Below are 1,153,433 nucleotides of genomic sequence, written 5' to 3' on the forward strand. Positions count from 1 at the left end.
TGCCTGACATTGTGCTAAATGAGCCTATATCCAAGAATAAAGATTGGGCAACAGGTCCATTTGCTATTCCTTCAATTATACCATCCCTGTGTTTCTTGCAGTATGAGTTTGTCACGATATGCTTCTGAGGTTTTGTTTGGTTTTGTTTTTGTTTTTGTTCTGTTTTCTTTATAACATGAACCTTAAATATAAGCCAAGTACTTAAAAGCCACTTCAAATTGACTGACATTATGAAGAGATAATAAATTACTCTCCAGTAGGAATATATATTTGGCCAATGTATATTGTACTTTAATCTAATGGGCTTTCAAAATAATTTTGGTCATATTAATTCATCATATTTGGTCATATTAATTTTTGCCTTATAAAAATTTATCTTAAAAACAGGTCCAATATAAAATAAGACTACGTGGTACACATTTATAAGAGCAAGGTTACAGTTTTCAACATTTTGATGCTACAATGAGCAAAGCCTCAGCTATTATGAATTTTAAGGAGTCAATTCCTGAATTTCAAATTACTGAATTTTACCTACATGTAGGTAAAAATGTATTAGTTTTGTAACCTTTTTAAAAAAGATTTTATTTATTTACTTGACAGAAAGAGAGACAGCGAGAGAGGGGACACAAGCAGGGGGAGTGGGAGAGGGAGAAGCAGGTTTCCTGCCAAGCAGGGAGCCCGATGCGGGGCTCGATCCCAGGACCCTGGGATCATGACCTGGGCTGAAGGCAGACGCTTAACGACTGAGCCACCCGGGCACCCCTAAGTTTTGTAACCTTTAGAATATGAGTCATAAGCAGGTAGAATTATGCTATTGGAATTCTATTTTTCCTTATTCAATATTTATTCAATATTATGGTTTCTTTTTCCTAAAGTTTTATTTTCTAATTTTTCTTGTGGCTGCAAATTTGTGGAAGTGTTTTCTGCCATTTCTCTTTCTCTCTTGATCTATTGACATTTTTTTTAAAAAAATTAGTTTCTGTGTAATTAACATACAGCGTTATATTCATTTCAGGTGTACTATATAGTGATTCAACAATTCTATACATTACTCAGTGCTCATCATGATAAATGTGCTCCTTAATCCCTATCAACTATCTTACTGATCCCCCACCCACCTCCCCTCTGGTAACCATCAGTTTGTTCTCTATAGTTAAGAGTCTTTTTTGGTTTCTCTCTCTCTCAATCTCTCTCTCTTTTCCCTTTGTTCATTTGTTTTGTTTCTTAAATTCCACATATGAGTGAAATCATATGGTACTTGTCTTTATCTAACCTATTTTGCTTACAACTTGTTGCAAATGGCAATATTTTATTCTTTGTTATGGCTGAATAATGTTCCATTATATATAATATTATATACATACAAATATATATACATATATTCACACAAATATATATACACATGTATACATACAGATATATAGATAGAGATTTCACATCTTCTTTATCCATTCGTCTATCAATGGACACTTAGGTTGCTACCATAAGTTGGCTATTGCAAATAATACTGCAATAAACAGAGGAGCACATATCTCTTTGAATTAGTGTTTTTATATTCTTTTGAATGAATACCCAATAGTGCAATTTCTGGGTCATAGGGTAGCTCTATTTTTAACTTTTTGAGGAACCTCCATACTGTTTTCCGGAGTGGCTGCACCAGTTTGCATTCTCACCAAGAGCACATGAGGGTTCCTATTTCTCCATGTCCTTGCCAATAATGTTGTTTCTTATGTTTTTTTGTTTTGTTTTGTTTTGTTTTGTTTTGTTTTTTAGCCATTCTGACAAGCATGAGATAGTATCTCATTGTAGTTTTGATTTGCTTTTCCATGATGTTGAGTGACATTGAACATCCTTTCATGTTTCTATTGGCCATCTGGGTATCTCTTTTGGAGAAATGCCTGTTCATGTCTTCTGCCTAGTTTTTAATTGGATTATTTATTTTGGGGGGTTGACTTGTATAAGTTCTTTATATTTACTAGCCCCTTACTGGATATGTCATTTGTAAATATCTCTCCTATTCTGTAACTTGTCTTGTAGTTTGGTTGGTTGTTTCCTTTGCTGTACAGGAGCTTTTTATTTTGATATAATCCCAATAGTTTATTTTTGCCTTTGTTTCCCTTGCTTCAAGAGACATATCTAGAAAGACTTTGCTATGGCTGATGTCAGAGAAATTATTACTGCCTGTGCTCTCTTCTAGGATTTTGATGTCATCCAGTCTCACATTTAGGTCCTTAATCCATTTCGAGTTTATTTTTGGGTATGGTATAAGAAAGTGGTTCAGTTTGCCAACAACATTTGTTGAAGAGACTGTTTTTTCCGCATTGCATATTCTTGCCTCCTTTGCCAAAAATTAATTGACCATATGACTGTGGGTTTGTTTCTGGACTTTCTATTCTGTTCCATTGATATATGTGTCTATATTTGTGCAAATACCATACTGTTTTGATTACTACAGCTTTGTAATATAACCTGAAATCTGGAACTGTGATGCCTCCAGTTTTGTTTTTCTTTTTCAAGATTGCTTTGGCTATCCAGGGTCTTTTGTGATTCCTTACAAATTTTAGGATTGTTTGTTTTAGTTCTGTGAAAAATGCTGTTGGTATTTTGATCGAGATTCCATTAAATCTGTATATTGCTTTGAGTAGTATGGACATTTTAACAATATTTGTTCTTCCAATCCATGAGCGTAGAATGTCTTTCCATTTCTTCGCATCATCTAATCTACTGTCATTTCTGTCAGTCTCTTTCTCTTTAATCCAATATTTTGTGATCTCAAGTTTTCTTGCAGTATTTTAAAAATGAGTAGACAATTATATACAGATAAGAAAAAGAAGGAAAGACAGAGATACAATCATTACTATAATGTGGGAGTTTGAATAATGTTACATAAGGCTTGATAATGACGATTTATTTCATAAAATTTTTTAAGGATATAATTCCATTTAAACCAATCCAAACAAAATTTATTGAGAACAGATTATGGCCAAGGAAATTACTAGCTTCTGCAGAAAGACACACAAAAACATTTTGAAAAAGTCATTTATCTTGTCCTCTTAAGACTCACTACCCCAAGACAGAAATGTACAGACATGACTGAATTACAAGGCAAACAAAAACCAAACCAGAAAAATACTAAGAAAGGAACTGAAGATAATGAAGGCATTAGTCTGGAAATAGGTATGTGGTAGCTATGTTTACAAATAACAGATGCAGGCAGTAACATATAATGTTTCTCTAAAAGCCAAAGAGAGAAGAAAAAAATGTGCAGATTATTTTTATATAACTAAAATACTTTTATTTATGACTTTTACTATATTGAAATTCATAGTGGGGTGGGTAACTCTACTCTCACAGTTTACATTACAAATGAGAAAAAGTAGTGCCCATCTGTACATTTCTGAAGAGTAGCAAAATTAAAGCAACTTTCAAATTATTTCCTTGAACTAGAAATTAGCCATGTTATAAGGGTAGGGAGGTCTCAATCAGTACTCTAGTCTAGGTACTGAGAAAGGAGAAAATGTTCACAATTAGCAAATTTTTCAGTTGCTTCTACCAAACAGTCCTCCTAATCTCTGCCACCAATTCATAATCTTTGCTGCAAACATTTTTGACTATTGTTCCCCCCAAATTCTGCACGTTTATATTTCTATGATTTACATATGCTGATTTCTTTGTCTAGAATGTTCTTCCTATCTTCCTCCACAGTAATCTGTTTTATTTTTTTTCCCCCGTCCAGCATCTCTTCCTCTCTAAAAACAAACTTTAATTTTCTTTGGGAAATAATGCCTTCTCTTTTCATCCATGTGGTTCAGATGTGGCTATTCTAGTACTCCACTTATGCCCCACACAAATGCTAAGTGAGAACATGTGTTCCAAGCTTTATATTCCTTTCCCCCAGTGAGTGGATGAGAAATGGGTATTCATTGAATTCATACCAACAAGCATCAAGCCCAGGGATTTTGCTCTATGGATTGGGAGAAAACAGTCTTGCCTCTGAGGTTGGTAATCAGCTAGAATGGAAGGTTGGGCTGATGGTGTCCATCTTGCTCCACAGGAGAGAACTTGCCTGAAAATTAAACCAAAGAAAAAGGAGGGAGGGAAGGAAGGGAGGAAGGGGGAGAGAGAGGAAGGGAAGAGAAAACTAAGGGGAAGAAGACAAATGTATGGGAAAAGACAGATTCTTGATATATTATTTAGTTGATAGTGAGTTTTACCCTTGGATTTGTCATTTGTGCAAGCCAACATTGTCCACTTCTTACTTACCCAGGGTTTGTTTTGGGTTTCTGCCACTTGTAACCAATTTACTGGTCTATTCAAACTTTAAATCTCATCATGAGCACAGGCTCTACAAGCTCAGTTTTCCTTAATTCCTCAGTTCAGTTTAAGAGGCTGTACCCATACCGAACCTTCAAGTAGCTTTATCCTTCCTCTCATCACAAGAATCTACGATCATCACTGATGTAATTCTTTGTCTTCCCAGCTATGCTATAATCTCCATGAGGGTGGGGGAATAGTCTTATTTGACTATGTGTCCTTTATCCTAGAATACATATCAGGGTATCAATAAACGTTGGTTGAGTAAGAGACTAAAACAGGTCCGCTAAAAGAAGATCAAGATTTAGGAGAATACAAAGAAATCGTGTAATTTTTAAAAGACTGCAAATGTTAATGAAAAAAACATAGAACGATTTTGTAACTCTCCAACTTACAAAGTTCAGCTTTTATTTGTAATCTGTAACTGATACTCAGATGGGGATCTGGTGGCCAATTGAACTCTTTTTTCCCCTTTCTGCTATTTCAATTACTCAGGGTTGCTTTCCTTCATCCTTCCTTAATTTATCATTTCTCCTGAAAGACTCAAGGACCTTCAGTCTCAAGTTCATACCTGTCTCGGTTGATTTCTTCTGTGGCAGAATTTGTGATAAACAAACAAACAAAAGATCAACCCCCAGGCAACTCTTGTCACCTCTTCATCCTCAGGGTGTCCTGATACCAAATGAAGTTGAGCATGTGCTTAACTATTCATGAGCTGCTCGTATTTTCTTTCCTGTAAAACCCTCAATCATTTATTTTGCCTCTTTTTCTAATTGTTTATGTTTGCTATTGTAATCGATTTACATCATTCTTTAAGTTTCCAAGATAATAAACCTTATTGGATTTGAGTTTTGCAAATATATTCTCTCAGTTTGTGATTTGTAGGTTATCCCCCTCCTCTGACCACCGCCACCACTCTCCTTATGTATCTTTTACTGAAGAGAAGTTCTTAAATTTCATAAAGTTGAATTTATCAATCTTTTATGGTTTATTACTTTTTTCTGTCTTGCTTAAAAAGTCCTTCTCTAGTCTCAAGATCACAGAAATATTTTCCTATGTTGTCTTCTAAGTTTTATGGCTTAGTCTTTCATCTCATTGAACTATGTGTGAGTTGAGTCTTTTTTTTTTTTTTGGTAAAAATAAAAGCTAAATATGGCTAATCAATTGTTCCAGCATCATTTATTGAAATGTCTTCCTTTCTGCAATATCTACAATGCCACCCTTAATATTTATCATGTAGTAAGTTTTCATATGGTAGGTTTTCTATTTAGTTCTCTTTATATATATGTGTTTTCAGGAACTGGTATCATATTTCTTAGTTACTGGAGCTTTATAATAATTTTTGGTATTTGACAAGGCAGTCCCCATCCCACCCAACTTTGTTCTCCACTGGTGTCTTACCTATTCTTGTTCCTTTATTTTTCTATGTAAATGAAGGACTCAACTTGCCAAATTCTAAAAACACATATACAAATAACTAAAACTTTCTGAGATTGTTATGCTTATTGAATTGATGCTATAACTTTGGAAAAATGTGATAACTGCAATATTGAGACTTACAGTTTAAGAACATGGAATCTCTTCTCACTTAGATATCATAACTTTCTTTTTTTTAAGATTTTATTTGGGGGCGCCTGAGTGGCTCAGTCGGTTAAGCCACTGCCTTCTGCTCAGGTCATGATCCTGGGGTCCTGGGATCGAGCCCCACGTCCAGCTCCCTGCTCAGTGGAGAGCCTGCTTCTCCCTGTCCCTCTGCCTGCCACTCTGCCTACTTGTGCTCTCTCTCTATCTCTCTGTCAAATAAATAAATAAAATCTTAAAAAAAAAGATTTTATTTATTTATGTGAGAGAGCTAGAGAGTGAGTGAGTGAGAAAGAGAAAGAGAGAGCATGAGCAGGGGGAGGCAGAGGGAGAAGCAGACTCCCTGCTGAGCAAGCATGGGGCTGGATCCCAGGTCCCTGAGATCAGGCCCCAAGCCAAAGGCAAATGCTTAACCGACTGAGCCACCCAGGCACCCCTAAATATCATAACATTCTATTTTTTTAATTTTATTTTTTTATTATGTCAATCACCATACATCATTAGTTTTTGATGTAGTGTTCCATGATTCATTGTTTGCATATAACACCCAGTGCTCCATTCAATAATGCCTTCTTTAATACCCATCACCAAGCTAACCCATCCCCCCACCCCCCTCCCCTCTAGAACCCTCAGTTTGTTTGTCAGAGTCCATAGTTTCTCATGGTTCGTCTCCCCCTCCGATTTCCCCCCTTCATTTTTCCCTTCCTGCTATCTTCTTCTTCTTTTTTTTTTTTTTAACATATAATGTATTATTTGTCTCAGAGGTACAGGTCTATGACTCAACAGTCTTACACAATTCACAGTGCTCACCATAGCACATACCCTACCCAATGTCTATCACCCAGCCACCCCAGCCCTCCCACCCCCCACCACTCCAGCAACCCTGTTTCCTGAGATTAAGAATTCCTCATATCAGTGAGGTCATATGATACATGCCTTTCTCTGATTGACTTATTTCGCTCAGCATAACACCCTCCAGTTCCATCTACATCGTTGAAGTTGGCAAGATTTCATTCCTTTTGATGGCTGCATAATATTCCATTGTATATATATATATACCACTTCTTCTTTATCCATTCATCTGTCGATGGACGTCTTGGCTCTTTCCACAGTTTGGCTATTGTGGACATTGCTGCTATATACATTGGGGTGCACGTACCCCTTCGGATCCTTACATTTGTATCTTTGGGGTAAATACCCAGTAGTGCCATTGCTTGGTCTTAGGGTAGCTCTATTTTCAACTTTTTGAGGAACCTCCATACTGTTTTCCAGAGTGGCTGCACAAGCTTGCATTCCCACCAACAGTGTAGGAGGGTTCCCCTTTCTCCACATCCCCCCCAACATCTGTGGTTTCCTGACTTGTTAATTTTAGCCATTCTGACTGGAGTGAGGTGGTATCTCATTGAGGTTTTGATTTGGATTTCCCTGATGCAGAGTGATGTTGAGCACTTTTTCATGTGTCTGTTGGCTATTTGGATGTCTTCTTTCGAAAAATGTCTGTTCATGTCTTCTGCCCATTTCTTGATTAGATCATTTGTTCTTTGGGGGTTGAGTTTGATATGTTCTTTATAGATTTTGGATACTAGCGCTTTATCTGATATGACATTTGCAAATATCTTCTCCCATTCTGTCAGTTGTCTTTTGGTTTTGTTGACTGTTTCTTTTGCTGTGCAAAAGCTTCTTATCTCGATGAAACCCCAATAGTTCATTTTTGCCCTTGCTTCCCTTGCCTTCAGCGATGTTTCTACAAAGAAGTTACTGTGGCTGAGGTCGAAGAGGTTGCTGCCGTGTTCTCCTCAAGGATTTTGATGGATTCCTGTTTCACATTAAGGTCTTTCATCCATTTTGAGTCTGTTTTTGGCGGAAAGCTCTCAGTTTTTCCCCATTGAGAATGATATTCGCTGTGGGTTTTTCATAGATGGCTTTTATGATATTGAGGTATGTACCTTCTATCCCTATACTCTGAAGAGTTTTGATTAAGAAAGGATGCTGTACTTTGTCAAATGCTTTTTCTGTATCTATTGAGAGGATCATATGGTTCTTGTTCTTTCTTTTATTAATGTATTGTATCACATTGATTGATTTGCAGATGTTGAACCAACCTTGCAGCCCAGGGATAAATCCCACTTGGTCGTGGTGAATAATCCTTTTAATATACTGCTGGATCCTATTGGCTAGTATTTTGGTGAGAATTTTTGCATCCATGTTCATCAAGGATATTGGTCTGTAATTCTCCTCTTTGATGGGGTCTTTGGTTTTGGGATAAAGGTAATGGTGGCCTCATAAAACGAGTTTGGAAGTTTTCCTTCCATTTCTACTTTTTGGAACAGTTTCAGAAGAATAGGCTTTAATTCTTCTTTAAATGTTCGGTAAAATTCCCCTGGGAAACCATCTGGCCCTGGGCGCTTGTTTTTTGGGAGATTTTTGGTGACTGCTTCAATTTCCTTAGTGGTTATAGGTCTGGTCAGGTTTTCTATTTCTTCCTGGTTCAGTTTTGGTAGTTGATACATCTCTAGGAATGCATCCATTTCTTCCAGATTATCTAATTTGCTGGCATAGAGTTGCTCATAATATGTTCTTATAATTGTTGGTATTTCTTTGGTGTTGGTTGTGATCTCTCCTCTTTCATTCATGATTCTATTTATTTGGGTCATTATTCTTTTCTTTTTGATAAGTCTGGCAAGGGGTTTATCAATCTGTCAATTCTTTCAAAGAACCAGCTCCTAGTTTCATTGATCTGTTCTACTGTTCTTATGGTTTCTATTTCATTGATTTCTGCTCTGCTCTTTATGATTTCTCTTCTCCTGCTGGGTTTAGCTTTATTTGTTGTTCTTTCTCCAGCTCCTTTAGGTGTAGGGTTAGATTGTGTATTTGAGAACTTTTTGTTTCTTGAGAAAGGCTTGTATTGCTATATACTTTCCTCTTAGGACCACCTTTGCTGCATTCCAAAGATTTTGAACAGTTGTGTTTTCATTTTCATTTGTTTCCATGAATTTTTTTAACTCTCCATTAATTTCCTGGTTGACCCATTCATTCTTTAGTAGGATGCTCTTTAGCCTCCATGTATTTGAGTTCTTTCCGACTTTCCTCCTGTGATTGAGTTCTAGTTTCAAAGCATTGTGGTCTGAAAATATGCAGGGAATGATCCCAATCTTATAGTACCAGCTGAGACCTGATTTGTGACCTAGGATATGATCTATTCTGTAAATTTGTTCCATGGGCACTAGAGAAGAATGTGTATTCTGTTGTTTTGGGGTGGAATGTTCTGAATATATCTGTGAAGTCCATTTGGTCCAGTGTGTCATTTAAAGTCTTTATTTCCTTGTTGATCTTTTGCTTAGATGATCTGTCCATTTCAGTGAGGGGGGTGTTAAAGTCCCCCACTATTATTGTATTGTTGTCGATGTGTTTCTTTGCTTTTGTTATTAATTGGCTTATATAATTGTCTGCTCCCATGTTAGGGGCATAGATATTTAGACTTGTTAGATCTTCTTGTTGGATAGACCCTTTAAGTAGGATATAGTGTCCTTCCTCATCTCTTATTACAGTCTTTGGTTTAAAATCTAATTTGTCTGATATAAGGATTGCCACCCCAGCTTTCTTTTGGTGTCCATTAGCATGGTAAATGGTTTTCCACCCCCTCACTTTCATTCTGGGGGTGTCTTTGGGTCTAAGATGAGTCCCTTGCAGACAGCATATTGATGGGTCTTGTTATTTTATCCAATCTGATACCCTGTGTCTTTTGATTGGGGAATTTAGCCCATTTAAATTCAGGGTAACTATTGAAAGATATGAATTTTGTGCCAATGTATTGCCTGTAAGGTGACTGTTACTGTATATTGTCTGTGTTCCTTTCTGGTCTATGTTACTTTTAGCCTCTCTCTTTGCTTAGAGGACCCCTTTCAATATTTCTTTTTTTTTTTTTTTAAGATTTTATTTATTTATTTGAGAGGGAGAGAAGAGAGAGAGCAAGTACATGAGAGGGGGAGGGTCAGAGGCAGAAGCAGACTCCCTGCTGAGCAGGGAGCCCGATGCGGGACTCGATCCAGGGACTCCCGGATCATGACCTGAGCTGAAGGCAGTGGCTTAACCAACTGAGCCACCCAGGCACCCCTACCCTTTCAATATTTCTTGCAGGGCTGGTTTCGTGTTTTCAAATTCCTTTAGTTTTTATTGGTCCTGGAAGCTTTTTATCTCTCCTTCTATTTTCAATGAGAGCCTAGCTGGATATAATATTCTTAGCTGCATATTTTTCTCATTTAGTGCTCTGACTATATCATGCCAGTCCTTTCTGGCCTGTCAGGTCTCTGTGGATAGGTCTGTTGCCATTCTAATGTTTCTACCATTGTAGGCTACACATCTCTTCTCCCGAGCTGCTTTCAGGATTTTCTCTTTGTCTCTGAGACTTGTAAGTTTTACTATTAGATGTCAGGGTGTTGACCTATTTATATCGATTTTGAGGGAGGGTTCTCTGGATTTTGATGCCTGTTTCCTTCCCCAAATTAGGGAAGTTCTCTGCTATAATTTGCTCCAATATATTTTCTGCCCCTCTCTCTCTTTCTTCTTCTTCTGGGATCCCAATTATTCTAATATTGTTTCATCTTATGGTATCACTTATCTCTCAAATTCTGCCCTCATAATCCAGTAGCTGTTTATCTCTCTTTTTCTCAGCTTCTTTATTTTCCATCATTTGGTCTTCTATATCACTGATTCTCTCTTCTGACTCATTTATCCTAGCAGGTAGAACCTCCATTTTTGATTGACCTCATTAATAGCTTTTTTGATTTGGACTTGATTAGATTTTAGTTCTTTTATTTCTCCAGAAAGGGTTTCTCTAATATCTTCCATACTTTTTCCAAGCCCGGCTAGTACCTTTAAAATCATCATTCTGAACTCTAGTTCTGACATCTTACTAATGTCTATATTGATTAGGTCCCTGGCAGTCAGTACTGCTTCTTGTTCTTTTTTTTGAGGTGAGTTTTTCCATCTTGTCATTTTGTCCAGAGGAGAATAGATGAATGAGAGAACAAAATGCTAACAGGGTTAACAATGACCCCAGAAAAATATACACTAAACAAATCAGAAGAGACCTGAAACCAGGGGAAAGAAAGGGAAAGAAAGAAAAAAGAGAAAAAAAAAGGAAAAGGAAAAGGTAAAAAACAAACAAACAAAAAAACAGAATATGATCAAATATGATCAGGCTGGTGCATAGATCAGTGCCACACACTAGATTTTGAGTGTATTTTGGTCTGTTAGAAGAAAGTGCCCCCAAAAATTTTAAAGAAAGAAAAACTTATGTATGTACAAAAATAAGGGTATATACGATGAAGGGATGGAATATGACTGTAAAGATGAAAATTATAAAAGATTTTATAAAAGGAATTGATAAGAAGTTGGTTGAAAAAAGAAAGAAGAGGATTTAAAAAAAAAAGGGAGAGAATGTGATCATGCTGTAGACTAGAACAAAACCATACACTAGAGATTTAGGGTAAATTTTGGTCTGTTAGAAGAAACTATCCCAAAGTTTTAAAGAGAGAAAAACATATATATATATATATGTATATATATACCAAAAATAAGGTTAACTACTATGAAGGGATAGAATATGACTTTACAAATGAAAAATAAAAAAGATTTTTTTTAGAAGATTTTATTTATTTATTTGAGAGAGAGAAAATGGGAGCATGAGAGGGAGGAGGGTCAAAGGGAGAAGCAGACCCCCTGCCGAGCAGGGAGCCTGATGCGGGACTCGATCCTGGGACTCCAGGATCATGACCTGAGCGGAAGGCAGTCGCTTAACCAACTGAGCCACCCAGGCGCCCCAAATAAAAAAGATTTTTAAAAAGGGATTGATAAGGTGTTGGTTGAAAAAGGGAAAAAGAAAAATTAAAAAAAAAAAAGTTAACTTTGAAAGACTAAAGAATCAGGGGGAAAAAGGCCATGAATTCTATGTGCAGTCTTCCCCTAGTGCTGGAGTTCTGCCGTTTTCATTGATCAGTAAACTTGGTCTTGGCAGGCTGTTCTTGCTGATCTTTTGGGGAGGCACCTGTTGCCATGGTTCCCAAATGTCTTTGCTGGAGGCAGAATTGCCCTGCCCTTGCCGGGGGTCGGGCTAAGTAATCTGCTCAGGTTTGCTCTCGGGAGCTTTTGTTCCCTGCAAGCTTTCCGTACAGATTTGGAGGCCAAGAGTGAAATGGCGGCCTCCCAATCTCCGCCCCAGAGGAGCCGAGAACTCAGGGCCCTGCTCCTCAGTGAGCCCCCAGAGAAAAGCAGTCAGTCATTCCCATCTCCCCGGTCTCTGGCCACACTCCACGTTCACCCAGCCTGTGACCGAGCATCTCTATCTCTGGCACCCGACCCTGTGTGGAGTCTCCAAACCCAGCAGATCCCTGCGGTGCACTCCCGCGCGGCTCCTCCCGTGGGAGGAAGGGGAGTCTCCCCAGGTCTGCCGCTTGTTGGGTCCCTGCTGGAGGAGCAGTGGCCCGACTGTGCCGCAGATCACAGTTTATGGCAACCCCGAGCTGAGAGCCCACTCCTCGGCTCCGTCTCTGCAGCCGGCTTCCCCGCTCTGATACCTGAGAGCTCTGCTGCACTCAGGCACCCACAGGTTTCCTGTGACCCCGAGCTCCTGAGACCACACTGTCCCAGCGAGGGTTCCACCCCCCTCTTAGCCACTGGAGTGACGTCCCTCAGCGGAGCCAACTTCTAAAACTTGCGATTTTGTGCTCCACTGCTCTATTACTTGCCAGAAGAGGCCGACAGAGGCCCCCTCCCCCACCGCCTATCTTCCGAATATCGCCTCGGATTCACTTCTCCGCACAACGCACCTTCCAGAAAGTGGTTGCTTTTCTGTTCAGATAGTTGTTGCTATTCTTTTCTTCGATCTCCTGTTGAGTTCGTAGGTGTTCAGAATGGTTTGATCCCTATCTAGCTGAATTCCTGAGAGGAGACGAAATCCAGGTCTCCTACTCCTCCACCATCTTGCTCCTCCCTCCAAATATCATAACTTTCTTTTTTTTTAAGATTTTTTTTAAAGATTTTATTTATTTATTTGAGAGAGAGAGAGAATGAAAGAGAGCACATGAGAGGGGGAGGGTCAGAGGGAGAAGCAGACTCCCTGCCGAGCAGGGAGCCCGATGCGGGACTCGATCCAGGGATTCCAGGATCATGACCTGAGCTGAAGGCAGTCGCTTAACCAACTGAGCCACCCAGGCGCCCAAGATTTTTTTTTTTAAGATTATTTATTTATTTATTTGACAGAGAGAGACACAGCGAGAGAGGGAACACAAGCAGGGGGATGGGGGAGGGAGAAGCAGGCTTCCCGCAGAGCAGGGAGCCCGAAGCAAGGCCCTATCCCAGGACCCTGGGATCATGACCTGAGCTGAAGGCAGACGCTTAATGACTGAGCCACCCAGGCACCTCTAAATAACATAACTTTCAATAAGTTATTATGACTCTTTCCAAAAGGCTTCCATATATTTTTAAAGATTTTATTTATTTATTTGACAGAGAGAAAGCAAGAGAGCACAAGCAGGTGTTGCAGTAGAGGGAGAGGGAGAAGCAGACTCCCCTCTGAGCAAGGAATGTGCTGTGAGGCTCAATCCCAGAACCCTGGGATCATGATCCGAGCCAAAGGCAGACACTTAACCAACTGAGTCACCCAGATTTCCATATTTTTATTAGATTTTTTCCTAAGTTTTCTATTATTTTTGTTGCTATTATCAAGCATTTTAATATTTTATTACCCTTTGTGGTTTATGCATTAAAATAACTTTCTGTTTATTGCTTTGTATATAGCTTTTTAATTGATATTCTTTGAGTTTTTAATATAGACAGTTTTATTTTTACCTATACAATTTTTAAACCTTTAATTTTTCTCATGTTTTCCTAAACTTAGACTTTTATTAAAATGCTAAATCAAAGGGCCAATAGCTGTCATTCTTGTCTTTTTGCCCCTCTAATTCATCTTTTTGCTTGTTACAGATTTTCTTTTGCAGATCCTATCTATGAGGATAAAGACATTTCCTTGTGTTGCTTGTTTGCTAAGTTTCTGTTTTTAATCATAGATGTTCAATTTTATCAAACAACTGATCTTCATTGAGAAAATGTGATTTTTCCCATTTTAAACTGTTGTTATGGAGCATTGTGTTAGGAAATGTTTCTATCTTTAAACCACACTTGTCCCTGGAGTAATTCCACCTTGGTCATAAAATATTATGATTCTTATATAATGCTTGACTCTGAATTTTTATTTGGGATTTTTTATTTGGGATTAAGGGGTGTTTCCATGATCTCTGTAATCTGGAATATTTTGTGTGAGAACAGACTGATTATTGATTATAAGTAGATTTTATTAGCAAAATCATCTGAATGTGTGTTTTTTATGGGAAAGTTTTACTATTGATTTTCTTTAATGGTTGTTGGATTATGCAGGTTTTCTATTTCTATTTCTTCTTCTTTTTTTTTTAGGATTTTATTTATTTATTTGACAGAGAGAGAGATAGCTAGAGCAGGAACACAAGCAGGGGGAGTGGGAGAGGCAGAGGCAGGCTTCCTGCCGAGCAGGGAGCCTGATGTGGGACTCGATCCCAGGACCCCTGGATCATGACCTGAGCCGAAGGCAGACGCTTAATGACTAAGCCACCCAGGCGCCCTATTTCTATTTCTTCTTAAGTGAGTTTTGATAAAATGTATTTTTTCTAAGAGTTTAATGATTTTGTTTTACATTTTATTTGCACAACCCTATTCTAATCATCATCATCTCAGATTATATGTAATAAAATTACAAAATGCCTATACAGCATTTACTATATGCTGTGTTGTTCTTCTTAACATATATTTTGTATTTAATCCAGATGTCATTCATTGAGATAGATTCTATTATTTTCCCCTTTTTTACTGATGGTGAAATTGAAGCAAAGACAATTAATTAACTTGACTGGGATCATACATGAATAAGTTGTGGAGCTTGGATATAAACACACCCAAACCTGTGGCACCTGGGTGGCTCAGTCAGTTAAGCATCTGCCTTCAGCTCAGGTCCTGATCCCGGGATCCTGGGATCGAGTCCCACATCGGGCTCCCTGCTCGGCAGGAAGCCTGCTTCTCCTTCTCACTCTGCCTGTCCCCCGTATCCTCTGGCTTGTGTTCTCTCTCTCTCTCTCTGAAATAAATAAATAAAATCTTTTAAAATAAAAAAGATAAACATACCCAATCTGGCTATGAAATTTGGATTTGTAAGTGTATAAACTACATTGGCTTTTACTCTCTACATCCACAGCTGTGGTCATGTCCTCTTTTCCTTTCCTAAAATCATTTATTTACACATTTATCCTTTATGTCTTGATCACTCTTACCAGAGGTTTGTCTATATTATTAGATTTTTTTAGCATCTACATTTGCTTTTTAGCATCCTTTTCATTGTACATTAGCTTTAATTAATTTAACTAACTTGTTTTATCTTTTTAATTTCTTTCCTCCTCTCCTAGTTGATATAGATTTTATATTCCTGATTCAGAGTTCAACAGTGGAGGGGGGACCAATAGTTTTTCTATCTAATTTCAGGAATACAAGCTCATGATAGGTATGGATAATCCAGTTATTTCTGCTCTATTCCAAGGTTTCTCAATCCTGGCACTATTGACATTTTGCATCAGATAATTGTTGAAGAATTTTCATGCATTACAGGATGTTTAGCATCATCTCTAGTCTCTGCTCACTAGATGTGACTCCCCAACCTGTGACAAGCAATGTCTCCAAACATTGTCAAATGCGAAGGTGGAGGAGGGCAGCAAAATTTCCCCTAGTTGAGAACTGCTGCACAGAAAAAAATACGAAAATTCCCAATTTTGTAAATTAAAATGGAAAATCAACTTAATGTGAACATGTGGAATCATCCCTAAACATAAGGTCTTTTGGATTAGAGCAGTAATTCTTAATTGGGCATTTTAGAAAAAAATAAGGAATGGTTATATCAAATAAATAGTGAGTTTTATTTTTAAATAAAAAATACCAAGATATTTTAAATGCTTTTTAAATTAAAAAAGTTAATGATGTTGCCATTGAATTTTGTATCTGCCAATAGAAATGTTTTAAGGCTCATCTAGAAAACAGAAAATAAGATATAGCAAGAAAGATTTATACCTTATGTATTTTTCCTTGTATACCTCAATCACTATAAAAATCAGAGTAGTTCATAGGTTCTTTGCACATAAATAGTTAAATATTCTTTCCATTTTATAGTACTCTAAAATTGGCACAAAAAGGTATTTTTAAGAATGTGCATCATGCATTTATCAACCAAGTAGAAACCTCAAGAGAAAAAGATATTTGGCAACCCGGTTCTGAAAGGCATTTCATTAATTTTACAAGTTGGGTGGAAGGAAATTAGTGTACTCCCACAAAGGGAGCTGCTAAAGAAAATATAGTTTTTACCAGATTGTATTCTCCCCCTCTGAATCACAGTTAAACAAGTAAGTTCCCATGGAGAATGCGAGGACACATACTGTGATGTTTCACGACCCATTCTTTTTTCTAATAAATATAAAACTGAAGTCCTGCCTCCCTAAAAACTACTGGGTGATTTTACGACATTTTCTTAACTCTTTGAGTATTTTATACGTTAGTAAAAGTTACCCTCACTTGAAGAGAAACCCACAAAATGGCACTGAGAGGGACTAGTGAGGAGCGTTTCAGTATGAATAACGGCGGTTGTGCATTGCAGTGAATTCCTCATGCAAACTCAGTGATTTACTCCGAAAAACTGTTAACTGGATGGGGACTAATAAAGTACTACCTAGCTGATGCCCATCAGCTTTGATAGATGAAAGTATAAAAATCGTTTCTAAATGACAGATTCTGAATATATGAATGACTGGTATTTCTGAAATCCTTAAAATGCTTAAAGATAATATCTTCTTTTACAAAGCTTAAGCATTTTTCTAAAATCTTAGACGCAAAAATGGGGCACGTGGGTGGCTCAGTCATTAAGTGTCTGCCTTCAGCTCAGGTCATGATCCCAGGCTCCTGGGATCAAGCCCCGCATGGAGCCCCGCATGGAGCCCCGCATTGGGCTCCCTGCTCCTCAGGAAGCCTGCTTCTCCCTCTCCCACTCCCTCTTGTGTTCCCTCTCTCTGTCAAATAAATAAATAAATCTTTAAAAAAATAAAATAAAATAAAATCTTAGACACAAACAAATTTGGAAGGATTTATGTACGCAAACACACACGCAAGACATCGTCTTACAAACAAAGGAACTGCCGTCCCTTATTGAGCAGCAGAAATTCTATTATAACATATGTTCTTATTTCCTCATGAGTTGTCTGCCTCACCAGGTCCTCCTTTGTAGTATTCGTGTGCTTGGCAAAAGTTTTGTTTAAATAGAGGAAAAGTATAAATTTCACTGCCATTTCTCTCCACGTTATCTTAAATTCCTTTTTAGTAGTTACTGAAACTAAAATACAGTTTTATTATATGCCCAGATTTGTAAAGGCAAACAAAAAATATATTCAGTATAAGCACATGCTTTCTAAGATTAATAAGCAATTAATGAATAGTCCACAGTTTTCTAAAAGATTGAGCTACCTAAATCTGTTTAAAAAATTTTGACAACTTCTCACACATACGTTGTCGCTTTTTTTTTTTTCCAACTAGCTTTTAAGGCCCACCAATATATAACTGCAATCTACCTTCTCAATGTTATCTCTCAATGCTCACTTTAGACATTCTAGCAAAAGCAAAGTGCTATGTACTTCTTGTATAGTCCCCTTGTCTTTGCTCAGCCATTTCCCCCGGTTGAGATGTCTCTTCCCTGTGTCTGTGTTTCTAACTTCTACTCATTGTTCAAGGCTAAACTCAGATACTATCTCAGTCTTAAAGCTTTTCCCAATCCTTCTAGATAGAAAAAATCCCTTTGTTCATCTTAACTTCCATAATCCTTTATATGCCATCTCATTTTTGCATAGTTATTTACAGATGTTTTTCCTCACTTGCAAGATTATAAGTGTTGAAGGATAGGGGCTGTGTTTAATTAAATTTTCTATCATCTGAAGGGCAAATGATAAGTCTATAACAAATACCCATTACTGATGGAAGAACAGAGAGATAGATGCCTAAGTGGTTTACCTTAATGATAACATGACACAAAACAAAAATCCAGGAGAGATGCTGAGGAGCTACTAATATAGTTTACTGTAACAGGAATCTTTTAGATCCTTAGCAGCAATAATTCCAAATTCAGTAATTTGCAAGACATATGACTTTGAAATCAGAGCTGTTGACTGAAGGTTCACAAACGCAATGATGAGTTTTGCAGTGAGGAGATACTTTTTTTTTTTCCTCCCACATTAAGTGCACCCTTACCAGCTGTTATGCCTGATCCTGCCACCATTTCTGCCAAAAACAACAATTTCCATCAGTCCCCTGCTTCTCAGCTGTGCCACTCCAAGACAGTGTTTGCTCCTCATTAAAAATCTGCAAAACCAACTGAGAGTCAACCCACCACCCAGGCAGCCCAAACCAAACTGGGGAGGAGAGACACGAAATCCGATCTTGGTGCCTCACACCACCGAGAGGGTGTGCTACTGCATTCCACACGAGCTGCAAGCAATGCAGAAGCCCTGCTGGGCGTCCTGTTGGGAGGCCGTGATGGCAATCAGACCATGTGGTCATGAGGGCACGTGCTGCTGTTACAAGGTCGCTGCAAAGCAAATAAACCACAAAATTAATCAGTTGCAGGTTGTGGAGACCACGCTACTGAAGAGGCACTTTTGCCACCTCACCCATGTCAATTGGACCCATGGTTCTGGTCTATATCCAAAGAACAAGCAAGGTTTTATAACCAGATGGGGCTCTAAACAAAGCAATTGGCCACGGATGCTGGGTTACTGGCCTTCCTGGTGGTCTGTGGCGACATGGAAAGACCCAAGACGTGAAGTTAAAGCACTCCAGATTGTGTGAGAAGGGACAATGTTTCGATATTATTAGAGCTCCCGGCGAATTCGCCAGATTTTGTGATTCTGTACCTCTTCTACCCATACCCGAGAGATCCGGTTATCACTGAGGTCCTTTCATGCTCTGAGCTAGCTGCTATTCAAAAAGAGAAGTATCAGCAATCTCAGAGTGCATTGTGATTCTAAAACATCTCTGCCTAAACGATACATTCCCCTCACAGTATATATTCCTTTAACCATATATATCACCTTATGATTTTGGGCTCAGAAATTACCAGTCCCTTCAAGGTTCAAACACTACAGGTGTTTAAAACTACTTACTATAATTACTTCTTCGGTTAAACATGACAGATCTGACTTTCTTCTTTAAAAATACAAGAGAGTAAATCAGAGATTTTCTTTTCTACAAAATACTTTGACTGTGGGAAATTTGCACACATTGGCAAAAACTTTCCATGTAGTTAAATGGCAAAGACAAGAAATTCAATCGCAGATATTTATTTTATGAGATTAGGGGTTACACTGAAGGAAAAAAAAAACTGAATAAGGCCAAGAAAATAATGAAATCTTTTGTCATAACAGCCATCTAAACATTTGTATTATATGTCAGATTGGAAATGTATCTTGGGATCATACACCTGAGTCTGGTTCATGCACAATGTTCTCAGGGATAATTCAGAGCCATCCAAAGGATGCTCAGACTGTTAAGTGTCAAGATCATTTTATCTGGCTGATTAACAGGCTCTAGATGTGCCAGGTTAACCAGCAGTGTGAGAATATAAATGGGAAATAAGGAGACACTCTACCTGTCAGGTCATTCTGGACCATTAGCTCCCCAGGACATGCTCAGGACGGCTCAACTGTCATTTTAGAATTACACCTTCCCATCTATACTATGAAGAGTCTGGAAAGAGCACTACTTACGAGGGTAAAAAGTAAGAAAATAAAAGTTGTATATTTTAAATGAATATATATCCAAAAATGAAGACAACACAGGGGAAGTACAAGTGGAACAAAATATATCCCATATATAACATATTCTAGCAGGAGTTGAAAGTAATGTTATCTGATGGTAACTTTTCTTCAAGAACATATAGAGTGTGAGAGGTTTAACATACATAAAAATAAGTTAAAACCAGCAGGTATCTAACAATTTCATTTAAAATATTGAAAACGGAGAAGTAAGGCAGCTCAAAGGATTTTAGTCATTTGTACACCTAACATATTTATAATTTTAAAAACATATCTGCAGATGGTAATTTCTGAGATGAGTAACTTGCAAATGCTACTAGCTTATTTCTGTGGTTATATGTCATTATTTTTATTAAATAATATCTAAGTAATATCTTAAAATATAAGTAAAATGTATATTTTCCTTTATAATATAGTATAGAAAATTATGATTTATCTTCATGAGACTTGTCCTTTACCTTGAATATTAAACACACATATATAGAATACATATGAACAGAATTATTTAAATTACTTACATAATATGAATTGCCATATTAGAGAAAATAATTTTAATTTGAATTACTAATACTTGTATTAATGTATGAGTTTTGTATAAAGCATACATTAAAATTTTTAAGTAAAATATTAATGTCACATATAAGTTATATAATAACTTAAATAACCAATCATAACCATCAATCTACTTATGCTATCCTGACAAAATAGAACAATGTAAATATTCCTTAATAATCATCTTAACTTGGGGGCGCCTGGGTGGCTCAGTTGGTTAAGCGACTGCCTTCGGCTCAGGTCATGATCCTGGAGTCCTGGGATCGAGTCCCACGTCGGGCTCCCTGCTCGGCAGGGAGTCTGCTTCTCCCTCTGACCCTCCTCCCTCTCATGCTCTCTGTCTCTCATTCTCTCTCGCGCGAATAAGTAAAAACGTAAAAAATAATAATCATCATCATCATCTTAACTTGGTTATAAACAACCTCTCCCAAATGTTGTTTTTAGAGAAACCGTAAGGTTTTTCTACAAATGACCAAATGTTTTAACAAGATTTAGAAACACTTGTGTTTTCTTCCATAAAGAGATTATTGACTCAGGAAGATAAACCAAATAGTAACATATTTATTAATATAAAGAATTAACATTCTGGTTCATTATTTTGTAACAAAGCAAAATGATACATTATTTTGTAATGAAGGGAAAATAAAAATTTTATGACTACAGTCTGTATTTAAAGCAACATTATAGTCACCTCACTCTTAAACATAATATCACAATTTTAAATTGAATTGAGCTAAATTTTCCTGTTAATTAAGAAGACCTTAAGAATTTTTTAAACCAATGAAAAAAAAAAGGGAGTCACTGCCTCTCTCACATGAAAATGAATTATGTAAACATAGATTATATAGTGTGGGGGAAATATAGGAAGGCTATATCTGCCTTTTCTCAGCTTGCCAGGTCTGCATCTTCTCTATCATCAGCTATATGCACAAGGCACCTTACAAATCATAATAAGATAACAGACAAAATGTCATTTATGATTCATAATTATGTGTTTTACTTTTTGTCTGATATCATCCTTTCTCAGTCATATATGTATGTATATATGAATATATACAGGCATATACACTGCAAATATATATTACGTGTATATAGTATCTGTGACAGAAAGCTAGTTGTATCCATCACCAAGCTTATATTAATGTACATTGCCAAAAGTACTGGGGATATGCAAGTGTGTGTGTGTGTGCCTTTTGGGGAAGTAGTAAGCAAGAACATAGATGTTGATTTTCTCTACGTGGTGAAAGGCTTTTGTAGGAAAATTTTTACATATAAAATCACATCTAGCATTTTGGTCTGATGTTGGGTATCATGAATGACAAAACTAAGATTTTTGGCTAGCCATTTAAATCCTATATTCATATACATATACGTACATACATACGTACTTATATACATACAAACACATGTTTGTTAATTTAAGGAAGAAAGAAGTAAAATGAATCTGAACTAGTTCCACCATCTGCAAGTCACTAGTGAGGAACAGAATGTTTTCATCAGTCATTATGGGTCAGATCTCAATGATTAAAAACCCCAGAGCTTCTCAAGGGTATAATTTCCTGGTTCTCCACCTGCACACTTCCCAGTAGACCTCATCACCCTTGACTCTAACCAAATTCTGGAAAAGCAAGTTAATTCTAATTGAGAAGTAGAGTTAAGCAATACATGCAAAAGGAAATTAGTTATGTTGATAACCAGATAAATTACCACAGGATTTTGGCAAAAATATCAGCAAGCAATGTTTTGTTTTGTTTTTTACTTTGTCTTATATCATCTATTATTAGCTGATTGCAAAAAAAAAATGCTATAGTAAAAAAATAGAAATATTTTCTTGGGATTTTACATCAAATATCATCAATAGACCGATAGTCACATTCCAGTGGTCTGACAAGCTCAATTTGACTTTTGAATATTTTAGAGTCAATAAACCCCCAAATGATTTGGACCAATCACACATCCCTAGTTATTTAAACCCTTGAGCATTTCAAAGGAAATTTAATCTATATGGTCTGATTCATTTACGCATTACTTATCAAAATGGTATTTGCAGGAGTTATCTGATGTTACAAAAGACTTCTTTATAAAAATACTTGAACCTGTACTTTTCAGAAAGAATGCCATTTCAAGATTAAGCTACTCCCCTGCACCTCTAAATGTTTACAATTAGTTCAAAACTCAGAATATTTCTAGTTTCTAGGGGTACTGAATTTTCATCAAAGCATTCTATCTTTCTCAATCACGGCCAGATCACAGAGCTTTCTTTCTTGATGCTTGTAATTCCAAGATGCCTCCATAATTACAAACAGTGCACTGTAGTTGTTCTGAGAGAAAACAGCCCTCTCTGATTAAGGAACTTCTAAAACAATGGGTTGAGACAGTCTTCTTAGACTTTATTTCCTCTTCAATAAATAGTGCTAACATCAGAAATAAATGGAATAAAATGTGGTCATGCTGGAAATTTTCAAAACAATTATGGAAAAAGAACTAAACTTTTGCTGAAAACCAATCTGGAAACAAACACCAGCAATTGATTCTACTGAAGATTCTAAGGTACAGCTTTATTTTTTTTGTTATTGTTTAATTAGAATTTGGTATTTTTGTCTATTTTATCTACATTTATAACATTAGGTGATAGATATAAATCTGTAGTTTCCTTGAAAAACTTAATTTAGAACAGTATCTGATTACAAAATAGTATTTTATTTTATGATCATTTGGGAGTGCCAATTTTTACATAGTTTGAGGTTATATAACATTGAGGAATAAATGAGTCATTGGAGGAACCATATGTGGCATGAAAAGAATGGAATTGAGAAGAGAAATATTCTGGAGTTTTTGATATAATACAAATCTCATCTAATTGAGACTCATGATTAGTCTACGTCCTGATACAACTAAGGTAACATTAATATGTGAGAACTGACATAAAATTTCACAGTTAACAATCATCATGCCAGAAAAAGAATAGTGGAGACAGTAAGGCAACAAAATGGTGCCAGACTACTTGGGTTTGAATCCTAGCTCTGCCGCTGAATTGGTGGATGACTTTGCACAAACCATTTAAACTCTCTGTGCATCTGGTTCCATATCTGTAAAAATAGAGATAACAATATTTATGTCTCAGGATTGTTATGAGGACTACTTGAGTCTTTGAAGAACTAGAACTTCAGCAATATAAATGCTAGCTCTTCTAGTATTTATCAGAAAATCAGTTGGACATTTGGGAATTGTTTTTTTTTTTTCCCCTGTGCCTTCTTTCCTGTCCCCCACCCCCCATCCCCCCAGGGCTCGTTGTGTGCATATCCCAAAATAATATAGTAATATGGAATGGCTTTCTTAATTTCAAAAAGATGTATTGTTTGCTTACTGCTCCTTGATAAGGTTTTATCATCTAAAATTGAATATAAAAAATAAATAAATAAAGCCAGTTTTACGGCCTCATCTCCCTAAGTCTTGTTAAATTGGCTGTGGAATGTTGAATTCTATCACTGGCCACAGATCTTCACTTTAAGCCAATGTTTTTTTTCCATTGAGGTGTTCAGCAGTTACTTCCAGTATTGTGTAATCAAATCTTACCTTCATCTTTTCCACCTTTGATCCAACCATACAGTCATCTGAGTTCTCTTCAGATGTTAATATAACTTTTTGTCCTTTGGGCTTATTAATTTCTTCCCTTTGTTTCCTCCAAAATATCTTTGTATTTCTCTTCTTCCCCTATGCTCTAGATCTTCTCTTTACCTGAATTAAATAAATATCTTCTTCATTCTCTCCCTGTCATCTGATTCTCTCTTTCAAATTAGCCTGCCTACCACAACGAGATTCATCTTATAACATTGTCTTCCTTATGCTACCACAATTCTTTCTTGTCTCCAACATTAGGCCCAAAATCTTTTGACTGATTTTCACTTTGCATTTTCTGACTCCAGTGGACTCCGTCTGTTTCTGCCTTTTGCACTGAGGCAGGTTCATCCTGACCATTCCTACAGTGATTTCTGTTTGTTCGATCTTCTCCTATCATGAACCCCTCTCCTTTTCTTCCGCATATTTGTATCTTAAATATCTGCTAAGGTCATTATATCAGGGCACCTGGGTTGCTCAGTTGGTTAACTGACTGCCTTAGGCTCAGGTCATGATCCTGGAGTCCAAGGATCAAGTTTTGCATCGGGCTCCCTGCTCAGCAGGGAGTCTGCTTCTCCCTCTGACCCTCCCCCCTCTCATGTGCTCTCTCTCTCTCTCTCTCAAATAAATAAATAAAATCTTTAAAAAAAAAAAGGTCATTATATCAAGTTTTACTCTCTCCAGAGATTGTGGGTGTCTATTCTGATAGCACAGATCACTCCCTTATAGTAGTTACTATGGAGCTTAACATCAGTACCTAAGAATTTAACATTTCACTTTGTGTTAGTTACTTCACCCACAAATCCCAAACTGATTACATACCTCTTGATGTCTGAGACAATTTATGTATTGTCTATCAAAGCTCTGGCAGGTAACAGACAAGCAAAAAAATATATTATAGAATTAATTGATTAGTAATTAAAATGGTACAGAAATTTAGAAATAACTTTATAAATGCTAGCTCTTAAATTTCACCCCTGTGAACTAAAATCAGTAAACTACCCTCCACACATCCTTTACTCAGTCTTACTGAGTCCCTCTCATCTTCCCATGACTGTCTTTCTTTGTTCCAGTTTATTTTCTCTACCACCAGCGCAGGCTTTCTGAATCAGTGGTTCTGTGTTAGTTCTCCCACATGAGTTCAATGGATTCCTCCCCTTTCTTTTCTTTGATTATCAGAGTAGACACTTAGAAAAGTAATACAAGTTACAGTTGTGAGAATTAAACACCAAATTTGTCTAACTAAGTGGTTATTCTGACATCAAGAAGAGTTCAAAGGTCATCAAAAGGAAAAATCAGTTAGAATGGCTGATTTCAAGGGAAAAATTAATGTTTTGGTGTCCCACTAATAATCAAAATTGTCTATAGTTTTATAGCGTTATATGAGTGTGAGAAAGTTGTTTCATCATTACTTTAGTAGTGGTTGTGCGTATATTTGGTTTATAGATATAAAAAACAATGATCAAAATATTTTTTACAACTCAAAGTAAATTGACTTATGATTGACATATAGGTTTAGATACAATATGCAAATTGTCGATATTCAAAGTTTCCCTGAAACTTCCTTATCCTTCTAAGTTCATCTACCATTTCAGCCTAAACAAGTCTTTTTTTTTATTTTATTTTATTATGTTAGTCACCATACATTACATCATTAGCTTTTGATATAGTGTTCCATGATTCATTGTTTGTGTATAACACCCAGTGCTCCATGCAATATGTGCCCTCCTTAATACCCATCACTGGGCTAACCCATGCCCCCACCCCCACCACTCCAGCAACCCTCAGTTTGTTTCCTGAGATTAAGAGTCTCTTATGGTTTGTCTCCCTCTCTGACTTCATCTTGTTTCATTTTTTCCTCACTTCTCCTATGCTCTTCTGTCTTGCTTCTTAAATTCCTCATATCAGTGAGATCATATGATACTTGTCTTTCTCTGATTGACTTATTTCACTTAGCATAATACCCTCTAGTTCCAGCCACGTCATTGCAAATGGCAAGATTTTGGGGGTTTTTGATGGCTGCATAATATTCCATTGTATATATATACCACATCTTCTTTATCCATTCATCTGTCGATGGACATCTTGGCTCTTTCCATAGTTTGGCTATTGTGGGCATTGCTGCTATAAACATTGGGGTGCACGTACCCCTTCGTATCACTGCATTTGTATCTTTGGGGTAAATACCCAGTAGTGCAATTGCTGGGTCATAGGGTAGCTCTATTTTCAACTTTTTGAGGAACCTCCATACTGTTTTCCAGAATGGCTGCACTAGCTTGCAACAGTGTAGAAGGGTTCCCCTCTCTCTGCATCCCCGTCAACATCTGTCGTTTTCTGACTTGTTAATTGTAGCCATTCTGACTAGTGTGAGGTGGTATCACATTGAGGTTTTGATTTGGATTTCCCTGATAACGAGTGACGTTAAACAAAAGTCTTTTATGCAGTCTGGTCTCCTCACTGCCCTTGAACTTAAGCCTACTATTTCCCCATCTGGAATGCCTTTGCACGAAGGAATATTTATCCCAGTTTAGATTTACATTTCTGTTCTATCCCCCTCTAGTCTCTTCCTAACTATTGACCTTCTCTCTTTAATTTCTGAAAACTTATTATATAAGTTAGAACTAATTGGAAGCCTGCTTCTTAAATGAATGTTTCAAATATATGCCTATTTTATCTGCACCTAGAATGTAAGCATGTAACATTTAGGGACCGTATATTAACTCTTTTTTTTAATTATCATTATTATCAATTCACTCCCAGGTATGAGCACAATATGTAATTGATGCTGAATAACTCCTTTTGAGTAATAAGCTAATGAATAATTTTGCCTATTTTAATAACTACCATAAAGGCAGTTTAGTATTATGTGTGAGATTTATTAAAGACTTATACTCCAAAAGTTGATCATTAGTCCTAGTATATGACAACATAGTATGACAGTCCTATATAATGACAACATAGTTAATAATAATAATAATGGTCATAAATAAGAAGAAGAGGAACTAACATTTAATAAAAGCTTAGTGTGTTCCTGGCACTCTTCTTTAACCCTTTCATGGATTAAATCACAAAAATCCTCATAAGATAGGCATCGCTATTGTCTCGGTTTTACAGATGAAAAAACTAAAGCTAAGAGGACCTAAATAATTTGCTACAGATCCTACAAAATTAGAGATCAACAGTAGAGTCACAATAAACACTAAATATCTGCCATGGACCAGGATTTTTGTTAAGTGACTTACTTTATTTTTCTATGTTACACTCACTAGAGTATTATCACATTTTATTTATATGAGAATTGATAGTTTCTATGACTTGCAAATACTCTTCTGATTAGTATGCCTGCAATACAATATCCAGTATTCTTTACCTGTTTTGTTTGGAACTCAAGTCATATTTATGTTTATTCATATATTTAGCTATATAAAACCAGTTGAAATTAAAATCTTCTAAGTGTGGCAGGGCAGGATAAGCCAAGAGGCAAATTTAGCCCATACTTAGGCCCACCAGAAAAACAAGGGCTTCTGAGAACATTTTTAAGTTTGTTATCTCAAAAGAGCTATGGAGCAGGTATAATGGGTATAATGGAAAATTTTATAAAGAAGATAGCAGGAGGGGAAGAATGAAGGGGGGGAAACCAGAGGGGGAGATGAACCATGAGAGACAATGGACTCTGAAAAACAACTGAGGGTTCTAGAGGGGAGGGGGGGTGGGGGGATGGGTTAGCCTGGTGATGGGTATTAAAGAGGGCACGTTCTGCATGGAGCACTGGGTGTTATATGCAAACAATGAATCATGGAACGCTACATCAAAAACTGATGATGTAATGTATGGTGATTAACATAACCATAAAAAAATTTTTAAAAAATTTGTATAAAACATTCTTATAATTAGTCTATGTTTTAGTATCAACTGCTTCAATCCTCCACTCTAAGCTATAGCCATACTCTTTGCTCTGTGACTTTTCAGATTCTCACTAAAGGGGCAGGATATATTTTCCTGCTTCCTGGCTTCAGGTTGGACTTCAAGATTTGCTTTGGCCAATTGAATAAGACAGAGTTGAAGGTATGCCAGCTGTGTGCCTAGGCCTTAAGTTTTTGCATGCTTCATCTCCCTTTCTGAGACCGCTGCCATCAAAAAAGAATATGCCTGGGCTAGCTTGATGGTTCCTGAAGTATCATAAGACACAGATGGAGCCTAGCCAAACTGCTCATAGCAAGACCAGTCTAGATCATCGAGATCCCGCTGACCCCCAGAGCAAGGCCAGCTGAGATTAGCAGAACCACCCAACTGTGCCAGGCTTAGATCAGCTGACTGCCAACTGTCTGGATAAACACCTAAATAAATGTTGAATACTGTAGATAGCTGAGATTTTGTGATATTTGCTGCACAGCATTATTATGGTCAATAATACTGTTTTTATTGGAAATTACAGATGGGGCATGGATGTAGAGCCATACTTTTTCATTGGTTAGAGCTATGTGATATTGCAATCTGATGCTTTAGGATGGTAAATCAGATTGGTCTCCAGTGTAAAATTGGAAGGCTTTTTTAAATCTGTTTGCTTCCATGTATGTTTTATTTTGTTTATGTTTGTTTTATTTTGAGGAGGAGAAGATAAATATTTTTCTGACACCTCACTGACAAAATTAGATAAGAGGGCATTGAGATAAGGATGACCGTATGCGACAGTCACTATTTTGAGTGTCATATGTCTTTCTATATAGCCTTTAGCTTAAATGTGTTCCTATGAAGGCTTCCTAACTTCTCAAATCTGAGTTAATTGTCCTCTTTTTTTTTTAAGATTTATTTATTTATTTATTTGTGAGAAAGAAAGGGGTGGGTAGGGGCAAAGGGAGAGAGAGAATCTCAAGCAGACTCCCCGCTGAGCACTGAGCCCATGGTGGGGGCGGGACTTGATATCATGATCCTGAGATCATGACCTGAGCCAAATTTAAGAGTCAGTTACTTAACCAACTGAGCCACCCAGGTTCCCCTGAGTTAATTGTCCTCTTAAGTATTTTCAGAGCACACTTTTTTCCCCAATGTCGGCTTTAGCTTTTTCACTTCCTTTACTTGTCTAAACTACTATGTCCATGAGGGAAAGGAACACATTTTCATTGTTTACTATAGTATCTCCAACAGTACGTATAGTTCTGGTCACATAGATAGCTATCAATAATCATTTTTTAATATGAAGCAGCATTGATTTTTATTTTAAAAATACCTTCTCTCATTTGCCTTTTGCTAATAAATATTAACTAATTTTAGAGATTTTAATTTCAGGTCATGACAAAAATTGCTTTTTTCTTTCTCAAGTGGTTATCTTATTATTATAAGAGTAAATAGACTAAGGATAGCAAAGTTCCAGATTTAGACATCTAGACAATGAAAAAGTAAAAGCCTCTCTTTTATACTTTTAGACTTTTCCCTAGACAAAACCATGTTAAATCATTTCTATTTTTTTTCCTCTTTGATGGTTATTTAATTCAAAATTCAAAAAGTATGCTTATACTTTAATTTCAAAAAATATCAATTTAAATATTATCAATAGTTTCATTTCACCTTCATAGAAAAATGAATTTTAATTACCTTAATCACAGTATCTCTTCTCTTAAAAATGTAGAAAAATAATTTTTATTTTTCAATTTTATACATAATATAGTCAAACTTCTATTTCTTGATTTATCACTTCAGATAATATTTATTGACTCTCTAATGTGTAAGATGTAAATGTTAGGTTGCAGCAGGTCTAGAAAGTAAAAGTTTCATTGATATTAATGCAGAAAATCAGAGACTCTGAGATAAAGGTTCTCAGAACAAAGTGGATTTCCATTAGCAACTGGTGTAACTAAGGAGCTCTGTGTTCACATCGATAAGGTATAGCTAAATGCTGCTTGATATAAACAGGATAAGAGAAAAACAATTACAAATACCCGGTGTGGGTGGAGGGAGAACTGTATAATAACATCATAGGCCAAATATAAGCCGAACTAAAATCTCATATGACTTAGCAATCAATTAATTATGTTTCTTATTCAATGGGCCTACTCAAATAAACTTAGTTCTGACATAAATAACATTTTTATACTATTACATTTTAAACTCTAGTTTTAAATATTAGAACCACAGATTTTTTTATTGTGTTCAATTAGCCAAAATATAGTATATCATTAGTTTTTGACATAGTGTTCAATGATTCATTGGTTGCGTATGACACCACAGAAATTTTTTAAGTTTTCATTTAAATTCCAGTTAGTTAACAGACAGGGTAATATTAGTTTCAGGTGTACAATACAGTGATTCAACACTTCCATACATCACCCGGTGCTCATCACAAGTGCGCTCCTTAATCCCCATCACCTATTTCACCCATCCCCCCCACCCACCTCCCCTCTGGTAACCATAGGTTTGTTCTCTTTAGTTAAGAGTCTGTTTCTTGCAGAACCATAGATTTTTGAGGTAAGAAAAGTGATTTTAGTTACAACAAGAGATATAATTACAATAAAAGATAATGCTATGACAAAAAGAGAAGGAGGTGAAAAAGAACGAGGAAAGGTAGAAGAGGGCCAATGATAAAAATAATTATTTTTAATAAAGAGAAGTTTTAGAAGAGTCATTAAATTAAAATTAATGTAATAACTATGTTTAATACTTCTGAGTTAATAAAACTTCCTCAAAAATTGTTTAATTTGATTTTTAACAGATCTGACTTCCATATTTCTAAATTATTTCCACTTGTGAAAACTAGTGATTTTTGCATAACCAGAAGAACTTTCATAGCTTTATGCCATGTCAAGCAAATGAATTTTTTCAGGGAAATTGGATTCCTTTTGTTCCATTAGGAATTCCAACTTAGAGATACCCTACATGTCATTTCACTATACCAGTATCCCTGGTATTATTCATACATTCACTCCATATTTATTCATATATATGTATGCATAAATATCTGTGCAAATATTACCACGTAGTTTCAATTCAATGAAATATAGCACAGAACAAACAACTACTATTTGAAACAAAATGAGGGATTTCTACTCAACCATTATTTTAAAAATAAACTAGGAAAGATCTCATTTTCAACTTGGTAATTATAAAATGTTAATAATTTGCAATAACTGATACAAATGAGATGGATGTAAATAATCAAGGATTTCATAAAACCATCATTGTATGGGGCACCTGGGTGGTTCAGTCATTAAGCGTCTGCCTTTGGCTCAGGTCATGATCCCAGGGTCCTGGGATGGAGCCCCTCATCAGGCTCCCTGCTCAGTGGGAAGCCTGCTTCTCCCTCTCCCTCTCCCTCTGCTTGTGTTCCCTCTCTCGCTGTGTCTCTCTCTCTCTGTCAAAGAAAAAAAAAAAAATCATTGTGCCCTGATGTTCACATTTGTCCTGAGTATCATGAGGCTGGCTGGCTGGGACCACCCAACTACATACTGTGCACATGTGATTTGTAAGACAAGAACAGGTGCCTGTGGACCTGATACGGTTTCAGTGTATTCAAAACTTTGTAAAACCTTTTTTGTAAAAACTTACATTTCCTTAATAGCACTATTTTCCAGAACATACATTCCTTTTGTGAGGATTAATGTTTGGAAATTAATACATGTCATGAGTCATTCCAGAAAAATTAGTTCTAAATTTGGATTTTAAAACAGCACAGTATCCTGCAAAGTCTAATAGCTGATGGGAGAGCCCTAGGTTTCTGTACTTAATGATTTCTAGACTTCAGGAACCTCGTCTCCCAAATAAACCGTTGATTAGATAGTCTCTACGATCTCTTGAAAAATCAAACACTGCATTGTTTTAAAGAATGGGAAGGCAGATCAAGGGTGTCATCTGGTCTTATTTCTTCTTTAATATTTCCTTTATTCCCTTTGACCTTAAAGGAATTAAAAAGTAACTTCTCTCTCAAAAACGTCTGAACATCTTAGTATTAAGTGAATTTCAAACATTGTTTCAAATGATAAATTTTATGATTTGGACTAATAACAGTTAAGAAACTGTAATTTTAGGAACTTATTCCATAAGATACAGATTTTATATATTCTACTTTGCTTTATAGCAGTCACTCATAAATTCATGGTTTCTTTTTGTTTTTGTGGGCACTGTTGACTTTAATATTGGCTCGATCATATTTATGAGTATTTATCATCATTCTTTAGGCAAGTAAATGTAAATTCAAGCAATGTAAATTCAAATAGAGAATTGATAAAAATCAGATAACCTTTTATAAAAAAAAAAATCTTCCCTTGTTGCAGTTTGAAGAACTGAACCTCAAAGGATGTAATGATTTTCAGTCACACAGCATGTAACTAGAATTGTTTTCTTCTGATTCCAACTTTCGTACATGTAATACTAGAAGACACATTGAATCTCCATGATCCCCAAAGAAACTATTTCCAGGAATTCTTTGATGATCTTTTCCTTTTTATGCTGGAAAATAAGAGACATACATCCGGGAAAAAGCTCAAATTTTAAAAGCCCCAATGCAAATGAAATTTTTGTAGATTTTTTTATTTGTGAATATTTTATCTTACAGAAATTGGTTGCTGCAACAAGAATAGACTTGAAACAAGCAGAAAGTCCACTGGTTTTTTTTTTTTTTATAACAGCTTTGTTGGAAGATGTAATTCATATAACATAAAAATCACTGTTTTAAAGTATACAAATCAGTGGTCCAGTAGGAATTTAACAATTACTGGTAAACTGCAAGATTGCACCCAGATTTTAAAATGCTGCAAATATAAACAAAAATAGAAAGGAAAATAGAACTCTGGGTGATGAATATATGCAGTGGGGAGATTCTTAGATATTGATAAAAGTTGTAGAGGAAAATGGGCTGCTTGAGATAAAGGGGTTAAATATCTCAAAGCCATAAAGAAAATAAGAAGATGCTCATGACACAATAGTAGAGACAAGTAACTTTACATAAATAAAAGTCCCAATTTTGCAAATTTATTTTTAAAAACCTGAAACATATGTTTTAATTAAGAAGATCTATCTCTAAGTTCTAAAAATATAAATGGTTTTAGATTTTTCTTTCTTCTTTTCTATATTTTCTATTGATCTAGTGTTTTTTAATAATGAGGGAAAAAAACACTTAAAATGTGCACAGATATCTTCACTCTTTCATAAAAAACAAAACAAAGCAAAAAATAATTGCTCGGCTTTCTTTTTTCCCTTCTACTCTTCAGGGCTACACTTTTCCAAAAAACAGTTACATGGTACATCAAAATTTTGTTTTGCTGAGAAAGGCGGTATGACCACTGTTGCCTTTAGAAAGTAGATTTTTTTAATTTTATTTTATATTTTTATATTATTTTATTTTCTTCAAAAGACACACCCTGCAGAATCTAATGCCACTTTCTGTTTGCAAATTTATCTCCCAATTGTTCTTCCAGTGATTCAGCTGTTGGTTCTAATCAGTTTCATGATCGTCCTCTGAACAAACCAAATACATTCATTAACGTACATGTTTGTTCAGGAAACCCTCCCAAGTACTGTCTCCAAAGCATTTATCCAGGTTCTATCCTCACTTTTGCCTCAAGATCAAATTTCATCGCTTCCCTCCCTCTCTGAGTACATCCATATAACATCCTCTCTTTTCTGAACCTCCGTAGGACTTGTTTCTGTAACTCTTATTTTGGCACTAAACTGTGTATAATTTTACCCTGTTCTAGTCTCCATGTTCAGTGTGTATTTTATTTCTTTCACTAGACTATAAATAATTACAAGGTTGAATTCATCACTAAAAGTTGTATGTTAATGCAGAAATGCCTAATAAGGATTTGTTGATTTAAATAATGAATACATAAAAGAAAGTATGAATTAATAACTTTTAGAAGTATCATAACCGGTACTTGGAGAGAAAAGAAAAAGTCATACTAGGAAAGGAAAGAACTATGTGACCAGAAGACTTGCTTCAGGAGATGAGTAAAGCCTTGGACAATCAAATGTTTCCACCTACCAAACAAACAACAAAAAACAAACAAACAGGGTGCCTGGGTGGCTCAGTCGTTAAGCGTGTGCCTTCAGCTCAGATCATGGTCCCAGGGTCCTGGAATCAAGCCCCACGTCAGGCTCCCTGCTTGGCAGGAAGCCTGCTTCTCTCTCTCCCACTCCCCCTGCTTGTGTTCCCTCTCTAGCTGTGTCTCTCTCTGTCAAATAAATAAAATCGTTAAAAACAAACAAACAAACAAAACACATATTTGACAGTAAGAGCTAGATGTAAAACAAACAAACAAAAAACACATCTGCCAGCAAGAGTCCAAGGACTGAATTTCAAATCATGTTTTTTCCCCCTGTAATAAGGAGGAGTTGAGTGAAGCAGAAGGGGACAGGGGCAGTAAGTACTATTAACCAAAATTGAAGCAGAACTTAGCTCCAGGCTGTCCTTCAAGCAAAAGATAATCAGTTAGTAAAGATCAGCTAAACCATGAATAAAGGTACTATAAGAAGGCTGTGACAGTGAGGGAGGTTGGATAACTATGGTCAGATCCCTAGTCTGGCAGATGTGGGGCTGGAGCTGAAGACTCTACTATGGAGAACTTATACATGATACAGAAATCCAGTTATGGGGACCAAGGCAGCAAGTTCAAAATCCTGAGCAAGACATCTAATAGTTTCCCAAACTAGGGACTAAATTTATTCAAAAGGTTAGGTTGCAGATCAACCTGTGGTTGGGGAACAAGTAGAGCTGGTTGCCATGACGGAAGTAGGCAAATATGAAGCCTATTAGAGGAAGCTTCCATCTGCCAAATTTTAAATGCACAAATCCATCTTGTTTCTGTATTCTGTAGTGAATGTTTTTTTTTTCTTCTTCTTCTCTTTCTCTTTTGCCTCACTCCCTGATAGCTGAATCTTGAGTAGAATGATGCCAGTGACAGAAACAGTTGGAATGGATTCATCCTGAGAGAAGTATAATGAAAGATTTTTCTATAGTCTTTCCCTAGGTCCTGGGATTTTTCCAGATACCTGTTCTTCCTAAGGTAGACTATTTGTTATTGCTGATTCTGAAAGCTATTTATATCCATTTTGTGTGTGTGAGCTGAGAGTATCTAACTTTTTTATTATTATTTTTTGGTTGTATGGTTTTTATTTGACCATGATTGACACCCAACATTACACTACTGTCAGGTATACTGAATAGTGGCTCCATAGTTCTGTATGTTATGCTGTGATCACTACAAGTAGCTGCCATCACCATGCAATGCTACTATAATATCATTGACTACATTCTCTATGCTGTACCTTTCATTCTCATGACTTACTTATTCCATAACTGGAAGCCTGTATCTCCCTCTGCCCATGACCCATTTTCCCCATCCACCCACCTCACCTCCCTCTGGCAACGATCAGTTTGTTCTCTGTATTTGGAAGTCTGATTCAGCTTTTTGTTTATTCATTTGTTGTTTTGTTTTGTTTTAGATTCCACGTATGAGTGAAATCGTATGGTGTTTGTCTTTCTCAGTCTGACTTATTTCACTTAGCATAATAGTCTCTAGGTCCTTCCATGCTGTCACAAATGGTAAAAATTCACCCTTTTTTATGGCTGCATAATATGCTGGTGTGTGGGTGTGGTTGTGTGTGTGTGTGTGGGTGGGTGTGTAACATCTTATTTATCCATTCATCTATTCATATCCTTTTAATGCTTTCCTTTTTGTGAAGGTAACTAGAATTGGACAGATTTGAACCAATATCACAACTCTTGTGTAGTTTTAACACACAATGTCAAATAATGCCCATTTTTTGAGCATTAGTATCAGTGCTTAGAATTGTGTGCACTAAAGCATGTGTGACTAGAAAATACCACTAATTTTTCCAAATACGATGTATAATTTTGTATACAAGGAAATCAGCAAACATCACCTTATGTACCAGTTATTCTTAAACAGTGCTATATTTCTTTCATCATCTAAGCTTTTTTCATATCTGAAAAAAAGTACTTGCCACATAGTGAGACTTTGATAAATGTTTATTGAATGAGTGTGTTTCTTCTACGAATACTTCACTTTTCCATTGAATCCAACTGCAATTTATATTTCTGAGAATGTGAATCCCACAGGTGGCTTTTACTTTACAAGGTACCACCCATCCACTGAGAAGAGTTAAGGACTTATAATCAAAGCAAAATGTTAACCATTTTTTAAAAATTCTTTTTAACAATATATATTTTGATATGGAGATACAACTTCCCAGCTATAGAAAGTATAAGTACGTAAGTGTAATGTACAGCATAGAGAATACAGTAAAGGTTAACCATTTTTTCAAAAGGAAATTTGTAAGTGCTGAAAATATTTAAGAAACAGATTCTTAAAAAGATTGGACTGCCAATTAGAAATGTTGACCCCTGTGTGTGTGTGTGTATGTGTGTGTGTATACACACATCCACAGAAGTTGTATATATATATGTAAGAAGTGTACACCCCGGTGTGGAAGACCCATGTCACGGGTATATATACATATGCGTGCTCACCTGAAAAGTGCTAGAAAGTGTCAGTGACGTGGGTCTTCCCCATTGGGGTGCACACCTCCTGCATACACACTCACTCTCCTGCCTTCCATTCCTCAGTTTAAGAACAGGGAAGTGTTAGTGACAGCACTCTGGATGATATTAATTGCCATGCCCAGGGAAAAAGGCAATTTATCAGATAACTGGGTCCCAAGCCATACAGGGCCTTAGAGATTAAAATGATCACCTTGAATTGCACTCAGAGGCTAAAAGGCAATCAGCCCAGATGGCAGAGCCCAGGTGTAACATGCTTCATGTTGCCAATCTAGTTAAGCAAGCAGACCACAGCATTTTCAGGGTCTGAAGCTTCCGAGGAGTCTCTTAAGTGGTGTTCCACACAAAGCTTGGAGCTTGAATTGAATACAAATTTTTCACGTGTTTGAGGATTTCTCCTGGAAGAAATGATTTTTAAAAAGAAAACAAATGAAAAACCCTATGAAATAGGCTCCAGAGAATTTGTTAAAATCAAAGGATACTGGTAAAATAAAACATGCTGTTAAAATGGTGAGTAAGGGAGAGTTTTCAAGTGGTGTGTCCGACACATCCATAGGTTCTTATAACATTCACACTCCCTTTCCAAACTGGAAAACCACTGGAGACATTAAGCGTGCTGGCTATGTCCACCTGGAGTTCATCCGCACTTTTTAATGTAGGAAATACTATTTACTATCACAATTGAAGTCAGAGCTAAACAAACTCATTTAATAATGGAAGCATGTGGAAAGCCTTCCACGGGGCACAGGGTCCTTCTAATATCCAGGGGTCAGTGTAAGAAGCACATTGGATAAACACAAGAGAATGGCTCGTGGTTTAAGTATCAGGTTCGACATTTTGAGACTCCTTTGGACATTTGGTTTAAATCCCCTCGTGGTTAGTGCAGTCTTTCAGTAGTAGATAAACTCAATTTGTGCAATGAACCATGCTTTTCCTCTTATGATCTGCTGTTACCTGCCTCTCTGTTCTACTTTGGTGGTGCAAGAAAGTCCCCTATGTACATCTGTATCTGTAGGTTAGTAACAGCAGTGGGAGGAGATGTCAGGGTCCTTACCAATCTACCTTCCATTTGAAACCCATAAATAAGAGAAAGTGTGCCACAGGACAGTTTTCTATTTCTAGAAAATAGAAGTAAGATGTTTTATTTCAAGTATTCAAAACCATCAACACAAGGGATCTTATTGAAATACGACACATTTCACAAGTACTGCTTACCTTTAAAGGCAGGTAGATGATAAGGAGAAACTCCTGATCATTTCTAGAAAATTCAAACTTTAATTTAATATATAATTAATGAAAGCAAGAGCAAAGTACCTGTTATTAAAAGGAACTTCATACAGTCCTTAACTGATGAAAAGGGTCATCAAAAGTTGCAAAATGCAAGAGAAAGAAACAAAACAAACAGACTAACACGGAAAGTGCTAGAAGCTTAAGCATGTAAATCTTTGCCAAGATAAATGCTTAAAGTAGTTATTAACGCTCCTGAAAGAAACTGTCATGACATTAGATATAGAGTCACAAATGGGAGCCAAATTATCATCACACATGATAATTTCCAAGTTATTTAGAAATGACTAAGAGTCATTTTTTGAATCATCTTTCTCAGTAACACATTTATGTCACTCTTCATTGTATTCAAATTTTACAAGTTGATTAATTGTACCTAATAATTAGAATCTTGAAGTATAGTTTAAATCAAAACAGTCTTCTCATGCTTGTTCACTTTCTATCATTGCCGTATTAAATTGGTCTTTGATTTCTTACCAGCTTGAGAGCCAAGTGTACTCTTTCCTTAACTTATATTTATCTAGAAGATTTATGTATTTGTCTAGAAGACTTGAACTATTTTATGACACTTTCTCAACAAATGCTTGAAGCTAGAAAAAAACAATTCAGGTAGGCTTTGTCTCATTGACTAATAAAAGACAGCATAAATAAATGAAAATATTATAGTCTCTGACTATAGTCTCTGATCTTTAGCAAGGAAAAAACTACGTACACTGTGAAACTACATTTGTAGTGGGATACATAGTTTTATAGGGTTTGTAGCTACTCAGTCACTTGATGTCAGCTTTTACTGATGTAATGTTATATGGGTTAATACACTAAGGTTGTTAAGAGTGTAAATATTCTTTTTTTAAGATTTTATTTATTTATTAGACAGAGGGAGACACAGCGAGAGAGGGAACACAAGCAAAGGGAGTGGGGGAGGGAGAAGCAGGCTTCCCGCGGAGCAGCGATCCCGATGCGGGCTCGATCCCAGGACCCTGGGATCATGACCTGAGCCGAAGGCAGACACTTAATGACTGAGCCACCCAGGTGCCCCAAGAGTGTAAATATTCCAATACATTGATTCTCAGTATATGAACTTCTTAAAACTTCCTGGTCACATTTTTGCCCTATTTCTTTTGAGAGTTTCAGGAAGATCAAACCCATTCACCTCTTCCTTATCTTCTGATGTCCAGGATAAATAATCAGTGCTATAAAGAAAGTCTAGGGCAGTGCTGTCCGATAGTCCTTGCTGCAATCCCAAAACTGTTCTATAATTTCTGCCATTCAAAGTGGCACTCATAAGCCATGTATGGCTACTGGACACTTGAAATATAGCTAGTGAGATTGAGCAACTGAGCTTTTATTTTCTCTAATTTCAATTTGTTTAAATTTTTAAAGTCTCATCAGACTCACAGCTTGCTTATTATGTAAATAACTTTTTATTAAAACACACTTATTCCCATTTATTTACATACCTGTCTGTAGCTGCATTTTTGCTGTGCATTTAGGTGTGCTAAACAGCAGAGTTAAATAATTTCTACAGAAATTGTATGACCCACAAAATCATAAATATTTATTATCTGGACCTTTACAGAAAAAGTTTTCAGATATTGCTCTAGAGGATTCCTTTTGGTTTTGGACTAGACAGAGACTTCTTGATACCTGATTGAGTTTTACGAGCTTTCTGAAATGGCAGAGAACCTCTAGAACAATCTTACCTGACTTCAGAGTTTAATTACCATTGCTGAGATTTCTTGATGTCTCGTGGATTCTATAGATATATGTTCCAGGCCTATTTTGTCTTTTATAACCTGTGATAACCTTTCCCAAGGGAAAGGCTTGGGTAATTAGGGAGCACTGACTTACTGAGAAAATAAAAGACCTCTTTTATCCATCTATGCATCTCTATTGAGCACCTAGGAGGTGCCACATAACTTATTTGTTGAATGAATGAATGAATGAATGAATAGATAAATGATGTGCATGGATGAATCGAAGAAATGAATCTCACTACACTCAAAAATATTACTAGGTGTTGGGGCGCCTGGGTGGCTCAGTAGGTTGACCATCAGCGTCTTGGTTTTGGCTCAGGTCATGATCTCATGGGTCATGAGATGGAGCCCTGCGTTGGGCTCTGCACTCACAGGAGAGTCTGCTTGAAGATTCTCTCCTGCCCCTCCCCCAAGCCCCTCTCTCTCATGGGCTCTTTCTCTAAAACAAATAAATTAATCTTTTAAAAAAATATTAGTAGGTCTATACTTGTGCTTTATTCTACTACTAAAATATTTCTAGGAGTCATATTTACTACTGAGAGGAAAGAAATCATGAGAAGGCTTATGTGTAACCACTGCGTTGTCAAAACTAGATTCAGATTATTTTATTCTTTAAAATAATTTATAATCAGAAAATGTAAAAGTCTCTTGAAAAAAAAGCTTATATCGCTAACATCTATAATCAAATGTTCTACGTGAAGAAATTATTTTCCTGGTTAAACAAATTTGGGCAACAGATGCCATTATGATGCCTATAAAAGAAAAAAATCTTTTCCTTTTCTTTGCTGAATTTTGATTGGTTGATCCTCCCCTGATCCACACACAACCATTTCATACAGTTTGTTAGCTTTCTTTCTTCCGGAAGTTAGTAAATAGTATACCTGAAATATGATTCTAAATCATACAGGATTTTTTTTTTAAAGTGATACCTACTTGAAAAAAAAAGAGGCCTTGGCAGCTTTGGTAATAATCAGTTTGCTTCTTATATATGCAGACTCCAATCCCAACAATAGGATTCATTGGTAAAAAATGCAAACCAAATGTTCTACTTGACCAAAAGTTCTCGGTCAGGTAAGCTTTTGGTCATCATCATCTGGTAACGAAAAATACATTTTAGGTGGACTTTAATTGTTTTTTTTTTTTTAAAGATTTTATTTATTTGACAGAGAGAGACACAACGAGAGAGGGAGCACAAGCAGGGGGAGTGGGAGAGGGAGAAGCAGGCCTCCCGCCTATCAGGAGCCCGATGCGGGGCTCGATCCCAGGACCCTGAGATCATGACCTGAGCCGAACGCAGACGCTTAACGACTGAGCCACCCAGGTGCCCTGAGGCGGACTTTAATTCTTGCTTCCCTCCACAATATAACCGCTCTGTGCTTTTGAGACCTGACTTATTCTCTCCAACGTATTGGGAAAACTTCCCCTTTCTCCACCTGGCATGTTTTCTTTAAGCAATCTGAGACTTGGCTACACCTTCTAGGCCTCCCACAGCATCCAGCAATGCATTTGTCAGGCACGAAGCTTCCTCACTGCACTGAAGTCATCTTTTAATGGGTCTTTCTCTCTGACTAGATTTCAAGCTTCTAGTAAGGTCCTTGAAGGCAAAGATTTCATTCTAGTGGGTACTTATCAAATATTAAATAGAATCTGTTCAACATATAGACAAAAATTTGTTAAAAATTACTGGTGATGCAAATCAGTTTTCAGTAGGCAGGTCTCTAAATTTGTCCCCATGATAACTGGGATGCATATGAATGGTAATAGAGAGGCAGGTGTGATATATTTCTGAAACTGAAATTGTTAATGAATTTTTCAAAAAAGGCTCTAAAGTCATGATCTAATGTTTTGAAGCACATGTTTCCTGCCACACTGTACCTCTTAAAATCTATTAACTTAGAAAACTTTGGAGGGCGCCTGGGTGGCTCAGTTGGTTAGGCGACTGCCTTCGGCTCAGGTCATGATCCTGGAGTCCCGGGATCGAGTCCCGCATCGGGCTCCCTGCTCAGCGAGGAGTCTGCTTCTCCCTCTCCCACTCCCCGTTTGTGTTCCCTCTCTCGCTGTGTCTTTCTCTGTCAAATAAATAAATAAAATCTTTAAAAAAAAAAAAAAAAAAAAAAAAGGGCGCCTGGGTGGCTCAGTTGGTTAAGCGACTGCCTTCGGCTCAGGTCATGATCCTGGAGTCCCGGGATCGAGTCCCGCATCGGGCTCCCTGCTCGGCAGGGAGTCTGCTTCTCCCTCTGACCCTATCCCCTCTCATGCCTTTTCTCTCTCTCTCTCTCTCTCTTTCTCAAATAAATAAATAAATAAAATCTTTAAAAAAAATTAAAAAAAAAAAAAGAAAACTTTGGAAACTGAGTTTGTAAACTTGATAAGTTAGACTGTAAACTTACTTGACAATGTATTTTGAGTGTATTTCAGTTTTATTCCCCATTTATGAACTTTATGCAACATTTAAGTCTAATGCCTATTTCCTCTTTTACAATTTTCTTTCGCTTTAATTTTGTCACTATTTTTTATATTTATTTATCTTCTTTTAAATTTTTCTTCCTTTTCAATTAATTCTGCCCTTAGACATGTTTTCTGATCACTCTATCAATTTCCTAAAAAAGTCACACTCTATGTAGAGTTTCTCAAATTCGGTCCCAATCACATTTATAATTATTTGCAAGGCATCTCCACTAGGCTGTCCTGCCAATATCAAAATGCAGCAAGACCTAAATCACACTTTTCATCTGCATATCCACCTCCCTCCCCAGCCATACTCTAAAGTTCCTCTGTTCCTAAATTCCATGTTCTGGTTAATCGCACAACTTAAGTTTGAGCTTTGAAATATTTATTGGCACTCTCTCTCATAATAGAACATACACATGACTAAATTTATTGAGCATTTAATATGCAGGAGACAATGTGTTAATAGCTTTACATATACGGTTTTAAGTATCATTCACAACAACCCCGTATAATAAGTATTCATACTGTCCTCGTCTTACACATAAGATAATTGAGGCTTGCTAAGGTCACACAGCAGAGGTAATATCCAGTATTTTGTGCTTTCAACATTTATAGTTCATATCACTGGCTATGCAGAGGTGGTGAGAGAGGCCCCCCACTTCTCTTATATTCACAAATTTGCGACAGGCTGGTGAGGGGGTGAATGGTAACATGGGAAGGAATGATGCAATTCTAAGCTGTGGGGTGTTACCTTTTTAATGGAAGAGAAGCGGGGCAGATCCTGGAAAAGGCTAAGTGCTCAGGGTGCTAACTGGCTACTTTTCCTCTGTGCATGCCTGGGGGAGAAGCTGAGAAAGCCAGGATGCTAGGCCAGCGGCAGCCTAACTGCCTCCTTTAGGTGGTGAGGCCTTTCTGGCTTGCCTCAGGTAGAGAACACCAGAGATATCTCTCAGCCCTCTCAGGCCGCCAGAGTTCCACATCAGGGCCAGAGGCGTGCTCTGCTGGCCCTCCTTTAGGTCAGTGGAGATACCAGGAGGGCTGCTCCCAGTTGCCCTGCCTTCATCAGAGTGGGGGGGCCGCAGAATGGCCACCATTCCAATCACCCCCTCAAGTCACTGCTCTTCGTGCAGCTGACCACTTTTAGGTGGAAGGGAGATGCTGGATTTCACTTTCTTTGTCCTTGCAGATACATACACACATCGTGAGAGGAAAGCGACGCAAGTGGCATGTCCAGCTGACAACTTTTTCCTGAGATATAAGCAAAAGGAAGAAAGACTATGACAGGGGCTTTTCCAAGCAAGCTCTGCAAAGCATGCACATCACACTGATTTAACACCATCTGTCCAGTTGCTAATCATCAAACATGCCCAAGTGTGAATCTCTCTCTCGGGACATCATCTCATTATTTCCCATGTGTAAAGTACCTTTCCTTCCCACATATACCAAGACAAATTCTATGTATTCTTTGAGATTCAGCTCAAAAATCACCTCTTCTTATGACCCTTACTCTACTTTTCATCAATAGCATTTGTGTAACTGTGGCATAACTCAGTCTTTTCTGCCTTTATTTGCTGTTTTTTATGTATCCATGTCTAATCTCCCCTAATAAATCATATGTCCCCTGAGGAAATTTCATATGGTACAAGGGTTCTGAGGAAAAACCACCAGTTAAATTCCACGAAATCACAGCTTTGAAGCAATATACAACTATTACCTTTCTGAGATAGACTAGTTTAGTGCCGTAGTTTGCATTTGATCAAAGTAGCACTTTGGATGTTCTTTGGAAGGACTTTTCCCATTCTGGAAAAACTGAGGCAATATTTTTTGCTGTTTTAGCCCTGCTTTCTTTCCCATACACTGTCCCTGCCTCTGTTTCCCATTGTTTATCCCCTTTCCTCTCAAACCCGGGATGCACAGTGTACAATTTAAAGCTTATTTTTTTAAGATTATTTATTTATTTATTTATTTATTTATTTATTTATTTATTTATTTGAGAGAGAGTGTGCAATAGAGAGAGCATGGGCAGGGGTGAAGGGGCAGAGGGAGGGGAAGAAGCAGACTCCCTGCTGAGCAGAGACCCCGATTGATCCCAGGACCCTGGGATCACAACCTGAGCCAAAAGCAGATGCTTAACCCACTGAGCCACCCAGGCACCCTGTACAATTTAAAGCTTAAAGATAAATTGCAATACAGTTTTAGAGACACACACTACAGAATCAGAAAGGTAGACTTATTTTTTTTAAACATTATATCTTTTTTTTAAAGATTTTATTTATTTATTTGACAGAGAGAGAGAGCACAAGTAGGCAGAGCGTCAGGCAGAGGGAGAGGGAGAAGCAGGCTCCCTGCTGAGCAGGGAGCCCATGTGGGGCTCGATCCCAGGACCCTGGGATCATGACCTGAGCTGAAGGCAGACACTTAACGACTGAGCCACCCAGGCGTCCCAGAAAGGTAAACTTATTAACCATTCCATCATCCAACCATGAAAATGAAATGCTTTTGCTTCAATATGAACATTCAGCCATCATGAATATAAAGTGTTACCTTATAAAAATAGTGAAGGACAAAATTCATCCCATACTTTCAGAGTTCTTATAGAGTCCCTTTGGAAATATGTACTGAGTGCCTCAAATGTATCTTGGATGAATTTAGAGCTAGAGCAGTCTTGCACAGGTTTGACAGGAAGGCTATCATGTTCTATTGAATATGTTGCCAAGCAGCTGTTCTATATAATATAGGAGGACATATCACAAATGTCAAGTTACTTTGAAATTTGCCTCTTATTGGGTGTCATCTATAAGGAATAGCCAGCCTTGGGAATTAATTTTGAAAAAATAATTCCATAAAAAATTCATTGACATTTTCTAACAGAAAAATTCTAGGCTGGTTAGGAAGTCTGGGCACTTTGGCAGTATAAATAAACCACAGTGGTAACAGAAGAAAAATAGAAACTTATATTCAACTACCATATCGATATTTAGAATTTGAGTTTTAAATTTGTATTTTCTTTATGCAGATTATATACAAGAACTGGAGTCAGACAGGCATGGGTTCAAACTCTGACTCAGCCAATTTTTTGCCAGATAATATTAATTTGCTTAAATTCCTTCTGTGTAAAATAAAGATAATAGCCAACATTGAGATGGAATATGAAAATATATGTAAAATGCTTAGTGCAGCATTTGGTGCTAACCATTCCCTCATGAATGGAGATATAATCGCCTTTTCCCTCTTTTCCAATTTTTTTTTTAACACTGCAAATCATTTAGTTGCAAATTCTCTTGGAATATTTGTAGTATATATTACATTTGTGAAGTAATTTGTAATCCTTTAAAATAAAATTTACCATATAATTTCAAAGGGTTTTTATTCCACTGCTTTGCAAAATATTAAACCCAGTTCAGATATAGAGTCAGTTCTATGATTGCCTAGTTAGTGTAGGTATTGCTTGATAGTATGATAACAATTTTATTGAAAGCTAAATAAAATAATATTGACTTAAATAGGTATCTTGTTAAAAAAGACATAGAGCCTATGTCTCTATGTAGAGCACATTATAACACTGGCATGTGTTCTTAGGAAGCAGTTTTTCTGAAGAGAATTATATCAATAGAAAACATCTTATGGTCTTAATTCATTTAAAAGCTAGTTAGAAAGTTAAAACATAGAATATACACAAAAAGCAAACAAATTCGTGAGTGCTGTGAATTGTGCAAGACTGTTGAATTACAGAACTGTACCTCTGAAACAAATAATACATTATATGTTAAAAAGAAGAAGAAGAAGAAGAAGAAGGAGAAAAAGATAGCAGGAGGGGAAGAATGAAAGGGGGGAAATCAGAGGGGGAGATGAACCATGAGAGACAATGGACTCTGAAAAACAAACTGAGGGTTCTAGAGGGGAGGGGGGTGTGGGGAAGGGTTAGCCCAGTGATGGGTATTAAAGAGGGAACGTTCTGCATGGAGCACTGGGTGTTATACGCAAACAATGAATCATGGAACACTACATCAAAAACTAATGATGCAATGTGTGGTGATTAACATAACATCATAATAATAAAAAAAGCAAACAAAAAATGCAGAATCAAGCTGGCTCAAGGAACACATGGACAGGCAAACTGAGGAGAAATTTAAGTAAAATTTTCTGTTAAGGTCAGTTTTGTGTGAAATTTTGATAATTAGTTGAAAAGGACGGGAGGAGAGAATGGAAATGAGTAAAAAAGACCACGTGGGAGATCTCGTCAAGATATTTTCTAGAGAAGAATGTCAACATTTGTGGATTGTAGAAATTCTGTAGCCTGAGCTAAGAGCAAACTTATCCCTCCTGGTATATACTTTTCTCTTAAGAATTTGTGTTAAGCAATGTGGATCAAATCAGAATTTAAGAATTTCAAAGAGAAAATGTTTCTGATATTCACATTTTTTCCAGCTTTTCATGGTAGTATACTTCCGTTTCTACAAAGGAATGATGAAAACAGATCAATGAGGTAAATGCATTAATTAGATATTCATAAATTTTAGGAAGTAGCCTAGTATGACAAAAATACCATAAAGGACTTAATGCTTTAAGCAAAAATTTGTAAGTGAATTCAAGAGAGAGGGGGAGGGAAAGAAAGGAGAGAAAGGAGGAGGAGAAGAGAGAGAATAGCTGATAAATGACTAGGTGGGGAGTGTTTGCTATCACTCATAAATTAAATACCTAAATTTTATACAAGCATTTTAGTTGTATTCCTGAAAGAAATGTTTACATAAGACTGATTTGAAAAACTGTTGATCGCTTTCCTAATAGAATAGATTATTTACATTAAAAAATATATTGCTAAGTTGACTAAGAAAGAGATTTTCATGTAAAATGTTAAGAAAGAGACTATGTATTTCAAGCAGAAACACGTTTTGTTAAATTCTATGTCTTGGTCCAAGAAATAAGCGAACAAAAAGTATTGGGGCTAAGAATATTAAAAGGAAACATTTCCCTCTCCTTTTTCATTATGAGAAAAAAAAAGCTAAAATAATTTGTGTGAAAGTGGACAGATAATTCATTCAGTGAAAATCTGGGAATAGAGGCACTATGTATGTAAACTAACCAGATGTTTATGATTAGTTCCTAGTTAACATCACCCAGCTGGCTAAGGATGATTTTTATGGAGGAGGAGCATTGTAGAATGCCACATGTTTATATAAATCATGAGTACAGCAGTCATGATCCTGGGGCAAAAGAGCTACACATCCCATTTTGGGTAACCTCTTCAAATCACACCATATAACATAAGAACAGCCATTACTCCCCGACACAGTATCTGTTTCCAGTTTCCTCTAACATTTTGATGGGTGTCATTATGTGTCAGCCTGCATTCTGTTTTCTTATGTTATAACACATCCTATGGATTTTGTACCAGGTGAAGTCCATTACAATGTTTTGCATTCATATCACAGGGTTGGGAAAACATATGACCCTTTTTTTACATTAAATATTTTCTTTGGAAATAGGTTGTTGACTTACTGTTCAGATATTTGAATCAATGTCTATATTTCAATTTCGATTAAAAAGCCAATCTTAACTAAATGTGATTCAGTTAGAGCTTTGTTTTTATCCCATTCAAAGATGAATATGTATATTTTTACACCAAATATATAAATATAAAATATATATTCAAGAAAGAAAGAGAGAAAGAGGAAAAAAAGAAAGAAAGAAAGAAAGAAAGAAAGAAAGAAAGAAAGAAAGAAAGAAAGAAAGAAAGAAAGAAAGAAAAGAAAGAAAGGAAGGAAGGAAGAAAGAAAGAAAAAGAAAGGAAGGAAGGAAGAAATGAAGGAAAGAAAGGAAGGAAGGAAGAAAAGGGAAGGGAGGAGTAAAGGGATGAAGGAAGGGAAAGAAGGAGGGAGGAGGAAGAAAGGAGAAAAAGGGAAAACAAAGGAAAAAATGGCCATTTTTTATTGAAAAATAATAAGTTCCATTCAAATCATGGTTTCAGTAATGGTAATAACGGTTAAGTTTTCCCTCAATATTTTATCACAAGCATTTTACTATGTTGTTAAAAACTCTTTAAAATCACTGTAATGGCTATAAAATATTTCATTTCATGAATTAGATAAAAACTAAAAAGATCTGAATAAAGTATAAACTTTAGTTTATTGTCTATTAGTTGTGACAAATGTACCACAGTAATATAAGATATTACCACAAAGGAAAACAGTGTGGGTTATACTGGAACTCTATACTACCTTTGTAGCTTTTCAAAGACAAATTTCCAACTAAAACAATTCTAAAATAAAAACGTTTATCAAAAACTTACTTAGCCATTCTCAAAAAATAAATAAATAAATAAATAAATGTTAATTACTTAACAGTTCTTTTTTAAAAATTTAATGCCAATGTAGTTAACATACAGTGTTATATTAGTTTCAGGTGTACAATACAGTGACTCAACAATTCTATATATTACTCAGTGCTCATCAAGATAAGTGTATGTACTTCACAATTCTTAAAATTAGGCATTTAATATTTTTTTCTATAGCATCACTATGAACATGAAAATTTTTTAGTATTTTTTATCATTTCCTATTCCTTGATGTGTAGTTATATCCAGGTATGAATATTATGAATACATGCACAGACTTTTGCAGAAAAGTTGTTTGCATTTACATTCTAACTAATAGCTTATAAGAATTTCCTTTATACTGTATTTTTCCCCAGCCATTCATTATGAAAATTTTCAAACATACAACAAAGTTAAAAGAATTTTACCTGAACACCCTATATCTACCACCTAGATTCTCCCATTTAATGTATGTATTATGGCCATCCCTCTACCAATCTATTTATACGTCTTATTTGAATGCATTTCAAATAAATTCAGACCTCTGTTCATGTGCCAAAAAATACTTCAGCATGCACATCTTTACTCAGAGTTTAATGTTTAAAATATTTTCACATGAAATTTAAAATGAAATGCACAAATCTTAATTATATATACTTGACAAATGTATATACTTGGGCAACTAAATCCCCTCTCAAGATACAGAGAGTTGTCATCAATCTCAAAATTTTCCTTGTGCTTCTTGCCAGTCAATCCTCACTCCCATTTCAACCTCCACCCTGAGGCAACTACTGTTCTAATTTTTCCACCACAGATTAGTTTTGCTTGTTCTAGATCTTAACATAAATGAATTCATACAATATGTACTCTTATGTAAGATTTCTTTCACTCGGCATAATAATATTTTGGAGCTTGATTTATTCTGTTACATCAGTTTGTTCCTTTTTATTGATGAATACTATTCTATTACAAGAATATACCACAGTGTGTTTATCCATTTTCCCACTGATGAACAGGTAGGCTATTTCCAATTTGGAGTATTATAAATAAAACCACCATTTATAATCATTTCATGATTATAGATTTATAATTATTTTGTGACAAAAAATATAATTATTTTGTGAATATAGGGTTTATCTCTCCTGGGGTAAAATTTCTGGGTCATAAGATACATATAAATTTAGTTTTATAACTGATAGCCAGAGCTTTGTCTAATATGGTTGTATCATTTTACATTCACACCAACAGTGTATATGACTTTTAGTTGTTCTGCATCCTCACAAATATTTCGTACTATCAGATTTTGAAACATAGCCATTCTATGGTGGGCATGCAATGGTATCTCATTGTGGTACTAATTTGCATTTTCCTGATGACTAACAATGTTGACACATTTTCATATCCTTTGTGACCATTGACAAATCTATTTTGTAACTGTATGTTCAACTATTTTGTCCATGTTTAATTGGGGTATATGGAATTTTTATTTTTTAACATTAGGAGCTTGTTATGTCTTGGATACCAGTCTTTTGTCGTATATATAATATTTTCTCTCCATCTAAAGCTAGTCTATTCATTTTCTTCACAGTGACTTTTGATGAGCAAAAGTTCTTAATTTTAGTGAAGTCTAAATTATTGATATTTCCTTTATGTTATTGCTTTCTGTGACCTAAGAAAACGTTGCCTAACAACAGGTAGCAATGATATTCTCCTATATTTTCCTCCAAAAGTTTCACACTTTGAGCTATTACATTTAGATCTATAATCATTCACAAATTTATTTTTGTGTATGTTATAAAGTAAGGATTGAAAGGGTTTTTTTTTTCTATATAGACATTCTTCTCCTCTTTTAATTTTATTTTGCTATTCTTTTTCTATCTACTTAAGGTGAAACCACAGGCCATTTAGACTTTCTTGTCTACTAATAAACAAATATAGAGCTTTATGTTTTCCTTTTAGTACTATTTAGCTGCACAAATTTTGATCTTTTGACTTTTTACTATTACTCATTTTATAATATTTTTGAATTTTCCTTGTGATTTCTTTTTGATCCTTGGATGATTTGGAAGTTTGTGGTTTAATTTCCAAATATTTAGTGTTTCCTAGAGATCTTGATATTGATTTGTAATTTTATTCCATTTTGATTAGATACTATATTCTTTATGATTTTATTGTAAAAACTTATTGAGATTTGTTTTATGGCCCAATGTATGCTCTACCTTGCTAAATATTTCATACACAATTGAAAAGAATATGTGTTCTAAGTATAGTGTCCTATAAATATAAATAGATCTAATTGATTGAAAGTATTTTTCTTATCTTCCAGGTCTTTGTTGAATTACTTTCTACTCTTCTCAATTTCTGAGAGAAAAGTGTTTAAAAAAATCTTCAACTCTGATTGTAGAATTTTCTATTTCTCCTTTTATTTCTGTTGATTTTTAATTCCCATATTTTAAGGTTCTATTATTAGGTAGATATATATTTGTAATTGTGTCTTCCTAATAAAATAATAGAATTATTATTATGAAATATCCTTACTTATCTCTGGCAATACTTTTATTTTGAAGTCTATTTTATCTTATATTAATATAGCCTCTCCAGCCTTTGTTTTTTTAAGATTTATTTATTTATTTATTTATTTATTTATTTATTTATTTATTTTAGAGCAAAAGAGAACATGTGAGCAGGGGGAGAGGTAGAGAGAGAGGGAGAGAATCTCAAGGAGACTCCCCGCTGTGAAGCCCACCAAGGGGCTCAATCTCACGACCCTGAGACTATGACCTAAGTTGAAATCAAGATTTGGTCACTTAACCGACTGAGCCACCCACACACCCCTCTAGTTTCCTGTGCTTACTATTTGTATATCTTTTTCTGTCAATTTTATTTAGATATATATTTGTGTTCTTATATATGAAGTTCATTTCTACAGACAGACCAGAGTTAGGGCTTATTTTTTGAAGTTGTTGTTGTTTTAATCGACTTTAACAATCTTCGTATTTTTACTGGTTTATTTATTCCATTAATATTTAGAATAATTACTGACATAATTGAACTTAGGGTTACCATTGTTTGGGGCTCCCTTTTCTTTTTCTTTTCTGTTTATTACCTGTTTTTTGTTTCTTTGTTTCTCTTTTCAGCCTTTTTTTTTTTTGAGTACTTAAATACATTTTAGATTTTTATTCTAATTTATCTTTAGGCTTTTTAGCTACCTGTCTGCATTACTTTTGTTGTAGTTTTGTTATTATTGATCTGGAGATTTTAATATGCATTCTTAATTTTTCATGGTCTACTTAAAGTTGATATTTTTTTTTAAAGATTTTATTTATTTATTTGAGAGAGAGAGAATGAGAGAGAGCAAGCACATGAGAGGGGGGAGGGTCAGAGGGAGAAGCAGACTCCCTGCTGAGCAGGGAGCCCGATGCGGGACTCGATCCGGAGACTCCAGGATCATGACCTGAGCCGAAGGCAGTAGCTTAACCAACTGAGCCACCCAGGTGCCCTAAAGTTGATATTTTACTATTTATGTAAAATGTAGAATACTTGCAATATGTAAACCCATCCACCTCAATTTAGATGCTAGAGCTTAGTCAAGCTAAGAATTCAAAGATACATAATCCAAATCTTGCTCCTGGGATAATATCCTAAAGAAATGTTCACACAAATTGGTAATGAAGATATTTATATTATAAAGGTGTTTCTCATAGCAAGATTGCTGTAGCAGGGAGATAGATGCAAATTAGATGCCCATGAGTGGAGGTATGGATAAACAAAATTTGGTGAATCACTTTGTTTTGTAGCACTTAGATGCAATGGATGAATTATACATTAAGCAATATCAAAAGATCTATAGTGCATATCATTTATGTCCTTTAAGGTATGTGAAACAAAATAATAACATATTAATAAAAAATACTCTGCAAATGTAATAGAATGTTGCTGACAAAAGAGTGAAGAATAAGGATAAAAGGGAATAAAAAAATAAGTAAAAAGGAGAAAGAAACTTACACAAAAATGAAACATATACAATAAAGTCTAACGTGTTCCTTACTTTCTTTTTTCATTCTATGGATTAAAAAATATTAAGATATGGTTAGAAATTTACATGCATTAATTTCAAAAAAAGAAAAAAAAGTAAAATTTAGTACATGTGTTTGACACATTAGTGTCTGTTCATTGCATAAATAATATCAATTATTTAAGTCTTGCTCTTTTGTAAGGTTTTATTTCAGTTAGATGATATAATTGATGGCCACTTAAGCAAAAAGTAGTCACAATTTCTGTTCCTCAAAGAACACACTTGGTAGAGATTCTAAAATAATTTTATTTTACCAGTACCAAAATGTGGAGTCTTGTTATTATACTGTTTATATCATGAGGCATAATGCAGGTAGCTAGCAATCTAAAGTGAATTCAGCCATAGTTACACTTAATCATTATCATTCTCCTCTTTATTGCAAAGCACACTGAGGAAAAATTTAGAGATGTTATTTTCCAAATACGCTCTTCTTTTCTATTGAAGGAGGTTAAAGCTCTAAAAGGAAGGATTATATAAAATGTTCTTAAATTAGTTGGAAAGAATATTGTATGAAAGAGCAAAAGAAAGTGTTAGTATATTATTTCTTATCTATCTGAATCTCAAACATTTTGGATTATTCTTGCTTTAACATAATTTACTGGGAGTTTACACTTATAACATTACTCAGTAGGGCATCTCCAAAAACATATGTAAATTTCAGAGATATTTGCACAGCTTAGCATTTCTTGTCTTTCAGTGGTATAAGAACACAGTTCTGAAATTAGTAGTCTGTTCTAATTGTGACTCTGAAATACATAGTCTAGTTGAATCATTAACAATGTCTGTTTCCTTTGTGTGAGAATATTCATTTTCCCAAAAATTACAACAAAAGAGGAATTACCAAGCATATTCATATTCTGAGAACTAACTTCTTTGTATTTCTCAGGTCTTAAAGAGAGGAAAAACTACCACAAAGGTTAATCTTAAAGAAAAATATTTTTGGTGGGGCACCTGGGTGGCTCAGTCAATTAAGTGGCTGCCTTGGGCTCGGGTCATGATCCTGGGGTCTGGGATGGAGCCCCACGTCCAGCTCCCTGCTCAGCGGAGAGCCTGCTTCTCCCTCTCCCTCTGCCTGCCACTTTGCCTGCTTGTGCTCTCTATCTATCTGTCGAATAAATAAATAAAATCTTAAAAAAAGAAAAGAAAAATATTTGGGGGCACCTGAGTGGCTCAGTTGGTTAAGCATCTGCCTTTGGTTCAGGTCATGATCCCCTGATGTAGCCCCTCATTGGGCTCCCTGCTCAGTGGGGAGTCTGTTTCTCCCTCTTCCATTGCTCCTCCCCCTGCTCATGTTCTTTCTTGTGCTCTTTCTCTCAAATAAATAAATAAAATCTTAAAAAAAAAAAAAAGAAAAATATTCTGAATCACAAACTATTCAATTTTATCCTTTCAAAAAATCATTATCTTTCATTAGATTTCTAATCTTTCATAGTTGGTATAGGATCTCCATAGTGCATGTTAGTTATTTGTCTTGACTGTTGACAAAATAGAGTATATTTATAAAATTATGTCAGCAAATATTTCCTTCTCATTTTTCAATTTGAAATATATAAACCTTTTCCCAGAATATAAGCAACAATGTATTTGGCGGGAGGCAGGGGATGATCTGCTGGAGGGAATTTAAAAATACATATTTTTTTCAGCGTCAGGGTTAGATATCTATTCTGGGAGAGTATAACTTAGAGGTTTTGAATAGTAAGTGGTGAAATGTCATCCCATTATCCGCCTCATATAAAGAATGGATTTGGTAATGGTGACAGCAGTAGATAGAAAAACCAAATAGAAGAATAATTGGCTTGGATTTCTTTTTTGAGAAATAACCCTAAACTTCTGATACAAATAGTGTCTGAATTCTCAGTAAATGGCCTAAGAAAATTGATTGATATATGGAGCTTCCCAAAAAGCAGGTCTAAAGAGTAATCTCATGAATATACCAATATGTATGTAATGGTTACAAATACTCCCTTTGGAGAAATGTGTTGAGGGGAAGGGGCCAAAAACTTTTAAATACATGTGATAATTTGGGGACATTGAGACAGAGAAAGGACAAAATGGCTTCTCAAGAGTCATTGTAAAGTGAGTAATGTAGCAAGAGTACGCAGAAAAGTATAATGTCAAATCACCAAGTTGTACGTCGGAAACTAATAAAACATTGTATGTTAATTATACTGGAATTCAGAAAGGGAGGGGAAGGGAGGAGAAGGAAGGGAGGGGAGGGGACAGCAGGGGAGGGGAAGGGAGGAAAGGGGTTGTGATGAAAAGCATGGTAACTTCCCAGAGGAAGTGCGGCTGGCAAAAAAACCTTCACATTAACGGAGCTCTCAGAGATATTCCATGGCATTAGAAGTATGAAGGATAGGGATGCCTGGGTGGCTCAGTCGGTTAAGCCAGAAAAGTATAATGTGAGAATAGCATGAAAAGGAAAATCAGAGAGAGCGCCTAGTCACTGGCATGGAGAAGTGTCGTTAAATGCAAAGGAAGCCTAATTCTTAATTGGAGCCCTTTCACATATTTTCCCAGGAAGGAAACCTAACATCCCTATATGGAGCAACTAAGATTTGCAATGCCTCATTATGTTTCTTTTTAGCGGTCTCTAGCATTTGAAAGAAGGAAACTTGCAAAATCAGAGATGTGGTTCTCCCACTAAAAATGAGTTCTTGGAAAATATCAGTAACTCTCAGGGTGAGTGCCAGTGCGCTAGTTTAGATTAATTTCTAACAACGTTCCCTGCCACTACTCTTGGCTCACTTCCTTTCCTACTGCATCAGCCCCATTCTCATTCCTCTGCATAACCTCAGACTCATCCTTCAAACCTAATTATATAGCATAATCCAAACCAGACCCCATGAATCAATAAAGGCCACTTGTCACTTTTTCTAAAGAAAGAACCGAAGGGCTAATTTTACATTAAGTAACTGTCTTTTTTTCCCCTTTGAATTTCAGAAGGGAGAATTCTCTCTAGCAGAAGAGTACGAAAATTAGAGGAACAACATTGACTCAAAATTGAAACTTTTTCCATCAAACTGATTTTTGAAATGTGGGTACATTTCTATATTGTGATACATTAAAAGGGATTGATCTAGTAAAAAAATATTATGCTTTGACACTTCCAGAATTAGAATATAAATGGTCAAAATCTATTTACCTTGCAAACGATTTCTCATATTAATACAAAATATTAATCTCTTGAGTTATAAACGTATTCCTGATTATCATCCAAATAACAAACAAATAAAAGATTTCCTCCAGCTTCATGACTTTAAATACCATATATGCTAGAGGGCGCCTGGGCGGCTCAGTGGGTTAAGCGTCTGCCTTTGGCTAAGGTCATGATCCCAAGGTCCTGGGATGGAGTCCCTTATCGGGCTCCTTGCTCAGCAGGGAGTCTGCTTCTCCCTCTGCCTGCCACTCCCCCTGCTTGTGATTTCCCTCACTCCCTCTCTCTCTCTGACAAATAAATAAATAAAATCATTTTTTAAAAAAAGTATGAAGGATAAAATGTTGGAAGCTGATCCATACTTAGAAAGAAATATGACAGTACACTAATGGATAGAAAAAATGCTCGCTCTGTATTTTAAGTTATATGATAAAAAGTCAGGCAGCGTTTGTGTATTCTTGGCAAGTTTTTTTACAAAGACATAAAACATTTTAAATTTCATGGATTCTAATGTTTTGAATTACAGTGTACTAAATAAATGGTAGGTTTACTTTTTTATTTCCCTATTTTTTATAAATAGCAGTAAGAGAGTTTTTAATGTTTTCATACAAAAATTTCTTAAATATGGGGCAATTTTAATTTTTTCTCACTGATTATTAAAAATCAAAGTTTTAGCATACACAGACACTTTCACAGTCTGAACTACCATACCAAGTGAGGGTTGCTTGTATTTTATATATGCCATTTTATAGTTTTAAAATAAGTTTAATGATACTAATTTAATTTATGCTCTTGAACTATGATTATCTCTATGTCACAGTTAATGCAGCTAGGGCCCTTGAACTCTAGTTATATACCCAATATAAACACACTGGTAAGAACAGAAACAGACCCAATTTCAAGCCCCTACAACCATAAAATTGTTTATTTGTATAATTACTCACACTTATTTGAATATAGACTATGTGTTAGGAGCAGTGCTAGCCACTTAGGACAATTGTAGATAGGGCAAATAAAGCTTTCTTTTCTTCATAAACCTTATTGTCATCTGTACATTTCTGTTCCTTACTTTCCTGTAGAAAAAAATTAAATTCCATAGGGGAAAAAAATTACGGCAAGAAAGTAACATTACACTGGCATTTTGTTTAACACATTCTAATATTTTCTCAATGTAAGCTTTAGGTCAGATTTCTTTTAGGTCAAAAGCTAGTAACTCATTTGAGAATAATATATGCTTGATTAGGGGTACATAACTGTTTTTTAAGGTTTATTTATTTATTTATTTATTTATTCAAGAGTGCGAGAAAGAGCAAGCAGAGGGGAGGAGTAGAAGGAGAGGGACAAGCAGACTCCGAGCTGAGCATGAGCCCAGTGCAGGGCTCAATCTCATGACCCTGAGATCATGACCTGAGCAGAAACCAAGAGTCATATGCTTAAGCATCTGAGCCACCAGGCACCCCAAGAGTACATAACATTTATTATCTTGCTGTTTGGATGTTTCTAAAGTGTAATGTGCCATACACTTTCATTCATATTAAAGATAAATGTATTCTGTACTTGATCTCTAAGTGGAAGGCTCAAGCTTGTTCCAAAATGAATGATAAATCTTTGGAAACCTAAAATATCTGGCACTATATATCGTATTTCAAGGTATTTTTCTAAAGATTTATTTATTTATTTATTTGAGGTGGGAGGGGCAGAGGGAGAGAGAGTCCCAAGCAGACTCCATGCTAAGTGCAGAGGACCCGGGGCTGGATCTCACAACCCTGAGATCATGGACCTGAGCCAAAACCAAGTCCAACAACACTTCACTGACTATACCACCCAGGTGTTTCTCAGTTCAAGCTTTTGATATTGCTAATTAAATGACCTACAAATGCCAATTCTTTTATGTAAGAAATAAGATATTTAACCTAAATTTCAGCCGTGAAGATTAAGCCCATTTTAACAGATTATAAAATGTTAAATTATCATTGGGCTCTATAATAATGATGAATAACTTAGAATAACATATATAATGTTGCAGTAATTTCCCAGTGTCTATTTTCTGCTCAGAGGCACTATTAAAAGCTGACACCACTCAATGGACTCAAAGTCATAACATATATAGTACATATATGCTCAAATATATATATACTATATATACACTATTTATATATATTAGATATGTATACATTTATATATAAAAAGAGATCATACAAATGTTGAAAAAAATCTGAATATAAGATTTAAATACACATGGATATATGTATCTGTGATAGCTAAGCCAAAAATATTGTTACAATAAAAAATTATTTAATTTATGATCATTTTAAATTTTGCCTTATAATGAATTTCTTTGCCATTTATAATAAACCTAGGCAGATAATGATTTTTATTCATATTTTATTTCCAATAATTATAATTTCAAACTATTTAATATCCCCCACTTCATAATATTTGACAAAGTAATACTAAGGTCTACATTTACTTATATTTTTTTATGGATTTGTGTTTATTCTTGTACTCAGTAACTGATCTCCTATATCTCCATTAATTAACCAGATGATAATAACGGGAGAGTCAAATCTTACTTTTCTGTATAATATTTCAGTTTTAGAGAGTACCCGTATGCTTTGATCCTCAATATCAGGAGCATTATGTAGGATAAACATTATACCTGGCTAAGAAAATGAGTTTAAAGCAAAGAAAACATTTTAACTGATTATGAGGTAAAAAACATTACCGAGTTCAGAATCTTTTATTCTTTGTATGTGATCTTGTCATTTTTTATTTCATTATGTAAATCAGGTTTATACTTACCTAATACTTTTGATATAAAAGAAACCTTTAATATCAAACATTTGTCTAAAAGTAGTTCATTTTGAAGGGGGGGAATCGGAGGGGGAGAATAACCATGAGAGACTATGGACTCTGAGAAACAAACTGAGGGTTCTAGAGGGGAGGGGGGTGGGGGATGGGTTAGCCTGATGATGGGTATTAAAGAGAGCACGTTCTGCATGGAGCACTGGGTCTTATACACAAACAATGAATCATGGAACACTACAGCAAAAACTAATGAGGTAATGTATGGTGACTAACATAACATAATAAAAAAATAAATTGAATAAAATAAAATTTTAATGATCTCACCACAAAAAAAATAAAATAAAATTTTTGTCATGCATTTATTTACAAATTCCTATTGTGCTTCAATCACTCTAGCAGATTATGAAAATACAAAAGTGAGGGCGCCTGGGTGGCTCAGTTGGTTAAGCAACTGCCTTCGGCTCAGGTCATGATCCTGGAGTCCAGGGATCGAGTCCCGCATCGGGCTCCCTGCTTGGCGGGGAGTCTGCTTCTCCCTCTGACCTTCCTCCCTTTCGTGCTCTCTGTCTCTCATTCTCTCTCTCTCAAATACATAAATAAAATCCTTAAAAAAAAAAAAAAGAAAGAAAATACAAAAGTGAGTAAAGTTCCTGCCATGTGAATATAATCTATAAGATAAATATCACAATAGAAATTTGTACAAATTCTCATGGAAGTAGACAGGAGGAAAGTTCTCACTGAGTTGAGGAGAGTTCTGAAAGTTCCTTTTGTGATCATGTAAGTTTGTTCCGTTTAGATAAGCAAAGCCAACCTACCTACGTATTGGAGGTTATTCAGTAAGATCACTGTTGTGATTTTCCTTCTTAAAAAGTAGAAGCGGGGCACCTTGGTGGCTCAGTCTGTTAAGCTACCCACTCTTGATTTCAGCTCAGGTCATGATCTCTGGGTACTGAGATGGAGCCCCAAGTCGAGGCTTGTATCAGGCTCTGCGCTCAGTGGGGAGTCTGCTCAAGATTCTCTCCCTCTGCTCCTCTCCGCCGCCCCACCACCATCTCTCCCTCTCTTTCTCGCAAATAAATAATCTTTTTTTTTTTTTTTAAGTAGAAGCATGGAAAGTTTAGGTAGTGAGAAAGTTTTGACAGAAAATGAGTAGGGAAGGAAGATACTGCAGATTACATCTTGCTTTGAGAACAACTTCCCCCTAAGAATAAATCCCAAAAACAAAAGTGGGGAATCAGACTTCCCATGAGTCGCCAGTCTGTGCATTATAGAATTTCCATCATTCCAGAAGATTGCACCAAGTCTGTGCTGGGGCTATTGGAGGATGGCTATTGGGTTAGGCATTTATACTTGCCCCTCTTGTAGCAGTGCTCACGTGTGCGCCTGCGTGTGTGCGTGTATGTGTGTGTGCGTGTCTACCTCTAATTTTAGACAGGATTCATTCACTCCATATAATGCTCATTAAGCTTTAAAAAGTTTTATTCCATCATCACCTCTTCTTTTACTTGTTTTCTATTTTGCCAATATCCTTATTTTATAATTTTGGTTAAATTTTAAAACATTACTACTGTCTACTTCTAAGCCACGTAACATGCCATGAATTACATTTTATTTCTCCCACAATTATTTTTCTGTTTATTTTCTTTTTCTCCATTTACTTGGTTTTCTGGTATAGATACCCACTTTTCCCATATATGTCAATAACTCATCATATTCCTTGCAATAATTTCTTCAATACTCAGTTGCATCAGACAATGCACCAATTTATGTGTGTTTTTAACCCAGAGATCCCCACCCCAACCTCTCTTCCTGCTCCAGTCTAGATGGTTTTCTCTCCAGATCCACTGCTCTGCAGCTTGGGTGAGTGATCCCTCAACCATTCTCCTGATTTCAGGATTTTTTGGCCTCTTTTCTCTTCACTCTGTTCTTCTTCTCCAGAGTTCCTGTTGGTCAGATGAGAGGCCATATAGATTGATCTTTGGAATTTTCTTTTCTTTTTCTTTTTTCTTTTTTTAGATTTTATTTATTTATTTGAGAGAGAGCATGAGCGGGGAGGGGTGGAGGGAAAGGAAGAAGCAGTTTCCCTGCTAAGCTCAGAGCCTGGCATGGGGCTCAATCCAGGGACTCCAGGATCATGAACTGAGCCTAAGGCAGTTGCTTAACCGACTGAGCCACCCAATACCCCCTGATCTTCGGAATTTTCTTTAACAGCTTTTTCCCTAATTTTTATCTCTGTGTCATTTTGTTCTACTTTCTGGGACATTTCCTCTACCTTAGCTTCTGGACATTCTATTTATTTCTTCTTAATTTCAATTCTCATATTTTTAATTTCTAAGATTTCATTTTTGGAAGGAGGTGAGCTTTGTTCTTTTTCTTATAGCTTCCTGGGTTTTTTTTCCCGACTATTAGTACAACTTCCTTTCTTATCTGGTTCATTATTTTAACAATTTAGTTTATTTTATATTATCCTTGATCCAATGTCTCTGCTTGTTTCTGTCTCTCTTTTTCTCTCTCTCTTTCTGTTTGTTTTGGTCTCTTTGTTTTGGAGGCTTTTGTTTAAGTATCTCAAAATGTCCTCTCTCTGTTTATAATTGAGTAAAGACCACTGAACTTCTCTGTAGGGGAAATAGGGGAGTTGGTGATCCTTCTCTATATAATGTCGGTGGTTACATTGGGAGTTCACCTGATGTCTCTGGGACACCTCATTGCTTGAGAGGATATTCTAGTTTCCTGCCTCATGAAATATATGCCTGAATGCTGTCCTGGGAACAAGGCAGGGAGAGAGCAGAAGGGAGACTCAGATCAGTCAACATTCAGGTTTTCATCTAATCCCCTGGTGTCAGCTCTGTGCCTCGCCCTTGCTTTCAGCTATACCTGTGTCCCCAATTTTCAGACAATAAACGTCTGGCTTGTGTGTGGGTGTGCGTGAGTAGGTCGAAATGGGTTGGTAGCAGCTTGCCTGAGCAGGGTGGAGAAGGGGAAGTGAAGGCCGGTTGCATTGTCTATGGATTTGAATCTGATTGCCACTTGTAGTCACAGCCATCAGGCTTCTGCAAACACTTAGATTGGAACTGCCTTTGTTCTTGTGAGTCAATTGCAATTCTCGAACCATCTTTGCAGGTTCCTAAAATTTCTTCAAATTTATGCTATATTCTATTGTTCTATTGTTCTTGAGGGCTAATACATTTTTTTTTCTAATTTGCTGGGGTTTGATGGTGTTTTAGAAAGGAGAGAAGATGAACACATATGCTCAATCCACTATGGTTATGGAGAAATGCCCTTCAATATATTTTGAAGGGGAGAAATCAAGAAGACACATTCCAACAGAGTAAAAATCTCTCCATCCTCAGGCCTGAGAGGAATTGAGAAAATTAGGTCTAAGAATTACCTTTGGGAACATTACATTACAAATCTGAGGCTCCATATACACCCCTGACTTACTTCCCAATATTTCTCTTGTAATTTTCACAATGGACTGAATTGGCTTCACATTAAACTCAGGAAAAGTGGGGATGTCTTGAGCAGTAGCTGATATACAAGAAGAATAAGACAAAATGATACTTTACTAATTATGGGCAAATTAAAGTATGTTTATTTAAATATGCAGTATTTTGAATGACTTTTATTTACTACAATGTTATAGCTATATACAGATAGTTGTTTTCGAAATGATGATAATTGAAATATTTTGCTATCCAGATTTTAAAATGCAGATGACTCTTTATGTTTCAAGAGCTTATAGTCTTAATTTTTAGAATGAATAAAAGTCCATTTTCATATGCTTTGATGCTTCTGAATGAAATAAGCAATTTGCCATTGATATCAAATAATAAATCTGAATATATTGGTCAGATTCACAGGAATCATAAGCGTGGGTCTGTCAAAGACGTAAGGAGGTCATCTGGCATACAGAGCAGATTTCTTTTTATTGAAGTAAAATACGCCCATTTTACAGCTGAGGTAGCTGGTACTCGTGATATAGCCTCTGCCATTACCAGTGGGAGAACCTTGTCTCCTGCTTCCCTAAACCAGTGCTCTTAAGTTTCCAAGGGAAACGCTATTACCATAGAACTAGAGGAAGGACTCCCAACTAAAATAAGTGCAAGCTAGATCGTTAGAGACCCTTAGAACAATAGAATCTGGACCACTGATTGCTCGGTGACTGAATAGCCTTTGGACATCCTCTGCCCTGGTTAAAAATTCCAGTTAATTACTCCTTCCGTATATCTCTGCACACCGCCTCCCAAGAGCCCGTCCGGCGAGAGAACGATCTTCCTTTCCAAGGTGTAACTCATACAGCCGTAGTCAGTGTGTGATATTTCAATTGCTAGTTTTCAAAGATGTGGGCAAATATCAACTGGTTTGGAATTGAGATACCACGATCATTTCATCTTTGATTTAGAGCACACTTTAACCTCAGGTGCCGCGAGGCAAAAGGTTAATGCATCGACCTGCTGCTTCGGGGGACCCCCTTGCCATAACGGTCTTGTTTTTTGCCCCAGCTTGGTACCTATTTCAATATGCTTTACAGCTAGTAGGTAAATATGACATTCAGATTTTATTCCCAAGAGCACTGAAAGCTACTGAGATAGTACTATCTCAAATAATAGATGTTAGGGATATTTTCTTGTTTGAGGTTTATCTTTTAAAAATTCTTTTTTTTTTTTTTTTCCTTATGGAATAAAATCAGAGAGTGTTGCTTTTGGTATATCAAGGTAAGGAGAAACAAATTATGTACCGATTATGTTTAAACTTTCCTTTTATAAAATTACTTAAATATTTACATCTCCTGGAAAACAATATTTTGCTATAATAATAAGTAGGTGTGTGTTTGGGGATGGTGGGGAAGTAACAGAAATAGAATAACCTCAGGAATGGAAATTATACACTTAGCCTTTATGTAATTTTAGTGTATGATTGTGTAATATGCTATCACATGTCCATCTAACATAATTACATATTGTTCATCTTAATCGTCTTGTGCTTTTGTTCTCATACATTCTATTTATTGTATTTTTCTTCTTCAGATACCTATCCTTAATATATTTACTCAGAAATATAAGTGTTGTTATAGCCAGGAATATTCCCATACTTGGAGAACCAAAATAGCAAGAAAATAGTAATTAGCACAAGACCAGTGGAATTTCTGGTGAAAGGACATGAAAATAAAGCAAATAGCGTGACTTCATTTGCTAATTGACTACTTAAATCCACACTCATGGGAGGGGTTTACAAAATGTGTATTTAAACTGGCAGGTGATGTTTCTACCACAATAATGCCATCATCATCATTCTTTCAGGTTGATGGGAAAACTAGGGGCTACTTTTCCTTCCCAGCGTGTGGCAAGCTGTGAAGCTTTAAGCTGATTTAAAAAACAAAGGCATCTCTTTTAAATCTAGAGATCTTGTCTTCAACAAGTATGAAGCTAATGTTTCTCCACAGGGAGACAAACTTGGAAGTGAGAAAACAGGCGACTTTTAACACTGTTATTGCCTTATACTGTTATTAATTGTTGCTCTTTATTGCTAAACTTTAAAAAAATCAATTCCTTCTTAGTTTTCCTTTTTAATTCTTTTTTAAATCAGTACACATAGTGAATGATCCAAATCTTGTATTTGTTCACTCATTTTTTTTCCTTTTAGTTTCAATATTGTGAGGAAATTGAGAGCCCAAAACATCTTAACACTGCATCCATTCCTTGAGAGGATACAGAATCATAGTATTCTGAAAAAGAATGAGGCTAGCTACCTGCGAAAATATTCACTGTGGTTTAAGTTATGAACTTCCCACACAAGTTTTTGTAAACATTTAAAAATACTGAAAGATCATCATGCAATGTGTCAAAAAACAAAGGAAAAATAAAGGAGAACAATTCAGAAGGAAAAAGAAAATTACTTTCATGTGGTATGAATTTTGAGGACACAAATAGACAAAGGTAAGGGGTACAAAAAACTTTTAGGTACAATTTTTCTGCAGTTGAAAGAGAGGAAACTACAATTATGCAAGATGAAAATATTTATTCCTTTAACCATTTATGTATTCCCCACTTTGTTTCACAAATCATTACAGACAGACGTACTCAAAACTGGATATGAAAAATTTTATCCCAAAACATAGGTTTCTGTTTTATTTTTCCTTATCACTGCATGGGATCAGCTATGAATCACCAGTCAATATGTTCAATATCAATGGCAGGATATGTTTCACAAATGTCCTAAATCTCACACCAAGCACCATTACTGAACAGGAAATGAGTGCTTTGGTTGAGCAGCTCCAGAGGAAAATAGTATAAATTATACACTTATCAATTAAGAGCAGTTAGAGGTTATTTGTGTAAATGACTTCCATACCACTAGGTTCTGAATGATGGGGGTTGTTTGGATTTATCAATGATTCTCAATCACCTGCCCCTTAATTACAGATTGCTCTCCAAACCTATAGGTAGGAGTATTAAAGTGAATGTTCCTGTCATTTGAGTCATGGTGTGGAGTTGTATGGGTCTCCACGTTAAAAGAGAATTCATTATGTCGGTTTCAGGGACTAATGTCGGTGATCACTTTCTCTATTTACTACCGTTGTATTGAGTAAATTATGCATAGCACTTCACTGAATGGCTGAAGTTAATTTAAAATAAGTACTCCTATATAATGGTAAAAAGTGAAACCGACCTGATTACTCTTGGCCTTTCCTGAATCACCTCACTGGGTTCATGTTATGGTAGTATATAATCACTTGGGCATCACATCTGGAATAAAACTACTCTATCATGATAACTTTTGAAAGATTCTATTAATCCAAGGACATAGCACATAAAACGGTTCTTACTTTTCAGGAGTTAGAAACATGAAATGCATAGCACTGTTGAGAAAAATTTTGCCCAGGATTTCCAGGACTTATCATCAGAGCTATAACAAGAGAAAATATGTGATAGTGAGTTGATACAGGAATGTGAAATGATTTGGAAAACTTGTCTTGATTTGTAGGAAAATCCAGCTACTGTATAAAATGCAAACTTAAACATCCCCACCTTCTCCTCCATCCTGTGCCTAACCCACCCAAGAGACATTGAACACCATGGATCTCGCTTCTGAAAATAATTGAAAATTAACCAAAGTGTGGCTGTGTGTATTGGGGGGTGGGGGGGCACATGTATATAAATACTTGCAATTTGGTTATGTCGCCTCTTTAACTTAATAATATTTCTTTTAATTCCTGTAATTCTGTGTCTTATGCCAATGAAATCAGTGTGTGCTGTAAATAAACCACTCATCAACCAAATTTAAAAACAGAGCGAATGCATTTATCCAGTCTCATGTCTTTCTCTGTCTCGCCACTACCACGAATGCTTTCGATGTCTATTCGAAAACACAAGAAGATTAAAATCACAGTGTTTCATACGTATATTTTATGAAAATACCAAATTTGATTTTATTCAACAGTTACAGAATTCTATGGATATGCTGCGTGATAATCATTGTTTTAAAATCTGTTTCAAATTACCAATAAGTCTCATGCAACCTGTGCTCCAAAGGACACACCAGGAGTATTGTTGCAGGACAACACTGAGATAGATTTCATGAGGAGAACTAAATAAAACTCTGTGCGGAACAGCAGACATTTTCCAGGGTAGGAGGAGAAAAACAAAAGAACACTTCAACTGCATTCAGTAGTAAGCTCATCTCAAGGAAATCTTTTAGGGGATTATTATACCTTAATTTCAAATTCTAATTCTGAAAATTTAGAACCACTGACTGCAATGGGTTGGTTTTGCCTACTTCCTTTTTTTCATAGTTTACTTGGAAAAAAAAGAGAAGCACAGATAAGACCTAAGCTTTCTAAAAAATGCCAAGCAAAATAACTCTTCAAGGAAAATATGCCATTAGGAAGGACAAAGTAGAAAAATGGAAGTCCCTGGATATGTTGAAAAGTTTTTTTCTCACACTTGACAGCATACCAGATGAAAAAGAATATGTCCATAAAATACTGAAATTAGGGGAAAATACATCATGCAACCTTAATAAATGTTGTACATAATATATATCTCTTTCTTTTCAAGATTGAAAATCTGCTAGATTTCCTCCCTTAAATATTTTCACCTACCTGACATATTTACATGTTAATTACATCCAATTCAACAGTATATTTTTGAGCATAGGGGATATTTCCTACTGGAAACTTCGCTGATAGAAAAGTGAACGGTTGGGGGCGCCTGGGTGGCTCAGTTGGTTAAGCAACTGCCTTCGGCTCAGGTCGTGATCCTGGAGTCCTGGGATCGAGTCCCGCATCGGGCTCCCTGCTCGGCAGGGAGTCTGCTTCTCTCTCTGACCCTACCCCCTCTTGCGCTCTCTCTCACTCTCTCTCTCTCAAATAAATAAATAAAATCTTTAAAAAAAAAAAAAAGAAAAGTGAACGGTTTTCAAAAAGACTCTCTCTTAGGTGTCCCAATTCTTAGTGAACTAGCTTCTTGAACTTTTTATATTACGTGGTTTTTAAGTAATAAAAGCATATTTGCAAATATGTAACAACTTCAGCATCAGAATGGAATAATATACACTTTTCGTAATTTATTATTTCCTTTTTTAAGAGCTATATCTGTGTTAAGTACAATTAATGTCTATTCATATCTCATTTGTAGATTCTATAGGTCCAGCTACAATTTTTTCGAATTTTTCTTCAGATATAAAATACCTTTACATATGGTTCAAGCTTTATGCCCAAATAGGTTTACCATATTGTAATTAAATATTGGTTTTCTCAGACATGCATATTTTATGAACTGAAAGCCATAAATCTTTCTATGAATACTGAATATGGTCACAATGTAGAATTATAAATTTTGTACTCAAAAAACAGGTATATACAATATTTTGATGTTAATTTGGATCTGTAATCAAAGAAAAATAAACTTTAAATTTTCAATTCTATATTATAAATGTTTCCATTTTAAATTATAAATGCTTTTATTTTTAAATAAGCTCTTACAGAAAATATTCAATATTGCTAGATTTCAAACTAAAATATAAGCTTTCATGAGTAAGAAACTATCCATTTCAAATTATCTACTGAACTATAAGGTTATATCAGGGAAAATATGAGCAAGAATATTTCTACCCCTCTTGGTTATAGCTAAATGTTTTCAAAATGCCTCTCAGTCTTGAGTTAAAACATTTATGCCAAGTGAGAGCATAATTTTCTTTAATTTAAATTTAATTCTTAAAATTAAACAAACTGGGAATCTTTGGGAAGAGGTATTTAATATCTTGTGAGCATATTTTTAAAAGTGAAGTGGAATAAAAGGTATGTCCTCTAAAAGTTTGTTACTATTGTAATAATTCTCTTCAACTGGGTGTTGGATTCCTACTCTGACTCTACATTGACTCCACCCATCTATAAAATGTTGAATCCAATTTCTAAACCATAACTCTAACCTGTATTCTCTTTTATTGTTGTTCTTGGCACCCCAACAACTCCACCATACCGCTCTTAACATCCATCCCTTCTTCTACCATCATAAATACTCATAGCTGTTTTTTTCCCTATCGTGGAGATCAAAATAATAGGATTTAATTTAATGTCCTATGGCATTAAGATATTTTCAATATTTATCCTGGAAAGTAGCACTGTATATCCCCTCTTGAATTAGAAAAATTGGATCCAGCATAGAGTGTGGTATTAAGAGAGAGAGACAGAGAGAGGGGGACTGAGACATAGTGATATGATAATAAGTAGTAACTATCGTCTGTGGCATCCTGATTTATCTGGAGTTAAATGGTTGCCAAGGAGAATTCAGGTGAAAACAAAGGCAGCTTGAGCCCACAATCCATTTTAAGGATTATAGGACTTATTAGCACATTTAATAAAGGAGAGAAGTATTAGGCATGTATGAACACATAAAAATTGATTAAAGTATCTCCAATCACTGGTTTAAACAACAACAGCAACAAAATTTGAAGAAAATGAAGAACTTCACAAAGAGTGTGCTAAGAAACTCTGGATCAATGTTCAACTATAAATATTTTGTTTCTGTCTCTGTTTTAAGTGAATAGAACTAAACCAAAAAACAAAAGACCACATTTTAAATAACCATTTTATAATCATGTAGGCAAAACCTGCCAGAAAAGAAATAGGTTTTACAGAGCCTTAAGATTAAAGAAAAATTACCTCAAAGCTTTTTTTTTTTTTTAAGATTTTATTTATTTGACAGAGAGAGACAGGGCGAGAGAGAGGGAACACAAGCAGGGGGAGTGGGAGAGGGAGAAGCAGGCTTCCCGCAGAGCAGGGAGCCCGATGCGGGGCTTGATCCCAGGACCTGGAATCATGACCTGAGCCGAAGGCAGACGCTCAACGACTGAGCCACCCAGGCGCCCGGACCTCAAAGCTTTTTAACTCCATCATTTCAAAATTTCTCCAAATGATCAACATAAAAATAGGGCAAAATTAAGAAAGCCTATTTCTTTACAGTGTAGTTCATAATGTTATTAGTATCTGTTCTATCTCAATTAATGATGTGCTTTGTTGGAAAAAAAAAGAGGAAAAATACACTTCTTATTCTTAGGAATTTAATATTTATTTGGGTGAGTAACTCGTATGCCTATGAAGAAATCTAAAAATTAAAAGAAATATAAATATGTAGAAATTAGCTTCTTCTTATCTAGTGAAGAACAAATATGTAAATGATCTAAGATTTATATGCTACTTATGAGCCTTACTGTTCACAGTAGGTATGTTTTTAAAATACCTGTATAAATTTAATTTATCTAAACTGAATAACATTTTAAAGCAGGAGATGAGATTAACATTTAAAAATATTCAAATCATTTTTTCTAAAATGTGGAAATTCCTTTACAAAGGAAATAATTATCCTGAATTATATGATTTTTAAATTTGGATTTTTTAATCAGTATATTAGTATACATTTAATTAAAAGAGATCTTATATGTTTAATCTACATATGCTTGAAAAATAAAACAATTTTATCACTATAATTTTAAAGTAAGATTATATTTTTTCATTTGATCTCTCAAAAATATGTAATGAATTGTTGAAAAAGAGATTGTCAATTCAATAACATGATTTTGACTCTTAATATTTCAAAGGCCTTATAATGCTTTCTTTAATATGTATCTTTAGTTTTACTGTCACAAAACACAGGCCAATCAGTTTTCATTTGTAAATGTAATTGCCACCACTGCATGCTCAAAAATAATAATAAATAATACTTATAATATTTATTGTGATATTTAATTATTGTGGATTGTGCATTAGTAATTAAACAATATAGTACTTAGCAACTGTTCTAATGCTTACTCTGGGTCATTGGCTATAAAGTTGATTACATTTCAAATTTACCAAGGATTCAAAGTTTTTGTCCCAAAGAGGTTAACTGGAAGCATGAAGCCTAATCAAGGCCCAATAGACTGACTCCAGAATATGTTTTTACTGTTAGCAAGTTTTAACCAAATGAGAGGGAACATGTAATATTTCCTCTTCCTATCTAGATAATGCTAGCTCTCCCATATACATTCCAACTGGTTTCCAGAATTAATTTGCTAATTATGCCAATAATTCTCCATCCTCCACCACTGACATGTATCAGGGCAGATGGGTCAAAACACAAACCTATGCTTCCCATGGGGAAGGATATGAGTTGGCTCTGTAAGTACAGAGTTTGGGAGGTGAGAGATTACCTAAAACAGCAATTCTCAAAATTTAATATGCATACTAATTACCTGGAGAACTTGCAGAAATGTGAATTCTGATTTTAGTAGCTCTTAGGTGGGGCTTAATATTTTGCACTCTTAATAAGCTCACAGGTAACACAGACGCTAAGTCATCCATGACTGTACTTTGCATATAATCATTTCAATTTATAAATGAGAAAAATTGAGAAACCTGAGTCCTGGACAGGCTGTTTTAGAGATGGACATTGGTACTCAGCTGAATATAAGTCCAACATGACCAAAAACTTATACCTTATAGTTAATCTTACTGGAAGATCTTAAAGAACAGTAATCATGTGTTGAACATAATTTCATCAGCCATAGCACCTACCCAGGGTTTGATCTGTGTGAGGTTTATCAAATAAATATTCCCTGAAGGAATTAAACATGAGAAACTTTGCCTTTGTTTTCACCTCACTAAGTAGCTACGATCCAGCTTTAATCCTTGCCCGAGCAGCTTCTCTTCCAGTGTTCTCCGTATCAGTAACAACACCTTATCCGCACAGCTGCACATGACAGAAACTTGGAAGCCATCCATGACAGGGCCCTGTCCCAGACATCTAATATGTGGAAAATACTTATTGATTCCAGAAGAAAGAGATATCTTAAATTTGTTCACATCTGTCCAGTCTCACTGTCACCTTCCCCATCCAAGACTACCATCTCTCTACTAAACAATCAAAGCCTTCTTCATTGCTCCTCAAACTATCAGAGTTTCTTTCATTTTTCCCCCAACCTGAAAACCACCTGACTGTTTGCTCAATTCTGCTTTTGACCTCCCCCATCAATTCTCCTCATAGTATCCAAATAGATATTCTTAAAATACTAATTACATCTTGTCACACCCTTGCTTAAAACTTTTCAAAACTGCTCCATTGGACCTAATCTAAAGTCCAAAACACTAAAGCCCAGAATCGTTAATATTCTTGATTGATTATCTAGCATCTGCACACCTCTTAAGCCTCACGCTGAGCTATTCTCCCCTAACTCAACACTCTGACTCAGGCCTTTTTTGGTACCTCAGTCTTACATGTCCTTCCGGAAGCTCTGTCTGGAAAACTCTCTTGCCTCTTTTATACAATGCAACTTCTACTCATCCTTCAGCTTAAATATTACATGCTCAAAAAGACCTTCTCTGACATCCTATCCTGCAGAGGTCATCCTGTTCTCATGATACCACATGCCTTTTATGAATCATTATAGTCAATGTATTATATGTGTATTTGTGTGATTAGTTGCTTAATTTCAATACTTCTTACTAAACTTCAATATCCATAAGGACAAGAAATGTGCATTGACCACTCTTTTATTCTCAGTCTTCTATTCTAGCTCATGAAAAATGCTTAATAAATACACTAAACAAATGAAATGATCTGTCCACGTCAAGCAGTTGAGAGCTTTCTAGAGCTATTGTAGGAGAAGATGTTCCACACTCTACTCTTTTAGTGATCATGTGAATGGCCAATTAGAAGATGAGGAAAGTCAAAGGTAAAGAAGAAGAGGGAGGAAAGAAGTTTATTACCTCAATCTACACAGTCAGGCATACATAGACTCACACACCACCACCACAACCAACAGCAACAACAACCTTAACTGTAGCCAAACTCTGGGTGCTCTATCTAAAGAAAATCATCTAACTCTCAGGGATTCATTTTCCTCATCCATCAAATAGGAGTTGTATCAAATTATACTCTAACATTTGAAGATTTCTGAGTCTACAGGCTGACGGAGCATATGGCTCTTTTCCATTCAACACTGATTTTACTTCTATAACAGCTTTTTGTCTTAAATCTTAAAACATTTCTACTCATCAGAACCACACTTTCAAGTGGAAATAACTATGAAGTACCATAACCATCATGAGCAAACATTTCATGAATTTCTTACGTGACATCAGAGATAAGAAAGTGTTATACACTAACATAGACCTGGGGAGAAATGATGCACATCTTCCTCTAACTTGTCTGCTACTTAGCAGTTTGAGCCATGCCTTCCTTCTTGAAATTTTCTCCTCCCTTGGCCACCAAGTCTCTGCTGGTTCTTCTATTTATGCAACCACTACTTTTTACAGTTACTTTATGCCAATTGATAAAAGGTACAATGTTGCTTTTAGAAATCATGAGTAGTACAAGGTATGCATTATATTTGTAATAAGTATTAAGAAATTAGCTTATTGACAATTTAATTAAGTTCTGCTTAGCAGGAAAAGAATTTGGCTCATTCTTAAAATGTGGAAAGGTCACCTGAATTTTTTGTGTCAATGTTGTATCACCTAACTTGAGTCCTTAAATGACATATGATCTTTGGTATACATGTGAATAGTGAATAGTCACATATACTATGTCCATGCCTAGAGATCTGGAATCTATACAAACCTGAGTATTCCATCACTAGGCCTGTGAGTCAATTTTAGAGAGGGGGGAAAAACATCACTAAATTCAAACCTGAGAGAGACAAGGTATGGAGTTTTGCATAGAATTAAAAGTGGTCTGGTGGAATGCCTGGGTGGCTCAATTGGTTAAACATCTGACTCTTGGTTTCTGCTGGGGTAATGATCTCAGCGTTGTGAGATTGAGCCCCATATCAGGCTCTGTGCTCAGTGTGGAGTCTGCTTAAGATTCTCTCCCCTCTCCCTCTGGCCCTCTCCCCTGTGCGTGCTCTCTCTCTCTCTTCTTCTCTCTCTCTTCTTTTCTCTCTCTCTCTCTTCTTTTCTCTCTCTCTCTCAAATAAATAAATAAATCTTTAAAAAAAAAGTGGTCTAGTGAGGGAATAAATACAAGGTATAACAACTTCTCAATTTCATTTTTGTCAATCTCTCAGAAGACCTTGACCATCTAAAAAGAAATATGCCCTTGTCTGAACATGTGTCTCAAAGTATTCCAAGGTATTCCAAGGAGGTATAGCCCCCTTTTCAAAGTTAAAGTTATCCTATTACTCTCCTTCCAATATGTCTTATGAAATCAGTTGATGGCATTTTCACTGTCTTGTGCTCCCATTTAGCAGCTGTGTGACTCTATTTCCTGAAGCATCTTCCTTGCCTATGGAAATTTTTGTGACTCACAGATCAATTTTCTTTCAAAGTGTTACCACATGACTGGAATTACAGAGCTTAGCTGGCTACATACTCTGAAACTTAACTACCAAAGTTCAAATTTTGGATTTCTTTCTTTTTTTTTAATGTTTTATTTATTATTCATGAGAATCAGAGAGAGAGAGAGAGAGGCAGAGGCAGAGGGAGAAGCAGGCTCCCCACTGAGCAGGGAGCCCGATGCGGGGTTCGATCCCAGGACCCTGGCATCATGACCTGAGCTGAAGGCAGACGCTTAACCATCTGAGCCACTTAGGCGCCCCGGATTTATTTCTTATTGACCAAATAAATTCGGTCAAGTTTCCCAACCTTTCTGAATATCCACATAGGGTTATTGTAATAATTTAAAAACTGAATACAAATAAAGCACATCAGTTGAAAATATGGTAAGTGTGTGCTCAATAAAAGCTGTTATTATTCCCTTTTAAAAATATTTATATACTGTATATTTATATACTGTATCTCTCACAATTTTCAGAAACTTTAGTAAAATATACTATGGCATGACCCTCCCACTCTATAATTTTAGAAGTTCACATGTGTAAAGATTGAAATTTGATGTCCAATACTCACAAGATTGAACAAGTCACCTCAAAAATTTCACAAGAAATATTTCACAGACAAATGGCCAAAAACAATATTTCCCTATGGAAAAAAATGATATATTTTCTCTCTTCTTTTCTAGATGTCCAGGATTATGGATGTAGGTCCAAAGTGATGGGGTACAACTTTTCAACCCACAACCTGGGTTCAAAATCTGCTCTGCCTCTTTGGAGTAGAGGAGAAGAGAAGCACACAAAATAAAAGTGAAATTTGAGAGGAATTTAAGAATGAAGAAATGGGGAAAACTTATGGCATGACAGACATCATTAATTTAATATTACTTTAAAATTAACTATTTCCAGGGGCCCCTGGGTGGCTCAGTGGTTAAGCATCTGCCTTTGGCTTGGGTCATGATCCCGGGTTCCTGGGATCGAGCCCTGCATCAGGCTCCCTGCTCCGAGGGGAGCCTGCTTCTCCCTCTCCCACTCCCCCTGCTTATGTTCCCTCTCTTGCTGTCTCTCACTGTCAAATAAATAAATAAAATCTTTAAATGAAATAAAATAAATTTTAAAAAATAAAATTAACTATTGTCAGCAATATCCATAAACCTTCAATCAGGTTTGATCTGTTACATCTTTACTAAGTTTGAAATGACTTGGGAAGTTTCAAAAAAGTGGTAGCATTTAAGATATAAAGAATGAGAAGTAAATCCTCACAGAAAAATATTAGGACTATTAATCATTTTATTATTCTTAAAATGGAAAACCTAATTAATTGCTGTCCTGTGTTCCTAGTTGTGCTTATTCTTCAGAATGAGCCCTTCTTAGCTGATATTTCCAATGGGCACATGAAGATTTCTTGAACTAAATAACTAATACACCAGCACTGGCACTTAACATTTCAGAAAAAAACTCCTTAAAATTTCTTTCACTTCTTAGATCCTTTCACTATTTAGTTTTGGTAATAGAAGTTAGATAATACCATCATACTGAATTAGGAGTAAATATTGGCTATTTTTCCCTATCGCCTTATAAGGCTAGATATTATATCATACCCTCTTGATTTATGCTGCAGGAATCCAAGAGTTTTTTTGCCATTTAAGAAAACATTCCAGTAACTTCTGAATAAAAGCAATTATCTTTACAAATATAGGGCACTTGAATCACAAGCTAAAGTTGTTGTTCTCAGTATTTGAGAGGTAAATAATAAATTATGTAATTCCATAACATATATTTTATATCCAAGGAAGGTATAATGATAATAAGAAGAGCAAATAATTTGTTGAGCATTCGTTATATATTAGGCACTGTTTTCATATAATGCTCACGTCAACACTACGAGGGAATACAATTATCCCCATTATCACTGACAGGTAATTAGCTAGTGAATGAAGGAGCAAAATTAAACCCAGATTGTGAAGCCCACAGTAAAAGTTAACCTATACTATGTCAGAGAGTGATTTATTGCATCTGTGGGAGTACACCACTCTATAGCCTCATGATTAGTTGGTTACACACTCTACTTGGGTTGGAGGTGAAAAAGAAGCCCCAAAGTAGAACACAGCCCTAGGTGAGCCATATCTAAGTGAGTACAGCTTTCCTGGGTCTTCATGGTTTTCTCTTTTACTTCTTTTATTCTTTTTTGAATAATCTCCTCTCTTTATACTACCCTGTGACGCATGCAGTGAAAGGAACCTGTGCTGCCCGCCCTTTGAAAAAGGTCCACTCCACATTTTGCTCTCCCTTATCCTCCCCTGCTGCCCTGTTTGTATGGAATTTGGAAGTTTAGGCAAACTTTGCTCCAGAATTTAGATTCGTTTTCTTTCTTTCACTTGTTGCTTTTTCTACCTCAGATTCATTTCTCCTCGTCCTTCTTGAACCCAAGCAAAACTAATGGCATCAATCCTTATTTTAATGCCCAAATTAGGGAGGTTGGGAAATGTGACAAGTCTGCATTTTGTCTAGATATTGAGCTAAAGTGACAAGAGGGATCTTGTGACTCACAGGTGGTCTAGTAAATTTCACTTGGGAATTGCACAGAAGCTGGTATCAAAGCCCAGTCAGAAGTTAAGAAATCTTTGGCTGATTTGCTCAGCACACACATCCCCTGAAGATCATTTTGGAAGGGGTAGCACAGGGCAGAATGTGAGGCAAGGACTCATGGGCAGGCTTGGCCTATTCACTATCTGTCTCTCCTTTTCACCATGTAGTCACCATAAATGGCAATCATGCCTATATAAAATATTTTCTTGGACTAGCTTAATGTATGATCCCATTTTGATATTTTCTGACCACAGTTGTAGATTGAAGCAGCAGAACACACAATCTGTTTTACTGCTTAAAAGTTTTAAGACTCAAATATCCTCAATTACCCAATGTCCCTGTATGCCATAGTTATTTTCAGGTGTGTCTGTTTTGTTTATTTGTTTTTTGCAAGACAACTTTTATGCTCAATTTCACTCTGATAGGGAGCTATCGGTTTATAATCTAACAGTAAAGCAAAAATATACACATTATTTAAAATGTTAAATAGCACAACTATAAGCTATCACTACCGAAATGCTTACATTAGTACACAATGAGCAATCAAATGCCCACTGAGAACCTAAGAGTCTGCCACAGAAGACATTGCCCTGAAGACTTATAGTTGGCTTGGGATGAACAGGATGATTTAATGACAGTCAGGGAGAAATAAAAGCATGGCAGTTCGGAACATAGGCATAATCATCCATTGTTAATACCAGAATAATTAAAGTCAATTATTCGTAATTTGGTTTACTTCATAAACATTCACGTTCTAACATGCCTCAGGACCTTTGCAATCATTCTCTCTGACAACAGTTCTCTTACTTCAGATTTTTCCATGTTTGTTCCTTCTCAGTCTTCATGCCTCAGCTTATCATTTTATTCCCACCAGCTGTCACTTCCTATCACATGAATGTATTTTCTCATGGCGTGCACAAACGTCTAAAATGCACATTTGCTTTCTTCTTGTCTTTCACTCCTACTGGGAGTTTTTCTTTCCCACTGCATCCCCAGTGACTTGACCAGGTAGTAAATACAGATGATCTCTGACTTACAACTGTTTGACTTATGATTTTTTGACTTCATGATGGTGTAGAAGCAATATGCAATCGTACTTCAAATCATACTTCAAATTTTGAAATTTGATCTTTTCCCAGGCTAGTGATACGTGTTTTAATACTCTCCTGTGATGCCGGGCAGGGGCAGCAAGCCACAGCTTCCAGTCAGCCACACAATCACGAGGGTAAACAACCGATACACCTACAGCTATTCTGCACCCGTACAACCATTCAGTTTTTCACTTTCAGTAGAATGTTGGTAAATTACATGAGACATTCAACATTTTATTATGAAACAGGCTTTGTGTTAGATGATTTTGCTCAACTGCAGGCTAATGTAAGTGTTCTGAGTACATTTAATGTAGGCTAGGCTAAGCTATGTTGTTCTGCAGGTTAGGTGTATTAAATGCATTTTTAACTTAGAGTATTTTCAATTTATGATGGGCATATCAGACCTCAATCCCATTGTAAATTGAGGAAAGTATGTAGTCAGTAATTGTGAGGTGAATGAATGAGTCACAAGGACTGTTACATTATATCCCAGTTGGGAAGGAAGAAGTGTTCAAAGGGGAGGGGAGGTAGGAAGGGAGGAACTTTTGCAGAACTAGCACACTATTTGACTCACAGAAGATATTCACAGACTGTCAGTCCAACTGATACTTAGTAAATGTTCGTTGAACCCAGCTGCATTAAAGAAGTTTCAGATGATTGTGGACAGAACCGAGAACTCTAGTAGAGGAATAATGCAGAAAAACAGAAGCTGGAATCAAATTCAAAGGGATCTTAAATGTTAAGCAAAGAAGTTTGTGATAAACTAATGATAATGGGGAATAATGGAAGGTTTTTTTGATCAGTAGGGAGTTAAGGTAAAATAGCTCTAGGAATAAAAAAAGGTTGGAAATTTGAGTCATGTGGTATGGTCCACCTTAGACTAAGAAAAGAAGAGAAAGAAAAGACAAAGTCAGGAAGGGACTTACTGCAATAAACCAAACATATCATGATAGATGCCTATTCTAGAATGACATGATGGAATCAGTACCTATAGAAGAACTGGCAGGATTTTTTACCTAATTCACTGTGGGAAACAGAGAAGACTTAAGAAATGACAGGGGGTTTGAACTTGGATGATAGGGAAACTGAACTTGTAGAAATACAGAATATAAAATAGACCAGGTTTTGAGAGAAAATAATGATATGTAGGTAGAAATGACTATTAGGCAAGTAGAAATACATAACTGGATATATGAGTTTTGAGGCTGGAGTGGGAGACATAGACTAGTATTTTCCAAAATAAGTTCCATGGGATGTCATAAGGTGTTGAATAAGATATACAAAGAAAAGAAAAAGTAGCCATGGCCAGATAAATATAAATTCGAGAAGCGCTGAGTCAAAAAATTTCCTTACTGCAGAATGTCTGAGTCTTTAATATCCCGTGTGCCTTACAAACATCAATACAGTGGGTTTATATCGATAAAGCTTTCCAAATTTGTTCAAGCACCATTTATTTATTATGAAATATCTGTGAGGACTCCTAATCCACAGAAAGATAAAAATGGGAAAGACATAGATCATTGTTTAGTTTGCTAAGGCTACCATAACAAAATACCACAGACTGGGTGGCTTAAACAGAAATTTATATCCTCACAGTTCTTAAAACTGGAAGTTCAAGAACAATGTGTCGACAGGTTTGGTGTCTTCTGAGGCCTTTCTTTGGCTTGCTAATGAGGCTTGCAGATGGGCCTTGCAAATAGCTGCCTTCTCTCTGTGCCCTCATGTGGTCTCTCCTCTGTACATGTATTCTACGGGTCCAAATTTCCTCTTTTTTTATGGACACCAGTCAGATTGGATTAGGGCTATCCTAAAGACCTCATGCTAACTTCATCACCTCTTTGAAGGCCCTATCTCCAAGTCTAGTCACAATCTGGGCTACTAGTGCTTCTGGCTTCAACATATGAATTTTGGCGGCCACAAAGTAGCTCATAATAGTAATCAATACAATGAGCATGGGTGGAAATCTCCAAAAAAGAAAGATTAAAGCCATAAGAAACTGGGTCCACAGACTGACATGGGGAAGACTCACAGGAAAAATAAAGCAAAAAGAGCCATGGAAGAGCTAAAGAAAGGACAGAAAGGTAGGACTGCCAGGATATTAAGCATCAGAGTGATGAAGTTTCCCTAGAAATACCAATGTATTCAAAAGTTATAGAGAGCAAAGAGAAAGAGATTTTAGAAGAGGTAACTTAATTAGGCAATACAGCAGTGTTGGTGACCTTTGGGATCCAAGTGAAGTAGTTTGAGATACAAGATATTAAGAACTGACAATATATTTAATTGTGAGAAACTAAATGCCATATTTGAGAAATCTGGCATTAAAAGAAAGGAAATAGCCTTTCTTTTGGAGTTACCATTTTAGACTGAATCATATGAAACTGTCATTTTTATAGGTCAAAAGAAAGTCAATTATCAGCAATTTCATATGATCCAACCTAAGAAATGATCTGTTTATTTTTAAGGAAGATCTAACATAGATAAGACAAGAGTAAGAAATATTGGGAAAAGTAGTACCGAAGAAGCTAGGAGTTAATAATTGAAAAGTTTGAGGAGAAACTGGGAGAATATTGGCAAAAAAATACTGAAGAAGGATCTTTTAGAAAGAAAATATTTTTTAAATAAGAAGAAAGTTTGAGGGGCGCCTGGGTGGCTCAGTTGGTTAAGCACCTGCCTGCAACTCCGGTCATGATCCTGGTGATCTGGGATCGAGCCTCTGGGATCCAGTCCCCATGTGGTATTCTGGATGGAGGCCCCAGGTTGGGCTTCCTGCTCAGCAGGGAGCCTGCTTCTTCTCCTTCTCCCCCTGCCCCTCCCCCTGCTCATGCTGCCACACTCTCCCTCTCTCTCTCAAATAAATAAGTAAAATCTTAAAAAAAAGAAGAAGAAGAAGAAGAAGAAGAAGAAGAAGAAGAAGAAGAAGAAGAAGAAGAAAGTTTGAAAAATGTAATGAAGAAAGTATGAATAGATGGGCTCAATTTTTGAACTTCCAATAGAAAATTTAAAATGGAAGTCTTGAAGTCTACACATTTCCTAGGTGTTCAACAAATTTCTGCAAATGTTTCTTTAGTTAGACTCTAATTATTATCTTCTATTTTATTATTTTGAGAGGTGGTATTTTTATGGCATTATCTAGTAGAATATGACCTAGAGCTTAAGAAAATTAAAAGGTATAAGATTTTGGGTCTCCTGGGTGGCTCAGTCGTTAAGCGTCTGCCTTCGGCTCAGGTCATAGATCCCAGGGTCCTGGGATCGAGCCCCTCATTGGGCTCCCTGCTCGGTGGGGAGCCTGCTTCTCCCTCTCCCCCTGCTTGTGTTCCTGCTCTCGCTAACTCTCTCTCTGTCAAATAAATAAATAAAATCTTAAAAAAAAAAGGTATAAGATTTCAAGTCTATTACTTTTTCTTATAAAGACAGTGATGATATAATAGAAATACAAGGCATTGTTCAACATTTCACATACTGCAGAGGCTATGCAATTAGCCAATGAACTTTTTCCTACCCGCTTGCACATCTCAGGAGGATTCCACAAGTTCTTACAGTAACTGTGAACTCAAGTATAGAGAAAAAGTTCTGAAAAAATTCTGCTCCAGTTGAGGTAATGGGAAGATAAGACAAATAATTGGGTTGCTATCTAAATTCTCTGCTATCAGTCACTGCACACATACAAAATTCTACTGGCACAGCAAATAAATGGTAGCTACACAAAATTTGAAGTGAGAAGTCAGAGATTTTTACTATCTTTTCCCCAAGACAGGGAGAGAACACTGATATTTGTAATGCATTTTCACTACTTTATTCCCCAACCTGGGTGAGAAATACAAAGCATAGTCACAGGAATAAAAATAGTATGTCCTTAAGCATAAATTTAACTTGACAGTTTTGAAAGGAGAATAATTTTTGAACTTAAAATATAGTATTGGCTATAATACAAAATGTATATAAACTTTAATGAAAAACTTGAAAATACTTATATGCAGCCGACCGCATCTGGCTCCGCCTCCAGAACCCACCTCTATAGAGAGTAGGACAGATTTTTCACATATTTGTTCTCCTCTGTCACTGGACTTGCTTTCTTAGAACAATTTGAGAACTGACAAGTGAAAAAATAAATAAATAAAAGGGTTATTGCCTATCTAAACATCCAACGTACTGTCAAGGAGTGATATTGGCACTAAATGGAACACTGTTCTTCATGTACAAGAAAAGTATGTCATTTAAAAAGTTGTTCATATGAACAGATTGCTAACTTTGGTTTACCTAACACAAAATGTCTATAGCCAGGAATGCATGGACATGGGTTTTACAGAATGAGCGTTAGTGTTTGCAGAATGAACTTCTCAACAAGATACAGTTAATCAAGTCCAGTTATCCAGAAAAAGAATTTTAAATTACAGTACTTGAGGGGTGCCCGGGTGGCTCAGTGGGTTAAGCGTCTGCCTTCAGCTCAGGTCATGATCGCCAGGTCCTGTGCTCACTTCGGCAGCACATATACTAAAATTGGAACGATACAGAGAAGATTAGCATGGCCCCTGCGCAAGGATGACATGATCGCCGGGTCCTGGGATCGAGCCCCACCCACCGCGGGCTCACTACTTGGTGGGGAGTCTGCTTCTCCCACTCACTCTGCCCCTCCCCCCACTCGTGTGCATGCTCTCTCTCTCTCAAATAAATAAAATCTTTAAAAAAATTATAGTACTGGGGCGCCTGGGTGGCTCAGTTGGTTAAGCGACTGCCTTCGGCTCGGGTCATGATCCTGGAGTCCCAGGATCGAGTCCCACATCGGGCTCCCTGCTCAGCGGAGAGTCTGCGTCTCCCTCTGACCCTCTTCCCTCTCATGCTGTCTCTCATTCTCTCTCTTGCAAATAAATAAAAAAATCTTAAAAAAAAAAATTTCCATGGTGACTTTCCACCAAGATATTAAGAGAATACCCTAAATGGAAAATTCTTTTAACATTTTTCAAAAAGGTCCTACAAGTAGAAGGGCACCAAGAACCACCTCTATTTTATAGATGGGGAAATTATATTCATGTGATTAAAAATTAAAATTAGAAGGGTGCCTGAGTGGCTCAGTCAGTTAAGCAACTACCTTCAGTTCAGGTCATGATTCTGAGGTCCTGGGATGGAGCACCACGTTAGGATCCCAGCTCGGCGGGGAGCCTGCTTATCCCTCTCCCCCTACTTGTGCTCTCTCTTGCTCTCTCTTTCTCTCTCAAATAAATGAAATCTTTTTTAAAAAATTTTAAAAATTAAAATTAGATTCCTCTTTCCCAATTAAATGAAGGAAATACTTATTAGGCTTTACACTAAGTTTTCACTAACATGTTGGCAATCATAGAGTTTGCATGTATATCCTAAAGGATAAATTACACGCAGAAATCAGAAATTGAACTATGTTCTCCTATGTATTTATCTGATAAGTACATTTTGGAAAGAATATATATTAGAGACTTCTGATGAAATAGGAGATAGAATCTATGTGTTCAGCAGCGAGCGATAAGTAGATGCTCAACAAACTTATTTTCCTTTCTTCATAGGGATGCAGCCAGACTACATTTCTGAGCCTCTTTTAAATTTAGTCATAGCCGTGTGTGCAAACATGACATGTAACTCCTCAGCCTGCAGGTACCTCCACCCATAGGAAAGAATGTGGGCTATTTTCCCTAATATGCAGAGGGTCCAGTAGGCTGCCAAGGCCCTGTTGGGTGGCGAAGCATCAAACTGAAAGGGGGCTGGATTCCCAAATGACCACATTATGGAAAGTACCCCAGTATACTCAACCACCACCTCCATTAGACTGTGATAAATTTGCCTGTGTGAGAAAGGTAGGAATGAACTGTGTTTTAAGCCTATGAGAATTGGAGTTTATTATTATATTCAATCCACTCCACAGCACAAAATGTGTTTACCTACCACTGCCTCCATAAAATATATTGAGGTAACAGTAAATGAAAAAGAAAAGGCACAAACCAAAAGGACAAAGAAAACGGATTTGCAGTTATCAATAAATACATAAATATCTCATACTCTTTAAGAATGCTCATCAAAATTAACTTAAATGTACAATATAAGTACCTGAAATCCACAGGCCAAAGCTAAAATGTATGCAATTCAACAATCTGGTATTACATTCATCCAGTGAAGGTGAAAGTCTACTACATTAGAATAGATATTCACTTTATATTCACTAAATATAATGCACTGCATGGAATGGTGGGGAATAAATTATTTTATTTTTTGGTCTTAAAACTTCCACTGAACAAGTAGTCCAAATCACCTAATTTTCTCAGGATTCAGATATCCTCTCCATATGGAGTGAAAGAGGAAAAATGGTTCTGGTTACCTAGTCGGAGATGTAAAAATGAATTATTACTTCTGTAAAGTGCATTGGCTTCTTGGAAGAGATTGTTGCAACACGAACAAAAATATATATTTTTTAATTTAATGGAAGACTTTGTGTTGTATGTACTGTGTACAAAGGCCAACCCAGCGCTTCCTTCCCAAAGGGGCCTTTCACCTCTCCTTTTGCGAGCATTAATGCTGTCTTGGATTAAAGAAGCACTAGAGAAATGACTTTTTCTTCTCGGCCACAAATACCAGTTTCATTGTAGCCTGGAGGGCAAGTTATTATAGTCCATCCCTCTCTAAGAAACTGTACCTGGATAGCTAATGTGCGACAACACAACAATTAGGTCCAAGGCATCCCTCAATTTCTTAAACTTTAAAGTGTACAGGAATCACCTAGGGATCTTGTCGCCAGCAGATTCTGGTTACGCAGGCCTGGGATGTGGCCTGAGAGCGCATATCTAACCAGCTTCCAGGAGATGTCAGTCTGGTTGGTCCTCAAACCACATTTTGAGTAGCAAGGATTAAAAGAGAGTGCCACCATGCGAATGTGGTGTGGGCCATGTAAATAAACATTACTCATCGTGCCAAACATTAACCACTTTTCAATGTCCATGCTAAGAATTATAACCATGGTCCCCTGACTTGAAGAAAGCTAGTGCCTTCTGGACTGAAACAACAAGTGGAGAGTGAATTGAAATTGAAAATGCATCATCTGCTTAGGTTATTCAGTGCCTTGCTGAGTTCATTCAGGATTTTTTCATCCTCCATTACCCTCATTAGGCCTCTTGGGTTAGTGCTCAGTGTTGATCTGTATCTTAGTCAAGACAATTGTTGCTGATTAACTATAATTACTGTAATGGGGCCAGCTTTCTTTCAGAGACTAATGCCCTCAGCTCATCCCTGAATTGTTCTGCCATAAAAGGTCCCAATCTGCTAGTCATTTACTTACTTATTCTTTAAACCAACAACAAGTTGCTTCATGTGTGGGCTTTTAAATACTGTCCACTAGGTCTAAATACCTTGAGTATACCTTTTACTTTACCTTTTCTTTTTCTCCCTCCCCTTTCTCTTTTTTTTTAAATTTTAGAACCAGAGAATGATGAGTCATAAAAAAAAAAAAAAACATAGGTAGTGTTTACATACAATTCTAGAAGCAACAAAAACAAAAATTCAAAGGTACATTAAAACATCATTTAATATTTTGGAAAGATTGCAAATTTTTGCACATTAAAGATGGTAAACATAAGTAAAACAATTTACTAATTTTACTAACTTGAGGACCTATAGATATGATTCTTTACTTTTTAAATTTTTTTAAGTTTGCTTATGTAATAAATTTAATGCATAAAGCCCTATATGTACAATGTATTTTGTTATTTTTGTAAGAAAGTTTAAATAATAAGCAAACAACATTTTATCTAAAATGCTCTAGTTTTAATCATTTTCTAACTTTACCTTTTATTGAAACACTGGGCATGGATATTTGTCATTTGCAATAGAAATCCAGTGAATGTTTATTCTTTTGACAGTGATATAATTTGGGAAAATAGTGTGGCAACTCTTTTCATGAAAATATCATGTCCCTAGCAATTGTAGTGGAGTTCAATATAAAACAGGCTAATTTTGGAAAAAATCCAAGATCTATTTATAATATAGTAAAAAGTGCTTAACATAAGGTATTTTCATAATTCCTAAGACGAGCAAAATACAGACATGCTTATACAGTACTAGCGAAAGAACCAGAGACTGGTATTTGAGATGACTACACCACTAAACAAACCTCGTGTATCAATATTTTCATTTACAAAATAAATTAATATAAAAGCCCTATCTACCTCAAATAGTTGTGAGGATTAAATAAAAATGTATGTGATAACACTTGGGAAAGTTTGAGGTATATTGTACGAGTTGGACAATTGAAATTAATTCAAATTAAATCATCTCCTGAAAAATTCTGGTTTGGTTAAAACTGGAATAGAATGCTTTGGGGTTTCATAGGTCCTCAAAACTCTTCGTTACTTCCAGGTTGAGAAGAAGACTATTTTCTTAGCATAACATTTAATAGATGACACTAGCAAATCAGTCTAATCTCATTCTCAATACATATAGTAGTCATCTGGTTCCATACAAATGGGTTATAAAAAAATCGGTTGAAAATCAATTGTCTGAAGTGACAAACTAAGTGAAATGAAATGAACTCTACAATCAAATATTCAAACTTATATTTATTTATTATTTATTTGTAATATTTTGTCCTGTGGTGTAGCCTAGCAATATTGTTGTTTTGTTTTGTTTTGTTTTGTGGGTTTTTTTTTTTTTTTTGGTGTCAGGCTTTATTTTATTTTATTTTAAAGATTTTATTTATTTATTTGACAGAGAGAGACACAGCGAGAGAGGGAACACAAGCAGGGGGAGTAGGAGAGGGAGAAGCAGGCTTCCCGTGGAGCAGGGAGCCCGATGTGGGGCTCGATCCCAGGACCCTGGGATCATGACCTGAGCCGAAGGTAGATGTTTAACAACTGAGCCACCCAGGCACCCCCCAGTCTCAGGCTTTAATATTCTTGATTCACAGGTTTTATTATACATGTTTCAACCCATCATTTTAAAATCCTCCTCTTTTACTACTCCAGGTTTTATAAACTGAATTTTTAGCATTCGGTTTCATTTTTTCTGAGGCTGATTCAAATTTTGCCCCTGAATTTTCTGTGCACTTGTATAAATTTTTTAACAGTACCCCCAATTCTGATTGCCAAAGTTATGTGATATAGTTCTTTCTGTTAGATCTAAAAAGTCCTTAGCATAAGACAGTATTACATATAAATGAATTCTCAAAACAAGCAAAATAGAGACATAACTATACATAGTTAGAGAAAAATACTAGTCAGGAAGAATCTTTTAAAAAGCCAAAAGTTTGTGTGTACATGCACACACACACAAAATCTAAAAACTCTACATGACACTTAAAAGGATATAAAAAATTTCAAACCTACTTCCTAGCACCCAGAAATGCAAAAAACAAAAAAGACAAAAACCCCACAAAATTGCTGGAACATATTCATTATATAGTAAGGTATGACATGATAATGATGATGATGATGGTAACAATGATGAAGATCATGCCACATGCTAATTCTTATAAATTATACTGATAAACTTTATTATTTTTTAATTTGTTTTTTTTACTAATTTACTGATGTACCTTTTTTGGTGATTGAAAACCTACTCATCTTTTACTAAAAGTCAGATGGCACTCCTCTGACAATATATCCTCCTTACTCCTGTAGCACCATGTTAAGTAGCCTATTCAACATCTAACACATTCCACTGTGGTTCTGTTTATTAATCTATTTACTTAACACAGAAACATGTCTTACTAATAGCTGGTAGAAGAGTATGTGGCATACAGCAAGTACTCAATAAGTGTCTGATGAATTAATTAATATAAGCATACATTATTTTTCTTAAAATTACCAGGAATTATTATGTATAAAGAACTAAATTCTCACCATTTCCTTCCTAAGTACTAATGACATATTTATTACATTTCTAAACTACCAAGATATCACCTTTTCTTACTGGCATGACTTTCTCTTCCACCATTCATGTAACATAACATATGAGTAAATATTATTTCTAATAGTATATGTGTTAGCAAATATTATGAGTAACTAATATAAATGTTTGTACCAAGTGCTTACCAATATAAGGTACTAGGAACCAGTCAAATTACATAATTTTGTCATTTGTATTTAGTATGCTCTGAAGTGTCCTTGGTAAAATAGAAATAATTCTGGCTTAGGAATTAGATGACCTGATTTGTAGTCTGAACTGTACAGCTCAGTAAGTGTGAGACCTTGTGGGGATCTTATCCTCTCTGTGCATCAGTTTACTGATCTATAAAACTGTCCTTCCTAACATTACCAAGAATTTACATGGGCTAGGGTCATGTCTTTTTAATCTCTTTACATCATGCCAAGAATACAGGAGAACCCCAAGGAACATTTACTGAAAAGATAAATGAAAAATTATTGAGAATTAGTGAAGTATGTCTATTTGTAGTAGTGTTGGAGAGAGATGGCAAGGGGTTGAGTAGAGAAAATAGACATGTACATCAGTAACAATGATAGCAGATAATTCAAATAATAGAAATATATACAAAGCCACATGAAATATGGCATGGTGCACCTAAAGGATTATAGATACACATGGTTAGTTGAAATGTCTGATCTGAAAGAGGTAGGCTGGCTTCAGAGTTTTAAAGACCTTGAATAATACTCCACAGAGCTTGGGATTCATCCTGTAGGTTTGTGGAAAGTCAGAATTAGGATTCAGGCAGGAGAACAACATGAACAAATATGAGCTTTAAGGGGATTTCTGCATTGGGGAGAATATACGAGAAAACAGAAGCTAGAAAAAAGAAGGAAAGAAAGAAAATTTCTTAGGGGTTTACTCTAGGAGAGTGTTATTTCGTTTAATAATTACTGAATTATATTTAATATAATTATCATAATTATATAAGGAAATCATTATATATATATATATATTTTTTTTTTATTTGAAAAGGCATCATAGCCATTGAGAGGCAGAAGTGGACACTGAACGCAGTCAGCTGACTCCAAGGTCAGCATTTTCCCACACAGCTTATCACCCCCCTCAAGCCAGGGAGACCATCTAGGGGTACTGCATTAATCTCAAGATCAAATAAAAATAAAGTAGTTGAACTGAGGCGGTGGCCATGAAAATAAAGAGGGAAAAGAGATTCAGGAAACATGTAGGAAGTAAGTTGACTGGATTTGGTGACTAGTTAGATATGGGGGTTAGAGAAAGAAGAAATTGAAGGTGTTTTTTTCTCAAACTTAGGGTTACTTGAAAATGTCCCAAAAAAGGATATAGTTGAAATTCTGAATAATAATACAACTTAGAGAAAGAAAAAAAAACTTTTTTTCACACATACATATATAGAACACTATAGTTGTTTTTTTTTCTAAATTGCTATTAACAAAGAAATAATATTGGTACTCCCATAATTGAATTTGTGGTATATATGAGAACAAGTTCAAATATGCATTGTATGTTTTTAATGATTACATTATTAATTGCTATGGACTGAATGCTTGTGTCTCCCCAAAATTCGTATGTTGAAGTCTCAATCCACAATGTGACTGTATTTGGAGATGGGGCCTGGGGAAGTATAAAGGTTTTTAAGTTTTTAAGGTTAAATGAGTTTTTAAGTATTTAAGATTAAATGAGATCATGGGCTGGAGCCTTGATCCAACAGAGCTAGTGCCCTTATAAAAAGAGGAAGGGACACCAGAGCTCTCTCTCTCTCTCTCTCTCAATGAGAAGGCAGCTGTTTGCAAGCTAGGAAGAGAGCCCTCACTAGAAACAAACCATGCTGGCACCTTGATTTCAGACTTCCAGCTTCCAGAACTGTGAGGAAATAAATTTCTGTTGTTTAAGCCATCCAGTCTATGGCATTTTGTTATGGCAAGCCTCAGCTGACTAATACAATGATGTTTTATTAATTAATTTGACTGATATTTATTGAGTACCTTCTATGTGGAGAGGCACTATGATAGATGTTACGAAGTTCAATGTGACATTGTCTCTGCCTTCAAGAAATTTACAAAGCAGCAGAGGAAATTAGAAACATAGGAAAAATCCACAGCCCCAAATCTATAATATAGACATCATAAACAAATGTCAGCGATGTCATTAACTGGTCAAATGATCTGGAAGCAATTCTGGACCTTGTGCAAATTTTTCGTCATCAAGCAATTACTGTATTGCAATCTTACATTTCAGGACTTGATCCAAATTTAAGGAATTTCAAAAGCTAGGCAAAAAATTCAGTTTTTGCCTTTGAAGGTCAAAAGAAACAGTTATGACAAATGTATACATAGGTCATAATATATGAATAGATTATACAAATGACACTTACACAAAGGTGAACTTGTGGAATTAAGAAGTTACTTTGGATAACAAAGGGGGAATTCTAAAGGAGACATCTTTTGAGTTGAGTCTTGAATGAGAGTAATTTAGGAGAAAGCTACCCAGTATGGTAACCTCATGTGAAAGGTTATTAAAAAAAAAATATATATATATATATATATATATATATATATATATCTGTCCTCCATATATATATCAAGCCACTAAATATAAAATAAAAGATGATCCTGAGTTATTTTCGCCATTAGTGGAAATGGATATGATGCAGAAAAGAAAAGGATTTAGGAGATCACATTTCTGAGATTGTCTAAAGTTATGTATCAGTTAACAACTAAGTTAAAACTCAAAATATTTTTCCACTGGAATTTGGCCAACTAACAATTCAGAAAAGCCAACAATTTGTTTTAGTATTGGTTTCAAACTACAGGAAAATATTAATAATAGTCATCATATCATCCTATCAAACATGTAGCAGATTTCATTCCAATTGCTTGCTTAATTGTCTATGAGCTTCTTAGAACTCACTAATAAGCTCTGGGCACAAGGGCTCTGTTTACCTTGTTTACCAATGCATAGTATACAAGCAGGAATGAATATATATATATATTTTCAAGATTTTATTTATTTATTTGACAGAGAGAGAGCACAAAAGCAAGGGGAGCAGCAGAGGGGGAAAGAGAAGCAGGCTTTCTCTAAGCAGGGAGCCCAATGCAGGGCTCGATTCCAGGATCCTGGGATCAGGACCTGAGCAGAAGGCAGACGCCTAACTGACTGAGCCACCCAGGTGTCCCAAGAATGAATATATTTAGTTTATAAATGAATAAATCTACAATTATTTAACTCTACAATGCAAGGCCAGAATTTAATAATATAAATTAATCGGCCTTGCCACTTTGCCTAACTAAGGTTATAATCATATTTTAACATGAACTGTATAGTGACTAACATAACATAATAAAAAAGTGAAAAAAAAAGAATTTCAACACAAATTAATATAAAATTATGTAGTATTGTTAACCATTAAAGACTATTCACATGTTCTTAAAATGACTTAATATGTTGTAAGTGTACCTACAATTACTTAAATTCCTTTTGTAAAGTTGCAAATGATGCAGAGAATCATTGAGGACCCAAAACCACATTTCATGACATGGTAATGAAGGACTAGTCAAATGTTGCAATGATGGGAAGGGCATTAAGTAGTAGTTCAAAAGTAACTATATAATGTAGAAATAGATAGGCAGTGAATGTAGTTTTATTCAATAAATTCTACAAGAGTATTTAGAATAGTGTAATATATTGGGATTGCCGTAATGATTGTTTGCTCTCTTCTCAAGGATGTACAAATTATTAAGGTAATATTTAAATATTACTGACATTTGATTAAGGAAATGTAAGTCATTCTATTAGACACAAAGCATTTTTATATCATTTTCATTTTTTAATGGGCTGGACAACAAGTGATGTTATGTCAATCAGCTTGATTTTGAGATCTGGAAAGATACTGGATCAAGCTAACCAAATTAGAAGCTATGCATAAGGGGTGGAGAAAGATGACAGAGGAGTAGGAGACCTGGATTTCGTCTGGTCTCAGGAATTCAGCTGGATAGGGATCAAACGATTCTGAACACCTACAAACTCAAAAGGAGATCGAAGAAAAGAATAGCAACAACTCTCTGAACAGAAAAGCGACCACTTTCTGGAAGGTGGGACGTGCAGAGAAGTGAATTCGAGGCAATATTCGGGAGGACAGACGGTGGGGGAGGGGCCTCCATCAGCCGCTTCTGGCAAGTGATAGAGTCTCAGAGCACAAAATCAGAACTTTTAGAAGTCGGCTCCGCTGAGGGACGTCACTCCAGTGGCTAAGTGGGGGGTGGAACCCTCACGGGACAGTGTGGTCTCAGGACCCTCGGAGTCACAGAAAGTCTGGGGGTGCCTGAGTGTGGCAGAGCTCCCAGGTATCGGAGCGGGGAAGCCGGCTGCAGAGACAGAGCCGAGGAGAAGGCTCTCAGCTTGGGGTTGCCATAAACCATGATCCACAGCACAGTCGGGCCACTGCTCCTCCAGCAGGGACCCAGCAAGCAGCAGATTCGGGGAGACTCCCCTTCCTCCCCTGGGAGGAGCAGCGTGGGAGCGCACCGCAGGGATCTGCTGGGTTTGGAGACTCCACATGGGGTTGGGTGCCAGAGATAGAAATGCTTGGTCACAGGCTGGGTGAGCGCGGAGTGCGGCCAGAGACTGGGGAGACGGGAGTGACTGACTGCTTTTGTCTGGGGGCGCACTGAGGAGTGGGGCCCTGAGTTCTCTGCTCCTCCGGGGCAGAGATTGGGAGGCTGCCATTTCACTCTCGGCCTCCAAATCTGTACAGAAAGCTTGCAGGGAACAAAAGCTCGGGAGAGCAAACCTGAGCAGATTACTTAGCCCGGAGGGCAAGGGCGGGGCAATTCCGCCTCCAGCAAGGACACTTGGGAACCACGGCAACAGGCCCCTCCCCCAGAAGATCAGCAAGAACAGCCAGCCAAGACCAAGTTGACCGATCAATGAGAACAGCAGAACTCCAGCACGGGGTGAATACTGCACAGAGAATCCATGGCTTTTTTACCATGATTCTTTAGTCTTTCAAAGTTAATTTTTTTTAATTGTCTTTTTTTTTTAATTTTTCTTTTTCCCTTTTTCAACCAACATCTTATCAATCCCTTTTTTAAAAAACATTTTTATTTTTCATTTTTAGAGTCATATGCTATCACTTCATAGTAGTTACCCTTATTTTTGGCATATATATATATAAGTTGTTCTCTCTTTAAAATTTTGAGATACAGATTCTTTTAACAGATCAAAATATACCCTAAATCTCTAGTGTATGGCTTTGTTCTACTCTCCTGCCTGATCACATTCTCTCCCTTTTTTTTCTTTTTCTTTTTTTTTTCTTTTAAATCTTCTTCTTTCTTCTTTCAAACAACTTCTTATCAATTCCTTTTATAAAATTTTTTATAATTTTCATCTTTACAGTTATATTCATCCCTTCATCATATCAACCCTTATTTTTGTACATATATAAGTTCTTCTTTCTTTAAAATTTTGGGAGGTGGGTGCCTGGGTGGCTCAATTGGTTAAGCGACTGCCTTCGGCTCGGGTCATGATCCTGGAGTCCCGGGATCGAGTCCCACATCGGGCTCCCTGCTCAGCGAGGGGTCTGCTTCTCCCTCTGACCCTCCCAACTCTCATGTGCTCTCTCTCATTCTCTCTCTCTCAAATAAATAAATAAAATCTTTAAAAAAAAAAACTGGGGGAGGCACTTTCTGCTAAGACCAAAATACACCCAAAATCTAGTGTGTGGCACTGATCTATGCACCAGCCTGATCATATCTGATCATATTCTGTTTTTTTCTGTTTTGTTGTTTTTGTTTGTTTTTATCTTTTTCTTTTTCTTTTTCTTTTTCTTTTTCTTTTCCTTTTTCTTTTTCTTTCTTTCCCTTTCTTTTCCCCAAGCTACAGGTCTTTTCTGATTTGTTTAGAGTATAGTCTCTGGGGACGTTGTTACCCTGTTAGCATTTTGTTCTCTCATTCACCTATTCTTCTCTGGACAAAATGACAAGATGGAAAAAATCACCTCAACAAAAAGAACAAGAGGTAGTACCGACTGACAGGGACCTACTCAATACGGACATTAGTATGATGTCAGATCTAGAGTTCAAAATCATGACTTTAAAGATACTAGCTAGGCTTGAAGAAAGCATGGAAGTTATTAGAGAAACCCTTTCTGGAAAAATAAAAGACTAAAATCTAACCAAGTCAAAATCAAAAAGGCTATTAATGAGGTGCAATCAAAAATGGGGGCGCTAACTGCTAGGATAAATGAGGCAGAAGACAGAATCAGCGATATAGAAGACCAAATGATGGAAAATAAATAAGCTGAGAAAAAGAGAGATAAACAACTACTGGATCACGAGGGCAGAATTTGAGAGATAAGCGATACCATAAGACGAAACAATATTAGAATAATTGGGATCCTAGAAGAAGAAGAAAGAGAGAGAGGGGCAGAAGGTATATTGGAGCAAATTATATCAAAGAACTTCCCTAATTTGGGGAAGGAAACAAGCATCACAATCCAGGAGGCACAGAGAACCCCTCTCAAAATCAATAAAAATAGGTCAACACCCCAACATCTAATAGTAAAACTTATGAGTCTCAGAGACAAAGAGAAAATCCTGAAAGCAGCTCGGGAGAAGATATCTGTAACCTACAATAGTAGAAACATTAGATTGGCAACAGACCTATCCACAGAGACCTGGCAGGCCAGAAAGGATGGGCAGGATATATTCAGAGCACTAAATGAGAAAAATATGCAGCCAAGAATACTATATCCAGCTAGGCTGTCATTGAAAATAGAAGGAGAGATAAAAATCTTCCAGGACAAACAAAAACTAAAGGAATTTGCAAACACGAAACCAGCCCTACAAGAAATATTGAAAGGGGTCCTCTAAGCAAAGAGAGAGGCTAAAAGTAACATAGACCAGAAAGGAACACAGACAATATACAGTAACAGTCACCTTACAGGCAATACAATGGCACTAAATTCATATCTTGCAATAGTTACCCTGAATGTAAATGGGCTAAATGCCCCAATCAAAAGACACAGGCTATCAGATTGGATTAAAAAACAAGACCCATCGATATGCTGTCTGCAAGGGACTCATCTTAGACCCAAAGACACCCCCAGATTGAAAGTGAGGGGGTGGAAAACCATTTAATATGCTAATGGACATCAAAAGAAAGCTGGGGTGGCAATCCTTATATCAGACAAATTAGATTTTAAACCAAAGACTGTAATAAGAGATGAGGAAGGACACTATATCCTACTTAAAGGGTCTATCCAACAAGAAGATCTAACAAGTCTAAATATCTATGCCCCTAACATGGGAGTAGCCAATTATATAAGGCAATTAATAACAAAAGCAAAGAAACACATCGACAACAATACAATAATAGTGGGGGACTTTAACACCCCCTCACCAAAATGGACAGATCATCTAAGCAAAAGATCAACAAGGAAATAAAGACTTTCAATGATACACTGGACCAAATGGACTTCACAGACATGTTCAGAACATTCTATCCTAAAGCAACAGAATACACATTCTTCTCTAGTGCCCATGGAACATTCTCCAGAATAGATCACATCCTAGGTCACAAATAAGGTCTCAACCGGTACCAAAAGATTGGGATCATTCCCTGCATTTTCGGACCACAATGCTTTGAAACTAGAACTCAATCACAAGAGGAAAGTTGGAAAGAACTCAAATACATGGAGCCTAAAGAGTATCCTAGCAAAGAATGAATGGGTCAACCAGGAAATTAAAGAACTAAAAAAATTCATGGAAACCAATGAAAATGAAAACACAACTGTTCAAAATCTTTGGGATACAGCAAAGGTGGTCCTAAGAGGAAAGTATATAGCAATACAAGCCTTTCTCAAGAAACAAGAAAGGTCTCAAATACACAACCTAACCCTACACCAAAAGGAGCTGGAGAAAGAACAGCAAATAAAGCCTAAACCCAGGAGGAGAAGAGAAATAATAAAGATCAGAACAGAAATCAATGAAACAGAAACCAAAAGAACAGTAGAACAGATCAACAAAAGTAGGAGCTGGTTCTTTGAAAGAATTAACAAGATTGATAAACCCCTGGCCAGACTTATCAAAAAGAAAAGAGAAGTGACCCAAATCAACAAAATCATGAATGAAAGAGGAGAGATCACAACCAACACCAAAGAAATACAAACAAGTATAAGAACATATTATGAGCTACTCTATACCAGCAAATTAGATAACCTGGAAGAAATGGATGCATTCCTAGAGATGTATCAACTACCAAAACTGAACCAGGAAGAAATAGAAAACCTGAACAGACCTATAACCACTAAGGAAATTGAAGCAGTCATCAAAAATCTCCCAACAAACAAAAGCCCAGGGCCAGATGGCTTCCCAGGGGAATTCCACCAAACATTTAAAGAAAAATTAATACCTATTCTTCTGAAACTGCCCCAAAAAATAGAAATGGAAGGAAAAGTTCCAAACTCGTTTTATGAGGCCACCATTACCTTGATCCCCAAACCAGACAAAGACCCCATCAAAAAGGAGAATTACAGACCAGTATCCTTGATGAACATGGATGCAAAAATTCTCACCAAAATGCTAGCCAGTAGGATCCAACAGTACATTAAAAGGATTATTCACCACAACCAAGTGGGATTTATCTCTGGGCTGCAAGGTTGGTTCAACATCTGCAAATCAATCAATGTGATACAATACATTAATAAAAGAAAGAAGAAGAATCATATGATCCTCTCAATAGATGCAGAAAAAGCATTTGACAAAGTACAGCATCCTTTCTTGATCAAAACTCTTCAGAGTATAGGGATAGAGGGTACATACCTCAATATCATAAAAGCCATCTATGAAAAACCTACAGCAAATATCATTCTCAATGGGGAAAAACTGAGAGCTTTCCCCCTAAGGTCAGGAACATGGCAGGGATGTCCACTATCACCACTGCTATTCAACATAGTATTAGAAGTCCTAGCCACAGCAATCAGACAACAAAAAGAAATAAAAGGCATCTGAATCAGCAAAAAAGAGGTCAAACTCTCACTCTTTGCAGATGATATGATACTTTATGTGGAAAACCCAAAAGATTCCACCCCAAAACTGCTAGAACTCATACAGGAATTCAGTAAAGTGGCAGGATATAAAATCAATCCACAGAAATCAGTGGCATTCCTATATACCAACAGCAAGACAGAAGAAAAAGAAATTAAGGAGTCGATCCCATTTACAATTGCACCCAAAACCATAAGATACCTAGGAATAAATCTAACCAAAGAGGCAAAGGATCTGTACTCAGAAAACTATAAAATACTCATGAAAGAAATTGAGGAAGACACAAAGAAATAGAAAAACATTCTATGCTCATGGGTTGGAAGAACAAATATTGTGAAGATGTCAATGCTACCTAGAGCAATCTACACATTCAATGCAATCCCCATCAAAATACCATCCACTTTTTTCAAAGAAATGGAACAAATAATCCTAAAATTTGTATGGAACCAGAAAAGACCCTGAATAGCCAGAGGAATGTTGAAAAAGAAAAGCAAAGCTGGTGGCATCACAATTCCGGATCAAGCTCTATTACAAAGCTGTCATCATCAAGACAGTATGGTACTGGCACAAAAACAGACACATAGATCAATGGAACAGAATAGAGAGCCCAGAAATGGACCCTCAACTCTATGGTCAACTCATCTTTGACAAAGCAGGAAAGAATGTCCAATGGAAAAAAGACAGTCTCTTCAACAAATGGAGTTGGGCAAATTGGACAGCCACATGCAGAAGAATGCTACTGGAGCATTTCCTTACACCACACACAAAAATAGACTCCAAATGGTTGAAAGACCTAAATGTGAGACAGGAGTCCATCAAAATCCCAAAGGAGAACACAGGCAGCAACCTCTTCGACCTCAGCCGCAGCAACTTCTTCCTAGAAACATCGCCAAAGACAAGGGAACCAAGGGCAAAAATGAACTATTGGGACTTCATCAAGATAAAAAGCTTTTGCATAGCAAAAGAAACTGTCAACAAAAGCAAAACACAACCGAGAGAATGGGAGAAGATATTTGCAAATGATACATCAGTTAAAGGGCTAGTATCCAAAATCTATAAAGAACTCATCAAACTCAACACCCAAAGAACAAATAATCCAATCAAGAAATGGGCAGAAGACATGAACAAACATTTTTCCAAAGAAGATATCCAAATGGCCAAAAGACACATGAAAAAGTGCTCAACATCGCTTGGCATCAGGGAAATCCAAATCAAAACCTCAGTGAGATACCACCTCACTCCAGTCAGAATGGCTAAAATTAACAAGTCAGGAAACAACAGATGTTGGCAGGGATGTGGAGAAAGGGGAACCCTCCTACAGTGTTGGTGGGAATGCGAGCTGGTGTAGCCACTCTGGAAAACAGTATGGAGGTTCCTCAAAAAGTTGAAAATAGAGCTACCATACGACCCAGCAATTGCACTACTGGGTATTTACCCCAAAGATACAAATGTAGGGATCCGAAGGGGCACATGCACCCCGATGTTTATAGCAGCAATGTCCACAATAGCCAAACTATGGAAAGAGCCAAGATGTCCATCGACAGATGAATGGATAAAGAAGATGTGGTGTATATATACAATGGAATATTATGCAGCCATCAAAAGGAATGAGATCTTGCCATTTGCAATGACGTGGATGGAACTGGAGGGTGTTATGCTGAGCGAAATAAGTCAATCAGACAAAGACATGTATCATATGACCTCACTGATATGAGGAATTCTTAATCTCAGGAAACAAACTGAGGGTTGCTGGAATGGGGGGTGGGGTGGGAGGGATGGGGTGGCTGGGTGATAGACATTGGGTAGGGTATGTGCTATGGTGAGCGCTGTGAATTGTGCAAGACTGTTGAATCTCAAATCTGTACCTCTGAAATAAATAATGCAATATATGTTAAGAAAAAAAAAAAAGAAGAAGAAGATGGCAGGAGGGGAAGAATGAAGGGGGGGAAATCCGAGGGGGAGACAAACCATGAGAGACTATGGACTCTGAAAAAACAAACTGAGGGTTCTAGAGGGGAGGGGGTGGGAGGATGGGTTAGCCTGGTGATGGGTATTAAAAAGGGCACATTCTGCATGGAGCACTGGGTGTTATGCGCAAACAATGAATCATGGAACACTACATCAAAACCTAATGATGTAATGTATGGTGATTAACATAACAATAAAAAATTTTTTAAAAAGAAGCTATGCATAAAAGATGATAAATGTATATGATAAAGCAACAATACAGAGAACAAGTTATGTTAGCTCAACTTATGTCTATGTAGGAGTACTGGGTATAAAAGTATAGAGAAACAGTATTTGTAATACTGTTCAACTCAGCATTAGAGCTATTTCTGACTTTATCCTAAGTGTCCCTTATTTACTTTAAAACAAACTGATTAAATTTGCTGTAATATCATTTTCAGACAATGGTCATCAGTGGTTAGTTGCCAATATAAGAGAACACAAAGTGGGGCACCTGCGTGGCTCAGTAGGTTAAGCATTTGCCTTCTGCTCAGGTAATGATCCAGAGTCTTGGGATCCAGCCCCAAGTTGGGCTCCCTGCTCAGCGGGGAGTTTCCTTCTCCCTCTCCATCTGCCCCTCTCCCCAACTTGTGTGCTCTCTCTCTCTCTCAAATAAATAAATAAAATCTCTTAAAAAAATAGAGAAAGAGAACACAAAGGGACCACACAGGAAAATTACATAGAGCTTAGATTATGTCCAGGAGTAGTCTCTTGGTATTTTAGTAAGATGACTGGGAAATAGAGTATAAATATGAATACATTTGCTCATGGTACAACAGTGAAGTGTGGCTTGTTTTATAGAAAATAAGAAATTTAAGTAATTCTTATCTGTCTTTTACACAGAGGGGAAGGAAAATATTCTGGGTACCAGAAATACATACAAAGAAAGCTGCTGAGCAAATTTTCTGCATGTATATTTATGATAGTAAACTGAAGACATAAAAGTACCTGAGATATACTGAAACACTGGCAGAGGAGGGGGCACTCTTCATGCTTGTGAAATTTCCTAAAGAAAAAAAAAAAGTGCATGGTCTGTTAGGGAATTGCAATCTTTAAGTATCTGGCCCAGACAACTGAAGATGGCTCTGCTATTCACCCAGGGGATGCAGGTAGGACTGATTCAATGGGAAAGTAATAAGTTTTAATATGTCAATTATGTAAGTAGCCTGCTGGTAAATACACTCAGACAGCTTTTGGGAATATGATTCTAGCTTTCGGGGGTGAAACCAGAATTAGATATATGCATTTGGGAATCATATAAATATAAAAGGGTGGAAGTTGAAACCAGTCAGGGGTAAGAATATCTAAGTAGAATGGGAGGATGAAAAATGAAACAGTGGAACAAACTCTAGATAATTCTAACACTTAATGGGCACTCAGAAGAAGAGGGTAATAGGACTCTCTACATATATCTTAGTCCTATGTTTACCACATCATGTTATATTGAGCAATCCTTCCCACTTTCTCCATTTTGGTCATTGATATGTTCATCTCTGGTTTTTACTCTTCCCTCTATATAACTCCCTAGTCAAATCTTATTGGTTTCTCTTTAGAAATATGTAGGCTCGGGGCGCCTGGGTGACTCAGTCGTTAAGTGTCTGCCTTTGGCTCAGGTCATGATCCTAGGGTCCTGGGATTGAGCCCCACATCGGGCTCCCTGCTCAGCGGGGAGCCTGCTTCTCCCTCTCCCACTCCCCCTGCTTGTGTTCCCTCTCTTGCTGTGTCTCTTTCTGTCAAATAAATAAAATCTTTAAAAAAAAAAGAAGAAGAAGAAATATGTAGGCTCAATCTTTCTCTTATATTCCCACACAATACCCAAATCCAAGGTCTTCATTACTGCACAAAACTCCTATGTAATAATCCTGATAAAGATCCAGTGGCTTTGTCCAGGTCAGATTGGACACTAGACATACCATTTCAAATCCCTCTCTACTAGACTTCACTGTGTAGCAATGAAAGTTCCCTTTAACATTGATTTCTAATGTTCACATCTTCAGGTAGGGGTTACCTGAAGCCTGAAGATGAACTCAAATATTTCAAAGACCAGGAACTTAGTCTTCCATCATAATTTTAATTGTTATTATTTCCTACCATCAGAATGAGGGCCAAAATATGCTTCACCTCCACCAGGCTAGTTTCCTCGGTAGCTTCATCTCCACAAAATATAATCAAACTCATCTTTGAAGGCCTACTTTTTTCAGTTAAAGACACTCAAATCTAAATCATCCTTAAGGGTTGCAATTCCTCTATGAAATCTCCCTAATTTAGATATCATTCTGTTCAATATCTGAACACCTGTAAAAATTATTATTATAATTATAATTCAATTTTCCTCTGATTTATAGGTCTCAAATTTCCATAACTCTTATACATAATACTGTGCCTTCTTCCACTAAATTTCTCAAGGTTAGTGACTATGACTAATACTTTGTTGTTTCAACAGTGCAAAGTATAGTTAGATAAAACCCTCCAAAATAAATATGTACTTCTTTAAGTTGCAAAAGCAGGCAGAAACCTACTCCTTGTTGTCTACTTCTTTGCATTCTATAGAATGACACCAAAATAATTGATTGATATATATATGTATGTATGTATATATACATATATATGAAGAATTTGAAGATTATAAAAGAGAGCCTATAAGTATTTTAGTATTAGTACAGAAGGAAAATGAGCACCTGATTAGTCTGCCCCAATTGATGACCTAAGAGAAGATGACCTATTAAATGAATGAGGATAGGAAATTAAGCATAGAGGCATGATCAAGAATGAATACTTAGAATCTAAGAAATCTTGGGGCACCTGGCTGGCTCAGTCAGTGGAGTGGAGTGTGTGACTCTTGATCTCAGGGTTGTGGGTTCAAGCCACATGTTGGGTATACAGATTACTTAAAAATAAAAAAAAAAATCTTATAAAAAAAGAACCTAAGAGGGGCACCTGGGTGGCTCAGTCGTTAAGCGTCTGCCTTCGGCTCAGGTCATGATCCCAGGGTCCTGGGATCGAGTCCCGCATCGGGCTCCCTGCTCCGCGGGAAGCCTGCTTCTCCCTCTCCCACTCCCCCCGCTTGTGTTCCTGCTCTCACTATGTCTCTCTCTGTCAAATAAATAAAATCTTTAAAAAAAAAAAAAAAGAACCTAAGAAATCTTGTCATCACAAATACAACATACATATGGTACACATGTCCTTATCAATACACTTTTTTAATCTTATACAAAATAATATACCAGACATAGACACTATTTCTGTTGAATGTTTCTGCTGAAACATTTCCCCAACCAGAGAGGTCAAATGTTTCATAGACAGAAATAAAAGAGGTAGTTTAATGAGCAAAATGAAAACATTAATTATGCACACAAATGTATTAAATTTATATCAATAAGATGAATCATAAAAGTTGTTTCAATGGGTTTATACCAGACAGCATTCTCTATTTCTCCTCCATTTGGTATTGGATATTTCATGATAGGCATAGGATTTTAAGAACTTATTGCCCTACTCATTCTGTGTTCTCTCTCATTTTCTCTGTTGCTTCGATTTCATCCTTAATCTTGGTTTATGCATTGTTACTCTCCTGCCCAACATTCATCATGGTTTTTCCCACATTTAGAATTAAATTAAAAGTATGACAGGGCCCAAACGATCTGGCCTCTAGTTACTTCTCCAGTTATCTCCACCATTATCCCTTTACCCAATGTACATCAGCCAAGTTGGCCTCCTTGCTATTCCTCAGTCAAGAGTGCTACTGCCTTAAATACTTTATACTTATTTTACTTCTGCATGAAATGCTCTTCATTACTTCTATACATCTCCATTTAATATTATAACTCAATATTGCATACCAGCAGCCCTACCTTTTCCTAATGATCATGTTCAATTACTGTGCCAGAACAGTGACATCTCTCCTTGTCAGCTCATTTCTTGGTACCAGATGCCTAAAGTTATCGGTGATAGCTATACAGTATAGCCTAAGTTAAATGAGACGCTTACATCCCTGGGTGGAAAACTTCCCTCTCTGAGATTCAATATCTCTAGGCTGGCAAAATCTAAACTTTCAGAACAGGGATTATAAATTCATCAAGTGGGTTACAGGAAGTGGTGATGAAAGACAATTCCTATTTCTTTTTTTAATTTTATTATGTTATGTTAATCACCATACATTACATCATTAGTTTTTGATGTAGTGTTCCATGATTCATTGTTTGCATATAACACCCAGTGCTCCATGCAATATGTGCCCTCTTTAATACCCATTACCAGGCTAACCCTCCCCCCACCCCCTTCCCTCTAGAACCCTCAGTTTGTTTCTCAGAGTCCATAGTCTCTCATGGTTCGTCTCCCCCTCCAATTTCCCCTCCTTCATTTTTCTCTTCCTACTATCTTCTTTTTTTTTTAACATATACTATATTATTTGTTTCAGAGGTACAGGTCTGTGATTCATCAGTCTTCCACAATTCACAGCGCTCACCATAGCACATACCCTCCCCCATGTCTATCACTGAGCCACCCCATTCCTCCCACCCCCCACCACTCAAGCAACCCTTGTTTGTTTCCTGAGATTAATAATTCCTCATATCAGTGAGATCATATGATATTTGTCTTTCTCTGATTGACTTATTTCACTTAGCATAATACCCTCTAGTTCCATCCACGTCATTGCAAATGGCAAGATTTCAGGTTTTTTTGATGGCTGCATAATATTCCATTGTATATATATACCACTTCTTCTTTATCCATTCATCTGTTGATGGACATCTTGGCTCTTTCCATAGTTTGGCTATCGTGGACATCGCTGCTATAAACATTGGGGTGCACATACCCCTTCTGATCACTACATTTGTATCTTAGGGGTAAATACACAGTAGTACAATTGCTGGGTCGTATGGTAGCTCTATTTTCAACTTTTTGAGGAACCTCCATACTGTTTTCCAGAGTGGCTGCACCAGCTTGCATTCCCACCAACAGTATAGAAGGGTTCCCCTTTCTCCGCAACCTCATCAATATCTGTCGTTTCCTGACTTGTTAATTTTAGCCATTCTGACTGGTGTGAGGTGGTATCTCATTGAGGTTTTGATTTGGATTTCCCTGATGCTGAGTGATGTTGAGCACTTTTTCATGTGTCTGGACAACTCCTATTTCTACATGCCTATTTTCTTAGTCCCTGGACTCATGCATTTATCTACTAGGGACACAGTACCATATAAATGCTATGGATCTAGAGTAGGCCATATCCTAGAGGATGGTGCCCCAATCTGGCAACTCAGCTGTGCTCGCCACCCCTCTATAAAGTCAATAGCATTTGAATAAGACTGGTATAACCCAAACTCATATTCCCATCATCTTTACTGAAAGTTGGTTTTTATGGTCTGAGGTGGTCATACATTGAGTCTCAAGTTAGTAGGTCAAACACTATAAATCTTCCACTAATGTTGCTGGCCAATACTTAGGGTCATGAAAACAATCCTATAAACAGAACTGTGTCAGTTTCAGTCAAGATGAGTTGTTACCCCTTCCAAAGCCAGAAGGGTCCAATGTCCACTTGCCAAAAGTGGCTGCATTGGCTTTTTTTTGGGGGGGGGGGAGGGTAGCACCACATCAGGGCCACAGTATTAATCTCTGTTGTTGACAGGTTAGACATTTGACAATGGAAGTAGCTGTATCAGCCTTAGTGGAAGCCCATAATGTAGGCTGTATATATAGTCTCCCTCCTTGCCACCATTAGTACCTCATGCATGTACCCATATTTCAACACTTGGGAGTAATTTACTGATGAAAATTTGCTGAATCATTCTTTCTACTTGGTTGTTCAGTGTCTCTTCTATGGTGGATAATGTCTGGTCGGTAAAACAAAAACCTTCACATATATCATCTATTCCCACAGATGATTTTCATAGACCCTTGAACACAATATTTTAATCTTTTCCCTTCCAGACTTACTAGTCAGCTAGGCTACTCACTCTGGCCTATACTCCATGTATATTTTTATCCCAGTGTAATTTCTCTACCAAACAGTTGACCAGTTGCACAGCCCAAAGTTCTGCCCACTGGGAAATTTCTGCTCACTGCACTCCCTTTGGGAAGTGCCCCTGAGTAGGCTTTCATTGTACCATGGACCACTAACCATGGACATATCAAGTCTAGCCAATTGTGAAGCATGTGAAGCCATTTTCCACTGTCATTCATGATGATCCCAGTTGATAAACTGGAACCAGATTGATAAATTAGGGATATAACAGAGATCACCATCCTGTTTAAATTTGAGATTCTTTAATTTTTAATGTAACATTAATCTTTCCTCCCCACAGAATGTAGTATTATTTTTGATTTATGATCTTGGATGAGTAGCTCTGCTTTCCACTTGGCTTTCATCTCTACAATACCTCTTGCTGGACCCTTCTTTGTAGAAAACTTTCCTTCAGTCAATGAGTTCTGGGTCTGAGAACTAGGTCAAGTAAAGCAACTTATCAAGGCACCTTTTTTGTTGAAGTGACTGTCTTCAGCCTTTTGATCAGCCTCCATTCTTGATTCCTTTTGAGTGAATAAGTTAAGCCAATCCATATTTTGGCTGCCCATGTATCTTGCCTCTAGGAACACTGTGTTCTATTAATCATTTCTATATTTCTCTGGCTACCAAACAAGTCTTCCTACTCATTGAGATAATAGCACTTTTCCTTTTTTTCTGGTGGCTCAGTACCACTACCTCATCCACTGTTATGGATTCCAAGATTTCAGGATATCATTATCCCCATTGCTATCAAGAAACTAGATCCACAACAATATCTCCTATTATCAGCCCTGGCTACAGAGTACAGACTTCACTGAGTTTATCAGTGCTGTTGGTAATGCTCTTATCAGCATATTCTTACACTTACGGGAGAAGAAAATGTTGTCTAGGCTCTTTTGTGCAACATATCCAACCAGCTAGTGGGGAGTTCCAGCCTTACATGGTAGACCCACTATGCCATACCAACTCTAGGAGCCTATCAATCCTCTCTTTCATCACCTGCTAAAGTTGTGCCAACATTTCTACTTAAATTTGTTTGCCCCCCCCCACTCCCAAGCTTCCAAGAGCCACCGTAGCTACTTATTAACACCATACTCAAGGTTCATGCCTAAGTGTTAAATTCTGTTCCATCTGAATATTGATAAGCTCTCCCATATTCAACTTTATATCTCTGCCACCTTGATCCAGCACCCTCAGGATCAAGGCTCATGCATACTCCCTAGATTCCTACTGATACGTGTTAGCCACACATTGCAGCTCCTTTTGCAATTGCCCCACTCCTACCTTACCAGGTTCAGCACAGCCCTAGCTGAGCTATGCTAGAATTGGATTCTTGTTGTTTCCTTGGTTGCCAGGAAGGGAGGGCCAAGTGTTGTCTTATAAGGACCTGCCTCATTTGAGGCCTCTTCACTGGTTTTCAAATAAGGGTTTCTTGCAGAAGGGCCACTTCTGCAAGACCCAGCAAATTTAAGGGGAATTGGGAGTTCAAGGATCTCCCATGCATCTTCCCAGTGTCTCCTGTTCAGGCTCGGAATCCCATTCCCTCCCTATTAGGGCCCTGCCCTTGGCATAGTAGACATGTTGGGACTAAGAATTCAACTTTTTCAGAAGGTCCATTACCCTTAAAAACTAAATCCTGAAACTGTTTCTTCATTTTTTTCTGCTTTTAGCTAGAAGAGATGAAAATTTCCTTCAGTGCTGCCAAGGAGGTCCTCTAGCTTTTACAAATTGGTGATTAATCAGCCCAAGCCTGTCATTATCCCCCCCGTGGTGCTCTGCACCAGCTTTGTAGTTCCATGTTCTTAATAGTAATTACCATTTGTCTCATACCTTACCAGCTAGTGCAATATCCTCCTCGGTATTTCATCCTGGATCACCACCAATGGTGAAGTAAAGTACAAAATGCTTTAAAAAAAAATGGAAATTCCCACCAACCTTGTAATCCCTAGAACTGGAATGAACCTTCAGAGTTGTCCCAACTTGCAGCAAGTGGCCCAGACTTTTTTAGTCTCATATCAGACTGTGAGGGCACAGGCTGAACCCTAGGAGGGGTATCACCTTGGAAGAGGTGCTACCCTGGGACCTTTTGCAATCCCCAAGGGCTATACTCAGTGACAGCAGAAGATATCCCCACTATCAAGAGGGGATTTGGGCAGAGTACTGGTATAGTCTTCACTATAGCTGAAAACAAATTAAGTAAACTAAAGAAAGCCAGAAATGACCATATTTTGTAAGATTTGGAGATGAAAAAGTGAAGTGAAAATGGTGATTATTCAATTCCTTGTTTATTGCAATGTAGAAGTCAAATATAATTCATATCCAATAGTGTATAGTGTTTCTGAGTATCATACAAAAACATATCCATTAACTTAAGGTTTGTTAAGAGTTAAATAATTTGGGTAATTGGTCTATTAAATGTTTATAAATATAATTATGCAGAAGACTGTGAGAGATTGTTATATAAGGAGTTGAGAGTTTTAGGCTTTTAGTGAATTGGTATTCCCCATTTGAAACATGGCATATAGGTTCCCACTCTCTGAACACATTTTCAGGAATAGATTGGGTTTGGATATCTGTATTCTCCAAGAAGAAAAATTCTATTAGTTATTAATATGGAATGCCAATTCATAAAATTAGAACTCATTAACAATAAATGAGAGTTCTGACTGTGGAAAAAAAAAGTAAAATAAGAATAGGTCACTTATAAAGCATGAAACATTTCAACAGAGAGAAATTTCAGCTTTTAGTTAATTTTGAAGCATCAGTGAAAGCCTACTGTGTAACAAATTTTGTGCTATATTCTAAGTATACAAGAATAAATTAAGAGCTTTCCATCCAGTGTGTGTGTGGGAACATAATAAGGTAAACAAATAATTGCAATGTAATTTGTGAGATAGAATAATAGCAGAACTATTACTAACTGTGGTATAAATAAGAAAATAATCAACTATGGTTGATCAGAGAGAAGGAAATCCCTATTGGGGGACTTGAGGTTTTTTGTTTTTTGGGTTTTTTTAAAGATTTTTATTTATTTGTTTAACACAGAGAGAGAGAGAGCACAAGTAGGCAGAGCAGCAGAGAGAGGGAGAGGGAGAAGCAGGCTCTCCACCGAGCAGGGAGCCTGATACGGGGCTCGATCCCAGGACCCTGGGACCAGGACCTGAGCCAAAGGCAGCCGCTTAATGACTGAGCCACCCAGGCGCCCCTGGGGGACTTGAGGTTTGAGATGAGTTTGTAATATATGTGTGTGGGGAGTTAGGAAGCTTGGGGGATATGAAAAAGAGAATTCCAATAAAAATGAAACCCATTTAAAGGGACCAGATGAGAAATAACAAAAGAAGAATATCTTGGAAATTAGGACAGTGAGAGATTGAATAGGCAAATAGTGTGGGCATGGAGTGAATTAGACTTAATTAGGAGTTCTTACTCCATACTCCCAAGTACCCTGTTACTACATCTATTAAAGCAATTACTACATTCTACTGTGACTTTCCTGCATTATATTAAGATTTTTTTTATTAACATATATTATTTGTTTCAGGGGTACAGGTATGTGATTCATCAGTCTTCCACAATTCACAGTGCTCACCATAGCACATACTCTCCCCAGTGTCCATCACCCAGCCACCCCATCCCTCCCACCCCCCCACCACTCCAGGAACCCTCAGTTTTCATAGATGGCTTTTATAATATCGAGGTATGTACCCTCTATCCCTACACTGTGAAGAGTTTTAATCAAGAAAGGAGGCTGGGGGCACCTAGGCGGCTCAGTAGGTTAAGCGTCTGCCTTTGGCTCAGGTCATGATCCCAGGCTCCTGGGATTGAGCCCCGCATTGGGCTCTCTGCTCAGCAGGAAGCCTGCTTCTCCCTCTCCCACTCCCCCTGCTTGTGTTCCCTCTCTCGCTGTATCTCTCTCTGTCAAATAAATAAATAAAATCTTAAAAAAAAAAAAAAAAGGATGCTGTACTTTGTCAAATGCTTTTTCTGCATCTACTGAGATGATCATATGGTTCTTGTTCTTTCTTTTACTAATGTATTGTATCACATTGATTGATTTGCAGATGTTGAACCAACCTTGCAGCCCAGGGATAAATCCCACTTGGTTATGTTGAATAATAATCCTTTTAATGTACTGTTGGATCCTATTGGCTAGTATTTTGGTGAGCATTTTTGTATCCATGTTCATCAGGGATATTGGTCTGTAGTTTTCCTTTTTGATGGGGTATTTGTCTGGTTTGGGGATCAAGGTAATGCTGGCCTCATAAAATGAGTTTGGAAATTTTCCTTCCATTTCTGTTTTTTGGAACAGTTTCAGAAGAATAGGTATTAATTCTTCTTTAAATGTTTGGTAGACCCTAAGATATTTTTGAGGCTAGAGGTTGTGTCTTGGTCTCCTCTGTATCCTCTAACACTGTTGCTGATACATAGTTGAGTGGATATTTTGAATTTCACATAGACAAAATGCAACATGAACAAATAATAGTAATCATAATAATAATAGCTGTTAAGAGTTTTGAAGCATTTGTACCATGCAATGGTAAATTTTATCTAATTTTCAAAACAACTCTGTAACTTAGATACTGTCGTTTTCCACAGTTCATCTTCACATGAGGAAATAGAGATCCAGAGATCCAGGCAGTAATATATCCAATGTCACAGAGCTAGTTAACAGTAGCCCCATTACTCAAACCAGAAAGCATGCTGGGCGTAGGGAAAGTTACGAGAGAGGGCATAGGGCCTAGAAGATGATTCAGAGAAAAGTGTATTTGAGGCTGAGGAGGAACTTTGTTTACAGTATTCCCTGGGTGGCTAGAACTGCTGCTGGGTAGCTAGCCTGCTCTCTGTCTTGTGGCTTCTGTAGCTCTTCGGGCTTCTGCCTGGAATGCAGACTTGTTAGAAGTCTGCCATTGTCACCCCACCCTGATCTCCCCAATCTCTTCCATTTCACCCACGTGAATCAGTTGATACTGTTCCCACCTCTCCTTACTCTCTCCTACTAGTAAAAAGACAAAGAAAGGGAGCTAGGGGAAAAGAATAATAGAAATAATAAAAGATAGAAGCATTTGACCTCACACTGCTGCAGTTTGGGGGGAGCTAAAGAACCTCCTTCCTCCACATGGACTTTCGCAGGTGCTCTTTCACCTCTCTTGCCATCTCTACTTTGGTGACCCTACCCATGAGAGCTTCTATAGTAGCTGTCTGTAAATTTCTTTTTTTTATTTTTTTGATGCTCATACTTTATTTAGGATTCATTTCACAAATACAATTTTAAAACTAGAATATATTAGTTCAGTTCAAAAACAAAAACATTAATTTCATTGATCCCCTATTTTGTGTGAACATCTTGCTAGATGCTGTGTGGAAAAAATGAATAAGAAACGATCTTTGCATTAAAGGTGCTTGTATTCCATTAGGGGGACAAACACAATATGATTTTAATATAATCTGGTGAATAGAATATTAATTAAAATGTAAAAGTAAAACAGGTGAAGAACACCTAAGCCAATCTGTGTAATTTAGTTAGGAAAAGGCATTCAGGAAGAGGTGCCCCCTAATTTGAGTGCTCAAGTTTAAAAAGTCAAGTAAAGAAAGGTAGGTAGAACAGTTGAAGCAGAGGCAAAAATACAGTGTCATACAACAAGGAAATTTGCCAAGTATATTGGTAATTCTGCAGGTGGGAGACAGTTTTAGTCTAATAAAAGCCCAGTAAATAAAACTGCAAAACCCTGCATCTGTATGACATGCAGAACTCAGCCAATTGTAATTAAATCTTTTTTTAATATTATTTTATTATGTTATGTTAATCACCATACATTACATCATTAGTTTTTGATGTAGTGTTCCGTAATTCATTGTTTGCGTATAACACCCAGTGCTCCATTCACTACATGCCCTCTTTAATACCCATCACCAGGCTAACCCCTCCCCTACCCCCTCCCCTCTAGAACCCTCAGTTTGTTTCTCAGAGTCCATAGTCTTTCATGGTTTGTCTCCCCCTCTGATTCCCCTCCCCCATCATTTTTCCCTTCTTATTATCTTCTTTTTTTTTTTAACATATAATATATTATTTGTTTCAGAGGTAAAGGTCTGTGATTCAACAGTCTTCCACAATTCACAGCACTCACCATAGCACATACCCTCCCCCATGTCTATCATCCAGCCACCCCATCCCTCCCACCCCCCACCACTAATCTCTAAGTGTTTGCTGGACTTTTTTACTGCACTTCTTTGACATGGTTTCCTCACTTACTTAGTTTAGAACACCATATCTATTTCTGTTGACATGTTGCCCCATTTCAGAAGATTTTATTTATACACAGAACCCACAATCCTGTGAATCCATCACTCCTATCTCTAGTCCTACCCATTATCTATAAGGAAATGAACGTGCACCATTTCATAGTCTAGAATATTGTTTCAATTTCTGTTCTTTAAGCACCTTCCCCTAAGGAGAGGAAGTTTGAGGGTGAGAATGGGTTATAGCAAAGTTGGAAGGATGCTCTGCTTGATCATTAGTCTCTACCAGATAAAAGCCAGAATTCAAGGGAAATGAATGATTCATGTTAATGATGATTCCTTTAGCTCACCAGCTTCCTTCCTTCTTGACCTTCCCTCGGGAACCTATGTAGTGCCTACAAATCCCCCCTTGATGTCAGCCCAATGAGAGCAGGGATAAAAGAGCCTTTATCTGGCAAGCAGAAAACTTCTCCCACATTTCCCTGGCAATAATCCAGCACAAATCCAAGCCTCAAAGTTGTCCAGACCATACTAAATGGTCTTTGGGGAATAACATCGGAAGGTTTGGGATTTCATTCCATTTTCTCTTTTGCATTGCAGAACTAAAGCTAAAGGCTGACTTCTGCAATATGGCGAACAGTCAGGTGATACTTTTGGTAACCTTTACTTAATGCCCCAGAATACTCAGGATAGGAAGAGAAGACCAGAGTGCTTAACAATAAAACTCAAGGTCACCTCATGTTTCATCCTTCAAGTCTCAGCTTAAATGTGAATTATTTAAGGAAACATTCCCTGACTTATCAGTCTATGAAGACTCTCACAGTACCCTGTGCTTTGCCTCATAGTAGTTACCATAATTGTAATTGTTATTTCTACAATTATGTTAATGCTTTCCCCACTAATTCCTGAACTAATAAAGCTGACCTGACATCTTATTTAATACTGCAGACTGCACTCTTATGCCCATATTCCCAATGCCCCTTTACCATGTCTATTTTCTTTTTTCTCTTAGCTCTTATCACCTAATATCATCCTATATAATTTATTTATTAATCATGTTTATTACTTATTGTTTGTCTTCCACAATTAGAATGAATACTCTACAAAGTCAGTCACCTTTTGTATTTTGTTCATTGCTATATCCTAAGTTCCTAGAAGACTGTATATATAGAATGTTCTTGATAAATATTTATTGAGTGGATAAATGGGGAGGGGGAAAGATTTGTCTGGTATACTTCACAACCTTAATATGTGGTTGATTGTCTTCCCAGGATTTCATACTCAATGCCTACTAATTTGAACATTAATGAAGACAGGAGATGAGCGTGAATGAATAAATAAAAGATGCAAATAACTTGAAATGTTATTTTAACTAGCTTTAACTAAATTCTTCAAACCAGTATCCTACCATAAAACAGTTTTACTGAGTTTATTCTATAAACTGAAAACAGCCCCATCATACAAGATATCAAAATTATGCAGGCCCTATGTAATCCATGTAATTCTCTTCCGGTTTGTGTGAATATGTATGTTTCTGTATATGTGTGTGTACATCAGGCAGTGATATTTTTCTTGTGCCACAGACAGGATGGAGAACTAAGGAAAACAAAAACATAGACGATTTATTGTATAAGAATAATTTTCTTTGGCTTATTTCCAACCTTATTTTTATTTCATCCCTTTATTTAGATGAGGATTTCTGAAAATACATGTTATGTAATATTCCAGTGTGTGTGTGTGTGTGTGTGTGTGTGTGTGTAGTAGGTAGAAATGTAAAATGGTACAGCCATTATGGAAAATAGGATGGTGGCTCCTCAAAAAAATTAAAAATTGAACTACTATATGATCCAGCAATACCACTCATGGGTATATATCACATAAAGTTTATTCCATATCATAGGTGTTTAGATATGACTATATGTTTGGGAAGTCAGCATATATTTATATAGACATGTAATTCCACACAGAAAAATTAAGTAATTTCCATACTAAAATATCTAATAATTTGAGTTTTTCTCAGTTTAGAAATAATAATTTCCCATGAGAAAACTCCCAAAATATGTTTTCCTTAACAATATATTTTTGGAAGATCTTATCCAATATGTAATAATATTCACTTTAGTTGAACCCTTCTATTTCTCTTTTGCTTTTATTTAATTTCATAGCCAAAAAGTATATTTTAAAAAGCTTTATTGAGAAATAATTGGCAAATATATGTATTTAAAGTGTACAACATGATGAATATATATAAATATATATATATGTACTTAGTAGAATGATTACCAAATTAAGATAATTAACACATCTATCACCTTACATATGTAACATAGTTAACTCTTTTATGTGTGTGTATGGTAAGAATGCTTAAGATATATTCTCAGCAACTCTCAAGACATATTATTAACTATAGTTATCATGCCATATACCAGATCCTTAGAATTTATTCTTATTATAAATGAAAATTTGTACCCTTTGACCTACATCATCCCATTCTCCTTCCTCTCAGCCCCTGACAACCACCATTTTATTCTGTTTTTTATGGAATTGGCATTTTTTTTTTAGATTTCACATACAAGTTATACCATACAGCATTTGTCCTTCGTTTTCTGATCTATTTCACTTAGCACAATGCCCTACAAATGGCAGAGTTTCCTTCAGTTTTATAGCTCAGTAATATTCCTGTGTGTGTGTGTGTGTGTGTGTGTAGTTGGTAGAAATGTAAAATGGTACAGCCATTATGGAAAACAGGGTGGTGGCTCCTCAAAAAAATTAAAAATTGAACTACTATATGATCCAGCAATCCCACTCATGGGTATATATCTGAAGGAATTCAAATTAGTGGATTTCAATGGATACTTTTTTTAAGAAATAAGAATCATTTATTAGAATTAATATTTTGGCAGATAGTTTTAGAATAAAGCTGTAGTCCTGGATATTATATGGACCTCTAACATCCTCTTAGGCTACCAGAACACTGCCCATTGCATAATATTACCAAGTGGTTATGAATCCAATAGGCAGTTTCTGAGCTATAACTGAGATCAACAATGGATTGCAATCATAAAATCTTAAGATTACATATTACTAATAAAGAGAATTCAGAATGCATACTGTGTCTTCATCAGTCATGTGCATTTCCATAGCAAGTCTTTGTGTTTGTGTTTCTAGATTACAACTGAGAAAGGATCCATGAGCCATAGAAAATCAAATGGGTGGCTGACCAGGATCCTTGTTAAGTGATTATGTAACTAGCACTTAGAAGTAAGTGAAGAAGCAATACAATCAGGCTGATAATTTTAGTAAAAATAATACTTTAACTTAAATATTCAGATAATTGTAAGATAACAGCTTAAGGCCAGAGTATTAGGATAGCTATATCCATTTTTTTTTTAAGATTTTATTTATTTTTTGGGGGGTGAGGGTAAAGGGAGAGGGAGAGAGACTTTCAAGCAGACTCCATGCTGAGCATGGAGCCCAATGTGGGGTTCAATCTCACAACCCTGGGATCATGACCTGGGCCAAAATCAAGAGTTGGATGCTTAACCACTGAGCCACCCAGGCACCCCTAGTTATATCCATCTAATCAGGTCCTTCCACCTTTAAATCTTTTTTATTTGGTATATAAATTTTTTTACGTGGTTATTTCACTTAGCATAATATCCTTTAGGTCTACCTATGGTGTCACAGATGTCAGAATTTTCTTCTTCCTCATGGTTGAATAATATTCCATTGTGTATATGCCACATCTTCTTTATCCATTCATTTAGAGGTAGATTATGTTGACTACTGTGACTAATGCTGCGGTGAACAGGGAGTATGTATATCTTCTTGAAATCATGGCTTCATTTCCTTTGTACATATACCCAGAAGTGAGATTCCTTGATAATATGATAGTTCTATTTTTAATTTTTTGAGGAACCTCCATTCTGTTTTCCATAGTGGTTGTACCAATTTATAATCCCATCTAGAGTGTACAAGGGTTCCATTTTCTTCATATCCTTGTCAACAATTGTTGTTTCTTGTCTTTTTGACAAGGTGTGAAGTGATATCTCATGGTTTTAATTTTCATTTCCCTCATGATTACTAATGTTGAACATCTCTTCATATACCTGTTGGCTTTGTGTATGTCTTTTTTAGGAAAACGTCTATTCAGTTCCTCTGCTCATTTTTAAATAAGATTGTTTGGGTTTTTTCTTTCTTTGTTTTTGTTTGTTTTGTTTTGTATTGAGTTGCATAAGTTTCTTATATAGTTTGGATATTAGCCCTATATCAGATATATGATTTGCAAATATTTGGTCCCATTCCATTGGTTGCCTTTTCATTTTATTGTTTATTTCTTTTACTGTGCAGAAGCTTTGCTATAATCCACTTGTTTATGTTTGTTTTTGATGTAATCCCACATGTCTATTTCTCCCTTTAAATTTGTTGGTATTTGATTAATATATTTAGTTGTGGGTGTATATATATATATATATATATATATATATATATATATATATACACACACACACATATATACATACATACATATATTTACAATTATTATATCTGATGAATTGACCTCTTTATAGTTTTATAATGACCTTCTTTGTCTCTTGACACAGTTTTGGTTTAAAGTCTATTTTGCCTGATATAAGTATAGTTACCCTTGCTGTGTTTTTTAATTTCCACTTGCAGAGAATAGCTTTTTCCATTCCTTCATTTTGGGCCTATGAGTGTTCTTAAAGCTGGAGTAAGTTTCTTTTAGGCAGCACGTAGTTGGAGCTTGTTTTTACATCCATCAGCCAATTTGTCTTTTGGTTAGAGAATTTAACCCATTTACACTTAGAGTAATTATTGATTGCTATGAATTTACTAATGTCATCTTATAGTTTTCTAGCTGTTTTGTGATTTCCTTTTCTTCCTCCCTTACTGCCTTCCTTTATGAATTGATGACTTTCCATAGTGGTATGCTTTGATTCCCTTCTCTTTGTCCTTTCATGAATATAGTGTAGGTTTTTACCTTGTGGTTACCATGAGGTTTATGTGAAACATAGATATAGCAGTCTATTTTATGTTGATAAAAACTTCAACTGCACACAAAATCTCACTTTTTTATTCACCTTTTTTCATGCTTTTGATGTCAAAATTTACCTCTTTTTATGTTCTGTACTTACCTACAAATTATTGTAGGTATGGTTATTTTTTTTTAAAGATTCTTTTTTTTATTTATTTGAGAGAGAGAGTGAGAGAGAGAAAGAGCACAAGAGGGGGGAGTGGGAGAGGGAGAAGCAGACTCCCTGCTGAGCAGGGAGCCCGATGCGGGACTCAATCCCAGGACTCCAGGATCATGACCTGAGCCGAAGGCAGTCGCTTAACCAACTGAGCCACCCAGGCATCCGGTATGGTTATTTTAAATACTCTTGTCCTTTAACCTTCTTTTTAGAGTTATGTGGTTGACACACCACCATATTACAGTATTAGATTATTCTGAATTTGACTATACTTGCCTTTACCAGAGTGTTGTATGTTTTCATGATAGTAGTTAAAAACCTTTCATTTCAGCTTGAAGAACTGTTAGCATTTCTTATAAGGCAGACCTTTTGTTTCTCTGGGAGTCTATTTCTCCTTCATTTTGAAGGATACATTTGTTGGATAGAGGATTCTTGGTTGGCATTTTTTATCTTTCATCTAACTTTCCCCTGGCCTGTGAAGTTTCTGCTGACAAATCTGCTGATAACCTCCTGGGGGTTCTCTTGTAAATACAAGCTTTTTTTCTTGGTTTTTCAGATTCTCTCTCTGTCTTTAATTTTTGACAGTTTTATTATAATGTATTTTGGAGAGGATCTTTTTGAGTTTGTTTAGTGATCTATGAACTTCAAGAACTTGGATACCCAAATCGCTCTCCAGATTTAGGAATTTATCAGCCATTATTTTTTTTAATAATTTTTCTGCCCTTGTCTCTCTCTTGTCTCCTTCTGGAACTCCAATAATTTGCAAATGGTTCCTTTGTTGTTGTTGTTATCACATAGATCACATAGGCTTTCTTCATTCTTTTTTTTTACTCTTTTTCTTTGTTCTCCTCTGACTGGATAATTTCAAAATTCCAGTCCTCTAAGAATTTTTTTCTTCTGCTTGATCCATTCTACTGTTGATACTCTCTATTGCATTTTCTATTTCATTCATTGTATTCTTCATATACAGAATCTCTGCTTGATTATTTTTTTTGAATTTCTATTTCTTTATTACACTTCTCATTCTGCTTGTTTATTGTTTTCCTGACTTTTGTTGAATTGTTTTTCTGTATTTTCTGTTTTTATTATTTTAGCTTTACTGAGGTATATTTGATATATAAAATTGTAAGATATTTAAAATGTAATTGTGGTGATTTTATATACATTGTGAAAAGATTCTCCCTATCTGGTTATCACATCCATCATCTCACACATTTATCTCTTTTTTCATGATGTTTCTGTCTTTTCTTGTAGCTCATTGAGTTTCTCCGTAATGTTATTTTGAATTCTGTAACAAGTAAATCATAGATCGCTGTGTCTTTGGGACTGGTTACTGAAAAATTATTGTGATCCTTTGGTGGTGTTATGTTTCCTTGATTTTTCATATTCTTTGAAGTTTTGTGTTGCTGTCTTTGGATTTGAAGTAGCAGTCACCTGCACCAGTCTTCACTAACTCTTCTCTCCAGTGCATCCAAACTTGTATTTTTTTGTTTCAGTAGTGTGCTGGCACTTCTCTGGTGGAAACCTGGATTTCCACAGAGGCTCTCTCATCCATGAATAATAACCTAAGACAGTCTTTTCTAGTGGCTTCTGTACCACAGCACAGAGGAGCTGGATTCAGTTCAGGGACTACTGCAGAGACCACAGCTGGGACCAAGATCTGTATGTGTGTTATCCAATACAGGTGACAATATGCCACCAGGTCCCTTGGTATATGCTGCTGGATCCCACAGCTCCCAAAAAGGCACTTTTATCTATGGATGGATGCCAAATTGTTACTGTTGAGAGAAGGGATACAAAGAAGGGACATCTTATTCAGTCATGATCCTATTTTATTTAAATAATATTTACTTAACAATATTGCATTTTGTTACTAATAGTCAAATGCAAATTGGCTATGAAGAACTATATGCTATGCAGTTCCTTTATGCCATGCCTAGTAATAATTTTGAATATTTTACATAATTTTCTAGTTGGTTAGGAAATATCTGTAGTCTTCCATGTTAAAATGCAACTGTATTTTTTAAGGATTCGATGATTATAACTTAGAAGGATTTTTGAGGAAAAAAAATCTAGGTTATGAGTCTTCATTCTCTCCTGTTTGAAAGTTTCATGTCTTCTGAACTATCTGCTTCTCAGGAGAAATTTATTTTTCCAGTACAGAATTTTCAAAGTTATGTTCTACAATATTGTTTTATCATGAATAAATCAAAGCTTATAAACGGATAAAAGAAACATAGGTTCTCTCAACCACCCTCTTCCTCTCTCTCTCTCTAAAATGGTCTTTCTCTTTCCAGTCAAGATTTATCCACATGAAGAAAATATGACCAAAATCCCCAGTCATCCTGCTATGATAACTATACATCTGCTTTAACCCCAGCTTAAATGAAGCAAATATTCCAATGACTTTAATATGCTTGGCAACAGTGGTAAGAATATATTAAATATCATATACTTATAGGAACTAAATTTAGCTCTGCCTATGTATTTAAAAAGATAAATTCAACTAAATTTACTGAACTTCTCTTACAAATGGCCATTTTGGATAAATGAGAATAGGGAAGAATAGAAATAAATATTTTTCTCAGTCACTGGGTCTATGCTAGCAGAAAATGTAATGCAAGCAAATCGGGTCAAAACAGTAAACATTATATTTCAAAATATCCTTCTGTTCTAATTATTTAGATATTTCTAGTAATAACACGTTAAGGTTGAAGTATTCCTATAGCTCCCTTGACTCTTTCTTTATAGACACAAAGAAAATCTATCAAAATCCTGAAACAGTACAATCAAAATTATAATATTGAGCAGGAAATCAGAGATTATTTATTCAAAATAGAGTTGAAATAGGTTTTGCACATATCAACAAAAATGAATACAATTCTTTTCCATTTAATGCGTAAAACTCAATCAAATTCATCTGATACTAAATGTGTTAATTTTATGTGGTATTTTTTAGACCTTAGCCAGTTACATTTAGCGTTTCAGAGCTCTGCGACAGATAATTTTTTGACTCATTGCATCCTCTAGCTTTATTGCTAAATATTTTGCTGTTATGTCTGATTACTTATTTTTTAAAAATATTTTATTGGCAAAATTTATTTCTAAATCTCCAATTTATAAATATCTTATCCATGTTGGCTAACATTTACCAATATAAAGCTCACTTTCCCTATCAATTGGAGCCATTTGTAAAGAATAAACCAAAAAAAAAAAAATACTATTTTCAGATTCACTTTGCTATCTACACTCTTGCTTACACCACTACTACCTGGAAATATGGGCTGTTCTGTATATGCTCTAAGTACAGAACATTCCGGGGCAAACATACTGTTTGGACGCTCCATTATATATTTTTGTCTTCAGTTATTTCATTTTGAATTGATGTTTTATTTCAGGGACATAGAAATGTTTCTACAGTGAAACATCTCTATCTAACTATCGCCTACAATTACTGTGCATTTACTGCAGCACCATCACATGAGAGGCAATAACTCAATCTGCCAAAACAGACCTAAGTCTCTATAGTCACTGGGAAATTAATTACTACATAAAGAAATAAAACTAGTCACATTCCCAGATTATTCCAAAGTGGTCCTTTTATAAGATTGCCTTCTAGGGGATCATTTTGATTGAGGACACCATTTCTACCTGAAATTTCTGCCTCCTGAAAACCAAAAGACATCAGGATAAAACTAATTTCATTCTATTTAGGCCACTCCTATTATCTCTACACCTTGCACCATTTTATTTTCAGCCTAAATCCTGGGAGGTCCTTTTCTTAATTTTCCTACCTTTCTCTCACCAGGAGTCAGACACTACCCAGTTGGCCAGAGCAAAAACGATTGATAAGGAATTACTGCCATCTTGTGGCCACTACAGTTGAAGGCAAATCACCCTACTGCACTGAGCAAAGAAAAAAAACTTTTAAAAAAAGACTCGGTTGTTATACGCTGTCTTTTATCCATTTACCTCCAGTATACATCATTAAAGAGGCACTATAATGCACATTCTTTTTTTTTTCCTGAAGATTTTATTTATTTATTTGACAGAGAGAGACACAGCGAGAGAAGGAACAGAAGCAGGGGGAGTTGGAGAGGGAGAAGCAGGCTTCCCTCCAAGCAGGGAACCCGCTGCGGGGCTGGATCCCAGAGCCCTGGGATCACGACCTGAGCCGAAGGCAGACGCTTAACGACTGAGCCACCCAGGCGCCCCTATAATGCATATTCTTAATGAAAATATGTGCACTGGTATTATAACATTCAAAAAGATGGTATCTTTTCCACACTTGGTCAAAATGTAAATGTAAAGTGATCTAAAATAAAAACTTGAGTCTGCACAGGGTAGAAAATTATGTAGTCAACTAAACAGAGGCATTAATATTACCTACTGCCTACTTCGGTAATTTATCTTCATTCTTTTTAATGTTAAGAATTTGTAAAAGGTCATAATTCAGGAGGTTCAAATATTTCCAACTCTGAGGTGACATGTTTGCCACACATCTCAATAGCCCGTGTCAGCACCGGAAATTGGGCAAAACCTACTAATAACCAGAAACAGATTTGAAACAAATGCTTCTCTCAGATCTGTATGGCACATGTTGTCTTCAATATTCTGTCTCTTGACATGTGACAAATTTGCAAACTCTGTGTTTTTAAAATTCACATGATACAGTCACTAAAACACTGGCAGTTAGATAGAATGAGCACATCTAAGAACACTTTGTTCTGAAAGTAGAAAGCAAAAACTCTACCCTGTCTCTCTATCGAGCTCTATGAAATGCCATATAAAGTTTGATGTTGAGCGGAAATCTCAAGGTGTATTTATCTGCGTGTATTTGATTGAGGGAAACATCTTACTAAAAACTTGTTTTTCAAACAACTAGAGGTTCAAAAGGAACATTTTCTCGCCATAAGATTTGTATTGAGTCTAAAGTGTAAAGCTTTAAATACTTAGTAGAAAACACTCCACCTGGTGGTAGAAGAAAACGGGTAGCCACTTTCTCCAAAAGACCCTCAGAAAAAAAGATGGAATCAATCAACAGAATACACGTCTACTGAGAAACCGTATAAGATACCCCACTGCAGTTGGTGAGCATCTTAAAAGCAAAATCCAGACAGAATCTGTCTCTCTATAAATCTTTCCACCCCTTTCCATTACTAGTTAGGTATTGTTGGCTCTAAGCCATCTGATTTTACTATGATTTATTAACTGCTATGCATTATATATGAGATTCAGGTTTGCTGAAGAGTTACCCTTATGGTCATTGTTGCATACAAATCAGCTACTGTTAGAGAGGTTTATTGCATCATTTTATGCTGCTAGCACTTTTGTTAGGCAGTAGTAGAATATGTAACCGGGAAATTTCCTGTTATATTTTTCCAAATTGTTAGGAGCACACGCAGTGCATGTTAAGAACAATAGGCCTTTGTTCCAGTCTGTTTATAAACAGAAGAAAAAAGATCCAGAACAACGGATGAGAAGAAATAAAAACCTGTTGTCTACATCAGAGGGATTGGTATTCTCCAAATCGTTGCTACAGCATTGAGTCATTTTCTCTGGTAAGACCAACTGAAATGTGAGAAAGAGCAATAATGTGAGCAAAACCAATTTACTCTTGGTAGGAAATTGGAAAAACGGTAGCAGAGATCTAAGCAGATCTGTCTCTGAAATAAGCCCCCACAAAACAGTGCTTCCACACTCTTTTTACATCTAGACATTTGATTAACTAAGTAATTCAACTCAAATTTCCAGTCCAGCCCTCAGCACAATGACTTGAAAGCTTGCCTTTAGCACCTTTCTCACCCGTTTCCTCCCAGCTAGCATAAACAATCAAGACGAAAGCAGTACATTACCTAAATGGCTGTGGTTTACCTATAACAATAACGAAAAAAATAAGAACGGCTATTGTCTTACATACTCAACAGAAAGGGAGAAGATGTGAGTGATCATATTTTTTAAAAGTGGGAAGGAGAGAGGGATGCATTCCTTCCTCTCGGCAAATCTCGTCATGTTCCTTTAACCGCAAGCATCGTGGTCCACTTCAGTGTGACATATGTTATGAAGTGTTTCTGAAGAAAAGTGTCATGGTTCAGGAACAGCAGTATGTCCAAGAAGAATAAGGCAAATATTCTGCAGTCTTAGCTTTTGGTATGACTGCTCAAGGTATACTAGAATCATATCTACTGAGACATATGTAAAAGGGCTTTAGAACCTCCCGTATGCGGATTATTAAAGGTGTATATGCCTTTAAATTTTTGTCGAAGCCATCTGCGAATGCACTTCCTAGTTTTTTTTAATAGCTTGATTTTCTCACAATTAATTGAGTAATAGTAATTATAAGACAGTTTCAACTGGATTCACGTGTAAGAAAATCTGGATGAAAAAGTTTAGTTCAACAAAAAAAGTTTCGCTTTCTTGCATGCCCCCACTATGTGTCTACTGATAACTTTTAGGTATAACGGAGATAAATGGATAGTTAGTTGACATTAGAGATTCTTAATCTCTTCAAGTCTTTGATTTTTAATGTATATTGAGTATTATCCCACAAAAACTGCCAAAGGAAGATGAGGCATTGAGGAGGACAGGTAGAAGGATCCAAGACAACCAGCTGTTCCCAGGCACGGGGAACTTTGCCAAGGACCTATAGGTTACCATACAGATCCATAGTCAATGAATTCATGGATGCCTTGAAACTCTCAAGACTATTCCAGTTCCTAGGATCAATGGTTTGAGAAAATACCTTAAATACAGGGTCACAATTTTGTATCATAATCCCACCCCCAACCTTCTTTGAATGTTCCTCCTCAAAAGGTATATGATTCAGAAAGGTGGAAAATTCAACTCCTATAGAGAAACTATTAATTAGTATACAATATAATTATTAAATGCTTTGTTTCCCTTCAGGGAGGGAAAAACACTGAAAGCACAAAATTCTGTTTTTAAAAGATCTTCAAAGTGGATAGTTGAACAAATTTCAAAATCCAGCCCCAAACCATTCTCCCATGCACTTGGCATATATTTCTTATTCTTTTTTACGATCAGTGTACATGCTGCCTATTTTCCAGGTGCCTAGCATGAATTATAATGAACTACACAACCAGAGAGTGCAGATAATGGGTATGCAATGTTTATTCCTGTTTCTCTTTCTTCCAATGACACTGTTTAAACTGATAAACATCATTTGGCCTTGGCAATCTAGACCCTCAGGTCTGCAGACAAACCCTAATTAAGCTAAGTGGTACCTTTTCCAAGGACATCTGCTACCAGAAGTTTCAAATATCCATAACAAAGCATGATTTCTCAGCCTCCAGAAACATTATGATTAATATAGAAGTATTTTTTTTTCCAAAGGGGTAGAGTTACAGATTGAGACGCTGCTTCCATTTCCTTAGAACTGCAAAACCTTGACTTACTCCACTTATTTCTTTTCTTTTTATTTCTTCAGGTATTGAGACTGTCTCTCCAGTTTGACAAGTTTAATAGTTAAGACAATGTAAACAATCAAACAGCAAAGCATCACAATGAAGCAGAAGCTGGAAGAAAATCTAAGATGGTGTTTGGTTGTTGTACCTCTCAGTCTTCGCAGATTTATGAAAACAGTTTCTTTCAGATGGTGTCTCCACAAGGCAAAGTAAAATAAGCACTTTTCCAGTTGATGTGTTCTAATATGAATGAAGTGGTATAAAATGATGCACAAGTAAAGAAACGACATGCAAGTGACAGTTTTTACTACATCACTCTAAACTATAAATAGTTTTTGTCTGTTAGCGCCAAACTTGTGAATTTGTGTGACAGGTTGGACCAAGATAATTAATTAATATAAACATTTCTTAATGTCTCTAGACGTACAAAAAGTTTGGTTTTGATTTATTTTATTTTTTATATTTTTGGTGATAAGAAAAAATGTAATTAAATGGTTGTTTAGCCTAATTCTATTAAATATACCAAAATGCAAATTCCACATTTTCTGGTAATCAGAGATTTAGGGGGCACAAACTGGTTTTTAAATACACATATAGGTAGAAGTCAATTTGGGGTTGTGTTAAAGTTAAAGGGCGCCTCTCTAAGCAACACTGAACTCACGCAAAAGCTGAATTTTTATTTGGTTCAACCAAGGTTCAGCGGTGCGTTTCAGTGATGATAGTTCTTGAATGTTACACAGGAGAACAGGTATTCCAAATTGGGAGGTAGGAGAGGACTCCACAAGTCTTAGAAGATTTATGACAGAATTTGATCTTTGTTTTCTAAAACTAATTGGATTTAGGTTACACAGATCTCATCCCTTGAGCTACCAGTAAGAATATGGAGCTGCATCCCGCACGCCATATAGCATAATTCGATTTAATGCATTTCATATATGTCATGCTACATTACAATGCAGCTTACACGTATTCAAAACAATTGCCATGCATACTCTTTAAGCTACAGCTTTTGTCACATTGTGCATTATTTACAATCACTTGTAAATCCAGCAAAATATACAGGCAGAAAAATGAGAGCAGGAGGTAGAGCTTGTTTTAATGTGATTATATTGGCATCTGATATGATGGTGCTTTGGACCATATTGACACGAGTGAGGATTCTATGTAGCAACTGTTCAATACCATCCGTTGGACTTCTCTGATAGACCACTTAACTATCTCAGCTTTTCCAGTGATCATCTCATTTATCTAGGATTATTGCACTGAATTTACTGTTTGGTTTTCTTCCAGAACTGAAATGTCAAGTCCAGTGTCATGTATGCTTTGTGCTATGAGAGCTTCACAGATCCCCCAAAAGCTGCTAGCAGTTGATCTTTGGATAGAGCTAGAAATAAATAAATCCTCTTTAGCAGATCAATATTCATCCCATTTAATGCTTGATGTGAAACTTGTGGATTTGTGGTGGTAATGCTGATGTACAGCTAATCGTTGAAAATGGGCATTAGGGCTTTTATAGCATGGCAACATATTGTCAGGCAGGAAGGGAAAGAAGTGGTGAGCACAGCCTGGAAAAAACATGGTAAGTGTGTATAAATTGGCTGCACACTTGGAATTCACTTGCAGTGCTTTACTATGCAATACTACAAACGAATAATATGGACAACAAATGGATCTGCTATGTAAAAAAAAAAAAAAAAAAAAAAGAATCCTGTAACCTTCCCTTGGTTTGCCACTCTTCATGGTACCATCTGTACAAATGAAGTACCTACACTTGTTTTGAGTCCCTGGTGCTAAAGAAATTGATACTGAAATATTTTCCCAATGGCGATTGATGTAATTGCCATTAATGATAGCATGGAAAACAGTTTAGCATAAAAGCCAGACACTTTTGGGAGCGGTGGGGGTTTTATACCAGAAATTCATACTAAAAATGGAGACACTCAAAGAAAGGAGTGTAGTGTCCCGAACAATTAAATCCAACTGAGAAAAAAAAAGACATCCTGCCAGTGAGCAAGATCTGAAACATGGCTCATGTCAATAGTTAAGGTATTTTCTCTAGTCAATGGTGTGAAAGTCCTATATCAGACTTTCCTTTGACTGCAAGGGTTAAATTGATCACTTTTGATTTAACAGTTTTCTTTTTTGCTGTAAATATATGATAATTCATACTGTCATGGTGTTCGGAAAAGCAAGTTGGTGCCGGGCATTCTTTGCATGCAATAGCTTTCAGCCTGACCACATAATCTGTAATATAGACATTTGTGGTTGCCAATGGTATATATATTTTCAACTGTATTTCTCCATTATTAATTTAATATAATGCAAGCAAAATGTGCACATGATCTCTGTGTGAAAACCTCGGCTTGTCAATGTTCTTACAGACTCAGGCTGCCCCCGTTGAATTTTAGCAAGCATCTAAACTTATTTGCACAAAGGGATGCCTTTGTGAATAAAGCATGAGAAATATGCACTTACTGTAAGTATTGAAACTAGAGAACTAGTATTGATTTGTTTTCCCAGGAGAAATGATATTCTTTCTCAAGTAGTAGGTTTTCATTTAGGTTTACTGAGAAATGAAACATTGTAATCTTTACATGGTGGGAGAGGTCAGTAAGTTTAAAACATGCAGAGTAACATCTGCTGGCTTCAGATATTCACTGGACTATTTAGAAGTGTCAGTTTCCCTCGTGCAAGTCCCAAATTTGATATTCCCTCCCCACCACCCCACCCGACCCCCCCCCCCCATAAGGATCTCGGGCACTCATAGTTCCTTTGGTTGGCAAAGGAAGACAGGCTGAGGGCAGGTCATGGTCACAGGATCGTGTTTATCTGGTGAAGAGTAAATCAGTAAACAGGGGAGGAAAGGTATGTTTATGCTTGAGGCCATGAAGGTTGGGAAATAGTAATGTGCAAGGCCAAAGATGACAATTGGGAAAGTGTGTGGGTGTGTCTTTGATAGTGTCTTTGATAGTTATGCCTGTGAATTCGTGCGCATACATGCAGAAATATGTTCAGTTAACCTGGATATGCAAAGAGGCATGCTAATATATGAATATGTCAACACCCGGAGACACGCTCCATCTATATACTATGTTATGTGTGCATGCAAGCGTTGTGTATGTGTGTATAGTACATATGCATGCACTGGGATATCTTAATCCTATCCTAGAGCTTGAAAGGGCTTATGTCTTTGAAAATAACTCTCCTGAAAATGAGAATTTTAGAGCTTATTTGAACTCATGGATAACAGAGTAACGAAAGATTTGTCACAGAAACTAGGGTGTCTTTTCTCTCTCTCAATTTTGAGGTTGTTATCAGGGAAGATAAATAGGCCTTTGCTCTGCATGGCAAACCTTTCACTGGAAGAATGTTGGACTAGTAGATTACTACTATGACGATTCTTTCCTTGATTTAAAGTGACATATGAGTCAGGGATTTTCTGTTTCTTTTTTCTATCCAGAAAACAAATCTTTTTTCCAGGTTCTGAATGCTTAATTTTAAGAAGTTATTGTTAAGAACTTCGCAGCTGGCATATTATTTGACAAACGGGGCCACTAGAAAGCCAAGACTATGGACTCTGAGAAACAAACTGAGGTTCTAGAGGGGAGGAGGGTGGGGGATGGGTTAGCCTGGTGATGGGTATTAAAGAGGGCACGTTCTGCATGGAGCACTGGGTGTTATGTGCAAACAATGAATCATGGAGCACTACATCAACAACTAATGATGTCCTGTATGGTGACTAACATAACATAATAAAATTAAATTAAATTAAAAAAAAAGAAATGGTATTTTTTTTTCCACTTCCCATAATGGCTATATTCACTTGTTTGAATTCAGGAGAGTACTACCTATGCAGCTTCTTAAGAATAAGGAGAAAATGCACCTCCATGTACAAAGTGGGACAACTCACTTCATACTTCTTCCCTCAGCTACCATCCTTCTTATCTAGAGAGAAAAAACTTTGAAAAATAAAAGTCTGATTTTATGAGATTTACCATTTTGTGTTTATGTGTTTTGCTACTAGGAAACCAAGAGACAGGCTGTGCATTTTCACCTCTTAAACTTGTCCTTACGTTTATCATTTCCCTATTCATTCATTTCTTCAACAAAGAATGATCAAGCACATTTTGTGTATTAAGCCAAAACGTAGCCCTTCATCTCCAGGATGTTACACTCTTATTTTCTTTTTTCCTTAGTCCCTGAAACATTGATGTATATTCATATATATTTTCTAGATGTCCATACTGGTAGTCAACCATACCGAGTTATTTTATGGAGCAAGGTCAAATATAAATAACATACAGATAATTGGGTTGGTGTCTGGGTGGACCACAACTGATAGGTATTCTAAAACCATGTTTATAGATATATAGCTAGCCTGTGGATAGTGTGAAGAATCCTATGTGCGTATGTGTTCCTGGTTATACTCATAAACTACAGAGCTATGCTATTCTCATAGAACAGAGTCTATCAGTTGAGCAACAGATTACATTCTTCTTTGGGAAACAAAACCACCCAGGCCAAACTATTCAGCAAAAGAATTCCTGCACGACAGGCTCAGCTTCCTAAGATAGGAAAAATAAGACTTAAATTTCTGCTAGAAATTCGCTGATTTGGGCACCACCCAAATTCAGCTAGAGTGGAAAATTGAAGGAAAAACTCAATGACTCAGAAACTTTCATCAGAGAGGGATCATCTTAGAGTGAGAAACATGTATGTAAAATGAATTTCTTTTATGCAAAATACTTGTGTTTAATACAAAATATTGTGTTATAGTAAAGAGGTAAGTTTTACAGTCTGTCTCTTGGGATGATAGTCTTCGAAGGTAACATATGGCCCTAAAGAATGTATTGGCTGATGATTATCTTCCAGAGGGCTTAAAATTATAAAATAGTGGAGTTACATAATCCTTGAATATTCTTAGCCCAACTTTCTAAAAATTATTTTTATACCAGTAGTGAAATCATGGTGGTCTATGTGAGAATTAGTAATATTAACAGTTAGACTAGATGGGTCCATTGTCTAGAAAGTTTTCCTATTGTGACATGTCTTCTATGGACTCATGCTCACAAGAGAAACTTGGACTCGTGAGTCACTGCCAGACTGATGCTCTATCAGTGCATTCCATCTGTGCAAATATAGTCTGTGATATTTTAACTAAAATTTGCCAGAAAAACTATTTAAATGTGGAAGCTTATCACTTTACCTCCTTTCCTCTAATCCCTGTTAAAATATTATAAATAACACGGAGCTTAGAGTTGCAAAACAGAGACCCAACAAGACTTAATCCAAAATCTTTTTTCTGAAAGATTCAAATAAAACCTTACAAGAGATAAACCAAACCAACCCACTTTGATCCATATGAATTATCTATAGTCCTAATTCCTCTTATCTAAAAAAAAAAAAAGAAGAAGAAGACAGAGAAAAAAAAAACCTTCATATTTGAAGCAGATTATTTTATAGACTTTCCAAAAAAAAAAAATCTGTAAGATTTCATAATATTTTTCTGGGTAACTCTTCTTCCAAGAAGTAAGTGTTTGATTCCTTGTTACAAACCTCCAGTCCCTGCTTATTGCTGGAATATGCAGGGATTACTTGAAACGCTCCCTGAAAAGACCTGGGCCCTCCTTTTTTTCCAAGACAATGAATGAATAGGATTTTACACACAGACAATGATAGAGAGACAGGGAGACACTTTGAAATTAACTAATTTGACAAGAAGTTTTGGGATTCTTAAAAAATACAAGGATCTTTGCTGAATTTTTATTTTGTTTGTGTTCTGCCTTGAGTTCACATAGGCGGGTTCAGGCAGGAAGCACAGCCTGAACAGCTCAGCCAGATCTGGAGGGATTAGTTACAGCAAAGAAGGCTGTTGTGTGAATCTGAGTCATTTTTTTTTTTTTTATGGTAGCAATTTTAAAGAAAAAAATTCATGCACATGTAAGCATGCCAAATCCTACCTTTACAATAAGTGTATCTGGTCAAACATTTTAATATAAAATCACCTAAAAATTCCTTACACCGAAATGGAATGATCTTTCTATGGTAATGCTTTATTGGACTCTACATGAAGACATCAGTTTTCTTATTTCTGAATATAATGTGATTTTAGCCATAATTTTAAATATTTAGTTTGGCATGGGCTTTGTGCTCCCTCAATATGGCGCTGTCAATTGCTTTTAGAGACAAGTAATTGGTAAGGTCAGAAGATAAGAATTAAGCAAAGTGAGAAAGACTTCCATTCAATTTTAAGAACAATGGGGGGGATGTTAAAGCTGAGAGAGTGATCCAAATTTTCCACACTGCTTTGGGACTAAACTATGGGTAAAATAAAAAACAATTATTTTCAATTTTCAAAAATATAATTTCCTAGATAAATATATTCCAAATTGAAAGAATAAAAACCACCCTTTGAAATATACCACAAGCAAAGACCTGTTATAAAATATCATTAAGGGGGCACCTGGGTGGCTCAGTTGGTTAAGCACTAGACTTTGGCTCAGGTCATGATCTCAGGGTCCTGGGATCGAGCCCTATGTCGGGCTGCCCGCTCAGTGGGGAATCAACTTGTCCCTCTCCCTTTGCCCCTCCCCCTGCTTGTGCTCACTCTCTTTCTCTCTCAAATAAATAAATAAAATCTTTAAAAATATATATCATTAAGGATTTGTTACTGCTATAGCAAAAATTGCATCACTTGTTAAAGTTTAGATTTTACCTTCTGCTCTCCAACCAGTCCCCAAACCTGGAACAATCATGTGACAAATGGAATATCTTAACTAAAACGTTGACTCGCCTAATTGTAAGCTTCACCTCCTGTTACATTATGTTCTCATACGGTTTGTTTGGAAATTTTCTCTGACTATGGGCTAATAGATTTATGTGCTTTTAAAAATGAAACAAAAATATTTTAATGATAATGGTTTTGCAATTTTCCCCCAATTCTGGTTCCAAAACCACCACACAAATGTAGGAGTGCCAGTGGTGCAAAGGAATGCCTATACTCAAGATGACAACTTTATGTAGCCAGACAACATTACACATGTTATTCCAAATCCCACAAGAGAACTTCTGCAAAAAATCTATTGGCTTTCTCCCACAAGAACCCCACTGTTGGTAGAGTTTGGAGTAGCCCAACTGACCTGACAGATCTGTTTCCTATTATATTGTATAAGATAATTTCTCTTTTCTGCCTCATCATTTACCCATTTAACTAACATACCATAGATAATGATTATTTATTGTTAACAATTAGAAAGGGCACTTGGCCAATTAGTAGAAAGAGGTCCATTATTACTGTGATATTAAATCATGAATATTCCACTTATTGGGATTCATTACTAAAAAGGAGCTAATGGATTTTGACATTCTAAGAGTTTCCATGATTTTATTTGAAACTGTGGCTTGTGTTTAGCTTGAGGTATAAAAGGCCAAACACAATTTCACTTATCAATACATAAAACTAAAGCAAATCCAGATAGGAAAGTAAAGAATTAGAAGACTTATGGGAAATTAAAATCTGTGTTATTTCACTAATTTGTTCATTGCTTTGCTACAAAAATTAAACAGTATTCAGTATGTAGCAAAATATATAGCAAGCTGAGAAAGACTTCTTTAGCAATTACCCTACTATTTAATTTTAAAGTTATTTTAGAAATAAACAATTATCAACACAATTACCTAAATATGTATCATTTCTGCATGTGCAGAAATACATAACCTCATTTATTTTTATTGTATTAGGTAAGTGGACAAATTAAAAGTTTGCTAAAACCTATTCTCTGGCTTTATATAAAATGAAAATACAAATCAAAAAACTCTAATGAAAACTAACTTGGATCAAAAGTAGCTGCAGAGTCAAGTTGGTAGTGTTTCTTTCCTCTCTACCTCTATTCTCCACCCAGCACACACATACACACATACACAAACACACACACACACACATTTATTCACTCACTGAGACATTTGCCCAGGTATTTTGATGCTTTAACTCATCACGATTAAAATTCAATATCTATGTGCCATTCTCCCCTCTTAGTATATAATATGCAAGTATCTTTGAATTTTTTATTTGCCTACCTAGTCATCTTAGAAAAAAATAACATTTTCAGCAATTATTTACAGAAGTATTTCACTAAGCCTTACTCAACTTGTTTGCTATCTTTTCTTGTAATCCCCTGGATAGTGAAGTTGAATAGATCTGCCACTACAACATCATGCAATAATATTTATAATATAATTGCACAGAATTTGTGAGGTTTTGGATCAATGAATTGACATCTTTCTGGTCTCCCGTCTAAAAGGACAGCAGAGGGAGCCCCTGCATGATTTAAAGAAACCAAAGGCAGGCAGAAGAAAGACTTCTCAGGGTTGAAAGTTACACATGGTGCCCTCTGCTGGAATCACTGGTAAAAGTTCAGGATTTCAAATTGCAAGCACTGAATTCCAAAATTGATCTTAGCATGAATTACCAGTCATCATATGGGGTGCAGCAGAATTTTCAAAATAAAACTAACTTCTGTTCATTTCAATTAAAAAAGTAAATACACACTTTACATGTTTAACATGAATTTTGATGTTGATAAATCAAATTTTGGTGGACAATCTCACTACTCTAAAATGTATATCATCCCTGAGGTGTCCAATAGTTTCTCCATAACTGTACAACTCCTACATGTTCCAGAGTCTTAATATGAAATGTAAAGCTATGACATTCATGTGGCTATAACACAGGTATATCATTTTAATATAAAATAGTTCTACAGTGAGTGGAAGAATCCATTTGGGATTTGGATCAGGATTTGTACCAACTTTGAATGATGTGGTTAAGTTTTCCTTGTAATAGTTTATCAATAATTCCAATTACTGAAAACCATTTCAATGTCTGCTTGCTTTTCAATTCCTTTGAAGAACCCTTTAAATAAGGATATCTTTTAATTCAGATTAATTGGTAATAAAATTATTTTCAATTTTATGGTAAATATGTAAGTTTTAATTATGAATAAAAAATTATTCAGTATAATTTCTACTGAGAAACAACAAATCTTTAGATATTCCATATAATATTTTGTTAGAGGTAATCACTTGCAAATAAGATGCCTATGAAGTCCACTTTACAAACCATTTGTCATTGAACTCTTCCCATTTATTTAAATATTATATAGAAAAACACTACTGCATTTTGATTTAAAAGCAAAGTAAGGTTGAAAAATATTTCCTTCATTAATATTTTGTCATGATCCCATGACTGTTAAAAGGGTCCTTCTTTGGGAAATAAACCAGATATTTGATAGCAAAAAGTTTGGTGTTTTGCTTCCAGTTTAACTGAATGGACTAGTCATTTTGGTATTATGCATTTTTAGTCTATATTTATGACATTACTTTCAAATTACACTTAAAAGATACTTAGAATAGTGAACTGTAATGATGAAATATAAATGTTGTATGTGTACACACAGTACTAACTTGAAAAAAATCATACTTTTTATTCAAGAAAAAGGAGGATGTTAATGTTTTCCACTGCAAAAAAAGAAAGATTTATTTTTCGACGTAAGTGAAAATAAGCAACTTTTCCTTCTTGTCTGCTCTGTAACATGAAATTTAACTTGACTGAGCCCAGCAGGAATGATACAACATAAAAGGAAAGTTTCTTGAGCTTTTTCCTTGTATTTGTGTTTACATAGACTATTAAAAATATTGAGCATTAATCTAACTTTGAAATTAGTCCTATATGTCTGTGTTGGGAGCTGGGAGTTGGGGAGAGAAGAGGTAAACTTGGGCTGAAGATGAACAAGTGTTCATTAATTATTGCATGTTCATACCGCCTTTTCTTGGTGTATAGTTTCTTGTATATATTTATTTATTTTTGTTTTTGTTTTTGAGAAAGAGAGCATGTGTGCGCGCAGGGTTGGGGGGAGGGGCAGAGGGAGAAGAAGAGAGTGAATCTTAAGCAAGCTCCATACCTAGGGAGGAGCCCCACACGAGGCACCATCTCACCACCCTGAGATCACAACCTGAGCCAAAATCAAGAGTCTGTCGCTTAACCGACTGAGCCACCCAGGCATCCCTGTGTTTACTTACTTTGAAGTCAGTAAAATTTTAAAGAATAAAGGCAACTAAAGTATGAAAGCCAGGAAACCCACATTTTTACCTTGAAACCTATATCTACATTAAAAAAAACCTTCAATAATTTAAGAAGAGTAATACTGAAACTCTAAATGTTGGGAAAGTTTAATTTTATGAATATTTATACACACTTCTAGAAGGCAGAATAGGAATTAAACTATATGGACTTTTGATTCAGACTAAACATTCATCTGTTAATCAGACAAATAAATATTCAATAGCTCTTATGAGTTAGACCCAGTGCTAGATCCTGGTGAGGAAGCAGTGAACTACCCTCATCAAACTTATACTTCCATTTCACAACAGATAACACTGTTCTGCCATTTATCATATTCTTTTCTAAAATGCTAATGGAACACACAAATATTCATAAAGCTCAAACACAGTTAATCTATCCAAGGCAGAACAAGATTTTATGGAAAGTGTGGAAATTGTTTATTGTTGAATAATTCACTCTTAAAGGTCTATGGATTTTTAATCTCAATTGTTCTTTTTTCCTTACTGTCAAAAATTTCTGAAGCTTTCCCTCATTTTTCTTTCTAGCTTCTCAGTTTGGGGCTGATGTATTGATCATGTTTTCAAACAAATAACAGTCTTGTTCATTTTTGGAGTAGGGTGATATAAGGTAAGGTTTACTAACTTCAAAGACTAAAGGGACCAAGATTGTAGCAAATATTGGATAATATAAGTGAATGCTAGAAAGTTCAAACTCAGTCTGAAGGAGTTCAATATTCGTTCAATTTCCATCTCTCTCTCTCTTTCTTAAAACAGTGTGTGGAAAGAATAGAACACCTTTTTCATTGAATTAAGCCTATAGTGATTTTGCCAATGATTTCAGGCTCTTCCATTCCCCTCTACCTTCCCAACCTATTTTCCCATAATCTCCTCAATGGCCTTTACGTGGGGACATATTTAACAACAGTGTTTCTATATACCACTGATTTTCAACTGTTTTCCTCTCTAATTTTGTATGTAAACTGTCCTCTGGCAAAAATGATCTTTCTTATTTGAATTGCCATTTCTTTTTTGAAACAGCCCCTGAATTTTTTCACAACTAGAAGCATCTGTGTGTTTTCTCTAAATGCTCATAATATTTTGTTCTAAACTTCTTTTAGGGTTTGATCTATTTATCATATTTTTTTTTCCAGTATAAATCTTAGGTGCTCTAACAGTAAACTCTGAGAATTACCGAGTCTCTGGGTGTGATGAATATGAGTGCTGAATACAATGGAGTTTTTTGAAAACAGGTATTTACACATATAATCATAATATATAACCTGATTATTTTCATTCAAAGCACTTCTTAGTAAGATTATCCCCTGAGGTCTAGAGTGCCCTTAAGGAACATGGTACCCCATGCTTCAGGCTATTTTGGCTTCCAATATGTTGTACAAAGTTAGTTTATCAAATGATGAATTGTGATATTTAGAATTAACATTTGAATTAAAATTAGAAAGTACTTTCATTGCACATCATTTTTTTAAGGAGTGACAATTTTCAAGATTATGTCTTGTATTGAGGAGATGTGTCTTAGGAAATCTGAAGAAAAGTGATTCAGTTTTGTTTAAATTATGTGAAAGAGAAATATATATTTTCACATCCAATAAATCTTTTTCAACCCAAAAATAATAGATAAAAATGAATATATATATATATATAAGTATCTTGTGAAGTAAATATTGCTGATAAAAATGTTTCCGTAAATAATTTTTATGTATTAAAACACCGTTGGTCATGTGTTTATGTCATACATACACAGAAAAAGAAGATTCAGAGTGTGATTATTTATTTTATTGTCACACTTTTTAAATTAATAATACACAGAGATGCGATTATGATATTCATTAAAATATAATATTCATCATTCATTTCTAAATTTCATCATGGAAATTTAGAACTACCCCTGTGTCATAGATAAATACATCCTTTTTTCTTTTTTCTTTTTTTTTTAAAGATTTTATTTATTTATTTGAGAGAGAATGAGAGACAGAGAGCATGAGAGGGGGGAGGGTCAGAGGGAGAAGCAGACCCCCCTTTGAGCAGGGAGCCTGATGCGGGACTCGATCCCGGGACTCCAGGATCATGACCTGAGCCGAAGGCAGTCGCTTAACCAACTGAGCCACCCAGGTGCCCCCTTTTTGCTTTTTTCTCTTGAATACAGCTAGACCACATTTCCAAACCTCCTTTTCATGTTTGGTGGGACCACATGACCAAGTTTTGACTAATAGAATATGGATGGAAGTAATATATGCCACTTCCAGGCCTCGCTAATGAAACCTCTCACCACCAGTCTTTCCTATTCTGTTTTCTTGGAGATGACTCCAAGGCCTTAGGGGGTAGTAGAGCCACACTGTGATAAGACCCTTGATCCCTGAATCACCACTTGGAGGAGAGCCACCAAAAACAACAATGACAACGACACACCAAAACTCAAACAAACAAACAAACAAAAACACAACTTTCTGACTGAGAACATGCAAGTTGGGCTGTTACAGAAGAGAAAAAAAATACATTTTATTATGTGAAGCCACCAAAATTTTGGTATTGTTTGTTATAGCAATTGGCCAATTCTAACATAGACCCTCAGCAAGTCATACTCTTTTTCTTGTGACCTGCAGACATAGGCCACATAGAAGTGTACATAAAAGGATTACATTTCAAAATCTGGATTAGGCTAACCAAAAGGCAGCAAACCTTAGAGCATGATGAACAAATTCTTTTGATGAGATCCAGTTCGGTAAGAATAAAAATGTTCATAAGCTAGATTTTTCTCACAAAAACGTTATATTTGTTGAATTATGTGGGGGGGAATTCTTATCTTTAAAAGCTATGTTACAATTATTAGAAAAGTGTCACTAAGAAAACAGAAATTTAACACTAAAATCTTAGTGCCTGGAATTACTTGAGTAATAAGAGTGTGGAAATAGCTCTTACCTTTCATTCTAATATCTGGTAGCAACTTAGAGTTTGCAAAGGGAATTCACATATATTATCTCATTTTATCATCAAAGGAAAATTTCAAGGTAGAAACTATTGTTAGCTCCATTTTGCTATAAAGAAACTGAGAGCTAAAATGGTACCTCTAGATGGAGACAGCCAGTAGCAACAGAGCTGGGTAAGAATTAATCCATTCCAAACAATGCTACAACTTCTGACGATTTGGGGTCAGAAACTTTGCCAGTGCCAAGCATTATTGTGAAGATACAAAGATGAGTAAGGTCTGGTCCCACCTGGACTACCCTGTCCTAAGATTATGCCATCTCTTCTTTATTTGAGCTAGGCAAGGTAAAGTACATTGCATACCTAAGTAGAATCTGATCTATTATTTTCCAGGAAGGACCCTGTGGCTTTTCAGAAACTTTGGGAGAGTCCTAGCAACCAGAGGCTCTAGTTCATGGCAATTCTCAATACCCTTTTCCTCACCTGCCCTCACCTGCTGTTCTCCCCCTGGAGTAAGCTCTATCCCATCTGTCTCCCAATCACTAGCTTTCCAACAGAAACCCCTGCTCTGGCTTACTGCTTTGGAGAATATCACATCTGAAAAGCTTTACTGCTCTGCCTGAAGTGACTACCTGAAAGGCTGTTCCACTTGTTCTTTCTACCTTGTTTGAGCTGGAAAAGACCTTGGGGAAATCGGGCATTACACTGGCTATCGATAGCCTTAGTTTTTTAAGTTGCTTTCCATGCCTTACAAAAGCATGCCTCAGACCAGTCTGATCTGCCTGTGTGAACCACACACTACCCAGAATATCCTGCTTGTGGTTTATACACAAAGTTTATTTAGTAGGCAAAGATCCAAATCATTATAATATTGAAGAACTTTGTAGGCTTAATAAATAGTATGTTAGTCATGTGTTATGTGCTTTTAAATGCTTTATCCCATGTAGTCCTCACAACAAGCCAATGAGATGGATATTATGAGTGATCCTGAAAATTTAGGCTTAGAGAAGTAGGACGACTAACCAAGGTCACACAGCTGGTCAGTGGAAGGACAGACACTGGAAGCCTCTTCTTTTTTGATGCCAAAGCCCTTGCTTTAAACAGCCCTTGACTTTGTTATATATCTCTTCTTTGAAACAATGGCACTCCAACAAAAGAAATCTTAAGGTTTGAATTTAGGGAAAAAATGAGCAGAAGGATACAAAAGAGCTCCTTACATTTAACATAATCCTTGCGTTATGCACAGCCATTTGTCTGCATGTCTTCCTGAGAGCAAATGGTATGAGCTGGCATTTGCAGTCTGCCATAATTTTATACTGTTTGATACAAACTACTTATATTTTTCTTATTCGGGAAGGTAAGAATACAGAGAGACACATCTGTGCCTGTCTGGGCACTTATGACTGTGCTTTTTGAAATTTATATGAAAAATTCCGTTCATTTTATAAATCCTTTTCAAACTTCATGGTTCTTACCCTATTGTAAATTGTAGGACAGGAATTTAGTCTTACTGCTATACCTTTCTTATTACTCTTAGCTCTTTCTGATAGTTAAGATACCAATAGAAATGCCCATTAAAGTTAACCATGTTAGAAAACACTCAATTTGCTGTCTTGAATATATTAATTGTAGAAAAAGTTCTATCCCTTGAAAGGAGCCTTGCTTTGTGCAACAAAAACAACCATCTCATGAATGAATCTGATACTAAGCATAGAGAAGTAGCACAGAGGTCACACGTGTATAACAAAATATAACAGGTATTAGACAAGTTAATGGGAAAAACTTAAACATAGTCATCATAAATTAAGCAAAAGAAAGGGAGGGGGTTGTTGACTTGAAGTATTTATCTTCATCCAATCTAACATCATCCAAAGGAAATTGAAGTGGACTTTTAAGAGCTAACTTGATTGAATTACATCCTTTGTACTGAGCACTGTTTTAAATGCTTTACTTGTATTAATTCATAGTTCCAAACTATCCTAAAGGTTATTATCCCCCTTTTCCAAAGAAGACAACTGAGATACAAAGCAGTTTTTTAAAAAATGTCCAAGTTCCATAGCCTAAACCAGGATTAAAGCCCAGGTTTGACTCCAGAGTCCCCATTCTTACCATTATGATTTTGTTATCATAATTACTACTCAGAAGTGTTTATTATTGAAGTTTTCTGTCTTAAAAATTCTGCTAAATTTTAAAACACAGTAATATATTTTAAAAGCTAAATTATGATGTAGCATTCCAATATATTATGTCTAAGAAAGCATCTACACTGACTCTACTGAGGCTGTAAGTCAAAAGACTTTCTATCTGACAACATCATAAACTACATCTGGAATCTGAAAAGAAAGCTGCTCTTTGCCTCTTGCATTGTCATTAGTCATATGGATTTTTTGGTTGGAACTTGGCAATAGGACAAGGTGGAAAACTCCACAGTCTACTTGGGAGAGACATCCCTTTAGGGGAAAACCTGATGGCTGCATTCATGTTAACTCTTCCCAAAACTATTTTTAATTTTGGGTAGTATTTCAGCTTTGAGATCTTGCCCTCAGGCTAGTGCCAAGTGGAAGGACCACTAACATCTACGCAAATGACTTCTCCCATACCACCCGTATTTCACTTCCTCCTTACTTCTTCAGTTTCCATCTAGTTTCTGACTGCTCAGATTTGAATCCGGACTCTCCCCCTTATTAGCTCTGTGAAGCAAAGTAGTTAATTTATCTCCATAACAAACTTCTCATCTATAAAATAAAGGTTAAAATCGCACATACCTGATAGGGTTATTATCACGGTCAAGTGAGGTAAAGCATGGAAGATGTTTAGAACAGTTTCCAGAATTTAGCAAGTACGCACTCAATAAATATTCAGGGCATGCTTTAAAATTAAAAAAGCCAAGATTTGAAGTCTGATGATAAACCCCTGTAGATAAATCCTCAATTTTCCAAAGCACTTTTTCAAATATGTGGAGTCTGTTCTTGTTCCGTTACACTAGTGAAGAAACTGAGATTCAGAGCAATAAATTGTCAAGACATAGTCCTTTAGGCACTATGAATACATAGAGTCCCATAAACTACTAAGGACTGGTACAGACCAATTGTGGGTTGTTTCCAAAGTATGATTTTTCTTTCTTCCTTCGATGAAAGATAAGTGCTATATTGCAAGTTGTCATGTTTTGAAGACAATTTGATATTTCTCCTCACTCTGGTAATACTATTCTCTGTAGAGAGGGTTCCCCCTCTTTAGTGGAAGAGAGGAAAAATGGGTTTGGATTGACAAAATAAGTCCCAGAATCATGAGTGTCATCTATCTGTAGAAAAAAATACTAATAGAGGCTTGGGCTTTGCTCTTAAGGTACTAAGAGAGAAATGGCTCCTAGCTACAGTCTGGAGACAGATGAATGCAGTATCTGAATTTGGCTGACCAAAAAGCATAGTTTTCTCAGATTCTTCAATGTAAATTGTGTTATAGGCTCAAATAATCTGGTAGCAATGTAAAGAACAATGCTTACGGAGCCTTACAGGTAGAAGTTCACATCTTGAATTCACCGCTTACTAGGTAGCTATGCATTTTGGGGACAGGTTATTTAACTTCCTTGAACTGTAATTTCTTTTTCAACAACCCATACCTGATAGGAAGATTAAACATGAGCATGTTTCTAAAGCACCTATTACACAGCTCAGCAGATGGTAGCTACTGGAATTTGAGTTGATTTGAGCATTAAATAGCAGGTTGAAGCAGGGGCCTTGAAACATCCCAAATATGAGATTCTTTAAGTCTATGAATCTTCAAATCCTGACAGACAGCTTTTTTCTCTAAACACAAAATGTATGCCTACTTGTGTAATTCAAAATCCCTCCCCTATACATGATAAATAGAATCATCCAGCTGTGGTCAGTAAATTATGAAAAATCACTTAGTATTTTCTGCAGAAAGAGGTAAAGAGGTTATCCCAGATTCCATATTTGCCAAATATTATGCTCATTACCTTATTAGATCTATTCCCTCAAATGCATTCATGCAAGTGAAACAACAAAGTCTGTCATCACGGAAGTGAAAATCAGCAGTATAGTAACCAAACTACATTCTTTATGGAAATACATTTTCTAATATAATGAAATTAATCCAAGGACTTTTGGATATTGTGGAAAATGTACATACATGGGTTAATACAGCTCCCTGATTAATAAATTTAATGAACCAGAATAGGGAGGAAGGGAAAGAGGGAGGAAGAGATAGTATGTCAGGGTGAAGAGAAAATTTCCTGGGATTCTTCTTATAATTTTTAAATACCTAATAGCCAATGGTGTTATATCTTTGATTCAAAACACTTTAAGAAGTATAATCAAACATAGAGAGCCATTGAGCATTCTACAATCTATGAAAATGAAATGTAAGCATTTTCTCCCTACCTTGTTTTCTCTGGAGCTTGAAAAATCATTTCAGCCTAGAGAGCAAAATGGAAAGATGGGCTTTGCTATCCAGGAAAACCATTCACTATTTATCAATTTCTTCTTGAATTATTTTCTGATAATAGCTAATGCTTAATGGACTTACTGCTGACATCATGGAACATCATATGTAAAAGGGAAAAAAATCACTTTCCTGATGTCTTTGTTGACAAGATTAGCATTAAGTTAATAACAATCTGATGCTCCTCATTTGAGCTTAAAAATATTGTTAATTCTCAATAGAAATAACGATTTTAAACTTTCTGTTGTGATCAGCTTCACATCATAAGCATTATGAAAAAGTAAAGAGGAAAGGAAGAGGGGAAGGGGTGAGAAGGGGTGTAAAGGAAGGGAAAGGAAAGAGAGAGAAAGAAAACATCACTATAGATCTGAAGAAATTTGTTTAAAAAAGTACCACTGAACAATACTTTGTTATGAACTTCCTTATATTATCTTGCTTCTCTTATCTTAAAATATTTATTTTGACTTATTATCAAGACCATTTCACATCCATTTTCTTTTTTTTTTTTAAGATTTTATTCATTTATTTGTGAGAGAGAGAATGAGAGACAGAGAGCACGAGAGGGAGGAGGGTCAGAGGGAGAAGCAGACTCCCCGCTGAGCAGGGAGCCCGATGCAGGACTGGATCCCGGAACTCCAGGATCATGACCTGAGCCGAAGGCAGTCGTTTAACCAACTGAGCCACCCAGGCACCCCATTTCACATCCATTTTCAAAAACCATTTTATTCATCCTAAGGTTAAGATACAAAGGTGCTTTGCCCCCTCCTTTCATTCCTTACTTTTATTAATCCTTCCTTTTTCTTTCACATTGTTGTCCCTTAAACTAGTCCTAAGAGTAACTATGTATCTACATACAAAAACTAGTATTCAAGACATGGATTCTGGTTTTGACTCTCTCATGACCCTTTGTGTGAATGGAGGTAGCCCTCTTAAACACAACATTTTCCTTCTCTGTAAATAACGACTGCCAGAAATGATTATGTCTTGGCCACAAGGAAAGAGTCTCATGAGGTGATTGATCTAAAATTCCTTTTAAGAATATAAAGGACTTTATAAATTCAAGAGGTGCATTAAAAAAAATATCCCAACAAAAAACAATTCACCAATGACATAAGCAAAGATCTTGACTTCCCTGATTTTCATTTAGATTCCTAACGTTTGAGTCCATTGAGGCTATATTCAAAGCCTACTCTTCTGGAAGATATCATAGGATTTTTAAAATATGGCTACAAAGAGCAAAAGAAGATTTGAGTCTCTCGAGAAAAGATCTCCAGATTGAATGCTGCATAGAAAACAATTTATTCACCTTATGAACATGAAAGGATGAAAAGACTGAAGGGTAATAAAACTTACCCATTTTGGGGGCCCTCAAGAGGCTGTCTTATCGGCTTGGTAGTTGGAAAAGTATCTGTAATCCCAAAGAAAACCCTAAATAGTGTCCAAGGAAAATGTTTAAATAGATTTTTAAAACTCTACTGTTTTGTATTATGTCTCTACTCCTTTACTTGAGAAAAATCCATTCAGAATTATGATGTCATTAGTTTTATAGATTTATTCTGCATTAAAATAACCCCAAAATCCTAATAATTAATTAAAATATAATTACAACGTACTAAAATCCCTATATCATTCTGTAAAAACAAGATGGCTTTTATATTTGGAATATCTGAGCTTAATTAACTATTTTTTTAAAGATATTTTGTTTATTTTTTGAGAGAGAGAGTGATGAGAGAACAGGAGTGGGGGGGGAGGAGCAGAGGGAGAGGGAAAAGCAGACTCCCTGTTGAGCAGGGAGCCCTAGGCAGGCTCAATCCCCAGGACTCTGATTCCCGGGACTCTGGGATCATGACTGAGCCAAAGGCAGATGCTTAACCGAATGAGACACCCAGGTGCCCCAAGCTTAATTAACTTTAAACCCCTACAGTTCCATTTCAGAAAATCTCTCTCATGAATAGTGCTGATAAATTAACAGGCAACTATTTGGTCACTATGTGTATATAACTTGTTAGATCATGAAATGTAACTAAATCATAAAGATTTAAATGTATAAGAGAACAATATAGCAACTAAAGGGAAAAACAAACCCAGGAAGATAAAGGATAGTTATCAAAGAAGAGAAATGGGGAAATAGTTGGTAAAGACATGAGGAAAGAAAGAAAGCAGACACTGACCAAGAAATAGCCCAAGTAAGTGATTATTTCTGCCCACAGGTATTTGTCATCATAGAATTGAAGTTCTACTGCAATGAGCAATTTTGACCTCCCTGCACATAACTGAACACTCTCCTTGCTGAAATTTACTTCACCTGAGAAAAGAGTGAATGGGACATGGTCTGACAGCCCATGTATACTTTTGTCCACTCCCAGGTCACAAGGTTGACATCCATGAGATGGATGCCATGCATTATGGACTTTCCCAGTAGAAACGAGGTCATAGCAGTATACTGATAGGAAATTTTTGACACCCAAAAAACTTTATTATAAGTGAGACTATTGATTCCCACTAAAGAGCTAGCAGTGGTCAAATTTTGTGACTTTTGAGGGACTTAACACTAAGAAAAAAAAAAAATAAGCTGTATGCTCTATGGCTTTGAAGGGCTGTCCATTGCCCACTGGGCAAAGACCATGCCCATTTAGCTGCTTGAAAGATATTTATTTACATAAAGCTGTATATGGCAGTGTTTTATTGATATTCAGAATTATAATCAGAACCAGCTTAACTTTTGCTAGTCAGTGTCAGAAGCTATGGGATAGGAATGTGGTAGGGAGGGTGTTGGGGGTGGGGTGGGAAACACTAAACAGATATACTCCAAAGTATATTTTGTGGAACACAAAACTAGATAGACACTCTCTCTCCTTGCAAAATAGTTTTTAAATCAAATAAATTCAGGGAACATTGTGTGTGTGTGGGGGGGTATGTGTGTGTGTGTGTGTGTGTGTGTATACACACATATATAAAACCTGCTTGGAGAGTAAAAATTTACATTAGCATATGGTAGGTACATATATACCAATACACATAGTAAAGTCTCTGAAAACTCCCCCAAAGCATAGCATTTCCCAAGCATTTCTGTCCGCTGAGTTCATTGGCATATTTGGAAACACTGCCGTTGAAGAATGTAGTTTGATGTGTGGGAGCCATGTAAAACTTTATGTAAACAAAATGCAGGAAAGGGTACAAACTTTCAGCTACCAGATGAATAAAGTCTGAGATCTAATGTAAAACATATTGACTGTAGTTGATAAGACTGTAATGTATAACTGAAATTTTCTAAGAAAGTAGAACTGATATGTTCTCACACACACACAAAAGATAAATATGTGAGGTGATAGATGTTTAATTAGCTAGATGGCGACCCTTTCACAGTGTATATGTATGACAAATCACCACCATGTACACTTTAAATGTCTTATAATTTTATTGTCCAATTATACCTCAATAGAGCTAGGGGGAAATTGCAGGACAAAATGGAGTACATAGGTAAGAAATCACCTTAATAGAGGAGAGCTCTTCATATATTTCAGCCCTAATAAGACAATCATAATGCCTGGAAAATTGTGCGCCCTGAGAATTTTTGCCTTGCCTTCTGTGTGTCCTCACTGAGTGGTCCTCAATCCTGGCTGCTCATTAGAATTGCCCAAGGATCTTTTTATACACAAAGTGTGATTTAATTGATTTGCACTAAACCTGAGCATCAGCATTTATGGAAATTCTGCATGTGACTCCAATTCTGTCACGTTGAGAGTCACAAATGTAAAAAAAAAAAAAGTGGAATCCATTTTGAGACCAACAAAAAGGTTTAGCTTAAAACTAGAGGCTTTGATCAGCCCAGCAGGCTGTGGCATGGCCTTGTGTAAGAGATATTTGTAATTGAGGCTGGCTTGGAAATCCTCTCATTCAATGCTAGCTCACCATCAGCCTTTCTCTCTTCCCTCCTATTCTGTTCTGTTTTACCTTAATAAGTTAGCCCTCTTGTTATGCTCTCTCCTTCAGTTTCCTCCCCCACGAGGGCCCTCTCCTGCCTCCTCTCCTGGAGTTTTGGTGTTGGCCCCCTCTCCTGGCTGTGAGGAATAACTCACAGATGAAAACAGCTTTGGTGGTCATGCAGCTGACAATAATTGGATTTGGTATCACCAACCATCTAAATGCAGACAGGCCAATATAAGCCCCTTCCTTCTTAGCTACGGTAGGAGGCCAAGAATAGGAGCAATTACCATGAAGAAAATCTCATACTGTTGCCCAAGGAGCAAGCAGCCCCTCCCTCTCTCACAACATGTACTACCTTTTATGGGTAATTTGCTTTCCTCCTAATTGAACATTCAGGTGTGCACAATAGCACCATCTTCTGTTTTTATGTACACAGGTTATTTGTTTTAAATATACATATGAAGTTTGCACCAGCATCCAGCTTTTTTTTTTTATTATTGTTGTCAAAGGGTAGCTTACAGTTTTCTCCATGCAACAATTCTATTTAATGAAACTGTGAGGTGGCTCCGTAGCGCAATGGATAGCGCATTGGACTTCTATTTAATGAAACTGTGGATCCGAGTGTCAACTCCCAACAATAGGAAATGTGGGACAGGGGTTTATCTCTTTCTTTTTTTCTTGGAGGACAGGGGCAGAGTCGGGATACAGGCTGGGCAGGGGGTGTGCTGTGCATGAATGGTATGGAAGGAATCTTAAGAAGATAGTTTTTTGCTTCACCCAAATAGCTCTATAAACATGAAACCCCAAAAATGAAAAAAAAAAAAACCTATCTTTTAAATGTATATGTGAAAAGGAGGAACCAAAGGGAAATGAGGAAGGGGAGAGAGAAGGGGGATGTGGTCTGAAAAAGGAAAAGGGAGAACAAGAGAAGGACAGTACTTAGGATAAATGCTGAGAGCCCGGTGCCTTTACCCAAAATTCTTTTAGTAAATAACTTCGCAAGTGCTCCTTTCTTATTCTTCAAGCCTAGACACTAACAGTTTTGCTCAAATCCCTATGAAGTGATTTATTTAAAAGTGCCTCTTCCCAGAAAAGTCCACAAAATGGAGTCAAATGGTCTCATCCCTACTCCCACCATCAATTTTTGTTATCTGTACCAGCAAGGCAGTGATGTTTATGCTTTTCTTTTTTTTTTCCCCTGTCTCAACTATGGAAAGAAGAAATCTGTTTTTTATCAAACACTCATTGACTTTTTTGAAAATATCATAGTATAAAGCATCAAAATATATAAACTGAGATAATTTCTTCAAATGAGAAAATCATCTCTATATAGGAAAATTAATCATCTCTCCAGACTGAACTGAACCCCTAAAACCAAGAGGTTGAAAGTTTGCAGGGCATACCTTAGAGATATTGCAAGTTCAGTTCCAAACCACTGCAATAAAGTGAATATCTCAATAAAGCAGGTCAAATGAATTTTTGGTTTCCCAATGTGTGAATATGAAAGTTATGTTTATGTCATACCATAGTCTATTAAGTGTGCAATAGCATTATGTCTAAAAAAATGTATATACCTTAATTAAAAAATACTTTATTGCTAAAAAGTCCTGAGCATTACTAAGCTTTCAGTGAGTTTTAATCACTCATCACAGATCACCAAAACAAATACAATAATAATGAAAATTTTGAAATATTGTGAGAATTACCAAAATGTGATACCAAGACACAAAGTGAGCAAATGCTATTATAAAAATGGTGCCAATAGACTCGCTTAACACAGGGCTGCTACAAACCTTCAATTTGTGAGACAAAACAAAACACAGTATTTGCAAAGTACAACAAAGCAAAGCACATAAAATGAGGTATGCCCATAATTTATTCTTACATCTCAGAAGAACTAACAGAACTAACATATTTCAGAAAATATGAGTCTGTTAAATTTCTGAGCCAACATAAAGAGTTCATGATGTTGCCTCCACCTCTTTCACATACTGAAAGGAAATTTTCTCTTTCCATAAATTCACACCCTGTTGCTGCACACCACGTATTTGATCTTTCTTCCATCATTTGGTACTTTGTTCAATTAGCATGCAAAACCACTTTATACATCTAAGGAAATTCTACAGAACATCGTATCATGACAAATCAAATGAGAAGGGGTTCTGAAACCAAACCTCCCTGGTTCCCAATGGACTTGGAAGAATGCAGTCCTTCATAAGAGATATCCTGGGAAAAGCTGTGAAAGGTAACAGCCTTCTCAGGCAGCACTACCCACCTCAGCAACGTACATGAATTAGATGTTTTGCTCTTTCTAAGACTTGGACAATTTAAGTACCTATTTTGCTGAACTGATGTGATGTGGTAAGCTATCACAAGGTAATGATTATAATGCCATTTGGAGCAGAAATAGCCTTTGAAAGAACACCGTAGGAGACCACATCCAAATGGAGACTCAGCCATGATTTTCATTCTCACAATATTCTGTCCGAGAACTCTGTGTGTCAAATAGACTCTATCTTCTTATGCTTTCTCAAAAAAAAAAGAAGAAGAAGAAGAAGAAGAAGAAGAAGAAGAAGAAGAAGAAGAAGAAGAAGAAGAAGAAGAAGAAGAAGAAGAAGAAGAAGAAACATAATATATCCTCCCTTTATTTTCTCCCCTTCTTCTAACTGGCCTTCACCAGGCTGTAAAGAATTCCATAACTCAGTAGCCTCTCATCCATCACTTTCACTGCATTTGAAAAGCATGGCTATGAGAGAAAAGGAATAAACCACATTCCATTTCCCCATTTTTCATTACTCAGAAACTATGTTGACAGCATATCAAATGAAACTCCTATGACACAATCTCCTACTTGAATCAAGCCCAGGTGTCCAGGTATTACCACATCAGCCCCTCATCAGCCTGATACTTGTTGATAGTTCATGCTCCATTACCAGAGAGAGCAATGGACCTGCTGACAACATAGCATCTCCCAAAATATGGAGGTTGAAGTCATGCCTACTGGCCAGGCCACATGAAGCTAGTTATGGAGGCTCCAAGATAGAAACATCAGGAAATTTTAACCCATTAATATTAACCCAAACATGAGGAAACATTAACCCATTAACCCACTGAAACAAGATGAACTTGCTTTTGAGTGAATAACCTGGGAGTCATATGTAAATTATGCCAAAATACAGATTGGTGCAAGAGACAAGACCTGTGGAATTTTTAGTATTGCAGGTATAAATGAAAATCTAGAATGGAGAAAGGAGAAGAGAGGGTGAATTAGGATGACCTTCAAGAGAAATGTACTTTGAGAAATTAGGATCTGATTGGGTCTAAATAATAAAAGACATAAATACTTCTAAATTGACTGCAAAAATAAAGACCTTCAATATTGGGAGAAGTTTGTTGCCAAAAAAAGAGAAGTTTGAAAGGATAGATTGCTAGGAAGATGAATTTGGTTTTAGACATGCTGTTAAAAGTAACTGGGTATTATATAAGACTGATGAATCACAGACCTGTACCTATGAAACCAATAATACATTATATCTAAATTAATTGAATTAAAATCTTTTAAAATGTCTCAAAAAAAAAAGTAAAGGCAAGATATACACGCAAATAAATCCAACAGGTGCCTGGTGATTCCAAAGTGACAGTTTGGTGGGAAGGCAGAACTAGAGCTGGGCATGGAGGAGACAAAATGCAGAGGTGATACATGAAGCCATGAGTGGGTGAGATGTCCCAAAAGCAAGTGTGGAGGGAGTTTCAAAGGGTAGAGATGCCAGAAGAAGAGGAAGGAAGGAATCTGGATGCAAGGAAAGATGCGAGTGCAGAATTCGGCAGATCAGAAGAGAGAGGCAGGGAAAGTAGCATGGCATGTGGGAAGAACACCAGCGTGGTAGTTACAGAGTCCAGATCTGGGTTTGGAGTCTGCTATTACCAACTCTTACAAACCTTTCCTGAGTAGAATTCCTTGTATGTAAAATAAGGGATTAAGATAAGATCAGCATTTCTTATGAGTTGCTCCACATAAGGTTTTAAGTCCTAAACAAAGCAAACAAAGTGTCCAGTGTTCAAATACACTTGGGAAATGTTTGTTTAAAACACTGTTCAACAGATTTTGTTTACTGCAGGATTTATCATAATTTTTATAATACTTACATGCATCGTGAATCCCCAAGATAGGCGACACAGTTCAGAATGTTTCCTAAGTTATTTGACAAAAGAACTTGGGGGATGGGTGTGTGGCATTTCAAAAGACAGCATCCCACAGAACTGTAGAAAATAGTTCTCTGGAAGTTTTCTAATGACCCTTCCAACTCCAGAATTTTGTGAATCTATCAGACATATAACTGATTCTTGAAAATTATACCTATTTTAATAACAACACAGAAATGCCAATGTCATCATTAAATGTTACCTTTAAGTTCAGAAATGTATATTTATTATTTCAAACTCTGTTTCTGATACATATTTATCACTGGTATTCTGCACTGTCAAAAATGACACATTAATATAGTTCTCCAAGGCAATTATGTTCTTATAAATGTATAGTTTATTTCTGTCAAATATAAGATTTTTATCATGTGAGGTAACAGATGTGTTATTGTGGTAGTTTTCCACAATATATAGGTACGCCAATTCATCACGTTGTATACCTTAAACTTACATAGTGCTATATGTCAACCATATCTCAATAAACCTGGGGGAGGAAAAAAAATAAGATTTTTGTGCTTTTCACACTGGATAAAGAATCTACTCAAAAGGTTTCCTCTCAAAAATTGAACGATCCTAAGAACAGTAAGTTATATAGTATTTAAAATTAAGGGGGGAAAAGCATTTATACAGAATTCATGATATATTTATCTTTGGCTCTAATACAGAAGAAAACAAACTCACTCACCAGTCCTGCCTGACTACCACACATAATTCTTTCACCCTGCCCACTCCTGTTCTTACTGATTCCTGACCGATGTTCAATGATGCTGTTGCTCATGGATGGAGCTGAAGGTCTTCTTCATTTTGCCCTGCCCTTTCTGCCAACCAACCCCAACTCCCTGACAACCTGGCCCATGTGACAGTCTCACTGAAGCATTCTCTTCCAACCTTTATTCAGAGACTTATTCACTTGGTGATTTTTTAAACAAATTTTATGTGCATTGCAAAATGATCAAAAAAATATTAAATCAAATGTTAACCATAAAACTATTGATATTTCCTATTTCTACCACTATTATTCTTATTCCTATTATAAACATGCATTTATTTTATAATAAGAAATCTTTTAATGCTTTGTTACATGGCTTTCTAGCACTCAAAAGATTATAACAAACAGATGAAGGTTTGAAGGTGGGAATAGAAATTTGGAGGCAGTTACTGAGACAGCAACGAAGTGACAATTAACAGGCTGACATCAAGAAAGGTGATGGAAAAAGGCACACAGTGGAATCTGTTACTACATGGGGATGGAGGTTCATTCAAAATGATAAACATGGGTGATCAAAAAAAAAAAAAAGGTTAAATATAGCAATACAGCCTGTGGGTTAGTCAGCATGGAAATGCACAATATATTTTATAAAAATTTAATCCAGAATGATAGAAATGGTATGGCACACGAAAGGGTAAGCTTGAGTGACTAGGACAACATCAGTCCATGAGACACCTCTTCCTTTGCTACTGGGTAAAAGGATGTCAATATGGTACCAGATAAATATGTACTAAACCATATTATACATGGTCAGATATTTTCTACTATTTAGTTTTTACCAAAGTGTTATTGTTAAAATTTGCTGGCTTTAATTTGCTTAAGTGAAAATCAGTAAAGACACATTTTTAATTATCTGACTGCATAAATTCCAAACTTTGAAAATGGTGCCCTTGGCCATCATGGTCAAGGTAGGTTATCTGGCTAAGAGGCCTCACCATCCAAGTCATCCCCTTAAAGCAGTATTTCCCAAACTTTTCTGACAAAGATGTAGAAAATAGAAGACATATTTTGTAGGCAATGTGGGGAATCTTATTTTTCTTCATTTTAAATTTAAAATATTTTAATCACTTTGAACTTCAAATGAAACCCTGACTTTTCAAAAGAGTATAATAATTTGCAGCTTTCCTCATCTGGATTAGAAAACCTGAACCACTTTTCAGTTTAAAATTAGCTCTATAAATTTTATTTCAGTAAATAACCCATATACTAATTTTTCCTGATTGGTACAATATGTATTTTTCTTCCCACAATAAGCACCTGACAGAAAACATTGTCAGTTTCTGAGCTGGCCCTTTTAAAAAAGATAGCTTATTTAAGGGCAGTGTATTTTTGAAATTACATATAACAATACAATCTTATTAAAGTGGTTCTATACTCAATTACTCCATCTTTGGAGATATGAACCAGAAACATTAAACCCCATGCACACTTTCCTCATTCCCCTTGTGGTCAAAACATCTGTGGGTATCTTTAGATCTCAATATGGTAACTGCACCATCCAGACAAACAGTAATGTGGAAGGACCCTCATTTCAACACTTCACAAACTAAAGCAAGATTGGAGGCAAATTTTTAAACAAAACTCAAACTATGCTTCTCTCCAGTTTAATTGATCCTGAGAAAATAAAGGGCTCCTACCAGCTTTCCCCCAAATAGGAAAAAGTTTATGATAGAGAGAATGATAAATTACAATCGTCACTTACAGATCTCTTGGTAGGTGGTCTCTCCCTACTTTCTCTAATATAACATGATTGCCATCCTGAATCTGTTTTCTTACGGAGAAATGCCAACTTAGGCCACATTTGTCTTTTTTGGGTGGGAGGTACATGACAGACAATGAAAAGTTTCATATATAAACTGTTTACCTCTGAAAGAAAGCCAAGCAAACATGCCTTACAACAGGAGCATGTAATCATTAGCAGTGTTTTTGTTAGAAGAGAAAAAAACAAAACAAGACTTGAAAATTCGAGTAAAGAGGGGTTACAATTTGAAGTTACACCTTAGAGTTACAAAGGAGAAGTAGCAAAACATTTAAGTACACTAAAAGATCCTAAGACTCATGTAATGTTTAAAATCCAAAAGTAATTACCTCATATCTAAGCCAAGAGACAAAAACACTGTATGTGTAGAAGCCTTTAATGTAGCAGCATCTTCCTGGTTTTCTGAAATTTTGAGATGAGCTTTGTCCTCTATTTTCTTCCTACAAACATTTTAAAGCCATCATGATCTTTCTTTTGCCCTATCATCCTCCACGAGCTGTGCTTTTAGTGCTTAAATAAGTATTCCACTTTGCTATCTAAAGATGGGCTTTTGAGCATGAATGACCTACTCTATTGATAGATTAAGTTCAACATCTCATTCAGAGGAAAATTACACAGCAATCAAGAATTTAACTCAGTGGAAATTGTTTTTAATGCACTCTATTTTTCAAAATGGCACATATAATCCTCATTGTAAAGAGATTACATAAAAAGAGAAATAGTTTCTGAAATCTTTTTCTTTGACCCAGCAAAGAAATGTTTGCACATTCCCATACTATGCTCAACTTTCCTCTAACTTTCGATATTCTGAAACTTAATTTTTGTTATAGCAACAAGAATATTCTATCACTAAAATCAAGTGATTTTATATTTATTTAACTACACTTTACTTAAAGAAAGAGACCAAATATCTGTCTTCCAAGAGCAAAGCTCACAGAGCACACATTTCCTATAAATTAAAGTCGTTGTGCCTGATTATCTACCCAATGGACCAGAATCAAGTCATACAGCTATACAATGGTAAATGACTCCATTAATTTATATCATCTTCACAAGACACATGAGGAAACTTCCCTTTGAAGTGGTTGAGTAGTGCTTATATAGGCCATTGGAATAGTTTTTCTTGGTCTTTGACCTACCATTCTACTGGCCCAAGTCTCTCTTGATTATTATACCCTCATCCTGTTATCCCTTCAAATCCCACCATCAGCCACATATTCCAATATTCCGATTTCATCTTTCTCAATCTGTATTTTCAGTCCTGCAAAAATATGCAGTCTCAGTTCTCTAATATTTTCCTGTATAATGTAATCAATCGATACATAGAAGGTGGAGGAACTAAGCCAGAAACAGAGACAATGCTAATGTGATACAGTGGTCGAGAGTTTTAATTCAAGCCAGAATACCTAGTTTTGCATTCTAGTTCCATTATTTGCTATCTCTGGGGCCATGGATGTGATAATAGTACCTATTTCATGAGATTAATGTGTGAATAAAATGAATGATCTGTAACAAATGCTTGACACTGTGCCTACAGTGCCCAGCAATGCTGTAATTAAAATTAAAAGGCAAAGTTGTCATGTGATAGTAAGGATGGAGCTAATACTAATTCCAAAATTCTACTAGGTTGATATTTTGATTTCTTAAATCCTGAAGCTTTACTGAAAAGGATATATGAGTTGGTTCTCCTATAAGTTTCCTTTAATTCAATTCCACAATAATATAATAACTGAGCATTTACTATTTGCACAGTGATAGGTGATAGAGAACAAAAGGAGAGGGAGAAAGGGGAAAAAAGGCAAGAACTAACATATATTAAGTGTTAAATAGGTGTCAGGCCTTATACTCAGTATTTTCTTTTTTCTTTTTCTTTTTCAAGTTTTTATTTAAATGTTAGTTACTTAACACGTAGCATAATATTGGTTTCAGGAGTAGAATTTAGTGATTCATCACTTACATACAACACCCAGTGCTCATCACAATAAGTGCCCTCCTTAATACCCATCACCCATTCCATCCCCTCCCCATCTCTCCTCCAGGAACACTCAGTATTTTATTTTTTTAATTTTTTAATTTTTTTAAATTTTTAAATTTTTTTTTTTGTGGGGGTATGTGTTGTGTGTATGTATACATGCAGTGTGTTTGCAGTGTATGTGTTACTTGTGAGTTATTTGTGTGCTATGTGCATGGTGTATGTGCAGTGTGTTTTTGTGTGGCGTATGTGTGCTGAGTACGGTACATCTGTGGTGTGTGCATGGGGCCTTTTTTTTTAATTTTATTTTATTATGTTATGTTAATCACCATACATTACATCATTAGTTTTTGATGCAGTGTTCCATGATTCATTGTCTGCGTATAACACCCAGTGCTCCATGCAATATGTGCCCTCCTTAATACCCATCACCAGGCTAACCCATCCCCCCACACCCCTCCCCTCTAGAACCCTCAGTTTGAAAGATTTTATTTATTTATTTGAGAGAGACAGAGAGAGAGCGCACAGAAGCAGGGGTGGCAGGGAAGGGGAAGAGGGAGAGGGAGAAGCAGACTCCTTGCTGAGCAAGGAGCCCAATGAAGGGCTCAATCACAGGACCCTGGAATCACGACTTGAGCCAAAAGCAGACACTTAATCGACTGAGCCACCCAGGCACCCCAACACTCAGTATTTTAAACATTATGTCTTAACCAAGTAGATTGAAAAGTCACCAGATTCACAAGTGATAAAGCTAAGATTTGAACTCAAGTTCTTCAGACTTCAGCCTGTGTTCTTTGATGAAAAAGGCAAAGAAATAAGCAACTATCCATAAAGCAATATAGAATGCATTAAATAGTATGGGAGATTAAGGAGAGAGTGATGACTTTCAATTTGGCAGAATCCAATCAGGCAAAATAGAAGAGGTGGCACTGAATTTATTAAAATGTAAGTAAAAATAGCAATAATTAATAATAAAATATTCAGCATTATTAAATAATTACGTTTTGCACTATTCTAATATTTTATCTATGCAACTGATCGATAAAAGTGAGAGAATATATTGTCGCAGAAAGATCAAACTCTACCCAGAGTTGAGATAGGAGATAGAAGGAGTTTCAGAGTCCTGAATATCCAATGTTTTTGTACACAGGGAAATGATGGTGATAAAATTAGAAATGCGGGTTAATTACGGGTTTTGGAGAACTCTCTGGACGTCATACTAAGAATTTTAGACTGTATCCTAAAGGAAAAAAAGAGAGTTGGGGTAGACTCTTAAAGGAGTCATATAATCATATCTGAATTATTAGAAAAATAACTGTTAGGTAAAAATAGATTGGAATTAGTGACTCCTGAATAAACAGAAATAAAAATAAATTAAACCCAAAAATACAGTGATATTCCTCAAATAGTTCAAATAAGAAATAGAAGAAGTTTGAACTGCTAGACTGAGGAGTATGAATGGATCTAGGAGTGGTAGGTATAAGAGGCCCTCTAGAAGTATAACTGACAGAATTTGGAGGGTAAATGGATATCAGTAGTAATGACAAAAGAGAGAGGTCTTCAAAATATTCGGGTCATACAGCCAGTGGGTATTTAGAAATGTATTTGTAGGGGCACCTGGGTGGCTCAGTCAGTTAGGCGGCTGCCTTCAGCTCAGGTCATGATCCCAGGGTCCTGGGATCGAGTTCCGCATCAGGCTCCCTGCTCAGCAGAGAGCCTGCTTCTGCCTCTCCCTCTGCCTGCCTCTCTGCCTACTTGTGCTTCTATCTCTCTGTCAAATAAATAAATAAATAATCTTTAAAAAAAAAAAAAAGAAAAGAAATGTATCTGTAGTTCCAGAGAGAAAACAGAGCCAGAAACAATGATAGATGATAGAGAGATGATAGATCATTGATAGACAGATGGCTAGAGTTCATAGTACTTCCATAGTTATGATGTATGTTTGTAGGAAGGAAGTACTATGCGCTTCTCCTATACAAAAATAGGTGAAAGTTCAAGTCACAAGAATAAACAAAGGAAAAAACATCCCTCATGGGGATTGAATATGAAGTAACAAGAGAAAGCTAAAGATGAGCCTTTGGGACATTGGCTCCACATAAGGGAAAAACACAAGAAAAGGAAATCCTAAAGGAGATAAGGATTTTCAAACAGAGAAGTCAAGAAGGGGGAGGAGACACAGCAAGAAATTCACAAGATCTGCTGAGGAGAGTGACTTCGAGAAAGCAGAAACATCTATCAGTGCCAAACACTGCAGAGATTAAACAGGATAAGGACCCAGAAGAGCCCATTGATGAGGCAGTTAGAAAATCTCTGCAGCATTATTAGTCTTTTGGACACAGTGGAGTGAGGATCAATGGTAGGTAAAGTTGTGTGGGCAAAAACTTCAAACTTTTATGAAAAAGTTGGCAGTGAAGAAGAATATTGGATTTGCTTGAGCAAAAGAGGATTTTTAAGTTTTTAAAGATAAGGATAGATTTTTTTTTTTTTAATTTCTAAGAGGAAAGAAGCAAAAGGAAGAGGAATGTATTTTAAAATACCCTAGATAGGGAATGACAGACAGAGAAAGATTGGGGGGGGACAAAAAGGGCCTTGATAAAGAGCACAGGAAGAGAGAGCCCAGGAAAGAACATGAACGCTCCTTTGAGGCAGAAAAGAAAAGGCAAGCACAGCGGAGTTTTTTGAGCAATAGGAGAGAGAAATTGAGGAACTTTAACAAGATGTGTGTGTGTGTGTGTGTGTGTGTGTCTAGTATAAGTTTAATCATTTTGCTTTTATAACAAGACTGAGATGAGGTAATCTGCTAAAGGAGAGAGGGAAAATCAAGCTGGGGTAGAGGTTTAAAGGAGGGAATAAAGTTTGCAATTTCTCCTTTGAGAGGTATAGAAATGAGTGGACTAGACATAAGTAAGAGGATTGCTGAACGTCCTAAGGCTCAATTTTAAATTCTGGCATTCTAACCAGCAGCGGTGAATATTTTTCTCCATCAACACCCTCTAATACTGGAGGAAGAGAAGAATTCAATTGTCTTAGAGCTGGGCAATGTCTCATGCCTGGGGTGGAAGAACAAAAGGACAAAAGAACTAAGTAAGAATGGTTTTTAAGACAGTTCTTAAAATAGTTGAGCCAAGAATCTAACTTGAGTATAAGGTCAAAGAGACCAGAAAGAGTGAGGGTGAATAATAGTAATGATGATGGTGTGATGGAAGACACCGTGTAGCTCCGTGTGCTTGGCACTAGTCTACGTATTTTACATACATTAACCTTTTTAATCTATGCAAGGTCATGTCATGCATGCAAAAAATAGGTTTATTTCCTAACCAGCTGTACACCCCACATCACACTCCCACTTTTAATGTGTTTTATTTATAAATGCATTTGTATATATAACACATTATTTCCAGGACACTTGGGTAATTTGTTTCCACTTTTCTAATTCACATTCTAGATGGCTTTGGTTCAGCACTGGAATATTTAGCTCATTTTCCAAACATCACATTAATGCATGATTTAGGAAGTAAACAAGAGTTGAAAATAAAATCCTCTTGGATATTCTGTTGTTTTAAAATCTGAAGGGTTCAGTAATCCTTTAAATCTGTAATCACTAAAAAGACAGCCATTGTCACTAAATCACATGTAGCTCTACAGAAACCACATAATGCAAAGTTCTCCAAAGAATAATTATCATTAAATGTGACTATGAAACAGTAATAGTATGTTACAAGGCCACTTACACACGCATGCTTTTTTATTTGACACTATTGAAGTCTTTATTCTCTTGCTTAGAGTTGAGGTGGTAGCAAATCCAATCATGGTAATAAAATTACCAGAGGTGAAAAAGCAGTTCTCTAGCATTTGAAAAAATGTGAATATTCAGCAAGATGTGTAAACAAGGAGACATATTTGGATTAAAGTTGGCCTACTAGGCCACATCTATCATGAAGAATTTAAACCCTGAAATATCTATAACATATAAATATTTTAATATATGATTTGTTACAACCACAAAACTACATATATAGTCTCGATATGTTTGGTTATTGCATTAACATTAGTAAATATACATTTCTTTTAAAACTTTTATATCTCATTGTAAGAATCACAAAGAAATTTTACTTAGAACAGTATTTTGAATTCTTTTATAGTGATCTTTTCTTCTTTCCTTAAGCATATTTTTTAATTTAAATTCTAAGAAATGGGCCTGCTTTTATTATTATTTTAAGATACCTCCCCCACATTAGTAGACTTTCCTATTCCATCTCTACTTTTTGAGACTTTTTTAACCTCTGCAGCATCTTTAGTTTCTTCTATTTTTGTATATGAAGATATTTAGAAGCCTAATCTTTTGATTTTCAATAACTAAGCTTTTGGATAAGGTTAAATTCAGACTTTTCCTTGTGATGACATCTAATCTTTAAGGAATAATGTTATAGAAAGTTTCCAATGTATTATGATAATCACTATTAATAGTGCTTTAATTTTTGCAGAATTGCTCTCTCCTCTTTAAAAACTGAGAAACTAGAATAAGAACAGGAGATTAAATGACATTCAGAGTCACCAAGTAGAACATTGGGTACTGGGACCAACATTTCCCAACATCAGAACCTTACCCCATGAATCAAACACAGAGGGAAGGCTCTACCCCGAACCTCCCATCTTCATTTTGTCAGGAGCTTGAATAGCCAGCCACCATACAAAAAAAAAAAAAAAAAAAAAAAAATCTGTGTGTAAACATCTCTGAAACAGGCAAATGATAAATAACACAATGGGCATTTCTTTTATCTTCCCAGCTTCAGCCTTTTGCTAGCTTATAAATTTTTAGAGGAGAGCTATAATGCTATTGAATTGATGACAGCAACAGACAAGAATTTAGAGACAGTAAGATTCCTTCAGACAGACATTCCCCAGACAAACTGATAGCACTTAAGAGTTTAAGTGACCCCTCTCTTCTAAAATCCCTAGAACAAAAACCAAAAAGAGCCATCGGATCTCATGGCATCAGGTGTGAACTGAAACACAGTTCATCCCTTGGATTATATCGTATCACCCCATAAGCCTCTGTGTTAACAAATCATATAGAATATGGTTCCACTTCTTTTCCTCTGAAAAGTAATGAGGCAAAATCTCCTCTTTTCATTTATTTTTAGTCGAAAAACAGCTGGCTGCCAGGAGGAATTTCCCATTGCATGTTCAACCTAAGAAAAGTATTTTTACAATCAAAATATTTTTTTCTTTTGAAAATAACTTGGACAGATATATATGTGTTTAATTGAAATATTAATAAATCATGTAACATTAGAGGAAAAGTCATATAAAATTACAGGTGTCTTTGTGTGTTCTTAATAACACTAGTTTTCTAATCTATGCTATATTGGTTTTCAAGGACTGGAGATGAGACTGTGTGCTATGTTGAAAAGTATCCATGACCAGCAACCATGTGGCCTGAATTCCAAATCTGTCATATACCACGTTTAAATACTTGCTCAAGTTGCTTTTGCTCTTAGAGCCATGGTTTCTTCATTTTTAACCCTGACAGAAAAGAGGTAGGTATTTTTTTATGCTCTTTTGAGTCCTATATTGTATGCAGAGAGATAACATATTTCTAAATACTAATATATTTGTGTATTAGCTATGGAAGGTGGAATTACCTCATCACTCAACTGGCCTGGTAGCTGGCCGGACTTTCTACTAAGGCACCTCTGGCCAGATGGGAGTTTTATGTAAAACTGATGCAGTCTTCTTCCTCATTCAAAAGACTCATAGGATTTCTGGAACCTCTTCAAAACAAGTCTTACCAAACCCATTTTGATGAGTTACGTCTACACCGATCAGAAACATATGTACTGAATCTCTCTCTTTTTTATTTTATTTTATTTATTTATTTGAGAGAGAGAGAATGAGAGACAGAGAGCATGAGAGGGGGGAGGGTCAGAGGGAGAAGCAGACTCCCTGCCAAGCAGGGAGCCCGATGCGGGGCTCGATCCCGGGACTCCAGGATCATGACCTGAGCCGAAGGCAGTCGCTTAACCAACTGAGCCACCCAGGTGCCCCGTATTGAATCTTTCTAAGGTTTAAAAATTGAACGAAAAGAATACAACAAAGTGAATTTTGAATTTTGCCAAAGCTAAAAAATTAAATTCTATATGACACTGTGGACAGGAAGCCACTGAGCTCTTTAATGCTGAGTTCCTATTAGTTCAGATGGCTCCTTTTCTACCCATTAGATGTTCTTTCTTTTTCTCCAAGTATAATTAGGAGATTGAGCATTCATCAGTTAGGGTCTCTCTCTCTCTTTCTTCCTTTTCTTTCTTTCTTTCTTCCTTTTCTTTCTTTCTTTCTTCCTTTCTTTCTTTCTTTCTTTTCTTTCTCTCTTTCTCTCTTTCTCTCTCTCTCTTTCTCTCTCTCTCTCTTTCTCTCTCTCTTTCTTTCTCTCTTTCTTTCTTTCTTTCTTTCTTTCTTTCTTTCTTTCTTTCTTCCTTTCTTTCTTCTTTCTTTCTTTCTAAATTTTGGCTAGTGTTCAAGGAAAATCAGACTCAAACTCCTGAGCTCCACATGCCTAGAGAGAGCAGTTATCATGAGCACTCCTTTAGGTCAGATGGCCTCCCTAGCATTTGTCAGTAGCCTTGTAAATATGCACCCTTAACTAAAGAAAGACAAGGCCAAAGAGTATGGATGAATGAGATCTATCACTATCAAAGATGAATGACTCCAGGTATCTCTTCCCAAAAGAGAATGAGGATATGAAGCCTGGTGGGATACAGCGATGCAGGGTTCAAATACTGAATCCTTCAATATGGTAGCTGCCAGACACATACAGGTATTTAAATTTTAATTTAAATTAAATAAAATTTAAAAACCAGTCCACTGGTTGCAAGAGCCACATCTCAAGCGCTCAACAGCCACATGTGTCAGATGACTGCTGTACTGAACAGTGTAGACATGGAATAATATATACACTATGCCAGAAAGATCATTACACTGATCAGTTAATATAATTGAGGTGGTTTCTGACATTAATGATAAAGCATCAATTCAGCTATAGTTTTTCTCAATTATCATTACTACTGCCTTGTAGTTGCATACATTTAATTACATGCGACTTTTTAGCACACAAAAATTTGCATATTTATTTCACATTCACAGAATTCTGAGAACTGAAGATTACCATCTCTGTTTTATAGATATAGAAACATGCCGATAGCATCGAGTGACTTTTTAAGGTTATACAGCTATATTCAAATTTAGGGGAAGTAAGTGATTGTTTACAGCAGCACAATGAATAACAGAATGTATCCAGAGCTAAAGCCTCATTCTTCTGGTTTAAAGTTCAGAGCTCTTGACACTAAACTATGTAACTTCTCAGCAGATCAATCAAAATACAATGTATATACTTAAATGAAGGAATAGCTTTATAGTTTCTATATTATATGTCAGTATAAACAAAGACAAAGACATGAATAATAAAACCACAAGAAAAAATATAGATGCCCAGATGCTGAATTTGTCGTTTAGTCTAAAATGCATGTTTGAAGTCATGGTCTATAAATTTGACTCTACCCCTTAGTCACATTGCACAATGCCGGGGAGCATATTCAGATTGTGGTCCATCTGAATCTCTGGCGGATTTCACTCACATCAACTACAATGTGCACTGATTTCTGAAGTAGGGCAACATCATAGGCCTTCAACTTGAACAAGCTCAACCTTCACATTTGGCATCGTGTCCTTTGCATATCAAATGGAACTAAATCTGTTCAGTTATTTTTAAGCATTTTGGGAATAGTTGTATAAATACTCAGGGATATCACATCTTTTTTTTTAAAAGATTTTATTTATTTATTTGACAGAGACAGAGATAGCGAGAGCAGGAACACAAGCAGCGGGAGTGGGAGAGGGAGAAGCAGGCTCTCCGCTGGGCAGGGAGCCCGATGTGGGGCTCGATCCCAGGACCCTGGGATCATGACCTGAGCTGAAGTCAGACGCTTAACGACTGAGCCACCCAGGCGCCTGATATCACATCATTTTAAATGTTTTCTGACACTTTGTTATTTAGCAGACACTTTGGGGTGTTATATAGATAGGGAGAGGGGTTTGGAATTTTACACTTCTTCTTGAGAACAGTTTTGTACTCACTAGCACAGCCTCTGGAGTAAGATTACTTGGGTTTGAACTACAAGCTATGTGATCTTGAACAAGTTACCTAACCTCTCTGGGCCTCAGTTTTCTCATCTGTAAAACTGGGATAATATTGCTTCCTTCTAGATGTAAACAAATTAACACAAATTAAATATCAGGAATAGTGCCTAGCACCTAAAATGACCTAATAAATGTGTTTTGTTGTTGCTGCTGCAGGGGTGATGTTGATGAGAATAATAATGATTTGAAATCACCCACTGTGATAATTAGTTTCCAGAGACAGCTCCCAATGGGCAACAAGCCTCCCAGGATTTATGTCTTTGTGTAATCTGCTTCCATGTTGACCTTGTGACTGGCTTCAACCAACAGCATGTGGAAGAAGTAACACTACTCTAGTTTTGAACCTAAGCCTTAAAAATATCTTATAGCTTCTTCTAACACAATTTTGGGATCCCTGGAGCCGCCATGTAAGAAGTACAGCTGATCTGGGCGCCTGGGTGGCTCAGTTGGTTAAGCGACTGCCTTCGGCTCAGGTCATGATCCTGGAGTCCCGGGATCGAGTCCCGCATCGGGCTCCCTGCTCAGCAGGGAGTCTGCTTCTCCCTCTGACCCTCCCCCCTCTCATGCTCTCTCTATCTCATTCTCTCTCTCAAATAAATAAATAAAATCTTTAAAAAAAAAAAAAAGAAGTACAGCTGATCTGATAGAGAGAGACCATGTAGGGAAACCATGAGGAAAGGCCACAAAGAAAGAGCAAGGCCTCAGAGAGTACATGAGGAAATAAAGAAGTCTAGTCATCTTACCATCCCAGGTGAACCTAACTTCCCAGCCATCCCTCCCAAGGCACTAGTCCTGGCCGCCATTTTTCCACAGCCACGGGAGTTACCTCAAGTGAGACCATCAGAAGAATCATGCAGCTGAGCCTTAATCAATCAACAGAAACATAAGAATTAAGTGTTGCTATTTTAAGCCATGTGGGGGTGAGATAGTTTGGTATGTATCAACAAATAACCAGATACCTATTATTAGTTATAAAACTACATATTAATGTTCAAAATTATTATAATCATAGATGTTTTTTAAGGCTCTCTACCCATTGCCTTCTATCTGTGATAGTAAGGTTTTGTTTATTGTATCTATCACATTTACCTCATATCTAATTTTTCCTAACAAAGCTTCTTTACTATGTCTAAGCCGATCTACTTGACCTGTCCTTCATATAACCTTCTTCCATTTTTACATCTTGTATCTAAAGGATTTTCACTACCTGTGATACTCCGCTCTTTCTTAGAAGCCAATCTGTTTTCATTTTCTTCTTCCAGGGAGCCTTCCTTAACTCTATTTCTATTCTTCATTGGCTCACAAATACACAGTTTGTACCACATGTACACATATGCACATATTTGCACTGATATACATTTATAATATATGGTTTATTTAGCATAAAGTCTCATGAGTGCCTTAATCTGATTTCCTCTTTGAAGAACAGCAGTCTATTTGTTTTCTATCTCTGCTCAGTGTTCAGTTTACTACACTGTTCTGCATACAGACTGTCTCCCCAAGATAGACTAGTATTACTAAGCCCTAGAAAGAGCTCACTCTTATACTAAGGTTAGTTCATTAATTCATAACAAGAATGGTGATTTCCAAAGTAACTGCACACTAGACAATGGTTTCCTCACATTATGGTATTTTTAACCTATAGGCAATCAACATGGGAATAAAGAGTTTGCTTGATGAGGATGGAATGTCACTTCTGTGATTTGAACATGTAACGGCATCTATCTCAGAAAGTCTCATGCATCCATATGCACAATAAGTTTATACCTATTGCCTGGCTGAGCAAGTCCTCAGACCAGGAATACTGTTTTCTGGACTGTGTTGAATAAACACTCTTCAACTGAATTTTTATTCATTCAAGAGTATTTAGGGGTGCCTGGGTGGCTCAGTTGGTTAAGCGACTGCCTTCGGCTCAGGTCATGATCCTGGAGTCCCGGGATCGAGTCCCACATCAGGCTCCCTGCTCAGTGGGGGGTCTGCTTCCCCCTCTGCCCTCTTCCCTCTCGTGCTCTCTGTCTCTCATTCTCTCTCTCTCTCAAATAAATAAATAAAATCTTAAAAAAAAAAAAGAGTATTTAGTAAGCATCAACCATATGTCAGGCCAAATTAGGGATAAAGCAATGACGTAAAGAGACATAAACTCTCATCCTACTGGAAGTGACATTCTAGGAGAAGTTTCTGGCTTATTGCTAACCCACCTAAACTAAATTCTTAAAAAATAATCATATGTTCATATATATGTGTGTGTGTATATATATATACCTATTGCTTTCTATATTAGAAAATACACATTTTATCTGGAATTTTGAACTTGTAATACCATCAAAATAAGCAAATACCCTTTTGAGCTTGAGACCAAGAACTGCATTTTATTGGATGTATAAACAGTAAAACCATACCTCCTAGTGCATGAGTTGTAAAGCATTAAGCCCTTGTACTAATATAAAAATCATTACAGTTCTTTAAAAAATTCAGAATTTTTAAACACATCCAAAGCAAGCATCTGTGCTGACTATGTTCTCTGATACAAGTTTTAAACCATGATTGTTTCTTAGAAATTTGCCAAAATATCTAGAAAGTGAAAGAAGAATTTTTTTTTTTTGGTGTAATCTAATGTTATCCCACTTCTTGTCAGTATGAGCTGCATCCTCACCGAACAGGAAACAAATATGCTTTGCATTTTACTAACCTAATAAAGTATCCAAGGAGTCATTTATATGCAAGGATTTAAAAAAATATATATTTAACTGGGTTTGATAGAACTCCTTGCCTCTCCACTTCCTACTCTCTAAAAGTATAAGTAATTCAGCCTTCAGCAATACAGCTTGAATGACCTAAAAATGTCTATAAACACATTTTCTTTGCTTATCTAGAGTTCCCCTCCGTTCATTGGGATCAATGTTTAGATTATTTCCAGAGAGGGGACAGCACCTTGTCAATGCCTGTAAAATGTCAAGGGGTCATCTGAGCCCGAATCCACCATTGGAGCCTGGAAGGAATGCATTTACTTTTAACAAGCTGCAGTTTTAGCCTGTGAAAAATTAGTATGTCAAGGAATAACCATTTAAGGAAGGTTAGTGTAAAGTTACTCCACCATTAGGCCTATTGGAGTGAAACTATCAGCACTTTATGGAAACTCCAGAGCGTTAATGGAAAAAAAGAAATGATGACAACAAGGCAAACAGTAAAAACACAACCTGTGGTAATAATTATGCTAATAATAAAATAGGGCTTATAGAATTCAAAGGTTTACAATTTTGAATTACTAGATATGATTCCTAAAAATATTCCTTGTTGTAACTTTATACTGCTTTCCCCTAATAAGAACCTCTGTAATAGAGATACTTTAATCAGCATGTTTTTATTAACATCTCACATTTTCTATTTTGTAAAAGTAAAAGACACATTGCAGCTGTTTTTATTTTTGCCTCATTTAGACATAACTTATCAATGCAAACATGTGACGAATTTCTTTCATGAAAGTTTTTTCTACAAGTCTTAACTATGAAAAAATCAGAGCATTTATGATCAAATTCACCGACTTAGTCAAAGAGAAGTTTGTGTGTGGCTCAGTAATACAGTAGAAAGAGCATAAAGTCAGACGTTTATTAGCTGTTTCTCATTGGACAGATACTTAACTTCTGTTTCTTCATTTACTAAAATAAGTATAATAATACCAGTTCAAAAGGTTGTTATCAGATGGTACGAGGGGGAAATGCTGCTAATGTTGCCAAATCCATAAAGATTGGTTACATATTCATTATAGAACTAAGTGAAAGAACAAGTCATACTAGAAAGAGTGAAACTGAAGGAATTCCTAAACACCCAAAATACTTACTATTAATCATTACCATCATGCAACCCAACCAAACTTCCTCAGAGAGCTAAAAGGGTCATCATTCCATACTAAATCTTTTTCATTAAGTGCACTAGCTTCAGGGGGCTAAAAGTAGTTTAATTTAGCAACTCAGGGGCAAAGGAACTGGATTTCCATAAGGTAATATGGAAACAGGGACTTAAGCCAGGAGCTCCCTAGGCCTTCGGGGCTGGCTCCTGCTCTCTCCAGGGACCCATCGTTTAGATAGACAGCACTTGTGGAATATGACAGTACAGTCTGAGATCGAGCCTTGTGTGGAAGTTCCTGACCATCAGGTTTGTACAGCCAAAGCAGTGTTGACAGAGGAGTTTGCGAACTGTAAAGAAACTGGAAAACAAGGCTAACACCCCTTCTGGCTCCGTTTGAGAGCTGTTCTCTGCAAAATCAAGGCTATGGGTTAAATGGTTTTCAAAGGGCAGAAAGCTGAATGAATTTTATGTTCCTTTCTTTTCTATTATTTTTCTAATATATCATATAAATCCCTACTGTTACAGTCCCTTCCTCATCACTTCAGTGGAAAGAGAACAATTCAGAATTGGGTGAATTATTCCTAAGAAAGCCTGACCTATGCAAAACCTAGTAAGAGGATTAGCACAGACTTCTTGCCCGCTATGCTTTTATTTATGCACGGTTCATAAAAGCATGCTGCTGATTCCCATTTAGCTTATTATCCACTCTAATCCCATTATTTTTCTGCTACTGTTGCTAATACTCTGAAAGGTTCAGTCTGTGTCCTTAGGATAGTTTTCACAGGTGAATTGTTCTTTATTGTCTCTATCAGGCATCATTCAACTTGTGAAAGGCATTTTGAAATTCACTGCTCTTTTCCAGGATCTCACTTGCTAGGTGCAGTCAAATGTCTGTGATGATCTGCATAACTGACAAAATTATCATCAATGCATACTGAAAAAATATTATAAGGTTAAAATATTGTACGGGGCACAGTGGATAATATAAAAAAGCATAACACATTGTCCCCGTCCAAAGAGATCTGAACTGCCTGGGGAGGCCTGACATCCAGAAAAACCACCAGAAATGCAAAGCAGTGCATGGAGTTCAGGAGGTGAGAGCACAGCGAGAAGGAGAGAGCAGGTGGATAACAAACAGCCTTGAAGAAAGGTTAGGATCTTGTTGAACATAAAAGGGGATTCCAATGACAAGGGGAAGGGACACAGTTTCAGCATATGCATAGAGGATTTCTGAGCCTGCTTGAATCATGAGAGCACCAGCATGCCTGAAGTCAAGACTTCACCCAGAAGCTTAGAGAGGGAACACCTAAGGAGATGGGCTAATCCCAAATTATAGAGAACATACCACACCAGGCCAGGCTGTCAAAAATATTCAACAGGACAGTATACGGTATGGTGGTTAAAGTAACAATCTGAAAAGCTAAGTCCAAATATAGGCTTTGCTACTACCTGGTTGTGAGTCCTTAGGGAGTTACTTCCATTTATTTCTCCAGGTGTAGAGTGAGGTTCCGAGTAGTTCCCACGCACAGATTATGTGTGGGTACATAAGATGATACATGTAAGGTGATTGCTAATACGGGACGGGTCCGGGCACTGTGGTGGCACTGAGGATATGGGTGAACAAAACGTATTTGATCCTCATCATCAGGAGTTGATGATAAGGAGAGTAGATTTATTGGATTGGATGAAAAGCAATAATTTTTGTTGTTGTTCATTTTAAACAGAGAACTAGCATGATGAAAACTAACTTGGAGGTAAATAATCTAGTAAATTTGTAGTAGAAGATTTACACAGGGTAACAACAGCTAGAGATAGATACCGGCCAGGATTTTTATAGCAAAAACATTAGAGTAACTTTCTAGTTAAAAGTTATGGAAGATCAAAACTGTGGATTAAAGGGCACCTGGGTGGCTCAGTGGGTTAAGCGTTTGACTCTTGATTTCTGTTCAGGTCATGATCTCAGGGGCATGAGATCAAGCCCCACTTCCAACTCTGTACTGAGCGTGGAACCTACTTAAGAGTCTCTCCCTCCCTTTCCCTCTGCCCCTCCCCCACCTCTCTCTCTCTCCTTCTTGCTCTGTCTCTAAACAACAACAACAAAAACTGTGGATTAAAAGGTATACCATTCATTTGCATGTTTGGCTGAGCTCTGAAGTGGTAAAATAGAAACATCATAGTTATAAGGGCACATAATTCTTTCTGCAGGATTTACTTTAGATTGCACAATCATTTATAGTCACTAAAGAAATGAGGAATCAGTTACTGACTCATGCCTTAGTCCTGAGATTTAACAGTTGATTGTAACAACTGAGCAGCAAACTAGCTCTGTTAAGACCAAGGAAAACCCAGGTAACTCAAGATCATCTCTATGATGAGCTATTAATTCAGAAACAAGAATAAATTAATGGAAAGAACACTGAGCTGAGGCCCAGTAGATGCAGTTTGAGTTTCATTGCTGCCATTGTAACCTTGCAAAAAATTATTCTGTTTTCTGGATCTCAGTCTCTTCAACACGAAGACATGAAACCAGAATCCTTCTAGTTCTCAAGTTCCAGGATTTTATGACATAGCTCAGAGTTGATCATTCCAAACAATCTATTCTTATAGAGAACATTGTTATGTTATTGGTGTAATTTTTAATTAGGGAAGGATTGCACTTAATAACGTAGAAGATATATATGTAACACAGTATTTTTTCTAGTGGAGTGTGGAAGCCAGCCATTGCTAAAGCCAACTGTTAATTTTTTAAAAAATATTAAAAGCCAGTTGACAGAAGGCTGTTAGGTTGGGGTTAATCATGGTAGGAGCATTTATACCCTGGAAATTTGCAAATAATGCAAAGTATGCTTTTTCTTTTTTCTGGAGAGCCAGTTATTAAACATTTATCAGCACATTAAGTGAGATAAGTAAGTCAATATTGTTTAAAACAACAAACGTCTTCTGTTTTTGCAGTTTTTGAATTAGGATTGGCTTCATGCTAAAAATGGTAGGAATTGTTTCAAAAAGTAATTCAAAACAAATTAAGTACATTAAAAACAAAGTGCAGTGAGATGTCATAGAAACAAGAGAAAACTAGTCTTTCATTTCATCTTTTTCCTATTATCTCAAGATAATTTTGACTTGTATAAATGAACGTTACTGAGAAGATGTGGAACCTAATTCTATATCCCACTTGGAAAGCAGAATCAAGACTGCTAACTATTAATAGAATGACTTGTCCGCAGCAGGATGTCCCGGGAAGTGGATTAGTTTTGCATTAAACATCGTCAGGGATAAACAAGAAAAACTCACCCTAAAAGCACTGCCACTGGCCTCACATCAAGCCACAGAAAGAGCTCAGGGCAAGCATCACTCCTCATAAATATCCTGCCATTGAAACGAAGGGACTCTAAATTTGGTTTGCAAGATTGCCAACACATGTTACAATGCTTCCTGGGGCCCAGCACCACCACAGAATCACTCTAAAGAGAGCCAACAGTAGTGGGTGAGAGAAAAGCTTTAAATCTGGATTTAATTTCTCAGAAATGAAATAAATGTGTCTTTTTAAGTCCTTCCGCGTGCCTATTGACAAAAAAAGAAACATCGCAGATTTACAGGACAAGAAGACTAAAGTTCCAGGAGTCTTTGTTTGAGAAGAGTGAAATGTTCGAAGTCAATTCATTACAAAAACCCTGTCAGAACACTCCAGATGTGAATTAGAGTTTGCATTTAAAAAAGCAACCAAGTGTAATAATCTCAGGAAGACTTTTGCCTCTGGATTCTTTTAATTTTCTCACCACTTTTTATCAAAACGTGTTGTGTACAACAGTAAAAATACAAACAAAAATAACTGCCAGGATTACCATTTGGCATCTCATCTGATGGCGAGCAGTACAAGCCATCTCAGATTGGAAGTGTACACCCAGACATGAGTGCAAGTTTTGGAGAGAATTTTTAAAAGAAAAATCGCTTATGGACCTAGAATAGAAATCAAGGCACATATCCTAAAACTTCACTTCTACTAGGAATGAACTTTATATTCTCCAGTTGTGTTCAACCCAGGACTCAGTTTTAATTTCCATTTGTAGGGGTAAGACCCATAAAATGAGCTGATGATTCCTTTAGGGACCTATCACACCAACAACGTTAGAACTATTAATAACAGCAAAACATTTTGAAGTGTTTGGTTTGGAAATCACCAGCATTTACTAACTAGTTCTGTAAGCATTCTTAGGAAATAAAAGGATAAAAAAGATTTTTCCTCAATGGACAAGGGAAAAAAAAAGAATTAGTGAAATCTTTAGCTTGGAAATTAATGTCAATGTCATATGCCTTAGCCTCAAATCTGCTTTCTTCTTCTAATACCTATGTTTGTTGAACCCATAAATAAACATTTCCTGAGGTAAGCTGAAGTACAGAAATAGTCTTAAAAACAAGGAAGGTACCATACTAAGTTTTCCAAGTGTAACCTTATCCACTTGTTGGTGTTGAATTTATTATTATGAATATTATAAATATTATTAAAACAATGCAGTGATGGACCCTTAGAAAAATAAGCAGAGCTTCTCTCATGCTGATGTAAAATTACCATAAAACATGAAATCCCCTCTAACTCTCATGAAAAAGAATTACTGGTTGTGTGTAGTGATTTTCATTTGTGCTGGAATAGTCATAACTGTCAGTTTGCCCCCCCCCCAAAAATAGAATCATATTGTAAAGTAAAAATGTTCACTTTGAAATTTCCGTGCAAATTCAGCAATAAAAAAAAAAAACCTGTAAACAATTTACATCTAATGGAGAGGGTTCCTGCTGTGCTATACAAAACAAAAAGCAACCACACCAAATACATTATAGACATCACACTAACCAAGCCTGACAGTGCTAGGATCAGGAATCAGACATAATCTTATTATTTGGCTGTATTTTGGACAGCTTCTAGGCACGACTTTAAAAACAGAATTCAAAAGATTACTTTCTAAAATGGCATTTTCCCATTCAAGCTTCTGTTTCCAATTTGTATTCTCTCTCACACTCCATTCCTCTCCTCTTTTCTCTTCCTCACTCATCCTCTTCTTCCTCCCTCGGTCACCTCTTTGCTTTCCCTCCTGGTTTCTTGGCTATTGGTGATGGGGCAACATGCTTCTGTGGGATTTCCTGTGTGCAGATTATGAACTGAATGTAAACTGTCTCCACATTAGCTAACTATGAAAGGCTAGGTTAGCAAATGATTCTCACGTGTAAAGTCATTGTGTAGGGAAATGCTGCTGTGAGGCCAGATTTTTCTTAAATGAATTTACCAAAGGCCATTATCAAGGAACTAGATCTTTGGAAACATTTATACAAAACATGGTGATAGTGGGAACCAGATGCTTTAGTTTCTATTACAACACTTTTGAGAGGTGGGTCTTTTTTTTTTTTCCTCCTGTTATAAAGGGCAAGTTTCCACACTTTATCATAGATATATTGCAGTAAACTCTATGAAAGTTTGCCTCCGCTAATCTGGGGCTGTTATTAATATCAGTGAGAAGAGCTATAAATTCCTCCCCGACACGGCTTCAGTGGTGTGAACCCCCAGATCTTTTCTAATCCCAAGATTAGATACAATATTATCACAGCCTATCACTTGGCCCCATTTCAAACTGGAGCATTTATTGACAATACTTTCCAAGCTGTTGCTAAGTTGTAAGCACTCCACCTTATCTGTTGCTCCTTTTACAGCCTTAACAAGCACAACTCTCTCAGAGGAAGTGTCCTGCTAACAGTATCACCAGATACAACCAGCCTGTTTTCACTCCCTTTAATACAAAAGTTTCTCAATAGTCATAAGCACTTATTTACTCTCGGTTACTTTTTAGAGTGGAAGAATCAGTCTCTTTGGATTTTGGTGCGGTGGGGGGAGGGTTGGGGGAACCTAGGCTAATGTCATATTCCTGTCTCTCTCATTGGATTTCTTATTGACCTGAAAACCACATGAGGATATGAGGAAATACTTGCTATTATCTGTGGGTGTTTTTTCTGTAAAAGTTTACTTGCGTGCATCTCTTCAGTATGAATGGGGAATTAAGCACGTTAGGTAATAAAGTAGAAGCCAGTGTCCTTACCTTAGTAGACAATGAAGGCAACAGAAATACTTAGACATATCTGATGGGAAAGCACATCATGTCAGCTAAAAACAGGACTTTCCAAACTGTCTGGATCACTGGAATTTTATAAATATGCAATTACATCCATACACAACACTGGGTAATATTTAATCTACTTGGCATCTCTACTTGGATGCCTAAGTGGGGAAAAAGTATGAAGAATCTCAAACTCAAAAGGAGCAAAAGTGAAATGCAGATCATCCCAGCAAATCTACTCCTTTGGCAATATTCCCCAACCTAGTTTCCAGCAACTCCATCCTTCTGGTTGTTCAGGGCACAATCCCAGCATCTTCATTGACTTTTTTTAACCTCTGCATCCAAACTTGAACAGACCTGTGGACTTAACACTCAAACCCAACCACTCCTCACCTCTATGTCTGGGTCTAAGCCTATATAGCCTTACAATGTATGTTCTTACATGAACTTTTGCAGTAGCATCTTAGTCTTTAGTCTTTCATTCTCTGCCTAACGCTCTTAAATCTTTTCTTACCAGAGCAGGCAGAGTGATTCTTTTTAATCCTATATTCAAAACTTTCCAATGGTATTTCTTCCCAGCAAAGAAAAAAAAAATGAAATCCATACAATAGTCAAAAGGCTCTGCAAAAGCCGGCCATCATCTCCTACTACTCTCCATATTTCCCACTTCACTCCAGAGACAGATCATTCTGCTGTTTCTCCAACACAGTGGCCAAGCTCCCCTGCAGGGCATGTGTACTCAATGTTTGCTGGTATCCGAATGTCTGCATGCATCACCCCCTTGCCTCTTTTAGGTCTCCGCGCAAATGTTACCTTCTCTGTGATGGCTTCTCTGTCTGCCTACTTCATTTTTTAAGCCCCACATCCCTCCATAGCCCCTTTCTCCACTTTCATTTTTGTTCTTAAAACATTTCACAATTAATTATACATTTTATCATTTACTATTGCCCATCTCCCCTCACTAGAATATAAGTTCCATGAGGGTAGATCTGTTTTATTTGTTGCTATTTTATTTGCTGCTTTATTCTCAGTGCTTGGAAAGTGCCTGGGAACATAGAGCTATCCAATATATATTTGTGGAATATTTACATGTCTCTGTATCTATCACATGACATTGAGTGTGTTATCTGTTTGGTTTGTTGACATGATAATTTTTTTGGGGGGGAGAGGCTGGATAGAATTATTAATATTAGAATAAAATTTGGGAAAAAGTAAAATCTGATTTCATTCATTTATTTAATCTCTATTAAAATTAGATAATCTCTTAATTTTATTAAAGAAAAACAACAAAGAATACACATTTTTATCAACACACTATGAATTTCCTTAATGACTGTTATGTAAAATAATACACAAGTCCCATATTTCCAGATGTTAAGATTTCTTTGTATGCTTCATGTGTTTAAGGGAAGGTTGTAAAATCTGAGGAAGACAAAAATTTAAAAATTTGCTACTCAACATATATAATAAATAAGTTGGAAAAATAATATAATGAGCTAAAAATTAACTCCCAACCAATTCATCTTTATAATGATAAGCAGCAAGAGAAGTTACTACTCTAGTAGTCATTAATACAAATAGCATTTAGCTTCTACTTTGCCCAAAAAAGGATTTTATGCAACTTGAAAATACTAAAATCTATTTATATTTATATTTACGTTTAAATACTATAGTACAAATAGAAGTAGTGAGAAAATGTGAGCAAAGAAATATGGTAAAGATAACTAAGATGAAGCCAGGAACGAGAGTAGTATATACAGGTATATCTTACTTTATTAAGGTTCCTTCACCTTACAGTGCTCCACATATAATTGCATTTTTTACAAACTGAAGATTTGTGGCAACCCTTTGTTGAGCAAGTCTAGAGGTGCCATTTCTCCAACAGCATTTGCTCACTTTGTGTCTCTGTGTCACATTTTGGTAATTCTTGCAATATTTTAAACTTTTTCATTATTATTGTATTTGTTTTGGTGCTCTTTGATCAGTGATTAAAACTCACTGAAAGCTCAGGTGATGGTCAACATTTTTTTGCAATAAAATATTTTTAATTAAAATAAGTATGTTGTGTTTTTAGACATAACGCTATTGCACATTTAAGAGACTACAGTACAGTGTAAACCTAATTTTTATATGCATTAAAAAACAAAACAATTCATTTGACTCTCTTTATTGCAATATTCGCTTCATTGCAGCAGTCTGGATCTGAACCTGCAATATCTCCAAGTTATGCCTATAAAATGCCTACCGGGGAATAACCAACAAATTTAGCTTTGGGTTTGTCGATAGCCATTTCAAAGTGGGATCTTAATCAATTCCATGATTCAGTGGCCATAAAGTTAAAAAAGAGAGAGAGAGAGAGATGTTTCTCAGAACTGAACTATCAAAAGCATAGAGACTTGAGAAAATACCTCCTATGTCTTCATCAAAAAGACACTATGTAATGAGGCAAGCAAAGTTCTCAAAAACATCCTTACAACAAATAAAACAAAGAGTGTAAAATAGTAGGCCAAAGGCATAAAAGACAAGGACATTTTAATGAAACTAATTTTTGCCACCTAACTAACATATGGAGTACCAAGGAACGTTCAACATTAATTGAATACAGTTTTCAAAAGTTAAATGAGTTCTTACCTCTCCTTTAGTTCGATGGTTAGTATAATCACTATGTGGTCTTCTATGATCAAGTCAACACAGTATAAATTAATTCTAAAACAGAATGTATTAAAACTACCTTCTTCAATTAATAGCCTAATTTGGGACCTGAATTATTTGATATTTTAAGATTATAACCTTATACCAACTAAATATAAATTGAAGGAAGAAAAGTCATCATAATGCAAATGAAAAACTGATTCTGCCATGATAAAATACAGTATGGCAATGTAAGGCATTACTTTCACTTGGTTTGTATTTTAGTCCAAATATGTATATTTGGAATTGCTTCCTGAAGGTGTATGAAGACATTTGCTAGCTCTTAGGAGAGACAGAATGAAAGAGGAGAAATAAATAGAAGTGTGCAGCATCTAAGAGCTCTGAATTTAATGATTTAAATATAAATAAATCTGAAACATATGTACTCATTTCCCCCTTCAGAAATGCATATTTCTGAAAAGAAACAATGAGCTTCACAACTTATAGTTTATGATGTATTGTCCTCTCTCAGTTTTAGCCATGTCTAAATTGTAATTTCATTAAAGCCACGTTAGTCTAATATTATGGTTCTCCATCAGATATATAGAATTAAAAACTTTAGAGTGGACTAATGTGAAAATAAGATCAAGGGTCAGAAGCTTAGTTTTATAATACTGTCTATAACTTTATGTTGGTTTTTTGGCCTCACACAATGCAAATATGAAGCAGGTGACTGAGAAAGAATGTATAAATTACTCTAAAGCTAAATTAGCATGCCTTTACTGCACTTTCTCCCAAGACTCCCTTACAATAGTAGCAACACAGAAAAAAAAAAAAAGGAATAACCATGTCATTCAGTCTTTTGTCACAGTTGTTTACTACTGATAATAATGTATCAGTATTACAGTAAAATGAGACTCCTTGTCTCATTTTCCCAATGTCATATGGGTTTTAAATATTTTGAATATGAACCCTAAATCAAATTTCTGGTCAGCAGATACGAGTTAAGATATTAACACATATCTATGAAATGAAAAGTATTTGAAATTGTGTTGAAGGACAAAACAGACTAGAGGAAACTTTAACCCATACCACTTGAACAAAGGGCTTGTAGTGGAAGTCTAAGTTATTCTTTCAAGAAGAATCTTGGAAAGTTTCAGAACTACATCTTGGCAATAAAACAAGAAAAAAGAAAAAGAATTAAAGAAAAACATGTGTGTGGATTAGGTGGACCATGGGGCGTAAATGAAGGTCCATTTATGAAATGGTTGTATCAGTTGCTTTCTTTGTACCCACTCCTGCCCTGCAATTTTTATTGACAGACAAAAACTAGAGGTCTTCTCAGTTGAAAAACTGAACCATCTGCCTGAAGATATCAAAGTGTTGATGCCTCAAGAAAACCTGGATAATTCTGCTTTTTTACAGAACCCTCAGCCAACTATTCTGCTCTCCCACCCTATACCACAAAGTGAAGTTTGTCAGTGAACCAATTCCACCAATGTACCCAGAATTCCCTGTAAAACCTCTCATTTTTGAGACAGTCCACCAAGAACATACGTACCTAGACAAAAGAGAGAAAACGCAAAATCCATCTGAAATAATTATCTCTTCTTTCATTTTCAAACATGAGTGGGCAACCAAGACCTCAAGACATATGGGCAAAATCTATTTGAAAATCTGTAGTTGATAGGGGAGGTTAAAGATTCCTGCCCTGAGCTAAGCCATTGAGCTCCCTTCCTGGGTATGGGGCCAAGAAAGTTAGCTTGGTCTGTCCACAGTAATTTAAGACTGAGAGTTGCAAAATCCATAGCTTCTGTACCTATGTTCTTTGCCTACATGAAGAAAACAAATCTATAGTAAGAAGGAAGAATATGGACACCCAAAGAAAAGAAGAAAGACAGAAAGTTTTGTTAGCATCCAAATTATATTGTTATAGTTATTTCTAAAGCTCAAATACATCCATGTTTGGCCAGAAGCTTAGCCAATGTAATTATACTATATTCCTTTTCATTTTAAGGTTAGTTTGAAGTGATTCCTAACAAATATGTCATCTTTATGTATTATCAGAGAAGACATTATATAGTTTTGCAATAATGTATCAAAATTAACTAATTCTTCTGAACATCGGGCATAAACATTAGATCTGACAAGTCATAAGACCAAGCTGAATTTATTTCTTTAACTTATATTTTCCCCTTCACGCTATTAAGATGCTATAAACATATCCCAATAACACTGGTGATTTCAAAGATGCCTTTGGAACTGAGCTTTTAGATTATATTCTCAACATTTTACAGAGAGAATTACAGTGTTTCCAGATTCATGTCATTGTAGGTTTTTAATTTCATATTATTTCAATTTCCATTTTTATAAATTAATTAGTTAGAACGTGAAATCTTCTTGGACACACTGAGTATGGATGGGGAAATGAAGATCAAATGAGCATATTTAACCTGTCACTCAACATCTTAATCTCTCAACTGAGTGCCAAAAGCCACTATGATATTTTGACCATTATGTTATAAATTATTTTTGTCTTTAGTCATAACATAATTATTTATTTTGAATCCATATTGGACCTTTATTTAAATATAATTAAAAAGTAACAAAGAGTTTATATTTGTTTAAATTAGATAAGTTATGCTGTGGCAACGATCCCAAATAAACTAAGACATTTATACCATAAAATACACAGTAAGAACATGATTTAAATAAGATATCAGAGTTGAGATCTTAATATCCAAATAGGCTAGAAAGGAGTATTTAATATTGAGAAAATGAACTGAGGACAAAACAACTTTACTGCAGAATTAATAAAAAATTAGAAGCAGAATGACCAAAATATGCATGATTCTAAAGTTAATTGGCATGAACTAAAGGGTTGAGATAACCAACATAAATGCAGGATGTGCAAAATCTTACAGAAACTAAAGAGACAATAATATACACAAAATATAGATAAAGATGAACAAGATGAGGTAGAAAACCCAACAAGAAGATATGTTTGATATTATATACATGAATCTGAAATACAGAAGAAAAAAATGCATCTGCAATTGAGAACATAGAAAAAAAAATGAGACAGTATGTTGGGCCTAGTTTAGCCATAGAACTTCAAGGATTAAGAAAGAGTGATTCAAGCTTCTAGACAGAGAAAACAAGTCACCTATATGGATGGAAAAATCAAGCCAGCCTTGGACTTCGCCATAGAAATATACAGTACCAGGAAACAGTTGCACAATGTGAACAAATGTGATGCAAAACTATAGTACCCACCCAAGAAGTTATTCAAGTAAAAAGGCAACAGACCAACATATTTAAACATGAAAAAATTCAGGAAGAATAGCAGCCACAATGCATTATTGATTTAAAAAAAGTTTAAACGGCAAAACGCAGTCATTTCAGAGATGAAGTTTAAAATAGACCATCCCTGAATTTATCCCTGAACTTAAATTTAGAATTTCAAAACAATGTTTAATTTTAATTCCAGGTCTTTTTTAATACTGCTTTGAGTCTCCTTAGATTTTCTTACTCTTCCATTGTTGCTGTTAAAACTGCCATCTATGTCTACCTGTTTTCTGGTGCTAAATGTTACTGTAGAAAAATCAAATTAAAGGGCCTCATGAGGGACACCTGGGTGGCCCAATCAGTTAAACGTCTGCCTTCGGCTTGGATCATGGTCCTGTGTTTGAGTCTCGCACTGGCTCCTTGCTCAGCGGGGAGCCTGCTTCCCACTCTGCCTCTGCTCTCCCTGCTTGTGCTCTCTCTCTCTCTGACAAATAAATAAAACTAAAAAAAAAAAAAAAAAAAAAAAAAAAGGCCTTCATGATTTTCTTCTAGAAGTTCTGCTTATTCTTTCTCTCTCTGGATGCTGAGAGCCCTTAAGTGTCCTGGGTGAATTGCCTTTTCTATTTGGAAACTTGCAACAAAGTTAAAATGGCTGCGTGGTATGCTTAGGCAGAGAGCCAGCTTGAGTCACCTTTCAAGTTTCCTTGGCTCTCATATCACATGGAAGGGATTTAGAAGTTTCTGTATGCCCCTTGCTGCAGGACCACCCAATGCAACCTTCTCTAAGAGCTGTCTCTACAGGAAAGCTAAGAGTAAGCTATTACAGTACTTTGTGAGCCGACAAACCCACTACTAATGGAACATTTTGCTGTCTCTGCTCCTGTCAGCAGTTTGATCCCTGCATGCCTTCAGTTCTATGCTAAAACACCAAGAACTCTAATTAGTGCTCTCCTGGTTCCTGGGTAGGAAAAATCTCAGTCACTATTCCCTGCTCTTCTTTTACAGGTAGCAGGTCCTACCAGTTAGGGACCATTCTTCCTCTAACAGTTCATACATATCTCATGGGCCATGTTCTGCCCAAAAGGAGCAGGATTCTGGTCTTGTCTCAAGACATCTGCCACCTCAAGTCACTAACATTTGATACAGTTTAGAGGGAAGCAGAGCCCTGTCCATACTCTCACTTCCCAGATGCTGACATAGAACAAACATATTGCACTCCTCAAGCCCTAGCCCACCTTCTGTCCCACTCAGGAGAGACAGTGACTTTAGTGATGGGGGATAAAAGTCACAGATATGAATTCAGCCTGAGTGGCAGTTATGAAAATACTATATTCGGGCGCCTGGGTGGCTCAGTCGTTAGGCGTCTGCCTTCGGCTCAGGTCGTGATCCCAGGGTCCTGGGATTGAGTCCTGCATCCAGCTCCCTGCTCAGCGGGAAGCCTGCTTCTCCCTCTCCCACTCCCCCTGCTTGTGTTCCTGCTCTCGCTGTCTCTCTCTGTCAAATAAATAAAATCTTTAAAAAAAAAAAAAAGAAAATACTATATTCACAGTGCATATCTCCTGCTGTGTAGATGGCCTTTGCTACTGCATTTGCCTCCAGACCCACCACCATCTTTGCATGGAGGCCACACTTGCCACAGACTATTCCTAGCCAATGACGAAGGATTGTGGGGGAACTAAAGCAGGCCTGTTCCTGTGAAATTCAGTACTCTTGAACATCTTTGGTTCAAGGACTCATCGGCCTGGTCAGTTTGAGACCCTTCCTACCCAATCATTCTCTCTTCTCTCCAATCGTAAGTATCAGACCTGCATCTCTCCCTTAGGGTGGGCAGTGGGAAGGACAGGGTGAAACTCTGAAAAACTGGTTATTTATGAAAATAACAGCAGCAGCAACACTAACAATAACAACAACAACAACAACAAAGCTTATCCAAAACCTATTTTCTACTAAGTCTTATTACTGGAAGATAACATACCTGGAATGGTTAATTTTTTTTCCCCTGGCCATCCCAATTTATAGGTTTGAATATTTTACAAGAGTATAGGCAAAATGCATTAAATTCTGCCTGTGGTTAAATATAAAAGGGTATAATTTTAAGCACTTTATATATTAATTTATTTAAACTTCAGAAAACTTTCAGATATTAAAATATTTTCCCTATTTTACATATGAAAAAAATGAGACACAGAAAAGTGAAGGAATTTTTTTCAAGGCCACACAGCTAGGAAGCAGCAGAGCTGGGATTTAAATCCAGATACTCTGGCTTCTCAAATGATAAGTCGTCATTTTGGCCTACTGCGTTTTCCCATACTTCATGGACTAAAGAGATCTGCAACCTCCCAATTGATGTACAAATTAAGTACAGGCTATTTTCCCTTGAGTTTAAGACTCAACAAGTTGTTCCAGATCTACTATTCCTGCTTCATTTATTACTCTATTTCATGAGTTTTAATTATAGTCAAGGGAAATTGGATATTCTCTGTTTCTAATACCTAAATCTCTTTTATCATATATATATGATATCATCTGTGTTCAGGCTTTCCCAAGTACCCCAAGTACATGTATATGCATTTTATTACACAATAATTATTTATTGAACACCTATCATATTCCCAGTACTTGGTAGACACTAGACATACTATGATAAACATGAGTCAAGTTCTTCATCCTCAATGGAGCTTATATTCTAATGTCAAAGACTAGATGGTTATATAAGATGAATACATATCTCAGACAATGCCAACAATATAAATATTGAGGGGTAAGAGAGAGTAACTGGAGAACAGGCGATGGCATCATAGCGGAAATCTGAAGGATGAGAAGAGATATCTGAGCAAATGGCCCAGGAGAGGCATTCTAAGAGATAAGGGAAGTTATTAAAAGTCTTAAGCAGGAAAGTGATTGGTTGAGCTCTGGAAATGAGATGATGTTGCTATGGATGGATGGTAGCAGTGATGACAAGAACTACAGAAACTCAGTCAGGATTGGACGGGTGATGCTGACACAGGGGGTGAGGGGAAACAAAAAATAAAAAGGATACCTCCTAAATTTGGGACTTGAGCAACTAGAAAAATGCTGGTACCATTTATCATGATGTGAAAAGCTGAATACATGGGAGAAAACTCCAAGACTTCCATTTTAGACATAAATTAGAAATTCCTAATCAACATCCAGGTGAAAATACAGGTGAGATACAGAAGTAGGTACGATATAGAAGTATGTAGATCATAATCTGTCCACAATGTGTTTCTGAGTCTTGCCACCATCGATAAGATGTGATATTTGGATTCTTTGAGCTCTCACCAACTTTGGCTTTTCTTTTGCCATTTATCACATGAAATCTTCTGAAAAATATTCTGGCATGCATGGGAATTTCTGTTTGATTATGCTTAAGATATACAGACAAATAAAAAATGCTGAAGCTTTCCTGTCTAAATCTTACAAGTTAACCTCCATCTATTAGCACCCAGGAGATGTGAGTTGTCCTTAGCCAGTTATTTGTTATATCCCTCTCCTAGATAAAGCTCATTGTTGTTTGTATTTATATTTCTTGCAGCTCCAATGACAATCATTTGTACAAAAATATTGTTTAATAATGTCATTATTGATGTAAATAAGTATCTGTCAAAATTTTTTTAAATACTTTTGCTTATTTTTCTTACAGGGTACATATGTTTAGAAAAACATCATTCATTAATGCTATTCAAGGGCAAGAAATGACTGGCTAACAAGTTCTGAAGAGATATTGTACTCTGGGAACAAAAAATTAATACCATTCCTGCTAAAGAATAAACAGAACAAAAATCCCTTTGTGAAATTATTTGATAATTTATAAGCATCTGTAAAGGATATCAAAAGAAAGAAGCAAATGTTATCAGAGAATTTTGCAAATTCATAAGTAGGCTTAAATTACTGTATGACAGAATTCACTTGATATTTTAAAAACACTTTGTCTTTCTATAGACATACCTTGGGAAATTTTCCATATATTAAGTCCATATATTTCACTTCAGCTGAATAGTAACATCCATTGAAATATTTTATCATCCATATGTAATTATGTAAATAAATAAAAGCATTCTTTTCCTTTCTCTGTTGTCACTTTTCATTTCTTTGCTATTTTTTCTTCCTTCCTTTCTCTCTTTCTTTTCCTTTTTAAAGTGAAAATTTTTTCAAAGTTGTTCTAGAAGTTGTACTGCTTTTAGGATAAATTATATAGTACAGGGCTGAATTTAAAATTGATTTAAAAATCTCTGCCAAAGTATCTCTCTGTATTTTAAATTATTACCCAAGCTCTAGGTTGAAATATTGGAAAGGTGATAAAAGTTACCTACTTACTCTTTAAGATTATTGCTTTTAAAAATTACTAGTGTTGGGGCGCCTGGGTGGCTCAGTTGGTTAAGCGACTGCCTTCGGCTCAGGTCATGATCCTGGAGTCCCTGGATTGAGTCCCGCATCGGGCTCCCTGCTCGGCGGGGAGCCTGCTTCTGCCTCTGACCCTCCCCCCTCTCATGTGCTCTCTCTCTCTCATTCTCTCTGTCTCAAATAAATAAAAATTAAAAAAAAAAATTACTAGTGTTTGACTTCACATGATGTTATATTTTAACACATGACTCCTAAGAAAGATTTATAGTTTTGACATACTCAGCTCAATACTTAAGCTCAATACAGTACTACTGTTTTATATCAGTAACTATTGAGCATATTTATGATCAGTACCCATGGTGTGCTGTACTAAGTCTCATTGGAATATTTAGAACAATTGTTATGGAACTATTAGTACTAATCATAATTTTCAACATGAATTGATAGAATAGAAACAGATTTGTGGTCGTTATGACCTCTCCAACAAGAATGCCTTTTCTTATCTGAACGCATATCCCCCTATCCAGTTTAATCCCTTAAAACAAAAGTCTAAACTTGAGCATCTGTCAATACTATTTCTTCACCCAGCTGTGTATACTAATATATGTGAGGTGACCCTGTGAATATAATAATCTTATATTCCCACTGCATTCCCAGTCCTGTTACACAGCATCCAGCTGGATATTTCCCCACATAATTACGTACATTCACTCTTCTTGAAGACATGAGAAGCCAGTTGGGTTATTACCTGGTTATTGACAATAATAGTGATGATACTTAAAAACATTATATGTAGGGGCACCTGGGTGGCTCAGTCGTTAAGCGTCTGCCTTTGGCTCAGGTCATGATCCCAGGGTCCTGGGATCGAGCCCCACATCGGGCTCCCTGCTCAGCAGGAAGCCTGCTTCTCCCTCTCCCACTCCCCCTGCTTATGCTCTCTCTCTCACTATGTCTCTCTCTGTCAAATAAATAAATAAAATCTTAAAAAATAAAAATTAAAAAAAACATTATATGTAAAGATCACAATATTGCATATATAAAATAATATACATGAATTCTCAACCATCCTCGAATTAGACACTATTACATCTATTTGTGAAGTGAGAAAACTGAAGTTCAGTGGGCCAAATCTTCCTCCCTCAAGTCAAACAACCAAGAAGTGGTAAAGCCAAGACTCCTATCCAGGCTTTTAATTGCACATATTTTCACCACACAATACCCTAATGTTCAGTACAAGCTCAGTTTATGATATTGACCAAGAGAATCAGAAGTTGCATATCAAAAATTTAAAACTTAGCAGTTTGAGGGATTCACGTGATTAATGTCATTTCAAGAAGTAGCAAATTTTTTTGTTGGCAAAAGGATGAATTGAAATAGAATTTTGAAATACTAGAAGTATTTTAAAGAGGTATCTGAAATGATATTTCTACTGCTTTAAAGTCAAAATATTTTTTTTCTTCTGTACCTAAAAACAAGAACAAAGTATTTCAGGAATTTGTATTTTGAGAAAGGACTCTTACAGATATCTTCATGTAAGTACAAATATAGCACAGGTCATGAGATGAAAATTAATCCCATGGGCTGGGGCCAAAGTTTCCAGAGGCAATAAGTTTTCATTTATGTAGGAGGACTGATTTTCTTCCCAACCATATCATACTGCTTTCTTAAAACAAATAGTGCCCAAGTTACGTTGTACTCACTCCTACTTACTTTTAGTAACATCCCTTGAAAGTCTCAGGAGTTTGCAAGAACAAATACCTTATTTAGAAAAGGCATATCATAGCAGAACTTATGATTGCATCTCGGTAAATGTGGAGGGTTTTCCTACCCATTCAGTTCCTTATTCTTAATGTATGTTTCTTCTCTTTATATATTTTACATATATTCTTATTGTATCTCAGCAAATAAAAATGTGATATTAGAACAGCAAAAGCCATATAAACTATTTGTAGAGTTAATGGTACATAATATTAAAGATAAGAGGAAGTTAATTCACAAAAATGCCTTCTCATTTCAATTAGTACTTTCTACTGTGAACAGTGCTGTAAGCAATAAAGGAAAAAAGAATGTGTGGCTAAATCGGCTTCAGCAAAATCTTTGATGATAACTAAACATCAATCCAGTGTGACTAAGCAGACTGACAGTCTTGAGTTTGTAAATAGAAGATAAAACTTAAAAATATGTCTCTTGGTTGGAATCTTATTCAGGAAGAATCAATGCAGCATGAAGACTTAAAAGATAAGATGCAAGAACAATCTCTTTTTCTTGTAAAAGATGAATTCAGCAATTTTAGGAATGTGCTAGACTTAAAAAGTGTTAATGTGATGAAGTTGCCTGAGCTGAGGCTTGGTCAGCCAACTATGTTATAGAAGTTTGGCTTTTCCTGATGAAGGAAAAATATTTACATGTAATATGACTAAACATACATGTATATTTTATATACCCATGCATATATGAATAGTGAGATAATAACAGTGCTTGTTTCAAATTAAGGTGCCAGTATTTGCTACATATATCATATAAAAAATATTTAGAGTAATATACTCTATCCTAAATATCTATATCTATATATTCTATCCTGATATTTATATGTGTGTATGTGTACCTAAATGTATGTGTACATTCATATGTATATATACATACAAAAACACATATATACATATATATGCACACACACAGTGAGAATGATGTATTTAACATAACCCTTAATGTAACTCAAGTACTTCTGTATATGACAACTCCTTGTGACACCCACATTTTGTTACCAGTCATCATCCTCAGAATGAATGTCATTTGGATGTTCTTCCTGAATTCTTTTTCCTATGCTGATATGGTTTATCATATCATTATGAGTTTGATTTTAAACCTTCATCATAGTCATATAATCCATCTCTCTGGGGAAAAAAAAAATTTTTTCACAAAGGTGACTAACCCATTAATTTTAAGAATGTATTTTAAGAATATTCACACAGCAATGACCAAATTGGGGGGGTAAAAAAGTGGCTCACACAGGTAAGATGCCTATTGAGCTATCTCTTCTGAATTTTCTTGTATCTCAAACCTTTTTGGTTTTACATGGGCATCAGACTAGCCATTGTGAGGTGTGATTTCATTTATAGTCATACCACAGAATAAGATTACTTTCGTTGACTGTGAGATTAGAGCCTTCCCCGTAAATGTGTATTTTATAGCTACTGTTAGGTGTCAGCAATCATAGCTTAAAACTGGAAGCAAACACACAGAAATCATCCAGTTGATTCAGGCTAGAGGCTCTTAGGTAAGTCACTCTTCATTTGCCCAAGTCAAGATAAGCAGTGTTAACATTCTCATTATTCATCAATAAAACAAGAAGGATGAAAAGAATGGGAGAGCATTAAATGTGATAAATGCCAAATAAAATGTTTGGAAAAAGTGAATGTAGAAGTCAGATGGAGATTAAAATACAACATATCTTTGGGTCACTCAGTTAAAAGGGTGAGTACATTTATCAGAGAAATTGTATAGCATTTGGCAAACATGTTAATTATAGACCTAAGGGAATCCTGACACAAGTAATATAAACACCCAGTGCTTATCATATATCATCACTAAGTATTATAAACTATCCCCAGGAAAACCATGGGTTTTTATTTCCAGCATAAAAAATGTGAGAAATTTGGGGTCATGGTACCAGCCTGATGTGGAGAATTTTTAACCTAGTGGAACTCTTGTCAAGCACAACTTACAATAAATATTGAGATGAAAAGTTAAATCAAGAAAATATATATTTTATTTATACGCTGCACTACCTAAGGGAAAAAAAAATACAACTGGCATCTCTAATAAACAACAGACCAAGACAATATATCAAGAACATGACATTAGTTCTTTTAGAAAATAGCTAACAAAATATGTTGCATTGTTTTAGATTAAGAGAAACATGAATATAGTGGGGACATGTATGGATGTGCAACATGTGACATATTTAACTTAGTGAATACTAATATAAAAATATGTTGGCTTGGGGCGCCTGGGTGGCTCAGTCATTAAGCGTCTGCCTTCCGCTCAGGTCATGATCCCAGGGTCCTGGGATCGAGCCCCGCATTGTGCTCCCTGCTCTGCAAGAAGCCTGCTTCTCCCTCTCCCACTCCCTGTGCTTGTGTTCCTTCTCTCGCTGTGTCTCTCTCTGTCAAATAAATAAATAAAATCTTTAAAAAAAAATATGTTGGCTTCACTACAGACTCATCAACAATACTCTGTACTGTAGGCAAGCCATCCACCATTTTTGCTTGCACACTGCGAAATAACCCAACCTCAGAAGAACTGAGAAGAGAATAGAAGAAAAAAATAGCCATAGGGTTCCTTCTTGGCACACTTAATAAGGCAAGAAGGAAAAAGTTACTAAAATTTTAAATAAGTTAAAGTAGTATAGCACGGCCATTAACTATCAGAAAATATTAGTAACCAACCAATCACTCCGATGTACAGCAAACTGTGGGTGTCATGTAGACCACGATAAAACAAAACAGAATGAATAAGACCTATAAAGAATGGCCACCCAGTTTAAAATTACAAATGAAATTTGGATTTAAAAATAATCTCTGTCATAAGTGTGATTTTACATTGTTATCCAACAATGTAAAGTCAAGCATTCCAACTTTAGATCTAAAATCTGCATCTTTAAAATGGTAGCACTGCATAGAGGCAGGTTTGCTGTTGCAAAGCACTTGAAACTTCAGCATCCCTCACATTTATAAGCCCCTTCCAGGACCCCAAAGGTTATGTGATTTTGCAAAATATTCTAAAGTTAAATATTTTAGTCGAATTTTGTTAAGAAATCTGTCTCCTTCTCTACTCCAACTTTCTTTTCATTTCCATCCTTTCATTTTGGGTGACAATAGAGTAGCCAAGGACATTTATGAGATCCAGCTAAGGGGAAATTATTTGGAAAAACATTTAATTTAGATTTACTGGAGTACAGTTTTGGGATTTACAGTGATTTCTGTGTATAATTAAGTTATTGCTAGCCATAAATGGCTCCCACAAGTCTTTCTACCAACATATGACAGAGCCAGAGGTGGTACTATGATATGAACATGTCTTTGAAGGCCTAGTTGGAAGTATGTGTGGAGCAGAGAAAGAAAGAGAGAAAGGAAAAAAAGATGAGGGAGGGAAGGAAGGAAGGAAGGAAAGAAAGAAGAAAGAAAGAAAGAAAGAAAGAAAGAAAGAAAGAAAGAAAGAAAGAAAGAAAGAAAGAAAGAAAGAAAAAAAGAAAGAAAGAAAGAAAGAAAGAAAGAAAGAAAGAAAGAAAGAAGAAAGAAAGAAAGAAAGAAAGAAGAAAGAGAGAGAGAGAAGAAAGAAAGAAAGAAAGAAAGAAAGAAAGAAAGAAAGAAAGAAAGAAAGAAAGAAAGAAAGGAAAGAAGGAAGGAAGGAAGGAAGGAAGGAAAGGTGGGGCACCTGGGTGGCTCAGTCGTTAAGCGTTTGCCTTCGGCTCAGGTCATGGTCCCAGGGTCCTGGGATCGAGCCCTGCATCGGGCTCCCTGCTCAGCGAGAAGCCTGCTTCTCCCTCTCCAACTCCCCCTGCTTGTGTTCCCTCTTTCACTGTCTCTCCCTCTGTCAAATAAATAAATAAAATCTTTAAAAAAAAAAAAGAAAGAAAGAAAGGAAAGAGAGGGAGGGAGGAAGGGTGAGAGAGAGAGAAAGAAAAAGGAAGAAAAAAGAAAGAAATGAATAATGAATGACTGGAGCCAGAAACTAACCTTTGGATAGTTTTCCAATCACCAAACATGTAAAGTTATAAGTGAAAAATTTGCTTCTCATCAATGCCTAGACAATATGTAACTTCTCCCTTATCAGGAAAGAAATACACTGAATAATGCAATATATAAACCATAAATGCACCAAATATTTTATTTATTTATGGGAATTACATTAGAATTTTACCAGAAATCCTGTCTCTGTAGAACACAAGCCGAACAGTACTGCTTCAACTAATATGTTTATGAGTAAAATCACTCACTTTTTGCATGTCAACATATTGGGTCATGTCTAAGTGTATAGACTTATCATGGCCTAATGAAGTCTGAAGTTTCCAGATGAAAAGACACCCAAAATTTCTACATAGGCAACAAGCCAATGTGAAGAAACGATTGTTCAGTGACAAAATTCCTCACATATTCATTGATCAAGCAATGCACGCAGTATCACAGTGTTTGGTTACATTACAAGTACCTTGAGACTCCTGATTTTGACACAATTGAAGGGTAATTTGTTTAAGTCACTCTAAATTTAGTAATGAAAACAACTTTGAAAATTCTGATTAAAACTAGTAGAATATGAACTAAAATGATAAAATGAAAAATAAACAAATAAATAAATAAATAAAATGATAAAATGAGCAAGGGAAGCAGCAGAGTTTATTCTGACATTGAGAAGTAAATTACTGCAAAAAATTAGACCACACTAAAAGCAATAATTCATTGAAAGGAAGACACAAATTTTGAAAAGGAGTAACAACTAGACTCTTAGATTATTTGAAAATCCAATTAACGAAGTAGAATAAATCTTATAAATACATTGGTAAAGACAATTTTTGCTAACTTGACACAAAATTTTGACATAAGCAAAATAACACAAAATTTATAATAACTCTTTACAAAAAGGACGTAGTAGAGAAAAAAATTGGTTAATGCAAAGAGTATTTAAGATTACTTATTGCATAAGTAACCTTGAAATACCATGAAATCTTATAGTCCATACATGAAAGAATGTTGATACTTTTCCCAAATTTGAGAATAAGCTTAAAAATTTACTTGACATTGCTAAAATGATTTGTGAAGCTGAAAGTTTTCAGATCCATCAATAAAAAAGTCCCAGAAATTTCCATCAACTATTCCAGAAGTTAGATTGAATTATTGTTCTATGTAAAGAAATTACAAAATCATTGTCATATGAAGAGGCAAAGAGTATGCAGTGTATTTCCTGCAACAAAATTCAGGATAAAAAGTATTATAGAAGTATATCAGGCAGTTAATTATATGGATTTTCAAATGCTATATCTGCTAGCTTTTTAAAATGTTTACTTCTTGCTATTTCTTTCCTTATTCTAAATAATCACATCTAAATCTAAGTTTGTATTTTTAGTGTTATATTATTTTTCATTAGGAGGGCCCCTGAAATTGCATAATTTAGGTTTCACACATCATAAAACCTAGATTCACACCCAGAGTTCCTGGATTTGATATTATAAGAGATGAGTTCAGTTCTTAATTCAGTAATTTCCAGAAAAGGTGATACTAAATTATTACTCGGTATAAGAAGAGTACCGCTGTTACAGAAAGTTGTGAAAATCAAATGAAATATATATATTGTAGCATACTATAATATATAAAGTTCTATAAAGTAAAGATGTTACTTTTACTATCATGCAACTGAATTTCCTTTTAAAATGATGATTGTTCGGGGCGCCTGGGTGGCTCAGTCGGTTAAGCGGCTACCTTCGGCTCAGGTCATGATCCCAGGGTCCTGGGATCAAGCCCCACATCGGGCTCCCTGCTCAGTGGGGAGCCTGCTTCTCCCTCTCCCTCTGCCTGCCTCTCTGCCTACTTGTTCTCTCTCTCTATCTCTCTGTCAAATAAATAAATAAAATCTTAAAAAAAAATAAAATAAAAAAAAATAAAATGATGATTGTTCTTCTTTGAATAGGACATGAAACTTCATCTATATTGAGGGACAATCAAGAAAAATTTGCCAAAACCACATGATTTAACTTAAGTGCATGGAAGACTTTCCCAACAGTGAAAAATTTTAAATGTGTTCATGAACTACTTTGGGAAATTATACAATCTCTTGAAATTAAATCTCTTTGAAGACCCAAAGTCAACGGTTCAAATTCTTCATGATCTAAATGAGCCTGTAATTTCCCTTAAAAAGATAAGTACTTAATTTTTTTATTAATATATAACATATTATTGGTTTCAGGGGTACAGGTCTATGATTCATCAGTCTTACACAATTCACAGCACTCACCATAGCACATACCCTCCCCAATGTCCATCACCCAGCCACTTTATCCTCCCACCCCCCTCCACTCCAGCAACCCTCAGTCTATTTCCTGAGATTAAGAGTCTCTTATTGTTTGTCTCCCTCTCTGGTTTCATCTTGTTTCATTTTTCCCGCCCTTCCCCTATGATCTTCTGTCTTGTTTCTCAAATTACAAAGATGAGGACTTATTTTAAGAGATATCATATATTTTTTCTTACTACTTTACTTACTATAAAATACAAGGCCATTTGGGGAAATTATAGAATAATAAAGGACAAAATCACCATCATTTATAACCTGGTGATTTAAACTTATGTAGGAAATTACATTATGTATATAATATATAATTTATAAAAATATATAATATGTTATATATAATAATATATCATTTATATAATAACTTATATAAAGACACATACACATTAATAACTCTTGACCAAGTGATGGGTATTAAGGAGAGCATGTGTTGGGATGAGCACTGGGTGTTATACTCAACTAATGAATCATTGAACACTGCAACAAGAACTTATGATTTACTATATGTTGGCTAACTGAACATGATGAAAAATAAAAAAAAAATAACTCTTGAAATATAAGTCAAAAATAAACTCACGATCTGACCATGTAAAATCCCAATCCTACACACTTTCTCATTATAGCCAGTGCGCTCTCTCATATCTCTATCTCAATTCTCATGTATCACCCACTTCATGTTTCATTTTTGTCTGATTCTATTCCTTTATTCTAGTGTCTTCATTAGCTCTCCATCATCAACATATTTTCATTTTAGCCTTTAGATCACTTGTTATGAAATTCTCACCTGATGTGTATTTCCTAAAATGTGGAAAACCCGATAGCCTCCACTAATATGTGATAATTTAGTTTTATATTTATACCTGTTGTCACATAATCTGTCAGTTGTCTTATATCTTCTTAAATATGCATATTCATTTTCCAGCTGGACTGTAAACTTATTTCAGATAAAGGTATATAAAACAATATTAGCTTCAACTACAATTAATACTACAATCTAAACTCACAATGGGCATCACAAGAAGTTTGTTCCTCACGTATATGAATTCTGGGGATAAAGGAACTGGTATAATGACTCTACCCCAGGAAGCCCTCAGGGACCCAGCTTCTAAAGCTGCTACATTACCAATTCCAAGGGGTACTATTCATAGGAGCCACGATGTGAATTGCAGCCTTCTGGGGTTTCTCCAGTCACTGCTCTAACACTCCTCAAGGTGGCCTCGTGCTTAGGCTCCAAGATGGCCTATACCCATGCTGTAGGGCAGCAAAATGAGAGAAGAAGACAAAGACTATGTTCATATCTCCAAAAGATATCCTAGAATCCACCATAGAACATGTTAGAGCATATGACCTCCACATGCCCATACTCATCTGGAAAGGGAGCTTGGAACTACATCTTGTGTTCTGGAAAGCCCTCTGTCTCTATAGGGAGAGAGAAGTGGGAGCAAATGAGGAAATAAAAATAAAGTAAGCTGCCATTGTGAGGAAGAAAACAAAGGAAAAGAGATTCTAAGAGTGGGAAAGTTTTGTCCTGTTTTGCTTAGATTATATATACATCAATATAGAGGCTTACTGGAAAATAAACTCTTATGTGAGATATGTAAGTACACAGGAAACAGAAAATATGTATTTGTTTATCTCTTCATAAAGAAAAACAAAACTATTTAAAGGCATTCCTAATTTTTGGGTAATGCCAAGTTACACTTGCAAAGTAGGAGATGATGATTCCAAGGAAAATGTACATTATTTTTAAAGTTTCCACTATGTCAATAATATTCCATTGTGGCCTAAGTGCTCAATACATGCCAGGTACTATTTGTAAACCAAAGACTTCTGAACATGTCATGATTAAAAATGTGTATTTCTACATTATGTAAACTGTGAAAATATCTCTTGGAAGGTGCTGGTGGGAAGGAGAAAAGACAGTAAAGAGTGAAAGAATGAAACTATGAACAGTTTTCATTCAAAGAGATGATTCAAAAAAGTGCTAGAGTATCTCAGACTTTATATATTCCAGCCGGTATGCAAAAAAACCCTCGCTTCAATTTCTTCACTAGGACTGGCATAAACATTAACTTATTGAAATGACATACCAACAAGACACAAAACAAGGTGTGTCCAGAGATGTTTTGAAGTGAACCTTGAACCAGAGTATAAAATAGTCTATCCAAGTTTAAATATTGCAGGGGAAAGAGAAAAGAAAAAATATGAATAAAATTTTCATTGACATTAAGAAATAAAGCATTCTATCCTTTCTATTCTGCTGCTCTCTTCACTACTCTAAAAAGGAACCTGAACCTAAAATTAGAATTGGAAAGGAATTTCAGTGACCCTTTACCACAAGTGGCCCAACATGCACCTGTGAGACCCCTTTCCTGGGGTTGCAGACACGGGGCGGGGCATGTTCATTGCAGCTTAGAACAGATGGAGCCAGTACAAGCAAAAAGTAATTTCTTATATAAGCTCAATGAATCTAAACCTGTCTGATGTTTTCCAAGGGTAATTTGGAATAGATTTAGATAGTTCCAAACCACAGTATTTGGGCTTTAGCGTGATCTTGTCTGGTAATGATTTAAATTTGATAACAAGCCAGAGTTCCAATTTTTTATCCCCTCTTCCCCCCAAATTGATGTAGCGAGCTATGAATTTATCATGCACCAAAATCATTTTTATATTGGTGTCCTACCACTCTACAGATAGATCATATTTTCAATAAAAAGAAAAACTAATTTCATGTTCATATTTTCCATTGGTAGAACCCATAACAAATATTTAACTTTCTGATGGTTAACTTTCTACAAGCTTGTTCCAGTTAGTAGAAAGAAATGTGACTCTGTCTGTGGCTCACAAAAGCCCCATGCATGGCACAACACAATTTTGAGAAGATACAGATGGAAAGAGTTTATTCTCAGTGTGAAAAGCTATAATTTATTCTTCGGTAAATAAATAAATTAAAGATGATTCGCATTTGGATTTGACCAGAAACAAATGTGAAGGGCCTTCTCTAGTATACAATGGTAGCTTTCGCATCCTTTTATGTAAACACAACTTGAGCCAGCCATAGGCATTGGTATTTGGTGAATAATAAACAGTGGAGGGGCCTGATCCCTACTATTAGCCATTGGGAGTCTGTGACAATCTAGTAAATGTACCAGAGCCATGTGCGTGGCTCTGGTAAAATAGTTAATACGACATTCACATTGATAGAAATAGAGGATGACAGACTTTTTACTCTGAATGTCATCATATTATGTGAAAAAGGGAAGAAAGCATTGGTGAATGCAGTCTTCCCAACTTTATTATCAACAATTCTATTTCTCCAATCCTTTCGCCCAATTTTCATGTAGCATGGCTTTAAATCTCCCCACCATCCTGGTCATGGATGTCTCCCTTAAAGTGTAGTGCCTAATACCCCAAACTGAAATTTAAGAGTTGAGCATAATCTGACCATTGCAGAATAGTTGATCTAGTACCAGTCTTTATCGAGATTTTACTTTTTTATTAATGCAGATACTATGGTAACTATCTGTAAAACACTAACAACAACAGTAATAACAATAAAAACAATAATAATCAATAAAAGAGAGAAAAACCCACAATCACACAAACTCACCAGACCTCGAGCTCCACACGAGACAGTAACTATGACTGATTCCACTACTTCGTCAGCACCCACATTCTGCCTGGCCGATGGTCAGTGCTCAATAAACATCTGCTGATTGAATCCTACTGAAGGATAACGGATTTGGATCAAATTATGATTATCAGAACTATCCGTATAACATCATAAGAAAATCAGAATTAGAAGTGATCTGTGGAGAAACATGCTTTCCAAGACAGTGGCAAGCGGAGGGCTGAGAAACTATTCAAAACACCTGTGTATAGAGTCTTATGTCTTCTCAAGGGGGCACATGGCCTTGCTAACACTGAGCCTGTTGGAAAATCCAGTGTTTGTAAATCTTTCCTGAAATAGACACACCCGGTTTGTTAGTGTAAGGTGCTCCAAATGGTGAGTATAAAGAGATAAGAACGGAGTACCTCAGATCTGGCATTCGTAAGTCCCCATCATTGCTCTATGCATCAAGGGAACCTCAGGTGAGATTGATCCCATGAATTCCTGCTCTGTGTGAACTTATTACTTCCAATAAGAATTTACATCTTTATCTAAGTCAAAATCTTCATTTCCCTTATGCCCTGTGTGCATGTGCGCGTGTGCACATGTGCATGTCAGTTGTCTCTTCCTAAACACCTGACACTCACCAGAATTCATGTGGCTATAGATTTAAAAACAGGGACGCCTGGGTGGCTCATCTGTTAAGCGCCTGCCTTCTGCTCAAGTCATGATCCCAGGGTCCTGGGATTGAGCCCCATGTCTGGCTCCCTGTTCAGTGGGGAGCCTGCTTCTCCCTCCGCCTGCCACTCCCCCTGCTTCTCTTCTCTCTCTCTCTCTCTCTGACAAATAAATAAATAAAATCTTTTAAAAAAAGTAAAAGACATATACCTAGTGACATGATACTATTAAAAAAAGATTTAAAGGGGCGCCTGGGTGGCTCAGTCGTTATGCGTCTGCCTTTGGCTCAGGTCATGATCCCAGGGTCCTGGGATCGAGCCCCGCATCGGTCTCCCTGCTCTGCGGGAAGCCTGATTCTCCCTCTCCCACTCCCCCTGCTTGTGTTCCCTCTCTCGCTGTGTCTCTCTCTGTCAAATAAATAAATAAAATCTTTAAAAAAAAAAAAAGATTTAGGGGCGCCTGGGTGGCTCAGTCGTTAAGCATCTGCCTTCGGCTCAGGTCATGATCCCAGGGTCCTGGGATCGAGCCCCACATCGGGCTCCCTGTTCTGCGGGGAGCCTACTTCTCCCTCTCCGACTCCCCCTGCTTGTGTTCCCTCTCTCGCTGTGTCTCTCTCTGTCAAATAAATAAATAAAATCTTTAAAAAAAAAAAAAAAGATTTAAAAACCAATTATATCAATAAGCATCAATATCTCCTGTAAATAAATTCAGGAGTCAAATAAAATTCAGAAACAAAAGTTATGATATTTTACCTTAAAAATGAGATATAGATAGAAAAAATGCTTAAATGTAAATAATGAAGAATAAAATGTGTTCATCTGAAGCCAGAATAAGGAAATCAGGATTTATAGTTGTGCTAACAAAATTCCATAAAATGCAAAAAGGTCTTTTGGTATCTATAAAAACAAAATTCTAACAATTATCAATATAGATGATAGATAGATGATAGATAGATGATAGATAGATAGATAGATAGATAGATAGATAGATGATAGATAGCAGAACATATGCTTTCCAAACTACATAAAGTTAAGTACACAGGGTTTCAGGACCACATATACAAGTAGAGATGGGTTTTCTTGAGTAAGTAAGGATGAGAGCCAACACTGCAGATCTTGTACAAGAAGCCAGAACTTTGAAACCAAAGTGTATCACAAATACAAGAACCAAAAGGAGCTGTCTCATCCAAGAAAAGAGAACTAGAGTTAGTGCACTTGAAAAAACAAATCTGCACATTGGCCCGGAAATGTAACACAGGTGTAGACCACATACTCTGGGCCATGAGTTGAAAAAGAATATCCACCCTTCCCAAAAATTGTGGAACTCAGATTCACACTTATTTATAAGGTACAGAAACCTGTGTAAAGAAGCAAACAACAGCATTGGTCAAAAACCAATTAATCCTGTAGAGATATGACAGAAGAAATCTTGGGTGGGGGTGAGTGGGAAGAGATTGCTGCCTCCACAACCTAGATCATGCACAGGACTCTCACAGGTTAACGATTTTTCACTAAAGAATATACAATTTTAAGGGTGCCTGGGTGGCACAGTCGGTTAAGCATCACCTTTGGCTCAGGTTGTGATCCCAGGGTCATGGGATCAAGCCCCGCATTGGACTCCCTGCTCAGCGGGAAGCCTGCTTCTCCCTCTCCTCCCCTGCTCTTGCCCTCTCTCGCTATCTCTGTCTCTCTCTCAAATAAATAAATAAAATCTTTAAAAAAAAAAAAAGAATATACAATTTTATTTTTCAAGTTTGTTCTAAAAAGTACCTTACTTTTTAAATTTTTGAATTTTAATTTTAATTCCAGTAAACATAAAAAAAGAATACATAATTAAAATTTTTAAATAATAAGGGAAAACATACCATGAAAAGATTCAAAAACAAGAAATCTCATACTCAAAATAGTAGGGCAATCTGAAAATGACTTTAAAATAACTATTATTAAAATGTTTAAGTGAATAAACAAAGTAATAAAATCAGTAGGAAGATCAAGATGTCAGTAAATTTAGACATTGTTCAGTTAAATGTATAAGTAGGTAGAGAATATATAGATACAGGCTGTTTAAGCTTCAAAACCATAAATGGGGTGGAGGAGACCAATTTACAAAAAGAAGGAGAGATAAAAACAAGAAAACAATCATCAGTAAAAGTCCAGGAAAAACATAGTCCAAGATGACAGAATTATAATCAACCACATTAGCAATTACAATCAATGAAAATAAACTTATTGACATAGAGTTTCTTTCTTTTTTTTAATTTTATTTATTTATTTGACAGAGAGAGACACAGTGAGAGAGGGAACACAAGCAGGGGGAGTGGGAGAGGGAGAAGCAGGCTTCCCGTGGAGCAGGGAGCCCAATGCGGGGCTCGATCCCAGGATCCTGGGATCACAACCTGAACCAAAGGCAGACTGTTAACAACTGAGCCACCCAGGCACCCCTTGACATAGAGTTTCTGAGATTGGGTTACCTCACTATATTTACCAAAGACAAATTTAAAACACAATAACACACATACGTTAACATAAAATGGGGGGGGGGGAAGAACAGGCAAGTACTTATCAAAATAATGCTTTGATAAGGATATTAATGAAAGACAAAAAGATTAATAGGGAGAAAATATGACAGTATTCATTAATTAAAGAAAAAAATGGTCTAAGAAGTTATAACAGCCATCAGTATAAATGTATCTAAAAATATAGCCTCAACCTCTTTTAGGCAAAAATCTGACAAAAGAACAAGGAGAAAAATCCGTTAACATCTTAGGAGATTTCCATGTACTTCTCTTTGAAATTGACAGACCAAATACATAGAATATTAGTAAGGATGTAGTTGTAAACAATACAATCAACAATCTTGATCTAATATATATATATATATTAATATATATATATGTATATAACCATGCACCCAACAGTTAGAGAATACACATTCTTTTAAGCATATATGAGTTATTTCAGAAATTGGTCACATAACACCCCAAAAAACAAAGCTCAATTAATTCTAAATATCAATTCTAAAATTCTATTGATAAAAATAGAATCTTGTCGACCTTTTATGGGAAACTATTGGGGGGTTTTAACACAGGAGTGATATGATCCTTCTAAAGTTTTAAGGATCCCTATGGCTGCTGTATTGAAAAGAAATTGTAGGATTGAGGAAGGTTTAAGACAAAAGCAAAGAAACCAGATTTCTTGATGAATGGAAGATTAAAGAAACCAGAAACAAAATTAGTGTAACAAAACAGTGCAAAATCATGAATGAAATATTTACTTCATATCTACTTCAATATTTACTTTATTTGCATCACATAGAAATATGAGGTCAGTGTAGAAGAAAATAATAGTCCTGCTATAGTTAATGTATGAGTCAGAAGGCAATATACACAAGGTTTCTGAACTTTTTTTTTAGTTTTAAGAAAAACACATTTAAGAGAATTGGAATAAAGCCAAGAAACCACACCATTGTGGCAGCCTTGATGGGTCAAACTGCCTGATAGTGTCCTCACCATCTTTGAAATTGATTACTATATGATATTGGGCTCCTTGGGGTCTTGGATATCACAATGGCTTCAAAAGAAAAAAAATGACTCACTGTTTACTTACCAACTTGAGTTAATTTATCAAAAAGTAGATCACTTAACAAGGTAATTTATCATCTTTTACCGTGTATAATGCTCATATTTCAAGTTCTCCAAAGAAAACACTAAAATCTACCATCTCCTAGATAAAAAAAAAAGAAAGAAGAAAGAAAGAAAGAAAGAAAGAAAGAAAGAAAGAAAGAAAGAAAGAAAGAAAGAAAGAAAGAAAGAAAGAAAGAAAGAAAGAAAGAAAGAAAGAAGTGACCAAAGGAGAGGCAGTTAAGAGAAAAAATACCCTTTGTTTAACTACTAGGCTTTATATGAAAGACTGGAATAAAATTTTCTTGTTTGGCTACCTAAAGGGTCTTTACTTATTTTATCACATTTTTCTAATTTTTAAACCTCTCATCCTACTTTTTTCCTTTCTTTGTAAGAAGCTGAGTGTTGGCTGAGCTCAGTAGCACTTAGATTCAATTTACAGCACAATTTTTTTTTTTACTTGTAAAGCAATTAAGACCATTTTTTAAAAAAGATTTTATTTATTTATTTGAGAGAGAGAGAGCCCTCAAGCATGAGTCCGGAGCAGAGGCAGAGGGAGAGGGAAAAGGAGAGGGAGAAGGAGAAGCAGGCTCCCCGCTGAGCAGGGAGCCCGACGCAGGACTCGATCTCAGGACCCTAAGATCATGACCTGAGCTGAAGGCAGATGCTTAACTGACTGAGCCACCCAGGCACCCCAAGACCATTTCCTAATCACCTTTTTTATTTGCTTCTTCTTTGTCCCCCATCAGGGCATATACACACACATTCACACACTACATTTTTTTTTCTAATTTTCTGATTTTAAAAGTACTTTTTTTTCCCACTCTCTGCATAAAGCTTCTCTGTTACTCAATAAAGCTTTTATCTGTACTCTTTTAATATTTCACAATTTCCTTACGGACCCCATAAGAAGGAAAACATAGCTTTTTCCACTATGTAGTCATTTAATATACTTTGCGATTGTGTTGGTCTTTCCCTCAACTGTCCTATGCCATAGCATCACGATGGGAAAACACTACCATCAAACTAAGCATTGTGTATGCTCTTTAAACTATCTTATATTAGCAACTGGAAAGCACACCATAGGAAAAAATTTGGCCAGGACACTGTTGAATAACATGACTATAAAAAGAAAAGGATTAAGATTTAAGCTGATAGATACACAGAGTGAAAGAAATGTTTGAATGTTGTTTGGGATTGTTCATTTCAACAAAGTCTGTCATGCTCAATATGTTCCATATGATAGTGTGGGAACATGTGAAATTGAAATTAGACTGTTGGCGAAATCTAAGAGGAGATACGGAAAATCAGAACATGCTACACACAGCCCCCAACTATTCCTTAGGCTAGCATTTTCACTATCAGTCATTTAAAAGCTTCTTCTCAGGTTATCTACTCCTAAATTGTGTTTTTTTCTCAGAAATTGGTAAACTATCCAATAAACTTAATTATTTTAAGTCAATATGTTTGGAGCTTGAGTATTTATGAAAAGCATTCCATTCATGAAGAAGATAACTAAAGCCTCAAAATGCCTTAAATAATAATATGCATCATTTTCATTTGAATTTCACATACAGAAGAGCCTTTTAAAAAGGAATAATGATCAAATGTATTTAATTAACATTTCATTGCTCATTTATATGTTGATATACCAAGAGGAATACCAAACTATACTTAAATAAATGTATTTATATTCATATATCCAACAATCATTTATTAAAGTTTTACCAAGTACAAGGCACTAAGGATTGTGTAGCAACAGCAAGATAAATAAATTGCCATCTCTTCCCTCAAAAACTGTACAACAAATAGGAGAGCTGTATACACAAATAAATCTTGTTATAGGAAAGCTGTTAAATTTGCCATAGGTGAGATTGACACTGTTATAGCAGTTCATTTTTTTCGTTCAGTCCTTCAAGAAGTAATAAAGGAATTCCTCCTAAGTACCCGACACTCTTCTGGGGATGGTGGATAGAGAGAACAAGACCAACAGTAAGAAAATCAGTAACTTCACCCAATTACCTCAACTATGTACAATCAATAATTTAAAAGGGGGGTTCTAGTAAGAGACAGGACTAGAAGGTGGCTTAGTGTCCAGTGATGGAGATCCATGCAACTGGTGAGGACCCATCGCCTGCTTTGAGAAGAAAAATTGTTTTGGTTTACATTTCATAGGGACTGGCCATTCAAAGCCTTAGCCCCTCTGTGAAATCGCATCTGTTGCATTGTTATCATACAGACTCTAATGCTTCTCTTACCATACATCATGCAATTATTTTACACCAAGGAATATAGCTATAGCCATATATGATCCTTTTCAGTTTCATCTTTTTCTGATCCCTCATAAAATATTGCTGTCTAAATGTGTCCAAATACCAAGATTCCACAACTTCTGACGTTATGGAAGAAGTCCATTTTTCTCTGACCAGAGCATGCACATGTGCAATGTTCACATTTAATTCATTTAAAACAAATAACTTAAAAAAAATGGAGTACTGTTTAGCTGGAACATTCCCAGGTAGATGGTTAAACACTAGTCTATTTGGCAGTAGTTCTGTCCTGAGGCAGACATACCTATAAGGTTCTCACAAAGGCTCTTGCCTCCCAGGACTCATGAAAAGAAAATGAAAGTCATGGCTATTACTTCTGCACAAATAATTCACATAAAGGAAATGCCAGGGCAGCTTCTATTATTAGAATAATTCCACATTCCAGCCAAGTTGCATTTACCACAGTTTTAACTCTCTCAGTGTAGTAGATGCCCTGTTATTGCAATTCCAAACACAACCCCTTATATCTCTATGGCATTTCAAGCTTCACTCAATTATTCTTCCCCGCTAGTTAATAAAGTAAACAGAATGGTAATTATTATCCCCATTTTCTCCAGAAGAGTAAACCGAAACTTAAGCAGGATAACCACAAGTAATTGCAGATGAAGAGCTCTAAACTAGTTTGTTTGTTTTTTTTAATTCTTAGTCCAGTGTTCCTCCCACAATATCATAAAGCCTTCACAATGATAAACTTGAACTGTTGGAAGAATAATTCCTTGCACCTGAATGCAAACTGCAGCTGTACCAAAAATTTAGGCAATTTTTCCATATAAAGAAAAATAGTAAAATGTATAGCCAGATATTTTTGAACTGTGATGTTCGTGCTAAATCCTCCAATTCATACTCCTAAACACTCCATGTTTATTGTTCATGTAAAAGGAAAAATCGGGATGACATTCAAAACTATTTCTTTCAGTGGTAAAATTTCACAAACCACATTCTTTATATTCTAAGGTTTTACAATATAGATTAATAATCTTAAATTAAAACCTCTTTTTATATACTACATAGCATTTGTATTGTTTTTACATTATATCTCACTTGATCTATACAACAACTTTGGGAATTAGAAAATATCATCCCTGTCTTAGAGGTGAACAACTTAGCATAGAAAGATGAAGTGAAGGGCCACTAGACCAGCATTATTTTCACTACACTTTGCACAGGATGAGATTTTCTGGTAGCGTTGAGACCAGGACCTCATCGCATTAATGAAAAAAGTAAGGTCAAAGAGTAGCTATTGGTCAAAGTGAAGTCATACCAAGAAATTCTGAAAATAAAAGAAACTTCTCTGATTTTTGAAACTCCTAGATTGGGTTATGCTCTCATATCAAATGTTTCAATAATGTCTAATATACATTTCGGTCACTAAGTCACTGGCCTTGAGGAAGATACTACTTCCTATTCCCGTGTGTGTTTCTAGGACCAGCTTAAAGTCCGCCAATTATAGGCACTCAGTAAATTCTTGGTAGATGAATGAATAAAACTACTATATAATGTTTTTATTCTTAAAACTTTTAAACAATGAAAAATTTTCAGTTAAAGACATTAATCAACCTGACCAAAGTAATCATGAGATTTAATTTAACTACTTAAGGTACACATACTATATCTTACCCATTCTTAACCTTCATGTTTTCAAAATAAACTAAATAAAGATGATTTTTAGTGTTTGTAATGATTTTTAGATATGCTTTTTATTATGTCATTAAAATACCCCCAAATTCCTGCACTCCACTGAGCCCATATTGATTCCTTAGAGAGAGGAAATTAGAATTTCTGTGATTGTATAAGAGACAAGTAAGTAAAAAATGACTGATTTTCAGTTGGAGTTGTAGAAGAAAGAGTTGCATAAACTGTAAGACCCTCCTTTCAAATGCCATTAAGATGGCCAGTGAGGAGACCTAGACCTACTCATTTTTCCTCTAAGAATCGCTTCATAGGATGAATGTGAAAGAAAAGAAATTTGACACACAACTGATTATATTTGGCTTTCAATTAAGATACACTATGTGTTAAAAGTCACTTTTAAAGCTTAAAGGACAAATGAACCTGTGCTTTGCCTCCCAGGGCTCTCTTCCTAATTTATCACTGATAGTGGAGTACCAGTGACTGAGCTAGGTTTTGAACAATTGCTGAAAGTCTAAGGCATGATTCTCTCAGAATGACAATCACGTTAAAATATCTGCACCAGGCGCGCCTGGGTGGCTCAGTCGTTAAGCGTCTGCCTTCAGCTCAGGTCATGGTCCCAGGGTCCTGGGATCGAGCCCCGCATCGGGCTCCCTGCTTGGTGGGGAGCCTGCTTCTCCCTCTCCCACTCCCCCTGCTTGTGTTCCCTCTCTCGCTGTGTCTCTCTCTCTGTCAAATAAATAAAATTAAAAAATATATGTATATATCTGCACCAACTTTCCCAATCTCCTGCCCAAACTTCTTCAGTTAGAGAGAACACCTTCCGCTGGTTGGTTTAGCGCACCAGCAGAACTCGGCGCACATCCATCAACACATCTGAGCGGGATTGGCAAGCCGGGCACCAACCGACTCGGCAGCTGCGTGGGTTTATGGAATCCGTATGGAGGGGAGTGCAATCTTTCAGGAGAATACACATGTGATTTTGCTAAAAACCAGGATAATATTAGTCAAATAAGCCCCTTCATTGGTTTTCTAAAGAATAAAAAGGCTTAAAGTATTTAAAGAATAATGATGCTACCATTGACTTGTAGTTGCTGAAAGTTTTATGTACTGTTTCTAATGATAACAACTGAATGTGAGATTTATTTTTATAGAAAATTTTAAATAAAAATTTTAATTTTAAATGAAATTTTTAAAAATTTTAAATAAAATTTTAATAGAAAAATATCTTCCAAGTTAAAAGTTGAAAGAAAAAGATGTAAATCTCTCTGAGAGGTATTAATTCCACTCATAATTAGGTAAAGGAAAAAGGCAGAGCAGAGCAAATGTTTTAAATGATTTAACATACCAAAGCAAATAATAAGAATAATGTAAATTACCTAATTCTGGAAACATTTCCTTCAGTATATGTGAGAGTACTAATCAAGGAGGTTAGGAACATGATTTAGGAAAAACAACAGTTTTCAAAGTTTGAGACAACAATCCTAATTATGTCAGTTATCTTGAGGTGATGACATACAATTTATAGGTGAGCTAGTAGGACACAGTGTATGTCGTAAGTGAGATTTTTTAGCTACCTACTGTGATTTATATCATGTTAAGGGTCTAATATTTCAAAGAAGCCATGGCCAAAAAACGGAGATACTAGGAAATACTTAGGCACTCACACATAGCCAGTAGCCATCTAATACACCAATAGAGAATCACCCAGCCATCCATCACTGCTTCTCCCTTCAAATACTAGTCTACTTGAGAACCACCCTTTCCCTCAGATGCTGGAAAGCCAGTTAATGTATAGCTATAATTTAGCATTTCCACATGTTCCCAAGGTCTCATGTTTCCTCTTTTGAATAGAAACATAGATAGCCTGGCAGACTGGCAGTCACACCCTTTCCACAGTTTTGGAAAGAAATTTAGAACAGTGGTTACCAAATGAAACTCAGTAAGTTTTCTTCAGTGTTTAGTGAAATGAGAAAAAAAGAAAAAGAAAAAAGGCAACATAATTTTAAATAAAATAAAATGTACTCTTTTTTTGGTAATTTGTGCTTTTTCATTGTTAAAATGCCCTTTAAATAAACAAAAAATGTTATAAAGGATGATAGTTGTTTAATTTTTTTCTTTATCTTGATAAAATAAAAATGTCATAACTATACTGCCTGATCCCCCAGCTTCACCTTATTCTTACTGGTCTCTTTAAGACAAAAGTATTGAAACAACTGGTTCAGAGTTTCACATGGAAATAAATGTGTTACTCATTTAAAAATATAGTTAATTCCTATCCATTATTCTAGTCAATATACCCTTTTTCTGTCCATAATCTATACATCCTTCTAGTAGTATAAAAGCCCTGCACTGTTTTTATGAGATGGTTTCTGACTGTGTATCCCTTTTTGTTTTTGCCCTGTCTCTAGTTCCCTTTCCCCCTCTATGTCCTCTCTCCTGCATCTGACTTCGCCAAGAATCTTCATGTTTTCATAGACTATTATTACACAACCGTTCAAACTTCTGAATCTGGGCTTTTCTTGCTTAGAACAGCTAAATATACTGAGGGGCCTGGGTGGCTCAGTCGGTTAAGCGCCGAACTCTTGGTTTTGGCTCAGGTCATGATCTCAGGGTCCTGGGATCAAGGCTGAGCTCCGTGCTCAGCAGGGAGTCTACTTGTCTTCCTCTCTCTGCCCTTCTCCTTGCTTGTGCTCTCTCTCTTAAATAAATAAATAAATCTTAAAAAAAAAAAAAAGAACAGTTAAATGTACTGGTGACAAAAGAAGGCACACGTATTTTAAATCAAATGCACTCTAAATAAAGTTCTGGATCACTGACTAATAATTAGAGCTGGGGTCTGAGTTTGAACTGAGACAACAAACTGCATGCAGCAAAAGTGAAAATGAGTTACCACCTCCGTAAATCAGGGCTTCAAGGACTTGAGACCCCATTCATGGTGAGAAATTCATTTCACGGGAGGACCCAGAGAGCACATTAACAGAGACATAACCAGTGGCACCTGGGTGGCTCGGTCGTTAAGCGTCTGCCTTCGGCTTGGGTCATGATCTCGGGGTCCTAGGATCGAGCCCCGAATGGGGCTCCCTGCTCAGCGGGAACCCTGCTTCTCCCTCTCCCTCTGCCTGCCGCTCTGCCTACTTGTGCTATCTCTGTTAAATAAATAAATAAATAAAGTCTTAAAAAAGGAGACATAACCAAACATCCACAATTGAAGATAAAGTCTCCTGAAACAATACTTATCCTTATTTAGAACAATGCACTCTCATGGTTTTTATTCTACCATTTTTTTAAAGCTGACCACATTGCCATATTGATTTCATGACCCACTAATGTATCATGACTCACAGTTTGAAAATTGTTGCCATAAAGCATATGTCATAAGGTTGCTATTAAATTTCACAGCAATATAAAGTTCAAAACAATTAATTTCCCATAAATCAGTATAAAATTAGCAACTTAGCCTTATCAAATAAGTGTGTGGCCTTTGAATTCCTAGAGGAAAGAAACATATTTTTATCTCATCGGTCTCAGCTTCCCTTTCATCTTCTCTGATTGGCTCTATCTCAACAATCCTTGGTTTTTCTCCAGATAAATTTTCTTCCAAACTGGTAGAAAAAGTAGAGGAAGGTAAATAAAAATGTTTTCTTTTTCAAGTAAACTTTGAGGATCCTATTTTATTTTTTTTATTTTTATTTTTTAAAGATTTTATTTATTTATTTGAGAGAGAGAGAATGAGAGAGAACACATGAGAGGGGATAGGGTCAGAGGGCAAAGCAGACTCCCTGCTGAGCAGGGAGCCCGATGCGGGACTCGATCCAGGGACTCCAGGATCATAACCTGAGCCGAAGGCAGTCGCTTAACCAACTGAGCCACCCAGGCGCCCTGAGGATCCTACTTTAAACATTGATGATGATTCAAATATTGGCTTAAGATCCTGAATTATATGGGGCACCTGGGTGGCTCAGATGGTTAAGCGTCTGCCTTCGGCTCAGGTCATAATCCCAGGGTCCTGGGATTGAGTCCCGCATCGAGCTCCCTGCTCCTTGGGAGCCTGCTTCTCCCTCTGCTTCTCTCTGTCTCTCATGAATAAATAAATAAAATCTTAAAAAAAAAAAGATTCTGAATTATATGTATAAACTTCTGGACACATGTTCTTAAAAAAATCACTAAAGAAACGACAGTTATCTTAGGTTGCCTATTTTAAGTTTATTTAATAAATTCTCTGCAATGTTTTCTGATTTCTTTTCAAATAATAAATGGTAGGTAAAGTTTTAAGTTGGCATGTATACACAGATGTGTGTGTGTGTGTGTGTATACAAGGACACTCATACCCTTACTCAGACAAGGAGAGTAGGCTTTGGAATCTATAGATGAGTAGTACTTCAAGTCCTGCCTCCAACTTCTTCACCACGGTGTCATTTTTAGATTTTCTTCTAAGAGTTCCTCCTCTGCAATATGAAGTAACAATCACACCTGCCTCACAAGCTATTGTCAGGAACAAATTAAATAATGTAAGAAAAAAATCAAAGTCCTATTAAATTGTTCATTTTACAATAAATTTCAGGGAATGAAATAAACTAAAGTTAGTGTCGTTGACTATTTGAATTGATTTCCATGCATGATTCTAATCTTATAATTCATTTAATGCATGTTAGTAGAGAAAATGAGCCTCTTTAAGACAAGGAAATTATAGAGAAAATATAATATTTGAGTTTAGAAGAATATCAAATTCTGTGCTTGCTTCCTAAAGTCTTTAGACATTTGAACTTGGCCATCAAGTGATTGCTACTGAGAGAAGCACCCATATTCTGAAAAACTTAGTATTAGCCTCTCCTGAAAAAAGAAACAAACCAAAAAACAGACTCTTAACTACAGAGAGCAAACTGATGGTTACCAGAGGGGAGGTGGGTGAAGTAGTTGAAGGGGAGTAAAAGAATACACATCATGATGAGCATTGTGTATTGTATAGAATTGTTGAATCATTGTATTATATACCTGAAAAGTATAGAATTATTGTCATTATATTGTACACCTGAAACTAATCTAACACTGTATGTTAACTATAATGAAATTAAATATTTTTTTTTAACTAGCTTCTCTTGGCTCCTTTAAATTAATAGCCATATAGAAAATCCAATTGTGGACTATGTTCTGTTGGCTATACCAGATATCAGCAAGCTACGGTTCACAGGTCAAATCCAACCCACTGCCTCTTCATTTATGGCTTGGGAGCTAAGAATGGTTTTTACATTTCTAAATGACTGGGGGTGGGGGGAATTAAAAGAAGAAAAACATTTTGTGACAATGAAAATTAAATGAAATTCAAATTTCAGTGTCCATAAATAAAGTTTAATTTGAACACAGTGTAGGTCATTCATTAATGTATTGTCTATGGCTAATTTCATGCTACACTAGCAGAGTTTAATAGTTGCAATAGAGACCATATGGCCTGCAAAGCCTCAAATAAATATTTATTATTTGGTTCTTTACAGTTTGCCAATCCTGGACTACACAGTGAAAAGAAACGCAGGGATAAAATGTGAATGATACTTACTAGCTCTGTAATTAACCAACATAGTTATTTTAGAATATAGCAAAGATCATTCTTAACCAGAATAAATATTTTATATTTTATATAAGAGTAAGTATCCTTCAACATGAATTACATAACCTGTTTCTGAACAGTGCCATAGTGTTTTGCTTCAAAACCTAGCAAAAAAAAAAATCTATATAGTTTTTATTAACCCAATAGTTTATAGCACACACCCAGGAATGAGATTAAATTGTATTACTGTAATGAAATAGATGCCAGTGTATGATAAAACCCCAAACACTGTCTTCCAAGACCTTACATCTATCATCATAAATGAAAATTTAGCATTTCCCCAAATCAAACTAACTCTGATTAAGGAGCATTTTATTAAATTCCCAGGACTATAAAAACTACCGATTTCAACAATGTAAGCATTAGTATTTGAAAGGGTGAGAGGATTCTATTTATACATTCAACAGTGCCAATTAAATTGAAATGAACAGATAATGACTTCTTATTTATTATTTTCTGACAAGTACCTAAGCAAAACAGTTAAAACACTAGCCAGACCAAAGAATTCTAATGGGCCTATGAGTCAAAAAAGAATGTTGAACAGAAACATTCAGAATTTGCTTCTTCTGAATCTCAACACTTTATAATTTTTATCAAAGAATAGATCATTACTAAATCTTGATTTAATTTTCAAAACTGACAAGGAGAAATTGTCAGGTAAAAGTATAAAGTATTACATAAATTATAACATGCAATATTTGATCTTCATAGTATAGATCAGTATTTTCTGGAATGGAGAACCTCTCCCACCCCTTCTTCCCCCACACCTCTCCCACACCAACACCTCTCTCACACCTACAATACATTGGAGTGTGAAAAGAAAAGATTATAAAAGTCCTATTTCTACTTTTGACTAACTTTCTTTAGTTAATATTTACACTATTACTTGTATGTAGTTTATAAAAGAATAAATATACCTGTAATGAGAGTGTATCATGAGGATGTTTTACTTACAGTTACACATAACCAAAATTAACTGGAAACTATTGAACTAAACTACTCTGCCAATATCTTTGACAAACATAGGTACAAAAATCTTCAACAAAATATTAGCAAACGAAATTCAATGATCCATTTTAAAAAATCATACATGAGGGGCACCTGAGTTGCTCAATCCATTAAGCGTCTGCTTTTGGCTCAGGTCATGATCCCAGGGTTCTGGGATCAAGCCCCACTTTGTCGTCGGGCTCCTTGCTCAGCGGAGAGTCTGCCTCTCCCTCTCCATTGGCCTCTCCCCTAGTTCATGCTCTCTTGCATGCTCTCTCTCTCAAATAAATAAATAAAATCTTTAAAAAAATTAAAAAATCATACATGATCAAGTGGGATTTATTGCAGGATGCAAGCCTGCCTCAACATCTGCAAATCAGTCAGTATGATATGCCACGTTAACAAAATGAGGGATAAAAATCATTCGATCAATTCAATAAATGCATAAAAAGCATTTGACAAAATTCAACATCCATATATGATTTAAAAAAAAACTCCCCACAAAGTGGGTAAGGAGAGAATGTACCTCAGCATAAAAAAAGGCCATATATGAAAAGCCCACAGTTAATATCTTACTCAATGGTGAAAAATTGAAACTTTTCTTCTAAAGAAAAAGGAAAAAGACAAGGATGCTCATTCTCACCACTTTTATTCAACATAATGAAAAGTTGCAGGATACAAAATCACAGTTGCATCAAAAAGAATAAAACACCTAAGAATGAATTTAACCAAGGAGGTAAAAGACCTGTATACTAAAAACTATAAGAGATTCAGGAAAAACTTGAATGGAATAGGATAGAAAGCCCAGAAATAAACCCACAAATATTTACAGTCAATTATTTTACAACAAAAGAGTCAAGAATATACAATAGGGAAAGGACAATCTCTTCAATAAATAAATGGTGCTGGAAAAACTGGACAGCCATATACAAAAGAATGAAACTGGGCCACTATCTGACAGTATTAACAAAAATTAATGGATTACAGGTGCCTGGGTGGCTCAGTCATTAAGCGTCTGCCTTCAGCTCAGGTCATGATCCCAGGGTCCTGGGATTGAGCCCCGCATTGGGCTCCCTGCTTGGCAGGAAGCCTGCTTCTCCCTCTCCCACTCCCCCTGCTTGTGTTCCTGCTCTCGCTATCTCTCTGTTAAATAAATAAATAAAATCTTTAAAAAAAAAATTAATGGATTAAAGATTTGAACACAAAACCTGAAACCATACAACTCCTAAAGGAAAACATTGGTGGTAAGCAACCTGACATAGGTCTTGGTGATGATTTTTTTTTAATCTGACACCAAAAGTAAAGGCAACCAAAGCACAAATAAACAAGAAGGACTACATCAAACTAAAAAGCTTCACAGCAAAGGAAGCCATTAATTTAAAATATATATATATTACACATGAAAAGATGTTCACCATCTTTAATCATCAGGAAAATGCAAATCAAAACCATAATGAGATACCTCCTCACACCTACTAGAATGGCTATTATCAAAAAAACAAGAAATAACAAGTGTTAGCAAGGATGTAAAGAAAAGGGAACATTTGTGCCTGGCCGGGGGATGCAAATTGGTGCAGCCACTGTGGAAAACAGTAAAGACACTCCTCAGAAAATTCAATGTAGAACTTACCACATAATCCAGCAATTCCACTTCTGGGTATTTATCAGAAGGAAATGAAAACACCAACTCAAAAAGATGTATGTAACCCCATTTTTATAGCAGCATTATGTACAATAGCCAAAATATGGAAACAACCTAAATGCCTATCAGTGAATGGATAAAGAAATTGTGGTACACACACACACTCACACAAACACACACACACACATATAAACACACAAGAATATCATTCAGCAATAAAAAAGAATGAAATCTTGCCATTTACAACAACATGAATGGACCTGGACAGCATTATGCTAGTGAAATAAGTCAGACAGAGAAAGACAAATACTGTATGATCTCTCTGATATGCAGAATCTGAGGCAGGAAAAAAAAAACAAACAAACAAGATCATAGATACAGAGAACAGATTGTGGTTGCCATAGGTGAGGGTTGAAGGTGGCAGAAATGGGTGAAAGAGGTCAAAAGGTTAAAAAAGTTAAAAATTAAAGATAAAAAATAAATTATTCTGGTTTGGTACTCAAGTATAATTGTAATAATTCAAATATTTTGATAACAAACTATGCTAAAATATCTTACAGAAAATGTTTGGTTTCTCCAACATTCAACTGTGGTCTCTGAAATATGTTGCTCACTATCAAGAAGCCAGGCTCCTTAAGAAATGGCTAATTCTAACAGCACCCAAAACCATAAGATACCTAGGAATAAACCTAACCAAAGAGGTAAAGGATCTATACTCTAGAAACTGCAGAACACTTATGAAAGAAATTGAGGAAGACACAAGGAGATGGAAAAACTTCCATGCTCATGGATTGGAAGAATAAACATCGTGAAATGTCTATGCTGCCCAGAGCAACCTACACTTTCAATGCAATCCCTATCAAAATACCATCAACATTTTTCACAGAGCTAGAACAAACAATCCTAAAATTTGTATGGAACCAGAAAAGACCCCAAATCACCAGGGGATTGTTGAAAAAGAAAACCAAAGCTGGGGGCATCACAATGCCTGACTTCAAGCTATATTACAAAGCTGTGATCATCAATGGAACAGAATAGAGACCCCAGAAATGGACCCTCAACTCTATGGTCAACTAATCTTCAACAAATCAGAAAAGAATATCCAATGGGAAAAAAAGAAAAAAAGCAGTCTCTTCAGCAAATGGTGTTAGGAAAATTGGACAGCCACATGCAGAAGAATGAACTGGACCATTCTCTTACACCATTCACAAAGATAAACTCAAAATGGGTGAATGAAAGACCTCAATGTGAGACAGGAATCCATCAAACTCCTAGAAGAGAACATAGAGAGTGCCCTCTTCGACATCATCCACAGCAACTTCTTTCAAGACATGTCTCCAAAGGCAAGGGAAACAAAAGCAAAAATGAACTATTGGGACTTCATCAAGATAAAAATCTTTTGCACAGCCAAGGAAACAGTCAACAAAACTAAGAGGCAACCCATGGAATGGGAGAAGATATTTTCAAATGACATTACAGATAAATGGCTGGTATCCAAGCTCTATAAAGAACTTCTCAAACTCAGCACCCAAAAGACAAATAACCCAGTCAATAAAAGGGCAGAAGACATGAACAGACACTTCTCCAAAGAAGACATATAACAGACACATGAAAAAATGTTCAACATCATTAGCCATCAAGGAAATACAAGTCAAAACCACAATGAGATACCACCTTATACCAGTTAGAATGGCAAAAATTAACAAGACAGGAAACAACAAGTGTTGGCGAGGATGTGGAGAAAGGGGAACCCTCTTACACTGTTGGTGGAAATGCAAGCTGGTACAGCCACTCTGGAAAACAGTTTGGAGGCTCTTCAAATGTTAAAAATAGAGGTACCCTATGACCCAGCAATTGCACTACTAGGGATTTACCCCAAAGATACAGACATAGTGAAAAGAGGGGCACATGCACCCTAATGTTCATAGCAGCAATGTCCACAACAGCCAAACTGTGGAAGGAGACCAGATGTCCATCAAAAGATGAGTGGATAAAGAAGATATGTTTCATATATACAATGCAATATTATTCAGCCATCAGAAAGGATGAATACCCACCATTTGCATCGACATGGATGGAACTTGAGGGGATGATGCTAAGTGAAATAAGTCAAGCAGAGAATGACAATTATCATATGGTTTCACTCATATGTGGAACATAAGGAATAGCGTGGAGGACCACAGGGAAAGGGAGGGAAAACTGAATGGGAAGAAGTCAAAGAGGGAGACAAACCATGAGAGACTCTGAACTCCAGGATCCAAACTGAGGGTTACAGAAGGGAGGGGGATGGGAGATGGGGTAACCGGGTGATGGGTATTAAGGAGGGCACGTGTGGTGATGAGCACGGGGTGTTATACACAACTAATGAATCGTTGAACACTACATCAAAAACTAATGATGTACTATATGTTGGCTAATTGAACATAATAAAAATGAATTAATTAGTTAATTAATTAAAGAGTAAGGAAAAAGGTGTATTCAAGTGGAATGGTGATGAGGGAATAAGTTGTTTAAATTTTCCAGAAGAGCCATTCAGAAATGCTTGTGAAACATTTTAACTATCAATATCCCTTTCTCTAGCAATTCCACTTGAAATCTAGATTGGCAGATTTTCAATGATTACAATAAGTCATAATAAGTTCTATAATTGGGATTATAGGTACTATGTTAATGGTACCCCAGAAAGAGAGTATTCAGTTTTATTTTTGGAGACTCAAACAAGGAAAATCATTTATTTGGAAGTAGATAAAAAGCTTGGTATGGGTGCTTTTTGGTATTTACCTAAAGAAATTGAAAACTTATGCCCACACAGAAACCTACACACTGATGTTTATAGCAGTTTTATTCACAATTGCAAAACCTGGAAGCAACCAAGATGCCCTTTAGTAGGTGTATGGATAAACTATGGTGAATCCAGACAATGGAATATTATTTAGTATTAAAAAGAAGTAAGTTATCAAGCCATAAAAAAGACATGGAGGAAATATAACTGCATATCACTAAATGAAAGAAGTCAATCTGAGATGGGTTTACTGTATGATTCCAATAATATGACATCTGCAAAAGGCAAAACTATGGAGACAAGAGCAATTGGTGGTTATCAGGGGTTTGGGAGAGGGTGGGATGCATAGGCAAAGCACAGAGGGTTTTTAGGACAGTGAAATACTCTGATACTGTGTTGGTGGATACATGTCATTATACATTGTTCAAATCTATAAAATGTACAATCAAGTGTAAATATTAATGTAAACTTTGGTCTTTGAGTGATTATGATAAGTTGCTGTAAATTTACCATTTATAACAAATGTGCCACCGTGGTGGCAGATGTTGATAATGGGGGAAGGCTGTGCATGTGTGGAAGTGGGGGCAATCTCTGTACCTTCCTCTCAATTTCTCTATGAACCTAAAAAAAAAAACTGCTCTACAAATAAAATATAATTAAAAAAAAAAGAAAAAGAAATGGCTGATTCTAGTCTTGGAGTTGAAAGTATACAGGGTGAGCTTTGTAAGTGAGTAAGAAGGCAGTCAGAACCCACTGAGGTTATGTCCAAGGCTCAGATGCCAAAAGAGGCCTCCAGTGACCAAAATTAAGACAATATGAGCATCCATAAGGATAATAACTGCAACAAATTGCCTGTTTAAATTCACACACATTGGTCACTTTTTGAGGATGCGAGGGAACTAACTCATTTTGAAAACTGCTAAATTAACAAGAATGAAGTATTTATCCTATCTTTCATTTATGAAAATAATCAAGGCAGGGGCACCTGGGTGGCTCAGATGGTTAAGCGTCTGCCTTCAGCTCAGGGCGTGATCCCAGGGTCCTGGGATGGAGCCGCGCATCCGGCTTCTCGCTCAGCAGGAAGCCTGCTTCTCCCTCTCCCACTCCCCCTGCTGGTGCTCCCTCTCTCGCTGTGTCTCTGTCTGGCAAATAAATAAATAAAAATCTTTAAAAAAAGAAAAAATAATCAAGGCAGATGTGGGGGAAATAAAAGATAGGTGACATTGTGCACTTGAAGTAAAAAACAACAGTTCTTTTCTAACCAACGACATAACTTCTAATCTTATTCTCAGTATAGAAATACTCAACTGAAAGAAATATAGCATTATTTTTTCCAAGGAGTTTAGATTTTGATGCCCTGACTGGTTGATTTTTGTAAAGATGAATGATTCTGCTACCTAATTTAAAACCTCTTGGAATCCATACTTCAAATCAATCCTTTATAGATGGTTAAAGAAATTTTAATAAAATTGTTGTTCTTTTCAATGGTTAATCCTTAAGACCTGAAAAATCCTTCTGAGCTGATAATGTTTCTTTTTTTTTCCTGCCAGTAGAAATGAAGCCAAATAAAATACCCTATTCCACAGTTCCCTTCAAGGATGTAAATGAGACTGAGAGTGTCCTGGTTTGCCTTCTAAGCTGGCTAAAATCCCTATAGCCATTTGCTTATCTCAGAGGGACTGGATAGCTCCTTTAAATTATATTTTATATGGTATGCCCCATGCTTTAAGAACCCTCTGAGCAACAGTAAAAATCTCATTCTTTAAAGTGGTACATCGAAGACGCTTGCTCATTCCCCTTTCATGTGCTTTTCCACACACTCAACATGTGAGTATTTCTCCTGTCACTGTTTGTTTGCCCTTTGAAGTGAGGACAAGATGTTTTAGCCACAGTACAACAGAATCAGGGAAATGAGCTATAAAAGATAACATCATATTAATTTCTAAAAAAAATCACTCTTTTCTTTCTCTTTTTCCATGCTTATCACTCTATACACCACTAAAGAGAAAAATAATCTCAATTACTTAAAATTGGATGTCCTAATTTCATATTTCAATTCTTCTATTTAGCAGTTACAAATGACTTAAAATCTCTGAGGCTCAATTTTCTTATCTATTTACAGGGAATCACCATCATCATCATCATCATCGTCATCATCCCCTTTACCAAACTACAAAATTGAAAATGGGAACCTAAATCTAAATTTGTTTGTGCAATAAATATGTAGTATGAACTGTCAGTAGAATCATCATAAAAGCTTATTTGAAGAATAAAAATGTACTGGCTTTTATATCTTCTGCAGTATTTATATGCCATATACTTAAACACCTTACATATATTACCATATTGGATTGTCACCAGAACAATGAGGTATGTGTTGGTATCTTCAGCTTACTAATCAGGAAACTGAGGCAGAGAAGCTAAGTAACTGGAAAGACATATATAGAACTAGTAGCCCAGGGTTAAATGTGAATCTTGATATCTCATTCCACAATCAAACTCTTAACTCTTATATTATTCTGCATTTCTATACAACCAGAGGGGGGATAATGAGAAAGAGAGACAGAGCAAAAAATAAATTAAAAATAGCGAATGACAACATTTTTAAAAATTGTAAGCAACAGATATGCTGAGACAAATGGTACATCATTCCTTGAAGAAAATATATAAATCAGGCTGCCTTCATAAAGAATTTTTAATATTGCTAAGCAAATACTTTTAGTATAAATATAATAAATTGAACTATATCACATGTGATTCCTTAATAATATCTTTTACTCGATTAAAGTAAAGATACTATTTTCTTGCCTGCTCTGCAGAGATTATTTCAAGTGCCTTAAAATCCCCATATCCCTGAAAGCCTTTCTGATAGAGACACAGTTAATCCTCTTACAGTCAACCTAACCTGAATTTAGAAAAAACGATTTTTAGAGTTTCTCCAAAAATACCATAGGACACTTATAATCCCCCATCATCATCATCAAAGTGCAGAGCTGTTGGCTGCACGTGCATACAATTGAAGGGACAGGCTTTGCTCCTCCAGCTCTCTGCTTCCCCTCTGCTTTGATCTTCCATTGCCCTGTCTCTTGTCTTTTTTTATTTGGACATTGCCCCCAACAACAATCCTTGAATTATTTGTGAAGCTCACTTCATATTTGGACTTTTAGCTCAATTCTTCTATTTCCGCTCCTTGCAAAACAGAAATTTTGAACAAGGCAGAGTTATCCAAATATCACTTCACTGTTAAACACATGATCCATTTCAAGTATACTCTGACAAAGCCGAGAACAGAGACATCATTCTGTGAACTAATAATCCTAAAGTTTGTTTGACATACCCAAAACATAAGTTAATGTTTCTTGTGTTAGTTCCTTTCCTTCTTCAGGACACCAGAGCACTGCCCTCTAAGAGGAAAGAAGAAGAAAACATTGCTTTCTTTGGAATGGTATTTGATGCCAGGGATATGCACCTAAAGTGCTCTATCAAAATCCCAAAACAGGCCAGTTTGTTCTCCGTGTTGTTAGGAAACTCTCCTAGCTTACATTTCTCTGGCATGATAGGCTTATCCCCAGGTGACTGTTGGGGAGCATTCACCTGAAACTGACTGAGCCCATAGTGTAAATGGATTCACTTATTCTGAGGATTAGGAAAAACAAGTCCATTTTTCCAGATCCAGCTGAAATCCCATCTTTGAAGCCTTCTTTAATCACTAAAATCCACAGCAATCCCAGGGAACTTATTGTCTGTATAATTCATAAAGAACCCAGAAATATTTTTAGAATTGGTATTTAACACTTTCTTGGTTATAGAGCAGTTTCCTCTTGTTGGCATTTAGTAAAGAACTGAATAAAGCTAAACACTTAAATATCAACTAATGGTATCAGGAGTCAATAAAACTTAATGTCGATTAAAATGAGCCTCATCACCAAGACAAGATAGTCCTTATTTTAAAAATGCAGAAAAGAATGAGATGCATTTTAGAAGGATTTCCATTGAAATAAGGCATTTTAAAATTAGAATTCTTAGCAAATTATAGGTAACTGACACTCTCTGATGATGACAGAGATGTTGTAGCAAATAATAATAGCTGGGAACATACAGTAGGTGTTTTTCCCTTGCCAGACACTGGGCTAAGTGTTTTACATTCAGCCCTTCCCAAAACACAACAATGAATACACTAGTGTAATTTACATATTATTGATGTTTCTAATTTCTAAAAATTTCAAGTAAGTTGTGGAGTCAGAATTTGGAACCCAGGTAGTTGGACTACAGAACATATGATCTTGAATCTCTAACTAAAATTAATAACTTTGGCTTCATAGCAATTATATTATGTTCCCACTTTACTTGGACAATAGAACTACAGAATTTCATAAGAAATGATTCAATCTGGGATGCCTGGGTGGCTCAGTCAGCTAAGTGTCTGCCTTCAGCTCAGGTCATGATCCTGGGGTCCTGGGATCAAGCCCCACATCGGGCTCCCTGCTCAGAGAGAGCTTCTCTCCCTCCCTCGGCTACTCTCTATCTCTCTGTCAAATAAATAAATAAAATCTTTAAAAAAAGAAAAAAGGAAGAAAGAAATGATGCAACCTGTCCTGCTGATAGATTAGTGTATTCCAACGTAACCCAACATTTAAAACACTGCCTTGTAAAGACATGTAAAAACATGAAGGTAAAACGTGTATTTGGGGGTTTCAGATTAGTAGTAAATGTTATTTTTCCTGAAGAAATGTAATAATAGAGACATATAAACAGTTCCTAGTGAATTATTACAATACAAAAATAATTAATATATTAATGAAAGTTAAGAAAACAAGCCTGAACGCCATTGATTACATTCTCTGCAACACATAAATCCCAAGAACTGAAGGGGTGAATGGAAGGAGCAGTTATAGGAACCTGGAGACAGAGATGGGTCTGGCAAAGTCCCCCTGTAAAGGCAAGCAGTCAGCGCACAGTGACCCAGTGGGGAGAAAGTAAATAGAATAAATAACCTTACTCACTCTCCTCCTGCTACCTGGTCTCTTGCTATGACTGCCTTGGTCTAATTCAACCAAAAGTCAGAGGCAAGGGAACCCATTAATGCAGTCCATTCCAGGCCAGCCAAGTGGAGAGCAGGGTGAAGGGCCAAAGTGTACCTAAGAAGGCAGCAGAAGAAAGATAGCCAGCAGAAGCATCATCTATGCATGTCTTCTCTTTCTTCTTAGAGTTAAAAATATGTAGTTATATTTGTACCATTCTAGAATATTCTCCTTCATATTAAAAATCTAAGTCTAAAGCAAAGGCATTAAAACATGCATAATAAAACCTTTTGCCTGTAGAAACAATTTTCTCTTTGCTTCTTTTATCCACTATTTCTTCATACTTTCATTGAGTAATTTCTGTCTGTCAGGTATGGTGCTGGGCATCAGAGATGACAAGACAAGTAAGTAATATATGGTCTTTGGAGAAAATAGCTAAATAGTTACTTTCCTATGGTGACTTGTTAAGTGAGTTCAGTAGTGTTGGAGGCCCATTGTCTTAGTAGGGCATTCCTGAAAAATACTTTTCTACTTACCTATGTTAGTTTTGAATCTTATAAATAATGAACACAACGCTTAGACAGTGGCATTTGTGGTAAATAATCCTGTACACTCGTTCTATCTAGCCATATTATGAAAACGTGGTGCTCAGGATTCTGAACCCCAGCCTGTGGTATTCTCACTGCTTTGACACCTTTTTTTATCAAGAGGATTTTGCAGGGGGGTTTCACTGTCCTTCCCTTCAATTTGTATTTCTAGAGCTCCCGATGGGGTTTCCTGATCTTTGTAAATTCTTTGATTGAATGCAGTGCAGGAAATGTAGAATGGTTATATAGTAGGACCTTGGTTCTTTTATAATATAGAATGATTAGTCTTGGGATTTGAGCTCCTGCGATTTACTGGCTTAACACATCTCTGTTTTTCTGGACCAGAAATAAATGTACAAACGTACAAAAGAATGGGTTTAATGAAGTGCAGTAAACAAATCCTCACCCACTTGTCTCAGGGGAGAAGGAATACAGAGAGACTGAGTCTGTCTAGGTTGCCTGAGTTCATCTTAGGTATTATTAAGGATTTTTAGAAAAGAATCTCCTATTCATGGGGCCAGTGATATTTTACAATGCATCAGTGCCCTATGTGTGTAATAAAGCTAAATCAAGCCAAGGTCAGAGAGATGCTGGGTAAAGTGACTGGATGAGGCATTCAGAAGAAATATGGAAAGAGTTTTCCTCTCCAGCGAAAGTGAAATGGAAAGAGCAGTTATCTTGAATCAGACAAATCTGTTTTCTAATCCAGGCTCTTCTACTTTGTCCGTGAGGCAAATTTGTTAACTTCTTTCTCAGTTTCAGATCCCTTCTTTGTAAAGGAGAGATGGGTTCTAATGAAACTTAAGTAAAATTATGTCTGTGAAGAATACACTGTGAGCTTTACACAGGCAGCTTCTCTGTATTGTTACGATTGTTGCGATTCCGTGGCGCCCTAAAGAAAAAAAGAGGCTGCAGCCGCCACAAAGGCTTCTATAGTAAGATGACTACAACACAGTCCAGCGTGCTGAGGAGCAGAGAAGCAAATGTACATGTACTTTTTGTACAATTCATAAGAAGCCAGGCTGTGACTTATTTTCATTCCTCTTGGGTATAAAATGTAAATGCGCATCATAATGGAGCCTGAGGAATAATAAATGACCAGTGGCCTACTGAGCTCTTAGGGTTAGCCTACAATCTCATTGTAGAAACTTCTCATTTAGAGATGGAGACTCTGAGGCCATGACCACAGCGTTCCAGCACTGTCCCATCCTACAAACATATGCGATCATACACTCACCTCACATGGGGCCAGGGTGCTCTCTCTGGAGTAGGCTCCAGACCTGTCAGTTTTATTCCTAGTCAGTAAAAAACATTTGGGTGGACACTGCTAATACAAGTACATTTGTTTATTTTTAAAGTATACTCATTGAAAATGGAGCCTTCTTTTATTGCTGGTGGGAATGCAAAATGGTTTTGTCACTATGGAAAACAATTTGGCCCTTCCCCAAGAGTTTAACATAGAGTTACCACATGACCCCACTGTTCTACTCCTAGGTATATGCCCCCAAAGAATTAAAAACAGAGCAGGGCTATTCGTGATAGCCACATGGTGGAAACAGCTCAAATATCTATCACGGATGAAAGGATAAACAAATTGTAATAATACATACAATGGTATATTATTCAGCTACAAAAAGGAACAGGGTACTGACATATGGTACAAACCTCTAAAACATTATATGAAATAAAGGAGCCAGACACAAAAGTTCACATATTATATGATTTCATTTATATGTAATATCCAGAATAAATAAATCTGTAGAGACAGAATGCAGACTGGTGGTTGCCAAGGGCTGGAGGGGGAAAGGAACAATGAGAAACTATTTAATGGGTAAGGGAGTTTTACTTTGCAGTGACAGAAATGCTTTGGACTAGATAGAGGTGGTGTTTGCCCAACACTGAAAATGTATTTAATGCCATCGTATTGTCCACTTTAAAATGGTTAACTTTATGTTAGTTATGTGACTGTAACTCAATAAATTATTAAAAATTTTGAGTGTACTCATTTAAATTAAACAAATACAATGTGCTTGTTTAAACATAAACAAAACAGAAATTAAAATAATAATGAGCTATAACTGAAACAGTATTTTATATATTTATCAACGTTGCTAAAGATTCTTGCTTTCATTAAAATCTTTATTAATGATAATATTTTTAAGTAAAAATATATCATTAAATGTTTCTTTCCAATTAAGTTTAACAGATATTTGATTTTAATGGCAGTCATAGCTGAAAGGGATACCTCACAAAGGTAAGCAGATCTAAATGGAAGGGCATGCACCAAAGTACATTGTCTGCATTTACCAAATCATGAAGCTATTTCTATAATCCCTTAATATAAACCCTAGTTCAACAAAATATATAATATCACATACCACATAATATATAATATCTATTATTACTCTATCATTAGGTCATGTACAACATTGTTCTATAATATATATAATAGTATATATATATTTACATATCAGTTAAAATAGTATTAAAATTTTGCCAGGAAATTTGGGTTGCTCCCGAATCAAGCATTATTCTTATAAGTTACATGAAAAATATTACTTTTTTAAAATATTTTTAACACATCATTCAAAACCTATTGAAACTCTTCATTTGGAAGATTTTAAAGAAGTTTGAAATTTCTACTTCCAAATTTAAAAAATTAAAAAGTGTGTAATTCTGAAGGTTTTTATATGTGATAGACACATTTTTGACAATAAAATTACCCAATGATTAAAATTTTTCCAATTCAAATTTTCAAAATGCTTTCTCCAAAATCACAAGTTTATTTTAAACAGACTTGATCTCCGAAGCACTGCTTAAACTATTCATTTCACCTGCTATACTATTTTGATAATGCCTATTACATAACATGGTATCATCATCTGCTTGGTATCACAAAAAATGTCAGGAAAACTGGAACGCCTTTACTGCAGTTTTAAAAAAGAATGTGTGTAACTCATCTTTGACAATTCTTGAGATAAGCAATGAATTTCTGTGTGGTAAAAAGATTCTCATGGTCATTCCACACAATTCTAATGATACTGGCATTTAAAAGTCTTGCTTTTATCATAACAAAATCAATGGCACCTTGTAACACTACAGTGCCTCACAACAAAACAAAAGTGAACAAACATGTGAGCAGGCTACTGTCAAAACACCTATCCTTCCTTAACACTTCAAGACACATAGCTGAAGATCAGACACAGGGGGACCGGAAGTGTTAGAAGACATACTAAATATTATCAACTTTCATTCTTTTCCCATTCAGATGAAAATCAACATAAGTGGAATTTATAATCTTGCCCTCTCTCACCCCTTGGATCATGGTTCACACTCACAGGGGATGCACACCCACTTCAGAGACCACTGTTCCACTGGACTAGTCAGGTGAGGAGGAAAATGTGCATTTACCTACCACACGGTTGTAAGAGCAAATTGGCTCAACCAAGCAACTGATTTTGATATAAATAATTATACTCTAAATAAAATGTATAACCTATAGCTATTGCCCAGAAGACAAAAATACTTGACAAAAATCTTGCTTCAATTAAATTGTTTTGGAAATAGTTTTCACGTTAAACAATTTTTCTTTCATTTGTAATAGAAATGTTTCTTATTCTAAAGAGTACAGTGATGACAGGCATCATGAAATAAGATTTTTGTTGTAAGCAAATAGGTTACAAAACCAAATAATAAAAGACAAAACAATCCAGCTTTCCAAGCATCTTACGGAACACTTTTTTTCTAAAAGTGCATTATTGTAATCTGACCTTTTGTGATTTCTGAAATTGTATTCAAATATATTAGGATATTAATAATGAAACAAAGTTCATGTGCAGTTACAGATATTGTGTTCTATGAAAAAAAAACTAACTTATGTCAAAAAAACCTCATCCTGAAATGGCCTTTTTCCTGCACCGGCTCATGCATGTAGGTTGCCTACCAATCATCTGAGAGCTCTTGGGTGGACAACCAGTGAGGAGAGAACCCAGACCTTTGTGAGACTTCATGTCACCAAGAATGTCATAAATCATGCCAATTAGATGCCCAACAGCTGGTCAACAATAAACAAATACAGATTTCATTTTTCTAATATGCTTTATCTTTTTCAGATGGTTTGTATCAGTGACAGACCTGGTACTTGAAGATTCTTAATATATAGATAGAATCATGGACTCTGACTTTTCTAAACGATAGCTTCTCCCTAAACTTGAATCGAGGTAAGAGAATAAACTGATAAGCAGTTTGGGCTTTGAAAGGCACTAGCCCTTCATAATTCTATTATTTTTCCTTTAATTAACTTACATATTTTGTTACACAGAACAAGAGCGAGATCAAAAATTGTGTATTGCATTCCTCAAATAAATACTAACTTCTAAAATATTCCTGCCATAGAAAATTTTCAAATATTCTATCCTTCCATCCAGCTGACACTATGCCTACCCTCAAATAAGAATCCCATCTTATCTTCAAACTCTAGTCTTTCTTCCTTGTTCTTTATTACCTGTGATATCTCCATTAGATAAAATATTTCACCATCTATGCCTGTACATGATGATATATTCATATTCTATAGATTTCAATGATTCTGGTTAGTGATGTCTTCCAAAAAGATACAATAAATCAATCTCTTCAAACTGACAATGGTCACAGGAAATCTTTTGTCACCAGAAATATGAAGTTAGTCCTAAGTAGATACAAACATTAAATTATTTCTTTTACTAATAATTATGTCTTTGTTACTTTTTCCCCAAGTTCCTCCCTGACTGATGACTCTACATATTAATCTCACTCCTTCCTGCCGTCATTTAAAATAAAGTGCTTTCTCTGGTTAGTAACATTTTAGTCCTTCACCTAAAAACTAATGGAGTAGTAAATTTATATATATCTCCTCTTCGAGAAAATGAATGGTTTTAATGCACTGTAGCTCAGTTGATCTAGACACAACCATATCTGACAGTGTTAGTGACATAATAACTGTGAAATCACACAATCCCATGCCCCAAAGGCAAATGGCTCTTCATGTCCTCTGATCCTGATGGTTTCTTAGTCACATATCTTATCATGGAATGTGTGAAGACATAGAAGCAAAAAATAGCATGATCACGTGTCAGCTTAGAATTTCAAGATTCCCCCTCACCACCTCCACATATTTGAAAAAGTCATTCTTCATTTCACTTATCTCTACTTTAGTATTCTCCATAGCACTTACCACCAACTGGCATGATTGTTATTTATTATTTATATTCATTAATATTTATTTATTCATACAAACTTCAAGAGGGTGGAGACTATTGTTTGCTATTCTACCTCCAATGCCTAAAATAGTTCCTGGCATAGAGATGATACTCAATAATCATTGCATGAATTCCTTAACAGTTTAATACTGCAAATTAAATTATTTTTCTTCCCTCTATTTAGTACAGTCTAGAGGAGTTTTTGATATTAATGAGTTTTTTCTTCTTCTAGCAGTATTTCTTTCTCTAAATTACTTCCCTTTCGTTTTTTATTGAAAGTCAACTCACACAAAAGATTTGATGAAGTGCTACATTTGTACTTCTTTCACCTAAATTGGTTCTATATTGTTTTTAACCATCATGTAATTTATAACGCTTTTAGAGAGGAGACTAAAATTCAAACCACCTCAAGTTTCCTCCTTACAGTTTCATACATATGGCACTTATCAATAACACCTTTACTGAGACATATAAAGTACTGCACTTCAGTGTCCAGCCCAATCTCATAAAAATGATTTTCAGAGTCATTCTGTCTTTCAGTTTCTAGAGATTTTAAATTACTTTAAAGCTTTTTAAATGTAGTTTTCATAAAACATGAATGACAAATGAATTCAACAATTATGGATTACTCTTGTATTCATCACTTCAAAAGTAGGTGTTATCTTATGTTTACCATTTTCAAATGTGTTGCATTTTAGCTCCATGGAAGAATGACCTAGAATCAGAGATTCTGTGCTTAGTCATGGAAATGCAAGTTTAATACAGTATTTCAGAACACAAAAATTTCCCAATGGATTGGAACAGCAGAACCAATACCTTATTGAATCATTACAACTTCCTACTATTCTCTCTTGTTCAAGTTCTACATTCCGCATTGGTCTAACCAGTAATAACCATTCGTATTTCACAGGAACAAATGGGACACAAATAGAATAAAGAATATGTTTAGGATTATTCAAAAAGCAGAAAAAGGGGCACATGGGTGGCTCAGTCCGTTGAGCATCCAACTCTTGGTTTCAACTCAGGTCATGATCTCGAGGTCGTGAGATGGAGTCCCATGTTGGGCTCCACGCTCAGTAGGAGTCTGTTTCAGATTCTCTCTCCCTCTCCTTCCCCCTCTGCCCTTCCCTACTCTCTCTCTCTCTCTGTTTCTCTCCCCATTAAATAAATAAAATCTTAAAAAAGCAGGAAAAAAATTAGTTTTTAGTCCATCACTTTGGAGTATCTCCTGATAATTACAATAACTAAACTAGCAACAAATAATGTAGCTAATTAGATTTTTAAATAAGTATTTATTATAATATATAATTATTATAATAATTTTGATACAGATTTTTCCTAAAATTTTCTCTCCAGTAGACAAAAGGACATCATAGCTAGTACAAAAATTTTAAGTATTATTATGACTAATACTAATAATGATGCTATAGTTAGAGGTAGAGCTGACTGGATAGAAAATATTTTTATAATATTTAAAATACAAATATTTTCCTAATTGCAATTACAAAGTTGACACATAAGCATAATATATTTATGATTGATTGAAAATATCAACCTCTGTCTGTCACCTGGTAGTCTTCTTCTGCTAATAACAGACCATCTGATAAACCCCTGTCTTGTCTTGCCTTGCTTTGACATGCTAATAAAATCATTTTTGAGAAACTAAACAGGTAAGAGTGGAGAAATGGTATACTGAACTTAATTTACTAAATCCTACCACCAAGAGTGATATTTACACTATTTCATAACAGCACTAAAGAGGCACCAACCAATCAGGTCCTAGTGGCCCTCCAAGCTCCTGCAGTTACTCTGTTAGCTGGATTGTAGGTGCCCTGGATCTGAAGAGAGGTTTGAGCATCCAGTGAACTGGAGAGACACTTGGGTGTCTCAGCAAAGTGGTATTTATCAGTCAGTATTGTAGTACTATAACAACATTACCCATAATGTTGTGTATCTGCGCATATCTGCCTTGCTGATAATTCTCTCCCCCTTAGCCCTTGAAGCTCTTGAATCCATCCCCTATTCTACAACCCATGAACATATCTTTGTTTCTGAGCCTCATTGTCACCTAATCTAAACCACAAGTGTCACCATTTCTATCCCCTCAAAAAACATTCCAACTTTTTCCCAGGCTCTAGAGTCCCTATTTTCTAATCAATCTTGGCTTCTGCTGGCAGATTAAACTTCTGATTGACCTCTCCAGGTCAAAATCTTCAATGTTTCTCCATTAGCAACACAAAAACCCCAAAATTCTTAGCCTAAACACTAGGACATAACTTTTATCCTATTCTAACATCTCTTTGCATATCTGTTTTCTTCTTTCAAGTCACCCTACAATCCAGCCAGATGACAACTTGTTTTTCTCTAAATAGAGGACATATTTTCATGATTCTATTATTTTCTTTTGCTGCTACTTTGAGCTGGAATGCAGTTTCCTTTTTCTTTGTCCAACCTCTTCAAAGCTCACCTCACACAGGACCTTCATCATAGTCTTCAATGATCGCTATGCTCATTACAAGTTTTATAATGCTTTATATATGCTGCTGATGAAAGTAATCATCATGTGGTACAATTTATCAGATTTATTTTTGCATATATCTAATCTCCCTTTGTAGACTGTAAGGTTGTTTGTTTATTTTTTTAGTATGATACGTAGTTGATTTTTTTTTTTTTTTGTATCCTCTTAGCACATACCATACCCATGCAGCACCCAATAGGTATTTGGTGTTTGAAGAAATAAGTATAATAAAGAAGAAGAGAATAAAGTGGAACTGGCAAGAATGTTTGCAAAGAGGAATTTTCATATCAGAACTCAACTAACTCAAAAAAATAAACACTAGCTAGAGTAAATAATGTGCCCTGGTTTCTAACATGACATATCCTTACATTAACTGAAAGGTAGATAAAACTAGAAATCCTAAAACAGTAAATAACCAAGGGCGATGGAAGTCCATAAAAATTATATATGGTATAAAAGCAAACTTTAACCATACCAGAGACAGCTAAAGAAACTAATCTGCATTCACAGGAGTTACTGTGAACAGAAGTTGGAAGGGGACTGCCCTGACTGGAGACTCTTGAATACAAAGAACAGAACAGCTAGAACCCAAACAGAGCTGAGTCTTCTGAAAAATATCAAGGAAAACAAAATAACTGTGGAATGGGGAGTAGGGAGTTCCATGTTTGTTTGTTGTTAGGTTGTTTTCCTTTGGTTTGGTTAATGGATTTGGTATAATTTGCTGTATTCCAAAAAAGGAAAGAAAAAAATAGAGAGGAAGGTAGGCCTACTGCATAAGAAAGGTAGGAAGATAGATAGGTATCAAGTTGCCAAGAAATGTACAAAAATGCTTAGATTAAAATATAATAAGAATGGGAGAAGATATTTGCAAATGCCTTATCAGATAAAGGGCTAGTATCCAAAATCTATGAAGAACTTATCAAACTCAACACCCAAAGAATAAATAATCCAATCAAGAAATGGACAGAAGACATGAACAGACATTTCTCCAAAAAAGACATAAAAATGGCCAACCAGACACATGAAAAAATGTTCCACATCACTCGGCATCAGGGAAATACAAATCAAAACCACAGTGAGATACCACCTCACACCTGTCAGAATGGCTAAAATTAACAAGTCAGGAAACAACAGATACTGGTGAGGATGCCGAGAAAGGGGAATCCTCCCTCTTACACTGTTGGTGGGAGTGCAAGCTGGTGCAGCCACTCTGGAAAACAGTATGGAGGTTCCTCAAAAAGTTGAAAATAGAGCTTCCCTACGGCCCAGCAATTGCATTACTGGGTATTTACCCCAAAGATACAAATGTAGTGATCTGAAGGGGTACCTGCACCCCAATGTTTATAGCAGCAATGTCTACAATAGCCAAACTATGGAAAGAGCCCAGATGTTCATCGACAAATGAATGGCTAAAGAAGATGTGGTATATATATATATACAATGGAATACTACTACTCAGTCATCAAAAAAATGAAATCTTGCCATTTGCATTGACATGGATGGAACTGGAGGGTATTATGCTAAGTGAAATAAGTCAATCAGAGAAAGACAATTATCATATGATCTCACTCATATGTGGAATTTAAGAAACAAAACAGAGGATCATAGGGGGAGAGAAGAAAAAATAAAACAAGACAGAATCAGAGAGGGAGACAAAACATAAGAGACTCTCAATCATAGTAAATAAGCTGAGGGTTGCTGGGGGTGGTTGGGGTAACTGGGTGATGGACATTAAGGAGGGCACGTGATGTAACAAGCACTGGATATTATATAAGACTGATGAATCACTGAACTCTACCTCTGAAAAAATAATATATGTTAATTGAATTTAAATTAAAAAAACAAAATTATATTAAAAATAAATTTTAAAAAAAGATTAAAATAGAATAAAATCCCAATGAAATCATGGAGAAAACATCAAATAAACCCACATTGAAAGGCATTCTACAAGATATCTGACCAGTACTCCTCAGGTATGTCAAGATCATGAAAAATAAGGAAAGAATGAGAAACTGTCTCAGACCAGAAGAGACTAAGGAGACATAATGACTAAATGCTGTGTGGTGTCCTGGACTGGATCCTGGAACAGAATGAGAAAATAGAAAGCAAGTGAAATTCAAATAAAGTGGTCTGGTGTCTGTGGGTTCTATGAAATTTCTATGCTCTGCTGGCTATGTGTGAATTTTCTTACTATTCCTGAGCCAGGGGAAATTATGAAGCAAGTTAAGACATTTGGCCTCCTCCATGCCGTGATTAGGTGAAAGGGAATAAACACAGAAACACAACAACCTCCTCTTGGACTTTTCTTGTTAACCATCTCTCTGGGCTGCTATCTTTCAAGTGAATTTAATGTCACTGGAAATAGGAGTGATCACACCTTCAGGGGTTCGTGGGCCACCTCTATTTTCTAGGTCTTAGCTTCTTCCACCTTTAACACTATGAGTTTCCATCCCCACATTCAAATATTAATGACATTACAATTTTTACTTATCTGACCATTTATTCATTCATTTAACAAGTTTTATTCAGTGTTTACTATGTGCCAATGTATCAGCACTTTTCTAAAAGCTAAAGACTCAAAAGACCAAGAATGTTTCCTTACACTCATGCAGTTTATATGTGGTGTTTATTGAATGCCTGCTTTGTGCCAGAAGTATTATATATATATATATACATATGTGTATATATATATACTTTATTAAATTATGTAGCTATACAATTAAAGCTAAAGACTATTAACTTAACGTATTGATATGAACTCAGAGGGAAGATTTTACATAAGATCCCAATAGGTTGAAACATTTGGACCAATACTAGTGAGATTAATTTTAAAATCCTAGACATAGATTTTTTTAAAAAAAAATTAACAACTCAAATGAAGGGCTATTTAAATAGAAGCATATCTTAATATAGGTTTAAAAAAAAAAAAAAAAAAGAAGCCTTAAGGCTTCTTTGACAATTCTCTACTTGATTATAGATGGGTCAGCTAAGAAATGACTGCCCAAAAAGATAATGTACAATTTAGAGTTCATTAGATACAGATTTTACCGCAAGAGTAAACTACATTATTCTATATATACTACATATTGACTCTGAATGCTGTATTTTAAATGGGATATTAAAATAATGTTGCATGTTCTTAGAGAAATAATTTGTCCAAAGACCATTTCATTTGAGGAACAGTTGAAGAAAATAGGAATTTTCCACAAGTAGAAGACATGCCTTAGAGAAATCGTGATAGGTTTTGAAGAATTACCTTGTCAAAGAAGAACTATACTTTTTTTGGACAGTGCCATGACACCAAACTAGAACAATCGGGCCAAAGTTATATACCCACAGATGTCAAATCAATACTAGTTAGAACTAGATAAGAATAAAGCTATTTAGAAAATCAAAGAGCTTCCTCAGGTGATAATCACATTGTCATGATGGAAAATGTCAGGGATGAAATAGGACTGTAGTAGGTCAGATCATAAGACCTTTATAATTTCTCCCAACTTCAGAATTCTATAGTTCTGAGAAGATAGAGATGTCATTATTTATGATATAAATAAAAAAAGATGAGTTTGCCTTCTGTGGATGATAATGTGCTTGAGTTTTCATCTTTGATGAAAACTGCTTCTCATACTTGCTCCAAATCAGTTCCCAAATATTGATTTGATTAGACTACCTCATTTGTTGCCCTTGGCAATAATTCAAATGAAATAGATTTACCGTATTCCCGCACCCACTCCCAACAACCAACAGCAGATGACATCCAACTATATTTAAGAAAACAAATGCTATTAAATCTTGGTTGGTTTCAGTGATTTTTGGACTCCTGGCCTACCTTCTTTAAGTCTGGATGTGAGAATTTGACAGTATTGATTTGTAAATCTTCTAAAGAAAGGTGAAAATCAGAGAAGGAACAATTCCTAAAGTCTTGATGTTTCACAGATTAGTAGCCTGCCATTAAGAAAGTGTGGGGCATTGGGTGAGTGAGCTGGAGTCATAAACATTATCAGGTAAAAGTGAGGTTTCCTGGGGCTGCAGAAAGAAATGAGCTTGTTACTCCTTCTGGTATTAATCATAATAAGTGTTTTATCTAAGCCTGTCATGTTTAGTTTCTCCATGCAATTTACCTCTCAGGCACACTGTTCACAATATCAGTTGCTCTTATCTTTTAACTTATAGTCTTCAAGTACCTAAATGTATTTCCCCCAAAGTTCCCACAGTTAACATGACAAAAGTCAACATAGTGCTATTTTAGGACAATGCTGCTCCTGCATTATAAAAGACAGTTGCTTATGCCTGGCTACTCCTATCATCTGTTGAAAACTGTAACAGGCAGCACTGATTCTTTGCCTAATTGCAGTTTTACTATGGGATTTGCAAGAGTTTAAACAGGGATCCCAAGTGCTTTAAGATTTTTATTTATTTATTTATTTTAATTTTGCCAGAGAAATAAAATAGAGATGTGCTTATCCAAGAACATCCTCATTTTTTTTATGAACCAACCCTTATTAGCCGATACACTAAGTCCACAAGCAGCTTTCGAGGGATCACATTATGAAGCTCAACTTCTAAGGATCAGAGAACACAGCTAGGAGCAATCCAACCAACGAAATAATCAGACAACAAAAAACTCAAACCAATAGCAATGCAAATACAGACTTTTTGCTAAAAATGTCAGGGAAAAAACCTGGTAGAACTTATAAACCCAGTCCACAGTTCGCACTAAAGAAAGATGTCAACCTCAGAGAAAGATATGACTTGAAGATTAGACAGCTAATAATATTCCACTCTGCATGACCCTATTTAATTGTAGTCCTCTTATGATCTGCTAATAATCCTTTATAATTAAGCTTCCAGCATAATATTAAAATGTAATCCACACGAACACCAATCGCAGTGTATTTCAAAGGCTGAAGTGATTACGGCTTCCAGCCATGCATGACAATTACTGTGCAGCTTTAATTTCATAATTTTTAAATGGTTTGCCCCAAGATTTAAAGAAAAAAATATATGATTCATTTCTATCCATAAGCGCAGGGAAATAGCTCTCATTTAAACTCAAACTGTTAAAAGGATGTCCAAGGTATAGGCCTTATGAATTTGCATTCTTCCCTTTAGAACTAAAACCTCTTGTTAAAACGCCACAGAAGCAAGGTCATCTTTTGAGGAGTATCTTATGAAATGTTTACAGTAAATGAAGCTGGTAGTACCAGAAACTGCAAATGCATGTCACGGGGCAACACACACATTCCACATTATATGTCATAAGATTTTATTAAACACTACTGCCCATATTCAACTGCAGTGCACATAACATTTTCTATTTCTTCTATTTCAGTGCATTGTCTTCATTACATCTTGAAAAAATCAGTTTTTGTCCAATAACTACATAATAATTTGAACCAAATAATAATTATTAGAAGTAACACATCCAAAACATATTTAGTTTAACTGAGGTAGTTTCCTATTCCACTACAGCTGGGTCATAAACATAATCTACTTAGTAAATCTACTTCAGAACACAATTATTCTTAGGATGATGTACGGTTAGTAAGTTTTCATCCAAAGAATGATTAAAAAATTCTTTTGAATCTGAAAGATTCTATAAACTCTTTTCTGATTCTGACTCTCATTTAAACACAAGGGGGTTGGAATGATGTTAACAACTTTCACATTTAAAATGTTGGTTTTGACTGGAATAAAGAAAAAAAGTGTGAAACTTACTGTGTGATCTTTTAAAAGATTTGACTGGATTTGTAATTTACAGCTAACAAAATGGTATTAGTGTAGGTTTGTTCTGAGCTGAGTGTAACGGCAGATTAGGAAAATAACATGCTGTCAGATAGGAAATAATGACTTGCAATCATTATGAGTCTATCTAGACTCATAAGGTGCTCTGAAAAAAAAAAAATACTGCTCCTCAAAGAGTTATTTGGTGAGATTACTATTAGACATTTGACTAAATTTATTTTTTATTCTTTTTTTGCATTTTGATTCATTTATGTAATATTATAATATTCACAATGAATATCACAATATTATCCATAATATTCACAATGATTATTTGAATAACTCATTAAAAATTCCATCAATTTCAAAATGATTATCTGAGCACCTACTCACATTTCAAAAAATTCACTGAAATAACAATGAAAATATAGCAATCCTGAAAAGTACTACACAAGGAACTGAAGCCCCGTAACACTAATACAGGACAAGGCAAAGAGAAGATACCTGTTAATCCCGCCTCATTAGCAGTGGGTGAAATAAGTGAGAATGCTATGTGAAGAGACTTTTGACTGAATTTGAACATTTCTTCTGAGGGGAAATGTTTTCCTTGATTTGTTTTTGTGTTGTTCGACAACAGCAAGTTCTAAGGGAATGACTTGCAAGGCTCATTGAGGCCATTTTAAAATAGTTTATGTCAAGGTTAATGATAATAACGTCCTTTCAAAAATTTCTTGGAAACATTTCATTAGAGCACTGCTATTGTTATAGAAGTTTTATGTAAGCCCAAGCATTGAGAAAAATAAGCCAAGAGATTTTAAAATACATCTTGCATTTAATGCTAAATATATGGCAGACACTGTGGCATATGGCGATGGAAGTAAAGAGATGAAGAAGACATAGGGTCTGACTTCAGAAAGCTTTTAATCTAGTAGTGAGGTTTGGGGACGGGGGTCGGAGGAGGAATGGAAGGCACACCAGGCAAAGGTGAACTAAAATACACAAGCCACAGAACTCAGCTACAAAAGCCTTTGAGAGGACAGGCAGGAAATACAAAATTCAGAAGCTAGTTCATTATAAGACATGAGGAAGTGGTAAGAACTCTAAAAACTTGAGTGCATGCCCCATGCAGAGGCATGCAAAGTAAATTATTTCTACAACACTGTGTCAGTAAATCAAAATAGTCTATAGCCAAGTTCCATCTGCAATTTACAATCCTTGTTTTAAAACTCTAAGACAGACCGAACTGTGGCGTGACACGTTACAGTAAAGGTACAAGTAAAAGTTATGGAGAGCCTAAAGAGCATAGTGAGTAAATTCAGGTAAGGGATTGGAAAAGTCTTCAGAAAGAAGATGAGATTTAGCCAGATCTTGACAAATGAGGAAAATTCAACACATGGTGAATGGTGGATACAGTATGACACACTCACTCAGGGCCTGGGATTTGGAGTTGCACTGCCTGGATTCAAATGCTCGCTTTCCCACTCACCAGTTCTGTGATCCTGGCAAGTTACTTAACCACTCTAAGCCTCATTTTCCTCATCTGTAACATGCGTACCTACCTTGGTGGATTGTTTTAAAGATTAAATAAGACACATGTAAATTCTTGGTTTAGCTATTACATTTACACACACAGCTATACATATTAGCCATTTTCATTAATCATTTCTAGAATTTAACCAATCTTCCTGGGAAAACTGCTCCCAGATTTCACCATTTCTCACCATTTTGTTGCGGTATCACCGTCACGGGCAAACTGAGTGATTAGAACTAGAGCCAGAATAATCAATGAAAAGGCAAAGGAGTTGAAATGGAGCACTGTAATCAACAAAAGAGTAATTGCCAAGAAGTGTCGCGCCATATTTATGACCCTTGAGAATGGCTCACTATTTTAGAATTTGCAAGCTGAGGCAAGACAAACCTTATCTTGTTCAGTGCTGGAATCATTAGTTGAAAATGCACTCAGTCAGCAATAAATGGTGCTGACTGGCACAAAACAATTATGCCAAGCGCTTGCTCATTTCCTGTCATTTGGCTTTCATGTTGATTTAACTATTGTGAGTATATTCCACCTTTCAAACTCAGAACAAGGGGTCACAAAGACATTTTCAATGAAAGAGCATTTCAGCTTTTCCTCTCTGGAGATTTATAGTGAAAAGGCAAAATACTGGATAAGCAAATGGAAAATCATTAAAAACAAAAATAAAGCACTTTTCTCTCCGTGTTTCATTCCTAATTTCCCACAACACCCTCTGAAAGGTTTCGTACACTCCTCGGTGCACACTCCTGAACCTGATTCTAAAAGCCTTTCTTTTTTTTTTTTTAAGATTTTATTTATTTATTTGAGAGAGAGAGCGCTCAAGCAGAGAGGAGGGGCCACAGAGTGAGAGAGAGAAGCAGGCTCCCTGCTGAGCAGGGACCCCCCCCCCCAATGAGGGCCTCGATCCCAGGACCCTGAAATCATGACCTGAGCCGAAGGCAGATGCCCAACTGACTGAGCCAGGTGCCCCCCTCAAGGCCTTTCTTAGTCTGACCTCTCAGGGCTTCCCAACAGCACAGCACACTTTGCTCCCAGCAGGCCAGTAGGATTTGCTCTGCCTTGCAAATGTCTTCAGTAGCTCCAGGCCACTTCACACTCACCCCCCAGCCACTCACCCTATTCTAAATAAATCCTTTCTTTCTCTCAAGCACCAATTCTGGTCCTGATGTGATTTCAACCGCTGCAATCCAAAATGGACTCTCCTTGGCTGGATGGGGGGCAGGGAGTTTACTTAAAAAAAAAAAAAAAAAAAAAACCTTCAAAATGGACTCTCCCTCTGTGAAAGTCCCATTTAATTATAGCCTATTTCTTTATAGCCTATTTGCTTATATCAATCCCATTTATATCAACTATAGTCATTCAAATCTATGATGACTGCAGTTACTTCTAAAATTGGACAGTCCTATGCTTACCCTTTCGCCCCAAAATAAGTTTCATAGTTATTACATTGCATTTGTTTCTAGGTGCTTCCTTATTTTTATTTTTATTTTTTATTTTTTTTAAAGATTTTATTTATTTATTTGAGACAGAGAGAATGAGAGACAGAGAGCATGAGAGGGGGAGGGTCAGAGGGAGAAGCAGACTCCCTGCCGAGCAGGGAGCCCAATGCGGAACTCGATCCCGGGACTGCAGGATCATGACCTGAGCCGAAGGCAGTCGCTTAACCAACTGAGCCACTCAGGCGCCCCCCATGTATATACTTTTTAAAAAAGATTTTATTTATTTATTTGAGAGAGAGAGAGAGAGCGTGCAAGCAGGAGCTGGGGCAGGGGGCAGAGGGAGAAGCAGACTCCCTGCCGAGCAGGGAGCCCGATGCGGGACTCGATCCAGGGACTCCAGGATCATGACCTGAGCCGAAGGCAGTCGCCTAACCAACTGAGCCACCCAGGCGCCCTGCTTCATTATGTTTAAACTATTTGATTTAACATGACTTTTTTATGTAAGATATGAAATGTTAGGGCTTAGATTATCTTTTTTTTCCCCCCTAAACGGCCAGTTAACACTGTTTATCAAATAAGCCTTCCCTTTACAATTCAACTCTAATAACTTCTTGAATCCAAGCAGCCTATTTCAAGGGATCCTAGTGCATTGATCTGCCTATTCTCAACACCACTACTGAAATGCTTAAATTATTCATCTGCATTTTGTTTATCATTGCAATTTTTTATGAACATACATTCATATGATTATTATTCTGGGTAAGTTTTAAAACTGTTTTGTTTCATAAAACAAACCATAGGTTTTCATAAGAATTACTTTAATTTACCTATTGATTTGGCCAGGAGCATATTACTACTATATTTGGTATGGACCATAACCTTTAGAAACATGTTAATCTTTTCATTTATATACATTCAACATTATTTTCTGAACTCCCCTACATTGTCTTTAAGGTCTGAACAAACTGAATTGCTCCCCATTCTCTGAATACAACTGATACATGTTTACCTTTCCAAATCTACCCACTTTCTTCTTCACCCTACAAATATCCTCAACATATCTCTTATGATTGCAACTCACTTCCCAAAGAAACCCATCTCACATGCCAGCATCTCCATGGATCTTCTAACTACACAATGAGAAATAATCTTTTCATTTTCTAAATTCCTTTGTGTGTGGGGGGGTCATTTTGTGGATAACTTTGTCACATCAAAAATTTTGATCTGCTGTTACCCAAATGTCCGCTTTCCCCCTTTTTCTTTGGTTTCCAATATCCATGTAACCATTTCTGTTTTCACTTGGCTCCAGCTTGTATGCAAGTCTCTCTGCTTTTTAGCATTTCCCAAAAAGTCCATTTGACAAATTAATTGATAAGTAATGAAGATTTTTTTTTTTTTACAGAAAATTGTATGACTTGTAGGACAGGTGTTTTACATTACAGATCCTCAACAAACAATGTAAAAATCATTTAAAATCCCTATTAACTATATTATGTCTTCCCCAAATCCCTGTCTCCATGGTTGGCCTCAGGCATTCTTATCTTCTCACACTCAGCCAACCAGAATGGTCACTGCACTGGCCAAATGGCCCTCTGTGAGGCACAGGGCTTTCTCTTCTTTATAAAGTCTGGGCCCCGAATGATAGTAGGACTTTAGAGTCTTAGCCTATGTCTAGATGTGAGTTCATCAAATTATCATCAAAAACATCATTGGGAAGCAGGGGTGGTGGGAGTCTCCTCATAAAATGAAGTTTTTATACCAGTTGCTAAGAAAACAGAAATTTCTCCATATCTGTGTTTACTTAATTATGACTATGTGTTGTCTCTCTACTACAGACAAATTCTGTAAGTGCAAAAACTGTCATATTAACCTTTAAATACCCCCACTGCACTAGGTGTGTGACCTACAATACCTTGTGTCTTGTAGATGAATGCTTTGGGATGAACAAATAAGTTGTTCGATAAACTTTATTCATTGATATGAGGAAAATAATTTTCACCAGTACATAAACCTTGTTTCCCACTTTCCTCCCTATGTTCACAATACCTCATTTTTTTAGCAGAGAGTTATTTTGTTTTTTAAAAAGGAAAAAATCCACCTCTAGTTTCAAATTGCTGTTTTTGTTTCTTTGTTTTATTTTTGTTTCTCATTTACTCCGAACCAGCCCCTCTCAAATTCCCATAGATTATCAAAAAAAGACAAAGAGAAAAAGTAAAATTTGTAGTACCACCTAAATCTAATGCAATAGGATATTAAATAAGATTTTCGATCGTCCTAGAATTTGCAAATGGGACATAAAGATGAAAAAAAAATTAATTAAGCACCCTGTTTTAGAGAGGAAAGGCCCGGAAGTCCAAACAAAAGTTGTCAAAAGTGCAACCAGGGGCACCTGGATGGCTCAGTTGGTTAAGCGCCTGACTCTTGATTTTGGCTCAGGTCATGATCTCAAGGCTGTGAGATGGAGTCTTTGCGCTGGGCCTGGAGCCTGCCTGAGATTCTCTCTTCTTCTGCCCCTCCCCCGTCTAAAAAATGTGCAACCAATTTCTTTAATTACAAGATATACCTTTTAAAATCCCAATTTAAATTTAATTTTACCTTAACATGAAGCAAACTTACTGTTCTGAGATAAGGTAAGAAAAGTGTTATAAATATAATGAGAAATGTCATAAGTGATTATTGTTGGAAATTTTACTATTTCTTTTTTTTTAAGATTTATTTATTTATTTTAGAGAGAAAGAAAGAGCACACACAAGCAGGGGAAGGGGAGAGGGAGAGAGAGAGAGAGAGAATCTCAAGCACACACATATACATACATATATATAAATATATATATATACTAAGAAATATCAATAAATCTCCAACTTCAGAAATTGTATAAGCCCTATCCATATCTGTATCTAACAATACAAAAAAAATGGAAAATTAATAACAAATTCTAAGTGAAAAAGTACCCTCTTGGAATTTTAAAAAGCTTATCTAAATCATTATTCAGTTAAATAATAATTTTTCTTGTCCCCACTTTATTTTTTATTTTTTTATTAACATATAATGTATTATTTGTTTCAGGGGTACATAAATAATAAATTTTAAAAGCCATAGTAAACAACTCAGGAAGTGATAAAATTGAGACCACTACATTTCAACTCTTGCAAGACATAACCAAAGCTTAATGAAGAGAAATATATAGCCTTAAGGGTAATCATTATGGAATAAAAATAAATGAAGAAAGCACTTAACTTAAAACATCAAAATTATTATATAAGCATTAACAATATCAATAGAAGCTTCTGTTTTTTGTTTTACTTTGTTTTGTTTTGTTTTTTAGGGGAGGAAGGACAGAGGGAGAGGGCGAGAGAGAACCTTGCATGGGGCTCAATCTCACAACCCCAAGATCATGACCTAAACCGAAATCAAGAGTCAGACAAAGAAGCTTCTATTCTAAGCAACCACCCTACTACTACGGTCTATTAAATGTTTTAGTTTAACTCTGACTTTCTGAGGTAGATACCATTGTTTGAGTTTTACATGTGGGAAACTGAGGCTCAGAGAGTTTAAGTAACTTGTGCAAAATCACACAGCTAACAAGTGCCAAATTCAGATTCACAGGAGAATGTGTGAGATTCTAATCAGGAGGAATTAATATTGAAAATAACAGATTAGTGAATTTTAAACCAAAATGGTATTAGCAATAGACTAATTAAGACTTATATATCAATAATAAAAGAGACAGATTTCTGGTCAATAAAATAAGGGAAAAGACTATATAAAAATAACCACATATCAGAATGAGAAAGATGCATAACAACAAAGAAATGAGATTTAAAAGATTTTTAGGCAATATTCTGTATATTCCAGTACTAATAAATGTGAAACTTCATATAACTTTAAAATATATGTACACTTCAAAAGTACACTCATAAAATAAAGAACCTGAAGAGAGAAATAAAACGGAAGAAATGGAAAGTATATCAGAGATTATGTCCTCAGTTTCAGACCAAAATAACTTTACCAATGAGTTACTTTGATCTCTTAAGAAAAAGATAATGACAATGTTATGTAATATTATCTAACACACAAAAAAAATTAGTTTCAAATGTACTTTTTTTAAATATTTTTTTCTTTTTATTTTGTTATGTTAATCACCATACATTACATCATTAGTTTTTGATGTAGTGTTCCATGATTCATTGTTTGCATATAACACCCAGTGCTCCATGCAGAACATGCCCTCTTTAATACCCATCACCAGGCTAACCCATCCTCCCACCCCCTCCCCTCTAGAACCCTCAGTTTGTTTCTCAGCGTCCATCGTCTCCCTCTCCGATTTTCCCCCCTTCATTCTTCCCCTCCTGCTATCTTCTTCTTCTTCTTTTTTTTTTTAACATATACTGCATTATTTGTTTCAGAGGTACAGGTCTGTGATTCATCAGTCTTACACAATTCACAGCGCTCCCATAGCACATACCCTCCCCAATGTCTATCACCCAGCCACCCCATCCCTCCCACCCCCCACCACTCCAGCAACCCTCAGTTTGTTTCCTGCGATTAAGAATTCCTCATATCAGTGAGGTCATATGATACATGTCTTTCTCTGATTGACTTATTTTGCTCAGCATAATACCCTCCAGTTTCAAACGCACTTTTTGATGTTACTCTAATCCTCCACATCAAAACCTGACCAAGGGAGCTATCTACAAACCACTAAAACTCTGATTTACTTAAAGAGATATATACAGAAATACTAAACAAATAAAAGAATATCCCTAGATAAATGGCATGGGAGAGTGAAAGTAAAAAGAATTTTCAAAGATCTAGCAAACAATGTGAATAAAAGAATAATTTAAGGAAGAATATTATGTTTGTCTAAGAGGGTTATTTTAAGATAAAAGCAGTACAGTCCATCCTAAATAAAAGTTTAAGTCATAAACTTTCAATAATTAATAACAATTTCAAAATATATAATGCAAATATTGTAAGTCTTTGGAAATTTTTAGACTATAATTGTAGTGGAAGAATTTAATTTACTACTCAATCTCTGTCAGATTGAGTAAATGAAAAGGGAATAAAGTATAGAATATCTGAATAATGTAAGATTAATATCCTGGATTCAATATAACAGAGAACATAGTTTCTTTTCTAAGTACTCATGAAATGTTTATTTAAAAACAATTCTGTATTAGGTCACAAAGAAAACTGCAATAGAATCCACAAAAGCAAAATTTTGAGAGGCCATATTCTCTGATCATAATGCCAAAAAACTAGGAATCAAAAACATTTAACAACTGAAATGTAAAAAGAAGAAATAAACTTGACTATATAGTGAAATTATATTTACTATCTGAATATATCATATATTTATTTTATATATAAGTGAAGTGGAAAATATTTACTATATAAAAAGTTCTCACAGATAAATAAGAAAAATTCACAACTCAGTGGAAAAGTATGCAACAGTAAATAAAGAGAGGAGTCAAAAAGGAATGAAATGGCCAATAAATCTGAAAAGTTGTTCACTTTGTTAGTCAAACAAGTGCAAATTAAAATAATAAAATATATCTCTTTTTCATCTTTCAGATTGAAAAACAATTAAAAAATGAAAGCAATTAGTGTAATGGAATATAGATGCTAATAATCATATGAAGATGATGTTCAAGTATAAATCAATACATCCTTTTAAAAGGTCATATGTGCAATATATATTGAAGTTTTAAAAATAGATACAATCTAATCTATTTATTTCAGCCCTAAGAATTTATCCTAAGGAAATAATAAGTGTGAAACAATGCAAATATATTACACATCTGAATGATCAAAATAGTGAAAACTTGAAGACAGTCTTATCTTTCAAAAGGGAGATAGCTAAATATTTATTGGAACATTATATAAAAGAATAACTCTTAAGTAATAAAAGTAATAATGTTAGGATAAATTCTGAAAGAGTGTTACGTATAAGTACTGTATGATCTCATTTTGAAACGTCAAACTGTGGGGCACCTGGTTGGCTTAGTTGGTTAAGTGGCTGCCTTCAGTTCAGGTCATGATCCCAGGGTCCTGGGATCCAGCACCACGTGGGGCTCCCTGCTCAGCGGGTAGTCTGCCTTTCCCTCTCCCTGTCCCTCTACCTCTGCCCTGTCCCCTCTCTTGTGCTCTCTCTCTCAAATAAACAAATAAAATCTTTTTAAAAAAATAGAAGTCGAACAATATGTATCAAACCTCTGGGGACTGGGGAAGGATGTAGTAATCTGTTCTTTAAAAGCTCACATTAGTTTCATTGGCTCTACTTAATTTAGATTTTTCTTTCTCCTGTTTTTAATTTGTGAGTATTTTTATATTTTTAAATATAAACTTAGAATTCATTCGGTAAAAAGATTTATGTGTGGTCATTGAATAATGTGTGTTCCAAGCATTAGACAAATTTTTGTTCTGAAAGCCCCAAACCACAAAAACATTAAGTTTTTGAGATATTTCATCCCAAATTAAAATCAGCCACATGTTATTCACACCATTCTAGGGTCAATCTATGATCCCTTGGCTGAAAAAGGAGTCAAAATTCTGGCCAAGATTGGTCTCCTCATACTAGTTCTTGCAAATGAGTATCATTCCTCTTTTCTGAAAATTACTGACTTAAAAATTCAAAGTTCAAATTTTATTTTCATCCATAGATTTGAACATTCTTTTTTCTTCAGGTAAATTACACTGTCTCATTTACTTTCTGGGCTGTGATCATTTCAAATTTTACCAGACAGTGAGACTGAGTTAAAGACTTGTTTAAGTGTGATTAGTCTTCTTGTTTTACTGCCATTTAGACCCAGATTTCAAAGGTCAATGAATTAGGCCAGTATTGTTTAGTTTATGTACCAACTACAAACATACCATAATGTGCAGAGCCGATAAGAAACATGATCAATAACCAGATAGCGTCTTCCAACTGGCCCTTTAGAAAGGAAAGACGAACAAAAATGACATAACATTTTTAGCATTTGTTTACAACATATTGATTAATTGTATAGTAGTCAATGTATTCTAAACAGCATAACAGCTCAAGATGAAGTTGCCTTATAACATATAAACCAGGTAGAAACCCATGAAGCTGCTGTTTCTCAGTGTGCCTATTGATTTTTTGTATTTCTATTTAATATATATATACTATATGTAATATATAGTATATAATAATTTATATATACATATATACATATAAATATTTTAAAATATAAATATATATATATATAATATATATCTTTAATGATGCATCCTGGCACTTTTCTTACTATTCTGAAAATAGTGTGTTCTTCACTGAGTAAATAAGTCAAATACAAACAAAGAGTTAAGCCCTGAAAAATCTCAGGTCAAAGTAGTATACGAGGGTTTTTAAATCAATTTACTCAGTATCCCAAAGGATCAGAGCTCTTTTCTAAAGTTCTAAAGCTCTGGAAAAAATTCTGGTATATAGATTCTAAATATTCCATCTAATATAATCCTTAAACAACTCAACATTTTCATTAACAAAATACCAACCTATGATTCCTGACTAAAGAATTCTTACACTGGAAGTTTAAATGAGGTTTGAGTGCATTTGTACTGAGGAATAACTGCTAAATGCATCAAGCTCATTTTCTATGCCAGGCTCCATCTGAAGCACTACATATATTTTATTTCAAACAATTTGAACAGAAACATTACAGAATAGGTATTCTCCATTTTAGAGAAGAGAATGAAGCGTAGAGAATAAGTACCTTCCTGCTTACCGAGCTAGTGGGTGGTGGAGCTGAGTCTCCGTGCCCTAATAAAGTTGTCTTTTAAACGCATTTTTAATAGTGATCAATACAATCTTACGGAAGACTTTGAAGATTTTTACTCCAGTGACTAATTTTTTTCAATTTCATCTTTATTTCTGATTTCAAATTTTATTTCCAAATCTCAGTTGAATAACTGCCTACTCTCAAAAATAAAATAAAATAGGGACGCCTGGGTGGCTCAGTCGTTAAGCGTCTGCCTTCGGCTCAGGTCATGATCCCGGGGTCCTGGGATCGAGCCCCGCATCAGGCTCCCTGCTCGGCGGGAAGCCTGCTTCTCCCTCTCCCACTCCCCCTGCTTGTGTTCCTGCTCTCGCTATCTCTCTCTCTGTCAAATAAAAAAAAAATAAAAAAAAATTAAAAAAAAAATATATATATATATATAACATAAAATAATTGGTTTGTTTTAAAACAAGCTTTATCTTATAGGGTCTGTTCTCACCTTAACTATGAAAGTCAGCTGCTTTGTGATAAATTACTGTCTGACACCCTAGTAAATTTTACCACCAATGAAACAAACAGGAATTTAAAGGTGTAAAAGAAAAGTAAGAATACGTGCCATGGAAAAAGAAAGGTGAAAAGGATGCTAACAAAAACAAACCAAAGAAGTTTGAAAAAAAAAAATTAAAATTCCATTTTCAAATAAATACAAGGATTTATTACCTGTTGAACAGAAAAAAAAATAAAAGATTTGTTTTTAAAAAATTATTGCATATTCAAAAAACAAAATGCTTGTTTTCTACTGCACAGTTTTAACATGTAATTGTTTATACAAAAATACATCCATCATCACAAGGATTAAATAGGAATAAAATTTTTAATTTCAAAACTGGTTAGGTCAGAAACCAACAAGTGAGTGGTGTGTGTTTGTAGTGATTATATGCGTACAAGCGTACTCGATTCATCGAACCATATCTGGGTGTTTGTTTTGTATAACGAACCTTCCTCATCTGTCATCTTCTGCTCTGTGGGAGGGAGTAAGTGGGAAGGGGTCAAACCTTGTCCTTCTTGCTCTTAAAGAAAAGCCTGAGATTAAATGAAGGAAAACTAAAGATTCTCATTAGAATCACAGTGATTCCCACCTCTTTGTGGTAGAGTTCTGTTCTCTCCCCAGGGACTGGTCTATGCTTTCCTCCTCCCTGTTAACCTGGATATCTTACCTTCCCAACACTGAAAGAGCTGAGTGAAGTTCTATTACATTTCTCAGAAGGCTAAACTTAGTGAAACTTGAAAGTGTTTCTTGGAATGCCATGTTCATGGAAGTTTGTTTTTTGGTGTTTGTTTTTTGGTTTTTCATTTTTGGGTTTTTGTGGGGTTTTGGGGGTTTTTTGTTTGTTTTGTTTTCTGCTGTGGATTGTTGATACTGCAGGAGCAGATAGACTGATGTGCCTTGAATTCAAACAAGGAGAAGGTGGTGTATTGTTCTTTTAGAATAAAGAGTGAGTATTTTTAAAAGGCTTTTTACTTCAATGTGCTCCATTTTTATTCTTGATCAATTCTATGTGACTCATTTAAATGTCATGCAACATTAATTTATATTTACTCATTTGAAAACTTTGGTTATTTGCTCATATTGGAAGCATTTGAGACCGATCTGTAAACAATATTCAAATTCACTGTCATGCAATAAGAATTAACGTGTGTGCATATACATGTATTGGGGGAGTCAGGGGATAAAGAGAAAGTAAATTATGGCAAACATTTTAGAAATTAGCAAAGTGTGAGTCTTTATAGATTACTGATTTAGGTGGGGGGTTTTCCTTTTCTTTTTTACCCCTCAATCAGTTTTGACCTTATCCTGACAATTAGGAAGTATTTATAAGCAATGATGTGGTCTAGGGAAATGATGTGTATATTTTCACAGACTACTCTAGAAGATTAAGACCTTTCAGTATATCTGATACATCTGCTTCTCCAGGGCCCACATTTTGGAGGAACTGCCATGTGATTTTACGTAGGGATGTTCATAACCTGAGTTCTTAAAGCTGTGTATGAAACGGATTTTAAAGGATCCAGGACTGATTAAAACAGTTAGCCTGTTCACATCCTCCCTATTTACTGTGGATTACAGGAAGGGAAGTTGGGGTTAAATCAGCAGGTCTTCCTGCTTCCCCAGAGGTTAACCTGGCAGCCGGTTTGGCACCCACAGGAGGGCTGACAGGTAGCAGGATTTGTCTAAGCAGGCTGCCTGAGAGCCAACAAGGAAAACTGAATGCTCTGGATTAGTTCTGGATTATGTTGTCAGAGTGAAGGCTGATGGACAAACTGCAGAGGAATAAAATGCAATCTGTTTGGGGAAAGAGGCAGCGTGCATAGCTTTCATTTTTCAAGAAATGACAAGAAAAATCATTAATAATTTGTAAATCCATGTCCATTAACTTTTCTCTTTGTTATCCCAAGACAGCCTTTTTAACATGAGTTTGCCACTGTCCTATATCTGTTCTGTCTAGTGACAGATGGCAAGATAGCTATGAAATTGGATTCATAAAATAATACCCCCACCTCCAAGAACAACAGAGCCTTCATTCTCCTAACACTACTTTGTCTCCTCCCTATATCCTCCCCCTACCAGGCCCCCAGGATGAAAGGAAACTTTGACATTGATAGCCAAATGACATGTGTTTGCTTTCTTCTCTCTGGAATAAATTTTTAAGACAATGGTATCATTTAATGAAATTTAAAGCCAAAAGGAAGTAAATAATCATGATTGTATTAATACATTTATTATGATGATGAATGCAGTATAGGATTTTTTTTTTTTTCACAAAAGGACTTGAACATCAGTTCCAGAACCATCTGAGAGAGTTAATAGATGTAAATACTTACATACATCTAATAAAAACAACTTTAGATCTCGATTAAAGAGGTTTACATTTTTCCAGGATAGGAGTTACCAAAATTCTTGAGGAGTACTTGGTGAAATAGTTGTAGTGATACAATTTTCACTTACAAATGAATCTAACATTCTAAAGTAACTTAGGTTTTGGGTTTTTTCTTAGAAGTTTCATTACCTACTTCAACATTTCTTACAGTGAAAATTACCTTATCAGGAAAAAAAGCTCTCTGCTTAGACTCAGTTGAAACTAAGAAATATTTTTAACTGTTTCCAAAATATCAAAAATTAGGAAGTTCAAGTATTTGGGCTTATAGCTGAATTATCATTATGACTTCATGATCACTTCAAAAATAGAGTTTTGTGGTCTACAGGAGCTAACAGTCCCTAACAGTAACATGGCAGGACTCTCATTGATCCTCTCCTCTATGATTTCAAAAACAAATTCTCTCTTTCCCTAAGTAGAAGAGCTTGTTTTCTTCTTTATAGGAAACAGTATAAATTAAGGTCTAGTTCCTCAGGATAAACTCAGGCTGTGTACTTTTGCATATAGTAGTACAAAAAGAAGGAATCCACAGTCCCAAATTAACATTGTGAGCTTGAGGAGAATTCCATCTTGAGTTTCCATTGCTCTGACATCTCACTGCATCTGGCCAATGATAGGTAGTCAATAAATATTTTTTTAAATTCTTTATTTAAATTCAATTTAGTTAACATATACTGTATTATTAGTTACTAGGGTAGAATTTAGTGATTCATCAGTTGCATATAACATCCAGTGCTCATTACACCAAGTGCCCTCCTTTATGCCCATCACTCAGTTACCCCTTCCCCCCACCTACCTCCCCTCCAGCAACCCTCAGTTTGTTTCCTAGAGCTCAGTGTCTCTTATTGTCTACCCTGTTTCTATTTTCATCTTATTTTCTTTTTCCTTCCCTTGCCCTATGTTCATCTGTTGTTTCTTAAGTTCCAGGTGGTCAATAAGTATTTGATGAATAAGCCAATAAAACATATTTAATGCAAAAATTATTGAATTCACTTTGATCCTCAAAAAGGGAAAAGTACCTGTCAGAAATTTTATTTTGTATAATATTGCTCTAGTGGTTGTTAATGCATGAAGCATAAAAGAATAATAATGACTAAAAAGCATGGACTCAAACTGGCTATTTCACATTATAATAACCAAAAAAAACCTCTTTGTTGGCTGAAATTATATGATTTTTTTAGAATTAGAATCAATAAGCCAGTCTTTATGTATAAACACACTTTCAAACTTATGTTTACTTACCAGTCAGTTCAACCATAGACCATCATTATGCAATGTATTATTCAAAAAAAAATTGCTTATAAAATTATTCTCACTTTAAAAATGAACATCAAACTACTTGCACATTGAGATATACAGCCTTTTATTACCTGTCAATAACTATCAAAAATAACTTTGATTTCTTGATTTTTAATAAAAAAAATCTTTATTCATTATTCTGTAGTAATGTAGACAGCTGCATAAACAAATAATCAGGATTTTGTTTTTCCCCATAACTGTCCTCAAGCTAAGTTTGGCTTTACTGTAAAGTAGTCAGTCCTTCCTGATTATTTTCATATTGTAGCATACAAAGGAAATGGTAATATTTCTTTGGGCACTGGTTTCACAGAGAAAGCTGCCTTTGGCTGAGAGTCTACCCTGCTTCCTCAGAGCTGAAGACATCAATCTTTCTTCACACCTTTAAACCGTGGGCCAAGAGGACTCAGTGCCACAGCACCCGGGTAGAAAGCTCCACAGTGCTGGATTTTTTTTTAAATCTCAAAATAAATATGTCATGAATTTAATTGTAAAAATAGAGAGACTTTGGCTTCTCCTGTTTCTGAAGAAATAGAAACAATAAACAATAGGAGAAGCTAAAATATATTTCTTCATTTTAAATAGCAAAATAGTAAGAAAAATAACTCCATGAATAATATAACTGTTTGGAAAACATTTTGAAATATAAAAGAAGCTGATGAAAAACATCATCCTCAAAGGATGTTTATAGAATAAGAGAACTTTATTTAACTGCTATTCATATTATGTACATAGACGAGTCAGTATAAAAACAAACAAATGGGCTATGATTTGGAGTTATATAAAAACTCCAAATATTTACAATTTTAAATCTGTTAAAAGATTGGCAGGGGAAGGAAAAATTTTACAGGTATTATATGGGTGGCGATTATTAAGTCATTCCTATGAAGCCACCTACAGCATAGAATGTGGTCCAGCTCCCTAGGCTTTCCTATTTTGTCAAAGGGGAGAAGACCACAAAACATTTCAAGCCAATGAATAGTAGCCTTGTCCATGACTATGATACCTTATATGATATAGGCCTGGATGAATTATAAGCATTCAATGAAAAAAAATGAAGGGGTGGGAAGAGGAACTGAAACCCTACATATTTAAAGAGTCTCTGAGCTCCCTAAGCCAGATCACTGTCTCTTAATGGAATAAAGATACTGCATTACTTCATTACTCTTCTTTTTAAAAATGGCAGTCACTTTCCTAAAATCCTATAAAATCCACGTTATGGTATTTTTCCCAGACTGAGTAGTTTTATTCTTTTTGTTGTGAATGATCTTACTGCTTTGTATCTTTGCAAACCTTGCTTTTTGTACCTTTGCCAACCTAAATGAGAATATCGAATTGAGGCAATATTTAATTTGTTGTGAATTTTCTAGCATAAAATAAAACCTCACTAAAAGTCAAAATAATTTAATAATTTTGTAATATATGTCTTTTTATGTCTAGTGTCCACCCCAGTAATATAACGATGAAAAACAATTATTGGTTTTAGAAAATTTAAGTATATAGATGTAACCTTAGTACAAAAACAGAAAGTTTCAATATGTGGTTAAAAATAAAATCACATTTCAGAGAACTGAAAAATTAAAGTAAAAATTTTCTCTTTTAAAAAGTTTAGATGAGAAAAGGAGAAGAAAAAATGAATAATAACTGTAAGGGCTCAGGGTTTAGAGATATTTTGTTAGAATGGGAAAGATTTAGTCATTCCTATAGGCTTATAAGGAGGATCCTTTTAGAGAGGGTGAGTTTGAAGGTGGGGTTGGGCCCTCAAAAATGGAGTACAGTCCAGCAAAATGGGGATAGAATAGAATCAAAGGATAGGGTGGATAGATGTATCTTCTGAGTTTAGGAAAAAGACTTTAACTTTGGTCTAGATATAAAGAGCTTATAGGTAGAAGAACAAGTTACAATGAGAGTTTGCCTTACAGTTGTGAGGAGCACAATTTTCTCAGTAAATCAAGAGATCATTCACTGACAGGAGGAAAAAGTTAAACATGTTATGAGAAATGTGGCAAATGTACAAATCTTCAAAGTGATTGGATAAAATGCTAAAACAGGGGGCATGTTACGATTGGTCAAATTGGGGCCCGTGGTTTTATAATGGTTGATGTTCAAGTTTATGTGATTAGTCTTTGGTAAGTTCAGCTGCCTGGACATAGGAGCAGAGAAAGTGGATTGTGATGACAATCCAGGATTAGAAGCTTGTAATTAGAAGATGAATTTAAGGATGCTGATGTGAGAGTAATCTGGGAAGCCAGTCAGAGTCCAGCCTGGAGGAAAGAAAGGGAGAAGAGGAGGGACCTAGGGACTGGACAGAAGCCAGATGGATCAAGAAAATGGGCACCATTAGCGCAAATAGTAGGAACATTTAAAAATTTAGATAGCATGTGAGATGGCCCAGGGGATCCCAAGGCTAAGGAAGGCTAAGGACAAAATACTGGGGAATGATGGCATTGAAGAAATAGGGAAGCATCCTTTTGTTCTAATTGGAGGTATTAGAGAAAAAAATTTTAACTTTCAAAACAGTTATAAAATGAAGTCTGATAAATGTTTCCAGAAATACCTTCCAAAATGTTTGCAGTAGAGATCCTAAAACAATTAGATGGAAGAATCTGAGTGACCTCAAGATTATTTTCTGTCCAATTCTATAAATAAAACTATTCAGTCCCTAAATAAACTTTTAAGGGAACATGATTGCATGAAAAAGTTGCCATCAAGACATCTGTTTGTAAAGTGGTTTACTCTCTGACTAGAAGTATTTTCAGAGCTTCCATGGGAACTTCATCCAAAATACAAAAAAATAAAATGCCAAGACCCAACATCTAAATCCACCCTCCCACCCACCTTTGAAAAAGCCTCATGATTCTATCAAGGCAGAATAAGATGACTCTGAAAAACTCCAGAAAGCAGGGGCACCTGAGGCATGCTCCAGAGTAGGTGACAGCTCTGTTCATTAACAATAATAAATGAGCAGGAAGTCAACAGACTTTCCATGAGACATTTCTTTTAGCTTCTCAAACTCCATAGGCTGGCACACTCCAAAAGTACTACCTTGTATAATTATAACAATTCCAAAGGAAGAAAATATGATTAAGATCTCTTAACAATAATAACACAACCATGAGGGCGCCTGGGTGGCTCAGTCGTTAAGCGTCTGCCTTCGGCTCAGGTCATGATCCCATGGTCCTGGGATCGAGTCCCATATCGGTCGCCCTGCTCCGCGGGAGGCCTGCTTCTCCCTCTCCTACTCCCCCTGCTTGTGTTCCTGCTCTCACTATGTCTCTGTCAAATAAATAAATAAAATCTTTAAAAAAATAAATAAATAAAATAACACAACCATGAAATTCTGACCACCGCTAACATGCAAAACTAAACCTTCAAATCATGGATTCAGTTCAATTTGAGAAATATTTACTGCAAAAACACTCTGCTATAGACACTGAAGAAAGTGTTGGGAGGTCTACAAGTTTTTGTTTTTTTTTTAAAAAGGAATATATACTCTAACCACAATAAACTCAGGTGCTAATGGACAACAAAAGGCAATAGCAATAAATAATTCAGGGAGTGAATCTGCTTAGAAAAACATGCACATACACTGTGAGGAAATATTATTTTCCCTCTTGCCAATATTGCTAAAAGAGACTGGGCAGAGCAACACAGAAACAGGTGTAGGAAGTTGAAGTAATGCAATGTGTACACACGAATTGTTATGTAAATTTTTCCACCCTTGCAAAGGCACATCATCAAAGCCATGTTTCCAAAGACCCAAGGAAAGAACTGTGTGTGTGCGTGTGTGTGTGTGTGTGTGTGTGTCAGAGAGAGAGAGACCCCTTAGTAATGTAGTTCTTGTTGAACTTTAGGATGAGTACCATCATCATCGGAAACTACTGCAGCAATACGCAGTGCAGAGACAAGTTAAACAATCATGATTTTTTCCCACCTCTTTCTCTACCACCATCCCATTTTAACAACTCAAGTATGCTTGCACACACATGCACTCCATCACCTTATCCTGCTTTATCTTTCTTCATAGCACTTATTAGTACCTGAGATTATCCCCTAGGTTAGAGATCTCATCTGTCTCATTTGCTGCTGGACCCTCAGAACCTAAAACAGCAGTGGCACATTGAATTGAGTGGATGAATGAATGAAAACACCTAGGCCAGTTCTCCACAGACCCCATACACAAAGACCCTGAACTTCAATTACTGCATTGTTGCCCTTGATTTTTTGTTGTTCATAACTTTGTTTTCCTTTTGTTCCTACTTCTTCCTGCAAGCAAGTTTTAGAACTTAAATTTCTGAAAGATAGAGCAGAAGGAAAGAATTAACAAATTATAATTCAGACCTGGAGATGTAACTTGACAGTCATATGCAGACACCTGACAAGTAGCTATTTATGTGATTTTTAGTATACTTTTAAAAATATTTTTCTAGAGCATTTTTTATTGTGGTAAAATATATATAAACATTAAATTTGCCATTTTACCCATTTGTAAGTGTACATTTCGGTGGTACTGAGCATTCACACTGTGCAACCATCGTCATTATCCACCTCCAGAATTTTCCATCATCGCAAATTGAAACTCTGCACCCATTAAATAATAGCTTCCCACCACTGCCTTCTCCTAAACCTTAGTAGCCACACTTTCTCACTATAATTTGACTGCTCTAGGTCAAATTGATATAAATGGAATCATATAAATGGAATCGTACAATATGTGTCTTTGTATCTGGTTTATTTCACTTAGCATAATGTTTTCAAGGTTCCTTCATGTTGTAGCATGGATCAGAATTTCATTTCTTTTTAGGGCTGAATAATATTCCATTGTTTATGTGTGCAACATTTTGTCTATGCGCCAATGGGCATTTGGCTTGATTCCACCCTTTGACTAAGGTGAATAACTCTGCTGTGAACATTGTTTTACAGGTATCTGCTTGAGCTCTTGCTTTCATTTCTTGTGGGTATACACTTAGAAGTGGACTAAGAGCCTATACCTGTAAATGGTCTTGTTTTTTACTCAAGTGAACTGGTGAAACACTGAAGGTGTTTGAGCAGAGAAAAATAATCTGGCTTATGTTTTACCATCATTATCTTCACTACAGTGTGCAGACTTTAGGGAATTTATAAATCAAGTGGGAAAATATTTAAATAATGGTGAAATAACTTAGAAGTGTATAAAGCATGGTATCCCCTAGTGGGACATCATAATGCAGCAGGGGAGTCTATAAACGCAGAAATAATGCAGAGAATGATGAGATCTTTGCAGATGATGGTAAATTGATGAGAATACCCTGGTACACACTTTTAAGGCCCCTGGAGCTGTGGTAATGAGCAGGTTTTTGAACTCTACTTTAACTCAGAGGGGGGAAAAACATACAAAAGAAGTAAGTGGAACTGACAAATTCTGCTGTGAAAGATCTAAGACCTGAACTACCCATGTAAGCCATTCAGAGCCGGCATACAAATGTCCTAATTACTTTTTATGTTAAAAGTAATAACTGTTATTTGAAAATAATTCAAATTAGAGGTTAAATTCAGTTAGAGATTAGAAAAAGGCCCCCATAATCCCACTCCTCAGAAATAACCAAGGTTAATTTTGGTCCTATTGGCCTAAAATTAATAGTTGAAGTCAAGAGAATAAATAAGCTCACCAAAAAAGAGATGAAAATAAACGTAAAACAGAATAGGTAGGGAAATATAATAACAATAAAAAGAGGATCCAGAAAAGGAAAGGAAACGAAAGAATCATCCAAATATGAGGAGAATTGGGATAATGACATACCAGAAAGCTGAAGAAAAAGAGTTTTGAGAAGGAGATACAAGTCGAGAATCTCAAATTCACGAGCAATTTAAGGAGATGTGGACAGAAAAGTCAATTTGCTTTAGCCCAGTTCTTTGTCTTTATGGTATGTAAGCAGTACAAATGTCATGGAACACTTATCCAATAACTTCTGCTAAATTGAATAATATTAATACTATATAGAAACAATTTTGTCAGAAAAACAGACATTTTCTGTTCTTTGGCACACACTAATTTCATGCTTTTTATACAAGTACAAATTACAACTTTGTGTTTGTCTGCTCTTTTTTTACTATACGCACTAATCATTTTGTGGAAACAATTACACACAACTGACAGAAAGATTACAATCTCTTTTACCCATTATTTTTTTGGACTTGCTGAAAAGCAACAATAGCTAAAAGTCTTTTTATCTGTAAAAACATCTTAAGTATAAGCTGCCATATATGCCACATTCAATGGGTTGAACAGTTTCTATATGTGAAATACAATGAGGACTGGTTCAACATGCTACATATTTGCAGAGATAAAATGGCAGAGACTCCTAAAAGGTTCTGAGTCACTCATGAATAAAAACACTACTGAACAAGGGAAGGAAATGAGTAATGATACAGAAAGAATAGCAGGCAAGAAATTGCTGAAAGAGTAGTCTCGGCAGCCCTCCATTCACAGTAAATCAGAACCCCTGGTAATAAATATTTTTGAAGTATTTTTAGGTACATTTAGACACATATGTCGAACCAGTATAAGCCATTAAATATCAACTAATATAGATAGACTTAATTGATGTTAGGAATTTTTCACTTTTAGGAAAAACCAGTAACAAATGAGTACGAGTTGGCTCATATATCTTATTGCTTCTCATATCCCAAATTAACATACTGCTTTCCACAGAAAACTCTCAAATGCAATAGTATATTTATTTCTTCTTAAAATGTACTTCTAAGAAATACTGACAACGGATTTCTTAGTTTGGTCATAACATGAGTCGAAATTTTCCTCTGGAAATCACCTCTATGTATGGAGAAGCCACAGGGTGTTACAGAACTTGGGAAAAATAATACTATATGTGTGTTCCACGTGAAGATTTTTTGATTGCTGAAACCCAGAAGGAAGCTCAAATGGTAGAAAGATTAAAAGTGGTTCACATTTTATATCATAAAGCCTTGACTTAAAACCCTTCAAAGTCCCTTGTGAACACCATTATTAGAATGTCTCCACATGAGGCTGGCCCAGCCTGAGATGGTCTTCTTTCACATACTCACATACCTCGAGTTTTTACCAACTTATAAGTGGAAAGAATGGGGCTTTCCTTATCAGTATTCCATGCAAATATTTGGTGTAGTTATACAGATAAGGAAAATCAGGATCTAGATAGTTAGAAACTCTATTAAGGGAAGATATGATCCATTCAAGAATATAAGGCTTATTAGTCCGTTTTTATTTTATTCCACTTGATAATTACAGGTTGCGCTAACACTGCTTTTCTTTCTTCCACAATTGTTTTTCTAAAAAAAAAAAAATCATTTTTAATCATCTACATATTTCATCTGTTACGCTGCTTCATCCCTTACTGCCAAGAATAACTGAGCATTAACTATAGATTGTAATTTTATGTATCATACACAGTGAGCCCAATGAGAAAAAGGAGTCAGGCACCATTATCTCTAGCCACACTAAACTGTCGATAAGAATTCTTTATTAATTATCACAAAAAAAGAGAATTAAACAACAGGGAAATTTGTTCTACCTTCATCTTTACATTTAAAAGCAAAATGTCTGACACTTGTAAGCAATTATACGATGTTTATAAATGGCATTTTTGTGCTTAAAATAAAAATATTTTTAATAATTCCAGACAACTTGTTTTACTAGTAAATTAAAACATTTATTTGACAAGCAGAATCTGGACACTTCTAGAATGTCTCTTAATTATGTTTTCCCTTTGCACTGTTCTGAATCAGGGAAACAGCTCAGCTGGCTGAGAAAACAGCATCATGGGGCCTTTTGTACACCAGCCATTGTAGGTCATCTAAACACTGCTCAAGTAGCAGCTCAGAAATGCCCCAATTGAAGAGGCCTTGGGAGGTTAATTCTGTCATTACTGCGTTGACATGAGGCATGTTACAGCCTTCAGCGCAAAATGTTACTCGTAATCTTTTAATCCCAAATTAGGTCAATATTTTATCAAGTTAATCTAGCATGAAGATTAATTGCATTAGTTACACACACATATACGCATGCAGGTTATTTGTTTTAGAGATACTTCTAATCAAAGAGCAAACCTTTGGTTACAATAGGCGATTTTTAAAAACCATCCTTTCTCCAACAGTATTTATCATTATAAAAGAGATTTTTATTCCTTTAATTTACCTTTAGTCAAGACTGATGTAGGAGAAAAGATAATGGTCTTATAATTACTAAAACAATGACCACTTAGAAAAGCTGTTTATGAAGAAATAATGACTTCTGATTGAAATGTTTTTAATAAAGTATCTCATTATTAGCCTCTTATTTCAATTTAATTCTAGTTGTTTTCTTAAAATGTATGATTAGTCTTGCAAGGAAAGTCAATCGTTTTCTGTGTGTCTGCATCTTCGTATCTCTAGGCATGTAAAAAATATTGTAACAAAGAAGAGCAACTAGAGTGGTTTTCTATAAAATTATTATCATACATTTTTTAATTATAAAATTGGGATCAGGCATATTTTTTTTTTCCTTTTCTTTTAATCTAAGAAGTAAGTTTAAGGGGTGGGTAGGAAGGTAGAAACATATTGATCTAAGTGGCATAAATCTGCTAACAGAAGTCAGTAGAGTGGACAAATGCCTCTCTCCCTCAGTTTCTTAGATAAGAACTATCTCATAGTTTAAAATTCCCAGGAGTCATTCTGGGTAGTATTACAGGCCCCCTGGATGGCAGGAGAAGAGTTCATGCCCTGTTTCATCAAATATCCAATGACATTATCCAAGGGTCATGCTAATTATAGAAACTTTACAGCCAATGTTTGAGAATATTGTATCTCAAAAATTTTAGCTCCTAGTCTTCAAATATTGGTTTTCGGGCATTCTTTGTTAGTGAAGCATGATAGGTAAAAAGATACAGAAATATTTTCATATGACTAGAATTTGAATTAATTAACAGATTAATATCAACTCTCTCATGTGAAGAATAAATCAACAACAATCTCAGTGTCAGACACTTTTTCTTTTTAAAGATTTATTTATTTATTTGACAGAGAGAGAGACACAGCGAGAGAGGGAACACAAGCAGGGGGAGTGGGAGAGGGAGAAGCAGTCTCCTCACTGAGCTAGGAGCCAGAAGCGGGGCTCGATCCCAGGACCCTGGGATCATGACCTGAGCCGAAGGCAGACGCTTAACGACCGAGCCACCCAGGCGCCCCGTCAGTGTCAGACACGTTCTAAGAAGAGATTGTTTGATTGAATTTGGAAGTAAAATTCACAATCCTAAGTGTCAACCCTACAGTTATGAAATTCAGACAAGCTATGCTGAAAAACATGCCAAATTCTCTATTTTTTCCACTTACTACAATGTAATATTCTTCTCATAATAAGTATTAAGAAAAATTGACATTCAACTTGCTCAAAATCAGCCAAGTGTATGATTAAAAAAAAAATGAATACTTTCTGGAAAGGATACTATAAAAAAATCCCAAATGAAACCATTAAAAAAAAACTAAGTTCCAAGATTCAATCTTTATTTTTTTTGTTTAAAGAAAACTAAGCCTCTTCTTCCTTCCCTTCAGTCTCACCCGTCATAAGCACCCAATATTAAAAATTCAGTGTATGCCTTCTCACTTCTTTTTTGTTAATTTAAAAATAATTTATAAGTATATACACACTCATTTATAGTCTTCTTTTAATTTCTAATTTTAAAAATGTACAAATGTAGGGGTTCCTGGGTGGCTCAGTCGGTTAAGCATCTGCCTTTGGCTCAGGTCATGATCTCAGGGTCCTGGGATCGAGCCCCATATCGGGCTCTCTGCTCAGTGGAGAGTCTGTTTCTCCCTCTTCCTCTGCCCCTCCCCCTGGCTTGTGCTTGCTCTCTCTGTCCCTCTCTCTCAAATAAATAAAGAAAATCCTTTAAAAAATGTACAAATGTAAACACAGATCGTCAAGTTTTAAAAATATATAAATATACACATTGTTTTATCACAATATTCTATATTTTTAAAATTAATAACTTCTTATGCTCGACTATCTTCATCAAGACATATAGATCTAACACATTTTGAACAACCAAATTAGAAACTGCCCAGCCCTGAGAAAATGCTACCTAATCTCTATTAAGTTAATCACTATTTCTTACCTAGAATTTATGTTATGTGTACATAGCACAGGTCAGGTTTGTGTGGTTTTCAATAAAAATAGATAGAATTCCTGGCAATATAATTTACAAGAGGGAAAAAAACAAAACAGAATCATCATCAATGGTGCGGTCTGGTGGTTAAGAACATAGATTCAGGAGTTGGGCAGATCTGGTTAGGAACTAGGACTCCACCATCTACCAACTCCGTAACCTCTGGAAAATTTCTTATCCTGTCTATGCCTCAGTTTCCTTCTCTGTAAAGCAGGAATAATAACAGGACTTGTTGAATGAATAAACAAGATAAGGAAAAGAAAGCAATGTAGTACCTAATACGTGATAAGTATTTGATGAATGTTAGCTAGTATTATTGTCACCAATACTTAGATGATCCATAAGAAAAAGCTAAATTATGAGATAAATGTGAGAGTTCCAGACGTGTGAACTTCAGTGTATATAAACTGAAAACATCGGGGAAAGTTTCACATAGATTAGCTGTGAGGCCAATCCAACTGGGCACATGTAAGTAATATTTCAGAGGATTAACTTCTCATTGCCCACAAGTTTTGCAATCACTGTTAGGAGACAGGGATGAGAACATGCAGGTCACTTAGGTGAGGAAGGGCTGCAGGGATAGAGGCAGAGACATACAGGTCAAGTTTTGTATAGACTCATCCATAAGACTAGACAGTTCTGTGGGATTTTAGAGTTGGAGGGAACTTTATGACTCCACTAGTTTTATTTTGCCTAGAAGGAAGTGGGGACCAGGAGAAAGACACATCCTAAGGCATCCAGCCAGCAGTGGTCAAGTCAGGACCAGAGTGTAGGCCTCCCGTCTCCCGGCTTATCTCCCTCTGCTCTGTCCTGCCTGCCATATCAAGGGAGTAATGTGATGACAGCAACGTTTTAGGAAGATTGATTTAGCAGTTGAGCGTAGGTTGAATTAAAGGAGGAAAGCCTGGGGAGAGGGGGTGAGGAAAAAGGCTGTAGTGGTAAACCAGTCATGAGGTGATCAGACCTCAATGAGGGACATGGGAATAAGATGGAAAAGGAAAGAACGAACTCAAAATGATGCCAAAATCATGAGATAGAAAAGTTGGCCACTCTTCAATATGGTTCAACCTTATGTAACTGAACATCACCTTCTATAACTTCTTGTCTTAACATAAAGTAAGCAATAGCATCAGGAAATTAAGCAAAGCTTTCTATGACACTGTTGCTTTTCCATATGTATCCACACCCCCGGAACTCATCACCACCCCTCACACCACATATGTAGACTGGTCCATCCCCCCTCCATCCAACATCTCCATCTCCACCTAGCATCTAAATCAATGTGACACTGAAAAGTATGTGATAATTGGAGAACTTTCAGTTCTACAGAATTTTACTTCAATTTCTCCCCTTCTGAATAGGCATGTCAGTTACATGTTGCATTCGGAACTAGGAAGATGTCCTAAGCAAATTATTATTTTTTCCCCACAGAAAGAGAAGTGAAATTTTAACAGCTGACTCAAAAATCATGGAATGAGGTTGCAAAGCACAACTATTGATGCCAGATTAATAAGTGTATTAAAAGGAATTTACAGGAAGTTGACATGGCTCATAATCAAGACAGTTTAAGAATCAAGCTCTGTGGTAGGCAAAATATTAAGAAAAGCCCTCCCCAAGATCCTGTTCTCCCTGGTATACAGAAACCTTCTCCCAATTATTGGAACATCGATCTAGGCACTACTGTGAGGAGATTTTGCAGATGTAATTAAGGTCCCACATCAACTGATCTTAAAACAGGGAAATTATGTGAGTGGGCCTATCGTAATCACATGAGTCTTTTAAAAGCAGAAAGTTTTCTCCAGCTGGTTACAAAAGAGGATATCAGAGATTCATAACACAAGAAGGATCCAATGTACCGTTGCTGTCTGGAAGATGAGGAGAGCATCTGGTGGGGAATGAGGGCAGCCTCTTGGAGCTGAGAGGGGGCCGCAGTTCACAGACAACAAGGAACTGTGGACCTCAATCCTATAAATGTGAGAAACTGAATTCTTCCAACAGCCCCTCAACTTGGAAGATGTCTCTGAAGCCCAGATGAGAACCACAGCCCAGCCAACATTTGATTTGGGCCTGGTGAGACCCTGAGTAAAGAATGCAACCACCCCATACCCAGATATCCAACCTACATAACTGTGAGCTAATAACTGAGTGTGGTTTTAAGTTTCCTAAGTTATTGATAATGTATTACACAGCAATAGAATTCTAATACAGGTTCTAGTCATTTACTTTTAAGCTTTTCCAGGGTGCTGGCACCACATTAAATAGGTAACCAGCCCCAAGAATACCTACTTCCTATTTTGAACAATATATAATTTGAAAAACTACCCCTGATAAATTCATTTCATTCAGAAGCATACAACACTATTCTTAGTGTTTTGTAGAACTAAATTGATCAAGAGACTAGGGAAAATTGATAGATTCAAATTTTAGAATCTCAATGATAAATGAAGCAAAGACCTTTGTTAAAGAGAATCTATTGTTAAAGAGAATATTAGAGACAGAAGGCAGAAAAATAAAGTGGAGAATATACTGAAATAAATTTGTAGTTCTTATGTATGAGAAATATCATCTGTTCAGGAATACATATATAGGTACATACAGGTATGTACCTCAATTATTTGGCCTACTTGAGCTTAAAGAGACCCCCTGCCCTAAATATGGCTACTCTGGTGTTGAAAGGCTACTTACTCTACCTGACACCTGGAGATACTTGCTACTTTGAAAAACTGCATATGTGTTCATATGTGGCCAGTGATTTTGCTGCTAAGATAAGCCCTGACAATTTCCCCATCCCATACAATCCAACAATCCATGGGCTGCCTCAGGAGATGCCGAGCAACTGATGATCAGTAGCGCTCAAGTAGGACAACACCCTCCAGTGATATTGTTGAGGGGGCAAAACTTGGTGGTGAGCTATCACAAAATGTTCATTTGTAAATTAGCATAAGGAAAAGGGTCTTTCATGAAGATAAACTAGTTCAAGTTAAAGATATATTCTAGGTATTAATCTTATCATAGGAGAACTTACTAATGTGTCCATTAAATCTGAAATAAAAAGAACATGTTTTCTCCCTCTCCACAGTCACCTGATGAGATCATTAGTAAAAAAAATATATATATATATATATAACCTTGACCTTCTTTCTTAACAGACTTTAATGATCATTTTTATTATTCATCAACTAACATTAAAACTGCAACATTTAAACTGGATTGTACTATATATTAGTTCTCACATGTAGTTATTATAAAAGTAAAGTTGTTTCATCTGTATTGGCCCCCCAAAATTTAGCTGGACAATTATTGTTAGTAAAATCTATGCTAAGAACATAAACTATCTCCATGTATCAGTTCTATGAAGGACCAGATATAGAAAGAAATGTACCATAATTTAATTTTCTCAACTTAATAAGGCACAATAAGTTGAATTAAAATAGCATTGACTTTTTATAAATTTTATAAAACTTTAGAAGCTGTATACATATTTACAAACACCTGAATTTTGTTATTTTTGTTTTGTTTTGTTTACTTGAGACTAACACATGATTTGTTTTAAATACCTATCAGACTTGGCTATTGCCAAAAATATCTTGGAGATTAAAGCTTAAGTTATTCTCATGACTTAATATAGTCTGTAGAAATTCGACATACTTTTTTGTATGATCCTGTTAGAAAAACAAAATATTATAATAAAGGAGTGTTCTTACTACAACTTTTGGCTTATCACAGCAAAAAAATATGTTGCTTGAATTTATTTTGGGATGAAAATTTGGAGTTTCTTGTGACCTAAAATAATTTTTGTTTTTTTGTTTTGTCCCTTTACCTTCTTTTTATTCCCATTTGCATCGACTTTTCTCTTCCATAAAACTGAAATAACAATTTTTTTTAAAATGCTTCAACACTGTATTCGATAGACAAAGACAAGAATAGATAGAATTATGATAGAATGAATAGTAGCACAGCAATAACAATTTTAATGCATCAAACTTCTGAAGCATTACTGGCCACATTGATTATTTAGTCGGCTCTGTGTTTCTGGGACAACACATGTTGTCTGAGACATGTACAGAATCACTTCTTTAAGCAGAGCATATATCAAACAAGTGAATCATTCCACTACAATGCCACACTCTACCTGTTAATTTAAATTTACCCACTTCCCCTTAGCAAGTTTTCCAAAGTGTTTAATTTTTTTAGCAAGTAAATAAGGTTTCTTGCAAGTGTTTATGAGCATTAAATTACAAAGTAATCAGCTAAGAGAGGCCAGAGCCCCCAGCATCCATAATTTGATTTAACTGTATAGTGTTTAATTTAGTCTAATTAGTGTATAAACACCCAAGTGAGAGACTCAAGGCCATAATCCTTTCTTTTTTATTTTTACCATGGTATATTTATGTATTTAGTAAAAATCAGTTTTGAATGAATATACAACTCTGATGCATTTTTTTCTCTAACATTTTATTTTGGAACATTTCAGGCCTACAGAAAAGTTGCAAGAGTAAAAATAAGCGCACATACACCTTTACGTGGATTTATCAGTTACTAACATTTTGTCACATTTGCAAGCTCTCTTCCATGGCACACACATTTGTGTATGTATACACACATTCACATAGATTTTATACACACATACACACACAGACTCTTTGCAACCATACGTGAGTGTTTATATATGTATATATAATATATATACACATACACATGCATATATGCATATATTTATGTGTGTGTATATATACACATACATATATAAACACATATATACATATACATGCATGCATGCATGCGTGTGTGTGTGTGTGTGTGTATGGGGGTTCATAGTTGAATCATTTTGGAGTAAATTAGATATACATCCATAATCTTATTCCTAAGGCTAGGTCTTATCAAGTGGCATGAGTAAAATAACATTTTTTATTTCTGCCTTAATACTTAAATACACTGTCTTTCTCATGAGAATTTAACAAAGTTAATTCAATATATTTATAAATGAAAGGAAATTTTAGGTCATCTTTTTCCCAATTACCACCAAGTTAAATCACATTTTATTATTTCACTTAAACTAATGTCAGTAATTGGCCTCCTGGCTGCCACTCTCATCTCCCTGCACCCACACCCCTGTCTCAAGTCTATTCTCCAGTCAGCAGCCAAGGATCCTGCAAAACCAGAATCAGATCATGCTATGATCTCCTCAGAGCCCTCTGTGATTTTCCATCTTACTCAGAGTTAAGCCTGATCTGAAATAGCTTACAGGAACCCACACCGTCTCCCAACCCCCCTTTAATCTCGTCTCCTGATGTTCCTGAAGGACCAGGAAAGACTCAGCCTCAGGGTCTCAGCTCCTGCTATTGCCTCTGCCTGGAACATTCTTTCCTCGACATCCTCAAGGCTTGTTACTTTTTAGGTGGTGACTTAAATATTACCTTCGCATGGGGTCCCATCCTAGCCAACGTTTTTACAACTGTAAAACAAAAACAGAAACACAACCTATCTGCAAGCACTCCCTATCCCCTTCCCTGCTCAAATTTTGTCGTTTAAGCACTTAGTGACATCTAATATACCCTATCTTTTATTTATTTACCCACATGTAAGCTTCAAAAAGACAAGGATGTTTAGGGTATTTTGGCTGCTTTATTACCAGTCTCGTAATGGTGTGTGGCGCAAGGAGGAAGAGATACCTCCCCAGACGTCTGTTGTCGCTAATGAATGATACAAATACATATGGAGCAAACAATAAAATAATGTAATTTAATTGCTTTTTTGCATATAAGACTTAGTTTCTTTAAGGCCACTATTAACAATACTAATCCGTCAATTTTATAAGCATGTTGTGTATTTTCAGCACCTTCTACATATGTTAGCTTGTTGACTGTGTTAGTTACCTATTGCTACATGACAAATTACCTCAAAACTTGGTAGTTAAAACAAGAAATGTTTATCATCTCAGTCTCTGTAATGAGGAATGTGGGTGCAGCTTAGCTAGTGCTCTGGTTTCACATCTCTCCTGAGGTCACAGTCAAACAAGTTATCAGCTGGGTCTACAGTTACAGCAGGCTTGTCAGGGGTGGGCATCTACTTTCAGATTCATTCATGTTGTTGTTCACCCTATGTACCACTCCATTAGCTGCCCGAGCGTGTCCTCATGACGTGGTAGCTAGTACGCTGAGAAAGACAGCTAGAAAGGGCCTTCTGAGACAAAAGCCACCACATATTATGACCTGATCTCAGAAGTAGCATCTCAGTCCAGCCCACTTCCAAGGTGAGGGGATCACAAAGGTTGTAAACACCAAAGACTGGGATCATTGGGGCCATCTTAGAGGCTGCCTAAATTTTTGACCATTGTCTAGATACAGAAGTTGAAATCTAGAGATGGCAACTTTTCCCAATTTACACAGTTAGAGTAAGGTAGAGTAATTCTGATTCCCTGCTCGATAGCCTTTGAGGATCACTGATAAATTTAAACATAATAATCATTTTCAAAAAGTCAACAGATACATTTTTGCCTTGCTATGTGCCAACAACTTACATTGTTTTGCATATGTCATCACACTTAATCTACAAGACAACCCTATAAGGAAGGTATCCTTATTACACACATTTCACAGATGAGATAAATGAGGAATAGAGAGTTCAAATAATTTTCTCCAGGTATATAGCTAAAAAGTATCAAGGTTGAAACTCAAACTCAGCATTCTGGATTGAAAGGATGGCATCATAACTGGTACTTTATACCACATTCCTCTTAGACATATAAAAACTAAAGCATTTGACTGTCCTCAATTCATCAAAACTCGTTTTGTAACTCTTGTCTTTTTGAACGTGAAATGAGAGAAGTGTAGTGTTATTTTAAAATTTGCCTGGTGAGGAAACTTCCATACAACTGGCAAAAATACCTCAGATTAAATACCTATCCACTGTGTGTTCTGACCAGCAGGGAGAAGACAATCAGACAAGCACGTGTCTGTGGTTGGATCTGGTCTGGATAGAGTGTCTCATCGCTATCTAGGACAATCGCCGGATGTTCTCAGGTGAATATTGCTCCCCTCTTTCAAAGGACTAAGGAAACCACACACAGAGAATGCCGTGCAGTGCATGGGAAATACTTCTCGTCCTCCTTTTTCTTTCCAGGTTATAAAAGTTCCCCTTCCAGGGCACCTGGGTGGCTCAGTCGTTAAGCGTCTGCCTTCGGCTCCGGTCATGATCCCAGGGTCCTCGGATCGAGCCCCGCATCGGGCTCCCTGCTCAGCGGGAAGCCTGCTTCTCCCTCTCCCACTCCCCCTGCTTGTGTTCCCGCTCTCGCTGTGTCTCCCTCTGTCAAATAAATAAATAAAATCTTTAAAAAAAAAAAAAAAGTTCCCCTTCCAAACGGCAATAAGTCACTTCAGAGAATGCATTTTCTAAAGGATGACTGCCCTTCTTGCATAGTGACACACTTAAGGCAGGCATGCAGTAATCCTCAGAAATGCACCACCTGGAGTGTCTTATTGCTTAATTAGAGCTGGCACTGGGCCATTTCTTCTTAGTCTTGAACCCGTGCAAGAACACTGGAAGGAGGCACGGGTATTAGAAGTGCCATTTCAGGGGGATATAAGGTAATGGCACTGTGCCAGTCTGTAAAAAACAAAGCCAAACACTCCTGCTACCAAGGTAAAATGTCGAAATGCCTGGTTTTACTGTAGTCAGAGATTAAATCCTTCATTGCGCCCGTGGTCAGGTCTTAAATATGATCTCTGTTGTTCTAAAAGACTTTACAATCCTTACTTAGAATAAACATATGACAATAAAAATAACTTCCCCCAAAAGTATCATTGAACAGAGGGAAGAAGCCATCATTATAATTAGATAAATATATTCTCTTACCTCCTTAAATAGCTGCTAATCTTTTTGGGGTTTTTTTTTAGTGGTACCACATCTTATCAAAGAATAAATGGCTAGTCCATACCAGCTGAATGATAAAATTCTGTGGCTTTATCTGATGCCCCCATCAGCTTCCCCATATACTCAAAAGCTTCCAAAGAAGTTTTACAAGCATCAGCATTACTTGACAATGACAGCAAATTTTACTTTTTTATAATTCCTATATTAGTAACTTCCTATTTGGGTATTAAAACAGTTTAACTAGGGGCCACAACACCTTATTAACTAGTTCCTTTGCTCTTTCCTCAATAACTGGTTCCTGCTTTGTCTTCTCTATCTCTTACAGAAGTGAAATTTCCTCCTGATTATTTCAACCCCTCCGGAACTGAATTTCTCGCCCCTGATTCTGTCTTTTCTTGAATTGGTCCTAAACAACTACTATTCATCCTCATTGATGCTGGCTATCACTGAGAACACCATTAATTACCTATCTTGAACTTTCTTGAATAGACATTCGGAGCCTCGGACCAAATTTAATTCTTTTGCTAATGGTACTTCTCACCTCTTCCTGTCTCATGCGATCATCTTTCATTTTTAGATGACTAGTTACAGATTCTTAGACCAACAGTGGCAGCCTGAAAATAATTGACATTTTTTTCCAGTCCCATATTCAGATCCCTGCAGTTTCACCAGATGTATTTGTGTTCTTAACCCTGGCCTTCTCTTGGCTGGTCCTGGCTATCACCACCCAAGGCAAAGTCATGACAAATAGATAGGCAACAACAATAAGATATTCTTGTAGTCTGAAGAGATGATGGTTTCAGGTAGAAAGTACAGGGGAATAAAAAAGCTCTTTAGTTCACAAATACTGAGTAAAAATCTACTGTAAAAGCACAAGTAAGAGAAGACTTCAACTGGAAACTGTGTTTTATGAACTGCTAGGAAGTTAGGTTAAACAAAACCTCAGTAGCCATCCTTAAAAAAAAAAAAAAAAAAAAGTTAATCATATCTTAAATTGTCAGAAGGCAGAGCAGTTGGGGCTTCAAACCTATGTTACTTTTTTACTTTTTATGAAGGCATAATAAATTGCTTTATTTAAAGATCTCAAACTGAAGTATGTGAGGAAAGCTATAGGCAGATCCTAGAACACTGATGAAGGGCAAGGCAAGCTCCTTAATTTAAACTTTCTTCATCAAAGGATTTCAAGTTGTACACTGGCATAATAGTCCATAAGAACAAATCTGTTTTTACAATGAAAGTCAATGGAAAAATGTATATGGTTATTCTTTATAAACAATCTTTCATGATCATTGGACACCTGTATTCTTCTTTCAAGATCAGAGCTCTGTCTAGACCAATTATTTATTGAGTCCCCACTATGTTCTCATGGACAATAAACCAGCTTTCCCTACTAGTAGCAATGTACCTAGAGGCCAAAAAATCTGAAAGAAATTATTACTGGATGTCAAGACCAGGTACATAATTTGTGGGGCCCAGGGAGAAATGAAAATCTTAGGTACCTACTCCATAAATCATTAAGAATCATTAAGAATTGCAAGGCAACAACAACAAGGCATAAATCAAATGGAAGGTCCCACTAAGTGTGAAGTCCTATGGAATTGTGTAAGTGTCACACCCATGAAGCTGGCCTTGCTGAAAGTCTAAAACACAGTATGTGAAGTACAATTAAATATATGTGCTCAACAGCATTGTTACATAGGTCGTTTTTCATGTATCCAGGTAGCCTGTTAATTCAGTCCTTCCTAGTCAATTCAGCACAACAAACAAAAATGTCTTCACTTCCACTGCACTGACCAAAAAACCAATATCTTACAAAAGGAAAATTCATCTTCAGGTGATGCGCTCATGCCCCATTGGCAAGGCTGGTCAATGTTCTCAAACTAAAATAGAAAAAATTTAACATAATCATCCATGTGTTTTAGCCTGTTAAGTAGGAAGAATTTTTAGTGTGCGAAACCTTTTTTCAAAAGGAAGACATGGTAAGTAAAGAAAAAAAGGGTGTGTGTACGGGAGGCATTCATTTAGGTATTACTAGAAGAAATCTGACAGAGACTTGGCATCCAGGTTCCAGCTGAGTCTTCTAGGGCATCATGTTTGGGAAATTAACTTGAAGTTTAGCATTCAGTATTCACAATGCTGATATTCAGAAATACTACAAACCTCCAGAGCCATTTCTGTTTTTCTTTAACCAGTGTATAGTTCTCCACCATCCTGATCTGGGAAAACAATTGACATCAGTCTTGACAGTATTAAAGTGGCAGGTTACAGAAAGTCTCCTGGTGGAGGAAGTAAAGAGCAGATGATGCCATAGGCCAAGTTACCTCATTACTAATATATGCCTAACAAGGATTGGAGTTAGATTTATGTGCTGAGAAATCAAGTAATCATTGATGTTCCAGGCAAGCATCTCCAAAGCTTGGATTTTACTGGATCATATCAAATGAGGGAAAAGAAACAGATGTATCTTCCCAACAGGGGAAAAAAAAGACAGGGTTATAGCTCAGAAAGAAACTATGTGTGACGCGTATGTGTCTGATTACACGACAATGTCTTTCCTTTATACATATATACATCTATCTAGAATATGCAATTTATTTCAATGTTTATGTATTTCTTGATATTCTATCAGCTTGGGGAAAATGATTGTTCCTATAAATGTCATCATGGAATAGAATTATAACTTGTTTGTTTAGATAACTTTTGTTTATCTCTTTGAGTTATTCTGATAATGACAGAGACTCATACCACTCTCTTACCTCTATCCAAACATGTTGTCAGAAAAGACTCTTAGAAAAGTATCTTTTTCTTGTTTAATTAGCACAAAATTCTATTTTCTCCTTTTGGCATCTTTTTTTACAACTAATTTTGTAGTCACTTCATATTTTAAGAGTATTTAAAAGCCTTGGAACAACATCAAAAAATAAGCCTTAGGACATAGTATTTTTCACTGTATAAGGCATGTATGTGTATCATGGGAGAAGCACTATGATTGCTCCTTATTTTTAGGTATAAGTTCAGGATTTATCACTGACTTGCTGAATGAAAAATTTTACCTTTAAAAGCAGAGCCAAAGACACTCAATATAAAATGGGAATATTGTACCCTAGTCCCTGACACAGAGGCTGTAGCTATCTTTAGGTTTCAGGCCAGAGGAGTACTACATAAATGCCCACCCCACCCCTCGCAGCAACTTTTGCATGGAACTTCTCTCTATATTCATTTTTAACCACACAGTCTACAAGTTTGAAGGAAACTGTATATAGGTCTAGGAATTCAGAGTAAAATTTTAAAATCCTTTTCCATAGTACTATAAATTTAATCTGTTCTTACTCTTACTAATCCCATCGCCTAAGTATACACAGAAAATGTCCTTTCACCTTTCTTTCCTTCCTTCCCTTCCTATTCTTCTAATTGTCACTAAGTCCTTGTGCATACAAGCATCTCTAGAGCTCACATGACTTTCTAGGACCATTCTGGCTTATGCTTTGGTATCTAGGAACTTACCGATGAGATAAACAGGAGACTGGATATTATTTGCACTCTTCCTTGATTTATGGGGGTTATTGGGTTGCTTGCCTGCTCTTTACTTACTCAGCATCCAAAAAGTCAACCACTATTAAATGACATATTTCAGTAGATGTCAATGAAGTAAGCTGAATTCACACAGCCATAAATTTAAATTGGCAACTCTAACAGTGGTCCCTTCCACCTTAGATTTCTTAAATGGTTTAGAAACTATGTTGTTCCAGCAGTAATATCTCAGTGCATATTCTGTGTTACAATACTACTTTGAGATGAAAATGAGTATGGGATTTTTTTTTCTAGAGCAGCCATAAATTAATGGGTTTTTTTTTTCTTAAGTCTCAATGTCCTGATTTGTTTGTTACACTCAGTTAAAAAATGATTGCATGTTGCCTTTGTTTTGGTAGTAACACCATATCCTCACTACATTTCTCCAGCTATATTAACAGTTTATGAGATACTTAATCCAAAAGAACATAAATGAAGTACATCTAATTCTTTCTGTCTTCCTTCTTTTATATGTGCTACTGGATTTCTGGATTCCAACTGGAACAACAGAAACAAGTGTGTTGAAATATATTCAGTTTCTGTAAAAGGAAAGAAAAGAACACTCTTTCCATCAATCTTTATTTTTCCCCTATTGACATGAATTTAGCATTTTGCTATTTGCAAAATTGTGACTTTAAACATTCAAGAAACTTAAGTGAGTGCTTTCTAATTATACCTAGAGGTCTCAGTTGTAATTTAACCTTTTGTATACTTCACATTTCATGATGTAATAGGAATTATCATTAGCATTCATTACCTAGCTTTTGTCAGTCTGAGATATTTACCGTTAGTAAAAATAAAGCAGGAATGGCTGCAGTATTAAGAATCTCTAGATGGTTACAGTAGAGCATTAAAGTGCCCAGGTTCAGGGCCCATGTAAGTAGAGAACCAGATGTAGCTGCACAAATCAGATGCCCACGGAGGCAGCCATGAATGGTGGCATATTTCAGCTACTTTTAAATCCTATGCTCTGTCATCACATTTCCTATCAATAAATTTCATGTAAGATGTGCAACCCTCAAAAAGTTTGAAGATTTTATTTCTATTTCCACATATCATAGTGGATATATGTTTTCACAGATTACTTTGCCTAGGAAACAGATTTTTTTATATTCATGAATTTTTAGGTTACATCCAAATTGTTAAAAATCTTAATAATATTCTAAGATGGAAGAATTACAGTATCCCATGTGAATATACTAGGAATGGGGGAAAGGAAAGCCTTCGGATTTAGTATTTAATCATTTCATTAGGAACACTTCCCCCTAAATTTGCCTGATTTGATTTTCGTGAGATACAAATTTTTTGCTGAGAAGACACAAATAAGATTTGTAAAATAATAACCTCAGCTTTCACTAATAAGCCAGACAGTCATGCATTTAGTCACCTAGTCTGGTAGTCATCATTTTTATTCCCCAGGTATCACACCTTCATAAAAAAGATGGTCCAGAAAAGAAAGGGGAGGGGTGCCTGGGTGACTCAGTCGTTAGGCGTCTGCCTTCGGCTCAGGTCATGATCCCCGGGTCCTGGGATCGAGCCCCACATCAGGCTCCCTGCCAAGAAGACTGCTTCTCCCTCTCCCACTCCCCCTGCTTGTGTTCCCTCTCTCAGTGTGTCTCTCTCTGTGTCAAATAAATAAATAAAGATATTAAAAAAAAAAAGAAAGGGGAGATAGTCTGTAAGGCAAATGCTGCCATCTAGGGAGAGAGAGACAAGAACATACTGACAGTGGTAATTTTCCAAATACAATTCAAGCAAAATCGAAAAGCTTCAGACAGAGAATGTGGAGGTTTTCCAGGAAGAGATCATCCCTTAGAAGAAATCAGCATTTCATAAAAAGGAGCCATTGAGTATCCATTTAACTTGAGACGAGAGGTTATTCCGCTAATAATTTTGTATAACAAAACCTATCAAGAGTTGTTTTTGTTTTTGTTTTTAATTTTAAGCATCGACCTTTAAAAATGATTTTCCTAAGTTTCTTTAAAATAACTGCATGAGACCTAATTGTTTAGAGCTAATTGTTGTTTAGAGCTAATTGTTTACAAAGCAAATGAGTATATAGCTTTGGTTCAAATTTATCTTGTTTAAACACATGTAAAAAATCACAGTCTTGTTTTCCTGATGCATACAAAGATACTGTTTACTCTGTGAGTGGCTTTAAAGAAACACAAATTGTAAAACTGAAACAGAAAAACACAGAGGAATAGCTAAAAATAGCTGAAAAACCAAGGGAAAAGGCAGAGATTTGCTTGTCCCTACATATCACAGGTACAGACATTTAAACAATTCACCTTCTAAGAATGAATAGTGTATACTGAGATGGTAATACTCAAATCAATTCACTTAGACACACCCCCAAAACATTTCTAGTAACTCTTATTTAAGTATGCATTATCTAGATTACAAGAAAACAATCAAATTCTCATTTAAGAAATATCCTAAGTCATGTTAAAACCTAATCAGTATGAACTGAAGTAGCTTCTACAGGTCTCTTCTTCAACTGTTCAATATTTGGCTGTGTGGGAAGTTTAACATTTAATATTAGATTGCAAATTTCGAATTTTTCTGAGCTATATATTTACCTAATATATATTTTGATAAGTTATTTATCAAATGATATCTATGATACTTATAGATATAAGTATATTTAAGTACTTATATATGTACATATATATGTAATATATAATTTATACATATATAAATATATTGTATATAGACTAGATATATTTAAAATTGTAAAAATGAACAAACTGAGATTTGCCATTTAAATTTGTTTAAATCGAGAGTACATGCTTTTGCTTATCAAATAATAAGAATAGTCATGATTAATTGAGCAATGTTATAAGCATTATTCATTCATTCAGCAAATACATATTAAGTACCTATGATATCCCAGGCACTGTTATAAGTGCTAGGGATACTATAGAGAACAAATATATGTCCACAGCTCCGTGAAAGCCTCATAATATTCCATAAGCAGTAACCATTTCCTACTTCACAGAATCTTGCCCAAGATCTTACTCCTTGTAAGTGAAGGAGTGGATTTGAATTCAATCTCTGCTTACTTATGAATCATATTTTTTTATGGCACATTGTGTTGCCTCCCATATTGTTGCCCCTTCCTGTTCTGATGGAAGTTTTAAGAAGAAAAGTTTTGATTTTCAATAATTTAAGAAGCTGTGACATGTGAATATCAATGTGGTTCTTGCAAGGTTTATCATAATTTGGTCAAAACACTTAAATCCTTAACAAGCAATATCTCTAGTCATCAGGGAAACGCAAATCAGAACCAGGATGAGAAATTACTTCACACTCACTAGGATGGTTGGTATAAAACAAAACAAAACAAAAACAGGAACAAATGTTGATGAGGAAGTGGCGAAATTGGAACCCTTGTGCATCGCTGGCAGGAATGTAAAATGGTTTAGCTTCTGCGGAAAAGAGTTTTGATGATTTCTCAAAAAGTTATGCATAGAAAGACTATATGATCCAGCAATTCAACTCTTAGGTATATACCCAAAAGAAATTAAAGCAGGGACTCAAATAGATAGGTTTACACCAATGTTCATAGCAGCATTATTCACAATAGCTAAAAATCGAAAGAACCCAAGTATCCATCAAAAGATGAATGGATAAAGAAAATGTGGTATATACATACATTGGAATATTACTTGCCTGGCATATACATACAACAGAATAATATTCACCCTTAAAAAGCAATGAAATCTTAATATATGATACAACATTGAGGAACCTTGAGTTCATCCTTATGCTGAGTGAAATAAGCCAGGCACAAAAGGAAAAACACTGTATGATTCCCCTTATATGAGATACTTAAAATAGGAAATTCATGGAGACAAAAAATAGAATAGAGGTTACTGGGATCTAAGGAAAGGGAAGAGTTGGGGAAGTTTATTGTATATACAGTTTCTGTTTGGGCTGATGAAAAAGTTCTAGAAGTAGTGGTGATGGTTATACAACAATATAAAAGCACTCAGTGCCACTTACATATACACTTCCAAAATAGCTAGAAATGATAAGTTTTATGTTATGTGTATTTAACCCAATTAAAAAAAGAAATCCTTCGCAGGTAGTTATGGAGTTCTAGGCATCCCCAAAACAATGGGGACCAGAAAGGGCAGGCAAATGATGAAAAGAGGAAGGGGAAAATATAGTATGGTGTCTCTCTTAACACTATTTGTAAATAAAGAAGCAAATAAATGTTTGCCTATTTCAAAATTTAAATAAGGTATTCCCCTAAATACATAGTTTAAAACAAACTTCTTATCCTCATTATAATTTATCATCCATAGATGTTGGAAAAAGTTATCTCCACATTTGGCAGTGAAAGACAAGATCAAACAGAATGCATTTGGTGTGATGGTTTATATTAGGGTATTATTCTTCTGAGTTATTTATTTGAAGAATGCAACAATAGTTAACTTTCTTAAAAGATCACCATGTGGGAAATGGGGTTTCACTAAAAAGGAAGTATTCAGGGCTTTTTTTAATCTTCTTTGTTTTCCCAATCCCACATTGAGATACAGATTCTCTCTCACTCATGTGTGTGCTTGTGTGTGCATATTCTAAAAATGACAGAACTAACAAGAATTTTTGTATTCTCAATCTCATCTGAGGGATTTAACACTGAGATCCATGTGTACCAAGCAATCTCTTACAAAAATAATTTTATATCAGAGGACATTTAATAATTTGAGGTGAAAGGTGTTGGTATTCCCTATACAAATAATTATGAAAAGGCAAAATATTATGAAGTATCCATGTCTGAGACTTCAAAAATTGTATATCCATATCATGCTCAATAAAAAGCTGATACATCAACATCTTTATATCTGGCACTTAAATGGCCAACATACACGCCTACTGTTAACATCTACCTGTTTGGTTTTTTGGGGTTTTTTTTTTAAAGATTTTATTTATTTATTTGACAGAGAGAGACACAGTGAGAGAGGGAACACAAGCAAGGGGAGTGGCAGAGGGAGGGGGAGAAGCAGGCTTCCCGCTGAGCAGGGAGCCCGATGCGGGCTCGATGTGGGGCTCGATGCGGGGCTTGATCCCAGGACCCTGGGATCATGACCTGAGCCGAACGCAGACGTTTAACCATCTGAGCCACCCAGGCGCCCCCATCTACCTGGTTTTATATGAACCCAAGGAAAACCGACATTGACTAAATGTTAATATCCTTACATACAATTCACCACTATATTTACATTTTCTTTTTCAACATTTTTCTGTTAACTATTTCTACACATATTAGGGTAGGTCCAGAGTCTGAAAGCCTAAAATAAATTATGCCAAACTGACATAAATTTCAGCTTAAGTGGGAAGGATCTCAATTACTACACATTTTTAAAGTTCACCAGGACCAATATCACATGTTATTATTTTTCATCTAAGTCTAAAGGGCTAAAGAAAATTATGGGAGCAGATAGATTTTTTTTTTGAACCTATATATAAATATGAAGCATCTACTACTTATGGGAGCATCTATCCTAACCCTTACTTTAGGCTCAGAATGCCTCTAATGTAGAGGGATTAAATGATTGAAAATAGATGTACTAAAGTAGCTTTCCTGGATTCAAATCCTGACTCTGCTATTTATTAATTTATTAATTGGACAAGCTACTTTCTTTCTCTTGCTTCAGTTTCCTCATCTGTAAAATGGGAATAATAATATGGTGTCTTCATAATATTATTGTGAAAAGTCAGTAAAGGACTTAAAAACAGCATTTGGCACAGAATAAGCAGTTACTATATATTACACATTACTATTAGTCCTCTGTTCAAAATTAAGGAAATCAAGGCTAAAAACCCAGTACTTTCCTCACAAAAATTATAGTAAGCCATGAGGTCAGATCCTAATTTCCTATTAAATTGTGTATTTTGGAGGGGAAAAAAGGAAACCATCTATAGAACATTTCATCACGGGAAGGTTATGATTATTAAAATTACATCAATGGCATTTAGGCAAGAAACTCAAAAATTATGACACTCATTGCTTCTACTTACCATTATAATCACAAAATTTTGTTGAGGAAAAAGATTAATAAAATTTCAAAGTGAAGCATCTTTCTTCATACAGACAGCCAAAGCACACAAGAACACTTTTTGGCAATTGTTCATATAAAGATTTTTTCTTTTACAACATTCTTTGTAATAACTCAGAGGCTTTAACCAAAGGCTAATTTTAAATGGTAAATAACAATCAACAGATGAAGTTCTAATTTGGTCTGTAAAGTATTTGTTGGGGTAAGTATCAGAGTAAAATCTTAGAAACAGTCTCCCCAGTTATAAGGCACTCAGAGTTTGATGTTAGTAAAGATCCAATGCACTTCCTTGTATTTTGTGAAGTTTAGCCTAAATCAAATACATTTTAAACCTTCAGGAGGTTCTTCTATCTAAATAAATATGTTTCACTTAAATATTACTGATTAAAATGAAAAGTGCTGGGAAAATTTTAGGGTGAATAAATAAAGTTAAGAAGGACCTACTACCATAAACAGGGTGGCCAGTCTTTTCCAAAACAAAGCAAAGCTATCCTTGCTCAGGGCAATTTCATGAAGTTATTTTCTTATGTGATTGACTAATGTTTTGCTTGTTTTTGTGCTATGTGAGTTTAATGTTTGTTTTCTATCTGTCATGATTTTGCCCTCCTCCCAAATGATAAACTCTGCGTTCTACAAATAGTATCAGCTACAAAAAATTAACCAAGCTAACTTTTATTAGCTTGTTTTCTTCAACTACAAACATGATGAGATGAGATGCATCCCTGACCCCCATGACCGTCAAGTCAAGTCATTTGACTGGGGTAACTGGCATCTATGGAAAGATCTGTTGTCAAAGCATTGTTTAAAAACTAAGTGAGGAAACATCTCTCACCTACTATGACAGAATAGTGAGCTGTTCTGTTGTTTAGCATCTAGGCTAATATTTAGTATTTAATTTTTTTAAAGCTTTGTTAAGGTGAATTTTATAAACATCTGAAATTTAAAACTATTTTATAAGTTTTAATAAGGCTTTATTTTCTTCCCCCCCCCCCTTTTTTTTTTTTGTTTACCAAAAGCTCCTTCTAAAGAAAAAGTAATGAACTTTTCTGGATTCAAGTTAAAAAAAAAAAAAAATTGACATCTGGGTTAGAGGCTTGAGAGGAGGAAGGGAAGAAAGCAGATACAATATCCCAACTCCAAAAAACGTCTAAATTGAGATAGAAAGTAGCAGCAGGAAATCAGTACCAGGTTTTGATAAAAAATGCTAATATAATGAAGCAAATGTTGGGCCAGATGCTACATATGAATGAGCCTCTCTCCTAAGAAGCGCTGAGCACATTTATAATATCCAAGTGGCCCATTCAGAAAGTTACCCTTCTTAAAGTTCCAGACTGAAACTCATAGGAACTGGCTTATTCTCAGGATTTGGCTTAAGAAAATGTTAGATTTGAAAAAAAAACTACCATATTACTGTTTTGTATCTGTCACAAGTGAGGCAGTTTCCTCTAACCAATGCTTTTCACTTGGAGAGCCAAGTTTGTCATTTTCCTGTTGTTAGCTTTTGCTCTTGTACAAAAACTCGTGTTATTTTGAAGTCCACAACGAGACGTTATTTCGATATGCTTTTGACTCAAAAACTTAGTTATAACAGTTGGAAATGTGAATAACATTAGCATTGATCTGCCCAGGCATGCAGACACAGACTAAATCAATTCTGGGATACAGTTATTCAGACTGAAGGAAAATGTCAAAATCCACCTTACATACCTATTAATCAACTTACTTTCAAGAGCCATAACTGGCTCCTGAGAATATCTGACAAAAGTACTCTAACTTTGGAGGAGAGAAGCTGACCAGTCTTATGGGAACCCCATTGTTGGAACTGAACGTGTTAACGTTGAGTAAAATGCTTCATAGAAAGTTTGCCAGTCTAGCTAGAAAGTAACAAAGCAATTTCAACAACATTGTTCAATCATTAGCAAATTCCTTTAGTGAACTTTGTGACATGAACTATAAGAGCAGCCTCTTAAGAATTCCCCCGCATGCAAAGCACATGTATCCTTGTACGCCTTCAACCAAGCTTATTAAGATCTACAATCATATGTTTTCAAATATACCATATAAACCCCTAGAGGGCCAAGGCCAAGGCCAGATGTGGTATTTTATCTATATTCTATCCTTGTCTGCCCTTTTGCTAACATTTCACTGAGTGCAGTACACAGTTCAGCACTCAGTGTCAAATAATTGTTGACTAACAGAGCACACGTATCCCTCTACACATCATATATGGTATCACAAAGTGCAGACCTTTCCCATATTAAAAATGTAGATCAACTTTTGATAAAAGAGAACAAGGCAGGGGAAAGTAAAACAAATTTTATGTCCTTTCACTTAATTTTTCTGGTATTGAATGTGCAAAATCAACTATTTCAAGAAGAATCTACATAGAACACAAACTTTTCTAACCATGGAAATGAAGGAAACTTCCAGTTCATGGAAGTGACTGAGGATAGATAACCAAAGACAACTGATCTCCCTTTTTTCACCACTTCATCAAACACAATGCTGAAAATTACTTAAGAAAGCATTGTGGTAATATGTTGCTCTAAAATGTTTCCAGTTAGAAAACACATTTTATCATCTGACAGGCCTTTATTTCCCCAGCCCTCCTTCATCATTAAAAAATACTTCTACAGTTTGATGCATTTTTCCAGAGAGCAATGAATAGGTTAGATCAGCAACTGACTTTATCCACTGACATACAGACTGACTGATGGAAACTTCTAACAGCCTTAAGACTTTAAGCCTTGGTACAAGGGTTTACATCAGACCCTTCACAGAAGAGGAAAGCCATTTAATCCTAGAAACTTGCTAAACTTCCTACAAGACAAACCAGAGATTTTTGTGTATTTTATTAATTCCAAAAAAACCCAGCAAAATAATACTCTTATACCTCTCTGTGTTCATATTTCTTCTTTTCCTGTGTATTTGTGCATTAGAAAAGACAAGTGCTTAAGACCGAGCTTCGGGTGGCAACCCCAATTTCACCCTGTACCATGCATCATGCTTCCTATTAAGTGCTACTGCTTGCTTGGGTCCCTAAAAATAATTGCTACCACTTCATTCTGAAATGACATGCAGGTTTTAAAAAAAAAAAGTTGAAGAAAAGAGAGAGAGAGAATGCCAAGGGACACTGCTTATCCTCCTAAGAGCAAATTCAAAGTTTTCATAATTTAAATGGAAAATGACTCGAGGGCACATTTACCCACGTGCTTTTTATTAAATTATTGAAAGCTTTTTTTATTTCTCTGCATTTTAAAATTCTCAACTCTAATGTATATTTTCTTTGTATTTGTATTGAATAAGAAAAACTCCCAAAAGATTGCATACCAAGGAGCAGAGCCTCCTGTTCCTTGAAATTGATGTATGTTTATGAGGAAATCCAGCATGCGATTTTCAAAACCTGCAGGTTCATTGTAAGTTAAACCATGTGGCCTCCACTCAAATCATTCCTTCCTTTCAAAATCACTCATAAGAATTCCCAATTGCCCTCTTCCCTTGAATCTTTCTGCACTAATCTACTCCCACCAAGCCCCCCCACCCCCCACCCAGCTCTGTGCCAGTGGAGCTAAGGGGGGGTGGGGAGGAGTCCACCAGCCATCTGGGTGACCCCTTCATCACTGAAGCACCACTGTTATGCCCTCAAACACTGAGCTGTATTTGTCTTTTACTCTCTTACTTCAGATAGGAAGTTTTAAATAAAAAAGGAAACTTTCTTCAATAAGACCTACAGAGAATGTTTTCAGTGTGCATCAGAATGACCCAGAGGGCTTGATAAAAATACAGCTTCCTGGCTTCCTTCTAGAAATTTTGAATCAGAACAGTTATGGGTATGTAGGAATTTGCATTTTACATTTTAGAACTTCTTTTGGGGCACTGATAACATGTTTATGTCATTACAAAAGTGAGAAAAATACATTTGAAAGGATACGATTCTTTTCATAACAAAACACAAATATTTTGCAAGTGTGTATTGTTGAATACATAAATTAGAAGCAAGAATATTCAGCCTCAAGCAGTTAAAATCTTAAGCACTATACTGTATGTTATCAGTAAATCAAAAAGGGGGGAAAAAGGAAATTTAGTAAGAAATGCAGGTTTTGTTTCATCACCTGATTTTTCAATTTTGCCACGGAAACCTGTGTAAAGCCTGAGAGTCATACGTCATCGTTGAAGATGACCTATGACCTTAATTCTCAGACAAAAGAATTAAAATACAATTTAGGTAAAGAATTGGCTGTACATTTTAAAATCTTCTGTTGGTTCATTTTTCATTTAGCCTGGGCCTCATTCACCTCGGGATTTGCACAGAATCCCGCTGGAGGGCCTCCTCGGAGTTGTTAAGTGACAATCTAAAAGCCGAGATTTAGGATTAGCCAGTTTAACCAGGTGAGAGGAGAGTTTCACTTTGATTAGGACCGAAAGCCGCAGCCCTGCCCCGAAGTCCGGATTTCGGACTGCGAGGCCAGAAGGGCTTTATCAATCCTGAGGGGAGCGTGTCCGTGGAGGATGAGCTCACACTCAGTGCGGGGATTAACCCCATGGGGCTCAAACAACAGCCTGCCAGTGCCGGCTGCCCCGCCGTCCCTGCGGCCAAGAAGCCAGGGCACCAGAAGTATAAACAGCGCGCAACTCTTCCTTGTGTTAATTAGCACTTTCTAGGGGAGCTTGCTATTGAGCTGTAAGACTTTCACTCCAAAATAATGTTGAAGAAGTGCACACGTTCAGAAGAGTCATAGCAGAAATCAGGATGACTTCTAATCTGCAAAACAAGCCAGGATGTGTTATTTCTCAAATGCCAGAATGATTTGATTTGTTCATCCAGAGGCTGCACTGTTTTCCTTAGCAGAAAAAAGAAAAGGAACACTTACGGTACATTTCTTAATATTTTTATAGGGAGTGTTATTTCTCTTAGCCAAAGACAGTGTTTTCCATCTGCACCCATCCCTTCAGTGATTTAAACTGTCCCTGTGTCGCATGACCACATCCAAAGAGTCTTTCCACGTCCTTGGAATTCTTGACAGTGCAAGGGCTTGGTTCAAAGAAATGTGTTTACTCTGGAAACTGGAGAACAAGGGATTTCCCTTCAAGGGCACTGAGATGTGGTTTTTGAAAGGATATGCTGTGCCTGTGAGAAATTATCACATTCCTTTACATTTCTGTAGATAATATAAAACTCAGAAAAAAGAGGTATACATGAAAGATCATGGACAGGGGCACCTGGGTGGCTCAGTCGGTTGAGCATCTGCCTTTGGCTCAGGTCATGATCCCAGGGTCCTGGGATGGAGTCCTGCATCGGGCTCCCTGCTCAGTGGGGAGTCTGCTTCTCTGTCTCCCTCTGCTCCTCCTCCTGCTCATTCTCTCTCTCTGTGTGTCTCAAATAAATAAATAAAATCTTTTAAAAAAAAAGAAAGAAAAAGAAAGAGCATGGACAAATTCAAGTAGGCAGGAAAGGCAAAGACTGAAAGGGTGTAATGAGCAGAACAAATGGCTGGTTGGCTAACGTAATGAGGCTCTAGAATCTAGATTCTCTCTATTCCACAGTGTGGGTCAAAGGTCAGCATCATCAGCATCACTTGTGAGCTTGTGAGAGCCGCAGTATCTTGGGCCTTACCTGAGACCTACTGCATCAGACTCTGTGTTTTAACTAGATTCCAAGTGGTTCATCTGCACATTAAGGTTTGAGGTGCACTGTTATAGAAAACCACAATAAGAGAGCATGAGAAGTAGAGATATGAGCCTTGAGCCTCAGAAGACATTCCAGATTTTATTTGTAGATGAAAGAAGGCAAAAGAAGAGTTTGAGCAGGGAAGTTACTTTAGGAAGAGTAACATACTATTGTGTATTAGAATTCAGAAATATACACAGACATATCTATCTTTTACCTCTATTTGTAGAGATACAGATATATAACACAATTAGAATCCTAATGAGTAGTTCACTTGACAGCCATGTAGGATAAATGATTTAAGAAATATTTAAATGGGGCGCCTGGGTGACTCAGTCGGTTAAGAGTCTGCCTTCAGTTCAGGCCATGATCCCAAGGTCCTGGGATCGAGTCCCACATCCGGCCCCCTGCTCAGCAGGGAGTCTGCTTCTCCCTCTGCCCCTCCCCCTGCTCATGCTCTCTCTCTCTCTCTCTTGCACTCTCTCTCAAGTAAATAAATAAAATCTTAAAAAAAAAAGAAATATTAAAATGTATTATACTTTAGCCTATATTTACTTTTATACTAATTCCTATCAAGACTCTTTGCTCCTAGTTTCCAAGAAGCTAACTGGTCTCAGGAGTGTCATTCCCAGGTAACATTTTATCAAATAGCAATTCAACAGAGGCTAACTCCACAGATGATAAGTTCACAAAACACACGTCAACTCAGTCACCACCTTTGCAAAGGAACTAATGCAAGGGGCATCTGGGCAGCTCAGTTGGTTAAGTGGCTGCCTTCAGCTCGGGTCATGATCCAAGGGTCCTGGGATCGAGCCCCACATTGGGCTGTCTGTTCAGCGGGAGCCTGCTTCTCCCTCTCCCTCTGTCTGCTGCTTTCCCTGCTTGTGTGCTCTTTCTCTCTCTCTCTCTCTGTCAAATAAATAAATAAAAATATTTTTTTAAAAAAAAGAACTAAGGCAAAATTGTGATAGCATCATGAACAGTAAGAGGGAAAGAAGAAAGATGGAAGGGCTGGAGAGAAATTTGTGTGTGAGAGAGGGATAGGAAACCAGGAAACATACAGGTGTGCCCTGCTATCCAAATTCAAGAACTTGATGAATTCTGTTAACAGAGCATGTGTGTTTTGTCAGAGAACACTAGGTTAGAGAGACCGGTAGAAGCAATATAACCAGCGCCCTTTACTTCGAAGTTCATTGATAGACAATTGATAGACTATCAAGAAAAGATATACCTCAGTCATCCTTCTATTAATGAATCATCATGATTTACTGTTACAGCAGTAAGCATGGTCAATGACTCAAGAGTGTGAAGTTGTGAGCTTTTTATCTGTAGTTTCTTTTCCTCTGTGCCTTTAATGCTTTTCCTATGAGCAAGTCCTTTCTTATTTAGAGGTAAGCAATTGTGGATTCAGTTGGTAGAGAAAACCATCTATGGAGGACTGCTATCTAGGGTGATTATACCTCACTCAGACATCGAATGGAACAGTCTTCCTTCCTCAACCATATGCCACACTAATTCCTGCAACCTGACTAACTCACATGCAAGGCTGGTACTGCCTGTAGACAATGAGCTAATCTAACTTGAAACAAATATCCAGTTAACAACCAACTCCCTACATCTGCTTTCACAGTTCCAGACGTTTCTCTTTAACGGTCCATGCTGTAGAGGTTCCTGAAGACCCATTTCCTTGGAGATGGTATGTACGACAAGAGGCAGTTTAGGAGGCCACTTGAACTATGTTGTCTGGGCAAGCTACTTAACACCTCTTTGGGCCCCAGGTCCCTCATGTGTAATATGGGGAAAATATCACTTTCTACTTTATAGTGTTGTTTTGAGGATTAAATGATAATGTGTATGTGTGTGTGTATGTGTGTGTGTCCACAGTACTTGCACATGCCAAGTGCCATGTAAATTGTTATTATTCTCAAATATTACTGACACAACCTGTTGTTGAGTATTGCTTACCTCATCAAGGAAAAAGAAAACCTTGGCAGAAACTTTGACAGTGTCATGAAGGGGGAAGGAAGCAAGGTCAACGTTTGTTTGGGAATTGGAAGCTTGGTTTATGGTGGATCTTTTAGTTAAAGGGCTTGCTTATAGTTAGGTGAAGGTTAGGATACAATTGCCTGTCCCTAACTGTTTTTTGATGCTTTCCATTGATGATTTGGTGGCTCTTCAGGGAAGTAAAGCCATCTGCTGGGGCCAGAATCTCATCAATAGTGGCCAAGTTAATACAGACAGTAAATTGGTAGTTGTTACTGTTTTGGGCTGGTTTTTGCATCAGGGGGAGGGAAGGTACGGGGACATAACAGGGGTGATAAGTAGTTTCAGTCCTCAGTGTATGTAGGTAGACAGTTCATGTGGTGATTATTATTATTTCTTCTTCTTCTTGGTTCTATTATTGTCATGTTTCTCAGAATAGGTGCAAGTTAGCTAACTACCATATTAACTAGAGTAGTAAGATAATCTGTTTTTCCCATAATCACCCAGGAACCATCAGGACTCTGAGAAATCGGGTAAAACAGAGGGAAGCTCCTGGAAAGTCAGATCTGAGTAAAGCAAAAATGTAGAGGACTGTAAGGGGAGTTGGGAAGGAGTGGAGTAAACACAATGAGCAGTGAGATGATATCAGAAACACATTGCCTATAGCACTTTTTTTTTTTTTTTCTGATGTCAGTCTGTTCGGTTCCAACATTTAAGCACTTACATTGGGTTTGAATCTTGGAGGGCAACAAGAATCAACCACTGTATTGGTTTTCCTTTGTTTTTCTCTCTGAAGCCATTCAGGTATCTGAAAGATCCTTGAGGAAGGCATTGCACACAATATTATTAGAAATAAGAATGCTACTTGAAGATAGATGCTTGTTCCTATATTAAAGGGAGGCAGCGTGACTATGAGTTTATGGCAAGGGCTTTGAACTGGGTGGATGTGCCTTCAAATCCTGTTTCGGCCACATACTAGCTGTGTGGCCTTGGACATGTTATTTAAGCTCACTTCGCTTATTAAACTTCACTTTTCTTAAACTAAGACCACAATATCTACTTGCAGGAAATGTTATAAAGAAATAATTATTAGCACATAATTCTCAATAAATTGCATTTACATTAGAATGGGCAGGTAGGCTTTGTATTTTATAGGTTATATCTATATATGCACTCTGGATATATGAATAGATCACAGATCACTATGTAGTCATGAATTATATACTATATAAGTACAAATTAGTAACTGAAATATATATCATTTCTGCTTTAGATAAAACTAAAATCTTATTAATTACACGTGCACTCAAAATCACAGAATTTAGTTTTAATTGCCAATTATAACTGATTATAATACCTAAAATTTCATCTACCTAACAAGTAATCCTATTCTTGTTTATACTCAAGGCCTCAATTTTATGTCACTTATTGTTATTAATTTCCACAGACAGTAATATTCGCTTTTGAGCTTTCTCCCATTCACTACAACATTTTTAAAAAGAAAACTTATTTGGACTTAAAATCTATTTGTTACAGCAAACAAATGACAAATCCACATGCTTGATGAAAAGAGTCAACTGACAAAATAGGTTTCAAAGGATCTAATAATGTAAAAATTAAAAGGCAAACTGTAAGTCTTCCTCAAAGAGGTTTATAATGAAAAGAGATGAAATCGGCATCATAACAAATGACATTTTTTAACATGTATAATGCATTTCATTCTAATACTATGTTGAAACTGAATAGCAATCATGTCTTTTCTCTTCCTCTTCCTTTTCATGGTGCCAAAAGAGCCCATACATCCAGGTAGCCTTCAGATATAGTGCCAGAGAGCCCCCATTTCTATCACTCCCTGATGATGAATGAGGTTCTTCTTCTAAACAAATAAGCACTCCAGAGGGTTACCCTTGACAGGGCTGTTAATCCAGAGAGCTTGCCTTATCACTGCAGAACTCAAGGGCTGAAGGTTTACAGGATCCCTGCACTGCCTGGCTCTTGGGCAGTTGTCAGGAAGCTGCATGGCACACGGCCACCCTTTTCAAAGAACAGCCAGGCTCTGCCCTTCTCTTCAATGTTCTATTTCCAGATCTGGTCTTCAGCTAACTTGGGGTGTTTCCTCTTAGCAAATTGAAATCATGTATATTATACATGCAGCAATTGGCTAATAGGCTACATTAAGATAGCTTTCATTTTCTCTCCAGAAAAGCAACTTGCCAACATAAATTCCCCTGCATGTAAAACAAATAAAAGACAAGGAGGTTAACTGACCGGGCCCGGTCCACAAAAGCAGACGTAGAACGACCACCTTGGATTCCAGGATATGAAACACAGAGACAATCTTCAACTCTTATCAGCCATGTATAAATTTCTTCCCAAAACTCACTGGCCCTTGACTTTGCTTCCATTGACATCTAGACTAAAGGTCAGCATTTCTTTTACATTCCAGAAGTTATTAGGAATCAACTTCCCTTTATATTCCTGCTAAGAATTGATGAGTTGGCTTTAACTCAATGAGGTTCAACAAATCTCTTAGTAGCCTCTCTGAAAATATGTGTCCAGATGATGATTCGGTGGTCAGGGAAAGGGCTTCTCTAGCTGACATAGACTCCCTTGGTATTTTAAAAAGTATCAACATATATATATATTTTTCAATGAAAGTGAAAAGTTAAAAACCAGTTTTGCCTCTGTAAATGATTAGCAGGCACTTCAGACCTCCTTCTAACCTCCTCTATTCTTCCAATCCCACAATGTAGCACCGCAGGAGATATGTAGAAATAAAGAATGCATATTTTTTATCCCAGTCACAAGCCTTATGTCTTAAAAGGTTTAGGAAAGGCATGTGACATGGCCTGTTTGAAAAGCAGAGCATAATGTGTTTTCAGTTTATAAATTATAAAATATTCAAAAGCACAGACTAACACCAAGGAATTGGTTACTGCTAGATATCTGGAACTGTTTTTTTCTTTCTCTTATCTCCTTGCTTTTTCTTTTTTTTTTTTCCCCATTAAGAACAAAAGGCAAATATAATGCAAATGAAATGCCTTAGGCCTGAGAAGATAAGAAGGAAAACATCTGTGCCAAAAAGAGAAAGAATATGGGGGGTCTCTTGGAATGCTTATCAAACAAATTATTTAATCATGGGATTTTTTTTTTTTATTGACCAATTCCTAGGATGTTATTTTCTAATTTGCATGTTGCTTGAATATTAAATTTTACAACGCTATAGTTAAGCAAAACAGGGATACTATTTTGTATTTTGTTTTCAACTTCCTTCACAAAAAGCCTCAAAATTATAAATACCGCTGTTCAGTGCAGAAAGTTTACTATTTTATTTCAACCCAGAATTGCTGCCTAGCAGATACTACACAAAATGAGGACTCTCAACATCCTATCAGATTATGTCATTGCATTTGTTAAGAAGGAAGAGCTGGGATATGCTCTAGCCCAGTGATAATACTGAGCTTTCCAAATACTCCGAATCTGTGTGGGTAGCAATTTAAGCCTTACACTGGGATCTATAGGCCTTTCTGAAGATTCAATATAAATGAAAGATTAAGCAGGCCATATTAAAATGGCTCAAGAAGATTCCACACTAGGAAAGCCCAGTGTTTTCCCGTTTCATATAAATCTATATACATGCATATCGGACCTAACTGAAAAGGCCAAAATCTAAGGAAGGATCAGTTCTTCTGTAATGCTCACAGGTAGGGTTTTTAGATTCACATAAAACCCTTTCATTCAAATTCCGTGGCTGGTTTTTAAAATTCTCTGTATTTATTATGAACTAGTAAAAGCGAAAACATTATTTAGAGTCTCAGCATAACTGAACCTGGGGCGCCTGGGTGGCTCAGTCATTAGGCATCTGCCTTCGCCTCAGGTCATGATCCTGGGGTCCTGGGATAGAGCCCCCCATCAGGCTCCGTGCTCAGCAGGGAGTCTGCTTCTCCCTCTCCCTCTGCCTCTCCCCTCCCCCAGCTTGTGTTCCCTCTCTCTCTGTCAAATAAATAAAATCTTAAAAATAAATAAATAAATAACTGAACCTTAGTAAATATTACAAGCAGAAAGTTAAGTGTAAGCCCCAACCTCTCCCAGCTCCTACACCCTAGATACTTTATTTTGTGGTTATGTCATACTTTTCTTAGGCCATCTTCAATCTTTATGGCAAGAAAAAATGTTTCCCTTAAGTTGTAAGACTATAGAAGTATGTAGTTATGATAGTTACATTTATCAAAAAAATCTGTTAAATATCTTTTGACCTAACTTGAGACTCAATTCATAACATCACCATGATTTATCTATCATTGTAGTACTTTATATATTTCATGGAGATTTCAACAAATAGATGAAAATATATTATTTCTAATGTCAAGTATATAGAAACTACATTTTAATACAGTAACTATTAAAAGAAGAAAGTACTTAATTTCTAGGTAGACTGCCCCCTGTATCAAGATGGACGGTATTGCTGAAAGATAAATGTAAGTGTAACTAAACCAAATATACAATGGAGACTCTTAAAAGAGATTAGATAAATGAGAAACAACTCAAAAGAAAAGTAAGAAATGAATTAAAGGATTTATTTATCCAGTTTCGAATGTTGTGGCTTCAGAAGATTATGAAAAGAAGTTGAGTATCGGTTAAAAAAAAGAAAGTAAAAGGAGGAAAAATTTATTTGCAGAAATAGATGATTGAAAGTAGGGAAGATGAAAATTAGATGAACAAATCTTTTCTAAGTAATGGAAAAGATTTTGCCTGAAACAAACCCGAGTCACCTTAGAGCTACAAGTTTAGAGCCTTCAAGTTTTGTAATGGAAATAAAAGGATATTTTATAAGAAGCTTATCTTTGCTCTTAAATATCTTTCTAGAGTCTTAGCTTGATTCTGTTGGATAAATTAAATCTTATGAGAAAACCTTACTTGTTTCTTAGAAGAATTGCTATGTCTATCTTAAGTGAGTTTATAGCCCCTTATCTTAGAATAGATACATGATTGGATAGTTGTATTCCAATCAATGACATTTTCCAGAAACATTAACTAAAGAGAAGAGTGTTGCATTTGAGATGTTTGGATAGAGGAGAATCTTTCGGGCCTTTCGTAGGATGTATTCCTCTCCAATAATCAGGCAGATGTACATCTCAATTGCCCTTTATTTTTACATATCTATTGACTAGTACATTCTGCTAAGGAACAAACACAATAGCATCCATGAGAGAGCTATCAAGTGTGATGTAACTGCCCGAGAGAGAGATGTGTCCTTGTTTTCCTCCCTCTGTTATCTCACTAGACAAATCTCTCCAGCCTTTAATTGCACCCTTGACTGTGCAATAATTAACAGTTTGGGTTGCGGGGAGAGAAGGGTCTTTTTAAAGAACTATGTAATAGATTAGCCGTTTTTACCATATACCTCAACTTAGCATGGAATTGATTTGTAAAATAGACATTGCTTGGCAACTGTCATTTAATGTTCTGCTTGGACACTACCGGAAAGCATTTAGATTGATCGAGTGTTCTTTAAGATGAATGTATAAAGTTGATTTAATTGATATCAGAGTTTCTCTTCCCATTTATCGTTAGATACAATCTGTAGTGCATTGCATTATCTTCTTTTTGAAAAAGATCAACAAAAGGGAAAGAGATTCTCCCTTTGTAGTTCCCCTGAAAACAAACATTAACTCCTGCATCCCAGATGAGACGGGAGGGTGAGGCAAGGCTCCCGGTCTCCCAGCGCAGTCTGTAATAATGTATGGGAGGTAGATGGAGGCTGCTCCCCGGAAGCTCAGATTAGAGAATCCCCTTTAAAAATGAAGTCAAATAAACCCCAGGAAAGATCATTCGCTGGGCTTTCATCAGTTAACTCACATGTCATTTTATCACAGGACCAAGTCAAGTAAATGAATTGAACAAAAAAGTTCTCCAGAATGAAATGAGAAACTGACTTCATACTATAGCCAGAGGACTCACTGTTAGGCCTAACTTACATGCTCACAAACCAGAAACTGGCTTGATATTACAAACTATTTTAGCAAGAGTAAGTAAAAACTACTGCTATTCTCAATGAACACTTTCTAATGGTGAGATGATAATATTATAAGACGTTTATTTCAAATGAAGACTTTAAATAGTGGAGACATTTCTGTAAGGAGATGTTAAGAAGTTATGTCCCTTTGTATGTGTGAAAACTTTAGGCTTGATCCAGTTTGTTTTTATATTGTGAAATAAAATTGTGGTTTTTTAAAATAACATGTAGTTTCTATCACTAAACATTCCTAGCTATGGGGATACCTGGGTGGCTCAGTTGATTAAGCGTCTGCCTTTTGCTCGGGTCGTGATCCCAGGGTCCTGGGATAGAGCCCCGCATCGGGCTCCTTGCTCAGCGGGGAGCCTGCTTCTCCCTCTGTCTGCCGCTCCCCCTGCTTGTGCTCTCTCTCTCTCTGTGACAAATAAATAAAATCTTTAAAAAAAAGAAATTCCTAGCTATGTATGTATAAATCTGAAGTGTGTGAGTGTCCAAGTTTAGAGCCTATAACATAGAGTTTCTACTCAAGAACACAATCTAAGAATTAATTTTTTTAAATTCTAGCATAAACATGAGTTGCGACGTGAAAATCTTCCAGATCAGTTTTTCATCACATGTAGCCTTGCTTAAATAAACCCCCTAAGCCTAGAGGAAGTAAAGGTAGGTCAGATGTTAGGTAGGAAAATAGGCTAAGACATCTCTCCTCACTGACCACTGTGATGACCATTTAAACCACCTTGGTTTCAAGGACTGTGTGAACCTATGGTTTCAGAATCGAAAAGTAAAATGTCATGTACTAAAACATAAGAAATACAGGTCCAAAACTTATTAGGCAGGCTCAGGAATGACCGTATCACTTGTGGGACCCAGTGCAAAATGAATATGTGGGAAAACAGCAGAGAGGCAAGGTTAAATGAGAGGCAAGTCCTATGTCGCTCCACAGGATCACGCCATACGCCCATGAAGCCAGCCCTGGTTACAAGTACTGCAACTTGTAAGGAAAGAATAGCTTAATTTGCTTTGAGTAACTTCTCCACGCTTCATATTATTCTCCATCAAATAGTCTCAAAGCACAAATTTACATGTGCATTGACTGGATATGCATTCAGAGACCTTTTACCTGGCCTCTGTTTGTGTGGCTTCATATCTTTATGACATGGAATGAACAGCTTGGCGCCACGTTGCTGTTATCCATTAACCATCCCTGTTTTCCTAATCATCTTTGACTCAATCTTTCTCTGTCCTATCTGTTATTGTCTTCGGAAAAGAGATGTGAGGTTTCCTTAGCCTGTTCTGGTTTACATGACATGATTTGTGTATCTGCCTACAAGAGTTTCTCAAATGAACCCTGTGCATTATCTTCTTCCCCCAGCCCCTCCTCCTCTGAAAAAAGAAGAAAAAGGTCGTACATCTGTAAAATGACAGCACTTATGAAAAATGAGAGTTTGGCCCACATGGCTCTCATCAGACACAGACTCATCTGCTGTACCACAGACACTGCTCATTTCCTTCAGAATCAGACTACAGTTAAAAACAGGAAACACCTAATAAATTGCCAGGTCTATCAAATTAACAAAGCATAAAGAAACCTTCTAGGTAATCAATGAGTACTGCTTGCTTAGAGAAATGCAAGTGTCAAACATAAGGAACCTAGACTTATGACCATATTTTCCTCTATAAAACTACTTTAAGATGTCAACCTTAATTTAAATTTAGAAATAAAGAAACCTACTCAGAGAAAGTGTGGAAAAATTAGACTTTTCATCTAATTTTTGGACACAGATGGACTTAAAGTATTTCAAAAGCAAGAACTTTTATCATATACTCATTGTGCTTGGATTTTTAGGCACACACATTTTATTTTAAAAAAAACAGAATAAATTAAACATACAGCAATCATACAAGTGACAGAATTCTCAAGGCAACCTCCCTTTGTGTGAAATTAAACAATCCCATTTCTTAATGGGAAAAATAGTAGTATTATGAAAAGATTTTATCATAGCAATATCTAATTGTTAAAAGCTGCTTGTTTTCATATATTTTTACCTAGAAGTGAAATCAGTAATAAGCCATGAAACAAGGGGATACTTTCTTGAGCTATATTTTGGATAATAAAAATACAAGTAAATTTAAATTTGGAAAAGAAGATATGCAATGCAATTGCAACCCTTCTCAACCCTGCTCCTAAAAAATCCTTTCTTCTTGAGAAAATAGAGGGTAAAAGTCTGAAAAAAAAACTTTGCCCTCGTTTTCTACAAAGCCTTTTAAAGTCTAATCTCTCTAATGCTTATGTGCTCTGGGTTTTATTCCCATCCTTAAAACAAGTTTCTAAGAAAATGTCATGGAAATAAAAACTTCTCAAAATTGATAAGAAAAATATCCCTTACGTTCCTAAGTTTGAATATACTCATTAGGAAAACAACCTTTATTTCCAGAAAAACTGCTCTGTCTTCAGAAGTCACACAAATGTTTCTACCACCACTCGAAGACATTTTACTATTCAAATCAAGAGTCTATGCCACTGAGAGTATTATTTGTCCTGTGTATGAGTGACCCCTTGAGGTGCTGTATTGAAAAGACTATTTTATGTTCAGAGTGGAAGAGTTCCCCTAACACAATGTATGCATGCTAAGAATTTGCAACAGAGCAATTTATTCAAAAGTTCCCTGAGAATAATAATTATAATTTTAAACAATCTAAGAAAAAATGCTCCTTTTAGCAATGTGTTTCATATAGTATTCATACATATTAACCAAGAAACAAATTTTGAATACTGAATACAAGATTTTATGCTAGAAATAACCATTCTAGTCAGAATACAACATCAGAGCCTATTTCAAATAATCCATGCTCTGATTTTATACGATACCAGATTTTATCAAATCATGTTATCTGGATCATTTCCAAAAATATATGGTGGCTACAACAACAACAGATATAATAACACATAATTCCTGCCCTTTAAAAGTTTAGAACTGAATTGCAAACTGCATGAAAAAAAATAATAATTAAACTAGAATTGTCCAGGAAGACATGATAATTTCATTGTCTTCATTGTCTCAGATAAAATGTCTGAAGCTACCTGAGCAGTAGGCTGGCATGAAAAAGCAAGTATTCAGAACTGCAATACTTCTGAGTCTGTCAAAAGTGAAATGACTTTAGAGGTGGATCCAAGCAGAAATACCAACACTAAACCGAATGCCTAAAGAGCGGGTGATTCATGACCTGGAGTTCCACTCAAATTGACAATACACAAAGTGCATTCTAGAAGGTAGGGTCATAATGACATGAATCTGGAAAGTGGTAATCCCTGTCTGTAGGCAAGTAGTATCTCGAGGTGAGGTAGAAGTAGAAGATAGAATGAGGCAATGCCTCAGCCAGCATGGCTGAGTGTTAAATATAGAATTCAAGTTCTCAGAAATAAAGGGTTAGTGAGGGTAGGGCCCAAATCAGCCTGATATTCAGGGCAAGATTTCATTTTTGGCTGGACTTGGATTATAAACTAATAATTATGGGTTCCACATTTGGATAATAAAAACACAAGTAAATTTAAATTTTAGAAAAAAAGATATGCTATGCAATTGCAATTGATATTCTTCTTACCGATTTTGAAAAGTTTTTATTTCCTTGACATTTTCCTAGAAACTTATTTTAAGGATGGGAATGAAACCCAGAAGTTAGGTAAAAGGCAAGCTAGTGCAATCAGGGCTCATCTACTGAACATCAGATTCTAAGTTGAGAGGAACAGATATATTCCTTATCCCTTCCTCATGGCAAGACTTACAGATCCTTAATAAGTAGTCAGAATTGACTTACATTGCCTCAGCAACTGTGCCAAATACTAGACAAACTTGACAAGCAGGAACAGACCCAGTAGAAGAGATTTGATGAGAACCATTGAGCAAGGGTGAGATTTTGAAAAGGGAGCAGAGAAATGTGGAGTTTGTAGGGGAGGAGTGATATTTACTACTTATTTAGGAAATGAAACCTGTTTATTGAGCATTCTGCCAGACATTAATATCAATAATCAATAATTTTACATATGAATGGTATAACAGTTATTACCATATAAAATGACATGGAGACAATAAAGATCTTCAAAGGCTACCTGAATGATTTTAAATAGTTTTTAAAAATTAAATTCCATGTTAAAAATATAGTTTTTATGTTAAACAGGGATTACTTAAATGTCTTAAATAGATCACAAGTCTATGCCATTATATTCAGTGAATCTTATGGCTTTGTGTACATGGCTTTATCCTGTTAACAATTTTAACAATTATTTTGCTGAACATATAAAGGTATCCTCATCAAAAATTTTGAAGCTAAGCAGATTGTTATACACCTAATGTGTATTATTACACAAATGACAAAAACAAGATTAAAAATTATCTTGATAAGCATAAAAATGAGCCCAACCACAAATATAAAATTGGACAATGCTAGATATAATGTACTTCCTCAATGTTAAAAAATAATTCAATAGTCTTAGATGAGAAACTCAAAACTGTGAAGATTTAATTCGACTATATTTATTTGTATATTTAATACAATTTAAATAAAAATATAGCTTATAGCAAAGGTGATGGAATATGACAGAGATAGAGATTTTCTGAATGAATAAATACATAATTGACAGTTTTAGAAAAGAATGATACTGAGAAATTTGTTCTATCAGCTAGAGAAGTATACTATAAAGCTACAATAAACAAGCTGATATAGTCAAGTCTGTCCATATACCCCTGTTTTGGGATAAATTCTTAGAAGTTAGAAAAATCTATTTGGCTCTGCTCAATAGCTAAACTCTCTTTTTTAAGCAGGGTTTATCAATGAATTATTCTTTGCAATCAAATATTCTCAATAACAGGATAATGTATTAGCTAGATTAGTAAAACTCTATAAAAAATCAACTGGATATTGACCTTTTTGAGTCAGTCATTCTACTGCCACAAACTAATTCTCTATGAGCCTTAAGAAAACATTCAAGGCAATGTTTGCAACTGAAACAATTTACTCTGTAACCTCACATCCCCTTTTTTTCTCCCCATGACTTTTTCCAGAAAAAATAAAAATATTTTTCAGAAAAACCCTGACCTAGTTCCTCCCACCTCTGCCATGAACTCCAGGAGAGAGAAAACAAACTGTGGCTCAAGGAGAGTCATTATTTTCCAGGGTAAAATAGAAGGTGTCCCATAGAGAGCATTTGTCATCAGAGCAAACCTTCTCATGGTCTATAACCTCTGCCTCGATCTGGTAGATAACAGGAAGCACAGAGAAACTTAAAGACAGAACTCTGAACATTTGTAAGAGGAGAAACAACTCCACGATCCATGGTCAAGCCTTACGTAAGAAAACAAACCTTCCAATGCAGTCAATGAAGAAACCATAGGGCCAACTCCATCTGACCAAGTGTTCCAACCATTTTTCGTGAGGAAGGACCATCTTACCACCCTGTGGGGTTTTTTGTATTTTTGAACTATACAATCATAATAAATTGTTACATAACAGTGAATATTTCTCACTCCATTGTACATGTTAAGTTATTCTAGCTAATTTTTATGAGCAATAATAAATTCCCAAGTAAAAATAACTCTTTCTAATGATACCTTGAATGAGGTAGAAGTTATGTTTTTCCAAATCAAGACTATATTTTTTCTTAAAAAACTGCAGAACAAGCAAGTATTACCCCTTATAGGATGTCTCTTAAGAAAAATTATTTCTATCAGCATATGTCATCCAGTGCATAAAAATGCTCTAAAAATGCATTATCTAATCCTGTCATGGATTCTATGTAGTCTGAATTAGTTTTTAAATTGGTGCACAGGGGTTGCCTGGATGGCTGAGTTGGTTCAGCGTCCGACTCTTGATTTCCTCTCCGGTCATGATCTCGGGGTCATGGGATCAGGCCCACATCGCATCGAGCTCTGTGCTCAGTGTGGGGTCTGCTTGTCCTCTCCTTCTGCTCTGCCCCCTGCTTGCTCGCTCTCTCCCAATAAATGAATGAATGAATGAATAAATAAATAGAAATAAACTGGTGCACAGTGTTTATCAGGTCAATGTAATAACATCAACACTTACTAAGGCACTGAATTTAAGTAACTATAGATTCTTTAGGTGCATGAATGTGGGCATGTGTGCATATGCACACACATACACACAGAGCAGACAGATAGGTAGAAGTAACAGGTAAAACTAGAAAAACTATGTTATTAATTTAGTGGGATCCATTACTACTTTTGGATAAAGCAAGCCAACACATGTCATACTGAGATGTTGTCATTGAATAAAAACCTCTCGTTTTCCATTGTAAGTCTAGATAAGTATCAATTTGAAGTAGTAAATCATTTGACTTATAAGACACCCCAATGAGATATAGATTTATTTCTCTGGGTACACATAGTAGCAATACTAAAATGTGTTCTTTTGGGGTTCTTAGGAGTCTAACTTAAATGCACCAAGGATTATGACTTGCTGTGACATATGGATTGCTGGCCTCCCATGGGTATATCCTAAGTCCTTGAAAGCAGGACTCGTTAGCAGGAAGAAAACTAGCCAGCTTTACTAAACATTAAACATCAAATCTGTGCAAGCACTGTTCAAGGGCTTTACCCCACAATTACAGTCAATCCTCTCAAAGACCCTATACAACTGAGGAAAAAAATATACTGACTTACCCAGTATTACACAGATAACATTAAGAAAAGCTGGAACTGAATCTCAGGTATGTCTAGCGTCAGAGCTTAAGTTCATTAAATTTTCATGATGTGGGCTCATGAAAATAGCAACTATCTAACCCACAGAATTTTGTAAATTCTTAATTTTTAAATAAACTGTGTATCTTAAACAATGGATAAATTTAAATTTAGATCTTGTCTCAAATCAGTTGGTCCCACAATATTTTTTTAGCTATATTTTATTGTTCAATGTGGAAAGGAGATTATCACTGAATTGATAATTTCCTTAAACAAAGCATCTATATTGTTTAAAATCATTTGTGGGAAAAGGGGGGATAAAAATAACTACATTTATACATATATATCTAAACCTATACCCATACTTATATCTATCTGTAAAGATAGAGATAAAAATATCTGTAAATATTTTTCTCTGCTACAAATAAAACAAGAAATGGGTAAGCTGTGCTTGGGAGCAATTAAAAGGGAAATTCCAAACCTACACACCAAATGTAGCAGAGAGAAATGTGAAACTACACACCCTAATCTGAACACTCATCCCACTGGAATGCAGGGAATTTTTCCTCGGTTATTATTGAGAGGATTCCCTTTCTCCCTACATGGATCCAGAGGTCCCATGCAATGTCAGTACATCAGGAAGCTCCTCTGCTTTTTTCTCTGAACAGGTTGGTACAGAGATGTCCCTTGTCCAAGTTTAGATGGGGCCATGGTAACCTGTTGCTCTTGTACCATATGTAACACAAGAGAGTCTTGGCTGAGGCTGGAAACCAGAGGCAAGGGACCAACCTCTAAGGCCCATCTTGTCACCATTGCCCTCTGAGGACTTTCCACCTCCCAATTAGGGACCAAATGTCTTCCAGGCCCACCCCAGCCTCAGAGAATGCCTTCGTTCTCATCTCTCCCTCTTCAAAGAGCTCAAGCTTCTAGAAAACAAAATCCAAATCACAGGTTGTGAACAACTTCCACTTTCGCCCTCTAAACAAACTTTCCAAATGCACCAGGGTCTGGCTACATGTTTGGACCCAAGGAATAATAATAGAGAAAAAATAAATTGATTAATATCTTCATAACTTATCTTGCACACAAATAATATGCAAAGGTAAAGAAAACAATAATTTTGCCTCTTTTCTCTCTACCATGCCCTATTTCTCACTTACACGTGCTTTTGTATATTACTCTTTCTCTAACTTTTTCCATTTCTCTCATGCTTTCATCTCTCTTCTCTCTTTCCAGGACCCATATCCCTCAGCGAAAACAGAGATGCTCGGGGGGCTCAGTCAGTTAAGTGTCTGACTTTGGGTCATGATCCCAGGGTCCTGGGATTGAGTCCCACATCAGCCTCTTGCTCAGCGGGGAGTCTGCTTCTCCCTCTGCCTGCCGCTTTCCTCCTCTCTCTCTGACAAATAAATAAAATCTTTTAAAAAAATAAAATAAAATAAAACGCCCCCATGTTGAATATAGCACTAGCTTAGATTAAACTGGTAGGAGAATCTTTAAAAATATTCGCCAATAACTCATTCTAAGTTTCGCATTTTAGAGTCTGTGTGTGTGTGTGTATACTAATTTTTATTTTTTGTTCTCAACAAAGTTTGGCAATAGAGATCTTGATGGTCTTGAGGATATTCTGGTCAAAGCACCCTATCCACCACCCCCACACCCAAGTGATGTTTATAATTTAGATGATAAAATACCACTTTAACTTGCAAAAACTAGTTCCCTGTCTTTTTCAAACTTTCCTCAGACACAGGCACTTTACCTTTTTCACGTTTCCAAGCCCCTTAACTGTTTAACTCATTGAAGTTTTAGAACATTACAAAGTGAAGTTGCACTTAACAGATGTTCATTTCAAGGAGCTTCGGAACATTATAAATTATTGTAAATTAATTGCTCATTTTGGAGTTTGACAAAGCAGCTCTCAGGGCCTTTCCTGATCTGTGCCGCAGGAAAGGAAGAGTGAAAAAAGAAATAGATTGGGATCCCAGGAAAAAGAGTGTCTCCCGTGCTTTAGTAAGTGGCTCTGTCACATAAAACTTATGTTGGCTGTTAAGTGGCCAAGCCAGCTGCATCCCATGTGCCACAAATGCTCTGGCCTCTTATTTCTCCCGTTTAGTTATTGTGTCTATAAATTCAATGGGCCACCTGTGCAATGTGCTCATCCAGAAGAGCCCCAGAGGAAGCATTAATGTATCAAGGCTCATAAAGCACAAATCCTTAAATGTAAAAACCGACACTTTCATCCTCTCTAGGCTACATCTATATAGATTTCTTTTTAATGAAAAAGAAAAAAAGGGTTATTCTTCTGCTTACAGTTAAATGCCTATGAATGGTATTATATAACTAATGATTATATACAGTTTTTAAATTTCTACTATTCTAAAGCGACCTAATTTTATTATCCCATCAGACCACAGTTAGAACACCCATCACTCTCAGTAACTCACCATTTAATCTAATCAGGAAAAGAATCCATGCCAAGCGTCTAACAAGCATCAACTCACAGGACCAAAACAGAACAAAGTACAAACTTTAAAAGTACCTGAACACATCTTTTTCTCCTTTTAATTCTCTTCTATTTTTCCTGAAAATCTGGGGAATCTAATAGAGAATCCATTCCTCTAATTTGCCTTTTCACTTTGACAGTGTTCGCCGAACACTTTAATGTACTTAGCAACGTTTTGAACATGCCCCTCTTAGTGTGTCACCTGGAGGGTTGAATTATTTATTCATCTCATCTCCCCCCTCCATACTGGAAACTTCTAACAACAGTTCTTAATAGTGGTTGGAGAGGAGGTGTGTGGATCATTTAGAGACCTCTTTGTATATATATATTCACCTTCCCAGCACTTTCTACTCTATCCTAAAGACTAACAAAACCCAGGAAGGTAGGGAGTAGAGAATAGAGAAGAAAGGTCATGTGTATTTTGACAAAGTTCCCCACTATAGGGAGGAGATATATTGCATTCATATTTCTGTGCCTATCGGTACCTGGCACAGCACAGGGGATTAATAGACTCTGAATGAATGAGTGAGTGAAACAAAGTAAAGCAAAAACCCAGTTCGAATAACTCAGTACTAATAATTTTGAGTCAAATCATCCACCAAGCCCATTTTGAAAAAAAGTGATTTTGATTATTATTTATATTTGAGTATTATCTTCTAGTTAACATTTGTACAGTGACGAGGAGAGGACACAGGGAGGTGATGGTGTTTAGGGGAAGAAGTGAGTCAGTATCGATTCATAAGAGTAAGGCTAAGTGTAATATATAAAAGACAAAGAGAAGCTCTATGGTTTAATGACTGTGTTAGGCCTCAGGTTCCTGCATTAGAACCAGAACATTTACCTTTGAATGTGTGCTGGAAAGCTGAACCAAACCTGCCACACACTTCCATTATTTCCCTACTGATAAAACGTTGGAAGTTATCACCAAAACATAATAACTACTTAAGAGGAGGCAATAAAACATATTTTGTGACACCTCTCGAGTGATCAGAACCAACTCCTTTCCTTAGCAGGGAGTGAGGGAAAGAGACAAATCAGATAGTCACTTAAGTTAGTTCAACTTCAGAATCAGTAGAAAAAAATTGATCTTACCCAAAAAGAGGTCTGGACTTTACCCTTGTCTCCTGGAAGATGATCTATAGAAAGAGTGTCTTTTTTAAACTGGGGGCTTTGGGACACATGACATTCTAACAATATGACTTATGATGGGGGTTTGGGGCCATGCAGCATCCACTCTGCCTCAGTTGGAGCTGGAGACTAAAGGCATCATCCAGAGGGGCTGGAGATTAAAGATCAAACACTTGGACAGTCATCTCCATAATGGACCCCTAGGTGAATTTCCCTGGTTGGCAGTACTCCGTGTGTATTGTCACACATCATCACCGGAAAAGTAACACTGTCCATGACTGCATGAGAAGAGGATACCGGAAGTTCCTTGTTTAGAACTTTCTTGGATTCTGCTCCATGAATCTCTTCCATTGGCTGATTTTTTAAAAAATCTTTATCCTTTCCCTATAATAAACTGTGACTATGAGTATGACAGCTCTCAGTGAGTGTGATGAATCCTTCTAGGGAACTAGAAAAACTGAGGGTGGTCTTTGGAACCCCCAAATTCTGCAGTTGGTGTCTGAAGTGCGTGGTCTTGTGAACTGTTCTCTAACTTTGTACAGAGCTTTCTGATTTTTTCTTTTTTTTTTTTGAGAGTCACAGACTCTCAGGCCACTGCAACAGAGGAATTAAATGAGCAACAGAATTGTCTGAAGTTAGAAGGGCCCTGTGTATCCTACTCTGGGCTACAAAGGCTGCATGGTTCTCCAGAAATCCTGACTCACTGTCAGCAGTATCTGCAGTGGCGAAGCAAACTATGGCTTCATAACTTTAGAAAAACCATCTCTCTAAACTGTTTTTAATTTATTTGAAAGCTTACATAGTAATTTTCTAATTTCCTGCTGAAGGATAGATGCACTACTTTGTTTTTTAATTCTTTCCTGATTCACTGTAGGGACTCACAGCAGGGCATTACTTTAATATTTAAATAAATAATAACAGATTCGACTATCATAATCATAACCAAAATACATGCATACACAAACAGTGTTTACTCTGTGCAGGGAATATTCTGAGTGCTTTAAATAAATTAATTCTCAATCGTCAACTCTTATTATGATTGATGTTCAGCCACTGATAAACTTTTTACATTAAAAAAAAAAAAAAATGAAGCCATCCAATCAACTAAATAGCCATAAATCAACTAAACTTAGTTGACTGGTTTAACTAATTCAGTGGCATCTGAAAAGGCCACTTTGTTTCAGTTAGGTTGTCCTCTAGCCACCATTTTAGCTCAGAGCTACATCCAGGATTTTTACTGCTGATCTTCTACAAAGAGCATCACAGGATCTGTTGTTTTCCTGGAAATACTATTGCTTATCCTGGCTACAAAAAAAGGACTTATAGGAAATCCAAAAGGGACTGGTAGAGCTGGGACCTTGGGAACTGGAAATGGCAACAATCTTCAAAATGTTGTTGAGAGTTGTTGTGTAGACAGGAAAAGGATGTTCAGAGATGGCAATTTTTCCTTATCTTGTCTAATATATAAGTTTCTGATCAATATTAACCCTTATGAGATCTGGCTTTCAGAAGTATTTCATGTATGTGCAATAAATTCTTTTCTCTTATTGAAATTATATGAAATGCTGTTATAATTTTTTTTTTCTGGAGCATGCACTCTTTTATTTATCTATTGCTATATAACAAACTACCTGAAATACTCATTCTCTCATGAATCTGCAATGGACACAGGGCCCAATGGGGACAGCTCATCTTTAATCCACTTAGCATCAAATGGAGTGGCTTGAAGGCTGGAGACCAGAAATCATAGAAAAACTCATTCACATATTTAGTTGATGTCGGATGTTGGCTGGGAGTTCAGGTAGAGCTGTGGCCTAAACACCTAGATGTGGCTTTTACATGTGGATGCTTGGCTTCCTCCCAACATGGTGTTTAGGTTCCAAGGACAAAAGATCCAAAGGCCAGAAAGCCAGGAGGAAGCTTTACCATTCTTATTTTTTTTTTATTTTATTATGTTATGTTAGTCACAATACAGTACATCATTAGTTTTTGATATAGTGTTCCATGATTCATTGTTTGCGTATAACACCCAGTGCTCCATTCAATACGTGGTCTCTTTAATACCCATCACTGGGCTAACCCCTCCCCCAACCCCCTCCTCTCTAAAACCCTCAATTTGTTTCTCGGAGTCCATAGTCTTTCATGGCTCATCTCCCCTCCAATTTTCCCCCCTTCATTTTTCCCTTCCTTCTCCTGATGTCCTCCATGCTATTCCTTATGTTCCACAAATAAGTGAAACCATATGATAATTGACTTTCTCTGCTTGACTTATTTCACTTAGCATAATCTCCTCCAGTCCCATCCATGTTGATGTAAAAGTTAGGTATTCATCCTTTCTGATGGCTGAGTAGTATTCCATTGTATATATGGACCACATCTTCTTTATCCATTTGTCTGTTGAATGGCATCTCTGCTCTTTCCATGGTTTGGCTATTGTGGACATTGCTGCTATGAACATTGGGGTGCATATGACCCTTCTTTTCACTACATCTGTGTCTTTGGGGTAAATACCCAGTAGTGCAATTGCTGGGTCATAGGGTAGCTCTATTTTTAATTTTTTGAGGCACTTCCACACTGTTTTCCAAAGTGGCTGTACCAACTTTCATTCCCACCAACAGTGTAAGAGGATTCCCCTTTCTCCACAACCTCTCCAACATTTGTTGTTTCTTGCTTTGTCAATTTTGGCCATTCTAACTGGTGTAAGGTGATATCTCAATGTGGTTTTGATTTGAATTTCCCTGATGGCTAATGATGATGAACATTTTTTCATGTCTGTTAGCCATTTGTATGTCTTCTTTGGAGAAGTGTCTGTTCATGTCCTCTGCCCATTTTTTGACTTGATTATTTGTTTTTTTGGGTGTTGAGTTTGAGAAGTTCTTTATAGATCTTGGGTATCAGCCCTTTGTCTATAGTGTCATTTGAAAAAATCTTCTCCCATTCTGTGGGTTTCCTCTTTGTTTTGTTGACTGTTTCCTTTGCTGTGCAGAAGCTTTACAATTCTTATGACCTCACTTCAGAAGCATACACTCTGAAGTCTGTCTATTGCTCAGCTGCATTTTGTTTGTTTTTGTTTTTGTTTTGTTTTGTTTTGTTTCACAAAAGTCCACCTAAATTCAAAACAAGGGGAAATAGACCTTACTTCTTGATGAGGGCTGGCCAAGTTCTGGAAGAGCACATGGGACCAACAATAATGCTTGTGCCATTTTTGGACAATATCATCTACCACAGCAACTCCCTATGAGAAAGGAAAACTGATGACCTGTTTTCATTTTTTCATAAGGAAATGAAAGAAACACTACCACTGTACTTTCATTCTATCTCATAAATAATATGGCATGTATGCACATTAAGAACTTCAAATTAAAGTTGACAAGCTTTTATGTTCTTTGTACTGTGTCATACTTTTCTCTTATTGGCCCATTGGTAGGTAACTGATCTGGGTAATTCTCAAGGCCTGAATAAGAATAAAACTCTTGTATGTGTTTCAGTCTTGAAAGAATCAGGCCAGTAAACAAGGAATGGCTCTTTCCTGTTCTAGCTCACGCTAACCTTTTGTGAAATAACATTTCATGGAATAATTATGTATACTTAAATGCCTTAGGAAAAAAATAAGATATTCCATGTGATATTTTGCTAAAAATGATTCTTTTTTGGGTTATGGAAAGAAGTCTTTTAGAAGTAATCAAAAGATTTCTGATAGACACTAGACATCAGACTTAATGGATTACTGGCAATATTTAATTTGCCAATTCCAATATTGCTAACCCATTTTCCTTAGTTGGGTGTGCCAGGAGCGGTAACCCCCAAAACCACAGCTTACTTAAACAACAGCTTAATTCAACTGATAACACACATTCTTTTCCCTGAAGATAATTTTAAAAAATTGTTTTAATAGCTGTCTCTGGCTTTAGATCAAGTATTCACTGCTGTCAATAAAATGCAAGATTATCTCATATGGTTTTTCCAGTTCTTCTCCATAAGTCAGGCTTTCTAGACTTTTACAATTTTTTTTTTTTTAACTCGGTAATTGAAGATTCTACCAGTATGGGATGGGGCTTACAGTCTTGAACACCAGTAAATCTCTCTGGTCAAACAATGCTATTTCTTCCTATTTGCCAATTATGTGAGAAACACAAACCAGAATCAAAAATATTAAAGATGAAACAAATCTTAGCATTCCCAACTTTTTTGAGTGTGATTTACTCTCTTACAATATTTTATAAATGTAAAGTTACTTTAGAAGCAATTTACTTTGAATAAATGATTATAATTTTCAAAGTACAAGGATTTTGAATGTTAGCAGAGTTATCTACAAAACAGTCACTCTACTTCAAGACAAAATTGAACAAGATACTAAAGTTTTTTGAACTGAGATTATTTTATAATTTTTTGAAAATAAAATGTTATTATAGATATAAAGACATTTACCAGTAAAATTTTCCCATCAGGTAGAGCCCAGAAGCATAGCTTATAATGTCCTTTATGGTAGGCTAAGTATGGTGGAAAGTGAATGGGATTTCAAGACAGAGGGCCCAATTCACTACAGTTTTGAAAATTCATGTCACTCCCCTAAACCCTAGAGTTACAGGATTTCTTTTCCTTTAGTGCCTGCAATTCTTGGTCACATCACTTCAAAGAAAGAAGAGGTAGACCAGATGAGGAGTGGTGGGCAGCAAAGCAAAGTTTATTGTAAGTACAAAGTTCCGGAAGAGGGAGGGAACCAGAGAAGGTTGTCACCAGAGTTTCTAAGTCTAGAGGTTTTTATGGGCTTATTGGCTGGGCTGTTTTAATCTAATTAACCCTCCATGAGCCAGTCACCCAATCAGGTTTTTGTCATCTATCTATAACATGGGAAATGGTGGAGGGCTCCTTCCAGGGTGGTGTAAAATCCTCCTAAGGGTGGTTTCCTCTTGGGGGGGGTGGCCCTTGCCCTGCCTGCCTTTCCTCCAACTATCATATCCGTCATTACTAGTATCTTCACCTATCAAGTAAGACATGATAAAAATTAAATCACACTTTTATTTTATGAATTAAAAATATGTAGATGGGGTTTATTTAAAAATTTAAAAGCACTATATAAATTATATTATAATCACTATTTTTATTATTTTGAATATCACACTGCAAAAAAATGAGCAAATAAGAAATTGTTCTTCTTTTCCAGATTTATTTATTTTTTTAAAAAGATTTTGTTTATTTATTTAAAAGAGAGAGTGAGGGAGAGAGCACAAGCAGGGTGAAGGGCAGAGGGAGAAGAAGACTCCCCGCTGAGCTGGGAGCCTGATGTGGGACTCGATCCTGGGACTCCGGGATCATGACCTGAGCCAAAGGGAGACGCTTAACCGACTGAGCCACCCAGGTGCCCTTTTCTAGATTTATTATGTATTTTTTAAATTAGATTTGAAGTTACAAATTGGGAGATGGAGAAAACTATCTGTTAAAATGCTAACCAAAACCCAGTTTTGAAGCTATAACTTATCCTTAAAATTTAGTATAATTAGTCCTCTGCTTCCATTCCAAAACAACATTTTTCAGAAACTCAGCTATTTCACATTTTAATATATATTATGGAGGCAAAATAGTAAGGGAATAGTGTGTCATATAATGTAGGGTTTTGTTTTTTTTTAAAGATTTTATTTATTTGAAAGAGAGAGAGAGAAAGAGCAGCGGGGGAGGGCAGAGGGAGAGAGAAAGAGAAGCAGACTCCCTGCTAAACAGGGAGCCTGGGCTCAATCCCAGGACCCGGATATCATGACCTGATCTGAAGGCAGACACTTAACCGACTGAACCACCTAGGCGCCCAGGGACAATGTAGGTTTTTTTGAAACACCTTTATGCTACTTGATGTTTTACAAAGAGAGGAACTTGATTATCTTTCTCTTTAGTGTTTAAGGTTTTCTTTCCTTAAAAAAAAAATCAAACAGAAAGAAGAGTTGGGGAAAGAGCAATAAATAGAATTCCTCAGGATTGTTTTTGAAGTGGCATCAGCCAGAAAGTAAAGCATGATCAGTTTTTCCAAATAAATGTTGTATATCATAAATTAAGTCACCTCATTTAACAATTCTGCACTGTGTCTCACTGCCCAGTTTGGGCTCATACTTACAGTAGGGAGACATAAATGCCCCTTACACCATATCATCACAGCAATGAGAAAATCATGGATGTGGCAATAAATCACATGGCCAGTGTGGTGGGCATCTATCTCACTAGAAAACTAGCATGCCCTGTTCGGAGTTTCCAGACCATGACGCGATTCTCTGAATTTGACAGGAATTATAGCTATGCTAAAATTCACATTTCCTGCCTGCCCACTGAAGGGAAGTAAAATAATCTTCCCCCTTTAAGCCAGTTACTCCTAGAGTCGAGACAGCACTCACCATCATGAAGTTGTTTGGCAAGAGCTTGAGTCTGTTCCCCAACTCCGAGTCACCACAGTTTGAGGCGCTTTGACAAGTCCGGATGGCAAGCATGGGATGGAAAGAATGATCAGATTTGGAGCAAAAAGAATGTGATTCAAGTCCAAATTCTGTCACTTAGATTTGCGTGAGCTTGAGCACGTCAATCAACTTCCCTAAACTTTAGATTGCTCTCTAAAACGAACTCAGTGCCCTATCACCTAATACCAAAGTGAGAACCCTGTGAAAAACTCCAAGTCCATTTTTGCCAAGATCTACGGTGCTTCCACATCAGCTGAAGGGCTTGCTGACACACAGATGGCTGGGCCGCACCCCAAGAGTCCCGGATTCAGGAGGGTCACAGGTGGGGCTTGGGAATGTGTATTTTGATAAGTTCCCAGGTGATGCTCCTGCTCCTGGACCAGGTACCATCTTTGGCGCACAACTGCTCTAAAACACTATACAAAACATAAGTGAATAACATTAGTATCTTAGTGGGCACCAAAGTAGCTGTAGTCTGTAGTCTGTAGGCGAAACAAGTCTCCTGAAACAAAATACAGCCCATTGCATAAGGCTGCAGCGAGGCTGAACACAACATGCCACCACAGTAAGCAGAAAACTTCTCAGATCACTGTGAGGATTACCACACCCCGCCATGTACGTGTTGTGGTGAGATTTTTTCCAACCAGGCACTGCTGTGCTCAACAATCTGAGAGAGGAGAGTGCCTCTCGACACCCAGTTCTTTTGCAAGTCTCAAAAGGCTGTCTTTCTAGTAAAGATCAATTCCCCTGTTTGGAAATTTGACTTTCTTCTTGTTTTTGCTTTTTAAATCCTCCTCATCAACTGATTTCTTCGGTCAGGTTTTGACCAACAGCAATCTGGACTCGGCATTTCATAGAAATATTTGCTAAATAGTGGTACACTTTACACAGAACAAATGAAAGCGCATCAAGCTTCGGTAGTGGGGGCAAATGGTAATCCCATTCCCTCTCATCTAGTTTACTGCTAGTATATATAAAAATACAAAAATTATAGTCTTGACACTGCTGTTTGGACAAAATTCAAAAATTTCATTCAAAACTTTCAAGGACTCTGTGGAAACGTATTTCTCTGTGAAACTAACTTCTTTTAAAGAAAGCCAGAAAATATGGTGCTTTAAGAAAGAGAATTATTAGTTGTAGAATTTACACACACACAGTGTTCCAAGGTAATGTTGAAGTTACCACTTCCTCAAAATAACACATTGTTTTTCTAAATGGATCCTGGACAAAGAAATTCTGTGAAAGTGATCTACTTGCGACTGTGTCTCATGTCTTTTTAAAATACCTCAGGGCTCCAGTCTGCATCAAAAAGAATTGCTTTACTCTGCTCAATTTTACCCCAAATTATTACCCTGCAACATGAAAATTGCAAGGCATTTTATTAACCGAACGAAATTACTCTTTTCCTTCATTAAGACTCAGTACTGTATCAATATAGTTTTACTGCAGATCTACTTGTAAAAACCAAGTGGTTAGAACTTGCCCTAGTCCAGAACCTGGTATCAGCTCCTGAGTCAGCTTTCATATTAATTTCTGGCTTATTAGAAAAATGCTATAGGAGATTTGTGCACAGTAAAGTATAAATCAGATAATGTTGAGAACTAAACAGCATTCTTTCTGACATCATCAGCTAACATGATGGAAAATGAAAGTGATACTGTATCATTGTACTGACAATGTGGATGCATATAAGCTTGCTGAAATAGATGTATCTTAAATTACAGGCTAAATTCTTTAAGGACTTTCCCAAATAACTCTTCAATACCTCTCTTGAAAGCTTTCTAGTAAACAGACTTGGAGAAGAGACCTCATTCACTTCTGTTTGATTATCTTACTGCAAAATTAATATTGACCATTGGCATAATTAAGGACAATAAATCAACTTGAGAACCAGTCCTTCCATGGGGAAGGGGCACAGAGGGACTATGAATAGCTCTGAATTACAGAATTGAATTCTTGTTTCCAAAATCCACACAATACTCCCTTCTATACAATATGACTACAATTTGTGTCATATGTAGTATTTAATAAGTCAAGACTTGACATTTCTAGCTGCTATTATATTGAATTCCGGGCCTGAAAACACACCCATGCTTATTGCTCAAATGCAGAAATAATGTACAATTCTAGCAAAAAGCATATGTTGTGGTTCCAACTGTATGCATTCTGGACATTCCACACAACTTATCCCATACCCAGGTAAAATAAGCAACTTGTCACTCTGATGAAGTCTCAAATAAACCATTTGATAATTTAAAATGACCTAATGTGATGTGATAAGAAAAATACATCTTAGGAAATATGTAACAAGTTTGCTTAGGACAAAGGGATCAAAGCAGCTGAAATAGATTTAGTGCCCTAAAAAATGGAGAGTTCTATGCCCTCAAGGTCCATGGCTAGTGAGAAAAGGCAAGTTCTCTGGCCTTTTTCCATCCCATTTTCTCAGGTTCTGAAAGAAACATGCTTAAACATGCTTAACTTTTTTTTTTAGGACCAGGCATCCTGTTAAGGAGCAGGTGTATCCTAGTCAGATCATTTTGCCCTAAATTTTGGGTTATATTTGCATGGGGAAGGGGGGCGGCGCTCATTCAGTTATGCCATGTGTTTAGCTTCCATAAACAACAAAATGTAAGATGGTCCAAGTCTTCTTTTCATATTAAAGTATATAAATGGCTGTAAGTCCCATTCCTCCTTCATGAATAGTGAAGTCATTCTACATGATCCTGTTTGTATTTTTTCCATTTTTTTCAAAATATGGGAGCAACATATGTCCGTAAATAATAAACATTCCAAGAATCACTAAACTAAAATCAGTGGGGTACAAACCTTTTGGCACATTATTACATTTCAGTCTTGCAAACTCTCAAGCTCTTGGACAGTTAATCTTGAATTTATCTTCATTTAATTTTTCAACTAGTCCATTGCACTGAATGTTATTTTATTAGGAACAAAAGCCCAAACCAAAAAGAAAAACACACCAACATCATATATGTATACTATATAAAAAAAATATATAATTACATGAAATTATACATAATATAAGTAAATCCATACACACATACACACTTATTTATTTAGTTTTCAAAGATTCTGTTTGCACTCATTTGTTTTATTGATTTAATTAATAATTATTGAGGATCTACTAAGGTCAGGCAGTAATACTGGATAAAGATAAATTAGATATGTTACCTGACTGTAAACCTCACACACTATTAAGAGGAATAGATTTGGGGCGCCTGGGTGGCTCAGTTGGTTAAGCGACTGCCTTCGGCTCAGGTCATGATCCTGGAGTCCCGGGATCAAGTCCCGCATCGGGCTCCCTGCTCAGCAGGGAGTCTGCTTCTCCCTCTGACCCTCCCCCCTCTCATGTGCTCTCTCTCTCTCATTCTCTCTCTCAGATAAATAAATAAAATCTTTAAAAAAAAAAAAGAGGAATAGATTTGGAAAAATAATAGGAAAATAAACTTCATTCATAAACAGATAATTACAATGTAGCTTGAAAAGTGCCGTATGCGTGTTTCTAATTTTTCATTGTACTACAGACACTAAGCAAGAGATAGTACAATTGAGTTTCCCTAAAAGTTCTTGGTCTAGGTCTTTTTCCTCTGCGTCCAAGAGTTTCCTCATAACTCATTAACTTGTGATACCATCCCTGTCCATCACGCCAAACCACACGCTCCAAGCATTAAATATAAAAGTTCATTAAAGCTTAACTCAGCTGCTCTGCAAACTCCCATTTTTAGCAGCAGTTCATTATTATTATCAAATGATTTCAAAACTGCACCGTGCCACAAACACATCCACCTATCAGCAAGCAAAATCAGTTCTGGGGCTTCTCCAGGCACATCAAAGCAAACGTAAACATTTTAAGTGCGCCACAAAGTGAGAATGGCTTTAGAGCCCAGGACTCAAAAGAGCAAAAGCAGTGGCACAAATGCCTGAGAAGTTTCCTTCTAGGGGCACCTGGGTGGCTCAGTTAAGCGTCTGCCTTCGGCTCAGGTCATGCATGGTCCCAGGGTCCTGGGATCGAGTTCTGCATTGGGCTCCCTACTCAGTAGGGAGTCTGCTTCTCCCTCTCCCTCTGCTACTCTCTGTCTCTCTGTCTTTCTGTCTCTCTCTCTCTTTGTCAAATAAATAAATAAAATCTTAAAAAAAAAAAAAAAGACATTTCCTTCTAAACACAGATTTAATATGCACTCAGTAAGTACCTATGGGACTGGCTCCAGGCTGGGTACTAAGGATTCAGAAAGAAATGAGAGCTGGTGACTGCCGGACAGGATCAGGTAATCTAACAACTGATAATTCAAATAAAGAAACTGGGATTAAGACATCTTGTATTGGTAACAGAATAGTTACCAGCAAATTTGACTACATAATATATTTCTATAAAAATGTGCTCCCTTATTAGGTACTAATTTAAAGTACTGAAGGTATTTTTAACTTCCAAAACTTAACTATCAATTTAGTTACCAAATTACCAGTTTTAAATATCGAAGATGCATTTCAACCGTGGGTGGGGGGTAAAGATGCTCCCTAATTAATTGGGTAAATTTTTTTTCTTTTTTTAGGAAAGTGAGTAGTGCATAGAGCATGTCAGAATGTTAACACATACTGGGGCGCCTGGGTGGTTCAGCTGGTTAAGTGTGGGACTCGTGATTTTGGCTCAGGTCACGATCTTCGGCTTGTGAGATTGAGCCCCAAGTCCAGCTCCGTGCTGAGTGTGGAGCTTACTTAAGCTTCTCTCTCTCTCCCTCTGCCCCTCCGCCCTGCCCACTCGCAGTCAATCTCTCTCTCTCTAAAAAAAAGTGTATTAACACATACTGAAGGAAGTGCTTTCCAACACTGGGCAGAATTCTCTTTGCACTGGCACATGAGCACCATTTTGGTCTATCTACACTTACACACAATCTCTCTGTCCATAAGTATTTTGAATCTGCAATTCCACTTACTGAAATAGTCCCTTTTCCATCTGAACTGGATGCAGTTACCATTTATATAATACATTTAGGTAGCATCATTGCACTTCAGCAGTAGGTCTCTAGCAATTACCCAGTATAGTTTTTAGATTGATGTTTAATTCATTATGAACGAAACTCGAAATTCTGCATAGTCTGCTACTTACAGAAAGGAGACGTCCGTGGCCTAACTGCCATTAATTTACATCAAGTGTCTTTTATTTAACATGGGGGGGGGCAGGGGGAGGGCGGGGAAATTAGTTTAATTTTTTGGCATTTGTGACTTCTTCCCACGCTCCAGATCTTGTCTAAGGCAGGGTCATTTCCCTATTTCTAAAGCCCCATGCTTGTCTTTTGCTTTGGTCATTTGGAAATGTCTCCCAGCCAAGCAATGTGGAGAGTTCTTTGCTATAAGGGATAAGAGAAAAACAACTTTTTTTTTTTCACCACAAATCCTGCCTGTAAACACAGGCCTGCCCCTCCGTGACCCTGGACGCTGCCAGTTCCACACATGCACGGACCATGGGAGTCCTCTCTCGGCAGCCCTCACCTGCCGCTCCCATCATGCTGCAGCCGCAGCTCCGAGCAGGCAGTAAATCTGTCAGTGGGGCCTAGCACCAAATGGCACTGGGTTCCTATCAAGCCTTTTAAGACAAGTCTCCAAACACTTTCTTCCCTTCGGATTGACATAAATGCTTCACTCGGGAAAAGACTGATACCAACATCTTTACTCAAGTTGCTTTTTCTCTTAAAAAATTTTATCAATACGAAACTGATAAGAGCAAATTTCAAAGAATCATCTAAATGTATCCATACTTGAAAAATCAAGGACACTCATTTTGTTTTGATTTGCCCGTAAATACTGCCTAGTGCCTGAAGAGCTGGAGATAAACTGAGGGCTAGGCTGAGAGTGGATCACTTGGCTATCAGGTTTGAAGACTGTACTTGTGAAGCTCCATCAACTACTTCAAATGAAAGGCCTGTGTTTACCCCCCTTTAACTTGGAACACCACACTTCCAGCTTCTCTTTCTCCCATTAGTTCCAGTTCAGTGCTATTATCAATGATGTATTGAAATAGAAAGAGGGTCTCAAAGTAATCTGAGAAGGGGGGAAAAAAAACAGGATTCTGCATTCTAAATATTACAGCCAGTTGGAAAGGATGACTAGCACAGAAATCCTCAAGCCTCACAACCAACTATATAGCTACTTTCCCCCAAATTAATCAATTTCTGGTATTTTAGATATACACTTCATATTTAAAGTAAGTTTAATGGTTTGTTTTCTCCATATATATGTATACGTATATATATACATACACACATACACACACTCACATATATATTAAAAATGACTCTAACACTATATGAGACAAACAAAAGTTTGGAGTTACACCTGAGTTCAAATACTATTTTGGCCACTTATACGTAGGTTTATGAGGATTAAAGGAGATAGCATATATAAGTATCTAGAATGTGACATGTGATAGGAACTATATATTAGTCCTTACTTCTTCCTCATCAGCCATAAAATATTAGGCCTAAAAAAATTTAAATTATGTTTACATAATCAATGTAAACTTGTTGTTTTTAAATCCCCTAATAACTATGACTTGATTTTTTGTTATTTTAGTACTGTTCCTTTTGATTTTCTTTCCCCTGTATGGACTGACATCATTTTATTTCATGAAAGGATAGTCTTTTCAACAAATGGTTTTGGGTAAATAGGATAACCGCATGCAAAAGAATGAAGTTTGACTTTTACCTTACACCATATACAAAAATAAACTCTAATATAGATCTAAATGCAAAACCTAAGCCATAAAACACTTAGAACAAAACAGTGGGAAAACTTCATGAGTTTGATCTGGCAAATATTTCTTGGATATGATACCAAAGCATAGGCAACAAAAGAAAAATAATAAATAAACTGGACTTTACCAAAATTAAAAACTATCTGCATCAAAGGACATTTTCAACAGAGCAAAAAGGCAACACACTGTATGGAAGAAAATATTTGCAAATCATATATCTGACAAAGGGTTAATGCCCAGAATTTATAGCTAACATCTACAACTCAACAACAACCAAAAACAAACAATTCAATTAAAAAGCAAGTCTTGAACAGACATTTCTCCAAAGAAGATATACAAATGATCAATAGGCACATGAAAAGATGCTCAACATCACTACACATTAGGAAGATGCAAATCAAAACCACAATGATACCATTTCACTCATTAGAATGGCTATTATCCAAAAAGCAAACAAACAAACAAACAAACAAGCAAACAAACAAAAAACAGGTGTTGGCAAGGAAGTGGAGAAATGTGCACTGCTGGTGGGAATGTAAAATGGTGCAGCTGCAATGGAAAACAGTATGGTGGTTCCTCAAAGAATTAAAAATAGAATAACCACATGATCCAGCAATTCTACTTCTGGGCATATACCCAAAAGAACTGAAAGCAGCTATTTGATATGTCTCCCGAGGCATGGGAAACAAAAGCAAAAATAAATTATTGGGACTTCATCAAAATAAAAAGCTTCTGCTCAGCAAAGGAAACAGTCAAAACTAAAAGGCAACTTACAGAATGGGAGAAGATATTTGCCAATGACATATCCAATAAAGGGTTAGTATCCAAAATCTATAAAGAACTTATACAACTCAACACCCAGAAACCAAATAATCCAATTGAAAAAATGGACAGAAGACATGAACAGACATTTCTCCAAAGAAGACATACAGATGGCCAACAGACACATTTAAAGATGTTTGCCATCAGGGTGCCTGGGGGGCTCAGTCGATTGAACATCCAACTCTTGATTTCAGCTCAGGTCATGATCTCAGGGTCGTGGGATCAAGCCCGGAATCAGGCTCCATGCTCAGCAGGGAGTCTGCTTATCTCTCTCTCCCCCTGTTCCTCCCCCACTTCTCTCTCTCAAATAAATAAATAAATAAATAAATAAATAAATAAATAAATAAATAAATAAAATCTTTCAAAATAAAAAAGGATGTTTGCCATCACTTACCATCAGGATAATGCAAATCAAAATTACAATGAGATATCACCTCACACCTGTCAGAATGGCCAAAATCAACAACACAAGAAACAACAGGTGTTGGTGAGGATGTGGAGGAAAAGGAGCACTCAGGCACTCTTGGTGGGAATGCAAACTGGTACAGCTACTATGGGAAACAGTATGAAGTTTCCTCAAAAAAGTTAAAAATAGAACTACCTTACCATCCAGGAATTGCACTATTGGCAATTTACTCAAAGACTATAAAAACACTAATTCAAAGGGATACATGCACACTTATATTTATATCTGCATTATATACAATATCCCAGATATGGAAGCAGCCCAAGTGTCTATCAATTGATGAATGGATAAAGATGTAGTATATATACAATGGAATATTATTCAACCATAAAAAAGAATGAAATCTTGCCATTTGTGACAACATGGATGGAGCTGGAGAGTATAATGCTAAGTGAAATAAGTTAGTCAGAGAAAGACAAATACCATATGATTTCACTCATATGTGGAATTTAAGAAATCAAACAAACGAGCAAAGGGAAAAAAGAGAGAGACAGAGAGACAAATCAAGAAACAGACTCTTAATTATAGAGAACAAATTGATGGTTACTAGTGGGAAGGGGGATGGAGAATGGGTGAATTAGGTGATGGGGAGTAAGGAGTACACTTGTCTTGATGAGCACACGGTGATGAACGGAAGTGTTGAATCACTATATTATACACCTGAAACTAATATAACACTGTATGTTAACTAAGTGGAATTAAAATTTAGAAAAAGAAAGAAAGCAGCTACTTGAACAGGTATTTGTAATACCCATGTTCATAACAGCATTATTTACAATAGCTAAAAGATGGAAGCAACCCAAGTGTCAATTGATGGATGAATGGAGAAACAAAATGTGGTATATGCATACAATGGAATATTATGCAAATGCAAAAAGGAAGGAAATTCTGACACATGCTACAAAATGGATAGACCTTGAAGACATAGTTTAAGCCAGTCACAAAAGGGCACATACTCTACGATACCACATAGATGAAGTACCTAGAGCAGTCAAAATTTATAGAGACAGAAATTAGAATGGTGGTTGCCAGAGGTTGGGAGAAGAGAAGTGGGTAAGGAGTTTCATTTTGGGAAGATTAAAAATGTTCTGGAGATGGATGGGGAGATGGTTGCACAACTCTCTGAATGTACTTAAAGCCACTGAACGGTACACTGAAAAATGGTTATGTGGTAGCTTTTATGCTATGTATATTTTACCACAATAAACAAAATCAATTACAAAGATCTAGCTGATTCTACCCGGATTCTACCCAGAAGATAGTTTTAATCAACATACAGGAGCTTGATAAGAAAATCCATTCACGCCTGTAGGATAGCACTCCACTTTAAAAGCTGGTCCCAGGACACTAACAAATTCCCCAACGAATGTTACTAATAGCAAATTTAAATATGAAAAGAGTCTTTCCTCACTTGAAATGCCATAGGTGGCTTATTTTTTTTTTTAAAGATTTTATTTATTTATTTGATAGAGAGAGTGAGAGAGCACAAGCAGGGGGAACAGTAGAGGGAGAGAGAGAAGCAGGCTCCCCGCCAAGCAGGGACCCCGACGCGGGGCTCGATCCCAGGACCCTGGGATCATGACCTGAGCTGAAGGCAGACGCCCAACCATCTGAATAGGTGGCTTATTTTAATGTGGCAATTACTTAAGAGTCAGAAAGAACTAATTCAAATTCTAGTTCTACTATTTAGCTATGGAAAACTATGCAAGTACTTAATCCCTTAGTTTCTTCCATCTGTAAAACTTTTTCCTTTTAGGACCACTATAAAGATTGCTTTAAGATAAAAATAAATAAATAAAATAAATTTTAAAAAGAAAGATTGTTATAAGGCAATATAAATATACATATTTACATGTGTAATACATATACATATTTACATATCTATGTATATCTTTATTAAATATTCGCATAATCTGAATATTACACGCTAGATATATATAGGAATTTACACTATCATTATACCCAAACTGCCTTCCCACATGTTCAGTATAAATATATCCACACATTATTTCAGCTGAAAACAGTTATCACCCAGATATTACTATGTCTGCAACGTCATCTAACTGTTAAGAGCAGTTGTCTCTTGCAAGTATTCAAAGACAGATAGGCAGGTAGAGAGCCAAGTAACTAGTTCAAATTTGTGTCTGTCAACATTTCAGAAGAGGCAGTTTCTTGTCTGGATCTCCAGACCTAAAACATTTGTTTATTTGTTTATTTGTACCATAGAGAAGGATTTATTTTTTTCATTTCACGTTTTATTATTTTGTCTTAGAAAAGAGATTCATGCTAGTGGTTTATAATGAAACAAGCTAAGATGCATGAAGAAAAAATTAATGACTTCCCTCCCTCTTTTTCCACCCCCTACCTTGGGTAATCAATGTTAGCATTTTTCTCCTTGACCATACAAATATATGCAAGCAGACATGTACATAGAATTCTAAAGATTATGTATTTTTACAAAAATGGAATTGCACCAAATACATTGCTTCACTCACTTAACATATTATAAACATTCCTCCAGTTCATAAATTTGAATCTAACTCATTTTAAATTATAGAATTATACTCTCTAGTATGATATACCACAAATGATTCTGTTTGGACATTCATGGGTTTGTTTGTTTTGCTTGTGTATGTGTTTGTAAACTGTTACAAAAAAATGTTGTGATAAATAGCTTTATATAAATATTTTTCCATAATAGTGCTTTTATTTATTATAAGCTAGATTTTCAAAGAACCAATGAATATATTTATTTTTAATTTTGAAATTCACTACTTAATATGCATTGATCTCTTCTCTATTCTATTTGCCTGATCTAGTTGTCTTTTTCTAGGGTAGTAACATACTGTTTTTTGGGGGGTTTTTTGGTTTTTTTTTTAAGATTTTATTTATTTATTTGAGAGAGCGAGAATGAGAGAGAGTACATGAGAGGGGGGAGGGTCAGAGGGAGAAGCAGGCTCCTCGCTGAGCAGGGAGCCCGATGCGGGACTCGATCCCAGGACTCCAGGATCATGACCTGAGCCGAAGGCAGTTGCTTAACCAACTGAGCCACCCAGGTGCCCAGTAACATACTGTTTTGTTTATAGGTTGTGATAGAGATGACAATTGCTCATCAGTATCTGTGTTTTCCTCATCTTCCTGGGTACACCACTGGAATACATTTCTCATTCCTCTTGCATTTAGGTGAAGCCACGTGATTAGTGACTACTCACCGAGGAAGTTTAGGAAAAGTAAGACTTCTCCATCTTTTTGCCAATCACGGGATGAATGAGGAATTTCAGAAGGAAGGAAAAGCCACAAGACATTCAGGTGTGCTGGTCTACAATGCTTTGACTCTCGACGCCAAATCTACCCCTCTTTGCCCTGCTTTGTTACACTGAAGTCAGATCCTATAAACAAACACATATCCTTTGCCAGGTGGCACAAGGCTCAGCTTGTCAGCAGAAGGTGTTAGAGGGACGCTTTAAGAGGAATGGGCTTCTCATCCTGATTCTGGGGTGGTTTTTCCTATTGATTCTTGCAGCACATGGCAACAAACAGTGTGCCGGACACCCATGGCGCTCACCCACCCAGCAAACTTCCCCGGCACCCAAGCGGGCAGCTTCTTACTGAGTCTCAGCAGCACAGCGGGTGGTTTTCTACTTGCCAGCCCTAGCCTGTGGCACCTCAGCAAACCTGCCTACCTTCCAAATGGCCACAGCCACAACCTCTCCAAAGAGCTCTGACTCCCAGCTTTCAGGGGCTAAAGGGGAGATTCTTCCAAGTCTATTCCTTCCTTTAGTACTCTGCCTCGGCCCTAGAGGTAGAAACTGCTTCCCATATCTGCCAATCCCCTATTCTTTAGAGTTCTCTCTATAACTTAGTAGTTAATACCCCTAGTTCATAAATCTCCAATTTACAATTGCCCTGTTCAAATTACTGATAGTTTCTGTCTCCTGACTAATACAGCATAGCCCTGACTGGCTATTGGAAAAGAGCCTCCCACCCCACGCTACCTATTACAAGAATATAAAATAATTGTGTTTGGCCACTAAAATTTGAGGGTTGCTGATTATAGCAATCAGACTACCTTGAACAAGCAATTGAGTTACAGGATTATTATAGTTAATTATTATAGTTTATTTATTATAGATTATTATTACAGTTAATATCCGATAAATCAGTACTTTAGGCCCTTTTTCAAATTGGCATAGCTATTCTCAGACAATAATACTTTGATATGAAATTTGACTTCATTTATCTCATTCTAGTAAATGAAAATTTCACTCCACTGGAATTCCAACTGAAATAACATTTTTATGAAATTTTATATTTTTATAGTATTAACTCTTTCCCCTGGGAAACATAATGTGACTCTGTAGTTGTTTAGACTTTATATAAAGCCCTCCAGTTATGTAATTTTTTTCCATATAAGAATACCTTGCTTATTAAATTTCTTTTATTGTTACTTCAAATAAGATATCTTTCTGTTTCAATTTTTTAACTGTTCTTTCTAATTCAAAGCATTTCTTTTTTTTTTTAAGATTTTATTTATTCATTTGTCAGAGAGAGAGGGAGAGAGAGAGAGAGCACAAGCAGGGGGAGCGGCAGGCAGAGGGAGAAACAGGCTCCCCCGCAAGCAAGGAATACAATGTGGGACTCGATCCCAGGACCCTGGGATCATGACCTGAGCCGAAGGCAGACACTTAACGACTGAGCCACCCAGGCATCCTTAATTCAAAGCATTTCTATAGATTTTTGTATATTAATTTTTTTAATTTAGTGAAATTATAGTCTATAAATTCTATCTGTAGTTACAAGAAACTACTTTGCCTTTGGACTATTACAAATAATTTTTTTTGAATATTCTTGCACATCTCTTCAACTTAATTGAACACAGGTCTAAGGAGTGGAATAGGGATCTATTGAGCCAGGATCTTGTTGGCACAGCCTCATGAACAAGACTTTGGTATTCTTGGAAAAAGTTAATTTTTTTTTTTACATTTATAAGTATATAGCCCAGAGAAATATAACTGATCTAGTAAAATCACATGCTATGGGAGCAAGTGATATGATTGTTGTTAAACAGTTCCCAATATTAAAACAGAAATGTCACTCGACTTGAAAAGGCATTTAACCAGCTATTACAGTTTGATAGGCCTAAATTTTAGAAGGCCCTGACAGTCAGGCTATGATGTTTGCATTAGACAATGGGTAATGGACACTGAACAGCAGAGGGACCTGGTCTAAGGGAGACAGGCACTCTGGCAGAATGGCTGGCCTAGAATGAAATGTAATTTAAGGGAGTGAGCTATTTATAGGCAGCTTGGAAATGATCTCTTTTTGGAGATTTCAGAAAATGGGGGGACTCAAGGAAAGCTTCAGACATCTGTCCCAAAATGGATCCAGAAACTTCTTTCTTTGTAGTAGTTTCATCATATTTGAATGCAACAAGAATGTTAACATTGAACTCTTCACAGGTTAAATTTATCTCACAACTTCAAGCCCAAATAAGTTTGGTTCCAACTCTGTGTGAATATCTAAAAACAAATTGATTGAGTTAAAAAAGAAGAAGAAAAATGTTTTACAATGATGACAATTACCAGAGGGCTTAGGAGAAAAATGTTTACCCTTCAAAAGCACAACAGACACGCACAGAATTGTTGTAATGATTTTAGTTATGCTAATAAAGTCACTGGATTTCTACTTTATGAAGGAGTTTCTCAAATTACTCAAAATCCTGCTTTGGATATTTTTGCTTTTAGAAATGCAGGAGGTACAAGTGGAGGATAATTAATACCTTCCTGCAGAGACAAAAACAGAACCCTCAAGAGAATCGAATGAAAAGCAGAAACAGGGAGCAATCGGTGCAAAGCGCACTGGAAAATCTGCCTGTTGGTGTGATGCCAGTTCAGCCATGACTTATATCCACACCCTCTTTGAAACAGAAACTTTAAAAAATCACTTTTTGTCACAGCCAGGAAAAGGAAGATTTGAAAACTACTGTCATCAGAGAAGGTAGTATCCCATTAGCACAATTTCTCCTACCGCCCGTTCTTGTCATTTTTCCACATGCAGAGACATCATGCAGAAAAGCACATTTACAAGCATCTGCGTGTGGTATTATAGGAAGGGTTTGTGTTTCTATGTGTCATTCTTCACCAATACCCAGATAGCCTTAGGGACCCCTGAAACTGTACCAGAATTTCAAGGTGTCAAGTTAGTGCCCCCAAAAGGTTATCTCACAGTTAGGTTTTTGGACATGCTAACTTCAGGGTCTAGAGGCCCCCTGGGAGCTGTGTCATTCCTGCAGGTGGATGAAGAGACAAACATATAACAAGCTAGGAGACTCCCTGGAGTTCTTTCTGTCAAAAATCACTCAGACATGATGTTTATTTATAGTAGCATTTTTGCCTGGACTAAGGGAAGATGGATGAACCAAAACCTAGATGGACTTGTCATTAATGGCCCAAATCAATCATTACAAAAGCCACTGCATTACCTCAAAAAGAGGACTAAACCAAAAGTATTATGAAAAAAATGAGAGATAACAACTTTACTTTGCTGATGCTTCTATTAATGATAAATAATCTGTTAGTGTATTCTATTAGTGATAGGCAGATTATCGATTTATTTGTCTTCGTGTAACAACATTGAATCAATTAACTTTACAGGAAAATTAGAGAAATTTAACCCTATAAAAAGGTAGTATACAAACAGATGTATTGTGCTTCATGTGGTAATGCAAGGGATCAACAAACCGGAAGTTTACACCAAATTTTCCATAACACTACTTTCAAAGCAGAGGATTAATACCTTTGTGAATTGTATTTAACACACAGATATTCAATTAGACCATGAATTTAAGGTAAAGTGGAACTACGAGACGTTCTTCAAGAGACCACATTTACAGTTCAGAACAGGCTCAACTCAGAATTGCCCTTCATTTATACTAGGAACTAAACAAAAGAAGCTTCATGAATGTAGAATTAGTGGGTGTCATCTCTGTGTTACTTGGTTTCCTAGACTTTGGGGCCCACTGGTAATTGGCATTAGCAAAGACCACAGCCGAAGCAGTGGCTTAAACATTGTTGTGTGCACACTCCCCTCTCGTGCTAAATAAAAGAACTATTCACAATTACACTGAATGCATGTAAAGAATGTAGGCCAAAGAAAGTGATGGATTATTTACCTTTGGGAAAACTTCAACATGCAGAGTATAAACATAATCCTTTCCCCTAGAAGATGCCTACTTTCAACAATGCAGGTAAGCAAACAACAGGGCCTAATTGTTTTCTACACTTTTGACTCCAATATGTTACAACCCAAGATACTGAAGTAACTTGCAAATAAGATAGTAAAATGTCTATCACTGAACACTAGAGATTAAGAAATGTCTCATTTTACAAGAACAAACAAACAAACAAACACAACAGAAGAAAATAAGAAACATGAATTAAAACTTTCCAGCTTTGTATTGATCCTTGTTAAGGGTGTAAAACCAGCCATCAGTGGGGGTTTCTGAGCATTGTAAAGGAGGTGGTCACAAGAAGCCAACTGATTTCAATAAAAGGAATTCATGGTGTCCTCTCATTTCTTTTTCTTTTAGGGTTATAAGAGCAGTTTCTTTTCTTTGGGAAAAGCATCCCCATAAAAATCAAACGTTAATGCTAATTAAGTAAAGAAAACTAAAGGTGATGGTTCTTTGACAGGATATAGAAGTTTGGAATTAGTAAGAGTAAAAAGATAAATTTGATGATATTTGATGACATAAACAAGTTCACCATGTGCTCTAGACAAAAAAATAAAATAAAAAAAAAGAATGATCCTTGATTAGAGATAGTATTTGATACAGTGATATTTGTAAATTTGATTTTTACAAGTCTCAAAACATACTATTATCCAGAACATTAATTATAAATTTAATTTTTCATAGAATCAAAATTTTTAGATCTAAAGTTTTTCTGAATTGGTTTCATTATACAACCAACAGTCTTCAAATTTAGAAAATGTTCCATCTTTATTTGCAGAAAAGGCAAATGAGACCCATGCATTTTAAATGGAAATTAATAAATAAAAGGTGGAACTTAAAAGTCCAGATCGCATACAGATCTATGTGCCACAATGCTAAATATCTAAACATTAGACTTTATTTCTATTTCCATTATGCTTTCTCATGCACTAACTTCAACTGTTTATCTGTCTGCCCCTTACTAAGCTACCTAACAAGGTAAAAATAATGCATAAATTGCAAATTTAAAATTTAGGTAAATATTGCAAATAATAATGATTGGAGGGGGAAAAAAGGAAACATATTAGAATTTGTATATCAATTGCAGAGCCAAAGCTTTAAGATCTTTAAAAATCTCTATAAATTTTTATGCAGTGAATATCTCAGATTTGATTTAAATTTCTGAAATGAAGAAATCATATATATAATATGCCCCTATCTCTATCTTTAGTCATTCTCTATTCACTTACTCTGATGTTTCTTCTCCTCAGCATTTATGATTTTCCAAAATTATACTATTTGTACATTTATTTATTTATTATCTGTTTTCCCATTTGAATATAATTTTGTCTGATTTGTTCACATCTAACAACTATGCAGTATCTGAAGCATAGTAATATTTCAATAATCATTTGCTCAAAGAATCAATTAATTTAAAATATCAAAACAAAAATATATCAAAACATGCACATATAATATGTGATACATATATTTGTTAGGTGAACTGCATTAATTTAACATAGATGCATATTTGCTAAAATCCTAACTAAATATTTTTTAGTATTTCTATTTTCCCTAAGAAGAATTTCTCTATTTTTTTTAAATATTTGACTTTGTGTCTCTAGTCAACCATTCTCTGACTTGCAAGCTCTCTCTGTTTTCTAGAACACCAATAGAGAACCTTACATCTCAAGGTGATAAAATGATGGCCTAGGTAATGTCTGAATATATCAACATTTCTCATGATAATCCTAGAAAAAGCATGCATATTGTTAATAAGTAAACTTGGAAGCAAATATTTATTTAAATATACATCCTGATCATCTTACTGAGGTCCATACGTTAAATTTTAGGACAGTGTGGCTAATTTAGAAAAAAGAGAAACCTTAGCCTTTTAACATGACTAGACCTATAAAAGAAAGTACGATTTGGTGAGAAAACGGGGGCAAATGTAGAGATTTGATGGAAAGAAAACAAATGTAAGTACAAAGACTAAATTGAAGTTCAATAGATTATTGATACAAGAGTAGAATTTAATTTAAAAAATAAAATAAAACCTTAGTAACTTCTTCAGATACTTCCACAGAAGCAAAATGCTCACTTTAGTGTTTGTCTAGTCACTATATATATCATTATCATTTCCAATTAGGTCCACATTAAACATCAAGTCAAACTCATTTTCTGAAAACTAGTTCCAGATTATGGCAGATGTTTGGGGTTGCATATTTTAAAAATAAACTACAAAATACAATAGTAGCCATCTGGTTCAGAATTTTCTGTTTATTGTTTTCTATGGAGTAATGGGCAAAAAATAGAAACAAATAAAAGAAAACAGCTGTCACGGAAAACTTTGAAAGGCCAAAAAATTGTGCTCTTAAACTAGTATTGAAATTAACAGATTGGTCAATTTAAATAACCAGATTTGTTTTTAAAAAATGGTCTTGAATTTTTCAATTAAATTGTCCAGTTACATTGGCATCACTTTGTCTTAAGCCATTAATAGCTGAAGAACATTATAAAATCTTAACATTTATACAAACTGAATATGGCTTCCCACTGACATATATATAATGTACTGACATATATAATGAAGATTTTATTTAAACTTCCATTTAAAATGGCAGTGGGTTGGCAGCTCCATGGATTGACCTCTCACAACTTTACATTTCAAATGTGTTCATATTGACAGAAATGAAATTGCTGGAATTTTGAAGTAATTTCTACAAACAATAAGATTGATTTGACTGGATGGAGAAAAAAAATATTTTCCTATCCAAAAGAGCACAGGAAGAAAATATTTTCTCTTCCACTATATTTCTATGGATTTATAACTGAAAGGAATGTACCTTTGATTCCAGACTATTCCTACTTCCACTCCTGTCATATAAAACCTGCTCTTTAAAATTCATGCAATTTTATTACACTCTCCACTCCATTCTTCTTACCGTCATCAAATGAAATGAAGGTCTTTGTCATCTGGCTCAGTTTTCCCTCCATGTTAAATCCTCTCATCTGCCTGAAAAACTTTGCCATTCCAACAAACCCAGCCCTTCAGTTTCCTGGCCTACTGGTTCCATGTAACCTTCTCTTCCACTTCCAACTAGGATACCCGCAACCAGACTGGTAGCCAGTCCTTGCCACAATCCACAATTGCTTCATCTTCAAAAATATTCAATCAAGTATCCTGCTTTCTCCCCACAACTGCTTCTCCTTCCGCCTCTCCTGTTCAACCTCTTCCCTCAAGCAGTGCTTTGGCTTCGTTAGACTACCAGCCCATTAACGTATCTACCACAGCTCTTCCAATACATAAGTAATCTCCTTTCTTCACTTTCCTATCATCCAAGTATAGCACTCCTTGCAAATTCCAATCATCAGGAACACCTGACTCCAAAACCTAAGATCTAGATTCCAAAAGTAAAACCAAATAACACACCTAACAAGAAAGTTTTATGGAAAGAGAAGAAAAAATGAAAGGTAAATCTTGCCCCTACTCAGGTCTATATTCTGCCCCTCCTTGTGGAGCATCTTCAAGATCCATCCCCACACATGTTTTTTATTTGTTTTTGTTCTGATTCCTCTGATAAATATGAGCCATAGCTTGCAGTGCATCACCTGAAGAGGTAGCAATTCCCTAGAAAGACCATGCTGATGCCGGGCCCTATTGGCTTAGAGGCAAAAAAAAAAAAGTGAAAGCAGTGAAAGATCCTGAGGAGAATAAACATCTTTTTTAAGAAATCTATTTCAGATAAGGTCTTTGCGTCCATGCAGTGGGACATTGCTGTCCTCTAGCAAGAGGGAGATGAGCTAGCCTCCCTCCTGGGGGATTCATGGGAATCTGTGGGTTTTTGGTTCTCAAGAGCGTCTACCCAAATATCTCCATTCCATGTGTTTGTCTTTAAGGAGACATAGACATAGGAGACTAGCTGGGCCTATGAATTCAATCTCTTATAACTCTACCAGTCTCATAATCAAACTTCAGGCCTAATTTTCAGTACAGGTGGCTCTCTTTAAATGCTGCTTGTTATAAGAAACATTGTCCCCCCACCTCATATCTTTTAAGTGCTAAAGCTATCACATAAGCCAGTGCCTCCTCTTTCTTCTGTATTCCATCCTTGTTCCCTAACTGCTACAACAATGTGAAAATTCATTCACATAGTAAGGTGTCCAAAGTGAATATATCAACACATTCTATATGTAAAAAAATAACCAATCAGAAGATCTAATGGGAAAAATATTGCATTTACAATACCAATAAAAGATTTTTTTAATGCTTAGTAAATAAATTACTGTTAAGTTCAGCTACATGCAACACAAAGCCCAAATAAATAGTGGCTTAGATACACAAGTGGTTAGTGTTTCATGTGAGAAGTCCAGTGGTCAGCGGTCCAAGACTAGAAGAGCTGTTCCACAGATCCCTAAGAGTCCTGGGCTCCTTCCTGGTTTCTGCTCTAGCCAGAATGTCCCATTCTCACCACAAGAAAGAGAAAAGAGAACATACCTTCTCCCTTGAACACTCCTCAAAGTTGCATATACCACTTCCACTTATATCCCTTTGTCCCAAACGATGGCTCAATGACTAGGCTTACCTGCAATGCGGGCTGTGAAATGAAGCCTTTATTCTGGGCAGACATGTTCTAGCTGAAATTCAGGGCTTTCACTGCAGAGAAAGAAGGGGAGGAATAATATTAGGGGACACCTAGGAATGTTTAAGAAAAAAAATATAAGATCTACAAAGAAGGATATTCATATTGCCTGAGAGATACAAAAGATCTGAACAAATGAAAAGGCACACCATGTTCTTGGGTAAACAACAAGAAAATTACCTTGATAATCCACAAATACGTTGTAATAGCCATGAATTTTAGTGCCTCAAATACTGTAACAAAAACATGTATAAAACAAGACTGTTAAATAGATGAGTAAATAACAGAAACACAGTTATAGTAACCTTTGGCAGAAAAAATAAATAAAAATAAGGTCATAATTATTTTTAACAATAGAATAAATAATATCCAGATGTCAGTTAAGGTCATCTTTCTGTCAAAAATAAAATTTGTAAACACCCCCATTACATGTCAGGCAAATGTTCAATAGCCCCCCCAACACTTCTGCGAATTCCCATGTCTTCCCTCTAGCCTTAGTCTTGCCCTCTGAACCGCATTAGATTCTTGCCTTCTGTTTCATTCTACCTTATCCACTGTGCATTAGCCCAGACATGGGACACAGATCCTTTTCTTCATTGATCTAACAACAGCTCACAAAGGCCATTTTTGTGTGTAGTCAACTTAAGTTAAAGCTTGGGGCAGTCAAGTAGGTAGAATTACAGCCCTGATAAGTAAACTACTTACATATACTAGGCAACCTGTTCCTAAAAGTCATTAGTGTTTGGCTATCCCACCACTGTGAATTTCACCAATATTTCTAGTAAATCTAGCTTCTTGCCTTGTTACATATCTCTGCTTCCTCCAGGAAAACTGTCCTAACGCTTCCCTGTTGCTCTGTTTTTAGGTCTACTTCATTTTGCCTCATCTCAGAAAAGAATTATTTCTCTCTCTCTCTCTCTTTCTCCCCCCAGAGATAGCTCCAACAAATAGCTGGGTAGAACATATCAGAAGGGTTACAATATCACCATAATTTCCATCAGACTCCGTAGAATCATACCTAATAAACAGTGATGCACAGCAGCCAGCTTGTACTGGCTCACAGACACAATTATGTGGACTTCTTTCCTACTCCTGATTCAGTGACTGAGTCCATAAGTAGGTTTAAATCCACATGGTGAAAGTATTTACACCTTGGAAGTTGGCAAACACTACAAATATCAGTGTTTTTGTTTTGGTTTAGGGAGGGGATTTGGGTATTTTTTTGTGTGGTTTTCTGTTGTTGTTATTTTGGATTTTTGTTTGTTTGTTTGCTTATTTGCAGGACAAGTTTATTAGCACCACACAGCATATACTCTAGAAAGCTCTGTGTTTAATCTGTAAATAAAGATTCAAGTTTTTTGACTCCCTCCCACAAGAACCGGCTTAACCCTCCAGGGCAGAAATAAGAGCAGGGCAAGGACACTAAGCAGCAAGATGATTCCTTTGCTTGGATTCCACACAGACCACAGGAATATGATGTTCTGTCTTATTCTAGTCCATGATTTTCTCCATGCAACAATATTGAGTAGAACTGTTCAGGCAATGTGAGTATGCAACTGTATAATTTATTAATTTAATTTGTTAAGTACACTAACCTTATTAGAGTTCAAACTTGAGGACAAAAATAAGCTATTGTACCATATTCTAAAGAGGTTCAGGGCATCAATATCTCTCGCAAGATCTAATGAAAAGTAGAAGAATCAGCCTACTACTGTCATCCAGGCCCCATCCCCACCACACCCCACCCCAACCACCTATACAAAGAGTTGACTGGAGGGAGAGAAGGACAGGTTGTTGAAGTCAGTGGGCTTGTAGTGTATGCAGTATTCATAGGAAAATGTACTTCCCCAGCCCTCAAGCCAAGATGGCAGGAGGCGATTTTCTCAGAGATTGTTAAATAGAATTTTTTTAGTTCCTCCAGAATGAGACAGGTGGCCTTGCACTGGGGGAATGGCTATCTGCTAAGACTTGATGACTTGTCCCTATGAATTAAAGAGAGATGATGACAGTAAAGCAGCCACGACAGCATTTGCTGTTCCAAGAGGACCAGGGGACACCAGAAAAGGAACTCATCTTGAGATCTTTTTGTGAATACCTCATCCAACAAGGCTACCCTCCAGACTAAGGGACTCCAGCATGGGGAGGCTATGGTATATACCACAGTGGATGGGAACTGAGTAGGAGAAATTAGAAGTGTTTGCAACAGAGAAGATGCCCCATGCTCAAGAAATCAGCCACAGGAAGATCTCACAGGATGGTGCAAAGAACTCACACATGCCCATCCATGAGAGATCAATTCTTTCAATGCCTTTCATATAGAAAGCCTCACCACCATTTACTTGCACAGTAATTTAGCTTTCTAAAAGTCCAAAGATTATATGCTCTGATAAGCAAATGACCCAACAGTTTGAGTTAAATATAGAAGAATTAATAGAAGCCTTGAAAGTTCAATCTTTCCTTTCTCCTCCCATTATAATCTCTTTCCCAATAAAATATATACATCATTCTTGGCTTCTCTCAGAAAGTAAAAGCTGTTACAATTGTTTTGTTTTAAATAAAATTCCCCTTCCCAATAATTAGTCATACTGGAGTATGCAAATGTAGAGACAAGAAACCAAATTAACTCTATAAACATACCTGAGGCTGAGGAATTGTACCAATACTCTCTCTCTCTAAATATATATATATATATATATATTTTTTTTTTTTTTTTAATATTTGACTTTGTATCTCTAGGCCAGGTATGTGCTCTCCCTGCCAACCTCATTGGCCCACTTCCTAATGAATTATATTTGGCTGTTCAGCACATTCATATCACTTACCTGATTTTTAAAGGTGTTTGAATTTACCCGAAACAAATGTTGAATATATGGATGCATGTATGAATGTTTCCCACTAAGAGTGAATATGCCTTCTTTTCAAGCATCCATAAAACATTTGCAAATATTGTTTCAAGAATGGGCAAACAAATCAACAGAATATTAAAGACTATCTTAAAACCAATAAAATAAAAAAGATCATAATAGATGGAAAAGAAGCATTGTAAACTAATGTATATAGATGAATTACCCAAAGTTTTTGGGGAAATAATAGTTTTGAGGAACACATTAAGTTGGATCACAATTTTAAACTATCATCCATTAAAATAAATTTTATTTAAAAATAAAAGCAGAAAACAGATGGGAATAATGACTAACTGATCTCAGAATGGATAAATGCTTTCTAAATTTAGGAACAAATAGATCGTTAGGATATGTTGGTTAAATTTATCTACGTAAAATTTGAAGCTCTCTGAAGAGCAAAACCTCACAAGATTGTAAGACAATCCAAACTGAGAAAATTGTTTATATCAACAATGACACATTTAATAATACTTACTATATTAAAATAATGACAACAGTAACAATATATGAAAACTCACTCAAACTCATAAAAAGGACACCAAAACTTTTATTGAAAATGGTCAAATAATATGAATATAAAAATTACATAAGGTGGCATATAAATGACTAATAAAATATGAAATAAATATTCAAGCTATTAAGAGAAATACCAATTAAAACAGAAAGAACCATTTTTTATGTTGTCTGAGTTGTCCTGTTTTAAAGATAACGCTGCCAAGAGTATGGTGAGAAGGATCTTACACATATATCTACCAAGAAGGAAAAACTGGTATAAACTCTTTGGAAGATAATTCAACAACATGAACAAAGATTAATAAATGTATTGCTGTTTAACCTAAAGGAAATAGTTACAGATGAGAATAAAGATTTATATTGAAGGAAGTTCATGACAGATTATACATAAAAGCAAATATTGGAAACAACACAATTTCCAATAATAGAATAATTAAATAATTTTTAATAATATTAAATAACATGGTAAATATTTTTTTGTTTGTTTTTTTTTTAAAGATTTTATTTATTTATTTGAGAGAGAGAATGAGATAGAGAGAGCATGAGAGGGAGGAGGGTCAGAGGGAGAAGCAGACTCCCTGCTGAGCAGGGAGCCCGATGCGGGACTCGATCCCGGGACTCCAGGATCATGACCTGAGCCGAAGGCAGTCGCTTAACCAACTAAGCCACCCAGGCGCCCATAACATGGTAAATGTTTTAAACATAGCATTAAGTATGAAAGTACATATGTCAACTTATAAAAATTCTAAAGCTTAAAAAAACACAAAGGAAACAAAATACTCATATTTAGATAATATAACTATAAAGTTTTATTTTCTTCTAAAAACTGTTCAGTAGTTTCTGAATTTGGCAATATATGTATATTATAAACATTTTATAAAGTATTGCTTAAGCACTGAGTATGTTTTTTCAATAGTTTCAAAATCTCTAATGAAAATACAGCTTTATATCACAGTGGGTTTGGTAATACTGTCACACCACAGAGTTCAAATCCAAAGCACCTATTACAAATCAAGAGTTAGAGACAGATAGAGAGACAAGGAATTTCCTCGCCCTGAAAAAGTGTCCAGTCTAATGAAGAAACAGACAAGAAAGTCAACTACTAGAACACAATATGCAAAGTGCTGTAACTGAGGCATTCACAGCAGTCTGTTGCAAGGTCAGTTGAAAACCAGTGAATTCAGCCTAGAGGAGGGTGTTGGAAAAACCTCCACAAAGAAGGTGACCTTTGATCTGAAGCATTCTTCTTCCTCACTCTTTTCTTCTTACAGTATATTAAAGACCAAGGAGATACAGTAAAGATAGAGAGCCTTCAAATTTGCCAACAAGGTCACATTATGAGGGGTTCTTAAAATCAGCTGGTGAAAGGGTTATTTATTTTGACTATCTTAAATCTGAAAAATCTAAGGCCTCTTCCTACTAGAGGAGGAAAATATCCCCTTGATGGAAAAAGAAATTGGGGATATTGAGGACTTTGCTGCATCTAGGAAGTGGGACTGGGATCCCACACAGAGCAGGGTGTGGCAAAGAGAGATACTCCTCTTCGAGAAAGGACAGGCTGCTCAGCTGCAAGCTATGGAGTGGGTGACTGACAGCCTCCAGCCATTAACTATATCAGGGTCTGTCTCAGCCTTGCAGCTGAAGTCATTCTTATCTGAGGACAGGGGAAGACAATCTAGCCAATGACTGAACAAGAGAGTGATATAGGAAGCTGGCTATTTTGATCCAATGTGGGACCCTCTAAAGGGCAATTGTTGCTCCAGACTTCTCTGTTGAGCTTCATCAGGTCAGCATCACAGTCTGATGGCTCCTTTCTGCCTCCTTCCTCCTTTCTTTCCCCTTTGGCACTTCTACTGAGTCTCCATATCTGCTTCCCAGAGAATCTAACGGTCATAAGGAAGGTGAGTCAAAAAGGCTCAGGGAAGTGTGGGTAAAGAAGAGAAAAGGAACAGGACCGGAAGGAAAAAGAAATTTGGCCTCCGTGAGTCTAACTGGGCCAAGAGCAATGTAATTTTCTTTCTGGTAATGTCCTCTAGGCTGTTGTAGATATTAAAAAGTATACAAGGAGCACCGTGAGATGACAACATGTGCACCAATTAGGAGGAATTAGAACATTGGGAACTATTGCCAGTTGGTTGGCTTGGATGAATAAAAAAGAAAAAATGTACATTGAGACATGGCAAGAATTAAAACTGGAAAGTTGGGAGCTAGACCATGGAGAATGCTGTACTTTATGTCAAATAAATGAACATCTTTCCTTTCAACTTTCTTAAATATGTTCTTTTTGGACTTCCATTATTTTTGTAGTCATATGAGAAGACAATGGAATTATAACATGAACCCAAAGTGAAATTTATTGATATTATCATGCTTAGAGTGAATGTTGGAAATAAAATCAAATATCAGAGGGGCACCTGGGTGGCCCAGTCAGTTAAGTGTCTGACTCTTGATTTTGTCTCAGGTCATGATCTCAGGGTCGTGGGATTTAGCCCACGATGGGGTCTGTGCTCGGCCGGGAGTCTGCTGGAGATTCTCTCTCTTCCTCTGTTCCTCCCCCACTTGCATGTACTCTCTCTCTCTCTCTCCTCCCTCATATTAAAAAAAGAAAAAAAAAATCAAGTGTGGCTGGATGGCTCAGTCAGTTAAGCATTTGTTTTCATCTCAGGTAATGATCCCAGGGTCCTGGGATCAAGCTCCGCATCAGGCTTCCTGATGGGTGGGGAGCCTGCTTCTCCCTCTCCCCAACTTGTGCTCTCTAATGTGCACTCTCTCTTACTTTCTCTCTGAAATAAATAAATAAAATCTTTAAAAAGATCAAATATCAGAGAAGTATGAACCTTGCCAGGACTTCTAAATATCTACTTACCCTTACATCTGTCATAATATTTCAGAGGCACACAATTAGACTATTAACTCCAGTGATCACAAAAGAAGGTGGCAATTTGAGCACATATAAGATTTAGCTAAGATATGTATTGAAAGGTTTTTATCACCAGTGTATTTTCAGATAATAACAGTTTCTCTGTGATATGGTCTTTTCCAGATCAAAGTTTCCAAATATCTTTACAAAACTACATGTAAACACCTATCCAGAGAGCTGTTCTTTTCTGTGACATAGTTTGCCTTTCAGACATGTTACAATCACTTAATCATGACTCACAACCACTTTTATGGACAGCTACATCAAATTGATTGTGGTTTACAAGGCCTAGGAACTAGGCTAGTTCCTCATGGCATTTACTTCACTGTTATCTATCACACAATGACAAAATAGTTAAGTACATAAATTCATTTTGTTTCAAGTGTTACAAAGAACAGAAGAACTAAAACAGTCCACAAGGTATTCTCCTAAGTGGGTACTTTCCAGTGACCCTCATTGGTTGACACTGCTCAATAAAACATTCTTAATACAAATGTTTGTGTCCATGGTAAGGACTCAAATGGGCTTAAGCTGAGAATCACTTGAAAGCAGGGATTTTGTCTTATGTTATTCTCTATATCTATAGTGCCTAGGGTCCCATAGATAACAATTTCTGACTTTTGCTTTAGTTTTGAAAATCAGAAATAACTTCTCTGAAACTAGAATAGCATGCCTTGTTCCAATGACTATGCTCATGGAAATGGAACTAGAAAGGGGGAAAAAAAAAATAGAAATGGAACTGAAAAAGAAAAAAAAAAATCCAGGAGCTTAGTAAGTTACAATTTTTAGTAAAGTTCATTATGATTAAATGGCCCCCAAAAATCCATCCACAGTGGCTTTCTCTCATCCAGTCATACATGTTTAGCCTCTGCAAAGCCTGGTAGGTCATTGGCCCAGCATGAACTTCATGAAGTGTAGATGGCTATCATTTGTAAATACACTGCACTTCCCCAGAATTAATTTCTCTGATGCTAATGAAAGTTTTGCAACTGTGTATGTTTATTAACAAATAGGTTTAAAATATCAGCCATGATTTATTTTCTACCAAAGTCATTTTATAGCATGTTTTCTGCTTCTATCAGGATTATCATCAGTTCAATCAATAGAAATGACAAAATAAATAAAAGAAAAACTATAGATAAACAAAATTACCAAAGACAATAAAAGGTAAAAATGTAAATGTCACTTGAGTTGCCTTCCTTTTCTGTTTCTCCATCCACTCTTCTCCTTTATCCAAGAATTTTTATGAATTATACTGAACAGATCATTGCACTAATGCCCTGACTCAAGCTCCTTGGGAGCATGAGCATGAATTACAGTTGTACAGATTTTTTAAGGGTTTTATCTGAGAGCTTAGCTAGAGATGCAAAATTTGAAATAACAATAATATTTTTAGAAGGATAAATATAGAACTTAATCACCTTAGTAACTGTTCAATATTTATTTTCATACTCTTTAATTAACCACATGACAGTTTACTATAAATATGCATGCTACTATTGACCAAAATGCATAATAAAAATCTATAGACAGTCTCTAACTTACAGTGGTTTGACTTATAATTTTCTGACTTTGGGATGGTATGAAAGCTATCTGCATATAGTAGAAACCATACTTCCAATTTTGAATTTTGATCTTTTCCCAAGCTAATGATTCACAATACGATACTTTCAAGTGATGCTAAGCAGAAACAGCAAGCCAGAGCTCCCAATCAGCCATGTGATCATGAGGGTAAACAACTGATATACTTAAAATCATTCTGCACCATACAACCATTCTGCTTTTCACTTTAGTATCCAATGAGATATTCAACACTTTATTATAAAATAGGCTTTGTGATAGATGATTTTGTCCAACTGTAGGCAAATGTAAGTATTCTGAGCATGTTTAAAGTAGTCTAGGCTCAGCTGTAATGTTTAGTAGGTTAAGTGTATTAAATGCATTTTCAGGTCATGATATTTTCAACTTCAATGGGTTTATCAGGACATAACCCCATTGTATGTCAGGAAGATACGTAATTATATTTGAAGCAGAGAGGTTAACAAGCAAAACTTTATTTGAGAAATCTTCTTGTTAAATTCATCAAAGTTTAATGAAAATTGTGAAATTAACTAGTTAATTTTGCCTCTGACATTCTTCCCAATTCAAGAAAGAATCATCTCCATCTATCCCTAGCTCCCTTTAAAACAAATTATTATGTTTTTCTACTACTAAAATAATATATGTCAACATTTAACATGAGAAGGTGCTCTGTATCTCTGTTATCACTTAATTATATTAACTATATTGATGCATTTATACAACTCCTTCCCCAGAATATAAATTCTTCTAACCAGAAATAGAAACTTTGAGACTCTGGTGCCTTAAACAGTGAGCAGCACATATTAGAGGCACAACATGCTTTCTATTAAACAAATAATAATTAAAAAAACAAAAACACAAGTTCACTACTAGAGTTATTTACTTATTTTCTTGGCATTTCTTCCCAATTTTTAAATTATATTCTTTCTGGATTATTTTTCTAAGTTGGAAAATAATTCTAAAAATTTTTGATAAGAAAACAAAACATTCAGGGGCGTCTAGGTGGCTCAGTCATTAAACACCTGCCTTCGGCTCAGGTCATGATCCCAGGGTCCTGGGATCGAGCCCCACATCGGGCTCCCTGCTCTGCAGGAAGCCTGCTTCTCCCTCTCCCATCCCCTGCTTGTGTTCCCTCTCTTGCTGTGTCTCTGTCAAATAAATAAATAAAATCTTAAAATACATATATATATATATATATATATATATATATATATATATATATATAAAGAAAATGAAACATTCAGAAAGCCCTCAAGAATCAAATAAGTAAATCTCATTGGGTAGAAATGAAGACACTATAAAAGGAAGATATTTCAGAAAGCCAGAGAACTTACTGTCATTGCTAGGACTGTGACACTCTCTACTCCACTTCCTTATAATGTTACCTCTTGACCGTTAAGAAAGTGAGATCTTTACTATAAGAGGAAAGAGATAAAATAGGTAATTAAAGAAGGCAAAGAAGAGCCATGCAATATTAAATGAGAATTGGTAATATTAGTATGAGCTCAAGATTTTTTATATGCGTTTTCTAACTCTATTCACTGGATGGATATAGGAACAATAACATCTCTATAACAATGAGCGCATTTTATGACCAGATCTTGTATTCTAAACACCATTCTCTACTGAAAGAAAATAGAGAAATTTGGAGAAATGCTTATTGCAGCAATAAGTTGGGAATAATACAGAGTTAACCTAAGAAATCATGTTGCACTAGAAAGAAATAAAAGTGCTCAAAGACTAGTGAGGTTGTATTAGTTATCCATCACTATAAAATAAATTATTCTCAAACTTAGGACCTAAAACAATAAATATTTATTATCTCAGAGTTCTGTGATTCTAAAATAGAGGACAGCTTAGCTGGGTCTTCTGGCTTAAGGTCTCTAAAAAGGCTGCAATGAAGTTGTCAGCCAGGCTGCAGTCCTCCCAGGCTCATATGAGAGGAGATACACTTTTAAACTCGTTCATGTGGCTGTTGACAAGTGACAATATGTGTTTTCTCATTACCTGTTATATTGAAAGCTCAAGTTTCTTGCTGGCTGTTGATCAGAAGGCATTCTCAATTTCTAGCCATGTGGGCGTCCTCATGGGGAAGCTGACAATATTGTGTCTGGCTTCCATTAGCATGAGCAAATAAGAAAGGAAGAGATGAATAACAAGACAGAAACCATGGGCTTTTCATAACCTAATCTCAGACATGATATACCATCACTTTTGCCCTCTCCTGTCTGCTAGAAGTGAATCACTAGATCCAACCCCCCATTCAAGGGGAAGGATTATATAAGGGCATGAATATTGAGGGAGCAGGGATCACTGGGAGACGTTCTAGTGGCTACTGATCACACGGATCATATGTGCAAAGAAACAAACTTGAATGAGCTCCAATTAAATTGGCTATTTAGGACAATTTGGTCATCAATAAAAATAAATATGATAATTGATTAAGATGCAATGAATTTAAAAAAACAGTCTATAGCTATTAGAAAAGGTAGACAAGAAAAAATAATTTTTTAAAGATTTTATTTTATTTAATTTAGAGAGAGAGAGAGAGAAAGAGTGAGTGGGGGAGGGGTAGAGGGAGAGAGACTCTGAAGCAGACTATGCACTGAGCATGGAGCCCCACAGGGGCTTGATCCCATGACTATAAAATCATGACCTCGAGATCACAACCTGAGCCAAAATGGAGAGTCAGATGTTTAACCAACTGAGTCACCCAGGCACGCCCAAAAAAGAATTTTGAGGTGACAGAAATATAGTATTTGAACTCAGATTGTCATTTTAAATAGGAAATTTAGACTTCTTTTTTGAAAACTCACACATTATCTTCAATAATTCTATCTTTCACCCAGTTTCTATGGAAAGTTTACACATATATTTGATCCAGTAAAAATTTTGGTCTATCTCTTAAAAAAAAAAGAAAAAAAGAAAAGGAAAGAAAAGAAGGAAAAGGTGGGAAGTAGAGAGGAAGAACAGTCTTATTTATAAAAGAATGCCAGCTTATAATAGAAGAAATTAGAGATTTAGAAAATTATCATCTTGCAACCCCTCAATGTAATAAATGATTCAGGTAAGGATTATTAAAAAGAGCTAAAGGCATTGCATGAAATGTAGTTGTATAACAGGATAGTTACATAATGCCAAAATATCATCTAATATATTAAATATTAATTAAAAAGATCAAAAAGTATGTTTTTTTCAATACTAATTCTGGTAGTCTGCACCTTAGCCAATCACTAATAGTGAGACAATTTTATTATATGCCTTCTGATAAAATGTAATACAAAATATGGATCATCACCTATGAAATATTCTTGCCATAAAGTTTTGAACTTAATCTAGTGAAGCTTTTAGACCACAAATTCAAATTACAGTAAATACAGGGGATAGAGGGACAAATTAAATGATACTATGAGCAAGCAGACAGACAAATCTAGAATGTATGACATCTACAAGAAAATTACCCTGAGTTCAAAAGTCACTGTCATGGGGTAAAAATAAAAGAGAGGAGTCTTGTTTCAGACAAGACTAAAGAGAGATAAAAACCAAATGTAATGTATGAACACTGACTATATTGTGCATAGGAAAAAATATATTGCTTAAGTCTCTGGGGGATGCCATCCATGGAGGTCACAGACAGATAGTACTAGGTTATACAATAGGGTTTATTGAGTGAAAGGTTTAAAACAGAAAAATTATCAGAGAACCCAGGCAGGATAACCAGCATTGTGGATAATTTTGTGGGATCCCCTACTCTGATCTTACACCCTGGGGATTGTAGGAGAAACTGTAGCACCCAACTACTAGGAATCTGACTGTGACAGAGAAGTGGGGAGGGGATTGCAACAACCAGCAGTGGATCTTGGCAGGCCAAGTTCACACTTGCAGTGCCCACATAGTAATCCCAATCAGCAGCTTTGCTCATCTGCAAAACCAAGTTGGGGTTACTCTGACCAGGAAATTCACTGGGTTACAGATCTGCCTGAACAGATACTCAAGTGGGTTTTGACAGCTCTAGGGTCCAGTTTGCCTGCAGTCAGGCAAGGTGTTGAGTCACAGCCTCACACGCTGTGGCTAGTGCTGTACAACCCCATCTGACTAGAAGGGGTACTGACAACTGAAAGCTATGCAGCCCAGTGATGCTCAAGCTGAGAGGCAGGTGAGCAGAGCTGATTATCCTCAAAGCAAAGTCAGTACTGGGCAGGGAGCCCTCCCATACTATGCACAGGCAGGGGAATTAATTCATTGCCAAGGCTGAGGGTAGCTCCTGGCCCCTCCCAACCAGAGAGTTTGTTTGGGAAATTGACAGTAGCCTGAAGAGGCCCTCCAGCTCCTACAAAAAAAGGGGTGTTGAGACATTGTCCCACCCCCTGTGGAGGGTGTCTTCCAGCCCCATCTAAACAGAAGGGCTAGTGAAAATGCCTGAAAGCTATGCAGCTCAGCAGTACTCAAGCAAAAAGGATAGACAGACCTAATAGTTTGCAGAGCAAAGCCAGTGGCCATCCCCCAGTGAACTGTACAGGCCCTGGGCCCTGTCCTACTCTTCTTTCAGGGCAGGGAAGATAATTCATAGCCCCATCTATTACTGAATATGGTACCTGGACTCAACCATCTAGTAAGGCTGACCAAAGAATTCAGGCAACCACAGAGCTCATCCTATAGCCTCACTTGGTGGGAAACAAAGCCAGTAATCCCATCTAGCAGCCAGTGACACACATTCCATCCCTGTTTTCAGAGCTTGAACAGTTGCCTCGCCCAAAAATAGACCATAATAGGAGGCCCTACTTTCCAAGGACATTACCAGCAGACACACTCAAAAACCCAAACTGAGCAGACTGATGAAGAACTGTCTCTGTCAAAGCAACTTGTAAAGTCTAGAAAAAAAGCCCCATTACTCAAATGTACAGATAGCAATGGAAGGAATTCAGGAAAATTAGGTAAACATGAAGCCACCAAAGGAAACTAATCAAGTTCCAATAACTGACCCTAAGGAAATGGACATCTAATAAACAGTCAGAGAATTTAGAAAAATCCTCTTAAGGAAGTATAGCAAACTACAAGAAAACACAGATAACTGAACAAAATTTTTTTTAAATGCATAAAAAATGAAAAGTTGACAAAACAATAGCAACTATCAAAAAACAAAAACAAACAAAAATAAAACATAAATCTTAGAGTTGAAAAATGCAAAAACTGAACAGAAGAATTCGATAGTTTCAAAAGCAGGCCAGACCATGCAGAAGAAAGAATCAGTGACCCAGAGGATAGAATATTGGAAATTACACAGTCAGAGGAGACAAAGAAAAAAAAAAAAAAAAGAATGAAAACATATGAAGAATACCTACGGGAATTATAAAACACAATGAAAAGAAACAACATATGCATTATGGAAATTCTAGAGAAAAAAAAAAGAGAACAAGGAAGGGACAGAAAGTATATTTAAAGCAATAATGGCGGGCACCTGGGTGGCTCAGTTGGTTGAGCGACTGCCTTCGGCTTGGGTCATGATCCTGGAGTCCCGGGATTGAGTCCTGCATCGGGCTCCCTGCTGGGCAGGGAGTCTGCCTCTCCCTCTGACCCTCCCCCCTCTCATGTGCTCTCTCTCTCTCATTCTCTCTGTCTCAAATAAATAAATAAATCTTAAAAAAAAAAAAAAAAGCAATAATGGCTGAAATCTTCCCAAACCTGAAGAGAGATGAGCATCCAGATCCAGAAAGTCCAAATGATTCCAAATAACTTGAACCCAAATAGGGCTACACTGAGACACATTATAATAATTAAATTGTCAAAAGTCAAAGACAAAACATTTTAAAAGCAGTAAGATAAGAGAGAAGTTACATACAAGGGAATCCCTGCACAACTACAGATAGATTTCTCAACAGAACCTTTTCAGGCCAGAAGAGAAAGGAATGACATATTCAAAATATTGAAAGAAAATAGCTGTCAATCAAGAATTTTATACCTGGCAAAGTGGTCCTTCAGAAACAAAGGAGGAATAATAAAGACTTTCCCAAACAAACAAAAGCTGAGAACGTTCATTACCACTAGACCTGCCTTACAAGAAATGTTAAAGGGAGTTCTTTAAGTTGAAGTAAAATAATGCTAATTAACATCGTCAAAACAGGGGTGCCTGGGTGATTCAGTCAGTTAAGCATCCAATTCTTGATTTTGGCTCAGGTCATGATCCCAGGGTCCTGGAATCGAGTCCCACATAGGGCTCTTTGCTCAGCAGGGAACCTGTTTCCCCTTCTGCCTGCTGTCCCCCCTTTCTTGTGCTCTCTCTTTCCCTCTCTCTGACAAATAAATAAATAAAATCTTTAAAAAAATGTAAATTGTAACAGCAATAACCTAAAATGTGAGAGGAAGAAGTAAAAGTGTAAAGTATGATAATTCTATTGAAGTTAGGTTGTTACCATTTTAAAATAGAGTATTACAAGTGTTTAAGATTTTTTTTTTCAGTTTGAAGATCACAGTTTATCTTTCTATAATTAAATTAGGAGAAAAAAATGAAGAACCCACTGGTATCAGGAAGGAGCAAGAGTCTTCTAGGGTCTGGCATTTGATGAGATAGATAGTCACCTACTGTGCATTTCCATTGTTTTTCCATGGCAGAACATACAGTAGAGACTTGGGAATGCACATGCCTGAAGCCAGGTTACTCTTATTTCCACAACTCTGTTGCTTGCAGGGCTATTGTTGACAGAGTAGTTGGCTGTGCCCCAGACCAATGGGGTGCTAGTTTATTGCCACAGATCTTTATTTCAGTCTTCATCACAAGGAGGGCACTGCCATGTGCTCTCAGCCAGAGTCTCTTGTCCAAGGTTCCTGGTTTGGTTGACAACATCCTGCTCAATACAACTTTCATCATCACAGCTTGAGATATAATGACTGATTTTGGCCCAAGGAAACTGATGGCAAGAATTAAAGGGACAAGTAGCCAATTTGTAACATCAAGATGATTCTTTCTGTACTTGATAAGGTGATAAGGAAACCTGTAGACCCTGATCTGGTGTTTTTTATTATGGGGGCATTGTAATAGCCTTTAGGGTCCAGGGAATTGATATAAGTTTCTTCCATGTTGGAAATGAAGGAGCTGAATCCAAGTGTTCAGTGGAGACATGCTCTCCTCACAGTCACCTTCTCCCCACATCTGCACCCCAGCAATGCTCACGTCCAGCCTAAGATATTTTATATAAGCCTCGTGATAACCACAAGAAAAATCTTTTGATAATTACTCAAAAGACTGCGATAAAGAAGTCAAAGCACACTGATATCAAAATATATTAAAACATATAAAAAAGACAGCAGTATAAGAAGCAAGGAACAATGGATCTACAAAACAAGCAGAAAACAATGAAAAAGGGCAATAGTAAATCTTACCTATCAATAATTACTTTAAATGTAAACAGATCAAATTATCAATTCAAAAGATATAGAATAGCTGAAAGAATTAAAAAAAGCAAGATCTAACAATATTCTGCCTATAAGAGACTCACTTTAGCCGTAAAGACACATAAACTGAAAATGAAGGAATAGAAAAAGAAATTTCAAGCAAATAGTAACCAACAAAATGCAGGAGTAAACTGTATGTGTATCAAACAAAATATACTTTAAACTAAAAATGGTATAAACAGAAAAGGAAGGTGATTATATAATGATAAAGGGATCAATACATCAAGAAGATATAATATTTACAAATATTTATGTGCCCAACATCAGAGCACCTAAATATATAAAGCAAAAACTAAAAGAGCCTAAAGGAGAGTAAATAATGATATAATAATAGTTGGATACTTTAATACCCCACACTCAACAATTATCAAGAGATAATCAACAAGCAAACAACAGATTTGAACAATACCTTAGACCAAATGGACCTAATGGACACATATAGAACATGTTATCTAACAACAGCATAATACACATTTTTTTCAAGCATATATGGAACATTTTCTAGGATAGACCATATGTTAGGCCACAAAACAAATCTTAGATAATTGAAGAAGATTGAAATCATGCCAAGTATCTTCTCTGACCAAAATGGCATGAAACTAAAAATCAATAAGAGGAGGAAAACTGGAAAATGTACAAACTCATGAGAATTAAACAACATTCTCCTGTACAACCAATGGATCAAAAAAGAAATAAAAAAAGTTTCTTGAAACAAACAAATATGGAAACACAACTTGCCACAATTTATGGGATGCAGTAAAAGCAGTTCTAAGGAAGAAGTTTATAATAATAAACTTCTAAACAATCTAGTGATGCCTTAAGAAGCCAGGAAAAGAACAAAGTGAACCCAAATTTAACAGAAGAAAGGAAATAATAAATATTAGGAAAGAATTAAATGAAATAGAGAACAGAAAAACAGTAGAAATGATTGACCAAATAAAGGGTTTGTTCTTTGAGAAGATAAAGAACCCTTAGCTAGACTAACCAAGTAAAACAAAACAAAACAAAACAAAAACAAAGGACCCAAATCAACAAAATTATAAATAAAAAGATCAAAATATACCAACAATCTGGACAGCCTAGAAGAAATGGAAAAATTCTTAGAAACATACTACTTACCATGACTAAATCAGGAAGAAATAGAAAATGTGAATATATATTTATTCCTAGTAAGGAGGTTGAATCAATAATCAAAAATCTCCCAATTAAGAAAAACCAGGACCAAATGGCTTCCCTGGTAAATTTTACAAGTTAAAGAACAATAAACATCAATCCTTCTCAAACCCCTCCAAAAAATAAAAGAGAAAGAACACTTCTAAACTCATTTTACAAGAACTGCATTATTCTGACACCAAAACCAGAAAAGGACACTACTAAAAAAACAAAAACAAAAACAAAAGTAACACCAACAACAAAAATATAAACCTGCAGACCATTTGTTATTCCTGATGCATAAAGATGAAAAAATTCTTAATGAAATATGAACAAATCGAATTCAGCGGGAAATTAAAGGATCATTCACCATGACCAAGTGGGATTTATCCTTGTGATGCAAAGATGGTTCAACATATGCAAACCCATCAATGTGATATTAATAGGATGAAGAAATAATCATATGATTACCTCAAAACACTCAGAAAAAGCATTCAATGAAATTCAACATCCATTCATGATAAAAATTCCTAAAAAACTGGGCATAGAAGGAACATAGTTCAACATAATAAAGGCTATATATGATAAGCTGACAGCATCATACTCAATAGTGAAAGAATAAAAACTTTTCTTTTATGACCAAGGATAAGACAAGGGTTCCCACACTTAGCACTCCTGTTCAACATAGCACTGGAAGTCCTAGCTAGAGCAGTCAGGCAAGTAAAAGAAATAAGAGGTATCAGAATTATAAAGGAAAGTAAAATTGCCTGCATTTGAAGATGGCAGGATTTTTTATACAGAAAATCCTAAAGTCTCAACTCAAAAACTTTTAGATCTGTGAGGGGTGGGAAGGATGGGGTGGCTGGGTGATAGACATTGGGGAGGGTATGTGCTATGGTGAGCGCTGTGAATTGTGTAAGACTGTTGAATCACAGACCTGTACCTCTGAAACAAATAATACATTATATGTTAAAAAAAGAAGAAGAAGAAGATAGGAGGAAGGGAAAAATGGGGGGGGGCAATCAGAGGGGGAGACGAGCCATGAGAGACTATGGACCCTGAGAAACAGAGGGTTCTAGAGGGGAGGGGGGTGGGAGGATGGGTTAACCTGGTGATGGGTATTAAAGAGGGCATGTACTTAATGGAGCACTGGGTGTTACACGCAAACAATGAATCATGGAACACTACATCAAAAATTAATGATGTAATGTATGGTGATTAACATAACATAATAAAATTTTTTAAAAAAGAGAAAAAAACTTTTAGATCTAATCAATAAATTCAGTAAATCTGCAAGATACAAAATTAACACAAAAATCACTGGTATTTCTATACACTAACATTGAAATTTCTGAAAAAGAAATGAAATCAATCCCATCTACAACAGCATCAGAAAGGATAAAATACTGGGGCACCTGGGTGGCTCAGTTGTTAAGCGTCTGCCTTCAGCTCAGGTCATGATCCCAGAGTCCTGGGATCAAGCTCCATGTTGAGCTCCCTTCTCTACGGGAAGCCTGCTTCTCCCTCTCCCACTCCCCCTGCTTGTGTTCCCTCTCTGGCTGTCTCTCTCTCTGTCAAATAAATAAAAGCATTTAAAAAAAGGATAAAATACTTAGGAATAAATTTAAATGAGGAGGTAAAAGATCTCTATGCCGAAAACTATAAGACACTGATGTAAGAAACTGAAGAAGATGCAAATAAATGAAAAGGTGCCCCATGTTCATGAATTGAAAGAATTAATGTTGTTAAAATGTGAATATTTCCAAAAGCCATCTATAGATTCAATGCAATCTCTATCAAGATTCCAATGGCATTTAATTGGATATTCACATGTAAAAGAATGAAGCTGGACCCATACATTACATCACTCACAAAAAAATAACTTGAAATGGATAAAAGGTCTTAAATATAAGACCTGAAACCATTAAACTCCTAGAAGAAACTGCTAGAAGAAAACAGGAACAAAGCTCCCTGGCATGGGTCTTGGTAATAATTTTTTGTATAAAATACCAAAAGCACAAGCAATAAAAAATAAACAAGTGGGATTGCATCAAACTAAAAACTTCTGCACAGCAAAAAATACCATCAAAAAAGTGAAAAGACAATCTACAAAATAAGAAACATTATTTGCAAACCATGTATCTGGTAAGGGTTAATATCCAAAAAATACAATGAACTCATACCAACTCAATACCAAAAAAACAAAACAAAACCATAAAAGCAATTTAAAATACGGGCAAAGGACTCAAAGAAATATTTCTCCAAATAAAATATATGTAAGGCCAGCAGTTATGAAAAGATGCTCAACATCACTAGTCACCAGAGAAACACAAATTAAAACCACAGTGGCTATTAGAATGGTCATCACCAAAAAGACAAGAGATAACAAATGCTGATGTGGATGTGGAGAAAAGGGAACCCTCCAGCACTGCTGGTGGGATTGTAAATTGGTATGGCCACTATGGAAGACAGTATGGAGGATCCTCAAAAAGATTAAATATTAGAACTCCATATGATCCAGCAATTTCATTTTGGGAATATATCCAAAGGTATCAAAAACACTAACTTGAAGAGGTATTATTTACAATAGCCAAGACATGAAAACAACCAATCAAAGTGTTTATCAGTGAATGAATGGATAAAAAAGTTGTGGTATATATATTCAATGGGATATTATCCAGCCATAAGAGATGAGGAAATCCTACCGTTTGTGACAACATAAACAGAACTTGAAGGTATTAGGGTAAGTGAAATAAGTTAGAGAAAGACAAATAACTGTATGATATCACTTCTATGTGGAATCTAAAAAACAAAAACAAATGACAGAAAAAAACCCTGAATTCATAGAAAAAGAGATCGGACTTGTGGTTACCAAAGGCAGGGAGTGGAGGGAGGGAGAATCAGAGAAAGATGATCAAAATGCACAAGCCTGCAGTTGCAAGATAAATAAGTACTGGGATGTAATGTACTACATAATGACTATAGCTAATATCACTGTATAATATACAGGAAAGTTGTTAACAGAGTAAATCATCAGAAGGAGATGAATTATCATCTAAGAATTATCATAAGGAGAATTTTTTCCTTTATTCTTCTCTTCTTTCCTTTCTTTATACTGTATCTGTATAAGAAAATGGATGTTAGCTGAACCCATTGTGATAATCATTTCACAATACCTGCAAATCAATCATCATGTTGTATACATTAAACTTATATGGTGATGTATGTCAGTTATTTCTCAAGAAAACTGGGGCAAAAGGGAAAAATTTTTCTTAAGAGAATAGATGTTGGTATCACAGAGACCTGTTTTGACTATGTCTTTGACATTAACTGTTCAAAGCTGTACATATTATTTAACATCTGCACTTGAGTTTCCTAATCTATAAAACATACAGCATTTTTATTGTGTTTGGGAATAGTAAATGAACATATGTATCTAAAATGTTTGGTACAGAGCAAACCCTCAACAAATGCTCATTTTCTACAAAACAACTCCCCCAAAATAATCTGCCAATACTGTATCTTTCTTTACAAAAACAGTCTCTTAATAGTGGTGGTGAAAATTAATTTTCCAATCACATCTATAACTAAATTTTCTTCCAAAATAGTCTGGCTACAAACATGGGTATGACTCTTCTTTTTAATCATGAAAAAACAAAGAGCTTGATTGAGGTGATCTTTTAGGTCACAAAATTCTAATATTGTTTAATTTTAATATTTTTTCCTAAAGAAGAATCTGTCTTTTCAAATATAATGAGCATTAATATATAGTTCACATAAATCTGGCACAGCATTAATCTGTTTAAAATTTTAGGATTTTTTTGTTATTATTCTTCAAAGAGATAACTGATTAGATTGCAATTAAATGGAAACAGGAACAGGATTATGAAACTCACTAAAATGCATGGTGAGAAAATGAAGAGACTACTAACACAGTCTAATCAAATGAGGGATCCTCCTCACAGATAAGCCAAGCAAAGGGGTGTCAGAGGCACTGTTCCTTCTGTTTGCAACACATTAATTAAGGTTTGAAGTCACTGGGTTTACAACCTTCTTAAATCCTACATCTAAGATTTCTCAATATACATTTGACCCCATTCCTCCAAAAAAAGATTTAAAATAAGTCCCAGCTCCTGAGGTGAAATGCCATTCTTTATTTAATTTCATTACTCTTTGTCAGTTTTGGTTGTTTTTTGTTTGTTTGTTTGTTTCGTTTTGTTTGTTTTGTTTTTGTATGGCTGTGTTTGAACAGTATACCGATACCTCTTGCTACTCATCTTTCTGCGCCCCATGGTATGGAGAGTGTCTTGACATTATGGTTTAAGATTATTTTTCAATATTGTTAAAAAACAGATTTCCATTTAGAGACACTTGAGAGATGCAAAACAAAAAGAATGAAATAAAAAATACACCCTTAAGCGCTCTTTGTCTGATCTTTCTAGACAATCTGGGAGCTGTAATACCTCAACATGGCCTTCTAACCTAAACAAGACAAGTCTATTTGGAGTTCTAACCACCTCACAGCTACCAACCTGAGAAGTGCATGCATAAAGGAAGATAGGAAAGCGGTGCTTTGCAAGCATGCATTTTTCCTTCAAGATACATTCCCTTTTTCATTAGTTTCCACATCCTCTAGAGAAAAAATGGGAGAAAGTCAAACACAATATTTGATTCAAGTTTAAACCCATAAATTTGTCAGTTTGAATTGCTGCTTTCTTTCCAAAGGCATTTAAAACAATTTACTTTTCATATTGGCCACAAGCTAAATATGATCTCAGCTTCCTTAAAAAGGGACTCTGTTAAGGCTGGGAGAATGTGGGTATGTGGCTCCCCCCAGCGGCCACTGGGAATGTCAGCACAGTTCAGAGAGACGGAGAAAGTGATGCTTTGAATTACCGGTGGCCAAAGCCCACTGTCCAATCTTCTTCACCACCTGGTAACAGCTGGTGTGTATGTAAAGATGCCATGAAAAACGGATGGAGGTCAAATCCAGGAGGACTTCCCTTGTATAGAAAGTCAATTTAAAGTAACAAAAGTACCAAGATAAAATTTCCCAAGAACTTCTGAATCTTAAATAACACAGCTAAACTTTAGGGAGAAGAGATGGCCAAGGAGAAGATAGGAGCAAGGCTTTTTTCCACATAGCATTTCATTTAATAGTTTAATAGTTTCAGATTTAGAAAAGTAGAAAGAAAAACTATAACACCACGGGACAAACTAATACCAGAATATTCCCAAGCTGACAAGTGGGTGGAGTGAAAACTGACACAATAAAAAAATTTTAACGTACTGAATGTATTCCAGCTGAGAGCCCACAATATCAGCAACTCCCAGAGGTTCCAGGGAGACACTCAGAGATTCACTGCATCAGAATTTCTGGGCCTTGGCCCAGGTTTCAACCATATCCCACATACAACATTGCCTTGACTCTCTTGAGGGTTCGACCTTCAGAGCAGCCTCTAAATTCAAAGCACAGCTTCTGAGAAGGGAAAATTCTTTGGAATAGAGATGGGAAGATATATCTGCCTTTCAAATTTATAAGCCTCCATATTCGGCAGCGCCGGTGAGCCCCCAAGCACTGCACACAGACAATTCACAACCATGGTGACTGCTCAGATAAGAACTGGGAGGGAGGTTAGGCTAGCCCCTCCTACCAACAAGCCTGACTCACCGATTCTGAGAGCTCATCCCACCTCTTAAATGTGTCTCCTTCACTAATTTATGCATAGAACCCCTCCTTACCTTTGTCCCTTTTCTGGTTTGCTTTCTTCTTCTATTTTTTTGCTTCTACCTGGCCTCCTTAACACAGCCATCTCTACCTCCAAATACTGTTCTTTTCTGGATCCACAGCCTGACTACTCTCTCTTGACTTTTATTTCCCTTAATCTTCATCTAATGAACTTTCGTCAGCCTCCTGTTATTACTAACATGTGAAGCAATCTGTTAAGGGATAAATTACTGAAGAGTTTCTGCTACAGTGCATTACAGAGTCATAGAGCTTAGAGCCCCAAAGGGTCTCAAAATACAACGTGGCAGAGCCTTCAGCTTACAGGCTGTTAAAGTGCCTCTCTGAATTTTTCAGATACTGAAATTGAGGCTTAAAGCAAGTAAGTGTCTTGCCCACTGATAATTACCTGGAATTTGCAGCTTCGTAAGACATAATATTTCCCATTATAAATACCACCTCTTACACATAACAACATGGAAAAAGTTGTGAGAAAAGGGTCAGGTTTTTTTGTACTCGTTGAGCATTGTCACTTGAATAAAAAGCCACCTGACAACACTTACACTTGAATCCCAGTATTAGAAACAATCCACTTTTTAATTATAACGATTTTGTCTTTTACACTCTTCCTTTTTTTTCTTCACTTCAATATGAATAATTAGCCCTTTTTTAGGTAAATGTCTCTTCTCTGGTTATTGCGTATGAACACAAATATGTTCTCATTTTAAGGTATGTTGTTTTCACCCGCCAGGTGTCATTAAAAATTGCATCTGCAAAAAGCCTACCTCGTGGTTTTTTATGTTTTGTTTTGCCCATGAAGGTTAATTGCAGTTCTGCTACCATAGCTTCCTCACTGCTGTGGAGTTAACCATGGGTTTGCTGTGCTGGGAAAGGTTTAGCAAAGGTCTGGAATGCAAAACAATGGTAACAATAAATACCAATTAGACCCAAGTCCTCTGCTCCCGCTGCCTGCACAGGTTGAAGGGGCAGATGCAGCTTTTGACTTCAGTGAGACTGGACTCTCCTAAAGCCACTGAAGAGGCTGGAGACCTGTTTCTAAGACAACTTTTAGATCACAGGTTTTCCTGCCTGATTAATATGATAACGTGGAGGTGCAAGTGAGTAGCATCTCAGCCAGGGCTTTCTCAAAATAGCTTCTCGCCAGGGCTTGCAATTGTACCCGGCCTTAATTAACCAGTTAGGAGTATAAGTGACATGTGCATCTGTCATCTGAAGTTTATTTTGTCACAGGCTAATAATATGAGAAACTGAAATGGGGACTTGGTTGTAGGACAAAGAACATCTAAAGCAAAGTAAAAACATATACTTTCCAATTTTGACAGACTTACGCATTTCTCACCTGTCTTGTATATTTCCCTTTTTTTAATTATTTGTTTTCTAAAATAGAATAAAAAATATAGGTAGAGTTATCTAAGAACATAAATATGGAGAGATATATAAGCTATTCTATCACATCAGGAAGATGGGATTCCCTTTAAAACACTCCGTTATTTAAATTAAACCAAAAATTGCTAGTAATTTAACAAAATCATTGAAATAGTGACACAAATACTAGCTACAAAGACCTCTAGTGTTCTAATGGCTAAACGATCAACAGTTATAATAGGTGCTTGCCCCATTCGTTGTGATTAACAAACATCAAATCAAATTAGTAATTTCTAAAAATAAAAGAGATCTCACCAGTAAGTCTTACTTTACTGGTTACCATCTCCTTGAAAAGAATATAACGATAAAATTTGGGGCACTTGGGTGGCTCAGTCAGTTAAGCGTCTGCCTTCAGTTCAGGTCATGATCCCAGAGTCCTGGGATCGAGCCCCGCATCGGGCTCCCTGCTCAGTGGGAATCCTGTTTCTCCTTCTTCTCTCAGCTCATGCTCGCTCTCTTCCTCTCACTCATTCTCTCTCAAATAAATAAATCTTTTTTAAAAAAAAGAATATAACAGGGGCACCTGGGTGGCTCAGTCATTAAGCGTCTGCCTTCAGCTCAGGTCATGATCCCAGGGTCCTGGGATCGAGCCCCACATCGGGCTCCCTGCTCAGCGGGACGCCTGCTTCTCCCTCTCCCACTCCCCCTGCTTGTGTTCCCTCTCTCGCTGTGTCTCTCTCTGTCAAATAAATAAATAAAATCTTAAAAAAAAAAGAATATAACAATAAAATTAAATAATTTTTAATTAACATCTAGCCATCCTAATGATATCTTTCTCATTGTTGTCTTTATCTTTCCAAGCATTGTTCACATGAATACATATCAATATATTTAACATAATGTATTTTGTCCCGTTTAGTGTGGCTATCAATTTTGTGTAATTTCAGAAAATATTTTAGTTTCTTGACTCTCAACTTGGAAATCAGAAGTTAGAAACAGAGACATCAAAGGATTTCTCACTGGAAAAGTGTGAAGTACTGACATTATACTAAGTGCTTTCAGTGGCTTTAGCTCCATCTTCTAAAACACAGGTCCTACTAGCCAACAAAGGAGATCACTAAACATAAAAATTAGGTAATAGAATTTAGAGAACAAATACCTAAGCTACAGAATGCCTGGAATTCTGCTGTTCAGATTCTAGTCACCTGCAAGAGTGACAAATCTATCTACCGCAGTTTGCCCCAAGATGAACCTGCTATGCAAAACAGGAATTGTTTAGGAGATATACTAGTATGTTAGTTCTGATAACCTGGTAAAAATCTTGCAACTATGATTTTTCAGAAAAAATACGTTTTATCCACTCAGGTCCTACAAACTGATGAGCAAGTGTTCAAAATAAGGAAATAAGCGATTTACATTTCTCTTCTAATGAATCCTATCCTCCACAAAGAAACAGTGACCAAAAATGTCCTCATTTGTGTCTTTCATTTGATCTGATGGCAGGACGGTCCTCTCTTCTCATCTATCCAGTAAAGCAGGAGGCATAGTGATCTCAGAATAAGATGGTTAAGTGATAATGATGTGGGGCTAAGCTCTTGGAAACTATGGAAAGGCCGTACCTCATCTTTTTTTTAAGAGGATACTGAAATCATTAGCTCATATTTCATGAAATATTGCATTTTTCATCCTTTCATCCTTGTCATTTATGCTACTGTTATGAATGGAGACGTATAGACAAGAGAAATGAAAGATTAGGAGTAATTAACTTTAAACTAGGACTGCTTTTCATACATAGTACTTGCAACTATGATTCTCACTTAGCTGTTAAGTCACTGAACCAAGTTTGATTTTTATTATTTAGGTATATTGGGACTTAAAAAAAAAGAGGGGAGAAATATGTATGTGGATAGATGGGGGAGCTTTTGAAAGGTACATAAACTGAAGATGAGTTCAACACTCTCTAAGAAAAAAACATAGAAATTGAGGCATTAAATCAAAAGAAAAATTAAAGTCAAAAGTTGAAGAAAGATTAGCTTTCTTCTTTTCCCCTTTAAGGTTGACAGGTGAAGATCAGAATAATGCAAGAACTAAGCAAAAAATAAAATAAAATAAAAAATGAGGGTTATGGGGACAGTACAGTTACCAGTGATTCCCCAAAAAGCTAACTATGACCTATATAGCCCAGAAAAGTAGATCACTGAACTCATGATGATATCAGAGACTCCAGAAACTGGATCAAAGACATTTCCTTTATATTTAGCAACTCGAGTGTAAATGAGAGCATTCGAAATATTGTAATATGGGGGTCTTTCAGAATTGTCTGTTTCTATATTATCTATTAACTTGATGCTTGTTATATTAAACCTCTTTTTAAAGATTTATTTATTTATTTTAGAGAGAAAGAGAGAGCGCATGTGTAGGGGGAGAGACAGAGGGGGAGAGAGAGAGAGAATTCTCAAGCAGACTCCCCACTGAACACAGAGCCGATGTGTGGCTCAATGCAGGGCTCCATCCCAGGACCCTGTGATCATGACCTGAACTGAAATCAAGACTTGGCCACTTAGGGGAGCCTGGGTGGCTCAGTTGGTTAAGCGACTGCCTTCGGCTCAGGTCATGATCCTGGAGTCCCGGGATCGAGTCCCGCATCAAGCTCCCTGCTCAGCAGGGAGTCTGCTTCTCCCTCTGACCCTCCCCCTTCTCATACTCTCTCTCTCTCTATCTCATTCTCTCTCTCAAATAAATAAATAAAATCTTTAAAAAAAAAAAAAAAAAGACTTGGCCACTTAACCAACTGAGCCACTGAGGTGCCCCTATATTAAACCTCTTTTTAAATAAACTTGTAACAAGAATTCAAAAAATAGAAAGGTAAAAAAAAGTCTGGTCACTTATACTTCAACAAATCTGTGCCAAGAAGATGGTATTTCTTAACTAAGAGACCTTAAAGTCTTCATGGGTCTGGTAAAAGAGTAACAAGTTTACACAATTTTACCTTTTTTTTCCCAAAAGATGAGAAACCCTTAAGTTGTTTTAAGTTAATTTTTAAATTAATTCTATAACCTTGAGATTCCATTTATTGTATAGTCATTTTAGTTGATATTACAAAATATACCCTGAAAATAACAAAGCATTGATGAAAGAAATTAAGCACACAAATAGAAACATATCTCATGTTCATGATTTGGAAGAGTTTAGATTGTTTAAGTGTCCATACTACTCAAAGTAATCTATAGATTCAATGCAGTCCATATCAGAATTCCAGTAGCATTTTTTTTGCAGAAATAGAAATTTTTTTAAAAATTCCACAATTTATATGGAACCACAAAAGACAACAAAGAGCTAAATCAATCCCGAGCAAGAAGAACAAAGCTGGAGGCATTACACTTCCTGATTTCAAAGTATATTATACAGCCACAGTAATCAAAACAGGTAGTACTGGCATAAAGACAGACTGATAGACAAAGAGCCCAGAAATAAATTCATGCATATACCTTTGATTGATCTTGGATAAGAGTGCCAAGAATCAGCAATGGGGAAAGAACAGTGTTTTCAACAAATGATGTTGGGAAACTGGATAGCCATATGCAAAAGAATGAAATTGGACCCTTACCTAACACCAAATACCCACATGGATGTACAAAACTCAAAATGGATTAAAGACTTCAATATTAGACTTGAACACTTCAGTATAAGACTAGCAGAAAACATAAAAGAAAAGCTTCATGACATTGGTCTTCGCAATGATTTCCTGGATATAACAACAAAAATGCAAAATGGTGCAGATGCTGTGGAATAAATTAATAAATAATTTAAAAAATAAAAATAAAAATAAAAATAAAACTACCATATGATCCAGCCATTCCAATTCTGGGTATTTACCCAAACAAATTGAAATCAAGATGTCAAAGAGATATTAAAACTCCCGTGTTCATTGTAGCACTATTCACAATAGCCAAGATGTGGAAACAACCTAAATGTCTATAAATAGATAAAGAAAATGTAGTACATAAATGCAATAGACTACTATTCCATCGTTTTAAAAAAAAAAAGGGAAATTCTGTAATATGCAACAATTTAAATGAACCTTAAAGACATCATGCTAAGTAAAATAAACCATCTACAGAAAGACAAATACTGCATGATTCCACTTACATAAAGTATCTACAATAGTCAAATTCACTGACTCAAAGAGTAGAATGATGGTTGCCAGGGCTGATGGAGCAGAAAATGGAGTTACTAATCAATAGGCATAAAGTTTCAGTTAAGCAAGGTAAATACAGATCTGCTATACAACATTGTACCAATAGTCAACTATAATGTGTTATACACTTAAAGATTTGTTAAGAGGATAAAGCTCATAACTAATTAAGTTTTTACTATAATAAAATAATTTTAAAAAATTATTCTTGAAAACATTAGAAAATATAAAGAATGTGCTAAATCCCTGTCTATAAAAAATATTAGTCAAATTATAATAATAAAAACACTTACATATTTTGCAATAACATTATTCTTATAATCAGACGTGAATGATATTACTGAAGAATATAAATGATTTGTTCAAGGTGTTTCATCAGTCATTTTTCTATTTATATGGAAAATTGGGGAACTCACTAATTTTTGTATGGATATATAATATCAGGCCTTCTGTGCTCCATTTATGTTCCTCAAAAAGTTGAAAATAGAGCTACCCTACGACCCAGCAATTGCACTACTGGGTATTTCCCCTAAAGATTAAACAAATCCTTCTCAAAAATTTATTCCTCCTGAAATATACTCTTTTAAATGAGGCTAATAATACTCACTTCACTGGGATATTTTGATCATTAAACATGACAACAGTCACACAGTACTTGAATAATTCCTAACACAAAATAGGCATATAAGGAATAATATTGATTCCACTTTTCAAAGACAACATGCTTTGACTACAATACTGCCTAGTTTATGGTACATATGACATCTTTTTAAAACTGCCCCAAATTCCTAGTTTCTTAATTAAGGTTTTTCTTTGGGGGGGTTCTCTTTTACCACTGAGTTTTATTTAATTTTTAGTCAACTTTAGTGAGGTATGATTTACATACAAAAAAAGGTCCCCATTTTAAGTGTATATTTTGATGAGTTTTGGCAAACATGCACACCCATGTAGCCACCACTGCAGTCAAGATATGAACATTACGTAGGAGTGGAATTGTGGATCCTACAGTAACTATATATTTAACTTTATATGAAATTGTCAAACTAGTTTCCAAATGATTATATCATGTTATTCACCAGCAATGTATGAGAGTTCTGTGTGCTTTTCATCCTTGCTAACACTTCGTATTGTCAGTCTTTTTATTTAGCCATTTTAATAGGTATAGAGTGGTATCTCATTATGGTTTTATTTTTGTATTTTCCTGTTGACTATTCATGTTGAGCATCTTTTCATGTGTTTATTGGTCCTTCATATATCTTCTTCTTTTTTGAAGTGTCTGTTCCATCTTTTGCCAACCTTTTAAACCCTTAATTAAGGTTTTTAAATGATCTGATTCCTTCTGAATCTCTAGGACAAAACCCAAGAAAGCATCTTCCTTTATGGTGGTTCCAGTGTAAAAAGCTCCTGAGTCAAATTTAACTAAGATTAAATATCTGAGGTGACTGATGGAATAGTGGGGTAAAGAACAACAGCACAAAGAAAATATTGAGAACTGAATCCAAGAAAAGTTTTAGGCAGAAAACAAGAGAAAAAAAACAACATAGTTGGTGGTCAGGAGCATCAGGAAAGAATTAGGCTTTAAAAATGGGCTAAGGAGAAATTTCAGAACAAGACTGAACAGTGAGTGTAAGGCAAAGTTCTTTTATGAGATACTGAGTGTTTTTGTGGAGTCAGGCATAGAAACATAAAGTTAAAGAAGATGAGACAAACATGAAATTATCACCTTCATAATCTTCTGTCTTGTTGTTGTTTTAGGTTTAGTACTTTTAATATGCCAAGTTGATACTGACTCTTTGTTCTAAGAAATCAGCCTCTAGTTAATAGAGCAAGAGCTGGAGCTCAGGAGATATGACTTTTTTGCTGTGATATGTTTGTAATTAATAGCTGTAATCTTGCCAAAATGCTTCATCTTTCTGCATCTCAATTTCCCCCAACCATTATATATAGACAGACACCTTGAATTACAGAAGGCATATCCTTAATCTTTTGTCCAAGTAAGAGCAAACAAACAACAAAACAATTTGTGCTAATACCATTGAGCCCCAGAAATCTTCACAGAAACTCGAATGAATGCTAAAGATTCTTCATAGTGGTGTTGGATGTGTTGCCTTACCACAGAGACTGTGCAAAACAGTTTCTTTATAAAAATTTAATAATATGTATGAAGTGAAAGATGCAATCTTCAAGAATCCCATCCAAACATGCCTGCCTTTGGTACTGCCACATCAGGAAAACAGACGTGGGATCACAATGCGCTAGCTTCTGATTCCTTTTCTTTTTTTCTACATCTTTGGATCCCATTCCTGTTATCCTTCCTTAGTCAAAAAAAAAAAAATCACAATGATTTAGGGAAGGTGGAGGAGATATCCTTAGAGCTTATTTGCACGTGTCTCTCAGCTGCCTTGAAGAAATACGTCAACATTCATCTCTGAAGAAAGGGTTTTCATAGGGTCTCTTTTTCTTTTTTTTTTTTTTTAAAGATTTTATTTATTTATTTGAGAGAGAGAGAGAGCACATGAGACGGGGGGAGGGTCAGAGGGAGAAGCAGACTCCCTGCTGAGCAGGGAGCCTGATGCGGGACTCGATCCCGGGACTCCAGGATCATGACCTGAGCCGAAGGCAGTCTCTTAACCAACTGAGCCACCCAGTCGAATAGGGTCTCTTTTTCAACAAGTGCATGTGGAATGCCCACTCGGGATACTGCTGCAGCAAGCAAGACTTGTCTTGGTTTTCTATCACAGTATTTTCCTTTTAGGGCAAACATGCTAGTACCATTGGCTGGCAGAAGAGTGAAGAGAGAGCAAGATCTCTATAATGTATCTCTCTTGATATTTTCACTTATATTGTGCCTGCAGCAAATTTTTGTACCATAGATATTTCATTACAGGTTAGAGAAAAAGGAAAGAGCTAAATTACTCTTATTTCTATATGAAGTAGACAACAAAAATATGTGTCTTAAAACTTAAGGTTAAAAAATCATTTGCTTAGCTGGTGCAGCCACTCTGGAAAACAGTATGGAGGTTCCTCAAAAAGTTGAAAATAGAGCTACCATATGATCCAGCAATTGCACTACTGGGTATTTACCCCAAAGATACAAATGTAGTGATCCAAAGGAGCACATGCACCCCGATGTTTATAGCAGCAATGTCCACAATAGCCAAACTATGGAAGAGCCTAGATGTCCATCAATAGATGAATGGATGAAGAAGATGTGGTATAGTTATACACAATGAATCATGGAACACTACATCAAAAACTAATGATGTAATGTATGGTGATTAACATAATAATTTTTAAAAATCACACAAAAAAAGAAGATGTGGTATATATATACAATGGAATATTATGCAGCCATCAAGAAAATGATATCTTGCCATTTGCAATGATGTGGATGGAACTAGAGGGTATTATGCCAAGCGAAATAAGTCAATCAGAGAAAGACAAGTATCATATGATCTCACTGATATGAGGAATTTGAGAAACAAGACAGAGGATCATAAAGAAAAGGAGGGAAAAATGAAACAAGATGAAACCAGAGAGGGAGACAAATCACAAGAGACTCTTAATCTCAGGAAACAAACTGAGGGTTGCTGGAGTGGAGGGGGGTCGGAGAGATAGGGTGGCTGGGTGACGGACATTGGGGAGGGTATGTGCTATGGTGAGCACTGTGAATTGTGTAAGACTGATGAGTCACAGACCTGTATCCCTGAAACAAATAATATATGTTAATAAAAAAATTTTTTTAAATCATTTGCTTGTTCAATAAAAAAATAAACTGAAATAAAAGTGAATAAGATGTAATGATAACATTAAAAATTAAAAAACATAAAGGAATTAATTTTTGCTACAGCTAAGTCTTCAAATTTAATCAACTTCACCCTATAGGAAAAGGATAAAGGCAATTTAGAAAAGAGGAATCATAGGCATATCATAGGCATTTAGAAAAGAGGAAACCCAGAAAGTTAACAAGAAAATGAAGAGATGCTCAAGCTCATTATTAATCAGAGAAATGCAAATTAAAACCACAGTGAAATTTCAGTCTATACCCTATGGACTACCAAGAATTATAAAGCAATAGAAAGCCACATGTTGTTGAGAATGTGGTGATATCTGAATAGTGGACACTGTTGATGAAAGCTGTCAGCCATCTTGAAGAAGAGTGCACTGGCAGTATTCAATTGAGTTATGTATTTACCTGTGTATGTAGCCCACTGAAATTTCAACAGATCTACAACTGTAAAAATATGACAATGTTCATTATAGTGTTACTGGTGGTGACAGGAAGCAAAGTCTACTTGGATATCCTTCCTTGGGTAAGTGTTGGAATAGATACAGTATGGTGAACATTACAAAGTACTATGCAATAGTTAAAAGGAACACACCAGATAGAGTGCTGGCGGGGGTGGAGGAGATGGGGGGGGTAGGGAATATACAAAGAAAAATACCATGTATGTAAATTTTTAAAAAATGTACACATTAACAGTATACATTTTAAAAGAATCCATATGTTCAAAAGGATAGATGCTAAATATATTAAAATGATTGCTCATAAGGAACAGGTATGTAAATGGGAAATGAAAATATCAATCAATCAATCAATCGGGGGGCGGGGAATTTATAGGAACAACACTGGTAGATCTCTTAAGACAAAAAAAAAAAAAGATAAAAAAAGAGAGACAGAGAAATAGAGACAAAGTGCCCTTATTAGGAAAGTACCAAAATAATTAAGTACTGCCTCATTTTTGTCTCTGTACTCTTTTCTGTGAAAGTAATAGTCTTCTAGAACACAGATAAACTAGAAATATCTTATGTAGGAAGAAAAGCAAGCTTTCTCTGAAGTATGAACATAGAGAATGGAAGAATTTGGAACATATTACTCCTAGGATTCTTCTTGCCACACTTGTGATGACAAACAGACAGGAATAGAAGCCATGGTGATAGCTGAATTAAGCCACTTTTAAAAAGGGCCCATATGTGACTGTTTCCAAACAAACTTACAAGGAGTAAGGCTAGCCTAGAGCACATAGTAAACACAATACATTTATGTTAATCCTAGTAAAGGATAGCACTTCCAATATCTTAACAACATGCCAATTCTCTTGATCTATCATTAGAAATATATTTTGAAAACTATGAAGACTTACTCTTACCTGTTTCTTTTATTTTATTCTTTTTTATTTTTTAACTTAATTTTATTTTATTATGTTAGTCACCATACAGTACATCATTAGTTTTTGATGTAGTGTTCCATGATTCATTGTTTGTAACACCCAGTGCTCCATGCAATACGTGCCCTCCTTAATACCCATCACCGGGCTAACCCATCCCCCCACCCCCTCAGTTTGTTTCTAGGAGTCCATAATCTCTCATGGTTTGTCTCCCCTTCGATTCCACCCCCTTCATTTTTCCCTTCCTTCTCCTAATGTCCTCCATGCTATTCCTTATGTTCCACAAATAAGTGAAACCATATGATAATTGACTTTCTCTGCTTGACTTATTTCACTTAGCATAATCTCCTCCAGTCCCATCCATGTTGATGTAAAAGTTGGGTATTCATCCTTTCTGATGGCTGAGTAATATTCCATTGTATATATGGACCACATCTTCTTTATCCATTCATCTGTTGAAGGGCATCTTGGCTCTTTCTACAGTTTGGCTATTGTGGACATTGCTGCTATGAACATTGGGGTGCATATGGCCCTTCTTTTCACTACATCTGTGTCTTTGGGGTAAATACCCAGTAGTGCAATTGCTGGGTCATAAGGTAGCTCTATTTTTAATTTTTTGAGGCACCTCTGCACTGTTTTCCAAAGTGGCTGTACTAACTTGCATTCCCACCAACGGTGTAAGAGGGTTCCCCTTTCTCCACAACCTCTCCAACATTTGTTGTTTCTTGCCTTGTCAATTTTGGCCATTCTAACTGGTGTAAGGTGATATCTCAATGTGGTTTTGATTTGAATTTCCCTGATGGCTAATGATGATGAACATTTTTTCATGTGTCTGTTAGCCATTTGTATGTCTTCTTTGGAGAAGTGTCTGTTCATGTCTTCTGTCCATGTTTTGACTTATTTGTTTTTTGGGTGTTGAGTTTGAGAAGTTCTTTATATATCTTGGGTACCAGCCCTTTATCTGTAGTGTCATTTGCAAATAACTTCTCCCATTCTGTGGGTTGCCTCTTTGTTTAGTTGACTGTTTCCTTTGCTGTGCAGAAGCTTTTTATCTTGATGAAGTCCCAGAAGTTCATTTTTGCTTTTGTTTCACTAGCCTTTGGCGATGTTTCTAGCAAGAAGTTGCTGCGGCCAAGGTCAAAGAGGTTACTGCCTATGTTCTCTTCTAGGATTTTGATGTATTCCTGTCTCACATTGAGGTCTTTCATCCATTTTGAGTTTATCTTTGTGTATGGTGTTAGAGAATGGTCGAGTTTCATTCTTCTGCATGTGGCTGTCCAATTTTCCCAGCACTATTTATTGAAGAGACTATCTTTTTTATAAAAAGTAGAAACAATCTCTGGAAATCTTCAAGAAAAATAATACTAATTAAACTTCACCTTAGAGAGTATATAGATGAACTTGGGTTTGGGGGGAGAATTGAAATGCTTCAAAATTTCTGCCCTCTATAAAGAATGGCCTATCTTTTTATTTAAGAACAGCCTGAGGAATTTCAGTTGTCTACCCAAGACAGAAAGTATGAAAGCAGCATGCCAGCACCTACATTTTAAGGGGTGTTAATAGCTGCTGTGAGGGAAATTGGCATTTAATGAATAAGTAATTTGATAAACTACGAGTTAAAGCATCATGTTTCATAAACCACAAGACTTGTTGAAGCCTATACTATGCCAATGTGCCCTGTGAATATTCCAGATGTATAGGGCCCAGCATTTCCTAATCTCATCTAACTGTGGACACTGTTCATTACCGAGAACTTAGGGAGATTAGTGTTCTTTGATAACATACTTCAAGAAATGCTACTCTATTTGTTTCAGGGGTACAGGTCTGTGGTTCATCAGTCTTACACAGTTCACAGCACTCACCATAGCACATACCTTCCCCAATGTCCATCACCCAGCATCCCCATCCCTCCCACCCACCTCCACTCCAGCAACCCTCAGTTTGTTTCCTGAGATTAAGAATTCCTCATATCAGTGAGATCATATGATACATGTCTTTCTCTGATTGACTTATTTCGCTCAGCATAATACCCTCCAGTTCCATACACATCGTTGCAAATGGCAAGATTTCATTCTGTTTGATGGCTGCATAATATTCCACTGTATATATATACCACATCTTCTTTATCCATTCATCTGTCAATGGACATCTTGGCCCTTTCCATAGTTTAGCTATTGTGGACATTGCTGCTATAAACATCAGGGTGCACGTACCCCTTCGGTACGGGTACCCAGTAGTGCAATTGCTGAGTCATATGGTAGATACATTATATGTTAAAAAAAAAAAAAAAAGAAGAAGAAGATGGTAGGAAGGGTAAAATGAAGGGGGGGGATATCGGAGGGGGAGATGAACCATGAGAGACTATGGACTCTGAGAAACAAACTGAAGGTTCTAGAGGGGAGGGGGAGGGGGGATGGGTTAGCCTGGTGATGGGTATTAAAGAGGGCACATACTGAATGGAGCACTGGGTGTTATACGCAAACAATGAATCATGGAACACTACATCAAAAACTAATGATATAATGTATGGTGATTAACATAATAAAATTTAAAAAAAAATGCTACTCTAGGTCAGGTGTGATCATATCCAGTTGATATTTAAAATCATCTAGATTAGATAGATAGAAAGATACACAGATACATAGATAGACAGATAAATAGACAGACATAAATATAGACTGCAGATACCATCCATACTGACAGACTCAATTTCTGATGGAAATTAGGAAATGGCATAGGGATCCCAGAAATCTGTGTTTTTAATAAACCTCAGGTAATTTTGTTAATGAACTTAAGTACCATGCACAGATAAAGACTCAGGTACAGAGGGTATTCCAAAAGTCTTTGTAAAGTTCTAAACTTTAATAATCTCAGAAGTATAACACCACACACACGCACACACACACACACAAAAACTGTTCAAAATGTTATTTAAATTTGTTACATGTTGATACGTTTCTTAAAATTTAACATAACCACTGTCTTGTACTATACATTGTTGTAGCCAATTTTCAAACTTTGTAAACATACACACACATTACAGGGACAGTATTTGTAGTCCTAGCCTTAATATTATTCAAAGAATGAGGTGTTAAAACATACACAAAAGTTTTGGTGTGACCTCATAAGAGTCTAAGGGAGAAAGGTCAGGTTACTGGACAGGGAAAAAGACTTTCTCTGCCAGAATCTATGGCATGAAAAAAGTTAAAATTAAAAATTTACTTTTTATTATTATTTATGTGCACTATTACTTCAACGTGTTATTGTATCTGAATATAGTAATATTAGATGTTTATGATAAATATTGTGAGGAATAAGGGTGCCCGAGTTGCTTTCTAAATTATCAAAGTAAATTTACATTCGATGCAATTGTGATGCACATTATACTCTTAACAAAAGTGGTAATCTGTGAACTAATTGATTATAATTTCTATGTTAACAAGATATTCAATTAACAAAAATATCTAATCCCCATTCATTGTGGGTAAGTGGGAAATTATAATTTTAATTTAGGGCGCCTGGGTGGCTCAGTTGGTTAAGCGACTGCCTTCAGCTCAGGTCATGATCCTGGAGTCCCAGGATCGAGTCCCACATCGGGTTCCCTACTCGGCAGGGAGTCTGCTTCTCCCTCTGACCCTCCTCCCTCTCATGCTCTCTGTCTCTCATTCTCTCTCTCTCAAATAAATAAATAAAATCTTTAAAAAATAATAATAATAATAATAATTTTAATTTAAATAACCTTCCAGGAAGAAATATGTACAGAGAGTTATTTAAAGAAAACTCTTTAAATATGGTAATATAATAATTTTAAATAACTAACTTTCAAATTATGCTTTTTGTAATTTTGTAACATTTATATTTCTCATGTTATATTGCATTTTAATTTTTAATTTTAACTTTGGGACTTTGTATGAATCATATGTATAAAACTCATATAAAAGGCAATATGGATACACAGTTTAAAGTCACTTACTATTCATTCATTCAGTGAGACATCATTATTCAAACAAATGTTTATTGAGCGACAACTCTATGGCTGGTACCATTTTAAACAGAGTTTATTAACTAAAGAAACAGATAAAGTCCATGTCCTTATGCTGTTTATATTCTACTTAGGAGAGCCACATAATAAACAGATAAATAGGTAAAACATACTATATGCTAGATACTGATGAGTAACGTGGAGAACACTAAAGCAGGGGAGAGGAATAGAAAATTTCAAAGGGAGGAGGAGGGAAAAGTTCCTGTCTTATGTAAGGTATTTAAGGAAGGCTTTCTTGTTAAGTGACATTGGAACAGAGGCATGAGGGAAGAGAGGAAGCACATTACATTATTAGCAAGGAAGGACAGTTCAAAACAGAGGAAATAGTAAGTGCAAAGGTCCATAGGGAGTGTGCTTGGCAGAAGGAAGGAACTCCAAGGAGCCAGCATTACTAGAACATAGTAAGGGATGGAGAGACGTGCAGGGGACCCACCAGAGGGTTTTAAGCAGTGGCATGACCTGATTTACAGTTTAAAGGGAGAGACTATTGCAATAATCTCAGCACAAGATGGCAGTAACATGGACTAGTATGGTAATGGTGGCAGTGGTCAGACGTGATGGAACTAAATATGTAGTAGACTGGATTTGGGCTATGAAAGAAAAAAAAACTAGAAAATGGGGCCTGAGCAACTGAAGAAACAGAGTTGTCATTTACAGAAACAGGAAAAATCACTACAGGATTAGATGTAGGGGAGTGGAGGTAAGAATTCAGGAGTTCAGTTTAAATTTGAAATACTTAAGAAACTTTGACATTGATTTGTAGCGTATGCAGCTGAATATCAAGTTTTCAGTTTAGAGTAGAGGGCATAGATAGAGATATAAGATTGGGCATTGTCAGCAAAACTAGAATCATAAGAGATTAGCTAGGGAGTTAGCATATATAAAAAAGGGTAGACCATCAGAGGCATTCCAGTGTTAGAGTCTGGGAAAGGAGGTGAAACCCTCCAAGATGTTTGGAGTGTTTCCAGCGGCCAGTATGACAGACGGGAACTAAGAGGTAGAGACACTCATATTCTCCATGTATATTGGTTTCATAATGCCTTCCTCTAATACCTGACTGAGATACCAAAATTAATTATAAAATAATGACGTGATTCAAATTTTTCCAAAGTCCAAAGGAATATATAAAAATACAATTATATTATTCTCTCTATCTGATGGACAAGGAGGTAAATGAAAAAAAACAAGTTAACATTAATGACTTTTTTTAAAAATCCGGATTGTTCATAAACTCAGTCTTGGTTTCTGTCAGCCTTATCTCTTATACTTTCTATGTCTGAAGAACAATAGTATTTGATGTTCATCATGAGTATCCTGTGGTACAAGAGAACCCAAGAGGGATAAATTATCAAAGCAAATTCGCATTCACTGTAATTGCAACATGCATTATGCTTTTACGAAAAGTAGCAATCTATGAACCATATAATTGTAACTTTTACATTAATAAGCTATTCATTTAACAAAAATGCCCATTCTTCAATCATTATAGGTAAGTCATAAATTACTATTCTCATTTAAATAAACTTACAGACAGTAATATATGTATAGAGGTAGTTGAGTAAAACTGTTTAGTAACAGAAATTGTAGAGATGATTTTTTAAAAAGACCTCCCTACATCTTTACAGTACACATGCATGATTGCCTTCTTATATTATCACTGACTAGTAATGAGTGGAATGTATCAGAGATACATAAAGATTAAAACATATTTCAACCCAAAGTGTATGGATTAAGTATCTACCTACAAGGAAGGACTTGGAGAGCATCAAAATCTGTAGAGGATGCAAGTATAATAGAAAGAGGAGGAATTTAGAAAGACCTGGGTTTAATGGAGACTTATAAGCTGTACTACCACAAACAGGTGGGTTTATCAGAGGCCTTACATGTAAAAGTAAGGTCAGCCTTTCTATCTGAGCTGTTGTAGGATTATATGAGACCACTCATTCATGTATTCATTAAGAACTATGTTTAAATAGTGTTAGATCCTGGTGGCAGTAAGAGGATGAGATAGAGTCATGTGAGAGAGTGATTTTCTGTGTGTGTGTAGATATGGTTGACTAGACAACGAAGCCCAAGGTATGTGAGCTGAAATAATACATGAGAAAGTAGTTGGCATGGGTGCCTGGGTGGCTCAGTTGGTTAAGCGACTGCCTTCGGCTCAGGTCATGATCCTGGAGTCCCTGGATCGAGTCCCGCATCGGGCTCCCTGCTCGGTAGGGAGTCTGCTTTGCCCTCCGACCCTGTTCTCTCTCATTCTCTCTCTCTCAAATAAATAAATAAAATCTTAAAAAAAAAAAAAAAAAGAAAGTAGTTGGCACATATTAGGTACTCAGCGCATTTGTATTTTATCTTCACAAATGTTCCAATTTTGTCACCAAATATTTTTCACAAATAGCTACACATGGTGATAAAAAATCTCATCCAATTTTGTCATGCAGACCTGGTTTCAAAAAAGCCTCATTAAAGTTCAGATGAGAAAATACTGTGAAGGGGAAACTGAAGGAAGGAACCAACAGTTTCAAGAAGCACTATTACTTTTAATACTCAAAAGAATCTACTGAGGTTGATACTGTTAATATTCCCATTTTAGAATTGAGGAAGAAGAAGCCCAAATAAGTTAATGAATTTCCTAAGGTCACATAGCTAGTAATGAAGGTGAAGTTTGGGCATGGATCTGTCTAACTCCAAAGTCTTTTCTTTGCCAACAGTATCACCAGACATGGAGTTACCATGCAGAAATGATGTTTAAAATTAGGGTCCTTGGGCGCCTGGGTGTCTCATTTGGTTAAGCGACTGCCTTCGGCTCAGGTCATGATCCCAGGCTCCTGGGATCGAGTCCCGCATCGGGCTCCCTGCTCGGTGGGAAGCCTGCTTCTCCCTCTCCCGCTCCCCCTGCTTGTGTTCCTGCTCTCACTGTCTCTGTCTCTGTCAAATAAATAAATAAAATCTTTAAAAAAAAATAAAAATAAAATAAAATTAGGGTCCTTAACCACATGAGATTCTCCTAATGCCCCCCATTCAAAAAGATTGGATTGGTCACCGCACAAGAAAATTTCACACATCCGAAGACTTGCTGCTTACTCACGAAAGAAATTTGATAGAGGATTTCTCAAATGTAACAAGAACCTTAAGTACTTATATAAGATTACCAATAAGAAGACTGTGAAGTGGAAACTTTTCTAAACTGTCAATAATAAAAAATTTGAGGGGCGCCTGGGTGGCTCAGTTGTTAAGTGTCTGCCTTCAGCCCAGGTCATGATCCCAGGGTCCTGGGATCGAGCCCCACATCGGGCTCCCTGCTCCGCGGGAAGCCTGCTTCTCCCTCTCCCACTCCCCCTGCTTGTGTTCCCTCTCTTGCTGTGTCTCTCTCTGTCAAATAAATGAATAAAATCTTTAAAAATAATAATAATAATAATAGAAAATTTGATCCATTATACCAAAGAAAAGACAAAATCATCTTTCCATTTTCTCTATAGAAATTGATATTACAGTATTGCTGTAGCATATGAAGAAGTAAAAAATATGCTGCTGAATATGGAAGGAAGAGATTCTTGTATGGTGTCAAGTAAAATAACTGTTATTTTTCTAGCTTTTGTGGTGTTTGCAATATTTGTCAACTTTTGAAATATTAAAATTTGTTAGACTTTTGCCCATTTTAAATAAACGTTTCCCTTTATACCCAATTTTGTATTATTTTTGCAAAAGAATTCCCCCTAGGTTGTATAAACTTCCAGCCCTACAAAACCTGGACCTATTACATCCACAGTTTCCTGACAAAGAATAGGTCCACAGTGAAACAGCCCAGGGAATGGTCAGGTATGTGGCAAAGGGAAAGATGTTCTCATCCTCAGAGATTGCAAACCTGAGAGGAGCTAGGAAATGAACAATTTCCATAAGCCAGAGAAGAGCAGGAGGAAAAAAAAGCCACCTTGGGAAGAAACAGCTACCAGGGGGAAACGGGTCAGTAACCAAATGCAAAAAAACTATACTGCACAGACTTTTTCTATGATACAGTGTCTATTCCATGGTCTTCACTGTTTTGGCCATGTTCCAGAAACGTTAAGTACCTCATGTTTAGCTAAAATACTCCATTTATATACTTTTCAAGAACTGGTTTAGACTAACTTGAGTATTTAATTCGGGGCTGATCACAGAGAATCTAAGAATATGAAAGAATCTTAAGAATGCTAGAGACCTGGCTTCATTTGACAAAGAAGGAACTTGACTTTCTCAAGACCACAGAGATCATTGGAAACAAAGTTTCAATTAATCAATCAAGTTATCAAATATAACTGAGTATCTCTTCTGTCTTTGATAGAATGAGAAAAAATAGGAAGAACCAGTCTCATATGCTTCACATTTGTGTTTAAAATATAGCATTTATGGCCACTAATAATATACACCAACATTAGATATATATTTGTATTTTATATTGTATATATAGGATGTATAGTGTATAGTCAATTATTTCAGAGCAATGAAGTAAAAATGTTATAAAATCATAAGTGAGAAAATTTTACTAAATACCAATATAAGAATATTTTATCGTGCATGAGAGAAGTCTACGGTATTGATATACTCAGTAATTGTTAATATTAGTATTAACAGGAAAAGTAAAAAATATTTTTATTACTGCCTATAAAAAAGGCACAAAATTCAAAAATGATAGAATTGAACAATCTATTACTTGTTCATATTTTCTAGTTTTATAATTTAAAATGTTATACTTCTTTTTAAAATCAAATTATTTTTAAGTAAATGTCAACTAGATTATATATATATATATATATATATATATGAGTCCTCAGAAATATGAGATAAATAAAATATGGATCTTGGCAGTGAGGAAGTCAAAGACAACAAGATTACTTTGTAAATTGCCTCTGTCCTTAAAACAACCCACATTAGTTTTGTCTTTAGCTGGACTCATGAGAGCAATGTTTCATCAAGTTAATCCCTCAAAAACCAAACTTCAAAACTCTAAAGAGATTTGTTCTTTCCTAATCTAAATTAAAACACTGAAAGGGACAGATTAAAACACAAAAGAGGTCATGGAAATTTCAAAATTATTCCATTCCTCACCACCTTCTGTCCCTTACCCCCATCCCACTCCACTCCCCCAAAAAAGCTTAAAAATGAGTCCAGAGTACATTAGCCTTCTAGTAATATCACAGCTGTCTCAAAGCTGGGGGGAAACTCAGAGCAGGATTATGGTTTCTTCCCTTTTTGTTGTTATGTTTCATGCTGTTCACTTGGGGGTTTTTGAAAACCGACGAAAGAATAGGCAGCTGGATGGACAGACAGACAATTGCTTGAAGCCAGATCATTAGTAGCTTAAGTAGTAATCTTTTAAGTGTATTGCCAAACATACCGCAAAGAGGTCTGAACTAGCTCTTGACTGAAAAAAGCTGAGAAGATGTGGTAAGGGCACAGCTCAAACTGTTTTTCTGACTGCCTGAGACTTTAAAATGTTACTTTCATCTCTCACTGATATGAGGAATTCTTAATCGCTGGAAACAAACAGGGGTTGCTGGAGTGGGGGGGGGGGTGGGAGGGATGGGGTGACTGGGTGATAGACACTGGGGAGGGTATGTGCTCTGGTAAGCGTTGTGAATTGTGCAAGACTGTTGAATCTCAGATCTGTACCTCTGAAACAAATAATGCAATATATGTTAAGAAAAAAAAAAGAAGAAGAAGGTAGCGGGAGGGGAAGAATGAAGCGGGGGAAATCGGAGGGGTAGACGAACCATGAGAGATGATGGACTCTGAAAAACAAACTGAGGGTTCTAGAGGGGAGGGGGGTGGGAGGATGGGTTAGCCTGGTGATGGGTATTAAAGAGGGCACGTACTGAATGGAGCGCTGGGTGTCATACGCAAACAATGAATCATGGAACACTACATCAAAAACTAATGATGTAGTGTATGGGGATTAACATAAGAATTAAAAAAATGTAAGTGGTCTGTATAAAAGAAATAAAAAACAGATTCTGGCAAAGTGAATAAAAACATGATCCAATAAAAAAAAAATGTTACTTTCATCTCACTAAAAGGTGCATAAAGTATAGTAAGTTTTGGAGCTCTCCTTTACTGAATGTGTCCCTATTGTTTTGTCCAAGTGTCACTTGTATTACTTGAATTTTTTGGTAATAATGGAAAAATATTACTGCCACAATTCAAGTTGTGTCAACATAAAAAATAGAATAATCCACTGGAATTAGGAAGAAAAGAAAACTATCTCAGCTCTATTTTTCCTTGCTTTACAAACCATAGGACAAACAAACTTGTGACTGTATAAACTATTCCAATTAGGCATATTAGCCCATGCCATTAAGATTTCAGGGCAAGAAACCTTCAACAAAATAAATTTCAGTTCAAAACTGGACTAATAAAAATTTCCACATGAACATCAAAACATTAGTAGAACAAAACAAAAACCTTTGCCAAAATCTCATTTGGGACGTAGACATGATGATTATTTGTATTGGTATAAAAATAGAAACAGCAACTGAAAATAGATGATTTAGATGTTTGAAAGCATAAAAAATGCTCATGTATGTTTCTTTTGACAGATAAGGTGAAATACACAAAATTATTTACATAATGCACTCTCTTATCTTTATTCATTTCATTGCATTTTTTTCTGCATTTAGGGGGCTGAGTGAGGAGAACATTGCAAAAAATGAAACTTGAAAGTACTTAATATATATTTATTGTAAAAAATTCAAACACAAATACATGCTTTAAAAAATAATGGTCCCACTCTGCCCCCTACCCCATTCCCTAAATGTTGACATATAGACTTTTTATTTTCTATGCTTATACAATATATGTGCAATTAGATAATGCATATGTAATTAAACATATATATAGCCTTTCAAGTATTTTTAAACTAACTCAAGAAATTATAAGAAAGCCACAACACCAGAGAGACTAAATATTTTTGGGTTCAAAATAAATACATTTTTGTTAGCTCCAACGCAAGCTATAAAAACTGTATACAAGTATACAAATCTACATTCTTCCAGGCAATTTTTGTAGAAATGAGATTAGAACACCTTGCCAAGTAAAAACAATCATAGTAAAAACCATGGAAACCACTAAACCAGAAAATCTTAAAATAAGAGAATCAAGGAAGATAAAGTACATAAATATCCTAACCCATTAAAAACTCAAATAAGCTAATATTGTAAATTTCCAGAAACAATGCCAGAAATACCTCTATTTTCAGTTTGTCACATAAGTGCATTATCAGTGCCGGCATACATTTTCCTGATTCCTTTCTTTTATTTCTTGTTGTAAAAATGTCTCTCCTTTAAGATCTTAGCAACACTTTAATGTGAAACAAGGTCCTTGAATATTGATGCTTTGTGAACAATAAAGTGTTTTGTCTAATGTTACAAGTGCTAAACTATTTGTGGTTTTGTCTCTATCTATACCTAAAACCTGAGTGTGACACAAATTAACAATTGTCATATTATATGTTATGTATCATCGATGAGGCAACCGCAGTAGCTGGGTTTCCCAGTGTCTTTGAGTGATTCAGATTGGATTTATATCGTATCGGTAGCTAAGTGAGAATTGCTGGAACTCGTCGTCATTGTGTGGTTGTATGTGGTTGAATGAGTCACTGAGATCCTAAATCTCTTACAGCCAGTAGTGTGCTGGTAAATGGTTAACAACCAGCTTTCTGGGGTGGGGAGAAAGCCAGCCCTGATTTGTAGCATTTGCAATTTCCATGGAGTAAATACTCTTACCACGGCCAATTTCTAGATAACTAGAGTCCCTCACTTCAGAGTTAGGAAGAGCTACACACAACCAGCTCTTAAGAGCCTCCTCCAACACACCACACGACTTCACAGCAATCTTGAAAATATAATTTTGGAATTCAGTGACATCACTTTTCATTGCAAATAGCCACGCTCACGATTACCAGGAAATTTAATGGCACCCAGTCCTCACTCTTCCTTTCCCTTTTCCCATCACATCTATTCCGTCTCTGAAAGAGTCTAATTCTCTGCTGAGCTTTTGATATTAAACCTCTTCCCTTGAACCCATGAGAGTAAAGACTCAAATCCTCCCTCGCCACTTTGCACATCTTAACAATACCATGGTCTAAAAAAATAAAATAAAAAGGAAAGGAAAAGACAACTTCCATGGTTATTCTTTAGGTCCGGAGAAGTAACTGCTTTTATTTCCTAGCACCCCAAATAAAGTCAAAAGGAAGGTGAAGAGCTGTAACTCTCCCCTAAGTTACATTTCAACATGCAAGGTTGTGCTGATTTCAGAGCCTCCTACCGAAGCTCGTTCCCACCTCCTTACGTCTAGGGTCACCACGAATGGCTCCACATGGGAAGTGCATACCCAAGTGCCTGGAACAGGGAGGGGATGGACATGTGTTTGCTGAATAAGTAAATGAATATTTATCTCCTCTCTCTATTTTGTGATACCTTTTTTTGGACAGCGCCTTAGAAGAAAATATCCATAATATAGCTGCACCTTTAATAACGTATCATCAGTTATTTTACAGTATATATCACACAAAGGCTATTGATGGAAGGGAATACTATAGAAGCATTTCTGAATTTGGCAGTGGAAGAATTAAAGAGCTAACCTGCAGGTATGGGAAAATGCTATATTCTTAAAATTGTCCAAAATCAAAATCATTGCCCATCTGTACTGTCACAATTGCTCCAAACTTCCTGGCCCAGCTTTACTGAGGATGACCTGCCTATACTACAGGAGGCCAGGGGAGTATCTGAAAAATGGTAATAAATGAAAGCACCTGGCTCAGAATCGAACCTTACAAATACTTTTTCTTAAAATAAGTTTCTGCCCTCCCAATACTTCCCTTTCCTTTTTTCTCTTCACTGACACTATAATCACATGTTACCACTGAAATAATCTCTATCAGGAACCTTGCTCCAAGTGGGACGCTAGGCAACAACCAGCTTCATATTTTCATGTGTTTTGATAAATACAGATCTGTTCTTCCTTGAGCTGATGTGGACAATAAGGATATTTTTGAGGAGGGGGATATTTCATAATTCCGTATGCTTTATTAAAAATGCACAAAAATGGGGTGCCTGGGTGGTTCAGTCGGTTAAGCGTCTACCTTCGGCTCAGGGCACGATCCCAGGGTCCTGGGATTGAGTCCCATGTCAGACTCCCTGCTCAGCAGGGAATCTGCTTCTCCCTCTCCCTCTGCCCCTCGCCACCTCCTCCCCGCTCATGCTCTTTTGCTCTCTCTCAAACAAATAAACTCTTTTTAAAAAATGCACAAAAGTATTCCAAATTGTATTCTTTTATTTTGTAAGCAGCACTATAATTATTTTCTACCACTTTCTTGGGAAATATTATGATTTCATGTACAAGTTAGTGGTGTCTGATTAGCTAATCTGACCTCTGGCTCAGAGATTTATATGATAAATACATGCTAAAGAACACATGCTAAAGAAATTTTGCTGAATTAATGAATAAAGAATGAATGGATGGATTTATAAGATCAAATCACTATTCTGGAATCTAAACACATTTTGATGCCCAATCTATTTGAAAATGTTCCCTTAGAACGTATCTAACTGCCATCTTGGAAATTGACTATATATATATTTTTAAAGATTTTATTTTATTTTATTTTATTTTATTTTTTATGGGAGGGGAAAGGAGAAAGACAAGCAGACTCTGCTGAGCTGGGAGCCTGACACAGGGCTCAGTCTCACGACCCCGAGAGCATGACCTGTGCCGAAACCAAGAGTCAGACATTTAACCTACTGACCCACCCAGGCGCCCTGGAAATTGACTACCTGTGACATAATTTCATTCAACTCTGCATCTTACTAAGGATCAAAAAATATAATGCTGTTTTTCAACCTCCAAACCAAATCTTCATGAACTTTGTGGTTATAGATGTTGCTATAGTAGAATCAAATTTTGTCTTCCCTGATGAGCTTTCCCAAGTAAATTTTAAAAGCTGTGGTTAAATCTGTTTTTATCACTGTGCCTTATTTAATTCAGTAACTTCCTTCAGAATTAAAAGTCTCAAACATATTAGAGAATGCAGAAGCTCCTCTTGTTCCTACAATTGTAAGTTTGCCAAAACCCAAAATAGCCTGTAGAGGTCCTTCCAAACCTACAACTGCAAACAAAAACATCTCATCTTCATTAAGAAGCAGTGGAATCCTTAACAATTTACAAGGATAGAGAAAACTACAGCCCTCCCAGATAACGGCTGTAGTTCAAAAATCTTCCTTTCTATTGGTTCCAGGAATTAGTTTCTCAATTTAAAAAAGACAAATGCCGCTAAAGTCAATTTACTTTTCAAGTGTTTGGTCATATATGAATCTACAGTAGCACCTTCAAGATTCCTTCCTTCCTTCCTTTCCTCACTAGACACTTACTGACCAGCTGTCATAGCCAGCAATTAGAAGTCAAAATCTAGGATAGATAAAATTCTATTTATTAATTTGAAATAACATTTTGTTGTGTTCAAAAATAATACTAACCACAAAAACCTGCATTCTTCAGTAGCAAACACTTATTCAGTATGCAGCACGGAGTTTTTTGGTTTTGTCTTCAATTTTAGATATACTTTAACAGTACTGGTGCTCACAGGAAACTGGTTTGTTTGCAATTCAACCTGCTTGCAAAATCCTCGGTGGAGCTTAAGTCATTTTACTCAACCAGTGTCAGCTATTCCTGATGACGAGAGGGCCAGCACGGTGGGGCAAGCTTACAGTCAGATTAGTAAGAAGTTTAATCCTCCATTTCCCCCATATTAATATAATGCAGCAGTTTCTCTTTCCACAGGGTACAGTTAATAATCAATTCTCATTTAAGCAGCTGGGATTCAACACTACCATTAGGCCGTTTTTCTGCAACAGCTGAGTCATCCCTTTGCATTTGGTGTCAATTAGGCTAATTAGCGGTTAGCAGCCCAGACTGCCCTTCAATCATTTGGAAATAGCTATCCCCACAAGTGTCAGGCACTTGCTGTCAGGTTTTCTCACATACTGATGATACATTTTCTTGGCTGCTCAGACAGAAGCTGTAGGCTAAAAAGACAGAATTTGAGGGCGCCTGGGTGGCTCAGTTGGTTGAGCGACTGCCTTTGGCTCAGGTCATGATCCTGGGGTCCCGGGATCGAGTCCCCGCATTGGGCTCCCTGCTCAGCGAGGAGCTTGCTTCTCCCTCTGACCCTCCCCCCTCTCATGTACTCTCTCTCATTCTCGCTCTCTCAAATGAATAAGTAAATCTTTAAAAAAAAAAAAGACAGAATTTGATTGGCCACGATGCTTGCTTGCCCACCGTCACAAAACTGAGCTTTCGTTGGCTGCCCACCAGCTCTGTGGTTTCTTGTCGGCCGCAGCGGTGGGGGCACAATTTATCGGCCAATGCTACAAACTGAATCCTGTACCTTTTCATCTCACCAGCTAGGTGGTCGGGTGTGCTTCCCCCGGAGGGCATATGTACCTGTTAAAACATTTATTTCTCTTGGCTCTGGTTCTAAACCCAGGCAAAGGGGATTAGAAACCTGGCTTTTAATTGTGCTTGCCTTTTTCTTTCGCGAATGGCAATCATTCTGTAGCACCTTTTTTTTTTTTTTAAAGATTTTATTTATTTATTTGAGATAGAGCATGAGAGGGTCAGAGGGAGAAGCAGACTCCCTGCCGAGCAGGGAGCCCGATGCGGGACTCGATCCAGGGACTCCAGGATCATGACCTGAGCCGAAGGCAGTCGCTTAACCAACTGAGCCACCCAGGCGTCCTCTGTAGCACCTTTTGTGATATGAAAATGAACACTGGATTAAAGCATATTTTTGATTCCTCACCAACCATTCTAGTCAGTCAGGCACCTTGCTTAAACCGGTGAGTGTGCTTATGGGGCAGCTCAGCTTTGTCAGCAGGCAAACGTTGAGCAGTTTCAGAGCAAACCTGGTTTCTGCTCCTAAGGAAGACACCGGGAACACATTAACAGAAATAAGTCAAAGAATTATTTAGGATTGTTCCTTTAGTTATCAAATAAAATCTTGAAAGTTTTGAGAGATTGATTTCCTTCATGAGATTTTAATAGTCATAATACATCCACAAAGAGCCTACATAAGTTGTACAAAAACGTAAGTTAGGTTGTTCTACAAATTAAATCTTCATTTGAAAAATATCTTTTCAAAATTAAGGTTGTGTTATGACTTTTTAAAAATGTGATATATACTGACAGCTTTTAGTATGCCTCATTATATTAAATTTTTTTTAATTTAAGTAATCCCATATATATGTCCTATCCTAATAGTTTAGATGTTTAACAAGTTACCTTATTCTATTAAATTAGTTATGTTATCCACCTTTTGATTCTAAGAAATTGAATTCTAGTAATAAGATTATATATGAATATACTTTTGAATATGGTAACTCAGAAGATTTCCAAGAGTCAATATAAAATTAGAGAATATGTCAGCTAAATATTTATAATGACATAATAAAATATCTAAGTAATGAAACTTATGTCAGAATTTATGTAAAAAATCTTCAAGATACATCACTGGCATGAGAAGTATATAGATAGTTCAAGTTTCTCTGTGATGCAAGTTAAATATAAACTATACTTTCACTTTATAAATGATACACTTTTATTTTATACATGCTTATGCTCTATATAATATGTAAAATGTATTTATATATCATATACTGTCCAGTTACATATGAAGTTTTTAAATATACATTTACATTTACACTACATGAACAAATTTTTTTAAAAAAAAGAATTTAAAGCACTCAGGTATTTAAAAATGTGGCATCAATTATAGCCATAGGGAAATGTGACCAGCAAACCTGATCACTGAAAAGATCCATTTGGCTTAACATTGACTCAGCAAATTAAATAATAATAATCTGAATCATGATATAATTTTGAAACATTTTTAAAAATGTATTTAGGGAAATTTTCATTTTTAAATTAATCATCTGAAAACATAAATATTGCATGATTTTTTTTACATTAGCACTAAAAATACTTTAAAATATTCAAGTGTTAGTGGTCTGTAAGTTGAACTCATATAAAATAGGTATAGGCAGAATAGGTTTATAATTGAATAGGTAGCGCCAGTTGGAAATATCTTTGTATATATAGCAAATTATGAATCAGAAACTTAATAGTTTTCTTTTCATTTGCCTACTTATTGACTACTGGTAAGATTCAATTTTAGATTTTTTTTCCTTAAATATAAAACAATGCTTTGATGAAATTTTTCTTAAGCAGTAAGAATTATATAAAAATCATAGAGCCTGCAGTATCTGGAACAAATTTTTGAAATACATTATATATTGAAAGCAAATTTACTTCTAAAACATGGAAATTAAGGAGAAAAAATAATTCCTAGTACTATGCTTTACTAACAAATTTTAAAGCTGCAACATTTTCTCTTTCACAGTGTTTCAATAGCAGGCAATAAATGCTCCCAAACTGAGGACTTCACCAACAAAAACAATCCAAAACAGTATAATATTGAAAAACAGTCTCTTTTTGATACTTGAAAGATAATCTTTTCCACATTAACTCTTTTAATTACTTATTAAGAAAATAAGTTTTATACCAATAATATTACAATGTACCATCATAAACATCACTGAAAAATGACAGTCTTAAATGCATACTATCCAAATAGTTTTCAAAATATAAACCAATGAGAGCAAACAATGAAATAACATCAGAATCTGAGAGAAGAGATAAAATAGGAAAGTTACAATTTACAAATAAGACCAGGAATTTCAGTCACAGGAAGAGTAATGCTTAAGTAAATATAATTACTTAATATTATACTTAATAATATTAAGTATATATAATAAGGAATATGAATTTTTGGATTAAAAACAAAATCAACCTAGTTCCTTTTTTCAACCATCCATTTATTTCTTCTGTATGAAAAGGTGTAACCTGTACTGTCCAATATGGTAGCCTGGGGCCACATGTGGCTACTAAGCATTTCAAAATGTAGCTAGCCCAAAATGAGATGTGCTTTAAGTGCAAGATACATACTGGATTTCAGAGACGTTTTGTATTGATTACATGTTGAAATGATAGTATGTTAGATAGACTGTGTTAAATAATATATAAGTAGGGGCGCCTGGGTGACTCAGTCGGTTAAGTGTCCGAGGCTTGATTTTGGCTCAGGGCATGATCTCAGGGTTGTAAGATTGAGCCCCATGTCGGGCTCTGCTCTGGGCATGGAGCCTGCTCAAGATTCTCTCCCTCTCCCTCTGTGCCTCCCCCATACTCTCCCTCTCTCTCTAAATATATATAAATATAAATAAAATTTATGTCACTTGTTTCTTTTTACTTTTTTTAATATAGCCACCAGAATATGCAAAATTATATTTCTTGTATTATATTTCTAATGGGAAGCACTTCTACAGACTGAATATACATGGCACTAAATAATCAGTGACTTCGATCAAAATTTTGATATGATTTCTTTGTTCTGACGTGCCTAAGAGATACCATAAGCAAACTAGTTTACCTATTTTGACCAACACGTCCAAAATTAGCCAAAAGAAAAAGAAAAGTAAGCCCAGATGCAGGAAAAAATAAATAAAAATAAAGCTTGGAAAGTTTTATAAAAATAGATAATGATGCCAAGTGAAATAAGTCAGAGAGACGCAAATACCATATTTCACTTATATTATCCTATTTTCTACTGATCGAATCACTCAAATAGCCAGGTCAATCAGATTCATCCAGCTAGGGAATACTTCTCATTCCTGTTACCCTCCCATATATATTGGTCATGTATTATTCTAAGCAATTGCTAGAATATGAAATTCAAAAGCGTAAGAGTGATAATGTACACTAGGCTTCTCCATACAAAATATCTCTACAAAACCTAGAATTTTAATATAAATTAATTATTTTAAAATGTAATATATGCATTCCATCAACAGTAGAATAGCTATCTTACTGGTATGTTTGAGTATAATTCCATCAAAATAGATATTCGAAAGCTGAGGATTTTAACCAATCAACCAGCTGTCTTGTTGTATAATCATAGTCAACAGAGTGGCCATATCCAAAGAATAGACTGAAACTGACTTTGATATTAAATAACATAAGAAGAGAAATGGCAGCTAGAACTGAAAAATCTCACAGCTACATCAGAAATGAAACAAAGTTATACTGCCTCTACTAGGCTTCCATTTTACAGCATGCCTCCTCTCACTGTTTCCAGTAGATTTGTCACTTAAAGTTCTGTTCACATGGAATTTGATGAAATCCCCAGCAGACCACAAGATTGGTAAACCTGTTCTAACTGCTCTTACGATATCATGGAACAGAGCTTGAATTACCAATCCACCAGAGAATGCTAATGCAATTATGAGTGTTTACTTACACCATGTGTTTCTCACTGAGCCTCCCCCGCTGTGTCAGGATAAACCAAAGGGAGCTAATGTTTTATAGATGGTAAGACTCTGTTTGTTTTCAGTAGGGCTAAGTCTCCCAAAGCACTCAGACACACTAATTAAAGTAAACTGCAGAGGCCCATAATAAAATATATGTGTTTGGAGACTGTGAGATGAACCCTACTGGCTTATTAAAAGTCAAAAGAAAAATATACATTATTTATGACTTCAAAGGGACACATTGTGAGCTCCAGTTTATTTAAAGGATTAACAAAGCAGTGGTTATTGGTGACCATCTGAACGGTTCTTCTTTCACAGTTCATTAGTTCTGTCATATATGTGAGAAGTCATCATTTGGGTTCAAATCAAATATTATTAATCAAATAAATTACAGAGGGTGCACCAACATTATTAAATGGAATCTTTGTGAAAATAGCTGCTAATAAATCTGGTACTTACTTTTCAACAGTTGCCTAGTTGCAACAATGTGATTTAGGTTTTCAAAATGTGTTATAAGTATTAAATAATCCATTCTTCATAAATTTGGCCATCCCAGAAATAGGAAGCAGAGGAATGAGCTTCCTAGGTCTATTTTTTGTAATGCTAAATTTAAAAGCTTCTCTGTGCCTTCACAATTCTGAAACTATTTTATGCTTTTCTTTTTCCTTAAAAAGACGCTCTATAGATCTATCCTATACCATTTCAGAAACTATCACATGATGAAGCTGTGAACAAAATTAAACAAAAAGACTATCATTAAAAGAACCTACATCTTCTTTAAAATCCATAGTCTTTTGGGGCACCTGGGTGGCTCAGTCGGTTAAGCGGCTGCCTTCGGCTCAGGTCATGATCCCAGGGTCCTGGGATCGAGCCCCGCGTCGGGCTCCCTGCTCAGTGGGGAGCCTGCTTCTCCCTCTTCCTCTGCCTGCCTCTCTGCCTACTTGTTCTCTCTCTCTATCTCTCTGTCAAATAAATAAATAAAATCTTTAAAAAAATAAAATAAAATAAAATTCATAGTCTTTTGAGCAGTGGCAAGCAATGTGGGTGTAACTTGACCATGTATGTGTAAACTCTTACAGGTGCCTTTGGTTTTATCTCTTTGGCCCAAACTATGCTCTGCTCTTTGGCCCATCTTGACTATCTCGGCTTCACAGAATCAAGGTGTGTTTATTTCAGCATTGGATTGAAAGTATTTACAAGTACAATAAAGGTCCTTCATTTTCAAATTAAATTCTAGTTGAAAAGGTATATAATAGCTACATTTCTTTAGCACTTACTGTGAGGTAGTTTTGTTATTGCTGCCATTTTATAGATAAGAACATTGAGATTTAGAGAGACATGGGGTTTTGGCATCATACTACTAGTAAGCAGTAAAGCCTTGATTTTTTTTAAAGATTTTATTTATTTATTTGAGAGAGAGAAAGTGAGCGAGAGAAGGAGCCCGGGGAGGGGCAGAGAGAGAGGGAGAAGCAGACTCCCGCTGAGCAAGGAGCCCAATGTGGGGCTTGATCCCAAGACTCCCATGACCTCAGCTGAAGGCAGCTTAACCAACTGAGCCACCCAGGTGCCCCAGTAAAGCCTTGATTTTGATACTAGAACAGACCTATTTGAATCTAGAGTTGAAAGTTTAACCAATCTGATAAATTTCCTCTCTAGTAATAGGAAACCAGTCGTCAGTCTGAAGGTGAGATTTCTAGGCCTGTGACTAGTGCGATCAATGGATGATTGTACTCAAAAAATATTAAGTTGAAAATAGTCATAGTAGCTCAAATTATTTCCTTAAAGTACTTCTATTCCCTCTAATAAAAACAGCAACAAAAATAATAACAAATTATCTTAGAAACCAGAGACCTGACACAATGGAATGAATCTCTGGTCATAGCATTCCTTAGAATTTTCACTATTTTCACATTGTGTGGCCCTTAATTCTATCTTCTTAAGAACATTGTTGTTGGAATTTATATGAACTTATATCCATTAAATATCCATGTTCAGATCCAAAATTTTGCCATTATTAATATTTGTTTCTGCTCCCCCCCAAAACTACAGCTTTCAGGTGGGATAAATTGTGCCTGATTCATGCTCAAAGCCCACTACACTATTCTGGTGTGCATTCAACAAATGTTTATTGAACTGACTCATACTATTTTGTAGCATCCATAACTAGTTTCACAGCCTATATATAAATATATATATAGAGAGAGAGAGACAGTATTCAGTAAGTATATTTTAGAAAAATGATGATCTCTTTATGAAATGAAGATGGACATCTTACTCAAAATATAACAATAAAAACAATTACTTTAAGATTGAAACTCTTAAAACACAGGGTGGTCAAAATAAATCTCTTAGACTCCAAATTAAATGCATGGTTTTTATTAATGCACTTAATCCAATATATCTTCTTTTTAACTTTGAAAACAGCGGAATAGAGGAAAATGTCCAATTATTCTCGGGTCTAGGACAATCTCAGAGACCATTTTTAATTTATAACCCCAAATCTAAAAGTTCAAGCATTTCTTTTATTCTATAAATATTTATTCAGAAATGAGTTTATATTGTCAGAGAATTATAAAAACTACTTCTTTTTCAAGTTTACAATTTTGTATAGGAGCTGAGATTCAAACAGTGAAAAGGTAAGTGAAAGTGAAGTAAGACTTTTTCCTTCATATAATTTACTCCAATTTACATAATTATGATTAATAACTGTCTTGCCCATGAGACAGTAAGGTTCATTAGGACAGTGATCATATCCATTTTTCCTCTTATATTATCCCCAGTACTAAAGACAATGACCAGAACACATGCACATTTTTAAAAATGTACTAAATGTTTATTATTGAGCTGTAAGTATATAAGCCTTATAGGATTACAGAGAGGAAAAGATCGCTTCCAGTTTGTGTAATTATAGAAGACTACCTAAAGGAAATAGCTCTCCAGTTCCCAGTTCCCTAGAAAATAAGATAGAATTTCAGGAGGTGGAGTTAAAAATGTGTGCTTGAGTGCCGGGGAGAAGGGGATAGGGTTGGAGAAGAAAAGATAGCATAAGTAAAGATGGGGAGGATAAAATATAAACATATTCAATTATAGCAAACAAGCGGGCTGAAATGTGGGGTTTGGAAGAAGAATTTTGCAGAGAATAAGGAAAAAGGAAGCTAATATCAGGTCAAAATTCAGAAAGCTTTGAAATTCAGACTTGATTTAGAGAATTTTTGAACAGGGAATGAAGTAGCATTTTATGAACCTAAATCTGGCAATGGACTATAGAATAGTTATTGCATTAAAACCATGGTAGCAAGAAAGCCAGTTAAAAGACAATTGCAAAAATCTAAGTAAGATATAAATAAGACTATGAAAATGTATCCCCTCAACAATTTCTGCAAGATGTTTGCTTTAAATCAGCAAATTGTTTAATTTGGGGCCTAAAGTGGCTTTACAGATCATATTGTCCAAAGCCTATATTTTATAATTTGGGAAACTGAAGGCCAAAGAGACTCAATGACCTGCCCAAAATTACAAAGCCAAGAGTGAATATGGATCTCCTCACTTCCAGCCCAATTGTTCTTTCCATTATAAATGTGTATCTCCCTCAAGGTGACTCTTTAAATTAAAAGGAATTAACAAAGCAACAAATGCAGAATTAGGACCTTTATTGCTATTTCACTAACCGAATAGTAACCTTATTTAATAGATCTTCCTTGCACACAGACATCCTACTGAAGCATTGTAATAAATGTAATAAAAGGGGAGATTAGGGCAAACATCAGTGGGAAGACATTAATTAGAGGAGGACCTCACCAATTCTCAGTTGACTAATCCTCAAACCCTGTAATTCTCATAAGAAAACTGGCAGTCTTGCTTTACTTCTTATCAAAGAGAGTTTCCAGCCAAAGAGAGTGGCAGGCTCAAGTAATCAGAATCTCATTAATTTTATTAAATATACTAGAAAGTCCCATAATAAATAATTAAGCCCTATTAAACAGATATTTGATAGTATGTTTTATCCCTTCTTATTTATAGACATAAATAAAATGACAGTGCTTACAATGAAAATCATAAAACATAATTGTTGTTATTGATGATAATAATACCTTGTGTTTGTTTTAGAAATTTTAAAGCTTTCAAGCATGACTGTTGCATCATAATTGGCATACAAAGCATTTATGCCCTAATCTATATAAATAAAATTTTCATCTGCTAGCTATTACAGCATCACTTGAAAATGGTTAGACAGATTTTCATCAAATTTGGCGTGCATGTTTGCGATGACCTGACTTAGGAAAGCAATAATAGTTTAATATGTCCAATGGGGAGGGCCCTGGCAAGGTGCTCTCAAAGGGAGAAGTCATCATTATCCAGAAACTGCCAACAGTATATGAAGTATACTAGGCAATGTCAACTGTAATACATAAATGTAGTATCTTACTAGAGTACAAGCTGAGGCATTTTTCTCCCTACTATTGAAAATGTTAAAGGCTTTTGAAATTATTTTTTCTTCTCCCTATATCACTCAGTTCTGCTCATATGGATAAATGTTTTTCACTGTAATTTTCTTTGTTTTGACTATTTGTAGGTTACAAATGCAACACAGAATTCATCATTTTCAGTTGAATCACAATACTTTGCATATAGCCATTAAATCATTGACATGGTAGGCAGAATAGCCCCCCAAAGATGTCCATGTCCTAATTCCTGAAACCTGTGAATATGCTAACTTGCATGGCAGGAGGAATTTTGCAAATGTAATTAAAATTATGGACCTTAAAATAGAGAGATTATCATGGATTTTCCAAACGGACCCAATCTAATCACATGAGCTGTTATAAGCAGATAACTTTCTCTGACTGTGTTAAGGAGATGCTGCAGAGGAAATCAGAGAGGTTTGAGAGAAAAAGTCAGATGGATTTGAAACATAATAGGGAATCAGCTCCCCACTGTTAAAGGGGGATTCACGGAAGACATAAGAAAGAATGCAGGCAAGTCCCTAAGAGCAAAGACTGGCCCCAGCTGACAGCTAACAAAGGAAATGGGGACCTCAGTCCTACAAACCCAAGGAACTAAATTCAGCCAATAGCCTGAATGAGCTTGGAGGTAGATTCTTCCCCAGAGCCCCCAGTAAGGGTATGCAGGCCAGCCAAAACCTTGATTTCACCCTTCTGAAACCTTACACAAAGAATCCAGTCAAGTCTGTGAGGACTTCTGACCTACATAAATTGAGAAATAATAAATTTGTGTTGTTTAAAGCTGCTAAGTATGTGGTGATTTGTTACAGCATCAATGAAAAACATATGCCTATGCATGCTGGTTGATTTAATTAAGAACATGCCATATGCAAAGTACTGTTAGAGTAAATGCTTCCTTATCTTGCATGACATACAATCTGGTTAAAAAGGTAAGATACATAGATTTCCCATATTTTCTTTTTTGTTGTAATTTGGATATTTTCTATTGACCTATATTATATATGGTTCATTAATCCTGTCTTCTGGTATGACCACTCCCTGGCTAAACCCAATGCATTGTATTCTTAATTTCAGATGTGTTTTTCAGTCTTATTGTTTCCAATTTGTTTCCTCTTCACAATTTATAATTTTTTTAAAGATTTTATTTATTTATTTATTTGACAGAGAGAGAGAGAGAGCACAAGCAGGGAGAGCAGCAGAGGCTCGATAGCCACCATGGAGCCCAACACGGGGCTTGAAACTCACAACCCTGAGATCAAGACCTGAGCTGTGATCAAGAGTCAGATGCTTAACTGACTGAGCCACCCAGAGACCCCTCACAAATTATATTTTTACTTTGAAGTTCTCCTTATTTTCATCTTAGTTGCCTACCTTTTCTTTTTACCCGAACATATGTATAGTAAATTCTTGTCTACCAACTTGAATATCTGGCTCCAGCTATGGTCTCCTTTTAGTATTAACTTACTATCTTTAAGTTATTGGTCATGGACCTGTCTTTTCACATGCCTAGTAATTTTTTAATTAATTCTGGGAATTATATATTAAAAAATGAGGATGTATGTCATGATGCTGTCTTCCATCTTTTGAGATTCAGCCTTTCCTTAGCGAGGCAAATACAATGGGAGGCAGAGTAGAAAGCTAATCATCTAATCCAATCAGGGACTGAGATGGGTTGTCTCTGGTCTTCAATACACTTCTAATTCACTTCTATTCATAGAGCATGACCTTCCAGGACTTTCAGTTGAGAACATGTTTTTGTCCCCTTGACACTAAGAGTTTACTGTAATTTCTGTGCTGCCTTTTCAAAGTCTAGGCTTCAGGAGTCTTGATTCTTTAGCCTTCCATCTTACATAGCTTTAAATTTTGCAGAAGATTTTGAAAGGGGAGACCAGCTATATATTTTAGAACTTTCTAGTTTCCAATCTTGTTGTTCTAGTCCTGTGTAACTGGCACTGGGTGTGAGCATTTGAGCCTAAAGCTTCTGCAAGTCATCTTGCTATAATGCAAAAAGTCTGCCTGAAAATGGAACCAATAGAAAGGAAATGTAGAAATATAAAAATGTAGAAAGACTGAGAATGATGACATTGAATACTTAGACTCAGTGAAGCTTGAAACTAGTATTAACCATCATCATTTCAATTATGTGAGTCAATAAATCTCATTTTTACCAGTTGGAATTCAACTTTCAAACACTTGAAACTGAAATAATCCTGACAGGTATAATCACTAAATTGGCATTGACCATATACCAGTTTTCAGTCCATTTTGTCTTTTGTTGCTGTTGTTATTTTCCCCAAGTGAAAGACTCTATTACCTTTTTTCTCTTCCACAAGTTTGTGTTAAAACATATTTGTATATAGCTGGTCAGTCTCAACAGAAATATATTTATATGAGTCTTACAGACCTTTGAAGGAAAAGTAAATCTATCCAAAAGGAAAGAAAATAAGCAAGCATGGTCCAGAAACAGAATTTCAGAGTTGTAAGAAAGGAGTAATTCTGGGTAATTGACTAGACTATTTCAGGACCTCATGTAGGACACCATTTGGTGATTTTCAGCAATAGCCAATGGTGGAAGATCTGATGTTGGTCAGAACTTATTAGGCAGGAGCAGCTACCAATGAAAGAAAGATGACTATTAATAAAAATGACCTCATTTTGGACCCCAGCCTAGGATACTGGAGGAATCCTAGTTTACTACATGCTACTACTGGATTACTAACAGCGTGTTGCACCAGGAAGATGTATCTTGCAGCATCTTCAGAACCTGATATTATCTTGCACATAACAGGTTTATGAATGTTTTTGGAAAGATGTCCATGTAGAGAGAAAAAGCATTAGATTGGGAATGGGAAGATAAAAATTCTATTCTGAGGTTCACCAAATACATCTTTAGGACTCTGGCCGAGCGACATAACTTCTATTAAGTCTCCATTTTCAATAATATCCACTGTGAGTAGTTGGGTTGCAAGAAAGATCAAATGAAAATGAGCATGACAAAGCACTCTCTTTGTAAACTGTAAAATGCTTCACAAATATAAAGGGTTAATAATATTATTAATGCTGATAATGTTCAAACCTGCACATTTATGTTGTGTAATTTGTAATTTAAAAAGTCAAAAAGTTGATTAAAACTGCAGGTGCATCCAAAGGTTAAAAACCTTATTTATATGATTTTTAAGAACCCATAAAGTATGAATGAATAGTACTTATTTAGTCATATGAATAAGACCATATATTTATTTTTTTAATTTTATCACATTAAGAAATGCACATCACTTCTGATATGTGCACTTTGCAGTTATCCCTTACTTAACAATAATTCATTTAGCACAGAAATTATAATATATTCTAAAAAGAAAATCCCAAAGTACTATATGACCTTGTCCTTACTAATAGTCTAGCTAAAATTTTAGCACCTATACCCATGGCTAAACTGCATTTATCAGCTACTATCTGAAGCAGATTAGTATTGAGAGACTTAATGAAATAAACTATGTGCTGATTTTTTAAATGTATTAATTAGAAGACCAGATTAAGGACAATATAATCAACATAGGTACAGATGTGTTTATTTGCTGATCATTTCTCAGTGTTACCAAATATTCAACAACTGAACTGTATGGATATATAATTTTTATCCATCACATTGATACAAGTTAAATTTAGTATTAGTAAAGGTATGGGGAAATAAATATTCCCATATACTTTAATGTGGTAGGGTAAAATAGTAAAGAATTTTGGGACTCGATTTGCCAGTATCCATCAAAATTTAAAATGCAAATATACTTTAATCCAGTAATTCCTTCTAGGTATATATTCTAGAGATGTATTTACACATGTGCAAAAAAGGCTCTCATAATATTGTTTTCATTAATTGCAGTAGTGAATGTATGAAAACACTCGAAGCATCCACCAATAAGGGAATGGTTTAAATAAATGCTGGTACCCATTTGGTATATACTTATCAGTTAAAAAGAACATGATAGATATTTCCTTGTCAATATCTAAAAGACATACAGCCAAATGAAAATTCAAGCTGCAAATATTGTTTAGAATATGATCCTCATAGATGTTAACAAGAAAAGAGATAAATCCACATGAGTATGTGCAGAAATGGATTTTATAAATGTCTGTATATATTACATATATATGTATTATATACACATATAGTTCTTAAAAATGATTATCTCCTAGAAGAGTATTACTCTGAGGGGCAAATAAGACTCACTATTGTGTTGAAGTCTTTTTTGTTAAATTTGTATAATGAAACTGTATTCATACGTTGCTTGTGTGAGACATACATACCTCTGACAAAGTAATCCTCAGATCCGTTCAACCTCTTCACATTTAGGCAGTGCCTCTTGAAGTCCTGTGAACATAACTTTCCAGGTGGCAGTATGACCTGTCTGGACTCTGCCCATGCAAATGCATCAACAAATCCTGGGGCACCAACAAATTTAAGACACCTGATATCCTGATATCCTGTCCATAGCCTCTGAGACCACCCCACCACCCTCAACCTGCACAGTTAAATTGTTTATTATTTGGATTTGGCACTCACATCCACAATATCTCTTCTCCTACCCACTTCTCTGTCCATTTTCATCCTACCTATATATTCATCCATCTCTGCCTGTCCTATGGAGTTAAATTTGTACTATTTGTGTAGCATTAGGCAAGTTACTTAAATTCTATAAAGTCTAGTTCTTTCAACTGTGACATTATGAAGATAATATCTGCCTTCCAAGATTATTGTTAGGGGTACTGCATGTGAAGCATAGTTCTGGGCTCCTATTTACAGCATAATAAATAATAGCTACTATTATTATCTTCATTTCTCTGATAAGGCAATTTCTTCTCTGGTTCAGGAAACCTGTGATCTGTCATTCCAAATTTCTTAAGCACAGCATACCTACTTCATGCCTACTCTTTAGGAACTCTGCCGACCCCAACTTCTATCAATGGGAAATAATGACAGATACTTTTTACAGGGACCTCATTACTCAGTCATAGCTGCTCAAATTCTGTAGCAGCAGTATCATTATATATAGTGTGTTCCAGAATCTAAAAGATCAAAAAATATTTCCTTATAATCAAAATAACACTGGATCATGAGCATGTCTTGTTTTTATCCTGAGTACCAGGAGAGAGACATGAAGAAAAGTGAGCAGAAAGGTAAACAAAATCTTTCTTACAAGCATAAAAGAAGAAATGATAGTAAGATAAAGAGTGAATAATTATTAAGAGCTACTAAGATGAATCAAGCTTTCACTCTGGATCACTTCATATGAAGGCATATAAAATTCTTTTTGAGAGATTATTTACCTAAAACCACATTATATGTATGGTTACCGCAGTCCATGACATTTTTGGTGACATACAGAAACACATTTAAATTTGATTCTATAAAGCCTGTAATTTAAACATTGGCACAATGCTCTGAGTGGGTCCATAAAATCCATGCTGCAAGATCTAATATATAGGTAAAATCATGTCATAATGGAATTTAATTAATCAGGCAATTTTACCCCAAACCATGCTATGCTTACTATAATATTAAAGTGCTACTATCCAGCAAAGTGCTGTTTCTCATGGCTTTTTGTTATTTTCATTGTAAATAAATTCAAGAGCACAACCACATATAAATCAGTACATTTTAATGCTTTATTTAAAAATCCATGCTTAAAGTACTGTTGACTTTGTTACTGCCACTGTAAAAAATTTTTATAACTACGTAAGTGGCCACATACTTAATAAGAGAGGCATGGTTCATAAATACTTTAAAGCCTTACCAACAACACGGAACCAAACATGAATTCTATGGGCTAAGTGTAGGGGTTTCCAGTCAAAACAGATGCCATCCTTCATAATGCCTGCTCTCTATGCCAGTATTTTTTATAATGCTCTTATGAGAGCTCTTATTAATCAAAGACATCTTCATCTAAAGCTTTCTTCTAGAAAACATATCCTATACAATAAATTAAATGTAAAGCTCTTTAAACTGCTTTCGATTTTATTCATCTTAAATAAATTTTGCATAAAAATCTAAATCAGAAGTATTTTACCCAGGTAAACACATAGAAATAAAATGGTCTTTCTCTCATTTTATGTCTTCATATTTCCCCATACCCCTCCTAGGTATAATAACCTATTTCTGAGGTAATACGTATAATTCTGTGACAAATCCACTTCAGCCTTGGTAATGCCCTTCGTTTTGACTTCAAAACATTCACTGGCTCTCATGGATTTGTACTATTTAACACCCAGATGAAGGTAAGCTGCCTTTTTTAATAACGATGGATTACATTTTCTCGTTACATGTTCTTATTCAATTGGATTTTTTCAATTTAAGCACATCTATTCTAGGGAAAAATGTAATGTCAGTCTGAGAATAATCGTAGTTATTAGAAAAGTAAACATGATGAAACACAAAGTAACAAAAACTGAAATTATCTGATTAAATTGCTATGAAAAAGTAATAGTTCCATGGAAAAAATGAAGTATTTATGTGTTCTGCATGTTACCTCTCCTTTTTTTGTTTTAGAACACCATTATAACTTACATCTTCTCATAAATCAATATATATGGAGGATGTGGGGATATTTTAAATAGAAATGGAAGTTTGGAGCATATGCAATTAGAGATACTATGGCATTATATGTTTAGTTCCTGATCTGACTGTTCGTAGGCTCACAAACGTCTTACTTCTTTTATAGATGTTCTTCCTGAATACCAATTCCAGATTAAGCCTCAAGGTTTTCAAATGTACTAGTCCTTATATTCTAATAATATGGTTATGTCCATTAAACTTATTTTGATTGTATAGAGTTCATGTAAATGTAATTAAAAACTACTTTATTGAGACCTTTGAATTTGAAACTATTAAAAATGTGTTCCCATATCACTGACAGATGAGTATTTTAAGTTGCTTATTTAAAATAATTAATTTTCTTAAAACTGGAATAAATCTGTACCTACAGCAATAGTAAAATTATCTCTGTTTTCAGCATCTATATGACATACATAATACTAATCATTTCACCTAAGTTTTATATAAACCTCACAAGTATTCTGCAGGATAGGTATGCTGACCCATTTTCCAAGGGGAGACTGAGGAAACTAAGACTCTCAGATGTGAAGTATCTTACCTCAAACTGCTCAACCAGCTAGATGTTTCAGTAGTATTTGAGCCATGGTCAACCCAATTCTAAAGCATATCATCAGTCTAGTACACCACTTAGCTTCTCACATTCCTGGTATCCAATTCTGAGACATAAACTCTAGCATTATCCCTGCTCACCACCTAACACAGTGTCTGACATCTAGTGGGTGCTTAGTAAATGTTCACTGAATGAATGCATGAATGAATGAATGAATACATACATGCATAAAATATTAGTCTTGGTAGAGTATAGAATATGAAATGTACCAATTTATCATAGTTTCTTAAAGACAACATGCAAAATTGTGAAAGTATATATCATTGGTATAATTTCATTAAAATTTCATTTACAGCAGCACCTTTCTACAGAAAGAACTGATACATTACCCACACTTTAAAGTATCAGAATATATGATCTTTCATATTTATTATAATCTGAGAAATTAGGAATATCAATGTCTTCCACTGTTTTCACTCAAGTTCAAATTTAATTATGACTTATTAATGAAACATTCTCTTTTTTGATGTGTCAGAATTAAAACAATGCATTTTATCTTCATTCGTTTTTCAGAAATACCAATGTTTAAATTTGATATTTGGGTTTTAAATCATGTTTTTCTGGCCAAAACTCCTTTAAAGAGCAGACTGCAATATTCATTATTTCCTGTTTGGGGGCAGATCCTACAGCAATGAACCTCAAAGTCCAACAGAATGCAAGAGTAAGAGCTAAGAAGAGACAAACCAAGATAGAAAAAGGGGAGAGGGGGAGAAGAAGGTCAGGGATAGGGATGAGGGGGGTGAGAGAGAGAGAGAGAGGTTGGTATTTGTCTTACTGCCTCATGACAACCATATAGAATGACATAATCCTGTTTTTGTAGAACTATTTTGTTAAAATAATAAAAATATTGTATTCATCTTTAAAACATTTCATAACAGTACACCAAAAGAAAGATATGGAGACCCTCCTGTTTCATTTCCTGTCTTCATAGAATGTTGTGTTACTAAAATATTTTTATTAGAGCAGAACCTGAAGCAATATAAAATGTTTGCTTGAGGATTTATTTTAGTCCCTTTAAGCTGAACTTCTGTAATGAAATCTATTTACAGACATTCCACAGTGCCCTTTGGTTACCAGCTTATGCAAATGAAGTGTGACCCTGGGAATAAACCTCTTGCCCCCACATCATCCTCCCTGGCTTCAAAGGTCTCTAGGCAATCACTTTTTTAAGTGAAGAGATTTTTAAGCTGAATTGAAATAGAAAGAGAGGGAACATAACTTGATGTCCAATACTCATACAACCCAACCATTTACTATCTACTATTTTCACATAAATATTTAGACACTAATTTATAAATCCATTTGGGATAAATGTATTAGTGTGTAATGATTTTTTTCAGCCTCTTCTTTTACTTTGAATCCTAGAAACTAGAGACCAATATCAATCAATAGTCATTTAGTCTAACTTCATTTCTTACTTGTTACTTAAACTAAGGGTCACTAGATTGGGACAGAATTGGTTTAGTGATAATAAAACCTTCTCTGCTGATTATACTTTCACTGAAAATACATTTGTGCTGAGAATCAGAATAATCAAAGTGATCAGAAAGATTTATATGATTCTATGAGGACAATAACTACATGTATGTTTAATATGTTACTTGAATATGTTAGTATTAAGATTAGACTATATCGGATTAGAAGCAATTAAGAAGGAAAATAATGGGTCTAATTTTTAGAGAAGAGTAATGAAACTAGATAATTGATTGTATCTTCAGATGTATTAATGAGAAGATCTATCCAAACTTTTTGAATGACAATCATCATAACAAACTCTAATTTTAGGGAGTTCCTTTCTACTGGACAATATCATGAAAAAAAAAGTAATTTTAATGTGAGATAAATTGTTTAAAGGCATGATGGCCAGTGGGTTCAAATCAGCTCTTGGAAGGCTTCAGGGATCTCAAGGTCAAGGTATCACCTCAGGATACTGCCAAAATTTTGAAATAAATCAAGAGGACTCTGGAATTTGTAGGCCAAAGGTCTTCTCTGCACCAATTCAAAAGATGGCAAACCACAGATGGACTAACTATATAACCTGGCCAAATTGCATGGTGAAGACATTAGAAATTCCGTGTGTGTGTGTGTGTGTGTGTGTGTGTGTGTATACTTTAATTCCCTAATAGTCTGCCAAATGTTTATCATTTTTAATGACATATAGAGCTTTATTAAAATTAAATGTTACCATTTAAACTGTTTTTTTAAATATTCTTCTTTTTGTAAAAAATCATCTAATTTATGTCATGGGATATCATTTTAAGTCTTTTTATGATGAATAGTCAGAATTTTGCATAGGTGACTACTGAGGTGTTGCAATATATAAATCTCTGTAAAATCCTTACTTTCAAAGGGGTAGTATGTCAACACCACAGCCATCTGCCTGGAAAGAATCTGAACGGGATCCAGAATGGGACTAACAGTCCTGAATGCCTTGCCAGAAACAAGTGACTGAAAGGCAGAGGGCTAATAAATGACATCCCCAAAACAGGTGCCAGAAGTGGATGCTAAAACTCAGGAGGTCACAGTGAGTGATGAGTCAAAATAAGTTTGTTGCACTTGCAAATACTATTGATATTGAAGAGGAAACATACATGGAGACTAGAAAAAGGGAGAATGGTGTAAGAGAACTAAGAATCAATAATTTAAAAGAAAACAGAGCATATGGGCGCCTGGGTGGCTCAGTTGGTTAAGCGACTGCCTTCGGCTCAGGTCATGATCCTGGAGTCCCGGGATCGAGTCCCGCATCGGGCTCCCTGCTCGGCAGGGAGTCTGCTTCTCCCTCTGACCCTCCTCCCTCTCATGCTCTCTGTCTCTCATTCTCTCTGTCTCAAATAAATAAATAAATAAATCTTTAAAAAAAAGAAAAAGAAAACAGAGCATAGCAAACCAGAATCATAACTAAAATGAACTAACAAATTATAATGCTAGAGAAACTAAAAGCCCAATAGAAAAAAACAAAAAAAACAAAACCAGGAGCCTCAACCTATAAAAAGTAGGAAACCAGTGGAAACATTCCAATTTAAAAAAAAAAAAAAAACACTCCTGAAAAAAATATTTAAAAATATATAATTCCAACTTAATATTCATATAGACCAGATTCTTTTCAGAAGCATTTCCCCCAAACAGATACTTAACTGTTAAGCTTTTAAGCCTCAAGGACTAAGAAAGATTTGAGAATAATTTCAATTGTGAACACTGGTCTTCAGACTAAAAAGGAGGTGGGAGGATGCTCAAATATTAAGAGCTACTCCTATAGGGGCAGCAAAGTAAAGAACAGAATAAGAAATGGCAATATCCTTTGGAAAGATGATAGAAAATCCAAGTTCCATAAAATGGTCATGGTGTCTAACTTTTTAAGGTCCAAGCCATCATCACAGAAAAAAAATCTCGTTTCTCACATAATTTCAGAAGTGCCTGCTCTAAACCAGACTTAGAAGTCAAGTAGCAAAACAGGATCCACAGCAGCAAAGCCTTAGAATGTGTTGGCCTTACCAACTGTGTATACTGCTCATCACCACATTATTCACCAGAAAATAATAACCTCAGCTAGTTTTCTTCAATGGGTTAAAAATCTGAAAGAACAAAGTTAGCGGAAACAGTAAAGTCACAGAAATGTATCATCAATGCAGATGGCTGAAATATAATGGCAGTAAACAGAGGAGGGTATTTGAGAAAAGGGTTTATCTCTTTTGACCAAACTATGTATAGAGAGGCCAGTATGTCTGGGCATTTCAGCCCAATCCCTCTTAGCAAGCCAAGTGTATTCTGATAATTTAGGTCAAGAGGCATCACTTCAAAGACCACACGATACCTAACATTTGCTTCTCTACAAATACATAGATTCAAAATATGACTGCCCTCTGGATAGCTGAGTCCTGGCTAGTTTGGATATGATATAGGATGCAAATATAAAATGAGGCACCTGATGTCCAAGGAGATTGATATAAAAAATAGCTTGTGCTTTTTGACTATTAGTGAAATATGCCCCATTCTTTTATAAGTAGAGCTATTACTAAGAAGATGGTAGATCATTTTTATAGGAAGTCCAGGACCATGGTGGCTCTAATCAGAGTCCAATAGGAGTAAACAGCAATGAGTCCCAAAGTGAAGGGGAAGTCTAGGTGTTAGCTCAATTTGAACAAAAACTGAAAGCATTCCTGAGAGTGATATGTTGGACACTATGTGTGATTGACATAGGAAGACTTTTCAGACTCAGTCACCCTGGCCCAGTGGTTGTGCTATAGTGACAGTGACAGATATACAAGCATATATATATATAGGGACTCATCATTTCAGAGTAGACAGGCATCCAGCAGAAAGTATAAAGCCTGACATGGCAAATATTTGGCCAAGGGAGTCAAAGGCATTAGTGAACTGAAAGAATTTTCATGTTCCCTCTATGCCTAGTACTGGAAGTAAAAGTAGCCTCCCCCTTAGCCTTAATGATTTTCAGGGTTTGGGGGCAGTTAAGAAGAAGGTGTACTTAAAGGGCAGGTAAGTACTTGATTGATTAAAATATATCTTGGGTTTGTGGAACAGGACATACTACTTAAAAAAGTCTCAGACACCTGGGTGACTCAGTCAGTTAAGGGTCCAACTTTTGATTTTGGCCCAGGTCATGATTTCAGGGTTGTGAGATTGGGCCCACTGCTTAAGATTCTCTCTCTCCCTCTCCATCTGCCCCTCTCCCCACCTTTCTCACTCTCTCTCCCTCTCAAATAATAATAATAATAATAATAATAATAGTAATAATAATAATAATATCAGTCTCTCTTCCACTCTTTTATCATATTCATCACAAAATTGTATGCTCATTCTCACATCTTTCTGTTTCCAAGGTTGTGTTATATTCTATTATGTGAAGTATCTTTACTTAATTGTACTCATTTTTTATTATTTCCACACATACTCAAATATCCACTTTCTAATAAGAAACTACTGGTACAAACTTTCATTAACAGTCATCTTACCTGTTTACTATGGTATCTAACTTCAGTTGGTAGATTATTTTTGTTTGGTTACATTTAATTCCAGTTTCCAACCAATAACATCTTTCAAAATCTTGTTTAACCTTCCTACAAAATTAAATTACTTTTACTCTAGCTTGAAACCAGTTGCATTTTCAGAGGATATTAAAACAAAACAGAAATCATATTCGGTTAAGCTATCTCCTTTTTTGGAACAAACTTGTGTTAAAAATTAACTTTAGAAGATATATTTATTTCTTATATTAAGACATTGAGTTGTACTTTGATGTCATTGAAAAAAAGAATTTCCATGTACTTTTATTTCCATCAATTGTCATTTCATTATTAAAATTTTCATCTGTCTTAGTCAGTTTAGGATAAGGCATGCTACAGTAACAAATGATCCCAAGTTATATGGATTAAACAATAAGTTTATTTCTTGCTCACATTTATCCCTATCCTGGATGAGCTGCCTCTCTGCTTAATGTCCTCTTCATTTTGGATGCAAGTCTGAATAAGCAGCCCTTTGTGAAACATGAAGATCTTGTGACAGAGGGAAAAGAAAGATGAGAATGAAGCAATGGCCTTTAACACTTCAGCATGGAAGTAGCATATATCACTTGTACCCTTACTTATTTCATTGTAACTTATTTCATTGTTGAAATAAATAATTTGGCTAAGTTTGACATAGTCAAGGCCCCTAGTGGAAATGAGCCAAGTAACGAAGGGTCCAGCAGAGAAAAGTACCAAATATTTTGACAATCAAATCATCTACCACAAATTTCTTATCTACTATTCAGTGGTTGGTAATTAAATAGGAGCAAAATAGAAGAAAGATTTTTGAATTTTGTAGATTCCATAAAAACAAATGTAAAGATTAGAAATCTATGTCAAGATTATTTTCAATTCTAAGCTTCTTTAATTTTACAGTAACACCATGCCATCCATTTTTTACATTAATATATGAAGCTGTACCTATTAAATGCATTCAGTTCTTTAGAAAAATATCATCTACATTATGATTATTATTCACATGGTTACTAATACATTTAATGTAATTCTTTTTAAATGAAAATCATGGTTTAGTAAATAATTTTTATTTTTGAAAAATAAAGAATAATATGATCTGCACTACTTTTCATCTTTTAGATTTTACTATTTTTATCTGTTTTTATCTATATTTCTTCCCACTCCTTTGACTTTAATTGTTACATTAAAATGTATAACACGCATGGAGTTTATATATGGGAGAGAGAGAAAGAGAAAAATTATTTAATTTACAAGTGGTATTCAGGAAAGATTATTTAAAATGTTCCTATAGACCCTGGAGAAAGAATCTCCAAGACTTTATTTGACATAGCACAGTATCTCTCTATAACATGATTAGAAAATCACCATATTATAACCCATCCACCAAAAAGACAATTTTTCAAAGACTATGGCTCATCTGTAACAAAAATTTATCATGCCTATAAAGGTTTAAATATCCATTGTTCTAAAAACAATTAAGTACATGATCATTAGATATTACAACTAAATATTACATATATTAGATTTATGCCACATACATACCATTATACACAATTCTTTAACATAAAGTAACCTGAGTAAGAAAAAAAAGGATTAATAGAAAAGGAAGCCAATCACAATTCAAGAAACATAATTTAAAGCAGGTCTCCTCAAAAATAAAATAAAGAACAGTAACTACATTACATTCAAAAAGTCCATAATGTTTTAAGTATATTTTATTTATCTTTCCAGTTCTTTGCTAATAGTACTGGTCATCCCCAAAGCAATTATTTTTCATTAGTATGTATGTTGATAAACATATACATACCACATCCATTCTTGATAAAAACCCTCAACAAAATAGGGATAGAGGGAATACACCTCAATATCATAAAGGCCATATGCAAAAGACCGTATGGCTAATATCATCCTCAATGGGGAAAAACTGAGAGAGCTTTTCCTCTATGGTCAGGAATAAGACAGGGATGTCCACTGTCATCATTGTTATTTAACACAGTACTGAAAGTCCTAGCCTCAGCAATCATACAACAAAAAGAAATAAAAGGCATCCAAATCAGCAAAGAAGTCAAACTTTCACTCTTCACAGATGACATGATACTCTATGTAGAAAACCTGAAAGACTCCACCAAAAAATGACTAGAAATGATACATGAATTCAGCAAAGTTGCAGGATATAAAATCAATGTACAGAAATCTGTTGCCTTTTTATACACTAATAATGAAGCAGCAGAAAGAGAAATCAAGGAACTGATCCCATTTACAATTGCACCAGAAACTATAAGATACCTAGGAATAAATCTAACCAAAGAGGTAAAAGATTTGTACTCTGAAACTATAGAATACTTATGAAAGTAATTGAAGATGACACAAAGAAATGGAAAAACATTCCATGCTCATGGATTGGAAGAACAATATTGTTAAAATGTCTTTACTACCCTAAGCAATCTACATATTTAATGCAATCCCTATCAAAATACCACCAGCATTTTTCACAGAGCTAGAACAAACAATCCTAAAATTTTATGGAACAACAAAAGACCCTGCATAGCCAAAGCAATCTTGAAAAAGAAAACCAAAGCTGAAGGCATCAGCAATTCTAGACTTCAAGTTATATTACCAAGCTGTAGTCATCAAGACAGTATGGTACTGGCACAAATGTAGACACATAGATCAATGAAACAAAATAGAAAACCCAGAAATTGTCCCACAACTATATGGTCGACTAATCTTGGAAAAGCAGGAAAGAATATCCAATGGGAAAAAGACAGTCTCTTCAAAAAGTGGTGCTGGGAAAACTGAAAAGCAACATGCAGAAGAATGAAACTGGACCATTTTCTTACACCATACACAAAAATAAGTTCAAAATGGATGAAAGATCTAAATGTAAGATAGGAAACCATCAAAATCCTATAGGAGAACAACCTCTTTGACCTTGGCTGTAGCAACTTCTTACTAGACGTGTTTCTGGAGGCAAGGGAAACAAAAGCAAAAATGAACTATTGGGACTTCATCAAGATAAATAAACTTCTGCTCAACAATGTAAAGAATCAGCAAAACTAAAAGGCAGCCTATGGGTGGGAGAAGATATTTGCAAATGACATATCAAATAAAGCGTTAGTATCCAAAATCTATAAAGAACTTATCAAACTCAACACCCAAAGAACAAATGATCCAATTAAGAAATGGGCAGAAGACAAGAGTAAACATTTTTCCAAAGAAGACATCCATATGGCCAACAGATACATGAAAAGATGTTCAACATCACTCATCATCAGGGAAATAAAAATCAAAACCATGATGAGATATCACCTCACACCTAACAGAATGGCTAAAATTAACAACACAGGAAACAACTGATGTTGGCAAGGATGTGGAGAAAGGGGAACCCTCTTACACTGTTGGTCGGAATGCAAACTGGTGCAGCCACTCTAGAAAACAGTATGGAGGCTCCTCAAAAATTTAAAAATAGAACCACCTTAAGACCCAGCAATTGCACTACTAGTATACAAAATACACAAAGTATACAAAAATACTGATTCGAAGGGACACATGCACTCCAATGCTTATAGCAGCATTATCAACAATAGCCAAATTATAGAAAAAGCCCAAATGTCCATTGACTGATGAATAGATAAAGAAGAGGTGGTGTGTGTGTGTGTGTGTGGAATGGAATGTGTGAATATTATTCAGTAATCAAAAAGAATGAAATCACCATTTGCAATGATGTGGATGGGGCTAGAGTGTATTATACTAAGTGAAATAAGTTAGAGAAAGACTAATATTATATGATTTCACTCATATGTGGAATTTAAGAAATAAAACATATGAACATAGGAGAGGGGAGGAAAAAAAATAGAGGCAAACCAGAAAAGAGACTCTTAACTGTAGAGAACAAACTGAGCTTTACTGGAGGGGAGGCGGGCAAGGGATGGGCTAAAAGGGTGATGGGTATTAAGGAGAGGACTTGTGTTGAGCACTGGGTGTTACATGTAAATGATGAGTCACTAAATTCTACTCCTGCAACCAATATTACACTATATGTTAACTAATTAGTATTTAAATAAAAATTTGAAACAAAAAAAACCCCCACATACATTACAATTAATCTACAAAAATTTACTATTTCTAAGTAATAGGGCATGTTTTAGTCACTTAATTAAATAATATTTTAAAGTAATATTCCCAGTCCTCCTGCATCTGTCTGTAAACTCCAACATATCAATCAAGACCTTCAAGGGTCAAAGTTTCCCAATATCCAAACTCTAGGATTACCTCAAGATTTAACACCAGGTTGAGTTAAATGCGAGTTACATCAATCTCTTCTGTCTTTGAGCATGACCAGAAAGAAATCTTTTAATTTTGATACAAGAGCAACAAGTAAGAATAAAACAATTCCTACATCCTTCTCAATCAACAGACAAATCAACCAACCAAACTTAGGTGAGGAATCATGTGTGACCTAATAGTGTATATTCCATGACTTCGCCATCACTATTACCCAACAATTATTGAACATTATCATGTGTTTAGTGCTGATGATACAATGATAAGCAGAGGAGAGGTTCATGGGAATCTTCCCAAAGGAGTTTGAATTTCAAAGAATGAATTTTAAAGAATGGATGTGATTTTGCCAGATGCGCAATGGAGACTAACAAGAACAAAGAAAGATGGAAAAAGAGAGAGGTATTCCAGGCAGAAGGAATATCATAGGCAAAATCATGGAGGCACAAAACAACATAGTAAATTATTGAAGCTCCAATTAGTATCATACAGATAAATGCATATTGCTAGGGAACAGGCTATAGATGAGATCATCAAAGGGCATGGGCAGAAACCACTTCATGGAGGACTTCATGTGCCTTGCTAAGGTTTTTTTTTTAGATTATCCTGTGGTCAATGGAGAATGAGTGAAGGGTCTTAATGAAAAAAGCCACATAATACATACACATTTTGGAAAAAGAATTCTGGCCACGTTATGAAAGATGCACTGGAGAAGGTCGGGATGGAAGAAAAATATCAGGAGATATTTTTAAAATCCAGGGGAGAGAGATTTTTTTAAAAGGTCCCAACAAGAGCAAAAGTAGTGAGTGTAAAGAGAGAGGCTAAAACAATACATAGAGGTAGAACTAACAGGGCTCAGTTATTTATTGGATTTGGGTTTTGATGGAAAAGTCCAGCCTGATTAAGAGAGACACAGCCTAGGAGGATGGGGGAGAAAGCCAATGAATCCAGTTTGGGATTTGTTATTTATGACGGACCCATTATACATCCAAGCATCTATTGGAAAGAAGCTGGCATTTTTCAGGCTCTAAAACATCTCTGTTTAAAAGTTTATTTTCCCAGGGTGCCTGGATGGCTCAGTCACTTAGTGTCTGATTCTTGGTTTCAGCTCAGGTCATGATCTCGTGGGTTGTGGGATCAAGCCCCATGACAAGCTCCACACTCAGTGGGGAGTCTGCTTGAAGATTCTCTCCCTCTGCCCCTCCCCTAACTCCAGTGCCCACCCTCTCTCTCTTTCTCTCTCTCTCAAATAAACTTTTTTAAAAAATAAAGTAAAAGGTTTTTTCCCCAACAGATACTTTGAAAGGAACTAATCCTCTTACAAGATAAAATACCTTCTTATAAATAACATCTTGAAGCTGTTTTAAAGCCTATGTATAGAATTTGTTTGCTCCTTCAGGAAAATTGCACAAATCTCTAATTCCTTGAACTAGGTAGGGTCCACATGCCAGGTTATGACTTCTATTCTTTTAAGTGACAAATAATTGTACTTCCCCCTTGATATGGCATCTGATTCCTTCTTTCTACTGACAGCATGTGTCTCCTTCATACTTTTGCTTCCCACCAAGATCAGACTTGCCCATGACCTATGAAGTAACCTGAACTGTTTTGTATTTTTAAAGACTAATAGAGGAGACAGCAATGATTGGATGTCCTCAAAATTTTACCCAGTGGTCTGACATCATCATAGATATTCTCTGGACCCATTTCAACATTTGACCAATTCTTCTTCTCATTAAGTCATGCTAAAACAAAATACATTATCTCAATAATTACTATCTTCAACAACCTAAAATTAAGTGTATTATCACAATACTGTGGTACAATGAGAAAGAAATTATCTCCTTTAACAAAGTTGAGGAGGTACAGGTAATAGAGAAGGAGAAGAAATTTTTAGAAAATGCATTTTGCAATTGTAGGAAAAAGGTCTATCATGCCTCATGAAACAACAAAGCCCTCTTTTATTCCTTTCCTTTAAAAGGGGGGGGCAAAACTAAACATAGTTCTAAATACTGCCATTAAAAGTTGTATTTACATTTTAATTTATGCTTAGTTAACAGTGCATTTCATTCCTAAAATACACAAATTGTCACTACTAAAAATACAACATCTCCCTAGAAAGTGATTTCTAACAATGAATAGCTTGTTATAACTAGCTATTGTTGCTTTGTAAACCCAAAACCTTTTAATAAGTTTACATAAAAACACCGATAAGGTCTTCAAAACATCTGTGATTCAGATCCCACAATGCAATAATACTCTAGGAGAATTGTCGACAGTAGCTTCTCACTGTCTGCCAAAGTCTATGACTCTGTTTTAAGATTATGAAAGGCCATTCATTTTGTTTTCATGAACTTAAAGATGACTTAACCAAATCCCCTAACAGTAGTTAATGGTTCTTAATTATATGATTTGATAAAAAAAAAAAAAAAAAGAAGAAAGCCTTATTCACTGAAAGGCAGTATTATTACTAAAATTGTCTAATTTTATATGACAGTAAAATTAAAAGATGACACAGCAAAGATGGAAAAATACCCCATAAAGTGGTTAAACAGCATCCAAGTTTTCACTTCCCTATGCCAAGTTTTACTTCAGAGAATGAGTCTCTGTTGCACACAATTTTAGGGAAACATGAAATTAAGTTTTGGAAGCGGATTCCATAGTTAAAGAATTCCATCCAAAATCAGTTCTTTATTTATTTATGAAGAAGTATATTTTGCATCATTCCTTGAGTTTTCTATCATTTCCATGATTAAAATTTTGACTTCAAAGTTGAATGGCAGTATAGTATATTTTGAGTAATCCTCATTGTTATACCTATATATCCAATAATAGTTTCAATAAAAATAAAAAACAGTCCTTGGCTTTCAAGGATTGTATAGGATTTAGAACATGAATATGATAAGCATACCTAAGATTGCCTAAACCATTTCCTTTGATGTACCTGGTGTATTCCTCTATTTCTTTCAATAAAGACACTGGCTATTCAAGAGTTTCCAGTCCTCATCTGTCTGGTGACCTTATATAATAAAGACTACTATTTATTGAATGTCAAGTATGTGCTCACCTAAGTTTCTTCATTTGATGCTCAAAAACCCTATGAGATTGATTTTTTACCCTCCATATTAACAATGAAGAATTTGAGGCTCATAGAAGTTAAACTATATCCTCAAAACACATAGAATCTAAGAACAGAAACAGGATTCAAATGCAGTTCTAGGTGACTCTAAAACTTGGGCTCTTCCTCTACACAGTGCTTCTTGCCATATCTCCAACTCTCCATTTAACTGTTCCACCTTAAACCAGAGTTTTCATACATCCATCCTGTGTAATTTTTATATGGCTTTAATATTATATGCATTTACAAAAGTGTCCCAGTTGGACAATAGTTTATATGGTCACCCTACCTTTTAGTCAATATACAGCTATAACTAAATGCATACTTTTCCGACCATCTCCCAAAATGTATGTGCTCTTATTGTGATATCCCTTACTACTGTGGGTGGCACCATAACATCTATTCACCTGCAAAAGCCAGAACACAGTAATAGCTCTTAACTCCTTTTTCCTCTTTTCTCATATCCAATATGCTGCCATGTCTTTTCCTGTCTTCTACTTAACTATCTACCAAGTCTAGGTTTTCTCCAGCAATACTTCCACTGTCTTAGTTCTGGCCCTCATAATGTTTTTCCTGGACAATTATAAAAGTTCTCAACTGAGGGCGCCTGGGTGGCTCAGTTGGTTAAGTGACTGCCTTCGGCTCAGGTCATGACCCCGGGGACCTGGGATCGAGCCCTGCATCGGGCTCCCTGCTCAGCAGGAAGTCTGCTTCTTCTCCCGCTCCCCCTTCTTGTGCTCTCTCTCTCACTCTCTCTCTCAAATAAATAAATAAAATCTTTAAAAAAAAGTTCTCAACTGATATTTGTATTTACAGTGTAACCTATCTCTAACCCAATCTCTGTATCACAATTAGAATGAGCTTTCAAGAAGACACATCTTATCATACAATCATCCCAATTTAAAATCCTTAAACAGTTCCTTAGAGCCTTCAGGGTAAATTCCAAAGCCTTCTCAGGACTCTTAAGGCCCTTTGTTAATTGTCCCTTGCTTACCTATCCATCCTAATCTCTCACTACTCTTCTCGTCGCAGATTACATCCAGCCCCACTGAATGTTCTATAGTTACCAAAATATGCTGGCTTGTCTTTTGTCTTTATGCTTTGGCACAGACTACTTCTCTACTTCCTCTCTCCCTACCTCTCCTGTATATCCTCAGGATGCAGTTCTAGCATCCCCTCCTCTGATTATTCCTTGAATAAACTCTTGCTTTGCACAACACTAGACCCAAAACACTCAAGGGATATATTGTCATTATCAAGTTGAGCTTTGAGATCCCTCCAATTCTACCCATTTCTCATCTCTGAAGTGTCATCTCCATGGGTAAAAGATGATGGAGTGACAATTTGCCTCTTCTCTTTTACAATGTTCCCATGTCATTTTCCCCATTGCCTCCAATGTCTCCCCAATTGAAATTAAACTCTTAAAAAAAATCTCTGATTATTTCCCAACTCCTACTCAGTTTGGGTTAGATATTTTTCCTTGTAGCTTCATAATAACCAATGCATAACCACATGATAGTGTAATGTTCTGGTTAACGTCTGCCTCGTTGAGTAGGCTACAGGTCTCTGAGGTAGAGCTTTCATTTTTAATTCCAATATTTGTGACTAGATCTGGCACATAATATATATACAATAGATTTTTATTGCTAATAATAATAGAATATTTATTTATTGAGTAGGATTAAATGAAAGATGATGATGACAGTGCTGAAGAAAGGCAATATGTAAGGTGCAATGTACCTATGACTTTTATAATACACACTGAAAAATCTCTGAGAACTAAAGATATCCTATATAACGAAATTATAGGTTTCCTTTCTTTTTAAAGCCATGATACATAGCCTTGATTTACAATAATATCTACTCAAGGGGCACCTGAGTGACTCAGTTGGTTACGTGTCTGACTTTGGCTCAGGTCATGATCTCAGAGTCCTGGGATTGAACCTCACTTCGAGCTCCCAACTCAGTGGGGACTCTTCTTGTCCCTCTCCCTCCCCTTCTGCTCTTCCCTGCTGTTTGTGTTCTCTCTGTCTCACTGTCACACAAATAAAATCTTTAAAAATTTAAAAAATAAAACTTTTGGGGCGCCTGGGTGGCTCAGTCGTTAAGCGTCTGCCTTCGGCTCGGGTCATGATCCCAGGGTCCTGGGATCGAGCCCTGCATCGGGCTCCCTGCCCAGCGGGGAGCCTGCTTCTCCCTCTCCCACTCCCCCTGCTTGTGTTCCCTCTCTCGCTGTGTCTCTCTCTGTCAAATAAATAAATAAAATCTTTAAAAAAATAAAATAAAATAAAACTTTTAAAAAATAATATGTATTCAAATGATAGTGACATAGAATTTCAGAACATGAAAGAAACATGGAATCTAATCTAGTGATTTTCAATCAACCATTTAGCATTAGATCAAAATCATACTCAGATCCCCAGTACCTAAACAATTTACTCTACAGCTATTGCCTGAGAGTTAAAGGGATGGCAACTGCCAGAATATGAAGGGTCTCTGTTCTTCTACTTCTTTGCTCCTTTCACTGGACCTCTGGAGGTTCTAAGGCCCCAAAAAGCACAGCTGTACAAACTCGAGCCTAGTTCAAAATCTTATCTGACAAAAAGAATGCTGAAACCTTGAGAAGGTTGTGATATTCCCAAGAGCATCAAGTGATGTAAGGCTGGACATGAGTCTCTGGCTCCTAGGCCTACACTCTAAACCTGGTTTCACACTGCTTCTAACAGAAAAACAACTTAGCTCTGGGAGCACCGGAAAAATATTCCTATTGCCTAGGTAAAACAGTACTAGAAACAGTACTAGCAGTACTAGAAAATGTGGACATTAAAGAAGTGTTAGAGTGAATTTGTCTTACAAAGCACATTGCCTGCAATGCTGGTATTTTACCAGACAATGTACATTGCAGGCTGCCAGGTACAATAACTATTTCTTTCTATCAAGTGTTCAGCATAGTTTCTAATGGATTTATTCCCCATAAGAGTCAATAAAACATATTAATTTTATAGAATCCCATAAATGTATGCTCTCTCTGAATCAATGGCATTTTAGAGAAAAACTTACAGTATGAGGCAACAATGGGAGGTATATATGTTAAAACTGACCGTAAAGTGTACTGACTCTTGTTATGGGTTGAATTGTGTGCCCCCATAATTCATATGTTGAAGCCCTAACTCCTAATACCTCAAAATAAGGCCTTATTTGGAAATAGTCATTACAGGTGTCATTAGTTAAGATGAGGTCATACTGGAATAGAGTGAACGTAAACCAATATAACTAGTGTCTTCATGAAAAGGGGAAATTTGGAGATACATGCAGAAAGAATGCTATGTGAAAATTGGTGTTATGCTCCCACAAACCAAGAAACTGACAGACCCTAGAAAAATTCCCAGAAACCATTCTTCCCTAGTGCGTTCAGAGGGAGCATAGCTCTGCTGACATCTCAATCTCAGACTTGCCACCCGAACTAAGACAATAAATTTCTGTTATTTAAGCCACTCCACTTTTGGCACTTTGTTACAGCAGTTCTTACAAGCTAATACAATTCTAAATCTTTAGTTACTCTCAAGGGGAATTTTTCTCAATCATCTATTTAGTAAGTCACATGCCAAAAATTAGATCTCTTTACTTAAATGTTCCAGTTGCTAGAACTTGATCCAGAAAAAATAAGTAAAATAGAATTACAATTAAATAATGTCTGTATACAGAGGATGAAATGAATATAGAATACAGAATCATAAAAACACAGACACTTCAGTGTGCTACAAAAATCAGTTATATCTAGAGCCCAGTCATACTGCTCTATTATGATAAAGCTTCACATAACTAGACACAAAACTTTATGGCCTTCACATATTTTTTCACCCCATTTTATCATGATCTTATTGCCACACTTAAAACCTTTATTTCTACCTATAGACTATAATATTTGAACAAGTGTAAAAAATGTTCCAACATAAGATTTCCTTTATCTCTACTCCCTACTTTATATTATCCTCTGGTCTTGCTTCTTATTTATGATTTTATATAAGAAAATTGGCCTCCACAATAACCCTTGCAAAAACTATGTTAAATATTTTTAAAGGCTTGTTTCAGGTCAAGCAGTGTTCTCAAAGGTAAACATTTTGTCTAATTTCCACAAATTTAGCTGTCTATTAATAGACTACTGTCAAACCAAATGTCAAAACAAAATCAAACTCACATTTTATGGTTTAGCATGTCATAAAATCATACAACTGGATTTTATTAATGTGAAATTAGCTCTCTGAAAACTATTAAATGTATCCTTACCAGTGATTTCTACCTTCTTTTTTAAAATTTTATTTTATTATGTTATGTTAATCACCCTACATTACATCATTAGTTTTTGATCTAGTGTTCCATGATTCATTGTCTGAGTATAATACCCAGTGTTCCATTCAATGCATGCCCTCTTTAATACACATCACCAGGCTAACCCTTCCCCCCACCCCCCTCCCCTCTAGAACCCTCAGTTTGTTTCTCAGAGTCCATATTCTCTCATGGTTCATCTCCCCCTCCGATTTCCCCCCCTTCATTTTTCCCTTCCTACTATCTTCTTTTTTTTTTTTTTAAGATAAAAAAATGTACTATTTGTTTTAGAGGTACAGGTCTGTGATTCATCAGTCTTACACAATTCACAGCGCTCACCATAGCACATACCCTCCCCGATGTCTATCGGCCAGACACACCATCTCTCCCACCCCCCACCACTCCAGCAACCCTCAGTTTGTCTCCTGATATTAAAAATGCCTCATATCAGTGAGATCATATATGTCTTTCTCTGATTGACTTATTTTGCTTAGCATATTACCCTCTAGTTCCATCCACGTCATTGCAAATGGCAAGATCTCATTCCTTTTGATGGCTGCATAATATTCCATTGTCTATATACACCACATCTTCTTTATCCATTCATCTGTCAATGGACATCTTGGCTCTTTCCACAGTTTGGCTATTGTGGACATTACTGCTGTAAACATTGGGGTGCACGTACCCTTTCGGATCCCTACTTTTGTATCCTTGGGGTAAATACCCAGTAGTGCAATTGCTGGGTCGTAGGGTAGCTCTATTTTCAACTTTTTGAGGAACCTCCATACAGTTTTCCAGAGTGGCTGCACCAGCTTGCATTGCCACCAACACTGTAGGAGGGTTCCCCTTTCTCCGCATCCCTGCCAACAACTGTCATTTCCTGACTTGTTAATTTTAGCCATTCTGACTGGTGTGAGGTGGTATATCATTGAGGTTTGGATTTGGATTTCCCTGATGCCAAGTGATGTTGAGCACTTTTTCATGTGTCTGTTGGCCATTTGGATGTCTTCTTTGGAAAAATGTCTGTTCATGTCTTCTGCCCATTTCTTGATTGGATTAGTTGTTCTTTGGGTGTTGAGTTTGATGAGTTCTTTATAGATTTTGGATACTAGCCCTTTATCTGATATGTCATTTGCAAATATCTTCTCCCATTCTGTCGGTTGTCTTTTGGTTTTGTTGACTGTTTCCTTTGCTTTGCAAAAGCTTTTTATCTTGATGTAGTCCCAATAGTTCATTTTTGCCCTTGCTTCCCTTGCCTTTAGCGATGTGTCTAGGAAGAAGTTGCTGCAGCTGAGGTCGAAGAGGTTGCTGCTTGTGTTCTCCTCAAAGATTTTGATGGATTCCTGTCTCACATTTAGGTCTTTCATCCATTTGGAGTCTATTCTTGTGTGTGGTGTAAGGAAATGGTTCAGTTTCATTCTTTGGTATGTGGTTGTCCAATTTTCCCAACACCATTTGTTGAACAGTCTTTTTTCCATTGGATATTCTTTCCTGCTTTGTCAAAGATTAGTTGACCATAGAGTTGAGGGTCCATTTCTGGGCTCTGTATCCTGTTCCATTGATCTATGTATCTGTTTTTGTGCCAGTACCATACTGTCTTGATGATGACAGCTTTGTAATAGAGCTTGAAGTCCAGAACTGTGATGCTACCAGCTTTGCTTTTCTTTTTCAACATTCCTCTGGCTACTCAGGGTCTTTTCTGGTTCCATACAAATTTTAGGATTATTTGTTCCATTTCTTCGAAAAAAAGTGGATGGTATTTTGATAGGGGATCCATTGAATGTGTAGATTGCTCTAAATAGCATTGACATCTTCACAATATTTGTTCTTCCACTCCATGAGCATGGAATGTTTTTCCACTTCTTTGTGTCTCCCTCAATTTCTTTCATGAGTATTTTATAGTTTTCTGAGTTCAGATTCTTTGCCTCTTTGGTTAGATTTATTCCTAGGTATCTTATGTTTTGGGGTGCAATTGTAAATGGGATTCACTGTTTAATTTCTCTTTCTTCTGTCTTGTTGTTGGTGTATAGGAATGCAACTGATTTCTGTGCATTGATTTTATATCCTGCCACTTTACTGAATTCTTGTATGAGTTCTAGGAGTTTTGAAGTGGAGTCTTTTGGGTTTTCCACATAAAGTATCATATCATCTGCAAAGAGTGAGATTTTGACTTCTTCTTTGCCAATTCTGATGCCTTTTATTTCTTTTTGTTGTCTGATTGCTGTGGCTAGGACTTCTAGTACTATGTTAAATAGCAGTGGTGATAGTGGACATCCCTGCTGTGTTCCTGACCTTAGGGGGAAAGCTCTTGGTTTTTTCCCCATTGAGAATGATATTCACTGTGGGTTTTTCATAGATGGCTTTTATGATATTGAGGTACGTACCCTCTATCCCTACACTCAGAGGAGGTTTGATCAAGAAAGGATGCTGCACTTTGTCAAATGCTTTTTCTGCATCTATTGAGAGGATCATATGGTTCTTGTTCTTTCTTTCATTAATGTATTGTATCGCACTGATTGATTTGTGGATGTTGAACCAACCTTGCAGCCCAAGAATTAATACCACTTGGTCATGGTGAATAATCCTTTTAAAGTACTGTTGGATCCTATTGGCTAGTATTTTGGTGAGAATTTTTACATCCATGTTCATCAGAGATATTGATCTGTAATTCTCCTTTTTGATGGGGTCTTCATCTGATTTTGGGAGCAAGGTAATGGTGGCCTCATAAAATGAGTTTGGAAGTTTTCCTTCCATTTCTATTTTTTGGAACAGTTTCAGAAGAATAGGTATTAATTCTTCTTTAAATGTTTGGTAGAATTCCCCTGGGAAGCCATCTGGCCCTGGGCTCTTGTTTTGGGGAGATTTTTGATGACTGCTTCAATTTCCTTAAAGGTTATGGGTCTGTTCAAGTTTTCTATTTCTTCCTGGTTCAGTTTTGGTAGTTGATACATCTCTAGGAATGCATCCATTTCTTCCAGATTATCTAATTTGCTGGCATAGAGTTGCTCATAATATGTTCTTATAATTGTTGGTATTTCTTTGGTGTTGGTTGTGATCTCTCCTCTTTCATTCATGATTTTATTTATTTGGGTGATTATTCTTTGCTTTTTGATAAGTCTGGCCAGGGGTTTATCAATCTTGTTAATTCTTTCAAAGAATCAGCTCCTATTTTCGTTGATCTGTTCTGCTGTTCTTTTGGTTTCTATTTCATTGATTTCTGCTCTGATCTTTATAATTTCTCTTCTCCTGCTGGGTTTAGGCTTTATTTGCTGTTCTTTCTCCAGCTCCTTTAGGTGTAGGGTTAGGTAGTGTATTTGAGACCTTTCTTGTTTCTTGAGAAAGGCTTGTATTGCTATATACTTTCCTCTTAGGACCACCTTTGCTGCATCCCAAAGATTTTGAGCAGTTGTATTTTCATTTTCATTTGTTTCCATGAATTTTTTTAAATTCTTCTTTAATTTCCTGGTTGACCCATTCATTCTTTAGTAGGGTACTCTTTAGCCTCCATGTATTTGAGTTCTTTCCAACTTTCCTCTTGTGATTGAGTTCTAGTTTCAAAACACTGTGGTCTGAAAATATGCAGGAATGATCCCAATCTTTTGGTACAGGTTGAGACCTGATTTGTGACCGAGGATGTGATCTATTCTGGAGAATGTTCCATGGGAACTAGAGAAGAATGTGTATTCTGTTGCTTTGGGATGGAATGTTCTGAATATATCTGTGAAGTCCATTTGGTCCAGTGTGTCATTTATAGTATTTATTTCCTTGTTGATCTTGTGCTTAGATGATCTGTCCATTTCAGTGAGGGGGGTGTTAAAGTCCCCCACTATTATTGTATTGTTGTCGATGTGTTTCTTTGCTTTTGTTATTAATTGCCTTATATCATTGGCTGCTCCCATGTTAGGGGCATAGATATTTACAATTGTTAGATCTTCTTGTTGGATAGACCCTTTAAGTAGGATATAGTGCCCTTCCTCATTTCTTATTACAGTCTTTGGTTTAAAATCTAATTTGTCTGATATAAGGATTGCCACCCCAGCTTTCTTTTGATGTCCATTAGCATATTAAATGGTTTTCCACCTCCTCACTTTCAATCTGGATGTGTCTTTGGGTCTAAAATGAGTCTCTTGCAGACAGCATATCAACGGGTCTTGTTTTTTTTATCCAATCTGATACCCTGTGTCTTTTGACTGGGGCATTTAGCCCATTTACATTCAGGGTAACTATCGAAAGATATGAGTTTAGTGCCATTGTATTGCCTGTAAGGTGACTGTTACTGTATATTGTCTGTGTTCCTTTCTGGTCTATGTTACTTTTAGGCTCTCTCTTTCCTTAGAGGACCCCTTTCAATATTTCTTGTAGGGCAGCTTTGTGTTTGCAAATTCTTTTAGTTTTTGTTTGTCCTGGAAGCTTTTTATCTCTCTTTCTATTTTCAGTGACAGCCTAGCTGGATATAGTATTCTTGGCTGCATATTTTTCTCTTAGTGCTCTGAATATATCCTGCCAGTGCTTTCTGGCCTGCCAGGTCTCTGTGGATAGGTCTGTTGCCAATCTAATATTTCTACCATTGTAGGTTACAGACCTCTCGTTCCGAGCTGCTTTCAGGATTTTCTCTTTGTCTCTGAGATTTGTAAGTTTTACTATTAGATGTCAGGGTGTTGACCTATTTTTATTGATTTTGAGAGGCATTCTCTGTGCCTCCTGGATTGTGATGCCTGTTTCCTTCCCCAAATTAGGGAAGTTCTCTGTTATAATTTGCTCCAATATACTTTCTGCCCCTCTCTCTCTTTCTTCTTCTTCTGGGATCCCAATTATTCTAATATTGTTTCATCTTATGGTATCACTTATCTCTCGAATTCTGCCCTCGTGATCCAGAAGTTATTTATCTCTTTTTCTCAGCTTCTTTATTCTCCATCATTTGGTCTTCTATATCACTAATTCTCTCTTCTGCCTCATTTATCCTAGCAGTTAAAGCCTCCATTTTTGATTGCACCTCATTAATAACCTTTTTGATTTCGACTTGGTTAGATTTTAGTTCTTTTATTTCTCCAGAGAGGGTTTCTCTAGTATCTTCCATGCTTTTTTCAAGCCCACCCAGCTAGTATCTTTATAATCGTCATTCTGAACTCTAGTTCTGACATCTTACTAATGTCCGTATTGATTAAGTCCTGGGCAGTCGGTACTGCCTCTTGTTCTTTTTTTTTGAGGTGAGTTTTTCCATCTTGTCATTTTGTCCAGAGGAGAACAGATTAATGAGAGAACAAAATGCTAACAGGGTAAAAATTACCCCAGAAAAATATAGACTAAACAAATCAGAAGAGACCTGAAACCAGGGGAAAGGAAAGGGAAAGAAAGAAAAAAGAAAAAGAAAAAAAAGGATATGATCAAATATGATCAGGCTGGTGAATAGATTAGTGCCACACACTAGATTTTGGGTGTATTTTTAAATTTTAAAGAAAGAAAAACTTATATATGTACAAAAATAAGGGTAATACAATGAAGGGATGGCATATGACTATAAAGATGAAAATTATAAAAGGAATCAATAAGAAGTTGGTTGAAAAAAGAAAGAAGAGAAATTTAAAAAAAGGGGGGGGAGAGAATGTGATTAGGCAGGAGACTAGAACAAAGCCATACACTAGAGATTTAGGGTATATTTTGGTCTGTTAGAAGAAACTGTATTCCAAAATTTTAAAGCAAGAACAACTTATATGTATACCAAAAATAAGTTAACTACAATGAAGGGATAGAATGTGACTCTAAAAATGAAAAATAAAAAAGATTTTTTAAAAAGGGATTGATAAGATGTTCGCTGAAAAAGGGAAAAAGAGCGGCGCCTGGGTGGCTCAGTCATTAAGCATCTGCCTTCGGCTCAGGTCATGATCCCAGGGTCCTGAGATCGAGCCCCACATTGGGCTCCCTGCTCAGCAGGAAGCCTGCTTCTTCCTTTCCCACTCCCCCTGCTTGTGTTCCCTCTCTTGCTGTCTCTCTGTCAAATAAATAAATACAAAATCTTTTTAAAAAAAGAAAAAGGGAAAAAGAAAAATTTTTAAAAAATAGAAAAAGAAAATTTAAAAAATTAACTTTGAAAGACTAAAGAATCATGGGAAAAAAGCCATGAATTCTATGTGCAGTATTCACCTAGTGCTGGCGTTCTGCCATTCTCATTGATTGGTAAACTTGGTGTTGCTGGCTGTTCTTGCTGATCTTCTGGGGGAGGGGCCTGTTGCCAAGGTTCCCAAATGTCTTCGCCAGAGGCGGAATTGCCCCGCCCTTGCCTGGTCTGGGCTAAGTAATCTGCTCGGGTTTGCTCTCAGGAGCTTTTGTTCCCTGCAAGCTTTCCATACAGTATTGGAGGATGAGAGTGAAAATGGAGGCTTCCCAATCTCAGTCCTGGAGGAGCCAAGAACTCGGATCCCGCTCCTCAGTGCGCCCCAAGAGAAAAGCAGTCAATCACTCCCGTCTCCCCGGTCTCTGGCTGCACTCCGTGCTCACCCAGCCTGTGACTGAGCATTTCTATCTCTGGCACCCAACCCCATGTGAAGTCTCCAAACCCAGCAGATCCCTGTGGTGCACTCCCACGCCGCTCCTCCTGGGGGAGGAAGGGGAGTCTCCCCAGATCTGCTGCTTTTTGGGTCCCTGCTGGAAGAGCAGTGGCCCGACTGTGATGTGGATCATGGTTTATGGCAACCCCAAGCTGAGAGCTCGCTCCTCGGCTCTGTCTCTGCAGCTGGCTTCCCTGCTCTGATCCCTGGGAGCTCTGCCACACTCAGGCACCCCCCGTCTTTTTGTGACCCCAAGGATCCTGAGACCACACTGTCCCAGCGAGGGTTCCACCCCCCACTTAGCCACTGGAGCGACGTCCCTCAGCAGAGCCGATTTCTTAAAAATTCCGATTTTGTGCTCCGTGGCTCTATCACTTGCCAGAAGCAGCCAATGGAGCCCCCTCCCCTGCCGTCTATCCTCCCGAATATCGCCTCGGATTCACTTCTCTGCACGTCCTACTTTCCAGAAAGTGGTCGCTTTTCTGTTCAGAGAGTTGCTGCTATTCTTTTCTTTTCTTTGATCTCCTGTTGAGTTTGTAGGTCGATTTCTACCTTCTTTAAAAATTAGTAAACACTACTTACTTTATAAACTTCACATATACTCTAGAGAAGATATTTATATTTTAATCCATGAAATTAACTGTTTTATAAACAGAAATGATATTTGAGTATTCATTTTTCCTTCTTGTACAAATATATGAACCAGGAAAGAGGACTATTACCCTTCCAAATATCACATGGAAGTTGGCTCTTTGTATTTTTTCAAGAGACATATCAAATGTTTACTTTTGTCCTATATTATAAATATGTCGGCGTCACTGCCTTCATACCCAGAGAAGATGGTCAGCACTGTGGCCCAGGTGATGAGCTTTCCAACTCTTCAAGAATTAGGTTGGTCATTGCTTTCCTACCAAACCCCACCTCAGCAGCACAGGGATTCAGAATCTCCCAATTATTATATAATCAGCTCACAAAGGGAAATGGATGAGTTTAGGCAAATCATTTGATTTAGTTCACTTCAACAAATACATATTTATTGAGAGCCTATTATGTGTCATCATTGTGTTAGGCATGAGGGCAACAGATACAGAAGAAAACTCTTAAGGAACTTAAAGTCTAGAGACAAATAAATAAACAGATATTGTCATAAGGTGGTAAGAAAAGAAATAGCAATCTGCCAAGGTTCTATGAAACCTAGAGATGGGTCTTATGAAACCACCTGGCCTATCTGAGAGTTGTTCACAGATTTCCTGGAAAAGATGAACCTGTGCTAAATTTGGAAAAGATGGATAAGAGTCTGGTCAGCAGGGAAGTTGGGAAGGTTCTCCCAGGCAATGGAGCAAAATGAAGTACAGTATGGAAGTGTGGTCAAAACTGGATTCTCTGAAGTAGACAGTAAGTACAGGATATTATTAGGATCAAGACCTGTGGAAGGGAACAGGAAGAAGCAGGATTAGGCAGAGGGGGAAACTGAACTGTGATACAGGATTTCAAGCCTCTGCCAGTACTATGGGGAACTCTGGAGCCAGACTTTATATCTTTGCCTGGCTCTCTCAAGAGATACAGAATGCCCAGAAGGGTGTGACCTTGGGTGAGGCAGCACTATGAAGCTGAGATAGTCAGAAAAGAAGACTAAGAGCTTGAGGCAACTGGGCAACAGATCCTTCCTAGAAGGGCAGACCATGTCCCCCATTTTCCACAAATGTAAATCTAGCAGATGTCAATATTATTAGACAGTAAATTTTCATGTGGACGGTAGGAGGAAAAGAAGCTGTAAAAGTCGATTTCGAAGACATGTTCTCACAATGATGTGTTACTCGCTGGAGAAAGCTGATTGTGCACCTATTTCCAACTTTGCATTCGGTGACGTCACTTTGGTATCTTGAAATCATCCTTGGTGAAAGTATTACACCACAGAAATCATCAAAAGTTACAAATCAGTGCTATATTTTTCTGAGAACCTGTTTACCAGCATGAAACTTCACTATTTTCCTTCCTATGTCCATAAACACAGGTTTAAATCATAATGAATAAAAGCCATGGGTAAGACAGCATTCTACAACCTGTTCAAAATAAGAGAGGTCATAGGCCAGTAAGTCCCATCTTTTTATACTGAGAGAAATAAAGACTCTTCTCTTTTCCTTTTCTTCCCCTGCCACTAACTTTCATTTTTGCCTTGGTAAATTGCAGTAGTCTCACAGGATAATTCATTCATTATAAGTATTTTGTTTTCATAAGTATTCAAGAATATGTACTGAAGGTTTACTATGTGTCAAAAACTAGGTGTGAGTATTTGGCGGAGAGCAAACAATAGACCTAGTTCCTATTCTTAGAGCTTAGAGTTGAGATACAAATATTAGTTTAAAAACATCATGAAATAAATATATAATCACAAATGGTGATAATTTTATGAAGAAAGAATGGAGAATAAAAGATACTTAAATAGTATCCTGTGATGTGTTAACCTTCTATATCATTTAAATAGTATAAAATAAAACATCCATGTCATTAGGCACTAAGAATCAAAGTAATGATAGTTTCATCAAAAGCCAATTATAATTATTTTTAAGAAATTTTATCTTATTTGTTATTATGAAAAACCCACTAATTAGTGATTTTTTTTTCTAAAAATGTCCATACATGTCCCTTGGCAATCACAGTGTCTCTCTTTTTTCATTTACTATATCATTACATTCATTTGCTGTACCATTGCAAAGATAGAGACACAGAGAAATTTGAATAGTATTGAAAATCAGAATTTTTTTCCTCAGGCCACAGCTACTAACATTGTAAAGAATATCTCACGTAAGAAGCATAAAATTATATTAAACTCTCAGCTATAGCATTCAGTTTTTCTAAATAACTGTCTTGTTGAATGCTAATAAAATTCTCTGGTTAGAACAAAAGTTTTGGCAAAGAAAATTCAGCATTTCACCTTCAAATTTGTATTCCTGGTCTGATTACATGAATTCTATTTGCTAGCATTATTTTAGGGGGAAAATAATAATTTGTTCTTGGAAAAGGCTGAGACTTCTGCCTGATCTATATCTAACAATACATGAAAGAGAAATTTAACATCTGTTCATGATACCACATTTCCTATACGTATTCCTAGCCATAATGTGCATTCAGCTAAAAGCATATATCAAAATCCTGTTTTAGAGGATTTGGAAAGTAACACTTTCTATTTGGGACACCTCAATTATGTGCTTGTGAATTCTGATCAGATAAAAAAAATAATTAATCCATGACAATCTGCCCCTACTTCTTATGGTCAAGATTTAGATTGAACAAGATTTTGTTATTTTTAATATCTATTATCTTCACCCCAAAGTCATTACAAAATACATCTCTAGAATCAGATAAAAATTTATAAGTGTTACCACTGTGGATTGCACCAAAGAGTTAAAGCACCCCAACACATTATACATATATTCATACATAGGGCCAAAGGGATACCATTCTCATTTTTCATCATCAAGGCATTTATAAGACTCCTATCTTCTTTTGCTTTTGTGACCCCTAGTCAGAAAGGCCAAAGTAAATAAAGGTCAAGATAGATGTCAAATCAAGCAATTACTAAACAGGGAACTTGGCTGTGACCCTCAGATTAGAAATGGTGACCTGTCACAGCAACAGGGGAAAACCTTCCTGCAACACCTTCTCCTGTTTTATGAAATACAATCTAGATTTGCAGCCTAGACTGGAAAAAATTGATATCCGTCATTTGCGTTTTAATCTTTTCCACCCTTGGTATTGGGGTTGTCCTCCCATTTTCTCCTTGGTTATATGCTCTGAATTGTAGATATGTGAGAGGAAAAATTAGTTGGAACCTGGAGTGAGGAGGGATGACATACTTATCATAAAAAATGAGAATGAACCAACACAACACAAAAATGTTGTAATATCACTTCCATTCCTTTAACTTTACTTAAAATCACATAAAATTTAGACAATTTGTGTAATAGCAGTGATTTCAATCAACAATGCTCATACTTTTTCTGCAATAGGCCACTTGTAGAAATGAATTTTTCTAATATTCTATGGGAGGTGACTAAGATTTGCAAATTCATTTATATACCTGACCCTCAATTTATCTCATCTCTAGAATCTCACTTTCCTCTCTACACCCAAGAAACTTCCACTCTTCACTCCAGAGGCTATGTTGAAAAATATTGGATTACCTATGTTAACCCTACTACCCACATTTATTCCTGAATTCTCCCATTCCTTAAACTTCCCATCCTTACAAAGACCTATATTAGTCCTTTTGTTGCCAAAAGAGAAAAAGAAAAGATTTACCACCTATGAATTTTGAGTTGAAGCAGAAAAAAAAAAAAAAAGAAGGGAACTGTAAGTTACAGAAATAGTTTTTTTTTTAATCTTTTTTTTTAAGATTTTATTTATTTATTTGACAGAGAAAGACACGGCGAGAGAGGGAACACAGCAGGGGAAGTGGGAGAGGGAGAAGCAGGCCTCCCGCTGAGCAGGGAACCCTATGCGGTGCTCAATCCCAGGACCCTGGGATTATGACCTGAGCCAAACACAGACGCTTAACTACTGAGCCACCCAGGCACCCCCCGCACTAGTTTTGATAATGGAATCTTACAGAGATTTCCTTTTCCTGCTTGGCTTGTCACAGCTCACAAGGGAATATTACCATTTTAAAAAAATCTCAGCCATTTTTCCTAGCAAATTATTATATTTAGTTGAATTAATGGATTTTGGCTGTTAAATATAATTATTTCCAGTAAAATTCATTAAGTCAAAGAACCTCATTTAAAAATCTAACTTTGAAATAAGCTGACAGAAATAATATGAGAACTAAAGACTAATTTGAAAACAGACAAACCAGAAAAATGACATAACCATCATCCTCTTATTGGAAAACAAGCCTGGAGCTCCAATAAGGAAGAACTGACCAGGAGAGGAAAAAAAAACAACCTTTTAAAAATGAAAGGCTTACTTTTCAAAGATCCTTACATTAGCAAACTTTAAATGTTGACCCTAAAGGAAGAAGGTAAATATATCACTTTAAGGTAATTTTCATTTCAAATTCCACTCAAATCCAAATCTTCAGTGAAAAGAAAGAAAGAAAGAAAAAAAAAAAAAGAAAGAAAGGAAGGAAGGAAGGAAGGAAGGAAGGAAGGAAGGAAAGAAAGAAAGAAAGAAAGAAAGAAAGAAAGAAAGAAAGAAAGAAAGAAAGAAAGAAAGAAAGAAAGAAAGAAAGAAAGAAAGAAAGAAAGAAAGAAGAAAGAAAGAAAGAAAGAAAGAAAGAAAGAAAGAAAGAAAGAAAGAAAGAAAGAAAGAAAGAAAGAAAGAAAAGAAAAGAAAGAATTTAAGATTTTCTTAGCTGCATACTTCAGAAAACCAAAACAAAAGAAAATGTTTCCATACAAAGATGACAGCCAGAGTGCTAAAAAATTCTATGTAAATGACATCTTTTAAGTCTAATTATTTTCTGACTTTACGCTGTTTTGCTTCTTTGTTCAAGGATTCTAATCAGAGATCCTAGTGGAAGTTTGGCCTATTAGTATTATTATTGCAACTGGTTCTTCTAAGTCACCAAAGAAGCTAACTTACAATATGTGCTGTCCATGGTCAGTTTGGAAAGCTTTATAGCCTCAAAGGGTTCCTTCATAGATTATATTAATTTTGCAATATCATTTCTTCCAAAAGCATCAACACATGGGGGGAGGGCAGGGAGCAGTGCCAGCAGAGGTAGGAAGGAACTCCTAGAAATTCCAAGTGGTCTCTTTGAAAAAAACCATCTTCACCTTTACCCCATGTATTTTTATTTACAAAATTCCTAGAGGGACGCCTGAGTGGCTCAGTAGGTTAAGCATCTAACTCTTGATTTCTGCTCAGGTCTTGATCTCAGGGCTGTGAGATTGAGCCCCACTTCAGTCCACGCTGGTCTTGGAGACTGCTTAAGATTCTCTCTCTCCTTGGATGCTTGGGTGGCTCAGTTGTTAAGCGTCTGCCTTCAGCTCAGGTCATGAGCCCAGCGTCCTGGAATTGAATCCCACATCAGGCTCCCTGCTCAGTGGGAAGCCTGCTTCTCCCTCTCCCACTCCCCCTTCTTGTGTTCCCTCTCTCGCTGTCTCTCTCTCTGTTGAAAAATAAATAAAATCTTAAAAAAAAAAAAAAAGATTCTCTCTCTCCCTCTCCTTTTGCCCCTCCCCCCCCAAAAAATTTTCCAGAGCTGAAACTAAACAAAAAAACTCAGCTAACACCACTTTGAATTGTACATCTTATTTCTTCATTGAATTTGCAGTTAACAAAACTGTGAATGAGTAAGACTGAAGAAGCAACCTGTGATGGCTTGAGGTGTTTTCTGTTTTCCCAAGAGGTGGCCATATTTGGGAAAAAAAAAAAAAAAGGTGTACTGAAAAATAATTGTCTAGGAGTGAGAACCTGGCATTTAAATAGGAGTCGATTCCCTCTAAATTTTACCCCAGTGGCTCTAAGATATGAATCACGGAAAATGGGCAACTCCCTGTGGCTAGCATTCCTTCTACCCAACTTCAATAATGCCAATTAGTCGGGGTGGGGCCAACACGGAGGTAATCTTACATACTGGACCATTTTAGCAATGATTTTTCCCTTTGGACAGAAGTCTGTGGACTTCAGGCAAACTAAAAATAAAACTAAATGTTTAAGAATAGGGAAAAGTTAGATTTCAAAGTTAGAAAAAAAATTAAACTTTACTAATTAGGTTTATTTTTAATGTCTTTATTCCTTATGAAAACTTTAAAATAAGTCAAGAAAACATAATAATCTTCTCTAGAATTATCACTAAGCACTGAGAATGCCGAAAGTTCGTTAAAAATGCTTGTTTTAAACCCTATCTTTTCTAGAAGTGTAGTTCTCAAGGTCCTAGACAAAAAAAATGATTTCAAAAAAAATTTAGAAGACTGAATTTCTTCATAATGAGTTATTTTAGTATTGTCCTAAAGAAATATATTTGTTAAATAGCACTTATAGTAAGTATAATTTTATATAGCTATTTTCCCAAAGTTCTATAAATGCTATAGAAATCAATGACTAACCTTTACCAAAATATCCTAACAATCATATATACAATAGACTGTTATTCAGCCATAAGAAAGAAGAAAATCCTGCCATTTGCAACAACATAGATGAACCTTGAGGGCATTATCCTAAGTGAAATAAACTAAACAGAGAAAAAAATATCACATGGTATCACTTATATATGGAATCTTAAAAAAAAAAAAAAAGAAGAAGAAGTCAAACTCCTAGAAATAGAGAGTAGAAAAACGGTTGCCAGGGGCTGGGAGGTGGGGGAAATAGGGACAGGGTGGTAAAAGGGTAAAAACTTCTAGCTATACGATAAATAAGGTTTGAGGATCTAATGTATAACATGGTGACTACAGTTGATCCTATATTGTATAATTGCTAAGAGAATTTAAATGTCTTCACACACACACAAAAAGATAAATACCTGAAGTGAATGTATGTGTGAATTAACTAGATGGTGGAGATCCTTTCACAATGCATGCATGTATCAAATCATCACGATGTACATTTTAAATATCTTACAATTTTGTCAATTATGCCTCAATAAAGCTAAAAAAAATTCCAACAATCAATGAATCAATATACAGTAAAAACATGTATATGTAATAATCCAGGACAATTTCTGAGGTAAATGCATTTGGTCCTCTAATAACCTTATAAAGTGGGGAAAAAAATTAGTAATTTCCTCATTTTTAAGATGAGGAAACTGAGATTCAGAATTATTAGGTCTACGGTCTCAAGCTAATTATTGGAAGAATAGGTTAGATTCTAGGCCTTTTGGATCCCCATATACCAGTTCATATTCACCCTCTCCATATGTAATTTAGCCTCCAAATTTTTATGTAATCTTTATGTTCTTTAGAAATTCAGAGAAAGCATAAGTAAGTTGGTTAAGGCTTCATAGGGGTGAGGGCTTTGAGCAGAACCTTAAAAATGGACCAATAAGGCAGAAGGAGGGATAGAAGAAATAAATGTATGCCAGGAGGGAGAAAACAATAGATAAGAGAAATGTAATAACAACACTTATTAAAAGCACATATAATGGGATACTGTACTGAGCACTTAACCTACATTATCTCATTTACTCCTCACAATACAGGATGAATTAAATACTTCCTATAGGGAAATTGAGGCTTAGGAAACTAAGGAATTCACCTGGGTCACAGAGATGGGAATGGACAGAAGAAGGAACTGGATTCCAGCTCGGATCTGTTTGACTCCCAAGGCCAAGCTCTTAACCTTTATTCTTTATTACTTCTGGAACAAAGCATGAGAAGGAGCAGAGTGTGAGTGAAAATAGCTTGACTAGAAAAGAGTCATGTTGAGAGTGGAAGAAAATAAAGTTGAATAAACAGATCAGGATGGAGTTATAGAGTGTCTGAAAATTCAAGAAAAAGTAGATTTGATGTAACAAGCAATGGAAATTCTTTGTAGATTTTTGAACAGGAAGAAAAATAATAAAGGGAAGTATTCAAAGAATGTTTGTCCTATGGCAAGAAGATGGAGGGAGTAAAAGGTGAAGGTAAGGGGCCAGTTAGAAAATTAATCTAATTGTTCAAGTATGAAAAGATGAAGGTCTAATCCAGAGTGGTCAACATGATTGTGAATCAGAAGAAAAGGATATAGAAAACGATTAGAAGGAAGAATCAATATAATTTCATGACTAATTAGATGCAAGGACTGAAGCAGAGAAATGATGAGTCAAAGATGACTGGATGGTTTCAAGCCTAGGGGACTGAGGAGATGGTGCCACATGAATAAAACTGAAGGAGGAAACTGTGGTGGGAGAACATGAGTTTGTGTTTAGGCATGTCGGATCTTAATGACTGATGAGTAGAGACTTGGACATAAGGACTCATTTTCAGATGTTGAAAGGTGATTAGAAGCAAGGGCACAGCACAGTAATGAAAGTTGTAGATTCTGAATTGCTGCTGAAAAACATGGAAAAAGAGATAGTAGGGCTGAGGATTTAAGTGAAGGAGTTTCCATAATAAGGATGCCTAAGAAGAAGGAGGAGGCATTCAAGAAATAAGGAAAACCAATCAGTTTCTTCCTTGTAAGGGGTTTTCAATTTACCTAGGGAGGCATCATTAGCATGCATGAAGCAACATCAGTGGAATTACTTATCTCAACTGGAATATAAGCTCCATGAGGGCAGGAACTAGTACCTAAAACAGGACTTGGCATATTTTAAGAATTCTATAATATTTGTTGAATTAATCAATAAATCATTGTACCCCATATCTCAGCAACTAGCACAATGCCTGGCAAATAGCTGGTGCTCAATAAAAGTTGTTGAACTGGAATTGAATTAATAATTCTATCTTTACTCCAAAGAGATCTCATCTTAAAGTTGTTAATTATAAGATTCCAAACAAGTTCATCAAGAATTCAAAGGAAAGAGTGGGGGGCACCTAGGTGGTTCAGTCAGTTAAGCGGCCCACTCTTAATTTTGGCTCAGGTCATGATCTCAGGATGGTGAGACTGAGCCCTGTAAGGGGCTCCAAGCTCAGCTGGGAGTCTGTTTGAGATTCTCTCCCCCTCCCTCCCTTTCCCCCTCTGTTCCTTCCCCCTCTCTCATACTCCCTTTTTTCTCTCTAAAATAAATAAATAAAATCTGGGGAAAAAAGGATTCAAAGAAAAGATACATTATTGAAGCAAAAACATAGAATAGCATTGAAAATCTAAATAAAAAGAAAAAAAAGACAAGGAAAGAAATAATCACTAAGGCACAGAGGCAGAAATGCATTTGAGATATCTGTACATCAGTTAAAACTTTCGAGGTGAATGAAGAATATGAACTAAAATATCAAGAGAAATATCACTGCTTAGGTTGTGGTGCTAGCAACCAAGAAGTATATAACACACCTTCAGGACTGACTATAGGCAATAAGACAGAAATGAGTTAAAGACCATGCCAAGTCTGCGACCTGAGTGACTGTAAGAACAATGGACAATGGACTCAAGTGGAGAGGAGATGTGTGTTTTAATTCCAATATAGTTAACATACAGTGTTATATTAGTTTCAGGTATACTTCATAATGATTCAACAATTCCATACATCACCCAGTGCTCATATTCATATGATGAATATACTCCTTAATCCCCATCACCTATTTCACTCATCCCCCCACTTACCTCCCCTCTGGTAACCTATAGTTCTCTATAGTTAAGAGTCTGTTTCTTGGCTTGTCTCTCTCTCTCTTTTTTTCTTTGCTCATTTGGTTTCTTAAATTCCACATATGAATGAAAGCATAAGGTATTTACTTAGCATTATACTCTCTAGCTCCATCCATGTCATTGCAAATGACAAGATTCATTCTTTTTTACAACTGAATAATATTTTACTATATATATTCCACATGAGGAAGATATGTTTGATTTGAAACATAGATGCACCAAAATTTCCATTAGAGTTCATTCAAATGAAATTCTCTCTCAAACTAGCTCAAGTGAAAATGAGATTCATTAAAAACAAAATACAAAATTTTGTAGACATCAGAGAAACAAAAAAATGTACAGCCTGGTCACATGAAGGCATGCCACCTGGAAAATCAGAAATAAAGCTGATAGCCCTTTTCTCAGTCATTGCATTGCATGGCCTCTCATGATTCTGTGTCTCTGGTCCATTTTCCAGCTAGCTCTGTTTTTGTAAGGCATTTCTGTCCCTCCAAAACTTTTAGCTTGGACATCACTTTGGCTTTCCATGATGCCAATTCTACATGAACATCCATCTTTTGTGCTTTCATTCTGAAAACAATGTAAAAATCTCTCACATGGTTTCAAAAGAAAAGTCCTATGACTGCTCTACTTTTTTTTTTTTTTACAAAATCATATGAAGTCAATAATAAATTGTGTAAGCAAATTTATGTTTACTACCACTTTAAGTATACATACTGGTTAATTCTCCCTCCAATTTTATTCTCATTCATTTATTGTCTAAAAAGCCTATTTTCTACATCCCATGTCATCTAATATCAAAATCAACAGATATTACTCACTGCCTTTTTGACCACAATGGCCTAAATTTATTAGAGGAATGGGTAGTCAGTGAAATGTACCCCAAAGAGACAAGAAATAGAAGAAAAGTGACAAAACTGGTTAGTTCACAAACCAGAATCTCAGACACTGAATAAGGATATGTCAAGAAGACAATTTTAATTTATTAAGCTACAAACTGTTTGCAAAAGTATTTTTTGGAACAAAAAGTATTTTTGTATTACTCTATAATTTGTGGCACACAATACCATCAGACCCAAAATTTAATCTAAGAGAAAAAAATTCTCCTTTAAAATATATTTTTAAAACTGGGGTACCTGGGTGGCTCAGTCAGTTAAGCATCCAACTCTTGATTTCAACTCAGGTCCTGACCTCAGGGTCGTGAGATTGAGCCCCACGTTGGGCTCCATGCTCAGTGCAGTGTGCTTGTCCCTCTCCCTCTGCTCCTCTCCCCGCCCCCCACTCATGCTCTCTCTCGCTCTCTTAAATAAATAAATAAATAAATAAATAAATAAATAAATAAATAAATAAATAAACCAAATCCTTAAAATATATGTGTTATTAAACTTTATGGAAAGACAGCAGTCACTACTAATGTTTAATCCCCCTCCAAATAGCCTTTTTTCATTCTTCAAATATGTATTCAATAATGCATTTAGGAAAGAAAGCAAAAGACCACATTGATGTTTCCTAAATAGGAAGAAAATCATGGATAATTAAAATCAGTTAAGTCCATTATCAACCATGGACCAAAATATACATATATAATATATATCCCCAGGTAAGACGTACTTTGTTGCTTTATTCCACAAACATAAAAACTCTCAACACTTAGTTTGGTTCATTTATTCTCTTATTTACCTCTTGAAATTTTCTGATAGCCCATCTTTAAAGTGCTAAAATTTTTCTGAAGATAAAATTTTATTTGGTTTAATTTAATCTTTCAAAGTATAGACAATTCTGTTTATTGATTTTTTTCTAATTCCAACACTATGGAACACAGCTATGCATTCCTATTTTTATATAGATAAGTGTGCAAATACGGACCATGATATGATTTTTTTTTTATGTAAGATAGTCATCAAGTTGAAAACACAGATTGGCTCTCCATTTCCCACTAATATTCAGATATTGCTGGCAATTTTAATGTAACTACTCAATGTGAAAATCTCAATTGTATTATGTGAAATTATTTGAATTACAAAGCATTCTGTGAAGTAACTCCATAAGGCAAGTGTGTATTAATTTGATAGATTCATGCCAAGTAAACATTTGACCAAGTTATAAGATTTATATTACCATTTATTACATGTCTTCAATTAGATAAATGTAGCTATGAAAAATCTTATTAATCCTTTCGTGTAGTTGCAGTACCTGAAAATGTCTTGTAATAACTCTGACCCTCTCTTTTCTTATCTGTTCATTGGAGACAGTACATCACAGCATTTTTCTGTAGATTGAATTAAACAAGATATTAAAGTGCCTGGTACATAATAGATTTTTGGTAAATATTTGCCTTTATTATTATAACTAAGAAAGTAAAGTATTTCAGGGGAAGAAGAAAAGCAGCATGATAACACCACTTTTAAATCCAGGCATTGAAATCACATTTATTCTTGGGCTGTCTTCTTTCTTCCTTACCACTATCTAGTGGCCCAGGTAAATCCATCGATTCCTGTTTTCTTAATTATGTATTTGACTTTACAGACAGATACCAAACCAGGAATTTCAGGATTATGCACAAGAGCCATATTGATGACTTTAATTAATTTAAACTCAGAGAATGCAACTTCTGAATGAATTAACTGAGCCAAGTTATTAACTCTTAGGGGTGATTACTTGCTTTTGACATGGGACTGCTAGGAAGAGGATTTGGTCCTATTCCAAGACTAGTCCCCAGCTTGTTTCCCACTTATATGAAGTAATAAATACTTTTTTTCTTTCCAGTCCCCTTCCCCTTCCACTCTGATTTTATCTTCTGATAAGATGGTACATGGGTCCTACCTCTCTAATCCTGCTAGCTATCCACTCACTCCTCCTTTCATACCATACAAGTGACCCTCAAGTATTAATTATGTAACTTGGTCGTCTGTTTCTATATTTCAGTAAATTGAAGACCTCACTTTGAAGGATCCTTCTCTTAAAACTCCTTCCCCTGGATCTTCCCATTGACATGTCCTATGGTTCAAGCCATGACCTGGATGGTATCCACAATAGCAATGCTGACCACTGTAATTCTGGTATTTATGGTCAACCAAGTGAAAATAATAGAGGCTATGATAAACCTTAACAATCCAAAAACTATCTGTAAGCATAATGCAAATGTTCTTAATAATAAAGTTCAGACAAACTGAAAATGAAAACAGTTTTTATCCTTTGTAATTTAACACTAGTTCTAGGCTTCAACCAAAAATGTTTTCTTATTTTATAGCTTGGTAGAACTTTGAAGAAATAAAGGGAAATGCTAAATGTAATGTCCCCATAAGAGCTAATTATCCTCAAAGGTTTTTTCATAGGCCAGAGTATTAACCTAACTAACCCATCTTTCATGAATATGTTGCAGAAATGGGGCCTGTCCAACCACTCCTGAATATGTTCAGTTGCCTGAACATGCTTGCTTTTGTGGTTGAAACTCAAATTCTTCCTCCCACACAATGTAACAGAAAATATTTTCATGTCCTTGAAAAAGTCCTGCAAAGTTCCATATTTATCTGATACAAGTTTTTCTTTATGTAAGACTTATATTTACTTACTTGATAGATTTATTTTCTATCCTAGCAGAATCAGAAGTTTATATTTATGTAATCAGTTTCTCTTAAGTTTGCAGAGTATCTATTACATGTCATTCAAAGCTACTCATTCACTCAAGTTCTCTTGTTTTTGCCAAATTCTGTAAATATTTTATGAAAATAAATAAAATAAACTAAACAAAATCTATATTATATTTTGTGGTTGTAGACTCAGTATAACATATACTTTGAAAAACAGTTCAATTTGGTGAGAGTGTAAGTTTATGTTTCATGCTACATATAAAGAGGCAACATTTTAACATTTGTTTATTTTAAGCCTCAGTATAAAAAAGATTTGAGTAGATTCACAAATATTGAGCAATGTAATGGCATAATAATACACACACACACTTTATTATATGTCAGATAGTGTTAGAATTCCACATGCATTATCTTGTTTATTTCTCATAACAACCTTACGAAGTCAATCTATTGTTACAATTCTCATTTGTTAGAGATGAGAAACTGAGCCTAAGAGAGGCTAATGAATTTGCCCAAAGCTCCAAAATTGAGGAGGACTTGGGATTGGGATTTGAACCCAGGTGATCTGACTCTAGATCCATGTTCTTTCCAGCAAGAATAGAGAAAGAAAAAGAAGCCAGAGTTAAAGTTAGCCCAAGAAATGTGCATTGAAAATTTTGTTCAATACAAAAAGTGAATCATAAGTTTGGCTCTGATTTTCTGGGCACCAAAGAAAGAAAATAACAATCCAAAACAAAACCCACACTGCCCAGAGAATAAAAGGCATACCAACAACTCAAAAAAAGATGATTTTTCCTCTGGTGGACTTTATGAGAAAGAACAAAGAGTAGTCTAAAAGAGCAAAACAAACAAATGCACAACAAAAACATGGCATCTTCTCATATTTCCCTTAAAAGTAAACCCAGGGAATAACACAGAACCTCGCTCAAAAAAAGCACATTCTTGTACTCGCTTTGGCAGCACATATACTAAAAAAAACCACATTCTTAATGCTCCAAAACAATATTATCCATATATGTATGCCCAGTGGTGTGGCTTGATTCCAGAATAAGATAGAAAATATCTCAAGGAATGCAAAGACTATATCTTCTGTGGGCAATATTCCCATATATAACAATGTAATATCTCAGAAATAACTAAACACTTAATGAGAGTCAGGAAGAAAATACTAATATTATATTCACTGGTAGGAAGCTGAGACGTATCTATTTTATCTTGCTGATATTTAAGGTATATATTTATTTAATTCTTCAGTAAGGTAGAAGATAAAAAGGATACAAATCACTTATAATCTAAGCTTCAGTCTCCTCAGCTGTAAAATAGGGATAATAGTAACCCCTCATCTTGCTGCTTTGAAAACCAAGTAAAATAATGCATAGAAAGTTCTTAATGCTTGCTCGTGCTATACACTGATTAAAATGTTGACTGTTAATATTTTTTAAATATTGATAATCCATATTTAGAAACTTTAAGATAGCCCTTCAAAGCTTTGTAGAGCACAGCAAATTGAAAAGAATATTTTGGCTTAAGAAATTAAAAGTGAAATATTCATATTATCCTAGGAATCAATTACTAGTTGAGTCAGGATATGACTGAAAAACTACAGGTTGATTTTGTGATCTTTGCCACTTTTTCAAAACGTTATACATTAGGTTAAGTTTTTGTGAGAAAAAAATTATTTTTTTACTTTAGTTGTCTAAACAAAATTAAGCCCTTGGATCTATCAATAAATGAGGATATATTTCTATCCAAATGATATATTTCCATCTCATTTCATTGAAAATGAAAGGTGGTGCCAAAATAATTAACAGGCATTAACCAATCTACAACAGGTATAAACCAGGATATTCCAGCGCATCCAGGATATAGGCTCACCCTACCTATTCTTCCTTCTCTTTTTCAATAATACAGAGAAAAATTAATCATTATGCACCCTCCTACATGCAATTTTAAAGGCCAACTAGGCCAGTATTTTTTTTTGCAAAACCAAAGTTGCATTTCATTTCAATGTATAAATCTCCAAAACAAATCAAGTATTACCAGTTGTACTCAAACATATTCTAACACTTTCTGCAAAAGTTGGGACCTTATAATAAATTCCAATGGATTATGGTGTTCATTAGTTTGATATCATAACTGGTCATTTAATATTATTCAGACTTATTTTGACATATCTTTTCTTTTTATTTGTAGAATTTATGACAAATAAATACCCAACAAACTCCTTCAGTGACAATGTAAACACATTTAATAGATCAAACTTGTTCCATTTCTTCTTTTTTTGTTTTGTTTCATTTTAGAAAGACATGCAAATGAAGGGGTTAAAAAATGTTTCCAGATTTTTTAAGTCGAATATTTTCCTTCCACAAAGGATTTTTTGTTTGTCTTGACATCCCTCTAGCTTATTCTTCCTAGGGTCCTCAAACTCTCATTATCACCTAAAAAAAAAAAAAAAAAAGAAAGAAAGAAAAATAAAAAAATAACAAATGTTTATCTAACTTTTCAGATTAATGATTTTCTTTAAAAAATCATTATAAAATGAAAATAAATGAAGGGTTAGAGAAGAGGACAATGGAGAAACTAAAAGAAATATATGAAACCACAGGGCATACTGAAATGTCTCTATGCAGAGTTTGAAAATGCAATTCATACTTAAATAGTTGAAAGAATATCTTGTTCAGAGTATCAATAATAAAAAATAATGGAATAAATAAACAATGTTCCAATTGAATGAAATTTTACTATGTGACAATACAAATTGATTGATAAGGGATTTCTGGAAGAAATTGATATTTCTTTTTTTTAACATTTTATTTATTTATTTGACAGAGAGAGAGAACAAGCAGGGGGAGCAGTAGGCAGAGGAAGAAGCAGACTCCCCGCTGAGCAGGGAGACCAGACATGGGGCTCGATCCCAGGACCTTGTGATCATGACCTGAGCTGAAGGCAGATGCTTAACTGGCTGAGCCACCCAGGCACCCCAGAAATTGATATTTCAAGGAGAAAAAAAATGTAGCAAGAAAAGAATTAACAGGGAATTATTCTTGTAAATCATGGATGCTTTTCCCCACTTTACTTCCAATCTTTGAATCAAGTAGCATTAATTCCATGCTCATTCCTTATAGTGTTGCTCTTCTCTGAGAATCTAAGTTCTGTGAGAGAAAGAACTGTTTCTATACCATTGTGTATCCACAGAACATTATGCAGAACCTGCCATTTAATAGGTGCTCAATAAACATTTACTGATTGATGAATTATTTGTGTTCCACACTTCGGTATTTAAAGTCCAGGATTAGAACAACCAATTTAAAAAAACCCTAATAACTTGAATTAGGAGTAGGTTTATTATGACCCAGAAGCGTGAGGTATTTTCAAAGCCTAATGCAATCTTTGGTTATGTTGGTACAGATAAAGTGCAGATCAGGGACTAGTAATTCTGCTTTATTCTGTACTCATCAGATCATAAGTCCTAAGAAAATTTGACAAATGGACTCAATTAGAAGGGAAAAAGAGGGTACTGAAGTCTACAAATTAATCATTCACGCATCATTAAAAGAATTAGGGAAATACAAGGTGGGACACAATCACCCTTTATTTAATTTTTTTTTCAAAGATTTCATTTATTTATTTGACAGAGAGAGACACAGCGAGAGAGGGAACACAAGAAGGGGGAGTGGGAGAGGGAGAAGCAGGTTCCCTGCAGAGCAGGGAGCCCAATGTGGGGCTCGATCCCAGGACCCTGGGATCATAACCTGAGCAGAAGGCAGACGCCTAATGACTGAGCCACCCAAGCGCCCCGCTTTATTTAATTTTTTAATCACCCTTTAAATATGGATTCCAACCCTATGGAAGAGGAATTTGCAAGGCAAATTATAAATCTAAATTAGAATAATTGTTTTAATATTTAGAGATGAGAAAGAGTAGAATGGGTTATCTTCCTTTGAGGTGCTATGCTCTCTACCTGCATTGATAAAGAGTTCTTCTAGAAAGATAGACTTAAGTCCATATTACTTCCAAATTGCTATTATTTTATCATATATCTATATATGTAAAATACAAAATAATTAAATTCCAATGCTTTGTATAGACAGCTTTATATAAGTAGCTTTTAACACATACAAAATGATATTTGGATATATAATGAAATGTTTTTCATTATTCCCATTATAATTTCAGAGATATATACCAACCAAAACAAAAAGAAAAGAATTCTGTGACTGACCTCAAAAAGATGTCTGTACTTCTAGAATGCTTTTCACATGTATTTAGTTGTTAACCTCTGTAAGATAGTGAATAAATAATAATTGGTATAAAGTCAATCTTTCTGAAGTACTTCTCAGAGTTTATTTCTATTTCAATGGAGCAATTAAGAATTTGTGATGAGCATACAGAAAGATGCTCCACATCTTATGTCATCAGATAAATGCAAATTAGAATAATGAGATATCACTACACACCTATTAGAATAGTTAAGATCCAGAACACGGACAACACCAAATGCTGGCAAGGATGTGAAGCAACAGGAACTCTCATTCATTGTTGGTGGAAATACAAAATGGTACAGCCATTTGGGGATATAGTTTGGCAGTTTCTTATAAAAGTAAACATGATCTTACCATGCAATCCATTAATCATATTCCTTGGTATTTACCCAAAGGAGTTGAAAACTTGTGTCCACACAGAAACCTGCACATGAGTGTTTATAACAGCTTTATTCATAATTGCCAAAACTTGGAAGCAACCAAGACAACTTTCAATAGGTGAATGAATAAACAAATTCTGGTACATCCACACAATGGAATGTTACTTAGCACGAAAAAGAAATGAGCTACCAAACCATGAAAAGACACAGAGGAAACTTAAATGCATATTACTAAGTGGAAGAAGTCAATCTGAAAAGGCTATATAGTATATGATTCCAACTATATGACATTCTGGAAAGGGAGAACTACATTTACAGTAAAAAGATCAATGGTTTCTAGGGGCTAGAGGGAAAAGAGGAGGAATAGGTGGAGCACAGAGGATTTTTAGGGTAATGAAAACACTCTGTATCATACTATAATGGTGGATACATGCCATTATAGATTTGTCCAAACCCAAAGAATACAAACACCAAGAGTGAACACTAGTGTAAAGTATGGACTTTGGGTGATAATGATCAAGCTATGTAGGTTTATCAGTTGTAACAAATGTACCATTCTGGTGGGAGATTTTAAGGATGGGGAAGGCTATGCAAGTGTGGGAACAGAGGTATATGAGAAATCACTGCAGCTCCCTCTCAATTTTGTTGTGAACTTAAAACCACTCTTTAAAAATAGTGTTAAGACAAACAAGGATTTGTGTTGCTTTGCCATTATGTCATATTTAGTAGAACTGCCCAACTAAAAGAGCAGAACAAAGACCATGTAGAACAGTTACCAGCAAAGTTTTGTAGTTAAAAAAACAAAGAGTTTCGTAGAAAAGCTTTGAAGAGGTGCTATAACCCAACCGTTCTGGGCTCCACTTTTGCAGCCTCAACTGCCCACTGACCGTGTACTACGGATCCAAGCCAACAAGCCTAACACAGTGCAGATCAGAACATCTTGTAAGGAATTTGCCAGTCCTGAAAGTGGAACTGATGAACCATAAACAAATATTTATTCATATAAATGACCTATTAAATAATAAGAAAGTAACTTAATTGCACACTCCCTTCTCCCACCCTCCATCCATTCAAGGACCAAAGTTGCTCTTGGATCATCCATTTTCTCTTTCCTTCTGCTTCCTTTCTTTTTTTCCTACTGCTTTCTTTCTACCTCTCCAAGATCAGACACACACACACACACTATGCTCATCATTTAATTTCCCTTCACTACTGGCAACTCATGTATATGTTATATGTGTGTGTATATATATGATCTCATATAAGGCATATTTCTTGCCCATCAACATCCAAATTATAAAAATAATTATTGATGATAGCCATACATTGACAAATTAATAATTCAAGAAGTTACCTTTATAAATCAAATACAACTTTTATTTAATCAGATTCTAAATAGACTACCAAAGAAATGTGAAAATATATTTCTGAGGAAGAAAATATGCATTTAAGTTGTCAATAGCTAAATTACCAATAAAAAGCATATATGTATATATTTTTAAGTATACATATTATATATCTGCATATATATCCTTTAAAAGTATATATATTTTAACTTCCACTTCGCTTCTGTTTTCCTATTCTTGTTCAATTACCCCAGGGAAATCAATTTCCCATTTTATTTTAGATTTTCCTTGATTTATAAGTTGTGGGGAAGACTCTAATTCTTGTTGAAAAGTGTTGGTGAACTAATGGAAAATTTCCACAAGGAAAAGCATCTTTAGTATAGAATTTAGATTTTAAAAAAATACTATCAATACCTGAAGTGCTCAAAATTGCTTCAAGTTGCCATCACCATCACATTCCTCTTCCCAAGCTCCCTCTCCTCACACCCTGACATTCAAAATAAAGAACCCAAAGAGTTGTATGATTTCATTGTTTTTCTTTTTTAATTAGTTGTGCTGTTTTTCCTTGGCTAACCACAATCCACTGTGAGTTAACTCTGACTTAGATTATCTTAAAAACCCAACCCTGTTTTCCTGTAAAAATGTGTATAGCCCATTTTAGTAACAAGAGTGTTCACTTAAATTCTAATTATAGCCACTGTTCCCTGAAAACCTTTTTTTCTGCCTAACAATACCCGTCAATCTTTTTCAGTTTGTGTCTTTGTAGTTCATGCTTCGCTGATGATGCTTTCTCCTATGTTACCCTAAATCTTATCAAAATAAAGTAAATTTTGTTTCTAACATTTTTAAAAAAAGAAAATATAGTGTTCAAAGACATCATAGCTTTCTGGGTGTGTGTATGTATATATTATATTATATTATATTATATTATATTATATTATATTATATTATATTATATTATATTATATATTATGTATTATATAGTTTATATTATATATATAATTTTTATTCAAAAAAATTCAATTAAGTGTTATTCTATTCAGTCTAATTTTTCAGCACTGGAAATACCCAGAGAGACTCTTAATCTGCTGGGTTAGTGAGAGATCTATGAATGGTTCTTATTCATCAGTCTCAAACAGGATAATTGACCACAGAACTCAAGACAAAAAAGTTTTGGAAGAGGATGTGGCAAGGTGGTAAAGGAAGTAATTTAAGATGTTCATAGGGCTCTTGAATAGCAGATTTTGAGAGGAGGGGAAAAACACCTTTCTAAGTTCCTCAGATAATCTCTTAAACATGCAAATAAGTGACTAAGAGAAAATAAATGTAGCAATGGATAGGGCATTTTTCTGTGGCATTTGGGATCATGTTAAAGCTGGTGAGAATTAAACCAAAATCTCAAGGGTCTCATCTACAAAGGTAGGAGTAAATGGAGAAGAAACCAAATGACTGAGAAGACTACTGAGCTGGGATTTTAATCACTGGTACCGTGTAAGATTTTCATTTGCTCCATTATACCGTAAGGGGATTAAATGATTTCTGTCTTCTGAATTTCATGGGCTCCAAGTGGATTTTAATGGATTTCAGACGATTTCATTACAGTGCCGAGAAAACAATCCACGTTATTTAAAGCATAAAACCAAAGAGACAGTTTCATAGTATATTTCCATTCATTCATAGACTACTATGGCAATGCCACTCATTGTATCCCTCCAAATCTCATCTAGAAATAATTATTCATGACAATATTACATTAACAAATTAATACACGCTATTTACCTTTTTAAACACTATTTTTTAAATCATATTCTAAAAGGAATATCAAAGAAATGTAAAAATATACCACCATGAAAGAAAGTAAGTATTCATTTTAAGTTGCTAAAAGTCAAATTACTGATAAAAGACTTTCAAACTGATACTATTGCTAGTTTCAGGGGAAAAAAGATTCAAGTTTCTAAATTCACATACATAAATGGGAGTGTATAGAAATGGTAGCTACAAGAATAACTTTCTCATTTGTGGGCTTGTTGTTTTGAAGGAGACTATGTGTATGCAGCCAGATGCTATAAAATCCTAATGTATTCATTAATAATTATCACATGCCAAAATATCTATTTACTGGGTTAATCTTTGTAGTAATATAAGACCTACTCTTGCTCTTAATCTATTAGGGAGAAAGGGAAGAGAGCAATGAATAGGTGATAACAATGTAGTGTTATAAGTGTAATGGAAAAGTTAAGTACAGAGTACTGTGGGAGAAACCGAGGGTGCCTAGTCACGAGTGGCTGGGGATGGGGAGATACTGGAAGTTCAGCAAGGTTTCCTAGAAGGGTTCCTGCTAGAAGGAGAGTGATTACTTATAGAGGTCCACATTTCCTGCCTGTCAACCTCCAAATTAAAGCAAATAGACTCAATCTGGATTTAAAATGTTAATGCCAGGTTAACACATTATGTGAAAGTCAAAGCCATCAGAGTTTGGTACATCTGCATCTTTCTCAAGAAAAGGTGGTTAAGTTGACCTTCCCTAAAGATCCAGCTCAATACAAAGCAAACTATTAATTTGGTGAAGTTTCTATATAATAAAAGACCAGGGCACCTGGGTGGCTCAGTCGGTTAAGCGTCTGCCTTCGGCTCAGGTCATGATCCCAGGGATCGAGTCCCGCATCGGGCTCCCTGCTCTGTGGGGAGCCTGTTTCTCCCTCTCCTCCCCACTTGTGCTCTCTATCTCACTATCTCTGTCTCTCTCAAATAAATAAAATCTAAAAAAAAAAAAAAAAAAAAAAAGACCAATAATTTTTATAGTATTTTAAATGGCTATTCAAAACTCGGTATCAAGCTATAAAAATTCCATATTTAAATTGACTCATTGAGTAACTGTAGCCATTTGTTTTTCATTTACTTAAAAAAAGAAAAAAAAATTAGTTACTACCATTCATGGGTATGTTTAACATTTTTTCATTAAATTTAATCAGACATTCATTGTTCTTTCTTTTCTTTAAGTCATCCCAATATTCTGACCAAACCTCATCCCTAACATATGTATATGTGTATGTGTAGTTAAAAACATAAACAAATATAACAGAGTAATGGTTATTAACTACACCAAAATATGCCACCTGAGATTTGCATACATTTTAGTTTTTGCTTTGAGACAGTAAAGGTTTAGGATTTCAGTTTACAATTAAATGGAGTAAAGGTGATATTTTCCAGTATTTATGCAGTGTTCTTTATAACTTAAATTTAAAAAAAAAAAATGAGCAAGCAGCTTGCTCATAACAAGAAAGGTTGACAAGATTAATTCTTACCACAGCATCTCTGAAGCTTGATTAAACATCTTAATTAAACCATCACATAACAATGAATTAAGGAATAGATATGACACGATATGTCTTATTCACATCGAAGATGATTTCACCGGTGGTTTAGAATGACTTTAAACTTTGTGACCTAAAATTTTAGAATTAAAAATATGATCAGACATGATTATGATTAACTGAGTTATCTCAGGCAATGTTCAGTGGGCAGCTTGACTAAAACACAAGAAAATAGAGAAAATATTGACAACTTTTTTCTCATAAAGAGTTCACTCTGAATCCTAAATAAGAAAGATTTTTAAAAATGAATGTGTCCCTATCAATCCTAAAATATTACATAAATACAAAGCTCCATTCCTAAAATAATCCTAGGGTTATAAAGCATACATGTATAAATGTGAAAAATGAGGAAATATAAAACATCAAAAAGATTTAGCAACTGTACACTAAGAATGACAGTAAATTCCTTTCAATAAATATGTGAAGAGAGAGGTTAAAAGAGGGGATATAGACACTCATTCATTTTAAAAATGAAACTAGATAACAGATTGCTACAGAAAATATTTCCTTTGGATCACAAAATAGTTCTCAAACATTGCTAACATACATCTGAAAGATATGTGGGTTTGTTTTTTTTTTCTGCATATGGTATCTCATATCTGAAAGGAAAATAAATAGGAAAGATAAATATGATAGCCGTGGAAAAAGAGGTATCAAGCACAATTAATGGAGGATGTCCACCATGAACACTGTATAATGAACTATGATCACTATGACCAAAAATGAGGCCATGGAAGAGTTAGAGAAAAATAAAACAAGGACAACTGCTAACGGTTCTTTTAAGATATAAATTAGGCTACCATCTGCAGAAATATGACCCCAAAATCATAACTTTTGCATAATTTTTCCTTAATTCTTTGGCATTTTAAAAACACAGTGTCTAAGCTTATATTTCAAGCGGATTATAAAACAAAGTCTAAGGAAAAAGGTAAGTTTTAAAAGGCTATGAAGAAGCACAAATATCCAGATGCTGGTGTCATACTCTACATGAAAACTTTGCAAAGAGCTCCATCTACAGGCCATTCATAATATGCCATGCTCAGTTATAAAGGTGTCTATTCCCACTTTCCCTTAACAGTTCCTTAGGATTTAAATGTTCTTTTTTGGCACAGAAAATGTTACATTGAATAAATACATTGAATAAGACACAAAGTTTCACAATTTTCCCTCTCACACTATAATATTTCTTCACAGATGAGGGTATTACTCAAATATGTCTATGCATTGAAGACCCACCAGTGGGAGACCATTAGCTCCAGAGTTATTCCTTGGGGTTAATCCTAAAGGAGGGCTAAAGGAGAAAAGATTTTTTACACTTTTTCATTTTCTAATTTTAGAAGCAACTTTATATTTTTTTCATTTTCCAATTTCTCAAACTCCTTATTAGAGTTTAAGTTCTTAAATTTACAATTACAAGCTTGTAACTGAAGCAAATCAGAGATGACTTAAGCCAGATACCCTTTTTCCCTGATAAAAAATTCTTTCTTTCTTTCTCTATTTCTCCTTACTCCACTATTACTAAAGTCAGAGATAGTGAGAATACAAAAGAACCTAGAAGGAATTATGTGGAGCAAACAAATCCAATATATCTCTAAATCCTGACTTTTTAATCTCTAAAGCCCAATGTAAGTCATTCGACATCTTATCTCAAGGAATGAGACACATCCCCAGATAGACCTGATTTCAAATCTCACATGTCTGAAAATTACCACATTTATTCATAAGCCAAGCAACTCCTGGAATTGAGGTGTAAGAGAAAAGGAGACCTCCAAAGCACTACTCTCCATACCAAAGAGAGCAACATAGAGTGATTTAGACAACCAATATTAAATATTTACATACTTAAGCATACAAGTCCACCACTGGCCACAAATTTTGACAATTAAAATCTCAAATGAAGTTTTATGAACACATTGTAATGGCTTCCATGAAGATATTTCCATATAAAGATTACATAAGTAAAAAAAGATAATTTTGATTCTTGACAACAGGACTCATACCTGGCATGAAATATCAAATATCCTCCTCATGTAGACAATTATGGGATTGCTGTATTAAGATGTACAATAAGTGTACAAATTTCTTTAAAAAAAATAAAGGCAACAGCTGTTCCAGACCTCAGCTCTTTAAAACAAATCTGACACAAGGTTAAAACAAATTATAGAATCTCAGGTTTGGAAAGACTATTGAAGGTAATTTAATCCGACCACACCCTTAATGAAAGAGCCACCCCTTGTCAAGGGGTTATCCAGGCTATGCTCAAACCCCTCACTACATCTCAAGTTGTCAATGTTTTTCTTCAAACAGATCTGACCATAGGGAAATTGATCATTATATTTAGACTAACTCCTTCCATTACATAAGTGTCACCTAGTAGTTCTGTGTTCATTTTTAGGTCTATGCAGAACAAATTCAATTCGTTTCCAGGAAAGAGCCCTGAGATAGTTGAAGAGAGCTCCAAACATTCCCCTGAGCCTTTCCTTTTCCTCTTAAGTGGTGACAGTTCTGTTCACTCTTCCTACATGGAATGTTATTTTAAGTATCTTGTCTTCCTGGCCTTTTCCCCCAGAAGAAGTATAATTTGATATATTCTTAAAAGTATGGGGATGTCTGGGTGGCCCAGTCAGTTAAGCATCTACCTTCAGCTCATGTCATGATCCCAGGGTCCTGGGATTGAGTCCCACATCGGGCTCCTTGTTCAGGGGAGAGACTGCTTCTGCCTCTGCCTACCGCCTCCCCCAGCTTGTTCTCTCTCTCTCTCTCTGACAAATAAATAAATAAAATCCTAAAAGAAAGAAGAAAGGAAAGAAAAGAAAGAAAGAAAGAAAGAAAGAAAGAAAGAAAGAAAGAAAGAAAGAAAGAAAGAAAGAAAGAAAGAAAGAAAGAAAGAAAGAAAGAAAAAGAAAGTATGATACCCAGGACCGAGTACAATCCTCTGAAAGTGTCCTTTACAGAGTTGGGTAGAGTCATCTAACACCTTGTGCGTAGTAGGGGAATGTATTTTTATTAATATAAGTTAGTTTAATTAAATTCATTTTAATCAGGGTTGAGGGAAGTGAAAAGAGTAGGACATCAAAAGCTTATTGCTTGCTAACTAAATGTGCCTGTTTTTTATTCTTTCTTCTTTCCATCACTGTTGTTCCCATAAAGAAAACTACAATCATAGGGGCGCCTGGGTGGCTCAGTCGTTAAGCGTCTGCCTTCGGCTCAGGTCATGATCCCAGGGTCCTGGGATCGAGTCCCACGTCGGGCTCCCTGCTCAGCGGGAAGCCTGCTTCTCCCTCTCCCACTCCCGCTGCTTGTGTTCCCGCTCTCTCTATCTCTGTCTCTGTCAAATAAATAAATAAATAAAATCTTAAAAAAAAAAAAAAGATTTAAAAAAAAAAAGAAAACTACAATCATAAATAGACTCCCTAGAAAATTGAGTGTATTGAGACATAAATATGTAACTCAGAAAGACAAATCTATTTTTTATGCTGAGCTCTTAACTTCTATGAGAAGTTTTTATAGGATTTTCTGTAATTTATAGAAAAAATATAATAAAATTCTCATTTCTTTTGTACAAGAAGAGTTATGCTTGCTAAAGATTTGTATGTAAAATGTAATTCCTGAAATAAAAGAAGTTGGCCTAATTTATCACCATATCAAAACTATAAAACTAAGCTGGAAGAACAGGAAATCTCAGCTTCATTACTGAAAAAGAATAATACAACCAAACTGGTCATTTTTTTTTTTTTACTTATCAGTAATAACATAAATTCAACCCAAGTGTAGTCTTATATTCAACCTACAAAGTCAATAAAATCTTGTATATAAATATATATGCATAAACACAGATATGTATTATATAGGTATGGATAGATGGAGATATATACATCAGAATATATACATATAATAACATATGTACATATATATAAAATACTCCTTTGTAATATTTTAGAACTAGGTTATAATGCAAGCAAGGAAAACTCAAAATATAAAAAATTTGGCCCACTTGTGTCTTTACTTTTCCTTTTATACTTTATATTGTAGAACCCCAGAGTATTTTCCCTTACTGCATTTAGATGAGTTTTGCTACTATCAAAACCAATCTCTAGATCTATATTCACATCTACATCTATATCTGTATATAGTCTCTTCAAGATGTAGTAGATGATAATTCAAGGTCTTCTGACACTACGGTCATTTATGAAGCTAGAATTATTTGGGCCCAGAGTTAAAAAGCAGAAAGAACCCCATTACCATCTGTTATTTGTGATATAAACAGATTTCCGGGCCTCCACCTCCAGTAACGCAGGGACTGCATGGAGCGTACTTCATACTCATAAAAAAGGAGAAAGTTAAGGAGTGAAGTGAGCAGCCTAACAGTGTGCTATCTCCTGGGGCAGAGGTCTCTGAATAACCAGTTCTGCAACATGAATGGGGGCTGTGCTGCTAATGATGCTGTTAAGGACTAAAACAGAATAAACAATTATCATCTTCTGTGTAGTCTAATAATGCTGCGTAAATATATATTTTTTGAAATGAGTAGAACCAAGTTGCTATGATTTCTGCATTGGTCATCAGAAACATCTACATCAAAATGAGAAGTCTTGCCCAATTTATGGGACCTGCTTGAGCCAAAGCTGGAAGTCGACCACCTATTTGATCATATTCAATACTACAGGCATTTCAATAAGCTGAGACCTTTTAAAAATCATAAGACAATAAAAAGAGGGAGAAAATAAGGCTTCTCAGTGGAAATGATGATATAATTTGTAATTTTAGTTATCTAAAAAATCCTTTCTCAGTGGAGGCTTACGGTCAACTCTATGTCATTAAATTTAATTTAATCACTCCATTTGTAACTGGGAGAAGAAAATAATTTTTCATAAATTTATGATGAAACAATAAATGATTTTTTGTATACCATATAAGCTAATAGTGTAATGGATGATAATATTTTCAACTACTTGATTAGGCACTAATAGTTAACTGAGAATATCTATAGTTAACCAGAGTAAAATAATTGAATTTAGTCTACACATAGCATAGATATTTCTTTATTCCTATTAAGAAAAATCAAATTTCTGGTAAGCAAAATCTAAAGAAGCAGGAAAAGAAAAATATAAAATAAACCAGAAAAGTACTAGTCTTTTTGTCTACAAAAATATAACTACATGGGCATAAGGCTGCATAGTTATATTTTTAGACAAAAAAGGAAACATCAATTTTAATACAATTCTAAATAAATTGATAAAAACATTAAAAGCTTATTGCACTGTCACTTACAAACAACATGTTTTTCTTTGTATAAAACTCAGACAGAATTATTGATTAGCTGAGAAGTAAATATTAAGAGAAAACAATACTATTATTATGTATCATTATCATCGTAATAAAAGCTATTACCCTTTTTGAGCCCTATGTTCTCAGCATTATACTAGTTGCTTTACAAACATTAGATAAGTTTATCACCACAACAAATGTTATGTGTATTTTATCATGTGCATTTTTCAGATGATAAACTTATAGCTAAGATGCCACATTCTCTGCCCAAGGCCAGTCTGTCTAACCCAAACTGATGATGTCTGGTTTTGCCTCCCTGCCTTTAAAACGCCACATTTAAAAAGCCACACTTTATGCCTTAACAATCATACTGATACATGTGTCCGAAGAATTTGATTTTCATTTTTATACTTCTATATTCTTGTACTCATAACACACACTTAAAACCAGAAATACGTCATATTTTTATTTTTATAGAATATTTTATTAACATTAACAATAGAATTTCATACATACAAAATTCAATCAAACATTTATAGTTTTATTGTATTTTAATGTTATACTGGATCTTTATATTCAGAATCAAATCAGAGTAGTAAATTGCATAATAGGAGCCAAATTTTGAGGACATTAAATTGGTTGTGAAGCATTGAGCAAAAATGGAATAAAAGTTTAATTTTCTAAGTTAAAAAAAAAGAATGTTAAAACAATTTCTAAGAAGTAAAAATATCTTGAATTGTCATTAATTATTGACTAAGACTATATTTTACGTATAAATCTTTAGGAAAAAATATAATGGAAGATAAGGAAGAGTTCCCATAAATCAATACTCTAATTTTCTTAGTTTTCCAAGTAACATAAGTACATGAATGCAAGTGGTTTAAAATGAAATAAATTAATCTAGAACGTTGCATTATTATTCTCTATGTCAAATGAAACAGTAATTTTGAGAGCAAGATGAATTTAACCATGTATTTGCTTTTTCATAATTATTGAAAAGCATACAGTTTTAACTTTTAAGATTAAACTAACTTTACTACTAAAAGTTAAGTTTTCATTCTCGCTCGGCCGAGAACATATAAAATGATACTTGCAGTGAAATTAAGAATTTCTCACTGAAGGTGCACCCAACAAGGTTATATTTTTTGTTAGACTGAAATGTCCCTCCCTAAAGACGCTTCGTCTGAAATGTCCCTCAGCAGAAAAGAATGGCTGACCCATTTGCAGTTGCCACTAGGTGGAAGTCAAGACATTCCCTCAGTGCAAGCCCTTGTAATACAGAAGCTGACCTTGCCAACACTTCACCCAGAACCCTAGTGTGGAAAGGAAGGCCCATGCCTGACTCACTGCCATGTGTAGGCCCCATGCCCTCTCAGATGCCCACAAAGACGCTGACAGCTGTGTATAGCCTTAACCGCCACCTCTCAGAATTTTGAATGTCAGCCAGGAATGTAAAAGAAAAGAGAAAACATCTTATAACCACAGCCAAGCTTGTGATGGCCTGATCACTCCAAAGCCTCTAAATCATGCTGAAGACTATCCACATAATCATTTTTGCAGATAAGTTTTCTTTTTTTAATCTTTTCCGCCAATGTATTCAAACAGCTCAACAGTTCTTGCTGTTACTCCTCATTCTAATCAGCCTTCCTCATACTTCAGACGTCAGTGGTTGGTTCAAGAGCATATGAATTTGTATTTCCACCCAGGTTAAGACACAATGTCCAGGAGCTAGGCACTGTGGAGGGCCACGTACTTCATTGATCTGAGAGAAGCCAATCACTGTGAGTTTCTATGCGGAACACAGACCTAAAATAGCATATCCAAGTGTTATCATGAAAGGGGGCAAGCTTGATGGATTGACCGTAATCACCTCAGAATTTTGACCATGAGCATCAAGGTAGGGTCAGGTCTGCCCAGTCCAGAAGGGCAGCTCAAAGTATCTTTTAATTCAGGCTTCATGAAGAAAATGAAGACAGTTACTGAATAATCACTAAACCTACAGTATTGAATAAAGTATATTTATAATTAACCTAATTATAATTTGGGGAGTCAAAACTTACACGTGGATTTTTGACTGTGCAATGAGGGGTGGGGGTGGTCAGAGCCCCTACTCCCCCTGTTGTTCAAAGGTCCATGGTATGTACCAAAACTACAACTCATCTGCAGTAAGGATCCAATATAAATTCCCAATTATCTCCTCTGTGAAATGTGAAAATTCATAGCAAAATGACCAAGCATATAGTTTCTGTTCTGGTGCACATCAGTCTCCCTTCTCTCTTTGCACTGCCCATTTCTTTGACCTCTCCTATGCACTTCAGTCCTTTTCATGCCATATTAAAGAACCAAAGAAAGTGTTTTTTTATATTAGAGCCATCACCTAAAACTCTGCTAATGAAGTTAGTCAGTGTGTATTTCTAGTACAATCACTATCAGTAGATCCCTGTTCGGGCTTGCTCCCTCCATTCTGCTCTGAAGAAAAAAAAAAAAAAAAAAGAAGCCACCAATGTTCACTCTCTATTTTTTTTTTTTTAAAGATTTTATTTATTTATTTGAGAGAGAGAATGAGAGAGAGCACATGAGGGGGGGGGAGGGTCAGAGGGAGAAGCAGACTCCCTGCTGAGCAGGGAGCCTGATGCGGGACTCGATCCCGGGACTCCAGGATCATGACCCGAGCCAAAGGCAGTCGCTTAACCAACTGAGCCACCCAGGCGCCCCCGTTCACTCTCTATTAATGGCTCCAAGACCTAGGACAAGCCTGTCTGAGGGGTTTGCTGGCTACTCTGCAGCTTGCTTCTTTTATTCGGGACCCAGGATGATTACAATTAGGAACAGATGCTAAAGCCAGGCTCTCTCCATCTGAGTCTTGGCTCTGTCACTAATTAGCTATGAGGCCTTAAGAGACCTAGTGAGTCTTTTTCTGCTTCAGATTCCTCATCTGTACAATGGGGATAATTGGGCTCATTCCTACAGTTCTGTGGGGATTAAATTACTTCACTGACGTAAGGTACTCGAAACTGATCATGTAGTGAGTATTTTATAAATGTTACCTACTTTTATTCTGCCCAGCTGACATCTGCTGCCCAACTAATTTAAGAGCCAATGTCTGAATACCCAAGTGGTGACCCTGATCCCTATAACTGGAAAAGGAGATGTGTCTCATTTAATTAGCTAAGTGTTTTGATCATTAAGAAGGCATAACTAAATTCCAAATCTATGCATAAGCTCACCATAGGGAAGAGATGAGAGAACAGTAAAATCCTCCTTTTTCTTCTGGGAACTATGAGATCTAGGTGCTCATATTTAGGAGAAAGCTGTTGAAGTTTGGATTAAACCTGGGCTTTCTCTGTGTCCTTAAAACTCAACCTGGCCTAGTGTAATGGTTAATTTATGTGTCAACCTCGCTAGGCCACAGCACCAAGATATTTGGTCAAATGTGTCTGTATGATGCCATGGAAGTATTTCTTAGATGAGATTAACATTTCAATCAGTAGACACTGAGTATCCTCAATGTGGATAGGAGTATCCTCCATAATGTGAATAGGCCTTATCCAAAGAGTGGAAGGCCTTTAAAAAATGATTGCTCTCCTCTGAGAAAGAGGGAATTCTACCAGCTGACTACCTTCAGGCTCAAACTGCAACATCAGCTCTTCTGTGGGCATCCAACCTCCTGGCCTACTCTGCCCATTTTGGACTTGTAAGCCTTCACAATCACGTCAGTCAATTTCTTAAAATAGATCTCTTGACAGATGATATAGAGATAGAAATAGAGATAGAGATAGTGATAGAGATAGAGATAGAGATAGAGACAAATACATCCTATTGATTTTGTTTCTCTAGAGAAGTCTGACTATACACCGAGCTTCTAAAAGTAGATTCTTGAATGCTAACAACCTATACTAGGTCCAGAGGGAAGAGTCACTCATGTCTTCTTCAATTTCCCTTGAGTGGATATTAGATGACACATGTTTCGTAATTGCTTTTGTGAGAGGTCAGGACTGCCCAGCTGGTGGGCCTCCATATAGTGAGAACTTACCTAGCCCTGAGAGTCGCTTGGTGAATTTACAAAAACAGCACTGGATTCACAAAAAACAGTGCAAAGATGTATTTTCATTTTGTCTCTTTTCAAAAAACATGAGCTGCAAATCTATGAAATTTTGTAAAAATACAAATTTTCATTCAATTACAAAATACCAAAGAGGTAGCTTCTTAAATTTCAACTGCATAGCATAACACTTTCTCTTTAGATTGCTTCCTGTATCAGTGAACAATGCATTTGACAGCAAGTACCCATCCAATGTGTTATAAATGAATTACAGGTGTGTTGTGACTATTGTTCCTATCAGCTCTTGGATAAGCTGGGGAGAGTCTGGGTGGTCAAGTTCCTGGACCAACCACCTCTAGCCAGGAGTGTCTTTCTCTAGAGCTCCTCAAAGGACTGCTCCAGTAGAACGAAGATTGATTGTGTGCCTCCTGGTCACCATGGGCAGCAAAAACCAAGAGTGACATCCAGCTCTATTCACTGTTCTACCATGACACACTAAATATAAGCCACAGTTGCTATATTACCTGAACATCTACTTCAATAACTAGCTCACCGCTGCCCACCATGGATACAGGGCCCGAGGAGCTACTAAAGGAGTTCATGATCCAAGCACCCATGAAGTATAGCACACAGCCTAAGGTTATAGCTCTAAAGGGCTGGCTGATAAGCTGAAAGGGAGGCTGGCAAGCACACCTCTAGGCAGTGGCTCCGATCTTCACTTCTGTTGGATACTTCTCTTTGATGTTGCTTATATACGGGTAAGTTGCAGGCTGACTGTTCTACCTACCTATGCATTTCTACTGATTATAGCTTTATTATTTGAAATACACTTGATATGAAAAATGATTACCTTCTATATCTCTTTACATTATAAGATATTTTAACAGTACATCTGTCACTCAAAGACAATTTGATTCTTAGATAATAATTTCAACTGGTATAAATTTTTAAATGGTAAAAATATGTTTTAAAAGTATTCTCTGCTGTTGGGGCACTTAGCTGACTCAGTCAGTTAAGTGTCTGACTCTTGATTTTGGCTCAGGTCATGATCTCAGGGTCATGAGATCAAGCCCTGCATCAGGCTCCACGCTGGACATGGAGCCCAAAGATTCTCTCTCCCTCTGCCCCTCCTCGCTCACACACACTCTCTCTCTCTCAGGAAAAAAAAAAAAAAAAGTATTCTCTGCTATTTAAGTAAATAATTTCTCAAGGCGCTTGGGTGGCTCAGGCGTTAAGCATCTGCCTTCGGCTCAGGTCATGATCCCAGGGTCCTGGGATCGAACCCTGCATCGGGCTCGCTGCTCAGCAGGGAGCCTGCTTCTCTCTCTCCCACTCCCCCTGCTTGTGTTCGCTCTCTCGCTATATCTATCTCTGTCAAATAAATAAATTTTAAAAAATCTTTTAAAAAAAAGTAATTTCTCATCAGTGATTATTACCAAGAATTTGAAGAGATCATAATTTAAAAATCTTATAAAATTTTTTCATATTAATTTATCTAGATGTTTATGCAATTAGATACTGAATTTTTAGTAAAATAGTAAATTAAATATTAATTTCCTCTCATACTACTCTGTATTTTATTATTATCATCATAAATTCCCTGCAGATTAACCCTTGCAAACATTGCAAACATTATCATTGCCTATATGTACTGTGATTAGATACAAGATAAGAAACACTGGCTTAAATAGACTATTTTGCAGCATATCCCAATAAATCCCCAGATTTTTGCAGCACTATCTACTCCTTGAAGCCTCATAAAGGTAAGTTTATGCCTACTTTATTATTATATCTTCAATTTCTTGTCTGGTGACTAGCCCAACAAATATACGGTAAAGGAAAGAATAACACAAGTATGGAAAAAGTCACTTTCTTTCAAAATAAAATTTCATAACTTTAGCTATTTAGTTATGAGTAGTAGAAACTTCCAGAATTCCTTAGGGGAAATTCTTTTTTTTCTTCAAAGAAACAACTTAAACTTCGACTAAGAATCCAAACTACTTAGCAAGGAAGAAAGAATTCTAAGTCAGCATTTCAAAACCCACTAATAGGGGCGCCTGGGTGGCTCAGGCCTTAAGCATCTGCCTTCTGCTCAGGTCATGATGCCAGGGTTCTGGGCTCCCTTCTCGGAGCAAAGCCTGCTTCTCCCTCCCCCACCCCCACCCCCACCCCCACTTGTGTCCCCTCTCTCGCTGTGTCTCTCTCTGTCAAATAAATAAATAAAATCTAAAAAAAAAAAAAATAGTAATGAGCAATATCAGCTCTGACCCTGCAGATTCCCTCTGATCTCTTCCCACCATAAAATCCACCCCCAAATTCTCCCTCTTTCCTAGTCTGACTCCTAAAAATGACTAGGTCGAACATCTTAAGTTTTTCTCTCTAAAATAAATAATAATAATAATAATAATTAGAGGGCTTTTGGGTTTTGTTTCTTTGTTTTTAACATGTGAGTCCTTACAATAGTTTTTCTGTAAGTCAGTGACCAGCTCCCAAGAAAGATTTTCCTACTGTTGTTACAATGTTTTTCACAAAGGTTTCCACCCTTCAGTGACATTGCCACTCTGTCAACTTTGCTGAAATTTCACTTTAAGTCAAAATTTGTTCATATATTTATAAATTACCAGTAGGTGAAATAAAAGGAAACAGATATGCAGAAAATATATACAAAGTTCTTATTGCAAGAATAATAGCAAAGCATCATTTAATAAAGTAACACTAGATAAATTTACCAAGCTTCCTGGTATGCCTACCACCTTCACCACAATCAGAGTCAAATGGAAACACCCTTAAATATTTTCCCTTCTAAGAGTAGCATCTACCCAGAAGTAAAAGCTACAGATGAGGAAAATTTGATTTTGACTTCAGATAAAAAAGTTCTTGCAGGAATATACGAAAAACAACAGGCAAACACACAAAGGAATGGCAGATATTTTGGCTGAGGCCAAAGTAATTTACCATTTTACCCACCCACGTGTACCAAATTTGAAAAACTGGAATATGGTTTATTTATTACGTGACTATCACTTTTCCTAAAATCTATGGCCCGCTGTATCTCCCAGTAGTAGAAGCCAAAATGGTATGTCACCTTAGGAAAAACGTAGGTGGGTTTAGCAAAGCAAGATTTACCAAAGTCATCAATTACATATTTCTTTGGACCTGTGTGGTTAATCTGTTTTTAACTGAGCTCTACTGCTGTCATATATTTAGTAAACAAATGGGCGTAAGTGCAAACATCATGATTGTTTATAGCACAAATATCATGCAGCTTGCAGTTTTGGAAGACCCCATTGGCAAACCTTAAAACTAAAAGTGTTTAATGTTCAGAGGTATTCTTTTCTTACACTTGCTCATGATATTCTTATTTTCTGAACCTCACAAACCCAGCTGTTAGCTCAAATGACATGGCAGTTGAATGAACATACCAAAAAGCTCTTATTAAACAGAGATTCTTTCTGGTTCCAGTTTATTTCTCCACTAAACGAAAGGTAATTTCACACTTGCCTGGAAAAAAACACTTTGATTACTTTGTGATGAGGAATTCTTGATTATTTGATCAACAAACAGTAGATTACAATTCTCTTTCATGCACAGTCTATTCTCCCACAATAAAAGGTGTATCACAAGAAAAACAAAAATTTCCTTAACTGGCTTTTGAGGCATTACTAGTGATGAGATTCTTTTTAAATAATAATTCTAAATAGCTGGATGCCTACTGTTCCTTCCAATTCACATCTGAGTTTGATGTCCTTAAGAAAAAAATACTGATTATGTCTAACATTTTCCCCCAAATCTTAGATCCCCTAGAAAAAGAAGAAAATTACAGTACATATAAAAGATAGTTATCCTTTTGTCTGTTGTTCTCAAATAGCTTGGAAATATGACACAAATCAAGAAAGGTCGGTATTACTTGCATTACAAGCCTAATAAATTAAATATTGAAGGTAAAGAAAGCCTAAGACTTAAAAGTGTAGACAAACATACTACTCATCTGAATTTCTCATTCCAGAATAATATGCAGTTACCTGATGACTCCAGCCCAGTAAAAAGTTTGTTAGTTTTCAAAATTCCCCAAGTCCCTCTTCCTTTTGCTAAATTTCACTGACTATATATTTGTGTAACATATACAACAGAACTAGAGGCTTTTAGAGCCAGAAGCCTTTTAGAACTGACTGTTGAACATATGTCACAGGCAAAGCAATGTCTCCAATACTCAATATGCTAGAGGTCTTAAGGGACTTGCTCAAGGTCACACAGCTGGTTAGTGAATAAAGCAAGACTAGACCCAGCCCTCTGGAGTCCTGGTTCGGCGGCAAGTGTTTCTCATTTGCTGCTGCTTGTTTAGCATGGAAGACTTGGAGAAAAGAGGTGTCGATCGTCAGTGCTCTACTACTGAGGACAAATGTAGCATCACTTAATCAGAATTCAGTCCTTCATTGAGCAAAGTCTCAAAGTGACATCTACTGGAATACCCAGTCTCTATGGAGAAATTTAATTAAACTTCAGTACCTTTATTCCAGCACAAATATTGTGAGGGAAAACAACTCAATTCCTCTGACATTTTTGCAAATAGGTTTAGTGGAATCCATTCTGTTTACTTTTACTGACATTTGTTTTTCACTCAATTATCCCACATGGTTATTTTTTTCTTTTCATAATTTATTGCTAGCAACTTAGCCATAAGAATAAATACAAGTAACTCCTTTCTTTGGTACAAGCACCAGAGCTTAGATTCATAATAACTGAAGAAAATAAACACTCACTTTACCCCTCTCCTTTCCTTTTCCTAATAATTTTGGTTTACTTATTAATCAGACTGGTGACAGCACCAGTATCCAACCAGGAAAAATTTAACCTCAAATGCATCAGGGGTTTCCCCTCACATGGCCCTAACACTTCAGAAAATAATACGCTTTACTGGATTAGACATTTGCCACATAACTAAATATGACAAACATTTTTTATCTTGTACACATTTCTGATTTTTGCATACCTTTATTTTGAAATTTCTGTGCAGCCTTACAAATTTCAGAAAGCCTTCAATGCAAAAAGTCCTATTCCTTTTTTTAATCCATGAAGTGTCATTGAGTGGACATGAAACAACTAATTTTTAAGAGGATGACAAATATGTAGTGTAGAGCACTACTGCTCAAACTCTACCATGAACATGAATCCACCTGGAGATCATCATAAAATGCAGATTCAAATTCAGTAGATGTTGAGTGAGGCCTGAGAATCCACATTCTACCAAGTTTTCAGGCTAGACATTAGTCTGCACTTTAAATAGAGTGTAGAGGAAAGGGCATTTATCTTGGAGCTGGGGAGATCTGGATTGAAATCCAACCTCATTGGTTCCTGGCAGTAAGAACCTGAGCGAGCCCACACCCTCCCCCAGAGTACTCCTTTCTCCCCCTACAATACTCACAGCCTCACCATTATCATCAGCCTTGATCCACTGGGACTGACCTCATCATACCCTTTATCCTACTCCGTGTCAGGCCACCCTTAGGCTCCCAGGCTGCCTCTCAACTCCCTCGATTAAATCCCTGTTAGCCTCTGTGAACCTATTTTGTCTCCCTCTCCCATCTCTCCCCAAGTTCTGAAATCCTTCCACTCTATCCTCCAAAACTCAGTCAGCCATCGCAAAATCCCCTGCATTAATTCTCCAACTACTCTCTGAAGGCCTTTTCCCCCTTCATGCTTTAAGAGAAACCCAGCTATCCATTGAGGAAATTACCACCACTGCAGTTCCCTCAGTGGTGTTTCTTTCATCTCTGGTTCTCACAGTACTAGACCTAGAAGTAGAGAACATGTCCTTGGTGCTCCTTATTGCTGCTTTCAGACAATTTTCCAATCTTCCCTCATTCCTAAAAACTGCCCATTCAGGATCTCTGTCCTCATATTATATCACCCATGAGTCCTCATTGCTGTTGTCACAACAACCGAGCCATCCCATGGTCATTACCTCAGACTTCGTTTCTACCAATAACTGCATCTTCTCTTTAGTGCCAGTTGCGTGCATCCTACTTTCTGACATCACCTCCTTTCATTTCATCCTCTTCGGTCTGTTTCTGTACCTCAATTCTTCCATATCATTGATGCTGCGAAGCCATTCATCCTATCATCTTTTCAGTGTTTCTCATCCCTTTAGCGTCCTTATTTCCATCCTTTTCCATTTTACATTTCATTGTCAATGGGTACTGATTCCCTTACCTCTCTACAGTTTTGCTGCTTTGGTTTTCCAAAACTATAATCTTATTTAAATCAAATTTCTGCCTACTCCAAACCTTCTTCTGTGCTAAACCTGGTGGAGAAAAATACAAACCAGGATAACTGGTCTTGCTTTAAATACTTGACTCAAGTGCTCTACCATTCATACCAAATATCTCTAGTCTATACTCTTTATTTTTTTCCAAAGATTTCATTTATTTATTTGACAGAGATAGTGAGAGAGAGAGAAAGCACAAGCAGGGGGAGCAGCAGGCAGAGGGAGAGAGAGAAGCAGGCTCCCCACTGAGCAAGTAGCCCGATGCAGGGCTCGATCCCAGGACCCCAAGATCATGATCTGAGCCGAAGGCAGACACTTAATGACTGAGCCACCCAGGCGCCCCTCTATACACTCTTTTAATCATTATACTCTCTCAAGATCTCAATACCTCTCCTCCCATTGTTATCCTCAGCTAATAACCTTGCTTCGTATTTTACTGAATAAAAAAATTGATGCAATAAAAAAACAATGCCCACATTCTTCCAACAACACATCTACCCACATGCCTACATGAGCAAACATCTTTGCCTTCCTATCTGTCACCATTGTTGAATTGTCCAATGCTCCTATCAAAAAGTCAGTCTTTATGCACTAGATATTTCCTCTCACTAATCCAGCCCAGCCAAGCCTGCAGATAGCTGAAACCCTGGCCAACACCTGAATGTAACCTCCTGAGAGACCCTGATCCAGATTCAAAATTTCTGACCCATAGAAAGTATGAGTTAAAAAAATGCTTATTGTTTTAAACCACTAGATTGTGGGGTGATTTGTTACAGAGCAATAAACATAATAAATGAATGAATGAAATGACCAATCACAAGATCAACATCATATCCACTAGATAATTAGGAAGGATTTACAAACCAGTCAACTGAAGAGCTAATTTTCACATACCAGGAGGGGAGGTACAGCATGTAGTTCTTCTAGATAATAGGGGCTTATAAGGGAAGTTGATAAAGAGTGGAGTCTTTATACAGAACTGTAGAGTATGAGTAAAACATCTTCCATTCTTCTGAACCCCAGTGGAAAAGAAAAACTCTCTAGCCAAAAAGAATATGGATGCCCACTCTCCAGGCAGAGGTAACATCTATTTTCAGTTCAGTAGGGTGGAAGGGAGGTCCTAACATCCATGGGGCCTCAAGAAAGCTGAGTCATTTCTTGCCTCTCCTGAAGATGAACAGCATTTACATCCACTAGTCCTAAAGGGTACAATGAAAGCAATGTGTGTCACTGCTGCCCCTTTCTTCTGGGGCCAGCCAACTTGTACAAATTCTTATTGGAGTGGCCATGCAAACCAGAAGCAGACAGCACCACATTGAGAGCAACCAAGTGTTTAGGGGCCAGGCTGCCCATTCATCATTGATAGCCAAATATTCAGGGCCCAGAGCTCCCAGGTTAAAAATAACCCACCATGCCCTTTAAATCACTATTAAAATATCAATGATACTTTCACATTTGTAGATAATATGGGAGCCTAAATTCAAACTCCTGTTTGATGAAGAATTCCTCAGTTAGTTTTATGTCTAAGCCCATAAGTGTTAACCTTAGGAAAAAGTTTAACTACCAGAGAGGGAAAAGGTCTCATTACAAAGTAGTTTTTTGCTTGCAGGGCTCTAAGCCCCCAGAAATTCCTACCAAGATACTTGAGAGTATCTATCTATTGAAAAATTGATTAATAGATATGTAGATAGACACATACACACATTTAGTTAAATTCATGTAAGTATAATTTTTAAAATGTAGCAATAAAAGGTATTTTGCAAAACATAAGTAGAAAACTATCAAATAATTAGAAAATGTTTCCATTTATTTTAAACTTTTTCCTCTACCAGCAACTTCAAACCAAAAGACACATTTCTCCTAGGCTTTACAAAGCATCCAACAATGAAGGTGGTCAAATCTTACACCTATAGTTTAGATGTTCCAGTAGAGAAGTATAAAATTTTTTAAGCACTTTAATTTGTTTACAGAAAAGATACATTTGAATATCCAGTATTCTAAGTGAAAGATCTTTACTACCATAAAGCAGTTGATGTTTTCATATAATTTGAATGTACCCAATATTAATTATATCTGTGGCCATGATTAGTACAGAGCCTATCAAGTCATTTGTACTAACTCATATAAAACATGCTCTTTGAACTTCATCTTCCCTCTAGCTACACTCACTCCCATGATGATCTCATCCAGTTACTTGGCTTTAAACATCATCTATACACTGATGATTCCCAAATTTATATCTAGAGCCAGACAGCTCCTCTGAACTCCAGACTCATATATCCAGCTGCCTATTTGACATCTCCATTTCGAGGCCTTACATGCATTTTACACTTATCTTGTCCTAAACCAAACTTCTGATCTTCTTTCCCAAACCTTCTCCTCCCACGGTCTTCTCCATCTCAGTAAATAGGAACCTTATCCTCCTAGTTACTCAGGTCAAAAATTTGGGAGTTATCTTTGACTCCTCTCTTTCTTTCACGCCTGACATTGAATCCATCAGCCAATCCTGTCAATTCCACCTTCCATATCACTCAGAATACGACCACACTATCTCCACCTGCTGCTGTGTTGATCCAAGGCACCATCATCTCTCACCTGGATTACTCAGTAGCCTCCTTACTGGCCTCCTACCTCTGCCCTGCTCCCTGTAACCTATTAGATACACAGCATTCAAAGTGATTAACACACAAATGATTAAGAAAAGCAGGTCATCGCTTTGTTTAAAACCCTAAAATTGCATCTCATTTCAGCAAACTAAAAGCCAATTCTATAGGGTCCTATATAATCTCCACATCACACACCGTCTACCTCCTCTACCCTGTTACCTCGCTAATTCATATCCTATTATTATCCCCATTGTTCATTCTACTTAAGTTGTTCTAGCCTCTTTATTGTTCCCCGAACACTCAGGGCCTTGGCAGTAGCCCATCTATTGTCTGGGATGCTTTAGAACCAGTTAGCCACATGGCTCATTACCTTACTTCCTTCAAGTTGTTGCTGTACTATAACCTCCTCAGGGACTCCCCTATTGAAAGTACAATCCCTACCCTATTCAGCAATACTATTCTCCTTTGCTTTATTTTTCTCCATAGCCCTTTTCATCTAACAGTGTAAATAATTGTTTGTTTTCTGTTTATTTCCCTACACAAGAATGTAAACTTCCCCAGGGCAAAAGCTTCTGTCCATTTTGTTTACTACTATACAGCCCACTCTTAGAATATGCTTAGCAAATAGTAGGCACTCAATAAATGTTCACTGGGGCACCTGGGTGACTCAGTCCACTAAGCATCTGCCTTCGGCTCAGGTCATGAGCTCCAGATCCTGGGATTGAGCCCCATATTGGGCTGCCTGCTCAGCGGGGAGTCTGCTTCTCCTTCTCCCACAGCCCCTCTCCCAACTCGTGTTCCCACACATGCACACATGTGCTCTCTCTCTCTCTCAAAAATTAAATAAATAAATATTCATTGAATATATTAATATTAAAGAATTGGAAAACTACTAGCACAAATATTTTATTATCAATATTTCAATAATTAGTCACTATCCTAGCTAGTACAATGAAAACTCAATACAGTAATATTCATTCCTCCTTGCAACAAACAGTCTTTATCATGGAGTTAAATACCTAAGGTCTTTTTCACCTTGGCCTTATGAATTTTTGGAGGAAACCTAAGCTCCAATGTTATGACTCTTTTTCTGAAAACACTGGTTTCTGACTATATCAATATCTTCTCACATCTGAAAAGCCCCTTAGAACTGATGATCATATCACTATTTAAAACTAGATGGACAAAGTATGTGTGGGTTTAAACCCCCTCACCCTTACCAAATGCAACCAGAGAAATATTTTGCAAGAACTGAATGGTTATAGAATAGGGGTCTACAGACTATGGCCTAGAGACCAAAGCCAGCCAGGACTGCCAGATAAAATACAGAATACCTAGTAAAATTTGAATTTCTGATAAGCAATGATTTTTTTTTTAGTATAAATGTATCCTAAATATATACTAAATGCTAAATCTGGAAACCTTAAATCTGGCCCACAACCTGTTTTTGTACAGCCCACAAGTAAAAAATGGTTTTTCAAATCTTTAAGTGGTTGGGAAAAAATTAAAAGAAGAAGAATATTTCATGGCAACTGAAAATTATATGAAATTCTAATTTCATTGTCCATAAATAGTGCTATTGGAACATAGCCATTTGTTTTCTTACTGACTATAGCCACTTTCACATTACAGCAGCACAAGTGAATAGTTGCAACAGAGAACATATAGCTGCAAAACCTAAATATCTACTGTTTGGCCCTTTACAGAAAGTTTACCAACCCCTGTTGTAAAATATTTACTTTTATGCTTCCCCTTACCAAAGACAAAGCAAAGTAACCTCTTTCCCTTTAGAACTCTCTTCCCACAGGAGCACTTCTGGTGCTTTATCATTATACTGGAAAAAGAAGTAGGAAGCAAGCTGAGAAGAGGCAGTGTGATGAAAGGTGTGGGCTGTGGATCCCCACAGAGCTGAGTGTGAATCCTTTCTCCACCCATCACAGCCTGAGTGAGTTACTTACATGGGGGCCATATGAATGCCACCATACAGGATGGCTATGGGGTTAGGAGATAAGGGTTAAAAGCTTGATTTTAAAGGACAAAAAAGGGTCAAGTTTCTAGACTGCAATGGAGGGTATGATTGTCAGAAGGACAGAAAACAGAGGGAGAAGAAAAGTGAAAAGATAAAAATTGGGACTAGGAGGACAGACTTCTTAATCACTCACCAAGAGGTGAGCTTACGTGAAAAATACAGACTTTCCATGGATTCAAGCAAAAATATCATGACCAAAATTAGGGAAGTATGGGTAGATTTATTTGGACTAAGTAAGGCAGCAGTAAAACCCTTTTCAAGGTAAGTAAATTTTGGATTGCACCTACTCAGTACACATAGATGATAAAAACCCCACTTCCAGAGTGGTATTATATTTGAAAGGAAAGCCCTGAATGTGTGTTGCTACTATGAGGGGAAAGGAGAAAAGACAGAGCCACATTTACATGGCTGTGGAATCCCCAGGTTCTCAAAGGGACCAATAAAGAAAGTAGCATCCACAATCTCTTCAGCCATTCTTTCTAGGAAATATTTTCTACTCTGACCTTGGGTTAAAGTTATCAGGTCCATGTTTTTAAGGTCTAGAAAAATACGAAGTGTATAAAATAAAGGGGCAATATATAAGATTCATCAAATGACTATATCTGTGACCCATGACCCTAGGCAGTGGTTCTCAACATGTGAGCCTCACATGTAAGACATATTCCCAAACACAACTTCTGACACTAGATAGAGTGCACTTCACTCCTCCAAAAAGGCATATCAGCATGGAAGAGAGTGAGAGTGATGTTATCACAGAGATAACCTTGAGGCTGTTCTAAATATATTTTCAAATGTACATTATTTGCAAGCTTCAACTGTATCTGGTAACAAATACTTATGACAGCCTCATTTCTGACCTGTGTCACAACACTGTGATTGAGTGGTGCTGTTTCAGGCCACTTCCCAAGAACAAAATTTTCCTGAAATGTAGACGTCATTACTAATATTGATCATGGCAACAATACTAGTAACACTGCTCGTAATCAATCCCCAAGGTTACTTTGAGAACTGCGTTTTTGAAATTGATTTTTGATCACAACATGTTGTTGGGCTTTATAGCCTTATACGCAGAGCTGGCCAAGACGCTCATTAGTCCATTCACTAAGTTCATTTATTCTCAACATACGAGGCTCATGGATGAGAACCACTGACCAAATGTGATAGACTACAAATACAGACATCTGACGCATTTCAATCAATCAATGTGGAATGAGATCTACTCTTTGCCAGGTACAGTTCTGGAAGTTAAGACGAATAGTGAGAGCCCCAGCCCACTGGGATCTCAACGTCTACTGGAGGTGGCAAAACAATTTCAATGTAGGAGGATTAAATAAAATGGTAAATATGAACACAATACATTATGAGCTCAAGGAAAATGAACTGAATCCACAAGGGAATGATTAGAGAAAGCTTTGTGAGAGAGATAGTACATCGAGCAGCTGCCCACTGTCAGTAACTATACTGGGGGCTGTGAGCCAGAGATAGCTGTTAAAAAGTCAGCATGGCGCCTAACATCAGTGAGCTCACAGTTTAATATGAAAGGCAAATCCATTAACTAATCTCAAAGGCAAATGCAAAGTCAATGAACTATGTTGGTGCCCTTGACCTTTCTTCCTTCTAACCAGGCCTCTTACCTTCACCAACCTGTACTCTCTTGCTCCTCTGTGGCAGATACTTCAAGAAATAATTTCTTAGCACAAAATTCTCTCCCCTTTGGGAATGGCCACAAACATGGGTGTAAGATGAGAGGTCACATCTTTATATGACATGGATGCCCTAGAAATAGCTGACTGTTCCAGAAGTCGACATCAGACTGAAACTGGACCATTCCGTGATCTCTCATTAGAATTTGAAATTCTAAACTAAGATGCACAGGCACATGTGAAGCACGTTAATGGCAACACTCTATAAAGAATGATGACAAATTCCTCACACACGGGAGACTCACCCTGCTTCTGCTCTCTGCACATGTTGCTTGTTGGACTCCTTTCAATTCTATAAGAATTCTCCTAATTTCCTTCCAACTGCTTAGGCTGGCCAGAGTCAATTCTTATGCTTATAGACCAAGAAACCTTCATACATGTCCCTCGCCCACAGTCTCCCAACTCTTGTACCCAGTCTAATGGTATTTCCCTGTGATCAAACAATTTGCTGAGAGGTTAATTGCCCGTAAAGCTTAGCATGTTATCTACCCTCCAGAGAGGTCATTGTTTGGGGGTGCTTGTGGAGACACAATGCTGGAATCCAGAGAATTTATGGCAGGGGCATTTCAGGACCTACTGAACCATGATAACCCTATAAAGGAGATATGTGAGCATACAGAGAATTATCATTAACGCCCCTCAAATTTCAACAAATATGATTCCAAATCTTAGTTAGCTCTGTAATTCACATAACCAAGTTTACACAGCTAGTAAATGGCAAAGCCAAAATTTGAAATCAAATTTGGCTATTTTCAAACTTCATATATTTTTGATACCACAGATATATCCGTTAATCCCTATTTTCATTCTTCCTTTAAATCAGTGGTTCTCAACTGGGGGCAATTTTCCACACACATACCCAGAAGACTTTGAGCAATGTCTGAAAACATTTTTGGTTGTTAAAACTCTGAGGTGCAACTGACATCCAGTGGGTAGAATCCAGGGATGCTGCTAAACATCCTATAATGCATGGAACACACCCACAACATTAACTATATGGCCCTAAATGCCAAGAGTGCTGAGGTTGAGAAATTCTGCTTTAAATCAAACAAATAAACAAATTTCTGAAGAATGTACGATTCAAATGTACAAAAGCAAAGAATTAAGCAAAAATTCCATTTTTATGCAAGATATTAGACTAGTATGCAGCCACTAATCATAGATTTACTGATGTAAAAAATATTTATATTTTTAAATGGGAAAGGCATGCTTCATAGCAGTTATATAGAGTATGGTCTTATTTTGTAAAATAAAATATATATATACGAATGAACGTGGGTTCATTTACATGTAGGAAGAAAACTGGAAAGCTATAATACCACTAAGTTAGTAGTGTCTAGCCCTACGGGGGAGGGAGATTAAATGATTTTTTGTTTTTCTCTTTTTTTTCCTTGAGATACATTTCTGCATTAAAAGTTATTAGTTTTCATTTTAAGATATAACTCTACTTGTCAGCCTCATGCTTGACCTCAGCTGGTTCAGACTGGTTCACACTACCACATATTTTGCTTCACCCACCTACATACTCAAGAAAAGAAGCACTGTTTCATTAAAAGAGGCTCAGAAATGGCACGTCTGTTTATGAGGTTCTGGTGCATGTGTGAAAACTTTCATTACATTCACTCAAGGTCTCATATTTCCCCAAACCTCCTTGCTTTGTACTTAGGTGCCTTAGGCCTAATTCATTCTGGTGACATCCCCACACCACTCTTCTTTCTGCTACTGAATCAGTTCTTGTTAAGATCACCTTACTTCTCAGTAAACCTTAGCTAAATGAAACATCTTTCACAACTCCAACTCCCCCCTCCACTAGCATTTAACCGAGGGAATGGAAGAAGAATTTTAGAACTTAAGTTTTTAACCTAAAACTCAAAACAAAATCATTAATTGAAACACATTTTTTTCCCAAATAGTTCTAAGCACCTTAAAATTGACCCTCATATCCTTTCCAGATTTGCTTCTTTCATGAGGCACAGTAGCTGTAGCCGTAGTTGTTGTAGTATATGTCTTCTTTCTATTCCTATCAAAGCCATAAGAAAGACACACTTGATCTTCATTTGGGGTATTAACTGAATAGGATGGGTCAGGTACTAAAAGATGAAGTTCTTTGCTATAGTTACATTTTTTTTTTTAAATATGGACAACTGACTAGGGAAAACCTTCTTTGGGGGGCAAAGGAGCAACTTTTCAGTAACTGAACATTAGCTATCCCAGATTATCAGAAAAGCATTTTCTATAATTTTCCTTCCTTGTTCTCAGTGTTTGTTACTACTGCAAAGACATTTTTATAAAACTCAGAATAAAATAGAATGTCACATCAAATTAAATTATATTCCAAACAGTTACGGCTCTTTTCCACAGAATGAGCATTCAAACCCACTGTACATTCTCAGGACCTTGCCTCTAAACAGGTTCTCTTCTTTTCTCCAGTTACTGCACACAGTAGGACATATGTGGTTGCATGTGTAAAAATGTATATATGAATGTGTGTTTGTATGTGGGTATGAGTTTGTGTGGGTGTGTTTGTTTTATTCCATATGAATGGAGTAAGACATTTACTGAACACCTCAAAACTGAGGCTGGAAAATAATAGCAAAAATATGTGTTAAATGAATGACCAATGAATGAACAAGGTCTATAACATTTTAAATAAAACTTAAGAGTGATATATTGTCCTTCTTCCTGAGAAGTTCATACCTTTGTAAGAGAGAGAACTTGCATCACCAGCAACTATTCCCGAAAATTAATACCATCTTTGTCATTTCAATAAATACATTAATTGCTTGAATTGGTATCATGCCTTTCCATGAAGGTATCAACATATTTGATGTATTTTAGCTCCTGGCAGAATGAATTAAGTTTTCAAAAAATCTGTTTTATTGAGAAATTAGTCTGCTAATACTTCATTTAGATTATAAGTAATTAAGGATTCTATATAATCATGGGAAGATGTTACTTTTAGCTGAACTGAAAATAAAATTATAATGAAACAGAGATGATATATTTCATTTTTAAATGATGAGAATGACTTATTGTTGGATTAAACCCAAGTTACTTTCACATGTAATAAAAGGCAAGCTGTTTAGTTCCCATATATGGCAATTTCTATGATTAAGGCTAATTTCTCTGGCAATTGTAATAACCTCAGGAAATTTCATCCACAAAAAGCAACGGTCAACTGTTCATCATAAATAATAAAAGCTCTTTTTCATGGAAAGATATTTTAAGACAACAAGCAATTAATGAAATTATACAAGTACCCAGAAATTGCAAATGCTAAATTTCAAATGACATGTCCTTTAGCTATCCAACCAGCAAGAGAAGTCGTTTAAAATCTAAAAACTATTGGTAAAAAAAATTACAAGGGAGGCGCCTGGGTGGCTCAGTTGGTTAAGCGACGGCTTTCAGCTCAGGTCATGATCCTGGAGTCCCTGGATCAAGTCCAGCATCAGGCTCCCTGCTCGGCAGGGAGTCTGCTTCTCCCTCTGACCCTCCCCCCTCTCATGTGCTCTCTCTCTCTCATTCTCTCTGTCTCAAATAAATAAATAAAATCTTTAAAAAAAAAAATTACAAGAAAGAAATTAATTACTCATGAATAAAATTCAATATAAATGTTAGAAATGTAAATTAAAATAATAATATAATCACAAAACAAGTAGAGAAAGAATAAATTAATAGAGTGTAATAGAGGTTTATAATGACTATGTTCAGTTTTGTCCCTAAACTCAAAGCAAATAATTTATATATCTCATACTTTATATAATCTCATACTCTATATTTATCTCATATATTTATCAGAAAAAGTTGATATGTAGAAACTGACTTATATTTAAACTGCCTCATGCACTAAAATCAGATTTTTAATTTTGTGAAATCATAATTTCTCAAGTACTGGAAATACTTCCCTATTGTCAAAACTAATTTTTACCTCTGTTAAAGGACTTTCTTAGATTTGGATTACAAACACATGTTTGTATTATACCAGAAACTTTAACTGAATAATTTTTTAAAACAGTGTCACTATCTGGGAAGACAGTGATAGCATTGTGATGGATCTAAATAGAAAACAATTTCTACTGTTCTCTCTGGCTCTTTCTGCGTATCCTGGGTCAAGACCTCCTGTTGATCAATTCTCGCACCAGCTCTACTAGTCAGGTCTAAAGGGTTCCCTTCCAGTTCAATCTCATTAGCAATCCCTAAATTTCAACAAAAATCAAAATTAAGTGGTGATATGTCCCAGAAAATTACTCAACGCATCAGACTTTTATTCAATGATGAATTACTTTCTATGATAGGCAATAATTTGTCTAATACGCTACTCATTGTATCTCTTAAATATTTTTATATCTCTGAGTTGTATCTTATTTAGCTTATTTGGTCCATCCATCTTCACAGATCTGAGTTTAAAGCTGTTTTCCCCCCTATATGAACAAGCATGTCATCTGCAATGAATACTCTGCAGGGTGTTGTCGCAGACATTTTTGTCTGCCACATATCTCATATTAGATATCTATTCTGTAATAGGTCTTTAGGACATTCCTCTGTTGACAGAGCATCAACCCACTGATGAAAATTAGGTTATCACCCCATGGACAAGCATCACTAACTGAAACTCTAGAAACCAAACCATGGAACACTAAGAATAAAAACAGTAAGAATAGTTTCACATGCTGTATGTGACATGCAAAACATAGTATTTGTTCTCACTCTTATTAAAATGGAATATTTTCCTTCACCTGGTCAATGTCAATTAGTTATAGTTAAGCCACAATATTTTGTGACATGTGACATGTCTCTCAATAAAAGGAAAAGTATATCATAAGCCTACTTCTTAGCTGTGACATGCTGTCTAGGCTCTGGTATGCCTCAAGTTGGAAAATATGCCTTTCCCTTCACAAAGAGAAATACCACATGCCACAAAGACTGTGAACCCTGTGGGGTTACTTACTTACGGTTTTCTGAAACTCAAAACTACCTGTTTTTAAGGCATATGTTATTAACATATTTTATTTAATTTTTTAAAAAAGCATTCTTCTAATAGCAATTTATTTAGTGTTAGGATAATCCCAAGCAACTGCAATTCCTTCGACTACTCTATGATATTTTATTTTTAAATCTCAGGTAACATGTCCTTGAGGTGAATGCTACAGCTATCTAGCTATCTTCAAACTTTAGACTGACTATCTAAAGCAGTGATTCTTAGACTTGTCTTCACATTGAAATCATCTAGGAGATTTAAAAACATACCAATGCCTATCTTCTACCCCAGAGACTGCAAATCAACTGGTCCCAGTGTGGCCTGAGCTTGGAGATTTTTAATATATCCTGAGATGATGCCAATGTGCAACCAAATTTGGAAACTACTGGTCTATAGGAATATTGATTAACATACCACCTTAGATATTTACTTTCATCATTGTCTGACAAAGTCAGAGAATGATATTCAGACTAATTAACCTTATTAGTAATTGTTACCACATATTAAAATGCCAAGCATTTTGCCAACATTTTATCTAATCCTCACAACTATTATTATTCTCACTTCGTACATGGAGAACTAAAGGTCAGAAAGTTTAGGTTGTTTTCCCAATGCCATCAACTAATAAATGGCAGGGCTGGTATTTGAATCCATGTCTGTTTGACACTAAAAGACCTATTCTGGGGCATCTAGGTGGCTCAGTCGATTAAGCAGCTGCCTTCAGCTCAGGTCATGATCTCAGGCTCCTGGGATAGAGCCCCATTTCAGGCTCCCTGCTCAGCAGGGAGTCTGCTTCTCCTCTCCCTCTGTGCTCTCTCACCCTCCCTCCCTCTCTCTGTCAAATAAATAAATAAATATCTTTTAAAAAATCAATCAATAAATAAAAAACCTATTCTTTCCACTATGCCATACATTTTCAGTGGAGATAATATCACCTCCAAGGAAATAAAAATTAAAGAAAGTGAAGATCAAAAGATTCTCACATATTACAATGGGTTTTGGCCCTCCAAAGTTCAACTTTGCTGATGAAATCTTATTCTTTAATATTTAATTTCTCTTATTGAAAAAAATTTAAATTTAACTTTATTTTTCTACTTAGGAGGTTAATAATAAAATAAAAGTTTGAGAGACACTGTACTATACCATACTCTGCCTCCAACCATTTTGGCTAATAATTAGTTAACATGTATACTACTCACATACCTCATACATATTATCTACTTATCTACATTATATAGAATGCCTGTAAAGAAAGTGTCTCTCCCCTCAATTTTATAATTCCCAAGTTGTACTTAACAATTAAAAAGAACCACAGTATAAACAAAACTATGTATGTTATAGGTCCCCATGATGCTAATGATAGGAGAGGAAGTAGTAAGTCCAAAGAGCATTATCTAAAAGTCTGTATGAATGTCTATTATATTGTTACTCCAGCATTATAGCAGTAGGTTGTTGGTTCAAAAACTTGGGAATTTCCCGGGTGAAATCTGAAACTGGCCCGGTGCATGGAGGGCAAGGAGAGACCAAAGAAAAAAGGCAGAACACTCCAGATTGGTAGGTGGCAGGTTTAGCAAGGGAACTTACTTATAAGGCTTGTCTTGGGTGGCCACAAGATGAGTACATCTCTACACCCCACCTACCAGAATCTTTACAGTTTATATAGAGGCCTTAACTGGATTCAGTCACAGAATATGGTCTCAACAACACATTACTTTCTCAAGGCTGTGTCCTTGAGGCAGCCTTTAAGTATACGGGAGAGGGTGAGGAGTCTCCAAGTGCCTGGATCCAACTTGAGGGTCAACTGGTGGTCCTGTCCTCTTGATGACCTCCTTCAACATAGGTATATACCAGGGTAAGCTTTCTTTGATGTGACATGGTTATATGTCAGATTATTTAAAAGTTTAAACATCTGGAGGCAAGAATCAAATCATTCAACTTTGTATCTCCTATAGCACTGGGTGTCATATAAACTAGTCAATCAACAAATATGCATGAAATTAAAAAGAAAATGGAATTTCCATTACCATACCATCACATAATCCAATACACACAATAATAAAACAATTTTAAGCAAACTTTAATTAGTATTTATTGATTCAGAAGATGTTTTTTCTACTTTTTTTAGAACCATTAATTTTATTTTTTTAAAGATTTTATTTATTTGACAGAGAGAGATATAGCGAGAGAGGAAACACAAGCAGGGCGAGTGGGAGAGGGAGAAGCAGGCTCCCCGAGGAGCAGGGAGCCGGATGCGGGGCTCGATCCCAGGACCCTGGGATCATGACCTGAGCCAAAGGCAGATGCTTAACCGACTGAGCCATCCAGGCACCCTTAGAATCATTAATTTTAAAACATTTTTTATTCTATAAGAGAGGAAAGTGCAGCACAGAATAAGTATCAAACTTTAATTTAATATCTTCTCTTAAAAACTACTAATTCAGGGGCGCCTGGGTGGCTCAGTCGTTAAGCATCTGCCTTCGGCTCAGGTCATGATCCCAGGGTCCTGGGATCGAGCCCCGCATCAGGCTCCCTGCTCTGCGGGAAGCCTGCTTCTCCCTCTCCCTCTCCCCCTGCCTGTGTTCCCTCTCTCGCTGTGTCTCTCTCTGTCAAATAAATAAATAAAATCTTTAAAAAAAAAAAAAAACCTACTAATTCGATTTACCAAGTTGTCACCATTGCCCTATGAATAACACATAAAGAAGCATTTGAGGATACCAGCAAGTGCTCAACTACTGAACTCAGACTTTGGCTAAAGTCAATGATAGAGGCTACCTTACAGTAACCTGTAGGTGCCCTCTTGGGAAGATGTATCCTAATTTAAGCCAAAGAGTCAACGTGTATATGCTCATATTAAGGAAACATAGAAAGAAATTGAAGTAACAATCAGAAATATGGTGTCATATGCTCATTTGCCCAAGGCAAAAGGGCTTTTAACAATTTCCTCAAAGGAGTTATTACTTTGAAAACTAACAATCCAATAATCAAGGAAGACTTCTTTGTGAGCATTCTAGAAAAATACCCTGAGGCTTCTAGCTAGTGAAACAAAAACTATTTGAGAATGTTCCTGGGGGCCAATGACACCAAAAGAGGAGTCATTATAAGCTATTAGCTGTGAGTTGCTATCCACACCCATGGCCAGTGGGCTGTACAGAAGAACAGAATTGAGGTAGAAGAGAAAATCCAAAAGGAGTTTTCTGTAACCCTTTATGCACCTAGAGCTCCTACCCAGATTGAGTATCTTTTGTTGTTCTTCTCACTAAGGAGAAAATAAAGTCTACCAGAAAAAACCAAACCAAACCAAACCAAACCAAAACAAAAAAAAACTAGCTAAATATGCATTACAGAACTCAAGCCAGTTATTGACTCAGAAGGGTAAAGTAGAATTCAGATCCCTGGCCTAAAGGGAGTCTATCCCATCGAAGGAGATATAATAAAAATAAAAATAATAATAATAATAATAGTAATAATAAAAATTGTCTATAACATTTGTTGACTATTTGCTATATGTAAGTCACCATGTTTGGTGTTTATATTCATTTTTTCATTTAAAACTTTCAAAAATCTCATGAGAATTTTTTCTTCTTATATACAAAGAAAGAAGGCTAGAGAGTTTAGGGTATAAAATGCTGAACAACAGAATTTGCTTTGAGTTTTCTTGTGTTATAAGCTAATACTTGAACTTGCAAGCTTAATCCTCTCACAAAAACCTTCCTTTTCTTACAGCTATGGGTGTTACAGAGAACCTTTGCTTCCTCTGTTAGTGGCAGAAACCTAACTCAAACTAGGCAAAGCATAGATCCTGTTAAAATACAGATTCTGATTCAGAAGCCCTGAGGCAGGGCCTGAGGTCCTATATATCTAGCAAATTCTTAGGTGATGTCATAGACCACACTTTAAGTAGCAAAGCACTAACCTTCTTTCTATGTATTGCCCACATATGTTTAATGTGGTAGATGCTCTAAAGCTTAGGACTCACCAACAGGAATGAATGCAATCTCACATGCTTGTCTGAGTATGATGCCTTCTCAGGACCAGCTGTGTCCCCGTCACAACACTGAAATAGCAGAGGTGTTGCACGTCAAGATCGAGACATATTGGCAGAACTCTGTGATAAAAACACTTTACAATTTCATAGCACCTTTCATTCCAAAGTGTTTCAGAAGCTATATACATTCAGCACCACAGAAAGATGATAGAGGCAGCAGACTCCATGGGGTGAAGGAGGTGTCGAGGGATGGAGTGGGGGTGGAGGAATAAGTAAGCCAAGGACAGTGGGACATTTCTCTATTAAAGGCAACACAACACCAAAAAATTTTCAATGGAAAAAAAAATCTTTAAGGTTCATGTTCAAAGAATGATAATGATAATAGGCTAATGTTCAGAATCATTTTTATAAGATCATCTTCTTTCAATAAATTGCTTATTCATATGTTTTTCTGTGAGCCCAGAGAAAAAGAAAAGAAAATCACAAATGAGCTAAACAAACAAGATTATTAAAGATATCCGGAAATCTACAAGGTCTGAATCCAATAACTACAGCTTATATAGACTATCTCAGACTTCTTAATTAAACAATCAAGTCCTAAAATCTTAGAAGACAGCTTTCCATAACATAGTCCGTGGTATGGGAAGTAGCTTTTTGTTTGCAGAGCATTTAGTAGAAGAAATGACTTTTCTAAGTATTACAAAATGCAAACATCTAACTTAAACTTAATATACCTGATGACAATGTGGGTAGTTTATATATGTTCTGGAGGGGGGAAAAAAAGTCATTAGATGACAGAACTTGAAAATGGAAACTTTTTAATGACTCCTAGAGAGTCTGCCTTTACAAGAAATCCATTTTCTAGCTGCTGTTTCCCATTTGTTACCAGGGACTCTTGGGGGGCTTCCAGTGACTTGGAAAGAGTTCTATTTTCACTTCTGCTGGCTCTTCACTTCTGTGACTACAACCAGATGATAAATGAGGACCCACAAGCTCCCACAAGACAGTTTGAAAGAGTCTGTTCTCCAGGCAGTATGTGGCTACCTGCCAGGGAAGCACATACCAAATTAAAAGGGCGAAGAGAGAAATCCTTTGCTATTTCATATTTCCTGGGGTTTCCAATGAACTCATTGCATTAGTCTTCGTTGTGAAATGTTTCAGTAAATGCGTTTATTTATGAACATTCACAAAAACCTCAAGATAACAAGGAAAAAGAGAACAGGGTTTCTTAGACCAGAAATCCATCTTTCCACTCTTTTTTATTCACTATCCTCCTGTCTTTTCTCCTCCCAATTTCACTTGAGACAAGGTGGTGAAACCTTCCCCCAGCCAGCAGATAACAGTGGTCACTCCATCAGGAGGCAGTAGTCTTGAATCCCAGAGTTATTGTTTTGTCAGAGAAGAAAATCATGCTACTCTTATGCCACAAAGGTATTTTCTTTAGGAAAAATCATTAAAATGACCTGTTACTCTTGTGTCCTCACACTGTAATTCTGGGCCACAGGAAAAGTTCTGCTCAAAGTCCTATTTTTATAAATGATGAAAGTAACTGATGCATCTGGTTATCTCTCAGAATTTTGTCAGTTTCACAACTAGAAATGGTGCTGCCAGGCTCACTCCAAAGGAAGCTGGTGGTGAAGTGTAGCCTTCAGATAAGGATTTACACTGAGTCCAGCTCCAGAAACTGCACAAAAGATTATAGATATGAGACAGGCAAAGAGAAAGGTGCAGTCATAAAATTAGTTATTGCAATCTTGCAGATAAATGATTATGTTCCATTTTGGTTTGCTATACATTTGACAATAACTCAGAAACAAAACTGAATATACACCTTGTGAATTATAATAATCTAAATTGCCAGCTTGGAATAACAATATAAAAAGAAAGGAAAGTTACCAGTTAAATGGCATATTTTAAGCAATGTAGTCTTTGGAATTATATCCTTATTTGACTCATCATTTGACTTAGTGATAGTCCATTTGTTCCTCAAAGATTTAAGTTGCCTAAACGTTTAATTAATGTCAACTACATAAATATCAATTGAAGGCTTACTCCATTCAGGCACAGTTCTAGGAATTGGGGATTCTTAGTAATCAAGACAAGTATGGTTTTGCCTCTCAAAGTTTACTGTCTAACATTTCAGTCTGGTTGGGCATGAAGAATGTAATTGTCCTAGCATGAACTACTGAAACTAGAACAGTACTATTGAGACCTTTATAATCCTTACATCATCCACTACTTTTTGAACACATATTTATTGAGGGTAAGTGTTTATCTTTAACACAAAATTTACCATACTGATCTGTACAATCTATAAAATCTAACAAGTTCTCTTCTGCTGTCTGAGTCCATTCTCATTAGAGACACTTTAACATGGATAATATAACATTTTCAGAGCTCAGATGAACAGTTTAGTGTAACTGAATTTAACTCCAAAAACACCTATTGATTGTTTCTGAAGTATAAAACATATTGTATGCCCACCCCGCCCCTCAAGGAGCACAAAACCAATTAAGACACGGTACCCACTCTTAGGTTGTTTTGGTGGCATTCAGGAAATATTTACATGAAGAACAGGAATAGAAAGTAGAATGAGATGGACACTGTAACATAGGTTTAAACTTATGCTCAAGGTGTATGTGGTATCAAAAGGTTAACTTTAGCTAAGACAAGGGGAGAAGATCTCTACGGAAGCTGTAACTGCAAGAATGCCATGAAGAATGAATTAATCTCATCAAGCAGATTGGGTGAGGGCAGAAGAGTACAACAGTTAAGAATTGGCAACACAATATGATGGTCAGCATTCTGGCACTCTTTCTTACTAGTTGTATGACTTGGTCTAGTTTCTCATTTGTGAACAAGGATAACATAAGAGTACATAATAAGGATGCTATAAATTTTAAATATGATGGTACATGGAAAGTACTTTACACAGTGCCTGTTACCTAGTGCTCAAAAAAATATTAGTTTCTATTATTATTAGAGAGTAAGAGTACAGGAAGAGAAGCAGTGAAGTATAGATTATGTTTAAGGAATAGCTGAAGAGGCATATGCAGAGCCTATTGAAAAAGGGACCTTGAGAGATAGATTATTTTTTTTAACGATTTTATTTATTTATTTGACAGAGAGAGACAGCAAGAGAGGGAACACAAGCAGGGGGAGTGGGAGAGGGAGAAGCAGGCTTCCCGCTGAGCAGGGAGCCCAATGAGGGGCTCAATCCCAGGACCCTGGGATCATGACCTGAGCCGAAGGCAGATGCTTAACGACTGAGCCACCTAGGCACCCCTTGAGAGATAGATTATTGAGGGCCTCAAAATACAAGAAAAGTAAATGGCCTTTATTATATAAGTAATAAAAAACCACCCAAGGGTTTGGTATAAGGGAGTAAGTGACATAACCAAACCATAATTAAATTGTATTTCACCCTTACCAATTTTAAGATATTTCAAAAGTCTTTTTAAAATGAATACTTGTACAACGATCAGGATTTTGAGATAATAATAACTACTGTTCACCAAGCACTTAATATACACAAGCATTGTGCTCAGTACTCTGCATATTTTTTATTTAATCTTTACCCAAAAAAAATCAATAAATCATGTATAATCAGATAAATATAACAGAAGAGAAAACTAAAGGTCAAAGAGGTTAAAAAAAAAAAAAGACCAAGGTCACACAGCTTAACGAAAAGTGAGTATTATGGAACAATAAGTCCTTCAACAAACTTAATAGCATGGTTCTGGTTTGTTCTATCCCAATATATATCACACTCCATTGTATTTGACTGCTTAATTGTCTGCTATCCCCACTAGAGTGAAAGTTCCTTGAATTGAGGATTGTACTTCAGTCACTATTGTGATCTAGGCAGTTAACAACCATGTTGTGAATAAATAAATAAATGGATAAATGTAATTTTATGACAGAATTTTTCTTAAGTGGCATATTTATAAGCTTCATTTGACTTACTACAAGCCAGTTAGAACTGTTTCTAGAATATATGTACAGAGTTTATATTTTCAATTTTTTAAACTTTATAACCCAGAATAGTTTTAGGAATTTTTCTGGTTTGATTAATGTATTAGACCCTTTAAAATATAAACAAAATACTTTCAGTATTTGATTAATGCACCTTGTATTTGTGCCATCAACAAGTTCATGGTTTTTTGTTAAATAACTTACATTATTCTAGACAAGGGAAGCTTCAATTTTCTATTTTTTGAGTAATCTTTTCCATGAAGAGGAAAAAAGTTATTTCTTAAAACTAGACTACATTTAGTGTCCTCTAGAGTCAATTTAACCCAAATTCAGCCCAGTAAAAAAAGAAAAAGTGCATGACAAAGATCGAAATATGAAACACAATAACTCTAAAAATGGGCAATCAATAAGATTAAAAAGAATACAAACACTTCAGATCATTTAAGTATGGGTTTTGTCTGGCTGACTGATGTTGATTCTCTGGCTCCAAACAGAAGTTATACTGTCATTTGTTCAATACATTGAAACCGATATTATTTGTTAAACATTACAATGGATAATCTTAAATGGCTTGCAATTTAAAAGAGGAAAGCCCATAAAACAATTTGATTTTTCCAGAAGATTTATAATCCAAATAGCTTTTTCTCTTTGGTTCAACACACAAAATGTGAGGCTTATGATGATTCATAAAAGCTAAAGTGTAGCTAGAAAAATCAAGTTCTAGGATTTTTAAATTACCAAGAATAATCCAGACAGAAAAAATGTAAATGTATCTAGATTGGGTGATTACCAAAAATTTTAATTTCTGTTTTAGGATTTCTTTATCTTTCATGTTTTCTACAGTTGTAATAAAGAATCTGATTCCATTTATGATGTTTGATTGTTGACAGCTCTTAAGGCCCATCACCACCCTTCCTTTTCTGCCCCTCAAGCTGATAAGAAACACCAGATGCTGCCCTCTTTGGTGCCAGTGGGAAGTTCAAACCACATCATCCCTGGGCCATGCACAGGAACCCACACCCTAGACCCATCCCCTAACTACAGTAAAAGCTAAGCCAGTCTCCTTTCCCTACTCCTTCACACTATCTCTGGACCTGCTTGGGAGCCAACCCTACACTTCACAGAAAGCTCATTTGCAAGTAATAAATCTTTTCATACCCACTTGGTGCATGCGTGGTATCATCAGTCTCAACATCAGAATCAAATTTGGGGTTAGAGTTCATTCACTTCTATAGAGTGGGTGACAAGTGTCAATGTATATTATTTTCATAATTTAAAAAGCACATAAAAATGAACAACGTTTAGGGGTGCCTGGCTGGCTCAGTTGAAAGAGCATCTGACTGTTGATCTCAGGGTTTTGATTCGAGCCCCATATGGAGTGTAGAGATTACTTAAATAAATAAAACTTTAAAAAATGAACAAGGTTTAAGGGTATTGATGAACCTTATCAGCTTACACCATGTCTCTCATGCACACACACATCCGTGACCACACAGACACATACACATACATAGCAAGATAAAATATATGTCACTTTTCAATGCATATTTCCCAGATATTTTGCAAAAATAATTTTACATTAGATCATGGAAGAAATTAAACTACTGTTTTTGAATAACCTGTGGAAATATTATATGGTATGAATAACTGACAAAATGGACAGTGAGGAAATTTTTATCAGAGTATATTGTGAAAATAAAAGTATTACAAGTAAACATTTACCAAGTGCTATTGTGAACTAGGCTCAGTTATAAAAGCTTTATATGTATTTACTACTTTAACCCTCACAACAACCCTGTGCAGTAGATATTTCAAGATCCCATTTTACAGATGGGGAAACTAAAGCCCAAGGAGATTAAGTAACTTGCTTAAGATCACAAAACTAGTAAATGGGAGAGTTGAGATTTGAAAAACCAGAAAACATGCTTCCACAATTACATACCATAAAATAGCTCCTAAACCATCTTCTCTCTAAAACTTAATAAAACTGATTACTAGGGGATGGTTCAAGATGATGGTATAGGAAGATAGTGAACTCACCTCTTCCCACAGATACACTAAATCTACAGTTACATATAGAATAAATTCCCCTTGGGGGCACCTGGGTGGCTCGGTCGTTAAGCATCTGCCTTCAGCTCAGGTCATGATCCCTGGGTCCTGGGATGGAGCCCCACATCAGGCTCCCTGCTCTGCAGGAAGCCTGCTTCTCCCTCCCCCACTCCCTCTGCTTGTGTTTCCTCTCTCACTCTCGCTCTCTCTGTCAAATAAATCAATAAATAAATCCTAAAAAAAAAAGAATAAATTCCCTTTGAAAAAGATCTGAAAACTAGCTGAACACATCCTTCACAACAAATAGTAAAATCAAGATGGTTAGGAGAGACAGAGATGTAGTCTTGCCAAAAACCCCACCCCCAGCACAGCATCCCTCAATCAGAAAGGATCTTACAAACTGGAGCTTCTCTCTGAGGAGTGAGGGGTTTGTGCCCCATAGGCACTCCAACCCAGGACCTATAATGGAGAAATGAGACCCTAAAACATCTGGCTTTGAAAACCAATGGGGCTCACATCCAGGAGACCTAAAGGACAGTAGGGAACTGAGAAACTTCTCTTAAAGGGCTTGAGTACAGACTCAGTCACCCCAGGGACCAGTGCAAAATGAGCAGTTTGAAAAGCACCTAGACTATATGTGAAGATGATTCATTTGGTAATCTTATAGCATCTGCCAGAGGGGAAAGGGCCTATTTGGGACACTCTCCAGAGCTGGAGACACTGGCAGGCACCATTTTTGTGCTCTCCCTCTACCATGATAATTTTGATGGATGTGCCCAGACCAAGTGCTCTTCCACTGCCTCACTAAAGAAAATACGTGCATCTTAACCCTGCATTTTCCTAACTCCCTGTGAAAGCAGGCAGGCCCCAGTGCTGCACTCTTCAGCTGCCTTGCTAAATCCAGGGAGCATGTGCAGTCGAAAGTAAGAGATACCCCTTGATCACTTGGCTCTGGTGGCCAGGGAGAGGCTTGCATTCCTGGGTCCCACAGGACTATAACAATCAGAGAGACCACTTTTACCAGACTAGCACCCCAGGGCACCACACAGACAACAAACTGAAACACACCCCCAGACTTTTTGTGAAAAAGGCATATTTACTTGGACTGGATCTTCAGCCTGAGGGGCAGACTTCAGGTTTGTCACATATCTATAGGCTACAAAAGTGCTCTCATGGAGTGTAGGTGGAGGGACACCATCTTTGTGCTTTCCCTAGACCTCATTACAACTCACTGGTGTCTCCCAGAAAGGAGTTTATACACTTGTCTGAAGCTCCAAGTTTTGCAACTGTCTCCCAGGAGACATCTCTAGATTGGTCTGATCTGGAGGTTGGCAGAGTTTGATTGTGGTACCAATGAACTGTATATATTTGTATACTTTAAAAGTTTCTGCCTGAGGGTCTGGCTTCCAATTAGTCTGAAACTAGGTGTTGACTGAGAGTCCTCTCTTTGGAACACTGACAGGTCTTGGCACACCCTCAACAACTAGGAACTATTAAGAATAAATCAGGCTGCTTAGACAATTACAAGGGTTTAAGAGACAACCAAGAGCTAGGGCAAGGTTGAAAGATAAGTTCCATCTCCTACACAAGGCCATTTCTTAAAGACTGGAAGAGATAGCTGTTTCCTAGTACATAGAAACAAACAGAGTCAAGCAAAATTAGGAAACAGAGGAATATGTTCTAAGCAAAGCAACAAGATAAAACTATAGGGAAAAGCCTTAAGGAAACAGAGATAAATACTTTATCTGATAAAGAATTCAAAGTAATGGTCATAAAGATGCTCATGGAATTTGGGAGAAGAATAGATAAACACAATGAGAACTTCAGCAAAGAGACAGAAAAATATAAGAAAATACCAAACAGAAGTCACAGAGCTGTCTTCAGTTCTTAATAGTGAACTGAAAAATACACTACCAGGGTTCAACGTCAGACTAGATGAAGCAGAAGAAAGGATCAGTGATCTATAAGAGAGGACAGTGGAACTCACACAAACAGAACGACAGAAAAAAAATATTTTAAGTGTGAAGACGCCTTATGTGACCTATGGAAAAATATCAAGCAAAATAACATTTGCATTATAGGGGTCCCAGAAGGAGAAGTGAGAGAGAAAACTTATTTGAAGAAATAATGGCTGAAAATTTCCCTAACCTGGGAAAGGAAAAGACATCCAGATCCAGGAAACCCAGAGAATTCCAAATAAAATGAACCCCAAAAGATCCATACCATGACACATTATAATTAAAATGTCAAAAGTTGAAGATAGAGAAAAAATCTTAAAAGCAGCAAGAGAAAAGCAATTTTTTACATACAAAGTAATCTCCACAAGACTGAGAGGAATTTTCAGCAGAAACTGCAGGCCAGAAGGGAATGAAATTATATATTCAAAGTGCTGAAAGGGAAAAACTTCTAACCAAGAATATTTTACCCAAAAAAGGCTATCATTCAGAATTGAAGGATAGATAGGGTTTCCCAAACAAACAAAAGATAAAGGAATTCATCACTACTAATCCAGCCTTAAAAAAAAAAAAAAAAAAAAAAAAAAGTTTAAAGGACATCTTAAGCTGAAAAGAACATTAATTAATAGCAAGAAAATATATGAAAGTATAAATCTCATTGGTAAAAGTAAATATATATCAAAGGTAGTGAATTAATCAGTTATGAGGCTAGTATAAAGGTTAAAAAACAAAATAGGTAAAAATAACTATAATTACTATAATCGGTTAAGGAATACACAAAATTTTAGAATGTAAAATGTGACATCAAAACATAAACCATGGGGGGGGAGTAAAAGAGTAAAGTTTTAGAATGTACTCAAACTTAAGTTTCTAGCAACTTAAAATAGACTAGTTAAGCTATTACATGTGAGTTCATGATAACCCACAAAGCAAAAACTTATAGGTGATTAAAAAAGAAGAAGGAGAAGGAGGAGGAGGAGGGGAAGGAGAAGATGAAGGAGGAGAAGGGGGTGGAGGAGGGGTAGGAAGAGGAGGACGGAGGAGGAGGGGATGATGGGGGGGAAAGGAGCAGGAGAAGGAAGGAATCTAAGCATAACACTAAAGAAAGTCATCAAACCATAACAGAAAAGAGCAAAATAAGAACAAAGGATCAGAGAGAAACTACAAAATAGTCAGAAAACAATTAACAAAATGGCAATAAGTACATACCTATCAATAATTACTTTAAATGTAAATGGACTAAATTCTCCAATCAAAAGACATAGACCAGCTAAATGGATAAAAAGCAAAAAAATGACAATAACAACAAAAGCCAAGACCATCTATATGTTGCCTACAAGAGACTCACTTCCAATGTAAAGACACACACAAACTGGAAGCAAAGGGATGGAAAAAGATATTTCACACAAATGGAAATCAAAAGAAAGCTGGGGTAGCTATACTTACATCAAGTAAGATTAGACTTCAAAACAAAGACTGTAATAACAGATAAGAGAGAACATTACATAATGATATGGGGTCAATCCCACAAAAAAATAAACATTTGTAAATATTTATGCATCCAAATAGGAGCACCTAATATATAACGTAAATATTAACAGATCTAAAGGAAGAAATTGACAGCAATACAAAAATAGCAGAGGACATTAATGTCCCACTTACACCAATGGATAGATTATCCATACAGAAAATCAATAAGGAAACATCAGCCTTAAACAACACATTAGCCCAGATGGACTTAATAGATATACAGAGAACATTCCTCCCAAAAACAGCAGAAGACACATTCTTCTCAAGTGCACATGGAGCATTCTCCAGGATAAATCATACATTAGGCCACAAAACAAGTCTCAATAAATTTAAGAAATTTGATCATATCAAGTGTCCTTTCTGACCACAATGGTATAAAACTAGAAATCAATTACAAGGAGAATACTGAGAAAAATCACAAATATGTGGAGATTACAACATGCCACTGAACAATCAATGGATCAATGAAGAAATCAAAAAATACCTTGAAACAAATAAAAATGGAAATATAACTTACTAAAATCTATGGGATGCAGTGAAAGTGGCTTTAAAAGGGAAGTTCATAGTGATACAGGCCTATCTCAAGAAACAAGAAAATTTTCAAACAAATTATTTAACTTCACACCTAAAGGAACTAGAAAAAAAAAAAAAAAGAACAAATGAAGCCCAAAATTAACAGAATGAAGTAAATAAGAAAGATCAGAGTAAAAATATATAAAATAGAGACTAAAAAGACAATAGAAAAGATCAATGAAATGTAAAGCTGGTTCTTTGAAAAAAATTTAAAAACGGACAAACACTGTTAGCTAGATTCATCAAGAAAAAATGAGAGAGCGTTCAAACAAATAAAAGCAGAAATGAAAAAGTTACAACTAATACCACAGAAAAACAACGTACTATAAGAGACTACTATGAACAATTATAAACCAACAAATTGGACAAACTAGAAGAAATGTATAAATTCCTAGAAACATACAATCTCCCAAGACTTAATCATGAATAAATAGAAAATCTGAATAGACCACTTACTACTAAGGAGATTAAATCAGTAATCAAAAACTTCCCAACAAACAAAAGTCCAAGACCAGATGGCTTCACTGGCTAATTCTACCAAATATTTAAAGATTTAATATCTAGCTTTCTCAAACTCTTTCAGCACATTGAAGAAGAGAGTATTCTTCTAAATTCATTTTATGAAGCCAGCATTACCCTGATACCAAAATCAGACAAGGACACCACAAAAAAGAAAATTGTAGACCAATATCCCTGATAAGCACAAATAAAAAATCTCAACAAGATATTAACACACTGAATTCAACAATACAGTAAAAGGATCATTTAGTATGATTGAGTGGGATTTATTCCAGGGATGCAAGAATGGTTCTACATCCACAAATCAATCAATGTGATACACCACATTAACAAAATTAAGAAGAAAAATCATATGACCATCTCAATAGATACAGAGAAAGCATTTGACAAAATTCAACAGCCATTTACATAAAATCTCTGAACAAAGTGGGTATAGATGAAATGTACCTCAACATAATAAAGGCCATATACAACAAGCCCACAGCTAATGTCATAGTAGGTGGTATGAAGCTGATATATTTTCTTCTAAGATCAGAAACAAGACAAGGATGCTCAATCTTGACACTTTTATTCAACGTGGTATTAGAAGTCTTAGCCAGAGCTATTAGGCAAGAAGAATAAATAAAAGGCATCCAAACTGGGAAAAAAGTACTAAAATTGTCACTATTTTTGTGGACAACATGATTTTATATTTAGAAAACCATAAGAGACTCTTTAACTATAGAGAACAAACTGAGGGTTGCTGGAGGGGAGGTGAGTTGGGGGGATAGGGTAATTGGGGGATGGGCATTAAGGAGGGCACTTGAGAGAGGGCAGAGCAAGATGGCGGAGGAGTAGGAGACCTGAATTTCGTCTGGTCTCAGGAATTCAGCTGGATAGGGATCAAACCATTCTGAACACCTATGAATTCAACAGGAGATCGAAGAAAAGAAGAGCAACAACTCTCTGAACAGAAAAGCGACCACTTTCTGGAAGGTAGGACGTGCAGAGAAGTGAATCCGAGGCGATATGGGGAGGATAGACGGCGGGGGAGGGGCCTCCGTCGGCCGCTACCGGCAAGTGATAGAGCCGTGGAGCACAAAATCAGAACTTTTAGAGTCGGCTCCGCTGAGGGACGTCACTCCAGTGGCTAAGCGGGGGGTGGAACCCTCGTGGGACAGTGTGGTCTCAGGACCCTCAGGGTCACAGAAAGACCGGGGGTGCCTGAGTGCAGCAGAGCTCCCAGGGATCGGAGCAGGGAAGCCAGCTGCAGAGATGGAGCCCAGTCGCGGGCTCTCAGCTCGGGGTTGCCATAAACCGTGATCCGCGGCATAGTCAGGCCATTGCTCCTCCAGCAGGGACCCGACAAGCAGCAGAGCCAGGGAGACTCACCTTTTTCCCCTGGGAGGAGAGGTGCGGGAGCGCACCGCAGGGATCTGCTGGGTTTGGAGACTCCACACAGGGTCGGGTGCCAGAGATAGAATCGAGCGGTCACAGGCTGGGTGAGCATGGAGTGCGGCCAGAGACCAGGGAGATGGGAGTGACTGATGGCTTTTCTCTGGGGGCTCACTGAAGAGCGGGGCCCCGAGTTCTCGGCTCCTCCGAGGCAGAGATTGGGAGGCCGTCATTGTCACTCTCCGCCTCCAAAGCTGTACGGAAAGCTTGCAGGGAACAAAAGCTCCCGAGGGCAAACCCAAGCAGATTACTTAGTCCGGACCGGGCAAGGGCGGGGCAATTCTGCCTCCGGCAAAGACATTTGGAAACCACGGCAACAGGCCCCTCCCCCAGAAGATCAGCGAGAACAGCCAGCCAAGACCAAGTTTACCGATCAATGAGAATGGCAGAACTCCAGCGCTAGGGGAATACTGCACATAGAATTCATGGCTTTTTTACCATGATTCTTTAGTCTTTCAAAGTTAATTTTTTTTTAACTGTCTTTTCTCTTTTTTTTTTTTTTTGAATTTTTCTTTTTCCCTTTTTCAACCAACATCTTATCAATCCCTTTTTTAAAAAAAATTTTTATTTTTCATTTTTATTTTTCATTTTTATAGTCATATTCTATTCCTTCATAGTAGTTACCTGTATTTTTGGCATATATATATAAGTTGTTCTCTCTTTAAAATTTTGAGATCATTTCTTCTAACAGATCAAAATATACCCTAAATCTCTATTGTATGTTTTCTTTCTACTCCCCTGCCTGACCACATTCTCTCCCTTTTTTTTCTTTTTTTTTTTTAATCCTCTTCTTTCTTTTTTCAAACAACGTCTTATCAATTACTTTTATAAAATTTTTTATAATTTCCATCATTACAGTCATATTCCATCCCTTCATCATATCAACCCTTATTTTTGTACATATATAAGTTTTTCTTTCTTTAAAATTTTGGGAGGCACTTTCTTCTAAAAGACCAAAATACACCCCAAATCTAGTGTGTGGCACTTATCTATATACCAGCCTGATCATATTTGATCACATTCTGGTTTTTTTTTGTTTTGTTCTGTTTTTGTTTGTTTTTAACTTTATCTTTTTCTTTTTTTTTTTCTTATTTTCTTTTTCTTTTTTCTCTCTTTCCCTTTCTTTTCCCACTGCTTCAGGTCTTTTCTGATTTGTTTAGAGTATATTTTCTGGGAACAATGTTACCCTGTTAGCATTTTGTTCTCTCATTAATCTATTCTCCTCTGGGCAAAATGACAAGATGGAAAAAATCACCTCAACAAAAAGAACAAGAGGTAGTACCGACTGCCAGGGACCTACTCAATACGGACATTAGTTCGATATCAGATCTAGAGTTCAGAATCATCACTTTAAAGATACTAGCTGGGCTTGAAAAAAGCATGGAAGTTATTAGAGAAACCCTTTCTGGAGAAGTAAAAGAACTAAAATCTAACCAAGTAGAAATCAAAAAGGCTATTAATGAGGTGCAATCAAATATGGGGGTGCTAACTGCTAGGATAAATGAAGCAGAAGAGAGAATCAGTGATATAGAAGACCAAATGATGGAAAATAAAGAAGTTGAGAAAAAGAGAGATAAACAACTACTGGATCACGAGGGCAGAATTCGAGAGATAAGCGATACCATAAGACGAAACAACATTAGAATAATTGGGATCCCAGAAGAAGAAGAAAGAGAGAGAGGGGCAGAAGGTATAATGGAGCAAATTATAGCAGAGAACTTCCCTAATCTGGGGAAGGAAACAGGCGTCAAAATCCAGGAAGCACAGAGAATCCCTCTCAAAATCAATAAAAATAGGTCAACACCCCAACATCTAATACTAAAACTTATGAGTCTCAGAGACAAAGAGAAAATCCTGAAAGCAGATCAGGAGAAGAGATATGTAACCTACAATGATAGAAACATTAGATTGGCAACAGACCTATCCACAGAGACCTGGCAGGCCAGAAAGCACTGGCAGGATATATTCAGAGCACTAAATGAGAAAAATATGCAGCCAAGAATACTATATCCAACTAGGCTGTCATTGAAAATTGAAGGAGAGATAAAAAGTTTCCAGGACAAACAAAAACTAAAGGAATTTGCAAACACGAAACCAGCCCTACAAGAAATCTTGAAAGGGGTCCTCTAAGCAAAGAGAGACCCTAAAAGCAACATAGACCAGAAAGGAACACAGACAATATACAGTAACAGTCACATTACAGGCAATACAATGGCACTAAATTCCTATCTTTCAATAGTTACCCTGAATGTAAATGGGCTAAATGCCCCAATCAAAAGACACAGGGTATCAGATTGGATTAAAAAACAAGACCCATCAATATGCTGTCTGTAAGAGACTCATTTTAGACCCAAAGACACCCCCAGATTGAAAGTGAGGGGGTGGAAAACCATTTACCATGCTAATGGACACCAAAAGAAAGCTGGGGTGGCAATCCTTATATCAGACAAATTAGATTTTAAACCAAAGACTGTAATAAGAGATGAGGAAGGACACTATATCCTACTTAAAGGGTCTATCCAACAAGAAGATCTAACAATTGTAAATATCCCTAACATGGGAGCAGTCAATTATATAAGCCAATTAATAACAAAAGCAAAGAAACACATTGACAACAATTCAATAATAGTGGGGGACTTTAACACCCCCCTCACTGAAATGGACAGATCGTCTAAGCAAAAGATCAACAAGGAAATAAAGACTTTAAATGACACACTGGAACAAATGGACTTCACAGACATATTCAGAACATTCCATCCCAAAGCAACAGAATACACATTCTTCTCTAGTACCCATGGAACATTCTCCAGAATAGATCACATCCTAGGTCATAAATCAGGTCTCAACCGGTACCAAAAGATTGGGATCATTCCCTGCCTATTTTCAGACCACAATGCTTTGAAACTAGAACTCAATCACAAGAGGAAAGTTAGAAAGAACTCAAATACATGGAGCCTAAAGAGTATCCTAGCAAAGAATGAATGGGTCAACCAGGAAATTAAAGAAGAATTTAAAAAATTCATGGAAACCAATGAAAATGAAAACACAACTATTCAAAATCTTTGGGATGCAGCAAAGGCAGTCCTAAGAGGAAAGTATATAGCAATACAAGCCTTTCTCAAGAAACAAGAAAGGTCTCAAGTACACAACCTAACCCTACACCTAAAGGAGCTGGAGAAAGAACAGCAAATAAAGCCTAAACCCAGCAGGAGAAGAGAAATCATAAAGATCAGAGCAGAAATCAATGAAATAGAAACTAAAAGAACAGTAGAACAGATCAACGAAACTAGGAGCTGGTTCTTTGAAAGAATTAACAAGATTGATAAACCCCTGGCCAGACTTATCAAAAAGAAAAGAGAAATGACCCAAATCAACAAAATCATGAATGAAAGAGGAGAGATCACAACCAACACCAAAGAAATACAAACAATTATAAGAACATATTATGAGCAACTCTATGCCAGCAAATTAGATAACCTGGAAGAAATGGATGCATTCCTAGAGATGTATCAACTACCAAAACTGAACCAGGAAGAAATAGAAAACCTGAACAGACCTATAACCACTAAGGAAATTGAAGCAGTCATCAAAAATCTCCCAACAAACAAAAGCCCAGGGCCAGATGGCTTCCCAGGGGAATTCTACCAAACATTTAAAGAAGAATTAATACCTATTCTTCTGAAACTGTTCCAAAAAATAGAAATGGAAGGAAAACTTCCAAACTCATTTTATGAGGCCAGCATTACCTTGATCCCAAACCCAGACAAAGACCCCATCAAAAAGGAGAATTACAGACCGATATCCCTGATGAACATGGATGTAAAAATTCTCACCAAAATACTAGCCAATAGGATCCAACAGCACGTTAAAAGGATTATTCACCACGACCAAGTGGGATTTATCCCTGGGCTGCAAGGTTGGTTCAACATCCGCAAATCAATCAATGTGATACAATACATTAACAAAAGAAAGAACAAGAATCATATGATCCTCTCAATAGATGCAGAAAAAGCATTTGACAAAGTACAGCATCCTTTCTTGATCAAAACTCTTCAGAGTATAGGGATAGAGGGTACATACCTCAATATCATAAAAGCCATCTATGAAAAACCTACAGCGACTATCATTCTCAATGGGGAAAAACTGAGAGCTTTCCCCCTAAGGTCAGGAACGTGGCAGGGATGTCCACTATCACCACTGCTATTCAACATAGTATTAGAAGTCCTAGCCACAGCAATCAGACAACAAAAAGAAATCAAAGGCATCCAAATCGGCAAAGAAGAAATCAAAATCTCACTCTTTGCAGATGATATGATACTTTATGTGGAAAACCCAAAAGACTCCACCCCAAAACTGCTAGAACTCATACAAGAATTCAGTAAAGTGGTAGGATATAAAATCAATGCACAGAAGTCAGTGGCATTCCTATACACCACCACCAAGACAGAAGAAAGAGAAATTAAGGAGTTGATCCCATTTACAATTGCACCCAAAACCATAAGATACCTAGGAATAAATCTAACCAAAGAAGCAAAGGATCTGTACTCAGAAAACTATAAAATACTCATGAAAGAAATTGAGGAAGACACAAAGAAATGGAAAAACGTTCCATGCTCATGGATTGGAAGAACAAATATTGTGAAGATGTCAATGCTACCTAGAGCAATCTACACATTCAATGCAATCCCCATCAAAATACCATCCACTTTTTTCAAAGAAATGGAACAAATCATCCTAAAATTTGTATGGAACCAGAAAAGACCCCGCACAGCCAGAGGAATGTTGAAAAAGAAAAGCAAAGCTGGTAGCATCACAATTCTGAACTTCAAGCAGTATTACAAAGCTGTCATCATCAAGACAGTATGGTACTGGCACAAAAACAGACACATAGATCAATGGAACAGAATAGAGAGCCCAGAAATGGACCCTCAACTCTATGGTCAACTCATCTTTGACAAAGCAGGAAAGAATGTCCAATGGAAAAAAGACATTCTCTTCAACAAATGGTGTTGGGAAAATTGGACAGCCACATGCAGAAGAATGCAACTGGACCATTTCCTTACACCACACACAAAAATAGACTCCAAATGGTTGAAAGACCTCAATGTGAGACAGGAGTCCATCAAAATCCTAAAGGAGAACACAGGCAGCAACCTCTTCGGCCTCAGCCGCAGCAACTTCTTCCTAGAAACATCGCCAAAGGCAAGGGAAGCAAGGGCAAAAATGAACTATTGGGACTTCATCAAGATGAAAAGCTTTTGCAAAGCAAAGGAAACAGTCAACAAAACCAAAAGACAACTGACAGAATGGGAGAAGATATTTGCAAATGACATATCAGATAAAGGGCTAGTATCCAAAATCTATAAAGAACTCATCAAACTCAACACCCAAAGAACAACTAATCCAATCAAGAAATGGGCAGAAGACATGAACAGACATTTTTCCAAAGAAGACATCCAAATGGGCAACAGACACATGAAAAAGAGCTCAATATCGCTCGGCATCAGGGAAATCCAAATCCAAACCTCAATGAGATACCACCTCACACCAGTCAGAATGGCTAAAATTAACAAGTCAGGAAATGACAGATGTTGGCGGGGATGCAGAGAAAGGGGAAGCCTCCTACAGTGTTGGTGGGAATGCAAGCTGGTGCAGCCACTCTGGAAAACAGTATGGAGGTTCCTCAAAAAGTTGAAAATAGAGCTACCATATGATCCAGCAATTGCACTACTGGGTATTTACCCCAAAGATACAAAAGTAGGGATCCGAAAGGGTACGTGCACCCCGATGTTTATAGCAGCAATGTCCACAATAGCCAAACTGTGGAAAGAGCCAAGATGTCCATCGACAGATGAATGGATAAAGAAGAGGTGGTATATATATACAATGGAATATTATGCAGCCATCAAAAGGAATGAGATCTTGCCATTGCAATGACATGGATGGAACTGGAGGGTATTATGCTGAGCGAAATAAGTCAAACAGAGAAAGACATGTATCATATGACCTCACTGATATGAGGAATTCTTAATCTCAGGAAACAAACTGAGGGTTGCTGGAGTGGGGGTGGGGTGGGAGGGATGGGGTGACTAGGTGATAGACACTGGGGAGGGTATGTGCTCTAGTAAGTGCTGTGAATTGTGCAAGACTGTTGAATCTCAGATCTGTACCTCCGAAACAAATAATGCAATATATGTTAAGAAAAAAAAAAAAAGAAGGAGAAGATAGCAGGAGGGAAAGAATGAAGGGGGGGAAATCAGAGGGGTAGACGAACCACGAGAGATGATGGACTCTGAAAAACAAACTGAGGGTTCTAGAGGGAGGGGGGTAGGAGGATGGGTTAGCCTGGTGATGGGTATTGAGGAGGGCACATTCTGCATGGAGCACTGGCTGTTATGCACAAACAATGAATCATGGAACACTACATCTAAAACTAATGATGTAATGTATGGTGATTAACATAACAATAAAAAAAAAATAATAATAAAAAAAAGATGATGATAAAAAAAAAGGAGGGCACTTGATATAATGAGCACTAGGTGTTATATGCAACTGATGAATCACTAAATTCTACCCCTGAAACTAATAATACACTATATGTTAACTAACTTGAATTTAAATAAACTCTAAAAAAAAAAAAAAGAAAGAAAACCCTAAAGACTCCACCAAAAAAAAACTGTTTAAATAAATGAATTCAGTAAAAATTACAGGGTATAAAATCAACATACAAAAATATGTTGCATTTCTATACACTAAGAATGAACTATAAGAAAAAGAAATTAGGAACACAATCCTATTTAAAATTGCATCAAAAACAATAAAATACCTAGGAATAGATTTAACCAAAAGATGAAAGATCTGTCCACCAAAAATTACAAGACACTGATGAAAGATATCAAAGAAAATACAGTAAATAGAAAGATATTCTGTGCTCACAAATTGGAAGAGTTAATACCGTCAAAATGTCCATATTATTCAAAACAATCTACAGATTCAATGCAATCCTTATCAAAATTCCAATGGCAATTTTCACAGAACTAGAACAAATAATTCTAAAATTTGTGTGGAACCTCAAAAGACCCCACATAGCCAAATCAATCTTGAGAAAGAACAATACTTGGGGCATCTGGGTGACTCAGTCATTAAGCATCTGCCTTTGGCTCAGGTCATGATCCCAGGGTCCTGGGATCGAGCCCCACACCGGGCTCCCTGCTCCGCAGGAAGCCTGCTTCTCCCTCTCCCTCTGCTTGTGTTCCCTCTCTTGCCGTGTCTCTCTCTGTCAAATAAATAAATAAAATCTTAAAAAAAAAAAAAAAAGAACAATACAGGAAGTATAATTCTCCCGATTTCAAACTATACTACAAAGCTAAAGTATTCAAAACATGTTGTTGGCATAAAAGCAGACACAAAGATAATAGAACAGAATAGCAAAACCAGAAATACATAGTCAATTAATCTAAGACAAAAGGGAAAATACTTACAATGAAAAAAGGACAGTCTCGGGGCTCCTGAGTGGCTCAGTCGGTTAAGCGTCTGCCTTCGGCTCAGGTCACGATCCCGTGGTCCTGGGATCAAGTCCCGCATCAGGCTCCTTGCTCCGCGGGAAGCCTGCTTCTCCCTCTCCCACTCCCCCTGCTTGTGTTCCCTCTCTGACTGTGTCTCTCTCTGTCAAAAAAAAAAAAAAAAAAAAAAAATCTTTAAAAGAAAAAAGGACAGTCTCAAAAAAAAAAAAAAAAAAAAGACAGTCTCTTTAATAAATGGTGTTGGAAAAGCAGGACAGCCACATGCAAAAGAATGAAGCTAAACTACTGTCTTACACCATACAGAAAAATTAACTCAAAATGGATTAAAGACTTAAACATAAGACCTGAATCATAAAGCTCCTAGAAAAAAACATAGTTGAAAATCTTAACATTGGTCTTGGTGATGTTTTCTGGAATTTAATTCTACGAGCAAAGGCAACAAAAGCCAAAATAAATAAGTGGGACTGCATCAAATTAAAAGCCTCTGCACAGCAAAGAAAACCATCAATAAAATGAAAAGGCAACCTATTGAGTGGAGAAGATATTTACAAATCATTATCTGTTAAGGGGTTAATATCCAAAATATATAAAGAACTCATAGAGCTGAATAGCGAAAAGATAAGAACAATCTGATTTTTAAAATGGTCAGAAGGTAGTTCTAATTAAAAAAAAATAGAGGATCTGAATAGACATTTTTCTAAAGAAGACATACAGATGGCAAACAGGCACATGAAAAGATGCTCAGCATCACTAATGGTCTGGGAAATGCAAATCAAAACCACACTGAGCTATTACTTCAGACCTATTGGGATGGCTATAATACAAAAGATAAGAGATAAATGCTGGTGAAGATGTTGAGGAGAGGGATCCATCATGCACTGTTGGTGGGAATGTAAATTGGGTCAGCCACTGTGGAAGACAATATACAGGTTCCTCAAAAAATTAAAAATAAAACTACCATATGATCTAGCAATTCTTACTTCTGGGCATTTATTTGGAGAAAATGAAAACATACATTTAAAAAGATTTACACATCCCTATGTTCAGTGCAGTATTACTCAGAAGAGTCAAGATACAGAAACAACCTAAATGGCCATCAATGGATGAATGGGTAAAGAAGATGTAATACATATGTACAATGGGATACAACTCAACCATAAAAAAGAATGAAATCTTGACATTTGCAACAACATGGATGGACCAAGAGGGTATTATGCTAAGTGAAATAAGTCAGACAGAAAAAGGCAAATATTCTATGATCTCACTCATATGTGGACTCTAAAAAACAAAACAAAGCAAACTCATGGATATGGACAATAGAGTGGTGGTTACCAGAGGGTAGGAGGAGTGGGTAAAATGGGTGAGGGGAGTAAGGAGGTACAAACTTCCAGTTGTGAGAAGAATAGGTTATGGGATATGGTGTGCAACAGAGTTACTATAGTCAATGATATTGTGACGCATATTTGAAGGTTACTGGGAGAGTGGATCTTAAAAGCTCCCATCATGGGGTGTACCTGGCTGGCTCAGTGGGTGGAGCATGAGACTCTTGATCTCAGGGTTGTAAGTTTGAGCCCCACGTTGGGTGTAGAGATTACTTAAAATTAAATCTTAAAAAGAAAAACCTAAACAATGGGACACCTGGGTGGCTCAGTCAGTTAAGCGTCTGCCTTCAGCTTAGGTCATGATCCCAGGGTCCCCCTTGGGATCCTGCTCCCCACTGCTTGTGCTTTCTCCCTCTTTCTCTCTCTCTCTCTCTCTGACAAATAAAAAAATAAAATCTTAAAAAAATAAACAAAATAAAATAAGATAAATTTTTAAAGTTCTCATAATAAAAAAAATTGTAACTTTTTATGGTGACAAATGATGACTAGACTTGTTATGGTGATCATTTTGCAATGTATAAAGTGTTAAATAATTACATTGTCCACCTATAACATAATGAATGTCAATTATACCTCAATAAAAGATTTAATAATTCCATTTTTATCACAATTATACTTTATACATGATTTATCTATTCCCTTTATATAAACATTTGTTTTCAGCATTTTTCCAGTGATCAATCCCTAAACTAAACACAAGCTCCAGAATGGCAGTTATCATGGGTTAAATTTATAGAGCATCCATTCACATTTTTCCTTTTCCTAATAACAGCCCAATTTTCCTTCAGGCATTCATCTCTTCCCCCATACAACCCAAATGCATAAAGGGGCAATTACCACATCATGAGCTCCAGGAGTAAACCTGATTGGTTTAAATCACCTCTGCCAAGATGTAATCAGTGAGGGAGACAAACCATAAGAGACTCTTAATCATAAAAAACAAACTGAGGGTTGCTGGAGGGGAGAAGGGTGGGGGCTGGGGGGATGGGGAAATTGGATGATGGACATTAAGGAGGGCATGTGATGTAATGATCACTGGGTATTATATGACTAATGAATCACTGAACTCTACCTCTGAACCTAATAATACATTATATGTTAATTAATTGCATTTAAATTAAAAAATAAATAACAGCGTAGGGCGACATACATACATACATACATAAACGCATACATCACCTCTGCCACAGTGAATTGGGTCGGGAATACAGACATAAACCAATTAGCATGGGTCATTGACATGGCCACAAGAATTAGTTCAGGAATGGACATGTTATCTAATTTAGATCAATGAAATGCAAAGAAATATTTATATAGAACTCCTGAGAAAAAATTTTTCTCACTCTTAATAAAAAAAAAAAAAAACCCGCCAGTAAATAAGTTCTCATTTCCTCCAAAAGTGATGAAACAGAACTATAAAGCTTAAAATAACTGCAGTCATTTTACCTCCATGAAGGAAGCCAGCCTGAAGATGAAGCCAATACACATAGGAGGGTACAGCTGAGCAAACTGGAGAAGCAGCCAGAACTACTGGATTAAGCCAGCCTGAAGCTGGCCTCCTCTGAATTTTTGAGCATGGGAGCTAATATTTATGTTTGTTTAAGCTAGTTTAATTTTGTTTTCTGTTACTTGCAGTCCTAACTCATATATGTAAAGTCAGACTCCCTCTAGTGATTTTATACTACTCTATCCTTTCAACAAACATCTGTACAAAACACCCTCTTGGTACCAGTATAACATTCCTTATTCATGTGAAGTGGGACATTAATAAATTTTCTCTAAGACTTGAGGTTGTAGGTCTGTATTTTTCATTTCCAGAAATGTTGTTAACTCCTTTACTTCACTATTTCTCATCACAGCTACTCCCAGGCTTTTTTATAGTTTGTTCCTGGCTACAATCTCATAAGAGAGATCAGTAGGAGGAAGCTCAAAAGAGCCTCAAGATTGTTTTCAGTGTTTTATTCCTCATACTCCCTGAGTCATCCTTCACATAGGACTCTGATGCAATGACTGAGGGTCACATGGGAAGTCACTGAAGGATGAAGTAACACTGGTCAAATTGAGCACTTACGGCAGTGAATTCTCACACGTTAAAAAATAGGGAGCGTAGGGCTGCCTGAGTGGCTCAGCCGGTTAAACGTCCAACTCTTGATTTCGGCTCAGGTGATGATATCAGGGTCGTGAGATCAAGCCCCAAGCTGGGCTCCCACTGGGCGTGGAGCCTGCTTAAGATTTTCTCTCTCCCTCTCTCTCTGCCCCTCCCCCCCCTCCTCCCTCTCCCTCTCTCTCTCTTTCTCTCTCTCTCTCTCTCTAAAAAAAAAAAAAAAATTAAGCAAAAAAAAGTAGCGAGTATGGAATAATTAGTCAATGGTTGAGGTCTATGCACTTCAAGAAATATACAGTTTTGCAGTTTTTTTAAATTATGATTCTAGAGACTATGGTAAAACATGAAGGACCAACTTAGTTATAATACTAAGTAAAGAAAAAAGATACAAAATTGTATACACAATATTTATTGTTATGTAAGAGTCACAAACAAAAGAGACAAAACAAAACATAATTTTTAAAACTTTGAAGCACATTAAAAGTAAACAAAACAAACACCAAAAATACGCTAACAGTGGTTATCCTGGGGACTCTAGAATTTTTTCTTATTTTTTTCTTTCATGTTTTTTAATGAGCTTAGATGACTCAATGAAGGAAATTTTTAATGTTTTAACATAGGAATGCTAGCGTCATTTTCACTAGCCACATTTTTTAATTGGAAGACTTGTTTGAGATGTACAAAGATAAGAAAGTTAAGAAGGGGACATTCATCATTGCAGAACTTGAGGGTCTCAATGTCCACTTTCCCAAAGAAGTTTTCTAGGCCAAAGGAGATGTACAGTATCCAAAATAAGACCTCACCCTCGATAAAATTTAAATACTGTCCCTCAGGTGCTAAGAAACAAAACACCACCAGTCAGGTCTTCTGGGTCATTTGGCAATCTCTCAGCCTCCTCCAAAGAGTAGTATCATGCAAGAAATAATATAGCTGATAAAGGGACAAAAAAGGAAAGGACAGAGTTGTGAATCAGTCCAACTTCGTCAGACTATGCAAAGGGAAGAAGGAAGAGGCAAGGAATTAGATATCACCAGGCTGTAAATCTGTAAATACCATTATTTCCCAAAAGTGAAGCACAAAGTACAGGGGAGAAGCAAAGGGGAGACAGAGGAAAATGAAGTGGAAGGAGATGGAACTGGGGAGACAGATGCCAGAGATATGTATATAAAAGAACAAACGATAAACCAGAATTGTGGAGAGAGATAAAGGAGTTAAGAGAAAGGACAGAAAGAAAGTGAACAGGCAACCAAACAAGAAAGGATATTCCCAGTGGTGTCAGAACCAATGATGGAAACCTTAGTGAGGCCCTGGGAAGGGAAGGTGGAGGTGAATGACAAATGCGCAGCAACAAAATAAATCATTCTTTCTAGATCTTCTGCAGGAACAAATTTTCCAGAGATTTAGATTTGGTGAACAGACCAACCTGGATCACAGTGAGGAACTTATAGGGGATTTGAGATGTCAAACACACAGAAGCCAAGGTTTTCCTGTAATGTTGAAAATAACACCATGCATGGCCTTTTAGTATCAGGATCATTTCAAATAACTGCAGTTCAGAGAGACTTCCTTAAAAACCGAAGACAATATGTTAGTTTTTCTTTAGTTGTAAGATACAGCACCAATCATTCATATTCGATTTATATAGCCTTGTTAGTTTTCCTCACACTTGAAAACTATGTATTGTGTCCATGTATGTTTTGTATTATTTAACATCCTTACACTTAGTATTTGAAATCAACTCATTATTTATTATAACATGAGAGAATTGTCTGACTGAAAGAAAACACATTTGAAAATAATCTATATTTTCTGATTTTTAAAATTAAAATTCTTAAAGCACAAACTCTTAACTGGGAGTGAATTTTGTGCTTGAAGTTGCTTTATTAATTTATTAACCCAGAAAGACAAGCATAGAGATTAAGAGAATAGGCTTAGAGTGAGAGAGGCCTGCCTGGGTCCAGGCTCCACAGTTTATCACATGTTAAGACTGTTTCCTAAGCTCTCTGACCAGGAATCTCCCCATCTATGAGATGATAATCACAGTAACTGTCTCATATGGCTATTGTGAGGATTCAACAAAATAATACATATGAAGTACTTAGCATAGTACCTGGCACATAATATTTAGTAAATGCTGTCACTAGTTCTAAAAGTCACCATACTGATTGTCAATGTCTTTGCTAATGTTACGGCCAATATTATTGTCAGTGAGAGTGGGAATTTTACTAAGACAGGAAACATCGTTTCTTACTTACTTTGTTGTTCACAGTATCTCAAACACGGTGAGGTCCCTGATCTTGCATATATGATTTCCTCTGCCTGGATCCCAGGCCCTGCCTCCTCCATGCTCCCTCTGCCTGCCTAACTCCCACTCATCGCCCCAGTCTTAACTAAAATATGGCCTCCTTCTAGATCTCAGCCTTCTCTCACTCCGAAGGGTGGGGTTGTTACCTAACAATCTTTTCTTTCCCTGTGCTGTTGTGATCCCATTACAATGTAATGCCATGTTTATTTTATTGATCTGTAATCCCCCTTATATCTCACACACACACACACACACACACACACACGCAATTTTAAGCTCCATGAAAACATAAATCTCTTCTTGGCCTTAATTTCTAACCCAAATTTGTATTCCAAGTGTGCCTGGTACATCTTAAGTTCCAATAAATGTTCTTTTAAATAAATAAGGGACACTTAGCAAATGGATGTTAAGAAGTTTTACAAACCCTATGTGCCAGGCTGAATCATAAAATATCTATTAATCAGAAGCATTCCATAATTTCTAAACTCTTAAGTTCAATGACTACTTGCAAAGAGTATCCTAAATAATTTGATAATAAATAAATAAAGTACCTTGACATATTTATGTAGATCTTTGAAGTAGTAAGCTGAAGAAAGCAATTTAAATAATATGCCCTCAAGCAATTTTTTAAAAATTTAGTCCTTTCCTGAGCCCAGCTATTTTAGTAGCTCTTTGAATAGAAGTTACTTTTATTGGAAGAGTGATGGAAAATAGCCATCAGAACTGAATGAAAAATTCATCTAATAAACTTCTATACCTGCTATGTGTTAGGTGCATAGGTAGATCAAAGAAAGAGATGAAACACAGCCCTTCTCCTCAATAAGTTGACAGTTTAAGTGACATAAATAATAGAGAACTTTTTCTATCCATTGACCTCCCCCCACCAAATTCCTCAATTAATGACATTTATTTGTAGTTTATATACAAATAGTTTTGAACCTAAGAAAGGTCACTATTAGACATAAATATGTACATTTATTTCCTTTGCAAATGATATGTACTGATGTATTTGAGATAAATTAAGTATGCCAGTTTGTATCACAACTTTATGATTAACTTAATCTTTTGAAAATAAACCAATTTCTCCAAGAGCACATGCCCACACATCCATCAAATAGACAAGATGATTTGTATATAGCCTCTAAAATTTTACCCTGCAGCATCTAATTATTTTTCCTTTTGGCAAAAGCTTCTGAACACCTGTTGAAGTCATTACTGTTCAGCCCTTTGGGGACAATAGGAGAGCTCAGCTCCGTCACACACTGCATATTTCTCAAGATCCACCAGGAACTTCATAGACTTGCTGCTGTACAACCTGAGCCATCTAACAGGTGGCTGTCCTGCTTCTACTCCCCACCTTCCCCAAAAATGATATGCTAGATTTCTTTTTTTTTTAATTTCTTTTCTTTACCCTTACGCAAATATCCAAAGTAGTGGAGACATTCTTAGGAGCAGACAGAATTTAACCCAGAAGATTAACTTCATGAACCTATATGGAACTAGAGCTTTGCTTGTGAAATAGGAGATGGATGGGTCTTTTCCTTTCCTCAAAGCTGAGAAAAATGGGGAAGGACTATAAAGATATCAGTCCTTCCATAATATGATAGGTCAATAGAGAAAAAAAAATTCATCTCAACAAAAGATGGATACTAAATGGGTTACTGAACACTGTGACCATTTCCTTTCGAAAGTTAAGAAAATCTTAATTTATAATTATACATTCTGCCTTTCCCTCACCAAGGCAATGCTTGGAACAGCACTTAGGCTGTACGTGTGTATAAGGAAAGCTTTTGTTTTAATGTGCCAAGGGACTAGAATGTAGTGGTTCCCAGCATCTGGCTGTTATGTATTACCATCCTTCCTTCCTGAAATGCAGTTCATTCTCAGTTGGTGACAAAGTCTCATTTCAAATTCTGAGACTGTGGTTCTATTTTCCATAGTACTAAGACCTATTGTGTCCATCAGGATCATGGTAGGAAACAGATTCATTCCAAACCATTCCCATGAAGGGACTCCAATGAAACAAGAATTTACGTAAGTGTTAGGCAGGGTTAAGGTAAGAAGCAGGAATGGTGAGGCACCTAGAGACGTCAGTAGTGGGAAGCCATTACTACCAGTAGTGCTGAAGGAAGGAGGGGAGGCAATAGTGTTCCAGGAGGCCAGGAAGACCTGATACTAAAGAGGAGGGACCACGTGGTAGGAGCTGTAGCACAGGAGACATTACAGGAGATAGAGGAAGTAAATATTCTGACCTTTCTCTCTTCTCATTCTCTCACTGATTTCCTATTGGCCAAATCCAACTGGATGTTGGAAATCAGCTACTAGGAAATCAGAGAATCTAGGTCCAGGGAATAGCCTCCTGAAAGTTTAGCACAGGGTAAAGAAGGGAAACAAATAGACTTGGACTGAAACAAATATAAAGAAAAAAGGTATAGGCATATCCAAATAGAACTTGTTAGCAAGTTAGCAAACTGGTCCCACATCGTTTATCCCCAGTGGTCTAAATAAGAGAACCACTGAGATTTGTCCAGATGAAGACTTTGCAATGCATTTGTGTGTTTAAAAAAAAAAAAATGAAATGAAGGGTCTGACCAAGAGAACTTCTTAAAAAGATTAAAAAGATGATCTCCAGAAGGGCAGCCTGCCTGGCAGTAACCTTGCTGAGGGACAGAAGCTCATAGGTCAACCCTCTACTACTACTGGCACAGAGCAAGAGAGGGTTCTTAGCTCTGTCCTTGGGAGTGTGGGGGCATAGATCCTAATATCTGACTGCATTTGGAGAAATGAGGACAGGCTTCTGGCTGCGGAATATCCATGACAGCTGGGTGAAGACAGAGTAAATTGGTGGGATCATCCTCAGTTTCCATGGACTAGGTTGACACTAAGGAATACATAGGCATAAAACAAGTAGGAAAACATTGCCCAAGATGGCTACTTCTCAGGGCCATGAATATCATAAGATAGAGGCTTTGTGGGTAGACCACAGGATGGAGGTGGGGAGGTAAGAGAGGCAGGCACAGAAGAGGGGTGATCAGTGTCAAGGTCTCTGCAGGGGGAACTAGAAAACACCCAAAAAAGGTGGCCCATAAGGTACCTTCTCTTTCTTCCGCCACCTTGAAGGAATATGAAGAAGGGAGAGAAGAGGCAGAAGCAAAAAAACTGGAACGACAGCTTACGAGATCCCCCTAATCTGCTGCTGGCCACTGAGTCACTCAGCAGGGAAAAGAGATAAGCTTTGTTTTAGATGAGGGATTGAGAAAGATTTTCCTTTGGATTGTAGTGGGCCATTTAATACCTAAAAGTAAGACTGGGTGAGACCAAACACCTGAAACTGACTATGCAGAAGACTGCATACCTCAGAAAGATGCAGAAATTGGAAGAACCAGTTCCCTCTAAAGTATAAGATAAAGATTGGGGCTGAAAACAGGCAGCTGTATTGAAAGTCTCTATAAAAAGCAGTCTAACCCCAGATGCCCTTCATACTTCCTATCCCAGTCATGTGACTATTCCTCCCCAATCCCAGCAGAAGACTAGCGTAATAGTGCTCCCTGGAACCAATGAACCAGAGAGGTTTTTAAGTTCACACAACCGATAGTGGGAGCAAGGCATCATAATGAAAAGATGGAGTTATGACAGTTGACCTACCTAACACTGGAAAATCTTAGCCCTTTTGCCCACCTGGGACCTAGCTTTCACACCTCCCAGCAGGAGACTAAGATTCTTGTAAATGACACTTACCGGTCTAAAAGAGAAGACGTTGGTGTTAGCAAATTGGATGGCAGGTGTCAAGGGAGGAAGGAAGGCCCACTTACCACTGAATATCTTTTTATTGTTGAACAGTTTACCATGCACATGTGTTACTTATTAAAAACAATAAATACACATTTTAAACATAAACATTTAAATATATGAAAATTTAAACTGACAAATGCCTCAAAGAAACATAAAAAGATAGAGTTTGTGAAACAGAAAAGAGATGCTACAACAAAAGATTCTAATATGAAAAAGAAAATATTGGAGATGAAAACATGATCATATGATCACAAAAATAAAATGTCATAGGATACAAGTTTACATAGAGAAAAGGCAAGTTACATTAAAATGCTTGGGAATGAAAGTATCATCTTCTCAGGAATAAGATAGTTTCCATCTCTGGCTGGAGTGCCTTAATTGTGTCTCAAATTGGATACATTCTGGAATATTTAATTTTAACATAACATATGACAGACTTTGGCCCTTCCTTACACATGGAAAGGGCCAGACACCTATTGACTTAACACTTGTACAGAAAATTGAATGCAAAAATCAATGAAGTCTCCACAGCTCTTTTACAAAATATAACTTGGTGATAAAGGGCTTTTAATGTGTTTCCAAAGGTGGAAGCAACTGGGAAGGGCCAGTGTCAAGGTAATCAGAGGCAGAGAAGCAGCTAATCACAACTACAGGGGTGAAACAGTCACTCTTTCCAATGCCTAATTGGAGGGGGTAGAAAAACAACATAAAGATTCCTATTCTTTTGCTACTTATCAGAAATGCCCTAAATCCGCACACTTATGGTCAATTAATTTATGAAAAAGGAGCCAAGAATATACAATTGGGAAAGAAGAGTCTCTTTAATAAATGGTGTTGGAAAAACCAGGCAGCCACACGTAAAAGGATTAAACTGAACCACTCTGTTCCACCATATACAAAAATTAACTCAAAATGGATTAAAGACTTGAATGTAAGACCTGAAACCATAAAAAACTGTACAAGAAAACATAAATGGTAAGCTCCCTGACATCAGTCTTGGCAATATTTTTTTTTAGATTTGACACCAAAAGCAAAAATAAACAAGTGGGACTATATCAAACTAAAAATCTTCTGCACAGCAAAGGAAACAACAAAATGAACGGCTACCTACCAAATGGGAGAAAATATTTGCAAATTATATATCTGATAAGGGATTAATATCCAAAATATATAAAGAACACATACAACTGAATAGTAAAAAAAAAAATCAATTAAAAAATAGGTACAGGACCTGAATAGACATTTTTCCAAAGAAAACATACAAAGGGCCAACAGAAATATGAAAAAGTGTTCAACATCACTAATTATCAGAGAAATGCAAATCAAAACTACAGTAAGATATCACCTCACACCTGTTAGAAAGGCTATTATCAAAAAGATAAGAAATAACAAGTGTTGGTGAGGCTGTGGAGAAAAGGGCACTCTCACACATTGTTGGTGGGAATGTAAATTGATGCAGCCACTACGGAAAACAGTATGAAGTTTCCTCAAAAAATTAAAAATAGAACTACTATATGATCTCACAATTCCAATTAAGGGCATTTATCAGAAGAAAACAAAAACACTCTCTCAAAAAGATATACACACCCCCATGTTCATTGCAGCATGATTTACAATAGCCAATATATGGAAGCAAATAAAGTATCCGTTGATGGATGAATGGATAAAGAAAACATGGTATATACATATACAATGAAATATTATTCAGCCATAAAAAAAGAGTGAAATCTTGCCATTTGCAACAACATGGATGCGCCTAGAGAACATTATGCTAAGTGGAACAGAGAAAAATACTGTATGATCTTACTTATATGTGGAATCTAAAACAAAAAGAAAAACTGAGCTCATAAACACAGAACAGATTGGTGGTTGCTAGAAGTGGGGGTGGGGAATGGGTGAAATGGGTGAGGAGGGTCAAAAGGTACAAACTCCCAGTTATAAAATAGTCATGGGGATGTAATGTACAGCATGGTGACAATAATTAATAACACTATATTGTATATTTGAAAGTTACCAAGAGTAAATTTTTAAAGTTCTTATCACAAGAAAAAAACTATTTTGTAACTATGGATGGTGACAGGGGAGAAATTATAGTTCCTTTCTCCAGAGCCCAACAGTTAAGCCAAATAGTGCAGTTGCCAATGGCAAACTCAGCAAGCTCACAAATAAGCCTCAATGAGGATGGTATATCATAAGGAATGTTCATACCCTGTTTGATAAACTAGGAAAGAACACATTCATCCTCTGAATTAAACAAATGCTTATATTCTAGCAGTAAAATGTCTACATAGAAATACGTCATCAGTGAAAAATGTTTACATGCAGAGATTTTTACCCAAAGAGAATGTACATCAGGCCCAAGCATAGTTCATCTGGTATGTACAAGTGCTGCAGGGAAAACTAGAACACCTGCATGAACATTTGATTACTTAACCAGAACTTTTGTCTAGTCTGTCAAATCCCTCTGTTAGAAATCTCTCTTTCTGACACAATAACAAGAGAACCAGTTTTTCAAATGGATGTTCTTTTACTCCAAAGAGCAAGCCAAGACTCATACTCTGTGTGTGTGTCACCATCTCCTTTCAGGAGACAGTTGGTAATTACTGCAAGGCTTCACTCTGCAGAGGGTTTGCCCCTGCAACTTCCACTGATTTGTTTAACTAGCAGTGAAATGTGATTTACATGCCCTTCTCCCAAGGTGGTCTTCTCTAAAAACCACAGCAAAATGATCATCTGCAAGCTGAGCTCATGGTAAATAAAACCAAGGCTCTTCTTTTCTAAAGTGGAAGGTCTAATCCTGTAGTCTTGATTGCTTTCCTAATTACAGACTCCAATCATTGCCACAGTACCCAGTGGTGGCAAGACCTCTGTAACTGGTTATATATCCCATCCTCATCATGAATCTTCTCATTTAACTGCAGTACAGAACCAACTTAAACCCACAGGTTTCAGGTACTGAAAACTTCACTTACGTGAGGGTTTCATTCCCCTTTTCATTCATTCTTCTTTCTCCCCACTATATTTTTATCTTTCTCACTATTACGTCATTAGGAAAATATGCTTTTTTTCCAATAAAAAAAAACTAGTCCAAAAGACCAGTATCATCTTGTATGAATAAACGACTGAGGAATAACAAAGCAACTCAGGTTCTAAAATCAAAAGGGACTTTGTTTTCTCAGCTCATTTCTCAAATATAGAATGAGTGGAGACAAGGAAGGTATGTATCAAAAATAGATTCCCCCCTCCATCCAGTTTGGCTGCATAGTGGACAGATACAAGTCTACCAAGAATGCAAAAGTTTTATAATAAAATGAGAGATCCAGGCAACTCTGTTCAGGAGAAAATTTCACAGAAAAACATAAGTACCTCCCAGAAGACCTCATATGAAGGAAACACTGGCCTCCATCTGCCCACACTCTTCCACCTGACCATATAAAAAACTCATATTCCCCTGAAGATATGCCTTCGTCCTGGGCACTACTCCAACTCAAATCTGGAAGGAGGAACAGGAAAAATAATTAGCTGAAACTTAGATATAGAGTTTAGTATTTTGCAATTCAGTAGCACTACTTCATATGTCTAAAGTGCTTTGCAAGTGTAAGGTTTTATTAAGCTCCTTTTCATAAAACAAGAAAGCAAATTGAGATAAAAGACCCAAGTCTAAACTCAGCCCACAAAGCAGTAATCAATAGAGGGAGGAGTCCAGAGCCCTTACTATGAACTGGGCCTCTGATGTCTTTAAGATGCTGCCAGTCATCTCAGTTCTGAACCCACCCCAACCGTAAGAAACAAGGTAATACAGCTATTTCTGAAGACGATTAAAAAGGTGACAAGAAAAATCTCATCAGTGAAGAGGTCACTCTGAGGTCACTATCCACCACCCAACCTTGGAGATTAAGGAAGCAGGGAAGGAGAAACCACATCAGTTCTCCCACACCCAGCTGAAGGTCTATTGCTTCACCGAATAGCAATATTATGATGCTAACTTAGCTGGTCCAGACAAAAAAAGTGTGTGAGGCAGAGTTGTGAGGTTTAATTTCTATAATTACTAACCCAGGCAAGAAATTACCCACCTACCCAGTTTTTTTCCACAAAAAGTGAGCACAATAAGGTAAACAGAGTTACATCTTCAGTTTCAATCTCCCCAACTATCTCTACAGTTAGTTTTATACATATAAGTTGTTTTCTGACCATTAAAAATATGTAAACAGGGTGCCTGGGTGGCTCAGATGGTTAAGCGTCTGCCTTCAGCTCAGGTCATGATTCCAGGGTCCTGGGATCAAGTCCCTCATCAGGCTCCCTGCTCAGCTTCTCCCTCTGCCTCTCTCTCTGTCTCTTATGAATAAATAAATAAAATCTTTAATAAATAAAATAAAATAAAAATATGTAAACAAGGGCACTTTATATTTTTTAAGTAGAAAAATTATAAAATTGCTAACATTAATAATTAAGGTATCTCTCTCTTCATTCCAGCAAGCTTCTTCTCACCCTCCTACCCGGCAAAGTGCACTAAGCCAACCAGATCATGATGTCCTAATGAAGGCCACAGAGAAAAAGGAGATCACTAGCATCTACTTTCAGAGAATATATTCACTTATCCCATATCTTTGCCTTGTAGGCAGTAATTCCTTTTTTAGCCAATTTTCTAGAGAAAACCTTTCTTTTTGACCACCAATAATTGGTTAACCTTCCTGGTATCAATCAAGACCAAATTTCATCTGATGGAATATATCAGAAAGATCAGGCCTATTGGATTCATTTATGTTCAAGGTCTTTATTGTCCAAATCATGGCCCACTTTCATACATAAATATACACAGCTTGAACAAGAGACTACAAAGGAGTATATGATTTAACCTCACTATATCTAGAGATTCTAAAACATTCATATTTTACCACTTTATATTCTCTTTTTACCACTTTATAGTCTTAAACACTTTATATTTCTGGGCATCACATACATTCTTTTGAGCTGAGCTACTCCTAATGTGATTTCTAGTTTACAGATAAGGAAACTGAGGCACCAAAACAGATGTCAGATCTATCATTGTTCTTCACTGTTAGGAGGCTACTGTTGACAGTATTAAGAGAGACAACAGAGCAAATCAAATACTGAGCTGGATTAAACCTTCAAGGTTTTCTAGGTTTATGCTTGATCAAGGAACCACCTTGTCATTCCCACATAATCATGGAGGTCGGTAAACATTTTATAATGTCACCAACTTTAAAGGAGTGCTATCTTTTGACCCTTTATCTTGGTCTTTCCTATTTCAGATCAGCTGTCTGCATATTTCCATGTTTTGAGTATACTCAAGAGCAAGATTGTAAAGAACACAAAAATAAATCAGTCCATAAAGATTATCAGCCTGAATGCCACTAGGAGACAAAAGAAGCTGCCACAAGGAACAAGGGAAATTAACATTCTTTCCTATCCACCTGGCAAGAACTGAGATCAAACTGAACTTGTTGGCAAGCTCTGTTAAAAGTTTGTCTAAAATATTCTGGAGCAACTAGTACTGAGGTTTTCAAGGACCTTTTAATCATTTATCATTCTCCCCCCACTAATACCATGTTTTGTGCGATTCTCCTTATCAAAGGGCCTTGAATTCTTTCTGAAAAAGAATAAAAAATGAATTAATGGTTGGGTTAGTAGTAGAATATGTGCAGATTTTATAATTAGACAGAATTTGGCACTGAATACCACCTTTTGCACTGACATTAGGTGACACTGAGCAATTTGCTAGCCTCTCTGAGCCACCTAACCTCTCTGAACCCCAGTGTTCTCATCTGTTGAAAAAAAATGGATAATAATGCTTTCTCTTATGATTGAAAGAGAACATACATAAAGTACTTGGCACAGAGTAGACATTCAGTAATTGGTAGCTATTAATTTTAAGCTCCTAATCAGCCTGAATTGCCAGTAAAACCTTTCTGTATCAATGTAGTTGCAGTTAAAGAGAGAGAGGTGGTATTTGAATTAGATTGTCTACCTTCATCCATGCAAATAAAGCATTCTATCTAGGCATTTTGGAAATAGTTGCAGGTGCCCATTTATGATTTCCAAGATTCAGTGGACATCAGGGACTGCAAATAGATCAAATAAAATGTTAACATTCCTTACCTCTCTGTGCAAAAAAACAATGCATGTCATCAATGCCTTTGGAAAGAAAGAAGTTCAAAATTCCTTAATCTAATTCTCTGAGCCTATTAAATGATTTAATGTAATACTCTATCTTAAATTCCAGTTACTGTAAAGTTTTTTTAAGAAATTAAAAATTCCTCTATTAGAATGTGAGTTCCTAGACTCAGTCAGTTGAAGTCACATGATGTTAAACATAGCTTTTAGTTATGATTTCTCACATGCCCAATGTAAGGGTTGAAGTAGGTTTTTATTTGAAGTGTTTCCTTTTACCACATCATGCATTTTGTGCATTAAAGATGGGCAGTGGTGGGTGAAGAATACTATTGTGGTGGGAGAGGGAAACAGATAAAAACTAGTAAGTTATTGTCCTGCAAAATTAAAAATGGTATCCAGGTCATGCATTCAAGTTCTAAAATTTTATGGTTCTCAGAAGACAAGGATAGTGGCATATATTTTTTTATCTCTTCCCCACCCCATCTCAATATAATACTTTCCCTATAGTAAATATTTAATAATATTTGTCAGTAAGGAAGCAAACAAATGAAAACATAAACTTTGTTTTACATCTAAACACCATAGTCTAATAGCCAAAGAATTATCTAGGATTGTGCTCTTATATACTTTGATTCCAATGCATGAATACACAACAACCATGATTTGTCTCTGGAAACATCTCCAGGGTAATCTCATAAGAATGGAGGACTCTACAGAAAATAGCGGCGATGATAATTGATCACAAAATGGAAGAAATGCTAAAATTTTCTAAAAAGGGAAGCAAATGACATTTTCTGAGTTTCTATTTCAAATGAAAAGGCAGTGGAACAATCAGCAAAATGCCAGGAAAATTAATTCAATATACATGGAAGATAGAACACCAAACAACCAGCTTCAGAAATCTATATAGCCATGTGGTAGGGACTTAACAGTAAAAGACCAAGGACTTCTGTTTTAGTTTTACACTTACTTCGAATAAAGCCACAAACTTTGCAAACCATGTGATGGATACTTTCTGCTGGATATTTTTAATTTGATCAAATTGTTCTCGACAGTTCCTTTTACCACATCATGCATTATGCACATTAAAGATGAGCAGTGTGTAGGGAAAACTATTCAAGTGGGAAAGGGAAACAAAAAAATACATATTATTTTAGGAAACAAAAAATACATATTATTTTCCTTTAAAATTTAAATAAGCTATCCAGATCATGCTAAACTGTATGATTTTACATGCAAAAAAAAGGAAATGAAGTTGGCAAAAATCACATTAGATTCAGTGTTGAGAGTGTTAGCTTAATTACCTTTTGAATAATTCAATAGATTATCACATCTACAGTGAATTTTATCTTTTAAATTATGTTAAATCAGTAGTCAAATTTTACTTAGGAATTAAGGTAGTGCTTTATTGAAGCTTTCATTTAAGTAAGCTGCATTTCACTGTGGGATTGGAATGAGACTTATTAACATGTTTATACTCCTAGACTTTGTCACCTTTTTCACCTCCTCACTCAACACCTCTAACAAAGCATTGGCTTGGCCACTCAACTTCATCTTCTTTCCTACCCTCTAAGGAGAGTTCCATCTTGCCAGTCTAATGCCCCTGCTCATATTTTACTGGAGATCTTCAGGGATACTCTCAGAGTAACCTGGATATCTCCTGGGCACCATTAGTTATAGGTCCTGGGTAATATTGATTTCTTACTAGTTGACCCTAGGATGATAGAGACCAGTGAGTCACATAATAATCAGGCCAGCTGCTTGCATTACTGAATACATCTATTAACTTATCTAATATTCTCTTTTGGATAGGACAGCATGTGTTTTTAAGTGGCCTATCCAAGTCTAAAATATTACCTGCTAAAATAGCTAGGTTATCAAGGCAAGCTAGGATTCCAAACCCAAAAGAGGTTATTGAATTTGACCAGTAAATAATAATAAGAAATAATTAATATTACCATTAAGAAAAGTTTCAGTGGTGGGTTATTAGGAATCAAAAGTTTAAATATAAATAAGAGAACAGAGAGTGAAAAACTAGAGGATGTGGGTGTATTATTCAAACAAATTTGTGGAAAGACATAGGATAAAAGTTGCTAGATGATAAAAAATAAAGTGTGAGCTTAGATCAGCAAACTATGGCCCACTGCCCGCTTTTGTAAATAAAGTTTTATTAAAACACTTCCACATCAATTCATGTGCATATTATATATGGCTGTTTTTGTACTCCAAGCATAAGTTGAGTACTCACAATAGAAACCATATGGCATACAAAGCTTAAAATATTTATTATCTGGCCCTTCATTAAAAAAAAAGTTCAACAAACTATTTTTAAGTTTTAAAAATTTAATGACTACATTGTGAGTCAAAAGACTGATTCAGTTCATATAGTACATTCACACCTCAAATTATTCCACACTTGAGACTATTCGAGTAATCTTAATTTCACTATTTGATTGAAGTGATAAATTTAGATAAATATTTTCTAGATTACTTATATAATTTTTTTATATATAAAGCTACTTAGATAAAGTATATCCTTGTCTAGCAAATTATTGAAGAATAATATTTCTTTGCACATTTGAATTGTAACATTTTTCAATCAAAAACTGGGGTACTGTAATAGAATTTGAGAAGGATGAAGAAAAAGAAAAGGTCTTAGTGATGTTTTAGATAAGGAAAACATTCTGAAGGAAACTAGAGAATGAATAGGTATTGTCAATGACCTTTATAATAAAAATTTTCTAGCAACCCCATGTTCATTTCAACATTAGTTACAATAGCCAACATATGGAAACAATCTAAGTGTCCATCAATGGATGAATGAGTAAAGAAATTGCAGTATATACACACAATGGAATATTATTCAGCCATAAAGAAGAATGAAATCTTGCCATTTGTGAAAATATGGATGGAACTTGAGGGCATTATGCTAAGTAAAATAAGTCAGTCAGAGAAAGACAAATACTGTATGATCTTTCTTACATGTGGAATCTAAAAAAAAAAATTCCTAGATAGAATGGATTGGTGGTTGCAAAAGGCAGGGATTGGGGGGTGGAAGAAATGGAGTTACTGTTTTTGTTTTTTAGTTTAAATAAATTAAATTTTAAAATGTTTAAAAATCTGGTAACCATCTAATTATCAGCTAATTACGACAACCACAACACTTGCTTCTGTTGATTAAGTGGTACAACTGGGCCTTGCCACTCCCAGATCCTGTGATCTTCATTGAATTCAGGAAGCTCATTTTCATCTCCAGCCTAGATAGAACAATTACTATAGTACTTCAGGATGCTGGTATACCCTTTAGCAATGCATTTCTCAATTTTGGGGTGCAAAAGAGTAAACTCTAAACCTTCTTGGATCCCAGGGCTGAAATAGACGAGCAACCCAGTATCATCTGTAAAATTAGGGAGAAAAAAATCTCTAACTCTGACAGACAATTGACTTATATGACCACATTGAAAATCTTGGCTCTTCGCCCAATTATCAGCTCTAATTCAGTTTCCAAATCCACAGCCTCCTGAATGAAAGAGATGTGTATGATAGGTAGAAGGAAGAAAGAAAGAAAGAAACCCATGATAGCATCACCAGGTAGTTCTGTAACTCTCCCCCTCTACCTTCTCCTGAAGGGAATTGGAATCATTTACATAACCCCACCCATCTCAGGACTTGTTTAGTAGCTTAGTGCTAGAACAGGACATTTTCCAAAACTTGATTTCAGCCTCTATTGTGGGGAAATACCTCACAAGGTATGGGATGCTCTAGCATGTGGTGTGCATTCTGAACCAGCACCCAATATACAATACTATTTTTCACATGAGCAATATATGGGTTCAGGGACCAAAAGATAAAAAGAAATGGCAGCCTTCACTCTAAATCCCAGTAATTCATTATCAAACTTTTTGCCTCTCAGTATTAGAGGTCCCTGAGACATGTTCAACAGGTGCACAAAGTCAAACTATTTTCATAATTATGCTATTATTTAACTTTTTCACTGTGTTCATATTTGCACTGATAGTAGATAAACCAGGGCCATAGCACCAAACTGTATTAGTAGCCATGTGTTCTTCACCTCCTTGCAGTCACTATATGTGTGTGTGTGTGTGTGTGTATATTTTCCACATCTTCCATCTTCTTTATCCTTCCACCTAGAGATGGATACTGAGGTTGCTTCCATATCTTGGCTATTGTAAATAATGCTGCAGTGAACATAGGGATGCATATATCTCTTCAAATTGGTATTTTGTTTTCTTCAGATAAATATCCAGAATGGAATCACTGGATCATATAATACTTCTATTTTTAATTTTTGAGGAACCTTCATACTGTCTTCCATAGTGGCTGCACCCATTTACATTCCCATTCAACAGTATGTGAGAGTTCCCTTTTTCCCACATCCTCGCCAACACTATTTTTTGTCTTTTTGATAATAATCAATCTGATCTGGGAAGCCTGGGTGGCTCAGTCACTGGGCGTCTGACTTCGGCTCAGGTCGTGATCCCAGAGTCCTGGGATCGAGCCCCACATCAGGCTCCAGTCCACATCTGGCTCCCTGCTCCGCGGGAAGCCTGCTTCTCCCTTTCCCACTCCCCCTGCTTGTGTTCCCTCTCTCGCTGTCTCTCTCTCTGTCAAATAAATCAATTAAATCTTTAAAAAAAAAAATAACCAATCTGATCTGATAGGTGTGAGATGATATCTCTCTGTCAAATAAATCAATTAAATCTCTCTGTCAAATAAATCAATTAAATCTTTAAAAAAAAATAACCAATCTGATCTGATAGGTGTGAGATGATATCTCATTGTGGTTTTAATTTGCATTTCACTGATGATTAGTGATGTTGAGCATCTTTTCATATGCTTGTTGGCCATATGTATATCTTCTCTGAATAATGTCTATTCAAGTCTTGTGCCCATTTTTAATTGGATTTTTTTATATTAAGTTAAGTTCTTTATATATTTTGAATATTAATTCCTTATTGGATGCATGATTTGCAAATATCTTCTCCCACTCAGTAGGTTGCCTTTTTGTTTTGTTGATGGTAGACCAATGGATTTTAAAGTAAGAGAGTATTAAAAGTTTACTGTTACGGTATCAGATTCCACACTGCCACTAACCTGTAAAAAAACTACAACTTGCCAAGTTTTAGTGGGTATCAAAAGGATATTCACAATTATATGAAAAGACAATTGAAATTCTTTCTTTTTCCCAACTACATATCTGTGTGAGGCTAGGCTTTTTACATATACTTCAACTAAAACAATGCATGCAATATTAAATATAGAAACCCAGCTGTCTTCCATTAAGCCAGACATTAAAGAGACTTGCAAAAATGTAAAACAATGCCATTTTTCTCTCTATAGTTATTTTTCATTAAAAATATGTTCTATATGTTAACATGTAATGAGCTTATCATCATTATTTTTAAAGAAGTTATAACTATGTCAAAACTATTTTCAATTTAATTTCTAATATGGTAAATATCAGTCACAATAACCCATGTAAACAAATGCTCTTTGGGAACTTAAATACTTTTTAAAGTATAAAGGGGTCCTGAGACCTAAAGTTTGAGAACTGTCTTAGAAACTCTTCTCTTTGTTTTTTTAAGCCATAATTAAATACAGTCTGATAATTTCTATCAGTTCCTAGTTGACTAGAATAAGGATTTATAAGATAGCTATAAATTCATATAGGAATTAAATCATAACTTCAAGAAGTTTAAAATCTCATAATCACTTTATAAAAACATTTTTATAGTTACTGCTTTGTCAAAGCTAATATTTCTATGGGAAAAAACTAAGAGGTATTTTTTAATAAGGTCCTTGGAATTTATTTCCCTTGAAAGCCATCTCCTTCTTATGTACAAGCATATTATGATAAATATGTCCTCTCTTCATTTAGACTTCAGAAGTATGAGTAGCATGTTATCAGGGCCCACTTAATCTTCACCTAACGGAACACATTTAGCTGCCTTAATCTCTCCTCATAAATCGGTTCGTCAGTTCTTTATCACTATTATTTCTCATTTCTGGATCTCCTCTAATGTTTCTTTCCTTTTCTTTTTTAGTTTTTATTTTAATTCCAGTTGGTTAATATACAGTGTCATATTAGTTTCAGGTGTACAATATAGTGACTCAACAATTCCATACATCACCTGGTGCTCATCACAAGTGCACTCCTTAATTCCCACCCCCTATTTCACCCATGCCCCTGCCCACCTCCCCTCTAGTAACCACCAGTTTGTTCTCTATAATTAAGAGTCTGTTTCTTTTCTAAAAGTTCACAAAACAGTAAATTGAATTCCAGGTATGATCTCTCCATCACCCTATGGATGGAAGTGATCTATTTCCTGCTCTCCTGATACAAAGCCCAAAATAGTTCTGGATTCTCAGTCATCACCACCAGACCTTATCTAATTCTTTTGTCACCTTGCAATATCTATAGTATTCACTGGCTTCCAGATTGTTCTTTCTTACTGACTTCCTAAATTGCAGATCAATTTTCCACATTTCAAGCAAAGTACCAAAGTACAAAAGACACCCTCAGTACTATAAGACTAAAATGGGCAGTGAGGAAAAGAAAGTTTGGTAAGAACAAGAATAACATTCAACTGCAATAATTGTATGTGTATGTCTGCACAAATGTTTAAGAGCTGTGAAAGATAAATACTTTAGTTGTATAAATTTAGCCATCAAAAATAACATATAAGTTGATTCAAATATTTGATCTTCCTTAACTTCAGGGTACACCAGGCTTTCCAGCATTTTATTATTTTCCTTTTTTATTTATTGCTAGGGGGTTTTTTTAGGAAAGATAGGGATAGCCATATTTTAGAAATTATTCTTTTAAAAGAAAAAGTCACATATTTCTGTGGGTTTTTTCTTTCACATACTAGGACTCAGAATGTCTATATACTTAGCACTTTTCCATCCATCAGTCAGGGAGATTTTAAAATTCTCAGCCTCCATCTAAAACTAATGATGTAATGTATGGGGATTAACATAAGAATAAAAATATATATATAAAAAAAAATTCTCAGCCTCATCAGAGAAATACAAATCAAAACCACAATGAGATATCACCTCACACAGTCAGAATGGCTAAAATTAACAAGTCAGGAAACAACAAATGCTGGTGAGGATGTGGAGAAAGGGGAACCCTCTTATACTGTTGGTGAGAATGCAAGCTGGTACAGCCACTCTAGAGAACAGTACAGAGGTTCCTTAAGAAGTGAGGAACACACACACACACACACACATACACACACACACAAAATGGACTATTACTCAGCCATCAAAAAGGATGCAGTCTTACCATATACAACAACGTGGATGGAACTGGAGGGTATTATGCTAAGCGAAATAAGTCAATCAGAGAAAGGCAATTATCATATTGTTTCACTCATGTGGAATTTAAGAAACAAAACAGAGGGTCATAAGGGAGGGTAGGGAAAAATAAAATAAGATGAAATCAAAGAGGGAGACAAACCAGAAGAAACTCTTAACTATGAGAAACAAACTGAGAGTTGTTGGAGAGGAGCGGGGTGAGGGGATAGAATAAAACTGGGGGATGGGCATTAAGGAGGGCACGTGATGTAATGAACACTGGGTGTTATATGCAACGGATGAATTACTGAACTCTACATCTGAAACTAATGATACACTGTATGTTATCTAACTGAATTTAAATAAGTTAAAAAATAAATACCTAAAATTCTCAGCCTCTTTGGAGAAGCACTATTAAGCAGAAATAAGCGAGCGGTCACCCAAATTCAAAAACAACTGCATAATTAACTGCAAAATTTTGTAGACATTTTCTGATGACACCATAAAAGAAATAATACAGGAGAAAATTAAATGCAAGTATAACTGATATTCCTCTAATTATTTCTAAAATGCATTTTATAAAATGCTTATTTGAGAAATAAACAGAATTAGAAAGGAGAGATTTCAATGAAGCATTTTATTAGATGTTGATGTTCTCAATCAAGAGAAATTACTCCAACTATTACTGACATCTATTTCTGTTTTCCAACATCAGTCAAATACATTGAACTCTCATTATGACCTGCCCACTATTCCAAGCTCCATGAAAAATAGTTTTCAAGAAGCTGATATTTATATATTTACTTTGTAAAGTTAATGTTGTTAGTTAGAAGCTAAGAAAAATAAGAAATTATAATTCTATGTATTCTAAATTCTTTTGGAAAAAAAACTAGGATAATTAAGAAGATTAAAGAGATTCTGATTTAAAATATTCATTATTCATATTAAAAATTCCCAGAAAATATGCTTTTATTATTAAGGGACTACCTTTTAAAAGTTGTAAAAATCCATTCCCTTTAAAATAAAGAAAGAAAGAAAGAATTAATGGATATCAGTTAGTGAAAATTACTGATTCTGCAATTTTTGTGTTTCGAGAAAAAATAAATCTTTCTAACCTTGGTTTTTGAGACAAGTATCACGTATGGAGAAAATTCTCAAATAAACATAATTTAATTCCCTTTAACTTTCAAAATAACAATACATCCTATAGAGCTTTGCAGATATTAGTCAAGCAAATCAGAGTTTATGGTGCATTGTGAAAATCCTGTTTAGAAAATTTATATAACAAAATAATTTCTTTCATCTCAAAAGTTGGTTCTATAATGTCAAACTTCTAATGATCTTTTTCAACATAATAACCAAAAACTATCTCTTAATTATCTTTATAAAATACCTCCATCCAACTCTCCCCCCCATAAGCATTTTTTAACATAGTTAATCATAAATTTTTCTCTAACAAATTTTTGTTTTGTCTGGATCTGAGTCTGAGTCTTATTGTTAAACCCCTACAATTCGATATATTTACTGAGATTTTCAAATATGCAAAGCTTTGGGTTAAGCACTATTAAATCCCAGAATCCTATTGCAAAATCTTGTTTTGCCTACATCAATGAATCCATTTCACAAGGTAAATAATTAAAATAACCTTTTAACTGGTCCCTATGACCTCAAATTACTCCTCTCTAACTCCATCTGAAAACTAGAGCCAGATGAATTGTAAAATAGAAATTTAATAACTTTATTGAAAAAAAGCACAAAGCTTCACTTTTCTAAAGAAAGTTCACATATTTTTTTTAGCTATGGAGCCCTTTGTTTAAAGAAAATATTTGAAAAAGCCCAGTACACAAGATAAATGAAGGCAAAGTTATTTGGGTTAAGGTAGGGAAGGGAGAGCAAAGGATTCATGGGTTCCAAGGATAATGTTTAAACTTCTTGCCTTGCATCGAAGGTGTTCCACAAAATAACCTCTGTACTCTTTAGTCACTATCTTCACCACATTGTCTCCATTCCTGAAACTTCTGGATCATCCAGACATAATTATTTTCTCTCAAATAAACTCTAAACAATGCTACCTCTGTCACCTTTGTTTATGCTATTTATCCTACCTGAAATAACTTTCTTCCCACCACTGAACATTTTCATAATTTCTAACCATCATTTGAGGCCTAGTAAAACTCTGCCTGCTTCCACACCTGCCCTAATGCCACAAGAAATAGTGAAAATTCTCTCCTATGCTTATCACATGGACTGCCATTCAGCATTATGAGGCAATTACATTAAGGAAACTTTTATATAGTTTAAAATAGTTTTCCTAAGATTTCTACATTGATTTATAAATATCCTCCTGGTTAAATCACTTCTAGGCAAACATTCTAAAAGAATCTGTTTCTAAGCTCACATGGATGTCAGTTTTCAGTTCCTTGCAGGTCGTTGGATCAAGAACCCCTATTTCCTGCTGGCTTTCAGCCAAAGGCCACCCTGGTTTCTTGCCATATGACCTTCTTACATAGGCAGCTAACAACATGGCAGCTTGCTTCATCAAAGCCAACAAAGGAGAGAGTGTCTCCTTGCCAGATAGACATTATAATCTTATGTAACATAATCACATACACATAAATCATGTACATACCATCACTTTTGCCATAGTCTACATATCTAGAAGCAAGTCACTGGTCCTACCCACACTCAATGGAAGAGGATTTTACAAAGGCATGACTACCAGGAAACAGGGGTCATGGGAGCCATGAGTCTGTCTGCCGATCTGCTAAAATTACTATATCAGTGAAAGGATGCTTAGATTATATAAGTCAAGAAGACTTTCAAGTTGGTTCCAGATATCTGAAAAATCTGCACACACATTAGTAAAATCTGCACACATATTGCAATATAGTTAAGCAGTTTTATCAATAAGTAGTGTTAGGACATGGAAGGAAATTTTTTTAGCCCATGTATTAAATACCTGGCCAAAATTAAGAAGACTAATCTGACTTTGCTCTTCCAGGAGACTGGTTAAGGAAAGGACCTAAAGCCTTGGAAATGGTGAATTCCATGAATGCTACTTACCAATACACCTGGGTTTGGAAAAGACTAATTGATTTAGGACAGAGTGTAGCATATCACAATCAGTGACTCACAGAGACATAACTCCAGATATCCTCTTCCACAAAATTTGGCCAAAAGCAGAGGACCATGATTTTCCATAAGTGTAGAGAACAGGGTTCAGTGAAAGTCCGTGTCAAACTCAAAGGCTAAAACATCTGATGAGAGAAGATCTGAGGGAAATTCAGAGGAAAAAACAAAGTGGAGAAACTGTCCCTAAAGTGTCAAGTCAAGCTCCACACATAATTCAAAATTCTCAATCAGGAAATCTGTCAAGTAAATTAAGCAGGAAGACAAAGATTGTTTTGGCTAAAATATTACCCAAAAGTGGAACTAGGTATAAAGTCAAGTCCCAATATTTGTTTTCTTTGGCATGTCTCAAGGTTGTGCATGGGAGTCATATCTATTCATTCATCCTTGGGAAGACATACACTAAATATATATCTCAATGGGACACCAGCACCTAGTCAGCTTTTCTTTAACTTCCTTGATAAGAAAAGAGATTTGGAAATTTTCACACGAGAACACTTTGGAAAGGCTACATTAATGTGAGGTCAACAAATTTAGGTAACTATTTTTCTAAAAATGAATTCTAATGGCTTAAATATTTTTATAGTTTCTTGCTACAGTTCCTTGTAGGAATAGATTTATGTCAAAGTTTTAGAACTCCATAACCATTTTCTAGAATTAAATCTACGCAAAGATTATATTGAGAAGACTCATAGAAATTAATCTGTAGGGACACCTGGGTGGCTCAATCGGTTAAGCATCTGTCTTTGGCTCGGGTCATCCCAGGGTCCTGGGATAGAGTCCCATGTTGGGCTCCTTGCTCAGCAGGGAGCCTGCTTCTCCCTCTCCCTCTGCATGCTGCTCCCCCTGCTTGCTTGTGTTCTCTCTCTCTCAAATAAATAAAATCTTAAAAGAAAAAAAAAAAGAAATTGATCTGTGGCTGCTCTTTTCTTTTCTTTTCTTTTCTTTTACAGATGCATCTCAAGTGCCTAAAGCAATACTTGGAATAGTAGATGCTCAACAAATATTAGTTTAGCGAATGAACAAAAAATGATAACTTGGAGCAATTTTAAAGTTCATGTAATCCAGTTCATGTTTCATTCAGTTTAATGCTCCCACAGTTTCCTAATCTTGTAGAGCACTTTAGAGTTGACAGAGTTTATTATTATATAGCTGTATTTTATTTCATTCTTGACAAAATGCTCTATGATCAGTATTAGTACCTTTAACTTAACAGAGGAAAAATAGATTCCAAAAAGTGAAGTGATGTGCCCAAGATAACACAAACAGAAGTGGAGTCACCAACTATTTTGTTCCATTAATTGCAATTTCATGTACTTGGCATCACCTTAGTTACCCATATGATAAAAACCACCTATACTATTTCATGCCAGCCTGAACCCTCTTCTCTTGGATTATACAATCATCCCTTTGAAGGTAAGGGCAGGGTGATCCAAGCAACCTTGAGCAACACCAAGGCCACAATTTTCTGGAAAAGCTGTCAGCACCCTGGCTGTTCTGTGCCAAGCCACTCTGGGTTGGGAAGAATGTCTGCCCTCTGTTCTAAAGATTCTGACAAAGACCTCACTATGGGAGTTCACATTACCCCAGCATCTCATCAGCACACTGCCAACCTAAAAAAGAAAGACTGGGCACCTGGGTGGCTCAGGTGGTTAAGCATCTGCTTTCAGCTTAGGTCATGATCCCAAGGACCTGGGATCGAGTCCCACATCACGCTCCCAGCTCCATAGGGAGTTTGCTTCTCCCTCTGCACCTCCCCCCTGCTCATGATATCTCTCTCTCTCTCTCTCACTCTCTCTCCCAAATAAATAAATAAAATCTTATAAAATATTAAAAATAAATAAAAATGAAAGACTATAGTTGTTTGTCAAGACCTCAAATGTAAGGCAAGAATGAAGAGAAGAAAGAGTTAAAATATTTTCACAATCACTGTAATCTAGTAGACACTCGATGAGTATTATGCTAACTAGTTAAATAATTATCAACTTTGTCAAATATGAGTTTTTTGAAAGCTGCTTTTACTAACACTATTCTTCTTTCACCCCTAGAAATCTAGGTGGGGTTCTTGGGAATACAGATCAAAAACTAACAAAATAAAACAAAACAAAAACCACCTGTGTTCTATTTGCGGCAACAACATGAAACTAAAAAGAACTAAAGTTCATTCAAAGGTAATCCAGATGCCAGCTCCCAGGATGTCCACAAGCCTCCCAGTCTATTAGGTCAGTTTGCCCTTTGTTTGAATCTTTTTTCCATTTATAGTGGAACATCCAGAGTTCAGCCCTCTGTTTCTTCAGAAATTCAGGCTGGAGGGTAGATTAGGTAGATTCTAAACACCTCTGGCTCCCAGTTACTGCTCTGTCATAATTCCCTAACTTTAATGCATGTTGTAACTTTTCCCCATTCTGTTGCTTTTTTGAGACTACCTCACTATTAATCGTAGGGTGCCAACAGAAGTCAAAGTTTTATTAAAGGTTTAAGGCAAAAGAGCACTCTATAGGAACGTCAAAACTTAACATGGATGCATCCTTAAATATTATTTGGGGAGTTCTCTTTGAACTTTATTTAAAAATGTTATCATTTAGGGGCGTCTGGGTGGCTCAGTCGTTAAGCGTCTGCCTTCGGCTCAGGTCATGATCCCAGGGTCCTGGGATCGAGCCCCGTGTCGGGCTCCCTGCTCCACAGGAAGCCTTCTTCTCCCTCTCCCACTCCCCCTGCTTGTGTTCCCTCTCTCTCTGTCTTGCTCTCTCTGTGTCAGATAAATAAATAAAATCTTTAAAAAAAATTAAAATGTTATCATTTAGTATATAATCTTCTGAGACTTGCTTTTCATCATGTTTCTAAAATTTATCCATATAGTTGTTGCTTCAACAGTAATAATGTTCTCATTCTTAAGCTGGATGGTGAGTTCACAAGTGTTTGTCTTATTATTATTTTCAAAAATTAAATATCATTATAGATTATTTCATATGTATCAAATATTACATCTTAAAAACATTTTAATTAAATATTAGCTACTTGGTTCCTAAAATTGCAACAACTATTAACATCTCCAGGAACTTCATCTTCCATCCAACTTCTTCATCGGTCCCGTGGGGCTCAGTAGAAGACCAGGTTACTTGGCTCTGATGTCCCTTCCTTCCTCTTCTCAAGTACTTTCTTCTAATTGCAGCTCTTAATCTTTGGATTCCTGTTACTAATTCTTCTAAATGTATTATTCAGTATTAACCTGGAATAAATAATTCCAAATCCCAATATCACAGTGGTTTAATTCAAAACTCTTGTTCATATAAAATCCAGAGCTGAAGTTCCTGGCCAGAAGATCTCCTGGGCAGCTCTTCCAAGTAGTCAGGTTTCAGCTTTCAAGCTCTTTCCATTGTGTGTTCGACCATATAAAATCTTTCCCTTCCTGCTGTGTGATTGGTGGGGAACGAGAAAAAAAAGATTGCATGGTGACTTTTTATGGTCATGCTTGGAAGTGACATGCATCACTTCCACTCACCGTCCATTCAAAGAGTTCAGTGACACAGTCCACCCAGATTCCAAGGACAGCTGGAAAATATATGTTTTTCTGTGTGTCCAGGAGAAAAATTAAACAATTTGGTAAGATCATTGTATAGTCTCTGCTCTTTTGCTCCTCCACCCTGTTCAAACTACTTTGGAAGACTGGGAGACAGAAGGTAGGAAGTTTAAATGATAGATAGATGATAGGTAGATAGATAGATAGATAGATAGATAGATAGATAGATAGATAGATAGATAGATAGATATTCATATACAAGGAGAATATCAGGCTATTTTCTATACAAAACAGAACTCTTCATGTGACTGAATCTGCTACAACCATATCACAGGGTCAGGGGGCATTCTGAGATAATAACAAAAGTGTTCCTTAGCAACACTTGTTTTGGCACTGACATTCCTTATCATAGGAAAAGAGATCAGAATGAAGAAGTCAACGGAGGTTCTGAACCCATTTATTTATTCAATTTGTTTCAGATTCAGTTGCCTTGAAAACCAAGAGAGGACTCTAAGAGAGAAAAAGGTATCTTGAATTACAAAAACCTTGGTTTTGCATACAAAGAGTCACAGCTTGGAGGACTAATATGGAGTTTGTGTCATAGCCTTAGTGTATGGGAAATTTAATCATGAAGAAAGAGAAGTTATATCAACTCAAAAGGAGGTTATGTCATCCAGTGGATAGGAAAGGAAGAAATGAAGGTGACTTACTAGAGTCTAAATATTGGTAGCTACTTGAGAAAAGATCTATGCTCCATCTCCTTAGGTAAATAACAGTTGGGAAGAATGATAGAAGTGAAGGAGGCATCTCTGGATATACTGACAGAAATCTGAGATAAGTGTGAAGAGATCCCAGAACAGAAGGATCATTGCCTGGCTATCAAGAGTGTAATCCAGGACCTGGGTAACGGAGGCCCCCATCCAACACTGCACTTGAAATAGTAGTGGCTGAAGGGGGTGCCTAGATGGATAGGCTTGTGAGCTTCCTCCTAAGATTTTAAGCACTCCAGAAAGATGTGGATGCAGCAGCCAAGAGTTCCCTAGCAACCTTAGCAGAGTGCAGACAAGACTGAGAGTCAAAAGCCCAAAAAAGGCCTTGCAGTGGGAATAAGAACTGGAGGCCATGATGAGGTGTGAATCTAGTATCAGGGACAGAGGCCAACATCCAAGACCAGGAGAAATGAGTGACACCTCCATGGAAGCCAAAATATAGAAGGTCCAGCAGGCCAGCTGGCCAGCTCCTAATGCCAGAAGGAAACACAAGATAACCACCATCACCACCTCCCAAGAGGGCCAGAATTGCAGAATCATAATTAACCAAGTTGTTACCCAAAAAGAGACTTTTATTAAAAGTTTAACTGAAAGTACTAATTACCTTAAATTGGCAACCGTGAGTTGTTCCTCATTATCAAAAAATGGGGACTTGAGTCAATTTATGTCAATTATAGGAAAACAAAGAATATTGCTTTTTTTTGCACACTTAGGTTGTAAGTTGTAACCATTTACAACTTTATCTCTTCTTTAAACAACCTTTTCTTTTTGACGGTATATTGTGCCTTAGGCCCTGTGTTAAGATGTTAAGTATACAAAGATTAATAAATCTAAGTTCCTTAACTCTTTTTATAGTCCCAGAGTGGAGTGAGTATGTTAGCTAGGCTACAGGACCTGTTGTATCTGAATATTTGTATTAAAATACAAATATCCTTAAACAGGGGCTTAAGCAAAAAAGAAGTTTATCTTGATCACACCATGGCCTAACCTGTAAGCAGTTTGGACTAGATATGGTAGCTCCACAGCATCAGGGACATAGGCCTCTTCTGCCTTGTTGCTCCACCAACCTGGAGTGTTGCCCATATCTGCATAGTCAAAAGTGACTCACCATACCCAGATTCCAGTAAGTGAGGAAGAAAAGAGGGGTAAGGGAAAAGTCTTTAAAGAGCACATCTCAGAAGTTACCCAGGCCATTCTATGCACAAAGCACTGGCAAAGAGCTCAGTCACTTGGCTACACATACTGAAAGTTAAGGCTGGGAAATGTTCTCATGGGCTGCCATATACCTAAGTAAGTCCTTGTACTACATTTGGACAGACCAGACATCAGGAGACAATTGTAGCTTTTACTTCAGTCTGTCTCTCTGACTTCTCAAATATGCCTGATATGTGATCCAACGGGGGAAAGACACTAACTTCTCAGATAAAATAGAGAAAGTACAGTGGGAGGGAACAGCATGCCTAACAGGGAGGCTTTCGGAAAAGAACTGATGCTTGAACTGAGTCTCATAAGGTGAGTAGAAGTTCACTAAGAGAACTGAGCAGAATAAGGGCATTTAGAGTGAAGGAAAATAAGAACATATACAACATCACAGAAGTATGAACTTTGCAGTTACATTTAGGGAATTGCAAATAATTATATGAGGTTAAAAAATAAGGAGGAATCAGTGGAGGTAAGATTGGCTAGATATAAAGAAATCAGATGATAAACAGTCTTCTATGGCCGAGAAGGATTTTGGCCATTGTTCTGCAGGTTAAAGGGAAATGCTGATGAATTTTAAGTAAGGAAGTGACATAATCATATTTATATATTTAAAAGATGGTTCTTAAGACAATGCAGAGAATAAATGAACCTGAAGAATGGGAATAAGATTTAGAAGACAGCTGCAATTGTACAAAAACAAGATTACAAGGGTATAACTTATGGCAATACCCATAAGAAATAAGACCATTAATGATGGATTCTGTACGACTTGGCAAATAACTAGCAGTAGAAGTGAAGAGGCAGGAAGATTATTGGATGCCTGGGTGGACGCAGCTTAGGATAGAGAATTCAAAACGAGATTATGATATCTTGAGTTTGAAGGTACTAAAAATGCTAAGAAACATCTAAGTTAAAGTGACAAATATTCATTTTAAAAAATAAGGATTTGGAGCTCAAAGAGGAGGTCTGAACTGAAAATGTATATTTGGGAGTCATCAGCGTGATATGGTAGTTGAAACATTTGCTATCAATCAATGAAAATATACAGCTTGAGGGCGCCTGGGTGGCTCAGTTGGTTAAGCGACTGCCTTCGGCTCAGGTCATGATCCTGGAGTCCCTGGATCGAGTCCCGCATCGGGCTCCCTGCTCGGCGGGGAGTCTGCTTCTCCCTCTGACCCTCCCCCCTCTCATGTGCTCTCTCTCATTCTCTCTCTCTCAAATAAATAAAATCTTTAAAAAAAAAAAAAAGAAAATATACAACTTGAGAAGAAAAGATATCTAAGAGTGGAAGGTTGCTTAGTATAGTATACAGTGCCGAGTAATATTAGAGACACTGTAAAGCATTTCTGGAAGTCAGGTTCCAAGGTTCTGGTCCACACAGGTAGTATTATATTCAAATACATCAAAAGTCAGCATAATTGGGAGCTGACAGTGAATCAGTAAGGAGAAGAGATTCTGTTGTGTTGTGTTATGTTAGAGGAGAAAGAGAACTTTAAAATAATTGTTAAAATAAAGTGTGAATTAGAAGATCTGGATGCAAATCCCAGGTTCCTTATTGGCAGACTGACCATGGGCACAGAGAAAACAGATTTTCACAGAGAAGGAAGAATCATGTGCAGAAAGAAACAATGACGGGAAGTTGAAAGAAAACACTGTATTTCCAACATGTTCTCAGTTACTGGCTTTCTTCAGAATTCTTTCATTCTTACCTTTGAGTTCCATGAAACACCATTGTACTTTCTAATAGATTTCCCTTTTCCTCTTAGTCCAGAGTAAAATGATTTGTTCCTTGCAACAATAAGAACCTAATACACAGGTACAATAACCTTTTAGAGAAATTTTCTTTTCTCCTACATGGATATGTGGTTTGTCTTAGTCCAAGGCTGTCCTTTTGGATTCAAAGCAGGGGAAAAGGAAATGTGAAGAGGAAAGAGGGTAGGAAAAACTAACCCTAACTGTAGCAAGATGGCTGTAACAAAGATGGTTAGTTATCACCCATATGCATTACTTCCCTCAATAAGAAACACACATTTTAATTGGTAATTGGTTGAAAGCACTTTTGCAGTCTCCCTTGTAGCCAGGCATGACATGTGACAAAGTTCTGGACGATCAGATATAAGTGGAAGATGATGTGGAACTTCCTAGAAGGCTGCAGAAAGAAGACTAACTCAATTAGAAAATGCCCCCTTGTCCTTTTTCCTTTCCTCCTTCCTTCATTCTGGGCAGCTGCCATGAAGGCAGGAGTTCCATCAGCCATCGTGGACCAAGAGGTGACCTTGAGAGCAAAAGCCATCCACTGGATGGTGGAGTAGGATGGCAGAAAGAGCCCAGGTCTCTAATGACCATAGAGCCACCATAAAAGCCTTGCACTCTTTTCTCTGTTTTATTTTTATATGGAGAACAAATAAACTTCTATCTTATTTAAGAAATTTGGGGTTTGCTGTTGTATGCAGTTAGACCTAATTGTAGCAGATACTTTAAAAAAATCAATATACCTTTGTATAATTTATGTAACTCCAATTCCTAATATTTCTACTCTATTTATCACAGTATTTTCTTAAACTAAAACATTATTTAAGAACTCTTCCTCCTTGGGGCACCTGGGTGACTCGGTCGTTGAGCATCTGCCTTTCGGCTCAGGTCATGATCCTGGGGTCCTGGGAAGAGGCCCTACATCAGGCTCCCTGCTCGGCAGGAAGCCTGCTTCTCTCTCTCCCACTCCCCCTGTTTGTGTTCCCTCTCTCGCTGTCTCTCTCTCGCGTGCGCGCGCGCGTGCGCGCGCGCTCTCTGTCAAATAAATAAATAAATAAAATCTTTAAAAAAAAAAAAAAAGAACTCCTCCTCCTTACATTTCTTTGTAAGAGAAATCCAAATGATTTTTGGATCATTTTGGGAATTTGGGAAATTTGGGGAAATTTTGGGAAAAAATCAGCCAGAAAATTAAGAATCCTATATGTAGATACTAGTTATATTACTTTATCAAGTAATAAACTTTAGGCACTTTTTTAAAAAAACTTTAAAATAAGGGATTTGAACTGTAAGATCTTTAAGATCCTTTTCAACTGCAAAAACTTCTCTTATCCTGTATGTTTTTCTTTCATCACAGGGTTGTTGAAAAAATCAAATGTATAATCATTTAGAAAATACATAGCACTCTGCCAGGCACTTTGCAAATATTAATTTAATCAACATAACAAACCTATTAGGTAGGTGCTACCCATTTTATGGATAAGGAAATGGAGGTATAGAAAGGTTAAATAATTTGCCCAAAGTCACACAGCTTGTATTTGTCAGAAACTGGATTCAAACCCAGGAAGTCTGACTAGGTCTCTGATCTGAACCCTACTCTAAATAAACAGAGCAGTAAATAAGTTCTACTTAACCAAGAGACTATAGTTACTCAAGTGCAAACTACTCGAAGAACCTAACAGGACCTGTACATTTTATTTATAAAAGTTTCTTTTGTTTTTAAGATTTTATTTATTTATTTGAGAGACAGTGAGAGTGAGAGAGAGCACAGAGGGAGAGGGAGAAGCAGACTCACTGCTGAGCAGAGTCTGAAGCGGGGCTCAATCCCCAGGACTCTGATCCCCAGGACCCTGGGGTCATGACCTGAGCCGAAGGCAGCTGCTTAACCAACTGAGCCACCCAGGCACCCCTATAAGATGTTTCTAAATGTGATTTCTTCCAACCCTTTCTACTCATTATTGGCAGGAAGCTCTTAGTGCAACAGTGACTTTAGAAGGTTACCTGCAGTGTGCTCTGAACTAGATAGGACGCACTGTTTCCCTGTGAAGCAATTCCCTGGACGAAATTTTCTCAGAATAGCCTGGGGAGGGAAGGTGCTCATTCTTTCTAATATATCAAATTTTTATTTTAAAGAACTAGATAAATGAATAAATAAACCATTGCCTAGCATTGTTTCAAGCTGGGGCTCACCATTGATCTTGCCACGGCCACGCAGCAGATGGGCTGCGCTCTGGCATGCCTGATGCAGAACTTCCATCTATCAGTCGCTCCTGCCACTATTCCTCCTCACTTCCTTCGCATATGAATATTGGGTTTCACATAGAAATGCAAAAAATGCCTTTAAGCTCATTTCTACATGAAATACAATATATTTGCCAGATAAGCTGGACCTTCATATTATTCATAAATCAATTATGTTTATCCTTAGCCAAGAAAGTACTAAAATTTTCTTTCCTCATTTTGAAATCCAATCTGATGTTCACAGTAATTTTGCTGCCTTTCATATGAATCATTGTCTCATACTGTAATCGTTAGTACTATGGCTGATTCATTTTCTGCCTTATAGTATTTGAAATGATCATTTCACTTGTGATAGGATTTGGGGAGTTATTGAAGTAAATCCTTTTATTCACTAGACTTTCCTTATTTTTTTAATCTCATCTTCAGTCTCTTTGTTCAGATTTTACACCAAAGTTTGCTGAAAGCTGTAGCAAGTAGAAGAAGAACAAACCATTAAATCCTACTGAAGCCAGCAAAGCTATGCAAATGAGTAGTGAAGCTTCTCTCTCCACCACTTTTTCTTGATCTTGCCTTTCCTACCAGAGTCACACCATACCAGTCCTCTTATTTTCCCCTATAGTCATCACTCTAAAATATTGCCATGTTAATATTATGTGCTGAAACCCTTTCAAAATACTGAAGTCTTTATTTCTGATCATTATCCAAATATGCACAAATAAATGTGTTATTTCCTAGGTATCATATACATCAGCATTTTGGAAGAGCCCCATTTAAAGACACATGTCTGTTGCCCTGGCACCCACAATAACACATTATTCCATGCATATTGAAAAGGTGTCATGGGATCATCTCTGGTTCAGATCCTCTGGAATGTAAGGCTTGGTCTTGGGATTATGCCCTGCTGCCCTTTCCACATTAAATGCTCAACTGTCAGGATGAATGGAAACAGGTGGAACGAGCGCAAAGAAGAGCATCTGACTTGGACTGCCAACCCCCAGGTGGAATGTAAGGAGATGGAAAAGCAAGAGCCTTTGTCATTAGCTATAAGAAAACATCATTTTAAAAGGGGGGGACTTGCTGCTGCAGATATTAGTGAGGATCACTCCAGGGAGAAACTCCTTTCCATGGCCACAATCACAAGTAGATTCTATTTCACATCCGTGATAGCTTTACTTTAGGAGTTGTTTATATTATACTCCATTTAAGAGCTATCCCTTGCCTAGAAAACTAACTGAAGCTTATCCTCTCTTTGCATTTGAAGTACCAGGTTTTTCATTTTAAAATATTAGATATGAAATTCCATCTTCATAATGAGAGGAGCCATTTATTGAATGTTTACAATGTGTAGGACACTGCTAAGAACTTTATAGTCACAATCCTATTTGAAACTTAAAACAACCTTTTGAGGTAACTATTATCAACCCTTCTATCTACAGAAGAGGAGATAAAACATCACACAAATATTAAAGGGAAGATCCATTTCAAAACCCAGACTTTGGGGACTCCAAAACCCATGTTTTTAACTAACATCTCATGCTGTATTTGCTTTTGCCATCATACATGTATTGCCCAAGAGCTACGCCCAGTTTTTCCCCATGTCATAGCTAGCATGTCTTGTTATAACCAGTTGGTTTTTAGAAACTTCCTTTTTGCTTTCCATTTTCAATGTTCACAGTGCTGTTTTGTCTCTTTTTTAATGGAGTTAGAGTAAGTACAAAATAATGACATTATCCAAAAGCAGAATTTGTTTTAAATGGTTGAATTTCAATCATTTTCTTTATCAACACACACATAAAAAGATCCAAAACTAGCTGGATTTTTATACTGGCTGAAGATGATCCTGCATTTTGTAAAATGGTTTTATAAGACACAGACTGACAACAGAGCAACAGAGCCGCTGGTCTTAAAATGGGTAAGTCAGTTGTCAACCCCTCCCCCGCCCTTGGCTTCTTATACAGAGCTGCCATGACATCTAGTGGCCAAAGATTAGGGGAGCTACTCTTAATCCATAAAACATGTAGGAGTTCTAATTTAGAAACACATTTACAATATTTCATAGCTAGTAAAATTTTAGATTAATACAGTGCTTCACAATTTTCAATTCACTATTGTATCAATTATGGTCTGTGGACTTGAATGCAATGTCTTTCCTATATTTAAATTTTTTAAATACTTATTATAATTATTATACTAAAGCTTATTTATTCTGAGTTTATTTATTCTGAGTACAGGAATGAATCATAGGATTTGATTCTTTGTGTTTTCACTTCCACAAGAGCAATAATTCTTTAGATTAAATATCAATGGTTAACTCAAACTTAAATTTTATTTTATTTTTTTTAAGATTTTATTTATTTGACAGAGAGAGACACAGCGAGAGAGGGAACACAAGCAGAGGGAGTGGGAGATGGAGAAGCAGGCTTCCCGCCAAGCAGGGAGCCTGATGCGGGGCTCGATCCCAGGACCCTGGGATCATGACCTGAGCCGAAGGCAGACGCTTAACGACTGAGCCACCCAGGCGCCCCTCAAACTTAAATTTTAAATGAAGTCTAAGTAAACAAGTAATGCATTTGTATTATCTCAAATAAATTAAATGATTAGCATACAAGTCAATTCTCTACGTCTTTTGCTGAGTTAATCAAAGGGTGATTTTTGTCAAATTAAAATATATTTAATGTCACTATGGGAAGAAATAGAAGACCAGATATAGTTTTTAAAAGAAAACAACTAAAAATGAACGGCCTGTGGCCATTTTTAGCAGATTTTAAACATTTCAAAGTCATATCCTCTAGTAATTAAGTTTTCTGTAGTTTAAGCTAAAATAAAATAATTCATGGAAACCACGATACGCAAATTAAATATTCTTTCTAATGTAATTTCTCATCTAAGAAATGCTGAAAGCAGAGTCTGAGAGAAGTCTGATGCCTGAGTGGTTTATTAAAGATTACAATCCCAGGAGCAGAAGTGAGGGACAAGAAGGGCAAGAAGGGACAAAAGAGCATAGAAATTAGGGATAGTCAATACAGAGTTGCAACATGGAGTCAAACACTACTGGGTAAAACCAGGTGTTAGATCTCTGGGACCTTCTGAAAAGACTTATGGAATGTACTGTATCTCCAAAGCATCTGCTGGAAGGATGAAAGAGTGAAGCATTTTTCTGTCAATACACATCCCACATTGGTCAAGCTTTGCCCCATAAGTCACAAACTCCCACACTTCCAGGTTGCTCATGTGTGTTCAAGCATCCCAGGATATAGATGTCAGAGAAGGTTCATATGGGTTGAGGCAAGGCACTACTGGTTACAAATATATAAAGCAGGGCAAAGTCTATGCAGAACTGTTCCCTGCAATCATGACTGGAATAAAAGATGGGGCTAAGGGGACCTAGAGTGGCACACAAGGGATGTTCAGTACATATATATATGATATCTGTGTTATGTTCATAATAAATAGATCATTCAGATTCATTGATATGGATACTTTTACAATGTATGGACATTATTAAGTATGTTGATTAAATGAGGTAATCATCACTCTGGCCAAGGCAACAGCAGGAGTCAAATTACAAAGAGATCTTGAATTAGCAGTAAAATCCATTCATCTTCACTGGCAATTATTTTAGCAGTGTTAGTCAAAATAATGTTCATAGTAGGAATTGCTATGTGAAAATATTTTAATCTTATAAAAAGCCTACATTTAAAATCAATTTTCTCAATGTGAAACCCTGATATGGTGGGAATAACTGACGCCTGGGAAAAAACTGGGTTAAGCTTTCATAGAAGTCCCAAGAGCAGATGTTTTCCAAAAAGAAGAGAAACATAAAATGAGAATGAGAATAGAAGAAAATTAAAATTCTCCCTCAAATAATGAAAAAGATTTCCCAAAAGATAAAATTAGATCTTGCCTGACAAAGGAAGATTGGTATTTTGTGTGTCCTTGTAGTGGTCAAACTAATCACTTCATCACCCTCAAAAAGTTAAGCTTTTGTTGGATACTTTTCTTCATTACTGCTATCAAATTCAATTCAAGCTAAGTCAGAGACTTAAATGTAAAAATAAATAAAATCATTAAATTCCTCAAAGACAACATTGGTGAATTTTTTAATAATCTTTAGGATGAGGAAGTCTTTTCAGCCAGAAATGTTAAAAGATGAATAAATTTTCTTACTTCAGTGGTAAGGCCTCATACGGTACAAAGAAATGCCAAAGAAAAAAACAAAATACTTGTAGCATGTATGACAGACAAGTAGTGAATATCTGTAATATTAAAAGAGCTCTATCAAATCAATAAATAAAAGATGAACATCATAACAGAGTATACCAAATAACCTGAATATATAATTAAAGAATGGAAAAGTAAAATATTAGATAACATGAAAATATACCAATAATTAACATTTATTAAGAGTAAGTTTACCAAGATATGTTATAAGAACTTTATGTGTATTAATTCATTTAATCCTCAAAACAATCCTACAAGGTTAATATTATTATTATCACCACTTTGCAGATGAGTCACCCAAGACATTGAAAGATTAAATAATTGGCACAAGGTCAAAAAGTGGTTAAGTTATGAACCTGAGATTTGAACTCACATAGTCAGACTCCAGAGCCTGAGATCCTAACCTTCATTATTAATCCAAAATGCAAAAGCAAACAATGATTTACTACTTTCCACCTAGTCAACTGATAACGATCTAAAAGATTTTTCAGCCCTCTGGACACTCATAAATTGGTGATGGGAGTATCAATTGGTACAATCTTTCTGTAAGACTCTCTAGCAATATACATAGATTTAAATGTCATCTGTGTCCCTGACACCCTTCCTCTAATAGTATATATCAAGAAAATAAAGAATAATAAAGATATATAAACAAAAATGTTCTTCAAAGCGTTCTTAATAATAGGAGGAAGAAGGAAATGGAAACAACCACAATGTTCATCAGTGGAATAGTAGTTAAATAAATTAAAAGATAGCCATACAATGAACAAATACACAGCCTTGAAAGGGTGATCTATTTGCTGACATAGAGAGTTCTGAAGAACACTGAGTACAAGTTCTAATAACAAAGCAGGATATAGACAACGCCTTTCATATTTTGCTGTCATACATCATGAGAGATTTTACACAATCCACAATAAAAGTAGCTCACTGAGTCAACAATTCTCAGTTGGTTAGGTAAGAGGAGCATAGTCCCCAGTTATGAACCACTGATGCATAGTATGAGCATATACATAAAGATATATATATATTTATTTATACATATAATTATATCACTCTGTATGTGCATGTTTGCCAAAAATTAAATCTGAATGGTTTGAATTTTCTATGTAATTGAATATTCTCTATCAAATCAAAAAATAAAATGCATTTTTCACCTGGAAAAAGAATTAATGGTTTTGATATGTTATTGTTAAGCTGAGGAAGACACACAATCTTTGTTTCCCCACAGGTCATCTAAGTTTATAGACACCTTATGACCAGATTTCTCTTCTTTCATCTGCTGGGTTACTTCTGGGCCTTTAAATAAGGGCCAATATATGTAAAATGAATGCTTCCTTTATCAATGACACCATAAATATTAAGGTTGAATACTGAAAACACAGAAGGAAGAAAGGTTGACCTGCTTTGTGACTTTCAAAGAGCCAACTTCCTCCTCCCACAAGAGGTAACTCCTTACATTCCTTAAGGCTTTAGCAGATCCTTGCTCCCTGGAGGAAAAGCAGAGTGCACCAAACTTCAGGAACCAATGCCTCCCTAACACATTAAGAAGTCAATAACTCACTTCCACGAGGATTAGATCATTGATTCCAACGTGATCTTCAGAAAAGTGTTTAATGCCAGCTCCCTCCCTGCTAAACCCCTTAGTATAGAATGTTCTTAGGACACAGCCTCCCAAGAGAACAACAGAGTAGATTCAAGTTAAGAAAGTTAAATCAACTCATCGTGGTCAGTAGCTCAGCTACATGGCTTCTGAAAAAAAAAGTCTTTGTTGCAAAATGGGAAATCTTGTACCTTGAACCATCCCCCCCTCCCCCCATTTCTAATGAACCTAATAGAACCTGTAAAGCTCTTGATGTAGGATTAGGAATCAGAAATCATGTACCATATAAAAACAGAGCTACATGAATACATGCTGCAATAAACCCCGTGAAAATCCAGAGCAGAATGTTCTCAAAAGTCAACAATTTGTTCTGTGGAAATATGCATTACAAACACACACACACACACACACACGCACACACAGATGGGATTGGGGGAGAGACAGAGAGAAATTAAAATGGCAAAGGGCGCCTGGGTGGCTCAGTTGGTTAAGCATGGGACTCTTCATTTCAGCTTAGGTCATGATCTCAGGGTTGTGAGATGGAGCCCCCATCAGGATCCACACTGGGCATGGAGCCTGCTTAGGCATGGAGCCTGCCCCATCCCCCATGGGCTCCCTAAATAAATAAATAAATAAATAAATAAATAAATAGAATTTTAAAAATGTAAAATGGCAAATAAATGTGGAAGTAAAACATTCCTAAAATTAAGAACAAACTCCCTTTCAGGAAGCTATACATAATTCAACAGGGTTTAGTAATGACCCTCATTTAGACAAAAATTCGATTGCAATACAATAACTATTTACTAAACATAATTTTATTCTACACGTAAAAAAATCACTTAGTATTTAAAACAAATGATCTGGAAATAGATATGTGGGGGCACCTGGTTGGCTCAGTCAGTGAAGTGTGCAACTCTTGGTCTTGGGGTTGTGGGTTTGAGCTCCACGTTGGGTGTAGAGATTACTTTAAAAAAATTAAATCTTTAAAAAAAAGAAAAGTAAAAGAAAGAAACAGATGCGTGGCTGAAGAGATGTGATTCTAAATCCAGGTCAGAATTTAGCTTGTGATTTCATGATGTACACCTATTCTGAGTAACAAGTATTATTAATAGCAATTTTATAGATGAAGGAACTGATACTAACAAATATTAATTGACTTGCTTAAAGTCAAACAGTAAGTAAGTGGAAGGCCTGGAACTAGTGCTTAGATCCTGACTTTTAAGTCTGATTTTCTTTTTGCTGCATCATGATTCCTCCGAGACACTACAAAGAGAAGTTTATCATTCAGCATGGCTGAGAAAGAGTCATTTATTTGTTTAATTTTAAAATATATAAGAACACACATATAATTTCTTCAAGAGAAAAATAATATTAGTAGGTTGGGAATATTACTCATTACGTAGAAAGCTGTTGATGCCTTTGAGTAAGTTTAATTACTAAAATAGTAAAAACAAAACAAAACAAAACCCACCACTATGGGTTTATTCATCTACATAAATCCTGAGGATAGTAGAGAAGCTACCCTGCTGAGGCTTCACATTGCGGCATTAGCTGACGGTGAGGAGGGACATGGGGCCATCAGTTTTCCCCAGGCAACAGGTCCCAATTTAATTATAAAATAGAATGTGTAAGTCAAATACAAGATTTCCTTTTTTTTTTTTAAGATTTTATTTATTTGACAGAAGGAGACACAGCCAGAGAGGGAACACAAGCAGGGGGAGTGGGAGAGGGAGAATCAGGCTTCCCGCAGAGCAGGGAGACCGATGCGGGGCTCGATCCCAGGACCCTGGGATCATGATCTGAGCTGATGGCATATACTTAATGACTGAGCCACCCAGGTGCCCCCAAATACAAGATTTCTAACAAGTCTGCCCTTTGAGGGAGAGATGAGTGTGAGGATGTCTATTAAAATCATTGGAATCATGTTGGGAAAGGAGCCTTCTTAGCAAACACAGAAATAATGATGCTTGGAAAAGAAATGAGGATTACTCTGCCTTGCAGGAGAGATATCACTGCAATATCCACAGGCTTCAAGGCCATATGAAGTTCCTGTAAATGGGAGGCATGGCAGGACATCAGAACATGCTAGCGCAAAAAGATTGGCTCAGGAAGCTGTAGAGGAACAATTACAACAGCTACGGAGAAGAGTTTGTGAGCCATCCCAAGATCTGCTTAGGAAAGACTTGAACAAATAGGGATTCTAATAATTAAGCTGCTGGTGCTCAGAGCCAAAGGTTAGAATGAAGCTTATGCTGATGTAATAAGTAGGTCTATAATTACAATATGTCAGGTTGACACACGTCTCTAATTCACATGGTCTATGAACCATGCTTCTCCCACCTTGCTACCTCATGATCCCCTAGAGCATTTTCCCCTTTTGCCTAGACTAAGCTGGGTTGCAGACACATCTGTTTTTCAGCTCATTAGAAATGCTATAAGACCCAAACCCAGAAGTGTCACACCTAACCTCTCATATACATGTGGTAAGAATTTAAACACATGGACATGTCTAGCTCTGAGAATAAAAGAATACATAGTATATTTAGCTAGTGTTGTGTAGTCCTTAGTTTACCTTAGCTACAATTCCATTACTAGAGAAGGAGAGAACAAATTTTGGTGGATAATCAATAGTTTATATCAACTAGTAGTCTTTTATTTTCAGTTTTACATTTTTATTCACATGCCAATTATTGTAGCCATGCCCCACCCCAAGAAAATTAGAAGTTTGGAAAAGAGTACATTTAATATATGTACATGATTCCTACAGTCTTTACATATGTAATACATAATCCACAGTGCAAGTTCAGTTTTTCCTCAATAAATTGCTTTGTTATATTCATGAAATTCTAACTTAGGAGAAACTCACAGTATGTTCCTTGGGTGAGATATGTGAACCAATGCCCAGGATATCAAGAAGTACCCCTCACATAAGAGAATCTAAACTTGCACATAAAATATATTGCTGCAGTGCATCTTTATGTCATCTCTGCAGTGCAGAGAGAGACACAGAGAGAGGGAACACAAGCAGGGGGAGTGGGAGAAACAGGCTTCCCGCCAAGCAGGGAGCCCGATGCGGGGCTCGATCCCAGGACCCTGGGATCATGACCTGAGCTGAAGGCAGACGCTTAACGACTGAGCCACCCAGGCACCCTGTTGCAGTGCATCTTTATAAGCTTCTCATCTTTAGTCATTAGCTTTTACACATCAATGAAAATTTGTGGGAAACACTTATTAAAAGAACAGATTACACTGATAACTGAACACTTTTTCTGTAAAAAAGAAGATCCAACACAAACAACCCCCAATTACACAGAATACCTGGCTGAAAAAGTTCCAGTTATATCTAGCATATAGCTGCTCTACTAAGTTCAACCATTGGAGTGTTGATTTTTCTTAAATTCCCTCCAATAAATTATGTGCACAGACTATCCTAGAGACAAAAACAAAATATGTATAGCCCTTTTAAACAGCATCCTTTCAGGGTACCATGTTAAAGGCCAATGAATTGGAATTTTAATACTTAAAAGTTTCAAAATGTGGCTGAGTCTATAAAAATTCATATTGGCTTGACCATTTTAAATGCCTTGACATAACTTTCTTAAAACAGCATTAATTAAATTTAGTGAAATAATTTTAAATTATTACTTAACATCAAAAGGTGCTTCCTTTGGGGCGCCTGGGTGGCTCAGTTGTTAAGCGTCTGCCTTCGGCTCAGGTCATGATCTCAGGGTCCTGGGATCGAGCCCCGTATCGAGCCCCGCATCGAGCCCCGCATCGGGCTCTCTGCTCGGCGGGAGGCCTGCTTCTCCCTCTCCACTCCCCCTGCTTGTGTTCCCTCTCTTGCTGAATCTCTCTCTGTCAAATAAATAAAAATCTTTTTTTTTTTTTAAAAAAAAAGGTGTTTCCTTTTACAACAAGTCAATTTGGTGTCAGAGAGGTATAATTTTAAAATTGCATCCAACATTTAACAGAGTCTTTGGTACAGTCCCATTGTGTTTTAAATTACATTTCAATGAATTATCCTAATGAACGTGATTAAATAACTTTGAGATTGTATTAGGAACGAAAGAGATCTGAACAAACAGGGATTCTAATTATTGAGCTGCAGGTCCTCACTGCCAAAGATGGGTTAGAGTGATTTCCCAGTCTATGTTTTCTCAAGAACAGCAAAACTATGATAGTACAAGAATGTTCATTTCAACCCATGAGCAAAATATAAAGTATACAAAATGGAAAACCAGCCTTAGAAGAGAAATCAATGAAGTATCTACCTGAATAGAATTTAATACGAAGAGTCTGTTCCAACTAGCATTGAATGTAAGGTTTAAAAAATTTGTTTTTGAGAGCTGTGTATTTCTGAAAGGCGTTCCAACACACACACACACACACAAACCAGACCAGTTTGGTGAATTACATGTACCTCTACTTTGCACAGAAAAAGAATCAAGCCAGCAGCAAAGCAGGCTCAAAACACACCGTGCCAGCAACGCCTTGATCTTAAACTTAAAGAGAGAAGAAACAGACTGCAGGACAGTTGTTAAGGAATTCTGGCAGAATCTCTGCAGAGAGAGAGAAGTTAATAGGTGTAATAAATGACCCAGGGCACCAGGGGGAACAAATTATATAAATAAACTTAAGAAGTTATACAAAAACCTGGACCCAAACAAATGGAAACCTGTAAGATACAAATGCAAACTCAGGATGGTACAGCCTAATCATTAAAACCTGTTTGACTAGCCGCTCCTCTCTATTCCTTTGTCAGTTATAGGAGTATCCTCTTAAGTTGTCACTTTTACCAATGTAAGCAAAATAATTTTATAAAGAGATATTTTGTCTTATTAAACACTGTCCCCAGTACATAGTTCATATTTCCCTCTTAGCTTGAAGGAAAAGTGAATGAATATTGGAGCAGAAGGTTTACATTAAAGTTTTTATTTAAATCATCATTACCATGGGGTCTTAAATCATCTAATGATTCGTTTGCTTTGCAAACCTAAAACAGAATTTTTAAGATAAACTTTAAGTTGCTGCAAATCATAAAATTATTTCCATATAAAGTCTGTTTACTAAATGTGTTAAGCTGTTATATGGTCCCTTTAAATTTATGGAAAGCCAAAGAATTGCCTGGCTGGAATACCTGCAAAAGCAATATACATCATTTAAAAAAAAAAAAAAGGAAAGGAAGGGAAAAAAACTTTTATACTATAAGAATAGAGAATACACACAGAATATCTGAAATATCCAAGGCTGGGAATTGAATTACTGTCTAACATGAGCCAAGATGATCTCATTTTATGTGGAGCCATCCTTAAGGCAAAGATTACAGCACTGAAATTTATCTATTAGACTTTCATTATTTTGGCTAATTCTAAGAGGAGGCATTTCAGACTTCTTCATCTCCTGATTACAAGGAATTTAATGACTGATTGGGGTTCAACAGCACATAGCCCTTTCCCCATTTCTGGATGCAAACAAATTTCTGAAAAAGATAATTTTACAAATTACCGTAGCTGCCAGCAAAAGATGATAAGATTAATGTTTTAGCCTCTCTGGGATATACCTGTTTTTTGCAGAGATTTTAACTGTAGACACAATCATAGCCCTTCTACAACGGGAACTATCTATGGCCCGTTTAGCTTTATAACACCTTGCAACTGGCATGTTAAGCCATTACAAAAATTATTAGTGACAAATGCCCTGTTTCTGTCAAACAAAGATTCCCTGAAGTAAAGTTGCACTGTTGCATCAACAACCAGACATTATTTTTTTTCATGGCAACCTCATGAATTAACAACAGCAGAAGCTCTGCAAAGTATCAGAGCTTCAAGGGGACTATATGGCAGATTCTAGAAAGACTCCTTTCTGAATGAGTAGCTATAACCTCTATTTACTCTCTGGTTATTATACAGAAAAACGAGAGAGAGGGAAAGACAGAGAGAGAGAGAGAGATCTCCATGACTTCACTTCATCAGTGCACGTCAGAGTTAGCAGTTGCAAGAATACCACTTCAGAATATTTTACGTCAGGTCTTTAGCCCATAAATCTGTGGTCATTAGACATTGATTTTCTTTCCATATTTTTACAACCACAGTTCAAAATGCAATCATTCCTAACCTCCTGCTACTCACTAAGCCAGATACTACGAACATGCACAACACGGAGAGCAAGTAGTATAGTCATCTAGAATGTTTTCTTATAGATTTGCCACTTTCATTTATTAATTCAATTGCAACAAAGAATATTATATTTTCTGATTAAAATTAAGCACTTGTAAGTCTGTAAAGAATCCTTATCTCTTTGGATACAAAAAGTACCCAACACACGATATATCTCAAATAGCTTCCGTTTGTATCATACAAGTTTCTTAGGAGATAAAGACAACATTACACATGACTGTCTTGAGGCAGTGTCAGGTTTCTTCATTGTCAATGAGAAGTAAAGGAAAAAATGCATGTAACAAGCTTCCATCTGGATATTACAGAACCTGAGATTTAAGTATTACTCTGAACAAAACTGATCTTGGAAGTGGTTAGGTTTTTCTCGTTGCGATCATTTTTTGACAGGTGTGGCATGATACTGCCAAGTAAAATATATATTTAAATAAAGTAGTGCAAGAAAAATGAGGAGTTATGTAGTCTGTAATTTACAAAAACAAATCCATTTGATATGTATGTGCTCTCCTCATCAAGATCTTAAAAGCAGAATAAAATACAATTTAAAGTTTAATTAATATCTAGGATACACTTTGACTTGCCATCTCACTTAATCCTCGGAAATAATCACATGATACAGATATTATTATTATTATCCCCATTTTCCGGTATGTTGACTGAAATTTAAATGCTGAGTAATTTTCCCAAAGTTATAAAGCAAGTAATTGATGGAATCCAATTTTGAAGCGAGGTTTTGGGCTGTCAAATACAATGTTCTTTCTACTACACCATGTTGCATCCTTACACAACACTCAATATTCTTTTCAGCTGAAGGACAATACTGAGAAAGCTCAGCATATGACTCAACAGATGACTCTGGGGTACCTGTGTGCATTTCCAACTTAAGACATTCATTGAAAGATAAAGAAGCAGCCAGGAGAGCAGCAGTAAATCCCTAAGCGTCATTCAACAGAAAATACCCCAAAGCCATTCATCTTAACCTGGCAAAGGTGTACTGACTTTTGGGTTAGTTTCCCTTTTCTGGATTTCATTAAAAGATGGTGCATGTATAAATCAAAAAAAAAAAAAAAAAAACAAGAAGAATGGAAATTGGTGAAAAAAGAAAAACTGGATGGATGAAGGAGACCAGTATTTACTTCACAAATGCAATATTCTTTATAAAACAAATTATTTCTGAAACATCTTATGTAATTTATATAAGTTAAATTTTATTTTAATTTTTTGGAGGAACTAAAGGAATACTCAAAAGAATACTTTGGTGTCGTTTTTTTAGCAAAGATTAATCTTGAACATACCTGTCTGTAGGCTATATAGCACAATGCCTAACAGCAGGGAGATCAGAGCCAGACTTCCTAGGATCTAATTCTGACTCCTTCACTCAGCCATGTAGTCTAGAGCAAGTTACTTAACTTCTCTGTATCTCAATTTCCTCATTTGTAAAATAAGGGGCAGATAAAAGCAGTATTCACCTCAAGGGTTATTGTGAGAGTTAAAATGAATATATATATATATATATATATATATATATATATATATATATATATATATATATATATATATGTACCTGAAACAGCAAGTATTGGCACATATTTAACATGTTAACTAAATTATTATTATATTGCTTAAAACAATGTACACCTCCATTACAAATTGCTGCTTATTTGGAATCTGAATAAAAGCTGTGTAAACATGTAAACATAATGCAAAGTTATCAAAACCAAATTAATACATTATTGACCACTATACTGTACAGTCTTTGGTTATAAGCTAAATCTCTATAACCAAAGACACGGTTAGACCAATTTTCAGACACATGGAAATAAGTATTGAGGAATGCATAAGTAAGCCTATGAACTGAAATAGATGGATAGATAGATGATAGATACATGATAGATAGATAGATAGATAGATAGATAGATAGATAGACAGGGATTATATACTTACAGAGAGAGATATATACACTTTAAGTGCACACACACACACACACACACAAAATATGGCAATGATCTGAAACACACCTGACCACTAAAGTGAAATGATAGTTTGCCTACCTGAGTGTACCAAGAAGATCTTGAGGTCTTAAAAATTGCTCCTGCCCAGATGCCAAGAAGTCCGATGTTCTGCTACTGAAAGACTCGTCTTATTGAATAACCTTCCCTCAATTTGCTTTTTTTTAAACAAAATTGCTCCTAGGAGTAATCACACATAAACTAATTCACAGTAAGGTGTTAGTGACTGATCAGATTCTTTTTTCCTAGGAAAATGGAGGAGCAACAAGGCAGAAGAGTTCATTCTCTTTTTCTTTTTTTAAGATTTTATTTATTTATAAGTCAATCAGAGAAAGACATGTATCATATGACCTCACTGATATGAGGAATTCTTAATCTCAGGAAACAAACTGAGGGTTGATGGAGTGGGGGTTGGGTGGGAGGGATGGAGTGGCTGGGTGATAGACATTGGGGAGCGTATGTGCTATAGTGAGCACTGTGAATTGTGCAAGACTGTTGAATCACAGACCTGTACCTCTGAAACAAATAAAGCAATATATGTTAAGAAAAAAAAAAAGAAGAAGATAGCAAGAGGGGAAGAATGAAGGGGGGGAAATCGGAGGGGGAGACGAACCATGAGAGACGATGGACTCTGAAAAACAAACTGAGGGTTCTAGAGGGGAGGGGGGCGGGAGGTTGGGTTAGCCTGGTGATGGGTGTTAAAGAGGGCACATTCTGCATGGAGCACTGGGTGTTATGCGCAAACAATGAATCATGGAACACTACATCAAAAACTAATGATGTAATGTATGGTGATTAACATAACAATACAAAAATTTTTTTAAAAGATTTTATTTATTTATTTGAGAGAAAGAGTGAGAGAAAGCATGAGCAGGGTGAAGGGCAGAGAGAGAAGCAGACTCCCTGCTGAGCAGGGAGCCTGATGTGAGACTTGATCCGGGATCATGACCTGAGCCAAAAGCAGACACTTAACTGACTGAGCCACCCAGGCTCCCCAGAAGAGTTCATTCTTGTTTAATACTTGTGCTTGAGAGAGGAAAAAGCAAAGGCAGACACTGAAAGGAATAAATTAGTAGGGGGTCCACTAAAAGAGTACAGCACCAGCCCTAGCTCTATTTTCTTCCGTTTTTATCCTCTAAACCAGGCTTGGCAAACTTCTTCTGTAAAGGGTCAGAGAGTAAATATTTTAAGCTCTGCAGGCCATACAGTCTCTGTCGTAACTACTCCCCTCTGCCACGGTAGCACAAAAGCAGCCCTAGATAATACTCAACAAGTGGGAGTGGTTGGTTTCAATAAACCTTTACTACAAATACAGGCTGAGGGCCAAATCTGGCCTGCAAGACATACTCTGCAGACATCCGCTCTGAACTAGTAGCTACTTGAGATTTTCTGATTAAACCCCCTACTATATTGCCCCATTTAAAATTAAGTTAGTGAGAAAACTCTGAAAAAAGTATTTCTGTAAAACATATATATATATATACATATATATATACCATTTTATATACTGTATACTATATATATATAGTAACACGTGTAAACCTTTGATCCTTTAATCCAAGTAAAATGCAGGGTAAACCCAAAGCCCTTTTACACATATCTATATTTCAACTCTATAACAGAGATAGCGCATAAACCTCAACTTGTCTCAAACTGATACTCTGGAATTTGTGAAGGTTGTTCTGACTCGGTGTTTTCTTTTTCTGGACCCACCACCACAAAGATTTCTCCATTTTAACAAATAAGGAAACAAATTTTGCTAAGGAACCCAAAATCAAGCTGGCAAATGGCAGAGTCTGGATTGAAACCTAGGTTGGTCTAACTTCAAAGTCGATGCTAAAAAAAGAACTTTGACTTATCCCACCAATGGAAGAGTTATCTTCACTAGAGCCCATAAGATAACCCTGACAGCACAAGCTGGGGTAAAGCAGGATTATGGCAAAAGGGTTTTCACTCTGAAGGGTTTTGATAAATGCATCTGTAATAGTATCAGGACTCTAACAGTTACTATTGGGTATTTTAAGAAAATGTAGAATATATACACTCAGCCTACATTTTTGTTACTCTGTAAATATTTTGAGCAATTCTTTTATTTTGGAAGCACCCAAAGATAGGTTGAGAGTCATTTTTCAGAGTAAGATATGTTAGTATTTCATTTAAAGCTACATATTTAAAAAGATGTGTCTTGGGAAGGGGGAGAAAAAAAACATCCTTTTCTTTTTTTAACCTCTTTTTAAGTAACTTCCACACCTAACGTGGGGCTTGAACTCAAAACCTGAGATCAAGAGTTGCAGGCTGTACCAACTGAGCCAGCCCGGGGTCCCAAAAAACACCTATTCAAATTTTGCTAAACACCGGGGGGGAAACACAATTGGTAAACCCAATTCAAAACGTTTATTGGTCTCTGACTCAAATAACATTAAACTCATATACAAGTTAAAAGCTTGGGGAAATTTCATAATGTGAATTTTAAAGGAGTAATCAGGAGAGGTAGATGGGGTTTCAAATTAAAGAAGTCCTTCTCACAAAAGATCTCCTTGTGATAATTCACAGTGAGACATGTGACATCTCAGTGTACATTTTATTTATAAGGGATTAGTTGGTTATATCCTGAGAATAAATACAATGCACTTCAGATTTTCACTAGGCTCCAGAGATTATATTATGACATTGATTTCTGTATCTGTCATTAGATTGTAACCTTAAAATATATGTGGACCCAGTATAAACTATCTCAGATCTTTGAGTAGGGCTACTATAGCCCTAAAATTGCAAAAGAATCATGACAAAAATATTGCAATTTATTATTACTGAAACTCTAAAAAACAATTCCAATTTCATATCATTTTTCCTCTGATATTCAGATAGTTTCTAATGACTGAATTAAGTACATTCTATATAAGACTTTTTTAAAAAATGGTTGTAGCAACCCAGGGATGACAAAGTATGTAATTTAGACAAGCACTTAGCTAGAAAACCTGAACAAAATATTTAAAAAAAAGAAAATACTCTCCAAGGCATCAGAAGACCAAAAGACAATGAAGAATCACCAGGCCAGGATCTGAGGAGGATTGAGGACCAAGGAGATGAGCCTGGTATTTGAAACTACTTATTTTCTGGGGGATTTGACAAATTCAGAAGGAGCAATTCAGTAGCTAAGAAGCTGAACAGTACTTCCAACAGTTTTGTAGAGCTAGAAGGAAAGGAGTTAGAGTCTAAGGGTGCTAAACTTTCTTTGGGTTAATGCTTACATGGCATATCTGGATTTAAACTCATACAGGTTAGTATTTACATTAAAGGAAAAATATGTGCTCCTGGGTGGCTCAGTGGGTTAAGCACCTGCCTTCAGCTCAGGTCATGATCTCAGGGTCCTGGGATCGAGCCCCGCATCTGGGATCCCTGCTTCTCCCTCTGCCTGCCACTCTCCCTGCTTGTGCATGTTCTCTCTCTCTCTCTCTCAAATAAATAAATAAAATCTTTAAAAAAAAAAAAAAAAGAAAAGAAAAGAAAAGCTCAATTCCAATTAAGAGAAAACGTTTTTGTCAGATTGAATTTTTTTAATTATGTACTAAAATAGAGACACCTAAAACAAAAAGTACAGAAATTTAAGAGTAAAAGAACAATGTGCCATGTAACTCTAACCAAAAACCACAGTGTGACTGTATTAATACAAAACACAGTAGATTTGAAGGTAAAAAACATTACTAAAGATAAAGCAGCACACTTTATAATGATAAATTATGAAACCTATGTCCAACTGTGTTTTTCCCTGGTGTTTTCCAAAATTTAAATACACTAGTAAAATAAAATAATTCTAAATTTGTATAACCTCATGATATATAAAACCAAAACTGACAGAACTACAAGGAGAACTAGACAAATGTACAGTCATAAATGAAGATTTTAACATATCTCTTAATAAATATTAGAATAAACAGACAAAATATCATTAAGAACTTAGAAAAATTGAACAATATAATTAATAAGCTTGACCTCATTAACAGATACAGAACACTGAACTCAGTAAGTGCAAAGTAGGCATCCTTTCTAAGCACATATAATTCATTCGTAAAAATTGACCCTCTTCTGAGCCATAAAGCAAATTTCAATAAATTTTAATGGGCTGAAATCTACAGTATGGTTTCTGACTAATTAAGGTAAAATACATTTTAAAAATTTTTAGAAAAACTCCCTATGTTAAACATTAATCAGTACACCCCAAACTGTTTATAGATTCACTGCAACTCCGATAAAAATCCTGGCAGGCTTTTGCTTTATTTGGTTTTATTTGGCTTTGTAGCATTTGACAAGCTGATTCTAAAGGTTTATAAAAATAATGAAGGCAAAAATTATCCTGATATCAAGATTTATATAGAACTACACTAATTCAAACAAAGTGGTATTGGCACAAGGATAGATAAAAAGACCCATGAACCAGAACAGAGAGCCAAGAAACACCCACTCATTTATGTACAGTTGGTTTGTAACAAAGATGGCCCTGCAAAGCAGCAAGGAAAGGATGATCTTTTCAACAGTTTGTGCTGAGACAATTGGATGCTCATATGGAGAAAAAAATAAAAATTGACCTTGACCTCATACCATATACAAAAATACAAAAGGCAAATTTTACTAACTTCTGGAAGATAATGTTAAGAATATATTTATGACCATGGGGTAGGGAAATACTTCTAAGATGGAATAGGAAAGTCATGAAAAAAGTTAATAAATTAGACTATATTAAATCTAGTCTAATCATAAAAGATTATGAAAGAAAGGGTTCATAAACTGGACTTCATTAAAGTTCAAAACTTCTGTTTTTCAAAAGACACTATGAAGAGAGTGAAAAGGCAAGGCACAAACTGGGGAAGATAGTTACAATACATATAACCAGCAACAGATGCAGATCCACCACAGATCAATGAAAAAGAGTCGGCACAATAGTAATATGGGCAGGGGATTTAAACAAGTGCTTCACAGAAGAGGATATCTATCAATAGGAAAGGTGTTCAACTTCATAAGTAATCAGAGGAATGGAAATTAGAGGCACCACGAGAAACCACACGACCCAACCAGAATGAAAACATCCAATAATATCTGTATTTGAAAGTATGCGCAACAGTGGGAATTCTAACACCGATGGCAGAAGTAATATTAGTAGAAGTAACACGGAAGACAATTTAGAACTATCTTTTAAATCTAAAGATATGTAGATCCAGGGACCCACCATTTCCTCTCCTAGATATACAGCCAACAATAATACGTGTACACGTGCTTCAAGAGATACGTTCAAGAATGTTCGTGGCAGGGACGCCTGGGTGGCTCAGTCGGTTAAGCGACTGCCTTCGGCTCAGGTCATGATCCTGGAGTCCCGGGATCGAGTCCCGCATCGGGCTCCCTGCTCCGCGGGGAGCCTGCTTCTCCCTCTGCCTCTGCCTCTCTATCTCTCATGAATTAAAAAAAAAAAAAAGTTAAAAAAAAAAAAAAAAAGAATGTTTGTGGCAACACCGTTCGTCATATCAAAAAACTGGAAACAGCACAAATGCCAAACAATGGAAAACGACAAATTACAGTATATCATGCAATGGAATTCTATGCAACAATGAAAATAAACAAACTACACTCAGACAATTACATGAGTGATTCTTACAAACAAATCTATCAAGATGAAATCAGAAACAAAGGCATTTATGTCAACTTAATTTACATAAAGTTTTTCAAATACACAAAACTAAACTATGGGGATTATGGACATGTACTTGAGTTCATCTGTAAAGAATAACAAATGATTATAATATTAGGATATTAATTTTAGGAGGAATAGAGGGAGCATGGATTGAGAGGGGAGGGGATGTACTAGGGGTTTTCTGTGGAAGTGACAACATACTATTTCTTGACCTGAATAGTGTTCACTTTGCAAAAAATCACTAAGCTATATTTTTATTTTGTGCACTATTCTGCCCGTGTGTTACATTTCACAGTTTAAAAGTATTTTTAAAAATTACCTTCTGCATTAGGACTAAAATTAAAATTCAAAATATTATTTTGAGAGCTATTTGATACTGCAGTAATGTGCCTGAAAATGAGTAAAAAATATTGACGTTGCAGGGAATATTCACCAACAATTAAGCCAAGCAAATAATAGTGACAATAGCAATACACTATTAATAACGGCTAAGACATAAAGCACTTACTCCATGCTAGGCACTAAAATCTCACTCACTTCATGTATATGAAACTAATTTAAACTTAGAAGTCCTATTAAACATACAAAACAGAAATACCTGAATGTATATCCTCTCTTCTAATCTGAATCATAGGGATATTATTTGTGAAGAAATACATGGCACAAGAAACACAGCTCAGAATATAATAGCTACCATTCCTCCCAGGGGTGTACCCTTCTGAAAGTCACAGGTCACAACAAACAAAAACACTTGTCAAGGAGCTGATGCCAATAAATCAAGAAGAGATTAGATATTTTAAAGAGATCAAATCTGTCCATCAGCTAAGGGTGGAACCAGTTGGGAAGCATTGTAAATAAATGAGTGAATTTAGCAAAATATTTTTTAATCCAGGTTATCCAATTAATCCACCCATTTTTGGACATCTCTTGCCTTAGACTCTGACTCAATATTTGCATATTCTTTTTTATTTTTAATATCCCAATATAATATCGAAATAACATTTTCTTAAATCAGCTAATATCCCAAATGAAATTAAACTAACCTTGTAAGGTCATAATAAGAAATAGCCATTAATGCTGCATGGATGAAACAATGTGTTCCACCAAGAAAGGCACCATTAAATATGTAAACACTGCGGAGTCTTTGAGTTGCTAGGAAGATATTTGGATCCATTTTAAATTCTGAGATTGAAAGCTCACTGAGAATTGTGTTTTCATTTGTGACAACTTAAATATCCAGTCTACTATTTGGTAAAATCAGTTTCCTTAGACACACAGAATGGCATGATCAACTCACTCAAAATTGGTTGAATATTTCACATTTCAGTTCTACGTTGTGTTTGATATAAACACAGTACCTGTTTGAACACCTTGGCTCTCTCAATATACAAAAAAACTACAGATGTAGAAAACTGTTCCTCCTATAACTCTGATCAAAAAATCAGTGTGGCCCTTTTGCATAGTAACATCACTTGAAAAGGCATGATAATAGATACCATCAACATATAAAAATATTCTGCCAACTTTGACTAAAAGTTCATTAGAGAACAGTTCTGTTGCATCTGGATTTATTGAAAAGTTGACAATAATATTATTAAACTATGGTGTTGAAAACACACACAAGATAAAATTATTTTACCAGTATCTATTTTCTTAGTGAATTAAGTTATTTACATTAAGGAAAACTAATTTCTTTTTTTTTTCTCTTTACAAATAGTAATATAGCCATTTTCACAATAGAAATATTACAATGATATAGTAAAAAATTAATTCTAGTAAGTTATTAAATTTTATCTTTCTCTTTTTTTAATTGTATCTCTTTCACAATCAGGATGCTATATAGCATGATCCAAATTTTTAATAAGTTAACAGACTTAATTTAAGTAGGAAAGCTTAGGATACAATCCTGTGTACATTCATCAGTTCAGCTCTGAGTTATCTTTTGTAAACCCTACTATATGTTTTCAATTAAACTATTATTTTGAGATAATTCTAGATCACATGCAGTTGTAAGAAATAATATAGAGAGATCTCATATACTGCTTACCTCCTGTGTCCCAATGGTAACTTCTTGCAAAACTATAGTACAATCACAACCAGGATAGTGACGTTAATACAGTCAAAATACAGGCCATTTCTATTACCACAAGGATTCCTCATACTGCTTTTTTATAATCACACCCACTTCTGTCCTTCCCTCATGCTAAATCCCTGGCAACTACTAATCTGTTTATTTCTATAATTTTGTCATTTCAATAATGCATATAAATGGAATCATACTGTATATAACCTTTTGGAACTAGTTTCTTTTCCTCAGCATAATTCCCTAAAGATTCAGCTAGCTATTGCATGTATTTTGTTCTTTTTATTGTTGAGTAATATTCCATAGTATGAATATACCACAGTTTGTTTAATCATTCACCTGTTGAAGGACATCTGGGTTTTTGCTAGTTTTTGGCTATTACACCTAAAGCTGCTATAAACATTCATGTACAGGTTTTTGTGTGAGCATAAGTTTTTATTTCTCTGGGATAAATGCCCAGGTATGTAATCACTAAGTCGTATTATAGTTGGATGTTTAGTTTTTTTGGAAACTGCCAAACTCTTTTCCAAAATGGCTGTACCATTTTACATTCCCACCTGCCATGTATGAGTGATCCGGTTTCTGCACATCTTGGCCAGAATTTGTTTATTCCCACCATATTTTTTAATGTCAGCATATTGCCAGGACACAAATATTCACACAATGCATCTGTGTAAGTAATTCCATTTCCTTATAAAATGATTTGTTCAAATATAAATAAATAAAAGATAGCCAGTTATAAAAAATTAAGAATAAAATTGAAACCAATAAATTAGGTGATAACTACATGTCCAGTATTACTTCACATGGTTCTGTAATATAATTTTTATGAGTCAATAATTTATCCCCTGTAAAAAATCATTCAGACTTCACCATCTTCATCAACCACATATTAAGTTCACAGCTTTATATATATATATATACAAAATCCATATACATATATATCCATATTTATCTCTCTCTATATATATACACATATATATACATATATATACATATGTATATATATATATGCCAAAATCCAGTCAGAAGAAATCAACCTATCAGCCAATAGATGGCTAAAAACAGAATATTATCACGTGCACTTTATTTTCTTTTTCTTTCTTTCTTTTCTTGTAGGGGATATTTATTTTCCTTTCAGATTATTCATCTCAGCCAGTTGTTACCTCTCAAATACAATTGTCCACAAAAGTGCAGCTAATCATTTAAAAAGATGCAGGGGAAAAAAAAGTTATATAATCCATCTAGACTCAACTCACTACCTTAAGAAATCCATGGGATTATATGCCTATTCAGTTGTTTAGGGAGTTAAACCCAGGCTTAGATATAATAAAAGCTTGCTAAAATATCTTTTGTCCTTTTACTGGAATACACAGTCTCACATGCAAAACAGAGAAGCAGGAAGCAATCACAGGAAGAGGAAAGATAGCACCACAAACGGAGAATAACCAGAACTTGTTCTCTTGTGTTTTGAGTTAGCCTCTGCTTTCCATACCTTGAGAAGCATCAAATTAAAAGAATGTGACTGGAGACCACAAAAAAAAAAAAAAAAGTAACCACATAGATTTACAGGCATGCTCATAAGTCCATGTAGTTGCACAGCTCCAGGCAGAAGGTTTATGTTCATTTAAGAATGGAAAATTTTCAAGTTCTTCCAGAAGCACCATCTGTTTCTACTGGCTGGTCTTGGTTTGAATTATTTATTACAATAATCTCAGATTTATCAGGTTAACCTTTGGATTGCCTCCTAAAAATAACTGTGGAATATTTAGAATTTTTGAGTAATACAGTAGACAACAAGAATAAAATTTACCATTTTATTCAAAGAACTTTAAGGTCTTTATCATAACAAAAAAGACAGAAAAACATGTATCATTTATCACATTTAATAGGTTTGATCCTGACAGATAGATAACTGGTCCACAAGATGGCGCTAAGGTAATTAAAATTTTTACAAGATTATTGATGCAATTTCAAATAACTAAAAAAAAAGAAAAAAAAAAGAAAATTTCCCACCACAGTTATCACAAGATATCTGCCTTATCAGTCTGTTAATGAGAAATAGAAAAAAAACAGAGTTCCCAAAATCAAAGCCAGGACTTTAAAAGCTGACAAACAGTTTTCTATGAATCTTTATGATCTGGTAAGTCTCAGTATCTTAAGAAAAATATAAGTGACTTCTTACAAGCAAAGTTAAAGATAAACTGCATGCTATGAAGGGATTAAATATAGAAACGTTGGGGGGAAACCATTTCCAAAAAGCAGCAAAGCTTTCTCTAATGCAAAGTTATATGAAAAAAAAAATTATATGAAACTCCATGAGAGTTATTTTTAAGAAATTGAGGGAGAAAATACAATTTTCACATATTTAAGAACTCCACTTACACCTTCTTGGGTTTTGGAGGCTGAGACAACAAATTAGAGTTAAAAATAGACACATTTAGAACAATTGCGTTGATTAGTCAATTGATTAGTCAATTTCCATCTTTTTTAAACTAAGTCACAAAGCTGGGTGCCTGCAGGCATTAACAAAGCCAGTCTAATTCAACTGCATTTTCTCAAGCCCCGATACAGGACAGCTTCTACCTGGCTGATGGCATTAGAGAGCAGTGGAGGTACAGGGCTGCAGTTCCTTCTAAAGGAAGATATCAACTTTTCTTTTTCTATTTCTTCTGGTTCTGTTGAGGCCGTATTTTTCACCTTAAGCCTTTCCCAGGCTCATACCTAATCCTTTTTTTACTGTTTGGGACCAGCAGGAACTGAGAAGCAATTATTTCTCATTTTTGTTTGAAAGCGTCACTTTAGTGAATGTTAGTCATTTATAATAGTGTGGACAAATTTTTAAGTTCATTAGCACAAAGTTACACATAAAAAAATAAAATAAAGTCCGAACAGTGTTTGAAAGCATCAAAAGCAACCGAGAAGAGAAGTTCAAGTCCTATAAGATCAATTTTTCCCTAATGGGAAACATTTCAGAGTATGAGTCATGTGTAACTTAGCTAGCGGTTTTAAATCTTTTAATCTTAATCCTTTGAATCTTTATGGAGGAGCATCCTTAAATGGAAAGCATTCCATACCTAACTCCTAAATGGCCTCTTTCAGATTGAAGTATAGAATCAATTATGCACTCCCATGTTGTAATTACATATTACCAGCAAAATTCTCAGAATTCATCTCTTAATTACCAAATTAATAGTCAATGGAGGAAAAAACATAACCCTTTGTGGGTTCACCTTCAATCTGATGGCTGTTCAATAGTATTTACAGCCAAATGGAAGAGGACATAATTGCATGGTAGCCTCTCTGTCTTTATTTCTTTGCCCAATAAACAGTATTGAATCCCTAGGATATGTTGGTCACAAATAAACTCAGACAGGAAACAGGAGCCCAGAGTCCATTGCCGCAACATCTAAGGCTGAAGAACCCTGCCAGGAGCATTGGCTCAGGAAGATAGAGCATGAGATAGACAAGCACACTCAAACGCAGTTAAATATGACAGATACTGGGAATCTGAGGCATTATATATTCAAGATGAGTAAGATACCACCCATGTCCTCAAAGACTTCATAAGTTAGTTGGGAAATAGACACTTATACAAAGAATTACAACAGCCAATATAATTGTACAGCTCATCACACCACAAGTAGGTCTGAGATGTAGTGGATGTAAGACCCTAACTGCATGTCTACTACACTCAAACCAGAACTGTTTAGAAGTATTTGCCGAACTTACCCAAATACTTTGGGTAACGCCAAAGAAGCATGAGATCTTTACAATGTCCTTGTATTCAAAATGCTATCTTTCTAGCTTAGACAAGAAAATCAATATACAAAGAACATTTGACAGGGTCCCAGCAAAGATGTCAAGCCAACTGATATTGTACTCCAGCAGCTATAAAATCTCTCTCTGTATTTCATTATCAGTATTTCCAACCCTGTAGAGCTAACCCACAATAAAAGATAACCATATTTAGAGCCAAATGGAAGAGGGAATAATTGCATGGTAGCCTCTCCATCTCTATTTCTTTGCCCAATAAACAGTATTGAAGATTAAGATTTAAAGATTTGAAATCCCTAGCTTTTCAGACACACAAACAAAAAGAGAACAGTGAGTGTTAACCTAACACTGACTCTAAATTATAGATGCTCAAAAAAGTGAGAATCTGTTTAAGCAGCAGTAGTAGAAGGAAGATTAAAAGAGAGGCCATTTAGCTTCTATCCTCTCTACAGCTAGTAGAGAGGATAGAATAGCTAGTAGAGGATTCAATAGCTAGTATAGCTATTGAAGCTATACTTTTCCAGGTCAACAGTTTTCTGGAGGGACAGCATGCTTTACCTTTCGTTATGTTATTCTTTCTCCATCTCCCTCACCACACCCAGCCAGATCCAAACCCTGGAGCTACCTCTTCAGTGTCTCTCACATCCATCCCTTCTTTTCCATTCACACTATCTGTATCAGTCAGTTTCCCCCAGAATTACCTGCACACACCTAAAGGATTAAAGGAAGAGAGTGGAAGGAAGGAACTATTTACAGAGACCTAAGGTATGGTGAAGCATCAGGGATTTAGCATACCTAGGAGCCATTAGTACCCCAAAGCATGAAGGAGCAAGAGGAGTTTTGTTCCCCAACTTCTGCGTACTCCTGAGAGAGGGGCCACCTGACAAGAAATGTGGTTGCCAGGGGAAGGAAGGCAGCAGTTGCCAACACGGTAGCCCAGAGATACAGACATGCAGTAAGGATGTGCTGTAAGGAAGAAATACTCGGGCTTTTTTCTCCTTTCACCTTTCAGTCTCCTGCTCTTATCTCCAGTCGGCCACACTCAGTTGGAAGCCAGAGGCAAAGGAGCCAAAGTGATGTAGGCCACAGGACTCGGAAGGGCAGAAAACAGGTTTCCAGGGGCAAAGAAACAATAGCACACTATACTCAGAGAGCTCAGGGCCCCAGAATGCCTCACCTAGATTATTGCAATGACCTGACTGTCCTCTACAGTCAATCCTCCAGCCTATGTATTGCATTTTTTAATTGACGTCACACATCAGAAAGACATTCTTTGACTTCCTCCCAATCTCTCTCCGTCTCTACCTCTTCCATTATTCTCTTAGCACTTACCTCTCTCTAAAATTATTACATTTACTTTTTATGTTTAACTGCTTATCATCGATTCCCTCCAAATGGAGTTAAGCTCCCTAAGAGCACTGGCCTAGCCCCGTACGGAGCGAGCCCTCCGTTATTAATGAATGAATAAGTGCACATGAATGATTACTGTAACATGAATGATTACGGTATGCTGAAAGAAAAGTGGCAGATACAAAATGAATCAGCTATAGAAACTGAACCCAAAGACGTAGAAATTAATTCACCATTTTAGTGCCCAGCATCCAAACCTCCTTCATCTTTGGGGTGAGTTCCCAAGATATGTACTATTGGCAGGATGCAGAGTTGTCACCTTTTATTAGAAGAGCACGAAGGGAGAAATTACCTGTTTCTCTGCCCCATGGCAGCAGAACGTGGGCACATAACTTATGCTCAGCCAATTAAATGCTTTCCACTTTGAACCTTGGAGGAGTGAGAAACAGAAACGTATTTCAATCACATAACTTCTTCTCTCAAGGATTCATCAGTGATGCCTATTAAGGTATTTTCTGTTAAGTATAAATTTCTTGGAGTGATAATTCAGATTTTCCAGATCCTTCTTGTCTATCATTAGGCTAATTAAGTAAGAGCTGAAATTAGAGTTCTGTTCAACAACAACAAAAATGTGTTCTGCCCATATCTCCCTGTCTTTTTGACAAATGTTATGTGTGACATCTAATGGGTGAATCAGTCAAAAAAGAATTAGAGAGGTTGGGCAGATATGTCTTTCTTTTAATCTACAATCCAGAGAACTGATATTATAATCACAAGATGTATCTTTAAAATTTTCTAAACATCCAAAAAAATTTTTTCTGAACATGCTTTTCAAATGAGAATTTACTCTTATTCATTGTGAGGGTGTCATGCCAACTTTTAACATTAAGAAGCCATTTTTTTCATCTCCTATAAATTCAGCAAACAACTAAAAAAATCAACAACAGTAAGTAGTGTACTTCTCTAACCTGTTTCAGGACATTGATTTTAGTATTTTATAAAAGTCTTTAAGTCATGAAGAAATAAGCAGGATATATAAAGGTTCGAGTGATTTAATTTAACTGTTTTACTGATAATTCACCACTAATTCATTAAAAAAGGGGGGAAAGCCTAAAAACAACATTTTAAAAGGGTCTTTAGAAACCAATCATTTCTAATCTAAAACCACAGAATTTCCAGCTCAATTCAATCGGGTGAATATAAAAATATGTATTACTATTGGCTGGTCAACCCTTAACTATACATCTGATCTGATATATTCTTACATTCTTACAATTTTTTTTAAAGATTTTATTTATTTATTTATTTATTTATTTATTTATTTATTTATCAGAGAGAGAGAGCATGCACAAGCAGTGGGAGTAGCAGGCAGAGGGACAATCAGGTTCCCTGCCGAGCAAGGAGCCCGATGTGGGACTTGATCCCAGGACCCTGCAATCATGATCTGAGCCAAAGGCAGATGCTTAACCTACTGAGCCATCCAGGCGTCCCCCATTCTTAGAATTATAGCACAATGAAGCTACAGAAGAAAAGAATTCAGGAGGGGAAGGGTTATATTTAGGTTACATATAGGGTCATATTTTATATTAATAATGATATAAATAGGGGGTGCCTGGGTGGCTCAGTTGTTAAGTGTCTGCCTTCAGCTCAGGTCATGATCCCGGGGTCCTGGGATCGAGCCCCGCATCAGGCTCCCTGCTCCGCAGGAAGCCTGCTTTTCCCTCTCCCACTCCCCCTGCTTGTGTTCCCTCTCTCACTGTGTCTCTCTCTGTCAAATAAATAAATAAAATCTTCAAAAAAAATTTTTTAATAAGTAATGATAAAAATAAAGTAGTATTGTAACTCACCATTTATAGGTCCTGTTAGTCTTATATTAGCCTTTGATTAAGAGCCTGATTCTAAGTTCAACATTAGTAATTAATGAATTAATAATGAATTAATAATTAAGGTGATTTTAGGGATAATATTTTTCATGAAAAAATTCTTCCATTAGTAGAGAGTGATTACAGAGTACTAGAAGATAAATGGATTATAGGTAGAAAGAGATAGATGATGATGATAGATATTCAGATAAATTGAAAGCTTTATGTTATGGTACTGAAAATAACACTAATTTTCCTGGACACAATTTCCAGTATGGTGAAAGTTGAGAAACACTTCAATATGCAATTTCTGCAATTTATCTCAAGGCAACAGGAAACCACTGAATGTTCTCCAGTGTAAAGAGAGTTTAAGTCATGTCATTACTCATTAAGGTTGTATAAAGCACAGGTCAGCAGCATATAATACACCTACAAAAGTAATTACTGGTCTTGGTTTGCAACACTTCAGGGTTCTCTACTTATCTTGAAGAGTGTCATAAAATTATCAAAACAAAATTATCATCCTTGATTTTTAAAAATATGTCCTAAGGCTCTACAAAAGAACTCAGGGAATATAACAAAGTAAGTAATGAGATATTGCCACTCCAAAATTGCAGGAAATCAACAATCTTTGCCTATAATAGCTAAACAAATTGATGGCTAAAAGTCAGGGAAATTATTCCAAAAATCTATGGAGAGATTATTTGCCTGAGGCTACAGCTCCATCCAGTGGCAGCTAATGCTAACCTGGACTACCAGGACTACAGCCAAATATGAGAGCAAGGGAAGGAAGATGTTCACACTGGAAATGAGGTTTCTGCAAATGATCAGGTCCCAATCACACTAGGACTGCCTTGTACCAACATGCATTATACAGAGTATTCGAAGAGTCTCAAAGCTGCAAGACCACTTAAAATGAGGAAACTAAATCGTTCAAGACACCACAGTTATGTCTACAATGTGTAAAGAATCCAGTGGAAAGTGAAAAATTAGGTTAACTGTCCAAATATTTGACTGTATAAGTAAAAACCCTAGACTGGCTTTTCCACTATTTATTCCTGAGTAACATATGTATTTCTGAGATTAGAATCTAAGCCTCTTTCCTTCATTGTTTTCTCTAACTGATTTCCATGACATTTCTTGTAAAATGTTTCTCTCTTTGGTATGTAAGTTCAAATGAAAAAGAATCTGTCTAGTTACAGCTGTATCCCAGCCTCAAAACAGTGACTGTCTCTCATTATATTTTCAATACGTATTTATTGAATTAATGAAGAAATGTGATTCTTCTAAAGATACTTTAGAGATGTGATCATTTACTCTTTATGTTCACAAAAACCTTTGGGAGTCTGATAAAAGCAATAAACTCTTCCTCCCAAAATATGCATATATAATTATACATACAGTTTCAAGAGTTTCTTGGTCTCTGTCATTCATGTTTATGGGCCATAAGTTAAGAAGTTCTGCTCTAAAAAGAACATTAAGATGAACTTCATAATAGGGAAATTGAGATGATCTATTGAATGCATTATTTTTGCCTGCATTAATTGTCTCAGATCCTGGTCTGAGAAGAGTTGGACTTACTGATGATGAAATTAAAATTAATGGGGAGGGGCGCCTGGGTGGCTCAGTCGTTAAGCGTCTGCCTTCGGCTCAGGTCATGATCCCAGGGTGCTGGGATCAAGCTCCGCATCGGGCTCCCTGCTCCACGGGGAGCCTGCTTCTCTCTCTCCCACTCCCCCTGCTTGTGTTCCCTCCCTCACTGTGTCTCTCTTTGTCAAATAAATAAATAAAAATCTTTTATAAATAAATAAATAAATAAATAAATAAATAAATAAATAAATAAATAAATAAAATTAATGGGGAAATGGGGGTGCCTGGGTGACACAGTCAGTTAAGCGACCGACTCTTGGTTTCAGCTCAGGTCGTGATCTCAGTGTCGTGAGATGGAGCCCGGCATCCAGTTCTGCACAGAGCAAGGAATATGCTAAAGTTTCTCTCTCCCTCTCACTCTTTCTCTCTCTCAAATGAATAAATAAATCTTTAAAAACATTAGTGGGGAAAAATTAGTTCTATTTGGAAGTCATACTGAACATCAAAAAAAATAGGAGAACACAGAAAAAAAGATTAATCTGATAGATTAATAGAACATTCATTCTATGGTTGTCCCCCCACACACACACCTGTTCTTCACTGGGATGTGTCCAAAGTGATCTGAATAATCTACAGCCTGAGAAGAATGAGATTCACAAGGTCCAAGGACCCTAAAGAAGACACTCCTGGGATTTTACCCCCATCTTGTCAGAAGGGCTGAGTCAGTGCCCAGACACTTCCCCATAAGGCAATAATTCTGCTGCTCAAAATGCTTTGACACCAAGAGAGTATCCAAGCTCTGGGCCCTGAAATCTTTCCCACACCAGTGCTTGTACAACCTCCCTTTCCTGCGCCCTAGGTTTTTCAACCCTTCCGTACCAGCACCTTTGTTGTAGAACATAAGAATTCTCCAATTATTCTCTCGTAGAGTGTTTCTATGAGCAGAGCTGGTATTGGTTCTCAACCTTGGGAGTTGCCTCAGTGAAATTTGAAACTGGTCCCCATATACAGAAGGCAGGGAGAGACTAAAGGAAGAGGCAGGCCACTCCAGATTGGTGGGTGGCAAGTTGCAGCGAGGGAACTTCAATACAAGGTTTGTTTTCGGTGGCCATGAGACAGCCCTCTGCACCAGTGTGCCAGAATCTTGAAAGTTCATAATAGAAGCCTCAACAGGGTTCAGTCATAAATATAGCCCAGATGGCTTCAACAATACATTACTCTCTCAAGGATGCATCCTTTGAGCTAGTATGGGAATAGTAGACGGAACATACATTCCAAGGACAAGGGAGGGAGTAAGTTGCCTCTGATTGCCTGGGTCCAGCTTGTGGGTCAACTGGCGGTCACAGCCTCTTGATGACCTCCTCCAACACCTAGCCATAGCTCATGACAACATCTACTTTAATTCAGTTGAACCATTATTTATTGATACCTCCTATGTCCCAGACTCTACTAAACATAGTGGAGAAGGGGGAAAAAAAAAAAAAAGCCAGCAATTCTACTCCTATGAAGGTGCCTGAGAGAATTAAAAACACATGCTTACATAAAATTTTGTTTATAGTGTTACTGTTCATAACAGCCAAAAAGTGGAAATAACCCAAATGTCCATCAACTGATGAATGGCCAAACAAAATGTGATGAATGGCTAAACAAATTGTATTTCATACAATGAAATACTTATGCAGCCATAAAAAGGAATAAAGTATTGACACATGCTACAACATGGATAAATCTTGAAAACATTATGCTAGGTGAAAGAAGCCAAACATAGAAGACCAAATATTATTTGATAACATTTGTATGAAATGTACAGAATAGGCAAATCCATAGAGACAGATTGTAGATTAGCAGTTGCCAGAAAAAGTTAAAAAGAAGGAATTGGAGGGGTGCGTGGGTGGCTCAGTTGTTAAGCGTCTGCCTTCGGCTCAGGTCATGATTTCAGGTCCTGGGATCGAGCCCCGCATTGGGCTCCCTCGTCGGCAGGAAGCCTGCTTCTCCCTCTCCCACTCCCCCTGCTTGTATTCCCTCTCTCGCTGTATCTCTCTCTGTCAAATAAATAAATAAAATCTTTAAAAAAAAAAAAAAAAGGAATTGGAACTAACTGCTAATAAGCACAGGATTTGGGGTAGGGGGATGGAGAAGTTCTGGAATTAGATCATGGGGATGGCTGCAAAGCATAGTAAATATACTAAAGATAACTAAAGTGTACACTTTAAAGTGGTGAATTCTATGCTGTGTGAAATGTATCTCAATTTTTAAAATGCTATTTTAAAAAGTCAGGCTAGTAAGCATATTTGGTGAGGATAGTAATTGAAAGGGGCACACAGGGGGGTTGAGGGAGCTGGCTTCATTTTCTTTCTTGATTTGGGTGGTGGTTACACAGATGTTTGCTTTAAAATAGTTTATTAAGCATGCATTTGTTTTATGCATAATTCTGAACGCATGCTGTATTTCACAATGGAATTTCTTAAGAGAAAGAAAGTAGGCGATAGTAAACTAATACCTATATGGTATTATTTCCAAAAAGAAATTAAAGTAACAAAATTAACATGGAATTTTATTTCTTTGGAAGTTAGATAAATGAATATATATTTAAAACAGTGAATTTTTCTGCATACTATATGTATCAGTATCATTACATATTCATATATTTCAAATAGCCCTCTTAGTAGATGTGCATTGTTGAGGAACCTGCTTTCTGGCCTCAATGGTGACCACTCTGTGCCTTTTGATCACTGAGCCTTGGCTCCCAAACCTGCTTCCAGTTCTTTGTATTCAACCATCAATAGGCTGTTTCCCCTGTCTGACGCATTTTTCATCCTACCCCTTTCTATCTCCCATTCTTTCTTGCATGCCTCTTAACTCCTCCTTCAAGTCTCAGTGGAAGTGTCTCTTCCTCGGGAACCAAGTTACATCCTCACATTATTGTCTCACAGCACTCTGTGCTTCTCCTTCATAGCACTCAGCAAAATTGAAGTTGACTATCTGTGCAAGTGTTTATCTAATACTTCTTGCATCTACTAGACTGTAAGCACCATGAAAACAACAAGCATAAATGTCTGAGTTGCTACTGTATCCCAGCATCTAGCCTGGTACATGGTACATAATAAATGAAGGAAGGAATGACTGGAATTATATATACTTATTCCCTTGCATTTCCTTAAGTTAAAACTTAAGAATTTTTATGATGAACGTAGATGCCAAATAAGACAGCTGATATACATACTTAGCCTAGGACAGTGTCAGGCTCCATAAATATTTATTGCTTAATAAATATTGAACAGTATTAAGCCAACACAGCTGTTGTTTCTGTCACTGCCACAAGATGTCACTGTTGATAAACAGCCATAAATTCATAAAACATTTACCGTTAAGACTCTTCTCAATCTCTCCTGAAATATTGAATTTCTATAAATAAGAAGAAAATCTAAATGTAAGTTCTCTGTTTTAATATCTGTGACATTTAATAAAAATTCTAAGCCAATGAAACCAGTATGGCCCATTATCACTGGCTTGGAATGTTATGTTTGGTCACTTCTTGTGTTTTTCACTGAATAGCTCTCTCCACTACCTGCCTTCATTAATGAAGGTCCATTATCTCTCTCTTGAGAACTACCTTTCCCACTTTAAGCCCAGAGGCTTACTCATTCTAAATGCCTGGAGAAAACAAGAAAGCCCCCTTAACCCAACCCAACTGTTGTTTCTGTCACTGCCACAAGATGTCACTGTTGAAAAACAGGTCTTCACAATCTGAAGGCTACATGTCTTCTCTAACCTGCAGCAAAACCCTTTACAATCCTAGGCCTTGCGTAACTCCACACTTGAATGTTAATTCACAGCTCTTTAATATCCTATTCAGATGCTCGGGTTTTTTTCCCAAGGTATGACAATGAAGCCAGAGTGGCTAAGTCTAAGAGGGATTTACAGCCTCAGCTACATAAGATGTCATAACCAGCAGCCTGCTTGTGACCAGCAAATCAGGGGCCTCCTGTTCAAATACGTCTCCTTGATATGTTTTGTTAATCCACATTCTTTGAAAGTTCACAGAAAGTTTTTCACACAAAAGAGCAGGATTTCCAGTGTCTCTTGAATAATATTGCAATACAGAGCTCTTAGCCTGACACAGGGGCAACCTTCTAGAGATGAGTTGCAGGTACCTCCTTCCGACTCCTACATGCTAGATCACACAAGGCAAGCACTTCGCTACAGTCTTACCCACTCCACATTCATTCTGTGATATTGGCTGTTACCAGCCACTGAATTTATGATGCCTGTTCTAGGCCCTGATGATTTTCCAAGGTCAAAAATCCAATTACGCTCTTCTCTTACAAGTTTCCCTATGTGAACCTGTGGGTCCTCACCTGCCATCAGGTGTCAGTCAGTGCCACTTTTGTCCATCAGAGAGGTCTCTGAGGCCTTTCCTCCCACAAGACTCATTGACCACCACCCCCCACCCCCGCCCCGAACATCCAGCAACAAGCTCTGAAGACAAGGCCAGCTACATAATTTGTAAAGCCCAGTGCAAAAGGAAAATGCGGGACTTCTTGTTCAAAAGTCAGGGGGGAAAGTGGCAATAAAAATACTACACTATAAAACATTTTCCTTTCCTCTACTGTCCTTCTCTCAGTGTCACAGTGGTTTTTATTTGCTATTTAATGGCATGTTTCCTCAGACATGGGAATACTTACAGTACAAGTGCTGACCCTCACAGATACCCGAGGACCCCACCCGCAATTCTGTGCATATGGCCCACCAACAGCGGGATTGGTCTCCCTGCCACAGCCTGGGGCATGAAAATCATCTCCCCTTCCCATGGCCCCACTGCCCCAATCCATGGTGGATGGGCAGCCACCAAGGGACCATAGCATCCATGCCAGGATGCATTTGGTACCTGAATGGGAGGTGGGCAACAGGCTCTCCCCCATCAGTTCACCCACCAAATATACCATGGAGTTGCCAGCCCAAGGAAAGGATTACCACCACTTTGCCCTGCTCCTATGAGGCACAAGCTGACCATGAAGCTCCCATGTTTGCTCACATGCCACTACTCGGGCCAAAGAGGGATGTTAGAATGCTACCCACAGCACCCCCCACCCTCCTCCTGGCCAACCCAAGCCGGTTGCCACCTCAAGCAGAGGGCTACAGCAGTCAGGAAATGCAGACAGAGTGCAGAAGGCTGAGCATGGCCAGGCTGTGAGGGACTGGGGAGCAGACAGCCAAGAACCCAGGCTGGGGAAGTGATAGGAGGGACCAGGAGTGAGCTGAGGCTCCAATCCCCCAACACATACTCCTTTGTGCCATCACACTTCACTTACAAATTCTAAGACAAAATTATTAAGAATTTTGTAATAGCTACAGAGCATCAAGCCCCAAGTGTGGAGCACTTCTGAGCAGGGGATTTGTGATTGCACTGGTCGCACACCCGTGAAGCCAGTCCTGCCCGCAGACCATGGAATCTGAAGAGAAGTATCTTTGTCAAGCCACAAAAAGTTTGCTACACTTTTCCTCTAGGGCCACGGGTGCCTACTGTTTATGTTTCATAGCCTAGTAGTGTACCCAAGTGACTCATGTCTCAAGAAAAATCAGTTTCAACGAAGGTGATTTCCTCTATCCACCTAGGCATAGAGGTAGCTGGCAGCTTCCTACCAAAAACAATAATAATAATAATAATAAATAATAATTCTCTATCACCAAGCACTGTAGTTAGGAAAAGCATATGCTCTAAGAAGTTGAAACTTTTTAAGGAAAGCAATTAAATCTTTAGTAAGATAAAATAACAACAATAATGATAAACACATAGACAGCTTCCACATCAATGGTATCTCAATAAAAGAAAGGATTTCACAAGCACATTTGTGTTCATTCAGATGTGATTACCACGCTGCACTTTTAACTGAATTTGGTAGAAAAGAGAACTAATATAAATGCATATTTTTTCAAGTGTCAGAAGAAAAAAAGGTAAACATGGTATGTTTGATCTTCATCCACATTCCCCGCGCCCCAACAGAGCGCCTTAAATCCTTGGAATTTCCTACATGATAAGAATGATAAAGTTGTCTCAATATTCATAACAAACCCCTTTCAACCACACCTGAGTGTATGTTAATGAAGTGACCTTTGGAAAGCGCCTAAGGATGGGGGCTGATCACAAGGAGAACCAACCATGTGATTAGAGGATTGAAACTTTCAGTCCTATCCCCAGATCTCTGGGAAGAGAAGAGAAGCTGGAGATTGAGTTCAATACCAATGGCCAATGATTTAATGAATCGTGCCTATGTAATGAAGGCTCCATTAAAAACCCAAAAGGACAAGGTTCAAAGAGTTTCCAGGTTAATGAACCAGACACTTCCACATGCCACCTTGCTGGGCCCCAGACTCTATGAGGACAGAAGCTCCTTTGTTCGGGGCCTCACCCTATTCAACTCTTTACCTGGCTATTAGTTCATGTCCTTTGATACCCTATGTAATAAACCAGTAATCTAGCAAGTAAACTGGTTTCCTGAGTTCTGTGAGCCACTCTAGCAAGTTAATCAAACCCCAGCAGAGGGTCATGGGAATCCCTGATTTATAGCTAGTGGGTAACAACCTGGGCTTGAAACTGGTATCTGAAGTGGAGCGCAGCCTTATGGAACTGAGCCACTAATCTGTGGGATCGGATGAAATCTCTGGATAGATGGTGTCAGAACTGAGTTGAATTGTCAGACATCCATCTGCTTGGTGGTGTGGGAAATCCCTCACCCACCCCACCATCACACACTGTAACTGGTGACCAGAATCATTACACGGTATGTTTTATTATGAGAAGTTATCAAATCATATTGGCCAAAGTGTTCTTTAAGATTACCAAGAAACAAATATTAAAAGAAACAGGCTACAGCTTAATGAGGAGGCTCAGCTTTACTTCTTAATTAAACAAGAGCTGGTAAGGAGCAGAGAGAATTCACTTTCTTTCTTGGCCTCACCTCCTTTCTCTTTCCATCTACATGCATTACATTTCAAATATCTCTGAACTTCACCACCTTCTCCCTTTTTTCTACATCATTTTAGCATGTTTGACATGAAGCATATCTGACTATGAACTTGATTCATAATTATATATTTGAATTTAATGCTCTGTTAGTGTTGTAATGTCAACATTGAGGTTATTATGGTTTTATTACGTATATATCATGCTATACCATGTGTTGGCCACTGGCTCAGGCTGTAGCAATAAGGATACTGGAGAAACAAAAAAGTATATTAGTTTTATAAGAGATAAATCATTGTGAAAACATTCAGTTTTATTTCATGGTCTGTTTGTCATTTCAAAATTCCCTCCCATTATGTCAATGGTTTTAATTTTAATATATGAATGCATACAATACACAAATGGTTTTGTGACTGTTCCAATAATAAGAAAACTGAAATTAAATGAACATAAAAGGGAAAAATTTGCTCTCTACTACTTTGGAAGATTACCCTATCAATATGCTTAATCTAATTAGTACATGATTATGTGATTCTCTGCCTCTGTGTTGCTTTGTTATCTTTGGGGGGGAAAAATCCTTTTAAAATCCTAGCTTCAAAGAGCTTTGATAGGTCTCCAATTCCAGGGCTTCAGTATACTTTAGTAACTCTGACCTCCTCAATTCCAGTGGCTTCCATACACTTGGGTAAATCTCTCCCACAGCCCCACTTTGAAATTTGTCCTCAACCAACTCTAATGCTTAACCCCAAAATACCTCTGACTACAGGTTTCTATCACGCCAGCTCTCTCATTGCTACCCCACTTTTAGACTTGGACTGCATGCCCCTGACTGGTCCATTAACCCTGGGGCCTCACATCCTTTCCTATCTAAATGGAACACTATGGTTTACCTCTTGATGACCATTTCTCTCCACCAAGTTTAACTCCCTAGATTTTGTGTCCAATTTCATAGGAACTTCAACACAATTTATCAATTTTTTTATCAGTCTTTTGTTTTCTCCTTCATATATGTACTTAGCGTTCACCTGAGCTCCTAAACTCACCCTAACCTCCTCATTCTCGGCAGACGGTCTTGCCTTAAATGCCACTGCATAAGTTAAGTCTCAATCATCTTCCTCCTTTTCTTCATGATCAGAGAAAGAGATATGCCTCTATTCCTTCATGGTTAATTCTTTACCTTTATCATCATCTCATGCCTCCCTAACTTTCCACTTCCTTGTAGACCTCGCTCCAACTATTTCTACCTATCTCTCCTGTAAGTTCAAACTCTCTATCTCTACTAGGTCTTTCTTTTCAGATTATAGTATGCCCAACTTTCATCCATTTTTTAAAACAACACAACAAAAACATCTTCTCCCAATCCCATAGGCACTGACCCCTTTTCCTACCTCATGCATGGGTTTTTGTACCTAATGCATCCTATTTATCTTCACCTCGTTAAATCCACTCATCTTTAAATTACAATGCCTGGATAATTTTCTTAGGAGAAATCATTCTTGCTGCCCAAGTTTGATCACTTCCTTTGTCAAACACTTTCAATAAACTGTATTCCCTTCCTTCAAAGAATTATCCCAATTTGTAATTATCTATAATTCAGCATGATTCATTTATAAATTTTCCTCCTCACCATTCTTAAAACTTTGGGAGAACAGGCACATCTCTGTTTTGATAAATATTGTCCCTCCAATATGTTACACAGAACCTAGAATGTATTTAGTATTCAATAAATGTTTATAAAGAAATGGATACATTTATTGATTATTTCTCATAGATCCCTCTTTTAAAAGCATATTGTAGCTCTTTAATCCAGAAAAACTAATATGAGTCTTCCAGTTAAAACAAAACACTCAGTTTTTTCTTAATTTTGGCAATGCTAAAAAAGAAAGAGCATGTGTAGAGAGGGAAAAAAAAAAAAAAGGCCATTGGCTTGGGAAATGGTAAGCCAATTCTCTGCCACTGCAGAGACCCTGTTCATTGTGGGAAATAGACCTGAATTTCTTGAAACAATTTTCAGATTACTGTCCACTTAAGCAAGTATTAGGCTATTCCTAAAAGGAAACTTTGAAAATTGTTTTATATATTCACAAATATTTTGAAATCTCTCCCATTTATTGAATATCTATGTGACAAATGTTAATTTACCCTATTGACTTGTTTCAAGGCAATATACTATGTAATAGATCATACATCCGCAGTGATCTTCATTCCTGAATATAACTACTTTGATATGCCACAGAAAAAGTTTTCTCAGGGCGCCTGGATGGCTCAGTCAGTTAAGCATCTACCTTTGGCTCAGGTCATGATCCCAGGATCCTGGGATCGAGCCTTACAACGGGCTCCCTGCTCAGCAGGGAGTCTGCTTCCCCCTCTGCACCAGCCCCCCTCCCCGGCCCATGCGCACGCGCACGCTCTCTCTCTCTCTCCTCTCTCTCTGTCAAATAAATATAATCTTAAAAAAAAAAAAGTTTTCTTTGCCAGAAGGAAGCTTAGCCAGCCCAACTTCAATTTCACATTGAAACTAGGACTTTGACACCATTTAAGTCCCCTGATGAAAAGATGATGAATGTGCTGTAAAAAATATGATAATAGAGATAATAGAGTATTTTTAGTAAGAAGTTTTAATAATTAATAATTAATTTTTCATTGATTTTACATGTGCCTTTTTTCCAGAAGATATGATTTTGGTTCTCTCCTACAGAGGTTTAAAAGTTTGTCTTTTCAACACTCTTCTATTCCTATAATGCACAGTCCATCAAAGTGTCTGCCTTGGATTGGCCTAAAATAAAGGGTGAAAAAATAACCCTTTAAAGATAAAAATATTGCATGATGAATTTACCAAAATGAAACTGCCATCAAAGAAAATGTATCCCTCTTCCTCTATTTTTTTCTTTCATGAATACTAAGTAGTAGGCTTGGCTGGTCTTCCAAAAGTTCTACCATAGAATAAATTTAAGTTAAATTCCTGAGATAAGTTTTAGCTGGTATTTCTATTTCTATAGACATTGTCATGTAGAAAGATGCTCTAAACTAATAATAATGTAAACCTTAAGGAAAATATTTAGCTAAACATATGTAGCTGGACTTTAGACCAAGTGTTCAATTATGTTATTGTATTGGAAGTAATGATACTAAGCAAAAAAAGAGCCCTCTTTTTAAGTCCTCCTAAGTAAGTCCTCACTGTGTTAAGTTCTCATTGTGTTAAGTCTTGTGTCCAGAGGACTGATATTTCCTAAGGCTTCCTAATGACATTTAGCAACAATGCTAACTGTAAGGAAGGAGAGATACCTCAGCAAAATATTTAGGTTATGAACATTTAGGAATTAGAGTTTGTGAAGCAAACATCAAAATAAGCTCAAGTCACTGGAACAGACCCTTTCTAGTGATAGCTATACACCACTAACTTACTAACAAAAGTACCACCTCAACTTGCCTTGAAACTCCTAGCCTATGCCAAACAGGATTCTTCGCTGAAGAGTAAAACCAGGCAGTATATGCTGATGCTCAAAACTAATACTGTATGGTGATTCCTCAAGAAAATTAAACATAAAACTACCATATAATTCAGGAATTCCACTCCTAAAATTGGGTATATAGAAAAGAATTGAAAACAAAAACTCAAAGAGATATTTAACACCAATGTACAGCATTATTCAAATGACATTACTCACAATAGCCAAAAGATAGAAAGAACCCAAATATCCATCAACAAATGAATAAACAAAAATGGGCTACATTCATTCAATGGAATATTATTCAGCCTTAAAAAGGAATGAAATTATGACACATGCTACAACATGGATGAACTTTAAAGAAGTAAATGAAATAAGCTGGTTGCAAAAAGACAAAGATTACATGATTCCATTTATATGAGGTACCTAGAGTAGACAAATTCATAGAAACAGAGAATAGAATGGCAGATGCCAGGGATTGGGAGAGGAGCCTGGAGGCAGTTGTTTAATGGATACGAAGTTTCAGTTTGGAAGACAAGAAAGTTCTGGAGATGAATGGCGGTGATGGTAGCATAACAATATGAGTGTACTTAATGTCACTGAATAGTACACTTAAAAATGATAAATGGTAAATTGTATGTTATGTATACTTTGCCATTTTTTAAAATCTTATAAAATAAATGGATGTTAGCCATATACAATTTAGAAAATTCAGATAAGCAAAAAGTTCTTATAATTTTATAAATTTCATATAACTGCTGTTTACATTATGGGGGAAAACCCTAATACCAATCATTATGCTGAATGCGACATGACTATTCATACCCCTTAAGGAAAAAGTAGAACAGTTCAAGCGAAACCAAGTTGAAAGGGATCTTAAAATTCACCTTGTACATATAAAAAACAGAAACAGAGTCCCAGAACATCTAAAGAACTTCCTCCAACTTCATAGAATTCAAAGTACAACTTGACTCTTAGCTAGTGTTCATTAACACAAAATATCTATTGCATAAGTATTTTATGCTACCTGCAAAAAAGCTAATTGAAGAGCACCTGGATAGCTCAGTCGGTTAAGCATCGGACTCTTGACTTCCACTCAGGTCATGATCTCAGGGTCGTGAGATCCAGCCCCATACCACAGCACAGAGTCTGCTTGAGATTCTCTTCCTCTGCCCCTCCCCCGCTTGCATGCGCCCAAGCTCTCTCTCTCTCTCTCTCTCAAAAAATAAATAATTTTTTTTAAAAAAGTTACCTGAGTCCTAAACAAATTAAATCTATCCATATCCATGGTAATCAATGTGTTTCACATTTAAAATCTTGCTGAATATATAGATAGCACAAGGCTATAGCACTTAAGTAATTAGCAGATAGAAAGACTATGGAGAGGATAATTAGGATGACAGCAGAGCTTCTATTAGGTATATGAGTACCAGAAGTTATGTAGATTTGAGTCCAACATGATTGTTACTGCTTTGTGTTGTCATTTCTTTTTTCCCTGTACATATTGATTACTCATTATCAGATGGTTTCTCAAAAGCCTAAAAGGTAATCTTTGGTGTGGAAAGGGAAATTGATTAACACACTGAGTATGAGCCATGGCTCTGACTCAATACTTCATGTGAACTCACTGCAATAAAAGGAAAAATCCACTTGATCTAGAACATAGCCCTGGAAATTCAACACTGCTTGAATTTTAAATAAATATATATGCATGCACCATTCAAAGTTGAGGTTTTAGAGTATGTTTCTATTACCCACATGCTCAAAAGGAGAGTTTGTTAGTTTTTTAAGTATACACACCTGCATTACTTACCTCACAAACTCACCCAACCTGTTTCTTGTTGTGTGGCTAGTCCCATTCACTTTTTTTTGGGGGGGGGGGGAGGGGGAGGGCAGAGGGAGAGGGAGAAGCAGACTCCCTGCTGAGCAGGAAGCCCAATTCAGGGCTCCATCCCAGGACCCTGGGATCATGACCTGAACTGAAGGCAGATGCTTAACCAACTGAGCCACCCAGGCGCCCCCCTTTCACATTTCATATCCCAGAGAAAGGCTAAGTAATTTGTTACTTAAAAAACTCTCTCAAGCCCCTCTCAAAAAAAACAAAAAATCATGGTGACATTTCTTGGTAAGGTCCCAACATTCTTAAGGTATAAGAGAATACCATAGTAACTTATCCAGAAAGAAAACGTGCGCTCTTTTCAGTGATCCTTGACCTCATTTGTGACTGTGTTTCCTCCTTCCCTGATTGCTTATTATCCCCATGACCCCAAAGGAGAAATGATTCATCTCCTCAAAGATGAACTTTTCAGGGGATTTATTATTTGAGATTTGGCTGACTCACACATACAATGGAATGTTTTATTGTTCTTCCTTTGATTTGTTTTATTCAGAGGTTCCTGATCATGATCTTTTTCACCTCCCATGACTTGTACATGCTTTTCCTTAGGAAGAAATGCTCTTCCTCAAACACTACTTTCCTGGTGAGCACCCATTTGTCCTTCAAGTCCAAGTTAATAAGAAACCTCCTCTGAGAAGCTTTTCAGCCTCCTCATTCCCATCTCTCATTGGATTTTTTTTAGCATTTTATTTATTCATTTGAAAGAGACAGAGAGAGCACAAGCAGGGGGAGGGTCTGAGGGAGAGGGAGAAGCAGGCCCCCCGCTGAGCAGGGAGCCCGATGTGGGGCTTGATCCCAGGACCTGGAGATCATGACCTGAGCGGAAGGCTGATGCTTAATCATCTGAGCCACCCAGGCATCCCTCTCATTGGACTGATCACACATACACCCCTGTGCTATCAGGGTTACTTGACTCAGACATCTATTGTCCACTTACTCCACTATATTGCAATGTTCTCACATTCATAGAGGAGAGAAATGTGTGTGCTCTCCTACTTACTACACTCTTGTTCTCCTTTCAGGGAGAAAATTTTTCTCATCTCTGTATTAACTGCACCTAAAACAGTGAATGTCAAGTACTAACAGTTCCCCAATTAGTTTTTCTTCAATGTTGATAATTCTAAATTCTAAAATGTAGTCTATTACCTTACTAGAGGAGCTGAGACTCAAACTAGGTCTGTGTCTCAAGCCTAAGATATTCCCCTTTCAACATGCTATCTATCTATTCACTAAACCTCATTTTTTTTTTTTCTGCTTCCTGACCATACAGCTAGACTTCATTTCCCAATGATATGTAAGTAGAAGTGAAATATGTCACTTTAGGGCCTGGTCCTTAAAAATAAAATTTTCTACCACTTATTTCTTCTCCTGTCTGCTGACTAGATTCAGTAGAGGAATCCAAGACCCTAGAAAATGGCAGAGCCACCAGATAAGTCCCTAAGTCACCATGTGGAGGAGACCAGATATATCCAAGTAAAACTACTGTGAGAGCAAGAAATACTTTTATATGGTTTTAAGCTCCTATTTTAAGCTTTTATTCAGCAGCTTGCCTACTCAGTTAATACACTTCCAGAATTGTAATTTTCATACCTTTTTTTCCTGATTGTTAAAAGCTATATATACACTGTGGAAATTTAGAGATAGAAAAAGAATAAAGAAGAGAAATAATCCTCACCATTCAGAGATAAACACTATTTTATTTTTGTTTACATCTTCACAGTCTTCTTTCTGAGGGGTCGAAGGGGGTGATAGGAGTTGTAGATATAGTAGAGAGAACAAAGAGATATTATTTGAAAGATGGAAGCAGAGGTTTTCTTAGAGAAGAGAACTATTTTTGCTCCTTAATGGATTATTTCATTGTGAAATGACGAGCCCCAGTTCATAGTATGGAAAGCAGAAAAATGAAAAACTCTATTCCTTTGCATAATGAGTAAAAGAATTTTCAGATTCCCTGGGCAATGTAGCAGCCTAAGAGAGGAGTGAAGGAGCCAGGAGCAAGAGAGAATAAAAGGAGACTGGTGAGAAAGGGAAAGTTTCCATTGAGATACGAGAACACTAGGACCTGGAATAACAATGCCCCTGAGAAGTTCCCAGCATTGGGAATTCCTGAGACACATTGAAAAACAAGAATGTCTTGGGGCGCCTGGGTGGCTCAGTTGGTTAAGCGACTGCCTTTCGCTCAGGTCATGATCCTGGAGTCCCTGGATCGAGTCCCACATCGGGCTCCCTGCTCGGCAGGGAGCCTGCTTCTCCCTCTGACCCTCCCCCCTCTCATGTGCTCTCTCTCTCTCTCTCTCTCATTCTCTCTGTCTCAAATGAATAAATAAAATCTTTAAAAAAAAAAAAAGAAAAGAAAAACAAGAATGTCTAATATTCACTCTTACATTGTTGCCATGTTGTGTCCTGCTAGCCTAGAATGCAAACCCCTTTCTACCCCTGAATATAACCCCATTAGACCCCTAAAGTTTAAAAAAGTCTCACCTACATGAATGTATGTATGAGTTGTGTTTTAAGAAAATTAAGGGAAATGGCAAAAAGTGAGATATAATAGAAATTACAATCTCAGAGGAAGCAGGACATCGGAGGAAGAGAGAACTAGGAAAAACATAGGGCCTTTCCCTCCTAAATAACATGTCATGTACATTTGCCCAATCTTTAATGTCCCTGAAAATATGCTCTTTAATGGCTGAATGCCATTCCAGTGTATGACCGCACCATTTACTTAACTTTGCCCCATTTGGTGTACTTAGATTGTTTCCAGTTCTCCACTGTTACACATAGTTCCTCAGCAAACATCTTCTTACATAAAATGTGGGTTCCAATCCATTATTTCCTGGCTTAGTCAAGGCTTCTTTTGTTGTAATGAACAAAAATCCACTCAAATCTGCTTAGGTAGAGAAGTTCAATTTAACATAAGGATCCAGGATTACTGCACAAAACCCATAACCTCATGTAATCAGCCTCATGAGAAACAGGGGAGCTATAAAATCACCAGCAATTAAATCTCAGTTGTTTCTTTCAAAGGACACCCATTTTCACTCATCTCTGTCTCTCTATATATGCATATGACAGAGAGAATTTACTATTAATATTCATATTACATAAACTATAAAAGATACACAGTAGGTTGTACTCCATTCCTTCTAAGAAACTGCTAGATATCTTATAACTAATGACTAGGCTACTTTCCTTAGAAGTCCTATGTCCTACACTTTTTAGGTCTTTTTTTTTTTCCACATATATTCTTATTCCATGTGTTTGCAATGGGAAACTCACTTTGGGACCACGTTCAATCCTACTCATTCAAAGCTTACCAACTCCAAAAATGGCTACTTAATACTTCCACTCCATCTATCTCGCTTGAGTGCTCTGCCCTTAGAATGCTTACTACATTCTGTCTGCAAAAGGAGGCTTCTTCAGTATAAAGAGTGGGGAAGTGACAGGGATCTGCATCTTCTCCATAATCCCTCACCTTTCCTGCCCTTGTAGCCATATTGGGATCTCACATCTGGGAAGCATTTGACTTCATCCTTGTTCACTACTTTGGTTTTTCTATTCTTTTTGTGATCCATGGAGGTGTTTGTTTTTGAGTTGGTCATGTTCTTTCAGAAATCTCCTCATAAAAATTATCTATCATTGCTCTTTGATGCAGAGAAGATGTATTATAGCCTGGAAGTCCCCCCACTTAACTCTTTTCTTCCTTGTACCTATTGACTTTCTCTCCACCTCAAACATTCTGACATGGGTGTCTTCCCCCAGGATCTAGAGAAGCAGGGCATGGGCTGGACAGTACCACAAACTATGTGTCTACACATCCTTAGAACAAATTTCTAGAAGTGGAATTTCTGTCTCAAAGGTATGATAGTTACAGATTTTGATATATATTGCAAAATTGTCCTCCAGAAGGTTTAAATCAAGTTATGCTTCTACTAACAGTATGAGAGAGTAGCCAACACTATGTATTCTCAGGAGCTATGATTAATAATTGGTATTTATTCAACATTACCTCTGGCGAGGTCAAAGTCCTGCATTACCTTCCTCTTTCATCATAGTCATACTTCAGAGAAAGCAATGGCACTTCCTGGATGCCAATCAGAGTTCTCTTCCCATCACTCTGCATCTTTGGACTACTTTCACATTCTTGCATGAATGCAACTGAGCATATGGGATGTGTAATATTGTGATTTATAATAAATATGTATTTGATCTTCATCCCTGTTTCTGGCACAGGACTCCTTTTAAAACCTTTGAAATTCCCAGAATGATAAGAGCCACACAGGTGTGTTGATATTCATAACAAACCCCTTTTAACCACACCTGAGTTTATATTAAGTCAACTGAGGTGACTTTTGGAAGGCACATCAGGAAGAGAGCTGGTTGCCAGGAGAACCAACCATTTGATTAGAGGGTTGGAACTTTTAGTCCTACCTCCAGATCTCTGGGGATCGGAGAGAAGGGCTAGAAGTTGAATCACTTGCCAACAGCTGATGATTTAATCAATCATGCTTGTGCAATAAGGCCTCCATAAAAACCCAAAAGAACTGGGTTCGGAGAGCTTCTGGATTGGTGAACAGGTGGAGATTCTGACAGAGTTGCACACCCAGAGAGTATGGAATCTCCATACCCCTTTTCACATACTTTACCCCATGCATCTCTTCTATCCAGCTGTTCCTGAGTTATATCATATTATAACAAACTGGTTGTAGTAAGTAAAATGTTTCTTTAGTTCTATAGCCTCTCCATCAAATTAATTGAACCCAAGGAAAGTGTCATGGGAACCTCAGATCTATAGCTCGTGAGTCAGAAGCATAGGTGACAACCTGGACTTGTGACTGGCATCTGAAGGGTCAGGGGAGAGGAGGGAGTCTTGTGGGATTGAGTCCTTAACCTGTGGGATCTGATACTATCTCCAGGTAAATAATATCAGAATTGAGTTAATTGCTCAGTAGTGTTGGAATAAACATACACTGTAAGATGTCTAGTTATTATTACATAGAATCTATGGACTAAGCATTTTTGTAATTTAGTGCAAATTTTACCAGGATATCTGATGCTAAATCCAGGTCACATAACTTCCTAAAGGCATATGTGCTTATTTTTATTATTTATTTTTATCATTTATTACTTATTTTTATAAGTATAATAATAAATAATATTTATTTTATTTATTACTTCTAGACTAAGCACTAAGGGCTTAAAAGAAATTTTATTAGAAAAAAAAGAAATGTTATTAGAATATACAATGTCAAATTCAGATGGAATGGCTTTCTAAAAACAATGTTTACAACCATCCAAAACAATTATGCTAGGGTTTAAGAAGATTGTACTCAGAATATAAGGGACTCAGTAGACTCCCACTGTCATTTCCCCTAACCTGGCCAGACCACCTCATGGATGCACATGGCCAAAAACTCACACACTTGCCCATAGAGAACTGGAAAGCAATGCTCACTGAGTGTACCCAGCCAACATCTCCTGATTTGTTTTCTGTTTTGGGGGGGTTTTTTTGGAGAATGTGTTCCTTTCATTTTTCTCAATACATTGTAATTTTATAAGAACTAGGGTCAAAGGACTCACCTCCACGTAGCCCCCTGGAACCATTATAGCACTTGTACACACATTGTGTCACTGAATACTCATAATAACATTTGAGTATATATTATTATTCTGCTCATTTTACAAATGAGAAAACTAAGCTTATAAAAATAACCAATATAAATTGTGCAGTAGAAGTTTGTTGTTTCTGCCCTCAGGTTCAATTTCCCCCTGCTAGTGATGTTAGCATCTGGATTTTGTTTTGTAGCAAGTTTTTCTTGTTAATCCATGGCATGAAGGTAATATGGACTCCATATTTCTTTTGGGGGTGTCTGACTCAACATGGGTCATTCTGCTCTCTTCTGATCACAGAGAATGCTTCAGGGATGGATGCTAGTAGAAAGGAATAACTTCTTCCTCACTCTTGATCTTTCCCTATGTTTTGAGGACATTCAAATATTGTAACCAGCCCTCGTTTCCCCCTTCTGTCACTCCACCTAAGGAGAGGTAGAGAGATTTATCTGATTGTTACAGTTGAGAAAAGAACACAGGGCATGTTCACCTCAACACCTTCAGGGATTCTCTGAAGAGCTAATTCTGTGAGGACATAGGGTCTGCTTTGCTCCCACATGGACAGGTTGAGTGAGCCCTTACAGTGGAAAAAAACAGCTGCAGGAAAGACCTAAGCCACTCTATCATTGCCATGACCTGGTAGCTAATCTGTAATACTCTCAGGTCCAGTTATCAAACCCATTTTGCCCTCATACTAAAATAATCTTCTAAATTATCTTTCCCCACTAATAAGAGTAATGTTATATTTCTCTGCCTTATTAGGCCAAACAGGTACATGGCCCAATCAGAGCTAATCCCCAAGCTTTGAGAAGGTAATGGGGAGGGGGGAAGCGACACTGCTCTTTCCCCCTGGACTTGAATGGGGGAGGATATGAGCCTGTATGTCTATAAGAGGAAGGCAGCCTGAATCGAGGATAGAAGTGAGGTTCTGCTAACATCAGGTGAGTTCCTAAAACCAGTTACTCCTGAAGACCACTCTACAATTTAGGCTTCTAGATTAATAATCCAACACATTTCCTTTATTGCTTAAGCTGAGGTGAGTTGGATTTTCAATCACTTCCAACAGAGAGAGTCCATACACAGGAATTAGCAAAATGATATTAAGAAGACAAGATAATTTTGAGTTGGAGATGGAAGTTCATGCTGGGATGAACTTCCTAGAGAGGCTCTTAATTTGGATCAGTTAAAGACACAATCAATGAATGATCACTATTGTATGCTAAACACAATGATGAATAACACAAAGTCTCTACCCTCAAGGTATTTACTCTAATTTATTGTGGGACGGTGGACACTGAACAGCTGTCTCCATATGGGGTGGCAGGTTCAAGAGCAGGGCCATTCTCACAGTGAGCTGTGAGGACCCAGGAGAGAGCCTTCATCCACGGGGACTGGGGCAGAGATTGTCAGAAGCTGACACCTGAACTGCTTCCTGAAAGGAATAGGAATATGAACTGAACTGTGGTAGTGGAAAGGAAGTGGGAATTAATGACAGAGGTAGAGCTAACTACCAGCATTTGCTCCAATCCTATAATAATTGGCTTAAAAGTAGGTATCATGAAGAAATTTTTCATCTCCACTTGTATGACGGTCATATGTGAATATGTTTTTCATGATACAGTTTGCAAATTCTCGATTTGCAAACGAGGACTATGGCTGGTTCTTTGTGATTCTCTTGGCACATAGTAGCAATTTAAAAAATATAGGCTTTAATTGAATTGTCAAATCCAGTTTAGCTGGTTTTATGATTTTTTTATCTTCTTCAAATATGTGTCTATGTTTAATTGACAAGGTTATGTTGTTTGCATTGTTATAAGAGTAAATAGGAAAATGAGTTCAGTAGGGCACTGGTCCAGGAGAGAGAACACTCGGTGATCCCAGTACTGTTTATGAAAGAACCATAAGAAGATATTTAATCCTATTTACCTAGTCCCCCAAGATAAAAAATGAGAATATTCTTTTACAAGATACATGGAAACTTTACATTAAAAAGACTGAGTGGGAATAAGAAGCAGTCCCTGTTCTCAAAAAAAGCACAAGGGAAAATGAAGACAGCAGTAACTATTACATAGATCATTTTCTTAAACTTAGGATTCAGACACATCATAAACCCAGGGAGTTTTAAGGTTTTTGGAAGAGACCTATAGTTTAATAAATAAATAAATTGCTGCCCTCAAGATTATTTTCTTTTATCTAGCTTTTTTTTTTTTTAATTGGAAAGCCTGATTAAAAGAAAATCAATTTTTTTAAAAGTAAGCTTTGGGGGCACCTGGGTGGCTCAGTCAGTTAAGCATCTGACTTTTGATTTTGGCTCGGATCATGATCTCAGGGTCCTGGGATCGAGCCCTGTGTCAGTCAGCCCACACTCAGCATGCAATCCGCTTAAGGATTCTCTCTCCCTCTGCCCCTCCCCGCTCTTTCTCTCTCAAATAAATAAATAAATCTTTAAAAATAAAAATGAGGCACCTGGGTGGCTCAGTCGTTAAACATCTGCCTTCAGCTCAAGTCATGATCCCAGGGTCCTAGGATGGAGCCCCGCATTGGGCTCCCTGCTCCGCGGGAAGCCTGCTTCTCCCTCTCCTGCTCCCCCTGCTTGTGTTCCCTCTCTCACTGTGTCTCTCTCTCTGTCAAATAAATAAATAAAATCTTTAAAATAAAATAAAGGTAAGCTCTGGTACCACTAGCATTAACTACAACACTGATAACTGAAGCCATCCCCTTGGCCTTGCTTCCGATAAAGTTATGAGTGCTCTCACCTTCTGGCAAATGTCTTGATTAACAGTTTGTGAAGAAATTGCCATTTCAGGTAATGTCTTGAATTTCTGCAATTGAAAAAGCAATGGTTCTCAAATTTTAAAGGACAGAAGAGACTTATCTATAGTATTTGTTTTACTGGCTGCAGACTGTACCCCCAGAGATTCTGATTCAACAGACTTGGTGTGGGAATCTTTCAGTGATCACACACCATTGATGACTCTAGGCGAGAGCTCCATGGACCGTGTTTTGAAAATCATATACTATCTAGGTTTCCTATGTCATGAATATCTGGACTGGGGTATGAATCTGACTATGTAGTATGGGCTCTAATTAAAATATAGTGGCACAGATGAAGGACGGACTAATTTTGCTCAATGAAAAGGGAAGGCAGGAAGAGGGTAAGAGAAACACTCCCTAAAAGCAGGTGATATTTGATTAGAGATTTAAAAGATGAGAAGAAATTTTACAACTGGAAAGGGAGAAGAAGAGAAACAATGATGAAGAAGGAAAATGTATGCAGAATGGCAGGTAGATATGGCAAAACATAAGACTACAGGCATGGGGGCGGGCAGAGCAAGATGGCGGAGGAGTAGGAGACCTGGATTTCGTCTCCTCTCAGGAATTCAGCTGGATAGGGATCAAACCATTCTGAACACCTACAAACCCAACAGGAGATCGAAGAAAGGAATAGCAACAACTCTCTGAACAGAAAAGCGACCACTTTCTGGAAGGTAGGACGTGCGGAGAAGTGAATCCGAGGCGATATTCGGGAGGATAGACGGCGGGGGAGGGGCCTCCGTCGGCTGCTTCTGGCAAGTGATAGAGCCACGGAGCACAAAATCGGAACTTTTAAAAGTCTGCTCCGCCGAGGGACGTCACTCTGGTGGCTGAGCGGGGGGTGGAACCCTCACAAGACAGTGTGGTCTCAGGACCCTCGGGGTCACAGAAAGACCGGGGGTGCCTGAGTGCAGCAGAGCTCCCAGGTATCGGAGCAGGGAAGCCGGCTGCAGAGGCGGAGCCCAGGCGCGGGCTCTCAGCTCGGGGTGGCCATGAACCGTGATCCGCGGCATAGTCAGGCCATTGCTCCTCCAGCAGGGACCCGACAAGCAGCAGAACTGGGGAGACTCACCTTCCTCCCCGGGGAGGAGCCGCGCGGGAGTGCACCGCAGGGATCTGCCGGGTTTGGAGACTCCACCCGGGGTCGGGTGCCAGAGAGAGAAACGCGCGGTCACAGGCCGGGTGAGCACGGAGTGCGGCCGGAGACCGGGGAGACGGGAGTGACTGACGGCTTTTCTCTGGGGGCTCACTGAGGAGCGGGGCCCCGAGTTCTCGGCTCCTCTGGGGCAGAGATTGGGAGGCTGCCATTTTCACTCTCCGCCTCCAAAGCTGTACGGAAAGCTCACAGGGAACAAAAGCCCCGGAGAGCAAACCCGAGCAGATTACTTAGCCGGGAGCCGGGAGGGGGCAAGGGCGGGGCACTTCCGCCTCCGGCAGAGACATTTGGGAACCACGGCAACAGGCCCCTCCCCAGAAGATCAGCGAGAACAGCCGGCCAAGACCAAGTTTACCGATCAATGAGAACGGCAGAACTCCAGCGCTAGGGGAGTAGTGCACATAGAATTCATGGCTTTTTTACCATGATTCTTTAGTCTTTCAAAGTTAATTTTTTTTTAACTGTCTTTTTTTCTTTTTTTTTTTTTTGAATTTTTCTTTTTCCCTTTTTCAACCAACATCTTATCAATCCCTTTTTTTAAAAAACATTTTTATTTTTCATTTTTAGAGTCATATTCTATCCCTTCATAGTAGTTACCCGTATTTTTGGCATATATATATATATATAAGTTGTTCTCTCTTTAAAATTTTGAGATAGTTTCTTCTAACAGATTAAAATATACCCTAAATCTCTAGTATATGGTTTTTTCTACTCCCCTGCCTGATCACATTCTCTCCCTTTTTTTTCTTTTTTCTTTTTTTAAATCCTCTTCTTTCTTTTTTCAAACAACTTCTTATCAATTCCTTTTATAAAATTTTTTATAATTTCCATATTTACAGTCATATTCCATCCCTTCATCATGTCAACCCTTATTTTTGTACATATATAAGTTTTTCTTTCTTTAAAATTTTGGGAGGCACTTTCTTCTAAAAGACCAAAATACACCCCAAATCTAGTGTGTGGCACTGATCTATATACCAGCCTGATCATATTTGATCACATTCTGTTTTTTTGTTGTTGTTGTTGTTTTGTTTTGTTTGTTTTTGTTTGTTTTTATCTTTATCTTTTTCTTTTTTTTCTTTTTCTTTTTTCTCTCTTTCTGTTTCTTTTTCCACTGCTTCAGGTCTTTTCTGATTTGTTTAGAGTATATTTTCTGGGGACGTTGTTACTCTGCTAGCATTTTGTTCTCTCATTCATCTATTCTCCTCTGCACAAAATGACAAGATGGAAAAAATCACCTCAACAAAAAGAACAAGAGGTAGTACCGACTGCCAGGGACCTACTCAATACGGACATTAGTACGATGTCAGATCTAGAGTTCAGAATCATCACTTTAAAGATACTAGCTGGGCTTGAAAAAAGCATGGAAGTTATTAGAGAAACCCTTTCTGGAGAAGTAAAAGAACTAAAATCTAACCAAGTAGAAATCAAAAAGGCTATTAATGAGGTGCAATCAAAAATGGGGGCACTAACTGCTAGGATAAATGAGGCAGAAGAGAGAATCAGTAATATAGAAGACCAAATGATGGAAAATAAAGAAGCTGAGAAAAAGAGAGATAAACAACTACTGGATCACGAGGGCAGAATTCGAGAGATAAGCGATACCATAAGATGAAACAACATTAGAATAATTGGGATCCCAGAAGAAGAAGAAAGAGAGAGAGGGGCAGAAAGTATAATGGAGCAAATTATAGCAGAGAACTTCCCTAATCTGGGGAAGGAAACAGGCATGAAAACCCAGGAAGCACAGAGAACCCCTCTCAAAATCAATAAAAATAGGTCAACACCCCGACATCTAATAGTAAAACTTACGAGTCTCATAGACAAAGAGAAAATCCTGAAAGCAGCTCGGGAGAAGAGATATGTAACCTACAATGGTAGAAACATTAGATTGGCAACAGACCTATCCACAGAGACCTGGCAGGCCAGAAAGCACTGGCAGGATATATTCAGAGCACTAAATGAGAAAAATATGCAGCCAAGAATACTCTATCCAGCTAGGCTGTCATTGAAAATTGAAGGAGAGATAAAAAGCTTCCAGGACAAACAAAAACTAAAGGAATTTGCAAACACAAAACCAGCCCTACAAGAAATCTTGAAAGGGGTCCTCTAAGCAAAGAGAGACCCTAAAAGCAACATAGACCAGAAAGGAAAACAGACAATATATGGTAACAGTCACCTTACAGGCAATACAATGGCACTAAATTCCTATCTTTCACTAGTTACCCTGAATGTAAATGGGCTAAATGCCCCAATCAAATGACACAGGCTTTCAGACTGGATTAAAAAACAAGACCATCGATATACTGTCTGCAAGAGATTCATTTTAGAACCAAAGACACCCCCAGATTGAAAGTGAGGGGGTGGAAAACCATTTACCATGCTAATGGACATCAAAAGAAAGCTGGGGTGGCAATCCTTATATCAGACAAATTAGATTTTAAACCAAAGACTGTAATAAGAGATGAGGAAGGACACTATATCCTACTTAAAGGGTCTATCCAACAAGAAGATCTAACAATTGTAAATATCTATGCCCCTAACATGGGAGCAGCCAATTATATAAGCCAATTAATAACAAAAGCAAAGAAACACATTAACAACAATACAATAATAGTGGGGGACTTTAACACCCTCCTCACTGAAATGGACAGATCATCTAAGCAAAAGATCAACAAGGAAATAAAGACTTTATTTTTTGTTTTGTTTTGTTTTTTTTAAAGATTTATTTATTTATTTGACAGAGAGAGAGATAGCAAGAGCAGTAACACAAGCAGGGGGAATGGGAGAGGGAAAAGCAGGCCTCCTGCAGAGCAGGGAGCCCGATGTGGGACTCGATCCCAGGACCCTGGGATCATGACCTGAGCCGAAGGCAGACGCTTAACAACTGAGCCATCCAGGCGCCCGGAAATAAAGACTTTAAATGACACTGGACCAAATGGACTTCACAGACTATTCAGAACATTCCATCCCAAAGCAACTGTTGGTGGGAATACAAGCTGGTGCAGCCACTCTGGAAAACAGTATGGAGGTTCCTCAAAAAGTTGAAAATAGAGCTACCATATGAGCCAAAAACTGCACTACTGGGTATTTACCCCAAAGATACAAAAGTAGGGATCCGAAGGGGTACATGCACCCCGATGTTTATAGCAGCAATGTCCACAATAGCCAAACTGTGGAAAGAGCCAAGATGTCCATCGACAGATGAATGGATAAAGAAGAGGTGGTATATATATACAATGGAATATTATGCAGCCATCAAAAGGAATGAGATCTTGCCATTTGCAACGACGTGGATAGAACTGGAGGGTATTATGCTGAGCGAAATAAGTCAACAGAGAAAGACATGTATCATATGACCTCACTGATATGAGGAATTCTTAATCTCAGGAAACAAACTGAGGGTTGCTGGAGTGGGGGGTGGGGTGGGAGGGATGGGGTGACTGGGTGATAGACACTGGGGAGGGTATGGGCTCTGGTAAGCGCTGTGAATTGTGCAAGACTGTTGAATCTCAGATCTGTACCTCTGAAACAAATAATGTTGACTACAGGTATATCTTGGTCTTCCTTATACAGAGCCTTGTGTCCTCAGAGGAGCAGTTTACCCTGCTGGTTTGTGGTTCCCAAACACAACAGCTGCACCAGGAATCTCCTAATGTTTTTATCAAAATGTAGATTCCAAGGGCCTCCAGCAGACCCACTGAATCAAATCCCTTGGGGAGAGATCTGGACATCTGGACTTATAAGAAGGGCCCTCAGGCACTCTGATTAGCAGCCAGTAAGGGAACTACTGGTAAACCAAGGGCTTGTCAAAACTGAGACTCTAGGTCCTTAAGAGACTATAGCATTTGAGAATTAATGTCAGGAAACATCCAGCCAGCAAAGCAAAATATAGTCAATAAGAAGTTCCAAAGCCAGAAATAAGGCAGTCAAAAAAATTTCCATAGAGTAAAGGATAGATTATAAAGATGAGAGTTAGATAAATGAGTTGGACTAAAAAAAGCAGAAGATATGGACACAGAAGGCAGTTTCTAGAATAAAAACAATGTGAGACAGAGAAGTGTCCTATGAGAGATGAAGCAGAGGTGGACTTCCTGAACTGTACAACGTACAGTCCGCAGAGATGGTTTAACAGCATCCTTAATTAAGCTGATGATGAAAAGATACACAGCTCAATCAGAAGTTGAAAAGACAAATCTAAGAAAAAAAAATCTGGATTGCGGTTTGGAGATTATGATTCAATAGACACCTGACTTTTAATCAACAGAATAAAGAGGCACTGAATCATCAAAGGAAAAAAGGTAGTGTGTGCTCTCTCTCTTAGTTTTATAAATTACATAGGCTTAGGAGTCAACTCAGTTTCCTTTCAGCTAAATATATAGAACACTTCTGAAAACTACCAGTAGATGGTGCCAGGATTTTGGTAAAGAATAAGGGTAACACCAATGACAGTAAATTCAGTATCTTGTTTAAAAAAAAAAAAACAAACAAACTTGTGTTAAAGAAAGACTAAAACCAAATCAGGAAACTAGGTCAATATCTGAAGGCTTCTTTCTTGTCCAAGACTTATATTACTCTGATTTTTACACTTCACTCTAGTTTTAACTTATGACCAATAAATTGCATACTCTAGCCAGAAATGAAACAGATCATGAAAGCCACAAACATAAAAACTCTGAAGAATGTTGAAAATGGTTTTCACTTAAGAAATGTGCATTTGCTATAAAGCAGCTAGCTACTTTCAGTGTGTGTCATGATTTGTGGGCACTTTTACTTTCATGGGCCCCTTCCTCCATTATATTTGTATTATATATAAAATAAAGACAAATATATTCCAAACTGGATTAATTACTTTTTTTCAAGTAGGCTCCATGCCCAACATGGGGCTTGAACTCACGACCCTGAGGTCGATAGTAGCATGCTCCACCAACTGACACATCCAGGCACCCCCAAACTGGATTAATTATTAAATATTATTATTATATTCACATTTTCCTCCGAATTTAAAACAAAATATTTTTGTAGACCACTAAAAGTGTTAGGGATCCTATACACTGTGTCTATTATGCCTAATGGATAAGTCCACCCTGGCTACTTTAAGGTATCCTAAGAAATGAGAAACTTAGAAAGTAAAACTAGGGGGAAAGAACAAAGGTGAGAAACAAAGTAGCCCACGCTGACCACCGCAAAAGTAAAAGTTTCATGCGTTATCTTAAAATTATATTCAAATATTTCAAGAAATGTTTTAAATTACTCCCCATCAGGGAAAAATAAAAAAACAAAATTTCTTGGTGGATTCATTAGTCAATGCATAAGGTTCAATTACGGTGAATCTAAAACTCAGGAATCCATTGCTGAGGGAAGCACAGTTCAGTGTGCACACAAGACATGGATCAAGTGCAGATGCAACAGGAAGTAGAACCAATTTATGAGAAAGAATATTATTTTGAAAGATTTAGGTTTTCTATTTTGTCAAGCGGGGAAGGATGGAAAAGCAGAAGAGAGCTACTGTTCTTTTGCTCAGGATCTAGTTCTGAAAAAGGAAGTTTATGACTGCAATATTTGAGAGCCTACAGTTTTCAGTAAGGTCCTACATTGTACAATAGTAGCAACTTTAAATATAATTCAAAATCTTAAGAGTCAGCGGCCTGGAGAGAAGGGCCTGTTAACTGGATTCCTGGGCAAGCAAGGAGAGCCATTCTAAGACATTCTGAGAGACAGCACAGCAGGGTGAAGCCTTGTGGGGTGTCCGGGAGCAGGGATCACAGTCAGGAGTGCAGGGCCACTCTCCTACTGGACTGATGCTTTGACCACCAACTGTGCTGTGGACTTTCCTTTAACTGAGCCAATCTCCCATGATTTCTTGCTAGACTTCAAGTACAACTATTTGATGGAGAATGTTTTTGTTTTTAATTTGTCCTTCATACTTTACACACTAAAATAATAGCTCATCAAAAACTTTCTATATTAGCAAACAAAAAAATCTTTCATTCAAATTGGAATGACATGATTTGCTTTTTTTTTTTAACTCTAATTTTCTAATGGTCACACTTCATAAAGATTATGGGGGAAAAAAGTATTCATCTATATAACTAATTCTCCCCGTAACCTTTTTCAAAAAGTTAGAGCTACCAAAAGAAGAAAAATCTTAAAAGTGGAAATAGTGGATTTCTGGATTTCCTGCTATAATAATAACAATCTAACATCAAATTGGAATTAATTCAAATTCCAAAACAAATAATTATTTATACTCAACTTAAAAACTTCCGGCACAGAAGTACCTATGTAGGCGAGGACTTCCCAGAACCTGCTACATACATGATTCAGAGAAAAAAACTTGAAGTATAGCCTTTTATTGAGGGGTGATTCTCAGGGGATTTGAGTCCAGGACAAGGTCCCAGAGAGATGGTGGTGAAACAGTAGCCCAGAGTACCCACTATTTTTCTCAGAGAGCTTGTTACCTGCTCTCCCTGCCACATTACCCCATGAGAGGTAGAGAAGGAGGGAATATTAGTCTGCCCACCAACACCTGCTCTTTCAGAGGCCGGGGGAACAACGCCACAAAATGACTTTAGAGGCAGCCCTCCAGTTCCAACCCACAAGTCTGATCATGAGATCTGGGGAAACTGGGTGGGTGTAGGATTCCTAGTGAGTACTGTACAGAAGAAGAAACAATATGAATTGTTTATGCAACTCCAAACAATCCAGCTCCACTCTCACTCGTGTCAGTCCAATGCAGGTCACACAGCATTCGGCCCTCATCTTCCATTTTGTCCATTAAGCTTGCACTACATCCATCGTGGAGAGCGAATTCCCTGATGACCAGCCATTAAGAGAAGCAAAATAGAGCTTAGAATCAAATTGCCTGGGGTCAGATCTGGTCTCTGCTACTTATTGTTTATTAGCCATCAAATGGAGATGATGATAATAATACATACATCAGAAATATCTACTAAGGTTTCAATGAGATCATTCATATAAAAGCTCTTAGCTCACAGCACCTGGCACAGAATAAGAGTTCAAAGCTAGGTATTAGCCATATTATTTGTTATTCTGGGAAACAACACTTAAGGACATGTCTGTTAAAGATGACTGAGGCCCCGTGTATCACATAGAAAGACCTGGGGCAGACAAGTGTCCCCTAGTGCCTCAGCCAAAAGCAACTTGAAAGTTAGACTTTTGTTTTTGAATTGCAGAGGTTCAACAGCAGTGAACAAGAAATAAAGGTCAGCAGCCATTTCCTCTGGAATCTGGCTAGCAATTTGTCATCTGAGAATTGGCTCAGCTTGTGGGTAGAAATAAATAAATCTTCCTCCCTGCAACCTTATATAACTATGTAGGGTTATTCTCTCTCTCTTCTTTACCTAATCCCCACATCCCAAAAATGTATAAAATAATTTGCCCCATGTGGCACTTTTGAGGTACGATCCTAAATAGCAAGGACACATATTATTCTGTGAATGCTGAATATTTTTTTCCATTATAGAATTTAACAATAATGATGTAGACATGCTGTGTATTGAAATAAGTAACCCCTTAATGTCAAAATTTGGCCTTTATTTCCTTTCACAGACCACTTCTTATTTCATAGTGTATTACTATACTATTATTTATAAAGCACACTTAGTTAATAACTTGATTCAAATCATTGTGAAGAATAGTTACCTCCCATAATTTCAGTTCTACAGGTTTTCCACCATACACAAAACAAAATAGAAAAATCCCTATCTGCATAACATCATTGCTCTTTCTTACAGAGAATAGGTCATTTCATACAGATCCTTGAAGGTCTCTCAGAGATGAAGAATCAAGTAGCATAAGAAATGGAGTCTGTTCCACAATTCATATCCAGCTCATATTCATTGGGACTAGTTGGGAGAATTTTTAAAAATCCCTTGCCTCAAGCCTATGCTTCTATCTTTTAATTTGTGCTATATACCACCTAAATTGAAGTTACCTGGATATCCATTTTCTAAATTATTCATTCTCGCACTCACTATTAGTAGCCTGGTCACAGAAATACTGTTAAAGTTTTAGCATAATCAAGCAAACAACTTGATTTCTTCATTGTGTCAAAAACATATTCATGGAATACCCTCTATCTCAGGCATTGTGCTAGGTGTTGCTTATATAGTGACAAATAAAGTTATTGCCTCACCCTCAGAAAGCTTACGTGGAGGAACCATATATGACACAAATAAAAAAATAAATATATAATTATGAAGAAGAAAGTAAGGAAAGCATATGTCATTAAAACAAGGAGGCACCCAACTGATGCTGAGGGATCAGAGAGGACCTCTCTAAGATAGAATATGTAATTTCAGACCTATGGCATGCCACAGGGGTTAGCTAGGTGAAGATTTGGGGGGTGATTGCTCTAAGCAGAGCACATGCAAAGTCCCTAGGACAACAAAGAACTTGCCATATTAAGAATCTGAGAAAGTCCAATATGGTGGAACTCAGTGAACAATGGGGAGAATCCTATTATAAGGACTTAACCTCATATAACTTCTTGGAATTCAATTTTTTTTATCCAAAAAGTCAATTTAAAAAAACATACTGCTGGGCACCTGGGTGGCTCAGTTGGTTAAGCGACTGCCTTCCGCTCAGGTCATGATCCTGGAGTCCCGGAATCGAGTCCCGCATCGGGCTCCCTGCTCAGCAGGGAGTCTGCTTCTCCCTCTGACCCTCCTCCCTCTCATGCTCTCTGTATCTCATTCTCTCTGTCTCAAATAAATAAATAAAATCTTTAAAAAAAAAAACATACTGCTATATAATTTACAGTGTGAATTTAAATTTCAAGTTCCCATTAAAATTATGTAAATAAGCCTGTATTCCAACCTGTCATATTCCACACTCTCCCATACACCATTCCCATAAGCCCTGCCTCTGCTACACGATGCCTACATCTTTTAAATTATTTATCAAATGGTCTAAAATTAGTGCAGTACAAACATGAAATGATTTTTGTTTTTCTCTTTTTAACCATGCTCTATAAAATCTCTTGTCTATTTTAACATCTTAAAGCAGATTCCAGTCACATCCAGTTTTAATGTCTAACCTCGTCTAATCCAAATTTTAAAACTTCAATTTCAGTCCAGTTCTGTGTTGTTTTCTTTCCCTCCTGGCACCTGCCATATTTGGCCTGAGTGATTTGGGAAGGAGAAGGGCAAGTTCTGCTCATCCACTCCTCCTGTCCCATGCCTGGGTTCCTTTTTCCTCTAGTGTATTGGTGAGAAAGAGGAAGGGACTCAAAAGTTAGCAAGAACTAGATCCTAAAGAATCTTCTATGTCAAACTAAAGAACATGGGCTTTTTCTTTTAAAAGAGGTATAGAAAACATTAAAAGGGAATTACACAAATAGGATTTCATTTTAGAATGGTCCATTTGCCACAATATAAAGGGTAGATTTGAGGAGACAAGGCAAGGATTTGGATTACAAAGAGAACACTGGCCTCTTGAAATCTCACCAACTGCTCCCTTCACAAGTTTCTTCACACAAACTTCTCTCAAAATGCCATGCAACCTCTGTTGGCTTTGAAATAACCCTAAAAATTCTTTCTCTAGACTTGGGCAAGCCTGACCAATCATTTTTAAGATTTATTAAACACCAGTATGGAAGAAGTGGCATTTCTGCTTGACCCATCTTGGCTGTAAGATAGCCAGATATTACAATGGGATTCTTTTGTCTTAAAGTTTCACTAGTGGCCCCAAAGTCTAAGAATAATGTCTAAATTGAGGTGCTAGACCACTAAAGCAATACATCCTAAGGACTATGAAACCAATTCTGCCAACATTGTTCAATCTTCCACCTCCATTTCAGTAAATGTTGAAACTAAAGAAGCCTACAGAGGGAATGCCAGTGGAAAGAGTTCTGGGTGCTATTGTTGTACCAACTATTGTCATGTAACAAATTACTTCCAAATTAGTAGTTTAAGATAAGCATTTTATTATGCTCACTGTATTGGTTAAAAATGGGTCACATGACTACCCAGAGTTTTGAGGAGGAGTTATAGGCCCTATATATCTATTGACAGAAGAAATTCTGATCATTAAAAACAAAACAAAACATGTATCTATTTTAAGGAAATTTACATTATAGGACATATTGTAAAAAACTGCCTGAGAGAAAAACAAGCTTCTCGTCTTGCTTTTGGTAAGAAATAGAAACCAGACTGCATGCAGAAAAGAGAGCTTCAGGTAGGGCTTACTCTGGCTTACTAGTGCCACTTCATCTACTGGTCATGTATGTCTCTCACAACACAGAATAATTTATGCTTTTTAAATTAATTCCATATTGCTTAACATTCCCTGGGCTTCCAGGAATTACCAAAAAAAAAAAAAATTCCAATACGTTTTTAACGGAAAAGTATAAAATAAAGAGGAGCAAGTATAACCCAGTTTTTCTTTCTTCTGTTTTTTGTGACTTGTCCTAATGATTATACTACCTAATTTATTTATTTCATGTAAAGTCCTAACCCCAAGCAGCCTAGAGATTTTAGCTTGCCTCAATATAGTCACCAGATGGCTTTTGCTTTCTATGTAATTCCTGCTTTCTGTTGACTCCATATCTCTTGTTTTATATCTGCTTCAAAAGACATTATAAATTATGTAGTCATTTTATCAAACAAATTAGACTCTGCAGTGTGTGAATTATTTTCTATTCTTTTCTTTCAGATGCTGGGTAGGTCTAACAGGTTTCTGATTCCTTCAATCAGTGAGGAGGAAGTGCCACTACATGACTTCCCAGGCTAGGTCAGAGAGGTAAGATACTAAGATACTAACCTTGGGAGCCCCAACTGCCACACAGATAGGATTGCCCTGAGGTCACCATATTTTGAGGAAGCCCAGGCAATAAGGAAAGGCCTCGTGAAAGTGATCCAATTGACAGCCCTGTTGACGTCACAACTGACAAAGAGCATCAACCACCAAAGGAGAGACGACATCTCCAAATGATTCCAGCCCCCAGCCCTTGAGTCACCCCTAGCCATTATGTCTCCCCAACTGAGGCCCCAGACTATGAGCAGAAACAAGCTAATTGAATTATGCCTTGTCCAAATTCGTGATCCACAGACTCTGTGAGCATAATAAAATGTTTATCTTAAACTACTAATTTGGAAGTAATTTGTTACACAACAGTAGTCAATACAACAACAGATTTTTTGCAGAATATTGGCTGATCTGGCTAATTTCTAGAATTTACAAATTCCACCAGTCTCTTTAGCCTATCAGCGCAATTTTCCCTTAAACATCTATTACGTGTTGAGTTGTGTCCCCCAAAACTTCATATGAAGTCCTAGCTCCAGTACCTCAGAATAGTACCTCAGTATCTTATTTGGTGGTAAAGTTTATACAGAGGTAATCATGTTAATATAAGGTTATTAGGATGGGCCCTAATCCAATATGACTGGTATTTTTATAAAAGGGAGGAAATTGGGAGACAAGCATGCATACAAGGAGAAAACCATGTGAAATTAACGTGGGCATCTATCAGCCAAGGAGGGAATCCTAAAACGGATCCTTCCCTCATAGCCCTCCGAAGGAATAACTCTTCAACACCTTGATTTCTGACTTCAGAACAGTAAAACAATAAATTTCTGTTGTGTAAGCACCTAGTTTGTGGTACTTTATTATGGGATCCCTAGAAAACAAATACAGTATCCAAACTAGTCAGTAGTCAGGGAGAATCCCCTCAGTCCAGGTTAGATGTAAGATTTCACAGAATCACATAATCAATTGTTGGAACTGTCCTGATACAGGAGTATCATCTATAGTAGTCCCATCATACGGTCTGCTGGTTGATGCAATTTGTCAGTTGTGACGTCAACAGAGCAATCCTCTCTGTAGTGGTAAAGATATTACTATGCCCCCAAAGCAGCCATTCCCTCCATAACCAACTCTGTTTATAATTTATTTGGTAAACCAAAGTCACTTGGTATCAGACAGATTGAATTTAATCCACCTTATAGAATAGAATAGTCCTTATAGAATAGTCCTTTACATATTCTCAGACAGCTGCCTATCTCACCTGAGCATATTCTTCAACAAAAAACACATCCCCAGTCTCTTACAGACATTCCTTATGTGATGTGATCCCGTGTTCCTTCACTACCATGATTATTCTCCTCTGAATTTAAGTCCATTTATGCCAAAACAAGAAAGAAATTTTTTATAATAAAAACCATCTGGTAATACCACAGACCACCTTAAATGGCAGTGAGTTTACTGTCACTGACAGAAGAGCTTTGAAGATTCACTCAGAGATATTATAGAAAGATAACTAAATCGGAGAAGATATTAGGCTGGCTATCTTCAAGATTATTTTTCAATTTTATGATTTTATAACATATTAGACACCTAAGATTCTGTTATATTCCCTCAGAAATCATAAAATATCCAGAAAAAATTGAGGAATTCTTTTCTAATCTTGAAAGGGGAATGGCCTTTATAAGCATGGCCCCAAATATCAAAGCCATAAAAGAAAACTGGTAAGTTTAACTTCATAAAATTTTAAAACCCTGAATGGCAATAAGTACCTAAACAAAACAAAACCGAAAATAATTTTGGCAACAGAAAATAATTTTTTACAAAATTTACAAAAATGAATATAAATGACAAACATGAAAAATGCTTACTTTCATTCATAATTTTTAAAATGGAAATGAGGGGTTCCTGGATGGCTCAGTCGGATGAGCACCTGACTCCTGATTTGGTTCAGGTCATGATCTCGGGGTCCTGGGATTAAGCCCCACCTTGGGCTCCGTGCTTGAGGATTCTCTCTCCTTCTCCCTCTGCCCCCACCGCCCCCACTTGCACATGCGCTTTCTAAAATAAAATAAATCTTTTTTTAAAAATGGAAATGAAAGTGAAGAAATTATATATTCTGCCTATCAGATTAGCATTGTTTTTTTATTTTTTAAAACTTATTTATTTCTTCTAGAGAGAGAGAGAGCAAGCATCAGTGGGAGCTGCAGAGGGAGAAGGAGAGAGAAGCTCAAGCCGACTCCATGCCCAATATGGGGCTCAATGAGCAGAGCCCGACATGAGCCAATACCAAGAGTGAGATGTCCAACAAACTGTGCCACCCAGATGCCCCTAGCATTCCTTTTTAAAACAAATTGCAGTGTTGTAATGAGTTAAGGGAAAAAGAACTTCCAGATAAGATCCCAGTCCTGCCAACATCTTATTAGATTCTAAGCAGAGGACCCAGTAGAGCCACACTGCACCCAGACTTCTGACTGTGAGATAAAAAAATGGGTGGGTTTTTTTTTTTTAAGATTTTATTTATTTATCTGACAGAGAGAGACACAGCGAGAGAGGGAACACAAGCAGGGGGAGTGGGAGAGGGAGAAGCAGGCTTCCAGTCCAGCAGGGAGCCCAACGTGGGGCTTGATCCCAGGACCCTGGGATCATGACCTGAGCCAAAGGCAGATTCTTAACGACTGAGCCACCCAGGTGCCCCAAAATGAGTGTTGTTTTAAACCATGAAATTCATGGTGACTTTCAATGGCAACAATAGAAAACTAATACACCTACCAAGTATCAAAAGTCCATAAATAGACCTATACATGTTGCAAAAGTAACCCTGAAGTGCTGAAGGATGTCCTTTTAAACAAATTGTGCAGGGTCCATTTGATTTCTGTATTTTGAAAAAATGTGTCTAGACCAATATCTCACACCATATACAAAATAAGTCCCAGATGGATTGCAGATTTGAAAGTGGGGAGGGCAAAGGTAAGTTTTCAGAGAAAAACATGGGAGAATACCTTTGTAAGCTTTTTTCCGCAGCTTTATTGAGGTATGAGTGACAAAACTTGTATATGTGTAGGTTGCACAATGTGGTTTTTTAAAGGTGTACAATGTGATGATTTAATACACATATACATTATGAACTGACTACCATAATCAAGTTAATTAACACATCCATCACTTCACATAGTTACCATTTGTGTGTGCATATGGTAAGACATTTACGATCTACTCTCGGCAAAATTCAAGTATACAATAGAGTATTATTAACCATAATCACCACACTTATATCCGATCCCCAGAATCTATTCATCTTATAACTGAAAATTCGACCAAGATCTCCCCATTTCTCCACCCCACAGCTCCTGGCATCCACCATTCTATGAATTCAACTTTTTTAGATTCTACATGTAAGTGAAGTCATAGAGTATTTGTCTTTCTCTGTCTGACTTATTTCACTCAGCATAATGTCCTCTAGGCTCATCCATGTTGTTGCAAATGGCAGGATTTCTTCCTTTATGGCTGAATAATATTCCATTGTGTATATATACACCACATCTTCTTTATCCATTCATCTGTAGATGGACACTTTTGTTTCCATATCTTGACCATTATGAATAACGTTGCAGTGAACATGGGAGTGCAGATATCTCTTCAAGATACTAATTTTGATTCCTTCAGGTATATACCAGAAATAGTATATGAATCATATGGAAGTTATATTTTTAATTTTTTAAGAACCTCTGTACTTTTTTCCATAAGTACTATGCCAATTTACATCCCCATCAACAGTGTAACAGGGTTCCCTTCTCTCCACACCCTTGCTAACACTTATCTCCTATCTTTCTCATAATAATCATCCTAACAGGTATGAGTTCATAGTTCATTGTGGTTTTGATTTTCATTTCCCTGATGATTAGTGATATTATATGTTTAAAAAAAGAAGAAGAAGAAAGCAGGAATGGAAAAATGAAGGGGGGAAAATCAGAGGGGGAGATGAACCATGAGAGACTATGGACTTTGAGAAAGAAACTGAGGGTTCTAGAGTGGAGTGGGGTTGGGGGGATGGGTTAGCCTGGTGATGGGTATTAAAGAGGTCACATATTGAATGGAGCACTGGGTGTTATACGCAAACAATGAATCATGGAACACTACATCAAAAAAAAAACCAAAAAACTGAGTCCTATCGCCTAGCCAGGTGGACACATCTAACCATTCCAGACATTTTTCTCCATTTCTTTCTATCCACATAAGGTATATGTCCATCTGTATCAATAGATAAAAATATAAAGATTATTTTAAAAAAAAAAGAAAAAATCTTTTCATGTACCTGTTGACCATTCATGTGTCTTCTTTAGAAAAATGTCTCTTTGGTCCTTTGCCCATTTTTTAATGAGGTTATTTGGGATTTTGATCTTTGTAATCTTGAGGTAGCAAAAGATTCCTAAAATAGGTTTCAAAAAGTACAAACTATAAAGGAAATTTTTGAAAAAATGGGACTATCATAAAATAACTTTTCTCCATCAAAAGATATTAGTAAAAAAACTAAAAAGACAATCCATGGAGTAGGAAAAGATATTAATAATGCATATGTCTGACAAAGGACTAGTATCCCAAATATATCTTTAAAAAACTTCTGCAAATCAATAAGAAAAAAATCAGAAAACCCAATGGAAAAAATAAAAGACCTGAGGAAACATTTTACAAAAGAGAATATCAAAATGGCCAATAAATTTATTAAAATGTGCTGAACTTCATTAGTTGTCAGGGAAATGCAAATAAAACCACAGTGATGCTACTACACACCGACCAGAATGGCTAAAACGATGGCATAGATGTGGGGCAGCTGGAACTTTTGTATACTGCTGGTGAGACAATTAGTTGGTATAATTTTGGACTCTGTTTAGCAGTATCTACTAAAACTGAACATAGGCTTAGTCTGTGACCCAGCAGTTACACTCCTAGATATAAACCCAATAGAAGTATAAACATACATTTACCAAAACACAGGCACTAGAATGTTCACAGCAGCATGACCGGTAATGAAGCCAGCTTCCAAAACCTGGAAATTACATTTGCTGGTTTCCAGCTCCAAAACCACCATTTCTGTACCCTGCTTTGTAATGATGAAACTAGAATTCTGCAAACCACATTTCTACTTTGTCAGATATATCTATGTATAAGTTCTGCCAATGGAGGTACTAAAGAGAGACTTGAGGGCTGGAAGAGGGAGAAGGAACTGGAATCCTTCTTGTTTTGCTTCCTGTTTCTGTCAGCATCATCCCAATAATGATCCTTCATTCTAGAATTAACAATTTTTGCAGTTTTCAGTTTTTTCCACTGGGAAAAAAATCCCCCTCAGAGATGTCAGCACCATCCAGGCCCCTGAAGGGAACCCCCACCCCTCCCCCCGCCAAAGTTCTGATGCATCAGCACCAGTTGACCAGCAATGCCTCTTCAGATGTCTTTTTTCTAAGCTTTTATTTAAATTCCAGTTAATTAACAACAGTGTAATATTAGTTTCAGGCGTACAGGATAGTGATTCAGTACTTCCATACAACACCCAGTGCTCATTACAACAAGTGCACTCCTTAATCCCTATCACCTATTTAACCCATGCCCCCCCCACCCCCTCCCCTCTAGTAACCATCAGATTGTTCTTTATAGTTACCTCTTTGGATGTCTTGATGCCAGCTCTGCAGAACTACTCCTTCAAACTGCTAAGTTCTAATAATCTTAACCTCTCCCCTTTGTCCAAGAGCCTTATAGGTGCTTCCTTCAGTTATCACCTTTGCATTACCTTAATGTTTGTTCCCTTTGATTTTTCAGTCCTCCAATACCTACCTCACTAATTCTTTAAATTAAATTATCTCTTCTGAAATAACTGATATGTTGATAGTCCATCAACAGTAGAAGATAAAGCATAATATATTCTCAAGATGGAATTCTACACAAAAATGAGAATGAATGATCTACTACTATACCTAATGATGCAGATGAATATCATTAACAAGGGTATGTGAAAGAAGCCAAACACAAAAACTGTGTATAATGATTCTATTTAATATAAAATATAAAAACAATGTACAGTGTCTAGAAGTCAGAATAGTAGTTACCTTTGGGAAGATGGTAGGGGTATTGGTTGGTAGCTTTATTTTTTTCATTTTTTTAAAGATTTTATTTATTTGACGGAGAGAAAGAGCACAAGCAGGAGGAGCAGCAGAGGGAGAGGGAGAAGCAGGCTCCCCACTGACCAAGGAGCCTGATGCAGGACTTGATCCCAGAACCCTGGGATCATGACCTGAGCCGAAGACAGACGCTTAACCGACTGAGCCACCCAGGCACATCTGGTTGGTGCTTTAGAACACAAGAAGGGTTTAGTGCCGGTAATGTTCTGCGTCTTGATCTGGGCTTCATGACACAGCAGTGTTCAGTTTGTGAGAATTCATTGAGTCTTACCATTTATAATATGATCACTTTTCTGTGCACTTATCATACATCCATAAAATATTTAAACAATAATGTGGCTATCAGTTGTAAGCTAATGTTTGCAGTCCAGTTGGGACATTGTCAGTAACTTTGTTTATGTTATAAAAATCTCTTTATATATTCAAAAAGGTGGTAGAATTGAGTAATTTATATTTTTTAAAATTAAAATGGTTTAAAATTAAAATAATATACAAAAATAGACACAGTACTTTTTCTTAACCGTCTTTTTGCATAATGCTTTACATTTGTTTTTTTGTAGTCTTGTCTTATTTCTTTTAGAAACTTGTGGAGTACCTTTAGAGTACCCAAGCTTGTTTTATCACCATGGTTTTATAAGGACATAAGAAAACTAGAGATGACTTAATTAATCCCACACATCTTCTTGAAAACCTGCCAACACTTTAGATCTTAGTTCCTATCTTCCCTGTCGGTGTATATGCCCTAATAACTACTAAAAATCTGTAATTGCTTTTTATCTGCTTTAGTTATAGCTATTTTTTATTCCTTTCCCACACTCCAACCTGCTTGATAGTACTTGTTACATCTTCAATCTCTGTGATGCAATTTATACCACTGGACTGGACTCTTTGTTCTCTGCAGTGATGCCTTCTGTATACCATAATCTAATTGTAGGCCAGACTTTCCCATAGCATTCCCTGAAGGATGATCCATTCAATATCTTCTCCATCCACATTTCCAAGTCCTGACTCTTCCTGATCTTCCAGGTCCTGCTCTTGCATAAGAAATATCCAAAAATATAATTTTCACAAACTAAACACACCTGTAAAATGAGAGCCCAGGTAAAGACACAGAACACTACCAGTATGCCTCATGGGGCAGTTCACTCAAAGTCTAGATGAGAATGTTAAATTCATTTATTTATTCTATCAATATTTATAGTGCATCCATAACGCCAGTCCTACTTCCAGATGCTGGTGGTACCCTGGAAATCCATAAATTTTTAGTCCTGGCTCTGCCATGTTCTAGCTATTTGATCTTAATTGGATTATTTAATATTTCTAAGCCTCAATTTCTTTGTAGGTAAACAGTATTAAAACATTTCTAATGTTTCATAATTATCTAAGGATAAGCCTTACTGGGACAATATGAGTTAAGAGGAGAAAGACATAGATGTCCAGTAAAGCATGTTTCTATTCTTTTTCATTAATCCCATAAAAACGAGTAAAAAAAGAGAAGAATTAAAAAGAGATATAAGAAAGGAAATTAAAGGAGTATAAGAAAAAACAAAGAATGGACAACAGCAAATGAGAACTATTTTGACAAATTTACTGGAAAAGTAGAGAAGAGATAACTAATTTAACAATGTAAGCTGTAACCTATCTGCAGAGGGGTATACCAGTAAACTAGTCAATTTGTTCTCTAGAGGCTCAGGGCTAGGATATTTGAGTTCCCATGGAGAGTTGGGGAGGGGACAATGTTTATAGCAGCAATGTCTACAATAGCCAAACTATAGAAAGAGCCTAGATGTCCATCAACAGATGAATGGATAAAGAAGATGTGGTATATATATACAATGGAATATTATGCAGACAACAAAAAATTGAAATCTTGTCATTTGCAACAACGTGGATGGAACTAAGTGAAATAAGTCAATCAGAGAAAGACAATTATCATATGATATCACTGATACGAAGAATTTGAGAAACAAGACAGAGGATCATAGGGGAAGGAAGGGGAAAAATCAAACAAGACGAAACCAGAGAGGGAGACAAACCATAAGAGACTCTTAATCTCAGTAAACAAACTGAGGGTTGCTGGAGTGGAGGGGGGTGGGAGGGATGGGGTGGCCGGGTGATGGATATTGGGGACGGTATGTGCTATGGTGATGCTGTGAATTCTGTAAGACTGATGAATCACAGACCTGAACCCCCAAAACAAATAATACATTATATGTTAATAAAAAAAAAAGAAAATTGGGGAGGGGAAACAGGAGCTCAAGCTAAAACCAGAGCCTAGTCAAGAGTCTGCATGTTTGGGGCGCCTGGGTGGCTCAATTGGTTAAGCAACTGCCTTCGGCTCAGGTCACGATCCTGGGGTTCCGGGATCGAGTCCCGCATCGGGCTCCCTGCTCGGCAGGGAGTCTGCTTCTCCCTCTGACCCTCCTCCCTCTCGTGCTCTCTGTCTCTCATTCTCTCTGTCTCAAATAAATAAATAAAAAATCTTTAAAAAAAAAAAAAAGAGTCTGCATGTTCATATATGAAGCAGAAGTCTAGGTCCCCATCCCACCTCACTCATAAAGGACTAGAAATTGACTCAGAGAAGCACTGGACTCATGAAATCAAAGAACCATGTGGGGAACAGAATTCACTTAAAAGGATTAAGTGAAAATCTGAATACTGAAAGCTGAGACTTTTAGCCACTTTTTTCTACCCTACTTTCAGAATAGCAGCCACACATACACACCAACTCCCTCACATTTAGCCCCACTTCCCAATTCATGTTGCATTTAAATATATTCAAAATGTTGCTGACAGACATATGACAGAGATGTTGTAATATTTGGAAAAATTAACAAAAGGATCTTAGCAAACTTAGTAGATGAAAAGATAGTAACTGCAGGAAAAAGTATTATATGAGAAAGAGGTGTGGTGTAGTATGCAACATGGCTTAATAGTGCATAACATTTGCACAGTCATAGTAATGTTAAAACTGAGTATTGATTTAGCCCAAAATTATCATGCAGCTACATTGAGGGTGAGGGAAGGAGAGTGGTTGGACGTAGGAGTGCGCTAGGTATGATTGGTCTTCAACATACATGTTCACCCTTTCAACATTATTCCTTAATTACGAGGCTGGGAAGCTAAAAATGGCCATATTTTCCAAGTGGCCTTGAAGCTACAGTTGTAGAAACAGTTTAAGTTCTGTCATAAGATGCACTTGCTTGAGATTTCGAAGGCCACAGTGTGGCAAAGGCTATTTCCTTGTGGTTGTGACTACCGGTAAACAAGGTTGAACAGATAAGAGTGTTTGCAGGGGAAAGACTTCACATTCCAATGTTTATTTAGGACTTTAGAATGAATCCAAGAGTCCTGTGGTAGCCTTTGCCTCCCACTCAATTGTTGCCTGCCCCATCCCCCAACAGTTTGGTAATCACCTAGTTCCCTGCTCTGAATGCCTAGAACAGCTGCAGTTTCCAGAACTGAACACTGGTACTGGGAGAAAACTAAACCCCAAATGACATATTGAGAAACAGCAGTATGAGCACATTATTTAGAAGTCTAGAATTTCTTGCCAGGGAAATCAGCTAACAGCATGGGGCTGAGTAGCCTTGGAGATACATAGAAGTGAATATAATTTATAAGTTATACTTCAGGTATCCTAAAAGTCTAAGGCCCCATTCATCTAACATTATTGTAAAATTAAAGATAATATGACTGTAGGGCAGTTTTAAACAGTTTTAAACATATACGTATGCCAATTCTCTTCTGTAAAAGTTTTTCCTATATCGGGTTTATAGCATTCATACAGCCAAGGGAAGAAATATATTCAAGTATTTCACAGTATGTCTCACCATACATCCCTTCATTGACCTCTGAAAACAGAAGAATCATTATGTGTTAATACAGTGTTTCGATGCGTTCTTTTTAACCCATATACAAGGAGTCTTACACCTCGCCTCCCCCAGATCTCTAAGAACTTCAGGAAGCTTATGTTTCCATGATCATTTTTGGTTCTGTTTCTAACTGAATTACCATTTTGCATTTGCTAATTCTTGCAGTTTAAAGGAGCTTAGCTCCTTTTCTTGGTTTTCTTCATCCCATCCATCCCTTCAACCATACACACACACACACACACACACACACACAGTCACTCATTTGCATACTTTCACACATGCTTTTGAGAGGAGCGGACTGTCAAAGTTTGAGGAAAATAAAGGAAATTTACTTTGGAGAAATAGAAGCATCTAAATATTAAAAGTTTTACAGTCTTGTTCCTAAAAGCCCCATGATCTTTTCTACACTTGCCTCCTGCCATGCTGTTCAGGTTTCTAGGTCTTCTCTCCCGGACTTCACCCCTCACAGGAAGAAAAAAGTCATATTTTCTTATATGGAAAAATTGAAGTCGCGCCAAATTTCTCCTTCAAACTTGTCTCAGGGCTTCCCATTACACAGTGTAGAAGTCAACAGAAACTTTAAAATTACAGCTATCAGGTCAGCCATAGCACATTTTCGGAACAGTCAAAACTTTCTCCAGGGTAGGTTTCTAGGAACGGAGGTTTTAATTCACATTGCATGAAAATAGACTTTCTGATTATCAGAAAAATAAAATAATGAAAGGAATGCCAAAAAGAAATGATAATGTGTCATACTTGAAAATACTATGGAAAGATAAATAGTAATCTCTCCTGAATGGTCTATAGAAGGTTTTGATTATCTTTTTGCCACTGTGTGATAAATCTTTATTCATTGCCTCACTTAGGAGTACATAGAATAAGATTAGGTAAAGAAACCGAAAGTTATCCTTGAAAATAAATTCCTTACTCTGGGTGTGTGTGTGTGTGTGTGTGTGTGTGTTTATTTAATCGTGTCTTTATATCATTAAAAATTTTTCTGCTTTGGCAAATGCCATTGGCAATATCTCTCAATCTTTTTTATGATATTTTGATGTCCATATAAGCAGTCACAGGATTACAGTGTAACTCAAAAACATTTTCTTTTGGGGCGCCTGGGTGGCTCAGTTGGTTAGGCGACTGCCTTCGGCTCAGGTCATGATCCTGGAGTCCCAGGATCGAGTCCCGCATCGGGCTCTCTGCTCGGCAGGGAGTCTGCTTCTCCCTCTGACCCTCCTCCCTCTCATGCTCTCTGTCTCTCATTCTCTCTCTCTCAAATAAATAAAATCTTTAAAAAAAAAAAACCATTTTCTTTTGGCAAACTAGTTTATAAAACTGCAGAGGAATGAGTTTCTTTTTCTTTAGAAAACTACACTTATTCAATATTTGTGGACCCACTTTCCTCATTAAAGATTGAAGCCAGCAGATGAAAGAAGCTGAAAACTGAAAAGTCAAATCCCCTGAATATGTATTTATTACCTCCATTTATTAGTAAGAAATATATACATGAATTTGTGATTTTTCAGATGTTTTAAATTACCTTGATTGTTATAATTTACATGTCACAGAATTTGCCTGTTGTAAGTATACAATTATTTTTAGCAAATTTATAGAGCTGTGCAACAACCACCACAATCCAATTTTTAAACATTTCCATCACCCCAAAAAGCTTCCTGATACCCATTTTCAGCCATTCCCATTCCTACTTTCAGCCCCAGGCAACAAATGATTTATTTTTTGTCTCTAGAGATTTATCTTTTCTTAAAATTTCTTATAAATTAAATGATATAATATGTAGTCTTCTGCTTTTGACTTCTTTCATTTAACATAATATTTTAAGGTTCATCTATATTATAGTATGTATCAATAGCTATTCCTTTTTATTGTTAAATAACATCCCAAGGTGTGGATGGATATACCATATTTTATTTATCCATTCAGCAGTTCATGGACTTCTGGGTTGTTTCCACTTTTTTGGTTATTATAAATAATGCTGCTATAAACACTCATGTGCAAATTTTTGTATGGATACAAGTTTCCAATTCTCTAATTGCTGGGTCATATGGCAATTCTGTTTAACTTTTTGATTAGTTCCAAAGCAACTGCACCCTTTTTGTATTCACACCAGCAATGCATAAGATTTCCAATTTCTATACATCCTGACCAAACTTGATATTGTTAGTCTTTTTTTATTATAGCTATTTTAGTGGGTATGTAATAGTATCTCATTGTGGTTTTATGTTGCCCTTTCCTAATTATGAGCATCTCTTCATGAACTTATTAGCCATTTCTATATCTTCTTTGTGAAATGTTTATTCACATCTTTTGCCCATTTTTAATTGAGTAGTTTGTCTTACCATTAGTGGGTTATAAGTGTTCTTTATACAGTCTGGATGCAAATAGTTTACCAGATATATTATTTGCAAATATGTTCTTCCAATCTGTGGCTTGTCTTTTGATTTTCTTCAGACTTTCAGGTTTTGAAATGGGAAAAAATATAATTAAACTCAATATTATGTAAGAAAGATACTTAATCTCCTAATAATTTTATTTTTTTAAATCCTCAAACACAAACATTAGAGCTTCTGGGTAATGATGCAGAATGAATTTAACTGGAATTAAAGTCTACCTCCTAAAGGATAAACTATAAGATGTTTTGATTAAAGACTAGTGGTTTACAGCTAACTGGCCTGCAGGGGGTGGGGGTGGTGGGTGGTGTGTGTGGAGATCCTGATTTGTAAGCATTTCCGATTTCCATGGTGTAAATACTTCCCCTAGACTATTTCAAGGTACTAATGGTTTAACAACCAGCTCACAAAATACCTGAATATTTAGCGATTGTCTCTAGAGACCCAGAAGAAGCTAACTCTAGCACACTGCTGAAAATCTATGATTGGACCGGTAATAAGTCTTGAAGAGAAACTCCTTTTCAAAAAAAGGAAAAAAGCAACTGATTTGGAGGAATTTGCAGATTACCAAGAAAGAAGTCACTGATACTTCACATAAGAATGAAAGAAAGATGAGTTTTTAAGATCCAAGTCGACAGATTATAAAAATTTATAAGTAAATTCTACAAAGGATGAAAATGAAAATAGAAGCATTCTCTGGAGCAGAAAATAGAGAATATTTTATAAGAGTGGTATCGCTGCTATTAATCAGGCAAACCAACTGGAGTGAACTATGAGAGCTGTATGGCACTCATTCCATGTGGTTTGAGTGGTGCTGACCCTTCCCATCTCCCTACAGCTGCAAATACACAACCCTGGCCATCCAGAGTACTTCACCCCCTTATCCTCTGAGATTGGTTCAGGAAAAGCAGATGAACCAAATCCAGAGTCCTCCCTTGAACTTTTGCTGGAAGTAGCAAGAAAGAGGTCTACTTTTTTTGCTGCGGTCACAGGGCATGCGGACAAGAGAAGCCTGGAGTTGTAGCTTTCTCAGATGGTGGTCCACTCTTCTCCTACTATTTAGACATGGGATTTGGGAGGGATTAAAAAACATCAACTGTCCCATCTCAGTACAGTGCAAAGCATTCCCCCTGGCTGCAGTGCTGGTCCAGAAGTAATCCAATTAAAGCCAAGTTCAGGACTTTCAATCAGAGATAGGGAAGTTAAATGCTCTCTTTCCCAGGAAGTGACCTGGTGGCCTCTAGCAGTCTGAGAAAAGTCAGCCTAAGGATAAACCTAACACAAGGAAGATGGCAAAGCTTAGAGATTCTCAGAGAAAGATCCAAAGTCCTAATGAAGCTATTCTTGAAGATAGTATATGAACAAATAAGTCATTTCTTTTTTTTTAAAGTGAGTTTAAAATCAATGTTATTTTACTTACAACAAAAGCTTCCTATCTGGTTCAACATCTTTCTGCCCTGAGTTGTTTTGTTTTGTTTTTCAGCTTTTTAGTATCATTGCTAATGATACCACTGCTAATACCTTTCTGGAATGTTGTCCTCCTGGGCTTCAACCCTTGACTCCTCTTCTGCTCTTTAAAGGTATACAGCATATCCACAGAAACAAGCATGGAAAGACATAAAGACATAAACAGCACAGCACATTGCTGTTGATCCAAGATCGTTTCTTCTTTTTCACCAGCAACCTCTTTTCATGCAGGCTTATGTGACCCAATTTTGGACTGTATGCTCACTCTGACCTTGCACACTATCAGAACAGGGCATCTGCTAATTACCCACTGGATCCCTCTGGAGAACTCCGGTCCCTCAGGTAAGAAACATCCCCAAGCCTTAGCTCCTGAGACTTGAGCCCACAGGATACCCTTGTCAAGAGAGGGAATCACACATCTGTGTCAGCACTTTCTACCAGTTCCCTTCCTGCCTTTTCAACAACTCTATTTCAATTCTTTTCAATAGCTCTACCTGCCATGCCTACTCCCTAAACATTAGCATTTCCCCAGGTTCCAGTGCCACATAGGAATCCCAATTTTTATCATCAAATAAAACTAAATCCAGAAATCGAGTGATATGCGTCCATAGTAACAAAATCAGGCTTGGAATTCAACTTTCTAAACACTTCCCAGGGAAGTGTTTTATTTACTTCTACAGCAGGTGGAAAACTCCATGGAGCACTTTATATTTGATCCCGGGGGTGAAATTTTAAGCAGAATATTGATATTATAAGTCATTCTAAGAAGGAAGGATCCAAAAGCCATTCTCAGGTGAAGAAATTAAAGGGACTAAATGTGTCTCTTGGGAAGAAAATTCATAGGAGAGAGCAGACAGCTGTCTCAAATATCTAAACATCTGGGCTGTGTGAAGAAAACCAGATTTATTTCCTGCTTCTCATGAGGAAGATTAGGAACAATGAACAAAAGGTACAATTAAGTCAATCTGGGTGAAATACATAATAAGAGAATTTTCCAATAATTAGGATTGTTCCCAAATGTCACCTTGTGAAGTGGTGAGCTCCCATCAGTAAAAGATTTCAAGCAGAAGTTAGATGCCAAGAAGTTAGGGATATAGGAGACACACACTCTTGATTTGAATTGATCAGATGGCTTTTAAGATTCCAGATCCTTTTTAAATTCTAGAATGTGTCTCAAGTGAAATACAATTGCTAACTTTTTAATTGATGCTCCTCAAACTTCAGTGTGCATAACAATCACCTGGAGAGCTAGTTAAACCACACACCCAGGGCCCCACTCCCAAAAATTTGGATTCAGTCAGTCTGAGGTTGGGCCCAAGAACTTGCTTTTTTAATAAGCGCCCAAGCGATGCTAATTCTGCTGGTCCAGGGACCATGCTTTGAATAGCTCTACAAATCACAACTATTTATTAGGTATTTCTGAAGAGATGAAAGAAAATTAAGAGGCTTTGGCAAGCAAAAAGGGAACTAAAAAGTAATGTGTACTTGGCATTCATATAGGAAATAAAACAGTGTAATGACTACTTCAAAGGAAAGAATCCTTCCAAAACATAGGCCACATCTACCCGACAGTATAAAAACATTTGGAGAGGAAATTAATTGGTACATATGGTTGTGGGTGTTCGTTTCTAACCATACTAAACATTCCATCAAAGCCTTTCTTTTACTCGTTTGGTTAAGTAATTCCAATGAGATGATGCCCTGTTAAAACTTCCTATTTGGAGTCAGATATCTACTCAGACCCAGGGATCTCTTCTGCTAACACCATCTTCAGCAACTCCACCTGGACCAGTAATAAAACTGAGGGTGAGTTTGTCAGGAGTAAGGGAGAGCTGTTTGGGACAAACAGTATAATTCAATTCGTAAATGTCTTTACCTTTGAAATGGAAATCTGAGACAATCATTTTAAAAATGTAAGCTTCCCAATGGCAAAAGGAAATCCTTATCCATCCTTCAAAGTTCATCTCAAATTGCATTCCCTCATTAATTCTTTACTGATCCTATCAACAGGCTGTGAGCTCCAAATCCTTAGCTCATGTTCAGATCTCTTAAACACTATTTCTATATTCTGAGTTGCAAATATTATCTGTTGCATTAGTGTAGGCCCAATAACACAGTGGGTTAAACAGAGAATGTGTAATGTAGATTATTAAATTCTGATACTTGAGTATATAGGAATACATATAAGGAAACTACGTGGTAGCTTAGGGTCAAGGGAGAGTAGCCAAGGAAGAATAAAGTTGAAAAGGATTCCCTCCCCAAGGCTGGGGTTCAGACCTCATTGGAGAAGATATGGTTTAGCCCATTGGGTAAAAAAAGAGTTCACTGGTTTGCTCTAGCCGGAGCTAAATTGGGGTCATGGAGAGCAGGAGGCATTCCTCTAGAGTATGGGTTGAGGATAGCTGATCAGCAACTAGAGGTGTGGGTATGTACAAAGGATCGGGGCCCTGGTAGCCTGCAGTCCACAGGAGCTAGAAGAAGGAGTGATGGCTCCAGGACTGAAAATCCTCCAAACTCCTGGCAATCCACATGCAGGCCTGCACAGGGAATTAGAACACTGATGTGGGCAGGAAGCCTTCAGGACACCAGTCTCTATGTCAAGGACAGGGCTGCTATGGGACTTTTATTGCCAGGCTAGGCTGAAACTGCAAGATCACCTACTGGTCACACATTCCAGGCATGTTGCTAAAGCAGAGCTCTACCAGATGTCCTCACACACTCCACCAGCTGGAAACAGCAGGAGACACCCTTCAAATAGCCTCTATTGAGAAAGCTTGGCATCATGCTTACTGTAAAAAAGGGTACTTAAATGAATTCTGCCCATTCTGAAGAGCATATACTGAAGAACAAATTTGGAGCTAAGAAGCAATAAGTTGATAATTGACACATTTGTGTAATTCATAGATCATTGGTTCTTTTAAGATTAAGAACTGTATTTCATTTTAGTAGTCTCTGTGGTGCCTAGTTTTTACAATAACCTATGCCTTAGTAAATATTGAGAATTTCCAGCTCCCTTTTTTTTCTTTTTCTTTTTCTTTTTTTACAGAAGTTGACAAGGTGATCCTAAAATTCATATGGAAATGTGAGGGACCCAGAATAGCCAAAACACTCTTGGGGAAAAAAAAAGTTGAAGGACTCATATTTCCTGATTTCACAACTTATCACAAAGCTACAGTAAACAAGACAATGTGGTGCTAGCATAACAAGAGAAATATAGACCAATGGAAATGAATTGAGACCCCAGAAATATACCATGAAATTTGTGATCAATTGATTTTTGACATAGGTACCAAAACCATTCAATGGGGTAAGAATATCTTTTCAATACATGCTACTGTGACAACTGAATATCCACATGCAAAAGAATGAATTTGGGCGCCTGGGTGGCTCAGTCGGTTAAGCGACTGCCTTCGGCTCAGGTCATGATCCTGGAGTCCCGGGATCGAGTCCCACATCGGGCTCCCTGCTCAGCAGGGAGTCTGCTCCTCCCTCTCATGCTCTCTGTCTCTCATTCTCTCTCTTGCAAATAAATAAAATCTTAAAAAAAAAAAAAAAGAATGAATTTGGGTCCTACCTCACATCATATATAAAAATTCACTTTAAATTGGTCATAGATCTAAATGTTAGAACCAAAACTATAAAACTCTTAGAAAAGACAGGAGTAAATCTTCATGACTTTGGATTAAGCAAGCACAAGTGACAAAATAAAAAAAATAGATAAATTGGATTTCATCAAAATTCAAAACTTATGTGTTTCAAGGACATCATTAAGAAAGTAAAAGACAGCTTACCAAATGGGAAAAAGTATTTGCAAATCATGTATCTGATAAGGGACTTGTATCCAGAATATATGAAGAACTTGTACAAATCAACCAATAAAACAAATAATCTATTATTTATACTAGGCATGGACTTGAATAAACATTTCTCCAAAGAAGATACACAAATGGCCAGTAGACATGAAAGAGGCTCAATATCATAATCATTAGGGAAATGCACATCAAAACCACAATGATCTACTACCTCATACCTACTAGGATGGCAATAATTAAAAAAACACTAATAAGTGTTGGGGAATATGTGGAGAAATTGGAACTCTCGTGTATTGTTGGTAGGGCTATAAAATGGGACTAAAAACAGTCTCATAGTTTCTCAAATGTTAAACATAGAGTTACCATATGACCTATGAATTCCATTCCTAGGCATATACAAGAAAAATGAAAACATACATCCACTCAAAAACTTGTACATGAATGTTTATAGCAGCATGTTTACAATAGCCAAAAAGAGAAAACAACTCAAATATCCATTAACTGATGAATGACAACAAAATATGCTATATCCATACAATGGAACACTTATTCTGTAATTAAAAGGAATGAAGAATTGCTACATGGTAAATATGGATGAACCTTAAATACATTATTCTAAGTGAAAGAAGTCACACACAAAAGGAAACATATGATTCTATTTATATTAAATGTTCAGAATAAAAAAATACATAGAGTAGATTAGTCATTGTCAGGGGCTGGGGATGAAAGGAAAATGGGGGATGATAATGGATATGGTGGGGAGAGATGAAAATATTCTAGAATTAGGTAGTAGTAATATATTCACAACATAGTGCACATGCTAAAAACCATTGGATCACACACTTTAGAGGGAATGTTGGTATGTGAATTATATCTCAATAAAGCTATTATTTATTTTGAGAGCTAAGATTTCAATATTTACTTCCATTTTTTTCTTTCCTTTCCGAGTACAGTTACAGTCAAAGAACCTGTATTGAAAACCTAAAATTTCTCTTTCTTTTCTTGGAACAATGAGGATATATAGAAAATTGGAATGTACCAACCAGTCACTTCAAGTTTCAGACATTCTTATTAAGATATCTAATTACAGTTATTAGTCATCATGAATTTTGAAAACTCATGAAAACCACTGAGACAGTGGGGAGACTATGGGGCTAAATAACCAATGGAAGAGAAGACTTGGGCAAGCCACCTAGTTTTTCTCAGAGTTTCCAGTTGCTCACCTGTGAAATAAGGAGGTTGGGATAGATGACCTCCAGCATCTACATGTCTCCCTAGAAAATTAACTTCAGAATCAAGTTTTCAAAGACCTTTAATGTTTATGAATTAAATATTAATAAGGATTATTTCTAACCAAAAAAACTTAATGTAGATAGAATTATATATTATGCTTTTCTTTTTCTCCTGATGAAGCCTGGGTCTCTTTATCACTAGGCTAAAATATATAAATCTAACTCTGTGTGCATACGTATTATATTATTATATTTGAATTTTTATGTATTCTTTGAAGGAATCTTTATCCACTTGACAACTTGGGCCTTCTGATTTCTATATATGCTTATGCATACTTTGATTACATAGATTTCATTTTTCTCTGTGTAAAGTTAAAATACAGGCAGCTAAAAAAAGCATGAGCTATTTCCGCCAGCCCTCTCCTGGGACTTTGTTCCCAAGTTAGGCAGTTATTTAAAACGCAGGATTGTACTGTCTTTTTTTCTAATGGTTATCATTTCAAAAACTCATGGCACTTTAAAAAACAACAACAACAACAGAAACTAAAGCAAACCTCCTTCAACTGGTCAGTGTACTTTCTTGAAACACAGCAGATACTCTCCTATCTATCCATATTTGGATTTAAGTATATATTTAGACTCTTTATCCTAGGGAGCTGAGTGCTTTGCACTCTAAAAGCACATGCTCCTCTATTAGTCATATTAGAAACCATTTTTCCCCTTCCCCCATCAAAAAAAAAAAAAAAAGTATAAAGGCTAAGAAAAAAAAATTGATCAAGAGCAGAAAGGGAGTATAACCAGAAAGAAAAAACCATGGCAAATCAAGTCTCTTGAGTCCTTACGTCCATCTGCTCTCCACAAAAGATCACTGCCTATGCACAAAGTCATCCTTGATCGCTGCATCAAAATTAACCCTGCCTTTCCTCTGCGTACCCACAGCATGTTACTTAAGACTCTTTTTAATGTTTATTTTATACCGCTATGCATTATATTATGTAAATGTCTGTCTCCCCCATCAGAATTGTATTTCCTTGAATAATGTGTCAGAATACCACTAAGTCATATCAAATAGAAACCTACCCATTTTCCAATTTAAATCTCTCCAAATTTTCCTAAAAGGGGGAAGGATATCTACTCTATATTTATATTCCTTGAATAGCTCCTTGTACAATGATTTCATGAAGGGGGTTCTCAATACAGGTGGTTGAATTAAATTCACCTACGAGTTAAACCAAATGAAAAGGCCATTCCTCAGGTCAAAATTTACTAATAATGCTATTACCCTGGCCCAAATGCATTTCAGAAACCCACTGTTCAGTGTTAGCTTTTTCTCTTCCTGTAGATGGGCTCTCCTATCAGGCGCTTCACATTCAAGTGATTTTGTCAACATTTCATGTGGGTCTATTTAATAATTTTCACCAAAAAGTTTTAAATTTATAGAAGTATATTCATTATAAAAGCACTATTTAAAATTAATTTCCTCCTGTCTCTTATAGATTTCATATTTAAAAAATGTAACAGGACAGGGAACCTGGGTGGCATTCAGTATAGAGTCCACTTGGGATTCTCTCTCCCTCTCCCTTGCCCCTCCTGCTCATTCCCTCTCTGTCTCTCTATGTCTCTCTCTCTCTCTCAAATAAACAAATCTTAAAAAAAAGAAAAGAAAAGAAAAGAAAGTGTAACAGGGCAACACGGCCAGTTACTTGTGAATGGAATAAAAGGTGGATTAGTCTTTTGGAGCAATGGTTCTTAGTCAATGGTTCTCACCTTTGAAAATATGGACATACTTCCCAGAAAAATACACACACACACACACAACATTTTGCATATAGTTTCAGCAGGTTAATAGATCTTTTTATCTCCACAAAGCCATCAACTAATAACTCCTCTTCTAGAGAACTCAGAAAATTAAGAAAGTATTGGGTAATTAATCATCCAGTAATTCCAGTCATTTACCAACTTTAGAACCAGAGGAAAAAAGTAATCTGTTTTGGGATCTACCCAGTCCACAGATTACCAGATGGTTGCTACTCTTTGCCTATATAAATACAATTAAAGTGGAAGATCGTGTAATGCATTGTCCAAACTATGCATTAGGACACTTTTGACTGTGAAAGGAGCATTAATAATTACACTAAGACAACAGAATCATGATCTATTAAGAAATATTATCATTAAATATTAAATATATCAGACTTCTATTGTCCAGATGACCATCTCATTTTTTCCATTTTCCACAAAGAACTAATGTCCACCACCATGAAAAAATGACCAAATTTATGGATCTTTCTTCCTTTTATATTTCAATTGGAGTAAATCAGCTAAATCTATAGGACTCAGTCTCCTCACCAGTAAACCCATAGGTGGAATAGATGCTCTCTTAAGGTTTTTAATTGATTAAAAGTCTCTAATAGCTAACCATCTACCAAAATCTAATTTTGAAGCATATATTGTTAAAATGTATTATTATCGATAACCATATGACTAACATGTATATTTACTATATGCCAAGCACTTTGCTAAGCACATCGTGTATTTCTCATATAATTATCACAAAGAGGTACATATCTTAGTCCCACTCTACAGGCGAGGAAAACAGAACTTAGACGCTTGACTGAGGTTACAGTACTAGTATGACAGAATCGAGGTCAAAACCCAGTCTGACTGCCCAGCCTGGGCCCTTTACTCCTAAATTAAAGCTAATGAATTTACCAAGTCATGTCCCTGCTTTGAACTTAGCTGTCATTCTACCAGTAGCCCTGACATAAAAAAATAACATTTCCAAGGTGTCATAAAAGATACCTCTCTTACAATCGCTAACTGCTTATTATCATAGTAAATCATAAAAGCCACTCTCTTGGTTTATATGGGGAGAATATAGTATATTCAATTACTGTTAGTACATATTAAAAATATCAAGCCTGTTGAGACCAATTATCTAAGGAACAAATCATAATGGACTACATTCCTGAATATGAAATAGCTGCAATTGTGAGGGATATGACTCCATCTGAAAGGATTTTTAAAATGACAAACTACAAATTACATTCTATATTTTTACATGTGGTACTTAAAACCGAATCCTATTGAAGTTTTTTTTTTTTTTAAATCTTAAAATATGGTTTAAATGTGAAATTGTCAATTGCTTTCAGTATTGAGAAGCTACATTAGCACAACATATGGTTCCTAATAATGCCATTTTAAAGACCCCACCTTATATTACCTAAATACTACGTTAGAGAAAGTCATGGGCTTTAGTGGATTTTTAAACCTAACGATAGGTTTAAATGTCTTAAAGTGAAACTTATTATTGTAGGTTAACATGCAAGATTATTAATGCAGATTTTCCTGGAGATATATGGAAATGACAAGCAAAATTTGGCAAAGGACATTTCATTAAATAATGAAAATAATGAAAGTGAATCGCTTCACCAACACTTAAATAAAATTACTGAGGACTATGCCATTTTATATGCTCAGGACTATACAGTAACTATACAGTTAACAAACATAAACAACCATAGGGTATCTGCCTGTAATTGCCCTCCTGTCCTTACATGAATCATATGATTTAGGTCTGGGACAAGGCAGAACAAAGTATTTTTTTTCCAGAATAGAAATCTTTGAAGACCCTGGCGTTGTCCCACTAACTCATTCTGACATTTTCTCAGCTCCAAAACATTTATTCTTAGTTGTATAAATGCTTTGTATCCCCTACAAGATTTTAAGCACTCAATAACATGGAAGATCTCTTAAGAAAATGTGTGATGCTAGCAAAATAACAAAAATAACAATAATATCGGAAGATGTAAATATTAAATAAGTCTATATTCTTAGTGATCTTTTAAGAAATTCTTAGAAAAGACGTGTTTTGTGCCTTTCATTTAGCACATAACTTAAGGTCATGTAAATCTTAATACTAACATAAATTATAACCAATTTATTTTCCTCCTACAATTACGCTGAGAGTAGTATAAACTTCCCCTGGGAGGTCATTGAATGTACCAAATTACATAATTAAAGCTAAAAATAGTAAACATTTGTGCAAAATGTATCTAATAGAAATCCAAAGCTGGAGATAAATTGACTTGTAAATTGTATCAAAAAACAGGTCCAAAAATCAAAAGCATCTTTAAACACAGGCCAGAATTCCTATTAAATCAAAGGCAAAACCTGAAGGTTGTTATAGCACTGCTATCCAGAAACTTAAAACCAGCTGGGTACAGGAAAAATAGAGGGAGGTTTCTTCAAAACCACCCACACAGTGGCTGTCTTCCTCCTCCCAGGTCTGCCCATGGAGACCAGCTTCCTGCTCACGCATGAGGAGCACACAGTGCGTATGGAAAACTGTGAAGTCAGCCAAACTCCCACCCACCTCAGTTCCTATCCTCAGCAGCTCCCTGACAACCCACAGAAACCAATCAGTTCAATGTGATGGCAAGATGAAAGCCAGGACCCACTTCTCCTGTAAATGGAAATCTTTAGGTACATTGCAGAGACTCAACAAACCCCCAGAGCAGATGAATGAAACATCAAGTTTTAAAAAGCAAAAGTTGGGGTGCCTGGGTGGCTCAGTCGTTAAGCGTCTGCCTTCGGCTCAGGTCATGATCTCAGGGTCCTGGGATCGAGCTCCGCATCAGGCTCCCTGCTCAGCGGGAAGCCTGCTTCTCCCTCTCCCACTCCCCCTCCTTATGTTCCCTCTCTCACTGTGTCTCTCTGTCAAAAAATAAAATGTTTAAAAAAAATAATAAAATAAAAAGCAAAAGCTAAAAAGGTACATTTTATTAGAAAAGGAGACTTGGGCTATGAAGAACTGGAGTTTTCCTAATTATAAATGGAGGAAGGAGCAAAAGATACTAAGAAATTTAACTTTAGTGGATTTTAACTGCACAGGCCCACTTACACGCAGATTTTTTACAGTAGAGTACGATAAATGTATTATCTCTTAAAATTTTCTTAACCTTTTTTTTTTTCTCTAGGTTACTTTATTGTAAGAACACAAGTATAATACATATAACATACAAAATATGTGTTAATTGACTATATTATCAGTAAGGCCTCTAGGCAACAATAGGCTATTAGTAGTTAAGTTTTGGGGGAGTCAAAAGTCACATGCAGATTTTTGACTCCACAAGGGATTGGCACCCATAATCCCTGCATTGTTCAAGGGTCAACTGTAGTCACACAAAGAAAACTAATATGAGAAATTAAATCCCTTTCAAAGGCATTAGGACAGTAAGAAAATAAATTGAGTGATGTAAACAAAAATGAAAACCCTGTCTTTCCAGAATCATTAGTGAATGAATTAAGGTATGCAGTTGTCGGAGAATTATATCCTTTATACACATGTAAAACCATCTAGGGGTGCCTGGGTGGCTCAGTCAGTTGAATGTCTGACTCTTGATTTCGGCTCAGGTCATGATCTCAGGGTCATAAGATCGAGCCCTCTGTTGGGGCCCAGCGTGGAGCATGCTTAAGATTCTCTCTCCCTATCCCCCTATCCGTACCCAGCCACCCCCGACCCCATGCGTGCACATTCTCTTAAAAAAAAAAATTAACCATCTTGAATGCAAATATCTCTAAAATTTATTGTACATTACTTTGACTTCTTAAATGGGTTTATTCTTAAAGGTTTATGATAAGAAACATTTGTGCAATGATTTACAAACTGCAATCTGAGATCAGTTGGTAGGTTAACTCGTAAGAATCACGTAGGCCACCTCATAGAGGAAAGATTCTCATTTTCTAGGGCAGGAGTCAAGCCCAGAAATATGTGCTTTTTAAAAACTTTCTCAGGTGATTCTAATTCATAGCCAGTTTCATGAACGGAGTGTAAAAGAAAGAACACTTACCTGACTGTTAGTATTCAGGTAGCTTTATTTCTAATAGTTGTTCATGTACTCAATACACATTGATTGGGCATCTAATATGTCCTAATATTGAGCACCTAAAATGGACTTTGGTATATAAAGATGAATAAAACATGGTCTGTCAAAGAGTTCATATTCAAATAGGGGAGCCAAATACATAATTATGGTACAGGGAGTCAATCCGATAACAGGATGCCACAAAAATCAGTCACTGGACAGTGAAAGACCTCTTAGCTTAGCCAGGGCTTCCTAGAGGAGATGGCATCCGAGGTGGAATCCTAAAAGTTGAGATATTAGCCGAGTGAATTTGGAGTGAGAATGAGAAGGGAAAAGGGGGCAATGTGCCAAGTCTGCCGCTAATTATACGTAGTATCAGGAATCGATGGTAGAAAGCAGGGAAGGAGTGGATAGGAGTTGGAAGTCCATCTTGCAGACCGTGGAAAGCTGTTGCAGCATAAAGTCAGAGGGTCACCATCACACTTGCATTTCAGTCAGATGTCTCTGGCTGGATAAGTGGTATATAAATTTAAGAAGAATAAGAAATGGAAGGAGAAAGAGGATCTAGGTAATCGGTGGAAGAATTCCAGGCACGGGATCTCGAAGGCCTGATGTAAGGCAGTGAAAACTGATATGGAAATGGGAATACAAATTTGAGGAAAATGGAGGCAAAAAAGACAAGGTGATTGATTAGATGGGGATGGCAGGTGGCAAGGGTGGAAAACGACTGGGAAAGAGAAAAACGGAGTCAAGGATGACTCCACCCACCAGCAAGATTATAAGGCAAGTAACTAATCCTTTCTAAATGTTATTTAATAAAATGTGGAGCCTAGGGGCACCTGGGTGGCTCAGTTGGTTAGGCAGCTGGCTCTTGATTTTGGCTCAGGTCATGATCTCGGGGTCCTGGATCAAGCCCCATATTGGGCTCCCCTCTAAGTGGGGAGTCTACTGAGACTCTATCTTCTCTCTCTGCCCCACCCCCTGCTAGCTTGCACATGCTCTCTCAAATAAAAAAAAAAAACTTTAAAAAATAAAATAAAACAAAAATATGGAGTCTAGATGGCCTTTAAGAGAACTTCTATTCTAAAAGTCTTTGTATCATTATAATACAGATTTTTGTATTATTCAATGATGTCCTCAAAGCCTCTTAAAGTTGACCTGACACTAAGTGACTCCTGGGCATTTTAAGTTCACATACCTGTTTTCTAGAACACTGCTAAGTTCTCTCTTGGTGTTAATTTATTAGCTATTAATAGTAGCTGCTGACAACATGCCAGCCTGCAACAGTTTTCTATTTCATATGTATATTGTAGGTATGGAAGTTAGGTAACTAAGTAATCTCCCTCTCTTCTGAACTACATAGCACTTCATTTATAATTCCCTATGACATTTCTTCATTCTACACTGATTTGCTCTTAGTTGTATAAATGCTTTATATGCCTTGTTAAGGTTTAAGCAACTGAGAATAAAAAAGATCTCAATAGTCTCTGTGCCCTTTTCCCATAAGTGACCCCTTGCACAATCACACTGCATACAGAACTTAAATAATACATAGGTATCTTTCTGCACCAAGATTGTTAAAATTCTGAATAGATTATGAATAAACAGACTGAGGACCCAAGCAACAATTTTTTTCCTGAGTAGAGGTATTATAATGTTCAAAAGATTTAACAGTTTTTCAGAAGGCCTTTTGCTTAGTTCCTTATTCCTGTGCTCTAGATAGACAACATTATTAAGAGTCAGAGATACAAAACAGCAAAAACATCATTAGCACAGGAAAAACTGAAGATACTCAAGTACAGTTTGAGAAAAGAAGCAACTATCAAAAAAAATAAATAAATAGAGGCAGACCCCAGTTTTGCACATAATGAATTGCTGTAAATCTATGTGAGGGTTAAATGTGTATATTTTAGTTACAAAAATCCATTAGGTCCATACATTTCATTAGTGCAATTTGAGAATATATGTCTAGCAATTTGTATCAACCCTTTACTCTTATCTTCCCTGATAATTGAACCTCACAGATGAACTGAACAAATTAAAGCTAAATAGTGTGTTGTTGATGCCAAAACTGTGCCATTAGGGACATGCCTGATGATTCTGACCTTTGTTCGACTGCAATTAACTTTATGAGGCCTTATATATGTCTCAACAGAACTTTCATTTATCTAGGACACTGCCACTTTTATCTATAAAATGTTATATCAAATTTCAATTAAATAAATTGTCACTTGTTCCAAAAAACACCACAATGGGGCCAAACTGATCTATTGGCCCTCTTCCTCTAATGGCTCAAAAGAATCATTCTCCAGCTGCTGAACACAACAGTACACATTTTATTTAAAAGTGTCAATTAATGATGTGGAAAGTCCAAGTTGGAAAAAGTCTCAGAAATTGTGAGTTAACGACTGCCTGTAATTTGAATAAGAAGGTAAGGAATCACAGAATTTTGATTTTTTTTTTTTTTTTTTTTTTTTTAGTTTTTAATAGATACTATATCTAATGCACTGCAGAAGCAGAAAGGAGCTGGTTAGTATTCACAGAAGGCCTAAAATTTGCTTTTCTAGAGTCTCCCAAGTCTACTCCCTACTTAAATTCTGTCCTACATGAACTCCAAAAAAAGAGTTTAGCTATCAGGGGCTTACTGCTTCTTCTCTGTAATGATCTATAATGATCAAAGTTTGGCAAACATCTTTTTTAGTCTTACCTTACTTGATACAAGATGGGAATTTTCTAAAGATATTTTTAATAGGAAACAAAGTAGAGGAGGAGACCTCAAAATAGGTATGAGATGAGTGTTACAGAGTAAGCCTTTTAACTCAAACCTAATAAAAATTTAGATATGGCTGAATCAGCTCAAACATTGATTATGTACCTACTACATACCTGGCACTTGGTAAAGCACAAAGGATAACAGTGGATCTTCCCTCTAGAAACACATAGTTCAGAGAGAGGAACACATAAACAAAGGAATTACTATAATGTGGCAAATGCTAGAATAGACATATACACCTATTATTGGTTTACTAACAGGCTTGATGGGATATTTCATTTAAATCTACTAATTTTTACTCTCCCCTCAGTTTTAACAGTATTTATTAGAAAGTTGTCAAAGTTACTCCTTATTCCTGAAACTTGCCTTGTCTTTCATACCTAAATCAAGGATGGCAAATACAGGGCACTTGTGTTGTCACTCATATTTCCCTTGCCATGGCAGTCATTCTTCCCCAAAAAGTTCTCACAAGCCATCTTATACAGTATACCAGGCAGTCATTAAGAGTAATTGGCACATGAGATGAAACCCATCTTCTTCCTTTATCTGGATTTACTTCCATTAGTACCATACTGGCAGATGCTATTTGAAACTTTCAGCATGGGGTCTGATTTCTTGCCCAGCAAAAAACACACACTCTTTAATTTCTGTTAAAACTTTTTGTATTCCCTTTTGGGCCAACAACTAATTTATTTCTTATGTGAGAAAACCCAAGGTCCAAGCTCATCGGCAGAGCAGAGATAACTATGGATAGGTTTCCCATATGCAATGAAAATTCACGCACACCTCATGTTATTCTACTCACATAACATTAGCACTAATTAATATGTTTTGAGTATGAACTTGAGTGCCACTAATACCTGTATATTGCAAATATGAAGACTGAGAATTAAAGAGAGTTAGGATTAGCATTCAGGCAAAGACTCTTGAATTGCTAACTTGTACTCTCTACCACCTCCACTCCTCCACTTCTCCAGATCCTTCTAAATCTTCCCAGACAAGGGTAGAATTCCTCTGAGAAGTCCTTAGTTTTTTTTTTAATTTTTTTAAGATTTTATTTATTGGAGAGAAAGAGAGTGTGTGTGTTGAGAGAGAGAGCATGAGCAGGGGGAGGGTCAGAGGGAGAAGCAGACTCCACGCTGAGCAGGGAGCCCAATGTGGGACTTGATCCTGGGACTCCAGGACCCCAGGATCATGACCTGAGCTGAAAGCAGTCGCTTAACCCACTGAGCCACCCAAGTACCCCGTCCTTAGTTTTTTTAAAAAGTCCTTAGTTTTCTTTATATGCTATTATAAGCATACATTGAGAGTAATAGACTTTCTCAGGAAAACACCCACAGGAAAGCAAACATGACAAAACATTAACACCTGGCTAATCTAGGAGAAAGCTCTCTTGGTATTCAATGTACCATTCCTGCAACTTTTTTTGAAGGTTTGAAATCTTTCTAAATAACAAGATGGAGACAAAAGGGTTATAGACCTAATTTTCACTGAGTAAAGGGTCTTAAAATTATAGATCCCTGAGAATATTAATAGAACAATTTATATGTTCATTAAAACATTTTTAAAAATTTGAGGAGGGTGCAGAAAATAACCTTAGGTAATTTAAGTATGAGTGATAAAGGAATATGCAGCATAGGAAAATTGTTTCTATCCTTTTGCTTTTGAGAGCTAACCTCCTAATAAGAACAGCTTGACCAACGGGAATAAATGCAAAGGACAGCAGCCAAGACATGCAGGCTAGATCTGGAGGCAAAGTCATATGGAAATTATAGAATTTTAAAGCAGGAAGAGGTTTTTTAAATTGTCTACTTCAATCTGCTCATCTTACTGATGATGGAATTCAATACTAGGCTTTAAATGAACTGTCCAAATTTCTATAGTCTGATAGCAGCAAAACTGCTCATTTCTTCTGTGTCTCAGTTGGAGCCTGTATCATTCTAATTCGTTTATTAAGTGATGAAGCCATCCCAAGATGGCTTATGAGAAAAGGGGTGGGGGGCCCACAGTGAACATGATGGTGATAGATTCATTGGCCAACATGACTGAAAAAGGCATATAGAGGTAACTTAAATTTTAGAGGAACTGGCTAAAAATGTTCATCTCTCAGTCATGTGTTCCACTAGGCCAACTTCATTATTAGGCTATAAGGTGGTTCTCCTGTAGTCCCAAGCTCATATCATCACACACCAATCCTATAGACAAGATTTTGCTTTTCCTATAATACAAACAAAAGTCCCAAAATTAAATTTGATTGACCCTGATCAGCCTGACTTGGGTCATGTGCCCATCCTTTAACCAATCACTGTGGCTATGGGAAGAAAAGGCCAAATGCATTTGATTTACTTAGTAAAGGTCATATTCCCCAGTCCTGGACTCAAGAAAAAGTCATAGTCACTGAAATCACAGACTGAGAGTGGGAGAGAGTTGGATCAATTACAAAAAGCTGGGATACTGTTAACACAAGAGGTAGGTACAGATAACAAATGGCAAAATCCAAAAATTCTACAACATCTATCCATAAGCAAAAGTTGAAAAAACAAAGGCTAAGAGGGGCGCCTGGGTGGCTCAGTTGGTTAAGCGACTGCCTTCAGCTCAGGTCATGATCCTGGAGTCGCAGGATCGAGTCCCGCATCGGGCTCCCTGCTCGGCGGGGAGTCTGCTTCTCCCTCTGACCCTCCTCCCTCTCATGCTCTCTGTCTCTCATTCTCTCTCTCTCAAATAAATAAATAAAATCTTTAAAAAAAAAAAAAAACAAAGGCTAAGAGAAGACAAAAATTGCCTTTTAAAAAACACCCCCCCAAAAAAAACTATCTTAAGGAGAAAAGAAAGACTAATCCGTTTTCTAATACTTTAGGAAAGAATAAGGACAAATAGGCAGAGGAAAAAAGGATACAGATTCAATTCAGTAGACGTGAAGAACTTTCTAACAATTAAAGATATCCAGTAACTGAACAGGTAGCATCATGAAGTAACGAGTTTCCCATAGTTGGAAGCCTTCAACCAGAAGGAGGGTGACCATCTGTCAGGAATGTTATAGAAGGGATCCCTGTACTGTGTGGGAGGTTGCTCTAAACTGCCTGTTAGATTCCTTCCAACTCTAAGATTCTAAATTATTGAGAACAGCATGAATAAAAGATCTAAACCCATTCAAGAACTAAATTATTCAACAAAAGGTAATAGAACTTTTAGCTATGAAGTTGAATCAACCAGACTTTGGGTGCCAGCTATCCCATTTTATAAGGAAAACAGATACAAATCTTTAAAAATTACTTTTTTAAAATTACAACATTAAAGTTAATTTTACAAGGGAGCACACCACCCTCCCCCCCAAGTTTAAAAATTTTCTTTCAAATTTGATCAATGTTTACATAATTTGACTTCTATCAGACTTATTCCCTAATTGAACAAAGTTAACTTTTATATTACTCTTTTTAATCTTCCCAGCTCCTGGGATATAGGAGAGCTGGATGGCTCTGCTACCATCAAGCTGTACTTTTTCACTCAGCATTACAATAAATATGTTTACTACACCGATACAAAATCTACATTGTTAACATTTTAACACCTTATACATTCAGTTGTGTTGGTGTATCATATTTACTCAGCCATTTCCCTGTTGGCATTTAGGCTTCTTTGAACTCTTCACTGTAGTTCTACCATGAACATCTTTATTCAAACAGCATTTTCCCCTTTTGAATTATTTCCTAGGTCTGGGGTTAGTCAGCCAAAGGGTATGGATAATTTTATGGTTCTGAATATGTATGACCAAAAGAATGTTAGCAGTTTTCTGTGCTACTAGCAATAACTGAGTTTAACAGTTCCTTAAGGCATTGTCCTTATTAGGTTCAATTCAACATTTAAAAAATTTTTGATATATATTTAGTGGTACTTTTTAATTATTTGCTTTGCTTTTTTTTTTTCCCCTCTACTAGTGAGTTGGAATAGCATTCTCAACTTTTTTTTTTTTCTTTTTTTAAGCAAAACACAAGTCTTAATCTGCATTTCTACTGTAGGGAGAGAACTCAGCAGTGCATGTAGCTCTAAAGTCACACCAAAGGAAGAGAATAAAACAGTGTTAAAGTAACCAAATTAGGCCCTAGTTGGAGCCCATTCATGCTAAGCTCCACGTTAGCAAACCAAAACTTAATTAAGTTTGTATGCCAGGCTCTCCCAGGAAACGAAGGCCTAGCTCAACCAGTCAGCACTTGCCTGCACAACACAAGTTACCTAACCCAGCTCCAAACTTCTCTTTGCTCCAATCAGCAAATGCCCAGTATAACTCCCCTGCTCCTCCTCACTTTGGTCTATAAAACCCTCTCGAATCGAACAATTCTTTGGAGCTCGCTTCTACCTGCTATACTGGATGTTGCTCAATTCATGAATCACTGGACAAAACCAATACGATCCTTAAAATCTACTCAATTGAATTTTGTTCTTTAAAAACAACAAGTATAAAAATTAATTCCAAGAAGAAGGGCAAATCAATTTCTCCTCTGAATCAGAGTGGTCTCTCTGGGAAGGCTAGAGAACATTGAGCAAGCATTGGTTCAACATCTCTCTGATACAGCTTCCTGAAACTGAAGGAATGCTAAAGAAAGTGCAGGTTCTCCAATAAATTCCTTTTCCTTTAAATTCACATATGTTAATCCAGAAACCATACTTTTTCCTGGGATTTGAACAGAAAATTTTAATATATATTTAGTGGTACTTTTTAATTATTTACTTTGCTTTTTTTTTTTTTTTCCTCTACAAGTGAGTTGGAATAGCATTCTCGACTTTTTTTTTTTTTTTCTTTTTTTAAGCAAAACACAAGTCTTAATCTGCATTTCTACTGTAGGGAGAGAACTCAGCAGTGCATGTAGATTGAACAGATTCCAAACATCTCAAAAATAATTCCCCATACTAAAGGCTCTGCTAAACAGAAAAGCAGATAAAAAATCATATATGAAGCAAAAATTAAAGCACATGAAACATAATAAATTAACATCATAGTATTATGAAAAAAAGCAAATTTTTTTGATTTGCACTTGTTTTTCTAAGATTCGGTTACTAAATGAGTACAGATTGCTCTGATTTGTTCATTTTCCTCTGGAAAGATGTCCAAATAAGAGTGAAAGAACATTAAAAATAAGCTATTAAAGGTGTGAAAGTGAGAGATTAAAAGTTCTTATTCCCACAGCAACTGCACAAGATACACTTGCACTACATAGGCCACTCCTTAGACAGGCATCTATTTCTTACTACTTAACTAATTCCTATGAAAACACAAGGTAAATACACTAATAAAATCACAACTAAACTACGCACAATTTGAGACCAACATGTCATAGTTGCCTAGGTAATAGCAAATATATTTGCCACAGGTAACTAGCAATAATAGCTTTTTATGTATAATATCCATACTGTGCAGCCCAGTGAAAACAGGCCGCCCCTCCCATAAGATGTGGTTGAAAGTGTGTTATCTGGGATGTAACCTGAATAATGTCTTTTTCACAAAATGCTACTATTAGATTTTTTTTTTTTTTAAGAGGTGATTCCCTAAATCTCCAGGAAAGACCAAAGTCTATGAACAAAAGAATCACAGTTCAAAGAGAAACTCATTCACTAAATGAAAGGTAGACAACACTAAGAAAAGGAAGAAGTTGTGACATCAGTCCTGGCTGAGGACCAGAGGATTCTGGCCACCCTTTGGCGGAAGTTCTTAAATTTTGCCAGATCATCAGATGAGAATTTGAAAGAGAATAAAATGGAAGCTTCTTAAGAGTAGGGACATAGACCTGGGGCTAATGCCTAGTGGTGTTCAATAAATACATGTTAAATGACTGACAACAATTCAGAAGAAGCCTGAATCTCTGAAAGGCCAGAGTATATTCTAGACTAAAGGACTTCTGTAAGACTTGACCACCAAGTTGAACAAAACTAATCTCTATATTACTCTTTTTACCTGCCCTGCTATATATATATTCTGTGCCTTCTGAATCTTCATGTATATAAGCAATTTCTTTTCACTCTGTAGCCTGACTGAAGAGCACGTAACTGCTTGACTTATCAAGTTGTCAGACACAAGCCAAAAGAGGGAGAACTTCAAAATGTGCCTTAAGCTCCATCCAGAGTTGGCAGTAAAAGGCTGATGTTCTCTGTGCCACTATATATAATCATAAAGCTTTTTGTAAAACATTTATAAGGCAACTTTTTATAAGAAACACTATTGAAAGCCAAAGCAAAATTTCAAGAATGAAAATGTTGTCATTAGAGCAAAGCAAAGAGGCCCATCAGGGAATGTTTTTGGCTTCCCATGGTGATATTTGTTTCTGATTATATATATAATATTAAATACTTTCCTCTGGGTTTTAAAAGGCTTTTAAGAAAGGAAATAGGGGCACCTGGGTGGATCAGGTCATTAGGCGTCTGCCTTCAGCTCAGGTCATGATCCCAGGGTCCGGGGATCGAGCCCCACATCGGGCTCCCTGCTCAGCGGGAAGCCTGCTTCTCCCTCTCCCACTCCCCCTGTCCCCTCTCTCGCTGTGTCTCTCTCTGTCAAATAAATCAATAAAATCTTAAAAAAAAAAAAAAAAGGAAATAAACCAGATTAATTTTCTTTCTAATTTGTGATATCCAAAGACGTATCTTCTAGCTTCTATAGTCCTGATTATCAAAAACAGGAAATAGGTCTTTAAAATAAGTCTTTAAGGGGTGCCTGTGTGGCTCAGTCAGTTAAGCATCGGCCTTCAGCTCAGGTCATGATTCCAGGGTCCTGGGATTGAGCCCAGAGCAGGAAGCCTGCTTCCCCCTCTTCCTCTGCCCGCCGCTTCCCCTCCACCAACTGCCCGCCTCCCGCCACCCCCCTGCTTGAGCACTCTCTTTCTCTGTCAAATAAATAAATAAAAATCTCTAAAAAAAAAGATAAAAACAAGTCTTTAAGTTTCTGTCTATTTTAATTCCCTCTCTGGGCCTGAAGACATTTTAATCAAAGAGTCCGAGTAACTCATTCTTCTCCATACACAGGCATATTTATTTTCCATTGACAAATAGCTTGATATTTTCTCTATACAATAGTCTATAATTTTCTCAAAGAACAGATAAAAGATATAAAAAGTTTTTTTGTTTTTTTTTTTTAAACACTGTCCAACTTCCCTTCAACAAAATGGGTAGGGTAGTTTGATGTGTGTTTTCTAACATCACCAAGCAGTTAACTCAGTTCTGACACTATCCCCTGGAGATAAGATCACAGATCTCACACCTTAAGAGCTCAGCGCCACAGACTGCCCTCCTTCTGATGCCAAGTGCAGGTCCAGGTTGTTACCTGTGCTTCTAACCAACTGGTTCTAAATTGGAGGTTTCCATGACCCCATCCTTGGTTCAGTGAATTTGCTGGAACAGCTCACAGACCTCAGAGAAACTTTTACTAGTTTATATATATAAAGGATAATATAAAGGATACAGATGAATAGCCAGATGTAGAGGTACATAGGACAAGATGTATTGGAAGGAGCACTGAGCTTCCATGTTCTCTGTGCAAATCACTCTGCTTACATGTTCTTGTGTTCACTAACCCAGAAGCTCTAGGAACCTCTGTCCTTTTGGGCTTCCATGGGGGCTTCACTGCATAGACATGATTGATTAAATCATTGACCATCACTGATTGATTCAACTTCCAACACCTCTCTACCCTCCTGGAGTTCAGGCGGTGGGACTAAAAGTTCTAACCCTCTAATCACCAGGCTTATTCTCCTGGCAACTAGTCCCTATCCTTAGTTAACTAGAGACTTTCCAAAAGTATCCTCATCAGCATAACAAAAGACATTTATCGCTCTCCTCCAGTAGGAAATTCCAAGATTCTAGGAGCTCTGTTCCCAGAATGGGATGAAAACCAAATATATGATTGACCCTTGAACAACACAGGTTTGAATTGTGCAGGTCCACTTATACTTGGATTTTTTACGGGACTATTAAGTATTTTCTCTTCCCTACTATTTTTTAGTAGCATATTCTTTTCTCTAGTGTAGTTTATTGTAAGAATACAGTATATAATACGTATAACATACAAAATATGCTAATCAACTACATATGTTATAGCGGTAAGGCTTCCAGTCAACACTAGGCTATTAGTAATTAAGTTTTGGAGGAGTCAAACATTATACACGGATTTTTGATTGTGCAGGTCAGTGCCCCTAACCCTGCATCCTTCAAGGGTCAACTGTATATTTCTTATAAATCACAATATCACAGGTAGTAAGGAAAAGATTCATGAATTAGTTGTATCCCCCTTACCATCCACTGAGAGAGAGAGACATATCCTTGCCCATTTATAGAAATATACACAAAGGCAGATAGATACCCTACCAAATGCTCTCAAGGCTCCAACAACCAACACACACCAGAGGAACACTTAACAGAGACAAAGACACAAACCTTCAGAGAGACACCAGACAGAAGACAAAAGGGACAAAAGAGACAGAGAAATGTGTATTACTTGCAAAGGATGGACGGCTACTCAGGCAGGCATCCAGCTGCACACCCAGGCACAGCCCCCGTGCCAGGGAAGAACAGAGGTACCCCGCTGGGGTGTAACTGTGTATCACACACACACCCCAGTACACATGCTCTCCTCTCTCCCTCACAAACACACTTTCTTACATACACACAGTCTCTCTCACACACTCCTTTTCTAACACTTTCACACACACAATCTCTTAAAATCTGTTATGTACATAATCACTCTCACACAACAGTCTCACACACACACACAATCTCATACACACACTCTCCACATACAATCTCACACACATACATACAGTCTCTCAACGTACATTGTCCTACACACAGTCTCACAAACGCGCGCGCACACACACATTCGCTCTTAGGTCTCACACACGCCCCCGTTGGCTCCGCCCCCGCCGTCGCCCCGCCCCCGGGCGGGCTCCGCCCCGGAGGCCGGGGCGGGGCGAGCCAGTGACAGGAGAGGCCGGGCCGGGCTGCTACTTCTGGCACCCTGGCCAGCGGGGCGCGCTCCGGAGGCTCGAGTGTGTGGCAACGCGGCCGATCTCCGGGCGGCCCTCGGGTGGCGGCCGCTGCCTCGCGTTTCACGCTCGGCTCCTCCGGCGGCCGTCCCGGCGGCGGGAGTTGGCGACGGGATGTGCTCGGCCGGGGAGCTGCTTGGCGGCGGCGGCAGCAGCGGTGGGGAGCGCGACGAGGACGGGGACGCGCTGGCGGAGCGGCCGGTGGCGGGGCCAGAGCCGGAGCCCGGGGCGAGCCCGCGCCGGCGCGGGCAGCGGCCGCTGGAGGAGCGCGAGCAGGTGAGCGGGGAGAGGCGGCGCGGCCCGGCCGGTTTCCCGAGCCCCACCCGGCGGCGGAGGGAAGTAGGCGGGCGGGCGGAGCCTGCGCTCTGCTCGGCGTGGGGCGCTGGTCGCTGCGGCGTTCGGGAAGCTGCCCCGAGGAGCGGTTAGACGGCGCGCTCGGGGCCGGGCTGCGGGGCCGTGCGTGCGGCGAGGCGAGTGCCCCGGGGCCGCGTGCCTGGCGGGGTCGGCGCGGCCCGTCCCCTGCCGTCGGGCAGAGGAGGCTCAGGCCGACACCCGGGGCTCTGTGGCAGTACCTTCCGTAACGGTCACTTACCTAGAGCCTTACATGTAAACACTTTTCTTTCAACTTCAAGTCCATACCCCTGTGCTGTGTTTTGGGGGATAGCTGCTCCCTTCCTGCCCTCCATCTTGGCATTTCTGAACCCACACGTAGCGCCTCTGAAAAGGTGTGGGTGTATTTCCCTAGATAAGCAGTCAATGTCTGAAGGCATGTGTAGGAGCGAGTATTACAATGGATATCTCGACAGGGCCTCTCCAAGAGTAGGTTCTTCACATGAACACAGATGAGATCTAAACTTCATTTTAAAAGTGAAAAAGCAAGAAAATTGCTTTCAGTTAGTAGCAAAGGGAAAGAAGTATTAAGAGGCCAGAGGTAATAAGGGAGAGAAGTTGGGTAATTTTGGAAACTCTCTTTCTTTACAACATATCAAATGTCTTCAAGATTAAGCAAGAAATTTAATAAAAGAAATTGAATTATATGTAGGATGGATTTTCACCAGCAAAAACAGTAATTAGACTCTTGAAAATACCTGAGATCAGCCAACCTTCAGAATCACATTAAGGAGCAGAAATTCAAATGATTATTTGCCTTTGCTCCAGCCTATACTGTTGGGACAATCAGCTGATACCTGTCTCCTTTCATTATTCTCTATCTGTCCTTTTTGTCACATTTCACAAACTCCAATATCGTCACTAAATGCATTAATAAAGTATAACTTCTAGTATTTCAACATTTTATTTAGAAAACAGAAATACCATTGCATGGCACACACAAAATATGCCTTAGCATTAGGCTGGCTCACCATGTGGAAGTATAATTTTTGACTGAAGCAAATAATTGGTTGCTAGGAGATCTTTCTGATTCCCTTCCTAGTGCCCCCCCCCCCGGCCCCCAACTATACCATGACTCAGTAGCTAAAGGGCTTAGTTTCCTCTTGGTTTAGTTGTTCAACTGGAAAAGTGAAGAAAACAGCAACAGGAACTCCCTGGATGGTGGTGGTGGTGAGGGGGATACATTTGAACCGAGGTTCTCAAAGTAAATTTTCAAATGTTTTAAGGGAGCATGTAAAATATTACTTCATTTACACTTCTGTGGATTTCACATCATCAGTATCTCTGGTCTTACCAAAATTGCTTATGGTACAAAGAAAAAGGATGAAACAAACAAAAATGAAACATATATCCTAGAAAACATATATCCTATCACTTTGCATACCTGCTTCTTTCATTGCCTGTCATGGAAATTTATTTTCCTGTACTCCTTTGAAATGTTTGAAATTTTTTTTTTATCAGATGATGTATTTATGTACTGTAAGCCTACATAGACAATAATTGAAAATTACACCAGAGATATGCACTTACCCCAAATCCGTACCAAAGAAGAACTTCTTATCAAGAAACCAAAAATGAACAAAAAATTGGGGCAATGCAATCCTTTGGTATAAGAAGCAAGCTTTTGTGATAAATCATTTATTGATAATATTATCACCAAGACTTGTTTTCTTCTTTTTTTTCAAGTCCTGCAAATGAAATTTAAAATTTTTATGCACTCCCTTGCAATGATGGTGACTACAGATATACAAATGCTTGAGGAAGAAGTAAATGAATTTGGTGACTATAAAATACAACCTAAGGATTTGTTTCATCTAGTTTTTCTTTAGGGGATGGTATGTGTTTGTTATTTTAAGAGCGCACCAACTCCAAATTACAAATAGAATATTTTTGAAAACTTGGTTTGCAGACTAGTTATTTAGAATTTAAAGTGAATTTTTTCCACAGAAACAATGACAGAAAGAGAACCAACACTAATTAGCTGGAAATGAGGCAGAGGCTATCTTGCCGGTGTTCTTTCTGCTCAGCACACTCACTTGGTGTTCCACAGTCTTAGCCTTATGGATGTTGAGAGAGAACTGGTGGCATCCATGGGGGCAGCGGCAGCGGCCTCCATAGAGGCTCCTTTATATGTGGATGAAGTTTCTTCAGTTAGCTCACTGGTATGAAACCAGCTCAGAATGTATCTATAGCTTGGTATTTATTTCATGTAAAACTGAAATCGTTATATAGGTATTTTCTTTTCTTTTAAGATTTTATTTATTTATTTGAAAGAGAGAGACACACCAAGAGAGGGAACACAAGCAGGGGAAGTGGGGGAGGGAGAAGCAGGCTTCCCGCTGAGCAGGGAGCCTGGTGCTGGGCTCAATGTGGGGCTCCATGCGGGGCTTGATGCCAGGACCCTGGGATCATGACCTGAGCCGAAGGCAGACACTTAACAACTGAGCCACCCAAGCGCCCCATAGGTATTTTCTTAATAACTAAGATTGTCAGCATCATTTTTTTCTTACTATTTGTTCTTAAATGCTACTCCATCTGAGAGAAAACTAAGGTTCTTTTGTCTCTCCAGGTAGGGTGATTGACAAAGGAGGCCTGGTTAAAATCAAGGATCCTAATAATCTATACCAACAGGAACATTGGGCTGATATGATCCAGATCTATACTCATCTGGGATTATATAGTCCTCCTTGTTTTCATCACTTTGGCCATCTGCATTTTCACTTGTATCTTTGTTGGGATCATCAGCATTCTCAGCAGATTCAGCACCTGGTTCTGTATTTTCCTCATTTTTAATTCCATTTTCCAATGCTGCTTCGTTTTCTTGATCAAGTTCCTCGATCTTGTCCACCTTTTTTAGCTTTTCCTTTGCAGCTGTCGAACTATGTGATACCTAAACCGGGTTTTACTGTAAGCTGTGTTCACTCTTATACAAATGAAGAAGTTGCAAATACTCATTGCAGCAGCCTTCCTCATTATCAGAAATTAAAGAAATTTCTGAATAAATTGGCAGAAGAGTGCAGGCAGAAGAAGGAAGCTTAAGATGTGCAAGAAGCTTAACGATTTCAAAGAAAATAATGGTTCTTTGTTTTTAATGTTAACCTTTTTTAAATACAATACTGATAGAAGAAAACTATTGTACTCTTTTGTTTTAGTGCAAAAATAATAGACGTCTGTTCATGTGTTGAGTTACAGCAAAAAAAATTAAAAAATTTAAAAAATTTAAAAAAAAAGAGTTACAGCAAAAATACATATACGGTTAAGTTAATGAAGAATTGTTTTTGTTAAGTTAATGAAGAATTGTTTTTGTTTTATCAGAATGGTAACAGACCGAAGTACTTTGTAGAGACTGACTCTCTACTTAAGACAACTTGCACTACTAAGAAAAAAGATGTAGAATCATTCAGAGAAATGAAATTTAGTTCCAAGCTTCAAAGAAATGTCAAAACTTTTGATTCCATTCAATAAAGAACAAAACCAAAAAAAAAAAAAAAATCAAGTATCCTAAGAAAGGAGGACTTGAGGGCACCTGGGTGGCTCAGTTGGTTAAGCGACTGCCTTCAGCTCAGGTCATGATCCTGGAGTCCCGGGATCGAGTCCCGCATCGGGCTCCCTGCTAGCAGGGAGTCTGCTTCTCCCTCTGACCCTCCTCCCTCTCATGCTCTCTGTCTCTCATTCTCTCTCTCTCAAATAAATAAAATCTTTAAAAAAAAAAAAAAAGAAAGGAGGACTTGAAAGAATAGAACAGGTCCTTTGGATGAAGGAACTGTGCCAAGTTTGAAGTAGGCATCAGGCATCTAAGAGAGATAAGCAAGGGAAAGAGGCAAAATGCCCAAGGGATTGAAGGGAAAGGGCAAAACTATCTCACGTGTGTGTTGTTCATTGTGTGTATGAGAGATGATTCAATTATGTTCATGACTATGAACGTCAGGTGGCTTTATATAAGAGAGTCTCTGATCTACTGCATAACTGAAAAGGCTAAACATCTCTAGTCCTTTTATTATATGCCTACAATGTGAATAGCATCTGCCTAGATGTGGCGGTTCACAACCTGAATAACCTAAGATGGCCTTTCTTACCTCCTAGAGCATTATCCTCAGATTGACTTTAGAATCATTATCTTTAGCTCTAAGGTCTTTCTTTATGATTATTGAAGTAATGTACTTTGGAAAATGTAGGAATAAAGAAAACTCTAAGGAAGAAAACAAAAGCATTTGAAATCACACTCCAAGTAACATTCTGTTAAAAAATATCAAACATTTAAAAAAATGTATCTCATACATTTGGTATTAGTACATTCATCTCTCTCTCATATATTACTATACCTGTATATATGTATACACAAATATATTTTAACATTTTTTTTAAAGATTTTATTTATTTATTTGACAGAGAGACACAGTGAGAGAGGGAACACAAGCAGGGGGAGAGGGGGAGGGAGAAGTAGGCTCCCCGCTGAGCAGGGAGCCCAACCCTGGGATCATGACCTGAGCCAAAGGCAGACGCTTAATGACTGAGCCACCCATGCACCCCTATTTTTAACATGTTTTAATGTAATATTGAATTTGCTTCCTTGTTTTAACTACTTAGCATGTTGTGTCATTTTCTTGTGTTACGAAAAATTATTTGTAAAAATTATTTTTACGGCTGCCTAATAGTCCATTTTTCTACTACTGTACATTTACGGTGTTTCAAACTTTCTTTTTAAATAATGCTGTAAGATTGCTTGTAAATCTTCACAGTTCTACCTTGCAGTAGATTCCTAGAAATGAAAGAACTAGGTCAATGAGTCAAACTCATTGAAGCCTCTTGGAACATGCTAAAGGATTGCATTCAAGAAAGGTCACACCAATGTACACTTCCAACATTGGTGTGTGAGAGTGCTGATTGGAAACCATCCGTGCCTGTAATGAATGGTATAATTTATAGATTAATCTTTGCCAATTTAGTGGGTCAAAATTATCTTATGTTGTAAAATATTGCTGGAGAGGTTTACTAAACCTTTCATATATTTATTGAGCATTTGCATTTCTTTTTAATCATGTTCTTTGATCTTTTTTGACACTAAGATGTTAATCTCTTACTTCACATTGATTATAGATATTTTCTCTGCTTGCTATTGACTTTATAATTTTGTTAATGATGTTTTTGATTTAGAAATGCTTTAAATTTTTATTAGCTAAAGGAATTTATTTTGGTTATTTCATTCGCACATATCACACATACACGCATAATATATATACAAATCTATATCTGTTTAGAACATTCTTTCTAACCCTTCAATCAGTTAAATATCCTCCAATATTTTCGTGTGTATGTGTGTGTTTATGGTTTTATTATTATTTTTTAAATTCTGTATGTTTAGTCTCTTTAGAATAACTTTATGTATTGTGTGAGGTATGGAACTAATCTGTCTTGTTTTGTTTTGTTTTTTTCCCAATGATTGAATAATCCACTTTCTCCCTGGCTTTACAATCCTTTATAGTAGTTATAAATAGTAAAATCTATATTAAGCTTTTATATTTTTGTTGGTATTGTGAAAGAGATTGTTTCCCCACAAATTATCCTTTTGCTGCTGGTTTCTAGCTACTGGCTTTTATATATTTAGTTTTTAACTAGTTACCTTTCTGAATTGTTTTATTAATTCTAATGCTAGTAACTACCAGCATCTCTTAGACTTGATTCTTATGCATCTTCTTTTGCATCCAGTCTATAGATAAGGTTGACTTTGCTTCCTTTTAAATGGTAATGCTTCATTTCTATTTCTTGCCTTTGTGATACCTAGAACTTTCAGATCAATGCTGGTTCATAGATATGTAGGTGAATAAATGAAGATAGCTTTATAAAAGCATTTGCTTTTGGTCTGGGGTGCCTGGGTGGCTCAGTTGGTCGAGCGTCTGACTCTTGGTTTCACCTCAGGTCTTGATCTCAGAGTCCTGAGATCGAGTTCCCCCTGGCTCTGCACTCAGCGGGGAGTCAGCTGGAGAAATTCTTTCTCTCTCCCTCTCTCTCTGCTCCTCCCACTCATGCATATGCATGCACTCTCTCTTTAAAATAAATAAATTAAAAATAAATAAGCAAAATAAAAGCACTTGCCAGAGTATGTTCCACAGGATTATCTGTTAAAAAAAAAAAAACTGCAGCAAAAGGAAGCCTTAAACTTCCTCTTTGATCTATTAAAAATTTGATCAACAGTATAGATTCTAGATCCAGAACACCTGGGTTTGAGTCCTAACTCTGCACTTACTAACTGTAACTTTGGGCAAGTTAATTAACCTCTCCAGACTTCAGTTTCTTCATCTATATAAAGAGAATAATAATTGTATTACCTTATAGGATTGTTGGGAGGATTACATGAGTGAATAATGTGTGTAAAGTGCTTACAGCAATCCCTCGCACATAATAATCATATAAATGTTAGCTTTGGAGCCTAATTTTCAAACAGAACCGACACTGAAAAGAAATCTAAGAAATACAGTTTTCAGGTTTCCTAGCCTCTGCATTTAGAGAGTCACCATAGGAGGAAGGTGCTCCTCAGTTTTAATGTGCATACAAATCATCTCTTGTTAAGAGCAGATTGTGATTTCCTTGGTCTGGGGTGAGGCCTAAGATTTTGCATCTCTAATAAGCACCCAAGTGATGCTAATCCTATGTCTGTGTACTGTACTTTGAGTGGCAAGGGAATAGAGAGGATAAGGAAGTCAATCCATAGTATCACCATATTTGCCCTTAACATAGTAGATATATGTAGGGAAGTCATTTAACTATTCCCTAGAAGGAGATATTTGAACTCGTGGTGAGGTACAAGAAGCCAACAGTCATTCCTCAAGCCAGTGATTTGTTCTAGGTCCTACAACTAACTAGTCCTGGAGAAAACCAGAACCCAGGTCTCCAAATTCTAGTATATGTGCTGCCGAAGTGAGCACTAGGTCTCCAGATTCTAAAGCCAGTGTTTTTTCATATATGAAAAGAGGCCTCCCACATAATGGGAGAACAGTCCTGACAAAAAGCTGCTGCTCTCCCTTAGACTGTGTAGTTCAAAACTAGATATCTGTTTATACCTACTTCTTTTCACACTTTTATTTATTTTTTATATGTGTATTATTTATCTAATAGAGGAATTCGGTCTGAAGCAATTGTGGGAACTGGTTAAGCAGTCTGTAAATCTGTTGAATTTGGATTTGATTTGAAATCAACCCACTGTTGGAGCTTGAGGTCCACTGGGCAGGCAGTTAGGAGGAAAGATGGATATAAATAATGGGGAGAATCAGGAGCAGCCTGGAACCCATAAGCATGTGCTGAAACTCCATGAAAACTAACTGGAACCTTGACTTTCACTGCTTCCCAGCTTGCCAGTGTGGATGACCTGCTAGAGCCAGGGCCTTTTCTCAAGTAGCTAAACACATACAGCTGGATGAGGAGTTGGAGAAGCTGGAGGAGGATCCGGGGAAAGGGAAAGCAATTGCAGGCCCAGATGCTGCTTTGTGCTGACCAGGTGAGGCAGCAGATCAGCAAGGACACATGAGCTACAGAGTGGTTACTGCTTCCCTTCCATCCTCCAATCTTCCAAGAATGCCATGGCCACCCTAACTTTGTGTTGTGAAAGAGTCCCTCAATCATGAAGATTTAAAGCCAGGTTCACCACCATGTCTTGCTGAATGGTGTGTTCTAGAAAGTGGTTCAGTCAACTGGGGGGGTGGGGTGATGCTGGGGAAAAGGAAGCCCCAAGGTGGGGATTGAAGAAACTGGATGATGTTTGCCCAAGATTTCCAGGGCCATGAGTCAGAAATCATCACCAAAAAAAAAAAAAAAAAAAGTGCCTCTTATTAAAATGCAGGTTCTGATTCAGTAGATCTGGGATGAGGCCTGAGGTGCTTCATTCCTCATAAGCCCCCAGATGATGCTGATGACACTGGTGAAGGGACACCACTTTGAGTAGCAAGATCTGCTCCCTTTCATGTTTTTTTTTTTAGATTTTTATTTATTTATTTATTTGACAGAGAGACAGGGAGAGAGGGAACACAAGCACGGGGAGGGGCAGAGGGAGAGGGAGAAGCAGGCTCCCTGCTGAGCAAGGAGACCTAGGTGGGGCGCGATCCCAGGACCCTAGGATCATGATCTGAGCCTAAGGCAGACACTTAACGACTGAGCCATCCAGGCGCCCCCCCCCTTTCATACTTTTAAAAGCAGTTTCCAAGCAATAACTGTAACAAGTGTTATGAGCTTAGTGAATTCATCCCTAAACTTAACCTCATCTTGTTCCCAAGGACATCCAGTCTTTAGAGTAACTCAGGGAATAATTTTGCATATGGTAGGCATCTTTTGTTTGTTTTTATCGTTATTCAGAGTGAAACCTCTAAATCAGTGGTTCTTTACTGGGGCAGTTTTGTTCACAGGAGACATTGGCAATGGCTAGAGACATTTTTCATTGTGAAAACTAGGGGGATACCACTGGCATCTAATAGAAAGAGTCCAGGGATACTGCTAAACATCCTATAATGCACAGAACAGTCCCTTACAACAAAACATTATTTGGCCCAAATGTCAATAGTGCCAAAGTTGAGAAACCCATCTCAAAATGTATTAGGGTTACAGCAGTTTGAGTTGTCAAGAATAATTACTCTGCTAATAGATATTTCAATGGATAGTAAAAATTGTTTATTTTCTGAAGACTGTGCCAAACAGGTTGTCCCTCAACTGATCATTTCTCTTATCTCTTCTTCCAACAACATCTCTTAAACAATGTTCTCTATTTTGCTCTCTCTCTCACATCCTTTTTCCTCCCTTCTCTCTCACTACCCATCTCCTTTCTCTCTCTTCCTATCGAGTGTCTCATTCTCCCATTGTCTTTTATTCTTCCCTAACCATCTCAGCTACTTTCTCTTTTTCTCCATGCATCTCTCTACTACCTCCTCTCCTCTGTAGAAGCTAAGCATTATGGAGCAATGAAAAGGAGTTTGGAGTATGACAGTTCTAAGTTTGAATTCTGGCTTTTCAATTCTATAGCCATGTCATTCTAATCACTTAATCCCTCAGAGACTCAATTTCCTCATTGTGACAGATATTTTGCTACCTACTTCTTAAAGTTTGTATGAGGATTCGGTGACATTTTGTATTCAAAATACCTAGCATATAATAGACTTTCAATGAATATTAGTTCCTTATTTTATCTTTACCTTTCCTCTCATTTTTCCCTCTGGTTCCCTTCTTTTTATTCCTCTCAACTAATCACATCATAAAACTGTATTTTTAGTATATGTAATATTTAGGTTTATATAATAAATATTACTTATGTATTGAATAAAGTATTAAGATTTACTAATCTAAAAACTGTTTAATATTTCTCTAAAAAAAATTAATTCACCAACCTAAATTATGTTGCATTTTGTGGGGATCTTCAGTTGATTATTTTTTCAGTTGTGAGTCACTGATCCTTCCTAGGAAAAAGAATATCCACTTTTCTGTGTACAAGTTATTCTCAATTTCCTATTCAACAAAAGTGGTAAAGCAAGGTTAAAGGGAAAAAAATAAAAGTACCATGACGTTAGCTTGTCCTGAGAGGCCTAAGTAGAAACTCTTTATCTTTTCCCTACCTTCTTTTTTTTTTTTTAATGCTTTATTTATTTATTTATTCATGAGAGTCAGAGGGAGAGATAGAGAGAGGCAGCGGCAGAGGGAGAAGCAGGCTCCCCGCCTACCAGGGAGCCTGATGCGGGACTCGATCCCAGGACTCTGGGATCGTGACCTGAGCCGAAGGCAGACGCTTAACCATCTGAGCCACCCAGGCGCCCCTATCCCAACCTTCCTTAAGCCTCAGGACAACTATCTTCATTTTCTGCCTTCTTCTCTGGAATTGCAATCTTATCTTGCTGTAGCGGCCTTCAAAAACATTAGGAGTCCCTACTGGTCATGTTTTGGTTCATTAAGTGTGTTGTGTGTTTGTGTGTTATGTGTGGGTATATTTAAGGGAAATGATAAGTCAAGCAAAGACTAGTTTCATTTCAGCAGAGAAACTGAATTTCTAGTTAACTTGATGCAAAAGATATGTTCTGTCTTCTGATCTATTTTTCCCCCATATCCAGTGGGGTTTTTTTTTTTTTTTTTTCCATTTAACCTCTTTGGCAGCTACACCTTATCTTGGCAAAGGAAGAGGAAATTATTGGCTTTATTTGTTGTTGCTGTTTTCTTACAGCATCAACTATAGTTTATCGGTGTTCTGATCAAAGAGAAAGCAGAGTGCAAATGTTTTGAACTTTATGTTCAATATAGGATAAAATTACTATTAATACTTAATATCTAAACACAGTATTAAGAAAAACTTCTATTTGTGGTTTTTACTATATTCTCTTTGATATTTTCTAACATCTCTGAGATTTTTTAATTCTTTTTCAATTAATCTGAAAAAATTGATTTTTTTAATCTGCCTGATCAAAATTTTACTTGAACATATGCAGACCACCTACAGAGGCAGGGAACTTACATTTGATTTCCCATGACCGGCAGATTTCATCAGTCTGATTGAATTCAGAATTCCTTATTTATGGTGCTCAGAAGTAATAACATATAACGGAAGCTATTGTCACTTCCCCAAGTTGAGAGTTAAAAAGGAAAGTCAGGGTGCCTGGGTGGCTCAGTCGGTTAGGCATCCGACTCTTGGTTTTGGCTCAGGTCATGATCTCATGGGTTGTGGCATCAAGCCCCTCATCAGGCTCCATGCTCAGCAGGGGATCTGCTTTGGGATTCTCTCCCTCTGCCCCTCCCCACGGCTCATGCATGCATTGTCTCTCTCTCTTTCAAATAAATAAATCAATCTTTAAAAAAAAAAAAGGAAAGTCATTTTTAAGGAAACATACTTGATTTTGACTACTTTCAATAGATAAGCTATTCCATCTTGTGGTAACATCTAGTGTACCACCCTGCACATGTAAGATACTCAAAGTCACCAGATACTTCATGTCTTAAAAAATATGTAGATTTTAGGAAAAGTACAAAGTGTAGAAATTTTTAACCTACAGTTTGAATTAATCATATTCTTCACTTCATGGCCTAATACTATCTCTCATTAGTTCATGCATAGCCCTTTTTTTTCTTATTTAATTATTTTTTCATTATGTAACAATTCTCTTCCTCTATAATAGGCAACTTTTTTTTTTAAGTAATCTCCACCCTCAAGGAGGGGCTTTAACTCATGATCCTGAGATCAAGAGTCACATGCTCTACTGACTGAGCCAGCCAGGCAGCCCATAGGCAAATTTTAAGCATGTTTAATAGCTTTGGCTGAAATTGTGTTATCTTTTGGAATACTTGATGGTTTCATTTGGGTATGTTTGCACATGTGATTTAACACATTGGATCCTAACTCTTAACTACAGAGAACAAACTGATGGTTACCAGAGGGAAGGTGGGTAGGAGATGGGTAAAATAGGTGATGGGGATTAAAGAGTACACTTATCATGATGAGCACTGGGTAATGTATAGAAATGTTAAACCACTATATTGTACACCTGAAACTAATATAACACTGCATGTTAACTACACTGGAATTAAAGTTTTAAAACTTAATAAAATAAATAAAATAAAATATTGGATCCTATTGGTTAAAATGGAAATGAATACAAATTTTCATATTTTTCAGTTTACAATAATTTGACAGACCAATTCAAGAACTAGCCAATAGTACACCTGAAACTAATGTATCAATTATACTTCAATAATAATTTTTTAAAAACAATTTACAGTACTGTATATTAAAAAGGGTTACTTGAACTATATTTAAATTATACTTTAATAAACCAAACCAACTTAAAATAAAACAAACAAAAAGAACTAGCTGATATTCTCATTGATTTTCTCCTCAAAAAGTTTTTTTTTTCCTTTACTGGTTCTATGTAATTTTAGGAGATAAGTGGAAATAAATAATAAATGCTCTAACTTTGCATCTAGTTAGAAACGGCAAACAAGGAGCACCTGGGTGGCTCTTAATTTCTGCTCTTGATTTCAGCTAAGGTCATGATCTCAGGGTCGTGAGATTGAGCCCCACATTGGGCTCCGCACTCAATGGAGAGTCTGCTTCTCTCCCTCTCTCTTTCTCTCTCCCCCTGCCACTCCCCTGCCTCTAAAATAAATAAATAAATCTTAAATAAGAGGAAATAGCAAACAAATATAAATCTAATAATAAACATAAGTTATAATATACAATGCTGTAGTTAGGTGAAGCTTTATATGGTTAGTAAATTTTTATGTTTAACATATTATTTTTGTACATTTTATAGGAAATGAAAACTGCAATTATATTTAATATCCAATGAACAAGAAAAATGTCCAGCCTCACTAGAAATAAAAGAAATGCAAATTAAAACTATTAGGAATTATTTTTCACCCATCCAGTTGTTAAAGATCAAAAAGATAAGTGGTGAGGGTTTAGAGAAATTATATGACATAAGAATACACTACAGTTAAAAGTATAAACTGGTTCTGTGTTTCTGGAGGGAAATCTGGTATAAGATCTCATGAGTACATACTATTATTGCCCCCACTTTAAAGATGTAAAAAATGTAGCACAGAGAAGTTAAGTAATTTACTGAAAGTATCACAGCTAGTAAGTTGTGAAGTTGAGATTCAAACCCATGCTTAAAGCCTGAGTTTTTAACCACCAAGCTAGTGTTGGGCCATGAAACCAATTTAGTGGATTGTGAACAGGATAATATAGATAAAAAGTGTTAGAATGTATCACACATGGTATTAGTGTCATTTTGTAGAACTTTAGTTTATAGGTACTGAGTCAAGATATAAAATATATTTCTAATGCAGATCATAGTCAAGATCTCAAGTCAAGATCAAGAAAATAGCCAGCTCCTTTCTGTCTCAAGATTTTTGCCTGGACTCTTTTCCCCAGATCTTCCCTTGATGGATCTTATATCATCAACCTAACTGTTACCTCTCTGAGATCCCAGCTCTGCTTACCACGTAGAAAGAGCCTCCAACGCATCCCAACTTCTTCTATTCCACTATTATGTTATATTTTCTTCATAGCTCTTCTCATTATTTGAAATTATCTTAATCATTTGTTTGTTAAAGTATTTATTCTCTGCCACTCTCCACTCCCCCCTCACAGGCTCACAGAAGAACGTGAGAGCAGAGATCACATTTTGTGGCAAATGCTTCAATTATTTTGGCATCTCTGAGGTGCAATATGGAGTCTGTAAAAACTTCTATCCAAAACAACACTGCTGGTAAAAACTCAATTAATGTTTTGGCTGAAGTAATGTGGCTTCCCAGGGGTAATTATGACAAAAATTAGTTTTGAAAGAGAGAGGACTTTGTATATAACAGGAACATTCTCTATTGTCAGAATCAGCAGAAAAGAAACAAGTAGTGTTAGTTGTGAATTGAGCTAAGGATCCTTCTAAGATACTTGTAAGAATGTAGGCAAGGATTGTGTTTCTTGATATGCTGTATTTTAAAACCACCCCATTATCGAGAAGGCGAAAGGCTAATGAACATAGGATCTTGAAATACTAACTGGTATTAACTTATGTAATTGGTCTAAATTTGCAAATTTAATTTTTAATTTTTCTTGAGCTCGACATAGAAAAGATAGTAGATAAAACCAAGAGCTAACATAAATTAAAATTCAGATCAGTCATTTTAATAACAGCATTGTTAAAGGATAATTTTCAAGAAGAGGTAAAAGTATAGTGTCATTAAATATAAAATGATCACATGTTAAGGATTTTACTTAACTCATCATTAATGAGGAAACCAAGCAAATGTTACAACTGATTCACAGGTGAAATCAAAAAATCAAAAATGTATATGGGAAAAAGATATGTTAAAGTAAACTTACAAATGTACTCGAAACTGGCTTTTTCCCATAGGCAGGGGAGGGAAGACAATTGAACTCCACTGGAACAGAATTTATTTGTGTGTCTATAGATAAGAATTATTTTTCATTGCTATTGGTTATCTGTAATTATAGATGTAAAATACCTCAAAAGCTATGAAAGCTAAACAATATCCTCAACAAGGCAGAGTTTCCATAATTTTTTTACTTTTTCTTAATTTCCTTATAGTAATAAAGAAAGTAATTTCTAAAATTTGCTACATGGATAGATTAATTTTTGGATAGTGAGGGTACTTGATCTCTCCTATTATAATGTTTCATGCTGCTAGAAAATATTAATTCTATTCTAATCTTTTCCCATTGTAATATTATATATATATATTCAATGTGCATATAAAAATACATGATTTATATGTATGTGAAAAGCAAGGACTGATTTATATTTGAAGTTCTTTCTGTTGGGTTATATAGCTAAACTTCCCCTGATACTAAGATAACTACTGAAAAATTTTGATGAGAACAGGATTGCTGCTTTCATATCTATGTTGAGTTTTTATTTAGCGCACAAATTCCAATTGCTTGCTTATATCATCCTGGCATGTGTCAAATGGTTATTGGTTTCAAAGACAATTTTGTCAACTCAAGAGTTTCACAGGAATGTAGAGGTACATTAGTTTAAGTTTTTAAATTTAAAGAAGGGTAAGAACAAAGTGATTTCTTCATAGAGAGTTAACCACTTAGTATGACCATCCATGGTATCAAATTACCCAGTGTAATACACTGGAGAATAAATATCTGAAGAAAAAATTAAATACCAAACTTCTTATTTATTCAGTATGTAGGCATAGTCTATTTAACAGTAATATAATTAAAAGGATATAATGATTCTGCTATTTCTGGATAATAATATTTTCCCTTTGGAGTTTAAATGATTAACTATTTGGAAATCTGTCTTTGGACACTTCATACTTAGGCAGTGTTTTAAGACCTCAGTTGCTTTAACAACCTGGCCATAGATTGAAGATATTTTCTTTTTCCATTTGGTTCATACTAAACATGAATTGCTTTAACAACTGATTATCGTTATTGTATTATAGACAGTTTTCTGTATTTGTTTTTCCTTATTTTTCTGTTTAGCATATACTTTCTCGATAGCTTTTTATTCATTCATTCATTCAAAAAATTTATTGAGCTCCTCCTATTTTCCAGGTACTGTTCTATAAACCCAGGATACAAAGAAACAAACAGAAATAGGCCCAAATTGCTTTCCTCATTAAACTTGCATTGTAGTAAGGGGAGAGACAATGAATAAATGAACAAGAAACTGGGTTATAAGTGCTATGGAAAAAAATACAAGGACGGAAGGTGGTAGGGAATGTGGGCATGGCGTAAGGTTGCTGTTGTAAAGAAGGTGATCATGGAAGGCCTCACTAAGGTGATATTTGAGCAGAGAACTAAAGGAAATGAGAATTACGTGGCTGTGCCCCTTCTTTTGCTTTGACTTCCTAGGATGGTAGAATCAAATCTGAGGTTTGGTTTTAGTAATTGTGGTAACTTATCTTTCCCCAATCTAAATTCTCAATCTTTCCCACCCATCCCACCTTCCAGTTCTCTGTTTTTTTAATTACTATTTCATTTATTCCTACTGTAAGTAAATTCAATCCTTTGTGGAAAGAAGAGAGGGAAAAGTAAAGGAAATTAATTATGGACTTACAAATTTCATCTCTTAAAAAATACATTTCTTAAGGAGTATCATATAATCACACCTTATAATGAATTTGTTTAAATATTTGCTTTTTAATGACTGGCTCAGTTCTTTTTTTTTTTTTTTTAAAGATTTTATTTATTTATTTGAGACAGAGAGAATGAGATACAGAGAGCATGAGAGGGAGGAGGGTCAGAGGGAGAAGCAGACTCCCTGCCGAGCAGGGAGCCTGATGCGGGACTCGATCCCGGGACTCCAGGATCATGACCTGAGCCGAAGGCAGTCGCTTAACCAACTGAGCCACCCAGGCGCCCCTGGCTCAGTTCTTTTGCACAAAGGTTTGCATCACAGTTTATTAGAAAGAGCTCAGATTTATATTCAGAAGTCTGCCTTCAAATCCTGGCTGGTTCTCTGATTCTGGGGAAGTCACTTGACCTCTAAAGTCTAACAACACCCACATAATGACGTTTTGGAGGACCAAAGGCTTGGAATGTGTGTGTTTAATAAGATTATTGAACAGAGGGGCCTGGGTGGCTCAGTTGTTGAGCGTCTGTCTTCAGCTCGGGTCATGGTCCCAGGGTCCTGGGATCGAGCCCCACATTGGGCTCCCTGCTCCGCAGGCAGCCTGCTTCTCCTTCTCCCACTCCCCCTGCTTGTGTTCGCTCTCTCACTGTGTCTCCATCAAATAAATAAATAAAATCTTAAAAAAAAAAAAAGCTTATTGAACAAATGGCTAATAAGCAAATAAAAATGGGAGGGGATTCCATTTAAAAATGGGGGAAAATAAAATTAAAACTACAGAGATTTTTTTTTTCCTGGAAAGATTAAAAATATTTTGCTAATAGGTTTCTCTTGGCCAGGGTGTGATCTAAAAAGTGAGAGTCTTTAGCATATAAACCACATAAGCAGTAATAAAATCATTAGAGTGCATGAAATCTTCAACGGGAAAGACTATAGAGTAAGAAGAGAAGATGGCCTACAGATAAGTCCCTGAGGAGTTCTAACATAAACTCAGAGGGAAATGAGCCAGCAAAAGTAGACCAAAAAGGACAAAGGAGGTGAAGATATCTAGAATGACTAACGGGTTTCTTGCTTGCACTTTTGGGTTGTGCCATTCTCTGAGGTAAGAGACCCTGGAGGAAGACCAATTTCAGGGCAGATGATTATGAATTTGGTACAGAGCATGTTGATTTTGGGGTTCCTATAAGCATCTACATGGAAATGTTGAATATGGAGTTGAGCATACAAGTCTAGAAATCTGAAGAGTTGCCTGAGCTGAGAAGTAATGCTCAGAAAAATTAAAAGAAACTATGAACCTTTTATAAAAGTGCAGGTCATTTTAATTAGTAAGGGAGAGTGCAGCAGTGTTTTAATATGGTGATTTGAGTATATATCCTTCCTTATATATTAAAAACAGCTTAATGGGATGGAATATGGATAATTTATTTTGTGTACCCCATAGCACTTACCTTGCTCATAGTAGGCATTCAATTATTATTTCCTGAATTGAACTAAATTGACTAAAGGGATTATTTTGCGAGGCCAGGCTGTTCTGTGAGTCAAGGATTGTGAATTATTGGAGTTGGAGTTAAGTAATGAGAGGTTAGTGGTACTCAGGGAGGACGTGACACACACCAAGAACCAGAGTGTGGTTTCCTGAAGGTAAGCAGCTGTCGGTCTGGCAAATCAGTCAGGTCTGTGCAGATTTGCCACAAGTAGGGCACAATACATCTTGCATAAAATGCAGGTGCAAAACATGCTAAGAGGAGAGGATCATAACTTTAGAACGTAACTACAGACTTTATTACAGTGGGCAGAAAACTTATAGTCATTTTCACTATATCACCATTTACCTAACATTAAAACAACTATTATACTTCATTATAAAATAAGGTGGCTTTATGTAGATATACATTTTTCAAAATATTTCTTCCGGAAGAAACGTAATAGGCCCACATACTTCTCCTTATTTATAAAACTAGATGCCTATAGATTCTTTAGTGCCATAAAAAATAAAGAGCGAACTTTTCCCCCACTTCATCTAAATGGTTGATTAATAATTTAGTAGGCATTTCATTTCAAAAGAATTGCACCATTATGGTTAAATCAGAACTGCAAAGAAAAATATCATCCAAGTCACTGGATTTGACAAAAAGTGCAGTGTATAAAACAAGAAGCTATTATTGTACAAAACACAATAAACAACTCCCAAGCATTGTTATATTAGTGGCATTTTCATAGCTTTTTGAAAAATTGTCATATTCGTAAGTACTGTTAACTTTGCTATGAGACAAAATCTCATTATAGACCTTAGTAAGAAATTAAAGATAAAGAGTTAACTTTATTTTTTTTTTTTAAGATTTGATTTATTTATTTGAGAGAGAATGAGAGAGAGCACATGAGAGGGGGGAGGGTCAGAGGGAGAAGCAGACTCCCTGCCGAGCAGGGAGCCCGGTGCGGGACTCGATCCAGGGACTCCAGGATCATGACCTGAGCCGAAGGCAGTCGCTCAACCAACTGAGCCACCCAGGCGCCCAAGAGTTAACTTTAAAGGCAACTTAATTCCAATAAGGATGTTTCATATATTTGCATAGTTCTGTTAGACACAGCAGTCATGTTTACCTTTAACTCTTCAAATATAATACGGAGAAGATATATAATACCATAAGCAAGTAGAATTTTCAGGTTTTCATAAAGCTATACTTTTGTGGCTTAGGTACACACTTAAACTCCTGTCCTAAAATCTGATTTTCCCCCCTAATGTTTCAAGTTATTTAAATTCTAGTTAGTCAAAATATAGTGTAATACTAGTTTCAGGAGTAGTATTAGTGATTCATCACTTACATATAACACCTAGTGCTCATCACAACAAGTGCCCTCCATAACTGATTTCAGCTCAGGTTATGATCTCAGTGTTGTGGGATTGCCCCGTGTCAGACTCCATGCTCAGCACCGAGGTGGCTTGAGATTCTTTCCGTCTGCCCCTCCCAACCCCCATGTGCGCACGCTCACGTGCGCTCTCTCTCTCTCTCAAATAAGTAAATCTTTAAAAAAAAAAAAAAAAAAAATCTCTGGGCCGAGCAGGGAGCCTGCTTCTCCCTCTGGCCCTCCCCCCTCTCATGTGCTCTCCCTCATTCTCTCTCTCTCAAATAAATAAATAAAATCTTTTAAAAAATAAAAAAAATTAAAATAAAAAAAATCTCTTATGGTTTGCCTCCCTCTCTCCCTTTTTTTTCTTTCCCCTGTGTTCATCTGTTTTCTTCCTTAAATTCCACATATGAGTGAAATCATATGGTATTTATCCTTCCTTGACTGGCTTATTTTGCTTAGCATAATATCCTCTAGCTCCATCCACATTGTTGCAATGGCAAGATTTCATTCTTTTAAAATCTAATTTAAAAGAGGTATTCACAAAGTCATAAATGTTGATAATTCTTTTTTTTAAGTTTTATTTATTTATTTGAGAGAATAAGAGAAAGAGAGCATGGCGGGGGAGGAGTCAGAGGGAGAAGCAGACTCCCTGCTGGGCAGGGAGCCCGATGCGATGCGGGACTCGATCCTGGGAATCCAGGATCATGACCTGAGTTGAAAGCAGTCTTTTAACCAACTGAGCCACCCAGGTGCCCATAAATGTTGATGATTCTTTCAATAGAATCAAGCAACCAGAACAGTGGCCTTCACTAATAGACCTGGTACTTTAAAGAATCCATCTTCATCTAGTTGGTGCTTTAGATTCTGACCAGTGCCTCTAATTTTGTAATATCTTTGCCTTTCTTGGTTTTGTTTTTAAAGGACGTGTGACTTGCCTAATACATAAGTGGTACAATTCCAATCAGTATCTCTACTTTGCTTCTTTTGTTTTAGGAGTAAAAATGTGTGTTACAGTATAAAATCCATTTTTGTACTTAGATGTATGGGTGAGAGCATTTGGAATTATGAATATAGGTTAACCTTAAAAGCAAATAGCAATACCTCTAAGGAAGGAGAAGAGAGAAGAGTGGGAAAGATTTGGAACAATAAATATGAAAAATTGGATTAACAGCAAGAAGTAGCTGCAAGGACTTGAGAGTATGGAAGGAGTACCAGGAACACTGAATCAACATGGTTTTATAACAAGGCATCTGAGCACAATTTTTACCTTAACACTTAGCAGCCTAGAAAAAGGAGCAGGGAAATTGGAGGCTACTGAAAGTTAGGGAGTGGGAGAGAACATGAGACTATGAATTCATAGTTGAAATAGTAGGCAGTGGATTCTAAACTGCAAGGAGAAAGTAAAAGCCAAAAGGGCTAAATCTGTAACTAACCCAGAAGTTTTTTTTGTTTGTTTGTTTTGGGGGCTTTTTTTATAATTTATAATTACTACTTTCTTAATATATGTTTTCATGTATTTGTTTATCATATGATACTGTGTCTTATTGGTGTTTTAGGAATGTGAGACTCCTGCCCTTTTGAAAGAAAGTAACAAGATCTTTTTAAAAAAAAAAGTCTTTCTTTTAGAGGCTAAGTGGGACAGTGGAGTGGATTGAGTGAAAAATAATTACAGTGTTTGGAAGTGAGGGGAGAATTTTCAGTCTAAAATGCCTCTGAAACTGACTCCCAGCTTGTTTCTATCATTGTTCTTCTTCCTTCATTTTTATCTCTCCATAATTATATTTATTCAAAAATTATGTTATTTATAAAGGCAGCCTTCCTATGATAACTGGAGCACATTCTACTATGTTAGGACTGTTGTTTATACTACTAAGGCAAGACAATTGCAAGGGGGGGGGAATAAAAGGTGGTTATTTTCTGTCCAAATAAGATACATTTTTCTTTTTTAACTGAATATAGTTGAAAAAATGAAACCCAAAGAATCTGTAGAGTGAACCCAAGGTAAATACCACAAAACCATTTTTAAATAATTTAACATTCTTGCTGAATATAAATGAATCCAGACAAGTGTGACTGTTTGAACAGCTGTTAAAAACTGATATATTAAAACAAATAGAATGTGAATATTTACAAGATTGATTTTTTTATTTATAAGAAAGCATATAGTGTAGGGCTTTAGAACATGGACTTTAGAGCAGAATGCCTGAATGTATGTCTTCACTCCACCAATTACTAGGTGATCTTGACAAAATTACATAATCTCTCTTCCTCAGTTTCCATTATGTTTTGAAGATCAAAGTACTTAAAACACTGCCCAGCACATAATATTCAGTAAATGTTAAGATTTTTTAAATTAATAAATATGTTGTGAAATTCATTAAAAACTTCACTTAAACATTATTTAGTTGTTGTTTATAAGGCTTATACATCTCTACATAGGGCCAGCCTTTAATATGAAGAGAAATAAAAAACAAAAATGAGTCTTTGCGGGTGATTAAATGCTGAAGTAAAGATATTTTTGATAACCACAGGATCAGTTTATAGTACATCAGCTATAACAACTGTTCTATTATATAACAAGACAAAAGCAGTTAAACACACCATATCATTTTTTTTAACATCATTTAACTAAATATTTAAAAGCATTATGTTAATGATTGTTTTTGGTGGTGGTGGTGGTGGGTTTTTTGCCAACTCTCCTGATTTAATTTTTTGACAAAAGTGACCTTTTTTGAACTAAAGGCCAGGCATTTTGCAACTCTTACACACATATTTAGCCTTAAAATATACTTATTTTTACATAAATATTAACCTCCTTAGTAAATTTTTTTAACTTTTTAAAGTTAAGGATATAGTCTTATTTATCTAATACATTACAGGCACCAGAAAAATGTTTGTTTTTTGTTTGGGGGTGGTTTTTTTTTTAAAGATTTTTTTATTTATTTGAGAGAGAGAGCGCATGCATGTAAGTGGAGGGAAGGAAGATGGGGAGAGGGAAAAAATATCAAGCAGGCTCCATGCTGAGCACAGAACCCATTTCAGGACTCAATCCCACAACCCTGAGATCATGACCTGAGCCGAAACCAAGAATCAGATGCTCAACCAACTGAGCCACCCAGGTGCCCCCAGAAAAATGTTTGTTGAATTGAATTGGTTCTATAAATAAAAGTGTTTTTACAGCAAAATTATAGAGCAATTTTACATACAGCAATTATAAATGTTATATTGAATATGCATGATAACTTAAGGTAGTTTTATTCTTATATGTATTTGGGATATTTTCTTCTTTGCTTATTATTTTCTTTTTGGGCTGCCAGGGATTTAATGTGGGGAGGAGGAAGAAGACAGTGATTTTAATGCTCAAAGCATTTTTTTTTTCTTAGAGAGAGGGGGGGTGGGAGAGGGAGAAGGAAAAAGAGAATCTTAAGCAGGCTCCATGATTAGCAGGGAACCTGATGTGGGGACATGCGCCTGATCTCACAACCCTGAGATCATGACCTTAGCCAAAGTCAAGAGTCAGACACTTAACTGACTGAGCCACTCAGGTGCCCCAATGTTCAGAGAATTCTTGATTTACTCCTGACATTTCTGCACCTTTTAAAAACTTTTTCAGGTGTTATAAATACTAATAAAAAATATTTTAATTATGCTAAAAATTATCTTAGAAAACAGATTTGGGTGTGACATTTAATGTATTGATAGCAACTAAGGGAAAAACAAGACTATTCCGAGATTTTAATTTCTGAATATAATAAGAACAGTCTTTGGGAATTACTTTAGGCTTACTTTAAAAAATTAGTTAAATCAGCTAAAGTACTTGCTAGACTCTGCTGAGCAAAGAAGGAAAATTGCCTCTTTAATGTTGGTGTGAGAGGAACTGAGAAAGGAAGAAAAGAAACACATTGATTTTTATTTGCTTAAACTTTAAGTAAACAAAGACTTTTTTAAGTGTTAGTAGAAGAACCATTTGATTAAATGGATCCTCGAAAGTTGAGTTTTTATACTCAGAATTTGACCATTATAGGACATATGAAAAATAATAAATACTCTTCAAAGGCTTAAGATCCCAGGACTGAATGAAAAAAAACTAGCCGTCAGGTCATGATCTCAGGGTTATGAGATCAAGCCCTGCATCGGGCTTCACGCTGGGCATGGAGCCTGCTGACAATTCTCTCTCTCTCCCCCCCTCTCCTTCACCTCCCCCACCCTGCTCTCTTGCTCTCTCTTTATAAAAAACAAACAAAACAGAACAAAACAAAACAAAAAACCCCCAACCATCCACCATCCAGGATCATCCAATTCACTCTTACAGGAATTGTACCTCAATTCATCATCAAAAACAATTAATGTCCAGAAACAACCAAGGTAGGATTTCCAGAACAATGAAGTAAGGAACTCAGTGGGCTTTTCCCCCAGCAAAACAACAATTTTACTGGTGAAAATTATTTAAAAACAACAATTACTCAGTCTTTGGGAATTATTCTAAGGGCATACAGCAAATCAAGAAACATCCATTAAAGGAAATCTACTAAAGGAAATATCAGAAGGTGAGTTTTTATGGCATTTGAGCCACAACCCATTACTTCTTCCTCATAATGTCCCCCTCACAGGGCTCCAACCCCAGCATGTTAGCCAAGAAGCCAAGAAGATGGGGTTTCTTCTCTCCCTAACCCCAGCTGTCTAGAGCTACAGTTTGACCATAGAGGAGTAGGCATCTGGTGTTTCTCATCTCCCTGGGCCCCCCATCAACTCCATATTACAGGAATTCTATTCCACGTAGGCATGACTGAGAGGACCAACTCTCTCTTCAACCAGCCCCTACTCTCAGCAGAGCAAGCTGAGAACACTGTGGCCGATTACCCTGCCCTAACTCACCACAGGGTAGAGGTTCCACATGAATTGAGACAAGCCAAGACCAGAGCTGCTCCCCGACTTTCAGTGTATACTTGTAGAGTAGGGTTGTCACTGGAAAAAGAGGGTCTCTGTCCCCAACTCCAGTGCATTGGTGCAGATGTTCTGCCCAGGGTTAAAGGCAGATCATACAGGTAAACAGCTCCACAGATCTGACTGACAAGACTGACTTTATTTGTAAGAAAGAGTGTAGAATTCCATGCCTAAGGGTGTACAAAACAAATCTTGTTGGGGAGCCATTAAGAGGAGGCTGGTAGCTCCATAATGCATCAAACCAACAGAGCAGCCAAAAGTTTTAAAGAAAGAACCAGGGAAAGAGTCAGCCAAGAATAGCCCTCCTGGCATCATAATCAACTGTGATGATCAGGAAGGTAATGTGCATGTGCAAGCCTGCACGCACTCAGCAGCAATCAGAGCAGGATGTGGGGCAGACTTGAAAGCATTCCCCAAGCTGCACACAGACCCATCAACACAGGGCAGAAGCCTCACAGGAACAAGGGGCTTCAACACAACCTGTGATCAAACACTTACTGAGCAATAGTAAGTTACTCTGACCCAGAGGTAACTCCTAGGAAGCAAGGCCCACAAATAATATCACAATCACTCCTGGCATTCTGAAAAACTATGCACATGCCCAAGGCTGTGCCCTCTCAGGAGCAGTCAGAGGGAACTTCCAAGCTACTAGTCCCTGGTGAATGTGGGGCAAACAAGTAAAATCACTGAACTAGAATAGCAATGTCTAACCTACAGATACAGCCAATAGTAGAGAGTAAAATTGACTGGCAAAGGAGGCTTGAACACAACCTTTAACCAATGGCTTGTGCTAACTCAGGAGCAACCCCTAAATAATAAGCCTAAAAGATAAAAAATAGTGGGGAAAAATATGAGTAGAAACATCAGAAGCTGCAAGCTGCAGGGAAACAGACTTTGCAGAATTCGTTCAGGCAAGTCACAAAGCAAATAAACAATCAAGCAAACAACAGCAACCACCTCTAGGGTCGGGTAGGAGATCAGTATCTAGTGTTGCTAAAATATATTATCTACAGTGCCCAATTATCAACACAAAATTATGAGACATGGAAAGAAATAGGAAAGTATTACCCATAAACAGGGGGGAAAAAGGAAGTAGAAAATGCCTTTGATGGGTCCCAGATAATGTACTTAGCAGACAAAGACTTTAAAACAGTAATATAAATACATTCAAAGAACTTAAAGGAAACCAAGCTTAAAGAATGAAAGGAAAGTATAATGACCATGTCTCATCAAACAGTGAATTTTTTTTTAATTAAGTGGAAATTGTGGAATTAAAAAATATAGTAAACCAAGTAAAAATTATTTGAGCTGGCAAAAGATAAAAATCCGTGAATTTGAAGATAGATTAATAGAGATTACATGATCGGAAGAACAGAGAAAAACAATGGAAAAAAATGAGTAAAACTTTAGAGAATTGTGGGACATGATTAAGCAAACCAATGTATAAATAATGGGAATAACAAATAGAGGAGAGAAAAGGAGAGAGTAAAAGTATTCTAAGATCTAATAGCTGAAATTATTTTCGAATTTAATGAAAAGCACTAAGTCAGACATCCAGGAAATTCGATAAAGTCCAAATAGAATAAACACAAAGCAGTCCACTTCCAGACACATCATAGTCAAAACGTTGAAAGATAGAGAGAAAAAGAAAATCTTGAAAGCAGTACAGGAAAACAACTCATCACGTACAAGGGAACCCCAGTAAGATTAATAGTTGACTTCTCATCAGAAATACTGGAGAATAGAAGGCAGTAGGGTAACACATTCAAAGTGCTGAAAGTAAAAACGTATCAATGAATGATCTTATATCCAGCAAAATTATCTTTCATAAATGAAGGTGAAACACATTCCCAGATAAACAAAAGCTGAGCATTTTTTGCCAGCAGATCTGTCTTACAAGAACTATCAAAGAAAGTTAGGAGGATGAAAGCATGTAACACCAGAGAGTACTTTGAATCCACACACACAAAAACAAAGAGCACTTGTAAAGGTAATTATGTAGATAATTCCAAAAGAGTATAATTACATATATCTTCTCAACTGATTTAAAAAGCAATTGCATAAAACAATATGTATATAATTGTATTGTTGAGTCTAAAACATATTGAAATGTAGTACACTTGATAATATCAACACAAGAAAGGTAGTGGTATTGTTGTGAGAGCTTGTATTAGAGTGAGGAAATGACACCAAATAGTAACTCAAATCCACAGGAAGAAATGAAGAGAACCAGAAAGGGAGAGATGTTGAAAAGACAGATTTCATACCAGCCAAAGAACAAGAGATATTTAAAAATATATAAATGCTTATTCTTTTATCTTCTTTTGAGACACTTCCTCTTAATTGCTTATGACTAGGAACTGTACCTTTTCCCTACTTATAAAAGTTCACTTACAAAGACAAAGGGCAAGATTTAGAATGAAAGACAATGGGTGTGCCCGTGCACATTTGTGTGTGTGTATATGTGTGTGTGTTGGGGGGAAGGCGCATACAAGCTAAAATAAGCCTCTTGAACCATTATAGTACATAATCTTGCCAGGTGCTCTGGTTAATGCAGTAAGGAAAAACATTATTCTAGGATTTAATCTTTTAATTAATTGGTAAAGTACTATTTATTAGTGTTCTTCATATTGATTTTCCTGGAATGCAGTAATTGGGATCTTCATTATTATTTGTTTGGTTACATCTTGCCTATTTTCAATATTCATGCATTAATCCTCTTGGAGAGGAAGTCTTCTCCATTTAAGAGGCTATCCTTGACCCTGTCCCCAAATTTTCTGTCTTATCTAAAAATTTAGGTTTTGGCTTTATAAATGCTCAGTGCATACTTTATGGCCAAGCTATACAGAAACGTTTACATACTGAGGTTTAAAATGGGAATAGTATTACCTAACTGGTAGAGTGCCATAGTTCTGGAATCAGTCCAAGATTCAATCTTGGTTCTTCCATATACTATTTATATATTATGTATCTCTTTTTGAGTGAGTAGTCTCAGACACATAATACACCTTCCCCATAAGGTTATTTTGGATATTAAATAGAATAACATAGGAAACAGGCATATAGCGGGTATTTAATACAATGTTTGTTACCTTAAGCCATAAATGTGAGTGGGGAGGATGCAGAGAACAGAGGGATGTGACCAGAATAGAATTTATTTTAGGGGACAGTTAGAAAGTAGGCTGAATTAGTAGATTGGTTACATAGAATACTTCGTAAGGTCTTATAATCTAGATGGAAATGTCTAAAATATGGCAGACACTGAGAATAAAAAAGTTAAGAGGGAAAAACATGATTTTTGCTGATTTGCTACTTACAGCCCATTGAGAAAGAAAAACATAAATTAGATAATCACACAAACAAAACACAAAATTCATCTGATGTAAGGATAGCTATGTGGTATGACAAGAGCATTTAACAAGGAGATTTTTCTAGCAGAGGTCAGGACTGACTTTCTTGAGATCTGAAGAATGAATAGGAGTTATTAGATGAAAAGAAGAAGGTAGAACATACCGGGCAGAGGAAATAACTTTTAAAAAGCTTTGGGTCAAGAAAAGCAAGCAAGTATGAGAGATGCAAATTAGGACAGGGAGGGGAAAGTAAAGAAAGTGAAGGAGGGAACAAAGTATAAGATGAGGCTGAGTGAGAAAAGCAAGTAGAATCATGCAGGAAGAATTAGGTAGATTAGGGAGAAATGGATTCAGATGTCAGAATCAACAGGACCTACTGATAAATTGGATGTAGGAAATGAGGAAAAGCATTTTGCAGATCATTCCAAGGGTTCTGGCCTGTAGAAACTAAGGATGGATTTCATTCCTGACAATCTGTTCATTGAATGAAGGCCAGTTTTGAGGAGGGAAATCATGTGGATGTGTTGAATATTGAAGTATATTCAAGATATTCAAGTGTAAATGTCAAGAAGGCAGTTGAATATATGGGTCTAATGTGCAAAAGAAAGGTCTGAGTTGGACATAATATTTAATTGATTTATTGATAGTAAATATAACTAATTTTTAGGGAAAAATGTGGAGTGAAAAGAGATGAGGGCTTGGACCAGAGATTGACGGCAATATTTAATAGCTGTGTTGAGGATGATGAACCCACAAAGGAGACAAAGGCATAACCAGATGGAGTAAAGTAGAACCAGGAGAATGTGATATCATAAAATGCAAAAGAAGAGAAAAAATGGTCATCATAAATGCTACTTAGGAATGGAATAAATGAGAACTGAAAAATGCCTATTTAATTTATTGATATGACAGTTTATTGGCAACCTTTTCAAGAGCTGTTTTGGTGGTGTAATGGGGACAGAGCCAGACTGGAATAGGATGAGATGTGAATGGATAGAGTAATTATCCATGGATCTCTTGACCTAAGAGCTTTTGCTCAGGACTGATTTTTCAAGGGTATTTGTTGTTAAGTGAACAGACTTGGAAGATAGGGACACTGTCTCCTTCTGGAACAGAGAGCCAATTTGTTTGCTGTCCAGTGTAATAAAGATAATGTCTCCCTCTGGGACAAAGGTCCGGCAGGTTTGCCTGTAGCCCATAATAGAAGATTAGAGTCCTCAAAATTCACAGTTCCTCAGCTGTGTACAAACTCGCTGCCTGCAGCATCTACCTGTGCCACTCTGTGTCACCCTGTGGGACTTAGGAGGAAAGGGGAACCAACATCAATATGAAACTCATGCCGCTTCATGTGGCCTGAGTAATAAAGTCCTTTGCCTCTAACCCAAACATCTTATGTCTTCTGCCAGCATCCATGAAACTGTGATAGGCTAATTAGTTAACTTGGAAGTAGGATAAAATATCAGTCTCTTAGAGGTCTTGGTAACCATGAAAAAAAATGGAAACAAGCCAAGTGAATTGTTTCAAACAGTTGGGCTATGAACAAGAAGAAAAGACAAGGCAGAATTAATAGAGGATGTGGCATGGAGGGAGTCTTGTATTAAAGAGTAAAGATCTAAGCATGTAGAAATACTGATGAAGGGCCAGTTGAGAGGGAGAGATTGAATATACATGAGACAGAGGATAATGGTAAAGGGATAATCTAAGGTAGGAAAAGAGCCTACATATAGGTAAGAGGAATTGGGACAAAGAAGGGGAACACTTCCTTGTTTCTTTATGTGTAACAAAAAAGAATACAGAGAAGAGGGACATAAACTGAAGTAGGTTGTTACATTTAGTATCACAAACTTAAGGAAGCTCTTTTCTGACTGCTTTTCTTTTCCCTGAGAAGTAGGCGCTCAGGTAATTTGCTGGAGGAGGGGGATAGAGAAAGAGAGAAGCAGAGGTTTGAAAGAGAGAAGAGGTCTGAAAGTCTGTGAAGGGAGCAGAAAAAATGAGCTGAGCAGAGAAATGAAGTAGGAATGCAGGGTATTTGAAGATCTGTTGGGGGCTAGTGGTCAAAAACTAGTGGTACCAATATACCCAATGTTATGACTTTCTCTAGCACCACCCAGGTGCGGGCAGAGAAAATAGTTACATTCCTCTAAAAGTAAGGTTTTGCCCAATAAGACAATGGAGTTGAAAACTTTATTGAAATTCTGGGCCATAGAACTCAAGCTGAATGAGGATAAAGAAGAAGGGAATGGACTCGGCTAGTGGATGGAGGGAAGTTAGAGATCAGTGGACTACAAGCCCAATGAGGTTGAAAAAATAGTCAGTGGGAGTAGTTGAATAAGCAAGGTAAAAGGAGAAAAGGTTGTAGCGAGAAGATTTAGGAGTTGTTCATTCATTCATTAGTTCTGTCATTCATTCAATAAAAACCTCAATTCACAGACTAGTATGTACTATCTAAAAATTACTTTCCTCTTCCTTGGTATGCATCTTGAGATGTATACTTGAGATGTATAAATTTACCTCCCCAGTTATGATTTCCTTAGGTTTGCTTTATTGTGACTGGCTGTCCTTGATAGCTACGGAAGACCAACCAAAAGTAGCAAGGAAAAATCAGCATTTTAGTTTTTACCCTATATTTTCTTGTGTTGTCTGAATATGTATAATAACCATTTATCCATGTGTTCAAATGTAGTTTTTAAGACAACTTTTAGAAAGTTATATCTAAAAATGCCCACTTGGATAACCCCCATTAATTGCTGTTTTTAATATTATCAATACATTTATCATATTAGTTATTGCTAGTAACAATAAATCCACATTAATGAGGAAGTAGTTGAGCACTATTGTGAAGAACACAGGCTTTGGAATTAACAATACTTACTGTAAAAATGGAGATTAAATGCCATAAAGAATGTAAAGTACTTAACACAATATCCAGTATATAGTACACATTCAGTTAATAATAGCTATTATTTTTATTGTCATCATCATCATCATCATCATCCATAGTTAGAACTCTTGATTCCAAGTGACAAAATTCAACTCCCCTAAATTTTGCAAAATAGGAATTTACTGGCTCATGTAACTAAAGACCAGAGGTAGATGCACTAGCTAGAGTCTGGTGTTGAAACTATATCGACGATATCATTTCTTGGCTTTACTTTATATTGGCTTCATTTATAGCAAGCTTTCCCCTCATGGTAATAAGATGCCCTGCATCTTACCAGCTAACCAACAGGAGTGAAAGAAAAATGTCTCTTTTTTAATAGTTGCAGCAAAAGTCTTGGGTAGAGGTGTTTCGTTGGCCTATCTTGGGTTACATGCTCATGCCTTAACTAATCATATGTCCAAGGAAATGGAATATTCTGATTGGCCAGGCCTCGAACAGGGGAAGTGGAACCTCTTCAACCAAGACACAGGGACTAAGAGCGGATGGGGGATGGTTTCTCCAAAGTTAAATCAAGGGGCTGCTAGCAGGAAAAGGTGGAGTAAATACCAGGCAGGCAAAAACAGCAGATTTCCAATACTGTACATGTAATACTGTGCAGTAATACAAATGTTATACTGCAAACAGGAAAACAGTTGAAAGTGCATTTTCAATTGTCACGCACTCAGCAAAAGCCTGTTTACAGAATGTAGCCTATACTCTTCTTAAAGTGAATAAACAGAGGTCTTGCCATACTCGTGTGCACAGATTGTGCCATAGGAAACATCCCACCTCAACTTCTATATAATTAAATTGTCATAACACTTGAAGAAAAATACAACTGAATTTAATTATCATGAGAAAGATGATCACTAAGGTATTAATTATCTCAAGCAACACAGTACAATAGAAAGAGAAGTAAAAATCACAAGATATAAGGCTACCAAAAATATAGTAGTAATAATAGTTACCATATGTTAATGATTAGTATGTGTATTCTAAAAGCTTTTTACCCATTTCTTCATTTTAGTATCACAACTCTCTTGAGTTAGGTATTACTGTGTTCCTTTTATACATGGGGAAACTGAGGGTCAGTGGTTAAGTAATTTACCTTCTATGTGTGCAGAGCAACATTTGAATCTGTCCTAGTTGCTTCTAAAGCCTGCTGTCATTAATAAGCTGAGTGACTTAACCTCTTACTCCTTATTTCTTAAAGTAGATTTTGTTTTAATTATCTTTAAGGATACTTCTCTCTTAAAAATCCTATGATTATGTAAGGGTTCACCTTTAATTTCTCATCATTAATTTTGTGTGTCTTATAAGAAGGTTTTGAATCAATTATAATGCCTCTTTATTTTTATGTATGTCTTTAATCATGGACGAAAAAATAATATCACTATCTTGGTAAGAACACTTCAGCGTGCATGTCATAGCATTATTGTATGATCATGAAGGAAACTGCGCTTTTGACAAATGTTCTTTCATCAGGACCTCAAATACAAAGAATAAAATCTGGCAAATACACAAAGTGACTGATGTTAGAACAGAGGGAAAAGCACCATCTGAATTTCTGCACTGGTGTACCACTTTCTGTATGAAGTGTTTTGTGTGGTTGGCTTTTTGGGTTTTGTTGTTGTTGTTGCCACATTGCATTTCTGCCAAGTATATCTCCTCATACTTGTTTGGAATCTTTTTTTCCACATTTGAATCTGAATTCTAGTCAATACTGAAAGGGCTATGAAAAATCCACTCAACTGTTGCATGGTTTACATTTTTATATAAGATTAAAATTTGAGTAATTTTTTGCTTGATAAACTCACTTTCAATATACTGTAAACTGTGAGAAAGATGTAAAGCAAAAAAAGATGCCAATGTTCATTTCACTTTGTTAAATGTATTCATTCTGTGAAAAATGAAAACGTGTTTACATAGCGCTTTTTTTGCAGTTCAAATATGTAAAATTTACTCTGAAAACTAAGTAGCATTAGACAGAGGCTAGCTATTAATATAATAATAACTGGAGGGAGTATAGTATAGGGATTAATGGAATGGTCTCTGGAGTAAGAGCTCCTCCATTTACTAAGAATAAGTCAATGGCCAGACATTTAATACCTGTGAAATTTAGTTACCTTATCTGCAAATGAGGGAAAATAATAATGCTTCCACAGCTTGTGGAAAGATCAAACAAGATAAAGTCTGTAAAGCCAGTACCTAGCCCATAGTAGGCACGCAGTTTTAGCTTTTCTACCATATCATTGATAATACCACCACTTATTACTATTACTCTGAAAATTACAAACGTGAGAGTCAAGGACTCAAGATCTCCTCTGTTTATATTACTCTCTACTCTTCAAATACAATGGTTTAGAAATTGAGCTGAGCATGTAAATTTTTTTAATTTTGTTTAATTTTATTATATTATGTTAATCACCATACATTACATCATTAGTTTTGATGTAGTGTTCCATGATTCATCGTTTGCATATAACACCCAGTGCTCCATTCAATATGTGCCCTCTCTAATACCCATCACCGGGCTAACCCATCCCCCCACCCCCCTAATTTTTTTTTTTTTTTTTTAGAGAGAGAGTGGTGGGGGAAGGGGCAGAAGAAGAGGAAGAGATAATCCAAGCAGGCTCCATGCCCAGCATGGATTTAGGGGGCAGGCTCGATCTCGCAACCTGAGATCATGACCTGAGTCAAAACCGAGTCAGATCCTTAACCAAGTGAGCCACCCAGGTGCCCCAAGCATGTACATTTCAGCTAGCAGCTACCATATCTTGTAATCTAGTCTAGAATCTATTTATAAATATTTGAACAAATTCACATCTGTACTCATGGAGAAACAAAATATTTGATGTTACATGTAACTTTTGTTTATTTTTTGTGGGTTTTTTGTTTTGTTTTGTTGCCTAACGTGTTATTATTGTAAAATACTTCTATTGTTCATTCAACAAATACTTATTATGAACCTACAATAGGCCAGGCACAGTGCGATATACTAAGTATTAATGTTAAAATTTATAAGACATGGGGCTCCTGGGTGGCTCAGTCGTTAAGCATCTGCCTTTGGCTCAGGTCATGATCCCAGGGTCCTGGGATCGAGCCCCGCATCGGGCTCCCTGCTCCACAGGAAGCCTGCTTCTCCCTCTCCCACTCCCCCTGCTTGTGCTCCCTCTCTGGCTGTGTCTCTCTCTGTCAAATAAATAAATAAAATCCTTAAAAAAAAAAAATTGTAAGACATGGTTCTAGCCATTAATGGCCTTGCCCTTCCTATCAAAGCTGGTGACAGGAAATAGATATATAAAGAAATAATTTTTATAATAAAATATTGTGGTAGGCAGAATAATGCCTCCCCAGAAATGTCCATATTTTAGTCCTTAGAATTTGTGAATGTGATACCTTAAATGGCAAAAGGGATTTTGCAGATGGGATTAAATTTAAGGACTTTTGAGATGGGGAGATTATCTGGATTATCCCATTAGGCTAGATCTAATCACATGGGTCCTTAACCACCGAGAAAGCAGAGAACCTTTCCCTGCTGTGGTCAGAGAGAAAAGTTAACTAAGAATGGTCAGAAGAGCTGCAACATTGCTGGCTTTGAAGATGGAGGAAGGGGGCCAGGAGCCAAGGAATATGGACAGCCATTAGGAGCTAGTAAAGGTAGGCAAATAGATTCTCTCCTAGAGCCTCTAAAAAGAAATGCAATTCTGCTGACATGACTTCTAACCTACAGAACAATAAGGTGATAATTTTTTGTTGTTCTAAGCCACTAAGTTTATCGTAATTTCTTATATCAGGAGTAGAAAACTGATAAAAAATACAATAAATTGTCTTTACTTAAAGGATTGTATGTGGAGAAATAGAAGAAGATAAGGATCACTTTCCAAAGTTGTGTCAGAAGAGCTAGGAAGACTTTTCCAAGAAGACCTACAAAAGTCATTGTTCCAAAGTGGATCACATGCACTTTCCAAAGCCAGCTTCTGGTAAAGAGAAGTTTATTACTCTTAAGACTTGTCATTTCTGGAGCTGTAGGTGGGGTCTGCCTCACCTGAGGAATGTGGGCTGGAATAGGTTCTAATAAGAAAGAGGAAAGAGGGAATGGATGCTTAATAATTTCCCAAACAGAAATACTGCTAACCTCATTAAAATCTATACATTGCTTTGAAATTACTATAATAAAAATACTTGGAAAAAAAAGATCATCTTTTGTTTGGCAAGAAGTGAGCAAGGTAGAAAACCTATCAAGATATTGCTCCAGTGCTTGCCAGACACATGATAAATTTTCTCCATTTATTCAACAAATATTTATTGAGTTCCTTCTATATGCTGCTATTCCCAACACAGCCCCTGCTACATACTGATACTAGAGGATAAGTGGTCAGCAAAAATAGATATTGTCCGTATCCTCATGTACAGTGAGTGATAGAGACATTCATCAAATAATCACACACACATCTACACTGATTTAGAATACACTGAAAGAGCATTATATGGTGCTATGAGATTGAGTTGAGGCTTAGGCTGAGGCTAAATGAGGAGCAGGCATTAACTGAGCAAGGGAGGGAGGAGAGTGTTGTTAGGCAGAGAAAACAGCATGTGCAAATCTTCGGCAGACAAAAGCATGGACTGTTCAAGAGGTTAGAGATCTGTGTGGCTGAAACACAAAAAGGCAGAGGGAGGCTGATGACAGGAAGAGGCCAGAGACCCAGGGAGAACCCAGACTAAACAGGGCCTCCTAGGTCATGTAAAAATTTTGGCCTTAATCCTAAAAGCAGGGTGGAGTGATTGGATTTGCATTTTAAAGGATCACTTTGGCTGCTGTGTGGTAGTTTATAGGGGAACCAAGGAATATGTGCAAGAGCAGTTAGGAAACTACTAGAATAGTCAAGGCAAGAGATGTTAATAGATTATTTTGGGATTACAGCAGCAGATGGAATAGCAATATACACAATAAGGAAATATTTAGAAGGTAAAATAGAGAGGATATGTTGATGAGCTAGATGTAACGGGGAGGGATGTGGGAGGAGTCATGAAGGCCTCAGGTTTCTGGCCTTTGGATCTGGCATATGGATGGTGGTATCATTCGTGTATCTAGAGAGCATTGAAGGAGCACTACTTCCTCACAAACCATCCAGGCTTTGAAAATTTTATTGTAAATAAGAATTTATAAAAATTATTGAATTGAATGCACTTTTGATATCTGCATGAGGCAGACCAGAAAAAGCAAAATTCTGTTAATTGTGGTAGTTTTGTAGCATTACATGTATTTCATTTTATCTACCCTATCCACTACTCAAATCATAATATATTTTTAATACAACTTTCCTAATTTCAATATACTGTATTGCAGTAGTTCTATTTAGCTATCCCACCTATTAACTTTGTAAACTCAAAAAAAAAAAAGAAAAAAGCCTTAAATGCACTAATTGATCGAAAGAAGGGAGAGATCAAACTAATCAATTATAAGCATGCAGGTCTTTATCTCAACTACTGTACCTACAGTGGAGTACTGATGGCAGCCCCTACCAGAGCTCAAGAGCCAATTGTTAAATTTCCAGGAACCTTGCAAGCTGGTTGTAAGTAGCCTGAAATTGAGCACAGCAGAAGGACTGGCTACAGAAACTGGAAAAAACTATGGAATTGGCAAACAATTCAAATCAGAGATCCACCCACCCCAACTCCCACCCTGGACAAAGCCTACTGCTAAACACTTACCAGCGTACCAATGTTTGTACCTTTTAGAATTATGGTATTTGGGGTGGATGTTATGGATATAGAAAATACTGTAATAAAACTGACTATAATCTCACTGATTTAAAAATATTGCCTATTTTTTTTTTCCATGTGCTTAAATGTCTTTCCTTTAGGATTGTTTGAAACCTATCTAATTCTTTGCTGGATATTTTGGATGTTTCCACAGAACTTCATTTGTATATAGGCCACTTTTAGGCATTCTTCTAATGATTTTTACTTTTTCCTCTCCTTTAGATTGCCCAGATTAAGAAGTGCTGCAGTCAAGTGGCAAAATTTTAGTAATTATTGAATCTGATTATAGGTATATAGGGGATCATTGTATTTATTTTTCTCTAATTTTGTGTGTGCTTGAAGTTTTTCATATTAAAAAACGAAGCAGGCTGGAGCAGCCACATCTTGCCCAGACCAGCCCTTCCTGGGTCTTCCACTTCTAGTCTCAATCCCAGCAGGTATTCTCAGATCTAAGATGATGTGATCCATTGCTGCCTCCTCGCTTGGCCTCTAGGAGTTAACTAATTCCTTGTTTTGATTTAAGTCTTGCAATACCTACTTCTTCCCTGAAAAACCCACAAGCAGTCTGTAGAAAAATTTAAAGTGAATCTTCAGAAGGAACCATATCAGATTAGGGTACTTTCTTTGTACTACAACCACAAAAATACTGAAAGAAAAAAGTCTTAAAATTCTTCAGTAACAACAGAAAACCCCAAAGTACAATGAGTGCATAGATTAAAAGAAATTGGACAAGGAAAAAAGAAAACAAAAAACTTTAATAAAAAGTAAAAAAAAAAAAAGGAGGCCAGAAATGATTATCAACAATACAAGACACTGGAGGAGTAGAGAGAAGTGAGGCACTGGAAGAATTACAAACTAAATCAAGTAGTCTTCAAGTTCTGTCCTGAAGAAGAGAAGGGCTTGATCTCAGGCAAGAACAAGATTTTTTTTTCTTTTATAATGTAGAATATCATCATGGAACACATAAAAGTATGAGAAGCTGAGAAACATAAAATTCACCCAATCACAGCACATCGGTGAGGAATAAACTAGTTTAGAAATGAAACACAAATATTGAGGAAAGGTTAACAAGTAAATTATAATTCAAGAGAAAATTATCATTATCAAAAGGAATCATGTAAATACATTTTATGGATTAGAAAACTGAAGCTCACGAAAGTGATTTGGTCAAGGTCACTCAGTTTAAGTGTTAGAGCCTGGATTTTTAACTCTCTGGATTTCAACTCCCTCTACAGCATTTTGTTTTTTCCACTCTTTTTTTTTCTTTTTTTTTGGTAGAAATGCAAGTTCAAAACTAATTTTAAAATTATATGTAAATATAATTCAAAAATAATTCTGGCTTAAAATATACTTAACAATGATGCCCCAATAAGTTTCATTTTTCTACTACTTCATCAATGACACTCTGTTCTACATAAATTGTTGTTATAAGGGGAAAGATCACTTTAAAGTCCTATTGAAAATCATTTTATCTGCTATTGCAAATAAAAATTAGATTTTTTTCACTCCCTCTTTCCTTAAATATATACTTTAAATTGTATATATTTAGACTAGATAATAAGGCATTTTTAAAATGAAAAAATATTTTTATTTACATATTGATGGCTGAAATGATCAAGCTTTGGTTTCTACTAAAGGAATCTAAGTTTGATTCATGTATTTGAAGAGTGCCTCAAAACTTGCTCCAATTCATTGGCTCTTTTTGGCAGGTGACTTTTGTCTTCTAAGTTTACTTTCCTCTGGTATAGACAGCATACCTAATGGTATTTTACTACTTTTTACTATGTCAAACCCTATACCTAAAAATTTTTTGTTATATGAATAATTCTCCATCTTGCACCTACTAGTAGGTGCACCTAGCTAGTAGGTATTCAGTAAATAATTACTGATTTGAATCATGACTCCTAAATGCAATTAGGTTTAATAAATTACCAGACAATTATGTCACCTACATGACATAGTTTTTCTTTTGTGACTGTATTAGGGTCTAGTGAGGAGAAATTATATCAATGATTTCAACAAAGATAATTTAAAGAATTATTAATTAGGTGTTTAAGAATGGAAAAGGCAGAAACAGAACAGTAAGGCAGTGATTTCTCGAATGATGGTCACCAGGCAGGCATCATAATCATCATCTGGAAACTTATTAGAAACGCAAATTCTGACTCCAACCCCTAGCCCTGGTTTATGAATCAGAAACCCTGGTGATAGGCCCAACAGTCTGTGCTGTAACAAGCCCTCCAGGGGATTACAAAGTATGCTAAAATTTAAAAATCATGTAGGTAACAACAACTGGAAGCAGCCCCCACTCCTAGGCCTGGCCTGGGGCAGCAAAGAAAGGGGTAGAATTACTAAAACCGAGAAGATTGGGGAAAGGCCCTGTGGAGCTGAAACTCAGACTTTCAAGAACCCATCATTGCTCGCCCAGTTCTGGTGTCTCTGTACTCAGAGCGGGGGATCCCACAGAACTAAGAACAAGATAGCTGAGGAATAGGCACCCACAAGTTGGATCTGGTGTCTCAAGAGGCACATTGAGATTGGTTCTGCAAGTGTTGGGAAATCCCCAAATTGAGATCAGTGGCTGCTACTGGAAGAAATTTCTACTACCAGACTGAAGAACTGTTGCTAGAGCAAAACTGACACACCAACAAACCCATCAGGAGCAAATGAGAGCAAATCCCTTTCCTCCTCCAGCTGCGTAATGTCTCATTCACCCCTCTATTGGCAGAGACTAACACGGAGCCAAATATGTTCTAGAATTACAAGGAGTGGTTTCAAGCTGAGAGACAGTAGCTCAATAACTGGCATGAAGGCCTTACTTGTAACAAGAGGTAATAGAAATAGTAAACATTTTTTGATATGCATATTGGGTACACGTGGACGTTTTCTTAGGAGCTGATTTCTAGGTGGACTTTTGGACATATCGTACAAAATTATTCCTATGTGAAAACTCTTTGTCTCTCCTGATGGGATTAATAAGATGCACTTAGGACATTTCTAGAATTTGGACAAGAAACCATGCAAGGGCCTACACGGAGGTCTCCTTAGCCAAAGCTAAGACTGAAAGATCACAGCAATGATGGCTGAGGAATGCTCAATGGTAGCCACAAGATTTGCTCAAGTCAGCTGAGGCTAGGTTTCTTAAAGTCTCAGTGTCAAGGGAATGGACGAAAAAGCTTACTTACACAAGACAGAGCAATCTGGGTCCCTGCCTCAAAACAGGAAGTTGGTAGAAAAGTTATTTTAAAACATGGTAAAGAATAAGGACAATGCAAACATGATTCCTCATTTAAGCAGCTGTCTTTTATAATCCCAAGAAACTAGAAAATAAATGGAAATGAATCAGCTCCTTCCTTAATCTTATAAATCAGTGTTCTGATAGTTGAGAGTCCAGTGTTGATGCTACAGAAATCAATAAATCAGTGCTTTCCATATTCTTGAAAGGTGGGCACAGACATAGTTGTTCTATATGTTAATCAAAAGGAACATTCCCAAATATTTACTGAATGATTATCAGAATTATGCCCCATACTTTGGGAGAATGATGAGATAGTCGTTATTCTTATGGACCTTCCCCTATTTCTCATTTTATGTTTATGTTTTGTTTTCTGTTTCTTTGTTTTTGTTTTTGTTATAAAGGATATTGAAGAATCACAAAACCACACTGGCGAACCTGTTGGAGATGACTACAAAAAGATGGGAACGCTTTTTGGTGAATTGAACAAAAGCCTCATCGACATGGGCTTCACAAGGATGTATTTTGGAGAACAAATTGTGGAACCAGTAATAGTCATTTTCTTTTGGATTATGCTGTGGTTCCTTGGCTTACAAGCCCTTGGACTAGTTTCTGTTCTTTGCCTTGTCATTATTTATGTGCAACAGTAAAATACGGCTGAATAAGCTGTTGTTTCACATTTGGTAGTCATATATGTGATTGGTGAAGTTATATATTTCACTATATGAAAGCCGAAAAGTTTGCCTTGTTTCAAATTGTGTGCTGTTTTGTAATTAAATTTATAAGTGGATGTCGTTTCAAATTAAACTCAACTCTTGATTATAACAGGGTTGAAAATACATTTTGTAGCTTATTCAAAAGTCTTGTTTTACTACTGTGATCTGTGCCCACTTTTAAACACCCCACCCTATACCCAAGCCAAATCTTAACACCACCAAAAAGTGAGCAGGGAAAATAACAGGATATGGAATTCAAACCAGGTTGTAGAGAATTCAAATAAAACATTTTAGAAGAAAAAGGATGAAACGAGCTAAAACAAAGTTTTAATGGGAGAATTGTCCCCATCCATATCCACCAAATAACCCCTTATTATTTGGGAAATAACTTGGATATCTACTGTTCCTGATCAGCCCAAACCAATATAAATGATAATTACTATACACTACCTTAATATTGTGATAAAAATCAGTAAAGCTAGCACATTTTCTAAAGATTGAAAAGGATATATTTATTATGGCTGATGAAAGTTAAATGTAACTTTTTTATAATGTAATATTTGGGCCTGGAATCACTTCAGTATATCATTTGAAGTTTTAGACAATTTTGGTGCTAATTACCTTTTGTGAATTTTTTAAGTCTCATAAGCCACGTCCATTGCTGGCTGCACCCCATGGTAATGCTATATTTTCTTGTATCTAACAAGTTGTGTATTTTTTTTCTAGAGAGACATTTTCCATGTATTTTTTTCCAGAAATTTACATTTTATAGTTCTTTTATAACAATTATTCTAAGATTTTAAAAAATCTATTTCCTATCTTGGCATGGATTTTTTTCCCCCAAAATTGATTTGTATTATGGCTAAAATATTTTACTATGCCTTTAAGGAAAAAAAAAATCAGCTCATTTTCTTTGATATCTGTATAGGAAAGTACAGTATTACAGTATAAAACCAAACGCTTAAGTTCGAAATTTAACAGCCAATTGTAATAATATTCCTCTAAGGCTAAAGCCAAGTCAGTAATTGGCCAGTGATGTTATTAATGTGTTTTAATTCAGCACTTTGGGGTTTTATATTGAAACAAGCATTTCTTTAAATACACTTTGAAAACAGAAAATGGCTTAGTGGTATTTTGGATTTTGTTGAAGAACCTAAAATCTGTACACTTGTGTCTCAGAGACCTTCTATACAGATAAAGGAGGGGTACTAAAGATAATTATCTAGAAATTCAAATTAAATAAGAGGGAAATGGGACAATGGGGTATTTTTATCTTTGGCAGGGTAGTAACTAAAGCGTATAAAGTGTTTAATATTCTGCTTTGTAAAGTTTTTACCCAATCCTGTTTAAAAATTTTATTCTATGAGTTCTCAGTGTCTTCCATGCTGAAGCAGAAAACTGATGAAAAATGTTCAACTTAGATTTCTAAAATCAGATAATCCTGAACAAAAATACCAATCAGAGGGCACTAAAAGGTACTGTGGATTTGTATAAATACAGCCCTTTTAAAGTTTGACAAAAAAGAAAAGACTTTGTACTATATCATTGTGTTTTTATTGGGTTTGAAATATTTTTATAAAAACATTTATGAATTTGGCATAAGGCCAAGTTATTTGAAAAGGTGTCTTCATTTGTACACAGTAGAATTGTGAGGCTTTTAATAGAAGTCATGAGATTTTGTATATCTGCATTAAATATTTAAAAGTACATTCTTTTCTAGTGCTACCAAGAATTTTAATTTTCCTTTGGAATATAAAAAAGATACAGTATGCATAATAATAGCTCTAATTCCACCAGTGCTAATATTGAAAAAAAAAAAACTTAAAGTAAGTTTGAATAGTAATTATTTAAAGTATACTGTCAATACTATGTATCTGCACACTGCTGTTAATAGGGTATATATTAAATCACATAAAGAGATATTTTGCTGCTATTCTTTCTGAATTTTTTATTGGTTACAGCAGTATACCATCAAATTGTTTGCTTTGATAGGGAAAAAACAAACTTTGCTTATTTGATGGAAATAGTATATTTTCTTTTATGAAATATATTAGAATGTAGATTATACTTGTACCCTGAAATGAAAAGAAACTGGTCATTTCTTTGGTTCACAGTATAAGGAATTAAATGGAAAATGGTTCTCAATCATTTCAGTGTCGGATACAAGCCAATTACAGAAACTGTTATTCCTTATGAATAAGGACATAGAAGTTATATTGCTAAGGTTATTAGATTATTAATGTATACATCATTCATACCACAGCTCTCAATTCAAATGGAAAAGGTTAAAACCTACAAATAAACTGGCCAGAGATGAATAAGTCAATTTTCCTCAAAGCGGAAACTAAGTGTCTTGCAGAATTCAGTCCTCTCATATCTTAAGCTGTGATATGCAAGGTACTTTCCCCTTCCTGGTCACCAGTCAAATCATACTTGGTCCAGTACTTGCCAGAGCCAGCTTGCACTGACTTGCAGAAATCAATTGTATACCTTTTTCTCCCAGTCCGCCTTCAGTGGCATCAGTTGGTAGCCTGAAATTGTCTATGAGGGGAGTATTTACACTATCAAAATTGGCAAACACAACAAATCGGGGCTCTTTTCTCCTGGCAAGCCAGTTGTTAAACATATGTCAGCATGCCACCTATTAACCACCCTAGAGGTCACATCCCCATTTCGACTTCCATAGATCGAAAAGGAAGCATATTGAGGCAAATCCCCATCAACCCATCCAAAACTGTATTTGGATCTTTTCCATGTGGCAATTATGAATTATGGTTGTCTTCTGACCAACACATCTCTACATAATCACATGTTTTGATCAGAGAAAATCTCTCTGGGCTATCACTGAGCTGCATATCGATTGATCCAGATGATCAGGAAACAAACAGTTACAGAACTGATGGAAGGCAAATAATAGCATAAGTGAAGATTTGTTGTAAAGTGGAAAGCTCAAAATAGTCAAAGCTAGATATTGAACAATTAAGGGCTGTTTGTATGGTTTGTAGATTATATTTAACCATTATTTTACAAATGTTTACTGATTTCAGGTTATTTTAAATGTTTTTATTGTCAATTCATGGCTTCAAAAGGTCAAAGAAGAGAAAACAATAAGACTTTCATACCTGTTGATACTTCTAGTAATAGACTTGGCCAAGGAGAATATAAGGAGAACACAGCCTACTCTCTCACCACCCTGCACATTGCCTTGGACACGATGTGTCCACTCCCATGGTTTCCGTTACCATTTCATACAAACAACTCTGCAATCGGTATCTCCAGTTCAGAGCACTGTACAGAATATAAAATCCATACATTCAGTTGCTTGCCCAACATTTGTACTTGCTTATCCCTTAGTACCTCAGGTTCGGTATATGCAAAATAAAAAAGAACTCAGCATCCTTCTCCCAAACCTTTTTTTTCTTACGATGTTTCCAATCTCAGCAAATGACAGTTGTCTCCTACACTGCCCACTTATAACCAGTCACTGAGTTCTGTCTAACTTCCTAAAAGATGTCTTTAATCTTTACACTTCTCTTGATTCCCAGTATCACTAACTTAGTTCAAACCACCATCATCTCCCTAGATTGCTATCACGGAATGCTAATTTGTCTCCCCTGCCTTCATTTTTCCCTCTACAGTCAGAATAATCTTTCTAAATCATAACTCTGATCTCGTGGGCCTAAATCTTTTTTTTTTTTTTTCGTGGGCCTAAATCTTTTCAGTGGCTTCCTGTTGCCATTATGATAAAGTGTTTACTCCTTACTATGTTTTACAAGGCCCCTCAAGAACTGGTTCTTGTGTACCTCATCTCTTTGTGCTACTACTGTCCCTTTCCAGCACTCAGCTTTACTGAATTTGTTTTTTCAGTTCCTTGTGAGAGACATGCTTACTCACTTTCAGAACTCTGTACATGCTTTAGCTTCTCTCTTTAGCCCCTTCCCACCAACCCGACCAACACATCCACAGCTTTAAGACCTTTAGACATAATGTTCCCCAGGAAGATGTCTCTGTTAAATCCAGTTTTGACATTTTATGTGCTTTCAGAGAACTCTGCACTTCCCCTATCAGTACTTGTCATGCTATATTGCAATAGCTTATTTGTCAGCTTCTTCCTTTAAAAAAAAAAAAAAAAGATTTATTCATTTATTTGAGAGAGATTGAGAGCGCACAAGCACCCACTCAAGTAGGGAGGGGTAAGGGGAGAGGGAGAGAAAGAATCCCAAGCAGGCTCCGCGCTGAACACAAGCCCGAGGCTGGGCTGGATCCCTCCAACCCAAAATCACTACCCTAGCTGAAACCAAGGGTCCACTGCCCAACCTACCAAAGCCACACAGGCAGCCCTGTCAGCTTCTTCCCTTAGACAATAGGCTTCACAAAGACAGAGAACATATCTATCTGGTTCATACATTGCATTGTCTAACATAATGCCTGGCACATAATATATGCTCAAAATATTTAGCAAATTAATAAATCAACTTCATTTATTCGTGTACTCCCTATAGTGCATTAACAAAGACTTAGCATTGGTTGTATTTTAGAGTTCTTTCACTCCAAAAGTATGCTTATAATGCATAAAGAAAGTGAATTGATGTATACGTTATCATTTATAAAGTTTATTCACTTTTGATGGAAGAATATTGCTATTATTTGTATATACAGTATTACTACCATACACTTGCATATTTTTAGGAGACTGTATATATTTTCAGTGTTGTACTTGATGAAATCACTATTTGTCCAGAAAGGATATTTTAGAACACATGTGGTCATTGATGCTACCTAAATTCCATATTTTTCCAGTATTTTTCAATAGACTTTTATCTACTCAATTTTAATTTTTAAAAAAAAAACTCAGAAGTTATGATCAGGAATTCTCAAGTATCTAAGCTTGGGTATTTCAGGCTACAGAATAAATCCACCACTAGAATGTTCTAGTCACCCAGATCATATATATTAAATAACATGTATATAAAGTACTTTATTTTTTTCCAATAAATAATAGTCTTTCACAACCCTGCATCCTGAGCCTCTCTCCTGACTCTCTATATCATGTTCTATATATCAGTTAATTGCTGCCACACCAAGTTTGGAAATTGCCAAAGCAACACCATACCTGAGAGTGAATCATCCCTAATGCTGCAACAGAAAGCTAAGGCCTGATGTGTGTATGGCTTTCCAGGCGATAGAGAAGTAGGAAAACCTAGCTCAGGATCAACCTCTGCATCCAAACTGTCTTTCTCCTTTGTTGCCTTGACTATTGTGTAAGTTAGAATTATTGAATGAGCTCTGCCGGGACCTGCTAAGATCCAGAACTTAATCATACACATGCTTATTAAATTTGAGTTATCTTTTCAGCAGTTAAAGTCATTTAACCTTTCAGCAACTTAATTATTTGGAAATTTCCTTGATAGCTTTCCAATGCACCACAGAATACAATGAATTTTATCATAAGACCACAGTCCTTTTTTGTTATTGGTTTACTCCTTTATTACAAGAGGCTAGTTGATGGTATATTTTTTCATGTGAGTTTTTTTTTTAACAGAAGAATGAAAATTCTATATACAATACCCTTATTTATACCATAGCTGTTTTAGGTCAAAATCTTAAAAGAGTTATTTTTTGAGGGTAGGGGACAGGATATGTAAAAAACTCTATCAGTATTTGAGTATATATGCCATCTACTGAATGCCCTTCTCTGGTCTGCTACAGTTGCTTCTGTTGTATCGCTTCTTCGTTTTACATATGTAATATGAAAAATATTTTTTTTCATTATTTAATGTATTTTCAGCTTTAACAAGCACATGAGTATGTATGTAAATGCAACATACAAATAAAGGCTAAGAAGAAACAATTACAAAAGGAGAAAACACTGCTTAGTTGTTGGTTTGGAAGGATTAACGTAAATAAATTGGTCTTGCACAAAACTGTAAGGATGATTTTTCATATAAGGTGAAGCATTTGTTTAAACATTAGATCAGTGGCTTTCAAAGATTTTTAGTTTGGTTTGCCCTAAGTGAAATCTTACATGGATAGTCAATATTTATAAACGATAAAAGCAGAGCTGCTTTAATTGATTTTGCTGTAGGTCAGTTCTGGAAACAGACTCAGAAGCAATTAGCATGCAGGAAGTTTATTAGGGAGTGCTCTGGGATCAGCAACTGTGAAGGAAGTAAAAGAAACAGGATTAGACAAAGGGAGGTATGCAATAGAGTCACAGCAAGGCCTCAGCGACTCTATGGGGTGCCCTCAAACAGAAACAGCCCTTAAGCATTGACCTGTGTTGGGACAGGGGAGCTCTTCAGCCAAAAGCAATCCCCAGAGAGAGCTGACAGCTGGGGCTTGTCATCTGGCAGCACTCCCAGCAGTTAACAGAGTAAATCCTTTGGCTCGGAAGAGAGGATCTGAGCTGCCCAAAACAGGACCCACTATCGACCCTTTTGTTCTCACCTTGCCCTCCATGATACCTGAGGCACTTCCAAAAGCCCCACTCTTTAGAGTAAAATATGGAGGTGACTAATTTAAATCAGAAACTCATTGGTCAAAATGGATTTTAAAAAAATAGGGGTAGAGCCTTTAGTCTTTGTGTTGCCTGCTTCTACTGTGAGATTCAGTTCTTCAATTATGATAAAGTTTTAGTTGACTAAACATTATGCCCAGGAGTCAGCAAAGGCTTGAAGCTACTAGGAACAGGTGAAAAAATGATTGACAGAAAAGCCCATTACTTAAAACTAAGAGTAGGAAATCCATGAGATTTTGTATATGTAAACTGCTTACTTAGATCAACTATAAGTTCAGATAGGGCCTCACAAGATATCAGGACAAACCATCTTTGGGTGTGTCTTGGAGGCTGGGTATGTTCAAGCCTAGACATAGGTAAGTCTGCTTTGTGCTTTCTGGCCTCTTTTCTAAGTTCCAAAGCAGTTTTAATTCTCAAATTTTTGGAGCATATTTAAAATAAAATTTTCAACGGCAAAGCAGAACTCATTTGTAAAGAAACCCCGTATCTTCCCCAACCCCAACACACTATTGTGACTGATTTATTATGACTTGGATTTTGGCCCTAATCATGACTTTCCTATTTAATTTTAGCACAGAAGTTCACAGCAACTGGAATTGGTAATTGAGTAGGCACTTGAAAAGAGCTTTCTCCAGTCTTGGCCCAGAATATTTTGGGGGCCCCTAAGTATAATTTTAGCTGCTATTTTTATCCCTGGAATCTTAGGAGGTGGCAAGATCAAGCAAGACAGTGGCCGTCAGTCAGTTACATATTAAAACTATAGCAGTGTTTAGGCATGATTTCCCCCTTTGGTTGTATGAAAATATTAGAACAACATGCAAACCAACTTTCAGATAAAAAGATCTCTTTATGTCAGACCTGAATTCAAGATTTGGTTCTGCTATTGACGGACTGTACAGTTTGTATAAGTCATACCCACATCTCTTTAAACTCCAAGATCCTCATCTGTAAAATGGGGGAACTGTTATGATTAAATAAATTATTGCATATCTTTTTGTTGTGCCTTCACATAGCAAGCTTTCAATAAATACTGGTCATTATTATTAAATATAAACAGTCACATGTAAGCGAGGACATTCTTCACTATCCGTGGAAAGCTCATACATTGAAAGCCATAAAAGGCCTGATCTATTTTATTGTTGGCAAAAGATTGATAAATACAAGGAAATTCTATGCTGTGATCCCAATTCCTCATGATTGAAATCTTTTTGAGTTCTCTTATTAGTGTCAACTATTAGTGCTTCATGAATCAAAATGATCATAAAAAGAAGGAAGACCCTAAAGAGTTGAGGTGAATAGAAATGAAACGTGCTCTGTGCAACCACACCTTCTTTAATGAGATACTATGTTTTCTTTAAACATCTACTTACTACAATACCCTGCATTTTCTATTGCTCCTTTGCCTTAGTAAACTTAGGTGCACAATTACATTCACCAATGCATGAACAATTCTGCTGTGGATTTGAACAATTCACAAAACGAAATCAATTCCAAAAATACTTTCTGTTCTATTCTAATTGCATTAGGCCAAAAGTATTAAGCTATGTTTATAGAATCACAAACATTATCTTGCTTTGATTTCGAGGTGAAATTTCAGACTAATCTGTTGGTCTGTTATGTCATTTTTCAATACACACTAAAAATGTTTCACCACGATAAATGTAATTGTATATTAGTACTCTCACATAAAAAATCCTGTCCCTACAAATACACATGGATACATTCTGTGTATAGCTAGATAGTATAAGCTAGTAAACATTATTAATTTGTAGTGCTTACAAGAATATTAATATGTTCATAAAGTCTTGTCTTTTTAGTCTGTGAAAACATGCTAAAAGCATAGTATGATCTTAACTAATCTTTGTTTTAGCAAGTCTTCAATTACATCGTTCCATCGTGGGTTCCTCTTTCTTATTTCCTTCCCTTTCAAACAATCCTCTCTACCTGAAAAGTGGAAGTTTCTCAAATCAGATGTTTACAGACATGAATGTTTTATAATAAGCTATGGCATATCTTTAGTGCCATCTCCTAATGCATTTCAAAACTGGTTCTCCCACATTTTCCTTAACTGTCAATTTATGCTTTCAGATATTTTTATAAGATGCTCAGATAGAGCTGATGTTGGCCAAATACAGTTGTCCTCAGGCGTTTCTTCCTTTTTCGAGTTGTAAGAAACATTTCTTGAGAGCTCCACGCCTGGCTACCTGATCATCACAATCGCCTCCTGCTGTAATGGAAATATACTGTGCTTTTTCTTCCCTCCCCATATCACTGACACCCAAGTTTGATGGCATGGGTTTTTTTTTTCCCCACTAACTTGGCTTGCAAAGGCCCTAGGCTAACAAAGAAGACATTATTTTTGCAATGCAGAAAGTAAAAAGGCCTGAGCTTTCCTACTTGTTTTAAATTACAGGCACCTTACTGATACCATTTACTAGTGCTAGGTGCTCCTGCTTCATCCCTGCCAAGTCAAGTAAGACAAACTGCTACTAAAACTACCTCGACCAGGTGAGTCACTTCTCTTCATCAGTGACTGTCAGAAATGTTCATACCAGGAGAAATAACAATGCTGATGCCTCACAGTATATCCATATTTGATATCTCATATCTCCGTTGGCATCTAGTCAAAGAACAAGACTGTTGCACCACCTGCCTGCCTCTTCTATTTCCCCTAACGTCTACTGCACTTCCAGTCCGATGAAGCTCTTTCTTCCTAGCAGCACATGCTTTTCAATGCCATCTGATCTTCAGACGGGGCCCAGAGAATGGACAATGATTTTTTGAGTAGATTTGGCACATACAATCAGAGCAAGACTGAAATAAAACTTGCTGTGAGACACCATCTGTTGCCAACTTTTTCCTTTAAATACCGAACAAGGGACATCAGTATGAACTCATGTTCAGTTTAATATAGATACAGATTTTAAAAAGCATGGAAATAAGTATAGACATGTGTATATGTATATAAGGCACTTGTATTGAAGGAGTTCATGACATGCCACCCCAAAATATGCCACTTTGGTACATTGATTATTTTGAACTGAAGACACTTGAAAAATAACAAATGCAGGGAAAGGCTTTTTCTGAACTCCCCTTACCCGCCTAAAGACAGATCCTCCAAAAGGAACTCGATTGTCATAACCTGCTTGGGAGTCTCATCAACCAGGGAACATTAATTCTTATCACAAGAGAGGAGACTAGAAGTTGACATCACACCCAAACAAACTTTGTCGTAAATCATCATACCTCCCTCCTATCTATTCTTCAAAGAGTCCCTGTAAAGATCATGTACTGCCTCCTAAATCCCTACATCCCACTCCCCTTCCCCTATCAGATAGTATATAAGTTCTCAAATCTCACTGATCTGGGGAAGTATTCACTTTTTTTTCCTGTGATACTGCTGTGCATATAATAACAATAAATTTGTGTACCTTTTCTCCTGTTGATCTGCCTACTGTCAGTTTATTTCACAGACCCAGCTAATCAAACCTAGGAGGGTAGATGGTCTTTCTCCCTACAATACACAATCATGTATTTTCAAGTGGAGATCCCTTACAAATAACACACCCCATTAGTACCCAGCACACCAGCACCAGACCTTTCTGTCTAATACCATTATCCAATAAAAGGAACCCAAGGTCCCTGGAAAAATGGCCAATTCTAAAGCTGGGCAGGGAATATACAAGATGAGCTTAGGATAGCTTGTAGTGCCAGAAAGAAAGGCAGGCCTAAAATCACACACACATACACACATACTCATACGCACACACGATATAAGAGCCAACTGAAAGGGTTCCCAATAACCAAAGTTGGAACAATTTGAGCAAGAAAATACATAAAGTAGTATTGGATTATAACCCAAAGTATAAAATACATATCCATGAGTTCATCCTGATATAAATAAATGATTACATCAATAAATTAATGGGAAAGAATAGACAAATCTCCTGTAGAGGAAAAATTCCAAATAATTTATGAGGATAATGCCCCTTCAAGAAAGTGGAGCATGACTCCCCACACCTTAAATATGAGTTTTTATTTTCTAAAGAGTACAGTATGGAACAGAGTAGGAGGAGTAACTTTATATTGAAGAAGCCTGACAAACACTACCTCAACCAGGTCATCAAGCTTAATGCCATCAGTGATAAGTCATGTTGACAGCATATGCCCTTGAGAGGATATGATGAGAATGTCACTTTACATTTGTGGTCTTCCTCTCAAGAAACTATAACTCTGGGCTGCCTGTGAGAATAATATCTGACAAACCCAAACTGAGGATCATCCTACAAAATATCTGACTAGTACTCCTCAAAACTGTCCAGGTCATCAAAAACAAAGAAAGTCTGAAACACTGTCCCAGACAAGTGGAGACTAAGGACACATGATGATTAAATGTAATGTGGTATCTTGGAAAGGATTCTGGAACAGAAAAAAGACATTAGGGAAAACTAAGGAATTTTGAATAAAATACGGGCTTAATTAATAATAGTGTATCAATACTGGCTCAATAGTTGTGCCAAATGTAATATACTGTAAGTATAAATATTAATGTAAGATGTTAACAGTAGGAGAAACATGCTGGATATAGAAGATCCCTACGTATAATTTTTGCAACTTTTCCATAAATCTAAAACTTCTAAAATTAAAAGTTTAGGGGCACCTGGGTGGCTCAGTCAGTTAAGTGTCTGCCTTCGGCTCAGGTCATAATCGCAGGGTCCTGGCCCTGCATCGGGCTCCCTGCTCAGCAGGGAGTCTGCTCCTCCCTCTCCCTCTCCCTCTGTGCTTTCTCTCTCTCAGTCAAATAAATAAAGTCTTTAACAACAACAAAATAATAATAATAAAAGTTTATTTTTTTTAAAAGTAATTTAACAAATTCCAACTGAACTCTTAGTCATGTCAGTAACTACATATTATCCCCTTTACAATAAATATAATTTGTGTTATCAGACAACATGAGTTTCTAATGACTTCTGCTTTTTTTACTTTCCTTTTTATAGATTATTTTATAGCAGCAATATAAAATTCACTTTAACTTACTCTCCTTTGTAAAATCATTGATCTGTAATTTTCCATGTGGCATCTGATCAATGTTTAATAATTTTCCCCCAGGGAGTGGGGTGAGAAATAATAGGAATCTACTTGTTGTAATACAAAAGCAATTAGCTCACACCCGAGAGAGTCTTTGGGTAGGATATATACTCCCATACTTCTAGAGTTTCCTACTAGGTATGGGGTGCGCCTCCAGAACACCCTGGATGTGGGCGGGCCAGAAGAGTGACAGAGTCTATTGGCTTAGAGGGCCTGAAGAGCCTCACCATTGTTGAGTATTCTCTGCTCAGGACAACGCTGTACGGGAACACCAACTCCTTCCCCCTGCAATGCTCCAAGAACAGCCTTAGTCTCAGAGACAGTCTACCCATAAGAGAGTTCAGAGGCCCCAAAATATTTTAAAAAGCCTTTTAGATCAGCTTCCCAGGGTTGATATCAATGTAGCTCTGTGGCCTTACAGGACCCCGGAGAGGAAGCATGTAGGGAGAGGTCCTGTGAGCCTGGCAATCCCATGTGCACTGCTGCCTAGCCATGGGGCATCCTCATTGAGAGGCACTGCATCTCACTGAGAGGCACTCTCAGGAGGAAATAACCAGTACTGGGTACTCTCTGGAGTGTAAGTCTTACAAGATTTGATAACTGCTGCTGACAATAACACCTGTTTTCTTCTTATTAAGAGACTTCTGGCTTATGAGAATTTGAAAACATTTCTGCCTAAATATCTCCAGTATACTCTATCGTATTTTGAAGGTCAGCTACTCTAATTATCCAATGGTGATTATGAAGACTATATGTACACTGAACAGGTTACATGACGGAGAAAAAGAACTGCCCTTACTATGTATTCTTAACTCCTGCCCTCTAGGAATCAGACTGTGTCTTGTCTTTTCTATTTGTAAATGCCAATTTGATCTAACTCTCAAAGAGGCAAAACATTATCAGATTAGGTTTAAAAACCGTCTTGAGTTGGGTTAAATATTAAATTTAAATTAATTTGGTTATAGTTATATATCAAATTTATATATATTTATTATGAATGTTTATTATATTTATTTTATTTTTTAAAAACATTTTCTAGGAATATAGTTAGGTGCTAATAGTGGTGATCTCCGAGTGGTAGGCATGTTTTTATTTAATATTTTTTGTTTAATTTATCTTCTACACTACATGTACGCTAGTAATACACTAATGCAGTACATGTACACTAACAATAAAAAGTTATTGTCTTTAATATATGCTAATTTATGCATTCAGTGCATTAAATTTCTCTATTTTCTACCTGTTCCCTGCCTGGCAGAAAAGTGGTTTTTAAAAGGATAATCTATCTAATGAAATAGAAAAGCTACAAAAATACATACTAAGAATGTTAATACACTGAGTTTCTATTAATAAATAAAATGCTTCTCAAAGTTTTCCATGAGGTGTTGGCCTTCAAGATGGAAATTTCCAAACTATTTTCACTTGCTACTATAAAAATTGCATGAGTGGTCAGGCTTAAACACAGATGGGAGCACTTGGTGATGCCTGGATGACAAAAAGGATAATAAGGGCCAGATGCTGAGCTGTTTTCTTTACACTGCACCCGGTCTACGGGGGCCCAAAGTGCCCCAAAGGTGATGGCATAATTGGTTGTTGAGAAGATGAACTTAATGTCATGGAAAGGTCAGTCGTAACCCTGAAAACTATTTGAACTGCGAACCGATTACTGACAATCACTTTGAACCTAATTTTTATAGTTATTTCTCCAACTGTTGGCATGCCGGGGATCAGTTTAAATTCTGGAACCACTGAAAACATGTTTCATAAACTTCCCTACTTCTGCTGCTTATTCACTCCTACCGTAACAGAATACCAGGAAGGAAAGGAATAATTCCAAACCAAGGCCAAGAGAAGTTCCTTTTGAAGTCCTCTTGGGTCATCTGCTGGTGCAGTCTGGTTTTACCCTCAAGTCAGCAATAATGCCTATTTTAATCTAACTGATCAAAGAAATAGCCGGCGAAACTCTTATTTCTTTCATCTTAATTATTTCCTCTGTGATACTCAAAGTGCCTTGCAGACCTGCTCAACCTGGCTTTCCCATACTCTGAATTGCCTGGGAGTTAGGCATAGCAGCTGGAACCAAATAATGTCGTCCAGCTCACAAGTGATTTGCTTATCTATGGACACTTCATTGTCTATCCACCAAGCCCTACCACTGCTTTCCTCATTTCCTTTCATGTAAAATTATATAGAACTTAAACACTGCAAAGGTAAAAATCAAATCTAAATAGAGATTTTTAAAAGGTTTTATTACTTCTTTCAACATTTTCTCAAAACAATGGTCAAAGTGAAAATTTCCTACCTGTATGTTATCCAGACATTTGCATAGAGAAGAGAACTCTTTGGAATCAGTTTGTAACTCTAGTTGGCATTTGCTTCTGTACTGAGATTTTTGTTCTGTTTTGTTTTGTTTTTTTGCCAAGGTTTTGGAGGTGTGCTTTTTCTTTTGATTCATTCAATCCACAAACACTTACTAAACACCTACAATCTGCAAAGCAATACAGACATTGCATGCTATAAGAAATACAAATTATAAGGCCTACTACTTACTATGACAGAGTTTATAATCTAGCTGAAGAAATCAAAAATAAATGTGAAAGTTTTAATAGCAACAGCAAGAGACAGAAATAGATTATAAATCCAATTCTCTGGTTGAATATGATAAAGTTAGAATACTATTAGGTGGGAGAGTGACATCAGCAAAATGGTGGCAGAGGAATTTCTGGTGCTTTTACAGAGCATACTGTAGGAGTAAACTTTCTTAGGAATACCATTTATAAAAATTCAATACTTATAGTGAATTTGGAACATACACAAAGTGATAATCCTGCAAAATAATAGGTAAAGAATAAGATCAATAGAAATGGAACAAGCAAAAAGTAAAAGAAACTATATTGGACCAGAAAAGAAACCATTGTCTTAAACTATCCATGATTTAGAACTTTCCCCAATACCTTAGAGAGGGGGAATTTAGAACACTTATGTGTGTATGTATTATGTATATGTGTGTAATATCTCTGGAAGATTATACCAGATACTGATAATAGAGGTTGCTTCTCTGTAGAAAAACTGGAACACAGGGTAGAAAGAGAGACTTAACATTTCACTGTGCACCCTATTGAACCTTTTTATTTTGTTCTATGCGTATGCATTAACCAGTTTAAAAAAACAAGCAAACAATTTTTAAATGCATGCATATAACCTCTAAAAGGATTCATACCAACATGTTAATACTGGTTGTTTTTCTTTTCTCTTTTGTATTTTATAGTTTTCAAAGTTTCTACAATAAATGTGTATTTAATTTACAATCACAAAAATATACATTTTTAAAAACATGGAAAAATAGTGAATAGCAAACGAATCAAAATAAATAAAATTAGTAATATCAATATTCCAACTGTATAGTATTCCTAGTTGTTGCATATAATTTCACTTAACAATATAGAAAACTAAACATAGTTCCCATTAAACAATATTCATTTTCAACTAACCCCTTTTGTTTTCTTCACTAATTCTACATCTTAAGGACCCTATCAGGTATTGTTACAGATTCTTGAATTAAGTGGTCCCTGCCCCTGGATATTTAGGTGCCTGGGAAGTACAAAATCGGATAAGCAGCACTCCAAACATGCTTTAACATGGCTAATTCCTATATATTACCTACTCAAGACCTGTCCTAGAGAAGCAGATGCAGCTAACAAAGAGTAATTTATAAATTAAGTGTTCATATATAAAATGTCTTTAAAACTTTTATACCCAGACCTATTCATGTCTTGGATTAATGGGTGACATGAGAAAGTTTTCATTATGACATTTCTCCAAAGAAAATATACAAATGGACAAACAATAAGTTCTGACATGATACTCAACGTCATTAGTCATTAGGAAATAAAAATGAAAACCACAAGATCCTAGTTCATCCACAAGGATGACGGTAACACATGTTGGCAAGGATGCAGAGAAATTGGAACCCTCATACATTGTTGATGGGAATGTAAAATCATGCAGCTGCTTTGGAAAACAGTTTAGTAGTTCCTCAAAAAGTTAAACTTAGAATTTCCATATGACCCACTAGTTCCCCTTCTACATATAAACGCAAGAGAAATGAAAACACATAACCACAAAAAAATTGTACATATTCACAGCAGTATTACTATAAACAAAACGTGGAAACAACCCAAATGTCCATCAGCTGATGAATGGCTAAACAAAATGTATATCCATACAATAGAATATTATTTACCACAAAAAGGAATGAAGTACTAATAAATGCTACAACATGAATGAACCTCAAAAATATTATGCTTAAGTGAAAGAAGCCAAACACAGAAGACCACATGTTATTGCATGATAACATTTATATGAAATGTCCAGAGACAGAAAGTGGATTAGCATTTGCCAGGAGCAGAGGGGAGGAGAGAACTGGGAGTGACCACTGATGGATACAGAGTTTCTTTTAGAGGTGATGAGGATGTTCTGGAATTAGAACAATCTAGTGGTGATGGTGCTAAAAACTATTGTATTGTACATTTTCATGGAGTGAGTTTTATGATACGTGATTTTTTAAAATTTCATTATGAGCTCAATGCCCAAAATCAGGGTATCAACCTGAGTATCAACCTAAGTTTATTGACCCAATGGCATAAGCATCATAAGGGCAGATTCTTTGGGAGACCATAATGATATTATTACTTATTAACCAGCATATTTAAACTAATGCAATACAGACCATATTTAAAATCTCTTCAGGGATAAACTAAGTCTTAAAGTTTACCTTGGAACTGATTGCTAAAAGAAAAGTAATACAACACACAAATAAAAAGCAAATTTGCTTTTTTCCCCACAAACTTTTACTTTAATAACATAGTGGTTCCGCTTGCTTTTTTTTTTTTTAAGATTTTATTTATTTATTTGAGAGAGAGGATGAGAGGAGAGAGAGAGCACATGAGAGGGGGGAGGGTCAGAGGGAGAAGCAGACTCCCTGCCGAGCAGGGAGCCCAATGTGGGACTCGACCCCAGGACTCCAGGATCATGACCTGAGCCGAAGGCAGTCACTTAACCAACTGAGCCACCCAGGTGCCCCGGTTCCACTTGCTTTTAGAGTTCTTATCACCAAGGTTGAACTACCACACAGAGAAAATTGACAACAGTAGGGCCTCAAATATCGAATTGGACTTATTACAGCAAGTGTTTGACAGCATATATGAATATGACCAAAGTCTGACTTCTAATATTCATCAATATATTTCCTTCTATATTATACACAAAGATTATGCAATCTGTGTTTTCATTAACATAAACTAAACATTATTATGACTGATTTTAAAATTAGAATCATTTTCTAATATTGAGAGTATATTATAGTTATTCAACTTATATGTATTTTGACTATTTCAATGAAAACATCTAAATTCTCTTGGTTTGTCTCCTGAGTTATTTGGTAATTTGTTTTTTCTTCTTTTCTTTTTTTTTTTTTTTAAAGATTTATTTATTTGACAGAGAGAACGACAGCGAGAGCAGGAACACAAGCAGGGGGAAGTGGGAGAGGAAGAAGCAGGCTTCCCACGGAGCAGGGAGCCAGATGTAGGGCTTGATCCCAGGACCCCGGGATCATGATCTGAGCCGAAGGCAGATGCCTAACAACTGAGCCACCCAGGCGCCGCTTGGTAATTTGTTAATCTAACATTGTAAGAGGACAAAAAAAAAAAAAAAAATAGCTGAATGACTGTTATCAACCCCTCATTTCCCTCTTCCTCCCCTATACACATGGAGTACTCAAGTTTTACTTAAAAGTGCTACTTAAAACATTTTTATTTAGCATTTCATTAGAAAATTTTTTATAAACCAATAAAGTGGGACTTTATTTTATGATGCTGAATTAGCTATTTACTGCTGCATAACGGATTACCCCAAATCATAGTGACTTAAAACAAAAGCATTTATTACCTCACAATTTTTGTTTTGGAATTTCATAGCATCTCAGTTGGGTGCCTTAGGTTCAGAAGTTCCCATAAAATTGTTGGAGCTACATTCATCCCAAGGCATAACTGAGACTAGAAGATCCACTTCTACAATAGCTCACCTACGTGGCTGTTGGCAAGGACCTCAATTCCTCACTGCATGTACATAGAGCTATTTAATGTATCTTCAAAGCCTGTCAACTGGCTTCCCCCACAGTCAGTGACCCAAAAGAGAGAGCAAGGAAGAAGTCATGATGCTTTTTATGATCTAGTCTTGAAAATTACATATCACCATTTCCACCATATTCTATTAATAAATAAAGTGAGTCCAGCCCACACTCGAAGAGATGAATTAGGCTGCACCTTTAGAAGAGAGGAATGGCAAAGAATTTATGGACATAATTTTAAATCTCCACAAGCCCTTTAAAATCAATTGATTAGCATGAGTATAATTAATACATTGAAAATAAACCTCATATATGTATTAATTTGGCTCCAAATTTCAGTTGACTAATTTTAGAAATTCTACAATAGGACTCTAATTCTTTTGTTTGGAAAAATTTTCCTCTATTTCATATATCACTATTCTCTGAAACAAAAAGTCAAGGAATAACAATAAAAACAATGTGACAGAGATTATTAATTCTCATCAAACATACCTGTGCTTCTGTAAATTTCATAGCCTTCCCTACAGTTTGGTTGGGATCATGTAACGGATTCTGAACAATAAAGTGTAAGTAGAAGTGATGAATGTCACATTCATGCTGAGACAGATAAGGCTGAGTTGCCTTTTTATAAGCCCTTTTTCCCTCCGTTGGCAACCATGAAGAACACATGTTCCAGTTGGTGGATCTACAAGAAGGAAGATGTCCCAATTGCTATTGGACTCGGTTGTGAGTGAAAAGTAATCATTTATTATGTTAAGCCACTAAAATGTGGGGATTAATTTTTTATCCAGCATAGCAGAGCATAGTGACTAATTCATACTGCTAACACTTCAGTTAAATATTTAAAAGTACAATTCTCATATGTCCTAAACAAATGTTCTTATCCTTACTGAAAATTAAGATGTTCCCTTTCAAAAATAAATAAAAACTGTATGGAGGTTCCTCAAAAAGTTGAAAATAGAGCTACCATATGATCCAGCAATTGCACTACTGGGTATTTACCCCAAAGATACAAAAGTAGGGATCCGAAGGGGTACGTGCACCCCAATGTTTATAGCAGCAATGTCCACAATAGCCAAACTGTGGAAAGAGCCAAGATGTCCATCGACAGATGAATGGATAAAGAAGATGTGGTATATATACACAATGGAATATTATGCAGCCCTCAAAAGGAATGAGATCTTGCCATTTGCAACGACGTGGATGGAACTGGAGGGTGTTATGTTGAGTGAAATAAGTCAAACAGAGAAAGACATGTATCATATGATCTCACTGATATGAGGAAATCTTAATCGCAGGAAACAAACTGAGGGTTGCTGGAGTAGGGGGTGGGGTGGGAGGGATGGAGTGACTGGGTGATAGACACTGGGGAGGGTATGTGCTCTGGTAAGCGCCGTGAATTGTGCAAGACTGTTGAATCTCAGATCTGTACCTCTGAAACAAATAATGCAATATATGTTAAGAAAAAAAGAAGAAGAAGAAGGTAGCGGGAGGGGAAGAATGAAGCGGGGGAAATCAGAGGGGTAGACGAACCATGAGAGACGATGGACTCTGAAAAACAAACTGAGGGTTCTAGAGGGGAGGGGGGTGGGAGGATGGGTTAGCCTGGTGGTGGGTATTGAGGAGGGCACATTCTGCATGGAGCACTGGGTGTTATGCACAAACAATGAATCATGGAACACTTCATCTAAAACTAATGATGTAATGTATGGGGATTAACATAAGAATAAAAAAAATAACTTACAGTGGAAATAAATAAATAAATAAATAAATAAATAAAAGCAACTGATACCAGAATATTTAAATCCAGTCAATGGAGCTTCATCCTGAATCCCAGTTAACTATGATCTAATTGTAGACATAAAGAAAAATAGCCTCAAGAACAAAGAAACCTTGAGGAAGAATTAAGAATGGCAATTCAATCTCAGCAAAACAGAGATTAAGAGAAACGATGAAAGTTCATGCTTTTATGTTGAATTCACTCCAATCCTTCTTAAAGCTGAATCTAAGACTTAAAAAATAATTCATGGACAAACGGAGGGGAAAAAAAGTTAAATAAGCATATTCTTAATCTTTGGAGACTAATATCTAAGATAAGTTATTGTTTTACATGTCACAAAACCTAGGGCTATTTTCATAGCTAAATAATCTAAAATTAAATTCTTAAATCCAATCACTATTGTTTAGAAATCTTGTCATAGGTGTCTTTTGGTGTACCAGAAAATAGATTAAGGGAGGTGAAGAGGATGATGTTGTTCAAAAGAACAAGTGAGAATTGGGAATTAAGAAAACTAGCAACAAAGGAAAAGCAGGAAAGACCAGTAAATCAGTGGAAGAAAGAGAGAGCCAGATTATTTTAAATTAAGAAAAACAGGTACTGATAATGAATTCAATTTCATTTAAAAAGAAAAAAGGACTAGTGATTTGTTATTTTATTTTTTGCCTGCAGGTGGCAGCTCCTGCTAAATATATAATAGGAATGTTTCTGAATAGTTTCTACACTATCAAGTCAGGCTCTCACTTTAAAAAGGGGTGGGGGCGGGGGGAGGGATCCAAAATTGTAATTTCAGTTAGTCTCATATAAAACCAAACTAGCAGTTTTTCAAAATAGCTTTAATTCTCAAAAAATATAAAACAAATACCTTCCTGGGGTATATTAGAAACAAAATAACAAATATATGTACATTTCTTCCAATGTAGCAATTCTCAGTTATTTCTTAAGCCTTTGGGATTGTGTCTTGTTTTGTTGTTTTTGTAAATTTTGAATTGTTAGAACTTATTGGTGTACTCTAGCTCAGATCATGAAATGCCAGGATTGGGTGGATGGGACAAGCACTATACATTATACTCACTATATTCATTACATTAAAAAATGATAAATATACACAAAGACCACTGTTTATTTTTTTCAAGGGTACATATATTTCTAAATAAGTATCAGGAGAGTGTATTGGAAGAGCATATATTGCATGCACTAATTCTAGTGTCTAGGGAGGAAAGGGGGTTGGGGACAGAAAATGAAAGGGAAAAGGGTCTCACGGGTGGCTCAGTTGGTTAAGCATCTGCCTTCTGCTCAGGTCATGATCTCAGGGTCCTGGGATCAAGCCCTTTGTTGGGTTCCCTGCTCAGCGTGGAGTCTGCTTCTCCCTCTCCTTCTGCCCCTCCCCCCACAACTCATGCTGTCTCTCTCTCTCTCCCTCAAATAAATAAAATCTTTAGGAAAAAAAAAGAAAAGGAAAGGAAAAAAATTAAGTATATTTAAATTTATTCCTAAGTAGTTCATGGCTTTGTTGCTTTGGTAAATAGCATGTCATTTATTTCATTTTTCCAATCACTTGTTTTTAGTATATATAGAAATATATTTCATTTTTATATATTGATCTTATATCCTGAAATTTTGCTAAATTCACTTATTGGCATTACTATGCTTTTTGTAAATTCATTGGGATTTTCTATGTAGATGATTGTGTCATTTGTGAATAAAAACAAAGAATGCCTATTGCCAATCTGCATTACAATTATTTCTTTTTCTTGCCTTATTTCACTGTCTAGAACTTTCAGGTTAATAGAAATGGTGAGAGCGATATCCTCGCCTGATTCTTGATCTTAGCAAGAAAATATTCCCTCTTTCATCATTAAATATGATAATGGTTGTAGGTATTTAATAGACTCCATTTATCAGATTGAGAAAGTACCCTTGTATTCCTAGTTAGCTGAAAATTTTTATCGTTCATGGATGTTAAATGTTGTCAAATACATTTTTCTGCATCTAGTGAGAAGATCATATGTATTTTTCTTTTTAGTCTATTGATATGTGGAATTACATTAATTACTGAACCTGAACCAAGTTTACATTCTTGGGATAGTCCAATTAGGTTATAATGTATTATCCTTTGTTTATATTACTAAATTTGATTAGCTAATATTTTGCTGAAGATATTTACATCTATGTTTAAAAGAGTTTGTATAAAATTGGTATATTTCTTGAAATGTTTGGTTGAATTCACTAATGAAGCCATCTAAGCCTGGAATTTTCCATGTGGGAAGGAGGTTTTTAACTACTAATTCAATTTCTTTAATAGATATAGGACTACTTGACCTATCTCTTCTTGAGTGAACTTTGGTATTTTGCATATTTCAAGGGATTTTTCCATTTCTTTGAAATTATCAAATTTATTGGCATAAAGTTGTTCACACAGTAGCTTATTTTCCTTTTAATGTTTGTGAGATCTGTAGTGATAGTGTTTATTTCACTTTGAATATTTGTGATTTGTCTTCTCTATTTTTTTATTAGTCAAGCTAGTAGTTTAACATTTTGTTCATCCTTTCAAGAAAACAGCTTTTTATTTTATTGACTTTCTTTGTATTTCTTTATTTCCTATCTCACGAATTTCTGTTCTTATTATTTTCTTCCTTCTGCTTATTTTGCTCATCTTTTCTAGTTTCTTAAGGCAAAAATTGAGGTCATTATTTGTGAATTCCTTCCTTTTTGATATAGACATTTGATGTTATACATTTCTCTCTTAACTGCACCAGATGTCCAACAAGTTTTGATATGCTGTGCTTTCACCTTTATTCAACTCAAAATATTCTCTAATTTTCTTTATAATTTCCTTTTGATCCAAGGAACTCATTTAGAATTGTGTTCTTTCATTTTCCAATATTGCAGAATCTTTCCATATACCTTTCTGCTACTGATTTCTAGTTTACTTCTTTTGTAGTTGAAGAATATAGTTTTATGACTGCAATAATTTTAAATTTGTAGAGATTTCTATATACAGTCTACTTTGGTGAATATTTTATCTGTACTTAAAAAGAATATATTTTGCTGTTATTGAATGGAATACTCTATAAATATCAATTAGATCAGTTGATTGCTTAGGTTTTCTAGATCCATAACTGATTTTTGGTCTACTTTTTCTATCAAATACTAAGATAGGAAATATTGAAATTCCAATTATTTTTGTGGATTTGTCTACTTTCAGTTCTATCAGTTTCTGTTTTTCAAATTGTGTTATTAGGTGTGTAGATATTTAGGATTGTTATATTTTTTGAAACATTGATCTCTTTATCATTATGTAATATTTCTCTTTATCTCAGGTAAAATTTCTTGCCCTAAGGTCTACTTTCTCTGATATGAATACATCCCCTCAAACTTACTTTTATTTAGATAATGCAAGGTTTATTTTTGTGCAACCTTTTTTTCTTTTAGCTAGTCTATGTCTTCAAATTTAAATTACACTTATTTTAGGCAAAATATACTTGGGTCTTGTTTTTATATTCAGTCTAACAAAGCATGCCATCTACCTGGGTGGTTGAAGCATTTATATTTGATGTAATTATTTATATAATTGAATTTAAATCTACCACTTTGCTATTTGTTTCCTTTTTCCCCAGCACTAGACTGTCATTGCTTATTACTTGATGGGCAGCTCACAGGACAGACAGGGTTCTCATTTCTCCTGTCCATCCTCAGCTTTAGGCAGGCCAAGAGTTCCCAGGACCTTGATTATGAGTTTTTTCAGTATTTCTGCCTCTCCTCTGCCCAGGAATCAAACTCTTGGTAGTTGGGCTGGCAGAGAGTTTTCTGCCACTCCTCCAGACCCCCTTTCCTATTTACTCAATGCAAGGCTCATGGTAGCAGAAGGGTTTCCTGTTCTAATTTTAGTGGCAAATGGCTTTTGCTTCTACCCTTCCCTCAGCAGAACTATATCTTTGCCTAGATCCAACACCCCCCACTCCCCCACCCCCACCCCAACACACACACACACACACACACACACACACACACTGAGGCAATAGATCTTGGACTGGGTCCTAGGAGTAGAATGGTTTCATGGCCCTCCCCCAGAGGTTTACAACTTTTGTTTTGCATATGAGAAAAGTCTAGAAAGTAGACAGATTTTGATGTCTGTGTGGCACCAAGGGACATGCTCTCAGATTTCCCTACTCGCACCCAATCTTTCTTGTAAAGACCAAGTAGAGGCAATGGAAAAGCAATAACAAATGAATGAGGACTCTAGAACTCCCAAAGATCCTAACCTGTCATACAATTGTTTCACCTTTGGCAGAGCACAAAAGGAAGAGGTTGCTGCCGTAAGAAAAAGGAAACAGGGGAGCCTGGCTGGCTCAGTTGTTAAGCATCTGCCTTTGGCTCAGGTCATGATCCCAGGGTCCTGGGATCAAGCCCCACATCAGGCTCCCTGCTCGGCAGGAAGCCTGCTTCTCCCTCTCCCACTCCCCCTGCTTGTGTTCACTCTCTCACTGTGTCTCTCTCTGTCAAATAAATAAATAAAATCTTTAAAAAAAAAAAAAAAAGGAAAGGAAACAGTTAACATACAGTGTTATATTAGTTTCAGGTATACAATATAGTAATTTAACAGCTCCATACAACACCCGGTGCTCATCATAAGTGCACCCCCTAATCCTCATCACCTATTTAACCCATCTACCCTCCCAACTCCCCTCTGGTAACCATCAGATTGTTCTCTGTAATTAAAACTCTGTTTCCTTCTTTCTATTTTTTCCCCTTGCTTGTTTGTTTTGTTTCTTAAATTCCACATAGAAGTGAAATCATACAGTATTTGTCTTTCTCTGACTGATTTATTTCACTTAGCTTTATACTATCTAGCTCCATCCATGTCGTTGCAAATGACAAGATTTCATTCTTTTTATGGCTGAATAATATTCCATTGTGTATAAATACCACATCTTTTCTATCCATTAATCTACCGATGGACACTTGGGCTCTCTCCATATCTTGGCTCTTATAAATAATGCCTCTGTAAACATAGAGGTGCATGTATCCCTTTGAATTAGTGTTCTTATATTTTGGGGGTAAATATCCAGTAGTACAATTCCTAGATGGTAAGGTAGTTCAATTTTTAACTTTTTGAGAAACATCCATACTGTTTTCCATAGTGGTTGCACCAGTTTGTATTCCCACCCAAAGTGCATGAATGTTCCTTTTTCTCCACATCCACATCAACACATATTGTCGCTTGGGTTGTTGATCTTAGCTATTCTTACAGGTGTAAGGTGATTTCTTGCTGCAGTTTTTTTTTTTTTTTAATTTTATTTATTTCTTTGACAGAGATAGAGAGTGGCAGGCAGAGGGAGAGTGAGAAGCAGGCTCCCCTCTGAGCAGGGAGCCCGACGTGGAGCTCAATCCCAAGACCCTGGGATCATGACCTGAGCCGAAGGCAGACACTTAACCAACTGAGCCACTCAGGCGCCCCTTCTCGCTGCAGTTTTGATTTGCATTTCCCTGAAGATGAGTGATGATGAATATCTTTTCATGTGTCTATTCACCATCTGGATGTCTTCTTTGGAGAAATGTCTGTTCATGTCTTCTGCTCATTTCTAATTGGATTATTTGTTTTTTGCCTGTTGAGTTTTATAAGTCCTTTATATATTTGGATACTAGCCTTTATTGAATATGTCATCTGCAAATATCTTCTCCCATTCTGTAAGTTGCTTTTTAGTTCTGTTGATTGTTTCCTTTGCTGTGCACAAGCTATTTATTTTGATGTAGTCCCAGTGTTTTATTTTTGCTTTTGTTTCCCTTGCCTCAGGAGACATATCTAGAAAGAAGTTGTTATAGCTGATGTCAGAGAAGTTACTGCCTGTGTTCTCTTCTAGGATTTTTATGGTTTCAGGTCTCACATTTAGGTCTTTTGGAATTTATTTTTGTGTATGGTGTAAGAAAGTGGTTCAGTTTCCTTCTTTTGCATATAGTTGTCCATTTTTCCCAACACCATTTGTTGGTAAGATTGTCTTTTTCCCATTGGATATTCTTGCCTGCTTTGTCGAAAATTAATTGACAATATAATTGTGGGTTTATTTCTAGATTTTCTATTCTGTTTCATTGATCTATGTGTCTATTTTTGTGTCAGTACCATACTGTTTTGATCACTACAAGTCTGTAATATGACATGAGGTCTGGAATTGTGATACCTCTAGCTTTGCTTTTCTTTTTCAAGGTTGCTTTAGTTATTTGGGGTCTTTTGTGGTTTCATACAAATTTTAGGATTATTTGTTTCAGTTCTGTGAAAAATGCTGTTGGTATTTTGATAGCTATTGCATTAAATGTGTAGATTGCTTTGGGTAGTATAGACATTTTGACAACATTTGTCCTTCCAACCCATGAGCATAGAATGTCTTTCCCCTTCTTTGGGTCTTCTTGAATTTCTTACATTAATGTTATAATTTTCAGAGTACAGGTCTTTCACCTCTTTGATTAGGGTTAATCATAGGTATCTTATTTTTGTGCAACTGTAAATGGGATTATTTTTCTTAATTTATCTTTCTGCTGCTTCACTATTAGTATATAGAAATACAACAGATTTCTGTACACTGATTTTGTATCCTAAGACTTTACTGATCTTGTATCCTAAGACTTTCTTGAATTTGTTTTGTATCCTAAGACTTTACTCAGTTCTACCAGTTTTTTGGTAGAGTCTACATATAGTATCCTGCCATCTGAAAATAGTGCAAGTTTTACTTCCTCTTTACTGATTTGGAGTCTTTTTATTTCTTTTTGTTGTCTGATTTCTGTGGCTATGACTTCCAGTACTATGTTCAATAAAAGTAGTGAGAGTGGACATCCTTACCTTGTTCCTGGCCTTAGGAGAAAAGCTCTCAGTTTTTCCCCATTAAGGATGATGTTAGCTATGGGTAATTTTCATAGATAGCCTTTATTATGTTGAGGTATGTTCCCTCTAATCCTATTTTGTTGAGGGTTTTTATCATGAATGAATGTTATACTTTGTCAAATGCTTTTTCTGCATCTATTGAAGTGATTATATGGTTTTTTTATCCTTTCTCTTCTTTATGTGATATATCACATTGATCAATTTGCAAATGTTGAACCACCCTTGCAGCCTGGCAATAAATCCCACCTGATCGTGGTGATTGATTTTTTTAATGGATTGTTGAATTTGGTTTGCTAGTATTGTATTGAGAATTTTTGTGTCTATGCTCATCAGGGAAATTCACCTGTAGGTTTTTTTAGGGTGTCATTATCTGGTTTCAGTATCAGGGTAATGCTGGCCTCATAGAATGAATTTGGAAGTTTTCCTTCTTTTCCTATTTTTTGAAATGGTTTGAGAAGACTAGGTATTAACTCTTCTTTAAATGTTTGGTAGAATTCACCTGTGAAGCTGTTTAGTCCTGAACTGTTTTCCTTTGGCAGTTTTTTGATTACTGATCCAACTTCTTCGCTGATTATTGGTCTGTTCAAATTTTCTATTTCCTCCTGTATCAGTTTTGGTAGTTTTTTATGTTTCTACAGATTTATCCATTTCTTCTAAGTTGTCCAGTTTGTTGGCTTATAGTTTTTCATAATACTCTCTTATAATTGTTTGTATTTCTGTGGTGTTGGTTGTTATTTCTCCTCTCTCATCTGTGATTTAATTTATTTGAGCTCTTTCTCTTTTTTTCTTGTTAAGTCTGGCTAGGGGTTTATCAATTTTATTCTTTTTTTTTCTGAAGAAACAGCTCCTGGTTTCATTGATTTGTTCTATTGCTTTTTTAGTTTCTATATCATTTATTTCTGCTCTAATCTTTATTATTTCCTTCCTTTTGCTGGTTTTTGGTTTTGTTTGTTCTTTTTCTAGCTCCTATAGGTGTAAGGTTAGGTTAAGATTTTTCTTGCTTCTTGAGGTAAGCTTGTATTGCTATATACTTCCCTCTTAGGACCACTTTTGCTGCATCCCAAAGGTTTTAGACCATCGTGTTTTCATTTTCATTTGTTTCCATGTGCTTTATTTCTTCTTTGATTTCCTGGTTGATCCATTCATTATTTAGTAGCATGTTGTTTAACCTCCACGTATTTGTGGTCTTCCCAGATTTTTTCTTGTGGTTGATTTCTAGTTTCATAGTATTGTGGTCAGAAAATATGCATGGTATGATTTCAATCTTCTTAAACTTGTTGAGGATAATATGTGATCTATTCTGGAGAATGTTCTGTGTGCATTTGAAGAGAATGTGTATTCTGCTGTTTTAGGATGAATGCTCTGAGTATATCTGTTAAATTCATCTAAATCAGTGTGTCATTCAAAGCCCCTGTTTCCTTATTCATGTTCTGTTTAGATGAGCTATCCATTGATGTAAATGAGGTGTTAAAGTCCCCTACTATTGGGCGCCTGGGTGGCTCAGGTTGGTTAAGCGACTGCCTTCGGCTCAGGTCATGATCCTGGAGTCCCTGGATCGAGTCCCGCATCGGGCTCCCTGCTCGGCAGGGAGTCTGCTTCTCCCTCTGACCCTCCCCCCATCATGTGCTCTCTCTCTCATTCTCTCTGTCAAATAAATAAAAAAAAAAATCTTAAAAAAAATAAAAATAAAAATAAAAAAAATAAAGTCCCCTACTATTGTTTTTGTTTTTGTTTTTAAGATTTTATTTGACAGAGAGAAAGAGTGAGAGCAGGAACACAAGCAGGGGGAGTGGGAGAGGGAGGAGCAGGCTCCCCACTGAGCAAGGAGCCCAATGTGGGGCTCAATCCCAGGACCCTGGGATCATGACCTGAGCTGAAGGCAGACACTTAATGACTGAGCCAACCAGGCGCCCCATTATTGTGTATTATTATTGATTAGTCCCTTCATGTTTGTTATAAACTGTTTTATGTATTTGAGTGCTCCTATCTCGGGTGCATAAATATTTATAATTGTTATATCTTCTTGTTGGATTGTCCCTTTATTATTATATAGTGCCCTTCCTTGTCTCTTGTTATAGTCTTTGTTTTAAAGTCCATTTTCCCAATCTAAATATTGCTACTCTGGCTTTTTTAAAAATCCATTTGCATGATGGGGTGGATGTTTCTCCATCCTCTAACTTTCAATCTGCAGGTGTCTTTAGGTCTAAAATGGATCTCTTGTAGGCAGCATATAGATGGGTCTTGGTTTTTTATCCATTCTGTCACCTTATGTCTTTTGATAGGAGTATTTAGTCCATACATTCAAAGTAATTATTGATAGATATGTATTTGTTGCCATTTTATTATTTGTTCTGTGCTTGTTTCCGAAGATTTTCTCTGATCCTTTCTTGTCTTTCTCTCTTTCATGTTTTGTTGATTTTCTTCAGTGATATATTCAGATTTCTTTCCTCTTTATTCTTTGCATATTTATTAGTGGTTTTTGATATATGGTTACCATTACATTTGTATATAACCACTCCATGACCTCTGCATTTAGCAATCTTCTTATTTGCTGATGTTGTCAACTTCAGTCAGTGTAGAGAAGTTAATTGTCTTGTCAAGTGAACTTTGAGTGTTTTGCTTTGTTTTCTTTTCCTTATTGCTTGCTTGCTTCCTTGCTTTTTACCAGCCATGGCAAATACTTGTATAGATTTCAATCTTGGAAGGAAGGACCCCAATTATGAAGACATTTTATTAAATAGTCCAGTCCTTAATAAAAGATTCCCCTATTTTTTAAACTTCCCTTGAGGCTTATTTTTCTCTGCATAACTCTAATGTTCCTCAACTGCCCATTCATTCTTAGTAGGGTTAACCATGTGTAAGGTGCACAATATGTGCCAGACACCATGGTAGAAACTTTTATATATATATATATATATTATCTTCTCACCACACAGCCTCTCTTTCTATTTCTTTTTGCCCTCATCTTCTGCTCTGTACTGATTCTCAATTCTAGTGTTTCTAGGCCTGATCTTCGTCCACAGGTTGAGCAGCACATTTCCAACAGATTTCTGGGTTGGTTTTTTTGTTTTGTTTTTTTCATATTGTTCTCACTTGCCCCTCAAACTTGATATGTCTGATGTAGGAAGCATACTTTTATACTTTTTTACATACATTTATGGCATTCCAGCTGCCATTTCATATCATAACAGAAAATATGTGCTAAACAACTACCACAGAAAATATTACAGCATATTTCAAGTCATTCTAAATATTGAAATAATTCTATGTACCTTAAACCCTATAAAATTGTATTTTTTAATGATCTGATATTCCTCACCTATGTTATGGACCATGATAAAAAGAAAATAAAAGGCAGCTGAAAAATCATCACAAAATATATTAAGTACCCTCTTTAATTTGAATGTATGAAAATATAATTCCCAAAAAGGATGAATTTCACAAAATTTAGAAAAAGAGATTAATAAAAATCATTCTCTGAGTCAGCTTTTACAATGTTCCCCCAAATTCCATCAGAAAGACTACAATTCCTCCTTAATTTTATCAAAGAGAATAAACTTTGGGTATTTTTTATTGTTGTCTACAATGGTGTAATGCTAAGTAACTGAAGGGTAATGATCATTATAAAGTCTAAAATAAGAGAGTCAAAGAACAATGATTTCTCAATATTTATCCACTTTATCCACAGCAGAAGGTATCCTGATTGATCAATTCAAGCATCTGGGTCAGACTTACTATATCTTTATAGTAAGAAGCTATTCTAGATTGATAACTACTTTCTACAGGCTCATCTGGCCACTTTTGTTTTTTAGTGTACCAATTTGTTTTTCTTACTGGGAGGAAATACACTCAAAAACCACTCCCAGATAACTGAAAAATTGAATTCCTGTGTCTTGAAGCTAAGACCTGTGCCTTTAATCAGAGGTGACTGACCCATTTACGACAGCCCTTCCCCATAGGCTAAAACAAGCAGAATCTAGTTTCTCATTCCCCCACCACATCTTACAGTCAGCTTCACTTGTGTAAAATTTTGCTGGTATGACCTAACAAAGTGTTCCAGTTTTATTTTTGGCCTAGAATTTTGTTCTTCATTCAAATAGTAAATCCATTTGCTTTTGCCTGAAATACTTGAATGAATTTTTATAAAATTTGTTTTAAGAAAAATTATCAATGTCTTATCTAAATACTTGAAAAAAATAGTAAAAGGAAAGAAAATTCCGTAATTTTATTATTTTAACACAGCTATTTTCATTTTTTGGTCTTTTGTTCTGGTCAGATTGCTTTATAGAAGAGTGATAACAGTTGACAACTCAGCAATGTATGTATACAGTGGCAAGTTTTTGGGTCTTTTTGTTTTGTTTTGTTTTTTGTTTTTGTAAAGGGCCAGACAGTAAATATTTTAGGCTTTCCAGCCCATATAGTCTCTGATGCAACCTATTTAACTCTGCTTTTGTAGCACAAAAGCAACCATAGACTTTATGGAAATGAATGAATATGGCTCTGCTCCAAAAAACCCAAAATTAGAATTTCATGTAACTTTCATGTACCACAAAATATTATTCCGCTTTTGGTTTTTGTTCAGCATTTGGAAAGGTAAAATAAAGTCTTGGCATGTAGGCCATACAAAAGTAGGCAGCAGGTTGGATACCATGGATCATAGTTGGCCCACCCTGTTTAAGACCATATCTCTAGTTTTGACCTATATGTTGAGCTCCACAGCCCTATTTTCAGCTTTTTCCTGTCCATCTTGATATGAACATTCCAAGACACATCAAACCAAAATCATTTAAAACCTAACTCAGAACATATGCCTCATCCAAACTATCTGCTTCTCTGAAATCTCCCACTTCTTTCTGTTCATAGAATACTGCATCTCAGTCATCCAGACCTGAAATTTTTTTTAAGATTTTATTTATTTATTTGACACAGAGAGACACACCAAGAGAGGGAACACAAGCAGAGGGAGTGGGAGAGGGAGAAGCAGGCTTCCTGCTGAGCAGGGGGCCCGACGTAGGGCTCGATCCCAGAACCCTGGGATCATGACCTGAGCCGAAGGCATACGCTTAATGACTGAGCCACCCAGGCACCCCCAGACTTGAAACTTAAAAATCACCCTTGTCTGCCAGGCTTCCTTCTGCAACAGGCGTGGGTCACGCTCTCGCTCGCTCTCTTTCTGCCGCCATCTTGGTTCCACGTTCCCCTCACAAAATGCCTGGTGAAGCCACAGAAACCGTCCCTGCTACAGAGCAGAAGTTGCCACAGCCCCAGGCTGAGACAGGGTCTGGAACAGAATCCGACAGTAATGAATCAGTACCAGAGCCTGAGGAACAGGATTCCACACAGGCAACCACACAACAGGCCCAGCTGGAAGCAGCTGCAGAAATCGATGAAGAACCGGTCAGTAAAGCAGAACAGAGCCAGAGTGAAAAGAAGGCACAGAAGGCTGTGTCCAAACTGGGTCTTCGACAGGTTACAGGGGTTACAAGAGTCACTAACTGAAAATCTAAGAATATCCTCTTCGTCATCACAAAACCAGATGTCTACAAGAGCCCAGCTTCAGATACCTACATAGTTTTGGGGGAAGCCAAGATCAAGGATTTGTCTCAGCAAGCACAACTAGCAGCTGCTGAGAAATTCAAAGTTCAAGGTGAAGCTGTCTCAAACATTCAAGAAAACACATAGACTCCAACTGTACAAGAGGAGAGTGAAGAGGAAGAGGTTGATGAAACCGGTGTAGAGGTTAAGGAGATAGAATTGGTCATGTCACAAGCAAATGTGTCAGGAGCAAAGGCAGTCCAAACCCTGAAGAACAACAGTAATGATATTGAAAATGCTATTATGGAATTAACAACGTAACCATCTGAAAACAAGGGCTTTTTTGGTGTTTCAAAAGAATAACTACATCTTGGTTTGAAATTTGTACTGTTTCTATCATTAATAAAGTTACAGCTTCTTGTTGGATAAAAAAAAAAAATCACGCTTGTCAAGTCTGGTCCTGTCTCAAATATGTCTTCAATTTGCAATTCCCACACCCAGCATCTGAGTTCAGCTCTTCATTACTTAGCCTACCTTGTGGCTATGGCACTATAATTGGTTTCCATGACTCTAGTTTCATGTACTCCAATGTATCTAATATACTGCTGTCAGACTAAGCTTCCTAAAGCTCTGCTCTAATTATGTCACTACAATATTTTAAAACCTTTTATAACTCCATTGCTTGCCAAATTATATACAAACTCTTCAACGAGCATTCAAAGCCAACCAAAACATTATTCCAAATATATTTCTAAACTTGCCTCATTCTAAACCTTCGTTCATTCATTCAACAAATATTAATGAGTATCTATTAGGTACCAAGGCAGTGTGCTGGATACACAATGGGATAAAATGATAAGCACAAACCAACCACATGACCCCTGCCTTCATGGAGATTACAGTCTCTCTGTGGAAAAAGACATTAGTCAAATAATCACATAAAAGCTACAAGAATAAAACTGGCATGCAAAAAGAACATGAAAAAATATTTTCAAAATATTGAAAGAAAGGAACTTTGAATCTAGGATTTTACATGTAACTAACCTATTTATCTAAGTGTGTGGCTGAAATAAAGATACACTCAGGCAGATAAGGCATCAGAATATTCATCACATAAAGACCCTGTGTGGAAACACATATTGGGAGTAAGGGTACTTAAAACTTTGATATGGCCTGATTGTGGTGATACTTTGTATCTGTGTACATATGTCAAAGCTATACAAAATCATATACTTTAAATGTGCAGGTTATCCTATGTTAATATTCGATAACAAAATTTTAAATTTTAAAGAATTTAAATATAAACTTTAATGTAAAAGAATAAAAACCTGGGTGGCTCAGTTGGTTAAGCATCTGCCTTCAGCTCAGGTCATGGTCCCAAGGTCCTGGGATTGAGCCCCACATCAGGCTCCCTACTGGGCGCGGAGTCTGCTTCTCCCTCTGCCCCTCCCCCTGCTAGTGCTCACTCTCCCTCTCCCTCCCTCTCTCCCTCTCTCTCTCTCTCTCTCAACTAAATAAAAATAAAATCTTAAAAAAAAGAATAAAAGAAACACCTGTGTAGCCAATATCTCAGTTATTTTTAAAAAATCACATAAATAAGTGTAAAACTATGACTGTGGTGCTATGAAGAAAGGTACAGGGAGTCTAGAGTGATGGTATTTGACTTATTTGGGAAATGAGGGAAGCCTTCACTGAAAAAAGTGATACCTAATCTAAGTCAACTAACTAAAAGCCAACAATTACATAGTTATGCTATGTGCCAGGTACTGTTTTATGTGTTTCACATGTGTTATTGACCCATTTAACCCTTACAACATTGCTTTAGGTGTTTCTTTTCTTCCCCCATTTTTACAGCTTAGGAAATTAAGGAACATAATAGTTAAGTGTCTTGCCCTGAGGTCACACAGCAGTTACTAGTGAAACTGACATTATAAAACAAAGTAGTCTGGTTCTAAGGTCCACACTCTTAACCACAGAATTAGTGAATGAAGAGAGAGGAGAAAAATTACAGGCAGATGAAACAATACATGAAAAGATCCTGTGGACTTGGTGAATATGAGGGATTTAGAGTAGCCAGTGTGGCTAGGGATGAGAGGGGAGAGAAACATAAAGATGTCTCTGGAGAGGATGTAGAGGCCCATCATGCAGAACCTTCTAAACCAGATTGCAGAATGCTGTCTTTATTTGTAGGGTGATGGAATGCCATTTAAGTATTTTAAGTAGGGGATAATAAAATTTTTGAATATATTGAAGAAACTTTGAAATATTATTCTGGTTTTAATATGGAAAAGAGATTGGATAGAGGGCTAGAGTGGATGTGAATAACTGCAGTTGTACACATGAGATATGTTCATAATTGAACTAAAGGAGTGGCAGTGAAGATGGGGGGAATGGATGTATTCAAGAAATACTCAAGAGAGAAAATCAACAGGATTTGGTGAAGTAATTGAATATGGGACCAACATGGGGATGAAGGAGAAGGGAGGATTTATGAATGGCTCTTAAGTATCTGTGCACTAACTTGATGGTGGTACCATTAATTGAGAAAGGGGTCACTGGAAGAGTAACAGGCATGGTGTGTATGTATCAGCATGAGCAACTGAAACCAATTTTAGCTATGTGCGTTCGTTTGGCTTTCCCTGAAAGCAAGACTTGAGACAAGGACTTGGGTACTATTTATTTGGGGCTTGATTTGAGTATCATTTATCTGGGAGTTGACACCAGAAAGCAGGATTCATGGAGGAGGAAGAGTGTGATAGAAAAGGTGAAAAACCAATTTAAAGGCATGTTTTCAGGTCTCTACCATGGGATAATGCTCACCACTAAGCTGTCCTAAGAAGTATATAGAACACATCCCCACATTACCCGCCTGAAGGTCAAAAAGAAGCATTTATCCATCCGCTATTTCCCTCAATGCATTAATAGTGCAGTTCTGAGCTGTGCTATGTGAGAGTAAATGGACTCCAGCAGCATCAGAGAAGGCCCTTGGGCAGAAGTTGTAAGACGGGTGGCTCCTGCTTGAGGGATGTTGTTAGAGTGAAGAGAGTATGACCTTGCACAGAAATGTTCATGTCAGCTGCAGCTGAAATCAGAAATGGATCAAGGAGATGTAATATAGGGCACCAGGGCAGCATCTATATTAGCTTAAGAAAACAACCAAAGTAAAAGCAAAAGGATTTTACAGAATGGATGTAAGGTTTTAAGACCAGACTTGGAAAACAGATATAAACCAAGGTCATCTCAGAAGGATAAACAGCAAGAAGCAGGGGCACTTGGGCGGCTCAGTTGGTTAAGCATCTGCCTTTGGCTCAGGTCATGATCTCAGGGTCTGGGATGGAGCCCCACATCGGGCTCCCTGCTCTATGGGGAGCCTGCTTCTCGCTCTGCCCTTCCCCCTGCTCATGCTCTCCCTCCTTCCCCCTCTCTCTCTGTCTCTCTCTCTGTCTCTCAAATAATAAAATTTTTTTTTTTTAAAAGAAAAGCAAGCAGCACTACAACTATCTGTTGGTAGAAAAAGTCTGGCAAGTGAGCTACTGTCCCCACAGGATACCACTGCTGCCACTATACTGTAAATGACTTCTCACCATCCCTTCATCTTTGCCTTTAAATCTTGTTCCAGATGTAAAGCCCTGGCAGGAATGTCCCGATGGTGAAGTCTAGGACATATGTCAACGTTTTGATTGGAAGAGGACATAAAGAAGGGAGGAGCTGGCCTCTATGGCTTCTAAGCTTACAAATAGTGGGGGGAAACCTTGCCCCCCAAAGAAAAGATGCTCACAAGGTGGAAGAGCATGTGTTCAGTTATGGATATGTTGAGGTTGAAACATCCAAAGTAAGATGTCAAGTCGGCAGTTATAATTCAGGTCTAGAGAGTATAATCTCCTCAATAGCCTCCTCCAGCTCAGGGACAACTGGTTCACCCATCACCTACACGGTGCCTCTTACATAGTTGACAGTCAATAAATATTTGTTGAGAGAAATGAATAACCCTACCATATCACATTCTGTTCTCTGAGCTTCCCTGTATTTTACATGATATTCCTTCGACCTGGAATGACCTTCCTTCACTCTTTCTGTTCAATTATAATATTAAATTCTATCCAACCCCAAATTGAGGAATGCAGTCTCCTTACCTTAAAGCTACCTCTTCATGAAAGTTTAATGATTCTCCACACAGGTTGTAATTGTCTCTACTTTGAAACTCCCTAGTGGGTTATTTATACATAAAGTACTTATCACATTCTTTCTTTTCATTTTACTCATTATTCTTGAACAAATGCCATTATGTCTTGAAATATACCTTCTTGTTTTGCTTTAAAGTACTTATGAATATGAAAAAAACTAATGAGAACTTACAGCTGTTAATAAAATCTGCTCAGGATATGAATACTTACATATTTACCATCAAAACCTTGCATAAATAAGGTGGTTCATCATGCGATGTCAAAAATTTTAAAAACTGCTGAGTATAGGGGTGCCTGGGTGGCTCAGTCGTTAAGCGTCTGTCTGCCTTTGGCTCAGGTCATGGTCCCGGGGTCCTGGGATTGAGCCCCACATCGGGCTCCCTGCTCCACGGGAAGCCTGCTTCTCCCTCTCCCTCTCCCCTTGCTTGTGTTTCCTCTCTCACTGTCTCTCTCTGTCAAATAAATAAATAAAATCTTAAAAAAAAAAAAAGCAACTGCTGAGTATAAGGTATCACAAGCACCTTCAGGCAAATAATCCAATGATGTTGTGAAATTTTATTTGAAGCAATTATATTATTATTGATAAGATAATTAGCAACTAGAGCACCTAGGTGAACCACTACTACAATAACATCAGAGTCTATTATATTAAAGCTATGATAAAAGTCAGCTTGCATAATAAATAGGATAAAGGAATGATGAAATTAAGACAAATTGGAAATAGAATATTTTACTGCTTAACTCAGAATATTTTTTCTAAATTGTTACAATTAGAAACAGATTGATATTGGGAGGGGATGGTTCTGCTCTGAAGCTCTCAAGGCATAAAACTCCAAAAATGGTAGGTGTCAGGGAAGCCTGGAGAACAACTGCTCGAGTGTCCTGCTCACCCTAATTGGAATTTTAAAGATAGTGTACCTATGTGGAAGAGCAGAGAGCTTTTTCCAACTTTTTCCAGAGTGCTAGAAAAACATAGAATACAGTCCCTAGTGAATAAATATTTTTCAATGTGTACCAACTGAAATTTTTTAATGTACTTGATCTAAACCTTTTCCATAAGAACACATCTCCAGTCCTAGAATGGAAGTCAACAGGAAAATAAATTCCTATAAACATATAATTTGAAAGACATATTAGATATTATCTAGCTATGTTCTTTTTTATAAATGAGGAAACCCAATGCAAAGAGTGAAGTTAATAAATTCACTTAATAAACAATAAAATAACTTGAAAAATACATAGCACCCATTAGTCACTCAATAAGTGGTATTTATTAGTATTATGATGACTAATATTGCTATTTTTGGTAAATACTATTATGTTCATAATAATAATTCAATATATCTTTATTCAGTGAGTTCTGTGTGCCAGATGTTTGTCTCAGCTTGAGATATAAAAATGACTAAAACACAATCCTTGTTTTGAGGTGGAGGTGTTCACATCCTACCAGATGATTAAATAGAATAAGTAAAAGGATAAATTGCAACATGGGGGATAATTGCAACATAGTAAGTATTGTAAAGCTTTATTAAAAAAAGTTTTGTGGGAACCCAGGCCTTGTTATTCACAGCCCCTCTGCTCTTTCCAGTCAATCATTTTGTCTATTCATATGGCCCAACACACACACACACACAGGATCAGAGTCATACTAAAAAAAGAAACATCTACGTTCCAAATTAGAGAAGCACTGAGCTGAAAGTGAATTAAGTCTTGTCACAGGTATTTTTCACAGCATGGATACTGTGAAAATCAGTTTTTAAAGCTGAAAACTTTTGTGGTTCAAAATTTAACAAAACGGCATGTGCCTCATAGATCTTTCCATTTACTTTAAGAACTTTCTAGCTATCAAAGAGGAAATGTAACCCCTGTAATAATAATAATAAGCTATAAATCTAAATTCTATTTGCAGCTTTATCATTAATTATGAGAATCCATCCTTATAAAGATTATTTTTTTAATAGATTTTATTTATTTATTTGAGAGAGAGAGAGCATGAGCAGGGAGGAGGGGTAGAGAGAGGGGGAGAAGCAGACTCCCCCCTGAGCAGGGAGCCTGACGTGGGACTTGGTCCCAGTAATCTGGGATCATGACTTGAGCCAAAGGCAGATGCTTAACCGACTGAGCCACCCAGTTGCCCCATAAAGATTATTTTTATTTAGATTAAGATCTCAGCATCTTCACATTAAGCAAAGTGTTAAATGCATTAAACCCAGAATGCATTCCTGTTATATGTGGTAGAGGACATTTTTTCCTACTCAGCATCCTTTCCTTTGGAGGACCCTCATCCGTTCCGTATTAATATTTTCAGTTCACGTGAAGCAGGTAAGACTGCCATGACTTAAGCAAAACCAACCAAAATATCTCTGAATCATCAGAGATTTCATATGTGGTCACTAGGAGGAAGTGGGATGTTGTCTTTTTCTGGAAAAATAATTTGTAAGATGAAGCAGATCTGAAGCTAACAATAGGTATCTCTCCATTATAATATTCTCTTTCTGAGAATGAGGTCAGGCAGGGAAGGGCAATCTGAGCAACAGACAGATACAGAATCCTAAAGACATCATTTCAACCCTTGTATACAGATGTGTCTTAAAGCTCTAGCTCCTCCTACAGATGTGAGAGAAATTTCCACAGATGTGAGCCAAACCAATATATTTTCTGCTTAAGTTTGTATAAGTTGAGTTTCTGTTGTTTGCAACTAAAATGTCCTGACCCCTACATGCAAGAAGTATGTAACATTTACTGCTATTATTATTTAATAATTATTCAACACCGGCAAAACATTATACAAAGTATTGTATAATATAAAACATATGCTTAACGAAACAATTCCTATCATCTAGGAACTTACCATATAAGTTAGGTGATGACAATGAGAAAGATATTTATTCATTTGCCAGGAAAGAAACTGAGGTCAATAGAAAGGGAAAGATTGTAGTACCACATTGATCTCCCTGAAATGCTTTTCCTCAGACCTTTCCCTTATCAGTTTGGAAGATAATCTGCAGAAATTTTGCTGATTAAATCAAGTGTGAAAAGGTAGATTAATGTCCAACAGGAAGATAGTTAAATTACCATATACTCATAAAACTAGAATATTAACAGCAGTAAAAAAATGAACCATAGCTTCACACATTCATATTGCTGAATCTCAAAAACACAATGCTGAATGATAGGGCAATTTCAGAATACTATAAAACATAAACCCTTAACAATATACATTAGAAACATATACTAATATGTAATATATTATATATTAATATTTATAATAATACTTGTTAATAATATATTAATAGATAAATACTAATGGTATATAATATATATGGTAAAACTATGATGAAAAGTAAGGAAATGATAAAATTAATATTCAGAATAGTTGTTACCTTTGGTAGAAAGGGAGAGAAATGCGACTGGAGAAAGGCATACAGGTATTCTCAGGGGCATGGTTAATGATCTATTGCTTAACCTGGGGTTCTGATACCCAGGCATATTAGTTCTCATTGTCACTGTAACAGATTACCACAAATTTAGTAGTTTAAAACAACACAAATTTACTACCCTACAGATTTCAAGCTCAGAAATTTGAAATGGGTCTTATGGGGCAAAAATCATATTGTAGCCAAAGATCTTTCTAGGATCCAGGGGAGAGTCTATTTTTTGGTTTTTCCATCATCTAGAGTCTATTGCATTGCTTGGTTGCTGCCACATTGCTCCAATCCCCACTTTCATCATCAGATCTCCTCTGATTCTGACCTTCCCTTATGATTACATTAGGCTCACATATCATCCAGGATAATAAACCCATCGCAAAATCTTTAAGTTAATCATATCTACAAAGTCTCTGTTGCCATGTAAGGTAAGATATTCACATGTTCCAGGGATTAGGACATGGACCTTTTGGCAGTTGCATTATTCTTTCCAACATACTGGCTGTTTGCTTTATTCTGAATGTCTCATTCATATGTTATACATACATATATATATTTTAGTAGATCCTGTGGTGTGCTGCCTAGATCTCTGTTCAGACCTAGGGCATTCAAGTAAAATTGGGCAGTTGACAGTTTCCAGTTGAGTTCTCTCCAGGAATTGCCCTTAACCAAAGAGAGTCACCTCACCCAAGGCCTTGCCCTTTCCCTTGAATAAGCCTGCATCCCATGACTGGTAGATATAAGAGTACAAGGCCTGGTCTCCAGAGCTACTTAACTCTTCCGTCTCTTTAGTCTTTTTTTTTTGGTAAAGTCTGTAAGATTTTTTTAAATGATTTTTTTTTAATTTTAGTGTTGTTGACATACAACATTACATTAGATTCAGGTGTAGTTTAAACATTATGTTATGTTCACCACAAGAGAAGCTACCACACACTTTTTTATTCCTGTGACTTATTCATTCCATAACTGGAAACCTGTATTCTCCAACTCCCCTTCACTCATTCTGTCCATCTCCCAACCTCCCCCTCCACTGCCAACCATTAGTTTGTTCTCTATGTTTATACGTGTGATTCTGCTTTTTCCTTTTTTTTTTTTTTTAGATTCCACATATAAGTGAAATCATACAGTATTTGTCTTTCTCACTATGACTTACTTCACTTAGCATAATACCCTCTAGGTCCATCCACATTGTCACAAATGGCCTGATCTCATCCTTTTTTAAGGCTGCTTAATATTCCATTGTGTGTATATATACATATATGTGTGTGATATATATACACACACATATTATATCTTCATTATCCACTCAAAACTGTAGTAATCAAAACAGTATGGTACTGGCACAAACACAGACACATAGATCAATGGAACAGAATAGAAAACCCAGAAATAAATCCAAAATTATACTGTCAATCTGTGACAAAGAAAGCAAGAATATACAATGGGGAAAAGACAGTGTCTTCAACAAATGGTGTTAGGAAAACTGGACAGCTACATGCAAAAGAATGAAACTGGACCACTTTCTCACACTATAGATAAAAATTCAAAATGGATTAAAGATCTAAATGTGAGACCTGAAACCATAAAAATCCTAGAAAAGAACACAGGCAGCGATTTCTCTCACATCAGCCATAGCAATATTTTTCTAGATATGTCTCCTAAGGCAAGGGAAACAAAAGCAAATATAAACTATTGGGACTATATCAAACTAAAAAGCTTTTGCACAGCGGGGGAAACCATCAATTTAAAAAAGGCAACCTACTGAATAGGAGAAGGTATTTGCAAATGATCTATCTGATAAGGGGTTAATATCCAATATATACAAAGAACTTATTCAACTCAACATACACACAAAAACAAACAAGTTAAAAATGCTCAGAGGACCTGAATAGATGTTTTTCCAAAGAAATCCAGATAGCCAACAGACACATGAAAAGATGCTCAACATCACTCACCATCAGAAAAAAGCAAATTAAAACCACAGTGAGATATCACCTTACACCTGTCAGAATGGCTAAAATCAAGACAAGAAATAAAAAGTGTTGGCGAGAATGTGGAGAAAAGGTCATTTTTGTGCACTGTTGGTGGGAATATAAATTGGTGCGACCACTGCAAAAAAGAATTAAGCTTCCTCAAATTTCAAATTTATTGAAAATAAAAATACCAGATGATCCAGTAATCCCATCACTGGGTATTTATCCAAAGAAAATGAAAACACTCATTTGAAGATATATGCACCCCTATATTTACTGCACCATTATTTACAATAGCCAAGATACAGAAGCAACCTAAGAGACCCTGTCCCCAAGACTTTCTTCACCCCCCTTAAAGGTGTTGACCCCAAGAGCATGTCCCAGTAAACTCCTTGAGCATAAGTCTCCCTCCCAGAGTGTATTTCTTTATCTAAGATAATATTATATTATAAAGATAAAATATTTCATAATCATTTTAAAAATTGTTAAAGACTACTTGGCATACTTAGTAGAGAATAAATAAATTCAGAAACAAAAACAAGATGAAGTGGAGTAAAAAGAAACTAGATGCACAAAGTCCAATTTAAAATACTGTAGATATCGGGGTACCTCGGTGGCTCAGTCAGTTAAGCTGCTGACTTTTGATTTTAGCTCAGGTCATGATCTCAGAGTTGTAAGATCAAGCCCTGCATTAGGCTCCCTGCTCTGCAGGAGTCTGCTTAGGTTCTCTCTCTTCCTTTCCCTCTGCCCCTCCCCACACACACTCTCTCTCTCAAATAAATAAATAAATCTATAAATAAATAAATAAAATACCACAGATATCTAGGAGTATTAAATGCTTGGATTGAGAAATTAACAGTGGACTTGGAAAGAATTAGATCAATCCAACATTTCAAAATAGCTTTTTTTTTTTTTTTAAGATTTTATTTATTTATTTGACAGAGCGAGAGAGGGAACACAAGCAAGGGGAATGTGAGAGGGAAAAGCAAGCTTCCCGCTGAGCAGGGAGCCCGATGCGGGGCAGGGGGGGGCTCGATCCCAGGACCCTGGGATCATGACCTGAGCTGACGGCAGACGCTTAACGACTGAGCCACCCAGACGACCCTCAAAATAGTTTTCAATAAGAATTAGCAACTGAATTATTTAAAGAAGTCAGGGTTAGCATTCTTAATTTGGACTTCTGAATTTAGTTCTAACTCTACTTCCTAACTTCTCTGGGTTGTGGTTTCCTTGCTGTGAAATGAGGTGATTGGCTGCTAATTTTTAGTGTAAATAGTTCTAGAAGTCTTTTCTTTTAATTTAAATTCAATTAATTAACATATAATTTATTATTAGTTTCAGAGATAGAGGTCAGTGATTCATCAATCTTATATAATACCCAGTGCTCATTATATCACATGCCCTCCTTAATGTCCATCACCCAGTTACCCCATTCCCCCCCACCTCCAGCAACTCTCAGTATGTTTCCTATGATTAAGAGTCTCTTACAGTTTCTCTCCCTCTCTGATTTTATCTTATTTTATTTGTTCCTCTCTTGCACTATGATCCTCTGTTTTGTTTCTTAAATTTCACATATGAGTGAGATATGATAATTGTCTTTCTCTGATTGACTTATTTCACTTAGCATAATACCCCCTAGTTCCATCCACGTCGTTGCAAATGGCAAGATTTCAATTTTTTGATGGCTGAGTAGTATTCCATTGTATATATACACCACATCTTCTTTATCCTTTCATCTGTCAATGGACATCAACTCCTTCCATAGTTTGGCTATTGTGGACATTGCTGCTATAAACATTGGGGTGCAGGTGCCCCTTTGGATCACTACATTTATATCTTTGAGGCAAATCCCTAGTACTGTAATTGCTGGATCTTAGGGTAGCTCTATTTTTAACTTTTTGAGGAACCTCCATACTGTTTTCCAGAGTGGCTGCACCAGGTTACATTCCCACCAACAGTATAAGAGGGTTCCCCTTTCTCTGCATCCTTGCCAATATCTGTCGTTTCCTGACTTGTTAATTTTAGCCATTCTGACTGGTGTGAGGTGGTATCTCATTGTAGTTTTGATTTGTATTTCCCTGATGAGTTCTAGAAGTCTTTTAGTCACAAGAAATACAATTTATACCAATTGGAAGACCTACAAAAAAAAGAGAACAGAAGTAAACCAAACAATTTGACTTTGGAATAAACACTGTATCTTTTGGTCTGATAGCTATCAGATACTCAGTGGTTCTCAAGATCTGAAAGAAAAAGCATGGAAAAATCCAGCCTTCCATAGAGAGTCAATGATAGTTTAAAATCTGCATTTGAAAATATTTTCCTCTATGGACAAAAATCGGAACAAGCTCTGACTTTCGTATTTTACATTGTGTAAATTTCAAATATAACATAATTAAAGGTTAACTCAATTTATCTCCTATCTAGTACTCCTTTTAGAATATGAATATTGCTTCATAGATCCATGAATGAATGTATATGTTGTTTTAGAATAGTACCTTTCATGTTTATTATGTCATTACAAATAGTAAGTAAAATATTCGGTATTGTATAAGCTACTATCCACAACAGTGAGAATTTATTTTGCTGAGAAAAATACATTATATGTTCCCTGTAATCACTGAGCCACTGGTTTGGAGCCCGCCCTAGAAGCACAGATCTAACCATCATGAGCTCACAGATTAGAAAGAAGTCCATTGTAAACACTTGTTCATTGGCAAGTACAGGCTATGTGACAGACACTGTATGTGTATCTAGAAATCCAGCCCTGCCCGGAAGTCCCAACACAATTTTTAGAATTCACTAAGTACTCTGAACTGAAAATAACAAATCCAAAGCCTAAGAACCAATTGAAAGTCAAACCAAAGAACCTCCTAAAGATCATGAAAAATACTATTTCAGACTTGCTCTTTAGTTTCCTATGCCCAACCTGATGTCAGCCTCCTAGAACTAAAGAAAAAAGTGGTTTTGAAACCCTATTTAGTAAAGTCACAATAGTTTATTTTTGCATTTATTTCCCTTGCCTCAGGAGACATATCTAGTAAGAAGTTGCTACAGCCAATGTCAAAGAGGTCACTGTCTGTGTTCTCCTCTAGGATTTTGATGAGCTCCTGTCTCACATGTAGGTCTTCCACCCATTTTGAATTTATTTTTCTGTATGATATAAAGTATCTTCGGCTTTGTAAACCATATGGTCTTTGTAGCACCTACTCTACTATTGTAGCACAAATGTAGACATAGATGACACGTAATACATGATGGCCATGTTCCAATAAAACTTTTTCTACAAAAATAGGCAGCTGCAGGCTGTATTTGCCAACCTCTGTTGTTGAACAGTGGTTCTCTTTGTTGGTGGCACATTAGTGTTACTGGGGAGCTTTTTTAAAAAATACCCATGCTGAGTACTGAGACTAGAATGATTAAATCAAATTTCAGAAGGTACACCCTGGAACTAGTGGCTCCCCCTCCTTTTCTCAAGAAATTCCAAGATGCTATTAAAAATATTTTACAATTGAAATCATCTAAATTAATATAGAAATCAATATATGGATTCACAGATTAAAAATGTACTTCACTTTGTCCCCTAAATGAACTATATTATAAAACTATGTAAAGCTGCTTGTTTGTAATATAAGTTGCAATGTGCAACATTCATTAAATCATTCTACTAATTTCCTAACTATTTACTGAATTCTAAAGTTGCTATTGCCATCTTTTACTTTATATAGGTGTCCCTAGTTAAATGACACTTGTCTCTTAGTCATAACTTGATACAGGAAACTACATCAAACTGTTTTAATAAATTCCCCCACAAAATTGAAAAAGACTAAGTGACTTGTAATCTCAATACCTAGAGAGGTCTCTTAATAATTTTAATTGTTAAAATACTGGCCTCCCTTAGATTTTTTCCTAATTCTTATATTACTAAGATCTTCACATAGTTACTATCTGTATTATCTCTTACTGAAATGTCATACTTAATTTGATTGAACCTAATCCTACAACCCAGAAAAAGAGCATAACATAGCAATGATTGCAACTGGCTCTGTGTCTAGGCTTTCAAATCCCAACTCTTCAACTCAAGTTTTTAATATCCTCTTTATGTTTTAGTATTGCCATTTGTAAAATGAGAGTGATAGTAGTAATTCTATTATCCAAATGCACTAATATACATTTACAGTGATGCCTGGCACAAATGGTATATAATTTAGTTCCGATTTTTTTTTTAAAGATTTATTTATTTGAAAGAGAGAATGAGAGAGAGAGAGAGAGAGCACATGAGAGGGGGGAAGGTCAGAGGGAGAAGCAGACTCCCCGCTGAGCAGGGAGCCCGGTGCGGGACTCGATCCCGGGACTCCAGGATCATGACCTGAGCCAAAGGCAGTTGCTTAACCAACTGAGCCACCCAGGCGCCCCTTTAGTTCCGATTTTTATTATAAAAACAAATGTGTGCCTGTGAGGCGGGGGGTATAAAACAGGTTTTAGCAAAGTCATCCCATTAAATAAAACTGAAAATCAAGATGATTTAAAGAGCTAACACTGCCTAATAACACAAAGGTTTGCATTGTTGGCAGAGTTGGTTCACTTGGACTTTTTTGGAGAAATATTTGGTTTTTATGTATGAAATTAAGCTATGATGTGCCTGCAAAGTGTTACTTATTCTTATGGAAATATGTTCATCATTGAGCCACTGTTGAGCACTAAGTTGCTGCAGCCAGCCTTAGTGCACCTAAATTTTCACTTTATAATGGACATACATATGTACAAAAGAACTAGGCAATACTGGATCAAGTTAAACCTGGACTGGACTATTGTTCTTTCACATATTACTTAAGATTGACTATATAAGACTTTAGTAACCATAATGATACTGGATTATTATATTATGAAGAGAATGTTCTATTTGTCTTCCCAAGACAAATACTCCTAGTTGGTAGGGGGTGAGGTCTCCCCATAAATCAGTGAATAATCTTACTTTCAATCATCCTGATAAGAGGCAGATCATGGGACAGACAAGGCCTGAGAGATGGAGAATACTTTCCTCCCTGTAGGCCACACTTTCTTAGAGCCTGACTTCAAGCAGTGGTGTCAAGTATGACTGAGTGCATGTCGAAGAGGTAGAATTTTGAAAAACTTAAGCGTTTTTCACAGGATGCTAGAGATACAGTTACAAAGGAAAAAATAACTTGTTGATGAACATCTCCTTCAATCTGAGGACAATAAAAAAACAGCTAATATTTATATTATATTTAGGGTATTATGGGTAATTCTAGTACAGTATACATAGTACATTATAGAAATTATAGTATAATCATATTATACTAAGCACTTGCTTTTTTTTTTTTTTAAGATTTTATTTATTTATTTGACAGAGACACAGCGAGAGAGAGGGAACACAAGCAGGGGGAGTGGGAGAGGGAGAAGCAGGCTTCCTGCCGAGCAGGGAGCCCGATGTGGGGCTCGATCCCAGGACCCTAGGATCAGGACCTGAGCCAAAGGCAGACACTTATTGACTGAGCCACCCAGGCGCCCCTAAGCACTTGCTTTTAATATTATACTAAGTTCTCGATTAAATGCTTAATCATTTATCCTGACAACAAACCCACCAGGTAAATTTTATTATCTCATTATCAATACATTATAGCCATTGTATCTAGTATCCTGCTCCACTGAATTAAAAGAATGAATTTATGTCCACTCTTGGACCACTGTGGTAATGGAGAGCACAGAATTCTTCCCTTACGAGAACCTCCTAACCCCCAGAAAAACATGATTGTAGCAACTGATCTCAAGACAATAAGAAGTGATTAGTAGCCAGTAGAGGAATTCTGGTCAAAAAGAGATTCATATTTGGAACCTCATAATCCAGAAGACAACTAGAGGTACAGACTGCATGCTGACTGACTCCAGACTATCCATGAGAAAAACTCTTCATTTGACTTCAGAATAACCACTAGAGAAAGGAACTTTGCAAGGCATGGGGAAGGAAAAGTCCTGCTACCTGGAAGGTGGGTAGATGGGGTCTCTAGCAAGCTGATATTAAGTGGCCATCACTGTAGATAATCTCTCTCTACTGGTAAATTGAATAGTCTACCTGGCAAACTGCCATATAAATGAATGCTCTCGCTGTGATAATTAACATATAAATCTTACCAGAGTATACTTGACTACTGTCTTTACTGATTCCATAACCATGCCCAAATGTAGGATTAGTGACACAATACTGGGCCATGGCAGAAGCACAACAAGGCTTGTTGTCCAGAGACCTGGGTTTTCTTTATCTTATGCCTTTGATTGAGTGAGTGACTCTGGGCAAATCATGTAATTCCTCTAGGAGTCCTCTTTCTCATCTGTAAAATGAAGGAGTTCCATCTGCTTTACAAACATCCCTTCCAGTTATAGGGTTTCTCCCTGTTAATTCTGCTTAACTAACAGCAGATCATTCAACTGAATGTTTACAAACTTTTAAAGCTACATTGCAATGAAGATAAGATTCCTGATGTCAAATTTGGTGAAAAATTGCATGATAAATTCCAGTAACCACTTATATTAGCTTCATAATTTAATACATTTCTAGAAAAAAATTAAGTAGCTCAATTTACTAGATTCCACCCACATTTATATCCTCATCACTTTCTAAATGTTTGCATTTGTTATAAAATTTAATTAAGCTGGCTATCAATTAATCTTTCCTGCTGATAGGCCAGATTAAAAAAAATTTTTCAGATAATTTTTAAAAATTGAGAAAATACAAAGAAAAAAAATCTCCCCAAATCCACATTTTTGATATAATATTAATATTGTTATTTATCAAATAGCTTTTATTTTCCCCTAGGAATATATGTAAGAATGTATATGCTTTGTTTTAAACATGATTTGGAACACACAATATATATAATTTTCTATCCCGATTTTTTCATACATTACTCAGCAGCATTTTGCCATGCTATTAAAGTTTTTTCAAAACATATTTCAGATGGTTATGTAATAAGACCATACCAGCAAATTTAACCATCTTTCAATTATTGAGCATTAAGTTTGTTTCTGGCTCTTGACAAATATTTCCAAATGATTTTTCAGAATGAGTTTCACTATCTCTAATAGTAGAGAATACTATTCCACTGTCCCTTTGCAAAAACTGAACACTTCATTTATAAATTTTTGTCGACCTGACAAGTGAACAATGACTTCTCTTTGTGTTTTAATCTGCATTGTTTTGATTAGTGAAGTCAATTTTTAAATGTTTTAATCATTTGTACTGATTCTGAGGATCGTTCATATCCTTAATGGAGTTCAGATCTACTTTTATATTTTTTTTAAAGATTTTATTTATTTATTTATTTATTTGAGAGAAAGAGAGAGAGACAGAGAAACAGCGTGAGAGGGGAGAGGGTCAGAGGGAGAAGCAGGCTCCCCACCGAGCCAGGAGCCTGATGTGGGACTCAATCCCAGGACTCTGGGATCATGACCTGAGCCGAAGGCAGTTGCTTAACCAACTGAGCCACTCAGGCGCCCCAGATCTACTTTTAATAGCGGTTTATAAGAATGCCTATAGCAAAAAGTATCCATCAAGTGTCCGTAATTGTGGTGTCACATGCAACTGTGAAAAATACAGAAATCACCACATATACCCTTTACCCAGTTTTCCTCAATGGTAACATCTTGCAAAACTGTAATGTAGTATCACAAACAAGATACTGACATTGACACAACCAAGATACAGGTTTTCCATCACAAGATTCCATTCCCTACTCCCTGACCCCTGGCAACCATGCAATCTGTTCTCTGTTCCTATAATTTTGTCATTTCTAGAATGTTATATAAATGGATTATACAATATGAAAGCTTTTGAGACTGGCTTTTCAATTCCATATAATCTTCTGCAGATTCATTTTATATGTGTGTATCAATAGTATGCTCCTTTTTGTTGCTGAGTAGTATTCCACAGCTTGCTTTATAGCTTTATAGTTGAATTTTAAAGATTATTTCACCAATATATTTGCTTGATTTTAGGGGTTGAAAGAGGGATAGAAAATACAGTTGCTATTTAGGAAGTCATTCAGTCATTCCACTAACATTCACTGATTGCAGACCATTGGGCCAAACATATTGTTAGGCACTTGGTTACAAAAACGACTAGGACCCAAATAAGGTCAAAATTATTTAGGTAGCAGTGCTAAGACTGAAACCCAGTTCGACCTAGATTTCAGGAAACAAGAAAATGAATAGCTCAAGAAGATTTTTTCATTAATAACAATTTTCTAAAATACAATTTTCCTAGATTAAATTAAAATAGGCTATAAAAATAGACACAGTAAAAAAAAAAAAAGGCATTTTATCCAAAGGACTAGGCGCTTGTTAAACCACGCCTTATATCCGATTTTTTTCCCCCTTGTATTCGATTTTAAGGCCAACTACAAAACCCGAGTTTTACAGCATTTGAGGATGCAGCAGACCAAGTCGCGTCTGAGTAGCTATCTCTTCCCATCTGCTACAGTTCCCGGCGGCACGCTTGGGTCGGAAAGGCTGGTGTCCCTGAAAAACCCTAGCCCTCTTACTTCCTCTGGACGACAACTACCCATCCGAAATTGTTTGAAGATTTGATTTTGAACAAAACAAAAAGAGGCCAGTAGATCGCCATTAAAAAGTTTTTCTACAATATTGACAGTACGGAGATAGAAACGCAAACTAGAGACCAGAGGAGAAAAAATTCTTGGTACGTTCAAAACGTCAATCAGTCCCTTGACTCTATTTGCCACTCACGGTGCGGTATTAACAAAACCTAAGCACACACTACACAAAGTGCCCCTTCTCATACCCGGTGACTCCTGGCCTTGGGCTCTAGGTAAGCCGTTCGTAAGGCTTTGGTACAAAGTTCGACGTTCAGCCTGGACCGTTGCGACACAAGGAAATGCTCAGGAGCCAGAAACGGGAAACGCAAGGAGAAAAGGAGATTTCTAGTCAGGTCAAGGTCCAACGAAACAAACACCCACAACCAGCAACTGGACTAGCCGCAAGGTAGAAGCTGAAGACACTGGGGTTTGTGGAAGTGACGTAAGAACCAGTGGCCGGAGGAGGCGGGGCCACAGAGGGAGGGCACCCTATTGGACCCGGGAGAGGCGGGGGTGTGGCAGCGGCGGCAGCGAGGCGGCGGCCGGGGCGCACGGGAGGGCGGGGCCTGGGCGCCCGACGCGCGCCGCCTGGCTTCTTTCAGGGGCTGGGGGCGGTCACTTGTGCTAGGTTGGGGTCCGGAGGCGAGCGGGAGGTCCACGCGGACGGAGAGGGAGTCCAAAGCCCGCAGCCTCACACTCCTCCCCCAAGCGGCGGCGACTAGGTGGCCGGTAGAGTAACCGCTGCCTTTGTTCCGAGCGCCTGTCCCTCCTGTCACCTCAGCCCCTCACGCCGCCGCGCTCCGGCTGGCCCGCCCTTGGTCCCCGAAGCCTCATTCGGCTCGTGCCGCGCGGATGCGGCTGCCGGGCCTGAGTGTGGGCTTTGAGCGGGAGGAGGAGGAGCGGCGGCGCCTGGGCGGCATGCGATGGGGAACTGCTGCTGGACGCAGTGCTTCGGGCTCCTCCGCAAGGAAGCGGGGCGGCTGCAACGTGTAGGAGGCGGTGGAGGGTAAGCCCGCTGGGGGGAAGGGCCGGGCTCCTACTGGCTCCTGCTCTTCGGCCCCTTGCGGGGAACCCTCTTCACTGTCTTGGCTGCGACGGCTTGGAGTAGGCCGGGAGCCCCTCTGCCCTCACCACTTAACGGGCGTCGAGCTGGTGGTCATAGTGGAGGCCCTGGTCGAGAGGGGCCTCCCAGGGAAAGAGGTGGGGAAGGGGGCGGGCGTCGCTCTTGCCGCCTCCAGCAAGACTCCCTCCCTCAGGTCGCGCTGTCACGCGGGGTAAGAGTCATGGAGGGCGTCATCTCTGGGAAGCATGAGGCACCCTCCCACGAAAGGGCAGTAGAACGGGCTCCACAACAACCCGGACACACCCCACGTTGAGTTTGGGCTTGATGCCTAAGGTTGTAGCTCTGTGTTTGACCCTCCCTATGGCTCTGATAGAGCCGCCGAGAATCTGGCTCCAAAAAGTTGATGCCTCAGAGGGAATTTTTAGTACAAGTCATTTGGATGCTGTCGTAAAATAAGTAAGGTTCCAGACATTGAATAACTCTTTGACATGTACGAAGACTTGCCGAATTGCTGGGTTTCCAGTGGGCTTTCGGATTCTTGGTATTGATACTAAAAGAAGCAGTGTGTAGCTTTTCCGTATTAATATTTTGGTTATTTCCGGAGAAATGTTGTACTCTGAGTGCTACCCATAAGCTCTGTAATACGAGAGAAATAACAGCCCTTCTGAACCTTACTTCTCTTGATTAAAACTGGTATATGTAAAACTGACATGCATAGGTTTTTCTACTCAGACCACCCATCGAATAATAGAATTTCGTAATATTCCATTTTTGTGGGGTTTTTTATTTCTTAGGGTATTGAAAAAATTAGAACAAATTCCTTTGAAGTTGGCTTTGTTGTTGTAAAATATTTCCCAGGAAATCAAACTTAGAATAAAAAATCTGAACCAAGCCACTTTATGTACGGAGTAAGACTTTTTGCGCTTTATGGAACAGATTGCAAAGTTTTCGGGATCTCTCTCATTTAACCAGCATTATCAGGTCATAAGGCGTTCTGAATACATAAACTGAAGCCACATGATTTATAATTTGGATCTCTTGGTGATAGAGATCATATATGATTCACTCATTGGTTCATCAGGCAGATTCATTGTGTTCATTGAGTCATCTCTCTGATACAAAGTAGCCAAGATTGTATACTAAGTATCCCTAAATGGAAAAGTAATGAATTAAAGATTTTGTGCCTAGTGTAGTATTTTGATTTCCCTGACTTAAGGGTTATTACTGTCAAAGGGGAACATGATAGCTGTTTTTATCATGTCAGAGAGAGTCATCTAATGTACTTTTAATTTTTCTGTGCAGGTGCACCTATGTAGCCAAGTATGCTTAAATAGGTTTGCCTAAGGACTAGATGCCACAAAGTCTCTGGCTTTGTTAATATTTTATTTGTAGTTGTGTTGTAGCATGTTAAATTCTAATTGTAGAAATCAGGTCTTATACTCTAATTGGGTAAGCAAAAATCACTTGTATTTGATTTTGGACTACACTGTGGTATCTGGGATTTTTGTTTTGTTCTTTCATTGTGATTTAAAAACTAATTATGTTTTCCTTAGAGGGTAGCATTCAAATTGTAGATTTTAGTCCCTGAGCAGGTGAGGTTGGCAGCACAGGGAAGGGGCTCAGAGAAATCAGTGAGTTAGGGTGTTAATTGTCTATAGATATGCCATAAAAACATAATAGTTGAATCTCTTCTTCTGTTACGGGCAAAACTTGAACAAACAAATCTTGTTGAAGCAATGAATGCCTGTGGGTGTGGACACTGTCATCTAAAACCTTGTAATGGTGATATTGATACTGTTTATTTCAGACAATAAACATAGGTTTGGACAGTTCCCTTACTTGAATATTCTGAATAACTTATTGTTTTACATTAATTTTCACATTGTTTTAGGAGCTTCTAGTACGCATGCAGAGACAGGTGGATATAGTTAATTGTTATTTACAGAATAAAGTTAAACTTTGCCTCATTTTAGTTGCTTTTTTTTTTTTTAATCACCTGGTAATTCTGATTTTCTTTTAAGTGTAGGTCTAGATAGTTAACTAATAGTTCATCTAAGGTCAAAAAAATTAGGGGTGATCACAAAGACTTGATCTGATTTATATTTGTCACTGTAGTGGCCACAGGTAGAATAATCCTGGGCTTTCTTAGACTATTTTAAGCTGGACATCACAAGGGTGCTTTATGATCTAGGGCCTTAGCCTGATAGATTTCTCAAGGGCATCTCAAAAGTCAGATCACTCAGTTTTCATTATCCAGTTTCAAAACCAGAATTACTAATGTTTTAGTTTATAAAATATTAGAGAATTCTAGATTTTATATTCTAGAATCTCTGTCAATAGTCAAAATATTAATATCAGTGTTGAGATATGTCAGAAACCTTGCTACTAATAAAGTTATTTGGGGATTAAAGCAGAGGGAGTTAACTATCTTTAAGGAATAAAATTTAGACATCCTAATGAGTCATCCTTTTTTACCATAGGGAGTTTGTTTACCAACACATTCTAGAGGGCTCCACCTGCTGGTGGGTTCTTGGGCAGTACGAGAAATCTTTTGTATAGATAATTTTGGTGTTAGTTTTTTCTCAAACTGAAGACCCATTTATGTTTTGTTGTGTTGTATATTCCCATTTTTATCTTGCCATATAACTCCACACAGTGGTTCCAGTTAAAATGTACTATAGTTTTATATAAAGGTTTGGTCATGTGTTGTATCCTTGATATTTAACATTTGTTGGCTTTTTGGCTCCAGTAGCAAAGTAGTTCACGGTGATTTGCTGTTTTCTTTCCTGGTAAAAAATATTTTAGTAATAGCTGCCAACATTCAATTACTTCCTATATGTGCTGGCTCTAAGTACTTTACATTATCCCACTTATTCCTCACCACAATCCTGTGAGGAAGATAAGTACTATTACATACATTACAGATTGAAAACTGACGCATGGAAAGTTTAACTTGTTCACGATAGCTGAACTGGCATTGAGCCCAGATCCCTCGAATTCAGAGCCTTTACCCTTAACCACTAATGGCTCATGGCTTTTTATTTTGTAGGTAATATATACATACATCTGAAAAACTTGACTCTTTATTCTGTGTGATAAAACTGTTCTTTTCTTGAAACTCTGCATTTGACCTCTGCAACATTACTTTTATTATTATCCTGTTTCTCTTCTGACTAGTTCTTACTCTATCTCCTATTAAATACAAAATTTTTCTCTGTCTTGTCTTTGCTTTATTTAGTTCCCTTCACGTGTATACCCAACCCTGAGGAAATTTCATCCATTCCTATGATTTCAACTACCATGACTTCCAAATCTCATGTCTTCTAAACAGACCTCTTTTCAAAGGTTCAGCACTGTATTTTCAGTTGCCAACTGAAGGGATACACTTGGATATATGAAGGCTCCTCACATCAACCTATCTAAAATACCTAACAAATATCTAGAATAGATATTTCTTTCCCCCAAGATTTCTTCTTCCTCTGCTTCATGTATTCTCTCATTCCCTTAACAGTTGCATTCACAGTTTTCCAAGCTACAAACTCAACTTCATAGTCCTCTACCTCTCTCTCATCAATTTAGTCTCTTCTTAATACATACTGAACCCGTTTCCTTTGTTGGTACTTGTGCCTTGAACTTTGTCTTTCAAATCGCCAAGTCTCCCCTTCTCGACTATTCTCCCCTCTTGTATCTCTCATACTTCAGTCCCATCTTCCCTTTCTGTCACTGGAGTTAGGCTTTCTAAAACCCATACTGGATCATACCATGCCCTTGCTTAACCACTTTCTCTGTGTCCTATTACCTGCAGCTAACTTGCTCAGCCTTTTTTCCCTTCTGTGACAGATGATGAGTTGCATGGCATTCAGAAGTGCAACATAACATCCATTTGTATGCTCAGGATTTTATGCAGTTTCTGCGTTTGGGGGTAAAGAGTGTAATCTTACTCTTTGTTCCCCATTCAGAAAATCATGTCAGAATACAAATCAGTGAGAATAACATTAAAAGGAAAACAATGAATCTATTCTAATTTCAAAAAACTTAACTCATTCATAAACCCCAATATTTTAACTTTTTTGATAAATGATAATCTTCCATTCATTGAGAGTAGTATCAAATTTAAACTCCTGACAAGGGACACCCAGGTGGCTCAGTCAGTTAAGCGTCTGGCTCTTGATTTCAGCTCAGGTCATGATCTCAGGGTCATGGGATCGAACCCCATCTGATTCTTTCTCTCCCTCCAATCTGTCCCCCCACCCCCTGCATGTGTGGTCTAAATAAATAAATAAATAAATAAATAAATAAACAAACAAACAAACAAACAAACTCCCAACAAGATAACCATAATCCATTTTACCAGCCTAATTGTGTTTTCTAATTATATTTTCCTTAGAGTATACCATTAAAATTGTAGATTTTACTTCCTGCTCACATGAGCTTGGCAGCATAGGCAGGGAAGATCAGTGAAAGTATTCTCTGCCATTCTTTCACTTACCACATCCCCAATATGCTGTATGCTAGATGGACTATACACATTCCTGTTTTCCTAAAATACAGTGTTCTCTTATCCTTACCTTTGTGTGTGATATTTCTTCATTTCCTGTTCTTGGTGAGCTTTTACTTATCCTTAAGTATTGTTTTTTTCTGTGAAACCTGCTCCAGCACCCTGAGACAATATTATCTCCTTGAGGAAATAATATTTTCTATAGGCTTAAATCTGCTTTATAACAGGGATTGGCAAGCTTTTTCTGTAATGGGACAGATAATATATATTTTAGGCTTTGCAGGCCATAAGGTTGCAGCTTTGTTGCAACTACTCAACTTTGCTGTATTAGTACAAAAACATAGACAATATGTAAACAAGTGCATGTGACTGTTAAAATAAAACTTTGCCTTTCAGAAACAGGCATTGGGCCAGATTTGGCCCATGGACCACAGTGCACTTTTAGTATCTTCCGTGGTATGGGTTGAGAGCTCCTCAACGGTCAGGGACTATGCTTTATCTTTATCTCTCTCTATTCTCAGTGTCTCATGTTTGTTGAATGAATAGCCAGAGAGTATTATTTTTGAACTTGTAAGATTTAGAAAACAGAGTTTTCTCTTATCCTTCTTTTTCTTTTAGATGATTGTCTAACTTTGGCAAAAACATCACTCATTCACAGAGTTAAACGCATATCCTACTAGTTTTATGTTGATTTACTTTTAAAAAAAAAAAGATCATATAGAGTACCAATGAGCATTTAATATTTTATCATAATGTATGTTGCTGAAATGGTAATCAATAATGTCATTATTGAGAGATTCAGTTTAGTTTTCTGCATGTTTGTCAGCTTTGAAAAATATACAAGTATAAAATGTTTCTCTTGTTTCAGAAATTAGGAAGGAAAACAGTAGTAGATTTTAATGGATATGAATTTCCTGAATATTCTGTATTTTACCTTAAAGACTCCCCAGGGCCATGTTCTGAACCTCACTCTGTTCTTCCTTAATATATTTTTTCTTCTTTAATGTTCTTTTCCTGGGTGATGGCATGAAAACACATGGCTTTACCTATTATGGTTATACTAATGAGCCTGGTCATCTCAGTATTAGCTCTGAAATATCATATTGCCCACTCAGTATTTCCATTTGGGTATCAAACATAACTTCAAAATCAGTTTGCAAAGCCAGCCTCATCTTTCTTTCCTTCTCATAGACCTTTCCTCATTTTTTTTTTCTTTTGTAAAGCCCCAACCATTTCTGCTACTTTGTGCCCTACCTTGTGAGTGGTAAATAATATATAGTCACCTAAGCCACAAACCTGAGAATGATGTTAAACTCCTTCCTTTCAATCACCCTCCAAATCCAGGTTCTCAAGTTCTGTAGATTATACTGCCTGAATGGCCCCTACGTCTTTCCAACTTCTACATCTTCCTTGCCTCAGTACAGACCCTTCCATCTTCTATATATTTGTAGCTCTACCCTCTTGCTGATACCTTTTTGAACTTATGTCTCTCCAATCTGAAAACCAAAAAGAAACACTAAACCTTACTTAGACTCCTGCATCTACCTCTAGCTACTACCCTATTTCCTGTCCTTTTCCTTTAACAACCTAAAGAATTGCCTTGCTATCTCCATTTCCTCACTTCTTACTCAGTCTTCAAGGCAAGCTAACGTTCATTATCCCTGCTACTGCTGCCTTTGTTGCCCCCCACCAGCATAATATCAGAACAGCTGTCATAATCCAGTGGATATTAGTAATCCTTACTCAATCTTTTAGCTGCATTTGATGCTATTGGCTCTCCCTTCACTCCTGTAATTTCATACTTACCATATTTTCTATCTACCTCCCTGGGTAATGGATTTAAATTGACCTATCTTGGGACGCCTGGGTGGCTCAGTCGGTTAAATGTCTGCCTTCAGCTCGGGTCATGATCTCAGGGTCCTGGGATTGAGCCCCGCATCAGGCTCCCTGCTCAGCGGGGAGCCTGCTTCTCCCTCTCCTGCTCCCCCTGCTCTCTTTCTCTCTCTCTCTCTCTCTGTGTCACATAAATAAATAAAATCTTTAAAAAAAAATAAATTGAACTATCTTCCATATCTTCTATGAATGTTCATTTTCATCACTTCAGTCATTAAATGTTGGAGTCCTTCAAAACTGAATTAGACTCTTCTACTGTACTTAAAGCATAGCATGCATGTAGTCACTAATCCAGGAGCATCTTTGACTCTGTTCCCCATCATCCCACATTTCTTAGTCCATCCCCAAAACCAGATTTTTTTGTACCTCCTAGTTTTTCAGCCTACCCATTTCTTTCACCACTGCCACTTTAGTCCAAGCTGTCCTCATTTCTTGCCTAGGTTTCCAATACCCTGTGTTAAAATAACACCCTTCCTCATTCACCATTTTCTGACACTGCTTTATTCCCTCATAGCACTTACCACTTCATGACTTTGTAAACTCTGTTTGTTATCTGTTCCCCTTTAATACAGTATAAATTTCATGAGGCCAGGGACTTTTATTTGTTTATTCCTATATATCCAGTATAGCAACAGTGCTTGCCAGTATTAGGCACTCAATAAATATTTGTTGACTGAGTGGGTAGACTACCAGTGGGTCTACCTACATCTATTCCTGACCTTTTTCAGTTGATCCTGTATTTTGGAGTCAAAGTAATCATAAATGCAAATCTGTGATACAAACACAGCTTAAAATTCTTCAGTGGCTTATTGTACTTTTAGAATAAACACTGAGATCTTTAATGTAGGTTTCAAGGCTTTGCATTATCTCTTCCTTGCCTTCCTTTCTTTGGGGGGGGGGTCTCATCTGTGTCACATTCTTCCTTGAATCCATTTCTTCTCTTTTTACTTACATAACTCCAACTCATCTTTGAGATGCCAGCTCAAGGATTATTTCCCACAGAAGTCTTCCCAAACCACCTCCTACTCTCAGGGTTTAAGTCCTCACACCATTATGGAATCATCTTCCTTTTCTTTTGAGCACTTTTTCAGGTTTTTTATTATACCTGAAATAGTGTGATGATTTGGTTAATATGCGTTTTCTGCTTTCAATGTAAAGGAGGGAGTCCATGCCTGGTTTTGCTGACCATTGAATACTCAGCTCCAAGTTATATGCCTAATATGTAGTATTTAGGCAATAAATACTTGTTCACAGAATTAATGTTTCTTTTTTTTCTTTTTCTTTTTTTTTTTAAAGATTTTATTTATGTATTTGAGAGAGAGCACATGAGAGGGGGGAGGGTCAGAGGGAGAAGCAGACTCCCTGCCGAGCAGGGAGCCCGATGCGGGACTCGATCCCGGGAATCCAGGATCATGACCTGAGCCGAAGGCAGTCGCCCAACCAACTGAGCCACCCAGGTGCCCCAGAATTAATGTTTCTTAAATGTATGTTGCTCTTTCCTTCCCCCTTGCCTTTGGTACCTGCTACTCCCTGAAACATTTTTTCTCACTACTTGGGAACTGGCTAATTCCTCCTCTGTCTGATTTTTGATGCCCCTTATCTGAACATATGGCACTCAGAGCACAGTAGTTGTTAATTTACCTGTGTATCTACCCCATTAGACCCTAAGCCTCTTGGGTACATGAGTCAGTTTTTATTCACTTCTGTATTTTAACTACAAAGCTATATATGTCTGTCATTCGGTAATCCAGGGAACTTCAATTAGAATTAGACTGTTCAATATCATAGATACATAAGTAGCAACCATTTCTAAAAGAAGGTGGTCAACAATTTCAGATGCTGTACACAGATTACAGAGGATGAATGAGAAAGAACCAAAAGACCTCTAAGGTCCCTTCTAGTTATAGTTTCCTCTAAATCAGGCCCCTTTTAAACAACAGTGACCTTCATACCATGCATCTTTTTTGGACACAATGCTGTGAACCTAGAAATCAACCACAAGAAAAAGTCTGGAAAGACCACAAATACATGGAGGTTAAATAACATGGTACTGAACAGTGGATGAGTGAAGCAAGAAATCAAAGACATAAAAAGCTACATGGAAACAAATGAAAATGAAACATTACAGTCCAAAACTTATGAGATGCAGCAAAAGCAGTTCTAAGAGAGAAGTTTATAGAAATACATGCCTACCTCAAGAGCAAGAAAAATCGCAAACAACCTAACCTTGCACCTAAAGAAGCTAGAAAAAGAACAACAAACAAAACCCAAAACCAGCACAAGGAAGGATTAATAAAAATTAGAGCAGAAATAAATGATAGAGAAACTTAAAAAAAATAGAACAGATATCACTGGAACCAGGAGATGGTTCTTTGAAAAAAATCAACAAAATTGATAGGCCTTTAGCTAGACTCATCAAGAAAAAAACAGAAAAGAGGCGCCTGGGTGGCTCAGATGGTGAAGCATCTGCCTTCAGCTCAGGTCATGATCCCAGGGTCCTGGGATCGAGCCCCACATCAGGCTTCCTGCTTGACAGGGAGACTGCTTCTCCCTCCCCCTCTACTGTTCCTCCGCTTGTGCTCTCTCGCTCTCTCTGTCAAATAAATAAAATCTTAAAAAAAAACAAAAAACAGAAAGGACTCAAACAAAATCACAAATGATAGAGGAGAATTAACAGAAGTACAAACAATTGTAAGAGAATATTATGAAAAATTATATGCCAACAAATTGGACAACCCAGAAGAAATGGATAAGTTTCTGGAAACGTATAATTTACCAAAGCTGAAGCAGGAAGATAAAGAGAATTTGAACAGACTAATTATCAGGGAAGAAATTAATCAGTAATAAAATGAAACTCCCAACAAACAAAAGTCCAGACGGCTTCACAGGACAATTCTACCAAACATTTAAAGAAGAGTTAACACCTCTTCTCTAACTAGTCCAAAAAACTAGAAAGGAAGGAAAACTTCCAAATTCATTCTATGAGGCGAGCATTAACCTGATATCAAAACCAGATAAAGGCACCACCAAAAAAGAGAACTATAGGCCAATATCTCTGATGAACATAGATGCAAAAGCCCTCAACAGAATATTAGCAAACTGAATTCAACAATACATTAAAAAAAATCATTCACCACAATCAACTGGGATTTATTCCTGGGTTGCAAGGGTGGTTCAGTAGTCACAAATCAATCATTGTGATACATCATATCAGGAGGAGAAAGGATAAAAACCATATGGTCATTTCAATAGATGCAGAAAAGGCATTTCACAAAGTACAACATCCATTCATGATAAAAACCCTTAACAAAGTAGAGTGAGAAGGAACATACTTCAAAATAGTAAAGGCCATATATGAAAAACCCACAGCAAACAACATACTCATTGGGGAAAAACTGAGCGCTTTTCCCCTATGGTCAGGGACAAGACAAGACCACCTTTATTCAATGTAGTACTGGAAGTCATAGCCACAGAAATCAGACAATAAAAAGAAATAGACTCCAAATTGGTAAGGAAGAAGTAAAACTTTTATTTGCAGATGACATGATACTATATATAGAAAATCTTAAAGACTCCACCAAAAAAACTAAAACTGATAAATGAATTCAGTAAAGTCTTAGGATACAAAATCAATGTACAGAAATCTGTTGCATTTCTATGTACTAAAAACGAAGCAACAGAAAGATAAATTAAGAAAACAATCCCATTTACAATTGCACCAAAAATAATAAAGTGTCTATGAATAAACTTAACCAAAGAGGTGAAAGACCTGTACTCTAAAAACTATAAAACACTGATGAAAGAAATTCAAGAAGAACCAAATAAATGGAAAGATATTCTATGCTTATGGATTGGAAGAACAAATATTGTTAAAATGTCTATACTACCCAAAGCAATCTACACATTTAATGCAATCACTATCAAAATACCAACAGCATTTTTCAAAGAACTGGAGCAAATAATCCTAAACTTTGTATGGAACCACAAAAGACCCTGAATAGCCAAAGCAACCTTGAAAAGCAAAGCTGAGGGCATCACAATTCCAGACCTCATGTCACATTACAAAGCTGTAATCATCAAGACAGTATGGTACTGGCACAGAAACAGACATATAGATCAATGGAACAGAATAGAGAACCCAGAAATGGACCCTCAACTCCAAGGTCAACTAATCTTTGACAAAGTAGGAAAGAATATCCAATGGAAAAAGGACAATCTCTTCAACAAATGATGTTGGGAAAATTAGACAGCCACAAATAGAAAAATGAAGGCCAAAATAAACTGAGACTACAAAAGTACTATGAGATATCACCTCACATGTGTCAGAATGGCTAAAATCAACAACACAAGAAACAACAGGTTGGTGAGGATGTGGGAAAAAAGGAACCCTCATGCACTGTTGGTGGGAATGCAAACTGGTGCAGCCACCGAGAAAAACAGTATGGAAGTTTCTCAAAAAGTTAAAAATAGAACTACCCTACAATCCAGCACTACTGGGTAATTACTCAAAAAATACAAAAACACTAATTCAAAGAGATGCATGTGCCCCTATGTTTATAGCAGCATTATTTACAATAGCCAAATCACAGAAGCAGCCCAAGTGTCCATCTATTGAATGGATAAAGAAGGTGTGGTGTATATATTCAGCTGTATAAAAGAATGAAATTTTTCTATTTACAACGATATGTGTGGGGTTAGAGAGTATAATGCTAAGTGAAATAAGGCAGTCAGAGAAAGACAAATGCCGAAAGATTTCACTCTTGTGGAATTTAAGAAACAAACAAGCGAAGGAAAAAAAAAGAGACAAAGCAAGAAACAGACTCAACTATAGAGAACAAACTAACTGATGGTTACCAGGGGGGAAGTGGTGCGGGGGGGAATGGGTGGCATAGATGATGAGGATTAATAAGGGCACTTGTCCTGATGAGCACTGGGCGATGTATGGAATTGTTGAATCACTATATTGTACACCTGAAATTAATATAACACTGTATGTTAACTGTTCTGCAATTAAAAATTTTTAAAAAAGGGCAGTGACCTTTTTTTAACCCATGTTTTCTCTCTTAAACATGTTTAGCAGAAAGAGTTGTCTTTTTTTAATTTGATTTTATTATGTTATGTTAATCACCATACATTACATCATTAGTTTTTGATGTAATGTTCCATGATTCATTGTTTGCGTATAACACCCAGTGCTCCATTCAATACATGCCCTCTTTAATACCCATCACCAGGCTAACCCATCCCCCCATCCCCCTCCCCTCTGGAACCCTCAGTTTGTTTCTCAGAGTCCAAGGAGTCGTCTTTCTCTTCCAAGGCATAATATAAGTTTTCTGAACATCCATTCTTCCTAAATATGCCTACATTAGTGAGGGACTTAATAAACCATAAATATTACTACTTTATTAAAATCACCTACGTTGGGACGCCTGGGTGGCTCAGTCACTTAAGCTTCTGCCTTTGGCTCAGGTCATGATCCCAGGGTCCTGGGGTTGAATCCCGCATCAGGCTCCCTGCCCAGCAAGGAGCCTGCTTCTCCTTCCCCCTGCTGTGCGCTCTCTCTCTGACAAATACATAAATAAAAATCTTTTTTTTTTTTTAAGATTTTATTTATTTATTTGACAGAGAGAGACACAGCAAGAGAGGAAACACAAGCAGGGGGAGTGGCAGAGGGAGAAGCAGGCTTCTCGTTGAACAGGGAGCCCGATGTGGGGTTTGATCCCAGGACCCTGGGATCATGACCTGAGCCGAAGACCGATGCTTAATGACTGAGCCACCCAGGCACCCCTAAAAATCTTAAATTGTTCCGTACTGATTTACTTCAAATTTTTTAGTGAAATTTGGGGAGGTTTGTACAACATGACCCACTTATATGCTAACAATAGGTCTAAAAAAGTAGGATGGCTATTCTTTATTTTTAGATTCTTAAGAAGTTAATGAAAGTATTACACCAGATTTTCTTATAATTTTAAATGTCATCAGGTTTATTTGCCCCTAATATTTAGTGAAGAACTTTTTATGAGTAATAAAACAAATGCTTTATGAATAATTCTAAAAGGATATATTGTAAGTAGTGTTACATATAAAATCAGCATAATTTTAGATTCTAAGCTGCACGCACAGTATTGGAACATGCCCATAAGTGTTTTCTTTTTTTTTTCCTTTTTTTAAAATTTTATTATGTTAATCACCATACATTACATCATTAGTTTTTGATATAGTGTTCCATGATCCATTGTTTGCGTATAACACCCAGTGCTCCATTTCAGTATGTGCCCTCTTTAATACCTATCACCAGGCTAACCCATCCCCCCACCTCCCTCCCCTCTAGAACCCTCGTTTGTTTCTCAGAGTCCATAGTCTCTCATGGCTCGTCTCCCTCTCCGATTGCCCCCCCTTCATTTTTCCCTTCCTACTATTTTTTTTTAAAACATATAATGTATTGTTTCAGAGGTACAGGTCTGTGATTCAACAGTCTTACACAATTCACAGTGTTCGTCATAGCACATACCCTCCACAATGTCTATCACCCAGCCACCCCATCCCTCCCACCCCCCCCACCACTCCAGCAACCCTCAGTTTATTTCCTGAGATTAAGAATTCCTCATATCAGTGAGATCATATGATATTTGTCTTTCTCTGATTGACTTATTTCGCTCAGCATAATAACCCTCCAGTTCCATCCACGTCATTGCAAATGGCAAGATTTCATTCCTTTTGATGGCTGCATAATATTCCATTGTGTGTGTGTGTCTTCTTTATCCATTCATATGTCGGCCGAAAGTGTTTTCAACTGAAGACCTATGATCAATTGAACTTGGAGGGAGGAGGAATTGAGGAAGATCTAAAAGATATGTATGTTTGATCATGGATATATATTGAAAAGAGCTTAGTTATTAGAGTTAGATCATTTTACTTTTTTTGGTTTTTTTGGTTTGGTCCTGTCTTCAAATCCAGTGTCTATTTGAAATATTCAGACTGAATTCTTAATTGAGACTAGCCACATTTCAAGTACTCAATAGCCACACCTGGCTAGTGGCTATCATATTGAACAGTGCAGATCCATAAGATTATAATACCTCATAGAATTATTGTGGAGAGGAAATGTATATAAAAATACATATAAAAACTAAGTTCATTAAAAAAAAAAAAAACCCTAAGTTCCTATATACATTGTAATACCTGGCCCATTGTAGGTACTCAATAAATGTAAATCTCTCTTTGCTCTCCATTACAGTAATAGCTTGTTATAGTTTGGTTTTTGTAACATCATGTATACTAGGAAGCTTCAAATCAATAAAACATTTTTTTTCAAATTGAAGAAAGCAAAATGTTATTTCTCTAAGAACAAAGTAACAGTAATCAAGGTCAGGCCTTTGGAATAGACATTGCTACTTTTAGTCATTTTGTTTTTTATATTTCCTTCTAAGGTTTAACTTTGATCAAAGGTTGTTGGAAATGTAGTTTAATTAGTTGATACTAAATTTCTGGTTTTAGACTGATCCGGTTTCTTTTTATCTCATTTTCCTTTGTTTGTTTTTAATGGTGCCACTTATACACAACTAAAACTTCATTCTTGAGGAAAATATTCTCAACAGGACCTATGTGCTATAATGAAATATACTGCACAGGACTTGGGAGACCTGAATAAGACAAGTCCTGTGATTTTTTCCTATGGCTAGTTTTGTTGTTCCATTAACATATAATTTTGTTTGAACAATCACATCGGTGGTTTCTCCTTGTCCCAGGCTATTGCCCTCAGCTTTATTGGGTCAAATAGAGAAAACCAGAAGGCATATTTGGTAGTTACAAATGTGAAATATAACTGTCCAGGAACTGCATAGTACTTGTAGCTTCAGTTAAGGACATTCTTTCACTGTGAGTAAAGAATAATGGGGTAGAAGTTCCTTAGTGAGTATAGATTCAGAAAAAGTTAGGCAATTCAAGTAACCCATCACCTGGGAGCACTACCTACCACTGGAGCCAGACACATCAATTCCTTGAACCAGGAACTCTACAGATAGGCTTTGGATTAACTCTGCTAACATTTGCTTCTCTGTTTCCCATACTTCCATTTCCTCTACTTTAACATATTCTTTTAATTTTTTTTAAGATTTTATTTATTTATTTGACAGAGAGAGACATAATGAGAGCAGGAACACAAGCAGGGGGAGTGGGAGAGGGAGAAGCAGGCTTCCCGCCAAGCAGGGAGCCCGATGCGAGGCTCGATCCCAGGACCTGGGATCATGACCTGAGCCGAAGGAAGACACTTAACGACTGAGCCACCCAGGCGCCCCTAACATATTCTTCTTTTAGATGTTAACTAATTCTCTTTACCTTAAGTCTCAAAACCCAGGAGCCATTCTGTTTCTTTAAGGTAATTTAACTTGTCAAGGTAACAGGTGCATTAATGTTATATTGCTTTTATAGTTTTAATTTTTGTTTCTTGTATTTCCACTTTTTGGGAAATAACTCATTCTTCCTCTTTCCCAGGAATAAGCTATACTTCTATTTTTCCATAGTGATTGGAAGTAAAATTCTTAAAAACAATAGCCATGTGTATGTACTAGTAATAACACAAAGCGGATGTATGGGAGAGGAAGAACTAATGACATTGCATCTTTGTTTACAAGAAACCTTCCTTGAGATGGGAAAAGAAAACAAAGATGAATTTCCTGGGTTTGAAGCCAAGAAGAAAAGTGTGGTGGTCTTAAATATCTGGAATTGAGAAGTATCCCCAGCATCAATTATAGAAAGTATAAGGGGGTTTTGGACTCATGTTTATCTTAATGTTCTAGACTTGGAATTTGAATAGAAGATTCTCATCCAGCCTCTTAACTAAGTGTGGATGTCAAGCTTAAGGCATCTAAAAACACCAATCCACTCCTTTCCTAGCCTTTTTCATCTCAGTAAATGGCAACTTCTCATTCTTCTAGTTGTTCAGGACAAAAACTTAGGAGACATCCTTGATTCTTCCTTTTTACATACACTCCTACAACTAATTTATTAGCAAATTCTGTCAATATTTTCTTCAGAACTGTTTCTTATAACTCTAACTTGATGATCCAAGCTACCATCATTTCTCTGTTGTACTATTACAAAAGATTCCTAATTGGCCTCTTAAAACTTAGATTGTCGGGGCGCCTGGGTGGCTCAGTTGTTAAGCGTCTGCCTTTGGCTCAGGTCATGATCCCAGGGTCCTGGGATCGAGCCCCGCATTGGCCTCTCTGTTCAGTGGGGAACCTGCTTCTCCCTCTCCCACTCTGCCTGCTTGTGTTCCCTCTCTCACTGTCTCTCTCTGTCAAATAAATAAATAAAATATTTAAAACAAAACAAACAAACAAAAAAAACTTAGATTGTCTGTTCAGGATCTTCCAGTGAAGTTCTTACACAGCTAATAAATTCTTAAGGAATGGTAGATTTAGAAAATCATAATTGTGTACCTTCTCATGAAATAATGGAACGAAGCAATGATTAACAGTGGATGCTGAAACCATTTGGTAAAAGGTTGATGGGAAGCTTTATAATGGATGAATTGGGCTGACAATACCTGAACCTACAGATCATTCTTAGCGTCAGTAAAGGTAAGGCAGACAAAAATAAAATTCCTCATAATTTAGTTCAATAGCAAGTACCACATATGAAGGTTCTTGCCTTAAAAAAAAAAAACCCATTCATTTAAATCAAATTGTCAATACATAGGAAATACAGAGAATAGAGGAAGAAAACAACACCAAGAGGAAAAAAAGTCAGCCAAACCTAGGAACTGAGAAATTCTACAGGACAAATGACACAATTTCTCCAACAAATCAGGGCATGAAAAAAGGTGATGGCGCAGCAAGGAGGGCTGTTATGGACTAAAAGAGACTTACGGGGCCTAACAAGCAAATGCAGTATATAGACCTTGTTGGAAATCTGATTTGAACAAATCATGTATAAAAAGATAGGGAGATTGAAATATAGACTGACTATTAGATGATATTAAGAAATGATTTTTAATTTTGTTAGGTGGTAATGTGGTTAGGTTGAAAAAAAGTTTCTTTTAACAAATAGAGATATTAACTGAGGTAAGGATAAGATAACATGTCTGGATTTGCTTTAAGATACTCTACCAAAACAAAAGAAGGGAGTTGTAGGAATAAGATTGGGAAAATGGTAACTTTTTAAGTAGGGTGATGGGTACAGGGTTTATGATGCTTTCCTCTCTACCTTGGTGTATATTTGAAATTTTTCATAATAAAAGCTAAAAAAAAAGGTGAATGCCAAAGACTGAAATCTCTTTTGTGAATTCTCAACTATTGAGAATAAACTCCAAAACCCTTCCCATGGCCAACAAAGACTCTAAGACCTTGGTTGTTTCTCAGACCTTCTCTCTTTCTCCTCCACTCCAGCCAGTCAGGTCCCCCACTTACTTAGAGTATGCCAAGCACAATTTTGCCTCAGAGCTTTTGTGTTTGTCTTTCTTCTGCTCAGAATTCTTTTCCTCCAGTTATCTAGCTAGCTGGCTTTGTCATAGCCTTGGGAGCCTTTTTTCCAATTTTGCTTTAACAGAAAGACCTGCCCTGTCCACCCTATATAAAATAACCTCCCTCCCCTGGTCACTATCTTTGCTTACTCTGAGGTATTTATTTTTTCATCGCATTTCCCACCACATGATCATTTATGTACTTGCTTATTGTCATTCATTCCCAAGAATCTAGCTGCAAGGTGGCAGGTCCTTTACCTGTTTTATTGACAATTGTATTGCCAGCACTTGAGAGCTGTACCAGGCACTTAGTTAGGTATTCAATAAATATTTATGAAATTAAAATATAAATACTTGATGCCACATTTAATAAACAAGTACGTTTTTCCCCTCTCCTCCATTGTTCTACTTACCTTTCACTTGTATTCTCATCTATACCTAGGAGTAAGTAGGAGAGGATTGCCAAGAGCCTCATCTCTTACTCTACTCTATAACTGTGAAGTAGAAAATACAAAACATCAGAGCAGTTTATTACAGGAAACACTGAAAAAGTTATATTCCAAATTATTAGGATTTTAAGCATCTAATACTATGAAAAGGTTTTAGTTTTAATTTCTTTCATTTATTGCTTAAGTAATAGAGAGCTCTGTGAAATCTGAAATGCTACTTTCAAACAGCTGGCTTTCTAATTACTTTCAAAATCTGTGTCACAGTATTTCTCAACTTCTTTTCAGATAAATCCCAGGATAAAGCTCTTCTAATAAAAAAATGTTGCCCCTGAGTTTGCCAAATTGAGTATTTACTTTAATCTATTAATATAATCTTGGCATTTATGATAGTAGGAGCCAATATATGCCCTTTGTGAATAATATCAATCTAATCTATCTAAAAAAGGAAAGCTTAAATATTTTTTCGCTTATTTTGCTTTTCTGTTTACCTTCCATTTTAATTGTTTTGGTTTTCGTGGTTTTTTTTTTTTCTATTAATTTGCTTTTTTGCCATTCTATCATATAGACTCATGTTTATTAATCAGGACTTTGGTTGTGGGGACAGAAATCCGATCAAACTATTTTAGGCAAAAGGTAGAGTTTCTTATAAGGATAGTAGGTTTCTCAACTACTAACCAAACTGTGGGCAAAGTAGGATGTAGCTGGTTCTTAGGAATGACTTCAACACTGTCAGAACATTCGTTTGATTGATTTCAATCCTCTCTTAGATTTTTCAGAAGCTTAACTCCTAGCACCACCCTAGAGCGCTCAGGAAAATATTGTCTCTCTCTTTTTCCATATAACCCTGAATCAATCAAATGAGGTCTGGGGGTTGGCTGTAGTCTAATTTGGTCAGATAAGCAGAGAGTCAGAATCATGCAAGAGCATAATTATCCTCACTATGGTTATATGTGAATAAAAGGGACAGAAAAGTAAGACATTTACCACAGCCAACAGCCTCAGGTTAGGCATGTATCTGTGTATAATTGGAATAGAACCCAGTGCTCTGCCATCTAATGTAAGTACAGTGCAATAATTACTTCCCTTGGTTTGGACGGTGTACCACTTGGCTTTAGGTTTTGCTTCAGCAGTGAAATCCCACTGATGGTTTATACTGAGATAGTATTACTGAACTTTATTTCATTATTCATCTACATCACTCAGTAAACCTGGAAGGAGAAATAGATTAATCAGAGACAGATTCTTCATTCAAGGAAGAGAGTGATGGTTACAGGGAGAGAGCATATAGTACTTTAAACGTGAATCCTAATGCCAGAACACAGTGCTATTCGAAGGCTCAACTCATTTCTGTTTTTGTGTGAGAAACTGGGAAAATAAAAGAATGGGACAAAGAGATGCTTAGAGAATTAAGGGTATTTTGTTTGTACTGGATATGTTCCATAAAATACTAGATCTGTGAAATGACAGACTAAGTCCTCTGTTTTTTACTAATGACCTCTTAATGGGCAATAAAACTGCTTTGCATCTGTTAGCAAATAAAGATTGTACTAAAAATGGGACCTATGATTTCATTGTTCTTTTTGTTCTTTATAATAATAAAAACCTAATCATTATGCTGAGCGAAATAAGTCGATCAGAGAAAGACATGTATCATATGACCTCACTGATATGAGGAATTCTTAATCTCAGGAAACAAACTGAGGGTTGCTGGAGTGGTGGAGGGTGGGAGGGATGGGGTGGCTGGGTGATAGATACTGGGGAGGGTATGTGCTATGGTGAGCTCTGTGAATTGTGCAAGACTGTTGAATCACAGATCTGTACCTCTGAAACAAATAATGCAATATATGTTAAGAAAAAAAAAAAAGAAGAAGATAGCAGGAGGGGAAGAATGAAGGGGGGAATCGGAGGGGCAGATGAACCACGAGAGACGATGGACTCTGAAAAACAAACTGAGGGTTCTGGGGGGGGAAGTGGGAGGATGGGTTAGCCTGGTGATGGGTATTAAAGAGGGCATGTTCTGCATGGAGCACTGGGTGTTATGCACAAACAATGAATCATGGAACACTACATCAAAAACGAATGATGTAATGTATGGTGATTAACATAACAATAAAAAATTTTTAAAAAAATTTAATCATGATAATATAGCATTCTCTTTAACTAAACCTGTATGCCCCTCCACACATACATATACACATAATACAAAGCATTCTGAACTCTCCCAACCCCGGGATTCTTCTCATGTCTTAAAGAGGTACTTTCTGTCCAAGGATCCTGACACATCAGGAACCCTCAGTGTGACTTTTGATTTCTGTGGGGGCATGGAAGACCTTTCCTCCATCAATTTAAGCAGCTTATAACAGGAACCACATTATAAGTTAAAGTCTTATAATCTCCTGGCACTTCCAGTAGTAAAGGAGTTTAGGTGCCTCTGCCCTATAACCAACTTTCATACTATAATAGAGGAGATATAGTTAATAGAGTGTGGACATGTCTTTGGAGGAGCTGTAACAAAGGAGATTCCTATTTGATTACATGTAAATTTCACTAATAGGCACAGAAGAGAATGATTAAAATGTGTATAGGCATGGAAAGAATAAAAAGCACCTAGTTTTGTATAAACATGGGCTTCTACCATCTGGAGATAACCACTCTTAACATATTGGCATATATCTTTTCAGATTTTTATTGTTTTGCATATGTTTAAGAAAATTGGAAACATACTCTTACACATTATTTAACATGTCAGTATTTTAACATGATACTTTCCTTGATACAGTAAAAATAATGAGATAATTTTAAAACTTGTATTCTGTTCTATGTAGTAAATTCAATAAATTTATTATTACAGGTTTAGTAAATATTAGTAGAAAAATATTGGTTGAATACTTTTAAACTCATAACTTAGCTTGAAACCCTGGAAAATGTTTTTATGGAAATGTTTTTATGCTACTATATTAGCTCAGTTTTAGTATTAATTGTGATTTTTTAAAAAAGTTTTTCTGTTTTTCTTCCCAGATCCAAGTATTTTAGAACATGCTCAAGAGGTGAGCACTTAACTATAGAGGTGAGTAGAGTCATGAATCTCTTTGGATAAAAGTACCTTCAGGAAGGCAGAAAGGACATTTTTCTTTTCATTAAGTTAGTATGGACTTTTTATATTTCAGTATTATTGATGCTAGTGAAGAGGGAGAGAATTGGGATGATGAGGGGCGGAGTGAACAGGGAAAAGTTTGTAAGTTAAGGTCCTGTTCTTCTAATAGAATTGCTATTTCTACTTAAGAAGTGGTGTTTTTGTTTTCGTCTTTTTTTCACCCCGCACAATTCAGAGGGGGTACGCTTCTAATAGTTATAATGGCTCAGTAGGCAGTGATTCTAGAGATAGATGGTTGGCCTGCACCAATAGAGGGGTGTAGCAAGATCAAAGCAGAAAGCTGATTTTAAACAACTCTACAGTACAAATCACTGAATTGCTTATTCTTTGTATGTAAAATAGATAATAGAATCTATTCAGCTCCTGCTCTGTACCACCTACTTCACCATACAGTTTATAAATGTCATCAACATAATTCTTAATACAGTTGTGTTGAATGGATGGCAGTCATCCCATTTTATGGGTGAGAATCGGAGGCTTAGTTAGACAGGTGATGAAGAAGTTGGGCTTTGTTATACGGCCCCTTAAGTGGTAGAACCTAATTCCAGTCCCAAACTGCCTGGCTTTCAAAGATTGAACACTGTACTTCACTGCCTTCTATATTAAATAAAGATGCATATAAACCAGAAACTAGTTTCTTTAAATCACCAATCAAAAAAAAGTTCAAGATAATAATTTTAAGTCATTTCTTTGAATTCTTATCTTTCTAAACCTTTGAATTCATTGTTTTCTTGATTTTTAAGTAATAAAACAATGTTAACAATAAAACTTTTTTCTTTCAGTGGTTATCAAATTATTTATAGCTAAAATACACATATTTTAGTAATATAATTTAGTAGTAATGGCTTTCATCCAATCATTTTACATAATAGTGTTTATCACATCATCATCAAATTGTTTACATTCCTATCTGTAGAAAGACACTGTGTTTGGGAGTAGTGACTACCATCTGGCAGATTTTCAGTAAATAGTTAAATGAATGAGTAGATGAATAAATATAAAGATTATAAGATAAACTCTTATTTGGGTATTTTTGAAGTCCCTGTTTCTTGAGTAAATTCTCCTTCTTATGACATTAAATTTGTTCTGAACTCAAATGGAAACTGGTAGTGTGGGTTTAAAACACCCATATGAAATAATTCAGGGGAAAGTTTTAGTTTATAAGTTTTAAAAAGTTTCTGATTTATGAAGAAAATTGCTGTAATTCTCCTTTTTTTTCATATAAAATCATAAATAATAGTATATGCTTATCTTAGCTATCTTATCGGATTGTTGGATATATCAAATGAACTAGTGTATAAAGGGACACATGACTCAAATATCTTAAAAATATAAAGGTATGGGGGGGTGGGGGGATGGGTTAGCCTGGTGATGGGTATTAAAGAGGGCACATACTGAATGGAGCACTGGGTATTAGACACAAACAATGAATCATGGAACACTACATCAAAAACTAATGATGTATGGTGATTAACATAACATAGTAAAATAAAAAAAATATAAAGGTATATTATTTTCAAAGTGAAAAAAGTGACAATTTTTTCTGATATATGTACCTTAGGCAAATATCCCTCCTAACACTTACTTTCTTGTTCTTCCAGTTTGAGAATCTAGTAGAAAGTGATGAAGTAAGTATTTCCACCATAGTACAAAACCCATATTTATTCTCATGAGTCATTAATTCTAGCAATTATTTTTAAAATTTTTATTTTATTGTCTTTTATTTTAGAATTTTTATCTTTTGGTTTTTATTTTTACTTTTTAGTTTCTTATACTAATTTGCTTACTTATATTAGCATATAATTCAGAATTTTCTCATATATAATGTATATAATACTGTATATATGGTACATAGTTTTCTATATTAATTTCATGTATTTTATGTATATATACATATATATATGTATCATATTTTAAAGCATGCTGTAGGACTCAAGGAACTTTAAAAAGGGATCTTTCTAACCTCTTGCCATTAGGTAGGTAAAATTCCTCAACAATCCAGGGTAGATCTGTTCTATAACCATAGTTTTCATAGATTTCTCAGGATGGTATTTATACGTGTCCATTCTACAATGACTTTATCTGACATTAGCCATTATCTTTTTTAACAGTTACTCTTTTTGTTGATTTTTTGCATTTCATCTCATCTAAAACTTAAATATAAGATGCATTCCAAGTACAGATATATGAAAATAGGGAAAAAAATACAGTTTAGAATTAGTGAAATGCATATTTCTAATCCACTGGTTGTAGTTAGAAGAGTTTTAGTCTGTGAGCTAAGTTTCAACTTCACTAAACTAATTATATGAGTTTGTACAAGTTACTTAGCCCCCCTTAGGCCTACTTCATACAACTCTAAAATGAGTTCTACTGGAACAACACTGCAAGCTCTGACCTTTTGTAACTTTTTGATTTCCTAAGGAAAGAGGAAAATGTATCAAACAAATTTAAATTATTCTTTAGCCCAACATTTCCCACAGTGTGTACAGAATACTAGTCTCAGAATGTAAATTAGCACATTAAAGCTTCTAAGAAGAACTATTAAAGAAACTTAAGGAACTGTTAAGAAAATTATTTAAACCTATTGAACTTAACATTCCCCAAATTAATTTGGGTATAAATCCTTTTTTAAAACAATAATACATATTTATTATAATCTGATAGAACACATTTGAGAAACTAGCTTAGCCTTTTGTTTCCCAGTAAAATTTCTGCCAAATATTTTAATGTTTCCTAGAACCTAATTTCTTTCCCATTTCAAAGGTCACTTTAATTCCATATATTTTTTAAAACAAGTGTAAGCAAACAATACAATTTTTTTTAAAGATTTTATTTATTTATTTGACAGAGAGAGACACAGCGAGAGAGGGAACACAAGCAGGGGGAATGGGAGAGGGAGAAGCAGGCTTCCTGCCAAGCAGGGAGCCCCACGCAGGGCTCTATCCCAGGACCCCAGGACCATGACCCGAGCCTAAGGCAGATGACCAATGACTTAGCCACCCAGGTGCCCCAGTGTAATATTTTTAAAGTTTCTAAACTGTAGAAGTGCTAAATATAAGAGTTCTTTCAATCTTTATTATGGTTCATCCCAGCATCACACTGCTTTTTAAAAGAATATGGTTCCATGTATTTTCCTAAGGTGTTTTTTGTTGGGTTGAGTTTTTTGTTTGCTTTTGTTTTTACTAACCAGTCTTTTCCTCTTTCGTATCATATTTTGTGTTTGGTTTAGTTGAACATCATCTTGTTTTTTAGTGCTATTTCCTATCATTCTGAGTTTTATTCCTGCTGTTACTTGGCCATATATTTTAACTGTCACACATGAATAGCTTAAGTGTCTAAGAAAGATACGTAAATCCAAATCAGTCTTTAAAGTAGTTATGGTGGGGCGCCTGGGTGGCTCAGTTGGTTAAGCGACTGCCTTCGGCTCAGGTCATGATCCTGGAGTCCCGGGATCGAGTCCCACATCGGGCTCCCTGCTCAGCAGGGGGTCTGCTTCCCCCCCCCCGCCCTCTTCCCTCTCATGCTCTCTGTCTCTCATTCTCTCTCTCTCAAATAAATAAATAAAATCTTAAAAAAATAATAAATAAAGTAGTTATGGTATACTTTGGAGAAAAAATATATATAGGTAATTTCATAACTGTGTGAAAAAAAAAACAAAAACAGTTGATTCTCATTATTTGTGGTAGTTATGTTCTATAAAGTTGCCATAAATGCTGAATTAGTGAATACCAACTGGACCATTACTCTCAGGGGGAATAGAGAATTAGATTCCTGTAAGCTTCTAGTCACAACATTTTCATCAACCAATCAGTAAATTACCTTGTTTTAGGTGTCTGTTTGACAACTAATTTTAATACATATTATTGATTCATTAACTTTGAACAGCACTATAAGTCATGCCTGAACTGAAGCCTGTCCAACACACACATTTTCTCCCTAAGGCTTGCTCCAGCCTCCTTAGGACTAGGAACATTAGACAGCACTTCAACACCACACATGGGAGTCATTTTATTTTTTAAAAATTTTTTTAGGGGCGCCTGGGTGGCTCAGTTGGTTAAGCAACTGCCTTTGGCTCAGGTCATGATCCTGGAGTCCCAGGATCAAGTCCCGCATCGGGCTCCCTGGTCGGCAGGGAGTCTGCTTCTCCCTCTGACCCCCGCCCTCTCATGTGCTCTCTCTCATTGTCTCTCTCTCAAATAAATAAATAAATAAATCTTTAAAAAAAAAATTTTTTTTTTAAGATTTTTTTTTTTAATTTACTTATTTGACACAGAGAGAGAGAGAGCACAAGCAGGGGGAGAGGCAGGCAGAGGGAGAGGAAGAAGCAGGCTCCCTGCTGAGCAAGGAGCCTGATGATCCCAGGAGGCTCGATCCCAGGACCCTGGGACCATGACCCAAGCCGAAGGCAGTCACCCAACTGGCTGAGCGACCCAGGCACCCCAGGAGTCATTTTTTTTTTTTTTAGATTTTATTTATTTGAGAGAGAGAGAATGAGAGAGAGAGCACAAGAGGGGGGAGAGTCAGAGGGAGAAGCAGACTCCCTGCTAAGCAGGGAGCCCGATGTGGGACTCGATCCCGGGACTCCAGGATCATGACCTGAGCCGAAGGCTGTCGCTTAACCAGCTGAGCCACCCAGGTGCCCCCCAGGAGTCATTTTAAACAGTGAAATCACCAACAAAAAAGCACAAACATGCAAAAAAACCTGGTACTCAATAGACTGTAAAGAGGACACTATGAGAACTGAAACAAGAAGGCAGAGCATCACCATGTTCTACCGCCATTGGGAATATGCATTTTGGGTAACTCAAAGTTTTTGCTGTTCTGTGGAAGTCTGTTCATGATTACAAAAGCACAGGAATTATTAGTTTTGATGTTACATAGGTGAATTTACAATTATGGAATCTATAAATAATGAGGATCAACTGTAAATGATGAGGGCATAGAAGATATGTTGTCTAGTACCATCCTGACCCAGAAGTTCATTTGCTGTAGAATATATATTTGTTAAAATAAATTAAGAAATGTCCAATAATTAGTTTATATATAATTAAGCTAGATAATAAATTTTACTTTTGAGAAGTTGTAAAATTTTAAAGCTTTTTGTTTAAGACACTTTAATAATAAAATTTGTTTACTATGATAAAAATAGATAAGCAGAAAATATTTTGATTAAATAAAAATTTTATTGACTTGCCTTGCATAGAATTCAGCTAGTGAAGTTTCTTTAATTGTTTAATTTTTGTACAGGGGGAAAGCCCAGGAAGCAGTCATAGGTAAGGCTTTTTTTTTTTTTAAACAATGTCTGTGTGAACCATGAAAAGCTCTCTAAGAATCAAGGCTCTGTCCTTTGCTTGCTTTGAGGCATTGAATAGTTTACATTTCAGGACCTTAGTTTTCTCTTTCTAGAAGTTTGAGGCAAATAATAACATCTCAAAGTATTGTTTTGAACATTAAGGAATTTAATGTAAAATAGTACCTAGTGCTCTCCTATTGAACCTAAATCATGTATTTTTTAGTTTTTAAAAAACTATTTAATATCAATAAATACACTTCCTTGAATTTTTAAAATATCCCCCTTTTCCTTCCTCATGACATTCTAAAACTTGTTTTACTAACAGGTTAACTAGAACCTTGATACTCTAATTTATTTAAGCAGCCTTTTTAGATTCTTTTGAAATTGTATGAGCTACTTGAAGAAGAACCATCTGTCTTTAACTTGAGAGTTCTTAATATCAAGAGAATATTTTCATACACTTTCATATTTTTAATGCATATTCTTTACCTTTTTTAGTTTAGCAAACATTTATTAGGCAACTCTGTGGCACTGTGCTAGGCACTGGAATTAAAAAATCAAACATGTTTCTCTATATTAGAAGAAAGAATATCCTGGTCTGAGGGGTAGTTTGTGTAAATGACTAATTTCGACATAACATGGAAAAAGAGATTAAATAGCAGTTATAAAATATGCATGGAAAACCTAAAGGAGAGACCATTTGCCCAAAATGTGTGAGAAGAGGTGTGTCCAGGTAGACTTCTTTAAGGAGATGACACTTAAGTTGATCCTGGAAGTGTTGGCTAGTGATAACTATCCAGAGGAGGAGAGCATTTCAGACAGAAGAAATTGCATGAACAAAGTGGGTTGACTGAAAAGAGGCACAAGAGGATTTTTGTGGAGGGATGGATATGTTTGTATTTTGCTTTGTGTGGCAGTTACACAAGTGTATACAATTGTCAAAACTTAATGAACTGAACACTTAAAATTTCTATTTTATTTTATTTAAGTTATACCTCAAAAAAAAAAAAAAAACCTTTAAAAAAAAAAGCCCTAGGTAGAAGTTAGGGCTAGAGGAAGAGAAGTAGGAGACATTACCTTATACTGGTGGTTAAAACCATTTTAATTGTCAAGATCACCTACCTGAGATTGGGAACAGAAGGAAGTGGGGTGCTTGGAGTATGGAGAGAGAACAGTGGTCTAAGGATTGAATAGGCAAATACTGTAAGAGGATTCTGAAGACAACCAAGATTCAGTGAACAAAAAGAAGTAAGAGAGCATAGAAAGCCAAGGGAAGACAGAAAACAGACTGGCAGACAGATGGAATGGAGAGAACAGCCAACACCGTTTCATCAAACTGAAGTGAGAAGATAAAGACTCAAAAGTGTCTACTATATTTGGCAACATAGAAGCCACCTTTGCTAGAGTTATTAGGGATGAAAGCAAAGATAGATTGCTATGAGGTAATGAGAGAATGGGAGGTAAGGACAGAGAAGGTAAGATAAACACAGTAGTTAAGAGCAAGGAGCTAGACTACTTGGATTCAGATCCTAGCTTTATCACATATTATTTGATTTATTTGGACATAATCTGTCTTCATCTCATTTCCCTTATGTGTATTATCTCTTTATCTACCTGATAGTGTTGGTGTGAGGATTAAAATTAGTTAATATATGTAAAGTACATGGAAGAGAGCCTGACACAGTAAGTGCTAGATGCACTATCAGTGTACATTTAGTGTCACGAATTTTAGCGGAAATGGGAAGGAGAGAGGGAGTGGCTAAAGATAAATATAGATCACATGAAGGTTTTTCCTTTTTTTCTCCTTTTTTTCTTTCTTCCCTCCTCCCTTCACATGGAAGAGAGGTGAAGACAGATTTTTAAAAGTAGGCTAAGATGAGGGGCGCCTGGGTGGCTCAGTTGGTTAAGCGACTGCCTTCGGCTCAGGTCATGATCCTGGAGTCCTGGGATCGAGTCCCGCGTCGGGCTCTCTGCTCGGCAGGGACTCTGCTTCTCCCTCTGACCCTCCCCTCTCTCATATGCTCTCTCTCATTGTCTCTCTCTCAAATAAATAAATAAAATCTTAAAAAAAATAAAATAAAATAAAAAGTAGGCTAAGATGAAAGAGAGGTGCTAATTGATAAAGCAATGTCCCAGAGAATTCCCTGGAGTAGGGGAGCAAGGGTGGCATCAGTGGTGAATGAATCAAGAGTATAAGTGTAGCACATGACCTTGAACAAGTTAAGGAATGCCACCTCTTCAGAGGATGGAGGGAAGAATAGAGAAGATAGACTCAAGTAAGAGGAGGAGTGGAAAGAAGTTGAAGGAGTTGCTGGTTGGTGCTTCCCATGTCTCAGAGTGGGGTGGAATTGACTTCTAAGAGAAAAGAGTTTGAATGAGGAACTTAAAGAGTACTTGAAGATTTGAAGTAGTTAAGATGTGAGAGGGAGTTGACCATGCCTAAGAAAAGGGTTATTGCTAATGTTAGATTTTCTCTAGCAGCTCTCAGGAGAAAGGGCTAATCATGGAATTGATCCATGTCAGAAAGTAAGCTGGGTGAATAAGGTGTCATGATAGGAGTGCAAGAAGGTGAGTATGTTGGTAAGAAAGTACTTCAGATTTGCCATGGTGTCCATATTGGTTGTATGTGAAGGTTGGCAAGGTAATTAGGATAGGTAGACAGGAGAAAAGGGAAGAAAGGGAAGAGATCAAGAGCCTGGAGTAGCCAGAGTGATTGAGCAGGATAAATAGGAGGGTAGTGGGTATGTGAGTTAAGAGTTCCAGAATGGTAAGAGGACTATCAGAGCATAGCGTACTGAAGTTTATACTTTATGGTCAACATTTTGGGATATGGTCAGAAGGCTGAAGCAGAGCCAAAGTGAAGGTAAATGGAGTCCACATTTCTTAAAAGTGGTTGTAGTGCTAAAAAACACTCTGATGATATATATCATCCTATTCAGCGTATATACCAGATTATAGCAAGTGTTAAAATATATGCCTTTTTATTCATAACCATTGAAATTATAGCATCAAATTGCTTTAATACTTTGACAGTACAATTTTAGTATTTCTGTGGTTGATGAGTGTTTTATTTTGACTTGTACTCATCAAAAATATTTTTTCTTTTCTTTCTTTTTTCTCCCTCATTTTTCTCTGTAGGCCTCTTACTGAGGAAGAAATTGTCAACCTAAGAGAGAGGCATTATGATTCTATTGCTGAAAAACAGAAAGATCTTGATATGAAAATTCAAAAAGAGGTAAATAGTCTTTATGTTGCTTAAGTATATGTTATCATAAGACCTCTGTTCATACTATAGAGAAAGTTGAGATTAACTAATATGGTGCATATGAATAGTCACTAGATCTATATTTAGATATTATACAGATGAAGATTATTTAAAAGTAAAAAAAATTCTGGTCTATTATAGTTTGTATTATTTCATTTTAATTTATCAGAAATCATATGCTGCCAAAAATGAAGATAATACATTCTTCTAAAAACTAATTTCTTAATTCACAAATAGAGACTCTGGCAAGATACATGTATTTTTGTTTTTAAAACCAACTTTTAAAAAGTCTGTTTCACAATAAATGTTTCTTAAGTCTTTTTGTTTGTTTTGGACTTGTTTATTCTTAGTAAGTGAACCATAAACTATAATCATAAATGTTTTATTTACTTTAATGTGTTTATGGGAATGGCCTATAATTATAGTTTTGCTATTCACTAAATGGAATTAGTCATATTCTATTATAGATTTAAGAATAGTCTTTTAAGTACCAATTAGTGATTTCAACAGCATTAATTTAAGTTATGCAATAGATGCTAATATTAGGCTAAAGAAAAAAAATTGAAATTTTATTTTTAAGTTTGACATGCAATAGATTATTACTAAAGCAGTTTGTATGCTATTATGAATGGCAAGAACTTAAATTTGAAAGTAATTTTTGAATAGCTTGATAGCAAAATTCAGGACACATGTGCATCAATGAGACATGAACTTTGTGAAAGCTTACTTCACTTTGATAGATGGTGATATGATTGGCCTTAGTTTAAAGACCTTGGACTAAGAAAGCCAAAACCATTAAACTAGTCAGGGTGATAGGCATTGGAACAATTGTTGAGAATGAAGATCACTGCATATTCTAAAGGAAGAAACAGCTTTGTATTTCTGCAAATTAAATGCTACTACTTCATAATTCAACTTCTAAAGAGTTCTATAATATGTTTGATATCATTTGAATTATTTTATAAAAGGAGAAATTGAAATGAGAAATCACAAAAATTTCAATTCTACTATGCTTTGTAGAGATCATTTATTTTTTTAATAATTTATTTTTAATTTTACAAACATTTTATTTTTAGAGCAGTTAGACAGGTTCTGATTTTTGTTAATCCTTATTGTTTTGTTCATATACAGTTAGCCTTACAAGAAGAGAAGTTAAGACTAGAAGAAGAAGCTTTATACGCTGCACAGCGTGAAGCAGCCAGGGCAGCAAAGCAGCGAAAGCTCTTGGAGGTGAGGGGAAAAGACCCCAACATATATTAGGGCTGCTTTTCTCCTGATTTTCTCTGACAAATCTTAGTTGAGACTCTTTCCCCACCCTAGAATCAAGGGCTTCTTATTTAACAACGAATGTATTTATGTATATATTCTTAAGAATTTTAAAGGCAAATTAGCTTGTCTTTAACAACTAGAAAGAACATCAAAGTATATGCTTGATATTGAATGTTGTTTAGCTTTAAATTAGCAGAAGCTCATTCTTGTTTATCCCAAAGATGAAATGTAGTTTTCCAAAATCCAGTATTCTTTTGGAAAAAGAAATATACTCTTAGGTGGAAACATTACAAAACTAATCTTTAAATATAATTTCTGCGGCATTTTTTAGTTTATTTTTGTGAGTATTTTTTTAAACAATTCCTTGAACTGCTGGAATTTCTTATACTTCTTTGAATCTGGTAAGCTGGGCAATTTGCCTCATTTTTAAATATTGTAAATTTCTCATCTTTATTCTTGTCTTTGGGAGATTTAGAGTTTGAATCTTGAGAAATCTTTGGCATATTATCAGAGAAGGCAACAGATTTATTCTATCTCGCCACGCTATATGTTAATATGGCATTACTATAAAGGCAGACCGCTATTAATAACAGGCATTTATGGTATTACTGTTTTAATTAGTTTACATGTTTTACTTTGTTTAATCCTCGCAACAATCCTTGGAGATAGGTAGCGTTTTCAATCCTCATTTTATAGATGAGGAAGCCAAGGGACAGAAATGTTAAATAACTTGCTTAATAAAATCCTACAGTTAATAAATGGTAGAGCCAGCATTCAAGCACAGCAGTGCTTAGCCAGTTATCCTACTTAGTATCTTCCTCCATATTTTGCCTACGTGAACTCTCTACTGTAATATTAACTGAAGTAGTACAAAGATCATGTCACATAATTACTGTAACTTAGGGAAACTGAAAAATCATGTGTCATATTGCTATGAGTTTATATGTGACCTGTGTCCTTTTTCTCTCTTTCTCCCCCTGCTCCCCTGTCATTTTGATTAATCTGTTTCAGCAGACTAATTAGATTATATGAGAGAGTGGGGAGGTTTTGTTTTTGTTTTTTCATAAGTTCTAACTAGTGGAAAGTTTAAAAATTAACTCATCTTCTACTAAAGAAATGAAAATATTTTTCTGGCTATAATTTACATAACTCTTTTTACTATAATAAATTCTCTACTGCTCACCTTTTAAAGACAAAAGCATTCCATATGCAGCATCTATTTGGGTTCTCTGAGTTTTTCCAGAGTTCTCGGAGTTTTTTCTTCCCTGACTAAATACTGATACAGGAACACATAGCAGTGTGTACAACACACACTGGGACACGAAGATACACGGATACACGCAAGTTCATCTCATTTTCACAACAGCCCTATGAGTTTGCTAGGGCAGGATTATAGCCATCTATAATTTACAGATGAAAAAAACAGGAAGTAAAGGACATGCCATGGACACAAAGCTAATAACTGTCAGAGCCTTAACTCTCTGACAGGTCTTTTAAATCCTTTGTTTTTATTATTTCTGAGTCAGCTCAGCCAGGTCTTCTAGATCATTTGTTCAATTGCTACTTATTTCAGCCAGAATAGAACTTCATCTACTGTTTTAACTATTTTTTTCTTACCCTTCATCCTTCCAGTTATTAGAAGTTCTTAGGTGTAATAAGAATGTTCAGTACATCAATGTATGTATGTTTTAAAATTTGTATTTAATAACACTGAATATTCTGACCCCTCAAGGATTATACACTGAAAGATTGAGAGAAATTCCAACCATAAATAAGAGGATATAGAAATGAACAGTGATACATTTAAGGAAAAAGACTTCAATAGAATAACTTTTAAAGTTGTTTTTTTTTTTTTAGGAACTAGAAAAAATATCTTTGGGTGTTGTATGAATGATTTTTTAAAGTATAATTTTACAACAGAGTGATTTTGTATTGCATTATGTTTCCAAAGCAAGAAAGGCAGAGAGTTGTGCAGCGATACCATCCTTCAAACAATGGAGAATATCAGAGGTAAATAGTGAAACATACTACTTCCCTTAGTGGTAGAAAATGTAATTTCCAAAGAGCACAGCTCAGCTCTGGGTATTTGTATACATATTATGTATGTGTGTTCCCTAAAGAAGATAGACACTATCTTATAAGAATACTGAGAACATTTGCTTTCTTTACATTGGAAAGTGATCATTATTTATTTGAATTGATTTCATTGCATTTTTAAGAGTGGTCATATCTTCCATATAGAAATGATGCAAAAGAAAAAAAAAGAAACAAAATGATGCAGTAACACACTGAATGCTTTTGGATAAATTGCTTATGTCTTGCCTTGCTTGTTTGTGTTTTCCTTAACACATCTCTTTTTCTTATAATAAAGTTTATGTGTGATCATTTTTTAGAAGACACATTCCAGAATCATATGTTCCACTCATTCAAAGTACCTTTTTCATGACTCATTATTGTAAATTATGAAGATGGACTTATTACTAAGCTTTGACTTCAATATTAACCAAAATCTTATCATTTTCAGTTTATTGCTAGCATTAAGAAAATTAAGACCTATTTTCATTAGGTTACTCTAATTGTATAGTAATTATAAATTTGTGTGGGATAGACCTTCAAACTAAAATGCCATAAATTAACTTAAGCATGCATTATGTTGCATCTATTATGAATATATTTCTTTTACTTTAATTACAGTTCAGGACCAGAAGATGACTTTGAATCTTGTTTGAGAAATATAAAGTCACAGTATGAAGTTTTTCGAAGTAGTAGTAAGTCTTTTAAAAGATATACATGCTTTTTTACTTTATGCCACAGTAAACAGATAATTGGAGATCCTGGCTTTGTTTCTATAGAACTTTCTGCCCTTTAAATTTATATTTTCTAGATAGGTCAGTTAACTAGTCCTTAATTACACAATTTTATCTTTCCTTTTTATTTTTTATTTTATTTATTTATTTTTTAAAGATTTTATTTATTTATTTGACAGAGAGAGAGACAGCGAGAGAGGGAACACAAGCAGGGGGAGCAGGAGAGGGAGAAGCAGGCTTCCTGCCGAGCAGGGAGCCCGATGTGGGGCTCAATCCCAGGACCCTGGGATCATGACCTGAGCTGAAGGCAGACACTTAACCAACTGAGCCACCCAGGCGCCCCATATTTTATTTTTTTAAGTAGGCCCCATACCCAGCGTGGAGCACAATGTGGGGTCTAAATTCATGACCCAAGATCAAGACCTGAGCTGAGATTAAGAGTTGGACGCACAACCGACTGAGCCACCCAATCACCTCTTATCTTTCCTTTTAAAAAGGAGTTGGAGCAAGGTGCCTGGATAACTCAGTCCATTAAGCTTCTGCCTTCTGCTGAGGTCATGATCTGAGGGTCCTGGTATCGAGTCCTGCATCAGGCTCCCTGCTTGGTGGGGAGCCTGATTCTCCCTCTGCCTGCTTCTCCCCTGCTTGTGCTCTCTCTCTCTCTCTCTGACAAATCAGTAAATTTAAAAAAAAAAAAAAAAAGGAGTTGGAGCAAAGAAAAATCTCAGGCTATTACTATAGATCTGGAAGGAGAGTCAAGCACTCGTTTTTCCATTTCTACTGTGGTGTTACCTCTCCCCCCTCCCAGGAAAAGGGAAGGTGGGAAGAAGGAGTACAAAAGTTTACTTATTTTACTTAAATTGATTTATAAGATTAAAGTGTTTTTCTCTAAGTTTCAATAGTCAGGACTCCTGTCCTTCCAATAATGGAAGCATAGTAGTGGTTCCTTTTGAAAACAGACTGCTTTCATTTTTATTTTTTCACTTATTTTTTGTCCCTCTTTGTAATTGAGTATTACCTAGAATTCATTGTATTGGAAAAGTTTATAATTCATTTAAATTTACATGTTTATCATGCTGCATGGCAAAAAAAAAAAAAAAGGAAAGGAAAAGGAAAAAAGCCGTATGTTGTTCCTAACAAAAACTTACCAATGTGTTGATTTCAATAATTGTTTTGTATGATGTTGAAAGGAATAATAATATTTGGAGAAAGATAATATTACAAAATAAATGGTTGTGGTAAAAGAGTACATATGATCACATTATATTTGGTGTATATTCTAGGACTCTCATCAGATGCGACAGTTTTGACACCAAATACAGAAAGCAGTTGTGATTTAATGACCAAAACTAAATCAACAAGTGGAAATGATGACAGCACATCCCTAGATCTAGAGTGGGAAGATGAAGAAGGTATTTTATATTCACAATTTTACCTAAAAGTTTTAATCCATGTTAATCTATAGAAATCTACTTGGTATTTTACTTTAAATTGAAAGGAGTGCAAGGCCTTAAAAAATCAGTATAAAAATTTCTTGTTCTCTTACTGTATTACTGATTATCCCTTGTTGATAAATGGTTTAGAAAGTTGCTTAATTCTTAGTGTTTCTTGAGCTTTAAAAAATAAATTTTAGGGGCGCTTGGGTGGCTCAGTCGTTAAGCGTCTGACTTCGGCTCAGGTCATGATCCCAGGGTCCTGGGATCGAGCCCCTCATTGGGCTCCCTGCTCCGCGGGAAGCCTGTTTCTCCCTTTCCCCCTCCCCCTGCTTGTGTTCCCTCTCTCGCTGTGTCTCTCTCTGTCAAATAAATAAATAAAAGCTCTTTAAAAAAATAAATAAATAAAAAATGTTAGTTTTTCACTTTAAGGTTTCTGTAATCCAGCCCATTTTATATTAGAATTACTGCCCCCTTGTGGTCAACCTAAAGCCAAAATTTTATTATCTTTTGGTTCATTATAAATTAGCCATTTGTTAGGGTTTTTTTGTGTAGCACAGAAGCTTTAACATGGACATAGGTTTGAATTTTAGCTATGTCTTCCTAGCTGTAGTACTTTAGGTAGATTTCTTACTCTCCTTAGGCTGCAGTTTGTTCATCATAAAAAGGGAATAATAAACCTACTTTAAAGGATGATTATTCACCATTGTACACACAGGGTCTAAAAATGCCTGGCACATAATAAGCAGTAAATATTTGAAAAAACAAACATATGAATGTTGTGAGGATGAAATGAAACTTACATAAAACACCCAATACAAGTGTGGCACATAGCAAGGACTCAAAATTGTAGCTACATTGTGGATTTTTTTTTTCAGGCTATTTCACTGAATAAGGCTCAAGTTTTCATTTTCACTTTAAGAACTACATAATCCATGAAAATGAAGAACCAATTACAGAATGTAGGACTTTAATAAAAATAGTAAGCATTAACTATTTCATAGAATTTTGAGATGGAATGGACCTTAGTCCTCTAGTCGAGTAATTTCTTTTATCAATAAAGAAACAAAGATACAGGGGACTTGATTAACTTTACCAAAGATTGCATTAACTTAATTAAGTCATCTTCTCAGCCAAACACTGTTTCCACAATCCTGTACTTACGTTATTTCATATCTGGATCCCAATCAGCAGACTGTAATAAAATCTATTTTTATTGTTAGCATCTTGTTCAGTCTGATCTAAAGCCTTTCAGATCTTTTAACTCCTGATTCTGTCATCCATAATATCTGTATGCTAATCAGATTTGTAGATAACATGACTTTTAAGAGTATTATTTAAGTCATTAACACAATTATTAAACTAGACTAGGTAGAAGACAGAGCCCACCAGAAACCTTCCCTTAACAGCTCCTCCATAGGACTGACTCTTTAAGTAAATTTACAAATCAAGTCTGACTGTTAAACAAAAGCTACATTTTTAAACTGTAAAGTCTTTTAATATAGCCTTTAAAATTTTCACTGAGATTTCTAATAACTCTTTCCAAATAATAGGAATGAATCGCATGCTCCCAATGAGAGAACGTTCCAAAACAGAGGAAGACATTCTCCGAGCAGCACTTAAGTATAGCAGCAAGAAGACTGGAAGTAATCCTACATCAGCCTCTGATGATTCCAATGGGCTGGAGTGGGAGAATGATTTTGTTAGTGCTGAAATGGATGATAATGGCAATTCTGAGTATTCTGGATTTGTGAATCCTATATTAGAACTGTCTGATTCTGGCATAAAGCAATCTGATGCAGATCAACAGAAACGATAGGGTAAAATTGTATGACCCTGTTTTATCTGTTGTGACCAAATGTTAAAAACCAACTAGAATGTATAAATAGTTGTGCTGAGCCTTTTTTTAAGAGGGAGATAAGAAACCATGTTGTAAATGCTTATTAGAAAGGAATAGAAATGATAGGCTATATCTGAGTTGCTTCAGAATTAAGTGCAATTTCATCATCTGCCTTCTGCTTTTCAAAAACAATTTAATGGTTCTATCATGTTATCAGTTAAATTTATTTTAACTCTTCTTTATAGCATTCCTGTTTACTATTTGTAGATTTTCACTTTTAAAAATAGTTTTATTGTTTTACTTTGAATGCTTTCTTAAGCCTATTTCAGTAGTTAACTGTGAAAATATTGCATTTTGTGTTAATTCTCAGCAGATGTGAAGGGAGCATGAGGAGGGACTGCCAGATCAGATTTATAATAGTGTTCCCTTTTCCACCTTTTCCAACATTATTTATTCCTATGACTTACTTAAATTTTATGATCTAATAGTAAGCACAATTGAGGAGATGACCCTAAAGAAATGCTGAAATATCAGTTTTTTTCTACACTTACTGCATATCCTAGTATAATAATGTTGATTCAGTCTGAACAAAGGATATGATGTGTTAAAATAGACTTTCAGAGTTCAGACACCTGAAGCTGGTAATCAAAAGTAATATTTAAGAAAATATATATATTTAGGTTTTTCATTTCCTTTTACATGCTGCCACTATAAATGAATATTGACTTTAAGTTAATTGATAAATTTCTAGGTGTCATTTTTTTAAATTCTATATTTCCAATGCATGGACTTAGAAAGATTTTACACAGAACATACTCTCTGTGCATGATTTAGTAAGAAAGGAAAACCTAAATATGCAATACGGGTATTTCAAAATAAAATCCTTTCTGGTGTGAAAGGATTCATTGATTTTATTAAGCTTTCCTTTGCCTTGTAATACAAGGTGGTTTAATGGGATGGAGCTAAGCATATCAGTATAAATAACTGCATTTGTGATATACAATGAACTCTTCTTTTCCCTAAAGTTTACATTTCACTTTGAAAGGCCAAGGTTATAAAGCACTCCCTAATTGTTTGTCTTAATTTTGCTGAGGATTGAATATGATTTTGGTAAGCAAACTGTTTTCTGATTTTTCCTTGGTGTTTTTTTTTTCTTTTTTTCTTGCAGCAGTGACAGTGCATGTTCTCAAAAATATAGGAAGGTCCAGATATAAATAGTAACTTAAAGTTCTTGCTGTACTTAAGAAAAAAAAAAATCATGTGGCCCTTTCAATATTTGAACTGCTAGGCAATGACATCAATAGTTTCATCTTTTTTTTATCTCATAGAAATAAATGACACTTTAAATATGTAAATATATTAGGTATGCTATTATTTATGACTGTCTTAACATAATTTAAGTTGTAGCTTTGTCACTGGAAATATTTTAAAGGTAATCTATATTCACATTGCCTGTGTTATGCCTTTTAAAGTTTGTATACATCAGATGTATATTTTTGGTTTGGCATAAGCTACTATTGTAATTTTTCTTGGCATTTTGTTCATAAAAAATTTTTTGAAGGAATGATAACCTCAAGGATTGTGAATAAACACATTTTTACATTTAAAAATAAAAAATTATTTGATCATTACTAGTTTTACTCTATAAACATGCAATAATTCTGACTCCTGAGGTATAATTACTTTATTAAATCTGCCTTGAAGACAAAAAGGAGTGAATTAGGAAAGCAGGATGGAACTAAATTTGAAAATGTTTATTTTAACTGCTAAGAAAAGATATTAATTTCTTGTTTTATATGTTTATAAAAAACCCTGGAAATAACATTTTTTTATTCAGCAGATATTAGAGAATCTACTGTGTCTGATAGGGTGTTAGGGACATAGTAAAAAGACATACAATGCTCAAGCTCTTTTGCCTACATTCTGATGAGAGAGACAAGAAAATAACAAGTAAACATATAAATAAGAAAACCACAGATCACAATTAGAAAATATACAAGATGATAGAATGCAGGATAGCTGGGGACTAAGTGACTACTTTGGTAGGTCAAGAGAGCCTTCTCTGAAATGACATTTGAGCTGAGACCTAACTGTTGAGCAGGAACCAGCCAAGTGAAAAGCCTGGTGAAGCATGTTTATAAAGCTCCTGAAGTATAGGAGAACGTTTGGTTATGTTCTGAGAATGAAAAGCACAGGGACTGAAGCATCATGAGGTAGAGTAATATGAGATGATACTGGAGGGGTATTTAAGGGCCAGATCATGTAAGGTTTTGTAGACCATGGTTAAGAATTAATTTTATTTGATGTATAAAGCCACTGACTTTCTGTAAGCCAGAGTAGACAGTGATCAGATTTGCATTTTTTAAAAATTTCTCTAGTTGCTATGTAGAGAATGGGTTATAAGAAGACAAGAGTGTATGTGTGATACTTGCAATGGGACATGGTGTGACTTGGGTTGATAATGATAGGAATGCAAAGCTGATAAACTTCAGATGTAGAATTAACAAGATTTTCTGATGGGTTAGATATGGGGGCAAAAGAAGAGCTGGAATCCAAGATAACGGTAGGATAATGCATCTATCATGGTGCCCTGGCAACCTTGCTCACTGCACATCTATATAGCAACACTGAACCACACTCCAACCCAAATCCTGACAAAGCTCTGTGATCCTCCCTGGAACATGGCAAGATAGGTCCTCAAGGAGATGTGACAAAGCCATTTATCATCTGCTCCCCTATCTTGCAGAAGGCTGCCTTAAGGGGCAATTTCTCATCTAACTCCCTGATTCTAATGAAGCAGGGATTTCCACCTCACTCCCACTCACTACAGATGTAAGCTAATAAAACTGCTTGGCTGGAGTTGAGAGTTGGCTCTTCAACAACAGAGCTGCCCTCCATTTATGTGTCATTTGGCCTCCCTGGTCCAATGTCCAAGGGACATCCCTAGGGACCAGGGATGTGGAACACTGACCCCACACTGATCTTGCTTTTGCTATCTGTGTAAGTAATAAACTAAGTCTATTTGAGCTCATTGTCTCCCCACCGGTTAAATCTATGGAAATGGACAGCCAACCTAGCAGTTACAACTACACTTGACAATAACTTTTTGGTTTCTAACTTGACAAATATAGTGGGAGGAACAGATTTAAGAAGGTGAAGGAAATTAAGAGTTCTGTTTTGGAAGTTAAATTTGAGGTGTTTATGAGAAATTTATATGAAGACATCAAGAAGGTGATGAGATATAGATAGATAGATAGATATAGGCATATCTATCTATATATGTCTGTAGTTCAGAGAAGAGGTCAAGGTACAAGTTTAGAAGTCATTCGTAGGTAAAAGGTATTTTAAGTCATTATACTAGGTAAGATCACCCTGGGGAAGCATATAGGCAGAGAAGCCCAACTAAGTGTTGATATTTAGAGGTCAGGGGTAGAGAAACTGCCAAAAGAAGCAGATTCAAGAGGGACACAGGAAACCAAAGAATGTGGTATCACAGGAAATACTGGTGGCCATGTGCCACCACACAGTGAGGAATATGGAGAACTGGAGCCAATATGCACTGAGGGGCAGGGCTAGAGGAGTCTTAATCCCCAGCCCAGCCTCTCCCTGAGGCCTATGGCACTCCTCCTTTAGAGTAAGCAGTCTACTGATCAGCATGGGAGAGTAAGCAGTCTAAGAACTTTCTTTTCTTCAGAAAGTTCTTTCTTCAGAAAGAGTTTCAAAGAACATGGTTACAGAATTAAACTTTGACTTTATTATATGCATGGAAGCTGTCAAAATTTCGAATTCATGGAATTTAAAAATGTGTGGTACATAAAAGTTAATTTAATATTTGGTAAGAAAACTGAAAAAGAATTCTAAACATAGCAACGGTTCATTAAAATGTCCAAAATACTGGTTTTAGATGCTAAATATACACAAGGAGAACTGTATTTTTGGAAATAAACACTATTATTCTACAGAAAGGAAATCATAGAAAAGGTATTATTGCTCAAATAGGGCTTCCTATATTAAAACCACAATGATGCATTGGCACTATTCCAAAACATATTATGTTAGTACTCTAGTACTGTAAGTACCAACAAGTTACACCACCAGTAACAAGCTGCTCATAACCTTGACCTTGAAAACAAATGGCTGCTTGTGAAATAATATGACCAAACCAAGAGATGGTTCCTTACAAAACAAAACATAGGACTAAAAGCAAGCATAAGAAGAAAATAATATATCCTTATTGAGAACACTATTCCTTCATCACCACGGGTACTTCTTGTACATTAACCCTCACAGATGTACACTTAAACACACTTAATTCTTAATAATACACTTAATAATTCCTAAATACATCTAGGAATGCAACAGATGACTAAATTGATGACTAACACAATTTAAAGACTTCAAAATGATAATAAGAAATCCCAAATTTGACAACAGATGACAGTAATACGCCAATAAACTGTGGAGTATCCATAAAATGTCTAGAGATTTCTTCATCCTTCATGACTCTCCTCTTAGCCCCTCTGTGTTCACAATTCATTTTCATCCATTTCTGTAGGAGAAGTGTTTTGGGTGGAACAGGATGAGTAAACGCCATACTCAGGTATGGGCTTCTGTAGTGGCCAGTTGTTCTCTTGCAAGAGTGATCTTGGAGACAAAATAAATTGAGTCTCAAAAAATTCTAAGGACTCTCCATCTTCCTTCTCTATCAGGAACTGATACTCACCAAATCTGACCATGCACTTGTAAGGCAGGTCTATTTTATTTAGGTAGCACAGCTCCTTGTTGTCCACAAGCAGACTGGTCTTCTTACTCATATTTTTTATTTCAAAAGAGAGAACTGAACTATCAAACTTTTTAAACAGCTGCAGAGAAAACTGAACTCGGGAAACCTGTTTATCCTGAAAGGTATAATGACAGATGTTGGAATTTCGGCCAAATTTCACCACTTCGCTGGAGGGAAGTTTTTCTCGGTTATAAAACCTTATTGATTGGAATATTCTACTTTGCAGCTGGCCAGGATGGTAAACAGTTATCTGGAGACAAGTCATTGTCTCTTCTGTATCAGCATCTTCGAAACTGGTCATGATGTGTCTCAGAATCTGACCTGCCTGCAACAATCAAACCAGCATGTTAGTTCACTCCCATTTTTCAGGCATTGAAATCTTTAATTCTAATATTTTGATGAAAATCTTCTGATAGGTGATTTATTTAGAATTTAAGAAGACAATACATAGAATACTCAATTAACTAGCACATATGTGAAATTTTACGCAAGTCCCATGAGATCTGGTGTATTACTTTTTTCCATCTCTATTTTTCACTTCTAGTTTGACAATAAAACCATATACACAATCTAGACAATAACAAGGAATGCTTGTCGATAATAAAGTGATTTGGCAGGGGCATAAAGAAACTTCAGTTCCTTTCTGATTTAAATAGAGTGACTTGGCCCAGAGAAAATATGACAGCTATATTTTAGAAATCAGGATAAGTAATCCCCTTGGTTTGAATGCCCTCAGAGGATATACACATAAAGAAAACCTGCAGTTTATTAACTAAATTATAATTAGATGTATTATGAATTGTAAAACCTGATTAAAGAAATTTAAAAATTATAAACAAATAATTGCAACATTTATTCTTTACATCCTCACTTAGATTTCTAGTAGGTAAAGGGTTAAATATAATAAATGCTTAGCTACAATAGGAAAGCAAGCTAAGTGTCCATCAATAGATGAACAGGTAAAGATGTGGTACACACACACACACACGAATATTATGCAGCCATAAAAAGGAACGAGATTGTGCCATTTGTAACAACTAGGATGAACCTAGAAGGTATTATGCTAAATGAAATTAAGTCAGACTGAGAAAGACAAATACCATATGATTATACTCATTTGTGGAATCTAAAAACAAATGAATAGACAAATAAAAAGCAGAATATGACCTGCAAATACAGAGAACAAACTGATGATTGCCAGTGAGGATAGTGGATGTTGGGCAAAATGAGTGAAGGGGAGTGGGAGATACAGGCTTCCAGTTACAAAATGAGTAAATCACAGGAGTAAAAGGCACAGCATAGGGAATACAGTCAGCGATACTGTAATAGTGGTATATCGTGACAGATGGTGACTACACTTGTGGTGAGCATTAAGTATAGAGAAGTTGAATCACTATGTTGTATACCTGAAACTAATGTAACAGTGTACATCAACTGTAATAAAGAAAAAAAAATAGTAAGTGCTCTAAAAGTTTTAGACCTGTAAAATTAGACATTACATAAGTCAGTCCTAATTATCATAGTCTGTACTCCTACTGGAATTATTTATCAATTGTTCCTAATGACTGAACAAACTGTCATTAACCACATTCTGTCATTAAGAGTTAATAGCACCCCTCTAGAGCTCTTGGCCCTGTGGTGCCCTCCACCTACACTTGCCTATATGCACCTTTAATAATCAGTGGAGTAAAGTAGTATAACAGGATAGGAGAACTAATTACCAAAATCTTGGAGAGATTATTCTGACACAGAACTGCCATTTTTTAACTAATTTATTTTAAAAGAATTAAGTGCACACAATTTAAAATTTGATACAGCAAATAACGATTTTTAAAAAGAGTATCTTCACTCCACCCTAATCCTTCTAGAGTCAACCACTGTAAAAGCTGTTTTTATCCTTACAGAAATTTTCTTTATACAACAAGCATAACTATGTGTGTGCTCATAGACACAAACACCTATGTTTCTACACATAGAGAAAAATTTTTCTTACACAAACAGGAACTAAACATTATATTTAGTTCTAGGCCTTGCATTCTTAAATTAATAATACAAATGGGTGATTTGTTTCCATATCCACACATATACATATACCTTATATTTGAAAGGCTACACAGAATTCCTTTAATCTAGCATGGTGATAAATTACACCAATAAAGTGAGGCTGAGTGTTCCCTGCATTCCTTAAAAACTGTTTAGGGTTTGGAAATCAAGAATCTTAAGTGAAGTTGAATTGTGGTTTTTGTTTGCTATCTATATTAGATGTTGGTATCAGAATTATTATGCTGGTTTAAAAAAAAAACCAGAATTCTTTCTTTTTCTTTCTACACTTGCTGCTATTTATTTTTAAAATACAATCTTTCCTCCTGTTTTGCAGTTATGGCGCTATTTTTTTTCTTTTATTAAATTCTTTATTTAAATTCAATTTAGTTAACATATACTGTATTATTAGTTTCGGGGATAGAATTTAGTGATTCATCATTTCATATAACAGCCGGTGCTCATTTATATCAAGTGCCCTCCTTAATGCCTATCACCTAATTATCCTTTCCCCCACCAACCTCCCCTCCAGGAACCCTTAGTTTGTTTCCTAGAATTCAGCGTTTCTTATGCCTCTCTATTTTTGCCTCCCTCTCTATTTTCATCTTATTTTATTTTTCCTTCCCTTCCCCTATGTTCATCTGTTTTGCTTCTTAAATTCCACATATGAATGAGTGCTAAAAATCAAACTCTCAATTTATTCAATTTTTCAATAAATGATATGGCTAAGCAAAATTTCTTTTTTATTGATTTGGAAATATATCTTTAATTTTAAATTTACTTGTCATATATTGTTTTTGGACATTATTACATCATATCACATTACCCAAGCAGACAGGACATGCCCAGCTATAAGCAGCAAAGTGAGAGGAACCATCAAAATCATGGGCCAAGGATGGTCAAAATTACTCTGAAACCAACACAGCGAGAATTAACACACAATGGGTAGAATTGTGATTTGAAGACACCTTAATTATGATAATAAAGTCACATTATTCAAGAAGCTGACAGCATTAAAGAGAATAATTATAACAAATCATCAGATGATACAATTAGTGGTTGACAAGAAAAGAATTAGCTGTTAACAAGTAAAGAACCTAAAAAGGAGGGGCAAGAATTTGTCAGTGATCTCAGCCTTGTCTAGGATACACTGCCATCATTCTAGTTCATTCTTGGACTTTGGACAATAACAGTTCCAAAAGGAGAACTGGATTAAAAATCATGGTGTATTCTGGATATAGTCTTTGGGTAACACCCAAATTTTGTTTTGTGTTCTTCCTATAACCAATTAGTTTAGAATTCATTCTTTTGAGCAAATCTACCACCAAGAAAAGTTTGCCCCACACAAGCTCTTATGCTTAATTCTCAGGGTAGATATATTATTCACTGCAAGGGGAAAAAATAGGCATTCTTGTTTATCACTCAGTGGCTACAAGTGTCTTGGTGTGAATCAACTCTCAGGGTTTGACAAACTTTTGGGATCATAATTGTGACTCTCCAAAAACACTGAGGTTGACTGTAATACTGTCAAGTATTCGCTGCCCCTCCCTACCAGGCCTTGCTCCTTTAGAAAGATGATACTTCTTACTCCATTGACAACCATGTCAATGAAACATGAATGGAAGTGACACAGAAGCTTATTTCCAAGCAGAAGCTTTAAAAGCCACCGTGTAGGTCCACCAATCCTCTTGGCCTCTGCTACATCGGCAGTCCCCAGAAGCAACTCAGCCTCCATCCCTGAGGGAAGGGCCAAAGACAGAGTCAAAAAGGACATGTAATATGAGCAAGAAATCAAACCTTTTTTTAAGTCATTTGTTCCTGAGCCCTAACATAGACTGGGCTGACAAGCATCCACCTATCCAACCAAGGTACGAAATGACCTCAACCCTGACAGTTAACAGGGTTACTACTTAACTGTATGCCCTTCACGTGCCAGGTACAGTGTTAGCCATTTACACATACTGTCTCATCTTCAGAATAACCCTATGAATCATCCTTCACAGAGGAGGGAGCTATGTCTCAGAGGGTTTAGCTAAGTAGCCCCAGGTCACAAAGTCAGTATCAAAGGCAGGATTCAAACAGAAAAAAAAAATACACCCTCTCTTACCCACAACAAATAACTGCTCTCTGTTGCCAGTTACTCCACAAGAGATAGCAGTTAATCTGTAGAGAGGAGGGCCATGGAAGTGTACTAAAACCAGCAAGACACCAACCTAGAATCTAGTGTTGGGGTAGGAAATACACTGTTACTCCTGCCTCATAAGAGAAAGAGGCTCTGAAGCAGCAGGTTACTGTGAGTATTAGTTATCCCTAAGTCTGCATGTATGGATATTAGCATGGACCCAGTACTCACTAGTAATTGTGGTAGGTTGTTTGGGGAGCTCCAAAGTTGAATAAATCATGGTCTCTGATCTCAAGGAACTGAGAAAGTAATCTATTTGTTAATTTCTAGAGCTGCAAGTTCCCTCTACAAAGTGGCCTGAATCTCTGCCATTTCTGAGTGTCAGTAGAAAGACAGTAAAGACTGAAACTAACAAAAACCCTAAAATAAACTAAAATTGGTAGGTTTTTTTAAAAAAGATTTTATTTATTTATTTGAGAGAGAGGGAACGAGTGAGAGAGAGAGCACGAGCAGGGGGAGGGGCAGAAGGAGAAAGAGAAGCAGTCGCCCTGCTGAGCAGGGAGACCAATGCGGGACTTGATCCCGTGACCCTGGGATCATGACCTGAGGCGAAGGCAGACGCTTAAACTGCTTAACCGACTGAGCCACCCAGGTGCCCTGGTAGATCTTTAAAAAAAAAAAAAAAAAAAAAATCACTAGTGTGCAAATGCTCAAAAGCAGCTTTTTGAAATGTCTGACATAAGTTATCAAAGATAGAAGAACAATGAGCTTATATAGCAGTAACAGTGGTTACCTCTGGAGAGGAAACCTGGGGTCAGGGGTGGAAAGGAGACTTTTCATTGCACATTCTATACCTTCGAAATTGTATACCATGTGTACTTAATATCTAATCAAACACTTAACAAACATTTTCTTTACAAAATTACAAACCATCTGATTTTTATGGAATTAAATGGAGGTGGAGATTAGCTAAGTATTAAAGGGGTAAACTATGATATCTGACATAAAAAAATTGTAAAACATGGTTCGCCTGGCTGGCTCACTCAGTAGAGCATGCAACTCCTGATCTCAGGGTCGTGAGTTCTAGCTCCACGATGGGTATAGAGCTTACTTAAAGAAAAACACTGTGTAAAACACTGTGGTGATGTCTGATACACAATAGTATCTATATTCACAAATGAACTACAATAAATAGATAAATATATAGAAATGAAAATGAGCAAATGAGCCCTGCTATCAAGAACGTTATCACAGAAAGCATAATACAGAATGTGAGTGCTCCATTCTTGAGTGTCAGAAGAGTAAACCTCTCCTTTGCTGGACACCAGGAAGCAAGTACACACTTACCTGGGAGTCTTAGAGCTGGCAAGAGAAGGGTTAGACTCTGGGGTTGCCTTCTGACTCCTCTCAAAGGAAATAAGGTGCTATGTGCAAAAATATGCTCTCTACACTTGCTCACACTCCCCCCCCCACCCCCCCACACACACACCAGTTACCCCTCCCAAAGTTGGGCAAAGCCAGCAAAGAGACATACTACCCTGACCTTGCAAAAAGGCTGTTTGGACCTCAACTGTCATGAACAAAAAGACGGATATTTTTGCTCAAAGGAGGAGCCAGGTGTCCAAGCAGTTTAACAGAAAGTTTGGTGCCCCTGGGTGGTCATGCATGCCAAGAGGATTCTCATGCTTTAAGTTTGCTTTTTAAGGTAAGATCTAGTGAAATAATGGAGCTTGTTCTGGGCCTTGTGTTAAGGAAGGTATTCTAAAGGTTTACTTTCATCCTCCTCAGCTCCCACCCTATGGATAATCTCAAGAGAAAGTATATGTCTTTGCCTTGCTGCAAGCAGCCTTTTTTCAAAGGCTTTCTCCCTGACCAACACCCAACACTGAGCTAACAGGAGGGAAGAGAAACTTGAAGCCTAGCAAAAGACAGGGTCATCCTCCTGACTAACGCCCCTCGCCGGTCACCACCCCCAGTGTGGCTTCGAAGACATCTGTGAACTCTACTCCTGGTCAGCAGAATCAATTCTTAAATAATAGGTTTCGTAGAAGGAGTCGTGAAAAACAAAAAGAGCAAGAGGAAAACCTTAAGAGAGCTCACTTTTTCTTCCGAGATAGTGTCTTCTTTCTCTCACTCTACCTGATCAACCTGTACCCAATCAGATCTGCACAGTCCAGTTTCTTGGTGGCTGTGGACATCCGCTATGAGGTAGAGCGTGGGTTCTGGCTTCCTTCCGGAGGATGTGGGAAATTCCTTTCAATCTGAAAGCTGGGGAAAGTCCCAGAAAACAGCAGATTACTATATTTTCCTAATATATATAATTTTCCTGAGGCAAGGAGGGCAGGTCCAGAAGAACCCTCAGTAGAGAACCCGGAGCTCCAGGGAGCCCGAGGCCCCGCAGGAAAGTCTCCTGGGGGACGCGGAGGGGGTTCACGCCCAATTGCTTTGTGAGCTACCCTTGATAAATGGAATTCTTTTGTGTTCTCTGATTAGGAAAAAAACTGCAAAGCACGGAAATTGATAAAGAAAACACACCCCATCTCTGGCATTTCCTTTCAGTATTCCCCCCTCGCATTTATAAATATTCCTAAGGTTTACCAAGCTGGGGCCGTGCCCTATGTAATTGCTGGAGCGCGCCGTGGGTGTGACTTTGTACAGAGCATCGCGAAGGACTCCTTGACAAAGCTCCGCTCTCGGCGCGAGGAACAGACAAGACACACTCCCCACTCCACCCCCAGCCCGCCGCCCGCTAGGTACCTCGGCGCCGGGCAGTCGGCGAACTAACTTCCCAGAGCGGCTTCGCTTTCCGGGCTCCGCACGAGACGCTCGAAGGCCACCCCGCGGAGGCTGGAGTCGGGGGACCGGCACCGCCCACCGCGCTCCGCTCCACGAGAAAGCGCCAGCCCGCCCCGCCGCAGCTCCCGGGGAGGGAGAGGGCGCGTGTGCGCCGAGGGGGCGGGGCCGAACTGGGGGGCGGGGGGAGCGCGGACGCGACCGAACCCGGGGAGCGGGCGGCTGCGGAGCGCTGGTCCCCCGGCGCGCGCCACCTCCCCTCCTGCTCCCGGCCGACTGCGGCCCCTCGCCACCCCCAAGGCCTTTATAAAGACCGCACGGAAGCGCCGCGGTTCTCAGGCCCCGCCCGCACGCGCGCCCGCACCCTCCCTCCTCCGCCCGGCGTCTGCGGCTGCGAAGCCCCGGCCCCTGGCCGCCGTGCTGAACTTCCAGGCCACGTTTGAGGCGCAGTAAACTGGTAGGGACCTCACCTCCCCAGACAAGTGGCCCCTCCGAAGGGGATGTGGCTAGTGAGCTAGACTTTGAAAAGGGAACAGAAGTGTTGGCTTGGGACCGGGTAGCGGGTAGGCAGAGAGTTGAACTTACTCCCTAAACAAGCCTTGTGCACGGCTTGTATTGTCTCATTTAATCCTCACAGTGGAGGGAGAGTAGGTCCCCCTTGCAGGTGAGTAAACGGCCGCCCTGAGGGTGGCTAAGTGTCACGTTGAGCGAGAACGGAGACGGGATTTGAACGTGCCCCAGAGCTCCAAATCAGCCTGCGGCTACCCATGCTGCCCTCACCTTACACAGACCAGTCCAGGGGCTTCCTCTCCCGCCCCGTCTGCCTGAAGGGATCCCTCACTCAACATCCAGGGTCTGGGGTTCCACAAATACGGGCTGGTATACATGGTGCACTGAGAAACACTTGACCTCCCAGGAGTCCTTTATAGTCTCCAGTGAAATGAACTAAAGGTGGAGAGAACCTAAAGGCAGGAGGTGTCTAGAGCCGGGTAGGAGTGAGACTCTATAGAAGGAGCAGAAGACAGAGAAGAGAGGGAGGACCAAGCTAGCAGTGACTGAGGTCAAACTGGCCCACTTACTTCAGAGCTTGGAAATCTACCTGCCAGTTCTGGTAGGTGTCAGATGGAAGCCACTTATCTGTCTGCATTCTGACCCTGACTTGCAGGACAGTTGCTCATTTGCAGGTCAGTTTCATTGACAATAAAATGACATTGATACATGCTGCTTTCCCGTCTGATAAAGAGATACTGTGAGGGATTAGATTTTGACCTCTCAGAATTAGTCAGGTATAATCAGGAACCATAAGCCTGGGGAAGGAAGAGTACAACTACATGTGAGGCCGATTCCTGTAAGGCTGCAATTTTGTTTGTTAATCATCAACATTTATCTCTTCTCTGGAGTGGAGATAGTGGGGGTGCATTATTTCTACCTATCACATGTCCTCCAAACCAAATAACTTAATCTTTCCCTTGTTGAATCTAAATTTTATCATATAGTACTTCTCACCAGTGTAATTTTTAGGAATAAAAAATTACTAAATTTCCTATTTTTTTACGAAAAAAGTAAAACAAAACCCAAAAGCCTCCCCCCTCCTTTAATATTTATACTTAAGTATTTACATTGTAGTTGTTAGTGCTTCTTCATTAATTTTTAAAATCCAAGAAATCACTAGCATCCTAACAAATAACATTTTATACTACTAATGAGGGATCAGAAGCTATACATTAATTTATAACACAATAATTTTTTTTCTCATTAAAAAAATAGAAAATATTGCCTTAGAGAAATGCCATACCTGGAGTAAGTTGTCGGTCTATCCTCTATCTCTAGTTTTCTCTTTATGTTTACCATAATTGTGCTGTCAACTAAGTGCATAATTCTGGGGGAAAATTTCCAGAATAACATTCTGGCCATTAACCCCATAGAAATATCACTATTCCTTGCTGTTTGTGGCCCTCAAGTTTATTATATAATTAATTATATGATATAATAAAAGGGTAAAGTTAGTTTTGAGATCATCTTGCTCCAACCCTGAAGTAACTTCAGAAGTATAACCCCTTCTGAACATAGGCTCCATGTGCATATTTTATGTAATCTAGGCTTAGATGGAAAGATTCTCTTTCTACTCTACTTATTTATCTTACTTTTTAGGATTTAAAAATATTCCATCTGCTTTCTGCCAGCACCTCACTGAATTTGTTCTTGTTAAAGCTATCTTTGACCTACTTGCCAAGCCAGTGGACACTTTTCTGTCCTCATCCTTTGTCACTTCTCCGCACCATTAAGTACTGTTGACCACTTCCACTTTGAAATGGAGCCCTAACATGAGTGTGTCTTTTGATAATAGATCAAAAACAATGTTCATTGTTTCTTACTCTTTTTCCTTGGCCCTCAGGGGCCTGACTCTCCATCCTGACTTCATTCAAATAAGGAGTTTCCTTGCACTTTGTTTAAAAGAGGAAACTTCTCTGTAGTAATAAAATTCCCAGACTACCTCTACCAAAGCCATCCCTAAGGGGGTGTGTCTTATGGTGCAAAACTGCTGAAAGTCCCAGAGTTGAATTACACAATCAGATTCTGAATCAGTGACGCTCTGTTTTCTTTTAAATTTCTACTTCCTGAAACCGAGGCTGTTTATGAGAAACAGTGTATTTCAGGGAGACTGTCCTAAAATTAACCTTTTTCAGAGTTAGATTTGCTGGCCTTAAAAGTGTTTATCCTCTTCTTCAAGACAAAGGTGAGTATCAGCCTTTAAATGACAAAACAGTAGATGTGGGTACAAAAGATGGCATAATGTGTAAGAAGGTATTTTTTTTTTTAACTGTGTGACCTTATTTCTACTTCCTGATCTTGTCTACGTTTAAATAACTTTAAAGCTCTAAGAATACTTGCACTTCTAAAAAACGGCACAGAAAGGGAGTGACAGTTGGGAAGGGGAAGGAACAGTGAACTTAGGTTACTGGGGAAAGGAGAAAAGGAACCTGTTTTTTAGAAGGTTTTAGTAACAACGTCCTTCTGTCAGGGAGCTTGCTATTGAACATCTGGCTTTGTCACTGAATTGAGATGTTTGATTAAAGCATTAAAAGAGGTGGGATTGGGGTGGCTGGGTGGCTCAGTGGGTTAAGCATCTGTCTTTAGCTCAGGTCATGATCTCAGGGTCCTGGGATCAAGCCCCACATTGGGATCCTTTCTCAGCGGGGCACCTACTTCTCTCTCTCCCTCTGTTTGCCCCTCCCCCTGCTTGTGCTTGCTCTCTCCCTCTCTCTCTCTCTGTGTCAAATAAATAAATAAAATCTTAAAAAAAAAAAAAAAGAGGTGGTAAATTAAAAAAAAAAAAGAGGTGGGTACTTACATGAAAAATTAACCCTGGGACTTTTGCCCTGGAGTACATAGGTAATCATAACAGAAACCATCACTGGTTCGATGACCTCAGTGATTTTGCCAGGAAAAGGTAAGAGTGGAGAATTACTCTTTTTGTTTGGGAAGAACTGACAGGAATTCTGGGTGTGGTGAAGCATTATGTAGACAGAAAGCATCTAGAAAAATTAAATTCCTTCATGCTTTATTCAAAGAGTCTTTTCACTAACAAATTTTATCATTTGAAATTAGGGCTCTGAACTACTTTGGAAAGCCACAAATTATGAGCTTTAGAATAGTCTGGGACATGCAGGTGGGTGAGAGTGCAGGGGCAGGGTCAGAAAGGAGGGGATTTATGTCACAACATAATGGCACCTCTGAATTATTTGTTTCTTATCTCCCTCTGCCTTTTCTTTTCTTTTTACTTAGTGCAGCTAGTACTCTTATGAGAAGTAATCTCTACTTTTGGCTGATACCTCATTGTTAAGAACATTTTAAATTCCGTACACAAAATCACTGTTGCTGTTCAAGTCTATACATGATACTTTAGCATAATCTCCACGCTCCTTTGTTTCTCCTCTTTCCTCCTTGGCCTCAAATACATTTTGAGTATCGAACTCTATAGAGCATTTGTAATTATACCACAGAAGCTGTACACCCCTGTAGATGGGGTGTCAGCAGATTATATGTATGATGAGCACAATTTTGGGTAGGGCTGGGTATAGGTTCACTTACCACCTGAGAGACACACAAGACCTAAACAAATGCCAAGTCAAGTCTTTATGTCCAGTGACCAGAATAATTTACTTCTTTCTTTCCACCTCCCCTTCCAAACTCTGTCAACCTGCAGCCACAAGAGAAAGAAAACACTTAAAAGTATTCTGGCAATAATTTACTCTCCACTTCAAATACCTTTTGAATCTGAGATGAAGGAATTCTCCAAGTTCTTCCCCAACAAGACACCAGAATTTGATAGTATCCTTCACTGGCATGAGTAATGTTAGGGTGGCTGGTGGGGGGCAGCAAAGAATTGCACAAAGGGTAGAGCAACAGGCAGGAGAGAGTTTATTCACTCTCCAAGGGAGGACAAGGGCCAGACATCAAGAGAGATATCAGCCTGAGTTTCTGTTAGGTTGGGCTTTTTAAGGGGTTTTGAAGGATGTGAGAGGGTTGAAGGTGGGGGGGGGGTGACATGACTCTTGGCCAGGTAGAATGGGAGGTGACAGGTTTCTCCAGGAACTCTCTCCAGGGTTTGTCCAGGATGTGTGTTGTGATCAGGCCAGAGAAGAATATGTTTTGTAGTTGGGGTCTATTTTCTGAGAATAAAGGGTACCATAACCTGGAAAAAGAAAGAGTGAGGGCCAGGTATAAACACCTGTGAGTTTGGTCTGTAAGATTGGCTAGGGAGAGGGCTTTGAATAGATTCCTTTCAAGTAAGGAGCCAATAATTACTTTAAACTTAGGTGTGTGTGTGTTTGTGTGTGTGTGTGTGTATTTTAAAGCCATATGTAAATCATGATGGATGTTATAAAATCTCACATAAAATAATACTGTGTAGTGAGCACACCTGACATATTAAGCTCTAACAATCTCCCCTTAAGTCCTATGTGATCTAAGTTTGGGTTTAGAACCTGGAATTTTCTTTAAGAATAAGTGTTCATTTCAAAATATTTCTGAAACTCCATGGTTCCTCCCATTCCAAAAGAATTTCACTGACCCCTTTCCCTGAACACAGTACACATACTACTTTTACTGTCCCTTAATCCATTTCAGATGATGATGGCTTTTTAGCATAAAATGCTCATTAAAAATGCTTTCCTGAAATTTTAAGCACCTATGTTTTGGAGAATTTTAATGGGAATGTGTATTCAAACTTTTGATATAAACCCATGCCATATTTTTGTTATTGTATCTGTTTCCTCTCTATATGGGGGAGTCTGTTTCTTGTTATTGACAGCGACATGGATTTTCGCAGGATGTTGTGATTTCCTGTGTTTATAGAGTTCTGTGAGATAGACAAGTTTAAAAGTAAGAATATTTTCTTTTGCTATTATTCTTCTGTCTAAGGAACAGAAAAAGATGATCATAGCTTTAATATCAGTTATATATTAATACAGTTTTCTCAAAGTATGGTGTACAAACTACTGATTTTAGGTGGCATGTGTCCAAACTTCGAAAATTTGAGTTTTATCCTTGGTTTAATGTGAATTAAAAATATAATTAGCTTGGGGCACCTAGGTGGCTCAGTCAGTTAAGCATTTGACTCTTGATTTCGGCTCAGGTAATGATCTCAGGGTCATGGGATCAAGCCTGGTGTCAGGCTCTGCGCTCAGGGCAGAGTCTGCTTGCGATTCTCTCTCTCCTTCTCCCTCTGCCCCTCCCCCTGCTTGCACACACTCTCTCTAAATAAGTAAATAAATACATAAATATTTTTTAAGACCAAATAATTAGCTCATAAAATTTATGACTTCATGGATATTATTGCTCAGGAAGATGTTAAGTAAAAAGAAATTGAGGTGTTTACTACTGATTTTAAGGAAACAAGTAAATAAATACTCTTACAGGTAATATGCAGATATGGTAAAAATTGTGAAGGTGGAATGTAACTAGCTAAAGTTTTGGAAATATTGAACTACTGTGTTTGATAAGTGGATATTTTCTGAACCACTGCAGAAATTTGAACCTCACTGGTCCTTGGTTACACAGCTCAATTAATAATACAGTCTGTTAAATTTCTTAATTATAGATGTACAAAATAGCTGATAAAAATGCTTTATCATTTTATCATTTATTCAGTCCTCATGAATTGCCATAAAATTGAAGGGATGTAGAAGGTAACCAATATTTTTTGAAATAAGAATCAGAGAGAGGATAGGGGCTCCTGGGTGGCTCAGTCGGTTGGGCAACCAACTCTTGATTTCAGCTCAGGTCTTAATCTCAGGGTCATAGGATAGGCCCGCAGCAGGCTCTGCACTCAGCATGGAGCCTGCTTAGGATTCTCTCCCTCTCCCTCTGCCCCTTCCCTGACTCTCTCTCTGTCTCTCTCTCTAAAATAAATAAATCTAAAAAAAAAATCATAGAGAGGATGAATCATCCCAGAATAAGCACTACAGTTCTATTCTGCCTGTTTTACCCAGACACTGATATCTTTGAAGGGCAGAGAGGGTTGCTGTGGGCTAAAGGGTAGGAGAGGAGGAGGGGACCATAAGCATCATCTAGGTCAAGGGTCATTAATGTATCATGAAGTGTGCCAATGGCCCTTAAAAAATAATCATATTGGTAATTTCTTTTAGGGACTCCATTCTAGGGAAGATACAATTCTTAATATGGAGAAAACTCACAAAGATGTTTATCAGATAACAACAAATTGTAAGCATTCTAACAAAAGGGGAAGGTTAAGCAAATTATAGTACAGTAGTCCCTCTTTTATCCATGGTTTTGCTTTCCATGGTTTCAGTTATCTGCAGTCAACCACCACCAGAAGCAGATGATCTTCCTTCTGACATTTCGTCACATGCCTGCATCATTCACCTGACTTCATCTCCTCACATAGGTATTTTATCGGCTCACGTCATCACAAGAAGAACGGTGAGTACAATACAGGCATATCTCATTTTATTGTTACCACTTTATTGCACTTTATGGATACTGAGGTTTTTACGAACTGAAGGTTTGCAGCAACCCTGCATGGAGCAAGTCTGTCAGCGCTGTTTTCCCAACAACAGTTGCTCACTTCGTGTCTCAGTGTTACATTTTGGTAATTCTTCAATGTTTCAAACTTTGTCATTATTGTTATGTTTGCTATGGTGATCTGTCATGAGTGATTGCAACTTATTGAAAGCTCAGATGATGATTAGCATTTTCTAGCAATAAAGTATTTTTTCATTAAGGTATGTACATTTTTTAGACATAATGCTATTCCACACTTAATAGACTAAAGCATAGTGTAAACATAATTTTATATGCACTGGGAAACCAAAAAGTTCATTTGACTCGCTTTATTGCAATATTCACTTTATTGTGGTAGTCTAGACTGAACCTGAAATATCTTCCTTTTTTTTTTTTTTAAAGATTTTATTTATTTATTTGAGAAAGAGAGAGAATGAGAGACAGAGAGCATGAGAGGGAGGAGGGTCAGAGGGAGAAGCAGACTCCCTGCCGAGCAGGGAACCCGATGCGGAACTCGATCCCGGGACTCCAGGATCATGACCTGAGCCGAAGGCAGTCACTTAACCAACTGAGCCACCCAGGTGCCCTGAACCTGAAATATCTTCAAAGTATGCCTGTACAGGGGAACAAAAAGGAGTTTTGTTTTGTTTTGAAAAAAGGAAAAAAGGAGGGGAAGAGGAATGGGAACTTTACATGATATGTATGCTAATAGTTTCCTAATTAGTTTCTCATTCTTTTGGATTCCCATAACCTGGATTCATACATTTATGTCTATACGTGTTGTACTTAACATTCATTTTTGCCATTCTTTGCATATACTCCTATTGCACCTCAAAGTATATTGTGTCATCGGCTTGCCCAAAAACTTTGCTTAGAATCTTAACCTTAGCACATCTAGTTACTGTGATACATTCCCCATTAGTGCACTGTAACCACTGAAAAGTATGCAAAATTTTCAATAAAAGTCTTGTCCGTTCATAAGTGTTTTTCTTTTCCATAAAAAAAAATGCTTAGATCCTCATCACATGTCCTTTTATTTGACCACTTCTTCAAAATAACTTAATCTCTGATTATAGTTTGGATGCTGCAGGTCATCATTTTGCAAGATAACCATATTCCTACCCAGACATTTGATTCCCTAAATCCTGCCCCGAGTCATTGTGAGGGATAATAAAATGTGAGTGAATAGCATCTCTTCTGAGATATTACTCAATCAGGTCTGATTCACATCTCCAAAAGTTGCTGGTTCTTTAATAAGAAACATTTGAAGCCCTTTGAGCCCAGATTCCCTGTCACCCCATATCTCCCCCCTTCCCCAGTGGGCAAGAGAAACGGGTAGGAGGACACCAGGAACTAGGTGGAGCTTCTAAAGGCACAGCTTACCACGCAGCTGAGAAGCAGACAGAAACACCCCTACCCAGTTAATTTCAGGCTGCAGGCTCCAGCCTCTTAATGTCGATGTGGCAAAGCATTCATCTTTGTAGCTCTCCTTGGGGACTTCTTGAGACATATTTTTTAAATATATTTCCACTCAATGAAATGACCTCTCATTACTTTATTCAGATCCAAAGGTCACTTTTTATATTTCATTTTTCTTTCTCTTTGCAATTTTGACACTGTTGACTTCTGCAAATGTTCTTTTTTGGTTTCCATATCACTGTGCATTTCTGACTTTTCTCCTACTTCTCTGGCTGCACTTCACTTTTATATTCTCTTTCTCTGCCCGCATCAGATACTACATTGTGCTTTCTGCCTCCTCTCTCTTCTGCTGTGTCTTCACTTTGGATGAATGCCTGTTGCTGCACTTATACCGGTTTATACTAAAGGCCCCGTGGTTCTTCTTCCAGAGTTCTGGAATCTTACATCCAAGTGTAAACCTCTATTACTAAATATCTCTATTCTGCATCCCACAGGCATTTCACATCGAAAATTTTCAACCCTGGGCTCATTTACCACCTCTATCAGTATTTTTTATATTGATATCTGGCACTAAAAGCCATGTACTTGCTCAAGCTAAACATTTGGGCTCTCCTAGACCCCTTATTTCTTTACCAACAATATCTAATCAATTTTGAAGTGAAATTGATTCCATTTCTTAAATACCTTTGGAAACTACCCATATCTACCTATTCTTGGTACAGGCCCTCAAGCTCTCACAGCATGTCCTGATCTCCTTAGCCTCTAGCCTTTGTCCTGTTGGATTAGATATTTCCTAGGACCCAGAGCATTCTTCTACCCCAGAACGTTTTTGCAGTAACCATTTTTTAAAACTAAGACTATATCTTTTATCTCTGAATTCCCATTACCAAGCCCAATGCATGACACGTTGTAGATACCCAATATGGATTTGCTAAGTAAGTAAAATTTAATGGATGCCTACTTCTCTGCCCTATTTCTTTTGTTTAAATGAGACTTACCACAGCGTAAAGCTCCCTGGCTTACAACGACATAATTTTTTCCCAGAGTTAAATAAAAAAATAAATCTATCAACTCAACACTTGAAGAATCACATCCACTTTTCCACACATATATAATGATATCTACTCAACTAGACACAGTAGAAGGTTGAGACATTTGAGAGGTTTTGGACCCTGCCAAATGTGTCTTCTAATTTGGTATTGTTAAAAGAAAATCCAATAATCACTCTTTTGAGTGAGATGACATACTTGCCAAACGAGATTTTCCTCATCTGTGTCTACAGTAGCTGCAGATGTGTCCGCCCTTCGAGGAGGTTCTGGCCCTACTCCAGGCTCTTCCATCCTGCTATATTTGCATCATGCCTATCCTAGACACAATAGAGAGATCTTTTCCTAGGATAAGTTGTGATAAAGATTAACACTCACTGATGAAGGTTGGCTACTGGGATTAGTCATTTTGTGTTAGGTGAGATGTGGAGGGGGAGGCAGAGTGATGAGAATGTCTAGCTCCAAAGTAAGGCTGAAAGAAAAACAGAAGATAATACATGTAGAAAGCATCCCTAAGTTAACCATAAGACATGAGTGAAAGGAAGTGCAACTAAAATATGTACAGTGTCACAATGTTTTGTTAAATCATTTCTGACTACACCTCAATTGAGAGGCAAAAATCAAACTGCTCAATAATCATTGAGGAATACTTAGTTAAATTTTGAAAGCTTATACTTTAAAAAACTTTATTATAAATATGAAAATATATGTACATATAATAAAAAACTTATATAAACATTTAACTTTGCAGAGAAACAATGATATCAATATGTTTATAGTGCTTATTTCTTAGTGGGACTTTGGGTAGTTCTTATTTTCTTTTCTACCATATTTTTTCTCCAAATTTTTAAATAACACCATTTTGCGCTCATTATAATGAAATGTTTCAAAAATCTAGATCTTTAAAAATACTTCAGAGGGCTGCCTGGGTGGCTCAAATGGTTAAAATTACATCAGAGACCACTATGGTACAATCTTCAAGGTTTTCATGACAAATACTTCTTAATGGAGCCTACTAGAAGACATCCAGTAGACTGTTAATACCCTCACTTGCAAGCCAGAAGCCACCGTGTATGAAAAAGCAAGTTATAGTGAAAGAAAAGAAAAGCACTAATTATTATGAACATAGATTTCAGAAGTCTTACAGTATCTCAACACAGTCATTCCCCAAATCACAGTTGTCAAAGAAAAGCTTTTTAGACCACAGCTGTACATGCACAAAGTGTGAAAGGCTGAGTGAACATGAGGGAATTAGGGAGTTCCCCCTGACCAAGTTTTCTCCAAAAGATGTGTCACTTCAGGGAAAAAAAGGGGGGGGAGGAGGAAACAAACCATAAGAGACTCTTAATGGTAGAGAACAAACTGAGGGTTGATGAAAGGAGATGGGTGGGGGGATGGACTAGATGAGTGATGGGTATTAAGGAGGGCACTTGTTACAATGAACACTGAGTATTGTATGTAAGTAATGAATCATTGAATTCTACTCCTGAAACCAATATTACACTGTATGTTAACTAACTAGAATTTATATAAAAATTTGAAAAAAATATATATTCCTTCAGATCACCCTATCTGCTCCCATTCAGCCGCTTCTGAATGCACAGCTCATCTAAGAGCTGGTCTTTCATTTCACTTTCCTGGAAAGGTAGAATCATTAGCTGAGACTGATTTGGAGTTCAAAGTGGACATGTTGAGAATGTGATGCTTACTGGATATCCAAGTACAGATATCCAATAAACAGTTGAAAATATGCATCTGAAAATTTCAAGAGAGAAGTTTGGACTGGAGATACAAAGTTGATGACTATCAGCCAATACATGATATTTACAACTATAAACTGAATGAGATCACCAAAGAGTGGATTTAAATGGGGAAGGGAAGAGGGCCAGAGACTGAGCCTTTGCACATTTCAACATTAAGGTGTCTAGGAGGAGGATGAACCAGCCAAAAAGGCTGAGAAAGAGAGATCAGTGACATAGGAAAACCAAAAGAGTGTAGTCTCATGATGGGCAATAGAGAAGGGAGGGCCTGTGTCACATGCTGTTGATAGGTTAACAAGGAAGAGGAGTGAGAATTGATCATTAGGTGTAGCAAAGTAGAGTTCACCAGTGATGTTGACAAGGGCAGTTTCAGTGGAGTGATGCAGCAGAAGTCTGACTGAAGTGCATTTAAGAGAGAATGGGAAGAGATAGGTTGAAAGCTCAAGTAGGAGCAAATCTTTCAAGGAACTTTGCTGCAAAGGGCAATAGCTATGGATGAAAGTGAAGTCAAGAGACTTCTCTTCTAAGATGGGAGAAATAGTGGCATGTTTGTAAACTGATCAGAATGAGCCCATGGAGAGCAAAAACTCAGAAAGAGAGGAGAAAAATGCAGTATTGAGTTTGAGTAGGAAGAAAGGTGGAATTATTGTTTGAATGGAGTGACTGGTTCTAGGTAAGAGAATGGGTGACTCATCTCTGAAAGCAAATGGGAGGGCAGAATATGGGGTGTAGCTGCTGTTAGGTTGGTAGAGGTAAGTGGAGTCTGTGGAGGTCCTCTCCTGATTGCTGAGAATGAGGGTAGATGAGGAAGGGAGAGAAAATTTGAAACAGGCCCCTAAGAGAGTGGAAGGTGGATGGACCTGGTAATCAAAGTGTGATTGCCTGGCAGCATTAATAGCATCATTGAGTTTCAGAATCAGAAATTTAAAATGCGATCAGGGACCATGGTTATATTTTTTCCCTCAGTGTTGTTCAGCTGTGTAAATGTTGGATTTAATTAGAGTTGTGATTTTGACATGCACATATTGAAAACAAGGGAGTCAAAGGTGTATGCATGTGGTGATTATCATGGTTGACCATGGAAATTAAACTGGGTAAAGGAGGGGAGAGAACCTCAAGGGAGTGTGGGTCCATAGAAAGGTGTTTGGATCAATGGATTATATAGGTCCCAGTGGGATTTTAGGTTTGTTGGATTTGGGAGAATAAAAGGGGACAAGATGGATGGTAGTGGACAGAAAGTGGGATACATGAATTTGAGAGTATGAAAGAGTTGTTGTTTTTGTTAATAACAAAGTCTAGGCAGTATGACCTTGAAAGTGAATGCCTGAGATTGAGTGAAGGACAAGATCTTCAGAAGAAAGGATTTCAAGAAACCAAGAGTCCCCGATCACTAAATAACTATTGAAATCTCCAAGAATAAGGGTTGTTTAGAGAGAGTAACAGGATCTAAATGCAGGATCTAAAATGTCCTAGGAGCTGGCAGTTGACATTAACAATGAGGGGCAGAGGGTGATGACATAAGATTCAAAGATTGGGAAAAGGGTATACAGATTAAACAAGGAAGACAAAAGCAAGGTCCAAAAATGGCAATGATGAGGAGGCTGGTCATTTAGAACAAGTGGTTCTGAGGCTTAGGAGCATAAGTTGCCCCTTGAGAGATTTTTCAAGGTAGTTGAAAATGTAAAGCACTATGAAATGTAATGTATCGCTATTTCTAGCATATGAAAAAGTAGTAGTTATTGCGAACTCTTTTAGCAAAATATTTATATAAATAACCAGGGGGATTTCCTCTCTCTGGCAATCCCCAAAAGCAATAAATAGATTTTTTTTAAGTCACTGAGTGGAAGTTCAGAACTTCGGGACAAGATATCATTCAGAAAAGCTTTTAAGCAAAGTCTCTTTATTTTCTGCATAACAAAACTGTCAGATATTACCACCCCTGATAATTTAGACCTCTGATACTGAGGTTTCTAAAACGTCTAAGGAGAGATTTGAAAACCCTACCTACCTCTATTTAAGGGGATGGGAGGAGAGATTTGTCCCCTGTTAAGCACTTTGGACAGGATCTGGTCTTCCTTGATTGACATTTTCCTCCATGTGTTTCTAAAGTGATGGACAGTGATGACCAATTGTAACTTCTCCACTCTCCTTGGGACTCAGGAACGTGAGTTTCCTCTGTTCTCTTACCTGGATGTTTCAAGTAGCAATCATGCAACAATGCCTATGTATGACATAATGCAGGAAATAAAGGGTAGAGATTATTCCTTATTCTCTTCTCTCTTCTTATAATAAAGTCCTCTGTGTTTAATATTTTTTTAAACTAGAAAGTTCTAAATTAGAAATGGAACAAAATCTATGAACACCAATTTTGGGTGTTTTCACATGAAGCTTTTGAATTAATTTCTTTTCCTAATTATATAGCTACACATAGTCATTATAGAAATGAAAAGAAGGGGGAAAATAATTGAAAAGTATTACTGAGAGCTAAGACTCTTAGTATTTTTGCATATTTTTTTCTGATTATGTTTCAGTCATTTTTAAAAATTGTGGTGAGGTGCACATAAAATTTGCCATCATAATCATTTTAAGTATAAAGTGGTACTAATTTAAATTCACACTGTTGTGCCTCCATCACTCCCATCTATCCATAGAATTCTTTTCATCTTGCAAGACTGAAACTCTGTACCATCAAACAATAACTTCTCATTCCTCCCTTCCCTCTCCCCTTGCAATCACCATTCTACTTTCTGTCCCTACGAATTTGACAACTCGAGGTACCTCATGTAAGTAGAATCATGCAGTATTTGTCTTTTAGTGACTGACTTATTTCACTTTGTATAAAGTCCTCAAATAGCATTTGTCAAAATTCCCTTTTTAAGGCTGAATAATATTGCATTGTATGTTTATACCACATTTTGTTTACTCATCTGTTGATGGATGCCTAAGTTCCTTCCGCTTTTTGGCTACTATAAATAGTGCTGTTATGACCATGGTCTACAAATATCTCTGCAAGTTCTTGCTTACCATTATTTTGGATATTTTCTCAGAAGTGGGATTCCTGGATCATATGATAATTCTATTTTTAATTTTTTGAGGAAATACCACGTGTTCCATAGCAGCTGTACCATTTTATATTCTCACCAACAGTGTGCTAAGATTCCAATTTTTCCACATCCTGGCCAATACTTTTTAATTTTCTGTTTTCTTTTTTTTTTTTTTTCACAGTAGCCATCCTAGTGGGTGTGAAGTGGTTTCTCATTGCGATTTTTTATTTGCATTCCCTAATTATTAGTGATGTTGAGCATCTTTTCATGTGCTTATTGACCATTTGTATATCTTCTTTTGAGAAATGTCTATTCAAGTCCTTTGCTATTTTCTTTTCTCTTATTTTTTTTAAAGATTTATTTATTTATTTGAGAGAGAGAGAGAATGAGAGACAGAGAGCATTAGAGGGAGGAGGGTCAGAGAGAGAAGCAGACTCCCTGCCAAGCAGGGAGCCCGATGTGGGACTCGATCCCGGGACTCCAGGATCATGACCTGAGCCGAAGGCAGTCGCTTAACCAACTGAGCCACCCAGGCGCCCCTTTGCTATTTTCTAAATTATATTGTTTGTATTTTTATTGTTGAGTGGTAGGAATTCTTTATATGTTCTGGATATTAACTCCTTATCAGCTATATGCTTGGCAAATACTTTTTCCATTCCATGGTTTTCCTTTTCACTGTGTTTAATATGACCTTTGATGCACAGAAGTTTTTAAATTTATGTAGTCCAATTTATTTGGGGTTTTTTTGTTTGTTTGTTATCTGTGCCTTTGAGATCATACCCAAGAAATCGCTGCAAAATTCAGTATCCTAAAGATTTTCACCTGTTTTCTTCCAAGACTTTTATAGTTTTAGGCTCTATGTTTTTGAGTTAGTTTTTGCTTATGGTGTAAGGTAAGGGTCCAACTTTATTCTTTTGCACATGGATATCCAGTTTTTCCAATGTCATTTATTGAAAAGATTGTTTTTTCCCCCATTGAATGGTCTTGACATCCTTGTCAAAAATCATTTGACCATATATGTGAAGGTTTATTTCTGGGCTCTCTGTGCGACTTTATTGGTCTGGATGTCTGTCTTTATGCCAGTACCACACTGCTTTGATAAGTGTAGCTTTGTAGAAAGTTTTAGAATTAGGAAGTGCGAGATCTCCAACTTTGTTCTTCTTTTTCAAGATTGCTTAGGCTATTTGGATTTTATGAGATTTCATATGAATTTTAGGATGGATTTTTTTCTATTTCTGGAAAAAACATCATTGATCTTCATTGACTTTTTTTTTTAACATAGCAGTTATCACACTTTGTGAACAACATTATATTCTGCCTTTCTTCCTTAACATTATATTTATCTTATTAAAAATAAACATTACTGCTTGGGGCACCTGGGTGGCTTAGTCAGTTAAGTGACCGACTCTTGATTTCGTCGACTCAGTCATGATCAATCTCAGGGCTGTGAGATCAAGCCCCATGTCTGGCTCTGCACTGGGTGTGGAGTCTGCTTAGGATTCTGTCTCTCCTTCTCCCTCTGCCCCTCCCCCTCCCTCTCTAATAAAATAAAAAAATAAAAATAAATAAACATAACTTCTTTTAATTTAAATACTTCATAAACATACTTTACAATGACTACATAAAGGAAAACGTACAAATGGAAGTATAACTGAAAGATTAGAAATTTTTTTACCTCAAATTATGTGACTTGGGTATACTTTAGATACTATAAACATAAAAATGAGAAAAATTTGATTCAAGATTGTAATTCTTACATTATTTTTGACCAACTACAATTCTGGAATTCATTTATTTACTCAGCAAACATTACTGAGTCTTTATAGTTTTTGAAGCCCTGAAAACCTAGATATAAAGTAGATCTGATCTTCAACCCTCAGGGAAAGGGAACAAATACTAGAATTTAGTGAAAATCTAGTATGTGTCATGAGTTCTCACTTTCTATTTTAATGTTTGCATTAATCTTTTTTTAAAATATTTTTTTAAAGATTTTATTTATTTGTCAGAGAGAGAGAGCACGCACACACAAGTAGGGGGAGCAGCAGAGAGAGAAGCAGGCTCCCCGCTGAGCAAGGAGCCTGACGCCGGGCTCGATCCCAGGACCTGAGCCGAAGGCAGATGCTTAACCAACTGAGCCACCCAGGTGCCCCATTGTTTGCATTAATCTTATGGGGAAGTGATGTTAACCCCATTTAGAAATGGGAAAATAACGTTCCTTTCAGAAAGGCTGAAACCACCTGTCGGAGGTGACACAGAGTGAGTGGGAGGGCTGGGATACAGCTCAGGGCTGACTGCTTCCAAAGCTCCTGCCCTTTTCACTCTCCTGAGTTGCCTGTTGGCACTTGTGACCTAGGACAAGAGACAATACATATAGCTAAGTGTAACATGAGCAAAACACTGTTATAGCAATATTGTGCTGGAAAAGAGTCAACCAAGGCTTTAGAGAATTTAAGACTTGCACACTGAGAATTTCGTTAGCTACAATGGGGAGGGCAGCATTTGTGGATTCATCCATTCACAAACCGGCATTGAGCTTCTACTGTGTGCCAGTCACCCAGCTAGCTCCAGCTGTGCCCTGAAGATCTGAAAGAGAATGAGCGTGACACTGACCACCCTCAGGAGTCAGTCTCTCGGGAGACAGGGAAGTAACTGATGAATGACAGAGCCCTGTGCCAAGCTCCGCCACGGAGTCGAATGCAGAGTGCTGGGGACAGGCTTCCAGTGTACTAAAAGCAAGTGCACAGTGGCAGAGCCTGTGCGGCACGGCAGGTATGCTGAGCACAACAGACTGGACTCTCCATGCCAAGTTCAGATGCTTGCACTTCATCTGATAGGCAACAGCAAGCCAGCAGACATTTTTAAGCAGGGGAGTGACAAGGTTAAGTCTGCTTTTAAGAAGCTACCTGGCAGTGTGTCAAGTACAGAGTGTGGAAACGTGGGAAGAGACAGGGGCCAGGAAAACCAGTCTGGGGTCTAAGGGTGCCAACTAGAGATGGAGAGGGCCCGGTACAGGCAACAACAGAAGAGACTGACAGAGTAGGGACCATATTTACAAGAAGAAGATGGCAGAATTCGTGGACTGTAGGATGTATAGCGAGAATAAGTTAGGAGTCAAGAGAACAGCATAAACAAAAGCTTCAGGTCATACATATGTTCAGAACCACTGCATTGTTTACAAGTGAAGGACTCATTCAGCATTTCATAAGTAGGTAATGAATGCTCTTTGAAGATTTTATTTATTTATTTGAGAGAGAGAGAGACACAGCGAGAGAGGGAACACAAGCAGGGGGAGTGGGAGAGGGAGAAGCAGGCTTCCCGCTGAGCAGGGAGCCCGATGTGGGGCTTGATCCCAGGACCCCGGGATCATGACCTGAGCCAAAGGCAGACGCTTAACGACTGAGCCACCCAGGCGCCCCGGTAATGAATGCTCTTTGAATTATCAGTATTCCTTTTATATATTTAGTCATTCTAAAATACTCTAATAGTGGGGCGCCTGGGTGGCTCAGTCATTAAACATCTGCCTTCGGCTCAGATCATGATCCCAGGGTCCTGGGATCGAGCCCTGCATCAGGGTCCCTACTCAGTGGGAAGCCTGCTTCTCCCTCTCCCACTCCCCCTGCTTGTGTTCCCTCTCTCACTGTGTCTCTCTCTCTCAAATAAATAAATAAAATCTTTAAAAAAAAAGAAAAGTCTTTAAAAAAATAAAATACTCTAATAGTTTAATAGATTTTTTTCTCCCAAGCAGTTTACACATAGCCTGCTACATTATTTATTCTTTTAATTCTGTTAGCAAAGTCTTCTTTGTGAAGAAAATTTCACAAAAAAGTGAAATTTTTGTCGTTGTTATATTGAAACATAGATTTTGAGAAAATGGATTAGTGAATTTTTTTCTATAATGAAATTCAAAAGATTAATGGACTTTTTTTCTGAAATGGGGTTCAGAAAAGGTTATTGGTCAGGTAAATAATATGCAACACTATTTTAATGTTTCACAAAAGTTTTCCATTTTCTTAAGTCATTACTAAGTCTTGTAATTTATTTGGTTCTTTTTTGTTCTGTAGTGCCACATTTATTTTCATTAATAAGCAAAATATACATCTGGTTAAAAGTGGAATCTCTTGTGCCTGTGCGGTTATGTGTGACCAGATGAGGGCGGCAGTGAGGCACTAGAAAGAAGGAACAGGCCCTTAAATTGCAGAGACACTTAAGACCATCCTGTAAATGCCCTAAACATCTGTTTGGGCTGACATCTTAATTAATTGATTCATTTTCTGAGCTAGAGACTATGACGTAAACATTGTCACAGAATTTTCAGAACATCAAATGATGTCCTTATAATGCAATAGAGTAATAAATTTGTGGGAATTTCTTTTAAGATTGATGACCATTAACACAGATGTATTCTGAAAATTTTACATCAGTCTGAAGGGAAAAGATTAGAGGAAGGATTAAAAGTAAACATGTTGTGGGCGCCTGGGTGGCTCAGTTGGTTAAGCGACTGCCTTCGGCTCAGGTCATGGTCCCGGAGTCCTGGGATCGAGTCCCACATCGGGCTCCCGGCTCAGCGGGGAGCCTGCTTCTCCCTCTGACCCTCTCCCCTCTCATGCTGTTTCTCTCTCTCTCTCTCTCAAATAAATAAATAAATAAAATCTTAAAAAAAAAAAAGAAATTTCTTAAAAAAAAAAGTAAACATGTTGTTTCTTGTTAAAGAGTGTAGGCAGGGAATTTAATAGTTTACAAAGACAATAAAAGGAATCTTTTTTTTTTTAAGATTTTATTTATTTATTTGGCAGAGAGAGACACAGTGAGAAAGGGAACACAAGCAAGGGGAGTGGGAGAGGGAGAGGCAGGCTTCCCTCAGAGCAGGAAGGGCTCGATTCCAGAACCCTGAGATTATGACCTGAGCCGAAGGCAGACACTTAACAACTGAGCCACCCAGACACCCCAGAATCTTATTTTCTTTGAACATTGCAGATACTCCTGAAATAAAAAGAAAAATTTCCAATTTATCAAATATATAGTAAGCAAAGCTTAGGATTAAGTAACTAAGAGAGGTTGCCCAGATTCAGTAGATATCTTCTTTTATAAACAACTACTAAAAACAAATATTTTTTGAGTACCTTATATGTGCTAGGAATTATTCCAGGCTATAGAAGGGAACAAAACAGACACATGGCCTGCCCTATTGGAGTATATATTATAGTGGGGAAGATAAACATTAAGCAAAGCCCCAAATTAATTCATAGTTACAACTGAGAAAAAAATGGAGAGTAGTCTACCACAGGGCCCCAGGTAAATTAGTTTAGGTTCATTCTCAAAATTGGAAATTAAATAAAATTGAAAATAGGACTTAAGAACAACTCGTTTCAAGTTCTTAATACCTATTTATATTATGTATTTCCTTTAACAATAAATAAAATGGATAAGGGGGAATTTACATATTAATAAAAATAACATTGCAAAAGAGTATTTGGGTACTTGATATACAACAATAAAACACTGCCAGTTGAAGTGTCATAAAATACCACAGGCCTTCTCTGACTGCCCAAACTTGATTAAACACCATGTCAGTCATCAGGCTGGCCCCAGCTGCAACTGAGAATCTGTCCTCATTTGATCCACTCTAAATCCCAGGTCCCAAACCTGGAAAACACTTGTGTAAATAGAATCCCCTACCTCCTCTTTTTCATTCATCTTCATTGGCATCTCTGACATCCCAGATTCCCAGTTTGCCCAAGCTATGGGCCCACTTGTAGGCTCTCCAGCCTCTCTCTGAGCCTGGACCCCTTGGCTCAAAAGGTTATCTATAGTTTTAAAGGCACTTTCAACTTTTGTTATATTCCTTCCCTCCACTGTATACACTTTCCAGATGTGGATTGACTGAGACAGCCCCTCAGCTGACTCTGGTGGGATCCATTACTGATGAACCACGGCTGGGCCCTCACTGATTCTTCTATTCGTCCTTAATTGGCTGTCTTTCTAATTCTCTACAGCCCCTGTTTCAATTCAGGATCCCCCTTTTCAAGCTGAACTTACTCCTGCCACACTACCTCCTGGAACTCCATCTGTTTGACTTAGGAGACTGGGTTATCCATGGTGAACTCTCAAGTTTTCTCCTTCCCTTCTGCCTCAGAGAGACACTGTTCTACCTTGTATCTAAGCCTACTCCTTCTGACTTCTTAAACCAACCCCTTTTTAACTTCTTTTGTGATTTTTCTCATTCATATTCCCTCTCATCTTTTTTTTCTTTTCTCTTCTTCCCTTTCTTTCTTTCTTTCTTTCTTTCTTTCTTTCTTTCTTTCTTTCTTTCTTTCTTTCTTTCTTTCTTTGCCTTCTGACATCTTCTTGGCCTACACACATGTTCAAGTCTAATGATTCTTATGAAATGTTCATTTCCCCTGAGACTCTATTCCATCTTTCTCCTTCCTTTAACAGCAGTGCTTCTCAAAGTAGTAGTCTGTATTTATGCCTTTCACTTCCTTGTTTAACACTTGTCCATCCATTTCTTCTGGTCTGCCCTTTTCTGAAATGTCTACTTACATGATCAATGAGAACTTTCCAATCACCTGATCTAGCCACCTCTTCCTAGTGGCTACTCTGGGGCTTCCTGTGGAACTTGTTGCCCAGTGTCATGTCTCCACTCTTCTTGGTTCTCACATTTCTAGCTGTTTCTTTGGAGGCCATTATTTCACTATCTGGCTCCCGGGTAGAGGCATTCTCTAGAAGGCCATGTCTCCTTTATATCCTACCTTTGCTTCTTTTAATCTAGTGCAATGGCTTCTATTATTGCCCACCCCCATGTGGATGAACCCCAAATTCCTCTCCAGTCCTAATCTCTCTCCTTAGTTTGACTCACATTTCCCACCTCTTATAGAGAGCTTCATTTCTCTACAAGATTCATGGGTACATCAAACAGAACTGATCTGAACTCATCATCTCTCAGTGGTGCTCCATGCACCCTGGATTACCTACCATGTAGGTAACTCTAATCATGATCTGCAAGGTCCTTCTGTGCCTTTGCTCTTGCTGTGTTCCCATCCCAACCCATCTGTCTGAAATGCATCTCTTTGTACCACTTTCCTTGTTCCCCAGACCCTGCCTCTTCCATTTTCTCCATTTGTTGGAGTCCTACCCAACTCTAATCATGATCTGCAAGGTCCTTCTGTGCCTTTGCTCTTGCTGTGTTCCCATCCCAACCCATCTGTCTGAAATGCATCTCTTTGTACCACTTTCCTTGTTCCCCAGACCCTGCCTCTTCCATTTTCTCCACTTGTTGGAGTCCTACCCATCCTTCAGTTTAGCTCATAGTTGGCCTTCTTAAACAAACACTAACTTAACTCTCCCCTTCCCCATTTTTCATCCATTCTTTGCTTGGAAGTCAACTATACCTGATCCCCCTCACTCTTGTATTTGAGATACACATTTGTGTTTGTCATCCCCATTAAACCCTGAGGCCTAAAAGTTCTGGGACTGTGCCTTATTTATCTTTATATCCCCTGCAGGACCTGACATGTAGCAGAAACCCTAGAAATTTTGGTTAATTTGCATTGTTGGAAGGAAAGTGTCGCAAACCTTAAATTTTTTTTAAGATTTTATTTATTTATTTGACAGAGAGAGAGCACAAGTAGGCAGAATGGCAGGCAGAGGGAGAGGGAGAAGCAGGCTCCCCTCTAAGCAGGGAGCCTGACATGAGGCTTGATCCCAGGACACTGAGATCATGACCTTAGCTGAAGGCAGATGCTTAATTGACTCAGCCACCCAGGTGCCCCACAAATTTTAATTTTTTAAAGAATTGTGAAGAACATGAAATTTGTAATATGCAGGCTACGAATTTGGGAGACTATAGGAAGTAAAAAAAAACAAATTTACATCAAATATGGTTGACATTTTGTCTCTGACCTATTTCAGCTAAGGCAGATTTTTAGGGGATTACATAAAATTTCACTTTGTAAGGGTGTTTTTTAGGAGTGATGAAATTCTTGGAAATTAAGATTAAGTTTCAGGCTCTGGGATTTTATTTTACTCTCTTTAAAGTTAATAAATTGGCCTGCTACAGTTTCATGGATGCTGGCAAAAGACAGGAGACTCTGTCAAAGGCAGAGGACTTTATTATGCAAGAGCACAGCGAGCAGCATGAGCATCACATAGACATCAGTTTCTCATGTCCTCCAAGTTGCAAAGGAGTGATACTGAACAGTCCACGTGGATGTGAGTGGGTTTGTGTTGCAGCCAACAAACATGGATCTTGAGGAAGCCACTGCTTTTATAGCAAACCTGTTCTTGTTCCAGAGGGAGATATTACCTCATTCCTCAAGGTTGCTACAAATACAAACCTGATTAATTGCCCAGGAGAGGAGAAATTTGGTGGGTATTTTTGACACACTCAGCAAGAACTTGCAGAGATGCCCACAGCCCATGATGGATTGCCTCTCCCAAAAACATTCTGTGAGAATAAGACTTGGTTATCCTGGTGCATCAGAGGGACTTAATAAATATTTGTTGAATCAAATTAATTAATTAGTGAGAAGAAGGGGAACCACTGAGGAATTAAAAATGCAAATAGAGTGAATCCCTGAGGGAACAGTTCTAGATTTCAGATCTGATTAGGAGGAAAGGCAGAAGAGGAATGAGAACTAAGACTGCATGGCATTATAACAAATAAAATGTCTAAAACCTTTACCTCATGGGAGGTGAGAAGGCCTCATATACAGAGCAATCAGATTAAGTCCAAACAACCTAAGACAATGCCTGTAGCTTGCTATTAGTATTACAGTAACTACAGTTCTTTGCATCTGTAGTGTTTAGCCACACACTAAACTTCATTAGAAGTTCAGATACTATGCTCATTTGGGAATTATTAGCACACATTTCTTAAAATAGTAAATTGAACTACAAATCATTATGCTAATGATTTTGATCAGAATTAAATACTTCCCTCAAAAGTTGCAATGAAACAAATAAAATATCTTAACCTCTCAAGATTATTTTTTTAAACTGAAGAATAATTAACATTCAGCATTATACTAGTTTCAGGTGTACAACATATTGACTCAACAATTCTGCACATTCCTTAGCGCTCCCCACAATACGTGTAGCCACCATCTGTCACCATACAAAGTGATTACAATATTATTGACTAAATTCCCTATACTGTACTTTTCATCTCTATGACTCGTTTATTTTATAACTGGAAGTTTGTACCTCTTAATTCTATTTATCTATTTTGCTCATCCCCACCACCCGCCTCCCCTCTGGCAACCACCAGTTTTTTCTCTGTATTTAAGAGTTTGTTTTTTGTTTGTTTTTTCATTTGTTTTGTTTTTTCTGGATTACACATATAAGTGAAATCATTGGGTATTTGTCTTTTTTTTTATCTTTTCACTTAGCATAATACCTTCTAGGTCCATCTATGTTGTTGCAATTGGCAAGATCTCATTCTTTTTCATGGCTGAGTAATATTCTGTTATAGACGCCACAACTTCTTTATCCATTCATCTACTGATGGACACTTGGGTGGCTTCTGTATCTTGGCTCCTGTAAATATTGCTGCCAATAGACATAGGGGTACATATATCTTTATGCATTAGTGTTTTCATTTTCTATAGGTAAATACCCAGTAGTGAATTATTGGATCACATGTTATTTCTATTTTTAACTTTTTGAAAAACCGCCATGCTGTTTTCCACAGTAGTTGCACCAATTTACATTCCCACCAACAGTGCCCAAGGGGTCCCTTTTCTCCACATCCTTATCAATACTTGTTATTTCTTGTCCTTTTGATCCTAGCCATTCTGGCTTATATGAGGTGGTATCTCATTGTGGTTTGATTTGCATTTTCCTGATGATTAATGATGTCGAGCATCTTTTCATGTGTCTGTTGGTCAACAGTATGTCTTCTTTGGAAAAATGTCTATTTAGGATCTCTTCCTATTTTTTAACTGAATTGTTTGGGTTTTTTGGTGTTGAGTTATATAGTTCTTTATATATTTTGGATATTAACCCCTTATCAGATATATCATTTACAAATATCTTCTCCCATTCACTAGGTTGTGTTGTGCTAAGATTTTGTCTTTGAACTAAGGATGCTGAGACTGAGTTAGTTTCTGTTGAGGATTTGAATCAGGAGGTCATGTAAAGCCATGGTAAGTGAACCAAATAAGGATGGTCTATAGAGAAGAATAAAAGAGACCTTGTCTGTTCTGTTTGCCTCTATACTCTTACAACCTGGCATGGTACCTGCTACATAGTAGGCTCCCAGTAAGTCTTGGTGGAATGAATAAAACAGACTCTGGACGGGGGGAGAGGGAGAGAGAGAAGGAGAAAGAGAGGGAGATTACTTTTGCTTCCAACAGCTTTCCATTCCTGACTGTAATCCCTCATGAGGACTATCTGCATTTCCTGTCCTTATGTCCATGAGAGATCCCTGTGTGTATCCAATAAATCTCCCTTTATGCTAAAGCTAGTTTAGGTGTGTTATGTTCCTTACAGCTGAATTAAACCTAAGAATCTCTTAATATAAGGTTCCCAATCATTAGACTTTAAAGTCTTCTTGTCCCCAGGGAGCTATGGTTCCTCATGCAAACCAGAAATCTTGATGACTTGTCCAGAAATTACTGAATTCCAGAAATAGGCATGCCTCCACTTTGCTTAAGTGAACCTCACATTTTTGGGACAGGGAAAAGAATAGAAACTCAAATTCACCTGAAAATAAAGAAGTTACCACCAAAAATAAAGCTTTGATGGTCTCCTTAAAAAAAGCAACTTCTCGGGCACCTGGGTGGCTCAGTTGGTTAAGCGACTGCCTTCAGCTCAGGTCATGATCCCAGGGTCCTGGGATCAAGTCCCGCATCGGGCTCCCTGCTCTGCGGGGAGCCTGCTTCTCCCTCTCCCACTCCCCCTGCTTGTGTTCCCTCTCTCGCTGTGTCTCTCTCTGTCAAATAAATAAATAAAATCTTTAAAAAAAAAAAAAAAAGCAACTTCTCAGGGCACCTGGCTGGCTCAGTCAGAGAAGCATGTGACTCTTGATCTTGGGGCCATGGGTTTGAGCCCCATGTTGGGTGTAGAGATTACTAAAAAAGATTATAAAAATTTAAAAAAATTGCAATCTCTGAAGAAAAACTCCAGAAACTCCAACTTGAAGATCCTTTTGGAGAGAGGGCCAGGCCTTGGGCATTGTTGATTGAATGTGACTTATTTAAGGTCCACAGGGAAGATTAGGCGTGATCTGGAGACACTTGCCAACCTAAGCTCCACGAGGAGGAGCAGCAGGTCACAGCTTCACCTCAACTTCTGGAATGCTGTTGGACTAAACTTGGTGATGCAGGAGACTTCTTTGCAATTTCTGGTTGTACTCTTGATTCTTGTGCAGCATGTGGAGAAGAAAGGTCATTCTTTCCTGCTCACTAAAGTAGCAGGGAGACAATGTCTATTTGGGAGTGCACATATAAACCTCTAAAGGGGGAGAGGGGTAGTTGAAAAAAGCCACAGGTAATCATTCAAAGTTTGAAAAATAGAAAAATAAATTACTTGTAAGCAGTATGGTGGTTTTGCCAAGAACATAGGAAGCGAGACAGATCTCCAAAACCACTTATCCAACTTACTAACTCAGCTCTATGCCCTGGGTTAAGCTGTCCAAATGCTTATAACTTCAGATTTCCCATGTACAAGATGAGAATAATAATTCATACATTTGCTATAAATATTAAATTAGATAATGTCTATAAGTTTCTTGGCCAATGGTACCAAGCTAAGTGCTCAGTAAATGGTAGGGATGATTAGGATTGTTAGTGCTTAGTAATTCAAGCATTAGTGAAGAGTGTGTTACTTTTATGTTAACCAAAAGGGAGATTGATATTTTTTAAGCTGAAGAAACATGGTATTAAAACATATGATTAATAGCTCTTCTTCACTATTACTTTTGTAACATAAATCCCTACATGATAGAGAAATGTAAAAGAGACCAGTAAATATCTAACAAGATGGGAGTTGTACAGTAAACAGCCCTTGGTTGTGGTATCAATCCACAGTTAGAAGTATAAACTTCCTTAAAAAAAAAAAAAAAAGGAGAAGAAGAATAAGAAAGTCCCTAAATAGGAGGCACGTGTGAATTCTCACATGCAATCTTCTGACCTTAAAAGCAGTTGCAAACTGGATGACCTGTAGATGGCGAACTTGGATAGGGTGAATACTAAGCAATGACTGCCTAGTGAAGAAAACAATGATTTTTGTTTTGTTAAAGGAAGAACTAAGTAAAATTGATATGTTAATAAAGGCTGTACATGACACCAAACCAAGAGAATTCTTTGCTGACATACTGTTCCTTCCTTTAAAGGGACTGTCCATCTACCTGTCAAAGTGAGTCTACCATCAGTCATACGTGCTGTTGAGGGACAAGACTGCATTAGTTTCTGAAAGAAATGTTTTGGTTCAGCATTTACGCTGGCTACTAGTCACTGATACAAGAGAACAGAGTATCAAGTAGGGAACATATATAGATTTCTTAAAGTCTCTTAAGGAATACAGAAATGTTACCCTCTCAGAATATCCATATGTAACACTAATTATCTGAATCCTTTGTACATGTCCAAAGTATCCACATCTTTTGATCTATATAAATAATTATATCCTTCCTTGCTTCCTTATTGCCACTCTTGAGTATTTGTTCTGTACACTTCCCAAGGCAATCCTTTAGGGACTAATTACCATCCTTTACTGACATCATCTCACGCTGATGGAGATTTCTAGAGTACCACACTGGGCATTCAGGACTACTAAGGGAGCTTTGCGGTACTTTACATGATCTATGTGCCCTGCTTGAGAAACATATTTTCTTACTTAAAATTCTACCTTGGGGGCGCCTGGGTGGCTCAGTTGGTTAAGCGACTGCCTTCGGCTCAGGTCATGATCCTGGAGTCCTGGGATCGAGTCCCGCATCGGGCTCCCTGCTCGGCAGGGAGTCTGCTTCTCCCTCTGACCCTCTCATGCTCTATCTCATTCTCTGTCTCAAATAAATAAATAAAATTTTTTAAAAAAAAAATTCTACTTTGGGGTACTAGTTTTATCATATTTACTAGTTTTACCAGATCACAACTACATATGAGACTTTGTAGGAAAATTCATGTGATTTTCCAAAACTGCGTTTAGTCATGCAGTGGCTTGAAATGTCTTGTTGGTTCTTTCAGTTGTGAAAAAGCCTAGTAACTCACCCAACGTGATAGATTGATGACCTTTTGCTGCATTTTAAAAGGGTCACTGTCCCCAAAACGCCTCTCAGCTTGTGGGTCAGGTGAAGGGACATCTCTAAACTTCTATGGTGCCTCTGTCCTGTCATTTATCATAAGGCTGTAATTATTGCCTACACATTGGCCTCCCCACAATTATGTAATTCTGGAGTCCAGAAACTGTACCATATTCATCTGTTTATCCTTAAGCAGATTGTGTCTGTCACATAGTAGGTACTTAGGAAAAGTTGCAGGTACTCTAAGATATGGTAGATAGAGAAGTTATCAGAAAGTTCAGAAATTGTAAGATCTTATCTAAGAGTAGATTTGGATTTAAAGGTCCCACTGGTGAAAGCCATATCCTGGAAGGTGGGAGTGAGGAACAAACAGAAACAGGCTCTGAAAGACAGTCCAAATAAGAGGAGCCATACATTACCCCAAAATGTTACCATGGAGTTTACCATGGGGCATCTGACAGGAAATAATAGGGATGATGGAGGACATGAAAGCCATACACGGTGATGGAGAGTGTAGGACGGTCATGTCTGCACATGGTGAGCCTTCAATAAAGGCTGATTGAATGAGCAGGCCATGGTGGGCCTGAGCTGCTGCTAAGCGAAGTCATGAATTGCTTTGCGAACCCGCAGCATTTGTTTATTTATTTACTTATGTATTTACTTAGATACATTTAAAAAGGAATTGAAGTGATGTGCACTATTAAAATGTATATAAACCAGAGTAGGAAAAGTTAAAGCAGAAACATTTAGAAGAGAGAAAGAAAGCAATGTCCTGCAAACCTGAGGCGAGAGAATCATTACAACGGAGCTTATCAGAAGCTCTGAGCTTCCTGGCAAAGAGTTCAAAAGAGAAACGTGCTAGATTGTACATTCTCATCAGCCAGTAAAGGGAAGTTTGTAAACTCATCTGGAAATGGAGACTTATTCTTGGAGCTTAATTCTAGAAAGAGTTTATTGCATGGACACTTAAATGAGGAAAGAAGACATTTAATACGTTTTGCAAAAGCTATATACGTTTTATTTATAGACTAAGCTATAAAGGTAACCACCAACAATATACCCTATATAAAATAATAGGTGACAGGGAGAGGAGGGGTTAATATATGAACATATACACTACCACTCATGCAAGAAAATATAAATATTGACCACAGTCCCCATGTTTGCAACTAATTATGAGGCACATCTATAACTTCCTTACTGCCTGCATTCTCAGTAAGGAGGAAGAAGGTAGTATGGAAGGTTCTTCTACTTCTTCCCTACAGTTTCTGGACCCGTGTAATCTGTCCTTGGGTGAAACAACACCATATATTGGTTATTGATTTGGAGCATATAACATTTTCTCTAGACCAGTACACCCACCCCATAGGATGTCCTGCAGCTGGCTCTGTAACTGAGTCTTCAATAGACTATTGCTTTGCTCTAAAAGGCCAGCTGCTCCTGGGTTATGGTAAGGCTAGAGAATCCTGTGGGAAATGGCCCATAGCATCCTGACCACAAGCAATGTTATATGGATTGCTGTTGATGAATTAAGCCTTTAGTAAGTCCACAGAAGATATTGCTAATAGAAGCATAGCAGGAAAGTCAAATCTATATACAGAACAAATATCCATTCTGGTGAGAAAAATTGCTATCAAGTCCACAATGAAAGGGGTTCAATATAATCAGTCAATAGGAGGTTGGCAATGCCACCTGCATCACACATGTTTGAAACTGTGTGCAGGGCTCAGCATGGGTCTCTGCTGCTGGCAATTTAAGCATTCAATAGTGGTGGTAGCCAGATCTGCCTTGTGAGGGGAAGTTCATGAGGTTGAACTCATGAATAATTTCCCTCTCTGTCACCATGGCCACTCTGTTCCTGAACCCACTGAGTAATACTAGTGATGCTGGGGAAAGAGGACAGCTGACATTTGCAGTCCTGGTCTTCTTGCCCGTCTGATTCTGGAGAGTCTTCTCTGCCTGTTGGTGAGCTTTCACATGAGGCACAAGCATTCTCACACCATCAATCTATGTTGAGAGGTCCATGAGTGTACCTCTATCCTAAACCTTCTTGTAATCCGATATTGTTCCTTTCGACTTCCTCCTCATCAAACCAAACCTTTAGGTTCTATGTACAAATCTTCACTATGAGAATCTTCCCTTCTAGGTAAAGTATGCCATTTGATCTACTTCTCAACGTTCTGCTTATTGTGAAGATTAATCTTCCTACTTGTCCTTCGTGGCCCATAGTGAGAAGAGCTCTAATGCTGTATCAGTTTATGGCTGGTGCCAGTATATTATATGTATAATCATTACTAACTCAATCTTGAATCTTTTTTTCCCAGCCTATAGGGAAATCCCATAAGGCTATATTAATGGGTGTAGGGAGAGATGACATTATAGCAGGATTAGGTGCCATGAGAGTTGGAGCCATTTGCTCATGAAACTTTCTTGTGCCTTTAGAACTTTCTTGAGTCTGCTCTTGTATATACATGTATATACATGCCACTTCAAGTTGAGGATGGAGAGCTGCTCTGCACATCCAAATTTGAGAACAGGTCAATCAAATAACATCTAATTTGGAAGGCAGCTCAGGTCTCATAACCAGTTCATTTCCCATGGCCAGATATTCAGTCTCTACCAGAATCCAACAGCAAAAATCAGATGTTTCTCAAGGAAAATAGTTATCTGTCAGAGAAGCATGGCTTTGCTCTCAATTATGGGGCAGTAGTATTATGATTCTCTTATTGGGGAGTTTCATAGGCTCAATGATCTGTTACAGACACTTTGTACACATTAGATTTTCTGAGTCACAAGATCTAAGTAGCTAGAGTGGCTTATTCTTTAAACTGAACTGGCTGAAGACTCTTCTTTTGCTTTTGGCCTTCCTTAAACATAGAGCCTTATGGTTTATTCAATAAATAGGAAGGAACAACACTAGTGTAACATTATTTTGCCTCTATAATGCTAAAAGCCCACTAAATGTGTGTGCCTCTTTCTTCATGGAACTAGATACAAGGTGCAGCAAATTGTCTTTCACTTTGGAGGGGATACCTCTAAATATTCCAGATCTCTGGACTCCCAAAAACATTGGTGAATTAGATCTCTGAACTTTCATGGAATTTATCTCTTATCCTCAGTCAGATATGTGTCTTACCAAGGCATCTGATGTATTTGTTACTTTCTGACCAGAATGTGATAACAAATTCCACCTAGTGCAACTAGCACAATGAATCCAGAATCTCTGGTAAATTTACCCATGTTAATAATTTTGACCCAAAGGAGCTATGTTGCTTTTTTCCTCCTTAGTCTAGTATTTTAGAATTAATTTTCACACATATTCCCCTGACTTCTGCTATATAAATTAGAAAAAAGTCATACAAGTCTTTTGATATATATGCTGTCTCCTCTAGGTATAACCTGGTCAGACTCTCCTGATATTTAGGTATCTCAGCCTTGCAGTTCCAAGAAGACACTGAAGCGCTTTGATTATTTTTTTCCTTTTCATTTTCTTTCTTTTATAGTTTCTACCTTCCTTCCTCCCTTCCTCCCTTCCTCCCTCCCTTCCTTCCTATCTTCCTCCCTTCTTTCCTTCCTTCCTTCCTTCCTTCCTTCTTTCCTTCCTTCCTTCCTTCCTTCCTTCCTTCTTTGGGTAAACAGCATATATTGGCTTTATTTTTATTTTTTAACTTGATATACAGTAAAATTGACCTTTTATTTGGCCTTTATTTTATAATTTTAACATATGTAATAACCAACATCACAATTAGGATACGGAACAAATTTTCCTCTAAGCACTGCTTTAGCTGCTTATCACAGTCCCAAAGGGAAACAGTGTTCCCAGTCCAAACTGCCAACAGTTGAAGCTTTGTCAAGATCGTTGTTAAAATTGGCAAGCATTGAACCGTGATTCAGACAGTGTAAGCTTTGGGGATATTAAGTTTTATAAAGCAATCAGCTTGGTTCTGGATATATAGGAATTTTAGTATATTAGCAGGGGAATATACTCAGAGTGGACTTTCCTCAGTGACTTTCCTCAGAGTGGAAAGTCAGGATAAGGATGAATATTCCTTATTATTTTAAACCAGATAACTCAGAGGCTTTTCTAAGTTTAACCCAAACCCTTGTGCTACAGGCTTCCTTTGGATCTGATTACTCCGCTGTAAGTTGGTTAAGAAAAAATCTTGGGATAATTTGTTTTATAAATCTTTATTTCCTGTATACAGTTCCTGCTAGAACTAGGGAGGCAGACTGGATGATGAAGATCTTTGCATTTGCTTTTGCCAGTCCTGTCACATTCCAGAGAGAGGCAGGGGAGTCTTCATAGTAGTCATAGTAAGAATCAGAAGAAAACAGCCATTTGCTTTGGGGGGTTTATTGTTGTCATCCTAATCATTGAGATGTAGTTTTGTCTGAAAGGAAAAAATAATCCAGATGGTTAAGTTTCTTTTCATTCTTCAAAAGATGGGTGTGAATACTTTTGAGGTATATGGGATGGTTGAGGGGTATTGGCCTCCTGGAATATTGGATGGTTTTAGCCAGAGTGGAAGCTGGTGCCTTCTTGGGTAGAAAGGAGTGAACTCATTGGAGTTCTATTTGAGGCAGGACAGAAGCTAGTATCAGTATGAGGGTGACTCTCAGAATCTCAGCTTTGGGAGAGCTGTGTAGTGAATATAATATATTAAAGCCACATAGTCAAGAGGCAAAAATATAGTTTCTTACATTTTTCAATGACTTAATATAATCTCATTAATATGTCACTTCATCTGGATAAGGGAAAGCTTGACCTAATTAAGTCCAAGCAGATTCTAGTAACAAAGGTTTTTCTCCAACAATTCCAGGTTTTCTTGGACTTCTGAGGGTGATAGATACAAGGCTTTCACAGAGGGTCAGTCAAACATCTTTGATTCATTACATGAGCTCTTGGGATCTTTATTCAACCTGAATAGGTGGGGAAAGTGTTTATTGTTTATAGTTCTTTGCTATGAATTTTTCATGTGGCTTTGCATTTTGGAAAAATAGATAAAAAACAAACAAACAATAAATCCAGGCCCTTGACTTGAGTCTATATCTCAAAACTATTAAGGCTTCTTTTGTTTACTGCTGTATCCTTAGTGCCTAGAATAGTGCCTGGCACATAGTAGATGCTCAGTAAATATTTTCTGAATATATAAATAAAAGTGAGTAAATAGATGAATGAATCAAAAGTCTAGGCTTTGAGGGTGCCTGGGTTGTTCAGTCAGTTAAGCTTTGGACTCTTGGGTTTCTACTCAGTCTCATGGGTAATGAGATCGAGCCCCTACGTGGGGCTCTGCACTCAGCGGTGAGTCTGCTTGAAGATTCTCTCCCTCTGCCGCTCCCCCCACTTGAGCACACACATGCTCTTGTACATGTGCTCTCTCTCTCTAGAATAAATAAATCTTAAAAAAAAAAAAGTCTAGGCTTTCACTTGTTCCTTTTAGGCATAGTTTCTCCAGCAGAAAAGTAATCAAATGAATAGCTACATACAGTAGAGATAGAAAAGGAATTACCCTGGATAATGGAAAGTAGATTCACTAACATAGTGGGTAAAATGAGATTCAGGTAAACGTCTTTCAGTTTTGAATCAGAGACAGGCAGACAGAAACTATATTTGGAGGTATAAATTCTAATGTAAAAAAAAAAAAGCTTTAACTGCAAGCAAGTTACTTAATTATCACCTTGAGTGAGGCTCCTTTGCCTTTTCTATAAATAGGGATGACCAAAAATGAATGAAATTTAGCTAAATTTATAACATCTTTACTGAGATATAATTTATATACCATAAAATAAAATTTAAAAATAAGTTTACCAAGCTGTGCAAATTTCAGAATCCAGTTTTAGAACATTTTAATCACCCAAATATGAGTCCTTATGTTCATTTACACTAAACTCTTGTTTCCATTCCCAACCTTCTATCCCACCCTATAAAATCTACTTTCTATCTCTCTTGATTTGCCTTTTCTTAAATTTTCTAATAAATGAAATCACAAAATACTTGGTCTTTTGTGTCTATCTTCTTTCACTTAGCATGTTTTTGAAGTTCATCCATGTGGTAGCAAGTTCTTTTTATTGCCAAATATTTTATTTAATGGATATTATATTTTTTTTATCCATTCATCAGCTGATGGACCTTGGGTTGTTTCTACTTCTGTCATGTATGGGCAAGTCTTTAGGTGACATATGTTTTCATTTCTTTTAGGTAAATACTTAGGAGTGGAATTACGGGGTTTTATGGTAAATTTATGTTTAACTTTTTAAGAAACTGTCAAACTATTTTTCCAAAGTGGCTATACATTTTGTATTTCCATTCACACAGTATGTGGGCTCCTGTTTCTCCACATCCTTACCAACTTCTGTTATTTTCTGCCTTTTTGACAATAATGCATATAATTTCATGAAGAAAAAGCAATCGCCTGTGTTTATTTATACCAGCTTTATTGCTAGTGATATAATGACAGCTAAGATATGATTGGGATCATTTAAAATATTTGGAATGGAAGTTGTAAAACTTGAAAAGAAGCAAAAACTAACTCTCTGCCATCCTGTTAATTTTCTTAAAGCTCTGTTTTTTTTCTAGTCCCTCTTCTATTAGGAACTCTTCATGACCCCTCTTGGTAGTCTGCTGGGGTTGTCTCATACTTGATAGTCTGCTGGGATTTATGACAGCCAATATTAAACTTTCAGGAATTTTGTGGGCCATTTGTTAAGCACAACCACCAAAGTTAAATATTTAAACTTAAAATTAATAAGTTACTTAAAGACAAAGACAAAACTTATTTCTTAATTATTTTACAGTGTTTTACTATTATCTATGTTTTGAAATTTCCTATGTCTATTGCATTTGCCTGGTGGACACACTACATAGTGGTGTGCTACTGAACATCTCTTCCCAACGCTATTTCCAGTGATCCCACATTGATCACTTGAAATCATTTATGGTAGGAATATTTACACCACAGAAATTGGCAAATGCTACAAACCAGGGCTTTTTTTTTTCTCCCAGAGAAGTGGTTGTTAAATATTTACTAGGTCTATATTTTTCCTGTCGGTATTTTTTATTAAGATTATTAAAGATGTAGATGATTTTGGAGAGAATCACACATTAAAATATTAAGGCAATTATTTGGTTGTTTGTTCTTCTATTCACCTCTGTAAAATTTTCTTTCCACTTATAGCTTGAATCCACTTCTTAGTAATTTTATACTTGGCAATTTCTGTTTTGGAGGTAGAGGTGGGCAACATCTATGTCTACCATAGTTATATTTTTTCATTGTCTTGGTCAAGTATTAATTATAGTGTTATCTCAGCCTTATAAAATGAACTGGGATGTCTTTAATATTTTTCTATCCTCTGTAGTAATACAAGTTTCCTAGAAATTACATATTTCTAAAAGATTTGGTCAAAATTGACTACAACATCATCTGAAACTGGCACCTTTCTTGGAAATACTAGGTAATTTTTTTTACTCATTCTTAGTCTTAATTAAATCTTAGTTTTTTCTTCAGTTTTTTTTTTTAAAGATTTTATTTATTTATTTGACAGAGAGCGAGAGAGGGAACACAAGCAGGGGAAGTGGGAGAGGCAGAAGCAGGCTTCCCGCTGAGCAGGGAGCCCAATGTGGGGCTCGATCCCAGGACCCTGGGATCACGACCTGAGCTGAAGGCAGACGCTTAACAACGGAGCCACCCAGGCACCCCTTCTTCTTCAGTTTTAATGGTATATCAAAATTATCCTAGAAAATATACACTATAAACAAATGTTCACATTTTTAGAAGGATTTGTACATTATAGTCTCTCTCTCTTTAAAGATTTTATTTTTCAGTAATCTCTACACTCAGTGTGGGGCTCGAACTCACAACCTCAAGATCAAGAGCTGAACGCTCCACTGACTGACCCAGACAAGCACCTCATGATAGTTTCTTATACTTCTAAAATCTTAATCATAATGGTGTTTATACCACTTTTCCCATTCTGAAATCATTCTCTCTTCTTTTTTCCCATTAGATTTTCCTGAAAGCCAATTAATTGGCCTTTTTGAATAGCTAGCATTTTGATTTATGTGCTATTTAATAAATCATTATTTTTAAAATTTTTGTTTATTCATTCCTCCTACTTCCCTAAGACTTAATTTGTTACTCCCTTTCCACTTCCTTAATATGAAAGCACAGTTTATACTTCTTCATTTTTATTATAAAAAGTTATCAAGCTATGGATTTTTTTTCTGGGCATAGTTTTGTTTGCATCCTTTAAGTTTGGAAATATATCAGAAAAAGACAGTAAGATGAGTTGCAAGTGCTATTGAAATATCCAAGCAGACCAATTATAAAATTTAATGTTTTGTTAGTAATTTAGAGCTTTTATGCATTGTGGCCAAATAATTTTTCCTTTTGGGGGTTTGTGAAGTTTCTTTTGAGCCAACTATATTACTAATTTTTATAAGTGCTCAATAGTAACACACATTTAAATATATATTTTGGGTAAGAGCTGAAGGGTTTGTATTTTAAATCATTTTGATTAATAAACTATTTTATGTCATTTTTTATTCTTAAGTATAATTATACTTAGTGGGGTTTTTTTTTGGAAGATACTTTTTGAGTAAAAATATAATAAGCAACTTTAAATACACCTAACTCTACTTATTTCCTACCTTGTTTTAATTAGAAGTATGGGAAGAAGGTGATAATAAACAATCAGGAGAAGATGTGAGAGAATAAGAATCACACAAAAGAGAAGCTGTAATAACTTTTAAAGTGGCACAGACATAGGAGAACCACACTACCTAGGAAACATATTTGCTAATATCTAGATGACTGACATAAAATCTTTCAGAGTATGTTTTACCTTGGAAATGACTGAGATATAAAAATAAGCAGATAATTATACTAATTATAAATAAGACTTCAGTCTGAATTTAGTTGGTGCCAGCATTAAAGGGCAAACAACATGACAACTCATAGCTAAGTTTCTACTGTCTGAAAGTGACCAAGGGGCTCACAGTAAGAGAAATAATTGGTCACCTCTCTCATAGCTTAGTTACCTCAGAGAAGCAGGCAAATAATGCCTGCCACGTAATTAGCATGTGGTAAATCCAGGCCTACCTAACTCCAAACCCTGAGTTCTTTCCATTTGCCATAAAACCTTTCTAGCATATGCTTATAAAGAAAACGGCCAAATTAAGTAAGGAACACTGTTGTGAAATATATTTTAACTTGTATGCATGTTCAAAATTATTTGAAATGACCTATTATGAGACACATAGATGTGTCTAGAGCTACTAAACTAAGGGTAAATGTGGAGCAAATAGTAAAGGGCTTGGGCTAGTTGATTCATACAAGCTAATCTAAGTGAAGGATACCCATGGAACTGTTTACAAAATCTGGCTCTGAGTTTCCTGGGAGTAAAGGCAAAAAGGGACAATATGATGAGGTTTAGATCCTCATAATCTAATAAAAAGAAATGCATCCATTTAATATGAAAATCAGAATGTCTTCTGCTTTAATCATAGGAGAATTTATTATGTGAGACTTAAAGTAAAAATAACACTAAGCAGTATAGTGAACATCTTCAATAGCAATTTTTACAAAACAATTATTTTTCAAATTATAATTTATAAACCAATTATATTTTCTGCAAATTATCATAAAATAAGGAAAACAAAATCCGTTTTTTTATAGCACAGCACTTTCCTTTTTTAAAAAAAATTAAGCATTATTAAGGGAATACCATCAGTAGACTAATAGAATTCACTTGTTTTCCACTGCTTTAGATAAAAAATTGCATACATTTTCTGCGATGCTGTACAATTTTTACTGTTTGTTATATTTTACTGAAATTGGAGACTGGATTATCTATCTGCTCTTTAGTTGGGTGTCATCAGCCGAATCATCTTCGTCCGTAGGAGTTACCTACAAATTACTGCATCTAAATGTTCTCCTGTAACATCTAAATGTGGTTCTGTAAAAATAAAGGAAAAAAGACCTGTGACATCGCTGAGTTTCTTTCCCCTGATTACTCAGGATCAGATTCCCTAGACAGAAGATAGTTAGCATTTGATCCTAATCAAAGGACCCCAAATACTTAGATATAGTTCATTTTAATCTTAGTTGAAAAGATTGTGGATAGACACTTAGGAGAAAGTGAAATCAGCATAATATCTCCTCTTCAAGTGCAGTCCAGCTTCCAGAGTGGTGACGTGGATTTCAGCCTCCTCATAATTGTCCTTGACGAAAACAGAAGGATTTCACAACACAGAAAGCAGTGGTTTATGAGGCTGGGTGCAAGACAGACGTACAAGAGAACTCTGTTCATCGTCTTCAAAGTGATGCAGCGACGGCATGGCCGCTGCTGTGGCCACATGTAATATAGCCTGTAGCTCTTTAAAGAGGATTAGCCTCAGCGGCTGGGAGCATTCAATGCTGGATTTCATGTAGAGTAGAATATGCTAATGAAATGTAAATGTCCAAGGCAAACATTGCGTAAGATGGAAAACCCTCAAAACGGAGCTTTGTCTCTTGCACAGTGGGAAAGCAAACTTTATCATCAGAAGATGAAGTAGAAAAGGAACGACCTTACACTCGTCTGCCTTATGTATCTGCTTCTATGAAAAATGAATTTCAATATATATCCGTATATTTATATTTAATTTGATTTTAATGTCAGTGGAAAAACCGAAGTTCAGCCATTCAAAAATACCTTGATAGCTCTATGGCCAGAGATGGATGTGAAATAATTCATATGTGTAGAAAGGGATATATAGGTAACGTGGGTTTTTAAAACACTACTTTTAACACTATTTTTTAAATACCATTTTCGGTTTTCAAAGGGCTTTGCAGAGCAGGGTCCCCCTGCCCCCATTTCACCTTAAAATTTTTTCTGCATAATGTCCTGCTGCTCACTGTTGAAATATACTCTGCCTTTATCATAATTTTCCATTCGGTGTTTCTACTACCTTATAGGAAGCCAGTAGGAGGCTTCATCAGTCTCTTAAAGCTGCACATGCACTCAATTAATATTAAAGTTATTTTCACCATGTTTAGGATTTCAGAGCGTATCTGACATTGGGAAGGTGAATTCATGACAAGGTGCATGATTCGCAATCCATGTACCTGTGAAGCAACTCGGAATCCACACACATGGTTCCCACAGATTGAAAGGCCCCTAAAGAATTTCATTTCAATTGCTGGGAAATAAAGATCCCAGGAAACACATGCAACCGAGTGCCTATGTGCTCTCTCATTCGTTACTAGCATTTCACTACCCTCAAACGAGTCGCTTAGGTTCTCTTGGTTCTGTTGGTCAGTGATGTGTGTGTGTGCGTGCGTGTGCGTGCGTGTTTTATACCTCAGTTTTGAGGGGTCTGTCTCTGTGGACACCAAGGAGGAATGGCAATACATATTCATGAGAGAGTGCTCTTTCCAGGCGCTGCTACCACTGACAAAGCGTTAGCTGTTTCACGCAGCAAGCTGACTGGGATTGTGTGTGGGGGCTGCATGGCCAGATTAGTGCAAACAGCAAGCCCACTCCTCTGCTTGTTAGGCCTTGCCTTCCTGACAATTTCCCCAATTGTCGCTTGTGACAAGGCTGTCATTACGTGATGGCTTCTTTTGGCCATTTTCAGATAAAGATAATTTCCTTAACTTCCATTTTATTTGACAACAAGCAGTTTGGGAGAGAAAGGAAGTGCTTCAGTAGTTTATGGATTAGGGTTTTGTCACTTCAAAGGCATCTTTGATCTAAAAATATGTGCTGTACCAAATTCATTATGTCTTTCCTTAAAGAGCCTTTAAATTTATTGATCTTCTCCTCAATTATTCTCCTTTTACATCCAGTCATGATGTGTGAGATGGTAGTGTTGGGAAAAGCCTAAGGAGGAGTGTGGGGAAAACGCAGCCAACTGGTCACTTCTAAGGCCATTACAAGAACGAAACAACAGGTGCTTTTGTTTAGTGTCGATTCTCTTCTGAATCCCTGTGCAGACAAAGGCCCTTCTGCTGTTTACCGCTCAACACAAAGATATCAGTACCAACAGGATAAGACAAAATTTATTTGGTATTATAACCTAATAAAGATCAAAACTTCACAACTTGTATAAAAACTGTGCCTGCAATTGTTTTCATTCTCACCACCGACTACATGAGTTTCAAAAGCCCGTGTATGAGTAATAGAGACAGAGCAAGTGACTTCTTTCTGGACCAATACTTTGGCTTCCCCTAAAAGCAATCTTACATTGTGCTGTGGCTCAGCTTGCTGAAATTCTTAAAACTGAATCGTTAGTCAGAAAGAGCAGAAAACAAGAGGATAGGAATCCATTTGTGAAAATTTACTTTAAAAACCTAACAAGACGAGCATTTACCGCTTCCAGAGTAGCTTCTCTTGTTTAGAAGTTCTACTTGCCCTTTTTGCCCTCCTTTTGTGGTGGTTGTGGTTCTAAACAATTGCTATGTGGAATTATTGTGTTTTAAACAACACCTAGGACAAAGAAGCAAATAGTTTACATCTGAACTATCATGGTTAACCATTGTCTTCTAACACTTCACATATAATAACTTCAATTTAGGACAGAACAAGCTACTCCCGTTTCTGCAACTAGGAAAAGGACGTTAAAACAAGCAGCTTAATTTCTTTTTTCTTTTTTTGTCTAAATGTAGTATTTTACTAGCCTTTTGGCCGACTATTTTATAATTTAGAGATATCCATATGCTTTTGATAATTAGAAAGTTCCTTTTAGCAAAGCATGACTTTAAAACCTTACACATTAAAAGAAATATGTAATTTAAAAGCATGACCTTAGGTTCCTAAAAGCAATAAAAGTTGTTTCTTTTGGAAAAACTCAGTCTTCCGAGTTTCCAAAGACTAGTAGAACATAATGTTTTCCACTTTGAAGAGCTAGTTTAGAGGTTTGGGACTCTCCCCTTAAGCCCTTAATACTCTTCTCCATAAAGTCAGGGTAAAAATGGCCCTCAAATCAATGTGTTAGGTTATTTCATCCTTATTAAGACATAGATACTATTATTAACTCGATTTTACAGAAAGAAACTGAGGCACAGAGAGGTTAAATAACTTGCCCATTATCTCAAATCCAGTAAGTGATAGACCCAGACTAGTGTATTTTGGATACAAAGCCTCTGTTCTTTTTTTCTTTTTTAAGATTTTATTTATTTATTTGTCGGAGAGAGAGTGTGTGTGTGTGTGTAAAGCAGGGGGAGCTGCAGGCAGAGGGAGAAGTAGGCTCCCCGCTGAGCAAGGAGCCTGACCTGGGACTCGATCCCAGGACCCTGAGATCATGACCTAAGCCGAAGGCAGACGCTTAACCGACTGAGCCACCCAGGCATCCCCAAAGCCTCTGTTCTTAATGCTAGGGTCCAGAAGACATAGAATCTGGACTATCTCCCTGTCCTGAACAAGTCAATGTTAGTTCTGTTCTTCTTCCCATCCTTCAGCTCCCCAATCCTGGTCCCATGCTCCACACAATCCAAGAAAATGGGAAGAGAAAGCAGGAAAGGAGAAGGCAAGGGGGTCGATCCAGGTTTCCTTCTGCCTGCATGTCAAACACAGGGGGACTGACATGCCGAAATCTGATAAATTCAGACAGTGGGGTTCATGGTTCATTGTGCTGTCCTTTCAAGAAACCCTCCACCACTTCATTACAGACCTCTGATGTAATTTCTCTTGACTTCGTTGTAACCAGGAAAACCTTAGTTTTGACTTCCTTGTGAAATCAGTAAAGGCCACTTTGGAGGAGGAAAGGAGTACTTCTTGAGCAAGAATGTTTTAGGGAAAGATTTCTGTTTTGTCTTAGAGTTCACCTGCTTTGTGACACGGGAATGCACCACATAAACTGGCAGGTGGCAACACATCAGCCTGCCTCAGAAGAGAGCGAAGTAAACACCCATTCCAAAGAGATTGCCCTGAAATATGGTATCAGCTGCAAGAGAGGGCCATCTCCTCTGGTCAAATGAGAAAAATCATATTATCCTCACTGTGGTATACAAATAGCTTGTAAGCCACATTCTCCATTTGAATGATAACAATAAAATGCTAACCTCAGTGCTACAGGCCAGGGCCAGCCTGATCTCATCTCCAAACACAAACACTTCTGCCTCCGTCTTGGCTGGGGGCTGTGCAGCGGCCTCCCAACCCCCACCTCTCCTTCCCCCCCTGTTAATTGGCTGAGACCACCAGAATTTGGAGGACACAGATGTCACTGATAGTTTTCCTAGGGAGCACATTCATGCCCATCTGTTGCAGCCTAGAAGGCTGTTCATATATCCACAAGGCCTTCATTTAATTCTTGTCAGAAAGTAATGTAAATCCAGTTTACCTCAGAGGTCGCAGCCGAGATTTATGCCAATGAGCCCCCTGCAATTTACACACACTGTAGTTGTATAGGATGAAAAGAAAGCCTTTCATGTTGGTGCATATTAACAAGAAAGCCTGCCTTCCGAGAGGGGCTTTTTGATTGAGGTTTCTCCTGATTTTAATACAGCCGATGCCAGTTGGTATACCCAGCTTTAGAAAAAGGGGGAAAAAAATCTAATCTTTAAACTAAAGTTTATTCTTTTATAAGATGTAAAAGAGAAAGAAATCCTAGCAAGTGGCACGGCTCTGTCTTTAATTATCTGTTATGAGACAAAACTCCCCTGCACTTGCAGAAGATAGAGTGTGACAGGAGAGCATGTTCTGGCCGGGAGTCTAGGGAGAATTCAGTTGTAAGCAATTGTCTTTCCAATGTGAAAATAGTAGGAGTGACCAGTTGAATTAGTCTCTGACTTTTCAGTTGTCTCTTTGTAGTATGTTTAGAGGAAATTACAGAATTTGTTTAACTTTATTTGGACCAGGCTGGGTAGAAATTGATTCATCAGTACAGTGGAAGAGTGCATATGTGAGATACACATATATATTTATAGAATTATTTTATTGGGAATCTAAGAGTACTGAAAAGGACTTCCATTAATCCTATCTTTCTATACATTTTGAAATATTCAGGACTGTGTCAGTAAGCTGGAAGGCAAACGGTTTTAAAAACACCCATCCTGTCAAAATCTTCTGGAAAGTCTGAATATGCTTTTTATGAAGTATGTGACCTTGGGCAAGTTACTTAACCTCCATGACCTCAACCTTCTCAACCCCAAAGTGGGAATAATAAAGCCTACACTATAAGGCTTTGAGTCTGAGGTATCTCCCATAATACCTAAAGTATAGAAAGTATTCAGCCAATGATAATTTCCCTCTCCATCCTACCTCTTGGCAGTGTCTGTGACAGGGAACTGTATGTTAAAAGTTTTAGTTAACTTAGTTTAAAAACTCTAAGCATTCGTATCATCAGATTACTTTTTCACATTAAAAAAAATTGAAACAGAGGTGAAGTTGGAGATTTTCTTTCTACAGTTCAGAATTTTTGTTTTGAGTTGTTTAACTTTTTAATTCTGTAGAAAATAGAATAATAGAAGTGTGTTACATAGTTTTGTTAAAATCGGGCTTGGCTTCTTTACTCATTCAGGAGTAGCCTGTGATTTCCCAGGGCAGTGTAAATAGGGGGCGTGCTTTTCTTGTTTTTGTAGACAGTGCTCATTTACCCATGCTAATGGCTTTCAAGTATTGGGTATGATTATTTTTACACATACTTAACTTTTTGTTTATATTTTACTTAAGATAATTTTCAAATTGGGTTGTGATTTCTGAGCACATAGTACTAACTGGGAAGTGCAGCAAAGAAGCCTAGATTATATGATGAGGATATAGTGAAACAGACGAGATGAAAAATACATGTTGCTGATTACTCATTAAGCAAACACTTCCAATATGCATAGTCATAGTCTGGACTTAATTACAGAATGAGATGAAGCAGTGGCTTCACTTTACAGAGTAGGGTTCACGTCAGGGAGGCCAAAGCCCAGTTTTGTTTGCTATCTGAACCTGGGTCTAGGCCGATTTAAAATAATTTCCGAATGGTCCTTTTCTGTTTCTCAGAGTTTATCAAGACCATTTCTTTCAGTCCTTGAAAGAGAATCTTTAAAAACTTTTTGATTATTAGAAATTTCAAACATATTAAAGTAGAGGGGGCAGTATAAGAAATCTAATATATTTTTTTCAGCCTCAACATGTAACAATCTGGAGCCAATCTTGCCTAATTTATACCCTCATTTTATCCCCACCTCCATACCCCAAATTATCTTGAACCAAATGTCAAACTTCATGCAATTTCATCTGTAAATATTTAATATTTAATAATGTTAAGATATGATATGAACTTTTTTTTTCCTTTTTTTAAACAAACTTTTTAACATAACCACAGTACTATTATCTCACCTTAAAAATTAACACTAATTCTTTAATATCATTTATTGCAACTTACTGTAATCAGTGAGAAAATGGAGGGCCCCCCTTTTTTAAGGAAGTGGATTATTTGATTTTCGTGTTACAGACTGGCTATCTTATTCCCATGACACAAGAGTTTCATGAGTACCCTTTTGTAACAACTTTTATTGTGGATTTATGTGGTCGGTATGTTTTGTGGTATATGGTAGTATCTTCCTAGAATGAAAATTTGTTTTATTGGAAAATAAAAATTACATCATTATTCCAGTCCTACCCCACCTTCATTGATTCATTTGGATAAGTGTTTTCCAAATTTATTAGCTGCAGATGAAATTATACATGGAAAGCCACTATATAAAACGGATGGAAATGAAATTGCTCTGGGGCCATGCTGCTGACCACTCATTTGGCCCATTCTTTCCCCATGTGGGGTCTTGCAGGTTTTGGTAAGTGAAATGCCTTTTTATAAACATATACCATTTTCCCATTCTGATTTTAGGGCAAGACAAATTGCTGTGTTAAACAGTGTAAAGAATAAGAGAGGGTTGTATACATAGTTGAAATAACTAAAAAATGACTATACGGTACTTAATTTTTAAGCTTCCTACCACTAAAAAGAATGTTTCACTTAAAGTAATTAAAATGTTTATTGTAATGGGAAAAATCCACTGTGCTCATAAATAATGGCCTCACTTCTTAGTTGACTCTACTGGGGCCTCCTGGGAGGAGATGTATTTGCTCCCTGTCAGGATTAATCTATAAATGCAATCACCACTTAGACCTCATCAGTTCTTTCCTTCCCCTTCATTGGTCCCTCTGGAATTATACGGCAGCTTGAATAAGGTCAAAATTAGGATACTTTTTCCTCAGGAAAAACACCGCCGTTGTTACTTTAGTGCTTTAAAATTTGAGAATCCACCCAAGAGTTGTTTCTTTAAACAGCCTGGAATATATATTTGCGTCATAGAATCCATATTCTACCAAAGTAATGCATCCTGTTTTTCAGTGTGTTTATTGGTTTCTTCCCCACAGAAGCCAGGGACACAGAGTGGTCTCACATAAAACCACAGTGGTTTGGATGTTTAAAATCTTGTGTCTAACACCTGCAGATAATCCCAGTGAGTTGCCATTTGAACCTGGACAAACCATTGAACTTCTGACTCTATCTTCAAATGGGGGCCATGTTACTAGCTATCTTCCTCATTGTAATCTTATAAAAGTAAGATAATTCTCCTATTTCCTTTTGTCAAGATTTAATAGGAATGTCTTTGCTTCTGTAATAGTGGAAAGGATAGAATGAATTCTCCAACTTGTCTAAATGTAAGTGAACTCATCCTGATGGGTCAGAATATTGCTTTGGAATTTTTTGTAAGTGAAATTATATACTTCTTTTAATTCCCCAAATAAGGCTGTCTTCGTGAGTTGTCTGTTCAGTTTCTGGGCAACCTTCAGAAGTATCAAGTGCCATATATAATGGATACTCAACATACGCTTAACTACCATTCAGGAGTTTGCAAATGCAGTACCTACTATTTTATAAACCTGTAAGTTAGCTATTAAAGCCAAACCTTAAGGAAACAGGAGGAAACAGATCATTAATTTTTGCCAGTAAAAAACTGTGTAAAAACTAATGTGTTTCACTTGCTTACTTTAATTTACTTATTTTTATTTTTTTTTTCTGTTAGTTCTACACTGGCAAATATTCCTTCATTAGCTAAAAGCAAAGAACAGAATTAACACTAAGTCTCAGATCTCCATCCTCCTCATTAGAGAAAAGAGAAAACGTGAGTTCTTCTGCTTGAGGAACTACCAAAGAAAGTGAGTGGAGTAGTTCAAAAACAATAAAGTTATCCCCCAAATCAGGTGATTGATGCCCTGAGCACATTTGCTCTGTGACTGAGCAACATTTTTCCCAGTAACAGAACTCTTACAGACAGTGGAGAATCCTGAAATTCTAAAACTACTCATTTTCCAAGTCAGCCTGATGAAAGGAGGGCCTCAAACCTCTCTGCAGGTTACAAAGAGAGCAGAAGTAGGTCTGGTGTACTAATAGGGTCTTTCTGGCTCCTAAAATGACCCGTGTTAATTAAGGATTCTGTAATTTGTACATATCATAAGATGCATAGGAGCTGTCAAGAGGTAGGTAAACAAAAAATTAGATGTGCCACCCTTTCTTAATCGACACCTTTCTCCCCCACCTTAAGATCACACAGGAGTGGTAAAATCCTGCTATAAACTGTCCTACAGAGCTTCTTGCTCCTGGGCTGTATTGGTTATCACTGTGTTGCGGTAGTTCGGGGTGCGGATGTCTGCCTCACTCAACGCTACTTTTGCCTCTGTGCCCTCAAAGCATGTGGATGTCCCAGCGGTTGTCCCTCAGTGGTCTCTTGCCACTCGAGAAAATGCAAGTCCTGTTTGTTCCCAGGCCAGTAGGAGGCTCCCTGCCAAGACCCATCGGTTGCTGGTGACATGCACACGCTGTGTGAATCACACGGCCACATGGTGGACTTTTATTATGTCAGCCCAGGAGTGTGGTCTGCCAATCCCCAATCCAGAAGCCCACCCCCCTGGCGCCTTTGACATTTTAAGTAAAAAATAAATAAAGAGCTTTGTGTGAATCTCGGAGTGAAGAAGAAGATGTGGGGTTGGGGGTGTTTCTGTCTGATCTGTAATCCGATGGACGCTCTTTCCCTGAGCCACTTCAGGGCTCACTTGCTTGCCACCTCAGAGGAAAGAAAAGCTGAGCGCGGCAAGCACACAGCTGATTAAACCATGTCGGCTGGGTTTTAAGGGCTTTTTTTTTTTAAGCAAATAAAATTCACATCTTTCTTCCTGAAAATGTCTAACTGGTCATAATATTTCAATTCTCTAATAAATTTTTATTCATTAATTGAGTGTGGATCTGGTGAATTACTTAGGGAAGAATCCCATTATTATAGGACTTGATACTGGGAAAAATATCAAGAATCTGAAACGTTGCATAGTGAAGCAATTTTCTTTCTTAAGAACATAAATGCTAATTAAGTCAACAAGGAAATTGAATCCAAAGAAGATAAAGAAAAATTAGGTGGCCCTTTAAAAAATGAAATTTTATTTCCTGAAAATTTTATTGATAACAATAACTGATAACTATGGAGCACTTATTACATGCTAGGCGATGTTCCTTTTGTTTTATGTATATATTAATTTACATTATTTATACGATATTACAATATAATTCAATTGATCCTTATAAAACTCTTGAGATTGGTCCTATTATTACCCTTTTTTACAGATGAGGAAGCTGAGACCTGATTTGTGTAAGGCTGCTCAGCTAACAAGCCGCAGAACTGAAATTTAAACCCAAGAACCCTAACTGCAAAATGCTTGTGCTTACCTTGGCTACCTATTGATGGCTCAGACAGTGAAAGTACAATTCTTCATTTTCATATCTTCATTTTGCTGTTCCTATAATTTCACAGCCCCTTCATCCCTTTTGTCTTGAGACAGACTGTTCCTTTGTAGGCTACCTCTAACTCAAAATCTGCATGGCTCTTTGCAAAATAACTCTCCTGACTGTAAAAATTATGAATACAGACTTGAAAATATTTTGTTGCCAAAGTAATCTTAGTCCCCACATTTGCTGGCTTCCTCAAGTATGTAATGCTTCATAGCCCTGACAATTTTTATACTTCATGCCATTTCCATATACATACCACACTGTCACCTGGACTTTCCTCCTACTCCACCCCTGGAGACATCCAGCAGGTTTGCCATTCTGACTGTTAAACAGGGCGTTTCGGTTGCCTCGTCCACCAGAGCATACACTACATTAACAATCGAGTCTACACCATTTCTTCTCTTAAAGATGTCTCTTCCAGTGAATTTTTTCTTGCCATGTTTTTCTCTAGAACTCTGGTATCTATTTAATGAAAAGTTAAGTGTGTTTTGAGGACAAGTCAGAACCCCTGAATTCTTATCCTGATCTTTGCTTGGGACTTCGGGTAAGTTACTCAACCTCCTCCGGCCTCAGATTCTTCACCTAGCATTTGGGTGGATGATATCTGCCTCCAAGAGTATACTTGCCAGCTTGAAGGTCCTTCAAAATTTGTAAAATAATTTTTTCCTGCTCTGTGATTGCCCCCAGTGTCATGGCAGCTCTAGATTTGGGGACATATGGAGTCAGTATATGTGGCAGCTCTTCCCTCATTTAGGGTGCAAAAATACAAAGAAAACTCTTCCTGGAAGTCCCATTTGCAAGTACAGAATCCTTGAGTAGGACCAGATGGCAGGTTTGGCTCACCTTGACCTGAGATGTTGCTCTTCTAGCCGTTGGGGCCAGGCTCATAATTCGTCAGATGTCACCACGGCTGATGGAGTGGGTAACTGTAGCTGGAGAGTATGAGCAACAGCCCCCATGATGATGACCTTTTCTTTCCCTCCTCTTTCTTCCTGAGGCCAGCAGGTAACCCATTCATGACCCGGAACACTCTGATTGCACTTTCCTGTGCAGTCACATTTGATAAACACCTTCAGCAGCCAGGAATTGGGGACGGTGGGGCACAAGGGCAAGAGAGACAGACACAACTTGGAGAGAAGGGACAGCTTTGGCCTCCAGTCTCCCATTCTAACAAGGTGTGGCCCTGAGGCTGGAAGTCGATATAAAAGAGCCATTGGAAAGAACTTCTCTTTCATGTATAGTATTCCCTACATTTTTTTTAAATCACAGCACACTCCTTCATTTTCTTTGTAAGTGAAAAGAAAAGGGGAGTCAAATTTCTTGGCAATCTAGTGTTTGTTAAACTAATGGTTCAAACTGCCTGTCTCATCATTATTTCAATAGCCTCTGCTAACTCATGGATCCTTAATACAAGATGAGGATCTCCCCTCAAAGTCTCTTGTCACGTCACTCTCCTACTAGATTTCTTTTCCTTACCTCTCTCTCCAGCTATTCCAAATCCTACCCCCTTGAGAAGTCCCAGTGCAAGTGCCCTTCCCTGCTCAGAAAGGCTCCTTTGCTGTCTCTCAATGGAATCACAACCCTAAGGGCAGAAACTGATTTTTATTACCTATGCAATACTCCTAGACTTGAGTTTCTATTTTCCTCTTTTTAGTTTTTTAGAAGATTTTATTTATTTGAGAGAGAGAGAGCTTGAGAGAGAGAGAGAGAGAGATCACAAGCGGGGAATAGGGGTAGAGGGAGAAGCAGACTCCCTGCTGAGCAGGGAGCCTGATGCAGGACTCGATCCCAGGACTCTGGGAACATGACCTGAGCCAAAGGCAGACACTTAACCAACTGAACCACCCAGGCACCCTCCTCTTTTTAATTTTTTCATTAAATGTCAAATCATTATCAAAAAATTATAAAATAGATGTAATATAGCCAGAACATGATGGGTGCTCACAGATCAATCTAAGTAAAAAACATACCACTTTCTTTGAAGTCTCCTGTGTTCATACACTTCACTCTCCCCTCCATAAATCCACTGTTGTTAATTTTTAGTTTATCATTCCCTTCCTTTTCTTTGTAATTTTACCATATGTATTTGTATCCTCTAATATTGTTTAGTATAAATGTTTTAAATTTTATGCATGTATTCTTCCGTGACTTGCTTTTCTATATCTAAGTTTCATCCATATATTGCTCTATGTAACTGTAATTCATTCATTTACTTCCTTATTCTATTCCAGTGTCTGACTACACTTCAGTTTTTTAATCTATTCTGTTGAGGGACATATGGATTGTTTCCTTTTGTTTGTTTGCTATTACAAACTGTGTCACTGTGAACATGCTTATATTTCCTAGACACAGGTCCAAGATTTTCTCTAGAGTATGTGTCTAAGAGTGGACACTGGGTCATAGTGTACCCACTGTGTGCATTTTTTATTTTACTGAATAATGCCAAACTGTAGTTTCCAACAGTGGTGGGTGGAAGTAACACTGACTGTTCTTGAACAACTGTTAACCAACTTAAATTCTTTTCCCAATCAAGAAGTTGTGAATGGGTATGGTTTGAATTTGTATTTCCTGGTTACTAATGAGGTTGGACATATTTCACATGTTCATTGGCCATTAATGTTTTCTCTTGTGTGAAGTGTCTGTTCAAGTCTTTTGCTCATTCTTTTTCTACTGTGTGATTGGTCCTTTTTTCACTGACTTATAGGAATTCTTTATATATTCAGAATAGAAATCCTTTGTCAGTTATATACATTACAAATACTTTCTTCCAGTTTATGACTTGTCTTTTCATTTTTTTTGTGGTGTCATTTTACTAATCAGAAGTTTCTTTCTCCAATTAAATATCAGTCTTTTGTGATTTGCTTTTTTTACAAATGTTTGAGAAATTCTTCCTGAACCAAAGGATCAAAAGGATATTCTCCCTTAGATATTCTCCTTTAGAAGTTGCGTACTTTTGTCTTTTACATGTAAGTCTTTAATCTAACTAGTATTGATAAAAATAAATAAATAAATAACCAATTAGCTCAATGCCATATTCTAAGCTGGTATAAAATAAACCAAATTTCCATATATACACATGTCTCTTGCTGGGTTCTCTTTTATTTAGAAGGTCAATTTGCCTGCCTTAGTGCCAGTAACTTTTGCATTATTTAATATAATATTATATTAATTATTGGCATCTGTTATGACACTCTCCCTCCTCCCTTGTTATTTTTCATTAGAAGTATTTTTATTATTCTTAAACATTGTCCTTACACATAAATTTTAGAATCATTTGGTCAGGTTGACACACAAACACACATAGAGCTGTAGCAATTTTGATTGGAATTGCATAAAGATATAGATAAATTTGGGAAAAATTGGATATCTAACAATATTGAGTTTTCCAGGCCACTACCATAGAATATCTCCTAATGTATTTAAATTTTCAGTAATGTCTTTTAATGAAGTAATTTTATAATTTCTCTCCAAAAGTCTTGCATATTTATTATTAGAATTATTCTTGGGTTACCGATATACACATATATTATTTTTCATTATGCCTTACATATTTTATGCCATGGAAAATGGTGTATTTTTGTTAAATTATGTTTTCTAGCCACTTGTTGCTGATTTAAAGGATATTTTCATAAGATTGGGTTTATTGGCTTATTGAATGTTTGGTAAAATTTTTCTGGTACAACTGTATGTTCCTGGTGTTTTCCTTGGAGGAAGTTTTTTCAACTACTAGTTACATTTCTTTAAGATTATAAGACCATACAGGTTTTCTGTTTCTTCTTGTTTTTTTTTTTAAGTAAGTTATACTTATTTAGGAATTACCCATTTTATTGTTTTCAAATTTATCGGTAAAAAATATTTCAATATATTAGCTTTTTAAAAATCTCTGTTGCATCTGTAATGCCCCCTCCTAAGATTTTTATTCCTACTTCTATTTGTTTGTTCTTGCTCTCTTGATCAAGTTTGCCAGTAGTTTATCAATTTCAGTGGTCCTTTGAAAGAACTTTATTTTGTTGAGCTTCCTATTGAATATATTTTTTATTTAACCATTAATCTCTATTCTTATTTTTATTTCCTTTCTTCTACTTTTTTCATTTATTTTTTCTATTTATTTCCTTACTTTTGGTTATTCAAGTTTAATTCATTAATTTTCCAACATTCTTTATTTCTAAGTATTTTGGCTGTAAATTTCCTTCTGTGTTCCACTTTGACTGAATTCCACATTTTGACATGTAGTATTTATCATTCCATTGTAAAATTCTCTAAATTTCATAATGATTCTTTCTTTGAACTGCAGGTTATTTAGAAGTATATTTCTTAATTTCCATCTATATGAACACTTTTCTTTTGTTACTGATTAGCAACTTAACTGCCTTTTGGTAATACAATGTCATATGTATACTGTTAATTTTTGAAATTTGTGGAGATTTGTCTCATGGCACAGTAGGCATTAAATTCTTGTAAATGTTCCAGGCATGCTTGAAAGCAGTGTATATTCTGTAATTGTTTGATATGTTGTTTCATAAATATCTATTAGATCAAGTTTGTTAATTGTGTTGATCAAATCAATGATATCATTACCAAGTATTTTGTCTGCTTAATTTATTAGTTTCTAAGAGGGGTGTGTTAAATTTTCCCGCTATGATTATGTATTTGCATATTTTTCTTTATGGTTCTTTCACTTTTTGTTTTATATATATTAAACATTATGCTTCCAGCTGCATACAAGTTTAGAATTACTATACCTTCCTGGTGAACTGAACCATGTATCATTGTAAAGTGGCTTATTTATCTTTATTAGTGCTTTTTTCCTTAAAGTCTGTTTTGTCTGATATTAATATAACTATACTTTCTTTTAGTTAGTATTTTTTAGTATATCTTTTTCTATCTTATTACCTTTAACCTTTTTTTATTCTTATGCTTTAAGTAAATCCATGTAGCTATTTTTTTAATCAAGTCTATCTTTATCTTTTACTGTAGCATTTAGTTCATTTATATTAATTGGAAATACTGATATATTTAAATTTATTTATAACATCATATTTTGTCTTTTATCCTGGGAGACCTGGGTGGCTCAGTTGGTTAAGTGTGTGACTCTTGGTTTTGGCTAGGGTCATGATCTTGCAGTTGTGAGATGAAGGCCTGCATCAGGCTCTGCACTCAGCATGGAGACTGCTTTGGATTCTCCCTCTCCCTCCCACTCTCTCTCTCTTTCTTCCAAATAAATAAATAAATAAAATCTAAAAAAAAAAATTATTGATTGATTGAGAGCGTGTGAGCCGGGGGAGGAATGGAGGGAGAGAGATAGCAGACTCTGCACTGAGCATGGAGCCCAACGTGGGACCCAATCCTAAGACCCCAGGGTCATGACCTGAGGTCAAAATCAAGAGTCAGACACTCAACCAACTGAGCCATCCAGGCACCCCTCTTGCCTTCTTTTGCATTTTTTTGTTTTTTGTTTTTTGTTTTTTTTCATTTTTTACCTTCTACTAGTTTGAAAGTTGTATGTTTTATTTCAGTTTTTAAGGATTATCTTAGAAATTTTTATCACAATCTAAAGTTAATATCTCTCCTCCTCCTACCAATTCCAAAATCTTAAAACATTTTAACATCAATCACTCTCCTCCTGATATATATGCTGTTTGTGTTTGTATGTGTATTTTTTCTATTTTTTTCATCTCATAAGACATTGTTATCATTGTAGCTTTATACAATCCATATTTTTATTTAACCAACAATTCACCACTTTTGTAGCTTATTATTTTTCCTTGAATCTCAGACCCTTCATCTGTGATCACTTTCCTTTTATCTAAAGTACATACTTTAGAGTTTTGTTTAGTCAGAATCTGTTGATGTTTATTTTTAAATATTTTTATTTTTCAAGGCTTTTCCCCCAGCATATTAAAGATATCCTTTCACTGTCTTCTAGTTTCCATTGTTGCTTTTAACTTAGTAGCTATAAATTCATTGTTGTTTCTTTGAAGGTAATCTGTCTTTTCTCTCTGGCTACTTTAAAGATCTTCTGTAGGCCTTTGGTGTTCCCTAGTTTTGCTATGATATTTCTACATATGGATTTTATTTATAAAATCTGCTTGAAGATTGTGGGTATTTTAATTACTGTCTTTCTCCTGTTCTAAAAGTTCTTAGTCATTATCTCTCCAAACATATCTTTGCTTCCCCCTCTTCTTCCCTTCTAGGATTGTGATGAGACATGTTAGAGTTTTTCTATCAATCCTTTCTGTTTCTTAACCTCTTTTGTATTTTCCATCTTTTTGTCTTCTGTTGTTGTATTTTATTTTATTTTTTTTTAAGATTATTTATTTATTTATTTATTTATTTGAGAGAGAGAATGAGAGAGAGAGCATGAGATGGAGGAGGTTCAGAGAGAGAAGCAGACTCCCTGCTGAGCAGGGAGCCTGATGCGGGACTCGATCCAGGGACTCCAGGATCGTGACCTGAGCCGAAGGCAGTTGCTTAACCAACTGAGCCACCCAGGCACCCCTGTTGTTGTATTTTAGATGAAATGTTCTGACTTATCACCCAGTTCAAAAATTCTAACTTCAACCAGAAATAGTATTTTATCAAATCTACCTAATTCATGGAATTTTACATTTTTAATTATTATTTTTTCATTTATAGAAATTCTATTCAATTCTTTTTCAATCTGCCTGTGCCTTTTTATAGTTTCTTGCTCTTAACATACTCTTTCAGATCTTTAAACATGTATACTTTGTAGTCTGTATCTGATAAATCCATTATTTAAATTTTTTGAAGGTCTGATTTAACTATCTGTTCTTTCTTTTTGTATCTGTTGTTTTCTCTTACCTCTTGCATTTTGTGAGCTTTGATCAGGAACTCATATTTCTTGGTATTTCATAGGTAGAAATTCTTTGAAGCTTAGTTTGAAGTCAGATTCCTTTAGAGAAGATTATGTTTCATTCCACCAATTGCCTGAGAAAACTACCAACTGGGGACCTTTTTTTATTTTTCCCCATGAAATTCACATGTAAAATCTATTTGCTGTAGCTGTTTTAAATAGCAAACACAGGGTTAGAATATTATTTATCTCTGGAGATCTTGAAAAACATCGTATAAAAGCTAAAGAAAGAATGAAAAACATGACTAGGTATTTGACATGTTTTCAATAAACACAGTTAATTTCAGAATTTGCATGAGCTCTGCATGATGCCTAGATGGGGATGTCATTATGTGATAAGTTGGAGTTTACAAGGTGTGTCCTCCTGAAGCTTTAGGATCATTTTAAATAACTTATTTTAAAGTAATTATCAGGTAGAGATTTTGTGGATCTTGCAGCTTCAAATTCTCAAGGGCAAAAAATTTCATTCTCCTCCAGGAAGCAGCATGTTTTGCCACAGGCACATTTCCTGGGAGGTGGCAGGAGAGGATGGGGATTTATTTTTAGCTCACCCTTACACTGAAGGTTCAACCTTTTAGGACATCAGTTTTGGGGTTTTTTTGTTGTTGTTGTTTTTATTCTTATGTTAATCCCCATACATTACATCATTAGTTTTAGATGAAGTGTTCCATGATTCATTGTTTGTGCATAACACCCAGTGCTCCATGCAGAATGTGCCCTCCTCAATACCCACCACCAGGACATCAGTTTTATGCAAGGGAGCAGTTTCCTCTTATATGTCCCACCTTGGGTAGGCCTTTGGTTTTATTTCCTATCTTCCCACACTCCTAGATAGTGAAAACCAGTCTCGACTTAGAGTGCTTGCAATTTCACTCAAGGCAAAGGCTAGCTTCTGTGTTGGTTAAATTTCTGGGTTCCAGCTTTTACTTTATGTTTTCTGAGTAGTCTTTCCTTTCTTACCACTTTATTGATACATTTTAGAGATGTTAAAGTGCTTTTCCAACATTTTTACTTGTTTTCAGTGGGAATGTTAGTCAGGGTGTATGGTCTTCCATACAGCTGGAAATAGAAGTCTACTCTTTTGGGTTTTGGTGACTTCGAAGTTGCCTTCTCTTCTCCCCCCCCTTTTTTTTAAGATTTTACTTATTTATTTGACACACAGAGAGAGACAGCTAGAGAGGGAACACAAGCAGGGGGAGCAGGAGAGGGAGAAGCAGGTTCCTGGCTGAGCAGGGAGCCCAATGTGGGGCTTGATCCCAGGACCCTGGGATCATGACCTGAGCCGAAGGCAGATGCCCAACTGACTGAGCCACCCAGGCACCCCTTCTTCTCCCTTTTTATTCAGTTTTAAAATGCTAACAATGGCCATTACCCAGACATATCTATCCAAGCCTCGCAGTTGTTTTACACTCCAATCAGACTTCTCTTTCTCCTTTTGTTTCCCCACTTGCACCAGCTAGTACCAGAGGCACTATGGTCAGAGTTTCTGTGTGGCGGTTGCTCAGGGGAGGGTGAAAAGGTGGAAAAAGCTGGGTTGTCATTGCTAGTGACAGACTGGAGAAATGCATTCTTGTTGTTGTATGTTGGAGACCAGAATACATTTTCTCATAGAAACAATATGATAAATGATTTTGAATGTAGATATAAAAGTATATTTAGCATAGTTATTCATGTACATATGAATTAAATGAGCTCTGTGACTTTGCTTATGAATCTAACCAATCATTAACTGAATTCCAGCAAAGATATTTTAAACTGAGCTTTTGGACTGTAATCATGTTTAGTATGCCTTGTGTAGTTCATTTTAAATGTATTTATGTCTTATTCTTATATTATAAACTACTTGGCAGTATAGGCCATCTCTTCTACTTCTTTATGCTTCCCTACATCTTCTAGCTTAAGGATTATGACTGGTTGGCCAATGGATTATTACAAAGATGTCAGCCAGTAGACCATGGAATACATTTGGAATTCTTTTATTTTCCCTGATTTACCCCCATTTCCTTGGCACTAATTGTCCAAAGAAAAAGACTCACAAATGCCAAAAGAAATGGGGCTTTGAATAATCCACTGATTTGCTTACTTTTAATGATGGCTGATTTGTCAGTTATAACTCAGCCACTCAGTTAAAGTCTAGGTCACCAATAGAAATAAAGTATACATGTATCAAAAGCAAACATGGAATGTATGAACACATGACCATTTGGCTATGTGTATGCATGTGTGTCTTAGATTCTAACTTTGTTGGGTATCTAGTGTTATTCTAGAGGTATCTGTTTGTATGTTCTATTGCTTTTGCTGGCCTCTTTCTATTTAATTTTTAGAGAAAAATATATAGGGGGATGTCAAAATAGAAAAAATAATCCATACATTGCAAAAACTATAGGAACTAACATGATTCAATTTAGAAATAGGTACAGTTCACAGAATGCCACAGTTCAGGGAGCAAAAATTGATACATGTTGAAATTGAAAATGATTCTTTTATAAAGAAGCTGACCAAAATTTCCAGCAGGACTGTTGCCTGAAGGAAAATTTCCTAGGCTCCAGCCTCTGTTATGCTTAACAATGAACCATACAAGTCTGGACAGATGGTTGGATTCCAAAGTGTTTCTCATGTTACAGTATTTTCTTCCTATTGTCTCTCCTGAATTCTACAGGGAAAAGAGAAAATGCTATAACTTTCAAAAAGTATAAAGAATATCTTCAGTACATTTTTGGAAGTCACAAGTACTGAACATTAATTATCTCAAAAATCTTCTTCTTTTTTTTTTTTTTAGAAATACTTTCTTGGTTAAAATCAAATTCATCCCAATAAAATCAAAATTATTCTTGACAGTAGGACTTATCTTTCTACTATCTTTATTGCTAGAAATACAAAATCTAAGATGTATTTATGTCTTGTCCATTCAACTTTGAGCTATGGTGAAGGAGAAACTTGGGACTCATTTTTAAGACATTTCATATCCATCCAATAGCAACACTGCATTTATTCTCTAAACAGCTCCCAAATTTGTCCAATTTTCTATATCTCTATGACTCTGGTCCAAATTGATGATATTTTTTCACCTAGATTGTTGCAATAAATGCCCAACTGATCTACCTGCAATCACCTTCTTCCTCTCTGCCCCCAGTGCACACTACAGCCACAACAGAATGAACTTTTTCCAGATGCAAATCTGGGGTCATGTTCCTCCTGCTACCAGTAGTTTCCTATGACTCTTAGGGTAAACACAAAATTCCTTACCTGCCATACAGAGCCCTGAACAGCCCCTACTTAGCTCTCCAAACTCACCTCATATCAACTTTCTCCTTTTATCCCTAGTTCAACTAATTTGGCCTTCTTTCATTTCCTCTATATTTCTTTCTACATTAGGTCCATTCCTCACCATTTTAACTTCATTAAGCCCTGTTCTTACAGAGTTTAATTCCAGCATCACATCCTCAGGGAATCCCCCATTCACCCGCTCTCGTTTTACCCAAATTATTAGGTCAAGTCCTGTTGTTTGTCCTCACAGAACCACATAGCTTATCTCTCTTTCACAGCACTTAGACAAAAGGAAGAGATTTATGATCCTGTGCATTAGGCATTGGGGTTACAAGTGAGGGAACAAAAGCAGAGTTATATTTATTTAGTAATCAACCTCTAAGATTCAAGCCAACCTTTCTAAACCACAGAGAAAAGTATACATAAAAATAATATACTTAAGTGTTCTCAAAAGAGCCAGGAATTATTCAGTAAATAAGTATCAGATATTCTTCAGCAACAGACAAGCTGTTGAGTATGTAATTTAAGACCTGGAAAGATATTGGCAATTGTTCCCACTTAACCCCCATAAAATACAGATAAGAAAAATGAGTCTCAAAAGTGAATCTCAGAGGTCTCACAAATAGTTAATGATAGAGAATGAAGTAGAACTAGTCATAAATATCCGTTGAACACTATTATGTGTAACAGTTTTCTTATATCCAAGTCCGCTTTTCTATTACATGCTATTTCTGTTTAAACATTTACAGAAACAGAGCAATTAAAATTTATTTCAATTGGTTACTTTCTACCTTAAGAGGATGATATGGTGCCAATAAAATATTACTATAAGCCTTTAGACAAAGGGGTGATGTGCTATTAAAATTCTATTACAGTACATTTTTATTTCTCTGTGCATGAACTCTTCGTATTTTCTTATTATACCCCTCTTTCTACATGAAGTCCTTAAAAACACCCTAGCAAAGAGAATCCCTTACTTGCTTTTATTTGAAGAAAAGTGAATGTGTCTTATTCACGCATAGCTAATTTCAGGCAATGTTTGTTAACTGTCTCAATCATCAGCTGCATTTCTCAATCTCCATACCAAGCTCCCGTTCTAGCTACATCTCCCTTTTTTCAGGAATGCTGGGAATGGAATGCCATTGCTACATGGCCTCTTGCTCATGCTAGTCCACTAATTAGCTCTCTGACCAGCCCTTATTTCTTACTTCCTTTCGTAGAAAGGCAAGCTAATGGCCAGCTCTTACTACACAACATTGACTTAAAAACACTTGAGCTAAAAAAGGGACATTGAAAACCATTTAGTCCAACAATCCAAACCATGCAGGAATACTTTCTGAAACATATTAAACAGAAGAGCGATTTAATTTATAGATATGCTTAAATGCTTCCAGTAACTAATTCCTCACAATCTCACTTTCATGAATACTCTTTCAAGTAACAAGAATTTTGTATCCAAGTACTCTACTTGTGTTCTTCACCAACAATACACAATTATTTTAAAGAAACAAGCCTGTAACATCCAAAAACTTAGCTTTGGCAGTTTATCTGTGTAAAGAATGTGTGTATGTTTTAAAATCCAAAGCATATGGACTATACCAGTCAGGTTAGAATGAAAAATGAAAAGTGTAGGTTACACAATTAGCTCATCTTTCATTCTGTGTTCCTGTTAAGTCTTAGAATAGAAAAAAAAAAGATATAAAAAATATTTTCTTGCTATTTAAAATTCAAAACTAGCTTCTCAAAGTGAGGCTTTTTTATCCCAACACCTACACAGTAATTCACTGCTTTAATATTTTCAATGATTACCTCATTGCGAGAATAAGCTGGGAGACAAAGGACAGGAGCCATCCATTTATCTGTTGCTTTCCTCCCTTTCAGACTCTCTTGCTTTGGCAATAAAATACTATGTGCCCTATAAGAGTGTCTAAACCAGAGGGCAACTCCACAATCTATCCTGGCAAACTCAGTAAGAGTTTCTTTGTTTCATTTGTTCATTGTAAACAAAACAAAAGGAAGTTCGTTTTGTTTACAATGTACATTCTTTAATAAAGGGAAGACAGACAAAAAGATTTGTTAATCTAGTAACTTTCTGGTATTTATTTGCCAGGCATTTTTGTACTGTCAGTAATTTATTTTGTTCTTGAAATTACCTTGACTGTCATAGATCATTACAGTATATTCATATTTACATATGTAATCTCTCTACTGTACATGTTAAATAGCAATGTAAGTGGATTCATCCACCCATATGATAAATTCATCCATATGATAGATCTAGGAAATTGGGTTTTCTGAGATATCATTTCTCTATTTTATTTGGCAAGGTGCCTGGTTGTGAAGAGCTTTAAATTTGGCATCTGTCATTGCCTATCTTGGTCCAAATTATACGATGCTAAATACCATGAAGAATACTTCACAGGGGAAATCAGTAGCAGGTTATGAGAATAGTAAACTTCATATCACCACGTGCTTATAACTGAATATTAGAACTGTTAGCCAGATGCTTCCTGTGGACTTCCAGAGAGACAGAAAAATGTGGTGCCACTGGGATCCAGAGGTACTGATGTGAAGTATGCAGAAGATACATAAATCATAGGGTATGTTCATTTCATTTGGCTTCGTGGGATTCCGCTGACATCACTGCGGGTAACCAAGGTCTGCACCAGGAGCCTCTCCCTTCTGCTCTCTGATGCCTTCGAGGTGCTGCCCATCTAGACCAGGCCCTGCAGTAATTTCACACACTCCCCTAATAAAGTCCTCCGGGGCTGTCATGTATTTTCATGTGTTTGCCCTATTATCCCTCCCTGCTTGAGCCTTACAGATAATTGATGATGCTTCAGTTAATCATCTTTCTCCCGCTTTTGTTCACCAGGTACCTCCGCCTTGAAGGGGCTCTTTTATTGAGAATCGATGTCTTCTTCTGCGTAATTGATCACCATAGACCCAGGGACACTTGACTCATCGTTGAGGAAGAGTGATCATCATGAATAATCAAAAAGCTGTAGCTACACTACTGCAAGAGTGCAAGCAAGTGCTGGACCAGCTCTTGTTGGAGGCGTCAGATGTGTCGAAGGAGGACAAGAGCGAGGACCAGCAGTGCAGAGGTGAGGTCCTGATGGGAGGCACTGGGGGGAGGGAGAAGCCAGCAGGTTCGCTCTCAACTCCCCTGCCTGAACGACATGTTTTCATCTCTGCCCTATTTTTCTTCTCTTGGCAGATGACCACCGAGAGATGAGTGGATTTCTAGGGCATGAATGGGACATGGGCTGCAGGCGGACGGGCAGGGGAGGAAACCCACTTTGTTGCAGTGAATTGCTGTCAGTTCTAATTTTAGGCTTCAGTAAACATGAGGCCACAAGAAAACAGTTTAGTTCAAGAAGAACAAAGGGTGCAAGTCTGCCGGTGCACGTAAATTTCAATTATTAAAAAATTGAAGCAACTTCTGAATAGTGGCACATACTTTTTTTTCAAACGAGGCTTTTGTGCCTCATCGGTTTCCATAGGCTTCTATGGTTTCCATAAATATGTCATTTCATTGGTCCAATCTCTCTTTTTTTGATTATCGATACATTTCTCATGCTGTATTCACATGCTGTTTGTAAAATAAATCCTCTCACACTGATAAATACTGATTGCAACATTATCAGAATTGAATTGACCTTTTGCCCATTTCATAGTTTATGCCATTCACAGTTTTACATAGGTCATTGTTTGGGAAGTTTTGATCACAAAGTCTGGAAAGTTGAAGTATTTCTTATCTCCCCCATAGCCAGTTTTGAAGAGAGAAACTTCTTTCCTTAGATTGCTTTATAGCATTTGAATAAATGTTCCTCCATTTCTATAAGTGTGTCCCTTTTATGTGCTTTTAATATTTTTCTTTGTATTTTTAGTGATTTGCTATTCCTTGCAGAAATAAGATGATCACATAAAATGCACACTCCCCAACTCTTTTGTTGTTGATGATTATGTAATGGGGAAAGGTTCTGGAGAAGCCACACATTTTTTACAGAGGCACTTTTAGGTACCTATAAAGGTCTTAAATTTTTCTAATCTGTCATTTATGCACATTTCAAGATAAAATGCCCTATATCCCATTGTTTCACAACACCTCAGTTTATGTGATTTCCTTATTTACTAACCAGATACACTGCTGTGTGCTTTTGCTTGCTAGTTATATGTGCCCATCAGCCTGAGCACACACTGACAGGTGTTAGCCCCTTGTCAGGGAGCGGCAGGTACTTGGCACCTCCAGAACGTGCTGCAGTTCTCCCCAGGGGCAGTGTGTTGTGTTCTATCTACTGAAGTTTCTCCTCTTGTCCTTTTACTACATGGCATCCTTTGTCTACTCAGCCCAAATTCCTTTAAGCTTTGTGTTCTCCCTCGTGAAAACTCAGAGCGCCCAGTTGGGTAGCATTTTCTTCTTTTTCTTCCCAAGTGCCACAGAATAGGAGAAATAATCAGTTTAGTTCCAGATAAGGCACATCAGGGCCACAAAATCACTCAATTAGCAACGGCTCTTCAGGTAAGCTGCTTGGGGAAGGAAGTGATCAGAGAGGCAGAAGAGGGTATTGCTCCGTCAGGGGCTGACTGATGGGCTTGGCTGAATCTGGTGAGCCAATGGGGGGAGGAAATCTATGCTGAGCCATTGACAATCTCAGCATTAATCCATCCCCGTGGAGGCAAGCTGCAGGGTCCCCCCCACGCGCCATCAGTACAACTGAGTTCAGTCTGAGCACGGAGTTCTTCCCTTAGCAGGTGGTTTCTGTGTGATACTGGTGGGCGGGTTGTGCTGCCACCAAAGTTGTCACTCGTGTGTACTCCAAGGGAAAGACATTAGTACGGGGTCACCTATGGTGACAGGACAAGTCAGAGGACTTGAACGTGATCACTGTGATTTTATTTTTTCCCTTCCTCCTCTCAATCCTAACCTCTTCACTCAGAAATTGTCCTTGTCAGCATGGGAGACTGCCCTTAGCAACTTCCTCAGAAATAGAGAAGGAACCGAAATCTAAACACAGATACATTTTTAAAATGTATTTCAGAGGCATCACTTATTTCGGTATGCCACACTGGACTCTCCATGCTCTGGCATGATCCGCAGGGAGAGGGTGGAATGAGGAAGGCAAAAATGAGTTGTGTAGAACAGATTTTCTCTGTCATCATGAAAAAAATTGAAAATATTTAAACTATTTCGTGCCAATGTATGGTGAAACTCTTTGAATCTAGATATCAGATTCCTGTTGTCATTTGACTATTCATTTGACTCCTGAGCTTGATACTCATGGACAGAATGTCCAAATAATTTGTCAATCAAATGGGACACTTGAGAGCGAGAAGGAGCAATATAAAGAAGTCCACTAGGAACACATAGGACTGTCCTAAGTGAACAAGACTTAATAGTCATCCTATTCCTGACTATTTACAAATATCATTTAAGAAACTTTCTTTAGGGGCACCTGGGTGGCTCAGTCGGTCAAGCAGCCGACTCTTGGTTTCAGCTCAGATCGTGATCACAGAGTCATGGGATCAAGCCCTGCGTCGGCCTCTGCGCTCAGTGTGGAGTCTGCTTCAGATTCTTTCTCCCTCTCCCTCTGCCCCTTCTCTCTTTCAAATAAATAAATACAATCTTAAAAAAAGAGAGAGAAATTTTCTCTACATAAATATATTGGAACACTTTTGACCGTCAGGGGGCCAGGCTTCCTAGCAGATTATGACCACGTAGGTCCCTAATGCCAGGGCTCTGCTTCCTTTGGAGGAGTGCTTCCTCACACAGTCGGTGCTCAGTAGTTCTAGGTTGCTGAATCAGAGAGCAGTGATTTCAGTGTGATATTTATAAATCATCCTCAGTAGTCGGTAAGGATTACTCACTGGTGTGGCCCATTTGATATCTCCTCAGTGCCAAGCAATGTTTCCCCATTAGCAGTCTTCCCTACATTTGCACAGTTGGTGGCAAGGACACAGAAGGGCATCGTGAACTAGGGCAGAGTTAGGTTTTCTTCCTCCTCTTCTTTTTGTTTTTTACTCTCTCTGTCATATCTCTTTTGTCCTGTTTAGCATGTTTCATGTAGATATAAGACTAATCCTTCTTTTAACCATCATGGTGTGATTTGCAACAGTGATAAGACATGATGTCTGTCTTCGGGGAGCTCACAGTAAAATGAGAGGAAAGTGTGATGACAGAGCAGTGGGATGAACACTGAAAGGCCATGCATTTTGGGGTTTGGGAGCACTCAGGAGGCACATTTTAATTCCACGGGGTGGTCATGGCAGGCTGATGAGAAGTAGTCATGTTTGCATTGAAGCCAGGGAGCCTGAGCTTGACCATGAAAGGACTGAGGTAGGGCAATGCAAAAGTGAGGACAGGAGATACAAAACCATTAAAGAATTTTATTCAGGGCAATGACCTGGTCTACCTTGTGTTTTAGCAAGATGGGGATCAACAGTGTGGAAGTTGGAGTGGATGGGGCAAGGTAGGAAACAGTGGTTCAGACAAGAGTTACAGATAATGAAAAGGAGGAAATGGATTTTAGGATCTACAGAATTTGATAACCAGTTAGGTTGACGGGGAAGAAAGAGCAAAAAGTCTAGAGTGACTTCTAGGTTTTGTACTTGGGTGACTCAGTGAATGGTGGTAGCATGCATCAAAATAAAGAATAGAGAAACAGATTTAGAAAAAAGATGGTGAGTTCAGCTTTAGACACTTTCTTTAAAAGATTTTATTTATTCATTATTCATTTGAGAGAGAGAGAGAGCACATGCAGAGGGGAGAGGCGAGGGAGAGAGAAAAGCAGACACCCCACTGAGCAGGGAGCCCAATGTGGGGTCTGATCCCAGGACCTGGATGGAGATCATGACCTGAGGTCAGATACTTAACCATCTGAGCCACCCAGGCACCCCCAGCTTCAGATACTTTTGAGTAGGAAATGTCTGCAAGACAAGCACCTAGAGCTTTATAACTGGCAGTCATGTAATCAAGTCCATCATCCTGAATGCTGGGGCTTCACATGTGCTTCAGCATTCAGAATTTTTCAAATGTTAGGAAGGTAGTATGGTGCAGGGACCATCCATTACATTCATACTCCAGCAGAAGCTGGGGCAGCATCTAGAGTCAAACATTAAAATTTTTGCAACAAAACTTTGGCTAATCTCACTAAATAAGATAAACAAGCGATAAAGTGCCTCTAGTCAATTCAAGTCTGGTTAGGGTGCCAAACTTAAGAAAAAATATTCTAGTTTCCCGAGCTTTTTGGGTTTTCCACGTTTGGATAGGAGATCGTGGACCTCCGTAATTAGGTGTGGTGCCCAGGAAGAGATTGAACGTATCTACTAACATGAAACAGGGCCATTTCACAATAAATTGGTACCATTTCAAATTTCGTTTGGGTTTTTTGTATTAATCACCTATATTCAAATGTAGTCTGTAGTGAAAGTATGCAATGAAGTGAGGTGAGGTCTTGGAGAACTAAAAAGAGGTTGTACAAATTGACTCTCTGCCTTACCCAGCTACCACAAGTCCCAGATGTCATTCCGTCTCAGTCCCTTTCTCATTTTACAGGGAAAATAATATTTCCTTCATTCCTTTCTCTGATTCTTCATGCAGAGATAGTCACTGAAGTGCTTTACTTCCTGCTAAAAACCTTTCTTAATGCCTGACTACCCCAATTTACCTGAAGGGCAAAGTAGACCAGGGCCACCCCTGACAGATAGCTTTGCGCTATTATTCTTTGAGTCAGAACCACCAGCTTTAGACCGGCCAGTAAGATGTAGGAAAAATGTTTTTTTGCCGCCACTGAGGTGCTTCATCATAACATTGGTAACTCAACAGCCTTTTCTTTGACTGCAATTTCCTTACCTGAACTCTGACCTTTTCAGCTTCACTCCCCAGTGAGTTAAGGACCCTGATCCAGGAGGCAAAGGAAATGAAGTGGCCCTTCGTGCCTGAAAAGTGGCAGTACAAACAAGCCGTGGGCCCAGAGGACAAAACAAACCTGCAGGATGTGATTGGCGCCGGGTTGCAGCAGTTACTGGTAGGGAGAGCCCCACCACCTGTTCCTCTGACACCCCCAAGTAAGGCATTTAGCCTCTAAGTGGTCTAATAGATTAAATTTCTTTGAAGCATAAGACAGCCCCTACCCTTATGGTCAGCTCTGCCAGATTGACTAATGTGGGGGAAATGGCTTTTAGAAAGCATCGCCTGCCTGTAAGACCTTCTGTTGGAAAGCCAAGTCAAGTAAAAGTGGAGAAGGGTGGTCAGTGGGTCTAGTGAGAAACCTGTCATCCTGAAATATTTGTTATATCCTTGGTAGGCCAGAAGCAGTAGTTTTCTTTCTGTCATGTCTCATAACATTTTTATTTTGAAATGCTCCTTTTTTAAAGTTTATTCCATCAGTTTACATGAGAATGTGTTTTTGGGTCATCCCAAAATAAATGTATAGATATTGTCTTTGCCTATCAAAACAAAAATCTGGGAAAGGTTCCCTGATCCACATACATATAATGGCATCTTTGGAGGCTTAATAGAATAACAAAACCCCCACTTTTCCCACACCCCTCCCCCCAAAAATAAACAGACTGCGGTTAAGTAGACCGGGGGCTGCAGGCAAAGGAAAGTGAACACTTGGAAAGAATGCAGTGGTGAGCCAGGGATTTTAAATTAGCAGACTTGGCATAGGTGGAAAAGTGGAATGGAATAAAAACTATAATTTGTGTATCACTGTAGGATTTTACAAAGCGCTTGCACATGCATCACCTCATTTAATTCTCAAAATGGCCTTCCAGTGATTATTACCATTATCATCCCCATTTTACAGATGAGGAAATTAAGGTGCAGGGAGATGAATGTGCCCAGGGGAACAGACCAGTGAGTGGTAAAACTACTCTTTCCTCCATCTCACTGCCAATTCGCCCTCAAGAAGCCCCAAGTAAAGAATTCGAAAACACAGGTAAAATCCCTGAGACTTGTTTACCCTAAAGCAAGTTGGAGGTTGTCCAGCAGAGCTTCCTGCAATGTTGGAAATCTTCCATATCTCTGCTGCCCAATACATTAGGCCCTGGCCACCTGTGGCTTTCCAGCACTTGAAATGTGGCAAGTATGATTGAAGAACTGAATTTCTTAGTATTATTAAATTTTTAAAAATCGATTTCTATATAAATAACCACATGTGGATAGGGCTACTATTTTGTTGAACAGGGCAGTTCTTCAGCAGTGATGCTTAAAATGAGACCTCACAGCAGCAGCTCTAGATTACCTGGAAACTTGTGGGATATTCAGATTCTTGGGCCCCACCCTAGTCTTACCAAGTCAAAAACTCTGGGGCTAAAGGTCTAGCAATGAGCATTAGACAAGCCCTCCAGATGATTCTTGTGCATGCTAGAGTTTGAGAACCAGTGTTCTAAAGGAGAGAATAGGATGAAGAGCGAGGGGTATGTCAGAGAGCCTGACCAGGGATGTGAGGGGAGAAGGGGCAAGGTAAGGGGTAAAGGAGACTCCAATGTGAAGGTTGCAGGAGACCAATGATAAAAGCAATCTCCTCCCCATCGATTCCAGGAACTTGTTTAGACTGGGACCAGTTCCTGAAAAGCCAATAGTTGCTTTACCTGCTTGGAAAGCCTTGTGTGATTCGGCTGCCAGTGGTATAGAACTTTCAAGGCTTCCAAGGAAGGTGAGAACAGGATAGCTTCACAGAAGGAGGGACCCCTGCTTTGACCTTTGGGGCTCAGAAAGTTCCTCTGAATTTCAAACATTGGCTGAGAGAGGGAGACACAGCACATCACCATAACCAGGGTTTTACTCCTCTGGGTCCATCCCACAACCACCAGATCCCCCTCCCTGCATGCAAAGCTGATAGTGACTTTGCTGAAAAACTGAAGAAGGTATTTTGAAAATTTGGTCTTGCTGCATTTGGGGGTTAATGTGAGTTGGGAGACAAGCTGCTCATAGTTGTTAGACTGTTTTAAGAGTCCACTTATTATTCCTTCTACTTTCCCTCTCTATACTGCAGGGATGTCACAGTTGGGGGAAATAGACATTGGGAATTTAAGATGTTTATGTCCAGCTCACAAGATCACTGGTGGCAGCTCTAAGAATCAGTCCATTAGGCTTCTTCAGCCCCTGATGTATTTAACCTGGGAGCTTTTTGAACTCTGAGCATCATTTTCTTTAGCTTCCCCAGCAAGCTATAAATTAAGTAACCACACCCCCCGAAGACTGTTAGGATGCTTTCCTATTGTGTCAGACCCCAAGTGCACAATTACTAAACCACTCTGTTTTGTAAATACAGAGAACTATAGCACTCTGTGAACTCACGAGACTTTTGATATCTTAGCTTGTCGAAAGTTTCTCAAGTGAATTCCATGATTTGTTGTTGTTCCATTATCCATTGATTTCAATATATACTCTACTGAAGCTGGATGACTATGTTTTAATAATCAATTAATTATGAGCTCTGTTCTTGCATAAAAAATTAGTCAAAGCCTGCTGACCTTGTCTTTTCAGACAACTTATCTCTTCTTCCAATTTTTTCAAAAACCTAAACTTACCATGGTTTTCTTTGCCTTGAAAGGAATCCTTCCCATAAAAACTTTCCCCTCTATTTTTAAAATTTGCATTACACTTAGAGTGTAAACCCTGTTAAGTTTAATTTAATTAAACTTAATTCCAGAAATAACAGATCAAAGTTAACATAGAATTCTGCTGAGTGCCTGAGTTGGTGAAATTAAGAGTCATTTATAATGTTACTCTCTTGGGCTGAACTTAATCAAGAAAAATTATATGTGTTTTATGCTTTGCTTTCTGTTCTCCACAGCCTCCCCCATTTCCTCCCTCCCTGTGCGTCCCCCTCCTACTCCCCCACCCCCAATCTTTTCTCCTTTGGTGTGTGGCCACAGACAGAAATTTATGGCAGGGGCCAACCTCCTTTACACTCCACACAAAGCTTGCTGACTTGAGAGAGTTTGTTCGCTCTCTCCCAGAAAAAACACCTGCAGTACGCTCCCCAAGAAATCTGGAGAGATGGGAGATTAATGTGGCTGTAATAGCTAGGCAGTGTTTTTGGTATTATGCCCTCTCCCCAGGTAGATGGGTCTTTTCCGAGATGATACCAATTATTTATTGCTGAAACATCTGTTGATAACTGCAGCTGCCCTGTGAAACAAAGCATATCATGGGGTCACAGGCTATAGGGACCTAAAATCCTACCTCATGCTAGTTTGAGACTATTCAGTAACACCCTCAAGTCCATGGGTTACCATCATCTTTAATGTCTCATCATGCCCTAGAAAATACTTTGTAAACACTGCACTGCCCTGCCCTATAGGCTTTGAAGTATTATTTCATCTTCATCGGTAATTTATATTCCAGTGCCATTGTGCTGTGGGAAAAAGAGGGGGAACCTTTTTTGTTTTCCATTTAATTGTATATCTCCTGACACTTTGACCTGTATTATTAGTATTAGTCAGAAAAAGGATTTTCTCCCTCTCTTATTTAAAAATAAAATTTCAAGGGAAAGTAAGCGCTCCTTCAGCTCTTTTCACTAAAAACAATGTTTACACTCTAAGACTCTAAGGAAAGATGAAAAGCACAAGCGATTTTTTTCGAGTGTCGGAGAAGGGCATTTCAGTTTTTGAAAGAGAACAGTAAGGCCGTTATAAATATCATGCAGCAAAACCTTTGATGGATTTTTTTTTTTCCAAAAAGTATTGAAGGCATTTACTGCTAGCCTCTGTTTCACTTGCTTTTAGGCGGGCACAGTAGAGTTCTTACTAGTAAATCTATCCTTGCTTCTGAGATGCTAGGGAATGATGACACCAGCCTCAGGGTAGATGCCACCTTTTGTAATTTTTCCAGTAACTTTTATGCTTCTAAAAAGGATAATTTCTGCACAATTAAAGAAAATATGAAAATAAAACTTTTAAAAAGGAGATAAAGGACATGTTTGGATTTGCATGTCTGTGACAGTTGAGAGCAAGCTGGGTTGCCAGGCTAAGAAAAATTGTTGGATAGGCCCTGGTTTTGAGCATTCCCTGCAGATTTGGGGGTCCTGATCTTGGTGAGGAACTGGCCTCTCCTCAGTGGAGGGAGGGATCCTAAATTTAGTGTGGTGCCTCTGCAAAGAGATATACGGTAATTTTTAGAGGTTGGCTAACGTCAAGTCAAAGGACATGAAACAGTCTCAGAATGAGGATATTTTTTCCATTTTCTTTTCAACTGTATAACCATGAAAATGGTTAATCTGATAAGCTTTATTCCACAAGTATTTTTGGAAATATCTGTGCTACGTTGCAGTAATTTGAAGAAAGACCAAAAAAAAAAAAAAAAAAAAGATTAGTTGTTTTCATATGCTATCTTGGGTAAAAAACCTCTGTGGATGAATAAAGTTTGATATATTTAGCTTCCAGAATATTTTCCTAATATGTCTCTTCAGATAATCTTGGTGCCTTTAACTTGTTGATATTTTTATTTTTAAACTACTTAAATATTAAGGAATCAAAAGTTAAAACACAAATAAGCATGAATAAATATAAGAGTTGGTCAGTACAATATTGTGGGGAGGTGTTTTAAAAATGTCTAGTGTGATTAACCTAAGAGCAGAGAGGGGCAAAAGAGTCTTTACCAAAAGCTAAGTATAAATTTATTAGGAAATGAAAAGTCAAGTTGAAGAAAGATACATGATGTGAGGATTAGGTAAGGTGAGAGTCTATCCCTGGGAGCAATAAAATTCCCCTCCATGAATAAGTTCTGGATTAAAGAGGTTCTTAAAACTAATTTAAGACACATTTATTTCAGGTACCAGTTTTCATATTAAAAATAGAGAATTCAAAAGCAGTAATAGGTGATTTTTAGATTATGACTCTTTCAGCAAGTGATTTTTTCCAAACAAAATTTTCGTCTTAAACTATGTGCTTTGGGGTTTTAATAGCTGAGATCTTTTTCATCAGGATGTAAAAAACAAAATGAATGCAAGCTGCAAATTCATTCATTTATTCAGGAAAACTTTATTGAGTACTAACGTGTGCCAGACATTTGATATATATAGAACACAGAGAGATGCAAAAGAAATAGAAGACCTAGTTCATGTCCTGGAAAAACTACCTGAATGAAAAGATGAGGCAACCAACACTTTGTCAAAAGACCCGCTTGTTGGAAACTTTCCGCCCATTTGTTGACCACCTAATATGTGGCAGGTGCTCAATACATATTCTTCTCTTTTTTTTTTAAATTTTAAAAAGATTTTATTTATTTATTTGAGAGAGAGAGAGTGAGCACTGGGGGGGGGGGGGGGGGTGGCAGAGGGATAGAGAGAAGCAGTCTCCCAGCTGAGCAGGGAGCCTGATACAGGTCTCAATCCCAGGACCCTGGGATCATGACCTGAGCCAAAGCCAGAGAGTTAACTGACTGAGCCACTCAGGTGCCCCCATATTCTTTTAATTCTTACAGAGTTGGCCATATGACCTGTCTTAGCCAATGAAATGTGATTAGAAGTGACATACGCCAGTCCCAAGCAGAAGCTTTATAAGCCATTGTGTAGTTCAGCCATTAGAAGTTTTCCTTTGTCTCATGAACAAGATAGTGGCTATTCCCTCAGCCTGGATCCTGAAAAGGGCAAGATACTTGGAGAACAAAGTCTCAGAGTTAGAGCCAAACTGCAGCCAATGCCAAATATGAACAACAACCAAAATAACTTTGTTATTAAAGGCACTGAAATTTTGAGGTTATCACAGTCTTACCAAGTGATATGGGTTGATTTGTTCCCCTACCAAAATACATTGAAGTCCTAACCCTCGGGTCCTTGCAATATGACTTTTTTTGAAAATAGGGTCGTTGCAGATGTAATTAGTTAAGATGAGTTCGTACTGGAGTAGAGTAAGCCTTTAATCCAATCTGACTGGTGTGCTTATAAGAAGATGGCCATGGGAAGACACGGAGATACAGAGAGAATGCCATGTGAGGATAGAAGCAGAGAGTGGGTTATGCAGCTACAGGCCAAGGAATGCCAAGGATTTCTGGCAACACCAGAAGCTGAGAGAAAGGTGTGCAAACTTAGAGAGAGCATGGTCCTGCTGACAGCCTGATTTTGGACTTTGAGCCTCCAGAACTTTGAAACAATACATCTCCATTGCTTTAAGCCACCCAGTTTGTGGTGCTTTGTTTTGGCAGTAGCAGGAAACCAATACACTAAGGGAAAGCTGGCTGAGGTACATGTGAAAGGTAATGAAGCAAGAAAGCTCTCAAACAACTTCAAGATTCTGGGATGTGGTCCTATGCCTCTATTGGGAAGAAGGCAAAATTAACCACAGTCCACAATCAAGAACAGAATTTGTTCAAAAGAACATTTCAACAAAAGTAGTTTCTAAAAGAAAGTAGGATATAGTATCACTATATTATTTCATCCTTAAACACGACTGGAGAAAATACATTGGGAAAAACGTATCATTCTTCCTACTTCATTCAGTTTGGGGCTATAGTACAGTCAACAGACTACTAACCATCTCCATTTGGTTGTCCCAGATATCTCAAGTCCACTAGGGCCCAAACTGGCTCATCATCTCCCAACCTTTCCTCACTCCATCAACTACATTTTGTCCTCCTCCAGTGATCACAGTATCAGTAAATGGTACCATGAACCTCCCAATTACCCCAGTCAAGACCTAGGAATCATCTTTAATTCTGTCTTCCCCTTCAACCCTCATATCTTATTGATTATCAAGCCCCCCACTTCCTCTTAAATCTCTCTCAAATGCATCTTCCTTTCTCCAACCCTACTGCAATGATACTGCGTCAGACCATAACATCTCCCTCCTAGATTATATCCAACCCCTCTCCCTACCTCTAGGCATGTCCTCTGTATAAATAAAGATAGTAAGGTAATGCTCCAGAGGAAAAAAAAAAAAAAGCCAAAATCTTAGAGATTTGAAGCAATAAAGGTTTGTTTCTTCATCTTGCTGTATGTCCATCTGAGGGGAGGGGGAGGAGAGGAGAGTTCTGCTTCATATCACCCTCCCTCAGGCACCCAGCTTGATGGAATATCTACCATTTAGAGTATTGCTGGCTGCCACGGCAGAAGAAAGGGGAAATGATGAATTGCACAGTGGATCTTAAATACGTGCATGCAGAAATGACCATATGTCACTTTAAGGTGGTTTTGGTGGTGACCATAGGTCAAATTAAGCCATGTAGTCACACCTCACTTCAAGAAGGCGGGGAAACACAATTCTACCACGTGCTCAGAAGGGGGAGACACAGAAATAGATTGGCAGACAGTACGCATTATCACCATGGCTCGCCAGGTTTACTCCACACTGCAAGCAAAACCATCTTTCTAAAAGAGTGATCTGACACTTTTTCTTGCTTAAATCCCTGGGGGAAATCTCAGTTAATTTAAAAATAAAAAAAAAACCCAAACTTGAAAATGTACATCTTACAGGGGCACCTGGGTGGCTCAGTCGTTAAGCGTCTGCCTTCGGCTCAGGTCATGATCTCAGGGTCCTGGGATCGAGCCCCGCGTCGGGCTCCCTGCTCAGCGGGAAGCCTGCTTCTCCCTCTCCCACTCCCCCTGCTTGTGGTCCCTCTCTCGCTGTGTCTCTCTGTCAAATAAATAAATAAATAATCTTTAAAAAAAATTAAAAAAAAAAAAAAAAGAAAATGTACATCTTACAAAAGTACCTAATAGTAATCCTGAACAACAAAATCTAAATAAATTAGGGTGAACATGTTCATTAAAGTGGTGGGATTACTAGATACTTTGATTCTTTACAATAAACATCTCTTACCATTACAAAAAAGGAAGGGGAGAGAGAAAAGAGTATCTGTTGATCAGTCCCCTTTAAATCTAGATGGGGTCAAATGTTCAGAAAAACCTAAGTAAGGGTAGAAAGGCTATGCTGCATCACTTCCTTCAGAGCAAGTACAAATGCCAAATTGCTTCTATCTTAACAGTGAACAAGCTAAAGACTCGGACAAGTCATCTTTCACGATAAAGTAAGGAATATTCTTATTTCGGAATCTTCTCTTCCCATGTGATGGCCTGCTATTAGCTAAGTATCATTCTGCTCCTGCTTTGTTTCCGGAGATCATTTTAAATGCACACAGCTGTGTACCCACACATACGGAATATGGATGTGTATGTATCTAGATAATTGGTATTCACAGATACAGATACAAGTTATTTCTTTATCAAATGATAGAACATCAAAGCTAGAGAGAAATTTAGAGATCATCTATTTCAAGCCCATCATTTGACAGATGGGGGACTGAAACCCAGAGAGAGAAAGCAGTGGCTCACCATAAGGCACAGAGTCAGTCATTGGGAGCCACGGGATATGGCACCCAGGCTTCCTGGTCCTGAGCCTGAGTCTGCACAGCTCCATCCTTCACATGGGCCTGTTGCAGGACTGGGCCAACCTTTCCCTGCTGCCTTCCTATCCTGCCTGCTGCCCTATCATCTGCCCTGTATCCCCTCTGTTCACATGATTGGACTTTTGTACTCAGAGCAGAATCAATTAAGATGAAATTTTATCATTTCCAATTATCAACATTTAAAACTTTAGTTTCTTCTACTGAACCTTGTAGTTCGTCTTTTAAAAAGCAGTCAGACACAATGTTCAGATTTATCAAAAGTAAATTTCATTTAATAATAGTGAAAATTAGGCACCCCAAATGTTCATATTCATCAAAAATAAATTTCATTTAATGAATGAAAATTAGGCGTCCTTGGAAGATAAATATTAGCCGCAAGGCCTATGAAGTTTCAGACTTTAAAATAGAGTATGATTACAATCACCAAGGATTTAAGCCCTGCTCTAAAACTGTGCCAAAAACTGCCTCTTTTAATACAGTACTTTCAAGTTTCAATGGAAGATAAATTAAAACGATGACTTGTTTTTTAAATTCTACCAACGAAACTTTGGTTGCCACAGAATCAGGCATGCAAGTTATCCCTTTGATGAGGACTAACCCTACGGCATGAGTTTCATGTCTCCCCATAATGAGACCCAAAAGCTGAGCCAAGTCTCGGAGGAGTTGATCCGACTAAGATGAGTGGGCAGAGCAGCCCAGTTCAAAATGCAGGAAATGAACAGGTTGCAGTGCTGGGCAGACAGAAGAAAGCAATGTCTTTCAAAAAAGGATAAATCCTCGGGTGTGTTTATTCAGTCCCGTCAGCAAGTAAGAATAACATCACCTAAATTGTATATGTGAAATAAATAAGGAGCTTAAACAATAATATTATCTCTGAAAATACATCTCCATATATCCAGCACTGTTTTTATTAGTTTAAAGGATATGTCCTTATATGTTAACAAATGTCAAAGAGCGGCAATTTCATATGACTCAATCTGAAATGTTCTTCACAACATACACTCGTGATGAAAACCCTGGAAAGTAAATTTGATTATGCCCATTTTGCAGATGAAGTGATTGGCTCAGGGAGCTCAAGAGACTCTCCTAAGCCACACTACAATGTGGCTAGGCTGAGATATAACCCAGACTTCCCCTTTGTGCCACCTCCCTCCACCTGCCATCATCCTGTCATCGTGTGGAATCACCTGCCAGCCTTATTAAACCAACTTGCCTCACTCTCAAGGGCAGGCACTAAAAATTTTTAAGCTCAACAAATTTCACAGGTATTTGGAATTAGCCCTTTCTCTTGTAGGACATATTTGTACAGCACAAAAGATAGACTTGCTTTATCCCACTGATAAATTTATTCTCAATCAGTTGCCTTTAATTTTTTTTATGCTCATCCCATCAGTAAAAACTTTTTAGCAGGCAACTGATATACATTTAATTTTTCATTTAATAAGTTATATGCATATACCATGCTTTACTATATTATATATATTTCTGTAGAATAGAAATTTAAGAACAACACAAAGATTAAATGACTATTTTAGAATAATTTTTAAAATTGCATCATCGGCATGAGAACCTTTCTGTTCATGTTAAAATTATAATCTAATATGTTTAATTAGTTTTTAAAATCTTAGCACTGTGCTTTGAAGATATGACTAGGACAGGTTTTTTCCAACACTTTGTTTTAGTGGCAGTCATAGTTGAAAATAAAATCAGTCTTCTGAGATAGGTAGATTCAAATAAAAAAGGTCAGCTAATTCATGACCCCCAGATTTCAATCCATCCACCAATCCTGAAGAATCATTTGTTGAAGTTCAACTACAAATTTCCACCTTCCTTAGTGTCAATTGTGTCTTTTTGCAAGTTAATCAGAAGATTTTTTTTTTTAACAAAGGATGTAAAACTCTTCATGTGGAAGATTTTTAAACAGATTAAAAGTTTCCCATTTGTGTGAGTTATTTTTATGTGATGCTTTATTTTTGGCATGAAGAGCACAATGATGGAAACCTTTCCAATCCTTATTACCTGAAAAATATTTTTTCAAAATATTGGTTGGATAGCATACGATTGTCAACCACTTACCACAGGAAAGGCAGGAAATTTCGGAGAACTTGTCTGTTTATAAAAGAAAATATCTAAACTCTTTAAATTTGACAATTCTTTAAAGAACTTTGCCTTGAGATGTCCATAGTCTTTCCCCCTCTCCTTATGAATTATTCCAAAGCATCTGTGACTTGTGATAATATAATCTGTCAATCTACTTAACCAAGTATACATAAGCTGCAATACAAGCAACTAAAAACTGAGTTCAGTGTTCTTGTTGCTGGCCTCTCCAAGATGAGGGCTTCCTCAAGCACCATCCATGATGAGTGGCCATCTGACATACAGACAAAGTAAGGAGCTGGGGTCCATCCACCTTTTATTTTATTTTTTTTATTATGTTATGTTAGTCACCATACATTACATCATTAGTTTTTGCTGTAGTGTTCCATGATTCATTGTTTGCATATAACACCCAGTGCTCCATGCAATACGTGCCCTCCTTAATACCCATCACCGGGCTAACCCATTCCCCACCCCCCAGAACCCTCAGTTTGTTTCTCAGAGTCCATAGTCTCTCATGGTTCCTCTCCCCCTCTGATTTCAGTAAAGCTTAATTTCTTTCTTACTGGTAAATTTCTTTGTGAATTTTCGTTTTATTTTGAGATCTGAGAGATTGATTCCATAGATCTACTCCCAATCCACTCTCAAAATAATGAGTTATTATTTATTGAGCACCTACTATTGAGCACTTTACATATATTTTCTTTAATTTCCTCAGTAATCTATATAGTATTATTATCCTTATTTATATATAAGAAAGTTGAAATTAAAAAATTAAACAAATTACCCCAAATCAGGTAGTGCCTCAGTACACTCAAAGCCCGTCCTTTTGCACTTTCCTGAGTATCTCCCTATAGCAACTGAGGTGACTAGCTCCCTCATGAGAACAGCCTCAAAGGGGGCTTCTTTTCTATATATATGTATATATTCTGTCACATTTTGAAAGTATTACCAACTCATTCTGGAACTTTTTCTATTTATTCACCATTAAAGACCAGAAGCAAAATATGTTTCTTTCATGGTTATTGAAAACTTATCATACTAGGTATGAATTATTCCCACTGACACTGTATATGAAAATGAAATCTCTGGGCTTTCTGGAGTCATTGTCAGGTGGAACCCTAAAAGGGCTTGCTTGGAGGTCAGACTGCTAAACTTGTCTCTCTGTAGCTTTCTCATTTTATTACTTTGAGCACAAGACTATGACAGCTTCCCTTCACTCTTTGTGGAAGACCATATCTTTGCCTAATATGCTTAAAATGTATATTACCTATACCTGTTTATGACTTTAATGGCTTATGCCAGAGATTCCAAATACTGCTCAATGAGCTGACTGAATCAAGATTATCTGGGACGTGTGTGTGAGTTGGGGTGGGGTGGGGGAGGTGGGAAAAAGGGCAGCTTCTTCAAAATATACCCGGACATTCTGACTTTAGATCTGTATTGAGCAAGAATCTGTATTAATAAAACATCACTGTTGACTCTAATGTACAACCTGGTTGAAGTGCCACTATTTTACTACCCTTTTTAAGTATCTTATTTGTCATTAATAACGTATTTATAATTGAATCCTATTTTAAATATATTATAGAAGCTCATTATTTGAGATTATTATAGTGAATCATGAAGACTACTTTGTGACATGAATAACCATTCCTTAAGTTGACATTTCCTAATACAGTAATCTGAGATTTTTTTCTTAATGAGATTTTAATAAAGCAAGGCTAACCCTTGCTGATTGAACATTTATTTCTGCTGTGCTTATGTGAATATGATTCTCTTGGACGGTAAGATTCTAAAGTGACAAGTCAGTCCATTTGTTTCTCTAAGTATGCATAGCTGTTAAAATTGCAACTGGCACAAGTCAGCTTTCAATCCTTTCAGTGATAATTAATACTTTAAGAACCAGTAAAAAGCCCTAAGGACAATGAGGTCCAAACAGTTCTCTTTGTACTATATACTGCCACTATTCAAATATATAGTTTTGGTGACAATGACAATGACAGTCTTGATAAAATTAAGATTGTATAGGTATACAATATAGGTAGGGGCTGAGCAAGCTGACTTTGTAGCTAGACTGCTTGGGTTTGAATCCAAGTGCTGCCCCCTTATTAGCTTGGCATCATGGAAGCCTATGTAAACTGCATCTATAATGATAATAATAACAATACCTACTTCATAGATTGGAGGATTAAGTGAGTGGATAACATGGAATGCTTAGAATGGTGCCTGGCACTCAATAAACGGTAGCTATTATTATGGTATAAACTAATTGACAAAAGGACATGGCTTAGGGGGATTTTTATAGTTATGAGGCAAGATAGAAGCTCAAGGGAAAGAAGAGCAAAGATAAACTATTGGGACTACATCAAAATAAAAAGATTTTACACAGCAAAGGAAACCATCAACAAAACAAAAAGGCAACCTACTGAATGAGAAAAGATATTTGCAAATGATATATCCAATAGGGGGTTAATATCCAAAATATATAAAGAACTTCTACAACTCAATACCAGAAAAGCAAGCAACCTGATTAAAAAATGGGCAGAGGACCTGAATAGAATTTTTTTCCAAAGAAGATATATTGCCGCCAACAGACACATGAGAAGATTCTCAACATCACTAATCATCAGAGGCATGCAAATCAAAACCACAATGAGATATTGTCTTACACCTGTCAGAATGGCAAAATCAAAAAGACAAGAAATAACGTGTTGGCAAGGATGTGGAGAAAAAGGAACCCTCATACACTGTTGGTGGGAATGTAAAATGATACAACTACGGTATGGAAGTTTCTCAAAAAGTTAAAAATAGAAATATCATATGATCCAACAATTCCACTGCTGGATATTTATCCAAAGAAATAAAAACAGTGATTCAAAAAGATATATGCACCCTTATGTTTATTGCAGCATTATTTACAATAGCCAAGATATGGAAGCAACCTAAATGTCCATCAGTAGACTAATGGATAAAGAAGATGCAGTATGTGTGTGTATGTGTGTGTGCATGCACACACGCACACAAGCAATTATAGTTATATGTAATGGAATATTATGCAACCATAAAAAGGATGAGCTCATGCTATTTGCAACAACTTAGATGGACCTAGAGGGTATTATGTTAAGTGAAATAAGTCAAACTGAGAAAGACAAATAGCATATGATTTCACTCATATGTGGAATCTTAAAAAAAAAAAAAGTGAGAAAACAAATAAACAGAATCAGACCTATATATACAGAGAACTAATGGTTGCCAGAGGGGAGTGAGAGAATGGAAAAATGGGTGAAGGGGAGAGGGAGATACAAGCTACGAGTTATGGAATGAATAAATCACAAGAATAAAAGTCACAATATTAAAAAAAGGAAGCAAATATAAAATATTCTGTAGATTTTCAAATATTTTGATATTCCAATGTTACCTTTTTATTCATTTATATTTTTAAAGATACCATTTAGTTGTTAATAAACTCAGTTATTACTCAAAAAAAAAAAAAACCCTCTCTGGAAAGTCATATAAGAAATAGACAATGTCAGGGCGCCTGGGTGGCTCAGTCGTTAAGCATCTGCCTTCGGCTCAGGTCATGATCCCAGGGTCCTGGGATCGAGTCCTACATCGGGCTCCCTGCTCGGCAGGAAGCCTGCTTCTCCCTCTCCCACTCCCCCCGCTTGTGTTCCTGCTCTCGCTATCTCTCTCTCTGTCAAATAAATAAACAAAAATCTTTAAAAAAAAAAATAGACAATGTCAATCACCTTCTTGGAGAGGAGGTAGGAACCTGGGCCAGGGTGGCAGACTTTTCATATATCCCTAAATACATTCTGAACTATGCGAATATACTACCTACACAAAAAATAAACAAAATGTGAATTTAAAAAAATAGGCAGAAGCTAAGATCAAATAATCAAGCCTCTAGCTGAATTTTGCTATCAGGGCATCAAAAATGACTGAAACATTTTCAGATTTATTTATTAATATATATAGGCAACCTTTTAAACAATGCAAAGAACTTAACATTCCAAACAGTATGTTAGTGAGTCTGACAAGTGAACTTCTTCATAAGTCCCTCCCCCAGTACCAGCAGACACACACCACCACTATTTAAAAGAGAGAGAGAGAGAGAGAGAAAATTTATCACTAATGTAGCTGTGAGAGAACCCCAGACTGCAAAACTGATTGTCAAGCTGGTCTCTTCCTCTGCAACCATTCATGACAGCCATTGAAATAGAAAAAGCATAAGTGGTGGTGACCCCCTATTCTGGATTTCCTCCTGGAATGCCTTAAGGGCAAAGCCTGAGACTTCTTAGCTATGACCTCTCTCACAAAACCTATTGGTTGTTAAGAGAAATAATATCCACATGAGGTGGACTTGGTTCCCAGGTAACAAATGAACACCCTGTAACATCAGTTACAAGGGTCTTCCAATTCCGTATTAGAGAAGGACTTTTGCCTTTGACCAGACTTGATACTCCCTGGGAAGGAAGGGCAAAGTGGTTAGGACATGGGAGAAGAATGTATCTTCTGCATCAAATAACTCTTCTTCTAGGGACTCATTTTTGGACATGCACTCAATGTGTTGACTCAGATTGTAATGCTAAACTTGTGGCCTAAATGTTAAATTTTTTTTTTAACTCTGATTCATATGTTCTACATTTTCTAAAAGCCACCCAACCCATTTAGCTGGGAATTTGCATCTTCAGAACGTTTACAGATCAGATAACACCGTGTCTGTCTCTGTTATTATTGTATATCCAATGCCTATAAGATGCATCTAGGAGATGCTCAATAAATATTTTGTTGGGTGAATGAATGAATTCTCAGTAAATCAGATGCCAAGAATCATTTGCTACATTATAAAGCTTCGTGTGCAACATTTTCCCCTATTAATGGAGTGTATTGCAATGATGAGTTCCCCCTCATTTTTGAGATTAAGTTCATGGGCCTCAACTCAGTTAAGTTCTGTTCACAGTCAAGTGTTACATCAACTGATACAGACTTTTGATTTTGCTTTTCATTTTATGTTTATTTCCAGTGAAATGGCCCTCTAAGAAAATAGTTTTGCTATGGTTTTATAGACAGTTTCATAGTAAAAAAAAGGAGTAAGGATTCCAATTTCTCAGCCTTCACTAACATTTCTTTGTCACCACATATAACCATGACATTAGCATCAATAATAAATATTGTAGACATTTGTATGTAGTTGAAAGGCACAGCCACAGGATTTGCTGATGGACTGGGCAAGAGAAGAGTCACAAGCTTAGAGTCAAAACTAAGCAAATGAATGGATGGGTTGTCTTTACTGAGCTGGAGGACACAGAGGGAGAAGCAAGTATAGAAGAGAAAATAAAGAGCTCTGTTTTAAATATGCTAATTTTTAGATACCTAATTGACAAGCTGGCTATTGTCTAGGCAATTTCATATACAAGGCTGCATTCCAGGAAGGAGACTCGGGATGGTATTCAAATTTGGGATTCACTAACAGAAGTGATATTTGAGGCTATGGGACAGTCTGAGTGTAGCTAGAGAAGAGAAGCAGTTTCAGGACTGAGTCTTAGGGCATTCAACATTCAGAGGCTGGAAAAGAAGGATACTCCAGCAAAGTAGAGTGAAGAAGAGAAGCCAGTGAAGTAGAAAGAAAACCAGGAGGGTGTGAAATGCCAGAAATCACATGAGTAAAAAGGAGGGATTAATTGGCTCAACCAAACATTTCTAGGAATTTGAAGGAGGATTAATAAATGGTCATTGGATTTGGATGTTTTTGGCAACCTTGAAAAGGTTGGGATCAATGGAGTGTTGGGGATGAAAGATACAGATTTAAGAAAGAATGAGAAATGAGGATGTAAAGACAGTGAGTGTAGACAACTCTTGAGATTGGCTGTAGAGGGGGGTAGAGACAGTGGAATAGGAGCTGGGGAGAGATTGCCATGGACCAAGTATTTGTGTCCCCTCACGCACCCCAAATTCCTATGTTGCAATCCTAACCCTCAAGGTGAAGGTATTAGGAGGTGAGGCCTATAGAAGGTGGCTAAACCATGAAGGAAGAGCCCTTATGAATGGGATCCATGCCCTTATGAAAGATGGCATCTGTGAACTAGGAAGTGGTCTTTCACCAAACACTGAATCTGCCAGCACCTTGCTCTTTGACTTCCCAGCCTCCAGAACAGTGAGAAATAAGTAACAGAGTTTATACCACCCAGTTTATGGCATTTTATGTTATGGCAACTTGAACAGACAAAGACAAAGATGTATATGTAAAGGAAAACTCTTTAAAGATGGAAGATGCTGGGTTTGTATGCTGATGAGAATGATCCAGGAGAGATGAGGAAATTGATGATGCAGCAAGAGAAAGAGGGTGTTTACAGGCAGTGTCCTCAAGCAAAGAGGAAGGGATAGAACTGAGTGGGAGGTTGGCCTTAAACCTGCCAATGGGAGTGTAGGTGGAAACATGGGCTTCACAGCAAGAGGGTTGGTAAATCTGGATAAGACAATGAGGAAGGTCGCTTCTCATTGACTGTTTTCTCAGTGAAATAAGAAGCCAGGTTGTCTGTGGAGAGCATGGCAGCTTGAGAAGAGCAGAAAGTGTGAGCGTAGCTGGATTGTCAGGCCATACTGAGGTCCAACTTAAGGTTATGGCCATAAATTTAAAGTGTCATCGTGTGTTTTTCTCCAGCCACATTCAGTTGCTTGGGTAGAAGCTCGGGTTAGGCAGAGAAGTAGATATAATTTGGGGATTGTAAATAGCAATAAATAATATTCATCATCACCTCCTGTGTTCAGAACCATCTGAAAGATAGATGCAAAAGAGCAACCTTCATTATTCTAAAATGGATAGGAGAATGTAGCTTTAGGTATTCAGACAAGTGGGTTGGTAAATTCTCTATCCCAGACTCATCTTGTTGCTGGCAGTTTCCTTTCCTTATTGTAGAACAGGGAGGAAGTTTTGGAAAGATGGGAGAGGGATGCCTGGGTGGCTCAGATGGTTAAGCATCTGCCTTTGGCTCAGGTCATGATCCCAGGGTCCTGGGATCGAGTCCTGCATCGGGCTCCCTGCTCAGCATGGGAGCCTACTTCTCTCTCTCTCTCTCTCTTTCTATCGTGTGTGTGCCCACTCTCTTTCTCAAATAAATAAATAAAATCTTAAAAAAAAAAAAAAGAAAAGATGGGTGAGGAAGGTCTGAGGCAGGTATGCCCCTCCCATTAGATAATTCATTCCATCTTTAACAGGAAGGAGGAAATGAGGGATGGGGAAAGGCTAACAGGCTAGCTCGGGGGTCTGCAGCTATACCTGCACTTTGGAATCACCTGAGGATATTAAAAGAAATCGATGGGTGGGTACACTTGCAGAGAGTCCGATTTAACTGGTCTGGGGTGCCATCTGAACATCTGAACTTTTTAAAGTCCCCCTAGGTGATTTTAATGTGAGGCCAACATTCTCCCTTAACAATAAATATGATTGGAATTGCCAGACAAACATGACAGAAGCTGAAAGTGACAATGGAGTCAAGAATGCTTTTTTTATAAAGCCACCATATTGATGCACCCTGGGAATTTAAAGAATCAAGCGAGAACATGAGGGGATTGGTAGCATAGCAAAAAATAGTAGGGTCAGTGGATTATGTGGTTGTCCCTATAGGGTGGCAGAATTGTTGGGGTTGAGCTCCTGAGAAAGGCAGCTAGAATACAAGATAAAGAAGAGAGAATCAAGTGGTCCAGTTGAGATTCAGACTGTATTGCCACCAAAATGGCAAGTTCTAGGGTATTTCTGAGCATGGGAGTCATAGGTACCATAGTCATAGAGACTAAGGCTGGATGTAGACCAAGATCATTGGAGGTGTGGAGGCTGTGGCAAGAGAGACCGGTGTGCCGAGTGAACCACTGATGTGGATGTTGAAATGGCCAATGATGACTGGAGTCATGGTGGCCATAGCAACCTGGAAGAGACTAAGCATGCAGGTGCCTGGCTCCCAGGGGCCCTGAGATTCACTAGGATCCCGGGTAGGTGGTTCTCTGTTTTGAAACTGCTTTCTTTTTCTTTTAAAAGACAGCCAACTCCATCTATGGTAGATTTGAGAGAGAGGGGTTGAAAAGCAGGGAGAGATGATTGAAATGTTATCTTTAGGTATATAAAGAAAAAGATACACAATTATTTTCCAAAAGGGCTTGAATCTGCATGTTCCACTGGTAAAACAAAGGAAGGCTGATGAAATGTTAACTGGCCTTGGGCATAAACCTTAGGAAAATTCAAGTTTTTTTCTCTTCCTCCCTCTCCACATTTCAGTGGGTGGATGAATACGGAGCATGACATGCTTGGTCTTCCATTGACCTTGAGTAGTCCAGTTCTATGGCTTCTACTCTTACTCTGCTTTTAATGTTGATGTATAACTATACAGGTATCATCACTTTTCATTTGCTTATTCTGCTAATTCCTCACCTCAGGACATCTTCCCCCACTTTCCCCTGCCTTTTTCCAATCTCCCAATTTGCTATGCGGCAATAATTTCCCTTTACACTGTTCCTGCCAATTGCAATGCCAGATGGCTTCAGTTCTGAGTCCCCTCACCCAGCCCCCCTAGAGAACAGCTGCCATTGTCATTGCTGTGAACGCATCTCGGCTTTGAACCCATAGCTGGGACCCAAACTTGATGCTCAGCATCGGCAGGGGCTAGCACTAATGCAAGGAACCATGAAAACGGCACACACTTTTCCTTGCTGCTCTTCAGCAAAAGCCCTTAGCAAAGGCTCTTTAGCATTTTTTCAATCATCTGTGTATTGAAATCTCATTGTGGAGTTTAATTCCTTTACCACCTGACTCAGCTTTCTAGCCATGAAGTTCCCTTTGTGCCATAAACTCAATTAGAACCCCGTATTTCCATTCTGAAAACAGATGTGAAAAAACAACTGCGGGGTTGTTGCGTTTACACACACACACACACACACATCTGTAAGCTGTCTCTAGAAATCCAGGACACTCTCTACCTACATCCACATATTTGTATCGGAAAATGATCAGTCAATAGGAAAAACACAATTTGGTGGCCATGTGGACAATCTGACAGCCTTTATGTCAGACTGAGGGAAGATAAAGAGATAGAATTCCTGTTCAAGGTTTCTTTTTTTTTTTTTTTTTTTTGAGTTATCCTATGTTGATTCCAACACTAAAATTCTGTTGCTGTGAGATTGTCTAAAAAGATCATATTTTTGAGTCCTCTGTGATGGCAGGTCAGTCATAGGCCTACAACCCCAAACAAAAGAATCCTGAATCAAATTCCATGTAGACCAATATGCATTTCAAAGGCACTGCCCATGTAGGCAGTGGGTTAGGGTTTTTGTGTTGTTTTCTTTTTCTTTCTTTTTTGGGGAGTGGGGATGGGGGAGGGACTCTCTTTCATGTTAATCTAATTGTGCATAACCCAGGCACATTTTACCATGTAGGGAAACTTTTCCTTTTAGTGTCCTTTCCTGCCACACACTCTGGCCTCCTTTCATTCCCCTCCTTCTGAAGTCAGAGTGCTCCCCGGGCGTACATTTGGGGGAGATTCCCAGGATGGTGATGTATTCTGCGTTGCTGCTGAGGAATTTACTATCCCCTCACTTGGCAGCAAATGAAAGTGGGTATTAATTTCTCAGAGTGCTGGTAGAAACACGAGAGAGGGGCCACAAGAACGATACCCACCTAAATCTGTATGTAGTGCACAGCATGCCGCTGTTTCAAAAGAGGGAGAGAAAAGACAATGACAAGAAAGAAAAGATTCTCCTGAGTTGACTTCTCTGCATTTTGCATCGTTAGGTTTTGGAGAGAGATGCGAGAGGTTCGGCCCTGAACGGAGTTAAATTATGCAACTGTGGGGATGCCAGGTCCTCCAGAATAGGATGCTTCGTTTAGATTTTCCACAATGCTATTGAAGTGCTTATTTTCCTCCTGAAGAGACACAAACAGATGCAAACTTCTGTAAACACTTTAGAAATGAATTCAGTGAGTTTGGCCTCTCAGCAGTGCTCAATAGCTGACAGAAAAATGTCTAATTAGTGCAAGTGGAAATAATAGGGCCACTTGGATTCCTTCCATCCTCCTCCAAGTCTACTTTTCCAAGGAACTCAAAGGGCCTTTGTCTGGCAGGTCACCCTCTCTCAGGCTTTTGTGCTCCAATCTATTAAGAGTAGAAGGGGGGAAAAATAGATTAGGCAATGTTCTCTGCTCAAATAGATGGCGTGTTCATGCGGGATGCAGAATAGGGTGTTTGCAGCATCAGTTTACAGGTGCTCGGGGAGGGATTCCTCCATTGGTGACGGCCAAAATCAACTCGCACGTGCTGAGAAGGCCCCCTTTCAGGAACCAGCTTTCCTTCACCAACTGCCACCAAGCCTGCTCATTTTCCTTTTTCTTTCTCTGTTTCTAGTAGCATCACTCAGAAGAAAGAGATTAAAAGAAATTAGAGGCTTAGCCATTTTCTGAAATAAGCCTTATAGATGTTCTACACATGATCTATTATTTCCTCTCTGCTCTATTGAAAACTCCGTGGACATTTATTTCCAGAGCCTGTCTTTTCTTGCTATTTTGTCATGCAGGAGAGTAGGAATGCATGAACTGACTTCTTTTTCCTATTTTTTTTTCCCCACAGAGTTCCCTGTCATTTATTAAGCACCCATCGTATGCCAGGTCCTGTGCTGAGCACTTGACTCACATTTCCTCTAATCCTGTAACAGCACTGCAAATAAATACTATCCATGTTTCACAGATGAAGCCATTGAGACTCGGAGAGTTTCAGTAACTTGCCATGGCAAATAAATGGCAGCTAGGAAACAAACTCAGATATCTGTGCTTTCATTTCAGACATTATATATTTTTTTAATCTCTAGAAGTTTGATTTGGATCATTTTTACATCTCCCTCTCATGTTTGTAATTCCAACTAATTTTTTACTCTACCTTCTGGAACTGATGAAATACAGTTATAGTAACTGTCATTTTGAGGTCAGTTTCTATTGATTTATTTTTCTCTGCAATATGGGCTTTTTTTCATGCCTGGTAATTTTTGACTGGATGCCAGACATTGTAAATTTCAGCACATAGGATAGTGGGTAGTTTGTGAGCCTATAAATATCCTTGAGCTTCGTTTTGGGACTCAATCAAGTTAGGAAATTGATCTTTTTCAAGCTTGCTTCTAAACTTTTAGAGTGGGCCAAGAGCCACCTTATTCTAATTTTGTCTCACTCTTGAAGTGATGCCCTTCTGAATACTCTACCCCATGCCATGTGAACAACAAGATTTTCCTTTCTGGTTGGTGGAAACACAAGTCCTACATGAAGCCTGGGGACTGTCTCCGCTAGTCCTTTCAGGTGGCTCTTTCTCCAGCTTTGGGGTGGTGTCTTTCCATGCATGAGCTTTGCTGAAAACTTGAGGAACCCTCTTCAGATCTCTGGACTTCTTCCTTTGTGCAGCTCTCCCTGTGAACTCTGGCCACCTTGGCCTACCCAGAATCATAGAAGCTCTGTCGTCTCAAGTCAGGAAGACCACCTCACAGAAGTTTCCACTGGATTTGCAAAGTGTCTTTGCAGCTCAGTGTGAAGAATGTCTGCTGGAATAATGTCCAGCTAATCACAAAATCATCATTTGCTCTCATGGTACCAACTTTTACTAGAGAATTTCAAAACACTGAAATTAAAGGCACTGAAATTAAAGGCCATCTCCCATGAACTTTTCTTTCTTTTCCTTTTAAATACAGGACAAGAACACTCTTTTCAATTTTTTTTTTTTTGTCCATTTTAGAATTTGCTCATCATAATAAAGGATATGGTTTCCTTAGAAACTGCTTGGATTCAGTGAGTGACAAGTTTAGCACTAGCTCCAAAGACCCAGCTTCCTATGCCCAGATTAGGCACTGAGCAAAATCACCTTCATCAGACCATAGGGAGAAAGCAGAGGAAAAATTGACCCTTAATACACTTGTGTTCCTCAAGTGTTGGCCAAGGATATGGAGAAATTGGAACTCTGTTCACTGTTGGTGGGCCTGCAAAATGGTGCAACTTCTAAGGAAGACAGTCTGGAACTTCCTCAAAAAATTAAAAATAGAATTACACTATGATCCACATATTCCACTCCGGATATATAGCCACAATAATTAGAAGCAGGATCTTGAAGAGATATTTTCATGTGCACGTTCTTAGCAGCACTATTCACAATAGCCAACAGTTTGAAGCAACCCAAATGTCCATCAACAGATGAATAGATAAACAGAGTTTGGTATATACATATAATGGAATAATTCAGCCTTAAAAAGGAAGGAAATTTCATCACATGCTACAGCATGGATGAACCTTGAGGGCATTATGCTAAGTGAAATAAACCAGTCACAAAAAGACAAATACTGTATGATTCCACTTACTTGAAGTACCTCAAATAATCGAACTCATTGAAATAGAAAGTAAAATGGTGATTACCAGGGGCTGGGTTGTGATGGGGAAAGAGGCGTATAGTCAGTATAGACTTCATATTCACAAGATGGAAAAGTTCTGGAGACCTATTCCACAACAATATACTAAACACTACTGAACTGTACTCTTGAAAATGGTGAAGATGGTAAATTTTATGTTATGCATTGTTTACCACAATAAGAAAATTTATTTTAAAAAGATACAGACTTGGGTTCCTGCCTGACCCTGACCCTTCGGACTTTGTAAATTTGGAAACTTCAATTTCCTTACCTTACTTAGATGTTATAGTTACTATAAATTCAAATGGGATAATGTCTGTGAATGTTTCTCATAAACTAGATGGTGCTACAATGATGGAAACCATTTTTGTCAGAGAGGTAAGGATTGAGAATCATTTCTGGAAAATAGCCTATCACTAAGCGTTGCATCCCAAGTAGATATACGGTTACCTGAAAACTGAAGTGGGGCACCTGTGAGAAGGGAGAGCAGAACTGACCATCAAGCACACACCAGAGGGCAACCTCAAAGAGAGGGAACTCACCATGGCTTGCTGAGGACCCTGCAAGATAAGTGGTCACGAGCAGGGTGACAGCAATAGCGTTGCTCTTTCCAAACACCCGTTTCAGGAAGCCTAGCAGTGGAAGAGGCTGCAAGTTCTGCAAATAACAGCTGAGGTTGCAAACTAAAGGACTGTGTCATGCGTACCTAGCATAGGAAGGACTCTTGACCAGAGACCAGCCTTAGTGAACAGAGCTGGGCATACATAAAACCATAAATTTTCCTTTCCACTTGAATTTACAGTTTATGAATGTCAATTGACTGACTTGTTCTCATTTTAAAATTTGACAGTTCTCAATAGAAGTTTTGAACACTTCAGTTTTAGTTAGGTTTTTGTTTGGTTTTTGGTTGGAAGGAACAGAGGTTCACTCAAGCAAATTCACAAAATGGGGTGTACATTATTATAAAAACATAATGGAACAATCAAGGAGGCCTGGAACTCTAAGAATGGCACTCATGACAAGGTACATTTGGATTCAGAGCCATCACTCTTCCATCTTCAGTCTGCAGTTGCCCATTAAGTGTGACTTAGCTACATTCTATTTTCTGCTTCTTTCTACCCTACCATTCTTTCTATGTTTCTTAGTTCAGATTTGAAAGTTCATTTTTTCAAGCCAGGCCCCAGAGTCATGGGGCCAGGGATCAGATGAGTACTCTTAGGTTAGCTTTGAGCTGGTGGTGGAGTGGGGAAATGGAGTCAAGGAAAGTAGCAAAATGCATGCCCGTTTCAAAAGCAGGAACTGTGGGCAGCACAGTTTTCCTTAGAAAGGATTATGGTATATTAGGCATGATTAACGTTGGGATCTTTGAGAGGCTCCAGGATTCTTTCCCTCCTGGATTCTGAGCAAACAGGAATAAATCAAGAGTTAGGCAGACAAGAGGCTAAACATTACCTCTAATTCTGATAAAGCCTAAATTGAAAGATATAGCTTCATATTAGAGCACAGGGGATCTGCTAGCTGAACCCCAGAATTATGTAGACATCCCATTCAGTCACAGAGATTACGAGGGCAAGCAGAACACCACATATAGGGTGGCTTTCTAGTTAAGACTTGTGATACACAAGAGCAGAGTATCCTGGTTCCCTTAGACAGCTGTTCCCAAGGAAAAAAAGAGAAGAGCTAAGCCAGGCATGCCAGTTTCTTCTTCCCAAATTTACCAGTCATATTAATCGTTCCACCTCCCCTGGGGCAGAGTGGGTAAAGGAGTAGAGAGGCCAGCGGTACTACAGTAAGTCAGCCCCCTTCACATGGAAGGAAACACCAAGAAGAGAGAAGAGAGATCCCCCCTTAATAATTGGCATCTCTATCACAATGAGAACAATACAAATGCAAATGATCACTTTCTAGACTTAATAAACACACTGATAGCTTAAAAACCTTAACGAGTTAAGAAAGCATCAGTATGAAAATAGGTTATTGTGCTGGTTATTGGTAGGCATTACCTGACTGATGAATACCTGTAAATATAAACGTTACGTTCTATGTGCAGTGCTATAGAACAGCACTCCAAAACATACATACCAAAAGTCAAATCATGTGAATAAGCACCATCAGTAGAACTCTGGAATGGGCCAGATCTAAGAGTTTAGGCCAGTTTTACCTAGACATACACAAGTATCAAATTAAAACTCTAAAAGAACAGTTCCAGGCAGACTTTGAAAAGCAGAGGTTACTCTCTCCCCCCAGTTTGAAAGCATTCTCTCTTAGTTTCAATTTGTTAAAGTAAATCATGCTCAGACCAGCAACTGTAACAACACTGATTACATATTTGGTATTTACTGGCATCACTGCAAGTATCAGATAATTGATATCCAACTCCTGTTTTCCTAAAATAAAGTCGGTACAACATGGGACTTGAAAGTGTGAGATTTGGACCTAGACTTTCTCTGTTCAAATCTCCCCTCTTAGTCACAGGTCATGTGACATTGGGCATGTTACTTAACCTCTATGAGTCTCAGGTTTCCCATCTATAAAACGGGGGTATTAATATAATCTGCCTGTTAGGATTGTTGTAAAGAGTGAGTGAATTGTACATGTAATGCACTTAGCACTGTGCCCTGCATCTAGTTTTACCCATCTAGTAAGTGTTAGTACTTAGGATTATGTGGTGAAGAAAGCAGTGCTTTGTGTAGTAACACTGTGCTAGGAAAATGAGCAATGCTGTCTTGGGCTTCATACGTGAGCCAACATGCTCAGAAAACACTGCTTGATTTAGTTTAGCAAATGGAGAAAATACTACTGAGTGGGAAACTCATTTATGCTGTTAGCTACATGACTTTGAATATCTTGAGTATAACACCTTGGAGATCAAAAGATGATGTTTTTCCATACAGGTTTGCCTCACTTATCTCCACTTCTCACTCTTTATGTTACACTTTCATTTCGGGCCTGTTTTCTTCTTTTTGTTGTTTTATTCATTAACTAAGTGTAAGTTAAATTTAAAATGTTACCTAAAATTCTGTATTTCTTCTTAATTAAAATGTAGGCAATAAGTGAAGCAGAGCGTTATGAACTGATGTGGAACGCTCTTCAAGATGCTAAGATGACTGAAAGAACTAACCAACATAACAATATGTATAGTGTAATCTCATTTATGAGAGAGAAAAAGAGGGAGAGGAGAAAGGGGGGAGAGGGCAAGGCAAGACAAGGAATCAATTAATGTCTAAATATACACAATAGGTAGAAGTTTCTAGAAGGATCGCTCTGAAACCAGGATGAGGAAGAATGAGAAAGAGATTGGGGGGGAAGAGGGGAAAACATAAGGTAAAGAGTCAGAAAACTAAGGGGCACTTTTCATTTTTACCTTGTGTTTGAATTTTCTAAGAACAGGAAATATGCATGTATCACTTGTATAATTTTAGAAATGTAGTGGGGAAAAGGAAATGGAAGAAAGGTTTTATCTCACAATTGATTTGGATTTTTCCTTATTATTTATTTATTTATTTATTTTTCAGTTCAGCCGCCCAATAAAGTTTGTTTCTTCCCCTTGTTCTAGGTTTTGTTGTTCTTGTTTTGACGGAAGGGAAGGGAAGGGAAGGGAAGGGAAGGGAAGGGAAGGGAAGGGAAGGGAAGGGAAGGGAAGGGAAGGGAAGGGAAGGGAAGGGAAGGGAAGGGAAGGGAAGGGAAGGGAAGGGAAGGGAAGGGAAGGGAAGGGAAGGGAAGGGAAGGGAAGGGAAGGGAAGGGAAGGGAAGGGAAGGGAAGGGAAGGGAAGGGAAGGGAAGGGAAGGGAAGGGAAGGGAAGGGAAGGGAAGGGAAGGGAAGGGAAGGGAAGGGAAGGGAAGGGAAGGGAAGGGAAGGGAAGGGAAGGGAAGGGAAGGGAAGGGAAGGGAAGGGAAGGGAAGGGAAGGGAAGGGAAGGGAAGGGAAGGGAAGGGAAGGGAAGGGAAGGGAAGGGAAGGGAAGGGAAGGGAAGGGAAGGGAAGGGAAGGGAAGGGAAGGGAAGGGAAGGGAAGGGAAGGGAAGGGAAGGGAAGGGAAGGGAAGGGAAGGGAAGGGAAGGGAAGGGAAGGGAAGGGAAGGGAAGGGAAGGGAAGGGAAGGGAAGGGAAGGGAAGGGAAGGGAAGGGAAGGGAAGGGAAGGGAAGGGAAGGGAAGGGAAGGGAAGGGAAGGGAAGGGAAGGGAAGGGAAGGGAAGGGAAGGGAAGGGAAGGGAAGGGAAGGGAAGGGAAGGGAAGGGAAGGGAAGGGAAGGGAAGGGAAGGGAAGGGAAGGATAACAGACTAAGAAGACTAAGCTTGGTCCCAGGGCGGCGTTCCTTCTCCGCGGGGCGCTGCTCGCGGCTGGTTCATTCTGTCTCCATGTGCCTGCAGGCGTCCTTGAAAGCCTCCATCCGCTCCCGCGACTGCACCACGGCTGCTGCCGTTGTGTTCTTATGCGACCGCTTCCTGTACGGGCTCGACGTCTCCGGCAACCTCCTGCAGGTCGCCAAGGGGCTCCACAAGCTGCAGCCGGCAACGCCCATTGCCCCGCAGGTGGTGATTCGCCAAGCCCGACTCTCGGTCAACTCAGGTAGGCTTCCCCGCGCGGGCCCCTCGCGGTCCTGCGGCCGTGCGGCCGGCCGGGGGCTCGCCTGCGCTCCGGGGCGACTTGACTTCGGCGGGGGGACGGCGGGCACCCGGGCCTGCGGGCCATCTTTTCAAGCGGCGGGCTCTCCCCGCCCCCGGCGCTCCGAGGTGCCCTTCCACCCGCCCTTGCCAGCACAAAGGCCCTGGCATAAAGGGTTTCAGAGCCAGAAGCAGGAGAGAAAATTGTGAAAGGGTGTGGAAAGTACTAATTGGAGCTTTTGTCTTCTAACAAATCTGTCCTGCTCCTTTCAAACAGGGGTGTCTGAATTGCTCTACTTCTGACCAAGAGCCTTTAAAAAGCAGATTAAAATTCGACCATTTTCTCTTAGTTCTCCTGTCTCCTTTCTGTAGGGCCACTTGACTATGCTAACAATAGAGCTGACAAATCCACTGAAGTAATTTGAGGGGGTTTTTCCATCACTGGGAACACCGGTACGGTACCTGATTAGGCCCTAAAGTATCCTTTTTTTTTTTTTTTTTTCCCTTCTGTCACTTTGAATGAAATGAAAAATGAGGCTGACATTCTAACTTAGGATGTACTGTAGAGGGCAGTTGGAGGGAGAAAAGGCCTGCCATGTATTACAATGAAGTTTACTTCTATAGAATTTTGGAATTATTTAAATTACTGATAACCATGAGGTTGAGAAATGTGTAGCCTGCTATCCTCATTTCTAAGAGTGAAAGAATAAAGGACAAAAGCAGAAGGCAAATTTGCCCTTCCGAGAAACAGGACTGGCTCATTTTTTAAATTGATTTTAGCTGTTGTTACTGGTATTAGTAAGTCCGGTCTTCAAGGGGTTAAAATATCTTTACTTCATTTCCTTTGAAAAGGAACTGTACTGACTATACTAAATGGGACAATTGTTGGATGCAGACAGGGACAGAGATAAAAGGACATGAGAGAAATGGGCTTGTGGAGGTTCACTTTTCAAAAGCCCAACTTCATTCACTTTCAAGTTCTTGCAGCTGTGCATAAATTGTGTCGTGTTTATTACTTTCCTAGAGTAACTGCAGGGACAGAGTTGAACTAGGGAAAACTTCCTTCTGATATCCCCGACTTGGGACATTTTACAATGTTTGGATTTATAATGTTTGGGGTATGAGGGAAAGCTGACAACTAATGTTCCTTCGGATGGCATCAGATGGCGATGATGTGTGTGCATAGCATTCTGTGGGGAGAACAGAATGATGAGGCCGGGCATGCACAGGCAGGGTTCTAACATTGGTTCTCCTCACTTAGAACTTGGAAGAGAGTCTATGTGGCCTATTTTATGAGATACGGATTTGGTATAGTGTGACATGAAAATTGAGGTTAAGCGGAAGGCAGGCATGTTGATAGCTTTGTTTTACACAGCCACACTGATCTTTTCACTTGTTTGTTTTGTTGTTTCTCTCATGCTTCTAACCGTGATAACAAGTAAGCCTAGAGAGCATCATGAGCAGTACGCTCCTCTGTTGATACATATCCTATGTCTAAGATAAAATCCTAGATCTTAGTTCCCAACAGTTGGGTTATCTTTTCCTCAAAGATACTACCAGAAGAGCCACAAGAAAACAAACACAGTCTCAGAGTTAAGTGAGTTTTGTGAACTTCTCCCCTCAAACAACTCTTTTTTTTTTTTTTTTAAGATTAACTTAGAGAGAGAGAATGAGAGTGCACCAGTGGGAGTGGAGGGAGAGAAAAACTCAAGCAGACCCCACGCTGAGCTCAGAGCTCAATGCAGGGCTTGATCTCACAACCCTGAGATCACGACCTGAGCCGAAATCAAGTCAGATGCTCAACCGACTGTGCCACTCAGCACCCCCGACCCCAAACAAGTCTTAAGCCTCCCCATACACTGGATGTCTCAGAGAGAGAGGGGCTTAGAGCAGTGGTGGTGTCCTGGTAGAGAAGGTACCATGAGAAGGGGTCTCCATTCTCAGCATTTGGGACTCCTGGGATGGAGAAATGAGAGGACTGTATGATATTCTAAGGAGTAAGGAAGAGGAATAAAGGTAATATGAGGGGACAGCACAATCCTACTGTTATCCCTTTGACTCAGCCCTTCCTGGTATCCACCCAAAACACATGCCAAAGGTCAGGGCATTCAACATGGGATTTCGGAGACAATAGAGAACATCCTGGGCCTGCCTAGCTCACTCTTGCCTAAAATTAAGAGGAAAACCTTTTAAGCCATAATTAGAGATAAAGGTTCAAATCTTCAGTTCTTTCACATGGAGGATTAAGCAAATACAAAATCTTCTCCTATTACATAGATATTGCGAATATTTTTTTAGGTGTGGAAACACAGAAAGTGTTCAAAGTTAAAACAGTAGTCTACTGCTCATGAGCCGGAGGGGTTTACACTTGAATATGGTCCTAGGGGAAGGGACTCTCATTTTAATCCCCATTTAGGGGCAAGAGACAGGTCCATGGGACTATGTGAGAAGTGAAATATTTGCATAAAGTGGGAATTCTCAAAGGTTTGCACAGGTATGAGAGGGGACTGAACAGCTCCACCAGCTCACCCGGAGAAGTGGCAAGGAAACTTACTGTCTACCCAAGCTCTGGGGTAGAGGCCAAAAAAAACCCTCCCCAAATAAATAAAAACCCCAAGACTATGCCAAATGTGTGTGAGGAGTCTGAATTTACCCTACCCACAAGGGAGGGGATCCCCCCAAATAATTAACAAAAAACTAGTTCAGGACTGACATTTTTGGGGCCCAGCAGAATATCAAATACAAAACTATGTTCTAGAGAAACATCCACACTCCGGGGGAATAGGAATCCCACAGGAGAATAATCCTTGCTGAAGATACCCTTGGTTAAACTGTATAAACAACAAAAGGAAATGAAACATGTGAGAGAAGAACAGCATGTACAACAAAACACAGGAAAAATGGCCCTCCAGAACAAAATATAAAAATAGAACAACCTGAAAGACTCACATGGCTTAAAAAAATAGTATGTTTAAAGAACAGAATGCAACAGGAAAAGAAAATGAATTCACTCTTTTGAAAAAGAACTAAAGAGAATTTTCAGAAATTTAAAAATACAGGTGACCCAGTCAGTTAAGCGGCTAACTCTTGGTTCCTGTTCAAGTCATGATCTCAGGGTCCAAGGATGGAGCCCTACGTCGGGCTCCATGCTCCGCAGGATGTCTGTTAGAGAATTCTCTCCCTCTCCCTCTGCCCTACCCCCCAACTCATGGACACATGCACTCTCTCTCTCTCTAAAATAAATAAATCTTCTTAAAAATATGCAGATCCTAATTCAGGGGGTATGTGGCAGGGCCTCAGATTCTGCATTTCTAACCAGCTCCCAGACAACACTGATGCTGCTGTTCTCCAGACTTCCATTGACTAGCAAAGGACTATCCAGGGGCACCTGGGTGGCTCAGTCGGTTAAGTGTCTGACTCTTGATTTCAGCTCAGGTCATGATCTCAGGGTTGTGGGATTGAGCCCCAAGTGGGGCCCCTCCACTCAGCATAGAGTCTGCTTGTCCCTCTACCTCTGCCCCTTCCCCAGCTCATGCATACTCTCTCTCTCTCAAATGAATAAATAAATAAATAAATAAAAACTTGAAAGAAAGAAACAAAGAAAGAAAAGAAAGAAAGAAAGAAAGGGACACCTGGGTGGCTCAGTCGATTGTCTGCCTACTGCTCAGGTCATGATCCCTGGGTCCTGGGATCAAACCCCATGCAAGTCCCTGCTCAGTGGAAAGCCTGCTTCTCCCTCTCACTCTGCCCTTCCCCCTTTGCTCATGCTCTCTCATGTGTGGGCTCACTCTCTCTCTCTCAAATAAATAAAATAAATAAAAATAAATAAATATTTTTTTAATAAAAGGACTATCCAAAGATTCTAAATATGTGCCCACCTGTTACTGGTGAGTGGTAACAACCTTCCAATAAAGATAAATTTCCTGGGCCAGTTTCTCAGGTAGGTATTCCAACCCCCTAACTGACCTACCAGAAATGCATTCCTGTAGCAGATCTAACAGCAGGAGAGAAAGTGATGGAACTGGAAATTATATTTAAGGAAAATACTGAGAATGAAGCATATGGAGTTAGGTAGATGAAAATATGAAAGAGGAATTTTTAAAACTTAGAGAATAGAATGAAAAAAGCACATAAGCATAATAGGACTTCTGAGAGGACTGACTGGAATTAGAGAAAAACACGTCTTTGTGTTGAAGAGGTGGACCCAACCTTGAGCAAACTTCTTTTTAAAAAATCACCTAGACGCAGTGTGGTGAAACTGCAGAAAATCAAACAGTGAGAAAATCTTAAAGGAAACAGAGAGAAAAGACAGATTATGTATATGGGGACTATATTTAGACTGACAAAAAACATCTTATCAGGAACAACAGAGTCCAGAAAGCAATGGGATCTACCAAAAATATTTGAGAGGAAATAGCTTTCAACCTAGAATTGTATACTCAGCAAAGTCACCATTCATAAGTGAGGACAAAAGAGACATTTTCAGACAAAGACTAAAAATATTTATTATTCTCAAGACACTTATCTCCCTCTTTCTCTCTCTCACACACACACATTAAAGAATGTATTTTGTTAAGTAAGAAGTTGAATCTATAAAGATGAAGTAGGAGATTCAAAAAGCAATGGTAGGTGGCGCCTGGGTGCCTCAGTCGTTAAGCATCGTTAAGCATCTACCAAGCAAAAAAAAAAAGCAATGGTAATAGAATTGGTAAATGCACAGGTCAAACTAATTAAGATAAAAATAAAAGGAAATTATATGGTAGTATCACTTACATAATTTATCAGATGCAAAAATTTTATTATCAAATTGACCAGCATTATATTAAATTAATAAAATACATTATAGTCAAGTAAGGCTTATTCCAGATATATAAGGATGGTTAATTTTTTTTTTAAAGATTTTATTTATTTATTTTACAGAGAGAGACACAGCGAGAGAGGGAACACAAGCAGGGGGAGCGGGAGAGGGAGAAGCAGGCTTCCCGTGGAGCAGGGAACCCGATGAGGGGCTCGATCCCAGGACCCTGGGACCATGACCTGAGCCGAAGGCAGACGCTTAACAACTGAGCCACCCAGGTGCCCCAAGGATGGTTAAATATTTAAAAGTGGATTCATTCAGGGGTGCCTGGCTGGCTCAGTTGGTAGAGCATGTGACTCTTGATCTCGGGGTTATGCATTTAAACCCCCTTTTGTGTAGAGCTTACTAAATAATAATAATACTAATGTCATAACTGATTCAGTCAGTTCACCTCGTGGACAGAATAAACAAGAAAACTATGTGTTCACCTAAATGGATGTGAGAAGTGTTTTATAAAATTTTCTACCCATTTAGGTTAAAAATACAAAGTAGGGTTAGAGATGGTCTTGGTCAGGTTCCAGTCAGGAGACAGAAACAACACAGTAATTTGAACAAGGAGAGTTTAATATAAAGAGTTATTAACTATATCAGGGGATTAACGAGGGATTACGAATAAGTAGTAAAGAAAACTCTAAAGAATACAGGATAAGCAGTTATAAAGATCAGCCACTATCCCTTGTACTGAGATAGAGCACATAAGAAAAATTTCCCAACCCCACAGGCAGGCACACCAGGACTGCGATCCAGACCTTGTTGGAGAAGGCACTGCCATGGCTCACGGGATGGCAGAGAAGTCAAGGAGTTTCCATGCCAGCAGAACTTACTGGAAATCCACCTTCTTGGGTGCTGGGGGAAGCCATCCACAGAAAGGTGCCTTGGAACTCACCACAAAGCTGCCTTTGTGGAATGCCAGGAGGATACATTCCTGGGGAAGTCCCTCCCTGGCAGCACTCCACTGCGAAGTCACCTGAGAGGATGCTGCAGGAAGCTGCCGGCCGCTGGGTGCTGCTGACCTCTGCACAATGAGCCAAGTGCTGGGGAAGCCACCTGTGTTGGAGGAGGAAGACACAGGAGAAGCCAGGAACGCTGCAGGAGGCAGGCACTGGAGAAGCTACATGCATTGCAGGAGCCTGGCAAGAATTGCACACTAAATCAGGAAGAGAAGTAGCCTCCCTTGCAGTGTCTCTCCACACCCTCTAATGACAAAGCTGGCAAAGGAGAAATATTTACAAGGTCCATTCCCATTATTGCAAAGCAGGCAATGAAGGGTGAATTTGGAGCTGAAAGGCAATAAGCTGATAGCTGCACAAGAGACTTCTTAACCTGATAAAAGGAAGCAATCGAAAACCTTGGCAAAATTACTGATGAAAAACTAGACATATTCCTTTTAAAATCAAGTAGGGAAAAAAAAATGTATCTTGTTATCACTTCTATTTGATACCGACCTGGAAGTCCTCCCAGTGCAATGAAAAAAGAGAAAGAAATAAGAGATATAAAGATTAGAAATGAATAAACACACACAAACACACAAAAAAAGAAATGAATAAACACAATTATCAGGATTTGTAGATGGTACGATTGCCTGCATATAAAACTTCAAAAAATACACAGATTATTAGAATTAAGACATTCAGCAAGTTTGGTGAATACAAATCAATATATTTTAAAAATACCCATCCTTAGATATCAGCAAAACCTAATTAGAGGGGCGCCTGTGTGGCTCAGTTGGTTAGGCGTCCAACTCTTGATTTCGGCTCAGGTTGTAATCTCAGGGTCCTGGAATCAAGCCCCATGTGAGGGCTCCCCACTCAATGGGAAGTCAGCTGGAGATTCTCTCTCTCCCTCTATGCCTTCCCCTGCTCATGTGCATGCTCTCTCTCTCTCTCAAATAATCTTTTTAAAAAACCTAATTAGAAAATATAACTTTTAAAAAGAAAGAAACCTTTGGTAAAATTCATTTACACAAGTATTTCATGTTATTGCTCTCTTTCTAAACACATTGGTATGAATAAATTTTAATAAGACAATAAGTCATGATTTCAGAATATGCTTTTCTTTTTCTTTCCTTCCCTCATTTCTTTTCTTTTTTTTTTTTTAAAGGTTTTATTTATTTGACAGAGAGACAGCGAGAGAGGGAACACAGGCAGGGGGAGTGGGAGAGAGAGAAGCAGGCTTCCCGCAGAGCAGGGAGCCCGATGCGGGGCTCGATCCCAGGACCCTGGGATCATGACCTGAGCCGAAGGCAGACGCTTAACAACTGAGCCACCCAGGTGCCCCGCCTTCCCTCATCTCTTTCCTTCCCTCATTTCTTTTCTTTCTTTCTTTCCTTTTCTTTTTTCTTTTCTTTCTTTCATAGTCTTGTTCACAGAAAGAAGACATAATGTTTTACAAGGGTTTGCCTTTACTTCTCAAGCCTTATTCTATATGAATGAATGTATATGTGTATGTGTGTAAATCTAATTGCCATTTCAGATACTATACAACTTCCCACCTTACCAATTCCTGGAAATGTCATCTTTTCTGTTCACTTTCGTGGATGCTATAGTTATTGATTTTAAATTTTATTTTTATTTTTTTAAAGCTTTATTTATTTATTTGAGAGAGAGCAGGGGGAGGGGCAGAGGAGAGGGAGAATCTCAAGCAGACTCCCTGCTGAACAGGGAGACTGACACGGGGCTCGATCTCACGACCCTGAGATCGTGACCTGAGCTGAAATCAGGAGTCCATCACTTAACCGACAGCCACCCAGGTGTCCATGACTTTAAATTTTAAAATAGAATGTTTCCAAGAGAGGTTATGTTCCCTGTATAATGTGTTAATCTTAAAGCACAAACATATTAGTAGTATTGAAGGCAAATGCGCAGAACTAATTGTGTAGCATTTGGTTGCTTCTTTTCAGGGAAACTTTTAAAAGCAGAGTATATCCTGAGCAATCTAATAAGCAACAATGGAGCAACAGGTAAGGTGTTTTCATATCTTCACAACAACCTTTACCTGCAGTCCCTACTGGAGTTCTAGTTTAAAAGCGACTGAATGACCTAATAGTTACTGTACACTAGACCTCTCCAGATCTACCTGGAAGTTGGGTAACAAATCATTTAAATCTTCAAATATCTTGTCTGAATTTCTGGGCATTAAAGTCAACAAGTTTCCCAGTAAGTTGAACACAACCTCCAGTAGACTTTTAATCCCAATGTGCTTAGATCCAAGGTTTCCAAGCTCCTTGAACCTTACTGACATTTCCAGTGGGGAGGCAGTTTGGAATACAGATATTGACCATACACCCCTCATTTGTGACCACCATCACTAACCTATGATATGCACACTTCCCATCTTCCACACCACACACACACACACACACGCACACACTGGGATTAAAAGCTGGGGAGAAAACAGAGAAGGTGATGTGACACAGAATCAAGAGGGTGTAATAATGAATTTGACTCTATTTTTGGTGTTTGCTGACAGTTTTAAGGCCCCAGCCTTCCCCCACTCCCCGTTGTCCCACAGCTGGGCAGGCTGGGGGCGGGGGTTGTTTTTTGGTTTGTTTTGAACCTACTCATCAGTAAACCGAGTGTAGCTTGTGGGAGACTTTACCCCAGCCCCACACCCTAATCACAGTAAAAACCAAAGCCACTCACCACTCTTCACTCACGTCAAATGGACCAGCTTGGGTGCCTGCCTGCTCTCCTCAGAAAGGCTCCTTATGTGAGTACTAAATCTTTTCCTGCCTTCCTGGTGTGCGTGTGCAGTCGTCAGTCTCTACTTCCAAACCAGTTTTGGGTTGACTGGAAGGAGGAGCTGATCTCCTCAGGAGCCAGAGGGAAGTGGATCCCAGGCAGAGGTAACAGCAAGTGCAGATGCCATGATAAGGAACGCAAATGAAGTCAGTGTGGCAGGACATAGTCAGTTGAGAGAGGTGGAGACCAGACAGGAATTCATGTCTGTGAAGCCTTGTAGGTTATAGCAAGGAGTTGGAACCTTTCCCTAAATGTAGAGAAAAGATCCTCTCTCTAATCTGGATCACATGTGCTCATGAAGGCATGAAATGGTTTCATTTCACCAGGCTATTTCCTTGATAATTCAAAGCTAAAGCCGCTTTGCTTTTTTCCCCTCTTTTCTTGTAGGTACCTGGCTGTACAGAAATGAAAGCGACAAGATCCTGGTGCAGTCAGTCTGCATACAGATCAGAGGGCAAATTCTGCAAAAGCTAGGTACGGTCATCAAACATTCAGCCTCTCAGGGCTCATTTACAAAGTCTGGCTGTGAGATTTTACCGTAGAATTTTCTAATCGCATCTGGTTACAATTGCTAATCCCCACTTCACTGAGTTTCCTCATCGAAAAAAAAAATGACATTTAAGATCCCAGGAGTGTTATGAACATTAATAGAACAAAATATTTTATGTTGAGTTTTGTTAAAGAAATACACAGTTGTATAGTTTGATGCTAACCTTAGGGTTCTCGGTATTATTTCTGGAGTCTGACTTTCAGTTCTATAGGACTCCATGGGCTAGAGTGACACCTTATTCTACACCACCCTGACACCTTACCCATTCATTCCTCAGAGGGCATTCCTGAGTTTGTCAAACAAAATTTATAGAATGCTAGCTGTGCTTTAAAGTGCATGACCCCACCCCAGCTGTTTATAGCCCAGCAAGCCTGAGTGCTCTGCCAGCAGTCCAGGAGAGGGCTTCTAGCACTGTCCCCACAGACAGGCCAACCTGAACATGGGGTTTGGGAGGGTTGGTCCCAAGGGAGGGGTCCTGAGGAGGGAGAGAAACAGAGCAGAGGCTCTGCTGTAGGCTGGAGGGAGGAGGGAGGGAGATATGCTGGGAGGCGGGAAGGAGCCCCCGGGGCCCCCTGTGGGCTTATTAGCCTATCCCCAAGCCCTTTCCTCACCTGAAGGCAGAAGACTTTAAAAAACAACAAAAAGGAAGTATAGGGCGCCTGGGTGGCTCAGTTGGTTAAGCGACTGCCTTCGGCTCAGGTCATGATCCTGGAGTCCCGGGATCGAGTCCCACATCGGGCTCCCTGCTCAGCAGGGAGTCTGCTTCTCCCTCTGACCCTCCTCCCTCTCGTGCTCTCTGTCTCTCATTCTCTCTCACAAATAAATAAAATCTAAAAAAAAAAAAAAAGGAAGTATAAAAAGGAGCTGCAGGTGCTCAAACAAATAAATAAATAAATATGCAAACTAAAGTGTTTGAATATTTTTAATATAGAATGGTAATTAGTATTCTTGTAAATAATGGAGTTGATTATATATATACACACATATATATAATTGATTATATATACACATATATGTAATTGATTATATATATACACAATTGATTATTTTTATATATATACACACACATACATATAATTCTTACTGTTTCTCTGTGAAAGGGAAGAATTATCTGTATTAAACCAACTGGAAAAATAGGTTGCTGTTTCTCCAGCAGATCCTATCTGCTGATTGCTGTCAATATAATTCAGCCCGAAATTTTCCTAACAGGAGCCAATGAATCTTCTTTCTGTATTAGTTCTCAAAGGTATTTTCTAACACAATACACAGATACTAGCGGTTTGTGCCGTCTCCCCCTCTTTTTCCAGGGATGTGGTATGAAGCAGCAGAGCTAATCTGGACCTCCATCATAGGATATCTGACACTTCCTCAGCCAGACAGAAAGGTGGTGTATCTAGTGCTTTTTTTCTCCTTTCCTACATTTGTCTTTGGATGACTATCTCCTTATGGCACAATTCAGTGTATCATTTATCGAGTTTATTGGTCCTATTTTTATCGATTCTGCGTGCGCATAGGACCAGGAACATTTGGTAACTTCTTCTTGTGTCTTCCCTTTCCCCACTCACAGCTAGACTCCTGGCATGTATTTAGTGTTTCTGCATTCATGTCTAACTATCTATTTATATATATATTTCTATTTATTTACATACTTATTTCTATTTATGTATTTATTTCTAAATATATATTTATTTATATAATATAAATATTATATATTTATTTCCATTCATCTATCTATTTGATTATAGATTTAGCCTTTACCTGATTCCACAGCAAAGTTGAGATGGCCAAGTTGCTTAGTTGTAAGATCATTTTCCTCCAACTAATTGTTTCTGGGGCATCTTTATCCAAGAAATCGAGAGGCAACATCTGCTTTCCTACTTGCTGTTTGCATGCCCTGTGCCTCTGTGGGAATATTCTCCTTGTTGACTGGAACACTGGGTTATCTCATTTCCCTGAACTGTGTCAGCAGTACCATTGCCTACAATCCGTTGGCGACACAGACAGAATGGGACACAAGGACTCTCGCTTGAGCCAATCCTTTATGCGTAGCAGGATGGAGAAGTTAGTGTTGGCAGTCCAGTAAGGCCCAGGTAAGAAATAGTTGTGTTTACAGTAGGTCTGTGTCCTCAGGACGTGATGATCTTTCAAGCCCTGTGGCATCCAGTTTAGAAGTATTTCCACTGTCACAGTAACAATCACAGTAAGAATAAGAAGAGCAGCCGCAGAGATAGTTCATATGGAGGACTGATCTTTGCCTTTAGGCCTTGAGACGAGAGCGGTAATTGACCATGAATTCCTAATCTGTGTTCTGTTTGTTTGTTTCTTACAGGGTATTTCCACATCACTAGGTATACTGGCAGACATCTTTGTTTCCATGAGCAAAAAAGATTATGAAAAGTTTAAAAACAATCCACAAATTCACTTGGTAATTATCACATGTCAAAACCATGGTGCAGGGTGGCATCACCTCACAAAACCGCTGGCGTTTTTGGTGATTGGTGCATCAATCTCATTCTCTCTCCAGGAGTCAGGGAGCACAAGTGTCTCCCCTCTTCGAGTCACATGAACAATCCTGGGGACAATTCCTGTGGTGTCCTATTTAGCTGTATTAATCTTAGCACCTAGCACAGTACCAGACATACAAGGGTACTAAAAAAATGACAGGTGAATGAATGAATGAATATCATCGAGGTGATAAGGGCTTGGAATCCCACTGATTTCCTTTCAAATCATCAAAAATTCCATTTCCACACTTGGGCTACCTCAGAGATAAGGTAAAGGGGTAACAATTTTAAAGATTTTATTTTGTTGGGGCGCCTGGGTGGCTCAGTCGTTAAGGGTCTGCCTTCGGCTCAGGTCATGATCCCGGGATCCTGGGATCGAGCCCCACATCAGGCTCCCTGCTCAGCAGGAAGCCTGCTTCTCCCCCTCCTGCTCCCCCTGCTGTGTTCCCTCTCTTGCTTTCTCTCTCTCTGTCAAATAAATAAATTAAAAATCTTAAAAAAAAAAAAAAAAGATTTTATTTTGTTAAGTAAGCTCTACACCCACTGTGGGGCTGGAAATTACAACCCTGAGATCAAGAGTTACATGCTCTACTGACTGAGCCAGCCAGGTGCCCCAAAGGGGTAACAATTTTAAAATTTAATTACCTCTCTGTTCAAATCAGAGTATCAGTCACTTGTCTAAGTTCTCATTACTAATATTTATGTATTCCTTTACAACGCAATATATAGAAGCCACATAAAACCCTATGAGGCAGGTAGAGCAAAATGTATTGTTCCCATTTAAGAGAAAAATAAACTGAGGTCCAGAGAAACTAAGTGAGCTCTATAGTTTGCACACCCAGTAAGAAAGAATACTAAGAGCAGAACCCAGATCTCTGACCAGTCTAGAGCATTAGCATAGACATCAAACTGCTCTCCTGCACTGCACTGGTATTGAGAGGTTTAATATTATCATGAAGATTGCCATTTTTATTAAATACTGAAGTGACAATGGTAACTGTATTTAATAGTAATTACTGTAGCATAAGAACACATGCAGCTTGCTGCTGGCAATCTGAGTCTTAGCAAAATGTTGCTTTTTGCTGTCCGACCAACACACAAGAAAAGGGTTATATCCCTGTTCAGTGAAATTGTCTTTGATGATTGTTTAAAATTATAAACTGCCAGGGTGCCTGGCTGAGCATGGGACTCTTGATCTCAGGGTCTGAGTTCAAGCCCCACATTGGGTGTAGAGCTTACTTTAAAAAAAAAAAAAAGATTAAATTTTTAAAAATTGCAAATTGAACTGCCTGCCCATCCTGAACCTCCTTGTGACCCCTTCCTGCTTTATTTTTCTCTGGAACACTTAGTGCCATGTCAGATCCTATGCATTTTACTCATTTTGTGTATTGACTGATTCCCTCCCTTCAATAGGAAATAAGCTTATTGCAGGCTCACTGTCTGCTATCTCCTTCATGTCTAGAACAGTATTTCTAGGATGAATGAATGAGTCTTACTTGCTCTGAAATCATACATTAAAAGGCTCTGCCAAGAACAGTGCAGAAATCATCAGCTAATCTGGCTGCAAGTTCACAGAGTTTCTGTGAACAAAGACTTGCATGATCCTCCAGAGAAACTTGTGTCAATTATTTTGTATAGGCAGGCATTGTGAATTTTTGCACACATTAGGCCCTCTCTGGGGAGGGACGGGGCTTGTGACAGGATTGTGTATGGGTGCTGGGGGAAAGGACACTCAACTCCCTAGGGTCTTTTGAGCCACTTAACTCTTTCTTTTTTTTTTTTAAGATTTTATTTATTTATTTGACACACAGAGAGAGATAGAGAGCACAAGCAGGGGGAGCGGCAGGCAGGCAGAGAGAGAGGAAGAAGCAGGCTCTCTGCTGAGCAGGGAGCCCGATGTGTGGCTCGATCCCAGGACCCTGGGATCATGACCAGAGCCGAAGGCAGACGCTTAACCAACTGAGCCACCCAGGCGCTCCCGAGCCACTTAACTCTTTCTTGGCACTGTTCTGAAATAGTTGTGATGAGGGGCAGAAGGTCCCTCAAAATCCTGAAAGACAAGCAAAGGAATTTCATAGCCTGACTTTTGCTAATGGATAAATAATTGTCAATACAACACTTGGCCTCCTGTTTTTTCACAGGGTTTGCTGAGGGAGTTTGACCACCATTTGCTCTCAGCTGCGGAAGCCTGCAAACTGGCAACTGCCTTCAGTCCCTACACGCCCCTCTTTGTGCTCTCGGCTGTGGTAAGCAGGGGGCAGCCGCTCCCTGAACCTCTCTCCCCAATGAGGGAAGTAACCAGTGAGAGGGGAAGGTCTAACCTAAAGTGGGCTTTGTGCACATCATTAGATAATTGTGATCAGGCCTTATGTATGGAAAGGTTTTATAAATCAGAGTAGTGACATCCTGGTGGAAGATAATTAATTCAGCCTGAGGGTATAATGTTGTCCGCCTCAGACCAATGGTCCCCAGGCACATCAGAACTGCCCAAAGAGTCTTTGCAAAATGTACATTCCTGGTCCAACCTAGGTCCACTAAATGCAAATCTCTGGGATAGGTACCCAGAAATCTTTTATTTTGAAATACTGCCCAGGTGCACAGAGGGGTTTGGAAGCCACTACTCTATTGTTTTGACTTCTATTAAATAAATGATGTTTTTGTATATAGCAGCCTTATTTGCACAGAGAAAATTACTATGTCCGTGTCCCATGTATATAGACACTCTTTGCTAAAACTAACAACAGCAGTAACAGCAACAACAAATTTATCATCTTTGATCAAAAAATATCAGGCCTGGGGCCCCTGGCTGGTTTAGTCAGAGGAGCATGCAACTCTTGATTTCAGGGTCATGAGTTTGAACCCCACATTGGGTGTAGAGATTACTAAAAAAATAAATAAACTGAAAAAAAAGTATCAGGCCTACAGCAAGATGGTAGTTAGAGCTAATTTCTAACCCCCTCATGCCAACCAGTCACATACATCCCAGTCCCCTCTCCTAATTCACCAAAAGGACTTTAGGCCCTTGACTCAATACTTGATTGTGTCCTTTTCTTGGAATATCTGTGGCACGTGTTTATTTTCCTATAACACTTCTAACAACTGTCCTCCAGGAATGAAATTTTTCCTGATTCACTTCCAGTTTCGAATTCAGTGTCTGATTTTGTATTTGGTATTTTCCTCAGAATATCCGCGGCACATGCTTGTTGTCCTATAGTAGTTCTAATGACTGTCCTCCAGAAATGAAAAATTCATATCTGTATGAAGCCAAAGAGGCCTTCGAAATTGGCCTCCTCACCAAGAGATATGATGAACCAGCTACTGGAAAACAAGAGCTTCATAGTCTTCTCAAAGCTGCTTTCGGCCTTACCACAGTGCACCAAAGACTCTATGGGGAGACCGAGATGGTCCGTGTAGCAAGTCAGCTCTGTAACGAAGCTATGGGAAAGCTGTACAGTTTCAGTAGTTCCTCTGGAAGTCAGGAGAGAGAAGCTCTCTCTCAGCAGATCTTGTCTATTATCACCCAGGTAAAGGATCATTTACAAATTCAAGGCTTCTCAAATTTAGATGACAAGTCTTATGTTCCGGAGAGTTTCAAGCGTGGTTTGGATAAGCCCATCTTTCATGGGCAAGTGGATTTCCAAAAAATCCTTGAAGCCTATTCACAGCACCATACTTCAGTGTGTGAAGTATTTGAAAGCTCTTGTGGAAACAACAAAAATAAACAGAAAGATACAAAAACAGGAGTCTGTATCACTACTCTAAAAACAGAGACAAAAAACATAGATACTGTGTGTACTACTGAAGACAAATCACATTTTCAAAAAGGCATGGTAATGGCTAAGAATAGTCAGGAGAAACTCAGCAGGATAGGCAGGAAAAACTGGACCCATTCTGATGTATTTCGAGTCTCCTTGGATCAAGATGTAGAGACTGAGGTTGAGTCACCAGACCACAGCCACGGTGAAGAAGCTGTTTTGGACAAGTCTCTGAGTGACAGCCATTGCTCTAGTTCTTGGAGCAAGTTATCAGGGGTTAGTTCTTCTACAAGCTGGGAGGAAGTGAATTATATCGATGATAGGTCAACCAGAAAAGAGCCTTGCAAGGAAGAACATCTTGTGGATACTCAGTGTTCCACTGCCCTGTCTGAAGAGCTAGAGATCAATGAGGAAAGCAGAGCTGTACATCCACTGTCTTCAGAGCTTCATGGTCTCTCTCTCCAAGTATCCAAGGATGACAATTTAGAGTTTTCTCAAAGTCAGCTACACAAACACATGCCCTTAACAACCTCCTGTCCTCATAACACAACAGGCATGTTCTTGGCCTCTGGTGCAGGCCTGTTAGAAGGAGCTCCAGAAGGTGTGCAAAAGGTTAGAAACATGGGATCCAGAAACACTTCTGGTCATTCCAGCCCCTCATTTGGTTCTGCTTCTTTGTCCTCTTCTGATTCTTGTTGGCCCAAGAACATAGCCACATATCCTTCAGTTCAAGAAGAAGAAACCTTTGAACTAAGTGAATTTCCAGAAATCCACTGTGATGCCAAAGACAGGCATGGGGAAGAAATCAAAAGAGGGACAGGCCTTACATTTAAAGATAGTTCCTCCTGGGTTGACCTAGAAGGAGAAACAGAGGAAAAAGAAGAGGATATGCCCTTAGACTCTCACGTAGTCATGGAGGGTTCTCTGGGCAAAAATTCTGTGATGCCATGTAGCTCTTTCACTCTTCATTGGCCTGTTCAAAATCCTGACTCAGGAAAGAGCAGTGGTTCAGTCAAAGAGCAGAACATTGACCCTGATGCCTCTACAGTGGATGAAGAGGGCCAACTTCTCGACAGCACTGATGTTCACCCCACAAATGGGTGTGGCTCTTCGAGCCTGTGTTCCCTGAGGCAGCTGCATGGTTGGGGGGCTGAGACCCCTGACCCATCTGTAAGCAGTAACATTGCCTTCCCTGATCTTGGCAAGGACTGCACTACCACCGAAGAAGGAAACGAACCAGGAAACATGCTAAACTGCAGCCAGAACTCCAGCTCGTCCTCAGCGTGGTGGTTGAAATCACCTGCATTTTCCAATGGTTCTTCTGAGGGGGAAAACCCATGGTCCTTTCTGAATTCCAGTGGAAGTTCTTTTGTTTCATTGCCAGGAATGATAAGGCAAGAGATCCTAGATGCTCGAACCCTGCACCCTGATGACTTTGAAAAACTCTTGGCAGGGGTGAGCCATGATTGGCTGTTACAGAGACTGGAGAATACAGGAGTTTTTAAGCCCAATCAACTCCACCGAGCACACAGTGAGTACAACATTTTCAGTCGGTACAGCTTCAGGAAGCCTCTGTGTATGTTTGGGGTCCTCTGAAGAGCTTGATATGTGAGATCACTTAAAACTCATGAAAGACACAGACCCCTGTTATGCTTTGTGAATATACAGAAAAATATGTACTTTGGGGGTTTCCCTCACTCTTGGTGTGGTGGACTCTAATGGTGGCAAAGACTAGAGGCTTACTCAGGCCACCGCATATATTGGGGACTTGCTATGAAGATACACAAGGCGGTAAGGCAGACAAGAATCTTACAGGACCAAGGAAGAGTCATCAGTCAGGGTTTAAAATAGCTCTGCTTGTCATATCCACTCAGCATCTGTCTTTTCCCTGGATTCTCATTACCAACCAGCTGATTTCTGTTTTTCCCCATTCAGATTCTTGGGGGCAGAGTTTGACCTAGTTAAACATCACTCTTCTGCTGGGCAGGGATTTTCACACCTGCCCACAAGGTTTCTTTTCAGCCAATGGATTGAGCAAGTGCCCCCTACTATTATAGTCAGCAACTACTTCTTGCTTATGGAAGAGCCCAAGGTCACTTACTATAGCAGGGAGCCTGGGTTGGGGCCCACCTGGTAATCAGTGTATCTGTTACAGCTTAGAAGTGGTGGGGAGGCTGGGAAGAAGACAAAAGAAGGTTCTTCTCTTAGCCCAGAAGATTACATCATAACACCCTCCAAGATACTGAAGAATTATTTGAATGAAAAAAAAGAAACAAGCTTTGTGGCTTGTTAAGCACTGGATACTAAAGTAGTAGTTCTCAGGGCACCTGGGTGGCTCAGTTGGTTAAGTGTCCAACTCTTGATTTCAGCCCATGATCTCAGGGTCCTAGGATCCAGCATCCTGTGGAGCACAGCATCAAGCTCTGCACTCAGTGGGAAGTCTGGGATTTTCTCTCTCCCTCTCCCTCTGCCCCTCCCTCTACTCATGCATGCTCTCTCAAGTAAATAAATCAATCTATAAATCTATAAATAAATAAATAAATAAAGTAGTAGTAGTTCTCAATCTTAGCACCATATAAGAATCCCTGGAGGGGGAGGTGCTTTTTAAAATTTCCAGTGCCTCACCCCTGAGATTCCAATCTAATGGTTCTGGGGTTTGGATCCAAGCATCAGTATTTTTTAAGAGCTCTTCAGTGCATTTTTATAAAGACAATGTCAGTAACTTCTGCTTCAAAGTATTCCAGTTTTTTGCCTGCTGCCCTGAAGTCAGACTAAGATACAGATCAGGTTGTCACAAAAAGAAGCAAAACATTCTATAATAGGGTTTCCCTATTCACTATTCCCTTTTTAGAGATTCTGTAGGTTCAGAATCACATTTCTTAGAGTTAGGTAACTGCTTTATTATTATACCTGTGTGCCAATTTGTGGGTGAAAAGCCACATGTACATAATCTCAAACCCATTAGGGGAACATTATTATCCCCAGTGTACAGATAAGAAAAACAGAGAAAGCCCAAAGTTGAGGAAACAAAGCAAGTTGTACATTTCCTCCATCTTTCTTCCCTCAGTTCATTGCCCTTCCTATGAATGTGGGCAAGCAGCTCACCTTCTGTTTCCATCCCCAGCTTCTCTAATTGAATGCCCCAACCCTGGCCACTGTCTTTCCCAGCCTCCAGTCATCTCCCGCCCCGGTCCCAGACCCGTGAGTTTCTTACTTGAAGTATTTTCTCTCCTGAGTCTCCTATACTTTCACCCATTATCACAACCTAGATGCAGGAAGGTCCATGTTCACTTCATTTTAACTTGGATCCCAAAATGTTGCATTTCTTCTCGGAGTTCATGTCTTTCCCCTCAAAGTAGTGCTTTCTTACTAGCCCTATTCTGCCTTTCCTTAAGGTGGAGACAGTTTTTGCTTTTCCTTCTTATCTTTTCCTTTTTCTATTGAGTAGAATCTTTGTACGGTAGCTGTATTTTGTCAAGTAATTCCTGGACTTTCCCAACTTAAACAAAACAAGAGAAAATTAAGGTGCACTTTAATAGGTAACTATGATTTCTGAAGTTGCCAGGAGTCTCCGAGGTAGAGTTATTTCGTTTATTTCTATCTATATGGTCTGGCACCAGTAGTAGGCTCCATTATCCGGACCCCCCAGATAATTAGAAGATGCAAGCATATATCACTCTTCCAAGATGGTCTCTGGGGTTTTGCTGTTTATTTTATTTTTTTTAAGATTTATTAATTAATTTATTTGACGGAGAGAGAGAGGGAATACAAGCAGGGGGAGTGGGAGAGGGAGAAGCAGGCTTCCCGTGGAGCAGGGAGCCCGATGCGGGGCTCGATCCCAGGACCCTGGGATCATGACCTGAGCCGAAGGCAGACCCTTAACTGACTGAGCCACTGAGGTGCCCCAAGATGCAAGCATATATCACTCTTCCAAGATGGTTTCTGGTGTTTGATGTTTAAAAAGCCTTTATTTTCCACCGTTTTCATACAGAAACTCTGGCCTTATCTTAATCCTTGACCATCACAAGCAAAAGATTTTGTGAATCTTCATTACATTTGCAAAGCTTTACTTTATTGTACTTCACTAACTTTGTAGTAGTAGTCATAGAAGAGGCTGAAATTTGAGAAAATGTCTAAAGAAGCTGAAGATTTCAGACAAGCTGGAATAGGATCTGTGTCACTTCAACTTTATTCATAAATTGTAACATCCCTTTGAAAATAACATCCATTTTTATCTTCTCTTTTTCTCCAGATGCTCTTTTATTAAAATACTCTAAAAAATCAGAATTATGGACAGCCCAAGAAACTGTTGTATATTTGGGGGACTACCTGAATGTGAAGAAGAAAGGCAGACAAAGAAATGCTTTTTGGGTTCATCATCTTCATCAAGAAGAAACTCTGGGGAGGTATTTCTTTAAAACAACCTTACCACTAGTGTTAAATGGGCTAATTATGCCTTTCTGTTAATTAATCATTTATGAGATTTTGAAAGAGCTGGAAAAGCTAGCCACAATGTATATTTTCAGATTCCTACTCCTTCCTCCTCCTCATTAATTAACTAACAGTAGTTACCACAGACTGACCAACATGTCAGCCATTTTACATAGATGTACATGATGTCAAACCTCTCAGGAAGGGGCGCCTGGGTGGCTCAGTCGTTAAGCATCTGCCTTCGGCTCAGGTCATGATCCCGGGGTCCTGGGATCGAGCCCCACATCGGGCTTCCTGCTCTGCGGGAGGCCTGCTTCTCCGTCTCCCACTCCCCCCCCACCACGTGTTCCCTCTCCCGCTGTGTCTCTCTCTGTCAAATAAATAAATAAATAGGGTGCCTGGGTGGCTCAGTTGTTGAGCAACTGCCTTCGGCTCAGGTCATGGTCCTGGGGTCCTGGGATCGAGTCCCATATCGGGCTCTCTGCTCCACGGGAGGCCTGCTTCTCCCTCTCCCACTCCCCCTTGCTTGTGTTCCCTCTCTCACTGTGTCTCTCTCTGTCAAATAAATAAATAAAATCTTTAAAAAAATTTAAATAAATAAATAAATAATCTTTAAAAAAAAAAAAAACCTCTCAGAGAGACATTGTTATCCCCATTGTAAAGATAAGAAAAATGGAGTTTCTGACTCTGTGGCAGGACAGAGAGCCTCAAACACTCCCACTATAAATGCTGGCAAGAAGTCTAATTCAACTATGAAAACCACACTTATATGTAAATAAATGAGTCCGCAAAAAAAGGTAGGAAAATCCTTTTAGGCTAGGGATGAAGCAAATCCAGGGATATAAGAGTATACTAAGCCCTTAAGACACTCCCTGTTAGGTTTTGAGTGGGGTGGCATAAGGTGGCAGCTAGTGACCAAAGTTACACATGTAAGGGACTATTTAGAGACCATCCAGTGGGTAGAGACCACCCACCCCCAGCCTCCTGGGTGGCTCAGTTTCTTGATTTTGGCTCAGGTCATGATCTCAGGGTCGTGAGATAGAGCCCCGCGTCAGTCTCCCTGTTCATCAGGAAGTCTGCTTGAGATTCTCCCTCTCCTGCTGCCCGCCCCCCACCCCCGCTCTTTCTCTCTCTCAAATAAATAAATAAATCTTAAAAAAAAAAAAAAAAACACCTCACTGAGGTAAACACCTGTTTGGCCTTAGTTCTGGATGACAACTTCAAGCAAAAACTCACCTGAAAAAATTAGTGACCACAGGTGATCCCCATTGGGTTTGAGACCTAATTTTACATCATCTGTGTATTTAAAAAGACCTATAAGCCAAGAATTTTAAGGTGGACCCTGTTTTTTTATCCAAATCCAAATAATGTAAGAAATAAATAGGAAGACAGGAAATGAGAGAGAGTGAGAAATTGGGTAATTCTTAAGCAGTGGAAGTATATTTCTTGAAAAGGTTGTTGATGATGATGATAATAATAATAATAACAATAGAAACATGTATATATATTTACCAAGTATATATGTGCCAAGCCTTCTTTTAAGTAATTTATGTACTAATTTAATTAATCATCACAAAAATTTATGAGACAGATACTATTATCCTTATTTTACAGATGAGGGAAATGAAGCATAGAGATGTTAAGAAACTTGCCCCACATCACACATCCAAGTGATGAAGCCATGTGTTTTGGGTTTAGTGAGTTTTTTAACAGCTCTGTACCTCCAGCCTCAAATTCATATGTTGAAGTCCTAACCCACAGTACTCAGACTGTGATCTTATTGAAATAGAGGCATTGCAGATATAATTAGTTAAGATGAGGTCATACTGGAATAAGGTGGGCACCTCATCCACTATGACTGGTATTCTTATAAAAAAGAAATTTGGAGATAGACATGCACAAGGAGAATGCATGTAAAATTGTAGTTATGTTTCCACAAAGCAGGAAACCAGAAGCCAGGAGAGAGGACTGAAAAACATCCTTCCCTAGTGGCTTCAGATTGAACATGTCCCTGCTGATATCTTGATCTTGGACTTCTAAGCTCCAGAACTATGAGAGAGTCAATTTCTGTTGTTTAAGTCACTCAATTTGTGGCACTTAGTTATAGTAGCCCTAAGAAACTAATACAGCAAGATGCATCATAGGAGGATCTGAGATGGGAAATAAAAGAGAGAATAAGAAATATGGAAGATGGAGTGAGAGGATCCAACATATATCTGATCAGAAAAAGATAACAGATCAAATAGAAAAGAATTACTATTTAAATAGATAATATCTGATAATTTCCCAGAATGCCAAAACACATTAATCTTCCAATATAGGAATCATAGTGAATCCTAAGTAGGATAGAAAAGGAAGAAGGGGGTGCCTGGGTGGCTCAGTTGGTTAAGCATCTGCCTTCAGCTTGGGTCATGATCCTGGAGTCCTGGGATCGAGTCCAACATCAGGCTCCCTGCTCAGTGGGGAGTCTGCTTCTCCCTCTGACCGTCCTCCCTCTCATGCTCTCTGTCTCTCATTCTCTCTCTCTCAAATAAATTAATAAAGTCTTAAAAAAAAAAAAGAAAAGGAAGAAGGAAAGAAACTAGAAATGAAGGAAGGAAGGAAGAAAGGAAGGAAGGAAGGAAGGAAGGAAGGAAGGAAGGAAGGAAGGAAGGAAGGAAGGAAGGCACTCATAAATCCACTTCTCGCTACATAGTGGTAAAACTTTAGAACACCAAAGATAAAGAAATAATCTTAAAAGCTGTCAAAGAAAAAAGAGTTTACTGCTAGCAAATCCTGACAAAAAATGATCCCAATAAAATGTCATAAGATTCCAGAAAGAATGGGCCTCTGTTCCCAGACTGATGATCCTGAACCTAGGGCTGAAGGTCCTCTGACAGAACGTCTGGGAAATGCTCCAGCCCCAGGGTTTGCTCCAAGTGCTGAACTGATTCAGAGCTACTGCGGGCCCAGAGGTCTGTCCATGGCAGAAATGCTGGAACAGCCGATGATGACAGCCACTCCTCTGCTGGCTGTTTTCTCATGCCATAGAGGTCCCTCCTCGGCAGCCTCCACTGTCAGATTTCTTTTTTTTTTTTTTTTTTGGTAAGATTTTATTCATTTATTTTTGAGAGAGAGAGTGTGAGCAGGGAAAGGGGCAGAAGAAGAGGGAGAGAGAGAATCTCAAGCAGATTCTGCATTGAGTGCAGAGTCCATCACCGGGCTCAATCTCACAACCTGAGATCGTGACCTGAGCCAAAGCCAAGAGTTGGATGCCTAACCCACTGAGCCACCCAGGCGCCCCTCAGATTTCCTTTCGGATCCCCGGGAGTCTGAATGGCCAAAACTGCAGCCAACTTGGATTTCATTATCCTATTGGACTCAGTAATTTCTAGAGAGTGTTTTCTCTAGTTGAGGTCTATAACTCTGACAGTTCTCTTTGATTTTTGGAGGTCACTCTGGACACATGCAAATTACTCATAAATTCACACCAACTTATAGCAAATATAAACTGTAGTAAAGTGTGATAGTTACTGTTTTGCTCCTTTCAACACTTAATCACTTACTGCCTCATATCTTCTGTCTCCAACTATGTGTAAGGCCTTGAAATATACAAATCATATTTCACACTTTCTTCAAAACACTCAGGACTAGCACAGGGCTATGCACATAATAGGTGATGATGGAAACAAGTATTTGTACAGATGAAGTAATCACATAAGGAAGGGATAGAGGAAGGCTTCAGATTGATTAACTGACCTGTTTAAGGCCCCAGTGCAGGTAGTGAAAGATCTAGTTGCAGAGCCTGCACTTTCCAGTGTCCATCCTGGCTCCCTTGGCTCACCAAGGAAGTCTGGCAAACTGCTACATTAACTGGACACTTTCTCTATAATCAGCATCATCCTGAGTCAGTGTATCAGACAGTGTTCTTCAGAAAAACAGAACCAAGAAGATGTATATACATATAGACAAAGAGTTATTGTCAGGAATTGGCTTGCATGATAATAGAGGCCAGAAAATCTGAAGATCTGCAGTTGGCTAGCTGGAGACCCAGGAGAGCTAATGGTGTAGTTCCAGGCCAAAGGCCAGCAGGCTCCAGACCCAGGAAGACATGATGTTTCACTTCAAGTCCAAAGGCAGGACAAAACCAGTGTCCCAGCTCAAAGGCAGTTTGGCAGGAGGAATTCTCTCTAACTTGGGAGAAGATCAGTCTTTTTTGTTCTATTCTTTGTCCTTCAACTGATTAGATTTGGCCCATCCACATGAGAGAGAGCAATCTGCTTTACTCAGTCTATTGATTTAAGTGTGAAATTCATCCCAAAACAACCTCACAAAAACACCCAGAATTATGGTTGATCAAATATTGGGGAACCCTATGGCCAAGTCAAGATGGCACATAACATTAGCCATCACAGTCAGCCAACATGAATTACGTTCTCTTGTTCAGGAGGCTCTTACAAAATTATCTGAGTCATGAGATAAGTCAGGATCATTAATACTGACTGTCCAAGGTAGAGAAAGAATAACATCTTTCAAGCATTTTTGTGTATCTCCTTTGGTCTCCGCTCTCTTCCTCTGTGATAAGATCACTTCTGCGCTTCTTTTGTATGTTTTTTCCTCTGGTCGTAGATATGTTGGGAAAGAATATAAGGAGCAGAAGGGGCTCCGGCACCACTTCACTGATGTGGAACGTCAAATGACCGCACAGCACTACGTGACAGAGTTTAACAAGAGACTTTATGAACAAAAGGTTCCAACACAGATCTTCTATATCCCATCCACAGTAGTACTGGTAAGATTAAAGAGAGCTGGGGTTTGCTTAAACAAGCCTGTAAGTATATACTAGGTTACGTTTTGGGTAAAATCCAGTAAACTCAGTTACCAGACTATTTCATCTCCTTCATCTACGTAGAGAGAAATGTAAGAACTATGACCTTTTAGATCCTGAATATATAATTTGGATCTTCCAAGTCACCCTGTTAATTCTGGTATCTGGTCGCACGTGGTCAAGTTGGCATTTTTAATATCCTTTCTTTGGGTACTGTCTGTATTTTCAAAGAGAGAAGAAGGACCCCAAAGATGATATGTAGTACAAATTATCCCCTCAACCCAATGCATGAATTCCCTGTTTTACATCTGTTAGTCCCCGCCTCTGGCAACCAAGTAATTACCAAGTCATAGCTTAAACACGTTTAGGAAGGAAAAATAATTATTCCCTTTTCACTTTCAAATAATTCTAGTTGTTAGGAAGTTCTTAGATCTGTCTTCCTCTGATTTCTACCTATGAATTGCAGCTCCGCCTTCTGGGGTCATTGAGACCAATCTGTTTTCAATAAGATATCTCTTTAAATATACAAAGGCAACCATCCATCTCCACTGACTTTTCTTTAATTTGGATTAAGAATATCCTGCCTTCCCAAATATGTTGGATCCTTAGCTCATTCATACCTAAAGGACTTTTTTTTTTTTTACTTTGGCCAAAGACATATTTTGACACATATTTTATTACTACCAATAATAGCTATCATCCATTTTTCACTTTCTTTATGTCAAACACTATGCCAGGCATTTAACACATTAACTCTAACCTTTGAAACAACTCGGCAAAATAGAGTATACACACAAATGCTTGAACTGATGTTCCAGCCCAGCATTCCAGGGCATGATTTATCTACATGTCTTGATGAGCTAGCTCCCTAGGGTAGGTCACTTCATGGCCTCATTTTTATGTGAGCATTTTAATAAAAGAATAATAATAATTTTAAGTTCTATTATATGCCACATAAAATGTTAAGCGCTTTACATGCATTTTTCTCATTTAATTTTTTTAACAATGCTATAAGGTAGCTATTATTATAATATCTGCTTTACAAATGAGCAGACCAAAACCTCCAGAAGTAACAGAGCTCCTAAGTGGCAAAGCCTAGGTTCAAAGTGAGGTCTACCCGACCCCAAAGCCTGAGGCCTTCCTCGCCATTATGGTCTCCCGTTTCTATTTTTCAGATTTTGGAAGGCAAGACAATAAAGGGATGTATCAGTGTGGAGCCTTACATACTGGGAGAATTTGTAAAGTTATCAAATAACGCAAAAGTGGTTAAAACAGAATACAAAGCCACAGAATATGGCTTGGCTTTTGGCCATTTTTCCTATGAGTTTTCTAATCATAGGGATGTTGTAGTCGATTTACAAGGTATGTGAAATTGGGACTTATTTTTTTATTTTTAGTGTTATTCACATGTAAATGTGAGGTCTTGTAACTAGCTTTTCTAGTCATTATTTAATAGATTTTTCAGTGCCTGGACTACTATTTGTAATTAAAATAATTGATTTTACTTTATGTAGCAAATGATGTCTGAAAAAAATGTGTAAAGCTTCTACAGGGGTCTACAATGTCACATAATGAGTGAGAAGATCTGGCTCACATTCTGTTGGGCTTAATTCTAGAGCAAATCCACAAGGGCTTTTTTAAATTTCACTTAAGTGTATTTGAATGATGTAGGTTTTTTAATATTGCATGCTTTAATATGTGAAAGTCTTTCCACTCTTTCTTTTCTTCCGCCCTTTACCTTTATTACAAGTGTGATATTAGGTTTCATAATGGGGTCATTAAGGAATGGAAAGTTGTGTGTACTCAAATCTGACCTTTTAAAAATTTTCTGCATTTATATTTTAATTTTATTTCAGTTCATCTAATATTTTATTTACCAGAATTATTAGCCAATACTCTTCACTTCATTTAAATGATAAATGAGGTTTATTATAACTATTTTTAGTAACGATTCTAAGACCATCCCCCAAGATTTTCTCTATCCCCTTCCATAGCATTTATCATCACTCTTTATCATATTATATATTCTTACTTACTTATATTGCTTATTAATCTGTCCCACTTCACCAGAATGTTAGCTCAATGAGTATAGTGATTTTTTACTCACTTGTTCATTGCTAAATCCCAAGTACTCAAAATGGTGTCTTGTATAATGCGTATGCTCAATAAATATTTGTTAAATGAACAGATGAATTAATGGGTTAAGCACTAAAGCGACTTATGAATCGTGAAAGAAATATTCAATATATTGTGATCTTAGTAATTAAACTAAGTGCATTTTATTGCTCTCTAATTCCTTGAGAATTGGCAGCCTAGGTATGTCATATTTGACAAAGTTAATTACCCAATGTTCAGTTTCCCTTCTTAAACCAATAATTGGAATATGCAATACCAAATCCCTTAACAGAAACTTATTAAACATAAACTTCAGTATAACCGAGTTTTTAAAATATCTCTTTAAGTATATACATTTTCTTTTTCTGAAATACACTACTGACATTTATAGAGGATATAATTCTCAGACATGTTTATTTCTCTTTTAGGTTGGGTGACTGGTAATGGAAAAGGGCTCATCTATCTGACAGATCCCCAGATTCACTCTGTTGGTCAGAATGATGTCACTACCAATTTTGGAAAGAAAGGAATTTTTTACTTTTTTAATCACCAGCACGTGGAATGTAATGAAATATGCCATCGTCTTTCTCTGACAAGACCTTCAGTTGAGAAATCAAATAATTCATAGACTCTCTGGCATGGTAATGGAATAGGTTTAGCGCTGCCTACCTGTGTGGGGTCCTGCTCTCCTTCCAGGCAGACACAGTATGGCATAGCCCGGTTCCTTCGGGCTTAGGCAGGGCCATGGGACTAGTTCTAGCCAAAAATTTGTGAGATGAATTGTTGAGTATCAATTTCAGGCCCATATTTAATTGCCAGTGCAAGATGCTGCAGAGCTACTTCCCTCTGCCACAGTTGGCAAGAATATGTCAGGAGATAGCTGCTTATCAGCGTAAGTCCTGCAGAGAGGCCAACCTGGAAAAGGCCCCCATGGACCCATTGTGGACACAAAACAGATGAGAAATAAACTTTTGTGGCTCAAGCCATTGAGATTTTAGAGTTTTTTGTCACTCTCTATCAATGCTGACACTATGGGTGTTTTTCTTATTGACTTAGGAGTTCTCTGTATGTATTAAAGAATTTAGGACATTGTGATATGAGTTCCCGTTTTTTCCTATTTGTCTTCTGACATTTGACTTTGTATGAAACCCTTTTTTTTTCCATGCAGAATTTACTTTATACAGTTGAATTCATTAATCTTTTATTTTACGGCTTCTAGTTTATATGTCATATGTAGATCCTCCCTACCATGGGTTTCTTTATTTTTAAAGTATGTTTCTAGTACATTTACATTTGTGAAAGGTATGAGAGAAGAATGGTGCATTTTAACAGGCACGACAGTCCACTCCTTGCACCACACAGATCTGCTTCTTCACACAGGTGTGGGGAGCAGCTCATCGATGATCTTGTTAAAAGAAACTTAGAGAAGGGATATTGGTGCGGTATTCCCTTACTGAGATTAGTCTTTGAGGATGCAACTGGTTTCCACCCTTTCCCTCCTCCATTAGTCAGTCTAAATTTCCCTCATTCTTAAGTATTACTTCAGCAAGTCTTAATAGCTTATCCGGTGGTGTGACTCAGCCCTACCAACATGAGGTAGATTCTGCATACTTGATAGAGCTTTCTCAGTTTGGGGTTACTGCACAAGTCTGTCCACAACTGCAGTTGGGGCAAGTGAGAACCGTGTGGATCTCCCGCTGTGGGGGGTGTGGTTGACTGACACTCCGGCTTCGGCCCCTCTGGATCACAATGAAGTCATGCTCCCCAGCATGCTCTCAGCCAGTGGCTCAGCAAGGCCTGGGAACCAGGCTCCGAATACTTCAACAGGTGACTGTACACAACGTCTTCCCAGTGGTCTGATAAAAACCTTCTTAACACTACGTTGCCATCTGACACTCCTGCTGCCCAGCCGTCCTCTGCCCTCTCCTTTCACTGGCCCCACACCTGCATATCCCTGTTCCCACCGCTTAGCCTTTAGAGTCATTTCTCCCAATAAATATCTTGTATGTCTAATCCCTTTCTGGCATCTGCTTCCTGAACAACCCAAACCAACACAAGTTTCTTATGAAAATGGAAAAAAACTTCATTCTATTAACGAAGAGGGAAAATCATGTCATCTCCAAAGACACAAAAAAAGGTCATTTAACAAAATGAAAATCAATTCATGGTAAAAAAGCTCTGTGCAAACTAAGCATAAAGGAACGCTTTCTAAATCTGATAAAGGGATTTTTAAAACTTTATTTAAAAAAACAGCAATATCATAATTAACAGTGAGGCACTTAACTTTTTCCATTTGAGAAAAGGAACAAGACAAATTTGCTCACTATCCAAACCCTATTCAACATTTGTGGAAAAAACTTAAAAATACGTATATTGGTGTCTGACCTAGTTTCTGGCACAGAACTCCTAAAAGCCTTGTAATTCCCTAAGTGATAAGAGCATCTCTTGTTCTAATATTTGGTCTCTGACTCCAGTCCTGACAGAGAGCTCCTAAATCCCTTGAAACCTCCTGAGTGATAAGAGAATCTTTTGTTTTAATGAGGCAGCTCTTGATGAGCTCCTAGATAGCTTCTGGATAAGGACTGGTCACCAGAAAGACAAAGCCTTGATTAGAAGTTTGGAACTTTCAGCCTCACCTCACACCCTCCTAGAAGGGGAGAGGGACCAGCAATTGAGTTAATGATTAATCATGTCTACATAATGGAGCCCCCGTAAAAATCCCCGAATTACCAGTTTCAGAGAGCTACCAGGGTGCTGAACGACCTGGAGGTCCCGGGAGGGCAGGAAGCTCCATGTCGGAGCTGCTCCCCCATAACCTGCCTTATGCATCTCTCCCAGCTGAGGTTCATCTCTTTCTTTCATCATATCCTCTTATAATAAACCAGTGAGTAACTATTTCCCTGAGTTCCATGAGCCATTTTAGCATAATATCAAACCTAAGGAGGGGGTCATGAGAACCCCAATGTGCAGCCATTCAGTAAGAAGTACAGGGAACACCTGGGACTGCAATTAGCGTCTGAGGTGGGGGAGTCTTATGAGACTGAGCCCTTAGCCTGTGGGATCTGATGCTAATTCCAGGTAGAGTGTCTTAAACATGAATTGAAAGATAGGACATCCAGCTGGTGTCAGAGAATTAGCTGGTGTGGGAGAAAACCCTCATACCCGGTTTCAGAAGTATTATGAATGCGGTGCTAGTGTATGTGAGTAAAGGAGAAATACAAAGAGGCTTCCCCCCTCTAAAACATTATAGAAGAATTTCAGCTAATACACATAGAAGGAATGATGGAATTAGGAAGTCACCCTATATCCCTTAATGAAATAATGGATCTGGTCAAAAATCATTGATAACTGCTAATACTATCAGGAGAAAATTGATGAGGAACTTTATAATGGAGGAATCAGACTGATGCTACTTACACCTCAATCAATTGTATCACCAAAAATGGGATAATAAATTAATGATAAACTACTTTGGGGACAATTAGGGATTTTTAGTGTTCACTGAGTGTTAGATAAAATTAGTGAAGTAGTATCTTAAAACAATACTAAAGCCAAAAAAAAAAGTGAAGGTGGAAGTGAGAAAAGCTTGGTTCTTTCTTGATAATGTTGAAGCAGGGATAAGCATACATGGGGATTCATTACATTAAGTCTTTCTCCTTTTGTATATATTTTTAAATGTACACAATTTTTTAAATTAGAAGGTCATAGAAAGGAAGAAATACCAAGGATTATCCAAAGAATGGGTAGATAGAGATGATGAAAACTATGATTTGTATCAAATAAGCCAATGAGGAAAGAATGTAAGAAGGAGTGGTCAACAATGTAAAGTCCCACAGAAAAATCAACAATAGAATATGTATTGGGTGAGGGCCTGAGGATAATGAGGAGAGATGGCTGACAGCAAAAACAAGCCAGTGATTGACAGAGTGGCCCTTTGGATGTTGTAGAACAGAGATCAGCAAACCATGGCCCCTGGGTCAAATCCTGCCACCACCATTCCAAGTTTTATTGGAACACAGCCACACTCATTCAGTTACGTATTATCCGTGGCTGATTTTGTGTTACAGTGACAGAGTTGAGCAGTTATGTCAGAGACTGTGTCCCACAAAGTCAAAGATATTCACTATCTGGGGCTTTACAGAAAAGGTTTGTTAACCCTTGTGGTAGAAGATGAAATCAGAAATAAAGGTCAGGATGTTTACATTTACAAAGAAATATGGGTGCCTCTACCAACACAAAGGAAAAAGAGGTAACAACAATGAATGAAGAAGTTTGGAAATTGGAGGTGATAAAGGAGAAAGTTGATGAAAACCATGTGTCAGAGCATCCTTTTCTTTGTGAAGTAAGAAGTCTAGGCTCTCCGTTGAATGAGACGAGGCTAGCAACATCAAGGCTTTGAGAGGAGGGAAGGTTATGAAACAATGAATATCTCTGTATCATAAAGAAGAGAAATAGTACTACTGAGGGGAATTCACAGAAAATTACATTTTAAAAATCTCTTTAAATTGTTATTTACTGGGGCTCCTGGGTGGCTCAGTCATTAAGCGTCTGCCTTCAGCTCAGGTCATGATCCCAGGGTCCTGGGATCAAGCCCCGGATCGGGCTCCCTGCTCGGCGGGAAGCCTGCTTCTCCCTCTCCCACTTCCCATGCTTGTGTTCCCTCTCTCGCTGTGTCTCTCTGTCAAATAAATAAAATCTTTTAAAAAAATTATTTATTTACACCAACACCAATATACCCAACGTCTGGCGTAAGAAATTAAATGTAATACTAATGTTGAAGACTCCAAAGGACCCTTCCCTAATCTTCACCTCCTCTTCTACCCAAGAAGCAATCACTAGCCAGAAAGCGTTGGTTATCATTCCCTTTAATGTTGTTACACATTTACTTTTATTTAATGTTGTTATTCATTTATAATTTGTATAAAAGCAACAATAAAAATCCAGTGTTAGGGTTTTTTTTTTAATATTTTTAAGGTTTGTATAAATACAAAAAAGGCCAGAAGCATTTAAAATGAGCCAGATTGGCTTTATAGAAAATGAAAAATACAGTCATTGATATTTAAAATGTAATAGAAAGGTTAAACAGCAAACTAGGCATCAATGAAGAAAGAATTACTGAAATGCAAGGTAAATGTGAAGAAATTAACTAAAATGCAGCAGAAAGATAAAGGGATGCAAAATACAAAAGAAAGAATATGAGATTTGGAGGAAGGAGGGGTCTACCAACATCTAGTGGGGGGTTCTAGAAGGAGAAAAAGAGAATGAGGGAGAGGGAATCCTCTTAGTCAAGTGAAGAAAATGAATCAAGAAGGGCATGATCAAATGTGTCAAATGCTGCTTATAGATAAGAAGAGTACTGTGAATTAAATTGTTTACTAGTAACCTTGATGTGAGCACATATAGTGGAGTATTGGGGGTGAAGGGCCAAATGGAATGATGCATTCATTTTTTATTGCTACATAACTAATTACCACAAACTTAGCAGCTTAAAACAACACACATTTATTATCTCACAGTTCATGGATCAGAAGTCTGGGCACAGCTTAACTGGTCTTCTGTTCAAAGTCTTCCAAGCCTGCGATCAGGGGGTTGGCCAGACTATATTCTTGTCTGGTGGCTTGACAAGGGAAGAATGAACTTCCAAGTTTACCAGGTTGTTTCAAAACTCATCTCCTTATAGTTGTAGGACTGACATCCCCACTTTTTTGCAAGCTGTTACCTGGAGGCCCATCTTAGCTCCTGGAGGCCACTGTAGCTTCCTGCCAAGTGACCCTCTCACAGGCCATCTCATCAGCTGAACTCCTTCCAGACCAGTGGAAGAGCATCTCCCTTCTTCCCAGGAAGCAAAGAATGAGTTTTATGCAATGTAACTTAATAAAGAGTCTGTTGGATAGAAGCAACTCACAACTTCTACCTACAATCAAGGGGAGGGAATTACAAGCATGTGATTCATTGGGAGTTACCTTAGGGTGCATCCACACAGAAGAGTTTAAGGGAGAAAGGAGGAAAAGAAATGGAGGAAGAGCATATGGAATACTGTGTGAGTTTTGCTTCAGTAGAGAACAAAGACATGGCGTGGTGGATATTGGGGGAAGTAGAATCAAGAGAGATACAGGATATCTTTTATATAGATGGGAGAAGTCACAGCATACCAATGAGAGAGTTACAGAAGAGAATGAGGAAATGATGATACAGGGGAAAGAGAATGGAGAATTGTGGGTGCAGTGCCCTTGAGGAGGCAGGAGGGATGGAATCTAGCACACAAATGGACAGGATGGTATTAGACCAAAGCATGGATCGTGTATCCATGGGGTAACAGGTGATATGGCAGAGTACTGGAGTGCAATATTGTGGGCACGAATAGGTATAGTAGGTAGTACTGTGTGGATATTCTATACTGCATCCTTCTAGTTCTTGAATTCAGTTCTTTCTCTGTTCCCATGACCAGAACATTAATTGAGGTCTGCCCGATCTCTCACTCCAGTGCTGCCCCACATCCTCCTCTGAGACACTGGTGATCTCTCTTAAATACAAATCTTACCATGTCATTAACTTGCTTTAATTCCTACCATGAAACACAAATAAGGGGTAAAAAAATAGAGAAAGGGTATGAACAGAGGATTCGCAAAAAGAAAATACTATTTTCACTTATCAGTGAATATGTTAAAAGGTAATACTCAATTCTGGAAAGGTTGGAAGAAATTCTGTTATAACTGATTATAGGAATGTGCATTACAGTAGTCTTTATGGAAAGGAATTTAACAATATATGGTGTCCATTCTTGGACCCACTAATTCTGTGAATCTCTAATGAGGAAATAATCAGAAATGTGAACAAATACAAGTGTGTCTATCATAACTTTACTCATGATAGTAAAAATATGAAATAATTTAAAATTTCAAGAGTAGGGGAATAGTATTATATATTATAATTCGTCCACAACTGTTATTCATCCATTGAAATTGTATGTATTCAAAAATATTTAATTATTATAAATTTTTTAAGATTTTATTTATTTATTTGCCAGAGAGAGCAAGCACAAGCAGGGGGAGTGGCCAGTAAAGGCAGAGGGAGAAGCAGGCTCCCCGCTGAGCAGGGAGCCCGAAGCAGGGCTCCATCCCAGGGTCCCAGGATCACGACCAGAGCTGACGGCAAGTGACCAACCCACTGAGCCACCCAGGAGCCCATATATAATTTTTAAAGTAAAAAAAAAAAAAAAGTCATTTATAGTATTGATCCCAATATCAGTATGTATGTATATGCAAGTAGAAAAAATAATACAAAATATATGGAAATGGTTATTGTACTTTTCCCTAGCTAGTGAATTTATGGTAGTGGACTTTATGTTCTTCTTTGTCATCTATATTTTCCAAATTTTTAGAGGAAGCATGTACCACTTATATCAAAAGATGTATTTAACATGAAATTTACATGGGTCTCTTTTTTAATAGAAAGTCCACATTATCAGGTGAACATATAGGGCCCATCTTTCTCTTCAGCCCATCACACCTCTTTGTCTTGTAATGACTCTCTAGAAACACTGAACTGCTAATGGTTTCAGTTTGAAGTCAACCTGCTTCCTCCCACCCCACTACAAGCTGCTTTGTCCCTTGATGACTGTTTTTCATGCTTTTCTTATGCCTGCAGGGACAGTCACCCCCTACCTCTTCTCATCCTTAAAGACTCACTCAACCAACACTTTCTAAAAAAATCCTTTATTCCCACTCTCTTTTTCTCCACAACCTAAATAAAGTACCCCTCCGTTGATGTCCCAAAATAATTGTACAGTTCTCACTGCAGAGTTATTGTGGAAGTTAATATACACTTGCGTCATATTATCTAATAATAGTTGAATTATAATTATCTATTATATTATTTTTTATTTTATTTATTTATTTATTTTTATTTTTATTATTATATTATTTCTCTGTTGCTGCTTGACAAATTAACCCAAAACTTGGAGGCTTTGAATAACAAAGGATTATTACATACAGAGGATTATAAAAGGCTATTAGCTTGAAGTTTCCACAGATCAGAAACGGGGGAGTGGCTTTACAGGATAGTGCTGACTCAGAGTCTCCTTAAGGTTCCATCACAATATCAGCTAGGGCTACAGTCATCTGAAGGCTTGACTGGGACTGGAGCGTCCGCCTCCAAGCTCTCTCAGGTGACTGTTAGCAAGAGGCATCTTCCTTGCTGGCTGTTGGCCAGAGGTCTCAGTTCCTCACCACGTGTTCCTGTCCATAGCACAACATGGCAACTGGCTTCAATCAGAGTGAAAAATCCAAGGGAGAGAGAGACAGACAGAAGTCACAATGTCTTTTATATAATGTAACCTCAGAAGTGACATACCACCACTTCTGTATACTATGGGTCACACAGATCACTGTGATATGATGTGGGAGGAGACCAAAAGGGCATGAATATCAGGGATCATTAGAGGCTGGCTTGGAGGTCATTCTGTTTCACCAGCCTAAACGGAGCCCTTTGTACCCCCAGCACTTGCTTATTTACTGTCTGCTTAACAGTTGGTGCTTAGTTCATTTTTGTTTAAATAATTGAATGAATAAGTAAATGCTAATTCTATGCATTTTAAATGCTCAGTAACTGCTTATTAGCTGACTACCTCTTGCTACATAAGGCAAGAGACAATAAGGCTTATGTCTTAATTACAGACAAATGTCTGAGCTCTCCAGACTTTAGGAAGCCATTCTATAACAAGGTAGGACATGGGCAGATAAGTGGATGGACAGAAGGATGGAAAGTTGGAAGGAAAGAAAGACAAATAGAATATAATCAGTTCTACTTCTAATTTATAAAGAAAATTATTTTGCTTCCTATGTTTAAACTTTTCTAATTTCTTCCCCCACTCCTATTCTTTAATGCTTATTTCTCACAGCAACGTGGTCACTGGGATTTCCAAGTAACTTCTAGAAAAACTCCATTATCATGTTTCTAAATTGAATAAATTTTTATTTTAATCTTTTGTGTGTAGAGTCAAATGACAATATATAAAAAGCTAAGTTTCAAGAGTTGGGTTCAAATTAAAGAGACTTAATTTTTCTCCCTTCCGACATCAGAAATAGTAGGCTTTTGTTACTGTCTTTTGGTACTGCTATTGTTTCGGATGATGTTTGTTCTGTGTAGTTTGGTTATACAGACGTCCTCTGCCTGGACCGTTCCGTAGAAACTAGGTGTAAAGTGTAAGAAGCAAGAGTGAGAGAAAAAAAAATAAATCTCTTTATTATGGTGCATAAACCTTTGAGGTTTATGTGAGGGAGCTTTGCAGCTGCACAAGGAGAAAAATGCATTCAAAACGATAATGCCAGTGTGAATAATCCTTTCTCGAATGCTGCTTGCAGACTGCTCCAGCTTTGTCAGGTGAACTTGAACCGGGCCATCAGCTTTGCCCCCATTCCCATTGCACACTCTGTCTATCACCCCAGGGCATTCACCATCTTGACTGTTGTTTAAAGAGAACAAGCAATCCATCATTGAACCAGGGAGTCACTTTCTCATAGAAAAGTAAAATCAGCATGTGACACGACTCAGCCCTAGTGTTTTGCAGATTAAAATGATACATGGCGACTCACGTGTTACTAGGAAGATTAAGTCGGTTATCTTGTTCCACTGCTCAGACAAAAGAATTCCCCTCAAGCAGTAAGGGGGAGCTTTACAGAAGCTGAAAAAGTTGGACCCCACTGTACAGCGGTAAAACAGAATTTAACAAGAAGACAGAAAAAGAATATTATTTACATCTCCACACCTTCCCTGCAGAAGACGGTACAAAGAAGAGTCCGTCCCGAAAGGGGGAGCTGTTAAATCTTTGTAGAAGCCTTTACAGTTTGAGATGCCAATTTTATGACCAGAGACACACACACACACACACACAATTTATTGTCTGACTGCCTCCTCAATTGATTTAAATATAGTGAAATAAATGAGCAGCCGCTGGCCCCAGGGCGTTCGCTTCATAAGAGTAGGTTGCAAATCCGGCAGCTACAGTATCAAGTTATTAACACTGTTATTCCATCGTGTGATCTACACAGGAATAATATTTTAAATGAATCTCAGACAAAAATGAGCTCACAATGGACAGCCTGTAACTTACCAAACCCAGGCAAATATTTATCATATAACAGAAAATAGTATTTTTTAAATAATTGAATCTCTAACTGTTATATTTGTTTTTACAAAGTAATTTTCAAAAGGGGGCAGACGAAAATAAGTATCAGAGTGTTTAATTTTAGAGTAAATAAGTGCATTAATTAAAATGAGTGTACGAAGAATCCATTTCTTTCTCATGAAATAGTTTCTACAACTTAAAATAATTTTAAACTTTAATATGTGTTTTGCCATTTAGACCTTAACACTGTAAGTGACATGGATTAAAGAGAAAGAATTCTGTGTTTTCTTTCAGGTTCTGATGAATTTTAGGAAACAACTGTTGTTGCCAAATGCTTTCTTAAAATACAGACCATTTTTCTAGTTGAAGGGATTTAGATTCAAAGAACGCCCTGTTCTGTTACTTCTAACTAAATTTTCAGACATTGCTCATCTACCACCAGCTATGTATATGTTATATAAGGGCTCTGTAAGAAGAAATGACAGCCCCGGAAACATGTACGTTTTCCCTGCCAAGGACAGACACCAGATTTAACCTTCTTTTCCTAAACAAATCACCAGAAAGGAGAAGGACTGTTTAAACACTTTTGTTAGACATTTGACATGGTCTTTTCCAAATAACAGAAGGACCCACAGCGACTGGCTTTGAGGCGCCGTGTTCCCAATGTGCTTTCAATAGGGAACATTCTCTCTGGGCCGAGCACCTGGATCATGTGCAACGTTCCCTTGGGCGGGACAGCAGTCACTGAGCCACCTGCATCAGAAAGGATGGTAGATGAGGGACAGGAGCCTCTGGCCAGCTGTAGCCTTCCCCAGCCTGCAGGGCATGTTAGAGTAGGAGCCAGGCCTGGCCACACCAGCACCCGGGCATCCATCTGGGTGGCTGTCCTCATTGCCCCACCATAGACAACTTAGCAAGAACCTTCAATGGATATAAAAATAAAGGGAAAGAGCAATGGAGCCCAGGAGCCTTTGAAACATGCCTGTGCAAAGACTCGAAGGCGTAAACTGCTCAGACAAAGGCAGTTTAAAATATCAGAGTCCTAGGACTTTCAGACAAGCACCAAGGAGGACGACTGGGACTCAACAACTACTTCAAAATAGACCTAAGCTCATCCCCTCCCCTTCGTCTCCTCTGGTCCCTCCCCAGCAGCACAGCCTCGGCACTGAGCTGAGCAAGGACAGACACTCAACAAAGATACTTCCTAAGTGTCTGGAGACAGTGTGATCACATATAAAGGTGAATTAAACTTGACATCTCTCACATCTCCGCATTGCCAAGTACTAGCGTGTTTGTTTGTTTGTTTGTTTGTTTACACTGAACTCTTGGTTACCAGAAGGAGGGGAAAAATGCAATCAAAAAAAGAAGACTATTGCTTAAGATTCAGCTTATATAAGCCGATAACAATTTTGTTGTTGTTGTTGTTCAGTGGTTACATGGCAACTGATGACTGGGAGGTAGACAGTTCCCAAATGCCCTGAATGTCAGGAGAATGCCAGACTTTGTCATCAGTAACCTAAAAATGAAGTTAAAATACAGACCAGGATGAATTAAGTGCTTGGTCATTTGGTATATGTCAACTATTTTATCGCCCTGACGGTTTTTGAAAAGGTGCCCAAAATGCTGTGCTTAGAACATCTACCGACCAGAGTGTAGCTCGAGTGTTTTTAAAACATAAACTGAAAAAGGTACTTGAGAAAAGTTAGTGTTTTATAAATGTTGAATATCAAAAAAATATTGTTTTCAGGAAGCATTTTATAGTTTGGTATAGCTGACCCGTGCAATTGCTAGAAGAGAGAAGGGACCCTACTAAGAGGTTTGCATATTTATTTAGTGTTTTCCATTGGAAGGATTAATTATCTATTCCACTCCACTGCAAAATAACCCTACAATGATTTTCTCTTTCAAACCTAACAAAGTCATGTTTCTTATGAAAAGAGGTCAGCCTCAGAGAGGCACCTAAGTCTAAATTCAAACGTGTGATCTTTAAGGAAATACACTTACTTTTTTTTTTTTTTTGGAGAAAACGGTTTAAAAATGCAGACTGTGAATGGCTTCTTCTCAGTTGGAAAGGTCACTCTGAGTGCACTGTCCACAACATTAACTAGAAATGACCCTTGTCATCACTCTCAGCATGTGGGACAGAAGAAACAAATGAAAAGACACACCCAAAAGATGGTTTCTAGAATAGGCCACTTGGATAATAGATGAGATGCTGTACTCATGGGTCGAATGGGCCTCCTGAGGCATTGTTCCCACTGTGCATTGTAGTGCGCTGGGTGGCTTCGAGATGACAAGGCCACAGGGAACCAGAGTCTCAACTGGACCGCCATCCCAAAGTGATGGAAATGCTGTCTAACTTTCGAATCTCCCAGCTGAGAACACTCCTTTTAGTAACAGCCTTCAAGTTTTGGTTTTGCATTTTCCTGACAACGTATTCCCTTCTAGGCACATTTTTTCGGGCAATAAATCAAGAAAAATGTTTTCATCAAATGATGCCCACACAGTTTTCTCCCCCTGCTAGGTAACTGTTGTCAGGAAAGACTTCACTGAGCAGAATGTGCTTTGTTCTTGCCACAGTACACAAAGAGTTAACTTATAGAGCCAGCTGGTTGCTTGCCAGGGAGGCGAGAGAGGAAAAGAGCAAGCAGCCTGCTTTCTCTTTCCTTCCCATACCACCAAGCTACATCCTTTACACTTCCATCCCCATCTCCTGCCTCCTCCTGTCTGCCCCTTTCTAGGACCAAAGAAGTTCAAATTAAAAAGCAAGGACTTCTGGGGCGCCTGGGTGGCTCAGTCGTTAAGCGTCTGCCTTCAGCTCAGGTCATGATCCCAGGGTCCTGGGATCGAGCCCCGCATAGGGCTCCCTGTTCGGCAGGGAGTCTGCTTCTCCCTCTCCCACTGCTGTTTCCCCCACTGCTCTCTCTCTCTATCTCTCTGTCAAATAAATAAATAAAATCTTAAAAAAAAAAAAAAAAAAAAAAAGCAAAGAGTTCTGACACTGAAGTTATTCATGGGGCTACACCCATCGTCTGGTCTTTCCTCTTCTGGGCAATACTTAAACATCAACTAGGGCTCAGTCCCTCCTGGTTCTGCCTGGAGTCACTCTCATGAGGCCTCCTGGAAGGGCAGGGTGCAGTGAAATCACGGGAACGCGCCCTAGCTCTGCTGTGTACCAGAGGAGTGGCACCTCGCCTCTCAGAGCCTCAGAGTTCCCGTATGTAAAATAGGTATAAAAAGACACACCTAGGGATGCGGTGGTAAGGACTAGAGATAAGGCATGTGAAGGACTTAGCACAGTGGCCAGCACATTTTGGTGTTCAGTAAAGGATGGGGCTTTAGTATCATTATATCCACGCTCTTTCCCCAGGGCCGTCCTGCAGAATCCATTTTCCCCAGTCCCACTCTCACCAACTTTGGCGGCCAAGACCACTTCCCTGTGTGTAACCTCAGAATCTCCCCCAGACACGGGAACAGTCCTGGTCCTAAGGACAAGTCATTTCTGATCAGGGTGGGGAGTGGAAAATGCAAATAACAGCACCAGTGACAATAGAATTAGAGTCTGTTCATGTATTTACTGATGCTCATTCATCATTATCGCGTCATCTTGAAATACCATTGAAACCATATCAAATTGCTGTTTTTTAAGTCAAAATAATCTGATATTGGCAAGATCATATGATTTCCACATAAGTAATACCCAAACATGATCCTCTCATTTTCTCTCCCTCCAACCTCTTCCCAGGTGGTCCTACATCCTCCAGCCTCACCTGATAGCAGTTCCCCAAATGTGATGGGCCCTCCCACAACTATGATTCCCAAGGCTCTTCCCCGTGCCTACAATATCTCCCCCTACCTCTCCTTGGAAATTCTTGTCAGTCAAGACCCCGAGTGTGTCACTTCTTCAGGGAGTCCTTCTCTGGCCCTTCTCCTCACACTCACACACACACTCCTGCACACACACACAGAGGCTCCGTTACACCATCACAAACCTTTAAGGTGGGACCTCAGTTGCACAGTAACTTCTCCTTTATGAATCTGCCTCCTGCATCAGATTACGAGCACGTGGAAGCAGAGATGGTGAGTTCATTTCATCAGCCTCAAGGCCTAGCCTAGCACTTGGTTGTTAATCAGGCCTTGTTGAATGAAAGAAGTAAATCATTAAAAATCACAAGATTAATGAGGAGTGTAGTTTTCTGGTTGGCCCATTGTGGCATAACTCTTGGTGTAATACAGTATTTAACACTGTGCCATGCACATAGCACGTGTTCCATAAATGTTTGTGAACTGAATGAATGATGGCAGGTGAAAAATCTCTTAATTAGATCCAGAGGGTCCTCTTTATTTGTACAATCCAAATAAGAAAGGCGTTCTCAGACACTGAAAAAGCTATGCCGACATCTTTGTCTTACAAAAGACTCATCTGAATGATAAAGAGCATGGAAAATGGATTAGCTCTTGGGTGGACAGGGTTTTTTTTGTTTGTTTATTTGTTATTTGTTTTGGGGGGGTTCTTGTCTGCATGCAAAAGTAAAAATGCTTGAGTACTACATCATTTAAGGAGATTCAGTCCCCTCTTATTTTCCAAGATTTTGATTTTAGCACTTATTTAATTAAGAAAATTAAACTATCTGTGGGATGCAAATTAAAATTGGCAAAAAAATAATGGTTCCTTGTATTGTATTAATGTTGATTTTTATTATTATTTTATATATCTGCTAATTAGATAACCCTGGAGAATTGATTACCATCTGTTCTTGGACCCTAATGATAAGGCATAATTATCCTTATGCGTACTCTACTACTGTGTGGCCAAAATGTGTTAGTAATCTAATTTTTTAAGATGACCAATTGGGGAACTTCACTGGCTCAGTCAGTAAAGCATGTGACTCTTGATCTCAGGGTTGTGAGTTCAAGCACCACATGGGGAATAGGAAACTACTTTAAAAAAAATGATCAATAAATATTGCTAACTCACATTATATGAATTTTATGATATGCTTTAGATAAAGCATGAATTATTTTAGAAATACAGAAGGTCTAATTTATTGGTCCTGGCTCAGAAACCATCTGTTTTTTAAGTGAGTTAGGAAGGGTATTTTCAAGGTGCACGAATTAAAAGAGTTTACTTCTCTAGCCAGAGCAAATAAGCACTATTGAGATTAAGGGCACATTATAAAACTATAACGGGCACTTAAACTTGATGTACCAATATGGTGCACTGAAATGCCGCCATTGTTTCCTGGCTTTTCCTGATTAATCTCAGGATCATTCTTCATTACCCCCACGTAAGAGTTAAAAGAAGACTAATATCATCAAGCTCAAACATTTTAAGATTAGAAAAAGCACGGGGTGCCTGGGTGGCTCAGTTGGTTAAGCGTCTGCCTTCGGCTCAGGTCATGATCCCAGGGTCCTGGGATGGAGCCCCGCATCGGGCTCCTTGCTCGGCGGAGAGCCTGCTTCTCCCTCTCCCTCTGCCTCTCTCCCCGCTCCTGCTCTCTCTCTCTCTCTCTCTGTATCTCTGTGTCTCAAATGAATAAAATCTTTTAAAAAAAAAAAAGATTAGAAAAAGCACACGTGAATTACCACAACTGTGTCTGGCACAGAGTAAATATTCCATAAATGGTTGTTGTTGCTGTTGTTTTATCATCATTATTATTTATCCACCATATTTTCATTCTCTAAACCAAAGCAGAGGCACGGTTATGTACCTTAGTTTTGCTTTCCCCTTGAGCTAAGGCTATTCCTACATGAATGGCAGTTGCTCTAATCCTTGTTTGCTGATAGAATCTGTTTTCTGTTCTGTTTTCCCCAGTCATCCAAGTGGTGTTTCATGGTGCTTCCTCCATATTTTCTATGATTCAATCTCTGCTAAAAGTCCATTCAAATCATGAATCTTACATCCTGATTATGAAAACATGTGTTTCCCAAAGCCTCTTCTTCTAGTAACATAGGGTCACAAAACCATTTCTGATCAGGGTGGCAGCACTGCAAAGCCTCAGAGGGTTCCAGTCACCTGAAATCAACATGTATTAGTTTTCTATTGCTATGTAACAAATTACCACAAATGTAGCATCTTAAAACAACACAATGTGCTATCTCACAGTTCTAGGGGTCAGAAACCCAGAATGGTGTCCCTAGGATCTCTGCTCAGGATCTCACAAGGTTAAAATCAATGTGTCAGCTAGCTATGTTCTCATCTGGGGCATAAGTCCCTCTTCCAGCCTCATTCCTGTTACTGGCAGAATTCAGTTCCTTGCAGCTCTAAGAACTGCGGTCCCCATTTCCGTGTTGGCTGTTGGCTAGGGAATACTCCCAGCTACTTGTGGCCACTCTCCAGTCCTTGCACAGAGCCCCTTCCACCTTCAAAGCCAACAACAGTGCACTGAAATCCTTCTCATGCTTCAAATCTCTCTGACTTCTCCTGCTACCAGTTATAGAAAACTTTCTGCTTAAAATGGAGTCACCTGATTGAGTCAAGCTCACCTTGATAATCTTCAGATCTTAAGATCAACTGCCTTGGGATTTTACATCTGCAAAATCTCTTTACAGCAGTACCTAGATAAGTATTTGAATAACCAAGGTATGAGAATCTTGGGAGGCCATCTCTAAAATCCTGCCTACCACACAATGTGTTTTGAGTTCTCCCTATTTTGAGATGTTGAGTTTCATGCATGTTTTAAGGTTTTTAATTGCAAGGAACAGGCACTCTTTACAGTTAATTAATTTGGGTCCACGTGAAATGATAAGGGAAGTAGTTGCATGTGGAAATCCAAGAGCTGGAGCAGACAAGGGACCCACAGCTGGTGTTAGTAAACTTTTGCTCTGGTGATTTTCCAGCAACATAACTTAGCCACTCCCCCTGACTGACTCCTTTCTGTCTTTCAAGTTTAAATTTTTAGAGTTTTCTTCTATTTGGGATGTAGAATATCAGAAGAGAGACATGGTTCCCACCTTAGCAGCCAAAAAAAGCTAGAAAATCTACAAACTGTTCTTGAGCCCATATGAGAGCTGAGGTTACATGGTAATCAAATAAATTAAATCCCCCAAAATTGCAAGCCCCTCCAAGGAGAGATAGGAAACACAAACTCTTTTACCTTTGGCAAAACATAAAAGAAAGAGATGACCACTATATAAGTCAGTAAGGAGAAATTAACTAAAAATTTAATGAAGTCTTAAAGGACAAGTTTATCAGTTTGGAATAGCTGGGAGTCAAAGACACAAGGGAACTTTGCCTTAATTCACAAGTTCTTTTCCACTGGGGTCTCATGAGAAAAACTAGGGACAGAGTAGGCACGGAGGAGGTGATCAGTGATACAGGCATATAGGAAAGTTGGGGCTGTCACTGTGGCAAAAGTAGAAAAACCCACCCAGCCATCTGGGTCATTCTATCATAAAAAGCAAAAAAGCCTGAACCTATTGGAGGAAGGGGCAGACCTATTGATCTAGGGGCTGAATAAAAGCAAAGGCCCTATGCCCATAGGCAAAAGCAGGAAAACTCTTGGACTCAGGATCCTGCACTCGTACAAGGATAGGTGTACTATTGCTGGGAATAGATAAGAAACTTTTTTCTATCCATGACCTACAAATCAGAATTCAGCAGGCAAATACTGATAAAGCCCTGTCCCTGAGAATCAGGCACAGAGAGTCCGCTGAAGACTAAAGCTACAGCAGAAAAATAAAGTTCCCCTGTGAACCTGGCACACAGTAATAAGAAATGGTAGCTTACAGCTGAAGGAGGATAAAGCACATGGAAAGAGAAACAGGCATACAGGGAGCATAGAAAGCTGAGGATGGAGCAGGAGCAATAAGAAAAAAAAAAAAAAACCACCACCACCCTCCACTAGCCTGGCCCATCCAACTCCAAACACAAAGAACAGTAGCCACCACCGCAGAACTTAAAGCTTACACTGCAGGGGTCCTTGAGTGGCTCGGTTGGTCGGTTAAGCTTCTGCCCTTGGCTCAGGTCATGATCCCGGGGTCATCAGGTTCCCTGCTCAGCGGGGAGTCTGCTCCTGCCCCCTGTTCATGCTCTCTCTCTCTCTCACAAATAAGTAAATAAATAAATCTTTTTAAAAAAATAAAAATAAAGCTTACACCACAATGAAGAAAATGAGAGTAAACAACAAAACCCAAACACAGCTGAACTTCTGGCTAAACTAACTCAACTTCTGACATGAGAGCCTGACAAAAGAGGCATGCCCATTTTCAGATTTAAATATTATTTAACTCAGCTTGTATTACTCTTCTACAAATGATGTCAAGACTTCATTGAAATGATATGAAATTTTGAAAAGCAGAAAAAACCCACTGTTAACCGATAAAGCAATCAACAGAACTAGTCATCAGAGATGACCCAAGTGTTGGAAGTTATCAGAGATTTCTAAATCACCATGATTAATATTTAAAAAGATTTAATAACAAAGGTTGATAGCATGTATGAGAACAGAGAGGGAATCTCAGCAGAGACATAGAAACTATTTTTTTCAAGTCAAATGGAAATTTTACACAAACAAAAAGAGAAACACATTATCAGGGATGAGGAATTCCCTAGGTGGGTTTATCAGCAGACTGAGCACAACTAAAAAAAAAGAATCAGTAAATTTGAAGATAGATCAGTATATATTATATAAACTGAAATGAAAAGAGTTAAAAAAGTTAAAAAAAAAAAGAGTAGAGCTACCAAGAGCTGTGTAGAATATCAAAAGAACTAACATACATGTAATTGGATTTCCAGAAAAAGAAGTCATAAAGAATATGGCAGAAGAAATATTGAAGAGGTAATTTCTGAGAACTTCCAAAATTAATAAAAAACAAAATTCTACACATCTAAAAACCCAGAGAATCCCCCAAAATATAAATAACAAAAGAAGCCACACCTAAATACTATAGTCAAACTGCTGAAACCAAAAAATGAAGATAAAATCTTGAAAGCAGCCATTAGTTTGAGTTATGAAGGGGGTATAACATTATAACATACAGAAGAGCAGAGGTAAGAATTATAGAAGATTTCTTGTCAGAAACTATAAAAGTCAGAAGACAATGGAGAAATATATTTGAAGTACTGATGGGAAAAACAGTTAAACAGAATTCTATACCCAGTGAAAATCTCTTTTAAAAATGAAGACAAGAAGGGTCCTTGGGTGGCTCAGTCGGTTGAGCATCTGACTTGGGCTAGGGTCATGATCTGAGGGTCCTGGGATCGATCTCCATGTCTGACTCCCTGCTCAGAGGAGAGTCTGCTTCTCCCTTTCTCTCTGCTCCACCTTCCACTCATTCTCTCTCTTTCTCTCTCACATAAATAAAATCTTTTAAAAATAAATAAATAAAAATAAAAATGAAGAGATAATCTTTCAAATAAACAATAGCTGAAGGATTTCATCACAAGCAAAACTGTGCTACAAAAAGTGTTAGAGGAATTTCCTCATGAAGAAGAAGTATTATATCAGACAGAAAGCTGAATCTATAAAAACTAGAGTGGCAGAAATGTTTACAATCAATTAATTAATTAAGGAGAAACAAATAAATATAAATGTATATGTAAAGGATGATTTTCTTATTTTTCATCACTTAAAAAGATAATTGTGTAGAGCAAAAATTATAGCAATGTATTTCAAGAACACAAAGGGTAGGTAATAGTAAATATAACAAATAATTATTGTAAGTTTCTTATAATATACATGAAATGAAATGATATTATTTGAAGATAGACTGTGATAAGTTCATGGCAGATATTGTAAGCTCTAGAGTAAGCATTATGAAAAAGTCCAAATGGGAATATAGTTACTAGACAATAGCAAAGATAAAATGGAATCATAAAAAATAAATAAAAAAGAAGACAGAAAAAGAAGAAAAAGGAGAACAAATAGAAAACAACTAGAAAGATGGTGGGTTTAAACCCAACCATATCAGTGAAAACATGGGGGTGGAGGGAATTTACCACCAAACACTAATCAAAAGAAAGTTGTAGTAGCTATATTAATATTAAACAAAGTAGACTTGGGGCACCTGGGTAGCTCAGTCAGTTGGGCATCTGCCTTCAGCTTGGGTCATGGTCCCAGGGTCCTGGGTTCGAGCCCCACATCCGGGTCCCTGCTCAGCGGGGAGCCTGCTTCTCCCTCTCTCGCTCCTCTTGTTTGTGCTCCCTTTCTCTCTCTCTCTGTCAAATAAATAAATGAAAATCTTTTTTAAAAAAAAGTAGACTTAGCAAAAAAGATTATTATTAGAAGTAAAGAAGGATTTTGATTGGAATAGTATTGAGTCTATAGATCAAATTGGGAATCTAATAAAGTGACTCCATTTTTAATGTGGTTTTTAAAGATGTATTTATTTATTTGAGAGAGAGAGAGAGAGAGCTGGGGAAGGGGCAGAGGGAGATGGAGAGAGAAAGAAAGAATCTCCAGCAGAGTCCCCACTGAGCGTGGAGCCCGACGCAAGGGGCTTGATTCCATGACCCTTAGATCATGACCAGAGCTAAAATCAAGTAGCTTAACTGACTGAGCCAACCAGATGCCTCTCCATTTTTGATGTTTGATTGTTGACAGCTTGGAAGCCCCACCACTCTTTCTTACCTTTCTGCCCCCCACCTGGACAAGGTGACCAGAAAGCCCGGGTGCTTTCTCCTTTGGCACCAGCAGGAAACTAAAAATATGAAAATTCCAACATATGGAAAGGCTTCTTAACCAGCCCCACCCTCTAAATACCATAAAAACCTAAGCCCATTCTTTCAAGCCATTTTAGACATGTTTGGAAGCCTGCCTTGTTCTCCCCAGAAAGTTGTATTGCGCGAGTGGTACTCTCTTCACACGCTTTTGGTACACTTGCACCATCATCAGTCTGGACATCCAAATTTTGCAGCTGCAGACTGATCGCAATAGGGAAAATTAACTATTGTAACAACACAGAATCTTCTGTTCCATGAGTACCATACATCTCTCCATTTATTTAAGTCCTCTTTAATGTTCCCATAAATGTTTTCTAGTTTGCATCATGCACATCTTGTCCATATTTTGCTATATTTATCTTTGAGTAGTTTTTATGCTATTTTTATGCTATTGCACAAAGTATAATTTTTTTCAAATTCCAATTGTTCATAGAAGTATAATTGAAGTGCCATCAGCAAGACTGCAGAGTAAATGTTCTACCTCCATTCCTCCACAGTGCATCAATTTTGGTGGTCACCCACAGATAAAAGTCCATTCATGGGAGTCCAGGAGTCCAGGAAAGGAGTTGCCCACCATTATAGCAGTAGAATCCAAGAATAGATGCATTGAAGAGAGTAAGAGGAACAGTATCACTTTACCTCCATCACTCTTCCCCCAGGCAGGATGGCTCAGTGCCAGGAGACACCTCTGCAGGCATGATTTCTCCCACAGGGAAAACTAAAAACATGTGACTGAGAGCCCAGCTTCCCTAACCATGCAGTATGCTACCCAAGAGACCCACTTCTTTCTCACCACACCCAGACTACTGAGGTGATCTGTAAGCCTAAGGGGTTGGAAGAAGTTAAGAGTATAGCAACCAGGGCTCTGAACTCACCAAAGAGATCCTACTAACTGCTTCCATAGTTCTTCTATCTACTAACCAATTCACAAACTCCATTAGGAAGCCCACTTACCAAAAACTGTGGATGTCTCAAATGCGGGGCCCCCAACTGCCCCACATCCATTCCTAATGTTCTCCATGCATAACCGTACACTCCTTTCTCCCTGCATGGCCAGCTCCCATGGACAGTGAGAAGGAGACTTTGCAAATGACTAGCAAGCAAGCACAGAAAGCCAGACTAACTCTATGAGATTAAAAGAAGACTCATAAGCATTTCAGAGCACTGCCCCAGGGAAAAACGGGAGACCCTCAGCACCCAGCTTGGTTTTGCAGGATTGAAAGCACACAATCTTAGTTATTTCCCCCAAAAAAACAAAAAGTGTGGAGTGGGCACACCCACAGAGGAGGTCTGAAAGAGCCTCGGAGTCCCTTGTTGGACTACCGCTTCTTCAAAAATGAAAACAGCAATGTAAGACTTCAAGGAACATGAAAAATCAAGGAAATAAAACACAATAAGCTTCCAGCAACCGACCCCAAAGAAATGGAGATCTATGAATTGCCTGACAAAGAATTCAAAATGATTGTTTTAGGAAGCTCAATGAGTGTAACTCAGTGAGTACACATATAATGCTATGAACTCAGTAAAACAATACATGAATAAAAGGAAAAGTTCAACAGAAATATAAACTATCTGAAAGAGAAATTAAGAAAGGAATCTCATTTACAATAGCATCCAAAAATGAAATACTTAGGAATAAATCTAATTAAGGAGGTAAAAAATCTGTACTTTGAAAGCCATAAGACACAGATGAAGAAATTGAAGGCTCAAAAAAATGAGAAGATATCTTGTGTTCTTGGATTGGAAGAATTAGCATTGTTAAAATGTCTATACTATCCAAAGTAATCTATAGATTCTATGCAATCCCTGTGAAAATTCCAATGCCATTTTTCATAGAAATAGAAAAAAATCCTAAATTTTTTCTGGAACCACGAAATATCCCAAACAACCAAAGCAATCTTGAAAAGAAGAACAAAGCTGGAGGCATCACATTTCCTGACTTTAAACTATATTACATAACCATAGAAATCGAGGGTATGGAACCATTTTATGATTTTATGTCAGTACCATACAAACAAACACACAGACCATAGAACAGAATAGAGAGTCCAGAAATAAATACAGTCAACTAATTCTTTAACAGTGGTACCAAGCATACACAATGGAGGAAGGATAGTCTATTCAATAAATGGTTTTGGAAAAACTGGATATCCACATGCATAAGCATGAAACTGGACCCCTATCTTATTCCACTCCCCATAATTAACTTGAAACGGATTTTAAAAGCCTTAAATGTAAGATTTGAAACTATAAAACTCCTAGAAAAAAACATATAGGAAAAGTTCCTTGAAATTGGTCTTGACAATGATTTTTTTGGATAGGAAACCAAAAACACAGGCAACAAAAGCAAAAATAAACAAGTGGGCTACATCAAACTAAAAAGGAAAGGGAAAAAAATCAACAAAATGAAAAAGTAACCTAGTGAATGGGAGAAAATATTCGCAAACCATATATCCAATAAAGGGTTAATATCCAAAATATATAAAGGACGCATACAACTCAATAACAAAAAACAAGTAAATAAATAAAGAATAATACTATTTTCAAATGAGCAAAAGAACTGACTAGACATTTTTCCAAAGAAGATATACAAATGGCCAACAGGTATGTGAAAAGATGCTCAACATTAATACTCATCAGAGAAATGCAAATCAAACCAAAATATCATTTCATACCACTTAGGATGGCTAGAATCAAAAAGACAAGAGATACCAAGTATTGGTGGGGATATGAAGAAAAGGAAAAGCCTTGTACCCTGCTGGTAGAATTGTAAATTGGTGCAGCCATTTAGCCATTACAGAAGAAGTATGGAAGCTCCTCAAAAAAATTTAAAATGGAATTGCTATATGATCAAGCAATCCCACTTCTGGACACATATCCAAAGGAAATAAAACCAGTATTTTGAAGAGATATATGCACTCCCATGTCCATTGCAACATTATTCACAATAGGTAAGATACGGAAACAACCTAAATGTCCGTCTACTGATAAATGAACAAAGTAGATGTGAGACAGAAAATGAAATATTATTCAAGGAAATCCCGCCATTTGGGACAACATAAATGAGACTGGAGGGCATTACACTAAGTAAAATAAACCAGACAAACTCAAATGTTGTATGGTGATAACTTGTATGTGGAATCTAAAAAAAAAAAAAAAAAAAAGGTTAATTTCATAAAAACAGAGTATAGAATGGTGAATGGTGGTTGCCAGGAGCTAAGGGGTAGGAGAAGTGGGGAAATGTTGATAAAAGGGTACAAGTTATAAGATGAGTAGGTTCTGAGGATCTAATGTACAACATAGTGACTATAGTTAATAGTAAAATATGTATATTTGAAATTTGCTAAGAGTAAATCTTAAGTGTTCTCACCACAAAAAGAGAAAAAGAGGGGCACCTGGCTGGTTCAGTCGGTGAAGCATGCAACTCTTGATCTTGGGGTATGAGTTCGAGCCCCACATTGAGTGTAGAGAGTACTAAATATATATATATGCATATATATATATAATAAAAAGAAATTTTAAAAGAAATATAATTGACTTCTGCAGAATGTGCTTATATCATCTGATCTTACTCAATTCTCTTACTTCTAGTAGCTTTTTTGTAAATAGGTAATCATGTCACCAGTGAATAGTGGTATTTTACTTCTTCCTTTCTAATCTTTATGCCTTGAATTTCTGTTTCTGGCCATTAGCACTGACTAGGAACTCCAGTATAATATTGAATAGAAGTGGTGAAGTAAACATCCCTGCTTTGTTTCCAATCTTAAAAGGAAAACATACAGCCTTTCATCATTAACTATAATAACTGTTGGTTTTTTGTTGGGGTCCTTTATTGGGTTGCCAACATAATTTCTATTCCTAGTTTTCTGGGAACATTTCTGATGAATTAATGTTGAATTTTGTCAAATGCTTTTTCTGCATCTATTATTAGTCATAGGAATTTCCTTTTTAGTTTCTTAATATGGTGAATTACATTGGTGAATACTCAAATGTTGAGCCAACTTTGCACTCTTGGGATAAACCCTATTTGATCCTGATGTGTTTTTTATATATATTATTAGGTTCAATTTATTTTTATATATATTATTAGGTTCAATTTATTATTAGGTTCAATTTATTATTAGGTTCAATTTTGAATGTCTTTGTCTATAAAACAGAAGTGATAATAGTGCCTACATCAAAGGGTTATTGTGAGGTTTTTACACAATAATCCATGTAAAAGACTTGGCAATGGCCTTCACATGGGGTAAGCCCAGATGAAATGTAGCTGTTATTTTACCTACTATGTGATAATTTTACACACGTTATTATAATCTGCTCCTTTAAATCTAATGATATATTGGGAGGATACTTCAATGTGAATAAAAAGACACATAATGTCTTATTGCTGTGCACTCTTCCTCTGTAAGAAAATTAATGTCAGTGCATAGTTTAGCTACAAGGCTCTTATTTACTATAGCAATGTGTAAACTAGAGAAAAACTGGAAATAGTCTAAATATCCTGTGATAGGAAATATAGTTTACAGGTGTCAAACGAAGAGTTCAGAAAGGCTAAAAACTTATTCAGAATTACACAAAGATGGGGCACCTGGGTGGTTCAGTCGGTTAAGCATCTGCCTTTGGCTCAGGTCATGGTCCCAGGGTCCCAGGGTCCTGGGATCGAGCCCCGCATCAGGCTCCCTGCTCGGCGGGAAGCCTGCTTCTCCCTCTCCCACTCCCCCTGCTTGTGTTCCCTCTCTCGCTGTGTCTCTCTCTGTCAAATAAATAAATAAAATCTTTTAAAAAAATTACACAGAAAGCTCAAACCCAAAACCAACCCTTTCATTACAAGTGCTGTGCTTTTTCTCTCAATATACTCCTTTTGATTATCAAACCATTAACCATTAGTATAGTAAAGGCAAGAGGGTCTTTTGTTAGACATTGAATTTTTTGAGAGATAGAACTTTTTTTAGCTTGTAGGAATTCTCACTCTCCCCTCTCCCCTTTGTTCCATCAAAAGGCCATTGTTAGAACCTTTTTCCAACATATGCACCTGCCTTATTTTCAAATCATTAACTGATCAAGAGTCTTATGCACACCAGGTATTTTGAATATGTGGTCACCTTATCCTGAGAGACCTTTTGTCAAATTACCCTTCATAGGCCTGAAGTCCCCTTAATACTCAAAATATATTTAATGACTTTTTCCTTATTTTCATAAAAAAATAAAATAACAGGGGCACCTGGGTGGCTCAGTCTGTTAAGTGACCGACTCTTGATTTTGGCTCAGGTCATGATCTCAGGGTCATGAGATAGAGCTCTGCGTGGGGCTCCACGCTCAGCGGAGAGTCTGCTGAGATTCTCTCGCTCCCTCTCCCTCTCCCCCTCCCCCCACACATGTGCGCATGTTCTCTCTCTCTCTCTCTCAAATAAATAAATAAATCTTTAAAAAAAAGAAATAGGGGTGCCTGTGTGGCTCAGTCAGTTAAGCGTCTGCCTTCGGCTCAGGTCAGGATCCCAGGGTCCTAGGAGCCCCGCATCGGGCTCCCTGCTCAGCGGGAAGCCTGCTTCTCCCTCTGCCGCCTCCCCTGCTTGTGTTCCCTCTCTTTTTCTCAAATAAATAAATAAAATCTTTTTAAAAAATGAAATAACACATTATAAACTATTTTCAGGCAAGTCCCACCATGATCACTGTGCATCTTCCTCAGAAAGAAAAAAACTTTACAACACAGCAACAAATAGAATGGAATGTTTGTCAAGTTCCTTTGGGTAATTTTTTCTCCAAAAAATCATACCAGCTTACTATTTAATGTTGCTACCAAAGAAGAACCAAGAGTCACCTTGACTCAAATAGGGAAATGAAGTTAGGATTGGATGTTTCTGTTGCCAATCTTATTTACCAGAGCAGAAGCTTTAAGATGACTGTAAGGTGACTTGGAAGCAGATGCCAGGTTAAGGGCAAACCCTACTGGAGAGTCTAGATTTGCTTAGATAGAGAAGAAAGAAAGAAATTTCCCAAGGAAGGGGCGGAAACTGATTGGATTAATCTGAACAAGCAGGAAATAAAGGGACAGCAAGATTACCCTGTGACGGTCTCCAGGTCTCTTGGTGTCCTGAAATTGCTGCCCCTTTATTTATTGTTCAAGCAAAGTAAAGCCTGGTTTAAAGAAGGGAGTCATACCCCAAACTGGCAAGTACCAAATATACAACTTGACACAACTTTAGGAGGCTTGTCTTGACTATATTTCATGTGTTAATGGGTTACTTTTAATTACCTGGGTGATACAAACTTAGAAATTTTATATCTTATTGTATATAGTACAAAGAAAATGGGCCTCCTTACTCCACCAATCCAATCCCATTCCCCAGTGGCTACTATTATTATTTGGTGTGTATTGTTTCATACAATTTTCCATGTTCATAAGAGGAAGTGGGTATAGATAAAAATAAGTTGATATTTTTATTTAGATTGGATGATTCCATGCCTGCATTGAGCAAGACATTACAGTGGCAAAATCCGCAAAGTTAATTCCACAGCACTTAAGAAAGACCTTGACACTCGAGTCACTCATTCTGCTGTCCCCAGCACACTGGACAGTTCCAGCACTTTCCCCACCCCCACCCCACCCCTCCTGCTCAGCTGGGAAGGAAAGGCAAAGAACTTGAGTTCTCACAGTTGCCCCTCAAAGCTGAGTTCCTGGAGTTCAGTGCCAAGGGTATGAAGAGGGGACGCTGGCCCCACCAACATCCAGGACCTGGAGAAACGGCTGGCTGAAATCGCCTGCGGGGCAGATCCAGAGCACAGGACATGAGTGTGTATGTGTGTGGCTGACAGGTTTGGAAAAGGGTGTGGTAGCCTGGAGTTGATAAAGAAGTGGTACAGAATATAATTAGAAACATTTTCTTGTTCTGGAAACACATTACTGTTGAAAATAACTTGGAATTTTTTTTAAGTTTAGTTCTCTCTCATTGCTTTCTAGTCACCTACTCTACTTGTGTGTCTTCCCTTTGTAAGGTGTTTGTTGTGTCCCTTTTGCATATGCTTGATGTAGGGTCAAGGTCTTTGTGACCATAGCAAGTGGATCCATAGAGAGGATATTATCGTGAGAGTATGGTTATCATCTGAAAAGTTTCTTATCCTCTACTTCGGTGCTGTGGTCTCTTTTCCTGAAAGAAACCTGTCTGTGTATGGAACCAGTTGATTTCCAGTTGCCCTTGACATTCATGGGCAGTACATCATTGAGTCCTTTGTGAATTCTCAGATGTGTGGTGATAGTTACAATGTGGTGTGAAGACAGGTAGAAAATAGCAAGGCTGTCTTAACAGTGGGTCTATTCTTCATCAGCTCGGTGACTTGTCCAAACTCCAGGCTCATAGCACTTAGGTTTCAAAAACATGTCTTGAACCCTTGGACTCGTTCCCAGATGATAAAACTGTAAATGCTAAATCCTCAAATGCCAAGCGTCTAGTTGTGTTCTAGTGGTTTCCCTTAATTGGGGAGTATAAGGAGATTTAGAAACTGTTCTGTTTTTCTGGATGGCCAAGGGCTCCTGAACTATATTCATATGCCATTTGACCAGCCCCAATTTTGTACTCTTAGCTGGAAGGCTGTGGAACACATGTGAATAAAAAAAAGTTATCCATTAAAAAAAAAGATTGGATGATTCCATACATAATATTCTACAACTTGATATTTTCATCTACTAAAATATTATGGACAATTTACTTCTTCCCAGTTTTGCCTAAGGCAGACTTTCCCAGGAATAATCTAAATAGGAAGCGTGACCATAGTTAATTCAAGCCTCTTGCCAAAGAACCCTCCCAAATTATATACACGTAGCTTAACCAAGGCCATCTGGAAATAATCCTTCATATTTGTCTTTATTGTCTCACTCCACGGTTCCTGAATGCCCATCCCAGACTGGTGCCAAACTGGTTGCATCAAAATCATTTGAGTTCTGGGGGGCACGTGGGTGGCTCAGTCTGTTGGGTGTCTACCTTCCACTCGGGTCATGATCCCAGGGTGCTGGGATCAAGCCCCACATCGGGCTCCCTGCTCAGCAGGGGAGTCTGCTTCTCCCTCTCTCTCTGCCCCTTCTCGCGCACTCTCTCTCTATCTCAAATAAATAAAACCTTAAAAAAAAAAAGAATCATTTTAGTTTTTAAAAAAACATAGATTCTGGGCTTTAGCTTCAAACTGTATTATCCAATAAGTCCAGGAAAAGGTCTGGGAATCCATACACTATAACGCGAGTGAGTCTGGTGATCCACCAAGTTTGCAGACAATGAAACCATCTGTGTTTCCTGGAGACCATAATTCCGATATCAGTAGTGGAAGAAGAGCTTGTGATCACCCCAGCAAGTCAGTTCACTTAACAATACTCCATTCTTTTATGATGGTGTATAGTGTTCCAGCACATGAATGCGCCATACCTTATTTAACTTATTGCCTACTAATGAATATTTAAACTGACTCTAAGCTTTATATTTCATAAGCAAGAAACATCCATGTGTGTGTAAAGAGAGACAATGGGAGACTTTCTGTAGATAACTTCCTAAAAATGGAATTTCTGGTTCTAAGAGTATATGCTTTTTGACTTTTGAAACAACCCCTCCAAAACCACATTACACAGAATCCTGTCTTATTCCATGATATATTATCAAAGGATGAAGTATTTTATTTCACCTCTCCAAAGAATTATATTAATTACAGTTATTAACTATAAATAACCTCACTCTAAAGTCAGTGGTTGTGGGGTACCTGGATGACTCAATTTGTTAAGTATCTGACTCTTGATCTTGGCTCAGGTCTCTATCTCAGGGTCATGAGTTCAAGCCCCATGCTGGGCGTGGAGCCTACTTAAAAAAAGAAAAAATAAAGTCAGTGGTAGTTACAATAATTCTAAGTTTTTACTAATAACGGATTTTTCCTTGATATTTCAATAGAACTCATGTTATTTTTGAAGTAACTAAAATTCTAAAGCCTGTATAATTTTTATACTTAAAATATCATGTACATTAGGTACTCATCTATTTCAAGAAAATAAGAGAATAGCAACCATTTATTAGGACTTACTATGTGCCAAACACATGACATGTATTAGCTTATTTTACTCAGTTAGAAATAGGGAACTAAGGAGGCGCCTGGGTGGCTCAGTCGTTAAGCGTCTGCCTTCGGCTCAGGTCATGATCCCAGGGTTCTGGGATCGAGCCCCGCATCGGGCTCCCTGCTCGGCGGGAAGTCTGCTTCTCCCTCTCCCACTCCCCCTGCTTGTGTTCCGTCTCTTGCTGTGTCTCTCTCTGTCAAATAAATAAAATCTTAAAAAAAAAAAAAAAAGAAATAGGGAACTAAGGGGCACCTGGATGGCTCAGGTGGTTAAGTGTCCGACTCTTGGTTTTAGCTCAGGTCAGGATCTCAGGGTCCTGGGATTGAACCCCATGTCGAGCCCCCATGCTCAGCGGAGAGTCTGCTTGAGGATTCTCTCTCTCTCCTCATCTCCACTGCCCCTCCCCTGCTCACTCACTCTCTCTCTCTCAGATAAATAAATAAATCTTCAAAAAGAAATAGGGAACTAAGGTCAAAATTAAGGTGCTTAAGACCACACAGATAGGGGCACCTGGGTGGCTCAGTCATTGAGCGTCTGCCTTCGGCTCAGGTCAGGATCCCAGGGTCCTGGGATAGAGCCCTGCCATCGGGCTCCCGGCTCAGCGGGAAGCCTGCGTCTCCCTCTTCCATTCCCCCTGCTTGTGTTCCTGCTCTCGCTCTCTCTCTCTGTCAAATAAATAAAATATATTTTTTAAAAAAAAGACCACACAGATAATAGGGACGCCTGGGTGGCTCAGTCGGTTAAGCATCTGCCTTCGTCTCAAGTCATGATCCCAGGGTCCTGGGATCGAGTCCCTCATTGGGCTCCTCGTTCATTGGGGAGCCTGCTTCTCCCTCTGTCTGCCTTTCTCTCTGACAAATAAATAAATAAAATCTTAAAAAAAAAAAAAAGACCAAACTCAAACAGATTGATTCCAAACCAAGCATGTAATACTCAGAGTATTCAAATTTAATTTTATTTTATTGTGATAGCAATGTGAATGGACAGGCTCAAGTATGTTACAATGCATGTAGAAAAGCATCACTATTGCCTCTTAATTTTTTCAAGCAATTGTGTTTATATGGAATATATTCTGAACAGGGCACCTGGGTGTCTCAGTCTGTTGAGCACCCAACTCTTGGTTTCAGCTCAGGTGGTGTTCTCAGGGTGGTGAGATCAAGCCCCAAGTCAGTCTCCACACTCAGCAGGGAGTCAGCTTGAAGATTCTCTCCCTCTGACCCTCCCCCAGATCACACATGCACGCTCTCTCACTCTCTCTCTCAAATAAATAAATAAATCTTTTTTTAAAAAAAGAATATATTCTGACCCTCTAACTCACACCTCAACCACTACTTCATGGTATTGTTGCAAGTATGCTTTTCTCAGCTCTGGAAGATTCTAGGTGCAGCTTGAAAAGATGAACTATTGTACAAGGAAGAAAAAATTATTGTTTAGGCAGATCCACTTATGACCACATCTATGACAGAGGTTGGGGGAAAGGTTAATGTTTGAGAAAAACTACTTTCTTCTTATCAAAGAAAAAAAAGGGACACTGAGATGTATCTTCATTGAGTATGCATACAAACAGGAATTTAGAACAGAATGTTCTTGGTCTATAAAAAATTACTTCATCAACATTAACACAACAAATATGCATTGAGCGCCTCCTGTGTGGGAGGCAGTGTTACCGGTGATGGAGATAGCCCTGGACGAAGTACATGCTCACACGGGAGCGCGCATGCACACACACACACACACACACACATACTTGTCCTCCTGGAGCTTGCATTCTAATGAAGGAAGACAATGTAAGCAAAACACAAAATACGTTACTTGGTGGTAAGTGGAATAAAAAATAATGATGGGAGAGTTGGTACTGGGGAACACTAGTTCACAGGAGTGAAGTAAAAATCCCAACTGCCGTGCTTGGGGCTGGCTACTTCCGATTTCACTACGTCTCATCTGTTCTGCACCTCTCTGCTCTGAGGCCCACCTCTTCCCTCTTCAGCAAACCAGACCATCATGTTAATAAGAGTTGATTTGTAAAGAGCGTCTCCCTCACCCCATCTCTACCCCCCTTTGGCCAGGCTCCTACTTTTCTGCTCAATGGCACAGATGCGGCTTTGAGCTGACTGGGACCAGGCAGCTATTAGCAGCAAATCCAGTGAGGGAAATTAATGAAGGGGACAACTAATAAAAGAGAGCTCAGGACAGCCAGACTAACTTGCTCGGAGCAGTAATTAACTTTTTTTTCTTTTTCTTTTTCTTTTTCCTTTTTTTTTTTTCTTAGCTCATGAAGGTAAATATGCCATCAGCACTGGTCCAACTCTTCTTTATTAAAATGGCGAGAGCAGAGCTATTCATGGGGACCTGAGAGTTAATCTGTTTTCCCCGCAAGAAGAATAATTTTAAATTACTTGTGGGATATGTTTATAGATCCATGATGTCCAAATCAAGAGACGCCTTTAAAGATGAGAAATAAAGGAGGCAGATGAAGGAATATGAGTCTCTGAATAAAAGAGATAGTTGTCCTCTGCCTGGAAGCAGCTTAAAAGACAGAAATCTTTTTGAAAGCTTTGCTTTTCCTCCCCACCTAAAATGACTGGCTTCTGTTCAGTACAAGTGCTGAAAAATGAGATCGGATTCAAGGTGCGTGGCAAGTGTTACTTGTTGGTGTTAAATACCAGCCTACCTTGAGGGACTTTGCAATTGTCTCCCTCAAGCCTCCAGTTTCCATTTTTAAAGACACGTTTATTAAAGGCAACTTAAAATTTGGTTCCTCCATCCATATTTGGAAATCAATATGGCTCTTTTTAAAAGTAAATCTTTCTAAAAACATATCAAGATAAAACTGTTAGGGTTTGTTCAAAAGTGTTTCTAAAAGCAGATCTATTGTATCTTACATGATCTTTGAAAATTGGAGCAAGAAGAGACTTTGGACATACTTCGTCTTACCGTAGACAAATCAGGCTAAGGGACTTACTCATGGTCACATAGCCACTCAGTAACAGAAAGAACTCTCACCAGGAATTCAACCTTTTGACTCAATCCAGTGCTCTGGCTTCTCCAAAATGGAAAAGCCTCATCATATATACTCTAAGTTAATAAGTTAATTATAGCACTTCAGTTAAACATGTTGTTTAACCATGTGTCCCCTTATAGGTTTGGGTACAACAGAATAAAATGACATTATCACAGTGAGTTTTACCCATAGTGTCCCAGGAATCTATCTACTCTTCAAAGGAACCTCCAGAACCTATCAAACTACCTCAATCACATTCTGAATAGAATGAGACAAAAACATAATTACCTTCAGGACTTTCTCAAGAATAGGTGGCTTCACTGAAAAAGAGCAGGTACCCTGATAATGGATGCCCTCCTGCAAAATTGCCCTCAATCAGCCAACACTATACAAGGGAGAGTACAGCTCCATATCATTAATTATTTCCCACAACATAGCAGAAAGGGCAAGTGTGGTAAATGATAGAACTTTATACAATGTTCGCTTTTACATCAGGAGTGTGGAGAAATAAAATTAAAGTTTATTAAAATGAGATAGAGAAAAGTGGGGTCAGGGACAACACGTGCTTTAAAAATGAAAACAGCTTTTATTATATAAGGTATGTCGAGTAGTCAAATTCATAGAAACAGAAAGAATAGTAGTTGCCAGGGTAGGGAAAATGGGAAGTTATTATTTGATGGATACAGAGTTTCAGTTTTGCAAGATGAGAATTCTGGAGAGTACTTGTACAACCATATGAATATACTTAAAGCTGTTAGACTGGACACTTACAAAATGGTTAAGGTAATTCTAAAAATCACTTTTGGGATAGCTGTAGATTCCAAGGCATGAAGACTTTTTTGCATGACCAAAAGTAAAACTTAAAATGGCTTTTATATGAGAATCTTCAGGGGCGACTGGGTGGGTCAGTCGGTTAAGCATCTGCCCTCGGCATAGGTCATGATCTCAGGATCCTGGGATCGAGCCCCACGTTGGGCTCCCTGCTCAGCGGGAAGCCTGCTTCTCCCTCTGCAGCTCCCCCTGCTTGTGCTCTCTCTCTCTCAAATAAACAAATAAAATCTTTAAAATAAAAAAAAGAGAATCTCCAAACTTTTCAGAGATGAGCCACCAAATTTTAGTCAATTATAAAGTATTTTTTGTTACAAATAAGTTATACAGTCCTGAAATAAATATATACCCATTTTCATCAGAGTAGGCTGTTATAATGCAACAATAACCCCCAAATCCTAGTGGTATCTATCTATCTATTTATTTATTTATTTATTTGTTTGTTTGTTTGTTTATTTATTTCTATTTATTTGAGAGAAGGAGCATGGTGTGCAGGGGCAGGGGGAGGCAGAGGGAGAGAGAGAGTCTGAAGCAGGCTCCCTGCCCAGCCCGGAGCCCAAGATGGGGCTCCATCTGAGCCCTGAGCTGAAATTAAAAGTCGGACACCCAACTGAGCTACCCTCTCCTAGTGGCTTTTAACTCACAAGTTTTTCCTCCCTCATTCCACATCCACTGTGAGCCTAGGTGACTCATGAGGACCCACTGCTCTTTATATGGTCACTCAAAAGCCCAAACAGCTTCACTATTTTGTCCTCACCATCTCAAAAGAAGAGGAAGATAGAGATGGGAGAGGGGGCCACACCCAGTCATAAAGGGCCTGAGCATGCCCCGTAGGGTTAGAACATCAGATATTGGTGGAGTCTAAGCACATCCTCCACAATGTCCAGCAGCAGGGTTCTGTCAGATGGAATGAAATGAAATGACAGGCTTTAAATAAGAGTTGCAGAGTAGTGTGAAGATAGTACGAAGGCAACTATGTTTCCTGCAACAGGCAGGAATAGTGGCTAGTGAATATGGGAGGCACTGTCAGGGCAAGAAAGAGTTCTCCTCAAACAATGATACATTGCTGAAGGGCATGGCTGTGAATGTTACAGATTCTGTGAGATGCAGTGAGGATACTCTGCGGTATAATTCATAGCTGCCTTGTTTAATGTTGTTTTGAGACTCCTAATCCCTTCAAACATACTATCAGAATTTCAAAAATTAAAAAAAAATCTAAAATTCAAAACTGAATCATGAATACCAAAAAGTTGAGAAGCCTAATGTTTATGAACACTCTCCTTCTAGTCCCTTACCAAAGGTCTTATAATATCACTTAATTTGCTGGGGCAGAAAAAGGGAGCCCTTAAAGAAAACTGAAGTTTGATCTCTTTTAGGTGGAAAGATACAGAAGCAGCATTTACCTGGAGAATTGTAACAACCAGTAGTTGCCACCCTAGAGATTTGCTCCAGCCTGCTTTGTCATGTCTTATCATCATTATCGTCTTACACGTGTTGTTATGGAAGGCATAAGTGTCCAAGAAATTCAGAGCAAAGCAATGTGAAGGTGTGGAGGGCGCCACTAGCCAGGGCCTTCATCAGGTCAGCTTCATCTGCCGTAGTTCAGAACCCTTTGGCTTTGAAAAAGCTCTGGGAAGTCTAGAAATCTCTCTCCAGTATAGGAAAGCAGAATAGCCTAAGATTCTAGAACAGTTTTACTCAAGTAGAACTGAAACCCTTTTAAAACTTGATCACAAAAAAGAAAACTCACTTTTCAATGCACTCTTTCTGAACTTCCCAGAATGAAGATGTTCTCAAGATGGACTCTTTAGGTCTCCTGAAAAGAATAAGAGCTTCTGTTGCAAATGCCAACAAGAGCTCAGGAAAGGCTTGCCTGGGCACATACCCAATGACAGTCATTGGATATGGTGAATCATTTCTTCCAATTCAAGAGAAACACTGGATTTGAACTCAGGACTTCAAGATGCTTTACTGCTCCACCAGCAAAATCATGTTTTCCTCTTTGTCTATTTCCAAGTTTCTGCCATGGCAATTTGAGAGTTAAAGAAAATAAAATTATTTTGGGGTTTGATTAAAAAAATTTTTTGATCATGTTCTAGGCACTGTGATATGAAAAGAAGTATGAATACATTAATACCATACTTCTCTAAAGTTATGGCTAGACTTTCCTCCAGACAGTTTCAAAGGTATGTTCAAGGTTTTAACACCATTTGATTACTTTTCCGAAATTATGTGGAAAGTAAGGCAAGAAAAAAATTAATCATATCCTCCCATTTGATCAGTTTTCTTGTATTTGTTTGCATGTGGTGTTTCAGTAGATATAAAAGGTTGAAAAACACAAAATCAAACTCAAGTTACACCCAGAATCCCTCATTTTTAATTATTCAGTCCGTATCAAGATTTATGTATTACAGAAAGAAAGCAACAGCAAGCCTGTGGGGTTACTCTTTTGTCACACGGGCACTGGTTTGGTTTCTTTCTGCTATTCTTAGACCAAGGAGGCAATAAACCCCCTTGAGAGTCATGGAGCTGCCCGCGGAGCCCTGACAGTGCCGAGAAGCTTTTATGCCAAAATACAATGCACAAAGGGATCATAAACACGTCTGAAAAGGAAGATGACCTCTTTGTCACAAGGAATTAGGCTTTATTGCAAGCTGCTGCCATGGAAACCGGCCCTGAGTTCTCTCTGCTTATGTTGAAGGTTCCAGTTTCCGTTTTACATGGACTTCCGCACTTTTACTTCATTGTTTCTAGATCAAATAAAATAGGTGAAAGTTTTGGTTCTTTACTCCGTTGTTTTACCTCGCCAGGTATGCCTCCAGGCACTGGAGTGAAGAGAAAGGAGAGAAGGTGATGATGGAATCATCAGAAAGAAAGGAGAAATGAAGAAAGACGTTGGTGACCAGTCTGCTCTGCAATTCAGCAAGAGCGGCGGAGAAACACACTCGTTTCTGAACCTTTGAAAGGCCCCGTTACAGTCCAAACAGCCTCCCTTGGAGATGTGTCCTTTGAAATAAATTTAACTTTTTGCATCTTGATTTCCTACATCCCTGGAATTCAATGTACACGACTAACTACAGTGGCTCCCAGGTAACGTGAATCTAAAGCACGGTCCCCGAAGTCCAGCCAAAATTAAAAGTATGCCTCTTTGGGAGGAACCTTAGATCCCAAGTCCTTTTATTTCTTAAGTAATACGATTTTTGTCTTGTGAGAAACTTGGCATGAAAACCTAATGCTTACACAGTTACAGCCTTGACAAGGGAAAGGGAAAAATAAATAAAAAGAGAATTGATAATGAGCTAACCACCACCGAAGCTCTGCGATCCGAAAGCTGGGAGAACACCTGAAGAATGGCGGGGAGTCAGCTCGGTGAGAGGCGGGGGCCAGAGAGGGGGAGGAAAGCTCTGCGGATCCTCCTTCCCCGCCTGCATCTCCCCACCCCCACCCCTGCGGGATTCCAGCGCTCGGATCCCAGGAGGCTGAGCGTCTCTCGCGCAGGTGAGACCCACCCAGGCTGGAGCGCACAGCTGGCGCCTGTGCGGGCGCTCGGGGAGCCCCGGCCTCTCACGGAGTGTTCCTAGTCAATAATCCAAGTTGACTCTCCCCCACCCCCCGCCCTTTGCGCTTTGAGTGGCTGGAGAAGTCGGGTGCCAGCGAAGGCAGACAGGAGCACTCCCGTCGCCCTCCCTCCTCCTCCAACCCTGGCACCAAAGACGGGGGAAAAAAAAGAAAAAAAGTCATTTGTTGTAGTGCACACACCATCAGGGTCCTTTCCCACTCCATCCTCCCAACTCACGCCACCTTGCAGGAAAATAATAGCTTCGGCCACACTGGCTTTCCCGTTCTGCTTTCCGGATGACTGAATTTCTTTGCTCCTCTCTCCCGTCGGGGACTGCCCGAAACTGCCCTCAAGTTGCGTTCCCAGGAGACCCCCCGGATTCGATTCCGGGTCTAAAGAGCAAACTCACTTCAGCGCCCTCCGTAAGAGGAGCTCATCCAGGCTGGATAAACCAAACTGGGAAAAGAAAACCGTGGAGGAGGGGTGATGGGGGTGTGCAAGAAGAACTGCTCCTGCAGTTCTCGCTCCTCCCCGCCCGGGCGGACCTTGCGGGTGCCCACTGCGTGCCACGTGGGGCTGCCCCAAGCAAGGCGCATCCCCCCCCCACACACACACCCAAAGGCTTTGGGGGAAAACTGCCGAGAACAATGAACCCTAAAGGACAGGGAGAAGCAGAGGGGGGTGAGAACCCTCGTTTTTCACCCCCCATTTTTTTTTGACATTCCTTAGGTTTAATCATTAAAATGGATCCTTAAAAAAAAAAAAAAAAAAGGAGCTTAACGCTGCCGTTCCTGACAATCTGCCCCACACACTGGTAGCGAAGTGAAAGATCTGGATCGAGCTTTGTTGCTTCGCTACCAGCAGTAGACTTGGGGAGACCAAGCCTCCGATTTCTGGCCACATCAAAGCAGTGATTATGCAAATACCCCCCCTTTTTTTTTAAAGAATAAAATGGAAGGGGAATTATTTATCACACAATGAACCCCCTGCCAGGGAGGGAAACAATAGATCAGACCAGATAGCCCTTCTAGCCCCAGGCTGGGGGAGCGGGAAGGGGGGTGCTGGAGCCCTCACGTTTTATTGGTCTAACCTAATTTCACTAATTCTCTTTTCACACATTTTCTTTTGCGGATTCGGAGGCCGGGACTTTCACGCTCCCGGGAGCGCCCTGCATCGGTGCGATTCAAGGGCTGCCTGCTTTATTTAATTAATACATTCAAAGCTCGCCTGGGAGCCCTAGAGCCGAGGGGGCGCCGGGGGGGGGGGGGCGGGGGGAGGCCGAGCACGAGGAGGAGGCGCTTTTAACGGGTTCCAGGTGTCGGTGCCCAGAAGTCACAACCTGCCCGAGGCTGTGCAATGCAGGGGGTGCACCCGGCGAACTGCAGGCGGAGGGCGAGGCGGGGGGGGGGGGCTCGCCGCAGCCAGGAGCCCCTGCCCCCCGGAATGGCGGGGGTGCGCGGCTACAGCGGGCCTTGGGCCCAGATGTCCTTCATGCGTAATCGGGCTAAACTCAGGGAAGGACCGACTGGACCCTCGCTCTCTCCGAGACAAGGCCGCCCGGGGCCTTCCGGTGCCCTCGCCTCTGCCCGGCCTGCAAGGCTCGGCCCCGGAGGGCGCCCACCCGACCCCTGCTCGGGTGCGGCCGGACTCCCGGCTCCTCAGCCCTGCTCTCTCCTCGCGCCTCGGCTGAGCCTGGGCCGGGGTCCCGCGGTGGGCCCAGCAGTTGGCAGCCCGTCCCTCTGCTGCTTTTTTCCTCCTTGTGGGCCCTCGGCTGGATTTATTTACAGTCTGGTGAAGGAAAAATTAGTCTGGTAACAAGGCCTGGGCAGTTCAGAACAAATAAATACGACCAGTACCGGAACCCTGACGGCGTCGAAGCGAAGTTTCCAAAGAGGACAGGAGCAACCTTGGCACCTCTCTGCCCTTAGGTAAACACGCGCAGCGCACCCGTTGGCGCTGGAAAGATCTAGCAACTCTGGCGGTGTGGGACTGGCTGGCATTGGAAGAACATCTCCTTGGTCTTGTTTGAAACGTTTGCCATCCGGGAGCTGCCAGAGAAAGAGTGGCTGCTCAGCCGCCCACCAGCCCGCTCGATGCAGACAGACCCAGCTCATCCCGTTGTGGTCGTAACGTGGGGAGGAAATGGGCCAAAGGGAAGGGCGACTATATTCCCTACTGCAGAAGCAGCGGCCTCCACCCTGTAATTCTCATTCTTACAGAGGGGGGTAAAGGACAGGCTATGGAAGTTGCTGCGCGACTTCCCTGCGCGAAGTGGGGCAGAAAGATCATCATCCTTAACCGCGGAAAGAGATTGGACGCCATAAAAATAATTGCACCAATTTAGTGTAAAATAAGGTCTGCTCTAGATGAGGAAGGGATAGCCTGAGTATAGGTTACAAATGGTAGACGGAATTCCAGCCATGGATGACATGCTGCTGACGTGTATGGGGACCTACAAGCTGCAGCTAAACGCGCCGCCGGTCCTGTGTAGGCGCGGCTGCTCGTTCGCCGTATTGCCCTTACTCAAAGCTGTGGTTATTGGACCATCTCGGCATCCATGCCTCTCCAGCTAAACAATTAGAGTCACCTGTCTATGGGATCACCCCACCAATTGAGGAGGTTTCCCATAGTCTTGGGAGACTAACTGCCCTGAGAGTTTGTCTCCACAGACCTATGCCATGAAATGTTTCTTTGGCAAATTTCCAAAAGAAGCACCATATATCTTCATAAGCATCATCACTAGAACAATTATTTGGCATTAAAACTGTGATGTTTTAAAACTACCCTACTAAAATTGTTTTACTCGCGGCTTAGCTTTTTAAACACTAGAAACATAACTGTGAATATTAAAGATAAGCACCGTCTCCTCATATCAGATAATTAAGAGTGGCTAGGAATAGCACAATCTTTAAATTAGAAGGGTTTTCCAACAGGTCTCTTTTCTGTCCAGCTATGAAAACAAAACAAAGCGAACCCCTGGCTTGGTTCTCCCTTTGATTAAAAAAAAAATGGTTATTAAGATACTAAACACTTAATATTTTCCATATGGGTAGAGAGGAGGAGTAGTTTCAGATAGATATCTCAGGAGAAATTATTGTTGCTTAATGCAGAGGAGTGGAAGATTTAGCCCAAACCAGAAGCAGATATGAAGTTCATTGGGGAGGGAGGGGAGCATGAACAACCAACATTTCCTTGCTAAGGTGATTTTTTTTTTCTAGCTTGTGTTGTCCAGTGGCCACCCTCCACCAAGGAAGGGGCTTAACCCTAGAATGTGGTCAACCTTCACTTGGTCATCTTTGACCCATGATGCTATTCACTTCTGCTTTGGAAATTGAAGTGCAAATTACAGAGTTATGTGTTGGGGAGATTAGGAAACCATTTTTGCTTTCTCTCTAAGTTTTGACTATGTAATTATTTTAACAAAAATGGAAAGCTTAGCTATTTGCCTCAGATGCAATTTTATCCCAGCTCACTCTGAATATTTTTTCTCCAGGAATTTACTTTTAAAACCAACAAGTTTGTTAAAATGGCTAATACAAAATCAGCTTCCAATAATGAATTATAAATATATCACAGATGTAAGAGCTGGAAGGGACCTTGGAAATCACTGTCCAGTCCCTACAGTTCACAGGTGATAACTGAAACTCAAAGTGTAAGAAGCATTTCTCTACACATTCTCACAAGAAATTTCAACTCCACTTTTTTTTTTTTTTACATCAAGGTTTCTGAACTTTGGAACTATCATGATTTAATTATCTTTTAACCCTCCCCCCCTTTTTACTGATCTTGTTCACTCAGAAATTGATTTCTTAAAAATCAAGTTTTGTTTGTATGCAGTTACACTCTGATGTCAGTGTTAATGTCTCAAATATGATTCAGCTTCTTGTGATCTCTTAGACTTTATGTGTCAGCGAAATTCTGCACACAAACACTGATGAAAAATACAAGTACTCTAACTCAATTTGCTACAGGGAGAATTTCAGGAAGGCACAACACATTCTTCTAAAAACCACAAAAGCAGGCAAAAGTTAGAATACAACACAGAAAAATTATGAAAATTATATATTTTATTTATAGTTTAATCACAAGAACAATTTTTTGTTCAAGATGTAAATACATACTAGAATAAACTCTGTAAAATATACAAAAAATACATACTTTTCCCATGAAAAATTTCTTTATAATAAATAGAAGGGAACACGTGTGTGGCTGATCCTGATAATGCTCCGTGTCTGCTTAGGTTTTCAGTCTGTTGATTTATTTTTAATCTCTTGAAAGAATGGGGGAGTTCCTTCTCCCCTAAAAGGTCGAGATAAATAATGCATGAAGCAATCCTCCCTCCTGATTTTTCCCTTTTCCTCCACGTTTTTCCTTTTGATAGAGAGTTCAGCCTAAATTTCCACGCTTGCATTCAATCATTACAAAGCCTACAAATTATACAATGACTTCTAACCTGGCCCTCTAACAAAACAACTTTTTTCCCCTTATAAATCATAAGAGACAGATGGCAAAATGGAGAAGAAAAAGGAAAGAGAAGGACGGGACAATAGGCATTGTGACGAATCTGGGAAACAGAACAAAGTGCACATCAGAGAGGGAAAGTTTGGTTTGACAGGTGAAATTCCCACAGCCCGCAGACAGCAATGGGAATAAAACAGATGCCAGCCATTGCAAATCTGTGGATAATATTATTACCGGTAAAATCATTCAGATGCTAAGATACATTTGTTTCTACTCGACATTAACATCTCTATGTAGAAGCAAAGGTGAAGAGATCAGAGGAACCAGTTGCATTTCCCCTGGGAGATTCACACGAACCGCTCCGAGTCCCCCTGGTGTTACAGAGAGGGGGAGGAGCGTCAGTCCACTCTGCAAACTCTTTAGACAGGCCACCTTCATCGCTTCCCAGCATCTTTTTAGCCTTAAGAAACGCCCCCCAAATTCTACCATCCTCTTTGACAATAAGCTCCATTACACCGTCAATAAATTAGAGACCGTCTGAAGGAAGGAAACACTTAGCCAGGGAATGCAGCAAACAACCCAGGATTCAGAACGGCTACATCTGCCCCGTGAAGTGAGATGGTTTCCAGGGCATAGAAGTGGGGACAGGAGAGGGGTGGGAGGAGGGCTTGGTCAGGGACAGGAACGGGAACCCACTAAGGCCTGGCGCGGGTAGCAAGGATGGCAGTTCTAGATACAGTCCCTGACTATGGGGAGGTGAGGTGCGTAGCGGTGCTTGTCGGGAGGTGGGGGCTGCCAATAGTCCATGTCAGACCCCGCCGGGCTGGCAGGAGATAAAGTGCAGCTGTAAGGGGACGTGGAGTTGGAGGACGCCGAGGACGACGGCGCTGGGCTGTTGGTGCAGCTCCAGGTGGAGGCAGGCGACGGGCTGTCTCCGCTGCTGCTCAGGGAGGCGCTAGCGCCTCCCGGGCTCAGCAACACGGTCTCGGAAAAGAGCGCCCCCGGCAGGCCTCCGCCGCCACCCCCGCAATGGTCCGCCAGGCGCAGGGTCTCGGTGAGCGCCCAGATATAATTGTGGGCGAAGCGCAGGGTCTCGATCTTGGTGAGCTTGGCGTCCTCGGGGAACGTGGGGAGTACCTCGCGCAGCGCGTCCAGCGCCGCATTGAGGTTGTGCATGCGGTTGCGCTCACGGTTGTTGGCCTTCAGTCTACGGGTCTTCTTGATGCGCTGCACCGTCTCGGCCGTCTTGGCGCCGCGGGAAACGGCCCGCGCCCTGGAGGGGCGCCGCTTACTGCACTCGTGCACCAGACCCAGCAGCCGCGCAGGCCGGCAGCCCTCGGCTCCCGCCGGCGAGCCGCCCAGCGCCCCCGGCCGCGCCTCGGCCCCGCGCGGCCCGCGCGCCCCGCCCGCCGCGCCCAGCTCCTCCTCTTCCTCCTCGTCCGCGCTGGAAGACAGCGGGGTGAGGGCCGCCGAGGCGGGGGAGGCCGAGCCGAGCAGCACCAGCACGTCCTCTTCCTCCTTCAACTCCAACGTCTCGGATTTGACAAACATCCTACCGAAGAGAGCGGGGAGGGAGAAAGAACCAAACGCGATGTAAATACAGAGGCCGAGGCACGTTCTCGGTGTCCGCGGGCAGTACTCCTGCGCGCACCCGCCAGGACTGGTTCGGAACCGCGCCAAGGAAGAACGTAGTTAGGGAGGAAACCCCGCCAGTGCTCTCCAAGCTCAGGAGAGCCCCTGGTTCTGACCCCGCCGCCAGCCAGCCAACCGGGCCCCGCCCTCGGCGGGCTGACCTCAAGGCTGTGTACCGCGCGGAGAGGGGCTACGGCCCCCGGGACGAAGATTCCACGCGAGCAAAGGGCGTTCGGACGTGGTGCAACGGGGTGCCGGAAACACCCTTGCAAGTTAGAAGCCACAGGGCGGATACTTACGTCGTTGCTCCCTAAATGCGTCTCGGCGTCGCTATTATTTGGGCGTGTGCTGCGATTCTCCGCGCTGCCGGGAGCGCAGCGCTGCGTCCTTCTCGGCGCTTGAAAACAGCGGCTCTGGCGCGGCTCCGCGGGGGACCAATCCGGCGGGCGGGTTTGCCAAGAGCCCCGGCGGCCGCGGCGATCCGCCCGGGTCTCGTGTGTTGTGGTGGTGGTGCGTGTCTGTCTGTCAGTCAGTCCTCGGCCGTGCGGCTCCTGGCACGCGACTCCCGGGCACTCCAGTTAAAGCGAAGCTGCTTGTGGTTCAGTGGCTGCGTGTCTGGCACACGACTCTCCTTAAAACCCCTTATATATCACCAAGAAAACAATCAGATCTGCCCCCGGGGCCCCCACCTCCCCCCCACCCCCGGCCGCCGCCTCCTCCTCCCCCTGTGCCGACCCCCCCTTCTCCCCCGCTCTTCCCTCCCCCCGGCTTATTCTTTTCATTGCATTATCATCATTCATTTCTTTCTCTTTCTTCACCCACCTCCCCCCCTCCCCGGCCCTGCCATCCATCCTCCTCCTCCCATCGCCCCCGCCTCTTTTCCCCCTTTATCTAATCAGCATAAAATGGTTCTAAAGCTCCTGTCGGAGCTCAGGGCTGCGGTCGGAGCGGCTGAAGCCGCGGTGGCGGCTTCAGCTCAAGCTGCGGCTGTTGTCGCCGCCGCTGCCCATTGTGATTGGTGGCTCGCGCTCGGCTGGAGCGTGCCGCTAATTTATTAATGAATGGAGGTCGCGAGGCGCAGCTGGCCAATCAGGGCGCCCCGGACTCCGGGAGGCCTGCGAGCCACGCGCACCGGAGCCCGCTCCCTTTCAGCCGCTCATTAGGGGCCGGGGCGCCGGGGGCCTTTGGGGAGACCGAGGCTACCGCCCCCGCCCCCATCCTTGCGGCCGCACGCCCCCCCCCCCCCCCCGCCCCAGCCCTGGCGCGCGCGCCCGCACAGTACCCGCCGCTGCCCGGCCTCTCAGCTCCCGGACGTCGAGATCCGAGGAATTAGTTAATGGGGGTCAGAATGCCGGCGAAAGCAGCTACGCTCTGGTGCCGCCCGGCGTCTCTTGGCAAAGGCTCTTAGGAGCTGCATCAAATAGTAAATGGTTTTAAAAACGCAGTCATTTGGTTAAGGGAGGAATATGTGGTAGGGGTGGCGCGTTGTGGGCACCTGGTGGGCAAGCGTGTTTAAGTTGCAGAGAGACTGGCGTGCGAGGGTGAAGGAAGAGGACCTTGGCGGGTTCGTCGAGGCGTCTCCTAGAAGGAGAGACAGCGAGGGTGGGAGCGGTTGATGGGCTTTTTGCGGACGTGAGAATAAAAGCGCTCACGTGTTGGAGCTAAAAGGGCTCTCCTCATTTTACCTGTGACAAACTGAATCTCCGGGAACTGACACAGGTTTTGTTTGTTTTGTTTTATTTTTCGGGTTAACCCCAGTTTACCGCGGGGCCAGACAACCAGGTGACTTCCTGCGACGGTGGCAGCGAGCGGAGTGGGAGGAGCGGCCGACGGGCAGCTCCCGCGGGCGCCTGGGCTACGCTGACATTTCCGTGACCTCTGCTCCGCGCTGGGGGGCGTTGTAGGGACAAGGGGCCCGTCCTCCCCATACTCCCGGCTTTTCAACGGGAAAATAGAGCTGAGGGTGACTGGACTTCGGGGGAAGCTTGTTCTGCATTGCTCGTCAGCCCTCCCTCTCCTCCTCCTCCTCACGCTCATGCCCACCCTGTTGTCGACGTGGCTGACTTTTCTTAGAGACAGAAGCAGAGCCCCCAGAAGTGTGTACTGGGCCGAGCATTAGACTATGCATGAGTAGTGGCGGTGGATCTGGACTCCGGTAGATAGGAGAGTCTCCCTTAAGATCCCTTCGGCAAACTAAGTTTCAGCAAGGAGCATTTGGAATGTTGGGAGTTGAAAAGTGGCAAGAGAAAAAGATAATTGTCTGCAGGTCTCTGTCTCATTCAGTTTGTAGGAATTGGGGGAAAAGTTTATTTCAGAGAAGGGCACGATGAAAGTGGTTGTTAGTGTTTTGGCATGGTTTTAATTTCATATTTTCTGCAGAGAGTAAGCAGGATTGGAAGGCACAAAGGAAAGAAAATGGAAACTAGAATCCCACGAAAGAGACTTTTGCCCACTTCAGCTCTCTCCAAACTCCAGACTTCCTTCTGTCTCGAAATGATTTTAAGACTGCCACGATTTTCACTTTGCTCACTGATATTTGTGTTTTGCCTCTCCTCCCTTTTGAAAAACAAGTTCCCTAAATTTAAAAGCATTATTTCCCCAGGTTACCTCCTCCATCTTTTCCGAGCAGCTTGATTTCATTTGTGAGAAGTGCAAAAATTTATAAAGAAAGGAGAGACACTTTCAGTCTCCAAAATACAGTATCTGCCTCTCTCACACTTCTTTGGGTCTCTGGTTCTATATCATGAACCTGCAGAATCAGAACTTCATGAAAGAGTTGGATCAAGCAGAAGATCTATCCATAGTAAAAGTTACCAGAAGTGCTTACCATGGTTGCATGTAAGCATTATTTTCCAGGTGATGATCACTGATACCAAACAAACAAGTAAATACTCTTCACAGTCCCCCTAAAAGAAAGCCTTCAAGTCTTGGCTAGCAGGTGGAGACTGAAGGAACACAGGAACACTGCAGTGGATGCAAGATTTTGGGGTTAATTTGAATGGGACAGGGGATGAGAAAGCTGGGTTCTGAGGGAATGATCAAAGACTGCCAGAAATAAATACTGGAATGATTGGAGGAACCTGGAGTGTCAGTCTGTAGATAGCTACGTCTCACACAGGAGTTGCCTACAAAGACAGACAAGCCAATAGACTAATAGAAAGCAAGAAGGGTTTATTTTAGTATCAGTAGAACGGTACCTCTTCGGACCAGTTGTTTTAAAATTTCAGTTTGGCTAGAAGTGCTGGGTTCATCTGATGATAAAATATATTGGGGGGGAAGAACAGAAGCAGAAACCAGTTAAGAAGAGGCTTTTAAAGGAAAGCCTGATCAGTCTTGTATAACTCTAAACAGACACAGAGATCAAGCTGGGTCTAATGCTTAGTGCTAGTGAAACACACAATGGATTTCTTTAGTTGATTGTTAACAGCATTTGGGTGTCTGACTCCCCAGTTGTTATGTTCTCCCAGGATTTTATGTTTTTATGATGCACCGAAAGGGTACATGCTTTCTCTTGTCAAAATCCAAACTTTCTATACTGTCTGTAAGAAGTGAATAATGCATATTTAGGTGTGTCCTCTGCAGATATTTAGTAAAGGTAAAATATTATTAGGGTAAATTTCACATTTCTGATTCCAGAAATTTTCTTTAAAAGAAAAAATTGTGCCAAGAAACTTCAGGTTGTGTACATGTTCAAACACTGACATCAGTCAACCTCCAATCTATGTAAATATAAAGATATCGTGGGCATTACAGAATTTTATCTTTGAAATAAGGGCTTCTTTGGGTGTATGCAGTGGTGTATGTTAGATTACTGTGCAAAGAACAAGAGTTTTAAAAAATCACCCTTTAGATCATCTTGGAATTCTAAGAATTTTGGTTGTATGTTTGTATTATAGCTTTCGAGAGAAGCATCACTCAGTAGTAGAACACTGCTGGAAATATTTCCCACCATGAAGAATATTATTTTTAAAAAGAAAAGAAAAGAAACAACCCCAAGAACAGTCTAACAACGGTAGTGAAATTCAGAAGCCAAGCATTCACACTCAGTTGCAGAATTCTATTTGTTCAGCATTTTGCTCGGTTTTGCTGAAAGAAAGAAATTTCGATTTGTACTCAGATTTGCGAAGACGTGACCAACGCCAAATATCCTTAGCTGGACTCTTCTAGCACTCTTAACTTAAATAAATTCAAGAGGCACTTGTGTGGTCTAAAAGATTGTCCAGATGAAACGAAGCTGAAATATTATGCAAAGGGGGAGGGGAGCGCGTGAATAGCATCAGTGAGGATGGTGACCGAGGGCCGCTCCTGTCCACTGCGTGAACTGTCCTGAAGGGTCAAACTGTTCATCTTCAGCCCCTCTTTCAGTGTGCAATCCTACTTTAAGAGAACAAAAGCTCAAAGCAGGCAGTTATCAAGAAATGGGAACACAATGATTTAAACTCATCCCTAAGCCTTCGAAAGAAAAGGGGTCGAATGCTTGTAGCCAGAGAAAAGTGAAGTAAGGGGAGGGGTGAAAAGGTGGAGATCTTTAGAAAGTCTTTGTTGCTTCTAAGAAGCTTGAACTTTGAGGCCACCCAAAAGCCCTAAAGTTTAGGGTAGGTGTTGCTGTGGGGCCATAGGCTACATCCCATCCACACTTTGACCTCACAAGTGGCCAAAGAGGACAAATGGTCTCCTCCCCAAACTCTTGCTGCGGCAGGTGAATGGGGTAGTGGGGGGTGGGGAGGCCGCGAAGTGGGGTGCTTTTCCCAGAGAGTGCAAGAGGAAAAGTTTGCCTGCGCAGCGAGCCTGTCCCCCAGTTCCCGGTAAATCACCCTTCTTGCACGGAGAGGGTGCATCTACTCTCTGCTAAAAGGACAGGATGACGTGCCTGCCAAGGGGGTTTTTGTACCCTACGTCCTGATCCTCCGAGGGAGCTCTCAGAAAGGCGGAAAGATGGCGAGAACAAGTTAGCCAATCCTGAACATCCTTAGTTCTTCCCTGGGGGGCTACAAACGCAGTTTCCAGAGCCGGGGGAGCCGGACCGGGAAAGAGTAGCTTTCCCAGCCGAGGACTCCTCGCAATCAATGCCAGAGTTCGTTATTTGTGATGACAAGCGCTGGGAGCTAGTGTGAGCTCGGATTTTTTGGCGGTCCCCTTCCGGGGAGTCAAGGAAGCCCGGAGAAATAGCTATGTAAACTCACGCCCCACTTCGTCCCGGACCCCTGCACGGAATTCTCCGCCTCCCCTGGTTTTCCCCCTCGGATCCCGTCCGGGGAGGTTTCCGCATCAACCTAGTCCGGGAGAGGCGCGAGCTTCACCGCGCCAGCCCTTCCCCCTTTCGTATGCTGGTAGCCGCGGAGACATCCACGAGACGAGATGCAAGGCAAGGAAGATCATCCCCTTGCCCCGAAGCCCCATTGCCGAGATCCTTGCCCCAAGCCCGCACAAAGTGCTTTGGTGTCTCAAACCAAATATTCAGGAAACCGAGCTTGACGCACAAGGTCGTTTTGATGGTGGCGAAATCTGCCCAGCAAGTGCTGGGAGGCTCCCTTTCTTCTGCCCCGACCCTAACCTCTCCCCACCCGCTCTGGAAAGGCAGCGCCCTGCAGGCTTCTCTTCACCCCTGATGCGACCCAAGTGCCCCTCTTCTTTCCCAGGGAGGAAAGAAATCACTGTTAGAAGATTTTGCCAATCCCCGCCAGCTTTCTGATTGTTTTCCTCAGGTAAGGGGAAAAGAACAGCCGGCGCGTGAATGGGGGCCTGGGGGCCCACTAGTGAAAGAAGGCTCCCCCACCCTAGTCCTCTGTGCCTGCAAAAAGGGACATTGGCTATCCAGGGGAAAGTGCAAGAAAGAGAGCACTAATCGCTGAACCAGGAGACAAACACGATTACCAGCTCGGAGCCTTGAGTCAGAAAGTCTCATAGACTTTAAGATGTTAATCCCCAGCATAATCCTTCCTTTGGCGTGTAGGAATAGTGCAGCCACAAGAGTTGTTTTGTTATTTATATTGGCGTTTAATAAAACTCAGCCAGTGGTGAATGGGCTGCCCACTCTCCAATGGTAATTAATTCCCTATTTCAGTGACCCAATTGTCCTGGGACAGAGCGTTGGGCCCGTCCCGGTGCCCCGGTCCCCCTTTGTGCGGATACACGGCCCTCGTGCTTCAACAGCTATGGAAACTCATTCTTTTGATGTCATTCAAGGAGTTTTCCTTGGGCATCTTCTAAACTTCAAGGACCCTTTTCTTTCTCCGTTGCATGAAAAGCAGTGCGAGCTTGACCACCTCTGTAGAATTTAATGATTTGGTGAAAGGGCCCTTTGGGGTTTGTATAAGGAGTTAGACTGAGAGAAAGGAAATTTGGCAGCCTCCTCCCCAGCCCGGACAGTACCGAACCTGGAAAACACAAAACTTATTCAGAGCAATGGATAAAGATCTGAAAGCTGATTTTTTCCCCCTCTAATTTCCCCGCTAAAGAAAAAACAGCCCCCACCCCCAACACCGAATTCTCTTCTGGAAAGAAATGTATTCTTTATTGTTGCTGATAGAGATTAAAAGGGTGAGATTGCGGTAAATATATTTGAATCTTTAGGAGAGACGTTTCTTTAATCGTATCTTTGGGGAATAGGATATCAACTTCCCACTTTAACTCATTCATTCAATCATCCTTCCTTCCTGCGTTCAAAATATACTTAACGGGCACCCAATGTGTGCCAAGCACTGTATCAACCTCTGGGAACAATGCGGCACCCAGGATAGACGCGATTCCTACACCATAAAGCTTGCATTCGAATTAGTAGGTAAAAGAGAAAAAAAATTACATAAATCAGGAAACCGTGTGTTATGTAGAGAGTAAGACAGGGTAATAGGGTCGGGAGAGAGCGAGACTACGTTTTGTCTGTTTTTCAGAGACCCCAAGTATACTTTAGATCCCAAAACATTCGGGCTCGACCCTTGTAGCTGATGTTATTCATGCTTTCATACCCGCAAATATTTCTCGCGCGCCCACCGTGTGCCAGGCGCCGTGCGAGACGCGGAGTATCCACGGCGAGCGAACCAGACAGCTGCGGCAGGCTCGGTGGTTGGTCACGTCGGTGCGATAATGCCACCGCTGACACCGCACTCCGCCGAGCGGCGACGGCCGGGGCTCCAGGCCGGGAGGGGGCGGCCGCGGCGCGCCCGGGCAGCGCTCCCTGCACAAGTAGCTCTTCTATGTCTTTATACGCACTTCCAAAAAAACTTCGCAAGTCACAGAAACAATACAGAATTCAACTAAGAAAATACAGAGTGAACCATATGGCCTGGGTGGCTCGAGTCGGCTGCATTTTCCTCCAAACAAAGAAGGGATTGAGAGTTGAAGGAAAGGAGAAAAAAACCAACTTTCCGGCTGATGAAGCTGTTGTCTGGAGGCAATGATCCCAAATCTGAAGGCTTTATTCCGGCTCCGACGGAGACGTGATATGTCATATGATTAGCATCTTTCATATTTACAAGAGTGGTATGGGCTGCCAGTCTTGAGAGAAAGGCCAGAGAAAGAAGGGGGCATATGCTGAAATGGATTTTGCATTTGAAAGAGAGAAAGGAGATCGGATAAATACACTTAAACGAGGATTTCGTTTTACTCCTGTTGAGTTCTAATGGATTGTTGATTGAGATTTTAGGGGCCTGGAACCGAGGTGTCAGCAGTAATTTAAAGAAGGCATTCAGTCCCCCAGCGCCTCTTTTCTCCATTTCCCCCTCGCACCCCTCCCACCGTCTCTCATTTACGCCTTCAAGCAGTACCCGGACGGAGAAGGCTTTTAAAACAAAACACAAAACAGGATCTCACGCGAGGGCGATATCCGAGGGAACCCGAACGCTGATGGGTTTGGAGGAGGCGCCCCCTACCGCCGGCCGCGCCCCCGGGGGTCATGTTCCCTTCCTGACACACGTAGAGTTAGCAAGTCCCGCAGCTCGTCCGGGAGAGCTGGGTGCGCGGCGAGGTCCTGGCGCCCCCTGGCGGGACCACGGGGGACTACGACGGGGTCCCGGGGTCCGCCGGCGGCAAACAAGACTTTGGGCTGGCCATCACTTAGCAGTTTCTCCCGGCACACCCTCTAGAGCCTTCCATCTGGACTCGTATTACAAACGCATGGTACCGGCTGCTTCTAACCGTCAGACCCAAAAGCGTCAGTGGTGTGGGCCTCTGAGCCGAAATAAACATACAAGACACCACCCCCCCCAGCAGTTCCGATAGCAGCCAAGTTTGAGACCAAGGAGGCCTAGGCCCCAAGACTTTTGTTTTGAGGATTTCTCTATTCAACAGCTAGAAATGATGCCAAGATGCAATAGACTAAGGAAAAGGCTTGGGTTCCAGACTGTTAAAAGGACTTCATATGCACTTACCAGGCATACATTGTGTCTGTATATTATGTAATGTGTGTAGATGAATGTTTCTCCTTACACACACAGAACCACTTGCCAGATTCCTTCTCAGATTGCTTGTCGTTCCTCTGGTATATGTTTTTTTCTTTCCAATTGCTATTCGAAACACATTTTAGCCAGATATCAGACATGTTGGGAGAAGGGGCAATGAGGCACATAGGGCCAGTTGCCTTAAGCCTCATTCTCTGTATTCAGGTGCCCAAATTATTTCTGCTCCCCATTTTTATTTCTTTACCACTAAAATTTACTTGTCCTTAACTTTTTCAGGCAAATTGTACATTCCCAAGTGTCAAAGATACTTTTATACTTTTAGCACTTCACCCGTGAATCTTTTAAGCTTGCCCATACTTACCAATAGGAGTCTAACAATATATTTCACAATAATGAAATATCATGCAGACTTTATAATATTTTTGGCAGATATTTAATCTTTAAAATCATGATGTAATGCTTAGTATGACTCCAATTTGTAGACAATATGTATATCTGGATAATTGCAGGGAAATAATAAACACATACATCCTGGAGAGAAAAATATTTATAGAGCATATTTTTTATTTTTTTTTTTTTTGCCATTGGGTAGTGTTTTCTTCTTTGTGTTTTCCAGGTAAATTTGGGAACACTTATAATCAGAAATTATTATTTACCAGCCACTGGCCTTCTGGAGGCCACCTTTGTCTTTTGTAGTCTTTGTCAAAGATTGAAAATAAATTTCAGATGAGAGCTCTCTGAAGTGGGCTGAAGTGGGGTGAGTTATATCATAGAAGTCCTCCACAGTTAAAGTTAAGGACCAAGCAGATGGACCATTTGGGTTGATATGGGCTTCTGTAACTTGAAAACCGACGTTTAAAACTTGTTCTTGAACTACAATGTAAACATTGTTGTGTCGAACAGAAACATTTAATGCTAATTTCAGTATTTTTGTAAATCACAACTCTTGGGGTTGGACAGAGAAAGGAAATCTCCTTGATGCTATTATTTTCTGTATTCTGGGTAAATAACATCTAATTTTCCCAAAGAGAGGAGATCTCATCATAGATAAGGTTTTGATAGATAGCTAAAGAAAGATATTTTACCCATGTCTCAAATATATCCCCCTTTTAAATAACACTGGTTAACAGAAAATTCTTTGTGTCTAATCTTTCTTAAATGTATTTCTTCTTGACCTGTTCTCAGTAGTGATTAAAAATTTTCTTCCTCTCTCATTCTATGCTTGAAAATACAGCATTTAGTGCTTCTATTTTAAAAATAATCAGGGTCTAGAAATTGTTTAATTCTGAGTTTTGCTTTCCTCTGCTTTTAGGGTTTTGGCTTTCTCTGTTGTCAGAACCCATCTTTACCCTGAAGGAGGCTACTGTGGGTTTCTATTTTACTTTGCATTTTTATAGCACCAATCACCACACTGAAACTATGTTGTGTTATTGTCCAGGCATGAGGCAGCAGGATTGAGAATAAGAGAAAGGAAAGGATTTGCAAGAGGAAAATAGCATTCCTCTCAGCAAATTCTCTTTTTCTCCAAGGTTTTTTTAAGGCTTTGAGAGTTCATTTTTTTCTTGAAGGAAGAAAAAGAATAATGTCACAATTCAATATTGAGCAGAAAAATCAAGAGATACTTTCTAAATTTTTTTTTTATGGTATATGTGTGCTAAGAAATTTCTGAAAAAGAAAATAAAACTTGTTTTTAAGTTTCCCAGCTGCATAGATCTAATATGCCCCTAAAAATTGGAGGAAAATATAGTTTATTATTTGCATGAGTCTGATGACCTCTCTATCCTTATGCTTCAAATTATTTGAGCTATACTGGATTTGAGATCAACACTTTCTCAGAAAATGAGACATTGGAAGGCTTAAAGGAATATGTTTTAGGGCTAACTGCATTGTTCCTTAGGATAAATTGCTAGCTACTCCCAAAGAATCACATAGTGTTTGTTTTCTTCTCTGAATGGCCCCAGGTCTCACGAAATAGGCATCAACAGTGCTTACCTTCCCCCATAGTGATGCTTGGAAACAATTCTTTTGTTCAAAATAAGCTAATTAAGGAGTAGTGTCTTATTAAAATAACAGCTTTTTCCTTCCCTCTTATCCCAAAAGCTCAAAGTGCTTTTTCTTCTTCTCATAAAATAGGAATGGTAAGACATACAGACTTTTGGGGTGCCTGGGTAGCTCAGTCAATTAAGCCTCCAACTCGATTTCAGCTCAGGTCATGATCCAGGGTGTGGGATCAAACCCCATGTTGGGCTCCATGCTGGGTGTGGAGACTGCTTAAGATTGTCTCTCTCCCTCTCCCTCTACCCATCACCTCGTCTCTCCCTCTCTAAAAAAATAAAAATAAAAATTTGGCCAAGAAAGAATACCTAGTGATTTCAATCACAATTTGGCAGTTGGAAATTTATGGAGAAATAAATCTAACTAGAGAACACAGAGTAAATTTAACCATTGTAGAGAATCAAGTCAAAATTTAAGTTAACATAGCATTCACAGAGATGAGGACTGTTAGTCACTTTTTCCTCCTCTTTCTTTTCGTTAATCAATATTGATTACATGGTACATAGCTCATAGCTGTGCCAAGGCTGTGTCAGATCAATATCAGTGATCTTAACAAAAATGTCTTCTAAAGGAATGATTTCTTTTGCAGTTTTTTCTCCATTTTGTCTTTCCCCATATTTTTAGGTTGCAGTGAACAGCCCAAAGAGACAGTGTTTTCTGGTTGATACCTGATGGAAACTGAGAAATTAGAAAATACTTCTTGTAGAAGGGAGGCAGACTTACAATGAACCAGGCACTGTACCAGGTAGCAACTTGCAATCTATTATTTCATTTCACTCTCACACAAATCCCAAGGAGGACATTATTGTTGTGACCATTTTCACAAACAAGGAAACTATTGCCTAAGGGCACATATTAATTAAAGGTCAGGATCCCAGTCACAGAGTAGATCTGTCACACTGTTTATCCATACTTGAGGACTCCAAGCCTATGCCGTTTCCTTGAGAAATGAACAGAAGAAATATTTGAAACAATAATGACTGAAATTTCCCCCCAAATTAATATCAGACACCAAGCCACAGATCCAGAAACCTGAGAGAATACCAAGCAGGATAAATGCTCCACCCCCCCTGCCCCCCAAAAAACCCACATAGGCCTATCATTTTCAAATTACAAGAAATCAAAGAAAAAAATCCTAAAAGAAGCTGGGGTGGGGGGACACCTTACCTATAGAGGAACAAAGGTAAGAATTACAGCTGACTTCTCAGAAACCATGTAGGCAAGAGGGTGGAGTGAAATATTTAAACTGTTGAGATAATTGGGGCACCTGAGTAGCTCAGTCAGTTGAGCTCCCGACTCCTGATTTCTGCTCAGGTCGTGATCTCAGGGTTGTGAGATTGAGCCCGGTATCAGGCTCCATGCTGGGTGTGGAGCCTGCTTAAGATTCTCTCCCTCTGCCACTCCCCGCCCCTGCTCTCTCTCTCTTAAAAAAAAAAAAAAAAAAGTTGACACACAAAAAATCCCCACCCACCCAAAATTCTGTACCCTGAGAAGTTATCCTTCAAAAGTGAAGGAGAAAAAAAGACTTTCTCAGAAAAACAAAAATTGGACGGTTTTTTGCCAGTAGACCTGCCTTACCAGAAATGTTAGAAGAAATTCTTTAGAGGGGCGCCTGGGTGGCTCAGTTGATTAAGTGACTGCCTTCGGCTCAGGTCATGATCCTGGAGTCCTGGGATTGAGTCCCACGTCAGGCTCCCTGCTCAGTGGAGGGGTCTGCTTCTCCCTCTGGCCCTCCCCCCTCTCATGCTCTCTCATCCTCTCTCTCTCAAATAAAATAAATAAAATCTTAAAAAAAAAAAAAAAAAAAAAAAGAAATTCTTTAGAGAGAAGGAAAATTAAAAAAAAAAAAGGCATGTGGCAAAATCCAATACTCATTCAGGATAAAAACCCCCAGTAAATTGGGAATAGAAAGGAACTTCGCCAACTTGATAAATGTTATCTACAAAAAACCTACAGCTAATAGCATATGTAATGGTGAGGAACTCAAAGTTTTCCCACTGAGATCAGGTATAAGGCAGGATATTTCCTCTCATCATTCCTTTTCAGCATCATACTGGAAGTTCTTAGTAATGCAATAAGGTAGGACTAGGAAATAAAAGGGACAGAAGTTAGGAAAGAAGATGTAAAACTATCTTTGTTCATAGATGATATGATTAATCTATGTAGAAAATCCAAAACAGTCCACAAAAATCTCCTAAAACTAATAAGCGATCATAGCAAGGTTGCCATTTACAAGGTTAATAAACAAATATTAATTGTTTTCCTATATAGCAACAATGAACAAGTGGACTCTGGAATTAAAAGCACAATACTATTTACATTTGCACCTGATTGAATGAGATACTTAGGTATGAATCTGTCAAAATAAACAATATATGAGGAAAACTACAAAGCTCTGAAGAACAAAATCAAATAACTAAATAAATATGTATTCCATCTTTATGCATAGGAAGACTCAATATTGTCAAGATGTCCGTTCTTCCCACCTTGACCTACCAATCCAGTGTAACCCCAATCAAAATCCCAACAAATTATTTTATGGATATCGACAAACTGGTTCTAAGGTTTGTATTCAAGGCATAAGACCCAGAACAGCCAACACAATATTGAAGGAGAAGAACAAAATTGAAAGACTGATGCTACCAACTTCAAGGATTACTATAAAGTTTTAGTAATCAAGGCAGCATGGTATTGGTAAAAGAATAGACAAATAGACCAAAGGAACAGTGGGGCGCTTGGGTGGCTCAGTCGTTAAGCATCTGCCTTAGGCTCAGGTCATGATCCCAGGGTCCTGGGATCGAACCCCGCATCGGGGCTCTGCTCTGCGGGAAGCCTGCTTCTCCCTCTCCTACTCCCCCTGCTTGTGTTCCTCTCTCGCTGTGTCTCTCTGTCAAATAAATAAATAAATAAAATCTTTAAAAAAAAAAAAAAAAGACCAAAGGAACAGAATAGAGAGTCCGGAAACAGACCCCTATAAATATAGTCTACTGATCTTTGACAACGGAGCCAAGGATAGTCTCTTGAACAAATGATGCTGGAACAACTGGACATGCACCTGCAAAAAAATGAATCTAGACACAGACCTTACACTCTCCATAAAACACTAAGCAAAGTGGATCATAGACCTAAATGTGAAATGCAAAACTATAAAACTCCTAGGAAAAAACATAGGAGAAAACCTAGAGAACCTTAGGTATGGTGATGCCTTTTTTGATACAACACCAAGGGTACTATCCATAAAAGAAATAGATGATAGGTTATGCTTCATTAAAACTAAAAACTTCTGCACACACAAAAAGAAAAGATCAAGAGAATTAGAAGACAAGCCACAGACTGGGAGAAAGTATTTGCAAAAGACATATCTGATAAAGGACTATTGTCCCAAACATACAAAAATCTTAACACCTTGCCAAAGAGAATATACAGATGGCAAATAAGCATATGAAAAGATGCTCCACACCATATGTCACCAGGGAAATGTGAATTAAAACAACGAGATACCACTACACATCTATAAAATGGCCCAAATCCAGAACATCACCACCACCAAATGCTGGTTGGAATATGGAGCAACAAGGAACTCTCATTCATTGCTGTTGGGAATGCAAATTGGTATAGCTACTTTGGAAGATAGTTTGGTAGGGTTTTTTTTTTTAATATTTTATTTATTTATTTGAGAGAGAGAAAGAACGAGCAGCGGGGAGGGGCGGGGGGGAGAGAGAGAGAAGCAGACTCCCTGCTGAGCAGGAAGCCAGATGCGGGGCTCAATCCCAGAACCCAGAGATCATGACCTGAGCTGAAGGCAAACACTTAACAGACTGAGCCACCCAGGTGCGCTCCAGTTTGGGTAGTTTCTTACAAAACTAAATATAGGGCAGTCTATGTGGCTCAGTTGGTTAAGCATCTGTCTTCCGCTCAAGTCATGATCTCTGGGCCCTGGGATTGAGCCCCACCTCAGGCTCCCTGCTCAGTGGTGAGACTGCTTCTCCCTCTCCCTTTGCCCCCACCCCCCGCTTGTGCTCTCTCATGTTCTTGCTCTCTCAAATAAGTAAAATCTTAAACAACAACAACAACAACAACAATATACTCTTACTATATGATCCAGCAATCACACTGCTGGGTATTTACCCAAAGGAGTTGAAAACATGTTCAAACAAAAAACTGAACATGGATGTTTATAGCAGCTTTACTCATAATTGCTAAAACTTGGAAGTAACCAAGATGTCCTTCAGTAGGTGAAGGACTTGTAGTACATCCAGACAATGGAATATTATTCAATGCTAAAAAGAAATGAGCTATCAAGCCATGAAATGACATGGAGGAACCTTAAATGCATATTACTAAGTGAAAGAAGCCAATATGAAAAGTACATAATTATACGGCTCTAACCCCATGACATTTTGGAAAAGGCAAAACTATAAAAAGATCAGTGGTTACCAGGGGTGGGGAGATGAATAGGTAGAGCACAGAGGATTTTTAGGGCACTGTATATATTCTGTATGATAATGATGAATATATCATTATATTATTTGTCCAAACCCATAGAATTGGAATATACAACACCAAGAGTAAACCCTATGGTAAACTATAAACTTTGGGTGATTATGATATGTCCATGTAGGTTCATCCTTGGTAAAAAAAAAAAAAAATGTACCATCCTGGTGAGTGATATTGACAATGGGGGGAGGCTAGGCATGTGTGGGGCAGGAGGTATCTGGGAAATCTCTATACTACCTTCTCAATTTTGTTGTAAGCCTAACTGATCTAAAAAAATCATTGAAAACAACAAAAGAGGGGTGCCTGACTGGCTCAGTCAGAAAAGCATGTGACTCTTGACCTTGGGGTTGTGGGTTTGAGCCTCACTTTGGGGGTAGAGATAAACAAATTTTTAAATTTTTAAAAAATAAATAAAACAACAAAATATAAATTCTAAGGACTCTCCTTGAGTGTAGGGAGAAAAAAGTCAAAGATATAGACAACATTAAGGATAAAATACTTAGAGGATCAGTCCAGGAGTCCATCATCTAACCAGCAAGTTTCAGAGAAAACAGAGAAAATACAGAAGATGAAATTATCTCAGATGTGAAGGACTGGTGAACAGATTTAAAACAACTACTGTATGTTCATAGAATATTACTCAGAATTAAAAGAGATGAAATGCTGATACACATAATAACATGGATATACCTCAAAAACATGTTGAGTAAAAAGAGTTGAAAGAGTAGATACTGTGTGAGTCGATTTATATGAAGTTTTAAGGCAGGCAAAACTAATCTGTAGTGACAGAGTAGATTAGTGGTAACCTTGAGTGGAGGAGGGATTGACTTCATGGGATTTTTGTATGTTAGGAAAATCATTCTAGTAGAAGAGTGACTGGAGGCAATGAGTTGAAGAGATTAGGGACATGAACTTCTGGGCACATGGAATCTGTGAAATCAGTTATCATAAATGTGTTGTGGCACCCAGCGGCCCAGGTGTGAGAAATGGAAAGGATGTTTGGACTAATCAATCCATGGTTAGAGTTTTATCAGCTAGAAAAGAACTGCAGCAAAGAGTCAATGCACCAAGGCAGTTGAACATGATTAAACACAATGTTGTCTGGGCAGACAGGAAAAGATCAAAGGAGGCCGATAGATTGGCAGAACAGTAAAGAGTCAGGAGATGAGACATCATGATGAAGCCAGGAAGTACATGTTGGGGAAGTGAGGGAGAGGCTGTGGTCCATGGCAGACTGGAGTAATTTAGGTTGATGACAAATCCCAGGCGATTTTTTAAAAAGTATAGACAACATGGAATGAACTCTAAGATAATCTTGTTCAGTGAAAAAGGCAAGGTACAAGAAAGTATGTATAGTAGACTACTGTGTAGAAGGGCAACACCATTGATATTTATTTACTTGTATGTTAGTAAAATATTTCTGGAAAGAAATATAAGAACCTTATAGTATTGGTTGACTCTGGGGAAGAAAACTGGGTAGCTGGGGGATACAAGAGGGAGGTAGTCTTTACACTCTATTCCCTTTTGTTCCTCTTGAATATTGAATCATGTGTATGTTATTACCTATTCAAAAATATATTTAAAAAGTAAACCAAAAAAGGAGAAAACATGATATAATGAATAAAAACAGAATACAAAGTGAGGTATGTATGCTTCAAGTATATAAATTAGGTATGTATATAAAACAAATACCAGAAGGTACGATAAATAAGCTCAGTTCGATCTGTTTAAAAACAGAAGAAAATGTTTAAAAAGAAGGAAAATACATCTCCTGGACATTCCAGATTTTCTATTATTCAATGGTTAAACACTGAGCACCTATTGTTCTGGTGCTGGTCCCAAATTAGAAATGCAAAATATGGTTCTGAAGAGCCACTGGCACTAAAGTTATGAATGTAGTTCCTTTGCAATATGTTCTTTATTCTGTATTTAGTCCCGTATATTCAGTCAGCTTGCTTATAGAGTATGCCTGGCACATGAAAGTAAGTCTCTTACAACAATGTCTAGATTCAGCAATTACCTTCAAATGCTGTTCATTACACTTTGCCTGATGCCTTGATTTTATACTCATGTGATGTCTCCATGTGGGTCTGGAAGGACATCACTATCCATTCAAAACACTGGTAGGGCCTATGATACTTAAAAAGAGTCACAGACCAGTTGGAGATGTCATCTGGTTATACACACATGTGCACACAAACACACACACACCCCATCTGTGCTGAAAGACCTGGAATATTTTCATGCCTCAGAATTTGTCAACCATGGATCTTCCCTACTAGTTCCCTCCCTCCACGCACAACCAGCCCTCTATTTCTCAATGCCTTACCTGGTCTTCAAAGATCTGGCCTCCACCTCACACACCAAAGCCTGACGCTGACTCTAGGGATAAAGAACCTGAGAATATAAGAAACCATGTATCTGAGCTCCCAATGTCATTATGGCCATGGTAGTTCTTGTTTATTTAGAAGCACACCCTCCAAAATAATGGTCAAAAAAGCCTGATTTTCTTACCTCAAGAATTCCGCCAAATTTCTTTATCAGGGAGAACTTTAGCTTTCCCCACATAGGGGCAGGGTGGTACGTATAACTAATTCACCTATACTCCATGCTTGGGCTGACAAATAAAACAAGCTGCACATATGTGTTCCAGAATATTGAACCAGGCTGCTCTCCATTGAATACAGGACCAGCCACAGAGTAGATGCTAAATGAATGCCCTGACTTCGACTGAACCAAAGAATCCTTTCTATTCCCAAAAGCCACAAATCTATCATAATTCAGCCAATAAAATAAATGTACTCAAAATTTTCGTTTTAAAAGAGGTGCCCTAAGACTCTCACTTAGAAAGTCTTCTCTCTACTGGTTCTTTAACCTGAAAGTTGATCACTTCCTGATTTTTCACACACACAAACACACACACACCCTCATTTACTCTAGTATCAGGACCAGATTTGCCTGATTAGAAAGAATAGGAAGAAAAGTCAATAATTAAGAGACTAACAGAAGAGTTAAAAAAATATCAACCTAACTAATATCTCAGGATGAAAAAAACTCAGAGGCTTGCAGAGATATTTGGATTGTATTTTTCCTTTACTTTATAATCAACTCATGCTAATATAAACCAAAAACACAACTTGAGCTAAACACACATTTCACTCATGACTAATTACAAAGCAGGCATTTCAAATCAGCACTGAGCTAATGTTTTTAGAACAATTATTTAATTTTCAAGGTCCAATATCTGTCAAGTAAATCACCAATTTCCATTTCATTTTTATTTAATATAAAAAAATCAAATTAGTATAAAGCTATTTCACAGCTGCCTTTAAATTAAACCATAGTCAAGAGCAGGCAGCATTTGGGGTTCGCACTGGCATTGCCAAATCAAACATTCTTTTTGTTCAAATATTAAAGAACATTACTAAAAGATACACTTTACTGTGAAGGTTTTTTTTTTCTTAATATTTTTATTTATTTATTTAACAGAGAGAGACACAACTACAGAGGGAACACAAGCAAGGGGGGGTGGGAGAAGGAGAAGTAGGCTTCCCGCGGAACGGGGAGTCCGATGCGGGGCTCGATCCCAGGACTCTGGGACCATGACCTGAGCCAAAGGCAGATGCTTAACTGACTGAGCCACCCAGGCGCCCCTTTTACTGTGAAGTTTTAAGCTGGACTTCATAATCTCAGATTTTAACTTGTGATTTTTCACAAGTGACTCAAATACTGAAATGTATATTTCTAAGGACAGGGGTCAGCAGCAGAGCAGAATATGAAACATATACATTCTTTTTAAATCAAGTTTTGAAAATAATTTTTAGAATCACTAGCTCAGCTATTAAATCTTTTTGTTGATAATCAGTTTCTTGCATTAAGTAGCAAACTGGATCCTCTAGTAGCAATGTAGACCTTCAAAGAGAAATCAACAATTTCATTTCTCCACAGTTTGGATGAATGCTTAAAAGTGCAATTGCTGTCACAATCAATAACACATTTGGGACAAGATTTGGAGAATTATGAAACATTTTATTTGTTCACTGGCTCTACTTTTCTCCCAAACAAAGAAGAATAATTTATAGAAGTGGATTGGTCATTTTTTATTGTAAAATAATTCAAATTAGCAATTTTCTTCATCTTTAAAATGAGTATTTAGTGACTTGGGTCACTGACATATTTTTTGAGTTGGTAAAGACAAACACTTCATTGCTGTTAATTATAATCAAGCCCTTGCCATTCTTCCATATAGAATGAATAAATGTTACTTTGTTAATGTCTAAAATCATACAACAAATGGGTTAACTTATTAACATATATACATGATAGCAACGATTATCTCTGGTTAGTGGATCCCTAGGTGCTTTTTGTTTTCTATTGTATACTCTTCTGTATTTTCCAAACGTTCTACAGAGAGAATGTATTCTTTTCATAATAAAAAATTTTTAGGGGTGACATCAACAAGATGGTGATATAGGTTGTTCCTGACTTTGCTCCCCCTCATATAAAGAACCGTTCAAGAATAAAACACCACTGAGAGAATCCTAGAACACAAAGGTAAGGCTGAAAGCACCCCCTGCACCACACAGAGCAAGACAGACTGCACTAGAAGACAAAGAAGTGGCTACATGTTGACCACAATGGCCCCTCCTCCAGGATAGCACAACACCACATGAAGAGGTTTCCTCTGAGCCTCTGGAGCTTCCAGAGGGAAAAAGAGACCTAGGAGGGAAAACCAGTCATCCCCAGCATTGTAGGTCACTTTAAGGGAGCTCCTACTCTGATTTCATACCACGGGGATTGCAGAGGAATCTGCAGGGCCCAGCCACTGGGAATCCGTGACCAAGGGGAGAGGGGCTTACAACAACCAGCACAACAACCAGAAGTGCCCAAGTCGTCATCTCAACCAGGGGTTTTGCTCATCTGTAGAACCAAGACCAGACCACACTCTGACCAGGGAACTCTACAGATTACATATCTGCCTGATTTGGTTCCTCAGATGTGTTCTGCCAGCCCTAAAGCTGGGCTTGCCCCAAGCCCAGGCCAAGGAGCTGAATCACAGCCCCACCTGCTGTACAGTGTCTTCTGGCTCCATCTGACCAGAAGCGCGGACAACTACTCCTAGAATTGTGTGGTCCAGCAGCCAGAGCAGAGAAGTGGACAGGCAGAGCTGATTGCTCCCAGAACAAAGCCAGTGCTGGCAGTGGAGTGTCCCCACACTACACGTAGGCAGAGGGATTAATTCATAGCCAATACTGAGGGTAATTCCTGGCACCTCCCAATGAGAGAAGCTGTTGAGAAAATTCAGAGTAGCCTGAAGTAGCCCCTCCCCCTCCCACCCAGACAAAGGAGCTTCAACATAGCCATATCCCTGTGAACAGTGTGTTTCGACCCCATCTCATTAGCAGGGATGGTGACAACTCCTGGAAACCCCTGGAAACTCTGTGGCCCAGCAACACTCAAACCAAAAAGTATGTAGCAGAGCCAACAGTTTGACAAGAAAACCCAGCGGCCCTGTTCAGTGAGGGAACTTGGGATGTTGGTTGGCTTGAATTAAGACAACAAACAAACAGCTTTAGCAGCTTTAAAGCTGGTTCTCCCACTGCATCTGGGCATCTAATTCTAGCCCCCTCATTGCTGAATACAGCCTTCAGCCCATCTGACCAGAGAACCTAACACACAGGAAACTACATAGTCCATTCAACAGCACTACTTACTCTGGCACTGGAACAGAGAGCACAGCCGAGGCTTCCCCCATCTGCAGAGAAAAACCAGTGGCCTCACCTGACCAGGGAATTCAGTGTACACTCTGGCCCGATTTGAGTCCCTAAACAATGAGCGGTATAGGGCCTGGCTCCTGTCCTGTTGCCCTGCTAGGGCAGGGAAGCTAACTCATAGCCCCATCCAGTAATGAATAGAACACTCAGTCTCAACCATGTAATAAGCCTAACCTAAAAATCCAGGCAACCGCAGAGACCATCCTACAGCCTCACTTGGGTAGGGAACCAAACCAGCAGTTCTATCCAACTGTTCTCAGCCAGTGGCACAATCCCCCACCAAATCCTCAGCACTCAAACACTTACCTCACCCAAAAATAGACAACAGCTTGCCCCACCTGCCCAAAGACAATATCAAGAAATCCAAACAGAGCTGACTGGTGAAGAACTATCTCTGCCAAACTAAATCTGTAAAGACTAGAAAAGGAGTCTGATTACTCAAATGTACAAATACCAACATAAGGAATCAAGGATCATGAAAAAAAAAAAAAAAGATCTTGAAAACTCAGGTAAATATGACACCACCAAAGAAAATTAATAAAGCTCCAATAATTAACTCTAAAGAAATGGAAGTCTATAAATTGTCAAATAATTCAGAATAATCCTCTTAAGAAAGTTTAGTGAACTACAAGAAAACACAGACAACTAAACAGAGTTAGGAAAACAATGCATAAAAAAACCCAAGAAGTTTGACAAGGAAATAGCAACCATCAAACAAATAAACAAAGGCTCCCCCCCACTTTTTTAAAACTTTTAAACTAGGATTAAGTGAATTATGCACCACTATTACTATATTGCAGAATCTAACTATACTATATATTTGCCATTATTGGTGAGATTTACATTACCTGTTTTTATGGTGTTAATTAGCATTCTTTTATTTTTGCTCAAAGATCTCCCTTTAGCATTTCTTGTAAGGCAGGTCTGGTGCTAATAAAGCCCTTCAGCTTTTGTTTGTTCAGGAAACTACTCTTTTGTTTCCTTTTTTTTTTTAGATTTATTTACCTATTTGAGAGAGAGAACAGGGGAGGGGCAGAAAGAGAGAGAATCCAAAGCAGACTCTATGCTTAGCATGGAGCCCAACATGGGGCTTGATCCCGCGATCCTGAGATCACAACCTGAACCCAAATCAAGAGTTGGATGCTTAACCAATTGAGCCTCCCAGGCGTCCCTTTATCCTTTTGTTTCTGAAGGACTTTGCTGGGTATAAAATTCTAGGTTGTCACTTCTTTTCTTTAGATATTTTGAATATGTCATCTAATTTTCTCTTGGCCTAAAAAGTTCTATTGAGAAATTTGTCAATAGTCTTATGGAAATTCCCTGGTATGTAACTTCTCTCTTTTCTCTTGCTGCATTTAAAATTCTTTGTCTTTGACTTTTGACAACTTCATTACAAAGTGTCTCAGCATAGTTCATCTGGGTTCAACCTATTTGGGATCTTTTGGGTCTTGTGGATCTGAATGTCCATTTCTCTCCCTAGGTTCTCTGATTGCTTTAAATATAGTTTCCGTCCTTTTCTCATTCTCTTCTCCATCTGGAATTCCCATAATGTGAATATTGTTTCTTTTCATTGTGTCTCATAATTCCCATAGGCTTTCTTCACTCTTTTTCATTCTTTTTAACTTTTGCTCCTCTGACTGGATAATGTTCAATATCCCTTTCAATGTCCTCTAGGTCACAAATTCTTTCTTCCGCATGGCTAAGTCTACTTTTGAAACTTTCTACTGAATTCTTCAGTTCAGTTGTATTTTTTAACTCTAGATTTCTGCTGTTTTTTGTTTTAGATGGTGCCTACTTTCTTGTTGAACTTATTTATTCATGCATTGTTTTCCTAATTTTTTTTTTTAAGATTTTACTTATTTATTTGAGAGAGAGAGCATGAGAGGGGGGAGGGTCAGAAGGAGAAGCAGATTCCCCACTGAGCAGGGAGCCCAGTGTGGGACTTGATCCCAGGACTCCAGGATCATGACATGAGCCAAAGGCAGTCGCTCAACCAACTGAGTCACCCAGGCGCCCCTTGTTTTCCTAATTTGAATGCACACTAATGCAAGGAGGGTTCAACATATACAAATCAATGTGATACGCCACAATAATAGAATGAAAGAAAAGAATCATATGTAAATCTCAATAGATGCAGAAAAAGCATATGGCAAAATTCAATATCCATTCACAATGAACTCTTAACAAATCAAGCATAGAGGAGCATATCTCAACATAAGAAAGACTATATATGACAAGCCCACAGCTAATATCATACTCTATGATGAAAGGCTTAAAGCTTTCCCTATAAGATCAGGGTCCAGACAAGGATGCCTACTTTTACCACTTCTATTCAACATAGTACTGAAGTCCCACTAGAGCAGTCAGGCAAGACAAAAAAAGAAAGAAAGAAAGAAAAAGTATTGGAGTTGGAAAGAAAGAAGCAAAACTGTCTCTGTTGCATATGACATGATATATAGAAATTCTAAAGACTAAAAAAAAAACCTATTCGATCTAATCAATAAATTTTGTAAAGCTGCAGAGTCCAAAAATCAGTAGTGTTTCTATACACTAATACTGTTTTCTGAAAAAAGCAACAAAGAAATTGATCTGACTTATTATAGTATCAAAAACAATGAAATACTTAGGAATATATTTAACTAAGGAGGTAAAGATCTCTACTCTGAAAAGTATGAGACATTGTTGAAAGAAATCAAAGAATAAATGGAAAGGCATCCCTTGTTCATAGTTTGGAAAAAATTAATATTGTCAAATGTCAAAACTTAGCTAAAGTCATCTATAGATTCAGTGCAACCTCTATCAAGATTCCAATGGCATTTTTTTTATCAAAGTAGAAAAAACACTCCTACAATTTAAATCTTTTTTTTTAAAGATTTTATTTATTTGAGAGAGAGAGAGAATGAGAGAGAAAGCACATGAGAGGGGGGAGGGTCAGAGGGAGAAGCAGACTCCCCGCCGAGCAGGGAGCCTGATGCGGGACTCGATCCAGGGACTCCAGGATCATGACCTGAGCCGAAGGCAGTCACTTAACCAACTGAGCCACCCAGGCGCCCCACTCCTACAATTTATATGGAACCACAACAGACCCCAAATAGCCAAAGAATTCCTGAGAAAGAACCAAGCAGGAGGCATCACACTTCCTAATTTCAAGCTATACTATAAAGCTGTGGTCATCAAAACAGTATGGTACTGGCATAAAAACAGACAAGTAGACCAATGGAACAGAATCAAGAGCCCAGAAATAAACCCAAGCATCTACAGTCAATAAATGACAAGGAAGCAAAGAATACTGATAGAGAAGAGACAATCTCTTCAATAAGTGGCACTGGAATAACTGGATATTCATATATAAAAGAAAGAAACTGGATCCATATCTTACAACACTCATAAAAGTTAATTCAAGATGGATTAAAGACTTAAATGTAAGACCTGAAATCATAAAATCCTAGAAGAAAACATAGAAGTAAAGTCCCCTGACATGGACTTTGGTCATGATTTTTTGGATATGACACCTTAAAGTACAAGCAACAAAATAAAAAACGAGTGGGACTACACCAAACTAAAAAGCTTCTGCACAGCAAAAGGAATCATCAACAAAGTGAAAGGAATACTTACAGAATGGGAAAAAATATTTGCAAGTCATATATCTGATAAAGAGTTAACATTCAAAATGTATAAAGAACTCATACAACTCAGTAGCCACCAAACAAATAACCCAGTTTTAAAAATGGGAAAAAGACCTGAACAGACATTTCTTCAAAGACATATGAAAGGCCAAGAGGTACATGAAAAGATGTTGAACATCACTAGTCATTAGGGAAATGCAAATTAAAACCACAGTGAGATGTCACTTCATGCCTGTTAGAATGGCCATCATCAAAAAGATAAATGCCAGTGCGAATGTGGAGAAAAGAGAACCCTTGTGTACCGTTGTTGGTAGGATTGTAAACTGGTGCAGCCACTATGGAAAACAGTATGGAGTTTCCTCAAAAACTTAAAAAATAGAACTACAATATGATCCAGCAATTACACTTTTGGAAATATATCCAAAGGAAATGAAAACTCTAACTCAAAAAGGTATCTGCACCCCCATGTTCATAGCAGTGTTATTTACAATAGCTTAGACATGGAAACAACCTAAGTGTTACTGATGGATGAATGGATAAGGAAGTTACGGATGTGGAGCTTACTTAAAAAAAGAGAAGTTGTGATTGATCTATATATCTATCTACCTATAGATCTATCTATATACTCAGCCATAAAAAATGAGAAAACCCTACCATTCGTAACAACATGGATGGACCGTGAAGGCATAATGCTAAGTAAAGTAAGTCAGAGAAAGACAAATACTGTATGAGCTCACTTATATGTGGCATATTTTTTAAAGATTTTTTTTTAAAATTGAGAGAGAGAGTGAGAGCACAAGCAGGGGGAGGGGCAGGGGGAGAGGGAGAAGGAGCAGCAGACTCCTTGCTGAGCAGGGAGCCCATCATAGGATTCGATTCCAGGACCCTGGGATCATGACCTGAGCCGAAGGCAGACACTTAACTGGCTGAGCCATCCAGGCACCCCATACATGGCATATTAAAAACCAAAAAAACAGGGGCGCCTGGGTGGCTCAGTTGTTAAGCATTTGCCTTCGGCTCAGGTCATGATCTCAGGGTCCTGGGATTGAGCCCCACATCAGGCTCCCTGCTCGGCGGGAAGCCTGCTTCTCCCTCTCCCACTCCCCCTGCTTGTGTTCCCTCTCTAGCTGTCTCTCTCTCTGTCAAATAAATAAATAAAATCTTTAAAAAAAAAAACAAAAAAAAAAACCCCAAAAAACAATCTCCTAGAAAAAGAGATTGGACTTGTGATTACTAGAGGTGGAAGGTAAAGGGAGAAGGAATCAGAGGAAGGTGATCAAAAGGTACAGAGTTCCAGTGATACCATAAATAAGTACTAGGGATGTAATGTACAACAGGATGACTACAGCTAATACTGCTGTATGATATACAGGAAAGTTAAGATAATAAATCCCAAGAGTTCTCATCACAAGGAAAATGTTTTCCTTTTTTCCCTTTCCTTTTATTGTATCTATATAAGAAGATGGACATTAGCTTAACCTACTGTGGTAATTCATTTCACAATATATGTAAATCAAAGCAACATGCTGTTCCTTAAACTTATGCAGTGATGCATGTCAATTATTTCTCAGTAAAACTGGGGGGCAAAAGAGTAGTATAGATAAGTGAATTGTAGGGTACCTGGGTGCTCAGGCAGTTAAGCACTGCCTTCAGCTCAGGTCGTGATCCTGGGGTCCTGGGATCACGGCCCGCATTTGGCTTCCTGCTCAGTGGAGAGTCTGCTACTCCCTCTGCCCCTTCCCTGGCTGGTGCACTCTCTCCCCAGCCGCCCCCCCCTTGCAAAAACAAATAAAATCTTAAAAAAAAAAGTGAACTGTAGTTATTTTCAGAATGGAATATCAAATGGAAATGAGAATATTAAAAACTACCAATATTCAAGGGCGCCTGGGTGGCTCAGTTGGTTAAGCGACTGCCTTCGGCTCAGGTCATGATCCTGGAGTCCCGGGATCGAGTCCCGCATCGGGCTCCCTGCTCGGCGGGGAGTCTGCCTCACCCTCTGACCCTCCCCCCTCTCATGTGCTCTCTCTCTCTCAAATAAATGAATAAATAAAATCTTAAAAAAAAAAAAAAACTACCAATATTCAAAACATGTGAATGAATCTCACGAGAATATTTAATAAATCAGATGTAAAAGCATAATGTGATTCCATTTATATAAAGTTGAAAAGTCTGCACATGATAACACACATTACAATTTTCTGTTTTCACAAGTTAGGATATCCTGAGGATGACAGTGTAGTAGCAGTGAGGGAACACGAAGGGGCTTCCTCGATGTTGATTATGTTCTACGATCTGAGTGCTGGTTACAAAGATGTAATCACTTTGTAAAAATTCACTTAGCTGTATACTTGTAATTTATGCACTTTTCTATATGTGTGTATTAAAAAATACTTCAAAATTTAAAAATTTAAAATTTATTATATAGTCTATATGTCAATAGCTACCATGTGAATAAATGCACAGGATAAAGACTAGAAGGACATGAGCCAAAGGTAGTCTTTCACTTATTCATTTGTTCATTCATCCAACAGATACTTATTGAGCACCTGCTATACCAGGTACAGTGCTGGGTAGTGGCCATGGCCAGGTACTGGGCACTGCTATCTCCAGGAGTGAATTTCTAGTGTTTTTTTCTTCTTCTTTTTGTATTTCTAAAAAGTTTTATTGTGAATATGTATTTACTTATAAAATAACAGGACATTATATATATTCATTTTTAAAAGATTGATAGAAGGACAAGAACCACATGATCCTCTCAATAGATGCAGAAAAAGCATTTGACAAAGTACAGCATCCTTTCTTGATTACAACTCTTCACAGTGTAGGGATAGAGGGTACATACCTCAATATCATAAAAGCCATCTATGAAAAACCCACAGCGAATATCATTCTCAATAGGGAAACACTGAGAGCTTTTCCCCTAAAGTCAGGAACACGGCAGGGATGTCCACTCTCACCACTGTTGTACAACATAGTACTAGAAGTCCTAGCCTCAGCCATCAGACAACAAAAAGAAATCAAAGTCATCTGAATCGGCAAAGAAGAAGTCAAACTCACTTTTTGCAGATGACATGATATTCTATGTGGAAAACGCAAAAGACCTCACCCTAAAATTGCTAGAACTCATACAGGAATTCAGCAATGTGGCAGACTATAAAATCTATGCACAGAAATCAGTGGCATTTCTATACATCAATGAGACAGAAGAAAGAGAAATTAAGGAGTTGATCCCATTTAAAATTGCACCAAAAACCATAAGATACCTAGGAATAAATCTAAACAAAGAGGCAAAGAATCTATACTCAGAAAACTATAGAATACTCATGAAAGAAATTGAGGAAGATACAAAGAAATGGAAAAACATTCCATGCTCATGGATTGGAAGAACAAATATTGTTAAAATGTCAATGCTACCTAGAACAATCTACACATTCAATGCAATCCCTATCAAAATACCATCAACTTCTTTCCACAGAACTGGAACAAATAATCCTAAAATTTGTATGGAACCAGAAAAGACCCCGAATAGCCAAAGGAATGTTGAAAAAAAACCCAAAACTGGTGGCATCACAATCCCAGACTTCAAGCTCCATTACAAAGCTTTGATCATCAAGACAGTATGGTACTGGCACAAAAACAGACACATAGATCAATGGAACAGAATAGAAAATTCAGAAATGGGCCCTTAACTCTATGGTCAACTAATCTTCGACAAAGCAGGAAAGAATGTCCAATGGAAAAAATTCTCTTCAACAAATGGTGTTGGGAAAATTGGACAGCCACATGCAGAAGAATGAAACTAGACCATTTCCTTACACCATACACAAAAACAGACTCAAAATGGATGAAAGACCTAAATGTGAGACAGGAATCCATCAAAATCCTAGAGGAGAACACAGGCAGCAACCTCTTGCTAGAAACATCACCAAAGGCAAGGGAAGCAAGGGCAAAAATGAACTATTAGGACTTCATCAAGATAAAAAGCTTTTGCACAGCAAAGGAAACAGTCAACAAAACCAAAGGACAACCTACAGAATGGAAGAAGATATTTGCAAATAACATATCAGATAAAGGGCTAGTATCCAAAATCTATAAAGAACCCATCAAACTCAACACCCAAAGAACAAATAATCCAGTCAAGAAATGGGCAGAAGACATGAACAGACATTTCTCCAAAGAAGACATCCAAATGGCCAACAGACACATGAAAAAGTGCTCAACATTAATCGGCATCAGGGGAATACAAATCAAAACCACAGTGAGATACCACCTCACACTGGTCAGAATGGCTAAAATTAACAAGTCAGGAAACAACAGATGTTGGCAAGGATGCGGAGAAAGGGGAACCCTCCTACACTGTTGGTGGGAATGCAAACTGGTGCAGCCATTCTGGAAAACAATATGGAGGTTCCTCAAAAAGTTGAAAATAGAGCTACTCTATGACCCAGCAATTGCACTACTTGGTATTTATCCCAAAGATACAAATGTAGGGATCCAAAGGGGCACCTGCACCCCAATGTTTATAGCAGCGATGTCCACAATAGCCAAACTATGGAAAGAGCCCAGATGTCCATTGACAGGTGAATGGATAAAGAAGATATGGTATATATATATACAACGGAATATTATGCAGCCATCAAAAAAATAAAATCTTGCCATTTGCAGCAACATGGATGGAACTAGAGGGTATTATGCTAAGTGAAATAAGTCAGTCAGAGAAAGACAATTATCATGTGATCTCACTGATATGTAGAATTTAAGAAACAAGGCAGAAGATCATAGGGGAAGAGAGGAAAAATGAAACAAGATGAAACCAGAAAGGGACACAAACCATAAGAGGCTCTTAATCATAGGAAACAAACTGAGGGTTGCTGGACGGGAAGGATGGGGTAACTGGGTGAGGTGATGGACATTGGGGAGGGTGTGTTTTAATGAGCACTGGGTATTATAGAAGACTGATGAATCACAGACCTGTACCCCTGAAACAAAAAATACATTATATATTAAAAAAAATTAAGAAAAAATGAATTAAAAAAAAGATTCTGATAGATCTATGGTTCAGAAAGGAGTGTATTGATATAATTGTGTAGCCATGTTGTAATAGATGAGTTTTTGAGATACTTTTTTTTTTTATCACTTCTTGGCCTTTTGGCTAAGATCAAGTGTTGAGATACTTACTTATTTTTGAAGTAACACTGGTATTCCCCAGAAAGCCTTTTCCATGCCCTTTGTAAAATGTATCCCTTTAGCAAACAGTAGCCATAATTTTTAGAAAAAAATGTATTTTTATTAGTAAGATTTTATATTACCTTCAACATCTGCCTATCTAAATATAAGTATGTATATTTTTTTTGAAGAGCAAATTTTTTATATGTGGTTATTTAATGTTATTTAAATACTTTAAAGGTTTTTTCAATAATAAGGCTTTAGGGTAATTAAAAAATATAAAAAATGTATAGTGTAAAATGAATTTGAATTTATATAAATACAAATTATCTATACCACGTCTTTTTGTGAATGAGATTTATCTTTAGATTTATCCTTTTCATTCTTTTTCTTCTGTTTTTCCTCTGCTTGTTTTTCAAAATAATCTTTAAGAAGATGGTTCAGCTGTGGTTCATACTGGCTTGCATGTTGTAATCCATCTTCCCTTCCTTAAAAAGATACAAAACATGAGACAACAGTATTTCATAGTGATCCCCTACTATTTTAGTCATCTCCCACAGTGGCAAATCCAGAGCTGTTCCTACCTGAACCACTTCAAGCACTAACTCAAAAGTCAGTTTCAATTCAAAATGTTTGAATTAAACATATTTTTACCTTACCTTCACAGTGTTGGATCACACGTCCCCAGAGTCGATTTTTCCGCAAACAGGATAAATTTCCCACGATCAATAAATGCCTCCTTCCTCTGGTCAATGCAACATTCATTCTTTTTTCTGAATCAATAAATCCTACTTGTCTTGTTCTTACACAGGACAGAATAATGATCTCCTTTTCAGCTCCCTGAAAAGCATCTACTGTGGATACATGCACAGCTTTAATATCAGGATGGTCAAAGTCCACGGCACTGAGTAAATGACAAAGCTATGCAGGAAAGAGGAAAGAGATCATACAGGGTAGGGACTATGAAGAACTTAAGACCTGAACCAATTCACAGCAGCCATTTTTATTTAACTGGTAGTGGATAATTTTCATTTTCATTTTCTTTTTTATGACTCACAAAGATTTGGTAGATAGTTTCTAAAATGATACATAAATAACTAGAGGACAATATAAATTAGGAAACAAAATCAAAAGTGATGATTTATCTATTGCTGGAAAATTCATCTGGATATGCTAATTCAGAGTTGATAAATAATAAAACAGATGAAAAATATTTTTTAAAAAAAGCAAAAACTAGTTAGAAGTAATTGGCTTATGCGTACATTAATATCTGGTATCTATCTTTGATTAATAAAATGAAATGATAATGAAAGTACATTTTGGAAAACAAAGATTGAATCCCATCTGTCTCAAAACACAAAGCATACACTGTATTTTCTTCCCTCTAATTTGTTTATTTGCATTTTTGCCCTAACAGCTGTAAACTGAATTTAATTAAACCTTGTTAGGTTTACATTTAATTATACAGAAAAAAAGCCAGACCAGACAAAAATCAGAATTTTTTTAATGTTAACTATACTCCCAAAAGTTTTTTAAGCACCAAACCAAACCACTACAAATGTAATATCAAATATTACAACATAAAATTATAATATTTAAGTATCATAACATGTAATACAAACCTTGTACATCTGGGATTTGTATAATGTTATCACCCCAATCATAGAGCCCGCTATTCCACTTGCAATCAGTGATTGAATCAGCTTGAGTGTAAAAGCAGCTTCTGCCACATTATGAAAGCTGTTATCTCTTTCAATCTGGAATAAGAAACAGATCCTAAATTATATTTCCCAGAAAGGCTATGGAAAAACCAAGAAAACCATATAAACAACAACAATAAAATTAAACCCGGAAACTAAACCATGCTGAGTCTCATTAACATTAATGTCATTTACCTGTTCCAGTCCTTTAACGTTATAGAAACACAGGGTTGGGAGCCATTCCAATAAAGGGCTCCTCTCTGTTTCTGAAATGCCATTCATGAGGTTTCCTTCATAAAACAGATCATTAGAGATAGCACTGATTGCAGGGTGACAACGGTACTGGGTTCTCAACAGAACTGGCTTATGCCCCTAAGAAATTTAAATGCAGAAAAATAAAAAATTAAACCATTTTTTTTCTTAGGGAAAAAAATATTTTAAAATTTGAAAGTATCACCATATTGTGCTCTTAGTAAATGAATTACAACCATGAAATAGATTATAAATAGATTGTAAATGAATTACAAACATGAAATAGACTATAAATAAAATTTTTCTAATTACTAAAAATATTTTCATGGTAAACTATTATTATACCACAAAATTATAAAATATAAAACAGGTCAAATCTTCAAATTATTATCTAATAAGTTTGGCACCTAACATTATGCTTTCAGAATCTATGCAGAGTTGGCTTGACACTAAATTGAAAGGGAATCTTCAAAAAAAATTAGAAAGTGTTGTTGATAACTCATTTATTAATTTTCCCCCTTGGGCACAAGCCATCTTTCATTTTGAATCTTCAAAGAAGTTTCCAATTTTGTTAGTGCATCATAAAATCCACATTCCATCTACTTCAGGGCTTTTCTGGAACATGTTCTTTCTTTGCAAAATGTTCTATAGGACTGTCTGAACATTTTAAATAACTACAAGTTACTCTAATAATAAAAGCACATAGTAAAAGGCAGGATTAATGATCACATAGACAAGGTATTTTTTATGGGAGAAAAACAGTAAGTAAAAAACCAATCCTCAGTACTAATTAGGGCATAAGTTTGTGGATGAGTCTAAGTCAGTGGGCATGTGAAATCTCTGACAAAAATACACAATATGCTCAAAGGCTCTGGGGCACCATGCTGGCTCAGCAGATGGAGCATGTGACTCTTAATCTTGAGGTTGTGAGTTCAAGCCCCAGGTTGGTTGTGGAGCCTACTTTAAAAAAAAAAAAATGCTCAAAGGACCATGATTTAGTACTAGAAAAAATGTTAGAGAAATGACTAAATTATAGTATATCCACATTACGTATTTGGTGATAAAACATATTTATGACAACAGTGATGATTACAAAGCTAGTTAGTAACACAGGGAAATGATTTATTATAATGCAAAGTTTAAAAAAAAAGGCAGGATAGAAACTATATGGTATGATCTCAATTTTGTAAAAAATATATGTATTTTTTCCAGCTTTATTGTGATATTATTGACACATAACATTGTATAAGTTGAAGGTGTACCAGGAGTTGATTTGATACACTTATATATTACAAACTGATTATCACCACAGCATTAGCTAACAGATCTATCACATCACATAGTTACCACATCCTTTTTATAGTAAGAATATTTAACATATACTCTCCTGGCAATTTTCAAATATGTAATATAGTATTATTAACTATAATCACCATGCTGTTAATTAGATCCCCAGAACTTATTCATCCTATAACCAGAAATTTGTACCCTTTGACATCTCCCTTTTCCTACCTCTCTACCTCCCAGTTCCTGGTAACCACAATTCTACTCTTTGTATGAGGTCAGCTTTTTTAGATCCTATATACAAGCGATATATACTATTTGTCTCTCTCGGATTTATTTCACTTAGCGTAATGCTGTCAAGGTACATCCATGTTGTTGCAAATGGCAAGATTTCCCTCTTTTTTATGGCTGCATATTCCAATGTGTGTGTGAGCGCACATGCGTGTGTGCACATATCAAATATACGTATTTTTATAGTTTATATATATACATATATTTGATATAAGCATATACCCCAAAGATAAAAGCTGGAAGGAACAATACTAAAATATTACAAAGGATTTTCTCTTGGGGGCAGTGAAGTTATTATAGATTTTTTATTTTTTTTTTTTTACCTTTTAGTTTTATGTAGTTTCCACACTTTCTATCATGATTAGTAGATATTATTTTTATTTCTTTTAATTAATTCTGAACTAGTTCAAATATACAGAAAAGCAAAGAAAATATAATACTCATGTATGTACCACACAGATCTGACATTAGTATTTAGTCATTGTTGCTTCAGATCTCTCTTTTTTTTTTTTTTAAGATTTTATTTATTTGCGAGAGAGAGAATGAGAGACAGAGAGCATGAGAGGGAGGAGGGTTAGAGGGAGAAGCAGACTCCCTGCTGAGCAGGGAGCCCGATGTGGGACTCGATCCCGGGACTCCAGGATCATGACCTGAGTCGAAGGCAGTTGCTTAACCAACTGAGCCACCCAGGCGCCCCAGATCTCTCTTAAGACATAAAATGTGACATATCCAGATACAGCCCCCACCTCATCTATTTCCTCTGCCACCTTCTCCAGAAATAGCTCCAAACTAAATGTATCTTATGGCATTCCCATGCAAGTTCTATATGTTTACTACAGAGGCATGTATCTATGATTAATACATATTATTTGTTATGCTTTTGAAATTCACATAAATTGTATTTTACACTATGTAACCCTCTGCACCTTGCTTCTCTCAATATCCACTATGTTTATGAGAACTGTCTATATGGATCAAGTGAATTCACCTTAACTGTTTTATATATTCCATTTTGTAAATTCTATTCCATTTTATTCTGTGAATAAATCACTTTTAAGTCCTTTATTTGCCCTTTTAAAATTCCCTCTAAAAATCTACTCATATTTTAAAAGTCATCAACAACAAATAAGTGAAAGAGCAAAGAGCATAACAGCATGCATAGTATGCTAGCATTTGTTAAAAAGGGGGAAAATATTTTATGTATTTGCTTACACTGGCATAAATTATCACTAGAAGGATACAAGAAAAAGATGACAGTTGCTTTGAGGGAGAGAAACTGAGTGGTTGGGGGACAGGAGTGGAAGGTGTCACTCTACTTTTTCGTTCCTCTTAAATTCAAATTCTGAATCATGTGACTATGTTACCTATTGAAAAATGTTTTAAGAACCTAAAGAATTTTTTTAATTAAGATTTTTTAAAAGCCACTGGAAAGGTCTGATTCAAAAGAATCTGGACACTGACATTATGGAAGGGGTAGAAAGTTATGCAATTCAATTCAGTTACAATTAAAAGCTCAAGACAATGAAGCTTGAGTCCTCACAAAATTGAGTACAACTCAACTCAAAACTCAAATCAACTTGAAACTCAGTTTAAGGGGAAACTTCTGAAGAAAGTAGAATAAAACTGCCTTGGAGAATCCATTCTCTAATATCTAAAGGAACAACAAAATACTAAAATAACAAAATATTAAAAACAGCAAAGAAAAAATTCAGTAGCCATGCAACAAAGAAAGGTTTATAGCCAACCCAATGTCATAAACTTTAAAAAAGTACTTGTCACCAAGAAAGAAACAAAATTTTAAGTAGAAGGGAGAAATACAGTACAGATCTTCCTTGACTTATGATGGGGTAGCATCCTGATAAACCCATCATAAGTTGAAAATATCGTAAGTCAAAATGTATTTAATACAATCCTAAAGAAACAAACTAATTTTCTAAATAGTAACATTAAAGAATAAACTAAAAGCAGCAAAGAACAAATAGGATTTCTTCATAAAACTCACTGTAACCTAACTCAAAACTCTATGCAACTTCCAACTCAACGTAAGAGGAACAGACATAGTAGAAAAGGCTTCACAGGTAATGAGGATGAAATTAAAGTAACATAAATGGAAGACAGATGAAGATACCCAATATAAGAATAACTGGGGGACCTCTGTTTTAGACTGAATGTGTCCCCCACCCAATTCCTATGTTGCAGCCCTAAACCCCAAAGTGATGGTATTTGGAGGTGGGGCCTTTGGAAGGTAATTAGTTTTGGTGAGGTCATGAGGATGAGGTCCTCATGATAAGATTAGTCTCCTTATACGAAGAGGAAGAGGCCAGAGTTTTCTCTCCACCATGTGAGGATACAGCCAAGAAGAGAGTTCTTATCAGGAACCAAATCTGAAGGTACCTTGACCTTGGCCTTCCCAGCCTCCAGAACTGTGAGAAATAAATCTGTTGGTTAAGCCATCCAATATGTGGTATTTTGTTATAGCAGGCTGCACAGACAAGCTACTGATAGAGAATTCCACAGGTAGAAAAAAAGCTTTCCTGAAACAAAGAAAGAAAAGAATCTCCACTTTGAGAGAACTTATATTACAGAATAATTAGTTACAGAAAGCTCCACACTGAGATATACTGTAGTAAATTTATCAATTTTAAGGTTATAAAAAGAGTTCTTGCATCCAGGTAGAAAACATAAATCATTACAAGGGGAAAATAATCAGGCTGGCCCTAAAATTCATAGTAATAGCAACAATTCAATAAGCCAAGGGGCCATTTACATTTAAAGGCAATAGACATTTGAAACAAAAGAACTCAGGAAAGTAGGCATCTATGAGCCATTCTTGAAAAAAAATGATGATGAAGTCCAAGGTACCCAGATGAATGAAGTACTGAATCTTTTAAATATGGAACTGATTCTAAATAACTGTACAAATTATGATTGTAGAACAAAAAGAATAATGATGTATCTAACAACAATAGGAATATGGGAAGGGATAAGAAAAGGGGGGAAAGCATGAGAGCACTAATATCTCTACCTTTCAGAGCAAAGAAATCAATCCATCTGTCTAAAATCTGTTAGAGGATCTTTTAGGAAAAAACATTTCTTATGGGTAAAGAAATATTTATTTGAAATTTCATCATTTCTAGTTTCATTTCAGTTTTTCTCCTCTCTTAAGAAAGTACAGATTATTGAAAGTTCAAACAGCAAGATAACCCCTTAAATGCAATTTAAACTAGCAAGAATGGGGGTGCCTGGGAGGCTCAGTTGGTTAAGTGTTTGCCTTCAGCTCAAGTCCCAGGGTCCTGGATCATGTCCCACATCGGGCTCCTTGCTCAGCAAGGGGTCTGCTTTTCCCTCTCCCTCTGCCCCTCCCCCAGCTTGTGCATGTGCTCTTGCTCACTCTCACTCTAATAAATAAATAAAATCTTTAAAAGGAATAAACTAGCACCAATGAAAAAATAAATTAATAATAATAAATAAGCTAGCAACAATGATAAAATTTTTCTTTTGGCAACAGATTTTCTATAATTCTTTTGGCTATAATATTTTAATCTTCTGCTTATAAAAACAGCTTGATTTAGATTATTGCATCAAAACAATAGTAATAATAAAAAGGCAAGCAAATTGTGGTATATATATACAATGAAGTATTATTCAGCCATAAAAAAGTAATTAAATCATATAGACCAATGGAATAGAATGGAGGGCTCAGAAATAAACCTGCACATAGTCAACTGATTTTTGACAAGGGTGCCAAAACCATTCAAGGACAGTTTTTTCAACAAATGGTGCTGGGAAAACAGGGTATCTGCATGGAAAAGAAAAAAGTTGGTCTGTACATTATACCATATACAAAAATTAACTCAAAATGGATCAAGGAATTAAATGTAAGAGCCAAAACTATAAAACCCTTAGAAGAAAACATTGGGGGAAATCTGTATGATACTGGACTGGGCAACAATTTCATGGCTATGACACCAAAAGCAAAAGCAACATAAGAAAAAATAGATAAATTGGACTTCATCAAAATTACAAACTTTTGTGCATCTAAGGATACTGTCAAGGGGCACCTGGGTGGCTCAGTTGGTTAGGCATCCAACTCTTGATTTTGGCTCAGGTTATGATCTCAGGGTCGTGAGACTGTGCCCCATGTCAAGCTCTGCACTGGCCTGGAGCCTGCTTAAGATTCTTTCTCCCTCTGCCCAACCCACCACTTGCTCATGTGAGCACTTATCTCTCTCAAAAAAAGAAAAAAAAAAAAGATACTGTCAAGAAAACAAAAGACTACCTAAGAATGGAAGAAAGTATTTGTAAATGATGTATCTGATAAGGGTTTAATATCCAGAAAATATAAAGAACACATACAACTCAACATCAAAAAACCAAACATCCCAATTCAAAATTGGGCAAAACACTTGAATAAGCATTTTTCCAAAGTGCTTTAAGCACATGAAAAAATGCTCAATGTCATTAGTCATTAGGGAAACCATAATGAGATACCTAATTCACACTCACTAGGAGAGCTATTATTAAAAAAACTCAAAAAATATAAAAAAAAAACCAAATATTGGTGAAGATGTGGAGAAACTGGAATATTTTGTTGACAAATTGCTGTTGGGAATGTAAATGGTGCAGCTGATACGGACAACAGTTTGGTGGTTCCTCAAAAAGTTAAACATAAAATTATCAAGGATGTGGAGAAAAGAGAACCCTCTTGCACTCTTAGTGGGGATGCAAACTGGTGCAGCCACCCTGAAAACCATATGGAGGTTCCTCAGAAAGTTAAAAATAGAACTACCGTATGATGCAGGGTATTTGCACTTCTGAGTCTTTACCCCAAAAATACAAGAACACTAATTCAAAGGCATATATGCACCCCGATGTTTATAGCAGCACTATCTACAATAACCAAATTGTGAAAACGGCCCAAGTGTCCATCAACTGATGAATGGATGAAGAAAATGTGGTATATATACATATATACAATGCAGTATTATTACTCAGCCATAAAAAAAGAATGAAATGTTGCCATTTGCAATGACATGGATGGAGCTAGAGAGTATAGTGCTAAGCAAAATAAGTCAGTCAGAAAAAGATAAATACCATAGGATTTCACTCATATGTGGAATTTAAGAAACAAGACAAGCAAAGGGAAAAAAGAGCGGGGGAGGGAACCAAGAAACAGACTCTTAACTACTGATAACAAACTGATGGCTACTAGAGGGGAGGTTGGTAGGGGGATGAGTTAAATAGGTAATGGGGATTAAGGAGAGCACGTGTTGTGAGAAGCACCCAGTGTTGTATGGAAGTACTGAGTTATTATATTGTACACCTGAATTTTAACAAACTGGAATTTGAATAAAAACTTAAAAACAAAAAAGAGAATGGATTAAAAAAACCCATAAAAGCATTATATAACCCAGTAGTAGCACTTCTGGGTGTATAATCAAAAGAACTGAAAGCAAAGACGTGAACAGGTATTTGTATACCAATGTTCATAGCACCATTATTCACAATAGCTGAAAGATAGAAACAACCCAAATATCCATCCATAGATGAGTGGATAAATAAAATGGGGTATTACACACAATGGAATGTTATTTGGCTTTAACAAGGAATGAAATTCTGACACATACTACAACATGGATGAACCCTGAATGTATTATGCTAAGTAAATAAGCCAAACACAAAAGGACAAATACTGTAGGATTCTACTTATATAAAGCACTTAGAGTAGGCAAATTCATAGAGGAAGAAAGTAGAACAGAGGTTATCAGCTCAGGAAAACATATTAAACAATGGGTACAAAGTTTCTGTTGGGATAATGAAAAAGTTCTAGAAATGAGTAGGGTGATAGCTGCACTACATTGTGAATGTACTTTTAAAAAAACGTAATATAGCACTGACATATGCTACAGTGTGGATGAACCTCAAAAACACTGTGGTAAGTGACAGAAGCCAGGCACAAAAGGTCAATATTGTATAGATTCCAAGTTGTATGATATGAAAGTTGTAAACTGTATGATATAAAATCTCCTGAACAGATAAATCTATACAGACTGAAAACAAACTGGTGGCCAGGGCTGGAGGAAGGAGGGAATGGAGAATAACCGCTCAACAGGTATGGCGTTTTATTTTGGGATGATAAAAATGTTTTGAGGGGCGCCTGGGTGGCTCAGTCGGTTAAGCGACTGCCTTCAGCTCAGGTCATGATCCTGGAGTCCCGGGATCGAGTCCCGCATCGGGCTCCCTGCTCGGCGGAGAGTCTGTTTCTCCCTCTGACCCTCCACCCTCTCATGTGCTCTCTCTCATTCTCTCTCTCTCAAATAAATAAATAAAATCTAAGAGAAAAAAAAAAAATGTTTTGAAACTAGAGAGGGGTCGTTACACAGTACTGTGAATGTACTAAATGCCACTGACTTATTCACTTTAAAATGGTTAATTTTATGGTGAATTAGTTACCTCAACTTAAAAATATATTAATAATTAATTGAAAAAATTCTTTTAAATGTGAAGTAGTACTCTACAACAGCTCTACAATAGGGGACAGGGATAATAGAGACATTATAGAGTTTTTTAAACTTTGGAGCAAAAGCAATGTATTTACTACCCATTACTAAAGTACATGGGGGAAATATTCATTTTATAAAAAGGCATTTAAATTAAATTAATTTAAATTATCTTTAAGAGGGGTACTTTCTAAACAATTCCAGTTAAAATTATTTTAGGGCATAGAGTAGTTCTAATATTTTCATTTTCTATCAATCTACATAGTGTATAATCAATAAATGATAATTCTGTATGAATTTAGCAGTAGTACCATTAAGCAAAGCCGATCAAAAAGAGTTTGTTCCAATCCATTTTCATGAGCTGCATCAGAACCCTGAATAGTAGGAGGAAGCTGTTTGGGATCTCCAACAAGAATCAGCTTTTCACACTCAAACCTAAAAACAGAATTCCAAAAGTTAATCTAAGCAACAACAACAACAAAAAGCATGCATTCACATCACTTGTTGCACTGTTTTGTTTTTTAAAATTTATTTATTTGATAGAGAAAGAGAGAAAAAGCAGGGGTAGGGGAGCAGAGGGAGAGAGTGAGAGAAACTTAAGCAGACTCCTGAGCCCGGAGCCCAATGGGGCTCAAGGGGCTCGACGGGGCTTGATCTCATGACCCTGAAATCATGACCCTGAGCCTAAACCAAGAGTCAGAGGATTAACAAACTGTGCCACCCAGGCACCCCTTAATGCACTATTTTCTAGCATGTATTTCAAAGAACTGGAATACCACAGAGTTCTGGGAACTAGGGCACCTAGCTGGCTCAGTCAGTAGAGCATGCGATTCTTGATCTCTGGGCTGTGAGTTCAAGTCCCACACTGGGTACAGAGATTACTTGAAAATAAAAAATCTTAAAAAAAAAGTTCTGGTAACTAACAAGGCTTAATAATGTTAATAAATGTATTAAAGGGATTTGAAGTTATTCAGTAAAAAATCCTTTACAACTTTTTTCCACATAAAATTTGCTAAATGTCTACCTGCCTCTGCATGGAACTAGCATTTTGCAGAACACATTTTGAGAAACAATGACTTTTAAATTTTGTAAACTCAGAGGCTTTCTTAGAAGTCATTTGGCTTAGGGCGCCTGGGTGGCTCAGTTGGTTAAGCGACTGCCTTCGACTCAGGTCATGATCCCGGAGTCCCGGGATCGAGTCCCACATCGGGCTCCCTGCTCAGCGGGGAGTCTGCTTCTCCCTCTAACCCTTCCCCCTCTTGTGCTCTCTCTCTCACTCTCTCTCTCTAATAAATAAATTAAAAAAAAAAAAAAAAAAGAAGTCATTTGGCTTAAACTCTTATTTTAGAGGTGGAGTAAATTAGGCTCCTGGGGGCTATATGTCTTTCTAAATAGAGGTAGGATATCATGGGAAAATGTCCAGTTTTTGTAGAAAAATCTATAGTGGAACCTTTAATCTAGTTGAGAAATCTGCAAGGTCCTAGGAGAATCCTAGCACTAGAGTTATCAAGGCTTTAAAAATTATGTAATCTGGGGTGCCTGGGTGGCTCAGTCAGAAAAGTGTCTGACTCTTGATTTCGGCTCAGGTCCTCATCTCGGGGTCCCGGGATCAAGCCCTGTGTGGGTCTCCGTGCTCAACAGGGAGTCTGCTCTCTTCCTCTTCTTCCCCTACCCCCACTTGTGTTCTCTCTCTCTCAAATAATCTTTAAAAAAAATTATGTGATCTACCACCAGGGAAATACAAATCAAAACTATAATGAGATACCACCTCATACTCGTTAGAATGGCTAAAATCAACACAAAAAACAACTGGATTGGTGAGGATGTGGAGAAAGAAGAACCCTCATGCACTGTTTGTGGGAATGCAAACTAGTACAGCCACTGTGGAAAACAGTATGGAGGCTCCTCAAAAAATCAAAAATAGAACTACCCTACGATCTAGCAATTGCACTACTGGTTATTCACCCAAAGAATGCAAAAACACTAATTCAAAAGGTGGGGAAATCGGAGGGGGAGATGAACCATGAGAGACTATGGACTCTGAGAAACAAACTGAGGGTTCCGGATGGGAGGGGGGTGGGGGGATGGGTTAGCCTGGTGATGGGTATTAAAGAGGGCACGTTCTGCATGGAGCACTGCGTATTATATGCAAACAATGAATCGTGGAACACTACATCAAAAACTAATGATGTAATGTAGGGTGATTAACATAACATAATAAAAAAAAAAGAAATACTCTTCCAAAAAAAAAACCAAACACTAATTCAAAGGGGTAATGCACCCTTATGTTTGTAGCAGCATTATTTATAATAGCCAAGATATGGAAGCTGCCCAAGTGTCCATTGACTGATGAATGAATAAAGAAGAAGTGGTATATATATACAATGGAATATTATTCAGCCATAAAAAAGAATGAAATCTTGCCATTTGCAATGATATAGATGGAGCTAGAGAGTACAATCCTAAGAAAAGTAAATCAGTCAGAGAAAGACAAATACCATATGATTTCACTCATATGTGGAATTTAAGAAATAAAATACACAAAGGAAAAAATAAGAGACAAATCAAGAAACAGACTTTCAATTAGAGAAAACAAACTAATGGTTACCAGAGGGAGGCTGGGGGGGTGTTAAATAGGTGATGGGGATTAAGGAGGACACTTGTGATGAGCACAGGGTGAAGTATAGAAGCGCTGAATCACTATAATGTACACCTAAAACTAATGTAACACTATGTTAACTAACTGGAATTAAAATTAAAAGTTAAAAAAAAAAATTATGTGATCCAAATATCTCAACTGTGATCTAACAAAATTTTGACACATTAACCAACCCCCCTAAATTTTCCTCTGCATTCTCTTATTTATTTATTTTTTAATTATTATGTTGTTAATCACCATACATTACATCATTAGTTTTTGATGTAGTGCTCCATGATTCATTGTTGGCGTATAACACCCAGTGCTCCATGCAGAACATGCCCTCTTTAATACCCATCACCAGGCTAACCCATCCCCCCCACCCCCTCCCCTCTAGAACCCTTAGTTTGTTTCTCAGAGTCCATAGTCTCTCATGGTTCGTCTCCCCCTCCAATTTTCCCCCCTTCATTTTTCCCCTCCTGCTATCTTCTTCTTCTTTTTCTTCTTTTTTTTTTTTAACATATAATGTATTATTTGTTTCAGAGGTACAGGTCTCTGCATTCTTTTAAATAATCAGTTTAGTATCTAAATTGCTAAGAATACTCACAAAAGTTTGGTAAGAGTTTGAAGTGCGAAATTATTTGAAATAATCGTGATATCTGAGTGCTTTTCAGAAAAGAAATTTTTAGGTTACCTTGCAATAGGAAGGAGAGAGGCCGGTTCAGTTATTTGACTACACTCATCCAGCACTACTACAGGAAATTTAAGATCATTCATGCATGGGAATGGGCAGGCTGCACAGGTAACTCCAACTACTCGCACCTTTAGTACAACAAGAATGTTATTAATTAACAACCTTTTGAGAAAATAAGATAATGTATTTACCAAAGAACTTGTAAATCTAAAATCAGAAATGAGCTGTCCTAATTACTGGCAATCAGGAATAACAGGTCACTTTATCTCCACATTTTTATTATTTCCACGTAGGAAATGGAAATCACAGAACATAGGCTACTTAAGCCACAAGTCCCTTAATAAGAACAAATAAAAGGCACAGTTTGATATTCACAAGGAAGGTATTATATTATCAGGGATTTAAAAAATATTAATGATGACATCAATATTTTATCCTTCTAAACAAAGCTGGATAAACGCAACATGCATTATTATCAACACAGGCCACAATTCTCCACAAAGAACAGTGAATATGCTATAAACTGTATTTTGCTTAACCTTCAATCACACTAGGATTTTGACTTATTTAAGAAAGTAAAGAATACTATTTCTAAACAACAGTAAATTAAAGTGTACTTGTGGCCTGTAAGCCTGTAAGAATCTTATAATTCTCAAATTATTATAGCAGAATACCATTATTCTCAAGGCAAAAAGCCTGATAAAAAAGCTAATATTTAATCTCTGGAACTAAACATAAACAAGAGGAAAATCACTGAATTTTCTAATTAGATGTGTTCAATTGCCCTAGTAGTCTAATAGCTACAGACATACACACACACTCACATATATATACACACATACGCATACACGATTTTTTTTCTCTCCTAACAATCTGAAGTATAATTCCACTTTTTGGTAGCAAGGGCAGTCCACACAAACAGACCATATCTTTTGTCAACAAATGTGACTGACAAAAATATGCTTTACAAATTAAATACTGCCTCCATAGAGCCTGTGAAACAAGAAATATATACATTAATAATAACATTCATCACGTGTAACAGCCCTCTGTCAGTTAGTTTCCTTTTGTTAAAAACAAAAATCACAAAGCCACATTTATATTAGAAACTCCACACTTTTTGAATATTCAGCTCTTTTAAAATGATCCAGCAGAAGACACCACTGTAGTAAAATACACTGCTCATGGTACCACTCTCAAATATCATTCATTATTTAATTTCTGGAATTCTGGAAATTCAGCCATAAAAAAGAATGAAATCTTGCCATTTGCAATGATATAGATGGAGCTAGAGAGTACAATCCTAAGAAAAGTAAATCAGTCAGAGAAAGACAACCTTAGAATGAGAACCCGAAAGTTATGAACCAGGAAGAAGTTTTTTTAAAAGAAATAGCTAGGGGCGGGAGCCTGTGTAGCTCAGTTGGTTAAGCAACTGCCTTCGGCTCAGGTCATGATCCTGGGGTCCTGGGACTGAGCCCCACATCGGGCTCCCTGCTCGGTGGGAAGCCTGCTTCTCCCTCTCCCACTCCCCCTGCTTGTGTTCCCTCTCTCACTCTCTCTCTCTGTCCATTAAAAAAGAAATAGCTAGGAGTGCCTGGGTGGCTCAGTCGTTCAGCGTCTGCCTTTGGCTCGGGTCATGATCCTAGGATGGAGCCCCGCATCGGGCTCCCTGCTCCGCAGGAAGCCAGCTTCTCCCTCTCCCACTCCCCCTGCTTGTGTTCCTGCTCTCACTATCTCTCTCTGTCAAATAAATAAATCTTAAAAAAAAAAAAATATAATAGCTAATACAAAAACATAAAGAACTAAGCTTTCTTTAAAATATTATATGAGTATCTACTAATTTGTCATCATATTGCTAAGATTCTAACCCCAGAAGATATTTTATTATTGATCTAGGAAATAGCAATTAACTATGAAGCATTTTTAAAATTTAATTCTATTGTAAAGACATGTCACTTTAGAAATGTGTTAGCTCTGAATGCCTAATTGGACCTTGGAAATTTGTTAGACAAAACTTTTTAAAAAATGTTCCCTTTAAAAGAGTTTTCATTTGGGGCGCCTGGGCGACTCAGTCAGTTGAGCATCTGACTCTTGGTTTCAGCTCAGGTCATGATCAAGCCCTGATCCAGCTCCAAGCTCTGTGGGGAGGCTGCCTGAAGATTCTCTCCCTCTACCCCTCCCCTCACATGCATGTGCATGCACACACACATTCACTCACTCTCTCTCTTTAAAATAAATAAGTAATTTAAAAAAATAAATAAAAGAGTTTTCATTTGTGAACAGATAATACCAATGAACAATAGATTATGCTATCTGGGCTTTCACTTGGAAAATAATAATAATAAAAAAAGAAAATTATCAAAGAAATCATTAACAATTATTCTTACATATCAATATTATGTTGGATAAGTGAGTAAAATGATAAGTAATTTACATAAATGACTAATTTGCATTAATTGAACACAGTCAAACTAAGCCCTTCTGGATTTAGTTGGGGAGAAGAAAGTAGAGTTAACTCTATAACTCAAAATAATAGAAAGCTAGTCTGAAACCTGAGGACTTCTGTAATCAAAACTTGTAGATTGGTTATTATTTCCAATTTCTCTCTCCCTCCCTGTAAGAGTATTACACATCCACATTCTTTGCCATGTGACTTTGCAGTACTTCTCACCAGAGAAGTAGGGGGAGTGTATTTCCCTCTCCCACTAAATATTAGGCATGGCCATATGACTTTTTGCAGCAAATGGAATATTAGCAGACATGACATGAACAAAAGCTTTAAATGTATTTGTGTGATCTAGGCTTCCTTCTTGCACTTCTGCCATCTGTCAGGAGAAGACCATCATGCCATAAGCAAATGTTCTCAGAGTGAGAGATCTGAACCATAGCCTCAAGCTGGGCCGTGCCAAATGATCTTTAGAGTCATAAGTTTGTTGTCTTAAAGTATTGAGATGTTTGTTAAGCAGCAATATTTCTGAAAATAGCTACATAATATGGGGATCCAAGTATGTTGATTTTTCCAAATCTCTTGCAGAAAGTAACCAATGTCCACATAGTCCAAGAAGTCAAGAACCCTCTTTTCTTCCCTTCCTCTTTCTTTTCCTCAAGCTCTCCTTTCACTGGAGGAAGCTACTGATTGACTTCTTTCTCATCAGCTACCAGCTAAAGGAAGCCGCCCCGGATCAGAAGCTGATAAAGGGGATACTGCTACTTGTTACAGCTTGGGATCCTGTGTGTCCAGTCTTGGCTTCCAATACTTAGAAGCAAGTGTCTGAGCATCCTAGATTCTCAGATATAGACAGACCCTGAAAGGCTTGGCTTTCTAGGGAGGCATTAAAGACAAATTTCACTTGGGTATTTTGTCCAGGGTCAGACCTTCTTTTCCTTCCCCATTGCACCTAAAAAAAAACCAAGTTTCATTTTAACTTTCCAGGAAGTCTATTCCCACCTCTTCTCTTTCCTCTTTAAGCTTATAAAAAGATCTACAAATACGGAAAAGGAGAGAGGATAACTCAGTCATGGTAAGTTGGATCTGTTCACAAATTTGAAGAATGTTTTATAAGATAAAAATATGCACTGGATAGACATACACACACTTTATTTGAATCTAAGCTATCACAGTCATTTGTTTTATTTAAAGGAAATATTCTCCATCAACAGGAATAAAAGAATTTTGAGTAGTATATATAAATTAAGAAACAAACTTACCTGCTTCAGCAGGGTTTTATTGGTCCCCAGTTTATGCTGTTCAATACTTTTTCTGACATAGACCCTTTCCAGAGGAGTCAAGTCTTCTTTCATTAGTGCATGTAGTTCTTTCAGTTGTTCATTTTCATTTTCTGAGGCATGTAAACTAAAAAAGAATTACTTAAAAGAATATCCCTTTTTATCCCATTTTCACATTATAAAAAAGTAAAATACAGATTTTCTAAGTTAACCCAAAAAAATAAAGCTTTTCCACTCTTCTTCAAAAACCAAATTTAAAATTATATAAAATTATTATACTTTTTTTTTTAAAAGATTTTATTTATTTATTTGACAGAGAGACAGCAAGAGAAGGAACAAAAGCAGTGGGAGTGGGAGAGGGAGAAGCAGGCCTCCCGCTGAGCAGGGAGCCCAACAGGGGGCTCGATCCCAGGACCCTGGGATCATGACCTGAGCAGAAGGCAGACACTTAACGACTGAGCCACCCAGGCGTCCCAGAATTATTATACTTCTTTGAGCACTCTGACTTTTGGAATTCAGTGTTCTTACCTATAAGGTAAAATTGGCTTGGCAATCTTCCTGACACTCCCAACTCTGACGAACTTTTCAAATCCAAGACTGAGAAGCCTTTAAAGAAAACAAGGTAAAATAGATTCTGATTATTTAGAAAAACTTATAAAGCAAAGTTTACCTAATATTTATGTTATTAAAATTAATTTTATGTAACAGTGTATTTTATAGTTATAGAATTCAATCTGATATGCCTAAACTCAGTAAATGCAATGTAGCTAAGACTTTTTTATATAATGCATTTTATAGAGAATTTTAAAATTATATTGAAGGTTCATTAAATGTTTATAAAATAGTGATGTCAGTATTTATCACAAATAAAACTGTCTCTAATGACATAATAATATGGAAAACAATAGCTACCATATACGTAGCATCAGGATTTATTAGGAATGCATACCTTATTTTTACATACACTATCTCACTTAATACTCATTTCAGCTCTGCAGGGTAGTATCTAATCTTAGAGATGAGGACTCCAAAAGTGAGGAATTTTGCTGAGGCCACAGAGCTAATAAGTAGAGTCAGCCATGATTCAACCGAAGCAAGTCTGTCTACCTTCAAGGGCTATGATCATTCTTCTACATACATCACCCCCAATTAGGGCTTTGTGAATAAGCAACTCTCATCTACCTTTCCCTCTCATGTATCTTACAGCTCTGGTTCTAGGCTAGAAACAGAGTAGAGAGCTCAATGAATATCCAGTCCTCTACAACATCTGTCACTTCAAATGGGAATTTAAAGAGTTACAACACTAAATAAACTATAGCTTTCCACACATAGTCTTCCTAAATAATTTTGAAGCAGTTTGTTTAATGTCAATGGATGGATAGATTTCAACTTCTGTGTATTTCATAGTCCTCATCCTGGAGACAGTCAGCTACTTTTCAGTCTCAAAACACAGATTACATGTTTTCAATGCAATTTTACGTTAATTTTTTTATAATAGAGGGTGCAGTATCCTCATCATACCACTAAAATAGGGTAAAAAGTATGTTTTGGGGCACCTGGGTGGCTCAGTCAGTTAAGCATCCTCTTGCTTTGGGCTTAGGTCATGATCTCAAGGTCATGAGATGAGCCCCACCGCAGGCTTCACACTTAGCGTGAAGTCTGCTTGTCCCTCTCCCTCTGCTCCTCCCCATGCCTCGAGTGCTCTCTTTCTAAAATAAATAAAATCTTTAAAAAAAAAAAAAAAGTACATTTCATTTCTTCTCAAGAAACTCTTTGTCCCATCCTGTCCATTACAGTCAGAGCACATTGTCGAAAGGCACTGCTAAATGCTATTTTAATGTGAAGAAGTGTGTGAGTCTAGCCTATATGAAGTTGAGGTGTATATCCTAATTATAAATCCATACTTCTCAGGTCCTTATCAGAGGCTTAAACATTGAAGAATTTCTCCTAAATGTTTTAGTATTCAGTACTTACCTTCCTTCTTCATTCTACTTTTGTGATTTTTCTAACTTTTCTAACAGCCTACAGTTAAAATTTTCATCTCAAGCTGAGCAATCTAAACCTTTTCCTGTTTAGCCCCCAAGTAACTCCTCATTGTCTTGAATCAAAAAATATATTCAGTCTCTGTTTTAGATATTTAAGTCCTAATAAGGACTTAAAAAATATTTATATCTTGGGGTGCTTGGCCGGCTTAGGCAATAAGCATGTAACTCTTGATCTCGGGGTTGTGAGTTCAAGCCCCCACTGGGCACAGAGCTTACTTAAAAAAAAAGTTTAGGGGTGCCTGGGTGGCTCAGTCAGTTAAGCACTGACTGTTGATTTAGACTCAAGTCATGATCTCAGGGTAATGGGATTGAGCCCTGCATCTGGCTCCTCATTCCTCGCTCACTGTGCAGCCTGCTTAAGACTTTTTCTCTCCCTCTGCCCCTCCCTTCCCCCCCAACACATGCACACGTGGTGTGCATGCTCTCTCTCACTCTCTCAAATAAATAAATAAATCTTAAAAAAAGTTTCTATCTTTTATTCTAGGCCTAAGACTTTTTCATAAGGAAAGAATCAGAAATGGAGACACATTTATATTTAAGGATTTTTATCACAATATTATTTATAATGGCAAAAATCTGAAAAATGTTTACTGATCAAAATTGCTTAATTAGGAGTGCCTGGCTGGCTTAGTCAGAGAAATGTGGGACTACTGATCTCGGGGTCCTGAGTTCAAGCCCCATATTGGGTGTAGAGATTACTTAACTAATAAAACTTTAAAAAAACAGCTTAATTAAAGTATAAGCAGGGGAGGGGGGAAAGATGGCGGAGGAGTAGGGGACCCTATTTCAGCTGGTCCCCGAAATTGAGCTGGATATCTACCAGACCACTCTGAGCACCCACGAAACCAGCCTGAGATGTAAGAAGATCTGGATCTCCACAAAGAGAATATCGCAGGCGGTTGGTTTTGAGGTACGAAGTGGGGAGCCGTGATTCTGTGGGCAGATATCGGAGGATAAACGGCAGCGGGAGGGTGCCTGGCCGTGGGGATCCTACACCGCCGGTGAGTGACAGCCTCGTGCGCTGAGGACGGGCACAGACTCACAGACCGGTAGCGCCGGGAAAGGACTTTAGGGCAGCCCCCGGGGTGGAAACCCAGAGTGACGGAGTCGCGCGCACGCGAACTGGAGTCGCGCGCACGCGAACTGCAGCCGCCAAGACGGAAACCCGGAGCGGTGGGGTCGTGCCTGCGAACTGCAGCCCCTGGGGCAGAAACCCGGAGCGGCGGAGTTGCGCGGGCACGAACTGGGAGCGGCTGGCGGTTTTAAAAGCACAAAGGGCAGAGACGTGCCCTGACCTGGAGGCAGGACTGGGGGCGCTGCGGAGGGGCGCACAACCCAGGCCGCTGTAGTTTATAGCAGCACAGACAGAAACGGAGATGGTGTGGCCTGGAGGGCTCACTGAAGAACAGACTGCGGTCTCTCTGCTCTGAGGCAGAGGGTTGGAAATGGTCTCTTCTGCTCTGACTCGCGGAAGAGATGCAGAAAGCCGCCAGGGAAAGGCGCCAGAGAACAAAAGCCCCAAAACCTGATTCCCGCTGAGCCCATCCCCTGCCACAGGGGCACAGGGCAACTCCGCCCAAACAGGGTTGCCTGAGTAACAGCGCGGCAGGCCCCTTCCACAGAAGACAGGCTGGGAAAACAAGAGGCCAGCAACCCTAAGGTCCCAAGAAAACAGGTGCATCTTGCTTGGGTTCTGGTCAATAATTTGGACTCTATACATTCCTTCAAACACCCATCAACAGAATGACTAGGAGGAGGAGCCCCCAAAACAGAAAAGACTCAGAGATTATGACTTATGCTGCAGATTTACAAATGGATGCAGATATAACCAAGATGTTGGAGATGGAATTCAGGCTAGCAATTGTGAAGACAATGGCTAGAATGGAGAAATCAATTAATGGCAACATAGAGTCTCTAAGGGCAGAAATAAAAGGTGAATTGGCAGAACTTAAAAATGCTATCAATGAGATCCAATCCAATCTAGATAATCTAACAGCTAGGGTAACTGAGACAGAAGAGAGAATAAGCGACCTGGAAGACAATATAATAGATAAAAAGGGAAAAGAGGAGGCCAGGGAAAAACAACTCAGAATCCATGAAAATAGAATCAGAGAAATAAGTGACACCATGAAGCGTTCCAATGTCAGAATAATTGGAATCCAGGAGGGAGTGGAGAGAGAGAGAGGACTAGAAGATGTATTTGAGCAAATCGTAGCTGATAAGTTCCCTAATCTGGGGAATGAAACAAACATTAGAGTCCTAGAGGCAGAGAGGACCCCTCCTAAGATCAACAAAAACAGGCCAACACTCCGGCACGTAATAGTAAAACTTGCAAATCTTAGAACCAAGGAAACCATCTTAAGGGCAGTTAGGGGGAAGACATTCCTTACGTACAGAGGGAGGAACATCAGAATAACGTCAGACCTATCCACAGAGACCTGGCAAGCCAGAAAGGCCTGGCAAGACATATTCAGGGTACTAAACAAGAAGAACATGCAGCCAAGAATACTTTATCCGGCAAGGCTTTCATTTAGAATGGATGGAGAGATGAGGAGCTTCCACGACCGGCAGAAGCTGAAAGAATATGTGACCACTAAGTCGGCCCTGCAAGAAATATTAAGGGGGGTTCTATAAAAGGAGAAAGACCCCAAGAGTGATATACAACAGAAATTTACAGGGACAATCTATAAAAACAAAGTCTTCATAGGCAACATGATGACAATTAATTCATATTTTTCAATAATCACTCTCAACGTGAATGGCCTAAATGCTCCCATAAAACGGCACAGGGTTGCAGACTGGATAAAAAGACAGGACCCATCCATACGCTGTCTACAAGAGACTCATTTGGAACCTAAAGATACAACCAGACTGAAAGTGAAGGGATGGAGATCCATCTTCCACGCCAGTGGACCTCAAAAGAAAGCTGGGGTAGCAATTCTTATATCAGACAAATTAGATTTTAAACTAAAGTCTGTAATGAGAGACACAGAAGGACACTATATCATTCTTAAAGGTTCTATCCAATAAGAAGATCTAACAATTGTAAATATCTATGCCCCCAACATGGGAGCAGCCATCTATATAAGCCAACTGTTAATCAAAATAAAGAGTCATATTGATAACAATACGTTAATTGTAGGAGACCTCAATACTCCACTCTCAGCAATGGACAGATCATCTAAGCAGAAAATCAACAAGGAAACAAGAGCTTTGAATGATACATTGGACCAGATGGACCTCATAGATATTTACAGAACATTCCACCCTAAAACAACAGAATACTCAGTCTTCTCGAGTGTGCATGGAACTTTCTCCAGAATAGACCACATACTGGGTCACAAATCAGGTCTCAACCGATACCAAAAGATTGAGATTATTCCCTGCATATTCTCAGACCATAATGCTCTAAAACTGGAACTCAATCACAAGAAAAAATTGGCAGAAATTCAAACACTTGGAAGCTAAAGACCACTCTGCTCAAGAATGTTTGGGTCAACCAAGAACTCAAAGAAGAACTTAAACAATTCATGGAAATCAATGAGAACGAAAACACATCAGTCCAAAACCAATGGGATACTGCAAAGGCGGTCCTAAGGGGGAAATACATAGCCATCCAAGCCTCACTCAAAAAAATAGAAAAATCCCGAATTCACCAACTAACTCTACACCTTAAAGAACTAGAGAAAAAGCAACAAACGACGCCTAAGCCACGCATTAGAAGAGAATTAATTAAAATTAGAGCAGAAATCAATGAATTAGAAACCAGAAACACAGTAGATCAGATCAATGAAACTAGAAGTTGGTTCTTTGAAAGAATTAATAAGATCGATAAACCACTGGCCAGACTTATCCAAAAGAAAAGAGAAAGGACCCAAATTAATAAAATTATGAATGAAAGGGGAGAGATCACGACTAACACCAAGGAAATAGAAACAATTATTAGAAATTATTATCAACAACTATATGCCAATAAACTGAGCAATCTGGATGAAATGGAGGCCTTCCTGGAAACCTATAAGCTGCCAAGACTGAAACAGGAAGAAACTGACAACCTGAATAGCCCAATAACCAGTAGCGAGATTGAAGCAGTGATCAAAAACCTGCCAAAAAACAAGAGTCCAGGGCCTGATGGATTCCCTGGGGAATTCTACCAAACATTCAAAGAAGAAATAATACCTATTCTACTGAAGCTGTTTCAAAAAATAGAAACAGAAGGAAAACTTCCAAACTCATTCTATGAGGCCAGCATTACCTTAACCCCCAAACCAGGCAAAGACCCCATCAAAAAGGAGAATTTCAGACCGATATCCCTGATGAATATGGATTCCAAAATCCTCAACAAAATCCTAGCTAACAGGATCCAACAATACATTAAAAGGATCATCCACCACGACCAAGTGGGATTTATCCCCGGGATGCAAGGGTGGTTCAACATTCGCAAATCAATCAATGTGATAGAACACATTAATAAGAGGAGGGAGGAGAACTATATGATCCTCTCAATTGATGCAGAAAAAGCATTTGACAAAATACAACATCCTTTCCTGATTAAAACTCTCCAGAGTATAGGGATAGAGGGAACATTCCTCAAGCTCATAAAAGCCATCTATGAAAAACCCACAGCGAATATCATCCTCAATGGGGAAAAGCTGAGAGCCTTTCCCTTAAGATCAGGAACACGTCAAGGGTGCCCACTCTCACCACTGTTGTTCAACATAGTACTAGAAGTCCTAGCAACAGCAATCAGACAACAAAAAGAAATAAAAGGTATTCAAATTGGCAAAGAAGAAGTCAAACTCTCTCTTTTCGCAGACGACAGGATACTTTATGTGGAAAACCTAAAAGACTCCACCCCCAAATTACTAGAACTCATCCAGCAATTCAGTAATGTGGCAGGATACAAAATCAATGCACAGAAATCAGTTACTTTCTTATACACTAACAACGCAACTGTAGAAAGAGAAATTAGAGAAACAACTCCATTTACAATAGCACCAAAAACCATAAGACACATCGGAATAAACCTAACCAAAGAGGTAAAGGATGTATACTCTAGGAACTACAAAACACTCATGAAAGAAATTGAAGAAGACACAAAAAGATGGAAAAATACTCCATGCTCATGGATCGGAAGAATAAACATTGTTAAAATGTCTATGCTACCCAGAGCAATCTATACCTTCAATGCCATCCCAATCAAAATTCCAATGACATTTTTCAAAGTGCTGGAACAAACAATCCTAAAATTTGTATGGAATCAGAAAAGACCCCGAATCGCCAAGGAAATGTTGAAAAAGAAAAACAAAGCAGGGGGCATCACGTTGCCCGATTTCAAGCTATATTACACAGCTGTGATCACCAAGACAGCATGGTACTGGCACAGAAACAGACATATAGACCAATGGAACAGAATAGAGAACCCAGATATGGACCCTCAACTCTATGGTCAATCTTTGACAAAGCAGGAAAAAACATGCAATGGAAAAAAGACAGTCTCTTCAATAAATGGTGCTGGGAAAATTGGACAACCACATGCAGAAGAATGAAACTCAACCATTCTCTAACACCATTCACAAAGATAAACTCAAAGTGGATGAAAGACCTCAATGTGAGACAGGAATCCATCAAAATCCTAGAGAACATAGGCAGCAACCTCTTTGACATCGCCCACAGCAACTTCTTTCAAGATACATCTCCAAAAACTAGTGAAACAAAAGCAAAAATGAACTTTTGGGACTTCATCAAGATCAAAAGCTTCTGCACAGCAAAGGAAACAGTCAACGAAACAAAGAGGCAACCCACAGAATGGGAGAAGATATTTGCAAATGACACTACAGATAAAGGGCTGGTATCCAAGATCTATAAAGAACTTCTCAAACTCAACACACAAAAAACAAATAATCAAGTAAAAAAGTGGGCAAAAGATATGAAAAGACACTTCTCTGAAGAAGACATACAAATGGCTAACAGACACATGAAAAAATGTTCATCATCATTAGCCATCAGGGAAATCCAAATCAAAACCACACTGAGATACCACCTTACACCAGTTAGAATGGCCAAAATGGACAGGGAAAGAAACAACAAATGTTGGAGAGGTTGTGTAGAAAGGGGAATCCTCTTACACTGTTGGTGGTAATGCAAGTTGGTACAGCCACTTTGGAAAACAGTGTGGAGGTTCCTCAAAAATTTAAAAATAGAGCTACCCTATGACCCAGCAATTGCACTACTGGGTATTTACCCCAAAGACACAGATGTAGTGAAAAGGGCCATATGCACACCAATGTTCATAGCAGCAATGTCTGCAATAGCCAAACTGCGGAAAGAGCCAAGATGCCCTTCAACAGATGAATGGATAAAGAAGATGTGGTCCATATATACAATGGAATATTACTCAGCCATCAGAAAAAATGAATACCCAACTTTTACATCAACATGGACGGGACTGGAGGAGATTATGCTAAGTGAAATGAGTCAAGTAGAGAAAGTCAATTATCATATGGTTTCACTTATTTGTGGAACATAAGGAATAGCATGGAGGACATTAGGAGAAGGAAGGGAAAAATGGGGGGGGGGTGGAATTGGAGGGAGAGATGAACCATGAGAGACTATGGACTCTGAGAAACAAACAGGGTTTAGAGGGGAGGGGGGAGGGGGGATTGGTTAGCCTGGTGATGGGTATTAAGGAGGGCACGTACTGCATGGAGCACAGGGTGTTATATGAAAACAATGGATTGTGGATCACTACATCAAAAACTAATGATGTATTGTATGGTGACTAACATAACATAATAAAATTTAAAAAAAAGTATAAGCAGATCCTTGCATATGACAGAGCTAAGAAAAATTATATTTTCTAAGAGGATTTGATACCATAATCTTTTTTTTAAGATTTTATTTATTGGGGCGCCTGCGTGGCTCAGTCGTTGAGCGTCTGCCTTCGGCTAGGGTCATGATCCCAGGGTCCTGGGATCGAGCCCCGCATCAGGCTCCCTGCTCCGTGGGAAGCCTGCTTCTCCCTCTCCCACTCCCCCTGCTTGTGTTCCCTCTCTTGCTGTGTCTGTCAAATAAATAAATAAAATCTTAAAAAAAAAAAGAGAGATTTTATTTATTTATTTGAGAGAGAGATAAGAGTGTGAGAGCAGAGGAGGGGCAGAGGGAGAGGGAGAAAGAATCTGAAGCAGACTCCACACTGAGCACAGGGCCCCATGCAGGGCTGGATCCCACAACCCTGAGATCATGACCTGAGCTGAAACCAAGAGTCAGACGTTCAACCAACTGCGCCACCCAGGCACTCCAATACTTAATCTTTATGTGAAAAAAACAGGACACAAAATAAATAATACATTATGTTGAATGCTAAGTTTGGAAAATAAATGAGTATGTGTGTATGCACAAAAAATCTCTAAAGAAATATATTATCTGTATAGTCTGCATATTTTCCACCTTAAGCATTCATTTATGTAATTATAAAAGCTAATTTTTAAAAAGCCTACACATTTTGAAATAATGAGTTATTTCTCCTAATCAAACTTTTGTCATTTATGTCAAAATTCAGATAATTAAACATTGAGATATTGGTAAAATATATACTATTTTCTTTGCATTAAAAAAAAATTTTTTTAAGACTGTATTTATTTTATTTTAGAGACAGAGAGAAAGAGAGAGAGAGGGCATGCGAGTGTGGAGAGGGGTAGAGGGAGAGGGAAAGGAACAAGCAGACTCCACAATGAGGGTGGAGCCCAAAGAGGGCTTGATCTCATGACCCTAAGATCATGACCTGAGCCGAATCTAAGAGTCAGATACTTAACTGCTTAATTGACTGAGCCACATAGGTGCCCCTTTCTTTGCATTTTTAATAAAATTTTACACAATCACAAAAATTTTATACCTGCAGGACAGATTGTGATTATCTTCCTTATATCCCTCTTATTAAAATCAAAAACTTAATTTGACTAAACTGATCAGCTATTTTACTATTATATGCTCATACAGACAGGTATATAAGAGAATAACCTATAAGTTGGTTCTGCGATTTTAGCCTACTTCCAAGGTTCCTGAGTCAGAGACAAAGGATTTTTATTCATGGCACAGGAAACAGCATAAGCATCCACAAATATGCACTGGTTTCCCTTGGCCCCCAAGTCCAGTGGAAAGATACAGAAGGTCCAGATGGATGCCTGCACATGCAATGTGCTGAGCTGCAGAAAAGAACACTGAACTTGGAGAGCCACTATTCTTATAACAATCAGCAAGCAAACCTGCTCTTTGTCCTGGAGGGAGATACTACCTTGTCAGTCAAGGTTGCTTGCTGCAAACATAACACTGAGAAATGTCTTGGGTAATAGTGGTCAGGGCCTTGCATCCTTAGCATCCCAGTAGGGATGCTCAGGGTCCCAGAGCAGATCGCCTCCCTCAACAATATACATTTTAGTCTTACATGACTGAACTTTTTAGTGAGTATCTTATCTTTGTGCCAAAATGGTCAGGTTTGGTATTTGATTTTATCCTACTTACAACCTAATAAACTTAATTTATTACTGTTTCATTGATGCTGGCTCTTGAGTCAGAGACTAAGGCCTGGAATTTTTGACATACCCAGCAAAAATGTGCATGGACACTCAGGGCCCATGATGGATTGCCTCTCTCAACAATAACCTAAAATATTAACTACTGGGCACCTGGGTGGCTCAGATGGTTGGTTAAGCGTCTGCCTTCGGCTCAGGTCATGATCCCAGGGTCCTGGGATCGAGTCCCACATCGGGCTCCCTGCTCCTTGGGAGCCTGCTTCTCCCTCTGCTTCTCTCTCTGTCTCTCATGAATAAATAAATAAAATCTTAAAAAATAAAAATAAAAAATAAATAAAATAAAATATTAACTACTTAGGAGTGCCTGGTTGGCTCAGTCGGAGGAGCATGTGACTCTTGGTCTTGGGGTCCTGAGTTCAAGCCCCACATTGGGGGTAGAGACTAAATAAATAAAACTTTTTAAAAAATTAAAAATAAAATAAAATAATAAAATATTAGCTACTTAAATACACTAGTCATACCTACCCAAGAAGTACTCTGTCCACAGCTACATTAGTGGAAGAAGAAATGAGAAGTTTCCATGGTCTTGCATTTCCAACTGTAGGAACTTCACTCTTTTCAAATAGCTGTACAAAAAACAAAATCACCACTGCCAGCAAATAACTCTTTCCTGATCCAAAAACACCTAATTATTTTGAAGGAAGGGGAAAAAATAAAGGCAGTGTCATAAATAAATTTCTGAAAGCACAAGAAACATTTCATCCATCTGCCTTCCTCTCTCCTCTGTTTAAATTAATTTATTCAAAAAATATTCACTGAATGGCCACTATGTGCTAAGCACAGGGGATAAGGAGATAACCAAAGATCTCCACATTCAATGAGACCCTAGTCTAGTTGGGAAAACAGATAAAGTAAAGGAACAATGATAAAATGATAAGGTAAGTAACACTGTTATGGTATTAATTAAAAAAAGAACATTCCTTTCTGCTTTGGTGGAGATGGGAATGTTTCCTAAAAATAAGAAGTAGCAGAACGAAGTCTTTCAGCATAAGATATCCAGACGACTTAAATAAAGGGTCATTCTAGGCAAAGGCATGACAAAGTATGTAGATGTTACCTATTTGTATACAGCCTATAGCAAATAGGCAAGAGACGAGGCTGACAAGATAGGCAAGAGGATAAATCATAAGAGTTCTGCATGGTATGGCTAAAAAGTTTAAATTTTGTCTTGTAGGCCAGGGACAGTCCCTAAAGGATTTTAAGCAACAGAACTGACTTAGGCAGATTGTATTTTGTAAAAACTACTTAAGTGAAAATATTAAGAAAGGTAAAACTACAGGTAGATCAATTAGAAAGTGGTGTGACAGTAACTGTTACAATATTGTTACAATACTCTAATACATGCTAACTTTCCTGAGTGCCTCCCATGTGACAGGCACTGTTCTAAGACCTTTACCAACCAGTTAACTCATTTAATCTTCCAATCCTAAGAGACAGATGCTATTATCAACTCCACGTTACAAGGCAGGAAATTAAAAAGATAAGTAACCTGCCCAAGATCATATAGCTAATAAATAAAAGAGCCAGGATATAAACCCAGGATTCTAGCTTGAGAGCCCACCCTCTCACCAGTAGGCTATATGAAGGTATGGTGAAGGCTGGGATTGAGGTGATGCTAGTGATCTGGAGAGAAGAAAACCGATATGAAAGAAAGGTAGACACTAGAAGGGAAACATCTCAGTGACTGATCTGATGAGGGAAGATAAAAAGAGAGTAGGAGGAGGATTAAGAGAGTCACTTCATCTAGAGAGAAAGAGTAATCAAGGATGACTCCCAGACATCTAGCTTGGTCAACAGGGTGGATGTAATGTAAATCCTCAAAGTAGCACAAAACAGCTCTGGAGTGGAGGTCTGTGAGAGGAAATGAGCTAAAGGGGTGACAGAATCCAAATAGAATAATTAGCTCTAAGAGGGGAAAGTAAAGCTCCCTTACTGGGACAGAACCAAACGGGGTTAAAAAATAGATTCAAACTTAGGTAAATTGGAGGATGGCAGGATATTGAGAGGAGTTTCTGTTATAAGCTCCATTTCCTGTTTTAGAGGCAAGATCAGTTTCAGAGAGAGTGGGGCAGGGGCCAGGAGGGGTTATGAGAATGAAGGTTTGGAATAGCTGCTGGGGAGGATGAAAGAGTAAACTAACTAGGAATTAATAAAAGGCTTTGCTGCTCAGAGTTGAAGTTCACTCTGATAGTGCAACACATGGATATCTAGATCACATCTGGATGCTGTGAATAATGAGTGCATGATGCTACTCATTCATCAGATACGCTGCCTATTCTCCCTTTCAGGGTGGTCAGTTCTGCTCTCATCTAATAGTTTACTAAAGTAGGTTCAGATTCAAAATAATCTATGCAGAGTTTTTCTGGAATCTTGTCTGACTAGGAAATTACAAGCAGGCTAAGTTACAAAAGCTTATATAACAGGATATTTACTAAAACTATTATCTTTCTTACTTCTTACCATGTATGATCGTGATAGGGAGGGTATGGATTTGCAGTTCCTTCACTTCTTCAACATTTCCATGGGATGCCATCATTTGAGCTATCTGAATTAAAGCTGTAGCTTGATCCTTATTTAACTTGTGTGCCTGAATTAATTCACTAGCTAACTGCAACGTTGCTTCTAGGCTGAGAAGTTCAAATTTTGTGTTGATATTTGAGAAGGCTGGTGGGATAAATCTTCTCTTATTGACTTTCTTGTTGTTAACTATAGTTGATGAAGACCTAGTATAAAGGCAGCAAAAAAAAAAAAAATCAAAGAAAAATGAGCGGTTTTTGAAATAGGTAAATAAACCTATTCATAGCTTAACCTTCACTTCATACGCATCCCAGAGAACATTTTTTTAAAGGCATAAATGCATATATGCCCCAATCTGAAGGAGGGGGAAAGAGAAGAGAACTAACGTTTGTTGACCATCAACTATGTGCAAGTACTATGCTGAGCATTTTACATACTATTTGATGTAATCTTAAAAACAACATTAGGAAGTAATTACCCCAAATAAAGATACAGAAATATTAAATTTTTTCCCAAAAAGCACACGGATAATAAGTGGTGCACTGACCTAAAGCCCATGTTCCACTATATAAGGCTGACAGATAATTAATATAGCCTCTATTTCAGGTAATACTGCAATAAATAAATTGGCTTTATTTCTATTTCTATAAAGAAATTCTATATAGAATGAATTCATTTCAAAGATTAAATAACAAAGATAGATAATAATATAATGGAATCAGAAGGATTTTAATTTTTTACCTAGAACTTCCATAAAATTCCAAATTAGAAACTATACTTTTTCTACCATTTTAGTGAATTTAATAGAATATCACTTCCAATATTTTAAAAAGGGGTATGGTACTTGAAAAATTAAAAGTAAGTTATAGGTTATGTCAAGAATAAAGTTAGCATCAATATACATTACTGAATTCAACCTGTAAAAGGATTCTTTTAGATATTAAATCATTTGAGGCATAAAAATACAAATGAATAAAAAAATTAACACTCAAAAAAGTCCTTAAAATATTATTCCTTGACAAATGGAAAAAAATTGCAGTAACATCCTTTTATTTTTAACTAGTGACTAACAGTAATCTCATGGTCTCTGAAAGATAATAAGAATATTGTTGGCAAAAATTTATGTAATGTACTTTGATTTCATTTTCAAATTCACATTTAGTCACATTTTGGAATACCAATGACCCAAGGGTAAAATAATGACTTACATTGTTAACAAGTACTGTGTTAGAGGTAGAGTAGCTGGATTAAAGTTGTCCTGAATGTTTTTCAAAGTGGTCAGCTCTGTGCTAGCATTACAAACCAACAATGCATGGACCACTACTGTAGAGAGAATGCAGAAAATGAACATTTAATATAAAAAAATGGATCATAAAAAAACTATTAAAAATGTTCAGTCGGGTGTCTCAGTTGGTTAAACATCTGACTTGATTTCAGCTCCAGTTGTGATCTCAGGGTTATGGGATCGAGCCCTGTGTTGGGCTCTGTGCTGGGCATGGAGCTTGCTTAGGATTCTCTCTCCCTCTGCCTTCCGCCCCTCCCCAAATGTTCATATAACTCAGAGCTTGGCTACTGAATTAATCACATGACATAAAATAAACTCTTAAGTATATATGGAGGTCCTTTTATCCATTAAACTACAATACTACCCGCTTATTCATACTTTTCATAATGGGTATCCATAAATTGCATAACTTAAATAAAATTTAGACTTCTATACGTCAGCTAATGAGCAAGAACAACTGTTCTGAGTTAGTGCACGGTGACACTGCTTGACAGTTCCAACTAATAAGCAGACCATCTTGTGCTGTACAGTAGTTATTTGTGTAATTTCTGAACATTTTATTTGTGCAACTATTTTATAGGAAAATATGGAAAGCATAAAGTTAGAATGCTGATATGGGGGAAAGAACTGCAATAAATACGAAAATATGCATATGAAAGTGACATATTAAGTAACAAATGTTTAGGTAATTAGGCTTTTACTGGACTCAAGCTAGTTGACTAGCTTTTTCAGTTCCTGAAGAAAAAAATCAAAAGTTAAAAATGTATATGAAATACTTGAAATGGGGACGCCTGTGTGGCTCAGTCGATTAAGCATCTGCCCTCGGCATAGGTCATGATCCCAGGGTCCTGGGATCGAGCCCCGCATCGGGCTCCTTGCTTAGCAGGGAGCCTGCTTCTCCCTCTGCCTGCTTCTCCCTCTGCTTGTGCTTGCTCTCTCTCACAAATAAATAAAGAAAATCTTAAAAAAAAAAAACTTGAAGTGAATCATTAAATGTTGTGTCTCTAATTATAGACCAAATTCAACTATCAGGAATTATTCCAGAGATCAAGAGGCATAAAGTAATCTATAGATTCTTAGAACTGGATAGGGATTCAGGCTACTAAAACTTCCTTTATTAAAAAATAATAAGGATGGGGGTGCCTGGGTGGCTCAGTCATTAAGCGTCTGCCTTCAGCTCAGGCCATGATCCCAGGGTCCTGGGATCGAGCCCCGCATCGGGCTCCCTGCTCCGCGGGAAGCCTGCTTCTCCCTCCCCCACTCCCCCTGCTTGTGTTCCCTCTCTCGCTGTGTCTCTCTCTGTCAAATAAATAAATAAAATCTTTAAAAAAATAAAAAAAATACTAATAAGGATAGTAGCCTACTATCTTATTAAAACTTTCTCAAAATAAAAATCATACCTTCCTGTTCCATTGCTGGCAAAATCCCTGTAAAATCTACAAGACCTTCTCAATGTAAAAAGAAATGATGTGTTTACTAAGTGTACCCTATTAGAAAAATAAACCAAAAGAATTAAAAAAACCAAGAGAATCAGAACTTAATGTAAGAAATGATTTAAGAAAATTCTTCTTTATACTTTTAATGTTTATATTTTTAAAAATCAGTTATATAAAAATCAACTTTAGGGGAGCTTGGGTGGCACAGCCAGTTAAGTGTCCACCTCTTGGTTTCGGCTGAGGGTTGTGGTCTCGGGGTCATGAGATCGAGCCCCGCACTGGGCTCCGTGCTCAGTGTGGAGTCTGCTTGAAATTCTCTCTCCCTCTTCCTATGCCCCCCCACCTCTCTTTATCTCTCTCTCAAATAATAAATGGATGCATTTTTTTTTTTTTAAGATTCTATTTATTTATTAGAGAGAGAGACAGCGAGAGAGGGAACACAAGCAGGGGGAAAGGAAGAGGGAGAAGCAGGCCTCCCACCGAGCAGGAAGCCCGATACGGGGCTCAATCCCAGGACCTTGGGACCATGACCTGAGCCGAAGGCAGATGCTTAACCGACTGAGCCACCCAGGTGCCCCAATAAATAGATGGATCTTAAAAAACAAATCAACTTTAACAAATACTTAAGTGAGGGTTCAAGATTTTATTATATTGTTAGCCCTCTGAGACTTGAACTGCAGAAATATTTATATATTCAACTTTTACACATATTTTCAGGAAATAGAGATGGATGCTTTTTTTTTTTTTTGTGAGAGAGTGTGTGTGAGCCAGGGAGGGGGGCAGAGGGGAGGAACAAAGGGAGACGGAGAGAGAGAATGTTAAGCAGGCTCCAAGCCCAGTGCAGAGCCCCACCCTCACAACCCTAAGAACATGGTCTGAGCTGAAATCAGGAGTCAGACACAGCCGACTGAACCACCCAGGCGCCCCGAGGTGGTTGGCTTTTTGTTGGCCTTAATCAAATAATCCCACACAAAGTTAGCATCCTTGCTCACAATGCATCTTATGTCTATCGTTCTTCTTTTAATATCAATTAATATGGGCATGATAACACTTACCGTTAGTGGGCCAGTTAGAGGGGAAATAACCTTTCAAAGGTAGTAGCTCCACCTCATTGATAGATGATGGTCCAAAGAAAGCACTACATGCAATAAAAGTATCCAATTCAAAGTCCAGGGTTTTTGAAACCACCCAAAGATCATCTGAAAAGACAAACATTTTTTTTTAAAGATTTTATTTATTTATTCATAAGAGACAGAGAGAGAGAGAGGCAGAGGGAGAAGCAGGGAGCCCGATGCAGAACTCGAACCCAGGACCTGGAATCATGACCTGAGCCGAAGGCAGAAGCTTAACCATCTGAGCCACCCAGGCACCCAAGACAAACATTTTTTAAAGAACTCAGAACTATGCTCAATTCAAAACTACTTTGGATTTCTTACATGCCTAGTCATATGTTATTTCTCCAAAACCAAAATTAGTTATTATCTACCAGATTCCACCCAAACTAAGATCTGAATAAGTAACATTTTCATGTTTTAATGCAATTACTTTTATGTTTTTAAAGTTATTTTATGATTATATTAAAAAATATAAATAAAGCAACATAACATCTAACTCATCTTTCTTATAAAACAACTTTATAGCTATATCAGACTTTCCCAAGGTAGAACATTAGTCTAAAAAGATGCTCTGCCATATAATGGTTTTCATGCACAAATAAAGTTGGCAATCTGTGGATAGAATACAAGTTCTCTTAACAGACTTCTACTTAACTGATGCTCTAGATTAATTAATGTTCTTCTTTCTGTATAACATGCCATCTCCACAGCATATTGAGTACTCATAGCTAGTAGGCTATTTCCCAGAATACCTGTACACCGTTTCTACCACCAGTTGAGTTAATACAAAGAGTCAATTGTATTTGTTCTAAAACTTATTTATACCAGTTGGATTAGTTATAATATTATAACTTAATCAGATATTATTTGAACCATTATGAGTATGAAGAAAAATAATTGTTGCTTTAAGAAAATTAAATAATTTAGAAAGACTTAAGATTTGCTTTAAAAATTTTAGCCACAAAACACAAAAAAACTGCCTTTGACTCAAGTATAGATGAGATATATGTAAAAGATTAGAAGAGATTGAAAAAATTTAAATCACTCTACACTTAGATTGGTTCACACGTTCTTGCTCCATGTTTAAGAATTCAGAGTGGTAAATCTTTTTTTTTTTTTTAAAGATTTTATTTATTTATTTGACAGAGAGAGAGTTAGCGAGAGCAGTAACACAAGCAGGGGGAGTGGGAGAGGGAGAAGCAGGCTTCCCGCTGAGCAGGGAGCCCGATGCAGGGCTTGATCCCAGGACCCTGGGATCATGACCCGAGCCGAAGGCAGACGTTTAACAACTGAGCCACCCAGGTGCCCCAGAATGGTAAATCTTTATGGGTGGTGTATTTGTGGGTATGGTATATACAAGATAAAAATGATCACCAATCAAAAAACCCATAGTCTAAGCAAAAGCCTTAATTCTTCATCAAAAGATCATTAAATAAAAATATATTCAAATATTTTAAGTTTAAATGTTCATATGCATTATTTATTATAATCCTTAACTTAAATGAACTTTGAAAATTAACTGACAAATCACGAGTCTCAACTGCATCATAAAAGATCATTTACTGGCTACATTCCCATCTTGGAAAGTCCAATGCATCAGCATATTTAAGGTTCTGAAAAATCTTAGATTAAGGTTATTTGCTTAACACAGCATTTTCCAAATTTATTTAAACACAGAATCTATTTTTTTTACATTGACTTTTATCAATACCCCCATAGAACTATTGTTTTAGAAAATGTTTATACTTTAGAAAAAGCTGATTTATATTATAGTATATTTTATATTTAATTTTTAAAAATATTTGCCGGGCGCCTGGGGCTCAGGCAGTTAAGCATCTGACTCTGGATTTCAGCTCAGGCCATGATCTCAGGGTCGTGAGATCGAGCCCCACCTGGGGCTCTGCGCTGAGCTTGGAGCCTGCTTAAGACTCTCACTCTCCCTCTGCCCCTCCCCTGTTCTCTGTCTCTCTCTCTCAAAAAGAAAAAAAAAATGCCAACTGAGGTAACATATAAACAATTTATTCCTTATTTGCTAATATTTATTTAATCTAACCATCACCACAATTTTTAAAAAGATCTCCAATTCAATATAGTTGACAGAAAAAAATTGTCCACCTTTCCTTTCTCTCTATATCCCACTGATATGGCAGGAAAAATTTAAAATACAAATCTAATATAATGTTAGAAAACAGCCAGTGGGAAAGGGAAAGGCATGCCTACCTCAGAGCAGTGAGATTCTTACAGAAGCCACAAAGAGAATAGTAAAGGATGATGATAAAAATCTTACAAATTTAGGAAACTCCTAATCCTTTATAGATGATAGAAAGGAATTCTGGGATTGGGGGAGAGAGGAAGAGTTTTCCCAGCAGATTCCCAGGATAACCCCAACTTCACCACCAAGGGGACAAGGAGGAATTTTGAGTGTCGAAGGTCAGCTGGGACATTAATTAATGGATGATGGAATAATCCTATCACTCTTGGAACAGCTGACTCCAGGATTTGTTTTGAGGCTAATTTAGTCTTTGGCTAAAACAAAGACTGCCAGGAGGACTTTAAGATAGAGAAACAGGGCAGCAAACTACATAACTACTGCCACCAGAGTTAGACAAATAGATCAGAATCTATTGGCAGGTCATGTATCTATGGGAATATATTTTTTTTTAATAAAATACAATAAGCCTGGTGCACCTGGCTGGCTTGGTGGAGCATGTGACTCAGGGTTGTATGTTTGAACACCACGTTGGGTGCTGAGATGACTTAAAAAAAATAAAATCTTAAAAAAACAATAACAACACTATGGACTCTGAGAAACAAACTGAGGGTTCTAGAGGGGAGGGGGGTGGGGGGATGGGTTAACCTGGTGGTGGGTAGTAAAGAGGGCACGTATTGAATGGAGCACAGGGTGTTATACGCAAACAATGAATCAGGGAACACTACATCAAAAACTAATGATGTAATGTATGGTGATTAACATAACATAATAAAAAAAAATAAAGTAAAAAAAAAAAAAAAACAGTAACAACAAAAAACCCCACACAGTAACACATATTATATTCTGGGTCAACAGACATTTTAAATGTCAGACAGGTGCTATTATTATCACCATTTTATTGATGAAGGAAGACTGAGGCCCAAAGAAGTTAAATAAATTATCCATAGATACAAGGCCAGTAAATGGCAGATCTGGGACTAAACCCAACTCCCTGACCTCACTGGAGCTAACCAGGCTGGGGTCCACCTTCACCCATTTGCATTGCCAGAAACAGCAGCTGATACCACCAGGGGAAAATTCGTTTACAGGCCAAAATAATGAGACATTTAAGAAGAACAAAGACTTCAAAGAAAAACATACTGGATTACAGAGTCCTACAGAAAAGGAAATACCAGAACAGATGGACAAATAATTTAAATTTAGCCTGAAAAGAGATTTTTTTTATGAGATAAGAGATGATAGTAGCAATGCAAAATAAGACCAAGAAAATAAGGAAAAAGAAATGAACAAAAATATTAGGTTGAAAAATATTGTAGTTGAAATAAAGTTATAACTGATGGGATAAACAGCAGAATGGATATATCTGAGGAATAACTAAGCAATTTAGAAGACCATACTGAGGATGTTTCCCAGAAAGAAGAAGGGACAAAAGCCCAGACAATATAAAAGAAATGTTGAGAGTCAAAGATGCTAATATTGGAAAAGTCCTAGAGTGAGAAATAAAAATAAAATGAAGATTATTTGAAGAAATAGTGGAAATCAATTTCCCAGAATTTAAAAAATAGAAAAGATAAAAGACTTTAGTATTTTTTTTAAGACTTTTATTTATTTATTTGAGAGAGAGAGATAGAGAGAGCACAAGCAAGGGGAAGAGGGAGAAGCAGGCTCCCCACTGAGCAGGGAGCCCCACGTAGGGCTCGATCCCAGGACCTGGGACCACGACCTGAGCCGAAGGCAGACACTTATTAACCGACTGAGCCACCCAGGTGCCCTGACTTCAGTATTTAAAAAAAAAAAAAAAAAAAAAAAACAAAACACCCTATGGAGATATAAATGACATACAAAAAGCTATATATATTTAATGCTTATACTGGATGAGTTTGGAGATAGAGGACTTTAGACTTAAAAGGCCAACAGTGTGCCCAAGAGGAGAAAAAGGAAAAACTCTTATTTAGATACATTATAGGGAAATATAAGACTAAAAGTCAGAGAAAAATTAAAATTCTAAAGCTTCCAACCAGAAAGAGCAAATAACATGTAAAGGAGTAAGAATCATAATGCCACCAGATTTTTCAACAGCAAGCACATAACCAAGTATGTTAATATTTACTTAAAACATATAAAATTGCTGCTTCTGTAGGCCCAAAGTATTAAATGAAAAGAACTTAAGGGGCGCCTGGGTGGCTCAGATGGTTAAGCGTCTGCCTTCGGCTCAGGTCAAGATCCCAGCGTCCTGGGATCGAGTCCCGCATCAGGCTCCCTGCTCCCTGGGAGCCTGCTTCTCCCTCTGCCTCTCTCTCTCTCTGTCTCTCATGAATAAATAAATAAAATCTTAAAAAAAAAAAAAAAAAAGAAAAGAAAAGAACTTAAAACCTAGAATTCTAAATGTAGCAGAACTATCATTCAAATATGAATGTACAATAAAAATATTCTCAAGTATTCAAGGCTTAGGAGGTTTACCATTCAAAGACCTACATTCAAAATAGTTTTTGATGAAATATATTAATGAGAAAAATCCAGAAGATGCTAAAAGGGAAACATGAAATAAATGTAATTAAATTACCTTGGACAAGTTTAGAGGCCTCTTTTAAAAGGTAGTTATGTTCAAGGATAGGAAATAAATCCATACTAACCTAAAATTTATGGATTTACATTAGTGCTATTCAAAGTAGTCTATCTTAAATAGTTTTGTTTTTGGTCTGCAACATGAAGTTTGTGCTAGAATGCAATCAACAAATCAATATAATGCTTCCTTCATTCAGAAATTTAAAATACAACTGACTCCTGAACAATATGGAGGTTAGGGGTGCTGAACTCCCGCAGTCAAAAATCTGCATATAACTTTCAACTCCCCCAAACTTAACTAATAATAGACTACTGGCCAGAAACCTTACAGATAGCATAAACAGTTGATTAACACATATTTTGTGTGTTATATGAATTATATGTTATATTCTTATAATAAAGATAGAAAAAAATATTAAGAAAATCATAAGAGAGGGGCGCCTGGGTGGCTCAGTCATTAGGCGTCTGCCTTCGGCTCAGGTCATGATCCCAGGGTCCTGGGATCAAGCCCCGCATCAGGCTCTCTGCTCAGCGGGGAGCCTGTTTCTCCCTCTCCCACTCCGCCTGCTTGTGTTCCCTCTCTCACTGTCTCTCTCTGTCAAATAAATAAATAAAATCTTTAAAAAAAAAAAGATCATAAGAGAAAATATATTTATAGTACTGTACTGAATTTATTAAAAAAGTCATGTATAAGTAGACCTGCACAGTTCAAACCTATGTTGTTCAATAGTCAAGTGTATGCTCTTTAGGAATTCATTTATATAAACCTATAAACAAAGAGAAGCAAGATGCTGATGAACACAGGGATGAAAATGATAATCACTTTAGGAGAGACAGCCAGATGAGTTATTGGGGTTACTCTATATTAAACGTAGGTAGCTATAAAGGTACTTGATTTTGCTTTGGTTTATAGATTCACAGACACATTATTTAAAATAACTAAATAATTAAAGCAAGCTACATGAGGACCAATGATAGGAGTAGGTCATGAAACCAAAGATAATGATTAACCCAATTTAGCGCATCTAAACACCTTAGAAAAAATTCTTTTAAGGATTTTACTTCCAAATATATAAAACTTGTGGTCCATTGTTGTCAAATTGTGCAATGACAGAAATATCAAGAAAATCATTGCATTTTCAGTTTATTTTTGATATTAGGTCAGAGTACAACTGAATTAATATAGTTATTTATATAATGCTGAGAAGCTAGTACAATTTCTTAAACAAAATTAAATAGATTTGAGGATCCTTTAGTAAAGTTTTTTAAAAAACTAAAATTTTAAAATATGCGTTTTGGAAATGGTCCAATTTATTATACAATAATTCACAATATATGCTACTATTAAACAGTATTTTATAAAACCTCTTTAATATAAAGAATTTACAGAGCTGTTATGTAACTGAGATACAAGGCTAGACTCAGTTACCAAAATGATCAATTAACTTACTTTTGCTGTATGTTGAAGAACTTTCCTTCCGACTCAGCTTAAGATAAAGTTTGCTTTTAGGTTCAGTATAAAATTCAGGATTTACAGTAGTAAACTTCTTTAGTTTGCCATACTGCTTTCTTTGAAAATCAATTCCTTTTCTGAAAAATGAGTAAAAAATAAAAATGAATTTAAGTATTAAGGTACAAATTTTTTACTGAGATATAAATGTCATACAACATTATAGTAGTTTCAGATGTACAATAAAATGGTTTGATATATGTATATATTATGAAATGATCACCACAGTAAGTATAGTTAACATCCATCACCACAGGTACAAATTGTTCTCCTTGTGATGAGCATTTTTTAAAAAATTTATTTATGTATTTGGTGGGGGAGGGGCAGAGAGAATCTCAAGCAGACTTACCGCTGAGCACAGAGCCAAATGTGGGGCTCGATCTCATGACCCTGAGATCAGGAACTGAGCCAAAATCAAGAGCTGGACGCTTAACTGATTGAGTCACCCAGGTGCCTAAGAGGAGCACTATTAAGATCTACTCTCTTAGCAACTTTTAAATATATAATACAGTATTATTAACTACAGTTACCATACTGTACATTATAATTCCAGGACTTACTTTATAAGTGGAAGTTTGAAGGTACAAATCTTTTTCTTTTCATCTTTAAAATACAATATTAAAAGGAAAGAACCAGGGTGAATGTATGTTTATGTACTTTCATACATGTACACAAAATAAAAAAGTATTGTGTCAAAGGAAGAAAATAGCAACCATCACAGAATTATTATTAGTTTTAAAAGAGACTGAGATAGGAAAAGTATCCAAGAAGTATATAAAAGAGTATATCTCAGTTTTAATAACTATAATAAATTATCCCCATTATTTCCCTATTTTCTAGGTTATTATGATGATTAAATGAAATAATACATGCAAAGTGCTTAGAAGAGTGCAGAGCATGTATGAACTCCCCATAGATGTTATTAAATTACCATGCAAATGTTCATTATAGCTACATTTTGGATAATCCCACTTTTATAAGACATGTTTCCAAAATGTAGCATTCTGGGGGCACCTGGGTGGCTCAGTCCTTAAGCGTCTGCCTTCGGCTTGGGTCATGGTCCCAGGGTCCTGGGATCGAGCCCCACATTGGGCTTCCCACTCAGTGGGAAGCCTGCTTCTCCCTCTCCCACTCCCCCTGCTTGTGTTCCTGCTCTCACTGTCTCTGTCAAATAAATAAAATCTTTAAAACAAAACAAAACAGGGGCGCCTGGGTGGCTCAGTCGGTTAAGCAACTGCCTTCGGCTCAGGTCATGATCCCAGGATCCCAGGTCCCAGGATCGAATCCCACATCGGGCTCCCTGCTCAGCAGGGAGTCTGCTTCTCCCTCTGACCCTTCCCCCTCTTATGTGCTCTCTCTCACTCTCTCAAATAAATAAATAAATAAATAAAATCTTTAAAAAATAAAAATAAAACAAAACAAAATGTAGTATTCTATTACCCTATAAAACTACCTAGTTCAGGCTTATGAATGACCACTATTATCCTGCACTGATAAAAATTATTCTTATGGTTGATTGTGACTGTATATAAAAATGATTAGAGGGGCACCTGGGTAGCTTAGTCATTAAGCTTCTGCCTTCGGCTCAGGTCATGATCCCAGGGTCCTGGGATTGAGCCCCACGTCGGGCTCCCTGCTCTGCGGGAAGCCTGCTTCTCCCTCTCCCACTCCCCCTGCTTGTGTTCCTCTCTTGCTGTCTCTCTGTCAAATAAATAAATAAATAAATCTTAAAAAAATTTAAAAAATGATAAGAAAAATAGCATGCCTGCCAGTCACCTTCATATTGTTGACACTGCTTGATGTTTAGAGGGGGCCAAATATAGCTTTAGAAAATTATTCCCATTTTACAGTTAGAAAAGCTGAGGCTTTAGATACTTTTAGATATTTTTTCTATCTCAATCTCTTTTAAAACTAATGATAATCAGGGCCCCCTGGTGGCTCAGTTGGTTAAGCATCTGACTCTTGATTTCAGCTCAGGTCCATGCTCAGTGGAGAGTCTGCTTGAGATTCTGCCCCCCCGCGCCTCTGCTCCACCCCCAACTCGCTATCTCTCTCACTCTCTCTCTAAAATAAATAAATAAACCTTTAAAAAAAAACAAATGATGACAATCATGTAAGGTTATTATTTTCTGATATAATTACAGGCATTATTTGGTACCAAGAAACATACCTCACCAAAAGTTGGCATTCCTCAAAGAGCGGAATCTTTTGACTTCTTAAGTATAAGCCAATACTCTTTATATCACTTAAAACCATGCTAGGTAGACAGTCTTCTTGTGTTAAATATTCTGGGGTCATTTCTTCAAGCCACTTGAAAAATTTACATCGGTCAACTTTGGGTCCATCACAGGTATAAAAGAGACGACCCTAAGAGGAAAAAGATACTACAATTTAGTAAGAGAAATTTTATATTTTACTGTTTTTGTATTGTGTTTGTCAAGACTTGTGTCTGGCATTAACGTACTCCAATAAATTATTCATTATACAAGTTAATCTTTTTATTAATATCAATTTAAACACATTAAAATTTAAAACCACCTACCTTTCCATTTATTTTCTCCTTATCAAAAAATTACATTATCCTGAGAATATAAGCTTATTTGAAAAATAAAATTTATTGTTTTCCCCATTTAAAATGTTCACTATAGAAAACCAGAAAGCTACCCAGAAACAACTACAAGAAATACCTTGTGCATTTCTTTTTGGCCTTTTTTGTCATTCACATAAGTGTGTGCACATGCACATGAAAATATACACATGCATACTGTTTTAAAAAAAAATAAAACTCAGATAATGATGTGTTTTCTACTCCATAACCTAACCTTTACACACAACATACTGTACACATGACAACAATGTCATCAAATTATCTTAAAAAGAAAAAAAAGACTTGATGGTTCTATATTTTATTCTATGGTTATATTATATTTAAGAATTGTTGCTTTTTGGGGCCCTGGGCGGCTCAGTCATTAAGCGTCTGCCTTCGGCTCGGGTCATGATCCCAGGGTCCTGGGATCGAGCCCCGCATTGGGCTCCCTGCTCCACAGGAAGCCTGCTTCTCCCTCTCCCACTCCCCCTGCTTGTGTTCCCTCTCTCGCTGTGTCTCTCTCTGTCAAATAAATAAATAAAATCTTTAAAAAAAAAAAAAATTCTTGCTTTTGACAACTGAATTTATATCTAAATTTATATATGAAATACATAAACCTTTTACTAACTTGACTTCTTCTATAATAATACATTATCAGCAATGTAAATTAAATTATTATGTTTTATATTCCTAAGGCCTTATCTTTTACTCATACTGGAGATTACATAATAGACTACTTCAACTTTCACTTCTTTCAGGCTCATCTCTGCATTCTCTAAGACGTCAGGTTGGGAGATAATCTTTTCTCAGTGCTCTAACTGTAACTTGGGCATATCCCTCCTACTGTATCAGTTACACTATTATACAAAATTTCCTTTTATGTTTCTTTCTCCATCCACCACTATGTAATAAGTTCCTAAGCAATCTGAAGGATGATCTTTTTTTTTTTAAAGATTTTATTTATTTATTTGACAGAGAGAGAGAGAGACAGCAAGAGAGGGAACACAAGTAGGGGGGAATGGGAGAGGGAGAAGCAGGCTCCCCACTGAGCGGGGAGCCCAATGCGGGGCTCAATCCCAGGACCCTGGGATCATGACCTGAGCCGAAGGCAGTCGCTTAACCGACTGAGCCACCCAGGCGCCCCTTGAAGGATGATCTTAACTCATACTTTTGTATCCTAGAACACAGATAATCTTTCAATAAAAATTTCCTGGGAGTTTACTGTATGTTAGTTACTAACACCTCAAGTGGCTCCTAATCAAGACTTGATCTTTAACTAAGCTTGTCATAAAGCAACAGGTACCTACACTTTTTACAAGTTTTTGGTGGGGCAACAGGCAAGGAAGGGAACAATACCTTATTTGGACCTTCCTTTTTAACCATGACAAGTTTTGCAGGTTGATGATGATGGCAGGATGGCACATTACTTTCTACATTTTTCAGTTTCTCTCCCTTTAATGATGTGTAAAATGATATGTCAACTTTTGAAAGAGCTTTGTGCAACCTCTGTGCCAACCCAAACAGCAATATATTTAGATGTTCTACAAAAAAAAAAAAAAGATAAGTACAGATGAAAACTAAATACAAAATAATTGTTTGTATCATGTGTATTGTTAGCTAAATTTAAAAAAAGCCTTTTAACAGAGTAATCTATAACCTAATGCTAATATCCACTTTTTTAAAGTTAAGTTTTGTCCTTGTACAACAAAAAGAACTATCAAAACTAATCATGCATCATGTTTAAAATTTCTTAACAAAACCATTTGTAACACTTCTAGTTTAAAAAAAATGAAAAATTATAACTTGAAAAAGGTAATACTGTCATTTCCCACTTATGAAACTCAATTTGACCTGCAATTAGAATATGTTACTGTTGAAAACCGGAGGAAACATGGAAAATAACAAATCTCAAGTAGAGAATTTAATATGAAAAGTCACAGTATATTATGCTTTCTCGCAGCTATACTACTTACACTAAGCAGCAATTAATCATAATAAAATAGAAAGACAACAGTCATACCTATGAGACAAGATGTAAAAATCTGCTTATAATGAGCAGGAGACTGAAAAACAGCTGGTATATGAATTTGCCTTTGGGGAAGACAAGCAGATTTTATTTTCTGCCCACTTGGGAAGCATAGCTCAGAGCCATTTATCTCCTGAAATGGAATAATTCAAGTTATTATAACAACTCCAGAAAAATACTGTTTACTACTGAGTAAATTACTTTCTATAGATATATTTAACACATTTTTCTTTTAATTTTCAGAATTCTTAAAAATCATTTGCTAATTTTAAATGAGACAGTAATATAGCAAGAATGGCTATGCATAGCACTTTTTTTTTTGAGGCATGTGCATTTTTTTATTATGTTAATCACCATACATTACATCATTAATTTTTGATGTAGTGTTCATGATTCATTGTTTGCATATAACACCCAGTGCTCCATTCAGTATGTGCCCTCTTTAATACCCATCACCAGGCTAACCCATACCCCCACCCCCCTCCCCTCTAGAACCCTCAGTTTGTTTCTCTGAGTCCATAGTCTCTCATGGTTCGTCTCCCCTTCCGATTTCCCCCCTTCATTTTTCCCTTCCTGCTATCTTCTTTTTTTTTTTTAACATATAATGTATTATTTGTTTCAGAGGTACAGGTCTGTGATTCAACAGTCTTTACACAATTCAAGTGCTGTGAATTGCATAGCACTTTTAATCATGTAAATAAAACTAAATGTTTTTTGTCTGTCCCTTAATAAGTTTTTAGTTTTTGCTAGGAAAAACTTAGCTGATAAGAACAAGATTATGGGGGCGCCTGGGTGGCTCAGTGGTTAAGGGTCTGCCTTCGGCTTAGGTCACAATCCCAGGGTCCTGGGATCAAGCCCCGCATCAGGCTCCCTGCTCTGCAGGAAGCCTGCTTCTCCCTCCCCCACTCCCCGCTGCTTGTGTTCCCTCTCTCGCTGTGTCTCTGTCAAATAAATAAAATCTTAAAAAAAAATACATATATATGTGTATATATATATGTATATATATATGAATAACATTATGTGCATTATGTGTTTCAATTTATGGTTACAACTACAATAATTGTGCACAACCAATGCATAATAAGATGTAACTTTACCTTAACAATGATCTGATTGGCAAAACTGAACTGATAGTGAAAAATGAGAACAATCACAGTAATAGTAGTAGTGGAAGTGGAAACAGTTGGAGCTATAATTTATTAAGTATTTATTATGTGCCAGACACTGCACCAGACACTTTCAAATATATAATTTCATTTAATGCTCACACTACTAGGAAAGATTTTAAGTCAAAGAAGATATGACTATACCTAGAGTTCTGGAAAACTCAAATAAGGGAAAGAAAAAAAAAAAAAAAAAAAAGCCATCCACTCCAAGAGTAAAATCATTGCTCCTATATGATTTTGGTAATTCTTCTGTTAAAATTCAGACAGTAACTATTGGAAAAAATGCACCAAGATACATTGGTACACTTCCTCACCTGTAAATTTCCTGTTACACTGTAGATGTAGCAGGCAGACTCTCTTAACATGTTTTGAAGTTTTTCAGTCTTGGAAGTCTGCTTTATACTCAAAGAGAGTGCTTTCTTTCTGGGAACCAAATCTTGACTGCTAAAATCCTGCTGCTGTTGATGGAGCATGCCTTTTAACATTTGCAAATGCATAGAGTCTAAAGAGCTTTTATTCACAGCATCATTCTGTTTTTCACCTGTGTCACTAAAATGTGTCCCAGATATAACCTCAGCAGAGAAGCCATCTGTTACTTTCTTATCGACTCTGTTTGAAGTAGTCAAATTGCACTGGGGTATGTTCTGATATTTCAGCCACTTGCTTTGAGTAGATACATTATTGAGAAGTAAAACGTCCCTTGGAGTTATTTCTCTAGATTCTTTACAGAAGGAAGTTTCACTTTGGTCCTCAAGCCCACAGCGAAAAGAAAGAACTCCTGAATCTTCACACAAATTGAGTATGTGGGGGGAACCAGAAGATTCTTGCCTGTCACAGTTGATCACGTATGAACAAGCATCTAAATCAGGTGACCTTTCAGCAGGTGGCAAGGTAATAAGTGGAACTCGGGTTCTACTTACTATTGGAAGCCTTTGAAAGTTCTTATTCTCCAGAGAACTGGATTTTTTGATAACTGGGGAGGAAAAAAAAAGAGCTGATTAAATAAAAAAAAGTATTACAGTCATCACCTAGGCTCTAAAAACCAGTAGCTATCTGTACAAAAAAGAAAAAGTACCAACTTGCCTTGAAAAAATAATAATAATTTTATTTCCTTTTCCATAATAAAAAAATTTTAATGATTTTAGTCTCAAAAAATAAAGATTTCAAAGCTTAAGAGACTCAAACTTTAAGGTTGATGAACTTGCAATCCTTCTCTTTTTCTTTTCCCCCTTAGCTAAGGATTCACCCCCGCCCCCACCAATCACTAGATTATATTTATATAGCACTTAAGTTTTCAAAGTCCTTTACAGGCAAGAAGGGATTTAGTATTCTTATTTTACGGATGAGACTACCAAGACCTAGAGGTAACATGACTACTGACTGGTAGAGTCAGGACAAATACTCAGAACTTGTTTGTGCTCAACCTTACATTCCTACTCCAGAGACTGAAGTTCATGGTTTATTTATCTGACCATGTGACTATAACTTCCTTTATATTTACTACACTCATGAATTAGTATGTTAACATTCAGGGTAAAGAAGGTATTTAGCCTTATTCTGATCTATTGGTATGTGATAAGAGTTCAGTTCTGGTAAACTCATGTTATGGCAGATCTTAGCTGAGTTTTAGAATTCCTTTTTTCAGGTGCGCCAGGGTGGCTCAGTCATTAAGTGTATGCCATCAGCTCAGATCATGATCCCAGGGTCCTGGGTTCGAGCCCCTCATCGGGCTCCCTGCTCTGTGGGAAGCCTGCTTCTCCCTCTCCCACTCCCCCTGCTTGTGTTCCCTCTCTCGCTGTGTCTCTCTGTCAAACAAATAAAAATCTTAAAAAATAAAAAAATAATTTCTTTTTTTAGCAGTGTTAGTAATAGATATATTCCTGAAAATATAAAAAGCAATAATAAATATTTGTTGAATAAATAAATGAATGAATACTACTACATGGAAAGTATATAAGCTTAAAGTTTTTATCTGACAATGCTATGGTTTCCTATTTTATGATAATGTACCTTCTTGACAGACTTATTATTTGTTGGAAATAAACTCTGGAGATCACTTGGGAAGGTAGTAGAGCAGTAGGTGAGCCAAAGATATTCTTCTATAATGTTAGATTATAATTCTAACAAGTCAATCAAGCAACACTGACAGAAAAGTTAAAACCTCATTAAAGAGTAAAAGACTGGCATAAAAACAGACATATATATCAATGAAAGAGAATAATAGAGTCCAGAAATCAGTCCACACTTATATGGTCAATTAATCTATAACAAAGGAGGCAAGAATATACAATGGGGAAAATCTCTTAAACAACTGGTGTTGGGAAAACCAGACAGCTACATGCAAAAGAATAAAACCGGACCACTTTCTTACACCATAAACAAAAATTAACCTGAAATGGATTAAAGACCTAAATGTGAAACCTAAAATCATAAAACTCCTAAAAAACAACATAGGCAGTAATTTCTTTGACATTTGCCATAGAAACATTTTTCTTTTTTCTTTTTTTTTTTTTTAAGATTTTATTTATTTATTTGACAGAGAGAGAGCCAGTGAGAGAGGGAACACAAGCAGGGGGGGGAGGGAGAGGTTGAAGCAGGCTCCCTGCACAGGGCTCGATCCCGGAACCCCGGGATCATGACCTGAGCCGAAGGCAGATGCTTAATGACTGAGCCACCCAGGCTCCCCTAGAAACATTTTTCTACACATGTCTTTTCTGATAAGAGAAACAAAAACAACATTAAAAACTATTGGGACTACACCAAAATAAAAAGCTTTTGGACAGCAAAAGAAACCATCAACAAAAGAAAAAGGCAATGTACAGATTGGAAGAAGGTATTTGCAAATGATATATCAGATAAGGGGTTAATATCCAAAATACATAAAGAACTACAACTCAACACCAAAAAACCACAAGTAACTCCATTAAAGTGGGCAAAGGATATGAAAAGACACTTTTCTTTTTTTTCTTTTAAATTTATCTATTTATCTTAGAGAGAGAGTGAGCACATGCGCAGGGGGAGAAGCAGAGGGAGAATGATAGAATCCTCAAGCAGACTCTCCGCTGAGCATGGAGACTGATGTAGCTTGACATCAGAACCCTAAGATCATGACCTGAGCTGAAATCAAGAGTCGGCCGCTTTACTGACTGAGCCATCCAGGCACCCCTGAATAGACATTTTCCAAAGACATACTTATGATCAACAGACACATGAAAAAATGTTCAACATCACTCATCATCAGGGAAATGCAAATTAAAACCACAATGAAATACCACTTTACACCTGTCAGAATGGCTAAAATAAAAAAAGACAAGAAATAACAAGTGTTGACAAGGATGTGGAGAAAAAGAACCCTATGCACTGTTGGTGAGAATGCAAGTTGGTGTAGCCACTATGGAAAACAGTATGGAGGTTCCTCAAAAAATTCAAAATAGAAGTACCATATGATACAGTAATTCCACTACTGGGTATTTACTGAAAGAAAAGGAAAACACTAATTTGAAAAGATATATACACCCCCATGTCTACGCAGCATTATTTTCAACAGCCAAGATATGGAATCAACCCAACTGTCCATCCTTAGATGAATGGATAAAGAAGATGCAGTACACACACACACACACACACACACACACACACACACACCATGGAATATTAGTCAATAAAAAGAATGAATCCTTGCCATTTGCAACAACATGGATGGACCCAGAGGGTATAATGCTAGGTGAAATAAATCAGAGTAAGACAAACACCATATGATTTCACCCATATGTGGAATTTAAGAAATAAAACAAAGAAAAAAGGAGATAAACAAAATAACAGACTCTTAAATACAGAGAACAAACTGGTGGTTGCCAGAGGGGAGATGGGTGGGGGGAGGAGTGAAATAGATAAAGGGAGTTAAGAGCACACTTATCTCAGTAAGCACTGAGAAATGTATAAAATTGTTGCATCATTGTATTATACACCTGAAACAGAATACTACATGTTAATTATACTTGAATAAAAAATTAAAAATAAATAATTTTAAAAATAAAGAGTGAAAGACTCACGGTCTAACTATGAAAATCATCTATTATTCCATTGTCACTTCACTTGTTAGGTACCAATCCTCCCACAATGACTCTTCCCTACCTTGTTTTCTCTACCAACCACACCCAGTAAACCTTTTCCAACCCAACTACTCATTCACATTACAAAGTTTTTCTTTTTTATATCATCCACCCATGACCAAAAAAATTACGTACAACTTCACCCCTTACCTAATATGGCTTTGGAATCAGGGGAAGATCCGTTGGTGAAATTACAAAAAAAGAAGAAAAATTAGTGGAAAGAATCCTACAGAATGTACTGTACTTACCAAGAAGCAGGAAATTACTCATAGGGAAGAGTCAAAATATATGAAAACATGGAGACCTGGAAATACAACTATGGAAGCAGCAGCTGAAGAGCTCCCTGATATTGCCAGGATCCCAGAGCAAACACAGGGGAAAGTAAGAGGTTAGACCACAGTCAACTAATGGTGTAAATGAAACATTCATAATGAACCGTTCCCCTGGGAGGGGAGTGGGCAATTGAGGGGCCTGGCTCTGGAGTCAGAGCTATGAGAAGAACTGTAATGACAGAAGAGACTTTCAGAGGTCCATGATGAGAAACTGACAGGCAAAATAAGAAGGAACCTGTGAATTAGAAGGAAATACTGTATTTGGAAGTAAGGACCATCTGAAATAGAAAAAGGATGTGGGAAAGCTTGAGGGGTATGACACTGAATCTGGTCCCAAGATTATTTTTAGTTTAGTAACAATTTCTCAAATAAAAAACTTCATTTTACACAGAGAGATATTAGAGGACTATGATAGTAACTAAGTTGAGGAAGTGAAGGTCACCAGGTAAAGTTCTTTCTTTCAGGGACTCCTCAGAGAATTCTAGCACAAAGTCTTCATCTCTTGAGTTCAAAGAAAAAGTAGAAACAGGGTTTAATGTAGAGTTCTTTTGTTCTGGTGATGTCACCTATTCAGAAAGAAAAAACAAAACTACTGACCAAAATGTTATTACATTTTTTCCCTATAGTTTGAATGAATTCTAATAATCTACATTATAAAAATAATGCTTTCAAGCACATTATGAAGAGCTATAGTAGGGCAAAGATTCTTCCCAAAAGGGCAGGATAGAATAAACTCACTAAAGTCAATAATAATAATAAAAAGTAAAATACAGAACATAAAAACTACTGGATTTATGGGGCTCAGTCAGTGGGTGGCTCAGTAGGTTAAGTGTCTTAACTTGGGCTCAGGTCATGATCCCAAGTCCTGAGATCGAGTCCCACATTGGGCTCCCTGCTCAGCAGGGAGCCTGCTTCTCCCTCTGCCCCTCCCCCTGCTTGTGCTCTCTCTCTCTCTCTCTCTCTCTGTCTGTCAAATAAATAAATAAAATCTTTTTAAAAAATAAGTAAAAAGGGGCTCCTGGGTGGCTCAGTCGTTGAGTGTCTGCCTTCAGCTCGGGTCATGATCCCAGGGTCCTGGGATCAAGGCCCGCGTCGGGTTCCCTGCTCAGCGGGAAGCCTGCTTCTCCCTCTCCCACTCCTCCTGCTTGTGTTCCCTCTCTTGCTGTGTCTTTCTGTCAAGTAAATAAATAAAATCTTTTAAAAAATAAATTAAATAAATAAATAAATAAATAATAAAAACTACTGGATTTATTTGAAATGGGTCAGATTCTGATTTAGATTGATCTGGGTTATGGAGATTTGGTTCTGAAGATGAATTTCCAGTCGAAGGGGCTTAAGATGAACTCAGACCTCATGTTTAGAGCTGTGAAAGTAAAACTTCCTGCAGACTCAAGGAATAAACAGCTTTCTCTTAATGTCTTCAGGTCTAGGGTTTATCTACAGTTGACCTAAATCTCAAAATATTGCTCCCAAATGGAGTGAACTTTTTTGATATATTCCAGACCTGAAGTCATATTATTATGTTATTCTCCTTATAACAGTATTTAATTTTCTTGCTGCTTCCAGAAATTAATCACCTTAAAAATCTAATATGATGATCACATTTAATATATATATATTTGTATAACAATAGAATAAAAGAATAAAAGTTTGGAAGAATGCATACCAAACTGTTAAGAATGGTTGGTTTCTAATGGAGGTGGAATTAGGGGAAAAGTGTTCTTGAAACTTTATATACTTCTGAATGATTTAAACTTGTTAGAATGTATCTGTTTATTTTTTTAGTAAATTACAATAAAGATAAAAATTTATATACAAGTTTTAAAACACTTTCTTGATTAGCCACTTGGTTCTAGGTGCTGTGCTAGGAAATAAGGATGTGAAGATGAATACTCATGATCCTCACACCCAAGGAGTTCAATTTAGTAGAAGAAACAAACTAATGAGAAATTACAGTCAATCATCACCATGGTAATAGTCTTACTATATTTACAAATTCTTACTGTGTGCCAGGGAGTATCCTAAGCACCTTATATTTTTAACTTATTTGATCCTTACCACAATCATAGGAGATTGGTACTCCCATTTTTCCTTATTCTACCACTTAGAGAACTGAGAAAGAGTAGTTAAACAATTAAACTTGTTTAAATTCACCCAGCTTATTAGCAGCAGAGTTGGCATTCAAACCTAGGCAGTCTCCATTGTATTACACCTTCAACAAAAGTAACAATAAGAGGCAGTACTTCCTGAGTATTACACACTGAGTATTACATCCACAGTGCATTCTCTACAAACTGGCCACAGAGTTCTTTCTAAACATAAGTTCAACTATTTCCTTCCTCTCATTAAAACTCTAATGGTTCCCAAACTCTCTCAAAGTACAAGAAGGTTCTGAAAATGTCCTGTGCAGCTGCCCTGTAAGATCAGGCCCTTTACTTCCTCTTTGATCTCACTTCCTACCACTCTCCATTCATTCATTCCAGGGCTACCTCCTTGCTGTTCTACAAATTGGCCAGCATTCCCCTGCCTCAAAACCTCTCTACTTACTATTCCTTGTGCCTGGAATGCTCTCCCTCCAGATATCTGCATGGCATGTGTGTGCTCTCCCTTCCTCTCTCTCCTTCTAGATCTTTACTCCAGTGTCATTTTATTAGAGGCCCTATTTTACCTATAAAATAGAACTCTATCCCCTTTACACAGCTTTATTGTTCTCCATAGCACTTAAAACCCTCTGAGGTACTATATACTTGCTTATTGTCTGTTTCCTTTCATTAGAACGCAAGTTCCAGGAAAGCAGATCTTTGCCTGGTTTATTCACAGGCCTATCTCTAGCACGTACAACAGTGTAACACACAATAGTTGCTCAAAAAATATTTGAGGAATGAGTGACTGATTGACTAAATATGCTAATCTTTTTAAGGAGTTTTCTGCATCTATAGTCACTACTTCTCACGTCTCATTTACTATTAAATATACTCTAAACTGGTTTCTACCCTCACTATTTCACTGAAACTGCTCTTACCAAAGTCACCGATGATCTCCAACTTGCCAAATGAACAGTTTCTTTCACTTTACAACAATAACTGACATAACTAGCCCTCTCCACCTCCCAATTCTTGAGAATGGGATATAACATTCTCCTTTCTCTACACACTCTTGAAATGAACCCCTCCATTCTCAGTACTTTAAACTTTGCTATGTGCAAATGACCACACAAACTTCTCTGAGCCAGACCCAGGTACCCAACTTCTAACTTCCTATCTCTACTTGACTGGCTCATGGGCATTCCTTGTCTGTGTCTGTATATTCACCAAACATGCTTCTCCCTGCTGTGGACTGAAATGTGTCCCCCACAAATTCATATGTTGAAGTTTTAACCCCCAATGTAACTGTATTGGGAGATAGGGCCTCTAAAAGATAACAAAGTGTAAATGATAAAGGAGGTCATCATAAGAGTGGGGCCCTGATATGACAGAATTGGTGTCCTTATAAAAAGAGAGCTTGCATTCACTTGCTCTCTTTCTCTCCACATGTACACACCCAGGAAAGGCCCTGTCAGGATATAATGAGAAGGTAACCATCATAAAGAGAGTCCTCATCAGAGACCAAATTAGCCAAAGCCTTGATCTTGGACTTCTAACCTCCAGAACTATGACAAAATAAATTTCTGTTGTTTACGAGACCCATCCCGTGGTATTTTGTTCTGGCAATCTCAGCTCCTCCATCTTACTCCACTCAGTGAAAACCACCGCAGTCTACACAACTGTTAAGTCAGACAGCCAGGAATCTTTCTTCTCCATTTTTCTTCACCCTACTATCTATATTCAATCCAGCAACATCCATGCTTCTAACTCCTTTCACTGCCACAATCCCTACCTGCAAGTCCTTATCATTCAAGGCTCCTCTTAACTGGTTTCCACCAGCAGTGCTCACTAAACCCATCTTCCATAGAGCAGCCAGCAAAACCTTTTAAAAAGGTGAATTAAGTCATGTGGCTTTCTGCTGAAAACACTTCATGGATTTCCCAGTGGAACATAGAGTACTATCAAAATTCTTAACCTCGACTGCAAGACTGTGTATCTGGTCCTGCTCACTTTTCCAATCTCTAAGTACCACTCTCCCTTTCACTCACTACAATCCCGTTACTTTGGTTTTCTTCCACTTTCTCAAGCTCACTCAACTTTTTCCAATCCCGCAGTATTTACACTTGCAGTTTCTTTGCAAGGTATGTTCTTCCCCTCACTGCTGCCATAGCTGGAGAAGCCTTCCTAATTACCCATAAAGTAGATTCCCCTATAATTTCAGAGTACTTTGACAGCTTTCCTACATAGCAATTATTTCAATTTATTTGTTTGCTTGTTCTCTTGATTAACATCTCTCTCCCTCCTTTAAACGTCTCAACCTCTTTCTCCTTGGCCTTTAAAGACAGGGATCAGGGGCACCTGGGTGGCTCAGTCAGTTGAGCATCCAACTCTTAATTTCGGCTCCAATCATGATCTCAGGGTCATGAGATCGAGTCCAGCTCAGCTCTACACTCAGCACGGAGTCTGCTTGACATTCCTCCCTCTCCCTCTGCTCCTCCCTCCACTCACTTGCTCTAAATAAATTAATAAGTAAAATCTTTAAAAAAAAAAAAAAGGGGAGATCATACCTGTTTTGTCCATTACTCTATACCCAAGTCTTACAAGTTCTGACATACACAGGGCATTCAATATTGTTGAATTGCTATTTATACATGAATTTTATATTTCCACAGTAAAATTTCATAGTCTATTTCACACATGTTCCACACATTTCCAATTAAGATTATACCTAGGCATTGTATATCATTTGTTACTACTGTCGGGATTCTTTTTCTGTTATATATTCTAACTGGTATAAGAAGGTATTTAACATTTCAAGTTTATCTTATCTTCAGCTACCTTACAAAATTCTTCTTAAACTTCTCATTTTTAATTGATTCTTCTATTTCTTCCTCTCTAATTATGTATGCCTCTCTTATCATGTCATATTAGAAAATTCACAACACCTTTGAGTAATAAGATAGCAGTCATCCACATTTTATTATTTATTCTAACAAATTACACTGCTGTTTTATCACTAAAATAATGTTGGTTGGTTATTGATAAATTTCTTGATCGTGTTAAAAAAAAAAAATCCAAAGATTTTTATCTTTTTAGTTTTTGCTGGACTCATTTCTTCTAAGATTACCAAGACTTGTTTTTAAAGACTTATTTGACAGAGAGAGAGAGCATGGATAAGCAGGGGGAGAGGTGGTAGGAGGGGAGAGAGAGAGAGAGAGAGAGAGAGAGAATCTCTAGCAGACTCCCTGCTGAGTGCGGAGCCTGACTCAGGCTCGATCCCAGGACCCTGAGATCATGACCTGAGCCAAAATCAAGAGGCAGCCACTTAACTGACTGAGCCACCCAGGCATCCCAAGATTACCAAGATTTTTTACTCTCAACCATTAAAGTTCTCCTTACATTATACCTTATTTGCTTCCCATGAAGTCTTCTCTGCTGATTTACAATTGTAATCCAAATAATGATATGAACATTCTGAATTTTTAGGAGAGAAATCTAAAATAACTGTGGAGAAGGAAAAAAGCATGGATTTTTACACAACAGTTTGTTCAATGTCAAATAACTTTTAATGTTATATTTTACTTAATTTACTTACAGTCATTTTCAATTGAGTCCTTATTACACTCAGCTCTCACTTGAAAATTATCTTCAATATTAAAGCTAATACCTCCTTTTGGAAAGTTTTCTTCATTTGGGAACTAGAAAACAGAGATCCATTTATCAGTTTATTTAGTAAAAAGAAAAAGTGTGTGTACACATCTGTATCTTTATCTACCTCCCTATATACACACACACATAGTCCATGGTATAACTTGAGACACAGAGGAACACAAGCAATATGTTATGAAGCCAATTCTATTCAGGAAAGCAGAGTACATTACGTATCATCAATTCTTATGATTCACATTTCTTATATCTTAACATCATTGAAATAAGGAATGAACCCTAACAGTGATAACATTGTTACATCTCTAGAGCACAGGCAACAGTCTTAACATAGCTGGCATTGCTGCGCAAGTGAAACCATGTGCAAGTTAGTCATACTGTTCATATAATAATCACTTAAGTATGAGTTTGCATTAACATCACACATTATGTAATTTTGCTGTTTAAATGTCTTCAAAAGGATAACATTATCATTTGCCATTGAACAAAAAAGTATTGTGTTCACAGAAGGGCAAGGAAGCAAAGCAGTGTGATATATCATAAAAAATCTACACCCAAATAAATCCAAGGCTTCTTACAACAAATATAACATCAAAAATCTAAGTGAAAGTGAAAAAGCTCTAGAGCTCTGTTTCACAACATTGTAAATATACTTCGCATGACTTAACTGTACACATAAAAATAGGTAAGATTATAAATTTTATGATTTTTTTTTACCACAATAAAAAAGTTTTCTTTGTTTTTGTTTTTTTAAGTAGGCTCCACACCAAGCGCAGAGCCCAACATGAGGCTCAAATGCACAACCCTGAGATCAAGACCTGAGCTGAGACCAAGCATCAGATGCTTAACCAACTGAGCCACCCAGGGGCCCCACCACAATAAGGAAGTTTTTAATAAAAAATCGAAGTGATAAAGCATTGCATAATGTTAACTGCTCTTCTTCTTTAGTGTTATATAATGGTGCTTCTTTTAATCGGATAGTACCTGGGAATTTGATGAAATACAGAATATATTCTAAGCGTCAGAGACTACTATTGAAATCTGCCACACTTATACCAAAAAGCTCTCCTCTCTGTAGGTAAGCCTGGTCATTTTGCCTTAAAATATATTTTATAAACTCATGATATAAAACATGACCATAGTGATGTATGCAATAATAATTAGAAATAAAACAAATGGACACAAATTTTTTTTCAATAGGAGTACTTCTCTAATCTATTCTCTTCAAAAAACCACAGGAAATAGGGGTGCCTGTGTGGCTCACTTGGTTGAACGTCCATCCAACTCTTGGTTTCAGCTTGGGTCAGGATCTCAGGGTTGTGGAACCAAGCCCCGTGACGGGCTGGGTGCTCACCACAGAGTCCACTTGGGATTCTCTCCCTTTCCTTCTCTCCCCCTGTCTGACCCCACCACTACATGCACAGGCTCTCTCTCTCTCATAAATAAAATCTTTTAAAAAAACACACAGGAAATAAGACATAGAAACATCTTTTATCTTTGATGAAACTAAGAAACAATGGTAACGCTTAATTACAATACAATATTAAGAGGATGGGGAAGAATATAGACTTGGTTAAGATGGAAGAAAGTTAAACCAAAGTACCTACTACAGGGGGCCTAATAAGAAGTAAACTGATTTACCCTTATAGCCATGGAAAACACTTAGAAACCATGGCATTCTCAGGGGATCCTCAGCAGAAAAAGTAGGCTATAGTAGGCTGAAAACATTTGATAAAAGTTCTAGAAAGAAAAACCAAGAAAATAGTGGGGAAGAAATTACCAAAAAAAAAAAAATTTTTTTGAGAAAGAATTTTTTAGGGGCACCTGGGTGGCACAATTGCTTAAGTGTCTGACTCTTGGTATTGGCTCAGGTCGTGATCTCAGGGTTGTGAGACTGAGCCACCCTGTTGGGTTCCTTGCTCAGCGCACAGTTTGCTTGAGATTTTCTCTCCCTCTCCCTGCTCCTCCCGCTTGTGCACTCACTCTCTCTAAAATAAATAAATAAATCTTTAAAAAAAAATAAAAAATTTTTGTAAGACTGGTGGACTTATATGTGCAGGATGAAAAGATTCACTGAATGTCCAGTATACAATTTGAGATATAGGGAACCAATCTAGGACATGGGCAAAGGTCATTCTTAAAATGTCAACTATACACGGGGCACCTGGGTGGCTCAGATGGTTAAGCGTCTGCCTTCGGCTCAGGTCATGATCTCGGGGTCCTGGGACCGAGTCCCTCATCGGGCTCCTTGCTCAGCGGGGAGCCTGCTTCTACCTCTGCCTGCCACTCCCCCTGCTTGTGCTCTCCCTCTCTCTCTGGCAAATAAATAAATTAAATCTTAAAAAAAAAAAAAGATGTCAACTATACAGTGCAGATTGGAACAGATGGATGGAGGACCTAGGAAAGAGGTCCTAAGGAAAAAAAAATGGAGTTAACAAAGATTATCTAATAAGTTTGTGTGGATTCCTATATTGAAAAGTACTTTATAAGCTTTTGGAGCATGTGAAAAATCTTTAGCCTAATATTCAAAGAACACTAAGCAAAGTTTAAAAAATGAGACAATTAGAAACAAGAAAATAAAACCAAAATTATAAAAGAAATAAAATGTAACCATAGTATATTAATTGGCTCAGCTGTGAAAAATATTAAAACACTGGGGCACCTGGGTGGCTCAGTCGTTGAGCATCTGCCTTTGGCTCAGGTCATGATCCCAGGGTCCTGGGATCGAGCCCCGCATCGAGCTCCCTGCTCACTGGGAAGCCTGCTTCTCCCTCTCCCATTCCCCCTGCTTGTGTTACTGCTCTCGCTGTCTTTCTCTCTGTCAAATAAATAAAAATCTTTATTAAAAAAATATTAAGGGGCGCCTAGGTGGCTCAGTCGTTAAGTGTCTGCCTTCGGCTCAGGTCATGATCCCAGAGTCCTGGGATTGAGCCCCGCATCAGGCTCCCCACTCGGCGGGAAGCCTGCTTCTCCCTTTCCCCCTCCCCCTGCTTGTGTTCCCTCTCTCACTGTGTCTCTGTCAAATAAATAAATGAAATCTTTAAAAAAAAGTAAAACATTTATAATAATAAAAATGTTGAATACCGCTTTATCTAAAAATTATGACATAGCTGTAATAGGAATCTAAGAGAATATAAAGCAGGAACTCAGAAATAACTTATTTTAATTAATGTAGCCACTATAATCATTAGATCTTACTAAAGATAGTGTAAAACCATGATAATAGTTAATAAAAGCAACAAAATTTATTAATAAGAAGCACAAAATGAAAACTTAAGGATTTTGGCTCCAGAAACCATGAAAGAAAGCCCTGACAGATCTGATTACCTAAACATTAAAACTGTATTTCTGCAAAAAATCTGAGTCAAAACATTAATACATTAGGAAAAATGACAAATGGTTAATTTTCTCAATATAAAAAGAACTCCTACAAATCAAATATATGAACAAAGACCCTGTAATGCCAAAACTGTAAAACATTACTGAGAAAATTTTAAGATCAAAAGATCAAAATAGAAAGATATTTTATTACAATATTGAAACGTATCAATAAAATATTCTAAAAATGTTAATTTTCTCCAAGATTTATATATACAATGAGGGGCGCCTGGCTGGCTCAGTCGGTAGAGCATGTGACTCTTGATCTCACAGTTGTGACTTCAAGCCCCACGCTGGGTGTAGAGATTACTTAAAAATAAGATCTTAAAAAAAAAAAAGATATATACACAATGAAATTCCAGTCAAATTCCTAGCATGGTTATATACATGGTGGAAATTGTTAAGCTTATTCTAAATGTATACGGAAACACAAAAAGCTAAAAAGAACAAGGTGAAAAGATTTAGAGATAAATGAAAACATTCTTTATAAGACATGAAGACTTTTAAAACTACAGACCAATGAATCAGAATAGAAACCAAAACTAGACTCAAAATACATGAATACCTGATTTATGGCAAAGGGGGCAAGGCAAAGGAATGGAGAGAAGACAGCCTTTTCAATAAAGAGTGCTTGGTCAAATGGATGTCCAAATGGGAAAAATATGAAACTTTATCTATACCTCAACACATAAAAATCAATTACTGGTTAATTGTACATCAAGGTGTGAAAGGCAAAATAATAAAGCTTCTACAAGATAATATGAGAGAATATCTTCATGATCTCCAGGTAGAGAAAGATTTCTTAAACAAGACAAAAAAAGTACTGATCATAAAGGACACAATAGATAAACTGTTATTATGTTAAAAATTATAAACTTCTATTCATCAAAAAGCATCATTAAGAGTGAAAGACAGACAAATGTAGGGATCCGAAGGGGTACATGCACCCCAATGTTTATAGCAGAATGTCCACAATAGCCAAACTGTGGAAAGAGCCAAGATATCCATTGACAGATGAATGGATAAAGAAGATGTGGTATACCTCACACCAGTCAGAATGGCTAAAATTAACAAGTCAGGAAACGACAGATGTTGGCGGGGATGCGGAGAAAGGGGAACCCTCCTACACTGTTGGTGGGAATGCAAACTGGTGCAGCCACTCTGGAAAACTGTATGGAGGTTCCTCAAAAAGTTGAAAATAGAGCTACCATATGATCCAGCAATTGCACTACTGGGTATTTACCCCAAAGATACAAAAGTAGGGATCCGAAGGGGTACGTGCACCCCAATGTTTATAGCAGCAATGTCCACAATAGCCAAACTGTGGAAAGAGCCAAGATGTCCATCGACAGATGAATGGATAAAGAAGAGGTGGTATATATATACAATGGAATATTATGCAGCCATCAAAAGGAATGAGATCTTGCCATTTGCAACGACGTGGATGGAACTGGAGGGTATTATGTTGAGTGAAATAAGTCAAAAAGAGAAAGACATGTATCATATGATCTCACTGATATGAGGAATTCTTAATCACAGGAAACAAACTGAGTGTTTTTGGAGTGGGGGGTGGGGTGGGAGGGATGGGGGGACTGGGTGATAGACACTGGGGAGGGTATGTGCTCTGGTAAGCGCTGTGAATTGTGCAAGACTGTTGAATCTCAGATCTGTACCTCTGAAACAAATAATGCAATATATGTTAAGAAAAAAAAAAAAAAAGAAGAAGAAGAAGGTAGCGGGAGGGGAAGAATGAAGTGGGGGAAATCGGAGGGGTAGACGAACCATGAGAGACGATGGACTCTGAAAAACAAACAGGGTTCTAGAGGGGAGGGGGGTGGGAGGATGGGTTAGCCTGGTGGTGGGTATTGAGGAGGGCACATTCTGCATGGAGCACTGGGTGTTGTGCACAAACAATGAATCATGGAACACTTCATCTAAAACTAATGTTGTAATGTATGGGGATTAACATAAGAATAAAAAAAAATGGTAAAAAAAAAAAAGATGTGGTATATATATACAATGGAATATTATGCAGCCATCAAAAGGAATGAAATCTTGCCTTTTGCAACAATGTGGATAGAACTGGAGAGTGTTATGCTGAGCAAAATAAGTCAATCAGAGAAAGACATATATCATATGACCTCACTGATATGAGGAATTCTTAATCTCAGGAAACAAACTGAGGGTTGCTGGAGTGGTGGGGGTGGGAGGGATGGGGCGGCTGGGTGATAGACATTGGGGAGGGTATGTGCTATGGTGAGCGCTGTGAATTGTGCAAGACTGTTGAATCACAGATCTGTACCTCTGAAAGAAATAATACGTTATATGTTAAAAAAAAAAAAAAAGAAGAAGATAGCAGGAGGGAAAGAATGAAGGGGGGGGAAATGGGAGGGGGAGATGAACCATGAGAGATGATGGACTGTGAAAAACAAACTGAGGGTTTCTAGAGGGGAGGGGGTGAGAGGATGGGTTAGCCTGGTGATGGGTATTAAAGAGGGCACGTTCTGCATGGAGCACTGGGTGTTATACGCAAATAATGAATTATGGAACACTACATCAAAACCTAATGATGTAATGTATGGTGATTAACATAACAGTAATTTAAAAAAAACGTTGAAAATAAAAAAAAAGTGAAAGAGAGTCAGGGAAAATATCTGCAAAGTATATAACTGACAATGAGTATATATCCATTATAAGAATTCCAAAAATTAATTAGAAAGATAAACACATCAATGAAAAACTAAGAAGGGGTGGGCGCCTGGGTGGTTCAGCTGGTTAAGTGTCCAACTCTTGATTTTGGCTCAGGTCATGATCTTGGGGTCCTGAAATCGAGCCCCGTCTTGGGCTCCTCCAAGCTAACAAGGGAGTCTGCTTTTCTCCCTCTACCCCTCCCCTATATGCGCACGTGTGTGCGTGCATTCTCTCTCAAATAAATAAATAAATATTTTTTTTAAAAACTGAGGAAGAAACCTGAGCAAATACTTCATCCCCAAAGAGAATACAGAGAAGGCCAATAAGCATACAAAAAGGTCCTAGCCTCATTATTAGGCAGGAAAATGCAAACTAAAACCACAATGAAATACCACTACATATCTACCAGAATAGCTAAAATTCAAATCAAAAACTTTCAGCACCAAGCGTTGATGAAGATATAGAGTAATGGGAACTCATATATACTTCTGACAGAAATGTTAACTATAATAACCATTTTTGGAAAGCAGTTTGGCATTATATACTAAAAGTAAAGATACACATACCTGGTGACTCAATAATCCCACTCCAATGTAGTATAACTGACAGAAACATGTCATGTGTGTACATATTCAGGACAGCACATGAACATTCATATCAGCATTATCGGTAATAGGCCCCAAATGCAAACGACTGAAAAATGGATAATTGGAGCGTATTCATACAGTGGAATAGTACACCAGCAATGAAAATGAATAAACTACAGACACAGGCAACTACATGGATGAATTTCAAAACTGCAGTGTTGAACAAAAAGAACCAGACACAAAAAATACATTGTATATTACTCTATTTACATCAAGTTTTAAAAGCAAAACTAGGGCACATGAGTGGCCCACTCAGTTAAGAGTCTGCCTTCAGCTCAAGTCATGATCTCGGGGACCTGGGAGGGAGCCACGCATCAGGCTCCCTGTTCAGTGGGGAGTCTTCTTCTCCCTCTCCCCCTGCTCATGCTCTCTCTTTCTCACTTGCTCACTCTCTCTCTCTCAAATAAATAAAATCTTAATAAAAGCAAAACTAATATATGGTATTATAAGTCAAGATAGTGGTTATCTTTGGAGGGAATAGAAAGGGATAGTGGCTGAAAGGGGGCCAGGGGACTTCTGGGATGCTGCTAAGGTTCTATTTCTTAAGAGTGGAGGTTACATGAGTGTGTTCACTTTGTGGTAATTACTGAGCTGTGTACTTATGGTCTGTGCACTTATTTTGTATGTGCATTATGCTTTAATAAAAAAGAAAAAAATTGGGGTGCCTGAACCGGTGGCTCAGTCGGTTAAGCGTCTGCCTTCGGCTCAGGTCATGATCCCATGGTCCTGGGATCGAGTCCCACGTTGGGCTCCCTGCCCAGCAGGGAGCCTGCTTCTCCCTCTCCTCCCTGCTCATGCTCTCTCTCACTATCTCTGTCTCTCTCTCAAATAAATAAATAAAATCTTTAGGAAAAAAAAAAGAAAGAAAAAAATGTGCATCTCTTTAACAGACACTGTTTCGAATATATGCATATCATTCTCTTATGACCTCTATTTGGTAACAATTGAGAGGTGCTTGGTGTCATACTTAGAGAAGTGGGGATAGGGATAACTTATATTTGTTCAAGGATTTAAATATAATCTCTTCATAAAATTTAGTATTGACATAAAGAAAATGATTTGGCAAGGTGCAACTATAAAAAATATTTTTACCTGCAAGAAATCAATCTGCATACAAGCGCTAGTCAATTTTGGCGTCAATAAACAAGTGTCTGTCGTGCGGTTTTCATATTCAATACTATCTGGAAACTGACCGCATTCTAGCTGTGAGCTGTGTCCTCTGACCATCACAGCACTAGTAGCTGATCCTTTCACTTGAAACTCAACAGGCTACAAGTAAATTATTAAAAATGAGTATTGCAATAAATACATATTGATATATAGTCACAATGTATATATACACAGGAAATAAATAACAATTTAGCTTTCTATTAACTACTTAATGTAAATAATTATAAGTGACAAATGCTGAAAACCAGAAAAACTAATTATCCTAACACATGCTAATTATAAAACATAAATCGGTTATTGATTTAATTGAATTCAAGTTCAACATTAATAAATATGAATTTTTTATTAGGAGCATAAGAAGTATAGTTATAATGGACTAATTAAACCAGAAAGATATAGTTGTTCCTTTCTCTATGCTTCCCCGTACATTATACAACTTTCCATTATAGACTTATCACATTATACTACAATGAAGTTTCTTTTCATATATACCCTAACTGTACTGTAAGCTCCTTGAGGGAAGAGACCTGTTTGTTTCATCAGGGTATCACGTGCATTTAACACCATGCTTGGCATATGGGAGGCAGTCAATAAACATATGATAATAGGAAGTAAGGGAAGAAATACAGGAAGGATTTTCCTTTGTTCAGGCATTTTGTAAACTATCAGGCTTCACAGAAGAGGGATGGTGGGTTCTCTCCCAGAAGATCTGATCCTATTGCTCTGAGAACAAAGGCCTGAGAATGTGATGCCAATACAGACATGTACTTCAGAGAGGTACTGTGATCTCCTCACAGACCTGATCAGCTTTCAGGCTTCAAAAGGCTTTCTCTGCTGCCCCCTTGAGGGTTCTAGGATTTTTATTCCTCACAGGGTGACAAAGCCTACCCAGAAAGTGGAAAATTAAGATTGCTAATAGAGCCAAAGGAATGTAAAGAATGAATTTATTTCTAACTGATAAATTAACAACAAAATTATGATAGTAAATAATCTGAATATTCTCTTATTTTAGGATGAAGATTCTATATCACACATTTGAAAGGAAAATTAAACCTAAAATGTCCCTTATACTTTTGCTGAAAATATCTAAATTTTAAAACATACACATTTCAATTAAAAAAGTCTCAACGGTTAGACTCTATATTTCTGATTTGTTTGATAGGGAATACACATTTTCTACAAGCAAATAGATGCCCCGTTTTCTATGCTTCCATGTAGATCTCTTCTAAAGATCTGTTGAGTTTTAGGAATAGAATCATTATTTGTAAAACCCAACTATTTATATGCTATTTTCCCTCCAAACTTTTGATATGGAGTAGATGGCACTACTTAGAGCTTGGGTTATATATACTTCTACAGAAGTAGGACTGGTAGAGGAGACTATAATATGTTCAAGGCTATAAAGATCTTCATTTTGTTCTCGGCAGAACATTCATTATTTATACGTTATTTATCTTCCTGTCCAACCTCTAGGGTATGCATCATATATATGCATGATGCATTATTAGCTCACTAGTAAAGAGAAAGGGCTCAAGATCAAACAAGGGGTAGCAGTCATTAGTTTTTCTTGTTCCTAAAACCAGGTTAATTCATTATGCTCATTGACCTTCTGACCATGAAAACTCTGAGAGTGGTATAAAAAACAGCAGGAAAAGACAGTGGATTAGAAAATCAAAGTTGTTCACAAATTTTACCGTAGGGTCACAGGTTTTTCTCTCTAATTGTGTAGTGATAACATCTAGAAAAGCAGTCTCTTCATCTCCCAAGGAAAAGAACTAGAATAAAATACCAATAAGCATGTTAGCTAGAAGAGTTCTGTAGGCAGCTCATGAGTATGATGGGAAAATACTCCCAAAACTTAAAGTATGCCATTTGAAAATCTTACTCCTGTATATACATACATATAATTAGCTACATCTAGCAAAGGAGTTCTCCAGCAGATAAGGTACTATGCTAATTAATTTTATTTTTAATTTTATTTTTTAAAGATTTTATTTATTTATTTGACAGAGAGAGGCATAGCGAGAGAGGGAACACAAGCAGGGGGAGTGGGACAGGGAGAAGTAGGCTTCCAGCCGAGCAGGGAGCCCGATGTGCGGCTCAACTCCAGGACCCTGAGATCATGACCTGAGCAGAAGGCAGACGCCTAAGGACTGAGCCACCCAGGCGCCCCATATGCTAATTAATTTTAAATTCAGCAATAAAAAATTCTAATTCTAAAAATTTTTTTAATTTCTTTATTTTGAGAGAGAGAGAGGGAGGAAACACATGCACACACAGAAGGAAAGGGCAGGGGAAGAGAGAGTATCTTATTTTTTTTAAGATTTTATTTTTTAAAGACAAAGTGCAAGAGTGCACATGAGTGGGGGGAGGGGAAGAGGGAGAAAGACAAGCAGACTCCCCGCTGAGCAGGCAGCCTGCCCCCGGGGCCTGAGATCGTAACCTGAGCCTAAGGCAGATGCTTAACCCACTGAGTCACCCAGGTACCCCAGGAGAGAGAGAGAATCCTGGGCAGAGTCCCCACTAAGCATGGAGCTGGACTTAGGGCTCAATCTCACAACCCTGAGATCATGACCAGAGCTGAAATTAAGAGTCAGATGTTTAACCAACTAAGCCACCCATGCGACACTAATTCTAAAAATTTTAGTTAAATATTTTAACACTAGAAAAAATTGTTGCATACCTAATAATCTCCATCTAATCTAATATTTAATATTAATGCAGATTATTTAATTCAAAAATTAGTATGAAACCAAAGGAGGAAAAATTGTAAACAGTGTTAACAGTTTATTTAAAGAATGAATCAGAGTACCTGGCTGGCTCAGTCAGTAGAGCATGTGACCCTTTTTTTTTTTTTTTAAGATTTATTTATTTTAGAGAGAGAACAAATGCCAAGGGGAGGGGCAGAGGGAGAAAGAGAGAAAGAATCCTCAAGCAGACTCCCCATTGAGCACTGAGCCTAACACAGGGTTTGATCACGACCTAAACCAAAATCCAGAGTTTGCCGCTTAACTGGCTGTCACCCAGGCGCCCGAGTAGAGCATGTGACTCTTAATCTCGGGATCATGAGTTCAAGCCCCATGTTGAGCATGGAGCTTACATTAAAAATAAAAATAAAATAAACCATTTTCTAGCAACCATAAAAACACAAGCTACAGACAACAGCAACTAGTCATGTTTAGTTAATCAAGTAACCATATCAAATAATCATAATTTCTACTATGAATTAGATAGACTTTGAAAAGGAATTTAAACAAGAAAACAATTTTTATGTTTAAAAAATATATAGAAAAAAATTTCCTCAATAGACAGAAGAGGTAAAGTAGCATATTTCTTCAAATAATGATAACCTTCCATTAATAACACAATACATTAGCACATCTGCCAACTACTCTTGAAAACATTCAACTCAAATTTTAGAATTAGGGGCGCCTGGGTGGCTCAGTTGTTAAGCGTCTGCCTTCAGCTCAGGTCATGATCCCAGGGTCCTGGGATCAAGCCCTGCATTGGGCTCCCTGCTCCGTGGGAAGCCTGTTTCTCCTTCTCCCACTCCCCATTTGTGTTCCCTCTCTCACTGTGTCTCTCTCTCTGTCAAACAAATAAATAAAATCTTTAAAAAAAAAAAATTTTAGAATTAGAATTTTCTAATACAGTGAGTTTAAAAACCAATTAGCACAGCACCTTCTCTTCTGCTTTGTTATGTATAGCTAATTGTAGAAATAAAACTAGCAGAAATAAAAAAACAGTGCCATTAAGTATATCCTCAAAGAGCACCCTAACTTTAAATTTTGGAAGTTTTTCTATCATTAATGTACATGAAGAGGTTGTTTCAGAAAGTTTTAATATGAAAGGTATTACAAAAATGCAAATATTCTCCTATATTAATGCTAAAAAGATTTAAATAAATTTTTTTTACAAAAGATAAGACCTTTTTAATTCCTGTGAGATTACAACAGATTTTTAAAATATATACATTTATTTTAAATGGCAACTCATAGGCGCACCGGGGTGGCTCAGTCAGTTAAGTGTCTGCCTTCGGCTCAGGTCATTTTCCCAGGGTCCTGGGATCGAGCCCAGCATTGGGCTCCCTGCTCAGTGGGGAGTCTGCTTCTCCCTCTCCCTCTGCTGCTTCCCCTGCTCATGCTCTCACTCTCTCAAATAAATAAATAAAATCTTAAAAAAATAAAAATAAATGGCAACTCATTCTGGAGAATGATAGTGTTTATTTCCAGTTTATACTTTATGATAACTGTCCATGAAAGAGTTTAAATCATATTTTTTCAAGTGAAAAAAAGAATTAAGAATGTGATCATTTGTAAGCTAAATAATGCAGTTGCTAATTATGATTTTATACATTTGATCTTATTATATAAGGATGAAAAATGATTGAGCCACCACTATGTGAATTTTACTTGTTTTGTTTTGTTCTTTTTTGGCAACAGAGTTGCAGGTACAGCTATAATAGTCAATGTCAATTCTTGGATTAAGTGATGATTGTAAGTTTACAACCTTATTTGTGATAAAAGATTTGTCATTTAACCAAATCCTATTGACCACACAGGCCATTTATACAAGACAGTAGGCTCACCTAAATAAGTATAAAGGGGTAACTAATTACAAATGATATTGAAACTGACAATATAAAATATAAAACTATATGCCATACCTATATATACAACTACAATTTCTGGCTACTTTATATTTTAAAAATTAACTCACCTGCAAAGACTGAAGTGGTTCACTTGCTTCAACTTCTTTTTCTGTTATAATCTTAGGAACAGAATATTAATATAAGAATAACTAAAAGATACTAGTAAGTTATAAATAAAATATAAATTTCTATTAGACATAAATAAAAGAACACTATCACTAATAATCAAAAGAGCAAAAACTAAATGTTAATTAAACACTATTCTGACTTAGCAGGAATTGGAATTTTTTTTTTTTTTTTTAAGATTCATTGGGGCACCTGGGTGGCTCAAATGGTTAAGCTTCTGCCTTTGGCTCGGGTCATGATCCCAGGGTCCTGGGATGGAGCCCCGCGTTGGGCTCCTAGCTCAGCTGGGAGTCTGCTTCTCCCTCTCCCTCTGCTGTTCCCCCTGCTTATGCTCTCTCTCTCTGTCTCTCTCTCTGTCTCAAATGAATAAAATCTTAAAAAAAAAAAAAATTTATTTATTAAAGTGGCAGAGAGAGCGTGAGAGGGAGGGGAGGGGGAGAGGAAAAGAGAGAGAATCTCAAACAGACCTCGCACTGAGCACAGAGCCCAATGCCGGACTTGATCCCACAACCCCAAGATCACAACCCAAGCCGAAATCAAGAGTCAAACGCCCAAGCAACCAAGCCACCCCGGTGCCCCAGAATTGAAAATATCTTAGTACTGGTGATTGTGAAATGAAATAAATATTCATACTGTAAAGCAGTAAGATTTTTAGATTTGACAGTGTAAATCAAGAAAATTGTTCTTAGCCGTTCAAGTTATCAGTTCCACTTGTGGGACTCAAATCTTTTTTTTTTTTTTAAAGATTTTATTTATTTATTTGAGAGAGAGAGACTGAGAGAGAGAGCGCACATGAGAGGGAGGACGGTCAGAGGGAGAAGCAAACTCCCCGCTGAGCAGGGAGCCCGATGCGGGACTCGATCCCGGGACTCCAGGATCATGACCTGAGCCGAAGGCAGTCGCTTAACCAACTGAGCCACCCAGGCGCCCCGTGGGACTCAAATCTAAGGAGATAACTTAAAATGTAAACACTGATTTATGTGCAAAAACATTTGCTAAAGTTTTATTTATCCCAGCAAAATGCTAGAAATAATTTAAATGTTCAAAATAGGGCATTGCTTATCCAAAGCATAGAATATCCACAGGATGGGATGGTAAGTAACCTCTAAAAGATATTTAACTGCTGGTCTGTGGTGAGCCACCAATGTGGTCTCTGTTCCGCAGGATGGCATTTGTTAAAGTTGTCAAGAATAAGTCTTACTTTAAGAGATACCAAGTGAAATTTAGAAGATGATGAGATGGGGCACCTGGGTGTCTCAGTCGTTAAGCGTCTGCCTTCGGCTCAGGTCATGATCCCAGGGTCCTGGGATCGAGCCCTGCATCGGGCTCCCTGCTCAGCGGAAAGCCTGCTTCTCCCTCCCCCACTCCTCCTGCTTGTGTTCCCTCTCTCGCTGTCAAATAAATAAATAAAATTTGGAAAAAAAAAAAAAGATGACGAGAGGACAAAACTGATTACTATGCTCAGAAACACTTGGTAATTCAGGATAAAAATAAATACCAAACACATTAATATTAATACAGGATGACAGTTTGTGTGGCCAACAGAAATATCATTTGTCAGATTACTTATGCCCACATAGAAGGAGATATGATAGTTTGTGCAGCTTAAGCTCATTAACTCCCAGAGTACGGTATGAAGGTTGACCTGACAAATTATGCTGCGGCATATTGTACCAGCCTGCTGCTGACCCACAAGCTTCTCAATAGATTTGACATGGACAAGATCTATGAAGGCCAAGTGGAGGTGACTGGAGATGAATGCAATGTGGAAGCACTGATGGTCAACCTGGTGCCTTCACCTGCTATTTGGATGCAGGGCTTGCCAGAACTACTGGAAATAAAAATTGGGGGAGCTGTGAATGGAGGCTTGTCTATTCCTCACAGTACCAAATGATTCCCTAGTTATGATTCAGAAAGCAAGGAATTCAATGCAGAAGTACATCAGAAGCACATCATGGGTCAGAACGTTGCAGATTATATGCATTACTAATGGAAGAAGATGAAGATGCTTACAAGAAACAATTCTCTCAATACAAAAAGAACATAACTCCAGACATGATGGAGGAGATGTGTAAGAAAGCTCATGCTGCTATATGAGAGAATCCAGTCTATGAGAAGAAGCCTAAGAAAGAAGTTAAAAAGAGGTGGAACCATCCCAAAATGTCCCTTGCCCAAGAAGAAAGACTGGGGAGCTCAGAGGAAGGCAAGCTTCCTTAGAGCTCAGGAGCAGGCTGCTGAGAGCTAATAAACCAACCCACAATTTTCTGTGAAGATTTTTCAGATAAAGACAATAATAAGCTTACTCACCAAGCAGCTAAAAAATTAGCTAAACAAATAAATAAGTAGAAGATATATTTAAGAAGTATCTTAATAATGTGAGAAACATAATATATTAAGGGGAAAAGATATAAAACTATTTGTACACATCAATCTAACCATATTTTTAAAAATAGGCCCCAAACATTAATAATAAATATCTATCAGTGATAGGGTAAGTTTTATTTGTCTTCACTTTTTTTGTATTTAAAAAAGAAAAAAATAGTAACATGGAAAATAGAGTAAGATACAAAATGGGGGCAAATGAAACATTTCACTTTCTTTTATTTCAAACATGTCTTCTAGAAAGAGCAGTGCCATATAATGAATATCCCTCCAAATATGCTAAAAGCATCCCCAAGGGGTGCCTGGGTGGCTCAGTCGTTAAGTGTTTGCCTTCGGCTCAGGTCATGATCCCAGGGTCCTGGGATCCTGCTCACTGGGAAGCCTGCTTCCCCCTCTCCCACTCCCCCTGCTTGTGTTCCTTCTCTCGCTGTGTCTGTCAAATAAATAAATAAAATCTTTAAAAAAAATAAAAAATAAAATAAAATAAAAATAAAAGCATCCCCAAGAAGAAACACTAATTCTAGAATTTCAATGTATTCTAATTAGTACTATAATTTTTATAATATTACCATGGTTCCTAAACTGTTCAACAAGGTACTTTGAGATGCCAGAGTGAACTCAACAGGAGCTGCACAAAATGTTTTAAATTTAAGGGAAGGGGTGTCTGGGTGGCTCAGTGGGTTGAGCATCCAACTCTTGGTTTTGGCTCAGGTCATGACCTCAAGGTTGGGAGATTGAGCCCTGCATTGGGCTTTGCGCTCAGCAGAGCCGCTTAAAAGATTTTCTCCCTCTCCTTCCCTCTCTGCTCCTCCCCTGGCTTGTGTGTGCTCTCTCTCTCTCTCAAATAAATAAATAAAATCTTTCAAAAATTATAAAACTTGGGGCGCCTGGGTGGCTCAGTTGGTTAAGCATCTGCCTTCAGCTCGGGTCATGATCTCAGGGTCCTAAGATCGAGCCCTGCATCAGGCTCCCTGCTTAAAGGGGAGTCTGCTTTTCCCTCTCCCTCTGCCCCTCCACACCATTCATGCTCTCTCTAGCTCTCTCTCTCTCTCTCAAATAAATAAAATCTTTAAAAAACATTACAAAAATTTTAAAATTTAAATAAATTTAAGGGAAATACAGTGTCACTTGACATCTGTTGATCACTGAATGAACTACTAACTCAAGGTAGTTCATTTCAACATCAGATCTTTTTTTTTTAATATTTTATTTATTTGACAGAGAGAGAGAGAGATCGAGAGAGGGAACACAAGCAGGGGCAGAGGGAGAGGGAGAAGCAAGCTTCCCACTGAGCAGGGAGCCCAATGTGGGGCTCGATCCCAGCACCCTGGGATCATGACCTGAGCCGAAGGCAGACGCTTAATGACTGAGCCACCCAGGAGACCCTCAACATCAGATCTTTTATCATCTCTTTCAATGGCATTATATCTTTGTAAAGTTGAGTTTTCAGAAACTGCTATGATAAAAATCAATTACCATGGAAAAATCAATGAGAACAAGAAGACTAATCTATTTCAAGGTTTGAAAAGTTACGTGGTGCCCAACAAGCGCATACATCCCATTAGTAATTGCGTTTAATTAAAAATAAAATGCTTACATTGGGCTCCACACTGGGGGTGGAGCCTACTTTAAAAAAAAAAAAAAGCAGGATGGGGGAGTGCCCCTGGGTGGCTCAGTCAGTTAAGCACCAACCCTTGATCTCAGTTCAGGTCTTGACCTCAGGGTCGTGAGTTCAAGCCCCACACTGGGTTCTGCGCTGGATGAGGAGCCTACTTATAAAGTAAAAAGTAAAGTAAAATAAAATAAAAGGCATATAGTAATCATTTCACAATATATACATGTATCAAATCATTATATTGTAAACCTTAAACTGATGTGTTATATGTCAACTATATCAATAAAACTGGAAAAAATAAAAATAAAAAGCTTACTAAATTAGTAGGACATAATACTTATTAAGTTGTTTAATACTACTAACTACTTAATAAATGAAACTGCTAGGCTCCTTTTTTTTCCCCCAAAGGATGTAATGAAAATAATTACTGAGATACAAGGTCGGGGCGGGGGGGGTCATGAGATAAGATATATTGGGACCCTCTATATTACTGTAATCTCATTACAAAGAACAGAACATTCTATATCAGAATAAAAGAATATAGGAAAAAAATGTACCTGATGAGAATCCTGGTTCAGATGAGGCAACTTTCGTAAAGCTTGTGAAACTCCTGCAGTCAATGGTTTCCTAACTATAGTAGATAAAACAAAATGATTTTATTCATCATACATAGTGTTTTAAACTTTAAAAACTTATTTCTAGGGGAGCCTGGCTGGCTCAGTCAGTGGGGCATGTGACTCTTGATCTCAGGGTTGTAGGCTTGAGCCCCACACTGGGCAGAGGTTACTTAAAAATAATAAAATCTTAAAAAAACACAAAAAACCTTATTTCTAAAACTGAATGAAATGAGGAATACAACTTAAACTTGAAGATGAGGTATTCTTGATAATTGTTGAATCTGGATTTTGGATATTTCAGGATTCACTGACTATTCTGTGTATCTGTGCAGTGTATGTGTAGTCAAACATTTTCAAGATAAAAATTCAAGAAAAAGGGGCGCCTGGGTGGCTCAGTCAGTTAAGCTCTGCCTTTGATTCAGGTCATGATTCCAGGGTCCTGGGATAGAGTCCTGCTTCAGGCTCCCTGCTCAGCGGGGAGCCTGCTTCTCCCTCTGCCTGCAGCTCCCCCTGCTTGTGCTCTGTGTCAAATAAATAAAATCTTAAAAAAAAAAAAAAGTAAGAAATAAGAAAATGTTGATTTTTTTAAAATTCAGGAGAAAAGAATTTTTTGGTTACTTTCTAAGTCAATAGTAGAAATGCTTCCTTTTGTTTTTTCAAACTAATTGAAAAAATAAATACCAAGTCAACAGCCAATAACCTACACTAAAAAATGCTAAAAATGAGATATTAACTGTTAGAATAAAGCCAAGACCATTACACTGCTGCTATGTGCAAACACAGACAACAAAAAAGCACTTAATGCTATTTCTATCCTAACCCTATTTAACTATGGTTTGAGAAAAAAAACTTCAATTATCTTCTAAGTACATTGTGCCAGACACTGGGAAAACAGCAGTTTCTTGAAAAAGGAAGGCCACAGAAGATAAAAAAAAAAAAAAAAAAAAAGATAAATTCAGATTATGATACAAAAGAGCTTTGTAACAAAGGTTGATAGGACAGAGAGTAATGTTAGATAGGATGATGGGAAAGATCTTTTATGGGAAGTGACATTTAAGTTGAGATCTGAATACAAGAAAAAGCTACGAGCTAAGCCAGAGGTAAAGATGTTCAGAAAAAAGTCAGAACACATATAAAGTCTCCCACCAACAGGAGAGTTGGCAAAGCTACAGAATGAAAAAGAAGAGAGGGTGGCCAGGCCATACCACCTAATTGAGTATGTTTAAAAATAGGATTTTGGGGGGCATCTGGATGGCTCAGTTAGTTAATCGTCTGCCTGCGGCTCAGGTCATGATCCCAGAGTCCTGGGATAGAGCCCCACATCAGGCTCTCTGCTTAGCAGGGAGCCTGCTTCTCCCTCTCCCTTTGCCTGCCACTCCCCCTGCTTGTGCTCTCTCTGTCAAATAAATAAAATCCTTAAAAAAAAAAATAGGATTTTTTTTCCTTAAAAAGGTACATATACAATCATTTCAATTTCTTATAAAGTCACCAAGAAGACTATAATTTTAAAGTGATTATTAATAAACAAATAATTATTGTAAAAATGAAAATCAGAGGCACCTGGCTGATTCAGCTGGGGAGCATGCAACTCTTAATCTCAGGGTCATGAGTTCAAGCTTCTTTTTGGGTGTAGAGATTATTTAAATAAAAAAACTTTATTGTAAAAAAAAACATAGCTAAATCTAGTGTAAACTTCAATTTTAGTCAATTGTTACTTCAGGTTTCATTATTTTCCTGTTAAAATTCAGAATACATTAAATGAAATCAAAATAAGTAGATTTTGGAACTTGATGCTATTTCTAAAAAGGGCTTTAAAAAGGCACTGGTGAAAATTGTATTTTTTCCTTCATGCATTCACTCAAGAATAAAACTCTAAATGAACATTTCTAAGATATATTCAGTAATCTCACAAAAACTTTAATCTACTGGAAAAAAAATTTTTTAACACTTTCACACATCCTAAATTGGTGGCAAAACCGATTCTCACTCCATGAAGTCAATTATTATATTCCAATAAATAGATTCAAGTTTCTCAGATTGTCTCAAGAAAACCAACTTATTTCTTTTTAGAGAAATATATCAGAAAACAAATAGTCAATCCTCATTACTCACAGAACCTACCTACTCACTAAAATTTATTTGGAACCCCCAAATCAGTACCCTGTTTTTTTGAGGTCATTTGTAGACATGCAGAGCTACAAAAACTAAGCTGCCTGACATACATTCCCAGCTGAGGTAGAACAAGGTGACACTGCCTCCTTGAGCTCTTACACTATAAACAAGTGCCCTTTTTGTGGTCTTATTTTAGTAGCTTTTTTACACTTTGGGGCTTTTTGTAGGGGACTTTGCTATTTACAATATTCCCTACGCATACTGTCTAGTGTTCCTAAGTGCAAGAAGGCTCTGATGTCCTTTACGGAGAAAACGTGTGTTAAAAGAAGTTTTTTTCAGGAATTACTCATAGCGCAGTTCACCATGAATTCAATGTTAACAGATCAACATTAATTAATATCTTTAAATAGAAACACTCATAAAAACAAGATTTTGATCAATTGATAAAAATGCTCTGACCAGAGGTTTGAAGGAAACTACCCCTAAAAGCAATGACTCATTTTTCACTAATTCAGTGTTTGTGTTGATTCAATAGAACATAACTACCACAAATAATGAGAATCAACTGTAATCCTCTTTCCAACTTGATGAGAAAAAAGATTTCTTTTTTTTTTTTAAAGATTTTATTTATTTATTTGACAGAGAGGGAGAGACAGCGAGAGAGGGAACACAAGCAGGGGGTGTAGGAGAGGGAGAAGCAGGCTTCCCGCTGAGCAGGGAGCCCGATGCTGGGCTCGATCCCAGGACCCCGGGACCATGACCTGAGCCAAAAGCAGACGCTTAACAACTGAGCCACCCAGGCGCGCCGAAGAAAAAAGATTTCTTAAAACTAAATTCTATAATTCCTGTATCTTCATATAGGAATTTATATCCTTATATATTACATAATTATATCTGCCCCTACTTATTTTTCATGAAAATTTTTTTCCTTTTTATTTAGAAAATAAACTATCAATTGCCATCAAACTTAACTACATTTTAAACAAATATTTCAGGAGGTACAATAATTTATTCTTATCTTTCTCAGGAATCCCTTGAGGTATTTAAATAAGAATTCAATTTTAACTTTCGAGTATCCTAAAGTACCCTGTTCATTCACAATTATATGAACCTAATATTTATATTTATTAATATGTCCTACATTGGTTTTCTTTTTTAAAAAATGCTACTGGCAACATACCATAAGCAAAGTCAAAAGACCAATGACATATGAAAGAGAATATCTGCAACACACATCACCAGTAAAGGGTTAGTATACCTAATATATGAAAAAAAAAACCTCGGGGTGCCTGGGTGGCTCAGTTGTTAAGCGTCTGCCCTCAGCTCAGGTCATGATCCCGGGGTCCTGGGATCGAGCCCCGCATAGGGCTCCCTGCTCCGCAGGCCTGCTTCTCCCTCTCCCACTCCCCCTGCTTGTGTTTCCTCTCTCGCTGTGTCTCTCTGTCAAATAAATAAATAAAATCTTTAATAAATAAATAAATAAATAAATAACCTCTTAAAAATCAATGAGAATAAAAAGACTGACAGCCATTAAACATCTGGACAAAAGGGGAGGACAGTTCATGAAAAAAGATGTACAAATGCTGCTTAAACATATGAAAAGATGTTAAATTTCACTTGTAGTAAGAGAAATACAAATTTAAATACACTGAAATGCCATTTCTCATTTATCAGATTAGCAAAAATTCCAAAGCTTGGGAACACACTCTATTGGCAAGACTGTGGAGAAAAAAGCACTCTCATACATTACTGGTGGGGATAAGAAATGGAGGGAATTTTGAAATATCTAATAAAGTCACACATTTACCTAGGAACCCTACTGGCAGGAATTTGTCCTGAAGACACACCTCAAACAATATGCAAACATGCACACACATATATATACATATATACGGCTACTTAATATTACATTATTTGTAATAGCAAAGTATTGGAGACAGGTTGCATAAATGATGGTTCATCCACACAGTGGAATATTACACAGATGTAAACAAAATTAGGATGTGTCCTATGAATTGACATGAAGCAAACTCCAGGATATACGAAGTGAAAAAAAGGTGATGAAGAATATATAGAGTATACTATCTCTTGTTGAATAGGAAGGGAACAAAAACGTAAATTATGGAGGTATTTATTTTTGCAAAAAGAAACATAGGTATGACATATTGGCTATGTCTAGCAGATAGGTAAGAAAAGGATGAAAGGCATAAGGAAGGCATCTGAGTTTATGTTTTTATACAGCTTTGATTCCTGAACTAGGTTAATATTTTACATAATCGGAAATAAAAATAAATCAAGGATGGGCAAAAAAGTCCTCATACCGAATATAAACAGTGAATATAACTATATTTACATCAAATTATAACATAATCACACTGAAGAAAATAACCCAAGTAACTTTTTAAAAATATTTGAGAGAGAAAGAGCACCTGTGTACGCACACCTGAGCAGGGGAAGAGCAGAGAGAGGAAATCTCAAGCAGACTCCCCACCGAGCACAGAAGTGGATGTGGGGCTCAATTCCACAACCCTGAGATCATGATCTGAACTGAAACCAAGAGTCAGACACTCAAAGAACTGAGCCACCCAGATGCCCCACCCAAGTAACTTTTGAACATAATACTCTATGTATTTTCAGTAGGATACGTTGCAAAAACAAACCAAAGAAGGGGTGCCTGGGTGGCTCAGTCGGTTAGGCATCGGCCTTCAGCTCAGGTCATGATCTCGGGATCCTGGGACGGAGCCCCGGGTTGGGCTCCCTGCTCAGTGGGGAGTCTGCTTCTTACTGGGCCCCTCCCCACCGCTTGTGCTTTCTCACTCTTGCTCAAATAAATAAAATCTTAAAAAAAAAAAAATGGATTTGTGAACTTTACAAATTTGTAAAGGTTTTTTGCTAGTAGTGATACCAGTGTAACAATTAGGAAGCCATTTGATATGTATTGTAGAATTGAGAAAGTAAAATACTAATGTTGTTGGGAACCAGGGACCTTTCTCATTTTGGTAGTAAAGTAATATAATCATGAAATTGAGGAAAGACAGAAAGAACCCAGTGGTTAAGAATTGGAATTAGAGATATCAATATGAACTCATGATTTTTTAAAAAAGTATCTTCTAACACATGTCCAGAAATGTATGATAGGAATGGATATTCACATACATATGTGCCTGTATATGCTTATATATGCACAAAATATTTCCAGAAGGATACCCTGGAAGGAAACTGTGGCTAATTCTGAGGAGTGGACTGAAGGACTGTACTAGAAAAGTGACTTTTCACTATATTATCCTCTATTGGAATTGATTTTACCAAGTACACATATTACCCATTTAAATACTATGTAATTCTGAGGTGCCTGGGTGGCTCAGTCGGCTAAACATCTGACTCTTGGTTTTGGTTCAAGTCATGATATTGGGGTCATGAGATCAAGTCCTGCATCACGCTCTGTGCTCGGCATGGAGCCTGCTTAAGATTCTCTCTCTCCTTCTCCTTCTGCCCCTCCCCCAGCTCACAGGCGCACCCTCTCAAAAAAAAAAAAAAAAAATTACTATGTAATTCTTTAATGTAGCCTCCAAAGCAAATACTTTTCAACCTCTGAGCTATACAGAGAACAATCCAAAACAAACATGCCAATCTAACCTTCAGGATTGCTATCTGGCTCATAAGTCCACAGAGTTCCTTGTTGTTTAAAGGTAGCATATTTCTTTTTCAATACTTCCAAGCCTTCTAAAGCCGTACTGTGTTCAGACAATGACTTTAAAAGGGAAATGTTATTTACTAATCCAGAGAGTTCCAAAGGATTTCTAGGACTATTCCAATATTGTTTGCTTTCTCCATTAGTTTCTACTTCAATATGGTCATGGTCTAAACTTCTAATGCTTCGCAAATCTTCAGATTCAGGAATATATGCTTCTGTGTCTTTGGAAATAGGATGCTTTTTTTCCAGAGGGTACAAAGAATTGGAAACTTGGATATTTGATTTATCAAGAGCAATACATTCCTCAGAGTGATTATGATTAACATTTAATGCTTGGATACTGATGTTGCTGCTTGAAGTTGACAGTAAAACCTGTTCATCATTTTTGTCTAAGTTACTTCCCATAATAAAAGTCTGAGGCTCAGTCTGTTCTGAGAATAGGCTATTTTCAGCAGTCTGATTAGTGGCTATGTTTACAAAAGGAGTATGTAAATTCAAGCTTATACCTTTAGATTTATTCTGTAGTGAAGCAATATCATAGTTAATTCTGACTTTTTGAATAGATTTATTAGCATTTTCATTATTATCTATAAATACATTATCAGTTCCCTCTAAAGATGAGTCAAAACTGCTTAATGTGTCACTACACACTTCTATTTCTTTTCTAATGTTTCCAGCTTTCCAAGGTCCTGTGTCAACACCTACACAAGCTTTATCACAAAATTGTGATAGCAGAGTCTCTTTAATAGGAAATGTCTCTGTAGGCTTATCCCTGATAGATGTTAAAAGAGACAAATGTTCACTGCCAACTTTCTTACAGCTTATATCTTCACATCTCTTCTGAACACCTGAACTGCTGTCATTAACCAAAGCTTCTTTTACCCAACCCCCTGAATCCTGGGAAATTTTGTTGTCTTCCTGTGATTCCTCCTCAGTGTCGCTGGTTTCAAAATTGTTCAGATTAAAAGTCACCTCCACAAGTGGCTGTGTTACATTACTCATAGGTTCAGGAATACTATTAAGACTTCCATTATCAGTATTACTTTTAAAAAGCATGTTGGTAAAGTCATCAGAGAGCCTAGAATTGTTGCTTATAGAAGACTCCGTTCGCAGATGTTCAGATTCTGGCAGGACTGACGTCGGCTGTTTATATTTTTTTTCTGGTGTTCCACATAGATTTATCTCCTGAGCATTTTCTCTAATGAGAATTGATCCTTTTAGACACATCTGGTCATTCTGTCTAACAGATATTTTATTATTTTTTTGAATGTCAGATTCTGATAATAAGCCATCACATTCCACACTACTACAGGTAACTGGTAAGCTGTTGCTTTTACAGAATGAGGGAATTTCTAATTTTACTTCCTGATCCAAAGATTGATCATTATCATCTACTGGCTTGTCTTCATTATACTTTTTACCCTTTTCAGCACATGTTTCAAAGAACTGTTTCCTTTCTTGTACCAAAAGGTCTTTCAAATTTAAATTTGTATTATCTCCCTGGACCTTGGGTTTCCTTTCTATATTATTTCCATCTTCAGTAGAAGAATGTACAGGTGAACTCTGTGAGGATAAATACATGGCCCATCGGCTTTTATTTCTCATGATATTTTCGGATTGATGCTGGTGGTGTAAACTCTCTGTACTCTTCTTCACCTCAGCACACTCTTCTTGTTCAGTTATGCACTTTGGTTTAGTAGGAGTGTTTTCATTTCCTTGTAGTTGTATCTGAGGGAGATGTTCTGTAATCCCAGAATTTAGTTCTTTACACACACCAGCTGATTTGGACTTCAGAAGAGCTAATATCTGTGCTTTGCTTCTGATGTTTTGTGAAACTGCTAAACAGTGAGATGTCAAACCATCTTTTTTTATAGTCTCATTGGTCAGTACAGAATCTGAATGCTTATTTACAGAATAGACAGGAGAGCAAAAATAATTTTCTTCACATAGCATTTCTGGGTTATTCTTGAAGGATGGAGTAGAGACAATAGAAGAAAAATGTAAGCCATTTGTCTCTCTGTTCTTGTAAGTGATACTCTTCTCAGGGTCTGTTGGCATATTATTTATATCTTTCTTACCAGCAGTAGAAAACAAAGGAGGTGTGCTGTAGAAGGGAGAGAGAAAAATAGGACCAGGTTTCTTAGCCTCAAGTGATGCAGCTGATTCACCATTTTCTGTAATAATCATTTTCTTTGGCACTTGACGTGGTCCTCGAAAACCCTAAAAATATTAAAACAATTATTAGCTGTTCCATTATCTATAAAGAAACTTTGATATGAACTGGCTAAAAAAAAAAGAAAAAGGAGTGTGTCTGTTTTGTAAGGTAAAGTAATAAAGATATAAAATTTACAAGATTAAAATGTAAACACTCATTTGTATTAAGATTTTTCTAGTTAGGGTTTACTTCCTCTCCACCTAAACATATATTATGAAGTACCATTTTAATGATAGAGTGCAATAGTTTCAAATTCACTACTTCTTGAAACAATATTATAAATACATATTGATTTATTATTTTCAACAGAGAAACTTACAGTAAACTTCCTTTTTAAACCAGCAGGCTGACATCCAAGGGACCGGCCAGAGGATATAAATCTCCTTGGATTTAACTCCGGTGCTTCTTTAATGACATCCTGTTTAATAGCTATGCTCCCAGCAACTTTAACCTCCTCAACTGTGATTAAGTATCGATCACTTTCTAAGTCATCTCCAGGCTTCACCTAAATTTTAAAGAATAAATTTTAAAAAACAAATAAATTTTAAAAAATAAATTTAAAATCATATACATCTAATTATTTAATTATGTGTTCCAATAGGTCATTAGCACTAGCAAGACACAATAGATAATAATTGTTAAATGTATGAATCAATACCTAAATCTTCATTTATTATTATAGACTAGTTGTCAAATAAGCACAAAAAAGGATAATAATATAGCAAAAATTTTTCATTAATTTGTTTATTCAATAACACATATATGAGACCCTTTGTTGCATGCAGGAGGTACAAAGACAAGCAAGACAAATATGCCCCTTCTCAAGGAGTTCACTAAGAACCCATACAACTAAATGTAATTTTTAAAATTAGAGGTATCAGGGCGCCTGGGTGGCTCAGTCGTTAAGCGTCTGCCTTTGGCTCAGGTCATGATCCCAGGGTCCTGGGATCAAGCCCTGCATCGGGCTCCCTGCTCCGCAAGAAGCCTGCTTCTCCCTCTCCGACTCCCCCTCCTCGTGTTCCCTCTCTCTCTGTCAAATAAAAATAATAATAATAAAATTTTTTAAAAGAGTGTCTGCCTTTGGCTCAGGTCATGATCCCAGGGTCCTGGGATCGAGCCCTGCATTAGGCTCTCTGCTCAGCGGGGAGTCTGCTTCTCCCTTTTCCTCTGCCTGCAGCTCCCCCTGCTTGTACTCTCTCTCTCTGTCAAATAAATAAATAAAATCTTAAAAAAAAAAATAAGATCGGGGAGCCTGGGTGGCTCAGCCGTTAAGCATCTGCCTTTGGCTCAGGTCATGATCCCAAGGTCCTGGGATCAAGCCCCACATCGGGCTCCCTGCTCAGCGGGAAACCTGCTTCTCCCTGTCCCACTCCCTCTGCTTCTGTTCCTGCTCTCACTAACTCTCTGTCAAAATAAATAAATAAAATCTTAAAAAATAATAATAATAAAAAAATTAAAAAATTAAAAATAAATAAGATCATCAACCTAGTTGGTGATATACAAAATCTGTGTATTATCACAGACAATATGCTTAGTCTTTCCTAATGAAATGATTTAAGATGAAATAATAACAACAGTAGTTATGCCCAATTAAGCATCTACTAAGATAGTGCTTTTCATAGACCCTTTTGATAAATACAAAAATACCACAACCATTATTAATGCTATTTAACACCATGGCTGGACAGCCTGGGTGGCTCAGTCGTTAAGCGTCTGCCTTCGGCTCAGGTCATGATCCCAGGGTCCTGGGATCGAGCCCCGCATCGGGCTCCCCACTCAGCAGGAAGCCTGCTTCTCCCTCTCCCACTCCCCCTGCTTGTGTTCCCTCTCTCGCTGTCTCTCTCTCTGTCAAATAAATAAAATCTTAAAAAAAAAAAAAATTTAACACCATGGCCAAAATCAACACAATGATAATAAGAATATGCATTTTTTTTTTTAAGATTTTATTTATTTGACAGAGAGAGAGACAGCGAGAGAGGGAACACAAGCAGGGGGAGTGGGAGAGGGAGAAGCAGGCTTCCTGCTGAGTGGGGAGCCCGATGCGGGGCTCGATCCCAGGACCCTGGGATCATGACCTGAGCCGAAGGCAGACGCTTAACGACTGAGCCACCCAGACGCCCCAAGAATATGCATTTTAACACTTTTAGAATCACCATACTAAACTGCACTTTACATAAATTATTTCTAATTTTTACACCAACATAATAAAGTCTGTCTTATGGTCTGTTTTACAGTACAGAATTTAGACACAGAGAGGCTAGGCTAGCTAGGAAGCATTTTAAAGTGGGAAATGAACCCAGACCAAACTTTAATATCCTTATTCTTTACACTAAAATATGCCTTTAGTTCCCTTTCTTTCTCCAAAAGGGGAAAACAGAGAATATTTGAGAAAATATTATATATAGGAATAATTTCCCAAAATATTTCCCACTATAGTTCTCAGCCTATCAAGACCATGTAATACAATTAAGTTAGAGTCAATTTCTGGGGTCAGATCCCAGCCCTACCACTGTAATTCTATGAACATGGGCAAGTTACTGAACCTTTCTGAACTGCACTCCTATTGTAAAAAAAAAATCACAGCGTTGTGTAAAGATTAAATGAAATATCTAAAAGTTTTTAGCAAGGGTGTGGCTAATAATAAATGTTGAAGAAGTATTAACTATAATTAATGCTATTAATACCATGTCTATACTCTTTAACAAAATTCATATAGAAATTTTTTTAACTTAAATACAGAGATTTAAGTAACTTAAAAATAGAGATTTAAGTAACTTAAAAATAGGATAGAAACATTAAAATACCTCCAAGCACTTCAGAAATATACTCTCCAAACATTCTCCTTTGTCATCATATAAAATTGCCTATATTAAAACAAAATAAATGTTAAAAAGAAACAAATTCTGCTTTTCTTAAACATTTTCAATAGCAAATCAAAAATGGTTGTATGAATAAATCCTATAATGAAAGAATTACCCAATTTGTTTTGGATTAGAAAGTACATCTATTTCAAATGTTTCCTAAGCAACTATTCAATCTGTGCAAGACAGCAAAGGTATATGCCTAAGAAATTCATGAACTTAATCTCTGCCAGGAGGATCCTGGAATGGAAATGGGAAGAAAACAGAATTGGAATGCATTAGAGGGCAAAACAGGAGGCAAGATGAGTAAACAGGGGTGCCTGAGTGGCTCAGTTGGTTAAGCATCTGCCTTGGGCTCAGGTCATGATTCCAGGGTCCTGGGATTGAGCCCCAAGCTGGGCTCTCTGCTCAACAGGGAGTCTGCTTCTCCTTCTGTGCTCTCTCTCTCAAATAAATAAAATCTTAAAAAAAAAAAAAAAAAGGATGTGACATGGAGGATTGGGGAGATGATCAGTGCTTGAAATAAGTCATCAGCATTGGGAAAAAAGACTTATATGGGGTATAAGGAATAAAACTTGTTGAATGGAAGCAATAAGGGAGAAAAAGGAAGTTAAGGTAATTATAATTTTCTGGCTTTCTCCTTATGTCTTTAGCCATTTTTTTTTTAAAGATTTTATTTATTTTTATTTGAGAGAGAATGAGAGAGAGGGAGTACATGAGAGGTGGGAGGGTCAGAGGGAGAATCAGACTCCCTGCCAAGGAGGGAGCCCGATGCGAGACTCGATCCAGGGACTCCAGGATCATGACCTGAGCCGAAGGCAGTCGCTTAACCAACTGAGCCACCCAGGCGCCCTGTCTTTAGCCATTTTTTATAGCACTTTCTCCACTAGCCCTTTAAATGTTACTGTTTCCATCACTTTGGAGAATAGTTTGGCATTCTTAAAAGGTTAAAAACAGAGATGCCATGAGATCCAGCAATTCCACTCCACTCTGTACATATACAGAGCAATGAAAACATATGTCTTCACAAAAACTTGCACACAAATGTTCATAGCAGCAAAAATAGCAGCCAAGGGTTGCCTGGGTGGCTCAGTCATTAAGCGTCTGCCTTCGGCTCAGGTCATGATCCCAGGGTCCTGGGATCGAGCCCCACATCGGGCTCCCTGCTCAGTGGGAAAGCCTGCTTCTCCCTCTCCCACTCCCCCTGCTTGTGTTCCCTCTCTCGCTGTGTCTTTCTCTGTCAAATAAATAAATAAAATCTTTAAAAAAAAAAAAATAGCAGCCAAAAAGTGGAAACAACTCAAATCTGTATCAGTTGAAGAATAGATTAAAAAAATGTGATATATCCACACAATAGACTATTACTGAGCAATAAAAAGAATAAAGTATTGAAACATGCTTCAACATGGATGAAACTTGAAAACATGCTAAATGAAAGAAGTCATTCAATGAAAGACTATCTATTGTACCATTCCATTCATGTGAAAGGTCCAGAATAGGCAAATCTATTGAGGCAAATCTACTGAGACAAAGAATAAGAGCAAAAGTTCTTACAATGACCAATAAGGCCTACATAATCCCCTTGATCTCCATTCTCATCCTTGCTCACTCTACTCCTTGTTGTCTGCCTAACCCACTAGACAAACATTCATTTAGTTTACTGGTCTGTCTCCTCCATGTTGTTTCCATGAAGTCAGGGGTTCATGTGTTTTGTTCCCTCTGCATCCTCAAGAACAGTGTGTAACTCATAACAGGTGCTCAAAAAACATCTGTTAAAGAAATAAATGTAGGGGAGCCTGGGTGGCTCAGTTGGTTGGGCATCTGCATTCAGCTCAGGTCATGATTCCAGGTCCTGGGATGGAGCCCCACATTGGGCTCCCTACTCAGCAGGAGTTCTGCTTTGCCCTCCTCCTCTCTCCCTGTGTTGCGTGTGTGCTCTCTCTCTCAAATAAATAAAATCTTCAAAGAAAAAGAAAAAAAGAAAGAAATGTATGAATCCACTCCAGAAGCTTCAAATATCATCTAAATGCCACGTACTCCCAATCAGTATTAGTAGCCGAGAACTTTCCTGAGTTGCAGGTCTCTATAGCCAATTATTTAAATGTTCCTATGACACTGCAAATTCATTAAGTTCAAAATGGAACTCAAAATCTTAATTTTGGGGTGCCTGAGTGGCTCATTCGGCTAGGCATCTGACACTTGATATCGGCTCAGGTCATGATCTCAGGGTCGTGCGATCAGGTTCCAAGTCGGACTCTGCACTCAGTGCAAGGTCTGCCTGAGATGTTCTCTCTCCCTCTGCCCCTCTTCCTGCTTGCATGAGTGCGTGCACTCTCTCTATATATGTATATATAATAAATAAATCTTTAAAAAATTTTTTAATTTTTTCTCCTAAACTTACGCTTTTTCTTTTTGAGATATCCTATCTCAGTACCTCAGTGTATCCTATCACAATACAAAAACCTGAAAGTCATTATGGATTTTTCTCACCTTCCATGTCCAAGACCTTAAGGTTCTATAATAATTTCACAATTTCTCTCTAATCATCCTTTCTCTCCATTGTCATTGCTAATGCCTGCTTGGTCAGACCTCCACCACTTTTTGTCTACATTATTCTTTAGCCTACAGTCTTCTTAAATTCAATCTTTCATCCTACACAGCTTAAATGTTATGTTATACATTGTTGCCAGAATGATATAAAAAAGAAATATGATTATGTCACTCTTCTGCTCATAATTCTTCACTGGCTCCTAAAGCTGAGTATACAATGTCCTCTGTGATAGGACTCCTGACTACCTCTTCAAGCCATATATTCTACAATTTCCCAATATGAGCCCTTCATTCCAGGCATATTTAACTGCTTATAGTTACCCAAATTTTTAATAGTTTCATCCTCTATGTTGTTATAGCTATGACACCATCTTTAGCTCCCCTCCCTCCAACCTATCAATTGTTTACGAAAACAAATATTCAAAAAATACTCTTTATCTGGAAAGACTTCTCTGAACCAGAATCAGACTGATATCACTCCCACAGAACCTTAAGCATATCTCTATACATATTATAATCCTTATGTTCTTAGATAAAAGCTGCTTAAAGACAGAAACTATTAAGTTACCATTTATTGCATTCTTACAATGTGCCAGGTACTTTAAGAGGTTTATACATTTTCTCATTTAATCCTCAAGACAACTGTATTAAAGGGACTGTAGGCCTTGAAAAGCTAAATAACTTGCCAAGATTATACATCTAGTAAGTGAAGAGCCAGGATTCAAACTAAGGTCTATGTGACATTAACTGGTCTTCCACATAGCCTTTATATGTCTTATTTAAATTGTCCCACTGCCTACCAGCAACATATGTTTATTAAATGACTCAATTAATGAAAATAAGTAACCCTGACAGTAAGAATTTGGATAGGTAAAGATAATACTAGCAAGAGAAATGGTGTAAGCAGTGGCTTGGATTTGAGAACAAGGGTGTTACTTAGTATACAGAGAGATTACTAACTTTCCTGATCACAGAAAATCCCTGGAACTAACTTGAATTTATCTTGTTTTCCTATGACTTATCAATGTAAGGGATAAAATAGACATTCAAATACATGCTAGGGGCGCCTGGGTGGCTCAGATGGTTAAGCGTCTGCCTTCGGCTCAGGTCATGATCCCAGAGTCCTGGGATCGAGTCCCGCATCGGGCTCCCTGCTCCTTGGGAGCCTGCTTCTCCCTCTGCTTCTCTCTCTGTCTCTCATGAATAAATAAATAAAATCTTTAAAAATATATATATTAAAAAAAAATACATGCTATACGCTGAAGATAAAATTGGATTACACCACTAGCGTAACCCAATATTACGATTTTGTACCCAAAGACATGAAGGATATGCAGAATCTAACCAGATGCCTTTTTAATATAAGACAAAATCTGTAAGACTTTGAAGACTTAGCCCAACCAAATAGGAAAAATATTTTTTAAAAAATTACATAGGGGGGCGCCTGGGTGGCTCAGTTGGTTAAGCGATTGCCTTCGGCTCAGGTCATGATCCTGGAGTCCCGGGATCGAGTCCCGCATCGGGCTCCCTGCTCGGCGGGGAGTCTGCTTCTCCCTCTGACCCTCCCCCCTCTCATGTGCTCTCTCTCATTCTCTCTCTCTCAAATAAATAAATAAAATCTCTAAAAAAAAATAAAAATAAAAAAAATAAAAAATAAAAAATTACATAGGGGCACCTGGGTGGCTCAGGCGTCAAGCGTCTGCCTTCGGCTCAGGTCATGATCCCAGGGTCCTGGGATCGAGCCCCACATCGGGCTCCCTGCTCGGCGGGAAGCCTGCTTCTCCCTCTTCCACTCCCCCTGCTTGTGTTCCCTCTCTCACTGTGTCTCTCTCTGTCAAATAAATAAATAAAAATCTTTAAAAAATAATAAATAAGATTAAAAATAAAAATAAAAAATTACACAGAATATCATCAACAGTGAATGGATTAGTTTAAGACAAATTATTAAAAAATATGAATGAAGATAGGCATAGACATTCATCTACTCAAATCAAAAGAAATAGATGATATGACTTAAACCCAAGATATCAACTATGAGGGGGCGCCTGGGTGGCTCAGTCGTTGGGCGTCTGCCTTCAGCTCAGGTCATGATCCCAGAGTCCTGGGATCGAGCCCCGCGTCGGGCTCCCTGCTCGGTGGGAAGCCTGCTTCTCCCTCTCCCACTCCCCCTGCTTGTGTTCCCTCTCTCGCTGTCTCTCTCTCTGTCAAATAAATGGGTAGGATCTTTAAAAAAAAAAAAAAAAAGATATCAACTATGAGACCCTTCCTAAAGGGCATGGACTTGGAGATCCCATTGTTACTCCAACTAAACACAAGGTTCAACATGTCCCTTTATGATGCTGGTAAGGTTACAGTGATTATAACCCTAGGTCTCAACTCTCAGGCCGGAATCTAATTTGTAACTTCAGTTCACTGGTATAACTCTAATTTACTTGGGACAGTAACATTTTTATTTAAAGTTAGTTAGTTTGTTTATTTAAAGTACTATTTATTTATTTATTTACTTACTTACTTACTTACTTACTAAAGTACTCTCTACACCCAATGTGGGGTTCGAACTCATGACCCCAAAATCAAGAGTCACATGCTCTTTGGACTGAGCCAGCCAGGGGGCTCTTATGGGAAAGTGCCTTTTAACTCCTGAAACATTTAGAACTGGATAGTGATAAGGCAGTAATTCAAACCAAAAATATCAATGTTTTGAACTAAGATCATGAATAGGTTTTAGTAATTATGCAATTAATGATTTTAAAGTAATTTGTGTTATTTTAATTTTCAAAAAATATTTTTTACTTTTATTTCTTTCTTTATTTTTTAAGATTTTATTTGGGAGCGACTGGGTGGCTCAGTGTTAAGCGTCTGCCTTTGGCTCAGGTCATGATCCCAGGGTCCTGGGATCAAGCCCTGCATCGGGCTCCCTGCTCCACAAGAAGCCTGCTTCTCCCTCTCCGACTCCTCCTCCTTGTGTTCCCTCTCTCTCTGTCAAATAAAAATAATAATAATAAAATTTTTTAAAAGAGTGTCTGCCTTTGGCTCAGGTCATGATCCCAGAGTCCTGGGATTGAGCCCCACATCAGGCTCCCTGCTCAGCAGGAAGCCTGCTTCTCCCTCTCCCACTCCCCTTGCTTGTGCTCCTTCTCTCGCTGTGTCTCTGTCAAATAAATAAAATCTTTAAAACAAACAAAAAAATAAATAAAGATTTTGTTTGTCAGAGAGAGAGAGCGCGCGCACACACAAGCAGGCAGAGTGGCAGGCAGAAGGGGAAGCAGGCTCCACGCTGAGCAAGGAGCCAGACACGGGACTCGATCCGAGGACACAGGACTCCATCCAAGGACCCCGGGATCATGACAGGAGCTGGAGGCAGATGCTTAACCAACTGAGCCACCCAGGCATCCCTATTTTTTACTTTAAAAGGTACTTATAGGGGCGCCTGGGTGGCTCAGTCAGTTAGGTGTCCGACTCTTGATTTTGGCTCAGGTCATGATCTCAGGGTCATCAGATCGAGCCCCACATGAGGCTCCAAGCTGGGCATGGAGTCTGCTTAAGATTTTCTCTCTCCCTCTCCCTCTGCCCCCTCCTCCCCAACCCCGCTCCCTCTCTCTCTCTCTCAAAAAGAAAAGGTACTTTAATGCTTCAATTTACATTTTACATGCATCTAACAGATTAGACAAATTACACATTAATGATTCCAAATGTGTAACTGAGAAATTCATTTTGGATAGGTTACTTTTTAATTGAAAGTTAATTTTACTAAGTTTATAAACAGCATTAGAATACTTATATTTTAAGGGCGCCTGGGTGGCTCAGTCGTTAAGCGTCTGCCTTCGGCTCAGGTCATGATCCCAGGGTCCTGGGATCGAGTCCCACATCGGGCTCCCTGCTCGGCGGGAAGCCTGCTTCTCCCTCTCCCACTCCCCTTGCTTGTGTTCCTGCTCTCGCTATGTCTCTGTCAAAAAAATAAATAAAATCTTTAAAAAAAAAAAAAAAAGAATACTTCTATTTTAAGAATAACTGTTTATGTTTAATTTCTTAGATACACTAGAAGGATTTAATTGGGAGGTTTTTGTTTGTTAGGGCAACTAAAATGCTAAAGAAAGAAACTTAGGGGCAGCTGGCTGGCTCAGTCAATACAGCATTCCACTCTTGACTTTGGAGTTGTGAGTTCAAGCCCCACCTTGGATGTAAAGATTACTTTAAAAAGAGAGGGTGGGGGGCGCCTGGGTGGCTCAGTCGGTTAAGCGACTGCCTTCAGCTCAGGTCATGATCCTGGAGTCCTGGGATCGAGTCCCGCATCGGGCTCCCTGCTGAGTCTGCTTCTCCCTCTGACCCTCCCCCCTCTCATGCTCTCTCTCTCTCTCTCATTCTCTCTCTCTCAAATAAAAATAAATAAAATCTTTAAAAAAAAAAAAAAAAAAAAAGAGAGGGTGGGGTGGTACCTGGCTGGCTTTTTTTTTTTAAGATTTTATTTATTTATTTGAGAGAGAGAGAGAGAAAGAGAGTACGAGAAGGGGGAGGGTCAGAGGGAGAAACAGACTCCCCGCTGAGCAGACAGCCTGATGTGGGACTTGATCCCAGGACTCCAGTATCATGACCTGAGCTGAAGGCAGTTGCTCAACCAACTGAGCCACCCAGGCTCCCCACCTGGCTGGCTTGGTAGGAGCATTTGACTCTTGATCTCAGGTTTGTGTGTTCAAGCCCCATGTTGTGAGTGAAGATTACTTAAAAAAAAAAAATCTTAAAAAAAAAAAATCAAATAAATTTGTAAATTTAAAATATTTAAAATATTTAAAATTTTATGTTTGTTGACAGACGGATTATTAAAAGTATCTAGTTTGGGGCAACTGGATGGCTCAATCGGTTGAACGCCTGACTCTTGGTTTCGGCTGGGGTTGTGATCTCAGAGTCATGATCTCAGGGTCGTGAGATGGGGCCCTGCATCAAGCTCTTCACTGGGTGTGGAGCCTACTTGGGATTCTCTCTCCCTCTCCCTCTGCCCACTAGTGCTCACACACACTCTCTCTTTCAAAAATAATAATAATAAAATAAAATCATTAAAAAAATATACCTAGTAGGGCACATGGGTGGCACAGTCGGTTAAGTGTCTGCCTTCAGCTCAGGTCATGATCCCAGGGTCTTGAGACTGAGCCCCACATCAGCAGGGATCCTGCTTCTCCCTCTCCCTCTGCCCCCCAACTTGTACTCTCTCTTTTGCTCTGCGCTCTCGCTCTCAAATAAAATCTTAAAAAAAAAAGTATTTAGCTTGTGCAACTTAAGTTGACTGAACATTAAACCCACTGAAAGTTAAACTAAAGTTAATAGGATTTGTAAATTGAACTTGAAGGCTTAAAGCAAAACTAGTTTTTCTTTTAATTTTCTGTTTTAATTGTTAATTCACTAATAATAATAAGTAGCCTTTACATTGAGAAGCTTGTCTTACTGATAACTTCACAATGATAGATATGTGGAGTAAGAACAGAATATGGAATAAGTCAATCAGAGAAAGACAATTATATGATTTCACTCATATGTGGAATTTAAGAAACAAAACAGAGGATCAAAGGGCAAGGGAGGGAAAAATAAAATAAGACGAAATCAGAGAGGGAGACAAACCATAAGAGACTTTTTTTTTTAAGATTGTATTCATTTATTTGACAGAGAAAATGAGAGCACAAGCAGGGTGAACAGCAGAGGGAGACTGAGAAGCAGACTGCTGAGCAAGGAGCCCGAAACAGGGCTCAATCCCAGGATGCTGGGATCATGACCTGAGCCGAAGGCAGGTGCCATCCTAAGCCATCCTAGGCCATCCACGCACCCCAAAAGACTCTTAACTATAGGAAACAAACTGAGGGTTGCTGGAGGGGAGGCGGGGGGGGGGATGGGGTAACTGGGTGATGGACATTAAGGAGGGCACGTGATGTAATGAGCACTGGATGTTATATGTAACTGATGAATCACTGAACTCTACCTCTGAAACTAATAATATACTATATGTTAATTAATTGAATTTAAATCAAATAAATTAAAAAAAACAAAACAGGGAGATCTGTAAATGTAATAAAGTTGTTCTTTTAAATTTGTAGTATTTTTTTTTTAAAGATTTTATTTATTTATTTGAGAGAGAGAATGAGAGAGATAGAGCACATGAGAGGGGGGAGGGTCAGAGGGAGAAGCAGACTCCCCGCCGAGCAGGGAGCCCGATGCGGGACCGGATCCCGGGACTCCAGGATCATGACCTGAGCCGAAGGCAGTCGCTTAACCGACTGAGCCACCCAGGTGCCCTAAATTTGTAGTATTAAGAGAGACAATAGACTGCTTAGGATATGGGCTCTGGAGCCAAAAAGCCTAGTGTCGCATATGACTCCTCCACTCTCTAGCTGTGAGATCTGGGGACAAGCTACTTTATCTCTCTGTGTCTCAGTTTCAACCTCAGTAAAATACAGAGAAAAACAGTACTCTAAAAGGGGAGTTATGTAGACTAAGTAACTTGACACATTAAAAGCATGCCTGGCACATGACAATATAAGTTTTTTTAAAAATCCATTTGGGGGAGGGGCAACTGGGTGGCTCAATCAGTTAAGCGTCTGCTTTTGGCTCAGGTCATGATCCCAGGGTCCTGGGATGGAGCCCTGTATCGGGCTCCCTGCTCGGCAGGGAGCCTGCTTCTCCCTCTCCCTGTGCTGCTCCCCCTGCTTGTTCTCTCTCTCTCTCTGTCAAATAAATAAAATCTTTAAAAAAAAAAAATCCATTTGGGGGAGGGTAACAGGGGGGTTGCTAAATGGATGAAGGGAGTCAAGATTCAAAACTCTAGTTATAAAATAATGTACAGCAGGGCGCCTGGGTGGCTCAGTCGTTAAGCATCTGCCTTTGGCTCGGGTCATGATCCCAGTGTCCTGGGATCGAGCCTCACATCGGGCTCTCTGCTCAGCAGGAAGCCTGCTTCTCCCTCTCCCACTCCCTTGCTTGTCTTCCCTCTCTCGCTGTCTCTCTCTCTGTCAAATAAAGAAATAAAATCTTAAAAAAAAAATGACCATTAGGGCGCCTGGGTGGCTCAGTCATTAAGCGTCTGCCTTCGGCTCAGGTCATGATCCCAGGGTCATGGGATCGAGCCCCGCATGGGGCTCCCTGCTCTGCAGGAAGCCTGCTTCTCCCTCTCCCACTCCCCCTGCTTGTGTTCCCTCTCTCGCTGTGTCTTTCTCCGTCAAATAAATAAATAAAATCTTTAAAAAAAAAAAAATGACCATTTTTTTAATTATGATGACCATAATTAATAACACTGTATTGCATATTTAAAAGTTGCTAAGAGTAAATCTTGAAAGTCCTCATCACAAAAAATAAAAGGAAAAAATCATTTTAACTATGGTGACAGATGGTAACTATACTTATTATCATCATTTTGCAATGCATACAAATATCAAATTATTATGCTGTATACTTAAAACTAGTATTATGTTAAATGTCAGTTATACCTCAATAAAAACAATAAGCAAACAGAGCTCTCCCTAACTGGGTGGGCCCTATCCAATCAGTGGAAGGACTGAAGAGAACAGAAAGACTGAGTAAGAGAAAACTCCTCCTGCCTGACTGTCTCTGAGCTGGGACATGAGTGCTCTCCTGCCTTTTGACTCAAACTGAAACACCAGCTCTTCCTGAATCTCAAACCTCCCATCATTTATACTGAAACTATACAATTGGCTTTGTTGAGTCTTCATCTTACCAACTACAGATCTTGGCACTTAACAGCCTCCACAATCACATGATTCAATTCCCTAGAATAAATCACTTCTTTTTCTCTCTCTCCATATACATATATATACATAGACAGAGACTCGGGCATCTGGATGGCTCAGTCAGTTAAGCGTCTGCCTTTGGCTCAGGTCATGATCCCAGGGTCCTGGATGGAGGCCCACATTGGGCTCCTTGCTCAGTTGGGAGCCTGCTTCTCTCTCTCCCTCTACCCCCCAACCTCGTGCTCTCTCTCACTCTCTCAAAATAAATAAAAAAAACTTTTTTTAAAAAAAAGACAGATTAAAGAGAAAGATTTATATATCTTTATATATTTCTGTGTAAGTACATACACAACTGAGTTCTAAGGAAAACTTTAATGTTTGAGAAGAGAATGAGCCCACAGAAAATACTTAGATGTCAATAAGCAACCTCAGGAAAGTGTGGTGTCACAGAAGTCAAACGAAGAGTTGTTATGAAGAATGGAGGAGCCAAGGCTGTTGCATAAGGTCATGAGAACTGGTATGAGAAAATTACAATTCAGCAGATGCAGATACTTGGGGTGAAAAAAGAAACCATAGAGAAGGATCAGCATATCTAGTAAAGTGAAAGATCACCCAGTAAATAATTCTCTCAAGACCGTTAGGATCAGAGGGCCTGGGTGGCTCAGTTGGTCAAGCACCTGACTTTGGTTCGGGTCATGATCTTGGGGTCCTGGGATCAAGTCCCGTGTCGGGTTCTGTGCTCAGCGGGGAGCCTGCTTCTCTCTCTCCCTCTGTCCCTCCCCCAGCTCATGCTCTCTCTCTCTCTCAAATAAATAAAATCTAAAAAAAAAACAAAAAAAACAAAACCCCTTCCCCCCCAAAAAGACAGGATCATATCATAACCAAAGTAAATGATTCAAAGAAAACCTGAAAATAGAAGAACTCTATACATAATTTTAGACATTGGCAGCTTTCCTAAAATGGTGTGTCAACTCTGTATGTACCATTCCACTGTGAGCATTATGGTGTTAGAAATATATTTTAATACAGTTTTTTTGTATCATTAAACTCTCATTGCCTGTAAAGAAAAAATGTGCCAAAATAAAAAGTTTTACAGAAAACCTAATTCAAATTTTAAAAATCAAAACAAATTAAATAATATTTACTGAACTTTTAAAACATACAAATTAATCACTGTAACGTGACAATCATTTGACAACTTTTATAAGCTGACAACTATATCAGCTTAGGAACATATCCAACATTTTATCATCTACAGAGTCTTCTTAATATTCAATCAAAAGGCAAGAATCTAGCTTTTGGACGCCATAGTCAATTTTCTTGTACTTACTTTGTTTCCTAAATGAGTGATCTTCAGAATTCCATCTTGCCACACTTTTGACTTCTTCATCTTTTGATGAGTATACAGTACCTTATTTCCAAAAGTACAAAAGAAATGGTTTCTACTTACATGTATTAAATGTTGCATATTCTTATACCCTTCCTATATAAAAAAATATTTAGACATCTTTTAATAAAATAAAAGATAACATAACAATAACAATAAAATATCAAGGTCCCTGGATGACTCAGTTGGTAGAGCATGTGACTCCTGATCTCAGGGTTTTGAGTTCAAGCTCCATGTTGGGCATAGAGCTTACATTAAATAAATAACAAAACATAAATTTTTAAAAAAGGAACTCAGTAGTAAAAGGCACGGCAGGGGAGAAAGGAGAGGTAAAATCTAAGGAGAAAAGTGAAAACTTAATTGAACAACAAAAATCATTTTGAGCTTCTCAGTCATCAGTGGGAAGGAAAAAATTTGTTGGGTTATATAGAAGTCATCATCTGAGCTCAAAATGTAGTCCAGACTCCTAGAGGTTCCCAAGACTTTTTCAGGAGTCTTGGGGTCAAAACCATTTTCATGATGTTATTTGTCTTTTCACTCTCATTTCTTCCGGCATGCATAGTGGTCTGCCAGGGTTATGTATGTGCAGTGTTGCAAGATTCAATTTCAGACTAAATGCAGAGGCAGATCTGAGAATCTAGTTGTCTATTAAATCAAATGGTAAGGGGATTTGCAAAAAAATGTCTATAGCAATGCTACTTTTTTCAATGTGGTTTTTTCCTGTTGTTGTTTTGGAAAATACAGCTATTTCCATTTTTAAAAAGTAATTTATGTTCAATGTAATGGGTTTTTTAAATGAATTAATAAATATTTTTTAAATTTCTGAAAGACATCAATAAATATAAGCCCCATTATCAGAAATTCTCTGGGCTCCTCAATAATTTCTAAGAGTATAAAAGCATCCTAAAACCAAACAGTTTAAGAATCACTGATCTAGATAGAAGAGGCATGGCAATTCTTCAAAAGAAATTATTTCCTGATCCTAACAAAGAGCTTACAAAGGGTTTGTTCCAAAGGATTTTGTATAACTAACATGAGTAGTAGGCAAGAGATAAAGTTGCCAGAAAAATACAGGGCAGGGCACCTGGGTGGCTCAGTTGGTTGGGCGTCTGCCTTCGGCTCAGGTCATAATCCCAGGGTCCTGGGATCAAGCCCCGCATCGGGCTCCCCGCTTGGCGGGAAGCCTGTTTCTCCCTCTCCCACTCCCTCTGCTTGTGTTCCCTCTCTTGCTGTGTCTCTCACTCTCTCTCTGTCAAATAAATAAATAAAATCTGTAAAAAAAAATACAGGGCAATATTTGAGACATACATACTTATACCAAAAAAATTACTGTTTATCTGATACTCAAATTTACCTAAGTGTCCTGCTTTAGTTTTGGGTTTTTTTTGTTTTTTGTTAAATGTGTCAACCCCAGCAAGATATCTGTGAAATGTAGAAGGAAGAAATAAAAAAGGAAATAATGGGAAGCCTGCCTGGCTGGCTCAGTCAATGGAGTATGTAACTCTTGATCTCAGGGTTGTGAGTTCAAGTCCTACACTGGGTATAGAGATTACTTAAAAATAAAATCTTAAAAAAATTTAAAAATAGAGGATTTAAAAAAAAGAAAAAAGGAAATAGAGAAAACTGTTAGACTCACAATAAATTCCTGGCTTTCCATTATTTCTTCTGAAATTATAAACCAGTCAGGTCCAGAAAATAATGGTGGTTATTCAATTATTTATACAACCTAAAATAAAAATAGACAAAGAATATTCAACCCTGATGAAAAGAATATCAAATACGACTGTTTCCCACAAACTCTTGACAGGATAGAGGAATCTAAGAGTTCTAAGACTATGTGATTACCAAGGGAAACCCAGGTGTAATCAAATTATCTGATACTAAGTACAAAATAAAAGAGGGACCCCACCCGGTGGAAAAAGAGTTTGCCAAGTAAAGAGAAATCTAAATAAAATGTATAAAATAATTAGTAGTGTGCTAAGCTTTTTTCCAAATGCCATAACATGTATCAGAAAACCATCCCTCTTCCCCCAACATTTGAGTTCCTTATGGAAAGAGCTTCTATTTTCCATTTTCTGAATTGCTATGGCCACCACAAGATGGCCCCCTTGCGTTTTGAATTTTTCCTTTTATATCATAGTATCCAGGATCTAATACACAAATTTCCTCTGCAAGGAATAATCTTTTCAATATCACTGCAATGAGTACTGTATTTATCCTATGCTACTGGATAAAATTGTTATTGTGGGCAAATTTGGAAGTCAAAAATTACTGATGGTGAACTGAAGAAGTAAATGGAGATGCCAAAAAAAAAATTTTTTTTTTCTAAAGCAGTGGTCCCAAAGATATGATCCCTGGACCAACAGCATCAACATCAACTGGTAACTAGTTAGAAATTCAAGTTCTTGGGTCCTGCCCCTGACCTTTTAAATCAGAAAGTCTGAGGTTGGACCCAGTACTTCGTTTTAACATGTCCTGCAGGTGATAGTGATACATGCTCAAGTTTGAGAACACAGGGCTAAAAGACCTAGGATGATTCAATAAAACTATAATTTGAAATTCTGGATTCAATTCCCCCTTCATACATACAAGATATACCACATACATATTATTTATAAATTACATGTATTTATTTAGTACTTCCTTTAGCATTTGCCAGACACTGCTAGGTTGAAGTACTAAAATAAACAAATACTATTTTTAATCAGGGACTTTCCAGTATAACAGGCTGATAAACAGTAATTACAATAAAACATGACAGAAATAAGCACAGGAAGGGACCCAACTGGGTCTATGGCATCAAATAAGGCTTCCTGAAGAACATAATGTCTAAGCTGCAAGCTAAAATAACTATAACCGAAAGAAAATGCCAGGAATGTATTTCCAAAAAGGAATCAATATATACAAGGGCCTATGAAAGACAGAGCAAGGCATGACCAAGGAACTCAGTACAATTAAGGGGTCAATGTAAGATAGTGAATAGTGAGAGAGAAGACTGAAAATGAGCAATAATAGGAGTCAGAGGGCTTTCTATGCTATGCTGAGTTCTTTGAACTTTATTCTATAAAGGCAGTACGAACGGTAGGGTTTTAAGAATAAGATTACATAATCTGACTTGGATTTTACAAAGACTGCACTGGCTGCTAAAATAGGAGAGATAAGGGATTAGGCAAATGAGATATGAATACTTGCCCCATACCATAGTTCCCAGACAGGACACAGGCCTACAGAGGCACTGCCTTCCAGCTATAAAACTCCCATATCCCATATCCCTCCCCTCAAGCCCAAAGGAATTGCTAAATGCCTAATGAATGCCAAGAAGATAACAGAGGTCCAGAGAAACACGTCATTCACTACTACTTTGAGAGCAACTTGCTCCCAACACTGAATGTGTCGGACATTTTACATCTGTATGAGACTACATGGTGTAGGCACAGTGTTTACCATGTGGCAGTTATGGATATGAGATCTCTTTAATAACAGCTATCATTTATTCAGTGTAATTTTATGCTAGACACCTAACATGCTTTAAATGCTCACAACCTTATGGTATAGATACTATTTTTTACATTTATTTTACAAAAAAGGAAACTAAGGTACATAATAGTATGTAATCTGCTCAAGATCACAAAACAAATAAATGGCAGATTCAGAATTCAAAACTAAGTAGTCAAGAGGTCCCTAGCTGGCTCAGTCTGTAGAGCATGCAACTCTTGATCTCCCGGTCATGAGTTCAAGCCCCATGTAGGGCATAAAGTTTACTTAAAAAAAAAAAAAGAAGAAATTTTAAAAACTAAGTATCTAAATTCTGGTGCTCATACTCACAAATATGACATGACTATTGAATACCTAGTATGTCAGGCAAATTTTTGGACTACTTTGTATTATATATGTTACTTATATATAATATTTGTCAATCTCAGAATCCTGAAGAGTAGATATTATCACAACATACAGATTACTAATCCAGTATTTACTAATTTAAGATTACTTATATTCTATTTAGGAACTGCAAGATAAATTCCCCATTGTTTTCCTAAATTAGAGATATTACTTGCAGGGCTTACAATTTAAAAGGAATTGTGAAGATCCATATCCTCATAAGTGGTAAATTAGATTATAATAAAACAAAGACTAGCTAAAAAAAAAAGGCTAGCTTTATTTAAAAATATTTAGAAGAGGTCTAAATTCCTACATTCGAAGGAGAGTCAATAGTCCTATTTTACCATTAAATAGGAAAATGGTATTAGCTAACAAATGACATATTTAAGTGAAGTGCAAATATAAAAAAAATTTCTGAAAGTCTTCACCTAGCCACATCAAGTGTTCACCCACCTCTAACGGGCGGAAGTTTAATTTACAAAGTTTTTAAAGCGGTATGGAGACCTCAGATGTGGTAGTTATATAACCACAGACATGCACACATACCCCCCCAACCATATATATTCCCACACGTCCTTACGCTGCTTTATACATTCATATATAAAAATCAGTGTTCTCAACAAAACATGAGCCATTCTTCCTTTTAAGATGTTTTTGGTCTTTTTGTTTTGGAACAAGCAGGACCTTTAGAATCCCTAAATGGTTCACAGATTTAAAAGTTCCAGAATCTCGAACTCAATATTCTGTTAAGAAGCCATTCAGTCCAAATAACCAAGAGAAGCTAACATTTGCCAAAATAATAATTACCATGACTCTGTGTAACCAAATGGCAATGAGACTTGACCCTCTGTCAGTCCTAAATGGAAACACCAAAACCTTCTCTGGTCCTTACACTTATGCGGAAACTGCAAAGCAGAGGCTGGGGAAAGCGGTCAAGACGAGGCACCAATTTTACAGAGATTCGGAGCAAGCGAGTGTAACTGTCCAAACCTGGTTCCATATAGCACCAGCAACGGTCCGCTTCTGGCGGAATAGTCTTTCAACCCTCTGCCCTAAATTGCGACGCCTCCTCTCCTTCAAATCCCTTTGCCTATACATCCCCACGCCGGGGAAACAACAGACCTCACCTGTCCATAAAATCCACTTTCGAATTTCTCCCGCGAAAGACTGTGACGTCATTAAACTGGGACCGCACCAGATCAGGACCCAATACTCAGCCCGCCCACCACAACCGGCGTTTTCAAACCGCCAATCAAACTTTTCATCGTCTGCGAGCCTCCTTGCCCAGCCGGGTAATCCAACGCCCCGCCCCCAGCGCCAGCCCACGCCCGTGACGTAAGCGACGGACGCACCGTCCCGTGCTCGTCTTTTCCAAGGCCTACGGGAGAGCTGTGTCGCTCATCCTATGACGCGGAAACCAGGACTATAAGGATCTGGAGACGAAAAGGTCGGAGGACGCTATCACCGGCCCAGTGTTTTGGGAATTGAACGGAGTAAGTTCCAAGTAGACCGTAGATAGTGTCGCTCAGGTTGACTGAGGTTTCATTTCCTCTGAGTCCTTTTTAACGCAGTCCATTCTATCTTCTGTCGTCCCTTTCACTTCGTCCCCTCCCACAAACCCATCAGTTTGCTTGTCCTAGTTCTCTGTGCGCACGCGCAAAAGTCCTTTGGGCGCCCTTGTAGTTCCAGTTTTCAGAGGTTGGGGGCGCGTATTGTCCGGCTTTGGGAGACTGGGGGCCTGCCCGGCATTTGGCGGCGTACTTGGGAAGGGACGGGTGCCGAGGTGGACCTTAGCCAAGGGTAAAATGCTTTACTTCCTAGATCTGAGCCTTGGCGGCCAAACAGTAGCGAATGTGAGGACTTGTTTTAAAGTTAGTCATTTTCTTTTTCAAGATTCTAGTTTTTCTTATTAAAGAACCGAAAATCCAGTTACGGAAGGGAGCTAACAAATTTTAAGTGTCAAGTGAAGGGTACGGAGCGCCCTAATAGATGTGCTTGAGGGAAAATGGGTAAGGAGACAAATTAGGGGAGACGTGGTAGTAGAAAGCTACATTGAGTAAGAGGCCATTTAACGTGGGCCTTGAAAATTGGATAGGGGTTTATAAGGCAAGTAAGACAAGACTAATTCAAAAAAGCAAAGACACACAGGCAAGGGTGTTCTGGTGCCTTTGAATGGCCAGCCGTGGCTAGAACGATGACTTAACGTTTTTGACACATCATTTCCTCTAAGAACGATGAAGGCTGTGGATGAGCTTCCCAGGAAGATGCATGCACATGGCAAGACATTTTACGTGTAATTTTGTTGGGAAATTGTGAAACACCTTGAAATGGCCAAGAAAAGAAATACTGGATATCTTGTCTAGCTCACTCTTCCAGGTTATCTCTTTCATTGTCATTGAGCTATTTTATTTTACATTTATGGAAGTTGTAGAAAATAATGGAAATTAGTCTTGCAATTAATTTTGCAATTATTGCCCTAACCATTTTTGCATCTATGAACAAATTCCTTTCAGTGTTTCTGATTGTTTATATATTTTAATACTCCTTTGAAGTAGTTTTTTTTTTTAAGATTGATTTATTTGACAGAGAGAGACACAGCGAGATACAGAACGCAAGCATGGGGAGTGGAGAGGGAGAGGCAGGCCTCCCGCGGAGCAGGGAGCCTGATGCAGGCTGGGATCATGACCTGAGCCAAAGGCAGACGCCCAATGACTGAGCCACCCAGGTGCCCCTGAACTAGTTTTTTTTTTTTTAATATAATATTTTTAAATTTATTATTTTAAGTAGTCCTCACATCCAACATGGGCCTTGAACTCATGACCTTGGGATTGAGTCTCCTGTTCTACTGACTGAGCAAGCTAAGCGCACCCTCCCCAAACCAGTTTGTAATACTTAACTAGTTCCTTGATTAATTACTGAAATGTTTGACATATATTCATTTTATATTAATTTATATTTAAATTCCATTGTTTAAAATCTTTTAACAATTTCACAGAATTCACAAGAATGTTTGAAACTCACCCAAAATTCCATGGGCTTTAGGTTAAGAATATCTGAGTCAGAGCATAGAATGCATCGTGACAGGCTAAAAAAGTTGTACTAAAAGGTAGGCAAATATGACAGAGTCAAACTTAACAGAGCTCGTTTGCTTACCCAAGCTTGTTTTTACCCAGCTAGTTTTGACCAATTCACTTAATCTTTAAGTCTCTGTAAAAAAAAAAAAAAAGAAAGTTGGAAGAAACCACCTAATTGTGATTGTGAGGATTTAAAATAATATATGTAAAGTAACTGGCATTGTTACACAGTACTTTATTTGTTTAAAGCCCCTGTTTAGAAGCCAGTTAGATGTCCCTGACTCTAACAATTTTTTAAACTTACATATTATGTTTTAAGAAGGTGCTAAGGAATTTTTAATGTTGAAAGTTTTAACATTAAAATCATAAAATTAGGTCTGTGTTTTAGACAAGTTACACAGCTTATGAGAAGGATAAATGACTTCTAGAACAGTTTATAAACTGTTCCTGTATTATAGTGACACTCGTGGAAAATATTAGAGGAAGATAAAAGCCATTCCAAAAGTTGAATTGGTAGGACTTAGTGACGGATTGATAAATGATAAAATGGTAATAATGTTACATTTTATCAAGTGTGTGAGAAAGACTTAGAAGATCAGACTAACAAAAGTAACTTCCTGATTCCGCCCCCCAGCCTTTGCACTGGGCAGTGAAATTGTACTATATCTTGTTACTTTGTGTTAATCAAATCTTTCCCTTATACATATATGAAAGTATATTTGATTATTTACAGAATATATTTCTTAAGGTCACAGACTGCAGACATATGTTAGGCGCACTAGGCAAGAGTTTTAGAACTTAATTTTCCAAGTCACAAAAATAACCCTTAGGTGAGGGAAGGAAGGAAGGTCTCTGAGATGAGGATGGGAAAAAATCTGATTTCAGGAAAATTTTTACTTTCTGCGCTTCTGTCCTCTATTTCCTTAGATGGTGGCTCTAACAAGGAAAGGAATTGGAGAGCTGGTTGTCTGTCCTTTATAATTTGTGGAGTTTTTGCAAAGGGGAAAGTTAGCATTGGATTCTGCTGTGTTGATAATTTGTAGCTTCCATTTGTATTTTATTTATAAACATCTACCCCCTTTCAAAACTTGAAATGCCTAACACTTTGCAGTATGAGATCCTTTTAAATACATTAATTATTTAACAAACGTTTAGGTTGTGATCAAGCTAAAGTCCCTGCCTTCATAGTTTTTGCATTCTGGTGGGATAGACAGACAATGAAATTATAATTACAGGTAGCAACAAGAGGATACAAAGTGGTAACGGAATGGGTAGTGTTAAGATTGTCAGAGCAGAAATGTTTCAGAGTGAGTGAAAGAAAGGCATCTTTGAGAAAGTGACATTTATAGAGACCTGAATGAACAGAGAAGTAATCCCTACAGATGTGGTGGGGAGGGTAAAGAGAACAGCAAGAGCAAAGGCCTTGAAATGGGAATGGCCTTAGCATGTTTGAGGAATGGTATATCATAGTTGGAATGAGCCTGTTGGAAAGAATTGTAAGAAATTAAGTTAGATATCCCCAGGCCAGATCGAATAGTGCCTAGTAGGCCACAGTAAGGTCTTTGGATTTTTGAGTATGATAAGAAAGAATTGGAGGATTTTGTCTGAGAGATTGACATGCTCTGATTTACATATTTAGATGATTATTCTGGCTACTATCTAGAGAATTGATGATAATGGAAGAAGAGTAGAAACAAGCACAAGTTACAGTGTACTTGCAGTAGTTCAGGCAAGACACAATGATACCATGGACCAAGTGGTTGTGATAAAAGAAGAAGTATCATTCAGAATATGTTTTATAAAGATAGACAGTGCTCCTGGATTTGTTGTGGCGTATGAGGAAAAGAAGAAGGATTTTGGAATTTGGGGCTCTCAGCAATAATGTGATTGGTGTTTTCCAAGATGGGGAAAACAAGGCAAATTTAGGTTTGTTAAAATTTCAGAGTTCAATTTAGCCATTTTACTATAAGAGAAATACTTAAGGTAAATAAGTGGAGATGTCAAATGGACAATTGAGTATTGGAATGGGGGGAGCTAATGGGGGAAGTCAGTGCTGGAAAATACAGATTTGTGAAACATCAGCATGGCACTAGGGAGCTTAAAGTCAGAGACTCTCATAAAGGGTATGTGTGGAGATAAAAAGGGAACCCAGGACAGAATGCAATTCTGGGTAGCATATAAAGGTAGAACAAAGTAGGATGGTCCAGAAAAGGAAATTGAGGAGGAGGAAAACTCTCCTGGAAGCCAAATGAAGAAAATGTTCTCAAGGAGGGAGTTTAACTGCAGATACTGCTGAGGGGTCCAGTAGTCAGTAGAGATCACTGTTTTCAGTTTCACTAGAATGGTGGAAAGGGAAGCCTGACAGGATGGGTTAAAGGGAGAATATGGGGTGAGGAATATGGTTATTTAGCACTAAATGACACCTTATTGTTTTTTTTTGAGTGATTAATTCTGACGAGTAGCTCCCTTTTGTATGTATCTCAATAAATACTTCTTGCATATTTTCAAAATTGGCACTTGGTTAATCAACTGCAGCCTGTTTTAAAAGTGCCAAAATACTCTTCCGTTGATTTTGGTGAGAATGCAAGTTTAGTTGGAGATGTGAAGTGAAATGCATTAATGGCTTTGTACTCTCTTAATGGATGTCACTTTGAAACACATTTTCTATGTGTTACTCTCTGCAGCATTGCAGCTGCAGTAACTGATTCTGGCACAGCCTGAAGGGGTACAAATAGGCTTTGATATTATGTTTAGTGAGTGTTAAAGGATATAAGGCAGGGATGCCTGGGTGGCTCAGTGGGCTCAGTGGGTCCAGCGTCTGCCTTAGGCTCAGGTCATGATCCTAGGGTCCTGGGATCAAGTTCTGCATCAGGCTCTTTGCTCAGCAGGAGCCTGCTTCTCCTTCTGCCTGCTGCTCCTGCTGCTTGTGCTCTCTCACCCTTTCTGTCTGTGACAAATATGACAAATAAGTAAGATCTTAAAAGAAGAAGGATACAAGGCAGAAGAGATAGTAGGGACAGCATCTTCATCTCATCTGGAGTCCCAACCCCAGCATTTACACAAACTCCACAATTAATCCAAATCTACTTTTTCCCCCCTTTACCTACAAAAAACATGTGACACACAGATAAGGGCCAAAGTGGTTTTAGGTCACCTGGATATGTAAAAGCCTTAGCCCCTATTTCCCACAGATCTCAGATGTCATTCTGGTTGCATAGGTTCAAGGCCTGCATGCCAACTAAGAGTGGCTCCCACCGTGGTGCAACAGAGGAGACAGAAAAAACTCTGTCCGTATGTCTTAACTCTCCTGTGTCCATGAAAACCATATTATGGGAGCCTGGGAAATACAGTAGGGGAAAACCATGTTTAGGGGTTTTTCTCAGGGAGGACTGCACCATCCCGGGCCCTATGTTAAGCCTTTGTTCATTTACTTATTTTTGTGTGTGTACCTCTAGCGATTCAATGAAGATGACACAATTAATTCAACAAATTTTTGAGTGACTACTCTGTGCCAGGGAATGGGAATGCATCAGTAAACAGACAAAAACCTGATTTCATTAATATTAAATTCTAGGAAGGAAAAATAAATAAAATTGTACAATAATGTTAGAAGGTAAGTGCAATGGGAAAAAATAAGGGAGATAAAGAATATCTGTCCAGAAATTTGAAGTTTTAAATACGGCTGTGGTAGACTTCATTGAGGTGACATTTGAACAAGACTTACCAAGTAAGAGAACAAGCCATGTTATCTAGACATTAAGTGTTTGAGCACAGCAAATTCAGAAGGCCCTCAGTTGAAGATTTGCCAGCTGAATTTTAGGAAAAGCTAGATGACCAGTATGGTTGGAGCTGAGGGAACAAAGAGGCATGCAAAGTGACTCAAGGAAGGGCTTGGGAATTGCTGTCCAAGAAATAAACACTGGGATGGGAGGTCCCCTGGAAAAGAAAAAGCTTACCATTTGAATTCCGCTTCTAGTGAACGGAAATTAACAGTTAAGGGGCCCCTGGCTGGCTCAGTCAGTAGAAAGCATGGGACTCTTGATCTTGGAGCTGTAAATTAAAGCCACACTTTAGGTACAGAGATTACTTAAAAATAAAATCTTGGGGCACCTGCATGGCTCAGTTGGTTAAGCATCTGCCTTCAGCTCAGGTCTTGATCCTGGGGTCCTGAGATTGAGCCATGCATTGGGCTCCCTGCTAAGCAGGGGACCTGCTTCTCCCTCTGCCCCTCCTCCTGCTCATGCTTTCTCAAATCTTGAAAAAAAAAACACCACACCTATTCAATTACATAAATAAAACCTTTAAAAAATTTAAATAATCAAAAACAAGAATCCACTTATCTCATTGGAGACTGTATATTTAAAAATGTGACACCTTTTTTGAGTTCGTCAAGATGGAGAACGTCTGAATCCCTTAATCTTACACTTTGACTTACTGACTTAAAGTGTAGTTTGGTCAGATGTAAAGATTTTATACTATATGAAGATAATCTGGTCCTACAGTATAAAGTGCATCAAAAAATAAAGCTATGATTTATGATGTAGGAGGTAAATTATTTTAAAACTAAAAACAAGGCAAATGAAAAGTAAACAGGTAAGAAACTTAAAAAGATCAAAAAATTTAAAAACCACAAGGCTAATTGCAAGGGTTACCCGAAAGTTTGTTCTCTGCCAGGCAACTTTGTCTATTAAGCCCTCAGGCAATTTAAAGGCTAATCTGAATATTTTCCTGTATTTTCTTCTTTCAATGAACAGGAATGGAAACTGAAAGTGGAAATCAAGAAAAGACAATGGAAGAAGAAAGCAGTGAAAAGAAAAAAGAAGTAGAAAAAAAGAAACGGTCACGAGTTAAACAAGTGCTTGCAGATATTGCTAAGCAAGTGGACTTCTGGTTTGGAGATGCAAATCTTCACAAGGATAGATTTCTTCGAGAGCAAATAGAAAAGTCCAGAGATGGATGTAAGTGTACTTCACTGTAAAAATGGAACCAGTTTATGGATAAGTTATGTACTAAAATAGTATTCTAGCACAGTGTAATACTACCATGCCATGTACTGAATAGCATACCACATTTTATACATTATGGTTTTTTCCACATGAATATTATAGCTCATTTTGGCCTTAAGGACAGACATTTGTGGGATTATGATGATATTCTAAAGTTTGTGTGGTGGAGCTCCTAGCAAGCTCATGGTTAGGTAGAGTACGTGACAGTTGACCTGGGCTTAGAGGTTACTACTTTTAAAGTGTTGCAGGTGTTTGCAGGTTCACACAAGGCATTTTATTTTGAGTCCAAACTTCTTAGTTTGTGAATGTCATTTTTTTTACCAATGAGTAATAGGTATACCTACTTATACATATTTAGAGAGGCAGATTTAATTACCAAAAACGCATTTGAACTCCAATTTAGCATATATACATTCTGTATTAACTTTTGCATTTGTTAGATGTTGATATATCACTCCTCGTGTCTTTCAACAAAATGAAAAAATTGACCACAGACGGAAAGTTAATAGCCAGAGCACTGAAAAGTTCATCTGTTGTGGAGGTAAGAATTGTTACAATACAATTGTATCACATAATCATATTAGTTTAATAATAAACTAATCCATAAAACATAATCACCTCATGTGCCCATTTCAAAGCTGGACTTAGAAGGCACCAGAATCAGGAGAAAAAAGCCACTGGGTGAACGACCAAAGGATGAGGACGAAAGGACAGTGTATGTGGTAAGTAAGCCATTTAAGAAAAGCTCAGGGCTGGCGATCACAGTCAAAGACAGAAACATTTTTATATTACAAGTAAAAATTTATTGACCTTGAGAAAAGTACTTATATTTAATATTGCTTTTAATTTATTGTAGGAATTACTTCCCAAAAATGTTAATCACAGCTGGATTGAAAGAGTATTTGGGAAATGTGGCAACGTTGTTTATATAAGCATACCACATTATAAATCTACTGGAGATCCAAAGGGATTTGCCTTTGTGGAATTTGAAACAAAAGAACAAGCAGCAAAAGCTATTGAGGTAGGTCCAGAACCTAAAAGGAAAAGCAAAAAAATTAGCAAGTGTGTTTCAAAGAGTAACAAAATTGGTTGGTTTTGCCGATTTTCCAGTTTCTTAACAACCCACCAGAAGAAGCACCAAGAAAACCTGGTATATTTCCTAAGACAGTAAAAAATAAGCCCATTCCTGGGCTTCAAGTATCAGGTAATTAATATTAAATTTAATTTTTAAGTAAATGTAGTTGAAGGAAAATGAAAACTAATGATAGTATTGTTACAGAAGAAAAGAAGAAGAAGAAGAAGAAGAAAGGCCGAATGAAGAAGGAAGACACCAAAGTGTCAAATATGGACACAAGTAAGGAGAGTGTTGGTAAAATGAAAAGATCCAGGACCACGTCTGAGGGATCAGAAGTAGAAACAACTGAACCCCAAAAGCCGCCTTCAAAAAAAAAGAAAAAACGGGAAAGACAGGAAGTATCCAGTTTACCTGCAGTCAGAACAGGGAAGAGGAAGAGAAGTATATCTGAAGAAGCAGAATACCCTACTCTCAGGTCAAAAGTAAAGAAAATAACTCAGAAAGACAACATTAAAAAAGAGGTTTCCAAAGAGAACAAAGGTATCGACAACTTTAAGGTAAATGTTAGACGATAAAAGGTTAGTACATGTAAACTTGTCTTTATTTTTTTATATTTTAAAATTTAAGATTTGGAAGTGTCTACTGAAGAGGAAAAGGATACTGGAGATGTAAAAGATGGATCCCTTTTAAAAGCAAAAAGGAAGCATAAGAAAAAACACAAAGAGAGGCACAAAATGGGAGAAGAGGTTATACCATTAAGAGTCCTTTCAAAGTAAGTAGATACAATCCTGATGAAAACTGATCCTCTCCATCACCATTGCTAAAGTGCAATTCCAATTTGTATTGAACAGAGTTGCATATTAGCAACAGTCATGGCATGTAGGAAGGATCTGCAGATTGTGGGTTTAAGGCAACGGAGAATTAAAAAGGAACCACCACACTAAAACATGGAAGCACTTATTTTCAGCATGTCACAGCAAGTGCCTCCATGTTAAAGTAGAGGGTGTTCCTTAACAGACTTAAAGATAAAGCTTAATTATACCACAGACAGGCAGTTCCGTGAAGGACTCTTGTGAACTTCTAAAATGTAAAAGTAAGACTTACCATCACTAAAACATGGAAGCACTTACTTTTTTAGCTTCAAAGCAAGTACATCCACGTTTAAGTGGTGGGGAGCCCAGTCTTGGAAAAAACGTGAACCACTAACATTCATTAACCTGTAAAGTAAGCTTTGAGATAAAACTGTGTCCATTTGGAGACCCCTCCACTGAAACATGGAAGCACTTACTTTTGTTTTACACAGCAGGTACCCCCATGTTAAAGCAAAGGGGAATCCCCTTGGGCTCTGTAAGGGACTTGCCATATTACATTCCGAGGAAGAATTTGGGTTCACTTCTACTAAAACATGGAAGCACTTACTATTTTAAAAGTCAAAGAAAGTACTTCCATGTTAAAGTTAAAGGGAGTCCAATCCACTCAAAGGGTGGAAGCCAAGGGGAAAAAAAAAAAAGAAAAAAATACCATACCTTTGGGAAGAAAGTTTTTCCTAGCTTTCCTGAATCGTACTCCCCAAGTGTCTGTCCTCCTCTTGAAGGTTAAAAGGCAAGGACTTCAGGCACTTGTATTTATACTATTCTTAACTGCTGAATTCCTTTTGCCTTTTTATCTCAGAGAATCATTACAAGAGGTTTTTGTTATTCTAATGTATCAGCTCTCAGGGAATGTATGATCCTGGGTGGGTCTGGATACTTTTTTTTTTTTTTTGAAGTATACAGATGTCAGTAATAACTGCTAAGACCATTACCACAAGATATCCTCCTCTTTCAAAAAAAAAAAAGCCCCTATCTGCTTGTTTGATGGCATAGATTAGAGTAACAATGAGTGCGCCTGTGGAGCCTGGAGGGGCATTGTGTTTCTATCTGGGGAAGCTCTAGCTGTTTGAAGAAACATCTACATGTTAAATGTATGTAAATAAATAAAATGCTTCCATGGGGTGTTTTTTTCTTCTTAGAAATTCTTTTGATTCAAGTAAATAATAAGGAATGTTCTCTCTCTCAAATTGGAAGCAGTTTAACAAATAATCTTTAAATTATAATTGGCCATTATTCCCCCAAAGATGACTAATTGTTACTAGCTAATTAATTCAAAGCTTTTGTTTTCATAAATAAAAACATTTGAAGCTTATTCAAGAATTGAATTGCCAAGTTTAAAACATTTAATCTGAATGTTGGGTCGGGAAACTAAACTCCCCTTTTCATATTTCCTGGATCACTTAGGACTCAAAAGGTAATTTGAATGTTTGTGTTTAAAGAAGGAAAAGTTAGGAGGAGTGGTTATAAAACACTGAATGTATATATTTAGATATTTTTATTTGCTCATCTGTGTTCACTACTTCAAAAGTACATTCTTTTCATTACAGGGGCGAATGGATGGATTTGAAAAAAGAGTATTTAGCACTGCAAAAGGCCAGCATGGCTTCTTTAAAAAAAACAATATCCCAAATAAAATTGGAGTCAAAAATGGAAACAAACGGAGTACCTACTACGTCTGAGATAAAAAATGAAAAAAGTAAACAGCACTATGATAGTTGTAGCATTATGTTGTATTTAGATACTGACATACTATTTCTCAGTTATTATAGGATAAATCTTAATTTTTAAAAACTTAAATATACAGTGGTAGTTATTAGAACAATTACTGATTTGTCATGGTATCCCAAATGTGCTATTTATGCTTGATACAAGAATATTTGAAATGGTTGTTATAAAATCTCTTTTTTCGTGGCACCTGGCTGGCCCAGAAGAGCATGCGACTCTTGATCTCAGGGTCATGTGTTTGAGACCTACATTGGGTCGTACAGATGACTAAAAAAAAAATAGTAGACTTAAGGTGTCTTTTTTAATGATTTAAGTTTGCATTCTTAATCATATTTAGTAATGAGTACCTAGTTTATGAATTGAGCAAGTTTATAGCAACAAAAATTGTAACTTCTCATCTATAATTTTGTCCTAGTATATTAAGATGTATTTTGAATTCTTATAAGTTGAAAATACAAATTTTCACATTTTTATCATAATGTTTATAGAATATTTTACGTATTATTCTGTTTATTTTTTTATTAAGTAAAGTGCTTTATTATTCGGCTAAGGGAAACAGGGCAGGTATTCTTATTTGTTTAAGGTTTTACAAGTGTTCTTCTAACTGCACTTTGCAATTAAGAGTGATAAAAGTTTTGGTATTTTATTTCATGCTAATCTGCAATAAGCAGTATGGCATCCAGGATAATTTAGTAAATTAATTATTTTACAATGAAATTTAAGTAAATTTGAATTATTTAAATCAGCCTAAGAAATCATTGTTGTTATTCTCAAGTGGGCCTACTAAGTATTAAATTATTAAGTGTAAGAGGCTTATTTCTGGTCTTTCCCTTTCAAATCAACAGCAAACAGTGAAGAGGGTTGTCCCCAGGAAAAGGTTAATGCAGCAGGACCACAGTTTGTGAGTGGCGTGATTGTGAAGATCATTAGCACTGAGCCTCTACCTGGCAGGAAACAAGTCAGGGTAATGCTTTTGTGTGTCAAGGGTAGTTGTTGCTCTTTCCTCTTAGAATTTACCCATCTGAAAATGTTTTGCATTATAGAAAATGAAGAAAATAAAATTAGAATTTATTCCTCTGTGGAAAAATACTTCTAGGATTTGATTCCACAGTAACTCTTGTGTTTGACTTGAAGCAAAATCTGCATTATGAAATTCTTCACTGGATCAGATTTTGCAATGAGTACAGTTGAAACATCCTTCTGTAGAACTGCACTTTGTGCTTATTTTTCTTGGTGCCCTTAATGGTTGACTGTTGTGTAGTTGAATGAACAGGCCTTACTGTGGTCATTATAACTTAAAAGAATAAAAATAGTAAAATGCTGTCATAATATTACTTATTTAGGGGACATTATCTGTTTTCAGAGAAAATGGGTTTTATAAAATACTTAATGTCAAAACTTTTTGACGATTTAATCAACATTACAGTTCATCTGAAATTATTTTGAACTTTTAATCATCTGCTATTGTCTGATTTTTGTAGCAAACTAAAGAGTTTGTCATTTGTTTTCATTAGCTTTCAGTAGATTCTTAAAAGATTTTGTGACCTAAAAAAAGTCAGAACTGTTTTCATATAAAAGGGATAATACGCTTATTCTTAACTTACCATAAACGATTTTGTCTGTTAGTCCTCTTGGAAATTGAAATTTTTTCCTGGGAGAAATGCAGGATATTTTGGAGAAAAGAGCTTTTGTTAATTTTATTTTTTAAATGTTGCATTTTCAGTTTGTGCTGTTTTTAAAATGTCAAACAATTACAGAAAAGTTAAAATATTTTGAAAAGCTACAAAAATTTTGTATGGGTATGCAAAAAGAGTTTTACATAATTTACAGATTACTACATTTACTGCTCTACAGTCTTTTTTTACTTACATATTTTATCTTCGAACAACCTTTTGTATCAACAAAACATACTTAATTCTTATTGACATATTCCTGTGTAAGATGTCCTTTGGCATAGCAAATATATTTAAAATTGTTATACTGACATTCATCATCATGTAGTATGTTTTGGGTTTGCATGGACTCCTACCAGTCACGTTTTTTAACTTGCATAAATGAGGTTGCTCACTGTAATTATCTTGTGAACACTCCTTATCTAAAATCCTGTTTCTATCCTGTAAAATCTTGTAGTTATCACTAACACATAAATTTAGATTCTGTTTATGATATTGATGAGGGATTTGGCGGATCCAAATTGGTATTACCAACTTGAATTTCAGAGTATGGTAGCAATATAGAATTTCAGGTCAGAAGGATTAAAAACTGAGGATGTAAATGATGCTGTGGTTAGTCAAGTTGCAAAAGATTTAAAAGTAAAATTAGGCAAAGTTTGCTCTTTGGAATAATTGTCATAGACTTTAATTATATTCACCAAAGACCTTTTTATTATCTAAATAGTAAGTATATCAATTAAACATTCTTCATTTATCATCATCAAAATCAACAAAAACTGAGTTGTAATGATGGTTTACTGTTGTCTGACTTGCCCTTGTGATTACCAGGCTAATTTGTCTTTTAAAGAAGGGTTTTTAGTCAGGAGATAGCCTAACATTATAATGTCTATCGTAAATACCTTTTGAATTGTAGTAATCTATCTGATAAATCAATTACAGAATTTACTGTTACCACCTAATACATCAGATTTCATCAACTTGATACCAGTTATTTGTCTTGCTTTGTTTCTAAATTTAGTGCTTAAGTAGATAGCGAAATGGGAAGAATTGGCAAGTATATTTCTCTCCAGTTGTCTTATTTTTTCATTGAAGTAGCAATCATTTATTAAGTGCCTACTTTGAGATAGGCAGTATGCTAAGAGTAGGGATGAGTTAAGACTTAGTCCCTGGCTTTGTAGGTTTTTATTGCTTATTCTTTATTATTAACTAATAAACTTTTCTTGTTTTATGATCAAATATTTTCACCTATTGCTTAGTTTTTTCTGTAATCCAGACTTTAAAAATCCAACATCTAAAAGTAATCTAAATTTCTTGTGGCTTGAAATTTGGGTCAAAAAGAAAGGAAGCCAGATGGGTAGGCAAAACTTTTTTTTAAACTGGTAATCTCCAGTAATTTCTTAAGCTTTCTGAATGGAAGTTGATGAATGAAGAATTATGTAACATTCCTGCATAATTGCATTGTTTACACCTAAGAACATGCTGGGAAAAAATAATTAGAAATGCAGGAATGTCGTTAATTTGCCCTCACAGCAGGCATTATAGGTAAAACTTTTCCCTGCTGCCTGACCACTACTTGTTCAGAGGAGATTGTTTAGGTATTTCATCAGAAAGCACGAGCTCTTGGGGCACCTGGGTGGCTCAGTCGTTAAGCGTCTGTCTTGGGCTGAGATCATGATCCCAGGGCCCTGGGATCGAGTCCCGCATAAAAAAGTTGAATGTTTTTTTCATACATTTTAGGTTATAAGTGATTTTGTACAGATGAGTGTAAACACCTTGTCCACCAATCCATTGTGGGTTTTTTGTTTTTTAATCCATTGTAACTGCACTGAGACTTGGAACCCTCTTATTGATCTGGCATTTGGGGGAATTACTTGTACATTCTGCTCTACAAATCTGTTGTCCTTGTGCAGTGTTCCCATTCTAGTTAATATTTTAGGATTGTGCTTGATTAAAAGAAAGTTATGATTAGAGTTCCCAAGTTTGTTCAAGTCAGTTTTCAAGTGTATTTGTGTTTTACCGATGCCTGGCTGGCTCAGTCAGTGGAGTGTACGACTCTTGATCTTGGGGTTTTGAATTCGAGCCCCATGTCAGGAGTAGAGATTAGTTAAAAATAAAAACTCATTAAAAGAAGATATTGGTGTATATTTTAGAAGAAATGTTAATGTAGGATAGTCACTCCTCATTTTAAACTGTATATGGCTGACTTACATAGTACATTCTGTCACAACCATGGGAATAGTTTTAGGATTATTGTGAAACTTTTTTATTATTTATTTAAAGTCTTTCTAAATTCTAATGCAGGATACTTTGGCAGCAATCTCAGAAGTTGTTTATGTTGATCTGCTAGAAGGAGATACAGAGTGCCATGCTAGATTTAAAACTCCTGAGGATGCTCAAGCTGTAATAAACGCATATACAGAAATTAAAAAGAAACACTGCTGGAACCTCGAGATCCTTTCTGGTAAAAATTCATACAATCTTTTTTTTTTAGTAATTCTTATCTAGGGGTGATTGTGTTGTATTTTCTGAGTTTGGCTAGTAAGATTAGTTTAATTTTCATATTCTAACATGCATAAAGTAGTAGTAAATATAATCAGACAACGACAGTAGTTTGTTTATTGAAATGTGATTAATGCCTTGAATACGTTTCTTCATATGTATTAGTGATTGTCGTTTTTGTTTTTAAGGTGACCATGAGCAGAGGTATTGGCAGAAGATTTTGGTAGATAGGCAGGCCAAACTTAATCAGCCTCGTGAAAAGAAAAGAGGCACTGAGAAGGTAATTCGTTTTTTGGTTTTTGTTGTTCAGTAGCCCAAATTCAACATTCGCTTGAATGTTTTCTGAAAGTCAGTAATGTGTAGCCCTAAAATAACCTTGGTTTTGCTAGACACAACAAAGATTTACATGGTATATACTGCATTATAGATTGTGAAAGAATACTTGTTTTTTTAGATTTTGAAATACAATAAATTAGAATTATTTTCCCCATAAGGGTGCATAATTTAGAGTTTTCTTGTTTTGCTTTTTTTACTGTAACTAGTGGTGGCAGTTTAAACAGTATTGATTTCTAGCTGCTGTGTTTTGTAGTTTGGTAGTAAATGATTATTTCAAGATTGTCTTAATGGTAAAACAACATATTTGAGAGTGTAGTTTTTAAAGATAGGAGCCTCCACAGATAATACCGGGAAACTTAATGCATAAAGTTTGCTGTAGAAATGATAAGCTTTATTCCTTTTTCTCTAGAATACTCAACAAGTGAAGGAAACAAGCTTAAATACATGAAATAATTTAAAGCAAGACTCTCAGTAATTTTGTTTTAAATGACACTGAGTAATTTATCATACTTACTGTTGCTTGTGAGCTGTAACGTTTATTCTTTTAAAACAAATTATTATATGTGTAAAAGATTAGTACATCTTTAAGTGCTTAGGACAAATTAGGGCACATAAAAACTAATACTATTATCAAAATTTTAAAATGCTTATTATAAGACAAAAATATGAAAAGTTATGTATTATTCTATGATTCATTAGCACTTAAAATCATACTTTCTGTATTTTAGGTTTGTTGATTTAGGATTCTAATTCTATTTTTGTTTTATTACATAAAAATCTAGTGCTTTTTCATCAGCCTTGCATTGCCTAGGATTCACTGGAATTTAAGATTATTTGGGTGCGGGGGACTGGTCTTTGTTAATTCTGTTTGCATGGATACAGACTGAATTTGCTGAGATGTGGGAAGGCCTCCTTCCTCCCTAAAGACTCATTCAGGTCTATGAGGTGTTAATTTCAAAGCCTGCTTGAGATTATTTAAATGTTAAAATCATTGATCCAGAACTCATGACTAAAATGAAATCACTTTGTTAAATAATTGTTATCCTTCTAATTGGTGTGAAGTTTCATTTAAGTTGTATATGTTTTTAAAAGTAGGAATTAGTCATTTTGTTTTCCAGAAAGATCTGATCTCCATAAATTAAATTTAAAGTGAGGAAATAAACACTGACTAGGGAGTTTTATAAATTGGGTTGGAAAACAATGTGTAGCTCTGTTATTCAGTTGGAAAATTGTTTTCTGATCTCATTTATCTGTTGCACCATCAAGCTTTTTCTTAGCATGATTTGTTTCATAAACAGTATAGGATCCTAGCTGAAACTATGAAAGTAGACGTCTATCACAAAGTGAAAATATGGCACCACACAAAGTAGGTATTGTACAGGCTTTTCAGAGGAGACAATTAGTATGTCAGTCGACTTTTTTGATAATTCATTTAATTAATATTTTTTGAGTGCTCATTTTTGTTGCCCACTGTTCTAGGAACTGGGGATAGAGCCAGGAGTAACAAAGTTCCCTGGTTTCATAAAGTTTACAGATGAACAGTTTAGGACAGGTGATGACAGGTGCTGTGTAGAATAATCAAATTAAAGGATATCATGAGATAGCTTTCCATCAGGTGAGGTTGTCCAGGAAGTTCTTTGAAAGTGACATTAAGACACACCTTAGGAAAGTGAGCAAGCAAGCCCGAGATTTTAAAGGCACAGTTTTCAGGCACAGGCAGCAGAAACTGCAGAAGCCTTGAAGGGAAGGAGGCTATTATAGCTAGAATACTGGGAGTTAAGCACCTTATTAAAGGGAGTTAAATATTTAGAAAAAAATTTAGCAGCCAGAAGTATGACATTAGCACTTTTCTCATACTACAGCTTTACATTTCCACAGTAATGTTATATTACTTGGTCCATAATTGAATTAAAGAAAAGCACTGGTAATAAATCCTGGTTCTTAATTTTCACCTTATGAAGCAGAAGGAGACTGGGGACAGTTTCCTAAGCCCCAGTCAGTTTATACAGAATTAAAAGACAAAAAGGGGAATAGGTGAAGGAAAAAGTTATTCTTTGTGGGTAAAGACCTCTCAGAAAAGATCACTAAGATGAAGGAAATATCTGCCAGATAGGGTCTCACTCATTCTTGCTAGACCAAGCCTTTGTTGTCTTCCCTATCACTCTGAGCACATTGGTAAAATTAGATAACAGCTACTGGAAACAGAGTGAGTCTTTTCTCGTTTGTCTTATCTTTTAAAGCATATTTGAAATGTTTTTATCACCAAGGTCTTTTCTCTACAAATTACCAGTAGTCAGATATTCAGCAGGTAAAGGCAGAATTCACAAAATATGTTAACAGAGTTATAAATAACTTATATTTTGACTCACTTCACTGATGAATAGGCTTTTAGTTTAATCTTAAAGTGACTTCCTAGAAAAACAACAAATACAGGGTCCCCCTATTTTCATTTCCAAAGTAGCCAGACCTTAAATATATCCCATAAACCTTTACTTCCATAGATGCAAGCCCTGACTCTGGCTTTGCTGAAGTCTAGAGACCTTTGAAATGTGGGTGAATGTGAGTGAATGTGGTCCTCGTGTGGCAGTCACTATTTCCTATCATAAACAGACAATTTGGTGACCTGGGCAATTTTTGAATTTTTTCTTTAAATACTTGTTTTTTTAACTTGTCCAGCCAGTCTATCTATAGACTGACTCACACTCTTTAACTTTTAAGTAAACTTTTAATGATTTAGTAAACATTTTAAGAAACTAAAAAATAAATAAAAGTGACTTCCTGCCAATGGCCACAGTCATCAAACACTTTAATGAATGTCTAATGAGTACTTAACTAGAATCTGTATTTTAAGAGAACAAGATTTTCATTTCTTCCAAAGCTACAGAAGATATTTAAAACTTTTACATCTCAAGAAAACTTTTGGAATATTTAGCCATCTTAAATGGTCTTCTACATTCCACATAATTTCATTTGCCTTCTTTAAAAATATTAAAAGGGCATCTAACTGGCTCAGTCAGTGGAATGTGTGACTCTTGATCCTGGAGTTGTGATTTCAAGCCCCATGTTGAGTATAGAGATTACTTAAAAATAAAATCTCTTTTAAAATTTTTAAAAATGAGGGGTGCCTGAGTGGCTCAGTCGTTAAGCTAACGTCTGCCTTCAGCTCAGGCCATGATTCCCAGGTCTTGGGATCCAGCCCCACATCGGGCTCCCTGCTCGGCGGGGAGCCTGCTTCTCCCTCTCCCACTCCCCCTGCTTGTGTTCCCTCTCTAGCTTTCTCTGTCAAATAAATAAAATCTTTAAAAATAATAAAAATAAAATTTAAAAAAATAAAATAAAGGATTTATGTAAGGGTATAATAAATAATAAGTACTCTTAATAGCAGATCCTTAGTTGGAATATTTTAATTTTCAAATTTGTAAGCAAACCTTTATGTAGTACTCAGCCCAAAATATACTGTCTTCATTCAAGTAATGATTAATCAAGTAATTAATACTCAAGCCCAAGGGGGATATGAAACAACTAACAAATACGGGTGCTGAACCTTCCTAAAAGGTTAAAAATTTCCAGCATGGAGTGGTTGGTTTTTTTTTTTAACTTTTTTTTTTTTTTTAAAGATTTTATTTATTCATTTGAGACACAGAGATACAGAGAGAGAGAGCATGAGCAGGGAGAGAGGCAGAGGGAGAGGGAGAAGCAGGCTCCCTGCTGAGCAGGGAGCCCGATGCGGGGCTCTATCCCAGGATGCTGGGATCATGACCTGAGCTGAAGGCAGACGCTTAACCATCTGAGCCACTCAGGCGCCTGGAGTGGTTGTTTTTAATTGAAAAATTCTCAGTGATGTGGAAGGAAAATGGTAGTGTTTTAGTAATTCTAAGATTTAGTATCTATTATACTTAATAAACCATAATCCTAAACAGTTCTCTCTGTAATTGATTTGGCCTAAGCTTAATTTATCTCATTTGTGTACCTTTCTCTCTTTTAAAAAAATTTTATTCAAACTGATAGTTGTGAAATTTTTTACTCATGATTATCTTTTTGTTTTAGGTATACAATACATTATAATTTCTAATTTCTTTCTCCACAGTTAATCACCAAAGCTGAAAAGATTAGACTTGCAAAGACTCAGCAAGCAAGTAAACATATTAGATTTTCTGAATATGATTGAGAAACGGTTTTGGGTCACCTCTTAAGATTTCACTGGACACTTGAACTTTTCTTAGGAAATCCATTTTATTTTGATAGTAATAGTTTTTCTGAAACCTATATTGATTAGAAGAAATACCTTTGTTCTTTAATTTGTAAGTAAGACTTTTTGTTCAGATAAGTACATTGTATACCACAGTTTTTCATTAAAAACATTTTATTTGCTGACATTATCTTATACAAATCAACCTCGAAGTAATTTAGTAAATGTTTTGAACATTATCATTAATTTTGTTTTTATATTACAAAAACAATATTTACAAAAATAATACTACATAGTTTAGAAAAAAATGTTTGACAGTGCACTCACTACTTATTTTGTAATGTTTTTTCCTTTTCAACTACCTTTTCATGTTGATTTATACAGAGACTTATGTGTGATATTTCATTCTGTTTATTGCACTTTGTTTATCTGAGCTTCCACTGAATCGGCCATATGAACTGTTTCCAATTAAAATGTTAAACTTTAAAAGTATTGAGTTTGTTTCTCATAAATGAGGTTAGACAAAATAAAATGTACCAGATGCTGTGAACATGGGGAGAAAAAAATCTTCTAAGAATCAGCCTTAGGCATAACTGAACTCTCTATCATTTTATTCAGAAAAATCTCAGACCTGGCATATTTAAGGCCTTCTTAGAACTGAACCGAACCTATAGGGTCTATTCATGACTAGCATCTTAATCCCTTATAAGAATATCAGAAACATACTCTGGACAGCCAAGGGGTTTATTTCCTTGGGCTACAAACCATTTGTAGTTCCATCAGCTTTGTCCAGAAGTGGGCCTAATTTGGTGCCCATTCTATGCATTGTGGAAGACCCAAAGTTAGGAAACTATTTACTTCTATGGGCCAAGGATTTGAGGAGATTGGCTACCTCAGCAGTAGGGGTGACAGTAGCTTATTACTAGTAAAAATAGGTATCTAGCAAGTTGCCATTGTCTCCTTTTCTCTCCATGAAGGAAATCTAACAAAGATCTGTAAATAGTTGCTAAACCTTATTATGAGGATTATGACCAAATATGCTTCATATGTTCCAGAATAATCAAAACTTAGATGTCTGTTTCAAGGATTCAGTTGATATCAGTGAGGACTCTCTTAAGGTGACTTTGGAAAGGTTATCAAGTAAAATTTCAGAAATTTTCCCCTTGGCAGTTTTTTAAAACAAGATAAGTGCTCATTGAACAACTAGCTTTGGCCACTTTTAGCACTTGGGAGATATTAGTGAAGCACATCAGACAAAGATCCCTCTCTTCTTGGGCCTTATAGTCCAGCAGTAGATAGAGACCGTAAACAAAAATAAGTAAAGTTACATACTTTGTTAGGTAACTCCTTAGGACAAACAAAAAAGGTGGAGGAGACACCCCATTTGTTTGTTTATTCTTCTGTTTATTCTTTAATTCATTTAATTAAAAGAATATTTAGCCCATACTACATATTAGACACTGACACTATAGACTTTAGAGATATGAAGAAGAGGTAAGGTGCTCTGCCCTTGAGTATACAGCCTTGGGGAAGACAGACAAGCCAACATAATTATGATAGAATGTAAATGATGTAAGTACCTCCAGATGATCTGGGATAGTTCCTGAACGCTAAGTCACAATTTTGAATGACCTTCCAAGGTTTCTGTGAACCTTTAATCTTTTGGGTGAGTGAATTTCCTTTTTATCCAACACTTAGCACATATTAACTGCTTAATAGATATTGTTTAGTTGAGTTGAACTGAATATATGTTTCAGGTTGTTCCCCAAGGGCAGATGTTATGATTTACTTACATGAGGGATACTTTCTTTCTGTACTTGATTCTCCTATTCACATTCCTCCCCCCCCCTCTTTTTTTAAGTGCCTGCTTATGTACCTGTCTTTGTGCATTTCAGTGGGATTTGCTTTCTTAACTGCAAAACCAATTTTATTTAAGAACCTTGCATTAGCTCAGTATCTCTCACTCATTGGCCATTGTCTGTTGTTAGTAGTTGTTGAACCTGAAGCACTTACCAAAGGTTATAATAGCTAGTCTAGATTTAAGCTCAGTTTCTCTACTCTAAAGACCACACATAACAACTGTAATACGTCCCCCTTTCCTGCCCTCCCGCCTTCCGTCCGTCCGTCCTTATTTTATTCACTCCAGCCAATGTTTTGCATCTCATGGTAGTGATATACTATAGTTCATATACCCGTGCTTCCATTAAACTTGTAAAGTTGTCTGCTCTTTTTTACTACTAAGAGCAACGCTGCAGTGAACATCATGTCCTCCTTTGTTGATGTGTGTGAGTGTATATGCAGGATAGATTTCTGGAATAGGAATTGTTGGGGCAAAGATACCTTTTAGGGGCACCTGGCTGGCTCAGTTGGTAGAGCACATGACTCTTAATCTCAGAGTCATGAGTTCAAGCTCCACACTGGGCATGGAGCCTACTTAAAATTAAAAAAAAAAAAGTTGCCTAGTGTGGGGCTCAATCCCTGGAACCTGGGATCACTACCCCAGCTGAAGGCTGACACTTAACGAACCATCCAGGCGCCCCAAAAGTTTATATAGTGTGTCTGAAATAGTCCAAAAGTATATAACTTTTCATTACCAACAATTACATTTTCCTTTTTTTTTTTTTTAAAGATTTTATTTATTTGACAGAGACAGAGCAGGAACACAAGCAGGGGGAGTGGGAGAGGGAGAAGCAGGCTTTCCGCCGAGCAGGGAGCCTGATGCGGGGCTCAATCCCAGGACCCCAGGATCATGACCTGAGCCGAAGGCAGACTCTTAACGACTGAGCCACCCAGGCGTCCCTACATTTTCCTTTTTTTGTACTTATTTTTTTTATTTGACAGAGGGCATGAGCAGGGGGAGGAGCGCTAGGGGAAAGGGAGAAGCACTCCCTGCTGAGCAGGGAGCCTGACATGGGACTCCATCCCAGGACACTGGGATCATGACCTGAGCCGAAGGCAGACACTTAAGGACTGAGCCACCCAGGCACCCCAGGGCATGCGACTCTTGATCTCAGGGTTGTGAGTTGGAGCCCCATGTTGGGTGTAGAGTTTACTTTAAAAAGAAAAATACAGGTTCTAATCAGTCTTTTTCTTTCTTTTTTTTTTTTTTTTTAGTCTTTTTCATTTTTGCTGTTCTGAGAGGTGAAAATGTATCTCATTGCTGCCTTCATATGCATTTATCTGATTACTCTGAGATTGAGTACTTTACGCATGCTTCTTTAATATCTATCTATCTATATATCCTCAGCAAAGTGCTTAGATTTTATAGGATGGATAATTTTTTCTTAATTACTGATCTGCAGAACTTTTTAAGTTAACATATCCTTGTAAATATTTTCTCCAATTCAACCACTTGCCTTCCAACTTAGTTTATAAAACAGTTGCTGTTTTTTGTTTGTTTTTAAAGATTTTATTTATTTATTTGTAAGAGACAGCCAAAGAGTACAAGCAGGGGGAGGGGCAGAGGGAGAAGCAGACTGCCTGTGGAGCAGGGAGCCTGATGTGGGACTTGATTCCGGGACCCTGGGATCATGACCTGAGCTGAAGGCAGAAGCCTAATGACTGAGCCACCCAGGCACCCCTATAATACAGTTGCTGTGTAAATATTTTATATTTTTACAGAGCCATGTCTTTTAATCTGCATTTAACAGAAAATTATTTCCCAGTCTGGGGCCTATGAGTCCTGCCTTCATTTCTTATTCTCTGATGTCTAGAAGATTGACATATAAATAGGAATCTTCTTGAGTTAGCATGAGTGAGTTTGTTTGCAGCCAATACAACCTTAATTAAAGTAATACCTTTCTTTAAAAAATAAATAACACATTTTATTTTTTAAATACCTTGGGAAGTTTATAATGAGCAATTAGGAAAAAAAACTAGGAAAGAGTCACACTAGGAAAGAGTCCACACTGTCACTTTTACTTATTCCCCACGTGTCTATTGACTTATTTAAAGATACCACAAACAAGGTTATAGTTCATGTAGCCACACACGTCATGCACCGCTGGTAGCATTTGCATAGACAACACTGTGAAGGTGTTCTTGGAGTTGTGTAGTACACAGTCTGCACACCATACATGACAAAACAAAACAAAAAACTAACATTTCATGTAAATTATCACAGTAGTCCAGGTAGTCCAGGTCTGAGGTGATCCAAACCTGGATACAGTTGGTTAAGCGACTGCCTTCGGCTCCGGTCATGATCCTGGAGTCCCTGGATCGAGTCCCGCATCGGGCTCCCTGCTCGGCAGGGAGTCTGCTTCTCCCTCTCCCACTCCCCGTTTGTGTTCCCTCTCTCGCTGTGTCTTTCTCTGTCAAATAAATAAATAAAATCTTAAAAAAAAAAAAAAAAGTGTCTTAGGGCGCCTGGGTGGCTCGGTTGAGCGTCTGGCTCTTGATTTAAGCTCAGGTCATGATCAGGTTCATGAGATAGAACCCTGTGTTGCGCTCCATGCTCCTCAGAGAGCGTGCTTGAGATTCTCTCTCCTCTCCCTCAGCCCCTACCTCCCATGTAGGCACACACACTCTCTAAAATAAATCTTAAAAAAAAAAACTTGTGTTTTGGGGGCACCTGGCTGGCTTTGTCTGTAGAACATGTGACTCTTGAATTTGGGGTCATGAGGTGAAGCCCACGTTGGGCATAGAGTTTATTTTTAAAGTTTTTATTTATTTATTTGTAAGAGAGCACAAGCAGGGGTGGGGGAGCGGCAGGCAGAGGGAGAAGATGAAGCAGACTCCCTGGGGAGCAGAGAGCCCAATGTGGGGCTCGATCCCAGGACCCTGAGATCATGACCTGAGCTGAAGGCAGATGCTTAACCAACTGAGCCACCCGGGTGTCCCTGGCGTAAAGTAAGGTATATCTTAATAATAATGAATATCTTTTAACTTTTATTTTCTTAAAATTCAACTTAATCTGTATTTCAGGCCTCACATCCCACAAAACTCTTAATCTCAGTCAATTTAGGCTTCTATCCCTTTTTCTTAGAGTTGAATCTGCATTCTAGGTGCTTACGCAGTACCAAGTGAGAGGGGCACGCATTTGTCTCCAGTCATATTATTGAGAAGGCCACTATCCCAGTTAGTTCCAAGTCATTTGTTTATAGGTATCCCTGTTCCTGCATGTACTTAGCCCAGTAGGACTCAAAAATCACTACAGAGTTTTTGTGATGTGCTGTAACTTGCCCAGTTCAGGGAGTAAACACTCGGTGATTGTTGATTCACTTCTCTTCATCTGTCAGAGTAAGGATAGGTCAGTATGGGATCCAACCCATACTGACCTATCCTGCAACATATTTACAGAATAAGTGTGCAAGACAGGAAAAATAAACAGAAAAAAGAGTAAGTGTTCAGAGCATGTGAGAAATTGAATTATTTACTTTTTTTTTCCAAGAAGGCTCTACACCCGGGCGCCTGGGTGGCTCAGTCAGTTAAGCGACTGCCTTCAGCTCAGGTCATGATCCCGGGGTCCTGGGATCGAGTCCCGCATCGGGCTCCCTGCTCGGCAGGGAGTCTGCTTCTCCCTCTGACCCTCCCCCTTCTCATGCTCTCTCTCTCTATCTCATTCTCTCTCTCAAATAAATAAACAAAATCTTTAAAAAAAAAAGAAGGCTCTACACCCAGTATGGGGCTTGAACTCATGACCCTGAGATCAAGAGTCGCATGCTCTACTAACTGAGCTGGTCAGGCACCCTTGCCTCTATTATTTTCTATTCTTTGGTTGCAAGAAATAGAAACTAACTCCACTAGATTAAGCAAAAGAAAAAATTATTGTAAATATGGGGGAGACTTGTGGAATCTGAGTAAGTAGATGAGTAATAAGCCTCATGAAGTCCAGGAGGCCAGGCCGCTGTGGATTTCCTCACAGGAGTTTTTAGAGAGACTACTTTAGATTACTGTTCAGTTGATTCAGCAACTGTGTTCTTCAGGCTCATGGACTCTCAGTTTAAAATTCCCATTTCCCTGGGGAGACAGTCTCTGATGACCAAGCTTGAATCAGGTACATTCTTGCATCAAACAATTATAATAAGTAGATACCCTGATAGTCACACTAGGACTACAGGTTTAGGATTCATTCTTAAAAAGGACAAAGGTTGTTAGCTGACCTTTGTTACCATCTAACCTGCTAATTCTTTTATATCAGAGTTAAGACAACGTGTAAAAATACTAAAGGAGGAACTGGCCTGGTGTGTTTGGGACACAGCAAAAAATCTCAGCAGTTGAAGAAACTTGGTAAAAAAATGGGACGAGATAAAGAATAGGATAGGTCGATAAGGATCTGTCTATAGAAATTTTTTGAATGTCAGGTTCAGGGATTTGCTCTGTAGCAACTTTAGATTTTAAACAAGGGAAAGATAACAAAGTATCAGTCTAGGGGAAAAAAAAAACAATAAAAAAAAAAAAAACCAGCATCAAATATGCCAGCTATTGGAAGGGAAGAAGGAGGAAACAGATATCAGTGAATCAAGGTTAAAAATGACTAGAATACTTCAGTCATGAAGAAATGGAGTTCAGTGAAAATAAAAAAGATGCGATAAATGCATGGCCTGGGTCACAGGAAGAGCTGACAATCCCTGGTGACTGATCAGATAAAAATGTTGGTGGAGGGCACCTGGGTGGTGCAGTCGGTTGAGCATCTGCCTTCGGCTCAGGTCATGATCTCAGGGTCCTGGGATCGAGTCCCGCATCGGGCTCCCTGCTCAGCCGGGAGCCTGCTTCTCCCTCTCCCACTCCCCCTGCTTGTGTTCCCTCTCGCTGTGTCTCTCTCTGTCAAATAAATAAATAAAATCTTAAAAAAATATTTTGTTTGAGAGTGCCTGTGATCAGTGGTGGGGGTTGGGCAGAGCAGAGGGAGAAGGCAAACAGACTCTGCGCTGAACACAGACCCCAGCTCCGGGGCCCCATCCTGGGACCCTGAGATCATGACCCCAGCTGAAACCAAGAGTTAGCCTGTTAACCAACTGAGCCACCCAGGCACCCCTGTTTGCATATTTTAATAAACATGAATTTTTTTCAGTTTTTAAAATACGAGTAGAAAGTTGAATCCTTCAGATACAATCCTCACATTTAATTTGAAAACCCTTGTTGACAACTCTGCAATAAGACATTGGCCCTTGAACTTAAATTACAGTGTTGAAAATGGCCTGAAAATTTTAGGAGTAAGTGGTGACCCACTTAAAATTGTTGATTTAAACTGTTAAAATTGTTGGTTTAAACTTTGAGTCAGGCCATTTTCACAGTCATGATTTTCAAGCTCCCTAGAATAAAATCAGACTGATAATTAGTATGCATATCTATTACTCAGGAAATCCAAACAGTTTTAAAAGAAAGTAATGGAAAAAAAAGAAAAGAAAAGAATGTTTGGGAGCTTTAGCTGCTATTACTAAGGAAACCAACTCTACTTGCCCTGTCACTAGATTTAAAAAGAAAAAAAAAAGCCAAAAAGCCAGCCAGGCACCCCCAATAGCTTTAAATTTTTATATTTTTAAAATTAAAATTTATTTAAGTAATATCTACACCCTACATGGGGCTCGAAATCACAACCTTGAGATCAACAGTGACATGCTCTACTGAATGAGCTAGCCAGGCCTTACACTGGGGTTGTGAGTTAAAGCCCCCAGGTTGGGTGTGGAGCCTACTTAAAAATTGGGCGAGCACCTGAATGTCTCAGTTGGGTATCTGACTTTTAGTCTCAGCTCAGGTCTTGATCTCAGGGTCATGGGTTTGAGCCCCGTGTTGGACCTACTTAAGTTTTTCTAAAAAAAATTCTTCCCCTATTATTATATTTGAGTTACATAAATAACACAAATTCACTAAGGAAAAAAATAGAAAATATATGAGAACAAAAAGGAAAAAGAAGTCACCAAAATTTTATATGTGTTGGGGCACCTGGGTGGCTTAGTCATTAAGCGTCTGCCTTAGGCTCAGGTCAGGATCCCAGGGTCCTGGGATCGAGCCCTGCATCGGGCTCCCTGCTCTGTAGGAAGCCTGCTTCTCCCTCTCCCACTCCCCCTGCTTGTGTTCCCTCTCTCGCTGTGTCTCTCTCTGTCAAATAAATAAGATCTTTAAAAACAAAAATTTATCTGTGTTATTACACTGTGTCATAACTTCCCATGTTTACTGAATAGTATACTGTAAAGATTTTTCTATCAATACTGTCTTGTCTGAGTCAGGTTTTGGGTTTTTTTTATTTTTTTTATTTTTATTTTTTTCTAAGATTTTTATTTTTAAGTAATGTCTACACCCAACAGGGACCTCAGACTTATAACCCCAAGATCAAGAGTTGCATGCTCTTCTGACTGAGCCAGCCCAGTGCCCCTCCAAGGCAGGTTTTTAATCTTTAATATGTAGATACTAGAATTATGTACCATCTAGCACATGCTTGGCATATGGTAGTCGGTCAGTTGTGAATCTTTCAATAATAGCATCATTTTTTTTTTTTAAGACTTTGTTTATTTGACAGAGAGAGACACAGTGAGAGAAGGAACACAAGCAGGGGGAGTGGGAAAGGGAGAAGCCACCTACCCGAGGATCAGGGAGCCCGATGCAGGGCTCGATCCCAGGACCCTGGGATCATGACCTGAGCCAAAGGCAGACTCTTAACCATCTGAGCCACCCAGGTGCCCCAGCATCATTATTTTTAATAGCTACTTGGTACACCATTATGTTATCTACTATAGCTTATAAGATTTATTTTATTTAACATGGGGCTTAAAGTTAGAGCCCTGAGATCAAGAATCACATGCTCTACTGACAAGCCAGCCAGGTGCCCCGTGCTATAACTTATTAATCAACCCATTATTGCTTGACGTTTGGTTTTCTAATTTTTTATTATTATATGTGTGCACTTAGGACAAATTCCTAGAAGTGTTGAGGCACCTGGGTGGCACAGTCGATTGAGTGACCAACTATTGATTTCAGCTCAGGTCATGAACTCAGAGCCTGGGCTTGGGCCCACATTAGGCTCCACACTCAGCATGGAGTCTGCTTGAAATTCTCTCTCCTTCTCCCTCTGCCCCTCCCACTCGTGCTTTCAATCTCTCTAAAATAAATAAATAAATCTTAAAAAAAAATTTCCTAGAAGTGTTCATGACAGGCAAGGGGTGGAATACAAAGGAGGTGGTCCATGAATTCCTATGAGCCTGCTAAGTATTTCTCTTTTTTTTAAGGTTTATTTATTTGAGAGAGAACAGGAGCAGGGAGAGGGGCTGAGGGAGATGGAGAGACTCTCAAGCAGACTCCCTACTGAGCGGAGAGCCCGAGGTGGGGCTCTATCTCACAACCCTAACTCAGATCATGAACTGAGCCAAGTCAGGAGTCAGAGGCTTAACCAGCTGAGTCACCCAGATTCCCCAAGAGCCGGCTAAATCTTTCTAAAAGCATTTTTTTGGCCCTCCTGTAAAGTTGATCTGGTCTTTGCCATGCATGTCAAGAACCTACCTTGCTACCATGACTATGACTGACTAGACCAGAGTCAAAGGCAGATGTGTGGCCTGGCACCTCAGAGAGGCCAAGAATCTCTGGGGAGTCTCGTAATCAAATCCCATCAGGTTGGTTTGCCACTGGACCCAGGATCATCTTCTCTCTTGGGTGGTAGGTCTCTCATGAGCAAGCTGAACTCCTGTGGTGGTACTCCAAGAGGATTGCTTTCATCACGAGGTTGTCTGAATAGCTGAGGTGTTGACATACGTGTCTTACACTAAAGTAATCTGGGCATGTCCCTCTCCTACCACTTTATAGCACCTAATGTTCCATCTTCAAAATGAAATAGAAGAAACTGGAAGAAGGAACACCTTATTAGACATTTTTAAGACAAGTATAAATTTTTCTTTGTTCTGAATACACCTGCAGTGCTTCTGAGCACCAGCTGAACTGTTGCTCTCTCTATCCATGCCAGCATAAAGACTCATACGTGCTGTTTCTTTCCAGTTGCGGGGTTAGTATTTTAGTGAGCTGATTCAAAACACTGCATTTTGGGACAACTGGCTGGCTTGGTTGGTGGAGCATGTGCCTCTTGATCTCAGGGTTGTGAGTTTAAGTCCCACGTTGAGCATAGAGCTTATTTTTAAAAAAATATTAAAAACAAAAAAACCCGACTTTCTAAGAATAAGCTGTCTGTAAACCTCTGATCACATTCCCTGTTGTTTCTATCCAGGATTCAAATCCTCATGACTGTTCTCTGTTTCTGTGGACATATTTTGGTTTGGATAGTGCTGGTATTGGTCTCAGATTTAATATATCATATATCAAATTCTCTTAGATTACTTTTAAAGAAGAAAAGCTGACCTCAATGTCAATGAATAAATAGATTTTTCAGATTAACAATGGACCATATTCTCTATTACACATTTATCCTCTCTAACTAGAAACTACCCACTTTGATTTTCCAGGTGGCCTGAAGTTCATCTCCCTATCCATATTTGATTTTGAGTGTGTGAGAGGAGAGGCCTAATCTATAGTGTATTTTTTATTTTTTATTTATTTTTTTAAGATTTTATTTATTTTATTTGAGAGAGAAGGAGAACATGAGCAGAGGGAGGAGCAGGTTTCCTGCTGATCAGGGAGCCCGATGTGGGGCTTGATCCCAGGACCCTAAGATCATGACCTGAGCTGAAGATAGACACTTAACCGACTGAGCCACCCAGGCACCCCAAGTGTATTTTTTCAAAGATTTTATTTTTAAATAATCTCTACAACCAATGTGGGGCTTGAACTCACAACTCCGAGATCAAGAGTTGCATGTTCCAGCAACTGAGCCAGCCAGGCACCCCCTATAGTGTATTTAATCCTATATAACACATAGTTAATTTCTTTCTGATTATAAAACAAATACAGTTAAGTGAAAAAGCAAGTTGAATAGTAGAATGATTTCGCTTATATAAGACAAGTGTATACATACAGATATAAAATTTATATATGCATACAAAAAATATGGACAAATATAAACCAAAATATTAACTGGTTATATCTGCGGAGTGGAATGGGGTGTGGATTTTCACATTTTACTTTATACATCTCTGTATTAATTAATAGTAAAAGCCAATATAGTTGTTTACTGTGCCAGGCACTATACATTTATTAAGTCATACTTTCTTAAACAATCCTATGAGATAGATACATTTTACATATGAAGAAACTGAGGATCAGAGAGATTAAGAAACTTGTCCAAGGCCACACAGCTAGTAAATGGCAGAATTGAGATTTCTTTTTTTTTTTTTAAGATTTTATTTATTTGAGAAAGAGTACATGAATGGGGGTAGGAGAGGGGCAGAGGGAGCCGGAGAGAAAGAGGGAGAAGCAGACTCTCCACTGAGCAGGGAGCTGGACTCACAGCTCGATCCCAGGACCCTGCAATAATGACCTGAGCCGAAGGCAAATGTTCAACCGACTGAGCCACCCAGGTACCCCAGAATTGGGATTTCAAACCAGGTCTCCCCAGTGCCTAGATAAGTGCCTGGTGCATAGAAAACATCTAAAAGGATATGTTGCTCATCTCAATAAATGCAGAAATATTTGACAATTCAACATCTTTCATGATAACACTCAACAAATTAGGTACAGAAGGAATATATATCAACATAATAAACACTTTATATGACAAGCCCATAGCTAACATCATACTCCGTGAAAAGCTGAAAGTTTTTCCTTAAAGATGACGAATAAGACAAAGGTACCCACCCTTACCACTTCTATTTAACAGTACTGGGAATCCCAGCCAAAGCAATCAGGCAACAAAAAGAACTAAAATGCATCCAAATAGAAAAGGAAGAAATAAAATTATCGAGGCGCCTGGGTGGTCCAGTCAGTTAAGCATCTGTCTTCAGCTCAGGTTGTGGTCTCTGGGTCCTCGGATCGAGCCCCACATCCCCCACATCAGCCTCTCTGCTTAGTGGTGAGTCTGCTTCTTGCTCCCCCTGCTTGTTCTCTCTCTCTCTCTCTCTGTCAAATAAATAAAACCTTTAAAAAAAAAAAACCATCTGTTTGCAGGTGACATGTTTCTATATATAAAAAGCACTACAGGGGCGCCTGGGTGGCTCAGTCGTTAAGCGTCTGCCTTCGGCTCAGGTCATGATCCCAGGGTGCTGGGATGGAGCCCCACATCAGGCTCCCTGCTCCGCGGGAAGCCTGCTTCTCCCTCTCCCACTCCCCCTGCTTGTGTTCCCTCTCTCGCTGTGTCTCCCTCTGTTAAATAAATAAAAATCTTTGAAAAAAAAAGGCACTACAGACTCCACAAAAAGTGTTAAAACTAATAAATGAATTCAGTAAAGTTGAAGGATAAGAAATCACACAAAAATCAGTTCCATTTCTGTTCACTAACAATGAACTATTTATACTTAGCATCAAAAAGAATAAAACATGGGGTTCATGGCTGGCTCAGTCAGAACATGCAACTCTTGATCTCAGGGTTGTGAGTTCAAGCCCCTCATTGGGAATATAATTTACTTTAAAAAAATGAAATAAAATATTTCAGAAGAAATTTAAGCAAGGAGCTGAAAGACTTATATACGGAAAACTAACACATTGATGAAAGAAACCAAAGAAGACACAAATAAATGGAAAGATGCTCTATGTTTATGAATTGGAAGAATTAAAATTGTTAAAATGTCAATACTAGGGGTGCCTGGGTGGCTCAGTCGTTAAGCGTCTGCCTTCGGCTCAGGTCATGATACCAGGGTCCTGGGATCGAGCCCCACATTGGGCTCTCTGCTCCGCAGGAAGCCTGCTTCTCCCTCTCCCACTCCCCCTCCTTGTGTTCCCTCTCTTGCTGTGTCTCTCTCTGTCAAATAAATAAAATCTTTTTTTAAAAAAATGTCAATACTACCCAAAGCAATCTATAGATTCATTGCAATGCCTATCAAAATTCCAATGGCATTTTTCACAGAAATAGAAAAAAAAAAAGCCTTAAATTTGTATGGAACCACAAAAGACCTTAAATAGCCAGAGCAATTCTAAGAAAGAACAAAGCTAGAGGCATTATGCTCCTGATTTCGAACCATATTACAAAGCTATAGTATTAAAAAAAGTATGGTATTGGATTAAAAACAGACACATGGACCAATGGAACAGAATAGATAGCCCAGAAATAAACCCATGCACATACAGTCAACTAATCTCTGACAAGGGCACCAAGAATACACAATGGGTAAAGTATAATTTTTTCAATAAATGGTGTTGGGAAAATTCGACAGAATTTGGAAAATTGGACATACAAAAGAAGGAAATTAGACCCTTACACCGTATACTCATTGCAGTCTGCTTGAGATTCTCTCTCCCTCTGCCCCTCCCCACTGCTCACACATTCTCTCTCTATATAAAATAAATAAATCTTTTAAAAAATAATAATGAGGTATTGTGTACTTGAAATGTAGCATGAAAGTAAATCTTTAGTGTTCTCACCACAAAACAGGGAAGAAAAAAAATTGATAACTGTGAGGTGATGGATGAGTTAATTAACTTGATTGTGGTTGGGTGCCTGGGTGGCTCAGTCAGTTAAACATCTTTCTTCAGCAGGGGTCATGATCTTGGGGTCCTGGGATAGAGTCCTGCTTCGGGCTTCCTGCTCAGCAGGGGGTCTACTTCTCCCACTTCCTCTGCTCCTCCTTCCCTTCCCCCTCCCCACTTGTGCTCTCTGCTCTCTCTCAAGTAAATAAATAAAATCTTAAAAAAAAAAAAAAACTTGATTGTGGTTATTTCGCAGTGTATACATAAACATTGTGTTGTCCACCCTAAAAAAGATGAAAGATTATAGATTTTTATTTTATTTTATTTTTTTAACATTTTTTATTTATTTATTTGACAAAGAGACAGCGAGAAAGAGAACACCAGCAGGGACAGAGGAGAGGGAGAAGAAGGCTTCCCATGGAGCAGGGAGCCCCATGTGGGGCTCATCCCAGGGTCCTGGGATCATGACCTGAACCGAAGGCAGACCACTTAACGACTGAGCCACCCAGGCACCCCTAGATTTTTATTTTAATTATAAGAGAATAAACTATTTTTTACTTAAGAAATATTCATTTACATATAATATTAACTTCAAATTATTCCTATTTAGTGACATTTTCTTGCACTCAGTCCATCTTGGGAGTCCTGCCAAGGAATATATGTCAAAATAGAGAATGTAAGTCTTTTCAGTTATTCTTTAAACACACTTTTAACCATTTTAGACATCTTTGTCCATTTGTCTAATTTGTGAGGCATCTATGAAAGCATATAGAAGTCTATTAAATGTAGACCTAGGTTCTTACTGAATATTCCTCATCGTAGACAGCAATCTTGGTAGAATATTTAGGGAGTATTTCATGATGTTTATGACTCTATCCTACCTAGCTAACTGCTTTTGGTAAGTTACTTTACCTTTTTGTACCTCAGCATGTAGTGCTCCGGCATGTAGCAAGGGCTTTATACATGTTCATTACTATAAGAATCAAAATTGAGTCCCTATCCTTTTCTTTTTAAAGACATTGTATCTGTATTAAAGATACTGTTTTTATATTGCAATTACCAGTAACTTATGGATAGTAATAACTGATATTTATATAAATGATAGAACAATCTTTTAAAAAGGAATATGAGAAAAGTAAGCTTTCTATGCCCTAGTACTTGTGAAATTTATTTTTAAATTTTTTAGGCGGGCGAGGGGCAGAAGGAGAGGGAAAGAGAGAATCTTAAGCAGGCTCCACACCCAGTACAAAGCCTGATGCAAGGCTCTCTCTCATGACCCTAAGATCATGACCAGAGCCGAAATCAGGAGTCAGACACAACTGACTGAGTCACCCAGGCGCCCCTATTTTTTAATTTTTAAAGACTTTTCAGGTCTCAAAGTAATAAATATCATTTTGACATGCACAGTGAAGGAACGACAAGAGATGCTTATGATTGACCTATAAGCAAACATGAGTAATCTTCCCTTTTTTGACACATTTTGCACATTTCTTTGACCTATTTTTACCATTCATTCTTCTTTTCTCATTCTTATGTTTTCAGTCTTCAGTTTATCTAGTTCTTTGTATAAGTTCCTCATTTTTGTTATTTTATTTTCTTATATTTTTCCTTATAAAACAGTTTCCGGGGCGCCTGGGTGGCTCAGTTGTTAACCGTCTGCCTTCAGCTCAGGTCATGATCCCAGGGTCCTGGAATCAAGCCCCACATTGGGCTCCCTGCTCCGCGGGAAGCCTGCTTCTCCCTCTCCCACTCCCCCTGCTTGTGTTCCCTCTCTCGCTGTGTCTCTCTCTGTCAAATAAAATCTTTAAAAAAAAAAAAAAGTTTCCTTTTTTTTTTAGACTTTATTTATTTATTTGGTGGGGGGGAACGGGAGCATGAGCAGGAGGAGGGGCAGAGGGCAAGGGGAAGCAGACTCCTCACTGAGCAGGGAGCCCAACACGGGACTGGATCCCAGGACCCTGGGATCGTGCCCTGAGTGGAAGGCAGATGCTTAACCGACTGAGCCACCCAGGCGCCCCAAAACACAGTTTCCGTTAAGAATAAATAAACACAAGGGGCACCTGGGTGGTTCAGTCAGTTAAGCAACCAACAGACTTTTTGATTTCAGCTCAGGTCATGATCTCAGGGTTATGAGATAGAGCCCGAAGTCAGGCTCCGTGCTCAGTGTGGGGTCTGCTTGACATTCTGTCTCTCCCTCTCCCTTTATCCCTCTCCCCACTCGTTCTCTTTCTGTCTCTCAAATAAATAAATAAATAAATAAAACACAAAAACTCACAGTCTCAAATCTATATAGGTAATTAATTTAGAAAACTTCTTTAATTTTGTAATATAGGAACTAAAAATCCCTTGAACATAGGATTGGCTCAACAGGTTAAACATTTTATTGATGGATCTAAAAGTTCAGATTCTTTCTGAAGCAGGGATACGTAGGTCTGAGAAAGGAGGGCTGTACTTGTAATAATCATAGATGACAGCTCTCATATGCAAAAAAGACACACAAGCTTCATCTGGTAAATATGAGAAACAGAAGCCCTGAGTTATTCAATCACTTACCCAAAGTCACAGGACAAATGGAGTTGTCCCAGATGCTGGAGTTAGGTGCTAAAGCCAATACTAGGAGAAACACCCCTAATAGTCAAATTTATCCTGGGGGAGAAAGAATCCTCCAGGAATATGCCTCATTAGAAAAATCAATTCTTTAAGTTAAACAGAGACAATTTTTCCATTATTAGAAGCAGTCCCTGTTCTTTCCGGTGGACACTGATGTATGTGAAGGCCATGTCATATGACAAGTAAAATTTTTTTTTTTTAAGTAATCTCTACACCCAATGTGGGGCTCAAACTCACAACCCTGAGATCAAGAGTCACATGCTCTACCCACTGAGCCGGCCAGGTGCCCCAAGTGAATCTTTAAGTGCTAAATCACACACAAGTGTAGCTCAATGTTCACACTCACAAAAGAATTTGGAAAATTAAGCCTGGGAAGAGTTTATTCCTATTTCCCAATTAAGACTTTCCCATACTAATTAAATTATTACACTGCCCTTCCTCTTCTCTTCTTCCTTTTCTTTGCTTCTCTCCTTTTTCTCTCTTTCTCCTTCCTCAGTTTGAAGGGTTTGTTATTTAAGGCAAATGCATATATGTCCTGACTCCACCAAGGTTGAAGGGCCCATTGGAATATAAGAGGTACTGAATAGTGGGAACAGAGAGGAAAATATAAGAATGATAAGCATCTGCTATCGAAGAATCTGCCTGGTGATTTTCTTTGGTTTATATCAGGTAGGAAGTATTTACCCTTTTTTTTCCTCACCATTCCAATGACTTACTCTCCCAAACCCCAGACCTCATTTCTCATTACTTAATATAATTTTTGCCAAAAAGTTAGTGCTGCTATTTAAACATTTTGAACTCAACCTATGGGTTCCACTTTTCAATACGTGGCTCTGCCTAGCTTCTCAATGGGTTTGAAAAACTTTCACTTGGAAATCATCCCTCCCGAGGCTATCAAGCCTTGGCAAAATTCCCACACCGATTTGTTATCCATCAGCTCTGCTCTTGATTTAAATTCACCACAGTATCCTGGAGTTATGTGGACCCCAGAGTGAACAATTATGGCTCAATTATAGATTGCTTCTTATATATGTAGAATATTAAAATTTATAAAATAGAACTTCGGATTAGAACTGAACAGCGGAGCATCACATTTTCCCTTTTATTTAATATGCTTGGCATATCTAAACTATTAAGAATTTTTTTTTTAAGATTTTATTTATTTATTTGAGAGAGAGAGAGAATGAGAGACAGAGAGTATGAGAAGGAGGAGGGTCAGAGGGAGAAGCAGACTCCCTGCCGAGCAGGGAGCCCGATGCGGGACTCCATGCGGGACTCCAGGATCATGACCTGAGCCGAAGGCAGTCGCTTAACCAACTGAGCCACCCAGGCGCCCTAAACTATTAAGAATTTTAAGAGCTACTTTCAGCCTTGTTACTACTTCAGTTAAAGGCCATGCAACGTGAGTCAGAGATGCAACTGTGTTAAATGAAGCTGACAGCGTATGCAAAGGGTCAAGGGCTGCCCTGATTTGACTAAGGTTCAACACTGCAGCCTTTACAGCTCAGGGCAGGTGGAGCGGCTTCAGAAATGTATTTCAGAAATACAGTGTTGAGATTGGCTCAGGAAAACTTGAGCTACTTTTGCATGATAGAGTTCAGGGTATCAGTCAAAGGCTATTCTTTCTAGCACAAATTTACAATAGAACTATTTTACGCGGTGATGCTGGAGGAAGTAGGACAGGGAGCTGTGAAAGCACATTAAGTATACAAACAACAGGAGAAAGGCATAATAGTGCCAATTATTAGTATATATCTCATTCACAATAATTCTTGCTTTTTATTTATTTATTTATTTATTTTTAAGATCTTATTTATTTATCTGAGACAGAGAGAATGAGAGAGACAGAGAGCACATGAGAGGGGGGAGGGTCAGAGGGAGAAGCAGGCTCCCTGCCGAGCAGGGAGCCCGGTGCGGGACTCGATCCAGGGACTCCAGGATCATGACCTGAGCCGAAGGCAGTCGCTTAACCAACTGAGCCACCCAGGTGCCCAACATAAATTCTTGCTTTAAATGGCTTATATTGCCAACAATATAACTCATGGATTTTACTTCCATGTCAATCCTCATTTTGGATGTCAACTTTTTAAAAAATTGTTTTTATCACATCACTGCCTCATTTGTGAATCTATCAAGATTCCCTGTTTACTGGTTACCGTATCTCTCTTAGCTTAGCATTCTGGGCTCACTGTCAACTCCCCAACCTCATCTTTTGTTATTCCCTAACATGACCTTCTTCTTGAGCCAAGTTAATTGGCAGATAGCACCCAGCACATGACTTGCTAGTTCCTCTCTGTGGGCCCCTGGAAAGGCTATTCTTTAAACCTGGAATGGCTTTCCCACTCTCTGCCAATCTGTATCCATCACTTCCTCTCAGCACCGATCCAAGATTTAATTTTCTCCAGGAAGCCTTCCCATTCTGATCACTTCTTTACTGCATATTCCCCATTCACTTAAGCTCTGAGGTGCTTCTTACTGTGGTCCTTGTTAATTGCCTTAAATTACTTCATGTGATTGTTGTCTCTACAGAACTGGGACTGAGTCTGTGTCTCTTTGTTCTTTGAGCTCAATTTAGCCCTGGGTAGCACTAACTGCTGTCTTCTGTAGGAGATTCAAATGCTATTGTCACTACTTGTCATAAATGTCAGAGTTAATTGTTTAATATTTGTAAGCCACTGAAAAGGAAACACAAAGAAAGATTATAAAGCATAAAAATAGCAAGCAGGGGTGCCTGGGTGGCTCAATTGTTAAGCATCTGCCTTTGGCTCAGGTCATGGTCCCAGGGTCCTGGGATCAAGCCCCGCATGGGGCTCCCTGCTTTGGCCAGAAGCCTCTCCTACTCCCCCTGCTTGTGCTCTCTCTCTCTCTGATAAATAAATAACATCTTTAAAAAAAAAAGCCTCAAATAATTTAATAAAGCTAAAGCATAAATATACAAAAAATAAAATTAAGATTGTATCACAAAGTAGTATGTATATACTGACTTTGGCTCAGTGAAATATTATGTACATTTATTTCATACAATGTAAATGGTGTTAGAGATTCATTTTTGTTTTGTAAGTTTGAGTATAATAAAACCCAAAAGGTAAGAGATAGTGATGGAAGTTGAGTAGTTCTGCTTCTTCAATTTATGTGACTATGCTCCCCTTCCCTCTTTTCCTGTCCCCCACAAGACCACAAGAATTGATGAAGAACCTGTCCTGTGCAGGGCACTGGCAGTTATGATCTGTGTATCAGCAGATTCCTGACGCTCATTAAATGTTGGAGAATGACTGCACTAGGGCATGAGATCCTGTAGTTCTCAAACTGTAGGGCAGCACCAGCATCACCTGGAGCGCCTTGTTCAACTCTCCACTTGCAGAGTTTCCGATCCAGTAGGGGGTTTGGGGTAGGTCTGAGAATTTGCATCTTAAACCAGTTCCCAGGTGATGCCAATGCTGCTTGTCCAGGAACCACACTTTGAGGACCACTGTTTTCTTTTTTTTTTTTAAGATTATTTATTTATTTGTTTGACAGAGAGAGACACAGCAAGAGAGGGAACACAAGCAGGGGGAGTGGGAGAGGGAGAAGCAGGCTTCCCGCGGAGGAGGGAGCCTGATGTGGGGCTCGATTCCAGTACCCTTGGATCATGACCTGAGTCGAAGGCAGACACTTAATGACTGAGTCACCCAGGCACCCCTTTACTTGAGTTTTACTTTTCTTTCTTTCTTTCTTTCTTTTTTAAAGATTTTATTTATTTGTTTGACAGAGACACAGCAAGAGAGGGAACACAAGCAGGGGGAGTGGGAGAGGGAGAAGCAGGCTTCCCGCTGAGCAGGGAGCCTGATGCGGGGCTTGATCCCAGGACCCTGATGATCATGACCTGAGCCGAAGGCAGACGCTTAATGACTGAGCCACCCAGGCGCCCCATTTGGCTTCTTCTACTTGCTTAAGCCCACATCGTATTCCCTTGTGAGCTAACCTATTGTCTGCTTCCATCCGTCCTACCCCTCTCTGTTTATATTTAATTTTCCTTCCCCAAAGCATCTCTGAAAAAAAGACCGCCATCCTCTAAAATAGAATTTCCCTCCATCACTGCTTCCTGTCCAACTTACCTATGCCAAGAAAGAGAGAGCTATAATTGAAAGTTTCCAGAGTGTGTTTTTGATGACTCTGCTTTAGTTGGCATCCAAAGCTGATGTTTAATCCCAGAGTTGTGAGACTATGTGTGGGCCTGAAGACGTGTTGGGTTTCACCACACCTCTGGCCCCAAAGTGCCTATCACTGAACTGTCGCCTCTTCTGATTATATGCTTCTCTTTGGAATGGCTTGAAAAGGTAGGAGGGGACTTAAGACCTTCCTTATGTTGTTCTGCTCTGAAAGGTTATGGAAAATTGATTTCTCGAAGACACAGAAACTGTAGCAGAGGGCATGGTACTGGTTTGAGGCTGTGCGCGCTCTCAGAAGTGAGAATGCTGTCACCACATGACAAATGTTCTCACAGCAGCTGGGAAGGCACGCAGAGCTTCCAATGTGATACAGTGTATTTTTGCCTGGCGTCACGTAGTCCCTGCTTTTAAATATCCAGGTTACACTTTGAAAGGATGAGCCAAATATCAGATCATTGAAAATTTCTGATTATTATATGCAAAATAGAGAATTGTTAACTTCAGTTTCTTAAACTTTCTAATCTCAAAGTTGAAACCAGGAACAACGTAACGTGTGCCTTCTTGACAGGCTCTTATTTTGGCAGTCTTTAGTTTTTACAGTACAATGTGGCTATATTTAGTCAGTCATTCCCTTCTAGGCTCTTGAAGTAATTTTTTTTTTTTTTTGGTTTAAGTACCTTTAGAGGAAAAAGAGAGATCTGTTAACATAAATGAGAAATGGCCACAAAAGCTTTTTAATAGAGCAGTGGAATTTCTGAAACGAGGGTGGGTTTTCCTCAATCGGTGGGATTAATGCCATCTTGTTTCTGGCCCACTGAAGAGGGTTAGCATTCTGCAAAATGATCACGTAGACAGGTTTATCTTCAGATTCCAAGACTGCCCCATTCTCAGGCCTCCTGGCTGGCTCAGTCAGTGGAGCAGGCAACTCTTGATCTCGGGGTTGTGGGTTTGAGCCCCACATTGGGTGTAGAGATTACTTAAAAATGAGATCTTAAAAAAAAAGAAGGGCTGCCCTTTCCATGCCCTTCACCCCTTTGGGTGGTGTCCATCTGATTCTTATGCCTTCTTTCATGATTGTACTTTTATTAAAATATTTGCTTAGATCTTCCATTACAAATGACAATATATATGATTCATTTATTCATTCAGCAAATATTTGTTGTACAGCTATTATGGGTTAAAGCATCAACAATAAAATAATATATCTGCCCTTGTTGAGCTTATATTCTAGTGGAGGGAAATAGCAAGAAATAGATAGATGATAGATAGATGGATAGATAGATTTATATATAAATGTACACACACACATTACAAGCACACACTATGTTGTGCTTGTAATTATGATACACACTATGGAGAATAAAGCCAGGAAAGGAGATAAGGAGTTCAGGTGGGTGGTGTGTATGCAGATATTGTAGTTTTAAATAGGGAATTCAGGGTTGGTCTCACTGAGAAGATGACATTTGAGCAGAGCCCTAAAAGGTGTAAGATAGGGAGAAATCCAGCTTTTGAGCTCAGGAAGAACAAATGCAAAGACCCTAAGGTGGGAGTGTACCTCAGATATGAAGGTATGACAAGAAGGCCAGCCTGGGTGGTGCAGAATGAATAAGAGGGCGAGTGGCAGGAGATGGAGCTTCAGGTCAGATGATATAGAACCTGGGGGATCACTGCAAAAAACATTCATTTTTATTCTGAGGGAGATGAGAAGCCACTGGAGGGTTTTGAGCAGAATAGTGTGGTCTAAAACATCTTAAAGTACTGTCCCTTACAGGGCTACAAAATTGTAGAGATAAAGTAATGACAATATGTAGTATGTGTATTACAATGACATTAGAAATAGCCAACATATATTGAACAATTAATATGCATAGGCACTATGATAAGCATTTAACAAGGAGATTCTGAAAGAGAATTTCAGAAACAGAAAGATATTTTCAGGCAGGGGGTGTCTTCTTTATGAAAACACCTCATTTTCTCTCTTTCTCTGTCTACAGACAAGACCAGCCATCCAGTGCCCTAAATTTTGCTGGTGGTGTGAGAACAAACCTACTCTTTCAGTGAGAAGAGGTAAAATAGGAAATAAAGAGAAAAGTTTTAGATTACATTGTTCCAGAAATATTATTCGTACTGTAAACCTATCATTAAGGGAAACCCATCGTTGCTAACTCATCATAAAAAAAAAAAAAAAAAAATGCCAACCAACTCTTAGCTCTTCATATTCATTCAATGCTGTATGCATGGCTCTCCCCTTTTGAATCCTTAATTCTTTCTAGGATCTGGCAGAGCAATTATTTCTCTTCTCTTTTCTTTCTAAATTGTCTGCTTGAATCAGATTTATATTGAGAGTCTCTGAAGCTGATGGCTAATGAAAAGTCCTATGTAACTTTGCTGTCGATTCAATAGAGCAGGCCCTATGGCAACATGCTGGAAAATTCCTGGGTGTCCTACTGCCCACTCTTTCAAATTCTCAATCCCTTTCTTTTCTTTGACATGTACCCAAGTAGGCTCCTTAACATTGAAAAAAATAAATGGTAGTGTTGGGCACCATTTTGCAGCACTGAAAGACCAAGGAGTTTTCTCTCTCCCTTGCAAAAATTCTCACATGCCTATGCAGGCAAAGAATTGAACTCATGTTTACTTGTGCTCATCTATTTTCTTGAGTTGCAGCAAATACACGAGACACCATTCTGGCTGTGATAAGAAATAAAGGTTTAAGTAACTCTTTGCCTGGCCATATATTCATCTTTTTGAATATATTATTGCATTTAAGACTTAAATTTTTAGTTAGATATTATTAGCTCCATTTTGTCTAAGGAAATTGAAGCTTGGAGAATTAAAATCATTGGTGAAGTTCTTGCATCTAATAAGTGGCAAAGTCAGGAGAAAGATTTCATGTTTATCTGACATTAAAGTTCATGGTTTTTTTTTAAAGTTCATGTTTTATCAGCACAAATGGGGCTGATAAAATAGAATATCTATTTTATAAAATAGAATAGATAAATATCAAGCATATAGGTCATATATATATTCATTATTCTGTGGAACATTAAACATAATTAAACTATTTAAATTGTGTATTCCTGTGGCAAGAGATTTCTTCTATCTTTTATTGAGGCACCAATGTTACCAAACGAGGAAGTCCCCTAAGGCAATGCCAATCACTAGAACCCCTAAAAAATCACTTAGTACCAGCTGGAATGTCATGGGCATGTGTATTGTACGGTTAGCACAAGAAAGCAGGAGTTTAGGCTTATCATGTCTTAATGCGTGTCTCCTCAAGGGCAGGATGGAGGAGGGAAGTCAAGGGCAGGCACTTGGTGTTCGGCAGGAGGCCAGGTGCAAGATGAGAAGCAACAGCAGCTGAGGATCCAGGGCCTCTGAACCTGTTCTTCTTCTTTGACCTTGACTTATTTTTTCCATTTTCTTTTACATCCAGCATCAACCTTTCCTTACTTTGTGTTTTCTGTTCCCTGAACTGAATAGATAAGGCTTCTGAAATCCCTTTGAGAAAAACATCACAAGAATATGAAACTTCAGTCCAAGGATGCAGCTTTTATTTTTTTTTCCAAGATGAAAAATTGGGTTTTTCTTCATTGTTAATGACAACACAGATAAGTGCAGATGGAGTGCAAGGGGCGTATACACATACATATACATTAAAAAAAAGATGTAGAATGGTATATTCCAGGAGTTAACGTTGTTTCTTGTATTACAGTGTTTGTATCTCCTTTTCCTTTTTTAAATACAATATTCTTTTTTTTATGCGATTAGGTATTGCCTTTTTTTAAAAATTTAGTTTTATTTATTTATTTGACAGAGAGAGACAGCGAGAGAGGGAACACAAGCAGGGGGTGTGGAAGAGGGAGAAGCAGGCTTCCCGAGGAGCAGGGAGCCCCACGTGGTGCTGGATCCCAGGACCCTGGGATCATGACCTGAGCTGAAGACAGACGCTTAATGACTGAGCCACCCAGGCAACCCTAGGTATTGCCTTTTTAATAAAGGAGATGAAGATTACAGTTCATATGCATATCTGATGACTTACCAACATATTAAAAGTGGAAAACTAACAAATAAATTGGAAAACCTATGTAAGGACAAATGCAGCACCAAGATAGAATTAAGGAAACTCAAAATAATGGGTGAATAGTTAAGGAAAATCTAGCATGGAGACTTCTGCAAACATACCACCACTCTTTGGGAAAGTCTCTTCAGTGAATATGGGGTGCTAAGGGAGGACAAAAACAATCACTTAACTTGATAGATTAACCTAATTAAACCCTGATGGATGGGTTAACAATAGTCAAATATAAATCATATTGATATCCAAGTAATTTCCACAGAACATTATTTTCTTTTTTTTTTAAAAAAGATTTTATTTATTTATTTGACAGAGACACAGCAAGAGAGGGAACAGAAGCAGGGGGAGTGGGAGAGGGAGAAGCAGGCTTCCCGCAGAGCAGGGAGCTCGATGTAGGGCTTGATTCCAGGACCCTGGGATTCTGACCTGAGCTGAAGGCAGACGCTTAACGACTGAGCCACCTAGGCACCCCTATTTTCTTTTTTTTTAAAGATATATTTTTTAGGGCGCCTGGGTGGCTCAGATGGTTAGGCATCTGCCTTCGGCTCAGGTCATGATCCCAGGATCCTGGGATCAAGTCCCACATCGGGCTCCCTGCTCCTTGGGAGCCTGCTTCTCTCTCTCTCTCTCTCTGTCTCCCATGAATAAATAAATAAAATCTTTAAAAAATATATTTTTTTAAAGATTCTATTTATCTGAGAGAGAGCGAGTATGAACGGGGATCAGTGCTAGATCCCAGGATGCTGGGATCATGACCTGAACTGAAGGCAGACGCTTAACTGACTGAGCCACCCAGGTGCCCCAGAACATTATTTTCATTAAAAAAAAAAAAGTAATAAATAAATAAATAAATAAAAATTTTTTAAAAAGTATTTTTGTGAAAGCTGGTTGGAAAAATGTCAAATGAATAAGTCAGGATGGGGGCGCCTGGGTGGCTCAGTCTTTAAGCGTCTGCCTTCAGCTCAGGTCATGATCCCAGGGTCCTGGGATTGAGCCCTGCATCGGGCTCCCTGCTCAATGGGAAGCCTGCTTCTCCCTCCCCCACTCCCCTTGCTTGTGTTCCTGCTACTGTGTCTCTCTCCATCAAATAAATAAATAAAATCTAAAAAAAAAAAAAAGTCAGGATGTAAAATTGTATTTATAGTAGTACAAATAAGATTTTTTAAAAAAATAAAAGTAATCTAAGCATTAAAAAAGATTAAAAAAGTAACTGGAAAGAAATCTACCAATAGTCTATCCATGGTGGTTGACTGGAGAGTGGGACAATGAGTAAGCTGTTTTTCCTACTTCTTTCTTTCTGTATTTCTAAAATTTTAAAAATAAGTGTATTACTTTCGATATGAAATATAGTGAAGTCATAGTAATAAAAGTTTTTAAATAACTATCTTTTCATATATCAATCAAATAATTTGAGAAAGATTGTTCTTGTGGGAATTTTCACTGAGAATTTAAGAGCTTTGGCCTCCATAAAAGTTTATGTTCACCAAGTTCAGTTGAATTTTTGTCTTAGTCATACAAATATGGAACAGAGAGACATAATTAAAATAAATTTCAAGGGGGTGCCTGGGTGGCTCAGTCATTAAGTGTCTGCCTTCAGCTCAGGTCATGATCCCAGGGTCCTGGGATCAGCCCCACATCGGGCTCCCTCCTCCATGGCGAGCCTGCTTCTCCCTCTTCCATTCCCCCTGCTTGTGTTCCCTCTCTCGCTGTGTCTCTCTCTGTCAAATAAATAAATAAAATCTTAAAAAAAAAATAAAATAAATTTCAAGGTATTAGACAAAACATTCATTTTTATTTTTAGTAATCTCCACCCTCAACATGGGGCTAGAACTCAATGACCCTGAGACCAAGAGACACACAGTCTACTGACTGAGCCAGCCAGATGCCCCTTAGATCATAATTTTAGATTTGGATTGTTGGATGAAAAGTAACGAATGTTTGCAGGCCCCTGGCTAACTCAGTCAGCAGAGCGTGCAACTCTTGATCTTGGGGTTGTAAGTTCGAGCCCCATGCAGAGATTACTTAAAAATAAAACCTTTTTTTTTTAATATTTTTATTTTTATTTATTTGACAGAGAGAGACACAGCAAGAGAGGGAACACAAGCAGGGGGAGTGGGAGAGGGAGAAGCAGGCTTCCCGCCGAGCAGGGAGCCCGATGCGGGGCTCGATCCCAGAACCCTGGGATCGTGACCTGAGCCAAAGGCAGACGCTCAACAACTGAGCCACCCAGGTGCCCCTAAAAATAAAATTTTAACTAAATAAATAAATAGAATCATGATTTAATACTACAATCCAAAAAAAGGAGCACTCCTTAAATGTCATTCATTCATTCATTCATTCATTCATTCTTCAGTGCTATTTATAATGAGGAAGAATTGGAAGAGGAAGCAAGGGGAATAGTTATTGAAATTGGAATGTAGATACTTTGTATTAGACAAGCATTATCATGCTACTTCTCCCTCTCAAAATATCTTTAGTAAATATTAGTTTTATAATAAGGAAAAAAAGTGATTGAAAAATATGCTTCTAAAATCTGCTAGACAGAAAGGTTTTCTTTCCTTGCCTTTCCAGCATCCACCACATTTATTGGCATTCTATCAGCCTGCAGACATACTGGATAAATAAATCTATAAAAGAATTAACACATGGGGGTGCCTGGGTGGCTCAGTCGGTTAAGCGTCTGCCTTTGGCTCAGGTCATGATCCCAGGGTCCTGGGATCGAGGGCCACATCGGGCTCCCTGCTCGGTGGGGAACCTCCTTCTCCCTCTTCTCCCCACTTGTGCTCTCTGTCTCTCTCTCTGTCAAATAAATAAATTTTAAAATATCTTAAAAAAAAAACACACATAAATAAATGAAATAAGACAAAGCCCTATGTAGTTAGGCCACTTTAACTGCTATCTTGTCTCCATATTTTATACCCAAATCATTCTCAGAATTTGTCAGCCTTACCTGTAGAAACAACCCAAATCTAACCTTTTTTGTCACCTACACTGATACCATCCTAGTCTGAACTACCATACTTGCACAACTGGACAAGTGCAATAACCTCTGAGCTGGCCTCCCTACCTTCATTCTTGCTGCCTACAGTCTAATCTTTATAGAGCAGTAAAAGCGTGACTCAGAATGTGTAACTCCTGAGCTCTAAACCTCCAATGATATTCAGTGTCAATCAAAATGATCAAAAGTGGCCAGTCAGGCCCTTTGCACCTGACCCCTCCCCACTCCCTCTAAGCTCATCTTCTACCTCTTTTCACTCCGTTCTGGCTACTTTAGCTTTTTCCTCCTGCCTGAGGTCCTTTGCACCTGCTTTTCTCTCTGCCTGCGATGCTCTTTCCCAAAATAACTCCAAGGCTTGTTCCATCACTTCATTTAGGTGCCTGGGCAACTGTCAGCATATCAGAGGGGACTCCCAGATCCTCCTATTAAAAATAGCACTATTCCCATCCATTACTCTCCTGGCATTTTCTGTGACTTTGCCCTCCTTTTCTTCTTCAGAGCCCCTTTAACTACCTGAAATAATACCTATTCATTTGCAACATCTTTCTCCCCTTCCATCTCCCTGGTAAGTGTGTTAAGCTCCATTAAAGCAAGAGATTTTCTTATTTTTTCCCTGCTATACACAAAAATAATTTTTTGAACATTACAGCACAATTACTGTCAAAAGATTAATGATAAATTCTTCCCTCTGAATTATCTCAAAGATTAGTAATAAGGGTACCTTAAGTTCATTTCTTCTTTAATTTCAGGTTTGAAAGCTGAAAAGTTCCGGGCAGCTCCTTCTGCCCACAGGTCCTGTCCCCATGCTTTAATAAAACCAAAAAAAAAAAAAAAGGCTGAAAAGTTCCAAAATGTCCTAGTGCTATAAGATAATGTGTTAAGCGGAGTTGTACAATGACAGCTACTAGACATCTGGTATATGAGGTACTATAATGTACCTTGTGTACCAAATTAGGAATATTTTGACTGATTGCATTTAAAAAATATTTTGAAGGGCATCTGACTGACTCAGTTGATAGAGCATGTGATTCTTGATCTTGGAGTCATGAATTCAAGCCCCGTGTTGGGTCTAGAGCTTACTTAAAATATAGATAGATACATAGATACATAGATAGATAGATGGATGGATTAACATTATTCTATACTGAAAATTATATATAGCTTATGACGGAAGAAATATGGTAGTAGTCATTGCTTGGTATTTTTCTGAGGTTGTGTCTCTATGAATATGATGAGTACCTAAAATTTGATTTCAGTCTCCTTGCTGCAGTCTTTTTTTTTTTTTTTAAGATTTTATTTATTTATTTGAGAGAGAAAGAATGAGAGAGAGCACATGAGAGGGGGGAGGGTCAGAGGGAGAAGCAGACTCCCCGCCGAGCAGGGAGCCCGATGCGGGACTCGATCCCGGGACTCCAGGATCATGACCTGAGCCAAAGGCAGTCGCTTAACCAACTGAGCCACCCAGGCGCCCTCCTTGCTGCAGTCTTAATAATTACCTGGAAACACTGGTTCCACAGAGCATGCTCCATATAATTGTTTCAGACAATTTAGGTGGACTGAATATTATGATCCTTATTAATGTACATATTCCAAGATTATTCAGCACTTCACTGGCTTTGTGATCTTGGCCAATGGACTTAACCTCTCCAAACTTCAGTATTCTTGTCTGTAAAATGAGAATGATAATAGCAGGTAACTAGTAGGCTTGTTGTAGACGTTAAATAAGATAGTATCTATTAAAAATAGAACTACCCTATGACCTAGCAATTGCACTACTAGGTATTTGCACCTAATATACATACAAGGATACAAAAATATAGCTTCGAAGGCTTCAAAGGGGTACATGCACCCCAATGTTTATAGCCGCATTATCAACAATAGCCAAACTATGGAAAGAGACCAAGTGTCCATCGACTGATGAATGAATAAAGAAGATGTGGTATATATATATACAATGGAATACTACTCAGCCATCAAAAAAAATGAAATCTTGCCATTTGGAAGGATATGGATGGAACTAGTGTGTTGTGCTAAGTGAAGTCAGTCAGAGAAAGACAAACACTATATGGTTTCATTCATATGTGGAATTTAAGAAACAAAACAGATGAACATATTGGAAGGGGGAAAAAGAGAGAGAGAGAGAGGGAAACAAACCATAAGAGACTCAATGATAGAGAACAAAATAAGGGTTGATGGAGGGAGGTGGGTTGGGGATGGGCTAAATTGGTGATGGGCATTAAGGAGGGCACTTGTTAGGATGAGCACTGGGTGTTATATATAAGTGATGAGTCACTAAATTCTCCTGAAACCAATATTATACTATATGTTAACTAACTAGAATTTAAATAAAAATTTGAAAAGAAAAAAAATCAGTGTCTATAAACTACTCAGCATAATGCCTAAAACACAATATGTGCTCAGCAAATACCAGCTATCGTTCTTTTTTTTTTTTTTTAAAGATTTTATTTATTTATTTGAGAGAGAGAGAGAATGAGAGACAGAGAGCACGAGCGGGAAGAGGGTCAGAGGGAGAAGCAGACCCCCCGCTGTGCAGGGAGCCCGATGCGGGACTCAATCCCGGGACTCCAGGATCATGACCTGAGCCGAAGGCAGTCGCTTAACCAACTGAGCCACCCAGGTGCCCCCAGCTATCGTTCTTATCACAAAGACATATATATATGAGTGAGGAAAACAATTCCTGCCAAGCAAAGGCACGCATGAATATATGAACAACCTCACTAGTCATTAAAAAAAATCAACTAAAACAATATGTAGTATTTCACCTATCAAATTGGCAAAGGTATTTAAAAATCAATGCACACTGTTTATAAATATATGGTGAAAAGGCCACTCATATACTCACCATTCATTTGAGTCCAATTTTGTAAAATCTTCCAAATTTGTATTATGTATTTTAAGCTCCAAAATGGGGGCGCCTGGGTGGCCCCATTGGTTAAGCATCTGCCTTTGGCTTAGGTCATGATCTCAGGGTCCTGGGATTAAGCCCAGAGTTGGGCTCCTTGCTCAGCAGGGAATCTGCTTCTCCCTCTCCCTCCGTGCTCACTCTCTCTCAAAAAAATAAATAAAATCTTTTTTTTTAAGATTTTATTTATTTATTTGAGGGAGAGAGACTGAGAGAGAGAGCACATGAGAGGGGGGAGGGTCGGGAGGGTCTGAGGGAGAAGCAGACTCCCTGCCGAGCAGGGAGCCCGATGAGGGACTCGATCCAGGGACTCCAGGATCATAACCTGAGCCGAAGGCAGTAGCTTAACCAACTGAGCCACCCAGGTGCCCAAATAAAATCTTTTTTAAAAAAAGCTTCAAAATGTATATGTAAAAATCTAATGTATATTTAATAATGTATATTTTTGCATATACATTTTGAAGCACTGAAAATGTATTTGAAGGCCATAATTAATGAAGGGTGAGAATATTCAACTATAAGAGTATTTATAACAGCATAGCTTGCATATGTTACAATGAAATAAAAAATAGAAACAATCTGAATAGTCTAAAAGGAATAATAATTTACTAGTGTAATAGAATTCTATGCAGTCATAAAATAAAAAGAGACAGTAAAATCACATTTATTGGCATAAAAAGATATATTATTAATTTAAATTAAATAAATTAGATGTTGCATTTGTTTGTTTGTTTGTTTGTTTGTTTGTTTAGTACTCTCCACCCTCCACCCCAACGTGAGGCTAGAACTCAGGACCCGGAGATCAAGAGTCACATGCTCCACAGATTGAGCTAAGCAGGTGCCCCAGATGTTGCATTTTTATAAATCCGTAGAAAAATATTTGGAAGAATTAAACAAGATATTACTAGGTCAGAGCCAGTTGGATTGTAAATAGTTTTTATTTTTTCCCCTTGTTATCTGTATTTTTAATTTTTTCAATGATAATCTTATTTATCTGCACAATTAAGGAAGCACACAGAAAGGCATTTATTGAATGAGAGCATAGCAATTAAGAACATTGGCTCTGAGTCAGAAGGCCTGTGTTGCAGTCCAGCTGTTCCAGCAACTGTATAAACTTTGACAAATTATTTAACTTTTCTGAACCTCAATTCTCTCTTACGGGAGTCCTGAGGACTAAATAAGCCAGTGAGCCAAAGTTTAATGATACTTTGTAATAATAATGGCTAACATTTGGGCGCCTGAGTGGCTCAGTCGGTTAAGTGTCTGCCTTCAGCTCAGGTCATGATCCCAGGGTCCTGGGATCGAGCCCCGCATCGGGCTCCCTGCACAGCGGAGAGCCTGCTTCTCCCTCTCCCTCTGCCTGCCACTCTGACTATCTGTGCGCTCTCTCTATCTCTCTGTCAAATAGATAAATAAAATCTTTAAAAAAATAATAATAATGGCTAACATTTATTGACCACTTACTATGTGCCAACACTGTTTTACTCTCTACACATATTAAATCTTTTAATCTCTAAAACAATCTTCTAAGGTAGGTACCATTAGTATCTCTATTTATAGATAAGGACCCAGTTAATGAAGTAATAAATGTAATAATAATTATTATGATTATTTTAATTGTTCAGTTTGGGACTACACACACACATATATATTTTTAAGTAGCTTCCACGCCCAACATGGGGCTTGAACTCACAACCCTGAGATCAAGAGTCACATGCTTTACTGACTGAGTCAACCAGACACCCCAGGACTATATATATTTATCAACTTGAAAACAAAACTGATTACAAACAAAAACGTACACCAAACCATAATTTTAACATACAAAGGCAATTGGTATTTCTAGTCAGCCTATTTCCTAGAGGAGCATCATGGAAGGAGTCATCCCAAAGCCGTTCCCAGCTCTGAGCATATGATGCAATGATTAAGATAATAGCTAGAGGGGCGGCTGGGTGGCTCAGTCATTAAGCATCTGCCTTCAGCCCAGGTCATGATCCCAGGGTCCTGGGATCGAGCCCCACATCGGGCTCCCTGCTCCGCGGGAAGCCTGCTTCTCCCTCTCCCACTCCCCCTGCTTGTGTTCCCTCTCTCGCTGTGTCTCCCTCTGTCAAATAAATAAATAAAATCTTAAAAAAAAAAAAAAGATAATTGCTAGAAAATTCAGGTATTACTTAGGTGTGCCTGGGTGGCTCAGTTGGCTATGTGCCTGACTCTTGATTTCAGCTTAGGTCATGATCTCAGGGTTGTGGGATCAAAGCCTGCGTCGCGCTCCGTGTTCAGCACAGTCTGCTTGGCCCTTTCCCCTGCTCCTTTCCCCACTCACTCTCTCCCCTTCTCTAGCTCTAAAACAAATAAAATCTTTACAGAAGAAAATTCAGATGTAACTTAAACATAATAAATGTTGACCTAATGGCTCAAATCCATCTTCTGTCCATGACTAAAGTAGCCCATTGTATTTAGAAATATATCAAGTTATACAGTAGGCCTATCCTTTCCAGGTTTTTACACATTGTGGCTTAAATAACTGTGTCATCTTAAAACGAATAAAGTAAAAAAAGGATCACTTCAGTACCACGTGGGCTCTCTAAGAGACCGCTATTTTATTTTTAGACTTACTTTACTTAACATGTATTTTAGAAGGAAGCAGAGGTACAGATAGGGAGCATGTTAGTAGTGAACATAGAAGGAAAAAGACCAAAGTATATAAATTCGCTGAATTTGTGGTACTACTATGTGCTGAAGGCATTCAGGGCTTTATGCAGACTCAGAGCACACGGGTAAAGAGTGTATGCCGGGGGTGGGGGGGGGGGGGAGGTTGGGGTGTGTGTGTGTGATGTCAGACCACCTGGTTCTCACTCTGCCTCTGATATTATCAGAGTGATCTTGAGCAAATTGCTTAAACCAGTGCTGTCCCATAAAAGCTTATGAGACACATATTACTCATGAGACACATAAGTAATTTAAAATTTTTATAGTAGCCAAGTTACAGAAAGTTAAAGAAACAAATGTAATTAATTTTGTTAAATATTTTACTTACACCAATATACACAAAATATTATTTCAACATGTAACTAATGTAAACCAATATTAATGATAGAGTTTACATTCTTTTAATTTGAAATCTTTGAAATCCTATGTGTGTTTTATCTGTATATTTCAGTTCAGACAAACCACATTTTTCTTTCTTTTTTTAAAAAATAGGCACCACATCCAACGTAGGACTTAAACTCACAACCCTGAGATCAAGAGCTGCATGCTCTGCCGACCCAGCCGGCCAGGGACCCCAGATATGTTTCAAGTGCGCAATTGTCCCATGTGCTACTGGCTTAGACTATTGAACAACACAGGCTTCAACTTCTGCCTCAGGTTATTTCTCTGTAAAATGTGTGGGAAATCAGTAACTGTCTGAGGGGGTGAGTGGGGGTTGGCAAAGTAGGTAGAGGGTCAAAAGCTACACACTTCAGGGGCACCTGGCCGGCTCAGTTGGTAGAGCATGCTACTCTTGATCTGGGGGTTATAAGTTTGAGCCCCACGTTGGGTGTAGAGGTTACTTAAAAATAAAATCTTAAAAAAAAAAGCTACAAACTTCCAGTTAAAAAATAAGTAAGTCACAGGGATGTAATGTACAGCATGGCAAATATTGTTAGTATTACTGTGTTAGGGGGCGCCTGGGTGGCTCAGTTGTTAGGCGTCTGCCTTTGGCTCAGGTCATGATCCCAGGGTCCTGGGATCGAGCCCCGCATCGGGCTCCCTGCTCTGCGGGAAGCCTGCTTCTCCCTCTCCCACTCCCCCTGCTTGTGTTCCCTCGCTTGCTGTGTCTCTGTCAAGTAAATGAAATCTTTAAAAAAATAATAATAATACTGTGTTAGTATATTTGAAAGTTGCTAAGAGAATAAATTATAAAAAGTTTTCATCATGAGAAAAAAATATGTAACTATATGTGGTGACTAGACCTATTGTGATCATTTTGCAATATATATAAGTATTGAATCATTACATCATACACTGGAAACTAATACAATATTGTCAGTTATACCTCAATAAAAAAATAAAGATAACATAAAAAAACACAAAATAATACTTGTCCCATTAGATTAAATGAATTAATGGATATAAAGTGCTTAGCACAAACTCAGAATTCAAAACAAAACAAAACAAACCAAGAAAACACCTTCTCCAAAAATGGCCTGGTGGTCTATAGGGAAGACCTGAAGCTTGTTGACAATCAAATAGAGTAAAGGAGGGGAGATCTCAGGCCAGCAGGCTGAGCAAGGCTGGAATCAGGTAAGCAGAGGTTACAGGGCTGTTGGAAAGAGGCACCGATAGCATCTGTTTAAAAGGGATTACAAGATTTGCCTGGTAAAACATTAATGATCCACCATTTTGTTGAGGCTTTAGCTTGCTTTCTGTAATTACTGATATATATGCCCATCTTATTTTGGAGGAGTTTGTTTCTGCAAGAGAAAATGCCCAATAAGCCATTGCTGTTCAACTATTATCTTTTAAAAAATTTTTCATTTTGTTGTGGTAAGTCCGCTTCAAATGACAGCTACTCTCTTACAAATTTGTAAACTGACTATTTAAGTCATTATCTCAATCTATTCACAACATAGTAAGAAGAGTGTTTTTGTCTCCATTTTTCAGGGTAAGGATTTTATAGATGAAATGAAGGGAGAATAGCTGTTACCCAAAGGGTGAATAAGGATTTGAGCCTGGGTTATCTTTTTCCAAAGCTCATGCTCTTTTCATTTCACTGTATACTGAGGAGTATCATAGACTGTACCAGATTTTTAAATCAAATCGATTTTACAAGTTGTCTTTTCACAATACCACATCTTTTATTTATTTATTTATTCTTTTTTTTGTTTTTGTTTTTAAGTACTCCAGGGGCGCCTGGGTGGCTCAGTCGTTGGGCGTCTGCCTACGGCTCAGGTCATGACCCCAGAGTCCTGGGATTGAGCCCCACATTGGGCTCCCTGCTCAGCAGGAAGCCTGCTTCTCCCTCTCCCACTCCCCCTGCTTGTGTTCCCGCTCTCGCTGTGTCTCTCTCTGTCAAATAAATAAATAAAATCTTTAAAAAAAAAAATAATAAAGTACACTCCACACCCAACGTGGGGCTTGAACTCACGACCCTGAAATCAGGAGTCACATGCTCTACCGACTGAGCCAGCCAGGTGCCCCCATAATACTGTATCTTAATACTACATTAATTTCTATTTTGGTGGATTCTAGTTTTTAAAATGGCACTAAATTTGGTGCATTAATACCACGGCTATCCAGAACCCAAAGAACCTTGGAGGAAGGGAACTATTCTGAGTAGGCAAAAATAGTTGTCACGAAGTCCAATGCCCTAGAGTTCATGACTGTTTTTTTTTAAAGATTTTATTGATTTATTTGACAGAGAGAGACACAGTGAATGAGGGAACACGAGCAGGGTGAGTGGGAGAGGGAGAAGCAGGCTTCCCGCAGAGCAGGGAGCCCGATGCGGGGCTCGATCCCAGGACCCTGGGACCATGACCTGAGCCGAAGGCAGACGCTTAACGACTGAGCCACCCAGGCGCCCCGAGTTCATGACTATTCTTAAAAGAGTCATAGGGAGCAGGTGTTTGAAGGCAAGACAGAGGACAATAGAGAGATATATTCAGGCTACTGCGTGCAGTGAACAGTGTCTTAAAATGGTAGCTGATGGTGCAAAAGCCACAGGCGGGGACCAGACCGTGACGAGATTTGTGCCTTAAACTAAAGGGTTTGGATTTTATTCTGAATCCTATGCAGTGCCTTTGAAGGAGTGCAGGCAGATGTGCCCCCGATTAGACTTTTGTTTCAGAAAGATCATTGTAGGATAGATCACAGGATCTCGCTGGATCAGAGCCGGAGAGAGCAGTCAAGATGTCCCTGCAGTAAAATGGAAAAAAAGCGGCAAGAGCCTGAAATTGTGGCCATTGTGAAGAAAGAGAAAGGGACTGTTAAGAAAGAAGCTGGTATGAAGAGAATTTAATAACTGATGTGGGGAAGATTGGTGGAAGAGAAGGAGATTCCGATTATCCCTGAATTTCTGGTTTTCACTGTGGTTTGCACTGAGAGAAGCAGCTGAAGTTGGTTTTGGTCATGCTGTGTGGGGTGTTTACTGGGTCTGAATAGTTGACCTATAAAAGATGTTTTATCCTCATCCTGGTCTTTCAGTATTATTTTTCTCCATATGCCCTTTTGCACTTAAAGAAAAAAAAAGATGCATGGAAGTGAAGAAACTATTTCAAGGACACCCACTGAATCTATGCTTACATGTCAAATTGAAAAAGAAAATAGAGATACTTATCTTAAAAGCTAAGTAACATATAAAACACTTTTAGTATAAACAGGAAAATAATTGTTTGGGGATCTAGACATTATTTTGTCACTGAGGTAAATTAGTCTTTATTTCTCTCCGGTTCTCTCTTATCTATGTTTTCAAAGTTACATTTATGTGCGATCTGCAAACCAAGGAAATTTGCTATTCAAATTTTCCTAGTTGCCTGTGAATATTCTGCTCCAATTTACAGATTCTTAGATCACATTTTAATTGATAAAAAACATAAAGGGTCAAATGCATATTCTCTCATCTATAAAACTGTATCTAACTTGATTTCCTCTGATTTTGTTCCCTTCGTTACCTCACCAAGAGCCAACATCTATTAGGAAAAGAAATTCTATCATGTGGCAGAATTCTTAAATATTTTATAAAGTTGTTTTCTGTTCTACTTTCTTCTTTGACAAGAGTGCTTTTAAAGAAAAAAGAGTGGGGCACCTGGGTGGCTCAGTCAGTTAAGCGTCTGCCTTAGGCTCAGGTCATGATCCCAGCGTCCTGGGATTGAGCCCCACATTGAGCTCCCTGCTCAGCAGGGAGTCTGCTTGTCCCACTTCTTCTGCCTGCCACTCCCCTTGCTTGTGCTCTCCCTCTCTCTCTGTCAAATAAGTAAATAAAATCTTTAAAAATAAATACATAAGTAAAAAATTTTAAAGAAATTTATTTATTTATTTTAGAGAGAAAGAACAAGGGGGAGGCAGGGAGAGGGAGAGAAATTTTTTAAGCAAACTCCGTGCCCAGCATGGAGCCCCATGTGGGGCTAGACGTGAGGCTCGATCTCATGACCCTGAGATCAGGACCTGAGCCAAAACCAAGGGTCAGATGCTTAACCAACTATGCCAGACGCCCCTAGAAAACTGTTTTTTTTTTTTTTTTTAAGAATTTATTTATTTTAGAGAGAGAGAGTGAGAAAGAGCATGAGAGGGGAGACAGTCAGAGGGTGAAGCAGACTCCCCACTGAGCAGGGAGCCCGATGGGGGACTTGATCCCAGGACTCCAGGATCATGACCTGAGCTGAGGCAGTCGCTTAACCAACTGAGCCACCCAGGCGCCCTAGAAAACTGCTTTTTGAAGGAATACTATTTCACATTTTCTGAATCACTTTCTATAGCTGTTTCAGCAATTGTGAGGTGAAATGTGTCCTCAATTTGTAGTTCTCTTCAGGCTTCCCTCCCCCTTTTTTTTTTTAAGATTTTATTTATTTAGCAGAGAGAGACACAGCGAGAGAGGGAACACAAGCAGGGGGAGTGGGAGATGGAGAAGCAGGCTTCCCACCGAGCAGGGAGCCCGATGTGGGACTCAATCCCAGGACCCTGGGATCATGATCTGAGCCGAAGGCAGATGCCTAACCACTGAGCCACCCAGGTGCCCCTTCAGGCTTCCCTTTACTTCACAGTTTCCTAACTGCTCTGAATGGTCACTATTATCTATTGGAGGGGGTGGGGAGTAATACTACCTTAAGACACTATGACACTTCCTGTCTTTCAGTAAGGAGTTGTTTCAATCACTAGAGCAAGTCTATAAAAGAGTACTTCACCTGTTTGACCTACTCAGCTGATTTTCACGTTGGCTCTTCATGTACCAGGCATATTGCCCTCTATGAACTGGAAGATATCCCAGTGGATAAGAAGGTCAGAAGCCTTCTGGAGGTGTCTTTCAGTCTAAGATTACTGTTTTTGTCCCTGAAGGTCAAAGTAAATCGTGTTGACCAAATGGTAGAACATGCAATCACAATGATATTTTCTAACTATACATTTTCTATTGGAAAGACTGTCCTGTATCTCATCCAGGACCTTACTCAAACGTGCCATCACACTCCTGAAAACAAGGCTGGGCCTATATTAATTTCATAACATGACCCTGGACTTTTAGAGTCCCCTATATTTGATTTATTAAAATGTTTTGTGATAGAAGATGCTGTGGTGTCTGATAATACCACATTACTTATGGTATTAAGTCTTATACTACACAGCAATCAATAGAAATGACCTACGGATGCATGCAACAACTTGGCTGAATCTCCAAGGAATTTCTCTGAACAGTAAATGTCAATCTCAACTCTTTGGTCTCAGCTGCAGGAACGAGATGACGAAGGGGACGTCATCTGGAGAGCATTGCAATGAGACATGCATGCTGTGCTATTGCTGTGGTCTAAGACCTACCACCTTCAGAAGTCAGCCCGTGGCCAATACGGCTCTCCTGCCAAGTGGGAGTGGACGTGTGACTGGAGTGCCAAGGCTAGAAGACCAAATACCACCGCGACAGATCAGATCAGGCACCTACAAATTGCATTTCACAGATTCAGGCCTGGATTTCGAGAAGGAACAACACCTAAACCCAAGAGGGCAACTGTTGTAACATCCAATTCATCTTAAGCATTTCAACAATGAGGATTCACACAATAAATGTTCTGGTTTAAAAAAAAAGAGTCAGTGGCGCCTGGGTGGCTCAGAGGGTTATGCATCTGCCTTGGACTCCCGTTGTGATCCTGGGACCCAAGGATCAATCCCCTCCCTGCCCCACTTGCAGGCTCCCTGTTCAGCAGGAAACCTGCTTCTCCCTCCTCCCCTGCCCCTCCCCCCCCGCTTGTGCTGTCTCTCATTCTCTCTCTCAAATAAATAAATAAAATCTTTTTAAAAAGTCAATCTAAAAAGGCAACATTCTCTATGATTCCATTTATATAACATTTTTTCAAAGATTTACTTATTGTGGCGCCTGGGTGGCTCAGTCGGTTGAGCGTCTGCCTTCAGCTCAGGTCATGATCCCAGGGTCCCGGGATAGAGCCCCACATCAGGCTCTCTGCTCAGCAGGGAGTCTGCTTCTCCCTCTCCTTCTTCCTGCAGCTCCCCCTGCTTGTACTCTCTCTCTCTGTCAAATAAATAAATAAAATAAAATAAAAAAAGATTTATTTATTTGAGAGAGAGAGAGAGCACAAGAGGGAGAGTGAGAAGCAGGCTCCCCACTGAGCAGAGGAGCAGGGAGCCCACTGCTGGGTTCCATCTCGGGACCCCGGGATCATGACCTGAGCTGAAAGCAGAGGCTCAACCAACGGAACCACCCAGGCACCCCTACCCTATAAACATTTTTTAAATGACAACATTGTAGGGGCGCCTGGGTGGCTCAGTCATTAAGTGTCTGACTTTGGCTCAGGTCATGATCCCAGGGTTCTGGGATTGAGCCCCACATCGGGCTCCCTGCTCTGCGGGAAGCCTGCTTCTCCCTCTCCCACTCCCCCTGCTTGTGTTCCCTCTCTCGCCGTGTCTCTCTCTGTCAAATAAATAAATAAAATCTTTAAAAAAATAATTATTACATATCTGTTACATAGGTTGTTTGTAGGTATCAAGTATTATTTTAAAATTTAAAAAACTAGGTAGATTTATATATATTGACATGGAAACATGCTATATTGTAAAGAGAAAAAAGCCCCTTGTTGGGGAAAAAAAAGAGAAAAAAAAGCACCATGTGAAGTTGCATGTATAACATAATTCTTAAAATATAATTATTACATCTTTCAGACATATGTGCCAAGAGTCCTGGAAGGACAATTAAGAAACTATTTATGTAGTTGACTACTGGGGCGTGGGACTAGAGTAAGGGAAAGTAAAGGACTCTTATTTTTCACTTATATACTTGGTGTGTAAGTTTGTATGTTGTATGTTGTTTACTGTGAGTATGCATTGCCTCTCTAATTAATATTTTACAAAAAAATGATTCCAGCTTAATAACTATTTAGAATCTTTTTTTTTTTTTTTAAAGGTTGTATTTATTTATTTGACGGAGAGAGAGACAGCGATAGAGGGAAAACAAGCAGGGGGAGTGGTAGAGGGAGAAGCAGGCTCTCCCCGAAAAGGGAGCCGGATGCGGGACTCGGTCCCAGGACCCTGGGATCATGACCTGAGCCAAAGGCAGATGCTTAATGACTGAGCCACCCAGGCACCCCATAACTATTTAGAATCTTAAAAAAAATTTTGTAAAATTCTTAGATACACTTGCAGATATGAGTGTCAAAAACATCTGGAATAATTTCAAGTAATAAAGTATAGTTATTTAATATATTAATGTAATACAATATAATAAATAATATATATCCAGATATAAGTTGTCAACTGAAGACCAATGAGCTCTTCAAAATTTGTCTCTCTCTTATTTTGAAGAAACCAAAAATGACTGGGAAATGAGAAAAATAATCCTTTCTTTTTAGAGTTCTTATGTAAAAATAAATATGCCCATTTCTAGGGATCTTTCCACTTCTGGTGACTTTTTCAAAATATCAACAATCATTTATTCCATGCCTATTATGTGTAGGACATGGGCTGAGTTCTGGAAATAAAGGCAAGTGTATGACATAACCCCTGACTTCAAGATGTTAATGCCATAGCAACTGGGAAATAGACTATATACATAAAATACAGATAACTACACTATAAGTATTATGTATACATAGAATTGTGTGATTGCTACAGACAATAAATGCTAATAAATAATCAAAGGATGAGGCCACTACAGAAGTCTAGGGAAATCCAATAATACTCTAGCTAGAAGGCAGAAATAAATGTGGCGATTTATAACTTTTTCTTTTTTAAGCAGGCTCCCTGCCCAATGCAGGACTTGAACTCATGACACTGAGATCAAGAGTTACGTGCTCTACTGACTGAGCCAGCCAGGTGTCTCTGTAGGGGTTAATTTAAGAATTAGACTGATTCAGCTGAAAAAAGTTTATGTAGAGAAAAGATAGGAAATAAAATTGGAAAGAAACAAAGGAGTCTGAATGTGAAATCTTCGATGTCAGCTTCCTAACATTCAGCCTATACTTAATATGAAATAGAATTTAGATCAAGATCTATGTAGGCTAGAATATCTGAATTTCAGTCTATTGATTTGTTTTGTGTAGTTGAAGCTCCTGTTCTTTTAGTTGAGTAGTTTTAAGATTGTTCTGGACCTTATATATGTTGGTTTAGTATGTTTATTTGGGAATGGGCCCAATTCTCTTTAGAGATTTATTACCCTTCTCAATTTTGTCTGGAAGCTGCAGAAAGATTTAAATTTATTTATTTATTTATTTATTTATTTATTTATTTGAGAGAGGGAGAGAGCATGTGAGCGCAAGTGGGGAAGGGCAGAGGGAGAGAGAATCTTTTTTTTTTAATTTTTAAATTTATTTAATAATTTAATGATTTTATTTATTTGAGAGAGAGAGAGAGAGAGCGCACGCGCGCACGGGCAGGGAGGAGGGGCAGAGGGAGAGGGAGAAGCAGACTCCCTGCTGAGCAGGGAGCCCCACACGGGGCTCAATCCCAGGACCCTGGGAATCACGACCTGAGCTGAATGCAGACACCCAGCGACTGAGCCACCCAGGTGCCCCAGGAGAGAGAATCTTAAGCAGGCTCCATGGAGCTCGACTCAGGTCTCGATTTCACTACCCCGAGATCAGGACCTGAGCTGAAATCAATAGTCAGGACACTTAACCGACTGAGCCACCCAGACACCCCACCACGTTTTTTTAAAAATTCCAGTTAGATGGGCGCCTGGGTGGCTCAGTTGGTTAAGCGACTGCCTTCGGCTCGGGTCATGATCCTGGAGTCCCGGGATCGAGTCCCGCATCGGGCTCCCTGCTCGGCGGGGAGTCTGCTTCTCCCTCTGACCCTCCCCCCTCTCATGCTCTCTCTATCTCATTCTCTCTCTCAAATAAATAAATACAATCTTAAAAAAAAATTCCAGTTAGATAAAATACAGTGTAATATTACTTTCACGTGTAGGATTTAGTGATTCATCACTTTCATATAACACCCAGTGCTCATCACAAGTGCCCTCCTTAATACCCATCACCCATTTAGCCCATCCCCCCCAACTCTCCTCCAGCAACCCTGTTTGTTTTCTAATTTTTTTTTTATTATTTGAGTATAGTTGGCACACATAGAAAGGCTTTTTTTTTTTTTTTTTTTTAAGATTTTATTTATTTGACGGAGAGAGACACAGTGAGAGAGGAAACACAAGCAGGGGCAGTGGGAGAGGGAGAAGCAGGCTTCTTGCTGAGCAGGGAGCCCGATGCGGGGCTCGATCCCAGGACCCTGGGATCATGACCTGAGCCGAAGGCAGACGCTTAACGACTGAGCCACGCAGGCGCCCCGAAACACTTTTTTTAACCTTAGAGTTGCGTGTGGAAAGTAAGATCTGGGGCCTATAGACTATAAATCCCACCTAGAATACCTATTATACTATATTAAAACTATCTTCTCTTATGAATAAGATGAGTCCTTAGCTTATTTTCCCAGTTACACATGGAGTTAGAAGAGAAGAAAAAGCCTATAAAGGAATTAAAACACGGTCGCCAGGTGGTATGCTGAGGACAATGATACTCGACATCTGTATGCTCTCACTACTTATCATTCACAATGTGCTATCACATACATTTGATCCTCTGGAATACAGCCTTCGATAAACATCAGAAGGTGTCGAGTAATGGCACGTTAGTGGTAGACCCATAACTTCCTAGGAAGTTGATTCAGTGTTTTAGGTGATGTAGTCTGGTTACAAATCGCAGCATACCTTTCATGTCATTTGTGGTCTTCAGTTTGTTTTAGCAAATAGAGAAAAGCAGGTAGAGGGAAATCAAGCCTCAGAGTAAAAAAAAAGAAAAGAAAAAAAATGCTTTTTAGAGTCAGAAAACACCTGTGAATTTTCTTTCCCATCCCCCCAAAACATCTGTGAATTTTAATAAAGCTCCAATGTAGTATAATTCAGCAGAAAGTGTTCAACAAAGGCTATGAAAACAGCATATACTAGCATGTGACTTGGGTCATAGATCTAAATTCTGGTCTCATTTTCTTTATTTATAACATAAGGGTAACACTGTCCTGCTACTCCACATAGTAGGTGTGAAGATAAAATATATGATACATATAAAAGCCTACAAATAAAAGAGTAATTCTAAATATGGGGACCTCAGCTTAAGGAAGAAAATAATACCTAACATAGCTTTGCAGTCATTGAGTTTCCAGACACAATAAATGATTTATAGCCCATCTAGACCCCCAATTCCTAACATATACACACAACAACCTATGAGGTTTAGAGAAGCAATTTATCTAACGTATAGATAATGTATAATCTGTAACAGATTAAAAATTACAGAATCCAAACTCAAAACCATGTTTGTCACACCAAATTACATAGCTTTAATTTTTAGACCTGCACAAATATTTATGTATGCTCCCAATTATGGTAATGAGTCTCTGTCCTGGAACAGAAATCAGTAGCTATTTAGACATTTGAGAGGTTGTAGGCCCTGTGGTTTCTGAAGCTTGGTTGAAATGCTAATTAATGCAGATTTTAAATATATTTGTAATGATGTATATAATACTCTTTTGGTAGTTTTGTGTATCTAAGAAAATATAAGAACATCCAAATTTATGTTTAAATTTCTATATCTCAGGGGTGCCTGGGTGGCTCAGTCGTTAAGTATCTGCCTTCGGCTCAGGTCATGGTTCCGGGGTCCTGGGATCGAGCCCCTCATCGGGCTCCCTGCTCAGCGGGGAGCCTGCTTCTCCCTCTCCCACTCCCCCTGCTTGTGTTCCCTCTCTCGCTGTGTCTCTCTCTGTCAAATAAATAAAATCTTTAAAAAAAAATGATCTCTCCAAATTATTTATATAAACACACAAACTTACACATACATATACACATTCACTCTCTCTCTCTCTCTCTGTCACACACACACACACACACAGTTTGATGGAAACTCAAAGCAGATAGCTAGCTGTGGTTATAAATTATGATTCAATATTGTTTCGAGTTGTGCTTCTTAAAATCACAACCTTTATAGAACACTTACTAAATGTGAAGAACTATGCTAGACGCTGAAAATTCAGAAAAAAAATAAAACCCAGTCTTAACTTTTGAGATCTCATAGTCTGGTCGGGGAGATAATTATGTAGACAAAAACACTAAATAGAACTAGCTAAAATTGCTCTAGGGGCACTGAGAACAAAACTCTAGTCTATCTAAGGGAGTAAGGAAAGACTTTTTCTTGATCTAGGTCTTGCTTGGTGCACAGATGTTAGGTGAAGAATAAAGGTGAGGGCATTCTGGGCAGATGGAACCCAGCATGTGGGGGACCATAGGCACAGTCAAGGCAGGCTTCCAAGGACAAGAAAGTGGCAGGAACAGAGAGTAATCAGGAGCAGAAGGAAACAAGCTCGAAAAGCCAGTTGTGGAAAAGATCAAGAAGGGCACTAGAGAAAACAAGCAAACAACTAATAACATGCAATGATTTTACTATGAAAACTACTATACCTGAAATATTTGCCTAAAGTGTTATTTGAATGGCTGAATGGCATTCCATTATACATTCCTATATGTGAAAGTTCCATAATGTATATACTTGATTCCCTTCTTTAAGATATTTAGGTGATTTCCAGGTTGTTGTTATTGTTTATTTGTTTATGTTTTCACTATTGTAAAGACTGCTTCAATGAAAATTTTTGCTCATGTTTATGATTATTTTCAAACTCAAAAATTATATATATTTTTATGGCATTTGAAAAAGCTTTTATTTACTTATTTTTTTGAGAGAGAGAGAGAGAGGGAGGGGAAGGGGAGGAGCAGAGGGAGAGGGACAAGCAGACTCTGAGCTAAGCGTGGAGCCTGACATGGGGCTTGATCCAAGACCCTGAGATCATGACCTGAGCTGAAATCAAGACTCAGACACTTAGTGGACTGAGCCACCCAGGTGTCCCTATGGCTTTTTTTCTACAGAGTGACAAGATGCCCTTCAGAACATTTGTACCAATTTACATTTCTATCAGCAATGCCTGAGTATTATTCTTTCTGAAGCTCTGGAGGGATTTTCATTGCTTAAAATTCTCTTCTCTGCCAATTTATAAGTGAAAATAGTATATTGTCATTTGAATTTGCATTTCTTTTCTTTCTAATGAGGCTAAACATTTTTTTCATCTGCTTATTGGAAATTATTATTCTTTTGTGAGTTCTCCTAAAAGTTCTCCTCCCCTTTGATAAGGCACTGGTCTTGTCTATATATGAAGGTTAACTCCCTCTGTCCACAGAAATTGTGTAAATATTTTTTCCTCGGGTCACTTAGCTTTTAATTATTTTCTGTTCATACACAAATATATATTCACAATTATTTCATAACCTATAACAGTGAGTTTTATTACTTTTTTTAGTTTATTTTTTTAATTTTATTTTTTAAAGATTTTATTTATTCATTTGCGAGAGACTGTGAGCAGGGGGGAGGGGCAGAGGAAGAGGGAAAGCAAACTCCCCCCTGAGCAGGAAGCCCAATGTGGGACTTGATCCCAGGAGATCATGACCTGAGCTGAAGGCAGATGCTCAACTGACTGGAGCCACCCAGGCACCCCCAGAGTGAGTTTTAATATAAAGAAGTTTTACAATTTTATGTAGAAAAATCTATCACTTCTCCTTTAAAAGTGTTTTTATAGCTATCATTTTTAGGAACATCTTCCTGAACACAAGAAAAGTATATTAATATTAAGAAGTTCTTTTACTTCAAAGCAGAGGGACATAGATTTTATCCTGAGGGCAATGGAGAGCCATCAGGGCTTTTGAAATGGGAGAATTTTTTTTTTTTTTTTAAGGAAGATACTCTGAATTATGCAGGATGTCCCAGAATAGAAAAAGCTCTGAAGTGCCATTATTAAGAAACTACGACAATACCCTAAGTGTAGCTGAACTAACCTGGACTAAAACCATGGTTATGGAAAAAAATTAGCAGGACTTTACCATATTAGAATTCACAGGGTTTAGTGAAGATTATAGAATGTGAGAGATGTAGAGAGGTTGAGAATGACACTGAAGTTCCTAGTTTGAGGGACTCAGTGGACAGTGAGACTCTTTATGTAGATTAGGAATGAAGAGGTTGGAGCAGGTTTTGAGTATTTGTGTATATGGATGGATACACGGGATGGATAAGGGAAAACGTATGTGTTGTATTTTGAATACCTTATATTCTAAGAACTGAGTGACGTCTTTTCTTAACCCACTGGAGCTAGCTAACACTTTCCTGAAGCACTCTTATTTTTCCTCTTTCTTTTTTTCAAGATTCATTTATTTATTTGAGAGAGAGAGCAAGCACGAGCTCACGGGAGGGGCAGAGGGAGAAGGAGAGAGAATCTCAAGCAGACCCCATGCGGAGTGTGGAACCTGTCACAGGACTTGATCTCATGACCCTGAGATCATGACTCAGATCAGGACCTGAGTGGAAACCAAGAGTCGGACGCTTAATGGACTGCACCACCCAGGTGCCCCTTTCCTGAAGCACTCTTTACTGTTGCAGCCAGTGACAAGTGACAGCAGGATTTGTGAAAGCAAAAAAGGGACTAGTATCCTACTTACAAGAGTAGATTATCTATCTATCCATATCTATTGTCTACTTAAAACTTTAATGTTATTTATTGATATGTTCATTTTGTTGTTAATTTGAATTAAGTACCCCAAGTCACTAGAGATCGAAAACCCTGCTTTGGATTACTGTGTGCTCAGTCATGACATAGGATGGCCGGGAGTCTTAGCAGCTTTACTGTCACTTACTTGCCTCACTAAATTTTCCTTTATTCTCTGAAATATAGGGTTTCCTTTTTTTATGAAAAATTTTATTTATTTGAGAGAGAGAGAGAGCACGAGCAGGGTGAGGGGCAGAGGGAGAAGCAGACTCCCCAAAGAGCAGGGAGCCCGATGCCGGGCTTGATCCAGGGACTCCAGGATCATGACATGAGCTGAAGACAGATGCTTAACCGACTGAGCCACCCAGGCGCCTTAGGGTTTCCTTTTTAACCACCTTTATCCTCAGCCTCTTCCTATTTTTTAGGTAGATATCATTACATAAATTAATAGTAATAACTACATTATTGAGTGTTTTCATTGTGTGTTTATAATGTTTCTGTACATTACTTCATTTAATAGTCACAATGACCCTGTAAAGCAAGTACTATTATTATTTCCATTTAAGGTATCAAGATATAAGTGATTTTAGTTCACCATCCTAGCCACTATGCAACACTGCCACCATAAAAACTGTCACATTGAATGACTCGAGGATGCTTGCAAAGGAAAAAAACAGTTTTCTAAACACTTTTTTTTTTTTAAAGATTTTATTTATTTGACAGAGAGAGAGAGAGCAGAAGTAGGCAGAACAGCAGGGAGAGGGAGAGGAAGAAGCAAGCTCTCTATTGAGCAGGGAGCCTGACATGGGGCTCGATCCCAGGACTCTGGGATCATGACCTGAGCCGAAGGCAGCCGCTTAACCGACTGAGCCACCCAGGCGCCCCAAAAAAACAGTTTTCTAAAAAATTATTTTCTCTCTCTCTTTTTTTCCCCCGCTGAGCAGAGTGGGCTCCATCCCAGGACGCTGGGATCATGACCTGAACCGAAGGGAGATGCTTAACCATCTGAGTCTCCCAGGCGCCCCAAATTATTTTCTCTTATGTACATTTTTATTTATTTTTTAATTTTTTTAAAAGATTTTATTTATTTATTTGACAGAGAGAGACGCAGCGAGAGAAGGAACACAAGCAGGGGGAGTGGGAGAGGGAGAAGCAGGCTTCCCGCTGAGCAGGGAGCCCGATGTGGGGCTCGACCCCAGGACCCTGGGATCATGACCGGAGCCAAAGGTAGACACTTAACTACTGAGCCACCCAGGTGCCCCTATGTACATTTTTTTTAAAAAAGATTTTACTTTTAAGTAATCTCTACATCTGATTCAGGGCTCAAACTTACAGCCCCAAGATCAAGAGTTGCATGCTCCCCGGACCCAGCCAAACACCCCTATACCTTTTTTTTTTAATTAAGTAAACTCAACTCCTAATAGGGGCTTGAATGCACAACCCAGAGATTAAGAGTTGCATCCTCAACCAATGAGCCAATCAGGGATCCCAGGAAAAAAGTTTTTATAATGTTTCCTAAAGAGTTTTTCAAATTTGAACATTAATATAATTATTATCCACACACTTGAGAAATGGTAGTATAGTATTTGAGTTATAGTATAGAGTTTGGGCTTTAGAATTTGAACTAGAGTTCAAATCATGGCCCTCCAATCTTCTAGATGACCTTGACAAAGACAATTCATTCAATAAGTACTTATTGAACAGCAGTGTGTCAAGCACTGCTCAAGCTGCTGGAGATTCTTGGTGTTTAAAATAGTGAACAAGAGGGGTGTCTGGGTGGCTCAGTCGGTTGAGTGTCTGTCTTCAGCTCAGGTCATGATCCCAGGGTCCTGGGATCGAGCCCTGCGTCAGGCTCCCTGTTCAGTGGGGAGTCTGCTTCTCCCTTTCCCTCTATCCTCTCCCAACTTATGCTCACTTGTGCACGGTCTCTTTCTCTTTCTCAGTTAATAAACAAAATCTTTAAAAAAGAAATGGTGTAGGACACCCAGGGGTCTCAGTCAGTTAAGTGTCTGCCTTTGGCTTGGGTCATGATCCCAACATCCTGGGATGGAGCCCTGCATCGAGCTCCTTGCTCTGCGGGGGGCCTGCTTCTTCCCCTGCCTGTTGCTTCCCCTGCTTGTGCTCTCTCTCTCTGTCTCTGACAAATAAATAAATATAATCTTAAAAAAAAATGGTCAACAAGACCACATCCCTATTTTTATGGAATTAACTTCCAGTGATAGATAAACATCAATAAACAAGTAAGTATAAAATTTGTGTTTGTGGTAAGTGTATAGGAAGGACATACTGAAGAGAGAGGAAGAAGGAGGGTGGGACTGTTATTATTTTATAGGACATATTAGTTTTCTAGGGGTGCTGTATGCTGTAACAAAGTGCCACAAACTGGGTGGCTTAAACAATGGAAATCTATCTCTCTCCCAGTTCCGGAGGCTAGAAGTCTGAGGTCAATATTGTCAGCGAAGGTCCTTCTGACGGCTGTGAGGGAGAATCTGTTCCCTGCCACTTTCTTAGCTCCTGGTAGTTTGCTGGCAAACTTTGGCATTCCTGGATTTGTAGATGCATCATACCAATCTCTGCCTTCATATTTACATGGCATTCTCCCTGTGTGTGTGTGTGTGTGTGTGTCCAAATTTCCCCCCCTTTTATAAGGACACCAGTCATATTGGATTGGGGGTCTGCCCAGTATGACCCTATCTTAACAAATTACATCTGTAACCACTCTATTTCCCAATAAGCTTACATTCTGAGGTACTGGGGGTTAGGACTCAATATGTGAATTTTGGGATACGCAATTCGCCCGGGAGTCCTCACCCTCACTGGTAAGGTGATATTGGCACAGAGGCCTAAAGAAGTGAGGGAATGATCTATGCAGGTATCTTCCGGAGGAGTGGTTCAGGTACAAAGGACCAAAACAAGAGTAGGCCTGGATTGCTCAAGAATTAGAAACAAGGTGGTGCGCAGGAAGGAGAATGGACTACATAGACTTTATTTTGTATCAAATGGCCTTTGCTCTTGCTCTGAGTGAGATGAACAGGCACAAGAGGTCTTTGAGCATTAGCTAGCTGCCGTGTTGCAAGCTCCTCTGCCACGGAGCAAGGTGGAAGAATGCAGACTGATTGTAGACCTTTGCTATCAGGCAAGCGAAAGATGATGCTGGCTTGGACCAGAGAGATTGTGGGGGAAATAACTAAGTGGTTGGATTGTGTAGGAATGTAGAACCAACAGGATTTCCTATTAGATCAAAAGTGGGTCATGAGAGCAAGCAAGGAATTAAGAATATCTCCGGGGGGGGGGGGGCACCTGGGTGGCTTAGTTGTTAAGCGTCTGCCTTCGGCTCAGGTCATGATCCCAGGGTCCTAGGATTGAGCCCCGCATTGGGCTCCCTGCTCCGTGGGAAGCCTGCTTCTCCCTCTCCCACTCCCCCTGCTTGTGTTCCCTCTCTCGTTGTCTCTCTCAAATAAATAAATAAAAATCTTAAAAAAAAAAAAAAGAATATCTCTGAGGGGGCGCCTGGGTGGCTCAGTTGGTTAAGCGTCTGCCTTTGGCTCAGGTCATAATCCTGGAGTCCCAGGATCGAGTCCCACATCAGGCTCCCTGCTCAGTTGGGAGTTTGCTTCTCCCTCTGACTCTACCCCCTCTTGTGCTCTCTCTCTCTCTCAAATACATAAAATAAAATCTTAAAAAAAAAAAAAAAAGAGTATCTCTGAGGTTTTTGCCCCGAGCATCTGAAAGATGGGTAAAGCTATAGCAAAGCAGCTGATTTGATAAAAAGGAGCTCAGTTTGTACGTGGTAAGTTTGAAACTCCTAGATACCCAGGTAAAGGAGGAGGTGGTTGGCAATAGGAGTTTGAACTTAATAGGGAAAATTGGGGATGGAGATGAACATTTGGGAATATGTATCAGAATACAGATTCTATTTAAAGTCATGTAACTGAGATCAACGATAGAGTCAGTATAGATAGAGGAGAAAAGGTGGACCAGGACTGAACTTTTTGGTATTTCAAAGTTTAGAGGTCTGGAAGATGAGGAAGAAACAGGAAAGAGGACCACGGAGAAGGAATCAGTGAGATAAGATGATCAACAGAGAACTGTATCCAGAAGCCAATGGAAGACATTCTTAAGGAGAAAGGAATGATTTTTTTAAAGTAATGTTTATGAGTATTTTATAACATATATAATTGTCTAATCACTATGTTGTACACCTGAAACTAATATAATATTATGTGTCAACTATACTTCAATGAAAAAAATACCATTTAGAGGTCAAGCCAAATGAAGGCTGAGAATGGATCATTAGATTTAGTAACATGAACATCACTGGAAACTTGTCAGTAGAAAGCCTGTTGGAATAAATGGAGGAACACTTCAATAGATTGAGATAGATTGAGATAGATTGAGTTCAGTGAGAATGTAAGGGGAATAGGAGATATTGAAACTGTGGAAGATCTTGCTGAAAGACGTGTAGAGAACTGGAACACTAGCTGGGGTCGGAGGGTAGGAGAGGGTATCTGTGGTAAAGTTTTCTTAAAGGTTTTATTTATGTATTTTAGAGAGATAGAAAAGGGGGGAGGAGCAGAGGGCGAGGGACAAGCTGAGCACAGAGCCCGCTGGGGGGCTTAATCCCACCATCCTGAGATCATGACCTGACCCAAAATCAAGAGTTGGAGGATCAACCAACTGAGCCATCCAGGCTCTGGTAAAGTTTATTTTTTAAAAGGAGGGAGTTATGTTTGTATGGACGTCCATAAGAAAGAGGAAATTGATGCACGAGAGAGGGAAAAATTCATCTCTTGAGGGGCTCACCTTATCTGCAAAAAGCCATAATTTCCACCTCCATGGAAAGAATTGCTCATAATTGCTCACTCCAGTGGGGCAGCTGAGCCAATAATTGGAAATAATGATCAGGTCTTGGAAAGTGGTTTACACTTAGTCAATGGTAGCTCCAACTGTATCCCTGAGAAGCAGTAATGCAAACAAAGCTGGGCCCTGTGGGGGATTCACTACTCCTGCCACAAGTTTTTGCACAGACTGAGGTCGGCAAAACCTGGTCTCGTCTTTTAAGTTCTTCACAGGGCTACAGAGGATGTGCTCTTCACCTTAGTAAGGATGGGGCCGTCACTACCTGGGCCAGCAGCTGGACGACGTTTTGTCATGGTGAATGAAGATGGGAGGGAAGAAGCTGGATCTTGGGGAAGGGGTTAACGCCCAAGGAGTAAATGACACACTGCTTAGGGCACCTCATCAGCCCGCAGCTGACATGGATTGAAGTCGTCTGTCGCAGTGGTATTTCACACCGTGTTCAATCCACAAATTAATTTCTCCTTGTCAATGGAGAGTGGTTGGCAGAACAAAGAGTGTGTGTCTGTGGAGGCTAGCGGTGAGTGCGTGCCTATCACGAAGCGAAGGGGGAGAATGAGTGTGAACAGGCCATGTGTGTATGGTATGAATGGAAAGAGCCCGGTGAGTGCGGAGATTGGCAGGGAAGAGCTGCACGTGCCCTCCAGGCCGGGGGCCTCCCGGGGGAACGTCCGCCCGTGATGCGGGAGCGCCCGCGGAGCAGCCTCCTTTTCCCCACCCACCTCCCGAACTCCGGCAGTCAGTGGTGCATATAGACATATTTCTGGGAGCTGTCCATGAGCTCATCGCTCTCCTGGCGATCGCGGCAGCGGTGAGGAGAGCAGCCTCCTCTCTCCCGGCGCCGCCGGAATAAGCCCCGGCGCTCGCACATTCAGACACACGCGCGCAGAGCGGCTCTGGGAAGCTGCCGCCGTCCGCTCAGCCTCGCGGCCAAGGTCGCGCCCGCCCCCGGCCCGCCATGGCCCCGGGTCTCCCCGCTGGGAGGTAGGTGGGCGCGGGAAGACGTGAGGGCTGCGGCCGGGACTCCGCGAGGGCGAGCCAAGGGGGCAGCCGCTCCTTGCACTCTGCGGCAGAGGAGCCCGGGCGGGGCCGCGGGGCGCGCGGCTGCGGAGCCTCCCGGTCCCCGTGGGGCCGCGGGCCGCAGGCCCGGCGCTGAGGAGCCGCAGGAGCCGCGGGAGACCCGGGCGTGACAGGAGGAAGAAACCCGGAGCCCCAGGAAGATGGCTTCTCCCACCTCCCCGGCCCCGGAAGGCGGGGCCTCCTCCCCGCCGAACCCGCCGCGGATTCGTCAGGTGGGTGCACAAAGTGCGGGAGGGGCGCGCCCCATTGTCCTCTCCTCCCCCAAGGACGGGGACCTCGCCCCAATCTAGAGGCTGACCAAGAGGTGGGGCTGACATAGGCATACTTGGCCGCATCGCCTGGCCCAGGACCATTCTCTGAATCTCTCTTTTTTTTTAGTCCAACTTCACAGACAGACAGACAGACAGACACACACACACACACACACACACACACACTCCTAGAAAAACACGTCTTCCAAAACCAGACGTGTAACTTCTGCACACGCGCCCCCAAAACTCATCCTCCCCCCCCCACACACCCCACCGCGCACGGAGGCACACACCCAAATGTCACATGATCTACTGCGGAGCTACACGGTAGAAGAAACCCACCGTGCCCTCAGGGTGGAAATGCACCCCAGACCCAAATCCACTGAGGACTCTGAGAGGGACTGCTGGAAGCATTCACTTCCCACCCTTAGGAGAGAAGGAACCTTGTCTAGATGTTACTCACCAGTTCTTAACTTTCAGACAGAGCTACACCCGACAACTGCAGCCCTGTATTAGACGTGCAGTACTAGAAAACATGTGTTCCTGCTCTCTCGTGTGCAAAGACAGTTTTCCCCAACACTGCAAGGGGGGAATGAACATTGCTTTGGCTGTTTGAATGAGTCCTGTTTTCTGTTTGTATGGTAATACTGAAACAAGGGAGTACTCCATCTGGTTGTGATCTGTGATTTGGTATCTAGTAAGAGTTTTGCTTTTTTGTTTCCTGCTGTCATTGCCTGAACTACAGCATTACCACTTTAGGGTATTGCAGTAGTAACGCAAGCTTGCCCTATTCGGGGTAGTGCATGGGTGTGAAAATAGGATCCCCTGACTCCAAGCAGGCAGCCTCTTTACCAAAGAGAATTGGATTGCTGTTTAGAAATAGGTAAAATTGGTTGATGGAAACTGTATGGGGGGAAGAGAATACCCCACAGAATGGTCTTTCTTCAGGGTGGTGTAGAAATTTCGAACACCAGGGGCTTCAGAATTTCTGAAAATCTGACCCTAAAATTTGGTTGACACTTAACAAGGTCTTTGCCACATTTGCATTTTATTATGTATAGGTAGTGTTATTTTGGGGGCAACCTTTGTTTATGTGCATTTTTTATGCAATAACTAAAAATTACTTTATACTTTCTTTTATGGCACTCTGTGTCCCAAAGAAATTGTTAGGGTTTTAAATTCTTATGGGATGCAGGACTCTAGTTTTATGACAATGCATTTTTAATTGCACTTGGAGCTATTTTTTTTTTCCCCTGAAGAATTGTGGTGGCATGCTTCATTAAATCTGTATATGTGATATTGATGCATCTAAGAATGAAGGTGAAATTATTGGAATTTGCAGTATAAGAGAAAGCACATCCTATGCAAAAAATCATTTTTGTAACTATTTGTCTATGTATGTATATATATTTATATAAGCATTAAGGACAAACATATTAATTTAAACAGAATATATGTACTCATAAAATCTCTATGAAATCTCATTCTATATTTAGAATACTTCTATTGATCTAAGAAATAGTATGTATGAAAATAATTTTTAGAAAAAAATTGCAAGAAAGGTCATCGTTATTTTGTAGAGTAGATAGAGGACCTCATAATTAGAAGCTGTATACATGACATAATGCTGCAACATTCAAGTAATTGACTGGTGTCCTCTGTTTAGACTTTCATTTATATGACCTTATAGAAGCACTCTTTTAGTGATTGGTGCATTAATTTGCATAGGATGTAGAAATAGGTTGTTGAAATTATTTGTCATTCCATTCTACCTGATTGATCCAGGCAGGTGGAAAGAAAAATACTGACAACCTCTGACTGCAGTATCACCATTTGCCTGCAAGTGATTTTGAACAAATTAGGAATAAAAAAACAGAAGGGATAACAGTGTTTTCTTTCAAGTGGTGAAATATGTTAGGCCCCAGTCCCAGTATATTTTAAGTGTGTCACTGTTTCTCAGACACCTTTCTCCTCGTTCTTTTATAATTCTTTTTCAACTCAATTCTGGATTGAATCAGAATTGAATTAAAATCTGATTTTTTTTCTTTTTAAATCATGATTGAGAGAAAAAGTGTAATTGAGAAAACATAGGAATTCAAATGAGTAAATTTTAATTATATAATGGATGTTTAGAAATAAAAATATTTTAGAAAGGCCTTTGGTGAATATAAATATAATTGGTAAATTAGTGTATTTGACTTCTAACTTCAATGAAAATATGCTATGTGAAGACTCATTTATTCAAGAAACATCTGTTCAGCATAAAGTAATATTTCATGCCCTAAAGATAAAAGAAGGAAGAGGACAAAAAAAATATCTTACAATTAGCAGGTGTATGTATGTATTTTTAATGAAGACTGACATTAAAATATTTGAAATTTGAATTGTGTATAGAATCCTTTCTACATTATTTAAAAAAATGTTTATTTCTCAGCTTTTGTTTTGATCATTCCCCGAATAATGAGCCTAAATAATACCTAAGTTTGCATATATCTAAAAAGTCACTATATGACTGGATTCATGTTTGCATTCATTTGATATATTTCTGTTCTCTTTTAATTATTTAATATGTTATTAGAATTACATATCAGATACTATATATATTATTTTACAACTTGATCTTTTGGACAAAGATTTTTTTTTTTTATCTTTTGGGAAATAGTGATGCAGCATGAAATAGCTAAAGCAGTCAATGCCTTTATATAGTGTAGTTAAAATCTAGGTTCCAAAAATGAGAAGGTCAAGGAAAAATGACCTTCAACTTCATTCTGTCATGTTGAGGAAGAGAAAATTTATCAATATACCCTATTTTAGGCTCCTAAGATACTAGATATGTAATTTTTTTCCTCCTTTAAGAAGAGGGTTATCTTTGTTTTATATGCAAAACTGAGATACAGAAGTTTCACCTCCTTTTTAAACATCTAAGTCAAATTAGTTACCAATAGAAAGACAAATTTCTTAGATTTCATTGTGTGTTTATTCTTTATTATTTTCTCACTTTGTAAAAGAAGAGATTAAGAAATTGTAGTTTTGGAACTAAGTTTTTAAATAGTTTGTCTATGTATATTATGTACATTAAGAGATCCATATGATTCCTATGGTTATTGCCAGATAATAAATCAATTAATTAAATGAGTACTTATTGGGACCTTGAAGTTAAAATACTTTGCTACCATCTTTCTGGGCCTTAACCACCTTTCTGATGAACTCTGATGGGAGTTTCCAAGGCAATGATTGCTTTGAGAATTGGAAAGCTATAAGACATCCTTCATAATTGGTGCCAGTAACATTTAGTGTCTTTCTTGTTTCATGATCAATCCTTCTCCAAGATTTGCAGGTATTGATGTCATTGCATTTATGGCAGCAAACCGGTGTTCCTTCATTGTTTGCTGTAGAAACTTAGAAAATTCACGTTCGGTAATAATGAAATATTTATAATGAGTCAGGCATGATGCTAAGCTAGGTACAATTTTCACAACAGTTCCATGAAGAAGGCAGGCATTGTTATTCACATTTTCCAGATGAGAAATGTGGGTTTAGAGAAACTGAACTACATGCTCAAGGTCATAGCTAGTAAGTTGCAACTCAGGGATTTAAAACTTGGTCTTAATTAATGATGCCTTGTTTTAGAATCACTATTATTTATTGTCTTCCCCTTCTAATTTTTAGACGTTGTGACTGTTGAGGGAGCACATATTAGCACTCTTGTTACTTTGAGCTATCTGTAAGCATTCTCATGAAGTTCTCCTTTATGTCTCCTTTACCTTGACAATAACTGTAGGAGAGTTGAAGTAATTTTCATTACTCTTATTCTTCAAATGAGAATAACTTGAATTCCATGTTTGCTTCTGTATTCTCTAAGAGAGCATTTCTCTAGTGTCATGGTTGCTGAGAGGAGATACTAAAGCCCTCATTTAGCTTTGGCTTACCCCTGAGAACTCCTCAATTATTCTTGCTGTTTCCATGATGGTCCTGAGAAAAATAATTCTGCGAATGAGTTGGGTTAATGGAGAGTCTTCTTGAGCAGGCATAAACAAACAAACAAACAATAGGCTTCTATTTTCAAGTTCTTCAGTACTTCTGATATTAATTCCATTCTTTGTATATGGTTGTCAAGATAACTTATATTTTGCATTTTCATGTTATGCAAAATATTTGAGTTCCAAAAGAGGATAATTTCCTTTAGACAGTGAATGGATGGGAAAACAAGGCAATAAAATAATATAGTGATACATTGATATAATTGGTTTATAGAGTTTTAATTTTTAAAAATTTACATACAGTAAAGTTCACTTTTTATACTGAGTTTTAGCAAATACTTAAGTTGTGTAGCCACCACCACAGCCGAGGTACAGAACAATTATATCTCCCTGAAACATTCCCTTATGCTAATTCCGCTGTAGGCAAACAGATCTTCCCTCCTCCAACCCCTGGCAGCCACTGGCCCGTCCTCTGTCCCTCTATTTTTACCTTTATCAGAATGCCATATAAATGGAATTATCTAAATAATAACCTTTTGAAAGTGACTTTTTTCTTTCAGCATAATGCTCTAAATATCCATCTAACTTCCTGTGTGCATTAATATTTTGCTCCTTATTATTACGGTGTAGTATTCCCTTGTACCACTGTTTAGCCATTCAGATGAAGGACATTTGGGTTGTTTCCAGATTGCAGCAATTATGAATAACATTGCTACTAAACATTTGTGTACAGGTTTTGTGTGAACCTAAAGTTTTTTTTTGTTTGTTTGTTTTTAAGATGTATTTATTTATTTATTTGACAGAGAGAGACAGCGAGAGAGGGAACACAAGCAGGGGGAGCGGGAGAGGGAGAAGCAGGCTTCCCGCTGAGCAGGGAGCCCAATGCGGGGCTTGATCCCAGGACCCTGGGATCAGGACCTGAGCCGAAGGCAGATGCTTAACGACTGAGCCACCCAGGCGCCCCTGAACCTAAAGTTTTAATTTTTCTCGGGTGTATAACTAGAAATCGGATTACTGGATCATATGGTAAATGTATATTTAACTTTATATAAACTGCCAAACTGTTCCAGAGTGGTTGTACTGTTTTTTCATTCCTCCCAACAATGAGAGTTCCTATTGCTCTGCATCCTTGTCGACATTTGGTGTTATCATTTTTTGTTTTAGTCATTCTAATAGGGGTGTAGAGGTATAACATTGTAATTTTAACTTGTATTTCTCTAATGACTGATGTTGTTGAACACTTTTCATGTACTTAGTTGCCATCCTTACATTAAAAAAAAAAGATTTTATTTATTTATGTGATAGAGAGAGAGAGCACAAGCAGGGGGAGCAGCAAGCAGAGGGAGAGGGAGAAGCAGGCTTCCCGCTGAGCAGGGAGCCTGATGCGGGGCTCCATCCCAGGACCCTGGGATCATGACCTGAGCAGAAGGCAGATGGTTACTTAACCGACTGAGCCACCCAGGCGCCCCCATCCTTACATTTTTTTGGTTGAAGTATCCAAATACTGTGGTCATCTTTTAAATTGGGTTATTTTCTTATTGTTTAGTTATTTATATGTTCTGGATATAAGTTCTGTGTTAGATAATGTGATTTGAAAACATTTTTTCTTAGTTTCTTGTCTTTTCTCTGTCTTTCTCAAGCAAAGGTTTTTAAATTTTTTTTTTAAAGATTTTATTTATTTATTTGACAGAGAGAGACACAGCAAGAGAGGGAACACAAGCAGGGGGAGTGGGAGAGGGAGAGACAGGCCTCCCACCGAGTAGGGAGCCTGATGCAGGGCTCGATCCCAGGACCCCAAGATCATGACCTGAGCTGAAGGCAGATGCCTAATGACTGAGCCACCCAGGCGCCCTGGTTTTTAATTTTGATGATGTCCAATTATCAGTTTTTTCTTTTATAGGTTGTGCTTTTATTATATTCAATAGCTCTTCCCCTAAAGTCACAAAGATTTTCTCCCATATTTTCTTTTAAAAGTTGTATAGTTTTAACATTCTACAGTTAAGTCTATCACTCATATTGAGTTGATTTTTGTAACTTATAGATTAAGATCTTTTTTTTTTTTTTGCCTATGGCTATCCATTTGTTCCAGCTCTATTTGTTGATAAGACTATGCTTTATCTATTAAATTGCTTTTACATCATTCTAAAAAATCAGTTGACATATTGACATGAGTCTATTTCTGGACTCTGTCTTCTGGATTTAGATTTATTTTATTAGAGAGAGAGAGAGCATGGGTAAGGGGGAGGGGCAGACGGAGAGGGAGAAGCAGGCTCCCCACTGAGCAGGGAGCCTGACGCGGGGCTTGATCTCAGGACCTTGGGATCACGACCTGAACTGAAAGCAGACACTTAATTGACTGAGCCACCCAGGTGCCCCTTTAGATATTTTGAGTTTTTCAGATTTTAGAAAAAGGTATGTATCATGACATTTTTTGGAAACCTTAATGATATTAATATGCTTTTGGCTTAGTTTTTAAAAATGTTATTTACATAATTTTCAATCTAAACATAATATGAAAGTATAAGGGAAGTCCTCATGTCTGGGAGGGAAAACTGTTTATGAAAGTGAGATGCATACGATAAAAGTATATCAAGAAAACAAATGGAAAATGACAAGATAATATGTCGTGTTGTGTACCTACTTGATGAATACAGAGTTTGCAGAGGCTTTAGAAAAAAAATTTCCAGGGGTGCCTGGGTGGCTCAGTTGTTAAGCATCTGCCTTTGGCTCAGGTCATGATCCCAGGGTCCTGAGATCGAGTTCTGCATCCGGCTCCTTCCCTGCTTCTCACTCTACCTGCCACTCCCCCCTGCTTGTGCTTGCTCTCTGGAAAATAAATAAATATAATCTTAAAAAAAAAAGTTCTAAATTAGTTATATTCAATATATATTCAATATGGGCAATGAAATGAAAAATAAATTGGGACTTTAAGCTTCATTCACTGTAAGTTTGTAGAACATTAGCATTTCATGTTTTTTAAAGAATTATTTTTTTAAAAAAGTTATTTTATGGGTAGATTATGGTATATTAAGGAGCTAATTGGGGGGTGCCTGGCATGCTCAGTCTGTAAGCATGAGACTCTTGATCTCAGGGTCATGAGTTCAGGCCCCACGTAGGGTGTAGAACTTACTTAAAAAAAGAAAAAAGAGAGAGCCTGGCTGGCTCAGTTGGTTAGGTGTCTGCCTTTGGCTCGGGTCATGATCCCAGGGTCCTGGGGTCGGGCTCCTTGCTCTACTGGGAGTCTGCTTCTCCCTCTCTCCCTCTGCCACCTCCTCTCACCCCCTCAACCCCCCGCTCATGCTCTCTCTCTCAAATAAATAAATAAATAAATAAATAAATAAATAAATAAATAAAATCTTTTTTAAAAAAGGAGCTAATTATCTGTTCCTAGTGATACATACAGCCTTGAGTTCAGTAGTCTGTAAATCTAGCTTTTTTTTTTTTTTTTAAGATTTATTTATTTATTAGGGAGAGAGTTAAATTAGTTAAATAAACATTTCACAGGGAATATTTTTCCACTTAAATTTTTATTAATCACTATATGAAGACACTGAGTACACTTTGTCTGACTTTCAGTTGCTCAGTAGTCCTGGATTTGGGTTCTGCCATTGGAATCTGGAGGGAGTTACACAGTATTGCCCTTAGACACGCAGAAACCATGGCCTATGGAGGCTCCCACTCTGTATGGAGGCTCCCACTCTGGGCCTCCTGTGATGATACCTTTCCTACCAAGTGAGGCGTGTGTAGGGCCAGGGAACTTGCTCACACTGAATCAGCACTTTGTCTTTGAAACTATGCTCTGGGTAGTCAGGAACCAGAATTTTCTCTTCCAGTGAAATCAAGTCTGCTTCCTGGGCTGGAACCGGCCTTTTCTTCCAGTCTGTTCTCTAGAGAGCAGATTGAGAGGTCAGTATGTGCACCCCCAGCTCAAGTATTGTGTGTGGAGGGTGTAGATAGAGCTTGACAATGAAGGCTGGAGTATCCACGTGTCCTGTGCAAAGTCTAGTTTAGTCACTTACTGGCCGTGTGATGTTAGGCAAACTACTTAACCTATTTGTGCCTAGTTTCTTCACTTATGAAGTGAGGATCATAGCAGTATTCATTGCATAAAATTAGTTTAAGAATTAAATAGTATAATGAATATAATGCACAATGCATGTTGCTTAATGCTTGGCACTTAGTAAATACTAAATAATTTTCGGTATTGTTGTTATACAAGAAGTACTTAATATCAGCCTTTCTCTTTCCCCAGGACAGTGCTAGAAGCAGACATAAAAGTCATTTTCCTGAGAAGTAGACATTAAAAGTCAGAAGTTGGGCTTGTACAGTTGCCCTGTTGCTCTTTGAGTAAATAAATTATTCTGAGTAATTCTGAGTAAATAAATTATTTAATTTTGCTAAGCCTTGGTTTTGTAATCTATAAAATGCAAATAATAATCATTCTATCTTAAGGGCGCCTGGGTGGCTCAGTCATTAAGCATCTGCCTTCGGCTCAGGTCATGATCCCAGGGTCCTGGGATCGAGCCCCGCATCGGGCTCCCTGCTTGGCGGGAAGCCTGCTTCTCCCTTTCCCACTCCCCCTGCTTGTATTCCCTCTCTCACTGTCTCTCTCTCTGTCAAATAAATAAATAAAATCTTAAAAAAAAAATCATCAATCTATCTTATAGGCCCATTATTAAACTCTAATGATTTTAAGTAAACCTTATGCTAAACCAAAAGTCTGCAACCCCCTACCCCTGAAGCAACCACTTCTTATGTATTCCTTCTAGAAATATTCTGTGTTTATAGAAAAGTTTATCTGTGTACATACCTCTCTCCCCTTTTGTTTACATAAATGTGATCCAACTATGCACATTGCTTTGTACTCTGCTTCTTTCATAAAAATTTATTTTGGTCATCACTCCATTTTGGTATATACACTTCATTTTTCTTTTTTTTAAATTTTATTTATTTGACAGAGAGAGACACAGCGAGAGAGGGAACACAAGCAGGGGGAGTGGGAGAGGGAGAAGCAGGCTTCCCGCTGAGCAGGGAGCCCGATGCGGGGCTCGATCCCAGGACCCTGGGATCATGACCTGAGCCGAAGGCAGACGCTTAACGACTGAGCCACCCAGGCGCCCCTACACTTCATTTTTTATTCAGCTACATATTATTTTATTACATGACTATTATCATAGTTCATTTCAGTCTTTCTTTATGATTGGACATTTAGGTTCTTTCCAGCATTATGCAACAATGAAATCTTGCACATTGTGTTTAAGGATAATGTGTTTTTGAACCCATGTATTGGTAGATAAATTCCCAGAAGTAAAATTGTTGGATAAATGGCTACGTTTTACCTCCTCTCACTGCTGAGTACTATATTCAACAATGTAGAAACAATTGCCAACCAAGCTTTATATTTTGCAAATCCTTTTTTGTTTCTTCCACCTTTAATTGTTACATGCTTAAATGTCAACATATTAGGAAAAGAGATCTCATAATCTTGTAATGAGTCATAATGGATTATACATACTTTGGCTGAAAAGTTTATTTAACTCCATTCTTTTCTTAGATCACTTTATTTATTTTTAGGATTATATATGTATATATATGTGTTTATTATATATAATATGCATGTATATTTATTTATCTATTTTAAGTAATCTCTATATGCAGCGTGGGGTTCGAATTTACAGTCCTGAGATAAAGAGCCCTGTGCTCTACCAACTGAGTCAGCCAGGTGCCCCTTTAGGTCACTTTAGATTATTAAACTCTGGAGTGTTATTTTTAAAATATTTTATTATTTTATTTATTTATCACAGAGAGAGAGCACACACAAGCACCATTGAAGGGAGGGGCAGACAGAGGAGAGAATCTCAAGCAGACTCTGTGCTGAGCACCGAGCCCAGCTCGGGGCTTAATCTCACAATCCTGAGATCATGACCTGAGCCGAAATCAAGAGTCTGTTGCTTAACTGACTGAGCCACCCAGCTGCCCCAAACTTCAGAGTGTTATTTGCAAGTACCATTTCTGTTCACTCTTCAGATTCCCTCTTTCATTATAATTCTCAACAGTCAGTTATTTATTTATTTATTAGATTTTTATTCATTTGAAAGAGAGAACACAAGTGGCAGGCAGGGGTGAAAGGGCCGAGGGAGAAGCAGACTCCTGATGTGGGGCTCCATGTGGGGCTCCATGTGGGGCTTGATCCGATCATGACCTGAGCTTAAAGGCAGACACTTTATCAACTGAGCCACCCAGGCATCCCTCTTGACAGTGATTTAATGACTAATATCTATAACAGCTTGGAAAGTAGATAATCCATATTTTAGATTTCAGATTAGGTAAGTGGATGCACAAAGAATATAATGTGCTCAGGATTATCTATCAAATGAATGACAGGCTGAACAAGGCCCTGATTAGTAACTATTTGCTTTTAATCAATGGAACTTTATTGCCTTTCAAACAAGAGAACTATAGACAATCACATTTTCAATTTTAGCTATCACTTGCTGGAAGATATAATAACAATGTAACTCCATTACATTTTCATTGGAAATTTTATTTATTTATTTATTTATTTATTTATTTATTTATTTATTTATTTTTTAAGATTTTATTTATTTATTTGACAGAGAGAGTGAGAGAGCACAAGCAGGGGGAGCAGGAGAAGGAGAAGTAGGCTCCCCACTGAGCAGGGATTCCGATGCGGGACTCGATCCCAGGACCCTGGGATCTTGACCTGAGCTGAAGGCAGACACTTAACCATCTGAGCCACCCAGGAGCCCTTCAGTGGAAATTTTAAAAGGTTGCTGTTAAAATGAAAGACCAAATTTAGAAGTTTAGGTGTCAGGAGCACCTGGGTGGCTCAGTCGGTTAAGTGTCTGCCTTCAGCTCAGGTCATGATCACAGGATCCTGGGATCGAGCCCCGCATCAGTCCCCTTGCTCAGCGGGGAGTCTGCTTCTCCTTCTCCCTCTATTGCTCTCCTTGCTCATTCTCTCTCTCAATCTCTCTCTCTCAAATAAATAAGATCTTAAAGAAAAAAAAGTTTAGGTGTTGCCTGGAATATACCCCGACGTGGTCATTGTAAGAGATAATTTCTTCAGATTTTTCAAAAGATAAGCCGTGATTATAGAAGTTATGGTTCATTTGGAAAATTCTTCCTAAAAAGAACTTTAGATTTACCCCTACTCTCAAGAATGTTACAATCCTGGGGCGCCTGGGTGGCTCAGTCAGTTAAGCAACTGCCTTCAGCTCAGGTCATGATCCCAGGGTCCTGGGATCGAGTCCCCGCATTGGGCTCCCTGCTCTGCGGGGAGCCTGCTTCTCCCTCTCCTACTCCCCCTGCTTGTGTTCCCTCTCTTGCTGTGTCTCTCTCTGTCAAATAAATAAATAAAATCTTAAAAAAAAAAAAAAAGAAATTTAAAAACTAAAAATAGAGGCGCCTGGGTGGCTCAGTCGTTAAGTGTCAGCCTTAGGCTCAGGTCATGATTCCAGGGTCCTGGGATCAAGCCCCGCATCGGGCTCCCCGCTTGGCGGGAAGCCTGCTTCTCCCTCTCCCACTCCCCCTGCTTGTGTTCCCTCTCTCGCTGTGTCTCTCTCTGTCAAATAAATCAATAAAATCTTTAAAAAAAAAAAATGTTACAATCCTGTAGAAGATGAAATCAAGCAGTGTACATAGCATGCTATATAGTTCAGATAAAATATGGTAAATACAATAATAGAGCACAGGTGCGACTGGATTAGGTGTCTGACTCTTGATTTTGGCTAAGGTCGTGGTCTCAGGATCGTGGAATCTAGCCCTGCGTGGGCTCGAGCTCAGTGGGGAATATGCTTGGGGTTCTCTTTCATCCTCTCCCTTCGCCCCTCCCCCCTGTAGTCTCTCTCTCTAAAATAAGTGAGTAAATCTTAAAAAAAAAAAAATAGTAGAGTACAAAACACCGTAAGAGGACAGATAAAAGACATTTATTTTGGTTGGAGGAAATCATATTAGGCTTAGTGAAGCAGTTGAAATTTGAGATGTATATTGAAGAATGGATTTAATTTTGACAGGTGGATATTGGATAAAAAGCATTTGAGACTTAGAATGAATGCATGAAGAGACACATAGAAATTGGAAAAAATTAAAGGTAGGCATAATGGTTAATAATCAAAACTGACTGGCTACAGAGTAGGAGACAAGGAGTGATTAGTGAAAGATAAAATTGGAAATATAATTGGTATATCTTAGAGAGTCTTTAATTCACTAGAGTTTATTCTTTACTCTATAGAAAGTGAATACCCCTGCTAGGGTTTGGTTCTATCATCATTGTCATCATCATCATCACTTAATCATGGATAAGCCATATTTTTCAGTCTGAACGAAAATGTGAATAAAATAACTTTAGGAAACATTGCTATTTTCATAAATTGTGTAACATAAAATCCAAGAAAAACAATATGTTTACATTCTGCATAAGTAACTTCATGCCATGCTTCCTTAGAATCTCCCTGTCTTCCTATCAGATTGCCTCCCTTAGGTCCCAACTAAATAGAAATTCTGGAGCTGTCATTGCATGTAAAGATTTTAATTGAAAGAATAATTTATTTCAAAGGCTGAACAATAATAGATTTAATATCACAGCTCTAACTAAGATCCTTTTGTGCAAATATAATTTGTAGAACACTCAGAAGAAAATGAACATTGTAATAGATTTGATTATCTGGTTTGGCTTATTTGAGCACCAGGATCTTGACTAATATCCAGGTATTAGACCAGATATCTTTGTATAACAATGCTTGGAAGAGGTGTGTTTTATTTGTTTTGTTTGTTTGTTTGTTTTTGAGTAAGCTCTACACCCAACATGGGGCTTGAATCATCACCCCCAGATCAAGAATCCCATGCTCTACCAACTGAGCCAGCGAGGCACCCCCAGGTTCTTTAATGTAGGATTTATGAAGGTAATAAAGAATTCATAGGGAATAATGGAACTCACAATATAGAATGAAAATTATGTGCATTTGGGATGCCTTGGTGGCTCAATTGGTTAAGTGTCTGCCTTCGGTTCAGGTCATGATCCTGGGGTCCTGGGATCGAGCCCCACATCGGGGTCCTTGCTCAGTAGGGAGCCTGCCTCTCCCTCTGCTTGCCACTCCACCTGCTTGTGCTTTCTCTCTCTGTCTCCTCACTTGCTCGCTCTCTCTTGAGACAAATAAATAAATAAAATCTTGAACAAAAAAAAAAGAAAGAAAGAAAAGAAAATTACATTCATTTAAAGATACCATAAGGGTGCCTGGCTGGCTCACTCTTGATCTTGGAGTTGTGAGTTCAAGCTCCACATTGGGGGTAAAGATTACTAAGAAAATAAATAAACTTAAAAAAAAATACAATAAGTTAAACACATCTGCAGTTATTAATACTACCCAGTAGGATTTTGATATGAAATTCTATGTCTCTCACTAGGAAGTCTCAGTCCTGTTTTTTTCGAATAGAGGCTGATCACATTCTGAATTCCATATTCTTTCCCAGAAATGCCTATGCCGCAATTGATAACTTCCTTGTTTTAGGGCCATTGTCATTATTTGCATGTTAATCTTATTCGATGCTAATGAGATTTAATTTTAAAATTATTAATTAATTAATTTAATTTAATTAAAATTAACTTAAATGTTAATGTTATTTAAAGTACTAAGTTTTAGAATCTGATTTCTGGGGTGTTTTGCTTCTGTCATTTTACTCTACAAAACTTCCACCATGATATACCTATTAACCTGATAATGATATCTATCTAATCAGTGTCTTCTGTCTTAAATATGTGTATTTGGGGGCGCCTGGGTGGCTCAGTTGTTAGGTGTCTGCCTTTGGCTCAGGTCATGATCCCAGGGTCCTGGGGTCAAGCCCCGCATCGGGCTCCCTGCTTGGTGGGAAGCCTGCTTCTCCCTCCCCCACTCCCCCTGTTTGTGTTCCCTCTCTCGCTGTGTCTCTGTCAAATAAATAGATAAAATCTTAAAAAAAATATGTGTATTTGGTCATGACCACTAATTGGTGAGCTGTAGGTAATGGGAGGGATATTTTAAGTTATAGCTTAGTAACTAGGTCATTTTTTATTTTTTTTAAGTAAGCTCCATGCCCAATGTGGAGCCCAAGGCAGGGCTTTAACTCATAACCCTGAGATCAAGAGTCGGACGTTTAACCAACTGAGCCACCCAGCTGCCCCACTACTTGGTCATTTCTTTCCTTTTTTTTTTTTTAAGATTTATTTATTTATTTTAGGTGGGGAGGGGCAGAAGGAGAGGGAGAGAGAGAATCTCCAGCAGACTCCCTGCTGAGTGAGGAACCCAGTACGGGGATCAGTCCTAAGACCCTGAGATCACGACCTGAGCCAAAATCAAGAGTCAGATGCTCATCCGACTGAGCCACCCAGGCACTCCTGGACTTTACTTTTCTTTTCAGTGAAATTAAAGAAACATTCATTTGTTTACCTGAGTAGGTCTGAAAACAGTGTTGTTCTTTTTTTTTTTTTTTTTTAGTGAACTCTCCTCCCAGTGTGGGGCTCAAACTCATGGCTCTGAGATCGAGAGTCACATGCCCTACCAACAGAGACAGCCAGGCACCCCAACAATTTTGTTCTTTTAAATGCTTTTTTTTTCTTTTAAATGCTTTATTTCACTTAGACTAACATAGCAACCAATCTCCTTGAATCTTCAGCACTGTCTTATATAGAAGTTATTTATCTTAGCAATTTTCCTTTATAATGGATGGTAGCTTGCCAGTCACTTGGTATTAAAAACTAGATTCCTAGAAATGCAGTTTTTTTTTTTTTTTAAAGATTTTATCTATCTATTTGACAGAGAGAGACACAGCGAGAGAGGGAACACAAGCAAGGGAAGTGGGAGAGGGAGAAGCAGGCCTCCCGCCGAGCAGGGAGCCCAATGAAGGGCTCAATCCCAGGACCCCAGGATCAGGACCTGAGCCGAAGGCAGATGCTTAACGACTGAGCCACCCAGGCACCCCTGAAATGCAGTTTTTTAAATCCATTAACCTTTATTCAACTTTTATGATAATAAATGTAGAATGATCATGTCATTTTTCTGCACTGCATGATCTACTTATAAATTGGGTTTGTCTGAACTTTTTCTGACCTAAAGAATAGGTTTATAAAATGAAAAGAAATCTTCCCACAGCTTTTATGAATACTGAGTTTCTCTTTTGTTGTCTGTCTTCGCTTTCATATCATAAGGTCATTTCACCCTAGTTCATTTCGGGATCAGACAAATCAAGTCAAATAAACCCTTTCTGGAACTGGATTTAACTTGGTTTAACCAATTTGCTGCCTCATGTAATAGGCTGATAATCACGGATATATGATGCATAGTATTGTGATATTGCTCAAATTAGGTGAGCTTGTAAATTTAAGAGTAACAAATATATTAACATAAATTATATGGACTAATCCCTTTCATAAAGCTAGTTTATAAAGAAAAATATTTGCTTTTTAAATTTGCACCATTGAGCTAAATATAAATCAATATATTTAGTACTATGACCTATCCATGATAGTTATCAAGTATTTGTATAGCTTTGTTAGGAGTGCTCATAAAGTTTATTTAGACACTTAATAATAATAATTTTTTTAAGATTTATTTATTTATTTATTTGAGAGAGAGAGCATGAGCGGGAGAGCACAAGCAGGGGGAGTGGGAGAGGGAGAGGGAGAAGCCGGCTTCCCACTGAGCAGGAGGCTGACAAGGGGCTCTATCCCAAGACTCTGGAATCATGACCTGAGCCGAAGGCAGACACTTAGCCAACTGAGCCACACAGGCGCCCCGAAAATCCTCTCTATTTTCAATAAAAGCTGGGATCATTATATTACTGACTTAATACTTTCATTCAGAGTAAAAAATGTGGTATTTATAAATGCCTCTTTTAGTCACTTTTTTCAGTTATAAAAGAAAACTAGAAACATACCTCCACCTCTAAACATAGTATTTTCACATATTCTTGCTTGCTTTCTTCCTGTTTCAGAGGAAGAATGATCCTGACCTCCTTTTGCTTATTATTCTAGAATGTTATTTTGTCCAGGAGTTGTTTCCTTTCTTTCTCCCAATTTTTTGTCTTCATTGTTATGGAGACTGGGGCAGGATTGAGCCCGATGGTGAAGTTAAAGAAACCAAACTGCTGGGGAGAGAAGGATGCTTTGGTTGAGAATTTAGGAAACTGACAGCCCTAATGCTACTAGACTTCTCAGCAGTTTTGATTCTGTTGATCTTTCCTTCCTTCCTGAAACTCTTCCAGGTAGGACTGTAGAGCGCCATTCATATATTCAACAATTACATTGCACTCCCTCTGAAATATGATGCTCATCCTTAACTGAGCCTGCATGTGAGCCAAGTTCTTTACATGTATTCTCTCATTCATTCTCCCATCCATTCTAGGAGATAGGTACAATAAAGGTCCCAATTTATTTTTTATTTTTATTTTTAATTTTATTTATTTATTTGATAGAGAAAGAGAGACAGCAAGAGAAGGAACACAAGCAGGGGGAGTGGGAGAGAGAGAAGCAGGCTTCCCTCAGAGCAGGGAGCTGATGCGGGGCTCAATCCCAGGACCCCGAGATCATGACCTGAGCCGAAACAGACGTTTAATGACTGAGCCACCCAGGCGCCCCTACAGGTCCCAATTTAAAGACAAAGAAGCAGGCTCAGTAGTTTACTTAAGATCACACATCCAAGTAAATGGCAGAGTAAGGGATTTATACCCATATGTTTTAGGTATCACATCCTCAAATAGACCTGATAGTACCACCTCATCATGCCAGGTGCCATGTTAAGGTCTAGAAATGCAGAGGTGAATATACTCACTACTCATGGAACTTACAGTATAGTGGTAAGTAAACAAATAGAAAGTGATGATTTGAATGGTGGAGGTATGATCCCAGGCAGTGAGTAGGGGGGGGGTGCCTTTGTTTACTTGGGGAATTCAGCAAAGGCCTCAAAGAGAAGCTGGTGCTTGAAGGAAGAGGAAGAGTGTGATTAAGATGGGGAGGGAATTCTAGGCAGAGGACATGGCAGTTGCAAAGGCATAGAAGTAGGAAGCATATTGCATTTTAGGGAGTTATCAGCAGTTCTGAATAGCTGGAGCAGAGTGTTTGGAGGAGGTCACAGGAGATGAGACTGGTGACTCAGTCAAGAGCCTGATCATAAAAAGCCTTATTTATGATCATGACTTATTCATGATTTTCCTCCCAGTGCTTTCCCAGGAAGTTCTTTATTATTCTCCATCCTTTCCTCTTCTTTCACTTGTCATGTCATTATTAGTGTCTCTCAGGGTTCTGCTCTCTTTCTTTTTTTTTTTTTCTTTAAAGATTTTATTTATTTCTTTGAGAGAGAGAGAGAGATAGACCATGAGCGGGGGAGGGGCAGAGAGAGAGGGAGAAGCAGACTCCCCTCTGAGCAAGGAGCCCCATGCCGGAGAGGGAACACAAGCAGGGGGAGCGAGAGAGGGAGAAGCAGGCTCCCGGCTGAGCAGGGAGCCCGATGCAGGACTCGATCCCAGGACCCTGGGATTATGGGGGCACCTGGGTAGCTCAGTCAGTTGGGCATCTGCCTTCAGCTCAGGTCATGATCCCAGGACTCCAGGATCATGACCTGAGCCTGAGGCAGACGCTTAACCAACTGAGCCACCCAGGTGCCCAAGGGTTCTGTTTTCTATCTCTGATTTTCTTCTCATATATTTAAACTTCTTCCCAGGCAAATGATCCACTTTCATAGCCTGCACTCCCACCTAGATGCAGACCTTTCTTCCATCACTATCTTAGCGGCAACCCCTCTTTTGACTTAAAATTTTCATATGACTTCTGTGTACCTTCTCATCTTTATCCTGTAGGTCCTTCAAACATAACATGTCTAAAAGGATCTCACTATTTGCTCCCTGCTCCACAAAAAGTTTCATATATGTGGACTGGATAAAAGGAAAAAAAATGAGTTTGGTTGTATAATGTATGATTAATAGTTATGTTATTTCAAAGCACCTTACTATGTAATGGATAACTCAAATATTTGTTGTCTAGAGATTGTGTTGGCAAATGGAAAACCCGTAATGTACTTAAAAAGAACTTAAATTTGTGACTGCTAGAGAAGGATAAAGGATATCATGACTCCTTGATTTCAAAGTTTTACTTACTGTTGTTTTTCTAAAAAGTACTGTGGAATTATCTCAGTATTTAGGAAAATCTCCCCTACCCCCATACCACCCCTGTCAGCATCTGTGGGCTCTTTTTATTCTCTCCTTGCTGCAGAGAAAATAGAATACCTGAATCCTGGAGTTCAAAACCCATGCTCCCAGGCCACTCTAAAAGTTGGGTACCGAAAGATCAGTTGCTGAGGAAAAGGTAGGACAGAAGATTGAGAGTTCTTTGTGCTTCTTAGAAGTGGGTTTTCCAGGGGTGCCTGGGTGGCTTAGTCGGTTAAGCATCTGCCTTTGGCTTGGGTCATGATCCGAGGGTCCTCGGATGGAGTCCAGAGTCGGACTCCCTGCTCAGCGGGAAGCCTGCTTCTCCCTCTCCCACTCCCCCTGCTTGTGTTCCCCCTCTTGCTGTCTCTCTCTCTGTCAGATAAATAAATAAAATCTTAAAGAAAAAAAAAAAAAGATTTGCTTTCTTAACTTTTATATCCACAGATCCCTGACCCTGTGGACATATTATTTGAGTGCTTTCTAATCACCTACCACCATTTGGCATGCCCTAAATTACTTGAAGGCCAGCAGGAACAGCTCCAGCCAACATTATAATATAGTTGCAATTTGTCTTGTGTTTGGTCTCCTATTCTCTCTCTCTTTAATTTTTTTTAAAAGATTTTATTTATTTAGGGGCGCCTGGGTGGCTCAGTCGTTAAGCATCTGCCTTCGGCTCAGGTCATGATCCCAGGGTCCTGGGATCCAACACCACGTGGGGCTCCCTGCTCCTCGGGAGTGTCTCTCTCTGTCAAATAAATAAATAAAATTAAAAAGATTTTATTTATTTGTTTGACACAGAAAGAGAGACAGCTAGAGAGACGCTTAACAATTGAACCACCCAGGCGCCCCTCTACTCTCTTTTAATTTATCCTTACTTCTGGCCTCCAATGCTTTAAAGTTTGGGCCACCTAACAGTCAGTCTCTCTCTTTTTCTCTCCCCCATCCCTCTCCCTCTCTCTCTTTCTCTGCAAATAATGAAGCTGTGGTCTGGAATCCCTAGCTGTTTAAATGGGAGAGTCTACCTAAAACACACACACATATACACCATTTAAAATGTTTCAGCTCATCTTATCTTAAGCCATAAAGAATCTACTGTTTACCTAACAAGGAGGCCAGAAGTTATTAGTCCCGGGATTGTTGTTTTCATTGGCTCAGTAATGTTATCAGTGATTGAAGCCTCTCTGGTCCTGTTTTTCAGTCCTCAGGTGTAAGCTATGCCATTCCTCTTGATCACAAGATGGCTACCACAGTTCTAAGCATCATGTCTTTTTATTTATTTATTTATTTTTAAGTAATCTCTACCCCCAACATGGGGCTTGAACTCACATGCTTTACTGACTGAGCCAGCCAGATGCCCCTTTCCCCCAAGCATCACATCTTTATGTAATGTTGTCCAAAGCAGAAAACACATTGGGGGGTGTGGGTGGTACTTGGTGGCCAGGTCTTTCTCTGGTCACATCTCTCTTTTTTTTATTTGGGGAGAAAAATCTTTCCTAGAAGGTGTCCTGCAAAAACCTCCTTTCATTTCATTGGTAGAACTGGATCATGTGCTCATCCCTAGAAAAATTTCTAGGAATGAAGAACAGAATGCCATGTATTGGGGTTGGATACATTATCATTTTTTTATTATGTTATGTTAATCACCATACATTACATCATTAGTTTTTGATGTAGTGTGGGTACATTATCATTCAACCAAAATGGTTGGGAAAGATTAGAAAAAGGTGTTAGGTAGCAAACCAACAATATCTGCTACATCTAATAGCTAGAACTTGACTGAATTTTAGGTCCTATGAATCTGCAATTAATTTACTGGATATTTACTACTGTTAGGCTTAAAGACTGAATCTTATGTTCAATTTATCTTGCTCAGTGGAAAGACAGTAGTTTTTAAGTTCTTTTTCTGTTTAGCTATCTCTACAAGGGCTTGATATAAACTTTGGTTAATGTTTCCATGGTGATCAAAAGCATTGTCATCTAAGAGCATTCCTTTAGAACTTAACAGCGAAGGACATAGTTTAGATGATGATCACAGAATAAACAAAAATGGTCCTTGACAATTGTTGAGAATGTGTTTTGAAATAATTTATTCCTCAGTTGATGTGATGTATGCGTTACATTACTGAAATCACATCTGGGTTTAAATTTTAAAAGAGTCTCAATTTTACACTTAGATTTCTGAGAGAATCTGTAGAGATGGTCTATATAATAATTTCTACAATAACTATTCTCTTATCTTTCAACTTGAAAATTATGCTAGGATAGGGGTACCTGGCTGGCTCAGTTGGTAGAGCATGTGACTCTTGCTCTTGGGGTTGTGAGTTCAAGCACCACATTGGTCATAGGGCTTACTTAAAAAAGAAAGAAAAAGAAAAAAAGAAAATTATGCTAAGATAAAAGAAATCTTTAAGGTGTGGTAGCATTTAGTTCATTCTACAAATATTTTTTTAATATATATTTTTAAAGATTTTGTTTATTTGAGAAAGAGAGCGCACATGAGAGCGAGAGCAGGAAGGGGGGAGGTGCAGAGGGAGAAGCAGACTCCCCACTGACCAGGGAGCCCAATGTGGGACTTGATCCCAGGACCCTGGGATCATGACCTGAGCCGAAGGCAGACACTTATCTGAGCCACCCAGGCACCCCTATGTATATTTTTTTGATGCCTAATATGCCTATATAACACTTCCAGGCAGTGTTATAGAATTTGGGAAGGAACAGTGACAAAAGTGAAGCCCCTGTCCTTGTGAAGCTTATATTGTAGCAGGTAGGACAGTTAGAAAAGAAAGATATACCACCTCACACCTATTGGTATGGCTACTATCAAAAGGCAGCAAATAAGTGTTGGTGAGGATGTGGAGAAATTGGAACCCTTGTGCACTGCTGGTAGGAATGTAAAATGCATGCCGCTGCTGAGGAAAACAGTATGGCTGTTCCTCAAAGATATAAACATACAACTGCCCTAAGATCCAGTAATTCCACTTCTAGGTATATAACCAAATGGGTTGAAAGCAGGAACTTGAATAGATATTTGTACATCCATTGTCATAGAAGCATCCTAGCCAAAAGGTGAAAGCAACCAAAGTGTCCATCAGTGGAATAGTGGATAAACAAAATGTGGTATATACATATAATGAAATATTATTCAGCCTTAAATAGGAAGGCAATTCTGACATGTACTACAGTATGGATGAACCTTGAAGACATTATATTAAATGAAATAAGCCAGTCACAAAAGGAAAAATACTGTATGATTACACTTATATGAGAAACCTAGTCAAATTCAAAGAGACAGAATGGTGGTTGTTAGGGGCTGTGGGGAGGGTGGAATGGGAAATTGTTTAATGGGTATGAAGTTTCAGTTTGGGAAGATGAAGTGTTCTGGAGATCGGTTGTGCGACGATGTGAATGTACTTTACGCTATTTTTTTTTTTTTAAGATTTTATTTATTTATTTGACAGAGAGGCACAGCGAGAGAGGGAACACAAGCAGGGGGAGTGGGAGAGGGAGAAGCAGGCTCCCTGCACAGGGCTCGATCCCGGAACCCTGGGATCATGACCTGAGCCGGAGGCAGACGCTTAACGACTGAGCCACCCAGGCGCCCCAATGTACTTTACACTATTGACCTGTACACTTAAAAATGGTTAAGATGGTAAATTTTATGTTATGCATATTTTACCACAATTAAAAAAAATAGAATAAGAAGGGAAGGGAGGAAGAAAGGGAAGGGAGGAAAGAAGAAAAGAAGGAAGGAAGGAAGAAAATATCAGGTAGTGATAAGGTCTATGGAAAAGATAAAGCAAAGACAGGTGTGGGAGCACATAAGGTGAAGGGGTGTGGATTACTACTTTATATTTGGTGGTCTGAGAACACCTCCCTGATGAGCGGCAGTCATGCCGAGCTTTGAAGCATACGAAGGAGGGATCACCCATCTGGGGGAAGAGCATTTTAGGCAGATGTTAAGCAAAGGACAATGGTCAAAGGTAGGACCAGTTTAATACATTCCAGGAATAGGGAGATAGGCAGTGTAGCTTAAGCAGACTAGGTGAGGTAGAATGAGGCCTCAGAGGTGGGATAGGCAGATCATGTTTCTGGTTATGACACTGAGTATGTATTAAGTGCATCGTGGTATGAATAAAATATGGGTATTATATTTCTCTATACTTGTAAGCATAATGTCGTTTGTTTGAAAGCAAATGATTATATTGACCTAAATCATATATGTTTTTGCTCTGTATACTCCTACAGTTAACAGAGGAATGTTCATACTGGCGTACACCGTCCCTAAACTGTATTTAGCAGATTCTTCTCCACTCCCCTCACCACCTCCCACTCTATTTCATCTTGCCAGTCTTAAAGGAATATTTTTCCAAAATTTTCAAATTACAGCCTGAATACTGTGTTTATATCTTCAGGGTCAGAAGATCATTTTAAGAATTCTGTTATTGCAATAGTAAATTTATTTATTTATTTATTTATTTATTTATTTATTTATTTATTTGATAGAGACACAGTGAGAGAGAGGACACAAGCAGGTGGAGTGGAAGAGGGAGAAGTAGGCCTCCTGCTGAACAGGGAGCCTAATGTGGGGCTCGATCCCAGGACCCTGGGATTATGACCTGAGCCGAAGGGAGACGCTTAACGACTGAGCCACCCAGGTGCCCCCGCAACGGTAAATTTAAAAGAACATAAATCAGGGGCGCCTGGGTGGCTCAGTCGGTTAAGTGTCTGCTTTCGGCTCAGGTCATGATCCTGGGGTCCTGGGATCGATCCCCACATCGGGCTCTCTGCTTCTCCCTCTCCCTCTGCCTACCACTCTACCTACTTGTGCTCTTGCTCTCTGTCTCTCTCTCTGTCAAACAAATAAATAAAATCCTTAAAAAAAATAAAAAAATGAAAGTACAGAAATTAAACTATAAGCCTTCTTGATTTTATTTTATTTTATTATTATTATTTTTAAAGATTTGTAAGTAATCTCTACACCCAACCTGGGGCTTGAACTCACAACCCCGAGATCAAGAGTTGCATGCTCCTCCAACTGAGCCAGGCAGGCACCCCTAGGCCTTCTTGATTTTACAATCATTAGGTAATTCACTGAAAATATATAATAAGATGAGTTTTCTTAGTGTTTATAAATATCCAGCAATAGTTTACCCTGAACTTTATGCACAAAATTAAATATTACGTACATGGTTCAGCATATGATAACTGTAGTGTTCAGTATAGAGAATTACTGTTAAAATACTATTATATAGGGGGCGCCTGGGTGGCTCAGTCGTTAAGCGTCTGCCTTCGGCTCGGGTCACGATCCCAGGGTCCTGGGATCGAGCCCCACATCGGGCTCCCTGCTCAGCGGGAAGCCTGCTTCTCCCTCCCCCACTCCCCCTGCTTGTGTTCCTGCTCTCGCTGTCTCTGTCTCTGTCAAATAAATAAATAAAATCTTAAAAAAAAATACTATTATGTAAATAGTTTAACTCAAATTTTTACATGGAACTGAAAACACAATGAAACTGTTTCTAATTATGGCACATGTGTGATTATGCCATAAGATTTAGCCTCAAAAGATGAGGTTCAAGTGTATGTTACTTACTAGATGTAAGCCCTTTGGAAAGTTATGAATCCTCTCTGAAACTCAGTTTCTTCACTTGAAAATAATATCTACCCAATGTGGTTGCTATAAGGACTAATGGAGATATTGTAAGTAGAGCACATGGGATACACTCAATTAATTGTTATGAAACTATAAATAATATATCATTAATAATGTCGTTCAAGTAGGAATTATCCATGCATTTACTCTCCTCCAACTAGAAGGGGATTAAAAGTGGAAATCTGATCAGAAGGGGCAGAAACTTTGGGGGAATCTGTCTTGAAGCTGCATTTGCATAGCAAACATACTGTTTTAGTTAGGTTGTATGTTCTTTGGGGGCCTCTTGGGAAGAAGGGCCCCCCCAGGCACCACTATGAATTTAGTTATTCTGAAAATTACAGTGTATTTAAACACTCCAAAATCAGAGGAAATGCTGTCATTTATATTAGTATGTATAGTAACTAATATCCACACATTTTATTTATCTAGCACTTACCAAGTGCCACTTTTATAAATGCTTTACCTGCAGTGGTGTGCCATGGACCAGCTCAATAGAGCCTATTGTTAAAATACCAGAAATTCTGTGAGCTGACTGACCTCACATTGGTAGCTCGACCTCACATCAGTAGGAAATTGGCAATTGCTACCAAGCACTCTTACCCCCTAGACGAGTTTTAACCATTTACCATCACACCAACGTGTGCACCAACTTCTTTTACTCTCACAATGACTCTATAAAATGTATACCATTATCATTCCTGCTTTACAGATGAAGAAACCAAGGCCAGGGAAGTTGAGGCCACTTGTCCCTGGTCACATAGATAATAAGTAGCGCAGTAGGGATTTGTATTGCATCAGTCAGGCTCTGAAGTTCATGGCCTAAACTCTTCGCCTTGTTACTGTTGATTGCTGCCAAAGCAGTGTCCTCTCCTTGCAGTGTTTTCTACAAAACAGAATGCAGCCTCACAACTGAAGGTTAGAATGTACTCTTAGAAGTCATCTACGTGGGTCTTCACCAACACCAGGCTCTAGGGGCTACTCTGGATTGGAAAGAGCCTGGGTCTCCCTCTACTTCTAAAGAGTACTCATTATTCCTCCTGGGATTCAGATTCCTCATCTAAAAGGAAAGCATTTGGATTTGATTATATCTAGCATGTCTTCCAGGTATGAAATTCTTACTTAACCGAAGCCTATCTGATTCTGTCTCTTGCCACTGGTTCCAGTGGAGACTCAACATCTGCTCCACAGGTGTAGCCTGTAACTACTGGTGAGCAAGCATTTGAGTCCGCTGGCAATTTTTCTCTAGTTGTTTTATACATGTACATATTTTTGACAGAAACTAGGTAGGTTTTAGGCTAATAGCTTATCATGATTTTGAAAATTAGACTTTAAGCTTTGTGAAGGCAGAAACCCTGTCTGTTTTGTTCACGGGCATAGACGGAGCATTTAGTTCAGATTAGACATTTGTTGAAGGAATACATGAAATTTTCTTCAGTTCATTTCAGCAATTCAACTTCAATTCAGATCATCCAGGGTTAATATTATGGGTATAGGTTGAATATTGGAGGTGGAAGGAAATGAGAAAATTGGAAACAGAGACCAGTTATATTATATGATGTGATGTATGTGTGTGTTTGTGTAACATCCATATATATGCATAGAATATCTGTGGAAGGACATAGAAGGAACTGAAAACATTGCTTTCCTTTAGGAATGAAGAGTATGAGTTCAATTGTAAGCCTACCTACATACTCTCCTTAAAAGAAAATGCCATTGGGATGCCTGGCTGGCTCAGTCAGTAGGGCATGACTCTAGATCTCAGGGTCATGAGTTCAAGCCCCTGTGGGGCATAAAATTTACTTACCAAAAAAAAAAAAAAAAAAAAAGAGCGGTTTGTTTAACGTCCAACTCTTGGTTTTGGCTCAGGTCATGATCTCAGGGTTGTGAGATCCAGTCCTACACTGGGCTGTGTGCTCAGCGCTCAGGGTGGAGTCTGCTTGAGACTCCCACCTCCCCCTGCCCTCAAATAAATTAATCTTTTTTTTTTTGAAAAAAGAGAGAAGATGCCATATCTTCTACTCTTTTGGAGAGGAAACTAACTCCTCATATTGGCTCACTGATGGGACTTGTCAAGTTATATAAAACATTATCCTTAGTGTAGTGATAGGAGCATTCCTGCTGTTCCCTCTTTCTAGTAAAGTTCAGGGCCAAAATGCACCTCAGGGATGGCTTAGCGACTTTCCATCTTATGTCTTCAAAGTCATTGTCAAGACCTATTTACTGAGAAAGTACGCTGGGAAGAACTCTGTTAGGGGTATGTAAAATCAATGAAAGACAAACTACCTGCCACCAGATAGCTGTAATTCCCACTTTGTTTGGTGATACAGAGATGTAGAGAGTAATCTGAGAACTTTGAGGGAATCTGACCAAGAGAACATGTGCCCTCACTTTATCAAAGATGATTGCTATCATTTTTCTTTCAGGATCTCAAGGACTACTTTGTCTCATTTTTCAGTGTCATTTATTATAATAGCAATTTGTTCCATTAAATGTTTTTCCATTGGAAAAGATGTCCATGCTTATTTTTAAAACATAGGAATAAAAAGTAATACAGAGAAAGTCTTCTATTGTTTCACCACCCCAAAACACCCACCATTGCTGTGACACATTTCCATTTTCACTTTTTATAGTACTTTGTTGGTGTGTGTAGGATGTAATCTGGGCATTTTGCCCAGTTTGGCTTAATTTTTGTTTATTTGTGAAGTGTCTTAGATTGCATTACACTTATTAAATCATTACTGTTATTAGCTCTTACTAATGATACATCATAATGTGTTCTTATCAGTCTAAAATTGAAGCAATAAAAGTTCATTCCCTAGGGTAATCTCATATATTTTCTCAATTATGAAGAAATGATGCACAGTGGAAATATAACTCTAACTACAATGAATTAAAAATTCCCTGGATTGTGGTTCTTTAAGTGTTTCTTCTCTGTATATATTGCTTAGTGCAAAAGCAGGGTGGTTCTTTTCCTATCTCCCAACACACGGCTTTTCTACCTTCCCAGATTTTCTCAGGTCTTCAATCTTCCCAATCTCTACCTGTCAAGATTCAGGTCATCTTCAAGGACTGCCACCCATTTTATTTCCTACAAAGAGGCTTTCCTTGTCACACTAACATTCACACCGAACAGCAATGAATCTCTCATTTCCTCAAACCCCTGCACAACCTACTATCTGTACCATTCATGTGGTATTTATATTCTTTTTTTTTTTTTTAAAGATTTATTTATTTTTGAGAGAGCGAGAATGAGAGAGAGAGAGAGTACATGAGAGGGGGGAGGGTCAGAGGGAGAAGCAGGCTCCTCGCTGAGCAGGGAGCCCGATGCGGGACTCGATCCCAGGACTCCGGGATCATGACCTGAGCCGAAGGCAGTCGCTTAACCAACTGAGCCACCCAGGAGCCCTGGTATTTATATTCTATTTCCCTTCTTTTTTATTGAGGTAAACAACTCATAACATAAAATTGACTGCCTTAACCATTGCTAAGTATACAGTACAATAGTGTTAAGGATATTCATATTGTGGCACAACGGATCTCCAGAACTTTTTCAACTTGCAAAACTGGAACTCTGTACCCATTAAACAACAACTCCCCATTTCCCCTTACCACAGCCCCTAGTAACCACCATTCTACTTGTGTTTCTATGAATTTGGCTACCCTTATACCTTGTATAAGTGGTATCATATAGTATTTGTCTTTATATGACTGACATTTCATATATTCTATTTTCCTTGATTATAATTATTTATATATATGTGTGAGTAAAGTCACACTTTCAAATTATTTATATACATATGAATGAGTAAAGTCAGACTTTCAAATCTGACCCATCCATAGAATTGCTTTAACTACAAGCCTTGCATACTTTTTGTGGAGACCATTAGGGATATTTATGTAACATTTCTTATTCCTAGGTTCTTTTT

At 37.4% G+C, this 1,153,433-nt stretch overlaps 7 protein-coding genes, 1 long non-coding RNA gene, 1 other non-coding gene and 5 pseudogenes across 32 annotated transcripts; 8 read left to right on the plus strand and 6 right to left on the minus strand.

The window, feature by feature from the left end:
* Nucleotides 1–15,308: 15,308 nt before the first annotated feature.
* LOC135363630 (uncharacterized) lies at nucleotides 15,309–620,388 on the minus strand. 2 transcript variants are annotated; one of them, XR_010409495.1, is made up of 6 exons: nucleotides 619,952–620,388; nucleotides 485,172–485,355; nucleotides 465,647–465,724; nucleotides 324,180–324,250; nucleotides 98,743–98,800; nucleotides 15,309–18,592 (listed from the first exon to the last, which is right to left on the minus strand). It is a non-coding gene; the product is annotated as an uncharacterized LOC135363630 (long non-coding RNA). The 2 variants fall into 2 exon arrangements; XR_010409496.1 differs by lacking the exons at nucleotides 15,309–18,592; nucleotides 619,952–620,388 and adding exons at nucleotides 80,625–81,322; nucleotides 563,447–565,159.
* Nucleotides 81,299–81,380, plus strand: LOC123849097 (U6 spliceosomal RNA; annotated as a pseudogene).
* On the minus strand, nucleotides 338,674–339,227 carry LOC123847562 (gametocyte-specific factor 1-like; annotated as a pseudogene).
* Nucleotides 620,389–620,472: 84 nt separating the features above from the next.
* Nucleotides 620,473–664,340, plus strand: FAM241A (family with sequence similarity 241 member A). The gene is made up of 2 exons (XM_045880585.3): nucleotides 620,473–620,774; nucleotides 659,924–664,340. Exons 1-2 carry the CDS (start codon nucleotides 620,613–620,615, stop codon nucleotides 660,167–660,169), a joined length of 408 nt encoding a protein of 135 aa, XP_045736541.1. The 5' UTR covers nucleotides 620,473–620,612; the 3' UTR covers nucleotides 660,170–664,340.
* A 27,368-nt stretch (nucleotides 664,341–691,708) lies between these two features.
* LOC123848873 (nascent polypeptide-associated complex subunit alpha-like) lies at nucleotides 691,709–692,487 on the plus strand (annotated as a pseudogene).
* An 18,446-nt stretch (nucleotides 692,488–710,933) lies between these two features.
* Nucleotides 710,934–748,371, plus strand: AP1AR (adaptor related protein complex 1 associated regulatory protein). Of its 2 annotated transcripts, XM_045880582.3 has the most exons (10): nucleotides 710,934–711,356; nucleotides 731,737–731,785; nucleotides 733,474–733,500; nucleotides 737,120–737,145; nucleotides 740,304–740,400; nucleotides 741,562–741,660; nucleotides 743,651–743,709; nucleotides 744,394–744,467; nucleotides 745,790–745,918; nucleotides 747,493–748,371. In XM_045880582.3, exons 1-10 carry the CDS (start codon nucleotides 711,274–711,276, stop codon nucleotides 747,756–747,758), a joined length of 909 nt encoding a protein of 302 aa, XP_045736538.1. In that variant the 5' UTR covers nucleotides 710,934–711,273; the 3' UTR covers nucleotides 747,759–748,371. The 2 variants fall into 2 exon arrangements, with proteins under 2 accessions (XP_045736538.1, XP_064441037.1); XM_064584967.1 differs by lacking the exons at nucleotides 710,934–711,356; nucleotides 737,120–737,145 and adding an exon at nucleotides 711,493–711,624.
* A 3,139-nt stretch (nucleotides 748,372–751,510) lies between these two features.
* Nucleotides 751,511–759,621, minus strand: TIFA (TRAF interacting protein with forkhead associated domain). 5 transcript variants are annotated; one of them, XM_064584968.1, is made up of 4 exons: nucleotides 759,482–759,621; nucleotides 758,825–758,992; nucleotides 755,429–755,512; nucleotides 751,511–752,887 (listed from the first exon to the last, which is right to left on the minus strand). In XM_064584968.1, the coding sequence occupies exons 3-4, from the start codon at nucleotides 755,486–755,488 to the stop codon at nucleotides 752,306–752,308; spliced, it is 642 nt and encodes a 213-aa protein (XP_064441038.1). In that variant the 5' UTR covers nucleotides 755,489–755,512; nucleotides 758,825–758,992; nucleotides 759,482–759,621; the 3' UTR covers nucleotides 751,511–752,305. The 5 variants fall into 5 exon arrangements, 3 of the variants coding, with proteins under 3 accessions (XP_064441038.1, XP_045736540.1, XP_045736539.1); XM_045880584.3 differs by lacking the exon at nucleotides 755,429–755,512 and having other exon boundaries at nucleotides 758,864–758,992; XM_045880583.3 differs by lacking the exon at nucleotides 755,429–755,512.
* A 212-nt stretch (nucleotides 759,622–759,833) lies between these two features.
* Nucleotides 759,834–880,171, plus strand: ALPK1 (alpha kinase 1). Of its 9 annotated transcripts, none has more exons than XM_064584960.1 (16): nucleotides 759,872–759,974; nucleotides 766,168–766,243; nucleotides 766,332–766,462; nucleotides 819,822–820,053; nucleotides 824,822–824,976; nucleotides 852,194–852,392; nucleotides 860,185–860,244; nucleotides 861,413–861,499; nucleotides 862,883–862,959; nucleotides 863,905–864,000; nucleotides 866,221–866,325; nucleotides 867,262–869,365; nucleotides 872,087–872,240; nucleotides 876,874–877,036; nucleotides 878,248–878,434; nucleotides 879,616–880,171. In XM_064584960.1, the coding sequence occupies exons 4-16, from the start codon at nucleotides 819,933–819,935 to the stop codon at nucleotides 879,813–879,815; spliced, it is 3,708 nt and encodes a 1,235-aa protein (XP_064441030.1). In that variant the 5' UTR covers nucleotides 759,872–759,974; nucleotides 766,168–766,243; nucleotides 766,332–766,462; nucleotides 819,822–819,932; the 3' UTR covers nucleotides 879,816–880,171. The 9 variants fall into 9 exon arrangements, with proteins under 9 accessions (XP_064441029.1, XP_064441033.1, XP_064441030.1 ...); XM_064584962.1 differs by lacking the exons at nucleotides 759,872–759,974; nucleotides 766,168–766,243 and adding exons at nucleotides 760,000–762,254; nucleotides 783,859–783,954; XM_064584959.1 differs by lacking the exon at nucleotides 766,168–766,243 and having other exon boundaries at nucleotides 759,834–759,974.
* Nucleotides 880,172–920,589: 40,418 nt separating this feature from the next.
* Nucleotides 920,590–922,461, minus strand: NEUROG2 (neurogenin 2). Its single transcript, XM_045879398.2, has one exon. The coding sequence runs from the start codon at nucleotides 922,459–922,461 to the stop codon at nucleotides 921,640–921,642; it is 822 nt and encodes a 273-aa protein (XP_045735354.1). The 3' UTR covers nucleotides 920,590–921,639.
* Nucleotides 922,462–948,974: 26,513 nt separating this feature from the next.
* On the minus strand, nucleotides 948,975–1,053,571 carry ZGRF1 (zinc finger GRF-type containing 1). 9 transcript variants are annotated; one of them, XM_064584971.1, is made up of 30 exons: nucleotides 1,053,448–1,053,571; nucleotides 1,049,850–1,049,939; nucleotides 1,048,157–1,048,237; nucleotides 1,036,493–1,036,552; nucleotides 1,034,008–1,034,193; nucleotides 1,031,416–1,033,693; nucleotides 1,025,608–1,025,681; nucleotides 1,020,996–1,021,046; nucleotides 1,017,971–1,018,051; nucleotides 1,016,199–1,016,375; nucleotides 1,008,320–1,008,422; nucleotides 1,008,131–1,008,228; nucleotides 1,003,083–1,003,206; nucleotides 998,511–999,169; nucleotides 997,025–997,163; nucleotides 996,361–996,545; nucleotides 994,588–994,784; nucleotides 992,358–992,497; nucleotides 986,071–986,214; nucleotides 983,503–983,617; nucleotides 982,238–982,500; nucleotides 980,243–980,402; nucleotides 969,670–969,747; nucleotides 969,124–969,268; nucleotides 965,416–965,543; nucleotides 962,395–962,518; nucleotides 953,952–954,128; nucleotides 953,679–953,813; nucleotides 952,716–952,977; nucleotides 948,975–952,544 (listed from the first exon to the last, which is right to left on the minus strand). In XM_064584971.1, exons 2-30 carry the CDS (start codon nucleotides 1,049,868–1,049,870, stop codon nucleotides 952,387–952,389), a joined length of 6,543 nt encoding a protein of 2,180 aa, XP_064441041.1. In that variant the 5' UTR covers nucleotides 1,049,871–1,049,939; nucleotides 1,053,448–1,053,571; the 3' UTR covers nucleotides 948,975–952,386. The 9 variants fall into 9 exon arrangements, 8 of the variants coding, with proteins under 8 accessions (XP_064441041.1, XP_064441046.1, XP_064441042.1 ...); XM_064584976.1 differs by lacking the exon at nucleotides 1,053,448–1,053,571 and adding an exon at nucleotides 1,053,223–1,053,337 and having other exon boundaries at nucleotides 1,033,552–1,033,693; XM_064584972.1 differs by lacking the exon at nucleotides 1,053,448–1,053,571 and adding an exon at nucleotides 1,053,223–1,053,337 and having other exon boundaries at nucleotides 983,503–983,614.
* LOC123848310 (large ribosomal subunit protein uL18-like) lies at nucleotides 1,022,576–1,023,349 on the plus strand (annotated as a pseudogene).
* LARP7 (La ribonucleoprotein 7, transcriptional regulator) lies at nucleotides 1,053,452–1,073,033 on the plus strand. Of its 2 annotated transcripts, none has more exons than XM_045880579.3 (13): nucleotides 1,053,452–1,053,588; nucleotides 1,059,924–1,060,127; nucleotides 1,060,616–1,060,716; nucleotides 1,060,814–1,060,897; nucleotides 1,061,032–1,061,196; nucleotides 1,061,286–1,061,379; nucleotides 1,061,455–1,061,790; nucleotides 1,061,878–1,062,022; nucleotides 1,063,670–1,063,818; nucleotides 1,064,693–1,064,811; nucleotides 1,067,822–1,067,981; nucleotides 1,068,208–1,068,299; nucleotides 1,072,443–1,073,033. In XM_045880579.3, exons 2-13 carry the CDS (start codon nucleotides 1,059,926–1,059,928, stop codon nucleotides 1,072,521–1,072,523), a joined length of 1,728 nt encoding a protein of 575 aa, XP_045736535.1. In that variant the 5' UTR covers nucleotides 1,053,452–1,053,588; nucleotides 1,059,924–1,059,925; the 3' UTR covers nucleotides 1,072,524–1,073,033. The 2 variants fall into 2 exon arrangements, with proteins under 2 accessions (XP_045736535.1, XP_045736536.1); XM_045880580.3 differs by having other exon boundaries at nucleotides 1,061,458–1,061,790.
* Nucleotides 1,067,934–1,111,726, plus strand: LOC123847559 (large ribosomal subunit protein eL37-like; annotated as a pseudogene).
* TRNAR-CCU (transfer RNA arginine (anticodon CCU)) lies at nucleotides 1,107,842–1,107,914 on the minus strand. Its single transcript has one exon. It is a non-coding gene; the product is annotated as a tRNA-Arg (tRNA).
* Nucleotides 1,111,727–1,153,433: the final 41,707 nt, after the last annotated feature.

The sequence above is a fragment of the Mirounga angustirostris genome, unplaced genomic scaffold (genome assembly GCF_029215605.1).
Source record: "Mirounga angustirostris isolate CCGP_5_RB_7025 unplaced genomic scaffold, mMirAng1.0.hap1 SCAF_2, whole genome shotgun sequence".
NCBI classification, from domain to species: Eukaryota; Metazoa; Chordata; class Mammalia; order Carnivora; family Phocidae; genus Mirounga; species Mirounga angustirostris.

What these genes read in the sequence shown, in the direction of transcription:
- NEUROG2 (XM_045879398.2), bottom strand. Translation starts at nt 922,461, where the DNA reads ATGTTTGTCAAATCCGAGACGTTGGAGTTGAAGGAGGAAGAGGACGTG.
- ALPK1 (XM_064584959.1), top strand. Translation starts at nt 819,933, where the DNA reads ATGAATAATCAAAAAGCTGTAGCTACACTACTGCAAGAGTGCAAGCAA. An exon ending in TCTTTGTGCTCTCGGCTGTG is followed by an intron (nt 866,326 to 867,261) that starts GTAAGCAGGGGG and finishes TATTTTCCTCAG; the next exon opens with AATATCCGCGGCACATGCTT. An exon ending in TCCCATCCACAGTAGTACTG is followed by an intron (nt 877,037 to 878,247) that starts GTAAGATTAAAG and finishes TCTATTTTTCAG; the next exon opens with ATTTTGGAAGGCAAGACAAT.
- FAM241A (XM_045880585.3), top strand. Translation starts at nt 620,613, where the DNA reads ATGTGCTCGGCCGGGGAGCTGCTTGGCGGCGGCGGCAGCAGCGGTGGG. An exon ending in CGCTGGAGGAGCGCGAGCAG is followed by an intron (nt 620,775 to 659,923) that starts GTGAGCGGGGAG and finishes TTTGTTATAAAG; the next exon opens with GATATTGAAGAATCACAAAA.
- AP1AR (XM_045880582.3), top strand. Translation starts at nt 711,274, where the DNA reads ATGGGGAACTGCTGCTGGACGCAGTGCTTCGGGCTCCTCCGCAAGGAA. An exon ending in AACAATGGAGAATATCAGAG is followed by an intron (nt 743,710 to 744,393) that starts GTAAATAGTGAA and finishes CTTTAATTACAG; the next exon opens with TTCAGGACCAGAAGATGACT. An exon ending in TGAAGTTTTTCGAAGTAGTA is followed by an intron (nt 744,468 to 745,789) that starts GTAAGTCTTTTA and finishes TGTATATTCTAG; the next exon opens with GACTCTCATCAGATGCGACA.
- ZGRF1 (XM_064584971.1), bottom strand. Translation starts at nt 1,049,870, where the DNA reads ATGGAAAGCCAGGAATTTATT. An exon ending in CTCTAACTGGCCCACTAACG is followed by an intron (nt 983,618 to 986,070) that starts GTAAGTGTTATC and finishes TTCTCTCTACAG; the next exon opens with TAGTGGTCCATGCATTGTTG. An exon ending in ACGTTAAAGGACTGGAACAG is followed by an intron (nt 953,814 to 953,951) that starts GTAAATGACATT and finishes TTCTTATTCCAG; the next exon opens with ATTGAAAGAGATAACAGCTT.
- TIFA (XM_064584968.1), bottom strand. Translation starts at nt 755,488, where the DNA reads ATGATTTTGATGGTTCCTCTCACTTTGCTGCTTATAGCTGGGCATGTC. An exon ending in GGCATGTCCTGTCTGCTTGG is followed by an intron (nt 752,888 to 755,428) that starts GTAATGTGATAT and finishes TGATTGTTGCAG; the next exon opens with GCAGGTCAGATTCTGAGACA.
- LARP7 (XM_045880579.3), top strand. Translation starts at nt 1,059,926, where the DNA reads ATGGAAACTGAAAGTGGAAATCAAGAAAAGACAATGGAAGAAGAAAGC. An exon ending in AGAAAAGTCCAGAGATGGAT is followed by an intron (nt 1,060,128 to 1,060,615) that starts GTAAGTGTACTT and finishes TGCATTTGTTAG; the next exon opens with ATGTTGATATATCACTCCTC. An exon ending in GAACCTCGAGATCCTTTCTG is followed by an intron (nt 1,067,982 to 1,068,207) that starts GTAAAAATTCAT and finishes TTTGTTTTTAAG; the next exon opens with GTGACCATGAGCAGAGGTAT.